This window comes from Kogia breviceps, chromosome 18 (genome assembly GCF_026419965.1).
Source record: "Kogia breviceps isolate mKogBre1 chromosome 18, mKogBre1 haplotype 1, whole genome shotgun sequence".
NCBI classification, from domain to species: domain Eukaryota; kingdom Metazoa; phylum Chordata; class Mammalia; order Artiodactyla; family Physeteridae; genus Kogia; species Kogia breviceps.
In genome coordinates this window covers 27,895,995-29,049,427 of record NC_081327.1, presented here as the reverse complement: position 1 = coordinate 29,049,427, position 1,153,433 = coordinate 27,895,995, and the positions used below count along the sequence as shown (strand labels likewise).

Here is a 1,153,433-nt window from a genome sequence, read left to right as displayed (position 1 = left end):
TTCTTCAAAACCTCAGTGGCGATTTTATCAGAAACAGATCTGACGCCCTTGTGGTGCTCCCTGGGTCAGTCTCAATCGTGGACCCGTGTCCTCATTAAAGCTCATCTGTTTGGTTTGCTTAGGGAGAAATCATAGCAGATCAGGTTCGATTGCCTCTCTGCTCGTGAAAAAATGTACTGACCTTTCCCTTGCCTTATTAGGATAGCTAGAGGCGACAAAAGTCACAAAACACAATATTTTCTTAAAAGGGTCCCAAACCTCCAGCGGAAACTCACAGCACTGAAAGTGGCCGGGGCTTCCCTGTTTTCTGGATTAGCAGAGCCCTGACCACCAGGACGTGTGGGAGAATGGCTGGCTACCACCAGAGTTTGCTCCTTGCCATTGAAGATCCTTGGGTGACTGCAGATGTCCCCAAAAGCTGAAAAAAAAAAAAGCTGAAGTCACTTCCCCCCATCCCCTGGACCTTGGCATTGATGACTCCTTTTCTCACTAACCTTAAGTAAGCCACTTAAAAAGAAAGTGGAGGGGGGCATGGGGGAAATCTTTATAGATCGCCATCAAAACCTGACCACAAATGGTTCCAATTTGCCGCAGTGATTAAATCTATGTGAGTTTAAGGGTTTTCATTCAGGTCATTTGCTACTTTGGAATTTTGCTGCATGCCTTGCTAAGAAAACGAACTTATGAGTCACCATCAAACCCGAAGAAGGAGGAAGGTTACTAAACAAACTCCAAGCAGAGCTTAAGTGGATATAGAAAATAAAGACTCCGAATTCTAAATATGGATCTGAGACGGGTGTAGAAGGGATTAGAGCCGCCTTTGTGCCTGGTGGGGTGGCCCAAAGCCGGCTTGCCATTTCAGAGCCAACAGCCTAGGATCAAAGTAACAGCCACCAGTTTGTCAATATGCTAAGCTGGGTGTTTACACAAAAGTGTCAGCGCGCACTTTCTACCACAAAGAGACTCATACATTCGAAGATTAATTACTTCCAAAACAGAGATTGTGTGTAAATACCAAGGCCTAGCCTCCTCAGGAGTATTTGCCTGGCCCCAGGCTGAGATGTGCTGCCAAAGGCAGAGAGTTGGGGGCCAGCATAGAGAAGTTGATGGAGGCCCCTCTTCATCTCAGTACTTTTTTCTCAGCATGTGTGCTGTCTTGGCATTTCACCTTCCCTGGAATACACAAGCTGGACCCTAGTTGGTCAAAAGCTTCATGTATGATTTCTCTCATCTCCCATCTTTCTCTCTTTCTCATACACTTCCGTGTGGGGCAAATTTTCTGAGTTTCTCCCTTTCAACTCTCTCCTCTCTCCACTACCAGCACATGATTATATTGGCTACTATGAGTAGAGGGGAAACTGATGGACTGCAGAGTCTTTGTGAAATGATCCCCACCAAGTCATTTAATTTCAGCCTCAGTGTCCTTCCTCCTCTGTAAAATGAGGATAAGAAATATGCTTGCCCCATCTATAAGCACACCTGGTTAGAAGTTTTAAAGGAAAGAAAAGCCATCATAATAGAAAGCAATAAGATAATGGTGATCACGGCAGATTTCTACACCAGCATTCTTTTAAAATTCTTTTTACCATCTTTATTGGAGTATAATTGCTTTACAACGTTGTGCTAGTTTCTGCTGTATAACAAAGTGAATCAGCTATATGCATACATATATCCCCGTATCCCCTCCCTCTTGCGTCTCTCTCCCACCCTCCCTATCCCACCCCTCTAAGTGGTCACAAAGCACCGAACTGATTTCCCTGTGCGATGCAGCTGCTTTCCACTAGCTATGTATTTTACATTTTATACCAGCATTCTGATAGGACCTTGTTTTACTAGACATTAAACACCTACCTGGATATGGACTGCACACACACACACACACACACACACACACACACACACACACACACACACACACATACATACATATACATACATACATACACACATATACATTACTCATCACACCAAAAGCTAAGTGTGGGGCCCAGGTTAGTTTCCTCATAGTATGGTCCTCAGACCATATACATTAAAATCACTGGAAATGCTTTTTCCAAAGGCAGGTTCTCAAGAACCAAATTACCAGTTTAGTGTTTGCTCAATGAGATGCTTCCATTATTGGTGGTACAAGGGTGGCACTGGGTAGTGCAGGAGGGACTATCCATCATTTTTATAGCTGTCTATGTATTTTAAAGAGTATTATAGCAAACATGACAGCACAACAAGCTTATATTATTTCACAGAGTAAGTGGGTACAAAACTAGGCATATAAGGAAAAAAACAGGAGTCATTTCAAAGTACTGCCTAAGTAATTAGATCGGGGGAGAAGAAATTGGTAAAAATCATACAAGGGTCCATAGATATTTGAATCTGAGAACTCTGGAGGTGAGAGAATCTGTATTTCTCAAATCTCTCCAGGCTGAGAACATAACCTTGATGTCAGCCAGGCTCTATAAGCAGGTGGTTTCCTGTTTATTTATTCATTTATTCAAAGGGAAAATTACTCAGCAAGGGGTGGGGTGCTGGCAGGAGATCCTATGGTGTAGCTGATACACTGGGTCCTTGGGGGCTGCCGCCAGGACTCCAGGAACTCCTAGCACTGTGGAGAACTTGCACAGAAAGTATTTTTGAAGGAAAAGGGCAAGTGCAAAAGAAATCTTTCCCCAAACCCTCCCTGGGACCCCCACAGCTCTTCTCTTCTGGTCACTAATGCCAGTGTGGATATTTTCTCTAAACCCTCCCCAGGGAAACCTAGGGTCTCACAAGAAAGCCTACAGGGTAAAAAGATTGAGGAAAGAAAGATTATGTTCTTCTTTTTTTAAAAATAGATTTATTTTATTTATTTTTATTACTTTTATTTCTTTTCGGCTGTGTTGGGCCTTTGTTCCCGTGCATGGGCTTTCTCTAGTTGCGGCGAGCGGGGGCTACTCTTTGTTGCAGTGTGAGGACTTCTCATTGTGGTGGCCTCTCTTGTTGCAGAGCACAGGCTCAGGTGTGCAGGCTTCAGTAGTTGTGGCACGTGTGCTTCAGTAGTTGTGGCTCATGAGCTCTAGAGCGCAGGCTCAGTAGTTCTGGCGCATGGGCTTAGTTTCTCCGCGGCATGTGGGATCTTCCTGGACCAGGGCTTGAACCCGTGTCCCCTGCATTGGCAGGCGGATTCTTTTTTTTTTTTTTTTTTAACATCTTTATTTGAGTATCACTGTTTTACAATAGTGTGTTAATTTCTCCTTTACAACAAAGTGAATCAGTTATACATATACATATGTTCCCATAACTCTTCCCTCTTGTGTCACCCTCCCTCCCACCCTCCCTATCCCACCCCTCTAGGTGGTCACAAAGTGGCAAGCGGATTCTTAACCACTGTACCACCAGGGAAGCCTCAGATTATGTTCTGAGTCCCACTCTGGGGTCTCAAACAAAGTTTACTCACTGATTCATTCATTCATTCATTCATTCATTCAACAACTATTTACTGAGGACCCACCATGTGGCAACCACTGCTCCAGGCACAGGAGACCCTATGAAGAACAAACGGATGAGGTCCCTGCCTTCAGGAAGCTCACAGTGGGGCACATGGTGGAGCACACATAAGAGGCTCACAGGGTGACACAGTAACTTGGCAGACACACATATAAGCTTGATGATGGGAGATAATAACGTCAATTATGAAGGAAATAAAAAGGGTGACATGATAGACAAGGGTACCTGGGAATGGCCTTCTTTGGAGTGACAGCCAAAGAACCAGGATAAGTGTTCCAGGCAGAGGGAACAGCAAGAGAAAAGGCCCGGAGGTGGGAGGAACCAGGTTACAAAGGTGACTGGAGTACGTGGTGGGAAGGAGCTACGGAGGGAGATGGGCAGGGTATTCCCATTCCCAAGTACTGCGAGAAGCCACTGGAGGCAGGGTGGGCTCAGACTGACATTTTAGAACATCCGTCTATCTGGCTGGCTGGGTGGCAGTTACATTCTGCCCCAGCCACACTGGTCTCACTTTTCCCCAGATGCCCCAAACACATTCCTGCCTTGGAGCTTTTGCACTCACTTTCCTCCTCCAGGAATGCTGTTATCCCAGAGAGCTCCAGAGAGACCTCCTTCAGATCCAGCCTCCAATATCTCTCCATACCAGAGAGGCCATCCCTGACCACACGCTGTAAAAGCACACCCCATCCCCAGAGCTCCCCGTCCTCTCTGGTGTTGTATTTGCCTCTGTAGCACTTAGCTATTACACAGCAAACATATGTTGATGTGTTTGTCCCCTCCAGTCAAAGGTAAACATGCCCAGGACACAATGAGTATTCAGTAAATATTTGGGGAATATATTGAGTGGTCGAGCACTCTGGGCTGAACCATTAACCTCTCAGAACCCGAGTTTCTCTCTTTTTAAAAGCATTTTCGGGCTTCCCTGGTGGCGCAGTGGTTGAGAGTCCGCCTGCCGATGCAGGAGACACGGGTTCGTGCCCCGGTCCGGGAAGATCCCACATGCCGCGGAGCAACTAAGCCCATGAGCCATGGCCGCTAGGCCTGCGCGTCCGGAGCCTGTGCTCCGCAACGGGAGAGGCCACAACAGTGAGAGGCCCGCATACCGCAAAAAAAAAAAAAAAAAAAAAAAAAGCATTTTCTGGGCTTCCCTGGTGGCGCAGTGGTTGCGAGTCCGCCTGCCGATGCAGGGGACACGGGTTCGTGCCCCGGTCTGGGAGGATCCCACATGCCGCAGAGCGGCTGGGCCCATGAGCCATGGCCGCTGAGCCTGCGCGTCCGGAGCCTGTGCTCCGCAACGGGAGAGGCCACAGCAGTGAGAGGCCAGCGTACTGCAAAAAAAAAAAAAAAAAAATTATAGTTATCCAAGAGCTGAGGAAGAGGGCAGAACCAGGGAGTGTTCCACAGGTGGCTCCACAGAAGTGTCTCAGCCTCAGGAACATTGGCCCGGATGCCCAAGCTCTCAGAGAGGATGGTGGCCACAGTCCAAGACCTGGAGAAAAAGCCCATTCTTTCTCCACGGGACCTGCCACTTTCAGGAGACGCTGAAACCATTTCTCAAACGTATACACTCTAACATGCTGAAGGATCTCAGGGCACCGCTAAGGAGATGGGAACATGCCCCAGGTCTTCTGCAAGAGCTGCCCGGCCCTCCCAGAAGATCTTCCAAGGTGGTCATGATGCCACAGATGATGCTGTAACTTTCAGCGAAAACCACAAAACAGGCCATAAATCTCTGTGCCTGGTGCTGAGGACCACACCCTCCCACCATGTGGGCTGCTCTGGAGCCTGACTTTGAACGTCCTACTTGCCAGCTTAATGGAGACGCACTCAGGAGCAAGCAAGGCCAGGTGCTTGATTTTGAACCAGACAGCAGGAAAGTGACCATGACAGAATTGGGTGATTTTTGCACCTAAACAATGGGGAGTGACTTGCTAGGCCCTGCAGGATTCTCCGTGGCGAATGGACCTCAGACTTTTCTTTCCTCCTACCCTCCCGCCCAGCGCACTCAACCCAGATCCCTGTGGTGGCTGGGAGGTAGCCACTGGGTATAAACATATATGGAGCTGACAGAGCCAGGGTGGGCAGGATGTGTCAGGAGGATGGTGGTCTTGCTGGTCTCATCCTCCACGGGAAGGAGCCATCCCAGCTCCAGCATTGACTGGGAACATGCATTCTCCCTCCCAGAAGAGCCGTGCTTTAGTGGATGTCCACGAACTGGGGGTTTGCTGAAAGAACCAGCTGATATACAGACGAACATTTCTTACTTCGAGATATACATACATATATATATTCTTGGGGATTCATTAATGGGACTTGGGGGGAAAAAAATCAGCATGGCCCATATTTGGTCCATGATTTGAGAGGCAGCCTATTAGCATGACCTTGGGCAAGTGACTAGACGTACCTCTCTGGGCTAAATGGGGGGAAATGAAAGTTGATATTGACGAGGTCAATATATTTAAAGCACTTCCAGCAAAGCCTGGCATATCATAAGTGTTCTCTGAGTGATACTGATTATTACTACATCACAGATATTATTGCTTATAAAAATGTTAAATTTACTTACATTTAAAAAGCATTTGAATATGTTCATCTTTTCTATTTCTTCCTGGTTCAGTCTTGGGAGATTGTACCTTTCTAAGAATTTGTCCATTTCTTCTATGTTGGCATACAGTTGCCCTTAGTAGTCTCTTATGATCCTTTGTGTTTCTGTGGTGTCCCCTGTAACTTCTCCTTTTGCATTTCTGATTTAACTGATTTGGGCCCTCTCCCTTTTATTTATTTATTTATTTTGATGAGTCTGGCTAAAAGTTTATCAAGTTTGTTTATCTGTTCAAAGAACCAGCTTTTAGTTTCATTGATCTTTTCTATTTTTTTTTTTTTTTTTTTTTTTTTTGCGGTATGCGGGCCTCTCACCGTTGTGGCCTCTCCCGTTGCGGAGCACAGGCTCCGGACGCGCAGGCGCAGCGGCCATGGCTCACGGGCCCAGCCGCTCCGCGGCACGTGGGATCTTCCCGGACCGGGGCACGAACCCGTGTCTCCTGCATCGGCAGGCGGACTCTCAACCACTGCGCCACCAGGGAAGCCCCTTTTCTATTGTTTTTGTTTTTAGTTTCTATTTCATTTATTTCTGCCCTGATTCTTTATGATTTCTTTCCTTCTACTAACTTTGCATTTTGTTTGTTCTTCTTTCTCTAGTTCCTTTAGGTGTAAGGTTAGGTTGCTTATTTGAGGTCTTTCTGGTTTCCTGAGGTAGGCTTGTATCACTATAAACTTCCCCTTAGAACTGCTTTTGCTGCATCCCATAGGTTTTGGATCATTGTGTTTTCCTTGTCATTTGTCTCTCGGTATTTATGAGTGTGTGTGTGTGTGTGTGTGTGTGTGTGTGTGTGTGTATGCGTAAAATGTTAAGACCCGTGCAGGGAATGGAAGGTACAGGAAACCTGGGAAGGTGGCGTGAGAATGCTTGTAGCGTGGGGAACACAGAACTTCTAGCTGATTTTGTCAGTCTGCCTTCCTGCTGACTCCTAGCAGAGCTGGCCTGCTGTGCCCACAATCCCAGCATCTCCTCTAACGCAGCCCATCCTGGTGCCCAAGGGGCTTTTATGAAATTCAGCCAGGCTCTCCAGGCGGCCTCCCTGGTGCTCAGAGGCAGGTAGAGGTGGGGAGAGAGGATGCTCCCCCAGCTTATCTCTGCTCCCCTGGCCCGGCTTCTTGCCTCCTACCAGAGACCTAGACGGAGCTCGTTGGCGGGCATGACCTGACTCATTTGACATTAGACAGCAAGAGATTCATAGAAACATCAGCCTTTCCCACTCTCTGCCCACATGTCTGGCCCCAAGAAAGCAGTCTGAAGTGCCCGGATCCCGTGGGACACTGGGCCAAGGGCTTAACACAGCCCAACAGGTAGTCACGGAAAGTCTGTGGGGCCGCACACCTGCTAAGCAGCCCTGCCCAGATGGGCCTTCTGTGTCCTCTCACCGCCTCCGAGACGTGGCCCCAGCAGGATTGCCACACTCTCCTTGTAGAAATTCAGGGAGCACTCTACCACTGCCTCCAGGGTCTCCTCGGAAATGAACTTCGAAAGGATTCGCTTTTGCATGTAGCACCAAATGTCCTTGGAGGGGACCCAAGATTAACTTGCCTTATCTTGAAGTCTGCCTGACAGTCAACTGGGTCATGGGTAAAGTTCCACTGCAGGCAGAGCAATGAAACCATCCTGAGCACCTATGTCCCCCACCAGATCCTTCTGAGGCAAGGGCAGAGGCTGACCTCCTTGTGACCCCAGCCCTGCAGCAGACAGGGGTGCTTAAGTCTCTGGGGGGGTGGCTCTGTGCCCTCTGACACGCATGGCCAAAGGCTTCCTCACCCATACCTAGACTGATAGCCCTGCACACTTAGGCTCTCTTGGGAAAGGGAGAGATGGGAGAGCGTTAGGGAGACAGTAGGGCGCCTCAAATCCTTGGGAGGACCTGAAAAGCTGACAAAAAGACATGAAGCCTGAGCAAGTCCCTGGACTTGGGATGGGTGAGCTCTTAGCTGAAGTAGTCACAGTGGTGTTAGGAACAAACAGACCATGGGAACAGAAAGGAGGGTCCCCAAAGAGATGCATTTATGCGTAGAATACAGTTAAAGTACAGGTGGCTCTCAACTGATTGTGACAAAAAAAAGATCTCTTCCATAAATGATGCTGGGAAAACTAGTTAACCATTTGTTGGGAGGAATAAAATTGAATCATTACCTACAGCCTACACACACAAAAATAAATTCCAGATCTATTAAAAAATCTCATGGTTTTATAAATGGTATGAACATTGTGTTAAATGAAATAAGCCAGGCACAAAAGGACAAACACTGTACAATTCCACTTAAGTGAGGTACCTAGAATAGTGCAATTCATAGGGTCAGAAAGTATTGAATAGAATGGTGGTAGCCAGGGTTTGGGAGGAGGGGGGAATGGGGAGTTGTTTAATGAGGACAGAGTTTCAGTTTGGGAAGATGAAAGCATTCTGGAGATGGTAGCTGGTGGTGATGGTCTCACAGTAATGTGTACTTAATGCCGCTGAACTGTACCCTTGAAAGTGGTTAAGGTGGTAAATTTTATGCTACGTGTATTTTACCACAATTAAAAATAAAAATGTTTAAATGTCATATTTTTTAAAATTATAGGAGCATTAGAGAATAATATGAGACAATAGTCTTCATACCTTTAGGGTGAGGAAGTCCTTTTGAGTGTCTTGAGCAAGATATGAAATCCAGAATCCAGAAAAGCAAAGGCTGACAGAGTTAAAATTACAATTGCATTAAGTGACAAAGATGACTGAAGAATGTTTTAATTAATAACAGTCAGGAGAAGAACAAAAGAATAATAATAGATCGCCTGCTCAGGGCAGCAGAACACTAGTCCAGGAGTTCCTAACCCATGACCACCTTCACAAGTTCTACCTTTTCATACAACACCCATTTTATTATTTGCCTCTTTTTCCTTTATACTCTTAATCAACTTAAGTGAGGAATGCTTTACGTACAATAAAATGCACCCCCTTTGTGCCCATGCCATGAGTTTTGACAAACTTAGATACTCATGGAACCATCTCTAGATCAAGATACAGACCTTTTCCATCACCCTCAAGGTGCTCTCGGGCCCCTTCACATCCATCCTCTCCCCCATTCCAGGGCTCTAGCACTGGTTTACCGCTGCAACAATTTGCCTTTTCTGAGAAAACTTTAGAAATGGAACCACAGGGTACGCGGTCTTTTGTTTCTGACTTCTCTCACTTAACACAATGCTTTTGAAACTCATCATGCTGTTGTGTGCCTTGATATCTTGTTCCTTTTTATTATTGAGTAGTTCTCCTTTGTATGGAGTTGCCACCGTTCCTTTATCTGTTCACCTGTTGATGGACGTTTGGATTGTTTCCAATTCGAGGCTATTATGAACAGTTACTGCTAAGAACATTTGCATGTAACACAGACTTTCACTTCTATTGGGTAAATACCTAGGAATGGAATTGCTGAGTCATATGGTAAATGTGTGCTTTAAACTAAATTTTAACTTCTATTCATTTTGAAAGAAAACTTGAAGTCACTACTATAATGAAAAGGCAGTATCCCTTGCTATAAAGCAAACTTTACCATAATAATAAAAATCTCAAGATTTAAATAGACACAGTGGTATTGTGTTTCGTTTGCAAATACTGCCTCTGCAACCTTTACAAAGCAAGGCTCTTACATGCCTGAGAGATCCTTTCTCCCTGCCAAAGGCTTTGGGCCTTGGGTTAGTCCCAGAGAACTCTCTACTAGGTGTTGGAGAGGTGTTAAAATCGGGCCAGGTTAACTGCGAGGGAGGGAACGACTCTGTGATTCCACGGTACTTAATGTCACGCAGTTGTGCCACCTGTAATCATTACCTGAGCAGGAAAGAGGGACGACACAGAGAGTCTGTGATTTTGCTCACTCCTGCGGTCGAGGACAAAGCCCTTCAGCTACATATAGCTATTTCTTTAACAAGAAATTATAAAGCGTTTATTATGAGCCAGCACTGTTGTAAGCGCTTTAAAACTATTAGCTCATGAATGATAGCTAGGGTAGAACCAATTTTTATGCGAGCTGAAACACACACCTGGCTGTTCCTGATGAGAATAGGGGTTCTTTTAAAATTTATTTTATTGAAATATAGTTGATTGACAATGTTGTGTTAATTTCTGCTGTACAGCAAAGTGATTCAGTTATACATGTATACATTCTTTTTCATATTCTTTTCCATTATGGTTTATCACAGGATATTAAATATAGTTCCCTGTGCTCTACAGTTTCTTGACCCAACTAAGTAACGTTCCAAGTAACGTGCACGTAAGATAGTGAAGGCCCTGCTCAAATCAGAAGCCACAGTCAGAGATGAACCTGGTTGTGATGCTCTCGGGCCCCTGTAAACCTTATTCCTAGAGGCTCAAATGCCAACCCCTGTAATGTGGCAGCTGCAGCCCCAATAGCCCATAATCACAGATCTGGAATCAGATCCAGGTCAGTGCCCAGGCCCCGTCAATGACCAGATGTGCAATCTTAGGCAAGTAACTTAGTTGCTCTGTGCCTCAGTTTCCTCACCTGTGAAATGGAAATAAAAATGGTACCTGCTCATAGGCTCTATAGGTTAATTGGAAGAACGGCATGAAATGACCGGAGAAAGGCATTTAGCACAGTGCCTGGCAAGTAGCCCTCAACGAATGTCAGATGTTCTAGCTTGTTTTTATAACCATAATCTAAATGCTAATACACAGGGTGCTCTGCGGATTAAGGGGATTATGGGTCTGTCTGTCAACAAGCGGTGATTGTCAAACAGCCACTGTGTGCCTGGGACTGTCTTAGGCTCTGGATCCCTGGTGGCGGAAAAGGAAACACAGGCTTGGTTCTCCCCCTCATGAAGCTTGTACTCAGTGGAAGACAGAAAGTAAGCATGAAAACAATAGATAAGACAATTGGGGGTTTCAGTAAGAGCTATGAAGGTGATAAACTAGAATAACTTGATACAATGAAATTGGGTATTCTTTGCTCTGGTCAGTAAGGGCCTTTCTGAGGGTCTGATGACATAGATGACAATGAAGAGTCAGAAGAGGCCTTGAAAGGATGGGGGAGGGAAATGGAATGACAATGAGCTTTCCTAGAAGAAAGATTAACATGTGTAAAGGCCCTGGGGTTACCGGGTTTGCCGGTAAATTAGGCCAGAGGGAGACGTAGGTGAAGGCCTGATTATCCAGGGCATGGAAAGCCATTGGAGAAGTTTGTATTTTATTCTAGTTGGAACAGAAATATTTTCCTTGAAGTATTTTAAGTCAGGGAAATAAGTGATTGGATTAGAGTTTCAGAAGGATCACTCTGTCTGCTGTGCAGAGGATGAACCAGAGAGGGCAAGAACAGAAGCAGAGAGCCCAATTTGTGGGCTGTTGCAGGAATCCAGCCAACAGATGTTGGTGGCTTGGGGTTGGCTGGTCACTGTGCAGTTGGTGAGAAGTCGTCCTATACAGGATGCCTTTTGAAGTTAGAGAGGACAGTCACGCTCATGGATTAGAGAGTGTGAGAGGATGAAGGGAGTCAAGAAGAGTGCTAGATTTTTGGCCCCAGCAACTGCTGAATGGTGTTGCCACATCCTAAGAAGGATAATAATGGGAGAAGAACAGGTACCTTCGGAGCATTGTAAGTCTAAGGTGTCTGTTAGACAGTTGTAAAGGGAGTGCAGTGTCTGGAGTCCAGGGGAGAGATCCAGGCTGAAAATGTACATTTCAGATAAAAACACAATATATTCTAAAGCTATACTAGCAGATCGTGTCACCCAGAGAGACAGAATAATTAGAGAAGATGGGTCAAGCTCTTCAACACTCAATAGCCCAATAGAGACACACATCTGAGAAATGTTGCATACCACATTCCCCTCTCAGGGATTCCCAATGCACACCAGCACATTAAATGCACTGATAAGTTTTGCAGTTAGTAAAGAAGGCTGCTTACGGTTCTTTAACTTAGGATTTCCCAAATGTATTTGATCATGGGAAACTTTTTGCATATAAAACCGATGAACAAGCCATGGGATGCCAAGCCGATCAGGAACTCAAGCTGGGTCTTCAAGGATGAGTGGAATCAGAGTCATTGATGTCTAGGAGAGCATAGAGAACAGACAAACTTCTGTGAAGGGCCAGATAGTACAGATTTTAGGCTTTGTGGGCCATACGCTCTGTGTTGCAACTACTCAGCTCTGCCACTGCAGCACAAAGGCAGCCACAGACAATATGTAAATGAACAGGCATGGCTGTCGTCCAGGAAAACTGTATTTCCAAATTCAGGCAGCAGGCCAGATGTGGCCCACGGGCCGTAAGTTGTTGATGTCATCCTTTGATCTAGGATAAGGAGATCTAAAAAAGGCAAAAGGCAGAGGGAGATGTGATCCAGAGGGGAGAACAGGACAGAGTGGGGAGGAAGCAGAGGGTCTGGGGGAAATGAGGAGTCCGTCTGGCTGGAGGTGGGCACTTCCCCCTTCTGTGGGTCTCTCAGCAACCTAGGAGGGACAGCGGAGGGTCCCAGTATCCAGTTCTACAGACAGAGAAGCAGAGGCTCGGAGGTTAAGCAGTCTACCCGACTGGGACCCCAGCTCACGTCACCTGATTCTTAGCGCACTGCAAGATAACCTGCCCACGTGAGGGAGGCATAAGAAGACAGTCCTGCAGCCAGACTCCGCCCCTCTTGGTGGATGGAACTTTATCCAGAGGCCATCTCCCCCTCTGACCCTGGCCCAGATCAAATGGCCGTCCCCGTCCATGCCAGGCTGCCAGCCTGGGCCTCCACCTTCCTCCCTGACTCCAGTAGATGAAAGGAAACATTGCCTCACCAAACAGGGAAGATATGTGAATTAACAAATACCAGTGCCTCCGGTGCCCATGATAGCAAAAAGAGATCCAAGGAAACACTGGTATTTATTTATCTGGTGTTTTCTTTCAGATCTAGCAATGTGACAATAACACGTGTCACTGTCAGCCCAGGCCCTGCTGGCAACACCTTGAAAACTACGTGGAGGTTCAGAAAATAAACAGCAGTCGCTCTGATTCCCGTGATAAAATACCAGTGTAAGGAGAGCCTCCTGGGATCCATAATCTGGAATTGTCAGGGGATAAGAATTGTCTGTCTTTTTGATAAAAGATGTCAGCTACCCTTCTGGGTTTTAAACGGAAAGAAACACTTCTGATTATGAGACTGGTTGTATATCGTGAAGTCTGTTGAAAGAATCCGTGTGTGCAACGATTGTGCTTCCCTTACCCATCAATGTCCTTAAAATTTCCTTATCAGAAGAAAATTCAGCCAAATCAGAGTTACAGAAAGTACACAACCCTAAAGTGCCTTGTTTTGCTCTGAGCCCTTGCCTTGTGAAGGCTGAAGTTTCCTGATTACTATTCAGTGCAAAAAGCCTTCAAAGATTGCTCCAGAATCGGCAATTATTATTTTTTTTTTAAGGCTTAGGACTAATTAGCCTCATGAAAGATTGTTTTGCTGTTTGCGGTTTGTGGTTGTTTCATGGCTTGTTTTGCCTTGAAAAATGCTGCAATTGCTTTTCTTTCTCAATTGAAATTCAACAGGGGAAAAAGTAGCCCAATTAGGAATCATCAGTGGACTGCCTCACACATAATAAGCCCCAATAAATAAATATTTATTGAATGAGTAAATGAATGAATGAATATTAAACAGCTTCACATCCTGGGATGGACTAAGGATCCAAAATAAGAATTTAAATAACCATCAATACCTGTTGATGAAGGCAAGCGAGAGGACCAGTCATATTAATACCAGTCAAACTCAGGGGGCCTCCAGGACACTGCGAGAGGTCGTTTATTCACTCAGCAAACTTTGCAAGGAATGTTCACTCCGCTCCAGGCTTCTGCTAGGTGTTGAGGGTTTAGCAGGGAACAGGGTGCCACGGTCCCTGATTGCCTGGAGCTCATATTCTAATGGAAGGAAGGCAGACAAAATACAAGTACACAAACTAAGGAAAGAATTTAGGCTTGAGAGTTTAAGTGTGTTGGGGGTTAACAAGCAGGTTAACTGATCGGGCTGGGGAGGTTGGGGACCCCCGGTTCAGGAGTGCCTATTGGTCTGAGCTGTGAAGGATAAGGATGCACCGGCAATGAGAAACCACGGATGTTTGTGGAATGTGAAGTAAATGTTACTCAGCATGTATTCGTTCCCTGCGGCTGGTGTAACAAATTACCACAAATTCGATGGCTCAAAAACAACAGAAATTTACTCTCTCAACTTTTGGAGGCCAGAGTCTAAAACTAGTATCATTAGGCTGAGATTAAAGTGTGGGCAGGACCCTACGCCCTCCAGAGGCTCTAGGGGAGAATCCTTTCCTTGCCTCTTCCAGCTCTGAAGGCTGCCAGCATTCCTTGGCTTGTGGCTGCATCTCTCCTGTCTCTGCCTCTCTCTTCATACGGCCTTCTCCTTTGTATGTTTCTCCTCTTCTGAACCCTCACCGGAAGGGATTTGAATGTCCATATTTCCACCAACAGTCCGATTAAGATGATGTGGGCTTTTTCTCTCCTGTGCCTCAAAATTCTTCCAGCTTTTATCCATGATTCAGTGCCGAAGCCACTTCCACCCGTTCAGATCTTTGTTACAGGAGCACTCCACTTCCTTGCTGCTAGTTAAGAATCTCTTGAGTTAATCAATATGCTTGTAGTACAATCAGGCTTGGCTATCTGCTCAAAGGACAGGTCATGATGGAACATTTTAGAGGTCATGTGATGTATTCCTTTAGCACCAATTTCTTTTTTATTTTAACCATCACTGGGAGTGGGGGGATACACCTGCAACGTAATACGTTGTTCATTATTTTCCAAAACAAATAATATTCACTATAATTTTACCTTTTCTGGATAGCCTTGGGGTCATTGGGATGAACTTCTATTGCTGCAGGAGAGCAAGGCTCTACCCTAAAGGCTATTAAGTGCGGTCCTATGTACCCCAACACTGTGTTCCCAGTCTGCTAGATTTTGTGCCTAAAAATGAAGCCCCCCCAAAAAAAACCTGCTTAGATAATTGATTGTTTTACTACTTGGGTTTTCTCCTAGGCTCCATGTACCCAGAGTCTCACCCTTGTGACTTCCATGTTGGAAACACCCAGCCCTTTCTGAAAGCTCTGACACGAAGAGATGAGTTTGGGTCACTGTGATCTTTGCCAAACACAAATGGGTGTATCACAGCCCTCTCTCCATGTTTACCTTCCTCTCCCATCTGCACACTTAAAACCATTCAATAGTTTCTCTTTGTTTCTTTGATGAAAACCAACCCCTTCCATGGCCTTAACAGGGTCAGCAAGGCCCACTCTAGTGAGGCCCCTACTGTTTCTCCAGACCCATTCCCACACTCTGTACTCCCACCACCCCAGCCTCTTCAGGCCCTTGCATCTGCCATGTTCTCTCTGCCACAGGGCCTTTGCACCTGCAGTTCCCTCCACCAGGAGTGTTTTTCCTTTCCCATCTCTCCCTCATGCAGCAAGTTCTTCTCATGATCCAGATCTCAGAGCCAGTTTCTCTTCAGAAGTTCTCCTGACTTTTCTGACCAAGTCTTTCTTCCCTACAGGGTCCCAAAGCACTAGGTTGCTTTCCTCTGTAGCTCTCATCCCAGATGAACAAATTTGCATTTATTCATGTGATAATATAACCTTCTGCCTTATCCTAGCCTAGATCATTCACTCTTAAGGGACTTTAACTGTGCTCTTTTTTTTTTTTAAATTTAATTTTATTTATTTATTTTTGGCTGTGTTGGGTATTCGTTGCTGCACACGCGGGCTTTCTCTAGTTGCAGCGAGCAGGGGCTACTCTTTGTTGCGGCGCGCGGGCTTCTCATTGCAGTGGCTTCTCTCACTGTGGAGCATGGGCTTTAGGCGCGCAGGCTTCAGTAGTTGCGGCACGTGGGCTCAGTAGTTGTGGCCCATGGGCTCTAGATCACAGGCTCAGTAGTGTGGCACACGAGCTTAGTTGCTCCGTGGCATGTGGGATCTTGCCAGACCAGGGATCAAACCCGTGTCCCCTGCATCGGCGGGCAGATTCTCAACCACTGCACCACCGGGGAAGCCCCTAACTGTGCTCCTTACCTCTGTGTCCCCCATGCATCACACAGTTGACACTGTAGACTTGTTGAATGAGTGAATGAGTGAATGAATGAATGAATGAGTGAATGAATGAATGAGTAACCTGCTAAAGTCCTAGATCGCCACTGGGAAATGATGACCTCCAAGAGGTCCTTTATCTCCTTCAAGAGAAGATGAATCACCTCTCTTTCAGAAGTCTCTTGAAAAAGTCGGGCCCCACCTTCTACAACGCACACAGATCCGTCCCAGCCTAGGCAGGCCTGGGCCTGTCACCCTGCAAGAAAATGATGGACTCTTGCCATCCTATGTGCCAACCAGAGCACTAGCCCCAGCCCATCCTCAGAGGCCCTGTTCACAGGAGTCCCCAGGCTCAGTGGACAAGCACAATTCTGTGCCCCCATTAACCAGGTTCCTGTCATTCTAGCTCCACGTGCTGTAGAGCCATGCTCCAAAGGGGGTCGAGCCAAAGAGCCATGTCCTGCTCTGGCTGGGCAGCACCTGAGGGACCACACCTGCTGCCCCAGCTCACCCAGCAGCGGAAAAGGAGCGGGCAGCGAGGTCACTGGTTAGAAAAGGAAGCGGGTTCCTCCAGAACCATGGAGGATGTGTCACCTTCCCAAGAGTGCAGGACACAGCCTGATCAGGCCCCAAGGACCATCTTCCAGCAGTGAAAAGGGGAGGGCTTTACCTGGTGCACAAGACGGCCCTGTGGGCAGGACACAGCGTTTCCATGGTTGTCTGGATATGGACTCCAGAAGGCCGCTGCCTGCATCCTACTGCAATGGTGTGACCTCCAGAAGGTCTTTAACCTCCAGTGCTTCCGTTTCCTCATCTGGAAAATGTGTTTAAAAAATAGCACCTATCTCATAGGGTTGCTGTGAAGATTGAGTTGACACAGGCAAAGTAGGGGGGCCGGACACATAGCATGGGTGCTACAGGTGCTGTAAGATTAGCTATTAGCATTATTATCAGCTATTACTATTATTGGTGGAGTTGACATGTTGTAAATTCCATTCTCCCCTTAAGCATCAGAACGGTCAAGGCGTAAGGCGAATTGATTAATCCAGTTTTCTAGGTTGGGAGACAACCTCTGTACAGAGCAATTTTCAAGCATTGTGCTATTTGTAGTTTATAAATAATTTGCAAGTTGGCTCCTGCTCTTTGATGTGTCAAAGGGATGTTGCAGACCCTATAGGGTCTTTGAAGGGCCTGGGAGTCCTCTGAAGGGCCTGAGGGTTCCCATAGCCTTGATGCAGGCAACACAGTGTGAAATGAGCATCGCAGGCTCGGGAACCAGACTCACCAGGTTCAAGTCCCAGCTTTGCACTTTGCCAGCTTCACTGTGTCCTACCGTGGACCTTTACCTGACCTCATTTGGAAAATGGGAATGACCCCACGCCACAGAGTCATCGTGAGGCTTTAATAACATAATTGACTCCAAAGCATTTAGCATTTATCTCAGCGCAGAGTAAGTATGTAATAAATGTTTGCTTCTATTTGTTAGGGTTGGACAGAATTCAACTCCGCAAGGCATGGGGTCCACCCACAGTGGCTGAAGACGTGGAAGATGAAAGCTGGATCTACAGGGTTTTTAAACTAAAACCCCACGCCCTCTTGTTTTTCTACCCGTCATCTTGCTCATAAAAACCAAGAACCCAAAGAACATTGGGTGACAGGAGTCAGCTTGCTGCCTGGGTTCTGGGTCAACAGGACTTGATAATATGGTCCAAGGCTTTGGACAAAGCAGCCCTGCCTGGCCACGGCGAAGGAGACTCGTCCTTTTGTTTGGAGTCAGGGGACGGTTTCGCCTTTCCTTCTGGACCTGCGTCGAATTCCAGCCAAAGCGTGTACCAGCTGCCCTCCCCCCCCCACCGACTGGCCCAGCAGGCATCTATCTTGATGAGAAGCAATTTCACAAATTCAAACGGGGCGCGTTTCCTACGCAATCTATTTAGCTTAACAAGTTAATCAGAGTGCACGAGCCCAATTTGTCACTGTGCTGTTTTCTTTCTCGCTTGCTGCTCTAATTGTATAAATATGCCCAGAGGTTTGATGAAACTTCTAACATATCAACAACAAATGGCCCACTTCCAGAGTGGGCTGTGGCTATTTTGAAGCAGGGCATTTCCCTCTTGAAGCTGGAGGCTCCCGTCCAACCCAGCAGCCTGGCACAACTGGGTTACCGTTCCTTAGATCCAACCTAATCCCAGGGCCTGGACCACAGCAAGCCAGGAGCGGGGAAGGATGCCGCAGAACACAGCTGTCTCTGACTTCTGGGCTAACTCCAGACAACACCAAATCCTACCCTCTCCCAGATCTTTTCTCTCTTTGGGATTATGCAAAAGGCCAAATGGCAAGACGCAGGGACTTGAGAGCTCGATGCCTCTGGGGTTCAGGCCTTTTCTCTCAGTTTCTCATCTGAACCGCTTTCAGCACCTGATTTATTAAGAGGCTGGTGGTGAAGCTGTTCGGCTGGCCCCTGGAAACTGATAATAAATCTGAGGTGTGGATCACAGGTGGTGGAGCTCGCTGAGCTGGATGGCCGAGGAAAAGTCTAGGAAACCGAAACAAATGTGTCTGCATTTGCTTCTGGAAGTGTGACTTTTCAGGATTTCCTTTTTAATTTATTTTGAATTCCCTCCTCTTGGATTTAAACCTTCTGTCTCCCCTACGTTCGTGTGCACATTTCAACCTATAAATTTCGTTTTAATAAAGGAGGTGTCTAGCAAGGAGATAAAACGTTCTTCAAGACAGAAAACTTCTGTCCCCACCCCGGCCCCCCATCTTTCACACATTTTGTCTCAAGCCACAGATGTTTCCTCTGCCTTATCGGTGTGCTAAAAAGAAATCCAATATGCCGGGCTTTCACATTTTCCGCCGCAGAAACAAAAGACAACAGGAGGGGAGAAAGGCCTTGCTTTACTTGGAGTGGGGAGAGTTAAGAGGGAAATGGGAAAGGGTCAGGTGCCCTGGGAGAGGAGAGGGGACTCCTGTTACCCTGGCTCACCTCTCACCCTCAGCTGAAACTATACAAGTAATAAATGCTCCACCCACCTGTCGGGGGCGAGGCTGCAAATGCCACGTTCCCAACGCTCTTCCAGGGCTCCGGTTATGGGCTGTGCTGGCACCGTGCACTTGGCCCCGTGGAGAGCCGCCTATCCTGCCTGCTCTCTGCTCTTCTGCCTCCTTCCCTGGGAATTTCCATTGTCCTGAGCCAGAGCCCTTCCTGCCTCGTCCAGGAAGTCCCCCAGTGACCAAGTCCTCTACCCCATCCCATCCTACTACCTTTGATGGAACCTACCCCTCAAAGCACTGTATTTAGGATCTTAATTGTAATGCGCCCGGGAGAACTTCTTGTAACGCTCACACCCCCAGGTAACGAACGGCACGACTCGTCACCCAGACCTCAGGTGTGTCGAGGTGACCCCTCACCCCCTTCCAGCCACTCAGTACATCGTCCTGTCACCACCACCTCTTAAATGTGTTCCCGTGGGCCCCCTCCTTCTCTGACTAGGGCCCTGCCTTAGTTCACACACTCACCTCTCATTAGACCCCAGCATGGGCAAATGCTTTATTTTTAATAGACAGATGATATATATATAATGTGCAATAGAAAATAAATTGCTTTTTCATTTATAACCATGAGGGCTGTCTTTCTGAATAAATATATCTACTACAGAAGCAAGTCCATTTACACTTTGAAAATGTATATAGGAGAGCCCGCCTACCTGGTGGCTAGATGGAGCACACAGGTTAAGAGCACATGCCAGAGTCCGAAACCCAGCTCTTGCAGTTTCCTCGCTGTGTGACCCTGGGCAATTCTTTAACCTCCCTGTTCCTCTCTCAGGATCATGGTGAGCATCAAATGAGTTACCGCTTACCTTACACGGGGTGAGTGACATGCAGTGGTGCTGTATCTTCCCTCGGGAAGTCTGGACTAGTGCACAAGGCTCCTCTGTGCCTCCTGCTTCTAGAAGCTGAATCAGAGCATGTCACATCCCTACTGAAATCCCTTCCCGTTCCTGCAGGATGAAGTCCGAACCTCTCACAATGGTCCCTGATCTTCCACGGTCTATCTCCTTCCTCTGCTGTCATCTGTACTCAGGGACCCCGCAATGTCAAACTCCTTACTGCCCCGCAAGTGCACCTCATTCGTTCGTGCCTCTGAGGCCCTGCACGCGCTCTGCCCTCTACCAGCCATGCCCTTCTCTCATCTTGTCCACTGGGCGAACTTCTCCTCCTCATGTTTCATTTCCTCAAGGGACCTTCCTTCCCACTTCTTCCCCAGACAGGGTTAGACACTCTGAAACATCGGGAAAAAAAAAAAAAAAATGTCAAAAGCAATTTCATTTAAAATCACAAACAGGGACTTCCCTGGCGGGCCAGTGGTTAAGACTTTGCCTTCCAAATGCAGGGGGTGCAGGTTCAATCCCTGGTTGGGGAGCTGGGATCCCACATGCCTCGGGACCAAAAAGCCAAAACATAAAGCAAAAGCAATGGTGTAACAAATTCAGTAAAGACTTTAAAAATGGTCCACATCAAAACCAAAATAAACTAACTAAATAAATAAATAACAAAGCTAAAAATATTCACAATTAAAACATTTTTTTAAAAAAAATCACAAACAAAATCATGTGTTAATAATGCAAAAGGGTTTCGTTTAGAATTTACCTTGAGATAAATGAAAGATTTCCAATACATTTATTCGATGTTTAACCACATCTAGGCTATAATTACAACTGTGCGTTAATTTTGAGAACTAACAAAAAGCCACTCATGTTCTTAGCCACAGTTCCTATAAAATTATACAAGGAGTCAATCTGACGGTTTTCTCTCCATGTTTGACTTTGACAGCATTATTATTTTAAGAGTCCATCTTGGGCATCCCTGGTGGCGCAGTGGTTGCGAGTCCACCTGCCGATGCAGGGGACACGGGTTCGTGCCCCGGTCTGGGAGGATCCCACGTGCCGCGGAGCGGCTGGGCCCGTGAGCCATGGCCGCTGAGCCTGCGAGTCTGGAGCCTGTGCTCCGCAAAGGGAGAGACCACAACAGTGAGAGGCCCGCGTAAAGCAAAAAAAAAAAAAAAAAAAATGTCCATCTTGTGAACACATCAGAGGATTTCATGCATTTTCTCAAGAAACACTCAACAGCTTGATATTCAACTCATCCTCTTGCAAAGCCCTTACCACGTCGTCATCCCTGTTCATTTTCCTTTTTCTTTTGCCAACTGCTCCACCTCTGCCGCCAGGTCCTCTTTGAACGCTGGCTTTGAGAATGACTCCAAGAAGTTCTCCAAGTTCACTTTCATCAGCTTTGTGAGACCCCCTGTCTTTTACAAGACTGTTGATTTCAGTTCGCAGTTAATTTGAGTTGTGTTAAGTCATGTGTGTTAAGATGCTTACAACATGGGATTATCCAAAAATGAATACTCAGGGACCTCTGTCTCTCTTACAGCTCTTACCATCCACCATGTTATAACTGGACATTTGTACCAGTAATAGGACAAATGTAGTGAAGCTTCTTTCTTTGTCGGAAACACCCAATGCCCCAGGACACCCAGCATCGGGGTGCACACACAATGTGCCTCCAGCGCTCCACATCCCCCTTTCAGCATCTGTTCCCCCACCTCCTTTCCTCCAAGCCCCCCACCTCCATCACCCCAACACCCACAGACCACTCCACACACTTTTCCCTCCTTTCTCTCCTTTCCATTTTCAAATGCTTGCTGCAGAGAAAAGCGGTTCTCATTGACAAGGTCAGGCAGGAGTGGTACATATATTCTAATCATCATGCTAAATCTTGTCAATTAATGTAGCTGCCCCAGGGCACAGGGACAAGAGTGTGAGACCAAGTAATGCATCCATGGGAAAGACCACCATTGTGGATGACCGGTGTCTGCCCTGAGCCCAACTGGAGAATGATGGGGATGTGTGAGGTGATTCCCAGCAGGGTCCAGTGTGGATTTCAGACACATGGGAGCTTTTCTCACCTTGTTCAATAGTCTAGAAACCATCCAGGGAACCTCTTCTATAAGCCAGGGCTTAGCCCCAGTGAAGGAGCAGCTGGGCCACGATAAAGGAATCTCACATTGCTGACTAGGGTGGGGCAGGGGTAGTGAAGCTTCTTCTTTGTCAGAAATACCCAGTGCCCCAGGATACCCAGCTCTCCGGTCCTGAGGAAGAGGATGAACCACACTTCCTACTGAGCCCATATAGGTCACCTCTAGAGCTTCCGGGAACACCAGAAATGGGTCATCAAGAGACAGGTCTCCAGTTTGGTAGATTCTGCTCCCTTTCAGTGGAATAGTCCATTCATTCAGTCATTCAGTCATTCAGTGAGTGAGACCATCAGGCAACACTGCCCATGATAGAGAGGGACCAAAGTTGGCCGGGTGCATCTTGAAGGCAGAGCCAGGCACATAAAATGGATCTCTTAGAAGGAGCAATATTTCTGTAAGGTAATCACTTTTATAATGTCAAATTTATTTTTGGAATTCTTACATTTTTATGATGGAGAATTTGGGCAAATACAAAAGTTGACAGAATATCACAGACCTCCACATATCCTTTACCCAATCCCATCAATAAATTTACTTTTAATTATATAAATAGTACATGAATACACTCACTTGTAAAAATTATTTTCAAACAGTGGATATAAAGCAAAAATGGCTTTCTTGCCCCCTGCCTGGGAGCTCACAACCAAAGGCGCCCCACACCGTGTGGCTCCCTGCCCGACGGCCCTATGTCTGCACAGAGCTTGGCAACCCATCCACTGTGTGTCACCTCCTTTGAATCTTTAAGCAACTATTTGGGGCCCCTCCCATTTTAGAGATGAGGAAACTGAGTCTCAGAGAACTGAAGAATCTTTCTCAAGGACGCTCATGCAATGACTCGACCCAGAGGTTACATTATACGATCTACAGGTCTCTCTCCCATATACTAGAATTTAGCATTGCTTGTTTTATTTTGTTTTTTGCTTTTTCCGTGTCAGCTGCAGCATGATTTACTTAATAATTTTCTTTAAATCTACTCACTTGGAAAAACTTATATAACTTACTCTAGGAGGATTATTCAGGTAATCGTGATTTTGATGTATCAACTATATATATTTGCTTATATGCCCACATAGCTATGGAATACACAGAAAAAGTTCATTCCGTGTACCACCCCAAAGTCTCCTGTGTACGGCCAGAACACCATATTTGTGCCCCACCTTGGAAACACCTCTCGATACCTCCCTGCTTCCTTGGTAACGTGACCCTCCACCTAGGAGGCCAGTCTTCTGGTTGGGGGCAGGGTTATAAGGGAAGTATTATATAGCTCTGGGGTCAGGCAGATCTGAATTCAAATCCTGACCTTGCCACTTTACTAGCTTTCTGAACTTGGCTAAACTTCTTAGTCTCTCTGAGCTTCAGTTTCCAGGTTTATAAAATAGGGCTTATAATAGTAGCCTCCTTGTAGGGCTTCTGGAGTAGCTCAATGAGATAATGCGTGGGATGAGCCTGGCACTTGGTAGCTCTCGTGATGTTCTGTTGTCTTTAGGAAGGAGAGGAAGCAGGATGCTGCCTGGTTCCTGCCTGCTAGAGGCCACGGCAGAGTTCAAGTTCCTGACTGTCTACAAGGGCCAACGTTCATACCTTTGGGGTGACTGTCCCTCCAGGTTAAGAATGCAGAGTCTTCGGACAATGCTGAGCCTCTGCCCTGGGCTCAGGCCTCTGCTTGGCTAAACTTGGAGCTCAATCCAGGTGGGAAAAGTAATGACCCCAGAGCAGGTGGCCCATCCCCTCAGCCCAGCCCAGCTGTACAGGGCAGGCAAGACAGGGAAATGCGAACCAGAGTAACAGAGACACTTGGGGTCATTGCCCTCGCTGTAGAGCCCCCTAAACAATCCAGGGTACATCTACTAGCTTTGGCTGTGGGCTGCACCTGGGGGTCTCAGGAAGCTGGAACCTCCACATACGCTTAGGAATAGTGCTGTGGACAGGGCCACATTATGATGCTGTTGGTGGCTTTAGACACTCTAGTCCTTGTGAGCCTCTTCCCCCATAAAAAAATAAAATTAAAACATATTTTATAATGATGTTGGTATAAAGACCAGTTGAATGGAGCCTGGAGTCATTATTATATATTTATTACCACTAGTTTCAATTTCCCTCTGATTTTATTTTATTTATTTATTTTTTTGCGGTACGCGGGCCTCTCACCGTTGTGGGCTCTCCTGTTGCGGAGCACGGGCTCCGGACGCGCAGGCTCAGCGGCCATGGCTCACGGGCCCAGCCGCTCAGCGGCACGTGGGATCCTCCCGGACCAGGGCACGAACCCGTGTCCCCTGCATCGGCAGGCGGACTCGCAACCACTGTGCCACCAGGGAAGCCCCCCTCTGATTTTAAAATGAAACTGATATTCAGACCTTTTCGTGCACCCCTAGAAGTACCATGGGCCTAGACACTGTGTCTGCCTACCTGAAGGATAGATAGGCTGTCTCGGGGTGCAGGGGATCCGGCTGACAGCATCCCAGACGTGGTCCCCAGGGCTGAACCCCAGAGGAAAATGCCCGTGGAGAAGATGCTCCCAGATTGGCTGTCAGGTACTCCTGGGTGAGCATGACTTTTCCAAAGAGGCTGGAAGGGGCTGGCCTCCCCTGGATAGTGGGACCAGACCCAAGACTGGGGCAAATGCCCCAGGCTGGGTCTGGGGCACAGACCCCAGATTCCAGCTGCACCCTCCATGACAAGGGTGGAAGGAGAAACCCAACCAAGGTGAGAAGCTCAGGGGACATGCCAACCCTAGGGACAAATCTCCTGTACTTAAAGCCACCGTGACCCTCACCAGCCTCCTTCCCAAGAAGTTTACATTCCCCCCAAAACCAAACCCTAAATACATCTTAATAATAACAGGTGAGCCTTCTACCTGGCCAGCTCTGTGGCGAGAACTCGCTGGATTTCTTTAGGCAGAGCTCTTGGTTGCAAATGACAAACCCAACCCAAGTTGCTTCAGCCAAAAGGGGGCATTTATCATAAGGATTCAGGGAGTCTCAGGGAAGCCAAATGCGGGAAAACACTGCTCCTTTGGGACTGGAGCTATAGCCACGTCCTGAGGAGCATCTGTATCTCTGTACATTTCACCCTACTTCCTTTGCAATCTGGTCCAGAGGCAAAGTATGGCTGCCCCATGGCTCCCAGGTCTATGAGTTATCATTTTAGACACCTTCAGACACCACTGTGCTGTCTCTTCATCTTGAATTTCTCCAGGAGAGAGAAGCTGATTGGCCCAGCTTAGGTCAGGGGTCCTGCCAATGATGCAGGAACACCCAGGACAAACAACCCTTCTGGGTGCCTTTGTCCTGTGGATGAAAGTGCAGCTTCCATAAAAAGTTGCAGTGGAGGGTGAACTGGGAGGCCACTGGAGGTGAACTCGGAAGTTCCATCAGTTTTAGTCCATCCAATTTAATCATTTAGTCCATTAGAAGCAGAAGGAATGGAAGTCGAGTGGGTAGCAAAAATGTATCCAGTTTGCTGGTTGAGTCCGACCACAGCAAAGTGACGGGCAGAGCCATCTTGGCACAGCTGTCATCATTGATGTTGCTTGCAATCCTTCAACCAGAGTGTGATATTTACCCAACAGCCGCCCCTGGGGTCTTGGTCACAGACACATGACCAGGGCCAGCCTGCACAAAGCACTGGGGCTACAGGACTCCCATTGGTGCCTGGGGGCAACACGTTTTCCAAGCTGAGGATGGCTGCCTTACAGAGACACCCCTTCTCCATAGACCCTTAGGTGGGACACAGCAAGAGGAAAGCAGATCAGGGCTGGGTGGGCCTCAGATACAGTCTGGAGATGGCAGCTGCCATCCAACAGCTCAGCGCCGGGCACTGGCTGAGCCTTCAAGCCAAGAGGAGTTGCAGCCAACATACCAGCGTCCCAGACACGGAGCAGATGACGCTACTCCTCTGCCATCTCTCCCAGGGAGCCTGCCAAGTCCCCAGGCCCAGCCAGTGCTGACATTTAAAGCAAAGTGTGTGTCAACCATATTACACAATATACCAAGCTGTGGGTTATTATGTGCAGGGTAAATTGACCACAGCAATTAAACTGAGATTAGGGAGTGATAAAGCCAGAATCCCAGGCCACCAACACTGTAACATATGGAGGCCTGACTATTACAAAGTGTGAAAGCCACATCAGAAATTCAGTGACATGGCCCTCGAAGAAGACTCACCCAATCACCCCAGTGCCCCGCTTTATTTGGCTGACTCCCCATCTTTATGTGACTTTTCTCCTTTCGACAATCTGACATTCTCAAGAAGACGCAGCTTATACCCAGCATCCGGGAATGACTGAGAACCGCCATACAGGGTCAGGGGAACGTGTCCTCAAAGAGGTGTCTGACCTGCTATGGCTGGATGCTCACTGGCTCTTCCCAGCCCCTTCCCAATTTGGACGATACACAGACACAGGGGTTCGCCTAGAGCACCAAAAGCAGGGCGAGGGGCCGTTCTCAGCCCACCAGTGCCAGGCATTCTGTTGGCACCAGGCAGCCTCAGAGCAAGAGCCAGAGACCCCACAAGCAGGACCAGCCAGGAAAGTCCCAGGTAGCGCCAACCCCATCTGATATCAACTGGGCAGAGCACGAGGGCATGGTGAGCATTTTCTGGCCCTGGGACACACACTACACATCTTGAAATGAGTGTGCACTGCCCTTTGAGCCACTGGCTCCAACCTTCTGGGCTACAGGGCTGTGGGCTTGCCAACCGCTTGTTGGCCTGTTCTCCGGGCCTTTTGCCGGCCCCTGACATTCAGATCTTTACTTGGTGTATGTGGATGGGGAAGGAAGGGTCCAGAGGAGGCTTCCTCCTCCAGGGCTGGGTTTGAGCCCTGAGCCCTCAGAGAACTGCCTTTTCTTCCCAAGGATTCCCCATGTCCTGAGACGGGCCTTAGCTCCAGAGCTCACTGCCCCAGGAGCCTCGGTGGGTCAGGGTTCCATGGTCAAGGGTATAGGACATGGAGTCAGACAGACTGCAATTCAGATTCTGGTCCTACCTCTTGCTCACTACATGAACCTGGGCAACTGAGCTGCTTTCTCTCAGCCTCAGTTTTCTCATCTATAAAATGGCCCCAAATAGAATCTCTTTGGGTAAAACATATATACATACATATTGAAAGTTGGGGAAGGATTTTTCCCATAGAAAGCTCTCTATCTGCAGTGGTGATAGATGATGATGATGATTCCAGGAGAACCTGGCATTGAATTTTGTTATTACCCCGACCGTGAGGGTGAGTTTATATTCTGGGCTCTCATGTAAAACGTTGCCAGGGGGTTCCTTCCGTGGCCAGAGGCCTGCTTTGTAAACACATCTATTGTTTGCCCTTCCTCTGCTCTGCTCCATAATGGGGTGTGGGCAGTACTAACTCTGCAGGCTGTCTGTGGTCTCAGACTCCTGTAAAAACCGGCTTCAGTTCACTGCAAGGAGGTCCTGGTGGGAGTCCGGAGGGTGGGGGAAGGGAAAAGCCAGGGTATTTCACCCAGAGTGTTCTCTCTCTGCCTCAAGTGGCTTTCAGGAGAAACTGCATCTTCTCTGTGACTCAGGCTCCCTCCAGACAGCCTGGCATGGCTGCAGCTTCCACTGGGTGACCCTGGTCCCAGGGCTCAGGAAACACAAGTTATCCAAGTTACCTCACCGTTCCCTGCTTGGCATCTCGACTCTTCCTCTAGCTGTAATCAATTCCCTGCATTCAGCCCCTCTGTTGAAAACACTTGAGTTCGTGTTTTCCTGGCTGGACTCTGACTGATCCACTCCCCTCTCCAAAGTGTCTTTGTTGCATTCAGAGAGGGCAGGGTCCTGGAGAACTTCTCAGCATTTTGAATTTTAATAGATAATGTGCCAAGCACCCACTCAACGGCAAGCTCTATGAGGGGAAAACCTGGGACTGTTTGGTTAAGTCTTGCATCCCCCAAAGCCCAGAAGAGTGCTGACACATAGTAGGCATCTTATAAATATGCACTAAATGGATAAACTATTGGTCCAAAGAAAGAGCCTTTTTGGAGGCAACCCCCTCAAAGGGGTGGGAGCAGGGGAGGTTCCGTGATGACTGTTGAGTTGATTGAGGGAACAGATAGACTTCTGTCTCACTGTTTCTTTATTATTAGGAATAACAATTATGGTGTTTAGAGGATTAAAGAAGCAGATTCCATCTAAGCTTCCAGAGAGGCCAAAATCAACCCCTGGATGGAGTCAGATATAGCTCACTGTTAAACAAGCTAAATGAATTGATGATCCGCACTCTGTAGCCTGAGTTCTAATTGAACATTCTACCCCACCCTTGTTTCCTTTCCTTCCTTTGCTCCTTAAAGGGGAGGCGGGGGAGGGAGAGAGTGGTGGGAAGACCATCTTGTTTGGTTTAACATATCCTTATAAATTGCCCAAAGTCCTTTCCGGTCGGAGACAGATCTGAAAAAATGAATGTAATACTGCTGTAACCCAGAGATACTGTGGGTGGGGGAAATGGTTGAACCCAATGCACTGGGTCTGTTTGCAAATGGGTCCCTGAGGTTAAGATACCACTGGCCAAGCTTTTTGAGCAGTTTTTGGTTCTGAGTGGTCAGGAAGGATGAGGAATCTCTGCCCAAAGCTGAGTAGGTTCCAAATTATGAAAACCTTGGCTCTTAGAGAGGTATATATTTGATGTCCCTGGGAAATGGAATGGTGGGGTCTTCAGTCTACCCTCTGGATCCCCAGCAACCCCACCTCCAGGCACACTGGAGATGACTTAGAAGGGCTCCAGGTTCTACCTCTACCCTGAATCACAATTTATCTGCCCCTTGACCTAGCCAACAGTTCCCTGCTCTCAGCTAGCTAGCACACTGAAAATCTTCCAATAAACTAATTCATACTAAAGTGTGAATAGTTCTACGTGGGCTTCAGGTGTTTGCCTATGAATATGAAAGGTGTCTTTTAAGATCCTTTGGAAGGATTCTCAACACCATCAATGGAGATGTAATCTGGGAGATTTCTGGAAGGGAAGACTTCTCACTGATAGTCTGTTGACTTACCATCCAAGATTTCTTCCTAGGTACAGTTCGGCCACAGCAGGACCTTGAACGAGCTACATCCTTTTCCTGAGCCCCTGATTTTCCTTCTGTTACTTGAGTGGGTTGAATAAAATGGCCTCTTGGGAACTTTCACTCAAAAGTTGGTTCCTTGAATCCAAATTTCTTAGCTTGACTTTTAAATCTTTCCATACCCCCTAAACTCATCTTTATTCTCCATCACTCCCCATACAGAAACCAGACAGACCACATTAACAATGCTATTAATAATCATATAAAATTGCTGGCGTTTCTTGAGTACTTATGTGCCAGGCACTACTTTAAGAACTGTTTCCATTTGTCCCTCACAACAATCCTCATAAAATCATTCCCTTTTTACAGATGAGGAAGCAAGGGCTTAAGTCACTTGCTCACATAGTGAGTAAGGGCTGGGGCTAGAGTTCAAAACCAGGCAGCCCATGCCCTAAGCCACGACCTCATGCTGGTAGACTGGTCCCCTGGACAAGATGCAGTACTGCCCTCACTGTACAGATGTGAAAACTAGTCCCAGAGAGGTTAAGTAACTTGGTCAAGGTCATACAAGCAATAAGTGGCCTCTGAAGCCCTTCCCTTGGGCTCCACCATGTTCCCACCTGATCTCAAGGCCCTCAGGCTGCCCTCTGGCTTCTGAGCAGCTGCCCATCCCCCATCACCCTGGAGGTGCCTCTCTCTCTCTCTCTCTCCCTCTCTTTCTCTCCCTCCTTAGACTGTCTGACCTGCCTTTCCATCACTGACCTGGAAAAGCAGCAGAAGATCTGAGGGTCTGGGAGATTCAGCAAAGGCAGTAAGTTGCTCCTTTTCCATGAAAATACAAATCAAGAAACCCAAATTCTTTTCATCTGACCCAGAAAATAAACTTCCTTTCTTCTAGGCTGGGGTAGTAGATGCCAAGTTCCACCTCAGGCCTTTAGAAAACAAAACCAAACCAAACACTGCGAAGCCTTAAACCCTTCTATGATTCCATTTATAATAAAAACATGGACTTCCCCTCTCCCCTGGTGGGGCGAATCACTGCGGTGAGCGAAGCTGTTTTCATAGTCAGCTAATTACCCCCTTAAAGATGGCTGATGATCTAACTTCCCGCCCTCGCCTTGGTCTGAGAGGTCCCCTGCTTGGCTCCAGAGGCCTATGTGGAGGAGAAGTAGGCACTAGAGGGGTGAGAAGGGGCAGGACGGAAGCCTCCATGACCCCCACCTCCCAGAGCCTGGAACAAGAACCCTGGAGGCAGAAAATCAAGCTTCCAAACCTGCATCTGCCAGCTCCTGTCTGCAAAAATGCTGCCTTCCTGAGGTTCAGTTTCCTCATCTGTTCCAAGCTCCAGCTAAGGAGGCATCCGCCAGGCCCCTCCGCAAGGGCGGGGTCGATGGCATCTCCTGCCCAGTCTGCCCTCACACAGAGCCCCGTTCTCTGGGAACTCACCTCCCAGAAGCTCAGGGAGAGCCCTGTTAGGGCTGCTTATTGGCCCTAGTCTCAGACCTTCCCAAGGGACATGGGACAGAGTGACTAGACGCACTCAGCTCGTGGCCCCATTGATGAGCTTCCCCCCGCCCTCAGTTTCCTCATCTGTAAAATGGGGACACCAATGCTGCCATGAGAAACTCAGGGAAAGCACAGGATCTGGGACAGAGCGAGTGCTCAGTTGGTGCTAGATCAGTCATTTCTTTCCTATCCTACTTTCCCATCCTGCCTGGACTACACCACACTGAAAAGCCTGACTGGGCATTTGTCATTTCCACATGTTCCTCCCCAATCATAATAGTCATAATAATCATGAACATTTAATGAGCACCACCAGCCAGAATTGATGTCTTAAGTGGTTTATAGCTGTTATCTTATCTAATCCTAGGAACAACCTTAGGAGACAAGTCCTATTATTATGCCCATTTTACAGATAAAGCAATTGAGGCTCAGAAAGTTTAACTTACTCAATTAGGAAATGCTGCAATAGAATTATTATTTATAATATTTCAGTAGGTACATAGGAGTTTTTGTGTTTATGTGTGTGTGTGTTTCATCTCTGAAAAAGAAAATTGGATAAAGAACTTGCTGGGTATTGAATTCTGGGATAAGAAGGATCTTCTCAGGGTTTGAAGGCAATATTACATCATCTTCTAACTTCCACTTTTGCTGTTGAGAAGTCTCTTGCTACTCTTATCCCCAGTCCTCTCAGTATGATATGTTTTTTTCTCTCTGGAAGTCTTTAAGACCTTCTCTTTACTTTTAATGATCTGAAATGTCATCATAGTGAACCTTTACTTCAATCTTTGTGTCAATCTTTATTCATTCATTGCACTGGAAAGCCAATAGGCCATTTAATCTGAAGATTTCTGGGCAGTGTTCTTGCATTTTTTTCTTTGTGTCTCTTTTCTGTGTGCATTGTTCCTAAGCTTCCTGATAGTGGGATAAAGGACATATGGGTTTGGCCTCTAATTTCTTAAAAATCTTTCCCTCCTAATAGCTATCTTTTTAGTTTTTTTTAAAAAATGTAATCTTCTGAAAGATTGTCTCAACTTTATCTTCCATCTCTTCTATTAAATTTTTTTTCATTTTTAACTATCATATTTTTAGTTTTTAAGTACTCTTTCCAAGAACATGTTGATTTTCATAGATATAATATCACTCTGGAGATAATATAGTTGTTTGTTTGTTCATTTCAATGCTTCTGGTTCCTATATTGTCTTTATTTCCTGTCTTCGTTTTTTTTGGAGGAGGGTGGGTGTCTTTGCTTTTTCATATTGAAGACTTTTCTTAATTATCTGAAGATCCTTGGCTGTTTGTTTATATTTGATAGGTTCTAAGAAGTGACTGGGAAGCTCGATGAGTTTTGATGATTGGACAAAGGCCATATTTTGCTTTTAGAGACCCTCAATTGTTAGTAGTCTTTCCCTGGGGGCCACTCATATTCTCCAGAGAAGAATCTCTTATCTCCTGCAGGGTGGCAGTGGGGGAAAGGGAGGGATGATCATAGGACAAGCAGTGCTTCCCTGGTGGCACAGTGGTTGAGAATCCGCCTGCCGATGCAGGGGACACGGGTTCGTGCCCTGGTCCAGGAAGATCCCACACGCCACGGAGCGGCTGGGCCCGTGAGCCATGGCCGCTGAGCCTGCGCGTCCGGAGCCTGTGCTCCACCACAGGAGAGGCCATGGCGGTGAGAGGCCCGCGTACCGCAAAAAAAAGCCCAACAAAAACCGTAAGACAAAGCAGATGGAATTCAAGGAGCAGGAGAGAGGACGGACCATTCAATGTTCTAAATGTGACGTGTTATTGGGATTTGCTGGGAAGACATTGGGAACAGGGAGAAGGAAAAACTGGGTAGAGGCAGAAAGAAGCATCTCACTGATGTCTTGGTTAAATCTTATTCTTGTCTGAAAACTCCAGCCCTTTGATCTACACATCTTATGTTGTGGTTTCCATGTCAGATGGCATCTAGAAGGTTGTTATATTTCTGTTACGTTTTCCCCTTGAAACTTTTTTTGAGAGGTACTAATACTGGGAATAATATAACTAAATGTTTGAAGGGTTTTTTAAAAAAATATTTCTATCTTTAAAAGGGCACAGCTTTGATATTTAAACCCCATAATTTATTGTTTTCTGTTTGAGTGGTAAGCTTTTCTATTATACAGGTAAAAGGTGTTCCTAGTAGATCATCTAGACCAGGAGTTGGCAAACTTTTTCTGTAGAGAAACAGCTAGAAAATATCCTAGGTTTGGGGGACCTTATAGTATTTGTTGCACCTACTCAATTCTGCTGTTGTATTATGAATATAGACAATACATCAATGAGTAGACCTGGCTATGTTCCAATAAAACTTTATCTATAAAAACAGATGGTGGTCCAGACTTGGCTTTCAAGCCATAGCTGGCTGACCCCAACCTGGAGAATCTAGACTCATAAAATGAAGGAAACAAAATTACCTGACATCCTACCACCCAAAGATACCTGATTTCAGTATTTGAGTGTGTATCTTTCTGATTTTTTCTCCATGCATATTTATTTCATTTTCAAAAGAGAATCGTTATCTATATACAGTTATAATCTGGTTTTCCCACTTAATATTTCAAGAACATTTCTGCCATTAAATCGTCTTCAATAATATTACTTCTAATAGCTGTGAAGTATTCCATTAAACAGATATATTACAATTTATATACCTATCCCTTTATTGCATGACTTTTTTTTTTTTTTTCAATTTTCACCTTTCCTACAAAGAATCAGGGCTGATATTTAATTTTTGGGCATGAGTCTAGCCACACTAATGCTCTATAAGAGGCATCTGTTCTGATTAGTTGGTGCCCTGGCCATGACAGTCATTAAATACTTTGAATATCAACCTTATAAACAATATGGGAGTAACTATCATCAGAACTAAGTCTTAGTGCAATATAATAATTATTCACTTAGGATAAATTCCTAGAAAAGGACTCGCTACTTACTAAGTATTAACATTTTTGACATTTTTGACAAGCATTGTAAAACCAACTTCCAGAAAGGCTATAACAATTTTTAATCCTACTGGCAGAATATGAGAGTTTCTCTTTTCTACAAAGGATCTTTTTAATAAGTAAATTTCACAAGTGATCCTGAATTCTTAAACTCATAAGTAATATCCAGGACCAATGTAATCTAGCCTCCCTCTTGAACGGTGCACAGAATAAACTCTTGTAACGCATCCTTAACACATCCTTAACACAACTTAGCCTTCTCAACGTGGGCTCCATGGACACTCACTGCAGGCTGTATGCTTAGAAAAGAGAATTCTGTGCTCAAATAAATGTAGGAGATGTTAGTACTGTCATCTCTCTTTTCGAGAGTCCCAGAGCTCACCAACACAAATAAGAGCACTGAAAAGACATACATTCCATTCTGAACCATTTACCTCTTTAATCCAGAGATCCCCAAACAAAATCCATTCTTCAAGTAATGTCTTAGAGAGGCTCAGACGACTAAGTCTTCTGAACAAGTTTGGAGAATCTGGTCTAACGTGTGTCCGAAAAGCGTAACCCTATCATTGTACAACAGCATAGTCTTCACACCCAATAACCTCGCCATCAACATAAAACAAATAAGGAATTAGAAAAACTTTCATATGAGGACAAGCTTTTTTTTTTTTTTTTTTGTGGTACGCAGGCCTCTCACTCTTGTGGCCTCTCCCGTTACGGAGCACAGGCTCAGTGGCCATGGCTCACGGGCCCAGCTGCTCCGCGGCATGTGGGATCTTCCCGGACCGGGGCACGAACCCGTGTCCCCTGCATCGGCAGGCGGATTCTCAACCACTGCGCCACTAGGGAAGCCCGAGGACAAGCTTTAAAAAATGGAGACAACTAATTCTGAAAAGAGGGATAATGAAAGGGACATAACTGAATGAGAAAGTGGCTTTCTAGATTCTGAAATGTGACTTTGGCAGCCTACAGATCATGAAGGACATCGTTTAGCCTTCACAGGAGACAACAAAGTTGAGGAACTCATTACCCCATCAAGTTCAAGGAACATTCAGGCAAATTCGTGGATGTCAGGTTCAAAATGGATTACTTGAGGAAAGCTAAGGCTATGGAGGAAGAAAACCCCTCTGACCTTTTCTTTTCTTTTTTTTTTTTTTTTTTGGCCTCTCCCGTTGCGGAGCACAGGCTCCGGACGCGCAGGCTCAGCGGCCATGGCTCACGGGCCCAGCCGCTCCGCGGCATGTGGGATCTTCCCAGACCCGGGCACGAACCCGCGTCCCCCGCATCGGCAGGCGGATTCTCAACCACTGCGCCACCAGGGAAGCCCACCCCTCTGACCTTTGGAAGCTGACATCAGAGAAGGAAATTACAGTGTTCCTTCTTGGAGTCTACCAGTCATCACTTAGTCCTTTTCTTAAAAGTGTCCAAAGGAAGAGCTCCTTGCATCCCTTAATAACCCACCTCATGTATCCCACCATTAACTGCAAAGAAAGATCATCTTCATGCCTAGCGAAGCCCTTCCGCTTCTTTCCTGCCTGGAACTTAAAAATAATAATTTAGAATTCCTTACTTCTTTTATTTATTAATGAAAAAGGAGGGAAGGACAGGTAGAGTGTGGGGAAGACCCCGAAAACTCACTCAATATTGATTTTCAGTCATCTTCCCACAGTAATTTTGAATTTTGGAACTTTCAGCAAAACGCGTTTAGAATTCACGCTTAAAAAGGGCGTAAGGGGCTTCCCTGGTGGCGCAGTGGTTGGGAGTCCGCCTGCCGATGCAGGGGACACGGGTTCGTGCCCCGGTCCGGGAAGATCCCGCGTGCCGCGGAGCGGCTGGGCCCGTGAGCCATGGCCGCTGGGCCTGCGTGTCCGGAGCCTGTGCTCCGCAAAGGGAGAGGCCACAGCAGTGAGAGGCCCGCGTACCGCAAAAAAAAAAAAAAAGGGCGTAGGTCCCCAAGACACCCTCCTGCTTTCAATGGTTCCTGAGTAATACACGTTTTATAAAGATGATATTCATTCAAGGTTGTAGGTCCTCTCTCCAGCGCTCTCTTCCATAACAGGGCATCTCATAAGATCACCAGTACTAAACAGCCCAAAGTTTCCGGGCACTTTGGCCACACAATAGATAATGCCGGAGACTTCTCTCTGGAGGTCAGCATCTCATGGCCCTCTACTGAACTTGTTAACTTTCTCAACCTTGACAGAGAAGATGGAGCATCTAGAAAGGGCTGTCCTTTTATCACGGAGAAGACATACTTACCCAAACTACTTTGCTTTATTCATTCAAGAAACGAACCAGAGATAGGAAGGGATTAGCCCAAAGTTGCAAAGTTATTGAGGAGTACGGCTGGAATTAGAAGCCTGGGTCTCCTTCAGCTGAGAGCTCTGCCCATTTTCTCCTATTCCTCCTACACTGAACACTTTTGCCACCTCTTACAAGGGGTGGTTGATGGGTCAGAGGGTCTAGAAAGATTCCTCTAGTGAAGATGGAATCCCCGGACTCCCAGTCTGTAGAAATAATGGAACTCTCCTGCTGTGTTTTGAGGTCTTTGTCTTGTGTGTGTTAAGAGTTAAACCTTTGGCCAGATGTGAACCATTTCAGAACACACCCTCCAACTGCCTAGTGAGACTTGCAAAAAGGGCCTCCTTATAATTATGCAGAAAGCATCTTTCTTGCTAGGTTGCCAAGTAATATTGCAGGGACTAAAGCAAAACTTGAGTTTTCCTCTCTTCCCTTAACTGTACATCCTTAGCTTGGTTTTAAATTTCTCCATCCTCCATTGGCATTGACAACCCTGGATTAGTAATGCTAAAAAATTTATCTTTACAACCTATTGTCTTAGGTAAGATTGTATCAACAGCTCCAGATGGACCAATCTCTAAGAATAATTTCACTTCCCCTTATCATTGACAGGAATCACATTTACATATTCTACTGGTGGGTGAGATAATGCAGAGATGATTAATGTCCCTTGATGTACAGATACCTGTAGACTGTTTGATCAATGTCTCCCCAAGAAAGTGTCTTTCATTCTGGAAGCTCCAAGTCCAAAAACACGCTGTGATTAATGTAACTAAATGTTTGAGGTCGGGAGAAGCTGCAGGCTCTGTTCCTGTGTCCCCGTCATGCTAAAGAGAGGTCACAGGAGACTGGATTAGTCATGTGGAAAGTCTATGGGGTGCTTTTGTATGGTGGGGGGGGAATGTCAAATGTCCCTTTAAATTAAAAAGCAGAATCTCCCCTGGAGTTGCTCCTCCAGGGAACAATGATACACTCAATCTTTTCATGTAAATATCACTCCCATTTTGAAAACCAAGCAGGTCTAATCCTGCATGTTGTATTGGAGTTGGGACCTATTCTGATTTATTTCACACATTTGTTAACCAGAAATATCTGGCTTCTCCAAGTTATCCCTTAGAGAGGCACTGGAACCAGCTGGAATTATGCACAAAAAGAGGAGTTAGATATTGTACATTGTTTTCTTAATCGTCCAGATTTATTTCAACATTTCCTCCGAGGTGCCTTGGAAGATGATTCAAAGATAACGAAGAGGTTAAACAATGACTCTGAAGCCAGCCTGAACTGCCTTACATCTCAAATTTTCCTTAAACTGGGTGACATTGGGGCACGTTCCAAAGCCTCTCATGCCTCAGTTTACTCATCTGGAACCTGGGGATAATCATTGTAAGTACCCTTCAGGTTGCTGGCAAGCTTAAATGAGGAAACATTCTTCATGTGCTTTGTTCAGTGCTCAGCACTTAGCAAGAATTCAATAGATTCTCGCTATTGTTATTGTCATCATTAATTCTAAAAATAGCTTGTTGAAATGTCTCATTTTCGTACATGTCTCATGCACACTCCCTGCAAACAATGAGGTAAGGTTTTCTTCAGGTACTGTCTGGCTAAGTTCCTCCTGAAAGGAGACCTGTTTCCACTGGAAAATATATTTAAAGAAATTATATTTAATTCAAGTACATTTACATAATAATATGCATATCTAAAACCTGACTAAGCCAGGCTGCCCTTAGCTGTGGGAGCTGAGAAGGCCATATTTAGGAATACAAATGACTTCGGGAATATGTTTCCGCGCCCTGGACTGCTCCCAAGGAACACACGTGGGTCGTGCTTAAATGGCAAGACTGGAAGATACTGGAGGAATTAAGAAAGAGAATCCGGAACCACAGACAGTGGTCAACTCCAGAAGATGGAGTTTGGGAAGGATGAGCCTGAGATGGGAGTGGGGGAATTTCTCAAAGGAGAGTGTAGGTCCTGGGAAAGTCATTCGAATCACTCATTCATTCAACAAATATTTACTGAGCGCCAGGTGTTGGGATAATGTAGTAAACAGATCACACCTAGTTTCTTCTTTCATGAGGTTTACATCCCAGCAGAGAGAACAGACAGGACAAGCAAATAAAAATAAGGTCATTTCGGCCAGGCATAAATACGATGAGGCAAACGGAGCCAGCCGTGCTCCTCTCTCTCAGAGCAACGGGGAGATGCTTCACAGGGAAGCTGCTCAAAGGCATCTGAGGAGCCTGGATGGCACTGTCCTCTTTTCTCTCCTATAAGACTTTGGAAAAATCACACCCTCACTGGAGCCTTCCCCTCTTTAGAATGTGAGACCCATAATTCCAAGCGCCCAGCATGGAATCCTTTGAAAGGCAGGTCATCCAACAGTTACATAATCCAGCCCAGGTTTAGCAAGCACCCAGTATGTCTGCTGCCCAGTTCCCCATCCTGAGCCCATGGCAGGCATCACCAATCCATTGTGATATTGCCTCAGACGCAGTCTAACTCCAGGCAGACCCTATCAATCAGTCAGAGTGGGCACTAGTGGGCTAGCCCTTGGCCTCTACCATGGAAGTCGAAGAAGTCATATGTTTTCCTTGCTCATTGACACAATCAGAAGATATAGTTACTACATTACACAAAACAGGTAGAGACCGCTACATGATGGCATGTGTCATATCCTTACAATAGCCAATCCTTTTTCCATGGACATCCTTACCCACCAATGGCAGGATAGGGCTCCCCAGCTGGAGCCCTCGGGGACCTGCAAGGTTGAACACTGTGGCCTGGCCCCTTCCTCAGTACCACACAAACACCCCTCTCTGAACTTTTACCTCAGAGGCAGCATTGGACGGGCTTTGGAGTTAGACCAACCTGAGATTAAATCCTGTCTCCATCCTTTGCCAGCTAGGTGACCTTAACCTCTCTAAGCCTTAGCTTCTTCATACGTAAAATGGAGGAAATGACAGTATTCAACTAACAGGGTGAGCGTTAAGTGAGCTAGTACTTTCACCGCCTTATACATTGTTAGCTCTCAACAAATGGTATGTATCGTTATCCTTATTATTGTAGTTATCTGTTAACAAGAAAGAAAGAAAGGAAGGGAGGGAGGGAGGGAGGGAGGAAGGAAAAAAGAGAGAAAGAAAGAAAGAAAAAAATTCTGCAAGAGAGCGTCGTCACTGGACAAAAATGCCTCTTGCCTGCTAAATAATGCAAACTGTTTGTCCTTTCAGACTGTGAAGGTTTAGGAGGAGGTTTATGTGATTTTGCATTTTTCTCCAACAGGGAGAGAGAGCCAGGAGGGAAGGTGGCAGCAGGGGGATGTGTCTCTAGCAAAAAAAAAAAAAAAAAAAAAAAAAAAAACCACATTCAATAAATGGGAAAATTATTTAAATAAGCAATCCTGAGGAAAAAAAATAAGGAAGCCAATTTTATTCATAAAACAACTGATTTACAGCATTCTAGCTAAGAGCAGCTTTTAACTCAAGCCTCTGAGATCCTATTTATTATTCAACAAAATATTCAAGATTAATAAAGGTATCTTTAATACTAATATAGCAGCAAGAGCTAATATATGTAAAATAATTATTATGAAAAGTATTATCAATATTTGGGGGAATAATGTACATGCATAATGAATGAATTTTGCCCCTGGGTTTAGGCTTATATCTTGGCCTGATTTTGCATGGAGAAATTCTGCATTATAATGAAAGGCAAAATGATCACACATTATAACAGTGAGTTTTTTATCACTGCTCAGAAGCATCCTAAAACTGTCACCTAAACAGGAAAAATATATATATATTCCACATAAGCATGTATATGGTGAGATGTATCATTTTTTGAAAGGCTGGAAACACCCAAAACACCCAACTGCTTTCAAAATGACAATTATCAGCCCTGAAGAAGTAAATAAGAAATTGTATAATAGCCAAATATCACAAAAATCTACCAAATTTTAGGCAATTTTTTCAGTCTAAGCATTTCTGAGGATGAACTCCTCAGTGATTTCCAAATGGCATATACAGACTAAATCAAATAAAGAATTATTTTCATCTTCATGAGCCATCAAAGACCTTTCAAAATTGAACAGAAGCTCCTTCTCTACCTCTCCCTTCACCCCAAACTTCTGAAGTAAAAATCAATTTTTATTCAACAAATGTATGGGCATCCCTCCTTTCACCAAATCTTGTGAAAATACAAAGAAAAATCTGGAAGCATTCCTTTCCTTCCAGAGCAGAGAATCATAAAATCAAACATGAAAAGGGATCTATCTCAGCAATGAACTGTCTAATCTATTCCCTTAATTTAGAAAAAAGGAAACCAAGGCCTAAAAATGGCAAACTCATGCAAAGCTACATTTCCTTACTTCGAAGGCAGGGAAATTTCCATCACCACCCCTCACCCCCCGAACCAAGTTCATCAGGGCAACCAATGAAGATGCAGTGTCCGCTGATGACGTCAACTGTTTCCACATGGAATATGCACCTCCTCCTCCACTGAGGGAGGGCTGGGGTACCTTGGGGGCCAAGCTGAAGTTACCCCTCACCACCCTCAGTACAGACCCCAATTTGAACAACAAATCAACTGACCTTAGTCGGTACTTTGCACAAAGCACAATGTTGGCTTCACTCATCAGCCTCTGTTCTTCCATTGACATTTCAGTTGTGAAGGCTTCTACCTTAAATGATCCCTAAGATGAGGCAGGCATGTGTTCACCATCATCTAAAGAAAACAAAAGTTTCCAAACGTTTGCTAGCTCTGGAATTTATGTGTAAGAACTCATGTTTGAAAGGTTGTTTTTTTTTTTTTTTTTATGTTAAATGACTACACCGTAAATCTCACCAACTGCATAAATCAGACTTGACGCCAGCCCCAGGAGTGAGCTGGGACCGATTTATGATGAAGCACAAGAGAGGAACACTGTGTTTTATTTGTTTTACCACCTGGCATTTACACGCAGAGGAGCCTGGGGGAAGCTGGCCTGTACGAGCCAGGGAACAGTCCACAGGGCTACAATAAATCCACCTATGACTGGCAACCCACCTTGGGTTAAGAACTTGGGCTCAAATAACCACAAAGATATGCTGTCTGGTGAAAGATTCTTGATCCTGAGTAGAAACAGTGTTGGATTGGGAGTCCAGTGTGACAACTGTCATGTCTTGCCTAGCTTCAAACACTGCTAATTATTGTTGTTAATAGAGACTTTTCCCATCTTTGTTATTGGGAAATTCAAGATTAATATGTAACATTTGAAGGGACATTTTGTGAATTTTGAAATTATGAAAATTTGCCTTCAAGAGTCCTGAGTCTTTAAAGGCCTCTCGGTGAAACTTGCCTCTGGGATACAGTTGTTTATTAAACACCTACTATGTGGAAGGTATAGTCTCTTGCAGAGTTTACCATCTAGTGGGGGATACAGAAAATAAAAGAAGAATAGGTCAGATGAGAATAGCTGCTCCAGAGAAAAATAAAGCAGGGAGTGAAGGGAGTGCTTTATCAGACAGGATGGTCAGGGAATATCTCCTTGATAAGTGGACATTTCATTAGAGACCTGAATGAAGTGAAGGAAAAAGCCACTGTGATAACGGAGGTAAGAACATCCAGCCAGTGAAAAGGCTCGAGGTGGGAGCAAGGTTGACATCTTCAAGGAACACCAGGGAGACCAGGGTTGCTGTCATAAAGGAGAGTGTTCCTACGAAACTTTTCTTAAGTTCAAACAGTGTAAGGTGAAGAAGCAATTACCTTAGGACACATCTTGCTAAGAGATGCACAAAATAAATCTAGATCAAGCACAGATGCTTGATCAAAGCTCTGGTGGCTGGATGCTGAGTGTAGTTCCTGGGGAAGGAGCTTGGTGGCGCCACTATCTCCATTCTGAGTACGCGCTGCCTCTAATGGCTCCTGCCAAGCAAATGTTGAAAACGATTTTCACATTTTTTTGTAAAAGCGAAAATCCTCTTCAGATTTCCTTCGCTCATCAAAAACAGGTACTAATGTAGCTCTTTCGTAAAAGCGAAGTGGCGTATAGCAAACTTTCAAAAAGTGGGGGATGCCTGTAATATCCGATGAGATCAGAGAGGTCACTGGGGGTCAAACCCATGGAAAGATTTGGGCTTTACCTCTGAGTGAGATGGGAAACTTAAGAAAGTTTGAGCAAAGGAGTAACACGATGTGACCTTTTTTTTTTTTTTTTTTTTTTAATATATCACTCTCTTATTGGAGGTCAGAGCATTGGGAGGCAAGGATAGAAACTGGGAGACCAGTTAGCATACTATTGCAACAGTCCAAGCCACAGGTAATGCAAAGGGTGACACATTCCCTTACTCTACTTTCACCTCAACTTGTACCTCATGCATATTTCTCACTAATCATTGGACCCATTTTAAGAAAGACAAAAATCACGGTTAAAGCCAGAGTCTGAGAGCTCTGAATAATCTGGAAAAAGAGCAGATTCTGAAAACTAAGTGTTAAATCCAGGGGACATAACAAGTCCTTTTCCTTTTGAGACATATTAAGGATATTGCAGTTCCATTCATTACAGGATTTCACTAGGATCAGGATGCATCCTTGGATGAGAGCATTCTTTCTGATGATTTACCTAAGACCATCTTGTTGCACAGTAGTTCAGGCTCCTGGGAAAAGTCTGTTCTAAACCTGTTTACCACTGTGTCAAGAAGATAGTACTAGAGACTTCATTGGACTTAATTAAAGCCAAACTAGACTTCATAGAAAGAAGGGAGAGAAGGAGCACCAAAGAAAGGGAGAGGGTGGGGGCGACTCTCCCACATCCTCTTCCCGCAGATTGGCTTCTACTCACATGAGGATATTGGGAGGAACACTTAGGAGTGATTACCAAGAGAGGAAGGTTGTCGGGGGGGTGCACCATCAAGACAGTGAAGGATGGGGCCAAATGGGAGGGAATGGACAAATTAATGATTAAGGAAGATTTTTTGCTTCCAGGAGTCGTGTCCAGTCTGGCCTCCCAGATTTGAGCAATCTTTCACTGTCAAGAGTGGCTGGGAGATTGATTCAATTAAGATTAGCAGAGTCGAAAAAATGGCATGGGTTAGTTTTGATTAGTGGTGTCTTGTCTCTCATCTCGTGGTGGTGGCCAGAACACAGGCAGAGTTTAGCTCTATCAGGTCACAGGGAAAGTGAGGCAGGCTTCCAAAGCGGGGTTCGTGGACCAGACCCTGGGGTGGAGAGGTGGCATTTCTTGTTGATTTTCTTCTGAGGTCTCTTCCATTTGTCCTTCTTGCGGATGATTTTCTTATAATTAGCTACGTTTTCTAAAGGAACACGAAGGAGGTGGGAAAACTCTGAAATGTGAGGGTCATTGCGGGGTACAACTCCTTGAAGCAAATGAGTGTAACTGGAGGTCTCATTAATTCTGAGGCAATGCCCAGGTGCACTCTCTGCTCCATCAGGAGGGCGGTAGAACTCTCCAGGAGATGCGAGCATGTCTGAAACAAAGAGGGGCAGACAGCCCTCGCATGTGCTGGCAAAGAACCTCACTGGGCTTGGGGTCCCGGGGTGAAGAGACGCACATCATTCTCACCTCCTCCCACCGCTACAGCAAGAAACCAAAACGCACCGGTCCTGTTGATTTCTGCCCCCGCGGGTCTCTGCGTTATAGGATCAGCCCGCAAATGCTTAAAATAAATGTGCCTTGCAATTTACGGGCACCTCTAAATTCGTATTCAGACCCTGTTGCTGGATAAGTTTAATGAAAGTGGTACTTTCCACGAGGTCCCTGGTGGCATTAGTTCACATTACAAAATCATTATACATAATTTGACACTATTGTGCACCGTTAGCTTAGAAAAAGAGCTTGTTTTACAGCTCTGGGGACAGAGGTCCCTCCAGATAAGGTTGGGCTTATGAGAGAGGGAGACAGGAGGGAAGGGCCTCCCTCTGGTTAGTAATGAGGGCTTTGATGTTCAATGCAGCTACTCCCTTTATGCTCATCAAGACAGATATTTAGTCCAAGGGAAAAAAATTGCCAAGTTACTCTCTTAAAAGGCAGCTGCAGACCATGCACTAAGCTCAACTACTCTTAAAAGCACATATTTAATCTGTGTGTAAAAGGCCTCTCCCAATGCCACCAACCCCCAATGGATGTTTTTTGTTCCTCATTTTACAGATGTACAAACTAAGGCTGAGCCAAGGAACGAGAATGGTCCAAGGTCATAGGACAAGACAGGGGCCAGGCCAGGCTAGAATCTATAGATCCAAAAGGGCTAGGAGCAAACTGGCAAACTCCAGTCCATCTGCAGATTACCTGAGCAGAAAGTCAATAGGTCCTTTACCCGAGGCACCACTGGGATCATGCAACCTTAAACGAATGTCTGTGCCTGGTCCACTGCCGTTTATACGAGCAACTGGGATGCGAGATTGATGAGACTTTAAATGGTGCTGTAACCTGGGCATTCATAACTTGGACTGGAGTGCAGGAAATCCTTCTTGTCTCACAGAGGGAGACAAATGTGCTCTGGAAAATTCCCGGAGTGAAAGAGGGCATCACGTGGAATCTGCATCTACATGGGCAAATCTGGCCTAAGTCAGACATGAGAAAGGGGTCCAGGATGGCTCCTTCACATTCCAGAAGTTCCCCGGGACAAGTCAGTGTAGCAGAATGGGCTTTCTAAATGGAGAACGGGAGAAGGGGCAGTTGGGACGGTAAGAGAGGCTTCGGGCTCTCACCCACCAGAGAATGGCTTCATCCCAGAATGTCTCTCCCCTCCTTTACCTTGAAGCTCCACTCCCTCCAACAAAGGCTGCCTTCAGGGACTCAAAGAAACCTCTCATCCTCAACCGAGAGAGAGAGAGAGAGACAGAGACAGAGAGAGACAGAGAGAGAGACAGAGAGAGAGACAGAGAGAGAGAGACAGAGAGGGAGGGAGATTCTCAGAGATTCAGAAAGAGAAAGCTGGATTCCAAGAGAGACAGATGGACAAAGAGAGTCTAATTGACCCAAAGCAAAGCGATAGAAAGGGAGGCAAACACCCAATGGCTTTCAACATACAAATAGAGAAAGAAAAATTCACTCCAAGAAAACCTCGAAAAAGGGAAAGACCACAGAAAACACACATTGCTTTGCTCTCTCCTTCCCTCTTTTCCTTTCTTCTCTTTCTTCCTTCTGAGTCAGAGTTCATGGGGATCCCAGGTGAGTGGTTCAGTTCTTTGCAGGAACGGGCTTAGTCACAGAAATAAAGCACTGTGGGAAATACTATCAGTGCCTGATATTTACAGAGAGTTTAGGACATAAACTCCTGTTCTGAGCGCCTTGCGTGGATTTCCTGATGGAATCCTCACCACCCTGGCTCTGGGGTCTCGGATGATTCTCCTCTTACAGGGGAGGACGCAAAGGTTCAGAGAAGTTGTCATCTGTCCAGGGTCTCAGAGTTAGTGCTGTGCAGAGCCAAGAGCTATGGGCATGTCTGTTCCTGGTCCCCAGGGCCCCTCCTCCTTGTCCCAGCTGGAACTTGGAACCACAGCCTTGGCAATTCCCAGTCATCTCAAAGTGGGTTCATTCTCCCCTTGGCACCTACACTTACCGCTGACAGCGCATTTCCTCATCCAAAATCTCCACTGATTCCCCCAATAGGGTTTGAAGGCTCCATTATTGCAGACCAGGAGGACCCTGTACCAACTAGTGGGCTACTTCAAGAGGGTCTCAAGCTGTCTCCATGTCAGGTGGATCCTACACTTTTCTCCCAAGCTCTCCTATAGGCACAGGAGAGGAAGCAAGTAGCTCTGGGAGGTTTGGGGGAGGAGAGGGGGTAGTGGACGGAACTCAAACACGTAGAGTGCTAGCTCCACGCTTCTATAAACGTTCCTTTTTTTTTTTTTTTTTTTGTGGTATGCGGGCCTCTCACTGTTGTGGCCTCTCCCGTTGCGGAGCACAGGCTCCGGACGCGCAGGCCTAGCGGCCATGGCTCACGGGCTTAGTTGCTCCGCGGCATGTGGGATCTTCCCGGACCGGGGCACAAACCCGTGTCCCCTGCATCGGCAGGCGGACTCTCAACCACTGCGCCACCAGGGAAGCCCTAAACGTTCCTTTTTAATCTGGGGGTTTTACCTTTGACTGCAGAATATATCTGTATCTGAGAAAACAGAGAAATAATGTTTTTGACAACTTGTCTTAGAATAAGATCGATGTCCACATATCCCCCGGTTTTATTCCAAAGCAGAGAAGGGCCGAGTTTGAGAAGCTCAGAGCTAATCCAGATCTTACCTCACTCTTACCATGCTTCAGCGGAGAAGGCAGAGGCCCAGAGAGGTGAAGTGATTTGCCCAAGGCTGCACAGCAGGGCAGAGTCTCGGACGCACATCTGCTGAAGCCTAACCCAGGATTCCAACACCACATCCATCCCACACGACAGTCAAGAGCCCAGGCAGTGGAACCGGCAAGGCTGGGTGAGAGTCCCAGTACGGACTGGAGTTGCAGTGTGGAGTTGCACAACTGTAGGGGCGGCACTCCTGACAGAATTGATGTGTTCGGCACTTCCCGGGGTCGGCAGTGCCTACATGCCAGCCACAGCACCCCTTTATGCGCTTCAGTTTCCATAATAATAGTATCAACTCCAGGGTTTTGACATGAGAATTAACTGATACAGCAAATGCCTGGCATTTAGTAGGAACTCAACAAAATGTAACTTTTAATGCTGCCCGCATTTTACCTAAGAAAAAGGATTCCCCGTGACTTCCCTAGGGGCACAGTGGTTAAGAATCCGCCTGCCAATGCAGGGACACGGGTTCCATACCTTGTCGGGAAGATCCCACCTGCTGCAGAGCAACTAAGCGCGTGTGCCACAACTACTGAGCCTGCGCTCTAGAGCCCTCGAGCCACAACTACCAAGCCCGCACGCCACAACTACTGAAGCCCACGCGCCTAGAGCCCGTGCTCCGCAACAAGAGAAGCCACCGCTCGCCACAACTACAGAAAGCCCGTGCATAGTGATGAAGATCTAATGCGGGCAAAAATAAATAAAATTAATTTTTAAAATGAGTTATCATTCAAAAAAAGAAAAAAGATTCCCCTTCTTCTTTCATGATTCCTTTCCGAGACCGGCGATGCTGGGAAGCTTTACAAGAATGCCTTTTAGAACTATAATAAATGTTAACCCACCTCCATGGGCTGGTGCGGTGCTAAATTAACACCTGCAAAGCACCTTTAACAGGTGCTGATATAAAGCAAGCACTAAGTAAGAGCTGCCTCTTTCATTATGGAGAGCTATGTACAGACACGTGCGTGCTGACTTTTTATTTTTATTTTTATTTTTATTTTTTATTTTTATTTTTTTTTGCGGTATGCGGGCCTCTCACTGTTGTGGCCTCTCCGGTTGCGGAGCACAGGCTCCGGACGCGCAGGCCTAGCGGCCATGGCTCACGGGCATAGTTGCTCCGCGGCATGTGGGATCTTCCCGGACCAGGGCACGAACCCGTGTCTCCTGCATCGGCAGGCGGATTCTCAACCACTGCGCCACCAGGGAAGCCCCCGTGCTGACTTTTTAATTCAATAAGCATTTATATATTTATGAATAACTTTTACCTCCACATATAAAGCCATCCCTCCAGGCTTCATTTCCTGCAGCGTTATTTGGGTGGCTGCTCCACATGCATCTTTTTTGAGGATGGAGGAACAAGCGTTCAGGGAAGAGAGCATTAGGAGAGCTGCTTTTTCTGGTGTCACAGGAGAGAAACTTCTTAATCCAGACCGCGCTGACTTTTCCCCTCCCAGATCAGCTCAGAGCCCCTCTCCTTGAAGGCGGGGCAAAGGCAGGCTCCCAGAGCCCTCTGGCTCCATTCAAAATCCCCTTTTCAGAGCTGTGGCAGTTTTATGGCCTTTAATGACCCCCTATTGTACCCTGATTGCCAATCTGGGCACACGTAATGACCAAGCAGCATCACTTAGCCCTTATTCCAATGACAATGGCCAGAGCGGCCAGCTCGCTGTTTTGACATGCGAGGGGTCACAGGGAAAGTTTTCGGGCTGGTGATTTAAGGAGGCCGGACCAGCCAGCACCCTGGACTCCTCAGTCGCTGGGACTTGGACAAAAGAATGAACTCTGAACTTTTCCTTTGACGGATGGAGGTCATTAAAACCATGATGGGGGCCCCTTCAAAGGCAGGTGTAGACCAGGCTGTCCCTCAAAGCGCCTAATAAAGAGAGAACAGGCGATTGTATGGGATTCCGAGAAGGAGGAACTTCTGAGAGATTCACTCAAGTGGTTCAAAGGAATCAATGAGCCGCTCTGGCCGATTGACGGGGGCCAGAAGTGCCGCGACATCCCCTCTACCACCCATTCAATGGGTGGCTGCTCCAATTGTTCCCACAATAAACGCTTGGGGTCCTTTCACGGGTACCCTGGGCTCGGAGGCCTTAGGCCAGCACGAGAATCCAGAAAAAGCTATCTACCAAGCCCCATTTTAAATTCCATCCATTTTAATAAAGTGCCAAGAGACCTCCAAGCAGCTTAAAATATTAAAGGTTTCTTTTAAACATCTGGAAGAGAACATCTCATTACTAGATGGTGCTCTAAGTTATTACTATGTAATCAGATCTAATCCCACCAACACAAACAAACAGCCAACAAAAGCACTTCCCCTAGAAGAATCATCTCTGCAGAACACAGAAGAGCTATGTAGCTTCCACACCTCCCAACCCCCATTCCCACCACGGCACAACCAGCTGGGACCACATGCTGCCCCTGAAGGGGCAAATCCTGAAACGCTGACCTCCTGGCAGTCAGCAGGACAAGTCAGCTAAATAGATTGACTGCAAATGGCTTGAGTCATCGAAGTTCAACCATGAAGGGAAATGAAAGCTCAGGGAATTTCACCTCCCCCTTCTATTTTTTTCAAAAGGTGTTTCGGCTTTTCACAAAAGGGTCAGAAATGTTGATCCCAGAGGTCTGAGTGGGAATATAAATGGATTTGGAGAAGCTGGAAGCTGGCTCTTGGGGGAGTGGTGTGCTGAATGCCTCATTAGGATGACTTGCCCGGCACATTACACACACATGCACGCAGGATGCCGAATTCGGCACCCCTCTTCTGCCATGGCGATGGTTATTAAGAGTAATGCGATCGGATGAGAAGGCAGCACATGGGCAACCACAAAGCCCAGAGGAAGCAGCTGTGCAGACAAATAAATGAAGGTCCCGCCTCTCTAAAATGTACCCACAAGGCAGAGCCACATCCTTTGCATTGTCCGAGGACAAACGGTTGCGGGTTCTCCAGCACTTGGTGGTGTCAGCAAGGCTGAAGGAAAAAGTGATGACTCGCCCGGCCCTGGGAGGAGGCATCGGAAGCACCTAGCTGATGGGAGTCCACTTTAACCCTTCCTTCTCGCCTTCTCCAACAAGGAAATGGAGACAAAGGAGCAGGTTAGCCTCATTGAGCCACAGAAGGAAAAGACTAAAGAGCCCTGAGAAATAATAAGGACTTTCCCTCTGTCCAGATCCCTAACGCAAATGATCCACTCGTCCTAGCGGTTCACTACAGGGTAACAAACATCTTTTGAGCACCTACAAGGCAGTGTCCTAAGTTTGGGGGTTAGGTGGTGAACGAGACAGACACAGCCCCTATCTTCACTGGGAGGTGGAAATTCAACAGATAATTACTCAAATCATGAATATTTTGCGAGCTGCTACAAAGGAAAAAAGAGGGCCTTCTAAAGACCTAAAGCAGAGAAATATGCTCCAATCAGGTGGGTTGGAAAAGGCTGAGTGATAACCAGGTCGGGGTTGCTGATGTGAGCAGAGGTGGTTTGGACAGAGGGAACAGCATGTGCAAAGGCCCCACGACCAAGGGGAGGAGGTGGCTTGGACTTGCACGACAAGAACAATATGAGGGGGACAGAGCAGCACAGACTTCCAACCCAGCTGCCACAGTTTCTCCTCGAAGTTTATCTGAACAGAAGGTGGCCACCCCAGGGCAGGGAACGGAGGGGCAAGCTACTGTGGGCTGCTGGATGTTAAGACTTCACTGCAGAGCCAAATTTAAGAAGAAGGGGGAGGGGAAAGGTGGGGGAGGGGAAAGGGGAGGGGAAGGAGGAGAACTAGAGAAGCAAACTGGGTTGTTTGGCAGATTGAATCCTGACAGAGGTTGGGGAAGATATATCTGGAAATATCTAGAAGGTGGAGATCTCTCCAATTCCCGGTTCTGCTGGATCTGCCCTGAGCAAAACAACACCAACAGCTTCTGCTTTGAGTTCATCCCATCCCAACTTCTTAGGGCTGTGAGGCAAATGACCCTACAAACAAAACACTGGCGTCACATTCCTTAGTTTAGGGATAACGTAAAGTTCTTGCTTCTAACCATCTTCTTAGCAAAGCAGTTTTACCTCTTAAAAGGTAAAAGTTGGGCTTCCCTGGTGGCGCAGTGGTTGAGAATCCGCCTGCCGATGCAGGAGACACGGGTTCGTGCCCCATTCCGGGAGGATCCCACATGCCGCGGAGCGGCTGGGCCCGTGAGCCATGGCCGCTGAGCCTGCGCGTCCGGAGCCTTTGCTCCGCAACGGGAGAGGCCACCGCAGTGAGAGGCCCGCATAAAGGGGAAAAAAAAAAAAAAAGGTAAAAGTAAAATCCACTAAGTTGACTTCTATAGATAGCTAACATTTCCTCACTGTCTTCCACGGGTCAGGCACGGTGCCACAAACTTTAGCCTCCTTTACTCCTCTTGAAACAGGAGGCATGTACTATTATTATACCCATTTTATAGATGAGGAAACTGAGGCTCCAAGAAGCTACTTAGGTGAAGTCACACAACACAATGCTGAGAAAAGTGGACCCGGAATTTACACCCAGGTCGGCTGGCTCCAGCATCCTTTCCTTGAACCGCTGCACCATTTTACCTTTCTCCCGGGAGACAGGAAATAAAGGCGATTCACATCACGCTCGACTCAGACGTTCGTTCGGATCAGGATGGAGGAACGCGGCTTACGGAGAGACACGACAAACAAATGGGGTGGGGGGCTTTTTCTGATGCCCGCGTACAGAAGGACCGTTCTGTGCCCGCCCCCGCCTCCGGCTCGGGGTGGCCCTGCTTTCTTTACAGGAAACATCTCAGTGAAATATGCAAGCGTGTTTAATTGCAGGGGCTCGGGCAACTTGTTTATCTTCCTTAAACACTGCCCGGGTGGCTCCCGTTTGTTATCTGGGGTGTGAAATGGAGGCTGACAACAATTAATACCTCCTCCCAGGCAGCTCGGCGGCGCTCTGACGGGAAGCTGTGTACTTCCGAGCAGTTGGCGGAGGAGGTGGCGGGCCGAGCCGTCACTCAGCAGCCGAGGGGGGGGAGAGTGACAGCGGCAGCTGACGGCCCCTCCCGCGGCCTCCGGAGAGGCCCCCATGATAAAGCGTCCTGCTTTGTGGTGTAATCAACTTGCTATACATGCATTACCTCCTAATGAGAGCCGTGTTTAAACAAGTGTATAGAACACATCTGTCCGGGCCTTGAGACTCGAGGCTGTGTGACCAATTTCAGCATCTGAAAGTTAAATTAATGGTAAAGGGTTTAATTGTGAGTAAACAATACCGCATTAAGGAGCAGTAAACACAGCAGTGGGGACCCACCGACCGGCTCTGGCATCACAGATGCGGCTGCCTCTGTGTGACCGTTAATAGTCCCCCCGCCCGGACTTTCTGACAGTGTCTTCAAGCCCATTTGTCATCGAACTGGTCCGTCCTCTTCTCAAACATAATTTTGGCCTACGGTCCATTCACCAGGCCTGCAGAGTCTGTGTTCTTTGTACTGTGGGCCAAAACAATCTCGAGGCAAAGCAGGGAGGGTCTGGGGAAGATCCAGCTTCTACACTGAGGTCCAGGGTGGGGTTTAAGGGGGACAGACACCCCCTTATATCCAGGCAACCAGCGTCCATCCAGAGCAGCGAGACCGCCTTTAGACTCCAGATTTCAATGGCAATGATTCCAAACCTGGTTTTAGAACACCCTAGGGTGTCTCCAATGAACAAAAGATACCTCCAAAGCAAATTAAGTTCCCTTTAATTAAAGATCATAACATACGCCACAGAACATTCCGTCACGGTAGGGGGAAGGAAGAGACTGTCACATAAAATAATAGGGCTCCACAACTCAAAAACATTAAGGATCACACAGCGAGGGCTCTGCACCTTCCTGATGTGTTAGCAGCCATTGTCACTGCACCTTGGAAACTGACTCTGGCCACCCGTGTGTACGGCACAGCGGACCGGCCCTCAACACAGGTGCATGCTGGGAGTGAAGGCTTGGCCTCGGGAAGGAGAAGGGTACATACAGCTGTGGTCCTCTTTGTCTATCTTCCTCTCCATCACCTGCAACCCAGTCAGGTGGGAGATGTCTCAGGGGCCAGATCCTGATTCAGAAGATGCCAACAGCACAGGACTGTGCTTTCCTGAGAGGGCATGGCATCTCTCTGCATCTTTAACCATCCCCACCTGGGAAGGCCTGCAGCAGGTAGCTCAGCCACCGAGAACTTTCCTCCCCTTTGCCTTCCCTGCAGCCGGGGGGGTCACCAGGCAGCCCAGCCCCTCTCGGCAGAGCACTGAATCGGGGTCTGCAGGCCCGAAGCTTCAGCTATGAACAGAGAAGCCCTTGACCTACTCTTCGGTGTGTTTCTCAAGGGCCTCTCAGAAAGGGGAGCTGATAACGGCCAAGATCAAACGTCAAAGGCACTAGACTTCTCTCGTTTCCTTTAAATATAGAAGTGTTCAGTTTCAAAGACAAAATGGTCTTGTGTTTGCACACCCAGACTGCGGAGTCAGTCAAATCCTGGCTCTGCCTCTTTCACCTCTTTGAGCCTCAGGGTCCTCATGTGTGAAATGGGTTGCTGAGGGGATGGAATCCATTTGTACATGTAAAGGGCTTTGAAAGATATGTGGCACAGACTAAGTGCTCAATAAATGTTAGAAGCTATTACGATGGGTGAGTGACTGGTGCCCCTTTTAATAAGACAATCTAGCGGACATGCAGGTACAGCTCAAGGAAAAGCAGAACCACAGTTGTGTCTGGATCACCCCGAGCCACTGGGTTTCTAGAAGTCCAGTGCGCACGTGCACTAAGGCTTCTTCTCTGCGCTGCCTGGTTCACCCCTCCCAGCAGCCATGTACACACGGCAGCCCTGGACGTGGAGGGAAACAACCCACCCTCCCTGCCTGACCCAGGCCAGCCTTCCACACTGGTCAGAACTCCCCCCGAGCTAGGATAAGTAACTTCTTGCCTCCTAAAACCAGCCCCAAATCAAACCAGCCCTCTAGCTCCAAGTCAAGCTTTTAGAGGCAAACTTCTTGGAAAGTTTTCCCAACGAGTTGACTTATTTTGTACATTCTAAGTACAGGTAACCTCCCACTTTTATTTCTGACACCACTCTTACCCAGGCCACCCTTTTGGTGCCAATCTACTGAAGCTCAGCTTTCTTCAAAGGGGGCCCAAGAAACTATTGCCTCACTTTGCCACTGAGATTGGATAGCAGAGTTCTATCACCACTAAAATAGTGCTGCTGTGTTTTTGGCGTTGTCTCTTGGTTTGAATTATTCCTAGTTCGACACATGCGTCCTCTTCCTCCATCTCTGACAACCAAGCCCATGAAGTGCAGAGATGGAAAGTAACCTGGCTGAGATGCCCCACTGGTGACGGAGGCCTTCAGTGTTTCCAGGAATAGCCGGAACCAGAGCCCATCACCCACCTGCGCCTGGCACTTTCTCTACTCCTGCTGGTTCCATGCTAGTAGCCGGAGGAAGGTAGAATTAGTTCAAGCTGGGGTTTCACCAATAACTTGTAGGCATGCAAAAGATCTTTGTAGCCCCTGAGAAGTGGAAGGAAATTTGGAAACCCTCTATTTCAGTGATTTTTTTCCCCCCAAAATTTGTCTCTGCTGTGAAATTCTAACTTCAGATGAAATCTCTTGCAGAGATTAGGACCAGAGCCCTAAACACCACCAACGCCCCACCTCAGTTTCCAGTGCGATGCATCCCTAGACACATCTGCTGTGGCTTCTTACCACAGGAAAGGGCTGAAAAATCACCACACCTTGTCTGACTCCATTTTCCAGTTGAGAAGACTGTGGCCCAGAGAGGGGCATAGACTGGCAGGAAGTAACACAGCAATCAGCGGACAGACACCTCAAACACACCTGCAATGACCTTGCGGTAAACTATGGACCCACCACAAACACCATCATCTTCATTTTTCTCTCTGGCCTAATCAAATGACGGTCCCCCCCACTGCCCCAGGCCTTGTCCAAGGGATACCTTGTTTATCTTTCAAAGAGAAAGTCACTCATTTCCTCCCCCTCCCCGCCCCCCTTTTTTTTTTAAAAAAAACCACAGGCCCCAGATTCAGCCATTCTAAGTAGGAGGGGAAAATAGAACCCACGAGGCAACAGATGTTGTGTTCCTCCCTCCTCTGTGACTTTAGTTTGCCTTTAAAGCCCATTTTCACCACTTATTGATTTTAGTTTGCTACTGGTCTATGAATGACAACTTGAATTAAGACAACACAGGCTGAGAAGCCACAAGGCAGTGCTAAATGATGTCTTCCGCCTCGTGGCGCAATGCCTCACGACCCTGAAGCCTCCCGCCCAACCCATTCTCCCGAGGAGCTCTGGGCAGGCAGACCCCCACCTGGCTGCCGGGCACCGGGCACCGGGTCCAGGGGAATCAGGGCAGAGCTCTGGGATGAGGGGAGAGCCAGGGCATCACGTCACAGCTGCCAGCCCCACAGCCTCTTTACAGACAGAAAACTGGCTTGTTTGGAGCAGGGGCTGTGTGTTTTATCAACAGCAGCTCCAAGAGAACCAAAAGATTCGACCCCGCCACTGCCTCCACGGAGCAAGAAGACTAAGCTAATTGTCCTAGTTGCTCCAGACTCACACTTACAGAGAGAAAACTCACCAAATCAGCCTTCAGTAACTCAACTCTCCTCCCTTCCAAAACTCCTCACCTAGGACAACCTTCAGACAAAAAGGCCCTTTGACGACAACACCTTAAAAGTGGCATTGATGATCTAGCCTAAACCTTAATCTGTACTGTACATTAAAAAAAAAGAATTTAACACACACCCTTTAACTCAGAAATTCTACTTTTACAAGTGCATCTTAAGAACATAATCGGCTAAGTGAATAACATTCATAGAAGGACATTTATTGCAGCACTGGTTATAATAAACAAAAGTGGAAACAACACCTAAATATCTAGGGAGAGGGAATTGGTAAATAGCTTTTGGTAAATCTATTCAATTAAATACTATGCAGCTATTGCAAATGATGATGCTGAACTATAGTTATTTACATGGAGAGATGTTTTCAATACATATTGCTAAGTAAAGAAGAAAATTCAGAAATGCTATGTCTAGTTCAATTCTTGAAAAAGGAAACAAAAAATTTTTTCATGGAACTCTTCTTAGCATTGTTTGCATAGAAAAAAAATGAAAATTGAGATAAGCCAAAATGTTAAGCTTTGAGGAGGTTTGAATTCCCTTCTGATTCCTGAATGTATTCATTTATAATCAGGAAAAAAGTGATGAAGCGAGTTTCCTGTGGGTAGGTGGAGCTGTATGAGCCAAAAGATGGCCTCAAATCCTGCTCCAAGCTTTCTAATGTCACCCGAAGAGTTCCTGTCATGTCCGATTGGAAGCTGTCATCTCTCAAACAACAGCAACCCAACTAACACAGGGCACTTCCTATTTTCTCATATCTTCCAACACCCAGTGGGAGACACTGCATGGGTTAGACTAACTTAGAAAGCCTATTCTCACAGTCATTTTGGAAATCAAGAGGTTAGAGTTTTTTTTCTCTTGACCAAATCAGCAGAGAAAACAGAGGATTAGAGAGGGGGGTGAGAAAAAGAGAGATTGACTCTAACCCAACAGCAGGCAGTATGCCAAGAGCAAAGCTCATTTCAGTGGCTTCACTGTATCCCCAAAGCCAGAGAGCCAAGACCCTGAGTGAGGGTGAGACTGAGAGAAGACCTCTCCCATCTAAGAAGCTCCTGAGACAGCATTTGGAACTCACTCTGGGGTCATGGACAAATCTGGGGATCGAATGGAAGCTATAACCCTCTCCCAGAAAAATTCGTGTGAACACGATCTTGCACACAATTCAGAGGCTTGTGGGCCATCCACGGACCTTCCATGAGTGACCACGGGCCAGTAAGTCATGGAAAGACTCTCATCAGCGGGGACCCATCTCCATTTTAACCCAGCACCAAATCTGAGAGATATCTGCCGGCACGCTTGCCACACCTTCACGTGCACCACCAAGTTTCAGGCTCCTTTAAGTCAGGGCGCTGGCACTCCCTGGCGCGGGCCAGATGAAGGCCAAGAGGGAACGGGAGATGATGGGGTGGGCAGTGAGCAGAGGAGTGGAGGCGGCCAAACCGCTCCGCACAGACAGCACCTTCTGTTCTGATCAGGACGGTGCCATCTTGTTACTCCACAGCTGCCTGGCGGGACTTGCTCGGAAGCATAGCATCTTCTGTGTTTTGCAAGGCTCTTAAAGAGGGCAATTAAAGGGTACCACAAGTCAGACCTCACACAGGCACGATCCTTCCAGGTCGGAGGCCCTGCCTTTCTGATCCTTTCTGGTGCAGAACTGGGGCCAGCAACAAAAGGTGTTAATAGCCTGATGAGGAGCTCGTGCTGATAGATGACCCATTATGGTGATCACTCTTGTGCGAATGGCAAATAGGTTTGATCAATTAGATTTTAATGTAAAGCGGGGCCTGGGGGAGAAAAACAGCAACCGGGAGAGGGAAGACCCTTTGTTACTAATGTGTCTGCAAAAAGCACTTAATTGAGGTCATAATAATATTAGCAGTTCTCATCATCAATAATTCAGCCTTATTTATTACTAGCCGATAAAGTCCTGTCAGGTGGGGAACATAGGGGGCTTTTGTTAAAGACCAGGATACATGGGGTTTCCTCTCTCTCTCTCTCTCTCTCTCACCAGCTGCAGCTGCTGGACCCCAGAACATCTAATTCTCAAAATGCTTTCTAGGTATACTCCCTATATGTAGAAAAGAGGGACGGAAAAATACTAGTTTTCCATGAGGTATAATTTTACCCTCTCCTGTATTTCCTCACTCAAAAAAAAAAATTGTTTTTAAACCCTTGTCTCTGAAACAGTCACTAATTTTGCTTCAGAAAAGTCGGGAGAAAATTTCTGTTCTCGCACAATTTAGGATCCTAAAGAACGACATAAATTCTGCCTTTTCCTACACTTTTTAGTCACCTGTGGTTAACTTTTAAAGCAAAAGAGAGAAAGCGAGTGAGAGCGTGTGCTAAATGAATGCATAATTGTACATTCAAAGATGCTAGCTCCAGTGGTAAAATTTTAAATGTATTAGTCTCATAAAACTGCCTCATTACTCTCCGTGTCTTAGAGGACATACTTGCCCATAATGAGGCAAACGCAGGAAATGGCACAGGGCGGAGAGCAAGGGGAAGGAGGAGATATTTGAGCTGGCTGCCATTTCATTTTTCAGAAAGGGGGAGGAAAAACACTTAATAAAGATAATTGGGCTGGTAGTGCCTGTTCCCATCTGGAATCTCAACACAGACAGACCCCAGGGCAGACGATCGGTCATTAACCAGGAAAATAACCTATTTGGAAGGGATCCGTTTGTTTTATAAATGATGCTCCACTTGAGAACAGCTTAACCGCAATAATAATAAAAGTTCCTCGAAAACCCAGCCAGGGGACGGTGCTGAAATATCGATCCGGCTTCTGCTGATAATGGCTGGACTGGGCTTCCGCTCAGCTTGCAGGAAACAGCTTTTGAAGTTTTGCTTTGCTTTCTTTTTTTCTTTTTTTTTTTTTTTTAAGTCTAAATAGAATTTAAACTGCCCTTCGGTGATCAGTGGCTTTTAGTGGCCTTGGTTAGGATATAGTGAGTCGTGGGGTCAGAAGAGGTGGCCCAGGCTGAGGATGGAAGCGGGGAGATGAGGCCCCAAGTGGAGGGAAAGGGAGGTCAGCTCAGAGCTCAGAAAGTGGAAAGGGATTCTGCAATGGGGCCGTCCTAGCCTGGGAGGCAGCCCGGGGACAAGGACTTGGAAGGATGAATTGCCCCCCAGCCCCAGCCTGGCTATTATGCTCCCCCAACACACATGCGCACGCGCACGCGCACGCGCACGCGCACAGACACGCAGAGGCAAGTCAGGAGCGGTCAGAAAATTCATTCATTGAGACCAAACTGGAATTGTATAGATCAAGGCAGAGAGGAGAATCCCAGCACCTGATCCACTGCCCTGATGATGCAGACAAGGGGGGGGGGGCTATTACTATAATTAGAAATAAGGTTTCAGTGGCAAATCTCTGATCCACCTATTTCCAAGGAAGCTGCTTAGGAGGGCGTGTGAAAGTGAGGTCTTCTGAGACAAAGGAAAACGGAGGGGTGGGGATGGAACCTACATGCAAGCTGCCTTTAAAGGAAAAGGAGGAATCTGGGCTCTGAAGGATCCAAGTCTACACCAGTGGTTCTCCAGTGGGATGATTTTGCTGCCCGCCCCCGAGCTCGACACGTGGCAATGTCGGGAACGTTTAGAGCCGTCACAATAGGGGGAGAGGAGTTGCTGACATCTGTGGCGTAGAGGCCAGGGAGGCTGCTGAGCATCGCAGAGTATACAGGACAGTCCCACCCTTTACCCCCACCTACCCACGCAACAGAATCATCTGCCCCTATGTCAATAGTGCCAAGTCTGAGAAGCACCCACCCCCATCTACCCAGATCTCACTCGCTGACAAATAAAACCCCACTCTCCAGTTCACTCTGGACCCCAAAACAGCCTCTGCCCTCACTCCCCACTACCCCTCTTCCCTGTCAGTTTCGCTGGTTAATTAACATGTTCCGGGAACAAAACGTCTTCTTTTAGAGTTTCTCAGGAGCCAGGTTCCAAACATCACTTCCTTAAGGTGTTGGTTTCAGCCTGGCAGCCGAAATTGAGAAGAGGATGAAGGTTCATCCATGACACATGGGACCCACATGCCCACCACCTCAGGATGTGGTGTCCTCCATGGCTCCACGAGGAAGGTCACATCTTTCTTTTATTTGCCACACCACGCGGCGGGCGGGATCTTAGTTCCCCGACCAGGGATTGAACCCATGCCCCCCGCAGTGCAAGCGCGGAGTCTTAACCACTGGACTGCCACAAGGTCACATCTTGATGACACCATCTGTAAAATGGGTATAATCATTGTGCCGCCTCCTAGGGTAGTGAGGAGGAAATGAGAAAACATGAAGCCCAGCACCAGGCATGTATTAGGTGCTCAAAAAGGAGTGGAGGAGAGAGGAAGGAAGGGAGAGATGGAAGGGGAGAGAAGGGGGAGGGGAGGGAGAGGAGGGAGAGAGAGAAAGTATTGCCTTCCAACTGGTGTCAGGCACCGTGCTGGCAAAAATCACTGTCACCCCAAATGGCCTGGGGTGTCCATTACCCATCAAGGGACTGCTGCGATTTTTCAATCATAAAGAATAAGCTAATGCACAAGGCTCTTTGGAATTATCATCCCCATCATGTGCAGAGCTGAAGTGTGTGTCTAAGCAAAGCCCCATTCACCTTTCCCCTCTTTTCTCTACCTTGATTCTAGAAAGAGAAGGGGGAGGGCAGGGCACGGCCTTACCAAATTTCTCCCTGCATGCTCGACAGTTTCCTCCTGACAGCGTTTGACTGTGCTTATTATTTCCAGCAAAGCCCTTATCATTTTCAATGTGAATTTCAAATCACACTGATCCAGCCCTTCTTAGCTAAAGTCAGCTTTATCAACCACAAGAGATGTGGGATTTGAGAGAGATCTGAGTAAATTCACATTGTTTGGATAAACTCATTCAGGGAGCTCAACAAATCAAAGCCGAAATGGATATGTATTCCGAAGAGACTGAGAACTGCTGGGGGAAAAAAAAAAAGGAAAAAAAAGTTACCATTAACATTCTTATTTCTTAAAAAAAAAAAACAAGCCATAGTGGTCCCTTTTCAATGAGTGTGCTCACAACCTCTTTTTGAACCATTACCAGGGCTCCGTAGGACACCAGGTGAAGTGATAGGAGCTGTGAGGCTTAGTGACAAGAGAAGCCAAGTAGCTGGAGAAAATCACATCACCCACCCGCAACTGCCAGCCGCCCAGCTTTGGTCAGTGAGACCACTATCAAATATGGTAATGGGTGAATTTATGCATTATCCCATAATTTAAGGCACTGTGTGTATCATGTATATTTAAAACTAGTTCTCTGTAGTTTTAATTATCTCAGTCTGCAGGGGCAAAAAATAAAAGCAGGCAGCTCCCTTGCCTAATACCAAAATGAAAGCATTTGCCTGCTGACAGCTAAGATGTTTGTCCTAGCTGGTTGAGATTTCCTATAAAATTTGCATTGGAAAGGCAGCTTTAAGTATACTTAAAATAAAAAAGGGGCATTTGCATCTAATTTGCTACACTTGCAGTATTAGAGTTTTATCTGAATAAAGACACGTCGACTGGATTTATATAGTTAAGCTGATAGCTGGGAAAGTCAACACCGAAAACATCAGCTAAATTCAACAGAGTTGGAGAGCAGCTAAGAGTATTTACAAGTTTGGTGGTTTTTTTTCCTCCCCCATCCACTGATGACTTTAAAACTGTAGCAAATTATCTTCGTTTTACCAGTCTGGCAATTACAAGGTTTTAATGAAAGGCATCTTTATAGATGCAAGCCTTCCCTCTCCCCCTACCAACACACCCAAGCGTACTTATTAAATGGAGTGGTTCTAAAATGTGGTGTCACGTGAATCTCGGTGGCTTGGGACTCGGGCATGTTCGAATCCTGACTCGGCCACTTACTGGCTGTGTGACTTTGGGCCAGTACCTCTTTAGCCTTAGTTTATTCATCTGTAAAATGGGGATGGCTGTTATTCAGGGTCACTACAGTTGGACAGTCTGCAGACTGCACAAAGATGCCCAACCATTCCAGCCCCCATTCACTCGGCAGGCAACCAGGGAGGTGACTGGACCACATCCTCCCAGGAAGGAGCGTCTTTTTCTAACTCAGGGGCTAAATGGCCAGCAGCCCTAGCTAACTAACTTCCCAGGGAGGTTGTAAGCTTTACAATGAAATGCCACACCACTAATGTATTTCCAATTTAGAAGGAAGAGTTTCAGCATTATCTCCACCCACTTTGAAGACTCCATTGTCAAGACCTGTCCCAAGAGGAACCGGGTTCTGGTATGATGGGTCCCAGATGACTGATTCTCCCTGGCTCCCGAGACGGGCCTCGTGACCCCAGCATGGCAGGAGGCAGGGGAGCCTATTAGATTTGCTGCCTTTCCCTCAACACCATCTCCTCAGCTGGCTGGGGTGCAGTAAATCCCAGGCTCTCACACAGCCTCAGGCAGCTGGGAACAGATTCCCTACAGTCTGGGAGGCCCCTTCGGGGACCACCTTTCTTTCCCTTCTCCCAGCTTTGAAGGAAGTGCCCACTCAAGAAGAGGACACGACGCCCCCCTCTGTTGGCTTTCCTGCCTCACCATTCCCTGTGATACTCACCCTGTCACTGCCCCCCCCCCGAGCTCCGGGGACCCCCAACTGCCTCTCCAAGGACCTGGATAGAGAGGCATTTCCACCAGGAAGCCCCATGCTTACAGCCACGTCATGCGAGCCCCACGCCATGACTCCCGTCTCCTCTTTTGCATCAGACCAATCCTGGCTTCAAATCAGGACTCTCCACTTACCACCTGGATGCACTGGGGCAAGTCACATTCCCGCCCTGAGCCTCAGTTTCCTCACCTGTAAAAGGGGAGTAGAAAGAATACTCACTAATCAGGGTCGTTGTGGTAAAAAGCAGCTGGTGGCAAATGACAGAGAAGAGGACAAGGTCACTCTGCTGCAAAAGCCCCAGCTACGCAGAACAGACGCCTGCTGCCCGGCCCCAGACCAGTGGCCAAAAGGCCTGGCCACAGCTCACTGAGCTCGGAGCACCTCTGTCCATTTCAGGGGCAGGTCATAGAGCCATGCCTGATGTAGATGTCCACGTGGATGGGAAGCAAAGGGCCTCCCACCTGCCCACGCTTGCCAAAGCCTGCCATCTGGGGGCACCGGCACGCTGCCTGCAGGTTGCAATGTTTCAACAGGAAAAATGCTAAAAGACTTTCCCATTTCACTGAGCAGGACGTGCAGGTCAAGAACACAGTGCCCTACTAGAGAATGGACTTGAGGATATGGGGAGGGGGAAGGGTAAGCTGGGACAAAGTGAGAGAGTGGCATGGACATGTCCACACTACCAAACGTAGGGCGGATAGCTAGTGGGAAGCTGCCGCATAGCACAGGGAGATCAGCTCGGTGCTTTGTGACCACCTAGAGGGGTGGGAGACTCAAGAGGGAGGGGATATGGGGACATATGTATATGTATAGCTGATTCACTTTGTTATACAGCAGAAACTAACACACCATTGTAAAGCAATTATACTGCAATAAAGATGTTAAAAACAAAATTATTGAAGCTACAAAAAAAAGAACGCAGTGCCCCCCAGCTTGCAGCTTCATCACAGTGCGTACGATGATGTCACCAGACCAAGGATTCTGCTCTTTAAAAACTATAAGCGGTGTGTTCCCATTACCACATCCTTCCCTCCAATAAGCCCAGGATCCCGTTATCCCCGAGCAAGAGAATTCCGTCTGAGAACAGAGCACGGAGCGTCTCCCACGTGATGTGCTTTGGGAAGCAAAGCTAACAGAACAAGATTGGGTCCCCATGTTTACACGGAAGGTGATCTCAGGAGGCACTGTGAGGGGTGAGGAAGTGAGGAGAAGAAGGGAGCAAAGTCTATAAAAAGTGTGTTAATGGGCTTGTTACCAGTGTGGGCAACTGGGGCTCAACCTTGCTGGGCACCCTCTGAGAGACAACGTAGAAGATACCATAAGGTGGTCCCACTGCGGGCCCAGAAGCTGGCCTATTTACCCACCAACTCCCATGCCTCACTGGTTGAAGGTTTTCCTTGGGGCTTCAACTCTCGCCCTTACAGGCCAGGAGACACTCAGCCACTGGCAAGGATGGAAACTGACTAGAGGTGACCTCCCAGTGTCTGCACTCCAGTTATCCGAGGTAGCTACTACTCTTAGCTCCACTTTGCAGGTGGGGAAACTGAGATCCAGATCCACTCACAGTCACACAGAGAGAAAATAGTAAAGCTGGGACTAGAGCCCAGTCACCTCTGACTCCGGAGCCCATGCTCTGACCCACCAGGCTACTCTGCCCACCCTGTGTTAAGTCTCCAAACTGTGTAATGAAACCTGATGTAAAATACAAGTAGGTGCTGATGGCAGTCAAAAATAGACAAAGTATATCAAAGTAAAATAACGCCTGCTCGCTACTGTGAAACAAATGCTTGGCGCACAGCAAAAGCTCAAGAGGAGTTCATTTCTGTGCTTCCAACTCTTTGAACCTTATTTCTAACTGACATGCAAACAACTTCCCTTTGGAGGAAAAAGCAGCAGCTCAGAGGACCAAGAGCCTGGCATGCTCTTTCTCAACAACCAAGACAGATGCAGACAAGAGGAAGGCACCCCAGATACTGGTGCTACCCCGGTGCACCAGGACTGGAACCCAGGAGTCCAGATCCAAGGCCAGGAGGAGGGTAGAGGGGGTCCTGGGACCCATGAGCTAGACTAGGCTGGGGAGTGGGGCGGGGAGAGGACAGACGATGAACGTAGGACACTCAGAGGACAGGAGGCCCTCCGTGGGAGCATTCCCTGGGTGACTCTGGAAGCCTAGTGACAGAGCTACTTCTCTTTAAAAGGAAATGGATGACTTAAATAAATTAGACACAGCTGAGTGGAAATTAGTGAATAGGATGACAGGTCTGAAGGAATTACTCAGACTGCAGCACAGTGAGAAATCCAAGTGGAAGTTTTGGAAGAGAGGTTTAAAAAATAGGGAAAATAAAGGGAAAAGTTCTAGCATACATCTACAGCGAGTTCCAGAAAGAGGGGATACAAAATTAGAGGGGAGGCAATATTCAAACAAAAGTGGTTGAGAATTTTTCAGAATAGATAGAAGTCACCATTCCTCAGGTTTACTCTGTTCGGGCTGCCTAACAAAATACCATAGATGAGGTAACTTATAAACAAACAATTATTGCTCACAGTTCTGGCGGCTGGGAAGTCCAAGATCGAGTTGCTGACAGATTCTAAGTGTCTGGTAAGAGCTGGCTTCCTGGTTCATAGACGGTTGTTTTCTCGCTGTGTCCTCACATGGTGGAAGCAGTGAGTGATCTCTCTGAGGCCTCTTTTGTAGGGGTACTAATCCCATTCATGAAGGCAGAGCCCCCCTAAAGGCCCCACCTCCAAATACCGTCACACTGGGCATTAGCTTTCAACATGTGGATTTGCAGGGACACAAGTAGTCTATAACCCCTCAGATTCAGGAATCCTAAGCAGAATAAATAAATAAGCATCTGTGCCTAGCCATATCTTAGTGAAAGAACACTGAAGACAAAAAGAAGCATCTTGAACTCAAATAAATATTCCCTACTAAGGGGCAGCAGTTAAAATAATAACTGACTTCTCAATAAAAACATAGTTATGACACCTAGTGAGCATTCAATAAATGGAAGCTATCATTACTAGTGCTCATAACAGCAATAACAGTACTAGAAATATTCAAATCTGAGCTCTGCCACTGTTTTGTGTAACCTGCAGTAAATCATTTAACCTCTAAGAACCTTGTTTTCCTTGTCTTAAAAATAGGGTTTTGATAAAGATGAAATGCGATAAGTAAAATATTTGGCACAGTGTCTGGCTCTTATTTGATGTAAAATTAATGTTGGCAACAAAGTCACGCCACTGTCGGGTCAGTACAGGAGTGATGAGGGTTAAGTTCATCTCAGATTATTCCAGAATCTCATTTGAAAGCTCAGTTCAGCTCTCTAGCAATAGAAAATATTTCTCTGAAAAATTCCAGCCAAGGGCTGACGTATACAGAAGTTCCAAGAAAGAACATTTAATGGAAACCCATTCCAAAGACTGGTTCCAGGCCACCTCCATTTCTGGGGACAACACTCTCTGCACCTAGTATGCCTGTGTTTCTAGTCACTTCCTTGCAGTTACATTCGGCTTGTCACTTTTCAGACTGACACGTTGTGATCACAGTGGGACCTCACAGAGATTTCGTGACGTTAGCACAGAAGGTTAAAAAGCAGAGGCTCAGGGGCTTTCCTGGTGGCGCAGTGGTTGAGAATCCGCCTGCAGATGCAGGGGTCACGGGTTCGTGCCCTGGTCCGGGAAGATCCCACGTGCCGCGGAGCGGCTAAGCCCGTGAGCCATGGCCGCTAGGCCTGCGCGTCCGGAGCCTGTGCTCCGCAATGGGAGAGGCCACAGCAGTGAGAGGCCCGCATACCAAAAAAAAAAAAAAAAAAAAAAAAAAAAAAAGCAGAGGCTCAGAAAGGTGAATGACTTGCCCCAACAAAGGTGAATGACTTGCCCTGACATGTAGCCCACATAAATGGCGGGCAGAGCCTGATGCCAGGCCTTCTGGCTCACCCTGCTGTCTCCCATCTAGGCCCCAGCCACGGACTCCAAAGCTCTTTCCCCAGATCTCGGAATAAAGATCTCAACTCAAATGTCCCCTCGCCTGAGAAGTCTTCCCCAACCTCTCATTTAATTCACCACCGATGCACCCCTTTCACTTGCAAAGTAGCACTCCCCATCATTCCTAGTTACATGCTATTTGTTGCCTATTTGTTTAATGCCTTTACTCGCCAGAGCATCACCCAGTGCTACCAGAGTGCAGGCATGTGGTATCTATTCAATAAATGTTTGTGCAGTGAATAAATTTGAGTGAACTCATGAAGTTGAGTGAATTCATTTATAGTATTATCTAATTATGTAGACATCTATATCAGCACTTAACAGGGCTCAAAAACTAAATACAATATTTCTTCTTACAACCCTTCCCCACCCCACACTGAGCAATGCCCACTAGACAAAAAGCACTGAATGAATAAAGGGAATAGTTCATGAGCAGGACCAGGCATCTCTCTCACCTGCTGCCCTTTCTCATTCTAAGCCAATCCTGGAACAGAAGAACCAAGACAAGTGAGAATTAGGATGTGGACATCCCTGGTGGCGCAGTGGTTAAGACTCCACACTCTCAATGCAGGGGGCCTGGGTTCGATCCCTGGTTGGGGAACTATATCCGCATGCATGCTGCAACTAAGATGTCCGCATGCCGCAACGAAGATCTCTCCTACAGCAACTGACTCCGTGCTGCCAAAATAAATGAATGATTTTTTAAAAAAATTTTATTTATTTTTGGCTGTGTTGGGTCTTCGTTTCTGTGCGAGGGCTTTTTCTAGTTGCGGCGAGCGGGGGCCACTCTTCATCGCGGTGCACGGGCCTCTCACTATCGCGGCCTCTCTTGTTGCAGGGCACAGGCTCCAGACGCGCAGGCTCAGTAGTTGTGGCTCACGGGCCCAGGTGCTCCGCGGCATGTGAGATCCTCCCAGACCAGGGCTCGAACCCGTGTCCCCTGCATCGGCAGGCAGATTCTCAACCACTGAGCCACCAGGGAAGCCCTAAATAAATATTTTTTAAAAATAAAAAGCATTAGAATAAATCCATCCCTAGAAGCCATCTCTCACCTCCATGTAATCATTCAATTAAGTGAATAAAATGAACATGAGTGCATCCGATCAGATGATCATCGTTTATAAAGCACCCTCCTGCTTATCTACCTTTGTTTTCTAGCTCTAGGCCGAGTCCCATCCCATATCTGGATGGTACAGAGGAGGTGACGGCATGGAGGAGAGAGAGGAAGGAGGTGGAAATATATTGAAACCAAAAAAAAAAAAAAGAGAGAGAGAGAATGAAACAGTGTAAGGTTGGTCACACATTTGTCATTAAGTCAAAGCCGAATCCCACTGTTTGTGTGAGGTGGAATTATCTCATTCTTTTAGCCTGGGAGTCTCTGTGATCCACCAGTCAAGTATGTGATTGGATTTCAGCTCAACAAAACCTTAAATTACACACCTATTGTGCCTGAGATAAGCCTAGTTTCACAGCAGTGGAGAAGGCTTCTCCCGGCCTCCTTGGCAGCCTTCGATCCAGCGCTGTTCTCATCCGCTGGTTGATGAATGAGTAATAAGATTAGAATTTCATCTCAAGCAACATGGTAATTGCCATGTTGGGTGTGCGGACGAAGGCTGGGGAGATGGATAGGGGCCGCGTAGTGAAGTTGGGCCTGTTCCCCCAGACGTGCCCACTGACACAGAAGGACAGGCCAAGGGCAGGGCAAAGTCCTGGGAAGAGGCCAGCTGCATTTACTAGGGGTCTACCAGGGTCAATGACTGTGCTGGCCACCAGCACAGGTGTCTCTATCTCATCCAATGCTCAGAACTGCTCTCTGAAGAGTGAGAGGAGACATCTTTTGGATTTTTCCTGTACCTATTCCCTACTTTTGGATACAGGACCTCCTCTTTCCATGGGGAACCAAACCATTCCCACTTTCAGAGAAGGGTTCTGGTGGAACTAACTCCTGGCTCCCAGAGTGGTAATTTGACCACGTCAGACCAATCAGAGACACCAGTGTTCATTGTAGAACCTGTTGCCAGTACCCCCAGGAAACAGGCATGATGTTTCCACGGGACCAGTAAAAGGGCCAGAACATGATGCACTGGGAGAAGGAGAAAATGCAGCCACCTGGGGACATGAAGTTGGACAGTGGAATTTAGAAATGGGGGCCATGTTTTCTCTTTCTACTAATACCTCTACCTCTAAGACTAAAGCCAGAGCTACCTGTTGGACTTTTCAGCAGGAAAAAGCCAGTAAATGCCCGTTTGGGCTCAAGATAGCTCAACTTGATTTTTCTGTCCAAGTGAATTCTCATACATTTTACAAATGAGGAATCACGGCTCATAGAAGTCAGGCCACCTACCCAAAGTCACACAGCTAATAAGTGGCAGAGCTAGGATTTGAGCCCAAGCCTATTTATTCTAAACCCTGTGTGCTTTTCTGTATCCTATTCATTCCCACCAGATGGTAAAGGGCCTGCTTTGTGGAAGGGCCCAAAGACTCTGATACCATGAGGGAGGAAAAAATCTAGCAGCCTGGGAGACACAGGGCTCATTTTGGGGTGAAGAAAGTCCCTTTCTGCCAAAACCTCTGTCTGGCCATTGTTCACATTCCCAATCTGAGGCCAGAGTGGACAGAGGTTTGGAACAATGAAAATAACAAGGGCTTGGAGACAGACCTACATTCCATTCGAATTCTGACTCACCCATTTATTCTGGCTGTGTGAACTTGGACAAGTAACTTATCCTCTCTGAACATGAATTCTCTCGTCTATAATTTGGAAATAAGTATACCTGGGGTGCTTATGAAGATTAATCCGATAAAACAGCTGTGCCTACCATGTTTTTTTTTTTTTTGCTGTACGCGGGCCTCTCACTGCTGTGGCCTCTCCCGTTGCGGAGCACAGGCTCCGGACGCGCAGGCTCAGCGGCCATGGCTCACGGGCTCAGCCGCTCCGCGGCATGTGGGATCTTCCCGGACCGGGGCACGAACCCATGTCCTCTGCATCGGCAGGCGGACTCGCAACCACTGCGCCACCAGGGAAGCCCCTACCATGCTTTTTGTCTTCAAGGAACAGAAGAAATCTCATTTACTGGGACTTCAACCAAGAATATATTTTTCTTGAATAACAAGGCACCAGGAGCAGGCACTTCCAGGGTTAGCTCAATGGCCTTGCAATCCACTTGGTTTTCTTTCACTATTGTAGTCACAAGGGGGCTGCAGGAGCCCTAAAGGCAGAATCTTCAGTACAGAGGACTTCCATTCCCACACCTCGCCTTTTTTTTTTAAGAGAACACCCAGCACACTTCTCCTTACATCTCACTGGCCAGAACTGGATCATATGGCCACCCCTAGCTACAAGGGATGCTGGAAGACAAGTATGCGGGAAAAGGGAATGAGGTGCCTATCTCGCTTTATCCTCTGGTCCTCTATTAACAGGAATGAGGAGGAAGGGAGGATTGTCTCCTTCGGGGAGATAATCAACACCAGTCACCCCACTATATAAAGCACTCTGGGCAGAGTCTGGCACATATAGAATACTCTAATAATAACAGTCTAGAACTGTTATGATTATTACACTAAGTGTTCTGCCACAGAAGGTAGCCTTTTCAGCAGCCTTCTCCTCCTCAGTGCCAAGCTTCAGGAAGCACAGCGTCTACAGGCTTTCCGCTCTGCTTCCCATCTTGTACCCACGTAGCCATACCAGCTAGCTAGTCTGAATAGCTAGCTAGTTCATGCTGGGAGGAGGCTCAGCTGAGTGGCTGTCCTCTCCCTTGTGATGGAATGCAAGGATCGTAGCAGTCTCTGCAGAGAGAGATCTGAAGAAGGTAACAGAGGCAAGATCTGAAACTGAACGTCTCCACAGAAGGGAGATTTGGGAAGTCAGGTGCAACAGGGGAACAGCTTGGTGGCTGCTGAAGCCTCTCTGGAGACGTTGTCCTTTGGGGTTGTTGTGAGCTGCAATTCACAGCCCGCTGCTTCCGCAATGCAAGCCCTGGTCCCTTCCCACCCATTCCTTACCAGCCTCATTGCCTTGTCTACAAAAAAAGACTAACAGCTACATCTTCCCCCATCCAAGACTGAGGACAAGACACTACGGGGAATAGTTCTCTCCTGGAATATACAGGACAGAGACCCATCTCTCAGTCCCTCCATGCTCACCAGGTCCCCAGTGACTGGGACTTTGATTCATTAATTCGGTCATATATTCAACACACAGTTTTGAGTGCCTTCTAGTTACTGGCTTCATTCCAGGTGCTGGGGCTACAAGCCAGTAGTAAACCTCACATGCTGCTTGCCTCACCTTTGATGGGACATGTCCCCAAACCTCCTAGGGATGTACAACGGGATACTCCTAACACCCGAATTTCCACCTCTCAATTCATGCTTGGGTCATCCTAATCACAGGCATACCTAACATGTCCCCCGCCCTCCACATCCTCGAGGATGATTCTAATCAAAAAGATGGACAATAGCACGTGTTGGCGAGGAGGTGAAGAAATTGGAATCCTCAGACATTTGCTGGTGGGGACGTAAGATGGTGCCGTCGCTGAGGAAACAGCCTGGAAATGACTCAGAGGGTTGAGCATAGAGTTATCCTATGACCCAGAAACTTCACTCTGAAGAGAATTCACCGGAGAGAATTGCAAACATATGTCACAAGAAACTTTTACACAAATGCTATTAGCAGCATTAGTCATCAGGACCAAAAAGTGGGAACAATTGAAATGTCCACAGACATTTATTCAGTCGTAGAAAGGCATGAAGTCTGGATACACGTTACAACGTGGATGAACCTTGAAAACGCTGTGCTGAGGAAAAGAAGCCAGACACAGAAGGCCTCATACTGTCGGATTCTACCGAAATGCCGAGATTAGACGAATTGAGCAAGACAGGAGGTAGATTCGTGGTCGACAGAGGCTGAGACGAGGAGAGAATGGAAAGTGACTGCTAATGAGCATATGGGATTTCTTTTGGGGGTGATGAAAATTGTTTGGGGGATGATGGAATTGATGGAATTAGACAGTAGTAATAGTTGCACAACATTGTAAAAAAAAAACCCAAAACAAAACACGGAGTCGTATACTTTAAAAGGGTGAATTTTATGATATGTGAATCATCTCAAAAAAGAACAACAGAAAAAACCCCAAACCCAACCCCAGCCATGACTGCTGTAGAAAACAAACATTTAGCTGGAGAATCAGCAGCTGCCCCATTTGCTTTCAGTCTTGGCTGGCATCAGCCCAGACGACGAGTCCTCCTGGAGAGGTCTGGTCCTCCACGCTGAGGCCCTCAGCCTCCTGCCGCCAAGGGCTTGCTGCTGGCAGCCAATGCCTTTCCCTTCGCCCTCCTCTGCCCTGACTGCCTGACGAGGCAGCCATGGTGGACCCCGGGCATGTCCTTGGGAAGGACGTGGGGTGGAGGCCTCGGAGACCTCCTGTCACCGACCAGTTTGGCCTGACTGTGTCATCCCAGGAAGGAGAGGAGGAGCACAGAACAGCCACCAGTGCCTCTGGAGGTGACTCTTGTCACAACCCTTGCCCCCATCAGAACCGGCAGTCCTGCATGGGAGAGTCACCAGGGCTTTAACATCGGTTCTTTCTCTTTTTTAAAAATTATTTGAGGGAACCACGCTGTAGTTAAAGAAGTGACCAGGTGGAATGTTCTTTCATGCACAAAAGCTGGGGTAGAAATGCCAGGGAGTCCTCAGCCTGGTCCATTTTTTAGGAAGCCAGTTAACAAGACCCATCCTCCTTAGAAGTCGCTCATGCTTTTAAGTAGCATTTTCCTCTTCCCATTAGATGCATTTTCTTCATTTTTTATTCTCTAGCTGTCATGGGAGCTAGGGGAAAAAAAAAAAAAAAAAGGCTCAGTTCCCACATTCCCAAGGTTAAGGATTCTTTGCTTCCCACAGAATTCTGCTCATTTCCCTCTCAAAGACTCCAGTGCCCCTCACCATGCAACCCTGAGTCTTGTGTGAGGATCTCCCTACCCCGTGGAAGGATATGAGAACCCGGTGTTATGGGGAGGGTTGGGTTGGGAGGATAACTCTAATGACTGCCCACTTTCCTTGGGTACCACAGAAAGGCAGAGTCTAATGAGGTTGAGGCTTAACACAGCTGGCCGCCATATTGGCAAGGGATATTTCTGAACCTGGAAAATGATAATGTCAAGGTGGACCAACAGGGATCCCTGGGGGCCCCAAGCTCAAGGCTGCTGTTCCCAAATGAGGATCAGCCAAATGGGAAAAAAGGATGCACAGAGGTGGAAAGGTCTCCAGCCCCACATCGGGAAGGGGAGTTGCCCTTGACTCTGACTTTCTCCCCATGGTCACCACTCAGCATCCAGTAGACAGATGTTTAACCTGGATCAGCAGCTTCTGGCATCTCCAACACCAAGGGGACATGGTCAGGCTGGAGGGTGGGGTAGCTCAGAGCCCTCACTGAGTCCATTAGTTCCTGAGACCTTTCATCCTTAGAATTACGTCTCTGCTTCCAGGGACCTCACGGATAAGACAGGCACTTTTTACACCGGCTTTACTCTCCTTTCAGGGCAGGTGTGAAGTCCAAGAAAGATCACAAATGAGAGCCACGTTAATGTCCCAGAATGCCACGAAAAACTAAATCTGGAAAATCAAGAAAGAAAAACGCATTTGTCAAAAAGAGGTTTTCAAAGGTGTAAGAAAACCTTTGATGTTAACCCACTCCCTTCTGTGAGTTTGTGTGTCCCCTGAATTTACCCTATTTTCTGGATGTTCCAGAACAAGCTTGCAGAGGAGAAAGCCTATAAATACCCAGACGTCGAGCTGTATTATTATGAATTTTACAACTCATTCTCCCCTGAAACATTTATTAAACATCTACCCATGCCAGGCCCTGAGCCAGACGCTGGGCTATGGATGGAAGCACACACAATCCCTGGCCCCTTCCAGCAGGACAAATAGACAGACATAAAAAAGAACAGCTACACGACAGCGGGGGAGGCTCTCCAATGGCGTTCAGGGTTTCTTGAGGACACGACTATGCGCTGGGAGACGTGAGTGAGGAAAAGCTTCAGCGAGAAGCATCAGCCCATTGCTGTCAAAAGAGACTAAACTTTGGGGTCATATAAACCTGAGTTTCAATAGCAACTTCCAGGACTAGTTGACCTGGGGCAAATGACTTAAACTCTCCCAGCCTGGATTTCTCCACCTGTAATAGAGAGAAGAGGATAGTATCTACCTCACAAGGCTATTGGAAGAATGAAATAAGCAATGCATGCAGAGTGTTTAAGATGGTGCCTGACACATGGTCAGTGCTCAGTAAATGGAATGATTGCTACGGTGACTCCTGAAAAATGACTAAACGTTCACCATGGGGTTGTAGACATGGGGGGATGGGTGGGTAAGGGAGTCGTGTGTGGTCTAGAAAGACCCAGAAGCCTGGTGCCCTTGGAGAATTGTGAATTGGTGAAGGGGCCCTACCTCCTGAACCCAACCTCACCACTGCCCACCAGCCTTCTGTTTCTTCATTTCTCACCCCCCAAAGTCCATGGTACGTCACCCACCATATTGACTTCCACCTAAGAAAACCTCGTCCCGGCCCTGGAGTTAGTTGCCCCACTTGAAGGAAAGCCCCTCTGGGCAGGGACAGTCTCCTTGAACCCATTTGCCCTGTCTGCCCAGAAAACTGGGCCATGCATCTCATGGAACAACCAGATTTAAGTCCAAAGTGGTTCTGCTCCAGCTAAATTGGTGCACGTACCCATTAAGTCCCCACCTCACAGCCTCTCCTTCCTGTCTGTTCAGGGAGCAGGAGGCCTGGAAGTCACGTAATGTGATCGAACAAGTGATGTCCAAAGAATGTGACCGGATCAGTAAGGGGGAGCCTCGGGGGCAGCGGGGGGCAGGGCGTCCCTCCTGCACTGAGAAAATGCCCCTTCCTCACGGTCTTCGTGAATGCGAGACTGTTTAGCTGGTGAATAACTTCCCTGAAGAAATTCTTCTGTGGTATGTCACCATCACCAGCTGGTGTTTCTTGGCCTCTGAAGCAAGAGAATTAACCTTGTGGAAATGGCTTCCACCATCTTGTAGGAACAGGGCGCGACTTGTTACCTCCACACGCCCACATGGCCTCCACCCCTGCTGCCCTCCATCCCTTCCCCAAGCATCTGGGGGGCAGCTCTCTCCCGGGGCAGTTTCTTTAGCTTTACATCAGACAGAGAGGTTGGTGGCATGAGCCAACCCCAAGACAAATGGTCAGCAGCTGCCCACCAGCTCCCCCAAATACCACACCCCTCCTCCTCCTGCACAAACCCCTCCCACTCTCAGTTCCACCTCAGTGTATTTGGACACATTTGAAAAATCTACTTAATAAATTACCACCTCTACATGACCTGACAACAGCCACAGATAATCCAGGGCTATTAGAAGCCTCGTTTATAACCCATCTAATTCCAGGTTGTGCAAATCCCAGCAAGTTAGGAAAGGTGTCAACCTTCCCTCGGTGAATGGCACAGCTTGTATTCACAAATTATATGTAATTGATCCAAAGCTGTTACAGACATTTAAAAAAAAACATGTCCCCTCCCTCCCAACGTCTCCCTCTGGGAATTTATCTTTAAGAAAACTACAGTGAACCATGGGCAAAATAAATTAGCACAGGTCTGTTCTTTGCAGCGTTGTTTATAAAAACAAAAGCTTTAGAAACAACCTACCTGCACAGCAATAGGGGATTAGCTAAACAAACCTTGGAACGTGCCGACAATGAGATACTCAGCAGCTACACAAAATAATATTGCAAAAGACAACACAGTGATCCGGGGAAGATATTTATTATCTGTTGTTAAATGAGGGAGCAAAAGCAGGTTACAGAGCGAAAGCTACAGTGAATGCCATTAAAATATTTTATATTCGTGCATTTACTTGAATAGTGCTTGAGAGATGGGTGTGCTTTGCAGGCAGACAGACAGGTTTGGGGTTTGAATCTTACAAGCTCTGCCACCTCGGGCAAGTTAAATAACTTTTCTCTAAGCCTCAGCTCCTTCATCTGTAAAATGCAGAAAATTCCTACTTCACAGAGCTGTTGCAACGATCAAATAAGATTACCTATGTAAAGTGTTCAGCTCCATATCTGATACAAAATAAATGTTCCGTAATTGGTGATTCTTGCTATCATTATTGTTATGTAAAAAAGGTTAATGCTGGGTGACAGAATTATAGGTACTTTTCTCTTTTCAAATTTTTGGTTGTTTTCTGCTTGTCCATCTCCCAGAAGATATGACTCTAGCAATGACCAAAAAAAATTTTTTTAACTGATAAAGTTGTTGGGGGAGGGGTTATTTTTGCTTTTAAAGAGGGAAACTGGGACTAATGAAAGGCGAAGCAGGTTTGTGACCTCAGCAGGTGAGGACCTGCACGGGGTGAGAAGGGGATGGAGAGGGTTATTGATAAAGGAGATGCAGGAGAAGCTGAACTGGGGGGGTGGGCGGGGGGCTGGGGCGTGTCCCCAGTGAAAGGGGACTATGGGTGGCTTAGAGCTAGTAGAGGTCAGTGCATTTCAGAAAACCCAGATTTGATGGCCATTGCCTCGTCCAAAGGACCTGGAAGGTCAGAGACATGGGCTTAAAGCTCTACAGGTCTGGACTACTTGCTATAGTGTCCAAACCCTCCTCGCTTGGGCCGCCATTTTCCAGTCCGCTCCACTCAGTGTCCAAGCAGGCATCCTGGGCGCTTTGGAGCCTCTTTAGTGAGACCTGGAAAGGTGTGGCAGCAGTGGCTGGGGGCAGGGGAAGGGCTGGCAGGCCACTCAATCCGAAACAAGCCTCCACGCAGAGCAGAGTGGAGTCCAGTGACAGGGACAGACAGCAGGGACCAAAAGCTGGGGTCAGACCCAGACCCGTGTTGGTGGCGGGATGCAGGCTTGGTTGTCAGGCAGAGAAACGCAGAACACAGGGAAAGCCCTGGGGAGCGTGGAGCCGCCTTCCTGGGGCTCCGGAGGAAGGCTAAGGCAGGCGAGGAGGCTGAGAGGAGGATGCCCCCTTCAGGGTGACCACGGTGGGGCCCATCTTCCCAAGCCTGGCCTGGGTCTCTTCACTCCCCAAGGCAGGAACTCAGTAGCAGCAGAAAGGAGACCCAGGAGTTTTCTAGCTGAAACCCTGGCAGCTCTGCTTGGCCCTTCACACCACCCGCCATCTTAGGGAGAGCAACGTGGTTCCGGCAACGCAGGACCGAAAGATGATCCCGGTTTCTCTCCTGGAAGTGCCTTTAGAGTTTGCCTTTCCCCCCCGACTCCGGAACAAGGGAAGGCAGATTCAGGTGCGGGAGTTCCCGCCAGCCCCAGAGTCCCCAGCTCTGGCGGGGTGAGGGAGGAGCGGGGACAGGGAGAGGCACGCCTGCCCACCCTCAAGACCAGGCAACACTGGTTACGGCTGATCGGCGTTACAAAGCCATTTGTCAGGAATGTGGACCACTCAGACCCCTAAAACCATCTCCCTCCAGGCCGCTGCTTAAAAATAAATTATAAGATACCACTTCACACCCCCAAGGACGGCTATAATCAAAAAATGGAAAATACTCTGTGTTGGTGAGAAATTGGAACCATCCTACACTGCTGGTGGGAACATGAAATAAAACATAAAATCATCATATAACCCAGAAATTCCACTCCTAGGTAAAGGTATGAAAGAATTGAAAACAGGGAACTCAAACAAGCACAGGTACCTACGTGATCACACGGCGCTATTCAACAGCCAAATGTTAAAACAACCCAAATGTCCATCCATGGATGAATAGTATTTTTTTTAAATGTGGTCTTTACATGGAATACTATTCAGTCCTGAGAAGGGATGAAGTGCTGACACGTGCTACAACATAGATAAATCTCGAAAAATCATGCTAAGGGAAAGAAACCAGACACCACAGGTCACATATCATATGATTACACTTCTATGAAATATCCAGAATAGGTAAATCCATGGTGACAGAAAGCACATTAGTGGTTGCCAGGAACTGGGCCAGGGTGGGGACTTGGGAGTGGCTGCTTCATGGATATGGGGTGATAAAGATATTTGGGGACTAAATAGAGGTGATGGTTATACAACATTTCAATGTACTAAATGACACTGAAATGTAAGTATGAAATTTACATAATTTTCTTATGTAAATTTCACCTCCATAAATATAAACAAATCACAGCCGGAAACTTCTTCATGCTGGGACCCTGTGTTTCACCCACATGACCTCATTTCATCCTCAGAACAGGCCCAGGAAACAGAGATTTATTGTCCCACTTTACTGATAAGAAAACTGAGGCTCTGAGAGGTGATATCACTTGCCCAAGGCCTCCTAGCTCGTGCTCTGCTCGTGGCAGAGCAGAGAACTTGCTCACTGCATGGGCGCTGTCTCAGAATTGCCCGGAAATTCTTCAGAGTTGAGTAAGATGGCTCAGCAGGGTGCTGGGAACAGGCATCCTGACCTGGGTGGTGAGGGCTCAGGAGGTCTCAGGGATTCCATGCAGCATTGGGCGCTGGGGTTCTGAGAAAGACAGCAGGGAGATGTTACGGGGAGGGAGGCTTGAGGTAGAGCATAGGCTCTGTGAGAATTGTGGGGGGCTGGGGCAGAGGCTGGGGAGATCAAGACCCCACCCTCAGGGAACCAAACACCTTGGGTGGCAAACTGTCCTTGATCCTTCAAACCAACTCTGCTTTCCCTCTCCAACACTTGTCATGAAAGCCTAACTCAGAACAGGGGCAAAAGAAAAGGAAATCAAAAGAGCACTGACAGGGGCTTCCCTGGTGGCGCAGTGGTTGAGAGTCCACCTGCCGATGCAGGGGACGTGGGTTCGTGCCCCGGTCCGGGGAAGATCCCACATGCCGCGGAGCGGCTGGGCCCGTGAGCCATGGCCGCTGAGCCTGTGCGTCCGGAGCCTGTGCTGCGCAACCGGAGAGGCCCGCATACCGGAAAAAAAAAAAAAAAAAAAAAAAAAAAAAGAGCACTGGCTTTGATGATGTTACAGCCACTGAGGGCCCTGGGTCTTTGAAAGGTGGATCTTCTTCTTGTCTTCCTCCTCCTCCTTCTTGGCTATCAGACCTAAGATTTACTGAGCACCTACTATGTGTCACTCCCTGTCCCAAACACTCGAGCTTGGATCTCAACCCTTTGATGCAGGATGGTAGCCACAGTGGTTGACTTGGCATCATCCAAACGCCCCTGCCAACTCCCAGCCCGCCCCACCTGACCCCTGCTGTGTTTAATCTAAAGCAGGCTTGGCCATCCCATCCCCCATGCTATCTCTAGAATCACGAATAAGCATGGGAGCTGATTTCAGCCATTGAGGCATGGAGGGAAGACTGCGTCTTCTGAGATAGGTTTCCTTGCTCTAGGAAGAGATGGACCCTCCTCTTCCCCTGGACATTGTCACATCTGGATGTGATGCCAGAAGCTGCCTCAACCATTCCTCCTCCAGCCTGGGGATGAAGTTAATCTGGAGATGGCAGAGCAGAGCAGAGAGACAGAAAGACAACACTGAACCACCAACGACACTAGGCTGGCACCTGCAGTTATGTGAAAGAATACATTTCCTGATTGTTTAAGCTGGTGTTTGCTCTTAACTTGCAGCCAAAAGAGTCCTCGCTGACAGATACATAATACAAATGAGAACTCTGAGGCTTACAGAGGTTAAGTAACTGGGCTAAGATCCTACAGGTGGTGGACTGAGATTTGAGCCCAGCCCATCTGGCCCCAGAGCTCCACCGTTCACCACTGGGAGGTGATACATACCTCTTTGAATTGTTGCCACTGCAAATAAAGCGTCTGGCACAAATGAGGGTAAAGATATCTACTGCACAGAAAAGGATAAAAATATCTGCCCCACAAGAGACACAGAGGGTCCAGTGTCAGGCCTAGAGCAGAGGGCTGCTCAAGAAACATGAAATCCAAACCCCGTTTTTCAGCCCTGATTTGGTGTCCATTTATTCCCAAAGGCTCAGCAGCTAGACTGCTAACTTATGTCCCTCCAAGGAGAGCACTGGTCTCCAAACTCTGGCCCCAGGCCTCCTGTTCCTGGCAGCCGTCCTAGATGTACCCTGTGCATGCCCTAGCCCCACTCCCATTAGCCTGCTGACCGTCCTACACGTGCTTCAGCGATCTTGACATGATCTATTGCTATTATCCACACAGCAGCTAGAGGGATCTTGAAAAAAAATCAGATCAAAGTCACATCATTCCCCTGCCTAAAAACCCTCTCACCTCCTTCCACTGCAGATGGAATAAAACTCAAACTCACAAGCGTGACCCACCAGGCCGTATATGTCCAGCCCCTGCCTTGCTCCCAACCTCAGCTGGTACTAAGCTTCTCCTCCCAACTCCACTGTGGTCTCACTGGCCTTTTAGTTCCTCAAACCTGAAATGGTCATTCCTAGCCCAGGGCCTTTGTCCTTGCTGGTCCTTTCACAAGAACACACTCTTCACCCAAGGTCTTGCCATATCTGGAGAGAACTTCCCGAGCCCTGCCTGGCTCCATCTCTATCATGCCACCCAATTTTATTTCTCTGTGTATCTCATGGGCTGCTCTGATTCAGTTTCTTGTTTGTATAACTTTATTCCATTAGTCTCCATCATCCCCCTACCATGTAAACGCAGTCAAAAATGGAGAGATGTCAGTTTGATCCACTGCTAAATCCTCAGCACCTAGAAGAGTGCATAGTACACAGCAGGTGCTCAATAAACACTCACGGAAGGAATAAAACTCTGTCTCCACGTGCAGTGTTGCCGTCTTAGTAAGAGAAGTGATGCTTCTTGATGGGAGTGTTTATTATACTTGCTCTTATCTTGACATTTCAAGAACCTTGTAGTTGTTAGAATATACTTTTCTCAGATTCGCAGTGAAAAGCACAGACTTTGAGTTCTCACCTCAGCTCTGCCAGTTTCTCATGATGTGACCTTGAACAAGTCACTTAACCTCTCTCTGTGTGCCTCAGTAGCCCTGACTGTCACACTGGGATGATTATTCTCACGGTGCTATAGCGCTGAGCAAAGCCTCTGGTCCACAGAATGCTCAATAGAAAGGCACTGACATTGTTTGCTTGTTAGAATGTAAAAGAAAGAAAGAAAGAGAGAGAGAGAGAGAGGAAGGAAGAAAGAAAAGAAGGAAGGGAGGAAGGAAAAGCTGCATCTGAATCTTAGCTGCAGGTTCTGTGACAGGCAGCCTGCCTATGAGTCACTTGGAGCAGAATCTCAAGGCAGGAGGTCTGGGTAGACATCAGCCCAAGCCTTTCCTGTGGGTTCCCTGATAGGGTCAGGCAGTGCTGGTGCCCAGAACACAACACTCCCCGCAGGCTTAATCTGGGGAGTGAGCTTTGGGGCCCTAGGGGGGCGGGCAGGAAATCCACCCTCAGTCCCGAAGCTCTTAGCAGTGACAGACTCTGCTAGGGAAAAGCTTCATGCCAGGATGAACTGGGTCTTAATAGCTGCTAATTGGTCATAAGGCGAATGGGGGGAAGATATTAACAAGCAATCCATTTGGCTCCACGTGAAGGGACTACAACCTAGAAGGATTTTATTGGTCTGTCTCCGCTTTTTAAGAGTTTTTATCTCAGGAGCGGCTTGGTCCTAAAATGGTCCACTGTGACCGGGGCTGTGTGATAACGGGGGAAAGATCTGAGGATAACAGGACTCAAGCACCTGCAGCCCACCCATCCCATCTTCCTCTCTTCCTGCTGAGCATGGGGTCCTCCAAGGCCTAAGCCCACCCCACCCACCCATAGCAACTCAGGCCCTTCTTCTTGCCCACCTCCCCAACCCTTCCAGGAGGCATCACCCCCACTCTAACAGAGAATCCACCTGCGTTTACAGCTAGGGCCTTATCCTGAATAGTCAGACAACGAAACGTTCTCTTTCACCGAGAATTAGCACATCTAGCATGCATGGATTACCAATTTTCTTTTTTTCTTCCTTTTTAAAATGGTTCTTAGAGCAATATATCCTAATTAAAAATTCAACTGAAATATGTAAAGTAGACAATGAAATGAAATACACTCTCCCCCATACTCTTACTCCTCAGAAATAACCACCATTTACATTTTGATATAGAGCCCTCCAGATGGATGGATGGATAAATCTTACTTTGATATTAAGTATTTCAGAGATTAATATAATGACTACCCAAGAACGCACCATCCATCTTAAGAAATAAAGCATTACAGACCAAACTGAAAGCCCTTGTGTCTCTTATATCATTCCCTTCCTCCCTCCCCCAGGTAACCTTAGTCTGGAAATTATTGTCATTTTGATACCCCTATTATACTACAATTACATGTACTTGTAGTCATAAAACAACATATAACATTGTTTTAGGCAATGCTACTCGTTCTAGAAACAGTATCATAGGATATGCAATCTTCTGCAGCTTGCTCTTTCCTCTTCTGCATTGTTTTCTGACTCTCCATGTAGTTACATTGTGACAGTGTTTTATTCTTTTTTTAACGCAGTATCATATTAGTTACATTGTGACACTGTGTTATTCTTTTTTTAATGCAATTTCATATTTTATGGTGTCATTGTACCACAATTTATTTATACATTCTCCTGTAGAGAAATACTGGTGTTGTTTCTAATTTTTCCCTTTAGAAACCATGCTGCAGTGAACACTTTTGCATCCATCTCCTTGTGCACATGGGCATAATTTTCTCCAGTATAGAGCTAGCTGGAATATCTGTGTATGTATGAGTATCTTCCTCTTTACTGAATATTCACAAATGGCTCATCAAAATGGCTGCCCTAATTTGTATTCCTGCCATCGAATATTAATTAGTAGAATCACTTCGGAAAACAATTTGGCAATAACCTCTGGTGTATGAAAGTTTGCGTTACTCCACATTCTCCACCATCAACATGGTGTTGTTAACATCAAACTTTTTCTAATTGACTGGGTGTGAGCTGATATATCATGGTTGTTTTCATTGCATTTCCATGATAACTAATGAAATTGAGAATCTTTCCTATGTTTACTGGCCTTTCCTGTTTCCTCTTCTGTGAATTGCCTTTTCATTCTCTTTGCCCAATTTCAATGGATAGATAGATAGATGGATGGATGATAGGTAGAGAGAGATTTTAAAACAATTTTCAAAATAGCCCACCATAAAACATTTCCTGACGTATAAGAAACATGTATAATCCATATTCTGTGTAATATTCTGCAACATATCTTCATACTCTTACTGCAATTTGTACATCTTACCAGCCTAGTACTTTTTCATGTTATTTTGCAATGGCATAATATGGGAATACTATGATTTATTAATCATTCCTCTACTGACAGACATTTAGATTATTTGCATTTATTTCCAGTATAAATAGTGAATATTTTTGTAGCAATATATTTAGGTATAATCACAGCTGTTTCTATGGAAGATTGTCAGTTCTCCGTGAATCATAAATAGTGATCTATAAGAAAGAGGAAATTAGAATTCAATAAAAATTCAATGAAAAAAATTCAGCCTTAAATCTCTTCTAAACTTAATTCCTCCTCTTAAAAAAAAAAAGTTTAATAATTCAAAAAGTAACCTGTTTGGAAATGTTTGGCAAAATCTACCAAAGTAAACAGGCACCTGGCTATAACTCAGCAATTCTATTCCTGGGTATCCACCCAACAAAAATAAGTTAATATATCCACGAAAAGACATGTATGAGAAGGTACACAGCAACTTCCTTCGTAAGTAACTTAAAATTGGATACGGCCCAAGTGTGTATTACCAATGGATATGTACAATAACATGGATGGATCTGAAGACATCATCTTGAACTGAAAATGCCAGACACAAAAGAGTATATACTCTAACACCTCATTTATATGAAGTTTAGGAACAGGCAAAACTAATCTATGGGATTAGGGATCAGGATAATGGTTATCTCTAGGGGTGAGAGTATTGACAGGAAAAAGGCACAATGGAGCCCTCAGAGGTATCAGAAGTGTTCTCTATCTTGATCTGAATCATGAATATATTTGTAAAACTTCATTGCGTTTCACCTTTAAGAGGTGTATACTTTCGGATGGACCTAGAGACTATTGTGCTTAGTGAAATGAGTCAGAGAAAGACAAATACTGTTATCACTTATATGTGGAATCTAAAAAATAAAACAAATGAAAGTGTATAAGAAAACAGCAGACTCACAGATGCAGAGAACAGACTAGTGGTCACCAGTAAGGAGAGGGGCAGGAGGAGGGGTAGGGGATTAAGAGATACAAACTACTATGTATAAAATAAATAAGCAATAAGGATATATTGTACAGCAAAGGGAAATACACTCATTATTTAATAATAACTTTAAATGGAGTATTATCTATAAAAATATTGACTCACTATATTGTACACCTGAAACTAATATAATATTGTAAATCCACTAGCCTTCAATTAAAAATTAATTAATTAATTTCCAAAAACACTATCATAAATGTCATTGCCGCTAAAAAAAATAAAGAGAGAGAGATGTATACTTTAGATTTGTTATGCTACAATAACTTTTTTTTTTCCCTTAAGGAAACAACCTTGTTATTTTTTTTTTTTTTTTTTTTTTTTTTTTTTTTTTTTTTTTGCGGTACGTGGGCCTCTCACTGCTGTGGCCTCTCCCGTTGCGGAGCACAGGCTCCGGACGCGCAGGCCTAGCGGCCATGGCTCACGGGCTTAGTTGCTCCGCGGCACGTGGGATCTTCCCGGCCCAGGGCACGAACCCGTGTCTCCTGCATCGGCAGGCGGATTCTCAACCACTGCGCCACCAGGGAAGCCCACAACCTTGTTATTTTAACTTACCGTTTGTTTGGATTCAGCCTCGGTGAAAGGAAGGAAACTGAGTCTGTTGAGAACCTGCTAAAGTGCTCAGCCATATACTAAGGATTTTTATAAGTTTTCATAATTTTTAATTATGATTTTTAAAACTACCCTGATGACACAGGTATGACTGTCGCTTTGTCTACAGATGAGGAAACTGAGACATGAAAAATGTAGGTAACGTGTCCAAGGTCATGGAGCCATTTCAGCTTGACTGATAACCATTTGAACTGAAAGTATAATAGCTGACTCCATGTGAGGCGTTATTCTAAAAGCTTTCCATGTATGACCTCATGTTATCTGCAGTGTGATTCTATGGGATTAGCACCATTATGCATCCCCATTTTACAGGTGGAGAAATTGCAGCACAGTAAGTCACTTCCCTGAGTTTACACAGCCCATAATTGAAGGAACCGTGATCTTCTCATTTCCGTATGACACAAGCCCCATTGCCGAGTTTGCTAGCAGCAGCGAGTGGAATTTGTCTCATGCTGCATGGCGCTGGGGGTGCTCTCGCTTCAGTGATGCTGGCAGCTGTTTGCTTTGTTTCCAGATCTTCTGAAGGAAGCCTGTGTTATGTATTGACTTCTTTTTCACACTCACTCATCTGTTTAGAGAGTTGGAAAACAGACCCATTAAGCATCAAAGCCCAAAGGTTCCCAGATAAATTAGCAGGCACGTCTCCCCAAGGCAAAGGGGAGCAGGCGGGGGAGAGAGAGGAAGAATTCCCACTGTTTGCCTCTGCACAGAGCCGGGCCCCGCCATCCCAGACCCCTGCAACCCCAGCACAGATAATAAACTAGCAGCAAGAGGCTCGTGGCCACACGTTTGTTGCAGAATTGGCTCTTACCTCAGGACTACAATTTAATGGGAAATACAGCTTGATGGAGGTAAACTTTGGGGGGGTTACAAAAAACCGGTGCTTTGAGTCAGCAGGACCAGTTAGCCATACTGGACAGAGGGTCAGTGGTAGAAACGGCTGTCTCACATGAGGGAGGAAAGAAGAAGGTGTCAAGAGGGGTGTCAGGAAAGGAGGGAAGATGCCTCACCCACCCACCAGTTTACTGTCCAAAGAGCAATCCTGTTACACAGCCCATCCTCCTTGGTGCTGCTATTTCCCAGCCACAGGGGTTCCATCTCAGGCCACAATCATCAGTGCCAGCTGATAAATCATGTCCACAGAGGGAGGAAGAAACCCCCATCACTGTACATCCCCAGCCCTCAGACTCACTCATCAGAGTGAGCCGCAGATATGTGTCCCTTTCCCCATCTCGGTAGGGTAGGTAGTTCCCCATGGGGTCCTTGGATGGAAGAAATCAGGCTAGGAGGAGAAGGAAGCAGAGCTCCAGGGCAGCCACGGGGATTCTGGGCTCACTAACAACAGCAATAATAAAAAGCTCCGCCAGCACATACTTAGAGCCTACTGTGTACCAGGCCCTTTACATACGTCACCTCTAATGCTCTCCATGACCCTACAAGGGGAATATGTCAGCCCCATTTTACAGAAGGGAGACCTGAGGCTCAAAGGAGATTAAGAAATCATTTGCCCCAAATTTTGTCCTGGCTAATTCCTAAGTTCCTCATTGTTAAGCCCACAACATCCCTCTACAGAGGAGGAAGGAAGAAAGGAAAGAGGAGCTAAGGAGAGCAAATACATTGACATAATGCTTTGTAGGTAGTAAAGTGCTCGTCGAGTATTGGCTTTATATGTCCATTAGAACTGAGATCGCTCCTGACCGTTTCCACTGGAGAGGGGCCATTCTGAGCTCACCATTTTCCTAAGCATGTTGTTACATTCTATCACTGGATTCTCAGGATTGTGACCACATTGTGTGATAGATATTATAACCCCTATTTTACAGATTAGGAAACTGAGGCTTGACTTGGCCAGAATCACCCAGCTAGCAGCAGAGAAATTGTACAAAGCCCGCCCCTGCTTTCCCGGCTTTAGGAACCAGGCTGCTCTGAGAGGATACTTTCAAAGAGTTAGAAACCCTTGAGGAGGCAAAGCTCCTTTCTGCTCTGCCCTTGGCTTTGGGCCCAGGCTCCACTTGGGTCTCACTCCAGGAGGCATATGAGGGTGAGGAAACATCCTTGTCATGGTCATGGATTTTCATTCCGGAAAGTGCAAGGAAGTTGGCAGAGAGTGAGGAACTGCAAACAGCAGCAGCAGCCTGGCTGGAATGGCAATGCCTTGCTGACCCCAACATCTCCAGCCGAGCGCCAAGCTGGCCTGCAACTTATTTTCCCATGCACCTTGCAGCCGGATTCATAATAGGCATTCAGTGCCACAGGTCACATAAGTAAAACAATGCTTACAGACAGCTGACTGTGTGCCAGGCAAATTCCTGAAGCGTATTACATATATGGGCAACTTGATACTGACAATAAGCCTGGGAGGTGGGTACTGTCACTGTCTCTATTTTATAGACGAGAAACTGAGGGTCAGAAATGTTAGAACATTTCCTTGGGCTCAGATTCAGACCCAGGAAGTCTGGCTCTAGAATCTGTGCTCTTCACCAGTGCACCACACTACCGTCTGGAGTGAGTCCAAGACGAGTTCTTCCCAAAGGGCTCCACTGAGAAGCCCATGGGGGTGGGGTTGGGAGGGGGTCCCGAGGAGGAAGAAAGCACCTGGGCTTTGAGAAGAGCCATACAGAAAGGACCAAAAGCCCAGAGGCTTCAGTGGGGCACAGAGGTTACTACTGTCACCAGGACTCACTGCTCTTCCACTTCGGGACATGGGAAGAACGGTAATCCCTTGCCTCTAGGCCTAGTCATGGCCAATGAGATGTGAGCAAGCTCAACTCTCCAGCCATCACTTCCCCTGACGTGAAGAACTCTGGAAGCTTCGTGTGGAGATGCCACTGGCATCAGTTGAGTCCCTGAGTGACAAACCACATGGAGTAGAGTCCCCCTCCTCCCCATCCCCAGTTTCCACACCAAGCCACGTCAGACAAGAAGTGTGAGTGAGTAATAAACCTTTGCTTGAGGACAATGACATGAGACATTGGGGGCTATTTGTTACTACATCATAACCTAGCCTCTCCTGACTGGTATAAGCGGGACAGTCATGTAAGAAAGAAGGCAATTTCAGCTCTCTCCTACTCTGACAAACTTTAGGGGTTACATGTGGCAGCGAGGGAGGAAAAGGGGGAGGATTCTCGGAAACCGCCAGGTCTTGTTACTTAGATTTCACTGGGAATAGTATGTTCTTTCTGCAGATGAGCAGACAGATCTTTCCAATCTGAACGGAACATGATCCAAATGTTAAAATTAGAGACAAAACTTAGCTGCAGAGAAAAACAGCAAAACATGATCCTTTGCTTCTGTGGTAACTCCCTGGGGAGAGGGAGGGGAAAGATGGCAGCAATGTTTGGTTCAAATGTGCAGCTGATTTGGCAGAACCAGGATAAACACCTGCCTTCCGCTCCACCACCCACCTCTGCTGCGCTGAACCTCTGTCTGACGAAAATCTGGTCTCCTTTGCCCACCAAGTCTGCTTCACAAATACATTTCAAGTTATGCCTTCCCAAACTTAATCAAGTCCCAGAGATCTGCTGATATCACAGGCTGGAGATACTAATATTATGATGCTTAGTTCAATCTCCTTAGCGGAGAGAGAGGCCCTAAGTCTCCTCTCCACACCACCTAGTCTCCCAAGGGTTCCCCAGCACCCTTCCTCAAGCCAGGTTAGATCCCACAGGCCCCAGTCAGGAGCCCTGAACACTGAGACCAAAGAGAGGGTCCACGTTGTACAACCACCCAGACGTGAGAAATAAGATCTAGAAGCTTGTGGAAGCTGAAGGAAATTTGTATTGGGGTTGAATTTAGGTTTGATATGAGATTTTGGCAGGTGCTGGGCCATCAACTCTTTAATAGTTTGGTCCCAACTAGCTGAGCATCCAGGGAACCACCCACTGCTTCTGAAAGCTGCAAATTCAGAGGGAGGGAGAGGCAAAGCTCTCTTAAAAAGGGTCATCTCTGGCAAGTCATTGCGTAGGCAAAGACACGGGAGGCCTCATCATTTACTTCCTCTCTCTTCCCAATCCTTCTTAGCTTCTGGGGACAGTGGAAAGTGAAGGCAGTCCGAGGCAAAGAATCAAGGGAATCAGGAGGTGGGTGGGCAGGAGGGGATACAGAGGAACCTCTGCTCTGCTACAGGCTGCCCTCCAGGCTGCAGGTGTCCACCTGAAAATTGGACTCAGGCACTGATGTCCCAACTTCAGGCATTCCTGCTCCAGATTCATGATTTTGCCCTTTCCATGCACTGTTATTTACCTACTATTTCCTCTGGCTTAGTTAAGTGTATTTCAAAAGGAAAGTGAATCAAGTGGATATTTGGAAATGGAAAGCCCGTATTCTCTGTCCTCAGTAAAGGGCAACCTTAAGAGGGAATACGACATTTTAAACTAATATTATTCAAGTCCGCTTCAATGCTGTTACCTACCACAACCTCGGTGCCTGAAGCCTGCTCTGTCTGTTTTGTTTTTTGGTGTTTTTATTGTGGGAAGGCACACACAATATAACATTTACCATTTTCACGTGTCCAATTAGTTCAGTGGCATTGTGTCTTCTTTTTTTTTTTTTTGGCGGTACGCGGGCCTCTCACTGCTGTGGCCTCTCCCATTGTGGAGCACAGGTTCCGGACGCGCAGGCTCAGCAGCCATGGCTCATAGGCCCAGCAGCTCCGCGGCACGTGGGATCTTCCCGGACCGGGGCACGAACCCGTGTCTCCTGCATCGGCAGGCGGATTCTCAACCACTGCGCCACCAGGGAAGCCCGCATTGTGTCTTCTTAATGTCGTGCACCTATTACCAGTCTTCATTTCTAGAACTTCTTTTTTTTTTAACATCTTTATTGGCGTATAACTGTTTTACAATGGTGTGTTAGTTTCTGCTTTATAACAAAGTGAATCAGTTATACATAGACATATGTTCAGAACTTCTTTCATCTTCCCAAACCGAAACTCCATATCCATTAAATAGTAGCTCCCCATCCGGCCTCCCCTCAGCCCTATTTTCTGTCTTTATAACCTGTCTTTGTTTAAAGGGAGATTTAAACGAGTGGGAAAAGTGTTAAGGGCATATTAGCACCAAACTGAGGCTCTCTTTTTTACTTAATTACAATTGAAAGAGGGTTGAAAAGCAGCACAGTCCATGCGATGAAATTCTATGTCACAATGTCACCCAGGACCTCTCCTTGCAGGGCCTAAACCCTTGGTATTCACCCCACAGTTGCAAACACTGCATCGGTGGTCCCTGGCTTTCTCTTCTACATCAGTGGTCTCCTGACTAGCACACAATAAAATCAGCGTCTAGGTCACCAGCGGGCAAAGGGTGGAGAACCATACCTCTCAAGGAACCATGATTTCATTTACTCCTCCCAACAATGCTGAGAAAAATTATTCCCATTTTCCCAAAGAGGAAACTATAGCTCGTCCAGACAGTAACTTACCCAAAGTGACATAAGTAGCCCATGCCAAGGGCTTTTTGATCCAGCGATAAGCCTCTGTCCTTTCCACCCCATCATACTGATCTCCATGGGCAAGTTTCGGCAGAAACCAAGCCAGAGATCGTGAACACTGACAGGAGCCATCAGTAGAGTGGCCGCTGGGCTGCTCTGTAAACGCAGTCCTCACTCAGTAAGACTCCTAAGCAGTTCACCATCAATCAGAATGGTGAGTGCCAGGGTAAGGCTCTACCTGGTGCACAAGTAGCGCTGTCACCCTCTGGCCATGGGGCCCCACCAAGCTGGCCCTTTAATGAATGTACACAGGAGAGACTGGCCACCAGAGGATGGGGGTGGGGTGTGTGGGGGGGTGTGTACCCTGCCCGCCCTGCTCCTTCCTGGTCCTTCACACCTGCAAACAGCTGTGCATACTCACTTGGCATTTGGGGCTTTCTGTCCTGCAGGGTTCTGATGCAAATGGATTTGACACAAACACAGAGCAGCTCCCTCCCAGCTGAGCTCCCCTGTTTGCCGACTGTTTCCCGCATCCTCCCTGGACGGCTTACCTTCATCTTTTGTGTACGCACTCGCCTGATTGATAAAGTTCCTATCTGGTCATTTACGATCTGGCTGCTGAAGAGGCAGCTCCTGCCAGCTCGAAAAGCAATTAATCTGCAAACAAGCTGGGCAACAGCAGGCCTGGGCATTGCAGTCTCGGGCTGTGGCCGCTCCAGAGAGCAGATAAGGCTGTGGTCGGCTATTTATTGTACATTTTAATTAAGTGCTTGTTAACGACAGTTATTTTAACAGTCATAAAATTACTGTTGTAATACATTTTGTTGGAGGGAGAATGGAGGGGCCGCAGGACTTTATGAAAGCAACCACAGATTGCCTTCACTTTAAATCAAAGAATAAATTCTGAAGAGGGGGGACGGTACCATGGTCCAGGCCGAGACGCTAATGGTTATTTAATGCCCTCATCAGTGTTTGTAAGTCCCGAGCATACGGCGCGGACACAACAGCCTCCAAACCCTCTTTAACACTTATTTGAGATGACAGGAAAAATGAAACCGTTTGTGCTTTCAATGGAAAAGCAATCATTGGTACATTATATTCGCCTTGCCCTATCATGCTAATGCATGGTAAAAATGTCACCAAATGTATTTAAGGGCCTGATGGACTGTTACCGTTGGATCCCTGGTACTGGACTGATTAATAAAAATCTTCAATTTGTATGTAAATGCAGCGAGGCCTCATATCATCCACATACCTGCACCCAGAGAAAATAATAAACTGAAGTTTAATGCAGCAATTATCAGCATTTATGGAACTCTTAGAGCAGTGGCGGCCCTCAGAAGCAGGCGTGGAGGGAGACGGCTGGGGATGGGCGAAGATGCTCCTTCTGGGATGCCTGGCCTTCTCCCAGGGGCCAGCATTGGCTAAGCTGGTCAAGTCACACCACGACACCGGGCTCCGATCTGAGGGGTGAGCCAGGTGCAGGGTGAACTGTGGCTGCTGGCAAAGAGATGTTCCTGGAAGTGGCTTCTGTCCCACTAATCTCCCCATCTCAGGACATGTGTCTGTGACTTTCCCTTCTTTGATTCGTAAGAAACCTAGGGAGTATCAGACCACCTGCTGGGCCAAGCCAAGTGTGGGGATGAGAAAGAGATGTACCACATGTTTGCAGGCACTTGATACCAGGGGACAGATGGCAACAGTGACAAGAACAGCCACTTACTACCTTGTCCTATATCAGGCAGGGAGCTACGTACTTTACATAGTATCTTTATTCTCATAATGTCTGTGCCAGAGACTGGCTCACTGTTCATCACACCCACTTCCTCTTCCTCCTGGACACACAGATAAACTACATTTCCCAGACTCCCTTGCAGTGTAGTCATGTGCATTAGTTCGGGTTGGCTGAGTAGACACCACGTGAGGGGATTAGACATGCAAGGGTTTCACTGGGGGAGGGAGAAGAAGGAAGCAGAGAGAGCTTTCAGGCCGCATGAGGGTCTGACGCCTGTGGGAATAAAGTTAGGAAAACGGAGGATCTCGTAGGAAAAGTCTCAGACGGCATCACACCTCCAAGAAAGTTTCTGCCAGGCCAAAGGGAGGTCTTCAAGCTCACGTCGCCCGCTGGAGGAGTCCCTGGCCTTACCAGAATGGACCTAGATGAAGACTTCTGCCATGATTAGTCTTTGGCTGGGAACAGCCCAGGAGAAGCATGGGCTCCCTCCACCGGGATGTGATGGTAAATCCAGAAAGACAGCAGCTGGGGCCGCCTAGATTCCCCACATCAGGAGCCCTGAAAGGTGCAGCTTCATGGCTGCCACCCCACTTGGCTGAGTTCTAGCCAATGGAATGTGGGCAGGACTGATGTGTATAAACCCTCCCACGGGTGATCCTCCACGCTTACTTCTCCTTGTCCACTTGATACACACAAGTACGGGAACCTTGGAGCCATGTGTTAAAGAACCAAAGATGGAAGGAACCTGCCCCACCACTTGCAGAAGAGCTACCCACCAATCAGAAACACCCATTTAGGACATTACTTGAGTGAGAAATAATCTTCCATGTGTTAAGCCACTGAGATTAAGGCTTCCTATTACAGCAGTTAGGTTAAGCATTAAGCAAAGGAATATCACATTCTCATAAAGCAAATATTCTGATCTCCAGTTTTCAGGTGAGAAAAGCCAATCTAGAGAGGTAAGTGACTTACCCAAATTTATACACTCTGGATGTGGCAGAGCTGGTATTTGAATCCAGGTCTATCTGATTCTAGACACTATTTCCCCTCCTGATTGGCTGGGAACACATAGACCAGGAACATGAAAATATCTGTAGCACCCATGTGCCTTCCAGACATTAAAATGCTCCATTCCCCACTCTCCAGGGTCCCCCTGAAAAAGGAAAGAGAATGAGCCCCTAAAGGAGCTTTGGCAGGGTAGGAGTCTGTGAACTTGAGAGCAAGGAAAGGGTGGCAAGTATGTATTTGGGGTGTCTCCCACTGTCTCCCCATTTGCTCCTCTGTCTGGCTCATGACAGCCCTGAAGCCACACCAACTTCCCAGCCAGTGACAGAAGACCTCATGAGCATAAATCAGTATAATTATTTTGGAGCACAATCGGACAATATCTACCGTCATTTTAAATATAGGTTCTCTTTAAGCCAGCAAGTCCATTTCTAAGAACTTACCCCATAAGAATGCTAGCACCAGGGTGCAAATAACGTTTGCACACAGACTTATTGCACGTTATTTACAGTATCAAAATTCTAGCCATAACCCAAGAGTTCATAAATAGGATCTTAGTTATATAAAGTATTATATTATTCTCTTATGGATACATGAAGCAGCTACTAAAAAGAATGGGATAGAACTATACGGACTGCCCCTGGAAAATATATGTTAAATGGGAAAAAGTTACAGAACGTTATTCTAATATGATTCCATTTTTTATAATAAAAATTGTCATCTTGGTTAAAACATGGGAAAGAGTATGGAGAAATGTTCACCAAACTGTTAGGAAGAGTTCCAGCTGAAGGGGCAGGAATCTGATATCCAAAAGGACTCTCATTTCCTATGCTATACATTTTTGTGGTGTCATAATTGTTTATGATAAGCAAGGATTACTTCTCCAATCAGGACGACATTTTTTTCAGTATTTTTTTAAGGATGCTGGGTAGATGCCATGACGCCAGGAACGACATAGTGAAGGAGTGGGAAGTGAGACAGAGGAGGAGGACAGCCCAGAAGAGGTGGATAATGGGTGGCTTGCTACTGTGGGTACCTTGGCCTAGACCTCTCCTGGGACTCTCTGAGAGTGTGTGCAGAGCGTGTCAGAGCTGTCCCACCAAGGGGACAGGAAGCTAGGCCATTTTCCCGCTACTTCCTCTCTCTCTCTCACTGGCTGCTGCTGCTCCCAGAGGTGTTAACAGAAGTTTAAGGCAGCAGTTATCAGCACTGAGGCGGCTCAAAGCCGTGGCAGCCCTTGGAAGCCGATTGCACCCAAAGACTGAGATGTTCCTTCTTCCAGAAAGAGCCTTCAGGCAGGAAAGGCGGGAGCTCAAGGTAGAAAGCCATGGTCCACGGAGGCTGCAGGTGACTTCTGGGGTAGACAGTGAGGATGTGGGTGGGATACCAACAGCCTCTGCTGCAGCGTGTTCTCCTGCATTCCACCATGTCCCACAGGGTTCCGAGCCCATGCTAGGGACCCAGGAAACAAACACATGGTGAATCCAACTAAATACATACATACATATATATATATATATATATAATATATAAAATATTATATGTAGACATTTTGACTAGCCTAGGAACACCTCTTCCCCAATAAAAGAGTTTTTTAACCCTTTCTCTCAAGGCCCAGTAATCTTCAGGACTCCAGAACAAAGGCACTAATAATATAACTAAAAAAGCCGATGGCCATGCTTGGGAAGCCATGATTACATGCCAAGTACCTGCCATACATGATCTAAGCCAGTCTTCATTGCCCACCTGTGAGGTGCAGGCTCTCAGTAGCAGTTTTGGTCTTGGCTGTGTTCTGACCCAACAGGCAGGCTGAGCTTGTGTTTAAGGTATGGGCAGGGCAGCAGCACCCAAAATGAGAGAACAGAAGGAAGGCATTTGCTAGACGCTGTTTCAGAAATCATGGAAATAGGCTTTAGAACTCAGCCTTTGTTGCGTTCTCTTATGTTTTCAGTACTGGCTGCATGCAGAATTACATTCCTGTGTCTCCTTCCGAGCTTTGGGCTTCTAAAGCTCTATGGGGCACTTCCTGGCCCTCCCACTGTTACTCTGACCACAACCGTGGAGGCTGGCTCCATGTCGGTTTCTGCCAGGTCCCTGCAGTTACAAGCAGACAGCCCTTGCCTTGACTCTGCCATATTCCTCTCATTTCCTGTCCTGGGACTTCTCTGACAGTGCGGGGCTTCTCGGGCCTCCAGGAGCCCAGCATTCACCAGGCTTGTGCATCCCCCAGATACCAGTGACCTCTCTTGACCAACAGGGCTGGAGACTGATGGTAAAAAGCTCCCCCTTTCATTCCCTGGGGAGAGAGTGCTGAGAAGTGGTCCACGATGCTTCCCTGTGTTGGTTTTCCCACCCTCCTCATTTCACCCCTGCTCCATCCTGAGCTCCTGCTCCCTGGGATTTTCCCAAATAAACTACCTGCTCGCCAGCTTTTGCCTGAGGATCTGCTCTGGGGGGAGGCCAGGCGAAGACAAGGCTTGAATCAGAAATAATCAGTTCCCAAAGGGTTAGAGGTTTGAACTGGGATTTTTAAGTAGAAGGTAGAAATAGCTTGGCAGAGAGAAATGGGACCAGAGACCCCAGAAAGACAGGGAGGAAAAATTAAGCCAAAAGAAAAACAAACAAACAAACAAACTCAATTTGCCGGTTAGCCCACACTGCTTTTCTCTCTTTCAAAGTTCCAAATTGCCTTCACTTTCTCAGAATTCCAATCAAGGCTATTCCAGAGGAAGCAATTTCTGCCCATGCATGGTCTCCCCACCTCCTGATCCAGAAGAAGATCTCAACATTTTCGCTCAAAAAACCCAAGCGGATATCAGCAATTGAACTGGAAAAAGTAAAATAAATTCTAACCGCAGGTGTCTGCAGCGTGTTCCATCTGACACGAAGGGTTCACTCACCTTCGGGACCCTACAGAGAATGTGGCCAGGACACGGCGGGGAGTTTGTGACAAAGGAGGAGACAGTCAGATCTCTACAGCTAATAGCCACTCACACAAGCCAGTGGGGCAACGGCAGAAATGCACGACATTTCTCCCTTTCCCCAATGACACACAGACAATAATAAAATAAGATGTTTCCCCCAGATTTCAAAATTAATCAACTTTAAAGATCTCCTGGCTTCCTGAGTCACTGGCTCTGTCAAACCAGAGCCACTGCGGGTCCTTCTTCTAAAGGATGCAGTGAGGATGGGTCTTGGTCACGCATGCCTGCTCCCAGTGGGAGGTTCGGGGCTCACTGCTCTTGGTCACCACCAATGTCACCAAACCACAAATTCAGGGCATAAGCAAGAGGTGGAGGTACTGACTGAGGCAACCACAGCCCCCAGATTAGCAACAGAAGTTCTCGGGGAAACTGAAACCTGTCATCTCTTTCCTGGGGCAGAAGGGGAGCAAGATTTTGATTTTTGATTTTAGACATTTTGGTTTTTGTGGATGTTTGGGGTGGTGAGATACACAGAGCAAAAATTTACCATCATAATCATTTTAAGTGCACAGTTCAGTGGCATTAAGTACATTCATATTGTGCTACCATCCCCGCCAGCCATCTGCAGGACTCTTTTCTTCTTGGAAAAATGAAAGTCTGTACTCATTAAACACTAACTCCTCATTTCTCGTCCCCCAGCCCTTGGTAACCACCACTTTGCTTTCTGTCTCTATGATTTTGATTACTCCAAGTACCTCGTATAAGTGGAATCATACAGTAGTTGTCTTTTAGTGACTGGTTTATCTCACTCAGCATAATGTCTTGAAGGCTCATCCGTGTTGTACTATATGTAAGAACTTCCTTCCTTTTTACGGCTGAATCATATTCCATTGTATGTACCTACATTTCGTTTACCCTTTCATCCATCATGGGCATGTGAGTGGTTTCCACCTCTTGCCAATGGGAGTAATGCTGCTATGAACATACGTGTACAAATATCTGTTTGAGATTCTACTTTCAATTCTTTGGGGCATATGAGAGGGCACATTTTTGTAACTACAAGTGGCCCCATGCTAAGCCGGAAGGCAGGAGGCAGAGCCGGTGTTATAAACATAGAGTTTGCTGTCAGACTGGCTTCCAGTCCGGTGCCACCTGCTACTCTACATACAACAAAATAGTTCACACTTGTTGGCCACTTACCATGTGAAAACATTCTTCTCAGCTCTTCTACATATGGTATTAGCTTCCGTAATCTTCACAGCAATTCCATATGATAGGTACTATTATTAACCCTTTTCACAGAGGAAGAAGGTGCATAGCAGCTAAGCAGTTTACCTAGATCCAAATAAGTCCTAGAGCCAAGATTTGAATTCAGGCAGTCTGGTTCCAGAGCCCATAAAATGATAATGTAATGAGAAGAAGAAGAAGAAAAAGAAGGAGAAGGAAGAGGAGGAGGGGGAGAAGGAGGAGGAGGGGGGGAGGAGGGGAGGGGGAGAGGGAGGAAGGGGAAGGGGAGGGGGAGGAGGGGAGGAGGAGGGGGAGGGGGAAGAGGGGGAGGGGGGAGGGGGGAGGGGAGGAGGGGGAGAGGGAGGAGGGGAGGGGGAGGGGGAAGATGGTGATGCCAATGTTGAGGGTTCAAAGGAAACTGAGTCCAGTCACTTCTCTCCTGGAGCAGAAGAGGGCCAACATTATTTTTCATGTTGGTGAAGGACATTTCAGGATGGTGACGGTGATGACTTAACCAACCCTTATTAGTGTCCGCATCAGGCACTGTTAGAGCATCTCAGTAAATTAACTCATTTGATGCTAACTACTCTCTGCATCAAGCAGGGACTATATCATCAGGGAATATATCATTTCCCTGTTTTGCTCACAAGGAAACGGACTTTCCAAATGGCTTCATCACTTGTACAAAGTCACATGGCGAACGAGAAGAGGATCCAGGATCCAAACCCAGATCCTTCTGTTAGCAAGTCCTCCTTCATCTGTTCATTTGATCACTGATCTCGGCATGATTCCCTCTGTAAAGAATGAGGAAGGACTCTGTGCAAAGAGCTCATGTGTTCTCCAACCCTTCTAGCATGTTCTTTTGGTCAGAGCAGACATTCCAGGGACATCTGGCCAAGAGACCATAAAGTGTGACATGTGGAAAGGAGGAAGAGGAAATGCCACAGAGGCTGCAGATGAGGAACAGATTTGGGGGCATTTAGACAGCAAGCATCTCTGCAGCAGCAGCAGGATGTGTGAGCACCAGAGAAGAGAGAAAGGGAGATTTTAGGAACCAGAGCTCTAGATTATGAATTAGAGCCACATGGAAGTGTTTTGAGAGTCACAAGCAAAGATTCAAATCACTTTTAAATTCTGAATATTTTTTTTATTTTGGACTCTGTTTCTCTAAGTACCACACACTGAGGTACGACGGAGCCACATAGCGCCCCAGATTACATCTGGGTTAAACCAGTTGAACAATAATAGTCTTTGGATACTCTAGGTGCCAGGCACTGGGTTTACGGCAGTAACTGAAACAGAGATGTCTCTCCTCACAGATCAGGAAGCCCAGCAGAGGATTGGCTTAAATCAGGAAATGGGGCTGCTCAGGGATACTTGGGGTTCTGAGAGTATTATAGCTTCTTTCTCTTTCTTCTTCTACAAACACGTCAGGGAACATCCAAGTGCATCCAGGCCTTACTTTTGTCTGGATGTCTGTCTTTAGGGCCTCTCCTCTGTCCGCCTCCATCACTCACGGCTGGGTCCTCTCCCACCCCTTCCCATGCCCCCTTCCCACACTCTCACTGTTCTCCCACCATCATGCTCCAATCCTGATGGGGAGTCCAGCACCAGCCCCTTCTCCCTCATTCAGGGCGATGAGAAGGAGTCTCCCTCCCCAGCCCCCAGCCCAGGTTTCCATGGCCCACTTGAGACCATGGGGTCTCAAGTTGCCCCCAAAGAAAACTGACGTTTATCAGCAGTCGTCGGACCCAGTGCCCCCAAATGACTGCTGTTTGCCTCAAATTCCACTCTCGCCAGCCTCCTCTTTCCTTTTGCCCTAGTGTTCTCCGGGTTTCAGAAACGGCCCTTTCATTTTCCAATAGCACGAATTGTTTTTCTCTGATTTCAAAACGTTTACATATCCCCTGCACGAAGATTGGAAAATAAGAAAGAGGACAAAGAAAATTAACATCACTCAAATCTCTCTACTCAGGGATCATTGTCATTCCCTAGGTCTGACAGCATTTGACGTCCACAACCATACTGGAAAAGTGGAGACATGGGTGTTATTAGCTTAATGTTATTGCACTTAACAGGTGACAAATCTGAGCCCAGACAGGTAGAGTGATTTACCTAAGGCCACCAGAACAAGGTATCAGTACTTTGAAATGTATTTTGGATGGTGAATTAAGAATCTAGAAGATGGTCAGGGGGCTCTGGGACTGGTACGGTAGATGGGAGTTGTTAAGGCAGTGTCCTAATTTGGGTTTCCAAAAGCAGAGCCTGAGAAAAGGACTGGGGTACAGGGAGTCTAGTAGGGGGCTGATCCCAGAAGCACAACGAAGTAGGGGGAAAGCGAGGCAGGGAAGGGAGGAAAGCCGCGAAAGGTGTGCCAATGAGCAGCTTACCACTGGGACTCAGCCCCCGGGACCCTCAGAGGAGCCACGTAGACTCCGCTGGAGAATCACCTCACAGGCGGATGGGAAAGCTGGGCTGTGTATCCACACACTCCTATCCTCCATTGATTAGCTAATTATAAATACAAATACGAGTGTGGCTGTAAAAATCCTGCCTACCATAACGACATTACATGATATTCTGTGTGTGTTTCTCCAATGTATGCGTTTGTTGGGGGCAAAGGTCTAAAGCAAAACATGATCTTCTGGAACCTTATCTTGGCATTTCTTCACCCTTTTAAATGATGGAGGGGCTCATAACAGTAGAAGTGGGGTTCCTCTCAGACTCTGAGAAGCCCTGTCTGCGGCTGCCCCAGGCCCTCCCTGCCAGTATAACTGGGACATCGGGCCTCCTGGGATGCTGGGAACATTCTGGGGGGGCTGGGCTAGGATTTGGATTCTGCCAAAGTCTCAAATGCTCAGCAGTGGCTCTCTAGGCCTCAGCTGGGACCTGAGGCAGTGGCTGGATCATCAAAGCACAACAGAGATGACCCGGGGTCAGAGCCCGATGACCTGACTCGGGTCACCAGCCCATGGAGCTCCTCAGAGCTACCCGGATAAGCCCTCTGCTGAAGAGCTACACTTCCCTCCCCAGAGGGCTTGAAGTCCAAGGGCCCAGCACTTGTACACTCTCTCCTTTTAAAGTGCTCTTCCTTCCTTCCTTCTGGCTTACACAATGGAGAAAGCCCCATTATCATTAATCACCCCGGGGCCTCTGGGGACGGGAACTGCAGGATTTCTAAGCCATGAAAGGCCCACATCAAAAGCAACTGCCCAATCTGGATCCTGATTTGCTCTCACCGAAGCCTCAGAGCCAGGTTCAGAGCTTGTAAGATTCAGAGCAATGAGGGGGAAGGGGGAGGAGCAAGGAGAAACTGAGGAATCCTCCAGGCTTAGCCATCGGGGTGTCTTACATGCAGTTTCTTTGTTCCCCGCTCCAACAACCTGGCAGGACCAACTATGTGATCTATGGCGCCCAGGACAAAATGAAAATGTGGGCTCTTGCTCAAAAATTATTAAGTCTTCTAGGACAGCAAGAGCAGAGTATCACAGCAAGCGCACAGACCTGCAGCCCAAGAGGGCGGCCCTGCTCAATGTTTCTAAATATTGAGATATTTCTAAACAGATGACTGGTGTCCTTTCCCTGGGCTGTCAACAATGCCGCCCACCTTCTCAATTACTTGCTTTCTCATATCCTTGTTTTATTTTATTTTCTTTCTTTCATTTCCTTACCATGCTCTGAAAATACTTGTTTCAATCCGTTCGCGTCCCTGTTTGAATGAGTCCGCCAGGAGCACGTAAGCCCAGAGAGGACAGGGGTCCGGCCGACCTTGTATACCACTGTGTCCCCGGGGTCCAGAACAGGGGGGGCCACGCAGAGAGCACTTAGTCGACGTCTGGCGATGCGTGGATGAGCCGCTCCATCACACTCTGTGGATTCAGGGGGCGGGAAGGGCTCAGGGCCAGGCTCACGCCCATCGGGGAACAGTGTCAACTCCACCATTGCTCTGCCTTTCAGCTCTAACTGCCACATCACGAAACCTGCACGGTTTGCCCTTTCGGCCAACTTTACAGGAAGAGGATATCCTGCAGAAATTAAAGAAAGGTGGGATATTTAACAAAACCCCATAAATAAGTCCCTGGCGTACCTTGATGACTCTGCCTGCCACTAGGTCCAAATGTCATGTTTCATTTCCAGTCAATGGTCAGAAAGGGAACTCACTTACAAAATACCCAACCCCCAATCTCATTCCCCAACACCACCACAGAGGGTCCTGAAAAAACTTTGGCAAACTGTTTAGCAGTATCTACTGAAGCCGAATATATGCATATCCTCTGTCCTATTCCTAGGTATACACGTGACAGAACTGCATATATATGTCCACCAAAAAGCATGTGCCAGAATGTTCCTGGTGGCACTATTCACGAAAACGACCCAGACGCCCATCAACAGTAGAAAAGATAGATAAATGATAAATGGGACCCTATGCAGTAAGGAGAATAAACAATCTACAACCACAAGCAAAAATATGGATGAATCTTACAAACATAATATTGAGCAAAATAGGCCAGAATCAAAAGAATACATGCTGCGTGGTTTTGTTTTCATGAAGTATAAAACTAAGCAAAACTAATCTTTGCTGTTGGAAGTCGGGCTAGTGGGTATTCATGGGTGGGGGATGGGAATGGAGTGACCAGAAGACCCAGGGGGCTCCTGAGGGACCATCATCTTCTGTTTCCTGATGCGGATGCTGGTTACGTGGGTGTTTTCACTCTGTGAAAATACATGTGTTCTACACTTATGATACATGCATTTCATGTATGTCTATTATTTTCAATAAGAAGTTGAAAATGTTATTGAAAAAGGAAAAATCCTAAATGTTCAGCAAAGTGTGTTGTATGCATGAGTAGATCCCAAAGGGTAAGTGTGGGGAGTGACTCTGGAGCTAAAGGCCTGAGTACGACTCTTGGTTCTAGCTGTGTGACCTCAGGCAAGCTACTTAACTTCTCTGTGCCCCAGTTTCCTTTATCTATAAAATGGGGGAAGAAACAGTCCCTACCTCACAACGTCATTTTGAGGTTTGAGTGAGGTGATTCTTGTAGAGGGCTTAAAAATGCACCTGGAATGTAGAGGGTGTTATATACACGTGTTCATATAGATAGAAATTTCTATCTATATGATGATAGCAGTAATAGTATATCCATACATAATAATAAGTGGGAAAGATGTCTTTTAAAATATGTTATATACATATTTATATGCCTAAATGCTAATTATGTGTTCTCAGCACTTTATATGTATTAAGTCATTTAATTTTCCTCCTGGCATTTTATAGATGGAGAAACTGAGGCACAGAGAGGTCAAGTAACTTTCCCAATGTCCCCCAGAGAGTAAGAGACAAAGCTAAGATTTGAGCACATGCTCTTATCCAATAAGTCAGGTGAAGATGGAACCTGGGTTATTAACCACACCCACGTCTTGATTGCCCGTGGAAGACCGCGTAAAAAAATGAAGAGCCATCACTGGTGCCTGCTGAGCCAATAAAACAATCTTCCCGACCAAGAGGCGAATTTAATGAGGGAAAGACACAAGCCAGTGGAATCCTCTGCTGGCGAGAAGGAGGTGAGGCCACGAATCTGGGAGGAGGAAAGACAGTTGCCCAATTAAGATTTCACTCGCAGGAGTAAACCCCCAAATGCAGATGGCACAGACGGGCACAGACCCTGCAAGAGCCTGGGTTTGGGTTTTCTTCTTTTTTCCTTCCCTCTTCCTCAAAGCTGAGAGGAGACAGGGATGGGGAGGGAGGTTAGAACCCAAACTCACCCCAGCATGCCAACCTGTGCCCTGCCGAGCGACTTGCCTTGTCTACTGCTTCTAAACAGCTGGAAAAATGTCAAACTGTCATCAGTGATTAAAGAGGGATTTTCCAAAGGTTTCAAAAATAGAAATTCAAAACCTTATTCCTCTTGCAGAAGATAAATCCAAGCAGCATTCCCTGAACAAATGCATCACGGGACGTGGTTTCCTTGCTGGAGTCTCTCTTGGGGTTGCCATGATGGAATCAGGCAGGCTTGGCCTTTGCTGTGCTTTCCCTTGCAGCTTCAAGCAGGTCTTCTTGGCGGTTTCCACCCAACCTAGATGCGTGGGCACACATGTGGAAGCCCGACGCTCCCCCAGGATGCCTATAACTCTGTGATGTGATTACGGTGGGTCCATCCGCCCACCTAGCAGGCTTGCAAAGCTCCCGAGGAGCAGAACTGTACCTCACCCACCTCTGTATGTAAGATCATTTCATAACCTTCAGGGTTCCGTGCAAAGTGAAAATGTGGGCCCCTTGTTCAGAAGTTACTAAGAATTTTTTTTTTTGGCGGTACGCGGGCCTCTCACTGTTGTGGCCTCTCCCGTTGCAGAGCACAGGCTCCGGGACGCGCAGGCTCAGCGGCCATGGCTCACGGGCCCAGCCGCTCCGCGGCATGTGGGAACTTCCCGGACCGGGGCACGAACCCGTGTCCCCTGCATCGGCAGGCAGATTCTCAACCACGGCGCCACCAGGGAAGCCCTACTTAAGAATTTTGATTGCACATTTTGCAGAGACGTGGATGGACCTAGAGACTCATACAGTGAAGTAAGTCAGAAAGAAAAAAACAAATATCGTATAATATAGCTTTTATGTAGAATCTAGAAAAACGATACAGATGAACTTATTTGCAAAGCAGAAATAGAGAACAAACATATGGATACTGGGATCGGGAGTGAAGGGGAGGGTGGGATGAACTGGGACACTGGGATTGAGATATATATATATATATATATATATATACACTACTATGTATAAAATAGATAACTAATGAGAACCAACTGTATAGCACAGGGAACTCTACTCAGTGCTCTGTGGTGCCCTAAGTGGGAAGAAAATCCCAAAAAGAGGGGATATATGTATACGTATAGCTGATTCACTTTGCTGTACAGCAGAAACTAACACAACATTGAAAAGCAACTATACTCCAATAAAAATTAATTTAAAAATGCAATTTAAAAAACCAAGCAAACAAACAAAAGTTACTTAAGAATTTCGAGATGGCAAGAGTAAAGCATTAAACCAAGTGCAGGGTGCTTCTAAGCAGGGGGCACTGGGCACGGGACACTTGCCCAGGAAACCAGCCCTGTCTGCATTGTGGGAACTTTGTCAGTGCTCATTCCACACTGACTGAACTTACACCTTGCCATTATCACGACCCCCTCTGAGCTTATGCTTCTGGTCCCTGGACTTTTTTGCTAACATTTTCTGAGTGCTTACCAGGTACAGGTATTATTCTTAGCTAACTTGTGTTAGTGCTATCTTTATATTAATAATCTTTATATTATTATAGTATATATATAATTACATTATATTGATATGATATACTGACATATTATATATATATATATATATAATTATATTACTTTCTCCTCAGTAAAAATGCCATGAGGTAGGAACTATCATTGTCACAGGGGAGGAACTGAGGCATGGAGAACTGAGTCACTTGCCCAAGGTAAGAAATGGGGTTTGATTTCACCGCGGAAGATCTGGCTACAGAACCCCCATGTCTTATTCTTCTGTGCATCCTCTCCCTTGTCTACCCCAGAAAAGGGCAAACATTCAGTGGACACCAGTGAATTCCATCATACGGACAACATCGCTGAGTGTCTCTTCAGGGCCAGGCCCAAGGTCTGGCCTTGGAGAGCAGTGGAGACGGCCTTCCTCCTCCACACACCAAGACTAAGGTGGAGCAGTGGCTGGCCGGCAGGGTTTGTCTTGGGGTGACATATAAATATGCCGTCACTGGTATGACATGAGAACTGACCAATCAGAGTAGACCCCCAAAGCTCCGGAGGCCCCTGCTGTGCCTGCCTTATGCCCTGTGGTTGCTGGACCATTGGGCCAAGGAGGGGGCGGGTGGTGGGCAGCTGGGGCAGCAGGGGAGCCCTGGGAGGCTCAGGGTAAGGCAATAGGAACATTTCCAGATTGTAACAACCAACAAACTCTTCACATACATAGCAGCTGAAATCTGCCTGCTCCCTGCTCCATGATTACAGAGTACTCCATTGTGTTTCCAAAGAATGTCCTGCTAATTCCAATCTCTAAAAGCCAATTTAAATCCACAGACACTTGCCACACCTACAGAATGCCATCAACTCAGAAGTGCCTGAGGGGACAGTTGATAAAGGTATAAATGCAGCATTCTGGAATAGGACTGAGACTGGGCCTGGCACACAGTAGATGCTCAGTTAACACCTCTTAAATGGAGCTAAACTGAAATCAGAAGCCCTACCCCATACCATACAAGCCCTGTTAGGCCCATTGTTCTAGATCCTAAAGTCATTGTATTAGCTACCTATTTCTGTAACAATTATTCTAAAACACAGCAGGGATCAGCAAACTTTTCCTTAAAGGGCCAGAGAGTAAATATTTCAGACTTGTGGGCTGTATGATGTCCACTGCAACTACTCAACAGCTTCTGCTATTGGAGCCTGGCAGCAGCCACAGACAATGGACATTCTAGTGTTCCAATAAAACTTTACAAAAATAGACAGCCAGCCCACCTGTAGTTGGCCCACTTCTAGCTTCAAACAACAAACATTTATTATTTCACAGTTTCTATGAGTCAGACTCTAGGTGCAGCTTAGCTGGTGCCTCTGGCCCAGGGTTTCTCGTGGGGTTGCTGTCAAGTGGTTGGTCAGGGCTACAGTCCCCTGAGGACTCAATGGGGACTGGAGAATCTGCTTCCAAGCTCACCCATGTGGAGGCCAGCACGTCTCAGTTCCTTGCCATATGGGCCCCTCTGTCGGCAGTCTGAGCATCCTCACAACATGGCAGCTGGTAATCTCAGAGACAGAGAGTCAGAAAGTGCCCAAGACAGAACCCACAGTCTTTTTATCATCTTGTCTCAGAGGCAGCATCCCATTGCCTAGAATACCGTATTTTATTCTACCGTTCTGTAGTACCTCTGCCTTGGAAGAACAAAATTCTAGCTTAATAAATGGACTAACATGGTCTTTGAAGTTCACTTTGCAAGCTGTGAGTTTGAGGAGGGTGGTCTCTGCTCTGTACCATCATACCATGGCCTTGGTGCGAGCCATCAGCAGATAAGGAGACTTACGGAGCTAGACCTCATTCCAAGTCCTTCATCTTAACAAGCACATGAAGGACTTCCCTGGCGGCACAGTGGTTAAGAATCCGCCTGCCAATGCAAGGGACACGGGTTCAAGCCCTGGTCCAGGAAGATCCCACATGCCACAGAGCAACTAAGCCTGTGTGCCACAACTACTGAGCCTGCGCTCTAGAGCCCGCAAGCCACAACTATTGAGTCTGCGTGCCATAACTACTGAAGCCCGCGCGCCTAGAGCCCATGCTGTGCCACAAGAGAAGCCACCACAGTGAGAAGCCTGCGCACCGCAATGAACAGTAGCCCCTGCTCGTCGCAGCTAGAGAAAGCCCATGCGAAGCAACGAAGACCCAACACAGCCAAAAATTAATTTATTTATTAATTTTTAAAAAGCAAGCATAGGGAGAGGATGAGGTAGACGTACTGAGCAGAATGGATGGGCAGAATTTGTGCCTAAGAGAGTTGGAAAGGAGAAAGGAGGTGCCATTCAGGCTGAAGGGCTGAATTTCATGACCTCTCTTTCCACTGAGAAGAAGGAATGCAGACATATATTTATTCTTTGTGAGTTCAATAGGGCTTCTTGGATCAGCTCCCCAGGTTTAGCAACATCACCAAATAAATATCAACATGGAGGCTGAGTATAGAAGTACTGAACACATGAACTCCTCCCCTGCCACAGGGCCTTTGCACATGCGGTTCCTTCCCTTTAGAACAACACCATGCAATAGAAATACAATGTGAGCCACAAATGTAATTTGAAATTTTCTACTGCCCACATTTAGAAAGGTAAAAAGAAGCAGGTGAAATTACTTTTAATAATATTCTTTCTTTAACTCGATCTATCCAAAATATTATCATTTCAATGTGCAATTAATATTTTAAAATGAATGAGATATTTTACATTCTTTTCTTTTCATACTAAGTCTTTGATATCTGGTGGTGTTTTACTCTTTCAGCTTATCTCAATTTGGACCAGCTGCATTTCAAATGTTCTATGGCCACATGTGGCTAGCAGCTACTGTATTGGACCGAGCAGCTTTAAAATACAGTTGCCCCCCAGAATTTCATGACTGGCTCCATCTTAGCTAAAACATCGTCTCCCCACAGATTTGTGATTGTGCTATCTAAAGTAACAGCTCTCTTACCCCCATCACATCACTCTATACATTAGTTTCCTAGGGCTGCTTCTGTAACAAATCACCACAAACTACATGGCTTGAAACAACAGAAATTTATGGTTCTGAAGACTAGATGTCTGAAATCAAGGTATTGACAGGGCTATGCTCTCTCTGAAGGCCCCAGGGGAGCATTCTTTCGTGCCTCTTTCTAGCTTCTGGTGATTGTCAGCAATTTTTGGCATTCCTTGGCTTATAGATGCATCAATCCAATCTTTGTCTCTGTCTTCACATCACCTTGTTCCCTTCTGTGTCTTTTCTCCTCTTCTTATAAGGACACTGGTCTTACTGCATTACGAGCCCAACCTACTCCAATAGCAGATGAAACTCCAATATAAGTTTCATCTTAATTAATTACATCTGCAAGGCCCCTATTTCCAAATAAGGTCACATTCTGAAATTCTGGGAAAGACATGAATCTGAGGAAGACACCATCCAACTTGGTACACCTTGTATTATCATTTGTGTTGTTTTATAGAACTTAACACATCTTAATTTGTCCTGCTTTTTTTCCTCATTGGTATCTGACTGCCCCATGAAAATGTAAGCTCCATGAGAACAGGGTCCTGGTCTGTCCAGCTCATCCTTCCTAGCATTTAGCACAGTTCCTAGCTCATGGAAGGCATTCAATAAATGTTTGTTGCAAAGAGAAAGGGAGAGAGGGAGAAAAGAAGGGAGGAAGCAGACTTTGTGGTCTAACATTAGGAATCAAGAAAGGGCAGATGCTAAGGAGGGGAAAGCAAGGGGGCAAGGGTATCCTACTAATGGCTGTTTAGGGACCAGCCTTTCTATTATCTTCCCAGAAGTTTTAGAATTGGCCCAGCTGGGCCTCCTGGACAACCTCTCAGAGATATTCATTCCCATGACTCCTGGAAACCTGCCCTCAACCTGGTTAGTTGGGAAAGCAGCTACCCAGCTAACCAGGGGAGTGGTAGAGAGAAAAGGAAAGAAGAAACACCTGCCCAGGTCACGCTCTGTGCCACTTTCTTCACACTTGGAGGAGCAGTGTCTCCTGAAAGAATGGGCGTCGTCCCATTCTTCTGACTGAGGATGCAAGGCATCGCTACCACTCAGCTGCTTGCAGGCAATGGAGAGAAGTGGGCCGGGTGGGGACTGGAGCAAACTGGGGTGTGTCCAGATAGATGGGTAGCTGCTGTGATCTCATAAAGGAGAGTCTTGTATTTCTTAGCCTTCTGGTTTTTCAAACAAACTCTGAGATCTCGATTTTTAAATAAAATCACCTAATTAGCAAGTGTTGGCAGGCAATTCAACTTTTAAAAAACTCTATGGAGACCAAACCACCTCCCCAAAGATGCCTATGACCAGAGGTAACCCCTGATTCTCAGCCTCTGGTACAATGCAATTCCTGTTTGCCTTTAAGAATCTGAAATTTCCCAACAGTAGGGATGGCAACAAAGCAGAACTCTGGTCTATAAACTCACGCAGGTAAACTGAACCCAAAAAGGCGAGGAACAGGTCTAAACGCCCATAGTTAGGTCAAGCAAACCAGGATATCTTCTCCCCCTACCCCAGCCAGGCTGCTAGCAGGGAAAATGGGCCCTTGACCCACTGTATTTTTATTCAAGTCTTCTCCAAATATTTGCATGAAGCGTGAGGATCAAAGGGAAGGGAAAACCCAGCAGTCTCCTTGCCTTTACCTTTGGTCAAACCAGGGACTAGTCTTCCAGTATCACACTCCGAGCCTCCCAGCACCACCTCCCCCAATCCCCAAAAGACCCTGGCATTCCTCCTAGAAGGATGAATATCAGATGGGGTTCCAGTCTGGGCTTGGCCAAGCTCTCTAAGCCTCAGATAAGAGCTAGGTCATGCCCCAATTTTGCACAAATTGCAGAAATACGCTTTTCCTTGTGGGCAGCCCTGAGCTGAGATACTCACCTTGATGAGCACACAAGGACTGAACTTCAGACCCTCTTAGTTCCTTAGCTGGGTTCCCTTGTTCAGTGAGCATCCTGCACAACCATACATGGCCACCCTAAGCTAGTCTCTCCCTTGTAGGTCTATTGTGAGAATTAAATGTGATACTGTGTGAACATGTTTAACACAATTATTAGGTAAATAATAATAACTCAACATGTTATTTTTTTATCTTGAATTTTTAACATCCTCTTCAATAGACATTGGTAAACCCTAAACCAGTGCAACTTTTAGGGTCTTCAACATAATTTTAGATAGTGTGGAGACAAAGAATTAATTAACATTATTGAATAGTGAGAAACATTCCCTTTTCAGTTCTCTCATTTCTTCTAGAAAGATTCATATTTGACACTCTCAACACTTGCTAATACACACACACACACACACACACACACACACACACACACACACACAGTTGGACCTCTAGAAGTCATTCCCAGGCAAGCAACATAGCTAACTTGTATTAACGTTGGTTGGTTGTGTTTATCTTTTACAATTCCCTTTTATGGTGAGTAACAGCCACTTTTCCAGTTACAGTAGTAGTATCAAGGTTTTTTTCCAAAAACATATATTTAAGTATTTAAAGTGAGTCAACGTAAGGAAAAATATTAAGCAAATAATCATAGAGGTGGTAGCCATGGGCTTGAAGTTTGTGGGACGCAATATTACACAATTCCAGACAAGGCCAGATTTGACATTTTTGCTTCTAAACCAAGAGCTCTCAACTTGCCCAGCACGAAGTTGGAAGAGAATGGGGAGATTAATACAAAAGTGTAATGTCCAGAGGTTCTCCGCTCGACTGTGTCTGGAACGGAGGCTTCATGCCCTTCTGATTTTCCAGCAAGGAGTACGTCGGTTCCCTCTGAGCTCAACTCAGAGTTTGCGCCCTCTGAGCTCCTGACTTTCAGAGACCTTCACCTCTTGGAGAGGTGTGCCTGGGTCCTGAGTTTTCCAGATCTTCTCTGGGAGGGACACGCCCCTCTAGAATGGCTAGGTCCTCCAGGTCTGCTGAGCCCAGGCAGGAGCGGACAGCTGGGGGGCCTGCGCACAACCTTCCCTGACCAAGAGCGGCCACTGCGCCCTGCAAGTTAACGAGTGAGCGAGGGCACCGTGCACAATGCGGCTGTGTTTGATCCCGCGACGTGTCATTCGGAATCGCAAACAATTTATTGCCATTAGACGATGTTGTCAAGCACTAATTTCCTGGTGGCGCTCCATCACGGGCCTCAAAACATCAGGGGAGGGGGTTCTGAGGCCCCTGGTCTGGGGGACGCGAAGGAACCGTCGCGAGCCAAGCGGGGGTTCCAGTAATGAGGCTTTAATGAGAGGAGGGCCGCCAGCCTTTGTGGAGAAGCCCAAGGAGGCGGCGGCCCGAGCGGGCGCTCGGCGAGGTCACTTCCTTCCCCGGCCCTGAGCACGGTGAACCCGCTGAGGGCCAGCTGCGGCCATCAGGCCGGGTGCCCACTGAGGGCACTCTTGGGCCCGCGACACCCTCGTCGGCTCCGAACTGCGGCAGGAAACGAAGCACCTCCATGCAACAATGCAAACGCACTCATTACCATCTCGTCAATATGCATGAAGAAAATGCGCTAGGCTGGCCGAGCCCCATCACCCAGCTCTGGCCTCGGCATCCAATAAAGCGACATATTCATCTCCCAAGATGGATGAGGAGGGGGCGCCGCCAGGAAGGCAGATCCACGGGGTGTGTGTGGGGGGGGACACGGATCCTGGAGAGAAAGAGCAGAGAAAATACATGCAAAGAACCTGAGAGACAGACCAAGAAATCCACGAAAGAAGGAAACAGATTAGGATGAAAGAGAGGGACGAAAAAAAAAAAAGAAAGAAAGAACAAGAAATGGAGGCAAGGAAAAGAGATGCAGAGTGGGGGGGGGAGCCATAAAATGAGGGAAGAGGGAGGGAGCAAAATTGAGAAAAGTGGACTGAAAAGTGGTCCAGAGGAAAAAAGAAAACGGCGAATGAGAGGATTGAGGAGAGAGAAGAAAAAGCAATGACCTAGAAATCGAATATATAGAGAGTGGGAAAGACAGACGGATAGAGACAAACAAAGGAGGGGGAGGGAGTGAAACTGCTCGAGTCAGGTGGAAAAGGATGATCCTGGAGAGGTAAAAAATAAATAACATCAGTCGCGCTGAGGGCCAGGTTTCCCGATGCTGGCAGTTCTGGGCACTGCGCATCTCGGCTGCTTCGAGACCCAAGGGCGCGGGCCAGGTCGGGGAGGAGCAGGGCCGGAGTTGGGGAGCGAGGGGCCGGCCGACCGGCCGGCCTGGCGCGGCTCCTTGGGCGGCCCGGCCCGCTCCGTGTGCCCGGGCCCGGCTGGGGCGCCCACCCCGCGCGTCGCGGCCAGCCGCTGGCCTGGCCATTCGGGCAGCCTTTCCCTCGCCGAGAGCGAAGTTGGCAAAGTTTCTCCCAAAGTTTCCCCGTCGCTTATCTGGACCCAGGGATGGGTTCCGAGGCCCTGGCGTCTGGTGGGGAGAGGCAGTCCGTTCTGGGGCGGCACTGGAGGCCGCGGCACCGCGCCTGCTGGGATACTCAGGGTCCGGATTCCTGGTCAAACACAAACCCCTCCCGGTACGGACACCAGGCCACGCACTCGGGCGTCCACGCGGCTGCTAATAGCACAGAGAAGAGAACTCAGGAGAGAGAGAGAGAGGGAGAGGGAGAGAGAGAGAAAGAAAGAAAAAAAATATTCTCAGCTCAATTTAAGTCTCATGGAAAGGGCTTACAACTGTAATTAAATCATTAAATTCTTGTCTACGCTTCACAGAGCGGAGAGAAATTAACTTCCCACCAACCTCATTTTCTATTTGAACATGAAATAATGATTTTCTGCCCGTCTAATTACAAAGCCAACATCTGATCAAGCCAGCATCCAGAGGGGATTATCGCATGCACGAGTATTAGACCTCATTACCAGCTTGAGTGCAAAATTATTACATCTTGTAATTGGATGGTGAGATTTATATACAGATCGGCCCGGTTTCTGTAAGATTGTAATTACAAGCTTCGTTGGTTAGCTACTTATCAGAACTTTGCAGGAAAACAAAACAAATGACTGAGGAAAACGAGCATTTCATTAACCTGTAACCCGAGCGCGGGGGGAGGGAGCGGTAGGAGCGTGCGCCAAGGCGTCTGCAGGAAGCCGAGGGATCGCGGGTCCTCACTGCAGCCCCGGGGACTTCGGGCCTGGGAGGGAAGGACAGAAGATGGGCCTCGGCGGGTAAACTTAGGGCTACAGCGGCGCCCCCCGATGGGGACGCGTGGACACCGTGGGTCTGGGCGAGGAGGGGGCAGAAAGGGGGCCTGGTGGCTTGCGGCTCGTGTACAGTACGCAGCGCAGCCCCTGAGCCAGACGGGCCGCCAGCCCTGGGCACACGTCGGGCCGCGGCTCCGAGTGCGAGACCGGGGAGCGGTGCTGTGCGCGCTAAGCGAGTGCTATGGACGCCCCCTTGCATTCCCCACACTCTGGGCCGCGTTGAGAAAGCGTCTACAGCAAGCCTCCGAAGCGCTTTGTGCTCTGGGAACACTGGAAGAAAGCGAGATGATGGAGAAGGTTTTGCGCGCGGCGCGTTTTTGCGCGCATGCCTTTCCCAAATCAACTTCCCGTGCACCTGCTTTTCCTCCCCGTGCGAGTGTGTCACTTTGACCCCATCTCGTGGATTAAAAATCCCTGGAAAAGGCTCGGCTGTCCTTGGACCCGTGAGTTCAGTTCGGAGCCGGGCTCCACTGGCCTGGTGGATTTGGGGAGCCAGCGCCACGTCGGGGCTCGGCTGCCTAGGACTCTGCGTCCCGACGTGGGGCGCGGATCGCCCGGCCCATGGCAGGGCTGATCTTATCTGGAGACTAGGGTAGCGGAGAGACCGATTCTGCTCGAGACCTGGGCCACTTGGAGGTATCTAAATAACAGAGGTTCTTGGGTCCTTATCTGGGTTAGAGGTTCACCTTCCGGGCCATGGTTGCCCCGGCCCGGCGTGGCTAAGTCATTGAGAACAGCCTCGCCCCTTCCCTGGCCTCTTTCCCGCCTCCCGCAGCCCGACACAGCCAGGTCGATAGCTGGTTAAGGCGGACAGAAGCATCATCTCCGGCGCTCATTGTTCTCTCTTTTCCTTCTGGAAGAGCCGAGTTAAATAGCGGCCCAGCGCAGCCCCAGTTTCCCCGCCTCAGAATCTCGCTCTTGTCTCCTCGCGGGTCTGGCGCCACTACTTTGTGCAAACTCTAGGTTTCCAGGGACGTCGAGGCTCCGGGTCTGACACTTAGGAAACGCTCCAGGCAATAAGGTTACCCTCAATTTTGTAACCCTGAGATTTTTCGCAAGAAGGTGAGCTCATGATTCCCTATGCCACTTCGCTGAGAGGTTTAACTGAAAACGAAATCAGGCGCCGGGAAAACATTTCAAAGCCACAGCTTCTCCTGATACCTCCTCTCCTGGAGAGACTCCAGTTAAGGCCAACACCCGGCGCCAAGCATAAGCAGGCGGGGAGGAGATTCGGGAAGCAGTCTGATCCAATTTGAGAAGGCCGCCCCTTAGTTTCCCCCAATCGAACCCCAAACCTAGCTGCCCCCAAACTTTCCCTTGCGTCCCCCCCCAATTTTCTCGGCCTTCACACCTACTGGAGCCGCCGACCCGTGCGAAGACTGGTAGAAAGAGGTGGGGAGTGGGGTGGGGTCAAAACTGGGTGCCCGCGGGACTCCCCACTGGGGCTCCCTGTTGTTGCTGAGACCAGAGAGAGCGGGGCCAAGATTCTCCGATCCCTCCACTCTGGTGGAATTCGGATTCGATCCCTCTATCAATCAGACCGCGGCGGCCAGTTTCCGCCTCTGAGCCGGGACTAGCAACTCCAAGGCAGTTACCGCCCCGGGTGCTGTCCCCGGAGCGCTCCTGCTGCAGGCCTGGCCTGCGCGTAGGTCGCCGCAGCGGCCTAAGGCGTTTAGCCCGAAGCCGCCGCAATACCGGGAATTTCAATCCTGCTCTAGGCTGCACGCCCAGGTGGGCGCCCGGCTACTGGGATTTCAGGTTTGGTTTAGGAAATAGCCCACTATAAAACTAAAAGTCTTGCCTCCCATCCCTAGCTGAGAGGGAGGGAGTATACCTGCCAAAAGAAAGCAGGTTGGCGCAGAGATCCGGGAGCAGGACAAGGGGTAGTGAAACGAAGAATCTCTATGGACCGAAAATTCCAATATACAAACTTCTCCAAGCGCTCCCCGAAAGTTCCTGGAGCCTCCGCCACCCAGCTCCCTGCTCCTCCCCCATCCCACGCCAGCTTAGGGCACGGGCAGCCTCCACTTTCCTGACGTCGCTCCCCAGGATTCCCGGGGCGTCCACCCTTCGGCACCACCCCTCCCCCCGCCATTTCTACGACGGGATTCTGCACTCTGACACCCGTGCGGCGTTAACGTGGTTCACTGCAGGATTTGGTCCTCTGGAGCAGGGGGCTGCTTCGCCTCCCTGGGCAGAGAGACGGTCCGTGAAGACTCCCTTAGAACGCACCCCCGATTCCTCGCGCACTCTTCAAGCTCCCTCCCTACGCCTGCGAGTGGCCGGGAGTCCAGAGGTGCGAGCCGGAAAGCGGACCCGGGCAGAGTAAAGCCCCAGCGCCTGGTCCAAGGTCTGGTCCCGACCCAGGCCCAGCGCGCTGGGGCGGGGGGAGAGGTACCGAGAGGCGGGAAGCGGGAGGGGCGAGCTGACCCCGTACTAACCCCGGTCCCCGCGCCTCCCGCCCCCCTCCTCCTCCCACCGCGGGCCAGAGGGGGCGGGAAGGTACTAGCAGAGCCCGGGCTCCCGCCCCCGCCCCGCCCCGCCCTGCGCGCAGTATCCGCGGGGGTGGGCGGCCTCGCCTGCAGGGCGCCCAGGCGATTGGTGACTCGTGAAGGAGACGCAAGGAAAAGTCGAATAAGAGGGCGCGACGTCAGACCTGAGATTTGGGGAAGGGCGAGGGAGGGGGTGAGGGCGGGGACGGACACACAGACACAGATACGGACACGCACCCCCCGCACTACACCCCAAGTGTCCGCAACTTTAGGCCGCCTTAGCCCGAGGCGCAGAGGCCGGGGATGGGGGTGCGGGGAGTGTAGTGTGAGTAGAGAGAAATAGGTTTTAAAAAGAAAAGAAAGAGTGAAGGGAACAGAGAGGGGAGAGAAAGGAGTAGTGAGAGAGGGAAAGAGAAAAGAGAGACGAGAGTTTCATAGCATCCAGGAAAGTGAAAGAGCCCGAAGGAGCGGAAGCGATCCTGGGGGTGGGGGGGGGGGAGAGGAGCGCAGAAAGGGGAGGGGAGAGGAAGGGCGAGGAGGGGGAGTGAAAACTAGAGGAGGGCGAGGGAAGCGAGGCGCGACACAGCTCGGGGAGAGGAGGGCAGTGAGGAAGGAGCGAGGCGCGGACAGACGCAGCTCCGGCTGCCGAGAGGAGGGAGCGCGGCGTAGAGAGGAGGGGCTTGCGGGCCCGTAGAAATGTCAATCAGAGCCCGGAGCCCCGGGAATCTCCGCCAATCTGTTCGGACCTGACCTGGCTCCTCGCCTCCGCCGCCGCCGCCGCGGAGCAGATCAATAGGCAAACACCGAGCGCAGCGCAGCGCGGGAGGCAGCGCGGCCCCAGCCCGGCCCAGCGCCCGATGCGCGCCGCAGCCCGCGGGCGGCGCTGAGCTGGGCGGCCCCAGGGGCCGGGCCCCCTCTCCGTCCGTGCCCCGCGGGCCACCATGTCCTTCCCCCAGCTCGGATACCAGTACATCCGCCCGCTCTACCCACCCGAGCGCCCGGGGGCCGCCGCCGGCGGTGGCAACGCTGGGGCCCGGAGCGGCCCGGGAGCCGGAGCCTCAGAACTGGCTGCCTCGGGGTCCCTGTCCAACGTACTCTCGTCCGTGTACGGGGCGCCCTACGCCGCCGCGGCAGCGGCAGCCGCAGCCGCCCAAGGCTACGGCGCCTTCCTGCCCTACGCGGCCGAGCTGCCCATCTTCCCGCAGCTGGTAAGTGGCCGGGGAGCCGCAGCGGGGAGGTTGGAGCTAGGGCGCGGGACGAGGTGTGCGCGCGGGAGTAGACTAGAGGGGCCTGGGCCGGGAGGGTGGAGGCGGCGATGGCCAGGGCTCATCCACGCTCCCTCCGCGCGTGTCCCTTCCTTCTCCATGTGCGTACAGGGCACGCAGTATGAGCTGAAGGACAGCCCGGGGGTGCAGCATCCGGCCGCGGCCACCGCGTTTCCTCATCCGCACCCCGCCTTCTACCCATACGGCCAGTACCAGTTCGGGGACCCGTCCCGTCCCAAGAACGCCACCCGAGAGAGCACCAGCACGCTGAAGGCCTGGCTCAACGAGCACCGCAAGAACCCCTACCCCACCAAGGGCGAGAAGATCATGCTGGCCATCATCACCAAGATGACTCTCACCCAGGTGTCCACCTGGTTCGCCAACGCGCGCCGGCGCCTCAAGAAGGAGAACAAGATGACGTGGGCGCCCCGCAGCCGCACGGACGAGGAGGGCAACGCTTACGGGAGCGAGCGAGAGGAGGAAGACGAGGAGGAGGATGAAGAAGACAGCAAACGCGAACTGGAGCTGGAGGAGGAGGAGCTCGGGGGGGAGGAGGAGGACACCGGGGGCGAGGGCCTGGCTGACGACGATGAGGACGAGGAGATCGATTTGGAGAACTTAGACGGCGCGGCCGCCGGGCCCGAGCTGGCCCTGACTGGCGCGGCGCACAGGGACGGCGACCTCGGCCTGGAACCCATCTCAGACTCCAAGAATAGCGACTCCGACGACAGTTCCGAGGGCTTGGAGGAGCGTCCACTGCCTGTCCTTAGTCTGGCCCCAGTGCCACCGCCGGTGGCCGCGACTCCGCCATCACCGCCCTCGCCCTCAGCGGGCCTGGACTCCTGCGCTCCCGCACCAGCGCCCGCCTCGGCCCTGCAAAAACCCAAGATCTGGTCCCTGGCCGAGACGGCCACAAGCCCGGACAACCCGCGCCGCTCGCCTCCGGGCGCGGGGGGTTCTCCCCCCGGGGCAGCTGTCGCGCCCCCAGCCCTGCAGCTCTCTCCGGCCGCCGCCGCCGCGGCTCAGAGACTCGTCTCGGCGCCGCTGGGCAAGTTCTCCGCTTGGACCAACCGGCCGTTCCCAGGCCCGCCGCCTGGCCCACGCCCGCACCCGCACCCGCTCTCCCTGCTGGGCTCGGCCCCTCCACACCTGCTGGGACTTCCCGGAGCCGCGGGCCACCCGGCCGCCGCCGCCTTCGCTCGACCGGCGGAGCCCGAGGGCGGAGCAGGTGACCGCGGAGCCCAGGATGCGGAGGGAAGGGAGCGAGTTTGGGGGTCGCGCCCGGGCAGGTCCCGGGGGGCGCAGGGCGCTTACCACTCCGCGCCCGCCTCTCGCGGCCCTGGGCGCCAGAATGGAGCGATCTAAAGGCCTTCTTTTTTCTCCCGCTTCCCGTAGATCGTTGTAGTGCCTTGGAAGTGGAGAAAAAGTTACTCAAGACAGCTTTCCAGCCCGTGCCCAGGCGGTAAGAGACCCCGAGCCGGGGTGGGGTGTTGGGACTGGCAGTCGGGGGGCAGGAGAGAATGCGGAGGAAACTCGGGCTTCTGCCCCGGGGGGACGCAGCTAGGACGAGTTTCTAAAAGGGGACGAAACACACTCCGTCGTCGCCACGAGCCCAGAGATGGCTCGAGAGTCCCAGTCCAGGCACCCGGGCGGGGCCCAGGGTACCTCGGAGCGGGCGGTGGCTCCGTGAAGCCCACCACCTTCCAGCCGCGCACCTCGGGTCTTGACGCCTCCCGCCCAACCTTATAGTTAGACCGGAAGACCAGCATCTACAGCTGGACCTCATTGCACATTGAGACGTCTCCCTTCCCCCGGCCTCAGCCCCGGGTTGGGTCTCCCAATGCTAGGCAGCGTCGGTGCCCCTAACTCACTTCCTTTGCTACCACTGCATCTCTCTTGCAGGCCCCAGAACCACCTGGACGCCGCTCTGGTCTTATCAGCTCTCTCCTCATCCTAGTTCTTTTTAAAAAAATTTTTTAAATCGTTGTAATAATTGTAAAAAAAAAATCGCTCTGTATAGTTATGACTTGTAAGCATGTCCGTGTATGAATACCTGAAAAGAAAACGAAACAAAAAAAAGAAAAAAGAAATAAAACAAATCCCCCCTCAGTCCTCCCCCGGTGGCTTCTGTACCCCACGTTAGCTGAGTTTGTGAGGTTGGTTTGTTCGGTTGATTTGGGGGGGGGGGTGGAGTTTCAGTGAGAATAAGCGTGTTTGACTTTTTTTGTATATACAGAAAAATGTACATATATGTGAACCAAATTGTACAAGAAAGTATCTATTTTTGGCTAAATAAATGAGCTGTTGCCACTTTGACTATAATCCGCCTGTCTGCCCCCGGAGGGATGTTTGGTGCTTTTCGTTTTGTTTTGTTTTACACCCTCATCCCCCCATGTTTGAAGAGTCGCCCGAATCAGAGGAAGAGAAGGCAAGGCAAGGCGAGTCAGGGCCCTGTGGTCGGAGGACGGCAGAGGAGAGGCTGAAGTGGCTGGGCTGGGGGCACCGCTGGAAAAGAGAAGGTTGGAGAAGTACCTGGGGCGCCCGAGAGAAAGGACAGAGGAGACAGGTGGGAAAGGGGCAAGATTGCCTACAACGAGCTGGGAAACTGGGCCCAACTCCCCGGTCCACTGGAGCAACCGCGGGGCCTTGGGCCCTTCTCTGATGACGCAGCAGAAAGACTCGGAGAAGGGTCTGGACGCCTCCCTCCCCGATTCTTCGATCGCCACAATTGAGGCTTTCTCAGTCTTACATAAGGGGCTGTGCAAGCTCCGCTTTGGGCCCCCTTCCAACCACACTGACCCCCAGACTCCTTATGTAGATGCAGGGATGTGGGGTGGCAGTGAGTTGGGGGGAGGGTATGCAGGAGCGGGGAATCCAGGGCTGCACATCCTTTCCCCTTGGTGACTTTGCCCAGCCCACATTGCCCGTTGGGGCTCCGGGCGGCATGTGCGCCTCGGCATCCCAGTGGGTTTTGCCGAAGTGCCCTGAAAGGGCAGCTTTCTGAGGTCCCGGCGCGGGGGGTTCGGGCAGTTGCACCGGCCCGGCCGGGATTCCGGCTCCAGGCCGGACAGGGGGTTGGTCAGGCTGGGGGAGGGAACCGGGAAATTTGGGGCTGGAGCTCCCTCTGGAGGACAAAAGGGCCGCTCGGCGCCTGCCTCGGCGTCCTCTCCAGCCAGGCCGGGCGTCGCGTCCCCTCCGCACCCTCTTTTTTCTCTTGCAGTCAGCTAGCCTTGCCCAACTTTGACTGCAAGAAGTTGTAGGGATGCTGGAAGAGTGGCGCCTTTGGGGTGTCGTTTTTGCGTCTCCTTCCCCACACTGAGTAAATTTATAGGGCGGCCAGACGCCTGGTTTTTGCCCCCGCACAGTGGGACATGTCACAATCTCGCGGGCCCCCGGGAAGTTTGGGGAGCGCTTGCACACCCGAAGTCACGGAACAAGGCGCCGCGTCATATTGTACGTCTTGGAGGTTCGGCGGGAACAGAGGGAGTCCGGCAAGGAACCATCCGTGCGGGCACAGCCGCCAGCGCCGGCCCGGGTGACCCCCACGGAGGCTGGGGCCGTCGGCGTGCCGGCGCCCCAGGGCCGGGTGGGAAGGAGGGTCTGTCTGCAGCCGCTGGGGCCCACGGGGGCTGGTGAAACAGGAGCGCACACCCAGCAAAGACGTTGCAAGGACGGGACTCGCTCTTCCAGTCCCTTCCCCAGAGGCCAGAGACGTCTAAGGTTTCGGTTCAGGCTCCTTCCCAGGTGGCAGGCACAGACTTGTGGTTCGGCTCTGACCCTGGGCACAGCGCCCCAGACGTGGCGTCCGTTTCAACTGCCTGGGCCTTGGACCTTGGACCTCAGAGGCTGGACAGAGGCCTTGGGTTAACATCAGTACCTTTACATGGACAACAGCCTGATAGCCCTTCAGTGAGTGCCTCACAAGCTTCATCAGAGCACAGGCCCAGTTCCCCTCTCTGCATCCTGGGAAACTCCGGGCAGACAGTAAGCTTCTCTGGCCCCCATTTCCTCATCTGTGAAATGGGAATAATGACACCTACCTGGCATGGTGGTTGTGAGGATGAGAGACAAAGCAGGTCCAGTGCTGGCATGTGGTAGGAGGAGTAATATAGCTCTAGTCTTATCTTTATATTCCAAAAATCTCAAGCCCCACTCCTCAAACTCCCGGTAGTATTTTGCCCTACCCCCTCCCATCAGCCATAAAAGCCAGGTGTCTGCATTCAGACATCTGAGGACCCAGCGGAACCCAGGGAGAAAGGACACTCTCCCGGGAGGAGTGCAGCAGGGAGAGCAGGTGAGAGAAGTCAGGCAGCCTTCCCACACGGACGGTCCAGCAAGAGAGGAGACCGTGCGTCAGTCTGTTCAGAGGGAGATGGGTGTGAAGAGGCCGGGCCCAGCTTGGAGAGGTCTGATCGCCCGTCAGGTTTGGTCAGCATTTCAGTCCATCCTGTTCTGGGGATATTAGTCCTTGGAGGAGACCAATCATGCCCCACTGAAAGGGCAGGATGTGTGATGCCAGAGGAGAGGTGAGGTACACCTGGGAGAGACCCCCTGTATGTGTGTATCTTCTCTATCCCATAGAACAACACATGGCCCCTTCAAATGGCCCCAAGTTGACCCTCATAACATAATGTGATCAAAATGAAAAGGAACCTCATAGGCTTTTCAGCTAAAAAGGGGAAGAGGAGACCACTTCTTGCACCACTTTCATTTCACCAAGGAACAGATTCCTCAGCCTCCTCCCGGGACCTCCTCCCTGAGTGCCCCCCTTACGCCCTCCTTTCAGGGATCCTAGGAACTGTCTCTGTCCTTTATTATCTGGCCCTAAAATTTAAAAAGGAAAGAGGAAGCTAGGGAAGAGAGGGAGAGAAAAACAGAAAGCCAGAGAGGGAGAGAGAGAGTATATGGGGATCTCATTCTTGGTCCTGATTAAGCTTCAGTTAGAAATAAAATATGTCAGTCACTCTGCCTGGAAGGGGTTCCTCCTGTCGGCGCTGGTTATGCAAAGCACTCGGAGGTGTGTGGGGATAATCAATTAGGTCAGAGGAGGGAGTATATGTCACTGCTTCCCTCATTATCTGCATGGAGGCGGAGGAGGGGGGGTGCTTTGCCGGGCCATGGAGCCAGAGGAGAATAAAATTATCTCCCTAAGTGATGACCCACCTCTGGGACCAGGACGTTCATGGTTTCCAATTGAATTTATTTTTGGTGGAATACAGGGAGGAGGAAGCGGGGTCCAGTCAGAAGGCAGCATGGAAGGGCCGGAGGGCTAGGGCAGCAGAGGCTTTGGGGAGAAGGAGGGATGTTCCAGCCACTCACCTGCCCCAGGGGAGGAGTAGGGAGAGGGAGGGCTCCCAGGCTGCCGTTCTCTGGGCACCTGGCAGGCAGGCAGGGCCAAAGGGTCCGCTGTCTTAGGCCTGAGTTCTGGAAGGTTAGAGAGAGGGATTGAATACTTGGGTAGGAGCCGGATGTCTGACGTCTTCACTGGTTTGTTGGGAGCTTCTGTCAGGAACTCGCTTTGGGCCTAATTATTTACATCCTTCTAGAAATCTCCTCTGCATCCTGTAATTCCTGGTTGTATGTACCTTCTACCTCCATCAAAGGAAAATGGGCAATTGCGGGTGTGTAAAAGTGGCATCTGTGGTTAGAGCCACCTCCAACTTGAATGGGGGCAAGCTTCATCCTTTCTCAAGGCCCCGCTTTCACCATCTGCCACTTGGAGGAGATTGGATGAGACAAACTTATTCAAACTTTCTTACAAAGCCAACATTGTCTAGGATTAGGCATGAATGTAGGAAGTGTGGGTCCAAAGATAATTATTGGGATGAGGAGGCTCCGTAACCTTTCTAGTAACCACCTCTGGATCGTAATTGGCCACTGTCATCTGATCCAGGCAGCCAACTTGACCGTATTGAAAGTGTCCATCTATTGTGTGACCAACCTAGCTTTACTGCAGCTGCTGCTTCCCTTTGAACAGAAGCTCCAGCCCCTCCAAAGGCTCTCCTGATGGTCTGGATGGAAAACCCCACAAGGCATCTCTTCCTGAGGGTGAAACGGATGAGTACTCAGGACAAGAGACCTGGAAGGGCTCCTAAGAGAGGTCCTCAGCCAGGTGTTCCTCCCACTTCCAGGACGGATGGCAATGTCTGGAGACACTTTCAGTCGTCATGCCTGGGTTAGGGGTGCTACTAGCATCTCATGGATGGAGACCAGGGACGCCGCTAAAGGTCCAACAGGGCACAGGCCAGCCGCGTGCAACAAAGAATTATCCAGTCCGAAATGTCAACAGTGCCAAGCTTGAGAAACATGCAGGTGAGGGAGGGGAGAGGAGTCTGGGGCAATCACGGAACATATTTTCTCCCAGAAACCACAGCTTCGTGGAGAGAGACATTAAAGCAGGGCACTAAGTGGGCCGTTTTTGTTCTTTAAAAACTTTTGGCCCTGGAATGGGGAAGTGGGTGTGAGGGAGTGCAAACAGGAAACTCTGCCAGCCTGGGAAATAAAAGGAGCGGGTTTTCAACTCAACCTGGTGCCCGGGAGCCACTGAAGGTGAGACGGTCTCAGGCAACAGGGGCAGAGAGTCAGCCCCAAGGAGGATGTGTGTCTGGAAAGTTGGGGCCTTTCTCCCTGGGTATTTATATCAGGAACAGGTTACGGGAATATTGTCACAGATGAAAGCTTAACTCCTGTGGTTTTGCCTCAGAATTATCGCCACCTCTTAACCGCTGCCAGCCCTCCGTGCACATAAACACATCTATTTATTTACTTGCTTATTTTACCCGGGAGTGTGTGTGTGTGTGTGTGCGTGTGTGTGTGTGTGTGTGTGTGTGCCCGCGCATGTGTGTCCCATGTCAGGGAGCCAGAGGGAGACAGAGGCAGGGTAAGGTCTTACTCTGGGGCTGACCGTCTAGGCCGGGAAGGCTGTGATTTTTACAGCTTTTGTCCTGCATTCTCTCACTGCTCTAGGCGGCTAACAAGTGGGCCCACAGCCCTCGGGGCCTTTGGAGTGCACTCATCTGAGAGATTGTGCTCTTCTCAGCCGCTCAGATTTATTTTGCCAAAGTTACAGGGCAATTATGGAAATGCGCCCTTTGAAGCTGGGCTGATTTCTCTTTATTTTCTTCTCCCTGACAAAGCAGAGCTTCCCTGCCTCTTGTGGGCTTTTTTTTCTCCCCCCCTCCCTTTCCTTTTCCTCTCTCCTTTTTTCTGATAATTATTAGATAGTGGGAGTTTCCAGGGGTAATTTGAAAACATCTTTTAAACAGTGATAAAAATACCTATAGATTAAAAGAAACTTACCATTATTTAAATGTTATGTTGGTGGTTTTTTTTCTTTTTTTTTTTTTAATGGGATTTGATGGCCAGGAGGAAAGAAATGAATTCATGATACTAAGAGACAGACCCCTCCTGCCCAGATCGTCACGGGGGGGCCCACGGCAGCCGGGCAGGTCACCGGCTTGGCTAACAGGCCGTTCCAGTCACCTGGGGCTCCTGCTAGGCCCCTGGAATCGTAGCTCACAAATTTAGCAGGACAAGAGCTCTGCTCCCCTTTGCTCACACCTCTGGATGAATAAGAGGCCCAGACTCAACAGAGCTGTGTTTTCTGGGCCTTGTACATTATTCATCACTGCAGCATGGAATCTGGAGGCTCTGTGTGAACCAACCCCATTTATTTCTCTCCTCCCGCCCCACTCTGCTTGACCTGATGCTGGCGTGTGGAGGGGAAGTGTCTGAAGCCAGATGGTGTCCGCCTCAGTGCTGGCGAGGACTTCGAGGGGGAGAGTCGGCCTGTTTGGGGTCAGAGCGGGGAGGGGCTCGTTTCTATTTTTCAGAGTGACTTTGAAGTTTTCTTCGTCCATCTTTTTGTCTGCTCCTTCCTTCTTCCCTTTCTGTTTTTGGGGGTGAATGGCTCATTATCTGTCCACAAACTCCGACAGGAAGTCTCGTCACCTTCAGGAGCTGGGATTGGCCTCAGAGGCCTGTCCAGAGTGGAGGCCATTTCAACTCTCACTTTCTTTACCCCACTTAAATAAAATACAGTCAGGTAAATGGAGTGGAGTGCTTCTTATTTGATAGGCCCCATGGTAAGCACTTTCCATGCATTCTAGTTAATGTTCACAGCCACCCTCGGCGAAGGCACAGATGAGGATGTTAAGGCTTGGGAGAGGGGGATGGAGTTTCAGAAAGTCTTCTGGTAATATGAACATTCTCCATGGAGTGAAAAATATCCACGCAGAACTTCCCCTATGGCACGCTACCATCTGAATTAAAAGGAGAGTATACATTTGTTTGTACAAGAAGCTGGTAAGAGCGGCCGCCTTAATTCAAGGAAAGGACCTGGGCAGCTGGAGGTCAAGGCCCCGAGGGATATTTTTCAGTTTATATCCCTTTGTTCCTTGTGAACTATGTGAATATGTTAGCTCTTCAAAAAGCTTTCTTTTGCTTGTGGTTTTTTTAAAATTTTTTTACATTTTTTAATTTTTGCTTGTTGTACGCGGGCCTCTCTCTGTTGTGGCCTCTCCCGTTGCGGAGCACAGGCTCCGGACGCGCAGGCTCAGCGGCCACGGCTCACGGGCCCAGCCGCTCCGCGGCACGTGGGATCTTCCCGGACCGGGGCACGAACCCGTGTCCCCTGCATCGGCAGGCGGACTCTCAACTGCTGCGCCACCAGGGAAGCCCCTTTGCTTGTTTTTAAATAACTAATAAACATGAGAGAGATAGAGAGCAATTTCTCTGGACCTCACAGTGGAGATGAGGATCGTTCATTCACTCATTCATTCACGGAATATCCACAGACAGTCATGAAGCACCAGGTCAGACTCCCTAGGTTCAAGTCCCAGTTCCGTCACTCCCTGACTGTGTGACCTTGGGATACTGACTGCATCTCTCTGAGCTTTGTTTCTTTTAAAACAGAAAGAGTAATTATAATTTTACCTCCCTCATAGATTGTTGAGAGGATGAGTTCATTCACGCTTAGAACAAACAGTGCATCATGCATAATGTTTGTCTCATGCATAGTAATTACTTAATACATTACAAATATTATTTTTATTTACGACAACAACAACCCGAGGAATAGGTATTGTTGTCCCCCGTTTATAGATAGAGAAACGCAAGCTTAGCCCCTTGTTCAACTTGGCCAAGCATTCTGACCCAGACCTCTTGGACCCTGATGCACTTGGCCTGACCCTGTCTTGGATGGGCCCAGCACACCAGCTCACACTGCAGCCCACACCCTCTCCATAGAAGGCAGTGAAATGCAAGGGCATGGGAACGGCTGTGCCAGAGGAATAACTTGGAATCGGTTGCCTTTGATTTTATACTTTTCAGTAAGCACAGGACAAGATGAGGGGCTCTGTCCACTCCTTTCATTCCATCTCCCATCCTGGTGGAATGGGCTTTCAGGAGAATTACACACCAACGGTTTGATGTAAGAGGCCATCCATATTAGCACAAGAAATGCTTGTCCTACTTCTATATTTCTGCTACTCGATGTGTGGTCCCTGGGCCAGCAGAATCAGCACCACCCTCTAAGAGCTTGTTAGAAATCCAGCCTCTCAGGCCCCTCCCAGATCCACCGAATCAGAAGCTGTGTTTTCCTAGGACTCTCTGGGTGATGAACGTGCCTACTGAGGTGTGAGAAGGGCTGGTCTAGATGTTCCTTAGTAAAGCCTGTGGTCCTTCCAGAATGGAGACAGGAAGAGGCTCCGAGACTCGGATCTCCTTGGGATGCACAGGAAGGAGGATACTGGAGGGAGGGAGGGAGGGAGGGAGGGAGGGCAGGGCAAAGGGTAAAGAAGGAAGGAATGAGAGAGGTCAAGGTGCCAAGTGCCAACCGGAGGCTGATTTTGCCAGGGCTGACGACGGATTTTGCCCCTTCCTCCATCTTCACACATGTTCAAGGTCGGCTGTAACACTGGGTTGCTCAGTGCCACAGCCTCTGCTCACATGCCCTTCCAGGTATTTCACAGCGTAAGGATATATGTAATTAGGAAATGTAGGACTTTTTATTACCATCTTGTTTTTTTTTTCTTTTTTTTTTTGCGGTATGCGGGCCTCTCACTGCTGTGGCCTCTCCCGCTGCGGAGCACGGGCTCCGGACGCGCAGGCTCAGTGGCCATGGCTCACGGGCCCAGCCGCTCCGCAGCATGTGGGATCCTCCCGGACCGGGGCACGAACCCGTGTCCCCTGCATCGGCAGGCGGATTCTCAACCACTGCGCCACCGGGGAAGCCCAACAATATTTATTTTTATTAATTCATTCAGTAATGTGTCAAAGAGACACAACGTGAACAAAGTCCCTGCCCTCTTGAAGCTTTCAGTCAACTGGAAACATGTAATTTAATAATAATAACAATAATAATAATAATGCTGGATTATGAAGGATAAGAACAAGATGCTATTAGAATGCATAAGGAAGTGGGATATACCCTAGCTTGGGGTGGGACGGGTGGAGGAGGTGGGTACAAATGGAGATGTGCATTTGAATGTCCAGGTACACAAAGGAAGGAGGCCTGTAGCCTGGAGGGAAGGAGTTAGCTCTGGGTCTGTGCTATCAAGCACTTGATGTGTGACTGGTCCTAATTGAAAGATGTAGTAAGCACAAAATACACTCTGGAATTCAAAGATTCAGTACATTAAAATAAAAAGGAATGTAAAGTATTGCAATGATTTTATGTTTGTTATTTGTTGAAATGGCAGTATTTTGGATCTATTGGGTTAAATAAAATATATTATTAAAATTAATGTCACCTGTGTTTTTATACTTTAAAAAATGCAGTTACAAGAAGTTTTTAAACTTTATTTATTTATTTATATAAATTGCATTTCTAATGTGCAGCACTTCTCCCAGGAGACTGAGATGCCAGGAGGCCATATGCCATCACCACTGCTTCCTAAGTCACCTTGAGTAAGTTAGCTTAGCTGCACTGAACCTCAGTGCCTTCCTCCATAAATTCTATTATCTAGCACTTATTGAGCACATACTATGTGCTCAATGTAATCCTCCCAAAGACCCTATGATATAGATCAGGGATCTGAAAGCATCAATACTTTCTTTTTTCATTTCAGCTTCTGCTTCAGTGTTGACTGTCGTCTCTCCTCCAGGTGGCAGGTACACAGGTGTCATTAACTCTGTGGCCATGGCCTTAGAACTGATGATCCAAAGGGAAAGAAATGGTTTCTCTTGCTTTGTTTCCGTTGTAAAATCCCAAGGAAGAACTCTGATGGGCTCAGCTTGGGTCATGTGTTCATTGCCGGTCCAGTCACAGTGGCCAGGGGTGTGGCAGGAAGAGGAAGAAAAGTGAGGACGCTACAATCATAGAAATGGGGAGGGTGGGGGAGAATGTGTGCTGGGAAGACACAATCAATCCATATCTACTACACTGGAGTGGTCGGGAAAGGGTATAAGAGGAATAAGGGAAGGAAGTTCTATGAAGAGGCTTGGGAGGCAGGTGAGAAGGGAGCGTAATCAGCCATTTCACTAAAGGCCAGTCTGGCAGGTACCTGAACAAAGGCCAAAACCCAAGGCAAGCAACACCCCAGCCCTTCCAGGCCTGGCGGTCTCCCTCCAATTACATATTGAGATGGACGTGGGTCATGCCACAACTTCTCAAGACTTCCCACCTGAGTATTTCTAGGAAAAGGGGTGAGTGAACATACAGCCTGAAGAATCTGAGTCAGCCCCAAAGCGGTCCTCCACAAGAGTGCAAGTTCTTTCATGTCTCAATTTTTATCTCATAGAGAGTGAGCATCTTAGTCCATGATATTTCCCTCTTTGTCTTGTTATAAAGGTAGTTTTTCTTATAAAGATCTTCAGATAAAATGAATAATTCAGCACCCTTATTTATCCTGTGGCTTTGATATCTCCTGGGACACTGCTGGGTACCACAGAGGTCTGGGGCCTTGATTCAAGAAGCTTGGGCACATGGGTTGACAAGAGTTTGACCCCAATGTCTTGGAAGGGTGACAAAGACCAGATGGATGGGGTCAGACTCTTGGGGACTCATGTTTTGCTTAAAGTCAGTAGACCTTTAGAGCTTGACATGTTCCCTGCTCTTTAATTGTCCCTCTCTCTCTCTTTCTTCCCCTTTTACACTTGAACCTGAGCTAGGGGATGCATCTTTGGCCTGGAGATAATCTTGGTGCTGGGTACCTCCCAGGGCCTAGTATTAGTGATTGCTCAATAGATGTGCACAGAATGCATTGCTGCTTTGGAATTCAGCAGTCAAATTAGGTTATTCCTAAAAATGTATTTAGACGGTTAGAAAAATCACTTGCAAATATTTTACAAAATAAGACTTATTAAATATTTTAATCACAGATAGAATTGGGGGAAAATATTTTAACAGTCATCCAATACAACAACTTTAAATACAACTGTAAGGTGTAATCATTATACAAGATAGTGAGAGCTACCCTTTGTTCGGATTTGCCGCGTGTCAGGGACTTGTCACCATGTCTTGCTCTATAAAGTCAGCATGAGATCATTGTTTGAAGGCAGCGGCCGCTCCATTTTCAGTTGCCCTCTGTCCTCGCCCTGCCGTACCTGCGCACCCTAAATATACACCCAGTCTCTCCTGACCACTCATCCATTATGGTGTCATAGGCTCTCACTGATTTTCCTAAGATATTCCTTTAATGGCCACATAACAGTCCGGCCAGGAGGTCTCCACACCACACAGTCTGTCCTCCCAGCAAGTCTCCTGAACTTTTGTGCCCTGGACTACAGCAGGAGGACAGGACGGCACAGCCCAGCTGGAAATAGCACTTGGGAAAAGGCCATAGACTCAACCGTTTGCTCCACAGCACACAGAAGGGCCATTGCCAAAAAGATAATTATCCAGAAATGTGGGACGAAGACACTGCAGGAGACAGGGGCCGAGCAGGGCGGGGGGAGGGAGGGGACAGAAGGGCTGGCAGAGGCAGAGTCCTTCTGATGGCAGAGTCCCTCTCCGTGGCCTGGCGAGCTGCACAGTCTCGGGGGCTTAGGAGGCACCAGGCACTAGACTTATACACAAACTAGAGGCTTCTAAGGAAGTTGTCTCGATCTTTCAACCTTTCCAAGAAAGAGAGAGGCTCCTTCCATCCCATAAAATTGTGGACTGTCAAACTCGCTCTGCGAAGGGAGAATCAGGGCATCTCCCCTACAGGATGGTACAGGAGGAACCCACCCAGGTCACCTCCCCAGTCCTCAGATGGCACATTTGCGATGGGAGCGTAAGGTGGGCTACACGTTTGCCTGTGGAGAAACCACAGTAGAATATTCTCTTCTTGCCGCCTCTGAGATCTTTGCCGCACAGGTTTTCATGGAACTACTGAGCTCATTCTTGGACAGGGTCCACTCTCATCTAGTCCTCATGGAAATGCTAATTACAGAAAAGGTGGCATTTCTCTTTGCTCTAGCAGCACCCCCTCGAGATACATTACATGGTTATTCATGGCACCTTATGGGACATCTCTGAATTGATATTAGTATCTCCAACCCTGAGGTTGCATCACAACACACACAAACACGTAGGTGGAACATCCAAAATATTTAACAACTGGGACCTTACCAGCATCAGAACCAGCAGAGACCTGAGGCCTCCTGCTGTGCCAGACATTGACAAGTCAAGTCTGTGAGTCATGAGAATGGCCAGGAGGTCTGGGGAATTACCAGAGCAAAAGAGGGGACACTATTTACCAACTGGCATGGAACTATCTCTATATTTTAAAAATGGAGACAACTGGATATCCAAGTCCAAAAGAATCAAGTAGGATCCTTCCTAATTCCATATACAAAAATTAACTCAAAATGTATCATAACCTTAACTGTAGGAGCTAAAACTATAAAACTCTCAGAAGAAAATACGGGAAAAAATACTTGTGACCCAAAGTAAAGCCTTCTTAGATAGGACACCAAAAGCACAAGTAATAAAAGAAAAAAAAAATTGGACTTCATCAAAATGTAAAACTATGTGCTGTAAAGGATAACATCAAGAAGGTTAAAAAGAAAAAGGTGAAAAGATAACCCACAGGATGGGCTGGAAATATTTGCAACTTATAAATCTGATGAGAGAATTGTATCTGGAATATATATTAAAACACTATTTCAACGCAATAATAAAAGACAAATAACCCAATTTAAAAGTGGGCCAAGGATCTGAATATACATTTCTCCAAAGATGATATACAAATGACCAACAAGCACATGAAAAGATGCTTAACATGATTAGTCATTAGAAAAATGCACATCAAAACCACAATGAGGGGCTTCCCTGGTGGCGCAGTGGTTGGGAGTCCGCCTGCCGATGCAGGGGACGCGGGTTCGTGCCCCGGTCCGGGAAGATCCCACATGCCGCGGAGCGGCTGGGCCCGTGAGCCATGGCCGCTGAGCCTGCGCGTCCGGAGCCTGTGCTCCGCAACGGGAGAGGCCGCAACGGTGAGAGGCCCGCATACCGAAAAAAAAAGATGTTCTGGAGCTTTCTTATTGGGGAAGTTCCCTGGGTTGTGCTCATATCCCTATTATTACAGTAATAAGACTGCAAGTGGTCGTATTTGAAGGAGGACCTGCATGGGGTTTATGAAAGCCTGGTGCTGTTTCCCCCTCAGAAAGCAGATGACTTTCCCTCCACACCATCAAACTGCTGTTGCCTGACACTCACTAAGGAGAGGCAGAGGAAGAAGATGCTTTCTGGAAAATTACAGCACCATGGTGCAGTTCTGTGTCCAGGACAGATGGATGCTTGAGTGACACCCCCCAGGCCAGGACAGGAAGCCCTGATATAGAGACATCCAAGTATATATCTTACACAGGTATAAACACATAGATATATTTTTACTTATACATATATCTAGGTTTATAATATATACTTATAAATATATAGATGTGTTTATATTTATGCAAATAATATCTATGGTAAATATAAATATGTAGATAAATATTTATACAAGTACACATATACAAGTGTATTATATATATATATATATATATAAACATTGTACTTCCGATTCCAATCCAACATGGCAGAGTTCATTAGATCTTTCTTCTTCCATATATGTAACTCCCTTCACTGTCAATGAGAAACCTGGCTCTCATTATGCACAATATATTTACGTCTATGCTCAATCTCAGAGTACGCAGCAACTATTTTCAGAATTGCTAACCTATACATCTGCAAAAATAGAAACCAACTATCTAGAGTTTAAGACTCATGTAGGATTCTTTTGTCTTTCATCTAAACATTGTGTTCCAAAATCACTGGGGTCAGCTCTCCCTGACCCTTCCTTTCAGTGTGGTTGTGTGTTTCATCTGAAAAATAGTTCAATTCATTTGCTTTTCCTTGTATCTCATTTTAAGATTTGTCCCCAACCTTGTTGATTTTATTTCTTTTTTTTGAGTACATGAAATAATAACATAGTTCCCAAAGTCAGAAGTATACAAAAAATTACACTAGAGAAGTGTCACTCCCTCCCATTCCTTCTCCTCTTTCAGCCCCATTTCCACTCACTTCCTGTAACTAACCAGTATCATTAATTTCTGTTTTATTCTTCTAGCACTTTTTTTGCACAAATGAGCAAATACAAGTATATTTTCTCCCCCACACCATTCTACACAAAAGGTAGCATCCTACTTTAACAATCTGTCCTGGAAATCATCCCCAGTTAAGGACATAGATATCATCCTCAATCATTTTTACAGCTGCATAGAACGCTGTTGGGTAGATGTACTACAATTATGCAACCAATCTCATACACGTGGGTTTTTAGATGGTTTCCAATATTGTGTAATTACAAATGATACAGCTGTGAACAACCTTTTGCATACATATTTTCACATTATTGGAATGCCACACTTTTAAGTGTTATGTATCAGTAAGGATTAGACCCAACTGCATGTAATAGAAAATGCAAAATAATAGAAACATTTAATCAGTTAGTGTTATATACATGAAAGAAGTACTGAGGTAGGCAGTCCAGGGTTGGCACAGCAGCCCCCCGGCTCCTTCTGTCAATTCTGTTCTTTTATTCTTAGTATGTTGTTCCATCCTCACAGTTACCTCATGATCTAAAATGGCTGCTGATACTCCTGCCATCACATTTATACCCCAGAAAGGCAAAGGAAGTAAGGGCAAAAAAGGCCTTCCTCGGCAGTCATTATTTATGGAGACATTCTGGAAGGCTCTCCCACCACCTTCTACTTGCATCTCACTGTCCAAAATTAAGTCTCAAGGAAAGTTGGGGAAAATAGTATTACAGCTGACCACACTACTATGTGACTAGAGTTCTTTTGGTGAGGAACCAGGGGAGAATGGGCTTTGGCTGGGCAACTAGCAATCTCTACCACGTTACTACAATGAACTTTTCAGCCCTTCCATTCTACTACACAACCAGTAAATCTTTCGTGTACAAAAGTGAACAAAAAAAGTCATTTCTTTCCCTAGAGTATTTGGGACAATTTTAGGAGCATTCTCATAGCTCTGAGCCAGTGCAAGGCCCTCCTCCCCTTGGGGGCCAGGAATGCCCCTGAGACAGCAGCCACTGGGGACCACCCCTGTTATCTGAGCCACTAGGAGGGTCAGTTGTTTTCACGAGAAGAGGAAATACGGTGATCCTTCAACAAGCTTAGGAGATAAGCCCAGAAGCCAGATGCCACTGTCTTTCACCAGAGGCGAAAGTAACAAGGTATTCGATGTTAGCCGGAGAATCAAATGTATCAGGAGACATTAAAAAAGTGCCCTGGTTCATACCAGGGGGAGGGGGACTGTCATTCGAAGCGGCATTAAGTATAGACTGAATGATGTCTGAGGTGCCAGAAGAGGCAGTGTTTCTGTGTGAGTTGGGGAGCAGAGGTGAGAAGGGATGAGGTTAGATGGGGAGGAGGAGGTGAGACTGAGCTGATGGTCTGGACTAGAGCACCAGGACATGGAAGAGGGGACTCCTGGGGTGGCATGGGGGAAAACACTGGGGTTCTGGCGTCCAACGGAGCTGAGTTCACACCCCAGCTTCATGTGTAACCACCACAACATCATTTCCCCTCTCTGGGGCTCAGTTTTTTCATCCACAAACTGCTCTCTGGCTTGGAGGGTGTGGAAAGAATTAAAAGATGAATTAAAGATCCAGCAAAGCGGTTATTTCCTAAATAGTTACTATTGTATCATTCACTACAAAGGCTCTCAGCTGGTCCTCCCCCAGGTGTCAATGTCTACTTAGCAGACCTCGCTGCACAAGGATGGAGGCTCAGGGAAGGCAGGAGGACAAGCCGGCCTGCGGGAGGCCCCGGGCAGACGATGGCAGAAACCCAGCGTCGCTCTCCTTGGTTGAACGTCCTAACCCTCCACTAGGTAAGGCCAGAAAGACGGCCTCAGGGACCAAAAGAGGCCACTTCACATCAAGACGTGGGAGGACATTTGACGTTTCCTTTCTCACGTTTCAGTGTGCTGGGTGGAAGGGAGTTTTGTCCCCGAGGCTCTGACCATTAAGGAGTCACTTTCCTCATACTCAGGACTCCAGGATGTCAACCTATAATTTAGTGTTGTCCCCGTGTCCACGGGACGTGCAGCCTTGGACATGTCTCAGCTTCTGGAAACTTCCGTCCCTTCCTCCTCAGGCTGTTTTGAGAAGTCAATCAAAGCCCTGCTCTGAATCATTAAAGTATCAGAAAATGTTCACACCCATAAAGCAAACATGTCGTTACTCACTGGACTGTCTTGGAAAAGAGAAAAGAGAGAAAGAGAGAAAGAGAGAGAGAGAGAGAGAAGGAAGGAAGGAGGAAGGAAGGAAGGAAGAGAGAGAGAAAGAAAGAAAGGAGGGAGGGAGGGAGGGAGGAAGGAAGGAAGGAAGGAAGGAAAGGGAGGGAGGGAGGAAGGAAGGAAAGAAAAGAAAAAGCAATGATTTATTGAGCATCTACTATGTTTTTATACTTGATATGCATTATCTCCTCTCATCCTGACTACCATCCCATAGCTGTGGGAAGCAACTGTTATCATCCCCATTTTACTAAAAGTAAAATTTTACTAAAGTGAGATTTGGAGAAGTTAAGGGGCATGTCCAAGGTCACAGATCCAGTAAATAGTAAAACTGGAATCCAAACCCAGTGCCATATAACCCAAACATAGAGTCTTAAAAAGTTAGGCCCTTTATTTATTTATTTATTGAATTTTATTTTATTTATTTATTTTTATACAGCAGGTTCTTATTAATTATCCATTTTATACATATTATGTATATATGTCAATCCCAATCTCCCAATTCATCACACCACAATGCCCCACCCCCTACTCTCCCCCCTTGGTGTCCATATGTTTGTTCTCTAGCAAAGGGCCTTTCAAAGGCTGAAACGCAGGGCCTGGATGGGAGGGCATGGGGCATGTGTCCTCTCAGGTCCCAGGAGCCTCCTTCCCTCAGAAGATCCACCCGTGTCCATTGGCAACTGCAGGCACAGGGTATCCACTGCCTGAAATCCAGACTTCCCGACTTTGTTTCTCAGCCACAGTAAAACCAAAGTTTATTTTCATTCCCTCCGTCTCCATGTTAAAGGAAAGCAGAGCTTGGGCCCCAAATTCTATTCTAAATAAGGGATTGGAGGACTGTTCACTCTAATTAAGATGATTTGGCTGTTTCGAAAGAAGTATTTCACATGCGTGCGTTGCGCTCGCATACACACGCACACACACACGCGCACACACACACGCGCACACACACACGCACCCCTCCAGCCAGACCTGTCGCCTCATCCCCAGCCATCACCTCTGATGCCAATCTAGAGCCACAGCGGCATCTGTCCACATCACAGCTCTACCCCAGGGTTTGTGGACAGACGGCGTATCATTTCAGGAGCTGCGCGTTCAGCTGTGATTGATGAGCAGCCCGAGCCCCTCTCCTTCTCCTTCCTGATGAGAACCTTTTTGGATTTTCTCTGCTCTCCGGCTCCTTCTACTTTCAAGACAGGAAGGCGATTGCTGCCTAGGAGCGACTATGCTTCTGACAGTAGGTAGGGAGTAAGTGGGGGATGTGAACCACTTATAATAATTATTAGATTACTAATGGCGATGATAAAAGTATGACTGCAGGTGCTGGCCTGAAAATCCTCATGGCACCCCCTCGAGTATTAATTAGCCAATTGAGGAAGGTTGTCTTCGAAGACCCTCCTTCTCAAAGTGTGGTCTGTGGACCAACATCTTGGGAATCACCTGGGAGCCCGATAGAAACGTAGGTTCCACACTAATGCATACGTAGTAAACTTACTGGACCTCTGCTCGAAGACACTGAAAACCTCGAGACCTCCTCCACCTCCCCAACCCCAGGTCCATGTAGCTTAGCTTTCAGGGCTGATTATCTGGCAAAATACATGAACAAACAGTTCTGCAGGGACATATGTTTGAGAAATATGACAAGCCGTGTTCCTCTCTAGAGTACGCAAAACATATCAGCACATTAGAGGTCCTGATAAGTCCTGCATCAAGAAACATGTTTACTTTTTCATTTAACTGAACGGCTCCCAAACTTAATTGGACCACAAACTATTCTTTTCATAGAACACCCAACGGTGGAATATATTTTGAGAAACACCACTCTTCCTTGGAAGAAAGGCAGCCATAATCCCTTACGTTATCTGGGGTGTGCCTATGACATTACATTTTTTATAAGCAGTTCTAAGACCTCAGGATGTGTAAATTAGGAAGCTATTTTAAAGGTGACAGGAAAGCTTACATCACTTACCTTTAACTAGGGCCACACCCTCATTGCTTCTGGATTCCAATCTGCATTCCCACGGTCCCTCCAACTCAAGGTCCCCAACCCAATTTCATTACACAGCAAACCTCTCCCCTAACAATATCACTATTCTCGCAAGCTCTAGAACGGTGTCTTCACTACCCTCTCCCTCATTACCCCTCATTCCCCTCCCACTCCCACTGCTATGTCCCTTCATCCAATCAAGTTCATCATACTTTACCTGTGTTACATCTTTCAACTCTTCACACCCTGCTCCTTCCCACTCTATCCGGCCTCCGGCCTCCAAAGCACCTCCCTGCCCTGATTTCTCCATAATTCATCCTACCCACTACAGCTGGAGGGATTTCTCAAAGCACAGGTCTGCCTGCTCAAACAATAGCAGCAGCAGCAGCAGCATTGTGGGTGACATTTATTAAGCACTTGCTTTGCTCCAAATCTTATATTATTATTCCTATTCAGAAGACTTGGAAATTGAAGCACAGGGAGGCTAAGTGACTTGCCCAAGACCTTACATTTAGTAACTGATGGCCAGAGTAGATTTAAGGTTGGGCAATAGGGCGCCAGTAGCTGAGTGCTTCACCCTTGCATGGCTCCGCCTCCCTTCACAGACTCTGCCACGAAGGCTACCTTGACCTTCCACCAGCCCTGCTTGCACCTCTTGTCTCTGTCACGCCAGGCCCATCACCCAGGTGGAGGGTGGTACTCTGACGCATCTCCACCCGTTGACATCGTCTTGAAACTCAGACACATTTCCTCCATCCCCCAACCCCACATCCCCTTCCCCCGCAGCTGCCCTTATTAGTGGAATCTTTTATCACCCCTGTGAGATGGTCAATTTTCTGAGGCTGAGGACCACACCTTGCCTGCGTCTGCCTTCACTGGGCCTCACACAGGGTCGGTGTCCCTCCCTGCCCCACAGCTCGCTCTCTCCTCAGCTTTAAAATATCTGGAGAGAGCTTTAAAACTTTTTATTATGGAAATTTTCTAACACACGCCAAAAACATTTCTTTTTTTTTTTTTTTTTGCGGTACGCGGGCCTCTCACTGTTGTGGCCTCTCCCGTTGCGGAGCACAGGCTCCGGACGCGCAGGCTCAGCGGCCACGGCTCACGGGCCCAGCCGCTCCGTGGCATGTGGGATCTTTCCGGACCGGGGCACGAACCCGTGTCCCCTGCATCGGCAGGCGGACTCTCAACCACTGCGCCACCAGGGAAGCCCCCAAAACATTTCTAATAAGCAAAAGCAGAGAGAAGGGTTTGATGAAACTCCATCACCCGTCTTCAACGATTATCAAGATTTTGTCAGTCTTGTCCCATCTGTTTATCCCCTTTGTTTTTGCTGGAGATTGGAAAAAATCTCAAACTTCATGGCCTGTCACCCACAGTTTCTACAGTCCCCAGCTTTAACAGATAATAACTTTAAAAAACTGTAATTATAATGTCGTTATCACTGACAAAGTTTATACTATCGTATAAAAGGTGTTGGCAAACTTTGGACCTCGGGCTAAATCTGGCCCTCTGTCTGTTTCTGTAAAGAAAGTTTTATTGGAACACAGTGACACCCATTTGCTTTCCTATTGCCTAGGGCTGCTTTCAAGCTGCAACAGCAGAGTCGAGCAGTTGTGTCAGCAACCGTACGGTCCACAGAGCCTAAAATATTTGCAGAGATATTTGCTGGCCTTACAGAACGTTTGCTGGTCCCTGCTGCACAATATCTGGTCTGCTTTGAAATTCCCCAGATTGAAGAGAGATCTTTTTATTTCTTTATTTTTTTAATTGAAATACGGTGGATGTACAATATTATATAACTTACAGGTGTACACTATGGTGATTCATGATTTTTAAAGGTTATACTCCATTTATAGTTATTATAAAGTATTGGCTCTCTTCCCCGTGTTGTACCATATATCCTTGTAGCTTATTTTATACATACTCGTTTGTACCTCTTACTCCCCTACCCCTGTATTTCTCCTCCCCCCTTCCCTCTCCCCGCTGTAACCACTAATTTGTTCTCTTTATCTGTGAGTGAGAGATCTTTTTAAACCACAGATCTGATTGTGTCTCTCACTTCCTTAATTTCCACTGGCCTCTTGTGGCCCATGGGGTGGAAGATCAAACAGCTAGTGGAACTTTCCAGGATCTTACCGTCCACTGCTCTAGCCTAGTCCTACTTGTCCTACAGCTTCATGCTCTCTCTGTTCCAGCTTGTTGGTCCTTGTCCAGTTCCTCAACAATCCCTTCTCAGGACCTTTGGCCCAGCTGTTCCCCTGGCCTGGAGTTATCTCCCCGTCCCCAACCACCATCTCTGCTCAGTTAACGTCAACTCTTCCCTCAGTTCTCAACTCAAACCCACCTCCTCCAAAGGGTCCTCTCTGAGCACCGAGACTTCCCTGAGCCCCCAGGATCCTCTGTGGTAGACACTGTTTTTCTTTTACTCGATTATGAGCACACTTGTAGCCATGCATTTCATCGCTGGTTGTTGGACCACTGTCTGTCTCTCCACTGGACGCTAAGTCCGGGAGGGTGACGAGTGTCTTCTTTCTCGGCCCTGAATCCTTGGACCTTAGCATGGTGCCCAACACATAGTAGGAGCTCAGTAAATATTTGGCAAATAGATGAATCAGTTAGTTTATATTTGTTGAGCTCAAGTGTCCCAGCATAAGGAGGCAGACTACTTGAGCATGCCAGGACAATCTTTCCATCCTCTCTATCAGGCACAAAGACAGTCGTGGGGAGACAAAGATTTTGAGGTCACACAGCAAGAAAATGATAGAGCAAAAATCCCATCCTGAGTCATTTGCGTCACTGGATATTTTTATGTTTTATTTTTAATTACAAAAGTAACATAAAAGTGAGACTTCCCTTGTGGTGCAGTGATTAAGAATCCGCCTGCCAATGCAGGGGACACAGGTTCAGTCCCTGGTCCGGGAAGATCCCACATGCCGCGGAGCAACTAAGCCCGTGCGCCACAACTACTGAAGCCCACGTGCTGCAATGAGAAGCCCGTGCACTGCAACCAACAGTAGCCCTTGCTCACCGTAACTGGAGAAAGCCGGTGCACAGCAATGAAGGCCCAATGCAGCCAAAAAAAAAGGAATATAGAAGTGTAACAAACTACTAAAGAGCATAATGACAAAATACCTCCATTCCGATTCTGAAATCACTCTTAGTGTATTTTTCCAGACGTTTTTTATTCACTTATAAATGTACATATATATGCATGTATATATGGATAGACACTATTCACACTCATACATATGCCCACCAACACTCACACATGTAGGGAGTTGTACAAATACAGGAGTATTCTCTGCGCGTGCTTCTGAATGTACGCCCTATGCATTCAACAATTCGTCATTTCATTCTCTAGGCTGGCCAGTGTACCTTGCATTAGGGCCAGGACCAGGGTGAGGCAAGAGAGGCACCCTGCCCTTTCACCACCCTGTGGGCATCTCCTTAAATTTTTCACCCTGGGCATCTCATTTTTTTCACTCTAGCTCCGGCCCTGGCCCTGCTTTGCAATACAACATCTTCTTATTTAATCCACAGAGGAAGTCTATGTTGTAGGTAGGTACTACTATTATTATTATTATTATTATCACCTCCATTTCACAGATGGGAAAACTGAGGTCAGAGAGGTAAAGCGATTTTCCCAGGTTGATTCCGGATTGAACCCCAGGCTGTCCAACTCCAAAGCCGTGCTCTAAACCATGGGGATTCTTTGAAGGTTGGAGAGCAGCACAAATGAAGTCCATACTTGTCAGACTGTTCTGCCCTCCACAAGAGGAGAGCTGGACCGTGTACAGGGGCAAGGACACAGTTGGAGGGAGGAGGAGCTCTTGGGGGAGGTGGCATTGAGATGAGACGTGGAGGATGGCCAGGATTTCAACAGGTGGCACTTTGCAGGAGGTTATGCCAGGAGGAGGGGACAGGAAGTAGAAGGTCTGGAGGCGGGAAGGGCAGGGGCTGTTCCAGGAAGGCATGGTCAGGTTTGGCTAGACCAAGGTCACGTACACAGAAGGGAGTGGGCAGAGGCCCCAGCTGTGGGGTGTGCCAACACCGGCGTGCCCCTGGCTGGGGTTGGGGGGGCTATACCCAGCTGTGCCCAGGGGCAGTGTGACTTCTCTTGGAGTGGAGTGGGCACCAAGGCCCTGCTGTGCCCGGAAGTTGCCTACATCTGTGGGCCTTAGTCTGGAGCGGGCCTTTGCCACTTCTCCCTGGGGAAACAGGAGGAGAATCAGGCAAGGACTCTCAGGCAGCTTGGAGAAATCTCTGTTGCATTTGGGCACCAAAGCATTCAGCTGTAAAGAGTGACCCAGAAAGTTCTAGTGATTCACGGGGCATGGGCAGAGTCTCAGAGGGGCACATGAGAGGTGGTATGGCAGGGGCTCAGGTGGTTTCTGGGCTCTCGGGGAGGCGAAGGCAAGGAGGCAGGTGTGAAGAGAGGGCTTGCCCTGCTGCCCGCATCACAGAAGATTCCTCCTCTTCCCCCTTCCTTCTCCATTCCATGGACAGACATCTTGATTTGCTCCATCCTAAAAAGCATGGGAACTTCTTCTAAGGATGACTGACATGCCAAGGTTTGGGGAAAACAGGCTCTTTCTCAATGATTTGTGTCCAGATAGCTCTCTCTGTGGATCATCTGTGGAAAATCGCTAATCCCTTAAAGGGCCTCAGAGCCACCCAGCTCTTTCCCCATCTAGCTGCCAGCACACACCTCCCAGGCCGTCTGCCCGGCTTCTCTGCTGAGACCCTTCATCCTCAACACGGAGGCGCATGTCAGGGCCAGAGGTCCACACAGGCCACTTCACCCCGACACCTCAACTCTTGCCCATCAACTGCTTCATTGCCCTCCGCAGGCCAGCAGGGGATCCATCAGAGCAGGCCTGTCATTGTCATGATCGTGGCCTCACCGCCTGGCACCTAGGAGGTGCTTAGTAAATTACCGGAAGTAACGAGTCTTTCAAATGGGGTCCGTGTCAAGTCTACCGAAACCTGAGTCCTTGGTCACCAAAGACCTCGCAGGCGGCTCTCATGGGCCTATACAGCCACTGAGTTTTTCCTGTAACTTAACCGAACTGCCATGTCTTCTTTATTAGAGTAAATACATATAACATAAAATTTACCATTTTACCCTAAAGTACACAATTTAGGGAATTCCCTGGCGGTCCAGTGGTTAGGACTTGGCGCCTTCATTGCCGTGGCCCCGGGTTTAATCCCTGGTTGGGGAACTGAGGTCCCACAAGCCACACAGTGTGGCCAAAACATTTTTTTTCAGTTAAAAACTAACTGTCACAATTCAATGACACCTAGTACATCCATAGTGCTGTACAACCGTCATTACTACCTAGGTTCCAGAATATTTTCATCACCCAGAAGAAACCCCATAGCCATTAAGTCTTCTCCCCACAGCCATAGGCAACCACCCATCTGCTTTCTGTCTCTGCGGATTTGCCTCTTCTGGATACTCCACTTCAGTGGAATCATACAATATATGACCTTTTGCATCTGGCTTCTTTCACTTAGCATAATGTTTTCAAGGTTCATCTATGTTGTAGCAGGGCTCAGCACTTCACTCTTTTTTATGGCCAAATAATATTCCATTGTATGGATATACCATATATCATTTATTCATCCCTTAGTGGACATTGGGTTGTTAAATAAACCTTTGGCTACTTCGAATAGCATTGCTATGAACATTCAAGTACACGTTTTTGTTTGAACACCTGTTTTCAATTATTTGGAGTATATAGTCAGGGGTGGACTTGCTGGATCATATGGTAATTCTATGTTTAACTTCTTGAGGAACTGCCAAAGTCAGTCACCAGTTTTTCCCAAAAGGCATACACCTTTATCATAAGACATTCAGAAAATGTGTGCAGAGAAAAGAAAAAGTTAAAATCACCCATAGTCTTGGCACTCAAAGATTAGCATTGTCAACTTCTCTGAACGTTTCCCACCAGGACTTTTTAGAATTGCCTAAGCTAATCCATATTAGTACACCTTCTTAAAAATTTTATTTTATTGAAGTATAGTTGATTTACGATGTGTTAACTCCTGCTGTACAGCAAAGTGATTCAGTTATACATATATATATATATATATATATATATATATATATATATATATATATACATTCCTTTGCATGTTCTTTTCCATTATGGTTTATGAGAGGATATTGAATATTGTTCCCTGTGCTGTACAGTAGGACCTTGTTGTTTACCCATTCTGTTTATAATAGTTTTCATCTGCTCATGTTAGTACACTTTTCATTGAACAGTTTCCACGAAAACAGAAATGCCATTTTATGCCACCTTCTGGGTGACAAGCCTATTTAAAATGGCAACTTTGGTCAACTCTCTACCTTCTTCCCGGCTATACTTTATCCCCTAACACTTATCATCCATGAAACTCTCTTGTGCTTATTGGAAACTCTGTCAACGTTGGGACTGCTGACTGTTTGGTTCACTGCCCTGCCCACAGTAGAGATGCGATGAGTATCTATTGAATGAATGAATGTTTCTGAATGAATGAAACATGGCTGCCAATTTAAGATGTAAACTGGGTTTCAAATGCATTCGCTGGAACGCAGCAGAAACGGTTGTGCATTATTCCCCATTGGTTGCCAGCCACGCTGGAGTCTCCCCAGCCCTTAGTTTTGTTATGAAGTATAAAGAAGAATAAGGAAGGCATGGAGGTAGTCCCTGGGAATTCCATTTGGCTAGAACCGAGTCCCTGACCACCTTGAACTTTCTGCATACTATTTTGCAAGGAGGCGCCTCTCATTTTCATCCCAGGCTCCTGGAAGGGGCTGGAAAAGAAGGTCCTGAAAATCTCCTCAGAGCCCAGAGCTCATTTGGTCCTAATTTCAGGACAGGTTTCTTCCGAACTCCAACCAAAGCCCACAGTCCCCAAGGGGAACTACGTCTCTGCCTCTACCTTCCTGTCCATGTCAGAGCAATTCTCCCAGCCACCTTGTCACGAGCCTGCTGTGCTGCTGATATTAGTTACAGATGATGGCAATTAGAGGCTGAATCTCCCTGGCTCCTGGTAGAATATTGAGACAGAGCTACAGCTATTTTAAGATTTTAAGCAGATTTATACTTAGTGCTTCAAAGCAGGCCAGCCAGCAAGGAAAATATGGTAACTGTTGCTTTAAATTATAGCTATCATTACTTCAAAAGGAGATTCAATCAGAAACCACTGAAGACTAAAACTATTTACATCTCCTGACACTTAAAAGCAAGCGAGCAGTTTTAACCTGTCAGCCTTGGACATATTGGCTACAAAGAGAGAGGAACCTCACTGGCCTGCGAAGAAAAACATTTTCAAGGGAGCAGGACCTGAGAAGGGATCTTGGGGGTCCTCCCACACAGATCTTGCCTCCCATCTCTCTATTGAGGGCCAGGAGGGATCTGGGGTCTCGGGTGAGCAGCTCTGCCCAGGTCTGCAGGCGGCGGTCTCCAAACCCCTGGGAAGCCTGGCTCGCCCCAGAGCGGCAGGACTGCCTTTTCTGTCTGGCCTCTGGCCTTCCAGTCCCTGCCCTGGGGAAATCCTGTCTCATCACATTAATACAAGTCCCAGGACAGGACTGTCCCTTGCTTCCTCCGGGCTCAACTGCATGGACTGGACAGGAGGGCTGGGTTATGTATCGATCAACTCAGAGCCTTAGACAGTAATCAAAAGCATCAGCTTTGGAGACAGACTTCTTGGGTTAGAGTTGAGGCTCTTGAATTTACTGGTTGTGTGACCTTGGACAAGCCACTTAACCTCTCTGAGACTGAGCTTCTTCCTCTGTAAAATTGGGGTGATTCAAGTCCCTATTTCAGAGGATTGTTGAGAAGCTTAAATGAGATGATGTATGTAATGTAGCCTGCCCCCCACTCACACAAACACACGCAAACACATACACACATGCCCGCGCAAACCCACGCACACCTGGCATCTGGCAACTGAATCTTACAGCGCCTGCAACTCCTCCCCGAAGGATTACCTTGTCTCCTCAAATAGACCTTTAGCTCCTTGAAAGCAGGAATAATACCTGAGGACTCTTGTGGATCTCTCTTTGCCCCAGCTTGGCCTGCCAAGCAGGGATGGAGGTGGGGGAACACCAGCTTCAGTGTCAGGAAGAGCTGGCTTGCGCCGCAGACCCCAGCGTTGCCAAGCTGTGCCGTCCAGGGCAAGTGCCTGAAGCTCTCAGAGCTTGTTTCCTCAGCTCTAACTGATCCATGGAGCTGTTCTGAGGACCAAACAGGAAAACAGAAATAAATTACCTAATGCACTAAAAGGGGCTATTGCTATTATCATAATTATTATTGACACACAAGCCTGAAGGCAAATACATGCTTTTTGAGTTGCAAAATGGCTTCTGTTCTTTTCCAGGGGATGGTGGTATCCAGGAAGGTTTTAACAAGAACCCCAAACTCAGAACTATTGTTGAGGCCCTGCCACTCAGATTCTCCTGACAACTTCTCAGCACCTGCTCTGTGTCAGGCACCCTCCCTCCCCGGGTGCTTCCAAATAAGTTTTCTGGAAGCCAGAAGGTCCAGGCAACAAATACGTCCCTTTCGGTTCCTCCTCATTTTTTTCAGGAATGAGGAGTATGGCAGAGAGATCTCATCTTCTAAATGGGTGTGGTCTTCACCTATTTTTCTGATGCAGGGACACACCCTCAGGCTGTCAGCGTGGAGCCTTAAACACAAGGAAGCCTGTGCTGTGTTCTGGGCATGAGAGCACCCTTAAGCTGTCACCGGATGTCCCAAAAGGCAGCCATCGGTCCCCAGAAGGAGCCAAGCCGAGGGTGAGACCCCAGGTTGACCAGAGTGCTGGTTCTTGCCTACACAGATGAGAGTGGCAGCTCAGGGCCCCGGGGCGGGGGGTGGGCGGGGGGGAACAAAAGAGGACACGGAGCCATTGCAGGCAGGGAAGATGTTTCCCAAACAATAGGACTCCCCGGCACCGCGGGCTACCTGTGTGCCCCACCCCCCACAACAGCTGCTTTCCCCTCTCCTCTCGCTGCTCTGTGGCCCAGGGGGCTGATCCAACCGGTCAGGATCAAAGAGGCCCAGTGTGCTTCCTGCTCGCCTCCCCACTGGGGAATTGACTCTGTGGCTCCCTCCCTGGGGCTCCTGGGACCGGCTGTGGGGTTAGCAGATGCCTCAAGAAGGTCCTTTCTGTAGATTCTCTCTTCTCGATTCTGATAACTGCTCCCTCCCCTTGACCCTTTGGGCCAAGAGGTGGCAACAGCTCCACCGTCATCCCACAGTGGGTTTCTCGGCACCCTGCCCACATCTTTGCAAATACAGTGAGTCCCCTACCTACGAACCTTCAAGCTGCGAACTTTCAAAGATGTGAACGTGCCTCTGGTTCCAGCAAGGAAGCAGAACCTGTGCCATCAATGTCAGGTGTGAGTGACACTGCAGCTTGCCCTCCGTCTCCTATTGCTGACGATCCTTCAGCTGTACCATCTCCCACCTCCTCGCCCTCCTCCAGTCGGTAACTCTTCTTGTCTGTCCACTCGATGCCAGCCCCTGGATGCCAGCTGTCGTACTGTGCTATTGTACTTTTCAAGGTACTGGACTGTAAGGTTAAAAATGGTTTCTTTATTTTTTGTGGTTTTTTGTTATGTATTATTTGTGTGAAAAGTATTATAAACCTATTACAGTACAGCACTATATAGCCGATTGAGTTAGTTGGGGACCTAGGCTGACTTGGTTGGACTAAAGAACAAATTGGACTTACAAATGCGCTCTCGGAACGGAACTTGTTCATACGTAGGGGACTTACTGTAGCGCCTTTCAATGGCCTCCTTGAATGACCCTGTTTCCTACTGAAGGCCTAACAGCCAACCTGGTATTGACGTCACCAGCCTTCTCCAGGCCCTGTTTTCCATCAGCCTGCATGATAGGGACACCCCTTCCAACCCCACCAGAGAGGTTGCTGTGAAATAGGCCCCGCTGCGGGGGGGCTTGAGAAGAGACAAGGAACCTCACCCCTGCCAGGTGGTCAGGGCCCGCAGGCGGCCCAGGAAAGCCCACTCTGTAAGTAGCTGACAACCGTAGATCGTTCTAGGCTAGTTTCTGTGACTGTCTCAGCCACTTTGAGGACAGGGGTGGAGCAGGGAGGGAGGCAGATAGCCCTTACCTAATCTCCTTACGACCCCAGGGAATTCTCTTTATTTCTAAGCGATCATAAAATACCTAATCTAGGAGGAATCTGTGACAAAAGAAGTTGCTTCACCACGAGCACTTTGCACGAGACCGAGACCGTCTCCATGATAAGTCATGGAGGATTTAAAAGGTTGCTGACATTTTCCGTTATGTATCTTTTCATTAGAGGTAACTATCACTTTAAGCAAATTGTTTCAGGGCCTGGAATGTGGCAATAAGTGATCTAATTAGTGTAGGTTGTAATTTAGGAAGGTTCATTATGTCACAGACATTATGACTCCTGGGTATTACTAAAGGACTCATTTGTAGCCCTTGAAATGATTTTCTCATGAACACACATAATGTCACTCATCAAACTAGTGTGGAGGCTTAAGATGCCTGGACATGTATGAAACTCCAGCTTTCTTGGGAACTAGGTTTCCAGACAGTAATAAACAAGTGAACAGACAGAGGAAAACCCAGTTTTGACTAAAACAACACTGGACCCTTCAACTCTGTTACACAACATCAAACTAATCACTAAGGACAAATGTGGCATTCAGTGAAAACCAAGAAGCCTGTGACCTCTAACTATTTTCAGTCTCATGGAGCCAGAAAGCCTGAGAAATGGCTGGCTTTGAGTTTTTGTTATTTTCTTTGGTACCTTTCTGTCCCCCCAAAAGAAAGCACCCTTGTGATATTCAGAGTCACAGAAATAAAGCATGCTGTCAACTGAACCACCAACTTGTAATTGTGTCACTGGGGCGCGGGAGAGTCTAGTTGCTGTCCACCTACATTTTTCCCTTCCTCCTGGGCACCCAGCTAGACTACATTTCCCAGCCTCCCTTGCAGGTAGGGTGGCCATGTGACTGGGTTCTGGCCAATGGGATGTGGCCCGATTTGCATCTGTGCCAGGTGTGGCCCATCAAACCTCAGCACCATACTCCATGCTTTCTCTTCTTGCTGCTTACTGTCAGTACGCAAAGATCCAGTGGCGGTTCGGCAGTTGCAGGGGATGGCTGAGCCACCAGAAAGAACCTAGACTCTGAAGGACTAGGAGAAGAGAGTCTCCTCCTACCCACTGTCAGCAGGACAGGACATGGGGGAAAACTAAACTGCATGTGTTAAGTCATTAAGCATCATGTGCTTTTACAGCAATAGGTAGACCCTTGTTTGATACATGCCTAGGGGACTCCCCATTACATCAGTGTTTCTCAGCTCCACTAGCCAAGATCTTGAGGGTCTCTACTTTCCATAATTTGTGTTCTAAAAGCAGTGGGTTTCTTTTCCAGTATTTTCAATATTTTTTTAAAGAGCTATAGAAACATACTAACTTTCAAAACTTTCAACTACCAACATTCACAGACATGAACAAAGCTGAGAGCCAGAGTAAACCATGTTGGATCCACTCCCCATGAACAATAGTTGTTGATATGGTGCCAGGGAATTGAGTAGCTTTGCTTCTGACTAGAACAGACCGATCACTGGAGCAAGAAGGATGCACTGCTCTGATTGGCCAGGCCTCAGTCACGTGGCCATCCCTAGTGCTAAGAGATATCTAGTTCCCCCAACCAAAGGGGCTGAGAGTAGGGAAAAGATGGTTTCTCAAGGCAAATCAAGATGCTGTTATCAGAAGAGAGGGGAAGTGGATGCTTGGCAGGTGAAAACTAGAGGCATCAATTGGACACACATTCAGATGAGGAAATGAAGAAAAAATTCTAGGCACTTGTCTTGGATTGGTTTAAGAAGATGCGATTTATATATATATATACAATGTAATATTTTTCAGCTATAAAAAAAGAATGAAATATTATCATTTGCAGGAACATGGATGGACCTAGAGATTATCATACTAAGTGAAGTAAGTCAAACAGAGAAAGACAAATATCGTATGATATCACTTACATGTGGAATCTAAAAAATAATGCAAATGAATCTATATAGAAAACAGAAACAGACTCACAGACATAGAAAACGAACTTATGGTGACCACAGGAGAAAGAGAAGGGGAGAGAGATAAATTAGGAGTTTGGGATTAGCAGATACAAATTACTATGCATAACCTATAATGGAAAGTAATCTGAAAAAAAATGTATATATAGCTGAATCACTTTGCTGTGCACCTGAAACTAACACAATATTGTAAATCAATATACTTCAATTTTTTTTAAAAAAGAGTGTACAATTAAAAAAAAAGAAAGAAAACAATTCTAGGGACTTTGCCAACATCAAACAGCTAAGAAGAATAAGATAACAAACCATCCTCTCCTATATCAGCTTTCTCCCCATAGCCCCTGGGGTAGCACAGGAGAACATGTCCACAGGGCAGCTGTTTTTGGCTCTGTGACCCTCAAACTGCCAGCAACTGTGGATAATTACGACCACAGAGCAACCATGTTCCCTAATGCATGGGCCATAAACCCATCGGCTATCCGGAGGCTGCAGAGGGATTTATAAAAGGCCATTCATCTAATTAATAATTGATCTGCTGCCAACTTAAGTGGTTTGGTGCTGTTAACCAAAGTATGTTTTTAATGTAAGGAAGTTACTCCCATTAGCTGTCTTCTCTTTTGAAAATATGACCAAGTAAAAGGCTGAGATTTCACCTGGCATTAGCTGGTCTCTTAAGAGTTTACCTGTGCAGCCAAGTTTATTTTCAACATTAAGTCCCAGAGGAAAAAACCCACCTTTCATGGAATAAATGTTGAGGGAGAATCCCAGGCAGTGCTGGTCCTTTGGCACTTAATTCTGTTCTGCTTCACAGCATCAGGGGCCAGGCGTGGAATAAGACCTCCTAGGTGACACTTCCTGGGTGACAGTGTTAACTATATCAGTGATTAGGACATTTATCTCCTTTGTGCTTCTTAATGCAGAAGCACTTCTAGCAGCCGTAATATGGGGGAGGAATTTATGTCTTGGTTTGTTAAATGTTTGGATGAATACCTTGTGTCTCCCCAAAATTTTTATGTGGAAGCCCTATCTCCCAATATGATTGTATTTGGAGATGGGGCCTCTGGAGGTAATTAGTTCATGAGGGTGGAGTCCTCGTGATGGGATTAGTGCCCTTATAAGAAGAGACACAAAAGAAAAAAGAGCTGTCTTTCTCTGTCATGCAAGAAGACCATGCCAGGAAGAAAGTTCCCACCAGGAACTGAACGGGCTGGAAGCTTGAACTTGGACTTCTCAGCTTCCAGAACTTTGAGAAATAAATCTCTGTTGTATAAGCCACCCAGTCTACAGTATTTTGTTATAGCAGCCCAAGCTGACTAACACACTTGGCTAGACCCTTTTCTGTCTGCCAGTCACCCCACTGAACACTCTGCAGTTAGGAATAAAACAAATCCTTCTTTCCTTAAAGAGCAATGGCAATGATTTGCTTCCCCAGCCTTCTTCCTGGTGATACTTTCAAACTATCCTCAAGAATGTTCTTCTGGGCCAGGCACAAATCATAATTCCTCCAGCTGATTGTGATTTAAAACTATGATTTATTGAAATGTTTAATTGTGTCCAAAGCTTGCCTCAGCTGCTTGATCTGATAGATTAAAACAAAAGAAAAAAAATTTAAAATCCTCCTAGGACTTTTCCAGACTTTCTCTGCTTTTGCCAGGCTGTGATCTAATCCTAGAAACCTCTTAAGGACTGTTTGGGCCTAGTCAGAGTTATTTAAGGCAGGCCGGCCGCTCACTCTGCAAGTGGCACTCAACACCTACCAATAGTCAGATGCCTGGGCCCTGGATGCTTATATTTAAATAGCAGCTGCACTTTATGACCTCAAGCTTGCTTAATCCGCCCTATGAACATTTGGAAGTTCCAGGAAAGCCCTTTGCATAGAGAGAATAGAGTCGGTTTGGGGAGAATCAATTTGGATAAAGCTTTTCTGTAAATGGGAACCGGCTTCATAAAGATGCTAGGCTTGTTAGCCATTTTCCCTCAAACATCCAGCTGTTTCTTCTAACTGACTCCAGAGAACCCAGACAGAACCCGAAATGCTCCAAGAGGAAAGATTCCAGCATCGCTGGAAAACAAAACCAAATCCCCTCCTCCAGTCCCCACTGGAGGGGCTTCACATCTTTCTGTTGAGACTTTGTTCAGGGGACTGGCTGTCACATCGGCACAGGTGTGCGGTCTGTTGAGGGGTACCTGCCTCTTCCTGAGGCAGATTTGCCCACCGGCCTATTCCGCCCACTCTTGCTTGTCTGCAGTCAGACCCAGTTGTAAAAGACATTACAGTTTCCATATTTTTTTTGAAAGAAAAATACACTCGCGTCTCCTCGACTGTCCCTGCAGTGAAACCAAGCCAGCTGAGGAGAACCCATAGGAGGGGGAGGGATGCATTGGGAGTCTGGGATTAGCAGATGCTACTATTATATATACAATGTATAAACAACAAGGCCCTACTATATAACACAGTGAACCATATTCAATATCCTGTGAGAAGCCATAATGGAAAAGAATATATATATGTAAAACTGAGTCACTTTGCTATACAGCAGAAATTAACACAACATTTGTAAATCAACTATACTTCAGTAAAATTTTAAAAAGAGAGAGAACCCATGGGAGAATGTGACCAGAAGAGTTGGTGCCCGACAGCCCACTCCAGACGATGCTGGCTCTGCAGGTCTGGAAACATCTGGAGTGTGGAGATCAGGCTCGTCTCTCCTTCAGCTGGAAAAACACGCACAGCTGAGAGGCTGCCAGGGACCAAGGGGAAGGCTCCAGACTTCCCAGCTCACCCCAGCCTTCTGAGGTTAATATCCAAAGGTAAGGACTTCCTTTGAACACCATGTTCTGTCTTAAGCCCTCACTTTGCTGAATCAATCACTCGATGCTTTTTAGCAAGGGTGAGGCTAAGGGCAGAAAAAGGCCTACAGACGGAAGATACTACACACAAAGCAGGGACTCTGCTCATTTGTGGCATCTCATACTTGGACATGTGCTTCCAAATCCCTTCTCTTAGATGATCCCTGCAATTAAGCTGCCCACAAAGGCAAGACCGTGACTGGCATCCCCATTTGATGGATGAGAAAACTGACACACAGAGTTTAAGTGGCCAAAAGAAAGACCTTTAGGAAAATCTCCCGCAGGGGCCGCCATGATACATCCATGCTATTGGGCACAGGTAAAGTCACCCAAATCATTCTTGCTTGTTCTACCACTTCACAGCTGTGTGACCTTTGGTAAATGTCATCCTGTCACAGATTTCCATAACATGGGACTGTAATCATACCTGCCTCATAAGGTTGTTGCAAGTAAATTACACAATTATATAAAACTTCAAATAGTACCTGACACATAATAAGTACTCAGTAAATGTTCACAATGATGATGATGTGTAATGCTGATTTTGAAATATATTCTTATATATGTTCCTAGAAAAGATTAGGTGTAAATTTGTCCATCAGAATTCCAAATAAAAGAAGACTATGATTAGATGATACTATGGGTCTTTAATTTCTTCCCAATGTCAAATATTTAAAGAGGCGAGAACATGACCCTCTCTCCTCCATTTTGGAACACGGTCCTGTGGTCATATTTGAAAGTCTCTGAACTCAGGTGCCAGAAAAACTCTTCTGCTATGTACAAAATAGATAACCAACAAGGTCCTACTGTATAGCACAGGGAACTATACTCAATATTTTGTAATAACCTATAAGGGAAAAGAATCTGAAAAAAAAAAATATATATATATATATATATTACATGTGTATAACTGAATCACTTTGGTGTACTCCTGAAACTAACAACATTGTAAATTGATTAGACTTAAAAAAAAAAAAAAGGAAGAAAAATAAAAACTCTTCTGCAATCTTCTCTGCTCTCCAAATGGCCAGTTGAAGAATCTCCCACTTTGGCAGCAGTCAGAAGTAATGCAGATAACACCTAACTTTCTGCTTAGGGAATAAAGAAAATCTAGAAGCCTTTGACCCACCTCTTTCTCTTGGAATCTAACAGTTTACTGTTTCTTTGGGATCAAAAACCATCCAGAGGCCCAGCAGCAGAGACAGCTGGCACCCCCAAAGTCCATGTTCTCCTTGTCATCCTGGCACTCAGCCGCCCTCACTGTTAGCTGTGGCCATAGCACTGACTTCTGGCTGACGGAATGTGAGCAGAAGTGATGTACACCACTTCCAGGCCTCCCTTAGCTAGCCTTCATTTCTCGTGTAGCAGCAGAACGGAAGCACTCCGTAGACCAGAGGAGGGCTGAGATTGAAGATGGAAGGAAACTGGGTCCCTGAGTCACTACATGGAGGAAAGTTGTCCGTCAATCAAGAACACCTATCTTCGCTCATGAATAAGAAATAAACTTACATTAAGCCACTGAAATTAGGAGCGATGGTTTAAAAAGTTAACCTGCCCCTGACTAACAAGGCTCCAACTGTGGCAAACTCTAAAGCAGTGACTTAGCCAAGGTCACACACAGCTACTTGGGGATTTGGGTTCAGACTTCTTGTCCAAAGCTCTCACCATTAAAAGCCTATTAAAAGAGGTCATCCACTAGTGCCTGAAGGCTCTCCAAAGTCAGATGGATGGATGGATGGATGGATGGGTGGATAATGGCCAGTTGCAGGGTTATGGGAATGGCAAGGATTGGTGAATGGATGGATAGACGGATGGCGATCGTGGATGGATAGGTAGATGGGTAAGTAGACAATAACCCTATGGTCACTTTTTCTTTTTTTTTTGCCGTGCCCCGCGGCTTGCAGGACCTTAGTTCCCCGACCAGGTATCAAACCCAGGCCCCCCTCAGTGGAACTGTGAAGTCCTAACCCCTGGACTGCCAGGGAAATCCCAACCCTATGGTCACTTAACTGCTAAATTGTCTTCAGTTCCCAGAGGAAGTGATCAGCCCAGAGCCCTCAGCGAGATGGGCAGTCCTGTTTGGGGTTGTGAATCCTGACCAAGGGCTGTTGGAGACACATGAGAATCACTAGGAAAATTCACCATTTAGACGCACAGGGATCCCGGTTCAGTCAGTCTTCCCGTGGCCACACAGACACTCAAGACACGATAGGCAACAGCTCTCTAGACTGGCCTTGGCCAAAGACTACAGTATATTTACCAAGAAATAGGGGGTGTATCAGCCTGCTGGGCCAGCCCCATCCCATTCCTCAGTGCTTATCTCCCCCAGAGTGCCCGTCTACTGTGCTGAGATGCAGAATGCCCCGGCCTCCCCTCTGCCCAGGGCCCTCCCTCTGCAGGGCTGCACGGGCTGAGTCCCCGTCCTCAGCTCTCCATGGGGACGGCTGGGCTCCCCTCCTCCCAGGGATGCGCCAGGCTCTCTGGCTCTGGCAAGCGGGCCCTTTAAGCCTGTCTTTATGTCCTTATCAGGGCTCCAAGGCAGGCCCAGGTGCCAGGCCTCATTCACTCAATTACCGTCTTCACAGGACACAATGCTCTCTTCTGAAAGCCTACACTGGGCGCAGAGAGAGACACTTTCATGGCAAGGGTTCAGAGCTAAATCCTCTTTTGATACTGTCAGAACCTCCCTGCCAAGCTGACACTGTGTGTTAGAGGGAAAAGAGCTCACCAGCGCAGAAAGCCGAAATTAAATTAAACAGGATATTAATACCTAGTAGTTAAGGAAATGATATTTCCTTTTTCTGATTCCTCTCTCTCTCTCTCTCTCTCTCTCTCAGTGCCAAAGCCAAAAAGTGCATCCCAGCTTGGCTGAATCGGCCGGGCCCCGGGATTTTAAAAGCAAAACACCAACGTAATTCTTGTCAAAGAAAAATCTTCCACGGGGTTCCTTCTCCACCCCTGGCCAGCCCCCCAAAATCTAGTTTCTCTCTGTTCTATTGAAATGCAGTCTGTTTAATCCCTCTGGGGTAGAAGGAAATTGAAACTCAATGAAAGTGGTGAGATTATCGGTTGAGTTTTTTTCTTCTCTATTTTCTAAATTTAAAAAATTAGGGTCACAGGGGCTTCCCTGGTGGCGCAGTGGTTGAGAGTCCGCCTGCCGATGCAGGGGACACGGGCTCGTGCCCCAGTCCGGCCGCTGAGCCTGCGCGTCCGGAGCCTGTGCTCTACAACGGGAGAGGCCACAACAGTGAGAGGCCCGCGTACCGCAAAAAAAAAAAAAAAAAAAAAATTAGGGTCACATTACTTTTACAGTAGAAATTGTGTTTATATTTTAAAAAGAAAAAAGAAAGCTCCCTTTGCCCTCCCTTTGAATCTGCAGTCCTATGAAATTTCTCTATCAAATGCTTGGCTCCCACCAGGGACTTCCCTGGTAGCCTAGTGGTTAGGATTCCGGGCTTTCACTGCCACGGCCTCGGTTCGATCCTTGGTCGGGGAACTGAGATCCCACGAGCCGCGCAGCGTGTCCAAAAAATAAAATATGCTTGGCTACCGATCATCATTAATAATAACGACTCTATTGTTATTGAATGGCGTTCTCTGGACATTTTTCATGTGCCAGGTCCCGTGCCAAGCAGTTTATGTGAATCGTTTCATTTCATGCTCACGACAGCTGTGTCAGGCAGGTGACTACTGCCGTCCCCATTCTAAAAATGACGTGTACACCCAGGTTCATAGTAGTGTAGTTCATAATAGCCAAAAGTGGAGACAACCCACATGTCCATCGATGGATGAATAGATAACCAAAATGTGGTCTATTCCATTCTGTGAAATATTAGTCAGCTTTATTTTAGAAGGAGATTCTAAAACCCGCTACAACGTGGATGAACCCCGAGGACATTATGCTAAGTGAAATAAGCCAGACACGAAAGGACAAATACTACATGTATGATTCCACTTATATGAATTACCTAGAGTAATCAAATCTATAGGGGCAGGAAGTAGAATGGAAATTGGCAAGGGTTGGGGGAGGAGGAAGGGGGTTAGTGTTTAAGGAGCACAGAGGTTCCGTTTGGAATGATGGAGAAATTCTGGAAATGGATAGGGGTGATGGTCCCACGACAAGGTGAATGTGTTTAATGCCACTGAAGTGTACGCTTGAAAAAGGGTAAGTTAAAAGGATACATTTTGTGCTATGTATATTTCACCACAATAAAGATAAATGAGTAACGAAAAAGAAATGAGATAATTGAGACTCACAAAGGTGAAATGACTTGTCCAAGGGCAACAGCCGGCAGTGGCAGAAGCAGACGTGTCTGTGCCAAAGCCGTGGGCTCACCCTGCTAGGAATTCTGCTTCTCTGTGATAAAGCACAGGTGCTGTCATGATAAGTCTCTCTTACACTCCAGACCCTCCAGTGGATTCCTGTCACTGCTTAAAATACAATCCAAGTTGGAATACCATTTAGAAATAAAAAGGGATGAACTACAGATATGAGCCAGGACAAGGACAAATCTCAAAAAAACACTATCCTCAGTGAAAGAAGCCAGACCGAAGAAATTCCATTTGTATGGAACATTCAGAAAAGGCAAAGCTAGAATGACAGCAGAAAGTAGATAGTGGTTGCCTGGGGCAGGGGCGGAGGGGAGTGGGGATTAACGGTAAATGTGCATAAGAACTCATACTGGGCTGATGGAAAGGCTCTGAGACAGATTTAGAGTGATAGTGGCACCGCTTGGTAAATTCACTTTAAAAAGCATTGAGTCGTATACTTGAAAAGGGTGGATTATATGATATGCAGAATATGCCTCAATGAAGTTACCTTATTTAAATACAATCCAAGCTCTACAAGGCCTTACAGATGCTTCTCTGATGACTTTCTCCTATGTCTCTCCCCACTTCTCACTCCACTCAAGTCACACCGGCCTCTCCCCTGTTCCCTGAACATATCAAAATACACTTGCACCCCAGGGCCTTTGCACCGACTGCTCCCTGTTCCTGGAATTATGTTCCCTCAGATATCCACAAGACTTCCTCACTCCATCCAGATCTCTGCTCAGAGGTCACCAAATCTGAGGGCCCTTTCCTGATCCCCTGCCTAAAGCAGCCCTCTTAACTTCTCTGTCCCTTTAACCTGCTTCATTTTTCTTTGTAGCATGTATGGCATCAGCCTCCTGACCTATTATATCTTTGTTTACTCTCACCCCACATAGAAACTTAAACTCCAGGAGAGCAGGGACTTTGTATATGTTCACTGCAGGATTCCCAGAGCCCGGAACAATGCCTGGTCTGCAATGGGTCTTCAATATGATTATGTTGAATAATGGATGAACCATCAATTAAGAAAGTAAAAACAACTGCCTCAGTAAATATCATCACCATTTTGGGAAAACAAGCTTGTTTTCCCATCTCCCTCCGTCCCTAGTCTTCTGGCCTCCACAGTGTGGGCTGGACATCTCCATCTTTAGTCAAGTCTCAGGGAAATCATGGCCATTAGTGCCCCAGAGAAGGTTCCCCTCTAGGCTAGGGGGAGGGTGGCCTTTCTGATGAGCCAATCACATTTCTTGGCATAACTTCCTGGGCACTCAAAGTCATTATCATTATCCTGAACATAGACCCCTGTGTTCAGACCTTGAGCTGAGGGGTCCAAAGAGTCCTCTAGGCCCATCCCTGTCCTGAAAAAGCTTGCAAAGAGCACCAAGGGAAGGATGCCACTGTTTCTGCCAGGGGCTCTCCCAGACCTGGAGAAGTCCTAGCTGCCCCTGACTTCCTGTCCTCTCAGGAGGCCCAGAAATGAGCTCAACAAAACAGTTAACTGCTCCTGGGTCACCCTCCTAAATCGCATCCAGGTATAGAAAGACTTTAGAGAAACAACCTCCAAGGTCAGAGAGATCCCAGAAATGCTGATTCCATAAAGGCTCTGAGAAGTCCTGTAAGGGAACTTGGTTTGACTGTTTATCTCAACCTTGACCTAAATGAACTCGACCACAGAGCCCTTGTCTCCTCTTCTTTTGCCCGCTGAACTATAAAACATGGTAACTTTCTTTGAATCTCAGGGCAAACCTTGAGAAATGCTGGTTCCAGTCCCAGCCTTCATTTCCCAGGAGAGGAGCCTGAGTCCCAGAGAGGAGATGGGGACCCAACCCAAGGTCACAGAGCTGGGACCAGAGAGCAGATTTCCCAGCTCCCAATCCCATCCTTTCATTATTAACCTTCGTTTCTGGATGCCCCACAGATTCAAGGCACTGTGCTCGACGCAGAAGAGAATAAATGCACCCTGTTTCCCAGAGTTCACCCTTGAGAATGGTAGAAATAGGGAAAGAGACATGTGTGACTCTTCCTGCAGTGCTGTGACCCCTCTGTAACCACTAGCATTTATTGGGCACTTACTATCCATAAGGCACTATGCCTACTGCTTCACACACATCCATTCTTTTCACGGGACACTAGCCCAGCAAGGAAGTGCCATTTTGTAGATGGGAAAACTGAGGCTTGGCAAGGTTAACTGACTTGCCCAGGACCACATGGCTAAGAAGCTTGGAGCCTGGATTTGCACTCTAGCTGTCTGATGTCAGAGCCCACGTTCTCAGCCCCCTTGGGACCGGCTGCCTCTCACCACACCCACTGAAACCTTCCTGTACCCCTAAAGTTAAGAGCTTTGCAAATCTCCCTTAATAAACTCTACTCCCACCCCTTGCCAGGTCTGCAAATGAACAGATCCGGGGAACTGCAGCTTTTTTTAACTTCACGTCCTTTTATGTGTTCCAGGCGAGAAAGGGTGAGGGAGAAGACAGGTGATCTGGGCCAGAGTTAGGGCTTGTTCTCAAGATCCCACCTCCTCACGTGTGGCTGTGTGGTCATTAAATAGTAAAAGGTACCGGATGGGGAGGAAAGAACACTGTTCTCCGGGCTCCACATCTGCAAGGACACTCTCACTGTCTCACTGTTTGTTTTCTCTCTTCTAGTAAAATGAGCTCCTCTGACAACCTCCTGGCACGGAACCCTGTAGAGCAGAGATCAGCAGAAAGATTGATCCCCCATAAATCAGTACCATTCAGTCTAACAAGTAATTATGGGATTGCAGCGAGCGCTGTCAGAGCGGGCAGACCGCGGCCCGCAGTAGCTCTGTTTGCCTGACACACAGCCCTGGTCCCATGTGCTTAGTAGCTGCTATTGTTGGTTTTTTTCAAACAAAAACAAATGACCAAAATTCATGAAAATAAAAGAAAATATAGCCCCAACTGGATGTAAATTTTGCCTCACCTGCCTTCCCCCTAGTCTCAGCTGAATGAAAGCATTTGTCACAGGCTGGCCAGCATGCAGGGCTGCGCTCTTGCCACGTGCTTTGCAGTATTCTAAGTGCAGTACAGCTTTCTGCTCGTGAATTTCCTGATAACCCCATGAAGAGGTACTACTGGGGTGAACCATATGAAGTTGCCATTAATTGATTGCTTCTGATCTACATGGATGGCAATTCCATGTGGTTTGGTCTCACAGCATTGTTTCCATTTCACTGATGAGTAAATTGAGGTACAGAGAAGAGAAATCACTTGCCCAAGGTCCCAAGGTGATGGAGTCAGGATTCCAAACTGGGCAGTTTGTGGTACGAGGCCCTGCTCTGAATCACCCCCGCCCTCCAACTCCCCCTGCAGACCATCTGGCTGTCGTACTGGTCCTGTCCCTGCTCAGGCACTGGTGGGCTTTGTTTTGTAAGGGGGATGTGTGATCTGATAGATCAAAGAAGAGCTACCCAGGAGCTTGTTCCAACTTAGGGCCAGCAGCCCAAGAAAGGAGCTTCCTAATGCGTCCTCCAGGCAGCCCGAAGGATTTGAGGCCTCAGCTGGCTTCTTGACTGAAGAAATGTGTCGTTTCAGGCCCCTGGAGCTGGGAGGTGATGGTGGAAGAGGACACACCCACGATTCATTATTAGTGGTGGATCATTCAGGGCAGGGGATCACGTTTGCACTTGGAGGACAGTAGCTTCTGTAAATGTCGTCCCAGCGTTTATGGGTGAGGGACACCCAAACATCGTTCCTAACTTGAAATTTCCGCCTGGCCAAAATCCACCAGCCCCTTTCCTACCATCCCAGAGGTTTCTAGACAGTGGGTAACTCCAGACCAAGCAAAGGCCAAGCCCCCAAACCAGAGCCTTAGAGGACCTGGGCACGCACAGGGCCCAGATCCAAAGACGCACGGGGACCACTACACTGGTTGCTTTCAAACGCCAACCCAAAGTTGAATGGTGAACCCAGGCATAAGACCAGGGTTCAGGCTATGGGAGCAAAGGGTCGAGAGCTGGATGCATTTTTTATGATGATGATTTTCAACTCTATCAACTTAGCAGTGACAAGTCAGCAATCAGTCAAGCCCCGTCTTCAGCCCCTGGGATAGACAAGAGCTCTGAGCAGCCACATTCTCATCCAGGCACAAGCTGGAGAGCATAGATTGTTCCAACCTTCCTTCCCCATCCCCAAGGGACATCTGGGCCCAAGAACTCTCATCTGATGCCTGCAGCCTCCCACACCCACGCTCCACTCTTCCTATTTCTGATTTAATGGTTAACACAGGGCCTCCGAATGCAGCCCCAGTGGGCAGAGTCCAAATGAAGGAAAACCGGAAATCTGCCGTTCCCCTTCTTTCTTCGTGTTCTCCCCAATTTTGGCAGGCAGACGACGTGAGCAGGACTTCGGGAGTTAATATTTGAGGCGCCTTCCCTGGTAGCACCAGCTCCCCACGTCTCTGTCTTTTGTGCAAGTTTAATAAAATAAATTTTGAATATCAATAAAGTAGGTCCTATTTTTCTTGGCATGTCCCGGCCCCGCTCCATCCTTCTATTGCAGAAGTCATGCTACAGACAGATCACTTTTCCACAGATCATTGATGTGGTGCCACGAGGACTGCAGATGATTTGCTAAAATGCTCCAAAGGTATTCAAATTTCTTTAAAGAAGAAATTCAATTTATGTGCATTTATATTACAACGTCTGTCAGGAAGAAAGGTTATAATCACCAGCATATTTTAGATTTACATTTTCTTCTGTACATGAGGTAATGGTATTAGAGGGAAAACTCTGAAGCCTAGAGTTGAATTGGACGCATGGTCCTATTTTCATTGCTGCTAAAAGCAAGTTTTTGAAGTTCTGGAGGAAAGCATATGTTAGCATATGTTAGGGAAATAGCAAGAACAGGAGGCCGGGTGGCTGAGAGTTTAAAACATTTGTCTTTCCTTCTGGCCTCTGCATGTGGGGCACAGATAGGCTATTTCTCTACCCCTCGAAACCTCAGGAAGCCATCTGGGGTTTCAGCACCTGACACGGACTCAGGAATACAGAGTCCAGGCTAAACGGGCTTGTTCCAATGGCACTGTTCTTCCTTACCCTGGGAGTGCCCTGAGAGCCAACATGAGGCTCCAGTGAGGGCAGGAAGGGTGAACCACTAACTTCCCCAGGAAGCAATCCTTGGTCCTGGATATTTTTAAAGTATTTCTAGCGCTTTCTTCTGGGAAAAATGCACCCACCATAGGTGCCCAGGAAGCTTCCAGCTTCAACTCTTTGACCAGCTGATGGACCGGTACATGCAACATGGCGGCTGATCCTGCTTCATGTAAACAAAAGGCTGAAGTCTCTGTTTCCTGTCTCAGATCCAAAGCTGGGAACAGTCAAAGCCAGGATTTCAATCCAAGAAGTTTGTTTCCCTGAGCTACTGTGTTACTCCAGTTGCCTTGGGCCATCTAGGTGGAGACCACATTTAGGTTTCTTGAGCCATGCTCCCTAGATAAGGATCTGCAGGAAGTTGAGTAGACAGATGTCCCTTAGGGATGCTGATCAGATCCTCAGCATCTCACTCTTCTTCATGGCAGAGACGTGAACACCTGGCCTCACAACTTCCAAATCATGCATTAAAAAGATTCGGCGAGGGAAGGAGGACAATGTCTCCCCAACTTCTCTTCCATGATTAAATATACATTTTGTTTGATGCCTCTTTTTAACTAAATGTCACTTCTTTTATTGTGTTTCCTCCTAAAACAAAAGGAATAACCATTGAGTGTAGAATATTTGGGAACTATGTAAAATACACAGATAAGCTGGGGGGAAAAATCCTAAAATCAATCTTAGTTTTATCTCCCAGAAGGAAGCATTGTTAACATTTTTGGTATAGATCCTTCTGTATATTTTATACACATCTATATTATAGGTATAACATATTTTGTATGAATACATTTTTCAGAAAAGTAAAATCACACACTCAATTGTTTTATTGATATATTGGTTCACAACAGATTTTGAGTATCTTTTTATACCATTGAATAGGCTTCTACAACAGAACTTTTTTTTTTTTTTTTTTTTTTTTTTTGCGGTACGCGGGCCTCTCACTGTTGTGGCCTCTTCCGTTGCGGAGCACAGGCTCCGGACGCGCAGGCGCAGCAGCCGTGGCTCACGGGCCCAGCCGCTCCGCAGCATGTGGCATCTTCCCGGACCGGGGCACGAACCCGTGTCCCCTGCATCGGCAGGCGGACTCTCAACTACTGCGCCACCAGGGAAGCCCTACAACAGAACTTTAACAGCTGCGTAGCATTCCCTTCTATGGCTATACCTTAAAGTATTTAACCAGTCCCCTCTTACTGGACATGTAAGTTATTCCCTATTTTTCACAAATACAATTGGTACCATGAGGTACTTTCGTGTAACTAAATCTTTGCTCATAGCCACAGTTATTTACTTAGGACAAATCCCTAAAAGTGAAATGCGGGTGTCATGGGATATGTATATTTTTAATTCATTTCATCAAAATTGCCCCATTGTCTCCAGAAGGATCATATCACTTCCTCTGTCCATCAGCAGTGGGTAAGATTCCATGTTTCATGACCTAAACTCTAAATCAATTGTTTAAGAAAAACTCTGATAAGTTATTCTTCCACCTGGAGAAATAATGGATTTCTTGGGAGTTTGGCCTCCTCTGAGGGAACAGGAAAAAAAACATCTTTAGTTAACAGAGGATTTGGGGAAGAGTTCATGGGAGAGAGAGTCCATAGCTTGTAAACAGGTGTTCATGGGACACCTATGAGCCTTTTGAGGGATACTGAGATCTAAGGTTCATATTTTATTTTTCTGATCCTCCAGCAATCACTAAAACATGGTAGGATGGAAATTCCTAGCTGGGAAGTGACCCTGAAAAGGAAGATCTTCTGTGTTTTAAAAGAAAAAAAAAAAAAAAAAACCAAATAGAACGAGTTGGATGAAACAGCACCACATACATCTCCTCAAAAATCCATGAAGAAAAAAAGAAATGGGGAAGAGTGGGTAACCGGAAGGAAAGACACACGGATTGGCTTAGAACAACAATGTCATTATTACTCCTGGTTCTGTGGGCTGGCCTTGCACTTCCTCCATGGGTTCTGCCTGGCCTCAGTCATGTAACTAAGTCAGCTGCGGGGGGCCAACTGGTCTGGAAGGTCCCAGATGGCCTCACTCACACTGGCTGCCAGCTGGGGTGCCTCGTGACCCTTCAAGTGTCCCCTCACGCTTTCAAAGGCTAGACTGGTGGTGGGGGTCTTTGGTCCTGGGGCCGTGTTCCAAGAGGGCCAAGGCAGAAACTTCAAGGTCCCTAAGACCTAGCCTCCCAACTTACCCACTCTCACTTTTTAAAAATTTATGTTTGTTGTGATAAAACACACATAACATAAAAGTTACCATTTTTAAGCATACAAGTCACCGACATTAAGTATATCCACATTGCTGGGTCACCATCACCACCATCCATCTCCAAGGACTCTTCCATCTTCCCAGACAGAAACTCTGTACCCATTAAACACTAACGCCCCGTTCCTCCCACCCCCTAGCTCTTGGTAACCACCTTCTACCTCTGTCTTTATGAATGTGACTGCTCTGGGAACCTATAGAAGTCGTATCATACAGTATTTGTCCTTTTGTGATGGGCTCATTTCACTTAGCATCATGTCTTCCAGGCTCATCCATGATGTAGTATGTGTCAGAATCTCCTTCCTTTTTAAAGCAGAATAAAATTCCTTGTATGTATATATCACATTTTGTTCATCCATTCATCTGTCCATGGACACTTGGGTTGCTTCCACCTTTTGTCTGTTGCAAATAATGCAGCCTGACTTCTGCCACAGGTTTAAAGCAAACCCCAAGGCCAGCCCAGACTCAGGAGGGGGGAGTAATAGACCCCATCAATGGATAGGAGGGGTAGCAACATCGCATTGTGAGACCCATGGATGCAGGGAGACCAGATTCCTCAGGACCATTGTGTAATACCCACTTACTACAGAAGCAAGCGATAGCATGGACGTCCAGAGAGATCTCGACCGAAGCACAGTGAAATGTAACAGGTTATGAGTGCAAAGTCCAGAACTGTTGGTTCAAAGAATAACTTGCACATGCACAGGGAGGGGAAAGTGGGCGCGTTTGTGGCACATAGATTTGGGGTGAGAGAACTCTGCTTCCTTCCAATTCAAAGACATAATGAGTTTAGTGCTGGGCTTACGAATTGAATAGAAACAAACTCTGTACGATGAGCGGGCTGGTCTGTGCAGCAGATGAAACAGAACTGTTAGAAAAAGGGACAGGAATATAGGAGCAGAGGGCCTGGGTCCTAGTCCTCCCAACTCCTAAAGAAAAACTAGCCGTGCTACCGAGCACGAGTTAAACCCTACCTTCTCTGCGCTTAAATGGAAATCGTGGTATCTAGCTTTCCATGAATAGATGAAATAATGTTTGTGAAAGTCATTAAAAAAAAAAAAAAAGGAAAAACATTATTGTGTGTTGCTCCTTCCCCTGGTGATCTCTTTCAAGTAGCCGCATGCTCTTTTCTGGTGTCTAATTCTCCCTTTCTTCCCATCTGGGGTCACCGACAATGGTCTTGTCTTTGCTTTATCCGATTTCTCTCTGAAGTACAGCCAGGTGCCCCCAAAAGGCTAAAGAGCTAAGTTTACCGGGATGTTTCCTGGTACATTTTGATTTCAAAGTGCGCTGCGGGATCTGATGCATGTTAAATAGTAACATCGACCACAACAGACACAGCCCAGCTTCCCCAGCCTCCTTGCTATCCGCTGTCTATTTTCCTGTTTCCCTGAGAGGGGTGGATGAACAGAGGTCCACAGAGGACCATTCAGAACAGAAGGAAGGGCTTCCCTGGTGGCGCAGTGGTTGAGAATCCGCCTGCGGATGCAGGAGACACGGGTTCGTGCCCTGGTCCGGGAAGATCCCACATGCCGCGGAGCAACTAAGCCCGTGAGCCATGGCCGCGGAGCCTGTGCGTCCGGAGCCTGTGCTCCGCAACGGGAGAGGCCACAACAGTGAGAGGCCCGCATACCGCAAAAAAAAAAAAAAAAAAAAAAAGAACAGAAGGAAGACGGCCTGCCTGGTCAGTACCCCTCCCCGAGAAGGCCCTGCATCGTATGGCAGGAGGAGAGGCAGTCTCTCTGAGACTCAGTTTCTTCATCTGTAAAATGGGGATGACGCTGGGCCAGGATTAAAGGTGAGGCGAGTGAGGCCGGGTCACACAAGTACAGGGTAGGATGCTACGTTATTTAAAATGTTCAGAATGCGTTCATCAGGAATTTTTTGCGTTGACTCTTTTTGAGCGGCATGAAAATATTTTTTTGATTATTGAGTTTGGGGGCACCCCCTTAAATTGGGGGCCTGCCGTGAGTGCCGCACTCGCCTCACCCTAGTCTCAGCTCTGCATCATAGCGCCGATCTCCTGGGATTGTTGCAAGGATTAAATGAGGTGATCATGATGGCCAGGAAACAGTGACAGGCGAGTAGCAAGCGCCAGACACAGGTGAGCTGTGGTTACAATCACTGCATTCATTTCGTCCGTCCCCTTGTCTGGACCAGGAAATCATGGCTGAGAGAGGCCACACAATCTACCCAAGCCACCCAGGGATTAAAAGTTGGCATGCCCAACTGCAGAGAAGGTCCATTTTCCTCCATGCAGACAGTCACAGAGGCAAGCGATGTGGATTGGGAGGGCAGGAAAGAAGCCATTTTTTTTCCAGGCTAGGCAATGTTTTTTATTTCATGTTGCTGTCCTCAGAAATGGGCTCTGTCCAAGGGGCTGGGGAGTCTCACCTACAACCCCCAAATTTAGGTCAGGCACGACCACCACCACCCCCCATGGTGCCAGGTGCAGATGACAGCAGATGCCACTGTCACAGAGCTGCTTGTATGTACATCCTTCGTGTCCTCGGCCAGGCCAGGCCAAAGACTCCTCCCACGCAGGCGCCTGGCCCATCTCTCTCTCTCGCTCCGTCCCTGCGGCCCTGAGCAGAGCCTGGTGCAGAGCAGACCCTCCCAGAGCACTGACAGCATGAAAGAACATTCAAGTGCAGGAAGGAGAGAACCGAGTAAACCGAGGGCCTTGCTTCAAATCCAGCTCTGTCTTTTGAATATCAGGTTTCTCCTCCGCAAACCTGGCTCAGTCACTACACCTGCATCATGGTCAGTGTAAGGATTAAATGAGTGACACACCAAACCCAGTGTCTGGCACATAAAAAATGCTCAATACATAGTCACTTGCACTGTTTTGTCTTTCAAATTCTAGAGTCCTGAAGAAATAGCCTAGGGCCTTGCAACAGCAGCACTGCTGACATTGGAAGCAGGATAATTCTTTGTGTCAGGGCTGTCCTGTGCATGGAAGGACGTTTAGCAACATCCCTGGCCTCCACCCACTAGATGCCAGTAGCAGTGTCCAGTGGGACCATCAAAAAAAAGTTCTCCAGGCATTACCTAATGCCCCTTGGTTAAGAACACCGATGGAGCCCGTTGATCCAGATTGTTTTAAGAGAAAAAGGGATGGTTCTTTTCTTTTTCTTTTTTTTTTAAACATCTTTATTGGAGTATAATTGCTTTACAATGGTGTGTTAGTTTCTGCTGTGTAACAAAGTGAATCAGTTATACATATACATATATCCCCATATCCCCTCCCTCTTGCATCTCCCTCCCTCCCACCCTCCCTATCCCACCCCTCTAGGTGGTCACAAACCACCGAGCTGATCTCCCTGTGCTATGTTGCTGGTTCCCACTAGCTATCTGTTTTACATTGGGTTGTGTATATATGTCAGTGTTATGCTCTCACTTCGTCCCAGCGTACCCTTCCCCCTTCCCGTGTCCTCAACTCCATTCTCTACGGCTGCGTCTTTATTCCTGTCCTGCCACTACGTTCTTCAGAACCATTTTTTTCTTTAGATTCCATGTATATGTGTTAGCATACGGTATTTGTTTTTCTCTTTCTGACTTACTTCACTCTGTATGACAGACTCTAGGTCCATCCACTTCACTACAAATAACTCAATTTCATTTCTTTTTAATATTCCATTGTATATACGTGCCACGTCTTCTTTTTCCGTTCATCTGTCATTGGACATTTAGGTTGCTTCCATGTCCTGGCTATTGTAAACAGAGCTGCAATGAACATTGTGGTACATGACTCTTTTTGAATTATGGTTTTCTCAGGGTATATGCCCAGTAGAAGGATTGCTGGGTCGTATGGCAGTTCTATTTGTAGTTTTTTAAGGAACCTCCATACTGTTCTCCATAGCGGCTGTATCAATTTACATTCCCACCAACAGTGCAAGAAAGTCCCTTTTCTCCACGCCCTCTCCAGCATTTATTGTTTGTGGATTTTTTTTCCCAGTGTCCATTAAGTTTTATTAAAACCCAGCTGCCACCGTCATTTACTTGAGTGGTGTCTGTGGCTGTTTTTTTTTGTGTGTGTGAATTTTATTTTATTTATTTTTTATACAGCAGGTTCTTATCAGTTTCTATTTTATACATATTAGTGTATACATGTCAATCCCAATCTCCCAGTTCATGAGAAAGGGATGATTCTTATGATGGTCTCATTTTCTCAGGATTCAGCAACATAAACGAATTAAGATTGAGTGGGAAAATATTAAAATAATAAGAAATACAGTAACAACAACGTTATGAGAATAGATGACATTATCTGAGTGCTTCCTGGGCTTCCAAAGTGGGCTTGATGCTGTACGTACATCACCTCTAATCCTGACAGCAACCTTGCAGGGTAGCTGTTATGATTCCATTTTCCAGATGAGGAACCTGAGGTTCAGAGGAATCAGGCGAGTTGCCCAGAACCACACACCCGTGAGCGGCAGGTCTGGAATATTCACACCAGGTGGGCCTGACTCCAGAAGATGCATCTTTCCCACAACTCCATTTTTGTGTCTTTCAAAAAACCTTTCCATCTCTGTTCCAGTTCCTAGTTAACTACTCTCCATATGACGGTCTCTCTCTCCACCTCTCAGCTCCCATCCCCCTCCAGATGTTCAAGAATGAAAATATCTGAGAAAATGAGCTGAATTTCTAAAAACTTACATCCAAATGTCTGGAAGGCTCTTGCATGGGTAATTAAATTAAGAGAAAGTATGCTTCAACAGAATATGCCCCTGCCAAATTGAATTCTTCTTCCTCATGTTGTTTTTGGATAAAGAACAGGACCCTCCGTGCACGGTCAGAGCTGAGATGATTCTGCCCCCAAGAGCCCAAAAAGAAGCACACAAGCTCTCCAGGGCCCAGGGCACGAGATCCTTCCTCTGCATTTAATTTCTGAAGCTCCCTTAGGAAAACATCTCCGCTTGCACCATCCAGGGCCGTCTGGCCATCCCTCTGCAGCTTCCAGAACACACGATGAAGATGCAGAGGGGCTGCCAACACCGAGTCTTGTCACTGCTGCTCAGAGAGCAGTTCCTGGACTTGGAGCTGTGTCAGCAGCACCTGGGAGCTTGTGGAAATGCAGATTCTCAGGCCCTCCCCCCACCCCCACCCCCAGACCCATTGAATCAGAAACTCTGTGGGTAGGGCCCAGAAATCTGTGTTTTCTCGAGTCTTCCAGGAGATTCTGATACCACACTGGCCTTCAGCACTTTCCGTTGATGGACTTCACTTCCGGAAGGAAAGAGTTCTTTCCGATCTTGGCCAAGATGAAGAATTTGGGATCCCAGAAGGAGAAAGAAGTTATCTGAATCTTGGATGCAAAGCACAGAGAGGAAGGGATGCAATGGAAAGAACAAGGAGCAAAAGCAGGGGGCCCAGTGAGGACCAGATGCCCCTGCAGGTGAGCAAAGGACAGATGTCAGAACTGAAAAAGACATCTCTTCATTTGGTCTCTTCTTTGGTCTCTGCGCCTTCAGTCCTGCCCACCGAGCTGTCCAAGAGATCTTTCTAAGTCGCGAGTCGCTGGTCACTTCCTTCCGAGGCTCCCCATCAGCCTCAGGCTCAGGTCTGAAACTCCTTAGCACAGGCCCTCTGTAACCCGGCCCCTGCTACCTCGTCTGATGCTGAGCACCCACTGGTACCCACCACTGTGGGTTCCCACACTCTGCCTGGGCTTTCATGGTCTCCAGGGCCAGTATGCCTTTCCTTCTGCCTGAGCTTATTCATCTACTGGGGTGTCTCATGGGTACCTGCTCCCAAGAGGTCAACCCCATCGGTCATGGCATTCTGTACACCCTCTCAAGCTCCACCCAATTCTGGTACAAAAGATGTCCATCTGCTTTCAACTCTTCTTAATCTTGAGGTCAAAGGGTAAAGTTTCAGCAATGTCACACCATTCAGTGTTGGCCACCAGGAGCTATTCAGAAAAAAGTTGGCACCATGTGGGACGCTCAGCTGGGAATGAGCAAAGTTTGGGGGTCAGTTGCCTTGCACTGGGAGAAAAATTATGACCCTGCAGCCCACCGTTCCAAGGCCCTCTGATCCATGATGAGGGTGCACCTTTGTTTTCACATTTCAAAGAATCCCTCCTTATTTCCAGGTTGACTTTCCTAATTGTGGCCTATGTTGAGCTTCTGAGTAGCCTGAGTACCTCTGCTAAGAAACTACTACCAGCTTCTAGAAGAAAAATTCAGGGCTTTTACTTTGCCCCTTGCTCATGAATAAAGTTGTTCAGTAATTATTACCCAACTTGCTTTAATATTAACCAGATCTTTGTCAGGGGAGTACTCATTTTCCATCGACTTTTACAATCTAACAATATTTTGAGACTTCTTTTGCCAACTTTCCAAACCACAGTGGACATGTGCCTTGCAGAGTCCACTCACAGTAGCCGAAAGCAGCAAGCTTTGCAACACTGGGAGACACCCCAAGGCAAGGAGGACCCACCAGCTGCGGAGGACACCTGGCAGTGGGTGGCTTCTGGAGAAATGAGGAGGAAATTAACTAGGAGGGCAAAATCAGGAGAGAGCCGACAGCAGACCTCAAACAGTTAAGTGGCAAGGGGGAAGCTGTGTCTTGTGCCAACTTATGGTAAAGTGACACATGTTTCTGCTTTCCGTGATCAGTTTTTACTTTTAACATTGAAGATTAAAATTAAGTGCATTACCATAGATCAGTTTACAGGGATTCGGTACATCTGTTTTGGAAATGTAAAACAAAACTGAGTAACATCATTATGTGTATTACCAGAATTGGGGAAAGGTATCAGTAACAGCCTGGACCGTCTCCATGCCACCTCCTCATTTCAGCAATCCTCACCCTTGGAAGACGTTTGGCGGGGCTTGTGGAAGAGCTACCCTCCAAAAATGCAAAGAGGCACTGAGATGCAGTCCAGACCCCCTGGTGGCCAGACCCCCAAAGCAGCCACCTCCTAGCAGAGGCCCCAGCCAGGGCACCCCAACCCCACACCTTGCGCCTGGCCGGACACCCCATGACGCCTCGTTTGCCAAGAGTTTGACGCTGACCCCTGAGGTCCCACCAGAAGGCAGGAGACTGGCAAGTTCAATTATTGCTTCAATAATGAGCGAATCGTTTCTGGTTTGCTATTTACACTGCTCTCCGGGAGAGAAAACAAGTCTTCCAACCGAAGTCCTCCAATTTCTACTATTTATCCAAGATTACACATCTAATCCCATAATAAAACACCGTTCCTGCTCAGAAAGCAGAGTGATTGCCTACAGATGTGCCCAGACCAAAACATCTGCACATCCAAAATGGCCACCGGCAGGATATCTTATCTACCGTGGGCTGATGACCAAAAGGCCTAATTAACTTCTGAAACTTTACGAGTGGAAACCCACTCCATCTGAATTTTTATTCTGCTGACAAATGATGTGTGTCCCGGCCTTTATCTAGCTGCTTAGATTCAATATCTGAGTGCAGCAGAGATTTCTTAATTTGCTCATTTCTCTTGGTACCGTTTAGAATGAGAGCTCAGAATGAAAACGTATCATGAGGCAAAGAGAGATGTCTACCTGCTCATCTCAAACCCCTGGAAATTGCTATGCCCCCTTAGATCTCACTGCAGAATCATCTCAGCTCCACCTTGATTTGTCTCTCAATATACTGTTTAAAAATGTAACCCAATCACCAAGTCCAACAAGCAGTCTGTTTATTATTACTTTTGATAGAAAGGTTCATAACATCCTGTAATGTGTGTGCATTTTTTATTCCGTTTGGCTACTAGACACTGAAACCATTTGGGACATTTATTAAAATGCATTCAGCCACTCTTTAGGATGAGGTTAATGTGGGATTTATGCCTCTGTGGTGTGCGGTGCACAAAGCAGTAATAATGCTTGTTTAGTACTTAGTTCACGTACAAAATGGTCGGCTATAAAAATCGAAGGAATACAAAGATGGGCTGAAAAAGCATAGGATGGGGAGGGATTTCTTCAAGCTGGGGGCTTCCATAGGGCACCAGACAAAGAGGAGAAATTTATTTCAATGGAAAATCAAATTATCTGGTTGCATGAAACAGGCTGGGGAGGTAGGGGCCCCAGAAGGAAGTCTGGTTTGATAGACTCAAGCCTGCCAACCTGTCCAGGGAGTCCTGTGCCACTTGGCGTGGACAAGAGATGCTTTCTGTGCAGCCCTGCTTCCTCCTCATGTGTCCCTAATGCCTTTCTACCCCAGAGGCCTTCAGATAGACCCAAGCCTGTGAGAGGGCCAGAGGGCCAGGGGTGGAGCCAGTCAGACACCAGGGCTTGGGCTCCTCCAGTATCCAAACCAGATGGACCCAGCAAGATGGGGATAAAAATTCCAAGCAACTTCCTAATGGTTGGCTGGGCGTCTGGGCAGAAGGCAGAGCACACATGTTTCCTACACGTGTTAGTGATGCGTTTGCTTCCAAGGGCGGAAGTGATCCAGGAAACCCCCTGGAAACCACCCGGTGCCACCCCAGGGCACGTGATGGCCAGTGTCCTGCTTCCCAGCAGGACTGGAAGGGCTTTGGGGACCTATGCATGGGAGGGGTCTTCCCTCCAGCTGCATCTCAGCTCGCTTCCCTGAGACCAGGGGACGCACAGTGAGGAGGACCAAACCCATTCTCCAGCCGCTGCAGCTAGGTTTCAGAGGGATTGGACTGGAGCCTCTGCTCTCTGCTTCCCACCCCAAGTGAGAGCAGGCAGCCTGAAAGTAGACGTTGACAGGGGCAGCTGAGCTGCTAGCATCTCCCCCGCAAAATGGCAGGAGCCCTCTGTCTGGTCTCCCTGCTTCCATTCTTGCCCTTCAATCTGTTGTCCCAGAGCAGCCCCAGGGATTATCGGAGACTGAGAATCATACCAAGTCGCTCCCTCACCCGCACGAAGCTTCCCAGGGCCTCCCACTGCACTCAGAGCATCCAAAGTCCTTCCCAGAGCCCATGAGGCCCTGTACGATCTGGTTCTTTCCACTTTCTACCATCTCACCTCCTTCTACTCTCCCCCTGGCTCACTCTGCATCAGCACCCTGGCCTCCTTTCTGTCCCGCCTCCTCTCCAGGCTCCAGGCTCAGGACCTTTGCACATGCTGGTCCCCTGCCCAGGATGCTGTTGTTGCAGAGACTGGCATGGCTGTCTCCTCATTATCACAACTTCCATGTTCCCTCCTCACAGAGACCTTATCTTGCCACCCAGTGGAATGTGGGCCCTTTCCCTCTCTTTCACGGCACCCTATTTTAATTATTAGCATAGCATTCAATGCCACCTCTTTGCCCTTGTTTATGGATGGATTGGCTGATTGTTGTTCTTTATTCAGTCTCTCTGTTCCAGGATATAAGCTTTTGGAGGGCAAGGGCCATGCCTGCCTTGTTCACCCTTGTATGCCAGCTCCTGTGTGAGTGGCGCCAGGCACGTAGTAGGGCTAAATAATAAGAGTTGTTGGATGGTTGAAGGGCAGCGGTTATCATGTACCAGGTGGTGTAAGTACTTTACAAACGTAACCTCATTCAATCCTTGTGGCTGCCCTGTACTGTACTCTGGCTACTGGACTTTTATTATACCCATTTTACAGATGAGGAAACAAACTCAATCAGAAAAAGCACTCACCCAAGGTCACACAACCTAGCAAGAGGAGGCAGCAAGGACTCATGCCCAGGGCTGTTTCTGATCCCAGAGCCGTTATTCTTGACCACTGGGCTCTAGGACCTCAATTTGTGGACGACCCAGAAGGAGAATGCTGTGTCCTCCAGATAACCCAAGTGAAAGGCAAGTCAGACTGTTTTATAAGAGCCTCTGAGCAACTGGTCCTGTAACCACTTGCCTGCTTCCCCCACCCTGAGACTAGTCTGGATTCCTGGTCTCAGCGGGTGCCATGTATAAATTTAGCTTCAGTGATATCCAACAAGGCTAATGAAAGAGAGCACATTCTCTTCCCTACCCCTCCCTCTGGGAGCCCTGGACCCACCCCAAAACATCTCCTAGACCAGCCCAGGAGCCCCTTGTCATGCCTTCCACCCTCATGCACATGCCTAGTTCTCCTTCCCAAACTCTTGTCGGTCCCATCATCCTCTCCCCACCCAAAGAGAATGACTTTAAATACACACAGTCTAAACCATAGCAGGTCATGAGAAAGTGATGGTAAGAGGATTAAACTTGACTGTCAATCAAATTTTTTTAAATGGGTCCTCTGGCTTCCGATAGCTTGCCCTACGTGCCTGTGGCTCATTTGAGAAATTATTCTCGGGTACCATTTGCTCTCCTGGCACCACATCTCCAGCATGTGTATTAGACACATCCCAGGGTGGGGCGTTTTGCTTGGTTACACTGGATGACGAATGTTTCCACAGCTGCAAACAAGACACTTTTGCTACGAAGTTTGGGCTGTCAGAGAAGCATGAGGACCTTATTATTGGTGTCTGAATGAAGAAAGGGAAGGAAGGCGGCGGGGATCCCTGTAGACAGCATCAGGGCAAATGGCAAGCCTAAAAGAGACAAATAAAGTAACTCTCTGCTGGTATATTAACAGGAAAGGAATTTAACTAGAACTATACCGAATAATTAAATTAACAATTGGTAGAGCCATGCTGTGTGCTCCACTCTAAAAACAATGCTAAAAGCCAGCATGGATCGAGGGCTTGCTCTATGCCAGGCATATATATTACTTCCCTCAATCCTCACCACAGCTCTACGGATTGGATATTCTGAGCGTTACAGATGAGAACACCGAGGCATGGAAAGATCAAGTAATTTGTAGGAATGGAACCAGAGTGCCAAGTGACACATCTGTCAGACTCTCAGCTCCTGCACTGAAAGCTTCCATCCTCTACTCCTCGTGTTCAAATGAAGCAGTGTTTTCGAACCCAGCTGCACAGAATCGCCTGGGATGCGTGCTCTTTTCAAAGGCACCCCTGCCTAGACCCCTGCTCAGACTAATTAAATCAGCATCACTGGCAGTGGGCCCCCAGGCATGGGGATGTTTCAAAAGCTCTCAGAAGGTGATTTCAATGTGCAACCAGACTTGACATCTACTGCTCTGACTAGTGTAGTTCTTCTCAAAGCGGGGTTCCCTGGACCAGCGGCTGCAGCACTTAGGGACTTGTTAGCAGCGCAAACTACAGAACCCACCCTAGACCTGTCTGAATCAGAAACTCTGCAAGTGGGAGGAGCCCAGAAACAGACATTTTAACACCTCCTCCAGGTAATTCTGGAACATGCGAAAGCCTAAAAACCACTGCTCTGGACATAGGTTAATAACTCTTTGAGATGCTGATTTCCGGGTTTTTTGGATACATACCCAGAAGTGTGACTGCTGGATCACATGACAGTTTTTTTGGTTTTGGGGGTTTTTTTTGTTTTTTTTAAATTTATGGCTGTGTTGGGTCTTCGTTTCTGTGCGAGGGTTCTCTCCAGCTGCAGTGAGCGGGGGCCACTCTTCATCGCGGTGCGTGGGCCTCTCACTGTTGTGGCCTCTCCCATTGCGGAGCACGGGCTCCGGACGCGCAGGCTCAGTAGTTGTGGCACACGGGCCTAGTTGCTCCGCGGCATGTGGGATCTTCCCAGACCAGGGCTCGAACCCGTGTCCCCTGCATCAGCAGGCAGACTCTCAACCACCCACTGCACCACCAGGGAAGCCCCGGTAGTTTCGTTTTTCATTGTGTGAGGAACCTCCACACTGTTTTCCATCTCAGCTGCACCGTTTCGCATTCCCACCAACGGTGCCAAGTGCTCCAATTCCTCCACATCTTCACCAGCACTTGCTGTCTTCTGGTTTTGGGGTTTGTGTTTTTGTTGTTTTTTGATAAAGCCATCCTGACGTGTGAGACGATGGTGATTTGGGTTTGCATTTCCCTGATGATTAGTGACAAAGTGCATTTTTTCATATACTTGTCGGCCGTTTGTATATATGCCTATGTTCATTGCAGCACTAGGCAAAATAGCTACGATGTGGAAACAACGTCGATGTTCGTTGACAGATGAATGGATCAAGAAACTGTGGTGTAATGGAAGACTACTCAGCCTTCAAAAAGAAGGAACTCCTGCAGTATGCAACGACATGGATGAACATTGAAGAAATTATGCTAGTGAAATAAGCCAGACACAGAAAGACAAGTACTGCATGATTCCACTTATACGAGGTATTTTAAAAAGTTAAAAATCATAAAATCAAAGACTGGAATGGTGGTTACCGGGGAGAGGAGGGGTGAAGGGGAAATGGAGAATTATTCACCAACAGGTATAAAGTTTCAGTTAAGTAAGATGAGTGAGCTCTAGAAACCTATACTGCATTGTACCTATAGTTCAACAACATATGACGCAGCGAATAATTAAGAGAATAGACCTCACGCTGTGTTCTTATCACAATTAAGAAAAAAAAACACTGCTCTTTCTGGAATATAAACTCCATAAAGGCAAGTTTTGTTCAGCCCTGGAATGACAGCACCTGGCACCAAAATACTTATAAAACGAATGAATGGGGCTTCCCTGGTGGCGCAGTGGTTGAGAATCCGCCTGCCGATGCAGGAGACACGGGTTCGTGCCCTGGTCCGGGAAGATCCCACATGCCGCGGAGCAATTACCCCCGTGAGCCATGGCCGCTAGGCCTGCGCGTCCGGAGCCTGTGCTCCGCAACGGGAGAGGCCACAACAGTGAGAGGCCCGCGTACCGCAAAAAAAAAAAAAAAAAAAAAAAAAAACACGAATGAATGAATGAATGAATGAATGATTGACTACTTGCTACACGATGCTGATCTTTCCATTACACTGAGAAAACTTGAACTGGTAAAGATTTAGATCCTACTCTGCAAAGTTAATTAAGGATTCACTTGGCTATCTATATTGGTAAGATTAAAATCTTTGCAGTCCAAAGCGCTTAGTTAGTCTCTTTGGTTTTTTCCAAACAGGCCACAGAGATGATGAAATTAACACCAATCACAGTGGTAACTGCTGGTCTGGCCCCTGTTGCACTTAGTCCTGGTTAAGCAAGTAGGTAGCTCGTCTGCCAGGCTGTTTTATTTTCTGTCATCACACCCCAAGCTGGTGGAGGGCCACCCATGACTGACAAAGACAGGGGAATTTTCCTAGCAGTTGAGTCAATCCTGCATTCTTCTGCACAGCCCAATACCCAGATTGAGCCGTAGCATAATCAGAGAGAATTAACTAGCCTTCCAGCTCTCCTCATTAAACGATGGAAATGCGCTGTATCTTTCGGCAGTAGCCTGCTTCTCTCACAATTCCCCTGCTGCAGCCTGACCACAATTTTACTGAGTGTGACAAATGACTTGGAATCGCAACAGGACTGCAAGGGAGCAATGATTAAATTTGTCCCCAAAATTAATGTGGCTGTGATTGGCAGAGGGGAGGGGCGGAGGGCTGGAGAAGGGGGTGTTATAGAGCAATCAACAATCAATGGTGGGAAGGTGACCTGACATCACCGTCTTCTGCAATTGTAATCAATATCACTCTGGCTTCAGCAGGGGCCTCTCAATCTATGCTGCTTCTCTCGATAGAGTTTATTCTTGTATAAATACCTTAAATAAACAGTGCGAGGAGAACACCAAGGGATACCTTAAATTGCATCCGTATCATGCAAAGGCAAAAGCGAGTTCCACTGGAGAGGATCTGTCTCTCAGAACCAAACAAGCTTCTCCTTTAAAAACCTCATAATTGGTTATTTACACACTCCGCAACTTTGCATTTATGCTGCGTCCCGATTATCATAAGCATTTCCAATCTGACAGAACCCGACTACAGTGCATATGCAAGCTCTTCTAATTTCCGAAGCGGCTAACTGGAGATGGTGAGGAGTGATGATTTATCTGTTTGTGATTTGAATAGGATAATGCTTGCAGCATCTCGAAGCCAGGGCTATTTTCTGGGAACATGTGTTGTCGTGAAACCCTGGCTGACACTCTTCAGGAATCATAAAAATGACAGGGGCCAAGATTTTTGTTGTTGTTGGTCGCGCCCACAGCTTTCATCTGGGAAGGGGAGGGGCGGAGGATTTTGTTGAGCAATTGTGCTGTGGACAGCAATGCGGCCCCACGGATACGGTCTGGTTTGTGGATTGGCAAGAAGCAACATCAATTACATGCAGATCAATTTAATCACAAACACCAGAGCAGATGGAAAACAAAGGCACTTCCGGAGCTGCCGGGGATGCCAGGGAGGCAGCTACCCTTAGGAACCCTCTTGGAATTGCTCTTATTGATGACCGCCTCCCTACTGGAGTAGGATCCTGGATTACCTTCCTCTCGCCTGCTAAAGTGTAGGGTGAATTTGTCCAGTTCTCTCTATGTCCACTGCTGCCACCAAGCCTGTGTTACCTGGAATCCGGACTACTGGGTATCCTCCTGGGAGCATCCCAGCCCATCCCTGCTTCTTGCTCACCCCAATTCATCCGCCACAGGACAACCAAAGCAGTCTTTTAAAAATTATACATGAGGTCTTGGGGCTTCCCTGGTGGCGCAGTGGTTGAGAGTCCGCCTGCCAGTGCAGGGGACGCGGCTTCGAGCCCTGGTCCGGGAAGATCCCACGTGCCATGGAGCAACTGAGCCCGTGCGCCACAACTACTGAGCCTGCACTCTAGAGCCCGCGAGCCACAACTACCGAGCTCACGTGCCTAGAGCCCCGTGCTCCGCAACAAGAGAAGCCCACGCACCGCAACCAAGAGTAGCCCCCGCTCGCCCCAACTAGAGAAAGGCCGAGCGCAGCAACGAGGACCCAACGCAGCCAAAAATAAAGAAAATAGATAAATTTATTTTTTTTAATTTTACATCAGGTATTGATGCTCCTGTGGTTAAAACCCTCCGTGTCTCCCCATTGCACTTGGAATGACAAGACTCCTCAGGAAGTGGCCGCAGTCCCCGCTCCAACCCCTCGCAGGCTACTCTCCCACGCAACCAGCTGTGCCCTTGAGCACATCAAGTTTATGTGTGTTCAGGGCTTTGGCCAAGGCTGTGGCCCCACCTGGACCACTCTTTGTGACTCCCCTGTGTCTTCACCTGGTGGGGTGTGACAGGATGTGATGTATTATTGCATAATATACCATACATATGTATGTCTATACATCTCTGTATTACATCTATAGATATCACCTTATACCTGCTTCAACTCCAGTGTTACCTCCTCAGAGAAGCCTTCCCTGACTTCCTACCTAGTTCACCTCCCAGCCCTTCCCTCCATCCCTCTGTAGCCAGGGCTTGGCAAACAGTAGGTGCCTGATGAATGAATGAATGAATGAATGAACGAGCTCCAAGAAGGAAGCTCAGTGGCTAGACAGCAATCTGCCCTAAGTCCTGGTTCCTCCCACCTGACTATCAGTTTCTCCACCTGCAAAATTATGACCCAGCTGCCGTGAAACTCCTTGAGCAGAGATGCTGGCTGTGTTGAGCACCCATTGCCAGGTCTTTGCTTCTGCTGTTTCCTCTTCCCGCCTCCTTCCATATCTCAAGCCCTATGCTCTTTGGAGACCCAACTGAAGACCCCACAAGCCTCCTATATCACTTGCACCATCAAGGTATCTGGTCCATTTAAGAAAGTCTGGCCCCCAAGCTTCCAAAGCCCTGCATAGAGTGGTCCATGGGCCCTTCCACCTCCTCCACCCACTTCTGGCTCCTTCCATCCCCTTCCATCCATTTGAGAAGAGCCCTCATGGGGGAGGGGAACTCAGCTCCAGGGTTCCTGGAGTGGAGACTAGTCTTCTCTCTTCTGGACCCAGCTTGCTGAAAGGAAAAAGAAGCAATATAGTCCCTGGAGCCCCATCTGCCCAAGCACCGCGCCTGAAATGCAGGCATCCACAGGTCTCTAAAGCTCCCGCACTGCTCACTGCCCACCCTTCACAAACCCAGGAGGTGACCTGTGGTTCTGGTCACCAGTTACAGAGGGAGCAAGTAGCCTCAGTGAGCTCAGGAGAGAGGAGAAAAGTCAACGGCCACCATGTACTGAAGATGAGGCCTCACGGATGAGGCGCTCAAAATGTGACCAGAGGCCTCTCTGCAACCTCTCTGCAGAAGAAAGCAAAGCAGGAAACCCACCCCAGATTTGGCCTACTGTGTAGAACTTGAGCTCCCATGGGTGCCTGCAACCACCAGTGAGCCCCCACCTGGGCCCGTTCTCTCATCTACCACCCACAGACTCAGGACCACCACCCCCTTGCCCCACAGTGAACACACAACTCTGGCTAGGTTGCTTCTGTTCTCAGAGTAATTGGCCTAGTTACCTTTCCCCGATCTTTCCAAGGAGGTTACACCACTTCTACTTCCCCGATATTTCACCATTAGGGATTCATTCCTTTGCATTAACCAGATGCAGTATCAAAATAAAGATTACTTAGGGGATGTCCATTCTGTCCCTGTGAGTGGGAATTCTTCCTGTGGAGAAAAGGGAAAAATACAAGTTTAATTCCTAGCAGGGCATCCCCTCCAAAGATAGGCAGCAGTGCAAATTATGGCAATGAGGGCTTGCCTTGTGACTTGCAGAGGAACATTTACATCTCAAGAGATAAGTGTACCATCACCACCCTACCCAAAATGCCACTTCCACTTCTATATTTCACCATTAGGGATTCATTCCTTTGTGTTGACCAGATGCAGTATTAAAATACAGATTACTTGGGGGAGGTCCATAAGTCATGCATTCATCTGCATGAAGGGGAGAAGGCCATGGATCTGTAGTTCTCCACCCTGGCTATATATTAGAATCACCTGGGCCACGCTTGAAACTAAGTCTCTTGGGGACAGGGCCCAGGCATCTGGAGTTAGGAAAAGCTCTCCAGGTTCTTCTGATGCAATATGAGTACTGAGAACTGCTTCCATGGGCAAATCTTCACCTACTGAAATGTACCAGGAGACACCCCACTGATCACTGTTTGTGGATTGCCCACAGAGAAGCCAGCCACTGTTCAGTCTGGGGGCTGCCCTGGCTTCTCCCCTGGCTGAGCTCTCTCGGCTGGCAGAGTCCCTTGGCCAGGTGTGAGATGGATGCCCTAGGCTACCTGTGGTTTCTCAGTGCTCCTGGCATAGGGACTGAAGAAAGGACTCTGGATTCTATGGGGGGAAAGAGAAGAATTAGCTGATGATAAGTGACAATGGATGTGTAGCCAGGACACTGAGCAGGAAAACCCCTGGCAGATGGGCAAGATGGTCTAACTCAGAAATCAGGAGCAAGTAACATGCACACTCCAGTCCCCACTGCCTCAGCCCACCACCTGCCTCGAAGGATCCAGGGAAAATGAAAATTAATGGGGTGGGGAAGGTAATCAGCGGTGAGTCCCACTTTTGTTAATAACCACCCTCCATCACGGGTAGAATGAGACAGAGCATTCATTCAAGGCCAGGGTCACCTTGAGAAAGGAGGGTGGGGGACTTTGAAGGGTTTCTCTCCAGCCTGGTGCCTCCCCAGGTCACGGAAGATTGTCTCAGAAGTGGACTGTCCCTTTTGAGCTTTCGTGTCCTGAGGGTGCTTTCAAGATTGGCTCCGCGGACTGAACCAGAATGTCCATCAGGACCCCCAGCACTGAGTGGTCAGCCCCACCCACACTGCCCCAGCCCTCTGCCTTTGCTCCCATGAGTCTTACACTCTCGTGTCTATAACCCCAGCACTTCTGGCCCCTGCTGCCTCACCCCCACTGCCGGAGCCGTCAGGAAAAGGGAGACACTTTGGGATTGAAGTTGCTGCAAGCAGGTGGGGAGGTCATCAGCCTCTGAGCCCTGACGCTGCCTCCACACCCAGCCTGATGATAGCATCTCACTGCCAACTGCCCCGGCACTGCCAGCTACCTCAGAATCACAAGGCCCCATAGACGAACACCTCTCCCGAGGTGGCTCTGTGTTTCTACAACCATTTTCATGGGGAGGCACCGTGTTGCTTGGTGATGGGTGAGACGGGCAAACAGGAGCCTCCCACGGCGGGTCTTTGATGTGTGCTGTTGGAAGCTGGGAGCAGTGCAAGGCCTGCAGTGGAAACCCTGCCATGCAGCTCTCGCAGGCACGGCGCACGATGGCCAACCTTCCTGTGAGGAATTTCCGTCGTTTCCCACATGCCAGGCACCCTGAGAAGCCATTTACATGTAGTAGCTCATTTATTCTGCACACCAAGCCTTGACTAAGTAGGTCAAAAAGTAACTAAGTAGTTTCGTGGTGAAAGCTTGGATTCTGGAGCCAAACTGCCCGCCACTGACTAGCTGGGTGTCCTTGGGCAAGTGACTTAATCTCTCTGGGCTTCCAATACCTGTAACTGATCTATAAAATACCAATGACAGCACCTGCATACATGGTTGCCGTGAAGTTTCAATGAGGTAATACATATATAGAGAGAAAGAGTATTTAAAACAAAGCCAAGTGTATTAGTCTGCTCAGGCTGCCGTAATAAAATACATAGACTGAGAACCTTAGACAACAGAAGTCTATTTCTCATAGTTCTGGAGGCTGGGAAGTGCAAGATCAAGATGCTGGCCAATTTAGTTCCTGGTGAGGCCCCTCTTCCTGGTCTGCAGACAACTGCCTTCTCACTGCGTCCTCACTTGGCCTCTGTGCTCAAAAGGAGAGAGAAATTCAATGTCTCCTCCTCTTCTTGTGACCAACCCTGTTGGGTTAGGGCCCCACCCTTATGACCTCATTTAACCTTTATCACCTCCCCGCAGGCCCAATATGTGGAACTAGAGTCACATTGGGGGTTAGAATTTCAACATGTAAATTGGGGTGGTGGGGATACAACTCAGTCCATAGCAGCAAGCACACAACATGTTCTACAAGTGTTCCCCATCCTCATCATCACACCAGTTCACATGAGAATGCTGAGGCCCAGAGAAGCTACAATACTTGCCCGGAAAAGTGGCAGAGTCCAGACCTGAACCCAGCCCTTGGCTGTAACCGGATGCTAAATGCTTGACTCTTCCCACCAGATCTCACGGGCTCTTGATCTCCTGCCAGGTACCCAACGAGTGCTCTTAGACCAATGGCCACTCCCATGGGCACTAGAGAAACGGTCACACCTCTTGGCCAGCAAGCCAAGATTGTCAGGTTGTGGGCACAGGATGGGTACCAAGCCCAGGGGAGTCATGGCTCAGGGAGCTGGAGAAGGTCTCCCTCTTCTTTGTCCACTCCCTGGAACCCTGCATCTTCATACTGGTTCCTTCCCTGGCCCTACGTTAGCTGCTTGCAAGGTAAGGCCAGAATTTGGTCAGGTAGGAAAAAGGAAAAGCCACAGCCACGGCTGCCCATCAGTGAGGCTCCACGTATCACCTCAAGAGCTGAACAAGGTTGACCTGAACGAAATCCTCTTCTTGCCTTAATTGTATAGGAAAGAGTCAGGCACCATCTCTGCCCCAAACTAGGCTCTGGCTGTAAGGCAAGTAGCAGACAGCTACCTGCCCGGCACGCATCCCATTCTTCTGGAAACAGCATCTGGTGTTGCATTCCGGAACCGTCCGTCACACATTCTGCCCATGCAGTCTGAGTGGAGCCAGCTCTAAGCCATTACGTGGCCTCAGCCTGAACTGTCTGAGCATCACATCTCTGATCCACGTTAGCGTTAGTAAGTCTGCCACTAACGCTCAAAATAAGAATTGGCTGAAGGGTCGAAATATCATGCTTCGGTGTTTGGCTGTGTGGAGTACTGGAATAAACGCCAGGGTTAGGATTGAGAGCAGCAGGGCCAAGACTCCTCCTAGCTTGTTGGGGATTGACTCTAGATACTGGAGTTGACTCCGGGATGGGCATATGTCCAAATCTGGGCAAACCAGAGCAAAACAGAATCAATTCCAGGATTATCATTAACAAGAGCAGGGAAGAAACATTCTTTTCATTGGACTTGTGCCTGAGGGTACAGGAGGTCAGCCTGGAGCAGCTAGCCACCATCTTGCTACCAGGAGAGTGGAGCCAAAGAAAGAAAAGCAGAGCTGAGAGAGGCCAGAGGAAGAGAGAGTCCCAGTGACATTGTCTTAGCCCCTGGATCGAGCTGTGCCTGAAGCAGGTTTCTAGGACATTATAGTTAACCAAGGCAAAATATCTCCTCTCTTGCTAGTTTGACTTGGGTTTGGGTAACTTGCAAAAAAATCGCCTTTAAAACAGAGGGAAGAAAGGAATTAGAAATTCTGAATAGGGGCAGAGGGGTTCAGGAGCCAGCTCGCTCCCCGTGCTGGAGATGAGTGTCACGGCCTCTCCTTCAGCTTCAGCCAGCGCTGTCTTCTACAAACAGCAGAGTGCTCCCCAAAGAAGCAGGGGGATATACCACTGGCTTGAGTCACTGTCCCACCCATTGGCAGAATACCTTGATTGACGGTCCTACCAAGAGCACCGCTGGTTGGGGAGGGGTCACAACCAGAAGTAAAACCAGTGGTTTTACCAGAAATGGAGGAGAAGGAAGCAGAAGGAATGGATGTGCCACACAACAAGGAAAACACCAAATGGCTATGGCAAGGGTCATCGGTGCTCTGGCTCAGGAAAGACTATTTCCTGAGAATCGCAATGAACTCTGTCTCTACTTATGCCTCCTCAGGTGATTAGGAAGCATCCCTCAAAGCCCTGACAAAGTAGGGCAGGGGGTCTATAGCAACTGCAACTGCTGGAGCTACATTATGGAGCCGACACCCTGGGCTGGGCAGTGTTTTGCACCCATGATTTCACCTCACTTCCTCACAGCCACACGAGGCGATGGACTCTGCGGATGGAGAAACCGAGGCTCAGCTAAGGGACTCACCCGCACTCTCGGCTCCCAGAGCCAGGATTTGATGGAGAGCTGTCAGACTCCCAAGCCCGAACAGTAATCCGCTGCGCCCCGCAGATTTCTCAGGGGCAGAACAGGAGCACAAGTGGGGGGCAATTGGGGTGAGATGATAAGGAGGAGGAAGAAAGGCAAGAGAAAGAGAAGGGGAGAGGGGAACACTCAAGGAACCAACACTCTGAGACAGGAAACCGAGGCTGTGGATCTTGACTCCCAAGCAGCAGGCTTTCTCCCTCTCACCACCAGCACCCACCTTCTTGCCACCAGGCTCCCTCCGATCCCCATCTTCTCCCACCATACGGCAGTAGGCACATGTGCCATTTGGTGAGAGAATCTCGGAGACCCAATGTCATTGGGGGCCATCTTATCACTGGTGCATGTCCCAAATGCGTTGGGGAGGAAGGAGTTGGCAGATGTGGACAGCTGCACATGCTTATAACCTCATGGAACTTTCTAACTACCTTCTACTCTTCCCCCACCCTCTACCAGGTATCTGAAAACACAAAGGCCAAAATCGGGGAAAGCAGAATGGATTTCCCATTCACTGAGCACCTACTCAGGGCCGGGTGCTCTTCCAACATTAACCCCAAGCCTCAGGAGAACCTTGAGAGGCGGGCACGCTGTCTCCATTTTACAGAAGAGGAGACTGAGGCTGAGAAAGGTGTGCTGGGATTTGAGCTCACGTGTGGCTGATTCCAAAACCCCGAATGGAAAGCTTGCAGGTGAAGAGCAGAGGAGGCTGCCAAGAAGCCCACCTTTCCCTCCCGCACTGGCACCAGGACCAAGGGCGCTGGGTGGCCTGGTCCCTGCTTTGCCTGCTGGGCACAGAGTCCTTGACATCTGGAAACCTGCCCTGGCTAAGTTATGGCCTCACTTAACCGAGGTTTGTAAACGGGCACCCTGAGAGAAGAAAGTCTTACCTCGCCAGAGCCCTGCTAAAATCCCAATAAGCCCATTGCGAGCTAGAGATTGAAGTGCGATTTTGGCATCTCTCCTCCGGTGTGGAAAGAGATTACACTGAGTCATATTTCAAAAAGGCACGCCTGACACAGTATAATCTCTGGTCTTAACTCCCCCTGACCTTGAGAAAGCGGCAATGAAGCAGAGGGGCTGGCTGCAGCGCTTGGGAACAGAGATTCAGACAATCAGGAAGAAGCCGGGCGGGTGGGAGAGTCCCAACAGGCCCTTGTGGGGCAGCGATGCTGCTTCAGGGACCACTCATGACCCAGTTCAGAAGGGGAGGCTTTACAGAAGTGGTGGGTTTCCTCTCCCACAGCCCCCATCTGGGACTGATGTGCAGCCTCATCTTCCTGGGGACCCCAGCTCTGCCCCTTCCCCAGCACCTCACTGATTCAAGCCCCGAAGGACCCACCATGACCTCCTCGCATCTTTCTGCACGTCTGCTTCCCCCCTTCCCACCCCCAGCTTTTTCCAGCGACAATAATGAAGCTGAAAATGTCGCCGGAAAAGGCATCGATCTGTTTATCTATCACTTGCTAATCAAAAGTTTCCTGCCTCCTGTTAAAATACCAATGATTTCCTTTGCGGAATCAAACGGGTCTGTTCTCAGAGCCTGAGCGCGTCAGTGGGGACAGTTGAATTCCACCTTCGATGCTCCTTCCCCGAATACCAATCTTTCCTGAGTTACACGAGGAACACACATTGGGGGAAGGATTAAATCAAAAGGCAAGGACTGACTCATTGCAGAGCATCTTACATGGAATCAGGCTTTCCTATTGTGCCTTCTATCCCTTCCCGGGTCCCAGGCACTCCCAAGTATCCAGCCTGAGGAATTCCAGCACAGTCCAAGGGGGGGGCCCACTGTTTCATGCTCTGAGTCCCTTGACACATAATAAATGCTGTGGTTAAACCATGGGTTTTCGTGTCAAAGGCTGGTCTTACATTCCAGTCATAGCTCTGGCCACTTAATTTCTAGGAGCCTCAGTTTTCCTGCATGTAAAATGGGAATATAAAATATCCATATAAAAGGCTGCTGTGAAGATTAAATCAAATGAAACAGGCAATGGATGGGCTCGGAGGGTATTATGCTAAGTGAAATAAGTCAGACAGAGAAAGACAAATATAATATCACTCATATGTGGCATCTAAAAAATACAACAAAAAAGACACAGAGTCACACATATAGAGAACAAACTAGTGGTTACCAGTGGGCAGAGGGAAGGGGGGAGGGGAAATATAGGGGAAATTCAGGGATACAAATTATTATGTATAAAATGAGCTTCAAGGATATATTGTACAACACAGGGAATATAGCCCATCCTTTATAATAACTATAAATGGAGTGTAACCTTTAAAATTGTGAATCACTGTATTGTACACATGTAACATATAATATTGTACATCAACTATACTTCAATAAAAAAATAAAAATAAATTTTAAAAATTAGTGATAGTCTTAAAAAAATGAAACAGGCAAACCTTGATCAGAGTGAGAGGTCAATTAATGAGAGCTGTTATTATCTTTAGTCCCATTAAATAGTTCAACAAGCAGACGTTTATAATAGATTATATCATATTTTATTTAAAATACACCACTAAACATTGATAAATTTTTTAAATCTAGGATGTGATTGTACAATGTAATAAACAGACTGTCTTCTTTATGCATCATTTTATGCTCAGTGCCTAGAACCATGCTGCTGCCCACAGGAGGGGTTCCATAAATTTGGAGAATGAATAATTATAACAGGCACAGAGAATCACCCATAGTAACACACATGAACGCTGTTCCTGGCTGCCTGACTCCGCCATGAAACGATGAAACAAACTTGGTCCCTTACCGAGATGCTCAAATCTCCCCTGCCCAGCCTTTAACTCCCAAGCTGTCCTGGAGAAGGAGGCTGAGAACATCCACGCCACCAACTGGCCCACTTAACAGGAATGACCAGAGTCGTGACCGTTTCTTCCCTCTCCCACTGTCAAATTCATCTGACAGAAACAAATGACTATTGTAAGATGCCATTTATGGAAAAGAAGACACACAAAGGAAAAATAATATTTACAAAAATAAAGAAAAATAATTCTTCTCTTCTGTCTGGAAAACAATAAGGTCCACGGCCCCCCTTTCCCTCCTCCATCCCCCCCCAGATCTTCACTTCTCTCTCTCTCTCTCTCTCTCTCTCTCTCTCTCTCTCACACATGCACCCCCTTCTCTTCCTGCACTGCTAGTCTCCCCCGCTTCCCACGTGGATGGAGACTGGGTTTCCCCAGCAATTCATCACCTGCCCCTGATGCCATGCTGCGCTCCTCAGTCAGAGAACCAGCTGGAAACCCTGTCCCCAAATTGCTGACTCTCCCCTTTTGCTGCCAGTGACATCAGGAAGCATGACATTGTTTGAAGGTTAAACACGCCAAGCCCAGGAGGGAGGCCTGGGTCAGCCTTGGGGGCGAGGGCTTTTCCGTGATGGTCCCGCTGACAGGCTGATCCCCGTGACAGATTCCTGTCCTTCCGTGAGTGTCATGAGTGATGTCAGCAGGAGCGAAGAGGCTCTCCATCTATCCCTGGGAGTGCCCTACCGGCACCCTGGGACACAGGGGACCTCTCCTGTGGATGCTCTTCCAACCCAAATGCAGCCAGAGGGAACCTGAGACTCAGTGGATTTATCCGTTCCCCACACCCAGCCTCTAACAAAGAAACTAGATGCGCCGTTCTTCAAGGCCTTTTCCCCCAAAGGTTGCAGAGCCCCCGCATAAGAGAATAAGGAGGAAGCCGCTTTTCTGGGGATTCTGCTAGAAGAGATTAAAATGGTGCCACCCAACTCGATGCACTCAGGGTCAGGGCCGTCCCATATGGACACACAGCCGGGACTTATGGGCATATGTGCAGCGGTGACCACCCTCCAAGCAAGAAGTCCCACGGGAGAGCAGACAACTCAGCAGGCAACTACAGCACAGCATGAGATGCCGGGGATCGGGAAGGCTGGGGATGGCATGACACCGAGGGAATTCTCAGGGATCAGGCAGGGCTTTGGGGGTAGGTTGGGGGGTTGGCCAGGGAAACGCATCACGTCCGAGGGCGCAGGGTGGGCGGGGCCAGGTCCCCCCGGGCCCGGTGAGTCGTACTGCAGAGCTCCTCCTGAGGTCAGTGGCCAACTATTGAAACACTTTGAACAGTGATGTGATCTTTGCAATTCACTTGGGTCACAGAGTGGGTCTTTGAGAAACGACCCCAGGAGGATGATGGTTTGGCTCCTGTGACGGGAGTGGCTTTTGCTCTCTTCCCATGAGTGGCGTTGACAACGATCTAGTAAGACAGCTAGTGAGGGCTGCGCTGGGTCACTTGCGGCTCTCTGCATCACCCATCTGCCTGAGCCTCCACCTCCGGCCTCCACCCTTGTCTCTCCCCTCCAGGGCCCCCTTCCCCTCGGTCTGTCTTTCCTCCCTCCCTCCCTCCGTCCCCTTTCTCCTCTGGCTCTGCCTCTCTCCCTCTCCCGCCACCCTCTCGCCCTGCTTCATTTCCTCTGTTTCTCAGTTCTCAGCCTCCCTCGATTCTCCGAACCTCCAGCGACCACAAACACGGGGAACTGGAGGTCGTTTATTTTTGTGAGTTTCCCCCTGTCCCCCCTTGGCCCGCATACAATTCCCACCCAGCTCATAATGTAAATATGACCTCTCTGATGCTCATTATCTATTAAAGGAACAAATCCCCTTCTCCGAGAGAGCTCCGAGCTGCGTCAGAGACCTTTGCAGCCAAAGAGCACAAAAGGGCCTTTCACGCGGGCTGCCGGATCATCTATCTCCCACCCCTTGGAGGCTGCGTGGCTGGGTGGGGAGGCCGACGGAGACGGGGCGGACAAGCAGAAATAAATGTGGCTCGAAGCCCCTCGAAAGTCTTTGTGTCTGTGGATTGCACCAGGCAGCAAACTCCTGGGCCAATCACGGCGAGGCAGAGGAAATGCGGGGGCCATCAGCTTTCTGTTCCTTCTTCTCTCTGTGGCCACGCCAGACCCAAGCCAGGCTTCTCTTCAGGTCCCTGCCTGCGCAGCTCTGGCCACTAGGGCTCCAGCGGCCACCCCTTGGCCCATCCCAAGAGTTCCTTCCCTCTTCTGGTGATGGGCTAAGGACCCACTTTCAGCCAAAGATGGATCTCAGCCCACAGGAGAAGCAGCTCTGGGGTCCAAACACGGGTACCTTGCAAATTAAAAAAAAAAAGTTTACACATTTTATATATATTTTTGACAGCAGGGCGTCTGGCATGGAACTGTACCCAGACACAGCTGGGCGAGGGCTAGGACAACCTGCCAGGATGGAACACAGGCTTTCCAGAAGGTGGCTTCAGAGAAGCCGTTTCCCATGGCTGCATCCCCAGAGCCTTTATCCCAGATTCTCTGACACCCCAGGCCCACGAACCACCCAGGAAGAACCCCTCCAGACACCTCCCGACCCGCATTGCTATCACAGCCGTGGCTTCATGGCTGCTTAGGGAGGGGCGGCAGTTCCCCAAAGAGCCCATGACATGCTGGCTGACCACACCCGTCTGGGCACGTCTGAAGCCATGCTGTGTGCATTAGAGGCCCCCATTCGTGCAAACGCCATTGGACACGGTGGTCACCCAAGTCTGGTTCCCATTCTTAGAGCAATGCGCCACTGGCATCCAGAAGAAGGGGGGGAGACCAGATTGCTGGGGTGAAGGGCACAGTCAGGGAGTGACACAGACAGATGGAGGTGGGGAGAGGGTGGAACAGAAAACTCAACACCCGCAAATTCTTAGAAAATTTGGCCTTGGTGTCTGAAATGTGGTGAGCCTCCGCCCGAGTTGGCTCGTGTTATTCACTCCTGACAACCAGCGGATTCTCAAACCTCAATCCAGAGGAGAGGATTTGACTCCTCATGACCTTGGACCAGAACGTCATCCTGTGCTGTCTGAAGCCACAGCAGCACGGGGCTCTGGGGGCTCCTCCAGTGTCTGTCCCTGCCTTTCCTTTCCAGCGGATAGAAAGCCAGGTCCACAAAAGCCAGGCCCTCAAAAGCTGCTCTCCAGAAAGACCCACAGGCCCCTGTGCTTGTGCAGCTCCAGACCCCTGGGAAGCCAGCCTGCCTGACTCCAGGCCTCCCTTCCTCAGCATCCAGCCTCTTCGGGCCTTCCCTCCAGGAGGACATATGCTCTGGTGACACCATAAGGCAGTGCAGGGACTCTGCAGAGGTCAAGGCTGAACCGGGCTAAGAGGAGGTGTCAACACTGGTTGGGACACAGTGTCTAAGGGTCACACTCAAACACACACACACACACACACACACACACACACACACACGCAGGAGCCATGGTGTATGGCTGACAAGCTGGCCAAAGTAGCATGGGCCCCTCCTTCTGGCCACACCCCGCTCCCTAAAGCCCTTCTTTGTTTAAAATGTGACACATATTGGGGATAAACAAGGGGAAAGAGACTCCAGAAAGCCTCTCCTCCATTCCCCTGCCTCAGGGCAAGATTTTCACTTCTCAGATTGTTTGTTACCTGCTCGCCCTCCTGTTACAACTCCTGTGTCTCCTGGCGTAATGGTATCTCCCCAAACTCAGAAAATTAAGAACTAGAGAATCCTATGTAGATACACACTACCAGCAATTTACCTTATGGATATACCAGCCAAAATTTTCCAAAATATATCCATGGCAGCATTACTCACAACGGCAAAATAACTGGATACAACTTTATGGTCCATTACCAGGGCCTGGCTGAGGACAAGGTCATGTATCCAAGACATTCCAGCAAGGCAAGGATTGGAGCAATAAAGGCAATGCATCTCAGCCCCACCTGTACAGAGCTCACAGGCCAGTGAGGGGGTGGGTTGTAGCCAGGCAGGAAGGCTAAGTGAGCCCGGGAGGAATAGACCTGCAGTCCTGGCGTGGAAAGGAATTTCCTTGCTGCTCTATTCCATCTCTCCCCAGCTGTGTATGGTATCTTTTCTTATTTGACATCTCCATCAGTCCCCGCACCCAGAAGCCATAGCCACATCTATGTGGGGCAACTGGAAGCCAGGTATGAGCAACGGTGGCAAAGTCTCCAGGTTATGAAGAATACAGTTAAGTCCCCTGTGCAGGAACCTTCACGTTGCGAACTTTCAAAGATGTGAACGTGCGTTCACATGTCCAGTCATGTAAGTTAGTTCACGAGTCTGGCATACATTGTCACGTGCATGCATCCTCTACAGGTGGTTGTGCTTTGTGTACTTTACTGTACAGTACCGTGTAGGGTACAGTGGTACAGCATCTTTATTTCTTGCCTGTTCACTCGATGCCAGGCCCTGCATGCAGGCTGTTGTACTATACTACTGTACTTTTCAAGGTACTGTACTGTAAGATTAAAAATGTTTTCTTTATCTTTTGTGTTTGTTTTTTAATGTATTATTTGTGTGAAAAGTATTATAAACCTATTACAGTGCAGTCCTATATAGCTGATTGTGTTAGTTGGGCACCTAGGCTGACTTTGTTGGACTTACAAACGAGTTGGACTTGAGAACGCACTCTCGGAACAGAACTCGTTCATATGTAGGGGACTTAACTGTACAGTATCAGCATGTAACAGTTATTCTGTGATCCCCCTTTACTCTTTGCTGAAATGAAATATTCCTTCAGCTAAACTTTCAGCTACCAATAACCTATGCATGTTTCCTTTCTGAAGGAAACACTGCAGTCTAGGCAGGGGCCGGAAAGTGAGTCATTTTAGTTATTGCATTAACTATTTAGTGCATATGTATTACATTAAAAAATTACCTTGGGGTAATGTTTAAGCCCTAAACTTAACAAAACAATAAACATTTCTTATCTCACATAGTTTCTGCAGGTCAGGAATTTGAGAGCAGGTCCAGGGGGTCTTCATGAGGTTGCAGTCATCAGAAGGTGTGACTGGGGTTAGAGAACCCATTTCCGAAGTGGCTCACTGGTATGGCTGTGGGCAGGGGGCCTTAGTTCATCACCACGTGGACTTCTCCACCAGGCTGCCTGAGCAGCCTAACAACATGGCAGCCAGCTGTCTCCAGAGCAAGGGATCCCAGTGAAAGTAGGATGAAAGCCAAGTGTCTTGTATGTCCTGGCCTTGGAAGTTGCACCCCATACTTTGCATAATATCCTATTGGTTACACGGGTCATTTCTATTCAGTATGAGAGGGGATAACTCAACGGCATGAATGCCAGGAGGCAGAGATCATTGGGGACCACCTTGAAGATTGGCTACCACAGTAATTAATATCCGTAATCAGTAACACTGAGCGCCACCATCCCTGACACTACCCCACCCACCACTGGCCTCCAGTCCCCTCACCCGCCCCGCAAAGATTTCCGCTTGCTACCATCTCTCAGATTCTTTTTGGAACAGAAGAGAGTACAAGTTGATGTATTTGCTTATTAAAACAATGTCCACCTACCATCCTGTATTGAAGGTCCAAGGGGTCTGGCCCTGACACACTCTCCTGTCTTGTTTCTACCATTTCTCTTCCACCACCCTGTGTTTCTGTCAACCTGAAGATCCCTAAATGTAGATGGTCACCACCCACCTCCAAGCTGTGTATTTGTTAAACCTAGCTGTGTGAACTTTGACAGGTTTCTTAACCTCTCTGGCCTTCTTTTCACTTATCTGTAAAATGCGGATAATACAGTACCTGCCTCTCTCAAGCGTTATGAGGATCAAATGAGATTTCATGTGGCAAGTGCTTAGAATGCACTGGCATGGAGCAGGCGCTATTAAGCTTCTCTTTTGTGTTACCCTATCAGCACTGTATCCCTCTGGAACCCCCTCTCTCCAGCTCCACTTATCAACATCCTACCCCTCCTTTCCGTAGAGCACTCCTGGATCTCCTAGCCTCCCCAGGCACGAGGGAGTCCCCACTTCCCTGCACTTCCAGAGCCCATTTCCACCTTCCTCAACCTGCTGACATTCTGCCTTACAACACATGGGTGGCCCCATGTCTTCTTTCCCCATCCTCCCCCACTCCCCACCCCACCCCCAGTTAAAACGGGAGCTCCTTGGCACTCTCTCAAGTCCCCAGCACGCAGCAGGGGTGAGTGATTTGCCCCCATTAGAGGATCAGTGAGCGTGTGTTGAAAACGTCCTCAGGGAAGTGAGTTTCCCCAAATCCTCACAAGGTGAAACTTTTGTGCTACTTCCGTTTTCCGAGAGCCTGTATCCTCAGTTATGAAAAGAATAAGTAACTTTTAAAATTGTGGTAAAATATACATAAATTTTACCTTTTTAACCCTTTTTGAGTATCCAGTTCCATGCACTCAATTCACAATTATTGTGCGACTATCACCATCATCCTTCTCCATAAGCCTTTCACCTTCCCAAACTGACGCTCTGTCCCCATTAAACAATAATAACTCCCACCTTCCGCTCCCCCCAGCCTCTGGCAACTACCATTCTACTTTCTTTCTCTATGATTTTGACTCTTCTAAGTACTTCATATAAGTGGAATCATACCGTATTTGCCCTTTTGTGTCAGGCTTATTTCACTTAGCATAATGTCTTCAGAACTGTAGCATGTATCAGATTCATTCTTCTTTAAGGCTGACTAATATTATCTTGTAGGTATAGACCATATTTTGTTATCCATTCATCAACTGATGGACATCTGGGTTGTTTGTACCTTTTGGCTATTGTGAATAATGCTGCTATGAACATGGGTATATAAATATCTCTTCCAGTCCCTGCTTTCAATTACTTGGGGTATATATACCCACAAGTGAAATTGCTGGATCATATGGTCATGCTATGTTTAATTTTTTAAGGAACTGCCGTGCTGTTTCCACAGCATTTGTACCATATTGCATTCCCACCAGCAGTGTACAAGGGTTCTAATTCCTTCACATCCTTGCCAATACTTGTTTTCTGGTTTTTGGAGAATAGCCATCTTAATGGGTATGAAGTGCATAAGTCTTATCCTCTTATGGCTCTTTTGGCCAAAGAAGTACACACCGGTGCCTAGAAAACAGTAGCCTCTCTATGAATGCTGGTAACTTTTATTATTTAAAGCTCCAGCTCAAACGACAATATCACTGGGAGGAAAGGACACTGAAAGCCATACATGGGCTCAAGAAGCAAAGACTGTACCTTGCACCAAAGGCAGATTCCAAAGTGTCAGCCAGCACTGGCTCAGTCATCTGTCCCTGTGTCTCCTTGTGACTCACAGACCCCACACCTGTCTCTATGTGTGGCCTTGGTCTCTTCTCTCCCCTGAGGACTCCTGGAGGAGAAGTAAGTGATCACCCCAAATGTAGAGATGGAAGTGACCTGAGGGTCAAGGATTCCCAAGCAAGACATCTGAGACAGGTTCCCGAACAGAGCTTGAAGCATAACTTTCACAAGAAAGCGGACTCTCTTCCCAAGACTGGTTTGGAAAGAGCAGTTTCAGAGGTTGGCAAGTCCAGGTCACAGTGACTCAGCTTTGCTTGGTGCCCTGAAGCGTGTCAGACAGCTCCAGAAGTTCTCTCCTTTTGCATTCTTCACTCCAGGTGAGCTGACCCTGCTGGGCGGGTTCACTCTCTCCTGGAAGCCCTCGAACAAGAGGCCGTGTGATGCAGTGGGAACCCAAGTCTGGGTTCCCATCTCAGCTGTATCCTTGGCCAGCTGTGCCACCTGGAGGACCTATTTCACCTTTCCGAGTCTATTCGAAGGGGAAAGGAGAAGGCAATTCCATGACCCGAGTGTACCGTATCTCACCCTCCCTTCCTACCCACAGCAGCAAATATATAACACAGCCATTTTGCAAACAACCTATGTGTCCAACAAGAGGGGATGGAGTAAATACATTAAAGTATGTCCATAAGATGGGACACTGAGCAGCCATTAATAATAACGCTGACAATGTTTGGAATTGAACATTAAAAGAGGGGGTTTACAGGGACTTCCCTGGCGGTCCAGTGGTTAAGACTTCGCCTTCCAATGCCAGGGGTGCGGGTTCAACCCCTGGTCGGGGAGTTAAGATCCCACATGACTTGGGGCCAAAAAAACCAAAATATAAAGCAGAAGCAATATTGTAACAAATTCAATAAAGAATTTAAAAATGGTCCACATCAAAAACAAATCTTTGAAAAAAAAGAGGGGTTTACAAAATGCCATGTGCAATCTTCTTTTTGTAACATAGGTAAGTACATGTGTCCATACATAAAAGAGGATTTGGAAAATAGCCATGCAAGAAGTAAGAGTAGATTTTTTCTGGATGAGAGAGATTGAGTGTGTTTTCCCTTTTCTTTCTTTTTTTCTTCTTCTATTAAAAATTCTTTATTGTTTTTGTAATAAGAGATAAATGTCTATTTTACAATTAGTCAATTTTACAATACCTAGTAAATGTCAGAAGTGGGATTTGAACTTAACATTGCTTTCCAGGACACCATGCTGCTTTCTGTCCCAGCACCAAATGTTTGCCCTGGAGTCTCTGTTCACTGAGAATGACCTCTTTCCCAGGGGACACCCCACCTACCACCTTGCCTCACTGAATGACCCTGCTCATAATTTCAAGTACTTTCACAGGTCTAGGGAGGATTCTTAAGTTGATAAAACCTGAAGTTTCATCATTCAGTTGGTTTCCTATTCTAAATTATCTGCTAAGCCAGACTTCGCTTTTTTGCTCACAGACACTAAACCTTAATCACCAATTCACCTGTGAATTAAAAAGCCACTCCGTGGGCTTCCCTGGTGGCGCAGTGGTTGAGAATCCGCCTGCCGATGCAGGGGACGCGGGTTCGTGCCCCGGTCCGGGAAGATCCCACATACTGCGGAGCAGCTGGGCCCGTGAGCCGTGGCCGCTGAGCCTGTGCATCCGGAGCCTGTGCTCCGCAACGGGAGAGGTCACAACAGTGAGAGGCCCGCGTACCGAAAAAAAAAAAAAAAAAAAAGCCACTCCGTAGGAGCACCTCGCCTGCTCCATGCCCTCTCCAGACCTCTTCTACTAATCATGAGTGCAAGGGCGAAGAATGGGAATGAGCAAACAGAATATCTCAAGTGAGATATTCTCATTTCTGAGTTTGTCAAGGTGTCTTAGCAGATTTCCTCGTTAATTTACATGATTTCAGCTAGCATCACTTCCCCTCAAGGGGTTTTGTATATCAGAAATAAACAGGAAAGACGAGTCAGTCCTCTCACCTTTGCCAAAGCCTAAATGAAATCAAATAAAAAAGGTAATAGGTAAAAGGAATGATGGTTATCACCGCGCCAGAGCTATTCCACAATAACAAGGTCCGACAGGTATTAATTCACAACGCAGCCATATACATGCCCAGACTATATGAAGTGATACTTACTTCCCAGTCCTTTGGACTAAGAATGTTTTCATCCCAAAGAATCTTCAGAATTCAAGTCTATGAAATTGGAACTGTGCAGTATCTGTAAGAATGAAATTTCACCAGGAAAGGGATTCAGATAGAAGTCAACTAATGGATGGTTCCACTTGGAATTTGCAGCTTTTAAGAATAAAACAAATCTTATCAAAAATCCAGGGATTTGGCTTCCCTGGTGGCGCAGTGGTTGAGAGTCCGCCTGCCGATGCGGGGGACACGGGTTCGTGCCCTGGTCCGGGAAGATCCCACATGCCGCGGAGCGGCTGGGCCCCGTGAGCCATGGCCGCTGAGCCTGCGCGTCCGGAGCCTGTGCTCCGCAAAGGGAGAGCCCACAGCAGTGAGAGGCCCGCGTACCGCAAAAAAATAAAAAAAAATAAAATAAAAAAAAAATCCAGGGATATTTTGCTACCAAGAGTAGAAAACAGAACCATTGGAAAGTCATGCACTCACAGAAGATGCTGAACCCCTGAAATCATTAACTTGGGGAATAACAAAGGAGTCCGCTTTATGTTTGAGAGGTAGGTCCTTTCCTAGCATGAACTCTTTTGAATTTCAGGAGGACCCCAGAACATAAAGCAATGATGTCCTCAGTTAGAAAACTCACCCTGGGTTCAGCAGAGCAGGGAGGGTGAGCGTCACTGGACCTAGGATTTCCCGGGCAAGAGCTTTTCCTGTAGGAAATGAGACTCCAGCTGCAGACGTACGGTGCTAGAACAATGGGAGAGAGGAAGGCTGTCTGCTCTTCAGATTGCCATCCAGTCCAGTCGGGGAATTGATGTCTGAATTCTAGGAATAAGAAGACAAAAGAAAGAGTGAGTAAAATGAAAAGAGCGAAGAGGGAAATGACATTTGCTTCAGAAAAAGCTAACGAAAAAAAGCTTCTTCAAGCTTCATAAGAGTTCCATAAAATATTGAAAGCACAGATTAGACCTCCTCTGTAACTGAGGCACAGAGTATGGGGCAGGGGAGGAGCTAATATTAGAGGAATGAATGAACTTGGGAGATAGGACAGCCTGCGTACGCAGTGGGAAAATGGGACGAGACTTCACGTGGTGGCTTTAGCTGTGGCAGTAGCAGCAAAACAATTAAAAGTAGGATGCAAGGAAAATGGTGGACTCCTGACGGTAGCTGAGAAGACTGGAGTGACCCCTCTGGCCACTCCCAGAACGAGCCGGAATGAGTCTAAGGGGGTGGAGGGTCCATAGAACTGGTAGAAGCAGACTTAGAGCAAGGAGACTGTTGCTCTCACTGAGACCCTCTGGTTAGTACCTTCCCCACCTGGGGTGCCTGGAAGACAAGGTCATTGGCTGCACACACACCTGCCTTCACTACAAAATCAGAGACTCGGTTGGGTTCTATCAGGAGTTCAGCAATAGAAGAACCCAGAAGCCAAGGCAATCGGTTTTAATGAAGCACCTCCTAAGATGTGCTATGAGATTCTTTGGCTTTGATGCCGATTGAGAGCTCTCAGAATCACAGGTGGTAGGATGGAGGAGAGGCATGAGAGGGGCGTTATGTGAAAGAAAATTTAATCACATCAGGACTCAAAACAGGCAGAATAATCCAGAACCCACCTCTTCCAGACACTTACCTCTTCTTTATCAGGTAAGGATCTGGCCTGTTTCCCTTGGGTAGGGCCAAGTATTGAAACGATTGGGACATAGGCAAGTTTTTCTTTCTTTGATACCTGCTTTTGTCTCTCATCCTCCCCAAACTCACCCCAAGGAGTCTGAATACCTGAAATATCAACTGGAATTTGCAAATTTGTAGAAGATTCTAAATAGTATAAAAATTTTCCAGACTCAAAGGAATGGAATTTTTTTTTTTTTTTTTTTTTTTTTTTTTGCGGTACGCGGGCCTCTCACTGTTGTGTCTTCTCCCGTTGCGGAGCACAGGCTCCGGACGCGCAGGCTCAGAGGCCATGGCTCACGGGCCCAGCCGCTCCGCGGCACGTGGGATCTTCCTGTACCGGGGCACGAACCCGCGTCCCCCGCATCGGCAGGCGGACTCTCAACCACTGCGCCACCAGGGAAGCCCCAGGAATGGAATTTTTAATGGCAGGAACTCCATGGGGAACAGTGAGAACAAAGCGGTATGATGAGCACAAAAACTTTATGGAATATCTAATGCAAGACCAAAGGAACCAACAGCAGATCCTGAGCCTCCAGGATCTTGTGCCCTAAGGGTTAGAAACATGAGCTCCAAACATTTTGTTCTAGGTGTGGGTCTGCCCTACTTTAGAATGAAACAGATCTGAAACCAGTGAGACTGTTCTTCCTAGGTAGGTGGCTTTGAGCCTCAGTTTGCTTTCTGTAAAATGGGGACAATGAACTTCTGAGAGTTGTTGGGAGACAGGAGCTCAGTGCCTGGTCCACAACGTTATTCTTCTTATTGCAACACTGTTACCCTCCCCATCCTTCCAACACCCACCAGTCTCACTTTTCCAATTCAAATTGTTTCCTAACAGACAAGATGAAATGAAATCTCTCTCCTGGCCTTGCCCTGTTAGTGATAACAGAATATGTCAAGATTCTTTTGATCACAAGTGACAGCTACCCAAGTCAAGCTGGCCTAAGCAAAGTAGGAACTGGTTTTATCTAACCGGTTATTTTAGGGCTGGCATGGTTTTATGCTTTCAGGCATGGCTGGATCCAGGAGCTTTCATGATATCATTAAGACTTAGTTCTTCTATCTCAACCTATTAACACTGTTTTTCTCTGCATTGACTTTATTGTCTACACAGTGGTTCTCCTAGCAGATCCTTAAGCTAGCAATCTCTGCATAAAAAGAAAGCTCTTTTTTTCCAAATAGTTATAGAAGTCCTGAAACAAATAACTGTGGCCAGGGTGATGGGATGCTCTAGTCGACCTCTCCTGGAGACAATGGACTAAATCACTGGGGAGAAGTAGCTCTTCCTGAGGAAACTGGAATTCTATTAACAGAAGAAGGGGGAAATGCTACCAAGACAAAATCAACAGAGGTGCTCAGCCAACCTCTTGAAAAGAAGGAAACATCAAGAAATGAAGGAACTTCCAGATTTCCAGACAGAAGTTGAGGAATATGCCCCCACTGTCTCCAGTACTAGTGATGAGATACGAAATAGAAGCAACCAGAATCAAAGTCCTAAAAGAGTGTAATGTCCACCAACAAGAACTACGTTTTTATTCCTAGGAAATGAAGACCTTGAACTAAGACTACTAGAAGGGAAAGTGCATCAGTCAAACCCATACCAAAGGAAGGCAAGAAAAAAAGAAGGAAAAAGGGAAAAAAAATCATCATTAGGCAGCTGGGGCATCAGGTTTGGGGTTACCAGCTTTTCCTTTTCTGGGGCCTATTAAAATGTTTGATTCCAGGGGCTTCCCTGGTGGCGCAGTGGTTGAGAGTCCGCCTGCCGATGCAGGAGACACAGGTTCGTGCCCTGGTCCGGGAGGATCCCGCATGTCGCGGAGCGGCTGGGCCCGTGAGCCATGGCCGCTGAGCCTGCGCGTCCGGAGCCTGTGCTCCTCAACGGGAGAGGCCACAACAGTGAGAGGCCCGCATACCGCAAAAAAAAAAACAAAACAAAAAAAACCAAAAATGTTTGATTCCAAAATATATATACTACATTTATTGGCTCCAAAATACGAAAAGAAAAACATAAAATTGAAATGAATAGGTGTTTAATTAAAATGTCTGCAAAACTTAACATTATATCACCTTCATTAATGGCTAAATTTAGTATTCATAAAAATTCCATTATATTGGACAACAGATTGAAGGGTAGATATTTCTCTCTTTGCTGGAATTCCTAGGTGCATTCGAAGATTGCCAGGAAATCTCAGCCATTGTAAATGAAATGAGGTACCCATGGCCAAATCATTTCAAAGGCAAAATGATTTTTAAAAATCTTGTCAACAATCTTAATGACAGTGAGAGGTAGATGCATTTGAATACGTGTAGTGTGATGTGAGCCAGGTCTCCAAAGGTAGGGGTGCCCAGGTGTCCAAATAGCACAGCACATGGGACACAGCGGAGCTAGGGAAGCAGCAGCCAGGGCAGTTCTGCTCGGCACCATCCCCCAGCCCCCTTCAGGTGGCCCAAGCCCTGACTGGCTCCCAGCACCTCCCTGGCTGAGCCCCTATCTTCTCTTTTAAGCTTCTATCATAGCAACAGCCCCAGGGCCAGACCCCTAATTGCCAGCTTCTTCTAAGTGCTAGGAAAAAAAACCCTCTCCAGCCCTCTGCCTCCTCCCCAACACAAGCCCAGGGGGTCAGGCAGGTTCAAAAGGTGAAATAAATGAATCTTTACACATTATAAGGACCCAAGCTACATTCTCTGTGGCATTAGTGCCTGAAATGGCAGCAAGTAAAAGCAGGTGTGCTGGGTGCCCTGTCAGCTAACGACACTGATAAGCCTGCCATGCCTGGTTCTGCTTCATTTCAAACAGACTGCTGGAAAAAAAGGAGGGGAAAGCCAGAGCAGAAATAATTGCTGGAGCTTCCAGTGAGCTGAGAGAGCCTGCAGGCAGAGATCAACGCGCCTGATTTCATCCTCTTCCTTTTATTTCTATAACCTTAAACGTTCTGCTATTATAAAAGTCATCATGTCAGCTTTCTCCCCAGCCTCTCCGGCTGCCCATTTTCAAATTGTATCAATTGGTAAGGCTTTGGGGCTGTAGGATTTTCATCTTGATTTACGGTTCCTGTGCTTTAAAGATGAAGCAAACTCTACTGGCCCGATTCGAGCATGGAGCCACGCTGTCCTGGCCGTATGTTCAGAATCATATCCTCCCCAAATGGTGTAGAAACGAGGGAAGGCTCGGTGTCCGTCTCTTCTTTTCTTTCTTTATTTAAAAATAATAGATATTAAAGCCAATGGCAAGTGAATAGCATTGTCATGAATCTCTGGCTAAAGTAGGTGAAGGGGAGTTTTTGATTCTTTAGCAGTAATTTGGGTCTGGGTCAACAAGCTTTCAGTTTGTGAGGCTATTGATGACCATTGGCTTCAAAACTGGGGAAGTAAGCAATAAGAGGACGGACAGACAGAGCAGGGACCTCACAGTGGGTTCCTTCTGAACTGCCGCTTTCTAGGTAAAAAAAGAAAGGGGCTGAGAAACAAGGGCTGTGCTGGCCTTTTTAACCAGAGGAGTGCATAAACGGGAAAGAATAAGTAAATTAAAAAATACAAGCTGAGGGGCTTCCCTGGTGGCGCAGTGGTTGAGAATCCGCCTGCCGATGCAGGGGATGCGGGTTCGTGCCCCGGTCCGGGAGGATCCCACGTGCCACGGAGCGGCTGGGCCCGTGAGCCATGGCCGCTGAGCCTGTGCATCCGGAGCCTGTGCCCCGCAACGGGAGAGGCCACAGCAGTGAGAGGCCCGCATACCACAAAAAACAAACAAACAAAAAAAAATACAAGCTGGAACTGCCAATTTCAGCAAGTCCACAGGCTTGCAGGCAGAGCTCACGTGTTGCTTTCTAAAGTACACGTGGCGGGGGCCACGGAGAGTGGGTTATTAAAATGTTGGGGTGTGAATCCTGGGAGGGCTACAGAGCAAATGGCAACTTCTGCAGCCCTCTTCATGCACTGGGCATCAGGAACTTTGGAAAAAGCGACCTACTGAGTTGGTCATGCAGCAAATTGTGCCCAGGTGTCCCACCTGTCACCCACAGTTCCTACCAGGGCAGCAGGCAGTAACTAAGAAGGGAGACAGGAGGAGAAAGAAGAGGTTACATCAGATGCAGAGCAAGAAGTTGACTTCTCCATTGGGCTCTCACCCAGCGTCTTTGGGGCGGGTTTGGAGCTGGGGGGTGAGTTTGGTACAGTTCAGTAGAAGCAAGAGGAAGACCACTGCAGAGGAATCTAGGACTCCGTGGGTCAGACTCAGGGGCCGATGGCCCGGATGCAGCCAAACACGCATATAAGTTAATCAGACACCTGTACCACGAATTTATCAGTGGGACTCTTGGGATGGAGATGGCAAAGACATATGAGGCCCCATCTACGAATTTCCCCAGGTACGATGATGGAGGTTCTCTATAGTCCCTTCCCTAATTCTTTCCAATTAATCTCAGCATGCAGATTACAGGCCTATCGAGTTCCAGCATCACCTTTCAGAGCCTCCAAAATCACACTTTCCTGAGACTCAAGCCTCTTTCAAAGGCTGCTGACAAGAGAGGTCGCTCTCCAAAGCCCAGGTAAAGCTGTAGCAAGAAATCAACCTCAGTGTTGGGGGGGCCAAAGGGGAAGAGAAAGAAAGAAAAAGGGAATATTAATTGTGCCAGGGACGCGGACAGCTCTGACAGACGGTGTCTTCATTGAGAAATTGCGATCTGAAGTTCCGCCTTGTTCCTTCAGAAACCGGAGGAGAGAGGCATGGGGGAGCTTGACAGGAAGCGAGGATTCTCAGACTTCAAATACAAACATTAGAAAAAACAAGCAACATCTGCAAACAGTAAGTACTTATTTATATTTTATGGAGTGTGTGCTTGGGATTCTGACAGGTTTTTAAACAGAGACCATATTAGGCCCATTCAGAGGCGAGAATGTCCCTTTTAAAAATGCATTACCTCGCTGCTCGGGCAGGTCGGCCAGGCTCTGCTGGCCTCAGGTGAGCCCTGACCTCTCCCGACCTGGTCTAACAAAACACACATGCGGGTCCGCGATGGAACCGTTTAGGGCCCCTCTCTCAAGGTCAGCGCAGGCGGGCGCTGGAGGGTTAGTATTCAGCAGGCTTCTCCCTCAGCTGACAGCGCCGCTTTGAACTTTTCCCTTTTGAACAAATCGGAAGGGAAACCGCCAAGAAACAAGTGCTGGGAATCATAGAAAAGAGTGCGCGGAAAGTAAATAAATAAGCCGCAAATAAATAAATAAGTGGCTAGCCGTGCGTCCCCGGCAAATAAAAAGCCTCCTTCTCAGATTTCCAGTGTTCCCATGCATGGGGTGCCTACGAGAAACTTTAAAATGAAAACAATAGGAGAAACCTGCTATCTTTTTTCTCCCTCCCCCTCCAAAGGATGAACCCTTTATTTTTGACAACAAATAAGAGGCAGTTGGCAGGTATGGTGTGCTGTGCACCATGAAATATTTAGTAAGGCAATAACGACTCCCCGGACAGCTTAAGAAAACCACGATTCTATTCAGAGAGAAAGCCACGAACAAACAGAGGGGGGGAAATACAAAGAAAGATAAAGGAAGGCCTTTCATCCGGACTTCCTGTCCAATAAGGCAGCCAGGCTTGATCCATATGTTTTGAGAAAAATCAAAGTGTCACAACTCTCCAAAATGTCAATAGCTCCGGTAAGGAATATTGTCTAACATTTTCTATCACAGCATTCGAGAATTTGCCTCCCAGCTCAATTTGGAAGAAAAACTCTTTTATTTCGAAAACCCTCAAAGAAAAGGGGGACGGGGGGAGGGTAAGAAATCAGAACAAGGCGCGTTTCAGTGTGGTGTGTAATACAATAATGCTCTGGGCTCCCAGACCATCCTGAAAGCTGATCCTTTGATGAAAGTGAGTTCTTCTCCACACCTCTCATATGTTCCATCCTTTCTTTACAGACACTCCTGCAAAGGCACTTCCTGGACAGTTGGATGTAACGGAGCAACCTCTGTGCAGCAGGAAATCAGAGAAACCCAATTTTCAGCAGCCTTAATATTGGGGTAATCCTGCATCATGATTTCAGGGTTGATTCTGGAAAGCTCTACCGGCTCCTGTACATGATAGGTGCCTGGACCGTCGGGTGACCCGCCTTAGAACAGGGGGAAAAAAGGACCCCGGCGTGTAAGCAAACAACTGATGCCTGCTTTGGCAACGTGTAAACAAAATGCACACGCCTTGCCCTGGGGATCGGCCCGGCAGCATCTAGTTTGACAGAACTTGCCATTCGGCGTCTCCTGGATTTGCCTACTCAACATGCTAGAAATCCTAGAGGGAAAAATCACGCCTGAGTGACTGCTGTCTGTGGCTTGTGGAATCTTAACTAGAATGAAGCAGGCCTCAGACAATCAATATTACTGACATATTAATCTCTGCAAATAAACTGTTGTTCGCTTCAAGGCTGTCCCAGTCCCCCAAATAATCATTTAAATGCAGTGGAGGCCTTTGTGCCAGTGTGTTGGTATTTTTTTCCTGGTTATCTACCTGTGGGTAGCACTCAGATTATCCAGAGGGATTTAGTTTCCTAAAATAAAATTACGTAGCGGGCCTGACCTTGCTCCCTGAATTCCCTCTCTGCTAGGGCTTCCTCTCTGCTTCAGAACAAACATTTGCCAAATGCTGAGAAAATGCCCTTAACCTATCCTGAGGGAGGGAGAAGGCCAGAGGAGGGTAGGTGGTGGTTGTCTACATTTTTGCCCAAACTCAGAGTTTATCAGAAATAGTTTGGAAGTGCGAGGTAAGCCAGGCCTCCGTGTCAAGGTTTCAAAACTCTAGCCTGTTTTTTTCTTTTTTAAATTAATTCTTTATTTTATTTTTGGCCGCGTTGGGTCTTCACTGCCGCGCGCGGGCTTTCTCTAGTTGCGGCGAGCGGGGGCCACTCTTCGTTGCGGTGTGCGGGCTTCTCATTGCGGTGGCTTCTCCTGTTGTGGAGCACGGGCTCTAGGAGCTCAGGCTCCGTAGTTGTGGCGCACGGGCTTAGTTGCTCCTTGGCATGTGGGATCCCCCCTGGACCAGGGTTCGAACCCGTGTCCCCTGCATCGGCAGGCGGATTCTTAATCACTGTGCCTCCAGGGAAGCCCTATTTTTTTCTTAAGGAATGGGAAAGGCACACAATACGTCCAAGACTTCCCCAAGATTCCTAAATTTGTGTATGTGGAGGGGCTCATATCCAGGACTAAAATTCACCCAGTAGGCACTGATATTAAATATTGGGATATTTTGCAACAGTTGATAAATAGCCACTTTCCCCCAAGCCCTCTGCTGTCCACTGCCCTGGCCTTTCCCTGGAGCCTCCTCCCTTCCCTTAATTCAGCAACTAAAGGGTTAACATCTGGCAAAGCCGAAGGACCTCCAGGACATCCCAGCCAAGTGCTGATGGGTGGAGGCCATTGCCCACCAGTATTAAATACTTCAATATCACCCGAGCTCAGCTCTACCACATCCATCGCTCGGTCTGAGGTCATTTGGCCTGTCTTTGGTTGAGTTCCTGCAGAACTTCTTCAGGAGAACAAGAAAGACGGCAGAAGGGCAAGGCTTTTCTGAGCTCCCGCCTCCTTGGGACCAGGTTTCCGACTGCTCTCTATCTGAGCCATGCGTGGAGGGGCCAGAACCCTCAGCAACATCAGAGCAAGCAGGCGAAACTCACCCGCCTCTTTCCCAAGTCACAAGCAGTAAACAGCAGCAGGTATCAAGAGCCGCAAGGGTATAACTGTCATTTAGTATGTAAATTTTAAAAGCTCAGTCAAAAATATCAATACCTCCCACTTAATTTATTACTATATAAAGATGGATGGTAGTGAAACGTGGCATTGATTTTTAGAGCCCTTTAAGGAAAAAAAACAGCGAGGAAGAAAATAGTCCAAGACAACACAAAATGCTGTGTCTCAAAATTAATCAGTGTGCTTTTTAAAAAACACACACGCTTCCAACAACACTGCACCAACAGCCTGTGTGGTTCAATCTTATTTGATTGCCTTTTCTGAAAATAAAGAAACGGCAGAGACCATTTATGTAAAGAGCCCTCTCCGAATGGATTAGATATAAAGATGGGTAAGCATTTTTACTGTATCGACAGCAAACCATTAGGCAGCCACACTCCAGCCCAGCCACTGAGAGGAAATCGAAGAAAATAGTTCCCTAGCTGGGCTGGGCAGGGCAGCCTGTCAGCTCCCGCTCCTCGACCAGCTGGGCTGTCACCTCTCTTCCTCTCCCTGCCTGGTATAATTATGCCATCACCCTCATATTTACCAAAGTGTTAGTAGAAATAGTCATGACCACTAAATAAATAAGTGAATTCGTCATCATCAGGTTTAAAACTGTTCTAGGGAGGCTGTAAATCCTGGGAAATGTGTTTGTGTCTGAAATGACGCAGAGCTCAGAACATCATCGGCCCCTGTGCAGTTAAAGGATGGGTCACGTCTCCACTTTTGAGATTTGGAAGTGTTTTGCATTTATCCAGAGGGAGAAGAGGGGTGGAGAGAAAAGATGGTGAGGGAGCAAAAAGGAAAAGAAAGCAATAAAGATGTAGAGATGTATTGATTGGGGAAGTGTCTGTACCGTCAAGCCACTCATTTTGTTTTGTTTTTCAGGAACCATGGCTCTGCATCTTTGAACAGTCTCCTGATTAAAGCAAGTGAGCCCTTTTTTTGTAGCCTAGATAGGGGTTACGTCTCTCTGCATCTCCTGGAGAGCTAAGATTTCCAAAAGAATAGGAATGCCCATGTTTTAAAATAATAAGAATATTACCTGCCTCCTATTTCCTGAATTCCAGAGCGCTCTCTCTCTCTCTCTCTCTCTCTCTCTCTCTCTCTTGCCGCGCCTCCCCCCCCCACCCCCAGCAAACCCTGTGAACTATAGATTATCATCTTGGGCTTTATTATGGCAACTGGGGAAACATTTTTTATAGAGATGTTCCACCAATAATCAGGCTACAAGCCAAGAGCAGTACCTCACATTCATCAGACTAGAAATGTGCACCTTTTCCAGAAGCATTTTGTCAGGAGAACCCCAGTCTCCAGTAAGGCTGTTCAGCAGGGTCCGTGCTATCAGGCTGATGTTTCTAATTTATCGGGATGCTTCCACCGTCTTAAGCAGGAACATCATTCTCTTCCTCACTTTGCTTACAAAGTAGAACTGTGGTTCAAAATGGACATCCAGTTGCTAGCTGTCTTCTTGCTGTAATTGGATTTAATTCATTATCTTTCATTTCAATAAAATCACAGGAAAACACAAGGATGAAAATGTGTAGGCTAATTGCTTACGGAAATGCAAGTGCCGTCCTCGGTATAAATTTACCCCTTGCATGAGGAAGACACAGTTGTGTCATTATCCTGGAATTTTTACAACAACATGTAATTATATAGAGAGGCAGGTGTAATTAGCAAGTCTTTCCACAAAGCAGGTAGCATTCTTGGTTAAATATTTACAGCTGCGCAAACAGCCGGTAATAATGAGAGTTTTCTCAGCCACACGTTACAGAGCATTCAACAAATATTGTGAAAAGTGGCCATTATCAGCCCGGCAAGCACTGCTTTGCCTTCTTGCTGGTGAGAGATGCTTCTGCGCGGTTTGCAGGACGGGAATCCAGGCTGGGTCGGCAGTGCAGTTTCAGCAGTGATGAAAACACGGAACTAACATCACCTCTTCCCTTGTTGCTGCCGAGAGGAGCAATTAAAGCTGCATGTTTAGAGATGACATCAGCCAGGACTCCTGCACACAGAGAATGAGTCGCGTTTTTTGCCTTCTTTCTTTCCTTGTTCCCTTTTCTGTCCAAAGGAAACCCACGGCAAACTGCAAAAGGTGCCGAAAGCTGCAGGCTCACAAATTCCAAACTGCTCACCAAGGGTCAGCCTGACCTGCAGCTGTCGCACAAAATAAAATCAGTGCAGCCCCCAGTTCTGTGCAAACACCCTCTGTGGCTCTTTATTACCAAATGATATGAACTTTGACCCAAACTGAACAAAATTTAATACTTTCTCCCAAATATTTAAAAAATTCATTCTGGAGCACGAGAGGAGTCAGGGAGTCTGCGAGCCGTAATTTGACATCTGAATTATTCTGAGGCTAATACGGAAAGCTATTCACGAGCTTATTTGGAGCTGTGTCAATCAAGATATCACTTGTGCCGGGAAGATGGACGGAGGCTTAGGATTGCAGATAGCTTTCCCGGAACCACAAAATAAAAGGAAGGCAAGCTCTGATGAGTATGTTACGTCTTCATTCTTGACGATGACATTTTTTTTTTTTTTTCTTGATTGAGAGTACAACCTGGGAGATCAGTGTCCCAGGAATGTGCCTCTTTCCACACCTGTAAAAACATTTTAACGTTTATTAAAAATGATAACCATAGACCACAAACATGGTGTCGAAACTCGCCTCTGTTAATTTCAATGCGCTGATTAAGATTTTAAGCAACGCTTCTAAATTAGACTGTCAGGCCGTCGTCCTCGACGCAGGGTTGAGGTTCTGATCTCCCGCGGGATTGTTTGAGCAAGCAGCCTTTCTGTGTGGATCGCAAGCCGGGCTAGCGACGTTCAATGTTCTTTTCATTCATTTTCGACGAGATGGGGGTGATTCAATTAGCCCTGACTGTCCGTGAGATGTGGCCCAAAATAAAACGGCTGGGCTCTGATATCCTCCGCCCGAGGTATTTCTCAGCCGACAAGTAACAATGTTAATTACCCATTGTTGTGATCCGAAAGACACTGGCATTTTAATTATGTAAATTCGGAGCCATTTTGTTCATATGAGCGAAAATTCAGCAGACAGTGTTTTCCATAGAGGGAACTGTAATCCCTGTTTGGAATCTCGGCAAACTTAACTGCAGTGCATGTGATGTGGCAGAGAAGAGTCAACTCCATCCCGGCCTGAGCCACCTGGGGATGACTTCTTTCTCAAGAGACAAAGAATAGGACATTGTCTCCGACATTCCATTCCTCCTGGCATCCTTCTTGGGAGGCTCTGACAGCCAGCTCGCTGGGCTATGTCTGCTGATGCAGAGGGTGTGTCTGTAATGGATGGCTCTGCGGTAGGCAAACAAACGCCTCCAACTTCAGTACCTATGAGGGCTACACCATAGCCAAACAGAAATTACAACAGGCACCTCCAATAGGTGCCCCCAGATAAGTTGGAAACACTTCCTGCTAACTCCCAAAACTCCATTTAGAAAAACTCTGCAAGCTGGAAAAATAAAATCAAGTTCTCTTTGAAGCTGTGGAGAATTCAGGAAACTTCCCATTTCCCAGGAGAACTCTTTATTCCAGAATGAGGTTCTCCATGGCTCTTCCTTCATCCGTTAATCATTCCCCTACATCATTAGAATTTGTCAAATGTCCAAGAGGGAGATGGTATCCATGTGGGTGTTTATGGGAATCAAGTTGGACTTGATCTCAAGTTGCACTTGCTTTCCTGGGCTTATATGGTGGTGATTCTCAGAGCCTTGGGAAAACTAATGAGCTGGGGAGGGATCAGGTAACTCAGCCTAGAAAAGAATATAATATATAATATAATATTATATATTATATATAATATATTATATTATATTATATTATATATATTATATTATATTATATATAATATATTATATTATATATAATATAATATTATTATTATATTAAAATACACAGTGATATATTATGGACTAGAATTTAAATTTATTGATTTTTAAAGATGAAATAGGGGACTTGAGAAAAAAATGTTCCCCTGGAGTTTATTACCTAACGCTTGCCTGCATCATACCCCAAACCCTGGGAGGGAGGCTGGGTGAAGGATGGTTCAAGATTTTCTCCTTTGCTTCGAAAAGGTCTGGTATGCCTTGGTCCTCAAGGAGTTTACGATCTGGTGCCTTTTTTCCTGCTTCCTAGTCTGATAAAAATAGTCTCTACGCACCAGATGCCAGTAGCACCACCCCTAACGCCGTGACTGGGACAATCACGAACATACCCAGAGAAGCAGCCGCATCGCACAGGGAGATCAGCTCGGTGCTTTGTGACCACCTAGAGGGGTGGGATAGGGAGGGTGGGAGGGAGACGCAAGAGGGAAGAGATATGGGGATATGTGTATACATATAGCTGATTCACTTTGTTATACAGCAGAAACTAACACAGCATTGTAAAGCAATTATACTCCAATAAAGATGTTTTTAAAAAAAACACCAAAAAACAATTACGGATTACTAAAAGTAGTTGAATCTATGAAAGGTCCATAAATTCATAATGCTATTGAAACAAATAATTTAACAAAGTATTCAAAATAATAATTAAATATTTGAGAATGATGCTTATGATAGGCTATTCTTATGCTGTCATTAATTTTAATAAATAGAATAGTGTTCATTGACAAAAAAGAATGTACCCAGACATTGCCAAAATGTCCCCTGGGGGCTTCCCTGGTGGCACAGTGGTTGAGAATCCGCCTGCCGATGCAGGAGACACGGGTTCGTGCCCTGGTCCGGGAAGATCCCACATGCCGCGGAGCGGCTGGGCCCGTGAGCCATGGCCGCTGAGCCTGCGTGTCCGGAGCCTGTGCTCCGCAATGGGAGAGGCCACAACAGTGAGAGGCCCGCATACTGCAAAAAAAAAAAAAAAAAAAAAATGTCCCCTGGGCAGCGGGGGGCGGCAGGGAGGGCAGAATCACCCCTGATTGAGAACCACTGGTTTAGATACGCACACCTGGTTGAGCGTATCTAAATACGCTCTAGATGTATTTCTATGTCTTTAATTCCTGTTCCTACGTATTTCATTACCAACCACACATGTAGGTACATACCATCTCTCAAGTATGCTTGTGCAGCTAGAACTCTCTCCCAAGCTTGGCTTTACTTATTGTCACGTAAAATCACACCTTGGAGATCTCACAAGTGCCTCAAACTCAACACACTTGAAACTGAACCTATGACTTCCTGGACCCTCCCTCCCCCCAGCAAAGCTGCCTCTCTTTCAGGTTCCCGATCTCAGAAGCAGCACCAGAAACCTGGGAGTCATCAACTCTCACCCCCCCCCGCTTTATTTCAAACCATACCTCTGCTGCCCCCACCTACACACACCCCTCCAATCCACTATTAAGTCCTGTTGGTTCTAACTTCTGGCTGTCTCCTGCATCTTCCACCACTTCCCATTTTCAGTTCCCCCACTCTCCTCCCATCCATGCCTCAGACCACGGGCTGTCCTCTTCAGCCTGCCCCGTACCACCCCCAATCCACGTGTGCAAGACAGCCACCCCAGTGACGTTTTTGTAAGGCTCTGGTCATGGTAACTTCCCTGCTTCTTTAGGACCCTCTGGTGGTTTCCCGCTGCTCTTAAAGGAAAGTCTAAATGCCCATCGTGGCTGGAGGCTGACCTGATCTGGCCCTGCTGGCCTTGCCGGACTCATCTCAAGCCACGCTCCCTGGGCTTAGGGCAGCTCACCAAGTGTGGCCACCAGCCCCCCATACATTGGTTCTGCCCACCAGGAACGCCCACCTCTCACTTAGTGGGCCCCCATTCATCCTTAAGGACTCAAATTTTGCTTGAATTATGTCCCTGGGTGTCATGATCCTCCCCTCCACCCCCTCACCACCACTGTGAATTTCATTGTACTATTTTGTTTGCTCATTTAATTATGGGTTTTCTCTGTTGGGCTCTGAGCTCTGTGAGGATAGAGACCATGATCGTTTCGTACACCACTGCCTACACCTGCACCCCTGTCTACACCTTGCATGCATTATTCAGTATAGTAGCCACCGATCATTTGAAATGAGGCAAGTGTGAATTGAGATGGGCTGGAAGAGTAAAAGAAACACTGGATTTCAAAGATGAAGAACCAAAAAGACGTGAAAGGTATCGTGATATTTCAGATCCATTGGGTTAAATAAAATAATAAGTCTATCACCTGTTTCTGCTTACCTTTTTCAATGTGGCTGCTAGAAAATGTCAAATTACTGATGTGAACCACATTATGTTTCTGTTGGACGGCACCAGTCTCGACCCAGCACGATATAAGCTGTAGAGTAGAGGTTTGTTTTCAGCTGTCTTAATAAATAGAATGAGCAAACATCCTCCAGGCAGATGATCTAAAATGCCAATCAGACCTCATCGCTCTGCTACTTAAAAATCCTTTGGGAGCTTCAAGAAGGAATTCAAGCTCTTCACCCCCACCTGCAAGGTCCTTCCATACCTGGTCCTGCCCAGGCTCCAGCCTCAAGTCTCACACCACACGGGACCCTCACATCTTTCTGTGCCTCTGCCCGGGTTTACCCTTCCATCACCTCTCTGCCCAGCTCTCCCTGACTGCTCTGTAAGTTCATCTCCAGGAAGCCATCCTTGGGTCCCATGGGATGGGGAAGAAGCCCCATTATATTACAACTCATTCATTCATTCATTCATTCACTGCGTTAGCTCCCGGGGATCCAATAGTGAGCAGGAGAGAGGCTTCCTGTCCTCTGGGAGCTTACAGACCAGCTCCCCCAACAAACTCTGGGGACCACGTCTTTCATCTCTAAAGCCCCATCCCTACCCCGGAGCCTGGTATACAGCACAGGCTCCATAAATGTTTTCACAGATAACAAAACACCGTACACCCCAATGCTGTGGGTCTCACATGAAAGCATTCCGTGGCAGGTGTGCTCCATTCAAGCCCCAGCCTTCTTCCTTGCTGATGCCCCAGGGGAGAGGGGCCGGCTCAGCCAGGGAGTTACCGGTTAGGCCGGCATTTGCTCAGGGATTACCGGGCCCCTTCCAGAAGAGGATTACCTTGTGTCCAAACCCATCAGGCGTGGGAACAGCCCTCCAAATATTTGCTGAGAGTTCCTGACCTTTACCTCCTCTCCCACAGCCCCACAGGGCGGGCACGTGTGCCATGCCTCTGGTGACCGGCAGCTCCAATCTTGTCCCTCCCCGTTTCTCCCTGCCATCTCTTTGGTATTCAGCCCAGGCCTGGCTGCAAGGGCAGTGTCTCTGCTTAGTCACTCTTCATATTAAATAGGGATGCCGGATGGTCCCCTGTTGATCTGCTAAGACCATTCTTGCCCTGGGTGGCATCACTTTAATTTGTGCTCTTGAAGCAAACTGCTGTCATAGAAGCTCCGGCTGGGAGGATATTGCTTATATTAAAGATCAGGATGGAGGGGGCAGCCAGCTCTGACCTGCACCAGTGCAGCTCAGGAGCTCTGGGAAAGACGAGCCCACAATTGAACATCTGGAACCAGACACAGGACGTGGAGGGAGGGTCTGTGGCTTCTGGAAGTTCAAAATTCCCCCCCACTATCCCATATCAAGTTGAGCCACTCCACTAGCCCAAAGACATTGTATGAAGTTCTCCACAATGTTCTCCCTGCAGGCAAAGCCAAGGGGACAAGGCAACAAGGTCACTGCTGACCATGAGGCAAAAAACAGAAGAGGAAACAGGCTGGGCAGAGTCTCAGACCAACACCCCATCCTACCCGGGCAGCAGGTGAAGGGAGGGATTGAGCCGAAGGAGGAGAGAGGCTTCCCTGGTGGGGCGGAGACCTCCAGGAAGAAGACCCTAGAGCTCCTGCGGCCATGGGAACCATGGGTGCTGAGACAGAACTGCCCAATAACATACAGGAAGCCCAGTTAAACGTGGATTTCAGAGAAACTACACACCATTTTTTAACAACTTTTTTGCGACAGCCTCATATATAAAAATTGTATATATCTCTAGCAGATACATACTACTATATATATAAAAAATAGATAAACAAGGTCCTACTCTATAGCACAGGGAACTATACTCAATACCTTGTAATAACCTATAATGGAAAAGAATATGAAAAAGAATATATATATACATATATATGTGTAATTGAATCACTTTGCTGTACCCCAGAAACTAACACAACATTGTAAATCAGCTATATTTCAATTTTAAAATTAAAAACAAATTAATAGCCCCAAATTGTATATATCTAAGATGTACAATTTGATGTTTTGATATATGTAGATATTGTGAAAAGATCACCACAATCAAGTTAATAACATATCTATCACCTCACGGAGTTACCATTTGTGTGTGTGTTGAGAGGATTTAAATTAAAATCTATCCTCTTAGCAAATTTCAACTATACAATACGGTACTGTTAGCTATCATCACCACGTTGTACATTAGAGACCCAGGACTCAGTCATCTTGCATAAAGATGACTCAGTCATCATGTCCTTTGGCCAAAAGAAAATGGTGGCAGCCTAACCATACAGTGGAATATTATTCAGCCTGAAAAAAGAAGAAAATTCTGCCTCATGTAACAACATAAATGAACCTAGAGGGCATTATGCTAAGTGAAGCGACCCAGACATAGAAAGACAAATGCTGCGTGATCCCACTTACATGTGGAATTTTAAACAGTGAGACTCATGGAAGCAGAGGGTAGAATAGTGGTTTCCAGGAGTGTGGGTGGAGAGTGGAGAGGTAGAAATGAGGAGGCCTTGGTCAAAGGGCACATCATTTTTTCTTATTGTGGTAAAATATGCATAACACAAAATTTATCATTTTAACCATGTTAAGGTATAAAATTCAGTGGCATTAAGTACATTCCCATTGCTGTGCAACCACCACCAGTTTCTAGTGTTGGGACTTTTTCGTCACCCCAAACAGTAACCCATTAAGCAGTCATTCCCCAATGTCCCCTACCCTCACCCCAGGCCCCTGGTGACCACTCATCTGCCTTCTGTCTCTATGGATTTACCTATTCTGGACCTTCTGTGTAAATGGAAACATACAATATGTGGTCTCTGCGTCTGGCTTCTTTTCCTAGCATAATATTTTCAAGCGTCATCCATACTATAGGATATATCACTCCTTCATTCCTTGTTACGGCTAAGTAATATTCCATGGTATAGATAGACCACATTTTGTTTATCCGTCATCCACTGATGGACATTGGAGGTGTTCCCGCCTTCTGGCTATTGCACATAGAGCTGCTATGAACGTTTCTGTATACAGTTTTGACTGAACTCCTGTCTTCAATATTTCTGAATACATATCTCTGAGTGGAACTGTTAGGTCTTATGAAAACTTCATGTTTAACTAGTTCAGGAACTGTTCACAATTCCCACAAGGGCTGCATCATCTGACATTCCCACCAGCCATGCACTGGGGCTCCAGGAATCCTGTGGGGTGCAGCCGGATGGAGAAGGCTCTAAAGGGATGCCTGTCAAACATACAGAGCAGGAGTGAGGTCAACATGACCAGTAGCTGTGCTGACCACGGGGCATGAAGGAGAAAGCAGTGCCAAGGATGACGCCTGGTTTCTGGGTGGAGAGTGGTACCATTCGCTGAGGTGCAAGTGCTGAAAAGGACCATGTTTACGGGTCGACCATGAGTTCAGTTTAGGGCACATTAATATTTTCAGAGCACTCACCCTGTTCTGAGCACTCTTTCCCAGCACTTACCTCTATTATTTTATTTAATCATCACCAAACCTTCCAAGTGAAGCTAAGAGAGAATCCATAACTGGCCCAGGGTCACACAGCTGGAGAAGTGGAGTGGGCAGGATTTGAGGGCAGGCCCTCCGGACACAAGGTGTGTGATGCTGACGACAGCACCCTGCTGCCCTCTGAGCCACCTGCCTCGTAGAAAACCCTGATTGTCTCCACCCCAGATGGTGTCACATGCAATTCTCACTCTCAACCCTAAGAGAGATGTCAACTTCCATCTGTGTTGTTTATACACTCATGAATTATTTCAAGATTTACCAACCCCCCCCCAAAAAAAAAGTGTTCTATTTTTATAATTAGGGAAAGGATAGACATTTTTTTAAAGGGGGGAAAAAATAAAACCAAACAGGCACAGATGCAGGGGAGGCCCAGGACTTCTGTTGGATGAAAGACCCTAAAGCAGGCAGCATCATTCTGGAAAGAGAAAGGCTGAGAACGGACAGGATCAAAGGATGAAACATCCAGAAGCACATATCTGGCTGAATACCAAGTAACCCTGCTCACCGGGACCATAGGAGGGGCCCCCAAGGCCGGAAGAGGTTGTTTCGGGGCAAATAAAAGCAAGCGTTACCTACATAAGATACTGCTGTGGAGCTTTGCCGTGTCCTCCCCAAAACTGTTACGTGTCTCTGCTACACCGAAAAGCGGTCGATTGTAAGTGGAGCCCCGGTTATGGCGAGAACTCCAGGCAGGCACTGGGGAATAAAAGATGGCGTGTGTTGGGAGTTCCCTGGTGGCCTAGTGGCTAGGATGCCGAGCTTTCACTGCTGTGGCCTGGGTTCAATCTCTGGCTGGGGAACTGAGATCCCGCAAGCCGCGGGGTGTGACCAAAAAGAAGAAGATGGTGTGTCTTGCCACCCTACTAGGCGGGCAGGCAGACCTCGCTAATGGAGGGGGCCCAGACTCTGGTGGTGGCCCCGAAGCGGTGTGAAGAATCCTTTTGTAGGCTCCCCATCTCAGCAGCCTGCCCCCCTTCGGCATGAACGACGGACACTTCCTCGGGGTGGTATAAAATGCTGGCAGACACAGCTTCACCGGCCATCCCCTCCTTCCCTCCCACCCCCAGGCTGGCTTCCCTGAGCCTCTTAGAGAGAAACAACCGCTATCACCCTCAGAAAACCAAAAAGCCTGTTGAGGGGAAAGCAACAAAAGCCTCTCCCAGGAGGACAGACACCAAACTCTGAGCTCTCTGAGGAGGGCATGGTACATGAGGGAGGATGCGTCCACAGGAGAAATAAACACTCCTTCACGAGGTAGCAGGCAAAGCTCCAGTGCTCCCCGGGTCCAGAGTGGTGTCGGCAGAAAGAAATGAACAGGCACGTGGAGGACGTGGGCCTGATTCCAAATAATAATAGCGCCTTGCCTCACGTGGAGCTGGGCTCCTTCAGCCAGAGCCCGCGCCCTCGCCAGAGAGGCCTACGTTCAGTGACTAGTAATTTTGGGGGGCTGGGGGGTGGTATATAGGCCCAGCACCCTCATCCCAACTCAGGACTAGTCTCGGACCAGCTCCTGGGGCCTGTCTGAGGCCTCCACGCATGCAGGCCAGCTTCTCCCTCCACCCAGGGCTGCTTCCTCCCTTCCCTCTGCAGGTGGCGACCCCAAGCATATACTGTTTGTCTCGGAGTCACCCTGCTCTCGGGGAACCCCACCTGCCTCATGAGTGCTGGTCCCTCTTCTTCCACCCTCCTCCTCCGTGTCATCTCTCCGCTCCGCCGCCTCTTCCTCTCGGAAGTCCCCTGGGACTGCCCCTCTTCTCACCTACAATCAGGGCCCTGCCATCATTGGCTTCCCCAGCACTCGGGTATGTCCTCCTTGGGACTTTATCTCAGTTTGTGATGACTTTATTTGGTGACTGTGTGACTCTTGCATTCCCATTCACAGGCCCCACGGAGACAGGAACAGTATCTGGTTTTGTCCACTCCGTATCCTCAGAGCCACCCCACGCCTGGATGTATTTGTTTGATGAACAAGGTCCCTGGTAGTGACAAGGGTCAAAGCTCCGACCCAGGGGGTGTTTCTGGCCTAAAGAAGACCCAGTCCGGACTATGCCATGAAGGCAAATCCCCTCTCCTGCAAAGACCCTTCTTCAAAGGTGGGATTTCTCCTCTCATTGACGAATAGCCCTTCTACCAACCCACCTCCCCACCCACAAACGAGAGGGAGACGATCACCTTTCCCCTCGGGCCAGAAGTAGGTGTCTCCCTCCAGGTCCCCTTTGTCTGGCCCCCACGTCCCCATGACGCCCAGCCCTGGGCTTGGTCCCAACACGGGTACCTTGCTTTTCTTCCTTCGCACACAGGTTACAGGAGGGTAGGCCCCGCCAGGGCTGAGGGCTCGGCACCTCTCATAATGGGAGGTCAAACGAAATGAAAACCCACCTCCCTTGCCCCATCATCTGAATTCCTACATTGGCTATGACATGGCTAAGGGGAAAATATTGGATTTATTTTTATGAGTTAGTCATCACCCTAAGGCCCTTAAGAGGAACCGTGCGAAGTGAATCCATTCAGAAGGTCGGAAGGTCATTGCTAACTTGTAAAAATAAATCCAATATTTTTCAGTCTGTCTTATTAGATTTATATGATGCAGACATCCGAGGGAGGTTTGTTTAAAAAAAAAAAATGGTCATTTTCCAGTGCTACTTAGAGTATTTCTTCCTAGCCTCAACCAAATATCCATTCCATCTCCAGCCTTCCACTGATCACTTGGCTGTCTGGCAATTTCTTGATTTAAAAAAAATTTACTTTGAAATGAGTACCTGAGAGTCTTCATATCTGTCCCTTCCATCATTCCACCTCTACAGATACCAGCACCAATGTTTTCTGAGCCTAAAGTAGTCAAACATGGAGGTTGGAAATAAATGAAAATATGTGATGGGTGGTGCCCCCCATAGGTTCAAAAATTCACTTTTTATCTGAAAAAAAAGGCAACAGTGTACGGTCGATGGACTCAGTGCCATCACTTAGGAAACCAGCTGTGCTACCCACGTGTTTCTCTCTCAAGTTCCCAGGTTGCTTCCGTCTATGCCAGCATCTCCCAGATGAGAATGAGGGGGGTTATTGGTGGCCCGAGGGTTTGTGGGGAAAGTCCGTCGCCCCTCCTGGATATTTGCTCAAGCTGACTCTCCTTCTCCTTCCTCACTATACACACATTTCCTTTCTCTAGCAAGAGTCTGACATTTAGTTATAACTGTGTTCTGCACCCAAAGCCAGTTTCCCCTCTGTTTGCTAGGGCTGCCTTAACAGAGTACCGCAGGCTGGGTGGCTTACACGAGGCAAATCTATTTTCTTCCAGTTCTGGAGGCTGCAAGTCCAAGGTCAAGGTGTCGGCAGGTTTAGTTTCCTCTGAGGCTTCTCTCCTTGGCTTGCAGGTGGCCGCCTTTTTGCTGTGTCCTCACGTGGTCTTGCTCTCTATGTGTGCATGTGTCTGATATCTAAACTTCCTCTTTATAAGGATGACGGTCAGATTGGATCAGGGTCCACCTTAAAGACCTCATTTCAATTTAATCACCTCTTTAAAGGCCGTACCTCCAAATGCCATCACATTCTAAGGTACTGGGCTTAGGGCTTCAATATATGAATGGTGGGGCGGCGGGAGGGGAGGCGGACAAAATTCAGCTCATAACACCCTCCCAGGAGAGACACTAAGCTTTTTACCGACAAGGAGTCTCAGTCTTCAAACAGCTTTCAGGGCCCTCACTGCACTCACTCCATATGCTGAAGGGGCTCCGCAAAGACTTGAGTTAAATCTCGGCAATAAGAGAGCAATGATGCGTGAATTATATTTAAGGGACGTGAGTGTCCTGTAACCATCATTCTTGTTATTTCATAGCCACACTTCATATTTTATCTGTGTGCCCGTGCCCACATACATTACCTTCTCATGGGTTACCTTTCTCTAACTACAAAGCCACTTTGGACAGAAAAAGCAGGAACGGGATTGACAGTGATTTTAATCTGCCAATTACGAACAGTGGGGACCTCCATAGCCCTATGGTTTGTTATGCTTCGACTTCTTTCTTCAAGCTGAAATTTCGAATTATTGTGTGTTCTCAAGAGAAAAGCCATCCTTCTCTGCTCTGCCTTTCCAAGGCCACTTTGCTGTCCGTGATAAATACCCAAAGCCAGCCAGATTGATCCTGCTGTGCTGGATGGGTCTCAGCTCCCCCAGAGAGAGTGTGAGTGATAATGTGGGCACCAACTATCTGGCCTGCCAGCGCAGGCTCTAGTCTCCCACCCCTTCGGAGGGATTCAGTGGAGAGGCGGGAGAACTCTGCTTGGGCCAGAGGGCTTGGCGGCAAGTAAGTTCTGGAATTCTCCAATATCTGTCAACCAGTGCTTTAAATTCTTATCATGGTAAGCTTCATTCACTCTCAGGAATAGGTCTTTTTTTTATCAATATATTTTGTTTTTGAAGAATAGTTGATTTACAATGTAGTGTTGATTTCTGCTGTATAGCAAAGTGATTCACTTATACATATATATATATACATTCTTTTAAAAATGTTCTTTTCCATTATGGTTTATTACAGGATATTGAATATAGTTCTCTGTGCTACACAATAGGACCTTGCTGTTTATCCATCCTATGTATAATAGCTTACATCTGCTAATCCCAAACTCCCACTCCATCCCTCCCCCAACCCCCTCCCCGTTGGCAACCACCAGTCTGTTCTCTATGTCCATGAATCTGTTTCTGTTTCACAGATAGGTTCATTTGTGTCATATTTTAGAATTCCACATATACCATAAGTGATACCATATGGTATTTGCCTTTCTCTTTCTGACTTACTTCACTTAGTATAATAATCTCTGGGTCCATCCACATTGCTGCAAATGGCATTATTTCCTTCTTTTTTATGGCTGACTAGTATTCCACTGTATACATGTACCACATCTTCTTTATCCATTCATCTGATGATGGACATTTAGGTTGTTTCCATGTCTTGGCTATTGTGAATTGTGCTGCTGTGAACATAAGGGTGCACGTATATTTTTGAATTAGGGTTCTGTCTGGATATATGCCCAGGAATGGGATTGCTGGATCATACAGTAACTCTATTTTTAGTTTTTTGAGGAACTTCCATACTGTTTTCCATGGTGCCTGCACCAACTTACAAGGAGTAGGTCTTTATACAAGAAAAGTAAGCTGCTCTCTAATGGGTGTGATTTTAAGGGTCTTCCTGCCCCAGAATATTCACCATGTTTCAAAATTCCACCAATAAAAGCCACTCCTTTGATTTAAGGGAAGCGTTATGCTCCATGGAACATTGGATTCATATAAATGACTATCTTGGGTTGTGCGGGGGAGGTAAGGAAGAGTCCTTTAAGGGGAGGGAGAAGAGACTACCTTTTCTTTTACACATTGTCTTCCTAGATCCTAGCATGAGGCCTGCCACACAGACCATTCAATCAATGTCTCTAGAATGATTGTTTAAATGGCCAGATACGTTTGGGAAACACCAGATGAAAGCCAACATGAAGTGCATTTTTTTACTCTGGACCTTCACAGAGTTGTTGTGAGCGGATGTGCCTTAGGAAAGGCCAAGAGAGGGAGGTCCTTTGGAAACCTATTTATCTGGGTCTAATATCCCAAATGCAGTTAACCGCCAGATTGAGATGCTCTTGTTCTCCGGTGGTGTAGTTTTTACAGATGAAGAACATCCTGTGCAGTGCAGAGGAAGAACACAAAGAAGCAAGTGAAGGGGCATGAATCTGATAAAAATGGCCTTTGGGGGGACTGAGAAGCAGTTGCGTAGACGGGGGCCTATGGAAAACCTGGAAACCTGTGGGGCCTCAAAGCCCATTTGAGGGAAATGCTGATGGAGGGTGCTGTCTCTAGTAGGCACCTGATTGAATGGGTTTCTGTTACATAAGGGGTGGGGAGAGAACAGAGGGTTTCAGAGGAAGTTGTTAAATGTCCATCATCAGATGAATGGATAAAGAATAGGTGGTATATATATATATATATATATATATATAATGGAATATTACTCGGCCATAAAAAAGAATGAAATTATGCCATTTGCAGCAACATGGGTGCAACTAGAGATTGTCATACTTAAGTGAAGTAAGTCAGAAAGAGAAAGACAAATACCCTATGATATCACTTATATGTGGCATCTAAAATATGACACAGATGAACCTGTCTATGAAACAGAAACAGAATCATGGACAAAGGAAACAGACTGGTGGTTGCTGAGGGGGAGGAGCTTGGGAGAGGAATGGAGTGGGAGGTTGGTGTTAGCAGATGTAACCTACTATATATGGAATGGATAAACAGCAAGGTCCTACTATATAGCACAGAGAACTATATTCAGTATCCTATAATAAATCATAATGGAAAAGAATATTTAAAAAAGAATGTATCTATATATATGTGTGTGTGTGTGTGTGTGTGTGTGTGTGTATCACTGAGTTACTTTGCTGCACAGCAGAAATTACCACAACATTGTAAATCAACTATATACTTCCATTTAAAAATAATCAGAGGAAGTTGATGTGCATGGATTTGTCACCAGGTCCTCCGCAGATGTCTAGGGCAGGTAAATCTTCCTGGGACTGGGGAATCAGCAGGAAGTGGAGAAAGATGAGGAAGGAGGAGAGTCAGTAGAGCAGGGAACTGGGGGCTGGCAGAGCCATAGAGGCAGGTAGGGATGGGGAGTCGGGGCCCCAAGGAACCCTGAAGATGAGGGTCACAGTCACGCCCAAGCCTGACCCTGCTCCCTGGTGCCGTCAAATAAACACAACCTCATTATTAAGAAGCTAAGTCCGTTCTTCTCATTCTGGAAAAAGACAGTGAGACAGGGAGAAAGAGAGGCAGAGAGACAGAACACCTCCCGTCTCTCAGAGCTTCAATTTAGCCCTCCCTCTGAAGAGCGGCCGGCACGCTGCACACAAAGAACAAGGGCAATTTAAAACTCAGGAAACTCGGCTTTCAATAAATGCCCCGCTAGGTTTCCGGCTGCAGAAGAGTAAATAACACGAGTACAAACGCTGCGAGCAAAATCGCCAATAACAGCTCCATGCTTATGATAACTTTCCCAATTTCCTGCAGTCTCTGCCACTTCTCTCTTGACTTGGGTCTGTATCAGATTTTTTTTTTTTCCCCTTTATTGAACATCTGCCTTGGGAGCCACTGTCACAAAAAGTAATAAACACATCAATCCAAAAGAGAAAGAGAGGATTGTGCCATCCAAACTACTTAACCAATCAAATGGGCAGCTGGTGGAATGAAATGGGAGGGTGAGAGCTAAGAGACCCACTTCCCAGAGAAGGTTTCTAATGACGGTACCCACCCGCGGCGGGAGATGTACCCAAACTGCACCAGGGCTGACGAATAAGTTAATTGCAGTTTCTAACTAACACTAATTACAGATTTCAACCTTTGTTGAGATTTCAAGCCCTGGGATTAATTTGTAAGTCTTTCATTCAGCCAAAATTTGACAGCTCTTGCTTCCCAAATATAAGGGAACAAGGGGAGGGTTTGTCTTGGAATAAAGACTTCCTTTCCTTACAAAATAAACCCCAATAATTATATCACCCCGTTCTTTCTTACCGGTGGATTCTGCAAACATGGAGAGGGCAGTTACGATGTTCACTGTCCCTGAAGGTCCCCCTCCCCACCCAAATAACAACAAAAAGGGAAACAAAAGCATCTCATGTTTTCCGGTTATCGGCCCAGAAATAGTCAAAGATTACTTGCATACCGAACAGACGAAATCAAATCTTTCACTACTGCTTAAAAAAAAAAAAAATCTTATTACAAATTACATTTAACTCAGGCGTGTATAGTTTGCTAGTCCTTACCCAATTGTAAATTAGACCAAGGCTGCCTGTTGGGAGGGAGAAGTGGCTTTTGAAACATGCCTTATTGACTGGGTATAAATTACCTGCAGCAGATTTGTGAAGCAAATTTGAAGCAGGAGATGCCTCCAGGCAACACTGTATTGACTATAGATTGATATTCAGCTGATTTTAAGGTGAAAAATAAATATTGCTTTAGCAGCAATTTAATTAACAAATCATTGCACAAATGGTAAGAATACTGTGTTGTCTAATACAGGATTTAAGACTTTTTTTTAAAACAATTATCTGATAAGTGCTTAGTTTCCCATGTAGATTAATTGTCTTTAGTTATCACTCCAAGTCTGTGAATCTGCATAAAGTAAAATAATGGTTATGGGCGTTCTTCTCATTTTTCTTTAGACTCTAAAAGTGAGATTTTCCCTGCTCTGAATGAAATGCAAAACGCTTCTCTTCAGCCCTGGCAAAACCTGAGTTGTGCCGTTTTTAGCAGAGCCCTTGTGGGATATTTGGAAGCTGGAGGGATTCGGGAGGCCCCAGCTGTCAAGCCAGCTCTGTCCTCAAGTTGTCATGTGACCTTGAGCAGATCACTTCACTTCTCTCAGCCCCAGTTCCTTCGTGGATTAGCTCATCCCTGAAGTGATGGTGTTCTGATAAACAACTGGCTCTTGGATGGGGAAGGCCCCTGATTGATAGTGTTTGCCCGTTCCCATGGTGTCAATACTCCCACTGGTAGCTTGCTGATGTCAAGCTACCAGTTTGACATTACTGAACACATAGTTGTGATGAGATGCCTCAAGCTATCTCAAACCAGCTCCAGCTGACCACTGTCCCTAAGATCCCTTCTAGTTCAAGAATTCCATCACTGGGGCTTCCCTGGTGGTGCAGTGGTTGAGAGTCTGCCTGCCGATGAAGGGGACACCGGTTCGTGCCCCGGTCCGGGAGGATCCCACATGCCGCGGAGTGGCTGGGCCCGTGAGCCATGGCTGCTGAGCCTGTGCGTCCAGAGCCTGTGCTTTGCAATGGGAGAGGCCACAACTGAGAGACACCCGCGTACTACAAAAAAAAAAAAGAATTCCATCACTTTACGAATGTAACATACATAGATGGCTCACCAGCTTTCAGAAAAGGAATAAAAACAAACTTTAAATGCACATACAAGAAGAAGAGAATTATATCAATACCTTTTCTGATAATTCAGAAATTATTTCAGAACCCTCCAGTGTAACAGGGTTATAATAATGAATATCATTATGATTTCTCATTAATAGGATGTCCAGAATATCCAGCTTTTCTCATTTTGTTCTGTTAGAGCGGGGAAAAGCAAGACAATAGCAAAATCATCTAATACAGAGATAGTGTCTTTAAGCGTTCCCAGAAATCCTCCAATGAACTGATTTTTTAAAAATATCTTCTTTCCCTTAATACCAAAGTATTATATGTGCAACGAAGAGAATACAGGTGAATTCAGGAAAGCAAAAACAAAAACACTAATTTAAATCTCTGTAGTTACCTCACCCAGAGATTAACGTATCAGTATATTATTATTCAGTTATTTCTTTCTCCTCTCTCTGTCTTACACACACACACACACACACACACACACACACATACACACACATTTATTTATACTATTTTTACAAAAATGGGATCAAACAAGGTTTTGTGACTTTTTATTTGCTAAACAGTTAAAATATTCCAATGTCATAAAATACTCCTGTTTTATTTTTAAGGACTGCATCACCAAGCTTTAATCAATCAATCAATCCTTTATTTTTGGACCTCTAGGCTGCTTCCAGTTGTATGGTAGTGTAAGACCAGTGTGTATTTGGTATAATGGACTGAATCTTTATACAAAGTCATAATGATTGCTGATGAATGAATTTCAAGAACAGGAGATGCTGCATCTACTAATGTACTTGTAAAAAAAAAAGATCAAACTTGTCACTGAAAGAAACCTGTTAGCGTTAACTCTGTATGAGAGCAGAGAATACCCATGGTCTAGAGACAGGCCCAAATGGATTGAGTGATGTTGTATGGTTTAATTTTGTTTCTCCCACAAGGCAATGAGGAATCCGTACAGTTGGTTGGTGTCATCTTGTCAGTCATATATCACTGCTCTTCATAAGGATGACCTCAGACACGGGGGAAGGGTGCAGGAGGCCAGTTCTCCACCCCCTTCCCATTTCAGAGCAGCTGCCTCAGAAGTAAGTGGAGGAAACCTTACTTCTGTGGACAGTCCACAGAACTGTCCTTGCTTGGAGGAGAGATGGCAGGGAGAGCCCGCCTCCTGCTAATGGGCAGAGAGGGCTCTGGACACTGAAGCTCCTGCAGGCCTGAGAAAAAGGTCACCTGAAGGGCATTAAAACCCCCTCTCTCGCCATATAGACTTACTGCAAGAAATAGACAGCTTTGGGAAGTTTCTGATTTCCTTTTGCAACAATATTCAAAGGACAATGAATCCAGAAACAAGAGCAAGCAGGATGAGAAAGAAACAATCTGAGGTAAGGGAAGAGTGAATGGCGAAAAAACACAATTGATTAATTAAAAACCATCATCTGAACAGCAGGTTGGATACTGCAGAAAATCAATTTAATGAGGTAAAAGACAAATTCAAGACATTTTCTTTTATACACATGGGAAAGTTTGAGAGATACCGATTTATAGTGATGGAGAAAAATGATCAAAGATGTATTTAAAAACTTAAAGATTGCCACTAACAGAACAAAAATGGAGTCTGTCCTGAATTTTTTTAATTAAAGGAAGAAATTCAACATTATATGTTTTTTTAAAAGGAAGAAGAGGAAAGCAAATAAGCCTAAAAAACAAAACAAAATAATAGAAAACCAAATGTTAGTCATAAGTAAATAGATTAACTATTAAATACAAAACCAGATAAATGAATTAACTCTATTAAATTCAGAGATTCTCAGAGTAAAAAAAATGCCATTTAATTAGATAATCCTAAAACAAAAGAACTCAAGAGTATTAAATAAGGATATAAAAATTTGAATAATATAATAAGGTTGATTTAATATATACATATCAAATTTTATTCCCTACAAAGGAACACCAGTCTTTTATAGTTTCCATAGAACATTTGTAATAATTATCTTTTAGCTTCCAATATTAACCTTAATCAATTCAAAAAAATGTATACAGCTCCTGACAGGTAGTTTTAAGACTGAGAATCAAACCCAACAATGATCTCCCCCTCATTCCCAAGATCCCAAAAGAATGTTCTGAAGAAATCTAAGAATAAGAAAAAATCTGTAGCTGTCCTAGAAAACAGAAGAATGCAATTCAGTGGACTCAAGTTTTAAAGACCTTCTGGAAGCTGCAGAAATAGAGTGAAAAATACTACATCCAGTGACAAAGAGCCTGCCTTGAATGGCAGGCACGGAGGAACCCTGAGAAGAATCTAGACACTCAAGGAGTCCAGGAGAACCCCTAACACCAGAAGGGCCAGGCTCAGGATGAAGATGACCTGAAGTGGGCAATGGGGCACTTGAACAATAGTCCTCTTTAAGATTCCGATGACAATCGAGCCACCACCCGTGATGGGAAGTGTCACCAAGATGAAATCAATGTGCCCTTCCTGATCTCTGGGGCTCCCTGTGGCCCCGGGCTCTGGCCCCTTGCCCTGTAGACAAAGTGTTGCATGATAAAGACCCACAGAAAAGTCATCAGCGTGTCATACTTTTTCAAAGAATCACTTTCTCACAGTCCCCATATGAAAAATTCAGCATCTTCATTGTCAGATTCCAAAATGCTAAGTTTAGAGATTAAAAAAAAAAAAATTGGAGGCAGGGGGTGGGAATGGGGAGCCAAGCCATATCTCCATTTTGAAAGTGAAGCCAACCCAGTTTCCTCATTTCCTTTTTGTTGTAATTTTGTTTGTTTTTCCAGAAAAAAAAAAATCTAGGAATGATTTTTGGGTTCTTTTCCAAATTCATACTGAATAAAACTCATATAGTCTCATGTTTCACAAAATGCTTTGAGACATACATAATTTTTTGTTTCTCTTTTGTGGTACGCGGGCCTCTCACTGTTGTGGCCTCTCCCCTTGTGGAGCACAGGCTCCGGACGTGCAGGCTCAGTGGCCATGGCTCACGGGCCCAGCCACTCCGCGGCATGTGGGATCTTCCCGGACCGAGACACGAACCCGTGTCCCCTGCATAGGCAGGCGGACTCTCAACCACTGCGCCACCAGGGAAGCCCGAGACATACATAATTTCATTCGCCCCTCACACTAACCCTTTTAATTAGGTAGCCCAGGTATTATTGCGCCCATTTAACAGATGACTAATGGGAAAACTGAGGCCCAGAGACGTTACGTGGCTTGCCCAGAGTGGTAGAGCTGACTCTTGAACCCAGAACTTCTAACTCTAAGACCAGTGTTCTTGTTCCTTCACCAATGAACAAAATACCTTGACCTGACTAACCTTTATGAAGCAAGAGCCTTGGCCACGTTCATGGGAGCTGAGATGGTTCTAAAAGAGTGACCAGAACTAACAGGAGCAGCTAACACGTAAACTTTTCTGTTGAGAGCTCGCCCTGGTGTTTGACTCATTCTTTCCTAATTAAATGGGAGAGTGGTGGGAGTGGCCACTGCTCCTACCCTGTCCCTTCCCAGGGAGCCTGTCTCCTGGTCCACACTCATGGGAGCCGCAGAAGATGCAACGGGCAGCCCATCACCCCAGCAGAGGCAGCCCAAGTGACTTCACTGTGAAGGGGCCTGGAAATGGGTAGTCAGGGGCCCCGGGGAGGGAGGGTGTCTGCCCTCTTAATGCAGATGAGGTCTCCAAACCTCTCCCACGAGACTTGCCCGTGGCCGAGGACAAGGCTCTCTGAACTCTGGAGCTGGCTTTTTAGTTCAAGGCTTGGCACAAAGATTTATGTTCCTGGGCCGACCGTACTCACCATCCATCACGATTAGTTACAAGAAAATCTCTCTTTGTGTTTTTAAAAGCCCTTCGAGTTACATTCCATTATGCAGTTAACATATCGCAGATGGTAGGGCCATTGTTCAACCAGGGAACCATTTTTTGATCTCTGAAAAGGAGGGCAGGGAACGGGCACTTGACCTCCCCAGAGGCCCTGGAAACCCAGAGCCCAGAGTAGAGGAGAGAGAACAAAGAAGGGGGGACCCCAGCTCACTCCGGAGGACTCGGTGGTAGGGCTGAAATGAGTGGCTGAACAAAGCAGAAGGGCTTGGGTTACCGGCCTTTTTCTTGAGGGAACTTAACCTGGGTGCCCTCTGGTCTCTAGAATATCCAGTCTGTCTTCTCCTCTAAGGCAGGCACTCTCCCAGGCTGGTTCACATCCGACTCATTCAATTCATGTGGGATCGAAGTCCCTGCTGGGAACTCAGATGATGAGAAGTGAAGGGACAGTTATATGTTGTTCCCCCAAACTGCTCCCTAACTCCTCCCACCACTGCTCTCAATAAATGGCACGAGCTTCTAGCCCAGGGCTTGCGGCAGACTTTGTTCTGCTCCCAGATAGTCACTCCCCTGCTGCAGGAGGGTTCTGGGGTCCCGTTCCCCAGCTGAGACTTGCAGTGTGCCCTGTGGGAGGAGTATACAACCTGCCCTCGACATTGACTTGGCCACGTGACTTGCTTTAGCCAATGACACGTGAGAGGACGTGAGGTAGGCAGAAGTTTTCCAAGTCATGTGTGTTTCTGCTTGTTTTCTTCCTTTTTTTTCTAATCTATCCAGAAGACAGGCTGCTCCCTCAGGCTGGATCCTGCAATGAAATAGATGTGTTTGAAGCAGATTCAGCAACCCACAGTGACCTTCAGTTGACATGGGACCTAAGTGAGAAATAAAATTGTTTTTAAGCTACTGAGATTCTGGGGCTTTTTGTTACTGCAGCACAACTTAGTAAAATTGGAAGAATTCAGGCCCCCAACTGAGGAGTCGTCCTTGATTACCTTCTTTCACTCAGCCTCCACATCCATCTGCACCAGGTCCTACCATCTCTACCATCAACTCTGTCTCACAACTACCCACTTTTCTCCATCCTTACGGCCACTATCTCCATCCTGTGCTTACTGGACCACTCAGCACTCTGCCCCCAGTTTGCACCCTTGCTCTCCTCCCATCCTTTCTCCACTCAGCAGCTGGTCTGTTTTTCAAGCAGTGAAAATCAAATGATGCCTCTCCCAAGATTAAACCCCCTTCCAAGATTTCTCATAGTTTTTACAAGAAAATTCTAACTCCTTGTCCTGCCCACAGGTTCCGTGGCCCAAGCTCTTCATGTCTCTCCACTGTAGCTCAGGCTTCTCTGCTCTTTCTTCCTCAAACATGCACATTCTTTTGCCATCCCCAGATCTCTGCCTGGAATGTTCTTCCCCAAACCTGGCTACTTCTCCAGGAATCAGTACAAATGTCATCTGCTCAGAGAGGCCTTCCCTAACCAACTTCCCCTCCCCGCCAGCTCTATTTCAGTACAAAAGTGGCTCTTATCCATTTATAATTATCTTGTTTGCTGGTTTATTTACTTTCTGTCCACCCTCTACACTCCAGAATAGAATGTAAACCCCATGAGAGAAGGGACAATGATCTTCTCTGATGCATCCTCAGTGCCTGGCACATGGGTGCTTGACAAATATTTGTTGAATAATGTCTAAATAAATGGAATGACTTTGGTCAACCTTCTCATTGTATGGTTGAAGGAACCAGGAACCGATTCCCAGGGAGTTTGTGTCTGGCGAGGACCCTCACTGTCCCCTAGTTAGCTAATGGCATCAGCTGTAGAAGAACCCAGACCTCACGACACCATCCAGTCTCAACCCCATCCAATACCGACCCCGTCCAATCAACGCTTTCCTCTCTATGTCACTCCTCTTCTCCTCCTTCTGAAGCTCTTTAGTCTCCTTCCGTTCCTTGTCCCTGTGTGTAACCTTCACTGAGATCAGAAACTTCTTCCCTATGCTTAATATATAGCCCTCAAGCAGCAGCTTATATCCCGATGAACTCAACCGCTGACCTATTAAGAATCTGGCAAAGGAAATGGCCATGCCTCCATTCCTAGTCTGTAAAAAGATGGTACTAATAACAGCTAACTTCTTTGAGCACTTGCAGGTATTAACTCATTTAATCTTCTCAGCAACCTAAAGGTAGAGGCTATTATTATCTTCGTGTTTTGGTGAAGACTCAGAAGCACAGAATGGTTACCTAACTTACCCAAGGTCACACAGCTAGTGAGGGGTGGGCCTGGGATTTGAGCAGCCAGGCTCTAGAGCTTGGGGACTTACCTAGTGTGCCATCCTGACCAGATCAGTGGCCTGTGGGGCTCTCCCAAGTCACATTCTTTTTTTTTTTTTTTTTTTTTTTGCGGTACGTGGGCCTCTCACTGTTGTGGCCTCTCCCGTTGCGGAGGCTCCGGACACGCAGGCTCAGCGGCCATGGCTCACGGGCCCAGCCGCTCTGCGGCATGTGGGATCTTCCCGGACCGGGGCACGAACCCGCGTCCCCTGCATGAGCAGGCGGACTCTCAACCACTGTGCCACCTGGGAAGCCCCCAAGTCACATTCAACCAGAAATAACACCATCAGTCAGTACACCTTCGAAGAAAATATACACATTTTCAAAATCCAACCACACTTCTTCCTTCCCGTCTCAAGGTTCCTGTGATGTTATGAAAAAAAAAAAAAAAAATGGACTCTGAAGGCAGACAAGCTGGGTCCACTGTCATTTACTGAGTACTGACTATGTTCCAGGCACAGAGCTATGGACTTAGCGTGTGTTATCTCATTTGACAGGTGAGGAAACTGAGGCTTAGGACGGCCGAGTACGTTGTATAAGCTCACAGGCAAAGAGAGAACATTCCAGCTCAGGCAATCTGACTAAATGACTGTGGTCAAGACACTCAGTCCCTGTGAGTCTCCTGGAACTCCATCTACACAGTGATCCAAACGGATAACACACACTCACGAGACACCCACAGCATTGAGTGGCCCCTAGCAGACCATCATACGGCAGCTGAAACATGGCGAGGAGGCTCCCCCGCCGCTGGGCACAGTTGCTCATTAGAAATAACTGCCTCGGCTCAACTAGCAAGCAGCCAGGGATTTCAGAGACTCCCGAGAAAAGTATTGATCCACTAACGACCCACCTAAATCGCTAGAAAGCCATCTGCAAACAAAACGCACTTGAGAAATCAGTTGTCACCAGCTCCTTAACCTTCACGGCCGGTGGGGTCAGACGGCGAACTTCATTCCCTAATGTTGTGGCTCCCCCCCGTCCCCCGCCCCTTCCCGAGTCTCTGAGCTCGCCGGTGAACAGCTTTGGGAACAGGCAGCTAACCTTTTCAGACCCTCCAGCTCCCAGCTAAAAAGGAATCGAGCCCAAGGTGACCCCAGAGAGCCCCAAATCAGATTCATTTTCTCTAAGTCCTAATAAATGAGAAGGAGGCAGAGTGTTTCATCTCCCGTTTATCAATTGTATGATCCATCCTGGGGACGCGGCCATGAGGCTGGGGGCATGACAGATCCATCTCATTAGGCGGCGAATTCATCATACTTTCCATGCCCATTCGAAGTGCCTTCTCAGCCCACCCCTGCCTTGTCTCCCTGTCACTACGATCTACTCACGGGCACATCCGCTGGCTAAGCCACAAGGAGGTGGACTTAAAGGACCCCACTTGAAAAACACCAGGGGTCCCTCCTTGAAGGCCTTACTTTATTTATTCTCAGTACAGATCTGGAGCTTTGGCTGTGCCCGGGCTGCTGGTTGGAAGCTGGCAGAGGCACCTTAGACCCCACACGTCGGATGTCAGATGAGGAGAGCAAGATGTGCAGTTGCCATCTGAATGTTGCTCGGTCTTGTCTTGGACAGGAAATTAAAGGGGCTCTTAAAAGCCTTTGGACAGATAGGACACCAAAAACACAGGCAACCAAAGGAAAGACATAGACAAATTGGGCTTCATCAAAATTAAAGATGTTTGTGCTTCAAAGGACAGACTTGAGAAGGTGAAAGATAACCCACAGAATGAGAGAATATTTGTAAGTCAATATCTGATAAAGGACTAGTATCCAGAATATGTAAACTCAACAATAAAACGGGAAATAACTCAATTAAAAGGTGAGCAAAGGGTTTGAGTAGTCATTTTTCCAAAGATAATATGCAAATGGAGAATAAGTCCATGAAAACATGCTCAACACCATTAGCTGTCAGGGAAAAGTAAATCAAAACCACAAGGAGATACCACTTCATATCCATTAGGACAGCTATCATCAAAAAGACGGATGATGATAAGGGTTGGTGAAGAGGTGGAGAAATTGGAATCCTCATAAACTTCTGATGGGAATATAAAATGGTATTGTTGCTTTGGAAAACAGTTTGGCAGTTCCTCAAAAAGTTAAACACAGAGTTAATACATGAACGGCAATTCCACTCCCGGGTATATATGCAGGACAACTTGAAACACATCCACACAAAAACTTGCACACAGATATTCATAGCATCATTATTCATAAGAGCCCCAAAGTGGAAGCAACTAAAATATCCATGAATGAATGAATAAATAAACAAAATGTGGTCTATCTCTACAATGCAGTATTATTCAACCATAAAAAGAATGAAGTACTGATACATGCTACAACATGAATGAACATTGAAAACATTATGCTAAGTGAAAGATGCCCAGAAAAGTCCACATACTTTACAATTCCACTTAAATGAAATGTCCAGTATAGGTAAATCCATAGAGACAAAAAATTGATTAGTGGTTGCCAGGGGCTGGGGAAAGGGGAGAGTGGGCATGCCTTCTACCGCGTATGGGGTTTCTTTTTGGACTGATGAAAATGTTCTGTTATATATAGTGGTGATAGTTGCATGACTTTGAGAGTGTACTAAAAAATCACTGAATGGTATACTTTAAGAGGGTGAGTTGTATCGTATGTGAATTATATCTCAATTAAAGAAAAACTCTTTGGCGGTGATTACAGGGATCAAAGTCAGACTTAACCTAGAGAAGGGTGCAACTGCTAACTTTAGCAGATCCCAAGAAGGCGACGGAAGTTGCTGTGAGAGCGCGCGCAGGGGCGTGGCACTGACCAGAGCTGAGTGTGGGGAAGTCTGCCGGTGGACGGAAGGGATGGGATGGAACAAGAGGATCAGCCAAGCTGCTGCCGTCTTCCCAGGCCAGTGGTCCAGTCATAAACGAAACAGAATTGAGTCTTTAGAGACAAAGTAAGCTCCTCCTGTTACAGTTAATGTAAACCCCAGTGAGCTTAAGGAAGATCAGCAAAGCCCTCTGTGTCCTTTAAAGCCTCAGGCATTGAGGATCCCCTGAGAGCATCAGTCTCGTCCATGACCCACACTAAAGTCTGGAAATTAAGAATCATGGTGATCGGCCCAGTTTTGACTTTACTGGCTGTATGACCTGGGGCAAGTCATACAACTGTTTTGGATCTCAACCTCCTTCCTTGAAAGTGAAGAAATTGGGATAGTTGATTTCCAGGGTCCTTCTAGCTCTAGAATTCCAGGATTCTGTAACAGAATTCCCAGAGCAAATGACACTTTTCCTGTTTCCTGATGTCTCGTTTTTCTGAACTGGTCTTTGATCGTGAATCATATTGTGTGATTTGCATCCTATTCCTTTTTCCTACTCAAATTGGGGTGGAGGTTTGTCCAGGCCAGAGTCTTGAATCCCACACAGGACCTGGCAGGAAGTGAAATTCTTGGTAGTTTTTCAATGAATGTCTATCGGCATTGAGTTGAAATGTTCTTCAGGATTCAGTCGAATGACCTGGTTCATATCTCCGTGCAGTTGTGGAAAACCTGGCCACTCTATAGGCTGAGAATTAGGAAGTATTAGCAGGGGGGCCTGAGACCGGACCTCAATATTTCTGAACTCTTGGTAGTTCCAAGAGTGGACGCTGGGACTGACTGTCCTTTGGGGTAACCCCCATTTTTGGAGGGACCGCTTGGTGGGTGAATTTATTCATGTAGAGATTAGGTAAGACCCTCCCGTGCTGTGGGAATGGAGTCACCCAGAGACACATGCTTCAGAAGAAATGCTAAGACGTCTGCTTCTTCGTTTCAAAGGCTGGCTTCACGAAGGACAGGGCTTCCTTCTGCAGATAATGATGGTATTAACCAATTAAAACAAAATCCTTTCCCTTAAAAGGGGTCAGCAGTGAGGCCTTGGGGCTGGAGATGGGGAAAGAGAGAACCATTAGAAAGGAGCTCCTTGCCTGGGAAGAAAATCTAGCACCTACGATATGGTGGCAAAGTGGGGAGGGGTAAAGGGAAGAGGTGGCAAGTACACCCCCCTGGTGAATTTGAGAGACTGCTGGCTTCTGGGTGCAGAGAAGCCACGTTTCAGCATTAGGTTTTCCTTCTTGGTGTTGGCTCCCGTGGTTATCAGCAACCTTGACGCGACCCTTGTTCATCATTGCTATGCAATCTCTGCTTTCTTATGAGGATCTATGGGATGGGTCCTTGTCTTCCTTTGTGGGCAGGAAGCTAAAAGAAAGTGCATTTCCCCAGGAAGGGTCTTCCTGTGGCAGGAGAAGATGCAGGCCTGGGACCTCAGGAGGTGCCCAGGAGCAAAGCAAGAGGCATCTCAAGTGGAGTGGAGGTGGGGCAGGCGAAGTAGGGGTCTCCACTTAGCAGGGCTCTTGCCCACAGATACTCTAGAGGAGAAGGGGCGGTGAGAAGACTGCCTATCCTGGTAGCTGTCGGTGCCACAGAAGGCAGCCCACCCTGTCCCACTCCTTAGACCCACAGGTCTGGCGAGGCCACCTCCTGCAACTGGCCTTCAAACAAAGGCAAAAGCAACCAGAGCTACTTAGGAGCAAGTAGATGACCAGAGCTTGGGAGTCCAACCCTTCTGCAGCCCCAGTTTCATTGGCCACAGCTCCAAGCCTGGGCCTCCCACAGGCGGCAGGAAGCAGTATCCCCAGTGTCTGGGTTCCAAGGCACCCTGCTAAGGAGCCACGGTGCCCCTCTGGTTGTCACTCGGGAGCACTGCCAAAGCCGATGATGTCACAGTTGAAGATGGAATCCGACAGGCCTGGCTGACCAGACACCCTGAGCTTGAATCTCCATGGTGGAGCCTTAGCTACACTCTAAGTGCCCACGTCAGTCCGCCAAGATTCTGCACACATCCATCACTTGTCAGAGTCTTAAGGACTTCTCAGAGTGTTAGGAGCCCAGTTAAAGGCTTAGTTCCAATAAAGATGCTGAGTTTTATAGCTGAGCTTTATGTGGTCACAGGGAAACTTCTGGATAAAGTCATATAATCGTTCTCTCACTTAAAAAGCATGGAAAAGAATATAAAAGAAAGATATATATATATACATATATATATATATATATATACACACACACACACCTATATATATCACTTAGCTGTATAGCAGAAAATAACACAGCATTGTAAATCAACTATATTTCAACTTAAAAAAAGGGAAGGGCTTCCCTGGTGGCGCAGTGGTTGAGAGTCCGCCTGCCGATGCAGGAGACACGGGTTCGTGCCCTGGTCCGGGAAGATCCCACATGCCGCGGAGCAACTAAGCCCGTGAGCCATGGCCGCTAGGCCTGCGCGTCCGGAGCCTGTGCTCCGCAACGGGAGAGGCCACAACAGTGAGAGGCCCGCGTACCGCAAAAAAAAAAAAAAAAAAAAAAAAAAGGGAAAAAAAGGATTGGGATCGACTACTGACGGGGTATTTTTTTGGGGGGGTGGTGATGGAATTAGAGAGTGGTTCTAGAATAAGACAGTGATGATGGTTGCACAACATTGTAAATATACTCAAAACTACTGAATTATACACTTTAAAATGGTTTATAAGGTGAATTTTATCCTACGTGACGTTTTTTTTTTTTTTTTTTTGTGGTACGCGGGCCTCTCACTGTTGTGGCCTCTCCCATTGCGGAGCACAGGCTCCGGACGCGCAGGCTCAGCGGCCATGGCTCACGGGCCCAGCCGCTCCGCGGCACACGGGATCCTCCCGGACCGGGGCACGAAGCCTCGTCCCCTGCATCGGCGGGCGGCCTCTCAACCACTGCGCCACCAGGGAAGTCCTATGCTACGTGACTTTTATCTCAATTAAAAAAAAAACAAACAGATTAAAAAACTCAATTCTAAAACAAACAAACAAAAAAAAACCAAACCCAAAATAAAGAGCACATCCAAGAGAGCCTAAGTCCAAATACAGTAAACCAAACAGCAGCATAATGACTGGATGGGGTCATGATTCAGGATGTGGTTTGTGGGAATGAGGCATCCTTTTTGTGACGCATTCTTGTCTGTGTGATTTCAGGGGTGCCTCAAACATCCCCCTCACTGAATTTTGTACTTGTGCCTTCAGCAATGTATTTCTCTGGGTGAGCCCCTCGCTGTGTTTAAACAACAAATAATCCCAGGAGGTCTCCTTCTCACTCTCTTCTTAGCATGAATGAGTACTTGGGTGGGGAAGAGGGTTTGTGAGAAGGGGCATTTGGAAAGAGGCAAAAAACACAGGAAGAATAGGAATAAAAGACTGAATTCAGCCATATCAGAGTTTTGCTAAGGGCTGCTTTCATATCTAGAGCCAAGCTGAATGCATTTTTTCCCATTTGTAGGGACAAGGACTATGACTTCATTCTCCTGTGGCAAAGGAATGAGTCAAAAAGAAGTTGCGGCCACAGTGAGATACCACGTCGTACCCATTAGGATGGCTAATATAAAAACCAAAAACAACAAAAAATAGAAAACAGTGTGTCGGCATGGATGTGGAAGAATTGGCATCCTGTTTGTTGCTGGTGGGAATGTAAAATTGTGCAGCTGCTATGCAAAACAGCATGGTGATTCCTCAAAGAGTTAGAAACAGAACTACAATATGATCCAGCAATTCCACTTAAGGATATATACTCAAAATGATTGAAAGCAGGCACTGGAACAGATATGTCCATCAACGGATGAGTGGATAAACAAAATATTATTCAGCCTTAAAAAAGAAGGAAATTCTGACATATGCTACAACATGGATGAACCTTGAGGACATTATACTAAGTGAAATAAGCCAGGCACAAAAAGATAAATACTATATGATTCCGCTTATATGAGATACTTAGAATAGTTGAATCCATAGAGACAGAAAGTAGAACAGTGGTTATCAAAGCCTAGGGGATGGGGGAGGATAGGGAGTTATTGTTTGATGGGTACAAAGTTTCAGTATAAGAACATTTAAAAATTCTGAAGATGGACAGTAGTTATGGTTGTACATCAATGTGAATGTACTTAATGCTACAGGACTGTACACTTAAAAATAGTTAAACTGGTAAATTTTATGTTCTGTATGTTTTGCTACAAAATTTTTTTTCTAAAAAGGAAAGAAAAGGAATTCAATAACTGAAAAGTAAGCTTCCCTTCCCTTTCCTCTAGGAATACAGTTATGATCAGAATTCAGATGAGAGCAGAAGGTGTGTCAGTTGGGATAGGCTAGGTTATGCTAGGTAACAAACACACCCTAAATTTCTCATTCATGCTACACATCCATCATGGGTTATCAGGGGGACTCTGCTCATCCTAATTCAGGGACTCCAGCTGACACAGCAGCACATGCCAGAGGGAAAAGGATGTCCGAAGGGCCTTGCTTCATATGTGTGAACATACTCGAGATGATTCACCTTTAAAAATTAGAATTTAGAATTTTAAAAAAGATGAATTTTCAGATCAGTTTAGGAATCACTGATTGTCCATTGACTGGTTATTAAGGCAAGTGGCACACTGGCGGGGAGGGGACAAAGAGCCAGAACTTTTTCTCACATCATTCACCGAAATAGATGTTAGATGAATTAAAGATTTGAAGATAAAAACATAAAACAAAACAAAACAAAGCACCAGAAGAAAACAAAGAGTAATTTGTGATAGGGAGAGCTTATAGGACAGAAACAAAGAATAAAGGAAAATATGAACAGATTTGACTATATTAAAAATCCAAATGTTCACATATGATAAAATACATCGTACATGATAAAAGATACCATAAACAACATTAAGAGACACATGATAGACCAGAAGACAATATTTGTGACACATACAGGAGAGGAGTAATATCCAAAATATACAAAGAAATCTATTAAAAAGGACTGATTTTTTTTTAAATGGCAAAAGACAGGAAAAGGCAATTCTCAGAAGAAGAAATTGAAATGACCGGTTTGCATATAACGCATGCTAAAAATACCCTTCCTTAACCCTCTCTTTTCTTCTTTTCTAATACAGATTATATGAAACAGAAAAATGGTCTACCCACAGTGTCCACTGTGTCTTCACTCTTAAATCCACTGCAGTCAATCTCCACTGAAACCTCTCTGGTAAATGTACCAATGGGATCTGTTTGGTTCCCTGAAGGACCAGGTGTATTTGGGAAACAGGAAGCACTATTCGTTTGGAAGCAGAGGCTTGGCGGGACTCGGGGAGGAGAGGAGTTGGGTGCAGAGATGGGAGATGAGACTCCAAGGGTGTTTTGGTACCCGATAGGGCTGGGTCACAAGTGTTTATTCTTTTAGAGGAAGCTGGTTCTGGCCACTGCTGTGGATAACAGACTAAAAGGGCCAAAACTGCAAGAGAGACCCCTGGGAAAGCTGCTGCCATTGTCCCAGGGGAAATAGCAAGGAGCAGAAATAGGGGTCAGCAAATAGAGAAAGAACAGGCTGTCTTGTCTGAGGCTGTCGTGAGGCTGATGACTCATCAAATGGAGGGCTGGAGAGTGTGCAGTGAGGACCAAGAAAGAGCTGAGGGCAAGCCCCAAGGAGTGCTTCAGAGCAGTGTGGCCAAGTCACAGAGAGAGAGAGAGAGAGAGAGAGAGAGAGAGAGAGAGACTCCAGACTCGAGGGCACCTTTAAGAGACACGTATTCATTCACAAGGCCTTCCTATCAACCTCTGGATTGCTTTTAGGTTTTAAGAAAGACCAAGAGGGCTTCCCTTGGTGGCGCAGTGGTTGAGAGTCCTCCAGCCGATGCAGGGGACACGGGTTCGTGCCCTGGTCCGGGAAGATCCCACATGCTGCGCAGCGGCTGGGCCCGTGAGCCATGGCCACTGAGCCTGCGCGTCCGGAGCCTGTGCTCCGCAACGGGAGAGGCCACAACAGTGAGAGGCCCGCGTACCGCAAAAAAAAAAAAACCAAAAAAACAAAAACATTATTTGGGAAGATGTCCGACCAAAAAAGAAATCCAGATTAACTCTCTGATGTCCTATATAATAAGTCTTTAAATATTTTATAGGATCCCTCTTCCTTCAAACATAATCTTTATAAGCCAGGCGTCTACTCCGCTCCTATCCTCTGTAGGAAGCAGTTGATCAGAGATCACAGCCTGTCTTTTCTGCAGCCTGAGTCCGGTTAATTGTGGATTTGATTCAAATGATAGAAGCGTTGGCAGAATGAGTCCATCTTCACCGCATTGATCCCCTCCCTCCACCCCCTTACCAGCTGGGAGCCCTCCTGAAAGAACAATAGATTTATAATATGAGCAAAACAAAGGAGTCGGGAATGAACAGCTCTTGGAAATAAGTAGGTCAAGACACAATCAATTTCCAAATCTAAAATTATGTTTGAAAAAGGTACCTTTAATAGTGGAGTCGGCTTCGGCCCTGTGGGGCAAAGCATGTAAAGTTTAAAGTTCCTGAGTGGCTGCTTTATCAGGTAGCCTGAAGTTTACCCTGGAGGTTAAGCAATAAAATGGAAACAAAAATAACTTAACAGTTTTGCAGTTAGTTTAACCCAGCAACGGCTTCTTAAATAGCATTCACCTTCCCGAGCTTGCCCTGCTCATAAAGCCACAAGATGCATTTCAAAGCTATGAATTTGCTAAATAGAACTTCATTTCCTCTTCTTATTAGAGGTAATTAAATTTACTAGACGTCAGTAAAAGCCTTGTAAACAGAAAATATGAATGCTTATAAAAGTCTGCCCTCTCTTTGCAGCCTAATAATTAAGATGCAATGAGAACGCAGCTAATAACAGCTCATAATTTATGACGTGTCATTCACCCCTGAATTTGAGACATATTGTGGAGGTATTACAGACTGAAATGAAAATAATACCCACTGAAACACATTATTTATTAAGTACATAACCACTTAGAGAAATAAACACATCACACACAGAACCTGATATTTCTGATGGAAACAGTATATATATCATCTCCTGCTTTGGATATATTACCCATCAAGTCAAATCCTTAAATCAAAGTCACGACTTGTTTAAATGCAAACGGCCCATGGCAGCCCAGCAAGCCCCAAATTTCCACTAGACTTTCACCTTGATGTCAGTTTTCAAAGACTGAGTCACTGTGAAGGTTTTTCATTATGATTGCTTTTAACGTTCTCAAAAGAAAAGAAATCCCCTGGCAAGCATTAGAGAGAGAGAGAAACAGGAGGAAAGACAAGGAAAAGATTCTAAACACAAGAGCAGGACTCATAAATTAACAAAAACATTATCCACCCTCCAGCACAGATGAACTTAGAAGCAACTGCAGAATCGATGCCTCCACCCCAATGATGCTAACCCCAAATGGAATCTCTTTTTATTGCAATTTAATAATGTACTTTACATCTTTATCAGCTGTCTGGCTGAAGCTCGTACTTTGAGCTCTTTGGAATAAATGGTGATGGAAGTTTTAGATGTCACTTTTCATCAATGCAAAGAGGCCCTTGGTTATAAGCTACATTGTTATTTTATGTATCACTACGAAAGAAGAAATAAAATGCCGCTAATTAAACTATGACATGCCATCATGAGATGCACTCTGATGTCAGAGACGTTAAAACTGAAAAATAAAAGGCATTTTAGAATTCACTCAACACAATCCATAAAACTAGATGAGGTAAAGATTAACATCAATCTTAAAATTGTTATCTTGGTTACAGTATGTGAATCATAGCTCAATAAAGCTGTTATTTTAAAATGTTATTTTGGACCCAATGCTGAAAATCCTAATACTCAATTGTATAGAAGGTGGTTAAGAAAGACCTCATGTTGAAGGTGATAGTCAAAGAAGAGGGACCTAAAGAAAGTGAGGGAGCTGTGTGGGTATCTGGAAGAAGAGGGTACCAGCAGAGCCAAGAGCAAGTGTAAAGTCCCTGGGGTGGGTGAGAACTTGGGCAGGGAAGCCAGAGTGAATGATGCAGAGAGAGATAACCAGGGCAGGAGTGCAGGTGGAGAGGGTCATAGGAGATGAGATGAATGAGGTGACAGCAAAAGTTAACGTTTCACACCTAAATTTCTCCAAAGAAGACATACAGATGGCCAAATAAAAACCATGAGAAGATGCTCAACATCATTTTTTTTTTTTTTTTTTTTTTGCTCAGCATAATTCCCTGGAGATCCGTCCAAGCTGTGTGTGTATCAATAGTTTATTCCTTTTTTATTGCTTAGAAGTATGCCATGGCATGGATGTACCCAAGTTACACCCTTCGTAGTTCGTTTACAGTTTGGGGCTATTAAGAATAAAGCTGCTATGAACAGTCATATGCATTTTTATTTTTCAGGGATAAATGATCAAGAGTATGATTGCTGGGTCATGTAGTCATTGTATGTTTCATTTTACGAGAAACTGCCCAACTGTTTGTCAGAGTGGCTGTACCATGTCATGTTCCCACCAGCAGCGGATGGTGCCGCAGCTTCTCCATATCCTTGTCGACGTGGAGTTATCACTACTTTTAAAATTATAGCAGTTCCTGTAGGTGTGCAGTGGTTTAAATGTGCATTTCCCTGATAGCTAATGGTGTTGACCGTCTTCCCATGGGCTTATCTGCCACCCAGACGTCCTCTCTGGTGAAATGTCTGCACAGTTTTTCCTACCGTTGCTGGAACAGATCGTGAGTTTTTTCAGTTGGCTTGTTTTTAGAAGCCGCGAGGTACCTTCCCAAAAGAGGAAACAGGATTCTGGTCCCCCACCTCCCCACGCTCCGGGCTACTCACTTACTGAGTGCCATTTGAGGATGGAATCGTTATGCTGTTTGCCCTTTTGTTTGTGCGTGTTTGCAATGCATGGAGAATTGAATTCTTGAGTAAATGTTTATGATGTGACACCACTGTGGAGTAGCCTTATGCCCCCAGGCCAATGGGATCGGAAGTTAATCTTACCAACCCAAGTCCAGTGCCCCAAGTCCATGTCCCCTGAGCTCTCCCAGTCTTCCCTCAACCTCCACTGGCCAAGGCAGTTTGTCTTTTGTGACCTCACTCTCGCAGCTGCCCTGGGCCTGGATCCCTGTACTGAATGCTGTGCAGCTGGGCCGGGCCCTGACCTCACATGGAGGGCTTGTCTCCTCCTTCCTGGGGGCGGGGGTGCCTCTTCTTCTCCCTTTAATCCTAGGCAGAAACGAGGCCCCCTCTAATCCCTGCTGCCACGCCCCAGCCACCAGCTCAGATGCTTGGCTATCATGGCAGCGCCTGCTTGATGAAATGCCCCTTGGGGACACTAACTTCGCTGATGAAATTCTCCCCATCTCCACCCCTTCTCAGCTTTACCCTCTTGCCTGCAGTTAAGTCCCACCATGCTCAAGGCCAGCTCACCTAGACACAGGGCCAGAGCTATGGGAGAATTCAGGACGAGGTACAAAAATAGGTGTGGCTGGAACAAGGTGAGAAGTAAGATTTGGGAGATGAAGTTGGAAAGAGAGGTTGGGGGTAAATTTCAAATAGCCTTGTAAGCTGTGGCCAGAAAATCTTAGGGGAAGGGGTTCTGGGGGGGATTTTAAAGCAGGGATGATAAGGGTAGATTGTTTTGCTCTAGCAAACAGCCAGCCAGCAGATGTTTACTGAGTACCTATTATGTGTCAGATAAAAGTTAGCTGGGTTGGGGCTTCCCTGGCGGCGCAGGGGTTGAGAGTCCACCTGCCGATGCAGGGGACACGGGTTCGTGCCCTGGTACAGGAAGATCCCACATACCGCGGAGCAGCTGGGCCCGTGAGCCATGGCCGCTGAGCCTGCGCGTCTGGAGCCTGTGCTCCGCAACGGGAGAGGCCACAACAGTGAGAGGCCCACGTACTGAAAAAAAAAAAAAAAAAAAAAATGTTAGCTGCATTGATAGCTAATAAATATTAAATGCTTTGGGAGATATGAAGTGTTATTCTGAGTATTATGGAGTATAATAAAATGGAAGCAAACATTGGCTCTCTGAGCTCTGCCTTCTGGTATCTACAGTTCAATATGGAAACCGAATTTGACAGGTGAAATAGTATTTATAAACACTCTGGTGACAGAACAAATGAAAATGATCCACAAATGAAAGTGGAGTGACTTACAAGTGACTCAGGGATTTAGGTGGCAAGAGAGGCTGTGTGACAGTAAAGACCCAGGGCATCCCTGGAGAGTTTGGACGGCAGGGGCAAAATGCAAAAGCTTTAAGGAAGTGAAAAGAACGGACAGCACCCGGATGGAGGAGAAATCAATGGACAGCCAGGCTCACCTCGCAACTTCATTACAATTACAACGGCTGAACAAAAATGAGCGTTTGTGAATTCCTTCATAGAAACTCTAAGAGCCGGAGCCTTCTGGGTGATAAGTCAACCACAGAATAAGCAGTAGTTGTGTTTTACTGACACTTTATAATGACACATTAATCAGCCCTGTAAGTTAGAAAGCATAGACCACCCCCCTGCTTCCTGCTACCCACTTTCAAAGAGAAAAATCGTAGACCAGATCACCCCCTCTCCTAATGAGGCATTAGAATAATCTTAGCACTTTTACAGGAGCAGGAGTGCTCGGGAGTGCTCAGAAAGACTCTTTACCTGTCTGTTCAGGGAAGATCAGGATGCAGCTCGCTCCCCTGAAGACCTGCTCTCTTTTGAGAGAAGTTGCCTGACCCTGAAAGGCAGGCGGCGGCTCCATCCTCTCGTGATGGCTTCCCCTGGTCCCCTCCCTGCATCACTCGGGCTCCTTTAATTCAGGAAGAGCCATGGTTTTGCTCCTATCCTATTTTGTCCCTTAACGGTGTTGCCCTTGAATGCTTTTTTCCACGAGTTGCTGTATAGAGAGTGGTCTTGGCATGAGTGTTTTGGTTGGGACACTATAATAAGATTTATCATCATCTTTCGTATGTATTGAGTAATTACTAAGTACTAGACGTGTTGTGAATCACTTACCATGAAGGATCACAGGTGACAGAGCAGTCCTCTGAGCTAGGCTAAGGGTCAGCAAATCTTCTCTGTATAGGACCAGATAGTAAATATTTTAGCCTTTGTGTCTCTGCTACAAATACTCAGCTCTGCCCTCGGGGTGCAAAAGGAGCCATGGATAGATAATATGTAAACAAACAAGTGTAGCTGTGTTCTGATAAAACTTAATTTATAAAAACAGGTGGTGGGCCAGATTTGGCAGTGGGCCATAATTTGCTGACTCCTGCTCTAGAATTTACTATTGTGACTTTTGCTTGACCTGCCAGTGTTTGGGATGATAAAACTTGGCCTCTTATTTTAGTATCCTGCGCCATAAATTCCAATGGCTTATCTGGGTAGTTAATATCACCAAGATTTTGTGGACCTTTGTGGCCCCAGAGAAAAAGAATTAATGGCACCTAAACTGTTTTCTAGACTCACAAAATTTCTCCTTTCTGGGCTGCAGCTGGAAGGGTAGGCCATTCTTGTACTTGTAAAGAAGGTGGAACCACTTTCTTCTTCCACATACTTTAGGTTTATTTGGGAGGTGGGTTTAAGAATGTTCATATTCTTCCCAAACCTCAAGATATACCAGAAGCTTGAAAACCCATTTCTGTAATTCTTAAATAACTTAATTTCTCTCGTCTGGGCTTTAATTGCCCCATCTGTAAAATGGGTGCAAAGTACAAAAACTTTTCTTTGGGCTACATGTCTTTGCAATATGGTAACTATTGCTTCTTTGACTAAAATACTCTTTTATTCTCAGGCTCTGTATTAAAATAAGCCAGGAGACTGAGACCAGAGATTCTGGTTAAGAATGGGACTTTGAGGACAGAACCTCGTGCTCCTAGCACAGAGTCTGGTATTGAGGAAGGAATCACTGAGTGTTTGTTAGAAGAATCCGTTCTGGCTAAGGCACAGAAGGGTCAACGTACCAAGAGATGGCAATATGGCAGCCAAAGGCGGGCTCTTCCACCTTCCACTCAACAAACTATGTCCCAGCCAGGATGCCCTGACACAGTCACACTTCTGTTGCTTTGTGCTGGACACAGACTTTTGCCGGCCCAAGGCTGTCAAATTCACTTCGATTTTGGCTTCAACTGGGGCTTCATGCTTTCAGGAAAATTTCCCACACCGCCTTTCACTTGAGATCCTTGGCAGGGATGCCTCTCCCATTCTGCCCGCACAGCTCACTTAGTGGGCACAAAGAAATGGGAGAAAGCTTGGGGAGAAAAAAAGAAAAAAAACCCAAACCCAACCCAATCTAAACCTTGGGAAATCTACCGGGGTCTGCATTTCTTTAAAAACTATACACAGACATTTCTGGTCGAAGTGAAACCATGCTTTTTGCAGAGGACTGGAGACAGCAAATGAAGCCTTAGTCATACACAGTTAGTTTCAAACTTATGTTGCCGCTCATAGGGAGAAATCAATGTACAGTATATTAAAAACAATCACCGTGGCCTTTAAATGATCCAATAGCTTAGCTTTGAATGCATTCAAGCTAATGGGGGCTTTAATGGCTTCTGACAGATCATTCCATTGATCAAGAGGCATGTATGAAATACGCTGCCTACTAAACTCTGTTTTGATTTTGAGGAAAGAAAACTAAACGTCCATGGTAAACAGGGCTTGATTGTTCAGTGTTCACTGAGAGCCCTCTCAGCCTGACCCGGGTCGGGAGCAGAGGAGGGAAGGACAATGGGAATCCTATATACCTGGCTTGCTTCTTTCCCCGACTCTAATCAAGGCGTAATCAACTGGAAATCTCTGTCTGAAGAGCTGGGGGCAGGTGCGGGAGGGTGACCAGAGGTACTGTTTTCTGTGTTGGATGAGTTACGAGCAGGAGTTTGAGCTGCCCTGAGAAATTGACTCAGCCCTTTCAGGGCTCCGGGGTTGGTAGGTTAACTGCGCTTGCTCCAAAGTGAAAAACTGAATTCCCTGTTTGAAAGGATAAAAAGTGTTTTCAGTTGGGGATGGCAGATTTGCAAAGAAAAAAATGATAGTCTGCTCCCTGTATCCGTGCGTCCCGAGGCCCCAAGATCACTTTAGCAAGGGCTGAACATTCCTTGACTCAGGAAAGGTGGTTTTCGCGGGGTGCGTGGTGTCTGAAAAAAATGTTAGAAGAGGCCTGAACGTATTCTTTGAGACTATTCTTGTGCAACAGCGGCCACGCTCTGGCTGTTTGTTGTGGCCTCAAAAGGGAGCCATAGGTCACTAAGTGTCAGACCGGCCTTGCCTGATCAGAAGTGATAAACGGACACAAACTCTTCCATTACGCACCCAAATGAGACTGGTCTCACAAAATAAATGACAATAATCCTCCTTCCTTGGATTTGCCTAGGGCTTTGGTGTTTACAGAGTCCTTCCAAATGTGGTCCCCGTCTGGAGAGGTGCTGGCTTCACAGCGCTGGTATTTCCTGTCAGTTTCATGCAGCTTGCAGACCCTCTCTTCTGGAGTCTCTGGGAAGCTGGGAAGGCCAAGCAAGGGTACCTTTGAAACTGGCATCACTAAAGGCTGTAGCTCATCTGTGGCCTCTAGTTAATCTTTAATATGAGAGTGGGGAGCAGCTTCCGGTGGCAGTCACTAACCTAGTGGGTTGGGATTGACTCCGAGCACACAGCGTCCGGAACCACCGGGCTTTTCCTAAGCTTCCCGTAGAATGGCCTTGACCTTTTGGTCCCCATCTGCGGAGCACAGCGCTGTCCTAGGCCGGCACTTCCCATCTCTCAGCAGGAAGCCTCAGCACTTTACCAGACTAAAAACAACGGGAAAACCCTCATGCTAGAAGCGCCTATTTGTACTGGTGCCATGTTTAGTCAGTAGCTTTTGTAAAATTGATGAATTTTGTCTAAAGGCAAGTGCAGACAGGCAAACAGATCTGTATCTGCTGTTATCCATTTAGCTTGACACACATGTGCGGGGGAACTATTTTACCTCGATTCTTTCAGGACTGATGAAAAGAAAATGCAAGCAAAGTCACAAACTGCATCATTGGAAAAGAATCACTGAATCGGATGCTGGGAGTTAATTAATGCTTCCCTCCCCTGCAAACAGACTGACCCTGGTACTTAAGACATTCCGAGTCAATAAACAATTGTTGAACACAGATCATCCATTAAAAGGTGACGGCAAGAATTTTTTAAGCAAATCGAAAATTGCAAAGGGTGACCTAATCCTGTTGTAGTAATGGGGAGTACGAAGGAATCATTTTTCAGAGTATCCCATTTATAAAAAGGTCCCCGCCATCTGCCGAGAGAAAAAGGGAAGCTGTGAGAAGCAAATGGGATAGAATGGGATGGTAACATATTGTTCTGGCACTAAGTAGGAGACACAATGTGAATCAGCGCGGTGACAGGACAGTCCAACGAGCTAGGCGTTACAGAAACAAAGACTGAATCACAGAGAGGTCAAGTGATTTGCCCGAGTAATGAAGCTACAACTGTTATCACAGGAAACTGAGATAATAATCATTAGGGCTGGTATTTCACTGAAGACCGGTCTATGCCAGGCACAGCTGGAGGCATTTTATACACACATCAACTATTTAATCTTCACGACAACCTTAGGTGGTAGATACACTACTATTATCCCCATTTTGCAGACGAGAAAACAAAAGCTTGAAAGGGAGGCTGGCCTTAGGATCACATACAGAACCAGGACTCTGCAACCAAAAGCCTCTCTTGCCACCCAGGAATCAGAAGATCCTGAAAACCTGACCGATGGTGATAGGAAAGATAGAGCAGGGGTGCCGAGAGGACTAGTTTTCAATCGTGGGAGGAGCATTTGGGCCTGATACCTGGAAGGTCAATCGATCTATCGTGTTGCCTTGACAGGGTACTGGGAGAAGGGAAGGGGCACTGTCCCGTGAGAACAGGGGCTGATGGGATAAGGATGGCGGGGCAGCCCTGTTCGGGAGCCAGGCTGGGGTGAGGTCTGGTCCTTCCAGGCTGCAGCACGGGGTCCGGGGGGCGCTCACCCTTTCTCCTCGTTAATAAGGGAGAAACGAGAAACAGACCCTTTGGACCCTTCCTGGAGTTCCCCGGCAGACCGGGAATCTACTGGGGTCCCTTGGGTAAGCGAGAGAGCCAGGTGTATCCCTTTTCCTGACAATCCCTGCAATCGGCTCCCCAGAAGCAGCAGCAGCCATGGACACCCTGGCCATCGTGCAGGGAATCCTCCCTGGCCGCCCCTCTGGCCTCTCCCCTTCCCTGCCCCAGCCTCTCGAAGCTGCCCGGCTCTCCCTGCAGCCGCAATCACTACAGCAGCACTCTTGGGCCTTCCCTCCCCTTTAATGGTTGTCAAATTGATTTCGCCACCGAGATACCTATGGCTCCCAATGAAACTTAATTAAAAATACCATTTAATCACAAAGTAACAAAGGCAAACTGGATAAACGGCATTACCACTTCAGTGCATTTTAATCTGCACTGCTCCTCTCCTTCTCAATCTGTTTGGATGAGAATTGCCTTTTCAAATAAGAATCCCCCTGTCTTCCATGGGCTTGCCTCTGACAGATGTCCAAAATAAACAGTATTTAGCGTGGCATGGATCCAAATGTATGCAATTTGCCCAGTGGTAAAATCAGCCTTAACTAGAGCAGGGAAAAAAAAAAAAAAAAGTTGCATTCAAAAATACCTTCCCTCGAAACACACACAAAAAACCTACTGAATGTGGAGTGTCCATTCAATAGGGTCGATGGAATATCATTTCTAGCATCCCTTGATTCGTTTAGTGATGGATTTGGAAGCTTATGACTAAAATTGTGTCACGAGCAATGCCAAGGACCCCGCCCTCTCTTCTGTCTAGTGAACTGCCCTGGGCTGAGGCTGCCCGTGAAAGCAGGTGGGGTGGGTGCAAAGCTGTGGGTGCTGCCTGGAGTGAAGCAAAAGGAGGATGGGGTACCACCTCATGCACTTGGAGGGGCCGGCAGGACATCTTCCCCGTCTCAAGATCTGGCCTGAGGATGCAGGAAATTCCCAGTTAGAAAGCAGTGCCTTTGGAATCCAGACAGCAGCCAGAGCGATCATCTAAAAGCAAAAGAATCTCACATCAGGTTATTCCCACCCCTCCCCCATAGAGCCCTCGGTGTTTCTTGGGGTGCTTGACATCAAATCCAGCTGGTCCTCCTCTCCAGCTGCATCTCCCTCACTCTCCCGTTTCTCTACTTCGGCCATAGTGGTCCTTTTTCTTCCTTGAACATCCCACTCTGAGCACCTTCCAGCCTCGGGCCTTCGTCCCCCGCTGTTCGCTTTCCTGGGAAGCTCTTCCCCTGTTACCCTCATTCCCATACCTCCTAATCCAAGCCACCCTCCCTCAGTCCCCAGCTACACTCCGTCCCCTCACCCAGTGGATTCCCTTTCTGGCACTTAAAATGATCTGAAACCATCTTCTTATTTATTTGGTGGTTTACTGCCTGTCTCCCCACTACAGAGTTAAATATCTTTCGGGTCACTACAATCCCCAGCACTGGCATGGGGGCAGGTACACGGGAGCCCTTGGAAGGCAGGCACCTGTCCTTGGATGCCCATGGCTCACCACGCTGCTGAGCTGCGGTAGGCGGTGAAGAAAGGTTTGTGGGAGGGGAAGTCAGTAGCATCTTAGTGCAAAGGGATCTATCTCCTCAGATTACTTTTCTGAAGATGTAGCTGGGACTGAGGGATGCGGAAGCCTTACGGGAAGCAGTGGGGACCGCTGACTCAAGCTGGTCCCAGGGGCAAAGCTTCCCTCTCCTCCACCATACACACGGCCCGTGTCCCAGGGAAAGTCCTTTATTAGTTCACAGGGGAGGAGCAGGAACCGAGTTGTCTGTGTCCCCAGCAGCCCCCCCTTTTTAAAAAATCATCTCTTGCCCTTCCTCCTTCTACCCACTTGAAACTTCCCCCAGAGAGTGTAGGTAACCCTTAAACACAATGAGCTCACGCTTAGTGAAAGCCACCAGTTCTTCTGAGCAAAAGTGAGCTCACCTTTCAGATTCACTCCTGGAAGTGGTTTCTCCAACCCCTGGCTCTTCCCCCACCTGTAGGACTCCGAGGGCTCTCTCCACCTGGGTGCCCCCCAGGCCAAGGAAGCAGGCCCACTGGCTGGGGTGCAAGGAGAAAACAGCAGGACCTCTCTTGGTTTCTTATCTCATCCTTTCAGTATTTTTATTGTTTATGCATGTTTTACGATGTACATGACCTATTAGCACAAGCAGTCCACAAATATAGCTCGATAGTAATACACATAGATTGGGGTAAGCACTCAACATTATTATTCATTTCTACTCTAGGGATGCAAGCAAGCAGGTTTGGAGGGTTGCTGACACGAAGCCGTGACGCCAGTCAGGTTCACAATAAATGGTAATTGGGAGCAACGGGGGCCACAGAGGGTTCACGCCTTGACTGAGAGGACGCCCCCTAGCTCTCTGCCATGCCAGGATGGAGGCCTAGGGCTGCCAGATGTTCTGAATTCTGAAGAGGATGCACACATTTTTATTTTACACGAAATCTCCCGATTTTTAAATAATGGCACCTAGTGAACTATGACAAGGAACAGACACTGCGGGGGGGGGCGTGAAATAAAACACTAGGCTAGATGGTCCCGAGGCTGCCCAGCCGGTGACTTCTGCGTGCCCTGCACTCCTTACCTACGTGGTTTCATTTAATCTCTCCCACAACCCTGAGAGGCAGCGCTTCATCGTTTACTGACGGGGAGACAGAGGCTTAAAGACATCAGGGAATTCATCCAACGTCTACGAAGAGTCTCAAGATGAGGAAACCCCGCCTGCTTTGTGTGACGTGAACTCCCTGGGCTTGACTCCATGTGAATGAGCCCATACCTTGAACCAGTGAGATTCTGCTGGCGGGAGAGATCCTGGTTCTCAGCGCACCTCTCAAGGGGCAAAAAAGCTCCTCAGCTTCCCAACTACTGCAAACAACTACAAAGAAGGTGACAGGCTGGGGAGGGGGCTAACTATTCTCATGATTTCCAGGGTCATCAAAGGTCGGGAGCCAGGCCCAAAAGGGAGAGGTGGGTTCAGGGCATCATAAGACAAAACTGGCACCAAGATGGAGGAAGGGAGGGGAAAATGCCTACAGCAGGTCACTTACTGACATATAATAATACTAATTTTACGGGGTATTTAACTATGTGTCAGAAATTGTTCTAAGTCTGCAGCTAAGTTATTTCATTTCACCTTCACCTTATGAGTTGGTGCCTATAGTATCCCCATTATACAGATGAGAAAACCAAGGCACAGTAACACACCAAAAGTCACAAGCTACTGGGCATTTAGATCCAGGCACTCGAAAACCAAAGCCCAAGTTTTAACCTCTTCATCGTCTCTCTGGTGCTCCAACATCATCAGGATGGGCACTAGGGTTCTTCAAGCCTCAATTCTACCCATCGTTATGTGCGGATGGGGGAATTATAAAACAACATGTAGTATGCGGGCTAAAATCAGGAAGCAATGTAAATAGGACTTTGTCTCTTTCATTAGATCAGGGAAACTTCCTAAAGACAGGATGTCAACTTTATTTTAATCTTCAACACTGCTCCATTCTTATGTGCAGACTACAGGGCTCACAGCCCAGGCTGTCCTGAGAGAAGGGAAAGAGGCTACTCTTCAACGAGGCATTTCTCTTTTAATTTATTTCGCCTGCGGGGAGAGCAGCTACAGAGAACGGGAAAACGGAACCTCCCACTCTCAAACTTTTGATAGAAGTGCTGTCTGGGAGGGCTTTCTACAATGATGAAAATGTCCCGTGTCCAATACAGCAGTCACTAGCCACACATGGCTACTAAGCACTTGAAATGTGGCTCGTGCAACTGAGGAACTGAATTTTTAATTACAATTGAAATGGAATTTAAATTTAAGGAGCCCCATCTACCTAGTGGCTACCATACTGAACGGCATAGCCTCTAAAGGGTGTGGTGAGAAAATGGGCTAAATGTCTCTAAATTCGGTCTTCCCCTAGATGACCTGAGAGACATCCCCTGCAGAGTCTCTGCAAAGGTTTGGGAAGGAGGAAAGTAGGTTAGGTTCTGCCCCAGGCCAGGCTCACCTTGGTCGCTTCCCAGGCCTTGGGAGTGGAATGGCTCACATTAAAAATCCAAGTGGGGAATAGCTTTGGGGGTTGGAGGTTCTTGTTTAATACCAAATCACGAAAACACTGTGTCACTTTTAAACATTTCAATATTCATGGGCTGCATTCCCTAGCTGTTTCCAACTGGGACCCAGGGTCTACAATCCCAAGGCCCAGTCTACCCATAATCCCCTTGCCTAAGCCCATGACAAGGTTGGAGGAGAGAAGTCAAAAACAGCCTTTGCTCCTCCACCTAAGACCTGTGCTCTTTCTCTAGGGTTTGGCTTCCAGAAGCAGAGCCCTGAGTTCGGAAATGATATCTGTGAGATCAAACGGCAGAGGCATTGAAGGATCATCCTTTTCCCAATACGGCCGGCATTCTGGCTTCTGATCCGCGGGTAGAGTTCGGGCAATTCGGGATTGGCACCTGAAAGTGTAAGAACAGGCAGTTAATCCCTGGGAGGAAATGCCCGGAAGACCCAAACCCATGGGCAACTTGGGGCGACCTTGCCAAATGCCCCAATGACGATCCGCTATGATGGTGGTGATGATACACAAGGGTGAGTTTAGGTGGCAGAAAGCAGTTGTGTTTATAAGAAGGAAGAATTGTTCTTTATGGTGCTGGAACTTCTTTTTTTTCCAATGCCCAGATCTGTATTACCTCTAATGGCTTTGTAGAAGCCAATCATTGGGGAAATTCAGTTACTCTGCCTTTAAAATGGTGAATTATTTTTTCATTATCTCTACTGTTATTTAAAGTGTGTGATTAAGCCATTATCAGATTTAAATGTTTGTGGGATTTCCATGTATTACTAGATTACTGGGAAAGATTAAATTGAATTTACTGCATTAAAACGTCCAAGAATAGATTAAACAATATTACAGACCGGGATTGACTTTGGAGATCCTGGAGATTTACAAGTGTCCCAGCCTGCTGGGCCCAGAAAAAGGCACTCCAAGGAGAGACCGATTTATAAGGATATATGCAAATGGAGGTTAATAATTATTTCCACTGATGAATAGGTGGAGAAAACGTCCACAAAATTAAATTAAGAGGCTAGCAAGAGTGACTCCCTAAGGAAAACACTTAAATCACGGTTTTTATTAAATGGATTATTCATCAATAGTAGAGAAATTAATTATCATACGCAACTAAATTATAGCCTCGTAGGAAAAAAGTTGGGGCGACATCATCGCACCCTGGCAGGCATCTACCTTGCCGAGACCACAGCTTATTGGAAATAGGTCTGGGAAAACTCAGTGGCTTCGGCTTTATGTATCTGAAAAGTGAGGATCAGACAGGAGAAAACACAAATTGCAATAAGAAATGAAACAGTTTCTCTACTCTCTTGGAGCACGTGGCGGTGACAGTGCATGCACCCAAGAGAAATACTCTGAGTATTTCTGGGACAGTTGCATGGTCCTTCCCCACCCCACCTGACCTTCTTGGCATTGTTCTCTAAATCAACTAAAAAGGGGTCCTACCCATCCTCTGTCTTCCATGTAGGACTAACTATGATGAAGAGATCAAAGAAGGGACCATCCTGGACCTATTTCCGAGCCTGATGGTCGAGAAGGTTCCTAACTAAAGGACATCTTCTCCTCTGGGGAATTATTAATGGTGAGGGGATCCCCACGGGAAAGCATACTTCAACTATACACCTATTTTCTCGGGTGGTTAATTGCTATACCGGCATCCTGTGCACTCAATCCGTCGTACATTACACATAACATTCCAATATATCTTCAGCTCTCCGCATCGGGCCCTGATAATAGCGTCTGTTAACATGCACTAAGTACTATTATGTAGCACATCACTTCATAAATAATAAGATTAGCTGACCTCAGGGCCCCAAGAAGAGTAATGTGTTTAAATGTTCTCATTATTTATTTAAAACAAGAATTAAAGCAACAGAAGCTGCTTTTGACAATCCTCTTAGCATAAATATTAAACTGTTTGCACTGATAAGCCCACACAAAACTGAAGAACAGAGGCACATTCTGCAGACTACTTAATAATAATAGGTGTTTGAGATGCTGCTGCTCACGGCAGTGGGTGCGTCTCTGCAGTTCTAGAGACAGTCTCTACATCACATGAAAGGGCTGGAGGAAATTAATATTCAAGGGAAGCTGCGACTAATTGCAAAGGAACTCTGCAAAGCTTTTAAAATTGTTCTTTCTCTCTGCCTCACAGTCACAGGGTAAGGCTCAATTTACCAGCTAGGGAGAGTTATTCCAAACTGAGCATTTCCATCTCACGGCAGGTAGATGATCTGTGCACACACTACCCTCGTTGGGAGATTAAAGGGCTGTGATAAGTGTTGATCCACCTCGAAGAGCATAAGGTTTGTCAAAAGTCAACAGAGATGCTTTTTCACCTGGCAATGGGTTTTGCCCCCTCATTTTGAGAAAGTATTAAAAGTGCTAACACCTGCTGCAGAAGTTCGCTTACACTTGTATTGTACAAGCTTCCCAAACCCACCCAGTTTTCTTCTGGGTGAAGTTGCTCTGATTTTCTACTGTTCTCCCCATGGAAGGACTGGCTGGTGTGGGTACTACCTCCTTCTCATGCTGGCCCTGAGAGGCTAGGAGCTGTGCGTACCCACTGCTTCCCTCTGGGCTACAGCTAGAACCCCTCGTTTGGTCTCTTCGGGGCCTCAATTCAGATCTTTCAAGATCACTTTAAAACTCTTCCTTTAATGCCCAGCGCTCCTCGCCGGTTTCCCAATGGTCACGACTGCACCCCACAGAGGGCTTGCTGTTGAGGTAACGTATTCACCTGCGAGGAAGCACAGTCGCCCCCAACTCAAAACACATTGTCCAATTCAACATCACGCCGGCTGGTGGGACTGAAAAAGAAAAGGCTTGAGAATGACTTGAAGGCGTGTCTCCCTTTGGGTTTCAGTTTCTCCTGCTCAAGTCACTCATTCTGCCTCTCTTCCATCTTAATTTCCAAAGATGGGGAAGCACAGTGGTAAAGACGTTCTCTGGACACCAGGAGCTGCTGCTTCCCTGGGGTATGACGTCTTGGGCAAGCTTCTTACCCTCACCAAGCTTCAGTTTCTTACTTGTCACGTGGGAATACTGATGATGGTGATGATGATGATAGTACATTACTTATGGGCTTGTCGTGGAGGTTAAATGGATTAACACATGTGGAATACTTAGCACAGTGCCTGGCACATAGTAAGCCCTCAATAATTATTCAATACTATTGTTGCTATTGTTACTTCCCCCACGACTACCGGTGACAATGGGAGATGCCAACAAGAGGGCTGCCTGTTGTGCCTGTGACTGTCCCCTCCCTTCAGCTAACTGATTGGGTGGCCTCTGGACTGGGGGAAGCTCTGCTGATCCAGAAGCAGCTCTTGCTGGCTTGAATCACACTGAGCCTGTGGCTGAATCCTATCATACTGTGACATTCCAGGACGCTGAGGCTTATGTATTCAAGCTGCTACAACTCTCCAGTGACAGGCTAAAATGCTCAGATTCAGAAAGACTTAGCAGTTGTTCCTGAAGACCCAGAATTCATAAAAGGTGCTGTCGTTGGACTGTCTGAGTGGCAGTTGTTTCAGATCGACTTGGCATTTCTCGGAAATAAAGTTGGATTGTTTCTCAGCACGCATACTCTGTAGTTCTCGCAAAATCAAGGGGGCCCTGAGTTCTCTTAGGAAATGTTTTAGGAATCCTGACGATGGTGGACACTGGCTGTCTTGGTCTTTCCCCAAGTTTCCCACAAAGAAGATTCTAAGTTTCCTGTGAGGAGCCTGTCCCATCCCTATGCTTGGCCACGTGGTTTCCGTGAGATTGGCTCCACCTCTACGGCCAGGGGAGAGCCTTGACTAATTTAATCTAATCAGCACATCCTACTCTCCCAGCCACAGGTAGTAGAGCTTAGGGGAGGCACGTGAACCACTCCAGGGCAAGACTGAGAGAGTAAATCAAATGACTGGTCTGGGAACTAAGGGAAAAGACTTTCTTATCTCCTGGCCTGTGAACTATTAGGATGTGTGATCTGGAACCACCATAGTCATTTTGCTACCATGCAGCAAGGGGCTGGGTCCTGGGTGATATGGTTTGAGTAGCTGGATTGAGTCTCACCTGAAGCTAAGTATGCTTAGACTTTTTCAGTTGCATGAGCTTGTTACTGTTTGAGTTAGGTTTTTCTGTCACTTGCAACCCAAAGAGTCCTGGCTGATATGCTGGCCATGCATCCCACCCCTCAGTGACCTCCTGCCTTCTACAACATCCATTGCCAAGGCCCTGCCTGCCAAGTGCATGTTGATAGTCCTCTCTCTAAACTGAGATGCTGCTGACACAGTACAGTGTGTGCAGAGATCATCTGAGTTGAAAGCATGAAATCCGTGGCTTTTGTTTTGATTCGAATAATATTTCCACTGGGGACATATTTCTACCCAGAAAACAAGAGTGTGCTGGTGTCATCCACACTGGCCTTTGTGCAAAAATAAGCCAGTTTTAATCACCAGAGCTGGATGACCTTTCTAAAGAAAGTTAAAAAAATTTCCTTACCAAGGATAGCAGATCATTCTGAACCCAGACAAACAGTAAGAAACTCAGCTAAACAGTAAGAAAGTTACAGTTTCCCCTTTCAACCTTGTGCTCTCTACTCCCATCCTAAAGGGTTAACAAATAAACTCAGATCTACTCAGAAAACCCTGTTCCTTTTATGCAGCATTGCAAGGGGAGCAATGGAAAATAATATATGCTTCATCTCTCTCCCTCTCAAATTCACATTTCAATTCAAAGGACTCTATAGCTCCCCTCAAAACTCTTGCTACTTAGGAACGGTTCTCCCTGAATGACCTAGTGACGTAACAGGAAGCAGCTGAAAGGTGTCACGTTGGCTGGCCTGTCAGCCGACTGTCCAGAGGTTCCCCTCCTGTCCTCTCCCAGGTGTAACTCACGCAGGGCCCCACTGCCTGCTGATTCCCCCAGGGCTACACTTACATTTGGAGGATGAGGGCCGCAGCTACATTAGTGAACACTGGTCGCCATGCTGAAATTAACCACTTTAGCTAAAGTGTGTGTTAATTATGGGTATGCAAGCAGTCAATAAAAGGTTAATGCAAGAGCCAGAGAATAAATTTCTTCCCTTATTGCATCACTTCACAGACTAAATGACTAACATTATACTTCGTGTTTTTAATCAATAGGTTTTACAGTAATGTGCTGGCCATTGATTTTAAGAAAACATGTACGGTCTTCCTCCTCGTCCCTAAATTTTGCAACAAATAAAGAAGGACAGGTAACATTTCCATTACTCTTGATGAAATGATAAAGATTTCGGGAGAAATGGTTCCTGCTAGAAGATTCACTGGGATAAAAAAGCGTTAAAACAAAAAAAGTACAAAAAACTAGAACTTGATGGAGAAATATTACCAAGCGAAGGCCATTGAGGAGACAAAAAAAAAAACGAACTCCTAAGAGAGAATTCTTTAATGTGAAAGAAGAGAGTAACTCCTGATTAAAATTAGTACACTCTGCATATTGTTTAAGCGTCCCGAAGAATCTTAATATGCAGCATTGATTTATTCAATTTTCACAGTAACCTGAGAGAGATGGGGAGGTAGGTATCTGAACCACATTTGACGTGAGGGCTGCCTTACCCCAGGCTAATCCAATGGCAGGTGGGAGAGCGGGGGCTGCGCAGACCCTGGACATATGGCTGGCTGCCCTTTCCACCACATTCCATCTTTCTCATGGATTCCCATTTGAACCAAAATGGGCGCTATCCCCTGATTACTTAGCTATTCTTGCCAAACGTAGATATTCAGGAGATTCCAAACCATTTCCGGGGAAAGAAAGGAGCAAAATGCTTTTTTTTTTTTTTTTTTTTCATGTTCCCGTGACAATAATTACAGCAAATGACTGACAAAACTTTCTCTTCATTCTAATGACTCTGAGGTTCTCATAGCGTAAGCATCTATCATCTATAGAATTAAAAGATACATCTTCATCTTTTAAGAGAATAAACTACTTCTAATTATACAGTCATCCCCCAGTATTTTCAGAGGACTTGTTCCAGGACCCCCTGCTTGCATACCAAAATCCATGGACGTTCAAATCCCTTCCAGTTGGCCCTCCATATCCTTGGGTTCTGCATCCACAGGTACAGAGGGCTGACTGTATATTTATTGAAAAAAAAACCCATGTATAAGGGGACCTTCTTAGTCCAAATTTACTCAAGGGTCAACTGTATTCCTGGAGTGACCCTGAGAAAAATCTCCCAACCTCTTAGTTTCTTCAACTGGTACACGAAGTTCATGTTTCCCTGCTTCACTGGACTTTGTGAAGATAAAAATTAAATAATGTATATAAAAGCCCTTTAAAATATGTAGACTACTGCACAAATGTAGCCCTTTCCTATGTGACACAAGATCTATTTTTAAAACACAGTGGATTAGGCAACATTGGCCGGGGGCTTGTAATGCTTAAAAATAAGCGTGAAAAAAAAAAGAATAAACTATGTGCATCCAGATAATGAAATATCACATAGCCCTTAAAAAGAATGCATTACCAAAAAATAAGCATGAAAGACATCACACTTTCTTTTTAAGATTTTTTTTTAAATGTGGACCATTTAAAAAGTCTTTATTGAATTTGTTACAATATTGCTTCTGTTTTTTATGTTTTTGTTTTTTGGCCGTGAGGCATGTGGGATCTTAGTTCCCTGACCAGGGATCGAACCCACACTCCCTGCATTGCAAGGCGAAGTCTTGACCACTGGACCACCAGGAAAGTCCCAAAAGACTAGAGCAATTTAGACTCACAACTTCATCAGAAAATATCCAGTCTTCTCCAAGTCAGAGTTTTTTTCTGGAATTTTCACTTACAGTGAGGAGTTGACTGTCATCCTGGTTCATGTCAAACAGAAGGCTGTTTTAGGGTATCAGCCACGTCACAATACATTCCCACAAACAGTGTAAACCAGCACCAAGGCTTAAGAGGCTTCACTCAAGTAGAAAACCCTGATGTGATATCACATCAAATCTACATTTAACCTGCAAAACGCAACTGCCAGGACCAGCATGAAAAAAGTGGGAAATAATGATGTAAAGGGGCAACAATCTCAACAGCCTTCTATGCTTTGGAGGGAGCTCGAGACCAATGTGGGACCTGCATGTTGTCCGTTCTTAGTTTCTCTGGGCCCAGTAGAATTGCAGCATCTTGCGACACAGTTATTCCAGTGTTTAAAAGAGAAGTATTGGGGCTTCCCTGGTGGCACAGTGGTTAAGAATCTGCCTGCCAGTGCAGGGGACATGAGTTTGAGCCCTGGTCCAGGAAAATCCCACATGCCACGGAGCAACTAAGCCCGTGCGCCACAACTACTGAGCCCATGTGCTGCAACTACTGAAGCCCACGTGCCTAGAGCCTGTGCTCCGCAACAAGAAGCCCATGCACCGCAACGAAGAGTAGCCCCCGCTCGCCACAACTAGAGAAAACCCGCACGCAGCAATGAAGACACTACGCAGCCAAAAATAAATAAATTTATAAAAAAAAAAAAGAGAGAGAAGTATTTTTTCACATAACACGGGATCTAACTCCCTAATAGTACTTTATGTACCATTTAAGGGATTCCATGAATAATTTTGACTCTCCATGATGTCTACATTAAACACCACATTTCAAATCTCACTTTGAGTAAGAGGCTACTCCATTGTACTGTTTTTCATGGTCTCACCAGGCTTTGTTCCAAATAATCTGTCTTAGAGGTGAGGAGAGCATGCAGACCTGTTTATAATCATCTACCCTTGAGACTCTAAATGCTTCGAAAAGAGAAGAGTGAGTAAATGAATTTATAATTTGTCTTCTTGGACTCTGTGTTACCGCCATCATGGCTCTGTGGACAACTTGACAAAGAAAGAGCTGCCCAGTCATATGAATCACGATGGTCTACTTTGACTACGGTGGTTGTATGAAATCAGCTTGTTTGATTTGTATAACTCAGCTTACCTACTGCAGAACCACTAAGCAAAACCAACTCCTGAGTGAGTTCCAACAAAGGACACTCTCACTTTCTCTTTGAAAGGCTTTTAACCTCTTGCCTCTGACTCACATGTTAATGTTCTCAGATCAGTAAAGTCAACACACATCAGAATGAGGAAAAGCCACACTTTGGCCCATGGGTCAGCTTTTTTTTGGGGGGAATGGGGTGGGTCAATATACCTTTTTAGCAGGTAGTATTTTTTCAGCCATGACCACTTGAGAAGCTTGACTCGACTTAACTTTCTGGTTATTTAAAAATCTACTTTTGGCTTCACATTTCAGCGAAGAAGGGAGAAGCCTGATAGAAGAGCTTGCTTAGCTGCTCTAAAAGCCAAATGTCCCCCAAATGCTTTTGAATATCAGGATAATGCCATTCAGCCATCTGGATAACCAGCCATTTTGCAAGAAATCATTGTGCTGTTGATTATGGATAAACCCTGCTGTCTAGATCTCAGTCAATCAATCAGCATGCTTATGGAGTACCTACTGTGAACCTATACTGTTCCCTCACTGGGAGGAGAAGGGAGTAGCACAGAGAATAGCCCAGGCCAAGCCCAGCTGCTGCAAATAACTGTGCTCTCCACATTTGTTTGGAACTCACCATGTAAATAATGGTTCTCATCGCTCCTAATTCTTCTCCTCAACACCAATATTACCTATAATTTCTCTGAAATATAATATTCATATATTATATAGCCCAGTAGCCATGAATAGCAGGGTGTCTGGTTTTGTTTAAGGAAAATGAACATTTAGAGTTCCTACTTGGGATCCAAGAAGAAATGTCGTTTGACCAGGGTTCCCTGTCCTCCGAGCATCTGGAACCAGGGCTTTGTCCCACTCCAGATCACTGCTAAGAGCTCCTCTGACCTGTGGCAAAGGCTCCACCAGAGAAGAGAGGCCCCTGGGGTGAGGGGTAAGGTGCTTAGATAGTACCTCCAAGGGGTCAAGAGATGAAGAGACAAGGTCACAAGACCTCTTACTGGTCTAAAAATCAGGGACACTTTTTGGTAACAGAATGGCTTATAGGCATCTCTGTTCTTTCTTTCGGGGTCCAGGGGGATGCCATGCCCTTTTCCCTTCTACTGCACTATCTGCTGCCTTCTTTAGGGTTTCTTCCCAACCTGCGTAATTATACTGTGTAATCCTCACATCTCCTTACTGTTCTGCCCTTATAAGTTTTTCAGAGGTTTTTGTTGCTATGGGAGATACTATAAAGCAATTCTATCTCATGCCAATGTTTCCCTGATGACATCTCCTCTCAGACCAAAGGAATAGTAATAATGCTGATAGAAACATTAAAAATAGCCCATGATATCTACTAAGTGTCAGGCACTGTATCAGTCTTCGAATTAAATGTATGTCCTCAAATGGAAAATGGAGGTCCAGAAGATTAAATAGCTTGTCCAAGATTTCACAGCTAGAGGAAGGATAGAGTCAGGATTTGGCAAAATTGTCTGATTCCTAATCTCAAGCTCCTTGTACTGTTCCAAAATATAGACATCACGAGAATCAGTTTGGGTCCTGGTTATAAACAGGTTTCCAAAGGCACCTAGTCCCAAGCTAGACTCCCAGGAGGAGGGTCCTGTCCACGTGAATTTTCACACGTGACTCTTTAGACTGAGCCGGTTTGCGAAAACATTCACCATCTTAACCTACCACAAAGGACCAAAAAGATGCTGAAGGTGGTATGTGGGTGGGTGGGGGACACGTGGGTGTCTTTGGGTCCACAGAGGACTCACACTAAACTCACCTCCATTTCAGAGGACACCAGGCTCAGGGTCAGTTCTTGTAGACCTGCAACTTGACTCCCTAAGTAGGTAACTGGTGACTTCACAAGGTCTGGCACAGAGAACAGTACTCCGGGAGCCCCTCCCCCTACTTCAGGGACTCCAGCACGCCCCGTGGAACCACTTAACATTGGAGACTGCTTGGCCCAACACGGGGGTGTAAATCCAGGAGGTAAAGAGTTGAGAACAATTTTATCCCCAGGTTCATTTGTCAGCTTGTCAGTTACATAATGAGAGTGATGAATGGGCTACCTTGACAGCTGAACATTTAGGAGCTGCTGACCTTTGATCTCTGGTCACATGATAGGGTCATCTGAAACTTGCATGACTTCTACCTGGCCAAGGGTAACAATATAAAGGTCAAATCGGCTGGACGATTATATGAATCAAGTCTGAGGCAGCTAGGTTGGGAGTTTTAAGAGAGGCCGGGTTGGGTTCCCCAGCACACAAAGCTATGGAACCACTGCAGAAAGGTGCTCAACAAAAGATATACAATTTCAAAGCAGTCTAGAGTAACTTTCCTTGCAAGGGAATAGAATGAACTCATTATTTTTAAAGGGCAACAATGAAAACAAACACTTTGGAAGAAAATATATTCTGCCAGTGCCTCTGCCATTGGGAGGGAAGCATACAGGCATATGACTTAATGAGTAATATTAATGCTATACCTGCGACATGGCAGAAGGTCCAATTTGATGCAATTATTGGAACAAAATCCCCACTGGGTAGTATCAAGCCCTCCTTTCAGCCATAGAATACGGTCTCTCCTCCATCCTCTGTCAGCACAGTACCCCACAAAGGACCCATGATTGACAAAAGATAACCCTTTCCAAATTTCGTGACTTCCCTGCTGCTTGAAACTTAAGCAAAGTTTGCACGGGTCAGTCTCAAACTTCAGAAAGATTCCAGAATAATTTACAATCAGGAATTCAAGGCAGCTGTGATTTTCAGATGCACTAGAACATTTTAAAAAATGTTTCTTCTTGCAAACCTGAAGATTTTTGCTTTTTGATTACTTGGTTAAATTCCATTTACTCAGAATCAGGTTAACAGTAGTCACAGAGGTAATGAATACAGTTATGAAAATGAAAGCTAAGAGGCCAGTGCCATTGATTTCCAGAATCCAGAAACTTCATAACCCATGAAAGAAGCAGACATTACAGACAAATCTGATTTACATCAAGAGCTTGTTTTCTACAAAGGATTTTCCTCTGCAAAGTCAAAGACCGATGGACAAACTTCCATTGGAGCATGATCCATTCCTACTCTTGAGAGATGAGCAAAGCAAAGGACAGTGGCTTACAGAGTAAAAGGCCAGCTGTTCTGACTTCGGAAGGCTCATTTGAGTTGTAAGCTGTGAAATAAATTTGAGTTGATGATCCTCCCATCTGCTCACCTGTCAATTTTCACCATGCTGCTGTTTTTAGAAATACTTCCAAGTAACCTGCTTAATTGGTTTTTGGATGCCGAGAAGCATCTCCCAAGTTTATTTTAACCTTATACAGAACATGAAGCTACTGGGCCTTTGTTTCTTTTCTCTCCTTTAAGAACATTCACTAGACGTAGAAAACTTGGTGGAGCCGCAAACCAATGGGGTGGGGGGCAGTCCAAATGAGGAATTAGAGAGAAAACGGTGGGTCAGAACAGAATGTCAGTTGATCAAGGGCATCCCAGTCTTCTGAAGAATTTCTGCTTTGCACCCGTTTAAAAGCCGAGTGTAAGTCAAAATTCTTACAATGGTCCACAAGTCGCTTCATGACCTACGGCTTCCCCCCGGGTCACCCCCCATCCTCTGGCCTCTCCTTCCACTTGTCCCATTACCTACTTTGCTCCAGTCGTATTGGCTGATTTTGCTCTTCCTTGAACAGGCAAAGAATACTCTCAGGTATTCCAGAGTGCTCGAATACCTGCTGTTTCTTCAGCCTTGAACACTCTTCTCCTAAGATATCCATGTGGCTTGCTCCCCTATTCCTTCAGGTCACCACTTAAACATAATCCAATCAGTAAGGGCTTCCTTGACTATCCTACGTAAGACAGCAGCATCTCCCCTTCCTACCTACCCAACCCAGCACTCCCCACTCCCCATCTTCTTTTCCTGCCCCATTTTTCTCCACAACACTTGATACCATCTAGGGTGTGTGTGTGTGTGTGTGTGTGTGTGTGTGTGTGTGTGTGTGTGTGTGTGTGTGTGTGTGTGTAAGATAAGCTCCCTGAAGGCAGGGATTTCTGATGTACTCACTGCTATATCCTCCAAGCCTAGAGTCTGGCCCATCGTAGCCACAGTAAGTACGGCGCGATGCACAAATGACTGAAAGCAACTTGCGCCTGAACTTCCAACTGTACCTCCTTAAGGTAGGACTAATCTCTCTGCAATAGCACCAATTTTATGATAACGACAGTAAATGCACAAGGCACAACCAAAGGAGAAATAAGAACAATATCTCATCCGTGGACAAAGAGAATGAGATGGTAGGAAGAAAATTGGTCTGGGAATTCAAGACCCAGCTCCACCACTACCCTATCCTGTGACCTTGGGCAAAACCTTGACTTTCTGGCCATCAGTACTCTCAGATCTGTAAAATGAAAGGTTGGGTTAAACAACCCCTAAGGTTCTTCCCATCTTTAAAAAACTGGGATTTTACATATAAATATTATGGTTTACCTTCACATACCTTATCTCATGAGACTCTCACTACTAGGGTAGGAAATAAAGGTGCTGTCCCAGTTGGGGAGATTAGGATGTGGAGGCCTTGCTCCAGTTCGCATGGCTGCTAAGACACGCAGCTGGGACTAAAACTTAGGTCATTTGCTAGTTCAGCATTTTTCTACAAAACTGCATTTCCTCTATTGGTAGAATCGGAAGTACTACCAGTCCCTGTTACTCTGATCCAAAAGTATTTTTGCAGGCAAGTTCTTATCCCCTCAAGATAACATATGTAGGGCTTCCCTGGTGGCGCAGTGGTTGAGAGTCCGCCTACCGATGCAGGGGACGCGGGTTCGTGCCCCGGTCCGGGAAGATCCCACATGCCGCGGAGCAACTAACCCCTGAGCCATGGCCGCTGAGCCTGCGTGTCCGGAGCCTGCGCTCCGCAACGGGAGAGGCCACAGCGGTGAGAGGCCCGCATACCGCAAAAAAAAAAAGATAACATGTGTATCATGGACCCCTCTGGGCACTATTCCACCCTAGCCCAAGAATCCTTGGATTCTCTAAGCTGCCATTTCAAGATTAGAGATAATAAATGGCTCCATTTGCCTATGGATGTTTTATGATAGGAATAAAACTATAGTTTAGTGTAGCTCTTCGGTAGAAGGGCAAGAAGTCAAAGCAACTGTAGCATCAGATTGCTATGCTCACAAGGCCGCTGAACTCCAAAGATGTCAGAAACTTCCTCCTCTTAAAGCCAAAGCAAATCTGCATTTTATACCCCTAGGAACTGAATGATGCTGTTTCTGCAGCTAACATTTAGAAATTAAAATTGCTTTTACCCACATAAATATCTATGCTGCTGGGTTCAGTGATCAAGAAGGAGGAAAACTCAATAAACTGTAATGGAAAAGAATTTTTAAAATATATAGGGACTTCCCTGGTGGCACAGTGGTTAAGAATCCGCCTGCCAATGCAGGGGAACACGGGCTCTAGCCCTGGTCCGGGAAGATCCCACATGCTGTGTACCGCGACTACTGAGCCGGCGCTCTAGAGCCTGCAAGCCACAACTACTGAGCCCATGCACTGAAACTACTGAAGCCCACACACCTAGAGCCCGTGCTCCGCAACGAGAGAAGCCACTGCAGTGAGAAGTCTGCACAACGCAAGGAAGAGTAGCCTCCGCTCGCTGCAACTAGAGAACGCCGGTGTGCAGCAATGAAGACCCAACACAGCTCTGTCCCCCCTCCAAAACAGATATATACATATATATGTGTATAACCGAATCACTTTGCTGTACACCTGAAACCTCCAGGACCCAGGCTGCTGCATCTATTTTTTTGTTTTGCCATCCTTAGCTCACGGCTGCCATCCTCGAGGTCGGCTTATGGTCCAGGTGTTCTAGCCGCCATATCTGGTTTCCCAGGCAGGAGCAGGAGAAAGGAGAGAGGGGTAAAATATGCCCTTACCTCCCCTTTCTAAGGAAGACAGCCAACCAACCTCCACCTCTGTGTCACTGACTAGAACTCAGTCCCTGGGCTGCAAAAGAGGCTGGGAAGTGTAAGGGTTTTTTTTTTTTTTTTTTTTTTTTTTTTACAGTTTTCTTTGTTTATTTTTAGCTGCACAGCATGTGGGATCTTAGTTCTCCGACCAGGGGTTGAACCCATGCCCCCTGCAGTGGAAGGGCAAAGTCTTAACCACTGGACTGCCAGGGAAGTCCCTGTAGGTTTTTAACTGGATGTGCTACCCTCTTCTTTCCTCCATTAAAACTGGGATTCTATACTCAGGAAGAAGGAAAGGATGAGGGCAGGATGAGAAACTAGTATTCTCTGCCACACAATGTAAGCAAATAGATATTAAGGTAATGCCTTCTAGAGATCAATGTTCTGGAGCCAATCAAACAGGGAATGAATAAGTGAGCGAATGGAGGGGGTGGAGGAAGGTCTGTGGCTGGAGTGGAGGCGGTAGAGGCAGCATCTAACGGGGGAAGAGGATTTGGGGTGCCAATGAGTCAGGCTTGATCGAGGGACAGCAAGAAGGCCACTGTAGCTGAAGGACGGTGACCAAGGGAGGAAGGAGGTGGGGTCAGAGAGGACCAGGGTCTTGGAAGCCACTGTACAGACTGATTTTATTCTAAGCGAGATGGGAAAGCACTGGAGGCTTTAAACGGGGAAGTGACAGGATCTAGTCCCATAGTCGCAGAAAACCTCTTACTCCTTTAGGAACTGGGTCATTTCATGAGAGTAAACGTCTATGCTCAACCTCGTGGTGTTCTGTGGATGAAGCAAAATACCCTCCTTAAGACTCTTCCCTGGCCTGATGCCCACCCCCCCGATCCAAAGCCGGCTGAGAGGGAGGGGGCAGCGCTGAACCTGACCATCCCCACAGCTTTGACGCTTTGTTCCCCTTTGTGCTGCAAGAGAAAAGAAGTACCGCCCAAGCCTCCCTGTATTCCTAAGTTCACCTGATGTGTATCTTCAGAACGCAACTCACATCCAATTTAGGCTGTTCATTGACTTCTGGGGGCCGTGGATTCAGGCTGAGGAAGAAGGGGTAATCCTAGATGCTGAGAGCCACGGAAGACTGAACAGACCTCTGAGTCGGCGCACGGGTTGCTTCTACAATGACTGGATTTGAAAGGACTTTTTAAAAAATTGCGCTTCAATAGAAAGCGGACAAAATTCTGAAATCCTCCCGCTGAAGTTTCTGCTGGGTTACCGGCATCGCCAGCAGCAGACCAAAGCCCACTGGCGCCTTGGGGAGGAAGGATGAGTAGCCCAGAGACTGCCTTAGGGCTGCACATGGCTTCCAAACTGCAGGTTAACTGGGTGGGTTGATTCATTAATCATCACAGCCACCACGTTCCCACCCGGGCACCTCCGAGGAGCAAGCAAGGCAGAGAGACCGGCCGTCATCTATTTATTACTTTACAGTCTTGTACGCTCTCGCCTTGCACAGGCTGGTGCAGCCTCCCACTCCAGGGCTCTGACAGCTTGGGCCTGTAGTTCCCTCACTGTCTGGGGTGAGTGCATTCTCCCAGCGCCAGTGATTGCTTGTGGGGTGACCTTGGCAAGGGCACTTAGGCAGCATTTTCTCATCTGTCAAGGAGAGGCAGCCACAGACCCCCAGTCACCTCTGGTAAATACTCATGTGCGGACCAGTGCTGGCCACCTCATCCCAAAGCCCCCTGGCTCTGGGAAGAAGGCTTTTTCCAACAGGGAAAATGAGTGAGGCCATGTCCTTGCCTCGTGCCAGTGAGAGATGGGGGAGGGGGCGGGGGTGGAAGAGGAAAGTGTCTCTTTGCAGGAAAGACACCCTTAGGCCCTCACCGCGGATCCCAGGCACCTTCTCATTTGCCAAAATCCAGAAGGTCACAGGAAATCAAAAACTGACTCTGCTTGTGCAGAATGTCATTATAGGGGAGGCTGGGAACAGGAGGCCTGTTACGAGTCACCTTTCCGGCTCCTGCGAACAGGCTGATTAATGGAGAAGTTGAGCTTCTTGCTGAGCATGACAGGAGTGGGGTCAGCTAGGAACAGGCCAGGGCTCGGGGGTGAGTCGGGACGGCACAGCAAGGACCTGATTAGCGGCTGTCACCTCCTGTCCCCATGCCTGGCCTGCCAGGGAGCCAGGCTTTGCAGCCGACTGCTAAGTTAGAATTTACACTTTCTGCAAGAACGGTCTTGCAGTCAAGACCACCTGGGAGTTGGCACAGACTGAGGGGCCATTATGCTTTCTCCACAGCCCTAGCTGATAGGGGAGCTCGAGTGAGATGGGAAGGAACTTGCTGTTCCTAATTTAAATTGCTCTTTCTAGCTGGAGATGCACTTGCCCAGGTCCTAGTGCCCAAAGGCACCCACCTGGAAGTTACAGGGCCAGGGTCGTCTGTGGAAGTGCCATCATCGGCAGGTGGCCTGCCCACGTGGTGCGAGGGACAGGTTCCAGGATAGCCTTCCCTCTGAAATCAGTTCTTGCTCTGGCCTCCAGCCCACGCTAGAAAGTGTACCATTCATTAATTTCCCCCCCCACCCCAAGTGTATGGGGAAAGGAAGGAAAGGCATTTAAAAATGCAACTGCTTCTAAGGAGGGGACTATTTTAAGTCACCTCTCGGAGAGATCATGCTGCTTCCTGATAGGGCAGAGAAACACATGAGCTCTGACTTCCCTGGGGTGAGAGAAGCGGGGCGGTGTTCCTCAGGAGCCCAGTTTTACCTTCTTTACAGTCTCACCCAGGGCTGACCACAGGACCAGCCTTCTGGGAGAGATTCGTTCAGGAGGACAGCAAATACAGACTAGCAGCGATTTAATTAGTTCCAAGTTAATGTCCTTTTCCACTTGGTCTCATGTAAGCACCTGGGAGTTATGGCCACTTACTTAAAATGATTTATAAAGTTCTTTCCCAGGAGAAAGGTCCTTGGACAGGCAGCAAGTAAGGCTGTGAATTATGCCTCCATAGTGGGTATAGTATGAGGATAAAGGAACAGGTTCAGCTGTAAAGAATCTGAAGCTCTCTCCTAAAAGGGAGGAGAGTCTCATTTTTCAGCGAGGTAATTTTTTTCTTTTTTTTTGCGGTACGCGGGCCTCTCACTGTTGTGGCCTCTCCCGTTGCGGAGCACAGGCTCCGGACGCGCAGGCCCAGCGGCCATGGCTCACGGGCCCAGCCGCTCCGCGGCATGTGGGATCTTCCCAGACCGAGACACGAACCCGTGTCCCCCGCATCGGCAGGCGGACTCTCAACCACTGCGCCACCAGGGAAGCCCTCAGCGAGGTAAATTTTGACAGGCATGGCTAGCTCTTCTAGACTTCAGCTTTGACAGAACTTCTGTTCTTAGGAGCTCATCTTAGCTTATACCCTCTCAGCTTTAAGGTGAGGTTAACAGACTTGCTCAACTCATTTGTGGCAGAGTTAGGAGACTAGAATCTCGGGATGCCTACTTCAACTGTGGGTTTGCTTGTTTTTTCTTTTTTAATGTTATAATCGTTAACAGCTAACATTATTTGAGGATCTACATTTTGCTAGATGGCATTCTAAGTGCTTTGTCCTCAAAACCCTATGAGGTTATGAGTTTTATCCCCATCTCACAGATGGGAACACTGAGGAACTGAGTGGTAATACAATTTGCCCAAGGTCACAGAGGTTGTGAGTGATGTGGCCAAGATATGAGCCCAGGCGGTCTGGTCCCAGAGCCATACTCTCAACCACTACTCTACCATGTTATTGAAACAGTGCACACTCACAGTCTTAAACCTAATGATATAGAAGGGTTTATACAGTGAAAAAGCAAGAGTCCCCCACTCTAGTTCATCCCACCCCTGGATTTGTTTCCAATGGTGGTTACCTTCTGTTATCTCTCACTAATAGGCACACACTCCCACTCCTTGATTTTCCAACTTCAGATATTATCCGTTGGCTTCCTGCAGTATGACATGAAGATTGGACTCTCCTTATTCTGTGCACGTGTGCATGGTGTTTGTCATAACTAGCCTCCAAACACGGCCCCAACGGAACACGCCTCCAGGATTCACCCATATACTGAGGCTCAGCTGGCCCTCCCTGTCCTCTGACTTAAACAATAGATTGCAGCACGGGTGACATTAGAACAGTTCCTTTAAAAAGCCTGGCAGCTTCTGCTTTCGTGCTCTCGGGAATCTTGAGCCTCACTGCAAGAAGTCTGGGCATCCTGCAGGAGAGACCACACGGAAAGGCCACGTCGAGAGATGGAGGCCCAGTGATCCCAGAGTCTCCAGCTGAGCCCGGCCTTTCTGCTCCTGCCTGACTACAGTCCCAGGTAAGACCCTCAGTGACGCCAGCAGAAGAACCTTCTATCCAGATGAGGCAACCCACAGAAGAACAGAGAATTATATGAGAAATAATAACTGTGGTTGATTTAAGCCGCTATGTTTTGGGGTGATCTGTTATGTAGCACATAGTGTTTTTCTGTATTTTTAGTTCCTTAATTGGATACTTTTGGAACATTAGATGACATGCTTAAATTCTATATCTGATTCCATTAACTATTTTTATTGTGGTAAAAACTATATAATGTAAAATTTGCCTTTTTACCCATTTTTAAGTGTACAATTCAGTGGTATTCATTGCATTCACAATGTTGTACAAGCATCACTGGTATATATTTCTAAAATTTTCTCATCACCTCAAACAGAAATTCATTATGCAATTTCCCATCCCCCGCCTTTCCACAGCACCAGTAACCTCTCATCTACGTTCTATCTATTTTAGATCGTTCATATAAGTGGAATCATACAATATTTGTCCTTTTGTGTCTGGCTTATTTCACTTGGCATGATGTTTTCGAGGTTCACCTAGGTTATAGCATGTATTATAATTGCATTCCTTTTTATGGCTGAATAATATTCCATTGCATGTATATTACACATTTAGTTTATCCATTCATCTGTTGATGGATGCTTGGATTGTTTCCACCTTTTGGCTATTGTGAATAATGCTGTGATGAATATTGGTACACAAACATCTGTTTGAGTCCCTGTTTTCAATTCTTTTGGGTTTATACCTAGGAGTGGACTTGCTGGGTCATACGGTAAACTTACGTTTAACTTTTTGAGGAACCACCAAATTGTTTTTCAAAGACACTGCATGATTTTACATTTCCAACAGCAACATACAAAGGTTCTAATTTCTCCACATCCTTGCCAACACTTGTTATTTTTAAAAATTATTATAGCCACTCTAGTAGGTATGAAGTAGTCTCTCATTGTGGTTTTGATTTACATTTCCCTAATGACTAATGATGCTAAGCATCTTTTCATGAACTTATTTACCATTTGTATATCTTCTCTGGAGAAGTGTCTAATCAAGTCCTTTGCCCATTTTTTTAAAATTGGGTTGTTTGTCTTTTAGTTCTTGAGTTTTAGGAGTTCCTTACATATTCTGGATATTAAACCTTTATCAGATACATGATTTGCAAGATTTTCTCATATTCTGTAGGATTTTTTCACTTTCTTGACAATGTTCTTTGATGCACAAAAGTTTTTAATTTTTGATGAATTTATCTCTTTTTTTCTTAGGTTCTACTAACCTTTGACAGAATCTCTCAACTCCCCCTTTTATAAGATAAGGATAAGAGTGCCCAGTGTAGAATGACAGACTGAGCCAGTTAACACCCTGAAAATGGAGTTGCAGGAATAAGAGATACCCAATGTTTTATGAACTCTTGAAGGATCTTTTCCATCTATGCGCCATTCTTAAGTCAGTTGCTGGTTTTCACCAAAGTAAAACCTCTACCTGACAACACTGTTAACCCAACTTTGAGTTATTCCCTAAACCTAACAGTAATTAATGTGAACTATTTTAAAAATAATTTAGAATCTTTACACTCACTCAGATTGAAAGTTTCCATTCTGCACTTCTACAAATGTATACAATCTGACTGTGTACATGCCTATTTCTTCCATTAACCCAGAGGGAACTGGTGGGCATCTCAGCATCTATCCAATTCCAGTCCAGAAGAATGACAGTATCTGAGATTCCTAGTAAAAATTTTCATGGGACATACCCCTCAAACCTTCTGGCAAAAGATTTTGGTCCTTTAAAAGAACTTCCTGCCATCTCCTATTGGATTTGTAAGAGACTTAGGAATGGCTATTAAGACCATGCATGTATGCATATCCTAATTGGCAAGCCATCCTTATCATACTCATGGACACCTCTTTATAGCAGGAGTATTGGCGAACAAGGCAAATGGAGAACCCAGTACCATGGAGGAGAATTTTCCAGGATGCAGCTGCAGCTCAGGGGACATCGTCTGACCTTCAGTATAACTCAATCTGTATAACAGGAAACTCACCACGATGATAGTCTCCTTGTATAACAAGCTTTCCTTGGGCATTTCTGACAGCTGATTATCACTTTTTCCCCTGTTGAAAACATTTAATTCACTGCTGTCTGGAATGTCTATTTATTTGTGGGGTACTCACGATACCAAATGTCTCATAATTGTTTTGGTCTTTCCCATCAGAAAGGAAACTCGGCTTGGTAGAAAACATTAAAAAAGTATCTTGAGCTATCGGGTCACTATAAACATTCTCAAAACTGTATTTGCAAAAGCCAGCATGCTGTTAAAACAATTACATGCTCTATCTCTGTTCCAAACAGCTAATGGTGCTTTGCGGAATTGCTTATAATTTGAGAAACTGGAAACAACCTAAATGTCCGTTATCGTGGGAACGATACTAAACTATGGTATATCCAACCTATGGATGTCTCTGCAACAATTAAACAGAACAGATTTATATTACATGTTCTAACATAGAAAGATTTCCAGATCTAGATATATTATTGAGGAACAAAAGCAAGTTGGGTAGTATTGATTTATAGAGGCAATGGTTATTTGTAATGACCATTTATATAAAACAAAGAAAACATACTTGTCTACAGTACATCTATGTCTATAAATGCACAGAAAATATGTGAAAGGGCAAGAGGTCTGAGATTGGGGGTAGTGGTCAAAGAGTACTTTATAAAGTTTTAATTTTTTTTATAAAGTATATGTATTTGTGTATTCCTTGTGTAATTTAAAATACAGATGCTAACTGATGGTGAAGAAAACCAGATACCTTAGAGCTAGGGATGTGAATCAGCTGTTAAAGTCTATAACTGCCTTCAGGTCTAACTTCCTTTCTACCAATCAGAATTCTGGGAACTCAGCAAGAAGCAAATTCTTGGCTTAGTCAATATAGGAAGTTGAAGTCAACCAGGTAAAACAACTAAGTTGCATCTTAAGGGAGAATTTACCTACAACATTCTTAGCTGTTTTAGTAAAGGTAGGGTCCTCTGAGGATTGGAGTAGAAAAGGGATTTCTCTAGACTATCTCATCTTCCCCAAACTTCTGCCATCTCACTGAAACTGAAGTCTTTCAAGGGGGAGAGGAAAAATAAAGGACCAGTGGCTACACTTATTTTAAACACCTAAGCTTTATAAAACTTCTTTCATCTACATGTCTCTTAAGAAAACCGTCAAAGCAACAAAGAAGCAAAGTGGAAACAGATGTTTTTCTACCAAAAACGCTCTCAGGAACGGTTTCAGATATTCGTGTGTGTTTTCTAAGTAACTGTACCAACCAACTTTTCTTGTCCACCATTACAGCCCCTGACATGTTTCTCGGGCCCCTCTGGGCACACAACGCTCAGACAGAGCCTGGTCCTGTCAGCCTAGGTTCCCAGCAAGCCCTGTGTACAGAGGAAGGCATGGGGCTCCTGGTCAATTCAGCCTCAGAGCATCCCGAACTACAAGCCCAAGAATGCACGCTCAGCAGGCCAAGGGAGGGCAATGGCATTTTATTCTCCAGCTGATTTCGTTTTCCCTTTGGGGGAAGGGCAGCCCACTGGGACCCCTCTGGGATGCGAAGGGTCTCGGGAACACAAGCTCTCCCCCTCCAGTTCACGACCCCTCCCCCAAATCTCTAATTTTAAGGCACCTTAGTTGTTAAAGGCATTTAACTTTAATTCCATTTGACTTCAATTGTGTCCAAATTACTGTAGAAAGTAAGAAGACAACAGCTGTAAATATGAAGAGAGACAGAAAATCATTGAGAATCCTGCCTTTATGAATATTTGATGAAGAAAGGTTAGATCCATAGCTGGTAAATTATAAGAAATTATGTCCATCATGTGACTCTGTCAGCAAAGGTTAATACAAATGGGTTGGGACTTAGTTGGGATGACAACGGAGATTAAAAAAGATTTGTCCTGTCCTCGCTGCAATTAGTTTTTCTCGTATTATTAGTGTAATAGAGTGGATCATTAGGATTATGGCAACAGAACAACTGCTCGGTTGAAATCATTTTGTTTTGCAGACCAGCGTTGCATTTTCGCAATAAATTTTTCATCTCTGTTAATCTTGCCCTTAATTGTGTGTGTGGTAGCTGTGGGCAGGATCCAATTAACTCTTTTGATCCTACAATGTCCTTGCCGTCAAGTACGCTGATTACATGCAGACTGAACGGGCGATCCTATATTTTTCTGCAGCTGGATATGTGGCTCATTTCGTGCGAGCAGAAAAATGGTTATTTTTGCTCAAATAACAGCCCCAGTCAAGTGTGAAATTGTATATAATTGTGCTATAGGATTTTGCCCAGGTTAAAGGGCTTCTTGGGGCTTCCGTTATGAACCTCATTTCTCAGGTATTTATGATTCGTTTTCTACTTTTACAAAATCTGAATGAGGCTTAACAGTTCTTTGCTCAGAGGTCTTATTGTTGTTGTTGTTGTTTTTATTATTTTGCAAAGGGGATGGAAGTAGTCATCCTGCATTCTTTGTACCAAGGCGGAGAAGGCAATTGATATTAAGCACAAGTAAGCTGGAAGGTAGAACAAATAGCACCGTGGACCCCGACAGCTGAAGGCGTAATTTATCCAAGTGGTGGCTTGGATTTCCAAGGGTACCGTGATGTCCTTTCAACAAGGTGGAAGAGCTTGGAGACAGAAGCCAAAGAGAGGGTGGGGTGAAAAACAAGTAAAGAAAGACAAATCAGAGGGCAGTACAGTTTCTAGCTATTCCAGACCAGGCTCTAAACAAACAGCTTATAAACAAACTGCAACGATGTGGTGCTAGCTTATTTACCAACACTCTGCTCCTTGCAGAAAACTCCACTGCCTTTACCAAAGACTTTCTTTCGATATCTACACACCACGCGTCATATCCCTTTCATCACGTAGCTATGCATTTTTTAAACGAGGGATATGGCTGATGGAATGTTTAAAGATCAGTACAGGATGAGGAAAAACGCAGAGATGATTTTTGCCACAGAGGGTGTGTCACGGAGGGGAAGATGAAGAGAATAGAGCACACTCACAATAGAAAAGAAAACTGAAAAATGAAAACCTAAACACATAGATGTAATAAACACTAAAAATAAATCAAGAGACCCTAGAGGCCCAATGAGAAGGCAAAGTGTTGTTCCAAATCTAAAGTAAAGCTGGAAAATGTGGATTACTAGGGAAAAATGGTCTCGGGAAGGGTTCAGTGTGACAGCCAGAAGAATAATCGGAACTGTCATGCCTGTAGCAAACTCACTGAAGAAGCGGTGTCTAATCAAGGTCCGCTGAGAGTTCCCCCCAGCTGAAGCATACGCTCTGCCCGCACTTACCGTCATCCAGAAGTAGGGAATTTAACACATCAGGGAGCTTGCCGGATTATCAGATCAACGAATCAATAGCATTGACAATATTTCTACCTAAAAGCATGGGGGAGCAGTGAGCAAGGCACCAAAGCAGACAGGATCTTTGCCAATACACTACCTTGGGCCTTCGACTTCTGCCAAGGGCCCCAGAGGCACAGGACTTTTCTTCCCAAGACCTGGGATTTCCTGCCTAAGTGACTTTGACCTGCTTGAGTTGAGTCAATTGCATCCTTCATCAGGAACAGGTACGGGGGCCACATGTGCAAGTGGCGCAGACCCAGTCTCCCAGGCATCGGAAGCAGCATGTCGGGTCATGCCATTACCCGCTCTCGGCAGCCCTCCCTCCCAGCCTCTGTAAATCCCAGTTGTGTATGTGTAACATGGCTGGACTCAGTGGAATACAAATGGCTTCTCTGTGTACCTGTACGGCTCCTGAGACTCGAGCCACCTGAAGAGTTCTCTTCCCTCTGTGTGACCTACACCTGGCGGCTCTGAAAAGACATTCTGGCCCCTGGCTCACTGAATTTAATGCTCCAGAAAGTAACCAGATTTCTTCACGGAGGATGAAGGGTAACTCAGAGAGACAAAGAAAACACACTCTTCACGTGCCCACATCTACAAAAGAGCGTTTGGGGCAAGGCAGAGCCCAACTCACTGAATCCACACCGAACGTGCTCTGTGGCCTTTGACCGTCTCCCCCACACTGCTGCTTCTGCTGTAGCAAAGTGGATGCCAGCTCCCAAATAACAGGATGGACCCCAAATCGAGAAACACATTTGTAGCTGGTAAAGACTAGAACAGAACCGTTCGGAACATTTAAGTCTCTGCTATGGATAAGTTACTTGATTTAACTTTCTTAACTCTGCATAATCATTTCAAGTTTATTGATGAGGAAATTGAGACTTAGAGAAAGAGGCTAAATAACTTATCCAAGGACATGGAGCTCCTCCAAGGAAAGACTGGGATTCAAATCCAGGCTTGCCAGCCTCCAAACCACTACCCCAAACTCTGTGTTCCACCCAATGTTGCCTCATTTCTACCAGCGGGACAAAAGACAGCTTACCAAATGCAGTAAAGGCAAACAGACGAAACGTCAACCCCCCAAACTCCCATAGAACGAGATGGCACACTTTGGAAGGAACACTGCTGTTTGTTCTGTTCTCCGACAGGACATAGAACGGGGGTGTAAAAATGGGACTGAAAGAGGTAAAACGCAGAACTTATGTGAACACGGAGCCCTCCTAGTCCACATCTGTACCGTCAACTGGGCTCTCTTAACCATGACAAAGCCAAGGTTTTCTAAAATGGGCATATTATTGTAGTCTGCCTGGCTGTGCTGTAACTATTTCAAGGACTATTAAATTAAACCCTGGAGACAGTTTCCCTTAAGATAAAGAGCATGCTTTTTATTGTGCCATCAAAGGAGACCAGAAAACCTGAAGCTTTCAGCTTTAAAGACAACATAATGAGATCAGAGATTTTGCTTGCAAAGAAATTAACTTTCGGTTAATTAATGAAAGTAACCTTAAACAGCGGGCATGTTGCCAACAACCAGGACACTATAATAAAAAGGAGGCGGGAAGATAATGGGCTGCTTTCAAGGGGCCAGGGCTCAGCAGCCCAGAAAAGAAATTTGATGAGGATGCTGCGTGTAAATTTGATCTCAAATTCTTAAGATGAACAAATAATAGTCTTATCTGTAATAAAGTCTGCTACAAATGCTTTCTTTTCGCCCCTAATTTTCTGTTCAATTTAGATAGAAGATTTAATTAGATGTTGGTGAAACACCAGTTATTTAATAAAACCCTTAATAAAAATCTAATCTATGTTACACAGAAACCACTGGAACGTAATCGCAATTTGAAAAAATACGTTTTAGAGTATTTACTTTTTACAATTAAGAAAACAGGTGGACGTGACATGTTCTGTATTCTGCTCAAGGTAAGAGCTAAGAAGGCAAAGCCAATTTAAAAAAAGAAAGCAAGCCCCCAAACTGCAACCCTTTCTCCCTTCTCATAAAGTTTGTTTTTAAAGGTTTTCTTTTGTCTTTTGCAACCGAAAGGGGCCCTTGAACCTGAATGAAGAATGATCCCTCCCACCTCATAAACTTTTTAAACTACAATTTGCTGATCATGAGAAACTGACTTTGAAGGATTCCTAAAATTGTCTGAGAAACAACATGGGCCCCTAAATCTGTTAAATCCAACTGTAATTTTACCATTATAGACTATGGGAATCCTGAAATTCAAAAAAAAAAAAAAAAAAGAGTATGAAAAATTAATGGATCAAGAGTGACACAGCACATACGAAGGTGATGTTAAGGACATTTTGAGTATATGCCTAAGCTTCTAAGTACTTTAACCAGACGCAGAATTCTGAACTGGACGTCCCGAGCCCCCCCCCCAGATTTCACTCGATATGGGGATCCTTTGAGGTCACGTTTCCTACATAAAACTTTTATATTGGTGGGAATGTTGGTTTCCACGTGAAGTTGCTCGTGTTAAGTTCCCAGCCTCTGGAGCAAGAATTAAGTGGCACTGGAGCCAAACTTTTCGAAACATCGGTGATCTACTTTCTACAGGTTCAGTGAAAGCAGTCGGATACCTTAGAGGCAGTGACACCACCCGGGACTCAACAGTTCAATTTCCTATATGCCATGTCTCTTTCCTTGACATGGCATAGCTCTGATTGAAATAATTTCTCAGATACACAGAGCGGGGGTGGAATTTAATTGAAGTAGAAGCATTAACTCCCCCGCTCTGAAGGGGGCACGTAGATGCAGGTGGAAATCAGTCTATTTTCTGCTGTGTCTCTAACTGACCCAGCACCAAAACTCACATGCCTAGGAAATGAACCCTGTGTCCTTGGCCATGGCCATGTGGCATCTCTGCTCAAGTCTGATTTGAGAAGGTCGCTGTTGAATGCAGCTGGATGTTGCGATCATCCAGATTTAATCATCACGATGGGGTTCCGCTGTATATAAATTTAAATAATGGCCCCTCCTCTCTCGAAGGAAGGAAAGTCCATAGAATTTGCCCATCTGTTCTGCAGGGCTGTTCATTTTGAGTTTCTGATTAGATGCCTCCTACTATCCTGGGCTCGCCATAAGCTCCAAACAATGCCTCAGTGTTTGGGGGCATCTGATGATTTATAGTGCTTGTTATTTTTGGTTCCAATCTGATTCCTCTTTGGCTACTGACACCAGGGCAGGGCGTGGCACGGACTGAACACGGTCAGCGCTTATTTCAATACATTGTGCCCAACAGGCAGCCAGTGAAGGGGGGGTGGTTGCTATCGGGCACTTTGGGGCCACACAGCCCCAAGCAAGAATGCGTCCCGGTTGGGTGGCAGGTTGGATTTCAGTTCTGTGTCTGCCACGCTGATACCTGCACGGCTGGCTCGGCCACTCACACAAGCCCAACCCCAGCCTGGGCTGGAGGACAAGAGAAATTACGGACCTGCCACAGGGTTCCCGGCAAATGGAATGAGGACACAGTAAGAAAACCATCTGAAATAAGATCTCATTGCCTCCTCTGGGAAGGGGGGCATGAGACAGCCCCGCGAGCCCCTGTGCCTGTATCCCTTTCCAAGGGGCGCTAACTTCCATCAGTCACCTCCCCTCCCTCCCCTCTACAGGCTGGCTTCTCCTTCTCTGCAGCCTTGCCGTGCCCAGGGACAAGAGACACATTCTTTTGTTGGAAAAAAAACCGTTGATGTGCTTCCAGGTCTGAAAAGCCAAAGGGGGAGAAAATATCCCAACCCATTTTTTGGTAGAAAGCACAGAGGCCATCTCTGAAGCTTTCTTAAATACTAACATTATAATGAGAAGACATGGGGTGCTGCTCCACTTGTGGGTTTTACACAACAACGTGCCTCAACAGGATCTTTTGGAGCCTGTGATGCCTCCGAGCACGAGCTGTTCTTCCAGAGGGATGTTGACTTTTGTGGTCTGTTAAGCAAGCAATGCGTAAGTAAAAGCATATTCTTTCAGGAGAACATTGACGCAAGCGCTCCAGGCCAAACTGCGCGGTCCCTTCTCCCGCTGGTTTTGTTAAAGAGAAGTTTCCATAACGGGACAAGGGCAATGGCCAGCTCTGGTGTTCAAACAATTATTGACCAGGTGACAAAAAACCACAGAACGAGTCTGTTATCTTCGTGTTGCCGGGGAAGCTCCTGGGTGATGGGCGCTTCAAATTGATCGTCAAGGCAACCCGGCTCTGATGTCTTGGCGTAGCTACGAGTCCCCTCACTGTTGACAGCTTAGCCTCGGTGGTTGAGACCCTGAGCTTTGAAGTCCAAGAGAGGCGTGGGGTGGAGTCCTGACTGCGTGACTGAACTTGGGAAAATGACAAAACCTTGCTAAGTGTCCTTATCAGTAAGTAGGGATACAAATACCTATTTCACGGAGCTGCTATGAGGACCCAGTGAGGTCCCGGGTGTGAAGGGTGTAATAGCACAGTGCCTGGCACAGAGGCACTAGCTCAATCAATGACAGCTATTATTCTTAGTGTGTTATCTTCCCTGGCGCTTGGTGGCTGCACGCTGTGACAGTTTTTGCAACAGTCATTCCATCATTAGTCAAAAGTGCCTCTACTTTTCTCCTAAACGTGATTCTTAGCTCTCTCTAGTATTCCAAAGCATGAAGGTCAGCCTACGGTTTTGGTAGTGAGAGCACCTGAAACAATTTAAGGTTCCGGTGCAGAGGGGAGAAAATGGTGGCTCAAGGGTGACATTTTGCTCCCAGACATTTATTTTGGTCCCGAGAGTCTTGGCTTTGGTACTTAAAAAAAAAAAAAAAAAAGGTGAATTAGTTATTTAAAAAGAAAAGAGGGCTTCCCTGGTGGCGCAGTGGTTGAGAATCCGCCTGCCGATGCAGGGGACACGGGTTCGTGCCCCGGTCCGGGAAGATCCCACATGCCGCAGAGCGGCTGGGCCCGTGAGCCATGGCCGCTGAGCCTGCGTGTCTGGAGCCTGTGCTCCGCAATGGGAGAGGCCACAACAGTGAGAGGCCCACGTACCACACAAATAATAAATAAATAAATAAATAAATAAATAAATAAAAATAAATAAAAAGAAAAAGAAAAGAAAAGAAAAAGAAACCTAGAGATTTCGCTCAACAATCCTGATGTTTGGCTTTGCTTGAAAAAACTGAAAGATCTGCTTATCTGGGTCAATATTCCCCCAGGATGGCAACAGGCGGGACTGAGTAGTGGCTGCCCCTTTTAGACTGGGCACACGTGCTCCAGTGTGAATCAAATCCCACCTCTCCGTGCTTGGCCTGCTTCATTCATCTCTATGACCAGGTCCTACTCCAGTCACTGGGCTGTAAAAGAGCCAGCCCGTTTCTGTGGCCATTAGCCATCCATTGGTTGTGTGGCAGCTTCCACGACGCTGCCATTTTGCTTTCTGAAGTTTCAGTTCAGAAGGGCTTTGGTTCAGAAGGGCTTCAGTATTGTCTCAAGAGTGGCTCCACTCCACAGGACTTCCTTGGTAGATTCCACATGCTTCTCCCAGGGTGACCATCAACAACAATCAGCCTGTCTGTCCATCATCTGTTTACGTTCTCGAACTCTAGGCAAATTGATGGATGTATTTCCTTCCATGGTATCAGCCCTGGCTCCACTTGGAGGTCAGTTCAGACCCAGAGAATACCAGGAGATATCAGATCACAAAGCCCAGAATCAAGTTCATTCTTGGTTTGGTCATCCTGTGCCTATGTTTCCTTATTATCATTGATTATGTCAGCAGGCACTGAATTCACTAGGTACTCATAAACACTATTCCATCTCCAGGGACATGCTTAGCATATCTGACAGCTGAAGCAGAGCATTTTTCACACCCCTTTTTTTCACACGCCTCTATATCATAAAATTTTCTCAATAACTATCATATAATAATCAGTAACAATAATAATAAGATTTAGTCTTCAATTTAAAATAATCAATGAACAATTAAAGAATACACTGTAACTTAAAAATATGATTCAAATTCAGTCAAATATTTTACATAGGGAACTGAAATTTTCATTTACCAAGTAAAAACTATTACACAGAGTGGTTTGCAAACGGTTTCACTGTTTTACATTTTAAAGAAAAATAAAAACTTAAAGTGGTCACATGGTTTGGCAGAGTTTAAGTACCCCAACTGTTGTTTCTCTCTCTTGTCTATTACTGTTTATTTCCCATCTACTGTTTAGATGCAGAAATACATGGCACCATAGTGGCTGGAGACATAGTTCTAAATGGTAATCAACTCACCCTTTTAAAAAAATATTTATTTATTTATTATTTATTTATTTTGGTTGCGCTGGGTCTTAGTTGCAGCACATGGAATCTAGTTCCCCGACCAGATATCAAACCCAGGGCCCCTGCATTGGGAGCACGGAGTCTTACCCACTGGATCACCAGGAAAGTCCCCAGTAATGAACTTAGTCTTGATGTGAACAGGTGCAGTTGAGTCCTTGTATGCCAGTTGCTGACTGCATACATGAAAATTCCCTGAATGAATGTCTACATAGAATACAGTATTCATTAGACGATATGTTCCTAAAATGTGCTCATTTAAAGCTTATATATATATATGAGTAAAGTTCAGGAGTAATTCAGAAATTGTACGGATGTTAGACCAACACAAGCTTTTTTTAGAGGGGAGTGAGTATTCTAATGTGGCTGTTGTTTAGACGTGGCAGAGAATGGTGCTATCGAAAAGCAGACAGACTCTTGTCCATTTTCTTATTGTTTTTCAATCTTCTACAGACAATGCAGCCCCTTATTGCTGGCATGGAAGGGGGTGGAGAGGGAGAGTTGGGGTGGACTGCTCCCACTGTCCCACCCTCGGTACGTCACTGCCCAGCTCTTAACTTGATTTTGGCTTTTCGTGGTTAAGACATTCTGGTCCAGTTTCCAGAACTTTAGTTGGAGTCTTTGATCTTCTCTTCCCAAATCCACTAAATCTAGATTCTTGATCCAACTGCCTGCCATTCTGGCCTCCAAACCCTTCACCTACCTGTGTCCTTGCTGTCTGCTTTTCTCATCTCACCATCCTTTGCCTTTCACGAGTTCTCTGGACGTGAACACTTGCCTGACTGAGGGGACTTGATAAGCTTTCTTTCCTGTTTAGCTGAACTCTTGGCACAGACTCCTTAGCATCCTGCTGCTGCCTAAATCTCCAAGCGGCGACCACAGGATAAGCATCATTTTGATATGAGTAGCTGTGGGGTGAGGTGGAGAGGGGGCAGCTAGGGATGCGTACTTGGCCTTGAGTATGACTCACCGGGAATGCTAGCGACCAACTGCTTGTGGGAATGGATGGGTTACAAATGGCGGCCAAGCTTTACCAATATCAAGGTTAAAAGCGGTGACAACGCTGCAGGTGTTGGGTTGGGTCTGGGATTTAATGCTTTATCTGACTCCACACTGTGTCTGCTGGGCTCCCAAAGGCGACTTTGGCATTCATGATGTCTATTTCTTAGGACGGTATATTGCCCGATAGCAGAATTTATGGCCTTTAGTTCTGAGATGTCAATAAAATCACCTAGCCATGTGAGGGCTTTCTCCAGGACAGTCTAATATAGAATGCTTATCTTATTCAGGCACAACATCAGCTTTTAATATCCCACTAAATCTGCAAATCAATCCACGATTTTTAAGATTTTTTTTCAGAGGAGTCTCAGGCAGCCTGCAGTTTCCTTTATATATGCTGCTGATGATGTTCTTTAATTTTATCAGAGAATCGCACATGTCAATAATCACACAGGCCAGTTACCTGAAACGGTTTTCCTCTGCTTTTGCTTAAAATTTTGACCTATAAATATTATCAGAAAAAAAGAGCTTTCAAAAAGGGTAGTGGTAGTGCCTCATCTTTCTGGAAAACCAAGGCAGAGGTTCAATACTTAATTCTAAATCCTCAGCATCCATTATTAACACATGTGCCTTTACTCATTTGCAACAAGGGATAATAACCCCAGCCTTTCATCCCATTTCAAATGAAATACTACAAAGGAACATTTTTAAGATGCAGCTATGATAGGCTAAATGATGACTGTATCCTATTTAGTTCGCCCCTAAAATCTAACAAAATATCTGTATCCAATCAAACATGCTGCCTAACTCCACAAGATAATTTATTTGTATGTATATAACATATACGTAGCACACATATATACATACATGTGTTGTATATATTCATAAGTGTAAACATATATGTGTATATGAAATGCATAGGACATAGTTTCGATGGGGGGTTTACATCAGTGTGTTTGAAGAACAGTATTCAAATGACCTTTTTATATTCTTTACCATACGTACTTGCTTTGTGCAATTCAAATGTTGCCCAGTTTTGTACGGCTGTTATATGTTTCTAGGATGCTGCTTTGAAAAATCTGGGCCACCTTCAAAGATTTTATAAAGTGACTCCTTTATTCTCATAAAGAGGAGAAAGGCAGGTTAATCATCTATTGACTCCTCAGTCTTATTACCGGCACAGAGCTCGGGCATTAGTAAATTTCCGCTTTTTAGTTACCCAACAAACACATCAGCAGGAGGTGCAGATCAAGATCGAAAGATTAAGCTTTGTCACTCAAAGGATAATTACAAAGAGTATTTTAAACACACTGTAAATATACACAAGCCATCATAAAATCATCAAAACCCTGACAGAGCTCACCACCTCCAGAGCATATAGACTATCTGGGAGAGGGATATTGATGTTAAGTCCTGCTTGTCTTGGAAGATTGTCATTAACTGTCCCAAGCCTGCACTCAGCCAGCCACCTGAGCTAGGGCAAGACGGGGAATCTGGCTTCACACATTCTAGTGGCAGATTAGTGGGATTTGGGACAAGCAGTTTAATATGCATTTAATTGTGATCCTTTTCTATTCCATTCCAAGATGCCTTAAAATATATTATTCCAAGTACTTAAATAAAAACGACAGAAATCAAGATTCTGTTGTCCTGCTTTTAAAAAATAATTTCATATACAGGAAAGATCTGGGGAAAGCAGATTAATTTCTACTAAACATTTCATTTATAACATGTCATAAAAAGACACACGAGCCCATGTATATTAGAAGCATGCAGTAACATCACCTTTCATAAAAAGAAAAGCTTGTCATCACAATCTTATTAGGGTGTCATGCATTGTTAAACTGGTAAAATATTTCTGTATATTCCAATTAGTGAGACCATTTATTGGCACAGACATTACACGGAAAACTATCTTCTTTCAAAAAAAGTCCTTTCCACTGGGAACGAATCCTTTGTTTGACAATTCAGAGAATGTTATTTAGAGATTTTAATTGCTCAGTTGATGTGTGGCTGGATCTCAATAATCAAAACAATAAAATTGTTGGGGTTTTTTTTTTTTTGACAACTGTAATAAAATGTTGGTAGTGTCCTGGGATAGTTAACTCGAGCTGGATTGACACTGTCAGGTTCTTTCCCATATATCTTTTTTATCAGAGGCAAACAGTCATTTTTTGAAAAGTAAAAAGTGCATTAATAACATGGCCATTATCAAGATATTCCAAATACAACTTAATGTCTACATGAACAATCCAACTGGATTATCTATAACAATCTCATCTGATTATCTAGGAAAAGGAGCTACAGCTTTTAATGCAAAAGAAAATAATTCTTCAAATCAGTTAGAAAACGCCGAACACTTCAATAAAAATGGGCAAAAGACCTGGACAAATATTTCACAAAAGAAGAAATGTAAATAGCCGTGTAAATAGAAGAAAACACTGCTACTTCATTAGTAATCAAAAGAATGTAAATGAAATCAAGGAGACTCTGTTTTCCTAATCTATCAAATTGAAAGAGTTTACACACAACAGACACTTACACAATTACCAGGGCTGCTGTAAAGGCACAGGAAAACAGCCTTGCTCATAGACTACTGGTGGACGCTATATAATTGGTTCAACCTTTTGTAAGAATATTTTAGCAATATGTGTCAGAAGCCTTTAAAATGTGCACATTGTTTGACTCAGGAATTCAATTCTTAGGAATTTATCCTAAGGTGATAAAAATTCACACAAAATTTTTATACAAGGATACTCATCCCAGTGTTTTATATGATAAGGAAAAAATAGGAAACAACCTAAGTGTTCAACAATAGGAGAAAAATTAAATAAATATGGCATGTGTATACAAGGGAATCCTAGTTTCTATTAACAATCATGTTCCCAGGGAATATTTAAAGATATGAAAAATGTTTATGATATAGTAAGTGAAAAAAATCCTAATTTTGCTTTAAAAAGTATATACATAACAACAAGGACCTACTGCATAGCACAGGGAACTATATTCAATATCTTGTAATAACCTATGATGGAGAAGAATCTGAAAAAGAATATATATATGTGTATATATATATATAACTGAATTACTTTGCTGTGCACCTGAAACTAACACAACATTGTAAAGCAACTATACTTCAATTTTTTAAAAAAGTATATACATACGTATGTATGAATGCACTGAAAAAAGATTGGGAGACAATACACTAAAAAAATATGCATAGCTGTTACCTCAAGGTGGTGGGATTATAGGAGACGTCTCTTTTCTGTTTTATACATCTTTAAATTTAAAAAACTGATTTCGATGAGTGCAGATTACATGCTAATTTAAAACATGCTCACTGAAAAAGCAAACTCAGAAATATTGTTTATTTTAAAATGTTTCCTACCCTATTTTCGAAATAACTTCCCTTATGGAACATACACTTAGATCTAAATATGTTTCTTCTTAGAAGAAGAAGAAGAGTCTGGGGTATCTACACAATGGTAAATTTTACAGATACATGGAAATAAGGCATTTTTCAAAATTGACAAGGGTAGAACTGGCCGTTAGGATGGTCAGGTCCCAGGCCTGAGAAAATAGTTTGTTCATTTTACAATGTTAACGCACTGGACGAAATGCAGGACATCCGAAACATGACCTTTGGTGCCAAGGGAAACTGAGCACAGATAACTGGTCTGGCACAAACAACTGGCTGTCCTAACAGTCGACAGGAGAAACACAAATCAGCAAGGGATTTGCGCTTAATTTTGATTTAAACATTCTATCAATGGAGAAATTCTTATTTTAAATACGCACATTCAGAAGAAGAGTTCCTCCCGCCATGGTCAGCTTTCCCACACCCACCTTCTCAACCCCAAATCACACACACGGGGACTTTCTGACTTCTTTTTTTCAGGGCCTCCTACAAAGCCCTGGCGTGAACTTGGGGACCACACACATTAACTGAAATCCCAAGCCAAGCTTGACCCTGAAGATGAAGACCGTTATTATAACCTTGCTTAGGTGAGATGTTTCGAAGCCTTCGGATTTCTCACTCTGAGAGTGAAAATTCATTAAGTTGCTGACTAAAGAGTCAGAGCACAGAGACATCCTATTATCTTCTCTAACTCGGTCTGCCTCCTGTCCAGCAACTTCTACACTTTTTCTTTTCTGCTGGATTCCATTCGGGAAGAAAGGCATCCTGACTCTTGAGAAGGCCATCTCTTCGGGTCTATTTGAAGATGAGGAATGGAATAGGACACGTACGAGAGGAAGAAAAATGAATTTTGGGCAGGTCAACAGTTACTGGTTTATTGACTGAGCACCTACTATGTGCTGAATGCTTTATCACGTTGTGTATTATCTCATTTCTCTCACGTATCACAGAATACCAAACCCCAGCCTTGTAAAGTCCTCTCTCCTCCAACTCTAGCCAGGATAATTCATTATGACTATCAGTATTAAGGCAGCTTTCAAAAAGCAAAGTTTAAGAACTAGCTCAGCTGCAGGTTTCTTCATTTTTAATACCGGGGGATGGTTCAGACTCACGTCTAGGCAGAAGGGAGAAGTGGCCAGCTCTTCTTTCTGAACTAAGGAGATGGGGGAGCTCTTTTAAAACAGGAAACCCATTGTGGCACCTGCAGCCGGTCTGGCAAGGAGGCTGATTAACAAGGGGGAGGGGGCACAGGGGTGTAGCCTGGGCAAAGGAAGATGAACAGTCCGTCTCCGAGCCATGCCTCACTCACACCAAGATTTCTGAGTTTGCTTTTGTTTCAAAGCTCAAATTTCCAAATTCAGATGCAGAGCAGAATCCGTCTTTCCCTTCCCCACTCAAGCCTGTTACCCACCCCTCCCCCCAGCTCGCTAAGCGGCTGCATTTATAAATGCCTAGAAGGAATACTTTATGCCTGGCCAGCCCTCCAGCAGGAGACGACTGGCTTTCTCCGTGGTGTTCAGCGAGCCCCACCGAGCCACTGCCGATGGCTCATTAGAACGCAAGACACTCCCGCCAGCCCTGGGCACTGCATGCTAGCCGCCTGTGGTCTGCATCTGTAGTCATGACAGCCGGCCCAGACTGTTGCCTTCCACTGAAGACCAAGTACATGATCCACTGCAGTTAATCAATAGGATAATGGAATGAATCAATAGGAAAGATTTTTAGAAGGTCTTAATTAAAGAAACGCTTGCAGATACAAATGATGTCTTCAATCTATTGATGGTGCCAAGGTGAAGGGTTAAACACAAACAAAACCATCAACTTTATTTTGCCGGCATGCCTTCCACAAGAGAACAACCCAGCAGCCTCCTGGCCCCAGGGTCGGCCCATTAATCAGTCCCTTGTCAATTCCATGGCCACACTGTATGGGAAAATTAGGCTATGATCAAAAATTTTAATTACTAAACAGCGGCTCAAAACAACAATGAAAAATAGATACGCACACCCTGTCTGGCCTTCCTTGGCCCCTAAAGTAGGAGCAACATTCCCCATAAAAACCAGATCTGCAAACAAACTCAGGGGATGCACCAAATTAGAATAATTAAAGAAAGCCTAAATTGATGGATCCCATTTGGGCAGGGGGATTCTCCAGTGGGCCTTCCGCTCAAACATGTTACATCAATATTTTTGATTCCCTAGACGGTCCTGCAGTGGGTACTGGTTTAAAGAGACATCAATCTGTGATGTCAGCATTTATCTAATGAACCTTCAAAAATCAATGTCCAGGATGGTCTGTTACATGCCGGTACCCAATGTGTCCACTCTCCTAGCCTTACCGGCTAAAACCTAAAGCCATAATAACAGTAAACGTGGACTCAAGTGATCAGGTGGGATGGTTATACCAGAAGAGTCTGGGATCATACAATCAGTTTCAACCCCGAGAACTCAAAGGACACAGCAACAAAACATGGACGCCCAGAGACCCTTCTAAGCTTTCCAAGGGCCTCCTGACTCCAGACAGGCACATCCTAAAACGATCTGCTTCTTCAGATCATTCCCTCCTCCAAATGCACCTTCCCCTCATGTAGTTTCTGTTCCCTTGACTGTTGCCTGACAGGATTTGGGGCCCATTCCTGACAGCTATGGTAATTTTCTGCTTTTTGGGGTAACTCGACTGGGATTCCACTTAGCTCCACTCAACAGGAGGCCCGTGCTTAGTTCTTCTCTTGTTAGTGTTTATGCTCAACTCCTCCTCACCCTTCTGTTCAGAGGACTCCCTGACACTGATATCTTGACACCCTAACAGGCAGCAGAGAGGGCCGAAGTTTGTTTCACTTCTTCTTGCCTCTTTAAAATAAATTGGCCTGTACGGGCTGCCACGGGGCTGAGCTATTTCAAGTGCATAACTCGGGGTGACAGGTATGCCATTCACCAGGCCAGGATTTGGCCTGCCTTATCATCTCTGCTTTTATTCGCCGCAGTTCTCTCTCTCTTGACCACAAGAGTCAGTCCTGAGAGCTGTGTGGAGCTCAGACGGTTGGTTGTAAGATGCGTGGTGTGGGCTCAATTCGTTGGTGCGCGATTCCTGTCTATCTCCTGGAATACAGCTTTCAGCAGCCCCTCGTGCCGAGTTTGAGTCCAATTAAACTACAATGAGAGGTACCATGATTTCATTTGCTTGGATTGTCACATTTCAGAAGTTCAGTAGCCTGCAAAATGTTCGCTGTCTCTCATTAAGCTGGTTCCAGCAACTGTGTAAAGTCTCTAATTTAGCTGCTTTTTATATTCTGCTTTCAGCCCTGAAGATGGCTGCCTGCAGGGAAGAATCCTATGCCATCCATGGTATTAGGAAGTGTTTCTGACCGTACAAATAGAATAGCAAAACTGACCCTATGATAAAAATGAGATGACAGTCTAAGGGTTCTAGTTACGTTCGTCTAGTATTTCTCCGGAAGAATCCTTGCTTCAGAGAGGACGCGTGTACGTTTGTTTGGGGGAGGGGGTACATTCTATGCTAAAGAACTCTCAGTATGGTGATCATATTTTCAGAACCACAAATCAAGACGTGTAAGTTTTTATTTCCTGATACGAATGTTTATTTATTTAAAAATCTTAACGAAAACATAAAAACAAAATTTCTTTTAGATATACAATAAAAAATGAATTGCCTTTAATCAAAGAGTGGAAATCAGAGTTGCCCTGGAAATCTGTTATGTATTAGACATTGGGTAGATCTCATCTGAGTCCCGGTTGGGCTTAAGGGGAGAAAGAAAATCACCATTCTGTAGACTGTGAGTATGCTAATTTCCGTTACGGCTCTGGTCTGATAAGGAAATTGCTATACAGATGCCATTCATGAAGATTACGGTTTATTGACTGAGTACTAGATGCCAGGCATTATGTTAAGAGCTTACACACAGAATCTCATTTCATCCTCTCAATAACCCATTTTCCAGATGAGGAGAGTGAGGTGCAGAGAAAGTTAATTTGCTCAAACTCATAGCTGGCAAGAGAAAGAACCAGGAATCAAACCTGGGTCTGTCTGACTCCAAAGCCCTTCTTCCTAACCATTTTGCCCTTACACTTCAGTGGCAAAGGCTGGCTCAGTCCCTATTGGATTCACAAAATACAAACTGGCAGGTGCCCGGTGATAGGAGTCATGTCTGTTGTGCTTCCCTCGGAGCAGAGATTAGCAATGGCCACTGAGTCAATTTCAACCTTGGCTAATGTATTCACTTTGGTAGACAGGAATCTTCTGGAGTTCCAATCCTTCTAGTAACCTTTCCATTTTGAAAAATAATACTTCTGAGTAGGGCTCCTTTTCTAACTCCAAAAGAAAATTCAGAAAATGTAGAAATGCCCAATGCCTGAAGAAGAAAACTTAAATACTATATAATTCCACCACCCGGATATAATCACTCTTGGTGCAAATTCTCTATTGCCTTATTATTATTATTAATTTTTGTCTATAATATTTATGATTTCCAGTATTATTTGCTTGGTGTTTGGTGTTCTTCTCAATGAATATACAAACCCACCCGGACTACATGTCATGTCCTTCCTATGGATGTTTATAATGACCAGATTAAGCTGGCCACTCCCTGAATGTGAAACCCTGGTTCTTTTAAATGCCCTGCCACCTCAATTGACTCCATGGAGGTGAAACCTGGAACTTTCTCTGTTTTAGGCCCAGGTGCTGAGAACAGCCCCAGCTGGCTGAAAACTGAAGGTCAAAGAGGCCCTGGGTCTGGCTGAATGTGCCAAACTCTGAATCCCAGAAGCTTAAAATATAATCAGAGTTCCTTCTACCAGCTCAGGGATCCTTGGATCTTTTAGTATTCCTTAAAAAAAAAAAAAAAAAGACAGAAAGAGCTCAGCATAAAACTGAAGAGATCAGTTTAATTATGTATGTGCAAAAAAATAATCAAGATCAAAAAATGCTTTCATTTTCTTGGATAATTTTTTTTTGAAACATATATGGTTGATATTCTTGCTTAGAAGATGGAAATGATACTTCAGCCTACAGCAGTCACGGGTTTACAGAACGGAGGCTGAGGCTCTTTGCCTGGCCCTGGGAAGGGTGTGATGAACACAGTCTGAAATCAATATCAGGCAACAGTTACTGCATTCAATATTATTTGCCGAGATGGGCTGCTGGAAGAGGATGAGGGGAAGAGAGAGGTATGTCGATAGCTTTAACGAAGCACTCCACAGCTATGCACAAAGGGAGGTCAAATAACTATCAGCAGACCAGTCCCCATTGTAAGTAGTAAAAATGATAAAATCGATATTATTAAATAAAAAGTTAGCACTGCTATTGAACCCTCTCACTATCTTGGCAGCGCCGGGGCTGAAAATGAAGGAGGCTATTTTCCAATCTCTTCAGGGGCAAATGTTTAGGATCAGAAACATTTGCAGAATGTGGGGGACAGAGAGGTATTTTTCACATGTAAACTGAGCCATGGGAACATCTGAACAACAGGGCCAGGTAACTGTAACCATGGAAGACAAGGATCCTTCCCACCCAGGTGGACATACACTCTGAGGGCCACTAAAGGCTACATCATTTAGATGTGGACTTTGCTCCTCTGTCCTTCAGGGTGACAGAGGTTGGTCTGGCTTGGAGCTTTCCGGGAAAAGAGAAAGGTCCTACTTGCTGTCCTTTCAAATCTTGAGATTTGGAAATGTACCAGAAAAAATCATTGAGGAGAAAAAGGGGGAAAAAACATAAAAATAAAAAAGAAAGAAAGCAAAAGGAAAAAGAGGAAGAAAACAAGGGCATTCAGTAGCTGAGAAATGACCTGTTCTTGTCAGCCCAGAGGACTGTGGGGAAGCTTCTCGAAGCCAAGGAGGGATTCATTGCTGCTGGCTTTGGGTGGTTAACTTCTGTAAATTGAAGGCAGCCTACAGCAGGTATTGAAAAAGATAAATTTAGACTAAAGATAGTCCAGCCAAAAATTCCTATGAAAGTAGTAAGCTCCAGTCATACCTGAAGGAGGAAGGAAAAAGGAGGAGGAGGGGGAGGAGGGGTGGGGGAGGAGGGGGGAGGAGGAGATCCTCCGAAGACTTCGAAACATCTCACCTAAGGAGAAGGAGAAGGAGAAGGAGAAGGAGAAGGAGAAGGAGGAGAAGAAGAATAGTGACAGCCCATCGGCAAGACTGCATTTGCTGCTCTGACCTGCATTTAAACACAGAGATACTTAGCCTTTTGAAAACCTAAAGTTGGCTCCCTTGTTTGCATTTCATAGAAACTACTATAGAAAGTAAACAAGAACCTTTGGTGAATTATTTAGCATACAAATAAACCAGCAACGAAGGCTAAGTAGGCCTATATGAACTAACTGGATTGAAATATTCATCTGTAAATAACCCTCCAATCTGGTGCTTTCACGTACAAATACTACATGGAACATTAGACACAACTAGCTTCTAGGGATATTTAGGCTCACTAGAGAGCAATTTTTATGTCTACTGGCATCTGTGGGTAGTGATATGGACTGACTGTTAATATAACCTACATAAAATTTATGTGAACACTCACGGAAATAGGAACACACTGTCAGACAGCTGGTGTCTGATGTGAAGCACATGCGGATTTTATACGCACTGCGTAAACTAACCTTTGCAATAAAGATTTAGCAGGTTTATTAGTTTAGGAAATCGCTATAATTAAGGATAATTCATAATGGCCGCTTATCCACTCTCCAGCAATAGCTAGCTTAATTTAGGCTCCATTTCTTTGAGCCATAAATAAGTGAGCTGCTATCTTCCGCACAGATGTGGCATTCAACCTGTTCATGTTGGCTGGTTTTTGCTTGTGTTTTAATCAAAGGCATTAGTAGATAAGACTATAAAAAGCACAGCCTTTGAAATAAATTAGCAAGAAATGCATAGGTGAAGTTTCTTTTTTTAACTGCTCAAAAAAAAAAAAAAAAAGGTAACCTCTCCCTCCAGAGGTAAAACAATTAAAAATAAATAATCCTTTTAAATGTACTTAAAGGAACTTTCATTTACAAACCCAAGGAAAGAGAAAGTGACAGAGCAAGAACATTAATGAAGGCCGAAGAAATATGAGTGTGACCTCTCTGCAGTACTTCCATTTAACTGTGCATGTAATTAAAGCCTGACCTTTGCAAATGCAGCACACTCTGCCTTGCTGCAGCTTCCCCTGCGATATAAGACCCCAGCAAGGGCTTTAGGGATGGGAGGTTTCCCCAGCTAGCTCTCTCTCGTGCCTTCAGTGTCCGCTCTGAGAGATGGCTGTCTGAGCTTGCGACATGTCCGCACTGACGCGGACATCTTTCCTGTCCGTCGTTAGCAACACCTGACACTCTTCTTTCGTTCATCCACGCCATCTTTGCATTACAGCCCACGCACTCTGCAAATGCTCAGGGCATGAGTCGGCGAAAGGCAAGTAGTGCCAGAACGTGGGTCCAGATCCTCAGCATCTCCAGTGCCAACGAGTTGGTGAGTGTCCCCTAGGTGTGGGGCATGCTGCTAAGCCCTCCCCGGTCTGAACAGCCAGCCCAAGGAGACCTTCTTCTCGCGAGATCTGCCCCAGGGAGCTGCAGCTCGATTGACATGGGAATTTGGAATCATATGAAGGGTGAAGCTCTACAAAGACTTCAGAGTAGTTTTGTTCTTGAGATTTTCTTGTTTGTGGAGTTAATCACGGTGTAACAGAAAGGGTGTTGGTCTGAGAGTTGGAAGGTCTGGGATATGTTTCCCAGCTGTGTCACTCGTCATCTGCTGTGTTCCCAAGAGAGCTGGTCAGCCTCCCTAAGCTTCAGCCTCCCCACTTGCAAAGTGGGTCATCATCACCTGTGCCACCTTACTGCGTGGACTGCTCTAAAGATTCTGGGAAACACTGCCCACAAATCCCCTGGGACAGTAAAAAATGGTGAATTCCAGCCCAGCCACTTAGGAGCGGGACCTCTCCACCTCCGAATTTTCCTGTAGTAAAGCAGGGCCAATGATATCCGCCTAGTTACCTCACCATGGTAAAGAGGATCAAGAGAAATCATGTGTGCAAAAGTGGTTAGTCAACCCCGAAGAGCACTGCTGTGCAAGTTATTCGAACCAGGTCTCCTCCTGAGAGCCTCCAGAGACGCTGCTGGTCCATGGGTTCCAAATACACCAAGGTCCCTCAGACCACAGGGGGGTGGGGAAGAGGATTTGAGGAGGCTGAGGTAATGCCAAGTGCTGATGGGCACGATACAAAACTGGGCTGGGCACATCAGTTTTAAAAAAGTATATCTTCATACCAAATGAACTTTTCAAGTCCTGGGAAGGTAGTAAAGGTGGCTGAATTATCTCTGTTCGTAGTCTGACCAGGTGAAGAGTCAGTGATAGGGTAAGTTAAACTCTCCGGAAGAAACTTCTCTCCCAAAGCACTCTCATTAAGAAGTTGGGCATGGAGCTAAAACTGAGGAAATGAGCATCATCTGATACATTTCTATTGGCAAATTCTGGTAGTCGGCGTCCTGACCGTCAAGCTGGCATACAGACAGAAGAGCAGCAGATAGAAGGAGAACAGAAAGAGGAACTGTGACAAACATTAGCACAAGTCAGCTGTCCCTGTGGCCTCGGGGTCCCACTGACAGCGGCCACTGCCGTCATCCAATGAGAATAGGGGGGTAGGAGCTGGACAACTTCCAGGAGAATCTGTGCAAATCCAGAGCGAGGAGAGATGTGTAGCCAGGGAAAGGCCCCCGGCTCGCATTTCATCGCCAAGGCCCTGCGAAGCAGTGTCCACTTGGCTCCCAAGTGAACAAAAAGAGCTAAGAGTTTCCTTCAGTCTCCTGAGCTCTGGGTATCTGGCAGGCTCACCTGTAGCCCCGTGATGGTAAGTGGCCTACCCTCTTTTTAATTCACGTACAGGCCTATTTAATCAGGGTGTGCACTGGGAGATTTATATCCCATTACAAAAGTGATCTTGGCAAAATAAAAATCTAACGCCGGGGGTTGTAAAATAGCACTGAATCACAAAATGAGGGAGCAAGTGGGGTCAGGGAATGGGCTGGCCCTTCCCCATTCCAGCATTCAGACTGAAAGTATTAGCCTAAAATGAGGAACATATTTATCAGGAAAATCTTTTATTCTTTTAAAATAGAGTTTCCTTTAGGAGTCAAAGTTCACAGGAACATTTACCATTCTGGGGCACAAATTGACATCTTTAATAAGGCTTCTGGAAATTCAGAATTTAAATCACGGTTAGAATGATAGGGTCAGAACACGTCAAACTGAGAACCTGGGATCAAAAGAATAAAAGTTTTCATTATAGCTGAATGGCTTAAAAACATCCTTAGCCTCCCAAAATTATAAACTAAAATAAAGAATCTTAAAACCAACAAATGGGCCCCAGGGTTTTCTAAGGAAAAATCTGGTTGCAAGAGTCTGCCTGGACAGGGGAATAAATGTTTAAATATATACCATACAGCTCAAATAGAAGTAGTAGCAATCGGAGTAGTTGCAGCAGCTTTAGTAGTAGTAAGAGTTTAAGCTCCATGTAACCATTTTTGAGGAAACGAGAGTTCCAGAAATAGAAGGAGCTCTATATTAAGCTCCTAGAAGTAAAATTAATAGGGTAGGTAGGTAGGTATGGGTGAGATAAATCAAGCACACTTCCACCTATGACAAAGGTAGGTGGCAAAAATGACAGCAAAGGAATAGGGCAAGAGGACTCATTTGGGGGAAGAAAAAGAGCATATTATGGTAATTCCTTTCTTTCAAAAATGATTACATTAAAACAGTCAGAACAAGGATTTGCTAGATGAGCCTCTATGCCCTGTAGCCAACTATCTTATCAACACCAGCAATGCTGATCACTGTTACCGAAAACGGACGCTGGATCACCAGTTTGCTTTCCTTCCCTTCTCCTGCTGACCTGCACATGAGACACAGAACCCACCCTGTCTGAAACCCTTGGACCCCCAAGGGGTTACGCTCACCCCTGGGATCAAAATCGTCCTTCTAGGTAAAAGAAAGACAAGAGCTCTAAGTGGCTTTTGTTCCAACCCCTGATGGTGACCCAAGGAGGTTTTTACTCTTATCATGTATGCTTATTTGTCACTTCCAATCTCTTTCAGAACTATCCAGGAAGATGGTAGGGTATAGGCAGGCATTCATGACCTCCAGAATAATTAAAACAAGGATGGCATAGCCTGCACGGTAACAACAACGATGTCAGCACTGGACCACTCAGTGCCGTTTGCATCTCCAGCCGAACTGGGAAATAGCAGTTCCAGCATACAGCCTGGTTTTTTTTTTTTTTGGCCAGCGATTCCCTCCGAATTTCTTTCAGTGAGGACAAGCAGATTCTCAGCCAGAACTAACAAACCTCTCCAGCACAAAAGATAAATCTGAGCCCCCCCTGCCCCCCGCTTCCTCTTGCCCTTTGCCTGGCGCCCCTCACACCGACAGCTTAGCGGTCATATTTTGCTAACTATCAAAACTTGGATTCATTCGATTTGCAGATGGGGACCCCTATTGGTATGAAAAAAAAAAAAAAATCCCAGGGAAAATGGAAACGAGACACAGCCTTCTTCACCAAATACGCCTGAACTCACCAGTAAAAAGACACAAAATGCACAATTCCATTTCACCAAGAAAATACGGATGGAGCGTTGAAATCCTCTCCCCCTGCAACCGCACCAACAGACACCCCTCTGGGAAAAGCCTCCCCCCTTTCCCAGCGAGGCTCTGAAGGCAACCTCCTGGCACCCCCTGCAGGGACACGTATGTGCACACGCACGCGTCACTCCAGCCGCCGGTGTCACCGGGGCTGCCGTCCATCTCTTTGCTGACAGATCTCTGTGTCGGGCAGGATTTCCAATCCTTCATGACTATCTATTTGTCACTGCAGGTGAGTGGTGGCACTCAGCCTGATCCCCAGCCACTTTCACAGTTACTTATCTGTCTTTATGGATTCATCCTGTGTGTCAAGCCAGCGCATAACAGCATTACTGTCAGGGTGACAAAACTGTCCCTAGAGTGCCACAAATGATTCTCTCACCTTATGGCTGCTAGCAGGGGAAGCGCGGTGACACTACCTCGCCTTGCTCATCCTTCTCCGGCCCGAGCCTGGTTCCACCACCTCCTCCTGCAGGGAGAGCTAGCTAATCATGGGTTCAGGGGAGATGCGTGATCTCTCAAAATTATAGAGAAAAAAAGGGGGCAGGGCTAGTTAGTGTTCACCCCTTCCCACCAGGCACCCGTGCTCTTGTCACCCGAGCGGAGGTGGGGCACCCAAGTGTTGAACGTCTATCACTGTGGAGGCCCGGGAGGGGATCCCTTCCCCCTCCTCCCAAGGCTCGTCACTTGGCCACCCTCCCCAGCACACATACAACACACAGTGAGGGAACCACAAGGCTGTTCCCTGCCAAGCCTGTAAATCTGCGCGGCCGTGGCAAGCTGGGATCTGAATGTTGTCATTTTTAGAGCAGAAATATTAACTGGAACTAATAATAAATAAGAACTTCGAGGGCGGGTTGCGTTTGCCAAATGATTTGTAATCGTTTTCAGGAGCTGACTGCTTCAAAAATAACATCTCATTTCTTTTCTGTCTTGAAATGGAGCCCCGGTTCCATTTTCCTCCACATGCTTCCTTCGGAATGTAATTTTGACAGCAACATGGTGCCTGTGGCCATGTAAGTGGGAAGGAAGGTTTCTGCTTTTCCTTTATTTTAATCCCACAACAGCAAGCCGAAATTAACACAGGAAGGGGAACACAGAGTTTTTATTGCCACTGGGAACTTGCTCGAGGATTCCACAGTAAGCCATGCTGGTCCTCAACCAGGCCCACAGTCCTTTCACTGGCCTGCCCAGTGACCTTCTAATGCCACCCAACAGTTTCACAGATCCCTCCAAAATCAAGGTCAGTGGAGCCTAGCTCTGCCCACCAGGGCGGTCGCACTATTACTTGGGGGCTCCGATAGTTGCTAAAAAAACAAAAAATAGATAGTCCACAAGACACTCTACTCACCAGGTGGGGTCGGGGATGAAGTCTAGTTGGAAGGCTTTGCTTTCCCACCGAAAGGTCAACTGGAATGCAAGTGCACAGCAGGGGCACGCGCGCACACACAAACGCGCGCCAGTTCAGACGTGCCTCGCGCTCTGCTTTGTTCCTACCCTGATGGGCGCTCACTCTCTCGAGTTTTTTTAAAATAAGTTCAATCTGATTTCTGACACTGGAAAAACAAACCTAAAAGCAATTTAGAAAACACCTGCCCGTGAAGTCAGATGGCAAAATATCTAAAGCTTCTCTCGAAATCTGTGACCTCAGAGGCTGACATGGTTTGATGGGAAATTTAATGTAATAGGCTGCGAAAGCCAAGAGGCCTGTTGTCAGCAATGGAGTCTGAAAGTTAGCAGAATTAATAACACTGTACAATGGAAGAGCCCTCAAGGGACAGGGCTGCAGAACCAGGGCAGTGGGGAAAAATGACTTTTGAAGTCATTTCACTATGACATTCTGTCATCACTGCTAAACGGAAATAAAAAATCATCCAAATCGCCACATGTTTCTTTGTGTGTCCTCCCCTTATCTAATATAAAGGAATAACACCCCACCCAGGCTGGGAACGGACCCTCGAGGGATTCCGAGCGCTCCATTTTGAATCGCTAAATGCAATAAGAATAAATGCAAGTGGGAGTCTGTTTAGCAGAGAGTGATGCCTGGTCTGTTGCCCATAGAAAGCCAATAAATCTCAATGCTTCAACAAGAGATGAAAATAGTTATCTCATCATTGCAGTGCCAGGGCGAAATTTTCTCTGAGCCAGAGTATTTTTATAGATGATTTATGTCCGGGAAGGATAGTTATTTAGCAAAATGGCAGATAATGATGAATAGAAAGTAAATATGAATAGCGGCAAGGGAGTGGTGCTTTGCCGCCGCCGCAGACCAAACAAAATACCTCCATAAAGTACACGCCACAGATAATTGCCATTACACTGAAACTAGCGTCCCTGGATGACTGGGAGTGAAATATAAATGAGCCCATCTGATTTAGTAAGTGATGGCTTTTTGTTGTTCTAGAATACACGCCCCAGGAGTGTGCTAATTTTTCGTGAAAGCGTACTTTATGTCTTTAGAGGAGTAGTTATGAGCACAGGCTCCGAGCTGCGTTGACTGGATTCAAATCTCAGCGCAACTTCCTACTTGTGAGACCTTGGGTAAGTTGCTTCATTTTTCTCAACTTTAGCTTCCCCATCTCTAAGACGGAGATAACAGTAGCGATCTCACAGCTTTGTTGCAAGGATGAACCTAGGGGAGCTGTACCATGATTCTTGGCCATGGAATTAATACTACATAAACACTGGCTATTAGTTAGGATCCAGCCACCCAGAGAACTATCTATTGCTCTTTCAATTTTATCCAGTCTTCGCCAGTCGCTGAACCCTTCAGTTGAATCCAGAGTAACATTTGAGAAGAGGAGAGCTGTGAGGCGAAAATCTGCAGCCTACTGATTGGGTGGAGGTCAACATTTTCCCAGTATGTTTTTTGATCATTCCACCATCACTAGCCTTAATTCTCAAGGCATATGAAATGGTCATATGAAAGAGAAGGAAGGAACAAGAGAAATTATTCATGGAGTCACAATGGAAAGGAAGTCTATTTGAAAAATAAACAGAACTGAATTTTTGGAGCCTTTGAATAAAAGATAAGTTGACTGCACACAGAATGTCAAAATGGAACGGAAGGTATTTTTTTAAACACTTTCTTTTTCCTGTACTGAAAGCACTACACTAGGAAAAAAAAACCAACTAATTATAGTTTTAAATGTCCAAAACGCCATGTCCACCAAAGCCCGGCGCTCATTAGTACTAGTAATTAACTTTACAACTGTCAACACAAACAGCACACAGGCTGACAGATAGAGAGGAGCTCTGAGGGTGCTAATAAATCCGGAAATAACAACTTGACACACAGATGCACAAAAGGATGCAGGTGATAAAGAAATGTTGACATCAAATCTAATTATCTTCGAAACGGCCAACTACAGCACGAGCCACAGTAATGCACTGTTATTGCTGGTGATGAGCCCCACTGGAACAGGGCTTAACCACTGCCTACAACCCAGCATTTACAGCCCTTGTCAGAGCCGGTGAGGACAATATCAAACAGGAAATTATGAGTGTCATGACCCCTCCAAGTCAAAAATCCAGTGATGAATACGGACTCGGCAAGGCAGAGCAGATTACCCCCTCACGAGTTCTAAAGCTGGGATGATATATGACATTTTTATCAGGCACTTTCTCAGGAATGTCACCAAGAGGGAAAATAAAGGCCCTGCAAAGAGGCAACTAGGTGAATTATGCAACTGTAATTGCCGATCATAACCTGATATGAGTTGAAATTGCTCTGTTTTCATATTGAGATAGCATAAAATTGTCGGGAAATGCAATGGCTCCTTAATGTGGGCGAGATGAGTCTAATATTCTGATCATTTTTCACTCGGCTGCAAGGTAAATCGAGCTTCGTTAACACAGTCACTGTGGCCCAGGGCAATCGAGGGGCCCAATTTTACACTTGAATTGAGCAAATATGTGTAAACTACGATTTTTCATATTTTCTGCATGCATAAGAAGATGAAACATCTTTATCATCTGTATTGTCTGGCTGAGCTTATACAAAATATTAGTTTATCTCTCCTGCTTTGGTTCATTCCATAAGCGAGACACATAGATCTGAAGGACAGGCAATATCCCATATATAAAACAAGTCCATCTTTCATGCAGTCTCATTTCACAAGTTCTCCTATTTAAAACAACAAGCCACCACAACAAAAACAGACACTGCCGCAGCATACAAAGGAAGCTTTTTTATTTTTTTTTAAAGGGGAGGAAAAAATTCCAAATAAAGGCCCTGAATACCACCAATTGTTCCTTCATCCCTCCTGCTTGTGCAGAGGAGGTGGGAAAAGCCCAACTAATCTTTGCTGTCCCTCCTAGACTGCCTCCCTTTTCCCCCTCAGATCAGTTATACCTGCAAGAGGATGGTATCAGCATCTTATTGCTTTCCCGCTGTGGCCTGCAGCAAATGCATAAAGAATATGTTGGCTTTCTTCCTCCTTGGAGTCATCTCTAAACCTGGGAGCATCTTGAGAGTATTATTGGGGTTCTCTGGTAGCCGGTCCTATTACTTCTCATTCCTGAGCCCCAGCCCCTAGAGGGTAGGGGACCCGGGCCCGGCAGAGCTGTTTCTTTATTGCAAAGTGAATTTTCCCCTCTACCTCTGTCACTCATCCTCAGGCCCTAGGTCAGCCATACAACACCATCCATGCACAGGGCAAGCTCTGCTTAGCCTAGAGCATGAGGTCCTGGAAATGGGTCTACTAATGAATCAGCCGTTCTAAGGGCCATTATAGGAGGGTCCCTATGGACATGTGTTCCTTCCACTGTGATTCAGTACTGACCATCAATATATCAGGGCTATAACTGGCTGATGTCTTTATCGTCTCATCATTTTCTACAAGTATTCCATTGGTGAGCCCAGGCACGACTCTTCCTCCTGCCATGTTCAGCCATCAGTCACAGTGAAACCTGCACTTATACATCCAGCAAACACACAAAGCATTCAAATAATCTCATGGTTTTTTGTCCTTTTAAAAAGAATCAAACCATTTGTTTCTAATCAAAAGACCCCTGGATAATAGAGTGTTAGTGACAGAGAAATCAAGGAGGGATAAATAAAACTGACAGACTGGGAAGAACCCTTCAAAATGAGTCAGATTCAGCATGGGACAGTCACATCCCAGAGCCGAAATCTTCCGACGCTTCTTCTGTAGTGTCCGACCTGCTCTATAATGACTCAGTGCTATATAGATCAATGCTGAACCAAGTTTGCTAAAACTGTCTAGAGCTGGGCTAAGCTAAGGTACAGTTGGGGAAAAGTGTTTCCTATGGTGTACTTGTGTGTGTCTAAGAGACCACTGTGTCAGTCTTAGGTACCCTCCCATCCTAGCCTGCTCGAGCTTTCTCCTTTGTATGCCCACTAAATCTAAATGGACAGCACTTCCGTGCTCTCAAAGGCAGGGACCTTGCCTTATTTGTTTTGTTATTCCCAGCATCCAGCACAGTCCCTGGCAGAGTTGGCATTCAACAAGTAATCCCTGAATGAACAAGTGAATGAAGTGATGCCTGTGGCAACTGGCTAGTATATTCACTATCTAATGCTGTGTAACAAATTACCCCCCAAATTAGGGGTTTAAAACAATAGGAATGATTATCTCAGAGTTTCTATGGATCAGGAATTTGGTTCAAGGTCTCTCACAAGGATGCAGTCAATGTATCAGAGGGTGCTGCAGTCATCTGAGGCTTGATGTGGGCTAGAAGATACACTTCTAAGCTCATTGCCACGGCTGTTGGCTGGAGGCCTCAGTTCCTTACCATGAGGGCTTCTCCATAATGCTGCTCACAGCATGGCAGCTGGCTTCCCCCAGAGTGAGTGGTCCAGACAGAAAGAGATTGAGATTAACCACAGTGCCATTTATGACCTAGTTTTCTCCCTCATTATGTTTGTCAGAAGCAAGTCACCAAGTCCAGCCACACTGAAAGGGAGAGGATTACATAAGCCTGTGAATTCCAGGAGCTGGGGATCACTGGGGGCCATCTTGGAGGTTGGCTACCACTGCTAGAATCTAAGATAACAATGAACTCAACCAACATTTACTGAGTTCCCCTCTATGTAACAGAACCTGTGCTGGGTGCTGGAGATACAATGGTCAGTGGAAAGCCAGGTATATGGCTCCTGCCCTCATGGAGTTTACAATCCAGTAGGGAAGCTGGGTGTTAAAAAACTAGAATATGAGTATTACATAGAGTGGTGGGAATGTAGGAGCACAGGGCACCCTTAGCTTAAGATATATAAACTGGAACCATAGGCCGTTAGACAGATTGTCTTTTTATACATGCTGTTATTATGCCCTAGCCATCATTTTGGATTCTTCCCAAATAATTATACATTGTCCTGAAAATAGAGTGCTGGATTTTAAGTGAGGGTGAGCCCTTAATAGGCAGCAGGCAAGAATCAGAAATGGTTATCAGCTTCTTCTCTCCAGTGAGGAACTTCAGGCCAGGAGGGCAAAGACTTGCTCAATTGCAAAATAATAACTTTATATCAAAACACCTTCATTTTTCAGAGAGAAAACAAGTGAGAGGTGAAGATAGAAGATCTGCTTTCTGAGCCCTAAAGATGCCCTTCTAATCACTAGATAATGGGGGATTGCATTGTACCCCTAAATGATCTGAACCCAACTAAGCCAAAACAAAACCTTCCTGTGTCATTTCTTTACTATTTAAAATTTTCTTCATTTTTATTTTTCAAATAATAGAAAGACAGTGAGTGTTAAGTTTTGGGGGGATTCTGTTTTTCTTGTTTTGTTTTGTTTTTGTAATCCAAGGATCGACTTCTTTCTTCCTAGGGAATCTTTATTGAATTGCAACTCACTCGATATTATTAAGAATTCTGATCAGAGGTAAACATGCAAAACACTCTGCTGAGGGGATTAAGACTCTTTGTTAGTGTTTACATTATCTGTTTTTAATTCCTATATATCCTTTCTTTATCTCGGTGTTTCAACACTAGTTGCAAAACAGCCCTCACTAGCAGTAATGAGTCCCGGACCTTTGCAGACCTCCAGACATAGCTCCTTGGGTAGATAAGGCAGCCCCTTAACAAGGCTCCATATCTGGATCAAGGTCTTTTACTGCTTTTCCACTTTCTTTGGCTCATCTGGCCTTCCAGAGGCTAAACCAGCTCACTAAATCAGGGAGTTCAGGGTGATGGCTTAGTCGGCTGAATCTCTGAACTCAGCTGAGTCTAATGAAATGGATATGCTGTTCTTGGCTTCCTGAGTACCAATCCCCCCGGTACCGCAGCAGGGCTGAATCAAAACTGGGCCCTGTCCCCCAATTAATCCCAATTCACTGGTATGAACTAACGCTAAACTAAGCTTGTCCTAAAGATTTCAAGAATCAGGCACAACTCAAGTCTCCATCTCTCCCTTCCATGAATTTTCATGCTGCATTTGGGGTAAAGAATGCTCCCTGAGTTCTGCTTGCGTTGGAATCACAGTAAAGTGTCGATGAAAGAGGAGGAGCTTTTAAAATAATGGGGTTGGTTCGACTGCCACTTATTCTTATTTTATTTAGCAAGAGAGGAACTAAGTTCTGTCTTTTCTCTCCTGGAGCCCCAATTTTCCTCTCAGCCGTTTCTATGATTACAAATACCTTCTACTCTTTTTTCATTACCAACTCACCTACACATCGAAATGGTACCTATTTCATCTTCCTGTCTTGTCTCTTCCTGTATGCCCCTTCCAGAGACTTAATTCAGACACCGTTGCTAAGCAACTATACATCATAGCAGCCAGCCACCAATTACTAATTGTCCTCGGCCCTTTAGCCTTACAAATCCGGACCGCCTGCGACAATCGCAAGTAGTTTCGATGGCCAAAAACACACCGAAAGGTTTCTTAGCTCAGTGAAGGCAGAAGCACTAAAAATAAGGTACCACCATCATGGCAGTAAAAAAGACTTCGGGTCTCTTATACCCACCAAAGCGCGCATTTTATAAAGCCACCAGCTTGGCACTGTTCTCTGGTCCTGCTCGGCGGGTAAACCGGAGGTATGGCTGGAAATATCTGAACACACGCACTGACGGAAAAGTGGACACCGGCGTTTCACACTCACTCACCTCTCTCCCCAGCGGCACCACCCATTTCTACAGTTGCTAGTTGAATTGAGGGTCTATCAGTAATCAAATTTCAGCCTCAATTTTATGGTGAGTGTAATGGAGTTAATTTCTCTAATGCTAGCAGTTCATGGAAGGGGTCTCTTGTGGCCGCACAGACCTGGGATTCGCAGCAGCTGTCAGAGATGCCGCCAAGGAATTCCTTATTAGCTAAGATGCAACCAGGCAGAAAACTCATTACACAGTGCTAAATATACTGAATCACATCTATTAGAGAAAAATGAACTTGATAATTACAACAAATAACTGCAGAAAGTGTTCAAGGAAAACAACAACAGCCCACACCAGGGTCTAAGTATACAGGGAGGGTGAACCGCACGAGACGACAGGGAAACTAGGAATGTGAAGCCTTGTGCTGAAGGAGAAACCAGTCTCAAGGTAGGTGGAGCTGACTTAAGTTGCCTACGAAAATGACAAATTTACATTTCAAACGTGCCCTTGTTTACCGGGTATATGGAAAATTTTAATGAGAAAGAAATGCTCAGAGGGTAAACGCTTTTGTTTGTAGACAGGTTCCTGGTGCAGCGGGGCTGGGAGGGCTGTAAGGGAGCCCACAGTAAACACTCCGTTAGACAAATAGAGATCTCTAATAGCTCAGTGGCACACACGATGTTCCCCGGAGCCTCACCAATGTTGAGAGTCAAGCTTGTCTTTTTCTCTAACACAAAATCGAAGTCTCTGAGTTGGAGGACCTTTGTTAACCCCCGCTGAGGAGTCTACAGGAGGAGACCCACTGCAAATATCGCCTGCCCATTTTCTGAGTGTCTGACCTCACTCAGGGGAAGAGTCGCCACTATCACAGGTGGTTCAGGGCACTGCTGTTTCTCATGGCAACGCCATGGAACCAAGTTAAGTTTGAGCTGAGACCCAGCAGGAGATGATCTTTGAAAACCGGGAGGAGGAGAAGAGGCTGGGTAGAGAGAGGAACGAGGAGAATAAAGACAAAAGAGGTGCCTTCCTATCCTAGAGGTCAAGGAGAGCCCCAGGAAAGTGTGACGAGCAAGGGTCAAAGCTGGCCAAAGCCTAGAGAAGTCCCTGACTCTGGCAACTTCCTCTCCACAGAGGGGCCAGATGGACACGTTTTTTAAGCACAGACAGGGCAGGATGGTTTCATCTCCCTCACGTCTGCTGAACAAAAATACGACTTTGGCCACTGCTGGCAGCAGCCGAAGAGGCCTACCCACTCCGAACCCTGGGAGAGTTAAGAGTCAAGCCTGTACATCCACACGAATAACTGAGCAGCCCTTTCCTCCTATTATTCGTATTTTAAAGGGAATGGGAACAGAAGCAGTGGATGTGATTTCTCTTTGACACTCAAGTTTCCTGATCAAAGAGGTCTACTTCCCTGTCTTACTGTTTTGGTGGAATGGCCTTTGGCACAAGTGAGGGACACTCTTGTTTTTGTCACCAGCTCAGTCTGTGACCTTTTTGCCTAGCTGCCTTCCAGGAAAGCTTTCCTGGGGCTTTCAGCCCCAGGGCTTCTAGTGCAGTCACCCCTAGCCCTGGCATCAGCCCGCTCCCCTAGCTTCCATCAAGGCAAATGAACACATGCGCTGGGAACTCCATGGGATATGAACTCGGAAGGACAGAGCCCCGAGAGCTGCTGGCCGCCATGGTCGGACCAACACCAAAGAGCAGCGGCAGCACCTGGAATAGAAGAGCACAGATCACGGCTGCCCATTTGAAGCCAAGGTCATACTGCACTAAAGTCAGATATTCTTGACCTTTTCAAACACATGAGCCAATGAATCATCTTTGCCGCTCCCTCCCCACACTTCCCAGCCAGGCTTTTTGCCCCCAGTTTCAAGTGAAAGAATCCTGATAGAACATCACCTGCCCACTGTCAACCACAATGCTTCCCATGGACTCAGCCTGCCCTTGAAGGAAAGGACAGGCGAGAACCATATGACTTAAGAGGAAAGACCTAACCAGGTGACTGCTGACTCTGTTTAGGGGCTGCATTCTGGGGTCCAGATGCCCTGGGAATGGGCATTTCAGAACACCGGGGAAACAGCACGGCGGGTCACTGGGCACCGGCCCTTATTGCTGCTAGAAAGATCAGAAGACATGGGAGTTTCTGTCCCAACCAGTCAGCCAGCTGCACTGTGTTTCATCACGTATCAGTTTTTACTGAAAAGAAAACCATACAAATTTAATCAGCTCTTCATATGGAAATATTTAACTTTTTTTCCCCTGGAGTTGTTTGATATTATTGTTTTAAGAGTCAGGATTACAAAAAATATCAAGATGTGTGATAGTGGTGGACACAGAAAAGCATCCATTTCTGGCAAGAATGCAAGTCTCATTTCCAGTAGACTCAAGTCTTAAATGCACTGGCGTCTCTGTCAATTGCCTGGCTCAATGAAGAACATATTACATGCCCATAACCATGAAGTATAAGACAAGAATGATCCATCTCGAACAGCCCTCACCCATTGTCAAGGCAGAACGCTATTATCGGTGAGAATAATATGATCTCAGAAAAGCTCCTGTTGCCCACAAGTTTAGGGAGTGTTCTGTTTTGTCATCCAAACCTCTGAGGTTTCTGTTTGCTCCTTTCCCCTTCAAAGATGTTATCAAATGGCCTTGTTCCAGAACTTTTAATCTCTGGAAACCTGTAATGTGGAACTCTCTTACATGTATGCCTATTAAAGAACTATGCTCTCTCTCCGTAGTCATAAAATGTAAAACACCTCTTAAGAGACTTCCTTTGTTTCCCAGCCAAGGGCACATGAGATGAAAGAGGCTGCCTTTTAAATATAATTTTAAAACATTCTGTGAAATAAAATGAAGTATTGATATATAGAGTGATTTAAAAATGAGGACTGCTTTTGAGATCACGGGGCAGTTTGAAGTGCAAAAGTGATGTAAGTTAGAGGCCAATGCCAAGAACTTTCCATCTCAGAAATGGGTCATCAGAAACTTAGGGGCGAGGAAAATATAGCACTTTGGGAAGACATGTGCACTTGAAGACCACACATCACTTGTGTCAGTTCCTGGGGCGGGCGGGTCAGCTAACTGCAAAGCCTAGCCCAAGCTCAGCTGGGACAAATGTTGACACCGTCCTGAACTGGCCCCAACCACAGTCTCAAATCCTTCGAAACTCCTATCCTGAGATACGTGCAAAGCGATAACGTGTGCAAGAGATGCAGCTATTATTAGATCACCGATCCAGATTCATTTTCTCAGTGCTATTTCGTTTGATGGTGGAGGAATCTATTTACTAAATGCCATGATATCTGCCAGGTGGGCAGAGTTAATCTCCCAGGCTCCTGTGAAGATTTCTTCTGGCCTTTATCATGTTAGCGACACTGACCTCTGCCCTTGAAGGAGAAGTGGTGAAAACTGCTAGCAATGGAGAAGAGAGAAGCCTGTTCTTGAGAGGAGGAGTTTGGGGAACCCAAAGTACAGAAAACTTTTATGTCAATGTTATGGATCATGCTTTTTTTAGAGGAACAAGAAATCCCATTGCTATTATGTAATCAGGAAATTGAAGATGTCTATCTCCAGATAACCCAGTGCTTGTGGTGTGATTTCAGTTGGAATCTTGCACGTAGAATGCTTTTCTGCTGCCTGTTCTGGTGTTTCTGTCACCTCATATTGAGTTTTTTGTTTTTTCTCTCTAGCAAATACATCAGAAAGTTAATAGTTCTGTTGATTTGTTGAAGTTTTTTTTTTTTTTTTTTTTTTTTTCCCTTTTAAAAAGTAAAGAAAAGAAAAGAATAGCTTTAAAGGGGGGGAAAAAAAGGATCCCAGCATGCTGACCACCCCAACGCAGTTTCAGGCTGTGGTCATGCCAACTGTCTAGTAAAGAGAGAAATTCCACTGTAGCAGAAGTAATAAAATCTTCTTTTAAAGTACAAATACCATGCAGGGAGGTAACGTAAACCCCCTTGCGCTGGGACGAGGAAGGTGGGGTCGTACGGAGTAAACTATGGGCTGGAGCGCTGGAGATCTGTGGTCACCACACCACTTTGGAGAATCTTTCACCAAAAGCAGCTGTTTCCATGACCCAGAACCTTCTCTTCCTCTTAATCCATCACCTGGAGGATTTTAGAAAGATGTCAGCTATTATCTGAAGCTTTCTTCATTGTTATTCATATGACGAAATACTTATCACCCACTATGCTTTTTCAAAGAGGCTGATCTCAGAGACAGATAGCTGGGAGACTGTCATCAGCATAGCAGCAGGCTTCGGGCAAAGCCAAATGTGACTGGGCTGGGAGACAGACAGGTGGATACAGGGAGGAAGCTCCTGCTTCAGAGTCAACAGACCACTGTTATCTTATCCACCCCCAAACCACAGAGCCGGGCATTTCACAGGAGTCTCCTATCTGGATTTCTAGATCTCATAATTGACAAATAATTGACTTGCCTTAAAATAGGGGTCAGAGCTCCCCCAGTTACCACCCTTGGTGATGAACACACTGGGCCCACTGTTCCCCAGGCAGCCGGGAGGCATCCTGTCCCCGCCACAGGTCCCCCCTCCTCAGTTACTCCGACAAAAGGCAACAGTTGAATGTAGAGGAAAAGTCAAGTGAAAAGAGCTCGGATCCCGTGACACGAGGTATTCAGCGGCCAGATTGCTTTCACACAATCACTCAGTATCTCTGCTCATGGCCAGACTTAGACGGGGGATCCACCTGCCAGGTACCGCTTGGACACTGAGAGCCGGCAAGAAGCTGGGGACAGACTGCAAAGCCAAATTCCCGTTTCGGAATTCAGGCTCTTCGCGCAAACATCCGCGTCCTCGATGCGCTGCAGAATCCTGGGAAAAGAGCCGGCAGAGCAAGAGGGCGGGGCCCCAAGGAGGGACCTCTTACAGTCTCTACCCCGACGGGCCTTCCTGCTTCCCTTTCCCGAAAACTCTGCTTGAGGGGAAGGAGGGGGCGGCGCTCCTGGGGGAGTGAGACGCAGTAGCAGCAGCGCAGCCCCACTCATCCCCTTAACGCCCAGATACAAAGACCTGTATTTCACGTCACCTGGTGTTCCCTCCCGCCCTCCCACCACCCGGGTGGCGGTATGTAAACATTACAATTCCCCCCCCCCCATCACTTTGGATTTAATTGTATTCCTAATTGAAAATGAAAATTAATTTGCTTTTGATCCATTCCAGGTGGCAGATCAGCCTGCAGTGGTAGCCGAGCGTTTCTTTTCCCCTCACTCTCCGAGTGACCACACACACACACACACACACACACGTGCCCACAGACACCAGCCTGCGTCACGGGCGTGAACAGGCAGCAGCCTCTTTCTGCACAAGATCTTCTAGTGTCTCTTATCCCTTGGCTTGATTGGCACCGTTCAATTTTTTCATAGAAGATTTAGCAAAGTGACGATACTTGTGGAAATCAACTGCTGACAGACTTGTTGAGTTAAGTACATAATTAAGGCTGTGGAAATACAGATGTTGAACAATGGCGGCTTACATCAAGATGTGTGCGGGGATCACAAATAACCGGGCATCTGGTTTCTTTATCTAAGTACCTTTCTTACGGTTTGGATCTTAATTTTTTACAGTTGACAGCAGTGTTATTTGAGCCAGTCAGTGGCATCTGGCTGCTGGGGGAAAGAAAAAAAAAAAAAAGGAAAAAGAAAGCAAGAAAGGGGGGGGGGGATCTCCATGCACTTTAATTAATTGTGGAGAAATTACATGGTCCTTCAACCGTGTAGTTTGTCATCAGTACACATTACAGATTTATATTAGATGTTTCTCCACAGTGTCAGGAATAATTAAAAGGGGGAAGGAAATGATGCCAACCAGCAATGCTTTAACATCGGTGGTGAAAGTTTTATATTTATTACAGCCAAACAATTTTAGAAGAAGATGTCAACTCAGAGGCTTGACTGTGCGTGGAATACATATCAAGCTGGAGGGGAAGCCAAGGCTGCTGGAATAATGAGAGAGTGCTCACGTTTAATCTAACGGGCCGACCAGAATTGGTGTGGCGTGCCAGAGTTATTAAGGACGCGGCCATCCCCCTTTTTCTCCTAAAAGCATTCGCCCTAAATAATAAGTAACATACGCTTTTTTTCCCCCTGAACCGATCTTCATCCAATTGCCCTTTCTGATCCTAATAAGAACAGGAAAAACAACTGGAGGCAGATCCCTTGTTTTGCTCAATTAATTTGTGCCACACTTTTGGCTTGGGCGGCACTGGTGGAATTACTTAGTAAAAAGATAGCAAAACGACTCTTGCCTTCGTTTAGTACATGATTACGGCATCCCTGCCAGGGCCTTCTACGGAGGGGGCCAGGCCCAGACAGGAGCCAGCATGAATGGTAATCACCGTCTTGAAACGCAAATCTTTTGTTTGTTTGTTTGTTTGTTTAGGCCGCGCGGACCCGAGGCCCGTGCATTGGGAGCTTGGAGTCTTAACCACTGGACTGCCAGGGAAGTCCCCTGTAACGCAAATCTTAGTTTCCTTAATCCTGGTACCACTGAACAAACCTGGAACATATTCCTTTATCTTTTCTAGAGATCACAGGCAAGGACTACATTTAGAAACCAAAGGTCACGAAAAAGCTCTTAGAAACATCCCACGTCAAAGGGCACGGTACATCAATCTTTTCGTTAGTTCTTTCGATAGAGCAGATTTCCTTTTGTATCAGGAGTCCATCAGGCAGCACATTACCGGGGATGATTGGACGCCCTCAACCTTCATCGTGGGTCTTGCAGGAGAGTCAAATAATCCCCTAGTATGCCATGCCTGTCACTTCTTATTTATTAGCTTCTTGCCCTGGATATTTTCATAATTTCCATTTAGCTCGTGTGGCCCCAGAACCTGGGAATCACAGCCTCAGGACGGCTTCACCTTTGCTCCCACAGACTCAGACAAGAGCAGTGCGTCAAACCAGGATTCTCTGCTCAGCGTCTGTGGGTCTAAGTGGTGGGAATCCTCCTCCCTGAAACCCTCACGAGGTATGGAAAACAGCACTGGAGTCCTCAGAGCAACGGAGGCCTCAGGGGATTGCCAGGTGGGTCGAACAGGGACAATTTGCTTCTACCGTAAAGTAATAATACCCTCAATTATGTTAAACCATTTAATAACAATATCCTTAAATTTATAGTGCTTTACAAATTTCAAAGCACTTTTGTAAATATGATTTGATTTTACTGATATTTGTGTAACTCAATGTGGAGGTACAAAAAGGGGAGAAACCACAGCGCTTTCCTCTTCAGTCCTAAATAAAACACACACCTCACTCATTTTCCCTTTGCTGATGGCTTAGAAGAAAGACTGTGTTTCGCTTTCGAAAGTACTCTCTGGACTTCCAATACAATAGGAACTTCTTCTTGTGGCCCTGCATCCTTTCTGACTATTCCTATCTCCTATCACTCCACCATGAACATTGCTTCCACACTCCTCTCTCTCTAAGACATCAAGGCCAGTCCTACCTCAGAAACTCCGATTTACTGTCCCTCTGACTGGAACACTAACTCCATGTCGTTAGGACTTTCAGATCTCAGCTTAAATGTCACCTCTCAGAGAAGCTTTCTCTGACCTCTCTAATATTACCCACACTTCTACCCCCATTTCCTAAGTCACTATCTGAAATGATCTTATTTATATATCTGTTTAACATGGCTCTCTCCCACTGACACGTAAGCACCAAGAGAGCTTGGAAATACACAACTTCAGGGAAGATTTCTCTGCGTGCTTCAATAATTAGTCTCAAATAATCTCTGTGTCCAATTTTTCTTTAATTCAGTAGAAAGTCTTTAATCTGGTTAGTATAACTGAAATTTTGACCACGTAAATGATTTTTCTTCATCCCACTTGGGTTTCAAAGCCATGGATGGAACCTCTCTTTTGGAGTGATCCTAATGGAATTAACCAAATGTAAAGAGATGTTGACCTGAAACCATTATTACTGGCAAGAAAAGAATCTGAATAGAAAGTCAAGCCACTGCATCTTGTGTCCCTAAAAGGATTATTTAAGTCAGTTTTCTCACCGTAAGTAATAAAGCGGTTCACTCACCAGTCAGGAGGTTTGAACTCTGATTTGAATTGAGGTTTGCCGAGGCTCAACCCAAAACCCCTGCTAAATGCAGCTTCGGGGAGGAGCCGCCAAGTGCAACTGCAGCCAAGGTGAGAACTGTTGGTTCGTGCCTTGAACAGCAGGTACCGATGGCAACCCTGCACACTGAGGGCTGGCCAGGACCAGAAGAAAACAAGTTTAAGTTAGAGCAGGCAGATTGGAACCCAACTAAGAAAACAAATTCCTACAGGAAGTGAGAGGCCTAATAAGTGACCAAGCGACTAAAAATCTCTGGAGAGATTACAATTAGGATCCATCCCTGACACCTGTACTTCTTGAGGACCGTGCCTGGTTCATGTCTGTAGCTCTGTATGGTTACCTAATATACTAGGCATTCAAGATATATGTAGTGGAGTGAGTGTGGAGGACAGGTCTTCCTGTAAGCTCCATGAGGCCAAGGTCCTGTCTCTCCAGTACTCGGGACAGTGGGAGATGTAAAAGTTTGTTGAAAGAAAAACATAAATCAATGAATAAATCAGTCAATGAATGAATGGGCCAGATCCTTCCTGTAGGGCTAAGATGCTTGATAATCCTGTAGAGGTGTTAATGTTTCTCTCTCGAACGCTACATAGTTTCTTTCCAGAAGGAAAAGTATCTTTCCTTCTCCTCCATCCCTCTGTATCAGCTCTGAAACAAAGATTCTCCTACTTATGGAGAAGCAGAGGCGCCTCTGACAACCTGTCCTCCTCATCAAATTTATTAGCAATACCTTCATTAAGCCTCAACCAGGCAGCGCCATTACATGCTGTAGAAAAAGCTAGAAGGAGCAGGTTCCTGGAGTCTGGGAGCTAATGGCTTAAAGGCCCCTGACAGGTGTGACGCGTGTAGTGTCAGCTCGGCTCTTGAACCCTTCCCTTTACTTCTCATCCTCCTTGACAATACAGTTTGCCCTTTTCAACTCGAAGAAAAGGAGCGTGTAAGCAAAAGGCCCCCCTTTCCGAGGTGCGCCCTCCAGCCCTCCCAAGCCCTGCTGGCTGCTCTGGTTGTCCTGTCTTGCTTTTACACGTGGACAGCCATGAGGGCAGATGAAAAATCTCATGGTGTCTAAGGGACTAGATTTGCTCCTCCAGTTTTGCAGTCAGAAGTAGACAGCGAGGCTTGCGGGGTAAGGGCAACCGAGAGAGTGGGGAAGGCCCTTCCCAAGTGGAGCACAATCTAGTCGCATCTAGCATCACGGCGGAAAGCACTTCACCGAGAGGCCACTGCACTGAGAGCCCTCTACCTGGACCTAAACCAAACTTGTGCCTCTCCAGACCTGAAGTGTTCCATGCTCCTATCACCGGCTCCGAAGCCCACAGGGGTCAAGTTACATGACGTGAGGTTCTTCCCAACTCCTAGATTCTGATTCTATTCGTGCTTGAAGATATCCTCTGATTGCCTCTGGTGGGTCATCTTTCTGGCGACAAGTCTCTGCTTAGACCCTAATTTAATGCAGCTGTAGCCACCGTGACGAGGATTTCATTTTTGATGCGTTCACTACCGGAATAAAGGTTCCAGTGGTGCCAAAAAATATAGGCCTTACGTTAGGGCAAGTTCACTTCTGTGAGCAAGAATATTAGGTATACAGGTTCAGGAAGCTCTAAGATGAGAAGCAGAGTAGGGGTGTATTCTTACTAAACGTGCTTTCTAAAATTCTAAAAATAATGACAGCTTTTGAGGATAATTTAAAGTTATGCATAATACCACCATTCTAATAAACCTCGATGACATTCACATGCGTATTTTTACATATTTCTGAACGTAAAGACTAAATAACCATTAATTGGCCGTTTTCATTTCGCAGCCCATCATAAGCATTTCCCCATGCTTCCATGTTGTCTTCCTAAACGTTACCTATGCTTTTCCTGGAGTAGAAGAGTCTATAAAAACTTAAACCATCTATTAAATAAGGGACTATAAATATAAATCCCTTGTAATCCAAAAACTTCTAGGCAATAGGAAAAAAGAACATCTGAAATATGTGCAGCTGTGATACGGCAGAAGAAAACTGAATAAAGGATATATTAGATGATTTTGCCTAAAAGCAGGAGCACTGGACCCTATTCCCTAGCTTTAGGACCTCTGGGAAATTAATCACTTTCCCTTTGCCTTAGTTTTTTTTCCTCAGTGAGACACAGAGGGTAGAGCTGGATGAACCTGAAAATCCTTTCCTGCTCTACAATTTTACGTTCATGCCTTAAAGCAACTTTATTCTAAGGAATACAAGGAACTACAGGTACACTTTAACATACTCCTTACAGGAGTGGTGCAGTGGAAACACACTGGCTTATGTCCCTCCTTCCCCTCCCTATGGGAATTGACCTCTCCAACACACACGGCTTCAGCAGCAGGACCCCGGCAGTCATGTTTGTTCAGGGTGGCCTCACCATCCCCCCCTTCCTGAGCCAGAGTGGATTATTCCAGAAGTGGTAGCCATCTTTCAGCCGTGTGGACAGAGATACAGCAAAAGTTGGTGTGCTGAAAGAAGGGAGCAAGCAGACATGCAGGGAAATGCAGAAACCAAAGACAGAAACCTCCACCCACATCTATTCCTAAGATCAGGTTGAATGAGATATTCTGTATCCCTGACAAAGTTCTACCAAAACAGTCACGCCCCTTATTTCACGTGTATATCTCACCTAGCAAAAAGCACTCATCGTTAACAGTCTCCATGAAGTGTCCCCAGTATTACTGCACATCTACATACCTCTTGGTAATTTAAAAGGAAAGAAACAAAGCAGTATTCTTTGCTCCATCTATAGGAGAGGAACAGAGGCGATGAGCTTGTAAAAACCCAAATAACATGGAAATGTCCTGGCTGAGCTAGAGCTCAATCCACAGACTCCTGCTTAGCACAAAGACTATCTGTGAATTATTGCTGACCCTATAGCTTAACTTCTGTATGACAGAGTGGGAAACCGTGAGAAGGAGCTAGCACGCTCAGAACTTCAGTGTTTTCAGAAACGAACCAGTTTCTGAACGAGCTTGGAGTTCTGGGCAAAAAGAGGCTCCAGTTTTTGGTTTTGACCCTTGGATCTATCTTTATGACCCAGGGATCCTCTCAGTTCATTCTGCCTTCAATGCTAGGGACTTGGATTCCTGGCCCCAAGAAATGGGGTCTGGTCTTCTGGTTGATTTCCCTCAGTCCAGCCCTAATGACTGCCCTCTTATGCAAGCAGAGATGTTAACAGAGATAGGCAACACGGAAGCTTGGAACTGAGTCCAGCCAGAATGTTGAAAACATTAAAGAACTAAATATTAGATTAGGACTAATGTGCTAAATTCAGAATACTGAGAGGCAATTGGAACCTTAAAATAGGATAGACAGCTGAAAACATGAGCTTTTTTTGTGCTTTGCCTTCATCTACCCACCTATCTGCAGGTCTAATCTATCAGGTATTTAACCATATAGCAGAGATATTTCCTTCACTCCTCGGGGGAAGCAAGCCAGGAGGAATTGATTCCATATGAAACAACGTGATCTCTATTACGTTTCTAAATTAAAACTTTGCAGCCCCTGGATGTGATAACTGTATGTGTTCATTACACTATCTCTACCATCGCCACCACCACCACAAATCCCAACCTCAAAAACAAAGGAACTGGAAAGGGAGAGAAATGTATTCAATATATATCCCACACCCAGGGATCAATGTACAACTGCGGTTTGATTTAAAGAGGGAGGAAGTGAGGGCAAGATACAAAGACATCTGACAATTCCAGTTATTTCAGCACAAACGTAAAGCATGTTCTTGGGTTTGTCTGCATCAAAACGTTCCCAAGGTTTCCCATAAGTGGCAGGAAGCTGCTTCGTTAAAGACCCTTGTAACACGCGGGGACAATGATCTACAATTAAGTGTTCTCCAGTGGGCCTCAGCATGACAAACCCTAATGGCTCCAAAGGAGCCCTTAAAACCTACCGCGTCAATGAGCTCCCCCAAGCATGGGGATTTAGAGTTACGGATTAGACCTCTTAACTGTTCTCCTCCCCTCAAAATACCTTAAAGACCCTTGGCTCCCAGGGGAGGAGCTGTTAGAACCAGTGTCTGGTTAAGAGGTCTTTGGGAAGTCACGTGTCTACATAGTTCCAGGACATCCAATGATGACAATGCATTCAGCTGAATGACCCCCCCCCCCCCACTTCATGTTACCAAAAGCCCGACTGAAGGGCCAGAACCCCAGTGACCACCCCCCACCAAAATGAAGAAGAGGCCTCATAGGGGGTCTCATTTCATTTTCTGGCTGTGGTCTGGATAGCTATGTGGTCTTGGAAACGACACCTATTTTCTTGGTGCTTTAATTGTTATACCAGTCCGGTACTGATGTGGCAAGTTATCTCGCAACTTTACACTCAGGAATACCCTAAAATAAAAGTAGACGATTTGACTAAAGAGAACATGTTTTACAGCCAAAATAACAAAATGGACAAATCAGATCCCGTTCCGTCAATAAGGCCCTTCCTGCTGACTATCCGTCGCTTTGGGAGGTGTGTGAAGTCTTTCGGAGCGCAAGGAGAAACCCGGAACCAACGCTGCATTTTCTGACCTCAGTGGTTACGGTAACACACAAAGATGATAACAAATGGATGATCCCAAACTCTCTCTGTTTAGAGCGGTGACCACGTGCTATTATTGTGAAAGGGATTTATTCCAATTATGTTCTGCTGGCGACTCAATGTGCTTCATTTCCTAAGCACACACTGCCAATGAGGGGTGAACGCCAGAGACACACGGCTACAGACACCAGCTTATCACTGGAAATTACTTCAAGCCAATTTCTGTGAAAACGGAAACTATGATTGTAAAAAAAAGTATAGCTCTGGAAGAATTAGAGAAACTTTAGTGGCTTGAAAGCATTAATGACCTTTTTCAAGATCCTAAAACTACTAAAAGAGCTCTGTTACCAGGTCTTACGTTCACACCATTCTATTGGTTTCGAGAGCTCAGTTCATTCCCCACCTGTGGCTAAACAGGTTCCAGGGTACAGTACTATACACAGCAGAGCGTTTGGGAAACTTTGGGGATAATGACCGTAGCAGAACTGGAAATGATTATTTCCAAATAAAAGCTTTGTCCTCGGGCTTCCCTGGTGGCGCAGTGGTTGAGAGTCCGCCTGCCGATGCGGGGGACGCGGGTTCGTGCCCTGGTCCGGGAGGATCCCACCTGCCGCGGAGCGGCTGGGCCCGTGAGCCGTGGCCGCTGGGCCTGCGCGTCCGGAGCCTGTGCTCCGCAACGGGAGAGGCCACAGCAGTGAGAGGCCTGCATACCGCAAAAAAAAAAAAAAAAAAAAAAAAAAAAAAAAAAGCTTTGTCCTCCCAATGTGGTCACATGCCAACGGGCTGCGCTGAGATGGCAAAGTGAGGCACATTTTTTTTTTTTTTTTTTTTTTTTGGCTCAAATTTTCCATCACTCTTTCTTTTTCTTATATAGCCAGGGAATTCTTTTCATTTTTGAATCATAAAGTTCTTAAACTCTGGTTTTAAGATGGAAAAGCAACAGGATCTTTTCTTAGAAAAGTGCTGTGGAGAGCGGCTTTGTCTCCTTGTTACACAAACGTCTACCTGCCCAGAGAGAGGAAAGCCGACGTTTAATGTGAAGTCTTTTTTAGAAAGGTGATTTCACATATACCATTCAGTACTAAGGGAAATGACCAGCTTTAATTTTTTATTTTCAGATTTTTAAATGGTTTCAGAATGTGGCCTGCACTGCTATGTCCCCTCAAAGTGCCAGGGGGCCCGTGCAAGACACCTTTGACCTTCGCCGCTCAGAAGTGACGCTGAGATGGCTAAAATGTGGATGAGGCAACACAACGCTTAAGGCATCATAAGTTAGACACTTGGAAAGTTGTAAGGACTTTAAAGGTCATCACCTACTAAAAAGTCACACTGTTCGGGGCTCACAGGACTCAGATGTTTCTGACCAATGTGGAGCTTTTCCTATTGCCTGGAATGGGAAGAGTCCAAGTTTCATAAAGACGGTTTTAGACTAGACAGCTGTCTGTACTCAACTCAACCTTCTGCCTGGATCCGGATTCCTAGACTGAGGCAACAGGCTTGGCAGGAAGTGCAGGGTTTTCCTGCCCCCTTTCTCCTCACTCTTCAAACTTGAGGACGTTGCCCCAGAGATTTACCAGCCCCACAGCCTGAACTTCGTTTCTCTGTTAGACAGAAAGCGGCCAATTCTTCAAGGATTACAGAGGCTTAGTCACATTACGAGAAAAGCACTAGTTCTTCAGAGACAACACTATCTCTGTGAGCAGGTGAAAGAAAGTCACTCGGGAACTGACAGGTCATTGGCCAATTTGTCAGTTTCTGAAAACCAAGGTGATATGAAAACCTCTTAACCTAAATAGAAGCAAAGAAGGAATCTGGCTGTCAACCGGTGGAAGCATCAACAAGCCCTCAAACACAAGCCCCGTAAGAAGATAGTTAAGGTGATTATGAACCCACAATAAAATATCAAAATCGCAAAAACATTTGGAAATCTGTTTTCTTTCAATTACTGGCTTTGTACTTTAAGTATTCTTATATCTCAGGTCGCTGAGTTGACATGAAGATTAAAGTCATCCTTTGTGGGATAATTTCATAATTTTATCAACCAGGAGAACGTCAAGGCAGTGCTACTTTCTTTGCATTTTAGGTCTTATCAATAGCTATTTACATGGCTGTATCCTTAAAACTTCTCCCTGTACTTAAACTAAGTGCTGGAGTACACAACCCCCTCCCTCTAAATGTCTGTTTATTTCTAAGTTTGAAATCGAGAATCACCCTTGACTCTGCCCCCTTCTTCATCTTTGTAACTAATTGGTATAAAATTCTCTCACATTAGAAGTCCTTTGAAATTCATATCTCTCCTCTGTATCACTGCTCTGCCGAGTACATGCCCAACTCATGTTATTTCAAGAATACTGCTTTGGGCTTCCCTGGTGGCGCAGTGGTTGAGAGTCCGCCTGCCGATGCAGGGGACATGGGTTCGTGCCCTGGTCCGGGAGGATCCCACCTGCCGCGGAGCGGCTGGGCCCGTGGGCCGTGGCCGCTGGGGCTGCGCGTCCGGAGCCTGTGCTCCACAACGGGGACAGGCCACAGCAGTGAGAGGCCCGCGTACCACAAAAAAAAACCCATAAGAATACTGCTTTACTCCAAATACACTCCTTTAAACAAGAACAACCCAATTCATCGTACACCTGCCACCAAACTAATCTTCCTAAAATATCACCAGCATCATGTCACTCTCAGCGTTGGAAACCTTTGAAGGCTTCCCAGAACTCAGCCATCTCTTAGTGTCTCTCTCTTGGTCTAAGTTTCTGAAACTTTCTATTTTAGCCAGGTAGCCTAACTACTTTAGGCTTTGTTTACTAAATTGATATCTTATCCTGATCCTCCTAATGAATTCTACCGAATTGCAATGACCTCTTCCCAACCGTCTACATTTTACCCAACGGGAAAGTCAGCTAGTCCCGAAAATCTGATCTACGTGGCTTGAGATGAGCCCACCATCTGAACTTGGACCTTGCTAATGAAATGACTATCTATCGTCTGGGTCTGTGAGGTCCCCTGGCATTTTCTCAGAGGTCCATGAATTTCATCAGAATTTATAAATTGTATGCCTTCATTTCAATGATAATCTAAAATAATTATTCTATACCAGTTACACAGACCAGATTTCTCTTTAGCAGTGACATTTTGAAACTGAAAAGCGTTTTTATAGAGTAGTACTGCTTTTCTTAATATTTCAGGGATTCACAACTGGTATCTATGAGCCTCTACTATTAGAAGGGTCTAAGAATATCTTTCTTCTAAGGGAAATCTAAGTGCATCTGACAATCAGGTATTGTCATGTGGCATATCTTTCCTGGTGTTGTCTTGAACTGTTATTTAAGACCTTTTATTAGAGTTTATTTTTTCATGTTTCTGTGTCTTATCTTCCCAAACAGATGGTAAACTCTCTGGGGACAGGGATTATGTCTTAGACTTCTTTGGATTCCTGACGCACCAAACCTAATCTTGAAAAGAGCAAGCACTTGGTCAAGACTGATTGCTCTGTTTTTGACTATGAAGGGCTGATCTGGTCCACAATGGATGCTAGAGGGGAATAAAACAATGAGGACACAGTTTCACTAGATATATATCCAACCGAAAATTATGGAAAGGGAGTACTTAAGTTGTCCAGCTGTGAGTGAGCCTCATCTGCACTAGGGCTGCATTGCTTGGAAACATTTCCCAACCAGTCACAGGGCTCCCAGAGGATGCTTTTTATACAGCAAAGGTTTTCATCATTCCTTTCTTCCGATAGTACAACAAAAATCAAGACCGTTTATTAGTACTAAGTAAAATTGAAGCATTTCTTTCTCGTAACTGGTAAGAGGTACCAGAATTTTAAAAAGGTGTTGAATCCGACCTATTAACGTTTCTGGTAAGTCCTTAATCTGTGTTAATTTCATGCTATCGTACAGAGAATCCTAGAAGCACCATTCATCTCCTCTGTGAACAGGGTGGTCCTGTGTGTCATCCTATAGACTTTATTAGTAGCAAAATGAAGCCAGGAGATGTCAAGGAGACAGGATTAGAAGGAGCAGAGAACCTCAAAATGGGATTTTCCCACTTGAGGACTGCGAGAGGAGTGGAAAATTAATTGGTCCCTATCCATACACAGTGCTTCATTGATTACCTGCAATCTTTTCTCATGCAAGTATGTAGAGTTGATTCATATGGATTTACAGAGTGTAATACTTTATCATGTTAGTTAAGAACTCGGGCAGCAATCGACAGCAGAGGCCAGCATAAATGAAATCACGGACTAATTTACTAGAAGAAAGAATATTCTTTAACCAGTGCCTTTCCCACTGTTGTTACCTGGAGACAGGAATGGGATAAACCAAGGAGGACTATGACACAAGATTGCTGATGGGATGTGAACTAACCCTGTGGTTCAGTGAATGTCTTTCTTCACCACAGAAAGAGACGTGTGGCAGTTTCACGAAGAACAAAAGATCAAGGTTGGAAATCGCTTGGACCTCACAAACCGGTGATAGATAAACACATAAATGAACACCCACACATTTTATTTTGTAGAAGATCATTCCAAAGAATATGCTAGGACTAGGGAAGAAAGTAGGCAGTTACAGGGACAAATGATAAACTTCTTGCAAGATAGTCTGCCCTATGCCTCATGTCTCAACTAACAAAAGGGGACAGGGAAGGTAGCTTTAGGAAGAAAACAACTAAAGCTAGGTAGGGCACGTGAGGAAGCTTTTCTTCCTCTGTGAACTGTTCTTTGTTCAAGTGCTACTGCACATTCAGCATGAAAGTTAATTAACACACAGCACACTGCTGCCTGGAACGCCTTACATAATTATACCTGGAGTCTAATTAGGTAACTCTCCACTCTTCCTTGGCTCAATCACCCAAGCTACACTCTCTCAAAGTGTGGCTAGCATTCACTTCGGAAGGCTTGTGACATGCCTGTGAAATTGAAAAGTTGTCAGTTTCAACATGTTGCATACACTAGCAGCCTAAATGAGCTTTCCCACATGCCTTTCATGCAGAAAATGAAACCTTGTGAGTTTCATCTTGCTGGATTCCTTTGGATTTTCTTCTGGTGTTCCACAGATTCCAGAACAGCATGCCAGGGAGAATTATACTTTATTGATGACAGAGTCAGGCCATCACTCATTGAGTATTTGTGCTGTTATTTATTTAACTTTCATAGGATGATATACTGTTAATATTAACTCAGTGCTGATGGAATTCTGAGAAATTAAAATTCTTTTTCCTTAGACTTTTCTGGAATTTTCCAAACATTTTACAACGAGGAAGCATTATCTTTATGCTCATAAAAATGTAGGGGGGAAAAGAAAAATTGGTAAGAGACTCCTCCACAAAATGATCCCATCCCTAATTCTCCCACAGTAACTAATGAATGACTACCACGTAATATACACAGTGTGACTTACTACTACAGGATCTTATTTCAGAATTTAAAACATTGTGTACAATAAAATACTAACCTATAACAAAAGCTTTCATTTAGACTATCAAATTGAACAAATGCGCAAGCTATGTTGTAAATCCACCCCCAACCAGTATGTACAACTCAGTCAAATTGGGTACAGATTTTAGTGACACATGATGTGACAAGTGTTGTAATCAGTAAAGGTTAACAATAGATTACACTTATGCTTTTCTCTGACCACCATTTGTAAGTGACACCATAAATCACCCTTGAGATTTGTCACTTGGGCTTGGCACACCTTTGTTATCAGGTAAAAATGACAAAGGGAACACCGTGTGCTTAAATCTGTTGATCCCATAAACAGGAAGTTCACGGGAGCTGAATGCCACCCCACAGTGTTCTGAAAATTGGTGGGAGGGGAGGAAGGAGTGGGGGGAGTGAGAAGAAGAAGTTAATTAGCTTCAACGCCTGGGTCCACTGCTACCGTCAGCCATGCTACCCAACTGGCGGGCCAAGCCAAAGGGATCAGAGACAAGTCTTAACTACTGCCAAGTTCACACTCTGCCTGAAGCGACTGTCAACTAATGATAGATTAGACATATCTGATTGCTCTATCAAAACATTCATCTCAAATCTTGATTAGTAAGCCTATTGAATTATGATTAATTCACAAGGGTGCTGCTGACAGATAAGATACTTTATCTGACAATGTGTACTAGTTGCTTTGCCTGAAGCAAAAAAAAACAAAAACAAAAACCCAACACAAAACAAAACACAAACTCCTGAGTTGCTAGTAAAATAAACAGTATCAAGTACAGCACATTGAGAAGGATAATGAGGCTACAGTGCACCTTTTAGTTTAATAAAGAGCTTGCTTGTGAGAACCCAGCCTTGATACGAAAACAGGAGGGGTTAAGGGAGAGACATACACTAGGAACAATATATTGCAAACAAGAGAACCCCAGAGTGCCCTCCTGCCTCTCCAGCAAGGAATGTGTAAGAGCTGAGAACTTGGGGTTGCTGCAGGAAGCGTCACCCTCAGTTTGGTGACATCCCAGTTACTCAGGCCAGAGAGAGCAGAATTGGCCTGCCTTTGTCAACGTCACCATCCAATTACTCTCCTTGTCTCTGGGATGAATACAGCTGTGCATAGAAATATTCAGCAGACCTAAACTCTTGGGATTTTCAGAAGGTGAATGTTATTTTTTGTTATTGTTAGGAATTGAAATGATGATGAGGAGGGAAAGAACTAGTACTTTTGTGTTTTATTTCTTAAGAAAAGGGATTACAATGAGTGTTTTAAAATACTTTTCTTTCTTTTTCTTTTAGCTTTGTCTGAAGCAAGGAAACCCTCCATATGATATACATTAAACTGTGAACTTAGTACTTAGTGACTAAATGACTCGGGAAAGACTATCACGGTATCTCCCATTCCGCTGGTATCTCTCAACCCAGCTCATCCCAAGCCCGAACCTAAACTATCCGTCAACTCCTGTCCATTCACAGCTTTTGTCAATCCCCCAAATTCAGCTGTGGTTGTTGGGGGATGGGAGTTACACAGTAAGGGGATGCTAAGTACTCAAAATCTCGTGGAATTTTAGACGGTATCATTACCTTACCCCGACCTTATGATTTTTCCAGAAGCCTACCGTCCTATAATCATGTTTCTCTTTTGCCAGTATTAACCTTTCGGTGACTTCTTTCTTTTCCCTCTCGCTCTCTCTCTCTCTCTCATAACTACCCTCTGTTAATCAATTGTGCACTGCAGATGGGGTCAAGGAAACCTACTTCCTCCTCGGATAGCCTCCAATGTTTCTACTCTTGGGGATAAAAGTGCTTTAAATGGAGTTATAGTCTAGGAAAATCAATATATGATTACTGCAAAGATTTGTATTGATTGTCCTGTTGCATTGCAAAAAGGCTAAGGAAAAATGGCATGGCACATTTACCTTCAATTTCTACTCCACAGAGTTTGTTGTGAATGTTTGGGGCAAGAAGAAAATGTTGGAACTTTATTTGATGACCTAAAGTTTTCATCATTCAATACATTTACTTCTCTCTCTACCCGAGAAAACACTTCATTATAACTCTCTTGCCTTCCAGTCTATAATACTGGTGACATCAGGGACTCCCAGGAGAGAGCTGAAGGGTGTCTACTCCCCACAAGGGGGCTGTGTCCAAAACTGCTGGTTCCCTTCCTATAGCACCCATGCTCCTCTTCTTCCTCCCTTACCGCATCCTGCTTTTGTTGGGAGCAGCACTGTACTCAGCTGAAAAATATTTCTGTTTCCTGTATCAACAGGTGTGACTAAGTGAACTTCTGACTAATGGCATCTAGGTGGAGGTTGTTGGGTAAGGGCTTCTGGGGAAGTTCCTTAAAAGGGCGGGGAAAGGGGGTTTCCCTGGTGGCGCAGTGGTTGAGAGTCCGCCTGCTGATGCAGGGGACACGGGTTCGTGCCCTGGTCTGGGAGGATCCCACATGCCACGGAGCGGCTGGGCCCGTGAGCCATGGCCGCTGAGCCTGCGCGTCCGGAGCCTGTGCTCCGCAACGGAAGAGGCCACAGCGGTGAGAGGCCCGCGTACCTCCAAAAAAAAAAAAAAAAAAAAAAAAAAAGGTTGGGGGGGGAAGGGGATGACTCCATTGCCAGACACATTTGCATTCCCCCCTTTCTTCCTTCTTCCAACCTGGAATGTAGATGAGACATTAGGAGCTGGAGCAGTTCTCTTGTGACCATGAAGGAAACCTGAAAATATAAGCCACTTCAAAAGCCTGGCAGAGCAGAAAGACCGAAGGAACCACAAACGTTGGTGATGTTGTGGAGCACCCATAATGGCCCTAGTCTTTGTGGATTTCTCTCAAATGAAGGATATATAAATCCCTATAAGGTTGAAGACACTGTCTTTCAGGTCTGCAATATTTGCAGCCAAACATGAGACACTTCTCCTACAAAATGCCTGATTATGTGAGTCCTCAATGGCACAACGACTAACAAAAATAAGCTCTGTTTATCTTTAGGGTTAATGTCATACGCAATGGCCGCTGGGTGGTCCAGATACTGTATGGTGTCTGTAATCATTTAGTTGCTTTTCTCATCATTAGAAAATATGTAATTCCTATAGTGGAGGAAGCACTATAGTAATACAGTCATTTATTTATTTATTTATCTATTTGTTTGTTTATTTAAGATTTCAGCTAAGCCAGCACTGGATTTTTTAAAAAATTTATTATATACAAAGCACAAACTTACAAGGACAGTTCTTTTGTTTTGTTTTGTTTGGCTGCACTGCTGGCTTGTGGGATCTTAGGTCCCCGGCCAGGGACTGAACCTGGGCCCCCGGCAGTGAGAACACAGAGTCCTAACCACTGGACCACCAGGGAATTCCCAGTAATACAGTCTTTTAAAAGTGCAGTCTATCTTGGTTATTTTTAGCCGTACAGCCTCCATTTCCCTTTCTTATTACTTCTAGTAATAGGACTCCCATTTTCTTTTGGGAAATTGCTCCCCCCCAGTCTTAGTGGGACTGCCATCAAGATACTCTGGCCTCCCCCAGCTGAGAAGCGAGTGCAAGATCCAGGCTGGGCCCCATCAGACTTTGATTCTTGAGTGGAGCACAGCTTATTCCTTCCTGATAAGTGTACGTGCTTTCCTACTGCCCGATTCCTAGGAGCTGCACTGCTTCCTCTCCTGTCTGAGCTGTTTTTCATGGGTACTGGAAACTACCCCATAGACTTTCATAAAGAGAACCTCTCCATCCTGCCTTTTTCTTTTTTTTTTCTTTTTTTTTTTTTTCCCGCTTAAGTTATAGCCAGTATTTGTTTCTGTTGCTTGCCACCAAAGAATTCTAACTCGGAAATTATCATCAGAAGGGAACTATGAGGCAGCCACTTTCCTTTTGTTTAAAAGAAGGTCTCAGGAAAGTAATTTCCAGCCTCTGCCTGGGGAAGGGAATGCCCAGCCGAGGGCAGAGTCTGCCCAGGGACTCCAGGGTCACACAGGGCAAACTGCTCTGACTCCTTGCTTCGGAAGGTGCTGTACTCAAGTCTCAATAGGATGCAGCATATTTGCTACAACAAAATCATTCCACGAAATAATAAAATTTGTTCGGGTTTTTCTGTGAATAAATTTGAAATCTATTTTCCAAAGTTAAGGGACCCAGGAAACCAGTTCTTTGTCCTACAGAAAAACCAACAGATACCTGACATCATTTAATGCAGAGCCCAATACCTAAAAGTAGGGAACCTGAGTTCTTACTGAATATAAGAATTGCAGAATGAACACACCCTAACCCTAAGGCTTCAAGGCCCATTTAGAGAGTTCTGGAATAAGAGGTATTTTATTATTATAAATTAAGAGAGGGAGCTTCAAAAGCCTCTGCTTGGGCTTCCCTGGTGGCGCAGTGGTTAAGAATCCGCCTGCCAATGCAGTGAACACGGGTTCTAGCCCTGGTCTGGGAAGATCCCATATGCCATGGAGCAACTAAGTCCGTGCACCACAACTGCTGAGCCTGTGCTCTAGATCCCGCGAGCCACAACTACGGAGCCTGCGAGCCACAACTATTGAAGCCCGCACACCTAGAGCCTGCGCTCCGCAACAAGAGAAGCCACCACAATGAGAAGCCCGCACACCGCAATGAAGAGTAGCCCCCGCTCGCCGCAACCAGAGAAAGCCTGCGTGCTGCAACGAAGACCCAACGCAGCCAGAAATAAATAAATACATTTATTTAAAAAAAAAAAAGCCTCTGCTTTATAGACAGCATACTCATTACTACAGAGTTCTTCTTAATGGCTATAAAGTGCCTAAGCAATTTAAATTTTTCATTGAATACGGACAGAAGTTGCTGATTATGGAGTTTCCTGACTACTTAAGCGCCAATGGACTACTACGTTTCTTTTAAAAACTGCAGCTTAAATAGAAGGTGATATTAAATTAGGAGAAAAGTGTAATTTTAGTAATATGATAGTAATACTGATAAAAGGCAACCTTTAGTTGCTTCCTGTTCCAAAAACATTAAATATACAAAGTAATATAATACTCATAATAATCCATGACGTAAGTACTCCTATGATCTCTATTCAGATGGGGAATAATGAGGCTCAGATGAGACAGAGAGGTTAAGCAACTTGCCCAATGTCATTTAGTTTGTACACGGAAGAACCAGGATAAATCTCAACACTGCTGTGATAAAACTGCATATTCCTCCTACACTGCAGGTGGTGACACAAAATACTGTAACTAGTCCAGGAAGCAATTTGGTCATGTAAGGCAAAAAGCCACACACATGTTTATACCTTTTACTCAGTAAGTACACTTCTAATAATATATTCCAGGGAAACAACCTAAATGAAGAAAACACCTAAAGAGATTTTTATTGCAGCATTATTCATAAGAGTGAAACTAAGCAGAAGTAACCCAACTGTTCAATAATGGGAACTGCTTAAATGAAATACACTATTGAAACTTAATGGATTATTATCATCATTAAAATGCGTAACTATTAAATTATAAAACAACATGGGAAACACTGGTGTTAAACAAAAAAGCAGAAAACAAAAATTATACATATTCAACGATGACACCTATATTCAACATTGTATTCATATGGCCCATGGCTGGAAATTAACTTCAAAATGAAAATGGTTGTATTAGACAGTGGGACTGTGGTTAAATGTTCCCCGCCCCGCCTCCGGTTTTTCTCTATCGTTTTTTAAATCTCAAGAAGGGTGAAGAATGACACAGGAAAAATGCTTCCAAGAAAGGAAGAGAAATGGCACCAAGCTTCCACTGCCCCCGGATGCTTCTGGATCTTGACTGGGAAAGTCTATCGTCACCCCTTCACTGTAGATTAACTAGAAAGCTCCGAAGGAAGGGAAGCTTAGCCACTGCAAGGCTCTTTATCCAGTCAAGGTAAATGAAGTTCGGCTGGTCAGGAGAATAAATAAGATTAGTTATGGGCTCCAGGTCATCCACTCATGGAGGTCAGCGAGTGTGAGGTTATTATCCTTGGTAGAAAAGCAGCAAAATAGCATTAAGGAATAAATTAATGAAAAAGGTAGAAGATTATTTGAACTAAAGCCCTAATCAGTTTAGAGATTTCACTCAACTGCTCTACTGGCCATCAGTCAAGCTCACAAAACAAATATGCTTGTTCTCTTAAGTAATTCCGGGAGATCTCCCTTTCTTGCTTCAAAGACATCCAATCTAAGGAAAGTCACGAATAAAGTTACGCCAGTTTGCTGTTACACCTCATACAAAACCCACTGAAGCATTAAGGTGCATTCTACTAAAATAGTAAAGCAGACTATTTATACTAGATGCGTAATTGCTAGTCCTGTTTGGCCTCTGATTCCAAATAGAACATCATTCTATACCCACATTGGTGAATTCAGAAACACTGAATTCACCAATGTGCAAACTGCATATTTTATTAAATAAACACAAACTGGGAGATAATGACATACATTTGTTTTCATTACAAGGAGTAATGCAATATTTCTCCAAGGCTTACTGCATTAGCATTTCTTGCCACGTTTCAAATGCCTTTGAACTTTCTGAAAGGCTACATCTGTTAGCTCCCACGTATACAGCCAAAAGTTACCAAGTGAATTAAGTTTTAATATAAATTGCTTTGTTCACTATTAAGATTGATGTTGGACACACTGTACTGTAAGTTGCAAAGTGCAATTACAATTCGTTGCAATTATCTGTGGTTGTTAATAGCACACGATAGCATGTCACTTTCTATGGAGTGTATAATTTATCACTTGTGTGTTTTTTTTCTTCATGAACTCTTGTGGTATTCCAAATGTATAATCTTGTTGTATTTATTTCCCAGTGGTCCAACAAAATGCACAGCAAGTGCTGACTAGAACAAACTAAAAAGCACTGCTATTGACAAGCCGTCACTTGAGTGGTAATGAACATTCTGCCTCTACTTTCACCTCAACCAACCGGCAGCTTTAATTTATGATAAAGCAAAGGAGAGGCAACCTCCAGGTTTATTATACCCTCAGTGCTGTTTCAAATAAAGTAATTAGAAGGTCAAGAGACAGGTCTGGAAAGCCAAATATAAATGCAACCCTTCTGTACCGACACTGGAAGAAAAAAAAAAGAAAAAAGCCTAGTGTGTTCAAAGAGCGTTTTATCCATCTTTCTTCTCCAGAGAGGGGCAAGTCAATTTTTTTTTTTCCAATACTACCGTAACCAATCAGAAACAGTGGCAACTCCTTTCTTTCACTCTCTAATTTGCTCCATATGGACTGCAGGCAGCACACCTAAGAGATACTGTCCTTAGGAGAATGTGATGAACTAGTCCCCCAAAACTGTCTCAACTATAAACTTACGACAGGTGATTCATTTTAATTTTATTTTTTAATAAAGAAAAATTCAGTAGGTGAATGATGGAAAGGTTCTGGAGAAACCCTAATAATGTAACAAGAGCCGCCCCTTCCCCCAAGAAAACTTTAAAAATCTATTTATAAAACCTTTTGCTTAAAATTTTTTCTTGAAAAAAGCATCTGAGGGAAAGGAGTTGACTTGGGAAAAAGATTACCCTTTCAATATATTTTGTGATCAGCGATGGAAAAAACAATTATAATAAACTAGCATGCTGTTTCTAACGAATCATCTGTTATTCTTCATTTCCAAGGTTCCTAATTTTACATACGTTGTAATCTGTTTGCTAACCTCTCTCTACCTTTTTGTCTCCTATATAACAATGACACCACGCTAAAAAAAAAGACTGTGAAACCCAATGGACCTTGACTTTATATCCAGTCTACCTTCTGGGGAGTAAGTTAGAAAAATTTAAGGACCACATCACATTCTCCCTTCCAAGCCAGCTGCCTTCAAACATTTTCATCCATGGATCACTTTAGTGAGAGATGAAGTCCCAGGAAATCTATGCCATCTCTCTCCATTAGCCTACAGTTTCAAACCCTTTTCCTGGCCCCTAAAGGAAGGGAAGGGATAGGGAGGAGGAGAGAAGAGTAGAAAGGGAAGAGGGGAAGGAAGTGCCAAGGGCAGGAGGGAGAGAAGGTGAGGCCAAGAAGGAGACTAAACCAGAACTCACCAGCTTCTGCACAGGTAGCTCTAGGATAGTTACCAAATGATACAAATCATTCTTGGTGTCATAACCTATAAAAACGCTAATAGCTACTTGAAGGCTATCACATTCATCTTGATCCACCTCTTTTGGGAGACTGTGGAGCATACGCTCCCAAAGCCTTTTTGAAATAGCATTTCGTTGTGTCATTTTTGTTTCAAGTACTTTATCAATGTCTGTCCAAGCAGTTGGTATAATTACACCTGATTATGTAAGTGGTGGAAATGTATGTAATCTCATAGTTAGAACATGTAATTATGTTGTAAAAATCCTTACGAAACTGTAAAACAAAAAGCACACAAGAATAGTAGGTGGGGTTTCTTTTCCTTTTCTTTTTTTTTTCTTTTTTTTTTTTTTTGATACCCACCCAGAAAAACAACTGAAGCAATGACTCCATCACGGTGTGGTAGGAAATGGGTACCTCTGGGGCCCTCATCTACCTGGGTGAAGGAATGGGCAGCTTTGATCCAAGATCACCTTGATATCCCTGAGGCCAAACAGTATTTGCAAGTCAGGCACTAATATAGAGACAGCATCTGTACCATATGACCAACTGTATATATGAAATGCAAAATAGTACATTTTCTGAGGCATACAGCATCTAGGCTGGTTTCTTCAACCCAGGAACATGGCGTTTTTTTTTCTGTTGTTGCTTAAAAATTTTTTTTCTTATTTATTTTACACTAAAATATAATGTTCCTAAATAATCGGTACCATTAGTGGGGAAACAGGTGTAGAAATAAACTAGATTCGTTTCAAAATACTCTTTGAGGCAGGAATTTCAGCCATTTTCTGCAAGGAGATAAAACAAGAAGTATGTGACTGACCTGAATTCCTCAATCCCCCTCTTCTACCCTGGTCTTTCCTTGGAGGTGCTAATGAGGAGTGAAATGTCCACCATGCTGGCTGTGCAGTGGAATCAGATGCACAGAGCCTGAGCGATTCACACTGGACAGCAAGGCTTGTTTCATCAGGCTGTAAACCTTCAGTCTCAGCAGAAACCCTGACTATGGCATTACTAGATGTCAAATCTCTACCAAACAGGAAATTCTCCAATTTCTACCTCTTCCCCAGAGGACACCTCGGCCCCAAAGGTATATAAAATAGAGGAGTTCCCGGTTTCTGTCTTGGGGGCTCAGCACTGAGGTCGGTTTTTAGGAAAATGTAAAGGAAACACACCACCGTACACGAGGACTTTACAAGTACTGCCCAGTACGGGGCAAAGCCCAGTACCTGCATAAATTTTGCATATATCCATTCAATACGTGAACTGTTACTAAAGAATTTCAAATGGTTCTGAGAGTGTGCCAGAGACTGAAGAAAGAAAAGCATGGCATCTGTGGGAGGTACTGTTGCTTGCCTCTCCAGCAACCATTTCCTTCTTGCTCCTTGCTAACAGAACTTCTGTTTTGTTCAACATTCAGAGCAAATGGACTCCAATGCCAGCTCAGGAGGAAGTCTTGGTTAACAAGCCAATCATGGTGTTTCCACTTCCCTTGCCAGTCTTTGGTTTAGGGGGAGACATGTGACCCAGATCTGGACCATGAGACCAGAGGGAAGGTCAATTGGGAGTTCCTTCGAAGCATTTTCGCACTCTGGAGAAGGAGACACCAGAAGGGCTGATGTCTTTCCATTGCTGTTGCTTCTACCTCTGGATGTGATGCCTGGAGCAGCTGCAGCCATTTGAAACACAAAGGAAGCCAGCATAAGGGTAAAGTTTCCAGTGGCAGAACTTAGAAGAATCCAGGTATTCAGTGACATCATTGGGCCTATGATCATATCAACCTACAGCTGTCCTACTTCTGAACTTCCTGTAATGTGAGATAATAATCACCCTTGTTTCAGCCAACTTGAGTCAGAGCACAATTTGATACTGTACCCCTTTGACCATTATGGAAGGCTAGCATTTATATTCTTAGCTTAGCTACAAGCATAACAACACATCTGAATTTAAATCTCATTCATGAAAACCAAATTGGTATCTGCATACATTACTGGTGGGGTTTTTAAAATTGGTATAATCCTCTTGGAGAGCAGTTTGTCAATATGTATCAAGAGTTATAAAGAAGCTTATAAATTTTGATCCAGTATTTCACTTTGGGCAATTTATCTCAGGGAAATAATCCAAAACATGGAGACATATATACTCTATATTTGACAGAGTATTATGCCTCCATTAAAAATGATGACTAAAACTGTTAGTAAAGTGAAAAATAATTATGACAGTGAAAAAAAAGACTATAATAATAATAACACTAAAACAACAATGCTCAACACGTGTGTAGGTTTAAGAGCTCAACGTGGGTGTAACAAAAAAATGGTTACAGAGTTGGTGTCATGGTGGGAGATTACGGGTGAGTTATTTTTGCCTGTTCTTTTGTTTCCAAATTTCCTAAATAGAAAAAATATATATATTTGAAATTTCCACCCAGCATTATTCAGCTGCTTAGTACAATTTGTGGGCTATGCTGATTGAAAATGTCTGGAGAGGGAGATTGGGTTAGCCTGGGGAAAAGACTTGAGGCAGATGCAGAAAGCTCATTAGCACCAGGATTTCTTCATAACTAGTTGGATTTTTTTCCTCTAAATTCTGACTTTTCTCTCTCTTTCTTTCCTTTTTTTTTTTTTTTTTTTTTAAGAATGATTATTCCATGATTTGGGTAAGATGAATAATAATAGTTAACAAGTATGGGATGGTGAGCTAACACACCATCACTGAAAGAAGCCCACTGGGGAAAATTCCTATTTCTAAATAAGAGAAAGGAAATGCCAACTGCTTTGATTCGAGTGTTCTGCTTCAGAATAAATTTGCCCAGAAGCACAGAGGGGTACAAGGTGGGGACTGTGAGGTATTAGGGCATTTAAAAAAATAAGAAAATAAAAGCAGGGACATAGACGCTTCTTCTAGTTCTAAGCTAACAACAGCACTACTGACAGACTCCCAAAGCAGCTCATGATATTCCACATAATTAAGAGGGATTGTTGGCATCAGAGGGACCAGAAATGTCCTGTAGATTAACTGCTGACTTCATTGCTAATGACGCCCAATTTCTTTAGACTAATTGGTGCAATCTACATTTTTGCAGCAAAGATGAAGTATCAACTTGATTTGGTGTCGATAAAAAAATTGATGGATGCTTCTGACTGCTACTCCTCAACAATACACGGATTATTACTACCATAATTATCATAAATGACAAAACATGGGCAAGTGGTGATTACAAGTCTAATTCTATCTTGAGGTTTTAATGGCATAAACCACTCAGGTTTTACACTCATGATTTACTGCATCATCACAATCCCTGAAAGGATTACTCTTGGGTGAATGCCACTCATTATCTGACCAATAATGCATTGGTTGGGCCCAACACGAAACAAATAATCAAGACTGAGTTCTTGGAAAAGCCCTTCTAAAATATTGAAAGCTCTAGTTTTAGAAGGAGGCATGTACCTGCCAAAATCTTTCTCTTCATTTCTGGATGTTAGAGTTGTATTTTGCTCTGACATGTACAGACGCTGGGTATCTCTGTGTCATACAACAGCCTACCAGGCTTTGTGCCAAAGCCTGGAGATGCTGTTATCACCCCGGTTATTGCCAACCAAGCACCACCAGAGTGCCATGGACCAGGCAGAGAGAAAACGTTGTAAACCTCACGTGCTCCCCACCTGATCGAGCATAAACACTAGACCTGCAGGAATTGGGGGAAGAGGGCAGGGAGGAAGGCAGAGAGGAGGAATTTGTTGTCATTTGGGAGAAATGCACAGAACACACTGTGCTACAATAAAAGACATTTAGGTTGCTGCAGAGGCACCTCCAGTACTGGGGAGACTGTAGATTGGGAATGCAAAATAAAATGCCCCTAAAGCCCAGGTGGGCAACCAAAGAGTAAACACAGCAAAAGTGAGGGGTAGTAGCAACCAGGCAAGAGATACCCCCTGTAAAACAGGCAGCTACCCACTGCTGCCAAGTGATTGTTGCCAGGTGGAAGGGGATCAGTATTGTCCAATCTTCTGTTGTTGTTTTTTTTCAAGAGCAGTCAGACTTGTGTGAAATATCCAGGTTTTAAAATGTTGGCAAACAATCACCAAAAAGTCTGCAATAATAAATGCTGGAGAGGGTGTGGATTACAACCTACACTGTTGATGGGAAAGTAAAATGCTGCAGACACTATGGAAAACAGTGTGAAGGTTCCTTAAAAAACTAAAAACAGCGTTACCATATGATCCAGTAATCCCACTCCTGGGCATATATCTAAAGAAAACTGTAAGTCGAAAAGATACATGCACCCCAATGTTCACAGCAGCACTATTTACAATAGACAAGACACGGAAACAACCGAAACGTCCATCGACAGATGAACGGATAAAGAAGATGTGGTATACTTATACAATGGAATATTACTCAGCCATAAAAAAGAATGAAGTAATGTCATTTGCAGCAACATGGATAGACCTAGAGATTATCCTACTAAGTCAGTCAGAAAGAAAAAGACAAATATCATGATACTCCTTATATTTGGAATGTAAAAAAATGATACAAATGAACTTATAAACAAAACAGAAATAGACCCACAGACATAGAAAACAAACTTATGGTTACCAAAGGGGAAGGGGAGGAGGGATAAATTAGGAGTTTGGGATTAACAGATACACACTACTATATGTAAAATAGATAACCAACAAGCACCTACTGTGTAGCACAGGGAACTATATTCAATATTCTGTAATAACCTATAAGGGAAAAAGAATCTGAAGAAAAAAAATATATGTATAAATGAATCACTTTGCTGTATACCTGAAACTACTACAACATTGTATATCAACTATACGTCAATTTAAAAAAATTTTTTATTAACAAAAATGTTAGCAAACAACTGCGTTTTTTAACATAATGGTTAAGAGAGTGGATTCTGGGACCAGACTGTCTGGAGTTAGATGTTAGCTGTGCTAACATGTGGGACACATTACTTAATCTGAATGTCACTTTTCCTTACATTTAAATGGGGATGGTAATTGCCACCACTTCATGGAGTTGTTTTGAGGATGAAATGAAGGAATACAGGAAGGTGCATAAAATAATCCTGATACATAGTAATTGCTCCATGGCTACTATTGTTACCTGAGGCTAGACTTGGCCTCCTGGCTCTTAGTTTGTGACCTCTGCGGTAGGAAGAAGTGATATATGAGGTAAGATAGAAAAATGGCCCAGAGCAACCACTCTGAGGCTGACCACGTGAGTTGGAAGTCTGTTTTCCCCACTTGCTGGAGGCTGTCTGACCCTAAGTCAATCGGTGAAGCCTCAGCTTTCTCATCTGGCAAATAGGGATAAGAAAGTACCTGCTTCATAGAGTGCTATGAAGGTGAAATTTAAAAATTTACATAAGCATGTGGCATAGGATTTGGCATATGACAATCAAGAAATACGACTGTTATCATTATTCACATTATCTTTTAAGTTGAATTTTTCCAAAGTCTTAAAATGTTTAAATCTTTTGTTAAAAGCTGGTCCAAACTTTCTGCTCTGGTCCCAGTCCCTTCTGCTTTGGACACTGCTTTATTACTTTATTGTTAGTTCTTAGCCACAGGAAATTCCCTCTTGAAAATGAATCTCTGTTGCTTTACAACGTGCTACTTCAAAAATTACAATTGTCGGGCTTCCCTGGTGGCGCAGTGGTTGAGAATCCGCCTGCCGATGCAGGAGACACGGGTTCGTGCCCTGGTCCGGGAAGATCCCACATGCCGCGGAGCAACTAAGCCCGTGAGCCATGGCCGCCAGGCCTGTGCGTCCGGAGCCTGTGCTCCACAACGGGAGAGGCCACAACAGTGAGAGGCCCGCATACCACAAAAAAAAAAAAAAAAAAAAAAAAAAAAAAAAAAAAATTACAATTGTCACCAAGTGCAAAGACCTGCTGTAACACACAACTCTGCGTGTAAACAGAACAGGGGATGTACCTTCTTAGGTACATGAAACATCATTGCCTCTGTAATATGGAAATAGCTGACAACATCCAGTTCAAGGGCCTCTGCAGCTGAAATATCCAGGACTTCTCTCTCCATTTAAAAATGCCTGAAAACCCACCCCATGCACATCTGACAGCACACAATTCAGGCAAGCTAGACTCGTGCCAATGACACGAGAATGGCATTCTCCAGCTGAGCCATGGGAGTGATGACTCAGTTTGGTGGACCAAAATTCTCACACACACTGGACTAAAGGAGGTTCCCCAGTTTGCCCCCTCGGGCAGCTCACACGGTGGGGGGGGGGGCGGTAAATTTCCTCTCTAAAACAGATAGACCTTCAACCGAAGCACTGCAGGCTCTTGAAAACCAAAGCCCATCTATCACTAGCAAAGAAAATTGCATTTACTTTCGAATTTTTGTAAGATAGGATACAGATTATACTAGAAGCGTCCACAGGTGCACTCTGACAAAGTGGACATGCTTCAAGTCACCACTGCTCCTCTATTACTTACCCGTGATCTTCAAATAGCCTTGCTAGTGCATGGAGAATCTTATATGTCACAGCTATTTGGGAAAAATAAATTATGGATATGATCTAGTATTCTGAGAACCACCAGACTGTCAGGTACAGACTTCTGCTTCCTAATATCAAGAGTTGCTCTGTGACTCACCAAGTAAATCTCTGGGCCTCTCCAAATCTCAAATCACTGAAAGTGAGTCAGTTGACACACTTAAGAGAATGAACTTAGGGTTCCCGGGCGGATGGGTGGGGGGAGGGACAGACTGGGAGTTTGGGATTGTCATGTACATGCTGTTATATTTAAAACAGATAACCAACAAGGACCTACTGTATAGCACAGGGGATTCTGCTCAGTGTTCTGTAATAACCTAAATGGGAAAAGAATCTGAAAAAGAATAGATACATGTATGGGTATAACTGAATCACTTTGCTGTGCACCTGAAACTAACACAACATTGTTAATCAACTAAACTCCAATATAAAATAAAAATTAAAAAAGAAAGTCAGATACGAAAGAAAAAAAAAAAACCTGTGCTTTGCAATTGAAAGTTCTCAGAAAATTTCCAAAAGAAACTTCTTTAGATAACAATCTCCATAGCTTTCTTATCGTTTTATACTCCTAGTCATGGATATTACAACAACTGGATGTAAGTTAACTTTGTTTTCTCTGAGATCACTGAAATATTAAAAAGAGTCATGTGCATAATGTTATCCTCAATGACTTCAGTGTCACCCCCTTATGAGTGTGGAGATCATCTGATGCACAAGACTCAGAGGTGAGTGAGATTAAAGGGAGGTTCCCTCTGGAAATATTCTATTGTAACCATCCACCCTCCTTCCTTCCCCACTCCCCCCTCCAAAAGACGCACGTCTTAAAAATGCCCCAATTCAATAAGAGATATCGCTTACTGTCAGGGATGCACATACCAGAGGAAGTGCTGGGGATAAAGGAAATCTGTGAATCAGGGAAAGATGTTGGTATGCAAGACTGAAGATATACCAGCTGGCCCACTGCTTCAGCTGGTTTCCAGAGGCCAGGAAGAAATTAGTCTCACAGTTCAGTTAAAAGAACACCTGGCCATGCACCCAGAGGCACAGATTCACTCCTGAACAGGGCTATCTTTGTTTCCATACCAAACACACCTAGGAGTTAAGTTATTTAAAATCCTGTGACTCTCATTGTCCTAAATCACTCGCATTCATAAAACACAGGAGGTGAGGAAGTGGGACTGGATGTAAAAATATGAGTGTCAACAAGACTGATTATAAAAGCTTGGATGGTCTTCCTTTGACCATTGCAACTGGGTTGGGGCATGTCATATTGAGTTCCCACGTATGTGTTACTGAAGATTTACAAATGTAAAGAGCTAGGAGGGAAGGAATTGTGTTAAAGCCGAAGAATGAGCACTCTGCCCACAGCCAAAAAGACATATTAGAGCCACCGAGGCTCAGAAAAATGGGGACAACAGCTCAGTGTTCCAGTCTGTTAGGGTCTGCGCAAAGCTCACAGGGACGGTCAAAAATAAACTCTGGTTCCTCAATGGCTGATGAGGGTGGGAAATGTCATTGTACAGCTGAGCCCTCAACATCAGCCCTCTGACGCTAACTCCTCTTTCTCCATAGAAGGGTCAGGTTGAGGCTTGACATGAAGCACTGAGCAGTGTGTCTGGGTGGGTGAGTCATGGAAGAAGCTGCATGATGGTGGAGGAAATTACTGGGCTGGCCTCACAGCAGAAAGGCCAGATGTGTATGTGGGCGTGGGGGTGGGGACAGGGGCGCTGGGGACAGGGCGATAGTGGAGGACTCACCAGCTTGCCAAGACAGAATGTACTGGCAGATACCGCTAGCGCAAGGCTTGTTGGGAGGCCTGGGCTGACCCGAGGTGGAATGCAGCCTGGGAACTGGGCTCTTGGGAGATACTATCCTGAAACCAGTATCAAGCACAGATCTTTGGAAAAAATCCCAACCTGCTGATTTGATTGCTCACTTGTTCTTCTCCCCAGTAAATTTCCACCCTCTTTTCTTGACCTGTTTATGGGCATCCTTCATTTTCCTTTCTTGCTCCTATCTCTCAGCTTCGCCAAACCTTGCAATCTGTTTGTTTGTTTTTTTAAAAAATCAAGGTATAATTTACACCATTTAAGAACACAGTTTGAATTGAAAGGAATTTTAAATTTTGCAAATCATTTTAAATGTGCAGAAAAGTTAAAGAATAGGACCCCCAAATGCCCAGCTACTCTTTACTGGAATTCATTAATTGTTAACATCTCTTGCGATATATATTGCTTTCTGTTTTTTTTTTTTTTTTTTTTTTTTTTTTTTTTTGCTGGGGCCATTCACTGGTTGGTTAAAACACCATAGTGACAAAAGGAGTCTCACAGCGTTCAATGTGCATTTACTAAACACCCACTGTGGAAGGACCCTGTGCTTGGTGCTGGGGAGAGGACAAGGATGACAGGCTCTATCCTCAAGGAATTTACAATTCAATTGGTAGGCAGCAACAAGATGGCCACTCCCACACTCAAACTGAAAATAAAGTCTGAGCCTTTGGAGATACCTTTATCTGTGGATGCTGGCATGGGGAAGAAATTGGAGGAAACTACAGTTCTAACAGGAACTATAACTGGCGATCGAGCTTTTTCCCCAATGGGTCAAACAGTATCAGTAACCAGGCATATTCAGATGCATTAACTGGGGGGAAAAGGAGGAGGGGGTTCCTTGGTCAAATACATTTGGGAAACAGTAATTGAGACAACGCTTATCAAGTAGTCTCCTGAATTGCAGTTTTCCTCAGAGCCTTAAGTGGGCTCTGCTAATGGGCTTTGTGAATCTCCAAGAAAGAGGAGTGGATATATAATATTCCCTATTTCTCAAATGACACTGGATTAGCTCACAGGATTAGTGTCTCACGGGACACCCTCTGGAAGCGTGAAGGAAGCTTGTACTCTCCAAGAAACTAGAAAAATTTGTAGAGCAATGTGCAAATAACTGTAAAATATCATAGCCCAAGTTCCTAAGTACTGATGCGCTATCGAGTAAAAGAGTCAGGGTGATGAACCAAAGAAAAAGCAGGAGACTTAAGAGGAACAGCGCTTTAGTAGAGCGTTTCTGTGATCGTGTTGGGAGGTTCATTTGTTTTTAACTGCATCACACGATTATTACCCAGAAACCTAGGTTAGCTCCCAAACACTCAGTAGATCAGGTCTAGACTTATCAGAGGTAATGGAAGGAGCTGGGAACCTACATTTATTGAGTATCTATTATGTCCCAGGTGTTGCTTTCTCTTCATTTAAAACCCCTGTAAAAGTGTGTGCCTTCCTCGGATTACCTGTCTTGGCCTCTACTGCAGCCTGAGCACCGGCACAAGGTCTGACACTTAACAGGAACCCGACGGATAGTTCCGGAATCAGAACGAACCTGTTTCACGGTGTGACAGTAAATTCATCAGACGGATTTCCATAAGCTACATTAAAATGTTTCATTATTAGACCAAAGAGGTCATTAGCTGGTGGCCCACAGCCTGCAGACAGTGGTTTATTTGGCTTGTAGAGGGTTTTCAAATAAACCAGGCACCTTGAAAGGAGTTGGGAGATTTTCAATAAAATACAGATTTCCAGCTTCCTCCGACAAACCGGAAGATACAGCAACACGGGACCAGCATTCTCATGCGGCCACATCCAGCGCAGAGCAGAGTGGTGACTGCGGCTGCAGGACAGTTCGCCACGGCCCCCACAACTCTCCATCGCTCCACATCACCAGGCCACGTCTCTGTTGCCAGCGATGACTGCGCTGGTGCCCCTGGGCATTGTAAGCATCTGGGCTTGTGACTTCTGATCTATAATAATACCAACCAATTTCTGTTGTGCTTATTACATGCCTGATAACCATTCTCAACGCATTGATATCTATTAATTGGCAACAACCTTACAAGGTGGGTACTCCTATCGTCTCGGTTTCACAGGTGACGATGCAAGTAAACAACTTGCTCCAGGTCTCATACCTAGCGAGGGGCAGAGTGGGCTTTGAGCTCAGACCACCTGACTCCGGAGTTGTGCCCTTTACCACCACGGTCCACTTGCCTCTGTCACACACACATATTTTATTACTCTGAATTGTTTTTACGTTTTGCACGGATGTCCATCTTTCATTTCCCAAAACTATATATTGGCCTCAACAGCATAAAATGCATCAAATTTCCTTCGTGTTTTACTTCGGTAGACTTTTTTTTTTTTTTTTCAAATGCCCTTTGATGCCATTTGATCAGGATGATCTGTATAAGTAAGTATATTTCATGATTCCACTCACCTCCAATAGGAAGCTAGCCAAAGCTGGCCCTCCAAGAGCAAGCGTGGCATTGGCCAAAACTGCGAAAGGCTGTCAGCCCCACACGGTTGAAGATGGAGGTTAGTCTTCACACTTCTCACAGGGACAAACCCTGCGAGGCTGTGTTACATAGCCGCTAGGCTGATGGCTGGAATACACACGTATTAGGTTTCATTAGTTCCCCCATTTGGTTCAGTGTGGGTTTACCCACACAGCTGGGCTTGGAGCCTATCCTTTTTCCCTTAAATTAGTTCTAGTTCTCTGCAGTTTTGATTTACCGACAAAACACTCTCTTTATCTAGCAGTGGCATAAGAGTTTCATCTGGGTGGCAGAGACAAACTGTGTTTGTCTGGGTGCACAGAAACCGTGGTTGGTACAATTGGGCCAGTTGGGTCATTTAGCATTTCCATGTGGGGCACTCACCAGAGGAAGGTATTTTAATTCCCAATTACTCCATATTAGCAATGGAAATGTATTTTCCATTATTTCTTTACCGGGGACTCTGATTCATAAAATATCTTAAGGAAAATACATTTTACGTTACCGAGTCTTTGATTTCCCGGGGAAGCTAATAAATAATCAACAAAAACATGATTAAAGACTGCTTGAACTACCATCCAAAGAAGGAACTCTAGCTGGCAACGAATCTTTCTGATCAGAATCTTTTTATTCCTAGAAACAGAATTCTTACTTAGCCTTTCAAAAGCCTGATGAAGGCTTCGGCTAAGTTTTGACATAAGATTTCCATATTCAAAATATCTGTTGAAATAAGGGGAGAAAGGATATGAATCTTGAAACTGCATTAGGCTGAAAGAGAGCTTAGTAAGCTAGAAAGGGAAATTACTTCTCTGTAATTGGAATTCTCTCCTAAAAAATCCCTTTGAAATCACGTTCAGCCACTTTCCCATTATGTGTCCCAGAGAAGCTAACTTTAACCCTTTCTGGAACTACTCATCATGAAACCATTTGATGTTTATAAACTACTCTGGGAAGAGATTCTTGAGCAATGGTCTGTGTCATCAAAGAACTTAATAATGAACAAGTAGTTCCCAAGAGCCCTAGACACATTTAATAAAATTTTCTCCATGACACTTCCTCCCAATAGTACACTGATGCTTACATTTATGTTATCAATTTATCTTGGCCATACAGTCCTAAGACAGATGCCCCAAAACTCCCCAATTTGAGTTCCTTTATCTCTGAAATGACATAACTAAATTCTTCTCCAGCACAGTGCTTTAAGTTCTTTGAAGGCAGGGATTGTGTTTGATCCTTTTTGTATCTTTAATGCCTGTATGTTGTAGTTGCTTGGTAAATGCCTCATGAATCATGAGTGAGAGTTAGCTGGGTAAGCATGGCAAGTTACTTAACTTCTATTCTCTTCAGGTTTTCTCATCTGCAAAACGATAATAATGTCATCCTCAAAAACCTCTCATGAGGATTGAATGAGTATATATATGTAAGTAATATGTACTACGTGTATTATATTAGCATAGTGCTTGGGAAACAGCTATGTTATATAGCTATCAATATAGTAATATAACTAATAATATAATAGTTTATACACACACACACACACACACACACATATAAATATAGGTTCTCTTCCCTTTTACATCTACCTTGATGTGAAGACAAGAAATCTGGCTCTGCCTGGAGATAACCCATAATGCTAAGGCATTCCATTGAATTTCCATGTCATCAGGCTACATGGTTTCATCGTATTAGAGCTGGTGCCTGGTATCAAAACCAAAAGAGTGTTCATCTGGCCTATGGGAAAATTCTCATGTACATGTATGACATCCCATTTTGTTCTCTCTCCTCTTTGGTTAAGGATGCAAATTCATTAAATAGTATGTGGTGTCTAACATGGGTGTTTTGTAATTACTTGACAGCTGTATCTTACTTTCATGCAGTAGCTCAGCTCATAGTAATGAGGAGGAAATATCAATTTCAATTTGATTTGGAAGATAGCTATAGCCAAAGAATAATCCAACATGGGAAATTCTGTTGCTTTTACTTGCAAAGTTTTAATAGGGTCATTTCCCTGAAGATGTAACATGCTATGTAAAGATAATTAAACATTTTCTGAGCCTATTTCTTAATTATATTTATTGAAATATAATTCACATTCCATATGATTTACCCAGTTAAAGAGTATACTTCAGTGACTATTAGTATATTTGTTTCTGCCCACTCCAGCCCAACAACCAATACTTTCTGTCTCTTACAGATTAGCCTATTCTGGACATTTCATATAAATGGAATCATACTGTATGGTATTTTGTAACTGGCTTCTTTCACTTAGCAATTCACAATTCATCCATATCGTAGCATGTGTTATTATTTCATTTTTTTATTGCCGAATAATATTCCATTGTATGGATATACCGCATTTTGATTAACCATTCATTATTCAAGAGACACCTGAGTTGTTTCCATTTTTGGCCTTTATGAATAATGCTCCTCTGAACATTTGTGTGCAAAGTTTGTATAGATATATGTATTTATTTCTCTTGGGTAACTAGGAGTGAAATTGCTGGATCACATGGTAATTCTATGTTTAACAATTTTAAGAATTTCTAGACTGTTTTCCAAAGTGGCTACACCATTTTATATCCCCACTAGCAATACACAGGGCTGTAATTTTTCCCTCTCATCATCAACACTTGTTATAATTGGTCTTTATGATGACATATGTTTTTAAGTGATCACAACAAATTTTTTAAAGTACCACTGCTTTAAAAACAATTGTGAAAGTCACAGTTTATTAAGAGCTTTGAAGATCTGAAGTGCTTCTGGAATTGTAAAGGGTAATGTAAATATCAAGAGCAGTAGAAATCTCCTTCCATGAAATGGCCACCAGGGAAATATAAGGATGAAGAGGTTAAAGTAGAATATATAATTTTGCTTAGAATCGGTTAAAAATGCATGCAGCTTCATAACCAGATAAAAAGACTATAGTACTCCTGATGGTGTCTTCTCCTCGTCTTCTTCCATTCGTTTGCTTTTGGGTGGTAAAAAGGATGTATTCAAGCAGAAATTTGTGGTCTTTTTCCTGAAGTGTTTGGAACACAATATTACCAATCATCTGGCCTCAAGGAAGCCCATTCTGAGGCCAAATTCTACCAGGGTTGGAAGGCTGAGCACGAAGCTGGTGGCTTACATGTTGTCTGAGAGCACAACCTGGTGACCACATGCTGAAAGGCAAGTTCCCAAGGGACACTGAGAAAGATGAAGTCTTGGGAGGCTAGTTCAGTAGCCTTCAAAGCCATAAAGTACAGTGGGTGGGATTAACATGCTTTCCCCTTCCTTACTCCACTCTTATCAATTTCTCAGACCGATTGGAAGCAGAGAAAAAGCATGAAATCTAACAGTCTTTATCGATGAGTCCTACCTTATGCTTTGGGAGCAAGGCAAAGGGCAGGGCTATCAGATTCTAAAGTCATCTGAGAAAGCAAAAATTATGAAGACTCAAAATTACACTCAAAAGTCCCTCCAGGTTGAACCCAAATATTTACCTGTCACTTGTAGGTCAATACCATTTTCCAGTTAGTCAAACACAGCTAGGTTTCCCTCCACCACTGGAACAGATATGGCTCTTCAGTTAAGCACCAAATGTTCAATTAGGTAACAAACAGTTGCTTTATGTTTTGAGGCCATATTGCACCCAAAGAATACGTCTTTAAGGTGTTAGAATCACACTCATAATAGGAAAATATTTACCCTCTGAGAAGCAGGCACAGATTCCTGACTTCTATCTCACATTTACTCTAGGGCAAATGCTTAGGGAACAGAATGTCAGGGAAAAAACTATATTGTTATTGCCATTTTTTTCTCTCTCTCTTGTTTAATATAAGCTAGTTAAAAAATGTGTATGATGCAATTACTGAAATCAGTTTCAAAAAAAAATCCAAAGTTTAGACAAAAGTCACCTTTGTCACAGATTAAAAAGGAAAAGACTCAATTGCTAAAGAGACTTAAGATCACTGTATTCAGCAATAAAATTCCAGAGACTAGAAAAGGTTTTGGACTTTTCTGAAAGTGGAAGACTACTTAGATTTTTATCTAGCATAAGCCACTCATTTTATAGCTGAGGAAAATGAGATCGAAACATATTTAGTGACTTATCCAAGGTCACAAGGCTCATGGGGGGAAGAGCCCAGCTCAGAGTGCAGACTTCCTGACTCATATTTGATGTTGTTAGAAAGTCTGATGAATCAAAGAAATTGCTCAAAAGTAAAAGTATACCTAGTGGTTCCAACTTTACTATACATCACACGTTATACCAATTAAAATGCAATACATGGGTGATTATTGCCGTGCTTTAATCATATTGTGTTGTCTACAACATGCTGACGGACATGTGTTTTGGAAAATCAAATAAAACCACAGAGTTGGTTGTCACCGGCTCTATTTCTTTAATTTACATCGTCTCAGCTTGCCTTTGGGGGTATTTATAGACCAAAGCAAACCTGTCCCCTAGAGACACTGTGGAAACAGTTCTTAAAGCAGAGTTACTCTCTTTGTTGTTGCAGTCACTAATAGAGAAACCAGAATGGTAGCATGATTCTGTGGGATTACATGGCAACTTCAGTTGGACCAGAATCTCCCCTGGTTAGCAGTCCCAGGAATCACCAGTAGCTGAGAAAAATACCCACAATCCAGAATCTGACTTGGGCCCAAAAAGTTAGGAGGGTTTTTTTCACCCGTAAATATATCTGTCCTCCATTCTCCAGCCCAACCCCCTTCCTTTTCTTTGAAATATGAGTACGATTTCTACGCCTGGTGACCTGTGGGAATATACTTGCTTGTTTGCTTTCTCCCGTGTTTTTCTTAATGCAATAACTTGAAATGTAAACATGAGGTGACAAGTAAATCCTCAGTCAAAATAAGTTTGCAACCAAAGAGGAGGAGGAAAGAAAAAGCACGTAGAAAGCTGGCTGTGGAGGCTGTTGAATGGCGGCCAAATCCACGGCCAAAGCACTAATAGAGCACAGCGTTCATCACGCAAGACCATTCCTGCTCTTGTTCATCAGGCTGCATTCTGGATCTTTTCCTTTGAGACTCACCATTTGTTCTGACTTTATATCTAATGCAACAAATAGGTAAAGAGAGATCATGGCATGCTGTCTGGATATAAATTCTGGCTGCTTTTCTCCAAACCAGAGGTACCTCAAGGAAATAATGTCTGTCAATCCGGGGTGGGGGTGTGGGGAAATGTCTGTGTGTTGGTTTTAAAAATTTCCTTGTGAGGCAGAAACTTAGCAAATTAATGATATCTTCTATGATTCAGACATGGAGAGAATCCAAACTTTCCCATTCTCACTTGCCACAGAGTTTGGGAGAATCTGGCCAATTTATGGCACAGTCTCCATCGGAGGAGAAATGAAGGTCACAGAGTTGTAAATCACAGAGAGGGGACAACACTTACCACGTAGCCACCGGCTGTTTTCAGGGGGTCTTTAGCAACAGCTCAAGGGCTACCAAGTGTCCTGAAAGCAAAAATGCGTCCAGCGCCACATTATGAAAAAGTCACCACTTTCAGCAGTTTCCATATTGTTGCCATAAATTCTACCCCTTTCTTCCTCGGTTTGGTTGTGTTGGTCCCATGGCAGCCATGACAGCCTGTCTCCACAGGACCTAAGCTGAGAGGGATGAGTTACAAACCCAAATCCCAGTGTTTGTTAAGGGGATTTATGCATTAAGTTCTCTGAAACTTTACCCGGAAAGTCTTCCTCATTCCTCTGGTGGGTTTCCGGAAGAGAGAAATCCCCTTGGCGTACCTCCCCTTTGACTCAGTGCTGGAGAGGGGCGTGTATAAATCCTGCTAATGACTTCTGCCTGTGGCTGACAGGTTCTGGTCTTTGGTGAAAGCTGGGTTCTCAAAAACTGCTTTTTATTTCTTTCTAAAGAGGATTTCTTGCAGGACTTCTTCAGTAAGCATCAGTCAGCATTCCGCATGACAGCTGTCAACACCCTTCGTTTACTTGGGTGCTCCAAACGGAGGGATCTAATTCATGCTGTCAGATCTGGGATCCTACACATTCCAACATTTAGAATTGAAAATCATCTTGGGTAAAATCTAAGGGCTCTGTTTGGGGAGTTAGTTTCCTTTCTTTGGAGATGGGAGGGAGTTACCTTTTTAACATATTCCACTCTTGAGACACAGAAGTCTTGGTTTTCCTTTGTGAATTAGCACCATTCGCGAGGGGGATGGTGAGGGTGCTTGGACACTGACTGATTTTATAGTCCCTAGCTATAGGGACTGATTCAGGGAAGGACTCATAAATCACTCAGACTAAGGAGGCCACGGTAAGGAGCTGGGGCTTCTAAGAAAGAAAAGTTTTTCTTCGATTATAGGATTAGTGGTGTGATGGTAGATGTGAAGTCTGGAGCTGCAACCATCTTGCAAACAGAAAAGGCCAAAGCTGCCAGGAGCTATGAGGAAGCCAAGAATGCAACCAACTAAGAACTAAGAGCGCAGAGATGGGTCCTGATGATACGGTTAATCCCTGCATTGAGCTATGCCTGAAGCTAGTTACCATGCACTTTTCGATGGTGTGACCCACTAAACTCTTTCTACCTAAGTCAATTTGAGTTGGGTTTTCTGTCGCTTGCAACTGATACCTAAATTCAGTAAGGAGACTCTGGTGTGCATGTGTGCGTGTGTGTGTGTGTGTGTGTGTGTAGTCTCTGATCTACAGTCCTATCTGCTCCTAGAACATGGAAACACATTACAACAATCTTGACATCTTGAACAGAGATGCTGGCAGAAGTCCTTTAAGATTCCATCCCTCTTATAACCTCAAGTACTACCTTGCTTGCCCTCTCCATAATGCGCCCGTGCTCCTGTGTCTATAACCTCCCTCACCACTGCTTTTCGCCCTTGGCATATATACGTGCTCTTGACTCTCCCCCAGCTTATGAAATGTCTCCCTTTACTCAGACCCCATTCCAGTTGTCACCCTGTAACTATACTTTCTTTCTCAGTCGGGCTTTCTGTAGGAACAGTCTACGCCAACCCTTTCCAAAGCCTCAGTTCTGCAGAGGGTTATATAAAAAAGAGTATACGTATGGTCAAATATATTGGGGGAAATGCTCCAGGCGGTAGCTCCTTTTGGAGAGTTACAATTAACATGAGAGTATCAAGGGCTTTGGGGATTGTTGCAGGAATGAAAACTATTCAATTTTATTTAACCCAGTGTCTCCCAAATTTATCTGACTATGGAAACCACTCCCCTCGTTTACTCTGCTTAAAATCATTTAACATCCCAAGGATTGAGAGTTATGAGTGGCACCCATTGGGAAATGATGCTTTATACTTGATACTTTCATCTCTCACCTCCCATTTGTTCACTTAAAATTTATTATAGAATATTTTCAAATATCAAAAGTATACAGAATATTTGTAGCTCTTACCAGTTTTGCCAAATCGTAATGACAAAGATCTAGATCAAATATGGCAAAAGACTTGCGGTTTTCAAACGTTGCATGTCTCTCGCGCCTTTTCACCTCAGCACACGTCCCCTTTGTCTTGAGTGCCCCTTCTCTCCTCTCCCCACCATTCTTTGCCTGGCAAGATCCTATTCCTTCTTCCAGACTCAGATATTAATACCTCCAGGAGACCTTTCCTGACCCTTCCTTCTCCCCAGCCTATCACGGTCCCATGGCCTCCTTTCATTTCCCAAAGTTCCCTGAATGCACCCCTATCAAAAGAGAGCAACGATCACATTCTTATTAATTGCCTGCTTGCTCACCGGTCTCCCTTACTAGACACCAAAAGTTCCTTAAGGACAGAACCTGTCTTTTATTTCTGAATCCTCAACCTCCTGCCCAGTGCCAGGAATACCAGAGATCACTCTTTGCTATTTCTTGAATGATGAACATTCCAGGCCTTCTCAGTGGGTCTTCCCTGCACTCAATAGAAGCGTACAGGTGTACAAGCCACCAAATGTCTCGGCTACTATGTTGTCAAGACTTCTCCATGTTTTATCCAGCTACTATCTTTCCTCTTAGGATGCTGTCTTCATTTTAATTTTTCCCTCTAAAAGCAACTGAATCAGCTAGGATGTGCTCTGCTCCAAGGAGCAGAAAACTAACTCTCAAAAGCTGCAACCATCAGGATACTAATTTATTTAAGAAGAAGTCTGGAGGTGGGAGGTTGTTTTTGTTGTTCTTTGTGTTTTTTTTTGGCTGCATTTTTGGGTCTTCATTGCTGCACATGGGCTCTCTCTAGTTGCAGCGAGCGGGGGTCACTCTTAGTTGCGGTGCACGGGCCTCTCATTGCGGTGGCCTGTCTTGTTGCAGAGCATGGGCTCCAGTAGTTGTGGTTCACAGGCTCCAGAGTGCAGGCCCAGTAGTTGTGGCTCACGGGCCTAGCTGTTCCGCGGCACGCAGGATCTTCCCGGCCCAGGGCTTGAACCCGTGTCCCCTGCATTGGCAGGCGGACTCCCAACCACCGCGCCACCAGGGAAGCCCGAGGTGGGGTTTTCACGTTGTTCATCATGGATCCGGGTTCTTCCTGACCATCCGTTCCACCAACACCAGTGCAATCGTTTTTTGCCCTCATACTTGTCCCCTTATGGTTGAAAGCTGGCTGTTGAAGCTCCTACATCGTGTCCTCTCACTGGGTACCAAGGCAGGAAGCCTCCGAAAGGGCAGAGGATGAGGCTCTGTCTTTTTACCAGCAAGGAAATCCTTCCTAGAAGCCTTAGCAGGTTTTGCCTTACAACTCATAGGTTAGAACTTGTCCCATGGTCCCCTACTTGCAAGGGAGGCTGGGAGAGTGAGCACCTAATGCCATGGCTTGCTTAACCCAACGCTGATTTACCCCTGGGGCTGGCAGAGGGGCTGACCTTCCCTGAAATTAAGGGCCCTCTATCCACCAGCCGAACAAAATTCGATTCTTAGCGGGGTGAAGAAGCAGGGTAGGGACAGGGGATTGGCTGTCGGACAGGCAACAAAGTGTGCCTGCCAGGACAACACTGGTGCAGTTGCCAGGGGATCTGGCCGTGAAACAGAAAGATTCAAGTTTCTAGGCCGAGGTTTCTCACTGGCCACCCCTGGGTTCTTGGCCAGCTCCTGATGACCTCTGAGTTTAATGTTCATTAGCTCTAACATGAGGTTTCCTCAGCAGTATCATGTGGGCTGATTAATAACTTTTAAAAGAGGTGGAAAAAAAGTGCTTCTGTCCACCCAAATTCTTAGGTTAGGCATCTCCTGACATTTCTTCAGGCAAGAAAACATTCGTTCATGTATATTCATTTGAGACTTACTGTGCCTCTCCCTTGGGGCAGCTTGGGTCACGGAGAGAGCTACAGCCACCTCGGCCCTCAAGTGGCTTACTTTCAGGTGAACAAGACAAACATTTACACAAACAGCTAACATGCCTAACGTGTAAGTGCAAGAATTAAGATCTGTAGAAAGTGCCATGGACCAGAGAGGTGGCCAGTTTGCTGGGCAGGGGCAGGATGCCTACAGGGCGGCCGCATACAGTTTACACGTGTGCTTTAGTTGGCAACTGAGAGTCAATGAAAGTTTTAAAGCATTAAAAGTAACTCTTTCGGGCTTCCCTGGTGGCGCAGTGGTTGGGAGTCCGCCTGCCGATGCAGGGGACGCGGGTTCGTGCCCCGGTCCGGGAAGATCCCACATGCCGTGCGCGGAGCGGCTGGGCCCGTGAGCCGTGGCCGCTGGGCCTGCGCGTCCGGAGCCTGTGCTCCGCGGCGGGAGGGGCCACAGCAGTGAGAGGCCCGCGTACCGCTAAAAAAAAAAAAAAAAAAAAGTAACTCTTTCCTTCAAAGGTAAGAGAGGCCAATCCCATTTGCAAATTCAATGGCTACTAAATTGCAGCACTCCTAAAAGATTACAAACTATGTTTAATAAACAAAGACTTCATTATCGTGTAAGAGAAATAACTGTCAGCTGCAGGTTTTTAAGAAACTCTGATGAAATGAAAACCTGTATTTTGTCCTTCCATAAAACTGAACAGGTTAGGGATAGATCCCATAAATCCTGCAATTATTTAAAAGCACAAAGCCTAGCTTTACTACATGATCGCTTTTTAAAATAACACTTCACCAGATTCTGGTTCCCAAAACCACTTTTGGGAAAAGTGCTTTCCTAAGTGACATCACCCCCATTTTCCACATAAAGTAAAAAAAAGAAAGGCTCATATTCGGAAGTAGTAGGCTACAAAAGGAGGATTGCTATACCTTAAGAGCCCGCTATGGAACCCCCTATTGCCCTGAGAGAAACAAAGAAATAAATTAAAAATATAAAAATTCCCAAATACACAGAGTTGAGCTTAAAAGAGGTGGGCTGGTTTCCCCCCAAATCCATTAATAAAATAAATCACTGCATTTCATATTCACAGTCATCTCTGAAAGTTCTCCTCTTAATTGCTCCATGGCATCATGTTTTATTTTAGTCAAGTTCAGGTTTTATGGCCAGGGACTAATGGGCATGGAGTCCCCGAAGAACTTGTTTTAAAACCTTGACCAGTCAGCCATAAAAGGGATATTAAAACAGCTACAGAGGCTAAATAAGAATTAAAAAGTATAGCCACTTATTTTGAAATTAGACTCCTCTTTCACGTTTAGGAATATAATAAAACGTGTCATAAACGTTCTACTTTCATTCCAAAGTATCGTTGTAAGAATTGACACGGATATGCAGACACACCCCTTCTATGGTTAAGTGGCACTCGTTAAAATCAAGCACTGTTTTTAGGCATTATTAGAGGCACTTTAAAATTATAAATGATTACAATGTCATAAAGACCTTTCAGGGAGGGGAACGGAAAAGGAGAGACAGGAGAAGGATCTAATGAACAAGGCTGTTAATAAACTTATACCATCAATGGGTCGAAATTCACAAGCGAGGCAAGGTCAAGTCCTAGTACGGATCTGGATGGAACGTGTAGTCCAAGAGGAGACTGTAAAATGGGTTCAGGTGAGGAGTTGTCGGGATCACTGTCGAATCATTTTGTCCTCCCTTATGGGGTAGATTCCAGTCTTGACCTTTTTCATAATCACATAACATCTTTCACTTTACTAATATACCATGTTCTTGACAAAGGTTAGGTGTCAACGATTGGTGAAGTAGCCTCAATTTAGAAGCGGGAAACTAGCCAGGGGAGGATAAATCCAGTCTTGCCTCAAGTTCCACCTGAGAATAAACCCAGTCTTGCCTCAGATCCCCAATACTCTGACAATGGGCCCATCTCTTCATCTGGTGGCCAAGAGAAGGGGAAGGATTGTTCACCCAGGAGGGAACATTCAGCCTGATAAGCCATGCAGGACCCAATCACACACAGAACCTGGAAACGACTTTTCAGGCTTCCTTTTGAAATAGGGCACCTGGGTACAAAGAGAAAGAGGATGGCTTTTCCCAACAGAAGCACTCTCTGGCCAAATAGGACAGACGCAGGATGTTCAGCAGAAAGGAACCATCTTTGAGTAAACATGATCTCTGAAAAGACTCGAAACAGAGATCTCAGCAGAAATCCAGGTTAGTGCCGAGAGAGAAAGAGAGAGAGAGAAAGAGAGAGACAGAGAGACAGACAGAGACAGAGACAGAGAGACAGAGAGGGACAGAGAGACAGAGACAGAGAGAGGGACAGGGCCAGACAGAGACAGACAGCAAGCTCAGGGGCAGGACGGCAAAGAGGCCCAGATGCCACTTTCTTTCTAATTCTGCAGCACCTTCCGTTCCTCTAAACAGTTTTCAATAAAAGCATCTTGAACTGGTTTAGATTAGTCCCCACCAGGCACATTTGTAAAGATAAAAAGAACATGGTTGTTTTCCTTCCTCCTAAAGGGGGTTGGGAGGAGAGGGCAGGAATGTTTAGCCTGGTCTTAGGGAGGACAGAAAAGAAGAAACGTCTAGCTTGTTCTCATGCCCACGTTTAAAAACAATCATGTCAACTTGCTTTGAAACTTCAAACTCTCCAAGTTGTCCTCCTTTTAATCCTCGGTCAAGGAGACGGCAAAAGGGGAGGGGGGTCGGCGGTGGAGGCGGAGACAAGGGTGCTTTTCCACCCCATCCTACAGTGCGTGGCAGCAACTAGTTTGTGCAAACATTCAGTAGCCCATCTGAACCCTATTTGAGAACAAAACCATTTTAGTTTTCAAGTGTTTGAATGACTTTAGCTAAATCTGACGATTTGCCTATTGAATCTGGAGCTGTTCCCTTTCAACTCCGAATGAAGGAAGAATTATGAGACTGGAGTGATTCAATGAGAGTTATCTATCCTGGCACCCAATCAAAGGGATTAGGATTTGGAAAGAAAAGCCTACAGGTGATCCTCCAGGAAGCATACCAAGCAGTTATCAAAAACATACAAGTTCAAAGCAGCTCAATTTTCATATGTTAAATGTACTTGGATGCAGCCCCAGGCTCCTTTCTAGGTAAAAAATTGTGTTAAAGCTGTTTGTACTTGCATACTGAGCAGACGAGGGAATAAAAAAGCATGTGGCACAGTGGTGCCGGGTCCATCTCACCCTCATGTAACACCATCAATCAATCTTGTTCTCTGGGTGAAACATGATCTGATACTGTGTCCAGGCTTCCCAGACTCATCCGACTCCTGCCATCATGGCAGATACGCATTCACCTCATCAACGCAAACGAGCTGTCGCAACACAAACGCTGCGAGGTCAGCCACCCGGCAGAAGCAGCTTAACAATTAACAGTGAGGACTATTCGTGAGTCTTGGGCGTTGTTTTCCCAAAGCACCATGATCTGGGTTTAACAGTGCATTACCTACTTAATAGCTTAACTTGGGCACAAAAGGAGAAAAAGAAGGACACACACTGAGATTTAGGGTACAGAAGAGGGTACGCTTTGGGTGGCCTTCCTGTACCGGCAGGTCATCAAGAAATACAGTTTATTTTGTCATGAACATTCCGCAGGGCACACACAGGATACAACTGCCTTTGGTGGACCCAAAAGACTCTGGAAAAGTGAATGCCTAAGTTATAAAAGAAAGCAAAGGGAGAACATTTAAATCTATAATCTGTCATTAGAAATGTAAGCAAAACATGTAATAGCACACTAGACACATAATACACACTCAACCAATGGCCGTAAAGGTATGAGAGGAGACAGTACCTGCTTCTGCTACGTCATTCTCTATGGAAAGAAGGTCAAAGAAGTCACACCACCACAAGATTCAGCCTGACACTGACTGAGTGTGAGGTACCTAGAATTTAACAGGACAGAGCACTGCACCAAGAGGCAGGAGTATAGGTCTCTACTCACCCTGGCAAGCCCTCGCTGAATGCAGGACTTTAGAAAGTGACTCTGCCTACCCAGACTTTGGTAGCCTCATCTATCAAATGGGGATTCAAAGCCTACTCACCCAAAGTAAGAGGCTAGTAACTGATATTTATTTAACGTGTGCTATGAGGCACTGTGCTAAGCATTCTGCAGCGATTAGCTTTTTTCCCCAACAGCATTACAGGGTAAGTATTAAGATTATTTCCATCTTAGAGATGAGGAAACTGGGAGTGAAACAAGCAACTGGCTCAAAGTCACTATACCAGTAAGTGGTAGAGAACAGATTCTGACCCAGGACTCTGAATAGAGGGTCCATGTTCTTACCTTCTACCTGGTTCTGCTTCTCTAACTACATGAGTGTTTCTTGAATTTGAGTTGCCTTTTATGCTGAACATTACCACTAGCCTACTGGGCCGGAGACCCCAGTAACCTCCTCAAATTCTCCCTCTCCCTCCTTCTTTAATCAGTTGCCATACCCCATCCCCCTACCCTTGCAAGGTCATTCTATTTCCTGAGCTGTGCTCTTCCTGCCGCGCCCAGGTTGAGGCTTCACCATCTCTCGCTTGAACTCTTGCAGCGGGCCAGCTTGCATTTTCTCTCCTCCAAGTCTTTGCTCATTCTATTCCTGAAGCTGGAAGTGCCACCTGTGTCCTTTGCTTATCACAATCGTATACATTCTTCCAGGCCCAGGTCAAGTGCAGCTTCCTCTGACCTTGATGACTCTCTGATCCGTGCTCCCGAAGCACATCAGCTGAATCTTTGTTTAGTATGTATTCCATCCTCCTCGGCAGTCTATTTCTCCATATCCCTTACCCAAAGCCCTCACGAACTAAACTGTAAGTACCATGAGCAGCATGTCTTATTTATTTTTATTTCTGTGGCACGCATGTCTTTCAAATACGGTTTTCTCAACTGGGAAAAAGGGGATGTGGGGAGGAAGGGAAGTCTTCTCTTAAGAGTCTTTCTAGGTCACAGATGCTTGATTCGGATGATGGGACCAGTAAAAACAAAGAGATAGCAATAACAGCAGAAGCCCTAGTATTACATGAGGTATGGAGAAGTAGAGTGGGTAAAAATCTAGGCCTTGGTGCCAGATTGCCAAGGTTAAAATCCTAGCTCTACCACTTATTAGCTATATAACCTTGGGAAAGTTCTTCATTTCTCTAGACTTCAATTTCTTCACCTCAGAAATGAGGGATGGGGCGGGGGGGAGAGATAAATTAGGAGTTTGGGATTAACATATACACACTACTATACATAAAATAAGTAAACAACAAGGACCTACTGTATAGCACAGGGAATTATCCTCAATATCTTGTAATAACCTATAATGGGAAATAATCTGAAAGAGAATATAGATAGATAGATATAGATAGGTACGTAGCTATAGATAGATATCTATATATACAGATTGATATAGATAGATATCTATATATATAGATTGATATAGATATATAGATATATCCAGATACATAGATATATATCTATCTGGATAGATATATATCTGAATCACTTTACTGTACACCTGAAACTAACACAACATTGTAAATTTAAAAAATCATTTAAAAAACGAGGGCTAACGACAGTAACTACTCCATGCGTTCGCTCTAAAGGATGAAATAATATACAAAGCATTTAGAATAGCACTCGGCATACAGTAGGTGCTCAATAAATGGTACACAGATCATTACATGGATGGAAGATTTCCTTTCCTTGCCATCTAAAATACTAACTTCTTAAAGCAGGTATGCGAGAGATGTTAGCAATATAACCCATGCTCCCTCTTTCAAAATCAGAGATGGAAAAACTCTAACAAGTGGATATTGCAAACTCTGCTGGAATCTTTTTCCTTCATAGCTCAGCTTAGGGCCCCAGTGTAAAAGAGCAATGCTATAAAGCTGGCTCCTCCTGGCTTCTTACTGCCTTGACACTGAACAATCAATTTGAAAGTACATTAAGTTATTTAACGTGTTACCCAATAGCAGAAACCTAAAAGTTTAACCATATTTACAAGGAAGAATTATATGAAAATATTTTTATTGATGCTGTAAAAACCACCATTAAAAATGACTGCACTGAAAAGCTGAACATGTATGGAACAAATGGGCAACTCTTCAAATATTACCTGGTTCCAGACAGTCCAAATTTTGTGTCTTGTTGGCAAATAAGATAAATGACTTTGTCTGAAATGATGTTTCATAAATCCTATTAAGAGGATGTAAGAGAGGCAATGGCTCCCAAAACAAGAGAATTAATTTCTGAGCTCAATCCCCACCATACACACAAAAATGTGGGGGGAACGGGAGGGGGGCTTATTGTTGATGTTGTCTTTGGACTAATATACTAATAATGCTAACAATTACATTTTATAGTTTGCAAAATACATGCTCACTCGTTATCTCACTTGATCCTCACAACAAGCCTATGAGGCAGGTTGAGAAAATACTATTACCCTTGGGGTTTTTTTTTTTTAATAATAGAGAAGGGTAAAGTGGCTTCGCCAAAGTCAGTTAAAGTAGAGCTAGGTCAGACTCTTGCGGCTCTCTGACTCCACAGCACGTGGGATTATAGGAGCCAGTGTTTATGATGTGGAGATGGGTACAACCCTGTCTGCACAAACCCACAGAATGGGGGAAGCTACACTGTCATTTTAGACTCTGTATCCAGATAAAATAGAAGCCATTTGTTCTTTTAGTTAAAAAACTGAAGTGATGTACTCTCACCACCATGTAAATAATGGCGTAGCGCTTTGTATATACAGTTCTTTTATTTTAAGAGCAAGATGTACTCCAATGATTGGTGCAATTTTGTTTTTGCCTTTCCTTGCCAAAAAGAAAATATGGCTTTAATAGAAGTTTACATCTGCGTGGTATTACATGCATGTAAAACAGATGTAACCTAATTACATTTTCATTTAAATTGCTAAATAGCTACTTAAGTAAAAAGCTAAAATAACATACAAACAACAGTTACTATAATAACAAGTGTACTTAGAATTAAATGAAAAGGATCAAAGCTACAGCATATAGAATTTGAGTTGGTCTTTCAAAAAGACAGTGACATAACAACACTGCCTTCATTTACTCAGTAATTTAATGTCTCTACAGCTCAGCCTAGACCCGTGGAAGAAAATCCACCGAGTTTTTATAAAGACTCTGGGTTTCATGAAGATTAGACACACTCTACTAGAGATTATATAGCAAAACCCTAAATTGGAAATTAGAATTCCAGGGCAATACAATCAGCTTGATTATAGTTTTAAGCAGACCTGTCTAGGCTGAAATCAGAAATCAGCTCCCAACTTGGAGATCAGAACGCTCTTTTTGTAGTTTTAAAAGAAGACAACATTACATATCAAGCATTGCATATTCATGACCCATCCCTTCCTGTGTGCCACACAAAGGCTCTCCGAAGAAGGATCCAGAGCATTTGCGATGATATTCAGCTTAGGAGCACGGGGAAGGGGACACACGGTCAGTCTTCACAAAGCAGCAGAGGAAACACCACGTGCCGGTCTGGGATGGTTGAAATCCTAAACGGTGGACTCTGGAAAAACTCAACCCGGTTTAACCTAGATTTGCAGGGTAATGTCCAGTCCTAGCTCTCCCTTTTCAATTTCAATCACATTTTTAACTAAAGGGAATTTCAGGCGTTTGGAGACGATTTGTTATTTTAAGGAGTCGGAGACGAAAACTGAACTTTTAGAGTGTTAGAGCAATATAAACTTATTCCAAAATTAGAACAGTCTATCACTAAAAGCAGACGATTTAGAGTAGGACTGCATTTTGAAAATACCGCCCCCCCCCCACCACCACCATTAGCTTTCTTCTCTAAACTAGACCAGCCAGTTTTTCTGAATTTTGCTCAGGAGTGTAGAAAATAAAAGACTTAGATCCAGTCAGCCCTTTTGATCGTGGGTCTAAAATGTTTCAGAAGAATTAAAAAAAAAAAAAAAAAAAAACACGCTAAATGGAACATCTCTGCTCAAATTGAGGGTTATGCTCTTCAAGCTGAGAACCTCCTTACAAAGACATGGACAAATGCTTCTCAAAATGAGCTTCAAATTATACCTCAATATACCTTTAAACACATAATTAGCTTCTGGCTCCCCTTTTCATGTTATTCAGCCAATGTCCTCTCTCTAAAGGTGGGAAAGGATGAACAGACTAAGGGTTAGAGGTGAGGATCTGAAAGGAGATCTGAAAAACAGAAGAATCACCCAGGGCCAAAATTTGGTGTCAGCCTTGGCATTTATTTCCTCAACACCACCTCACACATTTTAATGGGTGAAGAAAGGGCTACGGACATGTATACTGTCTCTCTCTAACGTTCTACGAACACCCTGTACTTCAATCTTAGCAAGGACTTCAAAGGGCTTCCATGTATTTAAAAGATTTTCTTTTTCTTTTCCCTGGCTAGGCCTGCTACACCCAAACTGTGATGACTCCCTGTCTGAGACTGTCTCTGGATCTAAAATAACAGTGAGGTGTATTTGTGAAGAGGACGGGGAGCATACTTTGAGAATCTTCTTGCCCCATAACTATTCCCCAAGTCAAGTGCCTTGGCTTGATCTCTTCAGACCGGCTGCTGTTTGATTTCTGCAAAGACTGTTCATAAAGTTTCACAATGTGTCAAGAACACAATTGCAAAAGGCAAGTGAAGGCTTGTCATGATTTTGTAACCAATTATTTCATTTGTATTTTATAAATCGGTCATAAATGTCGTTGACTAATTGCTGCCCTTTCCCCCTTCCCTACCCCTCATACACTCACTGGAACAAACAGGCAATCTTGTACCACTCTTGCCAGAGGCCAAGAATTAATGGCAGGTTTTAAACTAAACTTCATCTATTTGGAAGGATATCAATGGTAGCTGAGGACACACTGTAATTTCACTGCTCACCACCACTCCTCTCTGCCCTGAAAAACAAACATATTTCACTACACTCTGTGCCCAAGAAACTCAGATGCCAGCTAGACATCCCAAAAGAAACCAAAAGAAACAATTATTAAAATAATCATGTCATAACATCACTGACTTAGTCAAGGTCTTTTCTTGTCTATCTGATCATTACTAAACCAGTCATTACTCAAAAGCACACATTAAGTGATGATTTATCTGTTTGACTGCGGTACAAACACTATCTTCTGTTGATGCTTAGTGGCTCTGGGAAAGGAAACGTGAATAATGTCCTTCCTGCCTCTGAATGAACTTTGAAGAATAACCACATTCCAAAGGTTGATGGGAGGGAGGAGGAGAGAAAGTAATTACTTTGTGATGGGTTAAAAGTCAGTAAGAAGAGAAAGCTGAGGGCAGCTCTGCCCTATAAACATTTCTGGAACTTAAGTTGGCCTTGACAAAAGACCTATGTCATTAAAAAGCAGCGATGTAAATGTGACAAGCTGCTCTCAATCTCAGAGTAACTCTGCATTCTTTGCGGTAAGGTTTGAAACCACAGAACAGTCCTGTCCGAATACACCAGCCTATAAACACTTCCCCTGGAGAAGCAGAAGGTATTGCCACTAAGCCCCTGACTCCACATTCTGTAGTTTTTGAAAGCTGAAGTCACAAACATGTGGCTTGTAGGTAAATTCCAGCCTTCAACATGCTTAAAAACATTTTAAAAAATGAGTTGCCAACATGTTTATATAAGTACATTTCATATAAAAATCTGGATTTCCGGCTTCCGTCAGAAAAAAGAAACCTGGCAAGTCCACGACAGCGGGCCCGCACTCCCTCAGGGAGGCTAGGTGTCCTCTTTAAAGCGAAGCTGTGCTTCCTGGCTCTGCCTGGTCCCTGTCGCATGGCACCTGGCCTGCTTCCCTCACTGACACTGCCTGCTGGCTGCTGTATGGATCCCCGCTTACCATTTCTGTGATTCTGTGTGACTACCAATTAACTACGCAGCCAGTACTACTTTTCCCTACTTGAAGGCAGAGAAAAAAGGATTTCAGAAGCTCTAAAGCCCTATCTAGCAATTCCAAGTCTGACCAAAATTCCACTCCACTGAATCCGTGCTTGAGTTTTGGAACAAGGTGCCACCGTCCCTTATGCTTGCCTGAAGCCATCCTGGGCCCCCATCCACTCAGACTGGCTGACCACTAGGTCAGCGGCTGCTCTAAAAAGGATCCAGTACCCTAGGGCTCTGGTGCATGTTTTAAAGGCAAACCATGAAAATGAACTAGACTATTCTCTAAAGGAAAAATCCACTGTATTCTTATTTATTCTTACTTATTCTTCCGAAATTAAGTTTGTTAAAAGTTGAACTATCAGACATGAATTTTCAGCCTGACTCTTTTACGCTTATGATGGAGAAAACCCCATCATTCCTCATGATATATTTTTTATAATGAGGAGCACAAAAAACACAGAGAGAAATCTCAGGATCTTTGACCACAGAAATGCACGTACAGATTTTGCACCAGCTAGCAGTAATTGTTTTACCATGTGAGGCTCAGGGTAGGTAGTAATATGCAATACCTTTCAACTTTTCATCCCCAACAGCAAACAGAAAAAAACCTGACCTCTGACCCTGTTTTGAAGCATCACTACCCGCTTGGGTAGTGTTTGCATGTTGAAATATTTATTTCCTTCATAAAAAAATCTATCTGAATATCCAATCTCTCAGCAGTAAAGAGTCTGATTTCCATGTTAGCAGAAGCCTTAAGTAGTTTGGGGCTATGATCTAAACACTACAAGCTTTACCTACTTAAAACTTGGCCAGCTCGGAGCTGCATATCTTTCTCACCGGCTCCTCATTTGCAAAACATAGTAGAGATTCAGGTGAAAGGTGATGAAGTTTCAACAGCTGCAAAGCCCAGTTAGAAAACTGTTTCCTGGGCAGAGCTTCCAAGAGAGTAATATTTCTGAGCCTTCTGTCACTGGAAGATGTGAATTTCTACCAGTGAGGCTAAACAAGTTCTCAGGGGCAGGTGTTATAATGGTAACTTCTGGATGTGGTGTGGGAGAGAATGAAGCCTCCTGACCCCTAAAGGCAAGCTTTTTCACCGAAACCCCTCTGATTATAACATGAGAGCACATGACTACCATCAAGATAAGTCTTTCTTCATCTGTTCATTGGTTATGGTACTTGAACAAAACGCCTACTAAAAATGACTTAAAATTTAATTTCCCCCATGAAAAAGGAAAATGTGAATCTCACATAAAGCACTCTACTCCATCATATTCACCAACTTGGACAGACAAAAGAAAAATGGTGCGCCTGAGGCATGCCATGCTCTTTCATAAGAGTGCGACCCTCAACCTACCTCAAGAATAAGGTTGAGATTTACACCAATACCTCCCTCCTAATGCTTTCTTTTTTTTTCTTTTTTTTTTTTATATGCGGTACATGGGCCTCTCACTGTTGTGGCGTCTCCCATTGCGGAGCACAGGCTCCGGACGCGCAGGCTCAGCAGCCATGGCTCACAGACCCAGCCGCTCCGCGGCATGTGGGATCTTCCCGGACTGGGGCACGAACCCGTGTCCCCTGCATCGGCAGGCAGACTCTCAACCACTGCGCCACCAGGGAAGCCCCTAATGCTTTCTAATCATAGAGGGTGGTGGGGGTAAGCCTTTGCTTAATTTTTCAGTGAGATTCAGGACTGCGATATTGAAATTAGGCTCAGAATGGCTCTTACGAGCAGAAAGGCTTCAGGTTTTCCTCCATGTCTACTGACATTACTCAGGGGAAAGTGGCTTCGTTTTTTTCTTTTCTTTTTTGGTGTGATGATTTGGGGAACACAAAGGAATATGGGCCTTCACCTGTAGATGCCATTAGAACTTTACTTCCAAATTTAATAGTAGCTTGCCAGGCCTAAAATACTGTGGAGAACCCTGCTATCTCATTGTGAGGAAAACTGGCTACACTCTGTTTGGACTTGTGTATAACACGACTCTGTGGGAACTGAGAATTTTGTAATGCCAAGCTGTAGCAGAAAACAGTTTTGGCATCTAATCCTGTGTTAGTTATGGTCGCTCAGGAAACAAACAAACAAAGCCCCAATGTTGCAATAAAAAATACACCAGTTGTATACTGAGCTATTTAAATACAGTTTCTTAAGAAACTTTCTATTGAATTTAGAACTTAAGAACTTTCTATTCAGATTTATTGATAAGAACAAACCTAAATACTAGGGCAAAATTATGTCCTTAACAGACTGTATTACCAGTGGCTGTCTCATTCCACTTCGGATTTACAAACAAAAGGTTTTATGGACAGCTTTTTGGATCAAACCTGCTTGGAAGAAGAGGTTCTTCCTTGAGTTGTACAGACTGTTGATTAAGGCTTCAGCAAGCCTTTTTGGCACCTTTGGGCAAATTATAAAAAGGTGCCCCTCATTTTTTACAGAACTAGAATAAAAAAATCTTAAAATTTGTATGGAGACACAAAAGACCCCAAATAACGAAAGCAGTCTTGAGGGAAAAAAATGGAGCCGGAGGAATCAGACTCCCTGACTTCAGACCATACTACAAAGCTATAGTAATCAAGACACTATGGTACTGGCACAAAAACAGAAATATAGATCAATGGAACAGGATAGAAAGCCCAGAGATAAACCCACGCACCTATGGTCAATTAATCTATGACAAAGGAGGCAAGGATATACAATGGAGAAAAGACAGTCTCTTCAATAAGTGGTGCTGGCAAAACTGGACAGCCACATGTAAAAGAATGAAATTAGAACACTCCCTAACACCATACACAAAAATAAAACTCAAAATGGATTAGAGACCTAAATGTAAGACCGGACACTATAAAACTCTTAGAGGAAAACGTAGGAAGAACACCCTTTGACATAAATCACAACAAGATCCTTTTTGATCCACCTCCTAAAGTGATGGAAATAAAAACAAAAATAAACAAATGGGACCTAATGAAACTTCAAAGCTTTTGCAAAGCAAAGGAAACTACAAACAAGAAGAAAAGACAACCCTCAGAATGAGAGAAAATATTTGCAAACGAATCAACGGACAAAGGATTAATCGCCACAATATATAAACAGCTCATGCAGCTCAATATTAAAAAAACAAACAACCCAATCAAAAAATGGGCAGAAGACCTAAGTAGACATTGTTCCAAAGAAGACATACAGATGGCCAAGAAGCACATGAAAAGCTGCCCAACATCACTAATTGTTAGAGAAATGCAAATCAAAACTAAAATGAGGTATCACCTCACACCAGTTAGAAAGGGCATCATCAGAAAATCTACAAACAATAAATGCTGGAGAGAGTGTGGAGAAAAGGGAACCCTCTTGCACTGTTGGTGGGAACATAAATTGATATAGCCACTATGGAGAACAGTATGGAGGTTCCTTAAAAAACTAAAAATAGAATTACCATATGACCCAGCAATCCCACTACTGGGCATATACCCAGAGAAAACCATAATTCAAAAAGACACATGCACCCCAATGTTAACTGCAGCACTATTTACAATAGCCAGGAGATGGACGCAACCTAAATGCCCATCGACAGACAAATGGATAGAGAAGATGTGGTACATATATACATTGGAGTATTACTCAGCCATAAAAAGGAACGAAATTGGGTCATTTGTAGAGACGTGGATGGGTCCAGAGACTGTCATACAGAGTGAAGTAAGTCAGAAAGAGAAAAACAAATATCGTATATTAACACATATATGTGGAACCTAGAAAAATGGTACAGATGAGCCGGTTTGCAGAGCAGAAATAGAGACACAGATGTAGAGGACAAACGTATGGACACCAAGGGGGAAAGGGCGGGGGTGGTGGTGGGATGAACTGGGAGATTGGGATTGACATATATACACTAATATGTATACAATAGATAACTAATAAGAACCTGCTGTATAAAAAATAAATAAAATAAACTTGAAAAAGAAAAGAAAAGAAAAGAAAGAAAGCAAAAGGTGCCCATGTGGGCAAACAGAGTCCCAGTTTGCAGAGGGGAGGGCGCCTTGGATTTCAGCCCCTCCCCCCTCACATCAGCACCCCCTCTGCTGGGGGCCTGAATGCAGAGTCTAATGTGTTTGCTTAGTATTGAACCTGAAAAACACATCAGGAGGTCTCTTTTCAGCCACTCTGGTTTCCAGGTAGCAAGTCTTGTCAAATAATCTCACCAGAAAGCAAAGGTCAGTGACTGTTTCACAACTGTTTGGTAAAATGACCCCAATAGCACCAAGTTAGAAGAATGAGGAATAAATCAAGATATTCTATTTTGAAAAAAATTAGGAGACACAATAGAAAAGAGCAAAATCATGTGGTTTCGCTTTGTGATTAACCAGTTCTTCTTGAGTTCAGGGTGGGACTGCTTCTGTCTTCTTCATATTTTGACTCATAAAGGGCACACAGGGAGCTGAAATCAGCAGGTTTGGTTCTTCTGTTGGCACAAAGGGCCGTGAGTGGAGTTCTACTGGTGAGCATCATAAATCTGGAAGCCAGGTTTTAAGGTCCTGAGATCTGACATAGTGAGGAAACATGCTTTGGCTTAATGCTTCCTGTGGAATCAAACAAGCTCCCAAGGAGACAGCAAACTGAAGGCCTCCCAGAAGGGTGCAAGCATGGAAGGAGCTTCAAAATGTACCAAGAGTTGGCTAGGAGACTACTATTACTCCTTTAAAAGATTTTTTTAGGGCTTCCCTGGTGGCGCAGAGGTTGAGAGTCCGCCTGCCGATGCAGGAGACACGGGTTCGTGCCCCGGTCCGGGAAGATCCCACATGCCGCGGAGCGGCTGGGCCCGTGAGCCATGGCCGCTGAGCCTGCGCGTCCGGAGCCTGTGCTCCGCAACGGGAGAGGCCACAACAGTGAGAGGCCCACGTATCGCAAAAAAAAAAAAAAAAAAAGATTTTTTTAAAAAAATTTTTATTGGCATATAGTTGATTTACAATGTTGTATTAGTTCTGCTATACAAAGTGAATCAGTCAAACATGTACAGATGTCCACTCTTTTTATATCCTTTTCCCATATAGGTCATTACAGAGTATTGAGAAGAGTTCCATGTGTTACGCAGTAGATCCTTATTAGTTACCTATTTTATATATGGTAGTGTGTATATGTTAATCCCCATCTTATTACTCCTTAATTATAGAACTATTGTTCAGCGACAGTAGTCTTACCAGATGTACAGAGACTTTTTTTAGTTCTCTTCTTTACCTCTATATTGGGAATTCCACCACCCCCAACTCACCCCCCAGACCAAGATTAGCTCCAACTGTAAATTACACAGTAGCACCTTGATAATGCATTCAGAGCCATTGTAGCTATTAACCATTAACATGTATGTCTCCAAATGAAGGAGAAAATGGGCAGAAGGCATAAGAAATTCATATATACACAAACATGGCCAATAAGCATGAAAAACATGTTTAACCACAGTAGCGATAAAGAAATAAGATGTTACTTTTGCCCATAAACTTGGCATAAAAAGTTTTTTAATGGTACTATTCCATGCTCCCAAACATGAGAAGGGAGAGGTAGTCTCAAAAACTATTGATGAAAATGTAAATTGGTACATCTTTCTGGAAATCAAATTGGTAATGTTTTATTCAAAAATTCACTGCACACCTATTTATGAAGTACCTATGATTTGTTAGGGACTTAAAATGTACATTGCCTTCCACCTTGTGACTTCACATCTAGAAATCTGTTCAATAAAGGATCAAAGTTTTTATAAAAGGATGTCTATCATAATATTTAAAAGTAAAAAACAAAAGAGATGTGGTTAAATAAATTGTATGTTTTGACGGAAATTATTAGTGAGAAAATGGTAACTATATATTTTCTGTGAAAAAGATAGGGTACACAAATTTTAAAAACAGAAACATTCCTAATCCTACACCAAATGTTAAGTTCTGGATAGCATATGTATCGGTGATTTTTATTTTCTTCTTGTGTTTTTCTATAGTATTCAAATTTTCTACAATGATCATTTATCAGTCTTAAGAGTAGTAGAAAGTACTAAACAACAAAAAAAGGAATTAGCTAAAGAGCAGGTGTATTTAGAATCTCAAAAACGTATAATTGAACAGGAAAACGGTGATACCAAAATTACAAATGTACATTTGGGTGAAGATTTACAAATCTTCAAAATATATACATTTGGGGCCCTGAAATAATGTTGAAGGAGTGTGTAAAAGGCATCAGAAAATGTTCTAAACAGATGATCCGTTAGAGATCACCCAGTTTTTTTCTTCATTGTATAGATGTGGAAACAAAGATTAAGTACTGCAATGGCTTGATCCCACACTGCAAGTTAGAGACTAAAAGCCTAGGACTCCTGCCTTCCAATCTATGCCGTTTCCATGATTCTAGGAATGGCAAATAGGTTTCATCTAAATTTCAAGTGCCAGTAGTAGCTGTTGAGAAAGCTCAGGAGGAAAACCTGCATTAAGGTCAGTGATATCAGCTGTGGGCAGGAGAAGAGGGTGTAGGGCTGGGCATGCCAAATGTTTGACATTCTTAAAAAAAACTACATAATACTGTCCTCTCCAAACCGGGTGTTTGTCCCTATAAAATAGGAAATGTCTACTCCTAGGGATACATTTGATATAAGTTAGGAATAAATAAAACTAGCTTTAACAAGGCAAGAATGAAGATAGAGAAAAATTTATACTGTCCAACTGAAAAGGGGCAATTACAGGTTTCATAAAGGTGCAGCATCATGCTTCAATGAAATACTTTTTTTATCAGTACAACAATTTATAAACCTACATAAATTATATATAAAACCATATACAAATACAGATCATAAAATATTTAAAATGAATTACAAAAGGACAGAAAGTTGAAAAATAATGAAGATACAGTAAGAGATATAGAACACAGTGAGATGGCCTAATACATACATAATCGAAGATCCAAAGGAGAGATGAGAATAGACCAGAAACAATATTTGAAGGAACTATAATTAAGAATATGTTCATTAAAGATGACCCATAGACTCTAGATTTGCATGCCTCAAGCAGGATAAATAATAAAGCAGTCAATATACAGATACACTCAATGAAATACACTCTTTCTCCATAAAGAAGCTGGGAGGCAAGAGCAAAAAAAGTTGAAAGAGCAAACTCATGCCTTGACTCTGGAAAGCTATAAATAGAAATAAAGTTCAAAGACATGAGGGAAGCTGTATGCAAAAGCCTTGATGACAAAATAGCCAAAAGCCAATCAAGCCTTGGACAAACTTTAAGCAGGTCAACTTCACAGAAAGGTTAGGAATGAGTGAGTTCTACTGAGACCCGTTAAGTAGGGTCTCTACAAGGAAAACACATCTATAGGGAAATCTCACCTATGAATATGGATATAAAAATAGTAAATAAAATACCAGCAAATCAAGTCCATCTGTACATTACATCAGGATCAAGTAAGGTCTATTCCAGGAGTGCAAGGATGGTTCAACAGTGTAAAATCTAATAATCTAATATACCACATATACAAATTAAAGGAAAAAAAATATATGATCATCTCAATGGACAACCTCCTCCTAAAAAAATAGGATCCAATTAAATGCAATATCCACTAAAGAGAACAAAAGTTCCCTTACTTGATAAAGGATATTTACTTTTATCAAGTAAGGGAGAGTGAGAAAATGGTAACAATACATTTTTTGTGAAAAAGATAGGGTAAACAAATTTTAAAAACAGAAATCTCAGCAAATCTCAAACTTTCTTGTAAAACATTAGAACTATTCTTATTACCAACAGGAAAAATATAAAGAGTACTATTCCTACTGTTATTCAACATTATTCTGAAATTTTCAGCTAAGAGGAAAAAAAAAATTTAAAGTACCTGTGTTGGGAAGGAAATGGCAACATCATTATTATTTTAGATAATTCCTCACCTAGAAATTCCATGGGAATCAACTGAAAAACCACTAGAACTAATAAAAGAGTTTACTAAGGGAACTAAATAAACATAAAAAATCAACAGCCAGCTTACATACTTGTAATTCCATCACAATAGCAACAGACACTATGAAATATCTAGAAATAAACTTAGGAAGATGTGAAGAAAAATTTTAAAACTTTACTTAAGGACACAAAAGATGACATAAATAAATACGAGATACATCATCTTAATGGATGAGGAAACTTAATTTTTTAAATGTTCTCTAACATATAAATATATAAATTCAATGCACTCATAATAAAAATGCCAATGGGACTTTTTAAATGAAGTATGACTGATCCTAAAATTCACCTGGAAGAAAAAGGCATGAGAACATCAACAAAAGTATTAAAAAAAAAAAAAAAAAGTTGGGGGGGGGCACTGGCCCTATAATATATCAAAACATAACATTTTGGTAATTAAGCAAAAATATAAATCAAACAATACTGAGAGTGCAGAAACTGACATACACATTTATGGGAATTTAGTACACGATAAAAGTGTCTTTTCAAATTAATAGAGATAAGAAAGGTTTATTCTAAAAATGTTATTGTGCCAACTGGTTTCACCATTTGAAAAAAAAATATATTAAAGTTAACCTCTACCTAACAACCAGTCACAAAGGTAAAAGTTTAGTAGATTAAAGAGGTAAACATTAAAAACAAAACTATGAAAGCACTAGAATACAATAAAATGAATTTATTTAAAAATATGGAGTAAGAAAGGCAGTCTTAAGAAAGATATAATATGCAAAAACTGTAAAGGAAAAGAATAATATATTTGACAAGAGTATCTGAAATGAATAATATATTAAGACACATCTAAAATAAAAGATAACATAATAAAATTTTCAAAAGTAAATAATAAGTGACAGACTGAGAGAACATATTCGAAACACAACAAATAGAAGAGAATTAATATACAGAACACAGAAGGAACTACAAATGAATAAGAGAAAGATAAGCAACAGAAAGATGCATAAAGGGTATGAACAAGCAATATGAGAAGAAAAATTTTAATGTTCAATAATAATGTGAAAAGATGCTCACTAGTGATCAGGAAAATGCAAATTAAAGCCACAAGATAGAATTTTTCATCTATCGAAGTGGCAAAAATAAAATAATCAAGATTGATAAATTGATATCAATTCTTCATACACAGTTGACGGGAATAGGAGTTGGCACAGCTCTTTTAGAGATGATTTAACAGTTACTAAAAATTTAAATGTGTCCACACTTTAACCTATTAATACCATTTCTTGAAATCTACACTACAGAAATATATGGTCTATATATGGACCAAGAGGCACGAAGAAGTGCATTGATTACAATATGACTTCTGACAGCAAAAAGAGAAAAACAGAAAAACAGAAAAGAATTCATACATCATCAATAGCAAGGTAGTTAGATAAGGTAGGATATACCACCCATATTATGGAATATCGTGCAGCAATCAAAATGAATTAATTAGATTTCTATGTACTAACATGAACAGCTTTCTAAGCTACTTTACAGTGAATAAACCCAAGTTTCAGAACTATATGATTTGCACTATTTGTAAAAAATAAACAGAGAAAGAGGGAAAGAAGGAATGAATGAGGAAAGGAAGAAATTAAGACAGACATTGCACAGTAAAGAAAAAAGAAAGAATGAAAAGAATAAAAGCATGTATTTTCTATTGGTACGTATGTAAACGTGCGCAAGCACATAAGAGGCAGATCTATTCTAAAAGGATACACACCAAGCTGATTACGTGATTTTTTGCAGGGGAAATCAATACATTTGGTGGGGGAGCCAAAGGAAGTTTGCTTTTCTGCAGAGGCAGCATGGAGCAATGATTACAGGCAAACGTTGGAGGCAGGCTGTCTGGTTCTAACAGTTATTTATATCAATCTGTGTCTCAGCTATTCATCTGTAAGTCAGGGTAATAACAGTACCTACTCATAAGATTACTATAATCAATAAATGTATTAATATACATCAAGCACATGTCTGGCATATAGCAAACACAATACAAATATTAACGGTTAGGGTGAGTTGTATAAAATTGCTGCTATGTGACTGTTTTGATCTACAAAAATAGCAATTTTATATGATTCAACTTAATGTTATTATTTATATATTTTAATTCTTTTAAATACACATTGCACGCCTTTTTTTAAGGATTGTGGAGGAAGAAGGTTGGGGTAAGATTAGTAGAGCACAGAGGGGCTAAAGGGAGTCACTACATATTAAATAATTTCGTATCAAATAATTTCAATATCTGTGTGTAGAAAGATCTTATCTTTAGGAAAGACAGCCAACATTTAGAATAACTTTGCCAAGTAAAACTTGAGACATGCTTTCAAAATCTACTTTGTACGTATTTCCAGATAAATCCACTGGACCAAATCTTTATACAAATGACTACATTCTGTGTAATAGTATTAATTTGATTAAACCTGGAATTTCAAAGAAATACTACAAATTAAAATGATGCATAAATTAGAATAACATAAATAACAGATTTTTTTGGTCAAAGTACTACATACTGCTTGATCCCAAATAAACAGCATATTTAAATTTTGTTATGATTATAACATCCATATAATATTTAGGACACAGTTGTAACACACATGCAGAAGAATATTACAATATTTGAAACCATACGAAGTGAATCTTTTTATTTTTAAAAAGGTTAGACTGGCCTTAGTTTTAGTTTTTGAATGCTAATACCAGTTTTTAAATGTACTCTCTATAAAGACTAGTGAAACCTCCTCAGCTGAAGTCAATTTAGAAATAGAAAACTATACATAAATATAAAAACAAATCTCTAGTATTAAATACACAAACAACTCAAGGAGAGTAGAGAGTCCTAGGAAACGTTTCTATAAATAGTTTGACATTATTACACAATCTTCTCTGCATACCTCGTAATGGAAACATTGCTATGGGTGATTGAAGAAATAAGCAACTTTGACATTTCTGGATGTAACCTGAGGAGATTATTTCATCATAAAGGATTGGTATAGAATATACCAACCAACAACTCAATATCAAAACTCTCCTTGCAACTCTAAAACAGTGCAGAATGACATTTAAGATAATCCACTTATCACCATCCAATACAGGCTCCTTGTTCACAAAACGTCAGTGACAAGATAGAGCATTCCGATTCCTGGGCAGTAAATGCCTGCGACAAGGAATCTTTAATACAGCATCAACTGCATTTCCTTATATGCTACTGCCCTACACCCTGGACTTCAACTCCCAGAGGTTTTGCAATTTATACGAGCAGCTGCACAAATGAAACGCCTTCTCTTTTTCTCACACACCACAGAAACATTCCCCTCGAAGAATAATGAAAAGTCTGCACGTTCATTTGCAGGCAAGCCATATTTACTCCTGGTGAATTCTTGATGTTTTTACTAGCCACCTTGAAAAAGCTCAGTGCTTCAATTCTGAACAGTAGCAATTCTAAAAATTTCAATAATTCTTTAGAATAACAATAAAGGTAATAGTGACTTGGATTTATATGCTGCTTATTCATGTTTCCAAGCGGTTTTGGACAAGGTAACTCATAGGCTCTTCACCAGATCCCTGTAAGATTAGCCATGAATTATCAACATTTTGTAGGTGAAGACAACTGAAGTTTAATTTTCATTTTTAAATTAAAGGTTTAAGTATAATTTTTTGGTTCAAGGTCTCATAGCCAGCCAGAATCATTCAATACTTGAGCTCAAATGATCCTTAGGGTAAATTTAAGAAGCCTCTAGTTCAAAGAGCACAAACTGATGGTCTGTTTGACCAAATGGGGCCCACAAATCTATACATCCTGAGATTTTATAAAAATATCTAAATTTCTGACCCTTCTTGAAAATGTAGCCACACTAGGCCCACCTTCTGCAGAGAAGCAATTGGCTAGAGCTCATCACTGTCGCCTTCATTTATTTATTTTTAAATTTCCATCGGGGCTTCCCTGGTGGCCCAGTGGTTAAGAATCCGCCTATCAACGCAGGGGACATGGGTTTGAGCCCTGGTCCGGGAAGATCCCACATGCCGCGGAGCAACTGAGCCCATGCACCACAACTACTGAGCCTGCACCCTAGAGCCGGAGAGCCACAACTACTGAGCCCATGTGCCACAACTACTGAAGCCCGCGCGCCTAGAGCCCGTGCTCCGCAACAAGAGAAGCCACTGCAATGAGAAGCCCGCGCACCGCAATCAAGAGTAGCCCCCGCTTGCCGCAACTAGAGAAAAGCCCGTGCGCAGCAACAAAGGCCCAACACAGCCAAAAAATTAAATAAATAAATAAATCTATTAAAAAATCGTTTTCATCAGTGATTTTTACTCATAAACATAAATTTTACCTAGAATCAAATGTTACTTTTATTTTCTCAATTTGATGAAATAGTAGCAAAATATGCTGTGATAGTGTTATATAGTCTTTTTTTCACTGCTGCCTTTAAATAAAGTATGTGCTCTCCAGTACACTACGTAGTCCATTTTACTTATTTTACACTTATTTTACCTACAATAAAACACACAGATCTTAAGTAATAAGTTCAATGGGTTTTGAAAAATGTATATGCTCATGAAACTAACACCCAATCAAGGTATTCATGTCCACCCCATCCCCCAAGTTCCCTCATGCTCCTTTACAGTCACTTCCCTCTTCTTTCTCTTCCCTTCTCACTCCTGTTTGTTACCTGCCCATCAGCATTTGAATTTGAAATTCCTGACCTACTTTAAAAGTCTCTTCAGATTCCAGTCCGGAAACTAAACCCTAAGGAGAGGCAGAGTCAGAAGGAGAAGCGAAGCTCCCAAACTTCTGGTCCCTAACGCCACCCTCAAAACTAAGTCCTCTCAACCTGCTGCCCAAGAGTTGACCTGAAAGAAAATGCCAAAATATCATCATCGCAGGCTTTAAGGAGGCACACGGGATGGGTGAAACAATTAAGGCTGGGACTTCACTTGGAATGAATCAGGTTTGGAAGTAGCAAAGGCGAATAAGTTTAGACAGACACTTCTCTGGGAGCGCTACTGTGACCTAGATTTGAGGAAGTTTACACCCGGCAGTGGCAATGGGCCTGCTCCATCCCCACCAAAGGGAGAGCATCTGGGGTCAGCCTCCTGCTGTGTAGCCTTGCCACTGTGAAACTCTGAAATGGCAGGAGCCCAGAGGCAAAAATAACCTCTGCTCTCCATGCCAGGCCACCTGCTTCTCGTCTAGCGCTGATGATCTTTGTTTAGGAGGCTAAGTGCCATATGGGATCCTGAACCCCTGTTTTTTTTTTTAAAAAAATGATATGTATGAAATTAAACCTGAATGCATTTCTGTGTGGGGTTGACTCAGTGCCTTTCTTTCTCCATTAACCACTTCGGTTAATCAAGTTCCCACCTGAGGGTAAGGTATGAGGAAAAACAGAAATAAGGTATATTCCCACTTTTATATTTAAGAAGTCGCAGTATCCTCAGAACCAAAGTAAGCAGTTCCGTATGGCTTTAAAGCAGCCAGTGGACACTGGTACCTCAACTATCCCATTATGAGAATTTTCCTGCACTCTCCGTGCACAGCAAAGAGTGAAATTCCTCCTTCTTAAAACTTTGTACTTCCTTCCCAAGAAAAATGGCTCAGAGGGGCGGATAGCCCTGGCATGCAGAGTTGACTTCGGATGCAATCGTGAACACAGCACAGCCCCCAGGAACCACACAGGCTTTTGTCTTGCCCCCACCAAGATTTGAGTCTGCAGCCAGTGAGGAGATGCTATAGCTGAAAGTAACCAATGAAAATAATCTGGTCCAGCAGATAACATTCTATGAATGAAGAAGCTGAGGGCCAGAGAGGTGAACAAGTTAATAACTACAATTTTTTTTACACGTCCTGGGTTTCAATATTCAATGCAACTTAATAATATATAGGACATCATTTTGGTTCCATGCCAACACTATGAGGTAAGGAGAAGCGACTCCATTTTGCAGATGAGAAGACTGAGACCTTGAGTAATGAAAAACTCACTTTTGTCCAGAAAAATGAAGTCTGATGTTAGACAAATATTCATCTCTCTGAGCCTCAGTTTCCTCACCCCTGCGGGAATAATAATATTTTCTACCTAGTAGGATTGTTATGAAGATTCAATAATATATGAAGAATGCTAAAAAGGATTTCAGCACTCAATAAATTGTTGTTGTTAAGCTATTATTAAACAAAGGGCAGAGCCAATAACAGAACCCCTGTCTCCATATTACTGGCACAGGGCCCTTTCCATTAGACCATGCTATAAGAAACTCAGATTATACATCATCTATAGTGTAGTCAGAACACGCACGAAGCCCAGCGGTGAAGGACGGAAGCGGGGAGGCAATGGACAAAAACCATCTAAGACGCGGAGATTAGCTGTTACCCAAAAAGGGCCTCAGGTAATCATCATTCAAATTTGCAACTGCATCTCATAGAACAGTGCGGACGGGACTTTATTAGAGGGCTCTGCCAAAAACATATTGGCAGATACAGCCCTGAGCTTGTGGTTCACCAGACACACAAGAGCCCCTCTTCAGGAAGGGGACCCTGCTTGGGCCCTGGCTCAAGTCCAAGTTAATGCACAGTTAAAAGTAGCAGCAGCAACAGTGCTGAGATAGGGGTTCCCCTGGAGGAGGGCCTGGCCAAGGAGGCTCTTCCCAAATTACTTATCAATTGTTAACAGAGACAACTTTAAACACACACAAAAGCAAACAAAACCTCAACAAAATTTAGCCTCAGAAAATACAGATATTGAAAGAACAAATACAATTCGTCAACAGATTTATGGGAAACCCTCAAATAAAGACAAATTCAAACGTCCACGAGGTCTAATTTTCACCCACCACTTGGGGGGGTGGGGTGGGATGGGGGAGTCTCTGAAATATAATAATGCTGGCAAGGATACAGTGAAAACTGGTATACTCCCATTTTGCTGATTGCAGTGCAAACTGGTGCAACACTTCTGGAAAGCAATTTGGCAATACTTACTGAAAACTATAAAAAACATTCGTATCTTTTGATTAAGCAGTCCTCCCTTCCGAGTCTAAGGAACTAATCCAAAATAAGGAAAATGCAGCATGAGTAAATATGTAATTGCCACATTACTTGTAATGGTGTCAAATCAAAAGCAACTTAAATGTCCAACAGGGGAATGATTTTGCATATTCAGTACATTTCCTTGATGGAATATCCTGCAGCCTTATAAGGAAAATGCCTGTAATTGTAAGAGAAAACACAGGCTCCTATGATTACAACTATTTTAAAACATGCATATAAAATGCATATGCGGGAGACGAAGACGCAAAGGGAAATATTCCCAAGACGTTAATAGTTGTCTGTGTCTGAGTTTCTATTTTTAAAATCCATTTGTTACTTAGGATACCCCCATTTTGATAAGGTTACCATATTAACATATATCAGTTTGTACGAACTAGCAACCCAGAAAGCACATCTTACTATAGATGATTTGATCTGGCCTATACAGTTTTAAAACAGTGAATTATCTGCCAATATTAAAAAATTCAAACAGTTTGACATCCACAGCTTCTAATGAAAATTCTGAGCATTCTTCACATTCCCACAAGGTAACAACTGGTCAGAGTGAAGAAGCAACTGGCCCTTGCCAACAGTGTAAGTGCTGGCCTGTTTGTCACGGCTGCCACAACTCCTGTTTGTCTTTTCACCAAAGCCTACTTCACTCTATCATGTCACCTGCTCGATTCCTACTCTGTATGATTAAGAGAAAAAAGAACAGATGATGGGAAATGGTACCTAACTTGAATCCCCCTTTAAAGGTGAATCACTGCATATTCTTTTTTGTTTTGTTTTGTCTTTTGTGGTACACGGGCCTCTCACTGTTGTGGCCTCTCCCGTTGTGGAGCACAGGCTCCAGACACACAGGCTCAGTGGCCCTGGCTCACGGGCCCAGCCGCTCCGCGGCACGTGGGATCTTCCCGGACCGGGGCACGAACCCGTGTTCCCTGCATCGGCAGGCGGATTCTCAACCACTGCGCCACCAGGGAAGCCCTGAATCATTGCATATTAAGCTTAAGCTTTGGTTGGACCATTACATCACCAGAAAATCATGGTCCAATCCACTACTCTCCTCACCATGCACAGCACAGGCGATTCCGGGGTCTTTCGTACCAACAAAAGGACAGTTGGACCCATCTCGACTCTCGACCCCGGCCGTGTTCCTCAGGCAATGTCTCTGCCACTATAATCGGTCTCCTTTTTTCCTTGAAGCTAGTCCCTTGCAAGGCTCTGGCCACACTCCTTCTCTAAGCTTAACAGGACTACAGAGGCTAACACACTTTAGACACCAGTTCACAGCCGCCCTGCCCGAGCTGCCTTTCCACATTACAAATCCAAGTTATTTTCTGAGTTTCTTGAGACAGAGAGCCAGCAGGTTAAAGAAGATGCTTTCTTTCTCCCTCTACATATTTGAGCTGTGATCTGACAGAACTCTGGCTCTTTTTGCTGTGGGCCGTTTTTTGTAAATCTGCTGCTGTTTGTAAATCTCCACCAAAAAGTCACAAATTACCACTAACACTATACATTACACTCATTTACATAAGCCTCTGCCAAAGTTAGAATCTTGGTAGATAAATTAGTTAGAAAACGAGCAAACAATTAAAAAAAATTTTTTTTTTACTTTACTATTCTACACGTCTGATCAAATAAAAGCCAAGGGAGTGATTTTGGACTGAGGACCTTTAGCAAACATGAGGACTCCAAGCAGAATGTCCTTAACTGTTTCCTAAAGCTCGGAAAATTGTTCTTCAGGCAAGAGAGAAGATTTATTTCAGATAAAGGACAAATGCTGTCCTTTAATTAACAACATCTATCTCTGGGACAAGCCCATCAGGTATACAATACAGAAGATTCTTTTAATATAAAGGACAGATGGCAACTTCACTCCTGGGACTTTCAAGGCTGCCCCAGAAAAACACACAATTTTAAAAGGCTTTGAGAATCCCCTAAGGAGAGCCAGGCAGGAGACAAGAACACTTCATTGCCCCATTTACAAAGTAAACCAGTAAGTGTCTCTGAACCATCCAGAAATACCTGAGGAAGAGCTGGGGAAAGCCGAAGGAGGAAAATAATAAGGTCTGCCTTGCAGTCAGGTTGTGAATTGCGTGAAAGTTTCCTTTCCTCTCAGCCTGAAGGGCACCTGATGAGAAGGGGTTTTAATGGCAAGTGCTGACTCTGGACTCCATGATCACATAACGAGAGCAAAACACAACTTCCAAACCTCCTCTTTTTTTCTATTTCTTCTTCTTTTTTAATTGAAGTATAGTTAATTTACAATGTTGTGTTAGTTTCAAGAGTACAGCAAAGTGATTCATTTATACATATATATATATATTCTTTTTCAGACTTTTTTCCTTTAGAGGTTATTACAAGATATTGAGGAGAGTTCCCTGTGCTATACAGTAGGTCCCTGTTGTTTACCTATTTTATATACAGTAGTGTATATATGTTTTGTTAATACTGAAAGCATCCAACTGGCCATTTCCAGCCAGGTGAGCACCAGGTTTGCTTGGTGAAAGGAGGTTAGGGTGAGGTCCCCAGCCCGTGTGGAACGTCTCTCCTTTTATGGTCCTCATTAATCTGACTCCCCACACACATGTGTCGGTACAAGATTCCTACAGCGCGTGCTAGCCCTGCCTAACTGGGTGCTAACATTATAAACCGCACATCAACACTTCTTGCCTGGGTGTTAAGGTCTATTAATGTCCTGCTGGGGAAAAGGCTCTTAGAACCAGCCCAGGGCCACAGTTCAAGACTGCCTGCCGCAAGGTCTAGCCTGAGCATGCTGGTTTTAGATGGCAGGTTTCATTAACAGAATTTCGGGGGGATGGGGGGGTACTGTGGCGCTGTACCTGGTTTCAAGTTGCTGAGGTGATCTTCGCACAAGAAGCTAAAAAAGCCACCTAAAGCTGAAGGAATTTAGGGTCGAGGACTTAACCACACGGAATTTGGCTACTGATCACCCCAGATACCAAATTAGGCTTTCCTTCTGCCGCACTGTGATGCTTTCTAACACAAGGGTACGGGGAGGAAAAGGGCTTGCCAATGTCATGGTGAGTTTTCTTGTCTGCACGTTTTCTACACTGTCTCTGAAATGGTGTACATTTTCCTCAAACTCTATTTCCTAAGTTCCCAAGAACACATATAATTTGCTTATATATGCTATATATATATATGTATGCCACTGATAGAGGTGAATGAAGTATATACTGTGGATTTCTTTTATATAATATATGAAGAATGCACATGCACACATACACATATATATGCAAACAAGCTAATTAAATGACAACTTTAATCATTTTGTGGAGTTTCCTCAAGCTTTGCTTGGCATCACACAAAGTGCATATCTAAGCCACACAACTCCACTCCTGCAAAAAAAAAAAAAAAAACACCACACAAGCGCAACCGTCAAAACCGGATTTGCCCTTCTCTAAATTAATCCAATTATTCAAATGTCAGTTATATCTGTCACAGCCTGGCTCCTTGGGCCGAACCAAACTGTTAAAAATTAAAACTGTTTTACTTCGTTTAGTCTTTCTGCCTTTTTAGTGTAAAATCCACGGTCTCGACAAAAAGTTGTGGGATTTGACACCCAGTGCAACACAACCCTATTGCTGTCATCCATGCATAATTCACTTTGGAAATATGCACTTGCTTTAAAATATTACTAAAATATACATGTAACATATGCTAATTGCACTGCGTTGGCTTGTAAGCTCCAGCCACTAAGTTATATGTAAACTTCGCCAAGTGCATACACTGTGCATAAAGGGATTATAAATGAAAGGAAATATCTCTGTCCCTAGCTCTCTGTCTCCAGCCTTGGCCAAACTGACAGCCCCAAATCCCAGCACCATCTAACATGCCCTTCCCGTGGAGAAGACAGCCTGTTCTCAGAGTCTTAATTACATCCCAGCTGACTGCCCAGCATTGCCAAAATCAGGCAACAAACGCTGGCCCTTCACTCACAATATGGTCTGCTAAACAGACTCCTGGTCACACAGAAAGGAAACTTTCACAACGTGGAGAAATAAAGGGACAAGCAGGAGATCAAGGGAGAGCATAAATAGTAACCTAGGGGATGGAAGAGACAGAAACAATTCATCCCCACCACGCAGAAAAAGGGGGGAAAAAAAGAAGAAAAGAAAAAGACAAGGATTCTCTTCCCAGAATCCTCGGGTACCACCGGGCAGCAGAACTTTAACAAAGCTATCCTTCTTACAATGAAATCAAAGCCCTACTTATTCAGCCAAGTACTGCTGCTCCTCAAGATGGGCTGCTGATGCTAAGACTCAGTAGATTAATGACTGTTAAGCAAGACTCACCCACCCCACATGGATCAGGCCATTATAATTACAGAAGAACAGCGTGCAACATTCTACCATTGCAAATGGTATCATATGTTTTCCTGGCTGGCTTTTTGGGAAGGGTTTAGCTCATCTGATACGGGCAGAAGGTACCAGAGCCTTACGGTTTGTATCCACCTGTCCCTCACATCTACATACATAAAATTAAGTTTCTTTCTGTTTGTGGTCACATCACATGTAAATGACAGCCAGTCGGTCACCCAACTTAGAGGCTATTCTTGGTTTGGTCCAACTCTAAATATAGACTCAGGGCATACATGAAATTTACTTTAAGGAGCTTTGGAAGGCAGTTGTTCTCCAGAGCAACAGAAACCAAGATCAACAAAAGATCCTGAAAGGGGGTAACAGAGAAAGCGCTGTCCTATATATTAAAATGTCATATGCTGAGAAAACAAACAGTAGTTTCAAATATGAGCTCCAAATCAGAAGTTATAAGGGCAGGTGTTTGGAATTTTACTCGTTGATTTTAGTATTGAAATTGTGTTTCTGGGGGTACCACGTATTCAACACAATGGGGACAGTGCCCCCTGGTATTAGGTTATGGAGCAACCCTGGTTGATTTGCAATTAAACTGCTTCTTACATGGGCATCTCCATGCAGTACGTTCCAAGAGGAACAGGCTATGGATTTAGCTATTTTAATGATGGTAGAGGAGTCTCCTAAACAATGCAGCTAGTCAAACAGCAAAAATAACTCATAGCTGAGAAGTACAATTTACAAAGCACTTAAACAGACATCCCCACTAAGTTTGGTATTACAGGTTGGTATCATTCTTCTGATTTTACACAAGAGGACACTGAAAGTCAGACAAGTTAGATGGCTCATCCAAGATAATATGGTTTTTGACTGCAAAATGCATACTGCCCTGTGTTATTGCTCTAGAAAACACAGAGGAAAGACAGAGTGAGAGTAACTAAATACTTCACGTGTACAGTGTTGGATAAATCAGGAGAACATAAGTACCTTACTTTACAGTAATAGTAGGGGTAGCAAGCTTGCACTTCCGGCAGATAGCAAGAAGTCGAGGTGTTGAAATGTAATTCCTTCCAAAAACTTCCCTCCTCCCCAACATAGCTGCCCTTGGGTGGGGAAGAGGAGGATACCACTGATGCCTTTATTAGGAGTTTCAAAGAGAAAAGCTAACTGCCTAAGCACACCACCAGTTAAATAATACTACCGCCATCATACTAGTACCGCTACTAATTCCCTCTTTGTCAAAGAAGATGATGCCACTAATCCCTATTATATGGTGACAACATGATGGCATATTTTCTAAAAGGGGGTCATTATTATAGGAATGGAGTACCCAAAACCATTACAATTGTTAGGGTAAATGATTCTGGGACTCATAAACTGGTTTTTTTTTTAGTTGTTGTTTGTTTTTAGGTTTACCTTATGGAAAATGCTGCGTTAAAAAAAAAGTTTCATTATAATATAATCTGAATTCAGCATGGCTTAACTAGAAATCATAATCTAATGCCTCATATGCAGCCCTAAAATTAAATCTTTATACTACTTTATTCTTGAGCTGGTATAAAGCTATAAGACAAGAAAACAATGGATTCAGTATATCTTAACAGTGCTGAGTAATAGGCATTTCAGTGATTCATTATTTTCTCTGGAACTTAAATAATGAAGATTTGGAATCCTGCTTCCATTATAGAAACAGACTACATTCAAATTGCATCTTGAGAATTGATACCAAACATCCTTTGGGGATAAATTCACTGCAATTTGAAGTCTGGGAAGGCAACCAAGATATTTAATGGAAAGAACATGGACACATTTAACATGTGCTTAAATAAGAGATTTTAAAAAAAAAGAAAAAGAAAAAGAAAACAACTTTAAAATCCAAGCCAACGGAAAGGGTTTCAAGCTATGCTGAGAGGACATCTCCCTCACCAGCAATCTACATATCAGCTAATAAATGAAAAGAGAATAAAACATTGGTTGTGTTCTGGTTCCCTTAAACATAAGTCCTCCTCAAGGCTTAGGCCAAGGGTTGGCAAACTAAGGGCCAAATCCTGTTTGTTGGCAAACAGGGCCAAATCCTGCCACCTGTTTTAGTATATAAAGTTTTACTGGAACTTGGCCCCACTCATTCACTTATATATTGTCGATGGCTGCTTTTGCGTTACAACAGCAGAGTAGAGCAATTGTGACACAGACTAAGTGGCCCGTGGGGCCTAAAGTATTTACTATCTGATATTTTACAGAAAAAGTTTGCCAACCTCTGGCCTTGACAAAGACTGACTGTGATCCACGTGGCATCCCTGCCAATTCTAAAGAACTCACCTTTATGAAAACTGGCTTAAAGTTTATATTTGAAGAAATACACTTTGTTTTATATCCTGGCATGGTTTAGTTTTCACAGCAGTGATGGAAAGCCTAGCACTGGGTTGGCATTATTATCAGGAACAACTAGGGAGAATTTTAGCAATCTGCTTTAAGTTCCTGGCTGAAAGTTCTACTACTTTCCAAGATAAGAACAAGTCATCTCACAGAGGCACAAACCTAAAACTGGTGACCATGGCTTCAGAAGCAACAGACCCAGCTTTGAGTCCCACCTGCTAAAATGACTTTAAAAATGTGAGGTGAGAATTATTACACATTAGCTTTCTGAGACCCAGTTTCTTCATTGGGAAAGTGAGGAAAAACCTCTCTGAACTCAGGTAAGTGAGATGAGTTGTTACAATGAATTCAAGTCACTTAACCTAAGGCCTGATGCTCTCTTAACTTGAGTCTATGAGAGAAGAAAGGAATTATTTCAGGATTTGCAGGAGAAACTTTCAAGAGCCCTTCCTGTTTATGCATTAGTCTCCCCTCATCCAAATATTCGCCATCTTGAGAACTATTCTCCTCTAGTGACCTGTCTAGAGGTGTCTGAATTCCTAGTACTACAGAGAAGGGGGTTGGTTTCCTTCAATTTTGCCTCTGGAGATCCCAAATCTCAGTCAGCCTCTCTGCTGCTCTCATCTCAGGGGCCTTCCAAATTCTGACTCCTAGTTTATATACATTGTTAGAATAACCAGCTGTCAAACAAGCTCTTAGGTAGGCTCATTGGCTGATGTTGCCACCATGTTCCCCATGCAATCCACACAAGACAGGCCAAACAATCGAGGCCCCGACAGTCATTCAAAAGATATAGAACAATAAGTCCAGGTAAGATTTGGAGAGAAAAGCTTATCACCCACGCTAGTGAGATACAGAGGTAGAAATGTGAAGAAGCGTGAGTTCTGGATCTGAAATGCACATGTGCGGCTATTACATAACAGCTTTTACTTGTGTTACTGTGGTTTCATTAAGATCCTCAAATACCAAAGACAAAAATGAAGGTCAATGTTTGCCTGTTAATATATTGCTTAAAAATACCCAAAACTGTTGTACTGTACATTTGGTAATTTAAGCAAATACAACAAAGATTATTCTTGGTCTAGTTTTGATGAAAATGCCCATTTTTTCCTAGTGGATTTGATGGTGAGAAAAGAAATCTCCCAGGATTTAAAAAAATATTCTATACTTAATACTCTACACATATGCTATACATTTCATATACCAATGAAAGACTAATATTTTTTTCATTTTCTCAGTGGGGAAAGAAAATACAGATTTTTTCATGGTGAACTTTGCTGTAAATTACAGTAAATCAATTTCAGCAGATTTGAATTTTCAAAATAGCTTATTTAAATAAAGCTGATGAATATATGAAATAATGTGGACCACCACACATTCAGTATGTTTGAGATCCCGTGAACTAAATGGACTTCAACTTGCAACATAAATTCTCTACCACAGACAGTCTGATGCTAGCCATCAGCAGTCAAAGTACAGATGTCTACATGGGGAGAGAAAGTACCTGATAGGACTTTTGGATGAATTTTTATGGGCCTCCCAGATATCCTTCTATCAGGGGACCCATGAATTAGTCTATAGACTATCCCTAGGAATGGGGGTAGAATGATGAAGCATAATCATGACTTCCATTACTTTGAGGTTCAAGCTTCTCCCATTTGCCTTCAGTCAAAATATGGAGTAGATAGAGCCTGTCTACTGCTATTGCTTCCTAGTGGGGACAGTGACAAAGTCTTTGGATTCTAAAGATATGAGTATGTACCTGAAATTGAAAGAGCCCTGCTATGTCATGGTCTTCGGGGAGAAATTAAAGTGACAACATCATCACGGTCTCTGTTCCCCCAAAGCATTCACTTGAAGGCAAGCACGGTACTTTTATGACTAATCAGATCCAAATTCTCATTCTGGGTCCTGTCTGGAGCCTTCACCATTAGCTCTGACCACAAGCTAAGCAAACAAGTAAATGCTCTAAAAGAAATGGTCTCCTGTACTATCTACTACAGAAACAGAGCCCTCAGGGATTACATGAAACTCTGAATATGGTTCATATGCTACTATGGAAAGTCTACATTTAAATGATTTCCCTTAACTCTGGGAAGAGACCCGGTGCAAGAGGTTAACACAAATAAGGTGACAGTGAACATGAATGGGCAGTGAGGACCAGTGATTCAGATGCTCTGGGAGGCTGCTGGACATCACATCTCCGGCATACTTGTTTCAATGAGTTCTCATGGAAGTGGTACTATTTGAGGTGTTCGAGAACTACCAGTTTAGAGTGGTGGATGCCAAAGGTGCCCTGTGAGAAGTCTTATTTCACACTGCCCTTTACCTAAGCATACGTGATGCAAGAGACTCAGTGATACCACCAAGGATGCGTCACGGATCAGACTGGTGCAAATCACTTACGATATTGGTCATTGTAACAATTCCCCACGGCCCGTCCCAACATATGCTGACTGAATTAATAACAAAAGTAGATTGAAAAACAGATTTCAGGTAAAGCTGATAAATGCCTGACCAGACCTAAAATTGGAAAGCCTCTGATAATAATGAAACACAAGCCTGTGCATCTGGCTAGCAAAATCCATCTTCCCAGCACTGAACAGAAGTTGGAACCTACCTTGGAAGAATGCACAATAGAACTCCCATGAATTAGCTCCAAGAATTTAATACCTGTTGCAATTTTCTCTAATTTAGTCTATGAAATCATAACACAGACAGCAATTACCATAAAGAAAAACTTCAGGTGCAACAGCATTAGTTCAACAGCTGGGATCAAGTGTCAGCCCAGAATAACAAATTTCATTCATTTTATCTCCAGCTCTGGAGACATGCTGCTACGAGCTTTAATAGTCAGGAATGTCTGTTGGCTAAATGACTCTGCAGAGCTAGTCAAGTGAGGGCGGCCTGCGACAGTTTAATTGGGTAGCTTGCTAGAACTCTTATCTTCGGGCTAGAAGCAGTGGTCTCTAAAAAAGCATAAAGTGGCACCCGACGCTAAGCAAAGCAGCCTGCAGGAAAGAAAAAAGGAGAGCTTCTGATGGCAGGATCTCTCATTGACACTGGCGTCACCTTGGCTACAGGTGCACCGGAGCTGCGCCAGAGAAAGGTGGGGTTCAGACAGCCAAGCCATCATTGATCTTGTATTGATTTCTGGACACTGTGTCCTAGATCCATTCCAAGATAGAGTGACAGTTGTTGGTTGTATGCTTGTGAGAGACAAAACTGGCTAGCACCAAGCAGCCCTACTGTTTTCTGATCATATTTCCTTTAGAAACACGCCACCCATCGATTTCCCCCCACCCCCGGACAGAGAAATCCAAACAAGTTTATCACTGAAAAAGAGGGTTAGGGGCTGGTTAATCAGCCATTTGTCTTGGCTGCTCTGGATCTGGGAGTCAAGGGGTCGAAACTAAGCACAATTGGGTCCTTTGGTTTTATCTCAGGTAACTCCCGTCTCTGGTAATTGAACCCACTCCTCGCGGTCAGAGTTCCTGTCACTCATATTCAATGTCTGTCATTACTGAGAAATGCTTCATGTCATATTACACTGACAGAACCACTACGGCAAGGCTAGCAAGATTCCCCCAGCACCAGAGTTAAGACAATGGGAGCCTCTATCAGACCAGTGATGTTTAACATTTTATGTGCTGACATTGTGTCTGTAAGCACGATATAATGAAAGTCTAGCCAATGGGAGATAAAAATTCATACTTTCCTCTCCTCCAGGGGCTGCCAGGCGAGATCAGAAATAAAACAAGTTGGCAGCTCCGACGATACCATTGCACCAGTGCCACGGCAGGCCTTTTCTAAGTGTGCTACGTGGATTTATACACCGACACACTTACAGCCATGCACGCGCGCATGCCTGGTTGTTTTTGATGTGGCTGGTGTACAGAACTCACTTGTCCCTTGGCAGGGCATGAGTCACTGTCACGGGGTCACTAACCTTAGAGACCTTAGAGATGAAACTCTTCCCGGCACGTATTCGGACACTTTCAAGCTATGAAATGCAGAGAAGGGGAGGCCCAACAGCACCTTGAACGAAGAATGACTCCATCACCACTTGGAAGCCTCGGGATGAGTTCCGAGAAAAGGATGCGCCTGATAGGTGCTCAGAAGCTCCAAGTCCACTCTGGAGTGCCAGCGACTCCTGGTTTTCAAAGCCTTCAGCCTACCTTCCGAGCCTTACCATGCCGCGTTTCTTCCCACGCAGTTTACACAGAACGTGACATCCTTGTCACGCCTCGCACTTTCAGCCCCTGGGCCTCTGCACACCTCCATTCCATTTGGAAAGCCTTTCCCCTACTCCCTCTTCCTTCGGGGCCCCACTCATGGGCTCCCTGCTCTACGGAGGTGGCTGGTGCCCCTTAGCTATTCATCACCCTCTTCGTGGTTAAGAGCTTGGGCTCTGGAATGACCCTGGGGTAGTCTGAAGCCTCATTCTGGCATTTGAGCAATTGTGTACACTGTGCCTCAGTTTCCTCAGCCATAAAATGGGGGTAAACAGTGGTGTCTACCTCACGTGGTTGTTGTGAGGCTTAAATGAGATAGCCCGGAGTAACAGTTACAATGCTTACGTGGTTTCAAGGCGGTGCCAGTAAAAAGCAAGCACTCAGTGCCTGCTTTAATGAAAATGATGATGATGATGATAAAACAACGACAACAATAATGCTATCACTGCTATTGGTATTCTCAAAGCACTCTGTTTCTATCAGTAATACAATATCTCATTTTCTCTGCTGGTTTCCGCTGTGCTCTTCCACTTGGCATAGAGCCGTGGGCACCACCATCATCTGAGAATTTGTTAGAAGTGCAGATTCTCAAGCCCCGCCTGGAAAGGGCCTGCAATCCCTGTTTTACACGCCCACAAGGTGGTCCTGATGCTGACCCTGAGGACACTGGCCCTGGGCTCGGGCTTGGTGACCTGACTTCCTGCTCTGTCATCCCAGCTCCTCTGCCTCCCAACGCTGTGTCCTTGGGAAAGTTACTTAACATCTTTTTGCCTTGGCTTCCCCTTGTTAAAATTAGGGATGCTAAAAAAAAACCCCCCAAAAACCTGACTGTTGTAATAGTCGAATTAATTCACAGAAAGCACTTAAAAATTTCATGCCTGGCACAGAGAAGCACTCAATAAGAACTAGCTCGTAGTAATATTATTTAGGATTAAAAGCATTACTGAATCATGTAAAGCACTTGGATGCTTTAGTAGGAGTTCAATAAGTGTTACTCCTGGAAGTAGTATTCATCTGATGCAAGCCTCCCGAAGGCCCAGACCGTGACTTATTCACCCCTGTAGCCCCCAGGAGCTGAGCCCAGGTTTTGCTACCTGGAACTCTATGGTAAATCCAGAGGCCCAGGATGCAGGCTGGCTATTTATCTGGGGTTGGTGCTCTGTTGGCCTTGAGGCAGAGAAACAAGACAACTCACTTCAGCTTCAGCCCGAGGTTTTCCCAAGGCCACTAGCCTGTGGGCCAATTGTCTTTTGCACAGATCTCTCCTCCCGGTTCGGAGGCTATTTTCACTAAAGGTCGCACCCCCTAAGCCTAGTAACTTTGGATTTAAAAATCATTTTGACTTGATATTTTACAGGGAACATGGCAGGCTTAGTGAGTTTAATCTCTCTCTCTCTTTTAATACACTGGAGGTGGGACACCTTTTAACCTATCTGACAAAGCTTTAAAAAAGCCTCTGCTTAGAAACTGACTGCAGCCTGAAGCAGAATGTAAAAGCTGGCCGCAGAGCTTTCCACACTGGAGGGGGCCAGCCCACAAAGAGTCACAATCACTCAGCTCTCCTCTGGCATAAACCAAACTGTACTCACCAGTTCATCTCCTCCTCTACCCCTCCCCTGAGAAAATCAAAACTGGCTGCAGAAAAGAAATAGCTCTCCAGCCAGTAATCTAGCCTTCTCTGAATGGTCTGCTTCACTGATCTCTTAAAATTGCCAGGTACACACTACACCAAGAGTATTAAAAAGCTGGTTTTGTAGCAAAGGAATGAACTAACCTGCTTGGGAAAAGTTCCCATTTTAGACAGGCGCCAGGACCATAATAAGCAGTAAATGTTGGCTGTTATTTATTAAAAGAGAACATGCTACTACACGTACTATAAATAAGACTCATACAGCTAGTACAGCAGTGAAAACTATAAATATTAAGTCTAGGAAGGTCTGCTATTTATCCAATAGAAGATAAGATTCCCTCAAACATATAATCATAAGCTAGAAGCCATCAGCAGTTAGCAGGAGGTCGCCTCTAAGTGTCTCTACAGGCATTGCTAATATCCTGGCAGCAAGAAGAATGCAGTGGGTTTTTAAAAAAATATATTACATTTAAATCTGATGAATAAATGAACAAATTCCATATCTTGATGACTGTTTCTACTAGCATTCTTTGTAACAACAGTTTAGTGGTGATTCCAGATTTGTTTCCTACTTCCAGTAGTGGGAATTGAGGGGATCCGAGAATTGAAGAAGCTATCTTTTGATCCCTGGCAGCAACATCAGATAAATCCTGGCAATAGGGAGAGAAGCTGAAATGACAGTGGTATAAAAATAATTCACACTTCTCTCTCAAGGCATTACCATTATCAAACGGGACAAAACAGTATGTCAAGTACAATCCTAGCAATAGGGTCACAGACTCTATTCCCACTACTGCTGTAGAGCAGACCCTGGCTAGAGTCTTAGCCCCTGTCCAGATCCCCACGCAGTCCAAGGGTAACCATTTTCTGCAGCCCTACAATGAACCATGAAAAATTCGTGCAGGACAGTTTCAGATCTCAAAGCACCGAGCTCTGAAGAATAAAAACGAATTCTATTTACCAAACCAAGTGGGGAAAAAAGCACATTGCAAAGATATTTCTTATGCTGAAATATTACATGGCCAAATGTTCCTGTCAAATCGTGGTTTAATTACCTTGGCCCCCATGCCTCTTATAATCACCTGTCATTAGCAACAATGCTGGCATCTGTTTACACGTCTGTCAGAAATGCCAGCCCAGCTGAAGCCAGGGAAGAAGAAAATGTTTATGGGGCTATGGCCTCAGTTGAAAAAAAGGTCACCTTAAGGCTGACCTGCCACCACCCAGGGCCGTCCCTCAAAAGATAACCTAAGGACAGGACCCCTGAAGCAAACAACTTCCTAGGAAACAAATTTTCAACAGGGTAGTTTAGAGATTCTCAGACCAAAGAGGAAAATGTTGGTGATTCATGGCTGTATTATGCCTCCTTTTATGGCATTTCTGCTTGCCTCCAGGAAATAACACCAGTGATAATGTGTTCTACATTCCAATGTCTTCGGGGCCTTTCCACCCTAGTGCTCTCCTCAACCCTACAAGGTCACACCTGACACCTACTTCTTCCATTAATTCTCCTCTCCTCCTCCGGGGAGGAGGTCTGCTTTCCTTGTCACTTAGTAGCCGCCACTGCCTACTCTATTTGAGAGGATTTTCTCCCCGAGACTGGCTTCATCTCTCTAGAGTCCCCTTTCTTCCCCACATCCCTAAAAACAAACACACAGATCCCTCTGTTTTGACCCTTTGGCACATGAACAGCAAGTGACTGAGCAAATGAGAGAATGAGTACATCATAGGGCTATTCAAACACCCATAACACTTTTAGTTCGAGGTTAGCGGTTTTTAGGTTTTGACGCTCTTCTAACATGTTAAATTGGTTTCAGTTGAAGTTCTGTCCGTAACCATCTTTATTTAATTTTCTCCAAATTCAGTTTCACCATCTATAAAATGGAGGCAGTAGTACTCAACTTCTGTATGATTACTGGGAGAAATAAACACAAAAATACTTATAAAGGCATCCACACACAGTAGGTGCTTAATACTTGCTAAGCTCCATTTTGAGTCCTTTCGTTCCATAAAAACTTTCCCAACTCACAATGACTACTTATTTCAAAGAGCTCATGATTTACTTACGGCTGATGCCATTTCATCTGGCATTTCCTTCACAGTCAAATCTGTCTGCCTTCTGATGACGACCTTAAACCTTGATTAGAAGACCTATCACAGCACTGGACACATGGTGGAAACTTTCCAAGGCTCTGTAAATGGAACCTGGATCCATTTCTATTTGGAGACAGCAAACACCATGATGAAATGAAATCGTTACCCCAACCCTAAGATCTGACCCCTCCTGCCTCTCCAGCCCCATCTCACCTTCTTCTCCCCTTGGTCATGCTTCTCACCCTTACTCCTGCTTGGCCAGGTTTCCTCAGCTCCTTAAACATTAGCCTCTGCCTTCTCCTTGGCCAACTAACGCTCTGAGCTTTGCTCTAACCAAAGCCCCTGCTACCGCCCTTCTGGCTCAGCAGCCTGTGAGTTCCGTCGTGAAGGCTGCAGGGAGGCCAAGCCGAACCCGACCCCAGCTGAAACGGTGGAGGCTCTTTACTCCACCTTCTGAAATTTTGAGAATTTTAGCCCTTTCTCGAACCTGTACCAGGGCCATTCCTGGATGCGGGCCCTCTCTGGAGTTCTGCACTTCATTTTTAGGGCAGCCTACCTCCCTCTGACCTTCTTTTCTCTTTGACCTTCACTGATCAGTATGTTCAATGATAGTTCTCTCATCATCCCAGGTTTCAAAGCTGGGCAAAGCTGCATCATCGTCCCTTAAATGACAAGGTAACGTTGTTTTGTTCCAGGAGAAGATTCAAAACCCTATCCACACTCTGAGGTAGGTTCAGGGAAAAAAAAAAAAAAAAATCATGCTTCTTTTCGAATGAAAGACCATCCACACGTTGTTATGTTTCTGACACAACCCTTAAAAGACGTGTCTTTGCCCCCCAGAGAAATCAGAGAACTATGAATTTCCTTTGGCGGTGATTTCAACAACCCTAACTCAACTAACTCCTTAATTCTTAAGATGTGGCCATGTAGATCCATTTTTCCCCCTTTTCCCTTGTCTCTTTGATATTCCAAAATGAGTGAGAGAGAAAACTGTGAACTTTCTTCATATATATCAACAATCGATGAACCCCTTTTCCTTGACAAGCAATAGAGTCAGCTCCCGGGCACTACACTTTCTATAGGACCTTAGCCTTCCTTTTTAAGTTTGACGCTATGGGTGAAGGAAAAAAATGCAGTTATTTTACAGATGTGCATTGGGGGCAGCTACTAAAGGGTATTTTACTAGCTCAATATGGTAAAAGAAATCAGCCATAGCTGGCACCATCACACATTGCTTCAGAAAAATGCACTGTGGAGAACTGACACTGTACCTATAATTTTAAAAGTTTTGCTCATTTAAACCGACCGGCAGCATTTTCTGCCACATAATGGAGAAATTCACAGGATGCTGGGCCCCCTCATGGCTTCCATGGCTATAAAAGCCCCTTCATGCTGGATTTTTTATATTTGGTAAATTAATAGTTTACTGTTCTAAGATTCCCGCATGTTTATATTATTGCTTTTCTAACATAAAAGACTGCAGTTGTTATGGAAACATATGGTAACATTTGCTGCTAAATTTTAAATGCATTTTCTACCCCTGTTACACACCTGAAATGAAGCCAAAAACTCTCTTTGCTTTACATTAGGCTGAAATTCAAACTGGTCTGGATGACTATAAATGGTTACTGTTTGTCTTGGCTCCTACCTGTATCAGATTTAGACTGAGGAATCTTAGGGAAGAAATTACACAGGATAAAATGGATATTTCTAAATTACAAGGCCTACAATTCCAGTGGCTCCAAATATCAGCTTTCTGTTTCATCTCAGCCTGCCAGAAAGAAAATGGTGGGGCTGGACAATAAAAGATGGACAACATTTAACCTCCAGAGCCAAATGCTTCTTGTTTTGATTATCCTGGAGGAGTAGCCTGCCGATCCTGATGAGTTAAGTCTTGTTAGCAAATTAAATGGCTGTAGATTACAATGGTGCAAGGCATGAGTTTTAGCCCCTGGCTTCAAGGTGAAATGACAAGAGTACACATTCTTTCAACCCATTTTGTTCTGCAATTTTCCTCTTTGAGCACCTCACAATTCTCAAGTAATTGTTCATGATGACTCTTGGCCCTTGGGGATGTTGGCTTGGAAACTTTTACTGGACAGTTTTCTAAGTGGCCCAATTACCCATTTCTCCGCACCTTAACACCTCACCCAAGTAAAGTTTCCTTGTGCAATGTGACTAGTCATAAATACTACTAAAAAAAAAAAAACCGAAGCACTTTGGCTCAGAAAAATATCAGATGAGAATTCTTGCCGGTTTGAGCATCTTTCTGGAATTTTAAGTCAAGATAAACCAAGAGTCACAAAAGAATGTCAAATGTGCACATTCAGTCTTGCTCTGGGACCTAGGAGACCTAATTCCTACTTACTTCTTGGTCCTCAGGGCTTGATCTTCTATTCATTTCATTTGTTAAGAGTTGAGATTAATTGTCACAGGTTAACTCTCTGTCTTTCACCATACTATTTGCTGAAGAGTTCCATTTTAAGGTTAGGACAAGATTAGACATTGTTTCTATATATTTAAGTGGACGGGTGAAAGAATTATGATGTTTTTCTAAGTATGGAAATATGAGAAGTTGCCAAAGATGTTTTGCTCCCTAGGCCCTTGTTTGGTAAGAAATAAGTGACACTTATCCCCTAATAGTACATATGCAGAGGCTTCTATGGCAGTAACTGAAAAAATAGGGTTATAATCTTCCTGCCCGCCCTTTTTCATTCATTCAAATACAGAATTTCAAGTTCTAAGGCATCTGTTCAAGCATCCAGGATGCTAGCTAAGCCAAGGGCTCAGAATATAGACAAAGCAGGGCCCAATCAGTAGCATAGGTTAGAGCTTTCACAAAACATGGATGACTACTGCATTATAATATTATACATATACATATATATGTACACACACACACACATATATATACACATCATATATATATAATATATACAAGTTAAATATTACTTACATTATATATATAATTATATATAGTGTTACACGTTTCCATGTTTCTCTACCTTTCTTCTTTAGAAAACAGACAGAGGAAAATAATTTCTTAACCCATCAAGATGTAGAAAAGGCAATGATTAAAAAGAAGACACCAGGGCTTCCCTGGTGGCGCAGTGGTTGAGAGTCCGCCTGCCGATGCAGGGGACACGGGTTCGTGCCCCGGTCCGGGAAGATCCCACATGCCGCGGAGCGGCTGGGCCCGTGAGCCATGGCCGCTGAGCCTGCGCGTCCGGAGCCTGTGCTCTGCAACGGGAGAGGCCACAACAGTGAGGCCCGCATACCACAAAAAAAAAAAAAAAAAAAAAAAAAAAAAAAAAAAAGAAGACACCAGAACCTCACTGCTTGGGCTCAAGTCCTGGTTTGGTCACTTACAACCTGTGTTATCTTAGGTAAATTCCTAGCCTTTCTGGGTCTTAGCTACCTTAACTGAGGTAACTTCTGAGTTTCAAGCTATCTACTTACGGGTCGGCATGAAAAGTAAGCAAGGAAATATGGGGAAAACACTTAGAACAGTACCAGGCATGTAGTAAAGGTTCACTAGAAGTTAGCTGCTATTAGTAATGATGAGGATGATGATCATCATCTACTTCATAACTAATAGCATAATTATGATTAAGAGACTTGTTTCTTAATCCCTTCAGTTTGTAAGGTCAGCACTTCCTAACCTTTGATGATGTGATCCACCATCATGACTTTCAGCAATATTCATGAACCACCCTACACTATTATATTTCCAGAATTTTTCTTTAAACCAACTTAACAAAAGATAACAACTTAAAGACGGACTTTAGTCCTGTCCTCAACAATATGACTTGGGAAGCATGGATCCAAATGTCAATCACACTTTTCTAACCTAAAGCAAAATACCTAACTTTTAAAATACAACGTATTCTTCGGTATATTACAAAATCATCTTCTGTGCCACCTGTGCACTGTGTGTTACACTTCAGGGGCCTCTGGGCCAGGCCTCGGCACATTTTCGAAGGGCACACCTCTGCATGAACTGGGAGACATCTCAGATTTGACGGAAACCACCACCACTATCTGCGCGGACAATACACAGCCTTGTCAAGGGACCCAACGTGGGTGACTGTCACTAAGCTTACTTCACTTAGCGCATATTCAAGTCTGAATCCTGTCTCGGTGCTGAAGGACTGAAAAGAATTCCCTTTCATTAGCCTAAGTCCCTAGTAATGCGAGCATTGTGCTGATGGGGAGACTGCGAACAGGGGGAGGCCCTTGTGAAAGAAAAAACGACGCTATACGCAAGAGGCCTCCTCCAATCTCTGCGGACCGGATTAAATGTATTTTGACCCCGTGCTAACCCATTTTCCTGTGATACATTTGGTACAAGAAAAGATTAATTACTTATGAAAATCAGGCGAACATCTCTACAGCAAATATATTATCGCTGTATAGGACAGGACATAAAGGTTTGCACTTGTACCATTAGCTCAGCTATAATAAATGAGATGCTCTATGTGATGTATATGGTAAAGAAAACACAGCTGTTTGCTTCTGTAGGAAAGTGCGTAGGTGCACAGCACCTGAGTCTGCAAACACTTAATAAGCCCTCAACAACAAAGCTGCATCCCTCAGAACAGCGATGGCTGAAAACCATTATCCATGGATAATTAACTATGTCGGGACACTGAGGTCCTAACATGAGGTCCTCATAATTCCCCACTAAGGGAAGGACAGTAAAGCATTGTTATAATATATTACTGATATTTAATATGAAGACTGTTCTATTTGTGTGTTATTAATGCAAGCTGTAAGTTACAGCAGCATTTGAATTATTCTTGGTTTTTCTGGGCGCTGTATCTTGAAGGGCAAAGCAGCCCTTGGAGCTGAAGAACCGTAAAGAAATACTTCCATTTGGGATTAAAATTTTAAAGATATAGTTGCAATTTGTTCTATTTATTTTCCCTCTGATCACATGAAGATATCCACGGTGGACATTTATCACTGGAAAAGCCATCGCTAAAATGACCAGTGTTTAAGGAGGTTCAAAGTTACATGCTGGTAAAACATGTCTACTGGACTCCTTTGATCTCAAGAAGAGTCCATCATTTTGCTTTCTCCAAGTATCCTGGTCATTTTGAGACTCTCCCCTGTAGCACAAAGTATTTAAATTTCTCTGTAACAAGGCTCTTTGACGCTTGAAGACAAAAGCGTCTCTCCACTTATTAAGATGACTTCCTACTGTGTGGGGCTGTTTTTTACCTCATAATTAAAATAGCACCTGAACACGACCATCTGTGAACGCAGATTAAGTTTTTACAAAATGTGAATATCCTTTCATTTTTTTCCTGCCAAATGCCTCTAAAACTCATACATAATTTGTGTGACATAGCCCCCCCAACCCCCGCCAAAAAGCTTAAATAAACTTCTACTCCAAAAAAAAAAAAAAAGGAAAAGTAGTTTGGGTAAACATTTTGCCTCTCACTGCAACCTTCCATGCATCAATAAAATCCATAAATTAATGTACAGCTCTGTAATTTGCTCGAAGAATGAATGAGCTGTCAGTCTTTGCTTTCTGTTTCTAAGATTCTGTCAGTTTATGGCAACCCAGAGACACAGTTTGCCGCTTAATTTTCCTCTTCCTTTTTCAAATACACACATTTTGGAAAAGATGTTATTTATACAAAAGGCTGCCAAGACACTGGGTTAGGATGGATTTGGATATACAGACTATTTCACAAGCTGGTCTTATTTAACCAAAATAAAGTCTCTTTGGGAGTCTTTTGTACAAACTGCAAATCCATAAATGCAGAGATTATAAACATTGATACAGACATTTCTTCCAGAGGGTTTTCCGACTTGATGTTAACTTTACATTAGAAATTCATGTTTCTTTAGAAACGTTGGCTTATTTTAGTGAAATGGTTCCTCTGGTAGAGCTGGAGTTGTGATGTCAGCCGGGTTCCCTTCTAATAACCCTCATGAAATATTTACAATGAAATTGAACCACGCATGCGTAACAGCTGACTTTCACGGCAGCCAAGGTTTAGGCTTACCTTTTTCTTTTTATTAAAGGAAAGGAATCGTTTTAGGTTTTCCTCTTCTCCAGAAGATCAAACCCACATGTATTTAACAACTTCCCTGACCATACCTCCATGTGGCCATCAGTCTGAGCAATGAAACTGAAAGATTATTCTGACCACATGACATCTTTGTGCCATGAAGGAACAGCTGGGTTCCCCCATGGTGGAGCTGGGGATAAGGCTGGGGATACACTCGAGGGTGTAATAGGAGAAATGGTGATCACCAGCACTGGAGTCCCTGCCCTTCCTTCCCGAGTACCAAACTCTTCACTGGATTCCAAATGGCCAACATTTTTGCAGACGCCTTTTTTTATGGTGACAATGAGCACCGTATACCCCTCATTCACTTTCGAAAACTCTCATATGCTTCCTCTGTAAAAGGAAAGATGAAAGACTGCCAAGTTAAAGGCAAAAAGAACACGCAAACATTTCCTCCAAGCAAGAACCGACATAGAGCAGAACAATGTTACAAGGTCACAGAGGCAGTACCCAGATTGCATCCTGGTCTCCAGGCCAGGGTCACTGCCTCTCTTCTCAAAAAGTAGGAGAAGGGTGTGGGTATTTTTCACTCAGAGCAGGCAGGACTTGCATTCTATATCAGAGTCCTAGCCACCACACCATCCAGTCTGCAGACAGGTACTGATCAGCCTGAATAACAGGTACAAATCTTTGAATTATTGCTAACATTCAAATCATTAGGAGACTTCATAAGCCAAAACACATGATCTGAATTTTCCCCTTCTCTGGCAAATGTAGGAGACCTAGTAACACGGATCCAGCCTCCTTGCTGCCCACTTCAGATAGGGTGTGAACTTCCCCATTCACTTCAATCCCACTTCTCTGCCTTCATTTGTCTAGATTATCTGCCAGGCCCTGTTGACATTTGAGTCTGCAACCTCTTGTCTGAATTCACTAGAAAACTCACAAGTACCCAAGTATTAAGTTGTTTTATCGTTTTGAGAATGAAGAACAGAAGAACACTTCCTTGAGAAAGCCCAGTGGCTCTTCGGGCATGATTTCACCATTTCATGTGCCCTCCTAACTCCTCAAAACCAGGTCTCTCCAGAAAGGATGACAGCTCTAATTTGAAAAAATACATGCACCCCAATGTTCACAACAGCACTATTCACAATAGCAAAGACGTGAAAGCAACCTGAGTGTCCATCAACAGATGAATGGATAAAGAAGATGTGGGATGTGTGTGTGTGTGTGTGTGTGTGTGTGTGTGTGTGTGTGTGTGTATGTAATGGAATACTACTCAGCCATAAAAAAGAGTGATATAACACCATTTGTAGCAATATGGATGGACCTAGAGATTATAATACTGAGTGAAGTAAATCAGACAGAGAAAGACAGATACCACATGACATCACCCAGATGTGGAATCTAAAAAAATGATACCAACGAACTTATTTACAAAACGGAAATCAACTCACAGACAGAAAACTTATGGTTGCCAAAGGGGAAAGCGCAGGGGAGGGATAAATTAGGAGCTTAGGATTAACAGGTACAAACTACTACATATGAAAAGGTAAACAACAAGTACCTACTGTATAGCACAGGGAACTATACTCAGTATCTTGTGATACCTATAATGGAAAAGACTTTGAAAAAGAATATATATATATATATATATATATAAACTGAATCATTCTGCTGTACACCTGAAAATAACACTGCAAATCAACTATACTTCTACATTAAAAAAAAAAAAAAGAATCACAGTACCTTAAAAAAAAAGACAAAAACCAAAACAAAACCCAGGCCTCATTCTCTTAGTCATGCAGCCCAGGTATGATGGTCTTCGGGGCCCTTGGTACAAAGGCAAGTACCTGTGTGAACACACAGAACATGCTCCAAAATACACAGGGAGAAAATCAACAGCTTAGGGAAGGCCTACTTTACCTACCACGCAGCGTTGCCACCCTGCGCCGAGACGGCACTGTTCGTGTTTGCTTCACTCAGACTCACCCTGAGATTTCCACATGCGTGCGTACTTTCTTAATACACCCTCTCTGACTTTTCTGCCATGGTCTGTTTTCAGTGCTGCTGGAAGATGCTGTGCTTAACACGGCTCCCAATTCTCAGAGGCCCCCTCAAAGCTTTTAAAGCGAGCAAAACATGCGGAATTTCAAATGAAGAACCAACAGCAGAAAGATCATTTACAGTAACTATACAAACAAGCTAAATGAGAGGCTTGTGTTCAAGTCATTAAAAATAATAATGCCAAAGCCCCGAGGGCTGAAATGTAAAGCTTCTACTTAGTGTGAGGAAACAGAAAAGGAGGGTGTTTATTATCCCAATAAGAGAACCTGCTAATTTATTTAGTAGGCAATTTTAGGAGGACGTTTGTTCACAGCGAAATCTCACTTGATCAGATTGGATAAAAAAATAATAACCACAAAGAAAATGCCCGTTGAAGCCAAGGGCTTTGGCCAGATGGGCATCACCCGGAGAGGGCAGCGCCAGGCTGCTGGGAGGCCCGGCCCCTGGTGCCTCCCGCCTCTCTCCTCCCGGGCTCTCCGGAACCAAGCTCAGAGTTGGTTATAGAGTTATCTCTCACACTTTGCAGATGATGCCTAACATCAAGACAACAGAGAAGAGGCGAGGTCTCAGGACCTGCCTGCCTGCAACAAGTTTCTGTAAAGTAATGAATTCAGACAGCTTGGGGACCGTTCACCTGTGCTGCCTGCCTCTTCCTGCCTGCAAAGTGGAACCACCAGGGATTAGCAGAAGGTACTTGTCTGACAGGGCCAGGACAGCCTTCCTCCTCAGTGACAGCCTGGGCCTCCCCTCTTAAACTTGACCCACCGTAATTCCTTCACAATGCGGCAGCAAGGCAGCTGACAGTAGCAGCTGCAGCTCCTAAGCGAGATGGATGGAATTTTCATAACTGGTTCCCCAAGTTACATTTTACCTTCAAGATAATTTATGAGCTGCTCCGGAGCCTTGAAAAGACAATATGCTTGCCATAAAATTAACTGTAACAGTCTTGTAGGTTATAATTAACACTGGGAGGGTAGCACCAACTGGATGAAACACATGGCATAATTGATGGTGAAACTGGAAAGGGCCGAGCTAACAGTATCATCACGGCACACGCTGCCTTAGCAAAACCGATACTTTCCAGGGGTTAATTACAATCACCTTCCAGGTCTCCTGTTCTGGGAGGGAAGAGGCCAGAGCTGGCCAGGGAGGGGTGGAGATTTTGCTGGCAAGGCCACGGGGCACCTGGACACGGATGCGGAGACTGTCGGCAGGCTGGAAAGAGAGGCAGGCCGAACCCAGAGTGGGCCGAGAATCTGGGAAGGTGCTTCCCAGAGTTCAGTCCGGGACCTCCACAAGCCTGCCTCATAGACATGACACTTCATTTTCTTAGTAAACCGCATCTTTTTCAGTGAAGATAAAGATCTGGATAAAAAGAAGGGAATCAGAACTTCCAAAATGCCCTCCCAAGGATTATGATATTCGTTCAGAACACAATAGAGTTGAAGCATTTCAATTTAACGTGGGCATATCTTTGTAAAAAATCAAGACGGTCCACTAAACCTCAAGCTTATTAAACTACAAAGTAGCACCCTGTCCAGAGAAGAGGATGGACAGAAAGCTAGTAAGAAAAGGCACGTCAATCGCTCCCCTCTCGGAAAGAAACACTAAACTATCCCTTTTCTGCATGGATACTAAGCAGCCTGAGCTATACCACCAAAACACTTAATATTCTAAACACACCAGAATCACTCAAGTAATTTCAATAAGCAATGTTAAGGTGACTGATCTATTTTTGTTGTTTGATTTGTCTGTTTTGTTTTGTTTTGTCCTGGGACAAGATGGTGAAAATCATTCCGATAAATGATGCAACAGTGTCCCCTACAGGCCGACAGAGCTATTCCTCACCCCCTCCGCGCCCCACCCTGCCCTCACTTCCTCAACTGAAAGCCACAGTTAAACTTTTATCTAGAACCCGGAATACACCTGACAGAGGAAAGCTGTAAAATACACTGGGGGCACCCCTGAGATAAAATAAAATTACTGCTCTTCATGTGCGGTAAATTGTTTCCCAGATATAAACATACTGTACAGAGGTGATTAACCCATTATGGAGAAGATAAATCCTACCTGTGCAGCCTAAGGGAATCTACTCAAATCAGCCTTGACTATAACCCGGCTCCGAAATTCCTCCACTTAGAGGATTTACAGATTCTTGGAGGCTAAACTTTGATGTCCTCATCTGGGCCCCTACTCTTGCACCTCCTAAAAGATTGTAACCAGTATGAAAGATGACATAGCTATAAAGGTAGTACCTTTCCTTTACAAGATTTATGGTAGGGAGATTTATAAAGTATGAGCTGGAAACAGATGCCTCCACAACTAAAAAGTGTGAAACGTGTTTAGGTACCAGAGGAAATAAACATTTACAGATACATGCCTGCCGATCTCCACGCTGGGAAGGATCCTGGCAGGTGTCTAACCCTTACACCGTGAGACCCAGGTCACGCACTACAAGAACACGGGAGTGGCTGACAGAGAGGAAAGCCTCGTTACTGCTCCGGCTGTGGCTACACAGCCCAGGTCTGAGTTGGGCTGTTTGGGCTTAAATTCCATCTCCACTAGCTGTGCTGCCTTGGGCAATGACTCTGCATCTCTCCGCCTCCCTCTTCTCACCTCCTCAAGCATTTACGACTCTGTCCGGCACTTGGTGAGTTCTCACTAAATGTTAGCTGCTGGTATTGCTAAAATTAGGACAACTGCAGATTTCCAGGACGGTGGAGGTAGAAAGGTGAAGCCAGCAGGAGTGACACTTACCCCACCTTTAGTGACTCCCTGGGATCTAACTTAGAGGGTCACACTTTGTCAGAGCTAGATGTCTTCGAGGTCACCTGGATCAAGCCACTTCTTGTGTAGATGAAGTTGCTGACATCCAGTGTCTGTGGCGTGCCCAGAGGCTAGAGCCAGCTGGAGACGGGGTGCAAACTGGTATTCAGGCCTCCGTCTGTCAATTCAATGTGACAGTCCTTACTTAGGACAGGGCCTGACACAGGATGAGCTCCGTCTAATGCTCCTTCCTTCACCAACTCAGCAATATCAAGCCCATACCATGAGGCTTGGATTTTACATGGGGGCACTCTCTCAAAGGAGAGGCCAATTTGGGTGAGTCTGGCTCAGATTGTTCTTCACTTGTTTGTTGTGATCTGAAGAAGAGGGGTAATTTTTATTGAGCACCTAGTATGCGACAGGTGCTTGCTCTAGGTGTTTTCCATGGATTCCCTTAATCCGCCCTATGGAACAGGTTCTATTATTATCCCCTCAGGCAAGTTACAAATGAGAAAAATTGAGGTTCAGAGGGGTTAAGTAACTTGTCAAGTTCATTGTAACTTGCCTGGAGTCATAGAAGTGGATCCAAGATTCAAACCCAAGCCATCTGACTCAGCATCTATGCTCCCAACCTCTATACCACATTCATAAAATTTACTCTGAAAGAAATCGGTTTTTTTCCCCCCATTTAACATGGAGAACTCTCTGGAGAGAAGATAGCCCAGAATTTATCCTATGACCCATAATCACATATAGATTTCTCCCCTATTTCTCACTCACACTTGGAGACGGGCAGCTCTTACCCACTTGTAGCCATCACAGTTTCACAACGGAGCAGGGCTCCTCACAAAGGTCAGGCATATGATGAGTCGCACAAGAACACTTCTGGAGAACTGGCCACTTTCATCCCTGGGACAAGAGTTTCCCCCAAATCCTGACTTAATCTCTTGCATTGCATTATTAGACTATGCTGTTTTTTCCCCCTAGTGAAGTGTTACTCAGCTCTATAACCTCAGGGCCTACAATAGTGCCTGGTACCAGGCAGGCACGTGACAAATATTTGTGGAATCAGTGCATGACTGACAGCACACTCACAGTAACCATGACCACCATCTATCAAGCGCTGGAGTGCATTGTCACTTGGACTCCCTCCCAACACCAATGAGATACGTACACCTTCTCCCGTTCACTCTTAAGAGATATCTGTGAATATAATGTGGCCTGAATTTAAGGCTTCCTTACAGTGAAGAGCTTTAAGGTGACACATCTTTGGTTTTAAAGTCACTGGGAACCAAGGTGTGGACTATCTAAGGAGAAATTAATGCCGTGGACTCCCAAGGACGGTGAGCCTCAGAACACTGATATTCCCTTAATATCTCACAAATCTGAGCCACTAGAACTAAAGCTGCAAGTTTTATAACAAGTGATCACCGTAGGAGGAAGATCAGAAGAGAAAATTGTATCTCTATCTCAACTGAATAACTACATTTGGGTTCTTCTGAGTGTTTGAATAGGCAGGACACGGCAACTACGCGCGTTTTTTTTAAAAAGAAATGTTCAGAGTTCCACTTAGGAAAACACTTTTTGTCATTCCACTAGAATAGAAGCTCCATGAGAGAAGAATTCTCATCAGTTTTGTTCACTGCTGTGTTTCTAACTCCCCAAACAGTGTTTGGTAAATAGCTGGCACTTAATAGGTATTTGTTATTTGTTGAATAAATAAATGAATGAATCCATGTTTTCTCAACAAGTTAAAGAAGCACTGCCTCTAAGAAACAGCCAGCAGCCAGTCATAGTCAGAAAGCTGCCAGGAGCAGGGCCCATACCGAAGCCTATGTGTTGATTTTACAAATAAGATACGCACAAGTCAATTGGCTTTTGTCCCCCGTAAAACTGTTCAAATAATGACAGTAACAATGGTAATAACATTAACAACACTTGCCTCCTTAAGATAAGTTGCTGTATCTTGGAAAAAAAGGTAACCCTATCTCTAGACTCATTTAATCCTTGCTCTAAATTTATACAATGTTTCAATTCCTACACATTTATGAGGAGGTTTTATGGAGTTATCGGATTTTATGGAGTCATCTGTTCAGAGACACAAAGGACATTCCACTGCTAAGGGCAGCAGGAAGCAGAAACTGCAATTATTAAAGGAGATGGGGCAGATGCATTAAAAAAGAAAAGACATGGATGGCAGCTAGCCGGCCAGAGCCTCCCTGCTGCTCCCTGGAACCTTCTTCGTTTACTCCTCACTCCCACCCACAATGCTGAACACAAATTTAGCTCATTGCAGGAGACAGCTACTGAACTGGAAATGCCACAGCTTTTGGTCCTCAAATAACCTGGCCAGGAGCAGCAGCCACTCTCTGTAGCATGAATGACGGCAGTTGACACGGTCAGACGACTCACCACGTGTTGTCTCAGAAGATAATTACATCAGTCTCATCGTCCCATAGCCCATCCTCAAGGCTGGTGGTTCTACTTTTTGTGACCACAACTTCTAGGATGGAAAACAAATTCTGGCCCCAATGCCTAGTCGCCAAGACAGAGCTCATCACTGTACTGATACCATCAAAGCCATATCAGGATGTCAGCAGATAACCAGCAGGGAGCAGCTGTCCTTTGAAATATGGACTCGGAGCCATATTTAGCCTCAGCTTTGTCCCTCCTGGCCTGAGACCTATTCCTTTATTCAGAGAAATGCCCCTAGGGAGGCCTTTCCCCCTCCCCCTGATCTTCCTTTCTTCATTCATTCTATTTCACTTCCAGGAAGGGCAGGGACTCAGGAATGGCTGGCTCAGGGAGGAAACCATGTCTTTTTGTCCTGGACCCAGCTCAGTTCCATGCTGTTCACTCCTGGGCTCTTCCTCAAGTACCCAAGTCAGCCTGTGCCCATGGCGTCCTTCCTCCCTCATGCTGGAAGCAAGGGGCAGAGGTGCTGTGCTGGGAGTTAAATACCAGAGAAGTGCCTATCAGAGAGCTCTCCTTACAACCAGTTTCAAGTTTTCCACCGCTGGCAGCGTCTCAAACGTTCATTCCTCTTCAAATTAAGAAGAAACACATAGACACTTATAAATACAGGAGTGGGTTGAGGAGAAAGCGTTTTTTTTTTTTTTTTTTGTGATATGCAGGCCTCTCACTGTTGTGGCCTCTCCCGTTGCGAAGCACAGGCTCCGGACGCGCAGGCTCAGCGGCCATGGCTCAGGGGCCCAGCCGCTCCGTGGCATGTGGGATCTTCCCGGACCGGGGCACGAACCCGTGTTCCCTGCATCGGCAGGCGGATTCTCAACCACTGCGCCACCAGGGAAGCCCGAGAAAGCTTTTTTTATTCAGTCAGCCACTGAAACAATCTGAGTGCCAGGCACTATTCTAGACATAGGGGATGTGAGATGATCAGGCAGCAAGCGTGTGGCTCACACAGGGCACCGTTCTAACGGAGGAGAAAGCTTAAAGTCACAATGATCTAGGCTGCAGGTTTTACAGTTGGTGCACAGCCAAATACCCAAGCTCAAGGAGCTTACATTCTGGTAGGAGAGACAAAAATGTAAACACAGAATCAAGTACATATATAATACATGTTGGGTTTACTCCTTCTCATAAGCTTCTATCAGACTTTAAGTTCCTTGGACGAGACTCCGTTGCTAAGTCATCCTTCGGTTTCCCACTTTGCCGCACACAAAAAAGAATGAAAATCTGCATGCGAGCCACTGTGTTCTTATTATTCTCCCCTTGCCCTCCCCTACATTAAACTATAAATTATTTCAGAGTTGAGACTGTTTCATACTCATCTTGCCACTTCGCACAGCATTGAACACAGTTAGCTTGTACATAACAAGCACCCAGTAAATAATAGTTTATAATTGTGAAACCGGACTGGGTCAACCTGTCAGTTTTGAATAGAACTCAGTCCTGCCAGGAGACAGAAGGAGAGACCAGATAACCATGGAGGAAACAGTAATGTGCTGCCCTTAGAACCAGAGTCGATCCACAGAGTCACTTACACAAACCATTAGACTTGCTGCACCCAGATCAGGGTTCTGAAGCGATTCGCTGAGAAAAGTAAATCCTATTCATTACAAGGTCAGGGTTATGACAACTAGATTTTGGAGCCCTAACAAAGGGGTCTAAAGTGGATCCATCCTGGAGGTAAGGGGTGATGGCTGGGGCTGTGGAGGAGAGCAAGATGGTCAATAGGAAGATGTTTGGTTGTTTTACTTGTCTAGAAAAGATGCTAACTTGGCAGTTTTTTTGAGAATCCAAAGCCCAATATGGGGAAGACATGTCTATAAAGACGTCTAGGTCTAGAGAATTACTTTTAACTCTTCGAAGGAAGCAGTTCTAAAAGCTTTGCTAAGAAACTGCCATAAACATGTTTTTAAAACTTTGCTCAGTACCATTTTAAGCTCCTTGGACCCAAATGAAGTTGTCTACTACGGGGATACAGTAAGCCCTGTTTGAGCCTGGAAGTTAAGAACTTAGGTAAAGAGTTTCCACTTAATTAGGCTACATTCCTATCCAGTGTGCAATGCTCAGAGATTCTACAATGAAAGAAATGAAAGACAATGGTAGAAGGGAGAAAGAAGTAAGGGGTCTACAGAAACAAACAAAATATGCACGTGGGCCACCTGCAAATAAATAAAGGGCCAGGCCTAGCCATGGAAATGGGGAGATGGGCACAGCTGCACACTCATGACAGCTTCGTTTGGAACTCTATCCATCTTATTAGCCAAATACCCCTAATAGGCTCGTGACTTCTTTACCACTTAAGGGATAAGTCCTTAAGTCTGTCATGTTTTAAAATCTCCTAATAAAAAACTAATGGTGTTAAACAAGCACATGAAAAGACACTCAATATCATTAGCCATCAGGGAAATGCAAATCAAAACCACAATGAGATAACATTAGGATGTCTATAATCTAAAAACGGTAAAAGAACAAGTGTTGGCAAGGTTGTGGAAAAATCGAAACCTTTGTGTACTACTGGTGGGAATGTCAAATGGTGTAGCAGTTGGGGATAAGAGTCTGGCAGTTCCTCAAAAAGCTAAACATAGAGTTGTTATGTGACCCAACCATTCCAGGCCTAGGTTTATACTCAAAGGAAGTGAAAAAATGCCACTCAAAAACTTGTACATAAATGTACATAGCAGCATTATTCATAAAAGCCAAAAAGTGGAAACAACCCAAATGTCCATCAACTGATGAATGGACCAACGAAACGTGTTCTATCCATACAATGGAATAGTTTTTTGGCAATAAAAAGGAATGAAGAACTGATACATGCTACATTGTAGATGAACCTTGAAATCATTACGTTAAATAAAAAAAGCCAGGGCTTCCCTGGTGGCGCAGTGGTTGGGAGTCCGCCTGCCGATGCAGGGGACGCGGGTTCGTGCCCGGGGCCGTGAAGATCCCACGTGCCGCGGAGCGGCTGGGCCCGTGAGCCATGGCCGCTGAGCCTGCGCATCCAGAGCCCGTGCTCCGCAGCGGGAAGAGGCCACAACAGTGAGAGGCCCGCGTACCACCAAAAAAAAGAGCCAGATACAAAAGGTCACAAATTATATGATTCCATTTATAGAAAATATTCAGAACAGGCAAATCTATAGAGACAGAGCGTACAACAGATTAGACAGAAAGTGGTTGATGGGGAGTGTGGGGAGACGGGGAGCTTGAGAGTGGTTGTTCACAGGTCCAGGGTTTCGTTTTGGGGTAACGGAAACGCTCTGAAATTGAATGATGGTGATGGCTGTTCAATCTTGTGAATATACTAAAAAAACCCCCAAAAAACCACTTAACTGTATACTTTCAAATGATTAATTTTATGTTATATGAATTACATCTCAATTTGGCTTCTCAAAACCCCCCGAATGGCCTGGCTTTTGTCTTATTTTTTGCACTTGCACCTTACTGAGCAAAAATGTAAAGGAGAGTGCTTTAAAGTTAAAAGGCACGGTTCGTTCTAGAAGCGTTCCTCAGCCCCCCGAGTTATTCTTCACCCAGCTTTCTGCTCCCTGTAAATCCCCATGGACATACACAGTTGAGTCAAAACCTAAGATGAAAAAATGCTACCTCTGGGTAATGTTTAGAAGGTTTTTATTTCTATTTTAAACATAAGTATTGTCTGGGTGAGGCCTGTATGATATAGGCAATAGGGTTCAACATAAGGGATTTTCAACAGTACGGCAATGCTAGACTTCAGAGACATCTACAGTTAAATACCTTCCTGGGAGGGCAATAGCAACATGCCACTCTGTTGTGGTCATGAGGGTTCCACCACTTATTTTTTGTTTTGATTTGTTTGTTTGTTTTGTTTTTTTGTTTGTTTTTGGTGGTACACGGGCCTCTCACTGTTGTGGCCTCTCCCGTTGCGGGGCACAGGCTCCAGACGCACAGGCTCAGTGGCCATGGCTTATGGGCCCAGCCGCTCCGCGGCACGTGGGATCTTCCCGGACCGGGGCACGAACCTGTGTCCCCTGCATCGGCAGGCAGATTCTCAACCACTGCGCCACCAGAGAAGCCCCACCACTTTCTTTTCCACTGCTTTTCACAGCTTCTTTCTAGGAACTTGCTAAACTCTCATCCCCAGATAAATTCTCAAATTGGCCGCTGGGCACAGTTTAAGAATTTATCTCATGCATAGCACCTCACACAGTATTTTGTATATAGTAGCCATACAAAATATACAAAAATGCTCATGGAATAAAATCGTTCTCTTTCAGAAAGTAGAGGCATGGCATGTGCCCCCGAAGAAGAGCACGGAGATTTGTGAATGCCAATGTCACTGGTCAGAAACCAAGACCCTCAATGCCCACAAGAAGCTGGGAGAGAGCTTTAAATAGATTACTCTTATCCATTAACAAGTAAGGGAACATATAGCATGTGACCGACCCATTGTTGGCACTAATGAGCATTGCTATGATGTTTCTTTGAAAAAGGAATAAAGAAAGGAACAGACTATCTACTCAATTAACATTAGGTGCTTTCTTATTTTTTACAGAAAAACTGCCAAGTGTGGTAGTAAAACAGTATGCAAGAGTCACATGTATATTAAGTATCAAAAAAAAAAAAGATAAAAGAATGTATAACCTTCAGTGGCCAGATGCTGAAACAGATCACAATTTTTTTGTAAAGCGTTTTTGCCAGTGTTTGACTTAGTTACATTCTCTAGACTATGCACGCAAGCAGGAAAAAAATAATTTGCTTCTCACTGCGACATGTGCAAAATAAACAAAGGCACTGATTTTTATTATTTCTTATTTAGAAAAACAACTCAGGCCTGGACATTGAACTGTACCTTTTCTTTAGTGCACTTTTCAAATGATAATTTCTTCCACTGTCACCATTAAATCTTAATCCATTCCAGCTCTTTGCACGGGTCATTGAGTCTATATGTACTGCTGTTATTTTAAAATGTTTCCCCTTGGTAGGGAAAGAGGGGGAGAAAAGATGTTGAGGGCCAGATGGGCCTCTTCACAGTTCATTTATCAAACCTAATACATTGGGCTCCACCCTCCTCTCACTCACTACTGCGGTTAAACTTCCATATAATTTGGTAATCATTTTCATTATCAGAGAGTGACCCTAAAGCAGCCTATCCTGAGACACCCAGCCCTTGCAGCTGCTCTTTTTCTGCCTTTTCCTACAGTAGACCCTAAGAACCTCCGAGTTTATTAGCTGCAGACTGACCTTTGGGCTGCAGAGGTCAAGAAGGGGTCAGATCAGAGGGCTTGCCCAGTTCTTTAAAAGCTATAACAAGCTGTCCATCAGGCAGAGTGGACTGTATAAACAAAGCCAAATCTTCAGAAATTCTGTACCACTTCTGTTAACACTTACCCTGCATTCACACGGCTTCTCCCGAAGTGCTTTGGATCATTCAACTCTGGGGAAGTGAATAGACAGCCCTAATAAGCCTATTTGGAGAGGGTTGTTTATGGGATTACTGGGCTCGGGGAAGGAAACCCACAGCACTCAGATGTGCCTCTAGAATCCCAGGGTTGTGTGACACTGTGACAAACTCAGTTACCCCGAGTCATGCAGAATTGACACTTTCCTCCAAAAGCTGAATTACAGGGAACATATGCTTTCAGTTTAAGAGACTTCAGTGAGTCCCAAATAATGGCGCGGCTCCTGGCCGGGGGGAGAGAGACAAACATTTTAAAAACCAAGTTACAAGTTGCATTTAATATAGTCTCCCTAATATCATTAACATAAATGAACCTACTGAAGTTGGGGGAACCTTTACTACAACAGACTTATACTAAAGCTACCGCCAGCTGCGGAGTCTTAGGTGACCTAAATTTCTCAAAGTTGTACTCTTCCTAATGCGTTCTCTAACGTGCAATATCAGGTAATTAGAGTCATCTGCATTTAACTTTCAGAGGAGAAAATTTCTATTATCTAAATCTAAAGGATCCCCTGATAGCTTTGATGAAAGTAAAATACTGTAACCCACTGCTTGGCCTTGGGCGAGCGCTAATTATTATCTCTCAAAGCACATTTTTCCTTTGTGTACCAAGGTACACAATAGGCCAACGTCTGAAACACTGGCAGCTCGGTCAGCGCTTCAGTGGATGTTTTATAACTTTCACCACCACACGCCTGATGGCTCCTCGAGGCGATGCCAGATTCCAGACAGCCAGAGGAAGCTTTGATGAGGAAAAGAAAGGTGTATGGTAACTGTCTGTTTATACAGATCATATGGATGAGTCTTTTAGATAGGTCACCGGGATGGGAAACATCAAATGGTGCTGGCGAAGGGGTAGGGGGAAGGATTATGGTTATTTAATACTCTGAGGACACTTCCTTCTGAGCTCTCAAGACACCACCCGCTTGAAATCTTCTTTCAGGTGTTTAGTTTTAAGGAGGTCTGCAGAGTGTCAGCGGCTAAGCCCTTTCTTGTCTCCTCCCCTACCACAAAGGACTCGAGAAGTTTTGTTTCAGATGCTAGACTACATCAACTTCAGCTCTGGCACCAGCTCCTGATTAAATTGTTAGCAGTTAAGGGCCAGAAATGCTGAAACCAGACTCCTTTAAAACAGGCCATTTTGGCCACGCTGTCTGATGAGTTGGTGTATTAGGAAATTATTGTTAACAAACCAAATGCACTCAACAGAAGACATCCATTCTCAACCTTTCCTCTAGCTGTGCTGTCTTTGGAGGGGTTGGGGGGATGGGAGAGAGTTTACAGGGGGTTCTCTCTCTCTCTCTCTCTCTCTCTCTCTCTTTCTTCCCTTCCTTCCTTCTCTCTCCCCCACCCCAACCTCTCTCTTTCTTTATCCCTTTCCTATTTAGTAGGAATCACCAGGGAAATTCCCTGGCGGTCCAATGGTTACAACTCCACATTTTCATTGCCGAGGGTCCGGGTTCACTCCCTAGTCAGGGAACTAAGATCCCACAAACCCCACAGTGCAGCCAAAACAAAAAACAAAAGAAATCACCAGGGGAAAAGATATAAAAGGTCAAAGAAAGAGAAGCCTCTTAGATGTCCCCTCATGGATATTCCACTATTTAATAAAATATCCATACTTGAGTGAATATACATACTTAAACTGTAATACAAAGGAAATGTTAAAATTAATTATTGAAACTTCGATTGAAAGTCATTCCATGACTGTAGTTGAAACTGTCATTTACCCTGACCACACTACAAAAAAAGGGGGCAAGGAGAGAATATCACTGGGAATTTTAAAATTATGGTTTCAATGCAAGTCTAAATTCAGAGACAATACACATATGTGAAAAAGCAGCTTTCTGATACCCAATCAGCATGGACAGTTCATACTCTTAACTGTCTCCTTCCTTGGAAAATGTTCCTCTTCAGCCTTGTTCAGGCAAATCTATGTTTATGAAAATTGTTACTAGTAAAGCCATCAATTATTGTAATTCTGTGGCATGAACTCATTTGGAGAATATTATGGCTATCAATAAATGTTCTTGACTCCCAGGCACACAGAATTTTTAAGCATGGAATTAGACTCTGACACAAAATCCAGCATAATTTTCCTGATTCCTCTACCTCTTGCTTAGAGGCAGATGGTAATTCAACAATACACATCATGCATCTGAAGGATAACTCTATCATTTGAGGGAACTGGTTCCAGGCTTCTACCAACCAACCACCCGTTGCGTGAAGAAGAACAGGATAACGTGGCATTTAGTATGCAAGCACCAATTCTGTAAAAACTGATGGTCTGTAGAAACTTGCTACCAGTAACAGCTTTCTAACCACAGCTAAGTCCATGTGCAAAGAAACTGGGCTGAAGCCAAAGTCATTTCTATTTGGTCAGTTCTGAAAATGGGGTTGTTGAACAGACTAAGTTCAAGCGATCTGCCTTCCGAGTGATGTAAGAGTACCGTGTGGATTTCCCAGACATCTGCTCTAACTAAACAGCAATGCTCGTCTTTTAGATGGTTGATTAAAAGGGTTCTTCAACATCAGGTACTTAAATTACAGTACTCTCAAGATGCAAACATTTCTGCTAAATGTTACACTCGGGGATAAATCATACATGCATACAGATGACATCATGGATCGTTACAATTAATGTAGGTACCATGTGTAGGAAAGCCAACTTTGGCTGAAAGTATCTGTAACTTGCTTCTTTTTCATGGCCCCTCCAATGAGAGGGATGAGACCAGCCATCAGGAAGCCATCTTTAGCCAAAGAAAGCTCTTGTTTTCCAGGGACAACAAATCCCATTTCGTAATAAAACAAACCTGGCATGCCATTCCCTCCTCAGGTTCTGGCGAGCAGTGAGTGTGGCGAGGACGGCCGTCAAGATCTCATTCCTTTGTGCTACAGGGGTCCCCTCTCTTCTAACTTCCCGAAGCACAGCATTTGTCTAGAAGAAATGATCCCCCAAAAGAGAAAGAGAAAGTAAAAAAAATTAATAATAAAAAAAAAGCCCATAAGCAAATAAGGACAGTAAATCAATGGTTTTTTTTTTTTATTACAGTTCCCCTGCTAACAAATCAATACAATAAAGGATGGTCAAAAATGGCCAGCATATATTTTGTACTTAATCAATGTACATGGCACATAAGGTAAACTCTAAAGCTCCACTGCCTTAAGTAACACATCAAGATACTGTGCATTCTCGTTCTAATTTTCTCAGTGCACCAACGACTTTTTTATCCTGGGAACTACCTACCACGAGCTATTATTAGAAATGATTTTCACGTACAGTTTACCATGGGTTGTTTGTTTGGCCTTTTAAAACAGAGCAGTCTCTGACTTTCCCTCTCTCTCGTTCCTGCCACCCAGCTAAGGCTTACTGCACTTTCTTATTTGAATCATTAATTTCTATTTCCATCCATGCCAGGAATTTTTTTTGTTTTTTGTGTGTTTCTTTTGCAGTATGTGGGCCTCTCACTGTTGTGGCCTCTGCGGAGTACAGGCTCCGGACGCGCAGGCGCAGCGGCCATGGCTCACGGGCCCAGCCGCTCCGCGGCATGTGGGATCTTCCCGCACCGGGGCACGAACCAGTGTCCCCTGCATCGACAGGCGGATTCTCAACCACTGTGCCACCAGGGAAGCCCAGGAATTTTTTTTTTTTTTTGAGGGGGCGGTTCACTCATTTTCCGTGCTTGTTGCAAATAAAGAGCTTGCAAAGAAAGAAACACTAAGAGCACAAGAATCAGAGAACAGTGTATCTCCATGAATATCTTTCCAACTTTGAAAATCCACTACATATTTTGAATAGTAGGTACAGGGATTCTTATAGAGAGTAGACTTATGATTTGAGGAAGAATCATTTATTCTTTGGTTATTGTTTGTTGTGGTCCTTAAAAAAAAATTAGGCTCACGGGTGAGTACAAAAAACACTCAAGCAGTCAAAGCACAAGCACGTGACACCCTGCTTACTCTAACAAGCAGCATTACATCAAAACTCAAATTTGAAACCGTCATTTCAAGTGGTACGCGGGCCTCTCACTATTGTGGCCTCTCCCATTGCGGAGCACAGGCTCCGGACGCGCAGGCTCCGCGGCCATGGCTCACGGGCCCAGCCGCTCCGCGGCATGTGGGATCTTCCTGTACCGGGGCATGAACCCGTGTCCCCTGCATTGGTAGGCGGATTCTCAACCACTGCGCCACCAGGGAAGCCCTGTAGGCTCTTTTTATGTGCATTTTAAACATGCAAATGTCTGTGACACTAGAAAAACAATTAAGAAAACAATGGAAAGTGTTCTACTGGTACTTGAAATTTGAGTGAGCAAATGCCTTTCAAGTGTTAATCACAGAACTTTTCATCACATGTATTTATCTTCACATAACTGGAGTAGAAACCTTTAAGATCTATAAATGTTGTTTTTCATGTAAAGGAGGCGGGGCTTCTTTGGAGATGTTATAACCAAAGCAGTTGCCAAAAGGAATAAAATTGCCACTTCCTCTGTTCTAATTACTCAGTGTATTTCTTTTTTTTCTTTTTTTTTTTTTTTTGCGGTACGCAGGCCTCTCACTGCTGTGGCCTCTCCCGTTGAGGAGCACAGGCTCCGGACGCGCAGGCTCAGCGGCCATGGCTCACGGGCCCAGCCGCCCTGCGGCATGTGGGATCTTCCCGGACCGGGGCACGAACCCGTGTCCCCTGCATCGGCAGGCGGATTCTCAACCACTGCGCCACCACAGAAGCCCTACTCAGTGTATTTCTTATCTAACTGATGTCAATACCTTCATTTACTTGAAAAGCGCACTCAAACTTTGATTCTCATGGATCTTGAAATACTACTTACTTAGTCCTCTATAACATTTTACAGTGTATATTTAATATCTTCATGACAACCTTGAGAAGAGGTGTGATGAACATTTGCTGTTTTGGTTGCCTTCCATTCACACCCAGTCCTCCTTTCCTATAAGATCACCCAAATCTCCTTGTGGGGAAGTCTTTTATTTAATCTTAGAAGTGACAGTAATCACTGTCAACGAAAGTGTCCTGCTTTCCCCCAACAAGGATGTGGGTCAGGCCAACCTGATTCTCTTTTCCAGGACTTTAGACACTTAAGAATGACAAAGAAAGGGGAAACAAATGTGGAGGCAATTTATCTATTTCCTTAGTTTCTACCACCCATGGTCCTCAAAGTATTCCCGGTTTCCTGAACTTTCTGAGCTCAGATCATTCTTTCTTTTGATACCTTGAGCCATCCAATATCCTTTCAATAAAGTTCCATTTTGTTCAAATTCACCAGAATCTGTTTCTGTTGCTTACAATCAAGCAGCCTAACTGATACAAACAGGTAACACAGGAAGTAGTATCTTCACTGTAAAGGAAGGATCCACGATGACCTGACTAGAATTAGCCAGGAAAAAGGACCCTGACCTCTTCCTCCTGGACCCAGAATTACAGCTACTATACCGGTGATATAACCAACTGGATACTCTATGAGCTCCCAGGGCAACATTTTCGGCCCTCCAGCACAGGGAGGAATGCTCGGTTTCTCTAGGCGATTCTATGGCATGAAGTCCAGACTCCCAATATCTAAAGCAGGGTTGCAAATTCAAATAGCCATTAGGGCCAGAAAGGTAACATGAATGAGTGAAGTAAGGTTCCTGAAGAGAGCATGTGCTCTATCTAAAAAGACAGTCACTACTCAGTCCCAGCCAACTCTGCCATGCAGAAAAGCTGTTTTGGCAGTGCCAGATTCACAAATTTTCAAAATAAACAAGAAATCTGTTTTTTTTTTTTTAATGTGAAAACTTGTAATTTTAAAATGTTGGAAACTATTTTTTTTCTAATTTTTAGTTTTTATACAAATTTGGTTTATTTTTATTTTTAAAATTTTTATTGAAATATAGTTGATTTACAATGTTGTGTTAGTTTCAGGTATATAGCAAAGTGATTCAGTTATACATATATACATATATATAAATATATATATTCTTTTTTAATATTCTCTTCCATTACAGGTTATTACAAGATATTGAGTATAGTTCCCTGGGCTATACAGTGGGTCCTTGTTGGTTACCTGTTTTATATATAGTAGTATGTATATTTTAATCCCAAACTCCTCATTCATCCCTCCTCACCCCCTTTCCCCTTTGGTAACCGTAAGTCTGTTTGTTTGTTTGTTTTTTGCGGTAGGCGGACCTCTCACTGCTGTGGCCTCTCCCGTTGCGCAGCACAGGATCCGGACACGCAGGCTCAACGGCCATGGCTCATGGGCCCAGTCGATCCACAGCATGTGGGATCTTCCCGGACCGGGGCACGAACCCACGTCCCCTGCATCGGCAGGCGGACTCTCAACCACTGCGCCACCTGGGAAACCCATAAGTTTGTTTTTGATGTCTGTGAGTCTATTTCTGTTTTGTAAAAAAGTTCATTTGTATCATTTTTTTTTTAGATTCCACATATAAGTGATATCGTATGATATCTGTCTTTCTCTGTCTGACTTACTTCACTTAGTATGATAATCTCTAGGTCCATCCATGTTGCTGCAAATGGCATTGTTTCATTCTTTGGCTGTATTTCATTGTATATATACACCACATCTTTATCCACTTATCTCTCGATGGACACTTAGGTTGCTTCCATGTCTTGGCTATTGAAAATAGTGCTTCCATGAACAGTGGGGTGCATATATCTTTTCAAATTATGTTTTTCTCCAGATATATGCACTGGATCATATGGCAGCTCTATTTTTAGTTTTTTAAGGAACCTCCATACTGTTCTCCATAGTGGCTGCACCAATTTACATTCCTACCAATAGTGTAGGAGGATTCTTTTTTCTCCACACCCTCTCCAGCATTTATTATTCGTAGACTTTTTGATACTGACCATTCTGACTGGTATGAGGTGATACCTCATTGTGGTTTTGATTTGCATTTTATACATTTTTTTTTTTTTTTTTTTTTTTTTTTTTTTTTTTTTGTGGTACGCGGGCCTCTCACTGTTGTGGCCTCTCCCGTTGCGGAGCACAGGCTCCGGACGCGCAGGCTCAGCGGCCACGGCTCACGGGCCCAGCCACTCCGCAGCATGTGGGATCTTCCCGGACCGGGGCACGAACCCGTGTCCCCTGCATCGGCAGGCGGATTCTCAACCACTGCGCCACCAGGGAAGCCCTATACTATTTTTAAAGGTTACTTTCCATTTACATGTATTACAAAATATTGGCTATATTCCCCATGTTCTACACTACATCCTTGAGCCTATCTTGTACACAGCAGCTTGTACCTCTCGCTCCCCCATCCCAATATCGCCCCTCCCTACCCCCCCAATTTTTTTAAATACCACGTGGGCCAAACAAGAAACAACAATGGCTAAACAGAACTCAGGCAGCTGCCAATTTGCGAACTCTAACGTAAAAGATGTCTAATTTCGGAGAGGTCCTGGCATCAATTGGTATTCTAACAACAGCATTGCTTCTTGTCTGTGATACCCTACCTCACGTACTTAAAGTCGGAAGGAACCTCAAAAAGTCATGTAATTTATCACTATGTCTGCAGGTACATCTTATTTTACCTAAAAATGCTTCAAATAAAAAACAAAATATACATCTAGATGGCTCCACAGACATGATGAAAATAAAATTATTTCTCCATTTGATTGTATTAAAATAACTTTTAAAAAAAGTCACTTATCTCTTCTCTGCCTTTCACATAATTTAAATTTTATCCAGAAGCCCTTGTTTTCCAAAGATCCTGAAGAGCCTCTAAGAGGGGAAGGAGGAAGGATTGAAGAAAGTTGAGTTTCATGAGGGCAGGTGACCATGTCTGTTTAGTTACCACTGTATCCCCACTGCTCCCCTAATAACTTTTATTAAATATTTGTCAAATCAGTAATAAAAAGCAGAAACTTGAAAAACAAGTACTGCAAAAACAAAGAGCAACGGAAGACTGTCTTCTTTTAGGAAATTACTATCATACAGGCTTAAAACTCATAAAATATATAAACTAAGAGACAGTCATGTGCTCTACCAAGGAGCTCTCTTCACTTCACAAAAGGACTCACTTCCTGGTCTATTTAAATAACTAGCTCCCCTAGTTCTGAGTTTCCTAAACTTTAGTCATTCTAGCTCAGTCTCATAATTCTTGCCATATTTGTCTATAAAGTATATAACATTTAATATCAAAGTTATATGCTTATTTCATTGTAGATGGATACTGTTGCTTGCTGAAGGCTCTGAGGCTAAAGCCAGCTTCCTCTTTGTACAAGAAGACATGAACAAGTACAGGAGAATGTTAGAGACGTATCAGTCTAAAAGAAGACCTCCTTGCCACAATTACAGGAATTAAAAAGGAGCTGAAAAGGGAATCACCTTCTCCGAGTTATCCTCACTATGTGCAGAGTCCTGGAGCGCCACCTAGCATCACCTCGGGTAACACCATGGTCCACATCCCATGCTCTGGAGGCACTGCCCTACCTCAATGGTTTTCCAGTACTTCACAGATAAACCTCTTTTCTCCCTAAATGTATTCTTATATGAAATTCAATATAAAACAAACTGGAGCAGTTCTCTTTGAAGCTTTGAAGGTATGGAGGACCTGGAGGTTCTCCCTTTGTCGTGGGATATCTCTTCAAAAGCCTAAGGAACTGTGAAACACAATTTGCCAACCTCAAGCCAAGAGTGTTTAAAATAGTATTCAGGTTATTAAAAGTTTATACATTGCTGGTGGGAATGCAAAAGAGTGTCATTCTGGTAAAGAGTTTGGCAGTTTCTTATAAAGTTACACACACACACACACACACACACACACACACACACACACACACACTTAATGTATCACCAGCAATCCAATTTCTAGGGCTTTACCTAAAGAAATAAAAACCATGTTCACACAGAAACATGCATAAAGATGTGGATAGCAGCTTTATTTGTAATTGCCAAAAACTGGAAATAACCTAAATGTCCTTCCAAGGTTAAATGGATAAACACACTGTGATACACCCATACAATGGAATACTCCTCAGCAAATAAAAGGGATGAGCAATTGATATATGCAATCACTTGGACGAATTTTGAAGTCAGTATGCTGAGTGAAACAGACTAGTCTCCAAAGATAAAACACCGCATGCTTCCACTTCTTTGACATTCTGGAAAAGGCAAATTATAGGCACAGAGAGCAGATCAGTGAGGGAATCTTTGGAATGAGGGAACTAGTCTGTATCCTGATTGTAGTGGTGGTTATAGGTGTTTATACATATGTTAAAACTCATAGAACTGTATATCCAAAAAAGTCGATTTTATTGTATGTAAATTTTATAAACTTTAATTTTTAAAATTCATTCTCATCACATTTTTAGGACAAGAAAGAATGTAGAGAACAAGTTTACATATAAATATGTCTAAAAGATAAGTAGTTAGTAAAAATATAGAAAAACATATCTGGATTATAAAACAAGTCTGTCACAAAAAATTTTTTTTTAGATATTGGAAAAGGATGGGTGAACTTAGATTGAGCATTCAGACCCTAAAATAAAATATTTCATAACATTTAGAGTGAAAAGAAGTTCTTGCACAAAAGGAAATTTCAGAGTGTCAAAAGGCATTCTTTTTATAAAAATTACTAGTGATATTTTTATCCTTATAATAGTGTTGGCTCCGCAAGGGTTGGCTTTACACAGGAAATGTTAATAGCCCATTTTACCATCAGTAGAAACATAGAACTGTCTTCAAACAAGCACCAATTTTTAAACAGTATGCTATTACCGAAACACATTCTCCCTTTCCTCCCCCCAAAATATAGGGAAAGTAAACCATAGGTTTAGGCATCATGCTCTGGAGGTTAAATTTCCTTTCATTAGTGATTCCGTTTCAACCAAGATCTATGGAAATGCTGGCCTATCAGGAAAAGACTAAGAATATTCTAAAGAGAGCTGGCTCTTCAAATCCCAGCTGCCACTTCCTAGCTGTGGCCTTTCCCACAATTGCAGAATGGAGATGACCACAGCGCTTCCCTACGGGTTCTTGTGAGGACTGGTTGCCCAGTCCTGCGCCACTGTGATTATGATTGTTTAGTTTCATCTTAAACGCACTCATCAACCTTGTGCTAAGCTCTTGCTATTTTAGCAAGAGGATTCCTTAAAGTGTCTACGACTTGAATAAAAAATTTCAAGGAAATCAGGCAACCACTGAACAGCCACAGCCATAAAGAGTCTCTACCAGAAGCCAGAGGCATCCTCTTTTGCGTATCCCTAGTGGGAGAAAACCTTGATCCCTGGAGGTTGGGTTTTATTTTTAGAATCAGTTCTGATTTCACTGGACCCCACTCCATTAGTAGACCTGTCTCTCTCTGAGGCCACTACCCAACACCTGTCCTGTCCTTCTTAGTGTCCTATGGGGGGTTCCTCATTCTGAAACCCTCAACTGCAGTCAGCGCAGGGCTCTGCCCTTGGTTCTCCTCTCCTCTCTGCTGCCTGTGCTCTCTGTGGGTGACCTCCCCCTCCTGTAGGCCAACGACTTCATGCAGACTTCTACCTACAAGCAGACCTCTCTGCTGAGTTCCAGCCCCATAGAGCCAAACACCGGCTAGCTCTCCTTTCAACATACACCTCAAACATGCCACCTCAACCTCAACTCATCCACATCTGAACTGCAATTTTTGCTCTCCATCAACCTGCTCTTTCTCCCTTTACTTCCCTAGAATGGGGAATGACACCACTATCAATGCAGTCATCCAACTAGACATCTAGGAATCACCCCAGTCTCCTCCTCTTCCCTTCTCTGCCCTCCCTATACCTAAACATCAACACCTATTATTCCTGTCTGTTCAATATGACTTAGACTTATTTCTTCCCCACTGCCATAGGCTTAGTCCAGGCCATCTCTCACCTGGACCATGAAATGGCGTCCAAACTAGCGTCTCTGGGCCAATCTCACCCCTTTCCTGAATTTACCTCCTACAAGAGGAGTATGTCAGTGTCAAAGGAGACAAGGAGCTTCAGCCTCCAATACCCCACCTAAGCCAGAGCAGCTCTGTTCATGTAGCCTTCAGTTACTGCATCTGAGAGATACAAAAAAATACTTTTTTAAAAAGTCTAAATTCCTTAATCTGAAAAAAAACCCAAAAAATAAAAATAAAAAAACTCATCTTAATATAGGCCCTGCTTACTTCTCAAATCTTAGCTCCTCCTATCTTCTGTTCCATATAAAACTATTTGCAGTTCCCTGAAAATACATGACTATTCTAGACTACATATTTCCTGTACCTGGTTGTATAACTTACCAGTAACTAGTAATTCTTCAATAAACATCTCAAATAACACCTCCTCTGTGAAGTCTTGCAGGAACCATGACCTTCCACCACATTAAGTAGAGTGGGTCACCCCTTCTTATGTGTCACCCCTGAGCATCTCACAAATCACGTCATATTCCATTGCAATTAATTATTCACTAGAGCCTGCCTCCTCTAGAGTGTGAGCTCTATGAGAACAGATAGGGTCCATACCCATTTCTTCTTAATATCCTCCAAGGTACCAAGTTTGGTGCCAGGTCATGAAAGTGGACTCCTGATAGATGCTTGTTGAACAAATAAAGCCAAATGACACGTCTGGTGAATAAGATGAACAATCCAGTCACAGAGTACTTATTCAAGATAAAAAAAACAATATGCGAAACAAGCTTTGGTTTGATTCAAACTATTCCTGAAGATAAATCTAAGAAAAAAGTTACAAAACCTATTTTTAAACAAAAGCATCAAGAAAAATTAAGTATTTGCAATCCCTAGGTGACTACTTAGAAGGGCAATATTCATTTGGATGGAGGTATCTAGAAATAGATAGTTTTACTATGACGCTACGATAACATTTAATCCATGCATACCCTCCTGATATGCCAAAAGAAGAAGTCTCACTCTGTCCATTTCAGTAGAGAAAACTACTTTGGATTCTGGCAACCCACAGCATTCTAAGGACCTCCAAGAATTCCACAGTGTTTTTAGCTTCTCCTGGCTCAAAACTTTATGCATAAAAGATTATGTAAAAAATCCAGAACCAGAAAGAGAGAAAGAGAGAGGGAGAGAGAGACTGATCAAGAATGAGAAAAGGAAAGCCAACATAAGGCTCTAAGAAGGCTTAAATTTTAGGTGTAAGTTCACATCTTTCTTGGAAAAAGTCCCCCAATTCGGAATTCACTCAGTTAAAACTGAGCAATTCACCTAATTCTTGTTGGCTATATTTTTACGTTCAGTAACTTTCAATATGTCCTAATTGTAGGGTATCATGAGGAAAGCACATATGAACATATATGCATTATGCAGAATTTGTAGCATATAAGGTTTTCAGACAGGAATCACTCAGATTTAAAAGGAGCATTACGGTATTTACTCATTACTAATAATGGTATATAAGTCTTTAATTTTTTTTGGTTCCTTTCTGATCTGGAGTAATAGCTTCCCATAGGCCTTCAACTCCAAACCTAGACTTAATCTTAATCCATCCTTCTTACAAATCAGAGAACTCTGTCCAAGAAATCTTAATCCATCCTTCTTACAATTCAGAGAACTTTGGCCAAGAAAATACATGGAAACAGGAGGCAGTCTACAAATACGGCTGGTGATCCCTCTGCTTAGTTCACTTAAAAATAAAAAAAATCTGCTGCTGTTATCCCAATTTCAAAAGACATATAAACACCAGGATGCCAGAAGTGCATACCTTTCCCACCTTCCCAGCATCCCCCTATCCTCACCACCACCAAAAAAAAGTCCTACTGTCATGGTGGGAAAAATGCCGTTCCTAACACTTTTTATATACATAGCTGCCTCATGTTAGGGTTGTATTTCCCCTCTGCACACACAAATTACAAAGATATGCTCTGACTGATAATGAGGGCTAAAGGTTCAACTTGTGAAGAAACTTGGTTTAAGATGTTATCAGCTGGGAAAGCTATTTCCTCACATCAACATTGCCACGGGCTGTCAAAAACCCAACCAGGGCTCGCCTCTTCAAAAGTTCAGGAACACTTTTTTTTTTCTTCTTCTTTCTTTCTTCCCCCTCCCCCCACCCTTTAAAAAAAAAAAAAGAAGAAGAAGAAAGGCACAGAACCCACTGAGATAGCCTTAGTCCCATCAAAGAGAGGTCGATCTCGGGTCTTCCTTCATTTACTGATTGTCAGTTTCAGATGGCTCTTTTGTGAGGCCTCTGCAGCTCAATGCTGAGTGATGCCTTCACATTTTCTAAACTGGACTGGGCACCGCCAAAGATTTCCAGCGTGCTTGGATCCACAGCCCAGCAGAACAAATAAACATTCCTCTCAGCCTTTTTGCCTACTTTATCTCCCTCTCCGGGAGCAAGAGGTTTTGGGGGTGCTAATGTTTACACAATGTTCAAACTTTCTTCCCCCTGTTTCCTGAATTTGAGAAGACACATCCTGGATGACCTCGGCGAACAGATAACACCAAGTCACCACTGGGTGCCCCGTCTACTGGACTACTTAAGGCTGCCGTCTTCATCCCTCCCCTCCCCCACCCCTCCCAGTCTTACCAAGGAAAGCAGGAGATAAGCTAGGCTGTCTTGAAAGGAAGGCACAAAGGCAGAAATCTCCAAGAGGCTGCCAACAATGCGGCCTTTTATTCCCACCTAAAGAGACACTTGGTTCAGTTCATCTCAAAGACCCACTTTATGTGCATGAACATCTCAGCAGAGTTTACCAAAAGAATCCTCAAAAATGTACCTGGAAGACATACTTTGGCATTTTTCCATTGTGTACAACTGGGATGTGTGAGCTAGTTGAGAAGAATCACGAATGTCTATGGGGAAAGAATTCAGGGAAAACGTTTCTTTGATCAGTTTACTCATCTGTCAAGGGGTCTACGTAATAACACCTAGAGCTCCTGTGATGATTACATGAGGTCATCCATCGAAAGCACTTTGCCCAATGCTTGGCATATACAAAATGGTCAATAGATATTAGAAATTGTTACAGATGTCATCAGCAGCATTTTGTATGGGGAAAAAAGATCACAGAAGATAATGGATACTGATTTTTTTTTTAATCCTAAAATACCACAGCAGTGAATCTGCATAATTACTTAACTTTCTTCCCAAAGCACTTTCACAGTACTTCCCATTTTTCTCCTCCTACCAGTATAGAAATCACTACACTTGATGTGTTTCACTAAAAGCTACAGAGCCACAGCAGCCTGTCTGGTACTGCATGAAGTCTCAGGACAGCCACGTGGGTGACCGCTGGGCTGGCCAGGCTGCTGGAGAAAAAGACAGCCTGCTCCAGACGTTGAACCTGGGGTGCTAAAGCAGTGAGGAGACGCTAGACTTCAGAACCAAGCTGGCAACTCTGGGGTTTCAGATAGTGGTGAAAAATGATCCAGGTGTTTGTCAAGGAAGGCAAGAAGATAGGAAAGAAGGGAGGGAAGGAGGAAAGAGAGAGAGAGAAAGAAGGAAGGAAAGAAAGCAGGAGAGAAATCAGGAAAGAGAAAGAAGGAAAGAAAGAAGGACAGAAAAGGGGAGAGAAAAGGGGAAGAAATAGAGGGGAAAAGTAAGCAGAAAGAGGAAGAAAGAGAGAAAGAAAGAGAGGGAGGGAGGGAGGGAGGGAGGGAGGAAGAAAGGATGGAAGGAGAAGAAAGAAAAGGAAAAATGGTGAAGAGGAAAGGAAGTGTCGCTTCTAGAAGCCAGCAGCCCTCATCCTGCTATTTTACGCCTGTAACCCCACTGCCCCCGCTGGCACGGGCACAACTAAATGTTGACTTCAAGGCTTCAGAGAGCACTTGACTGATTTTGTACGTGATTAATTGCCAAAGACATGGCTGGCCATATGGAACAGAGAAAGCATCAAGTCATTCATACTTCTGTATGTGATCGCTTGGCCCCCGTTGTTTTAATGTACAGGAAAGAGCTAGTATAGCACAGCCCTGGTGTCTTGCCCCTGACAGCCCATTAAGAAATCTCAAAGCACCTAGTGGAAGTTATGCTGTTGGCTTTTCAATAGCAGCCTAATAAAACAGAAGCCAAGCTTTCCAACCAGTCTTAAATCTTTCACATACAGTACATTACCTACTGGGGCTAAAACAATGGGCTTCTTATGATAGGAAATAGGATTTGATTTCTAGCCTCTGCATACTTACTGAAAGCCTTTTTTTGACCTTTATGGAGTTTACAAAATCATTGTTCTTTTCCCCCTGTTTTCCAAGGACCCTAATAGATTTGTTTGTTTCAGTACGGTCTACACTTAGTCACTATTATGTGCAGTCTATATAATAAAGCTGATTCATAGAGAGGTGAAAGAAACAGCATAATTATTCTTTCCAAGAGTGCCCAGGAATCATTCTAGCTTCTGAAGCATTCACTTTCCTTCAAAACAGGAAAAAAAAAAAAAAAACCACACAAAACCTATACACTAGGGGGAAAAGTCTCACACACACACTCTTATTACCCTCACCTCCCTCTCCCATCACTCTGTGAAATGAATCCGTTCAATGTGGGAAAGAAAATCCATTTATTTTCCAGTGGTTCTACTGTTGGCCCCGGGTGACACTCCCCTTCAGGCCACATGGGAAGGTGCAACCTCAGGTTCGATTCTATCCCAACTTACAGCCTCTTAGCTTTATCCATGACTAAAATCTTTGCAGACTGTTAACTTTCTGTCTAAGGGGAATAGATATACATTTCCACAATGTTTTCCTTTCAAGGATTTTCAAATGACAGCACTAAACATTGTAATACCATCAGTAGTTTCCTTTGTCAGTTCTGACATGTGTCGGCGGGGATGACTTTGTTGGCGCTTTTCATTAGAAAATATTTATATAATGTTTCATGTCTCAGGATTTTGAGGTGTTGAAATTATCCTCACACCAGAAGACACCATCTATGGGAAATTCCACTTGACTGCCTATTCATTAGCAGGTTTGTAATTGCCTCTCCTGCTGAAATGAGCTAATAGCCCATGCAGAGCTCTAAGCCAATAGGAAATCCCCTGCCTCCAGGCTGCCTCGGCTTCCACGGAAGATGCTGGTGCTTTCCAGGATGAGCCACTCAACTAACAAACAATATCGTGACACAAGAGAGCCTGAGCAAGACCCCTGGAAGAAAGGAGAAGCAAAAGCCTTGAAAGTGACTCAGTGGTGTGGCCATGAGGACACAACACAAGATTTCTACAAAGACAAGAGAGTGTTCTCATTGACCATTATCTTATAGTGATTTGTTTTATTATAGTATGCTCTAGAATGTGTGATGCTAGTATGATTCCCATTACATAGATGGGGAAAGCTGAGACTGGGAAGGCGAAATACCCAAGAGTAAATACACATCAGTGGCAGAAGCGCTAGTGTGCTAATTCTTTATATTTCTAGCTGACTGTTCACCGCAATGGAAGCCCTACTAGATAATACATAAAAGTATTACGTATAATGCTTTATAGTACATACATATACCTAATAAAAAGTAATACACATAAAAGTACCTTTCTAAAGTCTCATCCATGGAAGCAAACCTACCATTGCTGCAAAACCTTCAATAAAGAAAAAGGAAAGGTTTAAACAACAGCCATGGCACAAGGCAATACCACCTAGACCCAGGACTCAGTACGCACATATATATACATCTCACATAATGAACACCAGAATGACAGCCAACTTCTCTCCAATTACTTCAGCAGTGCCTTGCCTTATCTGTGTCTTTTTGTCAAAATATACTCACTCCACAAATAAGAGCAGGAACTCTCCCAATGCCGCCACGACATACACACGCCCCTAATTCCCAGCCGCCACTTCTAAGAATCTCACAGCACTAATGTGTTTGTTGTCGGAACTGTTAATTGAAGGTGAAGAATGGCTAGCTACACCAAGCGCTAAGCAACTGAGCCATGGATGATGTTTGGCCTAAAAGTGGCTTAGCGCCTTCCAATCCTTGGGCCAGTGAAAAGGTACCCAAGATCTCCATCAGATCAGCTCCCCGCTTCCCCCAAACATCAGTAGCACAAAGGCTGAAGTTGTCTGTCATGCACACTGGATTATATGAAGTGTAAAACATTGGGGGAGAAAGGGAGGGGAGGGGGAGGCCTTTGAAAGGGAACGGGGGAAAAAGAAATCACACTTGCAAGAGGATCCAGCTGACAGCTCAGTCGCTAACAAGTGAGACAAGTGAATATGTTTGGAAACATTGTGATGCAGGAAGAGTGCGGGCCTTTTGTCTGCAGCCCTACAGTGTGTCTTTAACCCAACTGCTGCCTGCATCACTGAACATATGTTTTCTACACAAGAACTGAAGCAGAAAAGGCTCTTTGTTATAATTCACTCCTTTGTATATATCGGCTCCCCCACCCTACCTTCTGCCTACCCCTCTCTCAGTAATATCCAAACCAAAGCCCTAATGGGAAATTTAACTGCTTTGGAGAGTGAAGCCAGAATGTCCCACAGAGATCCTTCTACTACCCCCAGGCCTTGAGAACTGCTCCCCACAAAGTGGTAGTAACAGCCCGGGCTCCATTCATTTAGTGCTTACTATGTGCCAGGCATCATAACAAGCATTTTATCAACGTGATCTCATTTCATTGAGAAAACTGTGTACGTGGCACCTCTATTTTTTTAACTGAGGAAACTGAGGCATGGAGAGAGTAAATTAGGGAAGAGTCCAGTTTTAGACACGTGAAGCTGGAAATGCTAGTGGGACACTTAGCAGACAAGGGTATATGGAGTCTGAGAGAAACATATATATCAGACTTAAAGATCGGGGGAAATTATACACATACACCCCATTCTGCACTTTAAATATCAGTCTATCTGAGTTGGGAACTGGATGGCACAGAACCCAAATTTAAGCAAAGCTGATGGGGCAGGTAATGAAGAGAATGTTACAGTGGGCAAGTCAGGAGGTCTCTCTTCCCCTGTGGATTTTAGGATGGGGAGAAAGAACACAGGCTCTCGAGTCCAACTGCGTTCGTGGCTGAGTTGGCCAGGGGCAAGTAACTTACCCTCGCTGTACCTCAGTTTCCTCATCTGTAAAATGAGGGTACTTCTAGCACCCACTTCAAAGGGTTAACAGGATTCAATTTTTATATATAAGGCCCTTAAAGAATAGTGCCTGACAAAGCTACTAAAATTGATCATCATTTTTCTACTACCTCAACCTTTATTTTTCCCTCTCTCCCTGTTCAGTGTTAACCATCTATCCAGTTAAGCCAGCATCTCTAACCCGGATGCCTTCTGGATGGTGACGATGATGATGATGATGATGGTGGTGATGATGGTGATGATGATGATGATGATGGTGATGATGGTGATGATGATGATGATGGTGATGATGATGATGATGGTGATGGTGATGATGATGATGGTGATGATGATGGTGATGGTGATGATGATGATGGTGATGATGATGATGATGGTGATGGTGATGATGATGATGGTGATGATGATGGTGATGATACAGCAGCTAACATTACTGAGCACTTACTACATGCCAGGTGCTGTTCACATGCATCATATCATTGAATGCTAAAAATAAGTCTATGAGATAAAAGTATTATTATCTCTATTTTGCAGATTTAAAAAACTGGGATGTAGAAAGGTTAAGTAATTGGCCAAATTTTACACCATTAGTAAGCAATAGAGCCAAACCTAACCCATGCCTCAGATTCCAGGGACCAAAGCTAACACATGTATAAATGGACACTTTACAAAGTGCTTTCAAGAACATTATCTCGTATCATCCTCATAAAAACTACGTGAGTTAGGTAGAGCAAGTATTATTACCCACATTATTACAGATAAGAATTCTGAGGCTCAACTACATTAAATAACTTATTCAATATCAAAATTAGTATGAGTCAAGCTATGACAGGAAATCAGGTGTTCCAACTCCAGGCCCAACACGTTTTATACACACAGAACACACGGAACAGACTGTTCTGAAGGCAAATTTCCATGTAATCAATCAATCAACTTGAGTCTCTACTATAGGGCGGTCGTCTGCAAGGCCACTGTACCTGGCCTCCAGGAGCTTATGATCTAGGCAGGTAAATAAAATATATAGCGTGGGCTGGAGGGTGACCAATGGGGTTATCTAAATTAACTGCCGAATTCAATAAAGCTCTCAGAACTGATGGTGATGAATAAAACAGTTATCCCACTCGACTAGACTGTCCTGTTCATGACTGAGCATAACCTTAACATCATCATTTAATCCTGATCTGCTAAGTACTCATCCTTTTCATTTTGAGTCAATGAAAACTAAAATGTGGACCTGTAAAAGCAAAGATAGAACCAATAAATTCCACCATGTATATCTGCCCACCCTTAAAAAGAAAAGCTTACTTTTCTTAAGATTCCTGAGGTCATAGCTATGTCTTGCTGTAATGAAGCAGCTCATGCTATTGACAATGTGACTATTAAAACTCTAAATGAAGTAACAATCTGGTAGGGAAAGATAATTCAGTTCAAGTCACATGGGCAGAGTTGCTGTACTTGTCCTCAGATAACATCTACTCAAGACAAATGCAGTCCCTGCCTGGACCACTCTCTGTAAACACCACTGTCTACCAAGTCTTCAGCGTCAGCATTACTTGCTACTTGGCACATAGCTACTCAGAGAACACACACACACACACACACACACACACACACACAGTTGGAGGCTATAGTTCTCAAATAGGAATTCAGTATCTATTTAAGTGCCTATCATACCAGCAATTTAAGTACATATTACTAATGCATTAATAGTAGCTATGAAAAGAAAAACACATTTTAGTGGCTACATAAAATATAATCATAAAGGTATTAATAACAATAACAAAAACAACCACAAACACTGTCACTAGTTGGTCATTTACCACGTGCCAGGCCCCGTCCTGATCGCTTTTCATGTATTCCTCATTATATCCTCATAATGGTTCGGTGAAGCAGGTTTTATTTTATTATCCCAATTTATAGATAAGAAAATCAGGGCACAAAAAATATTAAGTCTCAGTCACACAGCTGATAAGTGGTGGCATCAGGATGCAAACCCTAGGCAGGCTGGTAGCAGAGTTCACTCCCCTACCCATGAAACTATGTAATGACTCTGAAGCACTTCCCAGGAGGGAGGGAAACAGCATCTCATTTAAGCCTTCCAACAACCTCACAAGGTTGGTTGGTATCATTTACAAACCCATTTTACCAGTGCTTAATAACTGGTCCAGGATCTCATTGCCAGGGGGTGGCAGAATAAGGGTGGTTAGCAGAACTGGGGTAAACGATGCTAAGTTCTTGACAATGATTTCAGTAACAGACTAGGGTTCAGAAATGGTCTCTACTTGTGGACGAAGCAGTGGCTCACTTCCTGACTGTCTGAAGTTCCACTTAGACACAGAGACAGAGGACCTGAGGTCACAGGGAATAGCATCATTTTTTGAATACAGAGGACAACACCAAATGGTTGTCGAGCTTCATCTCTACCGGACTATCTTTCCACTTAGATCTAGTTCAGATATCCAGAGCCTTCCTAGCCATGACGCCCAAATCAAGGTTGAAAATGACAATATCATTTAAGATTTTTTTCACCCTTTCTCACATTTATGAATATCATATATGAAAGGAATATGAGTGCTGGATGGAAACACTTTAAAAAAAATTTTTATTTTATATTGGAGTATAGTTGATTAACAATGCTGTGTTAGTTTCAGGTATACAGCAAAGTGATTCAGTTACACATATACATGTATCTCTTCTTTTTCAAATTCTTTTCCCATTTAGGTTATTACAGAATATTGAGCAGAGTTCCCTGTGTTATACAGTAGGTCCTTGTTGGTTATCTATTTTAAATATAGTAGTGTGCATATGTCAACCCCGCACTCCCAATTTAACCCTTTCCCCCACCTTTCCCCTTTGATAACCAAAAGTTCACTAACTTCTCAATGCCAGTATTATCTAGAAGGTTAGAAAAGTCTTGAGTTTGGCAGATGCTATCTTGTTTATATGTTTAGGGTGACAGACAGCAGCCAGCATTAGCTCTTACGTGTGGCTTAAGCAATAGAAATGCATCTTCCTCCTGGTTAGGAACATTCCCAGTGTTCACATCAGCAATTAGTATAAGGACATGACTAAAGGAATAGCTACAAATTTATCAGAATTTGTGTCTGAACTTTAAGAAAATGAGATTTTCAACTCTAGGCTTATCAGAAATTTACAGTAGGAAACTATCACTACACTGCATTCACTTTCTTAAATCATTCCAACTGGGATTCGGAGTAAAAGAAACAATCAAGAAAGCTCAATGAGAACACAGAGGGGCCCGGCATACGAATGGGATACTTGGTACCCAGCAGCAGCAGCAGTAATGGGAATCTGTCCAGTAGTCTGCCTCTGCCCTTGAACTCATCTTTTAATGCTTCCCATTCAGAGAACTCTGAGTTCTAGAGCTAGAAACTACAGCCCATTCATTTTTAGGGAAAGAAAGCAATTATTCCAACTTCAATTGTTAATACCTTTTATTATTTTTTAAATATATTTATTTATTGGTATTGAATACTGTATAGTTCACGTACAATATTATATTAGTTTCAGCTGTACAACATAGTGATTCAATGTTCTTACTGATTTTACACCACAGTAATTATAATATTATTGACTATATTCCCTCTGCTGTACATGACATCCCTGTGCCTTATTTTATTTATTTATTTATTTTTAAATCTTTTTTTTTAAACATCTCTATCAGAGTATAGTTGCTTTACAATGGTGTGTTAGTTTCTGCTGTATAACAAAGTGAATCAGTTGTACATATACATATGTCCCCATATCCCCTCCCTCTTGTGTCTCCCTCCCACCCTCCCTATCCCACCCCTCTAGGTGGTCACAAAGCACCGAGCTGATCTCCCTGTACTATGTGGCTGCTTCCCACTAGCTATCGACTTTACGTTTGGTAGTGTAGATATGTCCATGCCACTCTCTCAGTTGGTACCTTTTAAAAGCTGCACTCTCAATGAAACACCTTCATATAAACAGGTACAGACTGTGAGGGGCTTAACCTTAGCTTTAAAAAGGTAATGCGGGGGCTTCCCTGGTGGTGCAGTGGTTGAGAGTCCACCTGCCGATGCAGGGGATACGGGTTCGTGCCCCGGTCCGGGAAGATCCCACATGCCGCGGAGCGGCTGGGCCCGTGAGCCATGGCCGCTGGGCCTGCGCGTCCGGAGCCTGTGCTCCGCAACGGGAGAGACCACAACAGTGAGAGGCCCATGTAGCGCAAAATAAAAAATAAAAAAAAAAGGTAATGTGGTCACCACAAAGTTGCTTTAAGAGCCCCAAAGGCAACAGAAACCACACTTCTGTCTTGAGTGATACAATCTAAAACCTGCTAATACTACTGCTGCTGGCACGAACCCCTACTTAACTCTAAAGGGTTGCACTCAGAACAGTTTTATGCTTTGAGAAGCAGATATTATTGGCTCATCTCATAAAGATAATTGCCTCTCCTGCCTTGTTTAGTGCTTATACATTCCATACCCAAAGATTAAACCGTTGTAAAAAAACCCGTGATGGGCACAGTCCTTTCATGCTGAAATTGTCTCCGTGAGACTGAGCAGGGACACTTTAACTTTGGGGTTTGGACAATGGGTTTTCTGAAAGGATTCGAAAAATGGGCAACAACTGAACCTCCTCCTCCCTCCTGTTCAAGTCTACCACCTGCTGCGGTATTTTTGTTTCAGTAACAATGAAGCCTTCATGTTTCAGGCTCATATTTAATGTTTGCTGAACTGGTCCCTTTCGTTTTGGTTAACTCTTAAGGAGCAGAAAAAGAGAGATTTTTTTTTTTTTTTTTTTTTTTCCTAACAAACAAACACACCAACGTACTTTCCTGATTGGCCCCCGACAAACAAAGACATGTGAATAAATATACATGAATCATCGGCCTGCTCACCTTCCTACACCACCCGGGAGTCAGCAGATACTCTATTTATATTTCATAAAGTATTATCAGTCACTAAGAGCCTCATAACATTTGCAATTTCGTGGTTCGCTACAGTAACAGGTGCTGTGGTAAACAGGAATGTAAAGTGTTAGAAAAAAGTGGGGGGGATCACTTCAGAGACATTAAGCAGCTTTGAACATTGACAGCAGAAAGGGAAAATTTTTAAGCAATTTGGTCGGGTCAGTAAAAAGAAACACAGGTCAGAGGAACAAAATGGTACCCAAAAATTCTGCCCATTGATAAATGGGCATACTGTCTCGTGGTTGGCTGCACAGGCCAAGGCGAAGCAACTGTTGGATGAAAACGAAAATATGCTCTCTTTGTGGCACCCTGACAATAAGTTACTTCAGCTTGGTGAGCGCTTGAGGCCCCCATTCTCCCCGTGTAGGCGGCTGGGGGATACATTAATGAAAACAAAAGGGTCCATTTTCATTGTAACCATGCAGAAGGGTTAAGCATCTGACCTTCAAGTATGGTGTGCTTGTGCTGGGTGGAAAGGTTCTTGACAATATCAACAAGAATTACTGCTGTTTGAGAAAGGGGACACAATTAAAAACAATCTCAGATGCTTGTCGTACAGCTGTCCAAGGTTCAGCTCTGCCTGACCTCTAAGGATGCTACGTGTTTAACGGAGACAATTTAAGATATTTTAGTGAGTCCCTTAACCATTCACCATCGCCATCCTTCCACTTGGGAGTACCTAGCCTTTACCACAAAGTGCTTTTCCAGTAACAGATTTTACGCTGTGGGGTTTACCCTTTAAAGCCATTCACCTCCCCAGTCGGTCCTCCACTTGCTATCTGACCCTCCTGAGAAGCAGCCCCAGGCCAGACCTTACAGGGAACTTGGCAGGAGGCCAGAATGCTGGACTTGACAGAACCCAATTCCTTTAAAATAGTTGTTTTCTGTTTTTCTTTTTAAAGCAAAATTTTATCACACTCTACTTTCCAAAACAGATGTTACTGAAGGAAAGTTTTTCTTCTGTTAAGAGATAATTTATCAGGAAAGAACTTTGCTTTATTTGAACAAAAATACAGTCAGTCACCTATTTCCTATCTGCAAACGAGAAAGCACGGAGACATCCTCAACACGGAAACAGGTCAAGGAAAAAACAAGCAAACAAACAAACAAAACACACAAGTATTTCTTCGGAGATAGCAGAGAAGACGGTTTGAAAAGAAACAGAAATTCTGAGGTAAAAGACTAACTCCTTTGTCTCAGCTGAGGAAAACCACTGTCTTCCTGCTGTTTGATCTTTCAGAGTCAGTAAAAGGCTCTGAAACTCTTCCACAAATAAAAGAGGGTCCCTGGGAAGTGACCACGAGAAGGTGCTGTCCACCACTGGGGCGGGAAAATGCTGGAAAGCTGAGGGCCTGCCACCTGGGCCTACAGTGGCCTTTGAAGGCACAAACCATCGCAGCCTGCCCCAGATTTGAGGAGATGAGACTTACCACAACTTGGGAAGAAAGGAAGCCCTATGGAGGTGAAGCAAAGGCAAGAGACAGGCCAAATCTCGCAAAGAGCCGGGCAGGGGAAAGTTCTGTTTGTCAAACACACTTTAATCTCTAAAGTCGCTGGCCTTTGATGTTGCCCCAAACAGAAAACCTACATGGTTTGCAAGATTTACAGCATTTCTAGTGGCAACAGTTTCATGCTCCAGGGTTTTTCCTTCAGAGATTAAGGTTTATTTTCTCCCTGATGTTCGCTGTGTCTGACTGTAAGAGCCTCATCGGAGACAAGGACATTTTCCTGCCCTCTGGGTCATCAAATACACCCAACTTTTATTCATCGAATCAAGTTCGTTTTTTTCAGGGAACAAAGCCGCTGGAGATTTTCCAAACTGTGGGGTAATCACTGTCATTCTGACAAGACAGAAGTGTTTCTTTTGCAAAGAGTCAGCTCCTGAGATCACAAAAAGGGACTTAAAAATGGCTGCACTAATCTCTATATTATAAAAGGCCACACAATTCATTTCTTAAGTTGAAATGAGGAGACGAGAAGTAGATTGGAAAAGAAACAAATCATCACCGCAGTCCATACATCAAGGCAACCCACCGCAAACCCTAGCACTCAATTGTAAGTCGCATAGAACAGAAGCGGTTCAAAGGAGCCAACGGAGGTACAGTTCACTGGAAGGAGCTCTCAGCATTTCCACTAACTCTTCTTTCTTTAAGTTGGATCTTATTCTTCTGACCTCAACGTGAAACCTGATCTGTAAGGATAGAACTTTATAAGGTACTAGGCCAAGAAGCTGGTAGTAAATTTCAACTGGCTCATGCATCATACTTAATTAATTCCTGCTTGACTTACGAAAATGGAAGGGAGGCTCCCAGAATGAACCTTCCCCTGGATGTTGAGATGTCTTCTTCTCACCACGGCACTGTTGCCAACGTTTGGACCCATGAGCAAGCAGGTCATCTCCCGGTACTCAACACTCCTATCTACCTACACTGGGTTCTACCCTCCACATCCTACGTGTCTAATATAATCTGTGGGTGATGATTCTTTTGCCATGGCAAGCAGGGATCAGCCACTTTTGCCAAAATAAAAGGCAGAAACACCAAAAGGAATCCCCCACCCACTCCCTTAAACACAGACGCTTGACAGAAAAGAAGTATATTCCCACTTGGAGGCATGGAAAACGTAAACAAGTCCCTTGGGTGTCTTATTCATAATGATGCTAATGGAAGACACTCCTCTTCCACTCAAGTATGTCAATGCATCTCTGAAGTCAGTAACACAGAAAACCACAGAGCACACTGGGGAGGGGAAGGGACTTGTCTAACAGCAGCGTGTGATTAGCAGAGGCTAAAGTGTAACCCAGGTAATCCTGGCTTCTGGCCACACAACCCTTCTGGAGATTCCTAGTTGAGGTTGCCTTAGGACACACATAACTGTAAGTGAGGTTTTACTCGAAATTGCAACAATCTGATCCTTCTCCTAGTAGGCCAGCTACACTCTAATAAGACCCATCCCTTTTCCTTGGCTTTTCCACAACAGACACACACTTGTGCAATTAAAGAAGGTATGTCTGTCCCTTTGGGGGTCAGTTCCTTCAATCCAACTTGCAACAAAACGCACCTTGGATTTTAAGAGCACGATCCTGTAGTTCTGGTATTGATTTTTCATTTTGCGCCATAACTACCACCACAACTTTACAACTGATATACAGCATGAACGGTTTCCTTGGCCTCAGAGACCAAATTAATCACAATATTCAACAATCTGGTTTCTTTTTGTTTTTTGGGTTTTTTTGCGGTACGCGGGCCTCTCACTGCCGTGGCCTCTCCCGTTGCGGAGCACAGGCTCCGGACGCGCAGGCCCAGCGGCCATGGCTCACGGGCCCAGCCGCTCCACGGCATGTGGGATCCTCCAGGACTGGGGCACGACCCGCATCCCCTGCGTCGGCAGGCGGACTCTCAACCACTGTGCCACCAGGGAAGCCCCGACGATCTGTTTTTTTATGCCACAGAGGTCAATGTTTGTTTTCAATATAAATTGTAAAAGTCATGGCCAGCGCCCAGTGCCATTTTGGAGATGCATTGCTAAGTTGCCCCCCATTTGTGATTGAATACAACAATGGTTTTGCAAATTAAAATGTTCATGGCTTTAAGTCAGCGCTTATTCTGTCAGTTCCTGGGCAACTGCAGGTCTACAGGCTGATTGCCGGAGGGACTCAGAATTCTGACAGCTAACTGCAAGGCCCCATCGGTACATTGCTGTGATCCGATCTGAGAGGAAGTTCCTAGCAGCTCTGTCTTCCAGGGATGCTATAGGTCAAACTGAGGGGCCTGAGAAGAGGCCCCCTGTCCTTCTGCCCTTGCCGTCCTGCCGGCATTTTCCATGCTGAATTCAAAAGTAGGGTCGCTCTTGACCCTAATCATCTCTCCATGGGGTTTGACACTATGTTTCCTTCAATTCCATCATCTACTCCCGGTTTTCTTTGCACCTCTCTGACTGCCATCTCCGGTTGTTTCACTGGCCTTCCTGTGCTTGTCCTTTATACTAGGTCACCCCACACTCCGCCTGTGATGCTGCTTGAATCTTTCACCTACATCCGCGCTCCCTCATTCCACTTCCTTCCGCTGTGTCTCCATGTAGATGGTTGCCATGCGTCAGGAGCTTACAAGTGTGGATGAACATATGGGAGAACATCGCCTGGCACATGACAGGCACGGAAGGCATGCCTACTGAAGACGTGAATCCAACTCCCAAATCTATACTTGGGTCTGACTCAACCACACTTCAGTTCTTCTGAGATTTCCAGATCTTCTGAGATGTTCTACCGGCTCCTCAAACTCAGTATGGCCCTACATGTTCTCCTCTTCTGTTCCTTCGCTCCGTAAATGGTATCCTCATCCATCTAGTAACTAAGACTCGGCATCGTGCAAAATGGCCTGTGACTCTTCCTCATCTTTCATCCCTCACATCCAATTATGAAGTTCTATGTACCCTCTAAAAACAAAACAAAACCCTGGAACTCATCCCTCTTTTTTATTCTCTCTATCACTGCCCTGGTTCAGAACCTCGTTACTGCTCACCAGAATATCTGCAACAGGTCTTCCTGTCCCCAGCCTCTCCTCTCTACAATCTACCCACTGTGCTGCTGCCAGTTACACTTTTGAAAAATGAATCCTCTTTAAAAATCTTTGAAACCAACCCCCGCCGTGATCTCCAGAATAAAGGCCAGATTTCTAAGCATGTCATTCAAGGCTCTTCATAAGTTGACCCCATTCTCTCCTTTTCACTTGCTCTCTAGGTCCCAGGTGGCTGCCCCTCTCTCTTCCATTCCACCCCCAATGGGTACGCGCAGCACTGGTGACAACGTACTCTGTCATTTCTGCAAGCCCGCCCTAGTGTCCTAGAGCTGAGCCCTAGTATTCTAGAGCTTTAGCCCTTGCCTAAAATGGGGCCCATCCCTCCTCTTCACCTGCAAAAACTCTGCCTATCAAAAGTCAGTTCGTTCTTCAAGGTACAGTGAAAAGGAAACCTCCTCTTCCATGAAGCGTACCCCAGCTTTCTCAATCAGACTTATATTCTCCAGGGCACTCTCTCCCAACATTTTGTTTCCACCTCTCATTTGACACTCCACATCATGCCTTATATATGTGTACATCTATTTCCTTAACGTGGATGTAAGCTCCACAGGTGTAGCAACTCTTGATTTTCTCCATTGCTTGCTACGTTAAATCTTAAGAAACAAACAAAAAAAATCAGTATCTGTTTGCTGGATTCGGCTGAAGCCTGACCTGGACTTTGCACCCCTCTAGTACATGCCAACTGAGTACAAAAAGTACTTTGTCAAAAAACTTTGCAGACCCTTACTAGAAGATGGAACAATTAGGAAATGACAACCTGGGCACCATCCCAGGCCAACCAGTCAAGGCAAGAGGGATACGGGACTCTCAGAGAAGGATGCTAAGTTATCTGAATTTCAGGCCACAGAGAAAACAAATGGATACTCTCTTGGGGGCTTGAAAGTTATCACATTTCTCCCTCATGCTCGAGACATGTTTATAAACACAGAAGGCTATAATAAAAGTCACATGAGAGACAAAACTCAACGGCAACAAGTGTTTACATTCTAATCAGGGCAACAAATCACTTCTCACCAGGAGATTCCAACTCAGTCAGCGTGAGGATTCTTGTATCTGTGCCAAGGATACCCTGGACCAGAGACCCTCCTGGTCCCTTCAAGCTGGATGGTGACTCTGGGCATCAACACAAGAAGAACAAGAAAGAATGGCATCTAAATGACACTGCTGGGCTTCCCTGGTGGCGCAGTGGTTGAGAATCCGCCTGCCGATGCAGGGGACGCGGGTTCGTGCCCCGGTCCGGGAAGATCCCACATGCCGCAGAGCGGCTGGGCCCGTGAGCCGTGGCCGCTGAGCCTGCGCGTCTGGAGCCTGTGCTCCGTCTGCAACGGGAGAGGCCACAACAGTGAGAGGCCCGCATACCACAGAAAAAAAAAAAAAAAAAATTCTTAAATGACACTGCTGAAACCACTGTCAAGATTCTGCATGGCTCCTAGTGCCAAAATATATGTATGGGTCCTTAATATTTCCTGATTTGTCACATGACTCTCAACCTAGACAAGCATAGGGCAGTACCAAGGACAAAGGCTCCTGACCTTTCTGACAGGAAGAGGTTGGTGGCCAAGATTCCCGGATTGCTTACGTCTGGCAAGGAAGAGAAAAATGTGACCACCCCTAGGAACCCTGGCCTTTCTTAAAGTCTAAGGTGAATGATGTTTGCAAGATACTAAAATTAGGAAAAGAATAGTTACAGAAGGCATAATTGAGGTTCACCCAGAGGCAGCTTATCCCCCCCTCATCCTCATCAATTCGCGCATCTGTTCTTAACTGTTAAGAATCGGACAATGGCTTCACAAGGAGGCTTACCCGGAATGGTTGTGCATTTTCGACTTGCCTCTTACAAAGAAAATTTGGCGAGGGCTGTCTTATTGCAGAGAACAGTACCCAAATTAATACTATGGAATTGGCTTGTATTCCAATGATTGGGAGGAATCTGTACAAAGAAACCACATGGCTATTCACGTTCTATTTTACAATATGATCAACGATTCCCTGTTCTTTGCCAAGGGATGATGGTTAATGAGATTCACAAATTAACCACCAAAAATCACTTCACCAATTTTAATGTCTCTAGCAGCACTGGATCTTCATGAAACTGATAAGTGCTCCTAAGCTCTATCTGCCATAAATGCTCAATGCCTCCAGAATAAAGCTTGAGCTTCTGGGCGTGGCTTTCAAGGAGGTAACAGGAAAGGACAGCACAGGGACCAGACTAGCTGGGCAGGTCAAGGGACTCAGTCCTTCCTAAGGAAGTGGCAAACTGAGCTGAGATCTGAAAAAAGAGTAGACGTCATCTATACCTATGTTTTGGTGAAAGAAGACATTCCAGGAAGAGGAAACACTATGTGCAAAGGCCTGGAAGAAGAAGGAAGCACAGTGCATCGGCTTCTTCGTTGAGAAAAACGCCAGGGTGGTGAGAAATACGGAAAGTGAAGTAGCTGGAGGGGAGGAAAGGCAAAAGGGGTGGGCTGAGGATAGAATATTTTAATCTTTACCCTGAGAGCAACTCGAACCCATGGAGGAGTTTACACAGGAAGGGGCATGGTTAGATTTGCATTTGAAAACACTGCCCTTGGCTGCTGTGTGAAGAACACAGGAAAGCAGACAGCAGCTACTGCAACAGCTCTGGGGAGTGGTGATAGTGTCTTGGACCAGACTGGTAGCACCAGAGATGTAAAGGAGTGGATATTTCAGGAATAAAAGTTCTCAGAGCGGATATGTGGGGTTGGAAGGGGGAAGGAAGTCTCAAGGATGACACCCTGCTTCTCTCGTGAAGGGCGAGGTGGGGAGTGGTACCACTTCATGAGTTAGAGAACTCTAGAAGGAGACTAGCTTTGGGGCACTGCCAGCCCCACTTTAGGAGGCTTGACTATAACCTGCATTTTCCATCCTCAACCACTATACATGCTATTCCCTCCACGGGAGATGTCTACTCTCTTCCCGTCCCCATCACCACATGCCAAAATTCTCCCCATTCTATAGATTTAATTCAGAAGTCCCTGCTGATCAAGAAGACTTCCAAGGGCTTCCCTGGTGGCGCAGTGGTTGGGAGTCCGCCTGCCGATGCAGGGGACACGGGTTCGTGCCCCGGTCCGGGAAGATCCCACGTGCCGCGGAGCGGCTGGGCCCGTGAGCCATGGCCGCTGAGCCTGCGCGTCCGGAGCCTGTGCTCCGCAACGGGAGAGGCCACAACGGTGAGAGTCCCGCGTACCGCAAAAAAAAAAAAAAAAAAAAAAAAACTTCCGAAATCCTACCCATCCACGTGTATCCCACCATCTTCCAAGCTTTCACATCTCTGTTTGTACCTTTGACCGACATCCTCTTCCTTCCACCTTGTATATCAATTATAAAGATGGCTGTTTCCCTTCTGAGTCCTCCACAGAATTTAGGAAATGCAGCAGGCACTCAATACATTTGTTTTGGTTTAAAGTGAGACATCTTTCCTGTTAATTGGCTCATACGTTCATGTATTTGTCCATTCAATCAAATCAAATTTGGTGAGAGGTCAGACACTTACCTGTTGAACAGTATTTCTCAGCCCCGAACCCATGTCAGAATCACCTGTGAGGCTTTTTAAACCTACTGCAACTTGGCAATACTGTACACTGGAATCCACTGGGCCCACAGATGAGACCAATTAAATCAGTATCACTGGAGGTGGAACCCACGTGATGTTTTTAAAAAGTTAATCCTGAATGATTCCAACGTGCAGCCAAGATTGAAAGCTATATCTGTTGAACCCAAGTCACTGGAGATGGTGCTCACATCCTTGAAAAGCTGCATAGGTGTCTCTCATGTACAACCTAATGCTGAACGCCTCGACGGCAGAGAAATCACATTCCATACAAGACTGAAAAGATAAGGTTTCTGCAGTTGGTAATGGATAATTCTCGAATGTTTTTAAACAAGGGAGTTTGTAAAATGGACTGAGTCCAGAAGAAGGGACAGCAGGCCATTCAACAAATACCACGTACGAAGCACTAAAGACATAAAAAGAGGTGACTAAGAGAGACCCTGCACCCACAAAGCATGTGTGTCTTCACTTTCCCAACAAATAGGTGTTGTGTTCTGACACGTGGGCACTGAGAACGTGGCAGAGACAAAACAGAGTCCCTGCCCTCAAGATGCTTATATTCTAGCATAGGAAACAGATCAGTGTATAAGACGTCCATTCAGATAGGGATAAATGCTCTGAGGAAAAATAAAGCAGAGCAAAAAGGGAAAGAAAAGGGCCACTCTGAGCTGTCTTTTGAACAGAGACTTGAATGGAAAGCATCGCTTCTAGGGCATGTGTAACCATAAGATGAGTTGAGAGTCTGCGAGAGCTGGAGGGGTGACTCAGGTGAGAGGTGAGGGGGCAGTGAATTAGCAGATGGCAGGAGGAATGAAAGAAGAGGACAGATTCAAAACAGTAATGCTAAAAATATGCCAGGCAACGTGCGAAACACTACACCCATTACCTCAGACAACAATCCCGATAGGGCAGTACTTTCATCATGCCCATTTTACAGATGAGGAAACTTGAGCCTCCGCATGTGACTGCCCAATATCATACACTCCTAAATGATGGAGCCAGGGCTCACACTGGACTAACTTGAGAGCTGAAGCTCTTAACCTGAAAGTATCTAAGCTTGACTACTTCAACGGGGAAGGGGCTCAAATTGACGTGACTTGGTGACTGATACCATGGGCCATGCTATCAGCAGTAGAACCTGACTTTACAACACAGCAAGAGATGTGATCCAGCGGGTCCCAGAGTGGTAGAGGGGACCCCACCCAACTCTTGAGAATTGGAGTCTACTGACACAGTTTATGAAAGAGTCAAAGGAGAGCTCTCGACCCCTCCTGAGACCCCTTTTCATCCTTGCCTTTACCTGGAAATATAATTCTAACCACTCCCCAATCATCTCAATCCTCCCCAAAGTCTTCTAGCAATAAACTCTTACCTAGAAACTGTGTGTGCAGGGTGAAGACTTGAACTCACAGTTCCACGGCCAAGCAGAAAAGGGCCCAGAACAGAAAGTGAGTCATCGTTTAAATGACCTAATGAAGCCTGACAGGTGGAGGAAGAATGAAGGTGAGCAGGAGAGGCCAAGGAGGCTCATCACAGCAGAACATAACCACCGAAACTCAGACCTGAATAGAATCCAACAAGAATGTAACTGAACAGAAAATCAGGTAACGTGCCACGTCTCCAGGAGCAAGGAGACCCCCCTTTCCCTTCCATTGATGAGAACAGCTATGGCATTGGACCCTAAGACTCAGCAGGGTAAAGGGCCACCTACTTCCCGTGTAAAACTCAATTCCACTGCATAATGATATCACATGATGTCAGAGTAACTGCTCTGATCACCTGGACTGATTCAGCTGATTTGGCAGGCAACTCCAGGGTGAAAGAGCAATTTCCCACATTTACCAGCCAAGGAGATATGAGTGTTCCTTGCTGGAACCTCGAAATCTGTCAGGATTCTTTGGTTGCAAGGAACAGAATGGAGCCTTAGCTAAGATTATTAGTGATTCAGAGAGCACACTCTGGAACCAGACTGCCTCGGCTAACTGCAAACCCCAGTTCTGCTGTTCACTACTTCTGTGACCTTAACAAAGTCACTTAACCTCTCTGAGCCTCAGTTTCTTCATAAACAAAACAGGAACCATTCTTCATCAATCATATCTGCAAAAAGTGTTAACATACTGCCACTGGTAAGGATGTAAGGAAAATAGGCACTGCATCACATAAACTCTACATATGAATACACAGGCATAAATACACACACACACACACACACACACACACACACACACACACACACACACTCTGCTATACACTCTACCTATGTAAGGCAATTTGACCATCTCTCTTAAAATTGAAAATACACATATTCTTTGATCCAACAATTTTACTCCTAGGTATTATCACAGATGTTATATGTGGAAATTTTATGTACAGGGAAACCTCATTTTACTGCACTTTGCTTTATTGTACTTTGCAGATATTATTGTTTTTCTACAAATTGAAGGTTTGTGGCAATCCTGCATCAAGCAAGTCATCTGTCCAAAAGCATTTGTTCACTTGGTGTCTCTGAATCACATCTCAGTGATTCTTACAATATTTCACACTTTTTCATTACTATTACATTTGTTATGGTGATCTGTGATCAGCGATCTTTGATGTTACTAATGCAAAAAGATTATGACTCACTGAAGGCTCAGACGATAGTCAGCAGTTTTTAGCCTTAAAGTACTTTTAAATTAAGGTATGTACATTTTTTAGACATGATTCTAAAAATATTCATGTAATAGACTACAGTAAACTTAACTTTTATACGCACTGGGAAACCAAAAACCTGAGTGACTAACTTTCCGCAAATTCACTTTATTGCAGTGGTCTAGAACTGAACCCACGATACCTCCAAGGTATGCCTATATTAGGATATTCACTAAAACATTATTTACAAAAGCAGAAGACTGAATATAGTAGGAGACTGGTTAAATAAATTATGATACCATACAATGAAAAGCTATGCAGTTATTTAAATGAATGTACAAATATGAAAAGATCTCTAAGATAACAGTGTTTATTCATTTGAAAAAAAGCACATAAATATTTCTAAGTATATAGAATATCTCTGGAAAGGTACAAGAAAATTTTTGTGAATAGCGCTAGCCTCTGGGGAAAAAGAAATGGGTGTCTGGGAGAGTGAGTGGAGGGAAAGACTTACTTTGCACTGTTTATGCTTTGATACTTTTTGAATTCTGCACCATGTGCACGTGTCAGCAAATAGTCCTGGGAGAGCTGATCTGAAAGACCTAGCTTAGGTCGCATGCTTGTGGAGTAGCCAGACGAAGGCAATGCAACTCCACCCGCATCCACTAAAAGAAGCTGGTCCCCAAAAGAACATCCAGAGGCTGTTAGAGAAGGAGGAACAGACGTTGGATGAAGAGAAACAACTGTTTACCTCAACACGAAAGAGCCTAATTTTGATATGCCAGGTCCAAACACAGGCAGAGAAAAGACTCCAGAGAAACAGTCCTTTTATCATATTTTGTTACTAGCATCCAGCCGAAAGTTGGTGAATGCATCGGAGAAGGCAGAGACACTGGGAGACTTAGCACACGGTGGAAAATGCTAAACTGGGAACTGGGGAATCTGGGTTCTATGTCCACCAGTACCTGGCTCTGTTGCCCCCAGACAAGCCTCTGTACCTCCTGAGCCCTTCCTTTGCCAAAAAGAAGAGAACGCGGTGACCATCTCTTGGGTCCCTTCAAACTCTGATGCTCCAGGATTCCGCGGCAGTTGACCTCAGCTTGTCAGAGCCTAGCAGTGTGGGTACCATGGTACAGTCAAAAAATAAAGGGTACGGGATTAATGTTCCAGCCTGGAAAGACAATGACAGATCTGCCTACATCTCTGCTACCAGTTTCTCTGGCACTGTGAGGAAAAAAGAGATATCAAAGGAGAAGGCATTCTGAAAAGTACGAAGTCCACTGTGTTCCCTAGGAAAGCGCCAGCTGGTGTGACTCTCTCATAAGGTTCTCTGGTACATAAACAGTGGCCCTATAATGTCACTTCTCTATCTCGCTAATAAATAAGGTGGCCTCTACATTAGACCTTAGATTCCCGAACTGAATCAAAGTAAAGGCAATCTTGCAGAAGCTCTCATCTGAAGAACAAACTCACAGAGAGTTATTAATCACTCAAGAATTAACACCTTGTGCCTTGGAAGTAATCAAAGTAGTCACTCGAAAATAAAAACATCACAGAGAGGGAAAAAGTGAACGTCCAGCAGAAATCTATATATAAAGGTGGGAGAGACCAGAATGAACAGCCACCATTTACATTCCGAGCGCTGACTCCATCTTTCAAGTGGTGTGACTGACATGCCAAAGTGCAATGGCAAACGTAGGACAGCGTGGAGTGCACAGTCACTAACTTGGAGCTATTAGCCAAAGAATGGGGAGATACGCGTGGGAAAGAAAACGCTCTTTTTCAGCGTGTGGAAATGACAGATGAACACATCTGCTATCCTGAACCAAATCAAGTAACTCATGAATGACACTTTGACTGTATTTCAAAATACTTCTATGCAAGTACTTACGTCTTCAAGACTGCTGCCTCTAGAAAAGGCAGTGGAGATGTCATTTCCTCCAAACCACAATTCCAATATCAAAAAAAAAAAAAAAAAAGAAAGAAAGGAAATAGACCTAAGGTTCCTAAACACGGAAGAGAATCACAGGTGGTTCCCACAAGGGAAGACCTGCCTCTGACCAAAGTCCAAAATTATTAGGCTGGTATTCAATTTTTTTAAAAATTGAAGTATAGTTGATTCACAATGTTGTGTTAGTTTCAAGTGTTTAGCAAAGTGGTTCAGATATATACATACTGATTTTTATATATATATATGTATATACTTACATTCTTTTTCAGATTCTTTTCCATTGCAGGTTATTACAAGATATTGAATATAGTTCCCTGTGCTATACAGTAGGTCCGGTATTCAATTTTTGAGGAAAAAAAAAAAAAGACCTTGGTTGGAAAAAGCCTCAACTCATTTGTAATTCTCCTTCGGAAAATGCAGTGTTGCTTGTTCGCTGTACTCAGGATGCAAATAGGTCTTGGAGTCAGTGCAAATAATACAGTCTTGACTTGTTTCCCAAGTAAAATCTTTGCAAATGCAAGATAACAAAATAGTTTCATTTTATTTTTAGTTGTGCATGTTTAGCACTTCGCTTCCCATGACTTTGATAGGAAGCCAGTTATTTAGGGGTGAGAGTGCCTTACCTTACAGAGAAATGCATTAGAAAAAGAAGGCCCTGGTTAATCTTCCTAATCTCTCTCATTACTGGACTCACCCAAAGCACACTCCATCCAGTCTAACCAAATTTGTGGGCAGAGCTTGTGTTTTCCCACTACAGTGTCTCTGCTTCGGCCATCTTTGCAGACTCCACCTGGCTCTTGCTATCAAAATCCTCTGTATTCCCAAAGGCCTCTGTCAGAATTCACTTTTCTCCTTTGTTTTTCCTCCCTTTGAATTACTTACTGCCTTGTGCCTTATCAACCTGGGAGACACAAGTCCTCACTTTTTGTAGAACTTTACACTATCTATGCAAAGTGGGGCAGATGAATGCTTAAATGACTAGGGTGAAGAAAAACATTTCTTTTTCACTCTTTTAAGAGTTTTCAAATATATCATTACTGTCCAATTTTCCAAGGTATCTTTCATAAAAATATCTCAGCATGGAATAATAGAAACGAAAATGCAAAAGGGGGACGATTCTGAATTTTCAGATTTTAAAGACAGAAACTAAGTATCTTCACATACTGCTGCTTTTATGAGAATACTCTATTCAATTGCCAGGTTTTTCAGACAACTCAATAAAAAGGTCAGCTTCTTTCAGGGCTCTTACTTGTCTTCAAAAATATAATCAAGGCTATTCCAATCAAGACAGAAAACAACACTGCTTCATTAACTAAACTAATAAGCCAGATTCTTTCTCCCATTAAAGAAAAAAAAGAAAAAATTAAAAGACAGGTCTTGACCTAAAGATTATCATACTAAGTGAAGTAAGTCAGACAGAGAAAGACAAATATCATATATCACTTATATGTGGAATCTAAAAAAAAAAAAAAGATACAAATGAACTGACATGCAAAACAGAAATAGACTCACATACACCTGAAACTATCACAACATTGTTAATCAACTATACTCCAATAAAAAATAAAAGGTAAAAAAAAAAAGCAATAGACACACAGACATAGAAAACAAACGTATGGTTACCAAAGTGGAATGTGGGGAGGGATAAACTAGGAGTTTGGGATTAACATACCCACAGTATTATATATAAAACAGGTAACCAACAAGGACCTACTGTATAGCACAGGGAACTCTACTCGATACTTTGTAATAACCTATAGGGAAAAGAATCTAAAAAAGAAAAAAATATATATATACACACATGTGTACATATATGTATGTGTGTATACATATATATACATACACATATATATAACTGAATCACCTGAAACTAACACAACATTGTAAATCAACTATACTTCAATTAAAAAAAAATTTAACAAAAAAGACGGGTCTTGAGAACCGCAGCAGGCCACCTTATATGCTGTTCATGCCTGCCTAACTGGACACCATCTATATTTGCTCCGTCTCAAGATGAGAGCAAGATGGAACACTCCAGAAGAACCAGTCAGAAGACCTGGGGATCAGCAGCAAACAACTTCCTCAATAAAGACAGGGGAGAAGGGGGAAGGAGAGGGGAATCTTCAGCCCTCAATGGCATTTACCCCAAAATCCTCCGTAAGGCTTAGATCCCCCCAAGGAGCCAAGTCAGCCTCATGGACTTGGCCTCAGCAGTTCTGCTGCTTATAAAATGACCAAACTTCTCCCTTTGTTCTGGCAAAAGACTTCCTGTGAGAAAGCAGTAATCCTTTAAAGCTTTCCAGTCCAAAGGTCTCTCCCTGGTTTGTATTCCTCCCATCCCCACCCCCCAGAGGACAAGCTCAATCACATCACAAGGCATTTCTTGGTTCCAGGCTGTACTGAGTCTCAAGGACTCCTGGTGAGGAGAGAGAACTGGTCATCTGAACATCCTTTCCTGGGATCCGTCTGAAGTGTAGACAAGCAGCAAAGATGAATATTAACATGCCTTCCATCATCAAAAGCTATTGCATACCCAAAGGATGATAAATATTTTAATCAGTTTTCAGCTTGTCTAGCAGAAGTCAGTTTGCTCCTCAGAGATTTCCCTAGTTCTGTACCCCGCACCTGTCCAGTTCATGCCACTTTCCCTATCTAACTCGGGAAATTAGTCATGAAAAGTCCAAGCTCGGTTGGGGAACTCATTTAATTTTATGACAACTGTACTCTATGAAGTTTTTCAAGAATAGGGAAATCTAAAATACGAAGAATGCCAACAAATGAGGCAAAAACACCATGATTCTATGTTTTCACAGCACTATTACTCGGGGAAACTTAATAACCTACTTATATCTCTCATTTTTAAAAAAAAAGAGTTTTCATATTCGCATAAGTTGTTTGCCAGTGATTGCTCCATCTTCACAGTGTAAATGCCAAAGGCATAAAACAGAACATTCTGGTACATCCTCTGTGCTCTTGATGTTATTATTACTTTTTAATGTTCAAGATGTTTTGGGGGTACTGCTAGGAGGGTTATGTTGGTTTAAAAATAAAACTAACCCCAAAATATTCCCGTGAAGCAGGACCTAACATTTGAGGAAAACGTACAGAGTTAAAAAGAATGTATTGAAGGCTATGCTATTGAGCCTGAAAGTGAGGAAATGGCAAGGCTGGAATGCTGACCCAACATGAATTCATATTTTTGTTTTGTTTTGTTTTGGCTGAACCCCGGCCCCCCTGCAGTGGAAGTGTGGAGCCCTAACCACTGGACTGCCAGAGAACTCCCCATTTCTTTTTTTTAAAATTGAAGTATAGTTAATTTACAATGTTGTGTTAGCTTCCAGTATACAGCAAAGTGATCAGTTATACACACACACACACACACACACACACACACACACATACACACACAATATATACTTTTTTGTTGTTATTCAGAGTCTTTTCCATTATAGGTTATTTATAAGATATAGAATATAGTTCCCTGTGCTATACAGCTGGTCCATCCTTGTTGTTTATCTACTTTATATGTAGTGGTGTGTATTTGTTACTCCTAAAGTCCTAATTTTCTTTAACAAGTTAGGGGTCGATTACCTACTAAATATCAGGCACTGTTCTAAGAGCTGGGGAAACAAGAGTGACTAAAACAAAAGTCCCTGCCCTCATGAGGATTCTATAAGTAGAGGCAGACCATAAACACAAACATGGTATCACGGCAGGCAGGGGACAGCAGTAGGTGGGAAAGCAGAACAGTGCCACTCTTGCTCTGCAACCAGAGAGAGCTTGGTCAGAGAAAACCCTCTCCAAGGAGGGACAGCAGCAGAGAGTTGGGAAGGAAGTGACAGAGTGAGTCAGGAGAGGGAAGAATGTACCAGACAGAGGCAACAGCAAATGCAAAGGCACTGAGGCAGAAGGAAACCGGGCATGTTCTAAAGACAGTAAAGAAGGCTAGAGGGAGGAGGGGGAGGGGGAAAAAGACTTATGTGGGGAGATGAGGGAGTGGGTGGACAGATCCTAGAGGGCACTAGGCCCCTCACAAGGAAGTTGGATTTCTGAACGGGATGGTGAGTTTGGGCCACAGCAGTGAAATAAGCCGACATACTTGAAAGGAACACTCTTAACAGGGGTGAACATATAAGTGGTAGAAATAGGGAGTTTATTTACACCAAGGTGGTAGCAGAGAGGGTGGTAAAGAGTAATTAGATCATGAATCTATTTTGAAAATAGAGCTAAATGGATTCATTGATAAATCAAGAGATAAATCAAGACAACTCCAAGGTTTCTGGCTGTGCAATACTGTACAATACTGGGAGAAAGCCTAGGAGGAGTTATGGGAATGAAGAGTTTGGTTTTGGATTTGTTACATTTGAGATACTTATTACTAGATGGCTGAAGAGGGCAAACCTTTCCCAACTACTGTTCAGGGGGCCCAAGATATGAGAACCCAGTACCAAGAAAATACTAATTTATCACAAGGACTGGCATACCCCACTACTTTTGTCCGTTAAAAAATTCACTGGTGGGCTTCCCTGGTGGCGCAGTGGTTGAGAGTCTGCCTGCCGATGCAGGGGACACGGGTTCATGCCCCGGTCCGGGAAGATTCCACATGCCGCAGAGCGGCTGGGCCCGTGAGCCATGGCTGCTGAGCCTGCGCGTCCGGAGCCTGTGCTCCGCAACAGGAGAGGCCACAACAGTGAGAGGCCCGCGTACCGCAAAAAAAAAAAAAAAAAAAAAAAAAAAATTCACTGGTAACTGCATGAAAAGGTTATGACGTTAAATAAAACACAAGCCTTCTTAATCCCTCAACATCTGTTAAAGAAGATCTGATGCATAATTCTGGGCAATTTCGTAAGTGCTCATTTAAATTAATAACATTTAAGTTAGTGGGATACCACCTGTTCCAGGTCTTTATAACCAGAGCAGATTTGTCTTAAACACTGAAAATTAATTTTGAATATGGCCATAAGACTCCAGATTTTTATGTGAAGGCTAATTTTGTCACTCAATCAAACTCAAGTTGGAGATTATCTGAGATTTGTATACGCATCAAGGAAAAATTTACAAATGAGATTGTCACAGATGGTTCCAGATGGGCTGAGATTGTGTAAGGAAACACCAAAAAGTTGATCATAATTTACGTGTTAGGGAAAAGACGGTGTTAAGAATATCATCTACAAATGATCACAGAGATTCCTTCAGGAAGACCGAAAAGGCAACGTACCCGTTTCCTTTGGTTTAAAACAAGGGTCATTTTTTGCAGATGTCAACAAGAAGAGAGCAGGATGATGGTCATGTTACCCTTAATGCACAAAAGAGATGACTTAACGTGTCCCCAGAGCTCTCTGGGATTTCGGCACTTGGAGCACATTTGTCCATAGAGACATTTTTGCAAAATATGGAAAGATTCCCAGCCCTGCCTCCCACAGTATCTCGCCCACAGTAAAGGAGAAACATTACCAGAGTAGCCCTGAGCTCCAGCCCAGTGTGAGTCCCTTTAGCTCCAGGGCTGACCCTAGTTCTAGAGGAAGGGAAATGGGAAACGGGGAGGGATGCTGGCACTAAGGAGACTCAGTCAAATGACCTCTAAGTTAAGGGGTCCAAAAGTGACACCTGTTTACATTTCCTTCTAAAATCACTCCTGGTGATGACTTGCATGTGTACAGTCTTTTTATATTTTACACACTCTCTCATTTGCTCATCAAAACACTTTTCCTCAGAAGGGAATAGTTTTAGGGACCATTCAATAACGACCTTGGGAAATAAGATCCTAAGACCTTGATTAATATTCCCAACAGTTGGTACATAGCCTTTGGAAATCTTGCTTCCCTTGCAAAACCGTAGGCCTGTCGGGTTTGTTTGTTTGTTTGCTTTTAAATCATTTCATTCCTTTAGACTGACCTTCCAGAATATGTCAAAGATATTTATAAAAAGATAAATGACAGACTAGAGCTGAATTTACTGTCCCACTCCCTACCCCCCAAAAAAAACAGAGGAAATAAAGTATACATTTGTTTTATCCTCTGTCTTTTCTAGGAAAAATGGAAATTCCTACCACCCCAATCTGGTCTGAAGGTTTCTGAATTCGCATCTGAAATGCTACGATGGTCTGCTAGTCAAAGCAATCCAAAATAAATTCCCGCAGCCAAGGCTCCAATAGCTCCCCAGGGAAAACTAGTGGGCTCTTCACACACCTTTCCATCAATCTGAATTCCTGTGTAGTTAAAATTATATATAACAATAGAATCTGTCTACTTAAAAAATATATCTAACATACGTGAACTGGGTGTGTGTGTGTGTCCGTGTGCTTATTAACAAATGCTAGCAAAATTTAGCTAAAGCCTATGAAACCACGCTCAAATAGGAACCTTGGCTGTTGATTCCATTTTTCTCTCCACAAACTAGTAAGAGTTAAGCGAGACCGCAAGGCTTTCACTTGGAATCTCCCGGCTCCTGTTGCTTTGTCTCGCCATCTTCAGCATTTTTAGCCTTGTTCTCATTGTGAGCAAGAGTAGAGGCAGTGGAACATTCCTCTTAACATTCCTGGAACGTAACAGGCACATCCTAGTACTTGGTACCAATAAAGCTCAGCTCTCACGCAGCTCACGGAAGGGTTAAAAACAGAAAGTCCTACCCACTGGTTTGCTCTGATGTTCCTGGAGATATTGTCACTGGATGTATCCTCAGTAGAATTCTATTCAACACCTCTGTCTTTAAGTACAAAGCTGTAGGCTGTAGTAGCTTTAAGAAACATAAGTATCCCTTTTTTCTGCTGCACAGTATCTGTGTGTGAAATTCTCTAAAGGGGTTTAAGTATTTACCCTGAACACTATCAGACAGTTTCTGAAATTTTCCTTATCCAGTTGCAAAAACACTTCAAAGAGAATCATAAACACAGTCCTTTGTGCTTTCCATGCACATTCTGTTTCTGAGGCTTAAGCCTGAATTCTCTTGGAATTGTAAATTTCTTCCCAGAAAGACAGGATTCACAACACTTTTTTTTTTTTCTTAATTCATTATTACGTCTGTAGCAACAAAGGAAAAAACTGGAAAAATCTGAGAGAAATCCGGAAGGCAATCAAAGGCATCAAAACCTGTTCGAAATTCTTTGCTAAATTATATGTACAATTTGCCCCCAGATATTTTACTCTTAATAGAAAAACACAGAGGTGTGGAATTGGAGTAGGGGTGGAGAGGGGGGCATATGGAAAGAACCAACCTTCAGTGAACACGTTTAAGGTAAGAAAAGATGTGAGCCAAGGGTTTTAAGCCACTATCGCTGAAAAGTGATTTTTTTCTTTTCTCAAAATTTCCAAAGCTAAACAAACATAGAAGGTCCCAGAGCTCAGAGTCTGCATACATAATTTGAATTGTTGGGTGCTTGTGACTGTTTACCTGCCTCCAATCCGTGCTTCTCCTGAGCCACTCAGCACTGTACCAGTCAAAAAAGGGAAAAGGGAGTTTAAATTTTCATTTAAAACCACTCGACATTACACACCAGATCCTAAATTACTATAATATACTTTACTCCTATATTAGAAATGCTAACTCTGAAAAATGGAAGACGGGATTAATATTAGCAAATATAATTTAGTATATATATTAACGTTAAAGGGGAGAGATATATAATACACACACACACACACACACACACATATATATAAGTTGATGACTCCACCATTAATATGGACAAAAAATTAACATTTATATTTACATCACTTTCTTCCTCACACCCCCAAAAATCTTTAATCTTGGAAGAAAGTTTAAAATGAACTTAGCTAACTGAACTATAATATGATGGCAAAAACCAGTATACCTCGTGTATATTTCAGTATGTGAAAAAGCAGCCTTGTTCCTCTATTCAGTTACAAAGAATTTAATCTAAAGCACTGTGATGATAGCTTCATTAATCTCTCCAAAAACAAACAAACTGCTCCTCGGCTCAATCATTCCCCACCTTAGTGTAACCTATACTAAGAAGGGCTCAGCCAGACAGCAACCGACAGGCTCCATGGCCTGAGCTTTCCCAGATGATTTACACAGGCCAGAATGACAAGCTGAAAGGCATGACTCATCTTGAAATTAAACGATTACAACTAACTCCTAAAGGACAACTTTCACATTCTTAAGTATCTTTCTCTCTTAAAACTTTAACAACAAGAAACTGAACAGTATTAAATAAAACACTTACTCATTTTCCACATCTCTCTGCTCTCCCATGCCAAATTTTAACATAAATGGGTAGAATTAAATGTAGCTGATAGCTTACCTAACATAATTATATGTTGTGTTTTACACTGTTTCAAAACGGATACATTAAAATAATCCAGTCTTGGCTCTGACCCACTAAAGTCAATAAAGGTTATTAAGGCCAACTGCCATGTAAATGCACTGCTATCCCAGCACGAGGACCTGTCAAGGCAGGAAATGCAATTCAAAACATTCAAAACAATCAGGAGCTACCCTTGTCTTCTAGAAAAAAAAAAAAAAGCAATGAAAAATGAAGGAGGAAATTTCTCTCCAGTACAAAAATCATCCGTACTTCTGAAAATGTTTACTCTGGAAAGTATTCTAGAATATTTTATTGAATTATACCAAATTGACCTTTTTTTTTTAAGGTCAAAAGGAAATGAATAAATGTCATCAATTTAGAGGACGTCACACCTAGCATTCTTTTCTGTATCACTGTGAATTCAATAGTGTTAAAACATTTTTATAGGTAAAATAAATGTCAGTTTTGCAAAGTGCGATACCAGACCCTAAGAGACAAATGGCCTATCCGTTGAATCTCTGGCTACAGCAAGACTTCCTCACCTCACAGGAGAGTTCGGCTTTTCATATTTTTTACCCAGAAAGCAAAGCCTGTACAGTTTCTTTCAAATGGTAACTCTCTTATCCTGAACAGTCTCCCCATAATATGCTAATCTTGGATGTGGGGTGGTGGGCTGGTTTTAAAAAAGAATAAAACACAAATATTTGAATAGTGTTAGTGTCATAATACCTTCCTGAAGAGGAAAATGAGAGGAAAGACTAGGCTAACTTCCTAGGTTGTAAGAAAGGGTTCTGGGGGGCTTCCCTGGTGGCGCAGTGGTTAAGACTTCGCCTGCCAGTGCAGGGGACACGGGTTCGAGCCCCGGTCCGGGAAGATCCCACGTGCCGCGGAGCAACTAAGCCCATGCACCACAACTACCCTGCCTGCGCTCTAGAGCCCACGAGCCACAACGACCGAAGCCCACGTGCCTACAGCCCGTGCTCCGCAACAAGAGAAGCCACCGCAATGAGAAGCCCACACACCACAATGAAGAGTGGCCCCTGCTCGCCGCAACCAGAGAAAGCCTGTGCGCAGCAACGAAGACTCAACGCAGCCCAAAATGGATAAATAAATAAATAATTTTTTTTTAAAAAAAGGGTTCTGGTGCTCTGGGCTTAATGGCTCATAACTTCATGAGGTAATATTCAGGGAAAATGTGATATTTTATCAGAATGTCATTCAAATATAAGGTTTAACATTTACATCACAAGAGCATGCCCAGAGTAAAACTATCCTCGGGGAGGGAAACGGCAAGAATAAACAGTGTGATAAAAAAAAAACGTTGCTTGCTGGAACAGGGGGTTGGCAGTGGAGGCTAGGGGAGTTTTAGAGACAGCTGATTAAACTTTTTAAAATATGTGACTGGTTATGACATGTGAAGCAATTACCATTAATGGAAGAAATGTGATTTCAAAGCTCATTTTCCGTTCTTCTTTTATATCCTACCTGAGACTACTCCTTTCCAACCACAAAGGAAAAAAATGAACACAAAGACAGAGAGGAATTACAACACAAGTCTCTTCCCTGGTATGAGGGCTGTCAAAGGTTGCTTTAATCACAAGCAAAAGGTGAAAAGTAATGTACATATTGCCCGAGGTTTTTTGTTTTATTTTCTCGCCAAAGGAGATCAATGCTATGTTGCAGAACAGATAAAATACATTAATTAGAGAAATCTTCCCACAACACACATGTGATTTTTACAATTCAAAACAGCATAACGATAAAGAAGAATCATTTGTCTAAAAGGATCATCATTTTGAGTCGTATATTCCCTGGAAGCAAAGTGAGTACATTCAGAAAGGCCGTTTGGCTTAGTCTAATTCTATAGAATCTAAATGTGCACCAAACACTGCACTTTTTATGTTAAATTGCTGTTGAATGTGTTAACCCACAACTGATTTCCTGTGTTATGGAATCTTGGAGATTACAGCTAACTTGAAGCAACAGGGATAATTCTGGACAGTTAATGGTGCATTTGTCTGCATTTTCCTGAAAGGCTTAGCATCTGGGGGGCCTCAAACTGGTAGCTCAACATTGCCCCCTACTGCTCACAACTGAAAAAATATGAGGTGGGCTGGTACAAAGCAGGAATTTAACCAGCCAGTGCCAATTCCACCCGGAACACACAAATACCAGATGGCACTGCACTAACAGCCACAGGACCGTAGACCTGCCCAATGATTATTCTCTTCTGTCTCTTCCAATAGCAAAAGTAAATTATTATGAATTTGCTAAAAGTCATTTAAAAAAAGGCTTGAAGCTGACATTTAATTTAGAAGTGCCATTCCTTTTATCTTGGCCCAAACCTTCACTCTGCTGATAACGATCATCCTGAGACTTGCTGAGACACAGAGGCCATTGATTTCACTCAGAACACTTAGTAATGCCACACCAACTGCAAGGAAACTCACTCTGGAGAATTCCCAAGACTGTTCTTCTTTTTAGTATTTTTACACGAGAGTCATAAAGGGAGACAGTCGATCTAATGTGCCATCACCGCCAAATTTAAAAATATATAAATAACTAAATAGTTTAAGTGAATTCATAATGAACATCACTGGTAAGCTCACAAAACCAAAGATTTCACTTAAAGAAAAGCCCTTGAACAAAAGCAATACAAAAACATTAAAAAAATAATCACTGAGTTTCTTTCTTATTTTGCCAACTCTAATTGTTTAATTGTTAGTTTGCCAGCTCTAATTCAAAGAATTGTCAAATTACAATCCCAAAGACAAACTGATGTCTGAGTGTCAAGGTTCGGCAAGTGAAGTTCTAACTCAGATGCCAACAAAACCAGAATTACACGGTGAAAAAGAAATTCCCTAAAAAGGAAGCTGCCTTTATGTATATACATCCCATAAAAATGGAGCATACGCTACACAGGCTAATTTTAGGAATAGAACTGACTGAGGAAATTTCAGCGTGAACTTTTCATTACCTCCAAACCCAGTTTTACAATGCTCCGTTTTGCACTGATTCAAGTCTTCGGAGAAATCCATTTTTTGTGATACTATTAGTACACTAAAAGGATTACAACATTCCACCCCCCGACATATATTCATGAAAAGGCACGGTTTAAAGATTTAAGGAAATGTCTGAAAAGCAGAGACTTCTGGATTCTGACCCAGACTTTCAAAGTGGGGCCCCTTCAGGGTTGTGACTAGATATTTTCATTATTATAAAATAGGAATTAGCAATAACTACCCATTTTTGCAAATCAGTTCACTGTTTCTAGCACATCTCAAAGCCTGTGCAGTGGTACCCTCTCAAGAGTTCAGCAGGCTTTTATCACTTTTCCACTACATTCCAAACCTGACGACTTGGAGGTAGAACAGTGAGGTGATACATGGCATGACCCTAGAGCCAGTCTTCCCTGAGTTCTCATCCCAGCTCCCCAGCTCAGTTGTATGACCTTGAGGAAGTCAGGGAAACCTTTTGTGCTTCAGTCTCCTCATGTGTAAAATGGGGGGAAAAAATACCTACTTTATGGGGTTGTCATAAAAGTTAAATAAAATAGTGTCTGGTACTTAATAAGTATCACAGAAGTATTTGCTATTATTACTATTATTTTAATTTAGACTTACTCCAAGTGGCCTCGACTTGCCTTCTAGCTACATTTCCTACTACACATCCCCTGAATCCCGTGCTCTGATCACACTGTACTTCCCCACTCCTGATCTTGTTTTTACAGTTCCTGGGGCCTAATGCTTCTCTCTGAATGCCTTATCCGACCCTACTTCTCCCCACCCAAGGTCCCCAAAAGCCACATCTGCTGTTTCACAACTGTCCCAGTTCCAGTGTGCTCTGAATTTAATACTCCGGCCTCTGGATGGTGATTTTTTTTTTTTTTTCCTAATCTCTATTACAGGATTTCATTTTAGCTAATGCAACACCTGGCTATATTCATGCTTCTCTCCTTGTTAAACAGACTGCAGTGGTTAAGAGCACAAGCTACAAAGCCAGGCTGCCTGGGTTTCAATCTCGCTCTGCCACTTACTCCATCCATGACCTTGGGCGAGGCACTTAATTTCTCTAGGGCTTGGTTTTCATGTCTATAAATTAAGGTTCATAAGAGTTTCTGCAACTCACAGGACTGTTGTAAGAACTTTAAAAGTTAATATAGGGAAAAGTCTTAGAATAGTGCCTGGTGCATATAAAAATGCAAATGAAGTTTAGAAGTTGTACTGTTCTCATCGTCGCTTCCCAGTGTGTGTCTAACACGGTGCCTTACATGTCAGAAACGCTCAATAAAGGTTCACCGCACTGAACTAAGCTTGTACTGACAAAATCCCTGGCTGTTCCCACTACCTTCCCAAGAGTAACCTAACTCACTAATTTAGAAATTTTTGTCTTTATTTATTTATTTTTTAATTAAAGTACAGTTTGATTTACAATGTTGTGTTAGTTTCAGGTGCACAGCGAAGTGATTCAGTTATACATATATATATATAAATCTAGGGCTCCCCTGGTGGCACAGTGGTTAAGAATCCTCCTGCCAATGCAGGGGACACGGGTTTGAGCCCTGGTCCGGGAAGATCCCACATGCCACGGAGCAACTAAGCCCGTGAGCCACAACTACTGAAGCCCACGCGCCTAGAGCCCGTGCTCCACAACAAGAGAAGCCACCGCAATGAGACGCCCGCGCACTGCAACAAAGAGTAGCCGCTGCTCACCGCAGCTAGAGAGAACCCGCGTGCAGCAACGAAGACACAACGCAGCCAAAAATAAAATAAATAAAATAAAAAATAAATCTATTCTTTTTCAGATTCTTTTCCATTATAGATTATTATAAGATACTGAATATAGTTCCCTGTGCTACACAGGTCTTTGTTGTTTATTTTATTTATAGGAGCATGTATCTGTTAATCCCAAACTCCTCATTTATCCAGCCCCACCTCCCCCTCCCCTTTGGGAACGGTAAGTTTGTTTTCTATGTCTGTGAGTCTATTTCTGTTTTGTAAATAAGTTCATTTGTATCATTTTTTTTTTTTTAGACTCCACATATAAGCTATATCATATGATACTTGTCTTTCTCTTGCATTTACCCATAGAAATTAGGCAGCCGAGGATTGCCGGAGCACAACGTCCCAGGAAATCCGGTCCCAGATACTTACCAGGCCTTCCATCTTCTTCCACAGCTCTTCCAGCTGAGTCATAGGTCGACACCACCAATCGGTGCACCTTTTGTATCGATTGCCTTGAAACCAAAACTGTCTCAGCCACTCAAACTCGACCTGGGGATCATAAAGACAAGACTGTGGTTATAATGCCCCCATGATAGACAATCAAGGACAGTAAACTTCATCACTCAGTTCTCCTCCAGTAACTTCACAGCCATAGGGTGAGAAAAGGTGAGAAAAGCTCAGCCTAACCAGTTCCCAATATAACTTGGGGTCTCCTGAGCCTTTTTGCAAGTCAGGAAGAGAGTAGTCTTAAAGCTTACTGAGACAACCCAGGTCAGGCTGGAGAGGGGGTTTTCAGTCACATTCATCACTCGGACATGAGGAAACTATAAGTCAATCAACAACAAATCCTGAGATCCTAAAGTTTAGAGCAGCCTGCACTGTGTAGGATGGGAAGGATATAATCGAACAAAATATGTTTTCATTAAGTATCTTTCTTAAAGAACTAGTATTAAGAGCAAAACACAGCCACATGTTAGAAGATATCAATTTTAAGTTTCTTAGATCTAAAATAAACAAAGAATTTACCCATGGGCCAGGAAGAGCTGGTGGTAACATCAACTCAGATAACTTGAGCAGTATAAAGTTAATTATGGCGGCATAAAACCTATGGAGCCATTTAAATTGTCACTTTCAGTTCAGTCAGGGTAAATGACAATAGGTAAAAAGAACAGTAAAGACACTCATAATTTATATTCCTTCCTATGAACGTACTATGGTAAACTTCAAATATTTGCCTCCTTAGCATCATTCTGTTCTAGCCAAACCCCATTATTCATTTGATAATCCATTCCCTTCCCCAGTCTCAGTCCATGTGGTCTAGGTAAAGCTCCGGCTCTTATACCAGGAGTAGAATGTGCAACCCAATCTGAGCCAATCAGCCCACCACACTTCTCCTAGTCACATAACTGGGTTTGGGGGAAACAGGCATATGTTCAATCAGAATAAGTCTTGAGACTGTCAGAAGATACAGGAAGAGGATTCTTCAAACATTTTGCAGAATGGGAAGAATGGAGGTAACACAGTAGGAAGCAGCTGCAAGATGCACAGTTAAAAACCGGGTCCTGGTGGCATCAACTGACTCTTGATCAAGCTATTCCTGAAGCCCTTTTTGCTTAAACCAATTCGGGTTGAGTTTTCTGCTTCCTGCAACTGAAATAATCCCAATATGTGTAGGTGAGAGGCTGAGTAAAACTTTGAAAGAATAAGAAATTGTCTCCTATCTATTTTCTTTCACTCATCTCCAACTTGAAAATCAAATTTTACAATCAAAGTACAACTTCATTCATCCCAAAGCTCTTTCTACCTCTGTTGTCTAAAGAAATGTAGAGCTTTCACAGCTTAATGTTGAGTAAGGTTGGCTTTGCTAAGGTAATCATGTTCCATATACAGGCACAGAGCTATTATAATCTTCACCTGTTACCACAAAGAATTTTTTTTGTTTGTTTATCCATATTGAACTTTCATGAGGCAAACAAAAGCAACTTGTGAAGATTTAACAATGGTGAAAATGGCTCAAATAACTAATCTGAGAACACCAAGTCATATGAAAGGGTTTTAGTTTACATTAACTAAATGTTTGTTTGATATGTAGAACTGATTTCAGTTAAAGCTGTTTAAACAGAAAAAAAAAGAGGAATGTAGACAATATTCAGACAATAGTTGCTAAACCTTATCTTCGGTATTAGAAGACAGTGGTTAACAGAGGTAAACTTAACTGCTTTGAAAGGAAAATGAATACAAGTGTAGTTCAACTTCTCTTTAGATACAGGTTTAACAACATTATTTGTTACAAGAAAAAACGAGTTCTTTTAAATAGATTTCACATAAAATTTGTTCACACTATACGAACAACCTGTCAGCAAAGCATCAAGCCCTATGTTTGGGAGACCTGAAAGGGTTTTTCCACCTTTGCTTTGGGCTGGTTTTTTCCATTATAAGAACAAAACATATAAACCTTGACAACCATGATATCCCAGGAAACAAAATAATTATCATATGTAATTAGTTCTTTCAGCCTTTAAAGGTTCAATAGAGTCTGGATTTCAGCAGAAGCAAGGAGAGGGGCATACCTGGAAACTTTGCTGTTGGACAAGAGAGCAAAGAAAGACCCTGTCCATTTTAGTAAATAATGACTTTATCTTCCTCCTTAGATGCCCAACTATCTTTTGAAGTAGACAGTGTCATGGTTAAGAATAAGGGTTCTGGAGTCAGTTCAGATCTGGGCTCCACTACTGAATAGTTAGTTCTGTCATCTGTAAAATAAGGATAATTACATAATCACCACATAGGTTTGTGGTGAGGATTAAGTGGGTTAATAATGAACAGCCGACCATATGCCAGGCACTTGGTAGATACTAAGAAAACAGACCAAATGAGGCCACAAGGCCCACCAGTTACTGTCCTCAAGAATCTCACAATCTTATGAAATCTTCTGAGCAAGAAAAGTTTTAACAATCATGTCAATTCATGCTCACCCCTGTTCCACTGAGGCCAGTCAGAAAAGTTCAACCCTGAAACTTATTCCCAACAGAGTTTTTTTCCAGAGGTGGAAGTACTGCCCATGAGATACAATCTTTGTGGGCATCAAACCCATTGGCATGTATTTTAATCAACTCCATAACCTGACTTTTTCACTTCGATGTTGTGGGCAAAAAATATTAAAGGATATTCATCAAATGCCACCCTCACCAGTGCTAACACTGCCAAGAGAAGCAGTTGCCTCCCTCCTTAAAATTAATTAAGGAAGCAAAAAATATTTCCAAGCTGCTTGATTCAGTTTGAGTTACCAAAAAAAGAAAAAAAAAAAGGTGTGCACCTCTCCACCCCAAACTCTGGCGATGAGGAAGGAAAGCTGCAGCTGCAGGGTGGATGCTGCATGAAAACCAAAGGGTCAGGATTCAGAACAGAACAGAAGCTTTATTTCTTCAAGGCTAAAAAGGATCACAGCCTCACCATATTGACTGACTGATAACGTGCTAGCCATGACAGAGGAGGGTCTTCATCCCTTCTCCAGAGTTCAGTCCCTCCCGGGAGGCTCACAGCTTCCGGAACTCTCCTGAGGTGCTCTCAGGGTTCACGATGCTTTTAAAACAAACTCCCAGGTTTCAGACATGCACTTAATGGAAATTCACTATTATTCAATCTTTGGTGCAGTGACAATACAAAGCTACCTAATGCCCATAGGTATCAGAAGGCACACTGACAGCCCAGGGAACTTGCAGGATCTTGAAGGGCCTTCTGAATCATCAAAGAAAAATGAACACAAGTTCACAACAGTGTTAGTGACATAGCTGTGACCCAGAGAAACATCTCTAGAACCTTCCTATTTCACCTGCACCTGCCTTCTCCATGGAATAGTCAAAAAGAAAAAGGTCAATCAAGAAAAGCTTTTCACGGGCTTCCCTGGTGGCACAGTGGTTGAGAATCCGCCTGCCGATGCAGGGGACGCGGGTTCGTGCCCCGGTCCGGGAAGATCCCACATGCCGCAGAGCGGCTGGGCCCGTGAGCCATGGCCGCTGAGCCTGCGCGTCCGGAGCCTGTGCTCCGCAATGGGAGAGGCCACAATGGTGAGAGGCCCACGTACCACAAAAAAGAAAAGCTTTTCTCCTAGAAATGTCTAGAAAAAGTCTGAAGGGGAAGCACAAAAAGAATCCACCCAACTACCTGAACCTTAGTCACTGGACACGTAGGCATTGGGGAGCAAAGTCTGTAAGATCCCGTATTTCTGAGTCACCACAGCACTGTATAGCTGGGAATCATTTCCAACACTCTTACAGGTAAGCAAATGACACCTACTTCTGCCAAGTTAGTTTGGGTTCTTGATTTGGTCCCAGGTCAGCTGATGCATTTCCCTCGAGACACCCACTGGGCACCATGCCAACTGTGCTCATGTGGGAACATGCCCATTGGGGTCAGTGCTCACTGTAATAAATGAAATAGGTTTTTTTCATGGAGAAAGACATTAGACCAGGAAGAGACGCTACGGTCCAATCTACAAAGAGCTACCCAATGAAAGCCCTTTCCCAGTAGCTGTAAGGAAGATGCAGGTCTGATCGGAACAAAATGAGAACCAAATGATGACATCAAGTAGCACATTTTCCTAGGGGAAATTTACTAGGTGACAAGACTGAATTCCATATTTTATGATTTTTCAGAAGGAAAACAGACTATTTGATAAACACAGAGGAAGGTTCTGCTTATACCTGACCAAAAATCTTTTTAAGCATCTTAAATTGGAAAAAAAAAAAAATCTTCTTAAGGTACTCAGTTCCAATCTCCAAAGTCCCCCAATTGTTTAGTTAGAAACTATCTAAGACAAGGAAAACCAACCACTTCTAAATGGACACAGCCCCAAAGTCTGCAGACATGAAACCAAGGGCTTCATCCTATAATTAGTCCAGCAAAGGCACATGGCCTTTAAGAAAGAGGAGAGCAAACAATAAGAACCGTGGAAAGGATTATAGACATTTGTGCTCTCATTCAACAACAGAACCCAGAAGAGCATGGATGGGTATGCCAACTTGCATGGCAAAAGAAGAGTATCTGATGAGGTGCCCTGCCATATGGAATTCATTCTGAAAGTAAGAAGATGACCTTGAAGAATCAAAGACTGGGGGATTAGAGAAGACTGGCACACATGTTACTCAGATTCGAGGCCACTCTATTCAAGCCGAGGAGCAGCTCATAAGATAAGTAAATATCTTTTTAAAGACATTACATGGCATTGTGGGAGCACTGCTCTCCTCTGCTCAAACCCCCTCCATGGCTCCCTATTACCCTCAGAGTAAAAAAGGAAAGTCCTTGTCCTTACAGGCACCTCCAACGACTGATACAATCTGCGGCTCCCCATCCCCTCACACCACCTCTGTGACCTCATCTCCTGTAACTAACAGCCTCACTCCCACCACTCACAGCGGACCGTCCCTGAACTAGTCCACCAACACCAGGCATTCTCCCACCTACACGGCCCTTGCAGTGATTTCTCCCTCGGCCTGAAATGCGGTTCCCCAGATAACCACATGGCTGCCTTCCTCAACCTCCTTCAAGTCTCTGCTCAAAGGACATCTTGTCAGCGGGAGTGTTCTCTGCTTATCTCAATCTCCATTACCTTGCCCTGTTTGGTTTTCCTGTACCATTTATCAACTTCTAACATACTATATAATAAACTGATGTAGTGTGTTTATTATTTATTGTCATCTCCCTGCACCAGGATGTCTATTTTATTTACCAACATATCCGAAAGCACCCAGAAAGAGTGCATGCTCAGCAATTATTTATTGAGATGATTGAGAACATTTTTGTATTCCAATTCTCCACCAATCCTTCTAATTATATCAAAGAAAAGGTCTTTGATTGATGATAATCTTCAAAGATTCTCTACCACTTGGTAACCTCTTTTTGACTTTCAATGGTTTTTTTTTTTTTTCCTGAGGTATTATTTACCCACCATAAAATTTACCCATATTCAGTGTAGAATTCAATGACTTTTAGAAAGTGTAGGAAGTTGTTCACTAATCTTCCTTCTTAACATGAAGAATAGAGACTGTAGGCTCAGAACCTTCTCCAGCCAAAAGCATCTGCTGGAATAGTAAAACATTGCTGTTTTCACAGGCTAGAGTTTTCTGGTTACTTTTTCTTTTGGCTAGTGATACCAGCTTTCCACTTAAAAGTGGTAATATAAAGCTTCCTTTTAAAAAAATTTTATTTACATAAAAAATGAGTTGATTCTTTTAAAAGTACTGAAGAGATAACAATATATGTAGTCCAGAGACAGAGCAAAAATTGAAAATGTATTAATGAAACTAACAAGGTTTTTGAAACACTGACTCGTGGGATCCAGCCGTGCTGGTCCCACAGACTCTGTAGAATTGCTACTAATTTCCTAAACAAAAGGCGAGGCTCCTCGGGTCCACCTGCTCCAAGGATCCACCTTCAGTTTCCATCAGTCCTTGTTGGAAGATGGGTCTTCATGGGTCTCTTGTTTGTGTTTCTACATGTCTTGCCCTTTGCTTCACACTCTCATTACAAGGATGTCTTTATAGTGAACACGCTTGGAAGACAGAGTTTCTCCCTCCAGAATAAGGGTAGGATTGCTAACAGACTTGGAGGATAAAGATGTGTCTTGATCTGCAGCAAACGACAGACATGCCTACTGCCCATGATGGAAGAGTCGGGTTACCTCAGCTCAGGCTCCTCTTCTAGAACACAACCCCTCCAAGTGCACATGCTATCCAGCCCACTGTGCGTTACCCTGTGGAAACAGAGGCTTGGAGAACTGGCACAAAAACGCTGATGCCCTGGCTACTGCTATTGTAAGTAATGAACCATCCTTTGTCTCTTATACTCATAGCAAACTGTGGCCGAATAACTTGTTAGCTAGCAAGTAGGAGAGAATCTTCACAGTTCTTGCAAGTCCTTACCTCGTTGTGGATTTCTTCTCCGTGTTTCAAAACCACTGGCTCCAAGGATTTCAAAGAGACTTCACCATTGTCCGCCTCATCGCGGATATTCTGCAGGGCCAACTGGCAGCGCTGTAAGATGTAATCCAAGGTCCCCGTCGAGCACTGCAGAGATAGAACCAGCCACCGAGACGGTAAGCAAACTCCAGGGTTACCATCCCTCTCTTCCTAGGATGTCCGTCCCCTTCCCGGACCTGTCGCCCGCACAGGTCAGCCTATGCTCAACTTAAGAATGACTCTAGTAGCTTTCTCCTTGGGCTCTGTGCTGCCAGCTTGGCCGTCACCTGGGTCACTCATCTTGCTGCTTTTTATTACATGGGCTTCATATCTCCAAACAGTAGGCTCTCCGAAGGCTAAAGCCCTGTTTCAAAATGTATATGCTATACATATACTGCAGCACATAGAACAGAGTCTTAAATATAAAAGAAACTTAATAAGTAGTTATTGGAGGAATAACTAATTAACCAATAAGTCAAGAACACTGACTTTATCTCAAGTGCCCTGCACCTAACAATGGGGAAAAAAAGGTAACCAGACTGTAGAAATGGTTCAAAGGCACACAAAATAGAACAGCAATGGGGGAAAAAATGAAGTTATAAACACAGGGCAAAGAACTCATTTTCCTTTTCTGCGAAAAGCATACACTAGGCAGTTGCAAGTCTGCCTTGGCAGAATAGATTCTTCAAATAACGGAGAATATATGGTTCGTACCCTCAAGGCCTGTTGAAAGGCATAACTTAGTACCTGGGTATCAGCAAAGGCACAGATAATTAGTCCATCCCTCTCTAAGTCTGTGGGAGCAAATCAGAGGTCAAATGGACAAACTCCTTCTTTGAATGAGCATATGTCAGAAAAGAAGAGGATGCAGGTGGAGTGTGCATCCGTTTGTTTTGATAAATGACATGATTTCCTAGAATGAGAAAATGCCAGCTGTAAATATCCTTTAGACCCAATGAGGGAAATGTCCCCCCGGAGTATTTTTAATATTTACAGTTTAAATGAATCCCTTCGAAATAACCTTGAAGGCTAATCCCTGGTACAAAATTTCTTTGCACAGTTATTGCCACTTTATACAATGTGACCTGGGCATGCCTGGGGAAAAAAAAATGAAGTTTCTGTGCCAATAACAGAAGCTTGACTAATATGTATTTTAATATGAAGATCCCAAAGTGTGGGGAGCGAAAGGCAGTGGCTCCAGTTTATTACAAAGAAAAAACAAAACATGGAAATGAATTACCACTCACTTTTGTCCCACAGACAACACTACAACATTTTTTTAATGACATTCTGTCTATAAACATACTCTACCTGCACCTTTACTTTCCCAAGTATGGAGTAACCTACATAAGAGGTAATTAATTGAAATGCCATCTACTAGAATAAAAGATTAAAAACAACACAAAATTTCCCATCAATAAAAGACCAGTTAAATGAACTCTGGAGGAGCCATGCTTGCAACCAGAAAAAAAGGAGGGGGGAATATATATATTTTTGCTGGGTGATTAGAGTTCATCTGATGTAAAGAACCTATAATCAGGCCTAGTTTTTTGGGAGGGCGAGGGGAATGGTGACAGTTTTATTGAGATATAAAATTCACATGTCATAAAATGTACCCACTTAAAGCATACACTTCAATGTCTTTTAGTAATATTCACAGAGGTGTGCAACCATCACTACAGTTAACTTTAGAACATTTTTATCACTCCAGAAAAAAACGCTGTACCTTTTAGCAGTCACCCCCTCCCATTTCTACCAGCCTTCCCGGCCCTAGGCAACCACTAATCCACTTTATGGGTCTACAGATTTGACTACTCTGGATAGTTCATATAAATGAAATCATACAATATGTGGTTCTTTGTGACTGACTGGCTTCTTTCACTTAGTATATTTTCAAGGTTCATGCATGTTGTACATGTGTCAGTACCCCGTTCCTGTTTATTGCCAAATAATCATTCAACTGTACAGATATGCTACCTTTTGTTTCTCCATTCGTTAGGTGATGAACCTTTGGGCTGTTTCCACTTTTTGGCTATTATGAATTAAGCTACTATGAACATTCATGTACAAGTTTTCACTTCTCTTGGGGGTGTATACCTAGGCGTGGAATTGCTGGGCAATAAGGTACCTCTGAATTTAACCTTCTGATGAAGTGCCAGACAGTTTTCCAAAGTGGCTGCACCATTTTACATTCCCTCCAGCAATGTAGGACGGTTCCAATTTCTGCACATCCTCACCAACACTTGTTACTGTGATTCTGATTATGCCTCTTTCAGCGGGTGTGCAGTGGTATGTCACTGTGGTTTTGATTTGCACTTCCCCAATGACTAATGATGATGAGCATCTTTTCATGTGTTTATAGGCCGCTTGTATATCTCCTTTGGACACATGTCTGTTCAGATCCTTTACCTGTTTAAAAAGTTGGATTATTTATCTTTTTAATCATTGAGCTGTAAGAGTTCTGTATATAAATCTAAATATAGGCACCTTGTGAGATGTATGACCTGCAAATATTTTCTCCCATTCTGTCTTTTCACTTTTGTGATGGTACCCTTTGATGCATAAAGTTTTTCACTTTGATAAAGTCCAATCCACCTATTTTTTCTTTGATGGCTTATGCTTTTGTATCATATCTTAAAAAAAAATTCCCTACTCTTAAGAATTGCATATTGGTAAGTAATTATCATCAAGGTTTACTAAAATAAAACAAAACAAAAAGTGCAGAATAGTGTGGAGACTACCATTTATATAAGAAATTTTAAAAATTACATATGTGTTTGCTTATATATGTATTAAGTATCACTGAAAGGATAACAAAAATCTGATAATGTTGGTTGCCTCTGGGGAAGAGGAGCTGGCTGGTGTGAGGAGAAATAGGCTTTAACCGTACACTCTTAGGTCTTTTTTGAGTTTTGAACCATTTGCGTAACTACCTATTCGAAATATAATTATACATAGAATTTAAATTTTTTAAAAACATACATTCTGTGTTGCATCCCAAGAACATTCTGTCACAACCAGAAAAAAACTAAAATCAAATAAAGGTCGAGAGCCATCAGACATACTCTAGTCACATTTTTGCAACCAAAAACTGAATAGATTTCTTCTCTGATTAACTAAAATGAATTTCAGAACATAATTTCCTTAAGACAATCTGTCTCCTACGTATTGTGAACAGGCAGAAAATAGCAAATCATTTTGTTTGGCACAGAAAAGAAGTCTAATTTAATACTGTATGAAGGAAAGGACATTTGTAGAACAAGTGAGGGCTATAAAGCTGCACGGATTTTTTTCTTCTCTCTATTGCGGGAAACCATAACGTTAACTATAGTGTTGGAGAAAAAAAATCTTTTCCCTCTTCTATTACTGAAAATAATAATATAAGATGAAATTAAAAGTTTTAAGTAAGATAAAAACATAATCTTGCCGCCATACTCTATTTTAATTATTTTTATTGCGTGTAATTCTTCATCCACACACAGCTGTAATTAATATATACAGTATATCAACATACATGCTACTTTTCACTGTTTGTACATAAGTATTCAAAACTACCATGGTCAATGCTGCTCAATGAGGTGATATTAACAATTTAATTAGCAAGTCACATAATATAAAGGCATTAAGGTTCTGTCCAACTTTTCACTACTGTTAATCATACTAGATAAATATATTTTTATATATACTTCCTTTGAATTATTTCCTAGGTTTGATTCCCCAAAAGAGTGTTATGAGATCAAAGATATGAATATTTTTATGGGGCTTTACACATATCCCCATATAGCTTTCAAAAAAATACACTAATTAGAAAAACTACCAGTAGTGTATGAACGTACAGTTTCACTGTAACTTTACCAGCATTGAATATTATCATTTTTGATTTTTGGTAGAAATAAAAAGTTAACCTTAAAATGATGATTTTTAAAAAAAAATTCCTTTTAACTTTAAAGCCTGTATACACAGGATCATGCAAAACAGAGTCAGCAAACCTTTTCCTAAAAAGGTCAGATAGTAGATATTTTAGGCTTGCAGGCCATAAGGTCTGTGTTCAACTACTCAGCTCTGCCATGGTAGCTCCAAAGCAGCCATAAATAATACATAAATAAGTGAGCGTGGCTGTGTTCCAATAAAACTTTATTTACAAAAAGAGCTGACTGGCCCAAAGGTCATAGAATTTGCTGACCCTGATCTATAATATAGAAAGCAGGATAGTCACATCATTCACATTATGTATGCCTAATTAGTAAAGTATCAGAAGCTTGAACTGAAGTAGAGATAATATAAAAGATACAGATTTGGGATTATATTATTATTATTATCGCTATACATATCCACCTTTCTTAAAAATTAATTAACGCTCAAAATTTTCCCTAAAAATTAGAAGATACAAATGCAGCTACGACTAAAGCACAGAAAGCTAAACCTCAGGATATTTTGAAAGCACTGCTACTTTAGTTAAGATGGTCCACTTGGAAAAAAAGGAAATAAGGCCAGAGGGGTACTTTTCAAACTGCATTCTGAATGTGTGTATTTATCATAGGAGGTGGAGAAGGAAAGGTTTCCTGGCCTCTCACAAGTTTTAGTCCCAAATTTACATTTGTCTGCTGGACCTCTCCTCTTGGCAGCTCTGACTCAGCCTGTTCAAAACCGAACTACTGTCTTCCCCTCGTGTCTTAGATCCCTATTTCGACTTATGGTAATGTCATCTCCAAATCACCCAAGCTTGAAACCTCAGAGTCACCCAAAAGCCTGGCGCATGACAAGCATCCAATAAAGAGTTACTTGGTTAGTGTGTTCATTCATTCACTCATTCATTCATTTGTTCATCCATTCATCCATTCACTCATTCATTCTTACATTCCTCCCTCCACTTCAATCAGTTGCCAAGTCTGTCACTATGTCTCCTACATTAGTCAAGGGAATTTCTTCTTTTTTCCTGTTGCCATGACCTTAGTTCAGACCAACAGGTTTAATTGATGTCTCTATCATTTTCATCTTCTTAAAGACATCTCCAATATGTCACTACTGCGATAAATAAATCATCAATAACCCCCACCTGAACCAACTTAAGTTAAAACACACCTAACCTGATATCCAAGATCTTTCACAATCCAGTCATTCAGGGATCAGCCTTCATCTGCCAACACTCCCTTTCTGGCATCCTGGGATTCAGTCAAAGTTGAGCCACTCAATACTCCCTTTGTATCCCCATCCCATTCCGATCACAAGATTTCCACCTAATGGGATGAGGACTCTTAAATGTCTTAAAATGTCTTAAAATCCCCTAATCCCTACATGTTCAAGTCTTACATGCCATGTCACTCGTGAAGCCTTATGCTGTTTGCTACTCTCTATTCTGCACTCTGAAAGAATACCTTGAGCACTGGAAATGTCAACGAAAGTTTGCAGAATGGATGAAAGAACTAAAATCACTTCCCTTCTTCTGAGTAGTAGCTTTCAGTTAATAGCAACACTTCCAATTAAAGACTCATTGATGACTTAAGTTCTCCTGCTTTATTACATACATTCTAGTGTATAAATGGAGACAAGAATAGCCTTCCACACAAAGAGCTTTTGTTGTTCCTGTCTCCTACTAGCTTTTCATCAGGATAACTGAAAAGACAGTAGTAGTAATAGTAGTAGCAGCAGCAGCAGTAGTAATTTAATAATAGTAGAAGTGGCTAACATTCTTTGAATGCATACTCTATACCTGCCACTGTTCTAAAAGACTTACACGTATTAACTCACTTAATCCTCACAAGAACCCTATGAATTAGATATGATTGTTATCCTTATCAAATACATTTTGTGAAACTTCTTATTCATCATTTTGTACCAACCCTCTGAGCAGAGCACTAATCATCTTGTCCACTCTTCCAGATTGGATTAGGAAAGGTGCAAAGATACACATAAGTAACCACATACTCAAAAGAATTCTTAGGAGAGTTCTAGCTAGAAAGACAGATGTCTATATCATCTTGTATTATACAAAAAATGAAGTCTTTTTTTGTACAATACAAAGCACATATTAGATGCTCTATAAATGCTTGCTTACTCTTTTTTGCCTTCCTTCACTCACTCCTTCCTTCCTTCCTTTCTTCCTTCCTAACAGAACTTACTTTTTTAGGTCTCTAAGATAATTATTTGTGTTTTTATCTATTTAATATTTGTCTCTCAGACTAAAATGGAAGTTCAGCAAAGCTAGTGGCCACACCTGTCATGTTGATGGCTCTCTCTCTCTCATGCTGGACACAGAACAGACACTCAAATATTTAGATGAATGACTGAATAGAAGAGAGAAGAAAGGGAGAAAAGGGGGAAGGAACGCTTGATGGGCTTGCTGGCATCTTGATTTAAACAGACACTCGTGTCCTCTCTGCCACCTAGCAACATGAGCAGTCCACTAGAAAAGCTACCTAAATACCAAAAGACATGACACTGCCTTATAGACTCACACAGTCTCAGGACTGGAAAGGTCTTGTGCTTGTGTTTCCCTGCCACTTTATTGTATCCTGTCTGCCCAACTTTCTCACACTGGTCCCCTTGTGGTACAATGAAAAGTCAAGCTATAAAAGCAAAGCACAGATAACAAGCTTGGATACGAGGTCAACTTGTAATCCTTTTCATGATCATTCCCCTGTTCTCTGGAACACTTCTTAACTGAGCACACACAATACTCCAGGGTGACTACTAAAGGCTTCCCTCATCTCTTAAGTTTCCATTCTGAACTAGACTAATCAGCTGACTATCAGCCACTGCAAGTGGTGGCGGAATTTAGCAATAAAGTCTGGGTTAGGAACACAACTGGGGAGTTTGGAAATTTCCTGGCAGCATTGTAACTTTCTCCTTAATTTACATTCACATGCCCGGAAGCCTGACCCAAAAGTTAAGGGAAATATAAATTCTCAACCATCGGAGCCCAGTCACAGCTAACACATGCACAAGCACACAAATCTACTATTTTGTTCTGGCCATCTCCTGCCCTTGACCTTGACAGATACAAACCCCTTAGAAAATCTCTAACCAGCAACACCTGCCAAGGTGCCCTCTTGCTGGCACCTTTTCCAAGAAACATAACCCCAAAGAAGCAAAATATACTTATCCCAGGCTGTGAACATACTTTTAAAAACTGGATCCAACACAACTCAAAGCTAAAAAAGCAAGTAAATAGAGGCTAAAGTCTAGTTAGATGGAAGCAATTTTCCGATCAAATATTCTTCCAAAGTTCTATGATAAATTGCTCATGCAACCACTTCTGTCACATCCAATTAAGTGTGAGTCACATTTTTATTTACACTTACCTCTGCCACTCGGTGGGTAGAACTAAACCGAGGTGGTAAACCAGCCAAAACACAGTGTTGGTGGGTGGCATTGAGATCATCTGCAGGAAAAATACCAAAAATTAAAAAAAAAACAAAACACCAAAAACACCCAACACACACTTATCAGTCACTGAATACTATTTCACTAAAATACAAAGTAAACAGCAAATCCATCATTCAAGGAGAATGACAAGAACCAAAGAATTAACAATTACCATGTATTCTTTAAAACATTCTTTGTTAAGTAGGATGACATATATATATATATATACACATATATATATAGTCATATGGTATAAAACCATCAAAAACCATGATACTTTCAATAGTGAAAGGGGATGTTATTAATAATTATTGCAGGACAACAGGCATAAACCAGGACTGTCCTTAGCAAACAGGCTATAGGGTTACCCTACTTATTTGTAGTCTTATGATACCCACTCACCACTATTTATGGGCTGAACTTCTTTCCCTTTCTCATGATACATCCATCTAATTCTACCCATGCCTTTAGAATAAGCCAAAATTTTTTTGTATTATTTGGAGTTGAACATCTTTCATCTGAAAATCTGCCTCTTTCCTTCCCCAGTCAAAGTATCAATTTTGCCCTAACAATTTTCCAGGCAGCAAACCAACCAACTCAGCATGTTGCAAAGCTTTGGCTCTCAGAACAGAATTCAAGCCTACAGATTCACGACCCAAGAATGGAGAAGGTGGTGAATTCATCAGCTGAAGAATATGCCTAAAACCACATGCAGTGGGAGAAAAACCAATGGCCAAGTTGTTGCGTATTCTAAGAAATGATGCCACATGTGAGGCAAAATCTGTAACACCTCTGCTTAGGACATCGCATCCTCTATTACAAAGAAGAGAACCAAACTGTCCCCTATGATTTCCTACATAAGCAACAGAGGCTTCTTAGCAAGATACTAAGAAAGACAATGACTTAAACTAGGAAGCAAAGACCACCACACCCCCTACATGTCAGCAAAAACAACCTATAAAATTACCTCTAAACAGAAGAAAGGAAATGCAAAATGCCAATTGCAGGACTCCTGCTTAAGGATATTATGGAGTAACCATGACAAGGTTTACCTTCTTACCCTAAAAAACTATAAAACAGAACAAAAATAGGAAACAAAGGTTTCTGACACTGGAAAACAGTGACCCCAAAAATAGGAGAAATAAGATAGGTGAGCCTTAGTTTACTAGTTAGAAACAGTTTCAAAGTCACAGAGTAGGGATGAGGATATCAGAACTCAAAGAGTTTTCAGTTTTCTCTCTTGCTGAGTTGTGAAGACAAAGACTACAGCTTAGGAAGGCCAAGGCAGCAAGGATTTGTAAGGCAGAATACTGGAACAGAAGAACCCGCACAGGGAGAGACTAAGCGGACATCTACAGAAGGGCTCCTTCAAGTCTTTGGCTACATATTCATCTGTGCATGTGTGAATGAAAACTTCCCACAGGCAGGAAAAGAAGTTCCAGAAAGCTATAGGCTAGACAAATCTCAGACCTCACATAGGGCCAGGAATACTCTGTGTTCTCAGCAGCCAGAATGGTTCCTACTACTTGAGACAATAGAGTCTTTAGAAAAGCATAATCTTAGTAGTAGGGTTAAATAAGTACTATATTAAAGGCTTCCCTAGATCCACTTAAAAGCTTAAAAGCAAGCCTCAAAAGAATCTAACTTTTTCCAAATAATTTAATTACTCACTAGAGCAAAGTCCAATACTACTTAAAAGCATATAACAAAATCAGGCGGGACTTCCCTGGTGGCACAGTGGTTGAGAATCCACCTGCCAATGCAGGGGACACGGGTTTGAGCCCTGGGCCAGGAAGATCCCACATGCCACAGAGCAACTAAGCCCACGTGCCACAACTACTGAGCCTGTGCTCTAGAGCCCACAAGCCACAACTACTGAGCCCACGAGCCACAACTACTGAAGTCTGCATGCCTAGAGCCCGTGCTCTGCAACAAAGAGTAGAAGCCACCGCAGTGAGAAGCCCACACACTGCAACGAAGAGTAGCCCCCACTCGCCGCAACTAAAGTCCGTGTGCAGCAATGAAGACCCAACTCAACCATTAATAAATAAAAAATTTTAAAAATAAAATAAAGTAAAATAAAAATCACCTATGGCTCTCAGTACCCATAGGTTCAAAAACAAAAGAAATAAAAACAAAATCAGGGACCAATAAATAAAATTTGCCATATCCAGCATTCAACCAAAAAGTAGCAGAGAGAAATAAAAGATATATGATATATATGATACACAAGATAAATACATATCTTTCTTTTTTTATGTATATATCTTTCATATATATATAATTGAAGCTTCTAAAGATGAAAAATATAGTAAATGAAATAAAAATCACATTGAAGAGATTAATAGCACTTTAGACACTGCAGAAGAAAAGATAAGTGAAGTAGAATACACAAGAACAGAAACAACCCAAAATGAAGCACACAGAGGAAAAACACTATAAAAAATTGAAAGAGCATCCATGCCCTATGAGACAATATTAAGCATTTTAACATAAATGTAATTTGAGTCTCAGAGGAGGGAGAATGACAGAAAAAAAAAATTTTTTTAATGATGACCAAAGAGAAAAATAAGAGCAAAGAACAAGGGCAACAAATAGAAAACATTAACAAATAAGATAGATATTAACCTAACTATATCAGTAATCACTTTAAATGTCAATGGCCTATGTATACTAATTAAAAGGCAGAGATGGTCAGAGTAGATGAAAAAACAAGACCCAACTATACATTGTCTATAAGAAACTCACTTTAAATATGAAGACACATATAGATTAAAAGTAAAGGGATGGAAAAAGATATATCACGGAAACACTAATCAAAACAAAAGCTGAAGTACCTATATGAATTTCAGATAGAGCAGACTTCAAAGCAAGAAAAATTATCAGGGATATAGCAGGGCATTACGTAATGATAAAGGGGTAATTCTCCAAGAAGAGGTAACAATCCTTAAGGTATATCTGTCTTATAATAAAGCAACAAAGTATGTGAGGCAAGAACTAATAGAGCAGCAAGAAGAAACAGACATATCCACTATTATAGTTAGAGACTTCAACATCCCCTAAAAGAAGTGAATAGATCCATCAGCAGAAAATCAGTAAGGACATAGTGGAACTCAAGAGCACCATCAATCAACTTAATTGACATCTATAGGCTACTTCATCCAACAACAGCAGATTATGCAATCTTCTCAAGGTCATGTGAAACATTCATCAAAATAGACTACATTCTTGAACAAAAATCACACCTTTACAAATGTTAAAAAAATTGAAATCATACAATGTCTGCTCTCAGACCATGAAGAAAGTAAACTAGACATCAGTAACAGAAAGATAGCTGGAAAATTCTAAAATACTTAGAGAATAAAGAACACACTTCTAAATAACAAGAGAAATTTTAAAATACTTTTAACCAAATGAAAATAACGATACAAAATAGCAAAATTTGTGTGATGCGTAAAAGCAGTGCCAAAAGGAAACTTTGTAGCATTAAATGCATGTTAGAAAAAAAGAAAGATCTAAAATCAATAAGCTTCCACCTTAGGGAAAAAGAAAAAGTAGAGCAAGTTAAATTTAAAGTAAGCAGAATAAAAGAAATAATAAAAATAAAAGCAGAAATTAATAAAATCAAAAAAAAAATCCATAGAGAAAATCACTGAAATAAAGCTGATTCTTCAAAAAGATCAGTAAAATCAATAAGCTTCTATGCAGGCAAAAAAAAACAGGACAGAACACACAAAAAGAGGATATCACTATAGAACCTATGGATGTTAAAAGGAAGATAAAGTAATAACATGAACAGTTCTATGCCCACAAATCTGATAACCTAGATGAAATGGACCAATTCCTTGAAAGACACAATCTGCCAAAACTCACACAAATAGAAATAAACAAACTGAAAAGGCCTGTACCTACTAAAGTAATTGAATCAATAAATAATAGCCTTTCAACACAGAAAGCTCCAGGCCCTAATAGGTTCACTGGTGAATTCTACCAAACATTTAAGTAAGAAATAATACCAACTCTTTATACTCTCTTCCAGAAGACTGAAGTGAAGGGAAGACTTCAATAGTCTCTTCAAAAGTGATGCTGGAACAACTGTACATCTACATGCAAAAAAATACTCAAAATGGATTATAGAGCTAAATGTAAAATGTGTACATATAAAACACTTAAGAGGAAATCTAGATGACCTTGAGGGTGACAGTGACTTTTTAAGTGCTACTGAAGGCACAATCCATGAAAGACAAAACTGATAAACCAGACTTCATAAAAATTAAAAACTGTTCTGTGAAAGACACCGTCAGTAGATTAAGAAGACAAGCCTTGGACTCATACAAAATATTTGCAAAGAACATGTTCGATAAAGAACTGTTATCTAAAATATACAAAGAACTCTTAAAACTCAACAATAAGAAAAACAACTCATTAAAAAATGGACAAAAGACCTGAACAAAGAAGATAGATTGTAATAAGCACATGAAAAGATGCTCCACTACCTCTGTCATGGAAGTGTAAGTTAAAACAAATACCCACTACACAGCTATTAGGATGGCTAAAATCCAGAACACCGACATCAAATGCTGGTGAAGATGTGGAGCAACAGGAACTCTCAATTCAATGCTGGTGTGTATGAGAAATGGGACAGCCACTTTGGAATAGAGTTTGGCAGTTTCCTTCAAAATTAAACACACTCTTACCATCAGACCCAGCAACCGCACTGCTTGATATTCACCTAAATGAGCTGAAAATGTGTCGCCACAAAAACCTGGTGACAGCAGGGGAGACGGTGAGCAGCGATCAGATTCAGAATGTTTTAGAGGGAAATAATAGGACCTGCTAGTGGATGGGTAAGTGAAGGGACGGAAAGAGTCAAATTAAGAGCAACTTTTGGGATTTTCACAGGAACAAGAGATTGAAGATGAGTAAGTCACAAAACATTCGGACACTGTATGAACAAATAGCACAAGATGTAATGAAAGGTGAGGATAAAAACAGCAGTGATACATGTGGAGTATTAAAAGCAAATGTAAAGACAAGGAAAGCTAATATAGAGGATTAAAACAGATCCAACCTCTGCTGACTTGGGTTCAGAAGTGTGGCTTAAGGCCTGAAGAGGACTGAATGTCCATTCTCTTTCCCAGTTTGCTCTCTCTGAGGATTCTGGTTAAGGACACACCTGAGAATTTCTGGTAGATCTGAACTATTTTATCTAAAGGGGGATTCAAAGCCAAACAAGCAAACAAAACAAAAACAAAAAGCAGGGGTTGGAGGAGTTTCCCCAGGTCCAGGTGGCTCATAAAGAGTTGAAACAATTTCTAAGAAATACATAGATGCTGGGGACTTCCCTGGTGGTCCAGCGGTTAAGATTCCATGCTTCCGATGCAGGGGGTGCAGGTTTGACCCCTGGTTGGGGAACTACAATCCCACATGCTGCACAGCACGGCCAAAAATAAAATAAAATTTAAAAAGGAGATCAAACAAACAAACAAAAGAAATACATAGATGCCATCCTCACCTACCCAAATAAAAGCCTTACATTCCCAGGCTATTAACAGTAGGCTCTAAAGACATCGTAAGGAGGCAAACAAATCATCTTAACGAACACATCTGTTAAGTGCTTTTTGTTCCACTGAGGGGCCACTAATCTGAGGCAGGCCAAGTGGCAAACACAACATTAGAAGTAATACTCCAAGGCTTGTACCTTTATTTAAATCCCTGGCAACTCTCTTAATCAAACAACTCTTTTGAGATTGCTCCCAAATGTCTCTAATCCTTTATGACTTTTAGAAAGAACCCTGTAATTTTCATTGAAGAGCTTCTAATTTATCTAAACTTCTAAGTCTGTGAAAGTGGCTCAAGCCTCATGGATTGTACATCTCACATCTTAAAGGATACACTAAAGATATGCCCAGTTTTAAAGACTAATGCTAAATAGTTTTAGAAAGAAAACACTAAAGAATGCCTGTTTTCCAGAGCTATCTCAGAATACAGCTAAAAACTGACTCTCAAAAAAAAAAAAATAACAAAACTGACTCTACTCAAGTGGAATCAGAGTTTGCAGAATGTATTCAACAAAACAAATGGAAAAGCAGCTCTTGCTCTTTGCAGGCTAAATGCTGCGTGCTCTATCAGTGGGTGAGGGAGAACTCTGGACGTTCACTGTAGCATGAAATCTCATCTCCTACATAAGAGACCACAGACGCAGTGGCATAACTGACGCTAGGGTGATCAATTCATGCCCAGGGCTTTCCTGGTTGTAACACTGAAGGCCCGAATCCTGAGATTCCCCACTCCCACAGCAGACAAACTGGGACAGTTGGTCACGCTCAGTTTAACCCGGCCCTTATTTCCCCGGTTCTGTTGTCCACTGTGTCACCAGAGGCTACTGCAACCCCAAATTTCTTAAAGTAACAATCAGGGGCTTGGCTAAAGGCACTCCTGAGCTAAATAAGTCCAATACTGAAATCCAATCTTCCCAGGTGCACACAATCACTGAAGCTTTTCATTCTTACTCACCTGTCCATTCTCATCCCTCAGTCTTAATATTTATGACCTTATTTTTCCTAGATGTGGGGACATCCATGACTGAGAACGCTTTCAGAATTTAATAGCCAACGAACGGGGGGAGGGGAGGCTTCCTCACAAGATGACAGTAGAGACCCAGGCCTCTACCTACCCCATTCCTAGATTCCCAATGAGACGATCAATGAAATAGTAAAAGAATTTAAGACTTCCTTCAGTGCTCAACATCAGGGAAAGGTTCTCAATACGCCAGAAATTACAAGGAATTGTGCTGGATACAGTATAAGTGGAATGAGATGAAAGAAGGGCAGCACCCTAATGTAAATCAACTATATTTCAATTAAAAAAAAAAATACTGACCCCTGGACCCACAACAGATTAGCTTCATCAGAATTTCTGGGGTTGGGTTTCCCCAGTGGCACAGTGGATAGGAATCCACCTGCCAATGCAGGGGACATGGGCTCTAGCCCTGGTCCGGGAAGATCCCACATGTCGCAGAGCAGCTAAGCCTGTGCGCCACAACTACTGAAGCCCACGCACCTAGAGCCCGTGCTCTGCAACAAGAGAAGCCACCGCAATGAGAAGCCCACGCACCTCAACGAAGAGCAGCCCCTGCTCTCCTCAACTAGAGAAAGCCCGCGTGCAGCAAAGAAGACCCAACGCAGCCAAAAAAACAAATAAATAATAATAATTTAAAAAAAGAATTTCTAGAGTTAAGGCCCAGGCACTGTATTCTTGAAACTGCCCCAGGGGATTCTCATGCAGAGGAGGGTTGAGGGGCACTGTCCTTGGGTAATGCTGACCAAAGCAGCTGCTTGTGTATCATTTGGGGACCCCAACTCAAGAGCACTCATTTGGCCCTAATTTATTTATCTGGCATCCCTTTATGACAGAGGCTGTACTAAGTTCCGGAGATGCAGAGCTGAATGATATGATCTTGTCCGTAAGGATTTTACCATGAAATGAGTGAGGTGAAACTGGCTAAGTGTTAGAACAGAGCTGGGCATGGTTAGTGGAGGAACAAAGGGGGACTTAAAAAAAAAAAAAAAAAAAAAAGGGCAGCATCCTGATAAATATGTCAAGCAGATCCTGAGAGCAGTACTCCGCCTCTACCTCAGAAGGTGCAGAGCAGAAGGGCAGGAGAGGCTTCAGGGCACCCAGAGGCCTGTAGCCTCTGCAGGACAGTATTAAATACACACAACCCGTGGGACGCATAGACTCCCAGACGTGTTGCTGGTGCAAGTCATCACTTTGAGGAGAGAACCAGGCATTGTGGAGGTAAGAAACTGGAGCGAGCAGGTATGCCAGGAATGGTCCAAAAGCTGCCAGGGTTTGCTCATACTGTGAGCATCTATACCACCCAAAGACAAAAACAAGTCATTCAGTACACTCCAGTTCATCAACTCTCTCATCTGGCCCTGCAAAGATACATTTTCTTCCTCCTCCTTCAAGTGAAGGATTTGGTCGGGAACCTATACTAAGTTTTCACAGAACCAATCTTAACACTGACTTGCCTATTAGCTGGTGCTAGTCCTTTTTCTATAAGGAAAAACAGACAAGGAAAAATCACTAGACTCAGGCAAACGTATTAGAGTTCTAAGGAAAGGAACCAGTTTGACAGAAACTGTCTCTTCTGAAAAAGTGTTACTCAAATGGACAGAAAAAGTTTTGTAAAATTCTCAATATTTCAAGAAGCCACTTGATTCAAGAGGGCACTGCACCTGTGAAAATGGGGCAAGCAGCTGTGAGGATGGAACAGCATGAAATCAGGAAAGGGTACTTGGAGCTGACTTGTTTTTAATACGTATGGCTTCATTTAAAATGATAAAAGCTGGAGTGAACAGGAGGCATGCTGCAGAAAAATCAAATTACCGAAGTAAATGAGAACTCAAGAAATTCTCCCAGAACTCAGAGGGAAAACAAAAACTAGTGACAGAACAAATAACACATGAGGGGCAGATTATGGAAGCCAAAACAGATATAACAGGAATCTTAGGGAAGAAAGCAGAAAACAGAGAAATGAAAGAATAATCAAAGAAACAACAGAAGAATATTTTCCAAAGTTGTGAAAAGGCCTGAGTCTGTACTACAAAATGGCTGACCAAGTATATAAACATATTCTGTTCAAAAATTAAATATAAAATACTACAAATGTCCAGAGGAAAAAAACACAGTTTGCCACAATATAATCAATTTGAAGATCATCTCAGATCTCTTCCTAACATCAAACATCAGAGGTCCAGCGGACAATATCTATAGAGTTTTAAGGTAGAAAGCTTGTTACTCAAGAATCCTATGGCCAGCCATTCAAGGAGCTATGAATATGTGTGGGTATAGTAAGTCACACTCATGTTATTTTCATCATTAAACTGGCAAAAATATTTTTAAATCGTAATGCCCAGTGTTGCCTAGGGTGAGATAAATAGGCTGGTAGAAGTAACTGATAACCACGTTTCATACACTGTAGGTAGGAAGGTAAACTGAAAACAATCTTTCTGATTAACTGTCTGACAGTACAATATGTACAGTTTTTACCTATCGACACTCTCATCCTCACCCAGGTATCCCACTTCTGGTAACTTTTCCTAGAGAAATACTTACAGGTGCAGACAAAGATGGATATACAAAGATGTTCACAGGGCGATATATATGGTACCAAAGCACTGGAAATGAATGGCACGGATTACTATTTAAGCCATTTTTTAAAAATCACATGTTCAAAGAATATTTAATAGGGAAAAATGTTCAAGATATAAAATTATTGGAAAAAACAAGATATAAAACATTATACCTAACATGATATTAATTTTCTAAAAAAATAAATAAACATAGATTCCCAAGTATAGGAAAAAACACTAGAAGGAATTAGACCAAATAGTTATGAATGATGTTATCTCTGTGTGGTGATATTATGATGTATTTTTGTTATCCAGTTTATACTTTCTTACAAGGTTTGTAAATTTTCTACAATGATCATCAATTCTAATTTTTCTTCATATTTAACATCTCTGAATTTGGAATACATCTTAAAATTGATAGCATCTTTGACTGGATGATGACATATATTATTACTTTTGTACCTAGCAATAAAAAACTAGAACAGTAAGTATGATGATTTTTTAAAAATCCAAAGGGAAATGTTCAATGAAGAGATCCTCAGAAAAGAGATATTCAATCCCCAAATAAAAATGACAGAACACTGCAGTCAGTGTGGGTGATAAGAGTTTTGGTTAGTTTTTTAAACCTTCCCCAATATAATTTTCCAGGGGACTAAAACTCTTTCATAAAAACAGGTAGGTACAGAGGTGAAGATGACCTCAGGGTACACACCTTTCTCTCTCTCTCTTTTTTTTTTGAAATTAACTTTTACGGAATGCTTAGTTTAAAGTTAGACTTCAAAGAGAATACATTCTTGAGGTTAATCATTCATTCTTGCTTTCTAAATAGGCAAAAAGAACTTTAATCCCACTTTGGGAAGGGCTACCTTTACTCTTCCAGGTGGCAACTCTTCCCAAGAGACAGGAGGGCAGAGGGGATTGTGGAAATGGAGAGACGAGAAGGAACAGAGATTAGGATAACAGAAAATTTGCATGAAGTTTCTTCTCTCCCTATTTTGTATACACAGAGCCATCACAGCACCCTCTACTACAGTGAACTCTGGGTACCAGAACTTCCAAAATGAAGTTCATGAATGAAACAGAAGCAGCCACTTAAACCTCTAAGTTCTGTTCCTTCATATACCTTTTGACTTCTCTCTTTAGTCACTCCTATCTCATATCTGACTTTCCACTGACAACTGAGGAAGACAGTTATGGTTTCTGGTTAACACTTAGGGAGGAAAAAACGGCTGTTCTCTCCAGATACTCAGCAAGTTCCTAATCTGCACAAGGTACAAAGTGCTGTGTATAATAAAGGAATATATATAATACTGGCTCTGAAAAAGCTTAGCTCTAGTAGATAAGACTTCTATATCAATTGCTACAGTCCAGACGGGAAAGAGAGTTATGGCAAACACACTGAATAGTTGGTTCCCCTTCCATTGTGGGTACTAAATTATTTTAATGTCACCCCTAAATAGGTGAGTTACACATGTAAACTCACAATGGGAAAACATGACAAGGTGGAAGGAACAGTATGAACAAATATAAGGAGAAAGGTTTGTGCCAGGACCAATTTTAGGATAAAGCCACTAATAAAGAACTGACCAAGGACTGTAATTTACATCTTTTAAAAAATTTTAAATGGTTATTGGGCCTAGAAGAATTATTCCACAGGAAGAGTTTAATGAATGTTCCATCATAGGGTATATAGTCTGGCCTTGAAATCTGCTGCAGGGACTGACAGATTCCGGAAAGTCAAATTCATTCCTGGTCTAGTCCTGGGTTCAATCCCTGGTCAGGGAACTAAGAGCCCACAAGCTGCATGGCATGGCCAAAAAAATAATAAAATAAAATAAAATAATTTTTAAAATTTTAATAAAAATATATAAATAAATAATTTTTTTAAAGGCTTCATTCATGGTCATTCCTTCACTGCCTTTACAGAAGTGGCAAAGAGGGCATACAGGTTATGCAATCAAATTAAAAGCCTAAAAAATTCCTTCCCACAGCTCGTGCTTTTAGGAGTTACGTTATAGAGATAACATAATAGCCAAACAGGGCGTATTAAGACTGCCAGCCAAAGGGGAAAACTCCACCTACCCAACCCAGCTGTAGAATTACCTCAATACAGTGTGATTGATTGAATGAACCACAGAGAATAAAAGGACCTCATAATTCACAGTAACACATCCATCCTCAGTTCAAACAAACAAACAAACACATTTTTGTTACCTTTGGTGGTTTTCTTATAAAAAACGTGAAGGAGAATGTACAGATTGATCCAGACACTGTGCCATTTTGGAAAACTCTGTGTTGCCACATGGTTATTTGGATTAGCCACAAGGAAGTAAAGCATGGGTCACTGAAGGAATAGACTGTCATGGAAGATTCTAAAAGCTGTCTCTGGAGACCCCAGAGTATTAGATGAATGGCCATCTGTTTTGCAGAGGGTCTTCAAAACCCTTTCCAGCCAGGAGCTTTCAAGGACAGAATAAATATTTCCTTTTGCCTGTACTGCCATGAATGAAGGGGAGAAAAGCCAATCCTTGGTTTGTCCATTTCACTCATTGATTCAATATTTATTAAAGAACCTACCATATTCAAAGTACTGTGTTAGGTACTGTAGAGAGTACACATTTTCTGGAATCTAAAGTAGACAGAAGGCATTTTTAGAAAATTCCAAAAAAGACAAGAGACACAGGACCCAAGTAAAAATGAAATTTGCCAAGGAGTGCAATGAGAAGAAATCTCAATATGAATAACGGTACCAGGTGGGTTTGAAGAAACCAGTGCTTATCGAAGCATTAAATAAGTAGTATGACAAAACATCTAGTAGCACAGAGCTATCATTATGGCATGATTCTTCCATCAGTAAGAATACAGAGGGCTTCCCTGGCGGCGCAGTGGTTGAGAATCCGCCTGCCGATGCAGGGGATGTGGGTTCGTGCCCCGGTCTGGGAGGATCCCACATGCCGCGGAGCGACTGGGCCCGTGAGCCATGGCCGCTGAGCCTGTACATCCGGAGCCTGTGCTCCGCAACGCGAGAGGCCATAACAGTGAGAGGCCCGTGTACCGCATTAAAAAAAGAAAAAAAAAAAGGATACAGAAAGGCAATGATGAATTCCCGGGAAAAGGGAGAGCTACACAAGAAAGTCATGGTTCAAATACAAAGCTAGCTGAAGAATGGAGCACGATTCTGAGCTTTTGATGAGGTATAAAATTTCAACCTGACATTTGCAACGTGTCCTCTCATCTGACAGAGGTTTAATAATTACAGTGGATGACAACTTCTGTGTATACATCCAGTCACTCCATTTGGTTCTACAGTTAATAAAACACACATTAGCACTGTGAGGTACTGTTTTTCAAATTTCAGAATCCATATAAAAAGGAAGCATGGTCGTCTCATCAAAATTACAGATCAGTATGTAATCGTTATGAACTTCAAAAATATGAAAGTAATGTTATGACTGAAATACCAGAAGTCAAGAGAGAGCATCTATATCTTGGTACAAAGGTAATCAATTAACAGAAAAAACCCTAAAACATTAACTAACGAAAGTTAACAAGAGTAAGAAAGAGTACAAGAGAGCCGATTCCACATTTCTCTTCATGAAAAAACTGATAGTCCTTAAAGTTGCTGGATGAAAAAACAGACGTATTAAGCATATTTTATAAGTTAGGAGGGAGAGAATCACTAAAAGAATAAAATGTAAATACAGTGAAAAGTAGTTACTTCTAAGAAATGGAACTTGGGGGTAGATGGCAAAGAGTTTTTCACTTTACATTTCAGATCAACCTCCACTGTTTGAATTTTTATTTCCTAGTATACGTATTATTTTTAATATATTACTAACAATAATATGAATGAGGTACTGACAGGAAAGGTCTCCAGGACATATTAAGTTAAAAAAAAAAGCAAGTATTCTAGTAATATACCTATACATACACTCTCTCTCTCTCTCTCTCTCTCACACACACACACACACACACACACACACACACACACACACACACACACATACACACACACACGTATAAAGCCCCATTTGTGTTATTTTTTATTTATTTATTTATTTATTTTTTGCGGTACGCGGGCCTCTCATTGTTGTGGCCTCTCCCGTTGCGGAGCACAGGCTCCGGACGCGCAGGCTCAGCGGCCATGGCTCACGGGCCCAGCTGCTCCACGGCATGTGGGATCTTCCCGGACCGGGGCACGAACCCGTGTCCCCCGCATCAGCAGGCGGATTCTCAACCCCTGCGCCACCAGGGAAGCCCTGTGTTATTTTTTAAAAGCAGCAGTAACATATATGTAAATATTTTAAGATAACTATATTTATGTTAAGGCTTACAAAAGGGCCAGACAGAGGAAGGTGAAAGAGTAGTTCCACATTTTATTCTATACACTTCCATACCGTCTGAATCTAAGAATATGTGTGCAGAATATTTGTGCATTCATCTATTAATCGTTCAATTAACACTCTTTTTTCCACACTTTTAACGAAAAAAGATTCCATGACTATGTAATCAGTAGAGCTAGCCAAGTGGAAGAAAGAACAGCTTTGGTCTCAGAAAAACCTGCATTCAAACACAAGCTTCACTAGGTATGTCACCTTGCACAAGTAGTTTTACCTCTCTGAGCCTCCATTTCCTTTTTTAAAGAAGCCTTCATGGAACTGTCATCCACACACCGAACAACTCACTGCCTGCTAGTGTGGCCACAGGACTGGGCAACCACAACAGACTGATCTCAGAGTATCATCACACCCCTGAAGGAAACCAGGTACCCACGAGCAGTCAATCCCCATCGATTTTCTTTGCTGGCAAAAAAAAAATGGGGCTCAGAAGGGGACCACTACCTACCTGACAGGCTTGTTACGAGAAATACAAGAAATATATTAAAGCCTCCAGCACAGTGCCGGACCCTCAGTAGGTACTCATCACATGCGCTTCAAGTCAAGTTCACAACATAAATACTACAGAAATAAGCAAAAAGACTGGATATGATAAGAAAGTGTAAGAGAGGCAAATCCTTCCAAGTACCTAGGAACACACTCAGGTTCCTATCCTCAGAGCCTATGACACCAGCTATGCCCTCTCCCCAATTCAACTGAATACCAAAAAATCCGGTATCAAGTCAAAAAAGCCCAAGTTTGAAAACGTCAGCCTTTAGGGGCATATCTTAGAGCGAAAGTTTCAGGAGAAGCGACACATCCTCAACCCTGTAAAAAGTAAACAGCAAGAAGCAAATACTGCAGTTGCTGAGCAGGGAAGGAGAACACAGTTAAGTTCACATTGGACAAGTGGTTGAAACCACACTGTCATGTGCCTGCTTTGCAAAGCGAAAATAAACATGGCAGGTGCTCATTTGGCTGTTCAAGCACTTTCCATTTAAATGGCAACTCCTTAAGCTTACTGACTGCAGCCTGAAGTTGTAATTTATTACTGTTTCTGTATTATTCCCGTGCCTCGGCAGAAAGCAGAACGTAGCACCTATGGTTTCAAGACCCATGAGAGGTAATAAAGTATAATTATTCAGAATTTATGATTAAGCCATATATTAGAGGTACTTTTTAACTTCAGCTGGTCAGTCAGAGGTTGGAGGAGGAAGGGAATGGGGTCAGAGGAAGAAATAACAAAAGCCTTTTCCTTTGAATAAAAAAGGTCTAAATCAGGGCAGGATTGAGGGCCACCTGGAGGATTTACAAAGATACCATGGTCTCCAAGCGAAGTCCCAGAGGAGCCCCAGGTAAACTCCTAGAGGTCTCTGTTCTTCCTGCTCACAGAGCTACGGGCTCCAACTCGAGGGCTCGGGTTGGCTCCAGAAATAGAAACGTGGCACATTTTCAGGTTTATACCACATCAAACATTCACAGTGCGCTGGGACTTGCTGCTCTGAGACATAGGTATTTCAGAGAAGGTGAATCTCATCTAGAAAAATCCACGGGCCAGGCTCTGTAAGTAAACCTGGCCCCCACCAAAGTAAGACTGTGGTTACCAAGAGCCCTGATTCAACAATGGCCAGATGTCAACTCTTCTCGCCCTCAGGAATCAATTGGGGAGATTTCCTTTTCTTGTAGCTCCTTTATATGGCTCTGGAAATATATACATGGAACGGTTAGGCGCAAAGCTGGCTAAACTCAGGGCATGAGGCAGGGTAAAGACACAACACTCAGCAATCTTCCGTCACCCCCTCCCTCACTGGTTCTCCAATATACCATGACCCAGGTCCCAGTCTTCATAATGAGTCGCCACGTTCAAGTCGTAGTTTACAAAGCACTTTCCCATATACTTTCTGATTTGGCCTCACACTAACCCTGGGAAGCAAGTATCGTGAAGCACTAGTTTTTCAGTGGAGACAGAGGCTCAGAGGGGAACTAACGATGCACAGCCAAGGGACAAGAGGGGAGTCTGGAACCTGGTCACCTGATGGGAAATGGCCTTTTCCATTATTCTACCCTGAACTGCTGGTGAGGGAATACCAACCCAAAAAAGGAATACTGTGCATTTCAATTTATATTGCTGTTTTCTTTGTTTGCCATGGAATTTTTACTTGGCAACTAAAGCTTTGAAATAGCTGATGGGTATAGTAATGACACATATGTGAAAATGAGATGTAGTTGGATTTAAGGAAACAAAAGTAAAGAGAGGAGGATAGAACAGAGTCTTGGAGAGTGACATGTAAAAAACAATAACAAGTAAGGGGCGGGGGGCATTGCCCAAAATGTTTACCTAGCACTCACCTTTGTCCTGCACCACCCCACCTCCACACTCAGCTCCTGGTTAATGAACATAATTTGGCTGATGTCCCTTGAACTGTATAATCTGTTCCACAAAAAAAACAAACCCAGTTTGTCTCCAAGCCACCTTTAAGTCCCTAACTCCCTGGCTGCATTCAGTCTATGGAAAACATCTGTGGCAAAGTAAATCATCCTACTCCGAGAAAAACCAGAGCGTGTTTTTTTTTCTTCTCTAAGTGTGTTTTGAAGTCCTGGTTGGCAAATTAGTGAAAATTGTAAATCTGTTTGCAAATCTGGTCATGTCTAACTCTGAGATTAGGGCAAAGATTCCAGTTTAAAAGTAAAACCGTGACAACCCCAGTTAAGCGTGTCCTCGGGCACTGCAAGCAGGGCCTTCACTCAATTCCACAGGCAGTGGATTTATTACAGGCACCCGACACGTTCCCCATCAGACACCCCTGGAGTATTTACTTGAGACAGCAGGGTTCAGTCTGCACTTCCTCTGCAGACCAATATATTATTATAAATTGAGCAAAACTGTTTCCTTTTCATAAGTGCTATGAAGTTCAGATTTCAGATATCAGCACAGGGCTGAGGTCCCTACACAAGGCTCTTTGTAGTATTTGGCTTTTAAAAAGTAAAGAGAAAAGGTAGCTTTCGACCATGGTCGCTTTTATCTTTGTCTTGTTTTGGCTAAGAGGAGGTGTGGGAAAATTCATTTTAGAAATCAAACATGACATCTTAATAAGAAAACAGATTCTAAATACAAACTTTGGGTACAGTGGGCTATGCCTGGCACAGTTCAGTAGGTTATCAGTTCTTTCACCTATATCTGAGGGCAGGAGTTGGGAAATCAGGACTAGATAGTATGTCTTGGATATCAGCTCCTATAAAATAATAACACACTTCTGTTTATCACCTACAACAGAAAAAGGGAACCAGTGTATATTTTAAAATGTACATTCATTATAATATATAAGTCATAGGACAACATAATTATTTAATATTTTCATTTTTAATGTTTTTCTGAGCCAAGAAAAACGTAACTTTAAAAAGAAATGCAAAGCTGGGACGAAGTGAGAGAGTGGCATGGACATACATACACTACCAAATGTAAAACAGATAGCTAGTGGGAAGCAGCCTCATAGCACAGGGAGATCAGCTCAGTACTTTGTGACCACCTAGAGGGGTGGGATAGGTAGGGAGGGTGGGCGGGAGACGTTAAGAGGGAGGGGATATGGATATACGTATGCATATAGCTGATTCACTTTGTTATACAGCAGGAACTAACACACCATTGTAAAACAATTATACTCCAATAAAGATGTTAAAAATTTTTTTTAATTAAAAAAAGAAATTTTTTTTTAAGGAAATGGAAAAGAAAGAAGCAAACACATCACCACTGTCACCTTCTTTTCTGCCCTTCCGAACAACTTAGGCATCACGCTGAGGGAGGGGGAGGAAGGCACAGAAGCCCAGAGCAGGGGTCAGCACCGCAGTGGGGTGAGGAGGGACTCCAGGTGGTGGGGAGGGGATGGCCTGACACAGGTGTCAGAGCCCAAGTGGGCTAAAGTGACAAGTTCCAATGCACGCCTCTTACCTGCCGTGTAACCATGGCTAAGTAACGACATCGATCTAACCTTAAATTTTTCTTTCTCAATATAGCTAACATCTACTTCTCAGGGTTACTGAGAAGATTCCAAGAAGGCTTGACTTGTCATTAGTCCCCAATAAACACAGCTGTTATTCATATACTATTGTTATTCCAGATACGTATATATGCACACATAGGAAAAAGACTGAAAAGGAATGTACTAAAATAGGCATAAACCTGATTTTTATATTCTTCTTTCATTTTATACTTTTCAGAATTTCTTTTCTCTACAATGAGCATGTATTACTTTTTCATTCAGAAAAGAACACGAGATGTTATTAAATAAATAGAAAGTAGCTGAGCCTTTACCATGTGTATTTACTACTTTTGTATATAGAAAATTAATAAAGCTATTAAAAATAGCACCATTCTGACTCTCACTTCTTTGAAAGGTGCAAAATAGTCATAGAAACTCCAACAGAGTATCTAAAAGGAAAGTGGTTTACTGGCTGAAACTATCACCCATTTATACTCATGGTAAATATCCACATCCAGGTGGTATATTAAAAAATGAATTAATAATCTGTTCTACCTACAAATAATGCTCAAAACAATGGGGTAAAGACTTCAGAATAGAAACTCAGATGCTGAGGCAAGTAGGGGAGAGGCAAGCAGGGGAGGGGCGGGCAAAGAGTGACCTTAACCCTAAAAGCGTTCCCACCTAGAGATTTCAGTGAATTGGGATCCAATCTAAATGGTCCCTTTTAGAGCAAGAAAAGCACCATATATGAAACCTGCAACCCACACTGGTCCCTGTTCTGCCTCACATGAAGTGAGTGACTTTCAGCAAATTACGGAAGAACAGAACAATCCCTGCACCTTCTCCCTGGCAAGGCTGTTTGGAGACTGAATGAAATTGCTTATGTGAAATAGATCTGTAAACTGGAAAGCAACATGCAAATGGAAGGCAAGAGATTTAGGGTTTACTTAAATCAGTGTGTAACAAATGCAGGACTCATCCATGAGAAGAATTGAAGAATTTACCACTGAATTGTACCAGGAGAAAGTAATTCCCTACGTAATGATCTTCCAATCTCCCTGCTGACATGAAGGACAAAGTCCAAGATTGGTACCATGATCCAGTTAACACCTCTTCATAACACTTACTAAAGACAGAACAGGACTGAGGATCAGGACCTTCAGTAAACAAAACTGGTGGGCACTTAATTCTGTTTTACTTTCTTTCTATAAACTCTTTTCTTTTTTAACAACTCTTCTAATTATGTCAAGTGATACTGGTTTTCCATTTAAGATAGTAATATAAAATCTCCCAAAATAAATTTATTTTGACAAAAGAAAAAAACTGAGTTAATCTAGAGAGAAATATTACACAAGTAATAATAACATGGGTAGCACATGGATATGGCAAAAACCATGAAGCTGATGTGCAAATGACTGAAATTTGGAAAACACTTAATGCTGTAATGTCTGAAAGGGCCACTCCAAACTCATAATTCCTAGAAGGCAAAAATCAAGTTTTATCCATCTCCAATACTCCAGAACCTTAGGCAGCACATAGAACACAGTGGACACCCTACAAACACTCTATTAATTGGGAGATAATTCCTATTATAAATACTAGGTTTGACCCTTGGTGCTTCCTGGCTCTAAAACCAAACACATGAGTAGATTCCCCCAGGCAGCTAAGGGTGAGATCAACCCTAAATAATCAGGAGATCAGAGCCAAGGATAGAATAAACCCTGAGAAGCTTTGAGAGGAAAAAAGGATCCTGTTTGCACACTGTGCATCAGAAAACAAAGAGAAAGTCTAAAAATAAAACAAAAAACTTAGAGCAAAGAAACAAAAAACAAAGCTCCACAAACTGCACAGCTTCAGTTAGCCTGACCACAGCTGAATTACTGCTTCCCAAAGAACTAAATGAGGGAAACTCAATTGGGGTGGGGGGTGAGGGGTTGGACGGAGGCTGTTGTCAGGTCAGCTGTCTTTGAGAAGAACCTAAATTCAAAACTAGAAAAAACTTTCACTAAAAACCTATATAGATAGGGAAATATTTTAAAAACTTCACACTGATAAGTTGACTTAGATGATTTAGTAGCACTGATGAAAAATCTTGAAAACTGTTTAGCATATTTGGGGAACTCCATAAACACTGGGAATGAAAAGAAAAGCAATTTTTAAAATTAGCAGTATTGGAGAGATTGGTTCAAGATGGCGGAGTAGAAGGACGTGCTCTCACTCCCTCTTGTGAAAGCACCAGAATCACAACTCACTGTTGAACAATCATCAACAGGAAGACACTGGAACTCACCAAAAATGATACCCCACATCCAAAGACAAAGGAGAAGCCACAGTGAGACGGTAGGAGGGGTGCAATCACAATAAAATCAAATCCCATAACTGCTGAGTGGGTGACTCACAGACTGGAGAACACTTAGACCACAGAAGTCCACCCACTGGAGTGAAGGTTCTGAGCCACATGTCAGGCTTCCCAACCTGGAGGTCGAGCAATGGGAGGAGGAATTCCCAGAGAATCAGACTTTAAAAGATAGCAGGATTTGATTTCAGGACTTCGACAGGACTGGGAGAGACAGAAACTCCACTCTTGGAGGGCACACACAAAGTAGTGTGCGCATTGGGACCCAGGGGAAGGAGCAGTGACCCCAAAGGAGACTGAACCAGACCTACCTGCTAGTGTTGGAGGGTCTCCTGCAAAGGCGGGGGGTGGCTGTGGCTCACTGCAGGGATGAGGACACTGGCAGCAGAAGTTCTGGGAAGTACTCTGTGGTGTGAGCCCTCCCAGAGTCCACCATTAGCCCCACCAAAGAGCCTGCAGCCTCCAGTGCTGGGTCACCTCAGGCCAAACAACCAACAGGGAGGGAACTCAGCCCCACCCATCAGCAGACAAGCAGATTAAAGTTTTACTGAGCTCTGCCCACCAGAGCAACACCCAGCTCTACCCACCAGCAGTCGCTCCCATCAGAAAACTTTTACAAGCCTCTTAGATAGCCTTATCCACCAGAGAGCAGCCAGCAGAAGCAAGAAGAACTACAATCCTGCAGCCTGTGGAATGAAAACCACATTCACAGAAAGATAGACAAAATGAAAAGGCACAGGACTATGTACCAGATGAAGGAACAAAATAAAGTCCCAGAGAAACAACTAAATGAACTGGAGATAGGCAACCTTCCAGAAAAATAATTCAGAATGATAGTGAAGATGATCCAGGACCTCGGAAAAAGTATGGAGGCAAAGATCGAGAAGATGCAAGAAATGTTTAACAAAGACCTAGAAGAATTAACGAACAAACACCTAGAACAATTAAAGAACAAACAAAGAAATGAACAATACAATAACTGAAATGAAAAATGCACTAGAAGGAATCAACGGCAGAATAACTGAGGCAGAAGAATGGATAAGTGACCTGGAACACAGAACAGTGGAATTCACTGCCATGGAACAGGATAAAGAAAAAAGAATGAAAAGAAATGAAGACAGCCTAAGAGACCTCTGGGATAACATTAAACGTACGAATATTCGCACTATAGGGTCCCAGAAAGAGAAGAGAGTGAGAAAGGACCTGAGAAGATATTTAAAGAGATTATCATCAAAAACTTCCCTAACATGGGAAAGGAAACAGCCATCCAAGTTCAGGAAGCACAGAGAGTCCCAGGCAGGATAAACCCAAAGAGAAACACACTGAAACACATAGTAATCAAACTGACAAAAATTAAAGACAAAGAAAAATTATTAAAAGCAACAAGGGAAAAACAACAAGTAACATACAAGGGAACTCCCATAAGGTTAACAGCTGATTTCTCAGCAGAAACTCTAAAAGCCAGAAGGGAGTGGCACGATATATTTCAAGTGAGGAAAGGGAATAACCTACAACCAAGATTACTCTACCCGGCAAGGATCTCATTCAGATTCAATGGAGAAATCAAAAGCTTTACAGACAAGCAAAAGCTAAGAGAATACAACACCACCAAACCAGCTCTACAACAAATGCTAAAGCAACTTCTCTAAGTGGGAAACACAAGAGAAGAAAAGGACCTACAAAAACAAACCCATAACAATTAAGAAAATGGTAATAGGAACATACATATTGATAATTACCTTAAATGTGAATGGATTAAATGCTCCAACCAAAAAACACAGGCTCATTGAATGGATAAAAAAACAATACCCATATATATGCTGCCCATAAGAGACCCACTTCAGACCCAGGGACACATGCAGACTGAAAAGTGAGGGGATGGAAAAAGATATTCCATGCAAATGGAAACCAAAAGAAAGCTGGAGTAGCAATACTCATATCAGATAAAATAGACTTTAAAATAAAGAATGTTACAAGAGACAAGGAAGGACACTACAAAATGATCAAGGGATCAATCCAAGAAGAAGATATCACAATTATAAATATATACGCACCTAACATAGGAGCACCTCAATACATAAGGAAAATGCTAACGGCTATAAAAGAGGAAATCAACAGTAACACAGTAATAGTGGGGGACTTTAACACCTCACTTATACCAATGGACAGATCATCCAGACAGAAAATTAATAAGGAAACAGACGCTTTAAATGACACAACAGACCAGATAGATTTAACTGATATTTATAGGACATTCCACCCAAAAAAGCAGATTACATTTTCTTCTCAAGTGCACACGGAACATTCTCCAGGAGAGATCACATCTTGGGTCATAAATCAAGCCTCGGTAAATTTAAGAAAACTGAAATCATATCAAGAATCTTTTCCAACCACAACACTATGAGATTAGAAATCAATTACATGGAAAAAATGTAAAAAACACAAACACATGCAGGCTAAACAATACGTTACTAAATAACCAAGAGATCACTGAAGAAATCAAAGAAGAAATCAAAAAATATCTAGAGATAAATGACATCGAAAACTCGACGATCCATAACCTATGGGATGCAGCAAAAGCAGATCTAAGAGGGAAGTTTATAACAATACACTCCTACCTCAAGAAACAAGAAAAATCTCAAATAAACAATCTAACCTTATACCTAAAGGAAGTAGAGAAAGAAGAACAAACAAAACCCAAAGTTAGTAGAAGGAAAGAAATCATAAAGATCAGAGCAGAAATAAATGAAATAGAAACAAAGAAAACAATAGCAAAGATCAATAAAACTAAAAGCTGGTTCTTTGAGAAGATAAACAAAATTGATAAACCATTAGCCAGACTCATCAAGAAAAGAGGGAGAGGACTCAAATCAACAAAATTAGAAATGAAAAAGGAGAAGTTACAACAGACACTGCAGAAATACAAAGCATCATAGGAGACTACTACAAGCAACTCTATGCCAATAAAATGGACAACCTGGAAGAAATGGACAAATTCTTTCAAAGGTGTAACCTTTTAAGGCTGAACCAGGAAGAAACAGAAAATATGAACAAACCAATCACAAGTAATGAAATTGAAATTAAAAATCTTCCAACAAAAGTCCAGGACCAGATGGCTTCACAGGTGAATTCTATCAAACATTTAGAGAAGAGCTAACACCCATCCTTCTCAAACTCTTCCAAAATATTGCAGAGGAAGGAACACTCCCAAACTCATTCTATGAGGCCACCATTACCCTGATACCAAAACCAGAGAAAGATACTACAAAAAAAGAAAATACAGACCAATATCACTGATGAATATAGATGCAAAAAACCTCAACAAAATACTAGTAAACAGAATCCAACAACACATTAAAAGGATCATACACCATGATCAATTAGGATTTATCCCAGGGATGCAAGGATTCTTCAGTATATGTAAATCAATCAATGTAATACACCACGTTAACAACTGAAGGATAAAAACCATATGATCATCTCAACAGACGCAGAAAAAGCTTTTGACAAAATTTAACACCCATTTATGATAAAAACTATCCAGAAAGTGGGTATAGAGGGAACCTACCTCAACATAATAAAGGCCATATATGACAAACCCACAGCAAACATCATTCTCAATGGTGAAAAAGTGAAAGCATTTCCTCTAAGATCAGGAAGAAGACAATGATGTCCACTCTCGACGCTATTATTCAACATAGTTTTGGAAGTCCTAGCCATGGCAATCAGAGAAGAAAAAGAAATAAAAGGAATACAAATTGGAAAAGAAGTAAAACTGTCACTGCCGATGACATGATATTATACATAGAGAATCCTAAAGATGCCACTAGAAAACTACTAGAGCTAATCAATGAATCTGGTAAAGTTGCAGGATACAAAATTAATGCACAGAAATCTCCTGCATTCCTATACACTAACAATACAAGATCAGAAGAGAAATTAAGGAAACAATCCCATTCACCATTGCAACAAAAAATAAAATACCTAGGAGTAAACCTACCTAAGGAGGTAAGAGACCTGTACTCAGAAAACTATAAGACACTGGTAAAAGAAATCAAAGATGACACAAACAGATGGAGAGATATACCATGTTCTTGGGTTGGAAGAATCAATACTGTGAAAATGACTATACTACCCAAAGCAATTTACAGATTCAGTGCAATCCCTATCAAATTACCAATGGCATTTTTTACAGAACTAGAACAAAAAAATCTTAAAATTTGTATGGAGACACAAAAGACCCTGAATAGCCAAAGCAGTCTTGAGGGAAAAAAAACAGAGCTGGAGGAATCAGACTCCCTGACTTCAGACTATACTACAAAGCTACAGTAAAGAAGACAATATGGGACTGGCACAAAAATAGAAATATAAATCAATGGAACAGGACAGAAAGCCCAGAGATAAACCCTTGCACCTATGGTCAACTATTCTATGACAAAGGAGGCAAGGATATACAATGGAGAAAAGACAGTCTCTTCAATAAGTGGTGCTGGGAAAACTGGACAGCTACATGTAAAAGAATGAAATTAGAACATTGCCTAACACCATACACAAAAATAACCTCAAAATGGATTAAAGACTTAAATGTAAGACCGGACACTATAAAACTCTTAGAGGAAATCATAGGAAGAACACTCTTTGACATAAATCACAGCAAGATCTTTTTTGATCCACCTCCTAGAGTAATGGAAATCAAAACAAAAATAAACTAATGGGACCTAATGAAACTTAAAAGCTTTTGCAAAGCAAAGGAAACTATAAACAAGAAGAAAAAATGACTCTCAGAATGGGAGAAAATATGTGCAAATGAATCAATGGACAAAGGATTAATCTCCAAAATGTATAAACAGCTCATGCAGCTTAATATTAACAAAACAAACAACCCAATCAAAAAATGGGCAGAAGACCTAAATAGACATTTCTCCAAAGGAGACATACAGATGGCCAAGACACACATGAAAAGCTGCTCAACATCACAAATTATTAGAGAAATGAAAATCAAAACTACAGTGAGGTATCACCTCACACCAGTTAGAATGGGCATCAGCAGAAGATCTACAAACAACAAATGCGGGAGATGGTATGGAGAAAAGGGAACCCTCTCGCACTGTTGGTGGGAATGTAAATTGATACAACCACTATGGAGGTTCCTTAAAAAACTAAAAATAGAATTACCATATGACCCAGCAATCCCATACAGGGCATATACCCTGAGAAAACCATAATTCAAAAAGACACATGCACCCCAATGTTCACTGCAGCAGTATTCCCAATAGCCAGGTCATGGTAGCAACCTAAATGCTCATCGACAGACGAATGGATAAAGAAGATGTGGTACATATATATAATGGAGTATTACTCAGCCATAAAAGGAACGAAATTGGGTCATTTGTAGAGACGTTGATGGATCTAGAGACTGTCCTACAGAGTGAAGTAAGTCAGAGAGAGAAAAACAAATATCGTATATTAATGCTTATATGTGGAATCTAGAAAAATGGTACAGATGAACTGGTTTGCAAGGCAGAAATAGAGACACAGATATAGAGAAGAAACGTATGGACACCAAGGGGGGAAAGTGATGGGGTGGTGGTGGTGGTGGCGGTGGGATGAACTGGGAGATTGGGATTGACATGTATACACTAATATGTATAAAATAGATAAATAATAAGAACCTGCTGTATAAAAAATAAAATAAAATTCAAAAAAATAAAAATTAGCAGTATCTTTTAAAAAACCTAGTCACATGTAGATGTTTCATTATCACTATAAAAAACCTGAAAAGTTTATTTCAAAAGACATATGCAAAATATGTACCCAATAATCTAAAACCTAGACACTAGAGCATCAGTATAGCTTTGATCCTCCCAATTACCAAGCATAAAATAGCAGTCTCCTTGGTGAAGGGGTATCGCCAAACCAGGTGTCTCTATGTCCCATGAGATCTTAAAACCAACGTGCCAAATATCAGGATCTCTGCCTTCGAGTTGAGGGTCATCCTCACTTTCCTCTTCAGGGTCTGTCAAAAGAGAAGAGAGTTGTCAGAAAGGAAATGTTTCATCTAAAGTTCTGGGTTTCATAACAGTTACCTTAGGAATAACTGAGGTTTTAATAAAATATGGATAAGTGAACTATATACTCTTTTTACGTCATTTTTTTTTAAAACACATTCTTTAGAATATTTTTAACATGTCATTTATTTTTTATTCAAAAAAATCTGAAAATGGTGAGGAAATAACCACAGATACGAAAGAAAATGAAAGAAGATTATTTTGTTCAATTCCATGTAACTAAATTAGAAAATCTGGATAGGTTTTTAGGAAAACATTAATGACCAAAACTGACCCCAGAAGAGGTAGAAAAACTAAAAAAAGCCCAAGAAGGTATAGGGGTAGTTGTCAAAGAACACAGGAGTAGAGAGCTGCAAAGGAGAATTCTATCAAAAAATTAAGAAGTGGGTAATTTCAATCCACTGTAAATTGGTCAAGAGCACAGAAAAAGAAAAGTGTCCAAATTCTCCTCATAAAGACAAAATACGTATCAAAATCCAAAGCAAGCTCACGCATGTGCACGTACACACACACACCAGTCTCACATCTGAAAATCAATGCATAATTCTTAAATACAGTACAGATGATCCCCAACTTAACGACTTTTCAACTTTACAATGGTGTGAAAGCAACATGCATTCAGTCAAAACCATACTTCGAATTTTGAATTTCATCCTACCCGAGGCTAGCGACATGCAGAACAATACTCTCTTGTGATGTTGGGCAGAGACAGCTCCACGTCAGCCACGTGATCAGAAAGGTGGAGAACTAATACACTTAAAACCATTCTGTGCCCATACGACCATTCTCATTTTCACTTTCAGTACAATATTCAATAAGTTACATGAGATATTCAACACTCTATTACAATATACTTTGTGTCTGATGATTTTGCTCAGCTGTAGGCTAATGTAAGTGTTCTGAGAAGGTTTAAGGCAGGCTAGGCTAAGCTATGATCTTCGGTAGGTTAAGTGTATTAAATGCATCTGTGACTTATGATATTTTCAACTTACAATGGGCTTATTCGGAGATAACCACATTGTAAGTCATGGAAGATCTATATAAGAAAACAGAACCCAAATCCAGCAGCACATTAAAAGGATAACTTTCCATGATCAAGTAGAACTTATTCCATGAGTACAAGGATAGTTCAATATGCAAAAGTCTATACTTAAAATTCATCATATTCATAGATGAAAACAAACAAACAACAGATATATGAGTCACCAGAATTACACAAATGTGTGTGACAAAATATATCCTTTTGCAGTAAAAACCTCAATAAGATAGCAATGGGTGGTTAGTTCCTTAACATTATACAATACAGATCTATCTCAATCCCAAAGCCAGCATATTTTAATAGAGAAACATTAGAAACAGTCCCAAAGTTAAGACAATGCTGTTTATCACAACAATGACCCACTTAAACAAATGTAAAGACATATTATGTTCTTGGGAAATAAGACGAAACATCATGGAAATGCCGGTTCTCCCTAAATCATCTATACATTTGACACAAACACAACAAAAATACCAACAGGATTGATTTTTTAGGTGATTGGGGCAGGTCAGTAGACAAGCTGATTCTCTAATTAGAAATATAAACAAGCAAGCACAGACACGGAATTTTTTTTTTAACTCTACAAAGAGCTCCTACACATCAATAAGATAAAGATCAATTATCACATAGAAAAATGGGCAAAAGTTATAAAGACAGAACACATAAAATGAAATGAGTTTGTAAACATATAAAAAGATGTTCAAACTCATTTATGTAAGAGAAATACAAAGCCATAATAGATATTTTTCACCTATCAGATCACAAAACAATCAAGCACTTTGATAAAATATGGTGTTAGTAAGAGTGCAGCAAAATGGCACATTCTCATTCTCTGTAGAAGACTATTTGGCAATTTCTATCAAAATTACAAATACATAAACCCTTTGAACTTATAAGAATTCCACAATTCCACTTTTAGGAATGTATGCTAAAATTCCTACTTGCAGAGGTCGCAAATTGAGTGAGGATATTTACTGTAATACTGTTTATAAGAGCAAAAGGTCAGAATAACCTAAATATCCATCAATAAGTTTCTGGTTTAATAAATTATGAAATGTCCAAGTAATAAGTAATATATAGCCACTAAAAGTAACATGAGTATGCACTGATAGAGAACTATCTGATATATTTTTAAGGGAAAGAAAGGCATAGGCTATAATTTGTGTAAAAAGTACAAACCCACACATGTACGTATATGTACATATAGTATTTCTGGAAGGAAAGTCAAGACTGACTTTTCTGGGCAGAGAACTACATGGCTGGGACAAGGAGTGGGAGAGACGTAAAAGAAGTGGAAGGCACACACTATGGTTCACCTACACTAATAGTCCTGCACTTACATAAAAACTTGTAAAACTTCACCTAAGAAATATTTACTGAGCAGTTACTGTATACAAGGCACTGACGTGGGCAGTTGGGGTACATCAGTAAATGAAACGAAGACCTAGGCCCAGGGGAGCTTTCCTTCCAGGGGAGTTGTAAATGTTCATCACTGATTACTAAAAAAGGGAACATTTTAAATTCCATTAGACTTTAATCCACTAGACTCTGGTCTTCAAGGGCAGGGTCCATTTTTCTGTTTCATCCACATTTAGAGCCCCAGTGACTGGTATATAAGAAGCATCCAATGAACATCTGTACTAAATTGCCTGCTTAAAAACAAAATGTTCTTTCAGTTCACACCGTGCACGGTCCTTACTGTGCTAGATGGCAGGAAAAGAAAATGTTAATTATGGGGGGGGGGAAACAAATGCAAATTAAATCAAATAATGTAATAAAGCGTGACACTGCTAAATTAGGACAGTTCTCAATATTAAAGAAATCTAGAGAAGAGACAGGTTCAATGAGGATTAGAATGGGTAGAGCAGAATTCTTGGAGAAGATCAAACTTGAAAGACAAGTACGGTTTAGACTCATAGAGGGCAGAGTACAAAGATGTAAAGTTTTATGCCATCAAAATGGACAATAAAGCATGTTTTACTTAGGCTGCATCGTGTGCATGCCACATACACAGTCCAAAAGTATGTGCTCCCAGATGGCACATATTCACATACAGAGTCCCTAAATTCTGAACATCTTACTCTCCAGTAACTGCACCAGGGTCAGAGGCAGTAAGAGAAAGGAAAAAGAAACTCCCCTTTATAACTATTTGTTCCCATTACTTTGCACAGGTATGGTGAAAAAAAATCAGACCAGAAATCCAAGTTCATGGTCTCTTCAAAGAAGGAATGCTACCAGAACCTTTACGGACACATGCAACTGTGGAGATCTTCAATTCTCTAAGTTTGAATCTAAAACCTGGGACTTCCCTGGCAGCACAGTGGTTAAGAATCTGCCAGCCAATGCAGGGGACACAGATTCAAGCTCTGGTCCGGGAAGATCCCACATGCCGTGGAGCAACTAAGCCCGTGCGCCACAACTGCTGAGCCTGCGCACCTAGAGCCTGTGCTCCACAACAAGAGAAGCCACCACAGTGAGAAGCCTGCGCACCACAATGAAGACCCAATGCAGCCAAAAATAAATAAATAAATTTATTCAATAAAGTAAAATAAATTCTGCCATAGGAACAGAATCTTACCTTTTGTCATATGCATTATTTCTGATACATATTTTCTCAAATACTCTTTAGTTAAGAGCAATTTTTAGCTAGATTTCTTTAAAGTCATAGAATTAAAAAGTCCAAAGCCATTTTCTAGGTTAATCCCGAAAACATTTTAAAGAGAGTCCTCTGGAACAGTAGTGACAAATACCTTATATATCAGAGGACACAACGAATTCACTGGTTGTGGCTTTTCTGAGGACTGGTGTAGAATCACTGAAATTTCCTCTAGGCTCAGCAGGAAAGAGTGGTATGATTGATTACTGATGTCTGTCACAGGCACTTGAAGGGAGCTAGCAGCATCAGAACTAGATATTTGCTGTCCATGTCTGATGACATTTTCCAGGAAGTTCCTGTACATAATATATAGTTACACATAATACACAGTTACACCTGAAAATACCAGAATTTGCAAAACTAGATCCTATGGACCAGAAAAGAGCTCACAAAGATATATAGCTTGACCTTCACTGTATTTTCTGAACAAATCTAAAGTTAGCTGCCCACTGATAAAAGTGCTTTGTGTAAAAATACCAGTTTCCAGCTACTCTTGAATTATAAGCTCAAATATCACTGGGGCAGTCACAAGTGGCTGTAGGTAAGAAGTAGCAGCCCGTTTTAGACAAGGCACTAGTGGCAGTCCCCAGTCAGCCACTTGACTCCTTTGCAGTACCTGCCTAGCCCCTACAGGCATTCAAGTCCATGAACCTTGCTTTAGCCTACAGGCAAATCAGCCCTATCCCCTGCTTTTGTAAGGTTTAACAGGAACAGTCAGGAGCATTCATCTGCATACTGTCCACAGCTGCTTTCACACAGAACAACAAGGTTGAGCAGCTAAGACACAGACCATAAGGCCCATAAAGCTGAAAATCTTTACTATCTGGTCCTTTATACAGAAAACATTTGCCAACTGCTGCTCTAGAGTCTTGATATCTGTGATTTGATAGAGATGCCTACAGCACATATTAGTGAGGAAGCTGAGGCTGAATAAAGTAATAATGATACAATGTGACTAACACCTACGAATGTTGAAACCGAGGGGGGGGGCGCCTATGGGGCTCGCAGGCATGGAGGCCTTTTTGTCCCCCATTTCTTATAAGCAAGACTCCAGCCTCCAAGACATTCCCTGAGTGCCAAAGGGCAGATTCAAACAGTTGCAAATCAAGGGAGGAGCAGCCAGGAAACCACCTGAGGCAAGATTAAAGGAACCAGAGAAGCTCATCAAGATTACAGAGTGCAGGAGACCCTGCACACACCCTAATCTTGTCAGCAACCCCACCCTTTTGAAACTCTGCAGAAGAAAGAAGAATGCAAGACTGTTAGAGCCTTGATCCTTATTGCATACCCCTGACCATGAGCTCCGACTCTAAGACCTCTCCCTATTCCCCAAAGAGGGGGCACACTTCTTGAGGCGCTAGCCCGCTGTGCTCCCCACTTTGCCTGGCAAAGAATAAAACCACCCTTTCTTTCCCCTCCAAAACTCTATCTCTGTATCTCATTTCCGCATTGGTGTACAGGGAGCCAAGATTTTGGCAGCAATGTCATGTGACTAATACCAGCATACAACATAATAAAGCAATTAATGCTAAATTATTTGATAAGATCAATTTAGCAAAAGAATATTGATATGAGAACTCAATATTTATATGTGTGATACCCCAAGGCTTGCAGGCTGCTTCATTCTAGAGGGTTCTAATGATAACAGATGGAGCAAGTAGCCCAAGAAAAAAAATAGAGACATTTTAAGAAGACTTTTCATATGTCCCTCCCTGGTCAAATCAACAACAACTTAACTTTAAAAACAAATGATTTTTAAACTACAAAGCCAATGATTTTCAGGTAGTTTTAATGCCACCAAGTATGGACGTTCTAAAAAGCGATCATCTTTATTGGCTAACAGACTGGTTGACTACTTTCCCCTCTAAATTTCATCCTCACACTCTTCTCAATATGGAACCAATAAAGTCCTGAACAACAAACAGAGACGGTAATTGCAATCAGTGTTGCCTGATGTCTCCCATAAATCCAGCACCTCTGCAATGTGCTCATTAAAATAATGTTTTGTTGAAAGTTTGTTTCCTCAGTCAGCTGGGTAGGGAGGAGGGAAGCTATATGTCTGATAAATTTTTTATTGCATAAATACAGTGTTGCCCACTTTCTCAATAAAATCAACTTGTAATTACCTATAGCAACTGCAACTGATTACTGTTCCCCTATGTTATTTTGGAAACAAGCAGAGGCAATTGGCTCCTACTTGCCTTTGAACTTTAGTAACGTTGAAACGATTTTAAGTATCTCAATGTGTTTGGTGCATTCCCTGCTCCCACTAACCAAACTACTAAAGAACTGAAAGATGTGACAAAATACAAAAGAAGACTAAGTTTAAACGTCAAGTTTAAAATGTCCAAAACTGCCCCTGCCTAGTTAAACCAATTTGATTTATTTATACTAACTAGTTTTTGAGAAAAAATTAATTCCATTTAATAAAAGATAAATGCCATCAAATATTTTGTTTCCATTCACAAAGCTGTATGCAAACAGTGTCGCATAGAAAGCAAAGATAGAAGCCTGAGCACGAAAGAAGAGATGACAGTTCTAATCAAGTAAAATATATCACTTGAAATTTTCTACCATATTTAACAGCATATACCATTAATAATGTATGTCAATAATTTCCCTGATATGTAAATATATATTCATCATCACCACACATTAAAAAAATAGCCCTGGGCTTCCCTGGTGGCGCAGTGGTTGAGAATCTGCCTGCCAATGCAGGGGACACGGGTTCGAGCCTTGGTTTGGGAAGATCCCACATGCCGCGAAGCAACTAGGCCCGTGAGCCACAACTACAGAGCCTGCGCATCTGGAGCCTGTGCTCCGCAACAAGAGAGGCCGCGATAGTGAGAGGCCCGCGCACCGCGATGAAGAGTGGCCCCCGCTTGCCACAACTAGAGAAAGCCCTCGCACAGAAACGAAGACCCAACACAGCAAAAATAAATAAATTAATTAAATTAAAAACAAACAAACAAAAACTATTCCCTTAAAAAAAAAAAAAACAGCCCTATTTCCTATTCCCTATTCCCTTAGCCAAGTGCTAAAATTCTAAGACTCTGGACCTGGCAACTATCTTCTGTTTCCTTAACCCTATACCTAGAGGGGCTTAAATAGCAGGTACCTTCCTATCCATGTCACAGATATTGAGGCAGGAGAAACCCAGAAGTTGCAGAGGGTCAGCTGGTGTACGGAGCCTAAGGATGCTTTCTCTGTCCAGCACTGATCTATGACATTCCAGTGCTTGGGACAAGAAATCATTTCTTAAAATGGAGACAGAAAGTGAAAGGGGAAGGTATGAGGCTGGGAAGACACATTCTCGAAGGAAAATGGCATGGTGGGTGTTTAGGCACATAACTGATTCTGAGTTGTAAGAGTATTACATGAATGACATGGATTTGCAAGTGAAGAGGCTGGAGAGGTAGCGAGAGGCCAGGACATGGCGGGTTTTGTGAATCATGGTAAGCAAGCTAGACTTATACTGAGGGCAGTGGCAGACACTGATAATGACTTTTTCATAGGGTCAGATCTGTTTTTCAGAATGATCTCCCGGGAAGGCAGATGCTTCTGTGTGCAGACTTTGGATACTTTTCCTGGATATAGGTTTCCAAAGTAATGGCAAATGGCCTAAGCCAGAGAACATTTGGGAAACACTCCTGAAGGACTCTATCCCTTAGAAAGAAGGGTGGGTCGGGAAGAAGGCTTCCTGAAAGAGCTCTACCATTTAAAAATGCTTTCCTTGATTGGTTATGAGGAACAAGCAGTCAAGCTGGCTGCTAACACAGAGCACATTACTGAGCCACTGAGGAATGAATGGTCTGAAGAAATGGAGAATTCAGAAGTTGGAAGGAAACAAAACAAAACAACACCCTAATCAGTCTCAGCTCAGAATCTATAACAAGAAGCTGCTCTAACATGTCTCGAAACAAGCCATCAGGACAAACATAGTCCCCTGACACACATAAATTATAAAATTAATTATAAGTGTTCTAGGATTTCAGGAGAAATACTGAAAACCCTTTACTGAAAAATCCGAAGCCTTTCAACATGACGTCTGCCTCTGTCAGCTTTCAGATAAAGCATTTGGAAAAAAAAAAAAAGGTTTTTTAAGATATAAACATTCACATACATAGGAGAACCTCATTATATCATGTTTCATGGACTTGGGGGAATAAAGGGAAAGTGAGAAAAGGAGAGAAAAACTGCTCTGGGGGCTCTTGGCTAAAGCTTTAAGACCACGACATTATCTGAAATAAAATATGAAATGAGGAGAGGAAGCAGAGAGACTTGTCAAATAATACATTCCCCGAACCAAAGCTTCGAACAAGAGAGGTTGCAATTCTGTGGGCAACCTCAGGAAAGTACAGAGAGAATCATGGAGCCTTAGAGGAAACCTTGATGTTGTAAACAGCATAGAAGACCAGAATCAAACTGGATTAATCAAAAGAGAATAATGGTTTGCTAACCCAGCTTCAGGCAAAGCTTTATCCAGGGTTCAAAATACATGTCCAAGACCCAGTTTCTCTCCTTCCCAAAGCTCCTGAAAAAGAGTGGCCACAAAAGCTGGAGGTGGTCATTTGGGGGCCACGAGAAGTTTGTTTCCCTCAAGAAGAGAAAGCTACAGCTCAAAAAGAGCCACAATATGAAGGGGAAGAAGTTTGAAACTGACCACACATTACTGTCAAAATAAGGTCCACTTGAAGCCCGTGAGACTCAGTAGTAAATAAAAGAATTCCTTATCTTTTTAAATTAAGCTTGTTTGGGTCAAGTATCTGCTATCTGCAATCAAAAGAATCCTAATACTCAACAGAGATCATAGTTGCAGAAATCAGAAGAGTTATTGGACAGTGGCCACAATGTAGTTGAACAGCACAAACTACTCAAGAACAAAAGATGCCTACTGATTTTGGGCAAAAAAAATACTGATTTTGCATTATACGCACATACAAAGAAGGATCAAGACACAAACCATGCCTTCAAAGAGCTTACAATTCTAATTCAAATACCTGTAAAACTAATGCATGGCCTTAGAAGTCAAGACAATGGTTACTGCTGGGGAAAAGAATATGCTGGAAGGGAACATTTCTGGGGTACTAATGTTTTCTTTATTGATCTGGGAGCTAGTGACACAGATATGTTCGGTCTGTGACAATTCACCAAGCTACATGTTTATGATGTTTGTAATATTTCAATAATTTAAAAAAGAAAAACTTCAATAGACCAGGTGGAAGACAAAGTTAAGAAAACCTCTGAGAGTATATTAGAAAAATACAAAAAGATTAAAAATAAGAGAATAAGTAAGAAAATTAGAGGAAACAGTCCAGAAGGTTCGAGAACCAAACCATATGGATTCTAGAGAGAAGAGAAAACTGGAGAGAAAGAAACCATTAACATAGTGAGTCAAGAAAATATCCCACATTGAAGGACATGAGTTTCCAGATGGACAGGACCCACCAAATGCCAGTAAAATGGATGAAAAAAAATATCACTGCAAACTTATAAAACATTAGGAAAAAAATCCAACCAAAAAAGTCACATAAAGGATAAACAAAAAAATCAGAGCTCTCAACATGAACACTGGAAGATAAAAGACACTGATACAATGCCTTCAAAATTCTGAAGGAAAATTATTTCCTGTCAAGATTTCCATACCTGAAGTATCTACACATGTTAATGTAGAATAAAGATAATTTAAGACATTCAAGGTCTCAAAAATTTACCTTCTAAGCACCCTTTCTCGAGAAACCATTAGAGGATATGCTCCACCAAAATAAAGAAACAAATCAGGAAAGAGACGGACATGGGTTGCAGGAATCTGAAAACTCCCAACAGAGGAGACTGGATTATGATGAAGGGATAACACCAGATGGAACACCTGGGCTGCTCTTTTCTGATGAGCCACCGCAAACTTCACATCCCACTTCTAAAATTGTAGGCTTTAAATATGTGCAGTTTATCGTATGTAAATTATACCCCAATAAAGTTATGGAGAGAGGGGAAAAAAAGTTCAGCCATTCTTATTGGCCTAGCCTTCTCTTGACAATTAGGAGATGTCACTGCTAGGCTTCTTTTCTCACGGGCACTGGACACTGCCACTCTTTTCTGGTGAAAAGATATGGGACTTGATATAACCATCTCTCATCACCTCTGCCTCTTCTAACCTGGTCCACCATCGCTAGTCTGGATTACCCAACGGCCTCTTGCAGCTCCCCTGCTTCCAGTGCTGCCTCCCTTCTGCTCCAAACTGCAATGGTTCTCCATCTCACTCCAAGTATAAGCCCAGTATTTGTATTACAGTAGCCTCTCCTTATCTGCGGTTTCACTTTCTGTGGTTTCAGTTACCCGCAGTCAACTGCAGTCTGAAAATATTAAATGGAAAGTTACAGAAATAAACAATTCATAAGTTTTTAAGTTGCGCGCCGTTCTGAGCGGCATGATGAAATCGTGCACCATCTGGCTCTGTCCTGCCTGGAAAGTAACTCACCCCTTTGTCCAGTGTAGCCTGCTTAGTAGCCCTCTAGTTATCAGATCAACTGTCACAGTATCAAAGTGCTTGCATTCCAGTAACCCTTATTTTACTTAGCAATGGCCCCGAAGCATAAGAGTAGCGATGCTGGCAATTCCAATATGCCAAAGAGAAGCTGTAAAGTTCTTCCTTTACGTGAAAAGGTGAAAGTTCACGACTTAGTATGGAAAGAAAAAGAACTGTATGCTGAGGTTGCTAACATCTATGGTAAGAACAAATCTTCTATCTGTGAAATTGTGAAGAAGGTAAAAGAAATTTGCACTAGTTTTTGCTGTCGCACCGCAAACTGCAAAAGTTACGGCGACAGTGCATGATAAACGTTTAGTTAAGACAGGCAAGGTATTAAATTTGTACAATACGAAATTTTGAGACAGAGACCACAGTCACAGAATTTTTATTACAGTATATTGTTATAACTGTTCTATTTTGTTATTATTGTTGTTAATCCCTTACTGTGCCTAATTTATAAATTCAACTTCATCGTGGGTATGTATGCATAGGAGAAAACATAGTCTACATAGGGTTCAGTACTATCCGCGGTTTCAGGCATCCACTGGGGGTCTTGGAACGCATCCCCCGTGGATAAGGGGGGGGGCCTACTGTACAATATTAGAAGGCCCTATATTCCACCCTGCCCCGCCCCTAGTCTTGCCTATCTGACTTCACTTCTGTTACTTTTCTTTTTCTCTGCCTCTATTCTATTCACACTTGTTGCTTCTGAAACATCCCAAAGTCATGTTCCATCCCTGAGCCTTCAATATTCACTCACTCTCTTCTTCCAGTCTTTGCTCCAGTGTTACCCAACTAAAGGAAGCTTGACTTTCCTATTTAAAACTGTAAGCCTGTGCCTCACCCTTATACAAGCTTATCTGTTTCTTTCTTGTCTCGCTTTGCTAAAACATAAGCTCCATGAGGGCAGGGATTTTTGTTCATTGCTGCATGCTCAGCATCTAGAAGAGTGCTTGGCAAACAGTAGATGCTTACTGTTAATTGAATAAATATCAATAGTTGCACGGGGGTAAAAAAAATGTGACTTATCAAACAAGTTTTACTGAGCAGTGTGTAAGTGACTTCAAAAATAACAAAGGGAAGGCATGACACACTGAAACAAACAAGATCAAATGAGCTTTGGGACCACAGACAGGGCTGCTGGGAAACTAATAAAAACACTAAAAAGCATTTTTTTAAATTATGAGTGCTCTAAAACTTCTAGTTGCAATCTAGCTTTTCATGGTCTCAAAGGCTGCTAAGAAACATAAAGCTACTCACTTCGAAATAGAGTTAAGGATTATGGAAACAAATTTCCATCCTTCAGTGGATTCAACTTTTCCGGAGTCAGAGACATAAATGGGAAGCCTAGAGTTCCAAGAAAATTATTGCAAAGTCCCTGCTTTCTAGCCTATTACATACGCAACAGGAGTCATGGGCCTCTTCTTCCGTTTCCTCCTTTGTCCTTCATGGGAAACCTGGGAAATTATATCAAAAATCTGTAATAGTTGACACTAGTTAAAATTCTTAAGAATTGTGCTCTTTTTCTATGAAGACTGTATCACAGAAAATATTTCCTTCCAAACAAACAAAAATAGTAACTGTTTCGGTGATCCTTTTGAAGGGGTTCAAACCAAAGAACAAGGTGTAGGACTATATTAAACCATGGGTTGTTAATATCTTCCCTGCAAGATTTGTTTTTTTTATATCTAGGAGGAGCAAGCAATTGCCAGCAAAGCTAGAATAGGAAAATCAAATACTCTGCCTATTTACACATGGTTCCCTAAAGCCATTCCTGATTAAAAATTGTACTATTTCAATCCTCCTACTGGAGACAGCCATTAACTAGCACTGCTTGGGAAGTCAATGAATTTAGTGTATAATTAATGATACATGTGTCCTATACCAATTACTTCTCAATGACCTCTACTGACAGAAATAAACCAAGGAGGGATGATTGGCTCATTATAAATCTACATGAAGATTTCACCGGGAAAAGGTATTGAGAGCAAAGTCCTGCAAGATCTTAAGCTTCAACTGAACTGAACTTCAGCAGGAAGTAATAACTTCTGTTTCGGGATACCCAGTGCATTTTACATGAACCTCTCCTGTGGCTGTAACACTCCCTTTTCACTAAGTAACCATGTGACCTTGGACAAATCACTCCCATTCTCCCTGCCTCAGTGTTTTCATCTGTAAAATGAGAGGCTGAACTAGTTGAGTTCAAAAGTCCCTTCCGGATCTGACATTTCATCATTTCATAATTATAACCACCAGAGCACACCTTACTTCACCTATCCTCTCAAGGCAAGAAGGGTACTTGATTCACCTTTGGCGTTTCCACGCTGTCTAGAACAGCTACCTGAACCTCCCTTAGCAACTGTTCCACCAACATGTTCAACGAGGCAGAAAACAGTACAGTTGTCTGAAATTTCCATTCTTTTTGCCCCCTTAAGGCCCTTCCCAACCCCAATTATGATTTTAACTGACATGGTTCCCTTCGAGCTCACCCTTACCATACCTCTGGCAGGATTCTAAAGAGGTCAGAGAATTAAACATAGCACGTGTCACCTGGAAGAAATGCACCCAGCAAAACATTTCAAGGCACATGCTTTTTAAACCATCTGACCCAACATGACACACACAGCCAGAGACCTAGAGAGGTTCCCTTTCCTAGTCTAATGCATCCCGGTCATTTGAGAGGAGGTACAGAAAGCTACAGCAGATATTGTGGGGAGAGGGCGGGGAGAAGGGAGAGCATCAGGACCTGCAAACAAGAGAAAGTAGAACATTCCCGTAACCTTTCCAGAGGTGGACGTTTTAAAAACCAAACTCCCACAGGTAACTATACTGCAGGGGCAGGAAATACCTGCTCATAAGGCATTAGCCTTAGCTAAATTCTGAAACCAGAATGTCTGCATTCAAATGTCTGCGTTCAAATCCTAGTTATGCTAATTCATAGCTGTATAACTGTGGAAAAGTTCACCATCCTCCTGTGTCTCAGTTTCCTTGTCTGTAAAATGAGGATAACAGTAGTACTTCGTTCATAGGGTTAAAAATAAAATGGGTTAATACATGTAAAATGCTTCTACCAGTGCCTGGCACATCGTAGGTACTCAATAAATGAGAGCACCTAGTATTGCTACCATTATGGGATAGAGTTCTGGGAACCTCGGGGGTTAAGGGAACGAAGGAATTACCCTGCTCCTACAGATTCAAATTCTGCAGTTCCCTCATCTAGGTGATAACCGCAAGGATAAAGCTTTATGTATTTATGTATATTTGTATACTTTATCAATCTTAACTACTCCCGACGACAGAAACTATTCATTAAAAATTTTCATTCCTTTCTGCAAGATATTCCAGGTTTCAAAAACTATTTGATCACCCACGCTCTGGAAGTACAATAGGACTATTAAACAGAAGGGCTGAAAGTCTGTGGGAGCACAAAGACATCTTTGTAACTGTTTGAGCTATCACATACCACCACCTCGGTTTCAGAGAGTTGCCTCCTTAAGAAAGAAACTAACAAACTCCATTGTTCCTTCACATCAGAGTTCTTGGACGTGATAGTTCTTAAATCCCTGGCAAGGCCTTATTAAAGATCAGAGGATCGCGGTTCTTTCCATTAGGACAGCATCAAATCCCCTTCAAGCAATTTTCCTGGGTCAGCATCATTATTTGAGATGCCAGGGAAACTGGTGAAATTTCTAACCGCTAAACTAGTTCCTTGTTTCCGGCCGAAGACATAAGGTAAAGTTAGAAAACATTTTAGCTATCCAGAGGAAATTTTTGAGACTGGGAAATGGTAAGATATTTAGAGAGAGCCAGGAGAGTTTCTCATTTAAAATCCCTTTTCCAAAACAGTCGTTTTAGTAAATAAGAGTCAAATAACAACAAAATCCAATTAAAAACTAGCTTTCAGAAAACAATGACCCTTAAAAGTTCCAGTTGATTTCCTGATGGGATATCTATTGGGTGGGCCAAAAAGTTCGTTTGGATCTTTCCACAAGATGTTACAGAAAAACCCAAACAAACTTTTTGGCCAACCCAACAGAACTCTGCTTTTCCAAGCACCTTTTAATATACAGGAAGAGATTAGTCAGGCAAAAGAGCCAATATTATGTCTTGTATTCCTTTGCCAAATGATCAGGAAGAGAAAGTCAGCAATGGTCGCTCTGTCTTTGATATGTTCACCTACCTTTTTTATAACCCTATTTTGAAAAGCAATGGGGACCTTAAACACACACAACCTGAGCAAAGAAGGAAAATTTGGGCAGACCATAGAAAGGTAGCCTGTGACCTCTGGTCCAAGGGCCCCAGATTTCAGAAACTGCAAGAACGAGTTGGCCACAGCAACCCTCTCAGGCCTAAAACTGCAGAACTGAGGGTGGGGGCTGAAGAGTTTCCTGAAAATAGAGGCCCATTGGCTTATAAAACCCACCTCAGCTGCTTCTGGTGAGTAAGGACAGTAGTCAAAACTGTAGGAAGCCAAGAACAAGTCCACATTTGACAAATCACTCCCTTCAAGACAGTGATGTCGACCGTAATAAAGTATTTTGGCAAGGCTGGAAATGTATACCTGTGGGAATCTGGAAGGATTTGACAGATTTTTGTTTTCCCGGCCCTTTATCAGCAAGTTAATTATAGCACCTGTACGATCTATTCTGAGCTTTAGAGAAAGGCAGTTGGCTGTGTGAAACCAAGATGCTGCTCTCCTGGGCTTGGAAAAGACAATGACAGTAGTGCTTATGCATGAAAATATGCTATCTGAGCACAGTATAACGATGAGCCAGACAGCACAGCTGGATAAGAAAGAGGCATATTCTGTAGATATATGGGCGTGGCAAACCTTAGAAGGACACACAACACCTATGCACACAAACACACACACACACACACACACATGACCACATATATCTCCAGAGCCTGTGCAACTCTGGTCATGTTATGTTTGGGGCTGCTTCTTCACAGAGCAGACTGTACCTTCACAGCTATAACTGTACACTGCCACCGCTGACCTGTCCACCAGATTTTCATCATGATGCCAGCTCACGGCCATTTTCCCCATGCCAAAATACGGTTCCTCTTTCAGGTATGGCATTTTCGGGGGATCCATGAAATTCAACAAAGTTACGTTGTAGGCTGCTCGGTTCTTCATGTCTATCTCATCTTGTCCGTCAAAGGATGACCCCAGGCCAACCCTGGGGAAATCCGGACCTATACACACTGGCACGGCATCGATATTGGCTTTCTCCTTAGCAGCGAGTTCTTCCAAAGCCTGGATGGTCTCTACCTGCAGGTAGTCGTTGAGCTTGAGGAAGGTTTGACAGGCGGCAGCTACTTCGGCCTCGTGGTACTTTGCATCAGAGCCTTTCACTGGCCAGGGTACCGTAAAGAGCCTGGTGTTCAGGTACTTGTAGGTGCAGCCGGGGTTACCAATGAGGATGCGAGAGACTGGAGTGAGCAAATCTTTGCCTTGGATCCTCACCAGGTCCCGAAATAAGCAGCCGTGCTTGTGCAGCGTGAGAAAGGCTTCTTGAACCTCTTTATGGAGCTCCTCGGGGACGCTGGCGGCTTCTCGGAGAATTAGTTTAGGATATTTCAGCTGCCACTAAAACAAAAGTGAAGCAAAATATGCATTTATGGATAGCTATAATTTTACTATTTCCAAAAGTATGTGTTTCTTTGTAAGCTTTAGGAGAAAAAAAGACTGTCCAGGGGTATTTCTAAACAGGATTCATACCTCTCTAGCCTAAAATAGAAAACTAAATAAAACAAATGTCATCAACTCTCCAGCCAAGAGTTTTCAGTCCAAGCTTGAACAATTGCAAACAATTATAAACAAAATGATAATAATTTGGTCTTTGGTCTCCCCAGCTCCCGCTATGACCACTTCTCCCTAACCTCAACCTGTCTTCCAGCCTTTGGTCCTCCAAAAAACACAACATTATTCATTAACTGCTTGATACCTATTTTTTAAGTGCTTACTGAGTGCTGTGTACTCTTCTAAATGATTTATACACACTAACTCATTTACTTCTTACAACTTTACATGGCGGTACTATTATTATCTTTAGTTCATAAATGAGAATACTGAAGCAGAGAGACATTCTAAAAACTTGCCCAAAGTCACACATAGCTGAGAAATACGAGAGCTGGAATTTGAAGCCCTGGGGCCCCAGAGTCCGGGCTCCAGAGCATGAGTTCTTAACCACAAGATTGCTTGGCCTCTCAGTAAATGACAAATTGGTTTCTGCTTCAACGCTTCCACTGAAAGAGTAATCACTTCACTTTGCAAGTTAGACACTGAGTCCCATGAACACAACAGCCATGATAATTTTGTTCCCAGCTATAATAGTGCCCAGAATGTACTTGGTAAATGCTGGATGGATGAATGAATGAATGAATGAGGTATCCCACTGCAATTTAGAAAGTTGTAATAATTCTACTGGTGTCACTGGAGGAGAGTACTATAAGATAATGTCCTCCTCTAATACAGAAATACAGGGATTTATCGATGTAGTTTAGGACTTCATTAACTTTTCAGCTACCACTTCTGGCTCTAACATATGAATTGGCATCAAGCCAGAGTTTCCTGATTCTACACAGTGAAACTGAGTTTTTTTAAAACCAAAGCACAGGATTTCACATTTACCCCTATAAAGTGTAATCTGACTGGTACCTTTTTAGTATTGTGCTGCCTACCATTTTTGACACTTTTCTTCTATATCTTCATTCAATAATCGTTCATATGATAAACAGGGCAAGACCATTATTCTTCCATACATTTTTTTTCATTCAACTATGTCTATAGAGCACCTACCAAACACTAGACAGAGATAAGGTTCCTGTCCTCACAGAGCTTTCTACCAAATCAGGTAAATAAAGAAAAGCAATCCCAAGTTGTGTTAAGCACTGGGACAGAAACAAACCAGTGGGAAATCTGTCATTAGAGTAGAAAACTCTCACTTGGATCTGGCGTTTAGGCTGAGCTCTTCAGGAAAAGAAGGCACCAGCCACATGATGAACTAGAGAAAGACCTTCCAAGAAAAGGGACCAAAAAATACAAAGGCACTGAGGATGGAGACCAGCCTATTCTAGACCAGTTTTACCAGAGCAAAAGAGCCAAAGGCAGAGTGACATGCAATGAGGATGAAGAAGAAGGCAGAGCTGGTTCACACAGAGCCTGGGAGGTCAAAGTAAGGAATCTGGATTTGACTCCAAATTCAGTGCAATGGAGGACTTCAAAGGGCGAAGAGCAATTTGATTTACATTTTATAAAAATCACTCAGTTAAAATATTGGGCATGGATTGGAAAGAGGCAAATGTCAAAGTGGAAAATTCTATCAGCTGCTATTACAACCATCCAGGAGAAAAGTGATGACGGTCTAAAACAGAAACAGAAATAAACAGACAGGTAAAATACGTATTTTATAGGCAGAGCAAATAGACACATTATGAATTAGATGTGAGGGATGAAGAAGGGAAAGAAATTACAGATGACTTCCAGATTTCTGGACTTAATAACTGAATAAACAATTCACTATTTTTTAAGTTAATTTATTTTATTTACTATTTTTTATGTTTGGTTGCATTGGGTCTTTGTTGCTGTGCGTGGTCTTTCTCTAGATGTGGTGAGCGGGGGCCACTCTTTGTTGTGGTGCGAGGGCTTCTCATTGTGGTGGCTCCTCTTGCTGTGGAGCACAGGCTCTAGGCTTGCGGACTTCAGTAGTTGTGGCACACGGGCTCAGCAGTTGTGGAGCACGGGCTCTAGAGAGCAGGCTCAGTAGTTGTGGCGCACGGACTTAGTTGCTCTGCAGCATGTGGGACCTTCCCGGACCAGGGCTCAAACCTGTGTCCCCTGCATTGGCAGGTGGGTTCTTAACCACTGCACCACCAGGGAAGCCCTACTATTTTTTAAAATAAGAAAGACTGGGGCAAAACAAAACAGGTAGAAGAACAGGAAGGAATGAGAAGCTCCATTTTGAAGCTGTAGCCATGAAGATGGCAATGAAATCTTCAGATGGAGATGAGGAGGCAACTGGATAGATACATCTGGAGCCCAGAGGAGACAGTGGAGCTAGGGAAATCAAGGTGGGAGCTGTCAGCACAGCACACAGTTGATATTTAAGACCTGGGAATGGCTGAGATCTCCTAGGGGAACAGCACAAACACAGAAGCGAACCCAAAGCCATTTTCTGAGTCACTGAGGAAGGCTCAACAGAGGAAACCTTTGAGGTAGAATACCAGGAGAGTGTATTAATGCAGAAGCCGATGGAGAGGAGCATCTCAAGAAGGATGGAGGACTCAGCTATGTCAGCTGCCCCTTGAGAAGCCAAGTGAGATGGGCACAGAAATTATCCACTAGATTGGGTGGCACGGAAATCACTGATGACAATGACAAGGGCAACTTTAGCAGAGTGAAGGGAAGAGAGTCAGATGGGACTCAGCTGATGATGGAACGAAAGAGGAGGCGGTGGAGATGGCATTTATATGTCTGTTGGCATGGTTTTGCTATGAAAGGGAAGAGAAAAATGGAGCTATTAATGCAAGGGAATGCTAGACCAAGGGACGATCTTTAACAGTGGAAGACGGAAGGGTACTCTAGGGTTTGTCAGCATACTCATGGGAATGATACCAGAAGAAGAGGTTGATGGTACAGAAGAGACAGTGATTAACTACAGGAGCAAAGTCCTTGAGTGTCTCGAGCAGGGGGATAACTATTTGAGGCTGGAAATTCAGGGAAGGTTTCTCTGAGAAAGTGACCAGGAGGATGCGAAGGACCTGCCAGGTATAGAGCTGGTGGGGAGAGCCTGCCTTGAAGATGAAGTACTGAATTGCTGGGCCCTTGAGGCCAATAGAAAAAGAAGCAGATGTGGTCAGAGGTGAGAGGGACATGAGTTATCAGTGAAAAAAAATTTTTTTGAATACTTTCCCATGTCATTATTATTGTTTTATTTTTAGAGTATTGTTTTTAATGTTAAGGTATTTACATGTGATATTCATATGGTTATGTGAATTTCCCAGGTCCTTGGAGTTATAATTCCCCTGTATTAAATATATCTTCACTAGTCTCCAGGCCCAGTCTATACTGAACAACAGCAGCAAGAGTGTATGTATATGTGTCTGTATTATTTCCAGGCTTCTTCCTCTCTCAATCCCAGAGGGACTGTGTTTCAATACCAAGTTCTTGGGAATTATCTTACTTTTCTTTAATATTTTATACTAAGGATTATTTAAAGAACACTTTAATCGTTAAGAAAGTACGGAGAAATTTCCTTTTAATCACTGCTGCTAGTTAGATGTGCCTTCAAGTATACTGAGGCCTCAGGGACCTGCTCCGAGAATCGCCAGTTTAGAGACAAAATTAGAGTTACTGCTCATGGCTCCAGAATATTCTATCTCTTGCTTACTAGATTACGTTGCACTCTTCATGAGTTGTGTAAACAGAAAGTATATTTCTGTCTCTGTTGTTCTACTGGGATGAAAGAGGTATAGAAACCAGAAATGGATGCCTGGTGGTCTCAAAGACAGTTGATAGTGGTCCACCTAACTCTGCTTTTTGTCACTTTATGATCACACACCTCACACAGACACTCTGAGAAGCAGGGCAGTCCTACTATGCTTTCCTAGTAAAGTCATTTTCCCACATTCAGACTTGACTAACTCATTTCTCTTCTTGGTACTTCCTCAAACTTACTGCATCCTTTCTACTATTTCTTGCATTCTGGATCAGGCAAAATACGCTAGACAATGCTGTAGTATCAACCCTCAAATCTCAGTGGCTTCACCCAACAATATTTCTTGTTCACTTCACATATTATTCGTGGGTTGGCAGAGAGTCACTACCCATTAAAGTAGTAATGCAGGGGTCCAAGCAGCCACCAGATGGTTACAATGCAAACAGAAAAAGAGTGTGCTGGAGGGCCTGTCACTGGCAATGAAACACTCTAGGCTAGAAGTGACAGCTATCATTTTTCATTGGACAGAAATAGTCACGTGTTTCATCCAATACGAGAGGGCCCAGAACTGTAATTCTACTTTGGGACCCAAAAGCTGGGTGACAGGGGAGGGATGGAGAACCATTTGGCAAACAGCCCTAATGATCGGCACACATTCTTAGCTAGTGATTCGTTTTATATTTTCACTTAAGTGTCCCTCCTTCACCCCTGCAAGACCCCCTGAAACTCAGTCATCTACCTATTATCAAATTTACAATCTTATCTGAATTTAAATCTGCTTTCTCCTTCCAGCCTATTCCAGTATAGGAATGATCTTTTCTCCCGTCCAAATGTTTTTGATCATATACTCCCACCAGTAACAAATTTTGAGCATATACGGTAGTGTCCAAATCTTTAGCAATTGGCTCTCTGGGGAAAAAAAAAAATCAGCCTTGATTTTTAGTGTTTCCTGATTTCTTTGATGTAAATATATAGATTTATATCAACAGAAAAAAATCACACATAAATTGAGAAGGCTCTCAATTAAATTCAGAAAAAAAAAACTTAACTGCACTAGGTCAGAAAAAACACAAATTAACATTATATTTGTATTATATTACATTTAGTTTAGTTTTACCTATCAAGTTTGCAAAAAACAAAATTTTATCATGGTAATACACATCGTTTCTGAGAACAAAATCAAATACTCTGATAGGCTGCAATGAGGAAGGCAAATTATCACAACCTTGTTTAAGGCCAATTGGACAAGATCTATCAGAACCTAAACATGTTCATATCTTTTCATCTAGTTATTCTACTTCCAAGAATTTGTCATAGGGAAATAATTAGAGAAATGTACCAAGACTATAAGGATATTCACCATACTGTTATCTATAATAATTAAAAACTGAGGGCTTCCCTGGTGGCGCAGTGGTTGGGAGTCCGCCTGCCGATGCAGGGGACGCGGGTTCGTGCCCTGGTCCGGGATGATCCCACATGCCGCGGAGCGACTAAGCCCGTGAGCCATGGCCGCTGGGCCTGTGCGTCCGGAGCCTGTGCTCCGCAACGGGAGAGGCCACAGCAGTGAGAGGCCCGCATACCGCAAAAAAAAAAAAAAAAAAAAAAAAAAAAAAAAAAAACTGAAAACCACCAAAATGCCCAAAGAGAGGAAAATGGTACATTCATGTGATGAAATACGAATGTAACACATTTTACAAGAATTTTTATATGTTTTATGAAAAACGTTAAGTAACAAACTACTGCTATAAAAGAAATCAGTAACAAGATAGACAATAGGGTCGTAGTTTCATAAAAAGAAAAAAAAAGGATATATGTACTCATAGAAAAGAAGATTTGGAAAAAAAATACAGCTAAAAGTTTCTGGTGGTTATCTCTGGATAATGCACTTGGGTGTAATTTTAATTTTCTTCTTTAGACATCTGTATAATTTTCAAATTTTCAAAAATAAATGTAGAATACTTTTTAAAGCAGAAAAGATGTTACATTAGAAAATTCTTAATTTCACGATATCTCTCTTATGTTCCAAGAGATTCTTCCTGATGACTCTAAATCTTAAAAAAAATTTCAAGATAACTTCTGGTACTGTCTAAATGTGACTTGGAATGTTGCTCAATGCTCTAGGAAATTTTGATTTTACCACAGGGAACACCAATAACAATAACTGGATAATTTTGTCATAATCTCCAAAAAATGCAAGAGAGAAAATCCCCAACCCTAAATGCCCTTTATTGTATAAAAAGTTATTAGATTAGTGCCTGGCACTAAAAGTGCCACATGGTGTTTGTTAAATTTTTCTTTAAAGACAACAACAGGTAACTCTGGAAAAGGAATGAACATTAAATAATATTAGTTCACCCTGTCAAACAAATAAGTTCACTTTCCATTTTGGACAGGTACAGGTAGAATATCAGATATCACATGATAATTTGGAACAGCTGTTGGCACATTTTCAAATATGTTAGAATTTTTTTTGTTGTTTAATCCCATTAAAGTTTTTCCAGGGAGTATACAGTCATGCAATTATATTAGTAGTTGTCTGGTCACATAACATATTTCTTGAGGTCTACAAAAGATTCTATGACAGGGGCTTCCCTGGTGGCACAGCGGTTGAGAATCCGCCTGCCGATGCGAGGGACATGGGTTCGTGCCCCGGTCCAGGAAGATCCCACATGTCGCGGTGCGGCTGGGCCCGTGATCCATGGCCGCTGAGCCTGTGCTCCACAATGGGAGAGGCCAACAGTGAGAGGCCCGCGTACCACCAAAAAAAGATTCTACGACGTAAATGACGATTATATAGTTTAATAAGTATTTGGAAAGGTATATTTTTTAATTGAAGTAGAGTTGATTTACAATGTTGTGTTAGTTTCAGGTACACAGCAAAGTGAATTCAGTTATACATATATATGTATATATTCTTTTTCAGATTATTTTCCATTATAGGTTATTACAAGATATTGAATATAATTCCCTGTGCTATACAGTAGGTCCTTGTTATTTATCTGTTTTATATATAGTGGTGTGTATCTGTTAATCCCAAACTCCTAATTTATCCCTCCCCAACCCACTTCCCACTTTGGTAACCATAAGTTTGTTTTCTATGTCTGTGAGTCTATTTCTGTTTTGTAAATTGGAATGGTATTTTAGATATAAATTGCCAACATGCCAAGCCTTTATCAATGGCTAAAAGATATAGAATGTTAGCTTCTCTGGAGAATAAGCTTTATTTTCTACCTAGTTTAAACCATTATATAAAAATTCTACCTCCTCCTCTCATATCAAGGGATGGTTCTGAAACAATTTCATCATATGGAGAAGCCAGACATGGCATTAAATGAATAAGATACCAGTTTACAGGAGGCTCACCTAAATGAAGCCCAGTGGAACTCAACCTTTCAGAGAGTGAAATAAAATTTAAAATCTTCAAGAGACCCAGGAAATGCACTTCATGTAAGTGCTAGGATACTCTGATTTCACGGGAGCATATTTCTAATCTGGCTGTTAACAGATTTTGTTGGTTAACATACTTTATATTTTGCACTCTATAGAAATTCGCACTATATCAGTCATCATATTTTCTATATAATTTTCACTGTAAATTGCTTATGACTTGGCAGCCATCCCAAGACAAATGGGCTAGACACTTATTTGGCCTAGCTCCCAGCTGCAAGATGCTGAGCTGTCTCCCAAAAGAAGCAGGCACTCTTCTCAAGTCACTGCCCAGGCCTTGCTACAGCTCTCACAAGGAGTCTCGTGAAAATGTGTCACATGCTACAAAGTGACACAAAATGTGTGTTCACTCATTCATTCAGTAGTCCATTTTTTGTTTATGGAAAATTTATGGAATAGCCATTTGTACCAAACACTGTATAAGTGCCGTAAGTATAATGATAAAAACAAGTTAGGTCCTGTTCCATAGCATCTCAGAGTTTAACAGTAGAAACAGAAATAGGGACCAAGAGTTAGAGATTTAAGACTTCTCACAACAGAAGTATGAATATACTACTATGGGAGCAGGGAATAAATTATTAGGAAGGGAGTCTGGATAATTCTCATGTATTGAATACATATGTATTGAGCACATATTGTTTGCAAAGCACAAGGTGCTGGAAATACAGAGAAAGCAAAACTTCTGTATGCTCTCTGGGAGCTCATATTTATATATATAGTATAAGTATATAGTATACATAGTTCAGTCTATACATATATATAGAGAGAGAATTTTACTTATTTACTTATTTGTTTAATGAAATATATTTATTTTAGATTTTAGATTGTGTATTGTATTACTGTGTATTGATGTATTCTAGATTGTGATATGTGCTATGGAGAAAAACAAACCCAAGTAAGTAAGATAGGAGTGCCAGGGGTGATTGTCGCTATTTTACACAGGATGGGCAGAGAAGGCCTCTGATGAGGTGACATCTGAGCTGAGAAAGGCAAGAAATGAGCACACAAGCCCTGCAGATACCTGGGGGGAAGAGAGTTCCAGGCTGAGGGAACATTAAGTGTAAAGGCCTTGGGGCAAGAGTGTGCTTGGTTTATTCCAGGAAGAGCAAGAATGCCAGAGTGGGAAGAGGAGGAGGTGGGGAGAAGCAGGAAATGAGGGAAGAGGAGCAGTCAGGAGCCAGATCTTGCCCTGCTTTGTAAGTGACTGTCAGGGCCTAGGCTTTTACTCTGCAAAGATGGGAAGCCACGGAAGGGCTCTGAGCAAGTCTAGTGAGCTGATATATGTTTTGAGAAGAACACTACTACTGATGCTGTGTTAAAAAAGACTGGAGGTGGGAAGAAGAGAAGAAGTTAGGCACAGTAACCATTTGAGGAAGAGATGGTGGTAGCTTTGGACACGGTGTACACGGCAGAGGTAGTGAGAAGCGTTCCAGTGTTTAATATATTCTGAAAGTTACACAAGTGGGACTTCCTGGTATCATCACAGAAGAGACTGTATTTAAACAAAGTCTTTAAGGATGAGTAGATACTCACCAGACAGAATAAGGGGATGTGGGTACTCTAGACCCAGGGGACAACAGGTACAAGAGCATGAAAGGATGACAGGCACAGCAAAGCCAAGGCATAGTGAGAAACTCTGTATGACAGGAGTTTGAGGCTGGACACTATGTCAGGCAATGGGGTGGAGACTAGACCAGGGAGGTTATTCGGGGCCATACAGTCAACAGCCATGTGGGGTATGCAGAGGAGTTTGAACTTGACCTCAGAGGCAAGACAGACCCAACAAAGTTTACAAAGCAAGGAGTGACAAGTCTGCCATATTTATCGGAACACAATTCTGATGGCATTGGGGCGGGCCCAAGGAACCCCAACTAGGAGACTCTTACCACTGTGCTTGTGGAAGACGACAGATGAGGGCCTGATTTCACACAGTGTCGGTGGGACTGGAAAAGAAGAAGCCACTTAGTGCTTAGGGGAGCCATGGAGAGAAGCTGAGGACAGCAAGCGTCTGATCTGAACAACTGGACAACAGGGATGTCAGTACAGAAGGGAATGAATGGAAGGCAGGATCCCTGTAAAAATGTAAGTCATATCCTGTCGCACTTGTGCTCCAAACCCTGTCACGTCCTTCTCCTCTCACTCAGTCACGGCCAATGTTCTCACTGTAGACGGCAAGTTCCTGTAGAGTTGGGCCACTGCTCTCCGATCTCATCTCCTTCTACTCTCCCCAACTCTCTCACTGCCCTTCAGATGTGTTAGCCTCAGCTGCTTGTCCTCAAACATATCTTAGAGGCTTTGCTGTTCACTCTGTCCAGAACATTCTTCCTGCAAGTATCTACATGGCTTGCTCCCACACCTCCACAAGGTCTTCATTCAAATGTCACTGTAGGAAGACCTTCTGTGACCGCCCCAGTTGCAATTCCCCACCTACAGTTATAGTCTCTACCCCCCCTTACCTCCTTTACTTATCTCCATACCAGTCTTCCCTTCCGATATTTATCTTTCAGCTATTTCTTTAATCTCTCCTCCCTCCCTCCCACCCCCAAACCGTACCAGACTCCACAAGAAATCAGCTCAAAGAAGGCAAGAATCTTTTGTTGGTTTTCACAACTTCCTCTCTAATGTCTAGAACATTACCTGGCACAGAGTGGGAGAGCTAAATACCTTTGTTGAATTAAGTAAGTAATGAATGCATATGGATCACGTTGAGTCTCTGCGAGACTTTCGGGTAGAGCCACCCAGCAGGCAGCTGGAATTGGAGCCCCACAGGCCACAAGAGCGAAAAGGGATGGACACAGAGGTTTGGGATCATCGGGATAAAATCAAAGCAATTCCAGAAGCACCAAGAGATACCGCAGGACAGTGCTTATGAGTCAGACCCAGGACCCAGACAGCCTCGATCCTGGCCTTTGACACTTCGTGCTTATAAGTCTTGAACAAAGTTTTAAACCTCTTGGTGCCTCTGAGCCTCATCTCTACAATGGAGTTTTAAAAACAACCTGCCTCGGAGGGCTGTGATAAGATTTGAATGAGCAAATACATACAAATCACTGAAGACAAGCTGGCAGATGGAAAGCACAAAACGGGGAATGCTGAGGGTGGCACTGCCTCAGGATAAGAGGGGTAGCACTCCTATATCTGGACTCTACGTAATTCATTTCCTTGTGCTCTACAGTAAACCAACAGAGGTCCTCTCTGCTCTTCTGCTTTGAGTTTGTTGTTTTCTTTCATTGGTTTTCTCTACGACCTTATCAGAAGAAACCAAAACACTTCTCTGAAGGCATTGTGAATTTGAGCACGGTATACTGGGAAGCATACAGTACAGCAGAAAGAGCCTGGGTCTTCAGAGTCAAAAAATATGGGCTTGAACTCAAGCTCTGCCAGATTGGTACAACAGGAATGACAGTATCTACCTTAAACACCCTGAGCCTGAAGAAGAGTAGCTGCTGAATATATATTTGTGGAATGAATGAAGGAGGCTGCTGTGAGGATGAGATGTGACAGCCTTCATCCAACACCGAGCACAGTCCCTGGAACCTCACAAGGGTCAATAAACAGACCCAATAGGGACCCTGCAAAAAGTTCTTGTTTTTATGGCTGGCAGCTGGGTTGGCATTCCTGCAGCTAGGACCTGGTTAAGGGACCCAATGTCAGGTCTCAACTTTTTATTTATTCATGTCATTAAAAAGTATTTTTACTTCATCTTTTAAGAGAACAGATTTACTTTACAAAGGTTTGGTTGAAGCACTCCCTTATTATAAGGTGCACTTAAAGTGATTAGATATTGGTATCAGGTTTGTTGTGGGTCTTACTAGCAAGATAAAAGTGAAGCCTTGAAAATAAACTCAAAATGGATTAGAGACCTAAATGTAAGACTGGACACTATAAAACTCTTAGAGAAAAACATAGGAAGAACACTCTTTGGCATAAATCACAGCAAGATCTTTTTTGGTCCACCTCCTAGAGTAATGGAAATAAAAACAAAAATAAACAAATGGGACCTAATGAAACTTAAAAGCTTTTGCAAAGCAAAGGAAACTACAAACGACAAAAAACAACCCTCAGAGTGGTAGAAAATATTTGCAAATGAACCAATGGACAAAGGATTAAACTCCAAAATGTATAAACAGCTCATGCAGCTTAATATTAACAAAACAAACAACCCAATCAAAAAATGGGCAGAAGACCTAAATAGACATTTCTCCGAAGGAGACATACAGATGGCCAAGATGCACATGAAGAGCTGCTCAACATCACAAATTATTAGAGAAATGAAAATCAAAACTACAGTGAGGTATCACCTCACACCAGTTAGAATGGGCATCAGCAGAAAATCTACAAACAGCAAATGCTGGAGAGGGTGTGGAGAAAAGGGAACCCTCTTGCACTGTTGGTGGGAATGTAAATTCATACAGCCACTATGGAGAACAGTATGGAGGCTCCTTAAAAAACTAAAAATAGAATTACCATATGACCCAGCAATCCCACTACTGGGCATATCCTGAGAAAGCCATAATTCAAAAAGACACATGCACCCCCATGTTCACTGCAGCACTATTTACAATAGCCAGGTCATGGAAGCAACCTAAATGCCCATCGACAGACGAATGGATAAAGAAGTTGTGGTACATATATACAGTGGAATATTACTCAGCCATAAAAAGGAATGGAATTGGGTCATTTGTAGAGATGTGAATGGATCTACAGACTGTCCTACAGAGTGAAATCAGTCAGAAAGATAAAAACAAATATCGTATATTAACGCATATATGTGGAACCTAGAAAAATGGTACAGATGAACCGGTTTGCAGGGCAGAAATAGAGACACAGGTGTAGAGAACAAACGTATGGACAACAAGGGGGAAAAGTGGGGGGCGGTGGTGGTGGTGGGATGAACTGGGAGATTGGGATTGACATATACACATTAATATGTATAAAATGGATAACTAGTTAAGAACCTGCTGTATAAAAAAATAAATAAAATAAGATTCAAAAATTTTTTTTAAGTGAAGCCTTGATAGTTGTTGTTTGCCTTGGAGTCTCTTTTCGTGGCTCAGCGTATGGCTGGCTCACAGCACCTGGGCTATCCTTGGTGTTTAATTGTTCATGCACTACGTTCACCATACAAAAGCTAAAAAGGCTCAGAAGTTGCTCTATAATAATGTGCATTATCATGTTCCAGAAAGCTCCTATCTATGAAAATATTAGCAAGGATTTAAGAACTGATGACATTTGGGGGGTTGACCTGTTTTAAGGATACTTTTTAAAATTATTTTTTTCCTGATTACAAAAGAATACATGTTCATTTAGATAATTTGGAAAACTAGAAAAGCTCAAAAGGGAAAAGTCTACCAGTCTGGGATATAATATTTCTGTATCAGTCCCACAGATTGTTCTAGAGGCCACCTCCCTGGGGAGGAGTATTTGTGTGTAAGACAAAATTAAAATCACACCAGATATTATTATACGTCTTGCTTTTTAAATGAGCTAATGCATACATTAATTCATTCATCCATTCAAGCAAACTAATTAAATACCTACTAAGTGCCAGGCCCTATATATAGTACAGAGAATGAGGGAAAGGAGCATATAAAATCATTACAATAACCTGAGATAATTAAGGTACACATGAAGTACTACAAGTGCACACAAGAGGGAGCAGAGACAACCTCTGGGCTATAGACGTGTCAGGGAAGCATCTTACAGGAGATGACACGTGAGCTGTTACTAATAACAGGTAACACAGAAGTTCACGAAGGAAGGAAGATGGAAAGGATGTAGCAGGAAGACCCAAAATATAATACTGCACAGCTAGTCTGAACTACTGCCAAAACCCAGTGTGGGTAAAAAGGTAAAAAAATGGGGAAGACGAGGTTGGAAATGCAGGAGCTGGGCAACAGACAGCCATTGTGGGATTTGAAGCAGAAGGCTGACATGCTTGGATTTATGTTTTGGTTTAAAAAACAAAAATCTATTACAGCTTTAAGGATTAAGAAAGAGGGGCAAAGAAAACAAGAGCAATCCATAAAAGGGCTGACCAGGTGAAAGGTAGTGAAGTTCTAATGACAATGGAGATGACAGATGATGTCCTGGAACTGAGAATGCATGGGAGACCTGGGATTCTAGATGGGTAAACTCATTCTTTCCTCTCTTCTTTCCATGGTTACTGAGAATCAGCTATATGCACGACAAGCATATGCTAGGTGCTGGAGAAACCAAGCTGATGTGGCCCAATTCTTATACCCCAAGAGCTAACATTCTAGGAGGAAAGAAGAGATGAAAAGGTACTATTTGTACAGCTCAGCATGCCTTTCTTTCCTTCTTTGGAACAGGGCTCCAATTTTCCTTTGGGAAAACCATCCATCTCTGACTCACACTCCATACAATGTGAGTGGGAATGGTCATACTCCAACCCTACTCCAGGAGTGGGTGCAGAAACTAGGCCAGGCAAACAGAAGCATCTCACTCCCCTGAACACAATGACTGATTCAGGGATAGGCACATGCCTCTAACCAGGCCAACGAGATCATTCCTGGGGGAATCAGACAGACCAGGAGAAAAGAAATCACCACCTTCTTCTAAGATCCTATGTGCTTAAGACCACATACCCCCTGGGCTGTCCGAGTCCTCCTGTCCTATCAGGGGAGAGCCTATCTAGCATGAAGCCACACAGAAAGAAGCCAAGCCAAGAAACAGAAAAACAGTGACCAGATGACATCTTTCGAGAAACTGGATTCGGCCATGTGCTTACTTCTTGACATCTAAGTTAAGTAAGTCAATAAATTCCCTTTTTTGTCACAATGAATTTGTTTGTGATTTTGTCACTTGTAATTGAAAGAGTGCTGACTAATTCAGGGGAAGAGACACAGAATCGCACAACTGCAATACAGTGTGATAGGTACAATCGAGTTATTTATAAGGTACAAGGAGCACAGCGGAGAGTGCAATCAATTCTATTAGTAGGTAAGGTAAGTAAAGAAACTTTCACAAAGGAGGCGATGTTTAAGGGAAGTCTTGATAAATTAGTCATCTGGCAACAGGATAAGGCGCAAAAGAATATTCTATGGAGAAGAAACAGAGGCAAGGAGTGAGGAAGATCACAGAGTGCTCGGGGAAGAAAAGACAGTGGGCTGTGCTAGAGCGCTAAGTTCAGAGCAGAAAGCAGACGGTGCAGGAATTTATACATTCTAGGGGTGAGGAGACACTGGATGACCAACTCAGACCATTTCACCTCTCACTTAACCTCTCTAGACCACAGTGGCTTCATAGGTAACATAAGGTAGAGCAGGAAAAATTCAGTGCAAATTGACAAATATTAAAAGACCTTACCTGCTGATAGAATTCATCATCTTTGGGGGTCAGATAAGGAAGCCAAGTGTCTTCAAGCTCTTCAAGAAGCCTCAGTTTCTGTTTAAAAATAATAATGACTACAGGTGACAATGTAAACTGACCCAAAACATAAGACAATCCCTTATTTTTTCCCATAAGAGACTACCCTCCAAAATTTAGCCAACTTGAATGTAGAAACTTTTCGAGAGAGAAATTAGTCAAAAGTCAATTATAAAATGTATTAATTTAATTACATGCATTTAAAGTATACATCATATAAAACATTAACTTAGATATAATCATTTTCTTCGCTCTCACATTTCAGGAAGCAATTTGCTTCACTCTTGACATGTATCTTTAACATCAGGGTCTTTTTCTTCATCACTAGAGTCACCTTTTGAGTTATCCAATCCAGTTTTCCAGAACAAATCTTCCTGTCTGTATAATCTGCTTGAGACACAGCAGTTTTCGAATCCTTACTATCGCTGAAACTCTCCAACCAAGCCACAAGTATCCATTTACATAACGTCAGGGTATTTGGAGAATTTATTCATCCTGTATACATTTATTTGAGATCATGTCCACTTACACATTACTTTTTAAAAGTGACCTTTCATCCCTAGAATAATTACTAAATGTATCTTGAATATCTTTGCTTCTTTTCTTTTCCAATTTGATAAAGAATCAAGCACCCACAACTGTGTTGTCTGAGGCCATTTCAAGCTACTATGTCTTCCAAATAGTACCCGTGCTGTTCAAACAAGGTAACTAAGAGAGGACCGCACATTATAAAGTACTTTATAAGGAACCAAATACATACAAGATGACACCCTCCTTATGAGGGATTTTTTCAAAGAATATCTAACTTTATATTCAAGCATATGTGATATGTGTGTGTGTACATGGCATATAAATAGCATATATATATGTGTGTACACAGACACACATACACATAGAAATCATCTATATACTATAGAAAGTTTCTGAGAGAAAAAAATACAGAAAAGGCAGAAACAAATAAAACTGCAGTACAATGCATTATTCAGGCTGTTGTCAGCCACTAAGGCACTTCTATAAGAATTAGAAAATAGTGTGCCTTACTGTGGGTTGATGCCCCCCTACTCCCTACAGCATGACTTGGAGAACACAAAGTGGGTTTTAGCCCCAACCTGTCCCAATGGGCACTGTCTTTATGCAGTGAACAACCTGCTCAACCAGACATGGTGGCCCTGAGAATCATCCTCTCCCATCTCTGGGCAGCCTTCTCACACTAACCCATCACAGAGTAGTCCAGAGCAAATACCCCTTCAGGCAGAACTCAAGTCCTGTCTGGATCTTTTGTATAATTATCCAAAGTGAATAAAGAAAAAAGGGAATAGAAAAATAGCAACCAGTTGACCTAAGAGAGGCAAAAGAGTAAACTTAACTCTTATGCAAAATTCTAGTCTGTTTATATAATTAAAGCTTTCTGCTTTGTCTGAAAGGTACTTTCTCATCTATAATGATAAGACTGGCTTACCAGTTAAACTATGAAGAGTTTTGCTTTACAAAGGACCTATAATACTAACACAAACCATTGGTTTATATAAATCATTGGTTAAGAGGTTTATCTGTTTTCCACATTAGCCATTATTTGGGACACAGAAAGAACTAATGATGTTTTCATGCCTATACTTGCACATTTATGCACTCCATCACGAACTTAATCAAAACCTATACCTCAATTTTCACTTCAGGCTCAGGAAAGCCTGCATTTTCCTATGAATCTTTTACCAGTCCTTTCTATAGACAGAACACTTACGTGCCCCCCCAAAAGTTTTAATGTTTAAAAAAATGTTAAAGGCTTGAACAATTAAAATGCACATGATATCTCAGACCTTGAGATGGCTCCACCTTACAAATACCACCTTAAAATCTCTTCGAGAGAGTCCATAAAGCTAATCTGCATATAATAGAGAACACAAAGGTACAGATTTCTATTAGGAATTACATATTCCACCTTGACCAGATTAAACAGCATCTTTGCTGTTTAATCTTTGTCCCAAAGATGAACAAGCACCACTGGAGGCTGAAATTCCACTTAAAATAAATACTTCAGTAAAATCATTATAAAAACAACCACTTCTCAGCTCAGTTGAGGTCCAGTGCATCAGACACACAGAAAACATTATAACCTGTAAGGCTGTATCAAGAGGATAAAATTCTTTTTTATATATATAGTAGTCTGTATCTGTTAATCTCAAATTCCAAATTTATCCCTCCTCCTCCCTTTCCCCTTTGGTAACCATAAGTTTGTTTTCTATGACTGTGAGTCTATTTCTACTTGTAAATAAGTTCATCTATATCATTTTTTTAAGATTCCACATCTAAGAGATATCATATGATGTTTGTCTTTCTCTGTCTGACTTCACTTAGTATGACAATTACGAGGTCCATCCGTGTTGCTGCAAATGGCATTATTTCATTCTTTTCTTATAGATAAGTAATAATCCATTGTGTGTGTGTATATATATATATATATATATATATACACACACACACACATATATATATATATACACATATATATATATACACCACATTTTCTTTATCCATTCATCTATTGATGGACACTTAAGTTGCTTCCATGTCTTGTTATTGTAAATAGTGCTGCTATGAACACTGCGGTGCAGGTATCCGAAAGGATAAAATTCTACAAGAATGTTCCTACCATAGAGCAAGCAGAATATAAGTGGTCTTTTTCCACTAGGAATTTTAATTTTAATACTGTGAGCATTGTTACATCTCTACGACAGGAGAGAATTGGGTCAGGAAATCACTCAACTTAAGGCCACACAGATGAAATCTGCTCTGTACATCAACATTCACAACCTGTAATTCTACTGATTAACTAATGAGATCAATTATAAATAGCACTATTTATCAACTTAAAAAGAACCTTTGGTCGTATTTGCCTTGGTGAAGTCAATCAGGAATGATTATTAGATTAAACTGGTAGTTCACGAACATCACACATTTTTTAAAAATTAAGATTGCTTTATAAAAAGGCATAGTCACTTTGAGCATAACTATAGAGGAACAAGCCCTCTCATACCCAGGAGTGCACAAGGGTACAATTCCAATGCAGGGCAACTGACAACTCCTATCGAAATTCAAATGCATTCCCTTTGATCCCCAAATCCTCCTTCTAAGGATTTTAATTTCTTACTTGTACCATGTTCTGAAGAATGTATGTACAAGTTTACTCACTGGACCACTATTTGTAGACCAGAAGCTTGGAAACATATTAAAAACTGCTTAGTTGCATACTTAAAAGGTTGAATTTTATGGTGTGTGAATTATATCCCAACTTAAAAAAAAAAAAAAGATTAGAAACAGTGCCAGTGTCCATCCACAGACGATGGTTAAATAAATGCTGGTACATCCACACAATGAGATACAAAGCGACAGTAAACAAGAATGAGGAAGCTCCCTTTAGTGAAACAAAGAGCTCTCCAGGATACCTGGGGAAGTGAAAGGCAAAGGAAAGAATATCTGCTTGTATTTGCATAAAGAAACATAAAGGACATGTGACAAACTACTCAAGTGGTTCTCTCTCAGGGGCAGAGGTGGGAAACAACTAGAAGGGGCCAGGGATGGAGTAAGACCATACAAAGTATTTCTTTTAGTATTGTTTTCATTTTTGAACTCTGTAAACATATTGCCTATTCAACATATTACCAATTATCAACTCAAGTATATTACCTATTAATTCTTCACATGGAATTCAATACAAAGATGAAGACGACATGACATGATTTTTGGCTTTATATTAGACAGTGCATACTTTTGTGATGTATGATAAAGTATTTCGGGGGTAGACTTGTAGACTAGCAGAGTAAAGAGTGAAGAGGGGGAAGAGAAACAGCTCTGACAATTTCTTTGTGTCAAATGTCAAGCAGTCAGTAAACACACACGACATTCAAATGCACTCCGGAGTGGAGGCAGAAGGCGCTCATGTTTGACTGTCAGATCTGGCTAACTGCTGTTCCTCCGCCTGAGATGCAGATAAATTCACACAGCTGGGCCCTACAGCACACTGCTCTGCTCACAGCTTCTTTGCTGTCACCCTGGTGTCAAATACATCAAGCTGTTCACACATGCCACACAGAAAGCCAGAGGGAGTGCAAAGCCTCGGCTCTCCCACCTGCAAGAGGAGCACTGAAGACCCCTCCATGAGGGCTACAACCACCTCCGTAGCTCCTGCAAGGAAAGGGTATACAGACACAAGGCCGTAAGTAAAACACATTGCAGCTCAAAACCATAAAGGTTGGATGTCAGAAACTTTAACCCTAATAAGCTTCTGACTCACTGTGAAAAGTTAAGTTGTATCTGAGCTTCCATATCTTGTCAAATAGGCATATAGTTTGCGAATCTTACAGTTATTACCTAAAAAGATTAACTGGATCATGACTCATAATGTGAAGGTGTATCTTTCACAGATGAAGTGTATTTTCCATTCCACTGCTCTCTCTTCAGCCTTGTCAGATTACACTAACAACCCCTATTCTTTATCCATTTTTCATTTTCCACATAATTTTTAAACTATGAATCATATTTTGTCAGGTTCAGTAAAAAAATTAATTTTGTCTGAGTCTTCAAAATACAATCACAAATAAAGGCTTATGAATGTTCAATATAAAAATAAGCACCTGATCTTCTGAGGGTTTCAAATAATAAGTAGGAAAACTGACCTAATCCTTGGGCAGATCATAGTAAGGAAAATCTCCCCAAGGAAGACACATCAAAACTAAAAACAGAAAGATGAGTGAGAAGTAGCTAAGCCGAAAGAAGTATAAATAAATATTTCAGGGCTTCCCTGGTGGCACAGTGGTTGAGAGTCCGCCTGCCGATGCAGGGGACACAGGTTCATGCCCCGGTCCGGGAAGATCCCACATGCCGCGGAGTGGCTGGGCCCGTGAGCCATGGCCGCTGAGCATGCACGTCCGGAGCCTGTGCTCCACAACGGGAGAGGCCACAACAGTGAGAGGCCCGCGTACCGCAAAAAAAAAAAAAAAAAAAAAATTTCATATACCCATATTCCGTATTTGCTTTTAAAAAGAAAAAAAAAAGTATATCAACAAAGAGCATTTGCTTTCCTTTACTCACTGAAAATACGGCACAGTAAAAATAAACAATTTGGGGCTTCCCTGGTGGCACAGTGGTTGAGAGTCCGCCTGCCAATGCAGGGGACATGGGTTCGTGCTCCGGTCCAGGAAGATCCCACATGCCGCGGAGCGGCTGGGCCCGTGAGCCGTGGCCGCTGAGCCTGCACGTCCAGAGCCTGTGCTCCGCAACGGGAGAGGCCACAACAGTGAGAGGCCCATGTACCGCAAAATAAATAAATAAATAAATAAATAAATAAATAAATAAATAAATAAATAAACAATTTGGAGGGAAGAGTAGAATTTGTATCCCGACTCTATCACTTCCTAGATGTGGTACCACACCTGAATCAACCTTTCCAAACCTCACTTTACTCATCTGTAAAACCCTGTTTCACAGGGTATTGTGAAGATGAAATAAAATTAATCATATATATTAGTGAATTTTATAAACTATAAACTATGCAGATATTAAGCAAATGGCATTCAAATGGAGGAAGGGGTCTATAACAAAGCATGAGCATCTAAGAAGCCTAACTGTTAGTTCTAACACCAGTACTACCAGCATAGATATATGATTTGGGACTCGTGTATCTCCCTGTGATGTATAAATGAAATAGTACATGTAGAGATCTAAGAACACTGCCAAGCACATAAAAAAATCCTCAATACACTTTGGCAACCACTTGCTACTGTTATTTACCCATGTCTGAAAAGGACAAGTTTTATTTATTAGTTGTGAATTATTTGTAAGCAATCCTATGTGTAACCCATCAAATTATACTTTATGCCATATACATAAGAAATTCAGACATTAATTTCCCTGGGTGAACTACAGCAGAACTGTATAAAAACTCTCCATAAAACTTTATATATATAAAATGCCTCGATTAACTACACTGGTGATAAAAATAAAAATTACTGTGAAATTTTAGAACAGATGAAGAAACAAAGGCCCATCCAGAGATACAAAGTGACTGGCAAAAAATTACACTACTGGTCACAACTGATAATCTCATTCCCTAAGTATAAAGGTCATTTCCACTACACTTCACCACACAACGCTGAAACAAGAGAAATCTGATCTTTCAAGAAGTGTTCAATCTTTCACCTTAAAAAAACACATATAAATGTAAATATTTTAAGTATTTTTAATTAAAATCAATCCTATTTTTAAAATTTAAAACCAATGCTTATAACCACTACTTTTGGAGTCTCAAGTCCTGGCTCTACAATGTTTTCAAGAATTTTTTTTTTTAGCATTTCTTGCTCAGTTTTTAATAATGGAAGCCTATGCTGTAGTAGACCAAAAATCCAGTTAAAGTAAAAAAAAACTCATAATCCACAAATCAGGAAGAATTCTCAGGAGGATTTTGCCCCAATAGTGGTATATAATTAGCCCTGGACTACTGCTCTATTCCTTTATAAACAGCTTAAAAGTAAGACTGAAAAGATCAAACTAGTCAAAAACTACAAGGCATGGCAAGGAAGACAAGACTACAAGGCAAGGTAATATGAGTGATAATGAACAGAAAAATCAGTCAATTGGAACCAACCCCAAAATGGCACAGATGACAGAATTAGGAGACAAGTACATTAAAAATAGTGATATAACTGTAGTTCATAAGTACAGGAAGTTGGGAAAAGACTGAACATGGTTAATAGAGAAAAAGAAACTCAACTTCCAGACAGGAAAACCACAATGTCTGAGATGAAATATAAATATATTGGATAGGATTCAAAACAGGTTAGATATCACAAAAGAAAAGAATAGTGAAAACAAGACATAGCCGTGGAAATTATCCAATAGGAAACACAGGCAAAAAATAATTATTAGAGTATCAGTGAGCTGTGGGATGACTTTAAAGCAGTTTAATACATATGATTAGAGTCATCAAAGAAGAGGAGAAAGAATGGGAGAAAGAAAAATACTGGCCAAGAATTTTCCATATTTGATGAAAACTATAAATCCACAGATTCAAGTTGTTCAAAGAACTACACACACACACACACACACACACACAAAATGAGGAAGTAACACTAAGGCACAATATAATCAAATTACTTAAAATCAGTGAAAAAGAGAAAATCTTTAAAGCAGTCAGAGAAAAAGAAATAGTAAGTACACAGGAACAGATCATAACATGAAATATCGCATGGAAAGCATGTTACCCAAAGATAGTGAAGAAACATTTTCAAATAACTGAGAGAAAAAAAAATTGTCAAACTAGGCTTCTATCCCAAGCCAAAATATCTTCCAAAAACAAAGGCAAAATAAATACTTTTTCAGATATATAAAAGTAGAAATTCAACAGCAGCAGCGCTTCATGGTAAGAAATGATAAAGGAAGACCATCAGGTAGGAAGAAAATGATACTAGATAAATCTAGTCTTTACAGGGAAATAAAAAGCATCACACATAATAACTACATTTGAAATAGAAAAAACTTTATTGCTTACTATATAATCTCTATAAAAGACAACTATTTAAAGCAAAAATAATAGTACATTGCTGGGTTTATAATATATGTAGAAGTAAAACATAATAACAATAACACAACAGTTAAAACAGAGCAGAAGTATATTGTAAGATTCTTAAACTACATGTGAAGTGCTATAGTACTACTTCATGGAAGAATTTATTAAGATAAAGATGGATACTAGAAACCCTAAAACAACCACAATATAACAACAAAGAGTTATAGGAGACTAGCCAACAAGGGACATAAAACAGAATCATGAAAAATCAAGCCAAAAAGACAGAAATAGAGAACAAAAGAGAACAAAGGGCAAAAGTAAACTGGTGGCATTAAATCCAACCACATAAACAATCACTTTAATGTAAATAGTCTAAACAGTTCAGTTAAAAAGAAGAGACTGTCAGATTAAATTCTAAAAATCAATATCCAACTATATCCTGCCTATAAGATATTGACCTCAAGTATAAAGAAACAAATAAATTAAAAGGATGGACACAACAATGTGAATGTACTTAATGCCACAAAACTGTACACTTTAAAACATCTTATGCATATTTTATCACAATAAAAAAGATTTTAAAAAGTAAAAGGATGAAAAAAATATTTACCACAGTAATACTAATCAAAAGAAAGCTGAAGTAGCTATACTGACAATACACAAAATAGATTTCAGAGCAAAAAATATTATTAGAGGAAAAAATAGTCATTTCACAATCATAAAGGAATCAATTCATCAAAAGAACATACCAGTCTTAAATATCTATGCAACTAATAACAGATCTATCAAATACATTAAGCAAAAATTGATAGACTAGCAAACAGAAATATGCTTGACCATTGAACAACACAGGGGTTAATCCACATACAACCTACAGTCGGCCTTCTGTATCCATGGTTCCTCTGCTTCCACAGATTTAACCAACCAAGAATCATGTAGTACTATAGTATTTGCTATTGAAAACTATCCACATTGTAAGTGGAACCACACAGTTCAAACCCATGTCATTCAAGGGCCAACAGTAGATGATTCCACAATTACAGTCAATATCCCCCCTCTCTCAATAATTGACAGAACAAGTACTCGTAACAGTAAGAATACAGAAGACCTGAACACCATAAACTAACTTGACCTAATTGACATTTATATAACATTTATATTCACAAAGAGCAAAATACACATTTGTTTCAAATACACATAGAACATTTGCCAAGATAGACCATATCTTGATATCACTATATTTAAAAGGATTCAAATCATTAAAAAAAACATGTTGCCTGGGGGAGAATGATGTCAGGAACATGGCCGAGTAAGACGTCACTTGATTGTATGCCCCCCACCTCAACAAAAACAATTTGGCATCCAACCACAGACAAAAGTGCCTTCTGTGGGAGCTGTGTGATCCACCACCACACTCCAGGGACTCAGGAGAAGTCTTGTCAACCTGTGAGTCAGGAGATAGGCATACAGACCTCGATCCCAGCCGTGGACCCTGAAATGGCCCAGGAATGGGCTCCAGCTCCTCTCAGCCAAAGTCCAGGAGGCCCTGGGGAACACTGACTTAGACAATCACCCACAGAAAAGAAAGCCTTTGTGGAAGTCTAGGAGTTCAGTGGAGAAGTTCCAGCACAGTGTTTGAGCAAAAATATCCAAGAGTGGACACACTGGAGAGAGTAAGAGGAATGGTTTGACTTAGCAATGTCACCCCTCCCACAAGGGAGCACAGCTCAGTGTTAAGAGAATCCGTCTTGGCCCGTGATTTCCCCCACAGTAAAAAGTGAAACCATGTGAGTGGGTAGCCAGCTTCTCCAGCTGTGTGGGATGCTACCAAAGAGGCACATTTCTCTCTCACTAAATCATGAGCTGCATGACTGGGGTGGGGGGGAGGGGTGGGAGCGTGAGAGGCTGAGAGAACAGCAGCCCAGGGATTGGAATGAATGTATTGAAGGGACATATATCCTATTAACCACATCATGGACTCCATCAAGGGGCCCACTCACAAGACACTAGGGTTGTCCCATCTGCTGATCCCCCCAACTGGACCATGGGCACAGCCAGTTTTCCATAAGCCTCACTCACAAACACTCCCATTCTCCCATTCTGTGGCAGGTATGCACACTCCTGATGGTGGTGAGAGCAAGCTTTTGCATGCTCTCTAGTCAGCATGCTCAGAAAGCCATTCTGAATCTGTGGACCGGAGAGAGACCACAAACCTGAGCATTCAGCACTGCCCTTGGAAAAGCAAAAGGGAGGCTGTCAGTACTCAGCCTGGTGCTTTGCAGGACTGAGAGAAGGTATACAAGCTTAAGAATTCTGCCACAAAAGGCAGCAAGAAATGTGGGACAGGCGTATCCAAGAAGGTTTGAGAAAGCCTCAGAATCCCTATCATGGCAGACAGTAAGAATTTCTCTCTGGAAGTCAGTCAGTTAAGACTAGAGGAAGTGAGTGCTACTTCACATGCAAAGACAGCAAATGTAAGACTTCAAGGAATATTAAAAATCAAGGAAGCAGGACACCATCAAAGGACAGCAATAATTTTCCAGTAACTGACTCCAAAGACATGGAGGTCTACGATTTGCCCAATAAAGAATTCAAAACAGTTGATTTAAGGAAGCTCAATAAGCTACAAGAACATACAGAAAGACAATTCAAAGAATTTAGGAAAAAAATTCACAAACAAAATGAGAAGTTAAACAAAGAGACAGAAATGATAAGAAACCAAATAAATTATGGAGCTGAAAAATACAGCTGAATGTATGAAATTATGAATGAAATAAAAAGTGCAACAGAGAGTATCAACAGCAGAATGGATTAAACAGAAGAAAGAATCTGTGAAGAGAAAACAGGACTTTTGAAATTATCGGGTCAGAGGAGAGCAAAGAAAAAAAATGAAAAAGAGTGAAGTAGGCCTACGTGAACTATAAGATACCAACCATCAAGAGAAGCAGTCTGTGAATCTCTGAGGTCCAAGAAGGGAAAGAGAGGGAGAAGGGGGCAGAAAGCATATTTAAAGAAATAATAACTGAGAACTTCCCAAATATAGGGAAGGATTTGGCCATCCAAATTCATGACACTCATAGGTCCCCAAACAAATTCAACCCCAAAAGATCTAACCCAAAATACATTACAATAAAACTGTCAAAACTCAAAGACAAAGAGAGAATCTCAAAAGCAACAAGAGAAGCCTATTACCTACAAGGGAACCCTCATAAGGCTGCTGGATTTTCAACAGAAACTTTACAGACCAGGAGACAGTGGGATAATATATTCAAGGTGCTGAAAGAAAAAACTACCAGCCAAGAATTTATATGGCAAAGTTGTTCTTCGAAAATGAATAGAAAATAAAGACTTTCCCAGACAAACAAATGCTGAGGGAATTCATCTTTACTAGATCTGCCTTACAAGAAATGCTGAAAGGAATTCTGTAAGCTGAAATGAAAGGACACTAAATTAATAACACAAAAATATACAGAAATATACAACACACTGATAACATAAAAATCAAAACTCTGATACTGTAACATGGTGATGTGCTAACCACTTACCTCTAATATAAAGACTGAAATAGTTTAGTAAACATATTTTTTAAACTATACCTACAATAATTTACTAATGAATACACAATACAAAGAGAGGCAAATTTTGAAATCAGAAAAATAAAAGGGGAGGAATAAAAGGGTAGTTTTTATATGCAACTATCAGCATAAGATAGATTTTTACATCTATAAGATGTTTTATGTACACCTCATGTTAACCATAAAGCCAAACCCTACAGTTGATACACAAACATGAAGAGAAAGGAATCAAAGCATACCACTACAGAAAATCATCAATTCACAAAGGAAGACAGCAAGAGAGGAAGAAAAGAACAAGGGCACTACAAAACAGCCAGAAAACAATTTAAAAGATGGCATTGGTAAGTCCCTTCCTATTAATAATCATTCTAAATGTAAATGGTGGGGCTTCCCTGGTGGCGTAGTGGTTAAAAACCCACCTGCCAATGCAGAAGACACAGGTTCGAGCCCTTGTCCGGGAAGATCCCACATGCTGCGGAGCAACTAAGCCCATGCGTCACAACTACTGAGCCTGCACGCTAGAGCCTTTGAGCCACAGCTACTGAAGCCCACACACCTAGAGCCCGCGCTCCACAGCAAGAGAAGCCACCGCAATGAGAAGCCCATGCACTGCAACAAAGAGTAGCCCCTGCTTGCCACAACTAGAGAAAGCCCACGCACAGCAACAAAGACCCAACGCGACCATAAATAAATAAATAAATTTTTTAAAATAAACAAATAAATGTAAATGGATCAAATTCTCCAACAAAAGACACAGAGTAGTCAAATGGATTTTTAAAAAAATACACTACACAACTCTTTGCTGCCTACAAAAGACTCACTTAAGATTTAAGAACACAAAAAGAGAGCTATACTTAGGGTATAGGGTAGCTATACTTAGATGAAATAGACTTTACCTCAAAAGCAGCAACAAGAGATAAAGGTCATTATACCATGATAGATGGGTAAATTCATCAAGAGGATATAACAATCATATATATATATATATATATATATACTCAAAATTGGAACACCTAAATATATTAAACAAATACAGTCGTCCCTCAGTATCCATGGGAGATTGGTTCTAGGACTCATCTCAGAAACCAAAATCCGAGTATGCCCAGTCCCACAGTTGGCTCTCTGTACTCATGGGTTCCACATCCAGAGATTCAACCAACCACAGATTACAAACTTAGTACACAATACATGCTTGGCTGCATTCTGTGAATGCAGAACCTGTGGATATGGAGGGCTGATTGTATATTTATTGAAAAAAATCTGCATAAAAGTAGACCTGTGCAGTTCAAATCCATGTGGTTTAAGGGTCAACTGTACTAACAGATCTGAAGAGAAAAACAGACAACAATTCAATAGTGGGGACTTCAGTACTGCACCTTCAACAATAGGTTATCCAGACTGAAAATCAGTAAGAAAACGTTGGACATGAACTATACTTTAAGTATACTTTAATACTTAACATACATACACAGAGCATTCCAGCCAGAATACACATTCTTCTCAAGTGCACAAAGAACATTCTCCAGGACAGATGTATGGTAGGCCATAAAACAAGTCTTAGCTAATTTAAGAAGACTGAAATCATACCAAGTATCTTTTCCAACTACAATGGTATGAAACTGGAAAGCAGTAACAGAAGAAAAGTTGGAAAATATACCAATACGTGCAAATTAAAAAACAGACTCCTGAACAACCAATAGCTCAAAGAAGCTATAAAAAGAGAATTTTAAAACTATCTTGAAACAAAGAAAAATGGAAACTCAACATACCAAAACTTATGAGATGCAGGAGAAGCACTTCTGAGAAGGAAGTTTATAGTGATAAATGCATACATTAAGAAAACAAAATGCTCTCCAATAAACAACTTAACTTTACCCCTAAAGGAACTAGAAAAAGAACAAACTAAGCTCAAGTTAGCAGAAAGAAGGAAATAACCAAGCTCAGAGCAGAAATAAATGAGAGACCAGAAACGAAAAAAAAAAAAATAGAAACAAAAAGAATCAATAGAACCAAGAGGTTTTTTTAAAAGATATGCTAACTTGACAAACTTTTAGCTTACTAAGAAAAGAAGAGAGAAGATGTAAATAAAATTATAAATGAAAAAAGAGAAATTACAAATAACACAGAAATACAAAGGATCGTAGAACTACTAAGATTAATTATATGCCAACAAACTGAATAACACAGAAGTGGATAAATTTCTAGAAACATTCATCTACCAAGATTGAATCACGAACAAATAGAAAATCTGAACAAACCAATAACAACAAGTAAGGAAACTGAATGAGTAAACAAAAACCTCCCAACAAAGATGATTTCACTGGTGAATCAAACATTTAAAGAAGAATTAATTCTCTTCTCAAACTCTTGCAAAAATTAAAGAAAAGGGAATACTTCCAAACTCATTATTAGCAAACCAGATTCAACAACACATTAAAAAGATCATACACTATGACCTAATAGGATTTACTCCTCAGATGCAAGGATGATTCAGCATATGCAAATCAATAAATGTAATACACCACATTAATAGAATAAAAGATAAAAATTAAATGATGATTTCAATAGATGCTGAAAAAACATTTGACAAAATACAACATCCCTGCATTATAAAAACTCTTCAAAAAATTGGGTATAGAAGGAATGTACCTCAACAGAATAAAAGCCTTATAGGACAACCCCACAGCTATATCATACTAAAGGTTCAGAGCTTTGCTTCTAAGATCATGACAAGGGTACCCACTCATACCCTCCTATTCACAGCATGATACTGGAAGCCATAGCCAAAGCAATTAGGCAAGAGAAAGAAATAATAGACATCCAAATCAAAAAGGAAGAAGTAAAGCTGTCTCTGCAGATGATATGATCTTATGTACAGAAGATCCTAAACACTCCACCAGAAATCATTAGAACTAATAAACAAATTCTGTAGGGTTGCAAGATAAAAAATCAACACACAGAAATCTATAGTGCTTCTTTACACTAACAATGAAATATCTGGAAAATACTTAGGAATAAATGTAACCAAGAGAATCCAAAAATAGTCCATCCTACTCATGGTCAATTGATTTTTGACAAAGATTCAAAGTTAATTCAATAGAAAAAGAAAATCTTTTCAACAAATAATACTTGAAGAATTCGATATCCATATTGAAAAAACAAAAGAACTTTAATCCACAACTTGTACTGTATATAAAAATTAACTCTAAATGAATAAATATACCAATATAAAACCCAACCAAAAATATAAATATAAGTCCTAAACTATAACACTAGTAGAAAAACATATAACAAATTCTTTGAGTCTTTAGGGTAATCAAAGGCAAAGTTTTCTTAGATATGAAACCAAAAGCACAATCCACAAAAGAAAAATAAACTTAACTTCATCAAATTCACCAACTTCTACTTTCAAAGCTCTCAAAGCTAGAACTCTAATACACTGCTCTCATGAAAATAAAATGTTCCAACCACTTTGGAAGACAATTTATTTCTTAAAAAGTTAGGTATATACCTGCAACATGACAGCACTTGTCCATACAAAAACGTGCACATAAATGTTCATAGCAGCTTTACTTGTAACTGCCAACCCACTGGGATTAACCCAAATGTCCATTAACAAGTGAAGAGATAAATAAATCGTAGTATATTGAAAAACAGAAAAAGAAATTGTGGTATATCAATACAAAACTTCACTACTCAGTGATAAAAAGGAATTAACTATTGATACATACAACAACATGGATAAATCTCAAAACCCTATGCTGAGTGAAGGAAGCCGTGCCAAATCAAAGAGTACATACTTCATTATTCCATTCATGCAAAATTCTAGAAAATGCAAATTAATCAATAGTGACAGAAAGCAGATTAGTGCTTGCCTGTGGCCAGGGTTGAAAGGAAGAGGGAAGGATTACCAAGAGGCACAAAGAAACTATAGGGTATAATGAATACGTGCAGCATTTTGATTCTGGTGGTGGTTTATAAAGTATATACATGTGTGAACACTTATCAATAAAACTTTTTTAAAAAAGAGAAGTGGGGGGCTTCCCTGGTGGCGTAGTGGTTGAGAGTCCGCCTGCCAATGCAGGGGACACGGTTCGTGCCCCAGTCTGGGAAGATCCCACATGCCGCGGAGCGGCTGGGCCCATGAGCCATGGCCGCTGAGCCTGCGCGTCCGGAGCCTGTGCTCTGCAACGGGAGAGGCCACAACAGTGAGAGGCCCGCATACCGCAAAAAAAGAAAAAAAAGAGAGAAGGGGGAAAGTGAGGATAATATGGCATATGCAAAATTGGGCCTGTTGTCATCTGGAGCATAAACTTTGGATTATCATTCAGTTTCCTTCATTGCTTTAGTCAGACTTTCTACTACTTGAGGCAATTTAAGTAATGTATATTTTTCTAGATATCTATTTCACCTAAGTTAGTTCTCAAATGTATCATATTTTCATATTATTCTTAGTGATACCAGTAATGTGTCTTCTTTTGAGTCTCTGATATCAGATCACATGGTTTACTTCCTCCTTTCTCACATTCTCATTAATAATTGTTATCTACAGTTCTGATTTTGTATTTACTTTAAAACAGAAAAGTAGTATTTTAAACCAATAATTAAGTGAATTTTCCAATACGTTTTATCAATTTCTATGCTCACTCTTTTTTCTTGTATTAAAAACCTTCCCTCTGGGTTCACTTTTCTTCTTGCTAAATTGCAACATATAACAGTTTTCCTAGTGAAAGTCAGAGGGTAACTCTCCTAGTCTTTATTTTATTTTATTTTTTTGTGGTACACAGGCCTCTCACTGCTGTGGCCTGTCCCGTTGCGGAGCACAGGCTCCGGACGCGCAGGCTCAGCGGCCATGGCTCACGGGCCCAGCCACTCCGTGGCATGTGGGATCTTCCCGGACCGGGGCACGAACCCGCGTCCCCTACATCAGCAGGTGGACTCTCAATCACTGTGCCAGCAGGGAAGCCCTCCTAGTCTTTTTTATGGCTGAAAATATCTGTACTTTTTCCTCATGCTTGAATCAAAGACTACTTGGATTTTAAAAACTGAAATTAACTATAATCTTCCCTTAGCACTTGGAACACTTTATTCCCCTGTCTTCTAGCATCTACTGTTACTAATAAGAACCTTCCTTTTGTATATAAACTGCATTTTTGGAGTGTGAATTTCTTAGGGATTTTTTTTTTCTTTATATCCCTCACATTCCAGTTTCAACATGATGGTATTGCTCAGAGTATCAGACTCAAGTCTTTCTTTAAATAAGGAAAATTCTCAACTCTTGGTTCTTCAGATTTTGTTTCTCCATCATAATCTTCATTCTAGTTTTCTGGAACTACTATTAGACATTTGGTGGAATCTCTCAATCTATCCTCCAAGTCTCCCAGCTGCTCTTTTTTATTTTTTTCAATCTTTTGTCTCTTTTTGCTACATTGTGGGTGAATTCCTTAGTAGTCTCCCCCAATTCATCAATTCTCTTTCTAGCTGTATCAGGGCTAAAGTTCATCCCATCTACTGAGCTTATTATTTCTATGACTATACTTTTCATTTCCAAAATTTGTACCTGGCTCTTTTTCATGTAAAGCTGTTCCTGTTCCACTTCTGCATTTGGGGGCATTTTTAAATCTCATTTTTATCAATGTGATGCCTTTTCTTATCCCTTTGAATTTCTTGAACACACTTATTTCAGTCTTTGACTGACTTTTCTATAAAATTAATCTCATCTGGAATGAATTTTTATTCACATTGTTGATTCTCTTTGCACTTGTTTTCCTTAATTATTTCAGTATTTTGTTTTGAAGGCTAATTCTGAGTGGACAGTTTTTTTGTCTTTGCTTCCCCCCCACCTCCACATGTGCTCCCCTTTCCCTCCACAGTGGCTGAGCAGTTTCCTCCGCTAGGACCCTATACCACCAGTCCAGGACCAAGCCTCACAAATGGTGATCTGGAGCACTACATTTTCTCCCCCCATCACTCCACAATCAATCAGTCTGATTCAATTTCTACTCTTGAAGGTTTACCTATCCTCTGTCCCTCAAAAGCCCAAGCTCCATATAAGCTATGTTCCTGACACGGTGGTCTTTTTTTAGTCTCCTTTTATGAGAAGTACAACTCCATCCCCACCCCTGGCTTCACACAGTAAGCATAGTTCTGGTCCCATCTCAAGTGGTAAAGCTTAATCCCTATGACCCATAGGACCTAAATTCACTTTTTGTTTCCACACCAGAAGCCCTGCAGGAACATAGTTTCAATCCAGCTTTTCCCTTTACGTTTTGTTCTCTTTCTGGTCAACAATATCTTCCCTGTAAGCCCAGCTATGACTCTTTTATTACCCTTTATTCTTCCAATGTGTTATCTGTCATTGACATCATTTGGAGCAGAAGACATACATAAACTGTGAGCTTAACTGCACCATTTAACAAGAAGGCACACCTGATTTCTTTATGATAAAAATTCTCTGCAAGAGATTCACTAGATCAAAAGGTATGCTCTTTTAAAGACTCTTGATTCAGATTGTGAAACTGCCCTCCAGGAATACGGTATCCATTTCATCCCCTCAACAGACAATAACCATTTCTTCACATACTCAAATACCAGTTATTATCAAACTTCTAAATCTTTAGCAAGTTGATAAATGAAAAAACAAGTTCATCCTAATTTATATTTCTTTGATTATTCAGGTTGAGTAACTTCTCATACGTTAATTGCCCTTTGCTCTTTTGTGAAATGCTTGCTCATGTCTTTTGTCTTTTGTGTGTGTGTGTGTGTGTGTGTGTTTGTTTTTCTGCTGTCCTAAATCTAAGACTCTATACTTGTGTCTGTGTAAAGACAATGAATCTGGGTCTTATGCAAGTTGATGAGTTAGAATTCATTTCTCCTTCATTCTTTCATTATGAGCACCTTTCTAACAAATTGATGCAAGAGAGTTCACCTCTCTTGCATCAAGCTATAAAACTACATTTTTCAGCACTTTTTAAATGTTCTCCCTAAGACAGCACCTTCCCCTACACCTCATACTTTTCCAAGTATTCCACCAAGTTAGCATTTCTTGATCTCATTAATTACTCTTTGAGGCAAAATTTTTTTAAATAAGTAAAACCACAGGTATAAAAATATATACTTTAGCTCTTCAGATAATAATTTGAATGTCAAGACCTATTTATCTCACGAACTTGATCTTAAGTTCCTGCCTACAATCATCAATTTTAAGAATGCAGACCAAGTTTCAAAAGGGAAGAAAGTTTCCTGAAAAGAAAAATTTCTATGATAAAAAGCAGCTAAACAGGATCTAAAAAGAAAAAAAGGTCGGGAATTGACTGGGGAATGGACTGGAACTTTGGGGGAAGGGCAGTTTACACATGTGAAGAATATAATATTAATATCAAAGCAATAAGTACCTTTAACAAAACAAAAGGATGGGTTCTTCACTCAGGGTTAATGACTTAGAAGAATTCTAACGTCTTTGGACTTCATTTGGAGTAGCTGCCTTATAAACTAAAATTTCCTTGAGCCACCTCCACATATTCTACTGAAAACAGAGATAATCACTTACCCAAGATTCTTCTCCACAGTCAAAGTACTGCCCATAATTTTTTAAGTGAATACAAGAGCAAGGGCAATACCATTCCAAACCATAAGAGAGATAACAGATTAATTAAAACTCTTTCATTGACATTGTACCTTCATTCTAGCTCCAAGGACCTAATAATGGACCCCTTACATTTCCAAGAGAAGAAAAACTCTCCTCTTGGCCACACCTGTTTAGTTGAAAAAGTCAAATTCTCTCAATCATGTTTCAATCTTCAGGGAACTTTCCACCTGGAAATTTGATACCTTAGTAGTCTACTCCAAGGTCAGAGGACAGAGCTCTGAGATTTCACCACGTGTCTTGCCCAGCTTAGCATCGGTCTGATCAAACTAAGCACTTTCCTGCTAGCAGTCCAACTGTAAATAATAACACTTGAGACCAGTAGGATTTCTGACTTCTTTGTAATTTTACAAAACTTTTCCTATTAAACCATGATCAAACAACCTGCCATGGGAAAGCAGAATGTACATGGTGCTGCAGTAAAGACATCAGTAAGTGACCTCAGTGACTGTCCATTTAATTATCCTTAGCTCTCCACTGTCCCTTTCTGGATCTCTGTGGTTTCCACGGCAAGTGCTGCATAAACATACATTAAACACTTCCCCTTGTGTAGCCACAACTGAATTATACAAGACATGATATATTACTTAAACAACAACAATAGAAATCCTTTAGCTGCTGACACAGCTATAGCAACTATTAGTTTTGCCTAGCAGTGATGAAAAGGTAAAGGAAAAAAGTACCTAAAAGAATAAGTTATTTAATAACTATTTTATAGGTCTATAATACAAAGTAGATATTTCTTTTTGCTTTCATTTATCCATTCCCAGGATTCCAGAGAGTCAAAACACCAGCACCCGAGATTCCATAAGCTCAAAATCAAAGTCAACGTTTTCCTTTCCTAACTTCCTGAAGTCTGTTTCTCCTGTTTTTCATCTCAATGTCAGCACCAGCCAGACTGAAAATGTTGGAGTTCTGTTCCCCTGCTTCTTCTCACTCACTTCATTCATGGTTATTGACTGTAATAGGCATGCTAACTTTTAATCACTACAAAAGTCTTATGAGTATGAAGCAGATATCATTTCCCCCATTTTAAAGAAGTGAAAACCAAGACTTAGACAAAATACCTGGTTCAAGATCTCAAAGCTAGTAAAAGTCAAAGCCAGGATTTGAATTCACATGTTTATCTACTAAACCCGGGCTGCATAATACAGTACACTGGGAATATTTATTTAAACTTAAAGATACACATTCCAACCACTGCCTCTACTGAGAGCCAGGTCCCAAGAAGATAATAGTGATCATGTCAGATCTATCAAGACAAATATTCCTGCCATCATGGAACCCAACACATGGCAGAAGTATCAGAAAATTAAACAAGCAAACTATAATCAAATGCAGGAAGTCCTATGATACAGAAAGCAAAGACGACAGCACCTAACTTAAAAGATAGGATACAGAGCTCTGGGGGGAGGCTTGCCAGAAGTAACATCTGAGCTGAGAACCGAAACACCAGTAGGTGTTAGCCAAGCAGAGGGAAAGGTGGTCAAAAGCGTCCCAGTGATAAGAGCTATTACCAATATAAATAAATAAATAACAAGTGTTGGCATGAGTGTAGAGAAACCAAAACCCTTGTACGCTGTTGGTGAGAATGTAAAATGGCGCAGGTCGTGATGGAAAACAGTCTGGCCATTCCTCAAAAGATTTAAAATTCAATAACCATATTATCCAGCAATTCCATTTCTGGGTATACACCCAAAAGAACTGAAAACTGGGTTTCAAAGAGATATTTGGACACTAATTTTCATAGCAGCATTATTCACAACAGCCAAAAGACAGAAGCAACCCAAGTATCCACCAATAGATGAATGGATAAACAAAATGTGATATATTCATACAAGAGAATTTTTTTTTTTTTTTTTTTTTGCGGTACGCGGGCCTCTCACTGTTGCGGCCTCTCCCACTGCGCACGTGGGATCTTCCCGGACCGGGGCACGAACCCGTGTCCCCTGCATCGGCAGGCGGACTCTCAACCGCTGCGCCACCAGGGAAGCCCCATACAATAGAATATTATTCGTCCTTAAAAAGTCAGGAAATTCTGATACTACTAGCACATGAATGACCCTTGAGGAACACTATGCTAAGTGAAATAAGCCACTCCAAAAGGACAATTGCTTATATGAGGTACCTGGAAGAGTTTCCACTCATACAGACAGAAAATAAAATGGTCACTTCCAGGGGCTGGGAAGAGGGGGGAATCGAGAGTTAGTATTTAATGGGTACAGAGTGTCTGTGTGGGATGATGAAAAAGTTCTGGAGATGGATGGTGGTGATGGTTGCACAACAATGATAATGTACTTAATGCCACTGAACTGTCCACCTAAAAATGGTTAAGATGGTTACTTTTATGTTATGTGTATTTTACCACAATTTTTTTAAAGTGTTCCAGATACTATGAAAAGTACACGTGAAGGTCAGAAAGCAAAAAAAAAAAAAAAAAAAAAAAAAGAACATGGAGAATCTGAAGAAATCAAAAAGTTCAGGAAGGCTGGGGAAAAAAAGACCAAAAACACACATTTTCAGTTGACATGATTTCTAAACTAGATATGATCTTAAGCATCTTAGGCCACATGCTGTTCTCCAAATAGAGCAACCACATATGATTTTTCGCATCATGGAATTAGGCCAGAAAAAAAAAAATGTTAACAATTGCTTAATCAGAAATGAGAGCCTTCTCGAGCTTCAAAGTTAGGAAACTTTCATCAAATTCCCAGAGCCTGTAAAGTTTTTCTAGGCTGAGGGTACAGAGGAATCATACGCACATGAAGTCTAAACCACAAAGAGTCTTAGGGCTTCATCACAGCTCTCTAAAAAGACAAGTAGTACTTGTTGCTTTTGGAGAACAACCTAGCTCATGGGGCGGAGTGGGGGGAAGGCTTTTGCCTGTGTTCTCTGAACATTTTGTAGATCTTGAGCTTACTTTACAGATCATTACAGCTCTGCCTGCGAGTAGGATTACACACAAGGTTATGCCAATGGTTCCATTTTCAGGGTATCTCTCTCATCTGTAAAATTCAATTCAGGCTTAAAGCTGGCACACAAAGTCCTGGCTCAGAGAATATCTTTATTTATGTAGTATGTAAATGAGCATAGACGTAGTCATATATTTCTATGTATGTAAATAGCATACACACACATACACACATACACAAAACAAATAGTAATGAACAATTTTAAAAGTGCACAGCTCTAACAGATTTTAAGATGCTTTCATCACTGCAATGCAATATATTACAGCTTTACAAATGTACTACAGTCTTAAACCAAAATATTTCATTTCCAAAATGAAATCTGGCTTGTGATTAATTTATTCCAGCACCTAGTTCTTATTACTTACTCAATAGGCTTGAATAGGAAAATACAATGTATTTGCACACTGACTGAGAGAGCACAGTGTATGAACAAGTAAGAGACACATGCCCAAGCTCTCCCTACTCCCCGGGAGGTAACTGCCCCCGTGAGACTGAAGAAGCATCCAGTACCAAGTATTTTCCAGGAAGACAGGGAAATGGAGATGGAGGCTGAAGGAGAATAAGGTCAATTTTGTATCAAAAGCAGAACAGCACGTAGCCCAAGAGGTAAAAGGAGGTCGAGAGTAAAGAAAGAGCGAAGATGAAACAGAAAGAATTTACAAACTTTAGTTAAGGTTTAATTTTGAAGAAGACCCATCAGATTATAATTTCCTAAACTCAGGAATCTGTGCAGTTGACTCTAATTCGGTGCACATATCCTATAAATGTTGACAGAACATCACTTGGGGGAAGGAAACGTGACCCACTTTGCTTCTTGTTGATCTACACGCCAATCCTGCTAACTCTCAACAAAAGCACGGCATTTCCGAATACCCACAATGTACGGTTAAGGGAAGCAAGGAGACTCAAGTGGGACAGGAAGCAGAGGGGCCAGCCCTAGAATTACCCAATCTCACGGAATCAGTGTAACACATATCTGGATTTGCTCTGTCACAAACCAGCAACAATGAATAATTCAGTGTCCTTGACTGGTCTGAACCTTCACCACTCAACTATGCCGTCCAGACTCAATTGTCTTCTCTCGGATATTTTATTTTTTGGCTTGACTGAACTATATAATTTCACTTGACTCACCTAGTCTGCTAGGGACACACTATACAGACTTAGACTTAAGATGAAAGATGTTTATATGATTAGTTAATATGCCAGACTTGCAGATGAACTAAAAGAGGGGGAAGAAGAAAAAACTCAAAAGCTTAGGAAAAAAATATCACCTGCCAACATAGCATTAATCTCATCCATTCTTATCAATGTCATTCCCCTTTCCTTTCAACATTAGGTCTCAAATTTAATCCGCTGAAACTATATGAGTCAGCCTGAAATGAACGATGAGGTTTGCATGAAATCTAACACAAAAGAAAGTTAATTTTGTTTTTAAAATTCTACTTGCTCTATTTTCCTTGGGCCAACAGGTACATGTATACTTAATGTTTAATGTCAGGCAAACCCTCAGTTTCCTTATCTGTAAAATGTGTGGTAGTAGATGACCTCTATCTGGGATTGCTTCTGGGGTGATTTTTATGACCACCAAAATCAAAATTAGCTAGCAAATACTGGTTGCATCTTCCATTAAGAGGAACCCCTTGTCTTGCTTTGCCTCTTCCAACAATATTAGGGCTGTTTTCACCTTTACCCTTTGATCCATAAGGTGATGGTGTGAATTTCAAGCTTTTCCACAAAGACATGCGCGTTGTAAAGCAAAGGCTGCTGCCCTGGAAACTGAAGGTGCGTGATTCTTATGAGGATGATGTTTCTAAAGAACCAGTGCACAAGTTACACTCAGCCTCTCTGCCACCTATGTTCCAACATTAGGTCAGGAAGAACTGGCTTCAAGTTAATGGTTTCAGAGTACCAGCTATTAGCATTTCAGTTTGCTTTTATGTTCTCCCCCTCCGTTTCTGACTGTTACCTATTAAAACTTCACAGTAACAGAGACTATCCAAGTGGATCACTGAATTCACAGCAGTCAAAAAGAATCCAGAGGAATAAATCAGACATTCCAAATGCATAACCGATGCCTGTGTTTATAAGAGAGCACATTATCTCATAAACTAGATTTGAGATAATCTCTTCTGAATCTTATTTCCTTCAAGAACCGGAGTTGAATTTTCTGATTTTATTTTCATTATGCTCTGATCTGCCAAAAGATACACAGTGTGTGTTGCCGTTCTTCCTTGAATCCACGCTGTCAAAAATGCCTGGACCCGCAGAACCATAGCCATGTACCACCCTGGGCAACACACACGGCTCGCTGTCTCCTCTCCTAGGGCTCTCCATACTTCAAAAAGAGTCGTTTTCTCATTTATGGCAATAATAATCCCATGATCCAACAAATGCTTTTTAAAAATGTTCATCATGAAAAGGAATGTGTGTCTCTGCGTGTGCCAACTTTCTCATGCAACTCTCTGAGACCGCTGACCAATCTTCTCTATTGCAAAAATACATTCCAAATCCACCCACTTGTCTCCATTTCCACTGTTACGCCCTTGGGGCAAGCCACCGCCACCTCTCGCCGACCGACCACGCTCCAAGAGCCTCCTCCTGGCCTTCCTCTGGTTCCCCGCCTATGGTCTATTCTCCACAGCAGTCAGAGCAACCTCTTTAAAAAAAATAGATCAGATCAGATCATTCCCTTGCTTCAAATCGTCTACCTTCTTCATGGGCTCCCAGTACACAACAGAAGAAATCCAAACCCCTTATCACAATACAGCCCCTGCCTACGTTTCCACGCCATCGCAAGCCTCCCCTTGTTCACTGTTCACCAGTCATCAGGTCTTCCTTCTGTTCCTTAAACGCTTCTCCCCGCTGGCTTCGTGAGACTGTCTCTCTCTCATCGGTCTCTTCCCAAACCAGCCCACTCCTGGCCAGCCTATCAAAAACAGCATCCTCACTCCAGGCACTATCTATCATACATTCTGTTTATTTATTTGTGCTTATATTTTGTCTGTCTCTCCCACTACACTGTAAGCTCCATGAAAGCAGAGATCAAGTCTATCTTCCTTTCTTCCTTCATTCAGGACAGATCTTCCTCAACTTATGATGGGAGTAGATCCCGATAAAGCCATTGTTAAGTTGAAAACATCATGTCAAAAACGCATTTAATACACCAAACCTACCAAACGTCATAGCTTAGCCCATCTTAAATGCGCTCAGAAAACACATTAGCCTACAGCTGAGCAAAATCATCTAACACAAAGTCTGTTTTATAATAGTGTTGAATATCACATGTCGTTTATTGAATATTGTACTGAAAGTGAAGAAGAGAATGGCTGTCTGGGTACAGGATGGTTGTAAGGGTATCGGTTATTTACCCTCGTGATCGCATGGCTGACTGCGAGCTGCAGCTCGCTGCCGCTGCCCAGCTTCACAAGAGAGGATCGTACTACATATGGCTAACCTGGGAAAAGATCCAAGTTCAAACCTCGAAGTATAGTTTCTACTGAATGTGTATGGCTTTCACACCATCATCAAGTCAAAAAATCGTACGTTGAACCACCATTACAGATGGGGACCATCTGTAATTATTCTGTGTCTATTTTGTGCAAGGCTAGGTTACTAGTAAACCAATGAGGCAAAAATCCCTTTCCTTATATGCTGCCATCCTGCCTTGTTTATCACTGTATACCCAGTACATGGTGGGCACCCAACAAATATTTATTGAATGAATGGAACATCGCAGTCATGTGGTCCTCAAGTTGTACTGCTGTGCTTTACTATGCCTTTTAAAAATATTTTCATTAAGCCAATCAAGTTACCAATGAATGAAATCTATTGAGACTGGTCATATATACATATAAGTAAAACACAGACGATGATAATGTCAAAAATCTTAGCTCTAACACAGGTATTTAGAGCTGAGTGTTGTCCAAAGGCTACTTAATATGTACCAATCCTAGAAGAAGAAACTTTGCTTACCAATCCGACCCTCTTTTACAGTTTCTCATCAATCACAACCTCTCTTCACTTCTCTGGGCCACCCCACCCAGACAGAGAGAAGCGAACTGAGCTAACAGTTTTGAAACAGTTTTGATATGCGTGAACATATCTACAACTTGTAACTCCAAATATAGTCTAATTTTTCTTTCTTTAGTTTGATTTTGCTTTTTAACATAAGGAAAATCATTTATCTACTCCACGGCTGGTAATGAAACCCCCTTGGCAATTACCTGTTAGATCTGTCACACCCAATTTACCACTTCCAGCAATTATAAGAAGTAAAGCCCAAATGTGAAATCATTTAAGCGTCCTCTCCTTTTGGCTGGTAGGATGCCCTGAGTCCCACCCAGAGGAGCCTATCACTGCCAACACCTTGACAGCTCACCTATTTTCAGGTCTGCTGAGATAGGACTGCCAAGTCAAGGAAGAGGAATCCTGGAAAACCACAAATGCAGCTCCCTTGTTCCACAAAAAAAGGATTTACTCTTGAACGTCTCCATGTAACCGACGCACGCTCAATTTATATGCTGGCATCTAGTCAAAGAGATAACCCCCATACATGAAAAGACACAAGGAGAGTCAAATGGGGCTATTATCAGTTCAGGGATTATTTGTTTGATGTCTACATTCATTTGTCTACATGACTTCAAGGAGTTTTCAGAGTGTAAGTGTTCAGACAGCAAACACACGATCTGACTGTTCCAAAGGCCCCTAGAACTGAAGCACGTACTGAAAAGAACATACAAATCTTTGAGGAAGAGGAAATGTGATTAATGTAGAATATCAGATCCAGGTTCTAAGACAAGTATTCAAATTTACCTGTAAAGCAGAGGTATCTAGCTAGATTGGCTGCTCATTTCAACTGCCTACGGAGTTACTGTTTTTCTGTACCGCTTCCAAGGCCCCAGCCCAAAGGGATAGGGTCTGGGTGCCTCTGTGTGTGTGTTGTTTCTGAGATAAAGTGATGATCTACCATACTTAGAAACTACTGATCTATAGAACCTAAAACGTGAACTCAAATACCATCAGAAGCCAGGCACTTTAATGAGCAAAGCAGGTGAGTAAAAGACACAGGAAATAATGGAGCATGCATTCAAATTATATTCAGAAAAAAAAAAAATATTGCAGGCCAAATTTGGTTTGCTGCTCTTGACTTTGTTATTTCTGTATTTAGATTATAACTTCTTGAAGCTAGGCACCATATCTCATTCATTCCTGGGCCTGTTAGCGTCTGACATACAGTAGGTTCAATCAGTGTTTGCTAAATTACTGATGAAAATGAGATGAAATCCCAACTCTTCTGATATTATTAAAAGAACCGCCAGGAAAACTCCTTATCCATTCATCCAACCAAAATTTATTACACATCTACTATGTATATAAGGCTCTAAGGATACTGAATTGAATAAGGTAGACAAGATTCCTGTCCATGTGGGGTTGATGTTTGGGGCAAAAGGAGAAAGAGAGAGGGAACAGACATTCATAAATAAGGCAACTGCAGACAGTGATGTTACTCAGCATTAACATGGCTGCATTTAGTCTCAAAGGTTGTTAAACCACACAGAAAACAGTGGAGGGAAGTTGTTTCTGAGGAGGTGAAGAATACCCTCTTGATGGAGATTGAGGACGAACTTAGGTGGAGAGTTTCATGCCCTGACCTCTGCCACCCCACCAATTGACTGACCTTGGACAAATCACCTAATCGATCTGGAGGAATTCGATTAAATGGTCTCTAAGACTTTCTAGCCCTATGATTTTATATTCTACATTCTACGTATGAGCAAAATTTCACATACTGTGATGGTTAGGCCCAATCTAGTGTCCAAATACTTTCACGTACCACCCCTCAAGGGTTGGCTCGTGATATTTACACATTATTATAAATCAAAGGTATTTTCTAAGCATTTCCTGACTCCACCTCTACGGTTTACCTAAGGCAAAAACCACAAGCTCAGATATTTATTGCCACAGTGCAGTGGCTACTGGCATGCCCAGACGAAGTTATGAAGCTGGCACTATCACCGGCCCTAGGGCAAAGGAAACCAAATATCAAGCTCAAGGTGATTAAGCAATTCAGAAATTAGTTAAATTCCCTCATTCAACAAACATTAATAAGAGACCGCAGGAAGCAAACTGGTCTGGTTCCTAAGGAAAAAAAGCAAGCGCGTGTGCGCCCACACACACTCTTCCCATAGCCATAAGGACCCTGGTCTGGTGAAGACATGCTTAACTTGGGTTTCAAAGGCTCCATGAACCCTATGAAATTAAATGCCAAATTTGGGGTGTATGGGCATATTTCTAAGGAGAAAATCCATAGCTTTTATTAAATTCTCAAGAGGGTCAATGATCCATACTGAAGAAGGACACAAGACGCTTGAGGCAAGGTCTCTCTTTGAGTTGTCATGCAAATCCCCTTTATATAAACAAGGAAACTGAGGTTTAGAGAAGTTAACGTGCCAAGACGCAGCCCAGAAGTGGCCCAGCAGAAACCTGAACCTTGATCTGACCGTGGCCAAAGTCTGTATTTTTTCCTGCGAGTCATGCACTCTCACACTGTTTTCATAGCTTACCAAAAATAAAAATAAATAGAAAAAAGCTGTTTAAAAGAATGAGTCAGTGAAGCCCCCAAGGACCATCATCATGTTCTGTCAGGGGCAAAGGCAGAGTCAAGCCCACAATTTCCTAGAAGCTGCAGAAGCCAACATTGCCATTTCTCAACCTCTGCCTCCGCCCCACTAGGATAAGCTGACAAAAGAAATACAAGAGCCCAAAGTAGGGGTTTATGATTTCAGAGATTCTTTCCCTGAAGAAGTCAAAGCACATGAATCTCCTCAGGCAGTCCAATCCCAAGGTCACTAGCTTGCACATCCCCAAGGCAGGAGTCCGGTAACTTTTTTTCCCACCCCTTGAATTTGGTGGGTTTGTGTATATCTCACCTTCTGAACTTTCCTCTGGGTTTAACTCTTGGCCTTGACCCCTCATATTCAAAGAAACAGTTGTTTTCATTTCATGAGTCATATCAGGATGTATAAAAAGGCAACCTGAAAATCATGTATCAAACATGACAGAATTTGGAGGAAAGAAATATACACTAATGTATTTTGGTGTAATGGACAGAACGTGGTCTTTGGAATCAGGATTAACCCTGGGTAAGTAACTTTACCTGTCAGAACCCTAATTATACAATTTCTAAAACAGGGATAATGATATTTCAGATTTTAATAACCAACAAATTTTTGGTGAGTGCCTACTTGTGCCATGCACTGTCCTCAGCTCTAGGGGTACACTTGCAAATGTAACAGATAAAGTTCCTTCCTTCATAAAGTGTATATTCTAGGTGGAAGAGAAAAATAGCCAAATAAATAAATAAGAAAATATAAAATCATTTCAATAACACTAATCACATTAAAATAATAATAGCTAACGGTTCTTGAGCATATACAACATGTCAAAATAATAATAGCTAACGGTTCTTGAGCATATACAACGTGTCAGAAACTATTGTCTTGATTTATTTAATTCTCATAATGGAGGGACATAAGATTATTATATCCATTTTCTAGAGGAGAAGACTAAAAGGTTACAAAACTTGCCCAAAGTCACACAGCCAGTGAGTGGCAGGGCCAACCAAGACTGAAACCCAGACCATCTGACAGCAGCAGAACCTCATTCTACACCTACACCAGGTAAATTAACGCAAATAAAATGCATGACACAAATAGAGGGAAGTTGCTGTAGCTTGGCTGGTCAGAGAAGCTACACTGAGCAGGTGTCATTTTAGGTAAGACACAAGTCACAAAAAGAAGCCAGGCCCAGAGTAAAGATCTAAAGAGAGTGTTCCAAGCAGGAAGAACAGCTGGTGCAAAGGCCCTGAGGAACAACCAGCCTGGGACAGAAAGAAGCCCAGCGGGTCTGAGCACAGTGGATGAGTTTGGGGAGTGCGGTAGATGAGTTCTCAGATACAGACAGAAGCCAGATGGCGTGGGGCGTTGTTGGCCAGAACACAAAGATTTCACTCTGTGCGCAATGGGGAGTCATGGAAGGGCTTTAGGTGGGGAGGCGACACAATTTGATTTACGTTTTTAAAGTCTGAGTCCAACTGATGTGTGGAGAAGGAGAAGGCCGTGCAAAGTTGAAGTGGGGAGACCAGTTCGTGGGTATGGAAGTCCAAGCAAGAGATAAATGATGACTTGATCTATAGTAGTAATAATAAAGGTGGGAAAAAGCGCACAGGCTCAGGATGTATCAGAGAGACGCCAGGAGGATTAGATGCGGATGGACAGAACACCTAGTAGAGTATCAGACACACAGCAGACATTTACATACGTTAATTACCTTCCCTGTCTAACAGTGATGAGTAAGAGGCTTGGGATAAAACTATAAATCATACCCCAAATGACTAAGCCTCCCTGACACCCCCGTCCCAATTTCTCCAAAGAAGCCCATAGCTCAGAGAGTACCCTGGGAATGCACCAAGTTCAAAACACAATGGAGAATTGATCTATTAAAGGAGCTGGACTGTTAAATTAAAACCGTTTCTGTGTGCCAAGCTGAAACACAAAGGAACTAGTCTTCTTCAACAATAAAGACCAGTTAAGAGGAGACTCCAGTTACACAATCTCCTCCTCTTCACCGTGAGGCACTTAGACGGAATTTTTTTTTAATAGAAAAGACAAACTCTTGAGTAAATGTAATAATTGTCTCAATAATGTGCCCCAACCACCCAAGAAGTTAAAAAAAAAAAAAAAAGGAAAAAAAAGAAACTGGAAAATTGGGATTCTTCTATTACAGGATCGGTTCATTGCTGTCTCAAGTGTAGGCTATATTCACCCCAGCGATGGGATGATGCTATTTTGGAGATCTGACAGCCTGATAGCAATTCAAGAAGCAGAAAGATTACCTTCCAAGTATTTAAAAAAAAAAAAAAGAAAAGAAAAGAAAAGAAAGAAGCAAACGAGCTAATACAACAATCAGAAGCTTGTCAATGAGGTCAACTGACTGAAATAATTTTCAGATGTTGCCCAAAATAGGTTCTTTTTAGAGAAGCCTTGCCTCAAAAATGTCCCAAACAGGCAGTCCTACCGTGATCTCAGTCATCTCAAAAATAGCACTTATTATATATTTTTCTCTAACAACAACAAAAACCATGACCAACTGATCTAATGTAAACATTAATAATCACCGAAAATAGAGAATCTCCCTGTGCTTCCTAAACTCAAAAAACTCAAGCTCCAGGATTTAAACCCTCAGCTGAAAGCAAGCCCAGAAGAGGAGAGAAATTTTCTCCTCTGCATTGCCTCACTCAGGCAAAGCTCCAGAGTGGAGAAGAAATTAGCCTTGAAGCTAAAACCCATAAAACAGGACTTCCCTGGTGGCACAGTGGTTGAGAATCCGCCTGCCAATGCAGGGGACACGGGTTCGAGCCCTGGTCCGGGAAGATCCTACAAGCCATGGAACAACTAGGCCCATGAGCCACAACTACTGAGCCTGTGCTCTAGAGCCCATGAGCCACAACTACGGAGCCCACATGCCACCACTACTGAAGTCCGCGCCTAGGGCCCGCGCTCCACAACAAGAGAAGCCACCGCAATAGAAGCCGGCACACCACAATGAAGAGCAGCCCCCGCTCGCCGCAACTAGACAGAAGTCCATGCGCAGAAATGAAGACCCAATGCAGCCAAAAATAAATAAATAAAATTAAAAAACAATAAAACCCATAAAACTCTTATTCCGTTCTTTGAATTTTTAACCATTCAAATCTTCTAATTGCTCTAGCGCAATGGTTCAACAAAAGATCTGCAAGATCAATACTATTTTCATAATACTATCATTTGCTTTTTTCACTGTGTTGACGTTTGCACAGATGGTTCAAAAGAATGGTGAGTAATGCTGCAGGTACCTTAGCACAAATCAAGCCAAGAGCACCAAACTGCACTGGTAATCACTGTATTCTTCACACCATGCAGTCCAGTAAAAAGAGAAAAGAGAGTTAGTTTCTCTTGAGAATGCCCCTGATGAAGCAGTAAAAAAAAATATTAACTTTATTAAATCTCATATGTGAAGTAAGCTGTCTTTCTTTTTAGTATTCTGTGTGACAAAATGGGAAGTATACAGAAGTAAAATGGTTGTCTCAAAGAAAAGTACTTGTGTGATTATTTGAGTCATGGACTAAACTAGCCACTTTTTCATGGAACACCATTTTTACTTGAGAAAATGACAAACAAAAACATGGTTAGTCAGACTTTATAATCCGGCAAACATTTTCTCAAAAATTAATGAAGTGAGAGACTTCCCTGGGGGTGCAATGGTTAAGAATCCACCTGCCAATGCAGGAGACACGGGTTCGAACCCTGGTCCAGGAGGATCTCACATGCCACGGAGCAACTAAGCCCACGCGTCCTAGGGCCCGTGTTCCGCAACAAGAGAAGCCACCGCGATGAGAAGCATGCGCACAGCAACGAGGAGTAGCCCCCGCTCGCTGCAACTAGAGAAAGCCGGCATGCAGCAACAAAGACCCAAAGCAGCCAAAAATAAATTAATTAATTTTTTAAAAATTAATGAAGTGAGCCTGTCATTTCAACTGGCCATATTTGCTGCCAATGATGAAATTTGAATTTTCGAGCAAAATTTGGAAATTTTGAAAATCTGTATTTCTCACCTTGCCCTTGACAACTTCCTAATACTTAAGGACTTTTCTGATAAGATCAGTGGTGATACTAATGAATGTGACTTTTGACATTGTATAATGAAATGTGTCCACATGTGCAAGATCTGCATAATTTAGTGAACCAATAATTTTCCAACTGACTAAAGCCTGATGTTACAAAATCATGCATGAGTAAGAGATCCATCCAAAGTGTGTAACAGATCAACAGGCAATATAACAGAGGAGGAAAAGATAATTGATATGGTCTCAGACTCTACGCTGCAAATAACCTTTAAGAAACTATGACTTGTTGAATTTTGGTGTAATATGAAAAAAGAATATTTACATTTCACAGCTGAAGAAGCAGTTAATATAATCCCCTTTCCATCAGTGTCTGTGTAAGGCTGGATTTTGTTCATATACTTCAACCAAACAAACACACTGCAACAAAATAAACCTAATGAGAAGCCAGCTTCTATTAAGCTAGACATTAAAGAGATTTGCAAAAGTATAAAACAATGCCACTCTTCTTGCTAATTTTTTGTATTGGAAATATGTATTTTTCATTAAAATATTATTTAGGTTAACATGTGGTGGATTTTTTTTTGCTATTTTTAATGAATTAATAAATGTCTATATTTTTCAATTTTAGTTCCTAATATGGTAAATATCAATAGATATAGCCCATGTAAACAAAAGCTTTTTGGGGTCTTCAATAATTTTTAGCAGTAAAGTCAGCCCTCCATATCCATGGGTTCTGCATCTGCAGATTCAACCAATCACAGATCAAAAACGTTCAGGGGAAAAAAAATTCCAGAAAGTTCCAAAAAGCAAAATTTGTAGGTTATATACAAAACCTACACCATTTTATATAAAGACCTGAGCATCCTTGATTCTGGTACCTGCAGGGGGCCCTGGAACCAATCCCCCACAGATACTGAGGGACGACTATATAAGTCTAAAAGGCTCCTGAAGCCAGTAAGTTAAGAATTTTTGGCTTAGAACAAATATATAATAGCTGCCTTTTTCACACACACACCCTGCACAAACAAAAAGCAGAAAGAAGACAAACTGAATTTCTTTGGACTCTATTGTGCAATTTACTTAAGGCCCATGGCCTTGCTAATTTGCATGTCTGATTTACTCCAAATCCTTTCCTCCTTCTCCTCTCTGGCAAGAAACCACAGATAAATTCCATTGCTATTTCACAACCCCCTGTTAAGCAAACTGCCATGCAGTGGTGTAGACATGGAGCTCACCCAGCCTGGCAAACAAGGAGAAAGAGCTCCAGGGCTTTCCAGCCAAGGGCCCTTTTCAAACATTAAATCCACAAAACAGGGCATTAGCTTGCTCAAAGCAAATAGTTAATTTGTCCTTTCACAGGAAATCAAAACGACAAAATCACACAGCTAGAGCACTGCTTCAGCCCCGGCCCTAAAGCTTCACCATCCCCCTTTTCCCAGGCAAGTAAATGTCTAAACCATGAAGAATCAACAAGTCAATCAATCCATAACAAATATTTATACTGTCTACATGGGGAAAAAAAAAAGAGGATATATATGGTCACAAAAAGAAAACTAACAATACTGGTAAAAAAAAAAAAAAAAAAAGCCCAAGTAAACTGTGCTATGTAAGTGTGAAGAAAGGATAAACTAAAAAATAAAAAAAATACACACCAACATGACCAAGGGCATGAATAAATGGGAAAAAGAAAGTAGAAAAATAAACACAGGTACTAAGGGTAGCAAAGCTGAAAAATGAGTAAAGGACAGGATTCTCAGACATCAGTAATTGGACCTTCTGACTAAAATTCCATTTCAACGGGGGGAAAATGGAAGATGACATTAGAATGATGGATTATACCCAGATTATGGAAGGTCCTGAAAGTCAGGCTAACTGGTCTATCCTCCATGTAATGAGGAGCCACAAAAAGGCTTTTGAGAAGGACAGGAACACAATGGAAGTGTGCTATTTTATTTGCTGTTCTGTTTTTTAAACATTAATCTATTAATAATACGGTCTAGTTAAAAGAAACCAAGGCAAGAGGCTGGGGGGCCAGATAAGGAGACTAAAAAGCACAGACAGACATGAGCTGGGCTTGAACAAGGAGATGGCGATGGAAATGAAAAAGCACCCAAAGCTACATCGAGGTAGGTAAATCTGGAACCTAACCTGGTGCCCAGAGTGTAAAAAGAGGTGGGACCATACACAGAAATAAAGAAGTCAAGGTCACTAACAACACATCTACTGAAGGCCTACTAAACTTCTTGCTGTGCTAGGCTATAAATGAAATACTGATTTGGAGGTAAAGATAAGAGATTTTAAACATGCTGAGGGAGAGGGGTACGGATGTGGTGGACTGGCACTCAGCAGCCTTCCAATCTCCTATCATGGTGCCTTCCTATGCTGCAGAGGATGGAAAGCTGAAAACTACATTTCCCCTTTGCAGCCGGGGGTTCTGGATGAGGATGTGGCTCTACCCGTTACACGGCTCTATATGAGATTTAGAAGGCAGAAATAAAATGGAGGCCATCTTCTTGCTGTTTTGACTCTTTCTGTAGGCTACATAGTCGCGGAAACATTGAAGATTTCTGCAATAGCATTCCAGGATCTGGCCAGTAGCTTTGAGGTTATCCAGTGGCTTCCTGATCCCTGGCCTTCTTGCGTGTGACAGATTAGCAGTCCACCTGGCAGGCCAGTCTGTTTCAGGAGGCCACCTCTAGAGGTTCAGCCTTCCACTTCTCTGGTCTTCTCAATGACTTTGTAAGAATCTATTTCCCTATCTGACATGATTTCTGCTTCCTGCAACTAAATGCGGGCACATAAGTGGGTTTAAATAAGGGCAGAACAACTAAGTGAAAGTATTTGATACATAGTTTTTAAAATGTAAGTAAAACTTAGGAACAAAGCCAGGCAGAGCATAGAAAATAGGTATTACCTGCACAGATGCAGCAGTCAGAGACCCCAGACTATGTTAATCCAGTCTCTAAGATTTCCACAACTCATCTTGGGAGTCAGCAAAGAAAAATCCTCTTAGCTTTCTTAAGGAATTATATCAACATCTTACACTTATCTGGAGCTTGGAATATGAGTAAAGGCATTTTGAAGAGTTTTCACTTCATTTTACCTGGCAAAGGATACCAAAAGGGTGGGTATCATCATCTTAATTTTTAAAAATGAGAGAACCAAAGCACAGAGAAGGTAAACAATCTGCCTAAGGTCAGAGAGGTGGTACGTTATTGGTCCAACTAAAGTATTTCCTGCTTTAAACCTATTTTCTCTTGTTTGGTCTTCTGTCAGTTAACTCTAACCATGTCCTAAAGTAAATGTTAAAATTGTTGGTGTGGAAATATTAGGAGCCTAAGAGGGCTTGTAAAACCGCAGAGAATTCAATGGGGCCTAACTTACAACCATGGAAAAAATTAAAATCCCATGTGTAATTTTCTTCTCCAATTTTAACCTAAAATGTGGTGTCTGTGGCAGACCCACTGTTGCTATGACACACTTCCAACACACACAGTCTGGGTAGCAAGTGTCATCCAACCATTCAGGCAGCTATTCATTTATTTTCCTATCATTCTAAGAGTTGGAAAATTAACCGTGCTGTGTTTACAAACCGTCACTGGGCTATTACATAAAAGCTCAAATATGTTTACCTTACTCACACCTCCGGTATGAAGAAGCTCAAAAGCAAGTTAATATAAACCGATTCTGAGCAAATGTGCAGAAAGTAGCCCTGTTAGAAAGAGGTTAAGCTTTGACCTTCCCAACTTCTCCCGCAGAATGTACAATCCATCACGTACAGGGAAGATGTGAGGTGTTGGTAAGTACCCCTGTTAGTGAGAAATTCTGCTAATTATTACACCAAATAAGCATAGTTAACAGGCCATGGCCACAAGAGGGCCATGTTTCAGGGTATTAAATAGCTGCCTAGGGGTGGAGATGAATATATTACACTATGCCCTCTACCAATAAAACAATTTCCCTGACACCTAGAAAGCCAGTCGGCTGAAGCAATAACACAGGGTTCCAGGACTCTGCTATGTGAAGAAACGATGCTTCAGTGCCATCTAGTGACTTGTGCCTTTTAAGTTGCAGAGTTAGGGCAACTGGCGATACCTTTAACCTAAGCTTGGAAGTACGAAAAGGAAACAGGAATAGAAGATATGGAATTCTGAAGGCCTCTCAAACTAAATACCTGCTTTTTAAAACACACATATATTCTTTTCTTTTTTCTCCACCTCTGGAAAAGATAGCGGAGGGGTAGTAAATTAAGACCAAATAAAACCAAAGGCCTTGAACCCATAAGGCAGATACAAAAATTAGCATACTCTACGTAATATATTAGCATAATGCAAATAACTTTTTAAGAAGGTAGGAAAACTTACCTACCTATAGGAAGAGTTATCTGACAATAACTTTGAGGAGTTCCATTCCACCCTCTGACCCAAAATTACCTTTCCCATAGAGACTGTTTCCAGGCTGCCGACTTCTAACATTGTACAAGATAGATATACTGAATACTCTGTACAAATATAGTATATTCCCAAAACACTGCCACAGATATCCATTTCTTTCCCATGCTAATGGTGAAAAGAGGTCTGAACTACATTGCTGCAGATACAGTAATGAACAAAGCAAAGTCGCTGTCTCCTGGAGTTCACATTCTAATAGAGGAAGACAGACAAAAAACAAACAAGAAAACATATACTATATCAGATGATGATAAGGACATCAAGAAAAATAAGACAGGGTAAAGGGAATAAAGAAGGCCATTAGGCAATGAGATGGACAGTGCTATTTTAGGGTAATCAGAGAAAGCCTCCTGAGAATGTAAAGCTTAAATAGAGACTAAAAGGAAGTGAGGTAACCAGCCATGAAAATATATGAGGGAAGATAGTTCTAAGAGAGAACCGCAAGTACAAAGGCCCTGAGGCAGGAAGCAGTTGCCTTGTCTAACAACAGAATGCAAGGGGGACAGATCATACAGAAAGCCAGAAGGGTTTGCGGTTGTTTTTCTTTTTTTTTTTAAATAGCAGTTTCATTGAGATGTAATTCACATACCATATAATTTGCCCTTTTAGAGTTTATAATTCAAAATGTATATGCACAGAGTTATGCAATAATCACCACAACTTAATTTCAGAATATTTTCATTACACCAAAAAGAAACCCTGTACCATTAGCAGTCACTCCTCATTCCTCTCTCCCCAGCCCCTGGCAACCACTAATCTACTTTCTGTCTCTATGGATTTGCTTATTCTGGATATGAAATCATATAATATGTGGCTTTTTGTCACTGGCTTCTTTCACTTAGCATAATGTTTTCAAAGTTCATGAATGTTGTAGCATGTGTCAGTACTTCATCTTTTTACTGATAAATGGATAATCAAAATGTGGTATATATCCACTGTATGGATATACCACATTTTGATTATCCATTTATCATTGATGGACATTTGGGTTGTTTCCACTCTTTGTTTGGCATATTGGCATTTTTGGCATTATGAGTGATGCTGCTATGAACTTTCACGTGTGAGTTTTGTATAGACACACATTTCCATTTCTCTTGGGTAACTAGGAGTGGAGCTGCTGGATTATAACATTACGAGAAACCATAAAAAGGTTTGAGCAGAGGGATATGATGTGAATTTTTTTTTAAATACTCGCTTTGGTTGCTGCACATAGAGAGAGGCAAGGAAAGATGCAGGGAGACTACTTAGGAAGCCATGGCAAGGATCCAGGAGAGAGATGCCAGTAGCCTGGAGAAGAATGGCAGAGGTAGGGGTTGTGAGAAGTGGCTGGATTCTAAATACATTTTGAAGACAGAGGAGACAATTTGCTAACAGATAAGACATGGGGTATAAAAAGAAGAGTCAAAGATGTCTCTGAGATTTCTGGCCTGAGCAACTGGAAGCATGAAATTGCCATCCACTGAAGTGGAGTGACTGTAGGAGGAACAAGAAATATGAGTTCACTTCCCACTCCCTTCCTGGAGGGAAGTGCCCCCCTGCTCCGCTCACAGGGGCTCCTGCAATGCCTGATCAGAAGCAATGGCCTTATTTCTTATTTTGCCTATCCCTTTCAAGAAAGTCTATACCATAGCTCCAACCTACATCAAAGTCTCTTCTGAGCTATTCTGGACATTTTGTTTTTGTAATCAACGAATCAAAGTCCAACTGGCAGGACTGAGCAAAAAAACAGAAGAATCGAAAGCTACTGCAATGAAATAACCCATGACAAGATCCATCATAAGAAATGGTTTTTGAAACTACATCTCTCAATTCCCTGGCAGTCCAGTGGTTAGGACTCAGCACTCTCTCTGCCAGGGGCTCAGGTTCGATCCCTGGCTGGGCAGCTAAGACCCTGTAAGCCATGTGGCACAGCCAAAAGAAAAAAAGGTATTAAAAAAAAAAAACAACCCTACATCTCCCAAACGCCCATTCATAAGTGCCTCACTTTGGAAGAACAGGAAAATTCAGGAAGAGGAAACCATGGTCCGAGAGGACAGGGATGACTCAAAAGGAAGACCAATCCAACCCTATAGCCTTCAAACATGACTGGCAAAAAGAGAAGGCACTTTTCCTCTATGGCATCTCCAAGACCAAGAACCTGGGTTATTAAATACAGTATAATATATGTTCTTAGATATCACAGCAACAAATATTTTATTAGAAATGAAGGGGGTGGAGAGAAGAGCCTAAGGGGAAAACATGAGTTCAAAACGCAAAATGTGTTTAGTCAACCCCATCACTTACCTTTTCAAAGCAACTAAAATGTGTCAGCATACACTAAGACTCAACAACAGGACTGTTTTAAGATCATCTAAGCCATGATCACTAATACTTTTGAAGGCCCCAACTCAACAGCCAAATAAACATATTAAGTTGTACCCATAAGTCACACCAAAGTTTCTCTGCAATAGAAAAATAAGAGGGGATTTTTAACATTTTCCATTTGAATTCTTTGGACTTTGAGAAGCTCATTTATGATTGACTATAATCTCAACAATCATCAGGCATACTTGGGAATTCTTGAAAAATCAGAAAATCCAACTTACAAATTAATCTCAAATTTAATAACATTTGATGAATACTAAATGTAACAACTTATGGAGCTGACAGAGGCTACCTTTTATAAACACTGAATGAAACACATATGCATTTCAATTCTGCAATTTTATGTTTGTAATTTGGAGTCAACGCATGTTTTTCAAGTCTTGTACATTTTTACAGACCCCTGAAAAACTCTGGGGCTGAGACTGGTAGCTGCTGAGTTCTGGCCAACGGAACGTGAAAGGAAGTGATGAGTGTCATTTCTGGGTTTGGCCCACACAAAACTAAGCACTTTTCTGCATGCTCTCTTCCCCTTCTGAATGGCAAGAATGGAGATAACCTCAGGTGACCTTACAAGCAACGCACTGAAGATGGCAGAACCTCCTTCAGCCTGCGTCCTTAAATGAACGCATGCTGGAAGCCACCCCACCAAGCCATTTCCCTACTCATTACTGTTACATCAGCAACAGAAATACCTCAGCAAGAAATATATTTTTATTATGTCCAAGCCATTATACAGTTGTGGGTCTTTTTGGTTTTTTGGGGTTTTTTTTTTTTTTTTTTTTTTGCGGTACGCGGGCCTCTCACTGTTGTGGCCTCTCCCGTTGTGGAGCACAGGCTCCGGACGCGCAGGCTCAGCGGCCATGGCTCACGGGCCCAGCCGCTCCGCGGCATGTGGGATCCTCCCGGACCGGGGCACGAACCCGTGTCCCCTGCATCGGCAGGCGGACTCTCAACCACTGCACCACCAGGGAAGCCCCATTATACAGTATTTTGATATGATTTTTGTTACAGCAGTAACCTACCTTAACTAATATAAATCCGCAAGGCTAGACACAATGCCTAAACGTCCCATAGATAAATGACCCTGTTTAATGATTTACACCTTCATCTTTTTTATCTGTGCAATTACTAATTCCTAATAAAAATAATAGCTAACACTGTATAGCAGTTACCATGTATTTCATTTGGTTCTAAATGCTTTATGTAAATTAACTCATTTGACCTTCATAACAACCCTCCTTGTAGTTACTATAATTATCCTTACTTGACAGATAATGATAGAGGTCGAAAGAAATTAAGTAATCTGCCCAAGGTTACACAACTATTAAGTGGCAGAGCCAGGACTCAAAGCCAGGTAGTATATGGAAGCAGCATCTATGCTTTTAGTCAGAATGCTATAAACGTGGAGAAAGAGGTAAAAACTTGAATTCCAAAGTAGCTTGATTTTCTTCTCTCTCTTGCACAAGAAGGCAAGATAAATGGGCCAACAGAATATTCAACACTACTCCTCCACGTTTGTCCCATACGTGTTCATTTTTAACCTTCAAGAGGACTTCAGATAACTCAGGACAGTTATGATTTGCTCTATCTAAATCCTGACTTTAAAAAGCCATCCACGGGGCTTCCCTGGTGGCGCAGTGGTTGAGAATCCTCCTGCCGATGCAAGGGACGCGGGTTCGTGCCCCGGTCCGGGAAGATCCCACGTGCCGCCGAGCGGCTGGGCCCGTGAGCCGTGGCCGCTGAGCCTGCGCGTCCGGAGCCTGTGCTCCGCAATGGGAGAGGCCACAGCAGTGAGAGGCCCGCGTACCGCAAAAAAAAAAAAAAAAAAAAAAAAAAAAAGCCATCCACGGCATATGTGAGTAGATGGGTCCCAAAGTCAGTGGAATTATATACTCACTGGCATGAAAATGCAAAGATCTCTGGAAGCAAGTAATAAGTAAATCTGTACTCTTCCAGAGAAGCAAGGATTAACTTCATTGTGGGTTAAATGAGCTGAACATCAGAAAAGGACATCCAAAATAAACAGTCATGTACTGGTGGTAGCCAGGGGTGATGTGACCAAAGACACACTTGACAAGGAATTCCAAATGTGGTCATGAACATTTTCCTGATTCAAAGTAAACAGAGAAATAAGGCAAGTTTTGACATGGACAAGCCATTTGAGATCATAAAAAAGCAGCAGCCTCACCAACAGGCCACAAGTTTAGATTAAATGCATATTTCAGACGATTCATGATCCACCCCCAAAATGACTCTGTACTCATGAGCCCAACAGAGGCCATTTCTCCACTTACGAAGCTGCCTGTCCATTCCACCAACGTTCTGCTGCACAGATTTGCCCCCTTGTGCGACAACCAGAGAATTTAAAAGAAGTATAAGATCCCCTTGGTACCAACTACTAGGATAAGACATAACTATCCAACTTCTACCTCACAGGAAGCCACAACCCCACTTCCCAGAACTGTCTCCCTAAAGGCAGAATTGACCAGCAGCCATGATGCTGAGTCAAGTGACATTTACCTATTCCTGTGCCCAGTACTGCACTAGAAATGTTAATATTTATTATCTTTCTAACTGCAAAGAATCTGAAACCAGAGCTCTACCTGGCAGCTAACAGAGAAGACAGGCAGACATGGAAATGGCCAAAATTCATGCAGCTGCTTTTGTGAGTAACCAAGTGAAGGACCCAAGGATGTCAGGTACTTAGATCATTTTAGAAAAGACATAAAATTGGCTCTGACACTGCAAGTGTGGAAGGAAATCCCAAATGTTAGAGACATTAATCAGTCACTGAACATCTACCTAAATACTGTACTGTGTGCCTAGGCCTGTGCTGTCTATTGGGACTGACAGAAAAGGACTCTGCAGCTAACATCTCAACATAGCAGCTAATAACAGCTAACATCAGTGAGCACTCACTATGTGTCAGGCACTATACTAAGTGCCTTAGCCTGTGTTAACACTTTTAAACCTCAAATCAACCCCATGAACAACCTGGCAAGAATTTCTAGACACAGGAGGAAAATATTGATACATGCCTTATTACAGTAGAAAGTCAAAACTTTAATGTGAAACTATTATTTTTGGATGATTTCTAGGGATTCTTTATATCCTTTAGGCCAGTAAACAATTTATCCCTTGACTGTTACTAAATTGTTCAAAATATCCTCAGAACCTGACTTGTAAATATTATAAAACCTAACCTGCAAATGGAGTATGTTGAATGCCACCACATCACAATAACCACAAGGAAACTACTTTCCTTGATGCAACATTAAAATTGAGGAGTCTCATGGGTTTAGTAATGGCATCTTTAAAAGAGGCACCTTTTCCCATTAAAAAAAAAAATCCATAAAGATAAAGTGAGCCTTGTTCCAAAGTAGCAGGAAAAAAAAAGGGGGGGGGAGTGAGAATACAGCATTTTAATAAGAAGTTTCACAGCCAAATATTCAACATGAACTCTACTGCTACTGAGAAGAAACAGTGTCAAAATTAGTCTTCATTTTTACTAAGAACAAAAGAGTTCCCATCTTTGAGGTCAGATTAAGGTAAGAGACAGGCTGGATTGAGCCATCCATCAGGTAAAATAAATGCTTCTGGACAGTGCCTAGACTAAACAGGGCCAAGAATTCCTAAGAAAAACACGTAACAGTAGAGGTCAGCACAGAGGCCTGACCCAGTGGAGAGATGCCCTGTAGCTGTAGGTCTGGGGAAGGCTACCCTGCAAATTCTCATCAGACGCCTAATCAATATCATGCCTTAGGACCTAAACTGCTACTCTAAAATCAATATTACCTTTATTTTAAGTAGCAGGAGGAACAATGAGATGATCTTGTTCCTTATAAGTCTGTCATGGAAAATTTGGTTCATGGTGTGTGTCATCTTCTGTGTTTGCCTGGGAGGAACGCTTTTGTGGGGCTTGGAGACAGTCTGGTACTGAAACCCAGAGACAGGGAAGGTGAAGGAGTAACACTAGCTCAGGAAAGCTGGGTCCTAAAAATTCCTTACAACCTAAGGAAGAACAAGGATTCACGAGGAGAGGAGTTCCCAGGCTTAAACCTATTGGCTCTACGCTGATGACTCAGAATTTCTATCTCCAGCCCCGACCTCCAGATTCTCCCTGCACCACAGCCTAAATGACGGCCCCAGATATGTGAACGTCCAAAGGAGAACACCTGATTTCACACCCACGGCTGCTTCTTCCTCAGTCTTCTGATCTCAGTAAATGGTCACAATGCAACCCATCGAGCTTAAAACGTGGAATTTATCCCTGATTCCTCTTTTCTTCCAAACCCCTTTCAAACCCTGTCAGCTTTGCCTCTGAAATATATTCTAAATCCTTCCCCCTTCTCTCCACCTCCATAATCACCACCTGGGCCAAGCTATCAGCTTAGCTCTCCCCCTGATTTCTCTTCCTAATTCTACCCTGGCCCTCCACTATTCCCCACACAGCAGCCAGAGTGATCTTGACAAAATGCAGATCAGATCCCGCCACACCACACACATATATACACATACACATACACACACACACACACAGGCACACGCGCGCACACACAAACTCCATCTTCAAACCCTCCAGTGGGTTCCCATCAGGTTTGGCATTAAACCCAAATCTTTACCACAGCCTAGAGGCCCTAAAGTGATCTGGCCTCATTCCTTCCCTCTTTTGTCTCTTTCTCCTTAATGTCTGGCCACTGAGCATCTGAGTTCCTCCCACATGCCATGGCCCTGTGGCTGGAATGAACACCCTCCTTATCCTTCAGATCTCACATCAAAAGCCAACCTCAGACCACTCTCTCTACAGCAGGTCCCTGCCCTCAGTCATTGTACCATACTGTTTATCTAGTAAACATGGCCTTATTCATTATCATCTTAAATATTGTTTAGTGCCTTTCTTCCTCTAACAGAATGTTAACCTCCATCAGAGGAGGGACTTTGGTCTGTTTGTCACCACTGAATTCCCAGAGTACAGCATAGCACTGAGCATATATGTTCAAAGATAGAATTTAAGAACAGGTAAACCTTTGACGTTCCCTGTATGTGCCCAAGAGAAATATCATACATTTCTAACATTTTGCATGTGAAAAGAGTGAGATGTTCAAGAAGACACACAAAGAAATAAATTCTCAACTGTGCATATGCTCTCTAGACCAATTTTGAGCAGCAAATATGACAGTGGAAGGTCAGAAGAAGTCTCAAATTGCCAATGTCACATTTGCCTCTACAGATCAATGAATTCAATCCTTCCTTTCCTTATCTGTCCATCACAACACAACACACACACACACACACACACACACACACACACTTCTCACCAATCTCATGTAGTTCTCCCTCCATCAATCAAGAACTTCTAAACGTCTCACTTCCTCACTTCCTAGATAAAACCTTTTGGATCTAACTGAAGAAGAAAGGAAAAGAAGTTAATGTTTATGGAGTATATCCCACATACTGAGTATTGTGCTGAATGCTTAGAAGCTTTTTCACTGGGACGTAAATTATCATTACCCCACTTTCGGAGATGAGAAAACTGAGTCAGACCCATGATTTGCCAGAAGACAAATAAGTGGCAGAGGCAGGAGGATTTAAATCCACATCATTCAAACCCTACAACCCCAATTCTTGCCAAGTCATCATTTTAGCAACAAAAATAATAAGCATACCAATATCATCTTACTTCTACTGTTTCAATTTGGGGATTAAAACATCCTTTCACAAATAGGTCCATACCACATTTCACTGATAATGGATCCTTAGACCATAAACTTCTTTGTATGCAATAGAATCCCGCATTATAAATAGAAAACTCCTTTAAAAGTTCCCTTACTTATAATCTATGGACAAAATATTACAGTTGTAAAGGAAAGTTTCACCAAATTTCCCTTCCAACATTATTACCTTGACTTTACTAGTGACAGAAATTTGTCAGTTTAGGACAATGTGATCACAGGGACAAAGAATTTTGTTTAGCATAACTCATCTCAAACATCCAGAGAGCTCATGACAGATACCAAAGTCAGATGATCCCCTTGAAAGGCCAATGTCTGTGGTCAATCTGAGCTTCCTTATTAATACATGATTCGATTCTAATACTGCTAAAAAGCAAAAGCAAAAACACTACATTAAAATAGCTCCCAAACACAATCTGTGGGGGTTTTTTTACATATACCATGTGTAAAATTAAATTTAATAAATCAAATTATTTCTTGTCAACATTTATTCATCAACAACAATAAATATTTTCAATAATACTACATAATACCATGAAATCTAAAAAGGTTTATCACTGTAAGAAAAATGTACATGCAAAGTACTGGTAGAGTGGCAAAACAAATTGGCCTGGCATGTTCACGTTAGCCCTTTTCTATACTGGAACTTATTCGAAATTCTCTAAATATATCAGCTCAGATAAATATCTCCCAAACCTTTCCTAAGTAATCCACATACTGCTGCCATTATATTAACTTTCTCTGTGGATCATTATTAAATAAATACAACACAAGCCTATTTAAAATAGCATTGCATTAAAAATAGATAAATCACATATATTGTTTGAAAATAACATATTAGGCTATTTGGTTCTTTGCTATTCAAGTCTCTTATTTTTACAGATAATAAAATGAGGGCATAAGGCAATTTTTTTTTTTTTTTTTTTGCGGTACGCAGGCCTCTCACTGCTGTGGCCTCTCCCGTCGCAGAGCACAGTCTCCGGACGCGCAGGCTCAGCAGCCATGGCTCACGGGCCCAGCCGCTCCGCGGTGTGTGGGATCCTCCCGGACTGGGGCACGAACCCGTGTCCCTTGCATCGGCAGGCGGACTCTCAACCACTGTGCCACCAGGGAAGCCCGCCAATGATATTTTTAACTAAATGATATTACTCCCAAAGTCTACTCACTATGCTTATTCCTTCCTATTGACCTCTGAGCAATAGGTTGAGAGGACCTTGAAACAGAATCACATAAAACACATATAGAAGCAAAGTAATAAAAAACAATTGAGTATATGTTTTGATCAGCAAGTACTGAATTCAAATTCACCTGGAGCCATAGGGAATACATAAGCCAACTGCAACATCATCCTATGTTCACAGGCTACAAAACCTAGTTAGGTGACAATGCATAGAGTGAGACCCAAAACAGAATGAAATTCATTGCTAAACTGAGCGGGGGTCTTCAAGGGCCACAGTAGGTAGACCCAAGCCAATCTGAGCAATAGTTGTCAAGAAAGAAACTATTTTCTACTTATTACATTTTGTTTTCTTAATTTGATTTTCAAATAAACCTTAGGAAAAGAAACTCTGATACCCAAATGAAAGATTAACACAACAAATTAACTTCCGGTTAAACATGGCAGATACAAAACATGCTCTTAGCTCCCTCCCAAAATCTCACGAAAATGTCTATAAAGAAATCAAAACAAAATAAGCCAAAAAACAAAAACAAAACAACAACACAAATCTTCAAGGACAAAGCGAATGAGAGAAAAGATAACAGCAGATAAAAGATGTCAGCCCCACATTTTGGAAGATGAAAAGGGAGTGTTAAACTAATGTAATAGAACAGGAAAAGTTGAAGCCTACTGGCAGGGCAGGGGTTGAGGAAGGAAAGGGGAAGATGAATAAGGGTGGAGCTGATTCATTTCACCATCTCCAGAAAGGCTCAGGAATTATAGCAACCAGGCACCTCTGATGGCAGGTGCATTTCAGAAGTGGAGCTGAAAACAGGAAGCCTGGTTAGACATCTATGAACAGAAATTAGACAGCATGTCCTTTCTCTGAATCCCAATCAACAGGTAGCCAGCACAGCCCTGACCAAGCAAAAGATGGTTTACTGTCTCAAAGCAGTTGGCACAGGGAGTTCTGGAGCCTAAGTACCCAGCCCAGCTGAGGGCATAAGTAAGAGCTGCATGTCAGCTCTTAGGGCCTTCTCTTCTTCTCTGGGTATCTGTAACTTCATGAAAAAGAGCCTTGCTAGGGTCATTTTTCAGCTCTTGCACTGGATACTCAGTGGGCTTTTTTGATTTCAAAATTCACGTCTTATAGATCAAGAAAATTACCTTGTATTATTTCTTTGATAATTTCTTTCCTTCTGGTATTTTTGGTTCTTACTCTACAACCCATATAATCAGATATTGGACCACTTGGACTGACCCTAATTTTGTATCTTTCCTCTCTAATCTTCCATTGCATTGTCTTTTTGTTCTACTTTCTGAGTTCTACTTTATTTTCTAATCCTATTGAAATTTTAACTTTTGCTATCACATTTTTAATTGGGTCTCTAAAAGGCTCTCCCCCCACTTTTTAACATTTTACAATGGAAAATTTCAAGCACACAAAAATAGAATTAAATAATAAGCCCTCGTGTACTTACACAGCTTCAACAATTACCAACATTTTCCTAATCTTAACTTCTCTATTCCTTTACCCTACCTTTCCTTCTGAATTACCTCAAAGCAAACCTCAGGCATCAAAATTCAATTGTAATTCTTCGGTATGTATCTCTAATACATAAAGACAACCTTTTTAAAAAAATATGATCACAATACACTATCACAACTAACAAACTTAACAGTATGAATGCTCCTTTTTATTAATATCCTATTCCTGTTTCATATACATAGCATCTTTCCTCATCTCTTTAAAAATATTAATCATCATTTGTTTTGAAGTTTTGTCTTCTGTGCTCCACACTGTCCTGTTTCTCTGGGTTCCCGTCCTTCTGTTGTTTGCTTTGTGTTGTCATTCTTGTTGGAGGTGTTCCACACATAGTGTTCCATGATCCTTTCCTACTCATTCATAATTTCAAGTGAGGCAAACCAAATGGGATTGAAAGCACTGTGTGCAGAAAATGAGTTTGTCAACTGGTGGACCCTGTTGTTGGGTTATACCATGGAAACCTGGTCTTTTCTTTAGATACCCCCAAATGTCAACCTACATATTTTTCTTTGGGCTGGTCAACTTCCTTGAAAAGGAATCCTCACATCTCCTTCTCTGGTGACATCAATTATATAATCTCTCTAAATAACAGAGACCACAAAGGGCAGACTCACATTTGCTTCCAGTCTGAGGAAGTAAATATGGTATATTTGGACCATATGGTTTGAAATTTCAATTAGTAGACTGCTCTTTAAAATAAAGAGCTTTCAAATAAAAATCCACATTTTCAACTTCCTTCAAAAAATCAGAGTATCTGCAAACACTGGGCCCACATTCCCACGCTGAAGCTAAGTTGCAGCTCGCCCCGGTAGGTGGTATATGTACTTCTTACTTTAGCACTGGCACCGCCAGGCCCTGCTGTCCCTCCTGGGTAGGTAAAGTGTAAGCTTCCTGCTATAATGAGATGTTACTGCATAAAAGGAAAATACATTTGTAAAATATACTTTGCTTTATTTTATTCTGGGATATCCTGGAAAAGAGCTGACTGAATAATCCAGCCAACGGAACAACAGTAAAATAAGACAAAACAGACCCCAGCACTCGGCAACAATGGAAAAGTGAAACCCTGTATCAAAATAAACCTCCCTCCAAAATCTGAGTCTCCTCACCACAACCAGAATCCGCTCTTCTCGAAGGGCCATATGCCCAAGTGCGGAACTTCACCTGAGAGACAGACAGACAGACACAGAGAGACAGAGACAGAGAGAGAAGGGAGGGGGAGAGAGAAAGGGAGGGAGAAGAGAAGAGAGAAAGAAAAAAAAGGAAGGGAAAGAGAGGAAATGGAAGAGAGAGAGGCATGAGAGAAAGGAACAGAGATTTGTCCTTTGCATTCTGATAGGGAAAGGAAATTCTCAAAAATGCTTTTCCTACACCAAAGGGTAGGCAAATCATGCTTTATAGGGGTAAAGACAGATCAAGTTTTGAATTCATAGGCTTATAAAAGCCCTAAAGTCTCTTTTCTTAGATAACAGACTTGGTATTTTATATATATATATATTTATGTATGTATATAGAGAATGTCATACTATATATGAATTTATATATTTTCCATTTTATATATATATATGTATATATATACATATATATATATGAATGACATGACCAAGATTAGCAAACACATAAGGAAAATTCCTAGAAGTTTCCGAAGACAGTTTAGACATGTTCAAGTGACTTTTTAAAACACAAAATGATAGGCCATTAAAAATATCCAGTGACTTCTTTAACTGGTTGGCAAACAGGTTTTACTCTGTTTCTGAGTTAAAAGGCATCTCCGTGACTGCTGGTTTATATACCTATTAGCTAAAAACAACAATGCTACAAAACTGGCTTTTGGATTAACAGCCCTGTCATTTATCCTTTAAATGTTTATCTCCTTTGGTCACAATTTTATTATAGTTAAACAGCAACTAGTGTGGGACCACAAGCATTCAGATGCTCTGAGTACACAAAGAGCACACTATTCTGTTTTCCAGCTGAATGGACTTTTACTTGTGTGAACAAAAGACAAGACCCTGCTATTCTTCGAATGAAAAGGAAAGAAACAGCAAGGAAAAACATGGCACAGAAAACCTCTCTCTTGGTTCACGTTACAAATGCTAATAAGAACAACTGAACAAAACAGCTGTTTTTTTCTCCTCCACAAGTTTAAAAAAATCATGAAAAGTAATTACATACCTCAGCATCTATTTTAAAAGGGTGTGTTAATAATAATTTGCAATGCACAATAGCTAATATAGTACATGGTATCTAATAGAGATCATATTAGAGAAGGGATGGCTACATGCAAATATTATGGCCTAAAACCAATGAGTCAGGCAAAATATAAACAGCGGTATCCAGCAAAGGAACTGAAAGCACTGAATAGACTTGACACTGCAACCTAAAATTTTAAAAAGCTCCCCAAGTCCTTAAGAAAGCAGATGAAGTTACATCCCTAAGGCCCTCCAATAATCTAAAAACAGAAGCTGCTCCTGCTTCAACACTGGAAGGCAGTGAGGACTCCCTGATCTGACTCTTACAGAAGGCCATTAAGATCAGCCCTGGTTAACACTTTCCTAAATGAGTTACATTCTGTTCCAGTCTTTGTGCCACCCTATCTCTCATATATCTTTCATACCCATATATCTCTCAGGTCTTTAGTTCTTAAATAAACTAATGCATTATCATTGTCACAGGTTGTTTTAACTTGTAGTAGTTGAAAGAAGGAAGAGTTAGTTAGGGACCGGTTTGAATTTTGACATTAATATTCAGGATGACAGAAGAAAATCTAAGGGCTTGGGATTTCTCTTCCTCTTCTGCAATGTGCAGAAATCGTGTATGATCTAGGATTAGGTCTGGCTGCAAGTGACAGAAAATCCAAAATGGCAGTGGCTTCACCAGGCTGGTATGGTGGTTCTCATGCTGTCCTCAGAGACTCAAGCCCCTTCCAGCTCACCACCTTAAGGACTGGCCCTCACTCTCAAGATCCAAATGCAGCATTTACATTCCAAGCAGCAGGATTAAAAAAGGGCCTCAGAAGAAAAGGGCAAAGGGCACACACCAGCTTTCTCTGCAGGAAACATCCCAGAAACGACCACAGGCTACATCCTCTTGGTCAGTGGCCACACCGAGCTGCAGGGGAGGCTGGGAAATGCAGTCTGTATTCTGGGCAGCCAACTGTCCTGAAAAGTCCATGACAGAAGGAGGCAAGAAGGGATTTGGGAGTTAATTTGCAGTGACTACCACAAAGAGATTTCCTAGTTTTATAAAACTAGAGATAGTTGATAATGTCAAGCAAAAAATCTTCTTCAGAATAAGAAACTTGCAAATGCTCCAAACAGAAGAGCCACTGAGATACACGGACCTGAAAACGGAGCCCTATCTCAATGATCTGGATCAGACAGCTGAATATTCTCATGTTCTTCTCCCCACCCCCACCCCAGGAGTGAGTGTCCTGGTTCCCGTGACTCCCACAGACCTGGAAGCTTATCCCCTGGGTCATGTCAACTGTCCAAGTACTTCAGCCTTGCAGCCCAATCACCTCCCATCATTAAGAAAGAGAGGCCTTTCACATCCAAGGGGCAAATCTCACACAAATGACATTTGGCTGATGCCCAAAGGTGACAGGGATGAGAGCAGGATAAATAAAGAATAATGTCGAAGTCAGTTGGGGCAGCCTTTCATTATAAGCCCTTTCAAGAGCTATTAATCTTGGTCATAGTCAGTCGGCTAAAAATAACTACTTCTTCTAAAGCAGGCTGTACACACCAACTAGCAGCAGTAACTAAGGTCAGCCCTTTTAACTTAGGAAAGATGTGGCTTCTGGCTTGCCTATAGCCATCTGGAATGGTGTTTGCACAACTGTTCTAGCCCAACTTCGTCTTCAGTCTCATCTAACAATAATATCAAAAGGAAAAACCACTATCAGCAATATACTGTCAGACTACCGGTAAGTTGTAGAGGCACCAGGAAGAATAAAGACTATTAGGGACTTCCCTGGTGGTCCAGTGGGTAAGACTCCCAATGCAGGGGGCCCAGGTTTGATCCCTGGTCGGGGAACTAGATCCCACATGCACGCCGCAACTACGAGTCCACATGCTTCAATGAAGATCCCGCGTGCCACAACTAAGACCCGGTGCACCCATAATTCATTCATTCATTCATTCATTTTGAAAGATAAAGACTATTAGAAATATTTTACAAGAAGATTTGTTACTTCCTTTGATTATAATGAAGGTAAATAAAATTGTAAATAATTAAACATCATTTTTCTCCAAAGTCTTTCATTGCTGAGGTATTTGAACAGAGGGCCGTTTGTCATAATTCATCCAAGCTCTGGATCTGGAATTCTATACTACAGATTCAGCTCTGTAACTAAGCAGCTTCGTAATCTTGTTGAAGAAGCCAACAAACTCTCTGGGCTTCATTGGGCCTCAGCTGTACTACGAGGAAGTTTGACTCAAAAAAGCCATGTGGTTTTCTAGAGACTCTACAGTACATATAGATGGGTTTGTATAAACCCATAAGTGATATCACTTAATAATACAATAATAATAATCTATTACCTTTATGTAAGCATTTTACACAGAGTAACAAGTATTATGCACCTTGTTTTTTTAATTTAAACATCTTGAAGATTGTTTCATATTGGTACACATAGAACTGTTTCTTCTCAGTGGTACTAGAGTAATCCATCGGCTACATCTTCCTTAATATTTTTAACGTGTCCCCTACAGATGGACATTTAGATTGTTTTCTTATGTTCTACCACTACAAATAATGCCACAATGAATATTCTTGTTCATATGTCTTTGTACACATGTGTCCGTAAAGAAAGTGGAATAAATTCAGGTAAGTAGAATAGCTGGGTCAAAGGGGATTTGAATATAAATCAATCTTGTTTCTAGGAGATTTTAATTCAAGAAGGTAAAATACAAGAGTCAAACCCTGACTGTTGCTTGAATAAGAGGGTTTATAATCAGCAGCATTACTGGAAAATGAGCAATCGGCTGCATAATAATTTTGTTAATATCTTTAGTGAGATATAATTCACATAACATAAAATTCACCCACTTAGAATGTACGATTCAATGGTTTCTAGTATATGTACAGATTTTGCAACAATCATCAAAATCTAAATTTAGAACTTTGTCATCATACCAAGAAGAAACCCCCTACCCATTAGCAGTCACCCACAACTCCCATCTCACCCATTCCTAGCCCTAGGCAATCGCTAATCTTTCTGTTCTTTATAGAGCTGCCCACTGTAGTCATTTTATATAAATGGAATCACATAATACGTCGTTTTTTGTGTTTAGCTTTCACTTAGCGTAATGCTTTCAAGGTTCATTGATGTTGTACTATGTATCAGTACCTCATTCCTTCATGTTGCAGAATAATATTCTATCATATAGCTACACAACACTTTGTTTATCCAATCAGTTCGTGGTCATTTGGGGTTGCTTCTATTTTTTGGCCATTATGAATAATGCTACTATGAGCATTTGTAAGTTTTTAGGTGGACATATGTTTTCATTTCTTGTGGGTATGTATCCATGAGTGAGCAAATGAGTGAATGAGTGAGTGAACTGATAGAAACTTGCATAAAAAAAAAAATTTTTTTAATGTGAATGTTGCCCAGGAAAGAAAACAAAACATTGACACCTGATAGATTAACAAGAAGACTCTAACAGTACTTTGATGACAGAGTAGACGTCAGTATCTTTAAAATGACATTTTAAATAAGATGGCAGTTATTTGAAAATGAATATGAAAATTAAATAAATGTCCATACATATTAGGTTTAAACAAATCCAGAAATGTCACCAGCCAAGTGAACAGAGGAGGTAAAGTTCTATTCCTTCAGATCTACGACCTTCCATGATTTCTTCTTGGTTCTTATCCTCTGAAATGTCTTAACTCCCATGCTCTGTGTACAATTCAATAAAGTAAACTTGTTCTGAGCTTGTACTATGTTCTATGCACCCTGCTAGGCCGAAAGACACAAAGATTAATAAAACCCATGCTCTAGGAACTCACGTTTTTTTAATGTGTGACACTTTTTTGTATGCAGAGATTTTAAGGGTACCAACCAAGGGACAGCAAACATTTTCCGTAAAGGGCCAGACAGTAAATATTTTAGGCTTTGTGGGCCACATATGGCCCCTACTGAATATTCTCATTTTTCTTTTTTTTCCCCTTACAATCTTTTAAAAACATGAAAACTATTCTTAGCTCAAGAGCCAGGCCCTAGTATAAATTATAAGCAAAGAGGAAAATTACAGGTTCATTATCTTACCAATTAAACATGCTAGATACAATTTAAAATTCATTACTGTGAGTTATAATAGCCTCAACTCAACTCTGGCTCCTCTCACTAATTATCTTTTTATTTCCACGACTCTCTTTATACCAGTATTTTTTCTCCCACAGATGCCTTGGTAATTGATGAAATAAACTCTTTTCCTGTCCCTAAATTAGGTGTACCCTTCAATTCCCAACTGAAACTACGTTTGGCAAAAGTAACTGAAACCTTGAATACCAGGCCCTAGGTAACACACATACATACACATGCACACACACATCTCTTCCTGTACTAATCCCTCTGTGTTAGTGAAAATGGTCTAGGCTACACTGTGAGTAAACTCCCCGATCTAAGGGACTTAATATATAACGGTCTTTCTTGGTCAAGTTCCCTGCCCAATACGGGCCAATGAGGGCTCAACTCCACACAGTCATTCATGGATCGAGCCTAATGGAGATCCCACCATCTGGAACACACAGCCCCCAAGGTCACTGTAGCAGGGCAAGGGAAAACACACAAGTAGCACACCAGCCCTTAAATGTCTTGACCAGGAAATGATACTTATCACTTCCACTTCATTTCATTGGTCAAAACTAATCATATAATTCCACCTAAGTGCAAGGAAGCTGGAAGTTGTGATCTTCCAGTGCGCTTACAAAGAAGAGCAAAAACTAGGAGTTGAACAGAGAAAGCTGAAGCAGATAACAGGATGCCAGAGACAACCTCACCAAGGCTGGGTGTGACTCACTGATCTCACAGTTATACATTATGCAGTATGATTGCTGAGGTTCGGGCAATCCCCGTTCACCATCCTCAGACTCGGCAGTCTAGTAAAGCCAGGTCATACCACATTCCTGACTTGAGTGAAGCAGAAATGAACAAGGGCCACTTACCCAGTTGGCTCTGGGGTGATGTTATAGGGCATATCCCATAAGCAGTTCCAATATTAATCAAATTTTAGGCTCATCCAAAGCAATAAAACCTTCATACAACACCAGCAACAGCAAATATGCATTGAAATGCATACCTGAGAACATGATGAGAAAATGGTAATTGATCATTTTGACAGAAAGACGCTGAGATCTTCCTACCAGACCCCATGCCTCTCCCATATGCCCTAGGTCCCCTTTGAGGACACATCACACAAAATCTACTTTACACACAATGCCATGCTCACTATTTTGTATCGAGTAAGGTGCTTAATAAACACTTCTTTATTTGAATGAAATACTGAAGGAACTGAATCAATGAAATTATGGTGGAACTGAATCCTGTTACAGTATTGCCTCTTTCATAGCAACATTTGAGAGCTAAAAGGCTGGGACAGAAAGAGCTGCCTGTTTGCCAGAAGAATCAGAGAAGGTATGTGGAGCGGGTAGTCAAGTTGGACTTTGGCTCACAATGCCCCAAGGACACTGACAAATAGCCCAATAATAACCCATCTGAGTCTCAGAAGTCACTCCTTAGAGCTGCTCTATAAAAGCCAAAAGGAATTATTCATTAGCGAGTGTGAATACCACTGGATACCACCAGCAGATTGTGTTTGGCCTTGCTGAATTATTCATTAGCATTTGTGAGAAATGTACAACCCAAGAGGTGTTAAACCAATCCAGAGTGTTCAGCAATGTTTGTTTTCCTTTAAAAATATTTTTTTAAAAAAATCACCTCTAAGCTACAGTTCTTATATTTAAAACCAGTTATAAATCTGGCTAAACAAGTAGGTGAAGAGTAGAAAGTCAAGTAAGAAAGGGATCTCCGTGATCTTATTTAATATTCATCATTATAATGACAGGCAGTAGACTGAACCAATGTTTGTTTACCTGTCCACATCTTGCCTTTTTAGATGTTGTATGGTCAAAGACAGTAGGAGCTCTACAATGAGATTCATATGTGGAGGGGGGAAAAAACTCCTTTGAGTCCTGTCACAGAGCAGATGCAAATTTAATTACTGTGCGTTAAGCTTTCCATCTTGTCTAGGTGTCCTTGGAAAGCAACTGTAAACAAGAAGCACTCGGCAATCAGGTGTCAGGGGCTCATTTGATCTGCTAGGAAATATGTCACAAATCCCTGGCAGGAAGCGAGTCGGGAAAGGGAACAAAGAGAGAGGACTGACAGTGTCGGGGACAGATCTTGGGGGTGTGCCTGTTAGTGCTAGGGACCACTCCCACTCCCAGCTCCAACTTCCCGGAGAAAGGGCTCCCTGCCTGACAAGACTCTCTCATCTCACATTTGTTATACATTTTCCTGTGGTCTGCAGAAATCACCAGCACAACTGGGGAGTCAAATGGAGAGAGACTATGCACAATTAAATTATTCGGGACTAAGGAAAACCTAGCATGAGCTGATTTTTTTTTTTTTAAGACAATTGGACAACTCTGGCAATTAGTGTGGAATCTAAATTCAGGTAAAAGAGATCCCATCAGCCAGCAGTCTCAAAGAAAACCACAGGCCTAGCTGCATTCCCATCTTTTCATTGTGCCCCTAATTGCGTAAGAAGAACGTTCCATCCTATGAAGCTCCGGGTCTGAACCTGAGCTGTCAAACGCCCAGCTGTTTCTATGATAATGGGTGCTGCATGTGTAGGCAAGTGATAGGAAGTGATCCCTGAGTGTACGCAATTTGTAATTCTGCAAAGAGCCTGTAGCCTTCCTGAAGGGAGCCCACATCCGGAGCTCGCTTCTACAAGACAACTGCAGAAAATGGACTTCTGCCCTCACAACCATGGTTCCAGAAGTGCTTTCTGCTGAATTATTCTATAGGAATTTTAAATTTTAGTGCTTAAGTCAAACTCTCCCCACCGCTATAATGAATTAACAACTTCCAAATGGAGGGGGAAAAAACCTTAAACTAACAAAGCTCCATTAAACTTGGGGCAAATTAACCAATCTCTCTAAGCTTCACTGTCCTCATCTGTAAAATCAGGGGGAAACTGCAACCATGCAGGGTTCCTGTGAGGATCACAGAAGATAATATATGTAAGTGACAGCCAGTATTATCATATTAAAGAACAGGGAAATTAATATTAATAATACGATTATTCTTTGCCTAGTAACACAAGTATTCCCAAGATATTAAAATTGTTCCTAACATTCTCTGCAAACATGTTACAATTATTTTATTACCTAGATGAGCACAGAAGTTCTCCCCCACCCACTTTACTACTTTTATAAATGAGAAACATATCAAAGACTCAGATTTTAGAGAATTAATTTATTAACTAAATATCAGCCTGTAAGCAAGGAGAATCAGAAGTAGAGAGGAGGAAAAATCAGGCACCTGGGATGATCAGAGTGCAGGTCCCATTCATTTCTTAATGTTCTTTTTGTCTTATCTTCCTTACATCCATTTCGGGTTCCTTCAAAGAGTGTGGCAACAGAAGCGACAGAACCAAAAGGAGACACCTAGTGGCCAAGTGAGCTTCCATTCAGGCTACAGTTAAACAGCAAATAATGTCAAATAACTTTATAATCCAAGAAAACCTCTTTTTAGCATGTGATGTGACAATTAAAAGCAAGAGAGGGACTTCCCTTGTGGTCCAGCAGTTAAGACTCCTCGCTCCCAGTGCAGGGGGCTCGGGTTCAACCACTGGTCAAGGAACTAGATCCCACATGCCGCAACTAAAAAAAAAGATCCTGCATGCTGCAACTAAGACCCAGCGCAGCCAAATAAATAAATATTAAAAAAAAAAAAAGCAAGAGAGAAAACGTTAAGTATAAAAGAAATATAATATTTTACGTATTAAATGAAGCTGCATTTTAACTCCTATATCAGCCTAACTAAAACTCACTGCTTCTATAGATTGAGATGGAATCAGTCAAGGAAAGCAGACAGGTTTCTGGAGTTACACAACTGGTTCAAATTCCAGCTGTGCCACCTATTCGTTGAGCAATACTTTCTAACCACTTCCACATCACGAAGCATGCAGAAAATTAGGATATTTGCAAAGCACACTGGAGTAACCAGAAGAGGCTGCTGGGGCCCGAGTTAAAAAAGTCCCCACCTACCCACTCCAAGAGCTAAGGGGACCATTATCTCCACAACCAATAATAACCCATTCAAGGCACACCAGTGGAATGTGCTCCTTAAACAATCTACTTAATATTATTGGGCCTTAGCTTCTTCATCTGTAAAATGGGACAAATAATACCCATTTAATATGAAGATTAAATCAGATAACATACATTAATATATATTAATAAAATGACTGGCACATACTAGGTACTCAATAAATGTTTTCTTCTTTCTACACTACTTCTTTCAGTAGCAGTGCACAAAGATCCTGTTATATCAACAAACTAACTCCCAAAACTATACTACATAATTTATAAGGAGTAACAATAAACATGGCCAGTGTTTGAGGGCATATTATAAACCAGACAAGTGCTGGGTTGTTACCTCACTGAACCCTTACAACCACCTTAGAAAGCAGGAATAGCAGATACCATCTTCTGCCCACCCAGTAACTATTATGACAATTTTTCTTGTTAACAAAATCCTGATTTGACCTGGGCAACAACGGGCCCACCCAAAAAGCTTGCTTTCTCAGACTTCCTCACAGCTGGAGTAGCCATGTGGCATCGTTCTAGTTGATGAAATTCAAGTGCAAGTCTACTACTGATTTTAATGTTTTTTTAAATTTTTACCTAATTAAAAAAGCCCTTCTCCCCTCCCGTTCCAGCCTGGATCAATGCCTGATGGTCTATCCACCTTTACATAAACCTCAGGCAGAATGATGTCAGCATCCTCTAAGAAGGCCCTCAATAGTTCCTGCCTCCTGGTACTCACACCCTCGTGTAGTTCTTCCCCTTGAGTGTTGCCTGGGCCTAGTGACTCACTTTTAACAAACAGAATACTACAGAAGTGATGGGGTATGATTTCCAAGATTAGGTTACAAAAAAGACTGTACCTTCTTGTGTGTGTGTGCGTGTGTGTGTGTGTGTGTGTGTGTGTGTGTGTGTGTGTGTGTGTGTGTCTTCTGTCTCTCTCTCTCTCAGAGACGCTCGGGGGGAAGCCAACCACCATGTTGTAAGCTGCCCTATGGAGAGGCCCACGTGGCAAGGAACCGACACCTCCTCCAGCCAACAGCCAGTGAGGATGTGTGGTCTGCCAACGGCCACAAGAGTGCCCTTGGAAATGGATCCCCTCCACCCCTATCAAGTCTGAAAATGATTGCAGCCCCAGCCAACATCCTGAGTGCCGCCTTATGAGAGACCCTGAGCCTGAGGTACCCTGCTAAGCTGTGTCTGGATCCCTGACCCACAGGAATATAACTGTAAGAGGATAAATATTTGTTGTTTCAAGTCGTTAAGCTTTGCAGTAATCTGTCACACAGCAATGACAGAGTCTATTCACCACCTTTCAATGAGAGGACATGCTGAGAATGGCAGAACAGGATGCTAAAAGATGCTGGGTGCTCAAGACCTTCAAACAAATAAACCTTTATTTCATTAAACAATTAAAATCAATTCTAAGTGATATAGTAAGTACTATTATTATTGTTACTGTTCCCAGGTAACACCTAATGGGTTTATATGATATAAACATAAAAAGAAAAGCAGTGGGTCTCAGATTTTAATTCAATGGGATAAACAAACATAAAAAGAACTCACCAGAAGCTACAGATAAACATAATATTCTGTCGGATGGGCAGATTGCAAAAGCACACAGAATGACCGCACTGTTTAACACACACACGAATATTCACACGAATGCACAGGAAAAAGAGTCTTGAAGGTTATGGACCAGAGGTCAGCAAATGTTTTTCTGTAAAGGGTCAGACAGTATACACTCCAGGCTTTGGAGGCCTGGGAGAAGGCATACAACAATATGAATATAAATGAGCACGGCTGTGCTCCAAGGAGGCTTTATTTACGGAAACTAAACTTTAAATTTCATATTATTTCCATATGTAATGAAATATTATTTTCTTTTCATTTTTTTCCCAACCATTTAAAAATGTAAATACCATTCTTAGCTCAGAGGCTGTACAAAAACAGGTAGCAGGCCAGATCTGGCCCCCAGGCCGCAGTTGACTAACCTCTGTTACAAACCAAAATAGTCACAGGGATTATGCTTGCCGGAGAAGGATGATTAAGGAACACTTTTACTTTCTCTTCTTGAAACTTTTCAGCATTATCTGAATATACCATCAAGTATTTTATAATGAGAATGTGCAGTGAAATGTTGTCCATATGAGGTGGGCAGGGGAGGGAGGACAGAGTTTCTTGGGAGACACTGGGACTTTGAAATGCACTGAAAAAGTCTATTGATCTGGGTCCCATCAGATCAGCAATAAAAACTGTCAGCTAAGCCAGAGATAACACTTTCAGTGGCCCTAGTGATTCTCCAAAGCGGACAGAAACCATGTATTGATTTGCAAACAAACGATATGAGATGGAGCATTGAAACAGACTGGGGAAACCTACCAAGAAATGTGCTGTGTTCCCACAAAAAATAACTCTACCATGCTGAGCAGCAACACAAGAAAAACCAGAAAATATAACATAAAGCACTTCTTCAATCCTGTGTGTACATTACAAGATTCATATTTTCAGAAAATATTTTATTCACTTAGTGGAAGCATAACATGAAAATATAATTTACGATAAAATTCTTCTTTGCAATTTTTGTCAAACTGTATGTAAAATTCTTCATTATAAAACTGATGTAACTAATGACATCCAGTCACTATGTCTAGCGCTTAAAAAAATACACTCTACACCTACCCAGGTAACTACACGTGTAACTTTCAGCTTTGTAGGCACCATGTCATAAAGCCATTCTAGCTGTCAGCATTCCTGTAGAAAAACAGTAAGACGGGGAAAACACAAGTTCTGGTGCTTCTTGTTAACATTTACCAGATGATCCTAGGGGTTAGAGATGACGGTGCTAAATATTCATGTCAGAACGCAAGGCAGGCATCTCACTCTAATTTTGAAAAGGCTCTATCTAAGGTATGGAAGAAAGTCAACATAATTATCTAACTTCCTTCAAAGCAGGTGACTTTTGTTTGCCTTCTGGTCCTTCTATTCTTGTCCCTTCTGTACATCTAGGATGGCTCCCTGGAGATCACACTTTGTATTTCTCCCTCTTTTTTAATACAAAAAAGGTATTTTTTTTATTATTATTTTTTTTATTTTATTTATTTTTATTTTTTTTTTTTTAACATCTTTATTTGAGTATAACTGTTTTACAATCGTGGGTTAGTTTCTCCTTTACAACAAAGTGAATCAGTTATACATATACATATGTTCCCATAACTCTTCCCTCTTCAAAAAAGGTATTTTTAAGCATATGCAAATATTTTTCAAGGCAACTATTAGAAGCACTAAGAAATAATCATGAATAAGAGCTGTCATCTCATACACTTTAAAATGGTGAATTTTATGTTATGTAACTTATGCCTCAATATTTTTTACCACAGGCAAAATAATACAACCATGCTGATATTTTTTTTTAAAAAGTGGGGATGGAAAATGTCATCTCCAACATAAGTAGCTAATTCAAAAACTTCTAAATTACTTGTGGATGATTTGCTGTTTTTAACTATCCATGTCTCTTCCTCCCCTTTATTCACACACATACTAGGCATCTCATTTCATCTGTCCTTCGACTTGAAGTTTTCCTCTATGAAATAACAGTAATAAATATTTTTCTCTGGCTAACTCAGAATTGTGGGAATTAAATGAGAGAGGTAAAAAATGGACAATAACAAGTGTTGGCAAGGATGTGAAGAAATTAGACCCTTTTTTTACACTGTTGTGTGGATGTAATACGGTACAGCTGCTTTGCAAAACAGTTTAGCAGTTCCTCAAAAAGTTAAACATAGAGACTTCCCTGGTGGCGTAGTGGTTAAGAATCCACCTGCCAATGCAGGGGACACGGGTTTGAACCCTGGTCCAGGAGGATCTCACATGCCGCGGAGCAACTAAGCTCGTGCACCACAACTACTGAGCCTGTGTTCTAGAGCCCGCAAGCCACAACTAATGAAACCCACGTGCCTAGAGCCCATACTCCACAACAAGAGAAGCCACTGCAATGAGAAGCCCGTGCACCACAACGAAGAGTAGCCCTCACTCGCCGCAACTAGAGGAAGCCCATGCACAGCAACAAAGACCCAACGCAGCCAAAAATTAATTAATTAATTATTTTTTTAAGTTAAACACAGAGTTACCATATAACTCAGTAACCCCACTCCTAGGTGTACACCCAAAAGTAATGAAAACGTGTCTATATGAAAACTTGTTCACAAATGTTTATAGCAGCATGATTCATAATAGCCAAAAAGTGAAAATAATCCAAATATCTATCAAGTGATGCATGGGTAAATAAAATGTGGTATATCCATATAATGGAAGATTATTCAGCCATAAAAAGAAATGAGTATCCATACATTCTACAACATGGATGAACCTTGAAAACATACAGATTATGCTTAGTAGAAGAAGCCAATCACAAGAAACCACTTATTATATTATTCCATTTATATGAAATGTCTACAACAGTCAAATCTATAAACACAGAATGTAGGTTAGTAGTTGCTTAGAGCTGGGGATGAGTGGTATATAAGAATGAATGGGGGGACTTCCCTGGTGGTCCAGTGGGTAACACTCCACACTCCCAATGCAGGGGGCCCGGGTTCAATCCCTGGGACTAGATCACGCACACATGCCGCAACTAAGAGTTCGCATACCACAACTAAGAAGTCTGCATGCTGCAACAAAGATCCCGCATGCTGCAACTAAGACCCAGAGCAAACTAAATAAATAAATAAATAAATTTTAAATAAAGAATGAATGGGGAGTGACAGCTAATGAGTACAGGGTTTATTTCAAAGGAGACGAAAATGTTCTGAAGTTAGATTTCAGTGGTGATAGTTGTACAACCTTGTGAATAGACCAAAAAAACCCCGAACATTGGACTGTACACTTTAAATGAATAAACTGTATGATGCAAATTATATCTCAACGAAGTTCTTTTCCTTTAAAAAGAATAGTCATCTCTAAGTGAGGAAGTTGGGGAGGAATAAGGGGGAGAGTTGTTATTTTCCATCATAATCCCTCTGTACAATGTGATTATATTTTACATGTGAATGTTATTAATAAGATGATAAAATAAAAATAATTATTGGAAAAAGTACATGCAAAACGGTACAGACATCATTCTTTCCTCATAAAGTCAACCTAAGAGAACAACATATGTTTCCCTAGAAGGCACCACACACATAAAATAAATGGTCATATTGCTGCTAGGTAACAAGGAGCACTGTCAGGCGCGCGTGTGTGTGTGTGTGTTTGTGTGTGTGTGTGTGTGTGTACACATATGAATTTCTCTCACACAGAGAAACAAGTAAAATACATCCATCGTGCAAAATGAAAAATATATTCTCAGGACATCATACCAACCCTTCTCTAAGTATCAGGATAGTCCTTCTGTTGGCAAAAATTGTGCTGTATTGAAACACATGCAGACAGGGTCCCTGCTCTCCAGGACCCACCATCAAAGAGCCACCAACTACACCAACGCAATGGTGAAGTACAAAGTGAAAGTGATCAGAAACTAAAACTGGTAAGTGGGCACAAGAGAAGGAAGGATTTGCAGAGGCAGAAACTTTCAGACGAAATCTTGAGAAGGCACTGGATTTTCCCCCAGATGAACCGTAGGGAGGGGAAAGGACAGTGGGTTGGAGCGATGAAGTGAAGTTGAAGGGGGACTCCCTGACAAAATCAATAGTAAATAGATGGGCCTGGAAGGAAGGAGGCAGAGAGGGGCAGAGCTGGGAGGGGGAGGTTAAGTTAGATAGCAGCCTAGAAGTAAAAGGACACACAGGCACCTGTGGCACTTGGACTCTATCCTATAGGCAACAGGAATGCATTTAACTACAGTGAATTAAGACCAGAGTCAAATAATAAGAAAATCCATTCTGTTAGCTAAGTAAAAGATGGACTGGCAAGAAGAGGGGTTGGATGCTGAAAAGAAAGGAAGGAGAGTGGCAAGGAAACCAGCCAGGAAGCTGCTGCAAATTTGCTGGAAGGAGGTATTGTGAGATCATCTAAACTGGAGCAGAGGCGGTAGGAATGAGGATGGGTCAGATTTTACAGCTGCTGACAAACTGAAAGACAGGCACGGACTGAAGACAGATGGCGAAAGAAAGGAAGGGTAACCCAAGATTTCCGGAAAGGAAGCAATACTGACTTGGGCAAGGGAAGAAATTACTAACTGCCACTAAGCTAGGGGTTTGACTTGGTTTGTCCCGATAGAATGGAGTATAGAAGAGTACAACTGACTTTTCTCAGTACAACACAGAGCATGGACTCAGGAGCCAGACAGCCTGCGTTCAAATCCGGCTCTACCAGCTACTAGTTGGAGATCTCTGAGCACATGATTTAATCTCTCTGTCCCCAGTTTCTTCATCTATAAGACAGAGATAATAATAAGGTCTATTTCATAGGGATAACATATGTATTCAGTGAGACAAAGTGTTTAGAAAAGTGTCTTGCACATATTAAGTGCCCTATTGGCGCTTACTATTTCTACTATGGCATCTACACAGCGATGTATCAACTCCATTTTATAGAGTAAGAAACTGAGGCTCAGGGAAACCCTGTTTCTTACACAGCTAGTTAGAGGCAGCATCTTTAATCTGTCAGGCTTCAAAGGCGATGCTATTTCCACTGTGCTATGCTGCCTCCAGAGCTGCTGATTGAATTGCCCACTCCAAGAAGTGCACGGAATTCTCAACTTCCATGGCACTGTGTTCACAGGAACGGCCAACTTGTTTTTGCCGTGATTTCCAGGAGAACTTACACAAAAAGAGGGTGGTCAGTTCATCAGTTTCTGAGATGAACTGAGTCCTGAGCCTCAGGACGTGGGCGAGGATGTGACCCCCTCCAAGAGGCCTTCCCTGACCCTGTATTAGCTGATCTCCACTCACTGCACAGCAAACTCTGCTGGCCTCCATTGTGAGCACTAATGCCACTATTTTGAAACTATTTCCTAATCTCTGTCCTACTGGTCTATAAACCCTGTGAGTTTGGGGACTGTCCATATTATTCACTACAAGATCCTCAGCTTTGAGCAACAACCTGGTACCCCCCTGAAAGTGCTAATTAAATGTGCTGAATGATTGATGCAAATTTCCAATCCTGGGTTTATATGTATTTGTCCCAAAAGGTTATATTATATGGTAACAAGGGCCACACCCCTTGGTCATTCCGGAATAAAAGATAAAAATCTCTTTCCCAGTCATACATTAATTGAGTGTGGCCGAAACCATGGCTGCTTACTCATCAGCTCTTCCTTCTCCTTGCCCATAACAGAGCAGCAATGAGCACGACTCCAAAAATGAATGAGTGTTCCAAGCCAGGCATGGTATCTTAGTCAGCTCAGGCTGCCATAACAAAATACCACAGACTAGGTAGCTTAGCAGAACTTTATTTCTTAGCATTCTGGAGGCTGGGAAGTCCAACATCAAGGTGCTGACAAAGTAGGTTTCATTCTGAGGCTTCTTCTCTTGGCTTGTAGGCAGCCCATCTCACTGTACACTCATATGACCTCTTCTTTGTGTATGCACAGAGAGAGAAAGAGTGAGCTTTGTGATACCACTTCTTAGGAGGGCACTAATCCCATCATGAGGGCCCCATCTTCATGACCTCATATGACCCTAATTACCTCCTCAAAACCCCATCTCCAAATACCATCACATTTGAGGTTAGGGTTTCAACAAATAAATTTTGAGGGGACACAAACGTTCACCCATAATACATGGAAATATCATTCCCTTTTGCTAAATCCTAGACTCCCCAGCCTCCCCTGCAACCAGGCATGGCCAAGAAATCCAGATCTGGCCAAAAGGGCATAATGAGGAGTCTGCTAGGAGCTTTGTGGGAAAGATTTTCCATCTAATATAAAAACTCCCTTAAAAAAAAAAAAAACCTCCCTTTCATCTTCCCACCCTCTTCCAGTCTTCAATATGAGGATGCAATGAGTGGCGCTAGTGCAACCATCTTGTGATCACTAGGTTAAGCAGACCAAAAGGTCCATGTGTTAAAGATGGAGAGCAGAAAACTAGAAAGTGCCAGCATCCTTGGTTATATTACTAAGCCACTGCTCCAGATGAACTTCCTTCTTTCAGACAGCTTAAGATGTGAGACATGTCCTATTTAACCCACTGTTAAATGGGAATTCTGTTACTTGCAGCCTATGTTTTTCAAATTCATACTGAGTAAGTGGACAAAACTCTTCAATGTACATCTACTCTAATGTGATATTGGCCACTCAACCTGAATTGTAGACATTTGCTATTTGCAATCAAATGAACACCACACTCATCTATTCTAGGGGAAGAGAACTGTCATTTTGGAAACATTAAAGAGTCCCTACCTCACCACAGAATGTTTATTGCTCTCAAATTTTGCATGGACGGTTCATAACATGAAGAACAGAATAGACAGTGCTAGGAATACAAATTACTTCCTTTAAAAAATAAGAGATTCAATCTCTTATTCATAAGAAACCTAAATAAATAGACCAGAAATCAAGAATCTGAAGTTGTGGCATTATCCAGCTTTTTTACCACTTACAAATGATGTTAACAAGTGTAAAACTAAGGAGAAAGAAAAGGTCGGGTGGGGAACTTCACTGTTAGACTTGACCTGGTAATACCACTAAACCAAAAAGGATGCTCTTTTAGTACTTTTGCATTCTGTACATTTTTTTTAAAATGATTTGTCGTGAGTTGATTCAAATGAGGGAATTAAATAAACTTCCAAAAATACCTTCAGTTTGTAGGATTCCTGTGCTTCTATTATGCGGCTCAAGTACTGTCTGTTTTATCGTTTTTATTGTTGTGTGTTTTCTACCTTCTTTCCAATCAGTCTTCCATTAATACAAAACTCTTTTATTCTGGCTAAAGTAAGCTTCATTTTAAGATTTAAAGTTCTAGAGGAAATCCTTATATAACATTCTTAGTAACACCTCAAGAGTGTTGCCATGGTAGAAAGGAGACAAACTCAGCCTTTTCCCAAGACACCTAGAAGTGTCACGTATCACTTTTTGTGTTATCTCCATATAACTCATATTTCAAGATGACAGGTTAAACCAGTTACTGTCTTAAAAAAGCCTTAAAATACATCAAACATCTCCAAATAGCTACAGCTTTTTCCAAGAGTTCTCAGATTCTGTCCTCAAACCCAAGTAAGTAAAATACATATAACTGAGGAAAAAAATCCTCCTTCACTGAGGACGGGTAATTCGCTGTCTAATTTTCCAGGCAAGCATCTCCTCCAGGGCTGTCAACTCTACAGGTAGTCCTGTATTGAGTTCATCTTTAGAGAAGTCAGCCAAGCCATGTTAGAGATCTTGGCTCCAAATAAATGAAGGTTAAATAAAACACAGACTGAAAGAGGAGCTCCCTCTAGGGTTTGAGGTCTTAGGATTCTGCCAACAGACTGTTACAAGGTTGTGATTTGAGCCCCTCTGAGTCCTCAAATCTCTAAGAAGCCAGACTCCTTCCTTTCCCCGTTCATTCATTCCTTCCGCATTCACAACGTTCCCTCTTCTCCTCCCAGCACGGTTCACTGGGAGCCAAAAATGTCAAACATTTCCGTGGGTAAACAGAAAATCTGCTGGCCTTTTTGTTTGCTTTAATGCCTGCTGTTAGTATGAGAGGTGACAGTGTGCCTCAGGCACCTCTCTCTCCATCCAGGCCAGGCAGGTCATTTTCCCTTTATCAGAAAGGAGGATAGGTCATGACATTTTAGTGCATGTTGACACCACTGCTAATAAAAGCAAGATAAGAAGTCGTTGGCCTTAAGGTGCCTTAACCTGTACCTTGCCTGAAACAGTGATTTCCCAGCTCCTCCTCTGGAGCTGGAACCAGGAAATGATCTGACACCACATGGCCTTAACCACACAGATGTCAACCAGGTATCAGGAGAGCCGCGAAGCGCAGGAGGGACCCTAACTCAGGAGGCTAGTCCTCTCTCATTTAGGCTAGCAAGATGGTTCCTTTAAGAAAGCAACAGTGAATCGGGACACTTACTTCTCAAATAAAAAAGCAGAGGCAGGAACAAGATCCATTTCGAATCACTTGCCTGAAAATAGTACTAGTGAACTCAGAGGTCTACTAATCCGTAGCTTTCAAACTTTTAACGTTTTGAACCATTAATTTGAAAGAAATCTTACCCAAAAGTATAAACATAAAAAATACATAAAAAGAAGCCAATCTCTTCGCAGGCCTCCACCTCCTGCAGCAGAGTCCTAGGAGTGCTCTGGACACAGTCTGCAAATCAGTGCATCAGAGCCTACACACCTTTTGAAAAGGGTAAAACTTGAGATTTTGTTGTTTGTTCTTTCATTCTCTCTCTTTTTTCTTCTCTTAATAGCCATACTGCACTCTCCTCTAGATCACCTCTTAAATTTAAAACCCCCAATGAGATTCCCCAATTCACTTGTAGGTAATCTAAGAAACACACTAGACACAATCAAGATACCTTTCACAGCCTATCTTGACAGTGATTTATATACCTTTTCCAGAAGATAATTTGGTAATATGCATCAAAAGGCATTAAAAAATAGTCCTATCTTTTGACCAAATTGTTCTATTTCTAGGAATTTATTCATTAAAAGATAAATAAAGTATGCATATAAAGATGTCTGAACAAACACAGCATTATTTCTGCTAATAAAACTAAATGAAATAAGCCAAATGGTCAACAATAAGGAACTGTTTAATTAATTATTAGACCCATATGATGGGTCTACCATGCTTTGGCATTAAAATGCTTCTAATATAATAAAAAATGAAAAAATTCGTGACAACTCTTTATAGTATCATCTGGAAAATGTAAAGATAAATGGATGGAATAGATAAATTATAAAATTTACTTATTGATTGAATTGGATACTAAATTTAGTACTATCTGCCTTGGCAAAAGACACATAGCATGTTGGATTATTTTAAAAAGCAACATAAAAATTTATCTGGAACTAACTTACCCGCTGACACTATACACTAGTATTACTGTAATTATTAGGAAATGAATATAATATTCTATTTTCTAATGTGTCCATGCTCCACCCTCCTTTCCATTTAATATAATGTTGGTTATTTGAGGTCGGACTGAGGGAAGAAATCCCACTAACAATAATGGAATATTTGGACCTAAGATGTCTTCGAAAGGCATATATCCACTCTGATCACATATAAACTCCATGATAAATCTGTCCCTAAATATTTCTGTAGATTACTCCACAACAGATGACAGTTTACTGAGTGTCTGTTTTGTTCCAGACACTATGCCAGATACTGAAAATACAAGAAGCGAATGAAAACACAGTCCTTGCCCTTGAGGAGCTCAAAGACTAGTCATCTAAATGGACAAAAGGTATAGAGAGGTCAGAGCTAAGAAGTACATGAAACACTGAGGGTGGCAGAATCAGAGAAGTCTCAGAAGAGGGAGGTGGCATTCGAGGAAACTGTTGAAAGAAACCTCATTTTCTCATCTTCTAGGTGCCATGAGGTCGGAGAAGAGTCCAGGGAGAGAAAGGCATATGTCAAGGCACAGAGGCCTAGTACGTTTAGGGAGGTGTCGTGTTCTTACAGTTCTTACAGCAGGGGTATCAGGTGTGAAGTTGTATGGGGAAAGGGTGGGAGCCAGGGGTCAGGCCCAGATAATGAAGGAGGCTGAAACAATAGGGACCTCGTATGGCAAGCCCAGCCCAAGGGCCTGAATTTTTAACATGCAGCCAGTGGCAAATCTCTGAGAAACTGTAAATAGTAGAGTGCTATGGCCACTTAACATGTCTAAAAATGGCAAGAAAGAGGAACCTGATGGAAGGGAGACTGCAGGCTAGTAGCCTAAGGAAATAAAAATGGTGTGAACACAGGAATGACAGGAAGACGAAGACAGGAAAGGAAGGAAGGAAGGAAAGGGAAGGGAGGGGAGGGGAGGGAAGGGAGGGAGGGAGGGAGGGAGGCAGGAAGACATTAGGACAGAGGCCGAAACTTGGTGGACCAACTGGCTGAGAAGCAGGAGAGAGAAGTGCGGCCCCCTTTTATCTGGAAGCCCCTCCCCCATCTTCCCAAGGCCCTCTCCCTCCCCAGGTCAGTTCTCAGCTGAAAGACCCCTCCACTGAGAGCTCTTCTCCGACAACCCAAACCTGCTTTATTTTTCTTCACAGCATATAGAACTACCAGAAAAAATAGTTATTTGCTTACTTATTTTCTGTCTCTCCCTGCAGAGTCTGAGCTCCATGAAGGCAGGTACATCCAGTCTGTTTGGTTCATGGCTGTGTTCCAGAACTTAGAACATGGCCCAGCACACAGGTAGAGCTCAAAAAATATTTGTGGAGTGAGCAAAGGCTGGAAGGAGGGAGAAGGCAGGAAGGCTGCTCAGATCTGTGACTTGAGTGCTTGACTAAAATGTGATATTATGAACTAAAATCAGTAATGTGGGGTGGAAAGAGCTGAAACATAAAGATTGACTGTCCTGAGTTCTAGAGTATGTTATCTGCCCAAGCATTGCCTTAGGACTATTTAATAAGGCTTCCCTGCTAACAAAAGGACAAAAAGGAAATCAGGAAGTACCTATGGGGGGCTCAGAGTACTGCACAACAGCAAGTACTTTTCACACAGAATCTCCTTTCATCCTTACCGGACATTAGTACCCCCACTTCTGCACATGAACAAACTGAGACTAAAGGGTTAAATTAACTTAACTTATCCAAGGTGACACAGTTGGATATGGCAGAAGCAAAATTAGAATTCCCATCCCATTCACTACACAATGCTAGAAGCAAACCAAGTTTAGTTACCAGAATTTTTCATATACTTCAAGAATATTGTTAGGCTTTCCCTCATCCTTCTCAACTTTAGGATGCTTTTTAATTCAGAGTCTCAGATTTATAAGAAAAGATGGCTTCACCGCCATATTTTTTTCTATCTAAGAAACACCTTGCCTAAGACTGACCTCTGAAGTTTCTAAGACTTGGTCACAGCCACTTAAATTCTTGTGTTTGAACTTCTTTACCATGACGAGAAAAAAAAAAAAGTCTTATCCTCCCTTCATAATTTATTTTAAATTTCAATTCCTGCTTTACAAATCATACCAACTGACCCAAAATTACATAAACACGTAAACGTTTCATCCTGTCAGCTAACGCCAGGTACCACTGGGCTAGCATCCACTCCCTTAAACCAATGGCCGAAAGCTGATAGAATACGCAAGACAAGTCTGAGAGTTTAACTGGCAGAGCTGCTCAGATCCACATTGTGCTATTATATGAAACTCAGACCACAGGAGACAACAGTTCGCTATTTTTACGGTGGCCAACAGATTCAACCTCTTGGCCCTGTGAAAGTCATCTGAATATATTTAACCAAAAGAAAACTGAAAAGAGGAAGAGAGAGAGAAAGAGAAAAGAAGAGGGAAAAACTTCCGATCTTCTGATTGAAGATATATTCAGCACTCTGATTTTTTATGCACATTTGATCATGCTGTTGACAGCCTTGGAAGTTAAGCAAAATGGACTGCTGCACAGAGGTTTCAAACCTTGATGGAAACCAATGGCAGGCTCCTTTTGACAGTCAAATAATGACAAGCACGTTGCAGGCCAATGCCCGTCATTCACCAACATCTCCAACCTGCTCCAACCACTGCACAGCGACTAAGTGGAGGGTCAGAGGTTAAGCTCCAAGAAGCCAGCAATGAAGGGCAACTGTCATGCACCACTGCCTGTTGTGAAGCAGCAAGGAGTGACTGTCTCCTCCGGAACATGCAAAACGGTCTCATTCTGTCCAGGCAGAGACACATCTGAAGGTCCTAAATGAGACCACTGCCAATTCATGAAGCTCTAAACTGACAGTATGCCATTCAAGCTGTCTCCGATTTGACTTTTTTTCCCTATTTCAAATCACAAATGCATGTAAAGTATACAGTTAAGCATAACTCTTCAGCCATGGTTTTAAGCATGCTAGGCTTTTAGACACCAATGTAGTCCCAGACACATACACATTCTCAGAGCCTATAAAAAGGAAAGAAAATGCAAAATTAATTTATTCTTCTTTAGGTAGTTTCTAATAAAGTATATCATTCAAAATGGCACAGAAGAACCCAGGTGCCAGTTTTCTAGTTAAGTCCCTAAGTGTCTACAAAAGAAAATAATCTTAAAAAGGAACCATTTCATCTTAATATCATATTACTATGAGAGCATAAGAATGTAACTGTACAGAGAATTTTATTTAATGAAAGCAATATAATTTTAAGTACACAGTAACTTATCAAAACATTTTATAATTTTTTGAGTTTGTTCCAAGAATATAGTTCACAAATGATTCAGAGTTTAGCACACAACACAAATACATCCTTCTACAATTCTAAGTTTGAGATCTTATTGCTTTTTTATACAGTGGAATTACGTGACCCCACTCAGATGTGTGTGTTAACACATATTAACAAAGAGATTTCTCCTTTATCTTCACTGAGTAAAAAGAAATGTCTCATCTAATTCAGAAGCCATAGGACTGTCACTAAAAGTGACTAGCTAGGATCAAGCATTAAGTTAAACAGGTCTTCTTACACCCTTTTCACCAACAATAGGATTTCTATCCACAAATAGAGCCGTAAGTGGCCCTCATCAGACAGCCTTAGAGGTAAGAACTTGAAAATGAACCTTCTATGAAGGTGCTGGTCTACACCAACTAGAGCACTAAAGTCAGTCTTTAAGCCCTGATCACTATCACCCACCCTTCCTTAATGAAGCCTGGAGAGAGGAGATAACCTATCAACTCTAAAGAACAAAGCTTACAAAGACACCCCAATATTAAAGCTTGTACAGACAGAGGTCAACTAATTGCTCTTTGCTCTATAGCAACAAGAACATACCTAGTCTCCAATACAGAGCTGCAGATAACCAAACGTAAATTATTTTAAGTACTATATGAGCATGTACCAACCTTCCACTCCCAGGCAAAACCAGAAATCATGGTGCATAAACTTAAATTACTGTATATAGCTCTGATTGAGAAAAATATTTCAAGCCACAATTACCTATTGTTGTTCAAAATAAAGCAACCAAGTGAGCATTCTGCAATACAAGGGACTTGATAAGAATTTGAATATGAGATGGCTTTTCTTTCCTGAGGGATAATTTTAGGGGGAAAATCCCTTACTTAGTACTCAGGCATGTATGGTACACAAAATCACAAAGACTAAATTCAGAGACAGGAACTTCTTTCCCCATATCCTTTTATCTTAGACCTGGGTTGCAAATTTCCAACTTTAACGTGAACTGATACAGGACACACAAAAGGAAATACTCTTTTAGGTTCTACAGAGTCAACTAATGGCACTCATATTCTTAAGGGATAATAAAGAACAAAAATTTAAATGGCTTCAGAAACAGATCAGCAGCTTAACCAGTCACAGATTCACAATGAGTAACAAAGGTAAACTAAGAATTTAGGAGAGGCAGATCCTTGAGCAGATCCCAAGGAAAAACTTTACGTGGATAAGTCCAATGCTCGAATTATTACAATATCAGCAAAGTCAATACTATAGGAAAAAGAGGGTGTAATACCTGAATCTGTCATTGTCAACTCCAGATTCAGAGGGCTAGGCTAAATTCCCTCCTCAGGCTTTCCTGCTCTGTGATGTTGAATGAAGGGGTCCCCACTTTCATGCAGATGACACATAGGATATAGACCTGTGGTCTGTCATTTATTTCCCCCCTTCCAATATCTTATGGGGGGAGGGCAAGTAATGGCAGTTGGTAGGGGTAAGGCAGGCACACACATTCTGGGTTTAATAAAGCTGAGCGTAACAGTCTTTCACAAACGTTCAAGAAGAAGGACTCACCCTCATATCCAATCTCTCTAGCCCAGGACATAGTAGATACTCAATAAATGTCTAAGGAATGCATGAATAAATGAGTTCCGCAAGACCCTTTGTCAAACTTTCTACTGGGTTGATGAACAAAGGAATACATCAAAATGGTATTTTCTTGGAAAGAAATACATTTGATTCATATCCCCAAAAGATGAGGATGACAGCTGCTCTATACCACTTTCTCCATTCACTCCCTATTATCCTCCCCCACCTTTCCACATATCCCAAATTTCAATATCTAAAAGGTTCTTTCATATATACAATAAGATTCAGCAAGATTCAAAAAAAAATATTGAACAAGGTCCCACTGTATAGCACAGGGAACTATACTCAATGTCCTGGGATAAACTATAATGGAAAAGAATATTAAAAAAGAATATATATGTGTGTATAACTGAGTCACTTTGCTACACAGCAGAAATTAACACAACATTGTAAATCAACTATACTTCAATAAAAAATATTTTTTTTAATGTTGCTGGATTCAGCAACATTCACAAGCAGTCAAATTAGTGACTCCTACTATTTCAAAGTTCCACAGATCAGTGAAGGTGAGCACACCTCCCAGAAGTAGGATGAAGGCCAAAGAATGTGGCCTCGACAGCAGTGTCCTGGTATTTGTTCCAGGTGCCGATAGCAGCCGATGAGAGTCCCATTAGACCTAGAACAAGGTTACTCTCCCTCCCCTTACTATGTGCCTTTTTTGTTAGGTCCTCAGTGATATAGTGACACACCATTTAATTTTATCTCTCTTTTATGAATGAAAGCAAAAACCTATATGCTTAAAGCTCAAATAATTTTAGAAACATTGTTACATCCAGGGGGGAGGGGAGGGAATATTAAACTACATGGAGGGACTGCTTTCTCTATGTCTGATACTGTAAGGCGAGATGCTTCACTGAAGAGCCTAAGTGCTGCGAGATCCTTGGTTTAGAAGATAAGTTAACCCAAGCTGGTGTCCTGCTTTCCTCCTTTCGGCTGAACAACAGCCAGACACACACACACACACTTGACCATATTCATTGTACACTGAACTATAATCTGCAAAGAGTACCAGTTGCCTCTGGGTCATGAAACAGTACTAAAAACTTTATAATCATTCATTGATTTAGTTTTCAGCATACTGTATCATTTGAATCCAACGGGAGCATAAAGAGCTATTTGTGGGGTCAACCACAGTACAGACAGATGCTGACATGCTACTGATGGCAAGGGGAAAGAAATTGCTAAATACAGCAGATCAATACCTCGTTTCACTGTTACAGCTTTCTGCAGACATAAAATATATATCTTTACAGCTGAAAAAATAATAATAATGAAAGTGGGAGATAAATGTTTCCCTCAAGGTAAACTATTTGATTAGCTAAGGGCAAAGGTGACAGCAGCACTTACACTAAAGTAACTTTATAGTCTTAAATAAAAACAGGAGGAAGAGCAGTAGATGAAATGGCAAAATGAATCGGGACACATAGGTGGTTCGGATATAACTCTTTTAAAAAAACACAGTGATAGGTAAAGGGTCACCAAACTCTAAGATTTTCCTACAGTCCACAAATACAATTCCCTGAGATCTATTCTGTCATATGGTTTTACACAAAACGTTTCTAAACAAAATATTTTCTATTGCTGATAGAGGACAAATCGAGAGGTGAAAATAAATAAATGCTCTGTAAAGTTAAAAAAACAAACAACTTCACCTTACAGTCCATACATGCTTCCATTTGACCAGAAATGTTGAATGCCAACTATCTTTAGTACCTTGTGAGATACATAAAACAGATTTATATCATGGTTCTTGGCCAGAGGGAGTTTATAATCTCCCTAGGAAAAAGATAATTACATAAAACACTAATAGATACAATTAATAATAAAATGCCAAATTTAATATGACCAAATGCCAAGATGTCAGGTACCATACACCAGCAAGTGTACCACAAGCATACCACAGGCATTTTGACATAGGAAATAAGGTCAGGAAAGGAAGAGATGAGAGATTAATCCTCAAAAGCATCATGAAACATGGGGAACTGCAGACAATTCCTCAGGCATGGGCGGATCTAATTCATCATCGTCAAATTAGTTTTTAGTTCTCCGACATGAAACTTTTTTTGTAAATCCTCAGAGTTTGAGCTTAAAAACAGTCAAACAGAATTTGCCATCAATTATTTGACATATAAAGTCTCACAGGAATCTTTAAAAGTAGCCTAAAGGGTATCTGTGTTTTTAAAGTTATATGAACTTTATCCAGCTGCAATGAACTGTTAAAAAAAAAGGCAGGGAGTGGAGGGCATAGGAGGAGTACTATATGCTCACAGGCTCCACTAGAAGTCACGATAAAAATTTCAATGGTTACATGAAACCCTTCAGTGAGTGCTATTTTTTTTTTTTTTTTTTTTTTTTTTTTGCGGTACGCGGGCCTCTCACCGCTGCGGCCTCTCCCGCTGCGGAGCACAGGCTCCGGACGCGCAGGCCCAGCGGCCACGGCTCACGGGCCCCGCCGCTCCGCGGCACGTGGGATCCTCCCGGACCGGGGCACGAACCCGCGTCCCCCGCATCGGCAGGCGGACTCCCAACCACTGCGCCACCAGGGAAGCCCAGTGAGTGCTATTTTTAAAGAAAATATTTAACAATTACACAGAAAAATACTACCACTGTGTATTTGGATGGCATTTAGCAATTTAAAAGCAAGCTGTTAATTAATCTAAGACTGACTTATCAGCTGGCATTCATTTCCTCAAAGAACACATAAAGATTATTTTTTTTCTTGAGGTATAGTTGATTTACAATGTTTCAGGTATACAGCGATGTGATTCAGTTATACATATATATGTAATATATATTCTTTTTCAGATTCTTTTCCATTATAGGTTATTACAAGATATGGAATATAGTTCCCTGTGCTATACAGTAGGTCCTTGTTGTTTATTTTATATATAGATAAAATTTACCTATATAATTTATCCCTCCCTCCCCCCTCTTTCCCCTTTGGTAACCATCAATTTGTTTTCTATGTCTGTGAGTCTATTTCTCTTTTGTAAATAAGTCCATTTGCATCATTTATTTTAGATTCCACATATAAGTGATATCGTATGATATTTGTCTTTCTCTGTCCGACTTACTTCACTTTTTTTTAATTGAAGCATAAGTTGATTTACAATGATAAAGTCTTAAGTAAAAGAGACGGTGACATAATATCACCCCTCCATAGCAATAAACAAAATAAGTTAAAAATAAATCTCAGTGTAAGGGAAGCAATGAAATTGTAATGTAACAGTAACTGAAAGGGAAGGAATAATCATACATTTATTTTTCCGTCAAATAAGAATTTTTTTAAAACACCTGCTCTCAGACTTATGAAAATGGAAAAGAATTTTTATCAATTTTATAATTTGTTATCAATTTATGTAGATTACACTAGCTTTTTAGTCTATATTTTGGGAAGAAAGTATGTCTGCAGCTTTCTTCTGCAGAGGAAATAGGACTGTACCAAAAAGTTTATGTCCTCAAACAATGCACATCCATTTAACTAACTGTGTGTTGATTCAACTGTCTAGGTCACTCCAATAAACTAGAAGCTCTTTGTTTCACAGTAAACTAGAAATTCCATGGTTGGATACAAGGCTCCTAGGTCTTCACAAACTTAAGGATCACTCAGTAATGAGCAGTTGAAAAGTGAGCCTCAGAAAACATTCAATCAACAAATATTTACTCTAAATTTGCCAACAAAGTTCTGTGGTAGATATTTCAGAGGACACTGTATATATTTTATACAATATATATAATGCACACACATATTTTTTAAGTTTCTGCTCCAAAAAACTTGATAATTTCTCTTTTGGGAAGTGGCGCTGGTAGAGTGGTAGATAAGACAAGAATACTAAAAGCCTTTTATTTTAAATCATATTTACATCTATATAACTTTTTTCATGTTCAGAGTTCTTTTACATTCATTATTGTTTGACAACAACTCAGATGAAGCAGAGAGGGGGGAGGATGATCATCCCCATTTATTTTTTATTTTTTATTTTTTATTTTTTTTGCGGTATGCAGGCCTCTCACTGTTGTGGCCTCTCCCGTTGCGGAGCACAGGCTCCGGAAGCGCAGGCCCAGCAGCCACGGCTCACGGGCTCAGTTGCTCCGCTGCATGTGGGATCTTCCCGGACCAGGGCACGAACCCGTATCTCCTGCATCGGCAGGCGGACTCTCAACCGCTGTGCCACCAGGGAAGCCCTCATCCCCATTTTAAAGATGAGGAAACATCACAGAGATTGAGGGACTCAAACCAGGTAATGAATGTCCAGTCAGTGACAGATGTTAAGACCAGAAGTTTAGCCTCCTAACTACCAGTGAAGTGCTCCTTCCACTTTAGCAGCTACTACCTCATGTAAAGAGCTACTGAAGTCTGCACAACACAATGAAAAGTTTTGGACTTGGTTAATTCCTGTTGGGGGGGAGAAGGAGAGAATGGGAGAGGTTGTTATTCATTCAAGAAACATTATTTAGGGAGTGTTGTGTTCAAGACTTTACATGCACTACAGTACAAAGATAAATACAATGTAGTCTGTAAAACTAAGGAGAGGAGAAAGAGATGAACAAAAAAATCAGTACAATAGTGAATAAGTGCTACAAAAACATGAATAAATTGCTATAGAAAACACAGAAAATTATTTTTAAGATTCTGAAGTGCTTTCCATATTAAAAAAGAATGAAAATAAATGAACTAAATATTCCTCTCAAGAATTTAGTAAAATAAAAACAAACAGTTTGAGAAAAGCACAAGGAAGGAAACACGAAAGAGGCAGAGATAAATGAATTAACATAAACAAGTTCAAGAGCTAGTTTTAAAACAGACATATAATCAATTTTTGAAGAGAATATATGTGTACAGAAAGTTATAATTAAAAAGGAGATATAAAATGAAAATGGAATTTTTAAACTATGAAACTATGCTCAACTTTATCTTAGTAAACCAGAGAATGTTATGTTGAATACCATGCCAATAAATTTGAAACCTCAATTTCTGAGAAAACATAATGAACAAAATTTACTCAAAAAGAAAACTAAATAGGCCATAACTAGAAAAGATATTGAAAAAGTTATCAAAAAATTATCTTCCCCAACACCACATGATGAGTTTTACAAGTTAATTTAGTTCAAACTTCCAGGGACAAATAATGCTGGTGTTCTGTAAATGGCTCCAGAGCACAGGAGGAAAATGGTGCAATTCATTTTATGACACAGGCTTAACTATGCAACAAAACTTAACAAACCACAAAAAGGAATATTTCTCAATATTTTTACCCATTTTACCTCCCTCTACATTAGCCAAAAGAGCTTTATTAAGTTTCACTAACTCTAGTATGAATAATGACCTTAACATGTATATTAAATATGCCTCACTGAAGATTCTGATATTCCCCCTAGGGGTACCACCTTCCAGCTTCCTTGGTAATCACTGCTACAGACCCATCTTACTTTCCTAATTGAAATACAAAAAGGTTGAATTCAGTAGTATGCTAAAAGGCCAATATAATGTGACCAAGTAGGATTTATCACAAGGAACCAATATTAGAAACAATATTAAGAGATTATATCTTATCCATAGAAGTAAAGACATTACCAACTAAACAGATGTCAAAAAAATATTCAATAAAAATTCAACCTCAGTCCTTAGGGGGAAAAAATATAAACTAAAAATCAAAGATTATTGCCAACAACTATCATTATACTTAATACTAGAATCCCAAAGCATCACTATTAAAGGCATGACTATTTGCTATAGCCACTAGAGGTTCCAGACAATGTAATAACACAAGAGAAAAAAAGGAGAGGAGAGTATAATTACTGAAAGGGGGGAGACCAAGTTATATTTGCAAATGACTAAATTATCTACCTACTATATACCTAGAAAACCCAAGAAAATCAACCAAAAAAAAAAAAAAGTTAGAATGATAAGGATGCATTCTATCTTGTGGCCAATTATAAAAATAGCATACAAGAAAAGCTTTCTCAAGTACCACTTATAAAATATAATTTAAAAATATCCCATTTGCAATAGTAACCAAAAATAGTACTCCAATATGTAAAATACCCAGGAGTAAACCCAGAAGGTAATAAATAGTACCTACTTGAATAAAATTACAAAACTTTCTGAGGATAATAAAAGAAAACCTAAATAAATGTAAAGACAGATAACACTGTTAAATAAGAAAATTTATTTACCATAAGTATTTCAGTTCTTTCCAAATTACACTCTAACTTTAATGCAATAACAATTAAAATACCAAAGGGTTTGTGGAATATACAGGAGACCTTGAAAAAGTGATTTTTAACTTTCTCTGTAAAAAAATTTTAAGTTGCCTTCTCAGTGCAAGAGTCAAGAAACTTCCAAAACAAAGAATAATCATGGGGGCCTTGTACTGCCAGATACTGAAAGGTATCATAAAAGTCTGGTAATTAAAATGGTGTGTCAGGGGCTTCCCTGGTGGCGCAGTGGTTGAGAATCCGCCTGCCGATGCAGGGGACACGGGTTCGTGCCCTGGTCCAGGAAGATCCCACATGCCGCGGAGCGGCTGGGCCCATGAGCCATGGCCGCTGAGCCTGTGCGTCTGGAGCCTGTGCTCTGCAACGGGAGAGGCCACAACAGTGAAAGGCCCACGTACCACAAAAAAAAAAAAAAAAAAAAAAAATAGTGTGTAAGAATAACGGACAAAACAAAGGAAACAGAATAAAAAGCAGATCTGAGTATTTTGGCATTCAATCTAGTCAATAAATGCAGTGGAGATAACTGGTTAATCATTTAGGAGGAATTAGACACCTATCCCATATCATACACCAACTAAATTCTAGATGCATTATAAGAATTATATGAAAACAATTAAAATGTAAAATTATTAGAAGGACATATAAGTGACCATTAATCTGAATAACAAAAATAAGAAAGTAAAAGGCAGGCAGTAAACAAACGAGGAAAAATATTTCCAGCACATGATTAACAAATGATAATATCCCTAATCTATAAAGTGTTCTAACAAATCAATAAGAAAAGACATGCATTAGCAAAATGAATGAAGGCTATATAAATAAACAAATCACAAAAAAACTATATCTGGCCAATAAACATAATAGGAGTAAATTCAACCATACAGTACTTAGTAATTAAGAAAACACAAATTAGTTCTACAATGAGCTCCTACTCATCTCCCCCAAATTGACAAATATTTTTATCTTATGACAGTTCCCAGTGTTGGAGAGGATGTACCAAATATGCATTCTCACGCACTGCTTGTTAGAGTGGAAACTGGCATCAGTTGGAAATTGCCAAATTCCACCAATTTCCATCAGGTGGAAATTGCCACCCTCTGGGTGGCAATCTGACAATATACGCCAAAAATCTTTACAAATGTTAACCTGACAATTCACCTTCCTTTAATTTACCCTACAGAAAATACCAGAGATTTGCACAGAGATTTATGTGCAAGAATGGTCACTGAAGGATAATTTATAATAGCAGGAAGAAAATCCATATGATGAAATACTATACTATAATTGTAATGACATGGAAAAATATTCACAATATACTGGATACTGGTAAGTGAAAAAGACCAGAATACAAAATATATACACTATGATTCCAATTTTTGTTTAAAATATCTCTTGTATAAATATGTATCATAAATATATTTTAGATAAAATTAGGATCATACTGCACATATTGTATATATAATAGGCATAATAATAATATTCTAAGAAATATACCAGTACAGTAAGTAACACAGTGGTTACATCTAAAGGATTATAGGAGACTTTTTTTTTTCCCTGCTTGGTATTTTACCATATTTTTAAATTTTTCTAAAATAACAAATTATGTAATCAGGAAAAAATAGTATTCTAAATAAGAAATGCTTCACCATCTTATATGCCACACATATTGTGGTCATACATTTACAAAGTTGCCTTTCATAAGCCACATGTGGAAAATAATTTCATTACCTACAGTCACATTCACGGTAATAATAGCTAATGCTTATATACATAGCACTTATATATGCCCATCACTATTCTAAATGTTTTACATATATTAAACCATTTAATGCTCCCAACTATTATTATCCCCATTTTACAGATGAAGATTGAGGCTCAAGAAGATTAGGTGACTTGCCCAAGACTGCTCAGCTAATAAGGAAAGCTAGGGGAAAAACAAGGCAGGCTGGCCAAAATCCATGCTCTTAACCAGGACAGGTTACTGTCTCTCTTGATAAACTATACTCTTTTTTTTTTTTTTTTTGTGGTACGCGGGCCTCTCACTGCCGTGGCCTCTCCCGTTGCGGAGCACAGGCTCGGGACGGGCAGGCTCAGCGGCCATGGCTCACGGGCCCAGCCGCTCCGCGGCACGTGGGATCTTCCCGGACCGGGGCACGAACCCGCGTCCCCTGCATCGGCAGGCGGACTCTCAACCACTGCGCCACCAGGGAAGCCCGATAAACTATACTCTAAAGCAACAAGACTGACTTATAATATAATGCCAGAACATAAGCAATCAAATAAGCACTATCCCCTTTAAAGTCATCTCCACGGGAAACTCTATACATATCCAAAGATGCGGTCACTGAGCATAGCATTTTTGGAAAGCCTTCTTTTGACTGTCCCCAGAGGGCAGTAAACAAGTCTCCCGAAAGATGAGACTTCTTTCAAACAGCTGGGAATCATTCAGATGCAAGTCTTAAAGTATGATTAAATTGTTTAATTCTGCTTTTGGTAACATAGCAAGAAAAATCGATTAGCTGATTGTGCTATTGTGCCCATAACTCATATCTGCTCCCAGGAACTACATTCACAAGTGGATTTTAACATTTACAATACTACATTATTGTAATTATTTGTTCACGTGCCTATCTTCCAACTGAGCTAAGGTCCTCAATGGCAAAGACTGTCTCTTTTTCATCCTTGAATCTCCAGCCCCTAACACAATTCCTGGCAGAGAAAGTCCTCATTAAGAATTTCTGAATGAACTCTACGAAGAATGCCACACAAATGCTTTGAGCAATGACAATATATTGGAGAAAATAAAAATACTGCGAAGAGGGCATCAGAGGCTGTGTACAAATAAATATATATGTACATGAAGACTATAATGAATTAAAAATGAAAGTTTTAAGCAGTAACTCCTAAAATTCTGAATAGCAAGGAAGACAAAACTCAGTTTTAACAGGTCTTCTTATAATAAAATAATATCTAGCTATAACCATGTCTCACAAAACACAATGGGGGGGGGGCAGAGTAGCTATGCCTCATTGTCTAAAAGGCAATCTACTGAACCAAGGAGGCAGAAATAACCATAAACTTTCTCAGATAAAGATGCAAAAACACATCTGCTACACAGCAGACACCAGGATGCCTCCTGCCTATGGGTTCAATTGACAAAGCACAACCTGGTGCCTGAAGTGTAAATCAAAGAAGCTTCCATCCCTGCTACTTATTGACGTTTTGCTACCTGCAAATTTCTAATGTGTGAAAGATGGGCCTATTTTTATTTACAGCACAAACCACAGACCGAATGTAAAACAAGATGCTTAATAAATCCAGAAGAAGTAAAACACCAGCATAACTCAGGCAGCAAGACAGACACTCACTCCCTAATTAAGTGGGTGATGTTCTGTTTAAAACAAAAAGACAACCCTGGGCTAGAGCTAAGATTAAGCACTGGGTGTTGCGGGGGAAACGCCAACCATTTCCAGGGCAGAGGCTTTAAATCATGAAAAATAAACCATCTGATAGTCTGTATTCAATAGTAAGTAGGCAGTCGGGACACAGACTGATTTGGATTAACACATTTTCAGTTATAACGAGTAATTTTACAGAGGATTAGTATCTTGATGGGCTGATCAATACGAGGCACCGCTGCTATTGCAGATGAAAAGAAAATTGCCCCTCTGGTAATAAAGTGTGCGTGTCTTCATTCCCCTTCATTTGCTGAGTCCATTACTGTAATGGTTCCAGCATTAACAGCTGGGGCAATTTAAGCAGCAGGGGTCTGATGAATTTAAAAGCTGGGCACCCTGGCTACCCATCCTTTCCTTTCGGGCCTGCATATGCAACTCCTCTGCCTGGCTGGTTCCAACACCAGGATCAGGTTTTATGAGAACAATGACTACGATTTCCCAATTATTTGTATCATTTATAGTGTTCCCAGCCAATCATGTGACTGAAACAAAAATTGCTCGCAGCATATTGGCTGCTGAGTCGGCGAAAAATGGCACACTATTTACCTAAATAACAAGATTGACATGACAACAGGCTGGAGCCCACGGAAACTGTAATGTCTGCATTCGTTTGCCTGGTGCTATTTTCAAGCAAAAAAAAAAAAGAAGTAGAAGAAAAAAGAAAAGAAAAAGAAAAGCAGAACATTCGTGCTGACAGAAAAAAAATATATCATCAGCAAAATTTTCCATCTCTGTTTTCAAAAAATGGCAAACTGGGAAACAGTGAGATAAAGGACTGCTGTACATGGAAAGAGAAAATCCATATTAATGCAGCCTTGAGACTTTAATCATGCCCAATTCAGCAGAGTGAGTTAAGGCTGCCACATCAGCCCATTTTATATTATTACTGGAGATATGCTGGCCCTTGAGGCTCAGCCTTGAATGATCCAGTCGCTAAATGAAGGTGACAAAGGGCAGACTTAGGGCTAATGCAGAAATCAGAGCTCTGAATTTTCTGATCACAAACAGTTATGAAAACACTCACGCACTGGCAACAAATCTCCTCAGACCGGATGCAACATAATTTGGTCCTTCAAACTGAGTTTTCTATGTGGTTTCTACCAGATGTAAAGGTCTCAACCTAGACCCTTATCCACAAGGTGGTTCTTTAACATAAAGGAAGGCACGTCACTTCACAGGCAGGTCCTTTCCAAAACTACAGGGCAAATACATGATGGGCATGGCAACAGGACAGATGCTTACAGCATAAACAAAAATACAAGCCTATATAGGCTTTCAAACCTATGCTCAAGGTTCAGCTTTCAAACGCGTGCTGGTCTTGCAGAGAAACACAATGCCAAGGGCAAATGTTTGGAGACAAGTTCCTACCAATGTACATCTTAATCTCCTGAACATGTCCTGACCCAACCCAACAGTCCCCCAGGTTCTTCCCAGCTTACACTAGAAAATCAGCTAGCGAGACAATTTTGTAAGATAATCCAAAATCAGTTTATAACCAAAGGTTAATAAGTGAATGAGATTAAACCTCTAAATTCACCTTCTCCGAACTATGCCTTTTTTTTTAAGGCTCCGAAAGTACCATCTCAACTATAAAGTTCTTTTCTTCGAGATGATAGAAAGTCACACTTTAAAAATAACTTTAATCAAGAAATCTACCATAATAAACTAACCACAACAAAATACACTAAACCTGGAAGGTAAGCTAACATTTAAAATTTGAAAGAGAATACTAGAAAACAACTGTTGAGAGTTGCATGTGCTGAAGAGTCTTGTTTCTCAAAATTAATACCTATATTTATGGTATGTTAAGTAATTTTGAAATTCATAAGTATTTAACCATTTTCCCTTATTTCTTTCAGGTTCTGGTTCCCTCTCTCACTGGTAGAAAGCCTAACAACCAATAACAGGCAATGCTCTTGGGAATCCATTCATTCATTTGATAAATATTTATGGAATACTTACTATGTGCCTGGCACCATGTTAAGTACAAGGGATAGAATGGTAATAACAAAACTAAAAAGATATGCTCTCTAACTTTCTTTTAACTTTTCTTGACGCTTGCAGTCTAAATGCCAAAACCTGTATTGCTAAACTCAGCCATAATAAATACAATCAGCAGCCAAGGAGCCAGTATGATAATTATTAAGGGTCACATGTAACATGCATCAGACTCCTGAGGCTCTCGACCATTCACTCTTCATTCAAAAGATACTTATACATTTCCTTTATGTGCAAGACCCTCTACCAGGTACACTGGAAACATCGAAGGATGAATCAGACACCAATGCACTGTCTTCAAAGAAGCTAATGATTGTTGAAAGTGTATTAAGACTTTTTTTCCAATGACAACATTTAGTTTTCAAAACCAACACTAAGATTAAGAATGTTGAAAAACAGACCTGTATACACCTGAAACCATCACAACCTTGTAAATCAATTATAGTTGAATTTTTAAAAAAAGAAAGAAAAGAAAAGAAAGAAAAAGACCTGGAAATAACAGAAAGTAATAAGAACTCACTGTGACTCAATGGTTTAACTACTCAAGGAAGGTATTTAAAGTGGTTTCAAAACTATGAGCAAATAAAACTAACCTTTCTTCTACCTAGAGAAGGCAATCAAAACTATTAAATGATGATTAAAGGCTGACCCATACTCTGGAAGAAAGATCAAGCAAAAGACAAAGATGGATTTGGGGGAAAAAATACAGGGCAGAGCTTCTCAGGCAAAGTTTCAATTTTTTAAGTTTCTTGGTCATTGGTCCACCACCAAAAATGTCCTACATTTAGTTTCCTAAATTACCATCAGATAAACTGGTGAAATAATCCGGGATGGCCTGAGGAAGGTAGGGGCCAAAAGAACCTTCTCAGAACTTCACTAAAGTGCCAAACTGCAAAAAATAAAATAAATTGAGGTTAAAAAAAAAAACAAACCCAGTGGGTACATACATAAATAACAAACTTCCTTTTATTGAGTTATTATATTTATAACTCATTATACCTTATAACTTAAGGTTTATCTTGTTAAATGATATTAAGATAATTATCACCAAAAATGGAAGACTTTTTAAAGGATTTTTATTTGAAACAGCAGGCTTATCTATTCTGGATATATTCCTTCACTAATAAAAATATACATTTTTTTACCATTTTAATCACTTTATTATTAATTAAACAGATCAAGGGGTCATGTCATCAACATGACTTGTTGCCACTGATGATGTTGACCCTGATCACCTGGCTGAGGTAGTGACTGCCAGGTTTTCTCCACTGCAAAGTTAAAATGTACATTTCTCAAACAAGATTATTATGCTCCCATTAAGTATACAACCCTCTCAGTAATAAATTTAAACTGTTTCTATTCTCAATAATTTTTAAAATGATGATCTCACCCAAGCCAGCATAAGAACCTTGGATACTAGCTTGGAATTCAACATCCACATCTTTTCATTCCAGAACTAAAGGACAGTTCTAATATTTCTGAACAACCTCTAAGGGAGTCCTGGGCCTCTCATAAGGATACATCCTTAAAGAGATCTTAGGAAGGAATTCCATGACCCCTAGACCATGTTAAATAGATCTTCCTGAGGAAGGAATTCCATGACCCCCATACCACTGTAGATCCTCCCTGCTACCAAGTCCCATTCCCATGGGGAAACGCACCACTCTACTGCTGGTACTTGCTTAATTATCTATCTTCCATGGTAAGGCAGCCACTCCCATGGGACCAAATCTACCATATTTACCCATGTGTCCCCGGTGCTGAGTACCCTACTTGGCACTTTTAACCGGGTTCCTCAACGGAACCAAGGAACACAGAAAGTAGTTTGACTATGTTCTCAATTCTTCCAAGGGTGGTACATCACTAGTACCATTTGGGACGGATGGGTAAGAAGTTAGTGTGACCCCAGTAGAGAAAATCTGCCCGATGAGACACTCATATACTATAAGTTCGCAGAATGAATGGCCTGAATAGAGGCTAAATAGCTGCTGAGATTAGACAGGTGGTAATGATGGTGACAACGAGATGACGGTGATTAGAACAAACAACAACACGATGTTCTAGGTGCTTCACCTATATCTCAGTTCACCCTCATCACAACCATAAATAACACCACAGTTTTACAGATGAGGCAACAGAGGTACAGAGAAGTTAAGTTGCTTAAAGCAAATGATGGAGCAGGATTCTATTCCGGGATCTGCCTCTAAAGCATCACACTCGAAACCACTCTACTGTGACTACATGGGCAATGCTGGAGTGTGGCAGAATGGAAAGGACATTCTCATCTAAAGAGGCAGCCACTGTTCAGCTCCAGTTAATGAAATGCATGCCCAGTGTTGCCAGATAGTCTAGTTTTTCAAGAAAGCCAGCCATCCAGACTTTTATGTGAAATCTCTCAACTTTTAAACATTGGCAAATAATTTGGAAACTTTCAAACACAGTTCATTTGGGCCAAATAAAACACCTTCATAGGCAGGATGAATGTGTAAGCTGTAAATCTGTGATCTCTAGTGGCCCCTATGTTTCCTTAAAAATATATATGCCAAAAATGCATACTCTGAATCTAATCATAAGGAAATATCAGACAAATAAGAATACAGGGGAACTTCCCTGGCCATCCAGTGGTTAAGACTCTGCGCTTCCACTACAGGGGGCTCGGGTTCAACCCCTCGTCGGGGAACTAAGATCCCTGGTATGCAGCACGGCAAGGCAAAAAGGAAAAAAAAAAAAAAAAGAATACTGAGACATTATACAAAACAAAATAGCCTGTACTGATCACAAACGTCAGTGCCTTACTCATCACAAATGTGAATGTCATAAAAGACTACGAAAGGATGAGGAACCAATTTAAAGGAGATTAAAGGAGACCAAATTGAAGGAGATTAAAACAGACCAGACATGACAATTAAAGGTAATGTATGACCCGGCATTGAAACCTGGACCAGAAAAAAAAAAAAAAAAGCTATAAAAGATATTATTGGGACAATTAGCAAAATTTAAATATGGATTTTAGATTAAATAAGAGTATTTTATCAATGTTAACTTTTTCTGAAATTGACAATTGGCTATGTTTATATGAGAGCATCCTTGTTCTTAGGAAATACATGCTGAAGTATTTAGGGGTAAAGAGGATTGATGTCTCCAATTTACTCTGTAATAGTTAATAAAAAAAATAATAATAGTTCATGTATTTATATGAAAGAGAGAGAGCTATAAAGCAAATGTAGCAAGATGTGAGCAAGTTCTGAATCTGGACGATAGGTTTTTGAGGGCTCTTTGTTCTACTCCTGTAACTCTTCTATAAATTTTAAATCATTTCAAAATAATAAATTATATCATCTAAAAAAATGGGGGCAGCCTTATGTCAGCAAAGGGTTCTTTGGGCAACCCTCAATCAAAGCCATACCTACTCTGTCCCTGGCACAATGGCCAAACCTAATCATACTAGATTCTCACAGTAACTCACAGAAGCAGCTATTCTTGACTCCATTTTCTGGCTAGAGAAACTGAGGCACAGGGTGCCAACTCTCTGTCCAACAGCAAAAAAAAATTTTAGAGGCCATGGTTCTAACTTAGCCTTATCAAATACTAATCTGGACTATTCCACTACATGCCTTGTAAAAAAAATTCATTTTAAAAATGCATGAATATACTTTGGTACCCTCTTATGTTTTAACACAAATTAAATAAATGTTATCATAAAAAGCTAACTATTTAATCCAACCTTTTTATTCACCCTCCAGACTTGGAAACTGTATAAAAGTCTAGGACATAAGCAATCACAAGAAGAAAATATATTCTAACTTATTTCAAAGAGAAAAGGAAAACCAAAAGCAATTACCCATTATAGGGGTAAAAAGTTTAATTTAAAAAGCAAACAAGAGGAACTTCGCTGGTGGCACGGTGGTTAAGATCCCGCCTGCCAATGCAGGTGACACAGGTTTGATCCCTGGTCCGGGAAGATCCCACATGCCGTAGAGCAACTAAGCCCGTGCGCCACAACTACTGAGCCCACATGCTGCAACTACTGAAGTCCGCGCATCTAGAGCCCGTGCTCCGCCACAAGAGAAGCCACCGGAATGAGAAGCCTGCACACCACAACAAAGAGTAGCCCGTGCTCGCCTGCTCGCCGCAACTAGATAAAACCAGCGCGCAGCAACGAAGACCCAATGCAGCCGAAAAGAAAAAAAGCAAACAAGAAATCTTTGTGACCTTAGGATAGGTAAAGACTTCATTGATATGACACAAAAAGCATGAATCATAAAAAGAAATATCGATAAATTGGACCTTTATCAAAATTAAACACTCCTGCTCGTCAAAAGACTATTAATGAACTAAAAGAATGAGAGACAATATTCATCATACATATTGCTGACAAAGGACCTATATCTAGAAAATATAAACAACTCATAACACTTAATATTAAGAACACAAATAACCCAACCGAAAAAAAAAAGAGCAAAAGATGTGAACAGACGCCTCACGAAAGAAGATATATACCTGATCAACCAACACACGAGAAGCAGCTCTGCATCATTAGACATCAGAGAAATGAAAAGCAAAACCACTATGAGATACCACTTCACACCCACTTTCAAAAAGACAGTTATAACAAGTGATGAGAATGTTAAGAAATTGGAACCCTCAAACATGAATATCAAATGGTGCATCCACATTATAAAACAATGTCTCAGTCCATTCAGGCGGCTGTAACAAAATACCATAGACTAGGTGGCTTATAGACAGCAGAAATTCACTGCTCACAGCATGGAGGCTGGAAGTCCAAGATTTGGGTGCCAGCATGGCTGGGTTCTGGTGAAGACCCTCTTCTGGTTGTAGACTCCCAACTTAATGTTGTACCCTCACATGGCAGAAGGGGCGAGGGACGTCTCTCAGGCCTCTTTTATAAGGACACTAATTCCATTCCTAACCACCTAATCACCTCCAAAAGGCCCTACCTCCTAATTCCATCACCTGGGGGGTCAGAATTTCAACAAGAAAATTTGGGGGGGACACAAACATTCAGACCATAACAAACAGTACAGCAGTTTTTTAAAAATGTTAAGCACTGATTTACCACTTGACCCGGCAATTCCACTCCTAGATATCTACCTAAGAGAAATGAAAACATTTGTACATATAAAAAGTAGAACACAAACGTTCATAGCAGCATTATTCATAATAGTCAAATAGTGGAAACAACCCAACTATCCATTAACTGGCGCATGGATTAAACAAAATGTGGTACATTCATACACTGGAATAGTACATTTTTTCAGTAATAAAAAGGAACAAAGTACTGATACTACAACATGGAAAAAAGCTTGTCAAAGAGATACTCACCCTCATTAGTCATCACTGAAATGCAAATTAAAACCACAATGAGATACCACCACACGCCCACTAGAAGGGCTAAAATTTAAAAGACGGACAATACCAAGTATTGGTGAGGCTATGGAGCAACCAAAACTCTCGTAGAAAGCTGATGAAAATGTAAATGGTGTAGTGGGTTTGATAGCATCCCCCAAAAAGATATGTCCAAGTCTTAACCAGCGGTGCCTGTCAATGTGATCTTATTTGGAAAAAGGGTCTTTCCAGATGTAATTAAGTTAAGGACCTTGAGGATAATGAAATTAAGATCATCTTGCATTTAGGGTAGGTCCTCAGTGCAATGACTGGTGTCCTTATACGAGAAAAGAGACAGAGATTTAAGACACAGAAACTCAGAGAAGGTAGCCATGGAAGACTAGAGCAGAGATTGAAGTTATACAGCCCAAGCCAAGGAATGCCTAGAGTCACCAGAAGCTGGAAGAGACCAGCAAGGATTCTCCCCTAGAGCCTTCAGAGGCCCCATCGACACCTTGATTTCAGACATATCTCTAGAAAAGTGAGAGAATACATTTTTGTTGTCTTAAGACACCAGGTTTGTGGGAACCTGTGCCAGCAGCCCTAGGAAACTAATACAAATGGGAGAATCACTTTGAAAAATTGTTTAGTGATTTCTTATATGGTTAAACACAGAACTACCATAGCACGCACCAAGTGGACTCCTGGGTATTCATCCAAAAGAAATGAAAATGCAGACTTATACATGAATGGTCATAGCCGCTTTCTTCATAATAGCCCCAAACCAGAAACAATCCAAATGTTCAGCGACTCGTGAATGAATAAACAAATGTGCCAGAGCCACACAGTAGACAATTAATCAGCAATATAAAGGAATGAGGTACTGCTACATGCAACATGTATCAATCTCAAAAATCATTATGCTGATTGAAAGCAGACAGACCCAAGAATACATACAGTATACTTCCACCTATAATGAAGTTCTAGAAAATACAAACTTCATCTAGAGTGAGAGAAAACCTATCAGTGGTGCTTGGGAGCCAAGGTGAGGGAAGAGACTGACTGCAAACCAGCAAGAAGAAACTATTAGAAGGGATTAAAATGTTCTCTGTATCAACTGTGGTGGTGGTTCCACAGGTGTTTTTATCCATCAAAACTCATCAAATTGTACACTAAACAGATGCACATAATGGTACATAAATTACACCTCCTTTAGAAAAAGATAATTCATGAGTAAATGAACATTTTATCGTTTTATATTTAAGATTTAAAATTTAATTTCCTATACTTTGCTCCAACCAGTAATATTTCATAAGTAAATTTTAAATAAAGATCAAAGAAATTTTTAAAGTAAACAGGCAGACAACTTGCTGTATCATTTCAACATGTTTTACAAGCAGAAAATGGAAAAAAAGCTTTGGAGTCAGAAAACCTCCTTTCAGAGCACCCAAGTGGCCTTGGGCAAGTTATAACTTCTACAAGCCTCCATTTCAACATCCATCAAGTGTGAATGAGATTAACAACTACCTCACAGGCAACAGTTAGGGTTTCAATAGAATAAAAGCTCCCTTGTGCAAGGATTCTATCTTAGCCAAAATCAGAATCCCTGTGTCTGGCAAATAATAGGTGCTAAATAAGTCTTTACAGAAGAAATGAATAACTTTCATTGTAAACCCCAAAGGTAAGAAAGACATTATACACAATACCACTGTGTGACATCTGTTTCTTGGAACTGCTGTAGACTAATGCAGAAGGATCTTTCCCCTTTGTACCCATCTTTATATACTGCCTTTATCACATACAGACTCAAGCATGGAAACTTCAGGTCCCTGGTGAAACTTTGCTATAACTAGGGTCATAATAGAGCAATTTTATATTTTAACTCCATAGAGGTATTGCCCTAAGACAAAGTGAGTTCACTTGTAGGACTCTAAATTCTATGAGAGCACAAACAGTGTCTATTTAATTTACCAATGGTTCTCACGTCCAAAAATTGCCTGATACAGAATGAGCAACAAATAGCACATGTAAAGGTCCTGTAACCAGATAAAGCACAGGACTTCTAAGAAGGCCAAAGTGGCTGATGGGCAGAGAGCAGGGAGGGTGTCATGTCTACTGAGGCTGTGGATGACGCAAGTGAGGTCTAGACCATGCAAAACAGTGTAGGGCATGTGAAGTTTCCTTTTTATCCTAAGAGCAACAGAAAACCATGATAGATTTTTTTTTTTTTTTTTTTTGGTTGCACTGCGAGGCTTACCGGATCTTAATTCCCCAACCAGGGATTGAACCCAGGCCACCGCAGTGAAAGTGCCTACTCCTAACCACTGGCCTGTCAGGGAATTCCATGAAATATTTTTAAACAGGTGGTTGGCAGAGGATGTAGGAAAGAAAGGGCCATGATTAGATTTGTATTTTGAAAAGCTCACACACCACAGTGTAGAGAAGAGTCTTGTGTGGAAGGAGGGACAGAAGGGGAGCAAGGAGTGTTTGGGTGTAGACCAATAAGGAGACAATTGGAACGGTCCATTGAAGAGGTAATGGTAGCTTGGTCCAAGGTGGTGAAGATGGAAACAAGTGACCAGATTACCAATATATTTAGACAAATCAGTAGGACTTGATCTGAGGAATGAGGGAAACACTCAATTCTTCTGAGCCTCAAGTCTTCATCTGTAAAACAGGACTCTTGATACTCCACCTGTATAATATCTAACTTGCAATCTGTTGCGATAAGAATATGAAATAATATAAATATTATGAAAACGCAGAGCCTGACACGTAATAAATGCTAAAAAAAGAAAAATTCTATGACTATTATTATTGTAATCTCATGGAAGAGCAAATACTACAGGGTGAACCCCAAAAGCAGAAAACGGGATTGTAGTTAAAGATCCATATCCGCTGTGCCGAAGACACAACATAGACAACTGTTCCAAATACACACATCTGACCGCACAGATTATTTCACCTAAACTGATGTCAGTCCTCAGAAATCATTACCGAAGAGGAAAGCACAACAGATACGATCACAGGCATCTAAGAGTCCGGTAAACTGAGGCACAAGGGTAGCTACAAATTTAACCAAGGAATGAGGTGCAGAAGCAGGACAAGGAAATGGTGTCTTGATTTTCACGTGAGCTGGTCCAAGAGGACCAGGCCTGCATCCCGAGCAGCACGAATTTAGAGCCCCCGAAGTCTCTGGCTCCCTTGCTGACGAGGCCTTGTCATCCCTTGGCTTAAGACCGTGGGTCCGCTTGCCTTTCAGCCAAGCCCTTCCGGTTCCCAGCCCCCAGCTACAAGTGCCCGAAAGATCCCAGACTCCGGAGAGCCCGACATACCTTAGCTTCGCGCTCTCGTTCCTCGGCTGTCGGGGTCCGCTTCATGCTGGCGATACAGCAGCCTTCGCCACTGCTAGTCGCGTAGATTCCTCGCCCTACACCCCCCCTTCATGTAGTTCTCTCTGCGTCCTGCTCCCGCATGCCGCCATCCTCCCTCGGAGCCGCGGGAACTACCACTCCCAGGATGCACTGCGGCGACGCCGGAATGCGCCTCGGGGTTGGGAGCAAGAGAATTTCCGAAGTCCGACAGCTGGGCAAGCGTAGTCCCCTGCGCAGCGAGCTGGCGTGCTAGGTCCCGAAGAGAACTATATTTCCCAGGAGGCAACGGGGTCGGCCATGTTTTTCCCGTGCTCCTCTCGGCCGGCCGCCCCACACGCCGTCGGCGCTATAGCAACGGTAGCTAGCGGCGGGGAGAGAAAGTGGCGGTGAGTACTCTCGGGGAATACATGGGGCGCAGGTTGCTGCCCCTTTACCTGCAGAACGGGCCGGGGTCCTGGGGTCTGCTCTACGTCCTGGAGAAGCCCTGGAGTTCTGCTCGCGTGAAGAGAAACCAGGCTCGAGACATTTCCACCTCCTTAGGCCCGAATCACAGCCCGCCCATTGTCCCCACCCCCAGCACCGGTTTGAAATTTTCTGTCCCAGCCCTAAAGCCTAGCTGATGGGCGTTGAGGCTAATTTCCATGCTTTTCCAGGTCCTTCTTCAAGTAGGAGGTCACACAAACAGTTCGCTGATTTGCCCTGGATTAGGAGTTGGTTGGGAAACCCTAAGCCTCTTGAGTGACCTATTGTTTGCTTAATTTTTACAGTTATTTGTTTATCGTGATGACCCCATAGCCTCTTAACTCCATGAAGGTGGAGACTTTGTTTACTATTTTAGTCTTAGTGCCAGGTATTCACTTATTCATTCCATAAACATAAATGTTGGCACCCACCCTGTGCCAGGCACTGTTCCCGACCAGCTGTGAACAGGACTGATGCCGGTCTCAAGATGCTTACACTCTATTAGTGAAGAGGAAGTAGTAATGAACCAGTAAATTAGATAATTGCAGATCGAGATGATTGCTGTAAAAGAAATAAACAGCGCTGAAATTGGAAGAGTATTCTAACATAGGATGCTCAGGGAAGGCCTCTCTGAAAAAGTGACGTTTCCACTGAGTCCCAAAGAATGAGGAGCCAGCTAGTGCAAAGGCCTGGAGCAAGACAAGGGTACCATGGATTTGAAAAACTTAGAGAACAGTGTGAGTGGCACACAGTGAGCCAGGAGAGATCGCATGACACGGTGTTGGTGAGGCATCGCAGCACTGTGCACGGTCTCTCAACCTCGACGCTGTTAACATTTGGGGCCAGATAATTCTTTTTTTGTGGTTCCTGTGCGTTATAGGATAGTTAGCATCATCTCTGGCCTCTAGATGCCAGTAACACTGGCCCCCTGCTTCCCAGCTGTGACAGTCAAAAATAGGATGAGACAACTACTTCTCAGATGTGTGACCTTGGGCAAGTTACCTAAGTTGTGTATCAGTTTTTTCATTTGTAAAGTAGGAAACATTTTGAGTAACAACCTCACAAGGATATTGTGAGATATTTAATTAATTCACATAAGCAGAGCACTTAGAAGAGTGCCTGGCACGTTTTAGTAAGCATACACCGTCATCATCATCATTGTTATTATAAAAGCCACCATAGCTCTATCATGGAAAAGTTACCATTTTCACAAGTGTCCTGTGTTTAAACTTCTTGCTAATTTGGTTCCTAAATTGACCTCTCCTGTGGCAGTGTTTCCAAAAGAAGTAGATCATCTCCCAGGCATATGTCTATTAGTTGCTTATGTCACAGTAAAAATGCACTGGTCCGAAATCTTTGATGAGTTATAATAAAAGTTATTAACCTTCTCTCTAAAAGATGATGCATGTATACATATGCATACAAGACTTTGGAAACCATCTCTGGCTCCACAGACCCTGAAGCCCCAAGGACTCCATTCATTCAACAACTATTTAGTGAATGCCAGCTATGCACCCAGATCTGTGCCAGCCTCTGAGAATACAGAGGTAAACGAGACAAATCAGCTTGCTACTCTCTCAGACTTTACATTCTAGGACCAATGTGCTAGAGATTGGAAACCTCTGCCTTAGGACATCTTCATTGGTTTTTTGCATTAATAAACATTGCATGGACCACTCACATCCGCATATAAAACTAAGTTACTGTGATGGATCTCTGTAAAGAATAGAAACTGCAAAAATGCCAGAATTAGCTGGACAGCATGTATGTGGAAGTAGGAAGCCCTGGGACTTCCTAGGAGGTAGGGACCTAGGCCTCATGGCAACAAAGGACACAACAAAAACAAACCCAGTTGGTGAATTTATGAAACCTCTTTCACAAAACTTGGAACTACCCACTCCTTTGTGCATCAAGCTGAAGATTAATATTCAAGTGATGTTAACATCCCAGGCAAATGTGCTAAATGCCTTTAATTTACCATCTCACTTACCTTTGAAATAACTGTGAGATAGGAATTGTTTTCTCCATTTTTTTAATTAAGGAACTGAAACTCAGCGAGATGAGGTGACTTGACCGGCCAATAAGTAATAGAAACAATCATTTGAATCAATTTCCTGACTTGAGTTTTTTCCAGATACCTACCTGCTTTCTTTGGTGAGCATAGAAGGGGATGGAGGATGGAGAGGAGGTATTTCTTAAATTGGGGGGAGTTTGTTTTTGTTTCAGATAGAGGAAGAAGAAGAAGAGAAAAGGAAGAATGATAATCTTTCCTCATTTCCTAAGCAAACTATAGGAAATATACTGTTGAAAGGACCACTGGCTCCATGATTGAATGTAGTATTACTTTTAAAATAGAAGCTTTCATCTTCTTCAAGCAGCACATGTGGGCAATAAGATGTCCATTAAAGTTCTAGTGCCTTATTCATTTTATTTGGTTCATTCCATTGCATAGTTAATGTTACAACTTGGAAAGATTTTATTTGAATTTTCTTTTCTCCACAGATACGCAATGTCTGGTCCAACTGATGAGACTGCAGGAGACCTGCCTGTGAAAGATACAGGTCTAAATCTCTTTGGAATGGGAGGGTTACAAGGTACAGCCAGCTGTTATTTATTACCGTTATGAACTTTGATCAGTAACTTCTTTACTTTTAATTTAAAGTATTTCTGATATTCGTACAAACAAAGCCATTTAAGTAGCTATATAGTCTTGATTGGACTAAACAAGAAGATGGAGAATTTAGAACAACATATGGTATTTTACTGCATGCATCAATTATCAACAGTTCATAGAAAATGTAAAATCCCCCTCTGTTCTGATAAAGAATTGTTATAAATCATCTTCTTAAAATTCCACACATCAGTAGAAACGACACAGAGAGTACCAAGCCTCCAAACCAAACTGCCTGGTTTAAATCACATTCACCATTAAAATGTTTCTTTAGGCTTAAATTTTATATGGGAGGAAATGCCATATTTAAAAATTTTTGCCTTTCAAGTAGAGTATCTCAAAATGGTTTGTTTAGCCAAGTGATATTGACTTTGTTTTATCAAATTAATACACATTAGAGGATTTCTTTGTCCTTTTATCACTTAGTGGTTGCTATAGAGCTAAAAAGCACTTTCAAATTGAGAAAGAAAAGGACTGCTTTCAGGAGCAATATAGAGTGTAGAGCTGTGTTTTTGTTTGTGTGTACAGTATGTCAGCCATTCTGTCATGCCATAGCATTTGTCATTGAGAAGGCTGTGATGTAAAATATATTCCACTAGGGCTACTTCATACACTTGTTAATCAAAACACTGCAAGTGGCCACCTTGAACTACCACAGAAAAGTAGTCAAAATATTGTTCATTGAAAAAGATAAATTTGACTACAGCTTTTACTGTTAAAAGTAAAAAGAATGGGGGATGTGGGGATATATGTATACATATAGCTGATTCACTTTGTTATACAGCAGAAACTAACGCAACATTGTAAAGCAATTGTACTCCAATAAAGATGTTTTAAAAAAAAGTAAAAAATAAAAAACAAGAAAAAATTTAAAAAGTAAAAAGAATGTATAAGCTTTGCTTTAGATCTTTGGTGGAGTATCAGGGATTAAAATACAAATAATTTTAAGTGTACAAGGCTATTTTTTAGTATTTGATACCCTAAGTTCAATTCTTGCCCTCAGTAACCTCCTCATAGGGCTTTAATCTTTGTCCATTTGTTCCTTGTTTCTTTTGGAGGACTGTTGAAAATTGACCAGCTTCACAGGAAAATATCAAATTTAAGCATATGTAAAAAAAATATACACACCTGCTAAAAGGTGTAAAAGTTCTTTAAAAATATATGATAGCTTATAAATGATTTGTGAAGGTTTTTGTTTGCTTGGTCTTGCAGATTTTATTGTTTATTTTCTATAAGACATAGCTCAGAAAAATATCTTAATCATATTGTTATTTTGTAACTCTTACCTTTGGAAAAAAATACTTACAGATACCTACTTTTTATTTAGTTTTTTTCAACATTCAGCATATAAATTGAAAAGTCTTTATTGAGTCAGAGTTGCATCTTTCATTCTTATTTGATGTAAGTTCCATCTTATATTGTTATTTGAATACAATTTTTGAGTGGAAACGATTGTTGCTCAAATCCTTAATATTGTGTATAAAGTATTAATAGCAAAGATTTTTGTTCTTACCTCCAATCAGTGGCGTGAACAATGCTATAACATTTTCTAAAGCAGTCTTAATTGTAGGTCATAAAGAAAAATACCTGAGATGAGTGCATCAGAGATTATGTTAATATCAACAGTTATTATTTTTAGAGGCTATTTTAAGTAATCCTCCTGTTAATTACCTTGGCATTTTTGCAGAAACTTCAACAACACGGACAATGAAGTCTCGCCAGGCAGTGTCACGTATCAGTCGTGAGGAACTGGAAGACAGATTTTTGCGTTTGCATGATGAGAACATTTTACTTAAACAGCATGCCCGCAAGCAAGAGGATAAAATTAAAAGGTTATGATAAAAAGCTTTTAGCTTTTTTTTCCTGACTCTGTAAAGTTTGGAGGATATGCTTTTCTATAAACTTAATTGAAAACCCCACCTTGAATCCTTTTTGGAGCAAGGAAGGTTATTGATTTATAACTGTACTGATTTGTACAGTTTTTAAAAATGGAAAATCTTACAAACTAGGATAATAAACCAAGAAGATTATGAGTGTTTATTATGTCTGAAGTTGCCATTTGAAAGAAAGAGCTAATAGCTTTGAGTGCCATGAGTGTATCATATCTCTAAATAACTTTTGCTTTAATATTTATAGTTTAATAAGCATATGGCCAAAACATCTGTTTTCTAAACATCTTGATTTTAAAATGAAAGTTTTTAAAAGTAATAAGCTATTCTAACTTGTTAGGATGCATGTTTCTTTAAGATTTGGGGTTTACTAATAAGAACATCACTTCACTATCTGGAACATCTTTTACTTTGCTTGGATTAATCTAGAATCTGTATTTATTTCAAAAAATGTATTGTTTCTGAGGAAACAGGGTCACTTTTGTGTGCAAAAAATTTCCACAGGGATTATTTCTTAAGAGTAGATAGCTTTCATTCTTTCTTGTTCAGGAACAGTGACTGTCTTCTGAATGTGTGGCATTAAAAGTTCATTCTCATTTGTGAGCATGAACAGATCTGTATTCATATTCATGTTCTAGGTTCAATGGAAAGGTGAAACAACGATTGAACAAAGAAGATAGGGGGTTTTTCTTCCGCTTGGAACTTAGCCTCTAAAGGAGTGATTCCAGTCAGTTTCTATTCTGTGGACTTTGTTTTAATGACCCACTGACCTGCTTTGTGCAGAGCTTTTACTTTGAGTTGGATTTTGAGTCGTGATGATGGCTTTTTTCAAGACTCACTTGCCTGTTTCTTTTTCTGACCACTAACACAGCCTTCACCCTGTCTGAATGAGGCATTTAGTCTGTGACCGCTGAACAGTTTTTTTCCTTTGTAAACCTAATTGGTCAGTAAAAGAATTAAATTCACAGCCTTGACCTCATTAGTAATTTGTCCTAGCCAGAAAATAGAAAACAACTTAATAATGAGCTATGTAGTTTAATGGAAAAAGGACTGAGCTAGGAGTCAAGTGGTGTGCATGTGTTCTTTGTCTCTCTGCCACTCGTCTATGGTATGTTCAAGCCATTTAACCTCCAGGAATTTTATTTTACTCAGCCCTGAGGGTAGTGATCCAATGACCACTATGATCCAAAGCTCTAATTTCCTTCTCAGTTTCACACCACTGACACTACCTAGATACATGGATAAACTACCTTTAAATTTATCCTTAAGATATAATTAGAATCACTTACTTTAGTATGAATGTAGATTTGATAAACCACCTTTCTAAAGAAGTACTCAAACTTTACCCGATCACTTATTTCATTAATATAAAATATAAAATAATCAGATGAAAATTATTGCTATTACTGGACAAAAAGATGCAATCTTACCTTTCTTGGCAAAGTTTACTTGCATATCTTTGAAGGAATTTTAAGCCTCTATGGATGTGCTCTTCTTGCCTTAAAAATTGGAGTTGTTTGTTTTTCTCTAGATGATGACTGCTTTTTCACATTAAATCTATCTTTTTTTTTTTGCTTCAAACTTTTTTTTTAACATCTTTATTGGAGTATAATTGCTTTACAATGGTGTGTTAGTTTCTGCTGTATAACAAAGTGAATCAGCTATACATATACGTATATCCCCATATCTCCTCTCTTACATCTCCCTCCCACCCTCCCTATCCCACCCCTCTAGGTGCTCATAAAGCACCGAGCTGATCTCCCTGTGCTATGTGGCTGCTTCCCACTAGCTATCTATTTTACATTTGACAGTGTATATATGTCCATGCCACTCTCTCACTTCATCCCACCTTACCCTTCCCCCTGCCTGTGTCCTCAAGTCCATTCTCTACCTCTGTGTCTTTACTCCTGTCCTGCCCCTAGGTTCTTCAGAACCATTTATTTTTTTTTAGATTCCATATATATGTGTTAGCATATGGTATTTGTTTTTCCCTTTCTGTCTTACTTCATTCTGTATGACAGACTCTAGGTCCATCCACCGCACTACAAACAACTCAATTTCATTTCTTTTTATGGCTGAGTAATATTCCATTGTATATATGTGCCGCATCTTCTTCATGCATTCATCTGTTGATGGACACTTAGGTTGCTTCCTTGTCCTGGCTATTGTAAGTAGAGTTGCAATGAACATTGTGACACATGACTCTTTTTGAATTGTGGTTTTCTCAGGATATATGTCCATAGTGGGATTGCTGGATTGTATGGTAGTTCTATTTTTAGTTTTTTAAGGACCCTCCATGCTGTTCTCCATAGTGCTGTTGTCCATTGTATCAATTTACATTCCCACCAACAGTGCAAGAGGGTTCCCTTTTCTCCACACCCTCTCCAGCATTTATTGTTTGTAGATTTTTTGATGATGGCCATTCTGACTGGTGTGAGGTGGTACCTCATTGTAGTTTTGATTTGCATTTCTCTAACGATTAGTGATGTTGAGCATCCTTTGTTTGCAATCTGTATATCTTTGGAGAAATGTCTGTTTAGGTCTTCTGCCCATTTTTGGATTGGGCTGTTTGCTTTTATGATATTGAGCTGCATGAGTTGCTTATATGTTTTGGAGATTAATCCTTTGTCACTTGCTTCATTTGCAAATATTTTCTCCCATTCTGAGGGTTGTCTTTTCGTCTTTTTTATGTTTTCCTTTGCTGTGCAAAAGTTTTTAAGTTTCATTAGGTCCCGTTTGTTTATTTTTGTTTTTATTTCCGTTTCTCTAGGAGGTGGGTCAAAAAGGATCTTGCTGTGATTTATGTCATAGAGTGTCCCTATGTTTTCCTCTAAGAGTTTTATAGTGTCTGGCCTTACATTTAGGTCTTTAATCCATTTTGAGTTTATTTTTGTGTATGGTGTTAGGGAGTGTTCTAATTTCATTCTTTTACATGTAGCTGTCCACTTTTCCCAGCACCACTTATTGAAAAGGCTGTCTTTTCTCCATTGTATATTCTTGCCTCCTTTATCAAAAATAAGGTGACCATATGTGCATGGGTTTATCTCTGGGCTTCCTGTCCTGTTCCATTGATCTGTATTTCTATTTTGGTGCCAGTACCATACTGTCTTGATTACTGTAGCTTTGTAGTATAGTCTGAAGTCCAGGAGCCTGATTCCTCCTCCATTTTTCTTTCTCAAGATTGCTTTGGCTATTCAGGGTCTTTTGTGTTTCCATACAAATTGTGAAATTTTTTGTTCTAGTTCTGTGAAGAATGCTATTAGTAGTTTGATAGGGATTGCATTGAATCTGTAGATTGCTTTGGGTAGTAGAGTCATTTTCACAATGTTGATTCTTCCAATCCAAGGACATGGTATATCTCTCCATCTGTTTGTATCATCTTTAACTTCTTTCATCAGTGTCTTATAGTTTTCTGCATACAGGTCTTTTGTCTCCTTAGGTAGGTTTATTCCTAGGTATTTTATTCTTTTTGTTGCAACGGTAAATGAGAGTGTCTCCTTAATTTCTCTTTCAGATTTTTCATCATTAGTGTGTAGGAATACAAGAGATCTCTGTGCGTTAATTTTGTATACTGCTACTTTACCAGATTCATTGATTAGCTCTAGTAGTTTTCTAGTGGCATCTTTAGGATTCTCTATGTATAATATCATGTCATCGGCAGTGACAGTTTTACTTCTTCTTTTCCAATTTGTATTCCTTTTATTTCTTTTTCTTCTCTGATTGCTGTGGCTAAAACTTCCAAAACTTTCTTGAATAATAGTGGTGAGAGTGGACAACCTTGTCTTGTTCCTGATCTTAGAGGAAATGGTTTCAGTTTTTCACCATTGAAAACGATGTTGGCTGTGGGTTTGTCATATATGACCTTTATTATGTTGAGGAAAGTTCCCTCATGCCTGCCTTCTGGAGGGTTTTTATCGTAAAGGGTGTTGAGTTTTGGCGAAAGCTTTTTCTGCATCTATTGAGGTGATCATATGGTTTTTATCCTTCAGTTTGTTAATATGGTGTATCACATTGATTGATTTGCGTATATTGAAGACTCCTTGCATTCCTGGGATAAACCCCACTTGATCATGGTGTATGATCCTTTTAATGTGCTGTTGGATTCTGTTTACTAGAATTTTGTTGAGGATTTTTGCATCTATGTTCATCAGTGATATTGGCCTGTAGTTTTCTTTCTTTGTGACATCTTTGTCTGGTTTTGGTATCAGGGTGGAGCTGGCCTTGTAGAATGAGTTTGGGAGTGTTCCTTCCTTTGCTATATTTTGGAAGAGTTGAGAAGGATAGGTGTTAGCTCTTCTCTAAATGTTTGATAGAATTCGCCTATGAAGCCATCTGGTCCTGGGCTTTTGTTTGTTGGAAGATTTTTAATCACAGTTTCAATTTCAGTGCTTGTGATTGGTCTGTTTATATTTTCTATTTCTTCCTGGTTCAGTCTCAGAATGTTGTGCTTTTCTAAGAATTTGTCCATTTCTTCCAGGTTGTCCATTTTATTGGCATAGAGTTGCTTGTAGTAATCTCTCATGATGCTTTGTGTTTCTGCAGTGTCAGTTGTTACTTCTCCTTTTTCATTTCTAATTCTATTGATTTGAGTCTTCTCCCTTTTTTTCTTGAAGAGTCTGGCTAATGGTTTATCAATTTTGTTTGTCTTCTCAAAGAACCAGCTTTTAGTTTTATTGATCTGTGCTTAAATCTATGTCTTTCTTTTGAATGTAATCTCTATCCTTGTGAAAGTCTTTGTGTAACAGAAGATTCAGATATTTAGGTTGACATCTCATTTAAATGGCTACCATCTTTCTATGGATAAGCCATTTGGTGGGGCTCAGGGTCCTAAAGGGCTAGGTAGAGTGTGTGGCTCTGTTGGGCTACAATACCTGCCCAGATTCCTCAATGATATATCCTTCTCTGGATTAGGTGGAAAAGGAACTAATCCATTGATTACTTTACTAGGGTGTTTGTGGTACTCTTGGATCTTGGTTTATATTATCCTATATCCCTTATAAAGCATGTTTAATGGATGTGCCTCAAGGGAAAAAGAAAACAATCTTAACTGATTATGTTATGCATAGCTTTCCCCTGATGCCGCATGCTGTAGGCCGAGTAGCCAGAAGTGTAGATAGACATGTATTACTACTGCTTTTACAGAGGACTCTGCTTAGGGCAAAAAAAGGTTGTTCTGTGACATCCCAAAGCTATTAAGGGGTTTTTTTATTTCACTTTTGTTCTCCTAAGTAAAAGCTTCTGTCCATAACCATGCTAAAATAAAGCAAAACCCCGTTTAAAGAAAAATGAAGTGTGTTTTTATTTTCAATCTCCTGTCTGGGTCTTTATAAAAATAGATTCACTATAAACTAGAATCAGCTATTGAAGATGTGCGACCAATTTTGTAAAGTCTTGAACTTGTGTCTCTCATCAAAGCCACCTTTTCTTTCTTGTACTGCCAAGATTTTTCCATTCACTGTCAAGCATGTTTTCCGTACGTGTATATTACATCACCCCCATGTGCCCTTTCTGTCTTTTGTTCTGTCTAACCAGTTTTTATCAAAACTTAAAAGAATCAAAGGTATAAACTCCTGAGATGTCAAAAGCACAATGTATGTCTAAATTTAAAAGTACCGTTGAAATAATACTTTCTGTACCTAATTAAGTTCTACCATTAAACAGGCGTGTTTCTTGAGCACTAAGCAACATTTAATGGTGCATTTGGGTTTCTTTTGAATTTTTCATTGGGCTTTTAATATGTATGTATCTATGCATTTTTAACATTTTTATATTTGTAATATGTCTGAATCCTAGAGAAACTGAAAACAATACATCACCTAAATGCTGCATAGTCTTAATACAATTTTGAAAAGTTTTAACTTACTGTGGCTTGCAGATATAACCCACCATATCCACAATCTGTAGCTACATTTAAGTGCATACAGCATTCCTACATAAGGTCATGCGTTAAAAATTGCATTTGAGGAACATATGGAGTAAATATGTGTCCTCTCTTTACTAACCTTAAATGATAAGCCTTAGGAAACTGTTATTTGTCAGTGCTATAAAGCAGATTGTTGCCCAGTGGTTTCAATTATCATCAAAGGATTCTTCACAGGCAGTAATAGTTACATCAAAACCTGAAATTTATTATTCAGGTTCTGCACTGAAGTCTTCACAGTGATTATGTTCCTTTCAACAGAATGCATTTTATGCTGACTTCTCACATTCCTTTTCATCTTTTTATTATTTCCCTAGAATGGCCACCAAGTTAATACGGCTAGTTAATGACAAGAAAAGATATGAATGGGTTGGTGGCGGCCCCAAGCGGCTGGGAAGAGATGTGGAAATGGAAGAAATGATTGAGCGGCTGCAAGAGAAAGTTCATGATCTTGAAAGACAAAATGAAGTGCTCAAAAACAGACTAATTTCAACCAAACAGCAACTTCAGATCCAGGGTCACAGGCAAACTCCATACAGTTATGTGCAATCTCGTGTTAACACTGGGCGTAGAAAAGTGAATGAAAATGCAGGCTTACAGGAATGCCCCAGGAAAGGTAAACTAAAGCTTACATTAAATCCTAAATTTAAGTTAATAACTTGTTTTACACACACGTACATACATACACACAGAGTTTTATTTCTGTACTATTCATGTTTTTGAGTGTCTTTAGAAAGAGAGAAATCATTTTTTGACTTTTTGATAAAATCACATTAACATGAAGATCATTTTATATAAGAATCACTAGATCATGCTCAAATTTGTCTAGTAAAACATTGAACATAACTATTCATCCTAACTAATAAAAGAAGCATGTATGAAACGACATCAAATATGGGTTTAGTTTAGTTTGAGTTGGCTTTTTATATTATGGATGGAAATCACAATGACTCAGGCAAATAGAGAAACCACTAATTTGCTCATGTGGTCACACTGTTGTTCTGAAGGATCACACTTAGGTTCTTCGTCCAAAGGCCTTCTATAAATTTTACAAAATTGTTTAAATCTTCCTCGTTGTGTGGAGGCAGCTTGACAGTGAAGTGTGCACATAACTAGGGGTTTAAAAACTTGGGTTCTTGCTCCTCTGCTTACTGTCTGGTGACCTTGGACAAATCTTCTAATCATTCTGAACTTGAGTTTTCTTTACACATAAAAGTATTTAAGCAAGCAACCATAAAGGTCTCTGACATCTTCAAAAAATGATCATTGGTCAATCACTCTTCTCATCTTGAAAATGAATCACCTAAAACCTACCCAGCTTACAAAGCAATTCAATTGAATATAGAAGACTCAATACTGTAGACAGAACTTAAGTATTTCTAATGAAAATTCCCAATTCCCTCCACCCACAGACAAACTTTATTTATAATGAAGCAAAAAGTCAATAAATATTTTAAGGAATACTTTTTTCATTTCAACTACTAGGGAAGGAAATAGAATTTTAGTTCTAGTTCATCTTTGTTTGGAACGTGCTCCACTTAAAGACCAAACATTTTTAGGGAAATAAAAAAGTCATGTAAAACTTTCAATTCATTGAGGGAACAAAAAACACCATCTGAACAGAAAAAGAGAAAATTTTGTTCTATTTTTCTCTCTAAGCCAAAATGTTAACATTATATGTTCCCTAGACAGAGTTCCTTTGAAGTTGGTAAGGCCTCCACTGTAGGCAGGAGGTAGCTGCAGGATAAAAGAGCTTGGCTACTCCTAGCTATGTGAGATTGGCAGTAGACTTTGAATATAACCAAAGTAATCATAATGAATTATAAATCAAAAGTACATTCTGCCGCTAATTAACTTTTTATGTGGAAGAGAGCACTTGATTTCCCAGAGCCTCATTTTCCACATCTGTAAAATGGATTGATAACACCAGATTAGAAGAAAGGTCAGGAGATGATAGGTCCACAACAATATATTTTACCTTTAAATAGTCATTTATCCTCTCTGAACCTTAGTTTTGTCATCTGTGACTACAGTTGGGCAAGATGATCCCTGTGGTCTGCAAGGTCTTTTATGCTAAATAAAAACGATGCCCAAATATTAGATTAACATGGCAAGCTAATCTAGTGCCGTGAATTGCTGTTTAAATAGAAGAGTTTGATGGAAGTTTCTCCTTGTAGAAGAGTCACAGAACAGAAGAGCCTTTAAAATGTTACTTACATAGATTAAATTTCTCATTGTATTTACACTGTTAGTAATTCAGAACTTTTTCACTGTTTGGTACAGAATCTAGGACATAGAAGTTGCACAAAGGATTAAATAGTAATGAATACTTTCCTAACGTCTATCTTTCTGTGTAAATCTGAGGCATCATTATCAAGATCGCTACCTTAGTAGCCTTAATAGACTCTTCAAGACCGCCTTTGAGGCTGGGACTTAGACCAGAGTTGTCAGAAGTACTGCAGCCTGAGGGGCTGGGCAAGAACCCTGACCCTCTTGGGCCACAAGCAGTCTAACCCCTCAAAGCTGCTGTATAGATATTATCGTTTCCTATTTGTACCTTGTCAGGATAAAGGATAGAAAGTACTGGCTTAAGGTGTGATCAGTGTAGTGTAGAAACAATTCTTATTGTGAAGAACCAGTAGAAAGATTATAAAGTGTATATGTTTTAAATATAGCTATTGGAAAATCACCATGAGACTGTAAGTTTTAAGGTATGTTTTGAGTATAAGTGGGTTTTTTTAAATTCTAGTAGTAATGTTTAGTTTTTCCTTGGTTTATGTAGGAAAAGCTTAAGAATTAGTATTACTGCCAAAATAATATAATTGGCAAATTTTAACACAGTAAACTATTGTAATGTTTTAGGCAGGGCCTGTTCCATTCTTTACTCTGGATTACAGCAATAAATGTTGAAAGTTTTGGAAATAGCAAATGATAGTTCCATTTTTCCTAATTAAAATTCTCATTTTGAAAAAGTAAACTTTTATAAGGAGAATGAGTTTTTTCTGTACCTTTATGTCTGGAACTATTCTCCATTTTAAAAATCTAAATTATTTGTCATACTTCATTTACCTAAAACTAATAACCTAATTATTTTATAAGTGTAAAGTAACTCCTATAATTAAAAGAGTGTCTCATTTTTAACAATGGGACCAGCTTGTAAAAATTATTGTAATTTACAATATTTACAAAATTATTGTAAATTACAAAAAATTCTAATTATTTTTATAAGAAAAATTATATTTAAGTGCAGCAGCAAAATGTTTTATTTAAAGGAATCCTATTGATGATCTCTTCTCAAATTACCTTTGTTTAAATATGGATTTTCGTATTGAGGTAGAATAAATCAAAGTACAGGAAACATTTTGACTTACGCTCGCAGTATCTGTGAATCACACAAATGAAGATAAGGTTCAAAATGTAAGGTCAAGGGGTATGAATGAGTAATTTAAAAATCAAAAAACCTTTATCAAAAATACTCAAAAAAATCACGGTTTTGAAAACTTCTTCCTTCATACCTCAGTTTATATTGTAAAGACCTGTTAAAATTTTGGTTCTTTCAGAATTTACTTTGGAAGTTCTAAATCTAAGTTGAATAAAACTATTTCTGGGTAATTTGGTTTCCATAGTAGAATTTGTTAAATGAGCAATACTTGCTGCTGTGTTTTATTTAATGCCAACTGGTGGCTGAGATCTAACAGTTCCTTTGGCAATGTATGTCTGATTCTCTGTACTATGGAGCACATATCTCAGTACTTAAGAGACTTTATTGTATTGCATATTTCCTTACAATAGCAAGTCAAGGGTCCTTCTTCTCTAAATAACTTCACTAATTAATAATCTTATTAATTTATTTTTAGGTATTAAATTCCAAGATAAAGATATAGCAGAAACTCTGCAACCCATGCCTACAAAACATGGCAACATTTTACTTGAAGAAGCCAGAGGAGAAATAAGAAATTTGTATGTATTCTTTTTGTGGTCATTTTAGAACACTGTATATTGATCATGTCTTTTTTGATCCCTCCCTTGCCTTTATTTTAAACAAAATTGGTTTGTGTACAAATAATTTGCTCCATTAAAATACAGCTAGATCTGTGAGGTAAGAACAGATATTATATAATATCTTTCCAGTACAATGAGGTAAATTAAAAACTTAACCAGTTGCCTCAGTGGAAGCGTTTAGAGAAGAGTCCTCTTTATTATAATTTCCCCCTCAATGGAATGGCAGTCATTTAGAATAGTATAAGCTTTAGAGGCAACATTTCCATTCACAGAAGAATTACAGGTAGTTTTTTTTGTTTTGGGGTTTTTTTAAGATCATGAATTAATTAGCCTTTCTGTGGTTTAAAAAAAGAATTGGAGGGAGTGGCTTAAAAGTTTGGAGCTATCAAATACATATGGATTTCAGATTTTGTTTCATGCTGATTCTATGGTACCGCATTCTTCATCATACTGTGGTTTCAAAAAAGTTACTTCTGCCACTTTTAGCTTACTTTTCCAGTTAATCAAAGCCTCATGGTGATCTCAGTGTCTGTAAGTCACACAAATGAAGATAAGGCCTTCACCTGGATCATCAAAAAGTAACAATTCTGAATGAAGAGAGAAAGCAGGAAACAGAATATCATACTTTAGATAGCTGCTTAAGAATAATATTGGCTTAAATTTTTACTTTTGAATATTTTAAATACCAGTTACAGTAATGGTTGCCTGTGAAAGAATAAAACTAAAAGACTAGACCTAACCTTGTTTCCTGTTAGTCAGTGGAAAAGCAAGGGTTCAGACCAGTCCTGAGGCTTTGTACACTGGGATGCTGCCAGACATGGTAGAGACCACTAAGTTATGTTTTGCAAATTTCTTGCCTTCTCTCTATAAAGTGTTAATTTGGGTGGTATAGGCAGGTGTGCATATGAAAGAACAAAGGCACATAAATTATCTGAAGAAGACCAGATCACAGAGTACTTAGTAGGTGACCAATAAATACTGCATTGAATTGAACCACAGTCCAGTCCGTTGCCTAGGACATTATCTTATATAAAGCAATACCTTGAATTCTTCCATATGTACTTCCAAATCATCACATTTAATCTGCTACTATTTCACTATGTGCCGGGGCACTTAAGCTAAAATTTTTAACTTTTGCTTGTCCTTTACTATGAAGCAATTTCTTTGTACTGCTCCTATATACTGCAGATTTTCCCTCAAGCTGCAAATTCTTGTAAATTTTCTTTATTTCAGAGAAAATGTTATTCAGTCACAGAGAGGCCAGATAGAAGAGTTAGAGCACTTGGCTGAGATCCTGAAAAATCAGTTGAGGAGAAAAGAAAATGAAATTGAGTTATCTCTTCTTCAGCTTCGAGAACAGCAGGCTACAGATCAAAGGTATGTTAAAACAGAAATATCACTTTGATAAGGTCAAAATTAGTTTAAAATACTTTATCATGTGCCATAGAAGGATAAGCCTAGTCTATTTAAAAATCATGTTTTTACTTAACATTCTTCATATAAGCCTGCTCTAGACCTACTAACTGCTATCAACAACTCAAGTCTAAGGGCATTTTTCCCGAACCTACTCTGCCTCATCTTGTTTCCTCTGCTCACTTACCAAGCCGGTAGGAAGTTCTGATACCATTTGATTGTACCTACCAAGAAAAATATGTGTGACAAGGACTCAGCTGTTGGCATACCTTGTGAATAAGCCCAACCTTATTTAAGTTTTTTTCCCAACCTTAAAAGGTAGTAAATTCCATAATACAGTACCCATTTTTTTCACCCAAGATGTTACCTCTCTTAATATTCAAAGTCTGCATCGAATTCTGCTGATTGTTATGGGTGACAGTGGGGCCCTTCAGTAGTCTCCTTGCTGCCTCTTCATTTCTGATGTTTGATAATATATAGTATTTTCTTGTCTGTCCTCCTTTGTCATTTGTTGGTTCCTAATACCTCTTCTCTCATTTTGTGCTTCCACGTTGTGCTTCCAACAAGATTTTATCTTTTTACAATATTCTTCCTTGAATTATCTGCTTCCTTTATGGCCCTTTTCTTTTTGTTTGGAACAAGCATACTCAAAGATATGGAGAGTAGTATATTGAAATCTCATGTACTCATCTCTCAACTTTAACAATTATCAACATGCTAACCAATCTTGTTTCATCTATCCCTTCACCTTCATTTTCTTTAATTAATTAGCCCCTGCCAAATATCATGTCATCCACCTGTAAATACTTCAGTATATATTGCTGTCTTATAAGGAATTTTTAAAATATAATTACCGTGCCATTATCACACCTAACAAAATTAACAGCAATTCCTTCATACCATCTAATAACTAGTTTATATTCAAACTTCTGTAACGATGACTTCCTGCTGTTTGAATTGGAATCCAAATGAGGTCTACACATTGCATATGATTGTTACATCTTTTGTCTCTTTAATTTCTCTCTTAGTATTTTTTTAAACCTGACCTAGATCCTCTGTTTGTTTTTCCCTTACCAAGTGTGATATCACACTTATGTGAGTAGGTTCTCATTTAGAAAAAACAACTATGATTTTCCACTTTTTCATTTCAGAATCAGAGTTTACTTCTTCTTTCACAAACAAACCTTACATAGTTATATTTGAAAAAGCTAAGATGCATAATAGAAGACTTGTTTTAAAAAAATAAAGTGGGCCAAAAATATATGAAAAGCTTTTTATTTCAAAGATTTAAAAGGTTAATATTATCTCTACTAATTTGTGTTCCTAAAAAGTTACGTGTAAAATTAAATTTTGTAATGAAATTCTATATATTTAGTGACATTAATATACCCTTCTAAGTGCAGGGCAAAAGAAAAATGAATATTTTTGAGAATTATATTTATAATAGGGAATGTAATTTGAACCCTGGGTTTGAACCAGGGTTTTAAATACCTAGGAGTTATCCACGTTCCCCCTAAGAATAGACCTAGCCTTCTTGGAAAACCAGTATATGGTTCCTTGTGAGGAACAGTGCTGAAGACCCCAACACTGAATATGGTGATCTTAATAAATTGCCAACAGCCATATTTAAAATATTATCTGGGTCTTCCCTGGTGGCGCAGTGGTGAGAGTCCGCTTGCCGATGCAAGGGACACGGGTTCATGCCCCTGTCCAGGAGGATCCCACATGCCGCAGAGCGGCTGGGCCCATGAGCCATAGCCGCTGAGCCTGCGCATCCGGAGCCTGGTGCTCTGCAACGGGAGAGCCCACAGCAGTGAGAGGCCCGCGTACCACCAAAAAAAAAAAAAAAAAAAAAATCTGCATTAGGCCAAGCCCAAGCTTGGAGCCCATTCCTCAACAGCTGAGTACAAGGTTATCAGACTACTTTCTCTGTTATAGTTCTTAAATTCCCAAAGAGTAAGATCGACCCTGTGTTGACCGTTCCTTCTTCCAAAGGAATATGATCATCTAAGAACTAGAGTGTTGTGTTAATTGAAAGGGAAATCCAAAAGTTCTTCAGTCCTAGGGCTAGAACAGCCGAAGAACTAGAGTCATAGATGGGTCTGCATATTTTCTAGTATAAGTATTTTCAGCAGAAGACATCAGCATATACACATAGAAGAGTTTACCTTCAAAACTAAACTAAGGCTAACCTTAGGGGATTATGTTATTCACTCCATAGCTGCCTATTTGTTGTCACATCAAGAATTAGAAGCAGAGACAAAATGAGTATTATTAATGAAGCGTTTGTTGCAGAGGCCAAAGAATGAAAGCAATTTGTACCCTACCTTACAGATTTTATAAAATTGAAAATTATTGGTTATTTGCTTAGAAGGAAGGGTACCTATGGTGAATAACATATTGTTTCTTGAAATACAGTTGTTGAAAACTGAAGAAATGACTTCAAATAAGGGTCTTCAAGTCTTTTTTTTTTCTTATATGTTTACACATAGCTCAAAATTTTATGTGTAACAGAAATTTTTTTGAGACTAATGGAAAACTGTTGAAAAATGTTGGGGAGAATATAAAACTTGGTATAATTTACTGTAGAGAAAAATCACAAAATGGAAAACATATTTAAACTTCTCTTTCATGGATACATTATTTCAGATTTGAAATTCTAGAAGTCTGATCTGAATGTTGGACTCCTTGTTCTCAAACATGAACCTAACGTAGTTGTAATCTTCAGAGTGCGGTGCTTGATATTTATGGCAAAGAGCCTTTTCATAGAATATTACAGAAACTCTTCGTAGTATGTGTTTAATAGACCAGTTTGGTTTGGCATCAGCTTGACATAAACTTTTGGTTATCCAAAGCCCTTAATTGCTTTGAAGTAAAAACCCAGTGCTGCTCTTTTTTATTAAAATCATGTCTTTTCCTGTTATTGTGGTCTATTTTGGAAGACTGAGTTGTGATTTTTGCATATGTTCTACATAATGCCTCATTAGCAAAAAATCTTGTATCATTTACAAGTAGCCTGAATGTCTGTGTTGTTTTGAACAAAAATCCATATTAAAATTTAAACAATATAAAAATGCACATTTTCTGCTTATGAAAAAGGCCATCTTAAATTAACTGCAAAGCAGTAACTAGTGAACACATGTACATGAACATTAAAATCAGGATGATTTTACCTTTTACTGACTTTTTCAAATCCAAAAATGTTTATACTCTTACCAAATGTGTAACTAGTTTGTACTAAGTGTTTTTTTAAGTAAATGTTAGGGTGTTTACCTTCTTAATTAGAAATCATGTAAGTGCCATAATGTCCCAGTGGAGGAAATTTAACCCGTAAATATTTCAGACACTGACTTGCCCCCTTCCCTTTGGTTGACAGCACACTGTCAAGTCATAAAACACAGAGGCCTTTTGCAGCCGCACAGTATACCAAGCAGCTTGGCTTTAGGGGCTCCATCTTTCCAGCTGTGCACAGACGCGGATTACTTCCTGGCACTCAAAGTTCTTCCCCAGCTTTTCATTTTGAAAAATGGCAAACCTACAGCAAAGTTGTAAGAATAGTAGTGTGAACACACATACCTTTCACCCCTTGGCATGTTTGTGAATGACACAGCCTGTTCTGCATTCTGCCCACTCAGGCACAGGCCCATTCCCCTCCCTTCCCCTCTCTCCCTCTCTCTCTCTCTGAGAGTTAGGTGCATATATCATGTCACCATCTCTACATTTCTAAGCACCTTCTAGGAACAAGGACATCTTCCTACATATCCACAGTACAGCTATCACACATTCAGGACATTTCACAGTGAATACAACAGTAGCATCATCTAAATACACAGTCCATATAAAAATTTCCCAGTTGTCCCAATAATGGCCTGTATTGCTGTTTTTTTAATTGCTATTTTTTTGTTTCTCTTTTTTAAAAATTAATTAATTAATTTTTGGCTATGTTGGGTCTTCATTGCTGCGCACAGTCTCTCTCTAGCTGCAGCAAGCGGGGGCCACTCCTCTCTGCGGTGTGCGGGCCTCTCATCGCAGTGGCCTCTCCCGTTGTGGAGCATGCTCACCAGGTGCGCGGGCTTCAGTAGTTGTGGCACACGGGCTTAGTTGCTCTGCCGCACATGCTCGAACCTGTGTCCCCTGCACTGGCAGGCGGATGCCCAACCGCTGCGCCACCAAGAAAGCCCTGTTTTGTTTTTCTTTGTTTTAATCCCATATCCAATCAAGTGTCATGTATTGTATTTAATTGTCATGACTTTTAGGTTTCCCTTATTACAGAGTGGTTCTCCAGTCTTTTCCAGCCCATTGATGATAGTTGTTTGCAGAATGCCCCTCAATTTGGATTTGTCTGATTGCCCAGTCCCCTAATTTAGAGGGCACATCTGGCTCTTGGATAGAAGGGTAACTGGGGCGAGGGATAACCATGCAGACATTACTATTATACAGGGAGGTAATCTGTCATTTTAAAAAAATATATCCAGGGCTTCCCTGGTGGCACAGTTGTTGAGAGTCCACCTGCCGATGCAGGGGACACAGGTTCGTGCCCCGGTCTGGGAGGATCCCACATGCCGCGGAGAGGCTGGGCCCTGTGAGCCATGGCCGCTGAGCCTGCGCATCCCGAGCCTGTGCTCCGCAACGAGAGAGGCCACAACAGTGAGAGGCCCGCGTACCAAGAAAAATTAAATAAAAATAAATAAATAAATATATATATATATATATATATATATATATATATATATATATATATATCCAACAAGTTCCTACTGTTGTTTTGAATACCTTAGAATTTGCCTAATGAAAAGTTTTCACACTCAAATACTATGTCTTTTATCCCCAAGTTTTTTACTATTAATGTTATCTAAGTTTTTTTGTGATAGCTGCTTGGCATGTTTCCCAAGCACTTTATTTAAACCACAGAAATTATCAAAATTAATAGTAACTAGTGTTTAGTGTGTTTGTGAGAGTGGAGAGAAAGCTAAAACTTAGGAACATCTCAGAGAAAGGAAGCAACTTACAAGAGTAGGAAGAATTTATCTCTTCAGACCTGGCTCTCTCACATAAGAACTCTGGCCAGATTCTTTACTTCTCTAAGCCTCATTTAGCTACCTTAACTGTGAAATGAAGAGGCTGAAATGAGTAAGTGGTTCCCTACCTTTTAAAACCAGATGCTTTTATCCCCAGAGACCTTGGTATTCTGAAAGATTTTGCCTCCTAAGTAAGCAGTATGTATTAATTTAATAAGTTTGTATTTTTTTCATCCAAGACCTGTATCATGCTAATCATTGCTTCTGATAATCGTGAAATAGCCTGTATTATTGCACCGATTTGCTATAATTCTATCCAAAAGTAAAAACAATATAAAACCTTTAGTTCGCTTTTACAGCTTTATTGCCTGCGAGTCTACATTTCTCATTGGGCTTTTTGATATTTTTAATATAATTCTCAAATTCCCACTACTAGTCAGAATCCATTAAACTTGATCTTCAAAATGGCCCCTTAAGAAGATGAGCCAGGATTTAGGTTCTTCCTGTCCCCAGCCAGTCCTTGGGAGTGCTCCCTCCATTTTCAGAAGAGTGTGATTATGTACATGTAGAAAGCTCTACATAACTGTCCCCCTCCATTCCTTGCATGTGTTTAAGAATAAGAAAGTACTGAGTTCTGATTTATATTTTGACCTAACACCACAAGAAAGATACAATCCAGAGACAAATAAACATACACATACAAACGTTTTCCTTTATGCAATCTTAAATCAGGGAGCATTATTTTCATCTGTGAACTAAAGCAGCATTTTTGAGCAGTCATTACCTTTCAAATAGACTTGGCTATTTTAGTGAAGCTTATTCCATTTAATTCACTAGCAACCTCATATAATTCTATTCATAAGTGATACCTTATTGTTATCTGTGTATCCCTAATAAGAGCTATGAATGACCTACACTTCTCTCAATGATATACTTAGTCTGCCACTGTTTCCCCCCCAAAAAAAACTGTAGAGTTTTTTCTAATCCTAAGATTGTTTTCAACCTTATCCCCCAAATTTAGTCACCCTAAAACTATTACTCAAAAAGAACCTCTTCGTTCTATCTCATAAATATCTTACCTAACAACTTTCCAGAGTCTCATAGCCTACCTTTTGTATTCTAAAACCTTCCCTTCTAAATGGTGTTAAAGTACTATATTACAACATTTTTTTGCCTCAAAAAAATCAAGAAGCTTTTTTTAGCATTCATAATCCTTACTGCAGCAAAGAATGAAATGTGGATGGGGGTTGCGGCGGGGAGGAATTGTGTGCCTGGGAAATGAAGTATTAGAAACTTTCACTGGAGCAAAGATTTTGGCTTCTTAAGCTTTCATATTAGACTATACATTACATAGCACCACTGAAAGTTTTTCCTTCTCCAGTATATCTGAGGTTTTAAGTTTCTGGATTTATTATGGCACCCAGTAGCAAAGCTGGAGTCAAGTGTTTTCAAGGCTTCCATTAGAAATTCCTCTTTCAGATTTTATTGCTTGACTGTTTCAAATTATATGAGAGAAACTTGGCACATAGGTTTTTGAGCTGGATTACTTTTTTCAAGATAAAATCTAATTTATTTCAGTTTGTTTTTAATCTTTGAGATGGGCCAACAGCTCTTCTCATAGTTTTAGAAGATTTGAGCATAATTCTAAATAATGTCTGTTAAAAAAGAAAAAGAAAAAAAAAACATTTTCCAACTTAATTTTTTATAGTTTTTTTCAAAATCCTTGTTGAAAAATATGAGAAATTTGTTTTTACAAAGCACTTAATTAGTATGCTTGATATCCCTTTGCAGATAATTTCACCATGTGTAATGCAGCATGTATGAATTGGTACATGACCAGAGTTCATCTGAATGTTTTTACTATGCATTGTTCTTTCTGTTCGGATGTCATCATCCTGAAGATTTGATGTTCCCTTCATAGTGCATGGGACAGGGCAGGAAAATACTATGTGGAGGTCACATAAAATATTGCTCATAAAATTAGCCTGTCTCTTCTTCAGAGGAAACCAACCTGAGGCCTTCCTTCACATGCAGAGAGGTCTAGGACAGGCCACTTAGCTGACTCTAATTCCCTCTTGCCTCCAAGATCCTTCTCACTTTTCTGTGACAGCTCCTTCCCTCTTTCCTCTCTCACGTACACCCTCATTGTTTTACCATATTTCATCTGTGTAAATATGTTGATTGGCAGGTTTGAGATGATTTTTCATTGCACACCTTCCTGAAGACCAGGCCATATTCATCACAATGTTGCTTTTAACTTTTATGTACTTTATGTCATTGACTCTGCACTTTCAACTTAACAGCATTGTTGCCATCAAAAATATCCCATCATAATAATGACTATTATATATAGAAGCCCTAAAACTGACACTTTAAAATAATTATTAAAGACTTGCAGGTGTTGTGTCATCCCAAAATAGGTGTACTGTCTAGCAAACTGACTTTTTATTTAAAGTACCACATTGTTATTGCTCTTTTTTTTAAATTTTATTTATTTATTTATTTATTTATTTATGGCTGTGTTGGGTCTTCGTTTCTGTGCGAGGGCTTTGTCTAGTTGTGGCAAGCGGGGGCCACTCTTCATCGCTGTGTGCGGGCCTCTCAGTATCGCGGCCTCTCTTGTTGCGGAGCACAGGCTCCAGACGCGCAGGCTCAGTCATTGTGGCTCACGGGCCCAGTTGCTCCGTGGCATGTGGGATCTTCCCAGACCAGGGCTCAAACCCATGTCCCCTGCATTGGCAGGCGGATTCTCAACCACTGTGCCACCAGGGAAGCCCTGTTATTGCTCTTTTATAAATACTACTTCTGTTGTATCTGTGCCCACTCTTTCGGCATCATTAGTATAAAATACTAAGTCAATATTTTGAAAAGTTTAAACTCCAAGGACTTTAGGAAAATATTCAAGAAAGCATCCACCAGTTAGACCACTGAAAGTTTTTGCAACTTACTGGCCTTTGCCTTACAAAAAAAAATTCAAAATTAAAACCTGCTATTTCTATGACCCTATGTGACTGAATGGTTTGTTGGGGCTTAATTTTTTGTTAATGTCATCAAGTAAGAGTTACTATTCAAACATGTCTCATGTATATATCTTTTTGAAAATATTAACATGCTTAAAAAGGAGTGAAATAAAATATCAGGTACAGCTGAAAACGTAAGAAGAGGTTTGAAATTCTGTATCAATAAATGTCACTCACTGTTGAGCAGTCAAACCAAGTGATTCTGGGGAAAACAGGTAAGTTCTATTTTGACTAATAAGTATGAAAAAATATGAATATTTTCTTGAGATCTATTCAAAATATATTTTCCCTTCATCTTACTATTTTTGTTTTAGTGAGTAAAAATAATACTGAGGGGAATATTGTTGAGTGTACTGTTGAATGTGTGCTCAGTACTACTAGATAACCTGTTTTAGACACATAATTATTTTAACATTGTGTTAAGACTGTACCCTGGGCAAGATCCAGATTCTTGGACTTGTTTATCTTCTGTGTGAGGACAACTAACTGTCCGATGCCAAAATACAATGAACTTTAAAATATCAAAGAGGAAAATTAAGTATTTCAGGTCCTCAGCTGGTTTGCAGATGTGTGAGCTTTGTAGTCCATTTTCTGGTTCCAGTAGGGCGTTGTGACAATTTTTCCAATATGTGTATACTAGATAAGTTTTGGAAGTAAAATTACTTACTTTAAATACTGAAATAATTTTCTGAACTTAAAATTTTTATGTTTATTTTTCTTAGAAAATGAAGTCTAAAACCAAGCTTCACTATTTTTAAAATACTTTTGAATATAAAACATATTAAATTAAGGAACCTTTCTCTGTCAGGAAAATAAATGCCTTTTGAAAACAGGTATTCATTTAGATCTATGATTAACCTTTAACAAGATCTTCCTGTTAAATTGTACATTTGCTTTAATCTCAGTAGGAAAAATACAAACTAGTATTGCAGCATATAGAGTTTCTATATACCCTGTGGACGTTAAATGATCTCTTACAGCTAAAGACACATCTGCAACATATTTAAATGCCAGCTTTGGGCATTATTAGTATAAAATGCTAAGTCACTTTTTCTGGAAATATTTTGAAAAGTCTGAACTCCAGGAGGAAACTCCAATAAATGGTAATCTTATGATACCATTTGTTTCGAGGGAGTGGTGGGAAGATGAGTGGCTGTATGGCATATTTTTCATTTAGTGAAAAATAGTATGATAGTCCTCCTTCAAATAAGTCTGAAGTTTGGTGGTGGAACAATAGCTGGGCTAAAGACTGATGTCCTCTGTACCCAGTTTCAGGACACTATAAAATGATATGAAATTCATATTATCAGTCATTGTAGAAGTGACAAAAGTCATCAAATTTGGGGCTCCCTTCAAACTCTTGAGAGTCTGTGCATTTATGAAAGTTCAAGAATGACTACTGGTTGGTTTTAAATAATAAGTCTATCCTAAATGTATAATAAACTAAAAACCTCAGCGACTGATATGCAAGTGTGTAAATTTTTTTCTATGTAACACTCAATGAAAACTTGTAGTCCCACCACAGATTTTTTTCCTTTTGTCTTACATTTTTTATTCTGTCTCTCTCTTTTTCTTAACTATGTCATTGAAGGTCAAACATTCGGGACAATGTAGAAATGATTAAGCTTCATAAGCAGCTAGTGGAGAAAAGCAATGCTCTTTCAGTAATGGAAGGAAAATTTATTCAGCTTCAAGAGGTACCGTGATCATTTATTTTATTATGGTGATACATAGATACAAAGGTTCGAAAATAGTGTTCAACTTTTTTTTTTAAGTAGAATGGTCGTAACACTAAAAAGTAGTTTTAAAGATTGCTCTTTTTATTCTCAAGTGTGTATAATTTCACTTCCTGTATGCTTAGCTATTTATAACTTAATAACTAAAGAAATAACTAACTGCTTGGACTTTTTATAAATGTGTCATCTTAAAATAATAAACACATTTATCATAAAGCATCTCATGTCAAGAAAATTTACTTTTAACTCCTTTTATCTGGAATCATATGGGTACATAACACTGAAGGTTTAGGTGTATTTGCATATATCTTCAATTCTAAGCATTTTGAAATATCCAAAATAGATCAATGTTAAGAATAGATTAATAATCAAGTTTTGTTAAATCTTTTTTGATATGTGGTGTTTTGTTTTGTTTTGTCACTACCAGTATCAGAAGATATTTGAATACCCCTCATGTCAACTGTCAGTGTATTTATTTTAAATCCTAACCCTTTGGTTGACAGTACTTGAGACTATTATCCCCATGGTGGTTTTACCAAGGACTATGGCCGCACAGGAATGTGCCATCAGAGGACTCCTGTTTACTGGCACTGCATAATTAACATAGGTTCTGGAATTAATGAACTCCAAAACATTCCAGATGAGCAAAATTCATATTAAGCAGTACTTTTTTTGAAGTACTGAAACAAGGAAAGCAGTAAATTGATGCAAAGCGGGTCATCTGAAGCCTAAATTCACTATTGAATTAGATAAATATTTTTCAACCATACTCTGGGTCATGTTTTCCATCCTACAGGTACCTCCTTAATGGCAAGTAATACACTACCTTCCATATAAATATGACGGTGTATGAAAGAGAAATTAATTAGAGAGTGGGATTGATAACACTATCTGCAGATGGGTGGAAGAGAGAGATTAAAAATACATGTAGCTGAAAGCCGTCTCTAAAAGGCAGCATTAAGAAAGGAATTAAAAAGTGATTTTGCATTCTTTTATCACTTTGACTGTTTTGATTTCCATTTAACAGTGACTCCAGGTATTTGTTTAAATACCATGAATATCAAGTGTCTTCAATAGCACAGGTACCTCTTTTGGGTAGAGATTTGAGAGGTTCAGGCCAACAGCTTCACCGAGATATGAAGCACAGAGAAAGCTGGTTAAAGATACTGTTCTGTGATTATAAGCAAGATTAACAAAAATTGGCCTCAAGTAGCTCAATAGCCGTGTTTCTTTTAAACAATTGAAGAACTTCAATAGAAATTTAATGATTTTAATTAGCAGATACAGCATTACATGTTATGGTCATATGGACTCTAGGAAAAGACTTTAGTGTAAGTATGTAAAATTGAATTTAAAACATATTCATAAATAGGTCAATTTTGAAAATTAAGAAGACTTCAGTAACTATTTTACTGAATTGAAATTCTTAATTGTATTACAATTAGAAGCTAACCTTCCAAGGCTATTTATATGGTGTGGTGACAGATCTTTTCAGTTTGAATATCTGTGGTCAGCATTTGTTTTTAACCCATACAGCAGCATTTTTAAACAGCATGTCCAACTACTGTAACCACAGCAAAAAGACAAAATAATTACTTGCTAAAACTAATTTACTCACTGGTCACTATCAACAAGTCAGAAAACTAGGAGGAAATAAAATAAAGGACAGAAACAGCCTACATTGTGTGACTCTGTGCTAAAATATTTTCTTCCTCATGATATACTTTGGCCAAGAGTATCCTTTATGGAGACGTTATACATTGTATAATGACACATTAATATAGTAGTTACATACATTGTGAGATAAAGAATAAACAATATAACGTGGACTTCAGGAGTAAATTCATTTATGCAATGGTAATCATTCATTCAAAGCAGAATCCAAAAATAGTTTTGAAAGGATTTTCCTTTTGTTTTTTAGAAGCAAAAAACTCTCCGGATCAGCCATGATGCCTTGATGGCAAATGGAGATGAGCTAAACATGCAGCTTAAAGAGCAGCGTTTAAAATGCTGCAGTCTTGAGAAGCAGTTACGTTCCATGACATTTTCTGAAAGAAAAATAGAAGAGGTAAGCTCCCAAAAAGTTTAGCCGTCCTTTGCATTAACACTTCTCTGTAACTCTTCTGAAAAAGTAAAATAGAGACATTTTAAATATTATATTGACTTAAAAATCCTAAACTATATGCATGGCACTTTGAGCACAGCAAAATATAGTCAATATATTGTGTGCATGGCAAATCGGTACTTAAATATACTTACAAATGTGCTTAGATCCACTATTTATCTAAAGGATTAAGGATCCTTGAGGAGACAGCAAACCATAACATTTTTAAACGAACAAATGCCAGATTACCTGAGGAACTTAACCTTCTCAGCCTTAACAGCTTATTAGTCATTTGAGATGTCAGAATAATTATAGGAATAGATCTGTCTCTAAGGAGAAGGATGTTCTGCCCTCCAACATCAGCAATTTTGAGAATTTTTTTTCTAGGAAGTTGTTTCAAAACTCATCTTCCTATTCATGTTGCTTCTCATGTTTCCCAGGTAGCTTAATCTTTTTCTGCAGTCTGTTAAACTTGTCCTTAAACAGAATTGAAATGAAATAAGATGTCTACATTCTGTTCTCATCTTGGAAGAATCTTTTACGGTGTCTCACACTAGCATCAAAAGAATTTTGAGAGGAGAATGAATTTTAAGAGTATTCTGATCCATGGGAAAAGGTTATAACAACAAAATATACTGGTGAATGAAACTTAAATACTAGAAATAAATACAGAAAGCTACATTTTAGTTATCAAGATATAATTATTACCCTGAGTTTATTTCTAAAAATATTATTCATTGGGATAAAACAAGGTATACGATTTTATTTGTTCATTCATTTGAAAGATGTAGTACTGGCTCTTTGTAAATTCCAGGTAACATGAGAAATTATGTTTTCAGAGTAAATAGTGATTGACACAAGTTGTTTGAACCATGAACCAAAAGAAAAGTTAATCCTTTTATTTTGGGGGGCCAACTGGAAATTAACACAAAATGAATATAATGATGGAATTCATCGCAGAAGACAGTAAAAAATATTATGTTTCCCCAAACTTAATAGCAAGCTTTTAACACGTTCTTTATTGAATTTTGGTACATGTTGCCATAAAGCAGTGCATACATTCCTACTAAATTAAAACAGAAATATTAATTTCATGTTTACTTAACAACTTGGAAGAAAAACAATGCTAAATTAAATACAGACGATATAAGTGGACTAGTTCACAGCTGCAATTTAGAAATCAAGACATGTTAGCCTCCTCACATGTTTTTTTTAATCCCCACGTGGTTTTATACACCTAATGTGTAATTTTCTTTTCATTTCAGCTGCAGGATAGAATAAATGATTTAGAAAAGGAACGGGAACTTTTAAAGGAAAACTATGATAAACTTTATAACAGGTAAATCATGATTCCATATGTTCTCTCCTTCTCTTGTTTGAGATCTTTTCTATCAAAACATTGGATATCAGAATACCTAATATTGATTAAAGAATTAGCAACAGATGACTGCAAGAAATCTATATATGTTATAAAAGAAAAATAAGCTCTTTTAAGAGATTGGTAATAAGTTCTTTAACCTGAGCAGCAGTCTATTACTAAGAAAACCACATCACTTTGTTGTCAGTAACAACTGCTATCATTTATTGAATGCAAACTGTAAGCTAGCAGGCACTATGCTAAATACTCTGCATACATCGTTATAAATTCCCCACAACAACTTGAAAATGTAGGTATTATTAATGCCGATTTTACAGACAATGAAAATAAAACAGAATTAAGTAAATTTGCCTATGTTCTTAAAGCTGGGAAGTAGTAGAGATTGTATTTGAACCTCTTTTGGTCTCTCCAAGCCCTTGTTTCTTCTGCTGGCCTACCCAGCCTATTAGCTTCGTGTGATTCTGTTGGTGGAAAGCAAAGGTATTTGCTTACAATTTTTTCTATTTCTTAAAACAAAAAACACACGCATCTTTATCTTAAGATGAATTTTAAAGAGCTGCTTTACTTTCTTTTTTTAATCTGCTTCATAATTATGGTATTTTAAAAGTTAATCCCTTCTGGTAATGTTAGAAACAGAATTCTACTCCACAGCTAAGTTTACTTAAATGATACAGATGCGTGTGTATTTTTAAGTCTTTTCAGTGTATGATACTGATAAATGATAAATACAGGCTTACATGAAAATAAATTTTATATAGAAATATATATGTTAGAGCTGATATTCAACAGTTGCTTCTATTGATCATATTCGGAAACATCAGAAAATAGCCATCTGGTCTACAGTTATATCTTTAACTTTTTAACTATGTTTTATGTTTGATATGTTTTTGCAAACTAAATTTACATTTAGTTTTAAATTATACTGAAGAATGTAGGAAGAGGCTTTTATTTTGATTTACTTTGAAAAGATAACTAAATTAACATTATGCATCATTCCAGAGGTATGTATCATGTATGTTGCTTATACTAGTGTTGATTATATTTGCACAGGGGCTCATTATATTAAGGGTTACCAATAGCGGGTTGAGACCTCAGTTAAAGTAACGTCTTGGGCTCTCCAGCAAGGATAGACTGGCTAAGCAGCTTTATGTGGAATTTGCCTTGCACCCCCTCCCAGATGATTTGGCCTCAGTGCTTTGTTCTGGTCCCACTCTCATCAGTCCTGATTAAATTTTACCTAAAGCATTTATTATACCTCCTATTTTATGGTATTTCTGTCTCTATAGAACAATGCATATGTTTATAGTGATATATACCTAAGTAGTTAGTAGTTGTATGTTTGAAATTTTAAATTTTCATTATATGGAGAGATCACACCACCACCATATTATATGGCAGAGAAAATAATGTTATCCCCATATCTTATAAATGAGGGAATTGACACTCAAGAAAAATTAAGAGACTTGTACAGAGTCACACAGCATTGCTGAGACTCTAGTACAGGACTAAAACCCATTTCTTTTGACTCTAAAACTTGAATTTTTTTTTTCCTCTGTGCCTATCTCTGATTTTAATTGCAACGGAAAATTGTATATGCAAAAGGGAAACATTCATGGAATAACAGGACTGTCACACATTTAGAAATTTTTATTGATTTATATTTATCTTAACATCTTGTAATTTAACATGGTCTTAATACATGAATATAAGTGCCATTTGGTGATTACTTATACATTTTCTACTTCCCCTCAATTTGAGGATTTACTGAAAGTACTTTCTTGTAATAAAAAACGTTAAACTTAGTTGGGAATAATGCATAAATGAAATTCTAAGAAAGACATGTTTTTCTCATATTTAGTTTATCACCATGAAACTTTATCTTTCCATATTAGAAGATGATCTAAGAGTGTAAATCTGACTTGGAAGCGTTTTTATTTTTAATGTTTTGCGTTTGAGCAACCTTTTTTTTCCTATCACATTAAAAACAGACTTCATTATGCTACTTACACTTGAATTTTGTGTGAGGTGTATGGAAGTAAATGTGTATAATGAGTGTCAAAACATTTGTGTCAAAAAAAAATGTCACTTAGGTACAAAACCCAGCAAGCACATGTGATAGTAAATAGAGCTATAAAATTCTCTAATACAGTTTTTTAAATATATAAGGTGTTTTCAGAAGCATAGTTAGCAAAACTCTACAAAAATCAACATCCTCCCCAAGATTCTTTACAGCTCTTGTATTTCATGGCAGTGTTATTCATCATTGCCAGTAACTAATGCTCATCACAAACTCATATATTCCCTGTTTGGTTAGTCATAGTGATAGCATGTTTTTAAAAGGAGAGCATTTGTTTGTTATTCAAAATTGGCTAGTTTTCAGGAGAAAAATGTGATGTGCAGATTGCATTCTCATCTTCCTTTTTCAAATGATATTTTTAATGTGTTTATTATTTGACATATTAGAGAATCATCTGGTAAGGTAAAATCTTCATGTTAGTATTTGGTATGATCCTTTTTTAATATGTTATAGCATGTTTGATACTATGCCAAGAAATAAGTATAACTTTAAGAAATGTTCATTTAAAAAACTCAGAATAAAATTTTTGCAATTAAGTCAGAGAGAAATTTGGTCAGAGAGAAAGTCTATACTATAATATAGTACAGCTGGGTCTCATTTTTGAAGTTAGTATATAGTTTTAGGGTGATATAGCTGATGAATGCAATAGTCCTTCAACTATAATGTGTATCAGTAACCTGGAAAACAGTAAAATGGAGGTTTCACCAACCCTGTGAAACCTCTGCACCTGCCCACCTCCCCATCCCCCAATACCATCCATTTCAGATTTCAGTCAATTTGAGTTTGAATCCAGAGACTCTTGTTAAAGGTGATTTTAAGGTATCACCCTTGAACATTGGAATAAAAGGAATTCTTTCTGTAAGAAAAAAGACCTTAGAGTGGAGATGAATTCTTCAACTCTTTTTTTATCTTATCACGTTGTTGATCAAGGGTGTGTATTTACAGTATGGTGACCCATGACTGCCAATGGACTGCCAATGGACATGCCAATGACCACAGGAACCAATGGGCATTCCACTGCAGATTGATATTTTATCACTCCAGCAACATAATGTAACAATGAAATGTGCACAAAGACCAACTATGATCCCCTCCTCAGTTGTCACTGTAGGCAATGTACAAAAACATTTTCATGAATAAAAGGTTCTCAAAGACTGTTCTCATATGCAGATTTAATCATGTACACAGCCTCTACAAAGAAAATGGAGCCAGATGTGGTTTACCATTTATAGTTACACAGATGGCTCCAAGCATAGAGGAATACAGTAAATTCAAAAGGAATTCCTCATGAAACTCCAGTGGAATGTAATCCTAAATTTAGAGGGAAGATAGCAGTGGACTAAATTCAGAGTGACTTATGCTGATTTACACTAGTATTTTGTGGGTTTGGAAAAACCAGGCTGCTAAATTGTTCTTAATTTAAACACATACAGCTTCTGATGTTTCTGCCAGATTAACTGTTGGTGATCTTTTTTGCTGGTACTAATGCTGTTGGAACACTACTGTTTCTAATTTTTAGCGGCTGATATAATGTATGGTTGTGCCTATTTCATCATGCTAATTTTTTTTCCGGGTAGTACATACTTTTAATAATAAGACACACACACATGCATACACACATATACACTCACATGTATGTATACATGTGTATGTGTTTGATATATATACTTTGAAATATATTTGTTCTTTATCAAAAAATGAAAATGTAAGGGAATATTCTTTACTTTAGTATTTAAAGTACATATTTGGATTTCATTTAAACCCAGGTAACTCTACCTTTGATAAAATTAGCTTAAAACGTTGGTATACCAGATCCATGTATTTTTTTAAGGTTCCATACGTGAAATGAGAACACTGATCGAAGAAACAGATGTCATATTTAGAGAAACTTTTAGAATTCCATTTATTTTTAAGGTCATGTTATTTTAAATGCAATAGAAACATTCAGACTGTAAAATAAATACATAGTTTTTTGTTCTTTTGAAAGCTATGCCTCCCAGAAAACTATCTCTTTTGGACTAAAACCTCAGACTAGCAGGGAGCAACATTAAGGGCAATTTTCAATAAGAAGTTTCTTTTCCATTTACTTCATCATCAGTACAAAACCAGATTTTGTAAATTTCTGGTTCCTTTACTGGGTTTAAAATAAGTAGAAGGGTCAAAGCTGCTGATAATTACTCAGTCATATCAAGCTTCACAGATAATAGTTTTCTGCAGAAATACAGATCAAGATCAGTTTTTCCAAAACCTGGCTATCACCTGGGGAAAACTATGAATCCCTGGGCCCCAGAATCTGCATTTTTAACCTAGCACCAGTGTTTCACGTAGGCCAGCATTTAGGAACCACTGGCCTAAACGAATGTTTACTGTATAGTTTCTGCATTACCATTTAGTTATTTTTCAGCTGATTCTTCCAACATCCTGGGTCTGATCATTAGTAGATTTTCATGATAGTTTAAACTGCTACATTTTTCTTGAGGAATAATAATTCTATCTACATCATTCTTATCAAGGTGTTCTTACTGGGTTTTCACCCCAGTCATGTGTTATGAGTAAAACCGTTTGTTCTTAGCCTATTGCTGTTTGCTTTTTAGGACAAAAACTGCATGATCATTGCTTCTTAATGTCAGAATCACCATCTTATAATTCAAAATGCTATCATTTTGTGGCCAGTATTTTGTAAATACGCTATTATCACAGACTTTTTAAAAGTTTCAAATTCTAGAATTAAAGATCAGGTGGGGAGTCCCTTTTCTCTGTATTAGGGTTTATTCGTGGTAGAGAATGGTTTTGTCCGATGTCTGCTGCTGAGGTTTGGAACTGTGGATTCCTCTGGAGTATGTACAGTATCTGAATTCCTTTACTAGTCCCACAAAAGCTGCACACTGCCAACTTCTCTGACTTTAGAGCTCTAAATTAAGGCCAGTTCCTTTGCTCATCCCACAAACTCTTTCATGTTCCCTAACCGCAGCCTGAGAAAGGCGCCTTGGTTTCAACAGCAGCAGACCAGCATATGTTTACTTAATTCCTAAGACATGATGACAGTGGTCTCTGTGCCACTAAAAGCTTTTCTCTTTATTATTTTCGGTTGAAGCTGATTTCCAAGCTCTCCTTGCCTGTCACGTGTGTTTTGCAGTGCCTTCAGTGCTGCCCATGAAGAGCAATGGAAGTTAAAGGAACAGCAGCTGAAAGTACAGATTGCTCAACTCGAGACTGCCTTAAAATCCGATTTAACAGACAAAACTGAAATCCTTGACAGATTAAAAACTGAAAGAGGTACATATAAAATGACTACTGACTTACTCGTTTCAGACATGCATGTTATTCATTGTTATTCACTGACTTGATAAGTACTTATTACAGTGCCTGCTGTTTTGCCAGGCACCTTGCTGCGTACTACGGACACAGCCTATATTAACAGTCATCCACTTTTATGAGTTTATTGATTGCTCAAAATTTCCCTTTACTCAGCTTAGCCTATATGCCAAAGGAATTATTTTTTCTCAGAGTTACTCTTGTTCAGGTTGTCTTTAATTTGTTTAATTTTCCTGAATTTATTCAAGAGTCAACAAGTGTTTATTAAGCACCAGTATGTGCTAGGCACTATTCTAAGTTCTGGGGATACAGCAATGAATAAAACAAAGACCTGGTCCTCATGCAGCATAAATTCAAGAGGGAGAAACTGACAGTAATTAAATAAATATGTGATACATCAGGTGGTGGCAGGTGCAGTGGAGGGAAAAAAAAGGCAGTGTAAGACAGCCAAGGACGGCAGAAGTCTTGCTTGGCTGTTTTTGATCTAATAGTGAGATGGCTAATTCTGCTCCGTGACAGAGAACTTAAATAAAGAAGCCTTGTCAAGATGTCCCTGCTAAAATAATAATCATTAATAAGTTACATGTTATGAGTCCCAGATCTCACCCTTCTTGTCTCACAGAAGTAAAATAATTATAATTAAAGTAGATGTCTGCTCTACTATATTATACACACACATGCACAATCAGGGAAGTAAATTAATTGCTCCAAGTGTTGCATCTGTTTGCTCAGCCAGTTGGTAAACCCAGCGATGTGATAATAAGGTTGCTCCTTTTGAACACTTGCAATTCAGTTGCATGAGAACATTTAAAAGTTTAATGCTGACTCGGTTAAAAAAAAATTACATATCTAGTCAGTACTCTCTATATTGATTTAGATCACAATGCCATATTTCGTTAACTCTAAGAAGATTTTTTTTCCCATTTTAATATCTCTGAAATTGGGAAGCATCTTATAGGTGATAACATTTTTAAAATTATGTAACTTTTTTTAACATTTTAAGAAGTCTGAAATTGGAACACATCTTATAATCAATGGGGTCTTAATTTCAATGAAATATGTGTGCAGTATTTATTTACCAAGTGGTTTAAATGATGACAGATGGTTTATGAAATTTTCTCCAGAAGACTGTGAGTAGAATTAAATGATGACATGATTTCTGACTGGGTGGATATTTTAAAGTTTTTATGTCAAAGATTCTTAGTTCCTAACTTTAATATGTAGTGTTGAATACTTAACAGAGTGCTTTGTTTAGTAGTTGCTCAATAAATTCTTCCACCGAAGTGGAAGGGCTCTGTATTTCCTCTCTCTTTTCTTTCTTAAGGAAAGAGAAATGAAATAAACCTTTCTTGTTTCCGTGCTTTCTGTACTTCCCTAGATACCCAAAATTCCGAAACTCTTATCTTTACACATTTGAATTGGTCTCTCGTAAGAAACTCTTAAGAGGATAGAATCTTAGTGGTCTTTTAAAACCTATTTATTACTGTTGGATTAATTCTGGGGGTTCTTTTCAGTCCCACAGCCCTCAGCCTAATCACTATTAATATTTTTATATATGTCCTTCCAGAGTTGTTTCTATATGTATACATACAACTTTATAATGTGCTTTTTTATTTACTGTATTGTGAAATCGTTCCTTCAGTATAAATATAAATCCGCATCATCATCATTTATAATGGCTGTCATAGTTTTCCAGTGTGAGGATGTACCATAGATTGTTTAACAATCTTCTATTGTTGAATTTTTAAATAGCTTCAGCTTTTTTAAGTACCCTGAACATCTTTCTACACAAATCTTTACACATTTATCTGACTATTTTCTTAAGAAAAATTGCTAGAACTGAATCTTTCTTTTTAATGCAGCTGTTATTTTAGTTATTTTTGCTTGCATACCTGAAATTTACAGGTCTAATAATTTCAGTTTTTGTTTCCTTGTGAAAATGTTAAAATATATTATAAGAAAAATAATACAACCTTTAAACAATTTTTTCCAGGAAAATACTAAACAAAAAATTGAAGTTGTCTATTTAAGGAAATCTTTTAATATTTAGAAAGTTGCTTTTTTATATTACAGATTTCAAAATTGTTTAATTTTACTTTGAAGTCTCTTCACACATTTACCTTTTCATGTATCAAGTGTTCTCTGCCAGAAGATGTTTCCCTGGCTTCTTGTAGTCATTCATCTAACTGGCAAATTATTTTTAGAGAATACTCACCTCTTTATTCAAGGTACAAATTAGTTTCAGATTGTGTGAATATGTGGGGGAAGGATATGTAAATGCAGTTTGCATTTGGTTAATGCTTAAATTAACTGCATGTGTTTAAGGGCCTGCTTTTGAAAGTTCCTTTCTATCTTTAGCTGAAATGCATAATTCAGCATAATGCATATGGTTATATTGATCACAGCTGAAGATATTAGCACAAAGGAGCTCTGAAAATTGTTTAGTTGAATTGTTCTCTGCACTCTGCTTATTAATGGTGTACTTGACGAACATAATTTTAAAAGAGTGAAATGTTATCTCATTTGAATAAAATGCTGTTTAGCTTAACCTGCTTTTTGTCAAATCATAAGGTAAGGAGGTTATTTTTCATCTTGTACAGGGTGCTTTGATTTTTCATATTATAATTCAGCAAGTCTATTTCCTCTTTGAACTATAATGTCTCCATTCGTTTTAAAGTCCCAGGAGTGACATCCCCAGTAAACAGTTTAAGAAGGGAAAAATATAGTAGAGAATTCTACATAAAATTCAGTAGAGAGAAAGTTACTGGTGCTCAGTAATATCTTCTCCCACTAATAAGTTATTTTCCCACTAATATAGCCCTGGTTTTAAAAATACCAGTTAAGTGGGAACGCAGTTGTTGAACGAAAACTCAGAAAAGGAAGAAATATTTGATTAAGTTTATTTATACCAGTAGCGCATTATTCTCAGGACCCTGCTCTGAAAAATTGAAAGAATAGAAGGCAGCATAGGAATAATATACACTGCGTCTGGATGAAGATGAAATGGTCATGCCCTTACACTTTTGGTTCCCCTCAGAACCCCTAAAAGTTTCACTAGCCAGAGAAGGAAATTACATTATCCTCAGGACCTTGGTTTTACTTCTTGCTGACTACATTTACCTCCTTTTTTGTTACCTAGTCATTCTATCTGGATGTTGTTTTAACCTAATCAACATCAAATAAAGGGTTCCACATTCTTACTCTACTCTAACCAAAAGAGCAAATTTATCTCATAAGAATTCATATTTATTATTAATCCTAATTTTTAGTTTAGAGATAAATGTTTGATCTTTACCTTAAAAATTTCCAAGTATTGTTCACATTTGGAAATTCTTTCACTTAATTCACTGAATATTAGTAATTTGTACTCTAGGATATCCTTCTAACCTCTTATCAATAAGAAAAATATTTACATATTTGATATTTAAATGGTTCTACATACCCTAGGGTAACTTTTTTTTTTTTTTTTTACTTTTTCGTTTGCCAGAAGTATGTTATATTAAAAATATTCAAATTTAGTTCATTTCTTCTTACCTGTGTAATTTACAGTTTTTACTTATATATAGCATTTATGGCTTGGGAACACAAAGCTTTATAAAAGTCAGAAACATATTTTTGTATAAAATGCAGTCAGTGTGCAAATGTATTCATGTAAAGAATTCTTGGCAAATATGTTGATTTCCCTTTTTTTAAGAAAAGGAATGATGATCTAAATCTTTGTGAGCAGGATGAAATTAGTAGAGACACTTTGGATAAGATGGTTTAGAGTCAGTCCACAGAGAGCCCACAAAGGAGAATACTTGACCACCACAACGAACTCTAGTAAAGAAGTACAGTTAAGAACATAGGACTAAAGAGTAGATTTGTTAGCTAGCTATTATGCTTTCTTTTTTTTAAGTTAAGCATATTTAATGCAGAGAGTGAAAAATTAGTCTCTCTATGGATTTGCCATCTTCTGTAGCTCTACCCTATACGCCTGCTTGTGGGTCATGGCAAATGAGCACATAGGCAAACGTAACCTATCTCCATTCCTAATTAATAGTGTGAACTCTGTGAATAAAGAATACACATGAATTATTATTGATACTACCATGCACTGGTTGAGAATCCATTTCTCCTCTCTTAACAGATTTATTAAAAATGGTGTTGATTATAATTCTGTAATTCCAGAGTTATTATCAGAGAAATTATCTTGTTTTAATTAAAAGACTTTATGCTGAATTAGGAAAAGATAACTCAAGGAAGTCAATTAGAAAAAACTAAAAGGGAGAAATTTTTTTTGCATGCCTCTCAGGACCCTTAATAAGTAAGTAAAAATCATAGATTTAGAAACATATTTTCTTAGGTATTTTAGATAAATGTTCCTTTGAAGTTCCAGAGGCCACAATTTCCTTATATTAATACTGTGAAACTAAGTCCTAAGTTTTTGATAAGCAAGTGAATCATATGGTAGACACATGATAGTGTTCATTTGTTCCTCATTCCCCTGCTGCCTTAGTCTAAGGTGCTAGCTCAATTTCCTCTCTGGCCAGAACAATGCTAGATCGAGCTTGGTGTGTATCATGAATTAAGTCAATTTAAAATGTGTTCTTATACCCCGTTCTCACTTACCTTTCGAATTGTGTCGACTTCATTTTTAAGACCAAAATGAGAAAATCATTCAAGAAAATAGAGAACTACAGTTACAGTACCTGGAACAAAAGCAGCAACTTGATGAACTTAAAAACCGCATGAAGTTTTACAACCAGGTGAACTATTTTCTTATTTAGGAAACGAACTCCAAATTTTTTTCTAAATATTTTATACGTAAAGAAAACACTATGCCACAAAGCAAAAGAATACAAATAGATAACTTAGTTTATTAATTCATGGTATCTTGCAGTTTATGTTCCATGAGGGTAATCTACATAGTTGGAATGTCTCTTGCACTTTCCATTGTGAGCTTTTACTTACTCTCTCTTTTGCAGGAGAGTGATATTAATGCTGATGAATTGAGTGAAGCTCTCCTGCTTATAAAGGTAACTTTCTAAATGAATTTCATGTCTACATATGACTGTTTCAGCATAATGATGACCCTTATCTGTAACCTTTATACTTGGAGAATGAATTATTCAGGAAAAGTGGTCAGGTGACATTTAGTTACAGCATATACATATTTCATAATTACATCAAAATTACATTAAAATAGACCTCAAAAACTCTTATTTAAAGCACTTTCCCCAACTGTAACAAACATTTTACTTTTATATGCCCCACTATAAAACTAACCAGCAATTTTCTGTCCTAAGAGACCTTGGTGCACCCTATTATCTTAAGTAAAGTATTGAATTATATATGTCACCAGAAGATATTTTCCAGTTCTAGAATATTCTGTTATTTACAAGAAGACACAGAAAGTACATTTCTTTCCTTTTTGATCATCATGGTATAGATTTTAATCAAATGAAGAATAGAAATAAACGTACATGATTCTTTTTTACTTCGTGAAGTAATAAACTGTTTTTTTATTTCTCTGTAATTGTTCCAAATGTCTATCCAAATATGTATTCTATATCAGGACTGCTTTATTCCTAATGGAAAATGGAAATGTATCTGTTTTCAATTAATGATTGTTTCTTGCTATATCCATCTTAATTCACAGTTACATTTTAGAAACTCTTGTTTTGGTAATAAAATATGTTTTTGTTTTAGGCTCAAAAATCACAAAAAAATGGAGACCTTTCTTTTTTAGAGAAAGTAGACAGTAAAATTAATAAAGATCTAGAACGCTCCATGAAAGAGCTGCAAGCAACTCATGCAGAAACAGTGCAAGAACTTGAAAAGACAAGAAACATGCTAATTATGCAACATAAAATTAATAAAGATTATCAGGTAATATAATACACTAAATTGGGAGGATAGGTTTCCCATAATATTCTATGATGATTTACATTTCAAAGCAGTATCATATATTTGCGTCCGTTATAATCTATTATCATGTGTTACCACATGCCTGGAATTAGCCTTGTATCTAGATACTCCCGACTAAAGAGTTCTAAAACAAGTAATCTTTTCAGTGCCTGGTTTTAGAGAACGAATCATGGCGACGTATTCACCAATGCCGGCACGCTCCGCAGTTGGTCCTGCCACAGCCGCCTGTTACATTAGCTTCTAACAAATGGGGCACCACTCCTTAAAAGGGACCCAGAGTTTTGTGGGGTTTACTCCTGGTTAATGAACACTGCCAAGCATAATTTTCTAAACTGTAAGCTCTTTGAAGTCAGGAAACGGCTTATAGCTCCCGGTATCCCCAGGATCTAAAAAATGCTTGAATCATAGTTGCTTTAACAAATGAAAATGGAACAAATCCTGAGTAATGAAACTTGTTATCTCTGTTTTTTTAGATGGAAGTTGAGGCAGTGACCCAGAAGATGGAAAATTTGCAGCAAGATTATGAACTCAGAGTGGAACAGTATGTCCACCTTCTTGATACCAGGGCTGCACGCATCCAGAAACTAGAAGGTACAACGTGCATAGTTCTTTGTCCACAGTAACTAGAGGAGTGGATTTTTACAACAGTTGAAAATGTCATCCAAATGTACACTCACACTTTCTTTTTGCTCTTTTTTTTCCAAATTTATTAACTATAATAATAAGGTACCAGAAAGGCTGTTTTTATCTGATACTTTTCTACTCAAGAATTTTTAGTAATTCCCTACTGCTTTTTGAATTCGGTGTTGTAGGCAAGATTTCAAAGTACTTCATAAAGTACCACAGACTAAATTTAACCACATCATTTCTAATTTCTCTTCTAAGCAAACTATGCATCTCAGCCAAACAAGCCTGCTTGCTCTTTGTCAGATTCATCTGGTTCAGTCCCACCACCAGGGCTTTGTCTGCTCTGTCTGAACCTCCTTTCTACTCTGACTCCAAGATATACCCTTCCCTGCTTCAAAATCTAACTAAATGCACGCCCATGCCAAAAAGCTGGCTCCAATTACTGCTAGCCACCCTTCTACTTGAATGCCCTTACAGTGGTTTTCAGACTTTAGCAAGTAAGAAATTACATGGGGAACTTGTTTCAATGGTAGCTTCCTGGGCCCTACCCCTGGAGATCTTGGGGTCTCTGATTCTATATATTTAGAAATAATTCCAAGCAATTCAGATGCAGGTGTAAGACTGTACTTTGAAAAACACTACCTCAGCACTTGCCACTTTTACTCTCGTGTACTCAAAAAATATGTTTAGGGATTGTATTATACAAGTGTTCTTCACCGGTGCAGTTTTGCATATTCTCTATGACTGCAACCTAAGTTCTGCAGTGATAAGTACTTTGTCTCTCTTTCATGTTCTCTGTCATACAGTACTTAAATTCAGTGATCTATGCCAGCAGTGATTTTACACTCTAAAAGATCACTGAGAATCCAAAAGGCCTTATGTTTATATGGGTTATATTCATGATATTTATCATATTAGAAATTAAAAATGAGAAATTTTAAAAGTATTTGGCATGCTAAAATAATAATTAACCCATTACATGTTAACATAAGTTAGAGTTTTATTTTTTAATAGGTATATTTTCCATACCAAAAAAATAGACAAGCGACATGGTTGTAAATTTTTTTAATTGTTTAACATTTTTGCAACTCTTTTCAGCATCTGTCTTAATAGAAAACAGCTGGGTTTTTACAGCTGCTTCTGCAGTCAGTCTGTTATGATATCACACATCACATAGATTCTGGGAAACTCTATTATACACTTGTAAGAGACTAAGAATGAAAAAGGCCAATAACATCTTAGTATTATTTTAAAAATATTTTTAACCTCACAGACCTCCAGAACAGTCTCAGGGACCCTCAGGGGTTCCCAGGCCACACTCAGAGAACCATTGCTCTAAGTAGAAGGGTTCAGTAACTACCTTCATCTGACTGAACAGGGTTTTCCAAAGCTAAAGAGCAGTGTGTTCCTTTTATTTCAAGTAGTACTCAATAAAAATTCACTTAATGAAATTTTCCTGAATAACAGGGAGGTCACATAGTTTGAGATTTTCATTCCTTTCAAGCCTCACTAAGTCTTTACCAATATACTTTATCTGTATCCTAAATTCATTGATTGATTCCATAAACATGCTCAAGTTCCTAATGTATCCTAAGCAAAGTGCTAGGCATTGAGAATACAAACAGGGAAAAAGCTCAGGCTTTTTCCTCCAGGAACTTGTAAGTTGTGAACAAGTAAGTAGACAGTTATACTTCACTGTGAAGAGTGTGAAGTTAGAGAAATGTAAAAGCTACCAAGGAGAATGCCTATTTATACCTGAAGATTCAGGGAAGACCCCACACAGTCGGTTTGGAGGCTGTAAAGATGACAGAATTCACCACTAAGTAAAAACAATGAAAGCCTTTCCACGAAGTAGATGAAGCAGGTAAAAATGCCCTAAGTGTGAAGCACTGCCATTCATTTGAGAAAATGCATGTGGGTCTGTCTGTTTGTAACTCAAGATTAGTAAATGGAGAAGAATCTGGATTTAAGGCTGGTAAGAACCAAATCCTGAAGGCCCCGTTTGCCACCCTAATGAGTCTGAACCTTATTAACCTAGAGAAGCACCAAGGAATTTTTAAGGTAGGGAGTAGTACACCCAGAACTTCATTTTGGAGATTATGCTATAGGTATTAGGAAGAATGAGTAAAGTTTGAAGGAAGGAAGGAATTGGGTTCCATAAATAATCTGGGTAATAAACACTGAGGGTGTAAGTGAGGTAGCATCAGTGGAGATGCAGAGGACAGAGACAAATTTGCTAAAGACTTAGGAAATATTTTTGAATAGCAGTGACCCTACAGATGTGGGGAGAGTAAAAAAAAAAAGAGGAACCTAGGATGACACTGATATCTAGCTTAGGCAGCTGGATGAAGGCTAACATCATCACTTGAAATTCAAGGCACAGAAATAACTAGAAGACAATATGAGCCATTCTGCTTTGGGTATATTGAGTTTGTTGTGCCTAGGGGATATCTAGATAGAGGGCTCAGCAAGCCACTAGATGTGTGGGCCTGGAATTGAGGAAAGAAATCTGAATTAAAAATAGAAATATGAGCATCTTCAGTATATTGATAGTAACAGAAGTCATAAAAGGGGTTGTGATCACTCATCATTAGAGAAATGCAAATCAAAACTACAATGAGGTACCGCCTCACACAGGTCAGCATGGCCATGATTAAAAAGTCTGCAGATAACAAACGCTGGAGAGGGTGTAGAGAAAAAGGACCCCATGTACACTCTTGGTGGGAATGTATATTGGTACAGCCACTATGGAAAATAGTATGGACGTTCCTCACAAAACTAAAAACAGAACTACCATATGATCCAGCAGTCCCACTCCTGGGCATATACCTGGACAAAACTATAATTCAAAAAGATACCTGCGCCCCTATGTTCATAGCAGCACTGTTCACAATAGCCAAAACATGGAAACAACCTAAATGTCCATCAACAGATGAATGGGTAAAGAGGATGTGGTACATATATACGAGGAATACTACTCAACCATAAAAAAGGATGAAATAATGCCACTTGCAGCAACATGGATGCAACTAGAGAATATCACACTAAGTGAAGTAAGTCTAAAAGAGAAAGACAAATACCATATGATATCACTTACACCTGGAGTCTAAAATATGACACAAATTAACCTATCTACAAAACAGAAACAGACTCACAGACATAGAGAACAGATTTGTGGTTGCCAAGGGGGAGGGGGAGAGGGAGAGGGATGGACTGGGAGTTAGGGGTTAGTAGATGCAAACTATTACATTTAGAATGGATAAAAAACAAGGTCCTAATGTGTAGCCCAAGAAGCTCTATCCAGTCTCCTGGGATAAATCATAATGGAAAAGAATATTTAAAAAAGAATGTATATATGTGTATAACTGAGTCACTTTTCTGTACAGCATAAATTAGCACAACATTGTAAGTCAACTATATTTCAAATAAATAAAAGGGGATGTGGCTACTCATGAGAATATGTAGACTAAAAAGAGGATAAAAACAGAACTCCAGCAAACTAGCAGAGAAAGAGAAACCCTTAAAGAATAAGAGAGGTAGGAGGAGAAGCAGGGCAGACGATGACATGAAAGCTCACAAAAGTTCACAAAAGAGGATGTGGTCATCAGTGTCAATTAAGCAAAGAACTCAAATAACACAAGGACCATTCAATCTAGAAACTGGTTAGTTATTGGTGACCTTTTCTAGAGTAGTTTCACGAGAAAAATAAGGCAGATGCTTGCAGCAAGTTGAAGAGTGTCTGTTAGATGGGGAATTGGAGACACAAGTATACATTACTCTTTTTAGAAATGTGGATATAACATGGTGGGGGAAATATGTATCTAAAAAGAGATACACCTTTTTATTTATTTTTTATTGAAATATAGTTGATTTACATTTTTTGTTTCAGGTGTACAGCATAGTCATTCAGTATTTTTATAGATTATACTCCATTATAAGTTATTACAAGATAATGGCTATAATTCACTGTGCTATACAATATATCCTTGTTGTTTATCTATTTTATATATAGTAGTTTGTATCTGTTAATCCTGTATTCCTAATTTGTCCCTTCTCTTCCTTCTCCTCTTTGGTAACCACAAGTTTGTTTTCTACATCTCTGAGTCTGTTTCTGTTTTACTTGTACATTCATTTGTATCTTTTTTAGATTCCACATATAAGTGATATCATACACTATGTGCTTTCTCTGACTTACTTCACTAAGTATAATATTCTCTAGGTCCATCCACATTGCTGCAAATGGCAGAATTCCATTCTTTTTTATGGATGAGTAATATCCCATTATGTATTACACCCCATCTTCTTTATCCATTTATCTGTTGATGGACACTTGGGTTGCTTCCATGTCTTGGCTATTGTAAATAGTGCTGCTGTGAACATTGGGGTGCGTGTATCTTTTTTTTTTTTTTTTTTTGCAGTACACGGGCCTCTCACTGTTGTGGCCTCTTCTGTTGTGGAGCACAGGCTCCAGACGCGCAGGCTCAGTGGCCATGGCTCATGGGCCCAGCCGCTCCGTGGCATGTGGGATCTTCCCGGGCCAGGGCATGAACCTGTGTCCCCTGCATTGGCAGGAGGACTCTCAACCACTGCGCCACCAGGGAAGCCCGCGTGTATCTTTTTGAATTCGTGTTTTCATTTTTTCTGGATATATACCCAGGAATGGAATTGCTGGATTTTATGGTAGTTTTATTTTTAATTTTTTTAGGAACCTTCATACTGTTTTCCTCAGTGGCTGAACCAGTTTATATTTCCACCAACAGTACACAAGTGTTCCCTTTTCTCCACGTCCTCTCCAGCATTTGTTGTTTGTAGACTTTTTGATGATAGTCATTCCAACAGGTGTGAGGTGATATCTCATTGTGGGTTTCACTTGCATTTCTCTAATAATTAGCAATGTTGAGCATCTTTTCATGTGCCTGTCAGCCATCTGTATGTCTTCTTTGGAAAAATGTCTATGCAGATCTTCTGCCCATTTTTTTATTGAGTTTTTTGTTTTTTTGATATTGGGTTGTATGAGCTGTTTATGTATTTTGGATATTAACCCGTTGTCAGTCACATCATTTGCAAATATCTTCTCCCTTTCAGTAGGTTGTCTTTTCATTTTGTCAATAGTTTCCTTTGCTGTGCAAAAGCTTTTAAGTTTAATTAGGTCCAGTTAGTTTAGTTTTGCTTTTACTTCTTGCCTTAGGAGACAGAGCTAAAAAAAAATATTGCTACAACTTATGTCAAAGAGTGTTCTGCCTGTGTTCTCTTCTAGGAGTTTTATAGTTTCGGGTCTTACATTTATGTCTTTAAACCATTTTGAGTTTATTTTTCTATATGGTGTGAGGGAAAGTTCTGATCTAGAAAGAGATGTATCTTTTTTAAAAGCAGCTTCTTAGAAATATAATGAACACATTTTAAATTGCACTATTTAAAGTACACAATTTGGTGAGTTTGGGCCTATGTATACACCTGTGAAACCATCACCATAATCAAGATAATAAACATATCCATCATTCTGCAAAAGTAGAAAAATATATATTTTAATAAGCTGAAGGGAAGGAGCTAGTAGAAAGAGAAATTAACTTTATAGGAGAGAATATAATAGAGCAGAGGCAAAGGAGCAGTGAAATCTATTTACCTCAGCTGTTCATTCAAGGGCCTTTTTTTGGTTTGTTTTTCTGTTTCCCTGGTATAGCTTGTATTACCACTTAAGTTGTAATTTTTTTTAATAAGTGATGTCAAAATAAATGATGGATTTCTTTATAATACAGTATCATTTATAGAAAAACAGTGTAGTCATAGAATTTAAGATTGAGACTATACACCAAAAGCACTCAGACTTCCTACCACTTCAAAAGCCAGTTTGTATCTTTATATGTCAATACTTTAAAACCTCTAAACTGTGTGTCTTCTCTTGCAGCCCAATTAAAGGATATTGCCTATGGCACCAAGCAGTACAAATTTAAACCAGAAATCATGCCAGATGACTCTGTTGATGAGTTTGATGAAACCATTCACTTAGAACGGGGCGAAAACCTATTTGAAATCCATATCAACAAAGTAACCTTTTCTTCTGAAGTTTTACAGGCATCTGGAGATAAAGAGCCTGTCACCTTCTGTACCTATGCTTTCTATGATTTTGAACTACAGACAACTCCCATAGTGCGGGGCCTTCACCCAGAATATAACTTTACTTCTCAATATCTCGTTCATGTTAATGACTTATTCTTACAATACATTCAGAAAAATACTATTACTCTTGAGGTCCACCAGGCTTACAGCACAGATTATGAAACAATCGCGGCATGTCAATTGAGATTCCATGAAATTCTAGAAAAAAGCGGTCGAATATTTTGCACAGCAAGTTTGGTTGGTGAGTACAATCTTATAAACTTTGGCTGTTTGAAGTACTGATTGGTTTATACATTAATATGGTGTTCCACATTAGTATCTTCTCTCTCAGATTCAAGGTGCCTTTAGGGTAAGGACAGCGTTCTCTGATACAGCTGCCCACAGTTGATTGGACTCTCTTAAATGTCACTAATAATGTCAGTACAATGGCTATTAATTTTTTAAAGCTTATTAGTGCAAATGTTTATTTACCATGTTGATATCCTTGTTTGATTAAACATTAATTGTAGTACATTTATCAAAGTTTTTAAAGGAGTTTATCATGTTATCACTGTTACTACGCACTGGGAATACAGTGATCAGTGGTAAATAAGACAGAGCCCCTACCTTCCTGTAGCTTACCTTCTAGAGGGGAAGATGGGCCATAAAACAAATCTACATATCGTTAGATATGAAGAAAAATTATCAGAGCAAGAGGCCAAAGAGAGAGATGGAAGGTTGCTAATTCAGATAAGGTCTTCCCTACAGGGTGCCATTGGTAAAGACCTGAATAAAGATCCGCGTCAGGATCCAGGGGAAGAATGTTTCCAGCAGAGGAAACAGCAAGTATTGTACAAAGGCCTGAGGGAGGAACAAACCTGCCATGTTGGAGGAACAGCAAGGAGGCCAGTGGCTAGAGCAGAGATGAGATTAAAGCAATAGGCAGGGACCAGATCTCACTGTAAAGCCTTGTGGATCATGGTGAGGTGTTTGGACTTTTTTTTCCCTCTGAGTGATGCAAGTCATTGGGTGGTTTTGAGGAGAAAAGTAACGTGATAACACATAGGTTTTAGAAAAATCACCTTGGGTGCTGTGGGAAAAACAGTCTGTATGGGCCAAGCAAGAAAATAGGACCATTATCAGGCTATTGCATTAATCTGTGGAAAGATGTTGGTGGCTTGGATTATGATGGTAATGAAAGTAGTGATAAGAATTGGTTATATTCAGTGTATATTTGATTAACTCTTCCTTAAAACCGTGCTCATCAATTGAATGTAGAGTAATGAGGGAAACAAAGGAGGCGAGAATTTCTGGTGTGAGCAACCAGGACAATGATGAGGCCATTTATCGAGACAGACCTGGGCAAGGAACAAATTTGAGGGAAAAAACTAAGAATTGTGTTTGAACAGGTTAAGATTGACCTGCCTATTAGACAGCCAAGTGGAAATGTCACCTAAGCAGTTGGATGTACTAGTCTGAAGGTCAGAGATAGAAATATAAAAGAGGGATTAATTAACATACAGAATATATTTTAAGCCTTGGGCCTAGATAATTTCACATAGAGAGTGAGTATACATAAAGAAGAGAAGGTGACCAAGGACTGAGCCTAAGGAGACTCCAAAATTTAGAGTTCAGGAAGAAGAAAAAGAGCCAGCAAAGGAAACCGAGGAGTGGCCAGTGAGGTGGGAGACAAATCAAGCATATACAGTATCCTAGAGGCCAAGTGAAGAAACCTTTTCAAGAAGGAAGGAGCGTGCATAATAGCCAGATCATGGCAGCAACATAAATGCCCATTGACAGATGAATGGATAAAGATGTGGCACATATGTACAATGGAATACTACTCAGCCATAAAAAGGAACGAAATTGGGTCATTTGTAGAGACATGGATGGACCTAGAGACTGTCCCACAGAGTGAAGTAAGTCAGAAAGAGAAAAACAAATATCGTATATTAACGCATATTTGCAGAATCTAGAAAAATGGTGCAGATGAACCAGTTTGCAAGGCAGAAATAGAGACACAGATGTAGAGAACAAACGTATGGACACCAAGGGGGTAGAGCGGGGGTGGTGGTGGGATGAACTGGGCGATTGGGATTGACATGTATACACTGATGTGTATAAAATAGATAACTAATGAGAACCTGCTGTATAGAAAATAAATAAAATAAAATTCAAAAAATAAATAAATTTTTAAAAAGGAAAACTTTTTTAAGTGACCAAGAAAAAAAAGAAGGTGGGTGACTTAGGTTCTGGGGAGGGATTTTATTTTATTGATTGCATAGGTGATATAGTCACATGGCTCAGAAGAACTTGCCCTCAAAAAACTTAGTGTGGTGGAGAAGTAGACTGGTGAACTGCCAATTGTGCCAAAGCAGTCAGTGCCCTAATGAGGACATCTTTCTTCGTTTCTGCAAAGGAAGCATAGAGCTCTTAAGCCTCCTGGGAGCCCTAGAGGAAATCCTCACAGAGGAAGAGAGAGAAAGAGCTGCCTGAGTTAGAAGGCATACTACAACTACAACCCCAGCAAGAGGGTGTGCAGGGCAGACATGCGAGGGTATATTACATATGGTATAGATTTGGCATAGCTATGGTGTTTTTCCCTGTACTTACGGCACAGTAGGAAAATGGGAAGGTGCCAAGGATTTCTTGAGAGTTGAATTCATATTCCATTCATAATTTTGAGGTTTCATTTTGTATCTGTCAGACTACATTGAGTACAACTTGTTAAAAAATAAAAAGTAGCATCAGAAAGAATCCGTGGAGTATTTGACTCAATGTTTAGATTTTTCTTTATATTTTAGAAAGATTGAAATAGTATAAACCGGACTACTCAAACATAGTTTGACATAGTTTTTAATAATATTTAACATACGGTGGAACCCGTACTTGCAGAAGTAACTTTATTTTCTTTATCTCTGTTATTTGCCAATCACACATCATTTGTGCGAGTCATATATTATTTTACTCAGTATAAAATTTATAGTTTTAATGTATAATACCATTGATGTATTTTTTACTGGTATATATTTTGATTTATGGGACTATTTTAACAGTGAGTTATGTATTGGTTTGTAGGAACTAAAGGAGACATCCCCAATTTTGGCACAGTGGAATACTGGTTCCGATTAAGAGTTCCCATGGATCAAGCTATTCGACTTTATCGAGAACGGGCAAAGGCTTTGGGATATATAACATCAAATTTTAAGGGGCCAGAGCAAATGCAATGGGTAAGCTTGTTTGACTTTACGACCCTTTTATGACACAGAAATTTTATAGTATTTCTTTATATTATCATGCTTTAAACCGAAATCATTTTCTTTCACAGCCATCAAGTGGCTTTTTTTAACTTTTTATTTTGAAATAATCACAGACTTACAGGAAGTAGCAAAAATAGTACAGAGGTCCCGTGTAGCCTTCACCCAGCTTCTCCCAATTATAATATTTTATGTAACTATAGTGTAGTATCAAAACCAGGAAATTGATATTGGTACAGTACTATTAACTAGGCTACAGACTTTATCCAGATTTTGTAAGTTTTTACATGCACTTATGTGCGCATGCCATGTGCACGACTACTTGTGTGTGTGTGTGTGTGTGTGTGTGTGTGTGTGTGTGTGTGTGTGTGTGTGTGTGTGTATAGGAAGGAGCGGAGTTCAATGCAGTTTTATCATGTGTATATAATCATGTAACTACCACCACAATCAAGATACAGAATTGCTCTTTTACCACAAAGGAACTCCCTTGTGCTATCCAGGACAGTTTCGAAAAAGAGAATTGCAATACAATTATTACACATCAAGTGACTTTCATTACAATTCCTACTGTTAAGGAAATGGATAGCTGTTATTGGACTTTCAGTTATTCTCCTTTTTTCCAACTGTTTCCAACTTCTTCCAAGCTGTTTCAGAAACTTTTAGGTTTCTGAAATGCAGAATATAAAATATAAAATGAATATTCTTTTCCTGAGAATTTGAAGTATGAATGCAATTCCTCAGAGCAGCATTTTCCAAACTATGTTTCATGGAGTCTTAATAGCCATATTTCCAAAAGAATTCCATGATCCAGTAAATGCAGAAAACACTGAATTGAGGAGAATTCAATAGGATCCTTGACTTTAGGGCTTCTCATGTATAATGTAAATCTCAAGAGGAAGCATAAAGTATACACTTACGGTAAATAACAAAGGAATAGAATATAGTAGAAACATTTTGGAATGTCTGTTCAAGTCATGATTCTCTTTTTTCATTTGGACCTGCCCTCTTCTAATCCGTGGGGCTGGGCCCCCAGTGGCTAGCTTTACATTTGGTGATCCTGTTCTCTCCCACTCCACCCAGTTATGACTAATGATTCAGGAATATCCACCTGCCCCCAGCTGAGCGAATCAGATTCTGCTTTCTGAGATCAAGAGAAAGCAACACTCTCCATGCCTGGAACATGTAAAGTTGGGAGCTGTGAGACAGCCATCTGCTACCATGTTAAACGGCAAAGGAAAGAAAATGGGACTGGAAAGAAAATAATGAGCAAGCATACAGAGAAAAATGGAAACTAGATGGAGAGTAAATTCCTGTAGTTTTCCAGTCCCATTACCTTCCTTAGATACAACCACATTTCTGCTATACCGTTCTATGAAATAACCCTGTAGCCTTATATAAAAGTCTCTTTTCATTGTATTTGCTGGGTGGAATTAGTTTCCATAACTTTCAATTAAAAGAACCATGACTAATATAACATTGATTCCGAAACTTAAAGAATGGCACCCGTTTCCCAGAGATCATCCTTCTGGACTAGTATTCTTAGAACACACTTTGGGAAACAGTGTTATGGAAAAGGGAATTAGAGATAGAGAAACCACATGATTTATTAATTTTTGTGGTTTAAAGAGTTTTAGACTCCCAGTTTATGGGTTGAATGAGTCATTTACTGTTGGAATTTCAGCTTTTGTGGGTAGACTCGGGGGGGGGGGGGAGGAATGTAAATCCTTCCACTCAGTCTTCTCTAGCTGGATGCAAACGAGCCCTGGGAAAGCAGTGTTGTGATTCCCTTCTCAGACTTCCCCTCTCCACACCACCAGATGTCTCCACCAAGGAGATTATGACTTCGGTTCTGTTTTCCTTCTCCAGTAAACTTCTCTAGAATCGAAAGTTCCAGATGTTGAATCCAGATTCAAAAATGCAGTGAAAGAGGGGTCCCTGTATGGAAGGTAGAGAATTATCTAACACCGCAAGGCACTGCAACACTACATTCTTTGTCCCAGATCACATCAGCTATGGAAGGTTTAGCAGTTAGTCAATGCAGGTGTTTGCTAGAATACTTGTATGCTGACTGCCTGAGTACTAGTCCCAGAAAGGGCCATAGAGTAGTTTCCGACCCTGCCTGACAATTCCCTTTGCTCATCTCTCTTCTGAAATGTCCTTCCAACCCAAGGTTTTACCCCTCCAGTGTTTATCTCTCACTCTGTTTTCTTGTTCCTTGGCCTCAGGTATCTGCTTCCCCAGATCACATTGGTTCAGGATGAGGGCCAACCCAAATATAACAAAATCATCTCTGTGGGTGGGTACCATCAAATTCATTGGTTTCTCACTTAAGAATGCAGTATGATCAGAATAACTGGAATGGTTGAAGGAGTAGCTCTTTTTTTTTTTAAAGACATTTATTCAGCATCATGATCAGACTATTACACTTAGCAATCAACAGCATGGGTGCAAAAAAAAATCTACATTAAAACCCTTTGTTGGAATGCTTTACACTTTCCATAGAACAGAAACTAAAAGAACCTGTTATACAATTAGTCACAAATACGGTCCTCACGTTTTTTTGCCCATACACATGAGTATTGTCTAAAACATGTCTTCTTTGTAGCATCTAGGCCCTGCCACCACTGTGCTTGGCTGAGTTCACAAATCTGTTGTAACCTGTAGCTTCCCCGTCACTTCTCTGGCTCTCCTCTCCTGCTAAGCTTTGTTTCCTGGCAGTAATCAAAACCTCTGCCACTGCCATAGCTACTGCTGCTGCTGGAACCACCATAGCTACCTTGGTTTCGGGGTTTGGCAAAGTATTGGCCTCCACCACCATAGGGGCCAGAACTTCTGCCTCCAAAGTTTCCTCCTTTCATGGGCCCAATATTTGAAGATTGATTGTTGTAACTGCCAAAATTATCGTAGCTTCCACCACCTCCAAAATTGCTTCCATCATTACCGAATCCATGATAGCCATCCCCACTGCCACCACATCCACCACCACCGCGGTTGCCACCAAAGCCACCTCGACCACTGAAGTTTCCTCCATCACCAAAGTTGTCATTCCCACCAAAACCACCTCCATGACCACCACCAAAGTTTCCAGAACCACTTCGACCTCTTTGGCTGGATGAGGCACTAGCCATCTCTTGCTGAGATAGGGCTTTCCTTACTTCACAGTTGTGGCCATTCACCGTGTGGTATTTCTGAATGACAGTCTTGTCTACGGAGTCATGGTCATCAAAGGTTATGAAAGCAAAGCCTCTTTTTACCGCTGCCTCGGTCAGTCATGACTTCGATCACTTCAATTTGCCCGTACTGTTCAAAATCATCTCTTAGGTGATGTTCTTCAGTGTCTTCTTTAATGCCACCAACAAAAATCTTTTTCACAGTTAAGTGGGCACCAGGTCTTTGAGAATCTTCTCTTGAGACGGCCCTCTTTGGTTCCACAACTCTTCCATCCACCTCGTGTGGCCTTGCCTTCATGGCTGCACCCACCTCCTCCACGGTGGCATACGTGACAAACCCGAAGCCTCTGGAGCGCCTGGTGTTGGGATCCCTCATTTCCACACAGTCTGTGAGCGTTCCCCACTGCTCACAATGGCTCCTCAGACTGTCATCGGTTGTTTCAAAGCTCAAACCTCCGATGAAGAGCTTCCGCAGCTGTTCGGGCTCTTTGGGTGACTCTGACTTAGACATGACGGCAATGGAGGGGGGAGACATCAACAATGCTTACCTGGCGGCGTCCACGGGCATAAAGGAAGGAGTAGCTCTTAATAAAATTGTGAACTAGGGGATATTTGTCTTGGACCTAACTGCTCACTTTACCTGTTAATTATTAAATAGAATTAAAGAATATCAGATTAACTTTTGTCTTGGCTTTATGTGGTTTTAACAGCAATCTCTACATGTATGCTCAGTCTTCTATATTTGCTGCTAATAGCATCTGTACGTACATTCTAGAGAATATTGGTTTTTAATAAGAGTCAAGAGTCTTTTACTGAGAAATTCACTTTGAAGTGAAAATCTGCAGCTTTTTCTCCATCTACAAAATTATTTTGTTTGGGGGTTGGCAGCTGTTGTTTACTTTTCACTGTATTATTACTATGATATAAATATGTATGTTTTTCCAGTTAAGTCAGCAAGCACCCAAAACTGCTCAGCTCGGTTCTACTGATTCCACAGATGGCAACTTAAATGAACTTCACGTTACAGTAAAATGCTGCAGCGGCCTGCAGTCCCGAGCAAGTCACCTTCAGCCACACCCATATGTTGTGTACAAGTTTTCTGACTTTGCAGACCATGACACAGCCATCATTCCCAGTAGCAGTGATCCACAGTTTGATGATCATATGTGTTTCCCAGTGCCAATGAATATGGATTTGGATCGATACCTTAAGTCAGAGTCTCTGAGTTTTTATGTGTTTGATGATAGTGATACCCAGGAGGATTTTTACATAGGAAAAGTCAATGTGCCTCTGATTTCACTGGCACATGACCGGTGTATTTCAGGTAAGCCTATTTCTTTTTTTTTTTTTTTTTTTTTTTGTGGTATGCGGGCCTCTCACTGTTGCAGCCTCTCCCGATGCGGAGCACAGGCTCCAGACACACAGGCCCAGTGGCCATGGCTCACGGGTCCAGCCGCTCTGTGGCAGGTGGGATCTTCCCAGACCGGGGCACGAACCTGTGTCCCCTGCATCGGCAGGCAGACTCTCAACCACTGCACCACCAGGAAAGCCCAAGCCTATTTCTTGAATCCATGAAATTGTTTTAAAAAAAATACACCACGTAAATTATACTTCAGTGTTATGGATATGATCTGTTTGTAACAATCTTCCTAGCCTTCTCAGATAATCTTAAACTTTGGGCCCATAATATTGTTTTAGTTATTTTCTTAGTAGTTGTTCCAGGGATTACAGTATGCACCTCAGCTTGCCACAGTCAAACTTAATGCTAATAACTCCATTAAAATTTAGAAAGTCTGCTCCAGTATAATTCCATTCCCTCCCCCCTCCTTTGTGATAGTGTTGTCATATATATGTACATAGTATGCCTGTGTATGTTACAAACCCAACAGTACAATGTTATAATTATTGCTTTATATAACTTTGTCCTTTAAGAGAAGGGAGAATATATATAATTATAGAAGACTTTTATATTAACTTACATATTTACCATCTCTGGTATTCTTTATTTCCTCATTTGGATTTGAGTTACTGTCTGGTGTCATTTTCTTACTCCAAATAGCTCTATTTCCTCCCCCTCTTTTGTGTTATTATTTCATATATTTTTTTATCTTTACATGTTATAAGTCCAGGATTATAATTTTATAATTATTGTTTTATGCAGTTGTTTTTTAAATCAGTTAAGAAGAAAAACATATTTATACTGTGTTTTATAATTACCCATGTAATTACCTTTATTCACATCTGTTCCTTCATGTTGATTTGAGTAACCATCTGGTGTCACTTGCTTTTAGCCTGAAGAAACTCTTTTAATATGTCTTGTAAGTCACGTCTGCTGGCAATGAGTTCACTTAATCATTGTTATTTGGGAATGTCTTTATATTTTAGCTTTTATTTTCTGAAGGATAATGTTGCTGGATATCATATTCTTAGTTGTCAGGTTTATTTTCTTTAAGCACGTTGAGTACATCAGACATTTGATTCTGGCATCCATTGTTTCTAATGAGAAATCATCTGTTAATCTTATTATGGTTGCCTTCTACATGATACAGTTTTCAAGATTTTTTTTTTTTTTTTTGGCTTTTGACAATTCAACTCTAATGTGTTTAGGTGTGGATCCCTTTGTGCTTATTCTACTTGGAATATTTTGAGCTTCTTTATGTGTAGGGTACTGTTATGCACCAAATTTGGGGAGTTTTCTGCCCTTACTTCTTCAGTTATTTTTTCTGCCCTTTTTTCCCCTTCTTAGATTCCCGTTATACATATGTTCATATGTTTAATGGTGTCCTACAGGTCTCTGAGGCTCTGTTGATTTTTTTTCATTTTTTTCTCTTCAGATTGGATAATCACTGTTGATCAATCTTCAAGTTCATTGATTCTTTCTTCTGCAGCTCATATCTCCTACTCAGCCCCTCTATTGAATTTTTTCATTTCAGTAATTATACTTTCTAACTCCAGAATTCCTTTTTAACTGTCTCTTTTTTTAATTGAGATATAGTTGATATATAATATTATATGTTATAGGTATACAACATAGTGATTTGTAATTTTTAAGGGTTATACTCCATTTATAGTTATTATAAAATATTGGCTGTATTCCCTGTGTTGTACAATATATTCTAGTTCTCTTTTCTTATAATTTTTATCTCTTTATTATATTCTCTGTTTTATAAGTCATTGTCATCACACTTTCCTTTAATTCTTTAAATATGGTTTCTTTTAGCTCTTTGAACATATTTAGAGTAGCTGCTCTGAGGTCTTTGTCTACTAAGTCTAACATCTGGATGCCCTCAGAAAGTATCTGTGGATGACATTTTGTCTCCTGTTTCTTTGCATATCTCATGAATTTTTGTTCTTGTTTAAAATCGGACATTTAGGACACTATATTCTAGCATCTCTAGATTCCAGCCCTCCACAGGGTTGCTGTTGCTGTTGTTGTTTGTTTGGTGACTTGCCTGGACTACTTCTGTAGTCTTTTTCCCTCACTATAGCCACTGATGTCTCTGCTAAGTTTTTGTTTGCTTGTTTTATTCTTGTTTTAATTTTAAGCCTGAACATAGTTTAGTGGTCAGCCAGTGGTTGTTGAGAGTTGTGTTTAAACAACTTGAGCTGGCAGGCTTCCACCCTTTGTCTATGGATCAGTGTATGGCTTGGGTAATGCGTTCAAAGTTCAGACAGTCTACAAGTCTCACATTCAGCCAGGGACAAGTAGCATACTAGTGTCTTTTCTGACTCCCACTGTCTTTACTGAGGTTCAGTAGATTTTCTTAAATAAATGCTTCCTAATTTGTTGTACACCTTTGATCACTTTCCAGAGTTCTTAAATGATTATTTCTGTTCATTTTATCCAGTGTTATCATTGCTTTCTGTGGAATATATTTACTGATCTCTTCACTCAGCCATTCTGTAAGTCTCACCTGTGCCTGTAGTAGAAGTTTCTCACCTCCCTATATTCCACCTATATCCTTTTTGCTACCTAAAGTCTAGAGTTGTTTAGTTTTTTCTTTCCTAGCCAGCCGTTAAAAGAAGTGTCAAACACTTGAGAAACCAAGTAATGGATTCCCATAAACAAAAGTTATGCTTGAAATATAGGTTTGTTTTTTTCATGTCAGGGATTTTCATACTGAAAACTCTAGTATAATGATTAAAATTTGTGACTTAATATTATGTATTCAGCTAGGTGATACTTTTTGTTACTGCTATATGTTTTGGGTGGTTTGTTTATTTTATGGATTTTTTTTTGCTATGCTACTATTAAGTTGGAATAATTTAACAAATCCCAGTAAAATGTATTTAAAATTAGAATTATGTAGTAATATAAAGACTCCTTAGGATACATAAATTATTTGAAATTTTGAAGTTTTAATATATTTTTCTACAGACACACAGGAGTATCAAGTCAGAATGAAGCTTGTTATCTGAGCTATAACCCAGATAATATCTTAGATGAAGGCTAAGAATTCTGAAGAATCTCTGAATTTAATTTCAGTGAATTAAAATATTTATAAGTCAATTATCTCATCTTTGAATCAGTATTATCTTTGAGGCCTTAACTTCTGAAAGCAGTCTGCTTGAGAGATGAACCTATCATAGATCCTTTTGTCTTATTTTGTTCTCTTAAGTCATTTGACTTTTGAGTAAAAGCCAGACTTATTTTTAATAAGTTATGGGTAGTTCTTTTTGCTGTTCTTTAATTTTTATGGTAATAAAACTTCACTCTAGCATTAATTAAAATTCTTTTTGTAATTTGACAGGAATATTTGAGTTAACAGATCATAAAAAGCATCCTGCAGGAAGCATCCATGTTATATTGAAATGGAAATTTGCTTACCTTCCACCAAGTGGATCCATAACAACTGAAGACTTAGGGAATTTCATACACAAAGAAGAGTCTGAAGTTGTTCAAAGACTACCTCCAACATCGTCTGTTAGCACACTAGTTGTAGTGAGTAACAGTGACTTTGAATTTCCTATAAAAGTAAATAGCCACATCAAAGAGAAAAAAAAATCTGAAAGGTATGTTCATCATTCTCATTTTGACATATTGGTTTATCTTAGGCACCAACACCTAAACCAAGACGTTTAACACCTAAAGATAAGAAGGTATCTTTTGTGGATATCACACCACATCAGCATTCTGTAAGTAGTAAACACTCAAAATACTAATTTTTTTTTCCCATAACAAATATTTGGAATAAATGATATAGTATACCCTCCCTGATTTAAATGGAAACAGATAAATAAAATACTTCTTCTTCCCTTAAAATATTACCTTTGTAATTTGGCACTGTATGTCAGAGTTAAATGTTCTTACTCTTTGATCTGAACCCTCCTTTGGCCCCATATCTCTCTCCAGATACTGCCCGAATCCTCTGCCCCCATTTACCATAAAGCAAAACAGAACAAAACTCTTCAAAAAGTTGTCTTAATTCCACCTTCCTTTCCTCATACTGTTCCTTGCTCACACTAGTAAAACTTTTTCCTCCTTAAAGCCACTCTTGCTAAGGTCACAATGACTTTCACTTTGCCACTTTTCACAGTGGCCAATTCTCAGTCTCCATCTTAATCTCCCAGTAACCTTTGACACAATGGAATACTTGCTCCTTTTACTCTTGGCCTCGGGTATACCGTGCCTTCCTAGTTTTCCTCCAATTTAGCCAGTTATTCTTCTTCTCCTGGACCATTAAGTGTTGAAGTACCTCAGCAGTCAAACTTCAGACCTAGACCTCTTCTCTTCTCAATCTATATCTAAGTAAAGAGATCTTATCCAAAAAAACAAACAAGCAAATGAGCAAACATAACAAAACAGAAACAGAGTTACAGATAGAACAAATGTGGTTGTCAGAGGAGCAAGGGTGGGGGGGGAGAAACAAATAGATGAAAGAGGAAAGGAGATACAAACTTCCAGTTGTAAAATAAATGGGTCACAGGTATGAAATGTACAATGTGAGGAATATAGTCAGTAACTATGTAGTATCTTTGTATGGTGACATATCATAACTAGACTTATTGTAGTGATCATTTTGAAATGTAAAGAAATAGAGAATCACTGTGTTATGTAACAGGAACTAACATAGAGTTGTAAGTCAATTATACTTCAAAACCAAACAAAAGCATAGAGAAAGAGATCAGATTTCTGGTTACCAGAAGCAGGGGATGGGGGAGGGACAATTGGATGAAGGTGGTCAAAGGGTACAAACTTCCAGTTATAAGATAAATAAGTACTAGGGATGTACTAGGGATGTCATGTCCAACATGATAAGTATAATTAACACTACTATATTTTATATATGAAAATTATTAAAGAGTAAATCCTAAGTGTGCATGTGCGTGTGCATGTGTATGTGTGTGTGTGTGAAAAAGTCTTATCATGATTTGGGATTTAATAATAAATACAAAATAACATACATGCATGTTTTCACATTAATGTAAGGAGACCTGTACTCCTTCTGAAGATATGAAGGAAATTTCACCAGAAGTGGAACATATGCCAGAAATAGAAATTAATATGCCAACTGTTTCACATATTCCTGAGGTATGTGTTTGTATTAAAATTATTTTGAAAGGTTTGCTTTTTAAAGACTTTGTCTTTGCATTGACATGGATCAAGAAATCATGTCCTTGATCCTATTTTTATATATGACTTCCTTGGAATAGAAATGTCAAAAATATGACAGGTATAACAGTTACAATTAAGCAGACATTAGTAGGTAGTAAATACATATATGAATTAAAGTATAATGTAAAATTCATTTTGAGATTAATGCTTTTTTATTCTTAGTTTATAATCACATTTTAATTTATCTGCATATTTTCATTTACACAGCTTAAGTGATTATTTTCTAATGACTCATATATATAGTGCATGTAGTGCATATTTACGTGCTTAATTATCATTCAAGTGCTTCAGCAAGAATGCTATAAATGTGATCTAAGCAATAATATGTCAGCGTGCTTTTATTTCTTCAGGTTTCTCAGGAAAGCAGTGTAGATAAGGTAAAAGAGAATACAGAGAAAGTGCAACAAGGAAAAGATGATGATGTGTCTTTACTCTCTGAGGGTCAGCTTGCAGAGCGAACTTTGACTTCTTCTGAAGATGAAACAGAAATAACTGAAGAACTGGAACCAGAAGGTGACTTTCTTTTTTAAATTAACATTATTTCCTTAACTCTGTTTTATTTAATCTGTTAGAGCGTGCATGCCTCATAGAACATCTTCATTTAATACTGACTGTACTTCCTGATAGCTGTTTCTTGACAGAAATGATGGGATATATAGGTCAGTCTGGTCAGCTGTGGTCAGGTGGAATTGTTGCATATCTTCTTATTTCAACTTGGAGCACCACAACAGAATGCAAGTATTGTGGCTGACCATGTTCCCGCTTTATATTTTAAGTGACTTTATAGCCTCTTTGGGTTCAGTACTGTTATCTGGGTTATTCTAGAGGACTTGACTTTTTAAAAATTAAAACTAAGAACTCAGACCAATAAAAGACAACTTGCATCATGATTTAATTTATATAAACACCTAGAAAAGGCAAACAGATTAATCAGTTGCGACAGAAAGCATTTAAGTGGTTGCCTAGGGAAGGACGAACGGGAATAGAAAGGTGCAGAAGAAAAGAGAATACAAGGGGGCATGAGGAAATTTTGGGGGGTGATAGATATGTTCACTATCTTAATTGTGGTGGTGGTTTCACAGAATTACATATTTGTCAAAATGTATAGTTCCAGAATGTAAATACAGATTTTGTACTTTAAATTTATGTTGTTTATTATATGTCAGTTTACTGCAATAAAGCTGTAAAACCTTTAAAAATGTTTTTAAATAGTAGGAATAACTTGATTTTTACACAGTAGTATTGGTTAGGCTGTTAGACATTATTACCATGTTCTTCTCTTTAAAAAAAATCTTTTTAAATTTCGTATTAGAACAAGCTACATTCTTATTTCCTTTGTTTCTGCTAAAACTAAACCTGGAATTTTTCAGTCATTTTTCTCTCTTTTCTAAAATGTAATATAAATATCTTTACTGCTAAAAAAATCCAGACATGATTACCATATTGTTCTTTTAAGGTTATCCTTGTAATGTATGCTTATTTCTCTCCATGTCACAAGGTGCAAATATAATTGGTTTAAAAGATTTAAACCAATAAAATTTTATTTTTTAACAGGTGAAGAAGACAGATCAGCTTCTGACAGTGATGAGTGTATTATTCCAGGTCCTATCGCCAAGAACATCAAACAGGTCAGTAACCTGATATCAACCAGAAATGTTCTGAGATAAAGCTGCTTTTCATTCATAGTTTATCAGTCTTCATATATGAAAATCTTAAGGCAGAATATTTCTGGAAAAATTTTAATGTGTTATCATAATCTTATCCAAGTAATCATGCAAGAAAATTTTATTTACACTTTCATTATGTAACAGACCATAACATGTAAGCGTTATTTTTGCTTACATGTTTAAGAGTACCTAACATCAGTGGCTTCAATAGTTACTTGCTAAAACCAGCTACTCTGACTCCTTTTCAGAACCATTATACAAAGATGTATTAAATCAAATCTGAACTTTAAAGAATTCAAAATGTGAGATTGCATTTAAAACTATAATAACTTACACATGTGAATTCATAGACTATTCACATGTGTAAGTTATCTAAATATGTCACTGATAAGCTATTAAAGTTATTTCATTCTGCCAAAAAATTAAACCCTTAGAAGGTAATTAATTTCATATAGGTATACTTCTCTTGTTTTGTAGCACATTGCTGAAAAGTAGTATGTAAATTGAAATTTTGAGAAGAAAATTATACTTTAATTTACATAGGAAGTGTCCCACTTACCAGAGCATTTTTCATTGTAAGGGGAGAAAAAGGTTTTATAAAGTAAATGTAAGTAAAGTGCTAGCTTTTTCTATTCATCTACATTAATTTTCCTGAAATGATTAATTGTATTCCTTTTCTTTAGAATTTCTACTTTATTTTTTTCAACTCTTAAAATCTCACATTCTTAGCTTTATCTCTCTGCAGAGCAAACCCATAAAACAGAACATTTCAGTTGTCACAGATGCCTCCATAAAATGGAGAAATCTGTTGTTTCTGTGATTGACAAATACAAACATGATTATAAATACAAACAGAACAACTCATCTGTCCAAAGTTTTATTATAATTATTATTATATAATTATTAATTATAATAACATCATCTAACATACAGTATACTGATATATGGAATCATTATTGTTCAAAATTGACAAATTAAAAAAGGAATCTTGCATATGGTTGCCTGAAGACTTTATAGCATTTAGTTCAATTTAATTCATTTGCTTTGCCAAATCTGAAATTGTTAAATTATTTTATCAAAATAAATCAAATTATTTCAGTGAATAGAAATTCTCTACCCTCTACTGGAAATTTGATAATGGGAATCAATGGGAAAATGAGCCTCTTGTGTGGAATTTAGCTGTCTAGCCATTTGTATTAGTCAGTTTTCCAAAGAAACAGAACCAATAAGATATATTTATATAGAGAGAGAAAGAAAGTTACTAAAAGGAATTGGCTCTCGTGATTATGGAGCGTATGGAGTCCCAAGATCTGCAGTGTACAAGCTGGAGACCCAAAGAAGTCAATGGCTTAGTTCCAGTCTGAGTTGGAAGACCTCAGAACTAGGAGAGCCCGTGGTGTGAGTTCCTGTCCGAAAGCAGGCAGGCAGGAGACCTACAAAGAGTAGATGTTTCAGTTCAGTTCAAGGGCAAGAAAAGACCAATGTCCCAGCTCAAGGCAGTCAGGCAGGAAGAGTTCCCTATTACTCAGCCTTTTTGTTCTATTCAGGTCTTCAATTAATTGGATGAGGCCCCATCCACATTAGAGAGTCTAATCGGCTTTACTCAGTCTGCCAATTCAAATGTTAATCTCATCCAGAGACACCTTCACAGACTTACCCAGAATAACGTCTGACCAAATGTCTGGGTAGCTCGTGACCCAAACAAGTTGACATATAAATTTAACCATCACATCATTTTACTAAGAACACTCCATTCATTACATCAGGAGTAGTAAGCCTGCAAGCTTGATTCAGATATCTCTTTCTCACATGGTTCACATTTCTTTCTCAATAGTTCTGCAAGACTCTGCTTACCTTCGTCACGATTTTTGAAAGGCTATATTGTTTAGCCTTTTGAACATAACAATATGAGATACTGAATCAGTCCTAGGGTCTACAGGACTAGTACCAAGGGGTATATTTATCTAGCCAATCTACAAACAGCACTCATCTCTCTTGTTGTAACTCAGCGATTCCCAGGGATTCACCATCTGCATTGTGATCACTCTTCCGTAAGGAGGTAGATACAGTGTTCTGGCCCTGCCCTCAGGAAACATTATATTCATTGGGAAGATGTTTTCATGAAAAAGTCAAGTAGTAATTCAGCAGTTAAATTACAATATAAAACAATGTCAGGAGACAGTACCAATGATTAATAGTCAGATATTTGAGCTAAAGAATAAAGCTGTTTGGGGCCTATCCTCCTCATTTTCCAAATGAGTAAACTGAGATTTTGAAATAAGGTGACTTGCTGACAATCATGCCACTAATTAAGGAAGTTCAGAGGAAGGAGAAATTTGGAGTGATTTTTCAATAGACTTCATTAAGGATATGCCCACAAGCTGGCTCACCCACTCTCTTTCTCATAGTTTCATATCTGCTTTTTCTCATTTTAAGCTGACTTTTTCTGCTTCACTTGCTTACTGCCCAAAGATAGCCACACAAAACGCCCAGCCCCAAGGAGAAGGATCTGATAAGCCACGTCTAGCCTAGGGATTGGGTCCATCTTTATCAGTTGTGCTCCTTTGACCCATTCAGCTATGGCCAGTCACACAGTAGAAAGGAGTGTCCTGCTTTAACTGTGACAACTCAAAGATGTGGATATATGGCAGCAGGGAGAAAACCATGTGCATTTTTACTGCAGGCAGGGATGCACATTATGTTTCAGAAGTCAAGAATACACTAACTGGAGAAGCCTTTCTGTAGAAAGGGATAGAAGACTTCAGTTATAATGGTGAAGACCAAATGCTTTGCATTTTATCCAAGAGAGACTAGGGAGACATTGCAACAGTTATTTTTATTTTCTAAATATTGTATTCATCATCTAAGAGTAACTTTCAAAGTATGGAGAAATGTTATCTAAATTATGTCATCTTAGACCAATGATTTTCAACTGGGGGCAATTTTGCCACCCAAGGGACATTTTGGCAATATCTGGAGGCATTTTTGGTTGTCACACTGGGAGGGACTGCTACTGGCATCTAGTGGTTAGAAGTCAGGGTTGCTGCTAAACATGCTGCAAAGCGTAGGACCCACGACAAAGAACTATCTGGCCTAAAATGTCAATAGTGCTGAGGTTGAGAAGTCCTATATCAGACTTTCAACAGAATCATGTATATATTGACAACATTGCTAGCATCTCAGTGCAGTTATACAGAGCTCTTAACTAAGAATAAAGAACTTTGATTTAACCAAGAAGTTTAGTGAAAGAGCTAGTCCTCTAAAATATTCAGTTAATTCTAATGTACACATACATATATTTTTCCTTTGTGGTAAGCTGGGGTTTTTCCTTATTACTTCCAGAAAAGTAATTTGTGTTACTTTGCTACAGCCTAATACAGCCTTCACTACCATTCCAAAATGTGATTTTCTATAATGGTTTTAGATGCTGTCTCGGAAGTGTGAATATCGTTTAAAGCAAGCAGCTATTTTAAGCAATGCTTTATGCCTTGGTAGCCATTAATCAGCTCCCATGTGGTTTTAAAAATTCTACTTTTAGTAGAAGGTAATGACCAGAATCTTATGTTCATGGGTGAAATTTAGTTTTGTTAAATTATATAACATGGGAAGCTGCTGCATAGCACAGGGAGATCATGACCTCTGTGCTTTGTGACCACCTAGAGGGGTGGGATAGGGAGGGTGGGAGGGAGGGTGACACAAGAGGGAAGAGAGATGGAAACATATGTATATGTATAACTGATTCACTTTGTTGTAAAGGAGAAACTAACACACTTGTAAAACAGTTATACTCAAATAAAGATGTTAAAAAAATTATATAACAAACACAGTAAAATAGTATAATCTGTAAGCACAGGAACAAAATAAGAGATCATCATAATGTTGAAATATAGCATTTTCTAGTGATTGTACCAGTTTTTCTGTGTGCTACTTTTGCAAATCATTCAATATGAGTCATGGAACCTTTTTCTTTAAAGATTCCATAAGCAGTACAAAGAACTCCTGAATACATTTCACTCAGATTCATCAGTTGTTAACATTTGCTTATACTCTTTTTTTAATCATTTCTCTTCTCTCTCCTATATATGCTTATATGCAGTATGTATACATCATAAACACACATTCTTACCTACATAGTTGTAATGAATCGTTTGATAGTTGCAGAGATCATGCCCCTTTACCCCTAAATACTTCAGAATAATAATACTGTAATCTACAGTTCTTATTAAAATTTTGCCAGTTGTCCCAGTATTATCCTTTATAGCATGTTATTAATCTGGTCCAGGATCAAATCCAGATCACACATTGCATTTAGTTTTCATTCCTCTTTAGCCTCCTTTAATGCGTAATGGTTCCTCAGCCTTCCATTGAGTTGGTCTTTCATAACATTCCATTTTTTAAGAATGCAGGCCATTTGTATTGTAAAATGTCCTTCAATTTGGATTTGTGTGTTTCAGGTTATTCGTTTTGGTAGGAATACTACAGGAGCAATGCTGTGTCCTTTTCAGTGCATTGATACCAGGAGACACAGGATGTCATTTTATCTGATTGTTGATAGTAACTTTTAAGCATAAAAATACTTGTGACTCATTAGTTTCTTCTTTTGTCTCCTCTTTAAGAACTGCTTCAGGTTGAAATCTCAGGACAGGAATACATAGCTTTCTTTGGAAGGGAAGGTACTACTGAATGTCTAATATGTGCTAAGCACATGCTATGTAATGTCTCCTTATAGTTCTCACAGCAATTCTTTATTCATTAGCATCTACTGTGTATTATACAAGAAGCAATCCCTAGCCTCAAAAAATTCACATCTAGGGCAAACACAATTACAATGCAGTGGTCAGCGCTAGGAGAATGGAATGCACAGCTGCTGTGGGAGCCTTCAGGAGTGGTGCCTAATTCAGCATGAGGGACCCTCGTCAAGGATGGCTTCCGAGAGTTAGTGAAGCTTGAGCCAAGACTTGAAGATGATTAAGAATTAGTGGAAGCAGAGGAGGGGACATAATAGGCCAAAGAAACAAAAGCATAAGAATTTGAGAGAGGGCTTCCCTGGTGGCGCAGTGGGTGAGAGTCCGCCTGCCGATGCAGGGGACACGGGTTCGTGCCCCGGTCCAGGAAGATCCCACGTGCCACGGAGCGGCTGGGCCTGTGAGCCATGGCCTCGGAGCCTGTGCTCTGCAACGGGAGAGGCCACAACAGTGAGAGGCCCGCATACCGCAAAAAAAAAAAAAAAAAAAAAAAAAGAATTTGAGAGAATGTGGAGCATGGCTTGTTCTGAGAATCAGAGTGGTTTTAGGATGGGCCAAGCCTATGGGACATGGGGAGCCCCAGGAGAATATGCTGAAAAGATAGTCATGTCCCAAGCATTGAGGCTTCTGTGTATTATCTGAGGAGGTTGAAGTCTATCCTTAAGTTCTACGAACAGCCAATGAGGATTTTTAAGGGAGGAGGAGGAAGATCAGTCATTCATTAAACAGGTAGTTAGTGAGCATTTTCTGTGTCCCGAGCCTTATTTTAGGGACTGGGAATTTAGCAGTGAATAAGAGGAATAAGTCTCTTGCTCTTGTGGAGCTTGCACTCTTGAATCACATTTTTAAAGTTCATGCTATCAATAAAGTAAAGAATAGATTAGAGGCACAGGGACTAGTTAAAAAGTAATTAAATAACCCCACTCTGTGGTTACCTCCACTTTGTAGAAATTTTTTAAAGTGCCTTTACCTATAGCTATAATGTCACAAAATTGAGAGTGAGAGTAGTGTCCTAGATAAACATCATTTATGCCAATTATGCTATGAATTTCAATTATCTACTACACTGTGTAAGCAATTTAAGATTATTCAGTTTCTTTTTTTCATGTTACAGACTCTGACAGCTCATAGTTATTTTTTAGAAATGTTGATCCTTAAAAGGAATCTAACAGATTTCCCAGGACTTAGACATATTACTTGGTTCTTCCTCTTTTCTTCATGTCTGTGATGTATAATTAATCATAGATTACTTCATTTTGTTTCATTTCATTTACAACATTTATGAGCTTCACTTTGTCAGAATGAAATGCTTGTCCCCTCCTTTCCTTTCCAAGGTGGCATAATTAGTGTTAGCATCTTTTTTAACAGGCTACATAAAGTTTAGTGGCTGGATTAAATCAAGTCATTAACATAATGTGCCACCCAATTTGCCCCCATCTCTCTTCGTTTGCAGGACATCAAAGTGCCACAGAGCACCAGTGTAATTGGGCCTTGCTGGCCTGTCAGATTCCGTCAGCCTGATGACTGCTGCTTTTACTAAAAAGCTTCTAGGCATGATAATTACTGGGGGGTGGGGAGTCTGAGAAATGTAAAACTTTGGACATTTCTCTATGAATATTTTATTAATTTGAATAATCAGAAGTTAACAGTATCAATTTGATGTATAATACATTGATTAAAAGCCTTGTTTTAGGTCCTCAAAATAGACATCAAAACCGAAAATTTGCATCTGCCATAGCATTAAAAAAAAAAGAATTATCAATCCTTCTTTCACATTTTTCCTAATTTTACCATTTAAGCAGTGCAGCTTTCAATTTTTACAACCAAATATATTGCCTTCAACTCACAGATTTCTTAAAGTGTGCCCACAGGTGAGAATGGGAGATCACAGGCTAAAGAGTAATGATCTTTTTTGTGCAATGCACATTTACATCTTTCTCCATTCCTACTAATAGCAGTTTTGTAAAAGCTGCCATATTCAATCGGACTAGAATGCAGTTCCACCTGGATGCCACGTTCTCTTGAACAATATGAGCTGGCATTCCCAGGTGATCGCAGTAATGATGTCCAGCAAAATATGTTTTAAAGCTTTGAAAAGCAAAATGCATAAAGCAGCTCACCACTTTTAGCACTCATGTATTATACGTTGTTAAATCACTTCAGAATCAAAGATGATATCCTATCAGTGGGTAGAGTAAGCCCCTCCCACTGTTTTACATATGGAAGATTGAGCTAGATAACCAGAAATGCTGAATTACTCTCCTGATATTAATTGTCTTTAAAACTATTTTTTATATTTTGTAACTTAATTATCTCTTACTAATATACCGCAGACATCTTTCCATAGCAGTATACTCTATTTCTTTTTTTGCATATGCATAATATTACATTGTATAGCTGTACCATATTTATTTAAATAAGCACCTTTTGGTGGACCCTTTGGTTTCTATCAGTTTTTGCTAATACAGACATTTCCAGATTAAGTGTTTTTGTACAGAATATTTTTACACAAAATGTGTAGAAATTACTGCTTCTTCATATCACACTTATTGTCAAATTTATGAATAAGAAATATCTCACTGATGATTGCATTTAAAAAGAAGGAAACAAAAAGGTATATTTGTTCATACATAGTATATTTGTACATACATACATATGTATTTTTTTCACACACACACACTGTATTTTATTTTTACAAGAGAAAAATAAACTGACACCAAGCATTGTAAATGGATGACCACAACAAAAGCAACAATGATTGCAATTACCAAACATGAAACACACTCATACTGTGTCATAATATTGACATTCAGTCCAGTAATCCTCCACTGTAACAGCTCCTTTACTTTGCAGTGATAATTGATTTGTATATTTTTTGCCTCTGCGTCCTTGTGGGATACTTTTTTTTTTATTCAAACAGAAAGTCACAAAAATTATAATCATCCTCATCCTCATCACTCAGTCCCGTGTAATTAATTTTCTTTTCATCTTGATCTTTTGTTAGCACTTTTATGAATTCATCAGTTTTCCATTAGAGTTCTGAAAATGCTTATTCATTCAGTTCAGCAGTATAGTCAGTTACCAGAAACCTGTACTTGTCAGAGTCTTTTCCATGAATTCCTTGAAGATGAAACCCTTTTATAGGAACATTTTTGCAAAAACATCAGAGTATACCCAGAACTGTCTGTAAATGACAAAAGACTTAAAAATGACCACAGTTAAAGATTTGATGAAAGTTCATAATAATGCAATTGACAAAGAAATTTAGTTATTTCTGAGATATACATTTAAAGTAATAACTAAAATCATGACTTATAACATTATACCAGAACACATAAGATTTTTAGAAATTTCATGTAATGTCTGAAACATTTATGTTAACATATTTCCATACAAATAACCCAAAGAAAGTTTAGTATTAGTTGTTTGTTTGTTTGTTTATACTGCAGGTTCTTATTAGTCATCAATTTTATACACATCAGTGTATACATGTCAATCCCAATCTCCCAATTCAGCACACCACCATCCCCACCCCACCACGGTTTTCCCCTCTTGGTGTCCATTCATTTGTTCTCTACATCTGTGTCTCAACTTCAGCCCTACAAACCGGTTCATCTGTACCATTTTTCTAGGTTCCACATACCTGTGTTAATATACAGTATTTCTTTTTCTCTTTCTGACTCACTTCACTCTGTATGACAGTCTCTAGATCCATCCACGTCTCAACAAATGACTCAATTTCGTTCCTTTTTATGGCTGAGTAATATTCCATTGTATATGTGTACCACAACTTCTTTATCCATTCGTCTGTCGATGGGCATTTAGGTTGCTTCCATGACCTGGCTATTGTAAATAGTGCTGCAATGAACATTGGGGTGCATGTGTCTTTTTGAATTATGGTTCTCTCTGGGTATATGCCCAGTAGTGGGATTGCTGGATCCATACATATGTATTTTTATATGAGCATACAGATATAACATTTAGGTTTATGTAAGCAAAGAAAATGTCTGGAAGTATATAATCCAAATACTGTTAGCAATGAGTATCTCTGGGACATGGGTCAGGGCAAGGGTCAGCAAACTATGGCCCATGTGCCAAATCCAGCCTTCTACCTATTTTTATAAATAAAGTTTTATTGGAGCACAGCACACTCATCATTTACATATTGTCTGTGGCCACTTCACTCTACAAGAGCAGAGTTGAGTACTTGCAACAGAGACCATATAGCCTTCAATGCAAAAAATATTTGCTGTCTTGCCCTTACAGAAAAAAATTTGCCAAGCCCTGAGTTAAAGAATGGGTGGAAACAAGGAACTTTTATATTTTACTTTTTAGCATTTATATTGTTGGATTATTTTTAGTGATGAATATAGATTGCTTCTAAAAAGGAAATAATTTGTTAGCTAATTCTGTACTAAAATGTTAAATAATAACTAAAGAACAGTTTAATATGAACTATAGAAGCTTTTCTATAAATAGAAAGGGCCAACAAATTAGGGTGAATCTTTTCTGGTTTAGAGCAGTAGTTCTCAAAGTGTGGTCCTCAGACCAGCAGCATCCGCATCGCCTGAGAATTTGTGACAGTTGCGAATTCTTGGGCCCCACACTAGACCTAATGAATCAGAAGCTCTGAGACTGGAGCCCAGAAATCTGTGTCTTGTCAAGCCTTTCAGGTCATTCTGGGGTGTGCTAAAATTTGAGAACCACAGCTTTAGGGAAAGGCAGTACTTCCCACCATGGCTGCATGTTAGAACCACCTAGGAAACATTTCTAAATGCCAGGACCCAGGCTCCACTCAGATCAGTTAGATCAGAATTTTGTTTAAAACTCCCCCAGTGGTACAAATGTGCAGCCAAAATTGAGAACCACTGTTCTATAACATCTGTTCTCAATGATGGTGAAAGTGGAATAGCATATCAAAATAACCTGAAATTGAGGGTCATTTTTAAAATTCTCTCCTTCCTTCACAGTACTGCCATAGTAAGCCACTTTTAATGATGAAAATGTGTCATATCCTTCAGGTGTATTAGGACAGGAAAAAATATTCCAATCATCGCTTTAGAACATGCGGTAACAAGCTTCTGTAATTTGCTGACCATTACAGATACAGTAATTTACATGGTATATAAGGGAGACAGTGTTCTAAAAATGAGCATTCTTAACCCTAGCACGAGTCTGATCTCCATCACTGAAGTTTTCACTATTTATATTATTTGTTCAACATAGTATCTTTTAACAGAACATATGAGAAAAGAAAGATTACTGTCACCAGTGGAAACTGGATTAGGTTTGTTTTGTTTGTTAAAAACATTACCATTATTTGTGTGTGTGTGTGTGTGTGTTAATTCCCAGTTTGGGAAGTGAAGTAGGGATCAAAAGTATCTCAGAAATAGTAAGCAGTATGTCGGAAATATGTATTAAATTACTACTTCTGTATTAATTGTTGTGTGTTAATTTTATAATGGTAGAGTATTCAACATTCAATGTATGATTTTTGTTGTTTTATGCTGTCATTTTATCTCAGCTGCTCAGGTGTCACTTAATAAATAAATAAATACTTAACTATTAAAACTATTAAAATGGAATAATCTCTGTTAGAAAAAAAAAAGAAAAGAACATTTTTACTTCAACAGTTGGAGTTTCTCTTTACTCTTATTTCTCCCAAAGAGCTATTATTTTTTTAAAAATCAAAGACTTTTCAATCAAAACTTGTATGAAGAGTGGATTTGATTCCCAATCAAATTCCTTCTAAGTAGAAGCTTTGGAGCCTAGAGTGAGGTCTAGGGGACTTATTTTGTGTCTTTGAGATGACTGTGCCAGCCCCCAGCCTGAAGAATAGAAGTTGTAAGAATCGCCATTAATCGTTATGCAGCCTACCCTAATTACGTGTGGCTCTGTCAGTACCAATGGAGAGTTGGACTTTTTTTATATATATAAATTTATTTATTTTATTCATTTATTTTTGGCTGCGTTGGGTCTTTGTTGCTGAGCACGGGCTTTCTCTAGTTGCTGTGAGCGGGGGCTGCTCTTTGTTGTGGTGCCCGGGCTTCTCATTGCAGTGGCTTCTCTTGCTGCGGAGCATGGGCTCTAGGGTGCATGGGCTTCAGTAGTTTTGGCGCATGGGCTCTAAAGTGCAGGTTCAGTCATTGTGGCACATGGGCTCAGTTGCTTCGTGGCACGTGGGATCTTCTCAGACTACGGGTCAAACCCATGCCCCTTGCATTGGCAGGAGGATTCTTAACCACTGCACCACCAAGGAAGTCCCAGTTTGACTTTTTGAACCAACTATTTTGAGCTTGTCTTAGAGCTCACTTCAATTAAACTTTTATTCTTAATGGGCATAGACATAGATCATCACCTTCCATTTCCATTTTGTGTCTATTGTTTTGTTATAAAGTATCAAGTTCTACATACCTTGGCTCCTGTAGGTAGGCTTTAATTATATTTATTTACACACACACATACACATATACAAAGTATTTTTATGCTGATAAAATAATACTCATGTAGGGCTTCCCTGGTGGCGCAGTGGTTGAGAGTCCTTCTGCCATTGCAGGGGACACAGGTTCGTGCCCCGGTCCAGGAAGATCCCACATGCCGTTGAGCGGCTAGGCCCGTGAGCCATGGCAGCTGAGCCTGTGTGTCCGGAGCCTGTGCTCCGCAACGGGAGAGGCCACAACAGTGAGAGGCCCGTGTACCACAAAAAAAAAAATAATAATAATAATAATACTCATGTAAACTTATATAACATTTGGGAAGTAACTTGATAATCCTACGAAGTTGACTTTCTCATACCTCTCACCCAGCAATGCCAAGAGGACCACTCACATACACAAGAAAACATAAAAGGATGTTCAATGCAACATTCTTTTTAATAGCAAAAAATTTTAAACAACTTAATTGTTCATCAGAGAAATAAATAGGCTAGAGATTATATAGACAATATAAATGGAATTCTATACAACAGTTAATATTAATGAATTAGATTTTAATTATAACCATGAATAAATCTCAAAAATATAGTATTGAGTGAAAAAATTGCAGAATGCTTAATAGACGATGATACCATTCATATAAAATCTAAAAACAGAAAATAGTATGTTGTTTATATATATATATACATACGTAGTAGAAAATATAAAAGCTTGTTTGGGAATGATACACACCAACTTCAGGATAGTGGTTACCTCTGGGGGAAATGAGGAAGAAGGGGAAAGCAATTGGGAGGGGGCACTTTTCCCTGTATCTGAAATATTTTATTTCTTCCACAGTAACAGCAAAAAGATTTAAATCAGATACAGCAAAAAGGTAACATCTGTTTAAGATGTTGAGTACTTGAATATGCCAAATTATTTTCTTTATAGTTTAAAAAGTTAAAGAAATGCTTATTCACTGTAGAATTAAGAATGAAATAAAACTCACATGCAATCTCACCATAGTGAGATTTAAATCTAACTGACTGAAGCAAGTTCCAAACCTTTATCAGAGGCTATTCTCAGTTAAGCAATACTGTGTTTAAGGGCTGTCAAGTTGAATTAGTTTTTAGAAGCCTAACAATCCAACCCCATTGTGGCTGCTGTGATGGTTGAAGCCAGAGGAAGAATTCAGCATGATCTTCTGAAGTACAACATAAAAAATTTAAGCATGCCAATAAAAGCCCAAGTAAATACTATAGAGAAATATGGCCTAAAATGTGAATTATAACATCAGTCAGGAAGCAGTAGTGGAATTGAGCCAAAATCATGAGAACTCTTAATGTTTTTTTTCTCTGAGAGTAATACAAGCTGTCATCACATTTCTAGATCATTCAATCACATAAAGTATAGTGTCCATCTATACAGACAACTAAAAAGAAGTTGCACATAGTTCTTATTTGAGTTATTTCTGTTACTGCTGTTCACAACAATCAGAAATTTTAAATGCTCTTTTTATATGTTGATGCTGACATCTCACTAACTAGGGAAGCTAATAGGATAACTGGTGAAGAGGACAAAAACAGTACTGAGAAGTAACATCACACCTAGTAACATGTTCACACGCATAGAAAAGAAACAAAACAAGAAAAGCCCAAAGCCTATCCTGGCTGGCTAACCTATGTATGAGCAGGGTGTAATACAGAGGTATGACCAGTTCTATTCCTCTAGTAATCCTGAACAGACGTTATTCTGCATCCATCTAAAAGGCTATATGCTTCAGTCACTGTCATTTGAAACAGTATATTGTTACTCCTTCCAATTCAACTAATTAAAATTTTTTTCAGTGTTTTATTATGAAAATTTTCAAACATACAGAGAAGTTGAGCTAACAACAGTACTCTACCCCTAGATTCTACAAAATTGATTGGTGTTTGTAATAGTATTATTTAATTAAAATCTAGAATGGCAAGATTTCTATACATTTTTCAACAGTTAATAATCACCAACTTCCCAAAACGTAGTAGATACAATAAATATTTGTTAAAGGTGAAAACACTAATAATTGAAGCCTCACATGTTTCTGGCAATATATAAAAGATATTCTGAATAGATAGAGGACATTCAGCATCCCTTGATTCTATATCATTAAGTATTTATTGAGAGCCAGATCCTAGAGAGGATGTTAAATAGCAAAAGATGAATAAGTTATGGTCCTGGCCTCCAGGAACTCACAGTCTACAGAGAGAGGCACATATGTAAACAAATCCATGCAATACAATGTGACTAAAAAGTGTAGTGAGGGCCCAGAAGAGGAAGCAACTCAGTCTTGGAAATCAGTAATGCTCTCATAAAAGGAGTACATGCATGGCCCAGGGCCTCAAATAAGTGGAATTTTGTCTGCTAGAGAAGATTTCAGATGCAAAAACTCAGCAATATTAACAGTACACACCACAGGTCTGGGGAAATGGCGAGAGTGTAGGGTAATAGGTTTTCAAGCAGAAAGTTGATATCTGATTTGTTTTTAGGGAAAGAACTCTGCCACCAGAAGAAGAGTTGAGGCTGCAGGCAAGCAAGTAGAGAGGCAGGAGTGCCTCACCTCTCTTACAACCATGAGAATGGAGCCACTTATTTTTTGAGTGTGTACTGCATACCACACCAGTGATGCTATAAGCAAGATAATAGTCCCTCTATAACTGAACTTAGAGCCTCGTACCACCCACCTGTCTGCTTACTTACAGTTCTGCCAACCTGTTATTTTTTATGATTCCTTCTGATTTCTCCCTTCTTACTCTATAAAACTACTTTCAATACTAGGAAACTGTTGAATTCGTTCCTTCCTCAGGTCATGTGAAAACATAAAGAAGGAGTTTCTCTAGAGATAAAAATGAGAAAAAAAAAAAACACATCTTGTTTTGTGTTTATATCTCCAGTAGCTGACACAATGTTGAAATATCTTAAGCTTTCTGTAACTCAGTGAAACATTGAAATATTTAGGAAGTAACGTGAACAGGAATGAGTGATCTATAGGATACGGTGGATGTGAAAATGGAGATTTGCAAGAATGGCTCCAAGGTCTCCTGGTTCTGGGTGACCAGGTGGATGGTGATGTCATCACCTGAGATAACAAATATCTAGAGGATGAATGAGACTGGGGGAGAGAAGAGATCATGAGTTCATTTCTGACAGTAAGTTGGAGTTGTCTGCTAGTCAGTTGATGTGCTTCTTAATCTTGAAAATCTTTGTATATAATCTAGTTGAACTTTTGATTCACAGAGCCATGAGAACAAGCAGAATTGTTCCAGTGTTGAAAAATAAGTTGGCTAGCCCAATTAGCCAAAATTTATAATGTTTAGAAATTGTTTATTCAGGGTGTGCTTCCCTAGATATATACTGTTTGGAACTTATCCCTTTTTGGATTTATTTTAGCTTGATTCATGTAGCATCAAAGGAACAAAGAAATGATAACTAATAACTCTGTCAGTTAAGTTAGAGAATTTAAAAGGACATATGCTAGAGGTAATGAGGCTGGGTCAGGGTGGGGGAAATAACAGAAAAAAAAGAAAAAAAAATCTAGACCAGAAAGAAGATAGACATCCTAAAAATAATTTTAAAGCTTTTTTTTTTTTTTTTTTTGGTTAGTACAGTGGGTTTTCTTTTGCTTTATTTGGTTTCGGTATTTTGTTTGTCTGACTGTGATCCAAGTATCTACATTTACTTAGAATTATATTTTGTATGTAGGCTTATTTGACAGCCCAAGTTCGTTCTTACAGTAATGCAAGTTTTCATATGGGGATTGTACAGTTAATATATTATTAATTTAAAAACCACTTAAATAAATTTGGTTCCCCTGCTATTTAAAAGTTAATTTGTCTCTTCATTGGGTTCTGTGATAAATTTTAAATTCTTCTCCTCACAATGTAGAAATAACCATGTATACCTCTTTTGCCTTTTTATAGCTATTTTCTAAAAATGATTCTTTTGTGCAGAAGCAGGAATGTTTTATGCTATTGTCATAACAATTCTAAGTTTGTCAAATTACAAGTTATGTAAAAGACTTAATTATGCACTGTGCTGCAGTTGAGCCAGAATTATAAAATATGTGTGTGCGTGCTATTTTGACAACCACAATACATTTTAAGGAAAAATAATATCATTTAAAATACTTTCTTTACCATGTTAGTCTTCAGCAAGCAGAGAAGGGCTTTTCTGAAGTGAGATTAGACAATAGAGCCAACTTCATTTTTTATGCACGTGAACGGAGAGGGCTTGAGGTTATTAGTTGAAACCGAGTAACCTTTCCAGGCTTTCATCTCTTTCTTTTCAAATTTGAATATGAAAAGCATATTCAAGTCAAAGACCATCACTTTAATGACATTTGGCAGTCATTTGATTTATTAGGTTTTAGAAAAAATTTTCCTTTAAATATTTCATCATACTATGCTAATCCTAGTAATATTGCCAGCTGCAGCCTTGTACCTGTATTAGTGGAGACAGAATGGTGTGGAATTTTCTCTGTCATCCTAGTAAAATTTCCATGAATCTACTGAATAATAAAATAACCTTATTGAAATATTCAGATTTAGGTTTTTAGTTAAAGTGTCTTAGAATACATAATAAAAGAAAATGTCTTTTGAAAGAAGGGGGTAGAATTACTTCATCAAATATTGAGGGGGTTTGCCAGCAATGGAAATTGTTCTTTATGGGAATATTTTTACAATAGGGTACCTATGCTTTTCAATTTGATTAATTATATTATATACTTCGAAATATCAAAATAGTAATCACTGTGGTGGATTTACATACTGATTTACATCTGACAATGAATTCCTAAAAGTTGGTTATATAAGCAGGTCTTAGTATCAGGATTTTCTATTATTATTTTAAGTTATATAATTTATAGTAGGATGCCTCTGAATTTAATAAAGAGAGATTTAGTAAGGGGGAATAAAGAACAAATTTTAAATTGTAAACATTTAGAATCAAATGTAAACATTTAACCGAGGAATTATCTTGGTGTGATCTAATTTTTAAGTCATAGTCTATCATTTGTTTTAAATTATTACTCAAGAAAACATATGTGACTCTCATATAATGTTTGTGACACCAAAATCTATTAAATAAGGATTGAGATGAAAATTACACAAATATATATTTTTAGTTAATTCTGTAAAAATGAGATAAAAATAAATTACAAGAAAATGTGTTAAATTCGATAAAAATTTTCTTTTGTTTGAAAACTTCCTACTTATTGAATGAAATATGTTATGGCAGAATATATAAGAGAATGAACTGTAGCCCTAGTTAATATGGATTCGTATAGCTACTTATGTTAGCATAGTATCTATAAAGTATTCAACAGGCTTTGATCTCTGAATAACCAAAACTTTCTCAGGTACCGTAGAGTAAATAAAAGCAGTGATAAACATGTATTTCATTACATAGTTTGAAACAAGGCCAACTGATACATGTCATTCTGAAAGTAATCGGAGATGAAGATCTCATAATCTTCATTCCTGATGGACTACTAGTGGGGTATTTATAGCCTCAAATGTAAATCAGGAGACTATTGCCATGACACTGTTAACTTCAAACCCTGGGGCATTAGAAGCTCATTCTCTCTCTCTCTGTCGTGAATAATCTATCATGTGTAACTAGACAGTAGGGTACAATACCTTCCAAAAAAGAAATCAGTGAAGGCCACTGCCTTTATGTTTTATTTAAAATTGATAGTGGAAAAGAGTGAAGGATTTTTCGTTCGTTTTATTTGTTCTGTATCTTTTTTTGTTTTTGCTCTTTAAACAGCCATCAGAAAAAATTCGGATTGAGATCATAGCTCTAAGCCTTAATGAGTCTTCAGTAACTGCAGATGATACTATCCAGCGACTATTCGTTGAGTGCCGATTCTACAGTCTTCCTGCTGAAGAGACACCTGTGTCACTTCCAAAACCCAAAAGTGGGCAGTGGGTCTACTATAACTATAGCAATGGTAGGTATGGTATTTATAATATAAACTTTTATCTATGAAGGACGGAAGCCAAAGGAACAAGGAAAAAGTACATTTCTCTAATGTTCACATAAAATCATGAAAGTGTTGTCAGAATAGATTAATAAAAGTCAAACCTGTAGCATAAGGATTAAGAAATTAAATTTAAGGTACAGTTGGCGCTCTGTATCCATGGGTTCCACATCTTCCGATTCAACTAAAATACGTTGGAAGATACTTCGGGGAAAAAAATTCCAGAAAATTCCAAGAAGCAAAACTTACATTTGCCATGCATTGGTAACTATTTGCATAGTATTTACATCTATTTACATGGTATTAAGTTTTATAAGTAATCCGAGATGATTTAAAATATACAGGAGGATGTGCACAGGTTATATATGCAAATACTACACCATTTTATATAAGGGGCTTCTGCAGGGGTCCTGTAACCAATCCCCCACTGATACTGAGGGACAGCTGTAATGCTAAAATTAAAAGAAAATGAAAACAGTGGGAAAACAATGCTTCTAGATGTTCCTGCTATATCATAGAAAAATGCCACCTGTGTCTACAATTGAATTTAATCGAAAAATATGATATTTCAAGGAGAATAAAAGTACTAGTTTTTTATCATATGATTCTAACAATTTAATGGCCTAATTATTTCTGCGTTTCTGCTGAGTGTCATCACATAGATGTTTTTACAATATACATGTATATCTCTCCCAGTGTCTAGATGCTCAGGATTTTAACTGAGTGATATAGGGTCTTAAAATACCTTTTCATTTTTTAGCCCACACATCCCTTCATAGCAGCAGGCAGGTTTTCTCTTTTAGGGCTTTACCTATCAGCTAGTTGATATGAAACTCTGCTAGCCAGTATAGACCCAATAGGCACCCTGTAAATTCTTAGATCAACCAACTTTTAAGACGTTTTTAAGGACAGTATATATCAGTGTATAATTAGAGGGGAGTAAAAAGATCATATCAAGCTGCCATGCCTAAGTTAAAAGTGCTTATTAAGTTCTTCAAAAACCCTATATTAAAACAAACCAGGGCTTCCCTGGTGGCGCAGTGGTTGAGAACCCGCCTGCCGATGCAGAGCACACGGGTTCGTGCCCCGGTCTGGGAGGACCCCACATGCCGCGGAGCGGCTGGGCCCGTGAGCCATGGCCGCTGAGCCTGCGCGTCCAGAGCCTGTGCTCCGCAACGGGAGAGGCCACAACAGTGAGAGGCCCGCGTACGACAAAAAAAAAAAAAAAAAAACAGAAAGATGGAGTGTTGCATTATCTTTAGCAAAACAGGCCATCTCATGCTAGTTGAACACCAATATTTTTTTCTCACCAGTTTTATAAATTTCATTTTAATCAACATGTATAATCATGCTGTTGTACCACTAGGATTACAAATGCTCATGGTTTGTTTGTTTGTTTTGCAGTTGCATTTTTAGAAACATTCTCATTACTTGAGACAGTAATCATGAGTATCCAGAGATCTGGTCTAGTCTTCCTCGTATCTACAATTCTTACTAGTTATGAGAACTTGGGCAATGTGTTTCAATTTTGTGATCCCCTGTTTTATCTGTTGAGTAAGGTGCTAAGATTCCAGCTCAGATTCTATAATTCTGTGATAACAGGTGGGTGGAGAAGTCACATGGGAAATAAGTAACGTGGTCAGGACAAGAATCTGACTTCTTCCTGTCATTGACTTGATCAATGATAGAACATTTCCAAAAATATTTTCTCAAGCTTCCTAGAGATCTTTTAACTGCAAAGTATCAGAAAAGTAAGCCATAATTATGATATTATTAGTAATGAAAAAACTGTTTAGTCAACTAATTTTTTTTTTTTTGGCTGCGTCAGGTCTTAGTTGCAGCATGTGGGATCTTTCCTTGCAGCACTCAGGCTTCTCTCTAGTTGTGGCATGCAAGTTTTCCCTCTCTAGTTGTGGCGCATGGGCTCCAGAGCACGTGGGTTCTGTAGTTTGCAGCACGTAGGCTCTCTCGTTGAGGCGCACAAGCTCAGTAGTTGTTGAACATGGGCTTAGTTGCCCCACGGCATGTGGGACCTTAGTTCCCTGACCAGGGATCGAACCCACGTCCCCTGCATTGGAAGGCAGATTCTTTACCACTGGACCACCAGGGAAGTCCCTAGTCAACTAATTTTAACGAAGGTACCACCCAAGAAAAGAGACAAGCTCTTCTGGTTTTTGTATTATTCATTGTAAAGGGCAGTAGTAGACTGTTCGGTTGGACTGACAACAAAATTGTTTTTTAGAAATTGGTTGTACATTGAGACACTTGGCCATGCAGCAGAACAGAGGTTTCCATTTGCTTAAGGAGCAATGCAAATCATTCTTTGGATGAAACCTGTGATACATGCTCAAGTATCCTGAATTTTGTACATTCTCACATGGTGACCTAGGTCTGTTTGGGGCTTTTTGTTGGTTTATTGGTTGGTTGGTTGGCATTGATTTGGTTGTTTTAAATGTTTTCCTTTTACTGCAAGATACCCTACTATCTAGATGGTATTTTAAGAGTTGTTTATGTTTCTAATGAATTAGTCATTTGATAGCAAGAAGAAAACCAGTAATCTATTAGAATTTAATTCATTAGAAGTGTTTACTGTACCTTTCTGCAGCTTCTATTCCTACCTATTGAGATTTGACTCTATAGAATTTTCAAGGTTAATTGAAAAGAATTTTAAGGATATTTATCTGGTGGGAAGGAAGAGGAATGTACTCCGTGCTGAGAAGCAAATTAATGCTGTTTTATATCTACTGTATCTGAAAAACTGAAGTCCTAGATCATCAGCAAATTTGAGAAATAACATTAACCTTGGAGAAGGTTTATTTTTCACTTAAGTAGGACATACTGAAAGTGTTTATTTTTAAATTACTGTGTTTGCATCTCCTTCATTGCAGGAGAATCTCCTTGAATCTTTGGTTAATAAGTAACTATCTCACTCATCTAATTATTGTAATGATTAACCATTCACTTGTTATTTGATATAAAAGGTCAATATAAATGTAGGCTTACATCTTCCAAATCTTACTAAATGTTAATGAAAGTAGTTTTATTTCCAAACTGACATTTTAATTGAGACAGAAAATTTAAAGGACAGTTAGTACATGCTGTCTCCTATTTGGACACCATACCAGGCGAGAGGTTAACCAAACCTTGCAATGATGTTTACCCTGCATTATGACTTGAATCTATTCAAAAGGGATTTGTATACTGAAACCTAAATTTGGTACATAAAATGAGAGGTTTAGACTAGTGATCCCGAGGATTATTGATAGCCTAATTCAGTCTCTTTATTAAGAGGTGTTAACACCAGTTTCACATACACAAAATATATATCTTTTTAGGGCTACTAATACTAGAAGAAAAAAGAAAACAGTCAACGTTGAATTAACTTGCTAGACACTGGTAGCAAGAACAAAACATTTGTATTTTACTGGGCTTGGAGAACGCTGAGAAAGCAAGAAAATTGTTTGGAAAAGAATAAGATTAATGGTAGGTCTACAGAATGTTGTCTGGGCTGAATAAAGTCTTCTAGGGAGTTGACAGTGGGAAGAAAAAAGATTAATGAAATCATCCAAAGTTTTTATGAGACTTATGCAGATCTAGGCCTTTAGTCTCTGATCACTGAACGGTCTATCTGTTGGAACAATTAAAGTTTAATGCAGAAGATGAAAAGGATGCAGAACTTTAGATTTTGTTACTAATGGGAGGAAAAACTCGGCAAAGATAAGGACTGGGGGGATGATATTTAACACAAAAGTTATCTTCAAGGTTATCCACCCTTTATGTAATTAAACCATCTGCATTTCTTCTGCCAAATGACATTGATAAAGAAAATAAGGATTCCTCCAGCCTGCAGAAGTGAGGGATGTGTTTTTAATGGTAGACAATTCAAGATCAACTCAAGTATTTGGACTACTGGTTTGTATCTTGTTTGAGACATATACTTGCAGTAAATTTATGTCAAAATCTAGCAAGTCCTAAACAAATGTGATTTCTGATGAGAATGAAAGGTAAGTAGCTTAACTTTTGGAGAGTTCTGATACATTTCATAATCACCAGAATTGCTTTTTAAAGGATGTATTTCAAGTTTTGAAATTGTAGATTTTTTTTAACCATCTAATTCAGAACACCAAATGGATGTCCTTGGGATCATGACCTAATTAGAGGTAACCAAAGTGTCTCTATCTCCTACATGTTTAACAGACAAAAAATGTTTACTAGCTCCTGATCCTTTTCAAAAATCAGGCAAAGGAGTGTTGAGCCCAAACGTTGGTTCTCAATGGTATCCTGACCACCAGCAGCAGCAGCAGCTGGGAAGATATTAGAAATGCAAATTCTCAGGCCCTACCCCGACCCTCTGAATTAGAAATTGAAGGTGAGCTCAGTAATCTGCATTTTTAACATGTCCTCCAGGGATTCTGATGTGCATTAAAGACTAAGAACCATTAGGCTAGATTAAGATCCCCAGTCTAGGCCTTGTTTGTGCAAGCAGGAGAGCTGTGTAGTTCTAACTTGGTACACTTTTGGAGAAACAAACTCATCAGTAAGTAGCTTGAGTTTTTTCAAAAAGGAATTTTTTTTTTGAAGTATAGTTGATTTACAATGTTGTGTTAGTTTTAGGTGTACAGCACAGTGATTCAGTTATAGATAGATAGACAGACAGACAGTTAGGTATCTTTTTCAGTTTCTTTTCCCCTATAGTTTATTACAAAATATCGAGTATAGTCCCCTATGCTATATAGTAGGTCCCTGTTGTTTATCTATTTTATATGTAGTGGTGTATATCTGTTAATCCCAAACTCCTAATTTATCCCTCCCCCTACCTTTTCCCCTTTGGTAACCATAAATTTGTTTTCTATGTCTGTGGGTCTGTTTGTTTTATAAATAATTCATTTGTATCTTTTTTTTTTTTTTAGATTTCACATGTGAGTGATATCATATATTTGTCTTTATCTGGCTTACTTCACTTAGTATGATAATCTCTAGGTGCTGCAAATAGCATTATTTCATTCTTTTTTTTTTTTTTAATTTTTTTTTTGGTATGCGGGCCTCTCACTGTTGTGGCCTCTCCCGTTGCGGAGCACAGGCACCGGACACGCAGGCTCAGCGGCCATGGCTCATGGGCCCAGCTGCTCCGTGGCATGTGGGATCTTCCTGGACCAGGTCACGAACCTGCGTCCCCTGCATCAGCAGGCGGACTCTCAACCACTGCGCCACCAGGGAAGCCCTATTTCATTCTTTTTAATGGCTGAGTAATATTCCATTGTATGTGTGTACCACATCTTCTTTATCCATTCATCTGTCAATGGACATTTAGGTTTCTTCCATGTCTTGGATATTGTGAATAGTGCTGCAATAAACATTGGGGTGCATGTATGTTTTCGAATTATAGTTTTCTCCAGATATATGCCCAGGAGTGGGATTGCAAGATCATATGGTAACTGTATTTTTAGTTTTTTAAGGAACCTCCATACTGTTCTCCATAGTGGCTGTACCATTTTACATTCCCATCAACAGTGTAGGAGGGCTCTTTTTTCTCCACACCATCTCCAGCGTTTATTATTTGTCGAAAAGGAATTTTTGAAAGTGTTCAGTCAAGAGAACTGGTTAACACACTTGGACCAGATATAAATATCTAAAGCAATATCCCTTTAAGAAAGAGTGAAAGGAGGGCGAGGTGGCCTCTCTTGATACAGTGATAGAATTCTCTCTCACATCCCAGTCTGTGCTAACAACATGGTTGCAGCTTAAACAGCAGAAAGAGCTCTGGCTTCATGAGAAAGAAGGAGAAGGTATAGCATGGAGGTTAAGAAGGCAGGCCATGGGGCAGACCTTCCTGGATTCAAATTCTAGCTCCACCACTTTCTAACTAGGTAACCTGAGGCAAATTACTTACCTTCTCTGGGTCTGCTTAATCATCTGTAAAATGTGGGTCAGCATGGTTCTTAGCAGATGTGATTGCAATAAGGAAAGTATTGAGTATAGTACATAGTACATAATAAACATTGCTCAATAAATGGTGGCCATCACTATTTTTGTCTTCGTTAAGAGAATAGGATATACAGTGTGCTGGTCAACTGGATGAAGCAAAGGTGTCACAACTATACCATTTTTTTTTACCAATTTCAATGGTAAAGATTTTTTTTTTTAAGTTAAACATAGAATTGCCAAAGATTTAGCAATTGTACATTTGGAAACGTACCCTAAAGAATTAAAAGCAAGGACTCTGACAGATGTTTGTACACCATGTTTATCACAGCATTATTCACAATAGCCAAAAGGTGAAACCAACCTAAATATCCATCAAAAGCCAAATGGATAAACAAAATGTGCTGTGTTTGTATGTATATGTGTGTATGTGTATATACATGCACATACAGGAACGTTATTGAGTCTTAAAAAAGGAATGAAATCCTGGGCTTCCCTGGTGGCGCAGTGGTTGAGAGCCCACCTGCCGATGCAGGGGACACGGGTTCGTGCCCCGGTCCGGGAAGATCCCACATGCTGCGGAGCGGCTGGGCCCGTGAGCCATGGCCACTGAGCCTGCGCATCCAGAGCCTGTGCTCTGCAACAGGAGAGGCCACAATGGTGAGAGGCCGGCGTACCCAAAAAAAAAAAAAAAAAAAAAATAGGAATGAAGTCCTAACACATGCCATAGTTGAACCTTGGAAACATTATGCTAATTGAAATAAGCCAGACACAGAAGGATAAATATTATATGGTTCTACTTATAAGAGGTATCTAGAATAGTCACAGTCATAGAGAGAGAAAGTTAAATAGTGGTTACCAGGGGCTGAGAGGAGGAGTGAGTAGGAAGTTACTGTTCAGTGGGTGCGCTTTCAGTTGGAGATGACGATAAAGTTCTGGAGATGGGTAGTGGAGATGGCTGCAAGACAGTGTGAATGTGCTGAATGCCACTAAGCTGTATGCTTAAAGATGGTTAAAATAGTAAATTTTATGTTATGTATATTTTATCACATTAAAAAAATTTTTTTCAAGCTGTTGAGATTCATCAGAACTTGTCTAGTTTAGTTGAAAGACTATTTGGATGCTAGACGTTGAATTCAGTCTTTTTTTTTTTTTTAAATCACTGAGATTACCCTTGTCTTCAAGCAATGTAGACCACTATAGTTAACAACACTGTATTGTGTATTTGAAAGTTGCTAAGAGAGTAAAAAAAATTGTCACCATGTGAGGTGATGGATGTTAACTCACTATGATAAACATTTTGCAATATATACATGTATCAAATCATTATGTTGTACACCTAATACTAATACAATGTTATATGTCAGTTATATCTCAGTAAAACTGAGAAAAATTATCACAAAAGAAATGTAGGCCACTATGGCTTAAAAGCTTTAGAACTCTGAAATCAGAAAGGATATGGTCTACCATATCTTGAATTGGTAATTAACAGCAAAAACAAAAAATTCCGATTTGGAAAAAAAAAGTTCAAATTTAGCTTGGTGTACTGGTGGCCAAATGAGGTCCCATCTCCCAGTATCAGTGGAAAAGCATGACTTTTTTTAAAAAGCATGCCTTTTAAGCATTGATAAGTAAAACACTATATTTACAAAATTTACAAGAACCCTTTGTGTTTTTTGATTCCTGCAAATCTCAGTAACCTATATCATCGGTCACATTTACTAATATGGTATCGTGCAAAGAGCAAAAGCTAAGAGCTGCTGTTTGACCTTGGTTCTTCCTTCTCTTAAACTACCAGCCCACCTCCACACAGACCTTTGTGCCTCACTCAGTGCCCAGTATGTGCCATCCCTGGCCCTCGGCTAATATTTGCTCAACTAGCTAACAATTAAATGAGTTGACAGCATCATATTTGAGATTGAACTCAAATTGTCCAGGGAAACATTCTCCGTATGAAATATGTTTGTTACCAATGGAACCTGGCTTTAGAACTGTCATGGTATCTTTCACCCTTTGTGTGTTTTTGATCAGGGATTATCTCTAAATTGAGATCTGGTCACAGGAGAGACTTTAACTCCAAAATGGCACCTGAAAAATAAATGTCTTCAGAAGTTAACTCATGGCTGAAAGGCTGGCAAGCTGAGAAAAAATAATCAGAATGAAAATTAGAGTGTTCGCACTCTGAGATGCCATTTTCCCAAAGTGTAGACATTTACAGTTTCCGGTGTTCACTGTCTTCTTCCTGGTGGGTCTTTAGATGAGTTACCTAATCTTATATTTCAGCCAACTAAAGTCTAACCACACTCCTGCATGCCAGCGTGAACCTTTGAAAACCAAAGACAAACTTCACACCCTAAAAAAGCCTCTCTCTCCCTTCCACCACAGGTCTCTCCCGTACCCCCACCCAACCACCAGCAAGCGTCAGCCTGTGGATTTCCTCAACCCATTGCACTAGGATGCCTCTTTTATTGCATGTTGTGGCAGGAGAGAAGGATTAAATTACCAGGGCTGTCAGGAAGGACAAGCTCTCTGCCATACATTGTCATATCACTCGCTTCTTGGGTGAAAGAAAATGCAGTAAATCCCTCAAATACAAAGCAATAAAGACCACTGGCTTTTACTGTCACGACTGCCACTGCCATTAACAGGCAGTGACAGCGATGTGGCACTCTCAGATGTTGCTTCTATCTTTTCTGACAGTGTGCACGTAAACCTGCCAGTGACATGACATTAGATCACATGACTATTCAGATTTGATTCTGGTTTCCAGCGCGGCTTTCTTTTCCCATGCGTATAAGTGAGGTGGTATGACTTGCATCTCTAAAAACAGGTATTTATACAAATACAGAATGGTACTAATGTAGCATATTCCTGAGTGACTTCTTGCGGATTTTTTTTTTTTTTTTGGTTTAGTGATCTACGTGGATAAAGAAAACAACCAAGCCAAGAGAGACATCTTAAAAGCTATACTACTTAAACAAGAGATGCCTAATAGAAGGTACATTTAAGCATTCTAAATCATCTGGTGGTTTATACAAAGTAGATCTCTGTAGCATGGTGTGGTGGGGGAAAAAAAAAGCACAAGATGAGGAAGCAGAACACCTGATTTCCCTGATTCACTCAGTGTCCTTGAATGAGTATGTGACCTCTCTGGGTCTCTTTCCGTCTAGAAATATCACAGCCCTGCCTATCATACAGAGTAACTGTAAAGATCCTATAGTGCTTTTCAAACCAAAAGACTGTACAGTGTAGTATATAAAGTATCCCATTGTCAATAAAGTATAACTGTAAAGCACCTAACAGTGATTGCCAGGAGGGGGCGCTCTGGACTCAATGGCTGGAATATAAATTCTTGTTCTATCACTTACTAGCTGTCTGACCTCAGACAGCCACCCTGTGCCTCACTTTCTGTATCTGTAAACTGGATATAATACAGGGTGCCTGTAAAGATTAAATGAGATTATATGTGTAAGATGGATAGAATAGCGCCTGACACAGAGTAAGTGCACAATACGTATTCATTGCCGTCATTGTAAGCAGTAGTAATATTATTATTTGTAATAGCTCATCAGCCTTTCATACTAATTTTTACCTCACTAGCACTTTTTAATAGTTTAATCATTTCATGTTATTTTTAATGCTTTTTGGGGGCAAACTTGAACAGGACACTTTGCATTTTTGATCAGTAGAGAAATGATACCCTTTTGAGAAGGAAAAAAACCTGATCTTAATAAGTTCTTGCTGGACTTACCTGGTGGCGCAGTGGTTAAGAATCCGCCTGCCAGTGCAAGGGACACGGGTTCGAGCCCTGGTCCGGGAAGATCCCACCTGCCGCGGAGCAAGTAAGCCCATGAGTCACAATACTGAGCCTGCACTCTAGAGCCTGCGAGCCACAGCTACTGAAGCGCATGTGCCTAGAGCCCATGCTCTGCAACAAGAGAAGCCACCGTAATGAGAACCCCGCGCACCACAACGAAGAGTAGCCACCACTCACCGCAACTAGAGAAAGCCTGCACGCAGCAACGAAGACCCAACACAGCCATAAATAAATAAATAAATAAGTTCATGCTTTTGAGTGAGCTCCCATCCATGCAGTCTGAGGAGTTATCTAAGTGCTGCCCATTAACCCCTGAGCTGGGCTTTGCCAACGCCCCTCTGCTGGCTTGTCCCCGTTGGCCTGGGTGGACCCTTTATCTCCCCATTGTCCTTTTCTCCTTGCCTTTATGGCCCATCAGTGACACAGCCTCTCACTGCCTCAAACCAGCACTTACCCCTCCCCCACCTGAGAAAGAGACTGAGGTTCATCTGTTTCCTAGAGGTCAGGAAGTGAACGTTAACGATATTACATTTTTCAAAAGAGCTTCCAAACTAGCATCTGATCTTCTGTTTCATGAAATGAAACTGAAATTCTTAGCTCTTAGGATATGACAGTGGCTTTTTCTTTAACTCCTTGAAATACATGTATTATTTCCTTGGATTTTTTTTTTAATATTTATTTATTTGGCTGCGTCGTGTCTTAGTTGCGGCATGCGGGATCTTCATTGTGGCGCACAGCCTCCATAGTTGTGGCGTGTGGGCTCTCTAGTTGTGGCATGCGGGCTCAGTAGTTGCAGCACTCAGTCTCAGTAGTTACAGCACGTGGGCTTTCTTGTTGTGGTGTGTGGGCTCTAGAGCATGTGGGCTTAGTTGCCCCGCAACACGTGGGATCTTCGTTCCCCGACCAGGGATCAAACCTGTGTCCCCTGCATTAGAAGGAGGGTTCTTAACCACTGAACCACCAGGGAAGTCCCTCCTTGGATCTTGATTCTGAAGAAAGAGTAGTAAAACCCTATTAATTGCCCTGAGGTTCTGTTTCTCCCAGGACGGTAGATAATCACTCAGGTTTTACTTACTTTGTATACTTCAGCTTCTTTCAAGGCCACCTCAAATACCAACGGCCCCCCCGGGGTATCCCAGGTCTCTAGTGATTAAACAGCACTGGCCATGTCATCTGCTTCTCTGCCATCAAGAAGCTGGGTCATCACTGCACAGAACTGAGCTTTAAAAATTAAAAAAAGTCCACCATAGTTGTAATGACTCCCACTCTCCCATCATTGTTTCCCTAAAAATTTCTAAATGCCCACAGAGGCACAAATGTTCATGTCATTTTAGATACTGCAAGAGGCACTGCAGGTGCAGAGTGACTGGCTCGGGGCTGATGACAGCTGAGGGCTTGGAGCGCCAGCCACGTGCTCCCTGGACTGCCAGGGGAGGGATGGGGCCATCAGGGGAGAATAGCCCTGTCCCATTTCTCTCCCTTGACAGTATCATTTTCTTAAGGGGGTAAAAAAAGGAGTTTACATTTACATTTTTCCACAACCAAAAGACAACTGTTATTCCAGTGAGTGTTCTCATCTTTTTTAAGTACTCTGAGGTCACATTACTTAAAGTACCTCCTAGTTTATAAGAATTCACTTTCTCAGAGAGTATCCCCCTTGAACATTGGCGATAACCTATAGAGCCACAGTTCGATATGTTTGGCCAATCTTCTCTGACACACATGAGAATATGTGCAATGTATAATGAATCACATATAGTACCTTTGCATTCTGTCCCATGCTATATTTGCAAATATACAAGCATCACTTTAAAAGGGAGGCAACACATTGAAATGGGAGTCTGGAAATTATTTATTTGAAGTCATGGTTTTGACACCGACTTAAGGTTCCTTTTTGGTTTCATTTCTTCCCTTTCAGTGTTCTACTGTACAGATCCAACATAACTATCAGCACTCCAGTGTGTAAAACTCACAGGTGAGCCCTTAGGCTCTTCTATCCTGTTTCATATAAAAATGAACTATTTCAGAATGAGCAAAGAATCAAAAATGCTAAATGATCTAAGGAATTTCAGTGCCTTCTGGTTTCCTAAATGACAGCAGGTGACATTTGAGGTCTAAATCTTGAGGCCCAGCCCAAGGCCTGCCTTCTCCAGTCAACCTTCCCCAAATGAGCCAGCCTTCAACTAGGACTTCCGTTTTGCAGTTCATGTAGTAATTCAACAAATATTTATGATCCCTACCTAAGTATCAGGAACTAAAATGCTGAACAAGAGGAAATCTTTGCACTCATGGAGTATACATTCCACTGAGGAAGACAGACAACAAGTAAACAAATCAACCAATTACATATTACAATAGGTACTAAGAGAAAGCTAAACAAGCGGCTAAAATGGAAAATAACATAAAGGGAATTCCTGGCGGTCCAGTGGTTAGGACTCCATGATACCACTGCCAGGCCCACATTCGATCCCTGGTCAGGGAGCTAAGATCCCACAAGCCTTGTAGTGTGGCCAAAAACAAGTAGGAATTTAAAAAGTAATAATAACATGAAGGCAAACCTGAGGAGATGACATTTAAGCTGGTTAGTGAAGCCTCTTCAGCACATAAAGCAAGGTTCCATCTCTTTGTTTTGGCAGGGTTCAAGGTAAGATAAGATGTGTTTGTGTGTGTCCATGTATGTGTATGTACAGTTTAGCCTAAGCCAAGCTGTAGTTTTTAAATTATTTTAGTGTACCTTCCTCCCTTTAGAGCCTAACTTTAGTTTCTTAATTTTGTATTTGACATCTCATTTTGCTCTCTATAGAATTTAAACCAGAAATATTGCATTTTTTGTTTTCAGCCCTTTCTCTGGCATTTAGAAGGTTTTTTTTTTTCTTTTGTCTCAGAATTCTCATATATTCAGTGGAGGTAATGGTATGCATTTGTAAAGTATATAGATAATTATCCTTAGATATGAGACATTATATAAGGATAACACTTAATATTATTACAATCTTGTAGCCTACATCCTTTCTGTAAGTCTTGTGGGCATAAAATGTGTGTCAAATATCACTTCTAATTCCTTCTTTTCTAAGTATATTCATTTTAGGACATTATCTTTCATCATCGTTCTTCTTGTTTAATGAGTGATACAGTCATTGTATAATTTGGGTGTCTCGGTTTTCAATTGAGACAAGCCTTTCCCATGCATTCTTTTTCTCTCCCCTTAGAAATGTAGAAGCTTAAGGAGCTCTACCTAGATTAAAAATAGTAATAATAAAAGAGCAAACATTTACTCAGTGCTTAATGTGTTCCAGGCACCATTTACATGTATCATCTCATCTGATCCTCACCAGAGCCCAGTGAATCATTACTATTCTACAGATAGGGAAATCGAGATCAGAGAGGTTAAGTAATCTGTACAAGGTCACACAGCTAATAAATAGGAAAGCATAAATTTGAACCCAGAACGGATGCCCTTAACCACTTAATATTAATTTCTCTATTTTATGCATCATATAAAATATCCATCTTTCTGTTTCCTGATCAGAATTTATTGCTATCAAAAAACAGGAAAAAGAAAAGAAAAACAGGGACTTAGTAAAGAAATGAAATGTTGATTACTTTTAGCAAATTATTTTAAAATATTGTCATGTTTACCTGTAAGCATTTGGAAAGGATTTTAATCGTGCATATTTTTCAAGGCATGACATCCCAGAGACTTAGGTTTTCACCTAACAGTGTTATCTAAGAAATAAGTTTCTTGTTTTGTTTCTGATTTGGGATGGATAGATTTTGAAAATGGTTAAAATGGTCATTTACAAGCATTCGTGGTTTAAGCTATGCTGCCAAGACATATCGAAAGAGTACTTAACTGTAAATTCCTGTCATTTGGTCAGTCCAAGAGTGTTTGGCCTCAACACAAGCCACTAATTCAAATCAGTTCCATCAGAACCCTCCAATTATATGTCTAAAAGTAAAATAAAACTTGGATGCTATGATGGTAAGTTGAAAGATTGCTGAACTAATACAAACATTTCATATAGCTATTGGGTAGAGCTACAACATTTAGCTAACATAATTAAGAATATATAGAACACAGTTGGTTAAATTGCTTAGTAGAAACTCCAAAGTTGTGCATTTCTATAGAAAATGTTGCATTTCTGTTGAAAAAGCCGCCCTAACCTCCCTGATCTTTATTCACTTGATCCTTTTAGCCTTAAAAGTAGACATGTCAAAATATGATCAGATAATGTATAATAGAGTGAACATCTGGTTCTTCTCTTCGCCTTGTAATTTTCTCAGATTCTAGTGATAAATGATAATCAGTGCTTAGAAAAGTGAATTAGTGTTCATGTGAAGTCTGGGTGTGCTATAATAATTCTAATCGTTCATATAATAACTTATATAATTTTCTTTTTATTGGAATAATTGGAAACTGAGATTTCACAGTTTGTGATAAAAACCCATTCAGGAGTTTTGTTTCATTTGTGATTTTTTTTTTCTCACTTTGTAGTGATGTTCTCTGTTCTTTCCCTTCTCAGCGTTCGCTTCACTGTGGTCAGTGACCCTCCAGAGGATGAGCAGGATCTGGAGTGTGAGGACATTGGCATTGCTAACGTTGACCTCGCTGACATGTTTCGGGAAGGGAGAGACATCATCGAGCAAAGTATTGATGGTATGGGGGGGAAGTATTGCTCAATCTGTACAACCAGCAACTGCTGAAATCCAAATTCTTTATTAAAACCTTCTTTTTGCTGGCTGCAAGGGCGTTGAGTCACACACTAGTTGAATCCTTTGCAACTCAAGCTGATGTTTTATTGAGGCTAGAATTTCTCCCTACATCCCCCCCTTACCCTCCTCCTCTGCCTTCCTTTGAATCAACAGAAATTTAAAAATAATTAATTGCATTTCTCAAGGAATTATTCATTTTGTTAGTATTTGGGGGGTTGTGGGGGGCAAAAATGTGGACATTGGATTTTTTTTAATGTTGTTTAGAGACGCCTCATGCTGTCAACCCTTATTTCAGCTAAGCCATGTTATTCTGAGTGATCATTACAGTGTGTTCTGCAAGACTTCTCTTTACTTCAATGTTACAGTCTGGTGATATAGTCACTTCAAATAACTGAGTAGTTTTGGTCACTTGCTTCTCATCAGGATTCAGGGAGGAGTTAGGGATTCCTGACAAAAAGTGCTCTCCTAGATTTGCACCTCACCAGGTGTGAGTCCCAACAATGCCTAATTTCTACCCCTTATCCTTATATAACATATTTAGAACATGCTGAAGGCATTGTACTTTATGAAATCAAGACTTTTAAAAATAATAATCAGGGATGGCCTGGGCTGTACAATAAATGAAAAAACGAGGCTGAGTCCTAATCTCACTTCTTAAGTCAGCAGAGCCATCCATCACTGGAAGAATGTACACGGTTTGTTTACTCATTTATTCATGCATTAAATGAACACTTAACTGAGCACCTCTTAAGTGCCAGGCACTCTGGTTACACCGTAGTTCAGCTGTGGTTCACATGTCAAGCTGCTTGTCCTGGATGTGTGTCAAGTGCTCAAAAGTCAGGATCAAGCCAAATAATTAACCAAATTAGACCAAGTAACCAAATTAGAAACCTATTCTGGGAAATTTTATAAACTATACATATCACATACATATCACAACTTTGGCAGGCACAGAAGAAAAAGATGAGAGGATTAAAATATGAACCTAAATCCTATTAAAAACACCCAGAACCGAGAGAGTCTGACAAAAATGTTCAAAATTATCTGTGCTTTATATTCTTTATCTTTTCTACAGTCAGTGCTGTTTCAAAAGCCATCTTCTCATTCTGCAAGACCACAAATGATCATATTGGTCTGATAGAGACAGCTGTTGTGGCCTTGTTCTGGGAAAGAGTCAGAAAATTAAACGCTGGTAAGGTTAGGTTTTTAATGCGTTACTCTGTGCCAGAAATGAGGCATTCCAAAGATGAGGTGAAAGCTCGGCAGTGCTTGGGGACCATTTGTGCCCCTGCAATCTCCCTGCCTGCTCATTTCTCCACCTAAGTCTTTGTATACTAAGTTTTATTTGAAGGTTTCCTTACAAATTTTCTTGGAATTAAACACACACATATTAAAAGTTCAAGGAAAACCACAAGGAAAATACATAGGAAACTATATAGACTCATAAGTGCTGTCAAGACTTACAAAGTCCAAAATTCTGGCCTTGAGTCACTCACTAGTAGGTATCACTGTTCACAGAGGGTTGGGGTCTGAATCAGCTCAGAGAATTATCAAACAGTCTGCCTTTGATACACCACTGAAAGCTGTGCCTCCTTCCCAGAAAAGCCCACAGATGCTCAAAATTTTATATCTACTTTCTTGCAACATCAGTTCATAGACCCTCAAAGCCAATCCATAGACCTTAAGATTCTGGGTCTGCCATTTTAACTTTTTCTAATTTCACATATAATCTATTTTAAATAGAATGTTTTCCTTAGAAAGATAAATAACCATTCCAGGGGACTTCCCTGGCGGTCCAGTGGTTAAGACTTCACCTTCTAATGCAGAGGGTACAGGTTCAATCCCTGGTCGGGGAGCTAAGATCCCACATGCCTGATGGCCAAAAAACCAAAACAAAACAGGAGCAATGTTGTAACAAATTCAATAAAGACTTTTAAAATGGTCCACATCAAAAAAAAAAAATCTTTAAAAATATATAAATAACCATTTCAAATTATGATCATGTAATTTCTTTACAGTAAGTTGCCATTCTGATATTTGTTAACATGGTATGTTAGAACAAATTCTTCGTTGTCTTATCTTGATCACTTTTAGACTTTTATTTCCTACTAAGAAATTCTGATTCTGTGGGAATCATTATCCTATAGCCTTTCCACTGGGTAAACTTCAGGATTAGATCATCAGTTTTAACTCTACAAGCAATATGTATACATACATGCAGTACATCTGAAATGTGTATACACACTCATACACACATGACAAGCTTTGATTTTTAGATTTCTGAGATACCAGTGAACTTTGGACTTCTGTAGAACTGTTTTCATCTTCTCAACTACTGTTTCAGCTAGGCTCTCTGAAGAAAAATCTGTTGACTGATATTAACACTTTTCTGCTATCTTCTCCCTAGTTTTGGATGCTCGAGCAGATGGTGGAGGTATTGGCAAGCTCAGGGTAACTGTCGAAGCACTCCATGCCCTACGGTCTGTCTACGAGCAATACAGAGATGACTTGGAGGCTTGAAAGAAACTGCTCCAGAGGCATCTCTTACTCCTGAGTAAATGCTCACATGAAAGCACTTAGATGAGATTTTCGTAATTACTCTGGTGTATGTAATCTATAATTCATGGGAAGCTGGGAGGGGGGAGGCCTGGGTTTGAAGTGTTCAAGTTTTGTATACTTTTTCCATTTGTTTATTTTTCTATCCCCTCCTTCCCATGACTGCCACCCCCTCAGGACTTAAGTTCTCTACAGTGGGCAACACCTTCTCAATAATTTATACCTACATGATAACATGAGAAAGTCTATTTGCATTTTCAACATTTTCTTATGAAAAACTGAAATGCAATTCCCATTTTTATTTTTAATAAGCAAAAAGCATAAATCTTAGAAAACCTATGAAAAAGAAATACTTTTATGTTATCCCTAATTGTCCCACTAAATGGAATGTGTATGATTAGCCTCATTAAGAGTTTTGCACTGTGAAGATTTTATTAGAAGCAATATATGAAAATTACTTGGATTAATGTGTTAATCTTCCTCTTTAAAATGCTAATATCCATTTTATGCACATTAAAGCTCAGTATGCATTTTCTTTGATGCATGCCATTTCTATCAATTAAATATAAAGAATGAGACTTGGCACCAACTTATTAAATTACTGCAAGTTTTTTGTTTTTCTTAAAAATTACAGTTCTTATTTGTATTTTTTTCATGTATTTGTAATGGTAATATGGGATCCAGGAATGTGTGTATGTAAAGAAGAGACAGATACATGAAATTTACACCTTGAAAACTTAGCTTATGACATAGAAAGAAAATATTAAAAATATGCTTCAAATTCTGATATGCTTAGTTAGACCTGCAAGGAGTATCTTTTTATCATTTTTTAAATTTACATCAAGCTTGTACAATGCTAGGGTGTATCTGGATAACCAGAACCTCGAAAAGCAGCTCAGAAAGTTAATTTTCTAGCTTTTACTCAATCTCACTGAAGGATTTAATTGATATTTTTAATGGAGCTGTGAATCAATGCTGCAAAGGAATTGTCTCTAGAGGTCTAGGATATAATGCATTTCATTTTTTAATTTACTTTTTTATTTGTCATTTTCTTCAAAGGATTTTTATAGGCTGTGGGTTTTCACTGTTTGCAAACAGGCTATGTTCCTTCTTAAGCATATGTAAAGTATTCAGGGAGATAAGTAATTTATTAAAATCTACCTAATTTGCCGTGATATATTAAATCTCTGCTTCAGTGATCACAGACCATTTCATTTAGAGAATTAGGCATTCCCTCTTTGTGTGATTAAAGCTCTGGAAAATGAGTTCTTTGCTCCTATTTGTGAACATTCAAAGCCTGCTAATGGCAAGAAGATGGAATAGATTATGAGACAATTCATTACAGTTCAACAGAAAAAAAAAAAAAGCAGCTATAATGCAAAAATGCAAGTATGAATATCTGCATATAGTTTGAACCATCTGTGCTCTAATGGCTTCAATAATGACTCTCGTCTTTAGGAGGCTTTGAAATGACATCCGTACAATATTAATTTGTTGATGTACATTGTGGAACCAGTAGAGTATGATCTGACCACAGAAATCTATAAATTCTGTCTCTACCATTGGGCCTCCCTGTCTGGGGCCTGCCATCTCCAAGAAGAATCTTGCTCTCATCAAACTCTGCAAATCTTCATAACAACTCATTCCTCTGGAACCTTCTAGAGACCACAAACATCTGCAGACTAAACCTCTCCAATCCTAATAAACAGCCACATGTTTGTTGTCACTTCAGCTGGCTCTGAGCTCATCTTTCTGGCCTCTCTTTCTAGCTTTCTTTGGCTTTAAGCAGTTACAGTGTCATTAAGGCCCGTAATATTCCCTGCAGTAATTTAAAACAGCCGGATTATACCCTGGGATTAACTGAGTGGTTTTTGAGACATTTATTGTGGTATTCTCCCAGGAGGTTTGTATTATTGTTTTAAAACATTACATCCCAAACTAAATACCCTTTCAGCAGGGAGAAGACCAGATTGTGCTGACTTCTTATGATCTTTAAGTGGAAAGGGGAAGTTTTTATTATAAATCTTCTGAGATCTAGTCAACGGTATAGCATGTATACCTCAGCTAATGTTAGAGAATTAGCCACGTTTCTGTCACTTTCATGTGTACCGTAACAGATTAAGATTCCTTTTCTAGTTTTAGAATACTCAGCCTCAAACTACATGAATTTTCACAAAACTCATTTTCATAAGTAGTTGAATAGCTGCTGACACGTTTTGAAGTGGATAAGTGGTCTTGGATGCTTCAAATGGTTTTCATCATCTGCCCGAGAATAGTTTTTTGTTTTGTCTTGTGCTGACCAGAGTTCACTGAAAAGTTCCCCACCTTTTAGGATCAAGAGCAGTGGTTTTCTCTTGGTGAGCTAAGCCTGGTCCATTAAGTATGGCTTGGCGCTGCGCAGGGCGCCTGGCCAGACAAACACACCAGATTAGGGTAAGGCTTGTATGAACTTATGGCTCTTGGCGTAAACGTACACAGTACACTCAGCACTTTTGGGGACTGAAATGCTTTTAGTTTGGAAATATAAATAGAGATGTGATGTGGTGTGTGGGAGAGTGTATTTTACATGTTTTTTGCCTACTGTAGTAGAAATGTCAAATTTCTAGCCACTGTCATGAGAAGCAGTTGACAAAAATAAGTTTTATGGTTTACAGTGTGGTTTACGTAGAGAACGTTTCTCTTCACTCTCAGTTTCAACATGTTTTCTAAATTATCGTGGTTTATTGCCGTTTAACTTAAATTAGTTTTTTTTAAGAATAAATAGAGAATATATTTAATCAAATAAAGAACAGCCACGTTGAAATTCTGCTGTTCCTGCCATTCAGTCGTTACCACAAAACACAAATAATTTCTGTGTATTATGAAGTGTGGGCTGAGAGCGTTCATGTGATTGGGGAGGTTCTGCGTGCACCCATGCTCCCACAACAAAACATAAGTTGTTTTAGTAATCTGACATCAAGAGCTGTGACAATGAAAACCACTTCTTACACATGTTCTAACAAGAATCCGATTAACATTCCGGTGGATATGGAAAATAACTTTTTTTTAGTCAAACTGGCACTATTGCTGAATTTAGAATGATTTCCTTATGCTCTAGATAGCAAAATGTGAATCGTGTCTGTGAACAAATACGAGACTAAAATGTCATTTTGGGGTAGTACAAAACAAGGAAGGGAGAGCTTTGGGGATATAAAATTATTGAGTGATTGACAATACCAGGGTGATCATTCATCCCCAACTATGAGAGTACATTTTAATAAGTCACTCATGCCTGAAGGCCTCTGACTACCTTAACAAAGAAAAACTAAATCCATGATTTATTATAGTTTGGGCAACATGCCTAATTAGATCCATGAATGGGAGCAAATGCAGCTTTACATCCCCTTTGTTCAGAACAAAAACAACCTGCAGGTCAACCAGAAAGCTAAAAAGTATCAAAGCTATGGAAACAAGTGTTTTAAAAACTGAAAATACAGAATTAGAAAATATCTCCTCATCCTAATCTCCTGTATCTTGCAAGATAGAACCCTCACTTCTATTTCAAAATAAAGTACCCCCAGTGGACTGCACCTTACAGTCTGACCTGCTGGGAAATTGGGCCCGTGTTCCTGATACCATTACACCTTTTGTTCTTGCCCTTTCGTTTTCCATGTACCATTGACTAATATGTTTAAACCTTGTTTCTCCTTCAGTTTTTCTGAAGTAAAATCTGGGTCCCTCAGACTAAGAACATGACCACTTTTCTATGGTAGATATCTTTGGGCTTTTCCTTTGCTTTTTGCCCTCTCTCATTCTTTTTTTTTTTTTTTTTTTTTTTTTTTTTTGCGGTACGCGGGCCTCTCACTGCTGTGGCCTCTCCCATTGCGGAGCACAGGCTCCGGACGCGCAGGCTCAGCAGCGATGGCTCACGGGCCCAGCCGCTCCGCGGCATGTGGGATCTTCCCGGACCGGGGCACGAACCCGTGTCCCCTGCATTGGCAGGCAGATTCTCAACCACTGTGCCACCAGAGAAGCCCTCCTCTCTCATTCTGTATTGAGATTCACCTTTCTCATCCCCGTAACAGTATCACCGCTCTGTTCATTGAACATCATCAGTTTTCTTTTTAAATTAAATGTACATCTTGATCTTTATATTTCTGTCATCCATTCTCTTCACACCTATATTCAAGCTGCAACATCTCCCACCTGTCTATCCCCCTACTCATTTTTAGTTATTAGTAAAGCACATTTTTTCCTTCTTTTCTTGGTGCTATAACCAGTTCTTTAGATACCAGCATCTATGACAATTTCCCAGATTTGAAAGGTCATCTATGACCTTCCCAGAATGTTCCTTTGTGTTAAGACTTCTCTTAATTTAACATGACAGGGGCACTCTTAGTCAGCCATCATGAAACTAAGGAAACAAACAGCAAGCTAATTTTTGTGTCTTTGCTTCTTTTGTACCTTTTTACAGTGAAGTAACAGAGGCTGAAACTCAGAAAGCTCTCAGGAATCACTGGTAAGGAGCTGAAGCATAAGGGGTTTTTAAGAAATTTTAAGGAAATGTATCATTAAAATCAAGCTGTATTTTCTGTAAATGTGTTTTGTCACAGTTTACACAGCCTCATTAATAATAGGGAAAATAAGAGAAATTTTGGAAGAAGACTTAAGAGACTACAATACAACCTAGAGGTTGGGGAGACTTCTAACCAAGAGAGGGAAGACAAGCTATAAAACAAGACATCGATGTATTAAATATGTCAACACTGAGGTAGGGTGACAGTTTTAATATCAGACAAAATTGAATCCAAGGTGGAAAACAAGGGACAAAGAAAGATTGTATACTGATAAAGGGAGCAACAGGTCAAAGATGTAGTGAACTTGAGTAAATGTATCTCACAGTATTGCTTCAAAATTCATGAAGCAACAAGTGACAGAACTATAGTGACTACATGTTTTTTAATAGTTTAATTCTCAGAGAGTGAGAGTTCAAAAAATAAGAAAAAGTCTAGAAGATTTGCTTCGTATGATCACTAAACTCAAATGGATATAGAATGCGTGCAGAACATTCAAAGAAAATTAACCGTGTACGCAGCCACAAAGGAAGTCTCAATTTCCAAAGAATCAAAACCTTATAATGTGTTTCTCTGAGCAAAATGCAGTGAAATTAGAAATCAGTAGTAAAAGGCTAGCTTAAAAATAATTTTATCTAAAATTTAAAAATATGTGTTACCATTGTTTGGGGTTCTAATAGGACAAGGGATAACCCACTCTTACTTCATAACCAGAAGACAGAAAATCCTACAAACTTCACTTTATGTGTAAGTGGGGAACATAATTAAACATCAGCTCAGAAGCCCACACCAGAGGGTGAGAAAGGCAAGGGTTAAGCATGAGAGAGGAGCCCGTGACAAGATTTTATTGGTGGCAGAACACAGATAATATATCAACTAAGTTTCTCCTAGGAGACGGTCCACCCTGAGTGAGGAAATGCTGAGGATGGGTCTGTGGCCTGGTGGATCAGAGTACTGGGTACTGGGGAGGTGAATGGAAGGGGCTTGGAAATGCAGAGGACCAGAGGTAGCAGCCTTGGAAAGACACCTCTTCTGGAAGAGAAGGAGGCACTTTGGAAGGGGGAAGTCTCCCTTGGAGGCATAGTAGTAAAATAAAGAAGGAACCAGCTGACACTGTGGGCCCCAGGGAAAGAAGATAGTATCATTAAATGGTGTCAATATTACTAGGTCATTTATTTTAAAAACTGCACTTCACTGTAACAACAGAAGAGGACAGTCTTGAGCTAAGAAATCTTATAAGCCACCCAAACCCCTCCGCCACCCATATGACTATCTGCCCTGGCTGGTCCAGGAAAATCCAAAACAACTTTTTTTTTTTTTTTTGCTGTATGCGGGCCTCTCACTGCCGTGGCCTCTCCCGTCGCGGAGCACAGGCTCCGGACGCGCAGGCCCAGCAGCCACGGCTCACGGGCCCAGGCGCTCCGCGGCCTGTGGGATCCTCCCAGACCAGGGCACGAACCCGTGACCCCTGCATCGGCAGGCGGACTCCCAACCACTGCGCCACCAGGGAAGCCCCAAAACAACTTTTAATTAAAAATAGAATCCTGGGCTTCCCTGGTGGTGCAATGGTTGAGAGTCCGCCTGCCGATCCGCCTGCCGATGCAGGGGACGCGGGTTCGTGCCCCGGTCCGGGAAGATCTCACATGCCGCGGAGCCTGCGCGTCCGGAGCCTGTGCTCTGCAACGGGAGAGGCCACAACAGTGAGAGGCCCGCGTACCGCAAAAAAAAAAAAAAAAAATAGAATCCTGCATCCATATTTCATAAGAGAACAAAACTGAGAAAACTTTTCAGCAGGATGGAGCTCTACCCCAGTAATTATAAATTTGATAGTTTGGATCACCCTTCTTGTTAAGAAAGCTCATTGAAGGCTCATTTTACCTAGGCTGTAAGAAATTATAGGAACAAGGGGACTTCCCTGGTGGCACAGTGGATAAGACTCTGCGCTAACCATGCCAAGGGCCCCGGTTAAATCCCTGGTCAGAGAACTAGATCCCACATGCATGCCACAACTAAGAGTTCACATGCCACAACTAAGGAGCCCACCTGCCACAACTAAGACCCGGTGCAACCAAATAAATACATAAATAAACCAATAAATAGAATTACAGGAACAAGATCTGGGAAGGTGAGCCAGTCAGGAAGGCTGATTTTCTCCTAGATGCAACTGCAATCTAAAAGCATGGGTAAGAGGCTAAGAAGCTGTATAGAGCTTCCAACAGACTCACAGGGCTTTGAAGAATAAAAGTTGTAATTTAGGGTCCACTGAGGACTAGGAGCCCCAGTAAATCCCCCAGGCTCAAATTATTTCTACATTTTTTATGTATAGTGCTTGGTACACATATAAAATTAACTAGGCACATAAGGAGACAAGATCACATGGCTGAAGACTAAGCAGACAAGTGAAACACCCATAAGTAATTCAGATAATGGAATCATCATCCAGGAACTTCATCTATGAACTAAGAATTCATTAGGTCAGTATCCAACAGCAAATCAGATACGACTGAAGAGAGGAAACTGTAAAAAAAAAAAAAAAAAAAAATCAAGAAAATATCAATTTGGATGCATGGGAAGAAAAATGGAAAATACTGAAGAAAAAAAGAGAGGGGGCAGTTAATAGACTTGAGATTGTGTGGATAGTTATATAGGCATACCTTGGAGATACTTGCAAGTTTGATTCCAGACCACCACAATAAAGTGAATATCGCAATAAAGTGAGTCACACAAACTTTTTGATTTCCCAGTGCATATAAAAGTTATGTTTACGGTATACTGTAGTCTACTTAGTGTGCGATAGCATTATGTCTTAAAAAAAAATGTACATACCTTTTTTTTTGTGTGTGTGTGTGTGTGTGTGTGTGGTACGCAGGCCTCTCACTGTTGTGGCCTCTCCCGTTGCGGAGCACAGGCTCCAGACGCACAGGCTCAGCGGCCATGGCTCACGGGCCCAGCCGCTCTGCGGCATGTGGGATCCTCCTGGACCGGGGCATGAACCCGTGTCCCCTGCATCGGCAGGCGGACTCTCAACCACTGCACCACCAGGGAAGCCCATGTACATACGTTTTTTAAAAGACCTGATTACTAAAAAATGCTAACTATCATTTGAGCTTTCAGTGAGCCATAATCTTTTTGCAATTGTAACATCAAAGGTCACAGATTAGAAATCATCATAACAAATACAATAATAATGAAAAAGCTTGAAATATGAGAATTACCAAAATGTGACACAGACATGAAATGAGAAGATGTTGTTGGGAAAATGGCACCAGTAGACTTGCTCAATATAGGGTTGCCACAAACCTTCAATTTGTTTAAATATATATGTATATATATATATATATATATATATATATATATATATATATATATATATATGCAAAGCACAGTAAAAAAAACTAAGTAGGCCTATACACATAATTGAAGTCCCATAGAGGAAAAAGAGAATTCGAATCAATATTCCAACAAATAATAGCTAAGAATTTTCCAGACTACACAGTTACAAGAATGAATTAATCCTGTATCCTCAAGCTGGATAAATAAAATTACTTGAAGCACATCATAGAAAAACTGTTGAAAACCAAAGACAAAGACAAAACCTTAAAAGTCAGAGACAAAAGACAACGCTAAGACTGAGAGCCAACTTCTTTTTTTTTTTTTATTTTTTTTATTTTTGCTGTATGCGGGCCTCTCACTGCTGTGGCCTATCCCTTTGCGGAGCACAGGCTCCGGACGCGCAGGCTCAGCGGCCATGGCCCACGGGCCCAGCCGCTCCGCGGCATGTGAGATCTTCCCGAACCGGGTCACGAACCCGTGTCCCCTGCATCGGCAGGCGGACTCTCAACCACTGCGCCACCAGGGAAGCCCCGAGCCGACTTCTTAACTGAAAATAGTATGAATATATTTCTTGGGCCCTACCTCATGTTCTCCTTCCCCATCTTTTATTCACAACCAAGGAAGTTAACTCCCCAGGAGAACTCTTGGCCAATAGGAATCAGGAGCCAGTGGATAAATACTCCCCCTTTTCATCCTTCCGATGGAAAAGCCTAAGGCGCATTCTATAGGGTCCCAGCAAGAATAAGCCCCATCACTCATAGAAGTGAACAACCCGATAATACAACTTTGCATTGGCTTTTCCTTCTATTTTACTCCCCCCAGACCCTCTCTTCTCTCACTGGGATCATTTCCCAAATAAAGTACCTGCATGCAAGCCCCTGTTTCAGACACTGCTTTGGAGGAACGCAGGCTAAGGATAGATACCAGAAATGGCCATAGAAAGTGGAACATCAGGATGGGACTCTGAAACTGGGTCACTCGCTAATCAAATGGCAAAAAGGATGACATGATTTATGGTAAGTTGTGTTGTGATAAACCCTAGCATGTAATAGCTTCTTAATGATGGTGGATTAAGATTGTGGGGAAAAAAGTGAAGCAGGGTGATCAGCTATTGATATTTACTTTCTGAATTTATGTTATATTTCAATTTTTTTGAGTTTAAGAAAAATGTTTCAGTAGATGCAAAACTCCAGAAGAAATAAAGAAAACCAGGCCTGATGCAAAAGAAAATGTAATACAGTATTCCAACATGAATTAAATATAATTTAAAAAGCAATTGCAGATAGGAAAAAAAACAGATCGGGAATTTAAAAACAAACTAGACAAACTGGAACTTATAAAATAGGAACTGATGTTAGGAAGGAAATTGAAGAAAAAGAAAAAAATTAACCTTGAAATGACTAAATTATAATGTACCTAAGAGAAAATAAATATGACTGAAAATAGACTAAGGATGACAGTGGATAGAAATGAAAGGAGCCAAGAAAATGAAATTAAAGAAATTGGTAGAATCAGTGAGAAAATGATAGCTACAATATAGACAGGCAAACATAAGTAAGCTCTCCTGAAATAAAAGAAGACCTGAACCTACCTACTGAAAGGGTCCACCATCACCATGTATGAAAATTGTTTCAAAACGGTCAACTCTGAAACATATCCTAACACAAAACAAGGAGATATTAAAGTTAAAGAAAGAATATCCTCTCATCCTCCAGGCAAAAGAAAAAGTCACTTATAAAGAAAACAAAAGCTGGTTGGCATTAGATTTTGCAAGAGCAAATCACAAAAGCAAGAGTAGTGAAATACTAATCAAAAAACTCAAATGAAGTGTGAACCAAGGATTTTTTTTTAATCCAACTCTGCTATCCTTCAAATATCAAGGCTATAGAAAACCAATTTTTATTATGGTGAAATTCACATAACATAAAGTTATCTATTTTAAAATGAACAGGTCAGTGGCATTTAACACATTCACAGTGTTGTGCAACCACCAACTCTATACAGTTTCAAAACGCTTCCATTAATATATAAACACTGAATACATTAAGCATTTATACCCTATTACCCTCTCCCCAGCCCTTGGCAACCCTTCATCTGCTTTCTGTTTCTATGGATTTACCTGTTCTGGGTATTTCATGGAAAAGGAATCATACAATATGTGACCTTTTGTGTCTGGCTTCTTTCACTTAGCGTAGTGTTGTTGAGGTTCATCCACACTGTAACATGTATCAGTACTTTGTTCCTTTTTTGAGGCTGAATAATATTCCATTGTGTTAATAACCACTATTTGTCCATTTATCCATTGATGGACATTTGTGTTGTTTCTACCTTTTGGCTAAGTGAACATTGCTCCTATGAACATTTTGGTACAAACATTTGTTTGAGTACCTGCTGTCAACTCTTTGGGGTATAAATCTAGAAGTGCAACTGCTGGGTCATGTGACAATTCTACTTAATTTCTTGAGGAACTGACAAACTGCTTTTCATAACAACTGAACCATCCTACCTTCCCACTAGTAACGTTCAAGCATTCCAATTTCTCCACATCCTTGCAACACTTGCAAAGATTTAAAATATTAAATTCTTAATAGTCATGCTTGTGAGGTGTGAGGTGGTATCTCATTATGGTTTTGATTTGTAGTTCCCTAGTGACTAATGATGTTGTACATCTTTTCATGTGCTTGTTTATAGAAAAAACAATTTTAGACAAGAATTCAGGGAGTATTGTACTAATGAGTCCTTCCTGAGGAATCTACTGGAAGATCACCTTTGTCCAACTAAGAGATGAATGAGGAAACTGTTTAAAAGACTGGTGGTAAGCACTGACTGTATTTAACTGTAGATCTTAGACCAATCAAAGGTGGGGACAAGATGGAAGAATAGTATGTAGCAAATAATTATGTGCTCTGACAAAGTAGATATAACACCATTTTTTTAAGAGGGGAAAAGGGAAAAAGAAATGGGAAAGTAGAATAATTCATTTTGTTTTCACATAGATTATAGATGAGAGTCAAAGATATCACTTAAAGCAGACATATCAGATAGTTGAAGCCTAAATAAAGAAAACATGGGCATTATATAAAGATATTAGTGGAAAGATACTAAAACAAGAACCACAAATCATTCTAATCACCAACATTTTTTTAAACTAAAAAGCAACAAAACAAAACAAAACAAAACCCAGAGAATGAAAAACACATAGTAAACATAGCATAAAACAATAGGACAGAGATAAGATCAAGTATTTAAGTTGTAACAATAAATGTAAATGGTCTTAACTAACTTACGAGAAAAGATTTTCAGATTGTCCTTCAAGGCAAAATTCAACTCTATACTGTAAGAGACACTCCTAAAACAAAGTGTAATAAAATTAAAAGGGTAGGTAAAATTATAACCAGGCAAATGCACATAAAGAAATCAGAGACTGTGAACTTGTTGTCTTGACAAGATGAAATTCTTGGAGGGAATAGGGCTTAATGAGACAAAAAAGGACACTTTATAAAACTAAAGACCATTATTCACAGTGAAGATATAAAAGTTACTAATAACTGTGTATCAAAGAACATAGCATCAGCCTTCATACGGAATATAAAAGAGAAACACATGGAAATACATTTAGAAGAGACTTGTAAGATCCATTCTTAGTTCAAGACAAAGCAAATGGGCTAAATAAATAAATATATAGAAAACCTAAACAACATAATTCCAAGGTAGATCTTATGAATATATATTGAACTCTTCGCCCTTATTAAAGAGAATATTTCTTCTTTTCAAATACACAAGAAACATTCATGAAAACTGACCATATGTGAGGTCACCAAGAAAACATCAGTAAGTTCTTTCAAATAAAAATAATGCAAACCAACAACATTATGTTATCACAAAGCAATTAGACTGAAAATCAATAAAATCAAAAGGCACGAGGTCTTCTCCATCTGGTAAATTTTAAATTATCAAACAATTCTTTAGTCAAAAGGGAAATGTAAATGGAAACTGAACAATTTCTCTTAAAAATAATGATTATAAAAACACTATATATCAGTCTTTGAGATACAATTAAAGCAGAGGTAAAAAGAGAATGCAATTCTCTTTATAATTTAATATTTAATCTATTTATTTAAAATAGATTAAATATTTATAAGAATCAAAATGAAAGTGTAACAATAAATGAATTAAATATCTATCTCAAAAATTAGAAAAGGAACAAAAAGGAAATCTAGAAAGTAGAGAGAAGGAAACAGCAAGGATAAAAGCAGAAATACTTGAGTTTAAAACCAAATAGTAGAAATAAATAAAAAGATCTTTCTTTGAAAAAAATCAACAAAATAGATCTAATTATTATAAAAGAGAGAAAGCACAAGTACAGATTAAAACATGACAACTGGAGATTAACTACTGAATCAGTGGCTATTCTATTGATAAAATTTCAGGAATCTAAGTTGCACAATTCTATGCAAATACATTTGAAAACCTACATGAAGTGGATGATTTTCTAGAAAATACAGCTTAACAAAATTAACCCTAATAGAGATAGAAAGATTAAAAGATCAATTTCCATGGAAGAAATACAGTTATTAAAGAGTTAATCCCAAAAAAGCACTAGGCCCAGAAGGTTTTACAGATGAATTCTCATAGGCCTTCAAAGACTAGATAATTTTAATGCTATTCAAACTGTTAGAGAAATAAAAAAAGAATGGAAATTTCCATAATCTTTTAAAGAAGTGAATATATCACTGTTTTGCAAACCCAATAAACACTGCACACACATACTCAAAAGAAAACTAGAAACTAATCTCACTTATGAATATTGAAGCAAAAATCCCAAGTAAAATGATACCAAATAGAACTGACCACCACATTTAATATACATAAAATATACTGTGATCAAGAGGTGTTTATTCCAGAAATGCAGTGTGGCTCAGAATATCTAGAAACAGACCCAAATACATACAAGAAGTTGGCACAGCAAAGGTAGCTTATTAAATTAATGGAGAGAAGTAGACTGTTCAGTAATGATGTTGGAAGCAATGAAAAGGCATCTAATAAAAAACATGATTGGATCCCTACTCATAAGTTAAAGAATAATAGATTCTATAAATATATACATGTAAAAAAATGAAACCATAAATGAACTAGAAGTAAATAAATAATTATTTTTACAATCTCCAGTGGGGATAGCCTCTATAAGTAGGACACAAAATCCAGGAGCTATGAAATGAAATAATAATAAATTTGCTACACAAAAATAAAATTTTCTTCATGGCCAAAGAAAAAAAATCATAAAATTAAAAGACAAGTGAAAAACTTGGAAAAATATTTGCTAAAAATGGAGCAAATAGCTAATTTTCTTAATATATAAAGAGCTCCTAAAACAGTAAGAAAAAAAACAACAACATGTAGAAAAATGGGTAAAAATGTTATGAACAATTTACAGAAAAGAAACTTCAACTGACTTAATGACTATAACATCATTGAATGTAATGATATTGATGATGGTATTAAACATGGAAAAGATACTCAACATGCTCATAATAAAAAAATGCAAATAAAAACCACAATTAGATATAATTTTTCAACTACCAGATTGACAAGATCAAAAATTTTATAGTGCTATCAGGGCTATAAGAAACAGGCACACTCACATATTACTAGCAGGAGGGTAATTTCCTACAAATGCTGTGGTCATCAGTTTGGCAATTCTATCAAAATTTAACATACACGTCTTTTAATCCAGTAATTCCACTTTGAAGACATTATCCCAGAGATGTACTTGCAAATGTAAGAAATAATACTGGACAACGTTTTTTATTTCATTATTTGTTTAAAAAGGAAAAATTGGAAATGCCCTAAATATCCAATTGGGAATTCATCCAATAAATTATGGATCTTATGGTCATGAAACTGAATAGTATGCCACTATTTAAAAGATGACTTATATGGAATGCTCTCCAAGATATATTTTTGTTTGATTTTTGGCTTAAAACAACAGAAACTTAGAGTTCTAGAGGCTAGAAGTCTGAAACCAAGGTGTTGGCAGGGCCATAGTCCCCCTGAAGACTTCAGGGAAGAATCTATTCCATGCCTGTCTCCTAGCTTCCAGTGGTTACTGGTAAGTCCTTGGCATTCCTTGGCTTGTAGACCTATCGCTCCAGTCTGCTCCTGTCTTAACAGGGCGTTCTCCTCTCTGTGTCTATGTGTTCAAAATACATTTTTAAGTGAAAACGTAAGGTAAAGAACAGTTTATGCAATAAATTACGTTAAAACACATACGTTGCTTCCATGTCCTGGCTATTGTAAATAGAGCTGCAATGAACATTATGGTACATGACTCTTTTTGAATTATGGTTTTCTCAGGGTATATGCCCAGTAGTGGGATTGCTGGGTCATATGGTAGTTCTAGTTTTAGTTTTTTAAGGACCCTCCATACTGTTCTCCATAGTGGCTGCATGGATAAAGAAGATGTGGCACATATATACAATGGAATATTACTCAGCCATAAAAAGAAATGAAATTGAATTATTTGTAATGAGGTGGATGGACCTAAAGTCTGTCATACAGAGTGAAGCAAGTCAGAAAGAGAAAAACAAATACTGTATGCTAACACATATATATGGAATCTAAAAAAAAAAAAAAAATTGGTCATGAAGAAACTAGGGGCAAGACGGGAATAAAGACGCAGACCTGGGCTTCCCTGGTGGTGCAGTGGTTGAGAGTACGCCTGCCGATGTAGGGGACACGGGTTCGTGCCCCAGTCCGGGAAGATCCCACATGCCGGAGCGGCTGGGCCCGTGAGCCATGGCCGCTGAGCCTGCGCGTCCGGAGCCTGTGCTCCACAACAGGAGAGGCCACAGCAGTGAGAGGCCTGCGTACCGCAAAAAAAAAAAAAAAAAAAAAAAAAAAAAGACGCAGACCTACTAGAGAATGGACTTGAGGGTACGGGGAGGGGGAAGGGTAAGCTGGGACAAAGTGAGAGAGTGGCATGGACATATACACATATACACTAGCCAAACGTAAAAATAGATAGCTAGTGGGAAGCAGCCGCATAGCAAAGGGAGATCAGCTCGGTGCTTTGTGACCACCTAGAGGGGTGGGATAGGGAGGGTGGGAGGGAGGGAGAGGCAAGAAGGAAGAGATATGGGAACATATGATATGTATAACTGATTCACTTTGTTATAAAGCGGAAACTAACACACCATTGTAAAGCAATTATACTCCAATAAAGATGTTTTAAAAAAACACACATGTAAATGTGCTTGCATATAAATAAAATATCTTTGGAACCATAAGAAGTTGGTAAGTGGTATCTTCTGGGAAACGGAATTGGCAGCTAGGGGAAGAGGTAGGAAAAAAACTTACTTTTTACTTTGCTTCCATTTGTATATTACTTACAGCTATATTGAGATATATTTCACATACCATAAAATTCATCCATTTAGAGTATACAGTTAAGTGATTTTTTTTTTAATTTTTTTTTTGGCTACGTCGAGTCTTAGTTGCGGCACAGGATCTTCATTGCAGCATGCGGGCTCTCCGTTGCGGCGCGCGGGCTTCTCTCTAGCTGTGGCGCGTGGGCTCCAGACTGCGTGGGCTCCGTAGTTAGCGACACGCGGGCTCTCTAGTTGAGGCGCGCGGGCTCAGTAGCCCCGCGGCATGTGGGATCTTATTTCCCCTACCAGGGATTGAACCCATGTCCCCTGCCTTGGAAGGAGGATTCTTAACCACTGGACCACCAGGGAAGTCCCTAAGTGATTTTTAACATATTCCAGAGTTCTGCAATGATCACCAAAATCAAATTTTAGAACATTTTCAGTACTCCAAAAAGAAAACACATATATTGGGTTGACCAAAAGGTTTGTTCGATTTCTTCTGTAAGATGGCTCTAGTAGCACTTAGTTGTCTTTAACTTCACTGAAACAATTTTGTTAGATTGTATGTGACAGCTGTCATATCAGCATGCATTTTTAAAAAGACTTATCAAAATTGATGAATTTTTGTGTAGCCATTTTAATATTGAAGATGGAAGGAAAAAAAGCAACATTTTCGGCATATTATGCTTTATTATTTCAAGAAAGGTCAAAACGCAAAACAAAGATTTGTGCAGTGTATGGAGAAGGTGCTGTAACTGATCGAACTTGTCAAAAGTGGTTTGTGAAGTTTCGTGCTGGAGATTTCTCGCTGGACGATGCTCCTTGGTCAGGTAGACAAGTTGAAGTTGATAGCAATCAAATCGAGACATTAATTGAGAATGGTCAACGTTATACCACGCAGGAGATAGCCGACATACTCAAAATATCCAAGTCAAGCGTTGAAAATCATCTGCACCAGCTTGGTTACGTGAATCGCTTTGATGTTTGGGTTCAACATAAGTTAAGCAAAAAAAAAAAAACCTTCTTAACTGTATTTCTGCATGTGATTCTCTACTTAAACGTAATGAAAACGTTCCATTTTTAAAACAAATTGTGACAGGTGATGAAAAGTGGATACTGTACAACAATGTGGAACAGAAGAGATCTTGGGGCAAGCGAAATGAACCATCACCAACCACACCAAAGAGCGGTCTTCATCCAAAGAAGGTGGTGTTGTGTATATGGTGGAACTGGAACGGAGTCCTCTATTATGAGCTCCTTCCAGAAAACCACACAATTTATTCCAACAAGAACTGCTGCCAATTAGACCATCTGAAAGCAGCACTCCACGAAAAGCATCCAGAATTAGTCAACAGAAAATGCATAATCTTCCATCAGGATAACGCAAGACCGCATGTTTCTTTGATGACCAGGCAAAAACTGTTACAGCTTGGCTGGCAAGTTCTGATTCATCCACCATATTCACCAGACATTGTACCTTTGGATTTCCATTTATTTCGGTCTTTACAAAATTCTCTTAATGGAAAAAATTTCAATTCCCTGGAAGACTGTAAAAGGCACCTGGAACAGTTCTTTGCTCAAAAAGACAAAAAATTTTGGGAAGATGGAATTATGAAGTTGCCTGAAAAATGGCAGAAAGTAGTAGAATAAAAGGGTGAATATGTCTGGTGTTTTTTTTAAGGGTGAATATGTTGTTCAATAAAGTTCTTGGTGAAAATGAAAGATGTGTCTTTTATTTTTAAAAACTGAAGGCACTTTTTGGCCAACCCAATACATGGCAATCATTCTCCATTCCCAGCTTCCCTACCCTTAGCCCCAGGTAACCACTAATCTACTTTCTGTCTCTATGGATTTGCCTATTCTGTATATTTCACATAAATGGAATCATAATATGTGGTTTTGTGACTGGCTTCTTTCATTAAATAACATTTTCAAGGTTCATTCACATTATAGCATGCATTAGTATTTCATTCATTTTTATTGCTAAATAATATTCCATTGTATGACTATAGTACACTTTGTTTATTCACTCATCAGTTGATAGATATTTAGGTTTTTTCCCACATCTGGGCAATTATGAATAATGCTGCTATGAACATTTGTGTACAAGTATTTCCATGGAGGTATGTTTTCATTACTCTTGGGTATATACCTAGTTGTGGAATTTCTAGATGGTATGGTAACTATGTTTAACTTTTTGAGGAACTACCAGTTTTCCAAAGTGGCTACACCATTTTCCATTTATACATTTTGGATTTTTGAACCATGTGCTAGTATTATCTATCCAAAATAATTAATAAAATGTTATTAAATAATAAATTAGAGCTATACCCATTGATTTTGAGAGATTTCTATTATGTATTGTTTATTTTTAAATATTTATTTACGCTGTGCCAGGTCTCAGTTGCAGCATGCGGGATATTCATTGGGCATGCGGGATCATTCGTTTCTGCGTGCGCAATCTTTTTAGTTGTGGCATACAGAATCTTTAGTTGCAGCATGCATATGGGATCTAGTTCCCTAACCAGGTATCAAACCCAGGCTCCCTGCATTGGGAGCGTGAAATCTTAGCCACTGGACCACCACTATGTGTGTTTGTTTATTGGCCGCGCTGCATGGCATGTGGGATCTTAGTTTCCCTACCAGGAATCAAACCCATACCTGCAGTAGAAGCACGGATTCCTAACCACTGGACTGCCAGGGAATTCTCAAAGAATTTATTTATTTATTTATTTATTCATTTATTCATTTATTTATTTATATTATGTATTATGAAGGATCTAAAGCAAGATACCATAAAATAAGAGAAGTATATATAATATGATCATACTTTTATAAATTGAAGAGCAAAAAATTTGTGTGTTCACCCATATGCAACTTGTATCAGTCATAAATGCTTTTGCATACAAGATAACAATAAACTAGACTAACAGTGGTTTAAACAAATAGGGGTTTATTTTTCTTCCATGATTGGTGGTCTAGATGTAGACAGCTTCTAGCATTGGTTTGGTAGCTTAGTATGGCCTTGAAAGACCCAGATCCTTTCTATATGTCTACTCCACCATCTTTAATATGTTGATTTATCACTGCAAGGCCACAAGATGCCAATAGCACCTACAGGCATCATATGCACATTCTACATAGGGAGAAGGGCAAAGAGCAAATGAGTCAGCAAAACCCACCTAACTTCCACTAACATTTCATTGGCCAAAATTGGGTCACATGGCTACCTCTAGCTCCAAGGTAAGCCAGGAAATACGAGGAAATGATTATCATTATTACGTTGGGCCAATCATGGCCCATTGCCAGACTAAGCACATTGTATTGCAAATAAAATCAGGATTCTACTAGCAAAGAAGAATGGGAACATTGTCTGACACTATGTATACATAAATAAAAGATTATAGGAGAAGGGGAAAATGTATGGAAGGATGCACATCAGAGTGCTAACAATGATTTGGAAGGGTGGAGGGAGAAGACAAGGACAGGTGGGTGGGTGGGAGTATAAGAGTGATGCATTAATTAAAACCACAACTAGGAATCAGAAACTAAACCCAGAAACCAGGACACATTCTAGCATACATTGAGTAGAACAAGGCCAACGTGAGAAACACTAAAGGAGGATGTATAACTTACCTCTTGGTAACATTGGTTTAGAGTTATTATCAGTTTCTTAAGAATGAGGAATTGGTGACTGGGTTACACCAATGTCATGTCCTTGACTCACACCTATGGTCTCATGGGTCAGGAAGGGCCTTTGCTACTACCAGATATCAGGGAGAAAATAATCTTGAGTTTGATTTATGGATCAGTAGGCCCAGTTTGTTGATATGAGCTCAAAATGGATCCCTGACACACCAAGCCTCACTTAAGGATGCCCCAAAGGGCAGGGATGGATGTGTGTGGGCTCAAATGATGGCCTCCCTTCACCACAGCTGGTCCTGGCTACTGGTCAGGCTGCCGCTAGCACAGACTAACACTGAGCCCTCTATATGGTACCATCTCTCAAGGAGACCAGCCAGCCACTGATAGCAACTTGCTTATGATGGACTCTTTCCGCTTTGGAGGGGGCAGGAATTCGTTCTTCCTGGAATTGCTATCTCCTCTGGATATGTGTTTGTCTTCCCTGTCCACAATGCCTCCACCAGTGCCACCACTGGAGGGATAACAGAATGTCTGATTTACCAAGACAACTAATGGGAACCTGCTGTATAGCTCAGGGAGCTCAGCTCAGTATTCTGTCAGGACCTAGGTGGGTGGAATGGGGGTGGAGGTGGGGGGTTAAGGGAGGTCCAGGAGGGAGGGGATCTATGTACACATAGAGCTGATTCACTTCATTGTGCAGTGGAAACTAACACAACATTGTAAAGCAATTACACTCCAATTTTTAAAAAAAAAGAATGTCTGATTTTCCAGATGAGATCCCACATCGCATTGCCTGCGCTCAAGGGAGTCCTTTCACAGAAGAGGAGGGGTGACTGCTTCTACCAAATATTGCAGTGCCCAGAGGCAGCCATCCTCCGAGAACGAAGGAATGCCCTATTGCAGGCCCAGCTGAAGTTCCTTCTTAGAGACAACTGAGCAAGTTGAGGTACTGTCCTCCGGGATACAAATTATGTACTAGCTAGTGTGGCCCTCTGTCCCCAGTGGCTAAAATATGTGACTCCAGAAACCAAAAGGTAGAAGCAGGAGTGTCTGCTTCACCACCACTCCCCATAACCCGATTGCAGAATATGTGCTTCCTATGTCCGCAGTCTTAGGTTCTGTGAGGTCCTGGTTCCTGAGAGGGGAACCATTTCACCCAACACAGTAAGAGTCTCTCTGAAGCCACAAGTGTGCCATTATTTGGGGCTTTTCTTAATAGGCAGAAAAAAAAAAGAAATTACTAAATGTGGTGGATTAATGATAGCCACGAACTCCCCCCATAAAGATAGGATCTATTTTTCCTCCCCCTTGTACCTGGGCTGTGCCTGTGACAACTTTGACCAGGAGAATACCGTGAAGGTGCTGCTATGGAGGTTCCTGATGTCACCTTTAAGAAGAACCCCATTTCCTTGGAGTTCTTCTTCACTAAACTGATCCATCTGAGCTCACTGGCTGATAAACACCCCAGCTGTGGCACCTCTTGGATCAGAAATGCCAATCTCTCTTCCTAAAGTTCTCCTTGACATGTGTTTCACTGGAGGCCAACTCCTTGGACTGTGACTGTCTTGTTACTATCATCGTCATTTCTTGCCGTGGCATAGCCACTCCTAGTACAAGTCCTCACGTTTAACATGTCTACAGAGTATAGTCATTAGCAGCTGTGGTTTCTGCTGCTGGGAACAGTGAAGGAGGGCATCATTCTGTAGAACACTATTACTAGTTTCCAAGGGAATGGAAAAACACCTGTGTTGATAACTACCTGGCTTTCAGTTCGAGCAAAATGTCAGGGACAGCAGCTCAAAGAGTGATCTCTGCCTCCTTATCCCAAGTCAGGACTCACGTATGCAGCCTAATCTACTTCTACTGCAGGCATCTCACTTGAAATAGCTACAGTATTTACAGAGTGATTGTAAATATATATGTTTTCATATTACATGTCCATGGGAATGATTTGCATGGAAGGATCATCAAATGCCAAGTAAAACATTACCATGGAGCTCTAGTTGATATAAAATGATTGCTTTTATGGCAGTTGACATCCCACTTTGGGTTAGTCTTATTATTGTCACTGTTTTTGTTACTAAAACCAGCGACACGGCATCAAAGCCATGATCCATGAAAGAAATAACTGATAAGCTGGACTTCATTAAAATTTAAAACTTCTGCTCTGTGAAAGACACTGTCAAGAGAATGAGGAGATAAACCACAGACTGGGAGAAAATATTTGCCAAAGAGATATCTCATAAAGGACTGTTATCCAAAATATACAAAGAACTCTTAAAACTCAACAATAAGGAAATAAACAACCCAACTTAAAAATAGGCCAGAGATCTGAACAGACACCTCACGGAAGAAGATAGACAGATGGGAGGTAAGCATATAAAACGATGCTCTACATCATATGTTACTGTAAAACAACAAATTAAAATAATAGCAAGTTACCACTATACACTTATTAGAATGGCCAAAATCTGGAAAACTGACAGCACCTCATGCTGACAAGAATGTGACACAACAGCAACTCTCAAGCATTGCCGGTGGAATGTTTGGAAGACAGTTTGGCAGTTTCTTACAAAGCTAAACGTATTCTTACCATACAACCCAGCAATCAAGCTCCTTGATATTTACCCAAGTGAGTTGAAAACATATGTCCACACAAAAACCCACATACGGATGTTTATAGGAGCTTTATTCATAAATGCCAAAACTTGGAACAACCAAGATGTCCTCAATGGATGAATGGATAAATAAACTGTGGTACATTCAGACAATGGAAAGTTATTCAGTACTAAAAAGAAATGAACCATGAAAGCCTTGAAAAGACACAAAGAAAACTTAAATGCATATTACTAAGTGAAAGAAGCCAATCTGAAAAGGCTACATACTGTATGATTCCAACTATATGATATCCTATAAAAGGCAAAACTATGGAGACAGAGAAAATATCTATAGTTACCAGGAGTTAGCGGGGGAGGGAGGGATAAATAGGTGGAGCACAGAGGACTTTAAGGGCATTGAAACTACTCTGTATGATACTATAATTGTGGACACATGTCATTATACATTTGTCCAAACCCATAGAATGTACAACACCAAGAGTGAACCCTAATGTAAACTATGGACTTAATGATGTGTCAACGTAAGTTCACCGAACATAATAAATGTACCACTCAGGGGCTAAATGTTGATGGCAGGGGAGACTGTGCATGTGCAGGGGGAATGGGGGAAGACAATTTTGTACTCTCTGTACTTAGCACTCAATTTTGCTATGAACCCAAAACTGCTCTAAAAGTCTATTTTTAAAACTACGGAATAGCCTACCATTTTTTCCTCACATTCTGCTTCTTTGAAGCCCTGGAGCTGTTTAGTTATTAAGAAGCTCTTTCATATAAGAGTCTTGGGTGACAGTAGAAAAGTATAGCTTCAAACTGTATGAAAACAGAGACAGCTGAGTCCACTGAACGAGGTTCACCACTTCTGCTCCTAACTGACCACATGTCCATAATTAGGCCAACTTCCTGGACATTTCACCTCCATCTGAATATGAGCATATTTGACTAAATGGTTCTAAAATCACCTGCACCTTGAAATTGTGATTCTTTTATTTTTATTTTCCATTTTTTATTTCCACAGTCAGAAGCTGGTAAGGTTTCAGGGCCATTGTCACACTAGACCCAATTAATCTAGAGAGAACTTAACTTTGGAAGTCAGGCAGTAACTTGTAGTGGATAAATAAGAGGAAAGATGTTGCAGGACCAGAGACATCAGCCAGCAAACCTGGCAGCACCCTGTCCTCCACAGAGGAGAGACTCAGAGCTGACAGAAGATCCCTTGTGATTTGCACAGAGAGGTTCTCAAGCACACATTCCTCCCCAATACGGGAAGAATCGAATGATTCAGTATGGATATTCTGAAGGGACACAGCTAGAACACAAGACACACAGAGAAAATCGTTATGAAATGGAAGGAAAAAGAACTGTGAATGTTTATCAGATTTTATATTCTTAAAAGGTAAAAAGAGGATTACACTGTGGTAATGGCAGAATAACAACAAAACTAACCTCTGGATAAATATATTTAAAAAACCAAATATTTGAATGTGCTGGAGAAAGTCCCAAAGCAGGTAAAACCTAGAGAAATCTCTCTCTCTCTTCTCTGTCTCTGTCTCTGTCTCTGTCTCTGTCTCTCTCTCTCTCTCTCTCTCACACACACACACACACACACACACACACACACACACACAAACACACACACACACACACAGCTCTTTGCCTGAGGGCAGACCTTAGTCAGCTACCATGCATCTGGCTAAACCTCAAATGCTTAGTCTCAGAGGCATGAATAATCAGAGGAGTTTAGGGTGACCACAGCAGTTAGAAAGCGGGAAGTTGGGGGAACATCATGAAAAGAAGAGATCCACAGAGGGGGAGCCCTGAATTTAGTGTGTAAACTCTGCTCAGATCTCTGGCTGCCTCTGACCTCACACTCATGGGGCAGATTTCAAGCAGTCCAACTAAGGATAAAAGAACCAAACTGAGATTTCAGTTGCTGTCCACCACAGAAGACATACAATTTGGAGTTTGAATTCACCCAAATTAACTGCTCATTAAGTAGACACACAAACAAAAAAGAAATCAAGAATCTTCAGAGGAATATAATGAATTCACAGTCTTTACAACATATCATTCAGAATATTCAGGATATTATCCAAAATTACCAGACCTACAAAGACATAGGAAAATGTGATCCATACTCAAGAGAGAAGGTAACCAATGGAGACACTAACCCTAAAATGGCCCAGAAGTTGGGATTCTCAGACAGGGTTTTAAAGCAGCTATTATAACCATGCTCAGTAATGTAAAGTGTGCTTGTGTAACAAAGGAACAAATAGGAAATCTAGGCAGAGAAATAGAAACAATTAAAAAGAACCAAGTGGAAATTCTAGAACCAAGAATTAAATTCCAAAATTAAAAATGGACAGCTGATTGTAGATAACAGAAGAGTTAGTGAGATTAAGAATGTATCAGTAGACACTACTCTATGGGGCACAGTGAAAAAATTTTCAAAAGTGAACAAAGCCTCAGTGATCTGTGGGAAAATATGATAAAACATCTAGTATACATGTAATTGGAATCCTAAAAATAGAGGAGAGATGAAATGGAAAAAATATTTGAAGAAACCAAAATAGGATATGTAAAAGTAAACCACACCTATCATTATCATCGTCAATCTGCTGAAAACTAAAAATACAGAGAGAATCTTGAGCAGCCAAAGATAAATGATATATTACACGTAGGGAAAGAATGCTACAAATGATCTCTGGCTTATCATTAGAAAAAATGGAGGCCAGAAAACAGGGAAATCACATCTTTAAAATGCTGAGAGAAAAAAATGCCAACTCATAATTCTACATCAACAAATATCCTTCAAGAATAAGGCAAAGTGAAAACATTTTCTACGAATAAAAGGTAAGAGAATTTGCCACCAGCAGACCTGCACTACAAAAGGAAGTTCTTCAGGCTGGAGGGAAGCAATACTGAATAGAAAGTAGCCATTAAACTTGCCATCAGTAATGAAAAAGACTTCTGACTGAACATCACCATCATGGAGGTAATGAAATATTACATAATCGTTGGTGCTTTTCACCAAATATTTCCGCTTTTCCTCCTTTAGGCATATGGTAGAATCGCCAATTCCACTCACGGTAGTTGAGTGTGGTCATGTAACTTGCTTTAGTCTACAACATGTGGCAGAAACTTTATCGAAGTGTACAGTTTGCTTCATTTTCTGTTTTTCCAGCCCTAGCAGTCATGAAAACACAGAGATAGCACAGACTAGGCCTTGAGTCTTGCCACAAATCATCTCTTAGACAATAATTGATTTCCACCACCAGCCAACTGTGAGATCCTGCCTGCACCCCTTCCCCTCAGTCTCATTTTCCTTACAGTAAATGGAGGTGGTGTAGGGCAGCGGTCCCCAACCTTTTTGGCACCAGGGACCAGTTTTTTTTCTTTTTTGCGGTACGCGGGCCTCTCCGTGTTGTGGCCTCTCCCGCTGCGGAGCACAGGCTCCCGACGCGCAGGCTCAGCGGCCATGGCTCATGGGCCCAGCCGCTCCGCGGCACGTGGGATCTTCCCAGACCGGGGCACGAACCCGCGTCCCCTGCATCGGCAGGCGGACTCTCAACCACTGCGCCACCAGGGAAGCCCCAGGGACCAGTTTTGTGGAAGACAATTTTGCCACGGACGGGGTACGGTGGGGGAATAGTTCAGGCGGTAATGCGAGCGATGGAGGGTGCAGACAAAGCTTCACTCATTCACCGCTCACCTCCTGCTGTGCAGCCCGGTTCCTAACAGGCCGAGGACCAGCACCGGGCCACGGCCCACAGGTTGCGGACCCCTGGTGTAGGGCAACCAAGATAGGGATTGTAACGTTGCACTAGTTAACCTCCAAGGTCCCGTCTGGCTCCAGCGTTCTGTAATTGCAGGACTCTGAGAAGTAGGTACACATCCCTCTAGTCACAAATCCTGGAACTCTGTCTGTTTCTTGGCTTGCTGGCTGAAGAGGTTTCAAAAAGCTGCAATATGTGATGGGACCCAATGCAAGCTTTAATAATTAAAAAGCGGGGCAGAGCTGGTGTTGACCAAGATGCAAAACAAAATACATCTATAAAAGAAATGGGCCCCATTCAAAGACATAAATCATGCTTCCTGCTCATATATTTCCCGCTGTACTTTCTCTGAAGCTTTGTTGTTCATTTTTCTCACCATCAGTAAGTAAAAATTGTTTGTTACATGTGTAACAACTTAGTGTTTTCCCTTCTGAACCATGGTGCTCTAGTTAAGGGGCACATATTCTTTGCACCTGTTCTGATTGTCATTGGTGTTATTAAAGAAAAAGCCTTTCCACTTGGGTTTATTCAGAGAGAGTTAACATCTGATTTTCCATGGAACTATTTAAAAGGAAAAAAAAGCAGCATGGCCTGAAGCGCTTCTAGCATAGGGTGTGGAAGTATTTGATGTCCTGGTGCTTGTTCATAAAAGAATGTTGTTTTTAAATGTGCAGTGAAGTCAGGGAACAGAGATCCAAAGAAAGTTCCCATTGACATAAAATCAAATCAACCCCCTCCCCAAAATACTTCCCTCTCGGACCACAGGGCCCCTTGGCTCTGTGCCCACCATCTGTGCTCAGGGAGGCCCCAGCCTTGCTGCCTGGAATGATGTGTGAATATGGGCTTGTCCCAGTCAGGGCACTGATAAAGGTTAGTCGTGTACCAGGACCCACAGTATCGAGGCCGCCCCAGTGGCCTGGAAGACACCTCACTGTCAAGGAAACCAGACATACACCAACCACAATCCTCCAACTCAGCTTTAGTCAGCTCACCTTCCCCTACAAAATAAGACCCACTCACCTTGTAAGGAAAGCCCCGACCAGCCAATCATCATGCACTGCTTCTGCATCGCCCCTTCTAACATCTATAGAACTCCCTGTTGCCCAGAATCCCTTGGGAAGAGTGCCCCACTGCTTGTGAGGCACCGTACTCCCCCAGTCCATGATTATTTTCCCTTGAATAAAGGAATCAAACTTGTTACTAAATTGTTTAATTTTTGTCACTTGACAGCACTAACGGGCAGGAGGAGAGACATTTGTCAATGGTGAACCAGTCTCTGAAGGTACTCTGCAAGAGTGTATCACCCAGGTAGCAGCCCTTCCCCATGAACCCATGGATCGTGGATTACGCTTTTCTTTAAAGCCAAAGAAAATGTCTCAAGCCCAGAGGCAGGGCAAGGACCAAGGTGAGGTGAGGGAAGTACTTGCCCTGGGCACATTTCAAGGTGTGCCAATAACTAGCTGTCAAGGTAAGTCATATTTTAAAGCAAGTTTTTAAGAACCATAGATTAATGCAAAAAAACCATGATGAATGAATTATCAACATTTTAAGTAAAGACAGGATCCATAACAATGCATTGCTCAGTCATATTGCAGCCTGAGGCAAAAGGAATACACTGGCTCTGTCTTTATTTAAAATTTTGATATATCGTTCATCATAGAACTCTGTATTTTGATTGTTTAAATGTTGAATTAAAATATGATTTATCTTTAGGGCGCATCCTGAAATGTGCCCGAGGCAGTGCCTCACCTGCCTCACCCTGTCCCAGCCCTGACCCCCACACTCTGCAGTGACAGGATCGGCCTCCCATCCACCCTCCCACACTTTCAAAAGTCACCTTTCCCAGGTAGGGGAGGAAGACAGGGTTTGTTAAGAATCTGTTCCTTGTCAGTGGTCACTGCAGCCTGACCCTCTGTTGTCATTCATCTCCTCATGTCTGTCCGTTCCAGCCTCGGGCCTCTCCTGCATGTCAGGAGTTGCACCAGCATCTCCCAAGCACACTATTGTATGCGACCAACTTTTACTTACTTAAGGTCTTGGGCGGAGCAGATCAGAGAGGCAGCAGGTGATCACAGTCCATAATTACTGCACTAGCAGGAAACAGCTCTAAGTTGGAAGTTGCTAGTTCCTCAGTTTTCCTAGATCTCATCAGCCATTGCCTCCTGGCAACACAAGACCTTACTGGTGGGGGCTCTTCACTCCCATCTCTTTTTCTAGGACCCCAAACTCCTCGAGGTCTCAACAAGGTAAGTCCATAAATCCTTTCACTTGCGCACAGCTGAACTCTTCTTTGTCTAAACCTCCTCATCTAGCTCGTGGCCCTGGTCACACCTTTCTCAGTTCTGCAAGCCCATTAAAGGGGTCTCTCCAAATACCAGAAGCGTTTTACCTCTGTGTGGAACTCTCCCAAGGGGCCAAGGGGCTGCAACAGTGGCAACTTTTGCGCCAATCTTTTTTCTCCTCCTGTATTAAATCAAATACAGGATTTAATGGCCTGTGCACAGGTCTGAGAGTCACCCATAGTAAGGGCTGTCTTTTTCATCGCGGTCCTCAGCTCCACGACCTGGGCCTGGCACAGGGCAAATGCTGGATGAAGCTGCCATATCCATCAGGCGGGGGGGGGGGGGGGGGGGGCGGGGGCGGGGAGTCACTCCCAAGCACTCGGCCGCCATGCTGCTCATCCTAAGACTCCTTTGGTTCCAGAGTCCCAAGAGGCTTTCAGGAAGGATCTAGTCCACCCCCTCCTCCCTGAGTACTGCTTGTGCCCCAGCTCCCTCTCTCTCCTCCACATTAAGGCTCCTCCCCAGAAGATGCTCAGCTCCTGATGCCACAGCACAGAGCCAAAACCCCCGAGTCTGAGCAGGTGTCAGAGACACGAGAAGAACCTGGGTTCGAATCCCACCTCCCCCTGCTCCCTGGCGGTACGACCCGTGCCCGTTTCATCGTCTCTCCGTGCCTCAGTTTCCACCTCTGCAGAGTGAGGATCATAAATAGTACTACCTCCGGTCACCGTGGCCGGGGGGCTTAACCAAGCCGCCCCCCGCTGCACGCTCAGGAGAGTGCCTGGCACACGCTAAGCATGCATGCACGTCAGCCTCTCCTGCGACCTCCTGGCCTGCGGGGGACTTTATTTTTCAGGGTGAAGGAGGCAGACAGAGCAGCAGGCCATCTTAGCATGCCTGAGACCCTGGGCTGGGGTGCTCTCCTATTCACCCTTGGTTGCATGGGGTCTCCATTCCCAGCAGCACTAGAAGACCAGGAGGCCCCTGGAAAAAGACCCCTCTGCTCCAGAGGAGAAGAATCTTGAGGTTTTCAAGTGTAAACGACCTTTAAGCCTGGAGCAATGGGAGTCAAGTGTGCACACACATCGCTTGAAACAGATCCCTGGCTTCGGAGGCAAACCCCAAACTCCCTGCCCGCAGGCCGGGCCTGGAATGGAGTCTGTCTGATGATAGCAATGCAAAGAGGTAGAAAGCCTGCCTTCTTAAGTGCTCGCATAAAACTTGGGCTTTAGAGCATTTTTTTATTTCCAGAGAAGAAGTCTTTGTGGGTGTACTGAGTCAAGGATGCCTTTTCAAAGCATGCCCCACACCCCATATGGAAGAGCGCCTCAGGGAGGGCTAGGTTCCTGCAGAATACTTCACAGTAAGAGGGAAAAGGGGAACACCCCCTGTCTGTCCTCCAGGACACTGAGAATTCCTCAGCTTGCTTAAGCCCCAGAGACCAGCTTCAGCTGTTGGACCCACCCCGTGTTCTACCCCCAGCCCTACCTTCCTGCCCCCCATCCTTTACTGGCTTGAAAGATGCTATCAGAGTCCAGAGCCTCCATGTGGGCCCCAAAGGAACAGCTGGGACTCAGCCAGCCAGCGCCATCACCTCCCAGGCAGCAAACAGGACCCCAAGACGCAGACTGACATAAGCTTTTTACAAACCTCTCCGGAGCCAGCTGGCCTTCCTTACTTCAGAACCAAATGCCAGGAAACTCCGGCTGGCCCGCCAAGCCCCCAGGACTGCGGGATGAAGGACTTGCTGACATGTGCCTTTGTCCTTCACTGCTCCGCTCCCCCACCCTCCCCGCCTGCACTGTGCACCACAGCTCAGCAGAGCCAGCTGAGTCCACGCAGCTCTAAACGCAAGGCTGAGAAAGCCAGCCACCAGATCACTGGTTTCCCGCGTGCCCATTCTCCACACGTTGCTGGGAATACACTGGATGGTCCTGGATCCAAGCAGCCATCCCAGACCCACTCCTGGTCAAAAAAGAAGACGGGTCAAGTCTTCCAACCAAAGGCCACTGCTCATTCCTTGGTGAAAGCTGTGCTCCGCAGTCTCCCAGGATGCTCTCTGCTTTTCTCCCCTCCTCTTCTCAAGGTGCACCATCACAATTTCTGTGACCCAACAGACCTGAACCACCTTAGGCCCCAGGCTTCCATCGGTATCACAGCCCGTCAGTGTCACGTGCAACAACTGAGAGCAATTGAGAAGAAAGCAAGATCTTCATCGGGGTTCTTGGGAAAAAACAGCTGAAGAGATCCCAAGCTTACCCACCGCAGAACTGCTTGCTATCCATTCCTCCACCTCTCCCGTCCCTCCCCGCTTCTCCCACAAGCCCCAGGCACCAAAACAGCCTTAAGTCTCTTCTTTCTCCTCTCTCTCTCAAAACCTCTCTCCCTACCTCGCCAGATCTGCTTCCACCCAGAAAACCTTGCCTTTAAACTCTCCCTACTGTGGGCTGCTTCTGCAGCTCATTCCAATCCCCATATCAAAAGGCCCAAGAGCCTTGACAGGCAAGCACCGCATTTCCCAGCTCCCCACCCCATGACTCCCAACTTCTATGATTTTGCCTGTCTTTACCGCTGTCGCCCCTTAACCTGTCATGTGCAAGCAAGTCTCCTAATGATGCAAAAAGACCCAAACACCTCGATTCTGGAAGCTTACCAAAGGTCAAGCATTTACTTACCCATTAAAACTCTCTGTGCTAGAGCAATTTACATTTGTATTTGCAAGGAAAACATAACTAGCCCGGCAGAAAGCAAGTTATGGCTTTTCTCCATTAACTCAAGCAGGCAAAAAGGAAGCCCCACCGGCCACGCAAAACAAGTCCCCCTGGTCTTTCTCCCCCTACCAAAGAAAACAAAGAAAAGAAACCCTGCATCACCACCACTCCCCACCCCCGGCTCAGGCCTGATTCACTTTAAGAGTTTTTGGAGGCCCGGCCTCAGTGAAGAGGGGACACACTTCAGGACTGAAAGTTTCCATGGCTTGGATCGTCGAAGTCCAGCGTTCCTGTAAATTTTGACTTGAGCTGAGGTCAGTGCAGGACGAGGGAGGGAAATGGGCTTAAATGCTGACTTCCTGGAAGGTCTTTTCCATTTTGTAATGTCGGCCGTGGGTCAGACCGTCTCAGGGAATAAGCTGTAAGTGGAGGTGAGTCTTTCCATATGTCTCACATGAAAATTGAAAACGATCAGCTAATGTAGTCCAGAATCCCTTCGAAACATTTGCATTGTTTCAAAAAAAGAAAAGGAAAAATGTAAGCCCAGCTGAACTTCATGGGGTTTCTAATTAAAAGGTACAAAGCAGGAGAACAACTCACCCCCGAAATTAAGTCAGAGAGAGATCTCAGTGTGCAGCAGGTGGAGGTGGGGCTGTGAGTCCAAGTGGACATTTAATAAGCACAGTCTGATAAGGGTGATGGCATACTATAGCCAAGGAATTCTAAAATTGTTTGATAGGAGAAGAGAGGCTGGTGAACTCCTGAGAGACCATTTAAAATAATTTTCTCAGTACTTATTATGGGATTTGACATACACAGTGCAAGAAAGGTTGGGGAAGATAATAGACAGCCATTCCCTCCCAGGACTGGCACTACACAGTGGAGTAGCAGGCAGTAGTCCCCTATTCCGTAACCCCTCAATACAGTCCCTCCCACAGATATATGAAATCCACTATTAGACATTCTTTCCTTTGGATTAAACATTGTTAACAGTCATGGGTAGAGAACACATTTCTTCCATATCCCCCAAAGACTAAGAGTTACATTTCATTTCCATTCTATTGTGGTGCTTCTACAGGAGAGTGTGGAGGTATTTAGTTTCAGAATGACTCAGGTAATTTTTTTTTTATTTCTAATTACCAAAGTGATACATGCTATATTGAGTGAAATGCTGTAATGTCCTGGATTTGCTTTAAAATAAGACAGAAGGTGAGGGAGTAGGTGGGGATACAGATGAACCAAGACTGGCTGTGAGCTGATCACGGTTGAAGCTGAGTGATGAGTGCATGGGAGTATGTTAGCCCATACTCTCTACTCTTATATATGTTTGAAACTTTCCATAACAGAAAGCATATTTTTAAGAAAGGAAAACAATAAGACTGCAATAAAATAGTAATATGTTTTTGTCGCATGATATCCACAAATTATTAAAAATTATTTTTAAAAATTTAATCTGGAGGGACTTCCCTGGCGGTCCAGTGGTTAAGACTGTGAGCTCCCAATGCAGGGGGCACAGGCTCAATCCCTCGCCAGGGAACTACGCTCCCACCTCCCGAACGATATGTCCCCCAGAATTAATTTAATTAATTAATTAAAAGTCTTATTAAAAAATTTAACCTGGAAAGTTAGTCATCTATAATACTACTCCCCATCCCCACCCAGAGATTACTGCTGTCAACAACTAGTGTCTGTTCTACCAGATTATTTTTTTAAATCCTAGAATTCTAAAGTCAAAAAGAACCTTAAAAGCTGTCTAAGGCCCAGTGTCTTCAGCTGTGAGGGAGCCAAGGGCCAGAGAGGGCAGGGGAGTGTGAGGCAGGCTCCAAACTGGAGTCCACATCCCCTGCCCCATGGTCAGTCTCCCCTGAACCTCGGCAGAGGTGGTTTTCCAAAGCCCACACTTGGTTACTTCCCTAGTTCACAGTCTTTCTAGATAGAGCAGGAAGAGACACGACAGTCAAGCCAGAAGGACGAGGGCTTTCCATCCCAGACAGGAAGTCGATCCCACAGAGCTCTGTGATGAAGGCAGGAAACCAGGTCCCACTTCCTCCATTGGGGGGCTGAAAATGCTGTTTACATTCTTTGCAGAGATCAAAGTGTGAACTCCTGTCCCTACTACAACCCCCGGGACATATATGCACAGCTCCAGTTGGCAGCTATAGCAACCATTAGCTTAAAACCTGTCAAAACAAAGTTTAATTGGGAAGGAAAAGCAAATCCCGACCCTGTCTCCAGGTACCCTGTTCTTGGGTGCAGAAGAGCAAGAGAGCTTAAGGAAAGTTGAAGGTAAACCTCACGGCGTCATCCCTCCTGGACGGCGAGATGAACTGGCCGGGGTGCTGTCAGTCTTGTTCCCGGGCCACTTCTTATGCCCACGCAATCAGACTTCCCGACAGATCCCAGGGCTGTATCTGCCAGAAACCCCGAGGAAGTTAATAAAGTCAGAATGGAGTCATCAATCTCTACGATACAAAGGCCACCGCAGATACGTATCCACGATTCCCTTCTTAAGGCCCAAAGAAGCCTGCAACTTTCTCCATTCACTTATTATCCTCAACAAGCCATCCTCACAGGAAGTGCATATGTGACCTACAGGCTTTGTAGGATGGACAGAAGCACAAGAACATTGCTACCGAGATTGCATTTCAGTATTTCAATCAGAGTTGCCACAGACAGTAGCACTCACTGGTCGTAATAATCTATTGATTGGTTTCCTGTCGCTGCTGGAACAAACCACTCCAAACATAGTAGCTTAAAACAACCCAAATTTATTATCTCCGGGTTGTCGTTGTCACAGTTTCAGGTGGGCTTGATTGGTTCTTCGGCTCTGCGTCTCCCGAGGCCAAAGTCAAGGTGTCAGCTGGAGACTCTGGGAAGAATCCACTTCCAAACTCATCCAGTTGTTGGCAGGATTATTCAGTTCCTTGGGGCTCTAGGGCTGAGGTCCCCACCTCCTTGCTGGCCATCAGCTGGGGGCTGCTCTCAGCTCCTCAAGGCCATCTGCACTTCTTGTCACACTGCCAGGTGGACTGAATCTGGCTCAACAAACCTTCCTGGCAGGAGACACTGGTGGATGGAACACCACACGTTGAGCAAGGCCCATTCCCTGCCTTCAAGCAGCTAAAACAGAGAGGGAAGCAGACGAAGAGATGGAGGGGGCATCCACAAACTCGGATGAAAAGAGCATGCAATTTTCCTCTTTCAACAAGTCAATTTAATTTAAGGCACAAACCCCCATTCCCTTTCTTCCTGGTTGCTCTGAAGCTTTTTGTGGGGAGAAGGGGAAAGGGGGCATATCTGGCCCAGGGCATTACCTGCCTGCGATGGGATCATCTGAGAGAGTTCCACTTCCACGCTGGTGTCCGTTCCTGTGGCTTCCTCCTGTAGCATTCTTTGTTCCTTCCCAAGAGCCTCTTTTGAGCTTGTATGAGTTTGGGTTCCTCCAGAATCAGACCACAAGATAGTTTATTTGGAGGTGATACCCAAACCTAGCAGGGGAGTACGGGAGTGAGACAGGGAAGGGAAGGAAACTGACACCGAGCATGTTATCACAGTACCTCGTGGGCAGGTGGAGCTCAGTCTCGCCTGGGAACTCTGGGAAACAATGTAGAGTGATTCCATGTGAGGGGAAAGAGCTGGGGTATTGACCCACCAGCTCCATCAGTCATGAGGTCAGGGCTGCTGTGGTGTCAGTTTCCCGGCACAATGATCTGCCATGTGCATGGCGGTCAGGCAGAAGACAAGGAGAAGGTACAGCCCAAGGGCCACAGGAGCTGGAGGACACCAACTGCTTCTGCTGCAAGGCCTGACTCTGTGTGTCCCCAAGTCTCTCCTGTGCCAGGCTGGGAGACTGGAAACTAACTCTGCAAGGCGGTCTAAGGCCTTTTCTGCCCAGATCCGTCCTCTAACTGGTTTGCCTCTAGACTCTTCAAGGTCCCCCAGCAAGCCAAGCTCAGGGGCCCTCTGTTCTCAAATCCAACAAAGCTGTCTACTTTCCCACCTACTATGGGGCAACGACATGGCCCCTTCTCAAGGCCCCAGCAGCTTCTACACTCCCATCTTCTTCACCTCTCCCTCTGCCCTCCCCCCACCTGGCCTGAGGACCTGTCATCTCACCTCAGGGATGGGAAGACCTCAGGGATGGGAAGACATCCTCTTTCACCAGCACATAGTAACCCGAAGCTATTGTTTTTGCCAGGGACCTCCCCATCCCCTACAGGGCGTAGGATGTCACCTTGGCAGCTTATCACCCTGGTATACAGCTCTCCTTCTCTTGCAACGATGAGTCTGGCAAGAGTGCACAGGGGGATACAGGAAAACCCTTTAAAGGCTCAGCACGGGCTTCCCTGGTGGCGCAGTGGTTGAGAGTCCGCCTGCCGATGCAGGGGACACGGCTTCGTGCCCCGGTCCGGGAAGATCCCACATGCCGCGGAGCAGCTGGGCCCGTGAGCCATGGCCACTGAGCCTGTGTGTCCGGAGCCTGTGCTCCGCAACGGGAGAGGCCACAACAGTGAGAGACCCGCGTACCACAAAAAAAAAAAAAAAAGGCTCATCACACAGACATGCACCCCAGTAGCCAGAATCCAAGGCAACCATCATGTGTGCCATCATGAAGCGCTTTCACGGGAGAGAGAAGAATCCACTGGAGGCAAGCAAAGAAGGCTGCGGGAAAGAGGCGAGAGCATGTGCTGTGCGACTGGAGGGATGAGTTAGAGCCCAGCCAGTGGAGGTGGGCTGTGAATCAAGGCAGATGCATGGGGAGCCCGGGTTGGCCTAGCCTCACGTGGCCTATGTTTACGGCCCTGGGGCCAGGCAGGGAGATCAATACGCCTGGGAATGTCAGGCCAAGGTGGGACTTCCCAGAATGACAGCAGGGCGGGAGCCATGGAATATTTGGGGGGAAAGAAGTGACGTGAGAAGATGTGGCAGCCCAGTGGGACGACGCAGTGTGACGAGTGTGAAATGGCCTGTGTCTCGAGACCCTGGCTTCCAGGATCTGTGCGTGTGGAGAGAGAGGGAGAGAGAAGGGGCAGAGAAGGCAGGAGAGAGAGGAGGAAGGCAGAGGGTGTTGAAGAAGAGAGGAAGAGAGAGAAGGAGGGAGGGGTGTTGTGAAGAGAGAAAAGACAGGAGTCAGAAGAGAAAGAAATCTGAGAGATTAACCAAGCTAGGGAGGCTTTTGGTTTGTTTTTTTTTTTTTTTTTTTTGCGGTACGCGGGCCTCTCACCGTTGTGGCCTCTCCCGTTGCGGAGCACAGGACGCGCAGGCTCAGCGGCCATGGCTCACGGGCCCAGCCGCTCGGCGGCATGTGGGATCCTCCCGCACCGGGGCACGAACCCGCGTCCCCTGCATCGGCAGGCGGATTCTCAACCACTGCGTCACCAGGGAAGCCCTAGGGAGGCTTTTGAAGCCAGGCCCTTTAGGGATCCTCCAGTTCATCAAATTTGGGCCTTTCGGTGGGAAAGGGGAGGTGGCGCCCGCCCAGCTCACGGAGGCCCCGTCTGTAGCTGTGAAACCCGCCGCTGAGCCCCACTCTGGCCAGGACACAGGGTGAGGCCAGGTGTAAGCAGGTGAGGCTAGAGAGACCCGGGCCCCTCAGGTGAGTGGCTCTCGTGAGAAGGCAAGAGCTTGTGAAGAGCAGCACTGGGTCTGCTGTTCTCAACAAACTCACCAGCCCAGGTGGGACTGACAGCCCGGGGATGCCCTGGAGCAGAGAAATTGTCAGAGAGGGAGGCGCGAGTAGGTGATAATTGCTGGGAGAATGGAAGCTGAATCCACCCCAAAGCCAGCCTCTTGGCTTCGACCAGCGCGGTCAGCTTTGGAGAAAAGAAGAAGGTCTGAGTTTACTGGTTGTTCACACTCAGAGACGAAAGCCGAAAAACTTCCAAACGTCTGGCCCTCAGAGCACAAAACACCCACCCCGCGCGCTGGGATGCTCTTTACTAATGTTATGGCTCCATCTACAGCCTGCAGAAGGTTCCTTGCCGCGAGGTTTCTCTCTGAGCAACAGTCCGGGCCTGCACGGCAATTAATGCTAATAAAGCCCTTTCCCCAGTCTGTGCATTTATTCAACGCAGACCTGGAGCTACACTAGAAGTTTTATTTCAGGCTGCGTCTACAACAGCAGCTGTTCAGATTATTCTAGAGCCCTTTTAGCCAAAATTGGTTTGGAGTTCTATTTTAAACCACTGTTATGAATTGAGTTAAATGGCTTTTTTTTTTCACTTTTCCCCCTATTTTAACGAAGGAATTAATAAAACCCCTCAAAAGAGCAAGATGGCATTTTCTTTCATCCATTCAACAAACACTCAGCACCTTCCATGTGTCAGGTTCCATGGTAAGCACAAGGATAAGTCAGTTCTGAATACATCCCGTAACTGACTCATCAGAGAGAACTTTTGCTACTTCCTCTTGTTGGCTGGAATGTTTCCATATGGGTCAAGAAAGAGGAAAGGAGAAAGTCCAGCGTCACCAGTGGATGCAGAGCTCGATACACAGTGAACGTAAAATCCTTTGACTCATGACAAAATGGAAGCTGGAAATCAGTTCCATAAGGGTCAGTAAGATTTTTGTCCTATTCAATTTTTTTTTTCCCCTCCAAAGTGTAATAAGCTTTTTCCCAATTAAAAAAAATACAAAAATAATTATTAGCTTTGTGCAGAAAACTTGGAAAACAAGAAAAAAAGGAATACAGAATCAAAAGCATTCAGGGCTTCCCTGGTGGCACAGTGGTTGAGACTCTACCTGCCGATGCAGGAGACACGGGTTCGTGCCCTAGTCCGGGAAGATCCCACATGCCGCGGAGCAACTAAGCCCGTGAGCCATGGCCGCTAGGCCTGCGCGTCCGGAGCCTGTGCTCCAAAACCGGAGAGGCCACAACAGTGAGAGGCCCGCATACCGCAAAAAAAAAAAAAAAAGAAAGAAAAAAAAAAGCATTCATAATCCAATCAACCAAAGATGACCATTGTTAACTGTTTAAAGTGGCCCTGCACGACTTTTGTCTTTATAAAACTGGTACTGTATTTTCACTAAACCATAGGAGATGAACATTCTTGCATGCCCCTGCATGCTCTGCTACATGATTTGGAATGGCTGCAGGGTGTTCTTTCATAGGAATGAGCCATAATTTACTTGATACAAGATTCCCAGTTTTCCACAATTGTAAGCTTTATACACATATTCCTTAAGATGAGCCGCTGGCCGTGGAACTTCTGGATCAAAGAGGGTGGACACCTTCGAGGCCTCTGAGACCCATCCAGCAGCAACCTCCCAGAATTTCACATCACATCTGAACCAAAATCTAACTTTGGGGGCCCTGAGTGTTCACCATTCCAGAAAGAGCTTGCTATGATGCTGAGTGGTCCTCCTTGGAGTAAAGGGGAGCTTGACCAAACATCACACGAGGGAGCAGAGTGGTTCTGAACAGTTTTTGATAAATTCCTCACCTCGTGGGTGATTTACACTGAGATGCCTCCGGGAGACAGGCAGTAAGACATCGCAGGCCCGGTGAGTATGTAGTCAATAGAACATTACCAAAGGCTCAGCTTAGGAAGATAGGATCATTTTATTCATCTTCATCACCCAAGCCCCACCACTTGCCATGATTTTTATCACCCCTGGTTTATTTTTCCTTCTTCCACATCCTGTACACAGTTTGTTCCCATGGGTTCCTCTGGAGGCCACAGTGTAAGAGGCAACTGCATTCATCAGGTCTTTGGAAAAATCCTGACACCCCTCAAACATGAGGTATGATCTGCAGCGTCAGTGCACTGGCTTAGGGAGGACTTGCAGATCATTTTTTTTTTTTTTTTTTTAGAATTGAAACATTTTCCTTATTATCCTTTTGTTGGTCTCCTATAGGGTGGAAACAATTTGAGGGATGGTGAACAGCAGATCTAACAAGATAGGAGTGCACAGCAAAAGTCATTTAGGGGTTAATTTTGGAAAGAGAAGGGGCAGAAATAACTAGCTTCAGGTGAAAAGGAGGAATTAAATTTCGTTCCTTTGATCTTAAGGGCTACCTAATTGACTCTCATCAGTTACCAATAAAAGGGAAGATAGATGTAGCAGAGAACTCCAGAACATTAGACCCAAATGTAATCTGAGTGGAAGGCAAGGCAGAGACTAAGCGTTGCCCGAGGTCATGGCAGGAGATGGGGTGGAGGGAGACCCGCCTTGCTGGCTGCTGGCCCAGTGGTCATTCCATGCTGACCTCAAAGAGGGTGCTTTTACTATGGAACTAAAATGTGACCGCCTTGGTTTGGGGGGAGCAAGAAGACACCCAAAACGGGAGGCGGAAGAGGGCAGCCAGGAGCAGGAGAAACCAGATCTCGTTCTTTTGTGTCGATTCATCTTCTGCTGGTGAACAGGAGGAGATAAACGGTTGACTTCAAACCCACCGTTCCTGCCCTGGAGATAACTGAGCAGAGCAGGGCAGCACGGGCGTGACCCAGGGCCCTCTCTGTTTTTAGTGAATGTCCTCATCACCTTGACATCCTTGCAGTTTCTCTTTTACACACTTACAGTATCATGCAGAGAGTGAGGGTGAGACTCGGGTTCTGGTTCACACTGCAACGGTGTTCTCCTACCTGCCCTGCAGTGTTGGCCAGCATCTTCCATGTGTCCCTGTAGCGTGCGGTGGAGAAGGGGCTAGAGGGGCCCCTGGGGGACAGCTTTGCTCACCTGTGTGATGCACCCCTCCACCCTCACGCTGGGGGCAGGACCCTGATGGATGGAGCTTCCCCCAGGCTTTCCGTTCATCTCTCTCTCTCTCCCTCTGTTTTCTGTCCTAGTGGTAAAACCAAGGGGGAGGCTTGAGGTAGGGAAGATGTTCCCATTACAGATGAAAAAGCTGAGGCAGACACCATAGATGTCCCACACTTAAGTAGCTCTCAGGAGGACCCTGGAGCGTGCCAGACAAAACAGCAAAGATCCTAATTACACAGATAGAACTAACTTACGTTGTCACACACCTTCTACTGTCCATCTCTAAGCCAAATGACCTTTACTTTATGCCACAATGAAATAAAATATTTTGAAGCTGGCACTTCGATAGGTCCAAGGTTCTGAAGACAGCTGACACTCCCCGTACTTTTCCGGGCCATGATTTCCGCAGCTGGAAGTACTTTCTGTACTCCATCACGACCTGCTTCTCAGGGATGTCATGACAAGAGATACTTGCAGCGTTTTCCAAACTTGTCGATGCCAAGAATCACCTGGGAAACTTGTCAAAATACACACTCCCAGGCCAAACCCTGGACTTAGTGAATTGGCTTTTCTAGGATGGGCCTGGGCAACTGTAGTCTTAAAAAACTCCCAGCTGATCCTTGTGATTGGGTGATCCGGCCAGTTTGGGAAATGTTGAGGGAATCCCCAAGAAATCCTTTAATTTTTTAGAAGATGCCAAGCTTTATTATCATTACAGACTAGGATCAACAGAGTTTGCAAATAAAAATAAGGGATGTCCAGTTAAATTTGAATTTCAGATAAACAAGGAATGAATTTCTTTAGCAGAAGTATGTCCCAAGCAATAATTGGGATATACTTATGCTAAAAATTCATTTTTATCTGGCAACCCGATCAGGTGCTATGTACCTCATTTATTGTGTAATATGAAAAAGCTCAAGAAAAGTCTAATTTTTAGAAAGAGCAAGCATGTCAGTGGTAGAAGGTTGTCCTTTCTGAAACCCTCTCTCAGTGCCTCTCAGCTCATCAGTCTTTCTCCTTGGTCCCGGCTCACCTGCCTTCCAGGAAGAGGAAGCCCCAGAAGATGGCTCTTCATTATTCTGACCCCCCCCCCAAAAATCTGTTACTGATGAAGGCAAGAAACTGCTGATTTTTAAGTTAAAGTACAGAGGTTTTTCAATCACAACTTTGCGTTCTTCTTGTTCATAGCTAATCAGACAAGGAGGCAGGTGTAAGCGTTAATGCCATTCACTTGCCAATGGATTGGTTGATTTCAAAACAGTTTAAGTATTTCTAAACCAAATGTATTTTTTTTCCTTTGGCAAAATTTCCCAGGTGACCCAGCCCCATGGTATGATGCTGCCTCTGTCAGATGACACCTGACACTGGGGCAGGGTTCTTTCCAACACAGATAGATATGTACTCACCCTGCAGTTGGAAAGGTTTACAACAGCGCCAATTTGGAAATCCTGTTGTCAATTATAAAACAGACCTCCCCCGAGGTGAGAGGGGGAGGGAAAGGCAGAGATGAGTATGAAAATCCAAAGGACTGTATGATCTGAGAATGAAATGTTTTCTAAATCAAATTAAGCTACACGGTGAAAATTGAGGAGAAAGTCCTTAAGGTGACTTTTAAATGAAAATGAAATGTCTGCTAGTAAGTTACAGAGGTGCATTGATACCAAGTGGCAGCCCTGTATCTCATTAATTTCAAACATAGATTTTTATGTGAGGCTATTTGATTATAATTTGATTATCTGACCCTGTAATTAAAGTTTATTGCCAATTTGGAAGCTTACATGTAAAATGAACTGGTTTTCTTCAAAGCAATATACAATCCTTTGGACTCATTGACTTCTGGTTTTGCATTTAAATGGAAAAGTCAGTTATAACGTGACAAACAGGTTGGGGTTTTGATCATTAATCCTGCTAAAGCAATATTCATAAATTCAATTCTGAATCAGTTGGAATACTTTTCTTTTATTAGTTTCTGTGTTATTAAATGAGATTGTTTCTGACTAATATATTTCTGGACTCAAACTGTAGCTCCGAGCTGTTATTCAAATCAAATAACATGCCCCTTACTTGTGCCTCACACTAATAAATGCCAGCTTGTGATACATTTGCACGAGACTGTCAGCAATATTAAAGGAGGCAATAATGCCATGGAGGTCTCAAAGTGAGCTGATTTTTCTAAGGGCTGATATCCGTTATTTTTCTTAAAAAAAAAATAAGATACTCAAACCTTTTAGTCTTAAAGCCAAAAACCTGCTTTGATTCCTAGAAAGATAATTCTCTAACACTTAAATAGCCAAGACATTGGAATTAGAAAATTCGTAACTTTGGAGTCCTGGATAAGAGAAGTAAGGAGCTGATTTCAGAGCAGAATCAAAGTTATCTTTGGGGGGGAAAAACGTGCCACTTAACTTGGGAAACAGATGGGTCTTTCTTTCCAATACTTAGGTGAGAAGGAGAGGCAACATTGCTTTTGAAATTAGAAAAACTATTCACAAATCCTTGCTGGGTTCTCAGAGCAAAAAGAGGTCTTGGAGACCCTTTCTGCTGGCCCCATTTTACAGATGAGGAAACTGAGGCCCAAAGAGATGTCAGCTGGTCAGTTACACAGCAAGTTGGGGGCAAATCCCAAATGGAAACACTCCCTGTAATTTTTTCCAACACTTTCCCCACCATCCAATCAATACAAGGCTTACAAATATATATTTTTTTAATAGAATTTTATTTATTTATTTTTGGCTGCGTTGGGTGTTCGTTGCTGTGTGCAGGCTTTCTCTAGTTGCGGCAAGCAGGGGCTTCTCTTGTTGCGGAGCACAGGCTCTAAGCATGTGGGCTCAGCAGTTGTGGCTCGCGGGCTCTAGAGCGCAGGCTCAGTAGTTGTAGCACACGGGCTTAGTTGCTCTGTGGCAGGTGGGATCTTCCCGGATCAGGGCTCGAACCCGTGTCCCCTGCACTGGCAGGTGGATTCTTAACCACTGCACCACCAGGAAAGTCCAGGCTCATAAATATTTGTGGATACTTCACAGGGGCTGGACTCAGAGGCCGGGCCCTGCCACCTGGCTCTTTGACCTCTAACAGATCACCTGAATACCATGAGTCTCAGACTCAGGTGTAGCTTACATCTGCCCTTTCACCCTGTTTTGAGAAGGAGATGAGACTTGATAAGTAAACTACAAGGGTCAGGTGATTTTGAACCTCTTAAGGTTCAAATGTTTTATTGAGATATGATAGGCATACAAAGAATGTGCATATTTAAAGCATACTATAATTGCTTTCCTAAATAATCATAAGAACATTGAATTTTTCATTGCTTTGGACAATTTTCCCTCGTTCCTGTTTTTGGACCTCCCGACTGAACAGACTGTTGGCTGTTCTCTCTCTTGCTCTCTCCTGAGACTCCGCACATTGGCTTTGTTACTACCGTTTGCACGTTTTCCATTCGTTGTTTCCCGCGTGGACTCAGGGTGGGTGTTGCTAGGTTTTCACCTTATCACACAATCATCACGGCAGGAATTGTCTTTCCTGCCCCAAAAGGAAATCGTTCAAGCCAGTTCGTAGCATTCCAGAGTCTGAGTTTCGAGAAACCTGAGAATCTGCCCTGTATTTCCAGGGCCCCTCTTCCCACAGCTCGCCACGTATTTGAATCCACATCCTCGCTCCAGCTGGGCTCTCGGATCCCAGGTTGGGGCCGCTGTATCTTCCATGTGGGAATTACCTTGCCAGCAGGTGCCAGGTGTGGAGGCGCTGATCACATAGGCGTGGCCCCTGGGGAGCACACGCTGCCCAATCAGGCGCTGCTTCTGAGCATTTACCGGCCGCCCTCGGGCCCGGGATCTGCGTCACCCCTCCCCCTCCCAACAGGCTCTCAAGGCCAGTTGTTAGCTCCTGGTCAGTAACAAGGAAGCCGCGGCTGGGAGAGCTGGTTGTCGACATCTTCCTCCATCCCTTCCGCCCTGCAGTTTTCGTCCTGATGGCCAAGGTGAAGACAGCTTCCAGGAAGGAGGCCGTAGGAACGCTGCAGGCGGTAGGTGTGGCGTGGGAAGGGGTACAGGTTGAAGATTTGGGATGTCTTTCGGCACGAGCCCCATTCCCCAGGGGGTCTGCCTTAGCTTTGCCTCCGAGGGCCCAGAATCCCCCTTCCTGCTCAGTGTGCCTCTCAGGAGCCACACCTGCCCCCAGGCCCCTAGGCTGTGACAGGGCAGCTCTAGAGAGAACAGGGGTGACTGAGGTCCCGACCTCCAGCCCCCGCTGCTCACTGATACCAGGGAGCAGGGGGCTCTTCCCAAACAGTAGCTCAAGTATTTATTTCTCTGCCATGTGGTCCTGACTTTGCCCTTAGCAAGTATGTATTTCCTACGTTCAGTTGTGCGTCTACGTTACTACATGATTATATACCCTGCTCTGTTTTATATATATAATTTACAATCTGTAAAAAAGTCGCCATTTTACAGTGTACAATTTAGTAGTTTTTAGTATATTTACAAGATTGTGCAACCATTACCAATAATTCCAGGGCATTTTCATCACCCCCAAAATACACTCTGCCTTTTTTTTTTTTTTTTTTTTTGTGGTACGGCGGCCTCTCACCGCTGTGGCCTCTCCCTTTGCGGAGCACAGGCTCCGGACGCGCAGGCTCAGCGGCCATGGCTCACGGGCCCAGCTGCTCCGCGGCATGTGGGATCTTCCCGGGCCACGGCACGAACCCGCGTCCCCTGCATCGGCAGGCGGACTCTCAACCACTGCGCCACCAAGGAAGCCCACACTCTGCCTTTTGAATGGAGGTCAGAGTCAAGGTAGACACATCGATGTGGGTCTGGATAACGATGATGGTGGTGGTGGTGGTGGTGGCGATACCGGTAGCCATCGCTGAGCACTTACCTCTGGGCTGAGTGCTTTACCTATTATTTCATTCAATCTGCACCACACCCCAAACAGGTGGCCCTTATTGTTATCCTGCTTTTGCGGATGAGGGAACCGAGGTGCAGAGAGATGGAGCTGGCAGCCCACCATCGCAGGGTCCGACTCCAGGGTGGTGCAAGCCCTTCCCCTCCACTGCTTCTAATGGGTCTGTTCCCTGTGGAGTTTGGAAAGCTTTCCCTATGCCTGCCATTGGAGCTGACTCTTTTTTTTTCAGTTCCTAATTCTTTAATTGTAGTAAAATAGACATAACACAAACATTATCATTTTAACCATTTTAATGGATACCATTCAGCGGCATTCTGTACATTCACAGTTTTGTGCAGCCGTCACCACTATCCATCTCAAGAACTTTTTCATCATCCCAAACAGAAATTCTGTACCCATTCAAAAATAACTCCTGGGCTTCCCTGGTGGTGCAGTGGTTGAGAGTCCGCCTGCCGATGCAGGGGACGCGGGTTCGTGCCCCGGTCCGGGAGGATCCCACGTGCCGCGGAGCGGCTGGGCCCGTGAGCCGTGGCCGCTGCGCCTGCGTGTCTGGAGTCTGTGCTCCGCAATGGGAGAGGCCACAGCAGTGAGAAGCCCGCATAACGCAAAAAAAAATAAAATAAATAAAAAAATAACTCCCCATTCCTTCCTTCCCCCAGCCTCTAGTAACCTATTCTACATTCGACCTCTATGAAATTGCTTCTTCTAAGTATCTCAGATATGTGGAATCATGCAATATCTGTCCTTTTATGTCTGGCTAATTTTACTTAGCGTAATGTCAAGGTTCATTCATGTGGTAGCATGTATCAGAATCTCATTCCTTTTTATGGCTGAATCATATTCCATTGTATGTATATGCTATATTTTGTTTATCCATTCATTGCTGGTAGACAATTGGGTTATTTCTACCTCTTGGCTATTATGAATAATGCTGCTATGAACGTGTGTATACTTGCTTAACTGTTTTCAGTTATTGTGGATATGTACCCAGGAGTGGAATTGCAAAGTTACCTAGGAATCTAAGTTTAACTTTTTGAGGAGCCGCCATAATGTTTTCCACAGTGGCTGCACCATTTTCCATTCCCACCAACATTGCGCAAGGATTCCAATTACTCTACCTCCTTGCCAACACTTTTGCGCCTTTTGATAATAGCCATCTAATGGGTGTGAAGTGGTATCTCTGTGGTTTTGACTTGTGTTTCCCTAATGACTGATGAATGTTGAGCATGTAGCTTCTCGGGTAACTGACTTATTTTTAAAGGTCACACAATGGAAAAGAGGGGGTTTTGGGGGGGATGGGGCATTATCTGGGACAAAGGGGGCCAATCTGGTAATGATCAAGGGCATGCATCTGGGTCGAGTCTACCTCTTTATTTGCCAGTTTCCTGAGCCAGTGTTCTAGCCTCAGCTGCCTCTCAGAATCACCTGGGGAGATTTCAAAACAATGAAGGCCATTTGTACCCCCAGAGCTTCTGATGTGAGCAGTCCAAGTAGGGCCGGCATCTGTAGTTCCTGATGCTTCCCTTGTTGATTCACACGGGCAGCCAGGGCTGAGGACCGCAGCTCTAAGCAAATCTCATCAGCAGGCGACACCCATCACCCTTCCAGCTGGTTTACAAACCTGTGCTCCTCTGAGACTTTTTTTGGTTTTTTGCAACAGCTTTATTGTGATATCATTCACATACCACATCAATTTTAGAACATATTAATCACCTCAAAAGGAAACTCCATCTCCCTTCAGTCCTGTCCTATCCTCCCAGCTCCTGGCAACTATTAATCTGCTTTCTGTCTATGAATTTGTCTCCTCTGGACATTTCATATAAATGGAATCATACAATATGTGAGACCTTTTGTGTCTGACTTCTTTCATCTAACACAATGCTTTCAAAGTTTGCCCATGGTGTATTGATAGAATGTTTTGGTGCTGTATTCCTTTTTACGGTTGAGTAATATTCTAGCATATGGAGAGACCACACTTTGTTTGCCTGTTCATCAGTTGACGGTCATTTGGGTTGTTTCTATTTCTTGGCTATGGTGAACGGTGCTGCTATGAGCACCGGTGTACAAGTTATCATGTGGACCTTCAAGACTTTTAAGGCACCTCTTACCTGTGTTGTCCCACTGCAGGGAAGGCTCAGCTTTAATATTTCAAGAAAAAAATTAAAAACCCTAAACGCCATGTCTTTTCATTTGAAAAAAATGTCACTCCAAAATGTTCACTGCTTTTAGGGGTTAGTTCTGTGCAGGTATTGTTTTGTAGCCTTAAACCCACGAAAATCACCTCAAAACCATACCTGAACTTGGGCCTACTCCTCCTTTGGTGTGCTAATTTCCCCTCTTTAGAACTTCAGACAAAGCTCTTGATGGGACTCAAATACCACCCTGGTGATGGTGGCTGCCCTCATCTCATTCCTTCCTTCTCACACCCCATGAGGGCTTGACCTGTGCCAGGTGCCATAAGCCCTCTGAAGGAGCTAACAGGGGATGTCTGGTAAGGGTGCAGAGATGGATAAACCAGAACCCGCATGGTCTCCGGGAGCTCAGTCAAGGGAAGCAAGGAAACCAACTCTGCAATAATTATAATGCATGCCAATTTCAACACTTCCCAAAGTATGGAGGGCATATACCGGTGTGCAGTGGTGTTAGATGGCACATAGACATGGTGTTAGATAATGCCACTGAATCACCAAAGGACAAAGTTATTCCCTTTTCAATTATCTTTTAAGCCTTTAGATAAAGCACAGAGGATGTCTTGGTTTGGTGCTCTCTTCAATCACTTTAAAAATTGAGAAGACATAAACCCCCCTTTTAAAAAAAAAAAAAAAAAAAGACTTGCACCCAAGTTTCCAGCTGCGATTGGCAACACCACTGCCATCATTGCATTCATTTTACAATTGGCTTCAAATTGACTAGTCTCACTGATTTTCTTCCACTTGCTATTGGGACATAAAGGTTACTCTTAAAATAAACGTACTCAAATTTAAGTTTTTAAAAAGCGAGTTCATTTGACAGAAAAGATCAAGTAAACAGAGCAGGTGGCCAGCAGATGTAGCAGGAATTGTGCAGGTGGTACCCAAATAGCCCTGGGAAGTCTCACGGATGTACTCAAGGGATTCAGGAGCCCCCATTCCTGCCTGGGAATGCGGGAGAGAGCATCATACATCAAGCAGCGTGTCATTAAATCACAGAATGATGGCCGATAATTTATAGAGAAGGAGCCTCAGAGGTTAGGTCTCAGCCACAACTTCTGCAGGTGAAGGAAACTGAGTCTCTGAAGCATTGAAGGTCTGGGGTCCCACAGGTGTCAGCAGGGAAGCAGCACTGGGCTCCGCAGCTGTGTACCTGCTGTCGCAGATCACGTCAGCCACATGCCGTCTCATGCGTATCACAGCTATGTCATGTCATGGGATGTTCTCTTTTCCCAGCTGACCCAACAAAATAGTACGTTTTGCTTCCAGTAATGTGACTAACAAGAGCCATGAATTACATGGTTCTATCTCTACCACATTGCAAACCTCCATGGATGAGGCTCACTTGTGAAGAATGATAGAACCTTCTCTTTCTCCCTAGAAGTGAAGCACCATAGCTCCAACTTTTATAATGGGCTTTTGTCCCACTCATTCTAATACTTACCATTTTCCTTTCCAATAGGTGGTAAGGTTATATTTCCCTGCCCCTGCTGAGTTTGGGGGTAATTTGTTATGCAGCATAGACAACGGATACACTTGGTATAATGCATCTGAAGTGCACCCATCTCGTTGCATGTATTGGCCGTTTGTTCCTTCTTATTGCTGAGTAAATGGCTGTGCTGCAGTTTATCTATCCATTTAGTAGTTGAGGAATATGTGAGTCTTTCCCTCTTTGGGGGCAATTATGAATAAAGACAAAGACGAGTGATCTTTGACTTCAAAATGCTCTTAACATAAAATGGATTTCTCACTGTGGTCCTCAGGCCCTGGGTGATCTGGCGGCCCCTGGCCACGCCCACCTTCCCAAGGCGCTCCAAGCCTGCCCACCTGATCTGTCGATAGGCCAGGTGCTCCCCTCCACAAAGCCTTGCACTTTCTCTCCTCTTAGCTTTTACCTGACCCTCTGGTAGCTGGCTCTCAGATCCAAGGCCTCCCTCTCCAGGGCCTCCCCTGACACCTCCACCTAAAGTCACCATCCAGCACATTTCCTTCATATCACCTCTTACAATCTATAATTATTTGTTTGTTTACTTTCTTCTCTACTAGAATGTAAATTCTAGGAGGAGAAAGGCTTTGTCTTGCCAAGGTCTTAGCACATATTCTGGTACTTTCTAGGTATTTTCTGATGGAAGATCATATGAATGAGTAAATAAGATTGGGAGAGCCTTGTAGGCTGGGCTTATATAAGGCTTGAGAGCCAGGTTACAAAGTTGGCTCTGTGTGTCAGCCGTGGGAAAATAGTATTGAAAATGGTAACTTGGGAATATTTTCTTCATTCAAAATAAAGTTTTGCGGGCTTCCCTGGTGGCGCAGTGGTTGAGAGCCCGCCTGCCGATGCGGGGGACACGGATTCGTGCCCCGGTCCGGGAAGATCCCACATGCCGCGGAGCGGCTGGGCCTGTGAGCCATGGCCGCTGAGCCTGCTCGTCCGGAGCCTGTGCTCCGCAGTGGGAGGGGCCACAACAGTGAGAGGCCCGCGTACCGCACAATTAATTAATTAATTAAAGTTTTGCTTGCAGTGGGCCATAAAGGAAGCAGGAATTAGTACACACATATCTTATAGACACTGCATATCCGATGGTGGTGGTTTCCAATTCTGTTAACAGAAGAACACAGAGAAATGGCAGTTAACATTTAAGAGATAGCTGACTGATTTTACCCCTTGGAATTTCTTAGAATTGAAAGACCTAGTATTCCAAAAAATATATAGCCTTGTTTATTTTTCCCTCAGACCAGTATTCAAAATTAGGGAATGATGTTATCATTGTGTGTTTTCTTGAACAGAAGGGCATAAAATATATTGATGGGTGTGTATCTCACTTTTACTAGCAGTAACGGTATGTGTGTAAAGACCCAGAGAATGAGCATATAATACTCTGCTGTATCACACTGAGAGCTGTACATTTATTTTAAATGATGAGCCCTTAAGATAGACTCTTTTGGAATAACAACCAACAGCAGTGATAACGGTTTATTAAAAGATTAATAGACAGGGCTTCCCTGGTGGCGCAGTGGTTGAGAGTCCGCCTGCCGATGCAGGGGACGCGGGTTCGTGCCCTGGTCCGGAAGGATCCCACATGCCGCGGAGCGACTGGGCCCGTGGGCAATGGCCGCTGAGCCTGCGCTCCGCAACGGAAGAGGCCACAACAGTGAGAGGTCCGCGTACCGCAAAAAAAAAAAAAAAAAAAAAAGATTAATAGACAAACCAGAAAGCACTTAATTTGTCGCTAAGATTTCTGCCTGATTAGCATAGCCATCAAAGAGCACACAAAAGGTGTTTTTGACTGTCTTAATACAGTGACGTGACATGATCAGAGTAGCCCATTAACAATATTCCCTGGAACCCGTGATGGAGATGCTTTCAAAAATTATAGGAAGTTTGGCATTTCTCCCATATAAGTTCACACTCACTTATTTTACACAGCTTTATCAAGGGCGTGGGTATGTTCTCTGCCCTCCTAAAGCTTAGTCTATAGTAATGGCAAGGGCAGCCCCAGCCTAGTCCTGGTGGCAGGGACCTCCGAGGCTTTGCTTCGGTTTGGCTCTTTCATAATCTCGCATGGATTTGCTCATCGAAGCCAAGCGTGGCTCACTAGGCATCCGAAACCAGGAAGTATCACAGAGGCTTCTCAGAAGGATCAGTTTAGCCCTGAGTAACCCTTGAAAAGTACGTAGCTCAGGGCCCATCACTACCCACGGGCCGGTGGTTGGCTAAGTGATGGGAGGACCCAGTGGATGGGATTCAAAGCAAAAGAGCCTCTTAGGCAATTAGCATGTGACAGGAGAAGTGCCTTATTACTAATCAAGTGTCTTATTACTAATCAGTTTGGCCTTTCCAAATGTGTTTTCTCCCTGGGCGGCTGGAGGCATCAGTGTTCCTTAGGGAGAGAGGAGAGGCCACAGTTGTTTACAGAAGGAAGCAATAGAAAGATTCATCCTCAGGGTCTGACATTCAAAAATAGTTTTGCATGGCCAGCCAGACCTGTCTTGGGAAGATTTTCTGGGTTGTTTGATCTCTTCAGTTAGCTTATCAAGAGACAAGCTTAGAAGTGGCAGTGTTTGGCGATCTCCCACTGTGGAGAGGACATCCCTCTGGGCCTTGGGATGTGCGACCTGTTGCCCTGGGGCAGGAGAACATGAGGCAGGAATGTGGCTGCCAAACGTGTTCTTCAAGGACCCACAGCACAAATTCATTTTACGTTTTTAAAATTGAAGTACAGTTGATTTTCAATGTTGTGTTAGTTTCAGGTGTGCAGCAAAGTGATTCAGTTATACATATACATATATATACACATAGCTATGTATATACTTTTTCACATTCTTTTCCCTTATAGGTTATTACAAATATTGAGTAGAGTTCCCTGTGCTATACTTGTTCTTTATCTATTTTATATATAGTAGTGTGTATATGTCAATCCCAAACCCCTAATTTATCCCACCCACCAACTTTCCCCTTTGGTAACCATAAGTTTGTTCCCTATGACTGTGAGTCTGGTTCTGTTTCATAAAGAAGTTCATTTGTGTCACTTTTTTTTTTAGATTCCACATACAAGCGATATATGGTATTTGTCTTTCTCTGTCTGACTTCACTCAGTATGGTAATCTCTAGGTCCATCCCTTTTGCTGCAAATGGCATTATTTCATTCTTTTTTGTGGCTGAGTAGTATTCCATTGTGTGTGTGTGTGTGTGTGTGTGTGTGTGTGTGTGTGTGTGTGTGTATACACCACATTTCTTTATCCATTCATCTGTCAGTGGACATCTAGGTTGCTTCCGTGTCCTGGCTATTGCAAATAGTGCTGCAATGAACATTGGGGTGCATGTATCTTTTCAAATTAGCGTTTTCTCCAGATATATGCCCAGTAGTGGGATCGCAGGATCATATGGTAATTCTATTTTTAGTTTTTTAAGGAACCTCCATACTGTTCTCCATAGTGGCTGCACCAATTTACATTCCCACCAACAGTATAGGATGGTTCCTTTCTCTCCACACCCTCTTCAGCATTTATTATTTGTAGACCTTTTTTAACATCTTTATTGGAGTATAATTGCTTTACAATGGAATTTGTAGACTTTTTGATGATGGCCATTCTGACTGGTGTGAGGCGATACCTCATTGTAGTTTTGATTTGCATTTCTCTAATAATTAGCGATGATGAGCGTCTTTTCATTTTACATTTTAACCAGAACACCCATGCGTGCACACACGTATGTGTATAATCAAAACAAATTTCAAGGAACAATTCTTAGCCTTGTTACATGTGGTATTTTCTCACTTTTATTTATTTATTTATTTATTTATTTATTTATTTATTTATTTTTAAAGAAGAGGAGGGAAAGAGAGAAGGGAGAGCGGAAGGGGCGGGGGAGGGCCCGGTGCAGGAGGTGATGTGACAGCTCTGGGGTTGATTTATTTATTTATTTTGGCTGTGTTGGGTCTTCGTTTCTGTGCGAGGGCTTTCTCTAGTTGCGGCGAGCGGGGGCCACTCTTCATCGCGGTGCGCGGGCCTCTCACTGTCACGGCCTCTCTTGTTGCGGAGCACAGGCTCCAGACTCGCAGGCTCAGTAGTTGTGGCGCACGGGCTTAGTTGCTCCGTGGCATGTGGGATCTTCCCAGACCAGGGCACGAACCCGTGTCCCCTGCATTGGCAGGCGGACTCTCAACCACTGCGCCACCAGGGAAGCCCCCTCTCACTTTTAAAATTCTGTTTTTGCTTTTGTCTTTTTGATTGATGCTGGTCATGACCCACTTACTTTATTTCAAGGACACTGAGGTAGAGGCACTGGCCTTGGCAGGTACGGGAGGAAGAAGGCAGGAGAGACAGAGCAGAGAGGAGAGCAGTCAGATGTGTGTCCTTCTTCCCCTGTTCCATACTTTGGCCTGGAGAGGGACAGGCATGCGAGAAGCCAAAGGAAGAGGTATGTCTGCCCCAGCTCCCCTTAGGACCCTAGAAATGCATCACCTGACTCTGCCCCAGCCTGGCTGAGGCCACAGCAAGGGGAGATGGGTGGTACGTGGTCAGGCAGAGGACCACACTTTCCCAGAGCCGCCGTCCATCCCATTCCCTCCTGGTGTGGATGCACCGGGAGCTTTCCTCATCCAGGAGGGGCAAGGAGGCGCCACAGCAGAAGATGAGAGGCCTACTTAGGCCAGAAGGTGGGTTCTACCTGCCCAAGATGATGCTGTCAGGGAGTTTGAGCAGACCGAGGGAGACCAGGTCTCCAGTTCCAACACTTGAAAATGCCAGCCGGGTGAGCAGAAGCCAGTGGTCAAGAGACACCCTCAGAGAGACACAGACACTCAAGACGCCTTCCATAGCCCATGCCATTCACTCAAGTGCCACCTGGGAGAGGAGCCAGCTGGGCAGGTGGAAGACTAAGAAGTCAGAGACCCAAATTCTTTTCTCAACACAGGCAGAAAACGACCTAGAGAAGTTGTTAGAATCATCATGTTAGGTGGGACTTAATCTGGTCTTTCCCCCCCGCCTTGCTTTGCACCAAATGTGGCTTCACAAAGACTAGATATTTTCTGCGTCAAAGAAACTATGTTGAGGGGATATATGTAAATGTATAGCTGATTCACTTTGCTGCACAGTAGAAACTAATACAACATTGTAAAGCAACTCTACTCCAATAAGAATTAAAAGGAAAGGAACTATGTTGTACTACCCAGCCATAAAAAAGAACAAAGTTTTGCCATTTGCAGCAACATGGGTGGACTTGGAGGGCATTATGCTCAGTGAAATAAGTCAGACAGAGAAACACAAATACTGGATGATCTCACTTATGTCTTATATATGGAGTCTAAAGAATACAACAAACCGGCGAACATAACAAAAAGCCGACTCACAGATATTGAGAACTAGTGGTTACAGTGGGGAGGGGGCGGGGGGAGGGGCAACACAGAAGTAGGGGACTAAGAGGTACAAATCATTAGGTATAAAATAAGCTACAAGGACATACTGTACAACACCGAGAATATAGCCAATATTTGATAATAACTCTAAATGGAGTATAGCCTTCAAAAATTGGAAATCACTATATTGTACACCTGTAATTTAAAGAATACTGTACCACTATACTTCAATAAATATAAATTAATTTTTTTAAAAAAAAGAATCTATGTTCGATGCCCATGTGAGCCAGTAAACATGGCAACAACCCAGCTACTTGTGGGAAGTGAAATCTCACCCATATGTTGCCCTGAGTCAGCCAGCAGAGCGCCGCTAAAATGTTTACAAACTGGCTGGTGGAGGGGGAGCCCCGATTTAAAGAGTTTGCCAATTTCCGCGGTGGAAAGACCCCACCAATTTCAAGCTGCCGGCGAGGTCATTTGATGGTGAGCCTGAGCCATCAGGTTCTCTGTCCTCCTGTCTAAGCTGCCCAGACCTGTGCATCTGCCCATGGGACCAAGGGCCGGATAAACTTTCCAGCAACAAACACTCCCTTCTCTGGACACACGGGCTTAACCTCGCTCCATGGAAATGGTGCGCTACCCCATGTCAACAGCCCCTCAGTTTAGCAGATGTCCGTTTTCTTCTCTTCCAAGAAAACTTCAGAGTCCGTCCAGGCACCCACCCACCTACCCAGCCACCCAGCCGGAATGCTCTTGCTGGAACCAGCCGGGCTGATAGAATCAGAGCAAACCACCCCCTGGAGGGCGCTCCAGAGGTCATCGCAGCCAGCCCCCTGCCTCCAGGCAGGTCTCCCGTAAATCGTCCTCGACAGAGCCTGCCTCGTTTGGGGCCCTTTGCTCAGAGCGCCCTGAGCAGCCGAGTAAAGTTTTGTGCTGACTCCGTGGAGCCCCGTCGGTGGCAACGCGCATCGCCAGCTCATAAGGGAATCATTAGCGGAACGCAGCCGAGTGCGAGGGCCCGAAGGCCTGTGGCAATTAATCACCTCTCCTCCCCGGCAGCCCCAGCTGTCTCAGATGCAGCCCTCCTCCAGGTAGCCCTTTAATTGTCCCCGGAGAAGGCAGGTGGGTGAGGGGCCACCTTAGCTAACGTTAGCCCAGCAATCTTCCCAAATAAAAAAAAAAATTTTTTTTTTAGAGTATTCAAATATCTCTCACTTACTTTCCAGAGTCTGTTATTGGTATAAAGGTTGAAGCTCAGGCAGCTTAACTGTTATGTGGAATGACCTTTAGTTTTAATATTAATATATTATCGTAAAGTCTGCGAATCATGAATGCAATTTTGGTATTCATATAAAATGCCATACGCTGAACCCACTGCAACTTTTTTTCCCCCTCCTGTCCTCCAGCAGGCTGCAAACTGGGTGAATTAATATGCGTCATCTTCTTCTCCCCTTTATTTACTTAGAGAGGGTGGCCGGGCAACTTTATCAAGAGTAACATTATCAAGAGCTTTTCTGCAAGCTTCTTTATCATATTCACATCCGCGTCTGCTCGACACTTGTCAGTGTCAATCAAATCGCAATAATACGCAGATGATTTGCTCATTTGGTTTAATAAAATCTTTCTGCTTATTTGCGCTGTCTCCATTACACCACATAATTGCTGTGCCGCGGAGGTGAAAGGCAGCCAGTTGCCTGGGGGATAAGAGGAGACGATTGCTATATGAAGGATTTGTTTCTTTGCCTCTGTCTCTCCCCAGTCACTCATATTCCTAAAATTAATATTGTATTTGAATCCGGCTCTGCTATTCTTATGCAGCCTAACATTGTTATTACTTATTATTTGGATGTGAAGTCATTTATTTTTAGTTTTATGTCCAAGCTGTCAAGCTAAATTTCATTGTGAACTGCCACATACAATTTTTAACTGCCATTTAAAACGAGATTCCAACTCTAAATTATGGAGTGAGCTTGTTCAAAGGGCTGGCCTGACAGCAAGTACATTAAGAAACCCCGATTTCCTTGCAAATCAAAGGGGCTCCCGGTGATTATTTTGGTGGAAAGGAAAGCGCAGAGCCTAAGTACTTCCCGATCACCTCGATGGTGGCTGGACACCCAGGTGGGTGTGCAGAGCACAGAGTCTCCTGGGCACCTGCCCTGGAGAGATGCGGTAGGGCCCCGGGTGGCCGGCCGAGGCAGGTTTGCAGGGAGGACGCCCCAGATGAAGCCATGGAGTGACTCGATGTGGGGCTGGGGACTGCTGCGTAACCCCTGAAGAGGCAGGACTCTGCCAGGCTGTGGCAGAGGAGAAACCACCGTCCAAGTTGTGCTTATGCTTTGGTACTTCCACAGAGGACACCGTTTTTCACAGAGCACAAACGTGCATTCGACAGATTTTTCCATGTAGCTAGAGCCTGGTCACGTGGGCAGCTGTCATGCTCAGGACCATATTCCCCTCTGCACGTGCCCGTGTTCAGTATTAACGATTAGGTGGGAACAAACTGCCCACGAATAGCCTCGCAAGGGCGAGCACTTCTTAAGCCCCTACGGTTGGTGCTTTACGTGACTCTGCTCATTAAATGTCCGTGAAGACAGCATCTGGGATAAGTATCATGTTTGTCCTGCTGATAAAAAATGAAGATGCCGAGGTGTATGGCGGCTGTGATGATGAAGGCTCTGGAAGCAGCAGGTCTAGCCCACAGTGGGGCAAAAGAAGGGGCTTTGCCAGGAGGAGGCCCGAGGGCAAGCAGTGCTGGGAGAAAGAGGCAGCTGCCATCAGCTGCTCTGGGACCACAGTCTTCCCACCAGGTCGCCACCAAGGACGTGGGCTTTCTTTGTCCTCCACGAAGGTCCAGCGTTCAAGGAAGCCAGGTGTAGACCAGCCCCCGGGGAGAGCAAGCCATCGCCCCAGTCAGTAGCACTTGAAGGTTCAAAGGCAAGGCTGGGACTCCAACAGGCTTTCTCTGCCCTTTGTTAAAAAGTTTCAGTGCTGGGCTTCCCTGGTGGCGCAGTGGTTGAGAGTCCGCCTGCCGATGCAGGGGACACGGGTTCGTGCCCCGGTCCGGGAGGATCCCACGTGCTGCGGAGCGGCTGGGCCCGTGAGCCATGGCCGCTGAGCCTGCGCGTCCGGAGCCTGTGCTCCGCAACGGGAGAGGCCACGGCAGCGAGAGGCCCGCGTACCGCCGCGAAAAAAAAAAAAAAAAGTTTCAGTGCTTAGAAATAGACCCAAAGGATCCTGACCCTGCATCGGTCCCTGCTAAGCTGGGCCGTCCCAGCCGGACCATGCACAGCCCTAGCCACTCAGACACGCATCCCAGGTTTCAAGTCACGCTGCAAGGAGAGGAGACGGAGCCTTTGAGTCCCTCGTCCCTCTCCTCTTGGTTGATCCCCCTAATCTCTAATATTAAAAGTGTCTTAATTCTAAACACACACACTTTGTCTTGGGTGATGCCTCCCGTTTATGAAATACAGCACGTTTGCAGAGGACAGAGATGCTGCAGTCGACGGGGAAGGGCCGAGAGGGGGTTGCCCCGCAAGAGAGGGTACCGGTGGCTTTCCTGTTCCTCCATCCTTCCCTCCTTTGGTGTGGCACAGAGGCTGGTGTTCTTTTCACACATCACACTGGGCGTCTTTAAGGGAACTTCTAGTCCAACCCCTGGCCCTGCCCCATGGTCCAGGCCCTCCTTCCTGCCTGAGCACGTCTCAGGTTGTGGTTTTTGTGGGTGAGTCATGGTACCTTATATATTGTGGGTCTTCCACAGATGTGCCACCAGCTTTATCTATTTTTAAATAAATTTATTGAACTGTAATTCACATACCATACAGCCCTCCCATTACAGTGTACCCTTTAATGGATTTTAGTATATTCATAGTTGTGCAGCCATCGCCGTGGTCAATTTGAGAATTTTGTCATCATCTGAGAAAGAGTCTTCGTACCTTTAAGCCTTCACCTCCGTAGGTTCCCCGCTCCCTCAGCAACCCCTAATCTACTTTATGTTTCTATAGATTTGCCTGTTCTGGCCATTTTAGATGTGTGGACTCATATACCATGTGGTCTTTTGTGACTGGCTTCTTTCACTTGGCATAACGGTTTCAAGCTTCATCAAATCGTAGTGTGTATCAGTACTGCATTCCTTTCTAGGACCAAATAATGCTCCATTGTAGGAACAGACCACATTTTGTTCATCATTCATTCATTCAAGGGAAACTGGGTTGTTTCCATCTTTAGCTATTGGAGATAGTGCTGCCATGAACATCTGTGTACAAGTTTCTGTTGCAATACTCGTTTTCTTTTGAATACATGTATCCCTAGGAGTAGAATCACTGGGTCATCGCCACCAACTTTTGATCAATATTAAAAATTAATCTTGTCCACGGTGATTCATATGTCAATTGTATCCTTCCCTCCTTTTTCAAACTCCTCCCCCACTCAACAACAAATTCCATTGGCACACACATGGGGTCGGCTGTGTATGTTTTACTAAAGGTTGTGTACCCAGACCAAGGAAGGGGCTGCCGTGCACACCCACAGTGCTTGATGAACAAAAGTCTCCATTTGGCCTCCTTGTTCTCATTCTTTCTCCTCTCTTGGTCCCTCCAAACCCTCCTCCATCCATCTTAGTTTTCTCCCCTCATTTTGCTCCTTTCATATGCATGTGAGCTCACACTCAGCTCCTTCAAGCCTGCTGCCCACATGAACGTAATGTTCTCTGTAAGCAGAGAACAGGCCATTGAAGGACTGATGGCCTTACAATGACGAGGAGGCTAAGGCTGAACTCAGTGAACAAGATTCTTCAGTTACTGGGATCCACCCTCCCTAGAAAACAACGGGAGAGACAGTACGCTTCCCAGCACATTACAACTGCCGATAGACCCTATCCCTCTCCACTCTGTCTCCTGGGTTTGGCTTTCTACAGGGTCCAAGGTTTATGCAGAGGTCTCCAACCAGTGACCTCGAGGGTGGGTGGATCAAACCTTCAATGTTTGAGCGTTTTTAAACCTTCTGCTTTTAAAATTAGGAGATCTCTTTGTGTGTGTGTGTGTGTGTGTGTGTGTGTGTGTGTGTGCGCGTGTGTGTGCGCGCGTGTGCATATATACACAATGCAATATTACTCAGCCATAAAAAAAGAATGAAATAATACCATTTACAACAACGTGGATGGACCTAGAGATTATCATACTAAGTGAAGTAAGCCAGACAGAGAAAGACATATCATATGATATCACTTATATGTGGAATCTAAAATATGACAAAAGTGAACTTATTTACAAAACAGAACTGGACTCACAGATACAGAGAACAGACTTGAGATTACCAAAGGGAAAAGGGGCAGGGGGGGAGGGGTAAATTAGGAGTTTGGGATTAGCATATACACACCACTATATATAAAATAGATAACCAACAAGGACCTACTGTATAGCACAGAGAACTGTACTCAATATCTTGTAATCACCTATAAGGAAAAAGAATCTGAAAAAGAATATATGTGTATGACTGAATCACTTTGCTGTACACCTGAAACTAATAAAACATTGTAAATCAACTGTACTTCAATAGGGACTTCCCTGGTGGTCCAGTGTTTAAGACTCCGCACTCCCAGTGCAAGAGACCTGGGTTCAATCCCTGGTCGGACCTAGAGCCCGCATGCCGCAACTAAAAAACTGCATGCCACAACTAAAGATCCCACATGCCACAACTAAGACCCAGTGCAGCCATTTAAATAAATAAATAAATATTTTAAGAAACTATACTTCAATAAAAGAATTCTAAATGAAAGGAAAATAATAAAGTTAGGAGATCTCCCATTTTAAAACATATCCAGATTTCCAGTTTCTCTGAAAAATCAGAAGTCCTGACAATGGTAAAGCCTGTCCTTGCCTGGCAGCAGTAGGTAGAGCTGGGCAGGGGTGGCCCCTTAGGCTGGGCCTCTACCTCACCCCAGCCTGAGCCTGGCTCAAGTCCCTCACTTCTGTGTCCCATCCAGTCTCTGTGGATTTCTGGCCCATGCTCTACAGCAGGGGTCCCCAGCCCCCAGGCCACGGACTGGAAGCAGCCCGTGGCCTGTTAGGAACGGGACTGCAGAGCAGGAGGTGAGCAGCGGCGAGCGAGCAAAGCTTCATCTGTATTTAGAGCCGCTCCCCATCGCTCCCATAACCTCCTGAGCTCCGCCTCCTGTCAGATCAGCGGTGGCATTAGATTCTCGTAGGAGCAGGAACCCTACTGTGAACTGTGCATGCGAGGGATCTGGGTTGTGCGCTCCTTATGAGAATCTAATGCCTGATGATCTGAGATGGAGCCGAGGTGGTCCCATCACCCCCAGATGGGACCATCTAATTGCAGGAAAACAAGTTCAGGGCTCCCACTGAATCTGCATTATGGCGAGTTGCATAATTATTTCATTATATGTTACAATGTAATGATAATAGAAATTAAGTGCACAATAAGTGTAAGGCGCTTGAATCATTCCAAAACCATCCCCCCGCCGCTGGCCCGTGGAAAAATTGTCTTCTGTGAAACCGGTCGCTGGTACCAAAAAGGTTGGGGACTCCTGCCCTACAGTATCCTTAATGCAGCACCAAAAAGAGCAGGTATTAGGAATATACAGGACTCTGCCTGCTGAGTGTGGTCAAGGCAGTCGAGGGTGCTGTAGGTGATGTACAGGTGACCAGCGTGATGAGCAGGGATGTGGCTTAAGTCCGTCAAGGTTGCTGCTGAGAATTCTGTCTTTAGACAGTGTAACGCAAACTCAAGGAGGTTGACACTCACTGCCCAGACAGCCAATCAAGTGGATGATTCATCATTCAACACATATTTATTGAGCATCTACTATGTGTCAGGCACCATTCTAAATTCTGGGGACATAGCCGTGAAGAAAACAGACAAATATCTCTGCCCTTGTGGAGTGGATATCCGTGAGCAGGAAACAGATAATGTACAAGACAGATCAGTAAAACACATGGTTCAGTAGATGGTGAGAAGGGCAATGGCCAAGCAGGGGAAAGGAGGGTGTTGGTGGACATGGGGGCGGAAGGGTTGCGATTGTAGATAAAGTGGCCAGGGTAGACCTCACTGAGGAGGTGACATTTGAGTAAAGCCCTGAAGGAAGTGAGGAGATGAGCCATACAGTTATCTGGAAGAAGAATTTTCCAGGCAGAGGAAAGGGCAAGTGCAAAGGCCCTGTGCTTGGCAGATCTGAGGGAGAACGAGCAGGCTGCCATGGCTAGAGCAGCACAGGCTGCTCTAGGGGGGGAACGCCAGGAGGTGAGGTCACAGTGATGGGGTGAGGACGGGCGATGGTCTAAGTCTTAAGGGACCCTACAAGGACTTTGGATTTTACTCTGAGATGGCAAAGCGTCAAGAGTTTGGGTCAGAAGAGTGACATGGCCTGAGTTAGATTTTAACAGGATCACATTGGCTGTGTTTGCACGGCAAATGGGGAGAGATCGATTAGGAGGTGTTGCCAACAGCCCGGGTGAACAGTAAGCGTGGCGTCAGCCAGGATGGACCAGGTTAATGGTCAGAAGCGGTTGGATTCAGCATATAGTTGAAGCAGGGGCGACCCAGAAGTGCGGGCAGGTGAGAGGACGGATGACTGTAAGGTTCTGACCATTTACAACAGGAGAGGCCCGTGGAGGACTCGTGTGTCACAGTTGATGAGATGACCGCATCTGGGTAAAGACGCAGAGTAGGCATTTGGTGGCAGGAGTCTGGAGTTCAGGCACAGAGATCCAGGCTGGAGACTCAGATTGGGAGCCACCAGTGTGTCAACTGGATGAGGTCACCAAGCGAGTGAGTGTAGAAGAAAAGAGAGGAGGTCCCGGGCCCGAGGCCAGGAACACATGGCAAAACCAGCAAAGAAGACAGCATCAGGTCAGTTGCCGGTGGGGTTAGAAGTTGTTCCCCATCTGGATCACCTTTTACAGGGAGGAAAGTTGGGTGGAAAAGTTCTGCTGACTTATTAACGTGACTGAAATACAGAATGTTCTCTCAACTGCTCTGGTGCCAAGTCTATAGCTTAAATATTTATTTGTTTGTTTGTTTATTTATGGAAATATAGTTACATGGTTCAGATTCAAAAAGCAGATTGAAAAGGTTCCCTCTTACCCTTGCCCCTCAGCCACTTGACTCCTTATGCAGAGCTCCGCAGGTCCCCAGTTTCTTTTGTTTTTAATAAATTTATTTTATTTATTCATTTTTAAATTTTTGGCTGCGTTGGGTCTTCGTTGCTGAGCACGGGCTTCTCTCTAGTTGTGGAGAGCGGGGGCTACTTTTCGTTGCGGTGCAAGGGCTTCTCATTGCAGTGGCTTCTCTTGTTGTGGAGCACGGGCTCTAGGCGTGTGGGCTTCAGTAGTTGTGGTGCATGGGCTCTAGAGCGCAGGCTCGGTAGTTGTGGCGTACGGGCTTAGTTGCTCTGTGGCATGTGGGATCTTCCCGGACCAGGGCTCGAACCAGTGTCTCCTGCAGTGGCAGGTGGATTCTTAACCACTGCACCACCAGGGAAGCCTCGTCCCCAGTTTCTTGTACCTTCTTCCTGAGAGCTTCTTAGCATATACAAGCATCGGTGTGTCCATGCGGACACCCACTTCTCCCTTTGCTCATTTTTACACAAATGGTATCATAGGCCTTTGTTCTTCATTTAGTGTATCTTGAAGATTGTTCCATATTAGTACGTAAAGAACTTCATGATTCTTTTTGTTTCTGTAGTATTTCATTTTCTGGATGTACTGTCATTTGTCTAACCAGGCCCCCAGTCAGGGACTTTTACGTTGTTTCCAGTCTTTTGCCGCAATTCATAACCTTGTACGCTTGGAATTTTGCACACGTGTGAACATAAATCTTTTGGGTAAATTCCTGGATGTGGAATTGTTAGGTCAAAGGGCATATGCATTTGGATTTCTAATAGATATTGCCAAAGGTGGTACCAATGTAAGCTCCTACAAGCCATATATATGAGAGTGTTTGACACATTTTCCAACAGTCTGTAAGCAAATTATTCGATCTTTTCCAGTCTCAGAGTTTTTAAAAATGGGCTCTTAGTTTGCATTTCTCTTAGTACAGGAGAGATTGCCTGCGGCCCTCAACACATCACCCAGAAATATCACTCAGCAGAAGGGTTATATGAGCAAAGTCTGTATTTGGTGCCCTTTCCTTTGCTTGGCCTCTTCCAAAGGTCCAAGCTGCTCTTGGCCCCTTTGCCCAGGAGGAAATAAATCAAGAAACTTATTCCCTCAAGGGTTTTAGTGACGAGAGATAGGATTGTCCCTGAAATGATTCACTTTCAGAACAGTAATCAAGGAGCCATACTTACCAAAAAAGGATGTCTGGTCCATAGTGGCATTGGAGGCTCTGTGCTATTCATTCATTTATTATGCAACTCAGCCACTACTGACCGAGAGCCTGGAATGAATGTGTGAGGCACTGGGCTGGACTCTGAATACATGAGAAAGTCAGGATCACCACACTTAAGGAAGCTTATGTCCTAGCAGGAGCCCAGATGAAAACTAGGCAAACAAATGAGGATTTTAGGAAGTAGTGAATCCTGCAAAAAAGATAAAATAGGATGCTGTAACAGTGAGTGAAGAGGATGAGGTCAGAGAAGGCCTCTGGGGCGGTGACATCTCAGCTGAGGCCTGAAGGAGAAGGATCTGGGGAAGGAGCTTTCCACGCAGAGGAGACAGGCTATCCAGGGAACATCCGAGGAGTAGGTGTAAGGCTCGTGGGCTGATGCAGAGCAGGTGAAAGGGGGAGAAATACCAACTGACGGTGGAGAGGTGAGCCCCCGAGGCCACAGTGAAGGACTGGATTGTCTTTGGTTGCAGTTTAAAGCGTAAGGAGGGTTTTTAGCAATGGTGCACTGGTAAATGTGCAACAGTCAGCTGGGCGCGGGGGCTGATTTGTAGTGTTGGCAGATTTCAATGGTGGAAATACTCCCATCATGACTAACTTCAAGCTACTAAAGCGAGGTCCCTGGACCTCTGGGAAGAGCTGTGTGTACAAAAGACCATCCATTGGGTGAAAAAGATAACTCTTTGCATCTCAGGATTCATTTTATTGAAAGTACTAAAGGGCATTTTACAAACCAAAACATTCCAAGCTGGAGAGAAGGGGCTCCAGCACACCACTGGCTTAAGCTGGGAAGTGAGATGCTTTGATTCACGTCAAGAAGATCATGCTGGCTGACGTATGGACCTTTTGGAGTCCTTGAAATCACACATGCCTCCTCCACCTTTGCTACAGGGCCAAGCCTATCACTTCCTTGCATTTCCTTCTTACATCCCACCTTCCTTTTCTGCTAAGGTGCCTTAGGTCTTTTGTTGTTGTTGTTGAGCTTAGAAAATTAGATATTTCCAACAGCTTCTCAGTATATACACTTCTGAAATTACAGATTTCAAAGACAATGACAGTTTTTCTTAATGCTGTATAAAACTAGTGTATCCACTTGTATAAAACTAGATATTCATACATTCACTTCATTCTACTGACAAGAAAAGTATTGAATATTCCTTACGAAGATTGCAAGGGAATTTTTGGCCTGTTTCAGCCATATCCAAAGAGCAGTACATAAGCAGATATTACTGGGCAATAAACACTGAGTTTAGATTCTTTTTTAATCAATTTTTTAAATGGAAGTGTAGTTGATTTACAGTGTTGTGTTAATTTCTGCTGTACAGCAAAGTGATTCAGTTGTACATATATATACATATTCTTTTTTATATTCTTTTCCATTATGGTTTATTACAGGATATTGAATATAGTTCTCTGTGCTATACAGTAAGACCTTGTTGTTTATCCATTCTATATAGAAAAGCTAGCCTTAGGTCTTAATTTTATTTCAGCAGTGGATTTCATCTTTTTTTTTTTTGGAGGCTGATTCATTCCAGGGCCAAAAGCTACTTCTCGTTAACTATTGTGTGGAGAAAGTCCAGAGCAGAAGAGAAAGCCCTTTCTGACTTTCCATGTTGATTTCCCTCCTGCCATATGCACAGATATTGGTTCAGTGTAGCCCGATGTGGGCTGCTACCCACCCCCTCGCCCCCGCTCCTGGAGCCATCAGATGCTCCTCTAAACAGTAGCTGACTGCCTCTGTGCTTGGAATATCATGTGTGGGGATGGAGAGGCTCATTTCTCTTTCATTTCTATGTCTAATTTCAGGAGGGGGTGAAAAGTATAAACAATTTTATGATGTCTCGCCATCCTTAAAATTCTGAAATTACTTTGGTCTTTGTTGGTCAGTATATAAATTAATTTTCACTTGAAGAAACATCATTTTTGATGCCTTTCATTCTGGCCTGGCCTCATCCCACGGTCCAATTACCGAGGTAACTATCACCAGCAAGGAGACCATGGGGGCCATAGATCAGAAATTGTTTATGAGACTTGCAGGCATCGATTTATTCAAGCTACCTGACACAGTTGGTCCTATTTTATTCTCCCAAATCTTCTCTCTCAAATTGATTTTTCAGAAAGTTTTTAATACAGGTTTATTCATCTGGCTAATCCATTTATCTTCAGTTCCACCTGTAAAGTCAGGACATCTCTGGGGTGATCTGTGAAAGGAAAGAGACTCTCTCTGTGCTTCGCTCACCACCTCCCACCCTCTCCGCCCCTGTTCTGCACTCACACTGCACACACATTGCACACACACGCCCGGGCACGCACACTCGGGCCTACACACCACCACACGTGCTGATGAGCTGGGAGACACTAAACCTCGCTTCCCAGGTCCCCATTTCTTCTGCAGAATTGGAGGATTGCACTATTTTATCTTTAAAGTCCTTTCTGCCTTGAGATCTTTAACACCAACAAGCTGAGAGCTGGGAGGGGCGAGGGAATTGAAACCAGTCTCCTTGGTTCCCAGTGTGGGAGGCAGAGGCTCCTTCTGCAAGAGAGGGAACCCATGTCCCAGCTGATAGTGACAATCATGGCAGGATAGTGATGGGGAATGGACTTCTTTTTCTTTTTTTTTTTTTGTGATACGCGGGCCTCTCACTGTCGTGGCCTCTCCCGTTGCGGAGCACAGGCTCCGGACGCGCAGGCTCAGCGGCCATGGCTCACGGGCCCAGCCGCTCCGCGGCATGTGGGATCTTCCCGGACCAGGGCACGAACCCGTGTCCCCTGCATCGGCAGGCGGATTCTCAACCACTGCGCCACCAGGGAAGCCCGGGAATGGACTTCTTGACCACAGCTCCACCAGCCCCAACTTCCCTGCAGCCGAGGGTTAATTTTCTCTTTCTTAGGAACAGAAAGACTCTAAGTTGTAGAAGCACAAAGACCTTTCTCTGGGGACACTCAGGCTAGTGGCCACACTGTCAGGTGTCCTGTCGTTGCCAGAGCAAGGGGTTGGGTGGAGAGACACGAATAAGAAGCAGCATGTCTTGGAAAATAATATAAATGACAGGTGAGGATGTAGGCAGCTGTGGGTGCTCTCAGAAAGGGCTGACCATGGAAGAATCTGAAGCATGGCTCCAACTCTGCCAGGCTCCTGCAAGGGTGGGTGTGCCAGAAAACACCTCTGAGCCTGGAGTCCCCACCCTTAAGTCGGTCAAGCCGCAAAGTTATGAACTTGCGGACACAGCCCAGCCAAAGAAGCAGCTGGGCCTGAATTATGCAGAAATCATGTGTGACGCTCCACCTAGGGTCCTCTGGAGCCAGGATGTATGTGATCTGTCCTGATCCTGTCTCAGATGGGGCTGCTCCTTTGACGCATGGCCCTGCCCCTTCCTCTACTGTTGGGTGGGCTTCTTGGGTGTGTAGTTAGCAAAAGGGAGGGGACATGCAGAAGTATTTGCTGTCACTGGAAAATCCTCAGTGTCTAACTAATAAGAACCTGTTGTATAGCACAGGGAACTCTACTCAATACTCTGTAATGGCCTTTATGGGAAAAGAATCGAAAAAAGAGTGGGTATATGTATGACCGATTCACTTGTTATACACCTGAAATTAACAGAACATTGTAAATCAACTCTACTCCAAAAAAATGAAAAGAAAAAAAAAAAAAGAAAAGAAAATCCTCAGTGTCCCCGAGACTGTCAAACCAAACCAAGGAGTTTATTGCGACCCCTGTTTTGTGCTGAGATCCATGTCTTTCATGTCCCCTTTTCACAACATGCAGTCAGCTGTCTCCTGTGTAAGCAGAGATAAGGGTAGTGATCTACCCGACCAGGGGAAGGCTCTGGCAGGTGGAGGCCTCCCTGAGGCATCACTAAATTTCACCCAGGCACCACTGTGCCTCCCAAGCACTGACTCTGAGAGAACCGTTCACTGAGATTCTCCCTCAGATCTGGAAGAGGTGACAGGACTGAAGGAAAATGTATATAGCTGCACAGAAGGCCACAGCTGATGGGCAGACCCTCTTATTCTTGAGTGGGACGTTCTCTCGTTTTTATAAGTTGTGCTGTAGATACTGACAGTGGAACATTTCCCATGGCTTTGCTGTGCTGAATAAAAACAAAATGTGATCCTTCTCCTGAATGAATGAGACAGAAGTCGGGGTGCCTTTGGGTGCCGCTCAGCCGAACCGAGAGGGCTGTGGAAGAGAGAGTTTTTCCTAATCAAAGAGATGTCTCTCTTTCCTGACCTGGGTTTCTCACCAAGGTTCCCATGTCAAACCATTAAAGTTGTGGCCATCTGCCTCTGGTACCTCTCGTGCTGCTGACAGAGCCCAGCTTGGGCCCATCCAAGGAAGGGACTTACGTGTTAACCACCTTCTCTTGCATTTTTCATGGGAGTCAGTCCCATCTGAATCGCCTGGACAAAGAACAAGTTAGGGAGGGTGCTTTCTCAAGGGAAATTAGGGTGCTGTTATCAGGAGGAGGAGCAGAGCTTGGCAAGAGGGGGGAAATAAAAACAGATTCCATTTCTGCTTATTCTCACCGACTGTGGCCTCATTCTCCAATCCACAGTTACCTTCTCTGTGAGGTAGGGACAGTACAAGCTCCCATCTCACTGGATTATCACAAGTATTAAAGAGCTAAGATTGGGCTTCCCTGGTGGCGCAGTGGTTGAGAGTCCGCCTGCCGATGCAGGGGTCACGGGTTCGTGCCCTGGTCCGGGAAGATCCCACATGCCGCGGAGCAACTAAGCCCGTGAGCCATGGCCGCTGGGCCTGCGCGTCCGGAGCCTGTGCTCCGCAACGGGAGAGGCCACAGCAGTGAGAGGCCCGCGTACCGCAAAAAAAAAAAAAAAAAAAAAAAAAAAGCTAAGATTAATAGAGTGCTTACCATACTGACCCAGAGTAAAAAGCTCACTAAATGTCAGCAACAACAGTAATTATAGCTGCTATTACTGCCACGGCTGCTACTACTATTACAGGGATCTTTACGGCCCCTTCCGGTCTATAGGGTTTTCTGATTTTAAGTGTGGTCACAGAGTCATCGTAGGATATGGCCAGTTCTACTGACCCACGCTGCAGGCCATTGGGGAAAAGCATCATTAGAAGCACCTCTGTACAGTTAGCTCCTGAGAACCTCCAGTGTGGCCCACCCCACATGTTGGTACAGATGTGGGGAAACGTTAATCACAGGCCAGCTTCCCCTGGGGCCAACAGATCCCTCCAGGAGTGAAAGATATATAGTGGACGCTCATCTTAACATGGGAAGGAGAGAAACAGTGAAGCCAGTCCACAGCTGGAAGCAACTATTTTAGACCTTCCAAAGACATTGATTCAGTCAACAAATATTTCATGCTGTATTAGTTTGCTCAGGCTGCCATAACAAAATACTACGGGCTAGGTAGCATAAACAGCAGACATTTATTTTCTCAGAGTCTGGAGGCTGGAAGTCCAAGATCAAGATGCTGGCAGGGTTGGTTTTCTCTGAGGTCTCCACCTTTGGCTTGCAGATAGCCACCCTCTTACTGCCTGTTCACATGGTTGTCCCTCTAAGAGTGTTAATAGGGTGTCTCCTTGTGTGTCCAAATTTCCTCTTCTTACCAAGACACTAGTCAGATTACGGCTCATGCATATGACCTCATGTTAACTTAATCAACACTTTGAGACCCTACCTTGAAATATAGTCACAGTCTGAGGTTCTAGGAATTAGGGCTTCCACATAAAAATTGGGGGAGGACACAATTCAACCCATATTATTTGCCTGCTGTGTGCCACACTTTTTTTGTATAGGCAAAAGAACTATAGAAGTGACCAAACAGACAAAAAAATAAAAATCCCTGCCTTTACTGGCTTTACATGGGTCAGAGAAGGAGGTGGGGGAGACAGACCATAAATAAACATGTGAAGTATGTTTGGTGACAAACATTAAGGGGCAAAATGGAGCAGGTGCTGGAGGGTGGGGAGGAGTTGCTATTTTAAATATGGTGGCCAGGAAAGAGCTCACTAATAAGGGGTGTTTGAGAAGAAAACTGAAAAGATTGATGAAGATAGATGCAAAAATCCTCAACAAAATGTGAGCAAATTGAATTCAACAGCACAATAAAAGGATCATACACCATGACCAAGTGGAATTTATCCCTGGGATGCAAGAAGGGTTCCACATATGTGAATTAATCAATATGATACACCACATTAACAAAATGAAGGATAAAAGTCACATGATCATCTCAATAGATGCAGAAAAGCATTTAACAAAATTCAACACCCTTTTATGATAAAAACTCTCAACAGATTAGGTATAGAAGGAATTTACCTGAACAAAATAAAGGCCATATGTGAAAAGCCTCTAGCTAGCTAATCTCATACTCAATGGTGAAAAACTAAAAGGTTTTCCTGTTAGATGGGGAACAAGGCATAGTACTAGAAGTCCTAGCCAGAGTAATTAGGCAAAAATAAATAAAGGGCAACCAAATTGGAAAGGAAGAAGTAAAATTATCTCTGTTTGAGATGACATGATCTTATGTGTAGAAAATGCTGAAGACTCCATAAAAAAAAACTGTTAGAAATAAATGAATTCAGTAAAGTTGCAGGATATAAAGCCAACATATAAAAATCAGTTGTGTTTCTATACACTAATAACAATCTTAAAAGGAAATCAAGAAATCAATCCCATTTACAATAGCATCAAAAAGAATAAACTACTTAGGGCTTCCCTGGTGGCGCAGTGGTTGAGAGTCTGCCTGCCGATGCAGGGGACACGGGTTCATGCCCCGGTCCGGGAAGATCCCACATGCCGCAGAGCGGCTGGGCCCGTGAACCATGGCCGCTGAGCCTGCACGTCCGGAGCCTGTGCTCCACAATGGGAGAGGCCACAACAGTGAGAGGCCCACGTACAGAAAACAAACAAACAAAAAATACAAAAAAAGAATAAACTACTTAGGAATAAACTTAACCAAGGAGGTGAAAGACTGAAAACTATAAAATGTTGATGAAGGAAATTTAACAAAACACAAATAAACGGAAAGACGTCCTGTGCTCATGGGATGAATTAATACTGTTAAAATATCCATACTGCCCAAAGTGACCTACAGATTCAATTCAATCCATATCAAAATCTCAAAGGCAATTTTTCTAAAATAGAAGAAACAATCCTAAAATTCATATGGAACCACAAAAACCCCAAATAGACAAAGCAATCCTGAGAAAAAAAGAACAAAACTGGAGGCATCACAATTCCTGATTTCAAAATATATGACAAAACTACAGTATTCAAAATAGCATGGCACTGGCATAAAAACAGACATACAGACCAGTGGAACAGAATAGAGAGGTCAGAAATAAATGAACAAATATACAGTCAACTGATATCTGATAAGGGAGCCAAGAAAACACAATGGGAAAAGAACAATTTCTTCAATAACTGCTGTTGGGAAAACTGGATATTCACGTGCAAAAGAACAAAATTGGACCTTAAAAACATGATACGCAAAAATCAATTCAAAGTAAAGACTTAAAAGTAAGACCTGAAACCATAAAACTCTTAGAAGAAAACATAAGGAAAAACAGGTCCTTGACATTGGTTTTGGCAATGATTTTTAAAATATGACACCAAAAGCACAGGCAACAAAAGCAAAAATAAACGTGGTTTACATCAAATTAAAAAGCTTCTGCACAACAAAGGAAACCACCAACAAAATGAAAAGGCAATGTACCCTATGGGAGAAAATATTTGCAAACCATATACATGATAAAAGGTTAATATACAAAACATATAAGGAGCTCCTACAATTCAATAGCAAAAAAAAAATCCCAAATAACCCAATTACAAAACGGACAAAAGACCTGAGTAGACATTTCTCCAAAGAAGACATATAAATATGTATCTGGCCAACAGTTATATGAAAAATTATCAGGGAAATGCAAATCAAAATGACAGTGAGGTAGCCTCACACCTGTTGGGAGGGCTATTATCAAAAAATAAATAAGAAGTGTTGCCAAGGATGTGGAGAAAAGGGAACCCTTTTACACTGTTGATGTGAATGTAAATTGGTGCAGCCATTATGGAAAACAGTATGGATGTTCCTCAAAAGATTAAAAATAGAACCACCATATGATCCAACAATTCCACTTCTGGGTATATGTCCAAAGGAATTGAAATCAGGATCTTGAAGAGATATCTGCAGTCCCATGTTCACTGCAGCATTACTCACAACAACCAAGACATAGAAGAAACTTAAATGTCCATTGATAGATGAATGGATAAAGAAAATGTGGTATTTAAATACAAAGGAGCGTTGTTATTCAGCCATAAAAAAAAGAAAGAAATCTTGCCATTTTCAACAACATGGATGAACCTAGAAGACATTATGCTAAGTGAAATAAGACAGACACTGAAGAACAAACACTATACAATACCATTTATATTACAAATCTAAAATAGTCAAATTCATAGAATCTGAGAGTAGAATGGTGGTTACCAGGGGCTGAAGGAGGGAGAATAAGGAGGTGTTGATAAAGGGTACAAAGTTTCAGTTATTCACAATGAATATGTCCTAGACATCTACTGTACACATAGTGCATGTAGTTAGCAATAGAGTTGTAAGTATAAAATTTGTACACTTAAAAAAAATTTTTGCTAGGGGACTTCCCTGGTGGCCTAGTGGTTGGGATACGGTGCTGTCACTGCTGTGGCCTGGGTTCAATCCCTGGTCGGGGAACTGAGATCCCACAAGCTGTGCAGTGTGGCCAAAATATTTTTTAAAAAATTTTTTTGTTAAGAGGGTAGATATTAAGTGTTGATTATGATAGATAAGAGAGAGGATGGGAGGACATATTTATGGCATAGATTGTGGTGATGGTTTCACAGATGTATACTTACCTCCAAACTCATCAAGTTGTTTAACTTAAATATGTACAGGTTGGGACTTCCCTGGTGGCGCAGTGGTTAAGAATCTGCCTGCCAATGCAGGGGGCACGGGTTCAAGCCCCGGTTCGGGAAGATCCCTCATGCGTCGGAGCAATTAAGCCCGTGTGCCACAACTACTGAGCGTGTGCTCTAGAGCCTATGAGCCACAACTACTGAAGCCCACGTGCCTAGAGCCCATGTTCCGCAACAAGAGAAGCCACCATAATGAGAAGCCCGCACACCGCATGAAGAGTAGCCCCTGCTCTCTTCAACTAGAGAAAGCTGGCGCACAGCAACAAAGACCTGACACAGCCAAAAATAAATAAATATGTACAACTTTTTGTGTTGTACCTTAATAAATTAAGAAAGGAAACCATGTAACATAAAGAAAAAAAAATCACAGAACTACTTTCCCTGCATATGTGTTCATGGAAATTTTAATATACCAATTTCGAGTTCCCTGATATAACGAAATCCTACACTGAAAAAAATCCAGTTACTCACAATTACGTCTTGGCTGGCTAAACATTTTACCATTTTAAAATGAAATACAGTATTTCAAAACTATTTGTAGTGTTCTGAACAATTGTATTTTGGTAACTGTAGTACTCTGGTATCAGCAGAGATTAGGCAGATTTTAGCACAATTCTTTGTAATATTTAAGAACAAAATAACTAGCCATACCATTCTCCCTGTATCTTCATTGAAAGCCCACAATGTAATAGGGTTAGGGTTAGGGTTAGGGCTAGGGCTAGGGCTAGGGCTAGGGCTAGGGTTAGGGTATGGATAGGAAAAAAAATTGAAGAGGTAAGAGAATGAACTGTGTGGATATCTGGGGGAAGAGCATTCCAGGTAGAGGGAAACCAGGAAGTGCAAAGGCCCTGAGGCAGGCACATGCCTGGAAATTTCAGGGAACAGCTGAGTCCATCAAGGCTGGAGTATGGTGAGGAGGAGAAATGTGGTAGGGGATTAAGTCAGAGAAGGAGCTGGGGACAGGTGAGTGGGTCGCGGTGGCTAGATTACCTAGGATCTCTTAGGCCTTTAGTCGGCATGAGATGGGAAACTATTGGAAGGTTTGAGCAGAGAGTGACATGGCCTGACTTGAGACTTAACATGCTCGCTCTACCTGCTTTGTTGAGGACAGACTAAGAGGAGGCAGGGGAAGCCAGAGCCCAGCAAGGAGGCTGGTGCTGTCATCCAGGTGAGAGGTCAGAGGTCATGGTGGCTTAGACAAGGGTGGTAGCAGTGGAGGCATATGAATGACTTAGGGATTATCTGTATTGTGGCATAATTCTTTGTTCCTCTTCCTCTCCGTGAGTGTGACCTTGCATTTTACTGCTGAGTGATATTTCTGGTCAGGAAGCAGTAGCGACACACACTCTAATCAGCCAGAGCTGCATTTGGGACAGTGGCTGGGTTGAGTCACTGTGGCTCTTCCAGAAGGAAAGAGAAACACAGCGGGGGTAGGCAGGGCCTCCTACTGCACCCCATGCTGGGATTTAAGATGGAAAGACCCCAGTAAACCTAGTTACTGGTTGTGATGATGTGGATGGACGGTGGTTTGGGGCTGCGGGCTTTCTCCCAAACCCTCCTGGAAGTTGGGATTTCCCCAGCTGACCCCGGAGGACTCATCATCTGGGTTAATCTGCCCATACCAGCAGAACTGGGCAACCAGTGCAGCTTCCAGTCATCAGTGATTAATGTAAATATTTGTCCTTAGAAGCTGGATCACATGACCCTCAGGCGATGGCCTAACTCTTAAGTGACTTGTATCACCGGAGTGCTGCACCTCCGGGGGAACACCTCTGTCCCTGCGTTTCTACCTAAACGCAAACCTGGTCAGAGACGCCCCGTTGATAGACCTCATCCTTAGTCACGTGGGCATATTCGAGGCTGGCCTTTTCCTCCACTGTGTCGCAGCCATCTAACAGCTTGAGTGTGGAGCCCTGGGGAGGGGTTGCAGCGGGCGCCTGCTCATCCGAGCCTCGTTTCTCCTAACCCCTTCCCCCATCCCCTCATTCTCCAGACCACCTCCAGCGGTGGATAGAATTGGTCAACGTGCTCTGGGTCAGTGCTGGAAACGCCCCGTTCGCGTTTCATCTCTTTAACTTCGGGCTTTGGGTCCTAGAGTGTGCGGGAGGGTTCAGCTTTCATTAGTCATTCGTGTTTCAGGGAATGAAGATTACGAGTTCTGGTTTTGATGGGGGTAGGAAGAGGGTAGTTGTAGAGGGATAAAGTCAAGTGCGAGAACCAACGGGGAGACGCTGGGGGTTAAAGGCACGAACTTTCTTAGGTGGTGCAGCGCTGGGAAATGGCTTCTGGGATAATACTTATAGCGTGTTTAAGGCGTCTTCAATGAAAGATCCAGTAAAAACCTCTCTCTTGAATCCGTTCCTCATCTCTGGGTACTTAAACTCCTGGTGGAGATGCTGCCCTGCTTGAGACTATTAAGCATTTTGTGTAAGGGAAATATAACTCTCTTAGCTGTGGAGTTTTTTCAGGAATGCAAATGTAGGTGCAGGATTTTAAGAGCAGGGGTCTATTTAAAATGTACACATAAGATTCTCTATGAGAAACGTCCTCAGGTAGATTAATTCCTGCTTTGCTGCACGCATTCTTCCCATTGTCCACCAGAGGGCACTCGACCCTCCACCAGGAGGCGTTAAGGTCGACTCCCCCTTGGGTAATTTATTCACCCTGAGCCGTCCAGGCCGTGGAGCCATATTAGACGCAGCAGGGCAAGGTTTGCCAGTTAGTGTCAATTGAAAGGGAAGGGCCATTTAAATGGTGTCAGGAAAAACTGCTGCCTGTTACTGAGGAAATACAAATACATTCATATGAGCCTGTTAGGATATACAGTTACGGTCTCTGCCGTCACCTTCGTTTAGAGTCACATTGCCAAAGGAAGCAACAGTGCACCAGGCTTTAATATTCCTTCAAGCAGTCTTTATTTTTTCTGCTCTACACATTAAGGAATGTTTGGTACCTTGTCATATCCAGAGAGAGAGAGAAAAGTGAGCGTCGTTCAGGTTTACAGGGTACCCCTTAGTGGGGACCTGAGTCCCAGGCTTGGCTGCAGGTGGGATGTAGCAAACATTCAAGTGCAAAATGCATGACCATCGTCCTTAAGACGCCCGCCGGCCCCACTTCTCCTCGCTCACATTCACTAACACAGCACCCACCCTTCTCTGCCTAGTGTCTTCCAAGCCTCGTTCAGTTAATTTTTCAACTGGATTCAACGTGGCTGGCATTAAGTGCTCAGCAAGTGGCCATGATAGCAAGTCCAATTTATGGTCTCATTGATTCCTGTGAGAACAAAGTCATTTACAGTAAGTCAGCCTTAAAAGTGGGAAGTAGCAATGGCCAAATTATCCAACTGGAAACTTGAAAATTTACTACTGTTTACAGTGTCAGATAGTCAAGTAACTTGTGTTAGCACAATGTTTCTGTTTTTAATTGTTCATCCATCATCATTAGGATGCAATTCTATTACATCAAGAGTTCAAGGAGTCAAAATAAGCTCCTCCCCCATGAAGTACTCCTGCCAGAAATGCTAAATCTAATCAAGTGTTCAGCCCTTACTGTATACAAGAAATACAGGGGTAGATGATCAAGCTAAACAACATCACAAGAAATCCATCCTGGTCTGTTCCAGTGGTGCATGTTATGGGGGCGGAGGGAAGGATTGTTCTATAGCAGATATTAAAGCGACATCACAACCAAATGCAATGAATGGATCTTGATTGGATGGTGGTTTTGAAAAATAGTAACAATAAAAGCTTTTTTTATTCTGTGTGAAAATAAGGGCAATTTAAATAGGTGTAGGCATGCAATGAGGCTAGGAATTTAGAGCATTTTCTCATGTGTGTCAGTGGCCCTGTAGGTAGCGTAATGTCCTAGACCTTAGGAGATACATGCTGAAGCATCTAGGAGTGAAGTTCATGATGACCCCAACTTATTTTTTTTAATTGAATTATAGTTGATTTTCACTATGAAAGTTTCAGGTGTACAACATATTCAACATTTTTATAGATTATACTCCATTTAAAGTGGTTACAAAATAGTGGCTGTATTTCCCTGTGCTGCATAATACATCCTTGTTGTTTATTTAATTTATACATAGTAGTTTGTACCTCTTAATCCCCTACCCTTATCTCACCTCCCCCTTTCCTCTCCCCACTGGTAACCACAGTTTGGTCTCTGTATCTGTGAGTCTGCTTCTGTTTTGTTATATTCATTCGTTTGTTTTATTTTTTTTAATTCCACATGTAAGTGATATCATACAGTATTTTTCTTTCTCTGTCTGATGTATTTCACTAAGCATAATACCCTCTAGGTCCATCCACATTGTTGCAAATGGCAGAATTTCATTCTTTTTTATGGCTGAGTAATATTCCATTGTATATATATACACCACATCTTGTTTATCCATTCATCTGTTGATGGGCACTTGGACTGCTTCCATGTCTTGGCTATTATAAATAATGCTGCCATGAACATTGGGGTGCATGTATCTTTTCAAATAGGTGTTTTCATTTTCTTCAGATATATACCCAGGAGTGGAATTGCTGGATCATATGGTAGTTTTATATTTTCAGTTGTTTGAGGAACTTCCATACTGTTCTCCACAGTGGCTGCACCAATTTACATTTCCACCAACAGTACCCTATGGTTCCCTTTTCTCCACATCTTTGCCAACATTTGTTATTTGTAGATTTTTTTTTTTTTGCGGTACGCAGGCCTCTCACTGTTGTGGCCTCTCCCGTTGCGGAGCACAGGCTCCGGACGCGCAGGCTCAGCGGCCATGGCTCACGGGCTCAGTCGCTCCGCTGCATGTGGGATCTTCCCAGACCGGGGCACGAACCCGTGTCCCCTGCATCGGCAGGCGGATTCTCAACCACTGCGCCACCAGGGAAGCCCTAGATTTTTTGATGATAGCCATTCTGACAGGTGTGAAGTGATAACTTATGGTGGTTTTGATTTGCATTTCTCTGATGATTAGTGATGGTAAGCATATTTTCATGTGCCTGTTGGCCATCTGTATATCTTCTTTGGAAAAATGTCTATTTAGATCTTCTGCCCATCTTTTTTTTTTTTTTTTCTTTCTGCCCATCTTTTAATCAGGTTGTTTGTTTTTCTGATATTGAGTTGTATGAGCTGTTTATATATTTTGGATATTAACCCCTTGTCCATCTCATCTACAAATATATTCTTCCATTGAGTAGGTTGCCTTTTGTTTTGTTGATGGTTTCCTTTGATGAGCAAAAGCTTTCAAATTTAACAAATTCAGGACCCATTCATTTAGTTTTGCTTTTGTTTCTTTTGCCTTAAGGGACAGATCCAAGAAATTATTTCTACAATTTACGTCAGAAAGTGTTCTGCCTATGTTCTCTTCTAGGATTTTTATGGTTTCACGTCTTACACTTAGGTCTTTAATCCATTTTGAGTTTATTTTTGTATATGGTGTGAGAAAGTGTTCTAATATCAGTCTTTTACATGTAGCTGTCCAGTTTTCCCAGCACCACATATTGAAGATTTTCTTTTCTCCAATGTGTATTCTTGCCCCCTTTGTCATAGATTAATTGACCGTAAGTGTGTGGGTTTATTTATGGACTCTCTATTCTGTCCCATTGATCTATGTGTCTGTTTTTGTGCCAGTAATATGCTGTTTTGATTACTGTAGCTTTGTTGTATAGTCTGAAGTCAGGGAGCATGATACCTCCAGCTATCTTCTTTTTTCTAACAATTGTTTTGGCAATTTGGAGTCTTTTGTCATTCCATATAAATTTTAGGATTATTTGTCCAGTTCTGTGGAAAACGTCATGGGTATTTTGATAGAGATTGCATTAGATCTGTAGATTGCTTTGGGTAATATAGACATTTTAACAACATTAATTCCTCCAATCCATGAGTGTGGAATAGCTTTTCATTTTTTTGTATCATCTTCAATTCCCTTCATCAGTATTTTATAGTTTTCAGAGTATAGGTCTTTCACCTTCTTTGTCAAGTTTATTCCTAGGTATTTTATCCTTTTTGATGTGATTTTAAATGGGAACTCCATCCATTTTTTCCTTTTTTGTTTGTTTGTTTTAGTTGCATGTTGTTTAGTCTCCACGTTTGTGTTTTTCCCATTTTTCTTCCTGTAATTTATTTCTAGCTTCATACCATTGTGGTATTAAAAAATGCTTGATATAATTTCTATCCTCTTAAATTTGTTGAAACTTGTTTTGTGGCCTAGAATGTGATCTATCCTGGAGAACGTTCCATGTGCACCTGAAAAGAATGTGTATTCTGCTGTTTGGGGATGGAATGTCCTGTAGATATCAAGTCCAACTGGTCTAATGTTTCATTTAAGACCACTGTTTCCTTATTGATTTTCTGTCTGGATCATCTGTCCATTGGGATGTTAAAGACCTCTACTATTTTTGTATTATTGTCAATTTCTCCCTTGATATATGTTAATATTTGCTTTACACATTTAGGTGCTCCTGTATTAGATGCACATATGTTAATGAGTATTATATCCTTTTCTTGTATTGATCCCTTCATCATTCCATAATGACCTTCTTTGTCTTTTGTTATAGAATTTGTTTTAAAATCTATTTTGTCTGATATGTGTACTGCTACCCCGACTGTCTTATTGTTTCAGTTTGCATGAAATATATTTCCCCATCCCCTCACTTGCAGTCTGTGTGTGTCTTTAGCTCCAAAATGAGTCTCTTTGTAAGCAGCATATAGATGTGTCTAGGTTTTTTATCCAATAAGCCATCCTATGTCTTTCGACTGGAGCATTTTAGTCCATTGACACAGTGATTATTGATACGTATGTACTTATTGCCCTTTTTGTTACTTGTTTTCTGGTTGTTTTTGTAGCTCCTCTCTGTTCTTTTCTACTTTTAGTTTCTTCCCTTGTGGTTTGATGATTTTCTTTAGTGGTATGCTTGTGTTACTTTCTTTCTAGTTTTTGTGTATCTATTGTAGGGCTTTTTTAAGTTAATTTTTATTGGAGTATAGTTGATTTACAATTTTGTGTTAGTTTCTGCTGTACAGCAAAGTGACTCATTTATACAAATACATATATACACTCTTTTTTTTAGATTATTTTCCCATACAGGTCATTACAGAGTATTGAGTAGAGTTCACTGTGGTATACAGTAGGTTCTAATTAGTTATCTATTTTATATATAGTAGTGTGTATATGTTAATGTCAATCTCCCAGTTTATCCCTCCCCCCTCCCTCTGATAACCATAAGTTTATTTTCTACATCAGTGACTATTTCTGCTTTGTAAATAAGTTCATTTGTACCATTTTTGTTTTAGATTCCACATATAAGTGATATCATATGATATTTGTCTTTGTCTATCTTACTTTACTCAGTATGACAATTTCTAGGTCCATCCATGTCGCTGCAAATGGCATTATTTCATTCTCTTTTATGGCTGTGTAATATTCCATTATATGTATGTACCACATCTTCTTTATTCATTCATCCATCGATGGACATTTAGGTTGCTTCCATGTCCTGGCTATTGTAAATAGTGCTGCAATGAACACTGGGGTGCATGTATCTTTTCAAATTATGCTTTTCTCTGGATATATGCCCAGGAGTGGGATTGCTGGATCATATGGTAGCTCTATTTTTAGATTTTATGAACCTCCATACTGTTCTCCATAGTGGCTGTACCGATTTACATTCCTGCCAACAGTGTACAAGGGTTCCCTTTTCTCCACACCCTCTCCAGCATTTATCATTTGTAGTTTTTTTTGTGTGTGTAGATTTTTTGATGATGGCCATTCTGACTGGTGTGAGGTGATACCTCATTATAGTTTTGATTTGCATTTCTCTAATAATTAGTGATGTTGAGCATCTCTTCATGTGCTTTTTGGTCATCTGTATGTCTTCTTTGGAGAAATCTCTACTTAGATCTTAGGACTATTTTTTGATTGGGTTGTTTGTTTATTTGATATTGAGCTGCATGAGCTGTTTGTATATTTTGGAGATTAATGCCTTGTCAGTCTCTTCGTTTGCAAACATTTTCTCCCACTATGTGGTTTGTCTTTTCATGTTGTTTATGGTTTCCTTTGCTGTGCAAGAGATTTTGAGTTTAATTAAGTCCCGTTTGTTTACTTTTGTTTTTCTATTGTAGGTTTTTGATTTGTGGTTACCATGTGGTTCATATATGTTGATCTAAAACTACATCTACTTGTTTAAGCACATTCATTTAAGTTCAAGCACATTCCAAAAGATCTATACTTTTTGCTCCCCTCCCAAATATTTTGTATTTTTGATGTCATATTTTACATCTTTATGTTTATCCCTTTACTGATTATTGTAGTTATAATTGATTTTACAGGGTTTTTTTTTTTTTTTTTTTTTGCGGAACGCGGGCCTCTCACTGTTGTGGCCTCTCCCATTGCGGAGCATAGGCTCCCCGGACGTGCAGGCTCAGCGGCCATAGCTCACGAGCCCAGCCGCTCCACGGCACGTGGGATCTTCCCGGACCGGGGCACGAACCCGCATCCCCTTCATCAGCAGGCAGACTATCAACCACTGTGCCCCCAGGGAAGCCCAATTTTACAATATTTTGTCTTTCAATCTTTGTACTAGCTTATTTAAGAGGTTGATCCTTTACTATATATTTGCCTTTACTAGTGGGATTTTTCCTTTCCTATAGTTACTTCTTGTTATAGCCCTTTGTTTTCTACTTAAAGAAGAGCATTATCATTTCTTTTAGGGTAGGTTTAGTATTGATGAGCTCTTTTAGTTTTCACTTGTCTGAGAGGCTCTTTATCTCTCCTTCAATTCTAAATGATATTATTGCTAGGCTAGGTTGCAGGATTTTCCCTTTCAGCCCTTTGAATATATGTCACTCCCTTCTGGCCTGAAAAGTTTCTGCAGAGAAAATCATTTATAGCTTTATGTGGAGGTTCCCTTGTATATGACTCTTTGTCCTCTTGCTGCCTTTAGAATTCTCTGTATTTAACATTTGCTATTTTAATTATGATATGTCTTGGTGTGGGTATGTTTGGCTTCATCTTGTTTGGGAACCTCTGTGCTTCCTGTACTTGGATATCTGTTTCCTTCTTCAGGTTTAGAAAGTTTTCAGCCATAATTTCATCAAATACATTTTCGACCCCTTTCTCCAGGGTGTTCTGGCAGCTATCACCTTGATAGGAGGTGGGGCTGGAGATGAAGGGGCTAGAGCGGGCACCAAGTGTGAGCCAGGGCTTCTCCTCTGTTCAGTGGCCAACACCACTATTTTGAGGGTGGAGGCAAGTTCCAAGTTGCTGGAGCAGAAGCCCTGACAGTCGGGTCTGACCTGGCTCTGTTCTCTTTAAGGGTGTGCTTTCCTCCCACCCCAGCCCTGGCTCCCCTGTCCCAGAGGCGAGCAGTGCTGGAGCCAGAGGGGCTGGTGCTGGTGCTTGGCCTGGGTCTGGGTACAGCTGTGGTGGTCCTGGTTGCAGTCAGGGTCCCTGATCGCTTCTGATGCGCTATCGCCGTGAGCACCCATAGTGGCTGCCCCCACCCCACTCAGAGGCCACTCTGAGTCTGAGCCACCTTTGTTCCTCACAACGGAGCTCTCCCCCTTGGCCCCTGCAGCCCCCACTGTAGTGTGGAGCTGTGCTGCAGAGCAGGCAGGGCTGGTGTAGGCACTCACCTCAGGCTGGATTGAGTGCCAGGGTGGTTGCAAGAACCCAGCATCCCAGGCAGTTTCAATCTGCCCTTTCCCACCTGTTTGGGGAGTAAGCAAGCATGTATGCCTGCCTCACAGGTGGAGTCCAGGCTTCCTACAGCCCTCCTGTTAGTCCTACCAGCCTTCCAGCCAGCCAAGCGGACTCCTCTTCTTGGTCAGATCCCCCAGGGCTGGTGTGGCCAGCATGTGGCTCAAACTGCTTACTCCCCAGGGAGGAACTCCACCTATGTAAAAAGAGTCCAAGGGAACTCCTCTGAGTCCCCTCCCAGGGGCACAGGTCCCGACCTGATGGCTTCTCTTCCCTTCCTACCCCATTCTGTGTGGAACTTTCTTTCAGCCTTGGTTACACAAGAGCCTTTCTGCCGGTCTCCAGTTGGTCTTCAGTGAGAATTTCTCCACACGTAGATGTATTTGATGTGTTCATGGGGGGAAGTGAGTTCCCCATCCTCTTTCTCTGCCATCTTCTCTCTCTCTGCTACTTCTTTTGAAATGATTCAAGAATTAAAAAAAAATAGACAGGGAAAGGAAATATAGCAAAACAATAACACCATTAAACATTGTTGAAACTGGATGGTGAGTATAAGGATGGTCATCGTACTCTACTTTTCTGTATGACTAAAAATGTTTACAACAAAAAGTTGGAATAGGGCTTCCCTGGTGGCGCAGTGGTTGAGAGTCCGCCTGACGATGCAGGGGACACGGGTTCATGCCCCGGTCAGGGAGGATCCCACATGCCGCGGAGCGGATGGGCCCGTGAGCCATGGCTGCTGGGCCTGCGCGTCCGGAGCCTGTGCTCCGCGACGGGAGAGGCCACAACAGTGAGAGGCCCGCGTACCGCAAAAAAAAAAAAAAAAGAAGAAGAAAGAAAAGGTTGGAATAAATGATGGTGACAATGTCATTTGCTTTGGGTAGCAGACTCTCAAAATCATTGGGACTTCTTGCCTTCCACAAATCACTATTTATCTGTGTAAGAAAGGAAGGTGTTTGTGTCAGGAACAGTGTCCTACCCACAGCAGACCCTGAATTATTTATCAATGAATGAATATTTCTCTCTCTCTCTTTGGTTTTCCTTTTCTAAATCTGCCACTCTAGTTAAAGCTAACCTTAAGCCTTTATCATCTTTCCAAATGCTTTAAAACTGCAGAGTGAGGTGATTTTGCAAAGAATGCCCATCAAAGAGAAGATAGCTCTTGTGGCTGTTGGAATAGTTAGCAGCATGCTGAGAGTGGGTGGTTATTTGTAGTGTCATGCTATGTTCAAAGTGCTGTTTGATTGTGTTCTGTTTTGGTTTTTAAAAATATTCTATTTATTTAATTTATTTTGGCTGTGCTGGGTCTCAGTTGGGGCACCCAGATGTTCACTGCGGCACACGGGATCTTTTAATTGCGGCATGCGGGCTTCTTAGTTGCGGCATATAAACTCTTAGCTGCAGCATGAATGCAGGATCTAGTTCCCCAACCAGGGATCAAACGTGGGTCACCTGCATTGGGAGCATGGGGTCTTACCCACTAGACCACCAGGGAAGTCCCCAAAGCGCTGTTTGTTTATAAAAGAAAATCAATTCTGGCCCTCTATGAGCTGCAGTGTTGTATACTGGTTGCTTTTCCTTAAGGCATAAGTACTCACAGTGGTCCATCGGCTACTCTGACTTATATTTGAAATACTGTATTCTGTAAAATTCATCCTTTCATCTATCTATCCAATCATCCAACCATCCATTCACTAATTTATTCAAGAACCAGGAGTTATAGGAACTAGGTCAGGGAAGAAAATGTGATGCACCCCAAAACTGGAAGCACATTTGTGATGTTATAAACAAGAGTTATAATGATCAGTGAGGATGTAGAAAGGATAAAAGCCTTCCATCATCCTCTATAGCAGTTTCTCAAACTTCAATCATTGACAAAAATTCATGATTTCTGCCATATCTGAGGATCATTAATACTTAAATATCCTCCTTTAAATCCATTCACTTAAGAAAAAATACCAAAAACATAAATGCCTACTGTAGTCTCATCCTAAACATTACTATCCATAAAGTCATGGTTGTGAGGTGTTGTTGCATTTTTCTCTGATGTATTAAAATAAATGCACAGCTATACAATCATCGCGAGTATCTTTAACAATGGGTGTAATCAGTGATACACATACCATACTATATAGGAATCTACCTTTCAGAAAAGGATTAGGAGGCAAATGAATTGAGCTTAACGTACTGGCTCATATGTGTGCACATGTATGAAACACATACACATTCCAACTAACCATCATTTGGTCCCTTCCTTCTGTTCAGGCCTTCCTTTGGTAGTAAATCAGTGATCTAAACTGCTTTGTAAGTTAATTTCCCAAAGACCAAAAGAAGAATGGATTCAATGAATATTTTGCTGATTAGAACATGAGCAGGAGCCTTGAATACTCATACAGATCACACGTCTACTAAGTGGTGATGCAGGAAGAATTCATCTTTTTAAAAAAATTTATTTCCTATTTATATTTTTTAGCTGCATGGCATGTGGGATCCTAGTTCCCCAACCAGGGATTGAACCTGTGCCCCCTGCGTTGGGAGCACAGAGTCCTAACCACTGGACCGCCAGGGAAGTCCCAAGAATTCATCTTTTGACACAAATATCAGATATGCTCCCCAAACTTACAATAATGAATATAATAGGAAGTGATTAAAAATGTTTTACAGGTAAGGTTTAGGGCCAGTAGGGTTTTTTTCTTAGTACTTTATATTTTAGTCTTAAAGAAATGGTACCTCAAGGCTGCCTCATTTCCATTTAAATAAATCATTCTCATTTTCATAATCGGCTCCCTTCTTGGTGCAGAGCTGGGGGCATGCAGGTAGGCACATGTTTTAAATATACTTTAGTTGCTTCTGTCCTTCATTTGTCAAGTATTTGTTGCATACCTACTACATCCAGGCATTGGACTGGATGCTGTGGAGACCAGAAAGAATGAAACAGACATGTTTCCTGCCTGGTGGAGCTTACTGTATAGTATGGAGATAGCTACTAATAAGTCATCTCTCAAATAGAAAGAAAAAATTGCCCTGAGGAAGTGGTGTTTGAGCAGAGGTCTGTGTAGGGGGAGAGAAAAGAACGGTCCAGGCAAAGGGAACATCCAGTGCAAAGGCCCCCTCTTGCGGTAGGACAGAGAGGGAGAGCATCACACCTCCAAGGAATTAAAAGGATGTAAGTGGTTGGAACCTGGGGCCTGTGGGGCTGGACAGGTGTTGGCCCTGCCATGCTGGGCCCTCGGTGATGGTAAGGAGTTTGGTCTTTGCCCCAAGATCAACAGGAAACCACTGAAGGGCGGGGCTCCTCAACAAAAATCAAGGCTCTGTTAGCAATGAAGAAGGGGGAAATGGTTACCAGGTATGCAAGCAACAGCACTTACAGAAACACCCCAAACGTTGCCTATCCAAAAAAGAACTATTTCCCCATCTCCCCCACTCCCGTAAACAGTATGGTTTACTGTTTCTCATCTCAGTGAGTGGCCTCACTATTCACCCAGTAGCTCAAGTCAAAATCGAGGCTCCATCCATGATACTACCCCTTGTCTTCAACCCCTTACCCTCCATATCTAATCCATGGCCAAGTCCTGTCCATTCCACCTCTTAAATATCTGAACTCATTCACTTCTCCATCTCCACCATCAAATTCACACAATGGTCTCTTGCTGAGCCACCAGTGGTTTCCCAAATGCTCTTGTATTCGCACAATCTGTTCTCCACACAAAGTGACCTTTTCAAAATACAAATCCAATCATATCACTTCTCTGTCTAAAGGCCAGGGATCTGGGGTAAATCTTGCTGAGCCCTAGCCTGTGGCGAGCATTGCCCTCTGAGGAAGGCGCCATTAAGACCCTCATAAGCCTCAGGGCCCGATTGTACTCTCCTGGGTATGCATCCTGGACTTTATGGTATGAACGTAAAAAAGGAGATGGCCTTTGGCCAAATCGCTCCAGGGACCTGCTCAGTTACTGGGAGTCCCTGGTTGTTCTCTAAAGCTAGGAAAAGCAACCCTGGAGGGAAAATTGGTGCCTTTGAGGGAAAAGCCAATCAACCAGCTGATGCCGATGAGGCGTGACTAAGCAAATTCCCTGCTTTAGGGGTGGATATATACGGCTATGCTTTGTTATTAAACTTGCCTTGCAACCATCAGTTGCTTGTGCCCTTCTGATCCCATACCTTGGTGCGTTCAGTTCCCTACCCCCTCTCGTCGATTGTTGCTGCACTTTGAGGACCTGCCGCGGCTGGCGGCACCAGCCAGTCATGGCAGACTCATTCTACTTGCCCTTGACTGGTTTCATTGACGGCAGAGACCCAGTGACTCATTTCTGGTAAGCATCGCTTGGGGGGAGCTTCTGGGAAAGGGTTTCTTGTTCTTCGAAAAAGACCTTTAGGAGAAAAGGATGCTTTTTATTTTGCTAGACATTGTCACATCTGGGTGTGTCTGGAATGGCAGCAGCCATCTTGTGACCAGCCTGAAAGCAGTGCCTAAAGCCCAGAGTGCCACCGCTGGAACCTGCCCTACATGTGAGGCAAATCCCCTGGCTATGCAAGCCGATTTCAGTTGGATTTTCTGGCATGTGCGGCTGTAAGGATTCTGATATGTGTCTGAAGCAACTGGTGCCAAATGAGCAGTTGGATTCGTGCAGCTGAAGCTCATTGGAGAGGTCCGAGCTGGAGAAATATATGTGAGTCTTTGGTGAAGCTGAGGGAAGGGATAGATTGTCAAGGAGGAGGGTAGAAGGTGAGTTCAGAAAAAAGTTTAGGAGAGGATGAGACTGCCAAGAAGTTTAGGAGGGATTGGGTCAGAGAGGTCAAGGGAGACCACCTGTGGCCAGGAGAAAGGATTTCCTGTTTATCTTCCTCTATATTGATTGAGACTAATATTAAGGAAGGGCATTACAACATTCCTAAGTGTATTCAAACTGGACAAAAGGAAGTGGCTCAGGAATGTTTTCGCTAGAGGAGGAAGTTGGATTTCAGAACCAACCCTTGGGATTAGGGGAGTTTGGCCGTCTGCCATTTTACAAGGAGGTCATTTTACCAGAATTTCAAAGGCAACCAAAAATTGAACAAACAACCTGATCAGAGAATACCTCTCCTCTTCTGAGTGTAAGATACTGAGTTAAGTGGAGATTGGAAGGGCATCCCAGAGGAGGCACCATCGTAAGAAAAGGCTCGGAGGGTGTAAGCCAAGGGCATCCGTCACAGAATGAGGCTGGAGAAAAACGTGGGAGATGAGATGGGAATATGGCAACGAGGTCAGCATAGGGTGTGCCTTGTAAATCAGGCTAAGTTTAGATTTTATTCAGTCTGAAACGGCTCCCGTGGAAGGTTTTTGAGCAGTAAGGAGTTAGATGTGGTAAAGGTGTTCCAGATCACCTTTGTTAGGTTAAAAAAAAAAAAATCAGAGGACCAGGAGCTACGTTACCATGAGAGGTTCTCAAACTTCAGTCCGTATCAGAATTACCAGAGGAACTTGTGACAAATGTAAATTCCTGGTACTCACCACCCCCCGGGTTGGGATTCTATAGGTTGGGTCCGATACGTACACTTTATAAAAAGCCCTCTGGCAGCGGTACTGCCAAGGGATGAGTTGGGAGTTTAGCTCCCATCCTCTGCATCCCTTCTATCCTTCATTCTTTGACACAGAAAATGGGCGTTTCTCAGTGTTACACCAGAAGTTCTTCCAGGGTCTGTCAACCTGACAGCGGCCCCAGCCCCTCCCACGTCGGGCGGACCCGACGTGGCGGTCTCGGGCCCCGCAGCGCCGCCAGAGACTGAGGACCGAGTAGGGGCGGGCACCAGGCGGTCGGGCGGCGACCGGGCTCCTCTCTCGGACTCCTGCCCCGAGCCCGGCCCCGCCCTGACTCGGGTTTGGAAAACCCGCAGCCACAGCCTGTCTGAACTGCAGCAGCGGCCACGCACAAACCTGTGGGCGGGTCTCCATGGTGACTGGCGGACGCTGTGACCAATTATGTACCGGCGTTTGTTTCCGCCCCATCCCTCCCCCGGGGCCGATACTTCCGTGACTGACAGTTCCCTCTGGACTCTGTTACGTAAGGGGAGGGTCAAGTGCGGCCCCACCCGAACCGAGCAGATTTGATTGGCAGGACCTAGTGCTGCCGCCCCAACGCCCCCGGAAGAACGTTCTTGACAGACAGGTATAGGAGCCACTCGGCGCCGCGAGGCTGGGCGGAAGCGTCCGGGCCCAAGGGAGGTGGGAGGGGGGCGGAGCCGGAGGCTGGGAGCCGGGCTGGGCGGGGCGGGGAGTAGGCAGGGGCTGGGCTGGCTCTGCGGCCAGAGATGCTGAGGGGCCGCGACGGCGCTTTGCTGCCGGGAGCACTGCATTAAAAACACCGAGGTGGGGTGCGCTGCCAGGCCGGTGGTAGGTACGCGAGGGCTGTGGAGTTCTCAGACGCGGACCGCCAGCGTCCTCGGGGCCGGCATTTGTATGCCCTACCAGGGGCCCTCGACTCCGTAGCGACGGCGGCCGCACTGGGACATGGGGGCGGGGCTGGGCACCTGTCCGCGTTCGCAGGCACCTGCTGAGCCGGCCGCAGCGGGGCCCGGGGCCTGGCGCTGGGGACTGCCCGGGAGCGGTGCCGGGCCAGCTTGAGGAGGGAAGGTGGGTCGGACCGGTTCGCCCCGTCCGGGGCCCGCCCTCCTGGCCCCCTCGCTACGCCCGGCTCTGTCCTTGCTCCCAGGTTGAGGGGGTCGTCCGAGGCTCGCAGCCCCCCACCAGAGCGTCTCGCGGGCCCGGGCCGGCCTCGAGCTATCTGCGAGGTCGGGATTTGGCCCCTGCCTTGCATCATCCCGAGACAGGTTTGTCCAGATTCCCTGCGTGCGCGGAGATGGGTTTCCGCCCCGGGCGCGGGTGCCCGTCCCGGCTGTCCCCAGAGAGCCGGGGCCGAGGCTGTTTTCATCTTTTCCCTGGGCCCTGCTCCGTCGCCTCTTAACATGGAATTTAAGGCTGTTCGGGGTGATGTGCCTATTTAGGGACTATGGTACATAGGAGGTAAGCACCACCCGTGTCTAAGTTTTGCCTCAGGACAGGTGCGGATCATTCGTATAGGGCCGAGCTACGACTTCTCAGCTGTATAATATAAAGAGAGACAATCATGTGTTGTTTGCACGACCAGACCAGCAGAAATTTTAAAGTTGTTTCGGAATGAATAGGACGTGCCTTGTGTTTTCTTCCATCTATGTCACTCCTGTTGGAAAAATGCTGTACTGTGCCTGGGTAAAGTAGATAGCTATTAAAGAGTGTAGTTACTCCTGAAAAGCGTGCTACAATTTCTCTAGGTAATTATGTCGTTGCTGGAAACAAAGGCAGCAGTAGACAATACCTCCCTCTTAAAGACAGGAGAAACTGGGGCTAAGTTTTATTTGATTCTTAAGGGCAAAGTCATAGAATCTTTACGTGTTAGACCTGGAAGGGACCTTACAGGTGACTGATCCACCTCGGTAAATTCACATGGTGGTGAGCACTTTATCCCAGGGGGACAGAATTCCCTGTTAAACCAGGTCTGTCCTAGATTATGGTTGGGTGCTGCACATTACTCTGGATCTGAAAACCAGTGTTGTTCTTCTTTGCACCAAACAGGAACATATACACCCACACAGTTTTGATGTCCCAGCCATTTTGGCTTGTATCATAGTTACCTTTAAAGGCAGATTTTCAGAAAGCTCTCGGCAATAAGTTGCTACTTACTGCATGTAAGTCATCAGGTAGGTGGAAGAACCAGAATCCTCATTACTTGGATTTAATTATTGGGTGGCATTGTATCTTGGAAAGCAAATCAGCAGTAATGGGCACTGGTAGGGTATGGGACCCACCTGTGGATGTCATAGGCTCGGCAGAAAACAAATTTTTGCCGATTAGGGACATTTGGTACATGCTTCTCTAATGATTTGCTTCTTACAAATTTTGTAAAATGTTGCTGAAATTTTTACCCTTTTCACCTTCAGCTTGTTGACTGGTTCAAGTAGGAATTTAGCAGAGCTCTGTTTTAAACATGACCAAGCCTGGGGGAAGTCACCAGAGCAGACTAATTACTATTCTTACAGCTCCGATTGCTGCTTTTCCTTTGCCTCTTCCTTTGTATTTTTAGTGAATGACCCACTGACTTTGTGACTTTTGAGACATGCTTTCTTATCCACTTCATGAAGCTTTGGTGGAGGATATATGTTTGTGAAAGGTCTCGTTTGCATTCCTCTGTTGCATTTGTACATATTGCGTGGCAATTCCTTAAATGTATAATCCTGCTGTTCCACACTTGAAGCAGTTAGAAAAGGTCGTTTTTTGTTTCTTTGTTTTGTGGATGGTCCCCACAGGACCCAGTTCTCCCTCCCCCTCTGTCTCGTATGCTCTGCCTTTGGTTGCTAGTTTTGTTGGAGAGAATCATTCTGTACTTAAGACACTCTCGAATCAGCTCCCTTGGATGTTTAATTCCCATAACCCTGAGAACTGTGATAGACCTTTTGTGTCTGTGGGTACAGTGCATTCTGAACCTAGCTTTCCCAGTAGTTAAATGCCTAGATATTATGCTAGTAGCAGCTGTTGTAGTCCATATCGTTTGCACTTCTGGCACCAGAGCTGAACTGTGTCACTGAATATTCTGAATCCTGGCCAAGGACTTGGTACACAGATTCCTGTTGGCATTTAAAGATGGGAAAGAAACAGGAGAGGGAGGGGTTATAGAAGGAAACTATTTCTAAAGATTTTTCCCGCTAGGTTTTTATAACTACATGTTATATAACATTATACTGCATTTCTGCTTAGAGGTACAGATTTAGTTCTTGACTATTTCAGAAGTCTTAACTGTTGGTGTTGGTCTGTTTCTCTGTTTCCCCATCTCATTTTAAGGTAAAGTGAATTCTGCGGACGGAAGAGTTTGATGACACAGACCACTGAGTTTCTTTGTTTGGAGTACACGTTATGAACCCTTTCTGGAGCATGTCTACAAGCTCTGTACGCAAAGTAGGTACAGTTGATAAATTTACTGAGGAAACCCATTTGTGTCAGAACAGAGGCCAAAATATTTCATACCAAGGTTGCCTATAATCTTAGCAAAACCACCTTGTTTTTCTAGTTTAGGTTTTACTTTTGGGAAACAGTTATTTGGTTGATTAAAGTCAGTTTCTGAGACCAAGATCACATCCAAATAGAAATCATTCTAGTAATCAAAATTATATTATTTTGACTTAGGTTATATTTACACAGGATGAAATTTGTGACATTTTATTGTAGTAGTTTTTTGACAAACTGCAGGATTTCATGGTTAGAGAAGTGTTGGGCAAGACCAGTCCAATATGGTCAAGTCAGACTTGAGGGCACTGGTTTAAGTTTTCTAAATAAAATATTTTTTTAAATAAAATACATTTTAGGGAAGCTTAAAATACACAAACAAAATGAAAATGAATGTCACCCGTAATTCCACGTGTAAGAGAACGCCACTATTAATCTTTTTTTCTGTACACGATACTGTGTACATTTTTAATACAGCTAATTAAGCAGACTTTGACTGTACTTGAGCCACGGAAATACCTATGAGATGGTAGTTTAGTCTCTGACTCATTTAGACCTCTGTCTTTGACTAAGAATGACAGTTTATGCTGATGATAGTTCAAGTGTGGAAAGATGTCCATTGGGGACAAGATCAAAATCAGACCCATGCAAGTGAGAGAATAGCTTCATTCTTAGTTTCTAACCGAAGTGGTGACATCAGGTAGTGACTGATTTCAGTCCTCTACACTATTTATTTTGAGATGCTTAGCACCCGACTTTCTACAGCTAAACGCTAGGGGACCTTTCTAGTCTTGTCTAATTGTGTAGTAACCCCTTGCCCTCTTTCTGGGGCCACCAGGAGAAACCATTTCTTTCTCCGTTCCAAGTAAATCCTGTAAATATTGGCCTTATTGTCTATAGGATGCAGCTGATGAATGAATTTTCTTCTGATTTAGCCTTGCTTCAGCTTTGTTCTGCTCTCTGTAATAGCCTGCCTGCTCAACAGACTTTCAGGTCATCTTGATCATGGTGCTAGAATGTCGTTGTAAAAGAGTTATTCCAGCTTTTCAGTCAAAGACTAAAGGACATCACATGTAGTCTTGTGATTTAAGAATCATCCTAACAAATGTTCTCACCGCTTCATCTTGAATAGCGATCTGATGGTGAAGAAAAGACATTAACAGGGGATGTGAAAACCAGTCCTCCACGCACTGCTCCAAAGAAACAGCTGCCTTCTATTCCCAAAAATGCTTTGCCCATAACTAAGCCTTCATCGCCTGCCCCGGGAACACAGCCAGCAAATGGCACGCATGCTTCTTATGGACCTTTCTACCTGGAATACTCCCTTCTTGCGGAATTGTAAGTTCTGAAACTATCTGGTTAACTTTTGAATGACCCTTGAAGGTGAAGAATGAAACTGATTCTTAAGGACTCAGTAAACAGCAGCCATTTAATCTTAAAGCTCAAACCCATCCCCCTCCAGTATTAGCCTTAATGTATATAGGATGGACTCTATTGCTAGCAATATAACCTTTCTTCACCAAGGCCTAAGTGGTGTTATATAAATGTCCTCTTCTAAAAGTAATGATTCTTACTGAGAGCTTGGGTAAGTAAGATTTAAAGGCAAATGTGTGCTTTAATTTCCATGTCTGTTTTGGAGAGCAAGAGGAGGGGGAAACAGATTTATTAAGCATCCAGGAACTTAACTTTGGTCCACCATTATATGAGGTGAGGAATTCACCTCCTGAAGAGGTTGTTGTAGAGGGCGGGACAGTGGGAGGGTGGCAATCTATTCTTTCTTGGGTCAGGCCCAGCTGGAGTTTGTGCTCCATTCTGGTGATCACCCTGTAAGAGGCATCTATCCTGACAGACTGAGGAGAGGGTCCCCAAAAGAGATGGTCCCAGGAGGAGATGGTTCCAGTAGGCAGAGGTCAGGAAGCCTGACCTTAGCAGTCAACAGTTGATGGAACGGGAACCACTGACTTGGAGAAAACCTAGAAAGTACTTATTAAAGCTGTCTTCACCTGAAGGACCGTCATTAGAAAGGGGATTTGACTTATTCCGTATGACCCCCAAGGGCAGAGCTAGGCCATTATGGGGAAGTTTTAAAGATTTGGGCTCCATGTAAGTAAGAACTTGACTAGTCACAGAAGTCAAAAATTGGACTGAAGTTGCACATATCAGTAGAGTGTGAGGAGATGGGCACTTCTGCAGAGTCTAGTAGTGATGACACAGTGCTTGGCCATCAGAGGGGCTCAAATAGTGATTGAGTGCAGATGGCATTTGATTTGAGCATTTGTTATATGGGCAGAAAGTCTGGATAATTAATTCTGAATTTCAGTCATGTAAAACTTCCTTTGTACATGAAGTTATTTTAAAAGTGTCCTCCAGCCGTCCCTCACTGTGCTAATGTTGTAATGGTCAGAGGGTCTGAGGCCCCCGTGTAAATGGCGAGTGTGATTTGGTAGCACGGGTCCCTTTAGCTTTATAATGGAAGCCTGTGTTTGAGGCGAGGCAGTGAGTTGGACAGGCTTCTATTGTGGCATTAAATCTGCTGTCTGTATTAGGACACAAAATTGCCCTTTTGGCAAACCTCACTGTAGTAGATACATCTGCCAACCATGCTGCTGTTGACATGCTGAATTATAGTGAGTTAAAAATGGAATAACTACTTTAAAATGATTGAAAAATAAGTGTGGTAGCAAATAGGTAATAAATAAAAACAGTCAGTTGAGGTCCAATAAGCTGCTTCTCAGTAAAATTCAGGATGGGCAGGTTAATGTGTTTTAAGACCCTCAGTCAACATTGTTCTTTTCAAGGTTTGGTCACAGTGTTACTTGTTTATTAGGCTTATAGCTCAGATAAAAAAGGAACAGAGCAGAATGGCTGTCAGGTGACCAGGTCCCAGAAGAGCCAGTGCAGCCTCTGTCTTCCCTTGTTTCAGCACCCACCGTTTCCCACGCCACGGCCCACAGAGTTCAAGTGTCTGAGTTGGGGGTAAATTCAGGAGCAGAGTACAGTGTGAGCGCCTCAGGCTGCCTGCCTTCTACCAAGAACACTGCCGCACCGACTGGTGTTCAAACTTAAAATGACCCCCAAATGAGGGTAATTCCATGGAATTTTAATGTCTTAATTACCTAAAGTTGTATTTTAAAAAGGTTTTAAGTGTGTGTGGGTAAGATCTATTGTTCATGGTCACAAAAGCAATAATCGTACAGATACTCTCACTGACCTAAAATTTGATGTCCAGAATTACCTACAGGTTGGTTTCCAAGATGGTGTTTTGGGGAAGCTGATTTCTGGGTGGAAAACTTGATTGTGTATCCCTGTTCGGCTTTAATTTCTTAATCTGGGGCCCTTATTTGGCTGTGTTTCTCTGTAAGCATGTGTTATGAAACCAGTAAACAGGCAGCAGTCAGGGCCAGGTGAGAGATTGTGATGACTCTGTCTGTATGGTTAGAGCATCAGCTGCCCTTCGAGGGACTATTCCTTCTTTCAAAAAATGAACCTGGGTGGTTTGGTCTGTATGTCATTTCCATCCATGCAATCTCACTATTCTGCTGCTTCTGTTTTAGTACCTTGGTTGTGAAGCAGAAGTTACCTGGTGTCTATGTGCAGCCATCTTATCGATCTGCATTAAGTAAGAAGGATTAGCTCTTTTTATAGCATATTTGGTTCCTCTGACACAAACTTAGCCCTTAACTGTTTTTATTTTTTCCTACAGTGTGGTTTGGAGTAATATTCATACGGCATGGACTTTATCAAGATGGTGTATTTAAGTTTACAGTTTACATCCCTGATAACTACCCAGATGGTGACTGTCCAGTAAGTTGGGGATATAGTCTGGCTTCTTTTCTTTCTTGGACCCTCCTCACTGCAGGAGGAGGGTTTAAGGGGCTTTAAAGATTTCTTGGTTCTTTTCCTGGCCTAATACTTTGATTTCAGTTTCCCGAAATGTTTGGTCTACTCAGTAGTCTTTCAGGGGCTTTTTTTTTGCTTTGTTGCGTCTTTTGCCATGCTAGCCTCTGCCTTCAGCTTTACTTGTTTCTCTGCTCAGGGTGTGCAAGTGAGGCTGGAAGCTGTAGTACAGCTCTCGCTACGTGAATTGCAATTGTTATGCTGTGGTAGAGAAGAGTGACTTTTCCCCTGCTTCACTGCAAAATTTAGTTTTACAGGAAAATGGTGAAAGTAGTTAGGTGTCCCTCTTGAGGCAGCTCTCTGACTTTAAGCAACAAAAATGCCTTGTCCTGAAGCTTCTTTTACAACTTATCTGCGTGGGTTTAATATGCTCCGTTGCTTCCATTAAAGGATGTGTCTCTCTTTCAATGTAGCGTTTGGTGTTTGATATTCCCGTCTTTCACCCGCTAGTTGATCCCACCTCAGGTGAACTGGATGTGAAGAGAGCATTTGCAAAATGGAGGTTAGTAAATAAGAGTTTCGTGTGGTGACATAAGCCAGCAAGAGGAAGCCTCAGTAATCCTGCCATATTTCCCTTTAGGCGGAACCATAATCATATTTGGCAAGTATTGATGTATGCAAGGAGAGTTTTCTACAAGATTGATACAGCAAGCCCCCTAAACCCAGAGGCTGCAGTACTGTATGTTACTTTGCTTTGTTATGTAAGATAAATTTGAAAAGATAGCAAAGTAGATTATGTTGGTAACCTTTTGATTTAAACTTTTAACACAGGTACGAAAAAGATATTCAGCTTTTTAAAAGTAAAGTGGTTGACAGTGTTAAGGTGTGCACTGCTCATTTGTTTGACCAACCTAAAATAGAAGACCCCTATGCAATTAGGTAAGTGGTACATTATCAAGATAAACTGCATTTTGCACTATTGTGCTGCCGTTTTCCAGGTGGCCTTAGAACGGGGATTTAAAAGGAAAGTGTATACTTTGTTAGTCTACAACCTTTCTAACTTGGTATCAACTTTTTCTTGCTAGTATTTTGTTGAGGATTTTTGCATCTATGTTCGTCAGTGATATTGGCCTGTAGTTTTCTTTCTTTGTGACGTCTTTGTCTGGTTTTGGTATCAGGGTGATGGTGGCCTCATAGAATGAGTTTGGGAATGTTCCTCCCTCTGCTATCTTTTGGAAGACTTTGAGAAGGATAGGTGTTAGCTCTTCTCTAAATGTTTGATAGAATTTGCCTGTGAAGCCATCTGGTCCTGGGCTTTTGTTTGTTGGAAGATTTTTAATCACAGTTTCAATTTCAGTGCTTGTGATTGGTCTGTTCATATTTTCTATTTCTTCCTGGTTAAATCTCGGAAGGTTGTGCATTTCTAAGAATTTGTCCATTTCTTCCAGGTTGTCCATTTATTGGCATAGAGTTGCTTGTAGTAATCTCTCATAATCTTTTGTATTTCTGCAGTCAGTTGTTACTTCTCCTTTTTCATTTCTAATTCTATTGATTTGAGTCTTCTCCATTTTATTCTTGATGAGTCTGGCTAATGGTTTATCAATTTTGTTTATCTTCTCAAAGAACCAGCTTTTAGTTTTATTGATCTTTGCTATCGTTTCCTTCATTTCTTTTTCATTTATTTCTGATCTGATCATTATGATTTCTTTCCTCCTGCTAAATTTGGGGTTTTTTTGTTCTTCTTTCTCTAATTGCTTTAGGTGCAAGGTTAGGTTGTTTATTTGAAATGTTTCCTATTTCTTAAGGAAGGATTGTATTGCTATAAACTTCCCTCTTAGAACTGCTTTTGCTGCATCCCATAGGTTTTGGGTCGTCATGTCTCCATTGTCATTTGTTTCTAGTTATTTTTTGATTTCCTCTTTGATTTCTTCAGTGATCACTTCATTATTAAGTACTGTATTGTTTAGCCTCCATGTGTTTGTATTTTTTACAGATCTTTTCCTGTAATTGATATCTAGTCTCATAGCGTTGTGGTCGGAAACGATACTTGATACGATTTCAGTTTTCTTATATTTACCAAGGCTAGATTTGTGACCCAAGATATGATCTGTCCTGGAGAATGTTCCACGAGCACTTGAGAAAAATGTATATCTTGTTATTTTTGGATGGAATGTCCTATAAATATCAATTAAGCCCATCTTGTTTAATGTATCATTTAAAACTTGTGTTTCCTTATCTATTTTCATTTTGGATGATCTGTCCATTGGTGAAAGTGGGGTGTTAAAGTCCCGTACTATGATTGTGTTACTGTCGATTTCCCATTTATGGCTGTTAGTATTTGCCTTATGTATTGAGGTGCTCCTATGTTGGGTGCATAAATATTTACAATTGTTATATCTTCTTCACGGATCTATCCCTTGATTATTATGTAGTATCCTTTGTCTCTTGTAATAGTCTTTATTTTAAAGTCATTTTGTCTGATATGAGAATTGCTACTCCAGCTTTTTTCTGATTTCCATTTGCATGGAGTATCTTTTTCCATCCCCTCACTTTCAGCCTGTAAGTGTCCCTAGGTCTGAAGTGGGTCTCTTGTAGACAGCATATATATACGGGTCTTGTTTTTGTATCCATTCAGCCAGTCTGTGTCTTTTGGTGGGAGCATTTAATCCATTTACATTTAAGGTAATTATTGATATGTATGTTCCTGTTACCATTTACTTAATTGTTTCGGGTTTGTTCTTGTAGGTCTTTTCCTTCTGTTGTGTTTCTTGCCTAGAGAAGTTCCTTTAGCATTTGTTGTAAACCTGGTTTGGTGGTGCTGAACTCTCTCAGCTTCTGCTTGTCTGTAAAGGTTTTAATTTCTCCATCAAATCTGAATGAGATCCTTGCTGGGTAGAGTAATCTTGGTTGTAGGTTTTTCTTCTTCATCACTTTAAATATGTCCTCCCACTCCCTTCTGGCTTGCAGAGTTTCTGCTGAAAGATCAGCTGTTAACCTTATGGGGATTCCCTTGTGTGTTGTTTGTTGTTTCTCCCTTGCTGCTTTTAATATGTTTTCTTTGTATTTAATTTTTGATAGTTTGATTAATATGTGTCTTGGCATGTTTCTCCTTGGATTTATCCTGTATGGTATTCTCTGTGCTTCCTGGACTTGATTAACTATTTCCTTTCCCATATTAGGGAAGTTTTCAACTATAATCTCTTCAAATATTTTCTTAGTCCCTCTTTTTCTCTTCCTCTTCTGAGACCCCTATAATTCGAATGTTCTTGCGTTTAATGTTGTCCCAGAGGTCTCTGAGACTGTCCTCAGTTCTTTTCATTCTTTTTTCCTTATTCTGCTCTGCAGTAGTTATTTCCACTATTTTATCTTCCAGGTCACTTATCCATTCTTCTGCCTCAGTTATTCTGCTATTGATCCCATCTAGAGTATTTTTAATTTCATTTATTGTGTTGTTCATCGTTGCTTCCTTCCTCTTTAGTTCTTCTAGGTCCTTGTTAAATGTTTCTTGCATTTTCTCTATTCTATTTCCAAGATTTTGGATCATCATTACTATCATTATTCTGAATTCTTTTTCAGGTAGACTGCCTATTTCCTCTTCATTTGTTAGGTCTGGTGGGTTTTTACCTTGCTCCTTCATCTGCTTTGTGTTTTTCTGTCTTTTCATTTTGCTTATCTTACTGTGTTTGGGGTCTCCTTTTCGCAGGCTGCAGGTTTGTAGTTCCCATTGTTTTTGGTGTTTGTCCCTAGTGGCTAAGGTTGGTTCAGTGGGTTGAGTAGGTTTCCTGGTTGAGGGGACTAGTGCCTCTGTTCTGGTGGATGAGGCTGGATCTTGTCTTTCTGGTGGTTAGGTCCACGTCTGGTGGTGTGTTTTCGGGTGTCTGTAGCCTTATTAGGATTTTAGGCAGCCTCGCTGCTAATGGATGGTGCTGTGTTCCTGTCTTCCTAGTTGTTTGGCATAGGGTGTCCAGCATTGTAGCTTGCTGGTCATTGAGTGAAGCTGGGTCTTGGTGTTTAGATGGAGATCTCTGGGAGATTTTTGCCATTTGATATTACGTGGAGCTGGGAGGTCTCTTGTGGACCAGTGTCCTGAAGTTGGTTCTCCCACCTCAGAGGCACAGCCCTGACTCCTGGCTGGAGCGCCAAGAGCCTTTAATCCACACGGCTCAAAATAAAAGGGAGAAAAAATAGAAAGAAAGAAAGAGAGAAAGGGAGGAAGGGGATAAAATAAAGTAGGATAAAATAAATAAAGTTATTAAAATAAAAAATAATTATTAAGAAGAAAAATTTTTTTAAGTTAAAAAAAAAAAAAAAAAGGATGGTCAGAACCCTAGGACAAATGGTGAAAGCAAAACTATACAGACAATATCTCACACAGAAGCGCACACACACACACTCACAAAAAGAGAAAAAGGGGGAAAAAATAATATATCTTGCTCCCAAAGTCCACCTCCTCAACTTGGGATGATTCGCTGTCTATTCAGGTTTTCCACAGATGCAGGGCACTTCAAGTTGATTGTGGAGATTTAATCCGCTGCTTCTTATGCTGCTGGGAGAGACCTCCCCCTCTTTGTTCGCACAGCTCCTGGGGTTCAGCTTTGGACTTGGCCCTGCCTCTGCGCGTAGGTCGCCCGAGGTCATCTGTTCTTTGCTCAGACAGGACGGGGTTAAAGGAGAAGCTGTTTCAGGGGCTCTGGCTCACTCAGGCCAGGGGGAGGGAGGGGTGCGGATGCGGGGCGAGCCTGCAGAGGCAGAGGCCAGTGTGATGTTGCACCAGCCTGAGGCGCACTGTGCGTTCTCCTGGGGGAGTTGTCCCTGGATCACGGGACCCTGGCAGTGGCGGGCTGCACAGGCTCCCAGGAATGGAGGTGTGGATAGTGATCTGTGCTTGCACACAGGCTTCTTGGTGGCGGCCGCAGTGGCCTTAGCATCTCATGCCCGTCTCTCGGGTCCGCGCTGATAGCCGTGGCTCGTGCCCGTTTCTGGAGCTCCTTTAAGTGGCATGCTTAATCCCCTCTCCTCACGCACCAGGCTTGGTATCAACTTGATTTCTGCTTTCAACATGGACTGACACATTGTGCCAATAGCAAGCTATTTAATGACTTTGGTTTCCTAAGGATCCTTGTAATGTGCTCATTCAAATGTAAGGACTTTTCTTTCCAGTTGGAGCCCCTCTTAAATTCCCATACCCCAACCAACTTACAGATTTGGTGAAAGGAGGGAAACTGAACAGTGTGAGAGTGAATAGTGTGAATGATGGGTTCCTTGAGCATTGTGTTCGTTTATGTTGAGGAAGAGTGTCTGCAGGAGTATTGAGAACTGAAGCAGTTGAGCTCCTGGGCAGCACTGGTGTTGCTGTGCATAGTGGTAGTGGTCAAGAGCTTGGGCTCTACAGTTAGACTGGGTGACTTTTGCACTTACTGGCTTTGGTGACCCAGAGCGATTACGTAATTTTACTGTGCCTCACTTTCTTCAAGTAATAGGACTTCAGGGGTGGTGGTGAGGCTTAAATGAGCTAACCCCTGTAAAGTGCTAAGGGATAGTTATTGTGAGGAAATCATTTAGATAATGTCTAAAACTTACATAATGACAACTGATTAAAGATTGTTCCTTGTTAACTTTTGTTAGGGGAACTAGGTTAAAAAATGTAAAAAAAATGGATGTTAAACAAATTTAGTGAGCTATTTTTAAATATTTTTCTCTTCCTGAAGCTTTTCTCCATGGAATCCTTCTGTACATGATGAAGCCAGAGAGAAGATGCTAACTCAGAAAGTAAGTAGATCACCAGTTTGGAAATCGTTAACTCACTGTTTCCTTTCTAAAATATCTTCACTGGAGACTACTCAGTATATACAAATAATTTTGGGGGAAACAAATATGTACAGTGCTGTAGTCCCCTCATCAGTCATTTTTTAATGTCTGTTTTTCATTGTGCCTAGAAGAAGCCTGAAGAACAGCACAATAAAAGTGTTCACGTTGCTGGCCTGTCATGGGTAAAGCCTGGCTCAGTACAACCTTTCAGTAAAGAAGAGAAAACGGTAGCAACTTAAGAGCTGGTGAATCTGGTGCACCGTGCACTTTCTTGCTGGACTTGGGCTAGTAAAGCTGACCAGTGGCAAAGGACTGCCTGCAGAGTAAAACGGTGTGCGCAGTGACCGGTGTCAGTGTTGTCCGTGTATGCTTAGGTTCTAACAGCAAGTTCTGGAAACCTCTCTTTATGTAATGCATTACTTCTGTCAGAAGTGTCTTCAGGGTGGTTATCTAGTTCAGTACTCCAAATTCTTGGGGACCTGGAGGCTTACGTATTTTTGGGAATATAATGCTAAAGGTAAGTTGCATTCATTTAAACTAATGAAGTAGGCAGAGTTTAGCACTATCTAATGATTTTTAAATCAGTGGTTGCAGGTGTACATATGTTAGGATATGGAGAGAAGATGTATAGAGAGAGCAGTTTCCATAGCTTATTAGCACTTTTAAGTGGAAGAGCATTTGAACCTCAGTCTTCAGCCTACTGTGTTACTGATATACAGACTGCTGTCACTGAGGTACATATTAGGTGAGTGAGAAGAAACCAGAACACTTGTTCATAGTTTTTTTTTTTTTAAAGCAAATTACTTATTGTATTTTTATGGCAGGAGGGAGAAAAAGTGTTAAAACGGTTTCTAATGAAGTCAGATATTTAAATGATGAATGACTAATGTGTTTCGTAGAGACAATAAACCAATAAATGATTGTTCCTTGTCATTTATGCAGGACATTAAATACCCTTTTCTCAATATAACTAAACAAAGAATTTATAAGTGCTTTATTGAAAAATACTTATTTTCATATAAAATTACAGTAGCAGTAAGTATCTTGAGAGGTTTTATAAATATTTTTGCAGAACACTATTCTAATTGAACAGTGTAAGTAAGTTCCATATTTCTTTCAGAGCAATATGAAGTTACCTAGTAACTTTGTTTATACTGATTCAATTTACAATTGAATTTTCTCCCTAATAAGATTATTCATTCAATTTTAAAACTGCTGGAACAACAGTGATTAATAAAGGTATATATAGATAATTCAGTAGCTATTAAATTAACATTTTCTAATTTGTATAAATGGTACTATGTACTAATAAAAACCTAAATTCTCCAATCTATTTTTTAAACTTCCAGGAACACACCCAAAGATATTTAAAATATATCACTTTAATAAAGACACACGTCTTTTGGATGACTACCTCCTAAAGGAAGAGGTCATAATTTTTCATAATAATCCTCTTAATTCAACTTGATTTAAAATCTTTACTTAGCTAGCTGATCCCTATCAACAAAAAATGGAGAATTTAAAACACATGCCCAAAAGGTAGCTACTGGGGCTTTAACAATTTTTTTAAAGTACAAAAGCATCAAAGAAGATACTGAATTAAGTTCAGCCCAGAAGTTTTGTACTTAATAAAGTTCACATTGTAGAAAGTGCCATTGCAAATATACAGCAAAATCTGGGTTACAAAATCATGCTTTTTACAGCCCTAAAGTGCCACTTCTTATACAGGTTCACTCACATTGCACACCAGTAAAGCACTTGTCACACTGCACCACACCTAATGGGGAGAGGGAAGAATTACACAAAGGGAATGGGAGACTTGGACTAATAACCTAGGACCTTCAAATCTGGGCGCTCTACCGTGTTACCTTTCAGGAATGCAAAAGTCTTACACTCCTACCAAGTGTTTTAGGACAAAATACCTACTTTTGCTTTTCATGAGGGCCAGGTAGGAATGAATTGAGATACAGTTCCTCTGCTGGAACACGTTAACAGAGACCTCTTATACACACATTTGAGTACACTTTGTTCTCTGCAATTCTTGTAGTAGCTTTGCCAAAGAGTTAAAAAAAAAATCCAAGTTTGGATTCTCAGCAGCCTTGATGGCAAGCACTGAAAAGTAGGGAAAAAGGCAGTTGGGATAAGTAAAAATATCCTAAGGATACTGGAAGGATTAAGGAAAAGAGCCCCATAATCTAGCATGCATTACATGATGCTGCTAAACAGAGTTTGTGAAAAGACAGTTTCAGTACAACAGACTAACCTCAGTGGGACCCTCGGTCATTAGCTACATCTTGGAGGCGGCGTAATAAGGCAGAATGATTTTCTGGGCAAATTCTTTTTGCAGGTGATTCACTTCCATCTTCCAGAAGAATCCCTCTCTTTTTGGTTGGCGTTTCTCCTGTCCGTATCATACTGTTAATTTCTCTCAGTCTCTGGCGGGGGTGGGGGGTTAAAAATAAATATAAAAACTTTAAAATTCTAATACACATAGTTCAGTGTTAAGTCAAAGAACCTCAAATGAGTTAAGTAGTTTATCTTGAAGAGTTTGAACATCTTTACAAAGGAACGTACTACCAAATTTTATATCCTTCCAATTTCACTTCTCAGCTGGCTGACATTGATGACTATCTGGGATAGAGGCAGAGTATTTCTATTTTTTAACAAGCTCCAGAGGTGGTTTTGATGTAAGCTTTTCCACAATGTAGGAGTTCACAAATATATGGGTTTTTTTTTTTTTTTTTTTTTTTACAAAAGTTATAGAGCATCACGTTGTTATGCCACATTTAATCAGTTTCATACATTTCCATTTTCCTTTCTTAAAAAATAGCATGACTTTACACAGTATTAGGCCCTTTTTCCCCCAGTCTAGTGTTACTCATTTTTTAACAGCGATGGAATTCCACAAGAGAAGCCTTAATTCCCTAAGGCATCCATTGTAGGTAATTTATTAGTATGATCTAGAATTCTGGAATGTATTGATATTAGTTACACGTCATCCTTGGGAGAACTGAGAAAATTCAGGCAAATTATTTTCTGCATTCTCTGGTTCACATGAAGAACTCGGATTAAGAAAAACTTCACCAGAGGGCTAGAGAGACTGGATTTATTTATAGGTGCCTTCAGCACTAAGTTTCTCCAAAGCCCCAAAAGTTAGCTATTGCATTATTTTCTGTAGTTAAAAAAATTTTTCATGTGCTGCTAATGTCATTGTCCATGTTTCCTAGTGGAAAGCATATTTCAGCTATTTCATTGATTCCTGCTTTTTCTAGCTGCCTAAGGGTGAAATCTTAGGTCACTAATTTGAGACCTTCCTTCCTAATATAGATATTTGGTGCTCATTTCCCTCTTAGCACTGCTTTCATGGCATCTCACAAATTTTGATATGTTGTTTTCATTTCCATTTGGTTTGAAATATTTTCCAATTTCTCTTTTATTTCTTCTTTAACTCTTAGAGATTATGCAGTTTAGGTTCCAAAAATTTGGGGGTTTTCCTGGTATCTTTCTGTTATTGATTTGATTTAATTCTGTTGTGGTCAGAGAAAATACATTATTTAAATCCTTTAAAATTTACTGAGACTTGTTTTATGGTCCACAGTGGGTCTATCTTGGTAAATGTTACATGTGAGCTTGATGCTGTTGGAGTATTCTATTAATGTCAGTTAGTCAGTTTGGTTGATAATGTTTACATCTTGAATATCCTTACTGATTTTTCTTTGTCTACTTGTTCTAGCAGTTATCTTGAAATCTCTTGACTGTAAATGATTTTTTTCTATTTAAGACTGTATGTCCTGTCTATAATTAGGAAATGACCTTCTCTATCGTTGATAACATTCTCTGCTCTGAAATTTGCTTTCAGATACCAATATTAATGATATTAATGTAGCCACTCCAGCTTTCTTTTGATTAGTGTGAGCAGAGTTTAACTTTGTCCATCCTTTTTCTTTTTAAAAACAGCTGTACTGTGATATAATTTACATACCATATAATTCAACCATTTGAAGTATACAAATCCATAGCTTTTAGTATGTTCCCAGAGCTGTGCAACCATCACCACATTGAATTTTAGGACTCTTTCATCATCCCAGAAAGAAACTTGATCCATTAGCTGAAACTCTCCATTCCCTTCAGGGGATCACTAGTCTACTTTCTGCTTCTATAAATTTGCCCATTCTGGACATTTCATAGAAACTGAAGTATAATATTTGTCCTTTTGTGACTGGCTTCTTTCACTTAACAATGTTTTCAAGGTCCATCCTAGTTGTAGCATGTATCAGAACTTTCTTTTTATTGGAGTAATATTCCCTTGTATGGATATAGATTTATCTATTTATCAGTTAATGGGACATTTGGGTTATCATCCTTTTACTTTAAACTATTTGTGTCTATATTTAAAGTGGGTTACTAATAAACAGTAAAACAGGTCTTCCTTTTTTGTCCAGTCTTAAAATTTCTGCATTTTAATTGGTATATTTAGACGATTTATATTTAGTTGCTATTTGTTTGTTATCTTCTTCCTTTTTTGGCCTTTTGAATTGAATATTCTTACTCCAGTTCATTTTTTCCATTTAACTTTTTAATCCATTTGGAATTTATTTGGTATAGGATGAAAATCTACTAATAGAGGAGCATCAGAGCCGTTTCCACCAACTAAAGTTGCCTTTCAGGGCTATTGCAGATTTATATTTCCAGCTTTCACAATTCCACTGGGTTATCATTGGAATTAGATTAAACCTATGTAATGGTTGGAGGAAACGGTATCTTTTTAATATTTGGTCTTCCTATTGAGAAATATTAGTATATCTTCATTTATTCCAGTTTTTAAAAAATCTCTTATTCAAGTTAAATAAGTTTCTACACAGGATCAATTTAGTCCAAGGCATGTGATACTTCGTTACTATTGTAGAAAATATAATGGAAAAACTTTTCCTAATAGATTTTTGCTGCTATCATTTTTACTTGTTTCCCCCAACTTTTTCTTTTTCCCCAAAAAGATTTCAAGCCTACAGAAAAGTTAGAAGAATAGTTCATTGAGCACCCATTTATCTGTCATTAACATTTTACCACATTTGTTCTCTATATAATTTTCTTTTTAGCTGAACCATTTGAAAGTAAGTTGTTGACACTGGGGCATTTCATCTCTGAATACTTTAAAAACATATTCTCCTATATACCATCATCAATACCAAAGACATTTAACAGAAATTTAAAACATTAACGTTAAAGTCAATATTCAATTTTCCCACTTGTCCCCCAAATATCCTTTATAGCTGTGCTTTTCTATGCAGGATCCAATCAAAGATCATCATGCCTTGCATTTGGTTGTCATGTCTCTTTAGTCTCCTTTACTCTAGATCAGTACTCTCCCTACCATCTATCTATCATCTATCTCTTCATGATACTGGCATTGTTTTGAGAGTCTAGGCAATGTGTTATATATGTGTTTTTCCTAAACAGTCTTTATAAATACAGATAGCACTTAAGGACCTTTAAGATGCAGGTGCACTCCTTAACATAAAGTATGATTCCTAGGGATCTAGCCTTACTGCCTCAAGAACTTTGTGTCCCTTCCCTTATCTGCTTCATCCTGGATGCCCTTCCTTCTACCCCTCAGCAGTCTGCTAACTTTTCATCCATTAAGGCTTCACTCAAGCTTCCCTCCCCATTGCAGACTGAAGCAGATGCTACCACTTAAATCTGTGCTAATATGACACTGTCCAAGTGTCCAAAATGCCCATTTCTGAGAAACCCTTAGACTAAGAATCCAGAGGACAGAAACACTTCCTATCCCAGAAGGAGGCACGTAGTAAATCAGTTAAGGGATCCAAATTTTCCTTCCCTAACAGAAATTTGGAATTTTAAAGTTTTACAAATGGAATAAAAAAATAAAATTCCAGATTTATAGCAGAATATTCAAATGTACAAATAGGAAAAGGGAGGAATGAAAATCCAGATCCCTTACCCTATTTCCAGCTTTAAAGTTCTCCCCCCAAACCATTGTTTTTTGCTGCTTTGGGACTTACTGGTCACTCTTCCTTGACAGATCATCACTCGTGTGAGTACTGAGGGTTTCCCAACAACCCTGTTTCTAGAATCCTAAACATTTTGGGGTTAATAAAGGCCAAGATTTATATTAGGCTCACCTTTGAAGGACTGTTGCTGAAGTAGTAGAAAATCTTTTCTCGAGGAGAAAGCATTGCTTCATTTTTATGCGGGGATATGTACACAGGATGATTTTGAGACAACTGTATTCGGCGAGGAGAGCCAGTTCTTACAAACGGATAGGGAGAGAGTGGAGGAGCATCCATCTGTTTAAGAAAAAAAATTTCTAAGAAAGGTAAACGAAATTTCTAATCAGGTGCTTTTTTTTGAAAATGGTTATTTTTATTGAAAGAGTGAAGAGGTATTAAACCAGTAGCTTTATGAATGATAGTGATGTATCCGCGGCAAAACTTAAACCCCTAAAGAAAACCATACACATAGCAAACATCTAAGTGCTTTCTTTGTGCCAGTCACTGTTTTAAGCATTTAAAATACATTATGTAATTTAATCCTCCCAACAACCCTATAAGCGAGGGACTACTTCTAGTCCCATTTTATATATGAGGAAATGAGGTACAGAGGAAGTTAAATAACTTGCAGGGTCACCACAGCTGGTAAGTTTTGGATAATTTGAACCTATGCAGTCTGTCTCATATTACTATACTTTGTAGGGAATCCAAATATCATCTTGTTTAATGCTTCACAACAGTAGAAATTATGTTGGTTAAGCCCATTATTTCTGTTAGAGACTTCCTTAGTCTTAACAAAAAGATTTGTAGAACTAGTTTACACAGAAGCAGCTCAAACATAAGTGACTCCTCATTCCTCACAAGTGAAAAAAGTGTGAAATAATCCTCATCAAACTTACTGCATTTGCCTGTGAGTACTTCATGGCAAATGTTTTAATTTTTTTTATGTAGATGTTGTTGTAGAACTGAATAAGGTCTCCCCTCTCCTCCTCTTCCACATCACTGTTGGCACCTGTGAGACGAGTAGGTGTAGGAGGGGCACTGCTAGGCTGTGGAACTGGCAAGGTGCTGCTTGACCTCATGACAGGACTGGAGTCTCTACTGGCTATAACCGGTGGAACAAAAAGTGTTAAACAGGAAGACTGCTAGTGCAGGTTGCTTTTAAAAAGAAAATTCAGTAAAATAGGGGTGAATGGCTACCTGCTCTACTTACTGAATAGCAGCAAATGGGCACTCTTATTCTTCATACCAAGGAGCAAAGCACAGATAAGATATTAAATACTAACTTTAGGGCTTCCCTGGTGGCGCAGTGGTTAAGAATCCGCCTGCCAATGCAGGGGACACGGGTTTGAGCCCTGGTCCGGGAAGATCCCACATGCTGCGGAGCAACTAAGCCTGTGCGCCACAACTACTGAGCCTGCGCTCTAGAGCCCGTGAACCATAACTACTGAGCCCACACACCACAACCACTGAAGCCCACGTGCCTAGAGCCCATGCTCTGCAACGAGAAGCCACCGCAATGAGAAGCCCACGCACCACAATGAGAAGCCCACGCACCGCAATGAAGGGTAGCCCCAGCTCACCGTAACTAGAGAAAGCCCACGCGCAGCAACAAAGACCCAACACAGCCAAAAAGAAATTAATTAATAAAAAAAAATACTAACTGTACTACCATGCTATTAATGTAGCAAGGGCTTACTGAATAGTTTTCATTAATTTACACCAAGCTTTCTAGGACCTGAGCCCTGCATTAAGTGGTATAAACTAACAATTAAGGATGGTGTTTCCATAGCATGGTTTCTGTTGACATGCCACATTTTTCTTAAATTGAAGTCAACAAATGCCTGCCTTCTCCATCCTTCGCTAATCCCTCTAGAGAAAAGTGTTATGCACAATGTGCCTCAAAGCCATGGGATAAAGGACAAACAGCCCTGTGATTAAATTTAGAATTTGGTTTACTGTCCAAAAAATCTTTTGCCAATAAAATATTTTCATAGTTTCTACAACAGTAATTATTAATCCTTAGTCCTAGGCCTAAAAAATAAGAGAAGCTCTTAATTTCATTTTATAAGTTCATAAAGATCCCACTTACTTCTGTCTTTGTTTAGTTCTGTTGGAGAGTTCTGATGGCTTCTGCTATCACTGCTGCCAGAATTTCTTCTTTTCCTTTTCCCTTTTATCAGAACACTTCTATACACCTTTAGACAGGTCATGAGAAGGGAACAGAAACGAGTTATTTATTGAGCACATCCTAGACTATGTGACTTTGACATGTTATTTAATTCTCAACTCCATATAGTAGTAGTTTTCCTACTCAGGGGAGTTTAATAAATGCAGCCAAGGTTACATATCAAATAACAGATACAGGATTTACATCAGGGCCTGTCAGGCTTCAACTTCCAAGTACTGCCTACAACTCTACAGAGCAGTAATAATATGCAATTGTAAAATCAAGTCATTCTAAGTCAAATATCAATACAAAGATCTCACATACCTACCTACCTCTTGAAACAAATGAATAGCATTAAAGGTAAAATGAGTTTTAAAATTTCACTTAATGCTGTTTTGGTTAAATGTACAGCATTATGTTTCCTAAACCAGACTGAATTCAAGGTGACATAGAATCCAAACAGCTTCCTAATTTACATCTATCTTGTGATTATCTGAATTAAAAAGGAATCAATTATTTCACATCATTACCTTTTGGTGAAAAGAGAACTTAAACTAATTAAGATGTGTAGCTGACTGTTAATCAAGATGTGTTGCTGTCTGTCAATAGTTAAATAAGATTAAAATAAAGACTTCCCTTAAAGTAGAATCTTAGTTTTTTATCCTGGAGAAAAGGCCACAGAATCAACTGTAGTTAACTTTTTTGTACGCCTCAAAGACTCTGATCTTTATTTTCAGCCATGAGAGAAAACGTAGTAAGTTACCTGGCTCCGGGCCTGTGGCTGAGTCCTGTAGCAACGCATAATATTCTGGAAGGACTTGTCTTCTTTTGTGACCTGGCAAAGAATAGGAGTACTCTGAGAGAGAATTTTACTCCCAGCATAATACTATGAGATGGTCTGTGAACCTGCTCCCCAGTGAAACTGGTGAAAATTATATTAAAAAACAATCATTTAAAGCCTCTGGAAATGGCCCTAAAAGGCATATAACAAATGAAGAAATATATATTCAAGAAAATCTACTAAAATTCAGTAACAACAGAGGGAATAAATGGTATTTGAGCCAAGACCTAGAATAAAAAATTACAGTAACAAAAAATTCATCAGAGGAATGAAAGACTAGATTTGAACTGGCAAAAAACATTTAGCAAACCTGAAGATGGAGTTGTACAATCCAAAGAACAGAGAAAAAAAGAATGAGGAAAAATTAACAGAGCTTCAGAGAAATGTGGCACATCAAGAGACTGTGGGAGTACCAGAAGGAGGGGAGGGAGAGGAGCCGAAAGAAATGTTCAAAGAAATAAAGGCTGAAACATTCCCAAATTTATTTTAAAAACAATCTACATATCCATGAATTTTAACATTCCAAGTAGGACAAATGCAAAGAGCTCCATACCAAGACATATAGTAAAAAAGCTGAATGCCAAAGAAAGGGAGAATATCTTGAAAGCATCAAGAGAAAAGCAACTTTTTGCTTACTAGGAAACTCCGATAAAGTAACAGAAAACATCTCATTAGAAACTATGGAGGCTATGAGACAATGGACAAAGTGAAAACTAAGAATCCGATATCCAATAAAGTTATCTTTCATAAATGAAAGTGAAATAAATACAATCTCACATAAACATAAAGAAATAAAATATGCTGCTAGCAGAACCATCTTACATGAAAATACTAAGGAAAGTTCTTCATACTAAAAGTAAGTGACCCCAGGGCTTCCCTGGTGGCGCAGTGGTTAAGAATCCACCTGCCAATGCAGGGGACACGCGTTCAAGCCCCGGTCCGGGAAGATTCCACATGCTGCGGAGCAACTAAACCTGTGCACCACAACTACTGAGCCCACGCACCTAGAGCCTGTGCTCCACAATGAGAGAAGCCACTGCAATGAGAAGGCTGTGCACTGCAATGAAGAGCAGACCCCGCTTGCCACAACTAGAGAAAGCCTGCGTGTAGCAACTAAGACCCAACGCAGCCAAATAGATTAAATAAATAAATATAAGTTAAGTGACCCCACACAGTAATTCAAATACATGTGAAAAAACAAAGAGCAGGGCTTCCCTGGTGGCGCAGTGGTTGAGAGTCCGCCTGCCGATGCAGGGGACACGGGTTCGTACCCCGGTCTGGGAAGATCCCACATGCCGCGGAGCGGCTGGGCCCGTGAGCCATGGCCGCTGAACCTGCGCATCCGGAGCCTGTGCTCCGCAACGGGAGAGGCCACAACAGCGAGAGGCCCGCCTAGCACACACACACACACACACAAAAAAAAAAAACCAAAGAGCAATGGTAAAGATCATTATGTAACTGGAAAGACAGTATAAAATGCATATTTCTTAACTGATTGTTTTTAATTGTATAAAACAACATACATACATGATGAAATGTGATATATATATGTTTGCCAAAAACAGCACAAAGGACGAGATTAGGAGGAAAGCTATTCTAGGCTAAGGAAATGACTCCAGATGACAACTCAAATCCCCAGGAACCAACAGAGAGAAGTATGGTAAATAAGGTTAATATGATAAAAACTATAAATACTTGCACTCCTTTCTTCTCTCAGCTCCTTTAAAAGTCATAAAAATATTAAATAACTACAATGTGGTTTTGAATTTATAACATTCATGGATATAATATGTATAACAATACTACCACAACATAACAAAAAGGAAACAGTTACATAGAAGTAACGCCTCTATATCTCACTGGCATTCAGTTAGTATAAATTTGAAGCTGGTTTTCATAAGTAAAGATGTATATGTGGGGGTTGGAGGAAGTGGGGAGATGCTAATTGAAGGGTACAGATTTCCAGTTATAAGATGAATAAATTTAGAGGAACTAATTTGCAGCATGATGACTATAGTTAACAAACTGAATTGTATACTTGAGAGTTGATCTTAAATATTCTTACTACCAAGAAAAAGTAGCTGGGTGGTAATCATAATGCAATATATGTATCAAATCATCACACTGTACATTTTATACTTATAATACAATGTGATATGTCAATTATGTATCAATAAAGATGGGGAAAAAAAAGGGGGGGGATAGAGCAAAAAGAAAAAAAAAAGTAAAAGGTAAGCCCCAAAGAAACCACTAAGAAAAAAAAAGTTAAAAAGTCATCACTGAGGGCTTCCCTGGTGGCGCAGTGGTTGAGAGTCCGCCTGCCGATGCAGGGGACAGGGGTTCATACCCCGGTCCGGGAAGATCCCACATGCCGCGGAGTGGCTGGGCCCGTGAGCCATGGCCACTGAGCCTGTGCGTCCAGAGCCTATGCTCCGCAACGGGAGAGGCCACAGCAGTGAGAGGCCTGTGTACCGCAAAAAAAAAAAAAAAAAGTCATCACTGAAATTAAAATGCCATGAATACACATGAAAATGAAAGCAATAAAGGAGGAAGAGGTATCTGAAAGACATGAGACATATATAAAAAACAAAAAGTAAAATGGCAGATGTAAATCCAGTTACAACAATTATGTTAAAATATGAATGGATTAAACAACAAAATCAAAGGCAGAAATTGTCTGACTAGATAAAAAAAGAGATCCAACTATACTCCTTATATAAGAGACACTTTACATTAAAACAAACAAACAGATAAGAAAGAAAATGATGGAAAGAAGGTATATCATGCAAACAGCAACCCTAAGAAAGCTGGGTGGCTATACAAATATCACACTATAAAACTGACTTTAAAACAAAAAATAAGTTACTAGAGATAAAAAGGGACATTTCATAATGATGAAGGGTCAATCCATCAGAAAGGTACAACAATTAAAAACACACATGCACCTAATAACAGAGTACCAAAATATTTGAAGGAAAAACTGACAGAAATGAAGGGAGAAATAGGCAATTCGATAATAATATTTAGAGAGTTCAATACCCCACTTTCAATAATGGATGGATACTAGATAGAAGATCAACAAAGAAACAGAAGACTTTAACACTATAAAAAACACTAAAAAACCTTACAGACATCTATAGAACACTCCACCCAACAATAGAATATACATTCTTCTCAAGTGCACACTGAACATTCTCCAGGATAGACCATATGCTAGGTTACGAAACTTCAATAAATTTAAAAGGATTGAAGTAATTAATACAAAGTGTGTTTTTTGACCACAATGGATTGAAACTAGAAATCATTAACAGAAATTTGGGAAACTCACAAATATGTTGAAATTACAACATCTAGATAACCAGTAAGTCAAATCAAAAGAGAAATTAGAAAACACTGAGATGAATGAAAATGAAGATACAACATACCATAACTTATGAGATGCAGCTAAAGCAGTGCTTAGTGGGAAATTTATAGCTCAATGCCTATAGTAAAAAAGAAGAAAGATTAATTACCTAACCATTCATCTTAAGACACTGAAAAAAGAAGAGCAAAAACTAAGCCTAGGGAATTCCCTGATGGTCCAGGGGTTAGGACTTGGCACTTTCACTGCTGAGGGTCTGGGTTCGATCCCTGATCAGGGAACTAAGATCCCACCAGCCATGCGGCACAGCCAGGAAAAACAAAACAAAACAAAGCCTAAAGCAAGCAAAAAGAAGGGAATAATAAAGATTAGAGCATATAATAATAAATGAAACCAAAATCTCATTGACAAAATCAACAAAACTGATAAACCTTCAGCTACACTGAATAAGATAAAAAGAGAGATTGTTAAATTATTACTGACAAAGAATAAAAAGGACTAAAATGAATATTATGAACAATTGTGTGCCAACAAATTAGAAAGCCCAGAGGAAACAGACAAATTCCTAGGAAGACATACACTACCAAAATTGGTTCTAGAAGAAACAGACAATCTGAATAGACTCATAACAAGAAAAAGAATCATCCATCAATAAACTACCCACAAAGAAAAGCATAGGTCCCAAATGTTCATTGATCAGAAAGTGAAATATGGTTAAGATAGCAATGTTCCCCAAATTCATCTACAGACTCAACATAATCTTTATCTGAACCCCACCTGACTTCTTTGTGACAAGAAGTCAGAATTGACAAAGACCTTGAAAAAGAAGAAAAAAGTTACCAATTTTAAAACTTGAAACTTTTGTTTTAAAATGGGTAATGTTATGTGAGTTTCACCTCAATAAATTATTTTAAAAAACAAAGTAAGATAATAAAAAGTGTTGATGAGAATGTGGAGAAATAAGGACCTTCACATACTATCAGTGGAAATGTAAAATGGTGCAATGACTTTGGAAGACAAGTCTGGCAGTTCCTCAAACACAGAGTTTACCCTACGACCCAGCAATCCACCCCAAGGTATATACAGAAGCAAAATGAAAAGATGTCCATGCAGAAACTTGTATACAAATGTTCATAGCAGTGTTATTTATAATAGTCCCAAAGTAGAAATAATCTAAATGTCCATTACTGATGAATGGTAAACAAAATATCATATATGCATACAATGGAATATCATATTCCAAAATTGACTGTGGTGATTGTCACACATACCTATGAATGTACTAAAATCCACTGAGCTGTGCATTTTAAATGAGTGAATTATATGGTATGTGAATTTTATCTCAATGAAGCTGTTAAAAGTGTTCTGAGAGTAAGGAAGTAGCATCTTTACTTTTTCCTTTAAATTCCTAATGGTACTCACCTTTGCCATCACATAAATGGCACACATTAACAACTGGTCCAGATGTCTGTCCATCATAAGTTCAGGACACTGAATTATGGAGAATTCAAAGCAGGTCCAGATTTTTTTCCTCAGTTCATCTGAAATATCCAATTTAGCACAAAGGTCCCGAAGACGGACACCTGCTAAGTGATAAACCTAGTAGATAAACAAAAATATCTCAAGCTTTGTTTATCTAACCCTTGTATTTCCCAAGCTCTAGAACTGGTAAGGGTATATTTTTCTTTAGAAAAATTACCTTTCTAAAGAAAAGCGATAAGGAGCTGGTCTTCCTGGGTCTAATATTGCTGCTGGTTAAAGGTAGGCCTTGTTTCTGCTGTTGTCCACCTGGGGAAATCTGTTGAATGGCCACCTGACCAGGGACTTGCAAGGTCGTTCCTGTCACCTGTTGAGAGCTTAAACTTCCAGCCAGGGCCTGAGCACTGAGGGGCTGGATGGAGCCAGTCACAGCTTGTGCCTGCCCCCCAACATTTACTTGGACTGGGAAGAATGTTATTCCTCCATTTTCATTGGCAATGCCTAAAAGTTGTTTCAGAGAAAAAAAGCGTGAAGAAAATGTTGATACTATAATATTCTCCAGGCAGAGGTTTTCAATTATTTCCCCTCCCAACCCCTTTCCTCCACTCTTCTCTCATATCATCATTCCAGCCAAATCTCGAGTAACTTTCTAATAAGTGCCACAGAGAAGGAATGCAATATTCAACTCTGCCTTCCTTACCTTGTACAGGAATAGTCACTGTTTGTCCATTGTTGGCTGTGACAGTGGCTGTTGCCATGGTGACCAAAGTCTGTCCAGGAACTGGTGTGACAGAAACAGCCTCCCCAGATACATTCTGCACAGGGACAGCATTGACTAGAGGCTGTGGGGGGATGCGGCCAGGTGTCCCTCCATCAGTGGGGCTATCATTCTCAACAAATAGCCGCCTTCTGGTAGAGCTGGCTGTTGGAGAGCTGTACCTATCATATAATGTGGTTGGAGACGTTATGCCTAGGGTTAAAAAAAAAAAATCATTTAACTCAAGGAGACAGATCTGACTTCCATCCTAGAAGTGATGTTCACAACTAATTAGTGTTTGAAATACTATATAATCAAAAAACAAAAATTATAGGAGTCACATCATAGCTACATTCAATGAATGAAAATTCAACTGAATACTATTAAGAGCAAAATTTAAAGAAAGGATTTTTCTCTGTGTGTCTCACAGTGTTCCCTTCTTCACTCCACCTTTTGCTAAATCAAACTAGACTTTGCCCTCCACTACCACAGGGTCCTGAGGACTGAGGGGCAATTTAAATAATTTTCTATTTTTCTACCATATTCAATTTCTACAGAACACTCATGTAAGATGTGATTTCACTGTAAAGATACTACTTGATAAGAAGACTTGATGGATTTGATATTACTATGTATAATCTGGGAGCATTTACCCCCTGTTTTATGCATTTTCATCTTTGTCATTTTTTACATGTAGAAAGTTACTAAAATTCAATCCGGTTCTTTAGCACGAATGGACATACATGTTTTGGATTCAATTAAGTTTAGTTTTTTTTTAAACAACTTTACTGAGATATGATTCACACATATTTCACCCACTTAAATTGTACAATTCAGTGGTTCTGGGTATATTACTAGCTTTCTAAAATTGTAGTAAAATACGTATAGCATAGGACTTGGCATTTCACCTGCTGTTAAGTGTACAGCTCAGCAGCACTGCATTCACAGTGCTGTGCAAACACCACCACCATCTTTTCCAAAGCTTTTTCAACATCCCACACAGAAACTCTGTTAACCATTATAGTTAAGTATTCACACCACTGTCTGAATTTTTAAGAGGCATCCCTTTCCCTCTTCCATGTCCAACTGTAAAAACTGCACATCACTGGGTTTTAAATATTAAAATCTATGTAGAGAGTTCATAAGAGGACTGACAGGAGTAGTTCTGACAGACTGTGGCTTAACATTATAATTTCTTGGTGATACAAAAGCAAATAAATGTACTAGATTTATATTTGGAACAAAGCTGCAGAGTTAGAAAGAATACATTAATTATGATCATTATCTCTGGGTAAATAAACAACAAGGTCCTATTGTATAGCACAGGGAACTATATTCAATATCCTTTGATAAACCATTATGAAAAAGAATATGTATAACTGAGTCACTTTGTTATACAACAGAAATTAACACAACATTGTAAATCAACTATACTTCAATAAAATTTTTTTGAAAGTGTTTGAAGGACTTCCCTAGTGGTCCAGTGGTTAAGACTCCATGCTTCCAATGCAGGGGACACAGGTTTGATCCATGGCTGGGGAACTAGGATCCCGCATACCACGTGGCACAGCCAAAAAAAAAAAAGTGTTTCAAATTATGATCAATATCTTGTAAAATATTAAAAGACCTCATGAAAATGGAGAAGTGATAAGTACAAAAAAATGAAGTTTAAAGTCAAGTCCTAATCCATTGATTAGGGAAGGAAAAACTCTACAGAAATAGGACTGAGGAAGACCAGCTATCAGATCTATGGGTCTGAGTGGATAATAAGCAGAAAAATAAGCCATTAAGCCATTATGCCTCCTCTTTCAAAACTGAGTAAGTTTTCATATAGATCATCCATATTCATTGAGTATGCACTGACACAGAGTGATTCCTCATTTTAAAACTGATCTTTCTTCTATAGCCAGTGCTTATCAATTACATTAAAAAGTTGATCTAGAAACAAGAATATCCTTCTAATGGAATCCAAGGATTTAGAACTCTCTGAATTTACAGAATTGCTTTTTAAAAAAGTAGTTTTATCTGAAGTATATAAACTTAAACGTTGCACCTGGCAGATGTTATAAAGAACTGCCTAAAATATAACCAGATGAAAAGCAAAACTTCCCTTTTCTGTACCTCAGGGCCAGCAATGCTGTTGTATTAACCAGGGTAGCACTGCTCAACTGACAAGAGTCAAAGCTGAACATGCTTGGGAATTCCCCGGCAGTCCAGTGGTTAGGACTTGGTGCTTTCACTTCCAGGGCCTGGGTTCAATCCCTGGTCAGGGAACTATGATCCCATAAGCTACAAGGCGCAGCCAAAAAAAAAAAAAAGCTGAACATGCTCAGGCCATTCAGTCCTCTTAACTCAATGGCTCATCTGTACCTAATTAGATCATACACTCTACCTTTAAGAAGATTTTTCTGTTTCTTCCAATTTTGAAAGTAATATTCACCTTAAAAAATTTACAGAAATCACCTAGAATTCTATTACCCAACAATAATCATTAATAGTTTGGTTTTTCCATTTCAGCCCTTTTGCATGCTTATAGAAAAAAAATACACTTAAAAAACAGGAATCACATTAATATACAGCATTCTATCTATTTTAAAAGACACTTGACTTTTCACACATTTTCCTGTGTTCTTTAATATTTTTCAAAAGCATTAAAGTGATCCATGTGGTACTATAATGTACAGAATATTTTCTTCTATATACACCCTACTAACTTCACTTGTAGTTTTAGATGGAATTTGAATCTCCAGATGCTAGGCCCCAAAATACTTCCCTTAATATTTTAAACTTACTTCTTCCAAGTCCTCCAGCATCAGCACGAACTTCACTCACCCTTCTGGGAGTCAAAGGGGAGCCAGCAATACAAATTTCATCTGCTCTTTCCAGGTTCTGAGGTGGCATGACCTATTAGGGAATGTTTACACAGAATGCCATTATTCAAAAAAGTATTTTAATTAGAAATATAATAATAATCTAAGGCAAAAGAAAACTATCTTGGCTCATCAGTTATTCCACCTAAATAAAATCCCCTGTCTTTTCCACTTTCATACTGAAGTTAAAAAGAATTCTGGCAGGCTTAAAAAATTCAAATCTAATAGTTGGATACTAAATATAAATTAACCTTCATTACTGATTTGGAGAATTAGACAACCCTTTTAAGGTACAGAAACCTGATTAGAAAATCAAGAAAGAACACTGAATCCTTACGCTGTCACTGAAACCTTGGACAGTCACAAATGATTTCTGACTCTTGGTTCCTCTTAGATATAGGGGTGATTGTACCAAATTAAACCCAGCTATTACCCTCCCATACTCATGAGGAAGATGCTAAGTTTAACTGTGGTCAGTGAAACAGAATTATGAATAGACTATATACTGATATACTTTTATCATAGAAAGATGTTAACATCTTTTCACAAACCTCTTCGCAGGTGGGAATTCTGTTTTCATTGTCTCTAATTCTGTCCCAGAGTGGAGACTCTGGTTTCCATGCCAAATGATCCAAGATCTGTTCTTCAATCTGATTAAGGTGTTTTACCACCTCTCTACAAAGGCCATCTTCTGCTCTAATGAATACTTCTATCACCTGAAATTTTTTAAAATGTCTTTATTTAGTAATAATAAATTTTTAACAAAAAAATTGTTCAAGTGCAAAAGCAAAATTGGTAAACTTATTTAAGTTTTATTACATATTTATAGAAACAAAAGTCAATTTATCAAGAATTACAAGTTTAAAGGAAAGTACTATTTTGAAACAGCAGCTCTCCCTTTCACTATCTTTATAAATAATTATTTAAACTGCATGTATGAATTATATAAAATCTTTTATATAGTGATACATTTAAAAATATCTTTAAATTAAAAATTTCAAAAATCTTTAAAAAACATGCCTTATCTATTGAGATTAAAAAACATTACTCAAAATTTCATATTTATTTATTTTTTATAAATTTATTTATTTATTATTTTATTTTCGGCTGCATTGGGTCTTTGTTGCTGCACATGGGCTTTCTCTAATTGTGGTGAGCAGGGGTTACTCTTCACTGTGGCACACGGGCTTCTCATAGCGGTGGCGTCTCTTGTTGCAGAGCACAGGCTTTAGGCACACGGGCTTCAGTAGTTGTGGCTCGCGGGCTTAGCTGCTCTGCAGCAGGTGGGATCTTCCCGGACCAGTGCTCGAACCCATGTCCCCTGCACTCACAGGCAGATTCTTAACCACTGCACCACCAGGGAAGTCCCAAAATTTCACATTTAAAAACTCTGGGGCTTCCCTGGTGGCGCAGTGGTTGAGAGTCCACCTGCCGATGCAGGGGACACGGGTTCATGCCACGGTCCAGGAAGATCCCACATGCCGTGGAGCAGCCGGGCCCGTGAGCCATGGCCGCTGAGCCTGCGCATCCGGGGCCTGTGCTCTGCATCGGGAGAGGCCACAACAGTGAGAGGCCCACGTACTGCAAAAAAAAACAGAAAAAAAATCAAAAAACTCTGAACATTCAGTCTATGCCACTATAAAAATTAGTTTTGACTACTGTAGGAGAATTAAATCCATACACTAAATCAATATTAAGAGGGAAACCAAATCAATGCTATAATTCTGTGCCTCTATATAACATGTGAAAAGGAGTTGGGTGTTTTTTTTTTTTTTTTTTTTTTTTTTTTTTTTTGTGTGTGTGTGTGTGTGTGTGTGTGTGTGTGTGTGCGCGCGCACTAGGTGGGCCTCTCACTGTTGTGGCCTCTCCCGTTGCAGAGCACAGGCTCCGGACGCGCAGGCTCAGCGGCCATGGCTCACGGGCCCAGCCGCTCCGCAGCATGTGGGATCTTCCCGGACTGGGGCAGGAACCCGTGTCCCCTGCATCAGCAGGTGGATTCTCAACCACTGCGCCACCAGGGAAGCCCAGGAGTTGTTTATTTTTGAGAGACACTTTCATTTAATTTTCATAAAATAAAAAAGAAGGTTGTGGGGATTTCCCTGGTGGTCCAGTGGTTACGAATCTGCCTTCAATGCAGGGGACGCAAGTTCGATCCGTGGTTGGGGAACTAAGATCCCATGTGCCACAGGGCAACTAAGCCCATGCACCACAACCACTGAGCCTGCGCGCTCAATGAAAGATCTCCCATGCCGCAACGAAGATCCCACGTGTCACAACTAAGACCTGACGCAGGCAAATAAATAAGTCAATAATTTTTAAAAAAAGAAGGTTGCTATCACGATTAGCTAGTGATATGTTTTCTACTTTTCTAAAACCTTCTTAGCTCATAAAATGAAAGTATTCTAAAAGACTATCAGATAAAAGGAGGAATTATATGAATCTTTTACACAAAATAGATCTATATAATACATTGGAAGAATATATATAGTTCTTAAGACTCCTATTTCTTCTCTGCTCCCCATTTAGAGTGGAAATTATTAAATATGTAATTAAAAATAGAAGAAATGTACTCATATATTAAAATGAATTAGATGGCTAACCACAGGAAGTGGATCTCATCTACAATTTCCTCATCAGTTTCAGATTTTTAAAAATACCTTGTAAAAATGATAAAGTGGCACATCAAATATTTCAGTAATACATGGAAAATTCCCAGGAGGCTTATAAGAAAAAGTGACGACCTCAAGGCAGCAGGCCAAGAGCGATCTGTGGAATGCATCTTGTTCCAGAATGCCCTATTAAAAAAAACAGAACTTTAACATTTAGAAACCTTTATATACCCTTCTGTATGTTTTCAAAATAAAAAAATTGTCCTAAAATAGGCTTTTAAATTCCTACAACCATATATAGCCATATACTATCTTTATTGAAGTACAGTTGATTTACAATATTATATTAGTTTCAGGTATACAGCCTAGTGATTCAGTATTTCTGCAGATTATACTCTAAATAGTTATTACAAGATAATGGCTATAATTGACTGTGCTATACAATATATCCTTATTGCTTATCTATTTTTATACATAGTAGTTAGTATCTGTTAATCCCATATGCCCAATTTGCCCCTTCCCCCTTCCCTCTGCCCTTTGATAACCCAAGTTTGTTTTCTATATATGTGAGTCTGTTTCTGTTTCACATATTTTTTAGATTCCATATGTAAGTGATATCACACTGTATTTTCCTTTCTCTGTCTGATTTATTTCACTAAGCATAATATTCTCTAGGTCCAACCATGTTGCGGCAAATGGCAGAATTTCACTCTATTTTACGGCTCAGTAACATTCCACTGTATACACAGCCATATTTTTATATAGAATAAGAGAAGTGTAAATAGTTACAAGGAGTTAGAACAATTATTTGTCAATTTTACAATTTTCTCTAAAATGTTATTTAAAAAAATTTTTTTTAATTATTTTTATTGGGCTTCCCTGGTGGCGCAGTGGTTTAGAGTCCGCCTGCCGATGCAGGGGACACGGGTTTGTGCCCCGGTCCGGGAAGATCCCACATGCCGCGGAGCGGCTGGGCCCGTGAGCCAGGGCCGCTGAGCCTGCGCGTCCAGAGCCTGTGCTCCGCAACGGGAGAGGCCACAACAGTGAGAGGCCCGCGTACCGCAAAAAAAAAAAAAAAAAATTATTTTTATTGATGTCATTAAAAGTAATATCACTTGTACAATCTAGAAAAATTATCTTAGCCAAAGATCAATGGTTGAATATTTATGTTAAATCCCTATATAGTCAATACTCAATTTATTCTATACATGGCTTGAATTAAAACTCTATGTTATTTAAAAAACCTCAATTAAGGTTAAGTCTGAATGTTTTAATCCTTGACTACAGAGTCTTACTACCCACAGAAACTGCTGCAATGAGAAACACTAAGTGGGGGGACTGGAGGTAAGAGGACTCAGAACACAAGTTTTCTTAGATGCCAATATTATTCCCTCAAAGCCATATATTATTTTTTCAATAATGGCTTTTTTTTTGGTGAGTGGGGCTGAAAGGAAACATTTTATTGTGGTGCTCAGTACATTAGCACAGATATTTACTCACAGATAAATCCATGTCTCCCAGTCTTTTTTGTTCCTGCTCAATAACAGATTCTAATACTTTATAGTAAAGCATCTCTGCAAAACGAAAATGTTTGCTGGCAATTTCTGCATAAATAATAAAAAACACAAAAATCACATGCAAAGAACATAAATATTGTGGAAAATGAGGGTCCATCCTATCCCCTACAGCAGAATAAAATTTAAAAACCAACCCACACTTCATATACACGCACTTCCTACAGTTGCTATTTCAATCATCCCTAAGATTCCTTAATTTCTTCTTCATGGTAACACTGAAATTTTTCTAAAATTGTGAAACGATATTTGCACATAAAAACTGCAAAAGCATTCCATCAAGATTCACACTTTTTTTTTTTGTATTTTGAATAGAACAGATCTATGCTAAGAGGTATGTAATTGGTTTATTATTCATCCACTCCTACTTGATATTCATACTTCATGACATCAAACAACTCCAATGGGTCTGGGCATGTAACAACTATTATATTCTGTCCTTGTTCTTAACATATTGAAGAATCACTATAGTTCTATACTGAAAATCCAGTCTACAGATGAAAACCAAAGATATTTTTAAAATGCCAGAAGTCCAACATAATAAAGATTATCAGTCTAAAATTTCTCTCTTATTGAGAATGGCCCAGAAATCAGCTGGTTGACAGAAAAGTTGGACATCCATATTCTGGCCCTCAGTCTAAAGTCAAATTTTTTCTTCATTATTTCTGACTCGGTTTCCAAGAAAGGAATGCATGTAGTTAAATTTCAAAGGTGAGAACAATACAGATAATATTAAGCCTTACCTTTAGCACAATTACCGATATCCTCATCTGGCTGGGAATGCTGAGAATATATTTCATACATTTCTTTCAATCTGTTGGCTATTGCCTGGGTTGGATCTCTGGAACACGTCCTAAAAAAATAAGAAGAAATTATCTGATTTAAAGGTTTTGTCAAGTCACAAAGTGATAAACTATTTACAACTCTGTAATTTCAGAGTAATTTTAACCTGTAAATATAAAATACATCAAACAGAAACTATATACTTCCCTATTAATCCAGGAAATCCCATAATTCCTTATCAAAGGTGTTAGTATTACCATTTGAATGAAAAAATATTTCTTTCATGGAGCTGTACCTTTTACTGCAGGTAAGTTTAGCAACTTTGACCGGTGCCTATTTGATGTGCATGACCCACCTAGCCTACACATCTGCAATCACTGATGACAAACAAAATTGCCCTAAACTATTTCCCTAGAGGGCAGTACAACTCTTATTAAGAACTCCTAGAAGAAAACAGAATGAAGGGGTATATGATCTATACTACAACAAACTTATATAAATCATTACTGGCATTCTACATTTTTTCCTCCAAAATGAAGTTTATTTCATTGATTTTTTTTTTTAACTAGAAAGGCAATATATGTTCAATGCAGAAGCATAATACAGACGATCACCATGTGGGCTTTTGTAACAACTATGTCTTTATCTCGATCATAAACATAAATATTCTCTGTAAAAATGCACCAAGTTTAGAAAATTATAAAGGAAATATAATCAATTATAATCCTGGTAGAGATGGCTACTGAATATCATATGCAAGCAGAATTTTATTTATGAACATACACACAGGTTACAAAAACAGGACTCTTTGGTTTTACCTAGTATCTACTGGCAATATTTAACTCCACTAATGGTTATTTAAGATTAAAGAAGCTGCTACTCCTAGTTAGAGACTGTAAAGAGATCTGGAAGACATAACAGTTAAGACAGGCTTCTAAAATGTATTTATAAAATGCTTCTGAATTCTAGGTAAACAAGGTCCATCTGAGAAATATGACTTAGGAAGAGGTCATACAGACAAACCCTGCTAGGTGTCAATCACAATCAAGTTTATGAATAAAGTAGACTTCATGAAAATATACAGGAAAATTAGTCAGCCTTGTTATTTAATGAGTCTAGCTATGAGTGGGAAATTACTGTATGTTTATACAGGGCTTTCTTACACCATACCACCAGAAATCAAATTGGCTCCTATAGAGTCTACATCATTAAATCATAAATTTTTAGTAACAGGAGCAGTCTTGGAGGTTTCTTGTCAAATAAATTTGCCAAAAATTATGCACAAATTCAGTCTATTGTGTTTTTCACTAATGCTCCCTGATATTCCTACTAGTATCAGACAGATCAAAAGAACTAAAGGTAGTTGACTTCCTTTTCAGGCTAAGGGTGTTTTCTAAAACTTAGAAAGTTACAGTGGTTTTACATTGGTTATGAATCTAACTGGCTATCTTTTCAAATCTGACCAACCCTTCACAAATTTGCTAAGGTCCAATCCTCTTCCTGAAGCCCTTTGACAAACACCCATCTTTATAGATCTCCCGCTTCCCTGAAATCTTAAGAGAGAACACCTAGTAAAAGATAGTTTGGTGCTTTACTCTACAGTGTCTAGTGTTATTAGTTACTATCTCCTGAACTATGTTAAAAAAAAACCCTGAAAGCTATGGACTGAATGTTTGTGTCGCCCCCCTCCTTACCCCCTGCCCCAAATTCATATGTTGAAATCTAATCCCCAATGTGATGGTGTATGGAGGTGGGGCATTTGGGAGGGATTAGGTCATGAGGGTGAAGTCCTCATGAATGGAATTAGAGCCCTTATAAAGGAGACCCTAGAGAGCTCCTTTGCCTCCTTCTGCTACATGAGGACACAGCAAAAGACAGCTATCTATGAACCAGGAAGCAGTCCTCACCAGACACTGAATCTGTTAGCACCTTGATCTTGGACTTCCAGCCTCTAGAACTGTGAGAAATTTATTTCTGTTGTTTATAAGCAGCCTACCATATTCTGTTATAGCAGCCCAAGAAGACTAAGACACTGAGAAAAAAAGCGTCATTTTCTATTCATACATTTTACATTGCTATGTCATCTAAGGACTAACAACAGAACTGAGCATGCGATTGATATAAAATTATCAATGGGTGAATTAAGGCACAAAGGGTGAAAAATTAAAATAGAAAATTGGAAAATAGTCAACAACCAAATCTTAGAAGGCAAGAAGGGCTCAAACTAACCTTAGAATCTGTTCCAGTTTCTCACTTGGTGCATTCCTGAGGCCTGTGAGCATGGTGTGAAGACGACTCAAGCTATGTGTAGCTGTAGAAACTGGAGTCACACAAGGGCTGTTACCCTTAATGTACCGCACACCAGTAAGTGGGGTAGAGATCCTAAGTGCTTTAGACTAAAGAGGAGGAAAAAGAACATTATTTTAGGTCAAAAAGACCTAAATTACTTTCAATTACTTAATGAATGGGAATTTCAAGCTAATCAGAACTTTATATTATCAATAAATATTAGTGATTTCTGTCACCATTCTTGGAATTTAAACGTTACACCACCAAGAGCCAACATTATCCATGTGAAATTGTGTGAAAGGACAATCTGTACTTTAGCCAACTAAGAAGTTTGTCTCTTAAAAGTTAAATGTTTATGGGAATTCTCCGGCAGTCCAGTGGTTAGGACTCTGCACTTTCACTGCCGAGGGCCCAGGCTCAATCCCTGGTCAGGGAACTAAGATGCCACCAACCACACCGTGTGGCACAGCCAAAACAAAAAAGTAAAAATAGGGCTTCCCTGGTGGCGCAGTGGTTGGGAGTCCGCCTGCCAATGCAGGGGACGCGGGTCCGTGCCCCGGTCCGGGAGGGTCCCACATGCTGCGGAGCGGCTGGGCCCGTGAGCTATGGCCGCTGGGCCTGCGCGTCCGGAGCCTGTACTCCGCAGCGGGAGAGGCCACAACAGTGAGAGGCCCGCCTAGCACAAAAAAAAGTAAAAATTAAAAAAAGGTTAAATGTTTAAAATAAGGCATAGTTCCCTATTATTCCTCCTTCAAAACTTAAGCTTAGGGCTTCCCTGGTGGCGCAGTGGTTGAGAGTCCGCCTGCCAATGTAGGAAACACGGGTTCGTGCCCCGGTCCGGGAAGATCCCACATGCCGCGGAGCTGCTGGGCCCATGAGCCATGGCCGCTGAGCCTGCGCGTCCAGGGCCTGTGCTCCGCAACGGGAGAGGCCACAACAGTGAGAGGCCCGCGTACCACAAAAAAAAAAAAACAAAAAACTTAAGCTTGAAGGCAAAAATAAGCATGAAAATATTAAGGCTATCTCTGACAAACAGAATTTCACTGTTTCCATCTACTGCTATTTTTGTAATTACTCAAAGACTGACAAAAGAAAGCTGAGAATAAATCTAGCCCAAATGAAATACATGATTTAACAAAAGCTCATCTAAATAATCAAATTTGGACTGTCCTGGTGGCACAGTGGTTAAGAATCGGCCTGCCAATGCAGGGGACATGGGTTCAAGCCCTGGTCCGGGAAGATCCCACATGCCGTGGAGCAACTAAGCCCATGCGCCACAACCACTGAGCCTGCACTCTAGAGCCTGAGAGCCACAACTACTGAGCCCACGTGCCACAACTACTGAAACCTGCACGCCTAGAGCCCATGCTCCACAACAAGAGAAAACACCACAATGAGAAGCCCACACAATGCAACAAAGAGTGGCCCCAACTCGCCGCAACTAGAGAAAGCCCACGTGCAACAACGAACACCTAATGCAACCAAAAATAAATAAATAAATAAATAAACAATAATCAAATTTGTTTCACAGAGAGGATAAAACAAACATTCTTAGATGCAAAATACAACCTGATGCAGAATAGCCATCTTCAGTCTTCTTGCCCTTCTTTACTTTTAGTTACTAGAACATATCAGTTTTTCCCCCCAAAGCAGACAGATCTTCAGAGAAATAAGTTTAAGTGAAATTCTTGAACACAAATATGAAAAATATATAACTTAACGTCAAGAATTTAAGCATGAATATATAGGCTATAAATTTAAGAAAACTGAAATCGTATCAAGTATCTTTTCCAACCACAACGCTATGAGACTAGATATCAATTACAGGAAAAGATCTGTAAAAAATACAAACACATGGAGGCTAAACAATATACTACTTAATAAACAAGAGATCAATGAAGAAATCAAAGAGGAAATCAAAAAATAACTAGAAACAAGTGACAATGAAAACACGATGACCCAAAACCTATGGGATGCAGCAAAAGCAGTTCTAAGAGGGAAGTTTATAGCAATACAATCCTACCTTAAGAAACAAGAAACATCTCAAATAAACAACCTAACCTTACACCTAAAGCAATTAGAGAAAGAAGAATAAAAATACGCCAAATTTAGCAGAAAGAAAGAAATCATAATCATCAGATCAGAAAGAAATGAAGGAAACGACAGCAAAGAACAATAAAACTAAAAGCTGGTTCTTTGAGAAGATAAACAAAATTGATAAACCATTCACCAGATTCATCAAGAAAAAAAGGGAGAAGACTCAAATCAATAGAATTAGAAATGAAAAAGGAGAAGTAACAACTGACTGCAGAAATACAAAAGATTATGAGAGATAACTACAAGCAACTCTATGCCAATAAATGGACAACCTGGAAGAAATGGACAAATTCTTAGAAATGCACAACCTTCCGAGATTTAACCAGGAAGAAATAGAAAATATGAACAGACCAATCACAAGTACTGAAATTGAAACTGTGAATAAAAATCTTCCAACAAACAAAAGTCCAAGACCAGATGACTTCACAGGCAAATTCTATCATTTAGAGAAGAGCTAACACCTATTCTTCTCAAAATCTTCCAAAATATATCAGAGGGAGGAACACTCCCAAAATCATTCTACGAGGCCACCATCACCCTAATACCAAAACCAGACAAAGATGTCACAAAGAAAGAAAACTACAGGCCAATATCACTGATGAACATAGATGCAAAAATCCTCAACAAAATACTAGCAAACAGAATCCAACAGCACATTAAAAGGATCATACACCACGGCAAGTGGGGTTTATCCCAGGAATGCAAGAATTCTTCAATATACGCAAATCAATCAATGTGATACACCATATTAACAAATTGAGGGAGAAAAACCATATGATCATCTCCATAAATGCAGAGAAAGCTTTCAACAAAATTCAACACCCATTCATGATAAAAAACCCTCCAGAAAGCAGGCATAGAAGGAACTTTCCTCAACATAATAAAGGCCATATATGACAACCCCACAGCCAACATCGTCCTCAATGGTGAAACACTGAAAGCATTTCCACTAAGATCAGGAACAAGACAAGGTTGCACACTCTCACCACTATTATTCAACATAGTTTTGGAAGTTTTAGCCACAGCAATCAGAGAAGAAAAAGAAATAAAAGGAATCCAAATCGGAAAAGAAGAAGTAAAGCTGTCACTTTTTGCAGATGACATCATACTATACATAGAGAATCCAAAAGATGCTAGCAGAAAACTACACGAGCTAATCAATGAATTTGGTAAAGTAGCAGGATACAAAATTGATGCACAGAAGTCTTTTGCATTCCTATACACTAATGATGAAAAATCTGAAAGTGAAATTAAGAAAACACTCCCATTTACCACTGCAACAAAAAGAATAAACTATCTGGGAATAAACCTACCTAAGGAGACAAAAGACCTGTATGCAGAAATCTATAAGACACTGATGAAAGAAATTAATGATGATACAAATAGATGGAGAGATATACCATGTTCTTGGATTGGAAGAATCAACATTGTGAAAATAACTATATTACCCAAAGCAATCTACAGATTCAATGCAATCCCTATCAAACTACCAATGGCATTTTTCACAGAACTAGAACCAAAAATTTCACAATTTGGAAACACAAAAGACCCCGAATAACCAAAGCAATCTTGAGAAAGAAAAACAGAGCTGGAGGAATCAGGCTCCCGGACTTCAGACTATACTACAAAGCTACAGTAATCAAGACAGTATGGTACTGGCACAAAAACAGAAATACAGCTCAATGGAACAGGATAGGAAGCCCAGAGATAAACTCATGCACATATGGTCACCTTAGCTTTGATAAAGGAGGCAAGAATATACCATGGAGAAAACACAGCCTCTTCTATAAATGGTGTTGCGAAAACTGGACAGCTACATGTAAAAGAATGAAATTAGAACACTCCCTAACACCATACATAAAAATAAACTCAAAATGGATTAAAGACCTAAATGTAAGGCCAGACACTCTGAAACTCTTAGAGGAAAGCATAGGCAGAACACTCTATGACATAAATCACAGCAAGATCCTTTTTGACCCACCTCCTAGACCCATTTCTCCTAGAGAAATGGAAATAAAAACAAAAATAAACAAATGGGACCTAATAAAACTTAAAAGCTTTTGCACAGAAAAGGAAACCATAAACAAGATGAAAAAACAACCCTCAGAATGGGAGAAAATATTTGCAAATGAAGCAACTGACAAAGGACTAACCTCCAAAATTTACAAGCAGCTCATGCAGCTCAATATCAAAAAAACAAACAACCCAATCCAAAAGTAGGCAGAAGACCTAAACAGACATTTCTCCAGAGAACATATACAGATTGCCAACAAACACAAGAAAGAATGCTCAACATCATTAATCATTAGAGAAGTACAAATCAAAACTACAATGAGGGCTTCCCTGTTGGCGCAGTGGTTGAGAGTCTGCGTGCTGATGCAGGGGACATTGGTTCGTGCCCCGGTCCAGGAAGATCCCACATACCATGGAGCGGCTGGGCCCGTGAGCCATGGCCGCTGAGCCTGTGTGTCTGGAGCCTGTGCTCCATAATGGGAGAGGTTACAACAGTGAGAGGCCCGCATACCGCAAAAACAACAACAACAACAACAACAAAACTACAATAAGATATCATCTCACACTGGTCAGAATGGCCATCATCAAAATTTCTACAAACAGGGGCTTCCCTGGTGGCGCAGTGGTTGAGGGTCTGCCTGCCGATGCAGGGGACACAGGTTCATGACCCGGTCCAAGAGGATCCCACATGCCACGGAGCGGCTAGGCCCGTGAGCCATGGCTGCTAAGCCTGCACGTCCGGAGCCTGTGCTCCACAATGGGAGAGGCCACAACAGTGAGAGGTCCGTGTACCGCAAAAAAAAAAAAAAAAAAAAAAAAAAATCTACAAACAATAAATGCTGGAGAGGGTGTGGAGAAAAGGGAACCCTCTTGCACTGTTGGTGGGAATGTAAATTGATACAGCCACTATGAAGAACAGTACGGAGGTTCCTTAAAAAACTAAAAACAGAACTACCATACGACCCAGCAATCCCACTACTGGGCATATACCCTGAGAAAACCATAATTCAAAAAGAGTCTTGAACCAAAATGTTCACTGCAGCTCTATTTACAATAGCCAGGACATGGAAGCAACCTAAGTGTCCATCAACAGATGAATGGATAAAGAAGATGTGGCACATATATACAATGGAATATTACTCAGCCATAAAAAGAAACAAAATTGAGTTATTTGTAGTGAGGTGGATAGACCTATAGTCTGTCATACAGAGTGAAGTAAGTCAGAAAGAGAAAAACAAATACCGTATGCTAACACATATATATGGAATCTGAAAAAAAAGAAAAAAAAAGAAAATGGTCATGAAGAACCTAGGGGCAAGATGGGAATAAAGACAAAGAGCTACTAGAGAATGGACTTGAGGATACGGGGAGGGGAAAGGGTAAGCTGGGACAAAGTGAGAGAGTGGCATGGACATATATTTACTACCAAATGTAAAACAGATAGCTAGTGGGCAGCAGCAGCATAGCACAGGGAGATCAGCTCAGTGCTTTGTGACCACCTAGAGGAGTGGGATAGGGAGGGTGGGAGGGTGGGAGGGAGGGAGACGCAAGAGGGAAGAGATATGGGGACATATGTATATGTGTAGCTGATTCACTTTGTTATATAGCAGAAACTAACACACCATTGTAAAGCAATTATACTCCAATAAAGATGTAAAAAAATACATAGGCTAATACAATATCTTTTCTAATTTTTTCAACAAACTCTGAAAGGTTAAGATAGCTAAAGAGTTTTTTACTATTCAAGATAGACTATATTTCCCTATGTATTAAATGTCATTATTCTAGAGACAGTTGTAAAAACACCCAGCCAAATTTTTACCTGGCAACAGAACTATTCAAGTTTCATGAGATACAGAAAAACACAGAAATTCACCATACGGAAATAAATCTATATGCTTTCTCTGTGAATTAAACAAGAGTAGAGCCAAGACTTTCACTCTGTTGCAAAAAAATTCTGTAATTTTTTCTAGGGCAATAAGATGATCTAGGTAGATTAACTACATTCAGAAGATTTCTCCCTATATTTAACAGCTTTTCTTACAGCCACCTTCTTTCCTGTATATGCACCAGTGCCTTGCTGGGAGGAGAAGCAACAGCAGCATCTCACCACATGGCCCACAGGTAGCAGCACTTCCACAAAGGAAACGACATATGACGACCACAAACAACTTCCTGCCCACAGTCCTCAAGGTCAGCATGGGGCTTCTTGGTAGTCCTGTTTAAGTTCTTAGTTTAAAGCTTCCTGGGCATTCTGATCAAGAGCAGTCTCTCTTTAACTCCTTAGACCTCTTTTATTGTCTATCAACTAATACTGCTAGGTAACCTCTCTTAATTCCATGGCTTTAAAAGCCATCTGTATCCTAATGACACTATATATATCCTAAAGGTATATGTACATATATACACAGCCCTTACTTTTGCTGTGAGCTCTATCTAGTCTTGTATCTCTAAATGGCCTACTTAACTCCTCTACTAGAATATTTAAAAGACATCTCACCCTTAACGTGCTAATAACTCTAACTCTTGATTTTTGCCCTGCTAGGCTTGTTCTTTCCCCTCAATAAATGTCAAAAGTCAATATTTATGGAATGCCTACAAGCACTGAATACAACACTGGTCATAGACCTCATAAAGCTTTTATATTCTAATGCAGGGAGACAGATAATAAACAATCCATCTATCCTTCCTTCCTTTCTTCCTCTCTCCCTCTCTTCCTCCCTCTCTTTCTCTCCTTTTCTCTCTCTCTTTCTTTCCATGTATCTATTATCTTCAGACAAACAATTCTTTCTTTCTACCTACCTACCTACCAACCATCAGATACTGATAAATACTAACAGGAACACTAGTGGCAGAGTAAGGGGGGAAGCAAGTCCTGAGGTAGGGGAGGATGCTAGTGGTTATTGTTTTATATAGTAGTCAGGTTATCAGAGATCTGAAGGAAGCAAGGAAGTAAACCACATGAGTATCTTGAAGAAACATGCTCTAGGCTGAGGAAACAGCAAGAGCAAAGGCTTTGAGTTGGGAGTATGCTTGGCATATCTGAAGAATGAAAAAGGAGGTTAATGTGGCATGAGTGGAAAGGATGAGGAGGAAAGTGGTGGGAGATGAATTCAGAGAGGTAGCAGGGCCAGATCACTGAAGACTTTTTAGGCATTTGTAAGGACTTAAGCTTTTATACCATTCACCCAACTGGAGTCATCACTGTTTTCTTTTTTTTCACACCCTAGATCCAAGCCATCAGTAAATTCCAGGATATTCATAGCTGTTTTGTTCACTGACATAGCCCCAGTGTCCAGGACACAATCTGGCACACAGCATACCTTGAGAATATTTGTTGAATGAGAAAGCAAACCAGTCTTAAGTCTGGTCTTACAGGTGAGTTACCACTTGGAATTAGCTACACTGCCTCTGGAAGCACCTGTCAGAAGTTGCTTATACTCTGTTGTATGAACACCACACAACAGAAGGGAAACTCCTGGTCACCATCATCCTAAGTGTCTGCATGAAATAACACATGATCCTGAAACTCAGTTTAACAGAACTTTCTTAAAGACTACAGATTCTCAGTTTCTCTAGTCTCTTAGATGAAGGTACCAATTTGGGTCAACATTTTCTAAACACTTACTATGTTCAATATGGGCTTTATATTACTGGCCCATCTTCTCAAAACCAACAATCATCAGCATGATACATTCATTTACATTTATATTAAATTCTTTTTCTCAGATCTAACCAAAAATTTTGAAAGTCAAGGTTGACAAAATTTAAAACAGTAAACATAGAGATAACTTTTTCAATTAAGATAAGTAGGATGTGAATTTTCTTTTTCACACTGGAAGCAAGTAAAACACACCTACACACACAATTACCAAAATAAAATAGAACCGCTGGCATGTCTGCTCCTGTATTTTCACTCTTCTGGCATGGCTCAACTCACCTTGTCAAAGTGCTGCTGCAAGATGTTTTTCATCTGCACCCTTTCAGCAGTCTCTGTTCCTGAACCAGTATTCAAACACCTTGAGAGGGTCCCAATTTCCTCTTCAGCATCCTCTCCAAGAAATATCCGCTCATCTAAATTCCCAACAGATAAAATGTACTCCTCATAGGCCTTATTGATGGCTTTACTATAGGGGAAAAAAAATAGGCAAAATGTATACTCACAGAACTGCCATTTCAGTTGTTTTAGGCTACTTGTTTCATTTTTTTCATTTACTAAAAATTCTAATAATTTTGTGAAAGTTAAGTTTTAGTGGGATCACTGTTAATTATAAAAACTGAGGAGTATAAAATGCAAGCTTGTTCCATTATGTTCATGCATTGTACAGTAAATATATTTTGGTGACAGTATTTCAGGATGGGTATCCTGTACCAAGCTGCCTGGCAGGTACAGCTTCTAGTGAGAAGCCTAATTATCTTTCTTAGCTGCTCCAGCCACGTTTGAAGACCTCAGTACTTCCACATCATCATTCTTCACCTGTGTAGTTCCAAAAGAATTTTATTTCAAAAATCATGATCCAAAAGCTTAACTATTTTCAAAAAATCTAAAACATGTGCTTCGAGTAATAGTTGATAGAATTTTTTATTGCATCCCTATTCTGCCACAAGACATATTCTAAATTTCCAGGATACAAACAATAAAAACATGAAACTCTGAGGTTTCCTAGGTACATAATTTTAAACATTAAAGTACATTTATAACAGAAGTACTCACAAACTCTCTCCAAAATTCCCAGGTTCTAAAAAACCAGTAAGATTTTCTTCTTTTCCCTTAAGGAGCTATGATGAAAGAAAAGATCCTTAAGTCATCGTATTAAATCAAATCTTTGCCCAGAAGGTATTCTCAAATTACTTGTTTACTACTTACAAACCTTTTTTTCATAAAGTTTCCTAATATAGGGTTTCCAGAAATGTTCCTTTATTCCCTTTGCTTCCAAAACTAGGCCATCATGTAAGGAACAGAGTTTCTCAATGACACAAGGTGGGTCGGAGGAAGGTTTGGAATCCTTAGTGTGAAAATCTTCAGATAGGCCTGTGATGGGTAAAATCATAGAGACAGCAGGTAGCATTCCATAAACCAAACTGTAATAAACTAAAATATAAATAATAGAGAGTCTTATCAGCACTTGAGTTAGCATATGACTGTACAGGAAATAGTGTAAGGGCCTAATTTGACTCTACTTAAATATACTTCAAAAAAAGCAAATAGAGGTAAAGCATATCACTGCTCAAAAGATTTCGGTTATTCAGTTATCTACCTGGAGATGATTAAAAAAGAAAAACTAAAAAAATAATTTAGTATATTGCCGTAAGATCTAAAGACCAGAAAAATTAAATTTTGCCAATAAGCGTTACATTCAAATAAAAAATAGCGCTTTGAAAAAAATTACTGTTCAAAGTATGTACTCTTTATATACTTTGATTTAATTATATGTATTTATCATATTAATTTACAGCCCTCCTTGCTCTAGACTCAATGCAAGAGATATAAAGAAGAGGGAAAAAAATGAAGGGAAGCAGCTATGTAGAAATATAAAAGGGAGTTAGGAAGGAAATAAAAGAAAGGACAGAATACAGAGAACATTAAACTTACCAAGCCAGAAGCAAATGAAGTAATTAACTCCACTAACTTTAAAAATCTACCTTGAGATTCAGACAAGCTGAAATTCTAATTGTAACCACCCCACAACTGACAATCACTCAGAATCCTACCAAGGTATTATTCAAATAGCAGCAGCATTATATACTAGCTCAATAAATACTTTTTAATATTTGCTTTATACATCATAATTTGGTCTCTTACTATATATCATTTATAGAAATTATATACCTTAAAGCCTACTAAATGGATTGCCAAACTATCATTTCCAAACACCTTTTAGTTTAGAGTTGAAAATTCATTTTACTTATTTTAGAACCATAGCTACTCCTCTTCTATAGAAAAGATCTGAAATGGAGATTCTTTCAATAAATCTGCTTTGACCTCCTCCTTTGTGTCAGGCATGAAACTTGCCAATGTAGAAAACCTCCGTCAGCTCTAATGTCATCTTTGCTACTCCAGGTTTTTATATTCCTTCTTGTTGAGTATATATTTCAGAAACTTCTGAAGTTGTCATCTAAGACTTTAAACTTTGTGATATTTGCAATTTCTTTTTCCATAAATATTTTTACAGAGAGCTCAACTCCTAGTTATAAGTACTCTGGATAACTATGGTGATGAAGCTTTGAAAAGCATTTATGTTCTCTGATGCTAGGAAAGCTGTAGTATGTGTACAACTCCCAACAGTAAACATAATGTAGAAATGTGAGTTGTCTGATAGTCTTTGATTTACAAACTTACCTTTAAAATTAGGGTTCACAAGTTCTTTACGATTAGAACATTGAAGGGCATTTCCATAAACTAAGTCCAAAGCACACAGCAGAAGATGATAAGAATTAACCAAATCATCACTAATCATGGGGAAATTACCTACAGGATTATAAACAATTATAGAGTTAAATTTGCATCAGCTTCACAATATTTTTAAAATAATTTCTTCCTTTAATTAAAATGACATTATACAACAGTGTACAAAGCCGACTCAAGAGCTACAGAAAGTGTTTTGGCAAATTTACAGTTTGAAATATTAAACTCTTAGAAATTTATTAAATGATAAGAGTAAGACTAAGAAGCCCGCCGGCCGCAACTAAGACCTGGTGCAACCAAATAAATAAATTAAAAAGATAAATATTTTTTTAAAAAAGAGTTTAAGAAAAACCAAAACTTTACTAAAAATGCCATTCATTAATATTCATTAAATAAGCATTTATTAAATGCCTAGTAGCTGGTCAATATTTTATCATCATTGGTTTTCCTTTTGAAAATTCTGAACACAAACAACTTCATAAATTGTCTCAAGCTGTAAGAAACTGTTTGGTTTGAAAATATTTTTCTGTCAAGAAAACTGGTAGAAATACTTAGATGGGAAAAGCTGAAAAAATGATTAATATATTTTTTCATGTATGTATTTTAAAAAGACCAGAAACTATAATCAGATGCCTAACAGTAATATTTTAAATACTCTTTGATGTAGTAATACAAGCTCATATAAATTAATGCAACAGGACCACAATAAAAGATATTTCAGTTCTAGAGCTAGTATCCCAGGAATAATTGTTGATGCTTGGTAACAAAAAAATAAACCAAAACCTAAACCTAAAGAAACATGTCATTTCTGTAGTTCTGGTTTAACTCTAACATTGAAAACAGTTTTTATAGGCAGTTAAAACAGTTTTATTATTCTTAGAAATTAAGAAATATTTCTAGTTTTTTTGTATCTTTAAGCATTAAACACTGCATATATATGCTTCATATTGATTTTACACTCTTATAACATCAGATGAATTCAACTTAAATAGCTAACATACATGTGAAGAATTATTTCTAAACCTTGACATTGTCACACTAAATGCCTACCCAAATGCATACACACACACACACTCACACTACTTTGTTTCAGGCTGTTTTCTCTCCTTTCCTCTAAAGAAAGTTACCACTTACTTCAGCATAGCAGGATAAGCAATTCTTTTTTTTTTTTAATAGATGGAAATATTTCAACAAATCAATTTAAATGTATTAAAGAGAAAAAATAGTTTTCTGCTGCCAAAAAGACAAATGATAATTAATAGGCTAAACTTTGCATTGATATAACCAAACTAACTTGCGTGGTTTCACAAAAAAGATGCTTAATATTAAAATATACTCAATTCCTCAAATGTAAAACAGGAAGTGGTACCTACCAGTTTCAAGCTACAAAGCCCTACACACTGACAAGCCTAAACTTGTCGCTGGTGTGTACCTGCCACGGAAGGAAATAACTGGCAGCACAGTGACCTCTAACAAAAATCTGAAATGCCCCTAAAGATCAGAATCTAAACTCCAGGACTCTCCCATCATTACATACTCTACATTTCAAATCCTGACTTTAGAAATAAATCTCACTTCGTGAGATGTTTTATCTTTTAATCAACAAAGATAATCTGACTGAAGACTTGGGATAACATGTAGAACAGGAAGTGGCACCTAACGGTCTTCAGTCCACAAAGCCCTTCATGACAACAAGCCCAAACTTGTCACTGGTGTGTACTTGCCATTCCAAGTCAACAAAGATAACAGGTAAAAGTTAGCTTGTTTATCAGGAATGAGATAATCTGGGATGCCCACTGTTGCAGACAAAGTCATGAAAAAGGTGTCTATAAGAGTACACCTTCCCCCAAATAACTAAATCAAAGAACTGAATAAAACCAACTAAACTACTCTATTGGAAATGATCCTAGTGAATCATAAACGATCATGGTGCTGGACCGTGGGTAGACAAAGGCTCTTTAGACCAAATAATTATATACGGAATTAATAATAGTAAGGTAAAACTCAAACATTGAGTTAATTGTAGAGACAAAAAAATATGCCATCCCAGTTGATCAAGTGAGACCAAAACCTAAATAAAGACAATACACTTCTTTTCCAATAATTTATATAGTACCAAATACTTACCTCCAAGTATACATATGCAGACACTTGACATAAAAGACATAAAACATAAAAGACATAAACAGATAAAAATCCTAGAAGTCAGATATACCTGCCCATAATCTACTGTCAAGACTAATATCATAATATAACACCAATCACAGTAAGCCAAGTGGTAGCAAATGTTCCAACCATCATGAAAACAGTTTATACGCTCTAAAGTCTTTCTAAATTTCATGGCACTGATCACACCACCTTCATCTCCGCTAAAGAAACATCCAGTGTGATGGAAAGCAAAAATAACCAAGAGCTTATTTGTGACAAAAGAAAGATTTTTCTTTTCAATCAAGCATGCAACTCAGGGAAGGAAGGATAAGTTCTAACCTATCTAGCTAGAAAGGACCAGCTACAATTAGACAAATCGCACTGACACCAAGGGAGTGACACATCCCTGCTAGAGGGCCTACACATGCGGCAAGAAACCAAGAGATAGGAGATGTGGATTGAAATCCTAGCTCTGTTTCTAGCAGCTAGTTTCTGGGCCTCAGTTACTGACTCTTTAAATAAGTTGGGCAAATTGATCTAATAATGAGAATCTCTTATATTTATGAAACACCTGCCAGCTCTAATAATTCTTTGATTTTAACTTTGAATTTTATTGGGATATCTTAATGGCAAAGGCATTCTACATAATCTGTAGAAAAAGCTGTGTAACTGTACTTTCTGCTCTTCTATATATTAGTACGAATCATTTCTACATAGATAGGCAGAGAGGTAAGAACCTGCTGTATAACACAGGGAATTCCACTTTGCTGTACAGTAGAAACTAATACAACATTGTAAAACAAATATACCCCAATTTTTAAAAAAAAGACATTATGCCTAGGAATAAGCTGCATAAATTTACACATATTTTATATTACATTTCAATAAACTTAGCGATAGTTAATTCATTCCTGATTTAAAAAAAAAAAGAAATACAGAGAGGACAATAATATTAATAAAAATGTATTTCACTGAATGCAGACCTTGCACAGGTGAAGTGAGAAGAGGAGGTAGAGAAAATAAGTTGTATCTAAAGGTATTTGATCAAGCATATTTATCTGAACAAGATGTAAAAAGTAATCTGAACTACTCTGGGAACGATCAGTCCCACTCAATTAAATAAGACATGTCTCGTGAAAAATATAGCCCAAGATATAAGCACAAACACACTAATGTGTTTCAGTCCATAATTCAAAGATAATGTGCTTTGGAAAAAATGTTGTGTAAGAACAAAATAAAGGATTTTCCATTTAATGAAGGAAGTTTGGGATACTGTAAAGAAATTCAAAAGACTGACGAAAAGGCAATACCTAAAAAAGAACCTGGGACTAAAATCCTTGAGAAATTTTTCAGTGAGACTCTTTTCCTGATACACATTATAGGTTGACAATAGTAGTACCTGAACTTTTAAATAAACTAATATTTAAATAAATATCACTCTTTCCTTACCTTTTGCATATATAAAAAGCACCCAACAAAAATGGAAAACTTCAGACACGGTACAGGGCTGTCGCCTTTGGGGGAGAAAAAAGTCATGAGATAACAGAAGAATCAGAAAAAGACATGACAAATGACTGTAAATTAGGTGAGAAACAAAACCCACAGTTAGAGGGAGTGACAGCAGATTCATTTCACATGGAAAATGTGCAAGAAGTTCTGCTCCAACCAAATACTGGTAAGGGAATAATAGCTGGGAGCGAGGGGGAAAGCACTCATCTTAGAAGAAAATTCTGAAGAACTGTAAAAGCTTTTGCAGGTCAAGATAAGTAAAGTAGAAAAATGAGTAACAATAGTTCTTCTGATGACATCAGCAAGGCTAAGCTGCTTTAAGACCCATGTATGCAGGCAGATATTCCTCCAACTTTTTTTCCCCTCCATCATAGTTGATGAAATGTAAACCCTCCCTCCCTAAAGATATTCCAGATTATATATCGAGTCACAAAAGGATTTTTTTTTTTTTTTTTTTTTGGCTGTGCTGCACGGCATGTGGGATCTTACCCCGACCAGGGACGGAACCCGTGCCTCCTGCAGTGGAAGCTCGGAGTCTTAACCACTGGACCGCCAGGGAAGTTCCACAAAAGGACTTTTTAATGTAAATTCGGGGCTCCCCATAATTCCTTATATTTCTATCATTAGGAGTACCTGTTGCAGGGAGGAGGAAGGGGGAAAATAAAAGAGTACCTGTTATATTTGCTAAGTTGTTTGCTACAGGGAGTTTCAGACCTGTTTTAAACTTGGCTTTTCTACCAAATCCTCTGCCAATGTTTAGATAAGACATCTGTTGGCTCCATATCCCAATAGCCTTATTCTACCAAGGTGCTTTGAAGAGAAGAATCTGAAGACTGGGGTTTAGTTCCCACACTGTCATTAGCTAAGTACACTTGCTCTCCACGTGCCTTAGTCTCTCCATCTGCTAAAATATCGTTCTACTTGAGTATATAATACTGTATTTAAATCACCAGTCGATGGCAAGGATTAAACGTCATTGCTCTGCTTTAAAAAGTAGCCTCCCCACCATAGGCACGTGATAAACTATCTAGTTTTGATACCTAGCAAGATAAAAGTCAAACATTTTAGAAGCCATTCTAACTTACAGTTATAAGATAAATAAGTCCTAGCAATGTAATGTACAACATAAATATAATTAACACTGCTGTATGTTATATATGAAAGTTAAGAGAATAAATCTTAAGAGTTCTGATCACAAAGAAAAATTTTTTTCTATTTAATTTTGTATTTCTAAGTGAGATGATGGCTGTTCACTAAACTCACTGTGGTCATCATTTCATGATGTATGTAAGTCAGATCATTATGCTGTACACCTTAAACTTATATAGTGCTGCATGTTAACTATACCGCAATAAAACTAGAAGAAAAAAAAACACTCAAGCCACCCCAAAAACTGGCTCTAGAACTCTTAGAACTTAATTAACTATAACTTAACCTACTTAGCCAAATTTCCTCCTACTTTGCTGCTCTGGTGTCTTCATTCTTCATCCCCTGCATAGAAAGCTACCTATATCTCCAAATTCACCTATCAAAATCCTACCCATCCTTCCAGACCTATTTCTGCTTACCCCATGGAACCTTACCTAACTGGCTTATACAGAGTGGCTTATTTTTGCCTCAAAAGTCCTACATTTCTATTATCTTTTGCACTTATACATGCCTCTCCCTGACTATACTTACTGTAAGCTCTCAAAAGACAGTGACTCTGGGTTTTGGTTTTGTTTTGTTTTTTTAACATTTGTATCCTACATACAGTAAGCTCTCAATAAATACTCAGTGAGAAATTTTCAAAGACCAGTGTGTGAGATGCAGTACTGAGTCGTGGTGAAAAACACGGGTTCTGCAGGCAGACTACTTAAGTTTCAATTAGAGCTCCACACTTACTGTGTGACCTTGGCCAAATTACTTAATCTCTCAAAGGCTTGTTTCCCCCCACCTGTAACAACAGTATCAACCTCATAAAGCCATCATAATGATTAACTGAAGTAATACATGCTTAAGTCTTAGAAGAATCCCTGCCCCATAATAAATACTCAGTAAATGGTATACATTACTATTACTAATATTAGCCAAAAGTACTAATAAAAAGTATACAGGGTGATATAGATGTAAAATTTTTAGATAAACGTATCTTAGAATTTTCTGAATTAGAATTAAGTAGTCCATACACCCTAATAAATATCAAAGCAAATACAATCTGAAATCATTTTCTACAACACTTCAAAGAAAGAAGATATTCTATATCTTTCTATAAATGATCGTATCAGCCTCACTTAGACTCAGAAACAAGCTTCTATCCAAACTTTAGAATACTTAATTATAAATAAACAATTCCCTAAAACCGCAAGCAAACTAGACCAGCTGCTTCCATATCAGTGGGGTCGAGTATATAAAAATGAACAGTTTTATTTTTTAAAGCTGCTCACTTACTGTAAGCATCCTTCACAGTTTGGGAACATTTTTATATTGAAAGAGAAGCAAACATTATTCATTCAGTTACAATAACTTCTTTTCCCCTACTTTTCTTGTCAACATTTTTCTAGTTCTATTTTAAGAACAAATTTTCATTTCTACTTTATGAAAAAACTTTCGCGATAAAAGTAGAGAATTTGTATCCCATAATTGTCCTTATCTACCAGGAAAGATGGGAAATATCAAGCCAGAATAAGTTTACAGACTTGCAGACATAGTCAGAAGCAGAATTTCATAATAGTTTCAGTTTTCAGTTCCACTATTATCCCCCCAATCCAGTTTCTCTACTTTTCACTGGTTGTAAACATCAAAATACATAGAGAAGACTTTTCAGGTGGATTTTTTTACTATTCAGTTTGACATAAAAATCAAATAAAGAAATAGTCTATATGTATTATAATATGTAGAAAATAATAGAAACAGTCAATATCGTCGATAATAGACAATTAAGTAGTCAAATTCTATACCCAAGATTGCTAACTGGTGAGAGTATCTAAGGTCTGATTTTTGCATTTTCGGTTGCTTAAATGAAAAGGGAAAGTTTATAGAAACAGAGATTCCACACATTTTGCAACGTGAAAGAAGCCAAACTCTTCAGAGTTAACATACAATGAAAAGCAAGAAATTATTATTGGAGAAAAAGATTACTTATGAAATCACATTTGTTTCTTAAGACCAGCAAAATAAACTGAGGGACACAAACTAAGGGATCAAAACTGTAGTACAGACAAATGTCTATTCCTGCTTAACAAATATAAAAACATACCGCTGTTTTCTTCCTCTTTGTTGACGAGGCTGCTCCTCTTGAGGATATTTAAAAATGTCCTGAAAAATGGGTTCATATTTCTTAAAGATTACAGCAGAAACAGTGAAGTTTCTTTCTAATCTCTCAGTCCGTTCTCGGAACTGTGCAGGTAGGTTTGCCATGTCTTCCCATTTCTTCATCTTGTGAAAAAATTCAATTAAGCTGATATTAAAAATAAAAAATGAGATTTGTTTTTCGTAATTAACACAAGGGTAAAATATACAAATTAGATCATTAAAAGTAAATCGAAATTAACTCATTTAATTATATTACTTTTAGACAGTGATATAAAATCACAACTCATGCCTCTCTGGTTAGCTTAATCTCACAGATTGGTTTATTTCTCTCATCTTCCAAATCTAATTTCCCTAATCTCTTTTCCTGAGATTACCTAAAAGTTTTTTAAAAGTATGAAATACATATCAATACAAAAGAAGTGGAAAATAAGTAGTTAACCAGAGAACATAACCAACATTCATGTAACAATTGCCAGATTTAACAAAATATTAATATATCAAATAAATTTTGCCATGTTTGCTTCAGATTCTACAGAAACAGCCAGTTCCCTTTGGACTCTTCTTCCCCAAAGATAAGCACCTCTGTATAGTCTGCATCTTCCCATCTGAGTTTTTACACTTACTAAGTGATTATATATGTACCCATAAACAGTTTAGTAGTATCTTTTGTATGTGTGGTTTTAAAATTTTATATAAATGGTATCATACTGTAAGTAACATTCTACAACTTGTTTTTTCATTCAATAATGTTTATGAGATTAATGTTGCCATGTGTAGATCTAATTCATTCAATTGCTAAAAATATTCCTTCATATGAACTACCATGTTTTGCATTCATTCCCCAACCAATGGAAATTGAGGTTTCTAATTTTTCACTATAACAAAAATGCTGTAATGAACACATTTCTGTACTTGTATGCTGAAGTTTCTTTAAGAACTACCCTGAGAAGCAGAATTGCTGAGTCAGAGAATATGCATCTTCAACTTTACTAAATACTGCCAAATTTCCCACTAGAGTGATTGTGCCGATTTATACTCTCTCCAATGTACAACAGCAATACAGAGTTCCTGTTTCCCTACATAATGACCAAACTCGGTATCATGAGACTCCAAATTTCCCCAATCTGATGAGAATGAAATATTACCTTATTTTTACTTTGAAATTCCTTGATTACTTGTGAGATTGAACATCTTTGCCTACATCTATTAGCTATGTCAGTTTAAGCCTTTGTGAAATTATATACTTTTCCCATTTTTTTTTTTTTTGCTGTACGCGGGCCTCTCAGTGCTGTGGCCTCTCCCGTTGCGGAGCACAGGCTCCGGACGCGCAGGCTCAGCGACCACGGCTCACGGGCCCAGCCGCTCCGCGGCACGTGGGATCTTCCCGGACCGGGGCATGAACCCGCGTCCCCTGCATCAGCAGGCGGACTCTCAACCACTGCGCCACCAGGGAAGCCCCTTTTCCCATTTTTTAGTAGCTATTTGTCAATTATTTAACTATTTGTTAGTAGTCCTTTACGTAATTCTGGATATTAATCTTTTGTTACACTGTAAATATCTTCTCCCAATCTGCTCTTTCTTTTTAATCCATTTAGTCCATTACGGCAGAGAAGTAAATAATCTGAACCCATAGGTAAAAATTTAAAAATAAAAATTGAGGGCTTCCCTGACGGCGCAGTGGTTGAGAGTCAGCCTGCCGATGCAGGGGACGCGGGTTCATGCCCCAGTCCGGGAGGATCCCACATGCCGCGGAGCGGCTGGGCCCGTGGGCCATGACCACTGAGCCTGCGCGTCCGGAGCCTGTGCTCCGCAATGGGAGAGGCCACAACAGTGAGAGGCCCACATACTGCAAAAAAAAAAAAAAAATTTTTTTTTTTAAATAAAAAATAAAAATTGAGCTTTCGAAATAAAACTGAAGTCTGAGATATTACTTGCATTAAAATATTAGGTAAGTTCAGTTTACTAGAGTTTATAATGATGATTCCATAATTTGACCTTTGCTTCTAAAGTCCCTTGTCTGTCAATTAACTGGATGAGTCTGACTCCACTTTTCTTCTTTGTAATGATTATACTTTGCACCTTATTTTGCACCTTATTTAAGTCCACTTCTGCAGGTTTACAGCCCAGGTGTTCAACTCTTTACACACTGCCTCTTGTTCTTAGGCCTAAATATAACTCAGGATGGAGTTCAAGGTTAATAAATAGACTACAGCTAAAAGATTACATTTCTTGTTAATTATTTTAATAGTAAGTGATTTTTTTTTAAACCACTAGGTCCATAAATTTTGACAGTGGCACTTCCTCCAAAATGCTAAACATCCTTTTTCCACCAATCTTTAATAAGCCATGAGAAAATTAGCCCAAATGGCACAAATAATAAATGTAATCAATTCAATTGCACAACAGATAGAAAAAGCAATTTCTGCCTCCTCTTTAGCCTCCATGTGTTTGTACTTTTTACAGATCTTTTCCTGTAATTGATATCTAGTCTCATAGCATTGTGGTCAGAAAAGATACTTGATATGATTTCAATTTTCTTAAATTTGCCAACTGCCTCCTCTTTAGATACAAGTCCGGTACATGTAGTTCTCAGTTTAATACCATATAATATTTACTTTTTCAATTTAGAGTATCTTTACTTAGAATTCTCCCAGTATTACACAATGATAAGTCATTGTGTAATATTAACCTAATAGTAATGATAATGTAATTGATTATCTTCATGTAATGATAACCTAATAGTAAACGCTTCATACAAGTGCCAAATACATTAAAATTTAATTATTTTTCACCAAAGAAATAAAATATAATGGACATTAACTTAGATGTGGTAAAGAAAAACCATGACCTAACTTCTAAATTTAGCACTCCATAGGTACAAATGCTTGGAAAATGATAAAGAGAATTCCTACTGTCACTATGCTTTTATATTAGTCACACTCTACAAACTCTGACATAGTTACCTCTGCTCTGAACATCTCAGGATTCTAGTTAAAGATACATAGTTTCCTTCAACTGTCCCTTTGCTTACAGTTGGCACAGATTTTCTGCAAGCCACATATAAGGCACATGCTAACCAATGAAGATCATTTCCCTGTAAAATAAAAGAAAATTGATTTTTAGCTAATGAACGATATATATTTCAGTATGAAAAACTTGTTTAAATTGAAAGTGTTATTTATATGTTTGCGGGAAATTGCATTTTCAATGATGTCCCTGTCCCAACTGCTCTTCTTATAATGTGACACTGACATTCTTCCACGGACACGTTGAAGTCTGTGTTCTCTCACTTTGAACTGTCTCAACCTACTGGTTGAGACTTTCACCACAGGTGAAAGTGATGCTATGTAACTTTCAAGATCATAAAAGGCAATACAGATTCCACCTGGTGCTCTCTTTCAGGACATACACCATGGAAGTCCCAACATGGGAGTAAATCACCTTGGGCAAATTACTTAACAATTGTAGAGGCTCTATTTTTTTACCTGAGGACCGTGAGAATTGAGAATTACAAGTATAAAGCACAGAAAATACAAGAAATCAAAAGATAAAATTCTATAACCACTATTCTATATTAAATATCATATGAGCTTTATTTTCCAGGGTACACTTCCACGAGACTGACACCCGACATTATCTTACAGCATATCTGACTACTAGTTCCACAAGGGCAGGGATTTTATGTTTTGTGCCTTGCTCTATCCCCAGCACCTATGTAACAGTGCCTGGCCATGAACAAGTGATCAAAAAATATTTGGGAAATGAATGAATATTCATTCACTTATTAGGTAAACTGAGCTAAGAATCTGAGATCGAAGTCTTTAAAAAACTGAGAAATCAAACACATATTTTAAAAAATAATTTACTAACACCTTTTATTTGTCACTTGCTTATATAACCCTGGGCTTCACACAACTTAACCACTGTGAGTTGAAATAATGCTTTTTCTATCTAATTTACAGGGTTATCCTGAGGGTAAAATAAGAGCTTATTTAGAGGCACTTATGCCCATCACCAAAAAAGAGTCCTTCTCTTTGTCTGCCAACAGGAACCACTAGGAAAGAAACAAGAACATGGCCTATTCAGCCCGGTCACCAAAGCATGTGAAAGAGCCTTGTAAACTCCAAAGCACTATCCATATGAGTGCTTCATGCTCCAGAAACTCCACGTTACCTTATTTAACCATCTGAACAGCTTTGTAAGGTAGGTACAAATCTCTCAAAGTAACATACCACAAAACTGAGTTTGGAATGGTTAAGTAAATTGCCCAAAGTCACCTAGGTCTGTCAGGTTCCAAAGCCAGTATATTACTAGCTTCCCCCCGCCCCGCCGTAGATGTAAAAATGGGAAGAAGGAACTGAATTAAAATTCTATTAATGAAAGAATAAAAAAATAATAACCTTAGTGAGTGCCACACAAGCAAAAACACCCTCTTATAGTTAAATAACACCTCAGTTAGACCTTCCCATGCTGAGCCTATTTGCCCTACTCTTTCCACAAACTATTCAACAACTTAAAATCGTATGGCCTGCAGTTTAAATACCACTCACACAGGCAGTCAAACAGAGGATAAACAATGCAGACTTCCGTGTCACTTCCCATTGGCCCATAAAGGGGAGGTGCCTACAGGGTTGAGCCTCACTGGCTAGAATGGCCATTTTTCTCCGCTGCAAGCCCCGTAGGAAGAAAGGGACAAAACATGCCTAGATCGCAGCGACTATAAGAGTCCTTCCTGGGCAATGTCTGGCGTGACCAATAGGTCCTCAAGGTCGTCGCAGTCCTGACTGCCTAGAGACAAATGCGTGCCTTTATCCAGGCGGGCAGAAAGCCCGTTTCATATGCGCAGGGAGAAGATTCGTCTTTGTTCACACATACATAAACACAGCTCGAAACGTAACGCCTTTACTCAAACGGAGGCAATGGCCTGGACAAAGGCAATTTGGTACAGTTCAAAAAGAACTGAAGAAGCAGCCCGGAAACGTAGGCGCTAACCTCGGGTTAATTTCAGCGCTAACGCAGGCAAGCCCCCGCCCCACCCCACCCCCTTCTGCTTATGGTCTTGACAATTGCACCTGTTCATCCTGCCAACAAGGTGCTAGTGTTTTTGTAATCGGACCGCAGCACGACCTCAGCCTCGCGGTGCTACTTTAGGGCAAGGGTTGTTCCCGCTTCGGAACCGGAGAGGGAAGAGCAGCGAGACAGGGTTCACTTTCAGGGCCGCTACAGAGCTTTTCAAAAGCCAGGTTTCCAGGACGAAGGTGCGCAAAGAGGATTCCCTCCTCGCACCAGGCTGGGGATCCAGAGAGCCGGGGCCGGCCGGGGCGGAGGAGTCCCCCCTCCCCCCCCCACCGCGGGGCGCCCGAGCCGGGGAGACAAGGGGCCCCATTCCCCGAGGCGGGGCGGGACCACTAGGCCCGGAAAGCCGCTGGTCTCCTCCCCCTGGGCGCACCTCCAGCGTGTAGCTCTCGCTCATGCTCCGGTAGCTGTCCCAGGCCTCGGCCCGAGCCGCCTCGTCCATGTTCAGGCGGCTGCACAGCTCGTCGAACCGCTGTTGGGTCTGAGGGGCCGGCGACCGGGCCGACTGCGCTGCGTCCTCCGCCTCGGCATCGTCCTCCTCCTCCTCATCCGAGGCCGCCGCCGCCGGAAGGGGAGGGGGGGGCGGCGGCGGCGATTGGTTGCCTCCCGACGGCATAGCGCACACCTGGGCGGCGGGGCCTCAGGTGAGCCGAGGGCCTGGGCCCCCAGCCATTCAAACCACGAAGCGCCCGCCAGTCGGCCGACCGCTTGCCGACTGCGCCGCGGCCAACGGCGCTGGACCACACATCGGTGCCCGTAGTTCCGAGCACGGGTTGATGGGAAATGTAGTCCAGGCCGGAGGCCCACGGGGATCAAAAGTCATATTTAGAAAAATGATCTCGCGTCGTCTCCCTCGGGCGGAAATAAAAGCGACTTTTCTACGTTTCAAGTTACCTTCTCATCGGGAGACCATTCAGCAGGGCTGTACTGAAGAGAAAACATCCAAGAAACGGTGACATGTGAAGGTTTAGTGTCCAAAGTGTCCCCAGAAATAACACTCATCACCTGCGTGTCCTTATCTAAAAGATAAAAATAATAGTAAGGGCCTGTGTGCCTAAATTCAAATTTCGGCGTCATTCCTAATTCTCGTTCTTTCCTATGTCTTAATTTTATTTGCGACTTTCAAATAATTATTGGATTTTTTTAAAGTAGTAATTCTTTTTTTTCTCCATAGGGTGAATTTACATTCACTATAAGTGACGTATTTGTCCTACTCTCAGTCACCCAATTGGCTTAAATTTACATTTCCTTTATTTTTATTTTCATTTTGCTTTCTCTTTTCAAATCTATATGGAATCACTTTGTTTCCAGTCCTCTTTGATTTCTTAAAGGGGTATGGTATAAAACGTTTTCATGCACGAAGAGCCCTAAGGCATTTCTGGTTTGCTATGGGGTCACTTTCTCTCTTCATTGACCCTTTGAACCCAGCCACCATACTCTGAGGAAGCCCAGGTCATTTAGAGAAGCCTATTGTCAAAGATAAACAAAGCTAGACGTCAGTGAAAGGGATGAAAACATTTTATGCAGTCATTCCTGACAGCAGGGCAAAGTGCTGGACTCCGTTCTGATTTGTGCAGAGATAATTGGGGATTTAAGGGAAAAGGAAAGAGTAGAGATGGGGAGGGAGCAGAGCTCAAGCAAAAAGTTACAGAGGGTTGGTGACTATATATGTGATTAGGCCAAGTAGGCCTGCTAGTTATCAATTTGTTGAAGTGAGGATTGTATCCTCCCACAGAGACTGGGAGTCAGAAACTCTATACTTCCTGATGATTACATTTCAAAGGAATGGCTTTCAGGTCATTGAGAAAGACACTCCTGATTTGTAGGATATACAGTTGGTCCGCAGTACACGCAGGTTGTGTATCCACAGGATCAACCAACAGTGGATCAAAAATATTAAGAAAAACAAAAACAGGGACTTCCCTGGTGGCACAGTGGTTAAGAATCCACCTGCCAATGAGGGGACATGGGTTCGAGCCCTGGTCTGGAAAGATCCCACCTACCGTGGAGCAACTAAACCTGTGCTCCACAGCTACTGAGCCTGTGCTCTAGAGCCCACAAGCCACAACTACTGAGCCCACGTGCCACAAATACTGAAGCCCACATGCCTACAGCCCACGCTCTGCAACAAGAGAAGCCACCACAATGAGGAGCCTGTGCACCGCAACTAGAGAGAAAGTCTGCGTGCCCCAACGAAGAGCCAGCACAGCCAAAAATAAATAAATAAGTAAATTTAATTAAAGAAAAAGAAAAGAAAAAACACCCCACTGAAAACAAGACTTTCCCTTAAAAAAAAAAAAAGAACAAAAACAAAACAAAACAAACAAACAAAAAACACACAACAGTTCCAGGAAGTTCCAAAAAGCAAAGCTTGAATTTGTCACACACCCTGGAAACTATTTACTTAGCATTTACATTTACATCCCACTTATATTTTATTAGGTATTATAAGTAATGTAGAGATGATTTAAAGTTTACAAGAGGATGTGCATAGCTTATATGGAAATACTATGACATTTTATATAAGAGACTTGGGCGTCAGCAATTATTGGTATCTGCAGGGCTCCTGGAACCAACCCCTGCAGATACCAGGGACAACTGTACATCTCAAAAGGACAGAGGAAGGTATCACAATTGTAAGCCCTATTTAGTAAATGCTATAAGAAAGGGAAGGCTGAGGCCTTTCCTCGGGTGTTGGCAAGAACAATCTTTAAATTCTGGAAGCATTGAGGTTTCTCAGGCAAGCATTTTATCAATAATAGGTGCTGGAGTCACCCTAGGACAGCCTTATGCTGCTAGAAGCCATGCTAGAGTTATGGCATCTCTTAGTGCAGGGGTTTGGACGAGAGTTGAGTTCTGCTGTTCTCACCATGCACATAGGACCTGAGACCCCTGGCCCTCAGCCCCAGCCATGTTGAATGAGCCCATTTACAAGCAGATCCTCCAGCTTCCAGTCAAGTTGTCCCAGCTAATGCTGTATGGAGCAGAGATGAACCTTCCCGCTGATCCCTGCCCAACTGCAAATCTGTGGGCAAAAGCAATAATTATTATTGTTTCAAATCCAAAGTTTTAGGATGGTTTGTTATGCAGCAATAAATAATTAAACACCTGTAAAGTATAAGACATGTATCTATCAATTATCATGAAAGAAAAAAAATCACTTAATAATTGAATTTTTCCTGCCTCCACTAGTCTCACCAATAGATTAAATTTTTTAACTTTGAAAAGCTAAAATTACTTAATACTTGACATTAACATTCCTTAAAAAAAAAAAGAAAAAGAGGCACTTTTGATGATGGAGATTAACTGACTTAGACATAGTTAAGAAAAGAGTTGAAACTGAATTTCTAGACTATGGGTACAAAACATTTCTATCCCTTATCTTATCTCCTTCTCCTCCAGAAGTTAGAGTGGCCATCTTAAAACACAAATCTGATCACCTCTTTCCCCTAGTTAAATGGTCTCTCACTGATCTTAGAAGTCAACATCCTCCATGGCCTACAGGTTCCCTCCCACCTGCCTCTGTATTCTCATTGAAAATCGCTTCCCATCAGTCAAGTACCACCTTCAATGTCAATTTCTCGGATTTCCCTATTAAATATTCTCATGACACATTATAGTCATAGTGAATTATTTACATGTTTATCTTTCATGTCTATTGTCCTCATTATGTGTTAAGTGCTATGAGAGTAGCAACTGTGTCTGTTTAGTTCCATCCTGTGACCTCAGAGTCTAATATGTTTCTGGGCATCTAGTTGACTCGCCAAAATATTTATTGAATAAATGACTGATTATGATAATCAAGATATATCTTGTTCTTATTGGAGTCTCAGGTTTTGTGCATGTAAAATCCTTACTCTGTCTGTGATCTGATAGTCCAATAGAATGTCAAAGACCATAAATGGCAGTCATCTAAAAATAAATTTTACCTTTACATTATTTATATCACCCTAAAATATATGACTTAACTGTGAAACATCACATAAACATTTTCTACAATGAAACACAGTGTTCTTCAAATGCTTTGGTATGTCTTCCTAAAAAAATCACCTTCTAGCATACTTTAAAATTGACATCTAAAAGGTTTCATTAAAAGTTTGATCTAGAGCAAAGGATGTAACATCCAGCATGTAACTACAGACCTTTTAAAATGAAACTGTTACTAAACTTTAAATATTTCCATTGGACCCTAAATATCACAGCAGATACTCACTATCATTCATTAAAATAATACATGAACAGGGAATTCCCTGGTGGTCCAGTGGTTAGGACTCTGCACTTTCACTGCTGAGGGTGCAGGTTTGATCCCTGGTCAGGGAACTAAAATCCAGCAAGCTGTGCAGCATAGGAAAAAAAAAAAAGAAATCAAACTTGCACACAAAAGACCCTGAATAACCAAAGCAATCTTGAGAAAGAAGAACAAAGCTGGAGGCATCACACTTCCTGATTTCAAACTATATCACAATATTACAAAGCTATAGTAATCAAAACAGTATGCTATTGGCATAAAACAGACAGATAATGGAACAGGATGGAGACCCCAGAAATAAACTCACACATATATGGCCAACTAATTTACAACAAAGGAGCCAAGAATATACAATGGGAAAAAGATAGTCTCTTCAATAAATTGTGTTGAGAAAACTAGACAGCCACATGCAAAAGAATGAAACTGGACCACTATTTTACACCATACACAAACATGATTTCAAAATAGATTAAAAACTTGAACATAAGACCTGAAACCATAAAGCTCCTAGAAGAAAACACTGGTGGTAAGCTCCTCGACAATGAATTTTGGGGATTTGACACCAAGACCAAAGCAACAAAATCAAAACAAACATGAAGAACTACATCAAGGGACTTCCCTGGTGGAGCAGTGGTTAAGAATCTGCCTGCCAATGCAGGGGACATGGGTTCGATACCTGGTCCAGGAAGATCCCACATGCCACGGGGCAACTAACCCCATACACCACAACTACTGAGCCTGTGCTCTAGAGCCTGTGAGCTGCAACTACTGAGCCCACACACCACAACTGCTGAAGCCCACGCACTCTAGGGCCTGCGTGCCACAACTACTAATCCCGTGTGCTGCAACTACTGAAGCCCATGTGCCTAAAGACCGTGCTCCACAACAAGAGAAGCCACCACAATGAGAAGCCAGTGCACCACAATGAAGAGTAGCTCCCACTCATCACAACTAGAGAAAGCCCACGTGCAACAACAAACACCCAACACAACCCCCCCAAAAAGCTGCATCATATATATATATATATATATATATATATATATATATATATATAAACAAAATGAAAGGCAACCTACAGGACAGAAGAAAATATTTCAAATCACACATTTGAAAAGAGGCTAATGTCTAAAATATGAAAAGAACTCATATAATTCAATAGAAAACAAACAAACAATCCCATTAAAAAATGGATGGAGGTCCTATTTAAAATTGCATCAGGGCTTCCCTGGTGGCACAGTAGTTTGGAGTCTGCCTGCTGATGCAGGGGACATGGGTTCGTGCCCTGGTCCAGGAAGATCCCACATGCCATGGAGCGGCTGGGCCTGTGAGCCATGGCCGCTGAGCCTGTGTGTCCAGAGCCTGTGCTCCGCAACGGGAGAGGCCACAACAGTGAGAGGCCTGCGTACCACAAATAAATAAATAAAATAAAATAAAATTGCATCAAAGAGCATAAAATACTTAGGAATAAACTTAACTAAGGAGGTGAAAGACCTATACTCTGAAAATAAAACATTGATGAAGGAAATTGAAGATGATACAAAGAAATGGAAAGACATCCCATGTTCATGGGTTGGAAGAGTTAATATTGTTAAAATGTCCATACCACTCAAGGCAATCTACAGATTTAATGCAATTCCTATCAAAATACCCATGACACTTTTCATGAAATAGAACAAATAATCCTACAATTTATACAGAACTACAAAAGACCACAAATAGCCAAAGCCATCTTGAGAAAAAGAAAACAAACTGGTGTGTCAAGCTCCCTGACTTCAGACTATACTATAAAGCTACAGTAATCTAAACAGTATGGTACTGGCACAAATACAGACACAGAGATCAATGGAACAGAATACAGAGCCCAGAAATAAACCCATGAATTTATGGCCAATTAATTTAAGACAAAGAGGCAAGATTATACAATGGGGAAAAGACAGTCTCTTCAGTAAGTGGTGCTGGGAATACTGGACGGCTACATGCAAAAGAATGATATTAGAACATTTTCTCACACCATATACAAAAATGAACTTAGGATGGATTAAAGCCCTAAATGTAAGACCTAAAACCATAAAACTCCTAGAAGAAAACATGGCAGAACAGTCTTTGACGTAAATCATAGCAATGTTTTTCTGGCTCTTTCTCTTAAGGTAAAGGAAACAAAAGCAAAACTAAACAAATGGGGTTTCATTTAACTGTAAAGATTTTACACTGCAAAGGAAACCACTGACAAAATGAAAGGACAATCTACTGAATGGGACATGACTGATAAGTGGTTAATATCAAAAACACATAAACAGCTCATGCAACTCAATATCAAAAAAACTAGCAACCAGAAATTCCCTGGAAGTCCAGTGGTTAGGATTCAGAGCTTTCACTGCCGTGGGCCCAGGTTCAATCCCTGTTTGGGGAACTAAGTACCTGCAAGCAGCATCATGTGGCCACAAAACAAAACAAAACAAAAAACGAAAATGAAAACAAACAAAAGACAAAAACAAGCAACCTGACTTAAAAAATCAGCAGAAGACCTGAATAGACATTTTTTCAAAGAAGACATACAAATGGCCAAGAGGCACATGAAAAGATGCTCAGCATAGCTAATCATCAGGGAAATGCAAATCAAAACTACAGTCAGCTCTCACCTCACACCTGTCAGAATAGCTATCATCAAAATGACTGCAAATAACAAATGTTGGCAAGGATGTGGAGAAAAGGAAAACCTAGTACACTGTTGATGGGAATGTAAATTGGTGCAGCCATTATGGAAAACAGTATGGAGTTTCCTCAGAAACAACAACAACAATAACAACAAAAACAAATAGAACTACCATATGATCCAGCAATTCCACTTCTGGGTATTTACTGGAAGGAAATGAAATCACTAACTCAAAAAGATATCTGCACCTCTATATTCATAGCAGCATTACTTACAGTATCCAAGACATGGAAATAACCTAAATGCTCATTGACAGATGAGTGGATAAAGACATTTGTATATAATGGAATATTATTCAGCCCTAAAAGAAGGAAAGCCTGCCATTTGTGACAACATGGATGGAACTTGAGGGTATTATGCTAAGTGAAATAAGTCAGACAAAGAAAGACAAATACTGTATGATATCACTGATATGTGAAATCTAAAAAAAAAAAAAAAAAATACCCAAAGCCAAACTCCTAGATACAGAGAACAGACTGGTGGTTGCCAGATGTGGGCAATAGTCGGTAGGTGAAATGGGCGAAAACAATGGGTGGACAAAAGGTACAAACATCCAGTTATAAAATAGATAAGTTATGGGGATATAATGCACAACATGTTGACTATAGTTAACTATACCATATTGTGTATTTGAAAATTGCCAAGAGAATAAATCTTAAAATTTTATGTCACACACAAAAAAAATTTGTACCCATGTGTGATTATAGATGTTAACTAAACTTCTTGTGATAATCATATATATATATATTTATATATATATATATACACATACACACATATTAAATCGCTATGTTGCACACCTAAAACTAATACAATGTTGTATATCAATTTTATCTCAATTTTTTAAAGAATTTTAAAAAAAGAGAAATCAATATCGGTTATTCCAGAGGTTTGGTTCTTGGGGTCTGATTATTCTTTCACTCATTTATTTATTCATTCATTCATTTAGCCAGAGATCCTGCCATCCATCCACTCAAATATTCAGCAAATGTTTAGTGAGTGCCTACTATGTGTCAAGTACTTTGCCAAACACTGAAGATATAGTAGTGAATGGTATATGCATGGTCTCTGCCCTCAAGACCTTATGATCTCATGGGAAAAACAGACCTAGAACAAGTAATTATCAAGTGTGAATATATATATTTTTTTAAGTCAGGGAACTATAGGATTGCATCCCAGAAGACCTTTCCCAGGCACAGGGGCAGGAGTGCCTGGGTGGTTGGAGGTGGACAAAGGCTTTCCCTTCTTCCCCTTCATTTCCCCGAGGAGAAATCTAAAAGTCATAACTAGAAGAAGGAAAGGGTTCATTACAGGTAGAGGAAAAAGCTTTTTCAAAGACCTCGAATTGGGAAAAAGCATGGGTGGTTCAGGGAGTTGTAGGAATATGAATGTGGTTAAATTGTAAAAAGCAAGAGGAACAGGAGGTATGGATAGAGATGAGGTCAAAGCTCTGGTTAAGATTTTGGACTTGATGCTAAAGGTGACTGTATGCCACTTAAGGTTTTAGGGTAAGGAGAACAGTGACACTGTCTCCAAAACCTAGAATGGTGTTTATCACTAAACAGTAAGTAGTTCAATTAATATTCATTTAACTAAACACCTAGTTTGACTTCAAGGCCACCACTGAATTCTGTGAGGCCCAGTGCTCCTGAGATGAAATTGACCAGGCTGATCAGACTGATTTCCTCAGTTTTCATTAAAAAAATGCAAACCCTTGCATAGCACAGGGAACTATGCTAAATATTTTGTAATAATCTGTAAGGGAAAAGAATCTGAAAAAGAACATATATATATGTATAAAAAACTGAATCACTTTGTTGTACACGTGAAACTAACACAACACTGTAAATCAACTATACTTCAATTTAAAAAAAGAAAAAAATACAAACCCTCCCAGTCATTTCTCTCTTGAGTTACTTTGGCCAGGATGAAATATCCTTCTCCTCCATGACCACCGAATCCTTGTGCACTCTGGAACTCCCAGCATTTCCTCATATCCCCCAGGCTTCAAGGCCAAGAGCAGGGGCTGTGTCCTCTCTGCTGCCCCCTGTGCCCACTAAACCCTTACTCTTCCATCCTCAGGTCATCGAAGCCCATCCCTTAACCCCATGGTCTCCATTGTTCCCCCCTCAGGAAAAGGCAACATCATTCTTCCAGTTGACTAGGCCATAAAACTTTGGAGTCATCTTTGATTCCTCTTTCTCTCACCTTCTCCATCCAATCCACCAGCTCAGTCTTCACTTACTCAAAATCCATCCACCTCTCAGCTCCTCCATTGCCAGTCCTCTGATCCAAGCTTCCATCTTCTCTTACCAGCATCCTTGCAATGTCCTTCCATTTGGGCTTCCTGCTTCTGTCTTTCCTTTTACCACAATTTCTTCTTAATGTAGAAGCTGTGATGGTTAAGTTTATGTGTTAACGTGGCTGGGCCACTGTGACTAGATATTTGGTCAAACATTATTTAGGATGATTCTGTGAGGGTGTTTATGAATGAGATTTACATTTAAATTGGTGGACTTTAGGTAAAGCAGATTGCTCTCCATAAGAAAACCACATTTCCAAAAGATACCTGCACTCCAATGTTCATTGCAGCACTATCTACAACAGCCAAGATATGGAAGCAACCGAAATATCCATTGACAGATGAACGGATAAAGAAGATGTGGTATGTACATACAATGGAATGTTACTCAGCCCTAAAAGAGAATGAAATAATGCCATTTGCAGCAACATGGATGGACGTAGAGATTATCATACTAAGTGAAGTTAGACAGAGAAAGACAAATATCATATGATATCACTTACATGTGGAATCTAAAAATAAAAGATGATACAAACGAACTTATACACAAAACAGAAATAGATCCACAGACATAGAAAACAAATGTATGGTTACCAAACGGGAAGGGGGAGGGAGGGATAAATTATGAGTTTGGGATTAACATATACACACTACTACATATAAAATAGATAATCAGTAAGGACCTACTGTATAGCACAGGAAACTGTACTAAATATTTTGTAATAACCTATAAGGAAAAAGAATCTGAAAAAGAACTTATATACAAAACATATAACTAAATCACTTTGCTGTACACCTGAAACTAACACAACATTGTAAATCAACTATATTTCAATAAAATTTTTTTTAAAAAGGAAAAAAGTAATTTAAAAAAAGACTGGATGAGATCACCTTGGGAGTAAATGAGCAGAGGAGAAGAGGTTCCAGAACTCTTGCTTTTCCTCTTGGTCCCCAGGGAGGGCTCTTAGTAGCAGGAGCTGCTAGCTAGTTTGAGCCTCATGGATCAGCAAAAGGGGTAGGTGGAGGGGGCAGAGGTTTCCACATGTCAGTAGGAGCTCCAGTAGAGGGACAAAGTGGGTATTTATTAAGGTTAAAAATTTAAAGATTTTACATTGAGTTTGTACATTTTACTTTCTGTCAGTTTTTAAAAGCAACTTTATTGAGATACAGTCCATATACCATACAATTCACCCACTTAAAGTATACAGTTCAGTTGTTTTCAGTATATTCACAGTTATGCAACAAACTAAAATCTGTTTAGAGCATTTTCATCATCCCATGAAGAAACCCCATACCCATGAGCAGTCCAACGTCTCCAGCCCTAGGCAACCACTAATTTACTTTCCTTTTTTAAAAATTTTATTTAATTAATTTATTTTTGACGGTGTTGGGTCTGTTGCTGCATGCAGGCTTCCTCTAGTTGCAGTGAGTGGGGGCTACTCTTCATTGCAGTGTGTGGGCTCTAGGAGCATGGGCTCAGTAATTGTGGCACGCAGGCTCCAGAGAGCAGGCCCGGTAGTTGTGGCGCACGGGCTTCGTTGCTCTGCGGCATGTTGGATCTTCCCAGACCAGGGCTCAAACCCGTGTCCCCTGCATTGGCAGGCAGATTCTTAACCACTGCACCACCAGGGAAGTCCCTCTATTTCTTCTTGATTCAGTTGCACTAGTTTGTGTCTTTCTTGAAATTTGTCCACTTCATCTAGGTTATCTAATTTATTGGCATACAATTATTCATAATATTCCCTTATAATGATTTTTATTTCTGTAATATTGGTAAGAATGATGTTCCCTTTTGATTCTAGTAATTTTTTTTTTTTTTTTTTTTGGCTGCACTATGCAGTTTGCAGGATCTCAATTCTCCAGTCAGGGATTGAACCCAGGCCCTCGGCAGTGAAAGCACAGAATTCCAACCACTGGACCACCAGTGAATTCCCTGGTTCTAGAAATTTGAGGCTTCTCTTTTTTTGTTGATCAGTCTAGCTAAAGGTTTGTCAATTTTGTTGATCTTTTTAAAGAATTACCTTTTGGTTTCATTAATTTTCTCTATTTTCTATTTCAGTAATTAAGCTCTAATCTTTATTTCCTTACTTCTTGCTTTGGGTTTAGTTTGAGCTACTCCTAGTTTCTTAAAGTGCAAAGTTAGGTTGATTTGTGATTTTTTTCCCTTAATGTAGATATTTACAGCTATACATTTCCCTTTGTGCACTGCTTTGGTTATATCTCATATGTTTTGGTATATTACTTGTTTGTTTCCATTCATCTCAAAATATTTTTTAACTTCTTTTGAGATTTCTTCTTTGAGTATTTATGAGTATGTTGTTTAGTTTTCACATATTTGTAAATTTCCAAGCTTTGTTACTGATTTCTAATTTCATTCCTTTGTGGTTGCAGAACATACTTTGTATGATTGAATCTTTTTAAATTTGAGACTTGTTTTATGACCTACTATGTGGTCTATCCTGCAGAATGGTCCTTGTGTGCTTTAAGAATGTGCATTCTGCTATTTTGGGGTGGTGTCCAATAGATGCGTCTTAGGTCTAGTTGATTTATAGTGCTGTTCAAATCTGTTTTCTTGTTGACCTTTGGCCTGCTTGTTCTATTCATTATTGAAAGTGAGCTATTAGTAACCAAATATTATTGTTGAATTGTGTATTTTTCCTTTCAATTTTGTTAGGTTTTGCTTCATGTATTTTGTGGCCCTGTTGTTAGATGCACATGTCTATAATTGTTATATTTTCCTGATAGATTGACCCTTTAATCATTGTAAAATGTTCTCCTTTATTTCTAGTAACACTTATTTTTTTGGTTTGTTCTAAAGTCTATTACTCTTTTATTGGCATAGCTACTCCACTTTTCTTATGGTTACTCCTTACATGATATATTACTGATATATCATGTGTATCTATGATAGATATGATCTAAATCATATATACCTAAATAATTCACATATACATATACATGTATGAATTACTTAGATTATGACCAATGCAGGCATGTCAAATCAGTGGAGAGATTATATACTACATGATGCTGGGACACTGCATAACTCTTTGGAAAAATTCAAATTAAGATTCCTATCTTATACTATATGTTACCAAAATGAACTAAAACAAGAGTCTATTTTTTATCTATCAAACTGTCAGAGCCTTTTAAAAAGTTATAATGCCCAGTACTGCTAAGGAGACATAGAGAAGAAAGTAGTTTTATACTCTACTCTTAGGGTATAAAATGATATCAAACTGGTCTTAAAATTTGAACATCATTATTTCATGCCTAGGTATTTATTCTAATGAAAAAAATCATTAGTGTATGCAAAGATTTGACTATAAACACATTACTGTTTAAATAGCCCCAAACTGAAAAATATCTAAATGCTCAATAATTGGGTATTAAATAAATTATGATGCATCTACATATATATAAACGTGGAATGAGAAACCCCTTAAAAATGTGAAAGAGAGGGCAGCCAGCAGAAGCAAGAAGAACTACAATCCTGCAGCCTGTGGATCAAAAACCACATTCACAGAAAAATACAGAAGATGAAAAGGCAGAGGGCTATGTACCAGATGAAGGAACAATATAAACCCCCAGAAAAACAACTAAATGAAGTGGAGACAGGCAACCTTCCAGAAAAAGAATTCAGAATAATGACAGTGAAGATGAACCAGGACCTTGGAAAAAGAATGGAGGCAAAGATCAAGAAGATGCAAGAAATGTTTAACAAAGACCTAGAAGAATTAAAGAACAAACAAACAGAGATGAACAAAACAATAACTGAAATGAAAACTACACTAGAAGGAATCAATAGCAGAATAACTGAGGCAGAAGAACGGATAAGTGACCTGGAAGACAGAATGATGGAATTCACTGCTGCAGAAGAGAATAAAGAAAAAAGAATGAAAAGAAATGAAGACAGCCTAAGAGACCTCTGTGACAACATTAAACAAAAGTCTTGAGGGAAAAAAAACGGAGCTGAAGGAATCACACTCCCTGACTTCAGACTATACTACAAAGCTACAGTAATCAAGAAAATATGGTACTGACACAAAAACAGAAACATAGATCAATGGAACAAGATAGAAAGCCCAGAGATAAACCCACCTATGGTCAACTAATCTATGACAAAGGAGGCAAGGATATACAATGGAGAGAAGACAGTCTCTTCAATAAGTGGTGCTGGGCAAACTGGACAGCTACACGTAAAAGAATGAAATTAGAACACTCCCTAACACCATACACAAAAATAAACTCAAAATGGATTCGAGACCTAAATGTAAGACCGGACACTATAAAACTCTTAGCGGAAAACATAGGAAGAACACTCTTTGGCATAAATCACAGCAAGATCTTTTTTGATCCCCCTCCTAGAGTAATGGAAATCAAAACAAAAATAAACAAATGGGACCTAATGAAACTTCAAAGCTTTTGCACAGCAAAGGAAACCATACACAAGACTAAAAGACAACTCTCAGAATGGGAGAAAATATTTGCAAACCAATCAACGGACAAAGGATTAATCTCCAAAATATATAAGCAGCTCATGCAGCTCAATATTAAAGAAACAAACAACCCAATCCAAAAATGAGTAGAAGACCTAAATAGACATTTCTCCAAAGGAGACACACAGATGGCCAAGAAGCACATGAAAAGCTGCTCAACAAATTATTAGAGAAATGCAAATCAAAACTACAATGAAGTATCACCTCACACCAGTTAGCATGGGCATCATCAGAAAATCTACAAACAACAAATGCTGGAGAGGGTGTGGAGAAAAGGGAACCTTCCTACACTGCTGGTGGGAATGTAAATTGATACAGCCACTATGGAGAACAGTATGGAGGTTTCTTAAAAAACTAAAAATAGAATTACCATATGATGCAGCAATCCCACTCCTGGGCATATACCCAGAGGAAACCATAATTCAAAAAGACACATGCATCCCAATGTTCATTGCAGCACTATTTACAATAGCCAGGTCACAGAAGCAACCTAAATGCCCATCAACAGATGAATGGATAAAGAAGTCGTGGTACATATATACAATGGAATATTACTCAGCCATAAAAAGGAACGAAATTGGGTCATTTGTTGAGACGTGGATGGATCTAGAGACTGTCATACAGAGTGAAGTAAGTCAGAAAGAGAAAAACAAATATCGTATATTAACGCATGTATATGGAACCTAGACAAATGGTACAGATGAACTGGTTTGCAGGGCAGAAGTTGAGACACAGATGTAGAGAACAAACTTATGGACACCAAGGGGGGAAAGCCGCAGTGTGTGAGGTGGTGAGGATGGTGCTGTGATGAATTGGGCGATTGGAATTGACATGTATACAGTGATGTGTATAAAATTGATGACTAATAAGAACTTGCTGTATAAAAAAATGTGAGATTCTTTTAATGGTATGGGAAGACTACTATGACATAGTAAATGAAAAATGGTTACAAAATGATATGTACCGTTCAACTTCAATCTTTCTTTTAAAATAAATGTATTTATTTATTTTTGGGTGCATTGGGTCTTTGTTTCTACACGCGGGCTTTCTGTAGTTGCGGTGAGTGGGGGATACTCTTCTTTGCAGTGCACGCGCTTCTCATCATGGTGGCTTCTCTTGTTGCAGAGCACAGGCTTTAGATGCATGGACTTCAGTAGTTGTGGCACACAGGCTTCAGTAGTTGTGACTCGCAGGCTCTAGAGCACAGGCTCAGTAGTTGTGGTGCACGGGCTTAGCTGCTCCGCGGCATGTGGGATCTTCCTGGACCAGGGCTCGAACCCGTGTCCCCTGCATTGGCAGGCATATTCTTTTTTTTTTTTGCGGTACGTGGGCCTCTCACTGCTGTGGCCTCTCCCATTGCGGAGCACAGGCTCCGGACGTGCAGGCCCAGTGGCCATGGCTCACGGGCCCAGCCGCTCCGCGGCACGTGGGATCCTCCCGGACCAGGGCACGAACCCGTGTCCCCTGCATCGGCAGGCAGACTCTCAACCACTGCGCCACCAGGGAAGCCCTGGCAGGCATATTCTTAACCACTGCGCCACCAGGGAAGTCCCTAACTTCACTCTTATTAAAATAATACATAATATGTATATGCAAAAAAAATGAACCAAAGGTTAACAATTATGTCTGAGTATTCAATATTATTGGTTTTTTATTTACTTTGTGCTTCTCCTCCTCTCTTCTTCCCCATGATTTTCTATAACATCCTGTCTTATTTTTTCCTAAGAAAAAGGAAGAATGATTTAAAAACTCATTAAGATGTGGAGATACACACACACACACACTGGAATACTACTCAGCCATTAAAAAGAATGGAATTTTGCCATTTGCAGCAATGCAGATGGCCTTGGAGGGTATTCTGCTAAGTGAAATAAGTCAGACAAAGACAAATACTGTATGATACCACTTATACGTGAAATCTAAAAAATGGAATGAACTAGTGAATTTAACAAAAATGCAGACTCAAAACTATAGAGAACTAGTGGTTACCAGTGGGGAAAGGGAAAAGGGGAAGGGCAATATAGGGGGAAGGGATTAAGAGGTACAAACTACTGTGTATGAAGTATTCTACAAGGATATATTGTACAACATGGGGAATATAGCCAATATTTTATAACTATAAGTGGACTATAACCTTTAAAATTTGTGAATCACTATATTGCACACCTGAAATATACATAATATTGTATATCAACTATACTTCAGTTTTTTTAAAAGATGTTATTTTTGCCTATTGGTAAATGCAATGATTTCAAATGCAATACACAGTACTGGTAAGAATTTGGGGTAAATGAGCATGCACAAAATGGATGCTGCTAATAGTAGTATAAATTTTTACTAATGTCATTGGCACTGGCAACACAAATCAAAAGCCTTAAAAACAGAAGTATTTTCACTTCTATGGGTTAAGGAAATCATTAGGGATGGATGCAAAAAAATGCATATATAAACTCAAATGTCCATTTTTAGGTTCCTGGTTAAATAAATTACACCTGTATGAGCAATATATGTATTAAAAATGACATTGCAGGATACTTACTGATATGGAGGCCAGTATGTTAAAGGCAAAACAGCCAATATTGTCCCATATAGTACTGATTTAATATGAAAATGTATGTTTCCTAAAGCTACCGTAACAAATTACCACAAACTGGATGGCTTAAGACAGCTGAAATTTATTCTACCACAGTTCAGGCCAGAAGTCCAAAATCAAGGTGTCGGCAAGGTTGGTCCTTCTGGAGGCTCTGGAGGAGAATCTGTTCATGCTTCTCTCCTAGTTTCTGGTTTGCTGGTAATCCTTGGTGTTCCTTGGCTTGTAGCTGCACAGCACCAATCTCTGCTTATTGCCTTGTGGCCCTATTCCTTGTGTTTCTTATGTCCTTTCCTCTTCTTATAAGGACAACAGTCATTGAATTTAGGGCCCACCCTAATCTAGTATGACTGCATCTTAACTAATTTTATCTGCCAAGATCCTATTTCCAATTAAGGCCACATTCTGAGGTTCTGGGTTGACATGAATTTTTGTAGGACACTATTCAACCCACTACATGTATATAACATACATATAAAAAGATTGGATAGCTACATGAACAGTATTTCAGGGTGGGTTTATGGATGATTTACATATTTTTTTGTTTTTCTGCATTTTAAAATAGCTTACTGTACTGAAGTTGCATTTATGTAGAGATTAAGTTCTTAGTTTATTCAATGAGGTGAACATTACCTGTAGTCAAAAATTACTCTCCCCCCCAAACCACTTTTTTCCCTCCTACAGCTCAAAATATACAGAATACATCATTTTATACATAGTGTATCTTCTCTCAAAAACATCCAACATAGCCAATTCCTCCAGCACTAGAACGTATTATTGATCCTCTAGGTGAGCACCAGATGAAGCTGTTGACTTGTGTTTACTATATTTTACAAAAAAGAAAGGTTTTCTAAAGCATGGCAATATAGTTGAATGTGTTCATGTTAAATAAGGGGTGATGATACTCCACTGTTCTACTTTTGTAGTCTGAGGAAAAACAAATTTCTTTCATATTTATTAAAAAAACACTGCAAACAACAGTGATGAATTAGGAAAGTCTCTAAGACCAAGGGAAAAAATAATTACTGATCTTCAAAATGGACTTCTTTAAGAGGTTAGGTATATCTCTGGGTCTTTCTGGATTTTTAAAGGTCCAGGGGAAGAAAACTTCAGGAAATAATAATATTGTGGATATAACTATAGCCAACTTCTGTCTCTTAAAAATTCTTCCACTTTCTTTTTAAAGATTTATGACTATGGTTTCTTTCATAACTGGAATAAGATAAATTATATATAAAAATAAAAAAACTGTCATGTACAGAGGCTGACATCATGGGTAGTCAAAGAATATGTTTAATAAAAAATAATTAAACTTCCATTTGCTCTATAGAACATCATAGAAAGTAATTTAATAAATTACAAATGACTTTTTAAGACGTTTGCTCAACTACAGAAAGCAAATTCAGACTACACAAAACACAACTGGTAAATATTGCAAATGTCCAAAGGAAAAATTGGACTAAGACTTGAATCATGAAACCTGAAACAAGGGCTATAAATACAAGGCAATAACAGCTATAATTCTTTTAGTAACTACCAACACATACTTGGATATCCTTTCAACTGCAACTTTAGTATTATGTAATTCTACTGATTTCTTTTCTTATAACCCTTAACTTTACACAACCATGTTTGCATGTTTTTTTAAGCTGATAGTTGGACAACTTTTCCCCAATCAGTACTAGATAGAAGTGTCTTGAAACCCAAGAGAATGTTTAAAGTTAATACTAGCTTTAATGCTTTGAAAACTGCAACTGCCTTATTATATAGAAAGAGAATCACTAAGATGTTAACCAAATTCATTTGATCATAATTAGGAAAATACTTTATCTCATAAATTTGATATAAATTAGATTTTAGTGACAAGATCTAGGGCTTTTTTCCCCTTTATTTTAAATTGGAGACAGAAAGGAATGAAGATCATGTGGGTATAACTAGGGGGAGAGAAGGGAAATGTGGATGGTGCTGAAATACTTTACCGGCAAACTGTTAACTGTGTTTGAAAAACTTTGGCTATCTCATAGGTGTATTCTAGTTAAACAAAGGTGCAATACTGCAAAGGGAAGATACTAAATATGTAATATATCATTTTCATGATGAACCCACTTCTCCTGGAAGGGCATTATAGTGACTATTGCTAAGACATTGCATAAAGGACTATCAATTCAAAGTACTATTTCGGGAAAATACAAAAATCAATACAATCCCAATGGAACTTATATAATTTTGTAAATACATATAACACTGTCTCTCTAATAAGGGGTTAGTTATGTTACATACAGAAACATAATTTACTGGTAAAGGTCTTGGAAAATCCAATATAATTGCTTAATTCATGACAAAGCAATAGAGTTCTATCAAAACATACTAAAAGTTATTTTTTCTCTGGGAGAGAAGTGGGGGTACTTTTCCCCTCGCAAACTTTATCACTGACTTATTTAAGTACCAGAAAAATGCTAACACTTATCTCTCCTTAGGATGTAAATGATATTTTATTTCCAATTCAGTTCTAATTGTTTTAAATGTATATGAAGGTGAACCTGGACCTCTACCTTGTCAGAATAATAGCAGCTTTAGCAGGAGAAATTGTATCACAAATCAAACATCAGACAAATTTTACATGGTAAAGGGTTCTACGAAATTGATCAGAAGCCTCTGGCTTCATTTTTTGTGGTTCATAGGAGTAACGTATATTTTTTTGAGATTATTCAAAGTGCATTTTCAAAATGGGCAGCTCAGTATATTTAATATAAACTGATAACCCAACACTGATTCTGGGCAACATTTAGTCTGCTTATACCTAGAAACTCAAAATGAATTGAGCCTATCTGCATATTACTTTACCCTATTATCTGTTAATTCCGGAATATTTCCATGACGTAAAACACAAATAGAAATCTACACAAATAAAGCAAACAAACAATTTCTTTTACATGAAGTATGCTGTGTTGAAAGTTCTTTTCAGTGGCATTTCATGAGTTTGCCTTTTCTGAACCCTGGAAACAGATATTACTCATTTGAGACAATTATTTCTAATAGGAGGCCAAACTTTGAAGAGCTGAAACTAAATATGTCTAGAGGGTGCCAAAGTTACATGACACAGGATTATTTCATGACTTAATTTTACTGATTTTAAGAGTTAAGCTCAGCAAAAAGCAAGTCATATTTCTTGCCAGATTAACATGATATATAGGATGTGTTTAAAAAACCCCTGAAAACAAGTATAGAATTAGAAACGAATGTAAACTTCCTAAACTAACTCAGCTGAGGTAACAGGTAGCCAGTTAAATTGGCTGATTGGGAAACTTATTTCTTCTTTAAAACACACTTGTACCTGAATTGGAAATATCAGCAGTGCATCACAACACTAGAGCATTTTCATGTAATTAAAGCAATGGATGGTGATGTAGATTCTACAGCTTTCATGACATTCATTAGCTGCCCAAATTATTGCTGAGTTTTGATCTGTAAATTATAGGTGTCAAGGAGGCTGTAAAACTATATTCAAATTAAATCAGTAATATGCATAAAGTATTCTGTGTTCACTGCAAATATATTAAATATACAACTCTTATTGAGCATAATTTTCATAAAATTAACCCCCAACAAAATTATAATGCCTTTTGTTGTAATTTTACACCTTTATGTATTTGATAGTACATACGAGTTCAGAAACTTATGAATCTTAAGAAATATTACATGCAAAACGTCTCTGAAAGCAGTTTGCACTTCTAAACAAATAACTGAAATGTTCAGTCAGTACGTTATTGATGCACTCAACACTGGGGTATTTACAATTAATAATTAAAGAAAAAAAATCCAAAATCAGCTCATAATTTAAGTGCAGTCTGGGAATCAGTCTTCATTACTAGAATCTGAATCCTCGGATGATGATGGTGTACTATCAGATCCAGATGAAGCATCGGCTTTCTCTGAACCCTCATCTGTGCTGTTTTCATTGAGAGGACTCGGTTCAGTTCCCCCTTTGTCTTCCTGATCTCTAACTCTGGAATCTTCTTCCTTTACTTCTACAGACTTAGATGAGCCTAAGTCACTGTTTTTATTTTTCTGTACATCAAAAGTATTGGACTGGGACAAAGCTGGAATATGAAGATTAAGGCCTGGAGTGAGAAGCATCCCTGGATAAAGTATATTAGATAGTAATAGTGGGTTAAGAGCTAACGGGCTGGCAGCTGCAGCTGCACTTAATGCAGCAGTAGAGGATGTTGAAGGAGAACTTGACACAGAGTCTTCACCACCATTCTCTGAATTTTGGCTCTCTGTCCTTTCTTTTTTTCCTTCTAGCTCCTTAGAGTCATTTCCCTTTTTTTCTTCTGCTCCAGATTCTGTAGGCTTTGTCAAGAGTCCTCCCATGCCCAACAGATTTGGCAATCCAGTCATTCCTGACAGCAGCATGGGGAACATGGCAGCCACGTTTTTAGCTTCTCCTCCAGAAGAAAGGCCAGCAGGCATTCCCATCAGCCCTGCAGTTACTTGCAGTGACTGCAAGTTTTGTAGGTTTTGTTGTAAGGCCTGAAGAGTTGTGAGGTCCACACCTGGAAGTAATCCATTGGCTAATAAAGGATTGCCTGAAATACTGGTGGCAGTTGCAGCTGCTGCTACCGCAGTGGCCTTTGCAATTCCACTTTTAGGCCGTCTCCCTCGCCTGCTTACTTCCTCTCTCACAACGGGACCAGTGAGAATACGTTCATACATACTTTCTGGAAGAAATCCCTAAAAAAAAATCCATCAATAATAACCATTTTCAAATAAAATCAATAGCTATTAGTTTGTGATACAAATAAACTATTAAAAATAGGTAATCATTCATAAACTTATTCTGTATTGATATAACATAACCAATTATGAGAGAGATAACCCAATTTCATCTTAGTATAAGTAGTGGCTTGAAACAGCTCTTCTTCTCATTTTATCTTAAGAGGGCAGAAAGAGGTCTCTGGCCCTCTTTTATACTGTGAGGTATAAGTTAGTAGAATAGTTCTGGAAAACAGAAGGTCCGAAGAAATTTTTTCATGAGGGTTATTACTGCCATGCCCTTACATTTTTCACATCACCAATTGCTCTAGAAGACTAAAGAAGTGCCCCTCTTCTAATCTGGAAGAACAATAAGGAAAGGACAGAAGAAGTAAGTAAAGATTAAAATGAGATGCTTCATATGACTTTCCTGACTATCACTTTGGGAGTAAAGGAGACAGAGCCAAGCCAAAAGAGATAATCAACAGGGGGAAAAAAATCACTTGGCTCAGAACAGCAGTAGCACCTGCAGACTGGGAAGCACCAAGTCCAGGGCAATGGAGGGCAACCTATGCTACTTTCTTGAAATTCTCCCATGATTTTCTCGGGGTCAAAACTCCTAGAAGTAAAAAACAAACAAATGAACCAAAATTCCTAAAAGTTTTAGGAGTTTAGAACCACTAGACCAGCACTGTCCAATAGAAATAATGTAAGCCACATATGTAATTTAAAATTTTCTGGTAGCCACAATAAAAAAAAGGTAAAACAGAAATACGTGACACAAATTTTAGCAATATAGTCTATTTAACATAACAAAAACATTGTCATTTCAATATGTAATCTATGAATATTATTGAGATATCATATTCATTTTTCCAAACTAAGGCTTCAAAATCCAAAAACAGTGCTTCACACTTACAACACCTCCTACTTCAGACTAGCCAAATTTCAAGTGCTCAATAGCCACATGTGTCTGGTGGCTAACATTTGTGACACTGTAGCTCTAGACAGTGGTTTAAAAGACTCTCATGGGACTATTTTTAAATTTTGTTTTGAACTGATCAACTTATTCTCTTTACAAAAGCATTAGGGTTCACTACAGAAAACACGACAACAAAAAAATACATAGAAAAATATCCATAGTTTCACTGTTCAGAGATAACTACTGCTAACATTTCAGGATGTGTGCTTCCATCTTCCCCTTGTGCATATAAACAGATTTTACAATTCTCTTCACCTCTTTTCTAAAATAAAAAATATAATAGAATCATACTGCCTGTCTTTTTCATTTAGACACCTGTAGACATAATAGCTATTATTTATTCAGCACTTACCACATGGTTAGGCTTTGATACTCCAAGAGCTTAACTACTACCCCATTTAACAATACTGTGAACTTTTTCTCCCTTGTCATTAAATGTTCTTTTAAGATATAATTTTTAAAACAGTTGCAGTTTTTCAATATATTGATGGACCATTGGTATAGTCCCAATTTTTATTACTGTATTATGATGAATAACCTTACATATATATATCTTTCCCCATCTTTGTTTTCTTAATATGCCTTTTAATCAACCATTCAATCAATCAATTAATTAGGTCACGCTGTGCAACACATGGGATCTTAATTTTCAACCAGGGATCGAACCCATGCCCCCTGCAGTGGAAGCGCAGAGTTCTAAGCACTGGACCGCCAGAGAATCCTGCCCCCACCACCCAATATCTTTGACTATTCATTGTGGCATTGCTCAAACAGTATCTTAGAGATTAAAATAAACACAAATCAGCATATATTGATTGAGCATTCTAACTCAACAGCATCTGAGAAATTTGTAACATTCTGCAAAACAAAAATTGTGAACTAAAAAATATCTTCACATATTCTTGGAATATTTTGTTAATTTTTTAAAACAAAATTTGTTAATTTTTTAAAATAAAATTTATTTTTAATTTAATTTATTTATTTTTGGCTGTGTTGGGTCTTCGTTGCTGCGCGTGGGCTTCTCACTGTTGTGGCTTCCCTTGTTGCAGAACATCGGCTCTAGGCGCGTGGGCTTCAGTAGTTGTGGCATACGGGCTCAGTAGTTGTGGCACACAGGCTTAGTTGCTCCACGGCATGTGGGATCTTCCTGGGCCAGGGATCGAACCTGTGTCCCTTGCATTGGCAGGCAGATTCATAACCACTGTGCCATCAGGGAAGCCCTATTTTGTTAATTCTTAACTTAAAATTTAATCTACGTTATTAAATGGCATCTAATTTTTAAAATGATGTCTGAATTAGTATTTTATGAAATACTCACAGACTGCTTAACAACATCTCCCCATTCAGGAGCTACTCCATATTCTGTATTTTCTTTCAGGAACCGACATAAATCTTTCAGAGGGGGAGCAAAGGCACCTCCAACCTATAAATGAAAAACAGATTGTTAAGACACTTAAAAACACTATTAAATATGAAGACAATTCTTGCTTTTATTCTGTGCTGTACAGTTTATTTTTTTAAAACACATGTATTCTTTGAACCACTTTTGACAACCTTTATTACATTAAAAAGGACTACCACAATCCACAAGAATATTAATATGCTATATAAACATGTGCTAATGTAAATTTTAAATGTTTTTTTCCTTTTAAATTAATTAATTAATTAATTTTGGCTGCATTGGGTCTTTGTTGCTGCAGGCAGGCTTTCTCTAGTTGCGGCGAGCGGTGGCTACTCTTCATTGCGGTGCACAGGCTTCTTACTGTGGTGGCTTCTCTTGTTGCGGAGCACAGGCTCTATCTAGGTGTGCGGTCTTTAGTAGTTGTGGCATGCAGGCTCAGTCGTTGTGGCTTGTGGGCTCTAGAGTGCAGGCTCAGTAGTTGTGGTACATGGGCTTAGTTGCTCCGCAGCATGTGGGATCTTCCTGGACCAGAGATCGAACCTGTGTCTCCTGCACTGGCAGGCGGATTCTTAACCACTGTGCCACCAGGGAAGTCCCTTAAATGTTTTTGAGTTACTGGAACAGTAAAATAAATAACTACCATTTACTGTGAAATTACTATGTTGGGTAAGCAGTGTAGCCTAGCTAAGAGTATACCCTTCGGAGTCAGACTTACTACCTATATGAACTAGGGTAAATCAGTAAATCTCTTTGAATCTTAGTTTTCTGATCTGCAAAATGGAGATAACACCACCACCTCCCTCACAGAGTTTTATGAAGATGAGATAATTCAAGTGCCTCAGCAAAGGTTCTGGCACATAATAAATATAAGCTATTATTATTATCATATTGCCAACTATTGTGCTAAGGACTTTAGAGTACATAATTTATTTTAGTACTCAGTACATCCATTTGAGAATGTATTATTTCTGTTTTTCAAATGAAGGAACTAAGCCTCAGAGAAGTTATACAAGTTGCCTAAAGCTAGCTAGTAAGTGTTAGGATCAGCTTTCAAACTCAGGTCTCAAAAATCCATGCACTTATCTATTATGTAAACTGATACCCTAAAAGTATAAAAATATACATATCCCTTTAAATGTTTAAATGATTTGAACCTACCAATTTAATGTTCCTTTGGAGTCTAAAGATACTTCTTGAATAATTCCTTTTTCCACACCTTTTTGAATGAATACATACTATATCTTGTTAGGATATAGACAGGGTTTAATATGGCCAGTTAGAATACCTATTAGGTATTCTTACCTAGTATTTCCTATAGTCTTTACTTAGCCTCTCAAGTTTCTGTTGCCATCTCCTTTTTATTATGACCTTCATTAAGCTCCAGTTTAAACTGGAGGCCCTCTGTATGGTTTACGGGGATTCAGCAAGTGGATCTTTTCCTTAGTAACTGATCAATCCTCAAGTCTGTACTCTAGAAACTCAGAACAATAAAGAAATCTACAAACTAAAGGAAATGAACAGGACTTTTATCAGGTTACAACAATGAAAAATAAAATTTAGGGTGTTTAATGTTAAACATAACAAGTAAAAATTTTTAAAAATGGGCTTCCCTGGTGGCACAGTGGTTGAGAGTCCACCTGCTGATGCAGGGGACACGGGTTCGTGCCCCGGTCCGGGAAGATCCCACATGCCGCGGAGCAGCTAGGCCCGTGAGCATGGCCGCCGAGCCTGCGCGTCCAGAGCCTGTGCACTGCAATGGGAGAGGCCACAACAGTGAGAGGCCCACATACGGAACAAAAAAAAAAAAAAAAAAAAGGTTCCATTTGTTTAAAACTGGCTAAGAGAAATTTATTCATATCAAGAAATGCTAACTTCATTATAAGATGAAGTGCAAAGATTTGTAACATAATCTATGCAAGCATAAAATTAAGTAAAATACAACTAAAATGTCATCCTGTTCTTCCCCTAATACATCTATGACATCACTTTAAAGCACTAACAAAAGCTGAATAAGCTATCTCTATAAAATTGGGGAAAAATCAGTATTAATTTTAATGAGTTAGTGCATATGATAATATTAAGACAACTGTTATTTTAAAAGTAGTTTTCTTCCAATTTCAATACTTCTTCTGAGAAAGTCAAATGTTTTCATGTATTTTTATACTAGCAGTGAGGTCATTTAACAGAGAGCAAGACAGAACTAGGGAATTCATGTGACCTATGTAGGGTAATTTAATTTGTGAGTGAAGGAACTCAATGAGAAATTTGCTGTTCTTACTCTGAGGCCATTTCTTCTTTCTTACTTATTTTGTTGCTTGCTCATCAGAATAGAAAACAATAAAAATGTCAAAGCTATGAACTTACAAAAGGGTGCCACAAGTGTTCTATCATTAATTTAGGAGGTAAAAGAGACATATACCAATCCAAACATAAAACAGACACAATTTGGGGAAACAAATGTTTAGCCACATTTGGTTCAGAAATAGACTTTGGAAAAAAATCTGACTGCTACCATTCATCAATCAATAAAGCAAGAAGGTAAACACAGGGATACTATTAGTGTATAAGGTACCTTTGTTTAAGATATTTTATTTCCATTTATCAGAAAATTATGTAATATGCCCATTTTGATAGAACGAGACACTTAACAGCCAAATGATGGAAAATCACGTGATAAATATATAAATCTATAATGGCCATGATGAGAATAGTGTCCCCTTTCAACAGAGTTTCTCGACTTTTGCACTACAGACATTTTGGACTGGTGTTGTAGGGGTTGTCCCCTGTGCTGCAGGAGGTGTAGCAGCATTCCGGGCCTCTACCCACTAGATGCCACTAGCATCCTTCCCCAGCTCACCACCTCCCCAACACCCACCTCCTTACTCCGAAGTTGTGACTACCAAAGATGTCTCCAGACATTGCTAAATATCCCCTGGAGGACAAAGTTGCCCCCTTTTGAGAACCACTGACTTAGATGCAGTGCTCTTGCTCAGAGCCACTGCTTAGGCACAGATAATGTAAACTAACTTGCTTATTTCATTCAACAGCTTAGACAAAGATGTGGGATTTGAAATTAGACTGCATAAAATTGTAGTCCATGTCTTTTCCCACAAACCTTCTAGATTTAACCCAACCAGGTCTGTTAGAAAATACTGCATAATGAAATAGTGTTCTAGAGATCTCTTAAACAGTGAATCAACATGAGAAATTAACAACAAATATATGAATACCTTTCTGGCATTTCTTCTGTTAATCAGCTGAACACGTTCTTCTCCAGTGAGACTATTCACATCTAGTTTATTGGGGTTTCTGCAACGATGCCTTTTTTGCTTGGGTCTCCCCTCATGGAGCTGCATTCTCTAAAATATATGGACAAAGGAATGGCTTGAAAATCTAACTGTGCAACTAGTACAAATAAGCTGATCCAAGAAATTTAGTCATATAAAATTGAAGATATGTTATAGATAAGATATATTAATACAGTTGACCCTTGAACAGCATGGGTCTGAACTGTGCAGGCCCAATCATATGTGGATTTTCTTCAATAAATATGTACTACAGGACTACACGATCCATGGTTGACTGCACCCAGGGATGCGGAACTGAGGACACAGTCATACTCAAATTTTTGGCTGTGGGGGTGGCATGCATCAGTACCTCTGACCCCCATATTGTCCAAGGGTCAACTGTTTATATTATATATTGAAGATTTACATTATATCATATATATTCTATCACATATCTTCAATATATTATATTAAAGAATTTACCCCATATCTATATGTTAAAAATATTTAAAGTTTAAATATTTTTATATTTATTAATAAAAATGCTGAATAAGAAAATGTTATATGAACCTTTTCCTCAAATTATATATTTAAACAATTATTCAAGGCAATTATTAATAATGATCAGTATTATCTTTCTGTATGAAAGTAGGCTCCTGAAATGAGGAGGACATTGCTAGTTCTTTCCTTAAATGCCCTCAAAGATCACTGTATTTCTAGAGTGTTACTTGAAGGAGTTACCAATAATGATGGAAGAGCTTCCTCTTTACATTTTCTCCTGATGAATTTCACCTGAAACATCAGATTTTCTCAGTGCTCTGATACCGTTTATATGTGAACTAGTGGCTTTCATTTCTCTTCATCTCACTAATAAACTTTATCTCTTTTCATATAACCCTCACAATACTCAAAGATATTATTCTTTTTTAAAAAATGTATTCATTTATTTTGGCTGCTCTGGGTCTTCATTGCGGCGTGCAGGCTCTAGAGTGTGTGGGTGGGCTGTACAGCATGCGGGCTCAGTAGTTGCGGTGCACAGGCTCTCTAGCTGCGGTATGTGGGATATTAGTTCCCCAACCAGGAATCAAACGCAGGCCCCCCTGCGTTGGGAGCACAGAGTCTTCACTACTCGACCACCAGGGAAATCCCCCAAAGATATTATTCTTATTTTACAAATGGGAATCAAGGCTCAGAGAAGATACCTTCCTCAAGGTCATGCAGCTAGAAGGTGGCAATAAAAACCCTTTCCATCAAACCATGCTGCTCACCTCTGTTAACAACTGTTAACAAAGTAGGGCTTGATGTCTGCAGTCATTTCTAAACAATTAGAAATTCCAACAGACTAAAACTCAAACTCTTCAGCGTGGCATACCAGTCCCATCACAGCCTGGACTGAATTCACCTTTTCTATCCAATTACTATTACCCCACTCATTCCCTCACATACTCTGGAATATCAGACTAGTCACTGTTTTATGACTATATCCTTTTTAGACTCTCTTCATAATTGTTCTATATGCCTAGAGTATCCTCCTCTTATCTTGCCTAGAGTAAGTAGGCATTTGACCAGTATTAACCTGGTCAAATGCCTACTTATTCTTTTATCATCCACCAGTCATATGTCAGCTCTATTTTCTATCTTTTCCCAGATACTTTGCCTGGGCAGAGTAATTATTCTTTTATCAGTTTCCATGGCAGTTTATACATACCACTGGTATAGTACATATACCATGTTATGATCATTTTGTTGTAGAGATACCACAGCAAAGTGTGAGATCCAAGACACCATTAATATAAAGTGCCCTTGGGAAATCATACCAGTCGTTATCTTGTATTCTGTACTCCAACAAATGTTACTTATAACAATGTTTTAAAATCTTAATAATAAAGTTATATAAAAAATTAGAACAAAAGATTTATTTGCAGGGAAAATGATGAACTGCTATAAGTTAAAAAAAAAGTAATAAAGATTCCTTTGCAGTGGTAAGAGAAAGGTATGACAATCTTCAGAGACTAGAGTATAACTGCCACGAGGGCAAGAACTTTATATTGTTCACTGTTTTATCCTAAGTCCCTTTAAATAGTAACTAGCACATAACAGCTGCTCGATAAAAATTTACTGACTGAATAAATGAATGTTATTTTCTAACATGTTAATAAGTATAGGGTTAAACTAACAATTCTCATTATTTTTAGAATTGCAATACTCATTTTATGATTGCTCACCTTACTGACAACCCTTCCCCTCATAATTACAAGAGCTTTATTTGGCTTTTTTTTTTTTAATCAAAAGAATTAACAGAAAGTTTATTTGAGAATTTGTGGCATCTTTTGAAAAAATTAGGAATATGAAAGGCATTCAAAGGCCAAGACTGAGGCTCCCTATTTTAGACAACCAGGTTATCTCTTGGGGACAATATAAAATATTCAACTAAATATATATTACAGATACAAGTATATAAAAATATATATTACAGTCACATTCTAGGGACTGGAGATTTTGTGGTTCTTTTGCATGAAAAAATAAGGTAATGAATTTTTTTCTGTTAATAAAATAACAATCACTTTACCTTTATATAGCACTTTTTAGTGTCCAAAAGACTTTCATTTTTAATTTTTAAAATCATTGACTCAGTAAATATTTACAAGGAACTAGATACCATCCTCTGTATCAGGAATTACGTGCTAAGTCCTGGGGATACAAGGTGACTAGGACAGCTCTTAAGAAGTTCATGGGGTAGGGGATGACTTCAATGGATTATCCAATTAATCTTCACAATGGAAGCAGATAGAACAAGCCCACTAACTTCATTGTAGAGGATATGCCATTACTCTTTTACCTTCTAAAGTATATAGATACATCAAGGGAGACTGATACAAAATTTGGTACATCAGCATCTGACAGTAAAGCATTACAAACTTAAATAACATTTCTATGAGTAAGAAAGCCATACACCCATAAGATAGTGAGTAGAAAGTATTTCAGAGGATAAGAAAAATGCAAATGAATATATCTGTTCTCATCTTTGACTAATATAAACCATGCATCTGAAGAGAACCAGGTTGTATTATGAGATCTTAAGTGTAGTAGTTTCGACAGTGGATTTAAGACTTATTAGCTGTGCGGCCTTGCACTATTTATTGGGTTGGCCAAAAGGTTCATTTGGTGTTTTGCATAAGATGGCTCTAGTAGCACTTAGTTGTCTTTAACTTCATTCAAAACAATTTTGTTAGATTGTATTGTGACAGTGGTCATATCAGCGTGCATTTAAAAAAAAACATCAAAATTGGTGAATTTTTGCGTAGCCATTTTAATACTGAAGGTGGAAGAAAAAAAGCAACACTTTCGGCATATTAAGCTTTATTATTTCAAGAAAGGTAAAAACACAGCCGAAACACAAAAGAAGATTTGTGCAGTATATGGAGAAAGGGCTGCGACTGATCGAACGTGTCAAACGTGGTTTGCAAAGTTTTGTGCTAGAGATTTCTCGCTGGATGGTGCTCCACGGTCGGGTAGACCAGTTGAAACTGACAGTAATCAAATTGAGACATTAACTGAGAACAACCAACATTATACCACGCGGGAGACAGCGGACATACTCAAAATATCCAAATCAAGCGCTGAAAATCATTTGCACCAGCTTGGTTATGTGAATCACTTTGATGTTTGGGTTCCTGATCGTATTTCCGCATGTGATTCTCTACTTAAACGTAACGAAAACGTTCCGTTTTTAAAATAAATTGTGACAGGAGATGAAAAATGGATACTGTACAACAATGTGGAACAGAAGAGATCATGGGGCAAGCGAAATGAACCACCACCGACCACACCAAAGGCTGATCTTCATCCAAAGAAGGTGATGCTGTGTATATGGTGGGATTGGAAGGGAGTCCTCCATTATGAGCTCCTTCCAGAAAACCAAACGATTAATTCCAGCAAGTACTGCTCCCAGTTAGACCAACTGAAAGGAGCACTCAATGAAAAGTGTTCGGAATTAGTCAACAGAAAACACATAATCTTCCATCAGGATAATGCAAGACCGCATGTTTCTTTGATAACCAGGCAAAAACTGTTGCAGCTTGGCTGGGAAGTTCTGATTCATCTGCCATATTCACCAGACATTGCATCTTCAGATTTCCATTTATTTCGGTCTTTACAAAATTCTCTTAATGGAAAAAATTTCAATTCCTTGCAAGACTATAAAAGGCACCTGGAAGAGTTCTTTGCTCAACAAGATAAAAAGTTTTGGGAAGATGGAATTATGAAGTTGCCTGAAAAATGGCAGAAGGTAGTGGAACAAAATGGTGAATACGTTGTTCAATAAAGTTCTTGGTGAAAATGAAAAATGTGTATTTTATTTTTACTTAAAAACTGAAGGCACTTTTTGGCCAACCCAATTTTTAAAATTTCAGTATTTCCATTTCTTTATAAAGTTATAATGATGCCATTCTGATAAAGTTAGGGGGTATTAAATTAGGTAATCTATGCTAAGTATAAAGCCAGGCACACAGCTAAGTCTCAATAAATGTTTACTATGATCATTTTTATTATTTTAAAACAAACTATTTGTTTGGAAGAGATTGCAAGTTTTGTAACTTTACAACCTTCATTGGGTCTATGATAGTACTCTGTATAAGAGAGGTGATTTTTATTACTTAAAAACTTATTGAATGCAGAATGGAAAAATGGAAAATGATATTGTATTATATTATGGGAAAGATGGTCATTATTTTTTTCTGCTAATTTTCCTAAATCTTGGGCAGAACACATAAGTGGGTGAGAATTTATGCTTCATCATTATAGCTGTGACCAATCATAGAAGTAAAATATACCAAGTTTTATAAGGCATCACCTACAGGAATAAAAGCTCCTAAATCTTCCACATAACCTGGGTGCTCCTTAAGCCATTTTTCCAAATCCTTTCTCTTCGGTGCATCATCGCCTGCAAGCCTTGTCCCATCTTTAAGATTAATAACTGGAACGGGACTTTCTGTATCAGGAATTCCTTGCGGTTGAGTATAGGATAGTGCTGGATTTATCCCTGTAGAAATCTGTGAGGTGTTTAAGCCTAAAGTAACCTGTAGAAAAACATCAAATGACAATTTTATTTCCATGCTTTAGCATTCTGATTTTGGTCCAATGAAGCAATTCTTTTTGAAGAGGAAAAAAAAAGTTGTTTAAAGTTCTGCTAAATCTTTCAAATTTAAAATTTTCATGAATCTTGGCCGGTGCTGGTTTCTACTGAGATACAATCTAAAGCTATACAGTATACTCCAAATTTTCTAGTTATCTTTATTATTCTACAAAACATTTATAAACAGCAATATGTATATTTACTAGAATTGAATTTTGGACTCAAGGATCAGTAGTTTTTTTTTTTTTTTTTTAGGTACGCGGGCCTCTCACTGTTGTGGCCTCTCCCGTTGAGGAGCACAGGCTCCGGAAGCACAGGCTCAGCAGCCATGGCTCACGGGCCCAGCCGCTCCGCGGCACGTGGGATCTTCCCAGACCGGGGCACGAACCCGCGTCCCCTGCATCAGCAGGCGGACTCGCAACCACTGTGCCACCAGGGAAGCCCCAAGGATCAGTAGTTTTTAAGCATTACTTTACTTACATGATTAGGTGGTTTATTTCTGTTGAAAAAGAGGATGTCAACACCTTCTACATTCTTCCTCCTTCCCCGCCTTTTTTTGACTACAGGCTGGTTGTCTAATAAAACTCCATTGGCACCAAGGGTTGATTGAATGGGAGTACCTAACAAATTAAAAATGCAAAAGAGTGATAAAAATCTAGTTCTTAAATTAAAAGTAATTACTTTTCTAAATACACAGACATTTTGCAGGGGTTGGGGAGGGATGGAGTGGGAGTTTGAGATTAGCAGATATAAACTATTATATAGAGAATGGATAAACAACAAGGTCCTACTGTATAGCACAGGGAACTATATTCAATATCCTGTGATAAACCATAATGGAAAATAATATGAAAAAGAATGTATATATATGTATAACTGAATCACTTTGTTGTATAGCAGAAATTAATATAACATTGTAAATTAACTATACTCCAATAAAATAGAATAAAATAAATAAGTAATGCTTGTAATGATACTCATGATCAAAGAAAAAGTTTTTAAAAAAATACATAGAAAGAAGGTGTTAGACTGCAAGCAGTCAGACTAAATCAAGCAGTCAGACTAAATCAAGCAATTCTTGGACTAAAAATACCACCCCATTTCTCATTTAAAAACCAGGAGAATTGTAGTCTAGGGCTCTTTCAAGTTTTGACTTGTCTCCTCAAATTTTTCCCCTGGATAGTCACACATCTTTTCTTTTGTCCCCTTTTCGAGGAAGAACCATGCCTTTCTCATGTACAAGACAAACCTTTCCCCCTTTTTTGAACCCATTAATTCCTACTTTTTCTAAAAGTTTGTTCTATCATTTATCTTTGTTTTTTTGTGCCAAAATATCTTACTCTACATTAGTTTCTTATCAACTTAAAAACATGGCCCAACTCAAACAAAAAATAAACTTCTTTCGGCTTTTTCATAACTTTCAAAACTTTTGAAAAGTTGGTTGCTATTATGCTCCTCTTTCTCACGACAAACTCACTCCTCAACTTCCCACAGTCCACTCCTGCCCCAGCCTATTTACGGTATTTTCTTTAAGATCAACACTGTTTCTTGCCAAATTAAACTGACCCATCTCACTCTTCATTTCAGTAGGCACCCATTAAAAAATGTTTGTAAGAGGTATGAATGAAACAGTTCCATGCATTCATTTTTTTCCTAATAAATAAATACACATTTATCAAACAGCTATGTACAAAGCACTATGATGATTCAAAGGTAAGACACAGTTCCTGTCCTTAAAGAGTACGTAATCTAGAACACTCTTATAAAATAAAATATTAAGAATGAAATGTTTGCTTAAAATGGTTCACAGTTTGTAGCGGGAAATGCATTTTCAATCATTCAAGGAGAATTTTTGACCAAGTCCTGTGTATCCCTGAAAGACATTTCTCTTTGGTTGACTGTGTAACCTTATGGAAGTCACTCTCCTCACATCTTAGTTACAAAAAATACCTTGACTCATAATTAGTAAGGAATAACTAATTACAATGATTAAAAATTATTTTTGCATATGAAAGCACTGAGGAATGTGACATATTATTAAAAAAGAACAGCTTTCATTATTTCATTAAAATCAGGTTAACAAAATATTATGAATATTTGAAAATACTTTCACTATATTACATTTTAACTGTAATAACAGAATAACTTTCCTAAAATACTACTTTTAAAAGTACTATTCTGTTTTATAAGAACTTCTCATGGCTTCCTATTCTAGTATGAATGAAATGCCTTACCATCAAGCCTCATTCCTGCCTGACCACCAAAACCCAATCCCCTCCCCAGCTCACTTTTTGATGTTGCCCATAATCTAGATTTACCTTTGCTAAGCAGTCTCTGACCTTATACAAATATCTCTCCAGAAAGAATTTAAACAGTAGGTAGGTCAGTCTTATCCTAAAACCATACAGTTTTCCCAACATCAAGTCTCTGGTTCACGCTATTCCCTGACTCTCTCTCAAAGTCATTTTCCAGAAAGACCATTATCTAATCTTCCTCTTATAAATTCTGTTCAATTCTGCTTCTTCCACAGGACTCTGCCTAAGTCTCTAGACAGCAGTGACTTCTCTCTTTTCCAATATTTATTAACTATAATGCTGTGTAGAAAGATATATTATCTTGTTTTTAACGTATTGTCTAATATTTTAACATGTAGGTCTAGTCTACCAAGCAGCTGAAAGGCAGAGACCATCTTAAGTTTCTTTTACTTTCCCTTTACTGCTATCCCAGTGCTATATATTAAAAAAAGTACTTAATACAATTATCTATGGAAAAACATTAATATACATACCAAAGTATGTATTTATAAACAAATCCTATTTGATCATTTATAAACATACCCAATTTGGCAAATTATATACTCCCTTGACTTCTTTCGTTTTTTAAAACAACAAACCCAACTACCTTGACTTCTTTTTGAGAGTAATTTTAATAAACATTACTGATTTATTTTAACCTAGAATCCAAAATGGAAAATTTAACCTAGTCTACTCTATAAAGCCTGTGTTGACTTTATCTTAGATGTAATTACAACAATATTAAAAATACTTTCTTTCTATTGAAAGCCTACTAGGTGCTATACTCTGGACTAGGTTTTACAAATGTTTTCTTAAATTACCAAAACAAACAAAACACAGAGGTATTAAGCCCATTTTATAAATGTGATCAGAAACAGTATGTCTCAGGCCCAATGTCACAACAGTGGTAAAAGACAGAATTCAAATCCAGGCTGTTTGGCTCTACCATCTTTTGTGTACTATTCCAGGTGGTTTCTGGAATAGGCTCTTTAGTTTTGTCCTCTTATAATTTATGTTATTTTACTGTCCTTCATTAATTAATTTACATTATATGATGTATCTTCACTCAAATCTTTTAGATAAAATTCAGGGGTGCCCATACAAACATAAAGAGGGCTTAATATGAAGAATTATAATAGCAGTTGTTGAGCATCTAATTCTAAAACCTAATTTTAACATCTGTTTAGCATCTAATTATGTGCCAAGTTCCATACTAGTCACTTTACATATATTATTTAATCCACCTAACAATGCTACCTCTCCATTGACTCCAACTCCTCACTTCGTGAAAAAGAAAAGGTTAAAAAATGTTAGCAGGTTTCCTAAGAGTCATCTAAGAAGACAGAGCTAGATTTCACATTTACAGGGACTTCTCTGGTGGTCCAGTAGTTAAGACTCTGAGCTCCCAATGCAGGGGCAAGGGATCAATCCCCGGCTGGGGAACTAAGATCCCACATGCCACATGGCACGGCCAAAAACAAAAAGAGATTTCATATATGCAATTATCAAGATGCATGAGATACAATTCTTAGATAATTCTATCTAGTTTTAATGTTTGAGGCTTTTTAATATTTGGTATAGGTGCAAATTAGTGTTATAATTACTATTGATACCATTAAAACAGTATTATTTACCAAAGAATTACTTATAGGCAAAGACTGTACAATCTTCAGCTGTAATAGCAGTAAAATGTTCAGATGATAGACATATCAGTCCCGCTTTATAGTTATGGACTTATCAAGGTACAAGCAGTGGTATTATTAAACCCACTTAGGTTGGGCAAAAAAGCCCAGAGCTTATCTTCCCCATCTCTTCCCATTTTCTCATGAAAAAAAGAGCTCCTTGCCATTGTAAATTACAATTTGGGGGATTTATACTTCAGTAAGAGAACTGTGGCTCATTCATACGTGTCTGAAAGTCCAGTAATTGGAGACTTACACTGAATGGTTAATGAAACCATAAAAGACAAAAGTAAGTCTGATGACTAATTTATAATTTAATTATAATTTATAATTAGAAAGCAGTAAGAGCAGCAACTGGAAACAGCAATCAATTTAACACCTATAATAAAGCACTATTTCCCCAAACTTCAAGAATTCCACACATTGTACATAGGCACAGGAGTTTTGAAATGTTTACAAGTTATTGTATGGCAAACGAATTTAGTAGAATACTGAAATAGAGTCCTTAGCCTTATGTATATGGAAGTATAAAGGAAATTCCAGTCACACTTACCTGCTTTTAATTGAAAAGTTACATTTTTTACGATTAGTATGCTGTGGTCCATACATTTTGAGACTTAGCTGCTCTTAACTAAAATTACCAATTCTTGACAATACTTTTTTTTTTTTTTTTTTTTTTTGTGGTACGCGGGCCTCTCACTGTTGTGGCCCCTCCCGCCGCGGAGCACAGGCTCCGGACGCGCAGGCCCAGCGGCCATGGCTCACGGGCCCAGCCGCTCCGCGGCATGTGGGATCCTCCCTGACCGGGGCACGAACCCGTGTCCCCTGCAACGGCAGGCGGATTCTCAACCACTGCGCCACCAGGGAAGCCCTTGACAATACTTTAAGAGGGACACAGGAAAAATTAAAGTACAACTAGATCAACATAAACAAAATTTTAAAACTGCTTATGGATGGATTCCTCAGTGCCTAGAGAGCACAGAACACAGGGCACCAATTCAGTATTCAGTAAATACTTGTTGATTCAAATAGTCAAAAGGTTAGTACAAAATACTGTCCCAAGGGGAGATATGATCATTGTTTTCCAAATGTTAAGATTATCATGCAGACATAGGACTAGGTTAATTCTGTGACGCCTTTGAAGACAGAACTTCAGTCACTGAGAAGAACCAATTGCAGGCAAAGTTTGCTTCCAAATAAGAAGAAATTTTGTGATAATTAGGGCTGTTTAAAGTAGTAACAATCTGGTTCTTGTAAGTATTCTATGAGTAAGTAAAAAAGGATTTGCAAATGATGGACTATTTCATGCTGAGGCAATGATTACTAGCATATTCACCTGATACTGGCATGGATTTTGGAAAACTGGCGAGGCTGGTCTCTGACGCACCTTGAAGGTCCCGAAGTCGGGTGAGGTACTGCTGCTGCCCTAGAGTACCATCTTCACTGTCCAACGGCCTTCTCTGAGCAAGCCCTTGCTTCTGAAATGTCAACTTCAAACCACCTTCCTGTTAAACAAACACCATTAATAAGAAAGAAATGATTAAAAAAAAACCCTCATAGTATATTGAGAGAAATCTTTTACTTAGAAAAAGTGAGGTTAAAAACCCTGAAAAGTTAATCATGTTCTCTTATTCATACATCAACTGGAGAAAACCAGTTAATCCATTTCTATAATGAATATTAAAATTTCTATCTTAAATGAAAAACATCCAGGTATTACATATACTTTTCTGAGCAAAACAAAGCTTTTCATGTGACTAGCACATTGTAACCCTTTCAGCTTCTGACCTATGTCTCTGTGTACACTATTCACATGACATATTAGAAGATATTATCCATGTTTTAGACACTGAGTAATCAATTTAGCTTCAAAAATCACACTGAACAATGAAATGTTACTGATAACAGGGCATGCTAAATGTTTAAAACAGGAAGTGCACTGACATACCATGTGAATACTATATAAAAGAACCAAACAATAAGAAATTGTCAGACTGTTTAAGAAAGCATCTTGATCTGCAGAAGGACTATTTTCAGAAGTATAGGTAGAAAAACATATTTAATGATGATTCCTCTAGTAGAATATTCAAGTTTAATAACCTGGATATCTAAAAGAAAACAATCCAAATGCCAGAAAACAAGTATGTGAAGGAAGTAAGAGTAAGAGCAGGCAGCCATTTGCAGGAAAAGCATGCTGCACACCACAATCGCAATCAGGTCCTAGGGCAATAAAAATAAACATACGTCTTTGATTTTCACTGTAAACTCCTTTTCTCGTACATGCTTCTTCACCTTTGACATCTGTGTTGACTGATCGTGTTCTTCTTTAACGCCAGCACCTGCAGGAGTGGGCACGCTGGGCTCGCTATATTCTGTAGCTGCGCCAGAGCTGTCCAGCAGCTTTGTGGTATAGAAAGAAGCCACTGCATTGGCATCATAACTTCTTCTAGCTGAAGGCCACTTCCCTTTCAGGACTGTTTGACAAATACTGTCCAGTCGGTTGATCATCACACGGTCCTGGAAAAGCATGAACATCAAAGGATAAATTTAATAACTGAGTCAGAACTTTGGGGATCACAGCCTTGATGGATTTAACCCTAGTACAACATATGTGCACTTGGTATGCAAACATGTTCTCACGTACATTTACAATTCGATACAAATTCCCACGGGTGACATTAAAGAATATTATACTATAAAGATATTTTTCTATTCTTTTGTTTTTATAAGAGTAACACGGGAGGGGAGCGAGAAGATGGCGGAAGAGTAAGACGCGGGAATCACTCTTCCTCCACACAGATACATCAGAAATACATCTACACGTGGAACTTCTCCTATAGAACACCCACCGAACGCTGGCAGAAGACCTCAGACCTCAGACCTCAGGCAAGAAACCCCCCCACGTACCTTGTTAAGGCAAAAGAAAAAAGAATAAACAGAGACAAAAGAATAGGGACGGGACCTGCACCAGTGGGAGGGAGCCGAGAGGGAGGAAAGGTTCCCGCACACTAGAAGCCCCTTCGCGGGAAGAGACTGCGGGTGGCGGAGTGGGAAGCTTCAGAGCCGCGGAGGAGACCACAGCCAACAGGGTGCGGAGGGCAAAGCGGAGAGATTCCCGCACGGAGGATCGGTGCCGATCAGCACTCACCAGCCCGAGAGGCTTGTCTGCTCATCCGCCGCGGCGGGCGGGGCTGGGAACTGAGCCTCGGGCGGATCCCAGGAAAAGGTCTGGTGTTGGCAGAGCGAAAACAGCCTGAAGGGGTTAGCGCACCACGGCGGGCCGGGAGGGAGTTCGGGAGAAGTCTGGAGCTGCCGAAGAGGCAAGAGACCTTTTCTTCCCTCTTTACCTCCTGCTGCGCGAGGAGAGGGGTTTAAGCGCGTCGCTTAAAGGAGCTCCAGAAACGGGCGCGGAGTTGCCGAAGAGACAAGAGACTTTTTCTTGCCTCTTCGCTTCCTGGGGCGCGAGGAAAGGGAATTAAGGGCACCACATAAAGGAGCCCCAGAAACGGGCGCGAGCTGCGGCTGTCGGCGCGGACAACAGAGACGGGTGTGGGGCGCTACGGTTGCTGCTGCCGCCACCAAGAGGCCTGTGTGCGAGCGCAGGTCACTCTCCACACCGCCCCTCCCGGGAGCCTGTGCAGCCCGCCAGCGCCGGGGTCCCGGGATCCTGGGACAGCTTCCCCGGGAAAACGCGCGGCGTGCCTCGGGCCGGTGCAGCGTCACGCCGGCCTCTGCCGCCGCGGACTCGCCCCACATCCGTGCCCCCCCACCCACCGCCTGAGTGAGCCAGAGCCCCCGAATCAACTGCTCCGTTAACGCTGCTCCTTTGACCCCGCCCTCTCTGAGCGAAGGGCAGACGCCCTCGGACGACCTGCGCACAGAGGCGGGGCCAGGTCAAGGGCTGAGCCCCAGGAGCTGTGCGAACAAAGAGAGGGGGTGGTCCCTCCCAGCAGCCTCAGAAACAGCAGGTTAAAGCTCCACAGTCAGCTTGAAGTGCCCTGCATCTGTGGAAAACCTGAATAGACAGGGAAATATCCCAGGTTGAGGAAGTGGACTTTGGGAGCAAGATATACTATTATTTTCCCCTTTTTTCTTTTTGTGAGTGTGTATTTGGGTGCTGCTGTGTGAGATTGTGTCTGTGTAGCTTTGTTTTCACCATTTGTCCTGGGGTTAGACCGACTTTTTTTTTTTTTTTTTTTTTCTTTAATAGAAATTTTTCTTCTTAATAATTATTTTGTTATTTTAATAACAGTATTTTACCCTACTTTATTTTGTCTTCTCCCCTTTCTTTCTTCCTTTCTTCCCTCCTTTTCCTATTTCCCTCCTTCCTTCCTTCCTCCCTTCCTTCCTTCCTCCCTTCCTTCCTTTATTCCCTCCTTCCTTCCTCCCTTCCTTTCTTTATTCCCTCCTTCCTTCCTCCTTTCCTTTCTTCCTCCCTCCCTTCCTTCCTTTATTCCCTCCTTCCTTCCTCCCTTCCTTTCTTCCTCCCTCCCTTCCTTCCTTTATTCCCTCCTTCCTTCCTCCTTTCCTTTCTTCCTCCCTCCCTTCCTTTCTTCCTCCCTCCCTTCCTTTCTCTATTCCCTCCTTCCTTCCTCCCTTCCTTTCTTCCTCCCTCCCTTCCTTTCTTTATTCCCTCCTTCCTTCCTCCCTTCCTTTCTTCCTCCCTCCCTTCCTTCCTTTACTCCCTCCTTCCTTCCTCCCTCCCTTCCTTTCTTCCTCCCTCCCTTCCTTTCTTTATTCCCTCCTTCCTTCCTCCCTCCCTTCCTTTCTTTATTCCCTCCTTCCTTCCTCCCTTCCTTTCTTCCTCCTTCCCTTCCTTTTATTCCCTCCTTCCTTCCTCCCTTCCTTTCTTCCTCCCTCCCTTCATTTCTTTATTCCCTCCTTCCTTCCTCCCTTCCTTTCTTCCTCCCTCCCTTCCTTTCTTCCTTCCTTCCCTCCCTTCCTCCGTTCTTCCTTCCTTTCTTGACTTTCTACTTTTTTCTCCCTTTTGTTTTGAGCCGTGTGGATTAAAGGCTCTTGGCACTCCAGCCAGGTGTCAAGGCTGTGTCTCTGAGGTGGGAGAACTAACCTCAGGACACTGGTCCACAAGAGACCTCTCAGCTCCACGTAATATCAAACGGCGAAAATCTCCCAGAGATCTCCATCTCAACACCAAGACCCAGATTCACTCAAGGACCAGCAACAAACAGTGCTGGACACCCTATCCCCAACAAAGAGCGAGACAGGTCTACAGCCCCATCCATTAGCAGAGAGGCGGCCTAGAATCACAGTAAGGCTACCGACATCCCCATACACGCCCCCAGACGTGGACCTACCCACCAGGGAGACGGGATCCAGCCTCATCCACCAGAACAGGGTCACTGGTCCCCCCAACCAGGAAACCTGCTCAACCCACTGAACCAACCTCAGCCACTGGGGACAGCCACCAAAAATAGATAGAAATTTGAACCTGCAGCCTGCAAAAGGGAGATCCCAAACATAGTAAGATAAGCAAAATGAGAAGACAGAAAAACACACAGCAGATGAAGGAACAAGATAAAAGCACACCAGACCTAACAGATGAAGAGGTAATAGCCAATCTACCTGAAAGAGAATTTAGAATAATGATGGTGAAGATGATGCAAAATCTTGGAAATAGAATAGACAAATTGCAAGAATCAGTTAACAAGGACCTAGAAGAAATAAAGAGGAAGCAAGTAACGATGAGCAACACAATAAATGAAATGAAAAATACTCTAGACGGGATCAGTAGCAGAATAACTGAGGCAGAAGGACGGATAAGTGACCTGGAAGATAAAATAGTGGAAATAACTACTGCAGAGCAGAAGAAAGAAAAAAGAATGAAAAGAACTGAGGACAGTCTCAGAGATCTCTGGGACAACATTAAACGCACCAACATTCGAATCATAGGGGTCCCAGAAGAAGAAGAGAAAAAGAAAGGGACTGAGAAAATATTTGAAGAGATTATAGTTGAAAACTTCCCTAATATAGGAAAGGAAATAGTCAACCAAGTCCAGGAAGCACAGAGAGTCCCATACAGGATAAACCCAAGGATAAACACGCCGAGACACATAATAATCAAACTGTCAAAAATTAAATACAAAGAAAACATATTAAAAGCAGCAAGGGAAAAACAACAAATAACACACAAGGGAATCCCCATAAGGCTAACATCTGATCTTTCAGCAGAAACTCTACAAGCCAGAAGGGAGTGGCAGGACATATTTAAAGTGATGAAGGAAAAAAACCTACAACCAAGACTACTCTACCCAGCAAGGATCTCATTCAGATTTGATGGAGAAATTAAAACCTTTACAGACAAGCAAAAGCTGAGAGAGTACAGCACCACCAAACCAGCTTTACAACAAATGCTAAAGGAACTTCTCTAAGCAAGAAACATAAGAGAAGGAAAAGACCTACAAGAACAACCTGAAACAATTAAGTAAATGGTAATAGGAACGCACATATCAATAATTACCTTAAATGTAAATGGATTAAATGCTCCCACCAAAAGACACAGACTGGCTGAATGGATACAAAAACAGGACCCATATATATGCTGTCTACAAGAGACCCACTTCAGACCTAGGGACACGTACAGGCTGAAAGTGAGGGGATGGAAAAAGATATTCCATGCAAATGGAAATCAGAAGAAAGCTGGAGTAGCAATTCTCATATCAGACAAAATAGACTTTAAAATAAAAACTATTACAAGAGACAAAGAAGGACACTATATAATGATCAAGGGATCGATCCATGAAGAAGATATAACAATTGTAAATATTTATGCACCCAACATAGGAGCACCTCAATACATAAGGCAAATACTAACAGCCATAAAAGGGGAAATCGACAGTAACACAATCATAGTAGGGGACTTTAACACCCCACTTTCACCAATGGACAGATCATCCAAAATGAAAATAAATAAAGAAACACAAGCTTTAAATGATACATTATACAAGATGGATTTACTTGATATTTATAGGACATTCCATCCAAAAACAACAGAATACACATTTTTCTCAAGTGCCCATGGAACATTCTCCAGGATAGATCATATCTTGGGTCACAAATCTAGCCTTGGCAAATTTAAGAAAATTGAAATCGTATCAAGTATCTTTTCTGACCACAATGCTATGAGACTAGATATCAATTACAGGAAAAGATCTGTAAAAAATACAAGCACATGGAGGCTAAACAATACACTACTTAATAACGAAGTGATCACTGAAGAAATCAAAGAGGAAATCAAAAAGTACTTAGAAACAAATGACAATGGAGACACGACGACCCAAAACCTATGGGATACAGCAAAAGCAGTTCTAAGAGGGAAGTTTATAGCAATACAATCATACCTTAAGAAACAGGAAGCATCTCGAATAAACAACTTAACTTTGCACCTAAAGCAATTAGAGAAGGAAGAACAAAAAAACCCCAAATTTAGCAGAAGGAAAGAAATCATAAAGATCAGATCAGAAATTAATGAAAAAGAAATGAAGGAAACAATAGCAAAGATCAATAAAAGTAAAAGCTGGTTCTTTGAGAAGATAAATAAAATTGATAAACCATTAGCCAGACTCATCAAGAAAAAAAGGGAGAAGACTCAAATCAATAGAATTAGAAATGAAAAAGGAGATGTAACAACTGACTCTGCAGAAATACAAAAGATTATTAGAGATTACTACAAGCAACTCTATGGCAATAAAATGGACAACCTGGAAGAAATGGACAAATTCTTAGAAATGCACAACCTGCCAAGACTGAACCAGGAAGAAATAGAAAACATGAACAGACCAATCACAAGCACTGAAATTGAAACTGTGATTAAAAATCTTCCAACAAACAAAAGCCCAGGACCAGATGGCTTCACAGGCGAATTCTATCAAACATTTAGAGAAGAGCTAACACCTATCCTTCTCAAACTCTTCCAAAAGATAGCAGAGGTAGGAACACTCCCAAACTCATTCTACGAGGCCACCATCACCTTGATACCAAAACCAGACAAAGACGTCACAAAGAAAGAAAACTATAGGCCAATATCACTGATGAACATAGATGCAAAAATCCTCAACAAAATACTAGCAAACAGAATCCAACAGCACATTAAAAGGATCATACACCATGATCAAGTGGGGTTTATTCCAGGAATGCAAGGATTCTTCAATATACGCAAATCAATCAACGTGATACACCATATCAACAAACTGAAGGAGAAAAACCATATGATCATCTCAATAGATGCAGAGAAAGCTTTTGACAAAATTCAACACCCGTTTATGATAAAAACCCTGCAGAAAGTAGGCATAGAGGGAACTTTCCTCAATATAATAAAGGCAATATATGACAAACCCACAGCCAGCATTGTTCTCAATGGTGAAAAACTGAAACCATTTCCACTAAGATCAGGAACAAGACAAGGTTGCCCACTCTCACCACTCTTATTCAACATAGTTTTGGAAGTTCTAGCCACAGCAATTAGAGAAAATAAAGAAATAAAAGGAATCCAAATAGGAAAAGAAGAAGTAAAGCTGTCACTGTTTGCAGATGACATGATACTATATATAGAGAATACTAAGGATGCTACCAGAAAACTACTAGAACTAATCAATGAATTTGGTAAAGTAGCAGGATACAAAGTTAATGCACAGAAATCTCTGGCATTCTTATACACTAATGATGAAAAATCTGAGAATGAAATTAAGAAAACACTCCCATTTACCATTGCAACAAAAAGAATAAAATATCTAGGAATAAACCTACCTAAGGAGACAAAAGACTTGTATGCAGAAAACTATAAGACACTGATGAAAGAAATTAAAGATGATACAAATAGGTGGAGAAATATACCATGTTCTTGGATTGGAAGAATCAACATAGTGAAAATGACTGTATTACCCAAAGCAATATACAGATTCAATGCAATCCCTATCAAATTGCCACTGGCATTTTTTACAGAACTAGAAAAAAGAATTTCACAATTTGTATGGAAACACAAAAGACCCCGAATAGCCAAAGCAATCTTGAGAACGAAAAATGGAGCTGGAGGAATCAGGCTCCCTGACTTCAGACTATACTACAAGGCCACAGTAATCAAGACAGTATGGTACTGGCACAAAAACAGAAATATAGATCAATGGAACAGGATAGAAAGCCCAGAGATAAACCCACACACATATGGTCACCTTATCTTTGATAAAGGAGGCAAGAATATACATTGGAGAAAAGACAGCCTCTTCAATAAGTGGTGCTGGGAAAACTGGACAGCTACCTGTAGAAGTATGAAATTAGAACATTCCCTAACACCATACACAAAAATAAACTCAAAATGGGTTAAAGACCTAAATGTAAGGCCAGACACTATCAAACTCTTAGAGGAAAACATAGGCAGAACACTCTATGACATCAATCACAGCAAGATCCTTTTTGACCCATCTCCTAGAGAAATGGAAATAAAAACAAAAATAAACAAATGGGATCTAATGAAACTTAAAAGCTTTTGCACAGCAAAGGATACCATAAACAAGACCAAAAGACAACCCTCAGAATGGGAGAAAATATTTGCAAATGAAGCAACTGACAAAGGATTAATATCCAAAATTTATAAGCAACTCATGCAGCTCAATAACAAAAAACCAAACAGCCCAATCCAAAAATGGGCAGAAGAACTAAATAGACATTTCTCCAAAGAAGATATACAGATAGCCAACAAACACATGAAAGAATGCTCAACATCATTAATCATTAGAGAAATGCAAATCAAAACTACAATGAGATATCATCTCACACCGGCCAGATTGGCCTTCATCAAAAACTCTAGAAACAATAAATGCTGGAGAGGGTGTGGAGAAAAGGGAACACTCTTGCACTGCTGGTGGGAATGTAAATTGATACAGCCACTATGGAGAACAGTATGGAGGTTCCTTAAAAAACTACAAATAGAACTACCATATGACCCAGCAATCCCACTACTGGGCATATACCCTGAGAAAACCATAATTCAAAAAGAGTCATGTACCAAAATGTTTATTGCAGCTCTATTTACGATAGCCAGGACATGGAAGCAACCTAAGTGTCCATCAACAGATGAATGGATAAGGAAGATGTGGCACATATATACAATGGAATATTACTCAGCCATAAAAAGAAATGAAACTGAGTTATTTGTAATGAGGTGGATAGACCTGGAATCTGTCATACAGAGTGAAGTAAGTCAGAAGGACAAAAACAAATACCGTATGCTAACACATATATATGGAATCTAAAAAAAAAAAAAAAAAAAAAAATGTCATGAAGAGATTAGTGGTAGGAGGGAATAAAACACAGACCTACTAGAGCATGGACTTGAGGATATGGGGAGGGGGAAGGGTAAGCTGTGACGATGTGAGAGAATGGCAGGGACATATACACACTACCAAATGTAAATTAGATAGCTAGTGGGAAGCTACAGCATAGCAGAGGGAGTTCACCTCTGTACTTAGTGACCACCTAGAGGGGTGGGATAGGGAGGGTGGGAGGGAGGGTGACAAAAGAGGGAAGAGTTATGGGAACATATGTATATGTATAACTGATTCACTTTGTTGTAAAGGAGAAACTAACCCACTATTGTAAAACAGTTATACTCAAATAAAGATGTTAAAAAAAAAAAAAAAAAAAAAAAAAAAAAGAGTAACACGGGTTCCTTGTAAAAAGTTCAAACAACTCAGAAGTATACAGAAGAGTAGAGTTCTCTCCTCTCCCATTTATTTCCCAACCTCACTCCTGAAGTTAAGTACTCTTCTACTAGCCTAGTCACATACTGGAAGAAGAACTGTCTTAATCCAATCTGAACTTCCACCACTATATGTACATGTACTTAAATGAACCTTTTTTCTAGGTCACAACTGGCTTGGTAAATTTCTTCAAGAAGACCCACTTAAAAGCACTTATTTCATAAAGAAGCACTTGAATACTAACTTGTATGTGAACATAAGCATTCATTATCTTTTCTTCTAAATATTCTAAGGTTATATTGACAAACACATACATTTAAGTAGACCTAATTTACTTGATAGTAATATTTGATACTTTTAATGCTAACACCAAAATGTCATCCCACATATGTGACCCATTTTTTTACTACATAATATCTATCATTAAAGAAATATAGAAAAACACTCAAAAAATGACCTATTCCAGCAAGAAATTACTCATTTACCTTTGGCCAGTACGAAGCTGCCAGCATGTATCCACCTTGTAGGATGTAAGCAGACTCTGGGGTCCCGTTGTTCATCTGGAAACTATCCTGAGTCTCATCCTGGGTAGTGCTCAGTGATGCGACGCTTTCTTCATCATAGGCTTTCACGTGAGGAGTACCTTCTGCTAAGAATAATTATAACCAATTATAACTGTTTTAAAAGGCTGCATAACACAATTTTATATATACTTTTCAAATCCTATATAATTATTCAGATATATTTGAAAATGAAAAGTTAGAAGTAAAAACAAATTCACCTAGAATACAATAAAGTACTCATTATTTTAAAAACTGAAACAAAAGCAAAATAAGTGGCATAAAGGAGTTTGAGGGAAAAAGGGTCAATAAAACATCCCTTTCTGCATGAAAATTTGACCCATGGTTAACACTCTAGGTCTGTTTCCCTGGAAATACATAAACTCGCTGGGGAGGCTATCATTCTCTAAAGAGGGGACTCTCATAATTAGGCATGTCCCTTGTGGTAACCCTGAAAGTCATGCTTATGGAGTTGTTACAGGAGATTCTCACTCTTGTGGATATCACAGTGGCTCCTGTGTCCATTTGATGTTGACTCATTTCCTTGCACCTGAGCTGTTAGACTGCTATAAGGACGCCCGCAGAAGAGGACCACCTAACGCTACCGACAGGCTGAAGTTCCTATGCTAGATCTTTCTAAGTAGGGCCAAGTAGGGCCTATGATACTCTTGTAAGTCGGACTGGTGGCTGTTATAAAATATTACCTTTATTTGTTCACTGATCAACTTGTTTCAGGAAAGATGTAATACTAAATTTAAGGCAATCAAAAAGTAATAAAATTACTGTGCCAAGTCGCTAATCCTGTTTGACTAACCCATTTTGCAATGTGAATATTGAATACGGAGTAAGAACCAGGAATTTAGTTGCGTTTTCAATAGTCCTTCTCTAAGAAAATCTGTACACATAAAATTTAAATATGCTTAAGTGATCCAAATCGATTCTTTTCATTTTCATGTGAAATGCTGTCTTAAAATAGCAAAAGCACTTTATGCATATACCTCGCTTTTGGACTTCCTCTTCTTCACTGTCACTTTCTTCTGATGAAGATGAGGAGGATGATGAGGAAGAGGAGGACGAGGATGAGGATGAAGATGATGCTGAAGAACAAGAGGAGGAAGAAGAAGAGCTAGAGCCTGATTGAGAGTGGGAACAAGAAGAAGAGGAAGACGAGGAAGAAGATGATCTGGAAGAACAGGACGATCTCTCAGAATCAGAGTCAGAATCAGAACTAGACTCTGATCCTCTTTTGTGGACTCGCTGCTTCTTAGAAGCTGGGTTTGGAGTTAGAGGCTCTGTCCTGGCTGCAACCATGCGTCTGTCTGTTTCACCTTTTCCACCAGATTTCTGGTCTCCAGTAGCCTGTGGTAAAACACCATTCTTTGGACTTACAGGCTCAGACTTTATTAGTGTCCTGGTTTCCTCAGAAGTCATAGATTCTTCTTCAGAAAACTGAGGCTCCTCTTTAAGGTTTTCACTTTTAACTTTCACATCCTCTAGAATAATACCTTTAGGATCTAGGAGCCTAGGTAGAGAGGTAAGAGGAGAAGCAGAAAGTGCTACTTGATATTGCTGTAAAAGTGGGGTAGAAGTCCTTGAATGAGCCATCTTACTTTGACTGTAGTTCCTTTGAGCTGCCATAAATGAGAGTTCAGGATCACGAAGAATGTGATAGTCTGTTCGGCTCACCCCGTGTTTAGCAGCTCCAATGAGCAAGTCCCTATCATGAGGGCCACACTCCCACCAGACTGGTAAGTCTGGATTTGGATGGCAAAGCTTCAAGCGCTCAAACAACTGTGGATGTCGGAGGGCCTGTTCCCTTACTTTCCTTAGCAGTTCAATGCGATATAAAGTCCTAGAAGCACGTTCTTCTGTGATTGGCTGGATAAAAATATTTGGATCCACCAATTCTACATTGAAACAAGAACAAACATATTACCCTCAAAGATACTTCATTATAGATTTAAAACAAATAAAGCAACTTCTAAAACGCACCTCTATTCAATATCATTGTATACTTTCCAGAATTTCTTTTTAACATTTTTAAATGAAGAGAAATATAAATTTTAGAAAGAAGTACTAAAAATCATGTAACATATAACATTGGATCTATAGAAAGTTAAGTAAAACATTAAAGTTATTTTGGAGGTGTGTTAATATAACTAGGAAATTACTTTTAAGAAATTCCATATGAGCTAATGTCATACTATAACGTTTTAAACAAAGAGAAAAGCACTCAGACTCATTTATAAATACAAATTAAAACTGTTAAATTAACACCCCATAAGCAAACCTAAGTCCACATATCCTTAACTGCACCGAGGTAATTCAGGGCATTACAGTGAACTCACAGGGATAACAAAGGCTTTCTTAAAATTTGATGGAAACATGGGAATAATTGTCAAACAGTGTATGAACTACTAGCCTGAGATAGTTCAGTTTCAACATCAGACCATACTCTGTTCCTTTTGATGAGGTCTTATCTTTGTGAGCAGAGATACTGGCAGTTGAGACGCACTCAAAAAAAGATAGAGGGTTGTTGAAATAATGTAGAGACCACCTGAAGGAGTTACTAATGGCCAAATGTGGAACAATTTGAACATCAAAATGAATTCTGATAGTACTGGATTATAACCTACAGAATAAAAAATAAATACCCACATGAAAAAATACTAATATGAACAAATAATTAAGTAGACTAGGGAGAAGGAACGGCTTTTCCTTGTAGGAGAACTGCATAGTAAAAACCGTTGCAGACAAGATCTACTGATGGTTACTGAAATCAATGGGTGAAAGTTTGAGTACAACAGGATTTGTGTTGTCTCAAAGTATCTTCTTAAGATATCTGTTAACTACAGGGGAAAAGATAACAATTTTACACTGGAAAAATGCAGCATAAACTAGCTAATCCAAAGAATCAAGGGCAACATCATCAGTAATAAGACATAATGACATCATGAACCCCTTGACATTACATTCCAAGAAGGACACAATATCATTTCCGAGGTATACTTGCAAAAAAAGGTATAACCTCAATCCAACTGTGTGAAAACACAAGACAAATCCAAATTGAGGGGTTTACGGCAAAACTGATCAAAGGTATCAAGGTCATTAAAGAAAAAAACAAAACAAAACCAACAACAACCCCAAAACTGAGGAACTGTTTAGACTGCAGGAGGCAAAGGAGAAAGAACAACCAAATACAATGTGGGCTCCTGGAACAAAGAAGGACATCAGTAGAAAAACTGGTAAGATTTGAATAGGTATTTAGTTAATGGTATTGTACTAATTGGGCTAATAATTATACTATAACTATAGTCATGTAAGATGTTAATATTAGGGAAGAGTGAGGGATATATGCAAACTCCCTACATGGGCTTCAAAAACAATTAAATTCACCCCAGAACAGTCCCTCAGCTGAGCATTAGCAGCTCTGATTGTTTTCATTTTGTTTTGTTTTTTTGAAGGCCCTGGGTGTTTTTTTCCTACTAAAAATCTTTAAAATGTCTTTTGAGTGGAGGCCTCACTTCTTGCAAAATTACTTGTGTAAATAAGCCCTCTAAGCACAGTTCCTATAAGACAGACTAAAAATACACAGTTCTGTTTAACCAAAAGCTATCCTTTAACTTCCACCTCCCACAATCATAAATCTAAATCTAATAAAAACACTATTTTCTCAAAATTAAATGTGTACCTTTATTCTCTTTAGATCTCATTTCAATAGTAGAATTAAGGAGTAAAGGATCTTTGAGCAGAGTTTATTTACATTCAGAAAAACTGGTGAAATGTTGAATTAGACAGTACTAAAATAAAATAGTTGGAAATTTCTGAATTTTACTAATTTTTCTTCGATTGAAACGAGGAAAAAAAGAAATTTTACACATACCGTCTTTGGAAGGAAGACGACAAACCCTCCGACACATAGACATGAATGCATACAAATATTTCTCCAAACTCTCATCAGTTTTCTTATGTAGCCTAGCCATGGCTCTAAATTTTGTCCAATCAAATTGGCCTCTGTCAGGATCAAACACCACTCCAAATGTAGATACAACTCTATAAAAGTCAGCTTCTTCTCTTCTTGTCCATCTATTTTAAATAGATTAAAGAAAAAGTCACATTTCTCACAGAAATAAATATTAATGCAAAATACAATGACTACAATAAAAATTTAAAACCATTTCAAGTACCTAACACTTTAAAGGATTAAATCCAGGGCTATTTCCTTAGAAATGGATTTTAAAATGCCACCTGACTCATCTATCCAACCATGCTTCTTTTCCTTCAGATAATAATAGTTTTTTGCATACTTACTGTGCAAAAAAATATGCATGGGATTCAAGATTGTATAGGATATGATGACCCTCCCTTTGGGAAAAAGATAAAACATTTCAAACATATTTACAGTATAAGGTAGTATTTTACAGTTGTACATATTACAGAAACCATGAATTTTAGGTCAGCACAGAAGATGGAAGGATCTGTTCAAACTTGAGTGATGAAGAAAGGCATCACAGAGTAAGTGGCATTTAAGATGGAACAAGGTTAAGGGAGGCAACTAGAAAGAGGGCACAGAATAAGCAAAGTAGGAAGTAATCTACATTTTAAGGGGATGATGACTATTCCAGATTGAAAAGGAGATGGCTCATATTGGGGACAGAGGGAGATAGGCTTGGGGTCACTTTATAAAGCACTCTAAATGTCTGGCTAAAAATAGTCTCTATTCAGTTGAAAGTTCCTGAAGATACTTTAAGAGGGTAATATCCTCACACACCATAGATCTCCAAACACAGTGGAATCTTTTCCCTGGTTAACAATCACAAGTTTGTTGTGTAATGAGAAAAAGCATATGAGAAAGACCTCTGAAAAACATTAACAGGCCATTTTTATCATAATGATACATTAAGAAGATTAATGATGATATAAAAATAGTCATTCTGGGAAACCAATCAATCAAGTCATATGAACCTTGTACCTGAGTGATAAAGTAGGAATGGAAAAGAAAGGATAAATTCAAGGATTACATAGGACACAAAAAAATATGACACCTACCTTCAAAGAATTTACAAGTTAGAAAGGTAAGACATGGAAAGGAAAAGATGAATGTCATTACAGTATCTTTTATTATTTTGAAAATGAGTAGTTTTATTTAGATAAGTGCTATATGAATGCAGAAAGAGAGAATACTGTGAGCTAGTCTGGTTGAGAAAAAAACTAATAGAGGAGATAGAACATGTGTTGAACTCTGAAGGAGTAGTAGGGCAAGGTATTGACTAAAAAGTAGGAAGAAGGGTATTCTGGGTGATAGGAACAACTTAGATAGGGTACTGAGTCAAGACTAAGTGGGGCATTCAGGCAGAGGGAATAGGAGAGAATAAAATTAGTAATGCATGCTAATTTGAGGCCTAAGTTGAAGAGACTCAAATTAATTAAGAAGTTAGACTTTATCCCTATACTAAATAAAGAACCAATGAATATCATGATAAAACTAGTACTTTAGGAAGATTATCCAGATCTGCCAGAGCGAGGGAAAATGTATGTGGTAGATTAAAGATGGTCACAAAGTCTTTGCCGCTGTTCGCTTTGAGAGATGCAACCTATTTCCCTTTCCCTTAAATCCTGGTTGGCCCTGTGATTTTTTTTGACCAACAGTAGGTGGCAGAAGTGACATTCTGTAACTGCAGAGGCTGGGTCTTAAGAAATCTGCAGCTTCTGCCTTTGCCACTTGGAATGCTCCCTCTTAGAATCTGAGCTCCCAGCTGGCAGTCAGCACCAACTGCCAACCATGTGAGTGAGGCCACTATGGCCTTCCAGCCCTCGCCTCACTCCAGCCAACACCATGGGAAGCAGAAGAACCACCTGGTCAACCCACAGAATCGTGACAAACAAAAAACTGATGTTGTTTTATGTCACTATGTTCTGGGGTGGGTTGTTATGCAACGACAGACAACTGAAACAGTAAATTTACATAGGTAGTATGTGAAGATTATGTCTAGGATAGCTAAAATCTTAGGTGTCAGACTAAATTCTGGTTACAGTGAATGTGCTACAAATGAAACGAAGGAACAATGATTTATCTTTCAGAAAAAAATCCAAAGATCCAGGTTTAATAAGGAGGCCAGGTTATTGCTAAACTTTTTAATTCTTTTCCATGTATTCTATCCTTTTTAAGTTAAAGCTTTTGTGATGAGAGAAGTTTGCCTGTCTTCCTAACAAGCCTCTTGCAAGAAGTTCTACTACTATTTGTTCCCCTTTGACATTTTAAGGGTTCATCCTCTGTAAAAAGCATAGATGAACTTCTCTTCCATACATTCTTATATTTCATTAATGTCATCATGTAAAATAAGATATAGTGGAATTTATTTCATATAATTTAAACATACGTTTTATTGATAATTCTTGAGTTTGCACCTTCATTTTTCCCCATACCTCACTGTTCATAAACATGACAAAAGAATGATTAAATATAAAGTATGGACTACTAACTATAAAATGCAATAATCTATATTAGCTTAACCATATTTGTGTGTACATATATTTATATACATGTTTATGTATGCATAAAGCATTTTGCTTTGACCAACTTCTCTACCTACATATGTTTTTCACAACGTGAGATAATCGTACCCTAATAGACTTCAGAATGAACACTATATTTAGATATTATATATTAAAAATTTAGTGCTATTGTCTTACCTCTGCTGTCTTTCTATCTTGGCTGCCATTTTAGGATTAAGAGTGGCTTCTTCATAAAGAGGCTGCATAACACTGGCAGGCACTGAGAAAGTAGGTTGTATCTGCTGGATTTGTCTGTTTTTATTAGTACGCTGATATGCAGTGATGAGACGCCTCAAACGTGTGGTTAAAGCTGACTGAGTAGGCCAATAAATTTTATCACCCTCCATCAGTTGACCATCTACATTTAAAGAAACTCATGTCAATTAAAAAAAAAAACCCTAAAAACCAAAAACTAAACAGATACTGTCATGAAGCTCACAAAAGCAGCAAAATTTCCCTACTTAAAATTTTTTCTTCCAATCTGATTATGTGAAAAACAAAAACAAAACAAACCTCTCAAAAAAGTTTTAACTATAGCTCTAAACATTACAACAAACTTTAAGAGCAAGGCTCAAAGAGTAGGTCACAGTGGAATAAAGAACTACAATGTTATGTATTTAAAGAGAACTTCATTTGCACAGAAAATACAACTCTTGCATTTCCAGGTCTAACATATCTTACTGGAAGGCAAATACGATGCCTTAACTTAAATAAATTAAAAGTCCAACTGAAATCCATTGAGAAGTTGAACACTATAAACTCTTCAAATTAAAGCTTTCTGTATTAAGTTCATCTCAATTTAATTAGAATGAAACACGTAAAAAGTCATCAGGGAGGAACATATATTTTAAAAAATTCAATATGACAATGCTGTAACTTTTAAGTTTTCATTCACTTAATAAAAGTGCAAGTTCTAACTCTCTATTTCTATGGTGTAATATAATCATATATACCATAATCAAGTGGTAATCATTCATGCTAAGGAAAAACTACTCCTTTATTCCTAGTTGAATTACAGGAAGGTGAGGCACTATTCCCCTTAGGTACCAGCTGGGAATGAATGTACTCTAGCGACAGTACATTTCTATCTTGATATCAGAAGGAAGTAGAAGCAAGACCGTGTACAGAAAAGCCTGTAGAAACTGAGTGATAAGAGAATGTTTCTCAATGTGTGTATGAACAAATAAGAAACAGATTATTAAATTCATACTAATGGTGTGTTTAATGGTGAAATGTCACATACCAGTGTAATAATCAAGCCACAAAATCATCAAAGCTCCTATTCTATAAAAATACAGTGAGTCACTGCCTAAAGATTTACAACTAAAAATATTGTTTAATTTCCAATCAACTATGTTCTATAATGATTACAACTATCTTCAATAAATTTCACATACATTTGAGACATATAGAAGTGTATTAGTTTACTGATCTCATGGTATCATGGGAATGTTAATTTACAATACTAAGTAAAGAAATAAATGCTATTTACCTCCATCTGCTATAACAAGATCTCCTGGTGAGGAAACATCATCCTTTTAAAAGGAAACAGAAATTTGTCACAGGGAAACTGGGTCAAGATATAATAAGAGAATCGATTTTCTTTATAATAGAATACTTTCTTTTGCAATAGAATTTTAAAAATTCAATTTATTTAAACTAAAAAAATCCAAACCAAAAACATTTCATCCATTTCCATCCTGCCTCTAACCCCAAGCCTCTGGCAACCACAATCTGTTCTCTTTATCTATCAACTTAGTTAAAAAAAATTTTTTTTTAGATTCCACATATAAGAGACATCATACAGTATTTGTCTTTCTGACTTATTTTACTTAGTACAATGCTCTCAAGGTCCATTCATGTTGTTGCAAATGGCAAGATTTCATTCTTTTTAAAGACTGAATAATATTCTATTGTGTATGTATACACACACATATATATATGAATATACGTGTGTGTGTGTGTGTATATATATATATCTATCTCACAATCTCTTTATCCATTTGTCTACTGACGGACACTTAGGTTGTTTCCACATCTTGGCTACTGTAAGTAAAACTTCAAACCACATGTGATTGGGCTGCATATATCTTTTCAAATTAGTGTCTTCATTTTTTTGGGATAAATACCCATAAGTGTGATTGCTGGGTCATATGACAGTTCTATTTTTAATTTTTTGAGGAACCTCCATACTGTTTTCCACAGTGGATGCACCAATTTACATTCCCACCAACAATGTACAAGGTTCACTTTTCTCCACATCCTAGCCAATACCTGTTATTACTAGTCTTTTTGATAATAATCATTCTAACCAGTGTGAGGTGATATCTCACTATTGTTTTGATTGGCATTTCCCTGATGATTAATGATGTAGAGAGACTTTTCATGTACCTGTTGGCCATCTATATGTCTTCTTTAAAAAAAATGTCTATTCACATCTTCTGCCTATATTTTAATCAGATCGTTTGGGTTTTTTTTGCTATTGAGTTGTATGAGTTCTTTATATATTTTGGATATTAGCCCCTTATCAGATGTATGATTTGCAAATATTTTCTCACACTGAGTAGGTTGCCTTTTTCTTTTGTTGATGATTTCCTTTGCTGTGCAGCTTTTTAGTTTGACGTAGTCGCACTTGTTTATTTTTGCTTTTGGGTTTTTGTTTTTGGTGTCAGATTCAAAAAACTCATCACCAAGACCTATGTCAAGGAGCTTACCAACTAAGTTTTTATTCCAATGACTACTAGTTTCTACTTTTGTTTTAGAAAGCCCAAAGTTAGAATTATCATCATTCCTTTGTAGGTGGGTCTTTTTCCTCTGGTTGTTTTTAAAAAAATCTTCTCTTTGTTTGGTGTATCTGTACTTGCACCAGGATGTTTCTTGAAGTGGATTTAGTTTCATTTATCCTCTTGAATATGAGGATTCATGTATTTCATCAAGTCTGAAGAATTCTCAGCTGGTAACTCTTAAAATAGGGCTTCTCCCTTATGGTCTCTAGTCTGTCCCTCTGGAACGCCTATTAGACATACACCAGACATTATCATGCTATACTCTTCATATCCAAAAAGTTTTTTTATATACTCCATTGTACTGGTTTTCAGTTTGTTGCCTCTCAGCTCTAAATTTACTGCCGCTCATACCTTTTGCCAGCTCTAAGAAAAAAAAAAAAAAAAACGGATCTAGGCTCTTTATTTTTTCTTAGCCAGCCAATGTGATATTAAGCTTTGTCAGTAGTGGGAGCTGGAGAATAAAGGAATTTTACTTCCTGGTTGCTGTGAGCTCCTCCACTGCTCAGCTCCTACAGCACATGCAGCTTCCTCAGTGCCCAGCTCCTGCAGTTCAGGCAGTTTCTTTAGTACCTCTTGGCCGGCAGCTTCTCCTGAGCAACCTCCCCCTGGGTGGTTTTGTAGTGGAATGCCTCCAGTGAGACACTTCCCCAAGAAAAGCTAGGCAACCCTAGAGGGGGGATTTCCAGCAAGTTGCTCAGGTGTGGCAGCACAACAACTTTTCTTCCATCTAGTGAGTTGTGGTCATCCCTCCCCAAAAGGTCAGAACCTCAGCCCTGGTAGGAACAGGACCCTTCCTTGGGTGGTATATCTCAGCCTTAGGAATAGTGGCTATTCCTATATTCTTTCGAGTTCTTGTCACTTCTTTATAGTCAATCTCTCAGTATTTCAACCCCCCTATTATAGTCAAAATAACTCTTTACATTAAACTTTCCCTGTTCAAATTACTATGTGGTTTTTCTCTCCTGATTGCCTCAAACTGATTCATCACACTACATTATGGATAACTTCCTCTATTTTCTAAATAACTTCTTCTCTCATGAGCTGTGTCTAATCTGCTTCTCCAGCAGGATGTTTAACTTATTTGTTGAGTTCTAAATTTCAACGACAGTATTTACCACCTCTAAAGTTACATATAATTCTCTTTCATTTGTCCATCGTCATTTAAAATCTTATCTTGTCTTTCTTTTTTTCCTAGTTCTTTCTTTAATGTCTTTAATCATTTAAAATTTTATTTATTTTCTACTTCAGGAGATATATTAACAGAAATTCTTAAAGATCTAATCTTGTTTTTTGTTGTACTGCTAACATTCACTCATGGTAAATTGCTCCTCATAAATTAAAAATTTTTGGATTTTGACCTCATTTTATGGAGGGCTTTATTTTCAATACTCAAGTGTAATCTAGAGTGAAGTCGTTTCTTCTAACTGTTCTTTTTCTTTATTTGTTTTTACCAAGTACCTCAAGGGGATTACCAGCTTGGGATCTCTTTTTATATTACATTTTTGCCTTGAGAGTTCCTGGACCATGCAGATTAAGTAAAAGAATTCAAACCATAAACTCAAGAGAAGGCAGGCCTATGGCTAAGAATTCTCAGGGGAAACAGTTTTCTCCCTACCCAGAAACCATGCTGAGATAAATTTACTTGTTTCCCTGTGCTGTCTGGCAGAAAGTACTACCCTTTACGGGTTCTTACTTTATTGAACTTCATTCTCACTACTACACACTGGCCTAAGCCTCATCTTTCTTCCTCATATAGGCATCAATATCCAATTCCCTTGGCAACCAAGACCAACAAACCCTACCTGACAGCCATAGCATTGTCTAGTCTTTACTATATACTCACAAATATTATAGAAATTTTTCTCCTAACATCATTTTCCCAACCCAACAGATTATATTCTATACTTTCAACCAACTCTTTTTCTTCCTTTTGACCTTCTATAAACAGAACACTTAGAACTATGCTTTAGCAGCTCAGAATTCCTCTGGGATCCACCCTCTACTTCAGATCGCTTTATCTGTTGCTGTGTACTTTTAGTATCTAGATCTTATTCTGCTTTGAGATTTTGCTCCTGAACACTGTGTTTCTTTGGTTCCTAGCAGTGTAGCATGTTGGGAATCCCCATTTCATCCATATGTCCAAACCAGCCTCCAGCTTGTCTAGAAGAGGAGATCAAGTAAATTCTGAATGGTTATTTGTGATGTCTGGCAACCTAAGTTGGTCACTAACTTAGCTAATGTTCTAAGAAATGATGCATAATGAAAATGCATGAAGGAAAAACATACAAAAGAAATAGCAAGCAAAAGAAAACATGGATAACTAAATTTGAGGATTTAAAATCATGATCCAAAGCATACCTCTATATCATCTTTAAAGATAGCTGGGGCAGGTTTGTATTCTGGATCTTCCACATCCCTGTTAAATACCAACAAATGCTATAATTATTGTACTGAACTTCAAATTTCTCATGGCAGGACAAACAAATGGGGTATTGTTGGAAGGACTTCTTCGTATGTTTTAATGGTCCGACTGAAGTCTCTGTTCTTCAGCCAGAGGAGCCCAAGCCTAATAGCATGAAGGCTATTTACATGGCAAGTCAGAAGAAAGCTAGTTCTAATTTACTCTTACTCCCAAGTTCACTTATAAATGTGGTATTAACCTTAATATAGTCTCTTACTTTTCTCTTTTAGTAAGAATGATAATAAAGGCCTCATAATAGGTATAATGAACATCATATTTCTCTTCAGTTGTAATATGCTTAGCTTTCTTTTTCCCTCTTAGGTCCCTAAAATTTTATAGTCTTAATTGCCATGACCATTAAGAATGCAAAAATGAAGGGCTCATCAAAAGAATGGGGGAAGGTCTGTTCTCTTCCTTCACTGCACTCTGTTGGACAAGTGCTAACTATTAGAGTATCATTAGCTCTTTTGAATTGTAAACTCCAATTCTCGTACTACTAACATTATTTAAAGAGAAACATCACCGACATAGAATATGCTGATGTTGACAGAGCTATATGGAGAATTCATGACTCTGAAATCCACGTACCCATCCATATAATCGTTCGCCCTCTGTTCTGCAGCAACTGCTTTCTCATCAGGTTTTCCCACTCTTTCCAAGAAGCATAATGCCGGGTCTGCTCGGATAGTGTTATATTTTTCATAACCTAGAGGGATGACCAATTATGAAAGTAAAAAGGATAAAAAGAAGAAAAATATATAAATGTAAGCATTCCTCATATTTATGATGAGTGATATTTCTGGACTGAAGGGACCATATATTAAAATGATATAGGTTAAACATGTTTTCTAGAAATTATCACAAACATTACATGGTCTGGCAATATGTATATTTAAAAATCTAGATGAAATATATCAGTTAAAAGGAAAAGAGGAAAAACTGACCACACATAACATATTTCACATAAAAACTCTTCCTGAGAGGGGATGCTATGTGAGACTTACGTCTAAGAGAAGCAGTTCACATATGCCACCCATTCATGAGGAAATGTAGTGACTGACAAACATAGTTTGGGAGTGTATGCTTTATATGATGTACATAATAATATGGGTGTTACTGGAATAAAGCTGTAAGTGGAAATCAGGAAATTGAGAAGTAGCTGAATTACACTATACGTAGATGAAGACTCTACCTATCTTCCTTCTCACTTACCATGTTTAAAAACTCCAATAAGGAGTGACTTATCAGCATCAAAATCCCACCATTCAGCAGGAACTTCTGAGTGGTCTGGTTCTGGGACCCAAACATCAATGTCACTTAAAAAAAATCATAATATGACTTTATGAGTTACTATAAACAAGTCTAAGAGGGGGCAAAATTTTACATAGCTTCTAAAAAGCATTGTGGTTTTTAAGAAAAAGAGGATACAATTTTATTTCATTTAAAAAAATTTTGCACAATTACCACATATTAAAATTACAAAACTGCACAATAACAACAAAGGTACCATAAAATGAATTAATATTCTTAAGCGCAACAGAAGACATAAGTTTCAACAGGTTTACTTTATTCTTAAGGAATCATATTCTTTCCACTAATTTCCTTCAGATATAGACAAAAGGTTCTATCAGAAAGTAGAGTCTTATGTAAGCAAACAACTTGGCAAAAATCATCTGGGTCAAAAATTGCACTTTGTATATGAGGAGACTGAGGCCCTAAAAAAACAAATGAACGGCTCTAGGCTGTAAAACAAGTTATGTCTCTTTTAGACTGCTATTGCTAGGAAAGTCACACTGAAAAATTAAGCACTGCTTACCAGTAAAGGAAGCCTAGCAAACAGTTAACAATGTCTGACAAGGATTAGCAAATAAATATCATTGATTTTGATATAAATACACGTCATTCTTACATTGTATTGAACAGTCAAAGAGATTGGATAGGGTAAATTACCTCAGGGAATCAAATATTTTACTTGAGATTTTCCCTATGACATTAATGTGTTATCAATTTCCAAAGAATCAGAGGTATAATAAAAAACTTAACACAAATTATATTAATTAGAATTTCATCTCTTCATCGTGGCACCATGAATTTTATAAGTTAATTAAGAAAGGCCTATAGGTGTGAAGAAATGGAGTGTTTCCTACTTATAACTAAGTTGTGTAGCAAAAGTTCATCTGTAACCTGGTTGTCTTTAGGAATGTAAAATAAATTTTCATACAGATAAAAACTGATAAATGGTCAATATGTTCCTGGGCTAGTCCACAAGAACCCAACAGTTAACCACTAATAAAGTTGAAATAAAAGATATTGACAATTAAAAATAGTTTTAAGTTTTATAAGTAAATAAAACATAAAAAATGGATTTAAAAATTACTTTTTATTTTTCCTAAGTGTTTTGCCAGGAGACAAAAAGAAATTTTTCAACACTCTAAATGCACACCTCATTATATCTTATTTTGCTTAAAAACAGAAGTGTCACAATCACAATATTTTTTAGTTTAGTGCAGAAAGAGAGAAAAAGGAAGAGAGATTTTCTGGTGATATGGCAAAAGTTGAAAAATAGATGAGGAAAAATATAGCTAAAGAAGATATTTATTTTTTATTGCATTCCTGGTCAGGATTAAACAAAGCAGAAGCACAGAAAGACAAAAGAAAGAAGAAAGAACACTGGAGACAGGATGCTGAAGGGGGAAAAATAAAGTGGGTCAGATACTGTACTTCCTCTTACCAATCATCAGGTAGCACACTAAAGCTCAAAATATTGTGACTGTCATCTGAGGTGGAAGGCTTTTCCTGTTTTTAGAGAGTAAAAGGCACTAAATATAAACCTCATGGGCTCTTAAAAAATATATTTATTTATTTATTTTAACATCTTTATTAGAGTATAATTGCTTTACAATGTTGTGTTAGTTTCTGCTGTATAACAGTGAATCAGCTATACATATCCCTATATCTCCTCCGTCTTAAATCTCCCTCCCATCCTCCATTATCCCACCCCTCTAGTTAGACACAAAGCACCAGCTGATCTCCCTGTGCTATGTGGCTGCTTCCCACTAGCTATCTATTTTACATTCCCAGTTTACCCTTCCCCCTCCCCGTGTCCTCAAGTCCATTCTCTACATCTGCATCTTTATTCCTGTACTGCCCCTAGGATCTTCAGAACCTTTTTTTTTTTTTTTAGATTCCATATATATGTGATAGCGTACAGTATTTGTTTTTCTCTTTCTGACTTACTTCACTCTGTATGGCAGACTCTGGGTCCATCCACCTTACTACAAAAAACTCAATTTCGTTTCTTTTTATGGCTGAGTAATAGTCCATTGTATGTATGTGCCACATCTTCTTTCTCCATTCATCTGTCGATGGACACTTAGGGTGCTTCCATGTCCTGGCTATTGTAAATAGAGCGATAATTAACATTGTGGTACACGATTCTTTTTGAAATATGGTTTTCTCTGGGTATATGCCCAGGAGTGGGATTGCTGGGTCGTATGATAGTTCTATTTTTAGTTTTTTAAGGAACCTCCATGCTGTTCTCCATAGTACCAATTTACATTCCCACCAACAGTGCAAGAGGGTTCCCTTTTCTCCACACCCTCTCCAGCATTGATTGTTTGTAGATTTTTTTGATGATGGCCATTCAGACAGGTGGGAGTTGATACCTCATTGTAGTTTTGATTGGCATTTCTCTAATGACTAATGATGTTGAGCATCCTTTCATGTGTTTGTTGGCAATCTGTATATCTTCATTGAAGAAATGTTTATTTAGGTCTTCTGCCCATTTTTGGATTGGGTTGTTTGTGTTTTTGATATTAAGCTGCATGAAATGCTTGTACATTTTGGAGATTAATCCTTTGTCAGTTGCTTCATTTGCAAACATTTTCTCCCATTCTGAGGGTTGTCTTTTCGTCTTGTTTATGGTTTCCTTTCCTGTGCAAAAGCTTTTAAGTTTCACTAGGTCCCATTTGTTTATTTTTGCTTTTATTTCCCTTTCTCTAGGACGAGGGTCAAAAAGGATCTTGCTGTGATTTATGTCACAGAGTGTTCTGCCTATGCTTTCCTCTAAGAGTTTCAGAGTGTCTGGCCTTACATTTAGGTCTTTAATCCATTTTGAGTTTATTTTTGTGTATGGTGTTAGGGAGTGTTCTAATTTCATTCTTTTACATGTAGCTGTCCAGTTTTCGAAGCACCACTTAAGGAAGAGGATATCTTTTCTCCATTGTATATTCTTGCCTCCTTTATCAAAGATAAGGTGACCATATGTGTGTGGGTTTATCTCTGGGCTTTCTCTCCTGTTCCATTGATCTGTATTTCTGTTTTTGTGCCAGTACCACACTGTCTTGATTACTGTAGCTTTGTAGTATAGTCTGAAGTCTGGGAGCCTGATTCCTCCAGCTAAGTTTCTCTTTCTCAAGATTGCTTTGGCTGTTCAGGGTCTTTTGTGTTTCCATACAAATTGTGAAGTTTTTGGTTCTAGTTCTGTGAAAAATGCCATGGGTAGTTTGATAGGGATTGCATTGAATCTGTAGATTGCTTTGGGTACCAGAGTCATGTTCACAATGTTGATTCTTCCAATCCAAGAACATGGTATATTGCTCCATGTGTTTGTATCATCTTTAATTTTTTTCATCAGTGTCTTATAGATTTCTGCATACAGGTTTTTTGTCTCCTTAGGTAGGTTTATTCCTAGGTATTTTATTCTTTTTGTTGCAATGGTAAATGGGAGTGTTTCCATAATTTCTCTTTCAGATTTTTCATCATTAGTGTGTAGGAATGCTAGAGATTTCTGTGCATTAGTTTTGTATCCTGCTACTTTACCAAATTCATTGATTAGCTCTAGTAGTTTCCTGGTAGCATCTTTAGGATTCTCTATGTATAGTATCATGTCATCTGCAAAGTGACAGTTTTACTTCTTCTTTTCCAATATGGATTCCTCTTATTTCTTTTTCTTCTCTGACTGCTGTGGCTAAAACTTCCGGAACTATCTTGAATAACAGTGGTAAGAGTGGGCAACCTTGTCTTGTTCCTGATCTTAGTGGAAATGGTTTCAGTTTTTCCCCATTCAGAATGATGTTGGTTGTGGGTTTGTCACATATGGCCTTTATTATGTTAAGGTAAGTTCCCTCTATGCCTACTTTCTGAGGGCTTTTTATCATAAATGGGTGTTGAATTTTGTTTAAAACTTTTCCTGCATCTACTGAGATGATCATATGGTTTATCACATTGACTGATTTGCCTATATTGAAGAATCCTTGCATTGCTCAGATAAACCCCACTTGATCAGGGTGTATGATCCTTTTAATGTGTTGCTGGATTCTGTTTGCTAGTATTGTTTTGAAATTTTGCCATCTATGTTTATCAGTGATACTGGCCTGTAGTTTTCTTTCTTTGTGACATCTTTCTTTCTTTGTGATACCACCTTGTGGTATCAGGGTGATGGTGGCCTCATAGAATGAGTTTGGGAGTGCTCCTCTCTCTGCTATATTTTTGAAGAGTTTAAGAAGGATAGGTGTTAGCTCTTCTCTAAATGTTTCATAGAATTCACCTGTGAAGCCATCTGGACCTGGGCTTTTGTTTGCTGGAAGATTTTTAATCACAGTTTCAATATCAGTGTTTGTGATTGGTTTGTTTATATTTTCTATTTCTTCCTGGTTCAGTCTCAGAAGGTTGTGCTTTTGTAAGAATTTGTCCATTTCTTCCACGTTGTCTATTTTATTGGCATACAGTTGCTTGTAGCAATCTCTCATGATCCTTCATATTTCTGCAGTGTCAGTTGTTACATCTCTTTTCATTTCTAATTCTATTGGTCTGAGTCTTCTCCCTTTTTTCTTGATGAGTCTGTCTAATGGTTTATCAATTTTGTTTATCTTCTCAAAGAAACAGCTTTTACTTTTATTAATCTTTCTATTGTTTCCTTCATTTCTTTTTCATTTGTTTCTGATCTGATCTTTATAATTTCTTTCCTTCTGCAAACTTTGGGGGCGTTTTTGTTCTTCTTTCTCTAATTGCTTTAGGTATAAGGTTTGGTTGTTTATTTGAGATGTTTCTTGTTTCTTGACATAGGATTGTATTACTATAAATTTCCCTCCTAGAACTGCATTTACTGCATCCCATAGGTTTTGGGTCATCATGTTTTCATTGTCATTTGTTTCTAGGTACTTTTAGATTTCCTCTTTGATTTCTTCAATGATCTCTTGGTTTTTTAGTAGCATATAGTTTAGCTTCCATGTGTTTGTATTTTTTACAGATTCTTTCCTGTAATCAATATCAAGTCTTACAGAGTTGTGGTTGGAAAAGATACTTGATACGATTTCAATTTTCTTAAATTTACCAAGGCTTGATTTGTGACCCAAGATATGGTCTATCCTAGAGAATGTTCCGTGAGTACTTAAGAAGAAAGTGTATTCTGTTGTTTTTGGATGGAATGTCCTATAAATATCAATTAAGTCCATCTTGTCTGATGTGTCATTTAAAGCTTGTGTTTCCTTTTTATTTTCATTTTGAATGATCTGTCCATTGGTGAAAGTGGGCTGTTAATGTTCCTACTATTATTGTGTTACTGTCGATTTCTCCTTTTATGGCGGTTAGCATTTGCCTTGTGTATTGAGGTGTTTCTATGTTGGGTGCACAAATATTTACAACTGTTATATCTTCTTCTAGGATTGATCCCTTGATCATTATGTAGTGTACTTCTATTGTCTCTTATAATAGTGTTTATTTTAAAGTCTACTTTGTCTGATATGAGAATTGCTACTCCAGCTTTCCTCTGATTTCCATTTGCATGGAATAGCTTTTTCCATCCCCTCACTTTCAGTCTGTATGTGTCCCTAGGTCTGAAGTGGGTCTCTTGTAGATAGCATATATATGGGTCTTCTGTTTGTATTCATTCAGCCAGCCTATGTCTTTTGGTTGGAACATTTAATCCATTTACATTTAAGGAAATTATCGATATATATGTTCCTATTACCATTTTCTTAATTCTTTGGGTTCGTTATTATAGGTCTTTTCCTTCTCTTGTGTTTCTTGCCTAGAGAAGTTCCTTTAGTATTTGTTGTAAAGCTGGTTTGGTGGTGAATTCTCTCACTTTTTGCTTGTCTGTAAAGGTTTTAATTTCTCCATCAAATCTGAATGAGATCCTTGCTGGGTAGAGTAATTTGGGTTGTAGGTTTTTCCCTTTCATCAATTTAAATATGTCCTGACACATCCTTCTTCCTCGCAGAGGAAGTTAACAGCTGAGAAATCAGCTGTTAACCTTATGGGAATTCCCTTGTATGTTATTTGTTGCTTTTCACTTGCTGTTTTTAATGGGTTTCTCCTTGGATTTATCCTGTATGGGACTCTACACTTCCTGGACCTGTTTGACTATGTCCTTTCCCATGTTAGGGAAGCTTTCAAGTATAATCTTTTCAAATATTTTCTCAGTCCCTTTCTTTTTCTCTTCTTATTCTGGGACTCCTATAGTTCAAATGTTTGTACATTTAATGTTGTCCCAGGGTCTCTGAGACTGTCCTCAATTCTTTTCATTATTTCTTTATTCTGCTCTGTGGTAGTTATTTCCACTATTTTATCTTCCAGGTCACTTATCTGTTCTTTTACCTCATTTTTTCTGCTACTGATTCCTTCTAGAGAATTTTAAATTTCATTTATTGTGTCATTCATCATTGTTTGTTTGCTCTTTAGTTCCTCTAGGTCCCTGTTAAACATTTCTTGTATTTTCTCCATTCTATCTCTAAAACTTTGGATCATCTTTACTATCATTACTCTGAATTCTTTTTCAGTTAGACTGCCTATTTCCTCCTCATTTGTTTGGTCTGGTGGGTTTTTACTCTGTTCCTTCATCTGCTGTTTATTTCTCTCTCTTCTCATGTTCCTTAACTTACTGTGTTTGGGGTCTCCCTTTCACAGGCTGCAGGTTCGTAGTTTCCATTGTTTTTGGTGTCTGCCGTCAGTGGGTAAGGTTGGTTCAGTGGGTTGTGTAGGCTTCCTGGTGGAGGGGACTGGTGTCTGTGTTCTGGTGGATGAGGCTGGATCTTGTCTTTCTGGTGGGAAGGACCACGTCCCGTGGTGTGTTTTGGGGTGTCTGTGAACTTATGATTTTAGGCAGCCTCTCTGCTAATGGGTGGGGTTGTTTTCCTGTCTTGCTAGTTGTTTGGCATGGAGTATCCAGCACTTTACCTTGCTGGTCATTGAGTGGAGCTGGGTCTTAGCGTTGAGATGCAGATCTCTGGGAGAGCTTTCGCCATTTGATATTACGTGGGGCCGGGAGGTCTCTAGTGGACCAATGTCCTGAACTCGGCTCTCCCACCTATGAGTCTCAGGCCTGACACCCAACTGGAGCACCAAGACTCTGACACCTGGCTGGAGCACCAATACCCTGTCAGCCACATGGCTCTTACATGAGTCCTTGGCACACAGAAAGCACCTGATAACTGTGAACTAATATTGCTATAACTGTAATTACAGGGACAAGCTGGGGGAGCGATTCATCTTCCTGCTAGTGTTGGATGGTCTCCTGCAGATGTGGGGGCTGACTGTGGCTCATCGTGGGGACAAAGACACTGGCAGCAGAAGTTCTGGGAAGTACTCATTGGCGTGAGCTCTCCCAGAGTCTGCCATTAGTCCCAGCAAAGAGCTTTACCTTATGGTTTACATGTGCCATATGCATGTTAAGTGTTCCTCAACTGCTAAGGAAAGGAATACAATAAGGTGCATATACTCCTATTGTTTATTTCTGCTTTTAGAGATTCAGTTCATGTGCTATCTTTTGCATAAAGCCTCTAACTTCCCCAGGCTAGATCATGCATTCAAAATAGATTTTAAATCTATTTTAATTTAAATATTCATTTTGATTTAAATATTCACAGTATTCACAACGTGCCAACAATGGCAATAATAAGACAGACATATCCTTGCCCTTTTGAAGAGGTATCTGCAAAACCTCTTCAATATCTGTGATGAGTGCTGTGACAGGGCACTCTGGGTATGTGCTTTACCCAGACATGAGGACAAGGAGGCTGAGTTGATGTTGGCTGAGCAGTAAGAGAGGGCAAATGAAGGAAAATGGGAAAGACAATGTTCCTGCAAGAATGCAAAGGCCTGGAGGCATTAGTAACCATGGCATATTTAACAAATGCAGATCTAAAGTTCAGAAGAGAGATGTGGGCTAGAATCAGGTTCGGAAGTCATCACTATGGAAATATAAATTGATGCTGCAGAAAAGATGTGAACACCCAAGAGTAAGTGATGAGAGGGCCTATGTGAACACATTTAAGAGACAGGTGGAAGAGAAGCCTGAAAATAAAAAGTGGCAAGCAGAAAGCTAAAAAGAAAATCTACGGGAGAATGGTATCACAGACACATTCTAATAATATGGAAGTGGTCAATAAAGGTAAATAAGATAAACACTATGATATATCCATCAAATTTAGCACTTAGAATGTGGGTGAAGAACTTCTTAAAGTAGGTGGTGGAGTGAGGGGGTAGAAGCTGAATTGTAGTGGAATGTACAGTGAATGCAAGAAAAGAAAAAGAGGACAGAAAATACAGATACTTCTTTAAAAAACGTTTGGCTGTGAAACCAAGGAGAGTAATAATATGGTAATCTGAGGAGAACTGGGTGCAAAAGTGGTGTGTGTGTGTGTGTGTGTGTGTGTGTGTGAGCGTGCACGTGCACACACGCATGTGCGTGCATGCATGTGTGTGTTGAGAGAGACGTAAATATCTTGTGTGTGGTTTTTTTTTTTTTTTTGCGGTACGCGGGCCTCTCACTGTTGTGGCCTCTCCTGTTGCGGAGCACAGGCTCTGGATGTGCAGGCTCATCGGCCATGGCTCACGGGCCCAGCCGCTCTGCGGCATGTGGGATCTTCCCGGATCCGGGCACGAACCCGTGTCCCCTGCATTGGCAGGCAGACTCTTAACCACTGCACCACCACGGAAGCCCCGAGATGTAAATATCTTAAAATGCAAATGAGAAGCCAGAGAGGGAAAGAATAATGAAAGAGGATAATTCATAGTTCACAGTTCCTGGGAAATCACAAGGGGAATGAATGCAGTTAGACCAAGGAAAAAGAGGAGCCAGTTAGTCAACAAATATTTACTGGGTGTTACTATTCCCCAATTCTAGGGCCTGGGAACACAATGATCAATAAGACAGATAGCATACTTCACCTTCAACCAGCTTAAACTGTAATGATAGGGGAAATACAATTTAAAAATAAATGTAGTTTTTAATACTAGTAGGCAACATGAATGAGATAAAATAAGGTTAAGTAATAGTGGGTGACTGGTGGGCTGCTTTAGCTAGGGTGGGCAGGGAAGGCCTATCTGAAGAGGTGAAACTTAAGCTGAGACCTGCATGATATGAAGGGACAATTCTGTGGAAGATTAGGGGAAAGAATATTTGTACTAGGGGGAATAGCACAGAATGAGCTTGACATGTTGGAGAAACATTGTGGATGAGGAATAGAATGCAGGAAGAGGTCCCAGAGTTATGTAGGGCACTGTAGGATTGGGCTTTATTCTAAGAGAAATGAGAAGCAACTGGAAGGTTTTAAGAAGTGCCTTGGCCTGATTTTTGCTTTAGAAAGATCACTCTGGCTGCTGTGTGAAAGTCTGACTGTAGAGAGGCAAAATAAGAGGCAAAGATGGGAAATCCCTGGTGGTCCAGTAGTGGTTAGGATTCTGTTCTTCCACTGCAGGGGGCATGGGTTCGATCCCTCGTCCAGGAACTAAGATGTTGTATGCTGTGTGGCGCAGCCAAAAAAATACCCAAAAACTCTTGAAAAAGAAGAGGCGAAGAGACTCACTTAGGAGGCCACTGAAAAAGTCTAAACACGAGATAATGGTGGCTTGGACCAGGGAGTTAGCAGAGGGGAGGGTGAAAAGTGCTTAGGTTTGGCATATACTTTGTCAAGCTAACAAGTCTTCCTGTAGGGTCTGAGGGGAAGAGAAGAATCAAGAATGATACCAGAGCAACTGGTTGGTATATTCAGCAGGATGGAGAAGGCTTGTATGTGGCAAGGTGGGGAGGAATGAATAGGAGACAGATTTGGGAGATACATGGGAAGTTTGAGCTGTTAATTCGATTTTTCAAGTGGAAATGTTTAGAGGCAGCTAACTCAGAGCTTAGAGCTAGGGGAAATGTCTGGGATGAATATGTAAATCTGACTGTCATCTGTGTATAGATCATATTTAATATGACGAGGTTGCATGAGTTTACTGAAAGGGAAAGTACAGATAAGAAAGAAAGCTGAGGACACACCTTTTGGTCAATCCAACATCTAGAGATCTATTAGAGGAATAAGAGTTACCAAAAGAAAATGGAAAGGAAAGACCAATGTGGAAAAAGGACAACCAGGTGGGTGTAGCAGCAAGGATGCCTACCGAAGACATCACTTCAAGAAGGGAGAAGTAGAATAAGTTTAGAGACTGATCACATGGTAGGTTATTAGTGGCCTGATTCAAAATCATTTCAGTGGGAGAGTGGAGATGAAAGATTAATTGGAATAGATTGAAGAGTAGACGCAAGGTAAAGAAGTAGAGACTATCAACACAGACAACTCTTTATTTTCATGAAGGGGAGTGGAGAAATGGAGTAGTAGGATGTATTAGGATACATGATATTAAGAAATGTATATATGCCAAGAGAATGATTCAGAAGGCGATTACAGGCATAAAGTCCTTAAAAGGTAAGAAATAAGTTCCAAGCATAAGGGTTGCTCTTAGGAAGAGGAGGATTTCTACTGCATCCCAAGGGAAGGAATAAATAGGGGGACACATACAACAAGTAGAACTGAAGGTAGTTCTTGTCTGACTGTTTCTGTTTTCTCTGTGAAATATGTAGCAAAGTCATTATTGGAGGGTGATGCTCGTGGGACAGGAAGATGGCTTGAGGAGAGAGGTGTGGAATGGTCCTCTTAAAAAGTAGGTAAGTGAACTTCCTAGTCATGGTGGTTAAACAGCTTACTTGTGTTTAATTTTGCTTAAGATCAATGCTCATAAATTTGAAGTTAGTCATTTGGCAGGGTTTGTGTGATTTTCTCCAGCCATGTTCAACTGCTTAGGTATAGGCAAGGGGTAAAATGATTTTTCGCTTTAACATGAGTTGGGGTTGTGCCACGAATGTAGAACAGAGGAGAAAGCAAGCAAAGAATCTCAGTTAGTGAGTACAGTGCTGGACTACAGAATGCAGGTTTATAATGAGGAAAGTGGGGCATGAAGGTGGAGATGGATAAGATTGGGGACATCGTGATGAAATTAGAGAATTAGAGTGAAAAGTACACAAGTAAGTCTGAAGGAAATAAGTGACAGCTGAAATGCAGATTGAAGAGGTAATGCTGTTACTGGTGATAGTAAGATTAAGTATATGATTGTGTGCGTGTGTGGCTGTGGTGGAGAGGAAAGAAGACTATTGTAGATAAAGGTCAAGGAACTGAGAGACTAAGGTGCTGGATGGATCATGAGGATGTAAAAGTCAGTCACTGCAGTGAGGGAGGAAGGGTAAGTTTTAGATTTGGTAGCAGGAAGCTACTACTAATGCTGATGTTATTATTCTTATGATAACTTTCAGTGACAGAGCCAATGATGAGACTAATAGACAAAAGGCAACAAAATGACAAGGGTTACTCTAAGTTTGGTAGATTTTTCTTCCTGTGAATTTCACTGAATAAGGATTCACTTAATATACAATTTTCTGGTCATTTAACTTTTGCCTCATTATGTTGCTGAAAAATAAACATGCTATTTAATATACCTTGCATCAACTCCGTCAAACACTTTCTGACACTCATTTCCAATGACTTCTTGCTTTAGATAATACAGCATTCTTACACGAAGCAAAACTCTAAAAATGAGGGGAAAAAAAAAAATCAAAAGACACAAAGACATTAATCATTAAAGAAAATTCATCCATGGGGTTAAAATTAGAAAAGAATTTGTATACAAAATTTTTATAATGAAATAATAATAATTACTTCTGATTAAATAAACTTCATTACTATCATATATATAAAATCGGTTTCTTCAAAATCTTTACAATCATTATTTAATATCCAAGTAAGATATAATGAGATCACTTGGAGGTCAGTTTTTTGTCTCTCTCTGCTGATGAAAAGTGACACAAGAGGTACCATGATTTGCTGAAGGATACCCTGGCAAGAATAAGATTAGGATTGGTCCTAGACCACACTGTCTCTGTACTCAAAATCAGCATGCTTTAAGATTGTTAATAAATTCAGAAGTAAACTTGTAATGGGTTGTGTTAAAAATACCCTACTACTTACTTATTACAGTGGTGTTTTATATGTTTTTTGTAGCCTTCATCTTGAAGTAGCTGCTCAGGATTGTATTTTCGAAGCCATTCTGCTTTTTGTATATCAAATGAGCTTGTCTGAGTCTTTACTTTCTTCCCTTTTCGACCTCTGGGTACAGGGGCTGACAGGCCTGTTAAAATAAGGACAAATGAAATCAGGGATAATTTGTATAAAGACGTTCAATTTGAAACATTTTTTCAATGGAATAAATTTCTGGAGACTTTCAGACATCTGTGTAGGCTATACAGAGATCTTTGAAATATTAATGGTAACAATATAAACTCAATCACAAGATAAGTCCACAATACCACGCACATATTAATACAATTTCCGCCAACCACCTGATTTCATATCTCTAATGAATCATTCTGATTACCTCTATGTTGCAAAACATTTTTTTCCAAATGTAAAAACTGAAAGATCAAACCTTTTCCTCTACTTTACTTTTTGCTTCCTTTGTTACAAAAACACAAGTTGTGGCCTCTTGATTTTCAAAACTGATTGTTACTAATAACATGGATTAGGTTTTGTTGGGTTCCTGTTTAAGAGAGCTAAATTCATTTGATTTCTTTGACATTTTTGTTCTGAAATATGTCAAAAATTTAAAAAGTATTCCCACTCTTAATCTTAACATATTCCATATTTGGTCAGTTTTTTATTAAAGGAAATAATACATAAAGTCCAATTCACTCCTTCCTTCTCAGAGATAGTCACTACCCTTAATGTGATTTTCATTTCATACACGTTTATACTTCTGTGTTGGAGAAATAGTATTTAAGCTTTCATTACATTATACATGCAATTCTGTAACATTATTTTTAATTTTTTTCTGAGATTTATAAATACTTGTTGATTCATGGAGCCTCTAATTCATCCATTTTAACTGCTGTGTAAAAATCTATTCTATATCACCTGCTTATTATTCTTCAATGACGCTGGAGTTGTTTCACTTACAAGTTTTCATGATTACAAATAATACAGTTGTGATTCTTCCTTTCAATTCTTGTCTCATATCTTTTCCCTGCCATATTCTACCAGCTAGGAGTTTCATCACAATGATAAACAGAAGCACTATGTAGGTTTGTCCCATTAGGATTTTGGTGGGTTTTGCCTTTATATTTTGATACTATTTTGTTCAGTGCATACAAGTTCATATTTGTTATATCTTCTTTTATGGGTTAGTCTTTTTTATTATGTAGTATCCCTTTTTAATCTCAATTAATGCTTCCATCTTAAATTACATTTTGGTCTATGTTAATAATGCTCTGTATTCTAGTCCTGGCCCTTGTTGGTTTGGAAACTAAACAGTGCATATTTTAAAATATACATATTGAAATTTTCCTAATAAAATATGGAGATGTTTTATATTTTTAAATTTCTCCCTACCATAATTTCCTCAGATTCATATTTAATCCTATTTACTTTTTCATGTAACTGCATGTTAATTTTTACATGTTAATTTGTAATTTTTAAGAGGTCTGTGCCTTGAATGTTTCTACAGTACTTTAGTCTTTTTTCAAAATCATAGTATATCTGAAGTATCTTTGCAGATATTAATGATAATTTTAAAAAGTTGTCTTCTCCTTTCATAGTCTGTTTCCTATAAGTTCATTTTAGTGGTTTGTTTCTAGTCTCTCATGTTGGAGACGTTCCTCAGATGCCTGGTATCCTTGGTTATTTGCTCATATTTAAGAATGACAGAAAAGTTGATAGGCAGGCTGAATGAGTGGAGCTGACTGTTGACTCTCTGGCTGGCTTTTTCCTGTCATTATCTTTAAGTTTTGGTCTGGTCATATTCATCAAGGACAATTCCTTTGTTTTCTTACTTAAGTATGACACTGTCAATACATATTCATTTAATAGCCATTTAGTAGCTCCATGTTGCAAATACCAATGAAATGCAGACATTCTCTATTTTATCTTCTCCAGAGAATAAACATTCAGTCAGTCTTCACCATGGCTACATGGAGTTGAAAAGGGTATTTAGGGATCTGATCCCCCTTTTAAACAACTTTTAATCAAAGCCACTGTCCTTTATATCCACTTTCAGAGGTCATGGATGTCACAAACTCCTGAAACTTTTAGATAATCTATGAAGCAAATCAGTTGGTTGTTGCCCGTTCCTACCATTGACCTAAGATTCAGCTCTCTCTGGCTGGTTAAGTTAGTCATCACTAATCTAATGCTTCTAGGTTCCAAAATTCCTTTTCCATTCTCTCTACTTTTAAGGGTTTATCCTTATTTATTTTTAAATTATGGAATTAAGCATATACAAAAATAGATGGAATAATATGATGGATCACTAGAGATCCTATCATCCAACTTCATTAATTATCAATTCATAGCCAATTTGGCTTCATCTATATCCTGTTTGTTCCCCAACCTCCAACATTATTTTGAAATAAATCGAAGACAACCACCACTTCATTAATAAATGTCTGAGTATCTTTTAACATATGTAAAATATAAGGCTTCCTTAAAAACAAAAACCTACAATACCATCATCAGCCCTAAGAAATGCAATAACACTGAATTAATATTTAGTATTCAAATTTATAATTATCTAATAAAGATAATAGACAAATTTCCCCTAGGCTGTTTGTTTCAATCAGGATCCAAATAAGGCCCACACATTGCAACTGGCTGAGGACTCATAAACCTCTTTCAGGTTATAGCAGGGTTTTCAATCTTGGCACTATTGCTATTTTGAGCTGCACAGTTTTTCACTGTAGGGGCAGTCTGTGCTTTTGTGGTCTCTACAAACTAGATGCCATTAACATGCTCAAAGCTGTGACAACCCAGGGTGGGAGGAAGATTAGGGCACAAGATATGTCTGGTTGTGAACCAATGGTTTATAGATACCCTCCCCATTTCCTCCCTTTCCACTATTTAATCGTTAAAGAAACTAAAACTTATACCTGTACAATTTATAAAGCTTAATGCCTTGAATTATTTTCCCTTTATTGACATACAAGTTGGGTCTCAAGAAGAGTGAAATTATATTTGTGTGAATCTTCCATCTTTACCAGAAATCAGCTCTTCACATTAATAATTTTATTGCCTCCTATTAAGACAGACCTCCAGTGACCACCCTAATCTAAACTAGGTGCTTTCTGTTGTTCTTAATCTCAGTAGTTTATTTACTTCACAGTACTCATCATAATCTATAATTATTTAGGTAATTTATCTGCTTTCTTATTATGTCTGTCTGACTGACCAGAATGTAAGGTTCATGAGCTCAGGGATCTTGTCTGTGTTGTTTCTTCTCATCTTCCCAGTACTTTGCACAAGAAGCGCAGAACAGGCACTTTATTTGTTGATTAAATAGAATAAAATTGTAACGCCGATTTAAGGGCATAATAATATTTTTATCTTTATAGAAAATTCAATTATTTTACACACAAAAAAATGTTTGTAGGCTTATGGAGCAAATCCTAGTAGGGTTATGGAGCAAATGCTACTTGTATATACCCCGGATGGGACTATAAATTGACACAGCCAGGTCTGACAGCAAATTAAAATAGTTATAACAATTTAAAATGTATATACCACAGTGCTCCAAATTTTAATATACATACTAATTGCTGAGGAACTTGTTAAAATGTAGATTCTGATGCAGTAAGTCTAAGGTCAAAGATCCTGCATTTCTAAGAAGCTCCTGGGAGATGCTGACACTGTTAACACACAGACCACATTTTAGGTCCTAAGGACATATATATGCTGTACCTCAACAATTCCATTTCTTGATATTTACTTTAGTAGAAGATTTATTCCTGTGCACAAGGAGGAACGTACAAGGATCTTCACTAAAACCTGTTTTTCAATTATCTAAAATTGGAAACATCCTAAATGCCCATCATCAAAGGAAATGCTAAATGAATTAAGAAATATCCATACTATGGACTACTAAGCAGGAGTTTAAAAAATAAAATAGATCTACATGAGTACAGATGAGATGACCTCTAAGACGTACTATTGGGTCAACAACTTGTAAACAAATACATGTTTGATAACAGTATATAAAACCCAACCAAACTGATAACACTGGTCTTTTCCAACTTGGAACTTGAATTGAGAGCGAAGCTTAAGGGTTCTTTACCATTATCTGAAATGCTTCAATATTTTATAGGGTACTATGTTAAGTGCTACTTACATAACTAAAACTAAATTTAAAAAGGAAATAAAAGAATGTTCTTACCTAGATGATTTTGTAGCTCTCGTGTCTGCCCATCTTCAGTTGGAGTAATGAGATCCCATATGAAGCCTTTAATTTTCTCATCTCCTCGGTAGTGAACAAGGCAATAAGCTAAGAGGGCTCGGCAAATTATTTCCACGTCGTGCTCATTTAGCTGCCTTTTAAAACGGCCATGAGACAGAATCTCTCTCCATCGGCCCCACCTAGTTAAAAAAAGGCATATTTATATTAATATTGGGTGAAATTCTAGAGAAAACATAACTCATGGATAAAAGGCCTGAAACCTGAAAAAACATGCTTTGGCACTGACAGGATTTACCTATTAAAGTTTATTTCCCCCATAGAATAAACTGCAGAGTCATGGTATAGTAATTTCTACTATATTTTATTCAGTAATGGATAACAACATTATCCATTTTGTGTTACTGAATATGCAAATCTAAGAACACAAGGAGTCTGATATTAGCAATACATTTATAATATTAAAATTTAAAGATATCTCATCAATTGCTATTAAGTATATGTTAAATATATAAATGCATGGTACTTAAAAAATATATTTTATTGATTCTAACAATATAAAAAGTACATTAGAATATAATATATGTTTCCTGTAAATTTGCACACCAGACTACTAACAGTAAACATTAAAAATAAATATTTTACCCATAAACTAGCAGATTTTTCTCTACTCTAAAGCATTCAGTTCTTCCATAGCCATTCGAACGCTCACAGGGTCTCCGGAGTTTGGGCTTTTCATCTCCCTCACTTTCAGCTTCAGATAATTCAGCCAATTCATCTTTTGTGGCACTGAAGGGTCTTGTTTGCTTCCTAATTCTTGGAGTGTCAATAACCAAGCTGTTCTGTAAAAATTTAACAGCTATTACTTGAAGGTCCTTTTATTATTTTGCTTATAACAATATTTTACATTTTTACCTTTCAAACTATACAAACAATAAAATAATTTTATAAAGCCAGAACAAAGAAGTTACTAACAATTCCACTGACCTACCAAATTAACATAAAATTTTTATATTCCTTTAAAATCCTTATTACCATTTGTCATAATTTCATATTACAATCATAGGATTAAAAAAAATTGGTATATGGCTTTATTATTAATGTGAAAGTTACTGTATTGTGCTTCTACAACAACCATAAACTATATTTTAAACTGAATTTATGCATCATAATTTTCTTTACCTAATTAATTCATAATGTAATTTGAATTAATACAAATAGATTGTTTTAAATTTTTAAAATATATAATGCTAAAAAGTAAATCTTTGTAATCTAAGTTTATCCTAAAGATAAGTCTAAAGGAAGTGAAATATGCAGAAATGGAAACATTGGTCAAAGGGCATAATTATTTTATGAATCTAGAATCATGTTTCAGTGCTTTCCAGAAGACTTACACTAATATACAACAAGCAAGGTAATAAGTATATGAACCTCACTATGTTCAATGCAGTTTAATTCATTCAAAACAACTTAAGTTGACAAACTTTTATCTTTATTGAGCAATTTCTCTAAGTTAGGCACTATGTTATGGGCTATGACTAAGATAGCTTTCTGCTCATGAGAAATTCACAGTCTTGACGCTCAGTTTAACGTGTAAACAAATAAATGCTATTCAGGATGCAATATTTTATAAGATGGGTGCCAAAAAAGTCAGAAAGATTTACAAAGTAGTGATACTAGAAAGAGATCTTCAAGAATGAGAAGTAGTTTGCTAGGCATTCAAGGAGGAGATGGCACTATAAGTGAAGAAAACAGTAATGGACCTGAAAAGGTATTCTATGTTCAAGTCCTAGAGCAGGAGAGGGTAAACGCTCGGAGGGGAAGCAGGGACCAGACCATGTAGGTTCTGCTGTCCCACAACAGTAGGAACACAGTGCACTGAACTTAAAGGGGTACATAATGTTACTATCTCTTAATACTTGGTGACATTAACCTTCTCTATTAAGGTTTTCCACTGTAAACTTACTAGTTTTCCTTTTGTAATTAAAAAATATTTTGGAAGTTATACTTTGAAGATATATAAAAATTCTGCTTCTCCTTAAATTCTACACACTAATTTTAGAATTCATCAATGGGGTGGATTAATTGAGATTTTCTATTTCTCTTATTCCTTCTACATTTATTAATTGGCATCTTCTATATAAGAAAGAGTTGACAAGAACCTACTGTATGACACAGGGAACTATACTCAGTATTTTGTAATAAGCTTAAAAGAATCTGAAAAAAAATTATGTATTTATAACAAACACTTTGTTGTACACCTGAAACTAAAACATCGTAAATCAACCTACTTCAATAAAAATAATTACTTAATTAAAAAGAGTTGTCCCTTTCCCTGGTCCCAACTTAAAAAAAAAAAACAACCATAATTGTATTTTCTCTTGAGTAAATTTTCAAGTGTTTTTTGCCCATAATCTTTTAAGATTTTGATTTATTTCTACTTGTGATCAATTTACATTAGCTTTTATATAATAAAAATATTAACTTTCATATATATTTCTGCTACAAACAGTCACCAGTCTGATTGCATTTTTAATTTTCCATTACATAATTTTTGGTCATATATTTGAATATGCCAATTATTTCCTTTATGGTTTGTTTCTAATTTAGAATGTTTTCCCACCAAATATTTGATAAAAGATAAATCTATTTTTACTATTTTTTCATGCTTTGTTTCAAAAATAAAGTTTTTATCAGAAATTGGAGTTTACTTGGTATAGAGTATATTATTAAAATGTTCCTCCAATGCTAACTCAAATTCTAATCATGATTATTAAATAATCCCTTTTTCTCTAATGCTATTTCTTTATTTACATCCTGTAATTTGATCTTCTCCTGTTCTTATTCTATTCTTTGCTCTGTATACACTCCTCTCAGTATCATGGTTCTTTTATAATATGTTGATATGCTTTTATGTTTTAACATATAGTAAGTAATGCCAGTGTGTCTTCACAGTACTTCTTGTCAGAAGAGTACAAATTAGAAAACATAACTGCAAAGTATTACATGACTATATGCTTATATAAGTTTATTTATAAAATCCATAACTCCTTAGGATAATCTATAAGGCCCTATTGATATGAGCCATACCCATCATCTCTGACCTAACCTGTCATCACTCTCACTACCTCCCTACATTCTGACACAATGCCATTTCTATTTCTGGAACACAGTAAGCTTATTTCAAACAATGGCTCACTGCCATTCCCTCTACCTTGCAAGTTTTATCTCATGTCTTTACGCTGTTGGCTCATTCTCATCATTCAAATCTCAGCACAGATGTCCCCTCAGAGTGACCTCCCTTGACCACTTTCCCTAATGCTATCTCCACTCCTCCAGGCATTCTCTACCATCTTACCATTTTATTTTCTTCAGTCTCAGAAATTGTTATATATTCGTTTAATTACCCACCAGAATTTGTAAGCTCTATTGAAGCAGTGATTCATCTGTCTAGTTCATTTTAGCCATAATGTGAGAATGGTACTTGGCGCACAGTGTGCTCTAGTTGGATCCAGCACAAATGTATGAGTGTCTGCGTATTACCATTATAATACTTTTGAAAAATCATAAACAAACATCACACTGTAAGTATTGTTCTATTTCCTTTTTTTTTTTTTTTTTTTTGTGGTACACGGGCCTCTCACTGTTGTGGCCTCTCCCACTGCAGAGCACAGGCTCCGGATGCGCAGGCTCAGCGGCGACGGCTCATGGGACTAGCCATTCTGTGGCATGTGGGATCTTCCCAGACTGGGGCATGAACCAGTGTCCCCTGCATTGGCAGGCGGACTCTCAACCACTGTGCCACCAGGGAAGTCTATTTCTTTTTAAAGTTAACTGTCTTATCTTACAGCTCTATGTGAGTACATAGGGATCTACATAATTACTTTTACTTACTGCGTTAGACAGTATAAAAGTAACAATTAGTTTCTAATTTTTTTCTAAAATGAAAAATGTTGCGAAGTACATCACTGTACTACATTATCATTGTACATGTGTGATTATTGCTGTAAGACAGATTCCTAAAAGTGGATTTAATATTGTTAAGTATTTATTCTTCTAGGGGAATTTTAGATTTTGTCTGGTTATATGAACAAATTATTAACATTTTGATTGGGGCTGCATTTCTATGTTATTAACTGAACCTACAAATGTTTAAAAGATGTAGTTTTTCTTCCCAATTCACAAATCTCACAATTAAATTTGGTAATTCACTTTACTGAAATCATATACGTCCAGTAGGTATTCCCCTAAGTGTTCTAAAATTTTTTTTCTACTACAAAGTAGACTTCCTCTTCCATATATTTTTCTACTGCTGTTAGTACTGATATTTAAGAAGGCTAAATGGCATATTTATCTTCTATCAGTTAATTCACGAATTCATCTATTAATTTTAAAGTGGTTTCCAAATTCCATCGACTTTTTAAGGTATATAAACATGTCAATATGAAAATAGTAATATTTTAATAAATATCTCTTTCTAATTTACTTTTTTATAGTGTTTCATACAGAATTATACATATTTCCAAACTATATTAAATAATAATTATTATTGGACAGTGGCATTATTCCTCATTGTGAAGTTTTACATCTTATAAGGTTATCTATTAAAATAGATCCCATGCATCAATGCTTAATATAAATTTCTTTTAATCATTTAGCAGTTATTTTGGTAGTAGGTGAGGCTCAAAAAAATTGATTCCTATAAATTATTAGACAGGTAGGTGTCTTTTGAAGTGAACAGTTACGTTATTATCAGTTCCATGAATTCTGTGCTAGCTTTTTGGCCCTTTCTTCCTTAACTCCAAGGGATGTTATAAAAGAAACAATTTAAAAATGCCACTTTCTTTATTTTTTTAATTTCATAATACTTACTAAGCATAGCTAGATCTATGTACATAAGTAGGACTGGATCTTAAATTTTTTATAGTTCTTTGTCAGATTTTGAAGATGCCACTTTCTTGACTGCTTTTTTTTCTCCTTTTGTAATTGACTAGATCATCATTAATGGTATCTGACACCAAAATAACAAAAAGAAGGTTAAAAAGCGAAATAAAAGTAATCCATTATTTGAAGACATTTTAGAAATTAAAAAACATACTATAATTTTAAGAACAAAAATAACCTCCAAAATTAAACTTTCCCTGTATTACAACCTATCACGACAAATATCAGAAGAATTAAACTGAAGTAGTGCCTAACTCAACGTTATCATTCTACAGCCCTGCATCAATTTATTTATTCAGATAAATTTATTTCAGTAAGTACACAGTTGAACACCTTAAAATATTATAATAATATTACCAAAGTATTCTCAGAGGTAATTTTTTTTAAAGGGAAATAAATACTTACTCTACCACTGATGGCATCTATATCTATTTCTGCCTTTTTCGCCCATTTTTGCCAAAAGTTGGGATCATCTAAGGAAATATCTGTTCGGTTTCCAGATGCCACAAAACTTGCCTGAAATACATAATGGAAGTTTTTCAAAATGTTTTGAAACTTAGAGGAAAAAAATCTATCAAAGTATATCTAAAACCTTATCTCTGTACATTTAGTGTGGATAGAATTTGAATTCAGCATATACACACATACACTCAAAGTACGTTTCAAACTACAACGGTCTGAAACATAGCACAGCATCTGCTTAAGGCAAAAGGCTTAATACTAACACAGGCTGGAGTTTTAGGAGCAAAATTAAAGAAGTTATTATTGTTGTTTGACTTTTATACTTTGGGTAAGCAGGGATCAAATCTTTTTGGTCAAAAAACCATACAGGATACAAAACTACATTTCAGAAATACTACACAACAACCCAGCAATCCCACTACTGGGCATATACCCAGAGAAAATCATAATTCAAAAAGAGTCATGTATCACAGTGTTCACTGCAGTACTATTCACAATAGCCAGCACATGGATGCAACCTAAGTGTCCATCAACAGATGAATGGATAAAGAAGATGTGGCATATATATACAATGGAATACTACTCAGCCATAAAAAGAAACGAAATTGAGTTATTTGTAGTGAGGTGGATGGACCCAGAGTCTGTCATACAGAGTGAAGTAAGTCAGAAAGAGAAAAACAAATACCGTACGATGATACATATATATGGAATTAAAAAAAAATGGTTCTGAAGAACCTAGGGGCAGGACAGGAATAAAGACGGAGACATAGAGAATGGACTTGAGGACATGGGGAGGGGGAAGGGTAAGCTGGGACGAAGTGAGAGAGTGGCATGGACATATATACACTACCAAATGTAAAATCAATAGGTAGTGGGAAACAGCTGCATAGCACAGGGAGATCAGTCGGTGCTTTGTGACCACCTAGAGGGGTGGGATAGGGAGGGCGGGAGGGAGATGCAAGAGGGAGGAAATATGGGGATATATGTATATGTATAGATGATTCACTTTGTTATAAAGCAGAAACTAACATACTATTGTAAAGCAATTATTCTCTGATAAAAATGTTAAGAAAATAAAATAAAATAAAAAAAGAAAGGAAATACTACACGAATAGGGACTTCCCAGGTGGTCCAGTGGTTACAACTCTGCACTCCCAACGCAGGGGGCCTGGGTTCAATCCATGGTGGGGCAACTAAGATCCCACATACCGCAACTACGCTCATGCACTGCAACTACCGAGCCCACACGCTTTAGAGCTCTCACGTCACAACTAGAGAAGCCTGTATGCCACAACTAGAGAGCTTGTGTGCTACAATGAAGACCCAGTGTAGCCAAAATAACTAATTTTTTTTAAAAATGAAATACTACATGAATATTAAGAAATTAGGTTACAAGAAGAATTTCAAACCTATTTGCCCTAGACGGTTCATTTTCTGGTATTCTTCTACTTTATTTCCATCTCATTTTTACATAGATATGTCTCCTAAAAAATGCAATACAGAATATGAGAAATACAGAAAAATGAGTCACTGCCTATCTTTATTTTAAAAACTCTTTTCCTTACAAAAAAATACTGCATAAGCATTGTAAAAACTTAAGAAATTACAGAGGAAAAAAAGAAAATATAAATGATTTACTTTCTTAAATGTTGCAGAAATTATAAAATCTTTTCATTGGACCTAACTTTAGACATTATAGTTCAACACTGTGATTCATAAATAACCATTATTTGCAACTTAAGTTCCTAAAAATAGATATGCTGTTTCAAAGAAAATTTATCAAAGTGCTTTATAAAAATGAAATACACAGTGAAGATATACAATGCTTTAACAAAAGGGCTTGAAACATGCATGCTAAACTTCTATAAGGATAAATAGAAGGAGCTTCCAGGTGTCCGCTCCTCTGGTGAGATGGAGTCAGGAGATGCTCTCCTCAGCTCCTTGCCTGGGAGACTTGTCAGACTGTAGGGCCGGCAGAAATCCTTGTTTCAGGGCCCCACCAAATTCCCCAGTCAGAGTGCTGTAGCAGAGCAGAGCGGCTGCTTGGGACCACTGCTGGGGCGCTGCACAAAGCCTTCTTGGAATCTGACATGTAATCACTGACTTTCTGACTTTCCATGATTATTATCATTAACATTGTAAATGAGGATATGCCTTCATTAATTTAAAAAAAAAACTTTAAGGAGAATATCCCTATACTTGGCCTAATCAACAACGGTGATTTCTGTGACTAATACCGTTTGGTTAAATTAAATTTTGGATAATTTCAGGCATGAGGGGAAAAGTATCTGTACATAGCGTATTGACAACTTGAGTAAGACCAAGGAATCCAAAGGAAACAAGATTTCTCAGGAAAGAAGATAGAGCCAGGGTGTATCTACCCAATCGTGACTAGTTTTAGTTCTCAACCTTATACTTTACTTCTGCAGTATTCCTTTTGTTTCCACAATACTACTTTCTTCTGCTTTTTTCTTTATTAACTCCCAAATCTATATCTAGCCAACTCTCCTGGACATCTCCACTTGGATGCCCTGTAAATGTGACAAATATAACAGCTCCAATATTTTATTTTCTCCATATAAACTTCCTTCTCCTGAATTCTTTATCTTACTTAATGACACCATGACCCTCCTAGCTACTTGGGCCAGAAATTTATCTTCAAGTTATTTTTGACTCCTCCTTCCACAAATTTCTAACTGGTCATCAATTCCTGTTAATTCAAGTGGGTCTCCAGTGCCCTGGTTTGCCCATCGTCACAGCCTATAGAAGCCTCTTATCTGGTCTCTATGCCTCTCATTTCAATCTCATTGTCTACACTGCTGCTACAGTAAAATTTCTAAACCAGAACACATTATGCCCATTTTCTGCTTGAAGGGATTTCAAAGCTTTTTAACTGCCTCAGGATCAAGTTCAAATTCCTCACAATGGAATTTTTTTGAGCCCTTCACAATTCGGGTCCAACCTCCCTAACCTTCATATTCATCTCCATTTAATTTACACTGTGCATCCATACACACCTACACCATAGTTCTTGAAATCGTCCTTGTAGGTTAGTAACATATAATTCATTTATGTGGTTTTCTCTTTTTGTAACACAATGAAATTCAAACTTCCTTCAAGACTCAGCTCAAATGTTATCTTCCCTGAAAAGGCTTTCTTGATTTGCTGTTCTCCCATTTTACGCAGAATTAATACTTTCTTCTTTACTTTTTTCAGCAACGAAAATCCTTTCATTTTAGTGTTCCCAACACTTAGTAAAGTACCTAACACAAAATTACATTTGTTTCCTGAATGAATGCAAGAAAAAAATTTTCATATGAAGATTGGTATCATTACTTTTGGTGTAGCACCTGGACTACCTGCTATATACTACAGCGCTCTCCATAAAGATGAAGAAAGACTTCTGGGTTGGAAGTGGAGAGGGGATGAATGAAGAAAATGTAGAAAGGAAGTAAAGTGGAAAGGAGAAAACCTGTATGAATCAGTGCAGGTGGGACAGAATACTGCAATAAAAAACTCTTCAGATGAATGCAAGATATAGGTTTACCATGTCTCTATTGGGGGTTGGGGGGAAGAACATACAGGCAGTTAGTAAACTTTTAAAATGTTTTCCCCAAATAAGGGTGATACAGTTATTAATATTTCTTTTCAAGACACAAATTTCATTTTATCCTCCCCAAACTTGATTTAAATATTTAAAATTAAATTAGAAATCCTTTCTCTCCTTGAAGTACTTTAAATTATTATAAGTTAATGTAAGATGATTTAACCTCCTACATTATATTACTTATATTTTGCTCTGACTTTGGCATATATATATATATATTTTTTAATTAATTAATTAATTTATTTATTTTTGACTGTGTTGGGTCTTTGTTGCTGTGCCTGGGCTTTCTCTAGTTGTAGTGAGCGGGGGCTACTCTTTGTTGTGGTGCACGGGCTTCTCATTGCTGTGGCTTCTCTTGTTGTGGAGCACGGGCTCTAGGCACGCGGGCTTCAGTAGTTGTGGCACATGGGCTTAGTTCCTCCGCGGCATGTGGGATCTTCCCGGGCCAGGGCTCAAACCCGTATCCCTTGCATTGGCAGGCAGATTCTTAACCACTGCACCACCAGGGAAGTCTGGCATATATGTTCTTTGATTTCTAAGTCTGACTTCAAATGTTCTACTCTGATTAATACTTAGAACCATTTCCAGTTATTACTCCTACTCCATTTCACTAGCATCAGAAGAGTACATGTGAAATTTGATGTGAGAGATCAGAAATAATGAAGGAAAAGAATATATTACCTTCTTCTTTTGAGTAATTCAGTTTATTTAAACATTAAGTAGATGCTCCTCAAATAATTAGTAGAGTAAGAGACAGTTAAATTTTTTTTATGAGAGAACATTACAAGTTTTTTTTTTTTTTTTAAATAAAATATCATTCACTGTTACCTTGGCAAATGTTGACCCACGTCCTTCTGATTCAATTGTAATGGTTTTTGTACGACGTAGTAAAATCTGATCAATATCTTCTTCACAGAATTTAGAGCCTTCATCTTCTTCTTCCATAATGGCACCATAAGCACCTCTTCGAAGCAGATCTTCTATTTCCTTTTTGGAAAGCTGTTGAATCTAAAGAGACAAAATTTTGGTAATAGTTTTTTCAAGTTCATGAAATGAGAAAGTATCCTGAAAGAATGTTAAATAACACAGAAGTCATGTTTAAATTGCATTTGGGTCTTGGGATGTACCTGAGAGAATTCTCTGAAAGAACATATTGAGGTTGTTGACTCTTTACTATCTTTAAAGTAAGATTTGCCATTTGCCTAAAATAACTCCAGTTAAAACAAAACCTCTGGGGCAGGTAACCTCTCAAGGTTCTTTTTAGTACTAGGATTCGAAAGTTGTTATAAGCACAAGATATAAATAAGATTTTGAGGGGAAAAAATGTCCAAAACATCATTTATAGCAAGAGAAAGCCAACGCTAATAGTTTGGCCCTAAAAAACAGTTTGAAAAACTGTTTATAGAAAAAATGCAGAAAAACACAAATTCTACTTTGCTGTGCCATGATACAAATGTCCTGAAAGGAAGAATTTCTACTTGAAAACACATTCTTAGAATTCACAAGCATTGACGCTATATAGACAGAACAGTTTCCAAAAGTACTAACTAAATATAGCTCTGTTCTGACATTCCTCCTTACATAAAAGTATCTATCTACTGTTTAGCATGGATCAAAATTAAATAATATGCTATCTGAGGTTTAAACTAAATATAAACAAAAACAGGAAAACTCCAGGTGAAGAAGAAAATATACGCACACCACCAACATTACTTTCTCTTCCACTCATGCTCTGTAATACAGCCTTATCTAGACCCAGTTTCAGACTGGCTCGGTCAAACATCTCTCTTTCATATGAGTTACGAGTTACTAGTCGGTAGACTTTAACTGCTTTATTCTGACCGATTCTGTGGCAACGAGCTTGGGCCTATAAAAAATGAGAAGTTATAGATTAAATTAATTTATAAAATAGCACAAAAGGAATTACACATTAAACTATCTTGATGGAATATAAAAGTATGTGCAAGAATTTTTAGACACTCTTGCTCTTGAATTGCATATAACCTTTCTCTGGAAATGAAGGTAGAACTTACTAAAATGAGACATGATTCCACAATCAGCAATAAATTAAAATTTAAACATATTTCAGAGACTATAAATCCATGAAGAAATATATTTATTAAAGAGAGTGTCATCAGCATAATTCTAGACAGGAACATAAACTCTGTGAACAGAGTTTTTTTAGCCTCTTGCTTTAAACTTAAAATCTAACCCTAAATTTCTAATTTTTTTTCTACTACATTATCAACAATCTTTTCAATATATTTTAGTTAAGCTGGGTAATTCTGAGGGAAGTAAAAACCCAAGGTGAACAACTCTGGAGGCCTAAATTTTATTTAAACAAAGAAAGAACTAATTATCTAATATGCAGACATGTTGGAAGTAGAGACATCAGAGATTACATAAGAGCTTCACATTTAATCTCGGCTTCCTAAACTTAAAACTTGTCTGATAAATTTTGAACTACGTTATACACATGAGAGGTTAAAACATTATCTTTTATTAAGCCGAGGTATATTCTCAAGAATAATATCAATTATAAAAATTCTCTTAGCCAAGGAATTTGTTTACCTGAAGGTCGTTTTGAGGATTCCAATCAGAATCAAAAATTATACATGTATCAGCTGCAGTTAAGTTGATGCCCAACCCACCAGCTCGGGTACAAAGAAGAAAGACAAATCGATCTGAATCAGGTTTACTAAATCGATCTATAGCAGCTTGTCGAAGATTCCCTCTGACTCTTCCATCAATTCGCTCATATAAATATCTATCAAATGAAATGCAATAAATTTAGATAGATGAGTATAATGAAAATGAAGGCATTCTACCAAACGTGACAGACACATATCTGTTTTCCTGCAACATTATGTTTACTACAAAATTAAGAAGTGATATTACCCCAACTAGTTTCTATGGTTTTATTCTTCTCAGTGTTGGTACAAAGTAGGAAACACAAACTAACACAAAGTCACAAAATCTCTGCATTCCTGGATGTATAGGTAAAATACCTTTACAATTAATATACTTTATTGATCTTATTGTAACAAACGATTTTTTTTTTGGGCAAGAAGCAAAAACTTTCATAAAACTCTATATAAGAAGCTTAAAAACATTTCTCTCTACCTCAATCATGCTATTCTCTCAACTGATAAACTTGCTTGTAAACTATAATTTATTAAGGGCAACCTATAATGCTAATCCTTTATAGTCATCACTGCCAAGCAATTGAATTTTAACTTCTTGTATCCTTCCTCATTTAACATCAATAAAAACAAAATACATACAAATTTAGGAACTAGAAGAGGAATACACATGACACTTGCCACACCTCTTCTGGTTCAAGACACTTCTTTCCACCTATAATTTACTAGAGTCTCAGCAGCAGCTCCACTGTTACCTTTAGTACCTGTGAAATGGGGATGTGACTTCTAATAATGTGACTTTTGACATTAAAGAAATCTGAGGTTTTCCATTAAATTCATCATAAGTCAAATTTATCTTTAGCTTACAAAGTTCTTCGTGTAAAGACATCAAGAAAATGCAAGAATGGCTGTTTTAGGAATATTGCAATTTAATCTTCTTCTACTTACGTGGTATAAAACTGAGAATAATACACATTTTGGAGTAAGACTAAATGAAAGGAACACTGACACTAAAAGTGGAACTAAAAACAAAATGAAAAATAAAAATGAACTACAAAATCTCTGATAATATAAAGTAGTATAGACAGATCTTTACTTATTAATAAGGATCAAAATATAGTAAACTACAATTACAGCTGAATCTTCATATTCTCTTTTGTATTAATGTGTTGATTTCTAATTGGCCCACAAAGTGCGCTGATAAATATCCTATGATAAATATCCTATTTATACAAATACCAATTAGACATTATTTAAGACTATCTTACTGTCAAACACCAAAAAACCAAACCAAAACAAAAAACATACATTAAACACATCAGAAAAAATTAAAACATGAGCAAGTATTATGTAGTGTACAATAAGTCAAAGTGCAGCAAGTTCAGGTTCTAATTTTAACAACAAAAAAGATCTGAAAATGATCATGAATCATTTTAATTTTGAAGATAGTTATAAATCCATTTAAAATGTTGCTACTACAAGGTTAACAAATCAAATAAAATGTAAACTAAAAAACCCATTTGTAGGTCAACAAATACCTGTCAATTTGCAAAATTTTTTTAATCAGTCTCCTTAGCCCTGTCTACTATTGCAACATATATAGGTTAGGAAAACACCTGACACATAATCTTAAACAATCTTTATGCAGAGATTTAAATGGATTCTTACCTAGATAAAGAGGAAGATGTGAATAAAGTTGGGTTACAGTACAGTGCTGCAAAAAACTTAACAACATATACTTAGCATAATTTATAGTCTAATTCAGTGGTGAATTATATGCCTTACCTTTTATGTATAAGATAGTCTTCCAGGATATCAAGGCAGCGTACCATCTGAGAGAAGATAAGCACTTTATGACCTCCTGCTTTCATTTTAGGAAGCAATTTATCAATAAGGACCAATTTACCAGCAGACTGGATCATTGCTTGAAGATGAAAATCAGAAGCAGCTGGATTATATGTATCTCTAAATTCTCCAAGTATTTTCTCCTCAGCACCTGTCAAAGAAATATAAGACAGCATCAGTGCACAAATGCAGATGACTCCCAACTACTTTCTTTTTAAAATACTGCTCCTCTGTGCTTCTGTACCATTAAAATTTTCTAATGGTAGGTACACTGCTTTTATTAGAATTACTTATGTTTGTGGCTAAATCCCCACCAGCCAGTAATTAAGGATATGGACAGTGTCTTAAGCATTTTTTATCTCCCAAGACACTAGGCATCATGTCTTATATAAATTTTATGTTTGCTAAATGTTTAATGAATGCTATTAGGAAAAGTATTAATGAAAATGTGGTTCTAACTTAGGTGAGTAAACACATATTTTTAAATAAACATCTAGTATTTAAACACCAATATAACAGTGATCATGACTGAAAGGTGATCATACTTAACCTGGATGGGCATCTTGCTTGCCATCAAAACAAACAAATAAGAAAAATTAAAAGGGAAGTCAAGTTACAGGTCTTTGACCATACTTCTTCCAGAGTCTAGATTAGCATTAGAGGCTCTCTGCTTTCCTTCAGCCTGTCTAGCCATAAGAGTACCAGGATTGCAAGTGAGTTAGTTACTAGTCTAAGAAATGGCTTGTCTTGGATAAAGTTAAGAGTATATTCCCAGGAATAAGTGAAAATACCCAAATGTTGTACGGAGAGACCATTAGTAGAGAAGCTGACAAGACCTTAAAAAGTAACACTACTAGAACATAAAAATTGAGAGACAATATCTACGTTATCCAGACTGAAAAGAAACCAGGAAGAAAAATGTAAATTCAGAGGTTCAAAGACAGGCTTTGCTGTCTTTGTCCATAAGGAGGATTAAACTGGAGGAGGAATTACAGTCCACGTTAGACTGAACATAACTCCTGCTTTTGTAATCTGGTGATGCTAACACGGGACACCGTAAAGAAGTAGCTCACACTGCTCCTGACTCCGGAACACTTGTAATCAGAACACCAGGGTGGAGAGTTATAGGATCACTGCCTCTCTTTATAACAGCCACTACAGCTGTAGTGGTGGTGTTATTTTTTCATGAGTATTTGTTGAAAGAAGAGAATTTGTTTGCAATCCTTTTAAGCTACCTTTGATAAGATATGGGTGATTACAGCACTTCCTGAGCTCCATCATGGTATTGACCAAGTTGGGTACATTAGTCTGCCCTGCTCCTTTGGATAAAAACGAAAAGTTTTTCTCCAGAATAGCCCGGTAGTATTTCTTCTGAATGTTAGTAAGTTCCACTTCAATGATGGTTTCTTCCTTAGGTGCCAACTTCTTTTCCACATCTTCTTTCAATCGTCTCAACATCATTGGTTTCAAGATAGCCTGAAGTTTCTGCACCTGCATAAAAAATGATGAAAATATATGTAGCATACATATACATAATTACAATGAGAAGAGATTTGATGTGCTTATTTACAAAGACCAATAGGAAACCTGTTCCTCTGTTTTCAGATCCCCAAATTCTTGCATGAACGTTGATTCAGAAGGAAACCTTAAGGGTTCCAGAAAGTGAAGAAGACTGAATAGTTCTTCAACTGTATTTTGGAGAGGTGTGCCAGTCAAAAGCACCTTGTGCTCCTATATAAAGCAAGAATAACATGTCAATAAGATGTACTATAGTGTTCATGTCAAACACCATAGCACTAAAATTATACGAAAGCTGACATAGGTTATCAAATGTTTCAGTGTTTGAAAAGCAAATATTTTTTTGACCATAATTTTCAAGAGTCAACGCAATACATCTCTACCCATACATCACATCATTAATTTACTTTCTCAATCACTTTTTTAAAACTCCATATCATTCTCATAATACTTTACTTTGTCTGCTATTAATTCTTACCTGTTGGTTTTAAAAGAAAATTCTAAATAATTAAGAAGCATATTTTAGGTTTTTTTTCAAGGAAACAGACATTTTAAAGAACAAAGAGGGCATTATGGGGGTTGCGCAACCATTCTTGGTATGGTAATTTGTATACAGAACAGTGCTCATTCTTTATAATTTGGCAGATCATCACTTGATTTCTTACACAAGAATAAATTCTTAAATCATTAAAAACTACAAACGAACAATGTGAAGGGCTGATTGGAATACACTTCGAAACTAGAACTGCATTACAAATTAAACATAATAGTAACAAAAGGAAAAAAAAATTTTTAATGATAATAGTACAAAGTATTTGAAATTTGATTTGACAATACCTCTAAATTCCTAACCTAAATATTTGTGTATGTATCTGTATGTCTGCATAGTATTTAATGTTAGGAAACAGTCTAAACTGATATATACCAATCTGCAAACATTGGAGTAAGGAGGGGAAGAGAAGGGGTGGGCGTGGACAAGAGTAAGAAGGAGCACTTTAGTGTTTTACTGTATGCAGTTCTATATCTTTGAATCATTTGTTCAAGTGCTCATGTACTAATTATGTGATGTTAATTAAATCAAAATGTTAAAAAACACAAAATGCTTTGATTTTAAAGCAAACTCACTAATGACTTTCAAAAATCCCATTAATTATAATAAATATATGCTAAGTATGTAGAATTGTGTAGAAACCTTATCCCTCAATCATAAATGATCTGAATAATATAACTTTGGTGAAAGCACTTTTTGTTGAGGAATTTCTGCCTTCAAACTTGTAGTTTTATTTCGTTCAATAGGACACTCTACAGAGGTTTCTCTCTCTCTTTTTTAACTACAGCAGTTAATTACTAAAGCTTTTTGGAGGAAAGAACTAAAAAATTTAAGTCTTAGAAAACAGATGAGATTCTTTCTCCCTTACTAATTAATTAAAGCAAAATAATCTTGATTATCACAGACAGAAATCAGAAATCTGTATTATAAAATAAAAAAAAGGAATAAGTTTTTGGCATTAGCTCTTTTTACTATGTAGCTAAGAAACAGAAGTCAGTCATAAAAATGACATTAAGTTACTTACCAGATTCATGAGTTTCAGACCTTCTAGAAGTTTACAATTTTTATTTTTTAACCTATGTGCTTCATCAATAATCACACATCGCCATTCAATTGCATTAAGCTCTCCACAGCCTCCAAGAATCATTTCAAAAGTGGTGATGATGGCTTGGAATCTGTAAGCGCCTCGAATGATTCGCCCCTAGAAATGTATTACCAAATACAATAATTTGCTAGAATGTCTTTCTTGATCATAATTTTTAATTCCTGTCAAGCAGCATAAAAATCATTTAATGACATCTGCTATAAAACATTTTCCACTGAAATTTTTATGTATGCACAGACACTCCCTTAAAATGAGGAACTTTAGCATTAAAACCGTATTAGATTGCTGTCTTCAAGAATGTTGTTAAAAATTATATAATTAATAATTATATCCAAATAAGTATTTCTTGATAAAACATTTTATAATTTTTAAGAGTTGTAATAACAATGTTAAGTCAAAAAAGAAATGGTTATTATAAAAGCTAGCCAATGAAATTTCACTATTAATGCTTGTTACTTATATCCATGACTCCACACATATAATGGTAGATAAGTAGTTAATATAAAAATTGGCCACTTATGTCATTTATTCAGCAAGTATTAATTGAGTGTCTCTGTTCTAGTTGTTGGAGATATAGTAGTAAACAAGACAGATTAAAAATAATTATCCAAGTGGAACTTACATTCCGATGACTCAAATATAGGACATAGCCATTAAGAAAAACAAAGAAAAAAACCCACCAAAAATTTTTTTAAAAAACTAAGAAAGTAATAGAAGTCATAGACTAAAATAAAACAGGGATGGGGAGTAGGAAGTATGGGGTTGGAGGTGACCATTCCCATTTTATTTAGAGTGACTGGGAGGCCATCATTAAGAAGTGACATTTGAGCAAAGTCCTGAAGATGAGGGAGGAAGCCATGTTAGTATCTAGAGATCTGCAGGAGAAAGAATTCTTGGTAGAAATAGAGAGCATGAACGTTGTAATGTGGAAGTATTTTGGGCAGTATTCAAATAATAGCAAGAAACCCAGAGTGACTGAAATCCAGTGAGAATGGAGGGGATGAGGCTATATACGGCCTTAAAAGCTGTGGTAAGGACTCTGGCTCTTACTGTGAGCAACAAGCTATAGGAGGGTTTTGAGACAAGAAGTGTCATGACTTGACATATATTTAAAAAGAATCCCTTGGCTGTTCTGGTAAAAATAGTCTGACAAAGGCCAAGAACAGGATCATAGAGACCAGTTAAGAGGCTGCTATAGTAATCCAAGCAAGAGATCTTCAATGGAAGTCATGAGAAGTGCTCAGTTCTGGATTTAATTAGAAGGTAGAACCAACAGGATTTACTGATGGATAGGAGTGGAGTGAGATAAAGAGAGGATTCAAGTTTGACTAAACTTTTTCGCTCAACTAGAAGTTGGTGTTGCCATTTACTACAATGAGGAAATGCAGGATTTTGGTTTTGGACATGTTATGTTTGAGATGTCTATTAGATATCCAAATGGAGTAATTGAGTAGGCATTTGCATATGACTCTGGAATTTAGTTAAGAGGTTACAGTTGGTGATATAAATTTAAGAATTTCCAGCAGTACAGGTAGTACTTAAGTTGTGTGACTGAATGAAATCTCTGATGGAATGAGTACAGATATAAAAAGTCTGAAGATTGACTGAAGATTGCCCCTGGGTCACCCCCAAGATTAGATATGGGAAGACAAGAAGGAATTGGTTAAAGAGGGCTTCAGAAGGAATAGGTGGTGACATAGGACAGTATAAAGTACTGGAATCCAAGTGAAGAGAATGTTTAAATGTGACTGAAAATTATAAACTATTAGGGATTAGAATAAATGAATGGTTAAGAAGGATCATGCGATCTGATTTAGATTTTAATTCCTATAAACTTAAACTAATTTTAGAATAATTCATATTGATTGCATATGCTGGACATTAAGTTGAACAATAGCTCCAGTAGAATATTATTAAAATATTGATAGTTATAAAGTGTTACACAGCTCTAAAAACCTGGGATATGATGCATTCAGTTAGAGTAATATTGCAGTGTTTAAGAACAAGGGCTCTTGAGTCTAACTGACTTGGGTTTATTAATCCCAGTTTTGCTCTGTGATTTTAGGGGAAACTACATCACTTCTTTTTACCTTGGTTTCCTCATTTGTAAATGAGGATGATATCACCTATTTACAAGGTGATAAATTAATCTTTGATATTACAAAGATTAAGTGAAATACTACATGCAAACTGTTTAGCATAATGCCTGGCACATGGTAAATACTCAATAAATGCCTGTGGATATTAGTGTTACTATCTCTGTTACTTTTTCCAAGGCAACTGAGAAAATTACAACATAATTTTACTACTTATGTGATTTGAAGTTATTTAATAACTTGGAAAAAGCAGAAGTTAAATGTTCATTTAATTTATATTAAAATATATTTGAAAGAATTAACTCTGAAAATTATTTCTATGTTTGAAGTATAGAGCTATTTAGCTCATTACAAGACATCTTTACCTCTTGAAATTTTAAACCCTTCATATAATATTCTTCTAGAATGTATAGCATTTACCATAAAAATATAATTTAATATATACTATTCAGTTTACAACACATCAAGATCTTTCAGCTTCTGGCTATCACATTTATACCAAACTCATACAAGACATATATTAAAACTGTAACCTTGTTAAAAATCCTTAAACTTCCAATATTTTAATGTGCCTTTAAAAAATGAGATTGAGGGCTTCCCTGGTGGCACAGTGGTTGAGAGTCTGCCTGCCAATGCAGGGAACACGGGTTCGTGCCCCGGTCTGGGAGGATCCTGCATGCCGCGGAGCGGCTGGGCCCGTGAGCCATGGCTGCTGAGCCTGCGCGTCCGGAGCCTGTGCTCCGCCAATAGGAGAGTCCACAACAGTGAGAGGCCCGCGTACCGCAAAAAAAAAAAAAAAAAAAAAAAAGAAAAAATGAGATTGAACTAAATGATTTTAATGATATCATAGAGCTCTAAAATTCTATAAATGTACAATTAAGAATAATAAATCACTATGGAAGGAAATGAAACTATAACTTAACTAAGATGTCATAGGCTCCAAAGGTGCAAGGGTAATAATTTTCAGTACAACTGATTGCAGACATACTTAATTTCATAGAAATCTAATTATTTCAACCATAGAAGTAGAAGGGAAATGAGGTTAAAGGAAAAAATCAATTAATTTTATTGATATTCAGCCTCAAATAAGTAGAAAACCAGTTGTAATTGGGAGGCAAAAGTAGAAGGCTATGCACTTTACCTTACCTTAACGTATATCACATCCCATAATCTGGCCATGTTATAATGGTCCTTATAAAACAGAAAAATCAGTGAAAGGAAATAAAATATTAAGGTGCTATATTGAGGCAGAGTGCCATAACCTTTTCCAATGAAAAAGTACAATTTTGTGTGAGTTGTTTTAATTAATTTTGTTTCTTATTTCTTAATAAAAGTTTTACCTAAGAAGAGTCAAACTACCACTCAAAACTGCAACTTGGAACTTCATGTTTTCTAGTCTTAACCTTCTGCTAGGGAATTCTTTCTTATAATGTCATCTCAATTTTATGATCTGTGTATTTAGCAGAAAAATAGGAATTCCTTCCAAAAGAGTAAGTGGCCAAAGTAAAATGGAAAATGTGCCCCTAGGATATAGGGAAGAAGAAAACCATCAAAGCAATAGAGTAATGAAATAACCAATCCAAAGGGTAGAAAGATACAGATGTATGCTTGTACCAATATACAAAACAAACCAAATTTTTAAAAACCGTCTAAAATCAAAATTCATTGAACACACAAGAGAACCTATGGTTTCACCTCACGGCATTCAAACCCATGGTGATCAGTGGAGATGTAAATTTTAAAATGGAGGGAAAAAATGGAGGATAACCAAAGAGACACATTACTTTTAAAATAAATTTAATGTGTAGCTGAAAACAATTAGTAAAGCAATTATTCTAGTTGAAAAATTAAGTATACAATCAAATTTGTACATTTGTATAAATCAGCATACTTCCTTCCAGTGAACTAGAGCGTGAGCTTGGCTACTTCTGTCATTTTTCTCTTCAGTTACTAAAATTTATTGTAAAATAAATATGATGAATAAAGAGATGAGATTAAGATTTAAGTAGGCAATTAAAATCTATCATAAATTTGAAAGTAATTAATATGTAATGTTAATCTTTTGCAAACCTGACCTTTCAAACAACAACAAAAAATCACCAGTAACACACCTGTGAGTCCCTGAAGTACATCTCATATTGCTGTATCATTTGTCTGCTAATCAGGCTCCCATGATAAACCACAACATTAATATCAGTCCACGTACGAAATTCTCTCTCCCAGTTTGCAATAGTAGAAAGTGGAGCAATAATCAGGAAAGGTCCTCTTATACCAGTCAGAAGGATTTCGTAGAGGAATGTAATTGATTGAATGGTTTTGCCAAGACCCATTTCATCTGCTAAAATGCAGTTTCGTCTGAAATAAACAAATATATTACCCATGTAGATTTTGGGGTTTTCTGTATACTACAATGTTTTAAAAGATAAATATTTAAAAAAATAACCAGTGATCAAGTTAAAATATTTGCATTTATAACGCAGAGGTTGCTGAAGTGCAGATTTGGCTAAAGATTATAATTTCATTATAATATTGCAAAGGGACAACTATAGATTTCTGTAGCTCCAAAATAAAGATACCACCTGTTAGATATCTGATTTTTTAAAAGAACGAAATGGCAAGAGCAAGGCAAACTAAATGTGTTACTTATTCAGGAAACATTTATTAAATGCTTTCTGTATCTCATGGATAGTATGAGATGACAGGATACAAAAGAAATAGAACATGTTCTTTGCCTTCCAGGGGCTTGTATCTATTAGAAAAGCAGACATATGAATAAATAAATAAATAGTCATGCAATGTGCTATCACAGAAGCACAAATGAAGAACTGGTTTTCGACTCTGGCTATACATCAGAATAGTCTAAGAAACAGATACCCATGGTCTTTCCTTTACATTCTGATTCAATGTGCATGGAGTAGGATAAAAGCAACTGTAATTTTAAAAATAAGCTGCACAGATGATTATGATATACGGCCAGTTAAGAATTATCAGTGTTTATTATGGAACCTCAGAGGAGTAAGCATCTAACCCTGGCTAGAAGAGATGAGAGAAGATAAGGCTGCCTTCAAAGAGGAGGACAGTAATGAGTAGGATTTTGCCAAAGGGCAGAACAAAGGAGCATAAGTGTGAAGAACATGATCAACTGGGAGGCCACAAGTTATTTAATATGGTTTTGAGGAAACAGTAAAGGGAAGGGATCTTACTAAGATAAGCAGGGGTCACAAATAAAGGTTAGAAATCATTTTACAATATTATGAATGAGAGTCACTGCACATTTTTAAAGAAACTTGATGAGATTAGGTTTGTACTTGAAGTTTACTCTGGTGCCAATGTGAATATTAGAAGGTGAAGTGACTGAAGTTTGGACAGTAATTGGGAAAGTACCACAATAATGCAGGAAAGAATGGGTGGACATTTGGACTAAGGTAGGAGGGATCAAGAGGAGAAAACTGATCCCAAAGTTAATTACATGTTAGAATGATTTGGACTTAGTGACCAATCAGATATATGGAGTGTAGGATGACAGTCAGATTTCAGTCTGGGTGACTAAATAAGTTGTGTTATTATTAACCAAGATGTAAAATATTTGAAGAATAAGTCTGATATGGAAGAAACAGGAAATAATAAGGTTAATTTTGAATATGCTGGGTTTAAAGAATCTTTGAGATAGACATTAAGGTAGCCAGAAGTAAACAAATACGGACTTGGAGTTCAAGGCCTTGGTTAAAGATGTTATTGATAAGTGAAGACATGGGGGAGTACAGTTTGGCTTAGGGAGAACAAACATGTAATATGAGAAGAAAGTAAAAAACAGAACTTTGGGAAAGAAAAAAACCAACAACACTGAAAGGGTAGGCAAGGAAGAAGAACCAGCAAAGACTATTGAAAGGAATAGTTACAGAGGTACTGGAGAGCTAGGAGAATCACACTGTGGAAGCTGTTGGGAGTGAGAATTGGGGAAAAGTTAAAAAAAGGAAGAACTAGCAACTATTATCTAACACAGCAGAGACAGCAAATTAGGGCTAAAAAATATCTAGTGGATTAGAAAATTAAGAGTTTCAGAGATGATACAGAATCAAAAGTCAAACGACAAGTTTAAGGAGAACTGGAGATGAGAAAATGGGAAGAGTTCATATAGGCTATACTTCCTAGACCTTTGCCTAGGAAGTTACAAAGAGGGATCAATGTAGCTAGAAGGAAAAACAGAGCCAAGAGAAGGTTTACCCTTTCCTTTCCTTACTTTTATATATAAGTTAAACCCAAATTTGTTCACAGACTGAAGGGATGGCACTAGTCTTAAGAGATAATTTGAAGATACAACAGAGAAGGATAATAAGTGACTGAAGTGAGGTTCTGAAAAGATTGGATTAGATGCCTGTCAAGAGTTGAGGCGGTTGCATTAGTCTTGGTTCTGGGGAGGCACCTTTTAACTTCTGATATGAGGACAGAGGTAAGAATGGCTAAGGATGGAGATATATTTGTAGGCTTGGGTGTGAGGGCAGGCAAGAATCTGAATGAATTCACCTACTGGCCGTAGGCTTCTCTATGAAGCAGTCATATATAGAGAGTGAAGGGGATAGGGTTGTGATAAAGTACTTGAGGAAAGTGGCGCAAGTTTAAAACAAGTAACTGGGAAAGGGTATTGATAAGAGAAGACAATTAAAATAAAATTTTGTTAACTATTTTACCAGGAAGATTCTCTTGGGAAAAATGATTAACATTTAGAAAATATAAACCAGGGGAAAGAGCACTGTGTGGAATAACAGGTTTCTCCTAACTCCACCTGACTGAGTTTCATGACTCACCATTACTTAGTGAAACAGAAGAATCATGTGACAAGTAAAAACACAGAAAAGTGATTTTGAATATGTCATAAAATTTTGCTATTATTATTAATAATAGTACTACCTTCATTTGCTCTTTTATATACACTATCAGACTTTTTTCTCAATCAAGATACTATTTTTTACTTCTTTTGCAATTAATTTTCCATCTCACTAAAAAAAGGTGAGATAATATTCCAAAAAGCATTTTGAACAACTTGGAAAATTAATAATAAATGGGGTTAATGGATTAGTAGGTTCTTATATTTAGTATTCTATTCCTTATCAATTGCTGACAATCTGCTTCCTTGAAGACGTACATTACAGACCTATCTAATTCTTATAGATGGAACTGCTGACACCTTACTAACTACATTCAACTACTGGCAGACAGTAGTGTAAGTTGAAAAACATTCTGTAACACAGCTGACGTTTGATGATGTTAACAAAGGTATTTCAAATTTAATTACAAATTAACATATCAATTTTCTTCTATTCTCATTGGTACACATTAAAAGGAAGGAACTGTAGTCAAAATCCTAAATTATAATGTACATATCTTCTTGAGCTAACCACAACTTCATTTTCAATAATGAAGACTCTATGACAGTAATAATGTAGCAACATCAGTAAAAATTTCACTTAATGTATTTTTGAAACACATAAAAAAAAAAACCACACATTAAATTTTTTTTCTATTAATATTAATACACACTACATACCTATTGTACCAGTTGAATAAGAGCCAGTTGAGTCCTTCCAGTTGATATTCCCTGAGTTGATTGCCATTTTTATAATCCCTGGATTGATCTATTTTTTTCCAAATATTAGAAGGAGGACGGTCCTTTGTGGAAAAACAAAGAATGAATGATGTATTTTAGATTTTTTGATCTTCCCTACATCTCATACATGGTAAAAGCATTGCTTTTAAAATAATCATAGAAGAATAACATAATATGACATTATGATGAAATTTTACAAACATCTAAAGACCAAGTAAGTTCTACACGAACTCTTCCAGAAAACTGAAGAGGAAAGCATATGTCCCAACTCATTCTATGAAACTCTGATACCAAAATCAGACAAAGGCAATACAGGAAAACTAGAGACCAATATCCCACGTGAACAGAGACGAAAAATTCATAACAAAATGTTAGCAGATGGAATCTAACAATATATAAAAAGGTTAACACAGCATGACCAAGTGCGGTTTTTCCCAGGTATGGAAGGTGGATTAACTTTGAAAATTAATCAATGTTGATCAACAGACTAAAAAACAAAAATATGATAATCTCAGCAGATGCAGAAAATGGAAAAACTGAATGCTTTCTCCCTAGGATCAGAAAAAGGCAAGGATGTCCGCTGTCATCACTTCTATTCAACATTGTACTACAGGTTCTAACAGAAGCAATCAGGCAAGAACAAGAAATAAGTCATTAAGATTGGAAAGGAAGAAGTAAAACTTTCTTAATTTATAGAAGACATGATTTGTCTACATGGAAAATCTTGTGGAATCTAGAAAAAACATAAACTAAGAAGTGATTTTACTAACATTACATGATATAAGATCAATATACAGAAAATTGTATTCTATATTGTAGAAACAATTATAAATAAACTTTAAAAATACTATCTTATAATGGCATCTAAATATGAAGAATTGAGGATTTACTAAAAAAAAATTTCTTAAATGGTAGCCAATGAACTTTAAAATAATTAACATATAATATTGCTTTAATTATTGTTTAAAATAATTTCCACATTAATTAATATTCTCCATAATTTTATTTTCAGCAATCCAATCACTGTTTCCTTAGTTTTTAGGCCAGTAACAAATTTCATTTGATCAAAGATACTTTACAGGGGGATTCCCTGGTGGCACAGTGGTTGAGAGTCCGCCTGCTGATGCAGGGGACGCGGGTTCGTGCCCTGGTCTGGGAAGATCCCACATGCCGCAGAGCGGCTGGGCCCGTAAGCCATGGCCGCTGAGCCTGCGCATCTGGAGCCTGTGCTCCGCAACGGGAGAGGCCACAACAGTGAGGCCCGCGTACTGCAAAAAAACCAAAAAAACCATGTAAAGAAGTCTGTATGACTTCTTTGGTGAAATGTCTATTTAGGTCTTCTGCCCATTTGTTAATTGGGTTGTTTGTTTCTGGATGTTGAGCTCCATGAGCTGTTTGTATATTTTGGAGATTAATCCTTTGTCCATTGCTTCATTTGCAAATATTTTCTCACATTCTGAGGGTTGTCTTTTTGTCTTGTTTATGGTTTCCTTTGCAGTGCAAAAGCTTTTAAGCTTTAATTAGGTCCCATTTGTTTATTTTTGTTTTTATTTTCATTACTCTAAGAGGTGGGTCAAAAAAAAGATCTTGCTGTGGTTTATGTCAGAGTGTTTTTCCTATGTTTTCCTCTAAGAGTTTTATAGTGGTCTTACATTGAGGTCTTTAATCTATTTTGAGTTTACTTTTGTGTATTGTGTTAGAGAGTATTCTAATTTCATTCTTTTACATGTAGCTGTCCAGTTTTCCCAGCACCACTTACTGAAGAGGCTGTCTTTTCTCCATTGTATATTTTTGCCTCCTTTGTCAAAGATAACATAACCATATGTGTGTGGGTTTACCTCTGGGCTTTCTATCCTGTACCACTGATCTATATTTCTGTTTTTGTGCCAGTAACATACTTCCTGATTACTGTAGATCTGTAGTATAGTTTGAAGTCGGGGAGCCTGATTCCTCCAGGTCTGTTTTTCTTTCTCAGGGTCTTTTGTGTTTCCATACAAATTGTAAAATTTGTTGTTCTAATTCTGTGAAGAATGCCACTGGTAGTTTGATAGGGATTGCATTGAATATGTAGATTGCTATGGGTAATATAGTCATGTTCACAATGTTGATTCTTCCAATTCAAGAACATGGTATATTTCTCCATCTGTTTATGTCATGTTTGATTTATTTCATCAGTGTTTTATTTTTTTTGTTTATTTTTTTTGTTTTATTTTTTTCATCAGTGTTTTATTGTTTTCTGAGTACTAGTCTTTTGCTTCCTTTGGTAGGTTTATTCCTAGGTATTTTATTCTTTTTATTGAGAAGGTAAATGGGATTGTTTCCTTAATTTCTCTTTTTTTCATTGTTAGTGTATAGGAATGCAAGACATTTCTGTGCATTAATTTTGTAACCTGCAAGCTTACCAAATTCACTGATTAGTTCTGGTAGTTTTCTGTCAGCATCTTTAGGATGTTCTATGTATAGTATCATGTCATCTGCAAACAATGACAGTTTTACTACCTCTTTTCAAATTTGGATTCCTTTTGTTTCTTTTTCTTCTCTGACTGCTGTGACTAGGACTTCCAAAACTACGTTGGATAAGAGTGGTGAGAGTGGACATCCTTGTCTTGTTCCTGATCTTAGTGGAAATGCTTTCAGTTGTTCACCATTGAGAATAATGTTTGTTGTGGGTTTGTTGTATATGGCCTTTATTACGTTGAGATAGGTTCCCTCTATGCCCATTTTCTGGAGAGTTTTAATCATAAATCGGAGTTGAATTTTGTCAAAAGCTTTTTTTCTGCATCTATTGAGATGATCATATGGTTTTTATTCCTTAATTTGTTAATATGGTGTATCACACTGATTGTTTGTATATATTGAAGAATCCTTACATTCCTGCGATAAGTCCCACTTGATCATGATGTACGATCCTTTTAATGTGTTGCTGGATTCTGTTTGCCAGTATTTTGCTCAGGATTTCTGCATCTATGTTCATCAGTGATATTGATCTGTAATTTTCTTCTTTTGTGATATCTTTGTCTGGTTTTGGTATCAGGGTGATGGTGACCTTGTAGAACGAATTTAGAAGTGTTCCTCCCTCTGCAATTTTTTGTAAGAGTTTGAGAAGGATAAGTGTTAGCTATTCTCTAAATGTTTGATAGAATTCACCTGTGAAGCCATCTAGTCCTGGGCTTTTGTTTGTTGGAAGATTTTTATTTCCAGTTTCAATTTCATTACTTGTGATAGGTCTGTTTATATTTTCTAATTCTTCCTGGTTCAGTCTTGGAAAATTGTACCTTTCCAAGAATTTATTCATTTCTTCGTGGTTGTCCATTTTACTGCCATATAGTTGTTTGTAGTAGTTTCTTATAATCCTTTGTATTTCTGTGGTGTCAGTTGTGATTTCTCCTTCTTCATTTCTAATTTTATTGATTTGCATCCTCCCCCTTTTTTTTTTTTGATGAGTCTGGCAAAAGGTTTATCAATATTGTTTATCTTCTCAACCAACTTCTAGTATTAATGATCTTTGTTATTGTTTCCTTCATTGCTATTTCATTTATTTCTGCTCTGATCTTTATGATTTCTTTCCTTGTACTGACTTTAGGTTTTCTTTTTTCTTCTTTCTCTAGCTGCTTTAGGTGTAAGGTTAGATTGAGATTTTTCTGGTTTCTTGAGGTGAGATTGAATTGCTATGAACTTCCCTGTTAGAAATGCTTTTGCTGCGTCCCATAAATTTAGGGCTGTCATGCTTTCCTTGTCATTTGTTTCCATGTATTTTTAAATTTCTTCTTTCATTTCTTCAGTGATCTCTTGGTTGTTTAGTAGTGCACTGTTTAGCCACCATGTATTTGTGTTTTTTACAGTTTTTTCCTGTAATTGAATTCTAATCTCATAGTGTTGTGCTCAGAAAGGATGCTTGATACAATTGCAATTTTCTTAAATTTTCTGAGTCTTGATTTGTGACCCAAGATGTGATCTATCCTGGATCATGTTCCATGTGCATTTGAGAAGAAAGTGTATTCTGCCACCTGCTGGTGGAATGCCCTATAAATATCAATTAAATCTATCTGGTCTACTGTGTCATTTAACACTTGTATTTCCTTATTTATTTTCTATTTGGATGATCTGTCCATTGGTGTAAGTGGGGGGGGGGTTCAAGTCCCCCTATTATTGTGTTGCTATCTATGTCCCTTTTTATGGTTGTTAGCATTTGCCTTATGTATTGAGGTGCTCCTGTGTTGGGTGCATATATATTTATAATTGTTATGTCTTCTTCTTGGATTGACCCCTTGATCATTATGTCGTGTCCTTCCTTATCTCTTGTAACAGTCTTAAAGTCTATTACATCTGATATAAGTATTGCTTCTCTGGCTTTCTTTTGATTTCCATTTGCATGGAATACCATTTTCCACCCTTCACTTTCAGTCTGTATGTATCCTTACGTCTGAAGTGGGTCTCTTATAGACAGTGTACATACAGGCCTTGATTATGTATCTATTCAGCCAGTCTGTGTCTTTAGGTTGGAGCATTTAACCCATTTATATTCAAGGTTATCAATATGTATGTTCCTATTACCATTTTCTTAATTGTTTTGGGTTTGTTTTTGTGGGTCTTTTTCTTCTCTTGTATTTCCTGCCTAGAGAAGTTCGTTTAGCATTTGTTGTAGAGCTGGTTTGGTGGTGAATTCTCTTAGCTTTTGCTTGTCTGTAAAGCTTTTGATTTCTCCTTCGAATCTGAATGAGATCCTTGCTGGGTAGAGTAATCTTGGTTGTAGGTTTTTCTCTTTCATCACTTTAAGTATATCCTGCCACTCTCTTCTGGCCTGCAGAGTTTGTGCTGAAAAATCAGCTGATAACCTTATGGGGATTCCTTTGTATGTTATTTTTTGCTTTTCCCTTGTTGCTTTTAATACTTTTTCTTTGAATTTAATTTTTGTTAGTTTGATTAATATGTCTTGGTGTGTTTCTCCTAGGGTTTATCCTGTATGGGACTATCTGCCCTTCCTGGAGTTGTGTGACTATTTCCTTTCCCAAATTAGGGAAGTTTTCCACTATAATGTCTTTGAATATTTTCTCAGACCCATTCTTTTTCTCTTCTTCTTCTGGGACCCCTATAATTTGAATGTTGGTGCGTTTATTGTTGTCCCAGAGGTCTCTGAGAATGTCTTCAATTCTTTTCATTCTTTTTTGTTGATTCTGTTCCTAGGCAGTTACTTCCACCATTTTGTCTTCCAGCTCATTTATTTGTTCTTCTGCCTTAGTTATTCTGTTATTCATTCCTTTTAGTGTATTTTTCATTTCAGTTATCGTGTTGTTCATCTCTGTTTGTTTGTTTAGTTCTTCTAGATCTTTGTTAGACATTTCTTGTACTTTCTCAATCGGTGCCTCCATTCTATTTCTGAGATTCTGGATCATCTTTACTATCATTACTCAATTCTTTTTCAGGTAGGTTGCCTACTTCCTCTTCATTTATTTGGTCTTGTAGGTTTTTACCTTGCTCCTTCATCTGTGACACGTATTTTTGTCATTTCACTTTTTTTTTTTTTTTTTTTTTGATGGGTGGGATTGTTTCCTATCTTACTAGTTGTTTGGCCTGAGGCTTCCAGCACTGGAGTTCATAGGCTGCTGGGTAGAGCTTGGTCTTGATGCCGAGATGAGGAACTCCGGGAGATCCCACTCCAATGAATATTCCCTGGGGTCTGAGGTTCTGTTAGTCCAGTGGTTTGGACTCAGAGCTCCCACTGTAGGAGCTCAGGCCTGACCCCCAGCTTGTGAACCAAGATCCTGTAAACTGTGCAGGGTAGCAGAGGGAAAAAAAAAGCCGGAAAAGGCCTTGGCTGTTGGGGACAGGGCTTAGGCAGGGGCAGGGTTTAGGTGGTGGGTGGGTCCTCTTCTTAGGACCCCGAGGGCTGGAAAAGGCCGTGGGGGTTGATCAGGCTTAGGTTCAACCACAGTAGGAGGGGCCCAGGAGCGCCTCTGGCCTTGGAGCGTGGAGGACCAGGTCCGGGACCCCAGCAGGCTCCCTGGGCCCGAGAAGGCAGAGGAAATGATAGGCGCGTTCCCCCTGATCCTCCAATCGCAGATGGTGCTCTCCTTGTTGGCCTCTATTCTTCTCCCCCACCCATGCCCCTAGGACCCACACAGCCAGCGGGGGCCCCCAGACCAGGAAGCCTAACAGGCTTACCGTGGCCGAGTGCAGGGGAAACACCCAAGGTACTTCCCCTGATCCCATGGTCCTGGAGGGTCCTCCCCGCTGCCTCTCCTCCTCCCTCCCTCCTACATCCCTAGTACCCACGCAGTCTGGAAGGGGCCCAGGAGACCAGCAGGCTTCCTGGGGCACGAGTGGGAAGGGGAAATGCTAGGTGCGCTCCCCTGATCCTCCAAGCCTCCGAGGGTGCCCTCCAAGGCGTGGGAAACCCTCCCCTCTCCTAGCCACCTCTCAGGGGCCCCAGTCCTGTCCGGCCTCCACTTCTCCTCCCACCTCACAATCCCCCACACATCCTACCCGGTCACTTGAGGGTTCCTCCTGTCTCCTTGGGTGTTGAGGTCCCCCACCAGCATCTGGCAGGTGCCCTAGTTGTGGGGAGACGCAAGCTCCATGTCCTCCCATGCCACCATTTTGACTCCGCCCCACTATGTAGGCCTTTAACAATATTCTATACAAAAGGTTTTTCTAAAAATAAAGCTACTATAGAAGTAGAACTATTTAGTTATGAATAACTTGTTTACAGAAAACAAGGAAAGGCGGGTATAATAAGAATTTTTCTTTGATAGAGAATTCATAACTCTGCTTAGAGCTGAAACTGATATTCTTGACATTTTTATAAATGACCAGAGAGAAAAAGTGGTGCAAAAGTTTTAAATTCAAGATGAGGTAGAAGTATTTGCAACTTTTCTGGAGGGGAATTTAAAAGGAAATACTTCTCAAACTTTTGAATGAATATATGTTCTGACCAAACAATTATACTTCTGATTTATCTTTTTTTTTTTTTGCGGTACGCGGGCCTCTCACTGTTGTGGCCTCTCCTGTTGTGGAGCACAGGCTCCAGACACACAGGGTCAGAGGCCATGGCTCACGGGCCCAGCCGCTCCGCGGCATGTGGGATCTTCCTGGACTGGGGCACGAACCTGTTTCCCCTCCATCAGCAGGTGGACTCTCAACCACTGTGCCACCAGGGAAGCCCTGATTTATCTTACAAGGGCTCAATGTTCAATGTAACATTGTTTATAAGAGCAAAACACTGGAGTATCCACTAATGGAGGAATAGTTAAATTAACATACGTAAGATACTATGTAGTAATTTTTAAAATACAATATTAATTGCATACCAGACTAAATTAAAATTTCAAAAATTACATTAAATCTGTTGAATAAAGAAGTGCTACGATTTTATGATGCTAAGGCATGTTCTTACCAAATGTCTTGTGTCAGGCCGTGAAGCTTGCAACTGTTCAAACTCTTCTATTTTTGCAAGATCTACATCTTCTTTTAGTTCCCAAGTACTATCTTCATATGGTAATGAGCACCACTTTACTAAGTAGTAAATAACAGGCTGTAAAAAAATTTTTTTTCCTTTTACCATTTTGAAAAAGAATAGTAAGAAATAGTTTAAATTAAGAATCCCCAGAAATAGTTTAAATATATTAACCTATATCGGTAAAACTTATGAAACTTTTTTTGGTGTTTTTAGGTCATTAACTTTAAAAAAGTAATGCTTTAATATTTGGAAGTCTTCAGAGTTTTCTTACTTACTTAAAAACTATTTCTACCAAATATTTACTTACCTCACCAGTATCTTTATCTTCACAAAAAGAGACTTCTAATACTCTGTCTACTTCAACGTAGTCTGGGTTAAATGGTTCTTCTTCCATCTAAAATTAAAAAGTAACTTAGTTGATAGATGATAAAGAAGTAGAAAGATGAAAGTGAAATAAAGACAAATTTACTAGCTATTCACTATAGAACAAACACGTTTGATTTTAATTAAATTTCAAAAAAATGGAATACTTCCATTTTAATTTCAGAAAGATTGCTAGGATATTTGTCTATATTATGAATCACCATGTTATATATAAAAAACTCAACTTAAACAGCACTAAAAAATAGGTACTCCAGACAAGTAAATTACTCTTTAAAAATTTCTGAAAGGGAGCCTCTTTTGGAAAGAGGCTCTCCTTTACCTTTGTTTTACTACTTTCCTCAGGTCCAAGAGTTGAAGACTAATCACCTGACCTGGAGGCTCCTGTCTCATTTGTATCAAACACTCTTTCTGTACTGATGGTTCTTGTGCTCAAGAGCCCCTTACCTAACTAAATGCAAACTCTCTAAGCTACCTCACACTCGACTGCACTCATTTACTCTTCAACCTACACTTCTTCCTGTAGTTTCTAACTGGGTTAACAGTAACAGCACCAAATTCACATCCTACTCCCACTAACACAAGCCAGCAATGGAGAAGTCATCTTAGATTCCTTCTCTTTTTTAATCTCCCACATCTCTTAACTCATCAATTCACACAGATCCTACTTTTATCTGTAACTCAAATTGGTTCCTCCTTCCTCATTCTCACTGCTTCATCACTTCTTACTTTGATCTTTACAAATGCCTCCCTTTATTTTCACACTGTCCCCACAGTACTCTTTCTCAAATATAAATTACATATTGCTCCCTTGCTTCAAATCCTTCAATGACTCTCCTCTGTTTGGGAACCAAGTCCAGATCAGTTTCTGTGGAATAAAAAGGCTCATACCTTTTCCTCCAGCCTCATCTCCTACTGCTTGACACAGCTGTACCCCAGATTTCAAGCTTTAGAGTACAAAAACAGATGCTTTTCAAACTCCATGTTCTGTCACACCTTCATGGTTTTATACTCATTTTTCTCTCCTGAATAGACTGCTGTTCCTTCTCTTGTCTACTTGGCTAATTCCTACCCATTCCTCAAAGTCTTACTTCCAAAAACCCATCTCAGCTATCTTTGCTGCCTCTCCTCCTCTCTTTAACCTCTAAATGTTATAGTACTCCATGGCTCTGCCTTTAGTTCTCCTATCTTAATCCTTTCCTGAGCAATACTATCATCCCCATGTACAGGACACACTTGCTAACAAAGAGCACTGCCCAACACCAGAATGGTAATAAGGTATTCTAAGAAAATCTGCACAGCTCCAGTTTATCTTGTACCGGAGTCATGAATGTACCTAATCTTCATGAAAAATTAGAAGATTATTAGTTAAGTACTTCTAAAATCTTCAGCTCATTAGAAACTTCTATGTCAGAGTGAGGAAGTGAGAAATTTTTGAGGACCTCCCAGCATCCATAAACTGATAGGTCATTTCAGTCATCAAATTTTTGAAGTAGATTTTATAATTACAAGGAAATAACAATAGCTTCATGGTGGAAAAATCTGCCATAAGATATCAACCATTATCTAGTGATTAAAGTTAACACCACCAGTAATTGGGCAAATAGGTATCATGTACCTCCTGATACGATACACTGAGAATGCTGCTGCATCATCTCTGTAGTGTTCTTTTAAATAATGCATGACCTGAAGCTGAGGAAACATCAGATAACCCCAAATTGAGGGATGGGCTACAAAATAAACCACCTAAATTCTTTAAAAAGTGTCCAAGTAATGAAAAACAAAGAAATATTGATAAAGGAGACATAACAACTAAATGCATTATATGCTGCAGGATTGGATTCTAGACCAGAATAGGCATACACACTCACACTTTTTTTTGCTATAAAAACACTAGTGGAACAATTAGTGAAGTATGAATAAGGTCTATAGGTGAGATAACAGTACTACATCAATGTTAATTATACTATTATTATGTAAGACTGTTTCTAGAAAATACTGAAATTGAGACTTAATTTTCAAATGGTTTAGAGAAAAATGTATGTGCATGGGAGAAAGGCAGAGGCAGAAAGAGAGAGAGAGGTACACAAAGACTAAAGGAGAATTAATGTTAATGACAAAGCAAACATGGTAAAATGTTAACATTTAGGGAATCTAGTTAAAATATATGTGGGAATTTGTTGTATTAAATTTTTCAAATAAAAAGTTAAAAAAATTTAGATGAATCTAAAACTGCTCTAAAAAAGTCTATTAAGGGACTTCTCTGGTGGTCCAGTGGTTAAGACTCCACGCTTCAAATGAAGGGGGTGCAGGTTCGATCCCTGGCCAGGGAATTAAGATCCCACATGCTGCACTACACAGCCAAAAACTTTAAAATATAAAAAGTAAAATAAAAAAATTTAGAAGTCTATTAAAGGAAATATGAAAAAAAATTTAGAGCAGGAAAGGACATCAGACATTTTAGTGAGGCCTGGAAAGGTTAATGAGTTTTTCCAGTGAGGTTCTGTTCATGCATACACAAAGATGATACAGAAAATATGCAATATATTTCAAATACTGGAAAATCTTCTTTTCCATTTATTTGCTATGCTACCATTTCCATTCTTGAAGAACTTTGCTGATAAAATACTTTAAGATATTAACACACTCACATTCAACTCTAAAAAGTATTGAAATATATGCTAATTTAAAAACACAAGGGTTATCTACCATTCTGAATTATCACTGTTCCTGTTTTAGCTATTTTCCAAGTTAAATTTAGGGAAAGAAAATATATGTAGATAGCATTTATCTTCAAATATCATAAGAGGAAGCCTAAGAATTAAAATGAGTAATACTTAAATTTTTGATACATAATACTACATGTGTTCAGAGTTCAACACGTAATAGTCTTTTTTTTTCTTACATCTGCAAAAAAATGTGCTCTTTGTGCTTGTCTCAATTTGAATCGTTTGATTTTCTGCTGGATCCTTTTATCTTTCAGAAGCTGCTGTTCTGTGGCCCACTCACAGTGAAGATAGGAGCTAAAATTTTTATAAAAGCAATATATTAGAATGATATAGAAAACCATGTTTTGAGTTTTTATAGATTTATTTTTAATCACAGTCTCTAAAACAAAATATTATCTTCAACTTTACAAATAGGTAGTTCATCATTTCATTTAATGTCAATAGACTCCATATAATTACTAAAATAAAGCCACTGTGATCAAAAGGTCTGCAATTTGCCATATGGAAACAGAATGGTTAACTGAATCATAAGGGTAACAAAATATGACTTTTAGTTTATTTCTTCATTATAATCATTTTGTCATGATCAGAAAGCTAACTTGTTTTGAAACCAATGTAATTTTATTTAAAATACCTTCCTTCACCAAAGTGTAAGAAAAAGTTGAACAAAATCTGAAAAGTTCAACAATATAAATATGATGGATAATGTCTGTAAATTGTAAAAGTGTAACTTATAAATATTACTGCATTTTGATGTTGATAAGTAATGTTTTCTAGGAAAAAAATAAAATACACTCAATTTTAACATGAAATGTTTTCAAAATCTTTTCACTTTTTAATAATTTTTAAGTTCATGCAATAATAAGTAATAAAATATTTTAAAATGCAGATAAAAATCATAATTTAACTTAATATACTTAAAATATTAATTCATATTTAAATACCTTTCTATTAGTTTTCTAGCTCAAATACTTACTAATTCTTGTATTTTACAAAAAATTCTTCTGTATCAATCATCACTCCAGGTGATATCTAAGAAAATAAATTCAATAATTACGACTTTTATGATCAGGTCATGGAATATAAAGTGTAAAATGTAATATATCATTACTTACTTCCTTTTTTATAATTCTAGAAGACAGTATTTTGTCCACAATTGCAGCATCTTCTTCACTCGGATTCTCCTATGTGAGGGAGGAAAAATGTATGATGACACATTCTGAAAACACTTCAAGTTGCCACTCTGTTTATGAATATACTAAAATTCAACAAACATTTATTTAACACGTTCCAGGGACCTGTTAAATGTTAGGAATACGAAAATGAAAAATATCAATTGTTGTTACTGTCCTCGTCATCATTGGCATCATCATCATAGTAAACATATGGTGCTTTGTAATGTGTTAGGCATTATTCTAAACATTTTACATGTATTAACTAATTTAATCCTTGCAAATACACTATAAAGTAGGTACTATTATCATCTCCATTTTGCAGATTAGGAAGCTCAGGCATATAGAAGATAAGTTCTTGTTTAAGGTGCCAGATCCCTCAGCTAGCAGGTGAGTGGTTGCTTTACAATCCAGATAAGGGAGAGTAAAAGAACTTTACAAAGAGGAAAATGCATATGCAAAGACACAAAGGTGTCAAAACATGGCATTTAGACAACCATGTTCATAAAACCAGAGGACTGAGTGGAGAGAAGTGGAAGGACATAAGGCCAGAAAATCCATACAAAAGGCTTTATATGTTATGCTGAAAAGTGTATTTTCATTTTTTTCTGACTTAGGACACCATTAGAGGAGTTTTCAGTGGGAAAGTACTGTGATTAGGCTTGTAACTTAGAAATATACTGCAAGAAGGATAGAGCTTGGAGGAGTTTCAGGAATATATATCTAGGAGGTAAAAAATGTAGTAAAAAATTGGACGAAGAAGCGAAGATTTAAAAAAAAGAGAGAACAAATCCCTAGGTTTCTGATCTGAATAACTAATGGTTCTATTAACTACATTATGGAATCTAGGAGGAAAAGCTGGAGCAGGTTTTAGGAGGAAAGATAATGAAAATATTTTTTAAAATTTACATTGGTTTAAAATGTTTTTTGTCATAATCCAAAATCTGTCTTACCACAAATAACTGTAAAGGCTGTTCACCAGGTAAAGGAGCTGAATGCTTTTTTATTTTTATAGAGCCTTTAATCTCTTCTTCAGATTGTTTCCCTTCTGCATCTTCTGCATATTTTTTTCTTTTAATTTGTCGATTGGATCTTCTTTTCTGTAATGAATGATAAGGAGCATGTATCTGATTATTTTAAAGGAAAAAAAATTATTTCTAGTGTGGCAATTTTGTACATTAAATTTTCAAAACTGTATTCAACATTCATCTTTTCTAATTTTTCCTTTTAATTAAAGGAAGATTATAATTTGCCCTTTGCCAAAGGTTTACAACCTTTAGTTTTACTTCCTAAAGTGTCAAATAACAATGATTAATAATAATACCTTTATTACTTTTCTTTAGAAATTGTTAAGAATAAAAAGGTTTCTTTTCACTTAACTATTTCTCAGCTTGGGAAACATATTTTAAACTATTAATACTTTCAGTTTTTGCCCCCAAACCTAAAAAGTACATATCAGATGAATGTTGGTTAAACACTTAATCAGGGGCATAAAAATAAAAGAAGAAATTAAATAATATTTGACACAAAACCCATGAACTTGTGTTTAAAACAGATTTTTTAAAACCCCAAAATAATATAAAATGTTTTAAAAGAGATACAGAAAATAACAAAGTATGAAATCTACCAAAAAATTAAACGTGAATGGAGGAACCAGTGTTTTACTACCTTTACTAGCTTCCCGTAAAAATAAAGAACACCACTATCATAAAAACAGAAGTAAGCTTTTCAGAAAGTATTATGTGTAGCAACGTAATTTTAATAATAATCTGAATGATTTAAAATCAGGTATCAAATGCGCATGGCTTTACTTACCTCCCTAAATATCAAATATTTGATGTTCCCACTACAAAGACAAATCTCACAATGACTTGAAAATCCCAAAGGACTTAGGTTTGCTTTTGCTCACCTCCCTAAAATATCATGGATGGAGGCATCTCAGCCAACTGTTCTATTGCTCAATATTCCTTCTTCCTTTTACTATTCTCTGTGTATTTAGTAACTCCCATGACATTCCCCCCCAGATGCAACCAAAAGAAAAACCCATGTATTCTCCTTTTGGTTTCTGCCAATGTCTTCAATTTGGGAGGTCTTTCATACTTCCGTTGCCATGACAAAACTGAATCAGTGCAGCAGTGTGAGTACAAACTGTTATTTGCATCCAGAAAGGATGCAGTGCCTCTTTCTCTTGAGAGTAGTGGAATATTGAGAGAAAGAAAGGCACTGCTGTGGTGAGGTAGCTCAGCCAAATGTAGTAGAAAAATTCCATGCCTCAATTAGGATGGGTCACCATCTCTTAGCCATGAAGATATTTACATTTTCAAAACTCTAGGTAACAATTCTGTCATTATGGGAGACAGGAAGGTGGCATACAAAAGTTATAAAAAAGGACTTCTTAAGAAACCCAATTTTCCCACATCCTGTTTTGGAAAAGATATGAAATATTTATTATTCCCTGGGAGGGAAAATTCTATGGATCTCGAATCTAATACTAGGCTAAAGGAATGTTTGGAGTTTGATTACAGGCATCATAGTTCTTAATGCTCAAGAACAGTTTAAATTAATAACCATTCATGACATTTATTATTCTAACAATAACCTATATAACCAATGTTATGTCTCACTAGGCACAAATCTTTTAAATAATGAAGTTTGGAAATAATTCAGTACACTTTTAGAAGATTCTGTAGATGATTTCAGCATTAAAGTTTCCTTTCTGGTCGCTTAGGCATCTACTGGTACTTTGAAATGCCACACACAGTTCTTAGTAAGTAGTAAACAAGTGGCCTGAAAGAATCCTTTCAACTCACAAAACTGCACATTCAGGTAATTTTTCACAAGACAGAATGAGAGCCACTTACTGTAAACTGCTCCCTCATTCTATGAAGACTTTATCAGTCTCTGAGTAATTAAAAAAACTCTGAGTTTTTCAACTCTATGAGCTGATTTCGTCATAACTTATATTTCACTAGAGCATATAGTTACATATTAGGCAAAGCCAAGTAAGGTACCACTCTCACCAATTAACCTCCTCTGTCATACAATAGTTCTACTACTTTAAAAATACAAAGCTAATTTGAATGTCTGCATTTTAGGCTAATGTGGATATTTTTGGCTTTCTTTCTTCATAATGTTTTTCGAAGGACAATTTAAAACAGTGACAAATTCTTTCTTCATATTTCTTTTTTCTAGCTTTTTTCTTCTTATGTCTTAAAGGCTTTAATAGATCAATCAACAGCGCTTTACATAAGAGGTCAGAAACATTATGCTTTTAAATGACTGAATAGTTCATTATGATATCACTTGTTTCCTATAATAATCCTAATAAAATGTGCTATAAGGGCTTTTTAAAATAATTTAAGTCTCTAAATATAGTCAGACTACTGCATTACTCTCTACTAGGTAAAAAATTAAGTATGATAATCATGTTTTCAGATTTCCACCTGACTCTGAACCTTACATTACTTTTCAAGCCTTCAAATCTTGACAATCCACTGTGGTTGAAAGCTACTTTTATATATTTATACATCATTTATATAATAATATATTTAAATATATCAATAATATAGATTTATAACTGTTTACTAGAAAATTCTTTTTTCCTTCCCCATTAAATTTTTGTGTGTTAAAGCAACACATCTGTCAAAGCAACCTAATTAACTACAGTGAAAAGTATGGAAAAAATGTGCATGTTAACCTATTCTACCATTTCATTGTTTGTTAATGGAAAAATGGCCAGCATCATTTTAGTAAAAATTTAACTAAATTTTCTCATGTTGAATAATTATAAGTTTGCCTAAGTTAAGGATAACATATGAAGAAAAAGCCAGGCCATATAATATTAGGAGCTTTAGTCACTGCCCTTACCTCAACTCTTGCAGCAGCCCAGGAGCCTTGAGCCACTACTCTCCCATTGGATAAGAAGCTGCATAAGGAAGAAGAAAGGCCATTCAGGGGCTTTCTGGCCCCATAATGCAACAAATGCCACCACCCCTACGGCCTATAGTCGTACTTTAATTATTAGAAAGCAGAGGGTGGCCTGAATTATTATGACCTTCACTCTATATATATATATATATATATATTTGTTTTAACTTCACAAGGTTATTTTGAATATACAGCTATTCAAAAACAAAAAGAAAGAAAAAGGAAAATGCACAGTAGTTTTGTCTACATTAGGGGATTTTTAATACAGTTGTTTATCTTTTCTTCAATAGAAGCAGACCAAAGGGATTATCTCTAGGAATGATTCAACCCATTTGCTTTATCATTTGTATGTGACTTTTAAAATTAATATCTCCAGCATTAAATTCATTCAAAAGTACTCTATATAAGTATAGGATAATATCACTGGATACTTCTCCATGTTAAAAGCCACCAGGGACTTTGGACTGTTACTTAAACTCTCTGGGCTTCAGTTTCATTATGTGAAAACTGAGAGGGTTTGGAGAGGATGTGTAAGTTTCCTCCCAGGTCTAACATTCTATGGGAATACTACTAGGACCATATTGTAATAATGCTGTCATATAAGTTCTACCATACAATAAAATGTATTTTTACCAGTAAACTATAGTATAAATACCCATAAAACAATTATTATGCTATCTAAATAATTCTGCCAGTGCTGCATTTCTCAGAAAAAATGTTAATACTCACTTGAGAGTCTTCCTCTTTGAATGCATGCTGTGGCACCTGCTCTGCATCAGATATTTCATCTGAAGACTCATTCTTTCTTTTTTGTTTCTTACCCAACGTAATAATGAGTTTGCTGTTTCAAGAGAAAGAGAGTAAACAGTAAGATCTCTTTGTACTTTTCCATTTTGGGGCAAATTAAGATTCCCATGATAAACTTTTTTCCATTTTACATCACTTGAATGTCCAACCAAAGATGGTATTTATCATGAAATCCATAATGGGGCTTCCCTGGTGGCGCAGTGGTTGAGAGTCCGCCTGCCGATGCAGGGGACACAGGTTCGTGCCCTGGTCCGGGAAGATCCCACATGCCGCGGAGCAACTGAGCCCGTGAGCCATGGCCACTAGGCCTGCGCGTCCGGAGCCTGTGCTCCGCAACGGGAGAGGCCACAACAGTGAGAGGCCCGCATACCGCAAAAAAAAAAAAAAAAAAAAAAAGAAAAAAAAGAAATCCATAATGACATTTTCACATGATAAACTCTATTCCAATGGAACAAATACAAACCAGTACTACAGTTAACACAAATTCTATCACTTGTTTCTTTAGGCTCAAGATTATTTTTCATGAGAAAAATGTCAGGTGATATTTAATATTTTAATATTTAAATATTAAATATTTTAATAATTAAAGTAATTTTTATTTTATTATCTTGCAGGTTTGGAATGAGGAATTTTTTTCCTTTTACCTCCTATTTATTTCGAATACCACTCAATTCCTTTGAATCCCACCTATTCTCCAAAAGCCTCTACACTTCTTTCTACCCTATAGTAGTTTCTCCCTTACTTAAAACACATTACCAATTGATTGTTCTTTGATTATTTCAGTTATGTTAAGGCTTTTCTTAGCTATATTATATGTTCCTAAAGAGTAAGAACTTTTTTATTTTTTTATATTTCTATAGTATGTATATGTTTACATTCTCTAATATATACATGTATATATATATGTATATTAACACACACTGACTCTAAATGTCTAAAATAAAAATGTGTTTTCTATGTTTTTTCCTGATCAAAGATAGAAGTACATAGAAGTACATCCCACATTTCCATATCTGGTTCAACAGATGAGATGGAATGATCTTCAAGCGCCATCAGGAAAATTTTATTTTATTTTATTTTTTAAGATTATTTTTAATGTGGACCATTTTTTTTAAAGTCTTTATTGAACTTGTTACAATACTGATTCTGTTTTATGTTTTGGTTTTTTGGCCCCGAGGCATGTGGGATCTTAGTTCCAAGACCAGGTATTGAACCTGCACCCTCTGCATTGGAAGGTGAAGTTTTAACCACTGGACTGCCAGGGAAGTCCCTGGAAAATTCTACTTTAGATTTCTGTATTTCAAACATAGAAAACTCCCCCAAATATTTACTTTCAGGTATGATATATCAGAGATATATCAAAATTTTTTTCAATAATTATTTACTAATGTTGGAGAACTTGAAGGGTAAGAGCATGCACTTTGAAATCGTAGTTTCAAAGATTTGAAGCTTGATTTCACCATTTACCTATCTGTGGGACACTAGGCAAATTACTTGATAGCTTCCTTGCCTGTAAAAACAGGGATATTACAATAGCTAGTTCTATTGTTGTTGTGAATTAAGTGGGATAATATATGTCTGAGCACAGCCTTTAACACACGATAATTTCTCAACTAATGGTAACTATATCTAACTGTGATATGCCAGGCACTTTCCTAGGTTCTAGGATTTGAAGATAGAGTGGACACGGTTCCCAAACTTAACACATCATTGTTAGAATATGATCCCAGCTAAAATGCTAAAGAGGAAGTTAGCACAAGATGTAATGTGATGACAAAGGGAGAAATCCTTACATTTACTGAAGAGTAAAGGAGGCTTTACAGAAAAGGTAAAGTTTGAGATAGGGAACTGAATGATGAAAGAGAGTCCAACAAGTAATGAAAAGAAAAGGTAGGGTACGTTGCAGAAGAATGAGAATAAGCAATGATGAGAGCATGTCAGGAACACACAAAGTACTACAGGAGGAGATGGGTCAAGATCACAGATGACCTTATATTACATGCAAGGACTCAATGTTTTAGTTTAAGCTCAGCTTTAAGCTCTACATGGCAGGAATTTAAAAGAAATCTGTCTAGTTCACGACTGACAAGTGGCACTGAGATATTTCTCAATAAATGAAAAAAATAAACCAATTGGAAGATGTAAGAATTTTAAACATTCTAGGGATGTAAACAGCATGGTGACTATAGTTAATAATACTGAATTATATATTTGAAAGTTGCTGAGTACATCTTAAAAAAGTTCTCATCACAAGAAAAAAATATATAACTATGTGAGGTGATAAGATGTTAACTAAACTTATTGTGGTAATAGTTTCACAATATATACACACAAGAAATCATTATGTTGTATACCTTAAACTAATGCACTGTGATATGTCAATTACATCTCAATAAAATTGGGGAGAAAGAGAATTTTAAACAAGGGAGCAATGCAACCAGAAGGAAGTGAAATACAAGTCAGGGAAACCAGCGATAAGACTGACAATTCAGGTGAGAGAGATGAAGAGTGAGATATAGGGCCATGGTAGTGTGGGTGAAGAGGGAAAGAAAGATACAATTTTTCATTTTGAAAGCAGAAACAACAGGACTTGGTTATTGACTGGATGATGAGAGGTGAGAAAAAAATTCTAGAATGATTTATCCCCAGGGTATTCTCATATTGGTTTGATTGCCACCTTCAACAGGAAAATGGTAATTCTTACTTGATATCTCACTTGCACTTTTCTGAGTATGTGAAATAAATATGAGCAAACATATAGCTTATGTTGGAACCGGGAAATCAGAGGAAGTACAAAAAGATACTCTGAAACAACATTAAGGAACCAACCACAGTTATACGCTATTCCCTCTCCCTGCTTTCACTGGTCATTTCCTCAGTCTTCTGGTCCCTCTACCTTTACTCTGGTTTCCCTCCTAAAATAAAACCTCCCTTGAGGTCATATCTACTATTAGATACCACATGATCATCCTCCTCCTTATCCACAGTTCTCAAAGAAGTCATCTATACTGTTTCTTTCATTCTTCAACCCACTATAATCTGAAGTCTTAAAACTACTTTTAATATTCCTAGCTTCCATTTATTCAGTGTTTACTGGGTCAGCCTCTGCTGGTTTTACATGTGTTCTCTCTCATGGTCATACAACTCTGACAGGCAAATTTTATAAAAAGAGGAAACTGAGGCTTAGAGAAATTAAATTACTTGTTTAAAGTCATACCACAGTAAGAATTGAAATAGAAATTAAATATGCCTCACTGAACTCCTAATGTTTCTGAACTCCTAATGTCTAAGGCCACAAATGACCCCTGTAATGCCAAATCCCACGGAAATTCTAAAAAGTTTATCTACCAACACATAACTAATCACTATTTCCTTATCTGCACCCTTGGATTCATGACACAACATTCTTCTGGTTCTCACTAAACTTCTTTGGCTCTTCTTTTCTTAGTATGTTGATTTTCAGCAAGATTCAGTTTGTTCTGCCAGTCCCTTAAACTTTGGTATTTCTCAAATTTCTGCCTTCTTCCCTCTCTATACTATTCCAGGAAATTTAATCTATTCTTAACAACCACTTAGAAGTTGAAGATTCTCAAATCTCATATCTCCAGTTCAGACCGTTCCCCAAACTTCAGATTCATTCAATAAACCAACTATTTCTTGGACACATCAGTATGGATATCCCACAGACATTAAAATCTCAAAATGGCCCCAAATGCAATCCCTCACTTTTCCTAAAACTAATAGTGTACTACTATTACAGTATAATGTAAATTCAGAAACATGTACACATCAAGAGAGTACATACAGCTCAGTGAATTTTCTCAAACTGAACATAAATATATAGCCAGATCTTAGATCAAGAAACAAGACATTACTGGTTTCCCAGAAGTCTCCTGTCATGCTTTCTCTTCAAGTAACAACCTCCTCCTAAGGGTAACCATTATGCTACTTGTGGTTATTTAATATAACCTAAAGTACTTGTGCAGATGATTTTCAGTGGCAAGGTAAGGGATAACTCAAAGTAAACTGATTGGCAGAAACAGTTTTCATGCACTCCCCCATTTGCGATCCATCTCCAAAACCTAAATGCATATTTTAGATTAGTTTGTAGATGAGGACAACACTAGTGACAGGAAAAGTTCAGTTACTTAAATAACAATTTCTTATGAAATACAGATCAAGGTTTGTTAATACCCATCAATATACTGAATAAAAAGGAATTTTCTCAGTGTTTGGTAAGTTAAATAAATTCTGTATACATATTCTGATATGGTATATGTGTGGCTGCTTCAAGACTCAAATCCCACTGAATAAAACTTCAATGAAATCGGAAGCAGAGATATTTAATTTTTTTTTGTATTTATGACTATGAAGAAGTCGCACTTTTCCTTTCTAGTAGTATAAAGTAATTAAATGAAAACTCTCTAAGGACAGTGGACTAAGCTGCTTAAACAATATTTTTATAAATAAACATTGCCTAAATACTAGGTTCTACCAAAGCAATCTTAAACATCCTTTTTGGTGGAGGTAGGTAGTTTAGATATAAACGTTTCCTATAATACCTTAGATAAACCTTCATTATATTATTTGAAAATTGTACTTAAAACAAAAAAGAGGGACTTCCCTGGTGGTGCAGTGGTTAAGAATCTGCCTGCTAATGCAGGGGACACAGGTTTGACCTCTGGTCCAGGAAGATCCCACATGCTGTGGAGCAACTAAGCCTGTGCGCCACAACTACTGAACCTGTGCTCTAGAGCCCGTGAGTCACAACTACTGAGCCTGCGTGCCACAACTACTGAAGCCTGCCTGCCGGCCTAGAGCCCGTGCTCCGCAACAAGAGAAGCCACAACAATGGGAAGCCCGCGCACCACAACGAAGAGTAGCCCTCACTCGCCACAACTAGAGAAAGCCCGTGAGCAGCAACGAAGACCCCAACGCAACCAAAACTAAATAAATAAATCTTAAAAAAAAGACCTCATATCTTATTTTTCATATATTCTGCATTTTCTTCCAATATTTTCCTATAGGCCTGGAGTAGCATCTTATTTCATAAACTCTTTAACTATCCTTAACCCATGCAAAAATATTTTTCAAATTGTAACTTTGTAAGCTATTTCAAATGTAATAGTTTCCTACTAAACTTCTGAAATCCAAAATATTTACATATGCCCATTCTGTTCAAAAAAGGTACATTTCCATTGTAGGAAAAAAGTTGATTCTAAAACTTGAAGTCATTCTTGACTGACATAATTCTGAGTTAAAAAATATACACACACACACACATACACATACTACGGTTACTTACATAGAACATTGATTCTTGGAAACAATGAAGTCATATCAGTTTATTATATGTTCTAAAATGGTATATAAGTGAAACTACAAAGAACAAACATTTGGTTGGTATTGATCAGTAATTCCTAAATCTGTGAGGCAGGCGTCATTAGAAGCTTGTTTGTTAAAAATACAGATTCTAGATGAGAAAAATAAGACAAACCCAAATTGAGAAACATTCTACAAAATAACTGGCTAGTATGCTTCAAAGTTGAAAGTGTCATTAAAGACAAAGACTGAAGAATTATTCCAAAATGGAGGAGTGTAAGGAGATATGACAACAAAATGAAATGTAGGATCCTTAACTGGATCCTGGCTTCCAAAAATGGAACAACTGACAATTTGCATGAGGTCTGTAAATCAGTTAACAGAATTGTGTAAGTGTTTACTTGCTGATTTTGATCATTGTGCTTAGGTTACATAAGATATTAACATTTGAGGAAGCTGCGTGAAGAGCCTAAGGGAACTCTGACCTATTTTTGCAAGTGTGAGACTAGTTCAAAATAAAAACTAACAAAACCAAACCAAACCCCAGATTTGTAGGTTCCAACTCCAGAATTCTGATCTAGTAAGTGGGATCCCAATCAGACTTTAAAAAAATTCTCACCAGGTTTATTCAGGATAATAAAACTATTCTATGCTTGTAGAACACTTAAAGTTTCAAAGTGCTTTTGTCTATAATATCTCAGTTGATCCTCACAGGCGAGGCAGACATTGGTCCCACCAAACTAACAGGGAAACTTTAGCCCTGAAAGATAGAACAAACTGCCAAAATCACAAGTCCAGTAAAAGACAATAAAGGTCTCTTTACTCCTACTCTACTGTTCCCAACATATCTTATTGATTTTAAAATAAAATGACACTATACTTCAACCAGTAAATAGATATTTAATATCAATAAATATAGTTTAACGATAAAGAGAATTAGGAAACTACATTATCTTTAAAAAATCATTAAGGTTAAAGTTTATTGACTTTTGAACAACCAGAAATTTCTATTGCCTCTACAATGACAACTGATAGCCATAAATGTTATCTGAAGGAAATCAGATGATCCAAAAGTAGAAGAAATAAGATAATTTCAGCTCAGTAAAATACCCAATTACCAAAGAGCATTCCATTCTTCCATCATGAATTACAAGTTTACTATATTAAACTAAAGTTCTAAAATAAAATTTCATTATACGTCCATTCTACAAATAAATTTATCGTTTGCTATTCTTGGAAATATCACAAAGTAAAGCAATAAAATAATACAGACTGTATTAATAATAAAGGCTTTATGCAAGTTTTGTTTTTTAAAACATGAAAGGGATCTGTTATCAATGTTAGCGAACTGCAGCAACAGATATTCAGGCATGTAAATGAACTAAATATTAAAACATAACTTATTTCAGACAGCAAAGGGCAATTTCAAACTAAGTATAAGTATAAATTTGAAATGTTAATTCATTTGACAAGTACAGGCACTAGAAAACTTCAGTGTTTATACTTGACGTTTATATTTGATTTTCAGATGTAATTTATGCACTCATCTAAATCCCTCCCACGTTACCCATGGAGGCTGTGTAACAAGCTGCATTCTACACAGTGTCAATCTGCAGTTGCCCCCTGTAGATTCTCTCATTGTAATAACTGGACAAACAATGAATCTTATCCAATTAGTCCATTTGTTGTAATTAATACATCTAATTCATCATAAGTAAAGGAAACAAGCAAAAATACTATTTTACATTATAATTTTTTTCTCTTTGCAAGCCCAGTGGAAGGCACTGGGGTTGTTTTTAAAGCCATCAAATATATATGTGTGTATTTTTTTTTTTTAGAAGAAGAAACACTAAACTTGATGCAATCACTCCAGTTTAAAGTTCAATTCAAGACTCTAGCTTAAACTCATCTGGAAAAAACAAGTTTTAAAGTGGTTCTTTATTTTAGTTAATCCTTAAATTTGTGAAAGCAGCATTGTATTGTAAATTTTTGGTAACTTGGATTATAAATCACTTCCTGTTTAGCGAATTCCCTGGTGGTCCAGTGGTTAGGTCTCCCTGCTTCCACTGCAGGGGGCACGGGTTCAGTCCCTGGTCAGGGAACTAAGATCCCGCATGCCGGGTGTCGCAGCCAAAAAATAAAATAAAATAAAGTAAAATCAATCAATCACTTCCTGTTTAAGATTGGACGTCATTTTTTTTCAAAAAGTTTCATTCACTGAGTTGTTTCATATAGCCACTAAAGTGAAGTATTAGCTAAGTATTAATCATAGTCAGTATATTTATCAGCACAGTTTAATTTTTAATCTTTAAAAAACTTATTTCTTCTTTTTAAAATAAGAAAATGATGTTTATGCTTAAAAATACTGACAAAATAGGAACATTAAAATCAAATACTTTACTTCAGTGTCCTAAGATACACATTTTACCCATATATTAACATCTATGAAACAAACATTCATCTAATAAACAAAGATATGCCATAGTTTTAACTGGTAATATATTTTTTTCTTTCTTACTGACATAAAAAATAATGGTGTGTCTTATAATCAATGACATTTTAGATTCAATGAAATAACAGCACATGATTTGCTAATGATAAACCTTACTAATACATCTTATGTAAAGGTATACATCTTAAAAATGGACCTGTAAATCTTAATTAAATTCATAATAATACATAATGTATATATCAATTCTTTCTGCAGATGAATGTTTCAGATTTTTACTGACTTTTAAGTTTAGATGTAAGGAGTGAAATCAATAAAACATTTTATCTTCTTGGCATTTAAAAATTATAGAACTTACATAGAGACTACTAATGGCATGATTAATAATTAAAATATATATAATAAATTTATACCATGTATTTTTCAAAGTGCTTTTTAATCATATGCCAAAAACAATTAATTAATTAATACATTTATATTTTATCCAAACAGATACTAAATTCTTATTATTTTGAATACTTGCAATCAGGGTCTCATCTGTTACTTTATTAACATGGACTATAAAGTGATTATTCCCAATTTCTGATGATTCATCTTATTTTCCCTTCAGACTTTGTTCATATTATTTTTCCCTTACATTATTATTTAGATGTGTCTCTCTCTAGACATACATGTGGACATACATGTTCATTTTGTTTAAAAATACACATATCTATGTATACACATGATGGTAGGTAATTAGTAAATGTTATTTTGCTTCTTCCTTCTTGGGGGTTCAGAATGACTATCGCAAAGACGGGCACAATATAATTTCCAGATCTAATTTAATGTTTTACTGTTTTTCTTTATAACATGACACCCTTAATTCCAACTTGGTTTGATATTTCCTAATATAGATGTTTTCTGCTTTATCTAAAGAGAAAAGCTACTTCTAGCACCTGATAACTCCCATTCTTGTAATAAACAGAAAGAATAATTGTGAATAATACAAAAAAGTATTTTTTTACTTTTAATCATGAACTACCTTTACTGATTAAATTTACAGGGCCACAAGAGCATTTTAAAGTGTCAAAGGCATTCTACTTGTCAGTCTGATAATCTAATGTAAGAAGTAAATTATAACTGACAACATGAAAACATAGTTTACATGTCAAAGTTATAAAACATAAATCTAAAAATGCTTCAATCAAATCATGTGATATTTTATTACATAATCTAAAACCAAAGAGAGCCAAATAAGAAAATTCTACCAGAAGTCTTAGAATGAATTTATCTTAGAATTTAACTCTCTACTATTACTAAACCATTAGTTTTGTCCCTGTGATTTAATGAAGGATTAGCTTGCCACTTCTAATCTTGATTTAACAAATCAAACACAACCATTTGGCATCATTTAATATTTAATCTTCCATTCATTCATTCATTCCATAAAATTCATTCCCTCCCATTCATGGAGCATCTATTATGTACCGACCATTATTAAAGAAATACCTGCTCTTCTACTTGAAAGGCAGCTTGTTAGAACCTGACTGCCAAGATCATGAAAAATGTCAAAATAGAAGAAGGTTGTTTCCAGTCCTACCTCACTCTTCATTTTACACTGGCCATTTCCATTTCAACTTACACTCTTCCATATAACCATGTAATTCCTTTCAAACTCCAAGCATATTTCAAAACAAAATTTACCTGTCCTAAATGCTACTCTAGCTAACCTGATAAACAGAGGCATTCTCATATGAAAAAAAACAACAACAACATTAATAGGTTAACCTATTATCCTTCTTACCAGGTAGCAACTGTTTGTTTTCATTTGTCTGCTTGATTTTTAAATTCATCTTACTAGGAACAGGGCCTTAATGGAAAGAGAACCTAGGCAGATAGGTGAGAGTTTAGGCTTGAAGGAAGGGGCATGGCTCCTGGCCTTGGCTTTTTCCTTAAATAGCTATATGTTATTTATGTTTTCAGAAAATAATGGCTAACATTATTAACAGGTATTGTTCTATATGCTTTAAGTGTTATTAAATCATTTCATCCTCAAAGTAACACTATAAGGCAAGCGCTATCATCATCCTCATTTTATGTCTGAGGAAACTAAAACTTGGAGAGGTTAAGTATTTGTCCAAGGTCACACTGCTTGTGACAAAGGGGGAATTTGAATAAGTGCAACTGGTTCCAAAGAACTTAACCACATTATCATACTGCATGCCCAATCTAACTCACCGAATTGTTGTAAAGATTAAATAAGACTATATTAAAGTCTCTGAAGAGGACACCCTATTCCTTGTATTTAAAAAAATTAATCTATGAAAGTGACAGAAAAACTGAAAAGGTTTCAAGCACACTAGCAAGCAGAGGCCAGGCAGTATTGCTTTTCTTCAGATTAGTATTCCTAGATTATATCACATCACATATGTGGATTAAATAAACACCAACTCTGACTATACATCAACCATAACTTATTGTCTACAAATCTAGTAACTTTTGAAATTTATATTTCACATTGCTCATGGTTAAGTTCCAACACACACACTCTCTTTAATTTTATCTGATATAAATCATCTGATATTAGCAAAAGTTCAATTCTTCTAAAACTCATAGAAAAACAAAATCTTTACAAGAAAACATTTAATACATCATGAAATATTCTTAATTAAAATGATGCAAGTAAACAATATTTAAATGATGTTTCTTCGCAGAAAAATTAAAAATGGTAAATTCAAAATTATAAAATGTAGTGGCTTATTGGAAAGCACAGTAATGAAATATTTCAAGTGACCAATATAGAACTCTAGACTGTATATGAATTTTATTTCCACCCATGCTTTTTCCTCCAACATGATAATAATCTTTGGTTGTCTTATAAAGATGATCAAGAAACTGCTTCACTCCAACAGCTTAATAATATATGGGCAAGCTTTACTTTTACTTGCCTGCAACTTATAAATTCCTCTATCAAAAAGTCATCTACTCTCAACAAGTTTTTTTCTGTCAATTACTTAATACCTCGCCATGGAAATGTTTCCAATACAATTCTCACCTCTTTCCTCAAGAATGTTATCTCTAAAAACAAATACTAAATTGATCATGCTGTGAAACAAAATAATTTATTAATAATCTACCTATTCCTAACAAAAATACAAATATCACAAAATACGTCAGACACTCTACTGTATTACTATTCCCTACATATTAATCCACATTTTTCAAAAATCCATGTTTCTCTATTACAATTTAATTATTTCTAATTTCCCCTTATATATTGTTTTTTCTTGAACCAGGTTCACTTCTGTTATCTTTTGCCTCTAGTTATCTCCCCCACCACCAATTTAAACTTACTGTAACTCTTGAGAGTTCTCTACCTATTTTCTCTTATTTTATGCATTATTTTTAAATACCCTTTCAAATGGTACTACTACTCTGCCTATATCTCTGTACAAGTTAAAACTGGAAAATTTTAATAACAGTAACTTTTAATACATTAAAGGATTAAATATGGGGTTTCCTAAATTAAAACTAGATAAAATATTGAAAAAATAAGATACTTTCATACCAAAACATTTAAATAAAAAAGGAGCAGAAATCTAACTTTCAAATTTTACCTTAGCTATCTGCAAATGAAATGCAAAATCAATAATATTAATTATTTCTCTATTATAGCAAGAGAGCCCATGTTATTTAATGGTTTGGACTGAAAGGCATCTAATGATGGACCTAATGATATAACTCAGTTTGGTGGTTGCATTGAAAATGCTGTGAATTAATTGTTTACAAAACTGTGTTAGTTCTAAATATGTATATAATATATAAATAATTTTGTAAGCAAATGAAGATTTTTATAATAAGGGAATTTTTCCTAAAACAGATTAAATACTTCATCTAAAATTTCATATAAAGCCTTCAAAAATAACCAAATATTCCTGCAAAACCGATTCTAAACTATGTTGGCCTTAGATTATTTTTACCCTTGTATGCAAAACAAACATACATAGAAAACAAATAATAACACTTATTATATTCTATTTTTTGAAAATGTATTATTAGGTAAGTAGTCAAATAAAAATACCTAGGATTAATATACCCTCCTAAAGCAATTCTTTGTCCTTATAATTCTCTTGGAGCATTAATCCTCACTTGGCCTCTTTATTACATAAAGTAAATCAGAAAGACTGTAAGGGAGGAAGTCTGTAAGAGCCGAGAGCTGCTTATTGTTGATTTAAACGGTCTTAGTTTTCTTGCCATTCCATTTAGTTCAATGCTGTGGGTTTATGAGAAAATATTATATTTCATGCTTCCAAACTATAAGGTACCCAATGAAGTACAACTAAGAGGTAAAGAAATCTTATAAAAAATTCAAGGCATTTTTAAAATAAAGTACATTAGGAGCTGGCACAGCAACATGGGTTTCGTTTTGTTTTTCCTTTTCCTGTTTTATATATAAAATGTTCTCCTATTTTAAATTCATTCTACTAACATTAATATACAAAAAAGTATATTCATAGATAAGTAAAATCTAGTAAATTCTGGAATATTACCTAATTCATTCAAAAAGGCAGTAAGATACACACAGTATCTAACAACTTAAAACTCAAAAGTGGGAGTAAACACATCATACGCAAATCAAAAGTAGATTAGACAGACTGAACTTTACAAAAACTTCAAAGGAAGAAGATTTAATTCTTAACCAACTTACCCAATTTTTGTCTTCTCTTTTAACTTAGAACAAGTTTTTGTTTTTTTGCTCTCTTTGTCCTTTGGCTTAGATTTCATCCTTCTACCTTTCTTTTCCTCTTTTCCTTCAACTGAAGCACTAGGAAAGTTTTCAGGGCTCATTACTCGTGGAATATTGCGTTCCCCACGCTCCTTTGCTTTTGCTATGGCCTCTGATATTATACGATTAGCCTTTTCTTGCTTGCTTTCTGATTCCACCTTTTTTCTCTGCTTCTTCTCGGACATGATCCTCACCTGGGTATTCTGCAACTTAGTATATGTCCCAGGACCATCACTCTTCTTGGAAGATGGAGGCTAGAAAAATCAAAATAATTTTTATACAACATACCAAAGTACATTTAAACAACATAAATAACCAAAAATTTAGAATTAAGCTTTAAGAAGTAAAATACATAAGCAAATATATGAGTGCTACAAACAAATTTAAAACTAAAACATTTTGCTGATCTAGAAATTAGTGTAGGTATAAAATAAAAAGCTCAACTACTGCTTTTAAAAGTGAAAGTTAAAGAAGGATAATATAGATTCATTGATATTTTCATAGCATTCTTGATTAGTTGATTCAAATTTTGTCCTATAAATATAGCTAATTCAAATTTAGTCATGTAAATATTCTGGGCATTTGGAATAAGTCTCTTCTTTCCTCTTCATTCCGGAACTCTGAAAATTATTAATAAATTTTAAATAGCAATTTTAATTTAGAATGACTACTCCCCATAGTTTATTATGATTTTTAGAAAAACAAAGCCTCTCTGCTTAATAAGAAACTGGAATGAGAACCTGAATTCATTTAAATCATTTTAATGTGCAATCTATGCAGCAATGTAGCTAGTTAGTCAACAGACATTCCCATACTTAAAATTAGAGAAAGTTTTAGTTTTTCTGTGAAAGAGTTAAATGAGGATTGTTTTTCTCTTTCTATATCGTAATATTTTGCTCAAGCAATTCTGGAAAAAAACAAGTTCTAGTTTTACGTTAAAATTATTAATATTTTAGCAATATCACAGGAAGCAGATCAACAGCATTTTAAAAAGAATATCCTCTTCAAACACACATTCATCCCATATTCTTAGATCACAGTTTTGTTACGTTCTTACCCGTAAACATGCCTCTGACTACAGCAAGGGAAAAAACCACCAGGAATTTCCAAACACATTTTCATGCTGGTTCCAGTGTGCTTCACTGGATATCTTTTCTATACCTGCCTCATCAAAGGTTTCATAGCAGCGCTGCAGCACTGGGAAAGGAGGGAGGGTTTAGAATCGCTCACTAAAATGCCACCTTAAGGCCTACAGGCTATAACAAATAACCAAGACGCGAGAAAACAGCAACAAGCTCAAGATGGCGATGCAGTACGACTCCGCAGCAGCAGCCAGTAATAAGGAAGGTTATTCAATCCCATTAGCCTTTTAGCCCAAAGAACCCCTCCTCCTCCCACTCATTCAGGCTTTCACTTACCCTTCCTCTTGGCCTCTTCACTGAAGACATTTTTGGCGTCAGACAAAGGCTTGCCCTCTGCTTTTTCACCACCCCAGGCAGTGCTCAAGAAAAAAGCATTGAAAGAAGATTCCTAAATGGCCTATTTAGCAAGCTGCAACCAAGAGATGCACAACCCTCCACAAATACACATTGTGATGTATCAACACATTTCTGCCTTGGCAAGTTTATATCCACTGTTCATTCTATTTAGATATGAAAAAGACTGTAAACCCGTCCTAAAAAGCTGAGTTTCCTCAATAGCTGTAAGCAGATAGCCAGATTCCAACAAAGCACAGAAAGAAATGAATGCACAAAGCATCAAAATGCATCAGCATGAATATTAGAGATGTCGTTAAAAATACTGACTCCTTCTGAGGAAGTAGGCCAGCAGATGGTGCTACCAGTTATTATTCCATTAGACTCTGCAATTTAACCCCCAATGGACTGTTCTTCCCTCCATGTAACACATTAACTCTCACTCTACCATTTCCTGTAGTAAAGTTTTAAAAAACATATGTAAAAACCTGATTTTTAAAAATCATCTGAAAATGAAAACTGTAGTAAAACGGCTTTATGTAGCTATCAATATTAAAAAAACAAAGTCCAATGCCATTTTTACCAGAGAAAAATACTTTTCTCCGTGATACTCTAAAATATTTAAAACATAAACACATCTGAAGACAAGCAAAGGGTTAAAGAGGAGGTCATGCAAATGAACCCATAACAAGTGACTTCTCTTTAAGAAATTAGATAAGGTTTCTTATTATTCTTTTAACAAAAAGCTAACAATGTCATTTTTAAAATAGAGAAATGAAACTATTTTCATTTAAATTCCAAAAAGAAGCTTAAGATTTTGAAATGAACACATAAGAGCTGTCTATAAAAAAATAACTAACCATAGTTAAATTATTTCCTTACTTAAACCTGAATAAATACATTAATTTATTTTCCTAACATAAAAAAACTCCTAAACATTCCTGACCTTTACTCCTCACATTCTATTTCAACTCAACTGTTGAGTTTTTAAGATAAAATTTTAGTTTTAGTCCCTTGCTAAAAATAAATAAGTAGCAAGTCCTCCTGAATTTGATCATTATATACCTAGACTTTTCATCTATAAAATATTGAGACTATTTTAGTAAGCAATGACCTTAAATACCTAAAACAAAATTCTCACTGCCTCAAAATTCACGTTTACCTCTTTCATTAATACCATTTAAAAAAAATTGGTCTTGGCAAGTCATCGGATATCTGTATTAAAGAACCTGTTTTTAGTTTTTTCCTTTCAGGCATCAAAGGTCTCAAAATGGAGCAACATAATATAAACAGTGTCCTAGAAAGACCAATCTAAAGAACAGGAGAGGAAATTAAAGGCATAGGACCACTAATGCAAGAAAAGGATCTTACTGACCTGGAGGTCATCTATGTAAAAATCATAATAACCAATAATAAGGGCTAACACTTACCAAGTACTTATTAGGTGATAGGCACTATTCTAAGCATTTTACATGTAATAATTAATTTAATCCTGAATAATAGGGTAATAGTGATAATGCGGAGGAGTAACAAATGGGAGAGATATTCTTACAGCAGAATTGCAAAATGATAGAACAGACCTAAGCGCAGAAGTATTTAAAATAATAATAATAATAATAGCTAATACTTACTTATTCCCTACTATGTTCTAGGCACTATTTCTATTATGACATATACATGAACATGGATTTAAACTGCGTGTGTCCACTTACATGCATATTTCTTTCAATAGTAAATACTACAGTGCTACATAATTCACAGTTGGTTTCATCCAAGGATGTGGAACCACAAATATGGAGGAATCAAGAATTACAAATATGGAAGAATCACATATATGGAAAACTGACTATAAATTATACTTGGAACTTTCAATGAATCTCTAATCCTGCACTGTTCAAGGGTCAACTGTATATTAACTCAATTAATCTTAAAAACAACCCTGTGAGATATGTACTACTGTTACCCTCATTTTATAGCTAACTATACTAAGGCATAGAGAAATAACTTGCCCAAGATCACACAGCTACTGAAAAATGGGGTAGGGATTAAGAGGCAAAGAGCCTCATAATGGAAACCGTGCTCTTAACCACTGTATTATACCATATTTGGTTCAAATATCATAACTTACAGAGATTAATCTGAACACAAAAGAAAGTAAATGACTTTCTCAAAATCTCAGAGATACTAGTAAGGAAGCAAGAACAAAATTTAGTTTTTTTCAGTGCCCTTTCCAAAAGGTAGAAATCAACTAGATATGGGTGGGTTTCGGCTGAAGAGCAGGAAGAGTCAATACTTGCTTTCTAGACCAAGTACTGGTACAGGAGGAGATAAAAGAAATGTTGAGAAAGGGTATGTATGTGTGCATGATAAATTTAATTCTTTCCACAGAGTTTGAAATGAAAAGTTTGACTAACTGGAAATTTTGGACTGGATCCTTGGAGAGGTCAGAGCTGGAACATAAGATGTAGATTCTCTTGCTGTTTTCTTTGAATACCCTTAACTCAATGACACTATCCACAGAAACTAGGATGATTTCCAAAATATCTCACTTCTCCTTAAAGCTTTTCAATAGATTCCATTACTTGATTCAAAAATCCCAATTATTTAACAATAAATCTTAACAGTAGACAATCAAATATTTGTGATCAAATATTTCTTCTACTATTAGGATATGATATTTTAAATCTATATTCCCACAGAACATCAACACTGAGGTATTAACTAACTAATCATTTTTAATGTAGGTGATTTCCCAATTTACACATAGACACAAACATACAAAAGGGTAGTTAATAGTAACTTTTCTCAATGTTACAATTTTTCTCTTTTTCACCTACATAAACAGTCAACAAATTCTGTCCAATCTACTTAATTGTGTTTTATTTTGTTTTCTTCCTCTCAGTCCCAACAGCTCCTGCTGTATTAATTTCCCACTTGTTATGGTTACATTATAGTGATGTAGGAAAATATCCTTATCTGTAGGAAATATATCAAGTCATTGGGGGTGATGGAACATCTGGTTGGCAATCTACTCTCCAATTCTTTACAAAGTAAAAGAATTTCTTTGTATTTCATTTGTGATTTCTCTGTATGTTTGTCACAATTTCAAAACTCAACTTTTTTTTTTTTTTTTTTTTTTTGCGGTATGCGGGCCTCTCACTGCTGTGGCCTCTCCCGTTGCGGAGCACAGGCTCCGGACGCGCAGGCCTAGCGGCCATGGCTCACGGGCTTAGTTGCTCCGCGGCATGTGGGATCTTCCCGGACCAGGGCACGAACCCGTGTCCCCTGCATCGGCAGGCGGATTCTCAACCACTGCGCCACCAGGGAAGCCCAAAAACTCAACTTTTAAAATAAAGGCAGGGACTTCCCAGGCAGCCCAGCGGTTAAGACTTCACCTTCCAATGCAGGGGGTGCGGGTTCAATCCCTGGAGAAGGAGCTAAGATCCCACATGCCTCATGGCCAAAAAACCAAAACAAAACAGATGCAATGTTGTAACAAATACAATAAAGACTTTAAAAATGGTCCACATCAAACAAAATCTTTAAAAAAATAAATACATAAAGGCAAAGGCCTTGCTCCCCAAGGACCTGTATGCTAAATGAGAAAAAAAAAGTAAAAGAAAGCACGTATATTAGTAACATATCCAAATATTTATAGGAAAAACAAGCCATAGCAAAACATAAAGATGGTATCATATGTGATGTATCAATTATTTTGATAGCAACTAGAAGAATATATGAAAGACCCTGGACGTCACATTTCAAACTCAAGGATTTATGGTATGAGTGTTTTTCAAACCATAGGTCATGATCTAATAACAAGTCATGATATAAATTTAGTGGGTTCAGACTAGCACTAAAGAAATGAAATATAATAGAATGAAAAGGAGTGGTACCTAACCTTTATGAATGCTACCTCTTAAAAATTAGATAGTTTTAATACCATGGTTACTCCTCTTTTCCTTCATGAGAGAAAGAAGCAAAGAGATTTGAGTAAGAAATTAGAGGTGTTAAAACCGGAATGGGGACTCAGTTCTGCCTCCTCTTGGTGGAATAATTTTCCCACATACCTACCCACTCACACTGGGGAATTCATCCATTTCAAATATTTTAGTTGCATACAAATAATTTAAAAATTTGAATCACTAGTGTGTAGACCTGAGTGGAAATCATAAATTTTCAAAAAGAAGGGAAGAATGATCACATGGCTACCATACATCTACTATAGAGCACAGGTTCTACTATTAGGGAAAATTATAAAAAATTTAAAGCTCTACTTCACACATTTTTAAAACAATATGAAGGAATAAAAAGTCTCAAATAATAAAACAGATATAATTCCTTAGTAATAATAAAACACAGAACAAAGAATTTTCAACAACATACATAAAACTGTATTATAGCTAAAAATCTTCCAACTTTTCTCAGGAGAGATAACTCTCAGGCTTCAGACCTGGGGGACTAGGTGAATGGAACTTGCAATGGAAGAGAATACAAAACAGAATAGAAATAGCAAGCCTTGAGCAAGAATGAGTTTTACTGCCTAGAGAGACAAGCAGAATAAGAGAAGAGAACCATTAGTGAAAACCCAAAACACCAAGTTTTAAAGAGCTAGCAGATGAAGAGGAGTTAAAGAAGGAAAACAGAAAGAAACTACAAAAATGGTAAGATGAGCATCAGGTAAGAGTGGTGTCATGGAAGCCAAGAGGAAAGAATAAAAAGCTCTGCCATCAAAAGGAAGGTAAATATCTGAGAGTAATTTGATATTATAAAGCTAACTTAGAAAGCATTTTAGTTCTGTTGAATTGTTTATAGTAAGCCAGTATGCTAGTTTTTAACATCTTTATTTTAGGAAGAATAATATAATTATGTACTTAAATATTCAAATCAGATAGCTAGTGGGAAGCAGCCACATAGCACAGGGAAATCAGCTCCTGCTTTGTGACCACCTAGAAGGGTGGGATAGGGAGGGCGGGAGGGAGAGGCAAGAGGGAGGAGATATGGGGATATATGTATATGTACAGCTGATTCATTTTGTTATACAGCAGAAACTAACACACCATTGTAAAGCAATTATACTCCAATAAAGGTATTTTTTAAATATTCAAATTAAACCAACTCTAAAAAAAATAAATTTGTAGTTAATTTTAGTAACACGTGTCAAACATTAGTGGTAACTTCTTTTGCATTTATTGCATATAACAGTTTTTTCCACAAGGTACCAATAAAGACTTGCTTTTAAAGAGAAGAAAAGGAGGAAAAATTGACCTAAATTATTATGTCAAAGTCTTCTGAGTTGTTTTTTTTTTTTGGCGGTACTCGGGCCTCTCACTGTCATGGCCTCTCCCGTTGCGCGGCACAGGCTCCGGACACGCAGGCTCAGCGGCCATGGCTCACGGGCCCAGCCGCTCCGCGGCATGTGGGATCTTCCCGGACCAGGGCACAAACCCGCGTCCCCTGCATCGTCAGGCGGACTCTCAACCACTGCGCCACCAGGGAAGCCCTGTTTTCAGAGTTTTTGATGTATCTGAAGCAATTACTTTATTTCACTTTTTTCACATTGTGAACTCACATGTTCACAAATGAAAAGGCTTATTTTCATTTTGTGACTTGTACTAGTATCCAGGTTTCCACTTCTAGCTAATGATGACTTTTTTTTCCCTAAATATTGAATTTTACACTGATATGGTAATACTATTAAAAGTATTCTCTCTATTTTAATCATCCACATAGCAGTTCAGGCAAATAGTAGATATTCATAAAAGTTTTTTTAAAAAAATAAACATTTATTATGTGACTTACAGGAAATACAGAGAGAAGAATACATTAGAGGATACCATGGGAATGTAATCAGCAAAATCCAGAATGTGGGAAACTCCAAAGAAAAATGACTTCAGCAAAGAAACAATAAGAAACAAAACAAAGAAGGGTAATCATAGATCAAAAGAGGCTTAAGACTAAATGTGATGCCAAAATTTAAAAAAAAAAGAAAAAAGACAAGACACTTAAAATTTGTATCAATTGAATGCAATACATGGCCCTTGTTTTGACATAGACCTGAACAAGTCTGTAAGATTACATTTATTAATACTAGGGAACTTTAACTTTGATTGGGTATTTGATTATGAAGGAATTACAGTTATTTTTTAAGTGTGACACTAATTTTGCAATTGTGTTTTAAAGCTAAAACCTTTGTCTTTTAGATATACAAATTGAAATATTTACAGATAAAGTGATATCTGAAATATTTACAGATAAAGTGATATGATTAAGGTGTGTTTCAAAATAGTCCCTGAAGGGAATAATAGTCCCTGTATGATAGTCAGAGGGTCGTATAGATGAAAAACAATTGCCTATAAACTGATGTCTGTCGTAGCTGGGCGATGGCTACTCTACTTCTGTGTACACTTGAAATATTATATAATAAAGAAATTTAAACTGTTATATTCTGGGTATAACAGGTAGTTTGGCATGACAAGAAAACTAGATTCATGTGGAAGAATGATAAGCAATAAAAACAGAAAGGTAATGGGTCAGATTATCAAAAGTGTTATAAGTTATGCTAAAATATCTGGACTGTAAGCTAAAGTGAATTGGGGAATCAGTAAGTGATTACATACAGAGAGGTAACAGGATCAGATTTTTAGATTTAAGGCTGCTAACTGGTTTCAATAAAAATACCCAGGGCTTCCCTGGTGGCACAGTAGTTGAGAGTCAGCCTGCTGATGCAGGGGACATGGGTTCGTGCCCCGGTCCGGGAAGATCCCACATGCCGCGGAGCAGCTGGGCCCGTGAGCCATGGCCGCTGAGCCTGCGCTCCGCAACAGGAGAGGCCATAACAGTGAGAGGCCCGCGTACTGCAAAAAAAGAAAAAAACAAAAAAACAAAAAAACCCAAATACTTTATGGAAACTTTTTTATTTACAAAAAGGCCATATATGATATAAAAACAAGTAATATTGAACCTTCTATTTTATATTAGTTTGTGTGGCTTTCTCAATGCTGTATTTTCAAAACTTCATCTTTTGTTTCCAAACAAATCAAAAGTGTATTTTAAAAACATTAAACCACAAATTCTCACGAAGTTCCTTCTTACTGACAACATTAAATATACTGAATTCATCAGCCCATAAATTACTAACCACACTAAAAGCTGTTCTCAGCATAATGTTGTGATTAAAGGAAAGGGCTTTGGACTCAGCCAGCCCTGGGTTCCATCATCTGTTAAAATGGAGATAATAATAGTGTCTACCTTCTAGGGCTGTTGTGAGACCTAACAGATAATGCTTGTAAAGTGCTTAGTATGGTATCTGGTATACAAATTCTCAGAAGTGCGAGGTACTATTGTTATTGCTATAATGTGATATTGTGCCCACCTCTGTGCATCATCATATCAGGGGATACAAAGATGTCAGTATGTCTTATAACTGGTACTGTTACCTTTAAAAATTTTTATTTTATTTTATTTTTTACTTTTGGCTGTGTTGGGTCTTCGTTGCTGTGCACACTGACTTTCTCTAGTTGTGTCGAGCGGGGACTGCTCATTGTTCTGGTGTGCAGGCTTCTCACTGCGGTGGCTTCTCTTGTTGCGGAGCACTGACACTAGGCCCGCAGACTTCAGTAGTTGTGGCTCACGGGCTCTAGAGTGCAGGCGCAGTAGTTGTGGCACACGGGCTTAGTTGCTCCGTGGCATGTGGGATCTTCCCGGACCATGGCTCAAATCCGTGTCCCCTGAATTGGTAGGCAGATTCTTAACTACTGTGCCACCAGGGAAGCCGGTACTGTTATCTTTGATCCCTTGGTTAGAGTAATGTCTGCCATTACTCTCTGCTATAAATTTCTCCTTTTATAATTAACAAGTATCTTATCAGACTATGCAAATATCTTGTTCTCATATATATCTGCCTAGTAATTTTAGCATACATTGATGGTTCCTGCCTATAACAGTTATTATTTGGTTATTCACCTAATGGAAATTTTTTATTTCCATCATTCCTTCCACATTTTCTACTGGAATTCTACTATAAACAAAAGTTGCCTCTTCTCATTTATTTATTCATTCAGTCATTCATTTATTCATTTAATTATTTATACTGGTATAGCCTCATAGATATTTATTTTATTCTATGGGTTATAATCTGATACTATGATTATTTGTTATTCAAATTGTCCCAGCTTTCACCATATAGAGCTCCTTCAAGTTGGTTCCTGAACCCTGTTTACCACCATCATATTTTGAACACTTCCTTACTTTCTGGCACTGTAAGATATTCCAGGTTCATGGTAAGAATAGTTTAACGGAGTGGTTGAGGCGGAAGCCATATTATAGTAGATTAAGAAGTAAATGGGAAGAAAGGAAGTAGATAGAGTGTTAAACACTTTTCCTAAATAAATGAAGGGAAAATGGCAGGCTTCTGTGGAATTAGAAACTTGAGTATGTTTATTGGCTATAGAAAAGAAGTCAGTAGACTGCTTGAATATATGAGAGAGAAAGAAAAGCTAGAGAGTGAGTTTTATCACAAGTAGAAAATTAAAGCATTTTCCATATAACAATTCAAAATTATCACACCACCAATAAAAAATTAAAATATTGTATATAAATATCACTCTGGTAAATAATATGAACTTCCCATAGCACCTTTTCTAAAATGCTTCTTAGGGGAAAAAAATTTTTTTAAAGACTTCTTGAATATGTTAATTCAAAAACCATTTTCCTTCACAAAAGTTTCCACAATTTCTGGTGTATTTTTAAGTTTGACTTCACAATATTCCTATTAATCAAATTATTAAAATTAATCAAACATTAATTATTCCTAACTGCAGATGAAAGAGTTGCTATAATCCATTTTCTCCAGATTAAGAGAGAGACTGGAGTGTGGCAGTGACAGTCTTACAAAACCAATAGGTGAAATACACTCTTAAAGTCTTGAGAAGACCTGATAAAGTAGAAGGGCAACAGTGTAAGCAAATTAACCAAACAGTTGCATAATTTGGTGGACAATGCTAACCATCATATTCTAAATTCTTTTGGCAATGTTTCAAAAAGTATTAATAAAACAAATACAAAGGGAAAAAACCTCTTCCAAGTCTTTTAAAGGGGAGATTGAGAGTTGGTTCTGTTGAAAGACACTGGTTTTTTGTATACAATGCATTATGAAAAATCAATTTTAATTTTCAGAATTCTGAGATTATATATAAAAAACTATTTGAACACTCAAGTAATTACTAACATAAATAAAAATGATGTTAAGGGAAGGCTAATATAAATACATTTGCAATAAGGAAAAAATTTAAAATAAGGTATTTGAACTTGATTTACAGTTTTAGGCAAAAGAAAATCAAATACTGAAAAGTAGCTATATATAAAAAGTCAAAAGCATTTTAGAAATCACAAAATATACTTAACTTCATCATATTAAAATTTCATCTTGCAGAATGCAAAGGAAGTAATGAGATACACTGCATCTCTGGATATAACTCTGACCATAAGAAAAACAGTTATTTGTGGAAGTAGAAATGATGGGAATTACATGAAAAAACTAAACATGACCTTTTGGTGTCCATGACAGGTCTAGGCATAGTAGCTGTGTGTCATAAATGTAGGCCTTTTGAAGTTAAAGAAAAAAAAGTATCATCATATGGCCTGAAACTTACAAAAGCATAGACAGATCAATAAACTCAGGAAATATAGTTCAACAAGTCAGGACTCAAAAATAAAATTCCAACAATTCAATAAGAAATGATTCTAACAACAACAAATGTAGTGTATCTAAAAATATTGGGTGCAACCTTACAGATTTCAAAAAGTAGAATACAAAAGACAGATTTAAGAAGAATATGAGAGGGGCACTGACCTGTAACAATAGTGCTGGGAAGTCCACAATGAGTTAAGGAGGGTGTAACTCCAGTGGTGGGTCTGAACCTGGGGGAAGTCATGCTACATTTTTTTTAAGAATAGGAAGAGGCAAACCTATGCATGTCAACTGAGCTCTTCCAAAATTTGTACAACAGAATCTACTTCCTCAGCTTGTGCTAAACCGCTCCAAACGAATATTTTCAGTTTAAATTTGTGAACTGGTGCCATCTGGTCAATCTTCTGGGTTCCTACTAGCCTTTCACTTGAGCTTAAAATCTCTTCAGCAACCCTACCATTAGTTCTTAATTAGCGTCCCTCTTATATCATACCAAAAAATGCTGATTAAAAAAAAAAAACCTTATGAGGCTGAATCTATAAATGGGTATTATTGTGTGCAGGCGTGCACACACACACACACACACACACACACACACACACACTCTCCTACCAACTTAAAAAAAAAAAAAGTACATGCCTTAACAGCAGCTCATGTGAAAAATAGCAGAGAATTTTAGCTCACTGTAAACTAAATGAGTGTATGGTGTAATGAGCTTGCCAAAAAACAAATGCAATCTTACATTGCACAAACAGAAATGTGGTATAAGGAACAAGGGAGGTGATAATTACAGTATACTCTAGTCTCACCAAGAGAAATGTATTCTGTTTTGGGTTTAAGAGGAATACAAACTAGATCACTCATTCAAGACATATTATTTGAGTACATACTACCTGCCAGACAGATTGTTATAAGTACTGGGAATAAAACAGTAAACAAGACAAAGTCCCTGCTTTAATGGAGCTAACATTTTAGAGAAGGAGATGAACAAAAAGAAAAAAAAAAACCCATCAGGTAAGGGTAATGGCTATGCAAAGAATGAAAATAGGATGATGTGATTAAAAGTGATAGGGTGACTATTTTAAAATGAACTCAAGGAAAGTCTAACTGAGAAGGCCACTTACACTGAAACCCGAATGAAAAGAAAGAACTAGCAATGTAAAGATGTGATGAAAGATGAATCAAATTATTCTAAGCAGCCTTGAGAGATCAGCAACAAAGCACAAAGACCAACATACTGGTTTTTATATCTTAATAAGAAGTTTCCCTACTGGATAACATTTGCACCAACTACACTATACTTCCCAGTCTATACATCTGGAGACTACTCCATGGAAGTGCACCTCAATTCCTCTTCAGATCTTATCTGTTCAGGTCCTACAGTTTTAAGCTGGTTCCTTCTAGTAATGAGCCATCACTATTCTCGATGGTCTGATTTTCTAGGTCAGTGTTTTTTAACTATGAACTAAAATCTCATTACAAGCCATCAGTTCAGTGGATAGCCATTAACATTCTTTATAAATGAAGTAGATTAGTGTTTTGAGAAGCACTGGTTACATCTTCATACACACCCCTACATATATACATTCATAAACATTTAAAAACACATCTATGCTGGTTCCCAGACAAAAACTTTGAAAAACACTGCTCTAAGAGGTTAATGAATACTTCCATGTCATTTCATAGGAGAGTTCAATCCAGACTCTTATTTAGGGTTGGAGGGCTTTGAGTCAGTCACCTGGTATTAGTCAACCTGGAGGATGGGATCAACCACATTGGGCAATGAATTAATCAGTTACATCTATTTAATGGAGCACCAATAAAAACTCTGACACTGAAGCTCAAGTGACATCCCTGATTAAAATACCCCATGCATACTGTCATGCATCAATGCTGGGACCTGATTCCAAGGAGAGAGCTTTGTGTTGAAACCCTCTGAGACTGCCCTATGCATCCCTTCTTTGGCTAATTTTCACCTGTAACCTCCTCTGTAGTAAACTGTAACCACAAGTATAATCGTTTTCAGTGAGTTCTGCTAGCCTATTATTGATACTAAGGGTAGTTCTGGGAACCTCCAGAATTTGTAGTTGGTGTCAGAAGTGAGGGCAGTCTTGGGACTGTGTTAGCTTTGCAGTTTGGCTATCTCTTGAGTAATACTCTCCAATGAAAACAAAAAGTCTAATGAGAAAATGAGAGATCTTAATCCGATAACTATCTTCAAATGTTAGCCAACTGCAAAGATTTTCAAGTTTTTGTGAGATGTATAAAACTAAGACTGCAATGATTCCATTCTACTGAAGGCCTATCTATAGGAAATCTGGACTGTGAAAACTGCTTCCTTAAATATTCCTATGCAAAATCTTAAAAACAAAAATCTATATACAGGAAAATATCCATATAACAAGAAACTGGGTAAAGAATACACTAGACCTAGCTGTACTATTTTTTACAAGTGCATACAAATCTGCAATTATCTCAAAATAAAAAAGTTTAATTTTTTTTTTAAAAAAGAAGAAAGCTTAGGCCTTTCCTGAGCTCAGAGACAGTCTCCTTCTGGCCTTGAAGAAATGAGCTGCTATGAGTTCTACAGCTACAAGGAAATGAATTCTGCTGACGATCCTATCAGCCTAGATGAGGGCTGTGAGTCTCCGATGAGAGCACAGCCCCACTGGATTCGCTGGATGCAGTCTTGTGAGACCCCAAGCAGAGAATCCAGCTAAGCTGTGCCTAGACACTTGACCCAAGGAAACTATGAGATAATAAGTGGATGCTGTTTTAAGCTACTAAATATATAGTTAATTTGGCACTACATTCACATACCCTACAATTGAACAATTTCACTCCTGGGTACATACTCAACATAAAAAAAGTTCAATAACAGGCAAAACTAATCTATGAGGGTACAAGTCAAAATGGTGATTACCCTTAGGGTGAGAGCAAGCAGGGACTAGTAGGAGGCCCAAGGAGATTTCTAGGATTGTGATAATGTTCTATTTCTTGATCTGGATTGGTGAAATAGATGATGTTTACTCTCTGAAAATGTATCAAACTATTTACTTATAATTTGTGTACTTTTCTGTATGTATGTTATACGTCAACAAAACTTACATTAAAAGAAGTTACATTACATAACCCTCAAACTGAAGACTATTATTTAACTTTATTATCATTAATCTAAGTAAACAATTCATTACAACCAGATTTTAAGGAAAAAACCATCTGTTCTAACGCAATGATATCTTGACACTAAAAAACCATTATTTTTCTTTATTGTGTTAGCATGATATTTCATGCTTTTCATCCAGAAAATAAAAAAAATAAAAGGGAAATATAATATGATATGTCCCCTCAATAAGAGGAGAAATCTACAAAATGCTGAAAGACATCTGAGAGTTAATTCAACCAGTGTGATTAGGGGAAGGTAGGAGCTAGAGGAAAAGGAAGTTTTTTAAAACCCACAATCAAAATGTGAAGATTTTAAACAGAAATAGAATGTTTAAGTCTATACTCATTTTAGGTTGTTACGCTTCTGAATAACATGATCATCTTCTCTCTTTCCAGTTATATCTCCAATTTTGAAATATCTGTTTTACTTTATATTCTAGCAACATGGAAACAATTTCAGTTTTTTAAAAAAAAACAAGTTATAATAACTTTGAATTTACTGTTCTAGTTGTCTAGAGTGTCCTTTCTCTAAAAGGTAGCCTAGCAAATGTCTATTCAAAACTCAGCGTAGGGACTTCCCTGGTGGCACACTGGTTAAGAATTCGCCTCCCAATGCAGAGGACGGGTTCAATCCCTGGTCCAAGAAGATCCCACATGCTGCGGAGCAACTAAGCCCGTGTGCTACAACTCCTGAGCCTGTGCTCTAGAGCCCGCATACTGCAACTACTGAGCCCATGTGCTGCAACTACTGCAGCCCGCGTGCCGAGAACCCATGCTCCGCAACAGGAGAAGCCACTGCAATGAGAAGCCCACATACCGCAAAGAAGAGTAGCCCCAGCTTGCCACAACCAGAGAAAGCCCGCGCACAGCAACGAAGCCCTGATGTAGCCAAAAATAAAAATAACTAATTAATTAATAAAAAAACAAACTCGGTGTAGATATCACTTCCTTTTTACAATATGTAATTTTACTGCTCTATTTGTCATAGCATATTTTAGTTATTTATAAGTCAAGGTCATATTTGATTTGTACCTCTAAAATCTATCCAGTGTTTGGTACAGTTGCATCATCTATGCAACGAGGATAATCATAGTATCTAAAGGATGTTATAACAGTATCTGACACATAATAAGCACTCAGTAAATATTAGTATTAATTATTATGATAAAGATTAATGTTCCTTATATAAAGAAGTCTCAGAACTCCATAATATGAAAACTATTCTAATTTTTTAAATGGGCAAGGGCTTCCCTGGTGGCGCAGTGGTTGGGAGTCCGCCTGCCGATGCAGGGGACGCGGGTTCGTGCCCCGGTCCGGGAAGATCCCACATGCCGCGGAGCGGCTGGGCCCGTGAGCCATGGCCGCTGAGCCTGCGCGTCCGGAGCCTGTGCCGCGCAACGGGAGAGGCCACAACAGTGAGAGGCCCGCGTACCGCAAAAAAAAATAAAAATTAAAAAAAATAAAAGTGGGCAAAATTTTTGGCAGACACTGCCAAAGATGATAAATGGATGGCAAACAAACACAAAAAAAGATGCTCACATTATTAGACATAAGGGAAATGCAAATTCAAACCACATGAGATACCACTATACATCTATTTGAATGGTTAAAAAAAAAACATGAACAATACTAAGTAGGAAGAAGAAGAGAGGATATTGAGAAACTGAAACTCATACACTACTGATGGAAATGCAAAATGGTACTGCTATTTTGGAAAACAGGTGGTAGTTTTTTACAAAGTTAAACATACATTTAATATATGACCCCTGGCAATCCCACTCTGATACCTTTACCCAAGAGAAATGAAAACATATGGTAACATAAACACCGGTACACAAATGTTTAAAAAGGCTTTTATTCATAAATGCCAAAACCTGGAAACAATCCAAATGTCCTTTATCTGATAAATACATATACAGTCTTTGGTTCATTCATATGATGGACTACTACTCAGTAACATGAAGGAACACACTACTGATACATGCAACAAAAAATACATTATGCTAAGTGGAAGAAGCCAGACTAATAAGGCAACATGATATATGATTCCATTTATACAACATTCTCAAAAATGCAAAACTATAAGGAAAGAAAAGTAATCACTGTTTACCAGGATCAGGGGTTGAGGGAAAGGCTGAGTACAAAGAAGCACCAGAGGATGTTTTGGGGTGATGGCAAAATTCTTTATCTTGATTGCGGTATGTTTATACAATGTACATGTTTGTCAAAACTCACAGAAATGTACACTAAAAAAGGTGAATTTTGGGGCTTCCCTGGTGGCGCAGTGGTTGCGAGTTCGCCTGCCAATGCAGAGGACACGGGTTCGTGCCCCGGTCTGAGAAGATCCCACATGCCGCAGAGCGGCTGGGCCCGTGAGCCATGGCCGCTGAGCCTGCGCGTCCGGAGCCTGTGCTCCGCAACGGGAGAGGCCACAACAGTGAGAGGCCCGCGTACCGCAAAAAAAAAAAAAAAAAAGGTGAATTTTACTAGATATAAGTTATATCTCAATAAACCTGAATTTTAAAAAAAGACTAATGTTCTTTAGGTCTCAATTCCCATATTAAGATGTTAATACCACTAGATTCTAAATCTAGGTTAATGTCTTGATATCCCTTTTCCTTAATCCCAGTACCTGTCCTTGAAGCCTTATGCTATGATAATTATCTAAATCTCTAAACATTGCCTATTTCTAGATGCTGTTTTCTCACTTATCTGCTTTCAGGAGTATGTGTTATATGTGGCTAGACCTCCTTAATCCCACAAAATTGCCTAGTTAGACTTCTTTCTATAAATGACTGGGTCTTACAACACAAACACACATGTGCACATGCACGCGCACACACACACACACACACACACACACACACACACACACCTGTTTACCAGGTCTTAGTAACATTACAGAAATCGATCTCTTCCATGTCTGGCTGTGCAAAAGACTTCAACAGACTCTTCACAAAAGAAGATATGCATTTTTGGACAATAAGCCCATGAAAAGATGCACAGTATCATTATCCATTAGGAAAATACAAATTAAAACTACAGTGAGATATAGTATACAGCCAATCAAGTGGCTAAAATTAAAAAGACTGACAATACCAAAGACCGAAGAAGACAGAGCACCTGAAACTCTCATACACTGCTGATGGGAATGTAAAATAGTGCAACCCCACTTTTGAAAACAGTTTGGCAATTTTTAACTAAGTTAAACATACATTCAACATATGATCCAACAACCTCATTACCTTTGTATGTATCCAAAGAAATGAAAACATACGTACACAAAAAGACGGAACTTAAAAATTCACTGAAGCATTATTAAAAATAGCCCAAAACAAGAAACAACCCAAATGTCTATCAATAGGTAAAATGGACAATTGTGGTGTACTTATAAAGTAGAATGCTAGTCAGCCATAAAAAGGAGCAAACTACTGACTCACCAAACAACATAAATGAATCACATATGCATTGTGCTAAGTAAATAAAGCCAGACTCAAAAGGCTACCCACTGTATGATTTCATTTATATCACATTCTCAAAAAACACAACAAAAATATACGGGCAAAAATCAGTGGTTGCCAGCAGCTGGTGGCTGGGGGAGGGATTGCTACAAAACATGAGGGAATTTTGAAGGGATAGGGAATCATTCTGTATCTTGATTAGTGGTGGTATTTACATATACTTGTCAGAACTGTGCACTAAAAAGAGTAATTTTTTACTGTATTTAAATTATATCTAAAAAACAAAACTACTGATACATGATATAATATGAATAAATCCCAAAAATATCATGTAGAATGCAAAAAGCCTGACACAAAAGAGTACATACCATATGATTCCATTTATAGGTAATCTAAAACAAGCAAACCTAATCTATAGTGACAAAAAGTAGATCACTGATTGCCTGGGGACCAGGGATGAGAGGATAACTGCCTACACAGGAAAAAAGGAAAATTTGGGGGCTTATGGAAATGTTCTATACTTTGATTGTGATAATGATTATATAGGGTATACGTAGTCAAAAATCATCAAATTAGGGCTTCCCTGGTGGCGCAGTGGTTGAGAGTCCGCCTGCCGATGCAGGGGACGCGGGTTCGTGCCCTGGTCCGGGAAGATCCCACATGCCGCGGAGCAACTAAGCCCGTGAGCCATGGCCGCTGGGCTTGCGTGTCCGGAGCCTGTGCTCCGCAGCGGGAGAGGCCACAGCAGTGAGAGGCCCGCATACCGCAAAAAAAAAAAAAAAAAAAAAAAAAAAAAAAAAAAAAAAAAAAAAAAAATCATCAAATTACACTCAAAATGGGTATATTTTATCGTATGAAAACTATGCCTGAATAAAATCAATTTTAAAATGTACTTACCCAGTGAACATAAACGTAACAGGATAAATTTTACCCTGATTTATCTATTTAACAATTCCTCTTCTTTTATTAGTTTTAATTACATCACTACAAACTAAAGTTAGATTATATTATCTTAATTTCTATAATTTATGCTAGTCCATTGGCTGGTGATAACAAATTTAGAAATATTTGCTAAGAACATATTACATACAGGTAATATGTTCAACAACAGACTCTCTGGAGAACAAATAAGAAACATGAGGGGGTGATGATGGTGGGATGAATTGGGAGATTGGGATTGATGTATATACACTAATATGTATAAAATAGATAACTAATAAGAACCTGCTGTATAAAAAAATTAAAATTCAAAAAAAAAGAAATGCTGTCTACAAAAAAAGTTGACATTTTTATTGCAGAGATTTATCTCTTCTTTTATTGCAGAGATTACATAGCTATATCTATACCACATTTCATGTATGATAAAAGGAAGAAAAGAGTAAATAATCAGTTGTTTGAGGGAACAGCTAAATCAATATGGACCACAGAGGAAAAGGAGACTTGATCTGTGTTGCCTAAGAATAAGTTAATTTTTATAATGGAAAGATAATGAGAAGATATTCAAGGGAGTGAGCTAAGCATGAGTAAAAGCATAAAAACTGAAGTAAAGATTTACAAAGACCAGCATTTCACAAACTATATTCTAAGAAACTGTGGATATTAAACCATTCATATTCCTATAAAATTCTGAGAAGCTGCCTTGTATTTTACCTTTCTTGGAGCATTATGATAAAGTGTAATTAATTAAAAGCTCACTCTGAGAAGTCCACAGAGAACTAGTAGTAAATGACCTTGCATAGAATTGACAGGGCAAAATTAAGAAACACCTTTGATTCTTAGTATAGATAACAACTCTTTTGTATCTTTTAAAAGTCATCATTTTTAAAGTACAAAATGTTGGAGGGGGAAGGGTAAGCTGGGACGAAGTGAGAGAGTGACATGGACATATATACACTACCAAATGTAAAACAGATAGCTAGTGGGAAGCAGCCGCATAGCACAGGGAGATCAATTTGGTGCTCTGTGACCACCTAGAGGGGTGGGACAGGGAGGAGATATGGGGATATATGTATATGTATAGCTGATTCACTTTGTTATAAAGCAGAAACTAACACGCCACTGTAAAGCAATTATACTCCAATAAAGATGTTAAAAAAGAAAAGTACAAAATGTTTTTAAGAGTTGAGAAATCAGGTTTGTCACCACCTATCTCCACCAGACCACTCCCCCTCCAGATAGAAAGCCATATGATAAACTGCTATAGTTTTTGGCAGCAAGAAAGGGATTTAATCAGCAATTTATCTTTCCATATTGGAAGGAAGCCTTAAGAAAGAGTTTGGGGGTACTTCCCTGGTGGCACAGTGGTTAAGAATCCACCTGCCAATGCAGGAGACACAGTTCTGTCCCTGGTCTGGGAAGATCTCACATGACAGAAAGCAACTAAGCCCGTGCGTCACAACTACTGAGCCTGTGCTCTAGTGCCTGCGAGCCACAACTACTGAGCCCACATGCCACAACTACTGAAGCCCATATGCTTAGAGCCCATGCTCCGCAACAAGAGAAGCCACTGCAATGCAAAGCCCGCACACCACAATGAAGAGTAGACCCTGCCTGCCACAACTAGAAAAAGCACAAACACTGCAACAAAGACCCAACGCAGCCATAAATTAATTAATTAATCAATTAATTTAAAAGTTTGGGGATCAATGTGTACCAGAAGTTTGTTGGTTCTATTCTAATTGCATCTGGGGGGGTGCGTGTGCATGTGGGGATGAGGGAATGTAAACCACAGTTCAATATGGCATTTTGAGAATAGGCAAGAGTATTTTAAGTAAGAGGGTGAGAGAATAAAAAATTTAATATTAAAGTATACCCCTGTAATACAAATACAAAAATAAAAGTACTTAACTGCGTCTATACCACAATACAATATACCATCAACATTAATTTTTTAATCTATTTTATTGATCTTAAGTGTTTAAAGAAAAATTAATTTATCTTTACTTATACCTCTTCTATATGTCATCCTTTAAGACATGGAATAAACTGCAGTGACTACAAATGCACTATATTCTAACAAAAGCTGTAAAAATATTTTACTAATTGTTCAGTTTAATGCAATCATCCACGATGACCTATTAAAGCCAAAAAACAAACAAAAAAGCAAACACTGGAATAAATAATGAATTAAACTACAGAACAATATCCTGTATCAATATAGACACATATATCAATGAAATGATATACAAAAATATAAACATCATTTATCCTATCAACGCAAGGTTATTTTAATATCTGAAAATCAATTAATGTAATAATATCAATAAAGAATTAAAACCACACGATCATATTAAGTGACACAGAAAAAGCATTTGACAAAGATGAGCATCTCTTCATGATAAAAATCACTGAACAAACTGGGAATAGAAGGGAACCTGATAATGGGCATCTACAAAAAATCCACAGCCAATATCATACTTAATAGTAAAAGATGGAATGCTTTCCCTAAGATCAGGAACAGCACATGGATGTTTGCTCTTGCCATTTCTATTCAACATTATGCTAGAGATTCTAACCAGGCAATTAGGAAAGAAAAAGAAATAAAAAGCATAGATTGAAAAGCAAGAAACAAAACTATATTTATATGCAGAATACATATACATGACATGATTAATTTTTTAAAATCCTAAGAAAAGATTTGTAAGTGGTATCTATAAGGGATTTATAATAGATAAAGAATTCCTACAACTCAATAATAAAATGACTACATAATCCAGTTTAGGGACTTCCGTGGTGGTGCAGTGGTTAAGAATCTGCCTGCCAATGCAGGGGACACGGGTTCGATCCCTAGTCCGGGAAGATTCCACATGCCAGAGCAACTAAGCCCGTGCGCCACACCTACTGAGCCTGCACTCTACAGCCCACAAGCCACAACTATTGAGCCCGCGTGCTGCAGCTACTGAAGCCTGCGTGCCTAAAGCCCATGCTCTGCAACAAGAGAAGCCACCACAGTGAGAAGCCCGTGTGCTGCAATGAAGAGTAGCCCCCGCTTGCCACAACTACAGAAAGCCCACGTGCAGCAATGAAAACCCAACACAGCCAAAATTAAATAAATAAATTTATTTAAAAAAAATAATAATCCAATTTAAAAATTGGCAAAAGGCCTGAATAAGCATTTCTCCATAAGAATGGCCAATAAGCCCATGAAAGAGGTTCAGCATCTTTAGCCATCAGGGAAATGCAAATCACAACCACAATGAGGTACCACTACACATCCACTAGGATGACTATAAACAAAGACAGATAATAACAAGTATAGAGAAATGTGAACTCTTGTAATAGTTCCACAGTTCTGTGAATTTACTAAAATTTATTGACTTGTATACCTTAAATGGGTGGACTGTACCAAATGTAATTACATCAACAGAGTTATTATTTTTTTTAAATAATGAACTCTATAGAAGCAAAATAACTTTATTCTCATTGCTTTCTTTTTTTCTTTCTTTTTTTTTTTTTTGCGGTATGCGGGCCTCTCACTGTTGTGGCCTCTCCCGTTGTGGAGCACAGGCTCCGGACGCGCAGGCCTAGCGGCCATGGCTCACGGGCTTAGTTGCTCCGCGGCATGTGGGATCTTCCCGGACCAGGGCACGAACCCGTGTCTCCTGCATCGGCAGGCGGATTCTCAACCACTGCGCCACCAGGGAAGCCCCATTGCTTTCTTGAGGATTACAAAGTTTCACTGAATTTACATTGTGACTCTTGTAAAATATTGTTATGGTCATTTAAATAACCATTTTCTTTTTCCTAATACATTCTTTTACTTAGTTAATCACTTAAATATCAAGCAATTCCCCTGTTAATTAAAAGAAACTTTCACCCACAGGGCCTTTCTACATAAACTTTATCTCAAATTAAAAGTTGTAACTTACTCAAGCATATGGTAAAATTAGGCAGACTATACAAAACATGGAGATTAATTTCTTCTGTATAAATATTATCATTATATATTTTCTAAGTTTGCCAAAATAGTAATCAGAAGCTTACTGAAGCTTCAGATTCAGTAATCAGAAGCTCAGAATATGATATATTTAGTAAACTATATATCATATTCCTGAGAGTTGATTATATATTAACATTTTAAATACTCATTTCTATTTTTCTCATCTTTTCAACCTTCAAAAATACTTTTATTTTTCCTCTCATATCTAGACATCTCAAGATGAACATCATTGTGTATTTATGAATGATATGGTTATTGAAACATGGGTATCTGTAATGAGTATGAGGGTCACAATTTCTCAAGTTTCTTATAGAATTTTAATTTTTGGCTGAAAGGGTTATCGAGATAAATACATTTTACTTGTCATGTAAAAATTCTTTAGAACTGTAATTATTGCCATGCAGGAATTCATATGATATACTTAAGCAAAAACTGGAATGATTACATGAAACTTAGTTCTAGGAATGAGCAGACCAATATTAATACTAAAAAAGATTAAAACTAAAAGAATATATATATATTTTACTCATTTATTATATAAACTAAGTTTTTTTTTTTTTTTTACAGTAGCTCAGATGTCCTTTTTTTGTAGTTGTTGGTCTTGACTGCGTCATGTGGGATCTTTCATTGTGGTGTGTGGGCTCTTTGTTGCAGCGTGCAGGCTTCTCTCTAGTTATGGTATGTGGGTTTTCTCTCTCTAGTTATGGTATGTGCGTTTTCTCTCTCTAGTTGTGGCACACAGGCTCCAGAGCACGTGGGCTCTGTAGTTTGCGGCACACAGGCTCTTTAGCTGAGGTGCGTGGGCTCAGTAGTTGTGGCGTGCGGGCTTAGCTGCCCTGCAGCATGTGGGATCTTAGTTCCCCGACCAGGGATCGAACCCGTGACCCCTGCCCTGAAAGGCGGATTCTTTACCACTGGACCACAGGAGAAGTCCCCAGATGTACTTCTGAATGTTCAATTGGGTTTAATGTTAGCAAGACAAAACGCTTCTTTAAAATTTTTTTCTATATGTAAAAGAAGCTTAATGTCTCAGCATGATATTAACATCTCATGCATAATTTAATTCCTCTGGTTAACAGTAATAATCCTGAAAAAGTTGCTGAGGACTGGTGTCTCTAATTAAAAGTAGTAAAAAAGAAATTTTCTACTATGCATGATTAAGCATGTACACTATCATTATAACATGCTATGTTAATTTAATTATATCATGGTATTTGCTTTTACCATGAAAAATTTGATGTATTTAAAAGGCTTCACTTTGTTTTTATTTATTAATTTTATTCTTAGTTGGCTAGTCTGACTTACTGTAACTTCAGAGGATAATCTTTTGGAGACACTTTCATGGCAACTGACATTGTCTGGGGAAAGAGTATTGTTAAGGACTCTCCATTTGGGTTTAATACAATTTCTGTTGTCATTTTCATAGTATATTTGAGTTAAGTTCCTTATGTTCTAGGTGAGCCAATTTTTTTTCAAATTTCTGATGTTTAAAAAAAACTTCATTAATCAGATTTCAATACTTAATTAAATATACATAAGAATTTGAGCTAGAAAGAAGAAATCTAGCCAGTTAAATGAAAAATAAATTTTTTATGATTTTTTTTTTGGGGGGGCGGTATGCGGGCCTCTCACTTTTGTGGCCTCTCCCGTTGAGGAGCACAGGCTCTGGACGCGCAGGCTCAGTGGCCACGGCTCACGGGCCCCGCCGCTCCGCCGCATGTGGGATCTTCCCGGACCGGGGCACGAACCCGTGTCCCCTGCATCGGCAGGCGGACTCTCAACCACTGCGCCACCAGGGAAGCCCTTTATGATTATTTTAAATGAGATTTCACATACATGTCCTTAATTCTATTAGTAAAGCACTAAATGTATTAAAAGTTCTACTTTTCATTAAAATTTATTATGCAGAATTGTAAATCCCAACTAAGATTAAATATTTTAAATACATGTATGAATGTATGAATACATATGAACAAATACGAGACTATATAAATTAGCTAACTTTCTATTCGCTCTATGAACACAGTCCTTTCAATAATACTCTCAACAACCACCCACCTCCTACAAAATACTTTAACTTATTAAAATCAAAATGATTTAGCCATTTAAAAATATCAGTTTCTAATCTATATGTTGGTACTTTTTAAAAACGTAGCTGTGCTAAAACATAAAAGCATATAGAAGTATTATACAAATACCCATAAACCCACCACCTAGGTTTAACAAATATAGTATTTGTTGAAAATCTGTTTTTTTCCTTAGATTTGCAAAAACAGAATATACTTGAAAACTACTGAAATCCCCAGTCCCATTCCTTGCTTTCTAGAGCAAACCACTATTCTGACTTTGTCATGTTATCTTTTCAGTATGTGTTTCTGTAACTTCATCTTAGAGATCTGTATCCATTAACATCTGGGGAAGGAATGAGGAGAGGAATAGTTATTTCTGTTTATTTAAAAGACAGAGATTTGAAGTAAATATGACAAATAATATCTATTTAATCTCATTTCATGAGGGTTAGCTTATTTTCTCTATGTTAAAAATAGTGTATAATTAACCATTAGTAATAAAAGAAAATAGTGACTTTGGAGTTAGGCAGCCTTGGGTTTAAAACTCCTTTCTGCTACTTACCAGCCATGTAACTTTGGGCAAGTTTGTTAATCTTTCCAAACTTTAGTGTCCTCATCCATAAAATGTGGATAATATTGGTACCAGCTACATAAGATTGTTTTCAGTATTAAAATAGGCTAATCCATGGAGTGCATAGCGTGATACCTGGCTATAATATTTTTTGAGTGCTTATTTTCTAAGCTCTTTACAAGTATTATACTATTCAATCTTACATCTATCAGTCACTAAAAGAGATAGGTATGGAACTACCTCTTTTAGTGACTGATATCTATACAAAGGGTTTGTATGTAGTGACCTGTGGTTAGATTGTTATTTTTAAAGAAAGGGAAACATTTTATTATAATGAATGGGTGATACTTATAGCAGTGAGAGATTTGGGAAGTTAGATGGGTGCCATTTACAAGGCTTTGAGTGCCAGGCTAAGCGAAGACTTTGAGCAGGGAAAAATCACAATAAAAGCTATACCAGATTAACCTGATATTAAAGTGGAACAAAGCAGAGGCAGTAAAACTTCTTTTGGTGAACAGGTCTACATTCAACTGAAAAATGTAAAACTAGATTTAAGAAGATATGTATTTGGGGAGTATCTGGTACAAAGTTATAGAAGAAGATATGGGACATCCTAAGGTAATTGAAGTAGAAAATATAGAGTGAGAAGAATAGAGAGCTTTAGCCAGAATCTTGGGGAACCTGGATTCATGGGCAGGAGAAAAAAAGAACCAAGAAATTAGAGAAAGAATAATCAGTCTAAGACTTTGTAGTGTCCCTGAATACACAGAAAAAGATTCCAGAAAAAGTGATACACAACAGTGTCAAAAACTGAGTAGCGGGCTTCCCTGGTGGCGCAGTGGTTGAGAGTCCGCCTGCCGATGCAGCGGACACGGGTTCGTGTCCCGGTCTGGGAAGATCCCACATGCCGCGGAGCGGCTGGGCCCGTGAGCCGTGGCCGCTGAGCCTGCGCGTCCGGAGCCTGTGCTCCGCAGCGGGAGAGGCCACAACAGTGAGAGGCCCGCGTACCGCAAAAAAAAAAAAAAAAAAAAAAAAAAAAAAAAACTGAGTAGCTATGAGAAGTAATTGGTATATCCCTTTCTCCACATTTCAGTAAGTCTACATCGTTTCTCCTTACCAAAAGTACTGTCATCTATATTTCCCCTTAATATATCACTAAAACAAGTATTTTCTAATATTTATAACTCCTCTCATTCTTTTCTTCCCTCAAAATAGAAGAAATTTAAAAGAGATTGTAGCAACTCACTTGTCTTCATCAAATTATGCAAATCCCTTTAATTTATCCCTGTTTTACCCAATGTTTCCCTGAAGGAAAAAGTAAATTTAGAAGGCACATTAAAACAAAGGGAAAAAGTAATGGATTTGAAAAATGTCCGAGAGAATTCATAGCTGTTTACAGACCACTACTTCGCAAAGGACATCCTGGCAACTACAAAATATACAAAATTTGTAAGGCAGGATTATTTACTAATTTTTTTAAATGACAAAGCAATAAAGATTTGGGTACATTTTTAATTCTCAAGTCATGATCAAGACTACAGAGTTAAAACATTTCATTAGGATATTTTAAGTGAAAATGATAAAAAAAAAAACAAACCTCAGTAGTTTATCCTAACAATTGGAGAAACTTGAATATGAATTAGATTTTAGATGAAATGTGGAGTTACTATTAACTATCTTCGGTATGATATTGGTTGTGTAGAAGAATCTATCTCATGCCTTAGGAGATGGAACATGAAGTATTTAGAGGTAAAGTCTCATGATGACCGGAATTTACTTTCAAATCATAGAGCCTGAAACAACAAAATCTATGTATCTATCTATAAATAAAAACAAAGCAAATATGGCAAAGTGTTAACACCTATTGAAATGAAAGGGCATTTATTTACTATTCTTTCATTTACTCATTTTTTTTACTTTTTTGGATACTGAAGATTTTTCATTAGAAAACCAGAGAAAATAACTTGTCCTGATCTACTGCCATACCAACAACTCATTGAGTGGAACACACACATATTAATAGGACAATTTCACTTTAATCCCAAGAACACAGACAACTTTGTTTTTAAGAAAATTTTAAAACTATATAGTCATCTACAAATTCTTGATTCATAAATCAACAATACTTGAACTGACAGACACAAAGCCCAATGTATGGATAATGATAATGATTTCCATAGACATAAAATCTTTCTCTTGGTCACAGACAAGCTAGCGACCTACATCTCTCACTAATTTACCAGCTCGCACAAACTAACTTCACAAATCTGTGTCACTGCTCATAAAGAAAACACCTTCCTTTACATCAGGAAAGAGGGGTCCCTCTTCCTTGAGCTGCACAATTTAGAGGGTCTGGTTCCTGTGTCACACCCCTCCTCAGGGCCAAAAGGATCTATTACTCCTCCCCTCTTCTAGAATATGCTCCAGGTACACAGGAATTCCGTACCTAAGACAGTCTCACACTCACTTGCAGAGCCCACCTTGGGTCTATTCCCTAGGTTTGTTCTCTCAAGGAAGTACTTGTATGGCAAGGAACATATATTGCCAGTCTGTGCATGATTAGGGCAAAGAGATGGCAAGAAGGAGGTGGAGCTTGGATATGCAGGCTGAGAAGTCCACACTTCTCATGAGTCCACACTTGCTCATGAGGCCCCTCAAGGTACAGGATGGAACCAGGGGTGGAAAGAGAAGTAGAATGGTCCACTTCTGCCATATTCTGGATGTGGAACTCCAGAGAGCCCAAGACCTCTAAATTCAAACGAGTGTTTCTGTTTGTCAAGGAAGAACAAAACATATTTAACAGTTTATTGGCTTTATTTGCAACTTTTAAATATTTTGACATACAATTTAAGAGCTTCCAATTGTACTCTTTCCCTGGAACTCACAAATATTAGGGGCAAGCCTGCATAAAAATGAGTTAAGAAGCAGTTATATAAGAAGGGGGGGAGTGTAAAAAAAAAAAGTTAATGTAAGAAAAAGAACAATAAAAAGGAAATAGAATCGGGGATCTCTTTTAGATCATGCCACTAAAAAGTTACGTAGACTTTATATCTGGGCGCCAGTTTTATACCCGTAAAATTTTTAAAAGTTGATTAATAATTAAAGGTCTTCCTAGTTCTAAAATTTTTTTTAAATCCTTAAAGCAAGGAAGTATTATTAAACAACAAGCTGACTTTACAAGGCACTTTCAAATTTATTGTCACATTTATTAATCAGAAATGCTAAAAATACACAGCCACATATTACAGATGAGAAAACTTGCCTAAGACTACTATGATAGTAGGTAGAAGTGCTAGGACTTAAGCCTAGTTCTCCTCACTACAAATTCAGTGCTTTTCCAACTTTATCACAGAAACTCACACCCAAAACACCACCTGCAAAATATTTATTATCCAACACTGGAACTGAGAAACAAATGACAGATACCAAGAACAGAAATTAAAACTATCTAATTCCTCTTCTTCATAAATAGCTCATTTGTCTGATGACAAAAATTCATGAATTCAACTTTCTAGTAATTATGGCTCAATTCAGTAAGAGATACAGCCACATGAGTAACATTAAGAAAGTGCTGATGGAGCAACTAAGCCCATGCGCCACAACTACTGAGCCTGCACTCTAGAGCCCGTGAGCCACAACTACCGAGCCTGCGTGCCACAACTACTGAAGCCCGTGCACCTAGAGCCCTGCTCCACAACGAGAAGACACTGCAATGAGAAGCCCGCACATCGCAACGAAGAGTAGCCCCCGCTCGACGCAACTAGAGAAAGCCCACGCACAGCAACGAAGACCCAATGCAACCAAACATAAATAAATAAACAAAATTGATTCTTTAAAGAAAAAAAGTGCTGAAAGCATAAGTTATAAAGAAAGAGAGTCAAAAACAGCATTTTTAAAACATCTTTATTGGAGTATAATTGCTTTACAATGTTGTGTTAGTTTCTGCTGTATAACAAAGTTAATCAGCTATACGCATACATATATCCCCATATCCCCTCCCTCTTGCATCTCCCTCCCACCCTCCCTATCCCACCACACACACAAAGCACCGAGCTGATCTCCCTGTGCTATGCGGCTGCCACTAGCTATCTATTTTACATTTGGTAGTGTATATATGTCAATGCCACTCTCTCACTTCATCCCAGCTTATCCTTCCCCCTCCCTGTGACCTCAAGTCCATTCTCTATGTCTGCATCTTTATTTCTGTCCTGCCCCTAGGTTCTTCAGAACCATTTTCTTTTTTTTAGATTCCATATACATGTGTTAGCATACGGTATTTGTTTTTCTCTTTCTGACTTACTTCACTCTGTAACTCTAGGTCCATCCACCTCACTACAAATAACTCAATTTCAATTCTTTTTATGGCTGAGTAATACTCCATTGTATATATATGCCACACCTTCTTTATCCATTCATCTGTCAATGAGCATTTAGGTTGCTTCCATGTCCTGGCTATTGTTAATAGTGCTGCAGTGAACATTGTAGTTCATGACTCTTTTGGAATTATGGTTTTCTCAGGGTATATGGCACCAGTAGTGGGACTGCTGGGTCACATGGTAATTCTAGTTTTAGTGTTTTTTTTTTTTGGTGGTACGCGGGCCTCTCACTGCTGCGGCCTCTCCCGTGGCGGAGCACAGGCTCCGGACGCGCAGGCCCAGCAGCCATGGCTCACGGCCCCGCCGCTTCATGGCATGTGGGACCTTCCTGGACCGGGGCACGAACCCGCGTCCCCCGCATCCGCAGGCGGACTCTCAACCACTGCACCACCAGGGAAGCCCTGTTTGTAGATTTTTTTGATGATGGCCATTCTGACTGGTGTGAGGTGATACCTCATTGTAGTTTTGATTTGCATTTCTCTAATGATTAGTGATGTTGAGCATCCTTTCATGTGTTTGTTGGCAATCTGTATATCTTCTTTGGAGAAATGTCTATTTAGGTCTTCTGCCCATTTTTGGATTGGGTTGTTTGTTTTTTTGATATTGAGCTGCATGAGCTGCTTGTATATTTTGGAGATTAATCCTTTGTCAGTTGTTTCCTTTGCAAATATTTTCTCCCATTCTGAGGGTTGTCTTTTTATTTTGTTTATGGTTTCCTCTGTTGTGCAAAAGCTTTTAAGTTTCATTAGGTCCCTTTTGTTTATTTTTACAAAAACAGCATTTTTACAAAATAAAATACAGCAACACTTTGGAAATCGGATTATCTGATTTAAAAAAAACAGTACTAATTACTTGTGGGATCTTAGTTCCCTGACCAGGGATTGAACCTGGACCCTCAGCTGTGAGAGCTCAGAGTCCTAACCACTGGACTAACAGTGAATTCCCTCTTTATCTTTTCTCAATATCTAGTTTTCTCAAATCTATGTTCAAGTTTTAGGTCTGTGACTTATAAACTGTGGTACCTTGAGTTTGTTTTATTCACTTATAAATTAAGGTGCCACAATTAACACTATTAAGATTATTATGAGGATAAAATGTGATGACATATAAAAAGTATCCAACACTATCTGTATGACCCTGAGCAAGCTATGTAACTATCCTATGCTTTAAGCCAGTATCTGTAAAAAAGAGTAGATAAGATCTACCTCAGAGTTGTTCTGAAGATTAAATGAAAAAAATATATGTAAAGCTATGAATGTAAGTATAACTGCTCAATATTTATTGGCTGTTTGTATTTTTATTATTATTCATAATTGTACTAATTTTCAACGGAAAGTTTGTACATTTACCTTGATTTTCTAGGACTGTCTAATCATAGGTACACACAATAATTCATCTACAAAAATATTCATCATACTATCTAAGAAAAATAAACTGGCTATATAAACCACAGTATTTCTACATTATAAATTATTATACAGTCATTAAATGGTGCTTTAAGCCTTCCACTTAAGTCCAAGATGGAATAATAGGAACTGGATTTACCCTCATGCTTAAAACAACCGAAAAACCAAGCACAATATATAAAACAATAATTTTTAGACATTGGACATCAGTCAACCCATGACAGTAATCCCTGAGAGAGGGGGAAAAACTTGAGCTAAAGCTATTATCTTATTTGGAGAATAAGGAGAATGCTTCCAAGCTGCAGAACAACAGTGGTATCAGGAAGTCAGGTAGAATCTCACAGCCTGTGTTGAGGAGACAGAGCTGGAGGTTCAGGGGAGACAGAAAGACTAGTTTGCAGGGGAAAGTTCTGCAGAAGAGAGAGCTTCACAGGGAAAGACCTGAAGAGATCTTCAGGAGGTCTCCTCTCAAGGCTTTAGATAAGTACTGATCAATACTACTACTTTGTGAAGAAACTGCCCAAGGCCCAGAACAAACCACGTAAAAGCAACTGAGATCATACACTAAGGCCAGGAATAGTCCATCTTTCCATCAGCCAGACTGGAAAATCTTGTATTTCACAAGGAATTGGATAGAGAACTCACAAGGCTATTTTGTCAGTAGTGGGGGAAAATTAGTCCTAAATATTGTCCATCTAAACAAAGCTTGGAAACAGATCTTATAAGGATAAACCAATTTCCAAGTAACTTACTGTATCTCAGAACAAAACTCAAGAATATTTACAAAAATGCAAAACTTTCCAGCACTCATCAGGGTAAAATTCACAATGTCTGGCACCTATTCAAAAATTATCAGGCATGCAAAGAGGCAGGAAAATACAACCTACATTAAGGAGAGAAATAAATCAATAGAAGCAGGATCAGAAATGACACAGATGATAGATTTAATAGACAAGGATAAGTAACATAGCTAGTATAATTATATTCCAAATGTTCAGTAAATTAGAGGAAAGATTAAGCATGTTTAGTAGAGACATGGAAGACATAAAATGAATGAAAATGAGATTTAAAAAATACATTGGCTGGGATTAACAGATTACACAGCAGAAGAAAAGAGTAGTGAATACATATTAATAAAAACTATCCAAACACAGAACAACAACAACAATAAAATCCAAAACCAAAGACAGGGAAAAGGCTAAAAAAGAAAACACACACACAGCATGAGTGAGCTGTGGAACAATTTCAAGCAGCCTAATCTACCTGTAACAGAGAACAACAAAAATATTTCAAGGAAAAATTTCCATGTTTGACAAAAACTATAAGCACAGATCCAAAAAGCTCAACAGAACTCAGGCACAAGGAACATGAAGAAAACCACATCAACAAGTATCAGAATCAAATTGCTTAAAAACATTAGAAGAGAGAAAATGCATAAAAGTTACCAGGGAACAAATATACACTACATGCAGAGGAACAAAAATAAGAATTATAGAAGTCTTCACATCAGAAACAAGGCAAAACAGAAGACAGCAGAGCAACATACTTAAAGTATAAAAAGAAACATAAAAACCACTGGCAACCTAGAATTCTATATCCAGCAAAATATCTTTCAAAAATAAAAGGGAAATGAAGACCTTTTGTTTTATTTATTTATTTATTTATTTTTGGCTGTGTCAGGTCTTCATTGCTGCACACAGGCTCGTCCTAGTTGCAGCGAGCGGGGGCTACTCTTCATTGCAGTGCATGTGCTTCTCATTGCCATGGCTTCTCCTGTTGCACAGCACGGGTTCTAGGCACACAGGCCTCAGTAGTCATGGCATGAGGGCTCAGTAGTTGTGGCTCACAGGCTCTAGAGCTCAGGCTCAGCAGTTGTGGCGCATGGTCTCTAGAGTGCAAGCTCAGCAGTTGTGGCGCACGGGCTTCGTTGCTCAGCGGCATGTGGGATCTTCCCCGACCAGGGATCAAACCCGTGTCCCCTGCATTGGCAGGTGGACTCTCAACCACTGCGCCACCAGAGAAGTCCCAACACCTTTTAGACATATAAAAGTTGAAAGAATTCATGACCATCAGACCTGCACTACAAGAAATGTTAAAGGAAGTCTTTCAAGCAGAGAAAATGATATCAGACAGAAATTGGCATCTATATGAAGAAATGAAGAACACTGGAGAGACTTCCCAGGTGGTCCAGTGGGTAAGACTCCACGATCCCAATGCAGGGTGCCCAGGTTTGATTCCTAGTCGGGGAACTAGATCCCGAATGCATCCCACAACTAAGAGTTCGCATGCCACAGCTAGGAAGCCCAAGTGCCACAACTAAAAGTCCCACATGTTGCAACTAAGACCCAGTGCAGCTTAAATAAATAAATATTAAAAAGAAAAAACAGAAAAAGAACACTGGAAATGGTATATATGTGGTTAAATATAAAATATATTTTTTCTTATTCTTAAAAGCTTATTCAAAGATAATTGACTGCTTAAAGGAAAATTAATATTTAGTGTGGAGTTTATAACTTCTATATAGAAGTACAATATACAACAATAAGAGCACAAAGTCCAGGATGGGAAAAATGGAAATACACTGTGATATCATTCATATAATATATATGAAGAGGTATATTGCAACTGAAGGTAAACTGTGATAAGTTAAAGATGTATACTGTTAATATTAAAGCAACCACTAAAATAATATGACAAAAAGTACTAAATAATAGCTCAACTAGGGTTTACTTTGTGTGCCAGATGTCAATTTACCACCTCTCAGGTCTAAATCCATACTTCATTGTCTGCTCATGCAATAATGGAGTTGAAACCTGTACACATTTTTCCTTTGCCAGTGGCACAACGTCAAGCTTTGTTAGTAGGGGGCGCTGGAAGATTAGGAGAAGATGAAGGGGTTTCAAATCCTGGTTCCGGTGTGTTCTCTTCAGCAGGCTACTGAAGAATACAGGAGCCAGCAGGACACAAAATCATCCCATGGTTAACTTCATATGACACCTTCTTAAGCAGCTTCAAGGGAAGTTTTGAGTCATAACATCGGTCTATGGGCACTGTCCGCCCCCACCCCACCGGTACCTCACAAAGCAGATGCCCAACGAGACTCACTAACATGACACTGCAGCAAATTTCTCTAACATGTGGTGCTCCACGGTTATGCCCCCTCTAATGAAGTCTGGACTGCAGCCCTGGTGAGAGGTGCATGTCCAAGATTTTTTCCTTCCTTGAGTACTTTGTGTCCATCCTAGAGATGGTGGCTGCCCCATTTATCTGCTCTTTTTTGTACTTTTTTTTAAAAGATATTTTTGATGTGGACCATTTTTAAAGCCTTTATTGAATTTGTTACAATATTGCTTCTGTTTTATGTTTTGTTCTTTTGGTCGTGAGGCATGTCGGATCTTAGCTCCCCAACCAGGGATTGAACCCATGCCCCCTGCATTGGAAGCACAGTCTTAACCACTGGACAACCAGAGAAGTCCCTGTACTCTTTGAAAGCCGCAGTAGTCAGTCTCACATTAGATCAATCCTGTTTCAGTTAATAATTATTAATGAAAATCTCCCTGCTCATATTAATGTATAGTTTCTGTCGTCCCACTGGACCATGAAGGACACAAATGAAATCATAAAAATTACTCTGTTAATCCAAAAATAGGCAGAAAATAAGGAAAAGAGGAACAAAGAATACAGGGGACAAATATAAAATTAATAGCAAGATAGTAGGTTTAAACATATCTATATAATTAACCACATTAAATGTAAACAGTTTAATCACCTCGATTATAAAACAGATTGTTAAGTTGGATAAAGAAGAGAAGAATGAACTGTATGTTGCCTGTAAGAAAGCCACTTTAAATATAAAAACAAACAGGTTAAAAGTAAAAGGATGGGGCTTCCCTGGTGGCGCAGTGGTTGAGAGTCCGCCGGCCGATGCAGGGAACACGGGTTCATGCCCCGGTCCGGGAAGATCCCACATGCTGCGGAGCAGCTGAGCCCGTGAGCCATGGCCGCTGAGCCTGTGCGTCCGGAGCCTGTGCTCCGCTATGGGAGAGGCCACAACAGTGAGAGGCCCACGTACCGCAAAAAAAAAAAAAAAAAAAAAGTAAAAGGACGGAAAAAGATATTCCATGCTAACACAAACAAAAAACAGAAGCAACTATATTAATACCAAATAAAGCAAATATCAGAGCAAAGAATATATGTAAAGCCATGAACATAAGCTATAGAACAAATATAAATAAATGTAAACAAATTCAAAACATAAAAATTTGTTCTCTGATCACAATGGAGTTAAATTAGAAATCAGTACCAAAAAGGTATTTGGAAAAAGATTCAAGTATTTATAAATTAAATAAACATTTCTAAATAACTCACCGGTCAAATAAGAAATCCAAGGAGGGAATTCAAAAGTTTTTGAAACTGAATAAAAATGAAATGCACCTAAGATAACACTTAATGGCAAGTGTATAAGCATCAAACATCTATATCAGAAAAGAAGAGCTCAATCAATGACTTCAATTTTTCACTTTAAAAAGAGAGTAAATTAGGGCTTCCCTGGTGGCGCAGTGGTTGAGAGTCCACCTGACAATGCAGGGGACACGGGTTTGTGCCCTGGTCTGGGAAGATCCCACATGCCGCGGAGCGGCTGGGCCCGTGAGCCATGGCCGCTGAGCCTGCGCGTACGGAGCCTGTGCTCCACAACCAGAGAGGCCACAACAGTGAGAGGCCCGCGTACCGCAAAAAAACAAAACAACAACAACAAAAAAAAAACAAAATAAAAAAAGTAAATTAAACCCACAGTAAGCAGAAGAAATAATAAAAAGATGAGAAATCAGTGAAATCTAAAGCAGGAAATAAGAGAAAAATCAATGAAACTCCATAAAACTGATAAACCTCTGGCTACACTAATCAGGAAAGAAAAAGAAAAGATATTAATTATCAATGTCATAAATGTACTCTATTAACTGTACACTGGAAGGATAAAAATGAAAACATTATGCCAAAAAATTTGACAACTTAGATGAAATTTTAAAATTCTGAAAGGCACAAACTACCAAAAGCTCACTCATACATATAACCTAAGAGACATACGTTTATTAAAGAAATTAGATGTGTAATTAAAAACATTCCCCAAAATAAAAGTTCAGGGCCAGATGGCTTCAGTATTGAATTCTACAAACATTTAAGGAAAACAAAGAACTTCTACATGAAAACATAAGAAAAAACCTTGATGACTATAGGGCAGGCACAGATTTCTTAAATATTAAACAAGCACAGTCTATAAAAGTAATGAATAGGACCTGCTCAAAATTAAAAACTTTTGCACTTCAACATATACTATTAAGAAAACGCAAGCCACAGACTGGGAGAAAAAATCTGCAAAACATAGAATACTACACAACTCAATAATAAAAAACAACCCAATTTTTTTTTTTTTTTTTTTTTTTAATGGTACGCGGCCTCTCCCATTGAGGAGCACAGGCTCCGGACGCACAGGCCCAGCGGCCATGGCTCACGGGCCTATCCACTCCACGGCATGTGGGATCTTCCCGGACCAGGGCACGAACCGTAGTCCGCTGCATGAGCAGGCGGACTCGTAACCACTGCGCCACCAGGGAAGCCCCGACCCAATTTTTTAAATGGGCAAACAATCTGGACAGAAACTTCATCAAAGAAGATATGTGGATGGCAGTAAGCACATGAAAAGATATTCAACATCATGAATGATTAAGGCAATGCAAATTAAAATCACAATAAGACACCACCACCCACTCCTTAGAACGGCTTAAATTATTTTCCCAGTGGAAATAATAAAAGTATTTACTTGCAAAGACTGTACACAAATGTTCATAGCATCTTTATTCACAGTAACCCCAAACCAGAAACAATATCCACCAAGTGAATGGATAAACAAATTGTGGTGTATCCATATAATAGAATACTACTTAGCAATTAAAAGGAATGAAATATTATACCTGCAACTACTGGATGAATCTCAAAATAGTTATGCTGAGTAAAAGAAGCCAGATTAAAAAAGAGTACATGGGGCTTCCCCAGTGGCGCAGCGGTTGAGAGTCCGCTTGCCAATGCAGGGGACGCGGGTTCGTGCCCCGGTCCGGGAGGATCCTACGTGCAGCGGAGCGGCTGGGCCCGTAAGCCATGGCCGCTGAGCCTGTGCGTCCGGAGCCTGTGCTCTGCAATGGGAGAGGCCTGTGTACCGCAAAAAAAATAAAAATAAAAAAATAAAAAAGAGTACAAACCATATTATTCCATTATACAACATTCTAGAAAATGCCAACTAATCTATAGTGACAGAAATCAGATCAGTGATTGCCTTGGTGGTGGGGGGAGTGGAGGATGGAAGAAAGGATTACAAAGGAACAATGGGGAACTTTTGGGGGTGATGAATATGTTAATTATCTTGATTGTGACGATGGTTTCCCAGGTATATACATGTCAAAATTTATCAAATTGCATACTTTAAATATGTTCAGTTTATTATATGTAAATTATACCTAAATTAAGCTGAAAATTTGATATAGAAAACAAATAGGTAAATGGTTATAGAGTGTAAGACTAAAAGCATATAGCCCCAAAATATAAAAAGTGATTATTTCTAGTTGATGAGATGAGGGATGACTTTTCTCGTTTGTGCTTTCTAAATTTTTTCTAAATACGTTCAGTGGACATGTTTCACTTTTGTAGTTGTCAACTATCTATATCTCTTCACATACTAGGCAGTCAACAGATGCTTAAACTAAATCGTTTTCATTGATAAACTTGAAATATTATCAATTCTCAAAGCAGAAACACATATAAATATCTTACATAGCTAGGTAAAACTTTAGTATCCACCATCATTTTAGATCATTTATATATTACGTCTAAGCATATAATACTGGAGGTTCATGCATATTTGTAATATGGGTCTTATCTCCCTCATGAGTTACAAAAAACCCAGAATGACTCATATATTGTCTTACATATGACAGGTGTTCAAAATGTTTACTGAATTCATAAACGAATGTCTTACAGACAAAGCTGTCTTAGAACCACAACTACATCAGTGCTTAGCACATAGTATGTTCTCAAAAATTTGTATCCAACTTTTAAGAAAACTTAAATCCCTCTGTTCAATATGAGTTTAATCTAAATCAAATACCAAATAAGGACTTCTTATTTCATACATAGCACAGCACTACACGAAATCATAGATGGTGACAAAGTACTTATGAAATTGAATCCAAAATTTCTGGAATCACAAGCTTCCAACACAAAAACACAGTTAAGAAATTAACAACAGTACTCAGATCCTGTGGCATTACATAGGATAAATAAAGCAAATGAGCTCCTTTAAAGAAATGGCTGATTCCAGGTCTGAGGCAAGGAAATTAAATACATCTTCTTACACCACAAAGTAGAAGTACTTAGAGACTAATGATAACATGAATTATGACCAAACAACTAGACAAATACAGACAACAGGTCCGGACTTTTAAAAAAATGGTGATGTCAGGAAACAACAAAAAGGCATGAAAAGCCTGTATTAGGTTAAAGAATATTAAAGAGACATAACAACTAAATGAAATGCCTGACCTTTTGATTGGATTCTGGATTTTAAAACAAACATCTATAAAAATTATTAGGATAATTTAAGAAATCTGAATTTGATTATATGATTTTCTGTTATTGATGTTTTATTACTTAGTAAAAGTAACTTTTATTTAAAATAGAGTGAGAAAGCAAACATGGCAAAAAATTAACAGTGAGTCTATGTGAATGGTATATAGATGTCCACTGTATTATTCTTTCAACTCTCCTCTAAGTTTAAACTTTTTCAAAATAAAAAGTTAGGAAAAACAAATAATACTTTCAATATAAACAGTTTTAAGAAATTCATAATATTGATATTTCTAATATTGCTTAAACTGACTTGAAGTCACCTTTTTTCTTGTAAAATAACAAAAATACAGATTTGCAGGCCTAGCCTTAGAAGTAAGTCTCTCTGTATTTGTAATGTCAGTACCCAGCACAGTACCTGATATATAAGTAGCAGGTGCTCAGTGAATATGTTTGTTGCTTATGCTCTTATGAGTTGATACGCTAGAAAACATAGTGAATTTAGAGTTAAGTTTCTGCTAAACCATTAGTAGCTGTCCGGTTTTAGACAGGTCACTTTCCCTCTTGACACCTCAAATACTTGATCTGTAAACTCTGAGAAATAATACCAACTTATATATACCCCAGATTATTACTAAAAAATTCAAATAATGTAAGTAAAACCACTTAAAAATACTGTGCAAATTGTTTTATTATTTCTGTCTCTAATTACACTCTCAGTGTTTACCATATTAGTTTTTAAAAATTACTTCTAGGGCTTCCCTGGTGGCGCAGTGGTTGAGAATCCGCCTGCCGATGCAGGAGACACGGGTTCGTGCCCTGGTCCGGGAAGATCCCACATGCCGCGGAGCAACTAAGCCCGTGAGCCATGGCCGCTGAGCCTGTGCGTCCGGAGCCTGTGCTCCGCAACGGGAGAGGCCACAACAGTGAGAGGCCCGCATACCGCATTAAAAAAAAAAAAAAAAAAAAAAAAAAAAAAAAAAAATTACTTCTAAAAGTCTTACTTTCATTTGAGGAATTTAGAGGAAAAAAATCCTGGGAAATTTATTTAGCAATATAATCGTTTAAGTATATCTCTCAGCAACTAGTTATTTCTCTTTTGACCAAAAAGTAGTGCTCAAAGTTGACTCACATAGCACAGGGGTTTTTTTGTTGTTGTTTTGTTCGTTTTTTTTTTTTTAACACTTTTGTAATAGTTTGTATTAAATTTAAGTAGATTAGAAACTCAAAAGAAAAGGGTCTTCTTTCTTGACTCTGCCATTTACAAGAGCCACTGGACCTTAGACAGTTATATATTATATGTACACATATTATAATATGTATATAAAATATATATGAAGGATCAAGAAAGTACAGACTGCCAAAATGTCATGAAACAAAGGGCTAATCTAGAAACTTAGAGGGATACCTTCTTTAAATTGGATGGATCAAAGAAATTAATTGTTTGTAATTATCACTCATTCCAAATCACTTACTTGGAAAGCTAAGGGAAAGTCCTAGAAACCTCTATCAACTGAAACTGAATCACAAATGAAAAGAGAACACCTCTGAAATTATAATATAGATCAACGGGAAAGTATGAATTAATTTTCAATTTGAGTTCTTCAAGCGCTAAAGACCATACCTGATTCATTTTTGTAACTTCAGTACCCAGCATAATCTCTTACACCTGGTAGACATCTAATAAATACCGAACAAATAAAAGCAGCAAAAATGGAACTTTCCAAAACACAGAGGTTATATAAAATTCATTCATTCACACATCTACAGTTTATATCTACATTTGACAGATACAATAAGGGTGCACTTTTTAACACTAAAAGGATAATTATAAACTGAAGATACATTGAAAGGTATACATGGAAAAAAAAAACAAAACCCAGCAACTCAAAGATATTTCTCAATTTGGAGACAACCAGTTGTAACTGTATCTTACAACACATTAATTGTAAGTGCCTCACCATAGTGTGGTATCATTCTAGCTTCTGAACACCCTTAAACACTATAAAAAGGAATGTTAAGCAGTTATATGACAGCAAGCAAAATGACCTAACACTGTTTTTGCTTTTTGTATGAGGATAGAGTAAAATCTTATCCAGCTCTAAAATTCTATGATTCCATGAAATGTTCAATGTAAACTTGTACTGTTTTCAGGTATACAAACATATATTCATGTAGGGAAAAACTTTGCTTAAAGATTGGTTCTTAGCCATTATTATCTTGTAATAGCTTTAAATGGAATATAATCCATAAAAATATTGATATCACTATGTTGTATACCTGAAACTAATATAATATTGTAAATAATACAAAACTTCAATACAAAAAAAGACTGCCTTCCTTTCATAATTTGTTAAGGTATTACTTGCATAATAAATGTGCAAGTTATTATTTGCATAGTTGACCCAAGTAAATTATCAGATTTTATTTAACTGAAAACTGCAGTCTAAGCTTCCTAAAGCTTAGACTGCAGTTTTCAGTAACTATGCACTTTCTATCTCTTTCCATATATTTCCCATACCATATTGTGTTAAAATATTGCCTTGATTTAAAATCGTTTCAGTCCAATTACCCAAACAAACCTGATCGCCCATATTTAAGTACTCCAAAACAACTGTGTATTCATATTATCATCGTAATAGGAATAAAGTTTGATGGCTCAGTAGCCCCTAACAATTTTTTTTTTAATTTCAGATATTAATAATGATAAGTAAATGACTGAGTGGTCCTAAGGTATTTGGGAGTGCACCTCATCAATAAAATTAAATACAATATACACCTGTAACATATACATCAACCATACTTTAACTTAAAAAAATAGCAAGGGTAAAACACAAAAACAAAAACAAAAGACTTAAATACAACAAAACTTTGTTAGACCTACTTTGAAGTTTGGCTGGAATCTCATGCGCTTCACACACTGCACTAATCCACAAATTTCTCACCAACTGCTGCCTCTTCCCCACCGCTGGAATTCACTTCCTGTTCACCTCTCACCCTTAAGTATGCATGTCAGAAGTCAACAGCCTTAAAGCTACTGTTAACAACTAGAGTTTCTGTTACTCAATGCAGAGCTCAATCCTTCTACAATATAGTACATAGTTTAATAATTAAGATCATATTTTAGAACTAGCTAATATTCCACAAATTCCCAGTCCAAACAGAACATTTTAATCTAGAAGATTTGACAGAAATGCCAAAACCAAAAACTAGTCCACTATAACTGAAAAACAGCAACTAAAAGGGAAATTCCTGCATAGAATTTCTATTTTGTGTTTTGGCTTTGACAGCAAAGAATTTTGAAACTTCTTATAAGAAACACCTTGCCAAATGCATAAAGATTTAAACAAATTCTGATAAACAGAGGGATGTTACTTTATAAAAATCTAAATTATTCAATGAAACAATCTAAATATTACTTAGGTAGTTTTTTCTCTTCTTTTTGTCTAGGGCATAAGCAGAGTGACAAGTTTTTAAATTATTCGTTATCTGTTGATTTTTTGATGTGGAAAAGTTATGACTATTAAAAAAAAAACAACCCCAAAACCCAAAACCAAAAAAACTAGCAAAGAGCTTGGGATCCTCTGAATTAAATGGTTATGAGCAAAGTATAGCAAATTCCTTGCTTTAGGTTTACATTTAGTTTTAGAGACGTTTTCCTCCTTTTTTTTTTTTTATAACAATTTCACTTACAGGCAAAATTAGCTGTGCTTCTGCTTAAGATAACTTTCAAATATCTAATGTGCTCCAGTAAACTCTTACTTAAGTGAGGGTGATTCCTGGAGGTGTAACAATAAACATTACAAATTTGAACATAAAAGACCTCCCTATAAAAATCTAAGATTTCTTTTCATCTTTTCCTAACTGATCAATCTACCACCATCATCATCACCCTTGCGGGTTGGGGGCGCGGGCAGGGAGCCATATAATTAAAGATTTTGATGCTTAATAGAATACATTTCAACTATCTTGAAAATTTACCCATCTATGATAAATAATTCCCTGATGTTCTTGAATAGCAGAGAACTTGTCACATTTCCTTAACTTTCTTCCTTATTTGTAATTGCCACTCAGAAGCTAAACAGGCAATATGAATGATATATCTTCCAAAGAAACCCAAAATTAACAACCATAGAATCTTAAGAGTTGAAAAGAACCTACCAATTTAGTCCATTTTCCATCCACTGCAGGAATTCCTTCTGTGACACATCTGAGCCATTCCATCTCCCTGCTTTCAGTGAAAGAGCTTTACTTCAAACTTCCTTATACTAATCTGCTTTTCTATGACTTCCACTTAGTAGACCCAATTCTGACCTCTAAAGTCCTTCAAACATCCGTAGATAATTATCAGGTTTACTTTCCGGGCATTTGTCGTTATCATCTTAAACACAATCTTATTTAAAAAATGTCAAAACACTTTTGGAAGCAACAGCTATTTCACTTTACTTTTGTTCTTTGTTGATTTGGGGTTGTTTTTCCCTCTGATAATGAACAAACTACCTGCCAATATAGCCAGAAAACATGAGATGAATGGTCTTCTCCACTTAAAGATTCTAAAGCAAGTTTCTGCCTCATCAGTAAGGTAGATTTTTAAAGGGGTGGAGGGTGAGGTGAGAAGGGAGAAATCATTTAGTATATTATTGTTATACATTACACTGCATTAATAATATACTTTGAATTAAGTGAAAGTATTTAAGACCATATATAATGGAGTCAAATCTGATTTGAATCCAGTCTGGCCATTGGCTGTCTCTACATTGGCTGTGTGACTTGGGGTGTATTACTTAACTTTTCTGTATCTCAGTTTCCTCCTGCGGAAACTGAAGGAAATAACTGACTCCAAATAAAAGGACTCTTGTGAAAGATCAATGTGTTAATAATATATGTTAAGTATTTACAACAGTGGCACAAACATACTGCTCTACCATAGTGCTAGTTATTCTAATTTTTGCTTACTACTCTGCACCTACTTTATATTGAACTATTATGGTAATAAACACAACAAAAATATAAACATATTTTAATTACCTTGATTCAGATTTTTCCAGATCTCAATAATAACTTTACTGTCATAAGGTATTTAGCAACCTTACAATGGCAAACTTTTAGCCATTCAAAATCATTTTCAGAAAAATATTTTATGACATGAAAAATGTCTGCAACATATTAATTGGAAGGTTAAAAAAGCAATTTGCCGAACAGCATAAACTATGTGATCTCAACCTTGTTTCTTAAAAATGCAAAAATATGTAGGTGAAGGACAGGGAAGAGACAGACAACAGGTCTCACTGAAAACGTATACAACAAAATGTCAACAGGGGTATAGTAATATTACAAGTAACTCATTTTTCATCTGTTCTCTATGTGGTCCAATTTTAAAATAATGATTATGTATTAAATTTTTCATCAGAAAAAAATCCAATATTTTATTATTTATTTATTTGGCCACACCGAGTGGCTTGTGGGATCTCAGTTCCCTGACCAGGGACTGAACCCACGCCCCCTGCAGTGAAAGCAAGGAGTCCTAACCAATGAACTGCCAGGGAATTCCCCAAAACCCAATATTTTAAAATTTGCCTTACACTGGCTGTTCTAACCTTTCTCTAAGTTTCTTTTTTTAAAGCTCATAAATAATGTAAGTTTCCCTACCTTCAGGGGAAAAAAAATAAAAATTCAAGGTATTAAATAAAGTAATAAATTCATCAGAATACAAAAGCCAACAAAGAATTATGTACAATTATATACATCATAAAATTCTATCTCCTATGTTGATTGCTATTTTAGCTATCCCACATATCTTTCACTGCTGTAGAACTTTTAAAGTAAATTTAATTTACAAACATTGAGAGATCGCACAGTGCTCCACAGTGTTTCCACTTTACAAATAAGAAGACAAAAATGAAAGATTTTGTTACAAAATAGCAGTATGTCATAAAAGAGCAATGAAAAGTTTATAGTAGTATTCTCTAAAAATTCCTTTGCTATAAAAGTTAGAGATGAAAATAAGCTAGTATTTTCTCTATTATGTTTTGTGAGTATTTACATTTAGAAACACTTCCTGTTGCTCCTCACCTTTTTTCTCTTCTCATTTTTATATGGTAAAATTCTAGAGTCAATTATATAAGAAATGTTCTCAGCAATATTCACTGTTTTTAATGACTGACACAGACTCGAAGACATTTGAAATTATATCCACAAACACCCTACCTCAGTTGGGGAATAATAAAAAGCAAGGCTTAGAAATATTCTTAAGAGGTTAGTGGTAGGACGGGAATAAAACACAGACTTACTCGAGCATGGACTTGAGGATATGGGGAGGGGGAGGGGTGGGCTGTGACGAAGTGGGGGAGTGGCAGGGACATATATACACTATCAATTGTAAATTAGATAGCTGGTGGGAAGCTGCTGCATAGCACAGGGAGATCACCTCTGTGCTGTGTGACCGCCTGGGGGGGTGGGATAGGGAGGGTGGGAGAGAGGGTGATGCAAGAGGGAGGAGATGTGGGAGCATGTGTGTATGTATAACTGATTTAGTTTGTTGTAGAGGGAAAACTAACACACTATTGTAAAACAATTATACTACAATAAAGATGTTAAAAAAAAAAAAAAAAAAAAAAAAAAAAGAAATATTCTTTACATATCCAATATTCTCAGTGAAGCTTTCTAAAATTCTAAATAGAGTGCCATCCATGAGTTTTCAAACAGTAGATTAATAAATATCTTGTTTTGGCTATAATAATATGTGTCCTTTTAAAAAATTTTAATAAATGAAAAATTATGCCACTTTATTACTTTTTAATCTGTTAACTTCTATACATATTAACAATGCTAATTTAGTCTGAAATGAAATTACTACATTTAAGAGAGAGTTAAAAAAAAAAACACCTAGGAAAAAAATTCTTTTCATAGAACCTGGGGAAAACTGTAATAGTGTAACATTTTATCTACATCGTAACCATAACTGTTCAGAAATGCTAAAAATTACACAGATAAAAGACTTATACGCTCTGCCACAATTTGTCATAAATTTTAAATATTAAATAATTTAAATTTCACATATTTAGGATATCTGACATAATTCTGTACATATAACACCTATATGCAATCCATATTAATCATAATCATAATCTCCTACCTTCTCTACCAATCCATCTCTATTCTTTACCCTGACAATGAGAAATGTCCAACTCTAAGTCTTAACACTAAGAAATAATAGGAAACTTGAGAACAGACTTTCAATAAGTCAGATAAGTATTCAAAGCCAGCTGCCCTTTATCAGTTTTTAAACATGTAACAAAAAGAGTAAGTAGTAAAACAAAACAAACTCTGAAACAAAAAGGTGAGTAGATTTAAATAAAACCTTATGAATGTATCAGTGTAGATAAGATGATTTATTAAAGGCTGCTGCTGATGGGTCTGAAAAAAGTTTCTCTCAGGTGGTATTAAGTACTGATATCTAAATATTAGTATTAGGTTTAGTGCTAATATCTAAATATTAGTATTAGGGACTACTTTAGATATTTATAATTATCCTCTATTCATTCCAAATCTAAAAGGGAACCTGTACTTCTTTTTAAAGCCAGTAGAACATGTTTAGGAAAACATGAATTTAAAAAAAAATCCTCAGAAAAATACAATTAAGAAAAGAAGTTAATAAATTTCAAATTTTATAACTTCAATTATATGCTGGACAAATTAATTAGTCAAGGTAAACAGATATCTACATAAAAAGTAGATAGATGACCCTAGGTTCAATCAGTAGAGGTTTTTCCCCAGGGTCCTTCTAACTTAAGATGCTTGATCCTCTTCCAGTAGAGGGAGCAAAATCATAATATTATTATAGTCAGGCCACAAAAAGAAGGGGAGGAGGAGCGTTTACAAGTCCCTTTTAAATATCTTAAATCTATCTAGACAATTCAAAAGCTGTACTGAAAATACCATGATCCCCAAAGGGAAAGAAAAAGATTTTATCTTTTTCAAACACTTTCAAGGCTTTGAAATTAAAAAATGGTTCCTAAATACTTAGTTTCAAGAACCATGGTACACTTCATTGTCCACCAAATCGCACAAGTAAAAAACGTATTGAAGCGTTTTATAAATCTTTAATTTAACAACAAACTTTCAGAAAAATGATAAAAATTTTGCATTAAATACATTTAAAAAAATTTTTAAAGTAACACATTCACATGACAAAAGCTATAAAAAACAAAGGAAAGTGTAATTGCACTACCCTAAAACATTCTATTTCCTTTCAGTATTTTTCATATGTATATTTTCATACTGCTATGAAAAAAATTATATTTTAATTTAATTATTAAATTAAAAGATTTAATTTAATAATTAAATTAAAAGATTTAATTTAATTATACTTATAAAAACATTAATTAAGTGCTTATTATATGCTAGGCATGGTTTTAAGCACTTTTACATGTTACAACTCTCTTCATCCTTATCAAAGCCCTTTTATTTTCCATATTTAAAGATGAAGCAAATGAGATGCATAGAAATTATTTAAATAGCTAAAAGTCACATACCAAATAAGTAACATGAGCCAAGATTCTAACCCCTGTAAGTCTGGAACCAAAGCCTGTACTCTTAACCACTTTACTGTGATCTTAATTTTGAATTATGCTTTTCCCCTATCACTAACATATTATCAAAGTATTTTTAATGCCTATAATAGTCCATCTAATACGGATATGATAACAAACTGTGCTGTTTCCAATTTTCCCTTACAGATACAGCAAGATAAATATCTTTGGGTATATTACTTTTGCTATGTTTGGGTTATTGTAATAAAGTATTTGTATACTCAAACATGCCACCAAATTGCTTTCCAAAATATCTGTATCAATTACAAAGCTTTGTAAAAGTTCCAATTTCACTATAAATTTGCCAGCATTAAGCATCAAAATTAAAAAATTTTTTCTAGTAGGTAAAAATGAAACCACACTGCAACTGAGTTATTACTAAAGTTGAATATTATTCTGAACATTATGTTTACTAATTCGACTTCCATTTTTGTGAATTTCAGCTTTTATGTTTTATCCAATTATCAACTGAGATCTTATCAAATTATATGAGTTTTTTATAGGAATATTAACTCTACACACATCATATTTGCAATAAAATGTTCCCAATCTATTGTTTTCCTTTTAATTATGGTTATTAAGTTTTTGTTTGTTTTTGATAATACATCTTTCTGTTAACGGCAATCATAATTGAAAGTTACAAAAGACATCTTAACACCTTATAATTTTCTAAATATAGAAGTCTATTGCTTTGAGCACATCAATGAATCACTTTCAAATATAAGACTACTGAAAATAGAAACCTATATCAAAATATACATTCACCTGAATGACTGAGTTTGAGAAATTCTGAATATGTCTCATATGAAATTAACTCAGTGAGTAAAAACTCACCCCACCCCAAACCACCAAAATTAGAGCTACATACCTGTCGCTGTAAACATAGGCGATTTCTGTCATGTAAATGCTGATGATTAGAAAGTGATGAATGCCAACTCCGAGCCTGAGTATGCAACTGAGTTTGAGCCATATCAGAAGGCCGTGTTACAAGATGTGAAGTAAATTGCCGATCAAGGTCATGATCTAAAACATGACTTGAATTATCTTGCCCAAATGCTGACTCATCAAATTGGGGAAGGAGACCCTCTTGAAGGAGGTCTTCTGGGTCAAGTCCTGTGAACGGCTCAGTTTGAGATTCCACTTGATGAAGTAAATTCTCTTCTAAAGATGAAAAGCCATTAGTTTCTACATGATCATTGAAATGGCCCATTTGAGTTCCTGAGTCAACAGGATCCGGGAAGTTCATGTGAACAGGAGATAATTTTGAATTGCTGTAATTACCCTGAGGATGTGATGAATGCAACATTTGGAAGTTATTTGAATGCAGCGATGTATTGGGATTTAGCATATGCTGAGTCGATTCTTGCTTGATTCCCCTATGAGGTGAAAAGGAATTACTCCCAGTAAAATCAGATAAAGTCTGATTTGTATGATTAGGTGCAAGAACTGCAGAGGACTGAAGAAGACTATTTGGTGACACATGATTACTGGAAAAGGAATAATGTGAAGAAAACTGCTGTGAATTACTGACAGAACAAGAAGTCATATTTGGAGAAGGTCCATTAAAATTTCCTTCTTGATGATTGCTACACTTCAGGAAGTGTACTGAAGGATTTGACGTTTGAGAAAATTGCTGCATCGAAAGGGACTGTTGTGAAGTAGATGCATTATTAATTTGTGATGGATGGTTAACACTGACTCTGTGTGGACCAGAAACATTAACATCCATAAAATTTTTAGACTGGCTAAGAGAATTTTGCCCTGGGTTAAGATTATTTCTGTTTTGTTGTGAGCGTAGCGAAGTGCACTGTGTTTGTTGTTCATTGGCCTGAAATAAGGCAAAGTCATGGTGTGCCACAAAGCTTTTAGTTTGATGCATAGAGTGAGAATGTCCCTGTTGGTGAAAAGGAGACCCATTTTGACTTGAAATGCTAGTAGCTGTCTGATGGCCCCACATTGGACTGCCATCTGCTACATCTGGAAACAAACCATTGGGCTGGTTCTGAGGGTGGATCGGAGAACAATTAAACTGAGAGTGTGGAGATAACACATGTTCAGCTGGGCTACCAAAAGACTGATTAACTTGGTGAAATTTCATTGAATCAAACTGATTTAACTGTTCATAATCAGTCATCTTCTGATGTGTTGGAGTACCTTGAACATGGTTCAGTGAGTCTATGTGCAAAGGTTCAAATTCTGCACCCAAGTTCAATTCATCAACTAGTGAAACAGGTCCTGGTTGTACAAATGCATCATCTGACAAACCTTCTAAGGTCTCACCAAACAGATTGGCATCATCAAAAAAGTCCATCATTGGATCTGTCATCTTGAAAATTTCAATAACAAACTGGGCTGTTGACTCCAAATGGAGTATATTCAGCTTCTCTGTAGTAGATATTATTGGATCATTTCCAAAGGTCATCAACTAATCCGAAACAGGTCAATGTTCATTATTGCTCTAGATAACGACATATCAGGAAGTATCAGAATCCTAGGAAATAAGAACAAAAACAAAGTTTGATAATGAATATTCATTAAAGTTTTACAAACAAAGTTTATATATGATTTAAAAAACATAAAATCTCAGTGTACAGTATGTTTTGGTAGAGTAATTCATTGCAAATAGCTCATTAATATTCCCTACAAGGAATCGACATATATACACTACCGAATGTAGAATAGTTGGCTGGTGGGAAGCAGCAGCATAGCACAGGGAGATCGGCTTGGTGCTTTATGATGACCTAGAGGGCTGGAACAGGGAGGATGGGAGGGAGGCTCAAGAGGGAGGAGATATGGGGACATGTGTATGCATATGGCTGATTCGCTTTGTTGTGCAACATAAACTAACACAGTATTGTGAAGCAATTATACTCCAATAAAGATCTATTAAAATATATATATATATTCCCTACAAGGAAAAAATTGCTGGTACAGGGACATGACTATATGCATTTAAAAGTAATGATGTATATTACTTCATTTTGAAGTTCACATGTTATAATGACAGAATGTAAAGTAAACTTGAGAATGGAATGTCAGATGCTCTCCCATACCATGAAATGGCCATCACTCCCCAGCAGCTCTAGCATGTATAAAATATATATGTATTACATTTTAATGTTATGTCTTGGTGAGATAACTGACATTAGAATCCTCTTAGATTAGCAAGTATGTTGTGATCTTTTGCTCTAGACCTCTTGAGCAGATAAAGCTACTATTTCATATGGTATACGTGGAGCTACATCAAGAAGAGCAATTGTATGAGGTCATGATAAGCTGGCCCTAAATGAGATAAAAGTTAGCCATCTGGTCAGCTGACAGACAACACAGACACGTGCTATGTTGGGGATGTTGCAATATATTGCCACCATGGTCCTCTTGTTCATCTACCATGGAAGATCAGCCTACTGACAGCCAACTGATTTAGACATCTGTGTAGCAAAACCAAGCACCTTTCTGTTAACAGTTATATTCGTTAAGTGGCCCACCATTAAATCATTTGGAATAACCCGTTGCTTATTATAGCTACTAAACTGTACAAATAAAGTGTATTGATAATCAAGCTGAAGCAAAAACAAACAGTAGCTTAAGCTAAGCAATAAATTAATCTTATGATAATATCAAGAGAAAAAATGATAACATTTATACACACACACACCTCACATATACATACATACAATTTATGTGTGGAAAGGATCTAATAGGTTACTTGCTAATATGAAATGGCTGGCTAATTTTGTTCCAGGCTTTACTCATTCCAAACATTTTCAACAAAGGTAATTTAGGGTTCTGCCCCCACTGTCTTGCACAGAGAACCACAAATGGAGACTCTTGCTTCTCTACATATTAGTTTATTCAAAAATTAGCAAAGGTCTAAGAAACTTTTCCAGAACTTCTATTTTGGGAGGCCCGTTTTAGAAAATATAAATATCCTAAACAAAACATCTGTTCACTATTTAAATGAAGAAATACTTCTGAAAAATTCTGAGAAGGAAAAACTACCAAAATCTATATTAATTTTACCTAGAAATGGACTTATCAATCACAATGGTATACAAATGCTTTCACAAACATATAATTCTTTTAAAAATTTAAAAAATTTTTTAAAAATGCAGAAAAAAGAAATTATTTTTCCAGATTTTATAATTGTGAGACCAAGCAGATAGAGTACTATATGTTCTGAACTGAACACAGCATTAGCCAAAACAACAACCAAAAAAAGTAGGTTAAGTCACTTCTCTGGAACATTATCTTACATTTAGCTATAGACTCTAGACAAGGGAACATCTATGTATACCTAACCCAATAGTCAGAAAAGCAACGTCCTATATAGTTTTTAATGGATGTATGATTATTTACCAAGAGGAAAAAAGAAGAATTACAATGGAGGTTACCAAATCCAGTATGTTATCAAATACAAAGTACATTATTAGCTGATGTAACATGAAGAAATAAACAATGACACTATAACACTTTGAATTTTTATTTTATAATCTGTGAAATAACTTTTAAGAACATTTTTAGACTTAGACTTATTCCAAACGATTTGAGAATTTCCTCTCCCATGAAGTACTTTTTTTGTTCCATAAACACCTGATTGGGGCTTCGCTGGTGGCGCAGTGGTTGAGAGTCCGCCTGCCGATGCAGGGGATGCGGGTTCTTGCCCCGATCCGGGAAGATCCCACATGCCACGGAGCGGCTAGGCCCGTGAGCCATGGCTGCTGAGCCTGCGCGTCCGGAGCTTGTGCTCCGCAACGAGAGAGGCCACAACAGAGAGAGGCCCGCGTACCGCAAAAAAAAAAAAAACAACAAAAAAAACCACCTGATTGCTGCTCTGTAAGAAAATGTAGAATTGCTGTCATTTCTTCAACAACAAATGTTTGCTCCACTAATAATAAATTTATGCTCTGCTACTCTGTGCCTCTCTGCATAATCAATAACTTTTTTTAAAGCTGAATAATAGTGTATCTTTTTAGAGACATTTTAAGTAATTAAACATGTATAGTTCCGATGTACATAGCCCAGCTGAAGTGATGGCAATATAAAATCTATGACTAAGTTTTTGTACACACAGGCAATGACAGCAACTCCCTGACAGCCACCGGGCAGACAGTGACTGAGACACATCCTAATATCAGAGATATTAAGAGTAGAAAAAATATGCATCTTAGAATTGATTAATTTCCTGAATATTCAGAATGTATTACTTCAAGAGTTCACAACCCAGTACTACAAAAAACTACTGCCCAATCAAATGCTGAAGGTAAATTATCTGAAGCATATGACTTTAGTTCATATATTCTTAATTACTGTGGTAACAGTGAACATAAAATATAAAACATTCTGAATTTATACTGTGTACTACAGGCTTGCACATTTGTTTTATTCTTAAGAAATAGTTAAATGTTTTTTAGAACACTGTTCTGGAAATAAGTTTATGATGTATCAGAGCAGTAATATTCCATTTAGGAAAGAAATGGTATAGTCTTTGAACTTTTGTACATTATGGTAGATTATGCTAAAGCAAAGCATTTTCTACATTTATGTAACCCAAAGCCTACCGAAAATATGGGGAGAAGTAAAAAGTTCAATTAAGAAAACAATTTTGCTATCTACTTTTCCAACAAACATTTATTGATAAACCACTTCTAGGCACTAGGATGATGAATAATAACTGACCTCTGAAGGGGGATACAGACAAGTAAATAGACCATTACCAACATAATACAATACAATATTTGTGCTTTTATAAAAGTACAAACAGAAGAGGAACATCTAATGAGGAAAATGAATATAGACACCTTACTACACTAAGAAGATATACATTTCATATGCAACAAGATACATGTAAGTCATCAACCTTAGTTATAAAAATAGAAACTAGGGCTTCCCTGGTGGCGCGCAGTGGTTGAGAATCTGCCTGCTAACGCACGGGACACGGGTTCGAGCCCAGGTCTGGGAGGATCCCACATGCCGCGGAGCAACTAGGCCCGTGAGCCACAACTACTGAGCCTGCGCGTCAGGAGCCTGTGCTCCCCAACAAGAGAGGCCGCGATAGAGAGAGGCCCGCGCACCGCGATGAAGAGTGGCCCCCGCTTGCCACAGCTAGAGATAGCCCTTGAAACGAAGCCCAGAAACGAAGACCCAACACAGCAAAAATTAATTAATTAATTAATTCCTACCCCCAACATCTTCTTTAAAAAAAAAAAAAAACTAAAGGTGAACTATGAAAACATGCCCATAAAATCTTAAAAAAAGGTCATCTTTTCTGATTTGAACAGTTTATTCTACAATTGATTAATTTCTTAACCGATTAATCAAGTAAGCTCCTCTTAAGAGCTATCATCTTATTTCATTCTAGTAAATGTACTATTTTCCAACTTTATAAAAACATCACATCAGTCCGATTTTAACTATTTAATTAAGCAAATATTTATGGACTGTCCATTACATCCAAAGCAGCTTTGTAGAAACTACAAAAGCCCCTGCCCTCAGGAAGTTCAGAATCTAAACGGGGGAGATAAGGAATAATGGCACAAGAAAAGCACGTCATATACTGAATAAAATATCATAAACGTGGCCTAAGAGAGGCACAAGTTTATCTATAAGGTGATTTATAAAGAGAAGAGAGCATACTTAGCAAGTTATTCAGGAAAAGCTTCTTAAAACAATTAGCATTTGAAGGGGTCTTAGAAAAGAGACTGGAAGGAAAGGCCAAGCAAAGAATTCAGGAATAAAGAAATGGCAGGCAGGAAGGAAGTACATTTAGGAAATAGTATGACCACTGCAGAGTACATAAAAGGAGAAAAGTGGAAAATAAAGGTGGAAATACAAGTTGGAGCAATGCTGTAGTTGGCCTTATCCATTAAGTACATTAAATTAAGACATTTGGGGGACCGAATTCTTCTAAAGTTAAAACACATATTTAGAATCAAAAACAAATTACTTATCTATTTTCATTTCTACAGTCATCCGATGCCAAACATGATGATGATCATATAAAATGGATTCAAATATCAATAGGACAGAATCCCTGCCTTCAAAAAATTCATAATCTAGAGGGGAAGAAAACACATAAACAAATAATATGATATACATCTTAGCAGAGATGTATACAAATCACTATATTGTGGTAGTACAGATTGGATAGCAATTAATTATGTCCGGAAAAGATCAGGAAAGGCATAGAGAAGAGGTGATACTTGAACTGGGTCATATGAGTAAAAATAAGACCCCTAAATACGTGTTCTATAACAGAATATATATATATATATATATATATATATATATATATATATATAAACTTACTTCAATGGTAAATTTACTTTCCTTAGTGTCTAATAGTTGCTTTTTCTCCAAGACATTTCTATATTCTCTAAGTCTCTCAATATTTTTGAGACTAAATGAATTAGGCTTCCCAGTAATTTCCACACATTAATAGCTTTTCAAACTTACTACAATCATTGATCCCTACTTATAGCTATTTCATATTTGTACCTGGAGAAAATTCAGTTTAGGATTCATCTCCTATAGAATGACTCTGCCTACTCAAGCCTGTCTGGTAATCTGTACATATGATAAATAATAAATAATATTGCATTGTGATAATATATTACCTTTTCTCTCTAGCAGACTCTACACCCTTGGAAAAAAGGAACACCCTTATAATCTTTGTATCCTTAGTATGTTGCCTAGCATAGTAGGCACACAATACATTTTTGCTAAATCAGTGAATGACTACACAGGAATTAGAAAGAACATGATACTTTTAAACAAACACTAGACCTGAGTGCTGGCTCTACTACCTCCTAGCTGTATGACCTTGAGAAGACCACGTACTTTTTGTTTTCATCTGTAAAAAACAAACCCAAAGAACAAAAGTAAACTATACAAAATACTAACTACAATCCTGTCTGCTTCAAAGATGAAAGGTAAAACACTTTAACTACAATCCTGTCTGCTTCAAAGATGAAAGGTAAAATACTCTACCAGTAAGCTGTAACCTCTATTAGGGTAGAGAACAGGTCTTTTACAATCCCCTCACTCTCTTGCATTGTACCTAAAACTGGCAAGAGCACAGAGGGAACACTAAAGAAATGCCCAGAGGTGAGCCAGGACAAGGCATTTTGGGAACTACTCAATAGCATAATGTGGCCAGAGCATGCTATTAGCCCAATAGAGAGATGTCGAGAGGCAAGCAGAAGTCAGATATCCAGGTCTTTTATTAGCCATGTTAAGAAATCTGGACTTTATCCTAGAGGCAATAGGGAACTATTTCACCGATTAAAATTTCTTCTCTGGCTTAACACTTGACTAACATTTTTACTGTGGCTACTAACATTTGAAGTTATTGTTAGATAGCAAATATCACCTCTTCCAATGACAGTGACCAAAACACTTAAAGTTGGACCCAGAAACATTTTTTTTTAAATTAAATGATAATGACAAGGATATTAGTCATTTTAAAGAATACCCTGGGAATTCCTCTCTATTTGCTAGATGGGACGCTGCCCAATTCATGAATCATTTAATAAAGCCAATTAGATCTTTAAAATTAAAATGAAAAGAATATTCTTACTTGGCAAAATAAAAAGCTGGCAAACTTGAGTTTGCCATTTCTTTGTTTAAAAAAACTGTTCTGTATACTTCTAGAAACAACTCTTGTTAAGGCATTCAAACTAGGCTTTAATACCTGTTAGAGAGTTCTTCTTTACATCAAGTCAAATTTCCTCCTTCCTTTCTAGGCATTTACTTTGAGATTGTTTAAAATAAATCTAATTGTGACAAACCTTCAAATTCCTGAAGACTTATGTCTCCCTTAAGGCTTCTCTTTTCAAAGCTATAGGCAAAATAGTCCCCATTTACTGAAATGGGAAAAATTTTATCTAAAACGGTTAAAATAAAAGGTTTAATGTTAAAGGGATAAACCTTCGACAATTGGTCCCATACTACTAATTTCCCTAGGGTTCCTATAGTGCATCTATGTACATGACAGGTAGATAGTACAGAATTTACTAGCTTAATACTAGTAAAATTATGTGACAATATACTAATAACCAGGTGAAACCACTCTGAAAGAGTACTAATTAATTTTCCAATAGTGTACTACAAAATTTCTATCGTCAGCTTGTCTGGTTCAGCTTAAATGAAGGTGATTTTAAGTTGGAAGGCAGACTTAATTACCATAGTTAACAGAACCAAGATACAAAAGGATCTCAAGAGAATGGAGCAATGGATCAAATCTAATAACTTTTAACTATGGGGTTCTGTTTTCAGCACAGATAACCAATTCTACAAGTACATTCAGGTTGCAAATTCTACAGAGGCCAGGCCTGTAACATAAATGAGTGAAACTGGCCAGAAGAGAACTATGGCTGACTAAAAGTACAAAGGGGCAGCCACTAGTCAGCTTCAGTTAATTGTTGTTCCTAAGTTTTAAAGAGGAGCTGGAAATTCCCTGATTTTTAATGTTGATAACTACTTCATATTCTTTATATAAAATGCTCTTAGATAGAAAACTATGTCCATATTATAAATGAACCCTCAGTATACTATTATAAATATATGAACTCTCCATATACTAATGTCTGAAATTAATGTGGCCTCAGTAAAAATTCAAAGTTTTTTTCACAGTCAGACAAGGTGTTTCTACATAGACAAAAAGCAAAGCCAGGAAAAGATCTGAAAAAGAAGGACAACCAGGAAGAACTAATCCTACCAAATATTAAAGCATTATAAAATTTCATTTATCAAAACATGGTGAACAAACAACCCAATCCAAAAAAGGGCAGAAGAACTAAATAGACATTTCTCCAAAGAAGATATACAGATTGCCAACAAACACATGAAAGAATCCTCAACATCATTAATCATTAGAGAAATGCAAATCAAAACTACAATGAGATATCATCTCACACCGGTCAGATTGGCCATCATCAAAAACTCTAGAAACAATAAATGCTGGAGAGGGTGTGGAGAAAAGGGAACACTCTTGCACTGCTGGTGGGAATGTAAATTGATACAGCCACTATGGAGAACAGTATGGAGGTTCCTTAAAAAACTACAAATAGAACTACCTACCATATGACCCCACAATCCCGCTATTAGGCATATACCCTGAGAAAACCATAATTCAAAAAGAGTCATGTACCAAAATGTTTATTGCAGCTCTATTTACGATAGCCAGGACATGGAAGCAACCTAAATGTCCATCAACAGATGAATGGATAAAGAAGATGTGGCACATATATACAGTGGAATATTACTCAGCCATAAAAAGAAATGAAACTGAGTTATTTGTAATGAGGTGGATAGGCCTGGAGTCTGTCATACAGAGTGAAGTAAATCAGAAGGAGAAAAACAAATACCGTATGCTAACACATATATATGGAATCTAAGAAAAAAAAAATGTCATGAAGAGATTAGTGGTAGGACAGGAATAAAACACAGACCTACTATAGCATGGACTTGAGGATATGGGGAGGGGGAAGGGTAAGCGGTGACGATGTGAGAGTGGCAGGGACATATACACACTACCAAATGTAAATTAGATAGCTAGTGGGAAGCTGCTGGATAGCACAGGGAGTTCACCTCTGTGCTTTGTGACCACCTAGAGGGGTGGGATAGGGAGGGTGGGAGGGAGGGTGATGCAAAAAGGAAGAGATATGGGAACATATGTATATGTATAACTGATTCACTTTGTTGTAAAGGAGAAACTAACACACTATTGTAAAACAGTTATACTCAAATAAAGATGTTAAAAAAAAAAAAAAAAAAACCATGGTGGTATTGACACATGAGAAGCCAAACAGATACAACAGAAAGTAACTTAGTATCTCAAATTGGGGGGAAATGAACTATAAACTAAACAAGACAATTGGATGGCCAACTGAAAAAAAGAATTAGATCCATACCTTGTTCTCAAACCAAGATAAACTGCAAATGGATCAAAGATATAAATGTCAGAAATTAAAATACTAGAAGAAAACATGGACAGGGTCACCTTATTTTCTATTTATGGAACAAAATCTACATGTCATTAAAGAATCACTAATTAGATTACACAAATAATTTTATGAAAAGATTCATAAATTAGGGAATTCCCTGGTGGTCAAGTGGCTTTCACTGCCAAAGGTACAGGTTCAATCCCTGGTCAGGGAACTAACATCCAGCAAGCCATGGCCAAAACAATCAAAAAAAGAAATTCATAAACTAGATTACAAAAGAAAAGTAGCAAACTGAGAAATATTGCAACTCATTTACTGATGAAGTGCTCTTTTTTTAAAAGGCCTTGTGGTGTGGGTTGCAGGATCTTCCCCAGCCAGGGACTGAAACCCAGCCCCCTGCAGTGGAAGCATAGCTTCCTAACCACTGAACAGCCAGGGAATTCCCTGACGTGCTCATTTTTAAATATATCAAGATTTCCTATAAAATACTAATAGCCTGGGCTTCCCTGGTGGCGCAGTGGTTGAGAGTCCGCCTGCCGATGCAGGGGACACGGGTTTGTGTCCCGGTCCAGGAAGATCCCACATACCGCGGAGCAGCTAGGCCTGTGAGCCATGGCCGCTGAGCCTGCGCGTCCAGAGCCTGTACTCCGCAACGGGAGAGGCCACAACAGTGAGAGGCCCACGTACCGCCAAAAAAAAAAACAAATACTAATAGCCTAATAAAAAAATGGGCAAAGGATACCAACAGTCAGTTCATATTCTCATTCAAAATAAGAGAATGTCAGTTAGAACCACACTGATATATCATCTTTCACCTATCAGACTCACAACAATTCCAGTCTAATAACACATATTAGTGAAGTTGCTGGAAAAAAATACTCTCATATGACCACTGTGAAGTCTAAAATGGTGACATCTCTAAGGAGAGAAATTTGCCAACATCTATAACTATTTCAAGTGCACATACCCTTTGACTGAACAAATCTCCTTCTAACAATTTATTCCATAAATATGTTCGTGTATGACTGAAATGGTAGATACAGCTATTTATTGCAGCATTATTTGCTCCAGCAAAAGACTGAATATAGCCTAGATGTCCATCAACAGGATGCTGGTTAAACAAAATGTTATATTCACTTATGCTGGTCACACCAAATCTGGGTATAATATTCACACCTGAGTGTTTAATTTAAAGAAGAATACAGACAAAATGGGACATACTCAGAGGACAGCAAGCAGATTGGTGAAGTTACTTGAAACCATGCTTCTTAAAAGTTTCTCTCCTCAGTCCTCGCCTCAGTCTAGATATCCTCCCTGGGTAAACATCCTCTATCATCTACCTGCTGACAACTTTAAAATTTTTATGTCTAGTACTATCTTTCCAGCTGCCTCCTGGACTTCCCCATAAGTATAAACTCAACAGGTCCAAAAACAATCTTTCTTCTAAAATCTTTCTCCTACATTCTTTATTTGCCTAATGGCAGTGTATAAATAAAACCGACCTTTCTGCCCAAAGTTATTTCCCCACTGTAATCTACCGTGCACATTGTGACCAGAGTAAGTTTTGTGAAATAGAGATTTGATGATGTCACTTGTCAAAGGAAACCTATTGTTCCCTAATGCTGACCATGTGCCTTTCAAATTTTTTCTCATCTCCAGTCACCACCCCACCATCTCTCCACATCCTCCACAATCTAATCACACCAATCTACTTGTTATCTTTCTATAATGTCCTATTGTTCATTTTCCACTCTATTACTCAGGCTATCTGTAGGGCCCCAAATGGCAGATCTAGAATGACAGGTTACCAGAAAACTACAGGGGAAATTATTTTGGCTCAGTGTAAGAAAGGAATTTGAAACAGAGCTATCCAAAGACAAAGATAATGAGTTCCTTATTACTAAAGTTACATATTCAAATTTTAAACAGGCTAACTGAGACCTCAAAAGAGATTCTGTAAAGAGGAATCCAGCAGCATATCGGTAACTGACTAGATAAGACGTAAAGTTCCTTCTGATCTTGGTACTTTATGAATCCTGGCACTTGAGAACTCTTGGTTTTAATGTAGTACCTCAGAGTTACTTATTAGTGAGTTTCAACAAGGTTTATAGGCATATAGATAATCTATACTACATCATTAATTGATATAAGAATTTCATAGTAACTACCTCAAATCTGAAGATGCTATGAAATTGCAAAAAATTATAAATTTAAATATACTTCAAAGTAATACTAATAAATTAGGGGGGATCATCCTATTTAAAAAATAGGATGAAATGCAATAGTAGGAAGGTTAAATTCAAGTTGATATAAACCTAGGACCTAAAACTGTCACTTCAATTATAGAATGGAAAATTATTCACAAGGTACAAATTAAACACAGAGAAAAAATGGAAATAAATAGCTAACCAGAGTCTAAATATGCATCCTCAACACAGCTTTAGGGAAGCAAATATAATAAAGCTATTAAAAAGCATATACTACCTTGTAACTATACGAATACACAGTATTATATAATATGTGCCAGAACATAATCCTGGCTATATTAGTTAGATGGTTACTAGAGTCTTTACTTAAGCAAAATGAAAGAAGTTTTAATAGAAAAAAATGAGCATCATCAAAATTAAAAATTTCTATACTTCAAAAGACATTAAGAAAGTGAAAAGGAACCCCATGGCAGAATGAGATAAAGAGGGTGACAATGTGAGAAAAATTCTGCAAATCATGTATCCGATAAGGGACTTGTATCTAGAATATATTTTTAAAATTCCTACAACTTAATAGTAGACAAATAATCCAATTAAAAAGTGGCCGAGGAATCTGAATAGACATTTCTCCAAGAAGATATACAAATGGCCAATAAGCACGTGAAAATACAGTAACCATCATTAGTCAACAGGGAAATGCATACCAAAATCATAATGAGATACCACTTCATATACACTAGGATAGGAAGAAAATAATAACGGAAAATAACAAGTGTTAGTGAGGATGTGAAGAAGCTGGAATTCTCATAAACTGCTGTTAGAAATGCAGTCACTTTGAAAAACAGTCTGGTAATTCCTCAAACAGTATATACCCAACGAAACTGAAAGCAAGGGCTCAAATAGATGCTTACACAACAATGTTCATTGACGCATTATTGATAAAAAGAGGAAACAACCCAATATCCACCAACTGATGAATGGTGAAATAAAATGCAGTATATTGATATAATGGAATATTATTTGACAATAAAAAGAAATTAAGTACTGATACATGCTAAAACATGGATGAGCTTTGAAAACATGCTGAATGAAAGAAGCCAGTCATAAAGGACTACATATTATATGATTCCATTTACATGAAATGTCAAGAATAGGCAAATATATAGAGACAGAGCAGATTAGTGGTTGTCAAGGGGTGGGGTTAGAAGGATTGGTGAGTGTTGGATACAGGTTATGGGGGTTCTTTGGAGGACAATGAAAATGTTATAAAATTACTTTTGGTGACAGCTGCATAACTGTGAATATACTAAAAGTCACTGAATTATATACTTTGGGTGAATTATTTAATATCTGAATTATATCTCAGTAAAGTTATTTTATAAAGAAAAAGTTATATGGGCAAAATTATTTTGAGTCTTCTAATTTTCTGTTATCTCTCTTAAATAATGATGAAGGTTATAGTGGTCAATTAAAATTTTATTTTCTTCAACATCATTATCAACTAATTTTACTTGGCAAGTGTTTGCAAGGCAGATTTATTTTTTTCTGAGAAAAAATAAAGCAAATGAATTTGCTTTGAAAGATTTAGTCACGTTACAATGGAAGTCTGTTAGTCTTCTCAAATAAGATATTTCAGCTATCCAATGTAATTTTGAAACTATGGCAGTGTTAAAATAAGCAAGTAATGGTAAATATACTCTTGTAAAATTTTAAAATAAATAAGAACTCTAAAATAAACATACTTTTAAAATGACTCAAGAAACACAGCTTTTGAAAATAAGCTATTGTGATTATTTTAATCAAAATTTAAAATTTCAATAAAAAATGAAACTAAACTGATCCTTTCTGATGCTGTCACAAATGATAAAACCTGTTGCCTATCCTACACACTTATACTTTCCATATAAATGCAACGTGTTGTTTTATTATCATTAAAAACAGTAAGTGGTGTTAGAATTGAGGAAGAGTTTGCTTTGGAATGTCACATGACAACTCAGAAAACATCAGCATAATATTAGTGAAAATCAGAATTTAAAATTTAATTATCTAGAATTTTCAGTTTTTAAAAGGTAGGAAGTCCAGAGACTTTAAGCAACAAATACTAATTGAAAGAACGTAAATAATAAGTTAGTATGGAATCAATATTGCCCTTCAATTATGTAAAGCTGACCCTTTAAAAGGTTAACAAGGACTGCCAAGTTCTGTACCTAATAAGGATTAAAGTAGGGGAGCACTGAACTCCTCCCATCCAGGTTTTTATATTCATTTCTAGATCTACTTTCCTCTCCTCTTCTGAGGACATTACTGATAGGATACAGATACTCATATACCAGAATAACAATCTCCCACTCACAAGCCAAACTATTTCTGATCAAATTCCCAACCACATCATAAATAAATCTGAAAAATCACAGAAGACATTACTTTTTAATTTCCTCTGCTTTAGATTTTTTTTTAATTTAAAAAATGTTTCATTTTTGTAATAAGCAGTAAAACGTTAATACTCTTTCCTCTGCCTTCCTTCTCCACTGCTACCTGCTAAAGGACACTGCAACAATCACTCTTACTTCTCTCTCCTGAGTCATCAGTTTTTCTCATTGTACTAGATCATTTTCATAGGCATACAAACAAGCTGTTATTATAGCTTAGGAAATAACTAAAATATACACAGAAAAGGGAAAAAGGGAATCAAAATGGTATACTACAAAAAAATCAATTGAATAGAAAAAAAGAGCAGGATGAATGGAGGAATGAAGAGCATGTAAGACATAAAAAAGCAAATAGCAAAATGACAGAAATAAGTTTTTCCTAATCAGTAATTACTTAGAATATAAATGAATTTAATTCTCTAGTTAAAAGGAAGATATTGGCAGAATGGATAAAAGCAAAATCAAAAACATGATCCACCTGTATGTGATCTAGGAAAGACTCACTTTAAATACAAAACCACAGAAATTAAAAATGAAAGGACAGAAAAAGATAACCCATGCAAATAATAATCAAGAGCGCTGCACTAGCTATATTTTCATCAAACAATGGATTTTAAGTCAAAAAGGTTACAAAAAATGAAGATCATTACATATCAATACATGCTTCAATCCATCAAAAATATGTAATAATTATAAACATATATGTGTCTAACAATAGAGCCACATAATCTATGCAGCAAATATACATAGAATTGAAAGAAGAAACAGACAGTTCTACAGTAATAGTTGGAAACTTCAATATCCTATGTTCAATAGTGGAAAGAACCACCACACAAAAAGTTAATAAGAAAATAGAGGATTTTAATACTATAAACCAATTAGACCTAAAACATATATACAAAACACTCCACCCAACAATAGCACAATGTTTATTCTTCTCAAATGCTCCTGAAACATTCTCCAGGATAGACTACATAGTAGGCCACAAAACTTTTTAATACATTTAAAAAGATTGAAAACATATGAAGTATCTTTCTGATCCCAACATAGTAAATCTGGAAATCAATACCAGAAGCAAAACTGGAAAACTCACAAATATATGGAAATTAAACAAAACACTTTTAAACAACCAATGCATCAAAGAAAAAATAACAAGGGAAACTAGAAAATACTTTCAGATGAATGAAAATGAAAACACAACAATACCAAACCTAATGAAATGCAGTAAAAGCAATGCTCCAATGGAAATTTATATCTGTAAACAACTACATTAAAAAAGAAAGACCTCAGAGCAATAACCTAACTGTACACTTTAAGGAAATAAAAAAGAAGAGCAGACAAATCCAGAGGTAGCAGAAGGAAAGGAATAATAAAGATTAGAGTAGAGATAAATGAAATAGAGAAGAGAAAAGCAATAGAAAAACAAAAAATCAATGAAGTCTATCCTTAGTTCTCTAAAAAGATCAACAAAATTGACAAACCTTTAGCCAGATTGGCTAAGAGAAAAGAGAGAAGATACAAATTACTCAAAGCAGAAACACAAGAGAGGACATTAATACAGACTTTATAAAATAAGGATTATAAAAGGATAATGTGAACAACTGTACACCAACAAATTGGATAACCTAGATGAAATGGACAAACTACCACAAAAACTACCAAAACTCACACAGAAAGAAATAGAAAATCTAAATAGATCTATAAGAAATAAGGAGATTGAATCCGTAACCCAAAACCTCCCAATAAAACAACCATACCCCAATAAAATAAAATTTAAAAAACAAAACAAACAAAAAACCTCCCAACAAATAAAAGTCTAGGACCAGATTTCTTTAATGGTGAATTCTATCAATTATTTATAGGATTGACACCAATCCTTCTCAAACTCTTCCACAAAAGTGAAAAGGTAGGAACCCTTTCTAACTCATTCTGTGAGGTCAACATTAACCTGATACTGAAGCCTAAGGCATTACGAAAAAACAAAAACAAAAAACCCAACCAAAGACTAATAACCCTTATGAATACAGATGAAGAAATCATCAACAAAATACTAGAAAACCAAATCCAGCAGATTATACACATATATATACACACATATACAACATATACATCATGACCTAGTAGGACTTATCCTAGGTGCATAAAGGTAATTAACATATAAAAATCAATCAATATCATATATCTTATTAACAGAATGAAGGAAAAAACACAATATTAACTCAATTGAGGAAGAAAAAGTGTTTGACAAAGCCTAACACTCTTTCTGATAAAAACACTCAGTAAAACAGGAATAGAAAGAAACGTCCCCAGTTTGATGAAAGCCATATATGAACAACTTAAAGCTAACATCATACTCAATGGTAAAAGAATGAAAACTTTTGCCCCAATATCAAGAACAAGACAAGGATGCCCACTTTCACCACTTCTATTCAACATAGTACTGGAAAATTCAGCTGGACAAAATGGGCAAAAAAAGTAAAATAAAAGGCATCCAAAGTGGAAAAAAAGAAGTACAACTATCTCTATTCACAAGTAACATGATCTATAGAAAACTATAAATACACACACACACACACACACACACACACACACACACACACACACAGTTAGAGCTAATAAATGAATTTATCAAAATTGCAGGATACAAATCTATGCAGAAAAATCAGTTGTATTTCTGTAAGATAGCAATCACCATTCCAAAAAGGCAATTAAGAAAAAAATTCCATTTACAATAGCATTTAAAAAATACTTAGGAATAAATTTAATGAAGGCCATGTCAGATGTGGGCACTGAAGACTACAAAACATTGCTGAAAGGAATTAAAGTATATCTAAATAAATGGAAAGACATCCTGTGAATAATGAAATCTAAATAAATCAAAGACAAGGGGCTTCCCTGGGGGCTCAGTGGTTAAGAATCCACCTGCCAATTCAGGGGACACAGGTTCGAGCCCTGGTCTGGGAAGACCCCACATGCCACGGAGCAACTAAGCCCATGAGCCACAACTACCGAGCCTGCACTCTAGAGCCTGCGAGCCACAACTCCTGAAGCCCACGTGGCTTGAGCCCGTGCTCTGCAAGAAGGGAAGCCATCACAATGAAAAGCCGGGGAACTGCAAATGAAGAGTAGCCGCCACTCACAGCAACTTGAGAAAGCCTGTGTACAGTAACAAAGACCCAAAGCAGCCAAAAATAAATTAATTAAATAAATTTATTAAAGAAAAATAAACAGAAGACATAATATTGTTAAGATGACAATACTACCCAAAGTAACCTACAGATTCAATGCAACTCCTATCAAAATCCCAATGATGTTTTTTTGCAGAAATTCATATGGAATTTCAAGGGACCCAGAACAGCCAAAACAATCTTGAAAAAGAACAAAGTTGGAAGACTCACACTTCTCAGTTTCAAAACTTACTACAAAACTACAATTATCAAAACAGTGTGGTACTGGCATAAGGACAGACATACAGACCAACGGGATGGAACTGAAAGCCCAGGAATAAACCCTCACATCTATGGTCAACTGATTTTTGACAATGGTACCAAGACCATTCAATGGGGAAAAACAGTCTCTTCCACAACTGATGCTAGGAAAACTGAAGAGCCACCTGCAAAAGAATGAAGCTGAACCCTTACCTTATACCATATACAAAAATTAACACAAGCAGATCAAAGATCTAAATTTAAAAGCTAAAATTCTAACACTCTTAGAAGAAAACATGGAGGCAAATCTTCATGACTTTCGTTTTGGCAATGATTTCTTAAATATAACACTAAATGCATGGGCAAAAATAGAAAAAAATAGATAAATTGGACCTCAATAACAACTGAAAACTTGTGCATCAAAAGACAGTATCAAGGGCTTCCCTGGTGGCGCAGTGGTTGAGAGTCCGCCTGCCGATGCAGGGGACGTGGGTTCGTGCCCCGGTCCGGGAAGATCCCACGTGCCGCGGAGCGGCTGGGCCCATGAGCCGTGGCCGCTGAGCCTGTGCGTCCGGAGCCTGTGCTCCACAACGGGCGGGGCCACAACAGTGAGAGGCCCGCGTAGCGCAAAAAAAAAAAAAAAAAAAAAAGACAGTATCAAAAGAGTGAAGACAACTCACAAAATGGGAGAAAATATTTGCAAGTCATATCTAATAATAGTTTAATACCCAGAATTTATAAAGAATTCCTACAATTAAATACTGTAAAGACAACCCAACTTAAAGGAATGGCCAATAAACACATGAAAAGTTATTCAACATTAGTCACTAAGGGAATGCAAATCAAAATCACAATGAGATATACTAGAGATGCTATAACATAAAGGAAAATAACAAGCATTGAGGAGAATGTGGAGAAACTGAAACTCTCCTACACTGCTGGCAGGAATGTAAAATGGGACAGCCAATGTGGAAAAGAGTGTGGTGGTTTCTCAAAAAGTTAAACATAGAATTACCGTATAACCCAGGAGTTCTATTCCTAGGTATACACTATACACCCAGAAGAATTAATAACAGGGACTCAAACAGATATTTATACAGCAATATTTGTAGCAGCATTATTCATAATAGCCAGAAGTTGAAAAACTCTAAGCACCATCAACTGATAAACAAAATTTGGTATAAACATAAAATAGAATATTATCCAACCACAAAAAGGGGATAAGATTCTGATACATGCTACAACAGGGATGAACCTTATAAACACTGTACCAAGTATAAAAGGCAGACACAGAAGGGAAAATGTTGTATGATTCCTCTTATACAAAATATCTAGAATAGGTAAATTCATAGAAACAGAAATATTAGAGGTTACCAGGAGCTGGTAAGAGGGGAAGTAGGGAGCTTTGTAAGGAGAGTTTCTGTTTGGGGTGATGAAAAAAACTGGAAATAGTGGTGATGGTTACACAATATTGTGAATGGAAATGCCACTGAATTGTATACATAATGTTTAAAATGGCAAATTTTATGTTTATATATATATGTACACACACACACACATATATATATATTCATAAACATACACAAAGCCAAGCATGCTCCTATCTCGCGGCCTTTGCACTTGCTGAATATACTCTTCGCTCATTTCCTCTAAATTCTTTTCTCAAAAGTAACTTTCTCGGTGAGGTCATTCCTGACCAACCTATTTAAAATGTCATCATTCTCCTCCAATACTTCACATCTCTGTCCCCCCACTTTTTGCCTTTGTATTAGATAACATTCTATATATTTTACATATTTATTTTGTTTAAAGCTTATGCTACCCAGAAAATGTAAGTTCTAAGAGGTCAGAAATTTATCCTTATCATATAATAAGCAGTAAAAAAAATACTTATTCATGTCATATACACACAAAACTTTCTATTTGGGTAGGCAGCAAAGAAGGAATTCTACATAAGGCAGAAACTGTTTTTGTCCTTTTAAAAAATCTTATGTGAAACTTTCTTTAAAAATGGCATTAGGGGGCTTCCCTGGTGGCGCAGTGGTTGAGAATCCGCCTGCCGATGCAGGGGTCACGGGTTCGTGCCCTGGTCCGGGAAGATCCCACATGCCGCGGAGCAACTAAGCCCGTGAGCCATGGCCGCTGGGCCTGCGCGTCCGGAGCCTGTGCTCCGCAACGGGAGAGGCCACAGCAGTGAGAGGCCCGCATACCGCAAAAAAAAAAAAAAAAAAAAAAAAAAAAAAAAAAAAAAAAAAAAATGGCATTAGGGGTTATCTGGACATTAAGCTTATGACCCATTTAAAAATATTTTTAATTTTTTTCTTCCAGTTTTACTGAGATATACTTGACATACAGCACTGTATAAGTTGAAAGTGTACAGCATAATGATCTGACTTACATACATCATGAAACTGTTATCACAATAAGTTTAGAGATCATCCATCATTTCATATAGATACAAAATTGAATACAAAAAAATATTTTGTGATGCGAACTCTTAGGATTTACTCTCAACAACTTCCATATATAACATACAAAAGTGTTAATTCTATCATGTTGTACACTACATCCCTAATACTTGTTTATCTTATACTTTACCTTGTACCTTCTGATGGCCTTCATCCAATTCCCCTCCCCCCAGCCACTACTCCTGCCTCTGGTAATGACAAATCTGACCTCTGTTTCTATGAGTTTGTTTGCATGTTTGTTTTTGAAGTGTAATTCACCTACATTGTTAGTTCCTGTTACACAAGAGTCTTTTTCTATACATTTCAAAATGATCACCATGATAAGTCTAGTTATGATATCACCATATAAAGATATTACTTGGTTATTAACTATATTCCCCACACTGTACCTTTCATACCAGTGATTCATTTATTTTTGCAACTGGAAGTTTGTACCTCTCAATCTCCCTCACTTCTTTCTTTCCTCCCCCACCCTCTTTCCTCTGGCAACCACCTATTTGTTCCCATATCTATAACTCTTATTTCTGTTTTGTTATGACACTGTTTTGTTTTTCAGGTTCCACATGCAAGTAAAATTATACAGTATTTGTCTTTCTCTTATTTCACTTAGCATAATACCCTCTAGGGCCATGCATGTTATTGCAAATGGCAAGACTGCATTCTTTTTTCTATATGTACATCTTTTTTATCTGTTCATCTATTGATGGGCACTTGGGTTGCTTGCATATCTTGGCTATTATAAATAGTGCTGCAATGAACACAGAGGTGCATATATCTTTTCAAATTAGTGTTTTTGTCCCCAAAGCACAAAATATTTTAAACTTTTAATTGTGGTAAAATATACATAAAATTTACCATCTTAACCATTTTTAAGTGTACAGTTCAGTAGTTTTAAGCATATTGACTGTTGTGTAACCAATCTTTAGAATTTTTTCATCTTGCAAACTTGAAATCCTGTACCCATTTATTTAAACAACTCCCCAGTCTCCTTTCTCCAATCCCAACCCCTGGCAACCACCATTCTGCTGTTTCTAAAGAATCTGACTACATACCCCATCTAAGGGGAATTATACAATGTGTGTGTGTGTGTGTGTGTGTGTGTGTAAGTGGCTTATTTCACTTAGCATAATATATTCAAGGTTCATCCATGTTGTAGCATTATGTCAGAACTTCCTTCCTTTTTTTTTTTTTTTTTCCTCTGGTACGCAGGCCTCTCACTGCTGTGGCCTCTCCCGTTGTGGCTCCGGACGCCCAGGCTCAGCGGCCATGGCTCACGGGCCTAGCCGCTCCGTGGCATGTGGGATCCTCCCGGACTGGGGCACAAACCCGTGTCCCCTGCATCTGCAGGCGGACTCTCAACTACTGCGCCACTAGGGAAGCCCCTTCCTTCCTTTTTAAAGCTGAATAACACTCCGTTGTACGTATATTATGGTCCTTTAAATTTTTTTCCAGTATTTTTCAAGTTCTTTTTGAACAAGAAGCATGATATGCTATAGAATCTACACTTCAGTAGTATACTTAGCTATTTTATGAGAAGTAGAGTAAAAGATGTCTGGATACCAAATCCCAAACTGTGACCCAATTATCAGATCTAACCTGCTGAGAAAACTTCTAACCAAAATACTGTTATGTGAAACTTAATTCTTTAATATAAACATCAACTGTGTCTCTCCTTAATTTATTTACCTGATAGTTACTTATAAGCCTATACAGACATTTTCAAAGTAGACTGAAAGGATCCAAAAGAGAAATTTCCTTACCCAACATTATAGACTAAAACCTATTAGTATTATTTGTTTTCCCCCTCCCAGGAGACCAAAATTCTAATCTCTGTAACTAACTGAAAGTGTGACAATATACATAACCATCTGGCCCCCCAGTTACCTTGTCAATGACAGGTTTGGACTGAATGCTTATGAAGGTGTCTTATAACTCAACACTGTATACTTGGTTTATTTTCTACTCACATATTCACGAAACACCTACCCCAACCAAACTAGAGCTATCAGGGAAAAAAAGCTTAAAATCCTCATTAAGGAATAAATGCAAGATAAAAAGTAGTGGGCTCTATATTCTAAAATAAAAGCTTATGAGATATAACTTTAAAAATACCTTTTAACTTAAAAAAAAACCATTATTTTTTCCTCTTGAAGACATCAACCATAATGTTCTAATTCTGAAAAAAATAATAATTATGTTACGATTGTTCTGTCCTTCTACTATTTGTAGGAGTATCACTGTCCTCATTTTTAAATTTTCAGGCTAGTATGACCTTAACATATAACAACATGAACACCATAAAAACTAGAACTTAACAGAAAAATAAACTAATTTGTAATAGTTATCCAGAAGAACATCCTTCAAAATTATTCCCAGTAGACAATTTAAGATAACTTAGGTTGTTTTATTAACGTACAATACACAAAATCATCACAGAAGTCCACATAAGAAGCTTTACATGTCATGTACTCCAATCTCTATTAACATTTGTGTACAGAACTCTATTAAATCCCATCCTTATGTCTGTTCTGTTTTCTTGGTATGTTTCAGATTAATCTAACTGCAAAAGGTATCCATCCAGCTGATTAATTATAAAATAAATTAGATCACTAGTCAATAAGAAAAATATCTGGCAAATACCAATCAGCCATGGCATAGTTGAAAGAGCTCAGGCGTGAGTTCAAATTCTGCCATCTGTAAGCTGTATAACCTTCAGCAGTTCTTTAAAATTCTTTTTCCTCACCTGACTATCTACACTGCAGAGCTGTTACAGAATTCAGAATAAAGTCTAAAATATTCTAAGTGCTCAATAAATATGTATTTCCCTCTCACTGACCTGTAGAACTAAGAACATATATCAAGATTCTACGTTGGCTTGCAGAAAAATTACTAAGAGCCTGTTATATATGATTGTACTTAGGTTGCAACTCATTTAAAAAATATTTATACCGGGCTTCCCTGGTGGTGGCGCAGTGGTTGAGAGTCCACCTGCTGATGCAGGGGACAAGGTTTCGTGCCCTGGTCTGGGAAGACCCCACATGCTGCGGAGCAGCTGGGCCCAAGAGCCATGGCCGCTGAGCCTGGGCGTCCAGAGCCTGTGCTCCGCAACGGGAGAGGCCACAACAGTGAGAGGCCCGTACGGAAAAAAAAAAAAGTAAAAAAATATTTATACTAACCAACAGTATCATCAATATGCCAAAACTCATCTTTGCCCTCCCAATATATATATGCTTGCTCATTTTATTCCCTTACTAAAGATATCAATGCCTCTCCACCCATTTTTGCTTCGATTCCCCCACAGGTAATCCATGCCTTAACCATATTGAAATGTTGCTTGAATTCATCAAACTTTCTCACATCTCCATTAATATATACAGGAAGTTCTCTTCACCTATAATATCACTTCCCACCACCCCTATTCCTCTATTTAATGCTCCTGATATTAAACTTAAGTGCTACCATCTCTAGGAAGCCAGTACACACACACACACACACACACACACACACACACACACACACACACACACACACACACACACACACACACCCCGGCCCTCTGGAAAGGTTAAGCATTCATTAATTTATTTTTTAATTTTTCAGCCATGCCACGTGGCATGTGGGACCTTAGTTCCCCAACCAGGGGTCGAACCCATGCCCCTTGCATTGGAAGTGCAGAGTCTTAACCACTGGACCACCAGGGAAGTCCCAAGCATTCATTTTTTGTATTCCACACTTTACACACTATATTATTAATTCTTTGTCTACTTGTCTGTCTTCCCTACTAAACAAGAGGAGTGCAGAGAATGGTTCTTATTCATCTTTATCCCTAACATCTACTAGTATAATTCCTGGCACATAGTAAATACCCAAATGTTTTCAAGAATTCAATGTCAGAACGTAAAACAAAACAAAATCTCTCAATCCTTAAGAATTACACCAAAAATTGGGATTCAAAAGCATTCTTTTAAGCAACAATGTACCATTTTTATGACTTGAAGTATGCCTCCACTGAACGGCACTTAAAAATGGTTAAAACAGGGCTTCCCTGGTGGCGCAGTGGTTGAGAGTCCGCCTGCCGATGCAGGGGACATGGGTTCGTGCCCCGGTCTGGGAAGATCCCACATGCTGCGGAGCGGCTGGGCCCGTGAGCCATGGCCGCTGAGCCTGTGCATCCGGAGCCTGTGCTCCGCAACGGGAGAGGCCACAACAGTGAGAGGCCCACATACCCACCCGGCTCCCCCCCCAAAAAAAATGGTTAAAACAGTACACTTTAGGCTATATATATTTACCCTATACACACACAAACACACACACACACACATACATACACGAGAATGTCTCAGTGATCCAACTGAAGCTTAATTCCTAGTTATCCCTCAAAGAATTTTGCCTTCATTGATAAGTTATTCTACAAGGGACTCTATAGCATAGCGGTTAAAAGTAAGGGCTCTGAAAAGAGACTGGTAAGCTTTATCACTTGTTAGCTATGTAATCTCACGCAAGTCAATCATTTTGAAGCTCAGTTTCTTCATCTGCAAAATGGGGATTGTAGTAGTACTGATCTCATACAACTGTAGTAAATAACCCATATAAAGTACTATGTAAATACTGTTTTCAAACTGTGCTTCCTAGATTGTTGGGTAATCCTTAGCCAAAGAAAGAAAGGGCTTTAGACCACCCCTTCCCCCATATCTTCCCCTATAAACGATTTCACCCCGCATATTCTTTTATTTTACAGATTGAGCTGTCAAGTAGGATTTTTTAAAAACAAAGCATTCCTTGGTTTAAAAGAACTGAAACCACTAATCTATAGCACTCAATTGATGCTCATATTAACATCACAGTCTGTAGATTGCCACTTACTAAATTCAATTATTGATACTTTGTTGGCATTCATACTTAATTTAGTTTTGCTTTGCATCTCACAGAAAGGGAAATCATTAAAAATACAATCTCATCTCTACTCTTGGTAAAAGATAACTGGAAATAACTAATTTGGGGCTGATAGTGAAGACAGATTATAAGTTTCCTAGTTGCTACTTAGGTCAAGTTGTTTAACTGAAGTGGTCCTGAACATCAATCATACTCATAACCAAATTAAGAGAGTGTGTGTGTATACTATTAACATTAAAAACAGGAAACTGATTTAAATGAAGAATTTTCCAAAGTTTGAAATACACTAAAAACTGAGACCCAGGTTGATTATCACTAACTTGCAAGGTTGTTGCAGAGTTTAAAAATACAAAGTTCCTAAAATATAGTAAATGCTTAGTAAATGCAGCTTTCCCTCTCATACCTGTCATCTCTTTTCTGACTTCCCAACAACCTACAGTCATTCCTTCCCATGGCTGTTAGGCTTTTCTAGACCTTCTCAGACTCTTTCATTAATTATCTCCAATGCTGTCCTCCTCTCATCACCTTCAAAACTCTTGTGTTCTTTTTCACTCACTCAACCCACCATAGTTTATTAACATCACCACTGTAATTTTACCTCCTTGCCTCAGTCCAATTCAATGTTTCTGAATATTTGTAATATTTATAATATTTACTATACGCCTGGCACCAAACCTTTACCTTCAATGTGGTCGTTGCTTTTGTTTAATGTTTAAAATCATTTTCCTACGCTTCTAGGCTATCTCTTTGCAGTTATTTGTTTTCTCTCCTCAATTCTTCAATCCTAACTTCCCCATTCTCACCCCAAAACAATTTTGCCTCTTAGACTTCTGAGGTTTTCCAGTTGAAAGTAACCAATCATCTTTACGGAAGCCATGTATCTGTCTTTGCATCTATCCCTTTTTTCTTCTATAAATACTATTTTCAGAAGAGGAAGCATGACTCTTCCCCAAAGATAAATCTTTCACCTCTTAATTCCTACCATTCCATCTAGCCTTTCAAAGGGACTTACACCCACACATTCCACCTCTCTCGAGGATCTTTAATCACCCCCTGCAATTGCCTGCTTTCCTTCTAACCTTAGGCATCAGCAGATCTCTCCTACCTCAACAAAAATGTAAATGTACAAATGAAATCATCTTGTTTCTATCCTTCTATTCAAAGACAAATATTGAAAATAAATTATCCACTACCTCCATTTTCCAAATACCCATTTGCTTGTTAACCTCCTGTAGTTTCTGCCCCCATAAAATTACTGCAACTCTTTCAAAGACAACTAAGAAAATATAGAGAGAAATATATTGAATTCAAGTCAGCTAATTCCATGCAAAAAAAAAAATTTTAATTTACTCAAACTGTAGTAAAGCACAAAATTTTACGATAAAACAAATTTTATGCAAAATATATGAAACCTAATCATTGTCCTCACCATTTTTTCCTTCTTATAAAAGAACTAACAAGATACATTAGCAGTTATCTTTCAGAAGAATAACCAATGATTTCCAATATTCGTTTGTTTTCTTTTTTGGCCACATGGCTTGTGGGATCTCAGTTCCCCAACCAGGGACTGAACCCAGGCCTTTGGCAGTGAAAACATGGAATCCTAACCACTGGACTGCCAGGCATTCCTCTAGGATAAAATTTAATACGCTTTACAGGGCTGCTGCTTACTCAGGTAAACTAAACTGAAATAACTAATCGCCAAAAAAGATAATCTTTCTTTCCCCCCAAATTTCAAACCACGTCCGTTTGTTGCAATAACAGTGTCTAAAATTACTGGTTAAAAAAGTCCTAAAGCATAACCAAAAAAAAAAAACACAAAAAAAACCCCTTAGGTATTCATTTAGCTAACTATATTTAATTATGCCAAATTACAAAAGAAACATCAATATCTACAGCTATTTGATAAATAATAGCTACTAATGACATAAGCTATAATTTTTACTCATAAGCACCAGAAGCCTCATTTAAAATGATACATTTAATATCAGACTGCCTACAAGCTAAAAACTTTCAGATTGCTAATTTCCTGAGAATATCAAAACTACAAGACTTTTCTATTCTGCACCATCACCCAAGTAATACATAAACCCATCTAATACTACGTTCTAGTTCATTTGTTTCTCAAACCTTCATATTTAATATAATCTATATTAAGATATTCGCAAATAAACTTTCAAAAACTGAAGTACATTGTTAAAAAGTAAGATCATTTCAGTTACCAATTTTTCTAACATAAATAGGAAGCCTAGTCCTTCCTCTCAAAACACATTCTATGGGGACTTCCCTGGTGGTGCAGTAGTTAAGAATCTGCCTGCCAATGCAGGGGACACAGGCTCGAGCCCTGGTCTGGGAAGATCCCACATGCTGCAGAACAACCAAACCCATGCGCCACAACTACCGAGCCTGCACTCTAGAGTCCGTGAGCCATACTACTGAGCCTGTGCTCTAGAATGCGCGAGCCACAACTACTGAAGCCCACGTGCCTAGAGCCTGTGTTCCACAACAAAAGAAGCCACCGCAATGAGAAGCCCGGGCACCGCAACAAAGAGTAGCCCCCGCTCCCTGCAACTAGAGCAAGCCTCTGCGCAGCAACTAAGACCCAAGGCAGCCAAAAATAAGTAAATAAATTTTTTTAAAAACACATACTATGAATGTCTTAGTGTGCTGTCACACACATAGCTAAAGCTATCCTCACAGCACTCAGATAAAACCAGTCCTCACCTTCTGAAGCACTTGTCTATGGATAGTGTTCAAACCTTGATTTCTCACCAATCCTTTTTCTCCCCCTATCTTCTTCTTCTCAGTACATCTCACCATCATCTATCTAATTCCTCAGGCCAGGAACATGGAGATCATTTTTTAAAATTAATTAATTTATATTTTATTTTGGCTGCGTTGGGTCTTCGTTGCTGCGTGCGAGCTTTCTCTAGTTGCAGCAAGCAGGGGCTACTCTTTGTTCTGGTGCACAGACTTCTCACTGCGGTGGCTTCTCTTGTTGCAGAGCACAGGCTCTAGGTACATGGGCTCAGTAGTTGTGGCTCGCGCACTCTAGAGCACAGACTCGGTAGTTGTGGTGCACAGGTTTAGTTGCTACGCGGCATGTGGGATCTTCCCGGACCAGGGCTCGAACCCGTGTTCCCTGCATTGGCAGGCGGATGGATTCTTAACCACTGCACCACCAGGGAAGTCCATGGAGATCATTTTTGACACCTTTCATTTACATCCAATTCATCATGCAGTTGTCAACTCTGCCACCATTCCCATCTCCTGTCTCTATCAAATCAAATTTTATATATACATATACACAGATATCCTTTTCCATTCCTTCATCTCCACAGCTGCTACCCTAGTTCCAGTTATCATCATGTCTTACCTCAACAACTGTAGTAGCACAATGTCTTCACTTTTACCCTTGCCTTTCTCCAATCCATTCTCAGCCAAAGTGATGTTTTAAAAATTTAAAGTATATTACTCCTCTGCTTCAAAATCTTCAATGACTGCAATGTCCTTAGTAAAACCCAGAAGTCTTTAACATGTCCTTCAAGGCCCTGCATGGCCCTGCATGATCTGCTCTCTGCCTCTCATTTCATCTTGCATGGTTTCCCTCCATTATTATGCTCTTGCCACCCTGAACTTCTTTCATTTCTTCCAACATATTAACCTCTCTCCTGCCTTCATACGTATTTTTTCCATTCTAGGAAACTCTTTTCCTGCCTGGTTTCTTATTCTTTATGTCTTGACTTAAATATCACCACCTGAGAGGCCTTCTCTGACTGTACAAACTAAAACCCTCCCCATTTTTCTCTCATAGCACTCTTTTCCCTTACTGAATTCACCCCAAATTGTAATTTTACATTTGCTTGTTCATTATGTGTTTCCACTATCAGGCTGCAGATTCTACAAAGGCAAGGACTGCATTACATATAATAAATTAATAAGTAAAAGGATCACTTAATAAATCTTAGTGGATGAATGAATGGATGTGCATGACCTAGAATCCAGGAAACAAATTACAGCTCAAAGTGGCTTTCCCTCCTCTGGGTCTCCCATGGTCACTTGATCAACTTTCCAACTGTCACCAAAAGTGAGGAGCAAAAAGTGTTCCTGCAAACTCAAAGTCAAAACAATAGAAGGAATGCCAGGAAATTGTACTTGATGTCAAATAGGTGAGACAAATAATAGTATGATTTCATAGGAAGGAGAAATCCTTAAGGGCTACAATGATGAGAGATGATTTTATTCACAAGGTGGAATTTGACCTGAGTATTCAGACTGGTAAAATTTGGAGAGGTAGAATGTATGGGGAGTGAAGCCCAAATAAGGAGTTAAGAGATACAAAGTGTTAGAAGACAATTATAGAACTGGAATGTGGCAACTTATATTTACAAAGTAGATAAGTGTAAAAAACTAAATCTCTCAACATGTAAGAAATCTGTATTTTGTTAAAACATGTTAATCACGTTAAGACCACAACATCTACAACACATTTGAAAGGTTACAATAAAATCATTCTACCTCAGTCTCCATAAATCCCTTCTAATTCTAATCTTTGGTTTTTAAAGTTTTTCAAACATTTATGACAACACTCTCATAATTAGTTTCCATAACTCATTTTCACTCTGACCAACTACCTCAAGTTTCCATATTCTTATCACTGTGTTCTTTATTCACTATACTGACACCTGATGAAATTTCCCCAGTAGATCTACTATTTCAATCATATTTATTTTTCCTTTATAGCCTTTGATCTCTCTAGGACTTCATTTTTTTCTTCTCTGTCGAAGTAGTTGACTTTTTCTTGGTCTACATTTATTTCAATGATCTAACTCTTCAGAAAATCTAAAATACTCATATGTACCAACATTTTTATTTTACTATTGGTAGAAGCTTCATTAGATTTTACTTCTAAATCTGTAATGTTACTTCTGTTCCTGCCTCCTAAATTTACACAAGCCTCTCCTTCAGTTCTATCTTGTTTCCATAGGTAAATTATCAAGGTCTAGTTCAATGCCTTATGGAAGGCATTGTTATATTAGATAAGGGGTTTGGAGTTAAAAGTTTCTAGAGATACTTCCAAATTGAAAATGCTATGATTTCATTAATCTTATCTTGTCATGGGCTTTTTCCATTGACAACACTGCTTATCTTTATTCATGCTTGCCTACTTGAGGTTATTCTAAAAATGTTTTCCGGTTAAGGCCAACTTACCTGAAATACCAATATACCACTATTTCTTTCAAAACCTCTGCTTTTTCTAACACTTAAGTCCAAGCATAATTTTTGCATTTCAGAGGAGGATCTCAGGATACTTAGAATCACAGAATTGTCAAACTGGAGAAAACTAAGGTTCACAGAATTTAAGAAACTTGACTGCATCTATATAGCTAGTAAAGTGACAAAGTCCTGATTCTCTCTAATCAGCACTCCTTCCAAGTCAAGAAGGCTTTACTGGTTACTCCAGCACAATGTCTTCTTTTTAATGCTACTTCCTATGTCCTTAGGACATCATCTCCTAGTTAATCAATCACAACGTTTTTGTTTTTTAACTCTCAATTACCCACTCTCCTAAAACAGTTCAAGGATGACAGAGATACCAGAAGCAAAACTGGGAAGCAACTACTTTGCTTTTTCTCAGATCATTTTATGTCTATATTATATGATCTGCATTTTACAGGGAATTCCCCAAGGAGTGAGACCTGCCAATACTTTGTAGTACAGTATAACGATTTAATGTGAAGTGCTAAGACAATAGAAGCCTAAACAGAAAAGTCTTGGAAGATACATGGTTTTACTTGCTTGGAGCAATAGATATTTTTCATTTAGTAAATATTTATCAAATATCAATCATATGGAAGGCTCTGTGCTACCTATTAGCAAAAAGTCACATTTAAATTCAAGTACTGTAAATCAAACAGAAAAGAACACTATGTTCATCCTTTTGCATTGCAAAAACAAAAACACCAAAAACAAACACAGCACAACCCTCCCTCTGTAAAGTGGAATCCCCCCCCCTTAAGTTCAACTTCTGTATATTCAAGTGTTTGTAGACCTAATGATTCTAAGTACCTGTACAATTATACACAGAGTTTAGGTAGAGTAACATTACAAAACAAGCCCTCTTTCCTTTTCAAGATCATAGCTACTTAAGTAAAAGTGGTGAGACTGAAATCAAAGAAAAGGAAAAGCTGAAAAGTGGAATGCAAAACTGAGAAATTAAACTGCGATAATGACTGCATTAAGGAATATAAACTTTATTTAACGGGGGGCGGGGACTCTGAGGTCCTTACGAGTATTTCACATAAACGGATAAAAGTCACAAAAGCGTCAAATCCCAGACTTTCAAGAAAGTAACACTGTAAATATCACAATTAAAAAAACAAATTCTTGTCTACTTTGTTCTGAAAAGTTTTATTTTCCTTAAAAACAAAACAAGAAAAAAACAAAGGCAAAACAAAACCAAAAAACGAACAGAAACCACTCTGAGCTGGCGACTGACACAGGCCAGACACCCAGGCTTTCTGGGTCGTGCTTGGCTTTGGGATGGATGTCCGCGAAGAGAGCCCTGGAACCACCCATCACGTCCCACACCCAGATCCCAAGAAAGGAGCAGTCCCGGCGGAGGCCCGACACACACAGGGGCTGCTGGGGTCCGGGGTCCAGGCCCTACTGCAGACGTGGAGAGGCCCTCGGGACGGAGGATCACAGAGAGACAGCGCGGTCGTAACCCGGACGCCTAGGCCTGGAAAAGCGCCGAGGGCGTCCAGGGCTCGAGGGCACCCAGCACTCGCGCGGGACGCCTTGTCATGAGTCACGGAGGCGAGAAAGCAGGCGGGAGGGGGAAGAGGCTGCAGGATGGACGGAAGCCCGACCCTCGGGAGGATAGCGAACGGACGGGGAGGCCCCGACCTCACACGGGGCAGAGGAGGGCCCTGCCTACCCACGCCCTGCCCGCCCTGCCCTCACCTCCATCCGACGCAACAGGCGCTGCGATCGGGTCCGGACCCCGGGGTCTGCGTGCTGGGGGGCGGGGGCAACAGCCCGCAGCCATGACAGGAGCGGGGCTGGCCGCGGGCGGGCTGGGCCGCACGTGCGGGCAGCGGCCCCTCCCCGGCCTCCCCGCGCTCTCGCCCGCCCGCCCCCGGGGGCTGGCCCCTCACCTCGGCGGCGGCGACGCGGCCCGGCCTGCCCTGACCCCCCCACCTCGGCGGAGCGGCGGCGGCGGCGACACGTACTCACCGCCGCTCACGGGTTCTCGGGCTTCGCCATGACTGAGGCGCCCCCTTCGCCCCCCGCTTCGACCGAGACTGACACGCGCGGCTGGCCGGGCGGGCGGCCTCAGGCGACCACCCGGCTGACAGAACCCGCCCCCGCCTCTCCCCACCAGTTGAGCAGCGGCCACTGCCCAGCGGCACCCCCAGGCTTCCTCCCCACGCCTGTGGCGGCGGGTGGCAGCGACGGGCGGCTGCGGCACTTACCGGCGGCGCGGCCAGGCCCCCCTGTCAGCGCGGGGCCGGGAAAGAGAGGAGGGAGGAGTGAAGGGGCACCGCCTCCCCCGCGCCGCCACGCACCCGCCTGATTGGCCCAGTTCACTCCCCCAGCGCGACCCCACCAGCCCCTGCGAGCGGCACTCCGGCAGCACCGGCGCGTCATTTGCATACTTGTGCCCGCGCCGCTGATTGGCTCGGGCTCGGAGGGGCGGTGGAGACGGCGGCAGCTCCCGCCGCTGCTCCCGCCGCGTCGGGCGACCGAGGAGGGAGGATCCCCTCTGCCGCTCCTCTTCCCTCACGGCCCGGCCTGACCTGGGGCGGAGGGCGGCGGGAGGCGGGGTCGCCGCCCGGCTCCAACATGGCCCCGCCGCGCCGCCGACCCAATCGCCGGTGCGGTTACTTCGAGAGCCCTGGGCGGCCTCGGGGCGGGGAAGTGTTGGGGCCGGGCGCCCTCTGGCCGGAGCGCGGCGCAGTGCAGTGGCCCGGGCTCCCATCACCGCCCCGCCGCGGCCGCCACGTCAGGCCGCGCCCTCGCGACGGCCTTTCCCCTCCCCGCGGCCCGGCCGCCACGTCAGGCCTGGCAGGCACGCCCTAGCTGCGAGCTGACCGGTGGCGGGATCGGCGCCGAGGTCACGCACACGCTGGGCATCTCCCCGCCAGCCCGGGGCCGCCGAGGAACCGCGAGAGTTTCTAGAGCCTCCCTCTTGACACGGCCGTCGTCTTGGACCCGCGTTCTCACTTCCCTCTGAGACTGCGGTGGCACACGCCTGTGCTGTAAAATCGGGAGCAAGGAGAGTGTCGCCGCGATGATGCAGCGTTTCAGTCCAGGTGCTAAGCACCTGCTGCGGAAAAGGCACCAGGCTGAGGAGAGATCCAGCCCCAAGTCCTAATCTAGAGAGAGTACGCACCTCGAGTGGTGGAGAGCTGGGGCTGACACACCTAGTCATCTCCATGGTCAGGCCCACGTTCTAAATTGCACAGCTATGAAGGGAAAGAAAGACACCCCCGCCCCCCCCCCAAGAAAAAAGGGCGGGGGAGAAGGTGACGCTGGTCCAGGAGTAGGGGCGTATAGAAAACCACGGCCTAAGAAGGCGTGGGGACACCTGGGTTCCCTCTCGCTCTGTCACTAATTGAGTGACCTACATTAAATCATAACGTGTCCCAAGGCCTCGGTTTTCCCTACTGTGAAATGAAGAGGCTGGACACATTTTTCTAAAAGCCTTCCGATTCTAAAATTCTACCGGTCTTTCAGGCCCTGAGCTGGCTTTAATACCTGACTAAAACTTAAGCATCCATATTAGAACGAGAGAAGACAAAATAATGGAACGTTAGAACTTCAGCCAGCCTACCTGATGTTTGTTCGGAACTGTTTACCATTTCAAATCCTAGGAGGGTTATATCTAACATTCACTTTACAGTTGACAGAAATCTCTTGACTTTCTTGTCTTCACAAAGAAGCATAGAGCAATGTCACTGTGCTTGTTTATTATGCCTGACCGGAATGGAATGGCCGCGGTATACAGAGTGCTAGTTGCCAAGTAATTTCGTTCTTCATATTCCCCGTGAAGGCTCTCCAGAGTAGAGCAACGCAGACTCTATTTAGCTGAGATACTGAAAGGGTTAGGAGAAAACCCTGCTGAGAGAGAAGTTACAATTACAGTTTCGATTCCCCTCAAGGATGCTTAATAACAACTACACACTAGGATAAAGAATGCACGGAAACAGTTCATCTCTGAGCGCGCTAGACTACTTATTTGAATACCACTTTAGTTTGCAAATCCAACCTGTTGAGTCAAATCTAAGGCCAGTGACATCTCATTTATCAACTTTACCTCCTTGACAGAACTTTTCTCCCCAAGAAAACTCATGTTTTCTTGAATACAGCCCTTTGAAAAAATAAAGTTTGGTGATTAAGGAGCATCATTATCATTATCAACACAATTGCAGTTTATTATGACCAATGAATGCCCTCAAAATTATGTAGATTTGTCCCTATAATAATGACCTCTAGAATGCTGTTTTTATGATTAAATTTACATCCGTTTGTTTGTTTTGTCTCCTTTATCACTACTGGGCTGACACTTCTCCATTGTCCTACCTTCTTTCGGTTTTTTTGTTTTTAATGCTTCTATTGTACTTACGAACCTAGACACATATAAACTTCTATTAGTTTAGACTTTCAAGATTTGAGTAAAGATTTTCTGTGGGGTTCTCCTGTGAGTTAAGCACATGAGGTTTTTTGGTTTTTTGGTTTTAATTAATTAATTAATTTTGGCTGCGTTGGGTCTTTGTTGCTGCACACGGGCTTTCTCTAGTTGCGGCGAGCAGGGGCTACCCTTCGTTGTGGTGTGCGGGCTTCGCATTGCAGTGGCTTCTCTTGTCTCAGAGCACAGGCTCTAGGGGCGTGGGCTCAGTAGTTGTGGCACACAGGCTCAGTAGTTGTGGCTCATGGGCTCTACAGCGCAGGCTCAGTAGTTGTGGCTCATGGGCTCTACAGCGCAGGCTCAGTAGTTGTGGTGCACGGGCTTAGTTGCTCCGCAGCATGTGGGATCTTCCCAGACCAGGGCTCAAACCTGTGTCCCCTGCATTGGCAGGCAGATTCTTAACCACTGCACCACCAGGGAAGCCTGTTTTTTTGGTTTTTTAAAATATTTATTTATTTACTTATTTGGCTGCACCAGTCTTAGTTGCGCCATGCAGGATCTTCTTTGCTGCATTCAGGATCTTCATTGCAACATGTGGGATCTTTCGTTGCAGCATGCGGGATGTAGTTCCCAGACCAGGGATCAAACCTGGGCCCCCTGTATTGGGAGCACAGAGTATTAACCACTGGACTACCAGGGAAGTCCCCAAGCACATGAGGTTTTTTGACATCTATTTTGCTCAATGACGAGCTTTTGCTTCTGAAATCTTAGTAGTATTCTTGGTAACTGAGGTTTCTGGATATGTGCACTCTGGAAAAACCATTGCAAAGGATGGCTCTAAATCCCAGAATTTAGAGCCTACATCAGTAAACACTACTCTTTGCAATTTAAATTAATAAGAATCAATATCATCAACATCAAAATCTAGCAACACTGGCCTACTAGTTCCATCAGGCAATGGAACATCCAGAACCAGGTGGTAGCAATGCTCTCTCCAGGATCCTCTATCCCACTCTAGAGTAAAATTGGGTCCATTCCTACCCAAAGTCTTTCAAACCAAAAAGACCCCCATATTTGTAGACAATGTTTCAGGTCACTAAGAAGCCTGTGCTATGTCAGAGAGCCTTTCTTCACAACCCGAATGAAGCATTCTACAAGTGTCTCCAATGGTACATTTACTGAAATCTAACTAGTCCCAAGTACTGTGTAAGGGTTTAGCCAAGGAAGCCAGCAACTTCCAACTTTGTTATAGTATTGCATATTTGTTATTTTATTTTACCTTCACAGCAACTCTATGAGAAAGGGATTATTTTCCCCATTTTACAGATGGAAAGGGTTCAAAATCTTGCCCTGGTTACACAATCACTGAGTGGCAGAGATAGGATTCAAACTTAGAACTGATTGGCCCTAAAGCCTGTAACTCTTAACCATTATACTATATCCCTCCCTCAGCCTTAGTTTCCCATTCCATGTTTATCAAGCAAACTTTTATCAACTAATTTGGTACCTTGTAAGGGGGAGTTCCCTGTACAGGCATTTTGGTTGAGGTTACCAAAAAAGAAATATCTCAAAATGTATATGGTATATCAAACTTGGCATTTTCTTGCAAGTTTGAGGGGTATGAACCAATGCTCTGGTACTGTTCACTTTGGGGAAAAACTGATACAATCAAGATCCTAAAACTGCAAAACTAAGGATTAGACCCTACTTCAGTGATACCTACAGAAGTTATGCCCACAGAATAGTCAAAACAACCTTGAAAAAGAAGAAAGTTGGAAGACTCACACTTCCTGATTTCAAAACTTACTACAACACTACAGTAATTGGACAGTGTGGTACTAGCACAAGGATAGACATATAGATCAATGGAATAGAACTGAGAGTCCAGAAATAAACCTTTACATTTATAGTCAACTGATTTTCAACAAGGGTGCCAAGACATTTAAATTGAGAAAGAAAACTGTATATTCAAATGCTAGAGAATGAAGTTGGATCCCTACCTCACACCAAATACAAAAAAATAAATGAAAAGATAGAGCTAAATGTAAGAGGTAAAACTATAAAACTCTAAGAAGGAAACATAGGAGTAAATCTTCAGGAACTTGGGTTAGGCAATGGTTTCTTATATATGATACCAAAAGCATAAGCAACAAAAGAAAATATAAATTGGACTTCATTAAAATTAAAAACTTTTGTACAAGCAACTAAAGAAAAAAATAAATTGAATATCAAAATAGAAAACCTTTGTGCTTCAAAGAACACCATTAAGAAAGTGCAAAGGGCTTCCCTGGTGGCGCAGTGGTTGGGAGTCCGCCTGCCGATGCGGGGGACACGGGTTCATGCCCTGGTCTGGGAGGATCCCACGTGCCACGGAGCGGCTGGGCCTGTGAGTCATGGCCGCTGGGCCTGTGCATCTGGAGGCTGTGCTCCGCAAGCGGAGAGGCCACAGCAGTGAGAGGCCCGCGTACCACAAAAAAAAAAAAAAAAAAAAAGAAAGTGCAAAGAAAAACACCTACAGAATGACAGAAAATATTTGCAAATCATACATCTGATAAGGGTATAGTACCCAGATGTATAAAGAGCTCTTACAACTCAACAATTTTTCAAAAATCCAATTTTAAAATGGGCAAAGTATTTTTGTATAGACATTTCTCTAACGAAGATATACAATGGTCAATATGCACACAATAAAATGCACTCTAATAATCATTAGTTATTAAAGAAATGCAAATCAAAACCACTTCACATCCATTAGGACGGCTATAATAAAAAAGACAGGCAATAACAAGTGTTGATGAGGACATGGAGAAGTTAGAACCCTCATACATTGCTGGTGGGAATGTAAAATGGTGCAGCCACTTTGGTAAACAGTTCTTCAAAAAGTTAAACTTAGCTATTACATGACCCAGAAACCCCAAAGAAATGAAAACATATGTCCACACAATAACTTACACATAAATGTTCATAGCAGCATTATTCATAATAGCCCCAAAGTGGAAACAAACCCAAATATCCATCAACTGACAAATGGATGAACAAAAGTGTTATATCCATACAAAGGAAAATTATTCAGCCATAAAAAGGATTGAGGGGACTTCCCTGATGGTCCAGTGGGTAAGACTCTGTGCTCCCAATGCAGGAGGCCTGGGTTCGATCCTTGGCGGGGGAAGTAGATCCTGCATGTGTGCTGCAACTTAAGAGTCCGCATGCCACAACTAAAGATACTGCATCCTACAATGAAGATCCCACGTGCCGCAACTAAGGCCCGGTGCAGCCTAAATAAATATTTTTTTTAAAAAGGATTGAGTACTGCTACATGCTACAACATGGAATAACTTTGAAAACATTATGTAGAATGATAAAAGACAGGTACAAAAGGCCACATATATGATTCCATTTATATAAAATGTCCAGAATAAGCAAATCTAGAAAGACAGAAAGTGGATTAGTGGTTGCCTAGGACTGGGTTGGAGGGAAGGGGACGAAGAATGGAGAGTGATTCATAATAGGTACTTACGGAGGGGTAATGAAAATGTTCTAAAATTAGATTGTGGTCATGTTTGTACAACTCTGTGGATATACTAAATACCACTGAAGTGTGAATTTTATGATAAGTAAATACTATTTCAATAAAGCTGTTTTTTAAAAAGTAATGCCTAGCCAGCAACTTCTTTTTATGGTATTACATTCATTAAATCCATATATTATGTATATATGTGTATATATACACACACACATATAGGAACACATGTTGAGACAAAAGGAACAGATATATTTTTATTATATTTATATTAATTAAGCAGCAAATAATGTTTTTAATCTGAAGACTGTTGGAGTGGCACTGTTATTTCTCATTTGGGCTCACCAGTTTTGTGTTTGGTATAATTTACCTTACGCTCACCATGTATGTGTACCAGACTGGGAGCTGTGTTGGCTACAGAAGAAGGGATTATTATTTTCATATAAATAATATTAAATTATTAATAATAAATACTGGGGACTTCCCTGGTGGCACGGTTAAGAATCTGCCTGCCAATGCAGGGGACACGGGTTCAATCCCTGGTCTGGGAAGATCCTACATGCCGCGGAGCAACTAAGCCCGTGCGCCACAACTAATGAGTCTGCACTCTAGAGCCTGAGAGCCACAACTACTGAGCCCGCGTTCCACAACTACTGAAGCCCGTGCGCCTAGAGTCCATGCTCCCCAACAAAGAGAAGCCATCGCAATGAGAAGTCTGTGCACCACAACGAAGAGTAGCCCCCGCTCGCCGCAACTAGAGAAAGCCTGTGCGCAGCAACGAAGACCCAACCCAGCCAAATATAAATAAATATATTAAAATAATAATAATAATAAATACTGAACAAATGTGTGTGGACAAAATATCTTCTCATTCATCTTCATTGACATTCATTCACAGGTTAAGGCACTAAAGAAAATGTTGTTTCACAGACCAATGATAAGTACTTATAAACTTTAGGAATGCTTTTTTTTTTTTTTTCTTCCCTTTTTTTTTTTTTGCGGTACGCGGGCCTCTCACTGTTGTGGCGTCTCCCATTGCGGAGCACAGGCTCCGGACGCGCAGGCTCAGCGGCCATGGCTCACGGGCCCAGCCGCTCTGCGGCACGTGGGATCTTCCCGGACCGGGGAACGAACCCGTGTCCTCTGCATCGGCAGGCGGATTCTCAACCACTGCGCCACCAGGGAAGCCCAGGAATGCTTTTTTAATCTCTTACACATTTTATGTACATTCATAACTTAAATGTTTTATGCCCCATTATATTATGGAATATAACATGATTTCCATCTTTCTGCAATAATGAATAGTAGCTTGAAGAGCTTAGATACTTTTCCATTCTAGGAAAAGAATCTGAAAGTTGGTTCAGTAGTGAATAAAAACTAACTTCACTTTAGCCCCTGGGTGTTGTGAAATTTCCTTAACTCAGTGGAAAACATAGGTTCTTTTTAGAAGAAAGGGTAAAGGATATCATTAGAAAGCTCTTTAGCCTCCCTTTTCATTCTCTTGTTCAAGCAAAGAGAAAAAAGGGCAGGCTTTCAGTTGTAGCTTAGAGCACCTCAAAGATCAATTAAAAGCATGTTCAGCACTGTTTTCAAATCTAGTGGCTGCTGATAACAACATCCAAAGGATGTGTTCAGCCAGGCAGCCATTCTTCAGACTCTTATCTTAGGCCTACTTAATCAGAGACAGATCTTAGCGTCTCTAAGTTGTATCTATTTTATCCCCTGCTTTTAGCTAGAAATATACTTCAAAGCATGATCCTACTTGACAGTTGAAATCTTCCACTGTTTTGCTTTTATAAACAGTTGCTTGTCCTGGGAATTCCCTGGCGGTCCAGTGGTTAGGACTCCAAACTCTCACTGCCAAGAGCCCGGATTCGATCCCCAGTCAGGGAACTAAGATCCCACATGCTGCATGGCATGGCCAAAAACAAAACAGAACAAACAAACAAAACAAAAGTTGCTTGTCCTAATCTTAAAAGGTCTTCAGGAAAAAACAAGAGGTTTTGCTGTTTTCCTTGATGAGACATCCCTGAGCACCTTATTCCTTCTCTTTGGGTAATATAAGCATTCCTGGAGAAGTTATATCTAAATCAAGTTTGGGGAAATGAAATGCATGATGTGCAGCTGCAATTTAAGAAATTAATTCATTCAACAAATATTTAAAGAATATCTCTGAAAAGGAATTCCCTGGTGGTCCAGTGGTTAGGACTCAGCACTTTCACTGCCGGGGTCCGGGTTCAATGCCTGGTCAGGGAACTAAGTCCCGCAAACGGTGTGCGTGGCCAAGAAAGAAAAAAGAAAAAAAAAAAGAATATCCGTGAAGGGTCAGGTACAGTGCTAGGTGCTGGGAATACAACAATGAAAAAGATAGGCATGGTCCTTTCGCCTCATGGCAAGTTTTGTCAAGTAAATAATACCCACTAATTAATTATTTTTATTAATTTATTAATACTTAACTTTCATTTACAGGCACTGTAATTGGTATACTAAAAAAAACCACGTATGCTCTATACCACAGAGCCTAAGGACGAATGGAAACTGTAGACATGTATTTTTCTAATCAACTGGTTTGTTTTATAGGCATTATGGGCATCTTATTTCAAGGAGAAATCCATCCTGGTGCAATTTAAACCCATCTTGTCTTGTTTAAGCTTCAAAAAAGAGAAAATTGCACCAGGTTTCCTCTGAATATTTCTTGACTTGTTTTTCCTCGTTAGTTATAGCCATGACTATAATTTGGTCACCATCTTTCCATAATCCCATCGGCCAGGTTTCACGCTCCTTATTCTGTCTTGGAAAGAGCTTATAAAACTCGTGTATTATTGTTAGGAATAAAATAAATCCTTTAACCATTACATGGTCTTGCATTTTTTTAAAATAACTGAGTGAGTTTTTTCTTACCTCATATGGATTTCTTAAGAAGGGCTATCTTTCTTATTAAGATCACCTTTTAAAGCACTCTTTTTTTTATCAGGGCAGCACGCAGTCTCTTATGTAAAAGCATGTGGAGATTATTGGAATTCCTGGACATTCTTATTGAGGATGCATATTCATTATAGTTGTTTTCTCTGCACTGAACCCCATGGTTTGTTTTATAGAGGAAGAGTAACAACATGCCAACCAGGAAAATTAATTCCAGGTTATATGACTGAAAAAATTTTTTTTAATTCAAGAGCAGAGAGGCCTTAGAAAATTTTGTTGAAAGTAAGTCAGTGCAGCTTTCTGGTTACCATTAGATGGTAAGCAGTTAGTGACCCTGCACAATTTCTTTTTTTTTTCTTTTTGGCCACGCCACACGGCTTGGGGGATTTTAGTTCCCCAACCAGAGACTGAACCTGGGCCCTTGGCAGCGAAAGCGCAGAGTGCTAACCACTGGACTGCCAGGGAATTCCCAGACCCTGCGCAGTTTAAGTAGAAGTCTTGTGTGGAAACCAGGAAAGGAGCTGAGTCAATGTTTCTTAGAACAAGAAATTCATGGAAATTGTCTCCTACAGGCACATATTTGATTTCTCCAACATTACAAATATTTGACAAACATTTCACTTTCCAGAAAGTTTGGTTGGGTAGAGACCTCAAAACTAGTATGTCAGAGAACTGAATTTCTTCCAAAATGGGGCCGGTTCTGCCTCATCGATTGGCTGTATTTGAGTGATGGTTAGCAACAAGATAAAAGACCAAAGAATTAGGCCAAATCCTCTGGATATCAAATACATAATAGAATTTTCCCTTTTTTCACTGTTTATCTCAGTGTCATGGAGGACTGCCTAACTTTTTCTCATAGTCAGCAATTTTTGGCTAATCCCGTGGAGCCCTCTTTGTCCAGCACACAGTACCCTGGCTCCTAGAAGACACTTCTCCTTGTGTTCCCTTTGCATAGTGTGTACTATTTGGCAAGAATATAACTGAGTGATTTGTGGAAACTGTAAGAAATGTCAGGCTGGAGCTTGCTCATTCTCTGGCACTCCTGTTTCTAGATAAACAAAAGTGACTGCAGTCTTTTCTGTCCCTCAAATACACCTCTCTTCCTTGTCTCGGGAACTTTTCACCTTCGCTTCCCTCTCACTTTCCGTAGGCTCTAGGTATGGCTGCTCCTCACAGAGGCCTTCACTGACCCCTAATGACTCAGCTGGTTTCTTTCTAAACACCACAGTCCTATGTGTGTGTTTGTCTCCGCCCACTAGAAACCAAGCATCTCGAGGCCAAGGCAGGCTCAGTCTTGTTCCTGGAGGTATTCTCAGCACCTAGAACACAGGTGCTCAAGAAATGTGTATTTTCACCACTATATTTATAATAGATAACCAACTAGGACCTCTACTCAATATTCAGTAATGACCTGAATGGGAAAAGAATTTGAAAAAGAATAGATACATGTTTATGTATAACTGAATCACTTTGCTGTACACCTGAAACTAACACAACATTATTAATCAACTGTGCTCCAATATAAAATAAAATATTTTTTTTTAATCTCACTTAAAAAAAAAGAAAGAAAGAAAAAGAAATGTGTATTTTCCACTGAATGAAATGTTCACCCAAAATACCTGTAATGTCCTGGGAGAAAGAACTGCTGTCATTTGGGGTTATCTCACCTGGTTTTGAAGAAGATATTGGAAGTCTCAATGAGAGATTCTCAAAACTAACTGCATACTAGAATCACCTGCGAAACCTAAAAGTTACCTTTGGTTAGACCCTGCCCCAACCTAGGGGTGATGGGTCTCAGGCACCAATATGTTTTAAAACCTCTTTGTGTCATTGCTTGTGCAGCCAAGGTAGAAAGTACTGCTTAAGTGACACGAAACTGAATAATTACCCAACTACCGTGTTCTTATCCTCTAGGTGAGTCGTTTCTGTGTCACCTCTGTCTAGGGCAACCTAAAGTGTTCTTCAGACTACCCTTGTGGCTTCTGAATACCTGCCTCGCTATCACAAAGGGGCAGAATTAGGCACAAACCAAATGAAAAATTAACCTCCCAGGAAAGAAAGAGAAAAGGCACCCAAGTAACTGAGGTTCATCTGTTAGGACCTGCTCTGAAAACCTCAAACTCAAAGGGGAAAGTTCCAGCACACTTCTCTCTTCCTTCATAAAAGAAAGTCATCGGGGCTTCCCTGGTGGCGCAGTGGTTGAGAGCCCGCCTGCCGATGCAGGGGACATGGGTTCGTGCCCCGGTCCGGGAAGATCCCACATGCCGCGGAGCGGCTGGGCCCGTGAGCCATGGCCGCTGAGCCTGCGCGTCCGGAGCCTGTGCTCCACAACGGGGGAGGCTACAACAGTGAGGCCCGTGTACCACAAAAAAAAAAAAAAAAAGAAAGTCATCAACAAACCCCTTCATTTAGCTGTAGAAGTTAGAGGCAATCAACCAATCACTCAAGTGCAAAGCAAATAAAAAACAATGCTCCCAGAGGGATGTGTCCAAATTCCATCCTCTTTCTTGCAGGAAAACAGAGACCAAGTAGTGGTGGGCTCAGAAACACTTGTCCATATTTTTTGTTATGGCAAACTCTAAACTTGAAGACCTTATGAATAATTGGGACCTCTACTTTTTTTTTTTTAAGGAAAAGCAATGGTTATTGATATTTTTCTCAAGCTGTGCAATTATAAACTATTTTTTCTTTATTTTTCACAATCACCATCAGAACTGTTAACAAAACCTAGATTCATGCTGAATTTCCCCTCCAGTTAGAAAAACCAAATGACTATAGTAAAATGGAGCACACACAGGATTACAAGTAGAAATTCAGGCCCTACCACTTGCCAACTGAATGAATTATAAGCAATTTTTCTTGCCTGTTAAATGAGAATCAGAACACCTATGCTCTCTGCCTCACATTTCTGTTTCTTACTAATAATGTTCACAAACATTATTCTCTGAAAATGTTGTGGTGTGTAAATGAAAATTACTGGTCTACTGTCTTGTAGATGAACTTCTTTTTTTATAAGCTCTTTTTAAAAAAATTTATTTATTTTTGGCTGCATTGGGTCTTTGTTGCTGCACGCAGGCTTTCTCTAGTTGCGGCGAGAGGGGGCTACTCTTCGTTGTGGTGCACGGGCTTCTCATTGTGGTGGCTTCTCTTGCTGCAGAGCATGGGCTCTAGGTGTGCGGGCTCCAGTAGTTGTGGCTCACGGGCTCTAGAGCGCAGGCTCAGTAGTTGTGGCGCACAGGCTCAGCTGCCCCATGGCATGTGGGATCTTCCCGGACCAGGGCTCGAATCCGTGTCCCTTGCATTGGCAGGCAGATTCTTAAATACTGTGCCACCATGGAAGCCCATGTAGGTGAACTTTTAAGCAAATAAATAAATAAGTAAATAAATCCAGTGGTTACAGTCATTAGAAATACTGACCTAGGTTATACTATGTGCCCAGCAAAATGCTGAACAAAAAAGTTGTCCACTAGGGAAACTGAATCCATTAGACCAGAACAGTAGGTAGATCATCCAACAGGGAAAGTCATTTCTTTTGCAACAGGAGAAACTCAGCTTGGCCAAGTACAGACATAACACGATAAATCCACTTATTCATCCCCAAAAGTCTGATCTAAAGTTCTTTCATCTCCTACAGAAGATGTCCTGGCTATGCAAGGGACTATTTAAATTCAGAGGCCCTCTTATTAGTAAAGATCAGGGCACTAAACTTGAATAACTATGAGTTAACAAAACTTAATTCAAGGGTTTCAGTAGGTAAGAGGATCTGGAAAGTTGCAAGTTGACAGCAGTTTTGCAGCTGATCCTAGGACAGCTTAAAACAGAAGAACTCCTGCCTCCTAACTTCTCAAGGTTAGAAGCGACCTTTGAGGTTGTCTGGCTGAGAATATGCTGGGACAGGTATGGGTTAGAATCCTATGTGGTCCAGGTAAGTCTTTAACCTCACCTAGCCTTAGTTTCTTTATTTATTAATAAAAAAGAGATTAAAAATATCTCTTTTGCAGTGCAAATAATCTGAAGTTTAGAGATGATATACATAAAACCGGCACATATTAGATTATCAATAAATTATAGCTAATTTTTAAAAGTCAGTCGAGTGATTTTCAGATTTCTCCCAGTGTCAGAGCCCCAGGAAGCTGCAGATCACTGTGAAATGTTTATATAATTTACCAAATCATGTGAACCAGGAAAAGCTTATTTAGTAGCAAATATGACTCTATTTTATAGGTATATATAGTATCACAAAAAGAACACATCTGATCACCAAAAGAAAGATTTTCTTAAATCCCCCCAAACAATCTATTGAACTGGGTCACGTGTCAGATCTTCCCAAACTATTTGTTGGCCACTTGTTGATTTGATTTATGCCTGAGGTGGGAGCTGGCAGCAGTTGTAACCAGACAAGCAGTGGTAGACAAATGGAGAAAAGACCTATCATTTCGGTTAGCTGCACACCTCATAGAGTTTGCAAACCTCAACTAATAACATATTACTGACACTGATAAACTAATTCAATGATTTTGAAACTTTTTTGAAAATGAGGAAACTCTTTCTTTAAAAAGATTTTTTTTTTTTTCAGAAGCTCAAGATCTAAAACACAGAAAAGCAGAAGTCCCAAATGAAAAAACAGAACAAAAGCTGTGCAGCCTTTCGGTGAGCTTTGGGATGCCCTGCCCTTCTCCACCCCTCGAATGCATGTCTGAAGACTTCCTGGGCTTGGAGGGGGACATTCTAAAAATCCGTTAAGTCCAGCCCCTCATTCTGCAGATAAGGGAATTAAACCCCAAGGGACTGAGAGATCCACCCAAGGTAGCACCCTGAGTTTGTGAAAGAACCAACACTAGGAGCCAGGCCTCTGAATTCTCTGCTCAGCATTTTCTCCCATGCCACCAGGACGACTCCAAGGTTCCTAGCTTTGAATTCTTCAAATAGCACACTTGGGAAATTTTGATTTATTTCCCAAGATAACTGGTTAAAGAGATGAGGCAGAACCTTGGCAAAGCAGTCAACTCCCTAAAAACTTTACCTTCTCAAACTTGCAGGTTGATCAGATGTCCCTCCTGTGCCTACCTTTGCTATCGTGTTCCGTAATGTACCAAAATTCCCTGTTTATATCAGACATCATAAATGGCCTGTGCAGTGTATCCAACTATCTTGGACTGATTGCCAACACTTAAAAATCAGAAGATTTTGCCTAAAAATTTGGATTTCCACCTTCTGTTGAAAAATGAAAAATTCTAGCAATACTGAACTTTCATTCCCAGTTGATAACGCTCCCAGGAGCTAAGAAGGGGCAAGCACTCTCTGTGTCTCGGTCCCCACCAATCCGTACCTACTTGTGTCCATTATTCTCTGGTCCCTGTAGGCATTTGAGTTTGTGACCCATGGTCTAAAGCTTTTGTCTATAGAAGGATTTTTTGAGAACGGGACTTACAGGAACAAAGGTAAACCTAAGATACAGACATAGGGGATAATCTCATTTCAAAAGATGAGGTGAATGTCATCATACATGATGCTGCTTTCCTGCACTGATTAAGGAGGAAACGTTCAGAGTTTCCTGACTCGTTTATTTTTCTGAGAGCTGTTAAATTAACCACAGACTAATACAGCTACAAGTCTCAGACTTGCTTTCCTGTGTGTCCCCTTTTACATGACTGTCTGCAGCACAACTCCAAACACTCCGCCAAGCCTCCCTGGGAGATATTATTAAACCACCCATCAGCCGGTTTCCTGCATCCCAGAGCACCTCCCTTAGCACTATGGTCAGGAGGAACTGGCTGAGAGCTCCAGGATCAACCCCAGGACTGGGCAACATGGACGTGGACACAGAAGGCAAAATGAGAGCAATTCTTAAGGGGGATTCAGTCCTGCTCTTAGCAGCAGCAACCCAGGCCCTTGTGTCACATTCTTGCTCCTTGCACATCCTCAAATCTGTTATCACTGCACGTACCTCCCCCTGTTCAATCACCTTACTCTCCTCCATCGCTGAAACTTACAAAAGTATCAGATAAACAAATTCACCCAAAGGTTTTAATAGTTCAGAACCGTATATTTTTTATTTTAGCATCTTAACCTAAGTGTGTATCACTAATAATAGAATTTTAGGGATCATGATTAGTTGGTGAAAAGAACATTTGGAGATAAAAAGGGCTTACCCTCAAATTATACCACAAAGGAGGTTTATTTACTTTGTACCTGAAGGGCCACCATTATATCACCTCCCCTCCTCCAGGACTTTGTTCAAATGCTACTTTCTCAGTGAGGCCTTCCTTAACCTCATAAATTAAAATTGTGACCCTCGGACTTCCCTGGTGGCACAGTGGTTAAGAATCCACCCGCCAATGCAGGGGACACGGGTTCGAGCCCTGGTCCGGGAAGATCCCACATGCCGCAGAGCAACTAAGCCCACACGCCACAACTACCGAGCCTGCGTTCTAGAGCCCGTGAGCCACAACTACTGAGCCTGCGTGTTACAACTACTGAAGCCTGCGTGCCTAGAGCCCGTGCTCCGGAATAAGAGAAGCCACTGCAATGAGAAGCCCATGCACCGCAACGAAGAGCAAGCCCTGCTCACTGCAACTAGAGAACACCCACACGCAGCAACAAAGACACAACGCAGCCCAAAATAAAATAATTAATTAATTAATTAATTTAAAAATGTGACCCTCCCCCCTCATCCTCAAACTCCCTACTGCATCCCCTGCTTTATTTGTCCCCATATCACTTAGCACCATATGATATACTGTATCTTTTGTTGTTGTTTACTGTCTCTCTGCCTCCACTACAACATAAGCCCCATGGGATAAAGATCTCTGTCTGCCCACCACATCCTCAGTGCTGTGGCAGTGCCTGGTCCACAGCAGATACTCAATAAAGGTTTATGAAATAAATGAACTTGTCATGTATCATGCTCAAGCCTCGGGTGACAATTATTTCAATAGTTAACAGGGGACCTCCCTGGTGGCACAGTGGTTAAGACCCTGCACTCCCAATGCAGGGGGCCCAGGTTCGATCCCTGGTCAGGGAACTAGATCCCACATGCATGCTGCAACCAAGAGTTCCCATGCCACAACTAAGGAGTCCACATGCCACAACTGAGGAGCCCGCCTGCTGCAACTAAGACCTGGGGCAACCAAATAAATAAATAAATATTTTTTAAAAAATAGTTAACAGATGGAAAGGAGAACTTTTTTTTTTTAATATAAGTTTATTTATTTTTGGCTGCATTGGGTCTTCGTTGCTGTGTGCAGGCTTTCTCTAGTTGCAGAGAGCGGGGGCTACTCTTCATTGTGGCATGTGGGCTTCTCATTGTGGCGGCTTCTCTTGTTGCGGAGCACGGGCTCTAGGTGAGTGGGCTTCAGTAGTTGTGGCTCGCGGGCTCTAGAGCACAACAGGCTCAGTAGTTGTGACACACCGGCTTAGCTGATCTACAGCATGTGGGATCTTCCCGGACCAGGGCTCAAACCCGTGTCCCCTGCATTGGCAGGCGGATTCTTAACCACTGTGCCACCAGGGATGTCCAAGGAGAACTTCTTGATGATGAGAGTGACTACATATTTTAAAGCTGGAAGGGTGCTCAGAAGTTTTGATGTAATCTTTCCTTTATATACATATATATTTTGTGGAACGAACGTACGTATTTCCTTTCCTAAGTATTTTCAAGGACGAAATACAGTCTTTTTTTTTCTAATATTTAGAAGAGATGTAGGGTAGCCCATCTGGGAAGCAGAATGCTAAATGAGATCGCTTTTTTTTTTTTTTTTTTCCCAAAATGCTACAGTGTGGGCATCCTTGGTGGCGCAGTGGTTGAGAGTCCGCCTGCCGATGCAGGGGACACGGGTTTGTGCCCCGGTCCGGGAGGATCCCACGTGCCGCAGTGCGGCTGGGCCCGTGAGCCATGGCCACTGAGCCTGCGCGTCCGGAGCCTGTGCTTCGCAGCGGGAGAGGCCGCAGCAGTGAGAGGCCCACGTACCACACACACACAAAAAAAAGCTACAGTGTAACCACACCACATGTAAGGTGTGGGGTGTGGGGTATGGTGATGGTGGTGGTGTGGTGTGTGTGTGCTTATTGTGGCAGTTGCATATTTAACTAGATTATGAACCTTTCTTGCTTTCCTCTAACAATGATGGAGTTTAGTTAGCTAACAATGATGGAGTTAAGTTCTTTATCTGAAATGTGTCCTAGTAAATATATGTAATAAGACCTACTTTGAAAAAGCAGCAGAGGATGTTCCTGGCTACTTAACTTTGCAGCACTGCCTTCCAGCTGTCCTTTGGGAAATAGCTGTTTATCATTTTTTGTCGTTGGTGGTGGTATGTATACCTTTTTACCATGCTTCTTTGAATTCTTCTAACAGCACACTTGGGAAACTTTGATTATGTCTCAAATACAAACAGCATGAAGCCTGAACTTCTGGTTCAAGTGTTCTAACCTGGCACCAAGGTCAGAACACAAATTGACTGATGGGTCCCAGACCAGTTTAGATTCATGGTAGCAACACAGGTACTATTTGTTGAACTAACTGGCCAATGTTCTGAGCAGAGGTGGGCACCAGAGACCAGTGAGAAACAGACCATCTTAGCAAGAGAAAATGCTGAAAAGTTCTTTTATCACTGCTGTGACTGGAGATAGCACCAGTGAAAATTTAAAGACCTAGAGCATGTAAGATTAGGTTACCAATCACAGATCAAAGGAGTGTAGAACAGAGGCAAGGAATGACCTGCCTTCTAAGTACCTGAACTTATGAAACTTCCTGGACATAATCTCATAGTAGAACCTTAATTCTGGTCTCTATTACAATCTATCCTCAGGAATAACACATGTACAGGGTTATTCACTACAGTACTGTCAGTAAAGGCAAAAGTTTAGAAACAACTTAAGTGATCACCTTGGGGACCTGGTTAACCAAATTATGGAATACCCATACAATGGAATACAATAAAATAATTTTTTAAAAATTGAGAGTACTCTTTATGAATGGAATTAGAATGATTTCAAATACGAAAACAAGATGTGGGGGCTTCCCTGGTGGCGCAGTGGTTGAGAGTCCGCCTGCTGAGGCAGGGGACACGGGTTCGTGCCCGGGTCCGGGAGGATCCCACATGCCGCAGGGCGGCTGGGCCCGTGAGCCATGGCCGCTGAGCCTGCGCGTCCGGAGCCTGTGCTCCGCGACGGGAGAGGCCACAGCAGTGAGAGGCCCGCGTACCGCAAAAAAAAAAAAAAAAAAAAAAAAAAAACCAAGATGTGGGATAATAGAGTATGCTATCACGGGGAAAAAAAGGCAAAACAAGAATACATGCATACAATTATATTTTCTTGTATACATATGAAATATCTCTGGAAGGGTACATAATAAACTGAATCATTGGCTTCTTCTAGAAAAGGACACTGGATAATGGGGGACAAGGTTTGGGAGAGACTTCTCACTGTATATCCTCTTGAATTTTGAACCAGACAAACAACTCCTAGTCAAAATAAATAAAATTAATATTTTAAAGTAAAATAAAATTACAGTAAATAAGATTTTTAAAGTTAATTAACCCTCTTGGCGGGGAGGGGCAGTACAGGAGTTGGGGAGTGGGAGGTACAAACTATTGGGTGTAAGACAGGCTACAAGGAAGTATTATACAATATGGGGAACACAGCCAACATTTTGTAACAAATGTAAACGGAGTGTGATCTTTAAAAATTGTATAAAAAATTAAAATAAAAACGTTAAGTAAGCCCTTCTTAATCTATGACACCTCATTCTTGCACCATTTCCATAAGCTTGAAAGTTTTTCAAAATGAGAAGATCAAGTAAAAACAAACAAACAAACGAAAAAGAATATGTTCTGCTCTGGGGTAATACGTTGGGTGCCTCCAGCTAGAGGCTGTCAAGGAAGGGGAAGTGCCAAAGATAATCTGCTTGCTTCAGAAATATACTTATATTGGCCGGAGAGCTGAGGGCTGAGTGGAAACCCTTTCTTTGCTGCCATCATGAAATGGGTTTCCAACACTGGCAATGCAGTTTCTGATTGTGCCATCAGAATCAGGCACAACCTTCTTTAACTGAAAATGGCCAACTCCCCCTTGGGTTAGTTCAGTACAGGGGGGAAAAGAAAATGTAACAGTGAACCCCTTCTCTCCATGCTTTGGCAACAGAGCAGATAAAATGCCAAACATGTAGTAAAGGATTTAAACGAAGTCACGGCTCCGGTTTTGGAAAAATTCTCCTGGCCGGCCTCTGGGAAGACAGGCAGCCCCTTGGAGACTCATAGCAAACAAGGTATTTCCTCTGTGTGGGCTTAGCAAGAGTAAACGTGCAATGAGGTAGTTTATTATGGAGGGATGCTTGAATGAAAAGGAAGGAGAGTCAACAAATCGTGTTTCAATCCTGACTCTACCTCAGCACTTATCATAGGATCTTAATTTTTACAGCCTGAGTAGCCTCCTCTATAAAATGGAATCATAATCACTGCCTCCTCACCCACCTTCCTGGACCAAAAAACATAAAACGTTACAAAGCATTTTTAAAACTCCGTGGCACTAGAGGTGAACGTTAGGGAAATAAACATAAAACAAAATACCTTTTGGTGATAATTATGAAGTTTTCAGAGAGGCAAACATATCTTTAGGATCCGATACATCATAACTTTCTAGTCTTAAACCTCCATCTGCTGCATTATCTGGGACAAGTCCCCTAGCCTCTCTGAGCCTTAGTTTCCTCACTGAAAAATGCTGTTAATGCTACCTACTTAACAAAGCAGTCAGCTATGAGAATTAGGTGGAGTAACCTATACAAAATGGAGAGCTCACCAGTTCCTTTCCCATGTACCTTGGGTAATGAATCATGGTCTCAATCAAAGGATACTTCATTTGCTGATTTGCTTCATTCCTCAGACTCTCTGTACTGTCTCTCAATTTTTCTGTAAATCTATAAGTGTTCTAAAAAATAAAATCTATTAGTTAAAAAAAATATTTATTTAAAATGTAAAGTGATTGAAAAGGGGGACTCTGGAACCAGACTGCTTGAGTTTGAATCACAGCTTTGCCGTGTACTAGATGGATGACCTGGGGAAATTTAGTAACAGCTTTGTACTTCAGTTTCCACATCTATGAGCACTATGTAAATTTTTGCTATTAATATAAAATAATACTAATTATTACTTTTATTATTATTACATTGCACTCAACAATGGGAACACAGTGATCAGCAAGGCAATTTAAGCAAAGCACTCCGAAAGCACCCACCGTTATCTTAAATGTAGACCCAAAGAGGTTAAGTTACTCCACCAGGGCCACATAGCTAGTTAATGAGAGAGGACTAGAGAAGACCAGCCAGGACTAGTTAGAGACTTCCAGATTGCAAGCCACTGTCTTTCCACTGCCCCATGCTGTGCAACCAGATTCAAGCCTGGACACTGCAGAGCCCTGGAACTACCACAGTGGATTCGGGAAGTCAGTTGGAATTGGTCCAATAATTCTGTGCATTCCTGACCTCCACCCTCTTTCTCCATCCCATTCCTTAGGGTGTTGTCCTTGCCTGGCTTACATGTGGATCTTCCTGCATATTTCAGATTTTGAGTTCACGGTGGAGACAATGTGGAAACGCCACATCCCCCATACTGCTTGCATTTCTTTTGTGCTTGTGAATCTTATACAAGAACAAAGGTTGAGTCTCTCAGAGACCTTCTGGAAAGGGGCAGATCCAGGTGTGGTGGGGCCTGAAGTGTATACAATACTGCGGGCTCGCTTTTAGGAAAGGAATATGTAATTACAAATGAAAAATTAGGTACCAGACCTTGGAATGCATGCAAATGAAGGGCCCTGAAATGTAAGCATTATTAGCTTCCTGGTAAATCCAGCTCTGCTCCTACACTTACTGATTCCCTTCTTTCCCTCTTCCCTTTGTCTTTGCTTCCAACCGTGTCACTTGCACCTGCCCTGCCATCTAGCACCCACTGTGCCCCAGGCAGTAACTTCTTAAGTTTACATTCTGATTTAAAAATGGACTTTGCTCCAGTCTGCAGATTATTATCCAAATTATGATACAGGCACAGCTTTTCTTGATATGAAAGAATAAAATGATGTACAGTTAACCTGTGGGTGGTGTGTAATCATGCTACGTGGGGCTGTGCATGAGACTTGATAGACCATAATGTAGACAGAAGCTACCGTTTTGTTTGCATTCGTGAACACACCCAGGGCCAGGCTCTTCTATGTCTGGGACATTCAGCAAATAAAATGATCCTCTCAGAAGGGGCTGGGGCTGGGGTTGGGGGATCCCTGGCAGTCCAGTGGTTAAGGCTCTGCCCTTTCACTACAGGGGGTGCGGGTTCGATCCCTGCTGGGGGGAGATCTTGTGTGCGGCAGGGCACAGCCAAAAAATTTAAAAAGAAAAAAAAAAAGGAGGGAATGATATAACAATCTAGAGAAGAGAACATCATATAGTTATGCAAAATTATGCATGATTAATAGAATATTTTTACACATGCCATCTGACCTAACCTCACACCATTTGATGTACGTAGTGTGGTTTTATTACACCCCTGCCCCCAGTTACAGATTGGAGACTGAGGTCTACAGTGACTGAAGTTTGATTCTGAACCCTTCCCTGCTAATTTCCTTTCCCACAGCACCGCCCCCATTATCCTCACATCCAGGGGACACAAAGAGTGCACAGGCCGCAACTGCACAAAGAACCCATAGACAAAGTAAGTCGAAGCTGTTTTTTTGGGTGATTTGGGGACGGGAACTTGTTCCTTGTGGGTAGGGGTGGGGTGGAGCTATTTTCTCCACTGGGATTATCCCGATGAGTCATCTAGGTTGATCCCATGATTTGCACAGTTCCTCACCTTTCCCCTCCCCTGGACAGCAGTATCACCCAACCCTGGAGCTGGGATCGCATGTGCCCTTCGCTGCCCTGCTTGTCCCCGGCAGCCTGCTCAGTAGGGGCCTGGCAGGGAGCCACCAGCCCAAAATGGGAGGGGAGGAAGCGTGTGTCCCCCAGTGGCTGTCAGCTTTCCCAGATGACTCAACTCGACACCTCCCTTCCCCCGCTGGGCACACAGCCTCCTAACTCGCCAGTTTTCAGGCTTGTCTCGTGGTTCTCAGGGGGGAGCACCCCCCTCCTACAGTCCGGGGCGCCTGGTCTGCAGCCTGGGGCTGCCAGCAGCGGCACCTGGGCCCCCTGCCCGCTGGCCTGGCGGGCCCTCTCTCAGGACGATTCGAACCTGCTGCAATGGAGAGTTCGGAATATGGGTCAAGGTGCTCTTGGAAGGGCCCAGGGGAGGATCACCTGACCGGGAGGTGGATGACTCAGCGGGAAGGGAAGGGGTATGGGCTGGAATCTCCTGGCCCACAGGGCCTGGAGGAGGAGGGCAAGTTGTCTCCATCTGGCTGCCTGCCAGGGGAGGAGGAAGGAGACAGAAGGAAGGATAAAATGACCGCCGGTGACCCGACTAGGGTGGAGTCCAAATCCTCCCCAGAGCAGGCTGTCGCCCTCATGCCCTCACAGAGCTGAAGCCACTCCCAGGTCAAACTGCCACTGTGGCTGTAAAGACCTAATTACCTGCCTCCCCTGCCCAAGTGGGAAATCAAAAGGACAGAGCGCTCATCTCTCCAGACTCCATTCACCCAAGGCCCCTACAAGAAACCCAAGCCACCGGCCTAGCATGCAAAGGCAGCCGTCCCTCATAGAGGCGATCTGGTTTCTCCCCCAGTTAATCCCGAATGTGAAAATTACTAACCCATTTTATTTTACATCTCCACGCGGCGGGGGCCTCCTTTCAAGGGTGTGGCAGGGGCTGCAGTTGCTGGAACAGCAGCTGCGCTGTCTGAGCCTCACTTCCTCTGGCTCCAGCTGCAGGTTCGTCAGGGCCAAGCAGGGAGTTTCCTCATTCTCTGGGCTTTCGGCTTTGCTAGGCGGCCACCCGCACCTACCACCCCCCGCAGCTGCTCGCCGCCCTCTGTGGGTAGCGAGTTTGGGACTCCCTGGTCTCATGAGTCAGAGCCAGGCTGGAGACAGACAGCAGGCTTCCTTTATTAAATCAGCCTCCTGCCCTGTACACCACAGAGGGAAGCTATAATTACTCGTTTGGCCTGGCTCTGAGAACTGAGCCACAAATGCTTGACTAGGAGGGATGGTTCCTGATTCCTGAATTTATCTGGTGCACCCCAGTTTGGAAATACAAACAACAGCCAGGGGTTCAAGCCTGTTAAGCATATGTCAGATGTTTTGCACATATAACAGCGTGCATTGGACCTGATGGAGATTGCTAGAAAAATTGCTATATTAATGCTGCCAGGAGTTTTTTGTTTTGTTTTGTTTTTTAAATGCGTCCTGCCTTGTTGCCAGTCTCATTTGAGGCAGGCTGCTCACTGCTGATGTTGGTTTTTAAGAGATAAAGGAAGAGGCAGCAAAACATTGTTTTGGATCCTCAGGACTGTTTTAGCCATCTGGCATAGAGACACAAAATCTCTGGCCTCCCAGGGCCTACAGAAGTGTTTGAAACCTGAACCCTGATAAAAGGAGTTGGCTCTGAAAGAAAAAATAAAACCACCAAATCAAAATAATATAGCCAATCTTCATTAACTGTTCAATTTACTATTCGTTGGCTTATTCACTCATTCACTCATCCCTGGAAGCATACACTTCTGCCATTCATTCACCAAAGATCTGCTGAGCTGTTTCTCTGGCCAGGTATAGTTCCAGGCACTATAGTTTCAGGTCTACATAAGTGCTAAACCAATTAAAGATATAGACAGAACTAAGCAGACAAATATTCCTACCCTTGTGCGTGAATAACGGACACAAAAATAAGCAAATTATATGGTATGTTAGAGATAATAAGTGTGATTGATAAGAGGAAAACATAGAGCAGGGTTAGAGGAATTATTGGTAAAGGAGAAATTCATAAACATCTCATGACATTTAAGAACAATCTGCAGGTTAGAGTTCACTCACAGTGAGAGTTCTCAAGTCTGCATAATAATTGCTGAGAAATTATAACCAATCATAAATTAAGTGAGTTACATTTGACTACAGTAAAATTATAAAAATCTTCTAAGCTTTGTTTATAACCAAAATTTGGATGCATGTTAAATATATCTGATAGGAGATAAAAAGTTAAAGCGCCAAGGCATCTGACCCTGCCTCTGGTTACCGGTAAGTAAAGGCACTACATTCAAGTATTATTGGATACCTATAATATAGTGGTTAAGGGCTTGGGTGTCAGATGCCAGGGTTCAGGTATGGTAAATGGCTCCATCATTTACTTATTTGTATGATTCTGGAAAAGATATTTAATTTCAGTTCCCCCTCTTTTATAAGAGGGTAATATAGAACCTACCTTATAGGGTTTCTGAAATGATGAAACAAGATAATAAAAGTAAAGGCATTAGTTAGGATAGCACCTGGCACTTAGTAAGTGCTCAATACCCGTTAATCTATTATTATCGTTGTTGTTAGGATGATGACAGTGATGATAACAGTGAGTTGCCAGGCACCGTGCTGGTTATTGGGGACCCACAGCTGAACAAGACAATGACATGGTCCCAACTTGGAGAGGCTTTGGCTGGCCCTCAAGTCAGGGCCAGGCCGGGCAGAGAGAGAACAACACACACAGGAACTAGAAGTCTATCCAGGGCAGGCCTGGCAAAGACCCCAGGGAGAGGGCACTGAGGGCCAGCCACCACGTGGATAGACCCATGGCCCCCGGGCAGGGTGAGCCCCACTGCACCACTAACCATTGTTAACCATACTCGGATGGCCAATAAAAATGAACAGACCGCAGGGAGACACCACAGTGAGATAACCTTTCAGTTGGAAAAAATTAAGAAGCCTGATAATGCCAAGTACTGGAGAGGATGTGTATCAATAGGACCCTTACACGTTCATTGTTGGTGAGTTGGTAAATGGGTACATTCACATTGTTTTTCAGGAGATGTGCGCAAAATGTTCAGCTCAGCACGTTCAAAGTAGTGGAAAGCTGGTAACGACTCAACTGTCCATTGACAGGAGAATAAATTAATACTTGTGGGGCCTCTCACCTTCTGCGATGGCCCACCCTCTGTCTGTGGAGTGTGTTTCTCCCAAGGCAGTTTTCGCCTTTTGAGATGGACCACATTCTTTCTATGGAATGTGTATCTCTCTAAATAAATCCACTTCTTACCTATCAAAAAAAAAAACAAAGGGCTTCCCTGGTGGCGCAGTGGTTGAGAGTCCGCCTGCCGATGCAGGGGACGCGGGTTTGTGCCCCGGTCCGTGAAGATCCCACATGCCGCGGGGCGGCTGGGCCCCTGAGCCTGCGCGTCCGGAGCCTGTGCTCCGCAACGGGAGAGGCCACAGCAATGAAAGGCCCGCGTACCGGAAAAAAAAAAAAAAAAAAAGTACTCGTGGGATGTGATAGAGAGGACAAAGGGACCATACATAGCTCTATGCTACAATATGGATGAATTTTAGCAATATAATGTTTTGAGGAAAAAGTACATTCCAGAAGACTGCATATAACAATATTCTCTTAAGCAAGGTAAAAACAAGATCTAAGCAATGCAACTTTTAGAAGAATATATTAAAACTGATTTTTAGAAAAGCAATGAATGGTAAAGTCAAGATTCAGGATGGGTGAGGGAGGCGAAGTGATGGGAAGGGCTGAAACACATAGGAAGAAGTGGGTGGTGGGTTCACAGGTGTTTACTGTATTATAATAAATAAGTAAACATAAATAAATAATAAATAACCAGATGCATGCTGTGCAAGGTCCAAATGAAGACGAAAGAATGTCATGAATCAGATTATGAATGATCCTGTGTACTTGGATTCAATGAAAGAGAAAATGAAACTCTACTCTTGGGGTGGGTGTGAAGCACACCTCGAAGGGTGTGGGCTTGTCAAGACAGAGTGGATAAAGGACCCTGAAGAAGGGCAGGGGTGTGTGAGTTTCCATGAGGATTAGGCAGCATTGACCTTGGAGGTGGGGGACCCTTCACCAGTCACGTACTGCTGTGCCAGTTCAGAATTGCCACCTGCAGTCAGAGGGTAGGAGCAAGTGGTCACTGTGATGGGGGCAGCGAAATGTACCCAGCAGAGCCCTGTTCAGGTCCTGGGTCTATCCACGTGGTGGCTGGCCCTCAGTGCCCTCTCCCTGGGGTCTTTGCCAGGCCTGCCCTGGATAGACTTCTAGTTCCTGTGTGTGTTGTTCTCTGCCCAGCCTGGCCCTGACTTGAGGGATGCTGGCTGTGTGCAGAGAACCCGGTTCCAGCTGGGAGTCCTGGCACCTCCCTCCCCAAGGAGATGCAGTTTGGTCACTGAACCCACAGTCCTAGCCCTTCTCTCTCTTGCTCTGGGGGGAGCCCAGGAGGAAGTGCACTCAGACAGCTAAGATGCCTGCAGTCATGGCCAGGCCCATGGGTCACAGGCTGGATGGAGCAAGCACTTTTTCATTGATAAAATGGCCCCGGAAGCTGGCACCAAGCAGAGAAAGCTTGTTAGGCCCAGGTGATTGACTTCACCGACAGAACTAACTGGGGATCTCAGAGGCACACGGAGGGCGGTCCTGTCTCTCTTTTGTGCTACTGCTGGTGGGGTCAGGGTTTTCAAGTTCTGGGAGCTGCTCCAAAGCCCCTCACCCAGCCCCAGGCCCCAGAACAATCATTGATACCTCAAGAGACTGGAATCAGAAAGACCCCAGATCAGGTTGTAGGTGGGCAGTTTCTAACTGTCTCAGTTTAATTCTCTAAACCTAAACGGGGACAATCGTATGGCCATTGCCTGACTGAAAGGCATCAGTGAGGACCACATGACATAACTGAGAACAAAGTGCTTATCAAACAGAAAGGTCCAATACATTTGTGTCAGAACACACGCCCGTCGAGGGTGGGAACTGTGTCTGACTCCTTCTCTGCTGGACTCCCAGGATCAAGGATAGTGCCCGGCACGAAGTAAGTGCTCAATAAAAATACTTCTGGAATGAATGAATTGGAGTATTATGGATTAGAGTAAAACTAATGATGATGAGGATAATTCCTGACCATGATATGATAATTAATTTCATCTTGACTACATACCAGGCAAAATGCTAAAAGCTTTTCATTGATAGTTCCATTTAAGCTTCACAACAACCCAGTGAAGGAGGTGCTAGTATTATTCCCATCCTGCAGGTCAGTTAATGTGATCCAGGGAAGTTAGTGATTTTCCCAAGGCCACACCCTGGCGGAACAGGTTATTACCCAAGTGACATATTTAGTGGGTTCGGAGAGGCTCGTTCCCCGGAAGTGGAACACAGGCAGCCTTGGTGCCTGAGAGGCCACCATGATGATCAGCGGATTCTGACACCTTGAATGCCGCAAGATTCCAAATGAAAGTGCAGACACCTCTGGAAAACAGTTAAACCTAAATGTCTAATCAGGGAATAATCTGGCTTATCTGTTTTCTTCCTAAGTGTAGATGGTAGGGTTCTCTTGCAGGGATGGGATTCAGGGGAGTTTCCCCGAGTGAGTGGGGATTACACATGGTGGACTGGAGGGCTGCTAGGAAGGGGGCTGAGAAAGGGTCCAAGATACATGTTGGCTGTTCTGTTGAGAACTGGCCTAGGACTTCAGGAGGGCAAAAGGGTGCTTGGGTCCTCAAATTGCCTTTATGGGGTGTTTTTACAGAGCAGCTGGAGGACACTGGAAGAAGGCTATCTCAGAGAGGGGTAGCAGTATTGGGGAATTATCATAGGAGCCTTGCTTTTATGTTTGAATTTTTTATAATAAGAATATATTCACTTACTACTTGTGTGGTTAAAAATATATTGAAATAAATGAAAAACTAAGTGAGGCGGGGGTGGAGGAAGGTTGAGAAAAGGTCATGGGTTGGATCCTCCAAAGGAACGCAGTTTCCAAGACTGCAGAGCCCGCGCCAGGCTGCAGCTCTCCAGGGCTTGGCTGATTTACTGGAGATGAACGGCAGCCCCCAGCATTCCCAGGGCATGGCGGCCAATGAACCTGATCCACAGCTGGGGGGGAAGTATTTGCCTTTGAGGTTGGCAGCATGTCTGTGCCTCTGAGCCTTCCTCATGAGAGACTCATTATGCAGTTTGGTCACATGCCCTATGCATTTTAATGAATGAGTCAGGGGACAGACTCAATTTGAAAGAGGAATCGAAGCTCTCTAGGCTGGGTGAAGGGCTCTCAAGGGATGCTCTCACAGTTTGGATTACAAGAAAAGGAAAGAAGGAAGCTATTTCCATTTAGAAAAAGGAAAGGAAGGTCAGGAGGAAGGAAGGAAAGAAGGAAGGAGAGAGGAAGCAAGGAAGGAGGGGAGGAAGGAGGGAGGGAAGGAAGAAGAGAAAGACGCAGAAAGAACGGTGTAGAGTTCAGAAAACAGTCCTGGAACAGATGCTGCTCACCAGCCACTCCCTTGCTCTTTACCCTCCACTTATTTACTCAAAGCATTTAGTGCTTTTTAAGTGTCAGCTACCTTGTTAGGCAGGGGAGTTACAAGACAAATGAGAGAGAGTCCTTGCCCCAAAGGTCTCTGCAAAAAACCAAATGGGTTTGGTCAAGCCAGAGCAACTACACAGGGGTCTAATTTGGGAGGTGGGGTGGGCAAAAGAAGGTCATGTTCACTCCCTTCCTGGGAAGGGAGGTCCCTTACTGATGGTCAAGGGCTATCATCTCTCCAGCGCTTCCCGCTTGCCAGACATGGGGTGAGCAGCCCATGGTGAGCATCTCACTGAATCCTGGCAATAATCCCACGAGGCAGATCCTGTTACTGTCACATTTTTTACAGAATAGGAAACCGAAGCAGAGTGAGCCGCCTGCCCAAGGTCACCCAGGGATTTGAACTCAGGTCTGTCTGACTCCAGAGCTCTTGGCAGTTCAGGTCTCCGCTGTCAGCCAACCACTGGATGGGGAATGCTGGGGAAGGCCTTTCCCTTCCCAGGCTTCCTTCCAAGAACACTCTGAACCCCCAGGAGGAAGAGGTTGGTGCGAATCCAGATGCAGTCAGCGCCAGGCAGCCTGGGAGTGGATCTGAAACCTCACTGAGCGAGCCTGTGTGTGAGACTCAGAGCCCAAGGGCAGCGGGGAAAGGAAGGAAAAGCAGCCTCACGGCGGTCAGTTGGGGCGACGGGCCCGTTCCCAGCCTCCACACCACAAAACACGGGGCAGCAGATGCTCGGCAAACGGGTGTGTGGGAGTGAGCTGTACCCTTAGATGGCGGTCGAGCAGGCAGTCACTGAATTACTCCACAAAGCCACCTCGGCTTTGAACTCTGAGCCAGGCTCTGCTGGAACAGGGCCTGGGGGGAGAGGGGGGCTCTCACCACTGTGAAGAGGAGGTCTGCCATCCCCCCACCACCCCCAAGTGGGAGAACACAGCCTGGGAAGAAGGCAAGAACTGAAAAGCCACGGCACACCCACATTCTCATGAATTTTTACAGCTGGAGAGAGAGAGCGATACACAAACACAGCAGGACACAGGGGCCCTGGGCTTCGTGCTGGAGAGAAAAGCAAGGCCACCTGCCATGAACCTGGCCTGTACACAGAGACAGGCAGCTTTTACTGAGTGATTACTACATGCCAGGGCTGTCATACACATTATCCCCCTGGACCCTACTGCTTCCCCGTGAGGGAGGTACTGTCATCATCCATTGTACCCAGGAGAGACTGATGCCCAGAGAGATGAATAACTTGCCGCTGTCTGTTTTTCCCCACTTCTGGTTTCCATGAGAAGGGATTTCCCTGAACACGCTTTTGGTCTTGACCCTCACCGCCCATGCCCATGGAATGGTGTCTGACGGGAAAGCTTGGGAAGGCTATCCACAACGTTCTGCTCTGTTCCCTCCTCCTTCCAGGCTGCTAGGAAGCCAATTTGTTCTCACACCAAGCTACATCCCCCATGCTAACTTTTGTGATAATTAAGGTGGTACCTTGGCTCTCTGCCATTCCTTTGTCTTTTTTATTCAGTGGGTTCAGAGCCTGGATGCAGAAGAGGGGTGCTGTTTTTTTGAAGGCTATGTGGAGAGCCCAACAGCACTTAGGAGGATCCCAAGAGCTCTGGTCAAACCACCCCCATTTAACTGGGGATTCTGCTCTCTCTCTCCACATCTTGGCAAAGGACACTCTTGGCTCTGGGACCAATTTCCCTTGGGAGAAGTCAGCCTGGCAACAAACGTGGCCTTAGCCCTCCCCCCAACGTTTTTTGGACTGGCATCTTTTTACTAAGTCCTGTACCCAGTCTCTTGCTGTACAGGGAGTTGGTCATGAGAGGGTATCCCTGGGGTGGCAGGGTCTTGGCCTGTGTGCCAGCTCTCTCCCTTGCCACCTGCCAGGGCATCAGTGATGGGTACTTGACCCACCCAGACTGCTGCCAGTCTAGACTGCTTACTCTGCAACAAACGTGGGCAGCTGATCCAAACCCCCTGTCAGGCCGTGATTAACCCATACACTGTATATCCCAGTTTCCAGTTCCAGTGGATCTGCCAGGGGATTCAGAGCCAGTTATGTTATGTGGCAGTATCTGCCAAGCCCATATTACCTTGCTGTGTGACTGGGGGCAAAGTCTTGACCTGCTTTGTGCTCTGATTTCCTCATCTGTAAAAGGGGATACTACCTGTCCTCCTGTCTGTCCCCCAGGACTGTTATGAGATCAAATATGTAGAACATATTTGAAAAAGAATAAAAATACTCCATGAGATAGAAGGGAACTTTTAAAAATCATTTTTATCAGCTTTGATAATGTGCTCAAAGACTTATGCAGCATCTATAACGCACATATTCAGCTTTGTCACCAGGGCTGGGACACTTTCGTTTTGGTAACCCTGCCCAACTCCCTCTGCAATTTCCCTCTAAGAATCACCCCTCCGCTTCCCCTCAGACATACATATCCAGGGACTCCGCCTACGAAAATGAGTGCTTCTCATTTCTTGGGACCACAGTGATTGCTTCACAGATGGTCATGTGACCCCATGAGGATCAGTGAGACTTTTCCTAGGACTTTTGGAAAAGAGATTCTCTCTGGAGATCCTGAGAGGATACAGGGGCTAAAGCGGATGCTGTCATCTTGTTTACCACTTTAACCCTAAACTCAAATTGAAACATAAAATATGGACCAAGAAGTAGAGAGAAACCAAGTCCTGATTGTGACATTAGAACCCCAAACCCAGCCAGGACCACCAGTGATAACGTGATTTATAATAAGCAATAGAAATATTTGGTCTTCCTCCATAGTTCTTGGCACGGAGGTCCTAAAACTCTTGGAATTTCTTTAATGAACAGAGCAGTAAAGATGTCCTTTGTTATGTTCATAATGTGGCTTTTGGAAAGCACCTGAGGATGAGGGCTGGTTACCAGGAGAACTAAACAAGTGATCAGAAGGTTGGAACTTTCAGTCGCACCCTTGCTGACCTCCCGGGAGGGGTGAGGGCTAGAGATAGAGTTCAATCCCCAATGGGCAATGATTTAATCCATCATGCCTATGTTATGAAGCCTCCAAAAACCCCAAAAGGACTATTTTCAGAGAGCTTCCGGGTTGGTAAACACGTGATCTGGGGAGAGTAGTGGGCTGGGAGAGGGCATGGAAGTTCCACCCCCTTTCCCCATACCTTGCCTCATGCATCTGTTCCATTTAGCTGTTCCTGAGTTATATCCTTTCATAATAAACTGGTAATCTAGTAAGTAAACTGTTTCTCTGAGTTCTGTGAGCCACTTTAGCAAATTAAAGGAACCCGAGGAAGATGTTGAGGGAATCTCGGATTTACAGCTGATCGGTCAGAAGCACAGGTGATGACCTGGACTTGTAAATGGTGCCTGAAGTGAGGTGGGCTTGGAGTGAAGGGCAGTTGCATAACCTGTGGGACCTGACAGGTATTTCCAGGTAGATGGGGTCAGGACTGAGTTGAACTGTAGGACACCCATCTGGCATCTCAGAGAATTCCTTGGTGTTGTGGGGACCACCCCCTCCAAACCACACACTGGAAAGTGGGTGCAGAACCCTCTCACCAGCCCTGGACTTCTCAGCTTAAGGTAAGGTGCCAAATTCCTTTTTTGTCCAAAGGCATCTTGGGTTGGATTTTCTGTCCCTGGTTACCAAGAGAATCCTAATGGACACTATTACCTCGTTTAATCTTTCCACCAACTGTGAGCTAAGTATTGGAACCCCTATCTCTACAGATGAGGAAGAGAAACAGGCACAGAGAAATGATGTGATGTAAATGGTGCAGGCAGGATTTGAACCTGGCCTCCTGGCCCCTGGAGCCTGCATTCTATCCACTCCGCAGGGGCTTGGGAATACAGCTGAGTCTCATAGTCACCTCCGTCACAGACTTTAGTCAGCAGTAGAGCATCTGCTGGCAGAGGAGAGCCCTGATTCTCTTGCAGCCAGTGGCTGAAGGAGGACCTAATTCACTGGTGTTCTCTGCTGCATGCGCCCTCTTCCTGGAAGAAAAACACCAATAGAGGAGGAGCTTAGTCAATTCCTGAAGGGTTTAAGCTCGATGTCAAGGGCCTGGAGAGCTTGGAATGGCCCAGTATCTTCTCCTTCCAAGGATTGATGTTCAGTGTCTACCTTTTAGAGTTTTGTTTTGTTTTGTTTTGTTTTAGGTACACGGGCCTCTCACTGTGGTGGCCTCTCCCGTTGCAGAGCACAGGCTCTGGACACGCAGGCTCAGCGGCCATGGCTCATGGGCCCAGCCGCTCCACGGCATGTGGGATCTTTCCGGACCGGGGCACGAACCCGTGTCCCCTGCATCGGCAGGTGGACTCTCAACCACTGCGCCACCAGGGAAGCCCTAGAGTTTTTTTTTTTTTTTTTTTTTTTGGCCACACTGCAGGATCTTAGTTTCCTGACCAGTGATCGAACCCATGCCCACTGCAGTGGACGCACGGACCCCTAACCACTGGGCCACCAGGGATTCCCTAGAGTTCCACTCTTTTCTCTGAAGATACCAGAGTCTAGTAAAATGCAAATACCTCTCAGGCTTCCAGGGCTTACAACCTGAGCTGCTATCAGTGGTGACAGTTTTGTAGGAATAATGGCTTTGAGAGAGGTTTAGGGTACCAGGTGCATGGCTGGGCTGGTAATGGTGGCACTCTGGAAGAGGAAAAGGGTGCAGAAAGGGACATCTGAGAATTGGATACATTTCAGTTGGTTAAGGGAGCAGGTCATGCATATAAGTGTGATAATGGGATCAAATAATACACTATCTGGGATTTGCTGCAAAATTAACAGGGGGATGGGGAAAGTAGATGGAAATATAGATGAAATAAGATATATACACTAATATGTATAAAATAGATAACTAATGAGAACCTGCTGTATAGCACAGGGAACTCTACTTCACTTTGCTGTACAGTAGAAACTAACACAACATTGTAAAACAACTAAACTCCCCCCAAAAAAAAGATTGGCCATTAGTTGATCATTGTTGAAGCGAGGTTACCAGTACATGAGGGTTTATTCTGTCTACATGAGCATACGTTTGAAATATTCCATAGTAATATTTTAATGTATAATGAATAATTTGAAAAACATGATTTTAAAAATGTGTTTTGTGCTTTTTTCTTTATATCTTGCATGTACCTCAAAAATGTTCTTTCCCCATTTTAAAGACAGTAAAACTGAGGCTCAGAGAGTCTAAGTCACTTATGCAAGGTGGAATTGAGAGCTAAACCCAGGCTTTCCAACTCCTGTATTCCAAGGATAGTCTGGGGCAGAGGGCAGTAGAGGCAAGTTGGCAGCCCCTGCTTGACGGGGGCTGACAGGCAAGGACGGGGACTAGGTGAGCCAGTCTTGTCCACATCCAAGTCTTGCCGAGAGGCAGCCCAGCCTGTGTGTAACTGGTGTGGCGAAGACGCCGGTAGGGCCTCACGGATTCATTGAGCGCACAGTGGAAAGCTCCTGGCCACTGATTTCACATGCTTCTCGGTAGTTAAGAAAACACCGAGTCCAGCACAGCAGGCTCTGGCTCTGGACCCTTTCATGGGCATCCTGAGGACTGCTGCCTGAACATCTGGGTCTGATAAAGCCCACGTGGGCTTCCCTGCCGCCTTTGCCATAGCTATTTCCGCACGTACCCTTGAAGCTCTGTGCGTGTGGCGGGTCTTTTCTTTTCTTTCCTCCCAAACATATGGATTCCCAGCTCCTATTTCAAACTCAAATACTCCTCTGCTATAAACTCCCCAAAGCTCTCAATTTCCTTTTTCCATTGCTCATTCTTTCCTGAAGTGCATGAAAAAGCCTCTCTTAGCTCTGTTCCAATTTCCTTGTTTATGAAAGAAGGGCAAGGAGAACAGTGATTTCAATGATCAAAGTTAAGCAAGCCCTGATTCCTTCCTTAGGAGAACACACCTCAATGACCTGGGAGATCCCAACTTACCAGGTACGAAAACAAATCACAGGAAAGCCCTGACTCCCCCCAAAACACTCATCCTGCAGGAAGCCTGATACAGTGCCAGCTGCTTCCTTTATCTGGCTGAAACGTCCTCTTTGAAAACCACTAATGGAATAGAAAGAAGAAAAGAAACGGGCATGATTCCCAGAAGGTTACTGCTGGAGTGGGAGTGTGTTATCTGGGAAGGGAAGAACAGGTCCTTGCCTGCTCCTTAGCCTGTGGCCTTGTGTTTCTTCATGATGATGGCAACTTACAACTTAGAGGCAGAAAGAACCCAGTCCTCAGCACTGAAACACTGGACACATCAGCACCAACAAGGTGAGGGAGGAAAAGGGACTCAGTGCATCATGAAGCACCTGGGGGACAGAAGGTTCCCCACCCAGGGAGAGACCCTCAGGTGCCTTCAGGGGCCCAGCAGGTAACATAATGATAAAAGGCAGTGGACATTGGTTTCAGCCTGGAGGAGCCCTGGGTAGTAGCAGCGGGGCCTAGAGACAGCAAGTCCTCTCTGGAGGGGGCAGCAGCCATTCACCTCTAGCTGGTTATTCTTGTGGAAGAACGTGAGCCTGGTGTTGCCAGATCTTCCATTTTTCCAAAGACGTGGAGATCTGGATTTTACATGAAGTCTCCCAGTTTGGGAACTGATTTTGATGGAAAATATTGCCAAGGCTGACATTATGAGCTCAATAAGATCTGTCTTGCAGTGCGAGTTTCACCCAAGCACCCCTGGTGTGCAGCCCAGACCTAGTAACTGGTCCTCTACATCTGCAGTGCGGTCGGCAGCGCTGGGAGAAGTAGCCAGGAAGAGGTCAGAGGCAGCCACGGGGCAAAGGGTATCGCCTGGCACAGGAAGGAGGTAGCCCTGCCTGCTGTTCCCGGGCTCATAAAACACTTGCAGATTTCTGTCATGTTACCACGCTGGATCTGCTACCAGTTGGGTCCTTACTAACAACGCTCCCATCCCCTTTAGAAATTCTCCTCCTCCCCAAGGCAGTTCATGTGGCTAGCTCAGAACTCTTTCTTTGGGGGAGGCAAGTCGACACTTCAGCCTCTGAGCACGTTCAAGATAACCTTCAAGACAACTTAAGATCCACCTGCCCGTGGGAAGAAGCAAGTGACACCATCCTTTCTCTCAGGGTTGACAAAACCATGACCAGCAACTCTGCATCCTTAAGGAGCTCTTTCTTTCCCCCAAAAAAGTCACATTGTGCTTTGAGGACAACTTCTGTTCCTCATCTCTGCGAGAGAGAAAAGAGGCACAGAGTTGGGAGCTGTTTGCCCAAAGACAACATCTGGGAGGACTCTGCATAGCTGGCAGAAACATGCACTAAGCTATTTTTTTAAAAAGTTCAGGTGTCTTCCTGATTTGTACATAATAACGGTAAGTAGAATTTCCTCACGATGGGATGGTGCAGTAATCTAGAAGGCAGAGAGAGATGAGGAAAGCTTTTAGACATGGGAATTCCCTGGTGGTTAGGACTCCGTGCTTCCACTACAGCGGCCCAGGTTCAATCCCTGGTTGAGGAACCAAGATCCCACAAGCCTTGGGGTGTGGCCAAAAAAAGAAAAAAAAAAAAAGGTACGATCATGGAAATCTCTTTCTCTGGCATTACCTTTACTCTACCAGGTAGGTTCTTTTACTCTTGCAATTCCCTGTATACAGGGAATGAGAGAGATGCGTGGGAGGAGATGACAGAGTTTCAGAGCAAGGGAAAGTACACTGCACAAGCGACTGCCTACAGCAGGGTGTGCATGTGAATCTCTGGGTCTGGATTTGCATGCTTCGTCTGCATGCAAGCCATTTTGGTAGAAGGAGAAGTGTTGTTTCTATACTTCAGTAAATACAATACCCTCCTAAGAGAACCTTCATGACGCCTGTCTCTCTCTCTCTCATCTCACCAATACACTGTTGCTAGTCATCTAATCAATATATATTTATCGAGCACTTTCTCGGTATCTGGCACTGTGACATGCGCTGAGATTACACTGATGAACAAGAAAGACACAGTCCTTGTCCTCAGGGGACCCACAGTTTACGAGGGAATCAGACAAGTGAATGGGAAGATGCCATTCAGTGGGGTAAGCCCTCAGATGGGGGAAGTGGACGTGGAGAGGGCACGGAGGAGGAAGCGTGACCTGATAGGCTTGAGGGAGGAGTTGGGGAACGTATTCTGGGAGAAGTGAGGTCTGGGCTGAGATCTGAAGGATGAGTTGGAACGAGACAAGGAAAGGGAAGGGGAGCATTTCAGGCAGAGGAAACAGCATGGGCAGAGATCTGGAGGTCAGATTCTCCCTCGCACTGGATGAAAAGCTACTGTTTGCGCTAAGGCAAGTTCCATCCTGGGGAGGCTTTCAGGGGAGTTCTGGAGCCAAGTATGGGCCCAACGTGGCACTGGTCATAAGCCAACCTTAAAAATCATTGTTCTCTGATTTAAACTGCTCAGTTAAAAGCATTTAAAATGGTCTCCAGGGCTTCCCTGGTGGCGCAGTGGTTGAGAGTCTGCCTGCCGATGCAGGGGACGCGGGTTCGTGCCCCAGTCTGGGAAGATCCCACATGCCGCGGAGCGGCTGGGCCCGTGAGCCATGGCCGCTGAGCCTGTGCGTCCGGAGCCTGCGCTCCGCAATGGGAGAGGCCACAACAGTGAGAGGCCCACGTACCACAAAAAAAATAAATAAATAAAATGGTCTCCAGCCCTTAGGGTGCTCATAATATAGGATGGAGAACTAGGTGCTCAGGGGACACTGGAATATAGTCCCTCCTCCTAAGGACACAAATAGTAAGGGTAAAGCACAGAACCTGAGAAAAACTGACTTTTTAATTCTAGTTTACAACAGAGGACAGAGAAAATTCATACTTTTGTCCTCTCTCTCTCTCTCTCTCTCTCTTTCACACACACACACACACACGCACGCACTCTCCTGGTGAGCTAGGCTGGTTAGATTTTTTTATGTTATTTTTCACAGAGGAGGAAACTGAGGCTCAAGGAGGCAAAGCATCCAAGGTTATTGGCTCATTCATTCACTCACTGATTCAACAACCATTAGTGGAGCACATGCTGCCAGCAGGCTTGCACACAGCGGTGAATGACACACATACTCCCTACTCGTGGGAGCCAGGGTTCTAACCCATTTCTTCCGATTATCCACCGCGGCGCTCCATCCAATACACTGAACGGCAGGCAGTTGGCTATGTGTTCTCTGGTGCATCATGCCAGTGGACGGGTGTTTACGGTCCTGTGCCCTGTCTTTGTCAGCACTACCCCCAGGCCCAAACATACCATCGAGGCAAAAACAGCAGAGTTGCTATGCAAATGGATCTTCAAGGCAAGGCGCAGACCCAGATTTTCCCTGTAGGTCCCTCTTGTATGGAAACTGCACCAACCAAAGGTTGTCCTGGCCCTGGTGGTCTTTGAGTCACTGGGAAATTTCCCATTGAACCTCCACCCCCCGTACTAGCCCAAAGCGAAGGCTTTTAAACCCTCACCTTTTGCAAGTCTTCCCTCTAAACACTGTCCCACGGAAGTCGGGATGGGATAAAGGTTCTTTCAAAGCAGACTAGGGAAGATTGAGGGGGAGGAGAAAGCAGGCAGTGAGCAAGGGAAGAGGAGACACCAGGCCCACTCTGCTTCCCGCACAATTGTGCTGTGAGCCAAATCTGGCCAAGGTCGGAGAGGACTGGCTAAACCCAACCAGACAGACATCCCTCAGAGATGCCTGGGAGAGGCTGGTGTATCTCCCCAGAGCCTGGGCAATGTTATTTCCTGGGGCGAAGCAAGTCACAAAGGATGAAAGCTGATGACTGAATGTCTGGGGCAGGGTGGGAGGCTTTGCCAGGAGGTGGAGGTGGAGTGGTGGAAAGGGAGGAGGGGAGGAGACTTGGCTGGTTTTGCACAGACACATCTCTTCATTTTTCCAGACTGGAAAAAGCTGTTTGCACTGTGCACATTTGCAGAGAGTCACAGTATTTACTACGCTTCCTGGCTCGACAGATTTCTTTCTGTCATTCAGTCAGACGCAGCTTGTATTTTTCGTAGCCAGAGCCGAACAGACCGTGGAGGCTCTTCCCCCACGTTGTGTTCAAAAACACAGCACGAGTGACTCTGAAAGCCCGGCTCACGTGGGCAGCAGGAGCGGGTGGTGGTAGCGTGTTGTAGAGATAAAGACCCATGTTTAGAAAAACACTGTCTTCCCCTTGGAGGGGTTTAATGACGCTCCTTGTTTTCCCCGCACACATTGTTTTTTGAGCAGCCGGAAGAACCAACTGCTCTACTAGAAACTGATTCCTGCCCTTTGCATGTGACTCTCGGTTATCCATACTGACAGCGGTGGGCAGCTCAGGGGAGTGGGATAGTTTTTAAAAGTGGTTAATAATAATAGAGAAAATCCTTTCTTGCCAAAATCTGCCCATCCAGGGAAAGTTATCTGTTGAACCACTGTACGCTTGCTAAGACATTAATTCAATCCAACAAACATTAACTGAGCATGCCCCATGTTCATGGTATGGTGACAGGGGTGGAAGTGTCCAAGCTGACCACAACCTAACATGCATTTTACCTTTTTATCTTTTTTTTTTTTTTTTTGCGGGCCTCTCACTGTTGCGGCCTCTCCCGCTGCGGAGCACAGGCTCCGGACGGACGCACAGGCTCAGCAGCCATGGCTCATGGGCCTAGCCGCTCCGCGGCATGTGGGATCTTCCCGGACCAGGGCACGAACCCGTGTCCCCTGCATTGGCAGGCGGACTCTCAACCACAGCGCCACCAGGGAAGCCCCACTTTACCTTTTTAATAGAAAACGGCGTGTGAGCCCAATGGCATTCACAGCCAGTGGTGGAATTCCAGGCACTAGGGATGGGCCAGGTCAGTAAGGAAAGTCTGTCGGGGGTAGGAGAGGGGAGAGCTATCCCAAACCCCTTCACATCATACTCCTAGGTCCCTATATGTGTAATGCCAGCCAAGCCACCACACTGGGAGTATAGTCATCAAATCTTGCTCAAAACCTCAGAGTCATGCTGCCCGAGAGTCAGAGAGTGGGTGGGTGCCTCATCTTCAGAGAGGACACAATGACGTATTCAGGCAACCTCTGACCTCGCCAGCCAGGGGGAAGGTAAATAAACAGATACCCTTGATGACACAGGATAGCATCACCTGCTGGAATGGAATAGAGCCTCTAACTTCGTCCTCTTCTTGGGTTGGCAAAGCACAGAGTCCTCTTGCATTAACTTAAAGAGAGAAAGGGCCCACCCAGACTTCTCCTCAAACCTGCTTTTGAGCCAGGAGCCTTGGGACTTGGAGGGGTGGAGGCAGGCGGAGGAAAGTAGGGGAGGGTTTTTAGGGGACCAAGGGAGTCAGGGGAGCTAGGAATTCTGTACAGTCCAAGTTGACGGTGCCAGATGTAGCTCAATTTTTTTTTTCTTTTAAAAGACTACTATGGGTTTCCTTTCCAAAGTGGAAATGCAGGGATGGGAAAATGAGTTTCAGTTGCTATGGAAACAGGAGTTGGCTGGGCCTGTAGGAGCAGCATCTGGAGTAGAGCTAGTAGCCGGGAACCTGGCCCCAAGACAGAGGGAGCTTCCGGCTGGGGATGAGACAACAACAGCCTCTAGCAGGAAGGAGAAGGAGGAAAGATGAGAGAAAAGGAGACAGAGACTGTGTCTCCAGACATCGCAGCCTGTGAATTCTGCAGCCGTTAGCAGGGATACAGAATGGGGTTTGTGTGTGCATGAGTGTGAGTGGCTGTGTTGTGTGTGCATCCCCACAGGCCAAAAAAAATGAGAAGCAAAATAAATCCAATTCCTGAAAAAGAATGGCCGAGAAAGCCCTAAGACAGCTGAATGACTGAAGAGGAGAGGCCCGCCATTTAGGAGCCTTCCAGGAGGTTGTGGGAAATGCCTGAACAGGGACTGGCCCTCACATGCTGTGCTCCCTCACCTTTTATCCTCACACAACTCCTCAAATTGAAACTGGTGTGGGCCAGCACCACAGCCGACAAAATCCCCACAGGGTTAGCAAGACTACGGGTGCCGGTAAGCTGGTTGTTCTATTTCATCTGCACCTCTCCATAACCGTTTTTGTTCCAGGTAGAAAGTATCCATGACACTGGGACTCTGGGGTCTTCTAGCCTGAGGCTTTGAAGGGGTCTGGATGGTCTCAACATCATATTCTGGGGAGATGCTTTGATTAGGCCTATGGTGACTTTAGGCCTTTGCTGGATCCCTCAGCAGGGCCCACCTGAGAGAATATTATGCCATTCCCACTCCTACCCCAGTAACAGGGACCACCCAGGCCCTCTCCTCCCACCACGTGGTGGTAAGTAGATAGGGAGACCTCACATTTATGAAGGGACTCCAAGTTAGCCTTTTGACACTATATAATCCTATCACTCTCTCTATATATGCTGCCCCTGAGAAACACTGAGAGGATCATACAGTTTAAATGGACCACCACTCTGGTATCTTGTTTTGTATTTCTTCATTTTGCAATGTATCAGGAGCCTCAAAAAGTAGAAGTGAGCACAAAGAAGAATAAAATATTTAGGACTAAACTTAACCACGGAGGTGAAAGACTTGTACACTGAAAAATGCAAAACATTACTGAAAGAAATTAAAGAAGATACAAATAAATGGAAAGACATCCCATGTTCATGGATTAATATTAAGATGACACTACTACTCAAAGTGATCTACAGATTCAATGCAATCCCAATGACGTTTTCTGCAGAAATAAAAAAGTCCATACTGGGCTTCCCTGGTGGCGCAGTGGTTGAGAATCCGCCTGCCGATGCAGGAGACACGGGTTCGTGCCCTGGTCCGGGAAGATCCCACATGCCGCGGAGCAACTAAGCCCGTGAGCCATGGCCGCTGAGCCTGTGCGTCCGGAGCCTGTGCTCCGCAACGGGAGAGGCCACAGCAGTGAGAGGCCCGCGTACCGCAAAAAAAAAAAAAAAAAAAAAATCCATACTAAAATTCATAAGGAATCTCAAGGAACCCCAAATAGCCAAAATGATCTTGAAAAAGAACAAAGCTGAAGAACTCAAACTTTATGACTTCAAAACTTATTACAAAGGTACAGTAATCAAAACAATATGCTACTGGTATACAGACAGACATATAAACTAGTGGAATAGAATAGAGAGCCTAGAAATAAACCCTCACATATATAGTCAAATGACCATTATGACCTTATTTCAACAAGGGGCCAAAACAGTTCAATGGGGAAAAGACAGTCTTTTCAACAAATGGTGTTGGGAAAACTGGATATCCAAGTGCAAAAGAATGAAGTTGGACCTTCACTTTATGCCATATACAAAAATTACCTAAAATGGATCAAAAACCTAAACATAGGCTCTGAAAATGTAAACTCTTATGAGAAAACATGAAAAAAAAAAGCCTCATGTCATTGGAATTGGCAATGATTTCTTGGACATGACAACAAAAGCACAGGCAACAAAAGAAAAAATAGGAAAACTGAACTTCATCAAAAGTAAAAACTTCTGTTTATCAAAGGACACTACTAACAGAGTGAAAAAGCAGACTGGGGGAAAATATTTGCAAATCACATATCTGATAAGGATTAATATCCAGAATACACACAGAACTCCTGACTCAAAACAACAAAAAACTCAAACTGATTAAAAATTGGGCAAAAGATTTGAAGAGACATTTCTTCAGATATTCAAATGACCAATAAGCATATGAAAAGATGCTCAACATCCCTAATCATTAGGAAAATGCTAATCAAATCCACAATAGAACTACTAATGAAAAACAAACAAACAAACAAACAAAACAAAATAACAAGTGTTGGCAAGGATGTGGGGAAATAGGAACCTTTGCCCATTGTTTGTGGGAACATAAAAAGGTGCAGCCACTGTAGAAAATGGTAGGCAATTCCTTCCTTCCTTCCTTCCTTTATTTATTATTTTTGGCCATGCTGTGTGGCCTGTGGGATCTTAGTTCCCCGACCAGGGATTGAACCTGTGCCCCCTGACTTGGGAGCACAGAGTCTTAAACACTGGACCACCAGGGAAATCCCAGCAATTCCTCAAAAGATAAAATAGAGAGTTATCTTATGATCCATTCTGGGTATATACCCCAAATAATTAAAAGCAGAAATATTTGTACATCCATGTTCATAGCCATATTATGCACAATAGCCAAAAGGTGGAAGCAACCCAAACGCCCATCAACAGATAAATGGATAAATCAAATGCTGTATATGCAAACAACAGAATATAATTCAGCCTTAAAAAGGAAGGAAATCCTGACATATGCTACAACACGAATGAACCTTAAAGACATTATATGAAGTGAAATAAGCCAGTCACATAAGGACAATGATCGAATGATCCATCCTTATATGTAAGGTACCTAGAGTTGTCAAAAATCATAGAGACAGAAAGTGGAATGGTGGTTGTCAGAGGCTGTAGGAAGGAGAAAATGGGGAGGAAATTAAAATTAATTAAACAATTAAACCCATTGTTTAATGAGTATGGAGTTTCTATTTAGGAAGATGAAAAAGTTCTGGAACCACCCGGAGATGGATTGTGATGATGGCTGGTTTTAAAACAATGTAAATGTACTTAATGCCACCGAACTGCACACTTTAAAATGGTTAAAATGGGGGCTTCCCTGGTGGTGCAGTGGTTAAGAATGCACCTGCCAACACAGGGGACACGGGTTTGAGCCCTGGTCCAGGAAGATTCCCACATGCCGCGGAGCAACTAAGCCCGTGCATCACAACTACTGAACCTGCTCTCTAGAGTCCGTGAGCCACAACTACTGAGCCCGTGTGCCACAGCTACTGAAGCCGGTGTGCCCTAGAGCCCGTGCTCCGCAACAAGAGAAGTCCCCGCAATGAGAAGCCCGCGCACCGCAACGAAGAGTAACCCCCGCTCGCCACAAACAGAAAAAAGCCCGAGCGCAGCAGCAAAGACCCAACGCAGCCAAAAATAAAATAAATTTTTTAAAAATTAAAAATAAATAAATAAAATGGTTAAAATGGTAAATTTTATGCCCTGCATATTTTACCATAATTAAAAATATACATATACCGGTACATAAAAGTGGAAGTGACCTAGGGTCAGCATCTCGACCTCTGAGGAGTCCAGTTAGGCCCAGTAACCACCGAGGAAATGGCCCTTCCCCTAATTCTTCTGTCTTGTCAAAACTTACCACAGGTGCCGACAAGACCACAGGCTGGTGTGGGAGCCCAGCGTGCGCAGGCGGGAGAGAAAGATGAACACAGACAAGGATTGCTGAGGAGGACGCAGGGTCTAAAGTGGTAAGGGCTTTTGGGCAGGAGTGGACACAACTGCCAGGAGCTCTGGCGGTTCAGTGGAGGAGGGAGGCGGGACTTCTTGCTTGGCTGCTGAGCGGTGTCACAGAGGAAGTGGTGTTTAAGGGGGGTTTGAGGGAGTGAGGACGTGCAGCTGTGTGAACTGGTGGAGGGCATCTAGGTGAGTTGTTTGTTTCGCAGGCGTGTGGTGTGACTGAGGGGCGGAAGTTGGGAGAGGAGGCTGGGTTGGCAGGGAGGGGAGGCGACCTGGGAGAAGGGTATCCTATCCCGGGCAGGAACTTCTCTGCCACACCAGCCTGTGGTCTTGGAAGGGAAGCACTGTAAAGGCATACTTGGCCTTGATTTGTAACGTTCTGGAGCCAGATGCAGACGGATTGTGAACTGACAATAATAACAACTTCTAGTGACAGAGTACTTACTAAATGCATCTTAATAACCTTAAGTGGCAGGTAGCAATCTCAGCTCCACTTTCAGCTGGGAAAACCGACGCCCCAGTGATAAAGCAACCTGTCAAGAGAGAGGGCGCACGTACACACACAGACACACACAGACACACACACAGCCAGTTAGTGGTGAGGCTGGAGTGTGAACCCAGGCCTACATGGGTCCCAAACTGGAATACATATAAGAAAGCCCTCAGGAGCTAGTTTAAAAACATAAATTCCATTCCCAGTAGCCAAAGCTGGAATAATTTGAGCAACAAAACAAAGTAGTATTGGATTATAGCCTGGGGTATAAAATAAAATCCACAAGTCCATACTATTACAAATTTTTAAAAAAATTAATCAGTGGGAGAGAAGAGCCCAAACTCCCATGAAGAATTCTAAATAAATTATGTAGACACATGACCCTAAAGTACGGGGGACAGACTGCCCACTCCCTTAAGCGTGGGCTGCACATAATAATCTTCCTGGACTTCCCTGGCGGTCCAGTAGTTAAGACTCTGCACTTCCAATGCAGTGGGTGCGGGTTCAATCCCTGGTCGGGGAACTAAGATCCCACATCGTGCACAGTGCAGCAAAAAAAAAAAAAAAAAAAACTTCCTTCCAAGAGAACAGTATGGAACAGGGGAAACAGAGTAACTTCACAGAGAAACCTGACAAATGCTACCTCAGCCAGGTGATCCAGGGTAGTAGCAACAGTGGTAAGTCATGTTGATATTATGGACACGTCATGTGATGTGATGAAAAAAGGCACTTTATTTCTGTGGTCTTCCTCTCCAAAACCCATAACCCTAGTCCAACCATGAGAAAAATATCACACAAATTCCAATAGCAGGGTATTCTACAGTACATCTGACTGGTCCCCCTCAAAACTGGCAAGGTCATCCAAAACAAGGGAGTTCTGAAACACTGTCACAGCCAACAAGAGCCTAAGGAGACACGACAACTAAATGCAATGTAGGACACTGGACAAGATCCTGGAATAGAAAAAGGACATTAGGTGAACACTAAGAAAATCTGAATAAACTATGGGCTTGCATTATTAACAATGTATCAGTATGGTTCGTTAATTATAACTAATGGACTATGGGTTAACAAACGGTTAGTAGGGGGACCTGGGTGTGGGGTATATGGGAACTCTCTGTACTATCGTCTCAATTTCTCTGTAAATCTAAACTGGTCTAAAAAAATAAAGTCTATTGAAAACAAACAAATTCCTGGGTTGACCCTCAGAACCCCTGGCCTTCTGGTGCGCATTTGCACAGCTGTAGCGGAGCTGTGAATGAAGTCAGGCGCACCACCTGCCTGGTGACAGACTGAAGAGAAGCAGCAGATACAGCAGAATCTGCAGGGAGGGAGACAGTTCACTCCAAGGACACTGCATGCCTCTCCTCCATCAGCCTCCTTGAGGTTAGGGACTGGGCCTCTCTCATTAGACTGGCAGCTTTCCTAATGTGAGAAGTGGATCTCCCCTGTCAGACTGGGCAGCCCCTGAGGGCCAGGGCCCACTTTTCCTCTTGAGGAGCTCAAGGAGGCCCTTCTCAGCAGCCCCAGGAGCCACAAATTCTCTATATGCATTTTATCTTCCTTTATGTAAGTCAAGGTTCTTCATATGAGTGGGAAAAGAGGTTATGCACAAAACGTACATTTTTAAAAATTGAAGTAGAGTTAATTTACAATGTTGTGTTAGTTTCAAGTGTACAGTAAAGTGATTCCGTTATACATACGAACATATACGTGTGTGTATATATATATATTCTTTTCCATTATAGGTTATTACGAGATATTTTTTTTTTTTGGTACGCGGGCCTCTCACTGCCGTGGCCTCTCCCGTTGCGGAGCACAGGCTCCGGACGCACAGGCTCAGCGGCCATGGCTCACGGGCCCAGCCGCTCCGCGGCATGTGGGATGTGGGATCTTCCCGGTCCGGGGCACGAACCCGCGTCCCCTGCATCGGCAGGCGGACTCTCAACCACTGCGCCACCAGGGAAGCCCTATTACAAGATATTGAGTATAGTTGCCTGTGCCATACAGTAGGTCCTGTTGTTTAACAAAATGTACTTTTTTTTTTTTTTTTGCGTTACGCAGGCCTGTCACTGTTGTGGCCTCTCCCGTTGTGGAGCACAGGCTCCACGGCATGTGGGATCTTCCCGGTCCGGGGCACCAACCCGTGTCCCCTGCATCGGCAGGCAGGCCCTCAACCACTGTGCCACCAGGGAAGCCCAACAAAATGTACATTTTTTAAAGGCTGGCAAAAGGTCTGCTTGCTCCAAAATAACAGGACTCCTAACTCTTTGGATAAGCATAACCAATGCTCATAAGCAGCAAACTCAATAATTTGGATTTAGTGCCTTAAGCCTCCTCTTCCACCCCCTCCCTCTCCAGTCCCCCCTGTATCCCAGTCCTCAGCAACAGACGAGTGGTAACAGTAGTAACAGCTTCAAATTGTGATGCTGCCGATTCTATAATGGAGCAAAACTCAATATCCCAGAAAGCTGCTTCTTGGTTGCAAGAAGCTGTTACTTGGAGGTACACAGCAAGTCACCCCAAAATGTGGGGACAGTGTATCAGTAGAATGCATACAAATTGTCTGTGATGACTGATCTGCAAAAGTTCTTAAGGACAGGACAGGATGTGCCTCTGGACAAAGCAGGAAGAGCAAGGCCTGGAAATCAAATCAAGACTTGACAATGGAAAAAAAAAAAAAGCCAATTGTATTAACATAAGCTGAAAAATATTAGGTAGAGAGAAATGGTGATGTCTGAGGAGCTGAGAAAAGAGGGTAAGAAAGAGCAAGTCTTTGAGAGTCTATCTTCTCCCACATTGTCCAGGGTAATGAGAATCCCTTGAGCATTCCAGGCAGCTCAGAGCTTCCCAGAATTCTCTCTTGATAGGGATCTTAAGGTTGGTCCAGGGAGCAGTAGGAAGGCAAAGACTCGGTAATTGATTAGTCACGTCTATCACGAGCAGACATGGGGAATCAGGCCAGGAGTGCTGCCATTCTGGACCACTGTACCCCTCAGAGGACACAAATATCTTAGGCCATCCTGGCTATTAAAATCATTCATCTTGTTCACCTTGTTTGGATTCCAGGAATGCCAAGCTTCTAAGTAGAATCTGGCATCCCCTGTGACTTTCCTACAGGGGAAAGAATGGGCAGATAGGCTGACATGAAGTGTTCAGGCTGCTTCACGGTGCTTGTCCCATTGTGATTTAATATATTTGTGGTCTGGCTTCCTCACCAGGCTGCTGTGAATTTGGTGATTCTGTCCTTTTTAGCCTGATCAGTTCCATGTGCACTAAAGGCACTCCATCTCTGACCCGCAGAGCATGAGCCGCAGCCTCCAGCCCCCTGTCATCCTGGCCCTGAGGGGTTCTTCTCCTGACATTGCCAGCCAGCTGCGCTTTGCCACGCCAATCACCCCGACCACAGCCCGCTACCCCGAGCCCGGAATGAGCTGTGGGAGGCCTGCAAGAAAAGTGCTACAGCGACCAAAGTAAGTTCTGTTGGAATAAAAAAGAATAAGGAAGAAAGAGATCCTGTGCTTGGGGCAAGACGCCAAGTACACATGACCGGAAACAAGCGGAAGGAATGGGCAATGTTTAATCTAGAGCAGGGAAGATGGGGGGTGGGGGCAACCAGTTCCCTGTCACCAAATACCTGAAGGGCTGCAGTGATGCAAAGGGGAGAGATTTGTTCCCTGGGGCTCCAGAAGAAAGTATGACAACCAAGGAGTGGCAGATACAGGGAGAGAGATTTCGGTGAGATAAAAAAGCGGAACTTTTAAAGGCAGTTTTCCTTTAATATCAGTCGTTCAAATATCACCACTTTCATTTTTCTTCTTTCCTCTGTCACGTTTGTGAGAAGCAGTGTAACTCGGCGATTAGGAACACAAACTGGGACAGAAACGCTTGGGTTCACTTTCCAGTCCTGTCACTAGCTGCATAACTTTGGGCAAGTTACCTTACCTTCCCATGCCTGTTTTCTCGCTAATAATAGTACCTACCTCAAATAGTACTTAACCCATGTGACTGTGGTGAAGATTGATTAAATTATACATGCAAAGGGCTTAGGATAGCGCCCAGCACACAGTATGCGCTCAGCAAGTGGTAGCAACTATTATTTTTTATTATAATCTCATACCACTTATACTATTTATTTATTTATTTATTTATTTTTTGCGGTACGCGGGCCTCTCACTGTTGTGGCCTCTCCCGTTGCGGAGCACAAGCTCCGGCACTTATACTATTTTTAAGTAGACACATTATTTATCTAAATTTATTTGAAAGGAAACTTTATATTACTACTGTAAAGGCAAAGCCAGAAACACTTGCCATGTATAGATGGAAACTGTACAAATAAACATAAAACAATGTTATTAAATCTTAGCTAGCTACTGTTGCCTGTTCCATCCCCTGAATTTGAGGACTGCTGCCTTTTCCGTAAGAAGGGAGACGAGCAAGTGTTACAAAAACGGTCTGGTCCTTCACTGAGACCTCTTTTGTTGACTGTAGTCAGAAGGCAGAGTCTGGCAAGGTTAAGGAAGTGAAAGGCCAGTGTGGTTGCAGCTCCTGCTCTAGGGAGAGAGGCAGGGCCGGATCAAAGGGACGGTTTAGAAAGGAAATACCTCTCCAAGAATGAGGCTTCGTCATCTTTAGCACTACAGTGCTCTGCCACATCGAATCATCCCACCAGGCACCCAGTGGTATGATCAGCACACTTCAAAAAGCAGTCAGACACATTTCATAGACCACCGCGCTCCCCAGCGCCCCCCGGAGGAAACCTGCAGACAGTTTCCGGACACACTCCCTGCCTCTCACTTCTTTCTACTCGAAGACATTTTCTGGCGGCAGGCTGCGTACTCCCGACCGCACGCAGAAGTTGGGGGTTTGCTGGGACGCACAGTGTCTCCGAGCAGCCCCAGAGATACTGAGCCGTTTGCCGCAAGGTAACTCACTCATCGACGCATCCTTTACTGGCTCTCCTCCCTTCTCCGGTCCGTTTCACTCTCACTGGGTTTTCTGGGATCACCTCCCAAATGAATTCCGGGCATCCAAGTCCTGGTCTCATGATCTACTTTGGAGAAACCCCAGCTATGGCACAGTTTAACTGTGGTGCTTGAGAAATGGGTGAGAATGTTCCATGGAGATTCATGAATCAGGTAAGAATTCAACCAGGAGGACATTTAGTCTCCTTCTGACACTTAGGTCAATGATTCTAGATCGAGTCAGCAAACTACAGCCCACGGCCCCACTGCCTGTTTTTGTACAACCTGTGAGCTAAGAATGGTTTTTGATCTATTGCTCCTAAAGGAAAAACCTAAGGTTAGGTTTCTGCAAGCCTCTGGTCACATTTTCATCAACAGATCAATACCTAACCTTATTTTACGTGTGTTTCTGTTTCAGGACCCCTTATTTAATATATGTTGTTGATTCATTCACATTGAACTCACAGCCAATACTACTACAACTCATGCCTGAACAAAGCTTATCTAACACACATTTTCTCCATAAGGCACATCACAGCCTTCTTGTGCTTGGGAACACTGGACAGCACTTCAGCACTATGTTTGGGGGTGATTTTAAACAGCAAAATCACCAACAGAAAGCACAAAAATGCAAAACAAACAAACAAACAAAAAACACCATGGCACTAAGGAGACCACAAAAAGGACACTTGTTCACAGTTCTGAGAGCTGAAACAAGAAAGCGGTGTCATCTTGTTTTGACCTCAGCTGGGAACACGTGTGTTGAGCGACTCAAATTTTTTGCCACTGTTTGCGTCCACGAATGACCATGAGAAGCGCTGTGGCTATTGATTTGGGGGTTACAAATAAATTTTAGCGAGTGGGAGAATTTGCAAATATGGAATCTGCAAATAATGAGGATCCAGTATACTTTCTTCCCATTTCTCTCATTCACTAGCGTGTGAGTTCACTGAGGACTGGTTTACCTCTGTCTTATCGTTTTATCTCTAGCGCCTGGAAGATAGCCTGGCACATAGTAGGCTCTCAATAATAAATCCAGTTTAAATGAACACATGAGTCAATTCAGTGAAAGTGCTTCGTTGGCAGCAATGACAGCAGGCACCACGAGCTGCCCTGTACTAAGTGCTTTTTCTGTTTCCTCTGTCAACAAGGGAAACGGCAGATTATTGTACTTTTGCCATGGGCTCTGGAATCAGACTGCGTGGGTTCAAACACAGGACCTGCCTTTTATTAGTTATTTAACCTCTTATTAGTTATTTGACCTCTCTGAGCCCCAGTTTCCTTCACTATCAAATGGGGTAGTTATAGTAGTAACTTGTGGGTTATGGTGATGAGTTGATGTGGCCATGCGAAGAAAGCATTTAGCACTGTGCCAGGCACAGGCAGGTCCGTAGTAAACATTACCTCTTATGGGCAATAATTCCCATGGCAACTCTAATAAGAGTTTTTATATTATACTATCGTACCCATTTTGCAGACGAAGGAACTGAGGCTAGGAGTGGTTCCATGAGTTTTCAAGCGTCACACAGCCCAGGAAGGGCTGGCTCTGGGAACTCCAAGCCTATGCTCATAACTGCTTTGGTGTAAATGTAGCATTTACTAATATGATGAGGGCTGCTCCAGGAGGCCCCCTGAACTTTTGTAGGATCTGGGTAAAAAGAAACCCACCTCTCTCATGAGTCTTTTCTCATATTCTACATCTGTGTCTTTCTGTTCCCTGCCCACTTTCGAGTTCAACCCTTTCAGAACCAGCCCTATTGGGAGGGAAGATGTTGGTTTGTTATCTTGGGTTTGACAGCTCAAAGGTGGAGATATTTCCTGCTTAAAAGGCATGTTAAAGAAGAAGGAGGAGGAGGAGAAGAATCAGCATTCTGGGCTGCAACAACCGTCCTCCTTTTTCTCTAACCCTTTAAATCAAGGATCCTCACACTTGGCTGCTAGCTGGGAATCTCCTGGGAAGCTTTTAAATGTCCAGATGCCCAGGCCCCAACACAGACCTCCAACATCTGAGTCTCAGAGGCAGGTGGGGTGGGAGGGAAACGGGGCATCAGTATTTTTTAATGCTCCCCAAGCACCAATGGGCAGGCAAGTTGGAGAAATGGTGCTTTGGATCTTTTTAGCACTCAGCTCCAAAGCTGAAGTCGCTCTGGGTGGCAGTAACTCTTTTCTCCTCCTAGGACTGGCTGTTCGGGGATTCGGGCAGTCTCTCCAGAGGAACCAGCTAGTGGAGGATGTTTGCGTGCGAGCGACCTGGCATCCAGCTCTGCCCCTAGGCCCAGCTTGACGACTGCGGGTCTCCAGGTCCGCACAGGCAACGACACGTGCGGCCGCTCCGACCTGTCTGGTCGTCCGCGGAGACCGTCGGCAGGACTCGGCGGCCGCCACGCTGCCCACGCCTCACCACAGAGGTTCGCGGGAAACGCCCGAGGCTCAGGAATCCTACCTTGACTGTCGGCGCTGCCCTCCGGTGCCCGCAATCCTGAGACTCCGGTTCGATCTGTCGCCGGGCTCCGCGGTCGTTTTCGTCTGCGCCGGAGAGGCGCCCACTAGAGCGCAGGCGCCACCTAGTGGGCGCGGGGCGCCGGCTGGGAGGTGCGAGCGCAATCAGTCTCGGGCGGAAATGCAGCCCGGGCTTCCCAATTGGGCGGTTTTCCTACACGCTGCGCGCGCCGGGCGCAAATCCCGGCTGGGTGGGATCACCTTCACTCTAGAGAGCATTGAGAGCAGAACTTGCTGAACTTTCTTTTGGGTGCACGGAGGGGCAGCCAGGCCGTGGCTGCTGGCCTGGAATGCATAGTGGGATTTTCCTGGCGGGACTCAGGGATCTTGCCTTTCATCCAAAAGCTTTCAGTACACCCCAGTGTGGCAGAGCCTCTCGTTAAAATGCACTGTGAGCATCAGAAGATGCAAAGGACTGAGTTTCTCTCAAGCCCAGGGAGGCATTTTCCCTACTAGCAACCCTATCTTTTTGCCCCGCCTCACAAGCCTCACCTCCCCACCCCCTTGCCCTCCAACTCTGTTCCCTCCTGTCTCTTTAGCTGATCTTTATTAAACACCCAGGCTTTGTCACACCCGGAGACACAGGTCCCTAAGGAGCTGGCAACCCAAGTTATGTTTCTGACCCGGGTGACATTGACATTTCTTTGGTTGAGGCCTTCCTTGGCACTACAGGACATTTACTTCCCTCACTCCCTGGCGCTAAATGCCAGTAGACACCTCATAGTCATTGTGACAACCAAAACCACCCCTTCATATTTCCAGTTGTCTCCCAGGTTGGAGGAGCACTGCCCTAGGCTGAGAACCTATTAGCTGATTATTAAGGTCAGGAAAATGGTGGCTTACTGAAAGTATGTACATTTCATTTATTTCTTCCTTAAACAAATGTTAGCTGAGCACTTACTATGTGCCACACACTCTGTGTGTGTGTGTGTGTGTGTGTGTGTGTGTGTGTGTGTGTGTGTGACTGGCGGGGGCCACCCCCAACCTACGTAGGGCTGGCTCGTGCCCTGGTGAAGGTGAATCGGTCAGAGAAGTGCTGACAGGTACACTTCCCATTCTGTCACTTTAAAGTGTCTCTGAGTCACTTCCAGTCCTTGCAAGCGCTCCCTCCTCCTCCCCTACACACCACCCCACTTTGGCCCAAAGCTTGCCCAAGCAAAGACATAGATTATAACCTCTGCAAGTCTGATGCCAGGCATCACCTGATGAGGTTAAAGGTTTCCTAAGGACTTTAAAAAGAACTCTCCACCGAGTTCTTCTAGCATTTTGTTCATTCCCACTAATCACAGTGCTTTGGAAACTGTGGTTATCAACAGGTCTGTTTTCTGCATAGGTTCTCCATAGGTGATCTCCTTGAGGGTCTGTGCCATGTTGGATAGGTAAAAGTAGTGTCGATAATAATAATAATAATCTGTAATGTATTAGGCACTAAGAATTTTAGATTGACTAGTTGAATCCTCACAATAATCCTATGAAGTAATCACTTTTATTTTACCCATTTTATTGATGAAGAAACTGAGACTCATAATGCTTAAGTAATTTGCCTTGGGTGGGAGAATTAGCAAGCGGTGTGGCCAGGACCTGAATTTGGATTGCCTGCCTGCAGAACCTTTGCCTCTGAGCACTCCGCTGCTGTTGATGGAGCATCTGGGTAACCATGCCGGGCACTGTGTTTTAGATACGGGACAGCATGAACAAGGGCCTCTCATTTTGATCCCTCTGTGCTCTTGTTCTGTCCACTCTTTCCTTCAAAGGGAGAATTTGGTGTGCTGCATTTTGCTTTTTAATAAATTCATAATGTTATGAGATGTAGCCTATTTTTAATAGGTGAGGGCTTGTTTATCTTCTAGAAGGTTGCTCCATTAAAGAGGGTGAGGGAAATCCCCTGGCCGTCCAGTGGTTAAGACTTGGTGCTTTCACTGCCATGGCCAGGGTTCAATCCCTGGTCGGGGAACTAAGATCCCTCAAGCCACGTGGCTTGGCCAAAAAGCAAGAAAGAGGGTGAGAATCCTCTATTTTCCAAAGTGGATGGAGCTGGAAATGGGTCACCAGGGGCATGGGCAGGATGTCAGGACCCTGACAGAAGGAGGGGTAGAGAAGGAAGGAAGCTAGGATGCCAGAGACCAACAACAAAGGGGCAGGTGCCTATCCCAGGAAGGTCACTTGGTCGTGCGAGGCTGGCCCTCGGACTAAATGGAAACTTGACTTTTGGGGTCATATATGCTTACAGCAGAAGTAAGTTTAGTCACTTTTTGGTCATGAACGGCATCTGCAAACCCTGCCAGATATTATGAGGTGTATCAGCAGGATGACATATATGCTGTTTCATTGACTCTTCCCAAAAGTCCAGGAAACTGAGAGTCAGAGAGGTTAAACAACTTGCTGAAGGCCACACAACATGTACACTGTAGAGTTAGTATTCAATCTCAGTTTCTTCTCAGGCTGAATCTGATGCTTCTAATCATGACCATTAGCTGCCTTTCCATAAACAAATGGTAAATTGAACTGAACTCCTCAGGAGGGATTTGCAGTTTTTTGTTTTGGCCAGGATGTCCTTTCCTCCTCTACCAGACAATATTCTGCTTATCCTTCTGAGTCCAGCTAGAGGAATCCCTTCCCTATCCCCTTTTCCCAGTGTGACCTTTTTCCTGTATTAAAGCACTTCCTGCATTCTGCCTCATGGTTTAATTCCCTGCAAAGATGTTGCCTTCCCCAACAGATTCTATGCCCTGAGAAAAGGATCCACGTGGATTGTGCTAGATGGTTTGTTTACCACTCCACATCTGCTCTCCTTTTCCACCCTGCTCTGCATCCTGGGAGGGTGACCTAAATGGGCAAGACCGAAGGCTTCTATGTCCACTGGCCTCAAGTTGGGTTTGGCCAATGGAAGCCCTGGGAGGGATTGGAAGGAGGGAGGAAAATGAGGTTGGGGTGCTTACGGCCCCAACTCCCTTCCTGCAGGGTGCCTTGGGCCGGCCACTCTTCTGCGCTACAGTCATAGCTGTAAGGTGACCCTCTGCACACGGCCCCCTCTGCTTCCACATCCAGGTCTCCTGAATTACAATTCACTAAGGTTCTGGAAACCGCGCAACACCCCACATGGAACCTTGTAGCATGTGGCTCAATAAACAGCTGTTAAGCTAAATTAAGGGCAGGTGTGTTTGTTTGTTTGTTTGTTTGTTCAAATGAAAAGCAGGAGAGAAAGGATTTTAAATGATCTTGAGAACTAGGACCAGATGGCAAATAAGCTCCTAGGCCTCCTGGCAAACAGTTTTTATTTATTTTTTTGTTTGGATGATCTTAACATTTTTTCCTTAAATTACTATAGAGCAAATTTGACTTTAAAAATTTTCAGGTACAATTCTATGAATTTCAACACGTGTTTAGATTTGTGTAACTACCACCACAATTAGGACACAGAACACCAAAAACCCTTAAGCCATCACTTTGGAGTAACACCACCGACGTGTTCTCCATCCTTATATTTTTGTCTTTTTGAGAATGTCATATAAATGAAATCAAACAGTAGGTAACCTTTAGGCTTCTTTCACTCATGAACATCTTTGAAATTACGTTATGTGTAATGACAGTCTTTCCTTTTTATTGCTGAGTAACACTGTGCTGTATGAATGTACCACAGTTTATCCATTCACATTTGGGTTGTTTCTAGTTATTGATTATTAATAGAGCTGCTCTAAATATTTGTGTGAACATAGGTTTTCATTTCCCTAGGGTAATGTTATGGACTGGATATGTGGTCCCCCCCAGATGCATATGTTGAAACCCCAATCCCCGGTGTGACTGCATTTGGAGATAGGGCTTTTATGGAGGTAATTAGGTTAGATGAGGTCATCCCTAATCTCACTGAACTAGTGTCCTTATAAGAAAAAGGGACACCAGAGTTCTCTCTCTTTGTGAGCACAGGGGAACGACCATGTAGAGATGCATCAAGAAGGTGTCCATCTGCAAACCAGGAAAAGAGCTCTCACCAGAAACCAAATTTGCCAACACCTTGGTTATGGACTTCTAGCTCAAGACCTGTGAGAAAATGTCTATTGTTTAAGCTTCTGAGTTTGTGGCATTTTGTTACGGCAGCCTGAGAAGACTGATACAGGTAAATAGTCTATGGGAAATGTATGTTTAACCTTATGAGGAACTGCCAGACGGTTTTCCAGAGTGGCTTTACCATTTTGCATTCCCACCAGCAGCATATGAGAGTTCCAGTTGCTCTGAAGCTTTGCCAACATATGGTATTATCATTAGTTTTTATTTGTGTTTTTTATGTTGATATTTTCTGTGTGCTATGTTTTGTAGGTGGTAAAAGTCAAGGAAGCATTTTATTTTATTTTTATTTTTAAAAAATATTTATTTATTTTACTTATTTGTTTTTGGCTGCGTTGGCTCTCTGTTGCTGTGTGTGGCCTTTCTCTGGTTGTGGCGAGCGGGGGCTGCTCTTTGTTGAGGTGCGCGGGCTTCTCACTGCAGTGGCTTCTCTTGTTGTGGAGCATGGGCTCTAGGCGAGCGGGCTTCAGTAGTTGTGGCACATGGGCTCTAGAGCAGAGGCTCAGTAGCCGTGGCGCACGGGCTTAGTTGCTCCGTGGCGTGTGGGATCTTCCCGGACCAGGGCTCGAACCCATGTCGCCTGCATTGGCAGGCGGATTCTTAACCACTGCGCCACCAGGGAAGTCCCAAGGAAGCATTTTAAAGCTGAAAATATTTTGAAAGTATCCTACTGTGGTCCCAACCATCATTGGGTGGTCCATTTCTCTTTCCTTATCTTTCTGCTGACCTCATTCTATTCCTAGGGCAACGTCCCCTAGGCAGAGCCAGCTAGTGATCTGGCAAATTAGAGTCTTCATCAGAGGTGAATCCATCTCTGAGAAAGTTGAGGAAGAGGTTAGGTGTGGGTAGGTCTGGCTTTACAGGCCTTATGCTTCATTTAAACTTCTGTTGTCACCATCTTGAAATTCTTAATCATTTTTGAACAAGGACTCCCATTTTAATTTCACATGCAGTCCTGGGTGTGAGTGTCACAGACAAGACAAGGCTGCTCACCAGGTTCGCTCAGAAAAGGGCCCTCATCTGTCTTACCAACCACACCTCTATACTCACCCAAGCCCAACCTGAGGGTTTTATCTGTCTCCTTGGTTCTCCTGTTGCCTGTCTTTTGTGCTGACTTGGGATAAGCATGACTAATTTGGAGGCTTCACAAGAGACTTGTTGGCTTAGGATCCCAGCATTCAAACGAGGATTTGCCTTAATTAGGGCTTCTTAACTGGAAGGCAAATGGAACCACCCTACTTGACACCCTCAAAATGTACTTTGGCGTTTATATGGGAGAGGTAAATGGACAGCATTATAATCTCCTCTTAATTGTCACTCTGTCAGCCCGGCTGGCAAGAAGCTCATTCAAAGAAAGGTGATTTACAGGGAATCTTACCACATTCCTGTGGATCACTGAAGGCCTAAGTCCAGGAAGATGAACGGTGTTAACCAGAAGCAGCGGGGGTGGCAGCAGGAGGGGACAAGGAGTGGGAAGGTCACAGGGTGTGCAGGCAGCCTCCTGAGCTGGCTGCCAACCACGTACGTGACCTCAGGCCACTGACCTAACCACTCTGGACTCAGTTATTCCCCCTCTAGCGTGGCTTAACAATACTCCTTCATAGGACTGTTTGATTGTGAGGAATAAACGAGAGGACGTGTGTAAAACATCCGAGGCTGGCATGTACCCACCCCTCTGGAAGTGAATGGAGTTGGTGTCACCTTTGACTGCTGTGTGCATACTCAGGGAAGAATACAGTCTGTGCTTCTCTGAAAATGTACTACATGGACCTGCTTGATCCTCTTTGCAGCTTCCTGGGAGCTGCACCAGAATTATCGGGCCCCTTTTGGAGTTAGGAAAAAGAAAGCGAGGTGATCAGAAAATAAAAGAGGAGTCAAATATAGAGCATTCGTTCACACCTTTGAAAACTTTTACCCATGTGTCCCAGATTAAAAGAGCAATGACAGGGCTTCCCTGGTGACACAGTGGTTAAGAATCCACCTGCCAATGCAGGGGACACGGGTTCGAGCCCTGGTCCGGGAAGATCCCACATGCCGTGGAGCAGCTAAGCCCGTGCGCCACAATGACTGAGCCTGCGCTCTAGAGCCCGCGAGCCACAACTACTGAAGCCCGCGCACCTACAGCCCGTGCTCCACAACAAGAGAAACCACCGCGATAAGAAGCCTGCGCACAGCAGTGAAGAGTAGCCCCCGATCGCCGCAACTAGAGAAAGCCTGTGTGCAGCAACGAAGACCCAACACAGCCAAAAGTAAATAAATTTATTTTTTTTAAAAAAAGAGCAATGACAGGCCTACCAAACTGATGACACCTATGATGGTTTATGAAGATGGCTCGGTGGGGTCTTTAAAAGAGATAAAATGAACGTAGTGATACAGTGGAATCCGGATGACCTGGGTTCTAATCTCAGCCCTGCTATTTCCAGGCTGTTAGACCTTAAATTATTCAACTTCTCTGTGCCTCAGTGTCTCCATCTGTCACATGAGGATTAAATAACACAACCTGCCTCTTAGAGTTGTGAGGATGGAACAACATGATGAATGTACACTGTACTTGGTACCAAGTAGCACTTGGTACCTGCTAATTTGTTTATTTATTTATTTATTTATGTATTTTTCCTTCTAGTTTTATTGAGATATAATTGATATATAACACTGTATAAGTTCAAGGTGTACAGCATAATGTTTTGGATTTTACACATCATGAAATGATCATCACAATAAGTTTAATGAACATCCATCACGTCTTAAAGATACAATATTAGGGCTTCCCTGGTGGCGAAGTAGTTGAGAGTCCACCTGCCAATGCAGGGGACGCGGGTTCGTGCCCCGGAATGGGAAGATCCCACGTGCCGCGGAGCGGCTGGGCCCGTGAGCCATGGCCGCTGAGCCTGCGCGTCCGGAGCCTGTGCTCTGCAACGGGAGGGGCCACAGTGGTGAGGGGCCCGCGTACCGCAAAAAAAAAAAAAAAGATACAACATTAAAGAAACAAATTTGTGTGTGTATGTGTGTGATGAGAACTCTTAGGATTCACTCTGTTAACAACTTTCATATATAACATACAGCAGTGTTAATGCTTTTCATTACTTACATGTTTGGGTAAACCCTGGAGTCCATGATCTTAGTCCCATTACTCAACCCCGGGTGGAGGTGGCATTCTAAGGTAGGGGATGGACTCCAAGCAAGGGGTCTGTGAGTCCCAGAGCTGGATATGACCCTGGGACACGGAGGAAGGGCACAGCTAGTTGCTTAGTAACAGGGCTTTCTTTGCAGTGGAGAGGGCTGGTGTTTACAGGTAACTAGGTGGGGGGTTGTAATTTGTAAAGAAGAAGTTACCGGTTAAACAAAAGGGAATTCTTCCGATGGAATGAATAGGGCTTGGTGCTAGCAGGAAGAGCCCCCTTCCAGGCCCTGCCCATCCCACAGATGGGGCGGCGGTGTCATTATGCAGATTGGACGGGTGTCTTCCTGTGACCATAGAAACGGAGCCCGTTCTCTTTCAGCTGTGCTCTGAGGAAGGGCTGTTTAACTCTGGCACCTGAGGATCAGCCACACGGAGCGTCCTCACCTCGGCACATCCCAGGGCACTCACCGCCTGCGTCCAGCTGAGATGGGATGCCACTCCAGCAAGAGCACCAAGGTGGCGGGGGAGTCCCAGGAACCCGCAGAACAGCCCGAGGGACAGGAACCAAATCTGCGGGCTGGCACAGAGGCAGCAGAGGGCAAAGACGCCTCCGTGAAGGATGGTGCCCCTGAGCAGAACTGAGATGCTTCCCTCTGGATTCGGACCCTCACCTTATCCGTGGAACTGCCTCTGGCCAATGAAACTCGGGACAAACCCCATCCTGAGAAGCTCCAAAGAGAGGGAGGAGAGAGAAATCCCCGCCTTTGGGAATTCAGGCTTCAGAAATTACCTTCATCGGGCTTTGCTCTGGAGCTGAGAGGGAGATGCGGCCACGGGGAGTCCTATTTCCCCAGCTCTCCGATAGAGAGGACGAAAGAAGTCTTCACACATCCTGGGACTTTCCCTGAGCTTCTGGAAACGGGGGCGCCCCAGAGCAGACTGCTCTGGCTCTGGTGAATCTCTGCTGCTGACCTGTGACTGTCTAGTGACCCTACCCCCTTCCACGTGCCTCACTTTTTTTCTGAACTCTGTCTGTGGTCATAAGCATCGATGGGGATGTGTTGTGGCACTCGGTTTCTTTCTTTCCTTCTTTCTTCTTTTATTTTATTATTATTAGTTTTTTGGTTTGTTTTCTTCTCTCTCCTTTTTTCTAATAGCTGGCTGAATAGCCCGTGCCCATCGCAGGAAGGTTTGGGGTTTGGCTCACTCCACACTGTTTGTATGAATACTTTAATATTTAACTTGGAGAATTGGTAATGAATTATGGGAACAATCAGGATCAGACTGTGATCATGAATATGGGAGACAACAAGGCCTTTTGCTCATCCAGTAAGTGGAACACTGAGTGCTGGTGGGAAGGAAGGAGGAGGGGTTCATGTTCTCGGTTTTTTAATCCCCGGAAAAATGTCCCTCTGCTGATGTTCCTGTGTCTCCTCACCCCAAGAGTCTGTCAGTCGGAACACGCTAGCGTCTGAGCTCTATGTATCCAGCCTTTGGAACTATTTCGCTGTTTACTGACATGGCTGTCAGCTTCTCTTTCTCCCCCCTTGCATGTGTTTTGTTTTTAATTCGACCCCAAAGCATTTTAATTTGAAATCAAATGGATATGTTTGCAAATAAATGATGACATAACACGTTTGAAAGACCGGAAGCCGGGATTAGAGGATCAGCGGGGAAGTGTGGGTGTGATTCTGTAGGACGCAAATGAGCAAAGGGGCTATGGAGACAGCACGTTACTGGAAATGACCCTTCTTTTTGGCCATCAAAACCTCAGAAACTGAAGAGGATTCTTTTGAGAATCTGGTAACTGGGGTAAAGAGCAGGAAAGAAGGAAGGACAAGAAGTAGAGCAATTCGGCCTGCAAATTGACTGCAGAGCATTCCTTCTGCTCCAGCGGAGCCTGACGTCTTTTAGGGAGGGAGCAGGAGAGATGGGGCCTCCTCAGCTGGCCTGAAGCCCTGCTTTTTCCCTGGGGGTAGGAAACTTGCAGTGGGCCAGGAAACAGGCCTGGGCTTGCAGCTGGGGATCAGGAAGTTTGGGGCCTCTTTCTACAGCTTTCTGGGCATAGGCCAAGCTCTGGTAACTGCTTTCAATTTTTTTTTTTTAATACAATTCTGTTTTTCTCCCTCCTCCCACCTAATGGAAATTCACCCTGCAAAATAGGACAGTGTCTGGTAAGAAGCTGCTCACAGTATACACCCTCAGGACTCCTGGAAAAAGTTCTCAGCTGGTGGTGAGGTTTTGAGGCAGGGTGGTGCTTATTTCACCAGCTCCTGAGGGGGGAAACTCACACAGCTTCCTCCTTAGAAGTTCAGAAAACAGGGTGGTTTGTTTTGCTGCTTCCTTCTGGGATGGTGTAAAATGCTTGTTTAATTAAATTCAAGATCCCTGAGGGTTTTTAAAACTGGATTCTTCATCCACCTCCAGCTGTGGCAGGCAGCTGCAATTTGCCAGGAAGTTAATCTGTAACAGGAAATAGGACCCAGTTTCTTTGTAAGGACATTCCAATTGTGCCATTGGGGCCCAGTATCACTCATCATCTCCCTCTGAGGCTCAAGTGCCTGGTGAAAGTGGCCAGAATTATGTTTACTCAAATGAGCTTTAAACTCTTTAAAGACAGGTCTGCATAGACTTGGCCCATAACTTGAAAGCCATCGCTCTGGCGCACTTCCAGTACTGGAAGAGGAGGAGTTTGTTTACTAGTCACCTTTCTATCCACCTATCTCTCCATCTATTCATCCATCCATCCATCCATTCAACCTCCCATCCAACCAGTCCATTCAATCTATCTATCTGCCATCTGTCTATCTATTTACCTACATACTTACCTTCCTACCTACCCATGCATTCAGCTCTTCCCTTGGATTTTTCAGTTATGTGAGGCAATAAACTTCCCATTTGAAACCAAATACATTCATTAAGCAAATATTTACTGAGTTTCTACTCTTCTCTATCACTCAATCATTTATTCCTTGCTTTATCCATCCATTAATCCAGCAGTTACCAGAATACTACTACTCAGCGCCATACTCCTTATTGTTAATAGAACGTTGAAGTGTGCCTAGTAGGAGCACAGCCTGGAGCAGGGTGGTTCCGAGAGACCTTTCCAGCCTAGGTGAGACCCATGTGGAGCCTTTAAGAGTAAGTAGGAATTGGCTAGGGAAAGAGGATGAGTGTTTCAGGAGAAGGGGAACGTATGAGCCAAGATTGGAGGCTACATCAGGCATGATGTGCAGTGTTGTGGGAGCCTGAAGGGCACATCACACAGTGACAGGGAGGTGAGGTTTAATAACTAAAAGGATCAGATCACGAAGGGCCTTATGCTTCATACTTAGAGGCTGAGAGTTCATCCTAAAGGTGATGAAGAGTCCACTGAAGGACTTTAGGTAGAGGAATAATGCCAGGATGTCAGTTGCTTTTGACTGCTTTGTATCTTGCCTTCGGGTAACAAATCCCATCTTTTCCCTTTGGGGAACCCTTTTCTTACCTACTCTCAGTTTACATGACTTGCTGATCCCATTCTGGGACTCAAGGCTGAGCGCTGTATGTGCCTGGTCGAATTGACTAATTCAAGGAAGGGCATCTGGCCCAAACCCGTCTTCCTGGAGACTTTAGGTTGTCACAACTACGAAAGAAGTATTCACTTTCTTTTGGAGTTAATAAAATTGCAGGATTTTAGCTTGGAGCCTCTTAATGGCAATCTTCTCACCACTGGGGAGGGGTCTGCTTGAGAATGACGCCACAGCAGATAGTGGAGCTGAGAGGAGAGACATATTCCCAATGAACTTGCTTGCGCAACTGGATCCAGCCATGCCAGAAGCTGTTACCACCCCTAAGAAGATTTACACAAGGCAATAAATACTCAGGTTTTTTTTTTTTTTTCTGAGAGTGGTTTAAATTTGTTTCAATCATTTTCAAAGAGTTATGAGTAAATCAGACCAACTCAGATTTATACTTTAGGTAGAATAACTTGGTAGCTCGTTTAAGAATGGAGTTGAGAGGGATAAGGCTAGAAGTAGAAACACCAATTAGGAGACAATTGCCTGACCTAGGAAAAATATATCAGGTAGCTATTACTATTAATACCTGTTTTGCAACCAGCCACAAAATCTCAGTGGCACACAAGCATAAGCTTTTTCATGTGTCTATGAGTCACTGATTCAGGTGATCAAGGCTACCTGAGGAGTGTTCACGTGACAAATAGCAGGAGCACAAGAGGCTGAGTCCAACTGCACAGCCAGGGTCATATCCTCTATTATTCCATTGCTCACAGCAAGTCACGTGGCCAAAACCAATATCAACAAGGGAGGGAAGTGCCCTTCTCTCTTGGAGGGTGAGGGAGTGTATATTTGCTAAACAATAATCTACTCTGACACAAAAAGGAGAGTGAAGAGGACAAATTCAAGCAATATTTAGGGGATAGAATCAGGTGGTTGATTTTACATAGGGGTGGAAGGAGAGAGAGAAGTCAAGGTTTCTGCTTGGGTGATGGGGCCTTTGATGGTGCCACCACGTAAGAAAGGGACTCTGGGAGGAGGGGCATGTTTACAGGGAAGATCAGGAGTTCAGTTTTGGAAGGGTTGAGTTTGAGATGCTAACGGGACAAAATAAAAATAATTCTAAGCTTGGTGATGGATGTTATCTAGACTTATTGTGGTGATCATTTTGCAATATATACAAATACTGAATCATTATGTTGTACACCTGAAAGTAATATAAAGTTATATGTCAATTATGCCTCAATAAAAAATAATAGCAAACAGTTATATCACTCTTACTGTGTCCAGGCATTGTTCTAAATGCTTTACATATAGGACTCGTTTAATCCTCTCAACCACTGCATCTTCTTTTTGCAGATTAAAACACAGAGGAGTTAAGTAATTTACCCCAGTTCTTTCAGCTCTCAGAGACAGAGCTGGAACATGTACTAGGCAGTTTGGCTCCAGAGGGTGAGACTTGGGGAACTCATTTGGGAGTTGTGGGATCCTCTTGGACCCCCCAGAGTTGGTATAAAGATTATTTTAAAGTGAAAACATTTGAGCACAGAAGATGCAGAAACAAATCGTTTACAAATTTCCCTTAGCTGCCTGAAATTACGAAATACAGCTGCCTTTAAACCCCCTCTGAGGGAGTTTCCTGCGAATATAGCTGCCAAGAAGACAAGAGTGTCCATTCTCATTAGCATCAAAAAGCCCAAAGGAACCTCCCATACTCTCCCACTGAAGCCCTAAAAATCCCCCTTTTGTTAAATTGATATGTATACACCTTTCCTTGGGGCTATTCCAAGAGTTTTCCATTACTGGGAGCTCCCACAGGCTTGTGTGAAAATAAATCCTGTCTTTTCTCTTGTTAATCTTTTTTTTTCTCAGTTAAATTATCAGGCCCCCAACTGCTGGACGAGAGCTAGAAGAGGAAGTTTTCTTCCCAACACTTTCGGCACTAAGGATGGGATGGTTGGGATTCCCCACTCTCTGGAGACTCCTACTAAGATCCCAGGACCTCTGACAATGCCAGCAAAGGTAAACTTTATTTTACCAGTCAGGATCTTGGATCTCTGCCAGCGACCGGACGAGCAAGGACAGTAAGAGTCTTTCCTTGCCTTTTCAAAAAAGATTTTCCGAATTTTAGATTTACAGAAGAAAACTTTTGTTTAAAACCAGTTCTTTGGATAGTGGGACTCTTGTAATAGGTAGCTATTGTGTCTGTCTCTTGCGCTACTGTTTTGTGTTGTGATGTCTAGAAGTGTTTCCTGAGAACTTGGCTTTGGAAATTGAAAAGAGCATTCTCTCTGGTTTTCCACGTGCTGGGGGGTGTGATCTGCTGCCACCCATTAGGTGGCAGGCCCTGAGAATCTGTAGTCAGCTGGGCAGAAATGTGGGTAGCCTGGGTAACCCCATCTAAGTCTAAATTCTAAAGGGCCTCATCCTATAAGGACCCTTGTCTCTTTCTCCACCGCCTTTGTTCATCGCCTATGGCAATGGAGAGCCTTACTTCCTTCCTCTTGGCTACCTTTGAGTATGAGGGTTGTGTCTTCTGTGCCCTCTTTGGGGATGAGTTTTGCCCCCATAGTTAGGCCATAAAAATGCTTATGGTTTGAGTCACAGTTGAAATTAGTATACTTTCTGAAGCCAGATTATAATCTAGCATCTTTGTTTGGAAGATACCTCTTGGGCTAGAAATTCTCCTTCTGGTTTTGGTTTTGAGGCTCTCTGTTTGTCTTGAGGCCTCTCTACTCTCCTTACTGTTCCTCTCATGGGAATTTTTCAGTAGATTGAACTCCTTTCTTCTTAAACCCTCACTGACTGTATGCTCTGCAACCATGGCACTAATTCTGTCTGCTTCCTTTCTTGTTGGCTTGACTTTTCTAAGGATAATTTAGAACTTCAGTGGTGCCTTTGAGAAAAGTTAAATCTTCCAAGCTGGATTTTCTAAGATTTTTGGCTTTCTATTTCAGCCCTTCAACTCCCTATAGCCACCGGAAATTTAGGTTACCCCCCTGGCCCTACCCAGGGGCTCTCAGGGGACTCAGGGACCCTCCAAAGCAAGCACATGAGGCTGAAAAAGAAGAAATAGACTAATTGTAAACAAAATTTAGTCCACAGCCTCCATAAGATTATACATCAGGAAAAAGTGAAAAATCTTAAAAGTCTCCTCTACAAATACTCATACTGAGTAGGCAACAACTCGTTCCATCTGTCAGAAACACAATTCAGATAAAAATATAAAGTGGGACAAAGATGAGAACCAACTTTTATATATAAACTAGTGAATTTTGTATTATTGTATGTCTTAGTTTGGGCTATAACAAGATACCATAGACTGGGAGGCTTAAACAGCAAATACTTATTTCTCACAGTGCTGGAGGCTGGACACCCAAGATCAGGGTGCCAGTGTGTTAGGGGTTGTGCTGAGAGCCAGTTTTCTGACTTGTAGGCTACTCTCTGTATTTTCACATGGTAAAGAAAGAAGAAAAAGAAAGAAAGAAAGATGGGAAGGAAGGGAGGAAGGAAGGAAGGAAGGGAGGGGAAATAGGAGCGGAAATACAGGGAATTCCCTGGCGGTCCAGTGGTTAGGGCTTTGCATTTTCATTGCCGAGGGCCCGGGGTTCAATCCCTGGTCGGAGAACTAGAATGGGGAGAGAGAGAGAGCACCCTCTCGTGTTTCTTCTTATAAGGACACTAATCCCATTAATGAGGGCTCCATCCTCATGCCTTAATTACCTCCCAAAGGCCCTCTTCTCCAAATATCGTCACGTTGGGAATTACAGTTTCAACATGTGAATTTTGGGGGACATAAACATTCAATCTACAGTCCTGTATTTATGCCTGATTCATGGCTAAAAATGTAAATGAAACCTATCTCTATTTGCAGCTGCCTCTATCTATATGAATGTATGTTATGTATCTGATATTTTTCTACCTCTGGATGGTACTGCCATATTAACAAAGGAGATTTATTTTAATTGACTTAGAGAAAATAAGCACTTACATAAATTAAATATCACTCAAACTCTCAGAAATGTGGGAACTAACCCAAATGATCTTCAAATTCACATGATTTGGGTAAATCTTTGTTAAATAAGACTAGTCTAATATTACTGGTTTAATAAAAACCTTCTTTGCCTACAATCATACATGTTTATTCTACTTGGATTTTCTAGTCAAAGCTACTATTATATTTACTAGATGTTTAAGATTATAAAACTTACAGATTTGATTCTAATCAAATTAAATCATTACTCTGGCCAACTTTATTTCAACAATGATTATGTTTTATAATAAACCTGTCAAAATAATCTCCAAAATCTTTTTTTTTTTTTTTGCGGTACGTGGGCCTCTCACTGTTGTGGCCTCTCCCGTTGCGGAGCGCAGTCTCAGCAGCCATGGCTCACGGGCCCAGCCGCTCCACAGCATGTGGGATCTTCCTGGACCTGGGCACGAACCCATGTTCCCTGCATCGGCAGGTGGACTCTCAATCGCTGTGCCACCAGGGAAGCCCCAAAATCTTTTTTGCTTACTTGCAACCTTAAAGCTTTACTAAGTTAAATGATAGATATTCATTAAATATCTAGATCACTTCTAAATAAGATAAAATACTGAAACATTAAGTACTGAACATAAGTCTATATACTTTTGACTTCTTATTTTTACATAAAGACTACAGATACTTGGACCTGTTAATAAACATGTTCTTTTGCCACACTGGGAAATTGTGCTATGAGGAAGCATATGTCTCTTGAAATTGTGAGATGGTATATTCATAATTTTTCTTATCAACTACAGAATGCTGGTATATCACAGACAGTTCACAATTGTCTCTTTCCTAGTTTTCTCTGGAAAATAAAGATTACTAAGGGTTGAAAATTATAATCAATATATGTAAGTGGAACTAATAGAAATAATAAAAGCAGAGGAGAAAACCCTATGCAAAATGTGCCAGGAAAGTAGGATATGTTTTTGATAAGAAAAAGTATACAATGTATTAAGGATATGTTTTTGTTAAGAAAAGAGAGAGTAATTTTGTCCTGAGTTAGTTGATTCAAGGTTGTTTAAAGGTTGTTCCAGAATGAGAAAGAGAAAGATGTAGGACAAGAACTAGATGGGTCTAGAAAGTCGTAAAGGGTCTGTGATAGAGAGAGAGAGAGAGAGAGACTATTTAATCTCATATGATCAAGCTGGATAAGATTAAATTGATTTATTATAAGATTTTTAAATGAGCTTTAATATCAGTAGTGTACTAATGCAAAACTAGAGTGTGATTTTTCTCTCTCTTAAAAAGACAAAATGTGTTGGATTGTTGGTCTGTTTTTCATAAGAGATTGTAAAAGCTTTTCTCTACCTTTTGAATAATCCACCTAGGAAACAAGGATTTTGAATCTTATCACAATAATTTCCTGTGTTGTCTTTATCATGCCCTGAGTTATTTAAGAGAAATGATTCTGGGCTTCCCTGGTGGCACAGTCGTTGGGAATCCGCCTGCCAACGTAGGGGACATGGGTTTGGACCCTGGTCCAGGAAGATCCCACATTCCGTGGAGTGGCTGAGCCCTCGCACCATAGCTGCTGAGCCTGCGCTCTGGAGCCTGTGAGCCACAACTGCTGAGCCTGTGTGCCACAACTACTGAGGCCCACGTGCCTAGAGCCCATGCTCCACAAGAGGGACCGCCGCAATGAGAGGCCCACACACCACAGTGGGGAGTGGTCCCTGCTCGTTCCAACTAGAGAAAGCCTGTGTGCGGCAATGAAGCCAAAAATAAATAAATAAATAAATTTATTAACAAAACAAACAAAAAAACAGAGAAACAGTTCTTCTCACTTTTTATAAGAGCTGAGGGTTTTTTTTACAAACTTGTTACCTCCTATATTTACTTTTGAAATCTTTCATTGTTATTTCGGTTCAATTGACAATTAAGTATTGTCGCACAGTCATCTGTGCCCCTGGGTTTAAACCCTTTGACATTTTTGACAACTTTCCAAAATCAAATTCTACATGAAGTCTTCTTGACCTCGAACTGACCTTGAGATTTTGCAGAAGACTCCTAGAACACCTCAAAAGGTTTGTTTTCTCACTTTGTAAAAAGAGAGATGTTAAACTAATTAGCTTAGTTGATGTGTTAAATTGTGTGAAAAGCGTTGTCAGATGAGAAGTGATACTTAACCTTCCCTAGGCTATATTTGTATGGCTAAATATTGTTAATGTAACTACTTCTGAAATTGTATGAAACTCCTGGAAATTTTTCAGTGCCCTCAATGTCCATAATATATACTGGTAGAATGTTAACAGTCATAATTCCAGTTATTACTTAAAAAGTTGTATGTCACTGAAACAATCAAATTTATTTTGTGAAATTGTGTTATTTTTATAGTAAACTTTCATCAAATTTTTAACCATGGTCATTTTAAGCATTTTATTATTCATGAATAGTTATTGCTTTACTCTGATGCTTACCTGAAAGCTCTTACAAACAGCTACAAGCCAGAATACTTCATCTTCAACAAAAGGGACTCTCAGGCCCATGGAAAGGACTATGGCATGTACTCTGGGGTATTGGCTTCTGATGGTATTAATAACTTCGAGATGATACCACTGGATTGGGTAAAGAACTCTAGTTGAAACTGCTACTAGATCAAGTAGAACAAGAATTAATTACATAGGACACATGAAGAATGCTTATAATTTTTATGATTAAAAATTTTTATAATTTTAATGTTTATTTTAATATATTTTATAAAATAAATAAATTATATATATTTAAAATTTAAATTTATTTTAAATAAATACTTTATTATATTTATATTTTCATTTATTATAAAAATTGTATAATTTTTATAAAATTTTTTAAATTTATGATTAAATTTTTATAATTTGGGGGGAACATTGCTGGTTCTTTAATGTTATATCTTCTGGATATAAGGAACCCCTTTCTTTTTTCTCTTAGGGTATCTATAACTTAGAACAATTTAGTATATTAAATGTTTTTAAACAAAATTGAAACATTTATCTTTCTCCCCCTTCTTGCTCCTTCCAGAGTTCAGATACCCTTATTGAATATTCTTATTTTCATGGCAATATCGTTATTTGCATAAGTTAACTAAGAACCTGTCTTCCTTTTAACAGTATATAGCTGGAAAATTGGTCATATAACCAAGGTTTCGACTGGAATGCCATATTTGAGAATGATGTACATAGAATCAAATATTACTGGACAGTTTTAAGGAAAGAAAGTTGACTTTATAGAGCCATTGCTTACAAAGCTCTCTTGGAAGAACTGGCCTGTTCTCTAAATTACAGGATTCCCAGCCTTACAGGTGAGTAAGGAAAGTCACTTTCTGGAAGATGCAGGAAACTTAGGATATTCTGGGGACCTTGAGAAGAGAGGATTTCATCTAAATCTACAGGCAGTGTTGATAGTTGATGGCAAGTTCTTGGCTTGCTTCCTAGTCTCAAGTACAGTTGTTTTTTTTTTCAAGTACACTTTTAAAAGTCCAATCTGAGATTCTTTATGAGAAGTTCCAGCAAAGAGAACTTTAAAAGACCTATGTAGTCAGTTACAATGTTTTGCTGCACTTATGTAAATAAGCAGGCCAAATCCAATGAAACCAGACTTATTTTGCAATCAAGAATAACCTTACTTTGATTATCTTTGATGAAAATAGGTGATTGTAGGGAGAAATTACATGTTTCAATGGAAAACTATAACCCACCCTTGAGGGTTTTCAGATTCTAGTCTTGTTCCTTGTCTTTCAGCTATTTTTCATCTTTTTGTAAACTGCATCTTGCTGTCTTGTTTGTTTTGTCAGTAATTAACACTTCCAATTTTTCTCCCACCCTCCTGACTTGACATCACTGAGAACAAAAACTGTCCTTTTCTGGAAACACTGAAAGTGGAACTTGGCTTGATAGAACTTCAAAGGATCTATCACAACAGGGCAGGCCACCCAGAGTTTACTGGAACACCTGAGTCTTCCATGCTCTGCTCCAGGAAGTTACCAAACTGTGTACAGCTGAGCTGTTAGGGGAACCACTGACGAAACTGCCCTCCCTGGCCAGGCACGATAGTAACCACTTGCATGAGTTACCTTACAGCAGGAGGTCCTGGTCAAGCTACCACCAACCGGAAGAATTTGGGAAAGGTCAAAATGAGGGTCCCTATGTCCTACCAACCTCCCAGAATCGTCTCTGGGATCTATCTTGGCTGAGTGATGCATGCACCACCAGAAAGGACCCTGAGTAAGAATGATTGGCCAGAGAAAACCAAAAACTAACCCCATTCCCATAAAACCTGAGACTGAGAGCCACTGTGGCAGAGCAGTTCTCCTGGGTTCCCTGACCCTGCTGCTCTCTGCCTGAGCACCCCTTCCCAATAAAGTCTCTTGCTTTGTCAGCACATGTGTCTCCTCCCACGATTCATTTCTGACTGTTAAACAGGAAGCCCACTCTCAGGCCCTGGAAATGGTCCCCCTCCCTGCAACAACACTACCACTGAGCATCCTCATTAAAGATGCTTCAAACCCAACATCTAGAAGTCGAAACTGAGATGAAACCTGTGGGGCCCTCCGGGGTACAAAACTCTGTGTCCCCTGTTTCTTGTTTGCAGAAAAAGGCTTTAGTCTCCTAGGTCTTCCTTGAGTTCCAAAGAGCAGATTCAAGTGGTTAACTAATTAGGGAAGTGAGGGAATGCAGAAACAAAGGAAAAGCAGTCAAGAAACAGTAGTTCAGCAATAAAACAGTGTCCTAGTTCCTCCTCAAGGGATATACATAACAATCTGACACATATCTGAGTTGTTGTGCAGAAACTAAGACCACCACCCAGGTGGAGGATGGTGACTACATGCTGACCTCAAGCACTAGACTCCAGACTGGTTGGAACCAGAAGTTTGATAATTGAGATTCTTGAAACATTACCCTGTGACCTCACCACGAACCAATCAGAAGAAAGTCAGGCACCCTGTAGCTCTCATCCCAAGTGTTGCTTTTAACAACCCTTACTGAAAGCCATTGGGGATTTCAGGTCTTTTGAACATGGTCTGCCTGTTCCTCTTGCTTGGCCCTGTGATAAACGCTTCTCTGCTTCAAACTCCAAGGTTTCAGTTTGTTTGGCCTCACTGTGCATCGGGAAGACAAACTTGTGTTCAACAACAGAATCTCAACTGGCTGCCTTCTGGACTCAGAAGCTGCATTTATAGTCTACTTCAACCATTAATCTTTTCCTTTTTGATTCCTCATTCTAATCCATATTCTTCACTCCCTTTGGAGATCTTTTACCTCACAACTTCTAACCTGACTCCACGGCAATCAGCCTAGTTTCTTTTCTTGTGTGTAAAACTTCTAGTGTAGTTTCAGAGGGAAATGTGGAGACCCTTTTGGACCCCCAGAATTAGTATAATCATTGCTTTACAGTAAAAACATTAAAACATTTAAAGTGAGCACAGTCGATACAGAAAAAATCTTATCTGAATTTTCTTTATCTGCCCAAAGCAGAGCCTCCTGAAAATATAGGAACTATTGACCCCCCTTCCTAGGGAGTTTCCTGAAAATTCACTTGCTGAGAAGACAGACTGCCCATTACCTTTAGAATCAAGAAGCAATAGAAACTTCCATACTCTCCCAACTGAAGCCCTAACAAACCCCTCTTGTTAAATTGAATTGATACATATTTACACTTCCCTTTGAGCTATTCCTTGAGTTTTCCATTACTGCAAATTCCTGTGTGCATGTTTGAAAATAAGCCTTGTCTTTTCTTCTGTTAATCTGTATTTCTTTGTTTTTCCTGTTAAATTTTCAGGCCCCCCACCACTGGATCCAAGTTGAAAGAGGAAATGTTTTCCTCCCAGTGTTACGGAGTCCAAGCTCGCTCTGCTCGCCGCACGACAGGCCAATGAATTGGAGACGAGGTGTTGAGGCAAGGAAGACGGCTTTACAGACCGAGAAGATGGCAGACTCGTGTCTCGGAGAAACCATCTTAAAACGAGGTTTGGATGCCAGTTTCTTATATAGCACACAGAGAGGGGGAGGAGATGGGCAAGTAAAGTAAAAAGGCCACAAGTTTTGCAAATATCCCCTGGAATGGCCAGCCTCGGGGAGGGGATGTGTTAATTTCTTCTTTCCTGCAGCCAGCCACAGGTGGGCGGGGTCAGATTGTCTCCCTGTGAGCTGATCGGAGGCACTTTAGTTTAACCTTCAGGCAGAGGAGCAGCGTTCCCTGAGGCAGGCCGTTATGTACTATTACAATGACAACAAAAGCAACGAAAAGCAAAGGTTCAAGTCAAAGAAACAGATCCAACGTGGAGTCCGACTTAGCTCTTCCCTGTTACACCAGTAGAGGCACAGGAACCCACTCTGAGTTAAGGCCCCGGCGTGGATGAGTTCCCTGTACCCGCTTCCTCCACACCACACACACTCTGAGGGGAGGAGCTGCCTGTGGCAGCAGAATACCAGCAAGGAAAGAACTCCGGAAAGCCCAATATTTCAAGGGCAGGTGGGGTAGAAAAAGCCACAGAAGAGCCAGAAAATGATGAAGGGTTATATTGATGGGAGATAATGACCAATGGTTCCAAGTGTGGAGCGCCTACCAAGGGCCAAGCAGCGTGCTCAAAGACTTTACAAACATTACCTAATTTGCTCCACAAGCCAGGTCGAATTCACACATTATGGATGAGACAACACATTTATGAAGGTTGGGTGAATTGCCCAAATTCACACAGCTAGTTAGGTCAAGATGAGAATTTGAACTCTGGAGGCCATGGCTTTAATCATGGTAGTTAGTTGAATAGTATCCCTTGCCATTCACGTCCAGAACTTCAGAATGTAATCTTATTTGGAAATAGGGTTTGAAGAAGTGGTCAAATTAAGATGGAGTTGGGGAATTCCCTGGTGGTCCAGTGGTTAAGAATCTGCCTTCCAATGCAGGGGACGCAGGTTCGATCCCTGGTCGGGGAACTAAGATCCCACATGCTGCGGGGCCACTAAGCCTGCATGCCACAACTGAGCCTGTGTGCTCTGGAGCCCGCGCACCACAACTAGAGAGAAGCCCACGTGCCACAATGAAAAATCCAAACTAAGACCTGATGCAGCCCAAAAAAAGTGCAATCCTCTTAAATCCCACAGCCTGAGATGCCTAGTTTTAGTAACATTCAAAAAACCATAATCTATGAACTAAAATTAATTGAAAAGGAATTTCAATTGTTACTGCCTCTCTTCAAGAATATTAAGAAAGATCGATTTCAAAACCCACAGCAATACTTATTAAAATTCCTTTCCCTCTCCTACTCAATTCTGCTACACCCAAAACTGCCCTTGAGGCTCCTGTCAAATCCTTTCAAAAACTCTTCCCCAACTTCCAGCTCCTGTGGCTTTTCTGTTTCTCTTCCTCCTTGTTCTTTATTATGTAGATTAATTTTGCCTTGCTATTTTATTTTGTTTAAAGTTTCTTTTCTGCTTGTCCCATTACCTTGTAATTCACCATAAGGAGAAAGAGCCCAGGAATTAAGCAAGTAAGACTCTCTCTTCTTCCCTCCTCTTTTGCAGAATCACCTTCACGACAACATTACAAAACCTCTGGGACCGGTAGGCAAAGAAAGAATTCTCCAATGTGGGAATATTGGGAGTGCTCACACTTTGATAAACTTATTCCTGTTACACAATTATATAATTCTGCTTTGTCCCAAGATTTTTTTTTTTTGAAATTACTAAGCATCAAATGCCTTTGTATATAATTATCCCAAAGTGCATCTGAACACACAGATCACACACACTCAATCTCTTTCTTTCTCTCCCTCTCTCTCTGGTCCCCCAGTGATAAAAAACATTTCCTTTCTTTGTGCCACTCTGGAAACTAGGGAAGCTTCCAAGAGAATATGAATTAGACAAAATACATAGAAGACCTATTTCAAGTCCTGGTTTTCACAATGACTATAGTCCACTTCTAAAAACATAATTATAATTTGGTTATCTTTCTGACAGTAGATGGAAGACAAACAGCTGTCTTCAAATATTTGAACTGTAACTTTAAGGAAATACAGTAGGCTTAATCTATATCATCCCTGAGGTGGAAACCAGAAATAATGAGTGGAAGTTACATAAAAGGCATATTTCAACTCAATATAAATAACTTTCTAAATATTTAAAGATATTCAGTAATGAAATGTGTTATTTGGGGGGATGTATAAAAAGAAACTGGACAAGTCTTTGACGATTGTAGGGGATTGTTCAAGCATGGGGTAGGACTTGGACTAGACTGGAAGCAGTATACTGCAGTGCTTAAGAGCCGGCATTCAAAGCATTGTTTGACCACTGACCAGTTATGTGGTCTTGGAGAAATTATTTATCCATTCTAATCCTCAGTTTTTTCATCTGTTAAATGTTATATAATATTGTAATATGTATATGTTATATATACACATATAATAGAAGATATAACGTATATTATACATATGTAGATGTATACATGCAATATAATATCAAGTTGTTTGAAATGAGATGATGATTAAATGAGATGATGGAAAGTATATGGCAGAGTAGACAATAAATAATAGTGGCTATTATTATAGCCATTATGTCATTTATATATTTATGCATATAGGTGTATATTTATCAGAATATATTCCCAGGTATATTAACAGGTATTATGAGAATAAAGGTTCGGTTCAGTCAGTTTGGAAATACATTTCTCAGAGTTTAAACAGGTTCCTTTGCTGTAGGATTTTTCAGATCCTTTAATGTCTTGATGTACATCATGAAGTTCTAAAACGGCAATAACACATGAAAGATTTTTTTCCAGCTTCTTGGATTATGGTATCATTTTTGTTTCTGGTCTTCAAAGATGGTGTTGCATGGAATTCACCTTGGGAAAGGCTAGTTTGATGGATTATAATTTCCTTTCCTCCTCAAGTCTCTGTCTTTCTTCGATTCTTCAGTTTAAGGATTCTCACAGTTTTCTTCATTATCTCCTCAAAGTTCTTGAATCTTAAGAACTTTGAATTTACAGGGAGAAATGTTTTGCAAGGTCTGACCATAGGATGAGTCTCCCAGTCAAGGAGAGCACTGAGTTCAGTTCAGTGTCTTATATGTAGTCAAGTCTCAAAATAAGTTTATTGAATACTGAATGGATTTTCATCTGGCTGGTGTAGAGGAGGAAAAAAAATTTGTTTCCCTCTACCTATCTTAGGTTTATTGGCTAGTGTTCTGCCAATTAGACTAACAAAAGATAGATTAATAAGAGAAAAATAAACAATTGTTTATTAATGGGTACATCATGCACACAGTGCATGAGTAACTCAAAGGGGTGGTTAGAACTTGGGCTTATCTAGCATTTTAACCAAAGATACATAATTTTGTAGAGAAGTGACAAGACAAAGAAAAGGACTGATTTTCTAGGGGTAGTAAATTGTGGGAAGGCAAATATATGAGGAAACCAATGGTAGATAAGGCTTAGTTAGTGAGGTTTGTTTGTATAGACTTTTTCTCAGGGCTGTCTGTCTCTGATGATAAGGTTGTTATTCCCTTCTTGGTAGGGGAGGTGGGTGGGGGAGACCTTCAGGATGGGAATTTGTGTTCTGCTTTCTGTTAGACAAAAGGAGGGCAGAGAGCTTATCCTGTGTCTTTTTGTTAATTACCTTTGGCTCAAAATAATTCTTATGCCAGAGTGGCATATTTTGAGGTGGCATACTGTGAACCCGTTCACTGGGGCAGGCGTGCAGGGTTCTACGTGGAGGCAAGGGGATAAGCTACAATGTAAACTCTAATTTATTTATTTACTTATTTATTTTGGTTACGTTGTGTCTTCGTTGCTGCGCGCGGGCTTTCTCTACTTGCAGCGAGTGGGAGCTACTCTTCATGGCAGTGCGTGGGCTTCTCATTGCGGTGGCTTTTCTTATTGCAGAGCACGGGCTCTAGGCGTGTGGGCTTCAGCAGTTGTGGCTCACAGGCTCAGTGGCTGTGGCTCGTGGGCTCTAGAGCGCAGGCTCAGTAGCCGTGGCGCACGGTCTTAGTTGCTCCGTGGCATGTGGGATCTTTCTGGACCAGGGCTCGAACCCGTGTCCCCTGCATTGGCAGGTGGATTCTTAACCACTGTGCCACCAGGGAAGTCCCTACAATGTGAACTCTATAAGGGAAAAAGCCTATAATAGTGCCTGACACATATTAAGTGATCAATAAGTATGTTTTTTGTTTTTTTAAATTACTTGTTGAATAAATGAATGGGCTGACATATCTACTTGAATGTACTAAAGGCACATTAACCTTAATTTGCCCAAACCAAACTCATGCTCCTCTCATCCCCTGCTCCCCTAAATCTGTTTCTCTGCCAGTGTTCCCTGTCATGGGAAATAGCACCACTATCCATCCTGCTACTCAAACTAGAGTCTAAAGTCATCCTTGATGCATTCCATCCTTCACCATCCTCCCACTTCTAATTGACCACCAAGCCCAGTTATTCTCTTTATATCCTTCGACTCCACCTTCTTTATTCCACTTCTGCCACGATTACCTAGACCAAGTCACCATTCTCTCTTGCCTGGACTACATTAGTAGCCTTTGAACGAGTCTTTTATGAAGCTATGGCCCAGTTACAATCATTCTTCCTCCTTCAACCAGCGGGATCTTTTCAAAACACACATCTGATCACCTAGCACTATCTGATCCCAACAAAACAAAACAAAACAAAACAAGCTTTCTTCAATGTTTTTCACAGAGATCAAAATTCTTATGTGGTCAGCAGGACCCCATAAAGACAGTGCTTCAGTTACCCCTCCAGCCTCACTTTCCTACTTTTTACATACTAGCTACACAGAACTTCTTTCACTTCTTCAGATGCATTCCATTTCCTCTTGAGATCTTGCATAAGCTCCTCTCCAGCCTTTTTTTTTCTTTCTTTTTTTTTTTTTTTTTTTTGCGGTACGCGGGCCTCTCACTGCTGTGGCCTCTCCCGTTGCGGAGCACAGGCTCCGGACGCGCAGGCTCAGCGGCCATGGCTCACGGGCCCAGCCGCTCCGCGGCATGTGGGATCTTCCCGGACCGGGGCACAAACCCGCCTCCCCTGCATCGGCAGGCAGACTCTCAACCACTGCGCCACCAGGGAAGCCCTCTCCAGCCTTTTTGACATTGTAACTCTGACCCTTCCCTCATGGTTTAGTCCATTCTCACATCCCCTGGGAAGCCTTCCCTAACTTCTGTGCCAAGTCGATTCTCCATGAACCTGACCTTTGTAACACTGTCGCAGTTGTCATTTTACATTCATTTATGAGATCTGGTGTCAGTCTCCCAAGCTAGGTCTCCATGACGGCAAACACTTTTCTATCATCTAAAAGGGGGCTTATCCTGCGGTAGCATATCCTGTGGTAGCACTCAATAAATATTTGATAGATAGAGGCATGGATAGACTTTTAAAATACTTTGAACAGAGGTTTAATGCACATATGGAAAAGTGAACATACCATATGTGTTCAATGAATTTCCACAAAGTGATGGATAGACTTGTAAAAAGTTTCTTTTCAGGTTTTGGATTCTTCAACTTAGCTGAAGAGAAATGTTGTCTGAAGCTAGCTATAGCAAGTGAGCACTAGAGGGCAATAGAGACAAAGGAATGAAGACTCAGCTCTACCAGGCAGTGCAGTGGATGCCCTGCAGTTTCTCAGAGGTGCAAAG

General features: G+C 41.3%; 9 protein-coding genes and 1 long non-coding RNA gene across 44 annotated transcripts; 6 read left to right on the top strand and 4 right to left on the bottom strand.

Annotated features, from left to right (window-relative positions):
* The first annotated feature begins 114,431 nt into the window (after positions 1–114,431).
* On the top strand, positions 114,432–117,169 carry IRX3 (iroquois homeobox 3). Its single transcript, XM_059043787.2, has 4 exons — positions 114,432–114,790; positions 114,959–116,075; positions 116,243–116,309; positions 116,750–117,169. Exons 1-4 carry the CDS (start codon positions 114,524–114,526, stop codon positions 116,802–116,804), a joined length of 1,506 nt encoding a protein of 501 aa, XP_058899770.1. The 5' UTR covers positions 114,432–114,523; the 3' UTR covers positions 116,805–117,169.
* Positions 117,170–248,271: 131,102 nt separating this feature from the next.
* FTO (FTO alpha-ketoglutarate dependent dioxygenase) lies at positions 248,272–621,732 on the bottom strand. The gene is made up of 9 exons (XM_059043778.2): positions 621,443–621,732; positions 527,142–527,219; positions 511,888–512,515; positions 496,503–496,646; positions 470,715–470,794; positions 463,378–463,521; positions 456,887–457,006; positions 410,609–410,733; positions 248,272–250,648 (listed from the first exon to the last, which is right to left on the bottom strand). The coding sequence occupies exons 1-9, from the start codon at positions 621,485–621,487 to the stop codon at positions 250,495–250,497; spliced, it is 1,518 nt and encodes a 505-aa protein (XP_058899761.1). The 5' UTR covers positions 621,488–621,732; the 3' UTR covers positions 248,272–250,494.
* On the top strand, positions 287,551–301,811 carry LOC136793097 (uncharacterized). 2 transcript variants are annotated; one of them, XR_010837900.1, is made up of 4 exons: positions 287,551–287,696; positions 291,906–292,004; positions 297,574–297,710; positions 301,679–301,811. It is a non-coding gene; the product is annotated as an uncharacterized lncRNA (long non-coding RNA). The 2 variants fall into 2 exon arrangements; XR_010837901.1 differs by lacking the exon at positions 291,906–292,004.
* A 52-nt stretch (positions 621,733–621,784) lies between the features above and the next one.
* On the top strand, positions 621,785–719,745 carry RPGRIP1L (RPGRIP1 like). 2 transcript variants are annotated; one of them, XM_067018607.1, is made up of 26 exons: positions 621,785–621,867; positions 624,446–624,537; positions 626,302–626,446; positions 632,741–633,039; positions 636,281–636,383; positions 637,659–637,802; positions 647,468–647,573; positions 649,534–649,680; positions 650,982–651,055; positions 656,308–656,447; positions 661,128–661,234; positions 661,454–661,504; positions 662,178–662,357; positions 662,870–662,987; positions 668,929–669,381; positions 672,198–672,349; positions 676,492–676,870; positions 680,298–680,488; positions 680,602–680,682; positions 681,977–682,078; positions 682,513–682,675; positions 683,717–683,790; positions 700,793–700,976; positions 709,842–709,926; positions 715,269–715,402; positions 717,866–719,745. In XM_067018607.1, the coding sequence occupies exons 2-26, from the start codon at positions 624,453–624,455 to the stop codon at positions 717,976–717,978; spliced, it is 3,810 nt and encodes a 1,269-aa protein (XP_066874708.1). In that variant the 5' UTR covers positions 621,785–621,867; positions 624,446–624,452; the 3' UTR covers positions 717,979–719,745. The 2 variants fall into 2 exon arrangements, with proteins under 2 accessions (XP_066874708.1, XP_066874709.1); XM_067018608.1 differs by lacking the exon at positions 626,302–626,446 and having other exon boundaries at positions 621,827–621,867.
* HNRNPA1L3 (heterogeneous nuclear ribonucleoprotein A1 like 3) lies at positions 675,049–676,057 on the bottom strand. The gene is given in 2 exon segments (XM_059044482.2): positions 675,049–675,622; positions 675,624–676,057. Coding segments are annotated over 2 exon segments (1,008 nt in total).
* Positions 719,746–805,108: 85,363 nt separating the features above from the next.
* AKTIP (AKT interacting protein) lies at positions 805,109–818,480 on the top strand. 12 transcript variants are annotated; one of them, XM_059044318.2, is made up of 10 exons: positions 805,109–805,271; positions 807,753–807,866; positions 809,047–809,252; positions 811,469–811,533; positions 811,618–811,718; positions 812,225–812,313; positions 812,392–812,490; positions 812,583–812,690; positions 817,460–817,520; positions 817,688–818,480. In XM_059044318.2, the coding sequence occupies exons 2-10, from the start codon at positions 807,825–807,827 to the stop codon at positions 817,796–817,798; spliced, it is 882 nt and encodes a 293-aa protein (XP_058900301.1). In that variant the 5' UTR covers positions 805,109–805,271; positions 807,753–807,824; the 3' UTR covers positions 817,799–818,480. The 12 variants fall into 12 exon arrangements, with proteins under 12 accessions (XP_058900301.1, XP_066875362.1, XP_066875369.1 ...); XM_067019261.1 differs by having other exon boundaries at positions 805,109–805,275; XM_067019268.1 differs by having other exon boundaries at positions 805,110–805,247; positions 817,691–818,480.
* A 51-nt stretch (positions 818,481–818,531) lies between these two features.
* RBL2 (RB transcriptional corepressor like 2) lies at positions 818,532–865,602 on the bottom strand. 3 transcript variants are annotated; one of them, XM_067019259.1, is made up of 23 exons: positions 865,220–865,602; positions 862,734–862,864; positions 859,715–859,915; positions 856,417–856,481; positions 852,754–852,882; positions 851,285–851,445; positions 851,128–851,192; positions 850,354–850,540; positions 842,244–842,410; positions 839,975–840,084; positions 839,158–839,261; positions 837,706–837,843; positions 835,600–835,764; positions 834,971–835,082; positions 832,122–832,391; positions 831,642–831,922; positions 831,365–831,541; positions 826,504–826,575; positions 825,663–825,768; positions 824,470–824,675; positions 823,703–823,867; positions 819,823–819,994; positions 818,532–819,671 (listed from the first exon to the last, which is right to left on the bottom strand). In XM_067019259.1, the coding sequence occupies exons 1-22, from the start codon at positions 865,460–865,462 to the stop codon at positions 819,824–819,826; spliced, it is 3,426 nt and encodes a 1,141-aa protein (XP_066875360.1). In that variant the 5' UTR covers positions 865,463–865,602; the 3' UTR covers positions 818,532–819,671; position 819,823. The 3 variants fall into 3 exon arrangements, 2 of the variants coding, with proteins under 2 accessions (XP_066875360.1, XP_066875361.1); XM_067019260.1 differs by lacking the exon at positions 837,706–837,843 and having other exon boundaries at positions 818,539–819,671; positions 865,220–865,581; XR_010837775.1 differs by lacking the exons at positions 818,532–819,671; positions 819,823–819,994; positions 823,703–823,867; positions 824,470–824,675 and adding an exon at positions 830,007–830,063 and having other exon boundaries at positions 826,504–827,973; positions 865,220–865,595.
* A 16,868-nt stretch (positions 865,603–882,470) lies between these two features.
* On the bottom strand, positions 882,471–1,127,233 carry CHD9 (chromodomain helicase DNA binding protein 9). Of its 19 annotated transcripts, none has more exons than XM_067020099.1 (40): positions 1,075,931–1,075,991; positions 1,044,347–1,044,572; positions 1,042,950–1,043,242; positions 994,646–994,977; positions 982,107–982,218; positions 978,404–978,550; positions 977,394–977,462; positions 977,255–977,310; positions 976,455–976,572; positions 973,476–973,562; positions 973,106–973,243; positions 965,653–965,774; positions 962,219–962,462; positions 957,931–958,107; positions 956,426–956,569; positions 956,074–956,329; positions 954,779–954,989; positions 952,923–953,118; positions 952,051–952,218; positions 951,180–951,359; positions 946,688–946,798; positions 941,984–942,180; positions 941,321–941,520; positions 937,093–937,252; positions 936,564–936,653; positions 925,022–925,125; positions 924,398–924,515; positions 923,707–923,764; positions 920,055–920,097; positions 918,701–918,920; positions 915,891–916,093; positions 913,006–913,914; positions 911,933–912,096; positions 902,980–903,252; positions 902,072–902,240; positions 897,240–897,379; positions 896,482–896,703; positions 891,569–891,697; positions 888,255–888,359; positions 882,471–885,933 (listed from the first exon to the last, which is right to left on the bottom strand). In XM_067020099.1, the coding sequence occupies exons 2-40, from the start codon at positions 1,044,501–1,044,503 to the stop codon at positions 885,055–885,057; spliced, it is 7,701 nt and encodes a 2,566-aa protein (XP_066876200.1). In that variant the 5' UTR covers positions 1,044,504–1,044,572; positions 1,075,931–1,075,991; the 3' UTR covers positions 882,471–885,054. The 19 variants fall into 19 exon arrangements, with proteins under 19 accessions (XP_066876200.1, XP_066876201.1, XP_058899667.1 ...); XM_067020100.1 differs by having other exon boundaries at positions 1,044,362–1,044,572; XM_059043698.2 differs by lacking the exons at positions 882,471–885,933; positions 1,075,931–1,075,991 and adding exons at positions 886,174–886,314; positions 887,128–887,198; positions 1,127,053–1,127,233 and having other exon boundaries at positions 1,042,950–1,044,572.
* On the top strand, positions 1,119,271–1,130,254 carry LOC131744334 (uncharacterized). Of its 2 annotated transcripts, XM_067020101.1 has the most exons (3): positions 1,119,271–1,119,338; positions 1,122,949–1,123,118; positions 1,126,787–1,130,254. In XM_067020101.1, the coding sequence occupies exons 2-3, from the start codon at positions 1,122,952–1,122,954 to the stop codon at positions 1,127,055–1,127,057; spliced, it is 438 nt and encodes a 145-aa protein (XP_066876202.1). In that variant the 5' UTR covers positions 1,119,271–1,119,338; positions 1,122,949–1,122,951; the 3' UTR covers positions 1,127,058–1,130,254. The 2 variants fall into 2 exon arrangements, with proteins under 2 accessions (XP_066876202.1, XP_066876203.1); XM_067020102.1 differs by lacking the exon at positions 1,119,271–1,119,338 and having other exon boundaries at positions 1,122,913–1,123,118; positions 1,126,787–1,130,250.
* Positions 1,130,255–1,134,621: 4,367 nt separating this feature from the next.
* Positions 1,134,622–1,139,018, top strand: CHD9NB (CHD9 neighbor). Its single transcript, XM_067020389.1, has one exon. The coding sequence runs from the start codon at positions 1,134,778–1,134,780 to the stop codon at positions 1,134,931–1,134,933; it is 156 nt and encodes a 51-aa protein (XP_066876490.1). The 5' UTR covers positions 1,134,622–1,134,777; the 3' UTR covers positions 1,134,934–1,139,018.
* Positions 1,139,019–1,153,433: the final 14,415 nt, after the last annotated feature.

Bases quoted from the DNA above. Each gene is read 5' to 3' on its own strand.
- IRX3 (XM_059043787.2), top strand. From the start codon at position 114,524: ATGTCCTTCCCCCAGCTCGGATACCAGTACATCCGCCCGCTCTACCCA. The intron at 116,076-116,242 runs GTGACCGCGGAG...CGCTTCCCGTAG, and splicing joins GGAGCCCGAGGGCGGAGCAG to ATCGTTGTAGTGCCTTGGAA. The intron at 116,310-116,749 runs GTAAGAGACCCC...TCTCTCTTGCAG, and splicing joins TTCCAGCCCGTGCCCAGGCG to GCCCCAGAACCACCTGGACG.
- FTO (XM_059043778.2), bottom strand. From the start codon at position 621,487: ATGAAGCGGACCCCGACAGCCGAGGAACGAGAGCGCGAAGCTAAG. The intron at 512,516-527,141 runs GTAAGGTCTTTT...CTTTTGTTTTAG, and splicing joins ATGATGAATTCTATCAGCAG to TGGCAGCTGAAATATCCTAA. The intron at 496,647-511,887 runs GTACAGTCTGCT...CTCTTTTGACAG, and splicing joins GTACAGTTATAGCTGTGAAG to ACCCTGAAGAGGAAAGTGAG.
- RPGRIP1L (XM_067018607.1), top strand. From the start codon at position 624,453: ATGTCTGGTCCAACTGATGAGACTGCAGGAGACCTGCCTGTGAAAGAT. The intron at 651,056-656,307 runs GTAAATCATGAT...TGTGTTTTGCAG, and splicing joins TATGATAAACTTTATAACAG to TGCCTTCAGTGCTGCCCATG. The intron at 662,988-668,928 runs GTACAACGTGCA...CTTCTCTTGCAG, and splicing joins ACGCATCCAGAAACTAGAAG to CCCAATTAAAGGATATTGCC.
- AKTIP (XM_059044318.2), top strand. From the start codon at position 807,825: ATGAACCCTTTCTGGAGCATGTCTACAAGCTCTGTACGCAAA. The intron at 807,867-809,046 runs GTAGGTACAGTT...CATCTTGAATAG, and splicing joins CTACAAGCTCTGTACGCAAA to CGATCTGATGGTGAAGAAAA. The intron at 812,491-812,582 runs GTATGTTACTTT...CTTTTAACACAG, and splicing joins AACCCAGAGGCTGCAGTACT to GTACGAAAAAGATATTCAGC.
- RBL2 (XM_067019259.1), bottom strand. From the start codon at position 865,462: ATGCCGTCGGGAGGCAACCAATCGCCGCCGCCGCCCCCCCCTCCCCTT. The intron at 840,085-842,243 runs GTTAGTTTGAGC...TTATTTTTTTAG, and splicing joins AAACTGGAACAGATTCTAAG to GACGTGTTCCAGAGATCCAA. The intron at 835,765-837,705 runs GTATTTTTAAAA...AAAAAATTTCAG, and splicing joins CACTTTATCATTTTTACAAG to GTGATAGAAGTATTCATTAG.
- CHD9 (XM_059043684.2), bottom strand. From the start codon at position 1,044,503: ATGACCTTTGGAAATGATCCAATAATATCTACTACAGAGAAGCTGAAT. The intron at 977,463-978,403 runs GTAAGACAGATT...TCCCTCACATAG, and splicing joins AGCCTTTACAGTTATTTGTG to GAGAATCCGAGTGAAGAAGA. The intron at 913,915-915,890 runs GTATGTGTAAAA...GTTTCAATGTAG, and splicing joins TCGTCTTCCTTCCAAAGACG to AATTGGTGGATCCAAATATT.
- LOC131744334 (XM_067020101.1), top strand. From the start codon at position 1,122,952: ATGAGCCGCAGCCTCCAGCCCCCTGTCATCCTGGCCCTGAGGGGTTCT. The intron at 1,123,119-1,126,786 runs GTAAGTTCTGTT...TTCTCCTCCTAG, and splicing joins AAAGTGCTACAGCGACCAAA to GACTGGCTGTTCGGGGATTC.
- CHD9NB (XM_067020389.1), top strand. From the start codon at position 1,134,778: ATGGGATGCCACTCCAGCAAGAGCACCAAGGTGGCGGGGGAGTCCCAG.